Source organism: Ambystoma mexicanum, chromosome 9, assembly GCF_040938575.1.
Source record: "Ambystoma mexicanum isolate Mex_15411 chromosome 9, UKY_AmexF1_1, whole genome shotgun sequence".
Lineage (NCBI taxonomy): Eukaryota > Metazoa > Chordata > Amphibia > Caudata > Ambystomatidae > Ambystoma > Ambystoma mexicanum.
Window position 1 is genome coordinate 805,389,672 of NC_090931.1, and position 1,016,374 is coordinate 806,406,045.

General features: G+C 48.3%; 1 protein-coding gene across 1 annotated transcript; it reads left to right on the top strand.

Annotated features, from left to right (window-relative positions):
* The first annotated feature begins 24,559 nt into the window (after nt 1-24,559).
* On the top strand, nt 24,560-629,892 carry ZC3H15 (zinc finger CCCH-type containing 15). Its single transcript, XM_069615782.1, has 10 exons — nt 24,560-24,783; nt 188,122-188,223; nt 247,130-247,241; nt 333,805-333,957; nt 382,160-382,251; nt 460,453-460,635; nt 517,631-517,777; nt 517,928-518,032; nt 560,910-561,039; nt 629,121-629,892. Exons 1-10 carry the CDS (start codon nt 24,700-24,702, stop codon nt 629,306-629,308), a joined length of 1,296 nt encoding a protein of 431 aa, XP_069471883.1. The 5' UTR covers nt 24,560-24,699; the 3' UTR covers nt 629,309-629,892.
* The last annotated feature ends 386,482 nt before the right edge of the window (nt 629,893-1,016,374 follow it).

Here is a 1,016,374-nt window from a genome sequence, read left to right on the forward strand (position 1 = left end):
AGCACAGGTGCATGGTCTGATACCGTCAGTGGGAGGATTGAGCTTTGTCGAACATGGGGAAGAATATTTGCCAGGGCTAACTAATAATCCAGCTGGGAGTATGACATATGGCAGGTAGAGAAAAATGTGAAATCTTGGCGAAGGGGTGGAGGTGGCTGCCATATGTCTGTGAGTCTTAGGTCTGACATGAGTGCAAGTAGGGTGCAGCATTTGCGTGGGGCATGGGGGGTCGCAAGTATTGCGTCTTGCCGGTCTAATGCTATAACTAGGATTGTGTTACAATCCCCACCAATGAGCGTGGTCTTCCCCATAAACAGTGTACATTTTGAAATTACTTGTGTGAAGAAAGCGGGTGTATCTCCGGTCGGGTGTAAATATTTAAGAGGGTAATGGATTGTTGCTGGATCACACCTTGAATCATAACATATCTGCCGTCCTTGTCAGAGATGCTGTGTAGTGTGGTGATTGGGACCTGTTTGTGTATTAGGATAAAGACGCTCTTATTCTCCCGATGAAGTGAGTGGATTGCTGCCCCAATTCAGTACCGTTTTAGTTTCCCCGATTTGTCAGTGTCGAGGTGAGTTTCCTGTAGAAAAGCGATATTGCATAGCATATCTCGGATGTAGTTCAGAACGCGTTGTCGTTTTATTGGGTGGCCAAGGCCCTGTACGTTAAGGGTTATGAGGCGTATGGCAGCCATAGTTGTGGGGTATAGTCATGCAGCGGCCAGAACTGGGGCGGGGTTGGGTGTATCCGTATCGGGAGATGGCACAGCGGGTCCAGTTGTGGTGTGGGTGTATGTGTTGTATAAATTAATAGAACAAGCATTGCCATGAACTTAGAGGCCATAACATTAACAGTAACAGTAACAATAGCATTGGGACAGATAAACAGCGTCCCAATACCACTTAGCATCTGCCCATTCCATGGGGGCTGAAGAAGAGAGTAGACAGCCAAATCTACTTGATCTCCGGGCATGGTGATGCACCCCATTGGTAACTGTCAATGGGGTCGGGGGCCCCAGCGGAGGTGAGAGGGGCGAGGCCAAGTCCCGCTTAGGGCAGGGTAGAGTTCATTGTCGTTCAGTTCCACTCGCCTGTTGTAGGGATGCCAGAATTCCTGTCTTAAAGGGTTCTTATGAGGTAGAGTAGTTTACCAAGCGAGGTACGTTTCAGCAGCTGTATCAGGTGCCGTAACTTGGAGTAAAGTGCAAGGTGGGCGGACCCATCAGGTTGGCAGCAGGGGATCAGTACCACCTGATCCATTTATCCACCTATCTGTGCATTGCCGCCGACCCCGTGGGCGCCGTCGTTGCTGGAGCCGCCATGTTGGGGTGTCAGATTGACGGGTAGAGCCTTCTTCGGAGTCACGGGGGAAGTCTGTAGATACCAGGTCTCATTGCCTCGGCAAGCGCCATGCATCTTCCGGATCATCAAATGAGTGCCATGTTTTATCGAGGAGGATGCACCACACTGCTCGAAATTTCAGATAGAATTTGTAAGTTGTGCCTTTTAGTGCGGTAAACGTGGGGGGGGGCAAACCTCTTTCTCCGGCTGGATACTTCTATGGAGTAATCATTGAAGAACCGGATTTCCGTCCCCCCTGCCTTAATCGTACCCACCACTCTGTAAGCCCGAAGTATGGCGACTTTATGTTGAAAGTTGAGAAGTCGCATTCTTATAGGCTTTGCGTGGTCCCCGGCCGCTGGTTTTGGGATCAGTGCACTGTGGATTCTTTCAATGGTGTAAGATCGCAGGCCTTGGATATGCAAATGATCTTGGAACATCCGATATGCATAGGCCTCGAGGTCTGGGCCCTCTGCCTGCTCTGGGAGACCGATGATTCAAAGGTTATTCCGTCGGGAGAGATTTTCCTGGTCCTCAACTTTAGCCCTGATGCCTTGCACTTCCTTAATGAGGCCATCCAGATCTGTGGCGGCAACTGCACTGTTATCCTCGAGCACGCTGATTCTCTGCTCATTGTCTGTAGTGCGCTCGGCATGGGCATTGAGGCGGGTCTGCATGTCCTGGATGTCTCTTTTAATCTCCAGGACCATAACGTTGGTGTCATGATGCCTACCCCTGGGGAACCAGACCAGGTCCAGCAACCCCGGAAGCAGGCATCAAGTTATTTTGAGCAAGCCCAAAAACCCCTGCTAGGGGCTGTTTGGGTGCGGTCCTGGCGCCTATGGCGCCAGGCTCATACGGAGAGTCATAGAGTAGAACTTACCTGATGCCGACCATGCTGCAAGCTTGCCTGATGCAAACCATGCTGCAGAGCTCCAAGCCAAAGGTGGCTTGGAAGGGACTATTTTACCTAGGGACTATTTTTTACTCGGGCGGGGCTGAGGAGGAATACTTACCTGGGACTACTTTGGAGGCTATTTAAACCACGCCTGAAGAGCAGCACACGCTTCGCGTTATTCTGCATCCAGCAGCGTAACGCTCACCGTGTCTGCAAGCCTGCATCTAGTCTTCTGCCACGCCCGCCTCGAGTCTGCAGCTCCTAGAAAAAGGGAGGAACAGAAGAAGAAGAGGTTAGAATAAGAGCAAAACCTTCGATCCTTACCTGAATTCTGGATCCACCGCGCCTTCGAGCGGGAAGAAAGAAGCAATTTACGTGCGCCGCCTCGCCTGCTGCAGTGCCGCGCTGAACTCACCGGCCTTCGCAGCATCCTCACGATCCACCGCATCCTTCTGCACGTTCCCGCCGCACTCTGGCACCTAAGGGGAACACAAGAACAGCAAAGGTGAGCCAAGGGACTAAACAGAGGCAATAGTAACTACCCCCATAGACTTACCTGATTACCGCCGGGGGTACTATTCCTCTTCACGGGTCGGCGCAGTCTCCATTGCATCCTCGCTGTACCCAGGCCCCTAAGGGGAACAAAAGGACAACAAGGTGAGACGAAAGGACAAACAAGGGGAACTCTTCTCACCACAATAGACTTACCTAATTTTACCGCTGGAGGCATTATTCCCCGAACTTCATATTTTCTATCCACACCTGAATAAGGGAGCAAGCCAAAGGTTACATTCTGGCCTTATTTTATTGAACTGTGTAGGATAAGCCAAATCCTTACCTGAACTTCGTCAGCTACCACGAGGAACTCTTCGCTGGGGTCAAGCTGCAAACTGCAAGGAATCGGACAAGAGTGAAAGTCAGACATGTGAACGCTTACGAACTACATACTTTTCGGAGTCAATATTGTTCTGGAACTCACCAATTCCTTCGAGCCAGTGAAGCAACTGGTTGTCAACGCACCCCTGCGTTCAATGCAGGATGGAGAGCTCATCTTTTCAAACCATCAGGTGAGACTATAAGAGGGGACATCAAGGGTGATCTGTGGGGAGAACAGCGGGGGTAGGGTGATTTACGCTCAACTACACGGTGGTTAATTCCCTTTCTCCATTTGCAGAAGAATATTCCTACTGTCATGATGCCTACCCCCGGGCATCCAGACCAAGTCCATCAACCCCGGAAGCAGGCATCATGTTACCTGGAGCAAACCCAGCAACCCCTGTTAGGGGCTATCTGGGTGCAGTCCTGGTGCCTATGGCGCCAGGCTCATATGGGACATCAGTCCTGGCACCATAGGCACCAGGCTCATATGTTAAAACTTACCTGAGGCAGACCATGCTGCAAGGGATCCAAGCATCCAAGCCCATGTGAGGCTTGAAGGGACTATTTTATCTTAGGGACTATTTTGTTGCTCGGGTGTGGCTGTGGAGGAATACTTACTTGGGACTACTTTGAAGGCTATTTAAACCACGCCCGAAGAGCAGCACATGCTTCACGTTATTCTGCATCCAGCAGCGTAACGCTCACCGTGTCTGCAGTCAGCATCCAGCATCCTGCCACGCCCGCCTCGAGTCCAGAGCGCCTAGAAAGAAGGGAAAGAAGAAGAAAGGTTAGAACAAGAACTTTACTGGATTTCTTACCTGATTTCGAATTCAGCGCATCTTCGAACTAGAAATAGACGTCATTTTAAACGCGTCGCATCGCCAGCAGCAGCGCCGCGCCATACTCACCGTTCCTCGCAGCATCTCTACGATCCGGTGCTGTCTCCATCACCTGGTTGCCGCATTCCAGCGCCTAAGGGGGACAAGAAAACAACAAGGTGAGCCAAGGGAACAAACAAGGACAATCTCTTGCCACCATATGCTTACCTGATTTTACCACAGGAGGTATTATCCACCAGCACGCCAAATCTTCCTACGCTGCACCTGCAAGAAAAGAGAAAGCAGCGAGTTAAACCGTGGCATCATTTACCGGACAGTGTTACAAAACACAGACTCTTACCTGAACGCTTTCAGTTGCCACAAGACAATCATCTTTTGGGTCTAAGCTGCAAAAGAAACAAGGAATTGGACAAGAGTGATTAATCGGACATTTTGAACTCATTAGAACTATATACTTACGGCCTTTCATCCGGAGGTTTGGAGCCAAGATTTGTCCAGAACTCTTCCAATATCCTCAAACCAGTGAAGTAACTGGCCATCAACGTGCCCCTGCATACTTCGCAGGATGGAGAGCTCATCATACAAAACTATAAGGAGACTACTTCTACGGGTCAAGCAGACGAAGCTAGGTGGGCCAGTCCAGTCAGTCATCTCTGCACTACGCATCATGTTGGTGGAGACCGTGGCTGTCCAGTTCCGCTCGGCACCCCTGTGAGAATAACAGAACGCGAAGCCTTCCTACAAATTCTCACCCGGGTGTCATGGAGACCTCAGAAACTGACCAACTGGCCCAATTATTAGGGGAACTTAGGGCTGAAGTACATGCCGCTCGCCAAGAAACTAATACACCCAGGAGAGAGTTGATTTTTTTCGAAGGAACGCACTGATGATCTTGCTAGACAATTACTGCAAAACCAAGCGGGGCAAACACCCCTACCGGGACTCGGGGGGATTCCAAACCCTGTTTCACCAAGCAACCCTGTGCAAGTGATTTTACCAGGCAATATCCCTTTAGCCCCGCCAGAACACTTTGCGGGGGACCCGAAAAGATTTGCCGTGTTCATGAACCAATGCCGTTTGCACTTTTTATGCAGACCTGGAGCCTTTCCAAACGATCAAGCCAAAGTAGCATATCTCAGCAGCAGTGCAGCGGATTGGTCAATCCCACTAGTCGATCAGGATGACCCTATTCTTCAAGATTTTCAGGGTTTTCAAATGAGCATGGAAAGACTATTTGCCCAGCACTCTCAAGGACAGGCCCTGGATAACAAACTTTTGTCCCTACGACAGGGTAACCAAGACCTTCTAACCTACATAGCAACCTTTAATAGGTTGGTGGTGGAAACTGGATGGCCCGAGGAAAAACTGATTACTTTGTTTCATCGGGGACTTCGAGGAGAACTCAAAGATGTTTTGGCTCAAGTTGTGAACCCACCTCAAGACTGTGCTGAATATATAGACTTAGTGGTTCAGTTAGATCACAGACTTCAGAATCGAAGGCTGATCGAGCCAAGTTCGAGAACCGGGTGTTGGTTAAACCCAACGCTACCCCCAAAGGAACAGATGCCTCAGAACCCATGCAAATCGGAGGAGTTAAAGGACCCTTGACACAGAAGGAAAGAGAAAAAAGGCAGCAAATGCAATTATGTCTATACTGTGGAACTTCGGGACATTTTCTAAGGGATTGCCCTGTAAAACCACCCAAGAAGGTGGTAGGAGCTGCTGATAAAAGCCATATGGAGCCTGACTCGGGAAACGACCACGCCAGACAAGCGTAGAGGTCCACTTGCCGAGCTTGAAGAAGGATACTCAGACCCCGCATTTCATCATACCAATGGTCCTTATAGATCCAAGGCAGCCATCACGTTTGCACGCAGTTAGGGCATACATTGATAGCGGGCCATAGGAAACTATGTGGACCACGAATTGGCTTCTAGGATGAATCTACCTCTCTGCAGAAAGACCACTTTGGATGTCATCACCACAGTCGATGGAACTGAAATTGCCTCTGGGCCTGTAACTCATTCCACCGCAGAGATGACATTATTGGGTCAGGATGGGCATCGAGAGACTATTGTGTTTGATTTAATCAAAGCCTCGCAGTTCCAAATAATACTGGGGATACCTTGGTTGGAAACACATAATGCTTGTATTGATTGGCGAGAGAAGACAATAACCTTCCCGGATTGTGCACATACTTGTTACCCAATAAACACCTTGAACAAGGACCTGGCCACAGTCGCTACTCCAGTTGTGCAGTTACCGCACGAATATCAAGAATTCCAGGATGTTTTCCAAAAAGAACAGGCAAACACCTTACCACCTCACAGATCATACGATTGTCAAATTGATCTCATACCTGGTGCACAACCTCCATGTAGTAGGATCTACGCACTTACAGAACCCGAGAACCTTCACCTACGACAATACTTGGACCAATACCTTGCCAATGGCTTCATTCGTCCATCCAAGTCCCCTGCATCTTCAGCTTTGTTATTCGTGCCAAAAAAGGAAGGTGACCTCAGAACATGCATAGACTACCGCGCCTTAAATCAGATCACGGTTAAGATCCGATACCCATTGTCTCTGATTCCAGAATTACTAGACCAAGTAAAGGACCATCTACACTAAATTAGATCTCCGAGGGGCATACCATCTGGTACCTGTAAAGAAAGGCGACGAATGGAAGACTGCTTTTCGCACTAAGTACGGGTTATTCGAATACCAGGTCATGCCCTTCGGGTTGTGCAATGCACCAGCAGCCTTCCAGTATTTTATGAACGATGTCCTGCGTGAACTCATTGACGTCTGTGTTGTCGTATACATAGACGATATTCTAGTGTACTCCTCTTCAGAATCTGACCATGTGAAGCACGTTTGTGCAGTCCTTGAGAAACTACGCCAGCACAAGTTATGTGCAAAATTGGAAAAATGCGTTTTCCATACTACAGAAGTTGAATTTCTTGGATTTATCCTAGACTCCAAAAGGAGTTTGAATGGACTCTCGAAAGGTGGACGCAATAAATGGCCACCACCCAGTTCAGTTAAAGGAGTACAAAGCATGCTCGGATTTGCTCATTTCTGTCATGCGCAGTAGGAAGGTCAGGCACACCAGGCACACCGCCTTACAGAACACTCATACCCTCGGGGACTCCCTGACACATAACACTGCATAAATCTCCAAGTCACAGTCAGCCTTTCACATGATCACGTTACCTGTGGTGCGAGGGAAGCGTCACCAACTTCCAGGCTCTGTCAGTGGGCAATATTATTTGTTCCCTCGTTTCCGCTGGCAACTGCCATGGAGACTGCGAGAGGGCTGGAGCAGGAGTAATGGGTGGCAACTACTTCCTGGTTCCGGGGCGAACTCTCGGTCACGTGCCCTGAGCTCCGCTCACGTGATCAGGAGTCGGCAGGTATAAAAGCGGCGCATTTTGAATCACTCGCCAATTCACAGCTGTTTCGCGACACTGTTTGGCGTTCTCGATTCACGTTGGATTCATTTGGTTACAGATCTCAAGCTTACGGATTACGGACTGGTTTTTTCTTGTTCCTTGGATTTGGCGTTTGGTTTCTGCTTGGATTTACGGACTCTGGACTTTAGCTAACGTTTCACGGATTGTTTGGATTACCCTTATCTGCTTTGTCAAGTATTCTACGCTCTACAGATTTCCTCGAACTGCTACGTTACCACAGTGTTAAGAATACATCCAAGAATCATCAGGTGGTAGCCAACGCTGAGTTTCTGGCGCTTTGGCTTTGAAGGATTACTGACCCTTCCCTGCACCATAGCCTCAGAGTTCCTGGCAGTTAGAATATCACCCTTGGGTAAGGCATATTTCAATAACAGTTACATTGTTTACAGTACTGTGCTTGTTTGTACTAATACCTAATTCATTCCACAGCTCTGGGGTCCTCGGCGGCGTCTGGTCATGCAAAACAACAACAACCACCTGTGGCTTCAAGGCTCACACAGGGAGTAGTTTTCTTTCTCTCTGTGTGGAACTTGGGGTCAGAGGCCCATATATTCTTCACGACGAGTCAAGTTACGACAGACTGTGAAGCGGCGGGTTGTGTTGAATATGGAGGCCGCAGCCGACGACCCCGTGGCTGCATTGCTACAGCCAATCACAGTGTTGAGGGCAGATATGACAGCTGCCAATATCGCCATACATCAGCGGTTAGACCTCATCCAATGTACTCACAATCCCTTACCCGCTGATGCAGAGTTTGGTGATTTGGCGGCGGCTCCACCAGCAGTAGAGCCACCTATCGTTCCCACAGCAGCACCTCAGGTTCCCATATTGGTACCCACGCCCTTTCCTTTGGCTGCTCCAGAAAGATTTCATGGGGATCCCCGAAAGTTTCGTACATTCATAAATCAATGCAAATTGCATTTTCTTTGTAGACCTCAGGCTTTTCCCGATTCCACCACAAAGGCACCATTTACATTATCTCATCTAGCTGGTACAGCTGCCGCCTGGGCAAACCCTTTATTGGAAAACAACAGTCCTGTCCTTTATGATTTTGACTTATTAGTCACAGAAATGTCTCAGGTATTTCACACACGCCACAAGGCCCAGTCCCGGGATCTCCAGTTATTGGAATTATCTCAAGGAAAGGGTTCACTCATAGAATATATTGCCCGATTCAATCAATTGGCCGCTGAGACCTCTTGGCCCTAAGTAAAGAAGGCAGTGTTGTTTTATAGAGGACTCAGTAATTCCATGAAGAACCTTATGGCCGCCATACCCTCTCTATCCACACAACATGTTGAACTAGTTGACCTCGCCCTACAGATAGACGCACAGCATTCTGAACGTAAAAACGAAGCAGGGTTTCCTAATACAGTTCAGACCTCCTCTTCCACAGATACAGGTAGTGAACCCATGCAAATAGGTGGAATCCGCAGTCCGATTTCCCGAATCGAGCGAGAAAGCCGTAGAACTGACAACGCCTGTTATTATTGCGGCCTAAACGGTCATTTTGTAAAGACCTGTCCTCGGCGTCCCAAGACTAAAACTTTGGTTTTTCAGACTGCTCGACCCTAGATTCGAGGGCCGGATCGAGCAGTTCATCCACTCCCTCGGAATTGATACCTGCTTTTGGGAGGGTTAGGCCAGTGGTGGTACAGGCTACTTTGAAACACACTCAAGATGTCATTCACACAGTTTCTATTGTTATTGATTCAGGTGCCACAGGCAATTATGTTGATATAATATTGGCTAAGTCATTGAATCTACCCCTGGTTACCAAGCAACACCCAGAACCTGCACATGCAGTTGACGGCACGGCATTGATTTCCGGTCCGATCAGACAACAAACTGCCCCAATCACCATGAATATACAGAACTCCCATCAGGAAGAGATTTCCTTTGACTTAATCTCAACACCACAGTTCGGGTTGATATTGGGTATTCCGTGGTTGAAACAACATAATCCACTGATTGACTGGAAGTCTGGGCGTGTTAATTTTGAGTCGGAAATATGTCAAAACTTTTGCCTCACCGCACCCGAAGGCATTGATTCACCCCCACGTGCTTTGGGGGCCATAGCACAACTCACGTTAAACGATGAGACCTTTTCTTCATCATTAGAGCCACACTTGGTGGGGGCGGTTGTAACTGGCATTCCTTCTGAATATGAAGATGTTCAGGAAGTTTTCGATAAGGGTTCTTCTGAAATTCTTCCTCCGCACCGCCCTTATGATTGTCCTATTGACATAATTCCTGATTCCATCATTCCTTCGGGACGCATTTATTCACTATCTCCCTCGGAGGAACAAGCTCTCAAGGATTACATCCAAAATGCCCTAAAAATTGGTCACATATGCCCTTCTACCTCTCCAGAGGCCAGCCCTATTTTTTTTGTTCCCAAAAAGGAGGGCGATTTACGTCCTTGTGTGGATTACCGCTGCTTGAATTCCATCACCATAAAAAACCGGTATCCTATCCCTTTGATCACTCCATTGTTGGATAGATTAAGTCACGCCACTATTTTTACGAAACTCGATCTCCGTGGAGCATATAACTTGCTTAGGATCCGCCCCGGAGACGAATGGAAAACTACATTTTGTACTTGCTATGGGCTGTTCGAGTATGTGGTTATGCCCTTTGGGCTCTGTAACGCCCCAGCCACATTTCAACGGTTCATGAACGAGATATTCCATGACTTGCTGGATGTATGTTTAGCGGAGAATATCTTGATGATATTCTCATTTTCCCACAAAACCTAAAGGAACATGTGACACACGTCCGCAAGGTTTTGTCCCGTCTTCGGCAAAATTCACTTTTTGCTAAACCTGAGAAATGTCAGTTTCATACTGACAGTGTGGAGTTCCTGGGTTTCCATATTACGCCCGGGGGTCAATCCATGTATCATTCTAAAGTTCGTGCTGTGTTGGATTGACCGAAGCCCAATAATCTTAAGGCATTACAATCATTTTTGGGTTTCTTAAATTATTACAGGCGTTTTATTCAGGATTTTTCCTCCATTGTAACACCTCTGACTGCATTAACCAGTCCCAAAGTGCCTTTTGTCTGGCTAGAAGAACATCAGACAGCTTTTGACGCATTAAAGACAGCTTTTACCACTGCCCCCATTTTGAAACATCCCGATCCAGAACTCCCTTTCATAGTGGAAGCAGACGCATCCTCATTTGCCCTCGGCGCAGTGTTATCCCAGCATTGCCCTTATTCAGGTCAATTACATCCAGTGGCTTTTCATTCCTGGAAATGTTCCCCTACCGAAAGCCATTAAACTGTCACGGAAAAAGAATTATTAGCCATCAAAGATGCCTTTCAAGTTTGGCGACATCATCTATTAGGGGCCAGACATCCTATCACGGTATTCACAGATCATCATAATATCCAAGCCTCACTCAAGTGTATCAATAGCCGGCAGGTGCGGTGGCATTTATTCTTTCGGCCTTCGACTTCCAGATCAAACATAGATCAGGCTTGTCCCATGGAAAGGCAGATGCACTATCACGTTCCCCTGGCGGAGTTTCCTTACCTGTTTTTCCGGAAACTCTATTAGACCAACATGTCATTTGTCTATGTACACCTCCTTTACCACTACTGAAATCAATTTGAACATGGGTTTCATTACATCCTGAACAAGTCTCAGAGTGGAATCCAGTCTTTCATGATGGCTTACCTTTCATCCGGAACAAATTATGGTTACCAACAGCAGAGGCCCGCAACTTTGCACTGGAATGGTCCCATGACAGTGCTATCAATGGACATGCTGGACAAAAGAGGACGTTGGATCTCCTCAAACGCTGGTGTTGGTGGCCATCCATGAAACACGATGTTGAGGGCTATGTGAACACATGTGCAATATGTGCCCAGTGTAAGCATCGTCGGGGGCGTCCAGTGGGCCTTTTACATCCTTTGCCTGTACCCCCTCGGCCCTGGCACACAGTGTCGATGGATTTTGTCACAGATTTATCCCGAACCAAGGGTTTCGACACAGTTTGGGTGGTGGTGGATTCTTTTTCTAAGCTTGCTCGATTTATTCCCTGTTCTGGCATACCGTCCGCCTCAACCCTGGCCAACCTTTTCTTTAAATCTGTCTTCTGTCTTTTTGGGCTACCCACAGTTATTATCTCGGACAGAGGGCCGCAATTCACGTCTTGGTTCTGGCGGGCTCTCACAGGTCTCCTGGGCATTGATTCCCTTTCTCATCCGCCTATCATCCAGAAACAGATGGCCAGACCGAGAGGGTGAACCAGGTCATGGAACAGTATTTACGCTGTCTCATCTTACAGCACCAACAATCATGGTTAAATGTCCTACACCTTGCTGAATTCACGTACAATAACTCTTTGCACGCCTCCACTGGTTCTTCTCCCTTTTATGTTCTTTATGGTCAACATCCCTGTACCTTGCCTGTTCCTGATTTCACACTTTCTGTTAATCCTGCTGCAGTTGCTTGTGCCCGTGACCTATCGGCTATTCATGCCCAGACACTCACTCATCTTCGCAAGGCTCAGACGTCGGCGAAGTCTGCAGCTGATAGGCGGAGGGCTGTGGCACCTTCCTATTCTGTGGGGGACAGGGTTTGGCTTTCTTCACGTCACCTCTAATTACCAGGGTGTCGCAAATTACTTCCCCGTTTTGTGGGACCCTATAGGATTTCTGCAGTGATCAACCGAAGGCTTATCGCCTCTCTGTTGCCTCTTCCTGGCGCATCCATCCCGTGTTTCATACCTCCTTGTTGAAACCTTGCCTCGCTCCTACCCGTCTTTGCTCTGCCCCGGGACCCATTTCTGTGGGTAGCTCTGAGGAATATGAGGTGTCGAACATTCTTGGGTCCCGAGTGGTTAGGGGTGGTCTCCAGTATCTTGTGGACTGGGCGGGTTTTGGTCCGGAGGAGCGATGTTGGATTCCTGAGGCAGATGTCTATGCCCCGCGGCTGGTTTCTCGTTTTCACCTGGACTATCCCGCATGCCCACGTGGTCGTGGGCCATTGGGGGGCTCTGTCATGCGCAGTAGGAAGGTCAGGCACACCAGGCACACCGCCTTACAGAACACTCATACCCTCGGGGAGTCCCTGACACATAACACAGCGAAAATCTCCAAGTCCCAGTCAGCCTTTCACATGATCACCCTACCTGTGGTGTGAGGGAAGCGTCACCAACTTCCAGGCTCTGTCAAAGGACGATATTATTTGTTCCCTCATTTCCGCTGGCAACTGCCATGGAGACTGCGAGAGGGCTGGAGCAGGAGTAATCGGCGACAACTACTTCCTGGTTCCGGGCCGAACTCTCGGTCACGTGCCCTGAGCTCCGCTCACGTGATCAGGAGTCGGCAGGTATAAAAGCGGCGAATTTTGAATCACTCGCCGCTTCACAGCTGTTTCGCGACACTGTTTGGCGTTCTCGATTCACGTTGGATTCATTTGGTTACAGATCTCAAGCTTACGGATTACGGACTGGTTTTTTCTTGTTCCTTGGATTTGGTGTTTGGTTTCTGCTTGGATTTACGGACTCTGGACTTCAGCTAACGTTTCACGGATTGTTTGGATTACCCTTATCTGCTTTGTCAAGTATTCTACGCTCTACAGATTTCCTCTAACTGCTACGTTACCACAGTGTTAAGAATACATCCAAGAATCATCAGGTGGTAGCCAACGCTGAGTTTCTGGCGCTTTGGCTTTGAAGGATTACTGACGCTTCCCTGCACCACAGCCACAGAGTTCCTGGCAGTTAGAATATCACCCTTGGGTAAGCCATATTTCAATAACAGTTACATTGTTTACAGTACTGTGCTTGTTTGTACTAATACCTAATTCATTCCAAAGCTCTGGGGTCCTTGGCGGCGTCTGGTCCTGCGAAACAACAACAACCACCTGTGGCCTCAAGGCTCGCACAGGGAGTAGTTTTCTTTCTCTCTGTGTGGAACTTGGGGACAGAGGCCCATATATTCTTCACGACGAGTCAAGTTACGACAGTTTCACATCACAGCGCTCTTGCAAAAAAACAAACGCTTCCTGTGGACTGAAGAAGCTGAGAATGCCTTCCAAGAACTGAAAGCGAGATTCACGTCTGCACCTGTATTAAAGCATCCTCGTCCTGAACTCCCATACATAGTTGAAACTGACGCATCCAGTTTAGCCATGGGAGCTGTCCTGTCCCAGAAGCATCCTGAAACCGGTCAACTTCACCCAGTAGCATTTTGGTCCAGAAAGTTCTTGGCTCCCGAGTTAAACTATGCGGTTACCGATAAGGAGCTATTAGCTATCAAATCCGCCTTCAAGGCTTGGCGGCATTATCTTCTCGGTGCCAGGCATACCATTACTGTAATCACTGATCACCGGAACTTGCAGTATATAAAGACAGCCAAAGCCCAATCATCACGCCAACTTCGATGGGCATTGTTCTTTGCCGAGTTCGATTTCGTGATCACTTATCGACCAGGCTGTAAAAATGGCAAGGCAGATACCTTATCCCGAATAGGAATGGAAGAAGCATATGCGAACCCGGAGCTGGTGCCTATAATTTCAGAACAAAGAATTCTTGGCATAACTACTTTACAATCCCTAGAAGATATTCAGGTAAAGATCCAACAACTCTTCGATCCAACAGCCCTGAAGGACTGGGTAAAGAAAGGCTCAGACTACTCTGTCATCAATGACCTACCTTATTATCAAGGGCGTCTATTTCTACCACATAAGGAACTACAAGAACTAGTCATCTCCGATTATCATGACACCCTGATGGAAGGGCACCCAGGTATCACAAAAACTGAAGCTAAAATTAAGAGACAATTCTGGATGGCCCACCTGGCGAAAAGATGTAAAGTCATTTGTAATGTCCTGTGGCATTTGCGCCCAAAATAAAAGTCAGAAGAAAAAACCGGCTGGCCTTTTACAACCCTTGGATATTCCACCTACACCATGGCACACCTTATCGTTAGACTTTATTACAGACCTACCTCCATGTAATGGATTTAACACCATTCTCGTTATTGTAGATCTTTTTTCCAAAATGGCCCACTTTATTCCTTTGAAGGGATTACCTTCTGCTTCAATTCTGGCCAATGAGTTTCTCAAAAACATTGTTTGAATACACTGATTTCCTTCCGTATTGGTCTCTGTCCGAGGTAGTCAATTCATTTCACATTTTTTGAAGAAATGTTGTCAATTGGCGCAAATCGATGTGAGGTTATCGACCAGTCACCATCCCCAGACCGATGGTCAAAGGGAGAGGACCAACCAGACTCTTGAACAGTACCTGGGTTGTATGTTACACCAGACTGAAAGTAATTGGAAGGACATTCTATGGATCTCCGAATATGCATACAATAACTCTGTACATTCTGGAACTGGACAAAGCCCCTTTTATACCATATACGGGCACCACCCTCGAACCTCAGAACTTGACTCGCCTCAACACTTAGAAATGCCCGCAGTGAACCATCTGCACGCTACTATTACACAAGCCTTTAAGGAAGCAACTGAACATTTGAAACATGCGAAAGAAAAGTACAAGAAAAACGCTGATCAGCATCGAAGTGATGCTCCACAATACCAAATTGGGGATCAAGTTTGGTTGGCCACAAAACACATACCTCTAAAAGGAATGCGGACCTTTAACCCTAGATATTTGGGACCTTACCTTATTAAGGCCATTATCAACCCGGTGGCCGTCAAATTGGAATTACCTGCTAGTATGCAAATTCACCCAGTCTTCCATGTGTCACTTCTGAAGCCAGTACAACCTGGGACAAGACTAACCAAGCCACCTGACCCCGTCCTTATAGACGGGGAACCCGAATTTGAAGTGAAAAGTATCCTGGACTCCAAAATGGTTAAATCAAGACTTTTTTATTTAATCTACTGGAAAGGTTACGGACCACAAGAACGGTCATGGGAACCTAGTGACCACGTTCATGCACCTAGGTTGGCGAGAAGATTCCACCGGAATTTCCCAGACAAACCAAGGCCAAGGGGAAGAACGACTTTAGGAGGGGCGTTGGGGGGAGTGCTGTCATGATGCCTACCCCCGGGCATCCAGACCAAGTCCATCAACCCCGGAAACAGGCATCATGTTACCTGGAGCAAACCCAGCAACCCCTGTTAGGGGCTATCTGGGTACAGTCCTGGCGCCTATGGTGCCAGGCTCATATGGGACATCAGTCCTGGCGCCAAATGCGCCAGGCTCATATGTTAAAACTTACCTGCGGCAGACCATGCTGCAAGGGATCCAAGCATCCAAGCCCATGTGAGGCTTGAAGGGACTATTTTATCTCAGGGACTATTTTGTTACTCGAGTGTGGCTGTGGAGGAATACTTACCTGGGACTACTTTGAAGGCTATTTAAACCACGCCCGAAGAGCAGCACATGCTTCGCGTTATTCTGCATCCAGCAGCGTAACGCTCACCGTGTCTGCAGTCAGCATCCAGCATCCTGCCACGCCCGCCTCGTGTCCAGAGCGCCTAGAAAGAAGGGAAAGAAGAAGAAAGGTTAGAACAAGAACTTTACTGGATTTCTTACCTGATTTCGGATTCAGCGCATCTTCGAACCAGAAACAGACTTCATTTTAAACGCGTCGCATCGCCAGCAGCAGCGCCGCGCCATACTCACCGTTCCTCGCAGCATCTCTACGATCCGGTGCTGTCTCCATCACCTGGTTGCCGCATTCCAGCGCCTAAGGGGGACAAGAAAACAACAAGGTGAGCCAAGGGAACAAACAAGGACAATCTCTTGCCACCATATGCTTACCTGATTTTACCGCAGGAGGTATTATCCACCAGCACGCCAAATCTTCCTACGCTGTACCTGCAAGAAAAGAGAAAGCAGCGAGTTAAACCTTGGCATCATTTACCGGACAGTGTTACAAAACACAGACTCTTACCTGAACGCTTTCAGTTGCCACAAGACGATCATCTTTTGGGTCTAAGCTGCAAAAGAAACAAGGAATTGGACAAGAGTGATTAATCAGACATTTTGAACTCATTAGAACTATATACTTACAGCCTTTCACCCGGAGGTTTGGAGCCAAGATTTGTCCAGAACTCTTCCAATATCCTCAAGCCAGTGAAGTAACTGGCCATCAACGCGCCCCTGCATTCTTCGCAGGATGGAGAGCTCATCATACAAAACTATAAGGAGACTACTTCTACGGGTCAAGCAGACGAAGCTAGGTGGGCCAGTCCAGTCAGTCATCTCTGCACTATGCATCACGTTGGTCGAGACTGTGGCTGTCCAGTTCCGCTCGACACCCCTGTGGGAGCCAGGTGAGCGTAACACCTACGGGCCAAGCAAACGAAGCTAGGTGGGCCAGTCCAGTCCGTCATCTCGGCCCTACGCGTCACATTCGTGGAGACCGCAGCTGTCCAGTTCAGATTGACGCCTCTGTGGGAGCCAGGTGAGCGTAACAGTTGGTTTCTTGGGTGGTATGGCCGATCGCTCTCATCTCCGTTAGAAGTGTTTGCAGTTGGTTTTGCACATCCATTTTCACGTGTTGTCTTAAAGATCGGCGTTGTAGCAGTATAGCGGGGCTTGGCGCATTATCCTTTTTGTCAGCAGTGACAGAAGGAGTTTCTGCCATACCCCTTACCCAACTCAGCAGGGGGCAGGCAGGCTTGTATGCAGTAGCGGTTTCTGTGACTTTTGTCTAGTAGGAGGTTCAGCATGCCATCACCCCCTTCCTGGTCACACCCCTCAGTAGAGTCAGGAGCAATCCCCAGTATCTGTTTCGCTGGGTCTGGTGACAGCAGTCTTGGTACTCTGGCTGGGGTTATAGTTAGGGCCCTGGCGCCCAGTTCATTCCTGGTTGGCCACTCAATTGATCACAGCGGTTGCGCTGCTTAGATCTGGTGTGCGTGCTGTAGGCTGTTCCACATGCGTGGGTTTGTTTGTATAAAGAGTTTGCAGTGCTCGCTGCCAGGCTCCGGAGATGGGTGTTTTTATTAGTGCACCCCAGTGGGCGTTGTGCCCATATTAGCGAAGCTCATGGCGGCTTAGCGTTGTGTGGGACATCCTTCCCCAGCAGTGTGATATCCCTCGTGACCGTGCTTGTAGCGCTCAATAGGGCTTGTGTGTCCCCTAGGAGCTGACCCGTGGATTGGGGAAAGGGTCTGGGCGCCGCCCCCGGCATTAGTCTGCCGCTGACGTGGGTCTGTTACCGCTATGTCCTCTGTTAGCCATCTTCAGAGATTCAGGCAGCCATTGTAATCATCAGCTTGGTGGATTAGTCCGGGGAGCGTTGATGTGTCATGCCCTACCTGCCAGCATTGGATATGCTTCCCCATTAAACGTATTGCCAGGTGGACTGTCCGTAGTGTAATGGAGACTATAGCCCTGCACAGCGTTAAGCAGGGTCACAGTTGCTTGCTGCATTGTGTATATTGGCTTGTCCCTCACAGGAGACAGGGGGGTGTGCAGCACCTGCTCTGTGCCGAGATAGGGCTCCCACCAGTTCCCCGCAGCCACCGGGCCGCTGGGTGATACCGGAGCGTGCACGCTCCGATCAGCTGCCCGCTTCTCCCTTAATGCACAGCGGGGCATGGGTAGAGGCAGGAGAAGTTATCTCTGCAGCGGCCTCCGTGGCCGTCTATGCACGTGCACTTGTTGTGTAACCGAGCGCTGGGGGGGAGCAGGATAGAGCACTCAACCCTGCAGCCTCAGGATAGCGGTCAGGACCTGTGACTGTGGTTCCCCAGCAGGATCGCCGGCATCAGTGTTTTTCTTCTTCTAGCGGGCCTCCCGGTACAGCGGCTCCTCCCCTGGCTACGACTCAGCCCAGTACGCCATGACTCTGTGAGTCGGCACCAGCTCACCAGCATCGCGTTTTCAGGCTACAGCCCAGCAGGGGCAATGCAAAGGGCACCCGATCAGTCCATGGCGTATACGCTGTTTTATATCACTGCTTCATGTGTATTTTGCGAGTGAAGTAGGTTTATTAGCCGTCATTTACCCTGCCTACAGCAGAGCCTCAGCACTACACTGCCATCACGCTCGGGCTCTCGAGCGCCCCCCTAGCTGTAAAGACCTTGGTACATCACGCTCCCTGGGTGAACCTGCAACGTACTTTATTTAACACATAAATAAAATACAGAGGCAGGAGAGGTGGCAAACACGTCTTCATTCTCTTTCTGTCCAACTGGAACTGCCTATCCCTTCCCTTGCCCGTTCCTCCCTTTCCCGTGTACGTGTGTCCCTCCATACGTGACATGGGTCGGAGGACCGACACCCCCCCCCCCCCCCAATACTAAACATGAAAATGCCACACTAGTTCATTTCTTCAATAAGCCTGTTGGGTTTGTTGCGAGTTCTTTGAGATTGCTGACTCGTCGTTTCGTCATAACCCTGCGGGGGCCAGGCCTCTCGTTCTGTGCTGGAGTCCTCTCTTTCTCCATCATAGGATGTGTCCCAGTCGGGTGGATAATCAGGTGACTGGGGGCTGGTGGTGGGCACTATTCCAGACATTCGTCTGAAGTGTGAAGAGTTTCTCATGGAAGTTTTTCTCTCCCCTTCAGCTGTGAACTGGGATCCCTTCACCTGTATGATTGTGAGAGGTTCCTCGCTGAAAGCGGCCATGCTCTTGCGAATTTGTGTCTGCCTTGCAATAACTACATCTCCGGGTTCAAAGTCATTTTCCTTTGCTCTCTTTCTCCTGTCTGAGTCTTTTTTCATTTCGGCTTTTCTCTGTCTGAGTGTCTTGTTCTCTCATTGTCTGATCGTCGCGGTATCTTTCCTCCTCTTGTGTCAGGTGGGGTAGTCGGGTCCTTACATTTCTCCCGAACATGACTTCAGAGGTTTTTTTCCCAGTGGTGCTGTGCAGGGTGTTGCTGTAGTCTCTCATGAGCTGACACAGCATCTTCTCAAGTGGTTCACCTTTGAGTCGAGCAATTTGCACCGTGCGCTTGATGTTGCTCATGAAGCGTTCTACAGTGCCATTTGCTTGGGGCCATAGTGGTGTTATTTTCCTGTGTCGGAATCCCATGTACTCAGCGAATGTCTTGAAGTCCTGTGAATGGGGGCCCATTGTCGGTCTTCACGATTTTTGGGATGCCATAGATGGCAAAGACTTTGTCCAAAGCCGGAATGGCGTGATACGCTGATGTGGAGGGTACAATTTGTATGTTTGGGAATTGGGAGTATTCGTCGATGACCACTATTATGTGTTCACCCCCTTCCAGTGGTCCAAAGTAGTTCAAGGGAATTTCTTCCCACGCTCCTTCTGGTAACACAGTCATGCACAGCGGTTCCGGTCTGGTGTGCGGATTTATCACTGCACAGGTGGGGCAGTTTTTTAGTAGTTCCTCCACCTGGGCATCCAGCTGGGGAAACCATAGTCGTTGTCTGAACATCCTTTTGGTGGACACTATGCTCCAGTGCCCTTCATGCGCCAGTTCGAGGATCTTGCGTCGTAAACTGCGAGGGATTACTAGTTTTGTTCCTTTTAGTAGCAGGCCTTCCTCAGACTTGGCAAGTTCATCTTTTACCGTCAGGAGTCAGGTGATGTCTTGTTTGACATCCTCCCCTGTGTTTCCCATCATCTGTCTTGCTTGCTTCCAATGTCCAGTCTCCAGACACCTCAGAATGATTTGTATCATTTGATTTGCGCTGGACTCTTGGGCTATCTGGTGTGTGTCCAGACCCTTTGGTGTACTTCCTTGCACTACATATCGGATATATTGATCTGCGATGGACGGTTTTTCCCCAAACTCTTTATTTGTGTGCCGTGAGAGGAAATCTGCTGATTTGGTCCTTCCCTGCCCTGTGCACAATGTTGAAGTGATAATCCTGTAGTCTCAATGCCCACCTAGCTATTCGTGGCAGCATTTTGGCTTGAGGGGTTCCTTTGATGAACAGCAATGCCTGGTGATCCGTGATGATTGTGAATGGTTTTCCATATAGGAACAGGTGGAAATGTTCACACGCCCATACTATGGCAAGTACTTCCTTCTCAGCCTGTGAATAGGCTTGTTTTGTCTTAGACAGACTCCTGCTGGCGTAGGATACGATGTGTTTGGCATGGCTGTCTCTTTCATCGAGTTCGGTTAGAATGGCTCCAAGGCCGACAGGACTTGCATCCACTATTAGGTCCGTCATATTTCTTGTATGTATCGTGTGCAGTAACTTGCTAAACCTAGGAAAGATCTTAGGTTGGTCGTGGAGCATGGCGGTTCTGCATCTCTGAGGGCACTGACCTTTTCGGGATCTGGTGTCATCCCGTGTGCAGAAAATTTGTGTCTGAAAAAACGAAGAGTTGGTTTTCTAAATTCACATTTATCTTTGTTTAATGTGAGTTGGGCCTCTTCTAGGGCCATGCACACTCGCATGAGTACGTTGTTGTGCTGTTCTTGGGTCTGACCAAATACTAAGATATCATCACTGTAGTTCAGACAGTTTGGTACATGCTTTATTACGTTGTGGATTTCTGACTGAAATATTCCTGCCGCGGACGACACTCCAAAACTGAACCGCTTGTATCTATGTAGGCCCAGATGTGTGGCAAAAGTGGTGATGTATCTGGATGCCTTGTGGAGCTCTAGTTGATGGTACCCCTTGTTCAGGCCCAGCTTGAAGAAGATTGTGGCTCCATTAAGGAGGTGTACCATGTCAGTGATGCGTGGTGCTTGATGACGTTGTCTCATGAAGGCTTCATTCGGCCCTGCATGTCCACACATATGCAAATGTCTGATGAGTCTTTTTTCGGTACTGGTACAATGGGAGACAACCACGGAGTGGGTCCATCTGCTGGTTCAATTATGTCAGCCTCTAGTAATTTGCTCAGTTCATTTTCAGCTTGTTTCTGTATGTTGATTGGGATACCCCTAGAGTGGTGTGCCACTGGAGCAACGCTGGTGTCAATGTGTAGCTCTATCTGGAGGTTTTTTAGTTTTCCCAAACCTTTGTAGAGTGTTGGGAACACATGTTCAATGTTTGCGGTAGGATCCAGATACTTATGTACCATGAGTCTATATAGAACATGGAGGAGGCCCATCTCAATGGCGGCTTTGTAGCTTAGAATGCACCCACTGTCTGTTGCGGTTTCCAAGAAGTGCATTGGTAGATCTTTTGCCTGTACTTTGTAGCTGCAAAATGGCGTGAAAAAACCTTTGCAGGAGAGGGGTGTCTTCGAGCCATATGGGAATAGGATTGCTTTTGCCGGTTGAAGATGAGGGGCATGTGGAATGGTATTGTATACTTCTTCGCTTATTACGTTTACTGTAGCTCCGGTGTCCACTAGAAACTCTGCCGCCGTCTTGTTGACATGTATGACCAGAGTCGGACTGTGCTCCTTCAATGTTGGGTTGCCTAGAGCATACAGGTATCCATTTCTCCTTGGCTCTTCCTTGGGTTTCTCATTTCGTCTGTCGTTTTCTTCTGAAGATGCGCCTGAGGCGCTCTCTGACTGTGATTGCTCTACCAGACATCGGACGTATCTTCGTGGTCGCCCCTGGGCCCTTTGCGGTTGTGGTTTTTTTGTCTCTCCAGTCACTCGCAGACCGTTCTCTTCTTTTCTCAGGCTGATCATCCTTGTATCTGCGTTGTGCTGTTTCTTGAGAGTAGCCCGCTTCTTCCTGTGCCTCGCATTTTGCTGCGATAGATGAGGCATACCGCTGTGTAGTGATTTTCTCCCCCACAGGCGGAGTATCATTGTCCCATTGCTGGACATTGTCCTTCATGTGGATATTCTAGTTTGTTGACGCACTCATGCTTTCCATGAATGATTTTGATGTCATCCAGTCCTTCTACCTGCGATGCCAGCTCAGCGTCTGAGTGAGCCATTCGTAGGATTTCCTCCAGGTTTCGTGATTTTTGGAATAGTCGTTTTCTCAGGTCTGCGCTTTCACAATCCACTGTGATTTGCCAGTGTAGTGGCTCTTCATTGGAATATTTATTGAGGTCACAGTGCTTCATCTTGAGTCTCAAACGCATTACGAATGTGGCCATTGTTTCACCCTCGATTTGTTTGGTGGTGTGGAAGATGTGTCTTTCATATTCTACGTTTGTGTGGGGTGTGAAATAGTCTGTGAGCGTTACTTTCAGGTTCGCATAGGTGTCAATCTCGCTTTCCGGGAGTTCATCCACAATGTCCCTTACATTGGACCCTATGGCGAATGTCAGTAAACTGTGTTTTTGGTCGTCGTCGACGAGACCCACCACTTTTAGGCATACTTCGAAGTCCCTCAGCCACCTTTTCCATCGGGGGCCCACGGTGCTGGTATCACTGAGATCAAAGTTTGTTGGTAGTTGGGTTAGTAAGCTGTCAGACATTCTAGGTGGGAGTGCTCTGGCTGGAGTTAGAGGTACTGTCAGTAAATAACTTTTGAACATGCTGTCGGACTCTGGCTTATTTCCCTTTTGTGTATTCCCTTGACTAACCTTGTGTCCTGCTGGGCCTACGGCTGTCTGCTGGGCTTCCACTCAGATGATTATTGGGGTGCTTGGATATGCCCTGCTTCGTTTGGGCCGTGTGCCTCTGATGCTGTGAGATCTCCCTTGTTGTTTAGACATGAAGAAACACGTGTGTCCTTGGCGCCCTCTAGTGGCAGTGTGAGCCAAATCAGCACTTAACCTCTGCCGTTGGCGGGAAAATTTCGTAATTGTAGTGCAACAGGGAGCTGGCGTCTTCCACACGCTACTTCCTTGTTGCCGCTGGCATGGGAAAATGTTCCCGTTCCGCCCGAATGAGGCAGTGCAACGGGGAGCTTGTACGCTCCACCCGCTGTTTCCTTGTTGCTGTTGGCGGGGGAAAACATACCCTATCTGCCTGGATGAGGCGGCTATAGCGGGGAGCTTGCAGGCTCCACCCACTTCCTCTTAGATGCCATCGGCAGGATCGTCCCTCACACCGCCCGGAAGATTGCGGAGAATGCAATCCTGTCGCGGGGAGCGTGCAAGCTTCCACTCGTCTAACCTTTGTTTTTCCCTTTTTCTCTGTGCACGGAGTCGACCGCGTGTTGCTTCCAGTGGCTGCCTTCCCCACAGCCACGAGCACTGTGCATCTGGGGAAAAGAAATCTGTGTGGTTCTGTGAACTCACACTTCGTCGCCAGTGTAAAGACCTCGGTACATCACGCTCCCTGGGGAACCCGCAACGTACTTTATTTAACACATAAATAAAATACGGAGGCAGGAGAGGTGGCAAACACGTCTTTATTCGCTTTCTATCAAACCGGAACTGCCTACCCCTTCCCTTGCCCGCTCCTCCCTTTCCTGTGTACGTGTGTCTCTCCACATGTGGTATGGGTCGGATGACAACACCACACCAGCATAGCTCCCAACCTTTTTTGTCACCAAGGCGGGTGAAAACACCCGATTTTCTTTTTGGCGGGTGAAAGCCCCATAGAAGTGAATGGGGGAATGAGGGACTTGGCGAGTGATTCATCTGCTTTCAAGGCGGGTGATCTTGATACCCAGCTCCCTGTGCAGGTCTGATGTTCACCTGTGCATGTGGTGTCCCCTTTAATAGGCAAAGTGACGCGTACAGGCATCACTGCATGCATGTGTGATTACATAACTTCACGCAGGCGGAGCGCATCAGCCATGATAAATTGGTGTCCACATGACATATCTCATGTACCACCAAGTAAATCTACGAGGAATCGAATTTTCATCAAAGCGGATAGAGGCTCCTGCATTTTCATTTGTACCTATTTGCATACTTTAACAATCATGTGTTCCTACAGTGCCTAAATTCTGATGCCCATAGACTCATGTTTTTGAAACTAAGATGCAAAGTGCTAACAATAAGAAGATGAACATGCACTGTACATTTTTTTTAAAGATGGAAAGAATCCTACTCTATCCTCAGGCTAGTTCTTTATCTAAAGGCACGTGGATACAAAAAATGAGTGCGTAAATATGTAAATGTATTAATGCTAATTGTATGATACATTGTAATTTTCAGAAAGTTTTTTCTTATTAATCCGGTTGAAATGACAATGCTTTTTCAATAAATATTATAATCTATAGCCTGATCTCATGTTACATGTTTATTAAATAATGAAAAGCTAACCTGTGTCCGAATGTTTGTGATGGCTCGGGAAACAGGTAATAGACAAACAATGTATGGCATTTGCTAAATCACCAGTTGCTGTCCTTTTCTTTTACAGTTCTGAATAAGTTGGCATACGTGGCCCCGCCCACTACCATACCACACACGCTCGATTGTTGCCTCCGTTTAGCAGCCTGAGCAGGAAGTGACGCAGTTTTACCGCGTCTCCCTTTCTGTCACGGTCGCGCGAGCTGCGGAACCGGTGCGAGCAGCAGGATGCCCCCCAAGAAAGGTGCGCCGCCGGCAGGTCCTCAGGCTGGGAAGAAGACGGAGCAGAAGAAGAAGGAAAAGGTCATTGAGGTAAGTTTTGGGGATGGTGAGTCTCAGTACCCGTATGTTACACCCCTGAACTGTCACTCCCTGCTAAGACAAGACAGTGCGGGTGGAAATGCAATGTGCGCAACTGGAGGCTAAAAACACATCATGAGCTGGTCGGAGGGTGAGGGTAGGGTTAGCCCAGCAGTGGAGATGATGTGTTCTTGAGATGGACCTGTCCACGTGGGAACTTTGCGGGTCTGTGGATGTGATTCCAGAAGAATGGGTGGAAGACTGGACAGTCAACAACGAATAGCGCTTCACCAGGTCCGCCCAGCGACGGGTGGAAGAGGAGTCAGCACGACCTCGTACCATATTCGGACTCATCGGGGCAGAGCTCTTCTTCTGACGGGGGTGGGGGTGGATTCAGCCTACCACCGTTGCTTCTCAAAGTCCATCACGCAAGGTCCGTTACTTCGGTCCGTTACTTCGTTTCCATATCAATTTAGGCTAGACACAACGGTGTTACACGTCCCTCCTGTCCTTTAGTTCCTGTGGTTGACAGCCGTATGACAATTGTTTTTGTAATTCATGTTCTCCTATGAGCACTCTCATATTGCGTGAGATACGGGTTTTAATGGCAGTCAGTATGTTCATTTTATTTTTTTGTATTTGTAAAAGCGTACTGCAGCCCAGAGGCATCGAGGTGCTGTTCCAAGCATGTGACTTAGTTACAGGTCTAAAGGATTGCTCGTGGGTTACAGAGAGCAGAAACCTGAGCAAAAAGAAAGAACGCATATGCATGGAAAAAAGTTGCATATCTCACAAAAAACAACCAACAGATTTTACAGTGCATGCTACATGGATAGACGGGTGATGGGAGGCCGCAAGGTTTTAATGGCTTCCTCAAGGCTATGTGAGATTCAATGCTCCTTAGGTGTGGAGACGGGTCGTTCCATTAAGTTGCCGCGATGAAAGGGAAGCTAGAACCTCCTGCTGGAGTCATCATGGTTTTGGGAATGGTGACCGTGTTTGCATATGCTGTTCTTGTGGGTCTCATGTATAAGGGTTTACCGAATTTCTGGGCAAGGTAGAGTGAGGCCTTATTTTTATGACATTTGTGCGTGATAGCGAAAGGTGATGCGCTCCTTAATGGGTAGCAAATGGACTAAATCTCCTTGTAGCCGATATATGTTCCCTCTTTGCGATGCAGGTGGTGGCACGTAGGGCATTGTTATGAATGGTCTGGAGTTTTCTGATGTTTTTGTCAGAGGTATCTTCTAGGAGCGTGTTGCAATAGTTCAACCGGGACCCGATTATGGCCCTTGCTATGGGGAGGCAGGTCTCTGTAGACAGGAAGGGTCTTGCTGCGTGAGCAGTTTTGAGTGGTATGCCGCAGAAGTTTCAATTGCGCTGAGCTGTCTCTTCATGGTAAGATCGGAATCTAAGAGGACCCCCAGGGTTTAGACCGCCTGCAACACGGTGATAGGAGTATTGTCAGTGGTAAAGGATTTGTACTTGTCCAGTCTCTTTAAGGTTGCCGGGCACCCAATAAGTAACAGTTCAGTTTTCTCAATGTTAAGGCACTGTGCCTCGCTAACATGGTTGTTGTAGTCACTCCCATTGCCTTGGGTATAACATAGAAAGAGCACTATTCTGCATGTTTCATAGTTGTCCCTACTCCTTCTTCTTCTTTTTTTTTTTTTTTTTTTTTTTTTTTTTTTGTGTTTGTCAATGTTAATACAAAAAGCACATCGCAAATCTTCTGCCATCTTGTGATGTAGTCACGAAATTCTTTTTGTGAGATCTCTGGGATACAGAAACCATTTCATTTGGGCATAGTGTGTTTGAATATTGAGCATGTTTGACAATTCTTACTTAATAGCATTATAACTAAATTTTTGTTTTCTTCAATATTAATCCCTAGAACCCCATTGTAATCCTCTTCATAAAATTAAAAAAATGTATAAATGCGAATTGGACTATGAGTTGCCTTGTGGTCTGACCAAAAATTGCATTAAGTATGTCGCTAGGTATGTAGTTATGGTTAAGTTGCTAAACTCACAGGAAGACCACTTTTTCGGTGGTTTATAACTTTCCTCCCCCTGGAGGAATCGTTACCAAACTTTGCAAAAAAAAGTATGTGGCCAAATTTTTTCGCCAGGTTGGGTGATGTTTTGTGCAGGGGGGTGAAGTTATAGTGGTGGATTGTCCCAAATGTATTTTTTCTTCCATAGACTGAATGGGTAAACTTTGCGCACAGCTACAGGCCGAATGACTTGACGGATTTTCACCAATTTGCGGCAGGAGCGGGTGCTTGGGTCAGAAAGTGTGCTTTTGTGTGTTTGGCGGAAATCCGACCAGTGCTTTTTGTTTTGAGCTGAAATGTACGGCTCTAAAAATTAGTGATATCTGGGTCTGCTCGACGGACCCATTGTCCTGTTCGCTCCACGGACAGAAGTGTCATTGGCTTGCGGTACGGTCGGAGAACTTTGGACGCGGCCGGTGGTTGGCTGGAGGGAAGCGTGCAGTGCGTCACACTTTTTGGGAAATGCTGCCATGGCGTATCAAAGGACAGTGCAGCGGGGAAAGGGTCTGGAAAATATACCGTACGCCATGTGTTGGTGGCAAGAAGGGACGGAACGAGTGGGGGAGTGAGAAGTGGTTCATGTGACCTATGTACATAGGTGGAAAAAGGCAGAGGAGTGCCTACAGTATTCTTGCGTATTGCGCCAATTTGTGGGTACCTAGACAGGCAAGTACTTTGTGTGGTGATTGGAGGCAGCTGTCGTAACGGCCTGATGGCTTCTGCCGTGACCTGTTTGTGGCGACTTCTTTCCGTTGAGTGGTGGCAGGTGAATTTCAGAAGGTGAGTCAATTGCACATGCCATAGGTTAGATGGGAGCGGGGGTGGCTGTGATCTGCGGCTGGATTGTGATAGTTGGGTACATGGAGGCATGCGTGGGCGCATGAAGTTGCGGAGGGTCTGTTGAATTTTAGACTATTAGGTGCTAGGCCTTAGGGCACGCACTCAAGAGCGTAGGGCTTCAGCATACCCACCGCAGCAACGCACGTCTGACTCTGCATCCGGTAGAGGGTGGTGCTTGCATAGTGTGGTGTGTGTAGATTGGTTGGAGTAGGGCCAGTGTTGCAAACAGTATGTGGGTAGGTTGGCAGTGACACAATACTTTGTGAATGGAAGTGGGTACGCCCATAGTATGTGAATGAATGAGCACAGGGGTGCAGGAGAAAGTTTTTTCTTTGTACATTATGGTAACTGTTGCAATTTGTTGCTCCATAGCAGTGCACAGGTTGGGTGGGGGTGCTGGTGGCAGTGGTGTGTATGTGGATTGTCTTAGTTGGTAACATGCGTGGTGGCATTACGTTGCAGTGGGTTTGTGCAAGGCCTAGACTATTGGGTGCATGGCCATGGAGTCTAGGACTTGAAGACACCCATGGAAGTAATTCATTTTTGACTCTGCTTAAGTTAGAGGGTGGTAACATATAAAGAATGGTTGTGGAGCACATTTCAGGCGCCATAGAACAGCAGAAGTGAGCTGCCATGTGTGTATGTTTGGTTTCGCAGTTGAGGCCACTGTTACAACATGGTAACGTTTTTGATGTGTGGTTGGAGATGGTGCAGTGAAAAGTCAAGCAGTGTGGGCTTTGGGTGCAATATTTGCATACTGTCAGTATGGAAGAGGGTATGGTTGAAGTGCAGCTTATATGTGCTTGGTTACTATGCTGTGTGCAGATTTGTTGAAGTAGGCCCAATGTTGTGGTTAGGTTGGCAGTGACGCAATACTTTGTAAATGGCAGTGGATAGGGGTGGTGGAGGCAGTGGTATGTTTGTGGATTCTGCTAAATGCAACCTGTTTTCGTGAATGGCTTTTTATGGTGTGGGGGAGTTGGGTAGAAGTGCTGGTACATATGTTACGTTTGTGCATCATGTTAGCTGCCCACATGGTCGCATGCATGGATCCATAGTGTTGTGCTGGGTGTGGTCAAGGGCGGGACTGTTGTGTGCATGGCCAAATGTGTGCTGGGTCCGCCTCAGGATCTTTGTGGATGCTGAAATAGTGCATCCTTTAGCAGAAGTTTCTGGTGGAGAGGCTTGGGAAGCAAAGGGAACGTGCACTGAGAGTGTTTAACAGTAAATATGTTTTTCTTTAACAATGCCATAATTAGTTCTGCAAATGCAGCGTTCTTCCAATCAAATGGCATTTTCTTGTCGTCCATTGGTAATGCTGTTTTGTTCGCTCATCTCCAAGATGGACTCAAAAGGTTCCTGTGAGACTCTTAGGACGAAAAGAAAACTGACAACTATATAAAACCGTAAACAAGCTCTTTGTGTGGAAGCAGATAATGCACCCCCCCACGGCTCTTTTCCGCCACCCCTACAGACGAAAATGCTCTTTAGCATAACGGGGATTTATGTTTGTTTGACCTATAATGTGATTTGTGTACTATTCAAGTCCCTCACTACAAAACAGGGCACCTTTTTTCCCTCGAACTGCACTACTGATTTTTTCATTTTGTCAGTAGAGCCAAATGCAGTAAGACAGAAATCCCACCAAGGTTTCGGTTGGGGCTATGTTTTCTTAATACTGCTGCATTAAACCAATGGTATTAGCATACTTGATCGCAGGCCAAATTGACCTTTTCAATTTGACCAAATTTTTTGGATCTTTTTTTTTGTTGACAATTTCTGTTAACTTATAAAAACAACCAAAATAAATTCTGTCACATTGCAAAAGGTCAATTTTCTTTCTGTCAACGGACCTAAACCAATAGTACTTGGGTAGCAAGCATTATCCTGTCTTTTTGTTGTAGTTTTTTATTTATTTCCCATGTAATGTGATTGGGTTGAACATGTTGGTCAGTTTTCTGCACAAACAGCCAACTTTTCATGGCCTTCTAAATATACTCAAATAGTTATTGTAAAACTGTTGATGGTACATCCAAGAAATAGTAGTAGCTAAATTATGTAAAACAGCCGACCCCACCCGAGCATATGATGATGATTTGTCGTTTGTGCTTAAAACTTTTGTCAGCGCAAAGGAAAGCCACATTAGCAAATTGACTGGCTACCTTTTTAATGCCCTGCTTTGTCACTGCATCAACATTCCTCATTTCTTGAAGTGATTTTATACTGGAAGCAAAGGACGTAGTGTGGTGGTTGAGTGATTATTAGACTCCCGCTGCACATACGTAAAGCTCTCAAAATACCAAAGCAACTTCAGACCTCCAGCAGTTACCATGACATGGCCCCAAGTCACTAATACCACTTTGATGTTACCCCTATTCTTTCCTCGCCATAAAAACAGTCCTGTTCTCAGCCAAATATATATCCTAATGGTATTGAATAGCTGGATTAACGATTGTTCTCTATGGTCTATCACTGTTGGGAGGGTTCTGATATATTTCAAATGCATAGATATTTTGAGCCCTGATTGGAAGATTAGCAAATAGAGGCTAGTTTTTCCCCATTGCAGTCAACGTATTGCCTCCTGTGTCCCAGCTTCTAGAGCATGGGGTCAGCAATCTTTGCATATGAATATGTTTTGAACTACAACTCCCTTTCGGCCGTAATCGGAATGCCAATGGCGAGTGATCATGAGTCGGTCCAAAATATAGGGAGAGCTGGAAGTAGCAGTCCCCATCTCTAGGGATAGGCAGTTATTACTCATCAGTTTAGTACTTTAAAAAAAAATCCCCTTCACTGAGGCATAAAATCCCCAACTAGTATATTGGGGGTACATTTTCTCTTCTAAACTAGTCCTTTTGGAAAATCGATGTCTTCTGCTACTGTTGATGATTCTGCAGTGCAGGTCAGTCACCAGCTAGGCAAGTAAGGTGGCCTGTTGCTGAGATTCAAATTTACACCATTGTAGACCCCTGGTATGCCTAGGGATTTTTTTTTTTTTAGCCCTATTTCCTTAAGCGCATTCTGTGGAGGATCAGCGGGGTAGGAAGGTGCAGCCTGACCTCATGTTGCAGCCTGTCGGTGCCAGTCGCTTGTTTTGTTTGGAAATGCTGTTGTGAATCGCTTTAGAGTACTTTCGTGCTGCATGAAATCGGTCTTCTCTAGAGATTGCACAGGTCATTTTTGGAGGCTTAATTTTGAAGGTGCTGGCTAGTGGCAGGCTTGATGAGGTGTCTGGTTCACAATTCTTTGTCGCACTTCTGCTGTAAAGCTCAGGCGTTTGTCTCTCTGACTAATTTTCAATTTTCTTTCCCCTGAAACATATCTAAAATGTCCTCTCAGTGTGACTATCAAAATTCCAGTTTGTCGAAGCTGTGTAGAAACTCTGTTCCACCTCGTTTCCTAGGCCTCGAGTTTAGGGCCAAAATGTAAATTAAACCAAAAATTAACTTGCAACTACTGGTTTCAAGAATCAATGTTTTTTTTACTTTTTAAAACTATAGAAAAGCATGCATAGTTTAGTTTCAAACGCACAGCTACTGTTTTCACTTCAATGTTGTCTAGTAACAACATCAATTTATTATAACATGTCACCTCCAATGCTTTAGCATCATAGCTAGTTATACTTTAACTTTGTTGCACTGTTAGGTTCAGATACTGTATGTGCACAATTTTTTCAGAAAGGTAAAGTCGACCTTTTGTGCTACTTGGCAAGGCTGTGTGTCTAGGAAGTTGTGCAGTTTTAAAAGGTGTGGTATGTGTTTGTTAATGAAGGTTAGTGCGCTAGAGCTGTCCAGTGTAATGGTCTTGGTTTACCAGCATTTAGCTATTTTCCACATGCTTCCAACTGAGCATTTGTTTAGGTAGGAAAGATTTAAGACCATGATTTGAAAAAGATCAGCAACTTGACCTAAGCCAAGGAAATGCCAATCATGTTGTGCCAGTCCATCATTTTTTGCTCTTTGCTTACTCAGAACCTAGAGCCTGTTTCTAAGAACTCAACGTTTTGGTAGATATGGAAACTGGGCTATTGACCAAGAGAGGAAGTCTGATGACGGCAGTGCTCCAGATAAAATTTTGAGGTGGGAGTATTTTACGCATGATTTTTCAAATTAGAGAGTAAATGCATTTCAAGAGAGTAAAAAGGAGTTTTCTTCTCTGCAAGAGAGTAAAACTTATCCAAAACATACACCCAATGTATATGTAAAATCAGACCCGTAGATCAAAAATTGTCTGGCTTGTGCCGAGCCCTTCACTCCAAATGCAGACGGCACATCCCGTCTGAGCACATAGTAACCGCACATCACTCAACTTGATAATGGCATATATCCTCCCTGAACATGCTAGCTACGCATTGCCTCTTGACACATACTAACCAGTACGACACGTGTCGTACTCTGTGCACTGTCATGATCACTGCTTCCAAGGAGCCCGGATCAGCCCAACGTCCTTGGAAGCAGGCCCCTAACCCTAATCCTAGGCACCAGCCGGTCCCCACAGGGACCTTTTGGACCTTGTCCTGGCGCCGGTTGCACCAGGCTCATCAGAAGCATCGGTCCCGGCACTGGAAGCGCCGGGCTCATCATTGGAGTGAAGGTGCTTGGGTGGACTTATCTGCGGCAGACCATGCTGCTTACTTACCAGCCTCTTAGAAGCCCTCGGTGAACAGGGACTACTTTCTTACCTGGGTGGGGCAGCTCCACTCCCTGGATACAGCACTGGAACTCTTCTGGAAGCAGGAACTCTTTTCTTACCTAGGCGGGGCCGTGGAAGAAGACGCCTCATCACTCCAAGGCTATTTAAACCACACCCGATTGATGAAACGTGCTTCGCGTTATTCTGCATCTGCAGCAGAACGCTCACCGAGTCTGTTCCAGCCTTTCTTCTTTTGATCCTGAACCTGCAAGAATTATACTTACCATTCCTGTACCCGATCAACATCAGCACCTGCAAAAGACCAGAAACAACAGGTTAGCAAGACGAACTTTACACGCAGTGCTTACTCACCTGATCCATCGGCAGCGGCCGTGTCTCCCGCTGCACCTACGCCTGCAAAGATCAACAGCATAATTATACTTACCGGCACGTTGTGCATTCCGGATTCTTCACGCTGCATCTTCATCTGCAAAGACAACAGCATTGTTACACTTACCGGCACGCGGCGAATTCCGGATTTCTTCATTCTGCATCGTCGCCTGCAAAGACAAAGAAAGAGACATTAAGCAGGTACTTACTCACGCCCATTACGCTCGTCGCAATCAAACGCCTGCGAATACTCCGGCGCCTCTCAACACTAATCTGCAAGGAAAGAGACCGTTGGAGCGCTTGCCATACTTACGAATTTCCAGGAGCTTCACTGCCACGCATTAAAAGACTATAAAGACAAAAGGTGTCCAGAAACTTACCGGTCGTGCAGACAACGACGGTAACCATCCTCTGAAGTCAAGAGGCCAATGTTTCACCAGTGAAGGAACTGGCAACGGCACCCTGCACTAGACGCAGATGGAGAGCCCAGCATTCACCTATCTAAGAAACCTCACCCTTTGAGTTCGACACACAGTGCGAAGAGGTTGAACCCCAGAAGCCAATAGAGTCCTGCACATCACTTTTCGAGTCAGACACCTTCCTGCCAAGACCCGCGCCTCCGTGGGAATCAGGTGAGCGTTACATGCACATGGTAAAGGCACATCTCCTTTCAGCATTTACGGAGATGTGCTGTTAGCATTTGAAGAGCAAATTTGTGTAAATTGCACCTTTACACTGTGCGCATTCTAACAGCACATCTCTATGCATATGCTAATGGCAGACATTGTTTTCACGTATTTATAGAACACGTTCTGTTTAGCAAGCCTGATATTGGCACACTTTGACGGGACATATCTCTACCCATGGTGACCTAAAATCTCTTCTCTGCGCATGCTATTTGCACATCTCTTCTTGTCTGCTAACGGTGCATCTTCTCTGCGCACATACTAGTTGGACAGCTCTGTACATGCGTGCTAAATGCGTGCATGTGCACGGAGATGCGAATGCTAACGAAATGCCTTCTCTATGCACATGCTAATGAGCCATACCCTCTCTGCACATGCTAACTGCACATCCCTGCACGTACTAACTACACATCCTGTGCAGTAACAGGATGTGCAGTTAACATGTGCAAACTCCACATCCTGTTTCTGCACATGCTAACGGCACATCTCAGCTCTGCATGCTAATTGCACTTCTGTTCCATGGCACGTGCAAATGACACATCTTTACTAAGTACGTACTATGGGGACATTTCTTCTCTGCGGGTGCTAGCGTAGCATCTCCTCTGCCCACGCTTTAACGGTACATCTCCTTTCTGCCAGTCTTAACGTTAGGGCTTGCTTTTGTACAGGCTAATGTTGGCAAAGGACCTGCTAACGTTGCATCCAAAGAAAGGGTGGAAAGCTACCGGCGGAGGGCGGCCTGCACTTAACCAAGTTCCAGTTACGTGACGCAGCCTTGATGGGTGTGGTGCAGAGGGAAGACCGCAGAGGAGTCGCTTCTTTCTTACAAGAAATGCAATAACGAAGAATGACCATTCATACAAGTTACTACATCAGTGCTGGAAAGGGCCAAAATGCTCTGGGGCCAAATGTACCAGATTTCTTCCTCTTCCCCTTTCCTTATTCAGCTTGACTCGAACATGTGCTCACCAACCGCCACCACAATGTCCAACAGTGCTACCCTGCATTCTGCTCGGTTTTGCTGTAATAAATCAAGTACCATTCGAAATGGGATAATAACTGTTACCACAGTGTTTAAAAGCTGAAGGAATTTGGCTAACAGCGCTATGTAAGAACACATAACCCCTTTCCACGTGTTATTGGCATAGCAGCAGCACATCTCCTCTATGTACATGCTAACTGAGCATCTCTTTTCTGCATGCGCCAGTGGCACATGGCCTCCCTGCATGTGCTATTGGCAAATATTCAGTTCAGGCTAATGGCACCGTTCATCCCTGCATGGGGTAATGGCCAATCCCTCGTGATATAGCCCAACAGCAAGCGCTCGTCTTAGTACAGCCAGCATAACTTTATAAATTATACATTACAGAGCAGGTTTGCAACATGCCATGGTGCAGCAAGTAAAGGAATAATTGCAGATGTTTTGGCTCCCGCCCCTTTATTTCAGCACTTTGAGGGGAGAGGTGGGGGTGGCTGGTGGCTTGTGAGAGTAAGCCGACCTACCTGACCTCCGTCCCATGCAAGGGCACAACAAAACCTACATTTCAGTGGGGCGAGAATTAAGTTGTGATGGGAGGGGCCACTTCAGAAAATAGGCAGGGCAAACTTGGAGGCTCTGCCCCCACCGTTCTACCCACCTCCCCCCATGGTCTGCACTTTCAATTTGGGCACGGCCACCTTCTTCCGTATTTTACTTACTCAAGACCTACAATAATACTGTCCTATAGAGTTTACTTCCTAAATAAACAAATTGCATAGTAAAGCATCATAACGCATGTAAATCCTTATAGCAGCATTTTTGCCAAAATAATAACACTGTACCTTATTTTCCACATCCTGAATGGAAAACTATAAGATGCAAAAGGCAAACCAATCCCGATTTACCCCCTTAAAAACACACAAAAAAATAAGTTGTTCCAAAAACTCACTTCGGTTTGGAGATTTGTCACAAACGCACAGCGTGTTATGTATGGTTAAAGACCTTCAACTAAGGGCATCAAAGCAAACTGTACTTTTTAGCATATCAAGCTATTAGACATTATGGGTATGAGAAAAGGGTGCATGCTTTGTGTTGCTCGCTTGATATGCTGCTGACAAAAGAAACACTACAGTGCCATCTAGTGGCAGAAGTTTTATTTTAATGAAGAAATGAAGCGTACGCAGTAGAAAATGAAATCATCCGTATTGGCCATAATTACATGTGTAAAAAGGCACAATGCGCACGTTATCCGGAGGGCTGGATGACAGGGATTTGGCAAAGCACACGCAATTTGGGGTGGTCATAGTTTAAGTCCACTCCCGTGGGATCACACCATTGTTCTGAAGGTTTAACCAGTGTCCCTTAATCTCATTAAGCCATCTTGTTGGTACTGGAACATGGAACCTGCTATTGCATACTGGGTTCCGTAGCAGGGCCCTTAAATGGCTGTGCTATATTGTGTTTTTGTTGGTAACCTCGATACATGGAGGACATTTACCAACCTACAATTTAAGGTGAAGCCATTGGAGTTTTTTGAACACTGTTGCTTATATCTTTTGAATCGTTGGACATATGTGGCTGAAAGGTTATTTATTTTTTATTTTTTTTGCCTGCCCCCAATTGGATAATGTTGGTGATTTCGTCAAATGGTGATGACTGAGCCCATTTATTTTATAGATTATGCCACAATTGAAAGTGCGTCCCATAGACGGGTTCACACTGTCAAATGCTTGAACTAAATCAATTGATGCAGTATATATTTGCAGTACTTTTTATAGCTCGTAGTTTCAAAAGATTTAAGATGGAACAAATTTAAACTGTGGCCAACTCCCTTAACAAATCCTGTCTTTTTGTCATAGTGCACAGATGAAGAAACCCACTTTTTCTGTCGTACTAAGATGATTGAGGCAAATAATTTGCCTAGCACGTCAAGCAGCGTGATAGGGCGGTAGTTCTTTGTGTCTGTCCTTGGACCTTTTTTCAATATAGGTATGACAGTAGAGTTGTTCCAGGATTTTTTTGTTTTTGTTTTGGTACATACATCATTGAATAGTACCATACAGAAGTCTGTAAATTCTTCTTTTGCTTGCTTAACGATGACACTTGACGGACCATCTGTCCCTGGGGCATGCAAATTACTTGGGCCTTTTAACGACACAATGAGTTGTTGTCTATCGACAGTTAGGTCCCATTTATCATGCGTGTGATCAAACAAGTCTACTAATATACAGGATTCTTGTCCAAAAAGGTCGCTGAAGAATCAAATCCAGTTTGTTTCCTCCACTTCGCAGGTTAAGAGTGCTATTTGTGGACTCTCTAGGTTATTGGGCACTGGCCATAGTGATTTGGAATGATTTGAAGCAAGTATTTTTAGCATCTGTTCTGCTTCATTTGAGTGATGCTATATTTGTAATTCCGTATCCAATTTTGATATTTTTGCTTATGAAATCGAAACTGGTTTTTAACTTCGCCACCTTGATCTGATCTTAAGTGCCTCGCATCCTGGTTTAGTTCTCTCTTTTTTTTCTTGGCAATTTCTTTGTTGTATTTATGTAAATGTTTGAAGTGCGGTTTTGAGTTTGAGGAAGCAGTTACTTTAAATGCATATAGAAACAGCGTATAATCACACTCCATTGCGCTAGTTGTTGTTGTACTACATAGGTATTGCTGGGTCACCTCTTGAACATGTTAAGGTTTCAATCGTAACCTGTTTCTGCCAGATCTAATTCTAGGGCAGTGTTCCAGATTGTCTTAGTCTTTGTCTTTTGCAAATGCAAATTTAGTTCGACCAAGTGATTGTCGCTGGCTACAGTTTTGATAACCTGTAATGACTTCATCTAACGATGTGCATTTCCAGATAAGAAAAAGTAGTCAAAGATTCTTATCGGTCTCTTCTCCATGTCAGAGCTGTCTGGATGTCCCTCTGTGATATGAAAAGAAAAAAAACTAAAGTACTAGAGAAAATGTAATGTGTATTTTCTATGGGAGCATACTGTTAATGAACCTTAGGGAAATACGCTTCGTGTACACAAGTTAAAACCATGGGATGGATGAATCATGAAATGAGCGTGTAGTTTGCATTGAATGTGTGCGTACTGCGTTAAGTACGACATTATCAATTCAGCCTTGTGATCACAAGAAATAGTGATGGGAAATTCACACACTAATGGATGTGGATTGCAATGCTGGAAGAATCACTCAGAATTGGAAAGGCATATGTCTACTCCCTGGAATGTACGCCAGGATAGGAGTTGATGATGAGAAAGGATTGGGTGTAGTGTTGTTTTTGGGAAAATGGCACACATACACTGCCAACAACCCTGATTTGCAATTCCCTGTGCATGGGTCTTTTGACCTAGAAAAAAAATAGAGGTAACATTTCCCTTAACTATCCTAAGGGTGACCAGGCCATTAGACCCCTGCAATGGGAAGCATATAAACAATGAGAAGATTATGCTACACAAAATATTCTACACAAAAATCTATTAGAGAAGCGCAGATTATAAAACTTAAGCCACAATCCGAAAAAGATAAAGCACATGCATGTGATTGTAAAGAGAGGGAGACAGTAAAGATATGAGAATTGAGGGTGTGTATGTAGCCAAGGCTAACCCATTAGCCACGGCACCCGGATCAAGTGACCTTCGAGGATGAGACCCGTTATCTGGTACCTGGTGATAAGGCGTTCTACTCGCCACCTTGTGCCTGCACAATTACAGCCCACAACACGGAAACGTTAGTGTTGGCATCGATAAAAAATGGTGTAGGAGTGGAACAAGAAGTGTACGTGCCCCGGTAACGAGATATACTTATATTTGCAATAGTATAAACGTTATGCAAACAATGTCTGTTTTATATAAAAAGATGAGGACTACGAAGTGTACCCCCTCCCGAGCGATTATAAGGACATAGAGCCGTATAAGCTTGATTCAAACTTTTGTCCTGCAATAGTGTCAACATTTTTATTAAGGATCATAAATGCCCCATCAAAGTCTATGGTAACTCAAGCGTTTCCCATGAGAGAAGTGCCTGTGTTTGATACTGATCCAACACACCATGTCCACGTCCACTGGAATTGGATGTAGTTACTTTCTTTTACCAAGGATTATCCAAATATTAGACAAATTCCAGAACAGTCCTACACCAAGACAGATGGGGTACTTAAAGCGGGTCCGCTTACATTGGGAGATATAGATCAGTTGTTTTCATGCATTCTGCCAGCAGATATATGGCGCCAATGCAGAATGCATGACAGTTTTGATCCTGTCATAAAGTGGGATGAGTTGACGGAGGCAGCGAGCAAAAGGGGCAAGACTGGGGAATTGTCGGAGGAAATAATAGCTCTTCTAGCACTGTTGATAACACGTATCCAGCAAGTGGTTTACCCGCAAGCAATTTAATTGGGATATATTGACTACTTGCTGGCAGGAAGAAGTGGCGTCAGTTGAAAAATATTTTGCACGAAAAGAAGCTTTTACCTCGTTCAGTGGAATGGACATGGTTATGCAGAGGTACACAAAGCCTTTTGCTCACATTTTGTTGAGGGATTGTTGCCTCACTTAAAGAATGATATACAAACCTATGAGTCTACATGGCCAACTCGAACTGCTGCCCAGATTTGGACTATGCCTAGGTATTATGCACACCGCCAAGCTAAAGATAAGGGGAGAAGGAAAAGAAAACAAAGGAATTAAAAACAGGGGTGCTGATGCAACAGGCTTTTCCAGAAAGAGGCAGAGGTAATGTGCGTATACGAAGAGGAATGTATAGAGGAGTAAAAGGTTGTAGTGCCCCACCAGGTTTGCTAGACACTGGGTGTCATTTTTGCAAAGCAGAAGACCACCGAATAAGGGTGTGTAAGTTGAGCTGGAGAGGGCATGCACGCTCTTATGGGTGAGGAATGACGATGGGAACTTTTATAAGGACAGAGGCTGGGAACATAGTAGCAAATACTGGGACATCAGAAAAAAATAATGGCCAACAGCATAATTATTTTGACTCTAGGCAAGGTGAGCAGTATTCAGCCTGGGTTTATTATGAGGATGATTACAGTACAACGAACTACATGGCATAGAGCTGGCCTGGAGAGGGAAAAGGGCGCACAAGTATTTCTGTAGATTCAAAGGGGCCATTTGTGAAAGGTACAGTGCAAGGCAAACTGGCAACATTACTCATTCATACAAGTTCGTCCAATACATCAATTTCCCACAAGCTAGTGCCCCATATTCCCCTCTCTGGGAAAGGAAATGCTAAAGTGGGTTTCTCCAATAATCCGGTCCAAAGTCCAATATCTGACAATGTACAGTTCAGTATAGCTCCTATATCTTGTATGGCTCCGCATGTTGTCACTGATAAATGTTTGTTAAAGGTTATCCAGTGATTCCATCGAATGCAAAAGCACCCCCCATTAAAAAAAATGAACTAAATTATTTTTTTCCGATTAATTTTGCTCGATGCTTTTGCATTCAAGGCTATTACTATAAACATTTTTAAGTTTGTTGGGAATGGATTTGCTGAACATTTGCATGCATACATATATTGTTCAACTGATGCAGTGTACCTAACGTGTAATGCGGAGCCCTCTTCAACATGTTTTGTCGCTACTACTAATTAATTGCCACCTGAATTTAAGGGAATTGACCCTGTGACACCGACCATGGGATCAAATGATGTAGTATGTATGGCAGTTGACCCGTGAAAATAAAGGTTAAGCCCGGTGCTGCATTACCGCAAATTCCCCAGTATAAAATACCCAAGGAAAGGTTAGAAGGAATTAATTCTGCAATAAGAATTATTTAGTTAAAGGGATTTTAAAAGAAATTGTGGGGAGTCCTTGCAACAGCCCAATGCTTCCTGTACAAAAACGAATTGACGGGAAGCCTTGTGTTCTAGCACAATGGACACCGATTATTATTTTTTTTTTAAACAGTTTTTATTATTTTAAACAAACACCAAACATTACAACCATTTCGGACGTACATTTTCAATATAAAATCGTTACATTATTCGCTGCTCTCTTCCGTCCTCCGCCCACCCCCCCCCCTCTACCCCAGAGCTTAGAGCTGTCATTTCCGTGCCATCTACCTGAGCGACCTCGGGTGTCCGAATTATCTTTATTTCATCCTGCTCTTCCATATCATGATTAACCTGGTGAGGGTTCGCCATCGAGGTCACCAGTTGCCTCCAGGCTATCAGGGGGCCCACCTCCTCTAGTAACTGCTTCACATACTGCGGTTTCTGCTTCTGCCCTTTTTAAGAGATCTGCCCACCAGGTCTCCACCCTAGGCCTGTGGGCCGCTTTCCAGCACATGGTTTATATAGCCAAGTCTTTCATTTTACTTCTATGTTTCAGGGTACGAGGCCTAGGGAAGCTCCCCAGCATGCGTGCCCAAGCTGACTCCACATCCAGCACCACCCCCGGCTGGCCATTTTCGTTTTCAGTTCTACCCAGAATCTTTTCACCTCTGGGCAAGCCCAGAACATATGCAGCAGCCCCGCCTCCTCCTCTCCGCACCTGGGGAATTTCTGTATAGCCGAGCCACAAAACCTGGCTATTCTACCGGGGGTCAAGTACGCTCTGTGGGTGATATGTAACTGGATCTGCTGGAGTCTCGCATTCTGGGACACCTTCTTATGGTACCTCTGGGCTCTTATCCATTGCCCCTCTTTCATGGGTTCTCCTACCTCCCCCTCCAGTCCAGCCTCAATTGGGACAACTGCTTCCCCGCCTTCGTACTCAAGAGTTCATATATCCGAGATATTTTGTGCCCGCCCTCAGAGACATCGTACATCATTTCTAAGGTGCATCGGGTTCCTCTGCAAGGACTGTTTCGGGCCACCTTTTCCTCACCCGTTTCATGATCCTGGTGTAAGTAATATATTGACCCCTGTTCACCCCAGTTTCCTCCATCAACCTTTGGAATTCCACTGCCTCCCCCTCCTGCCATATGTCTCCAAGGGTGGCCACGCCCATCGGTTCCCAGAATCTGCAGACCCCTTTGATCAATTGGGAGTCATCCCCACATAGCACCACCAGCGGGACCTGCTGAGAAAGCGGGTCCGGGTCCCCCACCGTTCTCCATGCTCTACGCCAGACCTCACAACCCAGCCTCAACAGTCTCCCCATCTTCGCCACTTTTGTCTTATGCAGCCATACTATCTCCTTTAAGAAGTATGGGTAGGAATCGTCGCGCAAGCACCTGGCTTCCGCAGAGTCCTCTGCGGACAATCCTCTGGATACATATGATAGCTGTCCCGCCAGGTAATATAATTCGAAATTGGGTAGATTTATGCCTCCCTTGTCACACGAGTTTTGAAGTTTCCACAGGGCCACCCGATTCCTGGAATTATGCCAAAAGAAGCCCCTGCACTGGCCATGGAGCTTATCGAAAAAACGCCTGGGGAGCAAGAACGGAACATTTACAAAAAAGTTCAGCAGTCTGGGTAAAACCACCATTTTGAGCAACGCTGCTCTTCCCATCATGGCCAGGGGTAGCTTGGACCAGAACCCCACACTATTTTTTTTTTTTATGCCTTCAACAGCTTTCTCTGTGTTATGCCTGTGCTCTGCCTCTACCTTATGGTATATGTTTATGCCTAAATATCTAAACGTCTCAGTCTGCCAGGGTATCTGTAAAACGGCCAGTTCTTCCAGTGGAACACCTTTATGCCTCCCTAAAGGGAATACGCTGGACTTTGCAGGGTTTACTGAAATGCCGGCGAGGACTGCGTAACGGTCCATCACTTCCAGCACGTATTGCACGTTCTCCTCTGGGAAGCGCAGGTAGAGGAGCATGTCCTCTGCATAGAGTGATATTAAATGCGTATTTCCTGTCGTTTGTATCCCCACTTCCCCATATTGCTGCCTTAGGCAGACCGCCAATGGCTCCAGCGCAAGAATATACAACATGGGCGACCATGGGCATCCCTGCCTAGTCCCTCTTTTGAGTTGCCACTTATCGGAGATTACAGTGCCTGTTTTTACCCTTGCAATCGGGGAGCTATATAACATTTTGACCCATCTAATGTACCCCGGTCCTATCCCATACCCTTTCAGGGTCGCCATCAGCCACGGCCACCTCATTGAATCAAAGGCTTTGACCGCGTCCAACGGCACAATGGCCAATTCGCCCGAGTCTTTTTCAGTATGATCTATAATGTGGTGAAGCCTCCTATGGTTATCTATAATATGTCTGCCGGGGACATATCCCGTCTGGTCTGGGTGTATCAATTTGCCAATTACTCGCTTAAGCATGTTAGCTAGCACCGCCGTGAGTATTTTGCTATCTTGATTGACACTGATTATCTCTGAGCAATAAATACAATTGTACAACCAAGCATTGAATACACTGCTAGACATGTTTACACCGACTGCAAATACCATATTGCTCCAATATGTTGATTTGTTGATAGCTGCAGGCACCCAAGAGCAATGCATGGATTGAACTGTGCGTTTGTTACCATTTCTAGCACCACTGGGACATAGTGTCCCTAAAAAACTATAGTTCTGTAAAACGTAAGTCACCTATTCAGGATGTTTATTGTCGCAAGGAGAGCATAGATTACACCCTCCCTGCATAGAGGCTATAATGAAAATACCTGTCCCTATCGCACAGAAAGGGGTTTCGAGGGTTCTTGGGGAAGATTTCATTTTGCAGGCAGTGGAGTCCCAATTTTTAGCAAAACCAGAACTGACAGAGTAGCACTCGGTCCCCTTGCCATGGACTGCTGCTCAGCAAGAGTTATGATTTTCGAAACTCTGCATTGTGTAACTCGCCCGCTTTGGGCACTCTTGATCATACTAAGCAATTTACGTTGATAGTGCATGAAAAGCAAGGTTGTGCGTTATCTGTACTAACTCAGCAGCAAGGGAGTAAAAACGGACCGTGTGCATTTTTTTCTTCTGCATTGGACCCAGAGGCAAAAGCACTTCCAAATTGATTAAGGTGTGTAGCGGGTGCAGCCATTTCTATGAATCAAGCCGATGCCATAATATTGCGACAGCAAGTTACATTGTCTGTGCCACATGCAATTGATATTTTATTGAACAAAACTGAAACGCAGCACCTGACTAATGCTAGGTTAACCAAATACGAGCTGACGTTATTAGCTCCAAACATTGCCATACAACGTTGTAATATTTTAAATCCTGCCACCTTGCTACACTTCCCATCGCATGAATCAAAAGTAATGCATGATTGTGTATTAATAACAGATAATGAAATGAAGGGACAAGTAGATTTGGTGGATACTCCCAATTGATAAACCTGATAGAACATTGTATGTAGATGGTTTGTGTTTTAAATTACCGAATGGTACTACCATGGCAGCATATGCTATTGCAACATTGAAAACCATTGTTGAGGCTTGTAGGATATTTCGGCATTCAGCACATGCAGCTGAAATTATTGCCCTCACCCAAGCTTGTGATTTTAACTCCGATCTTGTAAACATTTGCACTGACGGCCAGTACGCGTTTGGAGTAGCTCACAACTATGGCCGCTTATGGGCTGAGAGAGGACTTTTAACTTCACATGGGACACAAATATAGCATGGTACATAGATTTCTAAATTCTTGTATGCACTGACCCTGCCAAAGAAATTGGCTGTCATTCAATGTAGCGCACACAAGGCCATTGTAAATGATATGGGAAAAGGTCCTGCTTTTGCTGACCAAAGGCAACTGCTCAGTTCCCTGTAGCACTAATGTATATTACACACATGATGCAACTAGAGATCATATTTGATAATAACCCTTTAAACAGTGCCAACTATTCAGGCTGTGGCCACTGATCAAGAGCTTCAGCAATGGAAACACTGTGAAATATGTAGATGGTTATTGGCTAGATATTCAAGATGAGGGAAAATGGAAATTACCACATGTATTTACCTTTAATGTTGTCATATGCTCATGGCTCGTCTCATGTAATTGTAGAGGGAATGTGTGTTTAAACATAACTTTATTCGGCTGTAAACACCATAAAAGCATTTCATTGTCATACACATAGGTACTTACAAAATGTAATAGTACAATAGACATACCCAATAAGAAAAAGTGCATTGTGGAGGAATAAAAAGGCATTAATACACCAATAGGCTTCAGGGATAAGTTCATTCTATGGCTATTAATGGAGACCTACGTAGTCAGGCCTTGAAAACATACTTCGAAACGAAGTGGACTACATGGAGGTCTGCAGATTGTTTGCATAAATTCAACAGCCATTGCAGTAGATTCAACAGCCCTGCTTCTAAATAAAGGCACTACATAGTAGTGCCTTATGTCCATGTATATTGGGCACAGTAAAAGTGGATTAAAGATTCAATCTGCGCAAAAAACAAGGGGAGGGGGGTTCCTGGGAGTCTCTCTGCCAGACATTCGTTCCGGTTACGAGAGCCTTACCCAGATTCTTTAGCTCACTATCTTTCACAGATGAGAAATTTCCCAAACATATCAGGCTTTGTCCTAACTATTCCATCTGTGCACTACATACCTTACAACTGTAATCATCAGATCTCGCCCTTTTACCTCTGGAGCGCTATACTAAATAAATAAACAAACAAATATGGCTAATTTTAGGGAGTTGTTTCGCAACTAGATGAATAATGCCCGAGCATAGCCGGGACCTACCCCATCCAAATATGACTCGAACCCTTCCCGTGGTTTCAGATCCAAGACTAAAGTTCCCGTGCTTAGTTTACGACACACCATTTTCATGCCATTATTTAACGCAATACTGCAATTTGACTTGACCCTTGATTTCACATCAGATGGCATACTCTCTGGAGCAAGCCAGAGGCCTGACGTATCCAGCTCTTTGAGTCCTCAGTGTACAAATCTCAACCAAGGCAGGGAGCTTGAGCCGGGAACATCTAGTGGACCACGAAGTGCATTTCTGTAAAATTCAAGTTCTGGGGTACTCATTCTACACTAGTACAGTTGTGGTTTTGTCACCAGCACCTCAGAAATTGATTTTAGATCACATTCCCAGCTGAGGCTGGCCATGGGTGTACTTTTGGGTTGCTGCAGAAGTGCTCTAAGGACATTGTCATCTGCCCTTTTTAGTGCTGGGTTTTTGGTTACTGCCCAGATCTCTGCACCATACATTGTGGCTGCTAGTCCTTTGGTTTTATAAAGCTGAATTGCTGGGGAAATTGATCCTCCGCCGTGGCTGTGATGAAAGCGATGGATGAACCCCTCCCCCCCTCCCTATATTTTTCAAGTGTAGCCACTGCCTTTGTGACTTGGGCCGCCCAGCCCGGATCTTCTGAGAACTCTATCCCCAAATAGTCATATGAGCTGACTGGAATGTGTAAAGTTGCTCACTACAGTGTGGAGTAACACTAAGCTATGACCAGCCACGGTTGCTTTTTGTAAAAACTGTTTAGTATGTGTGTCCTAAAACATTGGGAAGAGTGAGGGAACCCCAAAAAGACATTTTCGATCACCCGAATTTCCTTTACAGCATTACAGCTAGAGTTAATAAAAATTGCCTCCCTGTCAATTCGTTTTTATTTATTTTACTTTTTTTTAGTGATAATATATATGTTTTAGCAAATGGATAGTATGTATGTTTAGCAAGTATTTCTCTTAAAGGACAGTACTGCATTACGCATTTGCTAAAATAATTGTAAAGTAATTACCCCGATTTGGACTGCCTTACACTGTTTGGAGCAACAGTAATATGCATTTTATTAAATACTGCAATAGAAATAGTGCACTCGGGTGCTAGATTGTTTCCTTACGAAGTAGTCATGGGTCGGCTAGCAAATGTATGGGGGTGTACCAAATCCCAAGATGTGCCATGTTCGCTGTTAATAAATGACTGTAAAGTGTTAGCTAAACACCTGTCCATTCTCTGCAAACAGGTCACTGACAAACTGCCAAAACCATTGGAGGGGCCAGGACACGGCATCCAGGCAGATGACTGGGTACTTATCGAGTATCGTGACTGCAGCCCAGGTGAAAAGGGCCGTTGCAGTATTGCTCACCACTCAGACGGCTGCAAAGATATTGTGGCTGCTAGTTTTGGGTCAATGCTTCACACATAAAGCGAGCACCATCTTCTTAGTTACCCACACCATTGCCTGCCGTGTCTGGTACTGAAAGCACCCTTCTGCTGAGACATTGGATATTTGCATCATTGTTATTGTTCCTAAAGACATTGCTGGACTTTACAAGAGGGACCTCAATATTACTTGAGATACAGGAAACTTCGAGCTGAAGTACAAACTGTAAAGAGGAATGGGACCGCTAACAAGTGGGCAACACCACCATCCTTAATAGACTACTTGGGGAGTGAAGTAGTAAAATACACTCCAAGGAGCGATTAAACTCCACGAAACCTGTCCTGGTGAAATTCCTTTTCCCGTTTTTGTTTTGCTCCATATACAAGCTATGCCAAATCGCAAGTGTATGGCTATTTCACCCCAGAGAGGGTTCTTGCATCTCTATGCTCCTGTCCGATAAAGAAACCAAATAGGCATTGTTCCAGGGGTTTGTATATGCAGTACTGGTAGGCGTGATTGTATTATGTGGGTAGTTATTACTGGAATATTATGTAGCATCATCCTTGTTTAATACAGTAATCCATGCCTCAGACCACAGGCAACTTCAAAATCCACCACAAATGCTTCTATTATGCAAGAGAATGTTATTGGGGATATGCTGGTCATAGATATAACAGGTTGACTTATCGACATGCATTGTAATTGTAGAACTAACTTAAACAAAAAGGACCGATTGTGAACATTACGTACAAATATTGTAGGCAATTTTCAAATGAATGAACATAGTTTGTCTAATTAACCGGCTGTGCACACGTGTGAAAACTGCTTGGTTTGCAGAAAACTGAGTTCTTGTTTGCGTTTGACCATTTACACGTGTTCGTGAAGCACGCCTCAGTGAGTTAAATTAGTCAAAATGACAGCCGCATGGAGTAAGCCGAAACCATGGCCTGTGTTCACAATTAGCCAGTGATTTAATGACCTGTCATGACACCATGTGTGCTGAATGAATAAAGCTGTTTAGTCTCATCATGATTTCGGAGAGAAGGAGGCTGAGATGATTCAATTGCATATCGTGATGAGCCCCCTTAAGCAAAATATATTTCTCTGAAACATTCTCTGCTGGTGCTATGCCTTTTAGTTCCTTATGAATGCAGGCGGGTATGTTGAAAAGCATGGCACACACTTGCAGTTCGTTCCATGTAGAATGTGAGTGCGTTGCCGCTTGTCTCTAATTGTGGGGATTCATTCTTTACTTCCTTTTGTGGTTGTAGCGGACACTGACAAGGTTGTTTCTCAATCTTTTTGATTATCTGGTGCATATTTGTTGTGAGGTTTGCCTGCTGCACATCAAAGTCAGAGGGGTTTTCATGGTCTACCCTTTTTGGTATCAGATTTCCCTTTTACATTTGCTCAGAACTATATGCTTGTTATTACAATAGTTTCTTTAGCTTCATGTTGGTGCAGTGAATTGTGCTATCGTCTATATTTGTTGTTTTCTTGTACTGTGTTAGCCAAAGGTAGTGTGTTTATTCAAAAGGAAACCAGTCCATACCTTAATTTTAATTAGGCTAACTTGGTTATGTCTTGATGAGTTGTCATGGTCTTGACCACTTCAATGTGCATGCATTGATGAAATGAAACATTGAAAAATGTTGAAGCTTAAATAGCCACTTCTGGGGCCCTTATTTGTGCCTGCCTGAAGCTATTTGAACAGTGACCGCTTCCACCCAGCAAGGCATAAATGTAGTTTTCAAAAATTGACTAGCAGAGTTTGCTAATTTAAAATGTTCTTGATTAACAAACCCATTTGATTAACAATGTTTAATATTTTTAATGCCACCAGAAGTTACCTGCAGCCTAGATATTAAACTAAATGAGCAACATTACAGCAGTTTTGTATGCCGCTGAAGTAAGACATTAGTGAGATGAGGCAGGCCTTGCAAATTCTTTCAAATTCCACTAGACCTGCAGGTCGAGTAACTTGGTTTACACACACCACCTAAGAAAAATGCAATTGATCCATGTCAACTGATGAGATGAAATTTGAATGCACTTTCTGTAAAGTGGTGTATGTCACCACAAAACCCATTTTAGTTTGGCACACTGCTGCCACCCAGAGGCCAGCCCTGTACAGTGAAACTTGTATTGGACATTTGTTGCAAACAAAGTAAAAGTTAAATAAGTTTCAAACATCCCCTACGAATGGTACCGGCCCTTCTTAAAATCTGCTAGACTCTGCCAGTGGGCAAAAATACTTGCGTGCCCCGGATGACTATCAGTAAAATATAAGTTTAGCTGCATGAATGGACACAAATAGATACGATAAAAGGGCTCTAAAAACAGTTTGTTGTTCTCCCGCAGGTGCCAATATATAATGCAATCATAAAGCAAAGCGAGTTCTGGAGGATAACTGCAGTGTATTTTGGTGCATTAGATATATAGATGTACAGACCGGATGGAACAGTTGATCACAACTTTGTGTTAACATCTAGTTAGTTTTGTCTATTCATTGTTAGTGGAAAGAAGGTAAGAGACTAAGCAGAGTGTATGGCTTAGCAGGCTTAGAGCTGGGCAAACTAGGTGGAATATTGTAGTTTGCGGCTCTCCCTTTCAGAGTAACTCGTATAAAGCACAGGGTGATGAGAGACTGTCAAATAGTATGCGATCTGCTGATGGATTGAGCACCAGTTGCAAGATATATGTAACCAGCAGGTTGCAGGACTAGGTTTGCCATCACAAGCATTTGATCATGTACATTTTCAAAAGTGTTCACTCGTCAACATGATGCATCTTCCCTTAACAAAATGAAATATAGTTAACACTGAGATTTAGATGTACTAACCTACACTTTACTGTAAAGCATGGAGACAATGCAGTGTTTTACAGTAGCAATGCTGTAATTATGTAATAAATTACATTTTTAGAAATCAAATGGCATGAATATATATTAAAAAAAAAGAAAATGAACACATACTGGTCTTTGGCATAGAGGATAAAGTTAGCTTAATTAAAGCGTTATCCCAATTACTTCTGGTTTGCAAATATTATCCCAAACGGCTCTTAATATCCCAAAGTCAGACCACATAACCAGTCAGACGAAATATACACTGGTTACCAGTTAGAGATCGCATTCAATTCAAAGTAATTTTTCTTACCCACAAATGCCTATCTAACACAGCTCCCCGTTACTTGTCTGCGATTTGGAGATCAGGTTAATCAGCCAGACCAATTTGCTCAGCCTAGGTAGGGCAAAAGATACAAAAGACAAAAAGCAGGTGGAGCTAGCTTCCCGGTTATGCCATGCCCACAGAACTAAGGACAAACCCGTTGCTATAGTCCTTTCACAAAAAGCTAAAAATATGGCTCTTTATCCAGGATTCTAAGAATCAACCTTGTGCCACTAAGGAGCACTAGGCTGCCCCCCGGTCCACTACTGATCACAGACAAGATCTACACAGCTTAACAAAAAAACCATGACACAACACTCTGCATATGCCCTGATGTATTGATACTATATCTGCATTCGTAACTGTATTGAACAACCAAGTATCTGAAATGTATTGATGCATCGATACGATAACTGTATTTGTAACTGTTCGGTACAAGCAAGTATCTGAAATTTAACCGTATTCTTAGGTTCAAGCGCCCAGATGCCGGAGGGTTAGGCTCGCTGTAAAGGTAATAAATGAATAAATAGTAAAAAGCAAACTACATACAAATGGACCACAAAATGGATATGTGCTATGGAAAAACAAAGAATGCCTAACCTGTGCACATGTCAACATTTTGTGTACAATCAAGGGACTCCACATGGGGCATGTCTACAACATTATGGGGTGGTTTGCATGTGCATCCAACCAGGGTGCAAAATGCGCGCTTGCTAGTGATATTTCACTCTTGTGGCAAGTAAGAAATGGTGTGCTGTGTGTGACTTTATTATGGTTAGTAGCTTGCAGCTTGAAATTTTGTACCCACCCTGGATGGAGTATGTGCTTGAAAGGCTCGAGGTGATGGTTCTATATAGGGGAAACTGGTCAGCAACTACATACGTGCATGAACCTACACTGTCAGAGTATCAAGCATTGCACAAAGGACAGCCCAGTTGGTGAGTGTTTTTCAGAAGCAAATCATACCCTTTATGATCTTAAACTAGCCGTACTCTGGGGCACTTTAAGGACTGACAAAAACCAAGAAGACCTATGAATTCAAATGCATGCACATTTTCAATACACTGATGAGGGGCCTGAACAGTCAGTGCGGTTTCATGAGCCGATATCCCAACTAACAGACTAACACGCTTCGATAATACCGAAGTGGAGCTAACAATCAGACTGACCCTGCCTATCAATTTTGCCGAAACCCTTTCCTGGCACCTGCACCAACCAAGGCAATAGCTTGTTGTGAAATCCAAGGTCTCAGAGGCCTGTGAGCGCCTCTGCCCATTTTTGGACCATCTGCTTTCCTAATGCATTTTATGCTGTACACGTCTGATGTTCTTCTTGGCACAAACATACACACTGGGCTCCACAAGTCAAATGCCTGGCACATGCCTGTTTGTGCCTCTTCTATACCAACCTTTTAGAGGCACATACATGATAAGTGGATGATTGTGCCACCACTGATCTATGAAGGGGAACGTCCCGGCATATACTGAGCTTCAACGTGCACCTATCATGACAGATACTATCCTTTCTGTCCTGCCTCCCTGAGAGCACTCTTAACAGGTTGGGCACTGTGGTGTTTTTTTTTTTTCTTTTCCCTTCTTTCCTTTTTTCTTTAGTTCCTCTGACAACCCTTCTCCCCGCCACCCAACTTAATACAGTGTACCATTCAAACCTTGACTACTGCAATTTGTGGCTGTTTGCAAATTGGCATTGCATGCCTCTCTGAGCAAGCTACACATCAGGTAAACAGACAGGTACAGATGAGGAATCCTAGAAAGGACTATTTAAGCTGTAATGTTTTTCAAAGGCTTTATTTAATCTAGGAAGCGGTCAAGACCCCCTAAAGCTTGCAAATTGATACAAGGCATCAACTTGTGTTTATATTTTGCTGAATGTTTTATTATACTCTTAGCTAAAACTCAAGCAAACTGAACTTACAATCTGGAAGATAACACTATGAATCACACCATAATGAAATTTAAGAAACTATTGTAAAAACAAGCACACCTTGACAGTGACCTCTTCTGTCTGACTTGCTGGGAGGGATTACCTCTTGTAGCGTAGTTATGCAGAACTTTTGTGGCTTGACATACTTGTTTGCAGGGCGCAAATCTAATACTGGGCGCATTGTTAGATCTTTCTTTGGCACAAGGAAGTAAATTGAATAAATACCCCTGTTTACCTGGTTGGCTGAGACCACTTCTATGGCGTCCTTTAATAGAAGCGTGGCTATCTCTTCTAGAAGGATACACTGATGTTCTTCTGAGTGGATTTTCTGTTGTGGGATGTGGTTGTGGGGACGTTGGAGTAGTTCTATACAGTAGCCCCCTGCTACTGTGGACAGCTCCCATTTGTCTGAGGTAATTAACTCCCATGCGTGGGTAATGCTGGAAATGCATCTTCCTATTGGAGAATCATGGGAGGGGAGCGGAATGTCACTTGCTCTGAGGTGGTGTGCCACCTCGAGCAGGGCCTCTGCCCCGACCACGACCTCTGGGTTATCCCTGGTTGTCCTCTGGGATAGCCCTGGAAGGATTGGCCTTGATTATTTCGCCAGGAGGAACCCTGGCCCTGATTGTAGCTGGATCCTCGTTGTGTGTTAGTGAGTTGACCTAAAGATTTTAGAGTGTCATACTCGTCCTTTGCCGTTTTAAGTCCATCTTCGGCGGCTTTACCGAAGAGCACATTAGGTTCCACTGGCATGTTTATTAGAGTGGCTTGCGTTTCCGGTCTAATCCCTGACTGGCGCAGCCATGCATGCCCCTTAACGGTCCCTTCCGCAATGACTCTACCGGCATTGTCTGCTGCGTCAAAATTGGATTTAAGGAGACAGCTAGACACAGCCCTCCCATCTGCAGCAACCTGTGCTAGTTGGGATTTGAGTGGCTCTGGGGCAGACGAAAGTAAAGCAGACATTTCTTCCCACTTGTGGCAGTTGTAACTAGCCAAGAGTGTTGCATTATTCACTATCCCGGTTTGATAGGATGCAGAAGAGGCGACCTTTCTGCCCATGGCACAGATCTTTTTGCTCTCCTTATCTGGTGGAGCTTTGGAGGGAAGGAAGCAAGGGAATGCCTGCTCTTTCTAGTTGTGGTCAAAGCTAAGGAGTCTGGTTTTAGTTGCCCTCTAATATATAATGGGTCTGAAGGTGCGGGCCTGAATAATTTCTCCACACGTGGGTTTACGGCTTTGTGAGATTAGGGGCTTCTAAGGATGTCTGTATTCTGCGCTGTACTGATTTCAGTAGCAGGATAAACTGGACCACTGTCTTTTTGTCCCCTAGGATTTGTTCTGCAAAGTCTCTATCCTCCTGTACCTCCTGTGTGTTAATATGAGACTTTTCAGCCGCCTTGGCTAGTACTTGATTGAGGAGAGGTTGATTATCAATGGGGGAATCGACCACTGGAGTGTCTTGGTTAAGAGGGGAATCTATGGAGTATATATTAGCCTCTGGTTCCTCGTCATCCCCATAATAAGGGTCCTCTGTATCCTCCTCAATAAGTTGAGGGTCAGATGCCTCTACAAAGGAGAGACCACCTTGGTCTGATTCAGGGTCATAGAGATCTGACTGTACTCTGTAAAGGAACATATGAGCGAGACTTCTTAGGAGGGGGTTGAGTAGGTAAATCGGGGGCTTGTGAACCAGAGGGAGCCAAGGTGGGGGAGTTGAGTGGAAACTCTGAAAGTAATCAGGGGTTTTCTCGTAAAAATTGGCCATAAAGGTCCTTCTTTTCATTATTCTGTCAATATCTTGAGAAGACCATTCTTTAGAACTTGGGATGACTACAGATTGAGGGGAAAGTCCCAAGTCCTCATCGGTGGGAGGTACCACCTTAGGCTTAGAATCTTTGTTTTTCTATGGGCCTGGATTTTTCCTTTTTGAGCTGTCTTTACCCTAGGAGGGCTCTTGTCCCTATGAGGGGTCTTGGAGGCCTTTTTGTGATGTTTCCCCACCCCCTGGGGCCCAGAGGAGTGTTATACAGACTTCTTTGGACTTGTCACCTTATCTGACGGCGAGCGTGGAATCTCTGATGCGGGTAGGGCCGAGGCCCTATCCACGGATGATCGAACTTTGGAGGGATTTCTTTACGAGCGGCACCTTTGCTGTCTTTCGATGGTTGGGCCCTGTTGTGTGTCGATCTCGTGTGAGATTGCCCAGAGGACCGGGAATCGGTGGACCTTTCCCTTGGTGTCGATTGTTGTTGATCACTCGACCCATGTGTCGAGTCTCGACCTGGGCTTATGTGTTTAGTGGTGTTTTTTTTTTGTTGCGCTACTGCCGCTGGGTGTAGTCCCCACAACATGGCCGCCGGCCTGTCCTAGGGGGTCAGGGGGCCTGCGCTTGAGTAGCTGGAGCTAGCCCGTTGCCCTCGCCGTCCGAAAGGATGGGGTCGCAGCCATCGCTGACGGTGCCTTCCAACTCCATGGCCTCGAGCTGCCTGGCATAGTGGGCCCAGCGTTTTGTGGAGCGGTCCTTTTAACATCTTTGGCTTGAAGAGCCTGCACGCTCGACACAACGTTTCGACGTGGTCTCTTGGAAGACACAAATTACTAACTGTTTGTCTAACCACGGAAATGTTTGCAGTTACACTTGGGGCAAACTTTAAAAGGTGTATTTTCTGTAATTATAGGTTATGGTTATGGCAGCTGGGCGAACAAAGTGTAGGAAGGGGAGTATATGCATCCTAAAATGGCCTCCCCCACCCCTCTTTCCCTACTGTCTTAGCCGAGGTATGGGGCGGCCTTCCAAGGCCGAACGGTCCGTCGTGGTGGTCTTCGATGGGTAGTTCTTCCGTCTTCACCGGCGTGGTGTTTCGGAGGTCGGTGAAAGGATAGAAAGAAATACTATCGCTAATTATAAATGGTCAATGGCGTTATGCCGAAAGTAACTCGCTATACGTGTCCATCTAGAATGCCGGAAAAAATCTGAGGGATCCCGACGCATGAGGGATCATGGGTGCAGTGGACGTCACACTAGGGATAGTATTACTGGCACACCCTGTCGACGTCCCTTTTCGAGTTTCGAAAACAACTGTAATACTCTGCAGCTTCCACTAGGTGTCGGCCTAGGCCAAAAATGAATCCGACTCTGCCCCATCCACCCACCTCACCTGGATTCGGGCCAGCTCCAGAATGGTTTCAGAATGATGCAGAAATCATACAGCACGTTCTTTGTGTGAAGCTTGGTGATATAGGCAGGAAGATGAAAGGTGTGTGGATTCCTCCAACTGACCCACAAAGCTGAGGGTGCAACAGCTGCAGGAAGGTGACTGGGAAGCTTGCTGACCGTGAAAGAAAGTGGGTTGGCAATGTAATGTGGGATGGAGGACAGGTGAAGGTGGCAAGCTTAAGTGGTGAATTGTTGAATAAATGTGGGTTATTTCTTGCTGTTTGTCAATTTGTAATTGAGCGTTGGAAGGAACCTGATGGCTCATTTGTGGCGTTTTTTGTGGCGTGATGGCCAACAACACTTCACTATCGAGTTAATGCATTTCCGTCCCCTTACTAGCTACCGATCTGTCAGAGTGCATAGAAAGCTCTAAGTAAGTTTTAAGCAATGGGGCATGACACATGACATTTCTGGGTGACTGTTCTATTGCAAATTACCTTTGTTTCCCCACAGGCAAGGGTTGTGATAGTTGCTTTCATCGTCTGTTAGTTTATGGCTTAAGTTATGGTAGGAGGTTAAATCCACAGAGCAGGGTTCATTGTCCCTTGCCATATGCATCTCCAAAATGTTGTGTACATGCCTTGATCTTCCAGATGCCTTTGGTGTCAAACGTGGAAGTCTATCCTTTCAATGCACTGTGATAGCAACTGTTTTCTAAAACAGTGACATTTTTATTGTATAATTTCCTTTCGCTTTCACATGTTGTTTTTTTTTTAAACCCCTCTTAAATGCTATAAACTCATTTTTGGCTTTGTAATGGTCCCCTGGCTCATAGATCACTTTGGCTGCTAATGTTGTATTCATTCCTAATTTTGTTAGCCTATGTGCAGTTCTGTCGTATGCCCTCGTGCAGTGAGACACTCTGAAAATAAAGTAGCTTTTTTTGACCATAGTCCTTTATGACCTCCTCGAGGCACTAGTTTGATCACAACTTTGAGAAGGTGCATCATCTATTTTGGCATTTCATTTGTGGCACTCCATGGCAGTTTACAAATTCATCCTGATGTACCTTTAAAAATATGTGGTTGCTTACAGGATATATTTTCCTTGAACTTCATACATCTTTTTAAAATATAGACAAAAAACCTAATAATGTTTGCCCTTCAGATGGGGCTTGGTTTTTTTTTTTGTTTATCGTGGCTGGTCTGCAGGAAATCTAAAATTTAATTGCAGGAATTTTCAGGCACCAAGCTATCCAGCAGTTTTTCTCAGAATTTTGGCACTTCACCTTATTGTGACAGGGATTATCATTTTGAATTGACCACTGCTGTCACTCACAAGAATTCCAACAGGTCATTTAAAATATTTTGGGTTAGTCCTTTGAATCCTAATTGAAATAGTCTTACCAACCTCTGTATCCCGAAGATTGAAGTGTACTATTAAAGCTTTCTCACCTGCATGTATTGGCTGAACCCAAAAGAAAGATGTTTTCATTAATCGTTAACTATGACTTGCTCCGGCCCGATAGGCCGCAGGTTTTTAAATGTGGAAAAATCATATTTTCGAGAATCAATATGTCCACATATCCTTTAGGGAAATCATTTCATATAACCGTCTCCATTCCTTTTTACAGTAATTTGACAGAGGTGGTATAAGTACTGAATAAACTAAAATGCAACCTGCAAATCCAGTCGATTTTTCTAACCACGGTTTCAAGGCACACTTCTTTGCACCTTGTAAATACTGCAAAGTAGATCCTCTTCTTAATATTTTTTATTTTATTTATTAGATTTTACCTTCCTCACATCAGGCAGTAGCAATATGTGACAGTGCTCAGCTAGAGACATAATGTGAACATAACTGTGTAGCTGCTTGGATGGAAGCAGGGGGAAGCATCCCCTGTGTCGTTTTTTGTGAGTGTGTGTTGGAAAATGTATTTCTCACTTCTTTTCATGTTGGTTGTATTTGCCTGTTTTAGTGGCTAATACACCCCTTTACTTGTAGGGCTGTCATCAGTCGAGCCTAATAAATCTCTTGCTCGTGAAAGGGCAAGACTAGATTGGATCCATCCTACTAGAGGATTTCATCACCTAACGGACTTCATTCAAGAATGATTTCTTTGTTCCTCCTACTCAGGGAGGAAATAATGTTTTGGGTAAATCGTATGGAAGTCTAATTGTGGGTTTAGATTCTGCAACTCTATTTTGTGATCATATGCCAGCTAAGCAGGTTGAGGCACACAATTAAATGGTTAATTATTCTGGGCTATGGAGAGGGGATGTTTCAAAGAGAAGTCCCATCAAATGAATTGTATGAATCTGATTTTTGTTCCTCTGCTTTTCAGAGAAAATGGTTGATTCTGGTTTATGTCTCATGATTGGGAAATATTTTAGTGTCTTAGTACATATACTGATAATGGGAGTTAAGCAGAGTTGACTAAAATTCCTGACTTTTTCTCTCTAGAGTCTACACAACAATATCATCTTCATTCAGGAATCGTACTGCCCAGGTGTCTTAAGTGCAAAGTCGGAGCTTGCACAATGTACTGCCCACTTGCATTGGGGAGGAGATTTTATAAAGGGCGAGTACCATGTGCATGATTGAAACCTTTTAGACATTTACTGCAAACAAACTTTTAATTTTTTTTTAAATGTCTAATTTTATAGCGAAGGTAATGGAATAAACACTGTAACATGGAAATTGCTACGGATAACCTATTTATGGATTATACATTTAATGTAAGAAATCCTAGGACCTGCAACTAATTTCACGATATTTTGATAACCAGTCATAAATTAATAATAAACATGTGATTGTCAGCGCAAAAGCACCTACATTGAGACAAATCATATGGTTTGAAAAAGCCCCAAATATTTTGTTGCTCAGATTTATTAACCATTATTTTCACAGGGTGCAAAATGTGCACTCGCCAATAGCCATTGGCTAGTTATTGATTCTTAAGCAATTGTGTGTTCTGTGTATGTATAGAATTGAGGTAGCGAGTGGCTTCTAATGGCTGGTCAGTAGCTTGCAATTTGAAAATGTGTATCCTTTAGTTTCATATTGAGGAAAGAGCTGGATATCTTGTCTAGTTTTTTTTAACATAGTTTTTTTTTTTTTATTTTTTTTTAAAAAAAGAGTTCCTTACTTGTTTTTGAGCCATTGGGAGCTCTATAAGAGCAATGACCAGATACTTCATGGAAGCTGTGCAAAGTAATGCATTCTGAAGTATAGCATTGTCACTGATTCAGAGCTATTTAGAATTTCCATCCAAAATTGCGCACATTGCTGCAGCTGCCCAACATGTGATTTGTCAACACTGCATGTGATAACCCTGCAGGTGTCAGAATTTGCCAAACCAAGTTTAAGTCCTTTTTTAATAGTATTGCGTCGAAACAATCTAGCATGTTGAGTCGGTCTTCAATACTAGCCATTGTCCTTCAAAACATTGAAAGTTTCCCACAAATGTTTGAATTCAAGTTCCAAACCAGGGCCAATGTTGTTTTTCCCTAGGGCCAATCTTGTTTTCCCCCACCTCCTGCAGCATTTTAGTCCCTTATCCATGATTTGAGGCAAGAGCAAGGTAAAGGTTTATTTCTTTGTAATTTGCAAATAGAAAGCACAGTTGGTCTAATCTACGATATTTGTTAACTACTGGAACTTTTAAATGTTCTCTTAAAAAGGCTTTAAATTCACACCAAGCCTTGTTACTAAGCACTGACAGTTTTCAGAAATGTTTTTATTTGTTGAATGGCGGAATAAAGGCATTTGTGAATCTGCCTATTGATCACAAGATAGGACTTTGGAAAATTATGTTGGGCAGTTTTGATTTTGCTTTCACATGAAAGCCTGTTGTCTTAAAATGAAATACCTGATCTCCCTCCATAACACAAGAGAAAGTTTTGATTTTGTTTGGCCTGAAGGTGAGTGTTAACCCACACTGTAACTAATGTTGGTGTGTTTGAACCTACTCTTGTGCCTAGATTGCAGTAATGCCATGGCTACACAATTTGGGGTCTTGAAAAATACTTAAGGAGATCTTAAAGGAGAACCAAGTTAATTTTCAAAGATACTCTTAACTTCATAGCCGTACATCAGCCTCAAATAAAGATGGGTTGGCATTCTGAGACTATTTTAATCACAGATTACCAACTAGTTACTTTCCAAAGTTGTGTAATACTTTGCATCATCAAGCAGCAAGAACAACATGTTTTACAGAGATGCTTTAAGGGTTTTAATAAAAATTTTTTGAAAAGAGCTTGGTGGGCCGTTTGTCTTTTTCTTTCGTATAGTGAAAGCAAGACTCACCCTAACCCAGGTGTCCTATAATCCAGCTTAGTATCTGATTGCTTACCCCATCTATCTAGTTTCCGCCTTGCTATCCCTGAAGACATAAAGGCAGTCGCCTTCTGTATCTAGCCTCCATTTGAGACTTCCTGGGTGTGATCTACACACTCTTAGGGTTGGTTCTAAGTAGGTGTGCCTTCCAGACACTCTAGCCCCATTTTTGTCACCTTTTCGTTTACACCCTGATGTTTCTTGGTCTCTCACAATGATTCTACCTTCCCCCTGCTATTCTCCTCTCTCCAACTCCACCCACCTTTTCACCTCTCTTCCTCCTCTGTCCTTCTTATGCCTCCCTCTCTACAACTTCACTCCACTCTGTGGTTACTACTTCCTACTCTTCCCCTGCTACTCTCTCTTCTCCACTCGATAGCTACTCTCCCCACCACCACTACTACTCTCCCCACCTTCTCAGTCACCCTCCTTTCACTCTGTCCCCTTCCATTCACCCTATACTCTTTCACTAACACTCCCACTCACCCACCCTGCATGCACTCGCAACACAGTACCACTTGCTCTCACCAAGCAATACCGCCATGCTCCTGTGCACTGTCTTTACTCCTTCTGGTCTGTTGGTCTGCCACCACCACCTCCTTTGACTTTACCAAACACCCCACACCTTCCCGTTTCTTGTCCCTAGTTTTATCCTCTCCCCGAAGCCTCACCCATACTTCTCCCATTGGTCCTCTTTACAAGTTTCTAAATTCGAACTTTACTTTTGCTTCTGATGGAGCAGTCCAACTGCAAATTGTCGGATTACCTTCTGACAGAAGCTCTGATCATCTATTGCTGTTGGAAAAACCAGGCTCTGCTTGGATAACGTGGATATGTTTGTTTGAATCAATTTGTAATTGTTTATCAGCATGCTTTGAAAATAAGGTTGCACTTGCTCAGCTTGACCGTCACTATCTAGACGCTGCAGCCAAAGTGAATCTTAGGTGAGGTCCCATAGACCGCCCTAAGAGCCTACTTTCTTCAGACACTCAGGAAAAAGTTCTTTACCTTCAGTAAATTATGAAGATTATTTTATATTCTATAGTAGATGATTTAACACAGTTCAAGGCAGGGCAACAGTGGCAGCTTTTGTCTTACATGATCAAACCCCCCACAAACATCAATTGAGCCTTTTTGGGCTCTTATCTGGGTTGAGCGGATTGGGGCATCTCATAGCTTTTTAGATTTTGTAACACATTGCATCAGAAAAGATACATCCTCTAATAGTCAGGCATGGCAAAATCAGAATTATTCTTAAGAGTTTTACCTCTTCTGCAAATCGAGCAGCTGATGACTTGATTACAATGTGAAAATGCTCTATTTTAGGCTTGGTGGCTGTGTGTTTGAACATTTAATCCTCTTTCACGGTTAGGTATTATTTTGCTAAAGCTTGCTATTGTGTGGGTAAAGATGATTTTAAAGATGTCTGTTGTAGGAGCAGTTTCTTTTCAGTTTTAGAAAGACGTTCCAAGCAAGCATGTAGACACGGTATGGAAATGTTGAAGCCATTGTTGAATATGGTACACTTTGCCTAAATGTGATGTTGCTGATTGGAGCAGTATTACAAGAAAATAAACGTAATGAAAACAGAACAATGGATTCTGTTGGGCCCTTGTGTTTGCTGCCTGTGGTTGTGGAGGATGGAATGCTATCGGTACAATGTTTTCATTTTTCCAGGTTTTATTTATTTTAAATTGATCATCGCAGAAGCATAATGCTTTTACAAAATGTGTGGCAACATTGATGGCGCCTTTTTGAATTATCTAGGAATTAATATCGTTACATACATTTGTTGGTAATGTCTCCACTTCTCAATGAGCTGTGGACTCTTGCTGATAAGTGGGATTTTTTTATTTTAAACCTGTTGTCTTCATGAGTCAGGCAATTTCTTTCTTGGGCAGTGGATTACTGCTTCGGTGGCTTTATACGGTAATAAAGATTTTTATACTGCGGACCTGTGTCGAGGTGCTCAAACGGATCTGTAATGCAAGGAGGGAGGGTGGATATTTAGTAGAGTTGAGCAGGAATAGAGCACGAGAGCTTGTCGTGGATTAATTTATCTTAAGACAAGTTGGCTCCGATCAGGCGACTTTTGGCAAACACAACAGTGAGAAGCTACAGATGTTTGAGCAGAAAGCACCCGCTCACACACAATGCAAAAGTTGCTTTCAAGGGACCGTAACAGACACTACTCTGATAGCATGAGCTCCTTGACTAAATGACCCGCGTGCCTGCAAGATGGAAACACACAAGACACTTGCCGTTTAGGTTCAGCGAAAGGCGAGGAGCTTCCCCTTTTTACAACAGAAGGAACCCAATCAAAAGTGGCAACTTAGACGAGCTCATAGCAAAATCAAGAGATGCTTCTTCGCTGATAAGCAGCCAAGGACAGGAAGCATGATACCAGAATACACATGTACAGTTAGTGTCCAAAAGCAAGTGTCGCTCTTAACCTCTTTAGAAACTCCTATACTATAATTAGGTTTAGTGGTCTAGGAGCAAATCACACGTTGCTCTTTCCCCAAGCGGAATCCCATTTACTTTAAGGGAAACAACCAAGGGTCAAGGACAGCACCTGTCTCTTGATTTTGCACATAGGTACATCATGCGTTAAACGCAAAGCACAGGAGCAGGTTCAAGCTCTAGACTTTAACGTTCCAGGCTGAGGAAAAAATAATGCACACGTGATGGGCAGACCAAAAGCCTGTTTTAGGATAAAAGGCACAGCCTGATGGGGTAACCAAACGCTCAGTTTAGCTGAAGAAATCGTGGGAGGAGACATCCATTGCAGGTCCCCGAGCAGAAGGCACGAAAAAGTAGCACGAGCAGGCCTGATTAATAGGAAGTTGTTGTCAATTAGCTTGCAGCCCAGCAAGCTCTGACCACTCCCCTATCATACCATAGCTTAGTGTAGACCATGCCCGCACAAAATGCGGGCCAGTTGCAGCCCGTCATGCCGTTTGGTCCGGCCCGCCAGCAACAAAGACTTTCCTAATGGAGGGCAGCCCGCAAGCAGCATCGGCTGCCCTCCATTAGGAAAAGTCTTTGTTGTCTTCCGGGCCGGACAAAACACTGGCCCAGGGCACACGAACCACGTAGCTCCTACGAGCCACGTAGTGTGTGTGTGCTGCACCAATGGAGGGCCAGCATTACGGCTGGCGTGGCCAGTAAGGCTTGATGCCGGAAGGTATTTCAGCCTTGTCCCGCCCACTCCAGCCGTAGTACCGGACCTCGCCAGCGTTCCAGCTAGCCAGTAAGTACAGATTTATTTTTTTGGGTCGTGTGTGTGTGTGTGTGTGTGTGTGTGTGATATATTTCTGCTACTTGTATTTTGAGATGCGGATGTGGTGTGTGTCGTGTGTGTGTGTGTGTGTGCTTGTTTGCAAGTCTAGTGTATTTGAGATGCTGGGGGGATGGTGAGGGTCGGGTCTGCCTGAATGTTTGCTGCTGTTGTGTGCACGTTCAGTGTATGTTCAGATGCGGGGGTTCCGGGTCTGTATGGGTGCATGCTTGTGAGTTTGTTTGGTGAGTTGGGGTCTGTATGGGTGCATGGTGTATGCTTCTGATTTTGTGTGCTGAGTTGGGGGGTGGGAGTTCGGGTCTGTATGGGTGCATAGTGTATTGGTGTATGCTTGTGGGTTTGTGTGCTGAGTTGGGGGATCGGGGGGGTTTGGTCTGTATGGGTGCATGGTGTGTGATTGTGAGTTTGTGTGCTGAGTTGGGGGTTCGGGTCTGTACGAGTATGCATGCATGGTGCATGCTTGGTGGCATGGGGCATAGTGTTTGATTGGGGGATGGGTGCCATGGTGTTTGGTTGAGGGGGCCTTGGGCCTAGTGTTTGCATGAGGGGTGGGTGTCATGGGGCATACTGTTTGGTTGAGTGGTGGGTGCCATGGGGCATAGTGGTTGCTTGGGGAGTGGGAGCCATGGGGCGTAGGGTTTGGTTGAGGGGTGGGAGCCATGGGGCATAGCGTTTGGTTGAGGGGTGGGGTCATGGGCCATGGGGCGTAGTGTTTGGTTGAGGGGTGGGGGCCATGGGGCATAGTGTCTCACTCCAAGAGTGAACTCAATAATAAAGCTAAAACAGGCACACTTTTTTTGTGGAAACCTTACTCAACAAAGGCCATACTCCTCTTGGGCATCCCAAACAGCAAAGTATAGCAGACCAAAATAACGGAATGTCCAATCAAGGGTCAATAAAATATATATTTCATTAAACAGACAATATGCAATAGCTAAATAGAAATAAATAACAATGGAAAATATGTAGTACACAATGTAAGTTTGAAATGCAAATAAAAAATGTATTTTTCCATGTGTTTAATATAAATTGGGGGTTGAAAAACCCTCCCGCCCCGCCTGCTGCGCCTACCGCCCCGCCCACATTTACTTTTTGGCCCACTATAGCTATCATGTAAGGTACTTTCGGCCCTCTGTCAAAATCAGTTGTGCACCCCTGTTGTAGACCAACATAACATAAACTCCATGTTGCTCAAGCTGGTATCTTAAAGTGATTAATTGTACTTGCTCTTTATTAAATGTAAATCATGCTTTTAGCTTATACAACAGTGCTCTACATATGTATGGCACTATGCTATGTTATAATTGCTGCTTCCATATCTGGTGTAATGAGAATTAGAACTGGTAGGAAACAGAAGTGATATTAAATATATTAACTTGCTAACTTCAAGTGTCAGTTTCACATTTCTGACTAATGCTTCAGAATGTCGTCTCTGAGTCTAAAACGAACTACAGAAACATTTTCCTTGCTGTATTTTGTCAAGTATGTCAAGTGGTGCAAACACTCAAGGAAACGGTCCTAGCGCTAGACCGAACTCCTCGGGGCATCCCTTACCATAGAACACTTTGATTCCCTGCCCACTTCACACAGCCCTATTTGGGGTTTAGGGAGGTGGGCAGAAATCGCGCACTATAGGGGCAATCAAGTCAGGTGGCACCCCTACAGATGCAACGTTTTAGAGATGACCAGAGCATTATGTCCCAGTCACAGTTGAAGGACCGGGCAAAACTATTATTTTTTTTCTAAAGTTTTTATTTTTATTTTATTTTTTTAAGATAGGTTAGAGTGTGTACATGAGATGGCGCACCAGGAAATCAACATTCCCATCCATTGTAGATTGGCTCTATATGATTGGCATAGAGCAGCACACTGCCACGCAGTGAATACGAATTTCACAGTAGCAGTAGCGCAACTTGGTGGATTACCAGCAGAATCGCTCTTTACTTACTTAGACCCCAGCTAACAGGACAAATAATGTATATGCAAGTCTCCTAGTTAGGGGAGATCATTCAGTATCGCCCATACTGGTATCCTGAATGGGCTTGAACACAAACCAATCATGTCAACTGGTTTGGAGGTAATCTAGGTTACCCTCAAACGGGTGCTAGGCATGGCCCGTTAGCTACACCCAATCTTTCACTAGAATTCTTGGCCCGGTTTCATCCAAACTGTGGAGGTCCATATATGCAGGCTGACTACCAATTGCTAGCCACCCACTTTGATACAGTGCGCAACATTGCGCTGCAATATGCAGCTCAGGAAGGTATAGCACCCGCGCAGTAACCTCAAGGGCAGCTGGATGCAGCGGGTGTACAACTCCAGACATTGAGAATAATATTAGGATCCTGTCCATCCAAAAATGAAGACCTTCCCAAGTGGTATTCTGAGAAATTAGGGCAATTACAAGCCACCTATCCACAAGTCACTCTCCAGCACAGACATGGGGCCCTAGCCATGTTGCTTCCATCTGGCTGCACACCACCTCTAGAGAGCTGTGACAGCTGGATCTCAATCTATAGCTGGCTTTATTTATAGCTGACTGGCACGCTGTCCATCACATCACTTTCACGGATATTAGCAGACATCATGGGAACACAAGGTGCAGCCACAGCCATGAATGTAGGCCTGTCTAACAATTATCAAATGGTTGAGAGCATAATCCTACCCTTATTAAAAAGAGACCCTGCAAGGTTAGAAGTCCATAGAAAATTGTCTCAATTAAATGAGCAAGAAAAAAGGGAGCAATTTGGGGACATATTGACATCTATGTATCAATCGCTGGGCAGGGATCACTTGTGTAGAAGACTGGCAGAGAGACAAAAAAAGTAACAAGGATTTTAAGCCAGATAAAGAAACCCACCACGATATAAGGCCCTCGAAAGGACAAGGATCGTTCCATGCTAAAAAAAGCAACAAACCACAGAGGTGTCAAATATCGCCCATAGAGAAAGAAAAATATCCTGAGCATGGGCCTAAAATGCGAGAACTACAGGAGTGTTAGGCAAGCCACGCAGTGGCAAGGTAACCACAGGGGTTAACTATCATGGGGTAAGCCTGCAGGACAGGCCCATTTCAGACCTACTGCCTATGATTTTATAGATCAGAAATGCATGAAAAGTCCACAGAAGTACGGCACTGATGAAAATTTGTCTCCTTCCCAGCAGGAAAGGATGCCAGACCGTTGAAAGACTGAGGGGAAGGAAGTGAAGGTTAAGAAAAAACACACGGCAGCCCTACAGATTTCACAGAATGCAGAGTCCATGCACTCATTGCATCGTCACCAAGACTAAGCGACACACGGATTGGATTGAGGTCCTATTAGTCTCTGGGACTGACATTTCCATATTTGAATGCAGTCACAAGCACTATTGGAGCACACAAGGTATCCCTGAGGCCTTCGGGCGTGTGGTGCAAAGCTATACGAATTTATTTATAAAAAATAAATAAGGGCACACAGAAATGCACAGATCACTACTCCCACTGGGCAGGCATTGGCACATAATGAAGTGTATTTTGTAATCTTTCAGCTAGAAGACGAACATTCCAAAAAGATTGAACTATTTTGGCTACAGTTACACAGTCAATATAAAGGGCTGTTAGCATTTCAAGATTGGCCATCATTGTATGTAAGGCAAGGACCAAGAGGTGAGGAGGTGGTAAGACCTGCTTTTTCAAACGAAGCGAGTGGGGAACTGATGCTCAGCGTTGGCAGCAGTGCAGCTGTTTAAAAATCATGTAGGGCATGGTAAAGAATGTCCAGCACATGTGATTCCAGTACTAAAACCACCCCCGCCACAAAGGCAGTATCCAGTTAAACCAAAACAGTTTTGGTTTGCTTGCCAACATACCCAGATGTAAATATAAAACAAATCTTGATCTATGCAATGGGTATTTCACACAACCAATAAGTGTAGAAAGCCAGAAATCCACTGCATTTACGTTTAAGGGAACACATTTCCAGTTCACTAGAATAATGCAGGGGTACAAAAGTTCACCAAGCACATTCCCAAGTAGAATACAGAGCTTACTTGCAGAGATTCTTAATTGTAGGCAGTATGTAGATGATATTTACATCACCCATGAGAATCTAAGTGAACACTTGCAACAAGTAGACAGTCATTCACACATTGGCCGCAAAAGGGTACCTGATTAATCAAGAATAGCTCATCGTGAGGTTACCTTTCTAGGATTCACTCTTTCAGATGAGGGCAGATGTTTGTTGGCAGATTTTCTTGAGAAGTGTGCCAATATAAGACCACCCACTACGCGTAGGCAGTTACGATATACCAGAATTTAACAGTCCTAGTATGGCCTGTATGTTTCTAATTTTGCTGAGCTAGTAAAACCCTTGTAGGCTTTGATAAAACCGAATTTCAAGGCAGCTCACTTGCTGCCAGAACACACTCACGTTCTGCACTGGGTGTATTCATTAATGACTCGCACTGGTCCTTTGCAGGACAGGAATAAAAATAAAGACTTAGAGAGAAACCTGGTGGTGGGAGACCATGCTTTCACGTACACAGTGTGCGATCTAGGTGAGATTAAACAAATTGCATATAAGTCACATGTATATTCCACACCTGAGTTAAAATGTACACCTGAGGAGAACAATCTGGCTTCAGTTCAGATGATTATTCAGACAGAATAACCTCTGGCAGCAAATAGAACCATACACATAAACGCACGTTTAGCTCAACTTGAAGCTGCCACAAAAGCTAGCGTGCCAGATGCAAAGGTATTACACACTAGATGGATTCAATGGTCGGCATCTCAACATGCTCTAGATGTAAAGTACCATTATAAGGCAGAATTGCAAAGTCTAAGTGGGTTGAGTTGCACAATGGACACATAGCCTGATACCTCACAGCCTGACATGCCATTGTTTGATTTTTTCTTTTTTTTTTTTTCTCCAGGTGAGCAATTCCAGCAGTGGGGGCACGGTCTAAGTACGCTGCCGCGTGCGCAGCAGTCGTAGGACTCTTCACACATGAAGCATTTATACACTCTGATATTGCAACAAAGCACCTAGGAGACATGTCTGCCCAGACTGCTGGATTGCGTTAATTACTGCTTGCATTGCACCGAGCAGATTGAGGGAAGGCCACACTAGTAGTCTCAGAGTCAGATTACATTGTCGGGGCTTATAACACTGACTTGCATCGGTGGATGCAAAATGACTTCAAAGACATTAGGCATAAAACTATTGCTTCCAGGCAGCCCTGGAAGCAGGTTTGGGATCTTAAGCAGACTTGCCCTTTGCTATGAGTGATGCACACGAGAGCACATACCAAAGGGCACATTCATAGCACTGGCAATGCATTGGCAGATAAATATGCCAAAGAGCACACAGTGAGAAAAAAAATAGCAACCATAATTCTCTCAGCGACTGCAATGGATGAGGAAATAAGCGGCTTGTTTAGGCCAAAAGGTTTCCCAGTAATTACATTCATGACATTGACGTTAACAAAGCAATAGTAACCATTCCTATGAAAAAAGGGGATCCTAAGATTAATCCCTAATAGAGCAGACGGGGAAAAACTGATTGCAGCCACTCGCGCTGGACTTGCATCTGCCCATTTTGGACAGCTGCTCCTTGACCGTTTCTGGTGGCCAGGGCTTCAACAGCAGGTGAAAATATATATAGGAAACTGTGACACATGTTTAAAGAAAACTGTGGACCACAGCAAAAAACCTAGGAGGGTCATTTGAGAAAGGCAGCCTCGCCCTTTGAGATCCAATATATGGATCATATAGGCCAGCAGTGAATAAAAACAAGTACATTCTAGTAATAGTGGACTCGTGCACTAGGTTTACCTGGATGATTCCTCAAAAGAAGGCAGACTGCAAATCAGTCATTCAGGCACTTGGGGATGTAGTAGCGATGACCGCAACCAAAACGCTCCATGCTGACAATGGTCCTGCTTTCTCAGGGTGGGCCCTGAGGAAGGCATTGGAAGCATGGGGAAAAGAGTTGCATTTTTCCAATCCTTTCGGAGCGGAAATGAACAGAATTGTGGAATGTGCAAACCAGACCATAAGTTGGCCTGACTAAATGCATTCTGTCACTGGGAGGTAACTGGTTAGACTATGTTCCCTTAGTAATCGGGGGTGTGAATAATTAACCACGCCGTTGAACTCTTATAGGCCTGACCTGCTTACTCTTCCCAGCCCCCTATCTTGGAACGAGCAACTGCTGCCAACACTGCTGAGGGAATCCCTCCAGGTGGAATCTGCTGAGGCCAGTCCTGAGAACACTTTCAAAGCAGGAGATTGGGTCCTGGAAAAGATCCATGTCAAGACTCCTTTTGGCCCATTTTACAGACTAGCAGTGCAAGTAATCTGAGTGAAAGGTTCCAGAACTGCTGTTCTACCCGCACTACCACCTAAGAGATGTACTAGGCAAGTTTCTTTGGATCACCTAAAACCTGTGCCAGATGGTTACTGCGATTTTTCCACTCAATCTTCCTCTTCCAAGTGAAGAACCCACGCAAGATGAGGAGATGGATATTCGACAGATGATGATGATAGGCGTTCAAGATGAGGAAGAATATGCCAATCTTGACTACACGTCCGCAATTTGGGAAAGTACTTCAAGTCTGCCAATTTGGAAACAGAAAGCCTTTCTAGTTGCTAAAGTAATGACAGACTTTCTAAAACGGTGTTATAAAATACTGGCAGTGTATTTTCTCCTACTGTGGTTCAGCCTCACTTTATTCATCATCTCACTGACTTCTGGGCATTTTCAGAGCAAGGTTTCCACTACACCTGTAAGGAAAGAAGTTGTTCTAAAGCCTTTAAGTTCTTCACACATGTTGGAGAAAAGAGCGCTCCAAGAGTCCGGAACTCCAGCCTCAATACAAATGTTCCCTCTAACTATGGGTCACGTGTGGACGCCATAGTTCAAGACATATAATGGCCCAGCAACACAGCTACAAGTTCACACCTTTTCTGTGATTGATGAATCCAGACTGTTTGCACCCAGTAATCCTGGGTCCAGAACATACAGAGAGCTGTTAAGAACTAAGCTTCAGACATTTGCACAAAATGCATTATTTGATGTGGTTGATGACGTGGAGGATCTCCATGAGATGGGGCCCCATTTGTGTTATGTGCGATATTACGATGCCTTTTTACTTATCAAACGTGAGCCCATTCTGTGGCCCAAATACACATTCTGGAAATACTGCAGTGCTTTTTCAAACTGATGGTCCTGAATTTAAGGCACAGTTCCCATATATTTCACTGAGATCATACTAAACCGGGGATTACATGTTTGAAAATTGTTACAAATTCCCTCCCGAGCCACATAATGCACAACACATGTATGTTGCAGATTCAGTCATGTTTGACAGAGAATACATGGCAAACATGACTGAACAGGACCGAACTCCTGGGGGCATCCCTTACCATAGAACACAACTATTGATTCTCTGCCCACTAAACACATCCCTATTTGGGGTGCATAGAGGGGGGCAGAAATCATGCCCTATAGGGGCAATCCAATCAAGCTGCGATGTGCTGTCGGCAGCTTCAGTTCGGAAACCCAGTTCACGGAGCATAAACGTGATTTTCGGAAGTTGGCTACCATGTGTTATGTGAGATGTGTGGTTTGTTGTTGTGGTGTTGTGAAGTACGTGCAGACTGTGGTGCTGTAGAGGCCTGGTTTCATTAAGTCCAGAGTTTGAGAGGTGTATGCAGAGGAGTGAGTTTATTTGTACGGATTGTTGGTGAGGCCTGGAAAACCATCCAAGTGCTTCACACCCACCCAAGTGCACCACTCCCTCCCCTTACCCCAGGAATCAGAATATCGCCCTCACCTGAAAACCCATCTAAATTCATCTTATTCCTACCCCTGAAATCCACCTAAGTGCTTCCGATTCCATTACTCTGACATCCATCCAAGTGCATCACAATTCTCAACCCTTGAAATTAAGTGCGTCAAATTTCCTACCCATGTGAGTCATCTAACTGCATCACCTGCGACAGTCGTGATCTTTGTCTTGCCCCTAGTTGTCCTTTCTTGGTTTTACCTTGTCACCTCAGTGGTCATGATTCGCATGTTTCTCTGGAATTCGGTAAGCTGTCTGATTTCTTAGTACAAGCCCTATTTCTAGCTAGATGTGTTCATTGGCCTAAGGGTAATCTGCAAGGAGAGGTTAGTTGTCCTCCTCAATACCCTACAGGCATAGTCTATTATCTATTGGGGAGGGTCTGGTGCATTACTCCTGTTTCCTAAGTGGGGGTGCATCTAGGCTGAGAGTCTCCTTTTCCCTTGAACCTCATTTCCTGAGCATACTTGTACCGGGCCTACCAGCTTCTCTTGTTTCTTAGTAGTGCCTCTTTAGGTGGTTGGGGGAAGAGGGCGTCTCCGTTTAAGGTCTCTTCCCAGTCCTATCCCTCCTATTGTTTTCGGGATTATTTCCTTCTTCAGTACTTGACCGGTTACGAGATGTGCGGGCGCTGTTAAGTCTGTTTCATTGTTTTCTGAGCTGAAGCCAAGTATTAAGAAGTTTTCTGAATTTTGTACGGTCCGCCATAGTTCGTATTTCCCTAGGAAGGGAGTTCCATACTTTCACTGCTAAGCAGGAGGAGGCTGATCCACCCAGTCTTTTCTTCGTGTATTGTTTGGATTCTAGGCGGATGTCGTTGCAGGATCTTAGGGTTCTGGTTGGTTTGCAGATGGAAAGCTTCTTTTTAATTTACGCTCCCTAGCCATGTATTGCTATGTGCGTTATGCACATTGTTTTGTACATATTTTATTTTTTTGGACCGGAAGCCAATGTAACATCCTAAGAGTTGGTGTGATGTCTTCTGTTGAGTTTAAGGAGACATTGTGCTGCCAGGTTTTGTATTTGTTGCAGTTTCCTTAGTAGGTAGTCTGGCATTCCTATGTTTATGCTGTTAGGAAATTCTATCCTAGACATGATGAGGGATATGATGGCTAGTGGTTTGTGCTTGAATGAGAGGAATGGTAGAATTGTTTTAATCGTTTGTAGCTGGAAGAAGCACTTCTGGATTATTTTATGAACTTGGGGTTCTAGTGTCAACTCTGTCCATGATGATTCCAAGGGTTTTACATCTGTAGATGGTGTTGATGGTCTTCCCAGTTCTTTGCGCCATGGGATCTGCTGATTGTTTCCTTTTTGTCTTCAGGTGTAACCATGATTTCAGTTTTGTCTGGGTTAATTTTGAGTTTGTTGATGCTCATCCATTGGTAGAGCTCCTCCAGACACTATTAGGGGTGCATTCTCTTCTTGTATGTCGTGTATTTGAAGACGATTTGGCTCATCTGCGTAGTTGTAGCATGTTAGTCCGTGTTTTTTTGATGAGGTTGATTAACATTGTCATATGTTGAAGAATCGCAGTGAGCCGTGGGGTACTCTGCAGGTGGTGTCCCGTGGTGTGGATTTGAGCGTTTTTTTTTTTCTTTTTTTTTTTTTTTTTTTTTTTGTTCAACATGTATTATTGACATTCTGAAACAAGACATTGAACATTATGAAAGTTGCACGAAATAAATGTTAACCCCTCCCCCGATCCAGGAACCAGATATTCTATCTTTTTCTCGCTGCTCGGCACCGATTATGTCATCGTGTCTTGATCCATTCATTACATTACCAGATATCTCTCTCCCCCACCCCTCTATTCTTCCTTTCATAGTTCGGAGTCCTCATGTGAGGCAATTATACCCAGCAAGGTCGTGGCTTTGGGACACCATAGTCTATTCTTTCCTCCCCAAGGAATGCTAGCAAGGTGGACCAATCTGTTGAGCATCTCAGATGCTCTCCCTGTATTGAATGCGTGCGCCATTCCATGGATACCATTGATCAAATTTTGGCAATCCACTCGTGGTCTTGAGGGGGCGTTTTCGATTTCCACTTCCGAGCCAACACCATTACTGCCGACATCATCATTACATATTTTTTACGGAGTGGTTTTGTAGGAATTTCACCCAGGGTCGCATACATGCAGAGAATATCAAGCCCCTTATGGTCTCCTCCCACCTTACCTAGTACCTGTGTTAAAGCTTGACGTATATATGTCTCCCAATAAGGTACCCTCCCCTCCACAGTCTCCAACACATTTGGGAGGAATTTGGGTACAGTCTCTCCAACACATTTGGGAGGAATTTGGGTCCATTTTGTGCAGCCTGACTGGGGTTAAGTGCCATGGAAACAAACTTTAGCCAGGCCTCCCGGACCTTTAGCGATTTAGTGAGTTTGGGGATATGGCCCCACAGCCTTTGCCACTCTTGTTCCTCTATGGACGTGTCTGTATCCGCCTCCCACTGTCTCATATAGGTCCTGTTGGGCATGCTTTCCCCTTCCTTGATATGTCTATAGATGGAGGTCATCAGGCCTTTATCCCCAGAGAGGGTATCCATGTATTTTTCGAAAGGGGTCAGGGGTCGTGTTCCTGCTGCTTTCATCTCTGGATGAGATCACCAAGGACGTAGTTGCATATATCCATATCTATGTCTCTCCCCCAGCCCGAAGTCTGATTTGCAACTCTTGAAGTCTTAATCCTTCCGCCCACAAAACTATCTCTCACCATTCGGCAGCCCACCTGGAACCAATCGTCGAAAGTCGAAGTGTCCCATCCCAGAGTGAATTTCGGGTTTTTAAATAACGGCGTGTAGGGGGGTGGGAATGTGGTAATCTGAGCCCCCTTCACTGCAGCATCCTATGTGCGTCCCACAGTTGAGGTAATTTTACTTGCGTACATTTGGGGGGTTCTATCTTCCCTCGGTTTCCATAGCATCCCCTCTAAGCGCCCGCCACCACCGCCCTATCCATCGGCCGCCAAGGTTTATCCCGGTCGTCTCTTTGCTAGTCTCTAAGTACCCAGGCTTGTGCCGCTATATAATATGTCCTGAGGTTGGCATTCTCATGAGGCTTGCAGAGATTCTCGGATGCTTGTGGTTCCAAATGAATCGGCTAGTAACCTTCTGTAGGGCCCTGAGAAAACCAGGCGGGACATTTATCGGCAATGCAGCAAATGGATAGAGCAATCCCTGCAGTATCGCCATTTTTAAGACGTTCACCCGTCCCAGCCACGAGATGGCGAGCAGTCCCCAGTCTATTAACTTTGATTTGATCTGTTCTAGTAAGGGTGGATAATTCGCTTGGTATATTCCTTCTATAGTTTTGGTTAAGTGAAGTCACAAATATTTGATCTTATCCCTTGCCCACCTAAAGGCGTACATAGTTTAAATTGGCTGTTCAGTGGGAGTTGGGAGATTAAGGCTAAGAAGTTCCGACTTGTTGGCGTTTATTCGCAATCTAGCTACTTGACCGAACTTGGCAATCTCGTTGCTAATGCCCCGCAAAGACTGTTCGGGGCTTGTCAATGTAAGAAGCAAATCGTTCGCAAAAGCTGCCACCTTATGATCGTGTCCCCCAAATGGAATGCCAGATATTGAGTCTGCCCCTCTCACCGCCGACAGGAATGGTTCGAGCTCAAGGCGTATAGCAGCGGAGATAGAGGGCACCCCTTTTTAGTGCCTCGTTCTACAGTAACCGGGTTGGATACCTGTCCATTAACTGTCAGTCAAAGGGTCGGGGTTTGATAGTTGGCCTTGATTTAAATATTTGGGCCCGAAGCCCATCCGAGCCTGTGGCGAAGAGAAAGCTCCAGTCCACCTGATCGAAGGCCTTTTCGGCATCGATCGCCAGCAGCAAGGCAGGGACCTCCTTGCACTGTGCTTTTTCGATTAGGTGGGTTATCCTACGTACGTTATCTGCCGTTTGCCTACCCTTGATGAATCCCGCCTGGTCGGTTTGTACTATTTTAGGCATGATCGAGTCTAACCTGGCTGCTAAGACCTTAGTATGTATTTTAGCGACCACATTTATTAAAGCTATCGGGCGATAGGAGCTACACAACTCCGGGCCCTTCCCCTTTTTGTGGACAAGAATGACCTTAGTTTCTTCCATAAACTTAGGCAGTAGTTCAGTGGACCCTACCTACCTGGTTAAACAACCTTGTTAGATGCAGGATTAGGAACTCTGTGTATCTTGTAGAACTCGGCCACATAGCCATCAGGTCCCGGGGCCTTATTCGTTGCTAGTGAGCTAATGGCCTTCCTCACCTCGTCTGTTATATCTTCCTCCAGCCTAATCCTGTCGTCCTTTGGTATTGTCTTAAGTGCTACCCTTTCCAGATATGCCTGTTGCGTGTCAGGGTCCAGGTTGCTGGAGGAATACAGGTTGGTGTAATATCGGCAAAACTGGTTCTGTATTTCGTGGTTTGTAGTGTATGCCCGGCCTCCTGCTCCCCTAATCCTCAAGATGTTCCTGTCATTTTCCTCCTTTTGCATTATTTTTGCAAGGAGGCGATCGGATCTGTTGGCCTTGACGTAGTACCTTTGACGCAGCCGCAGGAGGTTTCTTCATGCCGCCCTGGTCTGGATGAGATCAATTTGGCCTCTGAGTGTGCGGACCTCCCTCTCGTCAGCTCATGTAAGCTTTGCAGCCAATTGTGCCATTGCCTCTTGGATTTGAAAGATTTTAACCAAACTGTTCTTTCCGTGAGGAAAATTTTTATCCAGAGCCGCGCTGTCAGCCCCATTTCTTCCAGTCTTTTTATTAGGATGTTGTGGTTGACTCTGTCAAAGGTAGCTGTTGGATCCAGTAATATCAGTGCTGATTAGGTGTTGGAATCTGCGTTTATCTTTAGATCGTCCCATATTGAGACTACAGACTAGTTCTAGCTCTGTTCCTCTCAAAGGTCTGAAGCCTACTTGTGCCTGGTCCAGTAAATGGTTATTTTTAACGTGCTCTAGTAGTTGTTCATAGATGTAGGTTTCTGATAGTTTTGCGGAGTATGGGATGTTTGAGATTGGTCTATAGTTTGAGAGGTCTTCCACATCGCCTGCTGTGTCCTTGATCAGAGGTTTGATGTAGACTGTTTTGAATGCTCTTCGTACTCTCCCTGTTGTAAGTGATTGATTGAAGTGGTTTACGTAGTATTCCAATGGTGTCCTGTTCGAGGATGGATTTATAGCTGTCTGGAGTGACTTAATTGCCTAAGGGCCATGAGCCTCTTTTCTCCACCGCGTTTGAGGCTGTGAAAATAGACCTGTGATTATCTGTCATTTCATGTCGACATTCACCCTAGGCTGTGTCTCGGCTCTAAAAGATGGGCCTGCCTAGGTTTGTGTACTTACCATCCTGATTAAACCTACAGCCATGAATTGTAAAGTTCTTGGACTCAGAGATAACACTCAGACACATTACTCTGAATTATACACTTGACACAGGAGTTATAATGTATTTAATCACACCCTATCTTCTGAGGATTCTCATTACTCAAGCTAAAGCAAAAGCTGATATACTGGAACTTAACATCACACCAATGAACAAGATTGCCATGTGGGCAAAGAGCATGTTTGAATAGATACATAATGGAAGTGGTAGTTTTAGATTAACAGCATGAGTAACCTTTGTCTTATGAATCTATGCTACTGTACTACACGCCTTAAGTCTAAATGCACTCAGTAAGTCCCCACCCTTCACTCACGTTTGGAGCAGAATGTGCTTCGCATGAAACGGCTCCTTCTGGGGTTTGAGTTCTGCTTCGCTGGGCCTGGCTGTCTCCTGCTGCTGCTCTGCTCAGGACTCCTCAGCTCTGTTCCTTCTTCCCCAGCCCCTCCGGCCTCGATGCACCGGAAAGCCAGCTGCTCTTCTTCCTTTTTCTTTTTCTTTCTTGAGCCTTATATGTATGAATGAACATTGTGCCCCTGCCCGTGTGGTGCGTCATATCCGCTATCTGCAAGAATAAGGCCTAGAGCTCAGCGTGTCACTGTGCTCGCTGGGTTAAGGCCTTCTATCTAAGGCTCCATTAGGTGGGTGTTTACACGTTTCATTGAGTTTTCTACTTGTTCAGTGAATGCTCCCACTGTACTGTATGGCTCTTTGCTTTGCGAAGAGACAGTTCTGTCACTTGTTACTACTTAGCCTTGCGTACGCGCCCCACGCTTCTATTCATGTCTGCCCATTTCCTGCCCTTGAATCCTTTTCAGATATAACACTTTGTGGTGTGAAGTCAACGTTTGCACCTACTAAAACGGGCAGCTCTCTGCCGTTTGTGATTTGCTCATCTGCCAGAACAGGAACGCATCACTTTCTGGACTTTGGTTAGGCCAAGACCTATTCGTCCAGCAAGCGTGCACACTAGCCTTCTGCCTAAAACGTTTTTCTGTATGTTTGACCACCATTCTTTGGCTATCAATGGCTGCAGGCCTGCATGAGATTTGAAAACAGCTGCCATCTACATTTGTCATTGTTTCACTGGCTACAGGCCAGATGGGATGTGAAAAGCTGTCTTACATTAGTAAATTAGGCTAGTTTTCATGTCTGGATGGCAGGGTTCCATTGGGGAACCTGCCTTGTTACTCTTTTTTAAACAGGCTCAGTAGTTTTTCTCTTGACATCTGTTGGAAGCATCACATTTTGTTTTGTGGTCCAGGGGCTGGTGGTAGCTGGTTCATTGTTTGGTCGATCTGCTTTGTACGACTCTGTGTATGTTAATTTTGTTCTTGAAGTGATTGTTGCATAGTTTTTGGGAGGGTACTGGTAGGTTGTTGCATCCGGGTGGGTTTCTCATGTCATTTACGAGGTTGAATAACTCTTTGGGTGTTGGTGGTTTACTGATCCGGTCGTTGTGCTTCTTTTTTTGCTTGGAGAAGTTTGATTATGTATGATCAAATTTGTAGTCCGTATTTAACTTTTTTGTCTTGGTCTTAATTTTTCCTCCATGTTCTAGTTTAAGGTTAGTTCTTTTCATTGCTTTTCGGTGGGGGTGAACCATCTAGCCACTGCTTTTTTTCTTGATGGGATGAGGTGCTTTTCCCGGCTGATGGCATCTATTGTTTCTGCAAGCCATTTCTGGATTAGGTTTACTTTTTCCCCCTGCCTGTTGCATCCAATGATATAGCTGTTGGCTTTGCGGTTTCTAGTTGTTCTTCTAGGTTACTGTTCCTGATGGTTTTCCAGTTTCTTTTCCAAATTGGGGGGTGTTTTAGCAGATTTCTGGATGGGTTTGATGGCATTTGAATCACAAAAGTGATGATGATGAGGTGGTGACTCCATAGTATTTGAATGGGCGGTGCTGTTGAGATCAGTTAATTTAAAAAAAAAAATGTTTTGGTAAAGATTGCGCTCAGGGTGTGTCCTGCTCAGTGCGTTGCTCCTTTCACCAGCTGTCGAAGGTTCATGATCTCGAGTTGCTTGATTAAGGTTTTCTACTAGTTGGGGTTCTCTTATTTGAACCATATGTTGAAGTCCCCGAGGATTGTTTATATGATCGTGTTTGATGGGTAAATTAGTGACTGCTTCTATGAAGCCTCCTGTGATGGCTGCGTCGTAGGTTGGAGACCGCTAGACTAGTATGAATGTAAGGTTCAAGGCATAAAATCAATTTGCTATGCAATTCTGTAGGTTTGCTAATTAAATTGGAAGTGTGCAGCAAACCTAGCTATTTAAGTTAACCTGTTCAATGAAAACACAGCTCACTCTGGATTTATCTCATGCTCTTGGGGGTCTCTCAAAGGGGCTAATGGAGGGAGAGAGTGCAGCTATAATCTCTTCCAGTACCAAAGGCCTGTGTGAGAGGGTTTATAGTGATAACATCGAAAAATAAAATGTCGGAAAAAGTCACTTTTTTTATGCCTTTTTTTTATTCGAAATGGTGGGGTTCCCCCCCAACCCCCCTTTTTTTTTTTACCCATTTTTTAAATCCCGGACCCCAAAATAAATATATAATTAAAAAGAGTAATTCAACTTTTTTTTCGCAATTTTTTTTTTTTCGACCTTTATTGTCATTCGAGATTTTTTTTTCGAGATTTTGACCGACCACCGTGTGGGAGTGAGGGGCAAGATTTTCTTTTTCAAATAATTGCAAAGAGGTAGTACACACAGGGAAGTAACTTCATCGAAGTACTGCTTTGCCCGCTTTCCTGCTTGAGACACTGTGCTTTTTCCTTGTGGTCACGGACCTGGACTTGTTTGTTTTGTTTTCAGCAAAAATATTTTCTAAGTGTTGAGCAACGCCCACAACAGGGCTGGACTTCTGTTTGTTTCCATAAAAACGTGCTCGCACGCGCTTCCACAACGAAGTACCTTCATCTAAGTACCGCTTTCCCCGCTTCGCCCGGTGTAGCTGAGCGTACTGTCTTGTTTTACTTTCACTTACGTTCTGGGTACATTGACCATACGTCTATATTTGTTATTTGTGTTTGTTGCTTTTAAGTCTTTTGGACTATGTTCAATCATTTATACTCCTTAAAATCGGGCATGCCAGATTGTACTCTTCTTCAAAGATGGTGGCATCAGGTAAGCCGCATGAGTTATGTAGAACGCATTTGTCAACTTTGCATACCCTAGCCGCCATTGTAAAGACTCATTAAATGCGTTTACAAATGTAGCCAGTCTTGAGCGCATACAAACTTCCAATACACACTTACCCAATAACCTTCCCAGTAATCCCTTGTTGCCTTCGGCAAGTACCACCTTACCTAGTTTTTTTGCAATCTCCAACCTGTGCGTCTGAATTTCACCATCGCACTGCTTATGCGAAGATCTTATCGCATAACATTGCAACGATGCCGCACCTGCTGTCTGATTCCACCTTGCTTGCAGCTGTTGGCTCTAAATTCCAACCTCCATCAAGTCTCGTACACATCCCAAGTGTCATTTGCACTGTAAATGAGTCGCTGAACAATGTCAGTGATGTCTGTATTCATGCGACACAATGTGTGTCCTCTGTTTCCATTTGTAGTGATAATTCACAGCATAAAAACGACTTTACTTTTCTTCAATAAGTAGTGCCTCTGATGATATCTCACAATATGTACAACCTACTCCACGACAATGCCCTAAGGCGCCTCCAGGTCAGTCGACCTTACCGGCCAGCTCCATGATGTTAGAAATAATTTTTATCTGCGATTAACACCACCATTTTGAGTGTATTCGAACTTCTACAATGGCTGGACGACAAGGTCTCAAATCGGAGCCTACAAATTAATTCTATATATGAGTGGTTTGCGACTTTGAAACACTCGCTTCTCACGCCATTGCTTTCATCCTGTCCGATCTCTACCACCATCTTAGTTGATCCTTTAACATATCCCATTGTGCCTGCTTTTTCCAATATTATTCGATCTCATGATGATCAACCATCCATTCCTAAACCCCAATTAGGAGATGCCTCATGGGTAAGCGTACCAAAGGGCCCGGAGGTCTTGTGCGAGGAGAGTTCAAATGAGATGGATCAGGCTGGTTCTCTCCCAGAACCTTCCTGGTTTCCAACTTTGCCTTCCCGTGATCTTCATTCCATCTCTCGGAAATGCAAAAATCAAATAAAGAAGAAACCCCTTCCCCGCCAATCCCTGATTAAAAAAAAAAAAAAAAAAAAAAAAAAATCCAAGAACATGGTTGCCCCTAAGACTTCAAAAAATTCTATTGCTACCTTTTTCAAAGCCGTTTCTACAGGCTCGACTTCAGAGTGTGATGCTGTTAAAAATACTTCTTCGAAACAAAATGTGGATGTTTCAAAGAATACAACAGTTGTTTCAGTTCAAGGCTCGCACAATTCCCCTCTGAGTAATATTGTTAATGCCTTGACAGTCTGTTGTGGATATTCCTTCAAATCTTTTACCATCTGCTGCAAATTACTTGATTCATAAGGACACTCAAGCTCATCCCTCTCATAATTTGTCAGCTAAAAGTTCCACCCGACCTGAATCTGCCTCTTGATTATATACAGCCCATCATCGATGAATATTTGAAATCCAAACCTCCAACGTTACCTGCTCCCCTTGGAAAAACTACTCTTCCATCTTCCTTGGATCACATAAGGGAGATGGTCGAGAAGTACTTGCAAACTAAATCGGTGCCTGCTACTCCTATTGTTCTGACATCCCATATTCCTATTATTTCTATTCCCCAGTCTGCTTCTTCTATCATTCCTGTAGCACAAGGGTGTCCTCCTTTGCCTCAAAGTCTTACTATAGATCTTTTCAACTCTAATATGATGGCAAAAATGAAGAATGTGGTTGATGCTATTTTTGATAAACAAGTGAATGTGGATATGCGCAACACTCGTTCAGAACAAACGATTGATAAACCTTATCATGGCTCTTTACATCCTCTGGTCACAAGATGTGTTGCTAGCAATCCCAATGTCATTGACCCTCACAGACGTCGAGACCCATGGGCGCCCAAATGCCTTCTGAGATGCCCTCTTTGCGTCCAATATTGTCCCATGCTTCACATACATGGACCACCACCTATCCTATTGAAAGAAAATTACTTCCATCTGTGAACCACCCGCTTCCAAATTGTCACTCCCTTATGAAGTGTAGAGGAGATAAATTCCCTCTGTATGATCTTAATAGACAATGCATTTTGAACATACTTCATGATGTGGAGTCTCTAGAAAATGTCATCCCGGGCGATATTGATCTTGTTGAATTCATTGCTGGTCAGGATTTTACTGTGGTTCAATTAGGGATCCCTTCAGCCATTGTTGCTAAAGCTATTTGGAATGCTAAATTATCTATTTTTGGCATGGGCTTTCTCATATCTCAAGATCTCAATCTTTGTTCGTCCCCATGATTTCTTCTCAGACTGGCTCATCCTCTCCTACACCCTTATCACGTACTTATATATCTACCAAAAATCTATCTATCAATCAATTTGGAACCAAACATTTTTTATAATATTATTCCGATAACTCTATGCAGTTGGAACACGAGGGGTCATGTTCATCTTCAGAACTCAATAGACAATTTCACGCACCCCTATGATGTCTTGGTCTTTCAAGAGACATGGCTGACTACGTCTTCTATATGGGACAACTACTCAATTACTTTAATTGCTGCTAAGAGAGGAGATAAGGGACGGTCAACTTCAGGCCTCTTGGTGGCGGCTAGGTTGACTTCTGTCTTTTCCATCGAACCATGGCTTGCTTTTGATACATCCATTCAACTAGTTAAATTAATTGGACCATGTTGCAACATTGCTCTATTTAACATCTATTGTAACCCCTTGAAAGTATCTAACACATTTTTATTTTCAAGAGCTTTCTCTTATGTTAGAAATTGTTGTGCTTACAAAAGACATCACAGCAACTATTTTGGCTGGTGACATTAATCCCCAGTGTATCAAACCAAAAAACGATGTTGCCACACAAGATGCCTTTTTTGGTCTACCTTTATGTTGGATAACAATATTAAAATGGTGAATGGAGCAGTTTTGGGCAACTTACCAGCTGCCACCACCTGGCATAGAGATAAACTTGTCAGCACTATTGATTACATTTATGTTGACTCGATTTTGTTCTCAGATATTAAGTCTCTTGTTATTTCATCTCATTCATATAGTGATCACAATTTGTTGTCTTACCTTTCACAGGCCAGTGTTGTCGACCATTTCAGATAGACAGTGGCATTGTCATCCTCTTAAGATCAACCAAGCTAGAACTCGTTTTTCATGGTCGCCCAACCAGCTTGATGATCTTAATAATCCATCCAACTGCCTTTTGCTAATGTTATGACGGAATATACCAACCTTCTTCAGAGATTTCATAATAACATTGTAATAGTGAAAACAAAGCCTGTAATTCATTTGCATTCTTTTGATCATGAGTTGCACAAAAAGAGAGCCATGTATAGAAAAGAACATAAGACCTTACTCTCATCATCCTCCTATTCATTGATTCAAAGCCTTAAAAACAGCCAAATCTAGGTACACGAACTGGGTTCGCGCTCACAGAGCCCTTTTTTCACTATGACAGCGAAGGTATGTTGAACACATTGGCAACTAAAAAATCTGCTGACATCTGGAAACTCCTCAATTATGCAAACTGTTCCAATCCACTCGATTCCCAGGCTAGTACAAGAAGAACAATGGATCATACATTTTTCTAAGATCTATGCCGATCCCTCCTTTGATAATTTCAAATATACTTTCCAGACCCAGTGGCTCCTAGACTGTGATATTGAGTCTCATTCATTATATAAAACTTGCTAACAAATCCAGAGCAGCTGGTCCAGATTGGCTAAACAATAACATGTTGAAGTCTAATTCAGAACAATGGTTGAACATTTTGTACCATCTTTTTCAGCACATCATAAATTCAAAAACTTTACCCATTTCTTGGCACAAGTCCATCATTGTGCCTATCTTTAAAAAGGGGAATCGATCACTACCAACAAACTAGAGACCCATTGCGCTTCTTGATACGCTGGGAACATTTTTTGCTAAAATTGTACTGAGATTTCTGTGCCTGGACCCTACAGAGTCCTCATTGTGATCCAAATCAATCGGGCTTTATCGCGGGCATGGGCACGTCGGTAAACTTGTTTTTCCTTAATGCTGTTAAAATGCAATGTCACTCTCAAAAGCAGCAGATCTACCTTGCTTTTGTGGACCTACACTCTGGGTTTGACTCGATTTCTAGAGTCAAACTTATGTTAAAACTTGCTAGAGACAAATGTCCTGCCACGCTCATGGATATAATTTCATTTTCATTCTTTCACATCTGTTCAAATTTGAATCAACTTTAAGGGCTTACTTTCAAGACCCATTCCTACGTCTCGTGGACTTGAGCAAGGCTGTCTCTTCTGCCATTTTTAATTATTTTATACATGACATTAAATATAAGTTTGATACTGTCTTACCTGACTCTCCTAGCATTAATGGAGCACCTAAATAATCTTATATGGGTTGGAGACAGGCTCTCCCCCTATCTGTTTCAATCTTTGAGAAATGGGAAGCCAAATTCTGGCGTAGAGTATTGCACCTACCGTAATGCATTCCTATTGCATGTATCCGCTACAAATTGGGTATCACCTCTTTAGCTGCAATCTATCATTTCCACTGACATAGAATACCTGTTAAAAGAACTTTCGAAACATAGGTTTAATACTTAAAATCTATTTGTATGGAAATGGCCCTCCTGTACGTATGGGAATTTGCAACATGCAGACATTACAATTGACCTCTTAATATCAAATCCAGACAAAGCTAAATGCAAACTTTATCAAAAGGATTGGATTGATAATCAACAAAAATGTTTAACATATAGAAATGCTACCAAGCTCCGTTTTCTGTTTGTCGAGAGGCATTATGGAAAAATATTTGGTCAAAACACCATCTTTCTATTATAGACATTCAATTTTGCGTTTTCGATGCCATACATGGCAAACCAGAGATTTGTTGCACTTACGTAAAATGCTGCCCATTGAAGACATTTTTGTTAGTTTTTGTAACATTCCTGGCATTTCACAATCTCTTGAGCACCTTCTTACACAATGTCCTATGCTGTACACTAAAAGACAAATAGATTTTAACAGGTTTTGCTCTTTCTTTGCTACCATGGAATCTAGGCAATGTTGGTCATATATTTTTGGTTCTTCAAACCTGCTTCTCCAGATAGCAATTGTAATTTTTTTTGTCCTCCTTGAAACTAGATATTATCTGATATTTTATGTTCTATGAATAAGTTATGTTATTGATGCATTGTCTTTTTTTTATGATTATGTGCTCTGTTTTAACACACACTATTTTGTTAATACTTAAATGATGATTATTTTTTAAAAACTTTTTTATTGTTTTTTACTACAACCAACACATCCGACATTTTCAGTTTCAAGCTCCTTGGCATACATTTACACATTATTTATTGCTGTCTTTCCCCCTCCCCCCACTTTAACTCGAACTTAGTTCTTCAGAGTTTTCCTGTCTCTTGGGGTTGCACCCCTCCGCCATTCTCGAGCGTGTCATCTTCGCTGGAATTGGCATGGGAGGTTCCCGACAATGTAGCTACCATTTGTTTCCATTCTATCAGAGGTCCCACTTCATTATCCTCCCCTCTTTTGGCTGCCTCACACCATACTACTGTCTCAGCATCTGCCCATTTCAGGAGGTCGCTCCACCATACCTCTAATCTGGGTCTGTGGGCTGCTTTCCAGCTCATGGCTATTCTCCTTTTGGCCAGAATGTAGGCCAGGTCCTTGAGTTTGCATGCGTGTTTCAGGTTGCGTGGTCTGGCAAATCCCCCCCCCCCCCCCAACCCAACCATGCATGCCCACACGGATTCCACATCTATCTTTATTCCCTTGTCAGATAATCGTACCTTGATTTCCTCCCAGGATTTTCCCACCTCCGGACACGCCCAGAACATATGGATCATCTCGGCATCCACCTCCCCGCACCTGGGGCATTTTTGTACTTCTGTACTCCCAAATCTGGGTATCATTCAGGGGCGTCATGTACGCCCTATGGGTGACATAACTGAACCTGCTGCAGCCTCGCGTTCCTAGACACCTTTTTATGGTATCTCGGAGCTCTTTCCCACTGCCCGACTTGCATGGGTATTCCCGCTTCCTCCTCCCAGTCCCGTCTCAATTGGAGCGGCTCCTTACCTACTCTAGACATCACCACCTCGTAAATCCTGGATATTTCGTGCCCTCCCACCCGAGATATCATACATTGATTCTATGGTCGTGTCCGGTGGTTCTGCTTGTGCTATTTCGGACCACGTTTCCTTCACGCGTTTAATTATTCTATTGTGTGTGATATATTGCCCTGTATGTATCCCAGTTTCGTCCACTATCGTTTGGAAATCCAATGCCTCCCCATCTTGCCATATATCTCCCAAGGTTGCTAGGCCTACCGGCTCCCAGTGTTTACGGATCCCTTTCCTCAGTTGTTCATCCACCCTGTTTAGCGCCACAAGTGTCGCCTGCGGGGAGCATGGGGCTAGGTTTCCCTGAGCCAGGCACACCTTGTGCCATATCTTCCAGCCCAGTTCGAGCAGTTTCGGTCGCCCATGCATCTCTGATTTGGGTAGCCATATCAATTCTTTTAGGAAGTAAGGGTCGCATTCGCTCCTCAGCAATCTAGATTCCGCTGTCTCGTCTTCCGACAGCCACCTAACGACATATTGTAGCTGCCCTGCCAAGTGGTACATCTCTTGGGTAAGTTTATGCCCCCTTTGTCATACGTATTTTGTAACTTCCATAGGGCCACTCTGTTTCTGGAGTTATGCCATAGGAAGCCTCTGCATATACTCTGGAGTCTGATGAAAAAAGCGCTTGGGCAACGTGTGGGATATTTACAAAAAAGTGTAGTAACCTACGCTGGAACACCCACCACCTTGAGAAAGGCCGCCCTCGCCACCACGGCTCGGGGGAGCTTTGCCCAGAACCCCATGCTGTTCTTGATACCGTCTACCGCCCACCGCCCTTTCCATGTTATGTTTGTGCTAATCTGTGGTCGTGTGGTAAATGTTAATTCCCAGGTATCTGAATGTTTTGGTGTGCCAGGCTATCTGCAAGATAGGTAGGTTCTCCTGTGGGATTCCCCTGTACCTTCCCAAGGGGAACATGCATGATTCCTTGGGGTTCACCGCTATACCCGAGAGAGTCGCGTAGCGCTCCATCACCTCCCAAATGCATGGCAAATTCTCCTTTGGGTACCGTAAGTATAGCAGCATATCATCCGCATACAATATTAGGTGCGGCCCCCCCGGTATAAACCCCTATTTCTTTGTACTGCTGTCTCGGGCAGATCGCTAGTGGTTCCAGAGCAAGGATGTACAGCATCAGGGACCAGGGGCAACCCTGACTCGTGCCTCTACTAAGTTGCCATTTATCTGAAATTATCGCTCCCGTTTTGACCCTGGCTGTTGTGGAGCTATACTCCATTTTCACCCACCTCCGGTACCCTGGTCCCATCTCGTATTCTTTCAAGGCCGCCACCTTACAGAGTCGAAGGCTTTTACTGCGTCTAGCGAGACTATTGCTATTTCACTTCGGTCGGCCTCCTATGATGTGGTGGAGCCTCCTATGGTTATCTGATATGCTTCTCCCTGGGACATAACCAGTTTGATAGGGGTGTATGAGTTTATTTATTACCCGTTTGAGTCTATTCGCGAACACAGACGGAAGGATGTTGCTGTCCTGGTTTAGCATGGATAGGGGTCTATATGACCCACAGTCTGCGCTTCGCTTGTCTGGTTTGAGGAGTGGAACAATAACTGCCTCCCTCAGGGATTCCTGCCTCCCTTTCTCGAAGGCCTTGTTTAACATTGCCAGTAGCGGGGGGAGCACTTCTTGCCTGTACGTTTTATAGAATTCGCTGGGGGAGCCTGTCTGTCCCGGGGGCTTTGCTCATAGGCAAGTGTATTACCACTGTCTGTAATTCCTCTATTGTGATTGGGGCATCCAGGTTCTCCCTGTCTTCCTCATTCAATTTAGGTAATCCTATGTCTTGTAGCGTTTCCTGGGTGGTCTCCTCTGCCATCTCTCCTGTAACTTCATAGAGGTGTTTATATAATCTAAGTAAACACTTGCTCACACCTTCCTGAGTATTCCAGACTTGACCCGCTTCTCCCGTTCTCTTTCTGATTGCTGATCTTGGGGTCTCGTTCTTGTATAGCCATGCAAGCAGCCTTCCTGGTCTGTCTCCCCCTGCGTGTTCTTTCAATGTTTTTTTTGTAATTCAGATTGCATAGCCTCTCCCAGAGCCCACCGCATGCCAGTTGTAATTGGCCCACACGTTCGGCATCCTCCTGTGAGGTACCCCCTTTGTTCATAATTGCTTCAAGTTCCTTTTCTGTCTCCTGCGACTCTCGTACTATTCCCCCTTGGAGCCCTCTGGATTTAGATATGGCCGCCCCTCTTACTACCACCTTAAAGGCCTCCCATAGGGTGCCCTCTGACTCCACACTGCCTGTGTTATTTTCGAAGTACCAAATTATCTCCTCCCTTAAATCTTCTCGGAATACTGTGTCCTTCAATGCCTCAGCTCTAAGCCTCCATGTTGTGATCCTGGCCGTTGGGGGCTGATGTCACCACGCCGGGAACAGGGGGGAGTGGTCTGATAATATTCTCGCCTTATATTCTGAACCCGTCATCTCTCCAACAAGTTCTGGGGTGGCGAACATGTAATAGTCTCGTGTACAGGTTGTGTGTGGTGGCATAGTGTGATTAGTGCCTGTCATTCGGGTGTTGCTGCCTCCATAGGTCTTCCAACCTAAAGTCTCTAAGCAGGGCTTGTAGCATTTCCGCTGGGGGGTGGGCTGATCTAGTTTCGTATCTGATCTGTCCATTTTGGGGTTCAGCGTGCAGTTGAAATCCCCTCCCCATATAACCGCACCTCCTATGTGGGGACTGATCTTGCTATATAATGTCTTGAAGTAGGCGACTGTCTTGATTAGGGCCATATGTCTATGATACACAGTTCTCTAGCAGCCCCGAATCACTACCATCCTCCTATCTGGTTCCACCGTGGCCTGTTGCATCTGGAAGGGCACATGTGGTGCCACCCAAATGATTACTCCCCTAGCGTATGCCGAGTACGTTGCTCCTATGGTGGTCCCTCTCCACTTTTTCTTTACTATCACTTATTTCTCTTTGGTGAGGTGGGTTTCTTGCAATAAGGCTATATCCACTTTTTGCGTTCTCGGGTACATCATTACCTTATTTCTCTTCAGGTAGCTGTTGAGTCCTCTGACGTTCCAGGTTACTATTTTAAGGTCTCCCATTGTCATCCATTACCCGTCCCTTCTCCTCCCCTCTTTGTCCTTTACTCCAAGTCCGCTTGGCGTGAATCAGGCGCAAAGGCGTATGGGTGCAAGCTTGTTCCCTAACTACCACTACAAACTCCCCAACTCCCATCCTGCCCCTCCCCTTCCTTCCCAGTACAACTGTTGCCCAGCTCCATCCTGGATCTTGGGTGAACCCGCATTTGGTCCTATTCGGCTACGCCGGTACTAGGAACCCAGCAGGGGGTTACTGCACTACTGGTAACCCGACTAACCTATCTAGTGGGGTGTGAGGTTGGGTACGCTTTGTCCCCCAATCGTGTGCAGCGACACCTTTTACCAGCCATCCTCTTGCATCTCAAGACTATAATCAAGTCCCATTATTACAGTGTATACAGCACCTCTGCCTCCGGAGGCTCTGCGTCATTTCTCCATGCTGCTCTCCTTCTGGTCGTTTGTCCCTTCCAAACAGTTTTGGGCATCTAGCCACTCCGTTGCCTCCTCTGGGTTATCAAAAAATGATTTGTTCCCGTGGAACACCTTCAGCCTCGCCGTGTACATCAGCATGTACTTATGGCCCGTTTCGCGTAGCCCCCTCTTTACTGTGCCAAAGTTGAGTCGTCGTTGCACCTGGATTGTGCAGTCCGGGTATGCAGTGATTGACGCAGATGACCTTTGGATTGTGCCTCCCTTTCAAAAATATTCCAAGATCTTTTCCCTGTCACTGTAATTTAATATCTTGGCTATAATCGGTCTGGGGGAGGGTGCCGGGGGGGCCTCCTTGCCAGGGCTCTATGAAGGGGGAGCACTAACTCAAGGGTTTGCAGTGGAGAGGGCGCAATTTCTTGCAGCAGCATAGTTTCAATGTACTCAGTGGGGTTCGAGCCTTCCTCTCCTTCCGGAAGTCCCACAATCTGTATGTTGTTTCTCTGTGCCCGTCCTGCGGCTTCCTCGGCTCTGTTTTCCAGATTGCTCACTTGTTGTCATAAGGTGCGGCTCTCTGAGGTGTGCGACGCGCAAGCAGCTGTGTTTGTCTTCACTTCTTCTTTTTCCAATTCGCATGTGCGCTCCGCTATAGTCCTTGCGTCCTGTCTCAGGAGGTTCATGTCTATTTGTACTGCATCAATTTTGAATTCCAGCATCTCTTTGAGTGCAGTCATGGCGGCCTCCAATTTCGTTTCCCACGCCACTTTCAGGTCTGCAATGGCTTCCAGCATCTGCCGGTCCCCCGTGCTGGGGAGGCGTCCATCTGGGCACTTCTTTCTTTGCTCCTGACTCCCTCCGATGGTTGCGGAGTTTTCGTGAAGTTCTCCATCATAGACTGTTTCTCCATCGTCTTGGTCTGCTTGGATGCCATTCTGGTGTGTTACAGTGGCACTGTTGTGGTTGAGTGGGGCTCGGGCGTCTAGTTTGCGTCTGTGCGCTTCTGTTCGGTTCTGGGCCAGTGTGGGGGGGGGGGCTGTCCCCTGAGTCGTGCCTTCGGGGGGAGTGGAGTTTTTGAGTAGTCTTTAGTCTGTTGGATCTAAATTTGGCGGTGCCTCGGCTTCTCTGTCCCTCTACGCCAATGTTGGGCGCCTCTCATGCAATTCCCCTTGAGGGTGGTACTCAGTTCTGCTTCCTATGGGTTGTGCAGGCTTCGGTCCTTTTGTCTGTGCCCAGCCACTGCCTGCCCTTCAGTTTAGGCCCCCTCCATGTCGTTTACGGGTGTTCTGGCTCTTTTGTTCCCCTCCCCCCATGCCCCAAGTGGTGGGCCCCTTTGGTTGATTACTAAGTTGTGCTGCCTGGGTCCAACTGACTTGTCAGTAGCTTGCACTGTGAGTAGCGTCAGCCAGTCTTGGCGCGTACCTGCACGACCTCTTTGTGCTTTGGCTGGTTTCTTCTTCGGCGCGGCTCCGGTGGGGGCGTCTTACTGTGGAGCTGTGTGTATCCCTCCTGACTGAGTAGCAATGCGCTTCCTATGGTGCATTACGTCTTGTCTGGCCATCCTGCCCGCATACCCTCAGGGGTGAGCTCATATCTGATGGTCCCCCTGGTTTAACTGTTTTGGCAGTCTGTCCGCATGTGCCTTAACCTGTGCCTCTGCAAGCAATCCTGCGTTTGCCCGGCCAGCTTCATATACGGCGTGTATCATACATGTTCCTTAAACCAGGCGAGCCCCAGTGAAGAGTGGCGCCCATGTGCCACTAGCTAGTGCACCTTTATTGCTGTGCCAGGTTGGCAGTGTGCTCTTATTCACAAGCCATTGTCTTTGGGGGCAGCCCATGCTTGAAGCTGAATGTCAGCCCGATGTTGCAGAATGTTGAGGCTTGCCTTCCGTAGGTGCTTCTGCTAGCTCTTTGGGTGCACCAGTCATGCCCCAGAGGGAGTCGGCTTTTTGGTCTCCTCTTTCGTTCCGGCTTCAGTCTTGCTACAGTGTAGCAATATACGATGTGCAGGCTGGGAGCAGAATGTTTGCGTTCTGAATCCTTGTAATGATTCTCATGCTCCGTATCCGCATTTCCTCGCGTTGTGCGCGCGGACTCCAGGGGGGGCCATCCTATTCCCTGACATGTTGTTATCCGGCCCGGGGCCTGCAGTAATGCGGCGGCGTCTTGTTATATTATGCTCCCCCGTGCAGGTGGATCGTAGCGGACCCGCTCAGCCCCTCCTTGCTTAGGAGTGCTTCTTGATTTTCGCACCTTCTACGGCCTCCGCTCCCCGCACCACCTGTCTTCGTAGCGCTGCCTGCGCCCCTCTAGCGCACCACCAGAGCTCAACCCAGAGCGCTCCATGCGCCGATACTCGAGGGCACTGCTTCGCCTTCCAGTGTATGCCAGCCCCTTTTGTTCTACACTTTCTATCGCGGCTCTGTGCTCATCTTCTTTCTTGTGCTTAGCGGTCGCCTCACTGACCTTTTTAAGGTGTGCTTGTCCTTCCGTTCACATCTGATCCCGCTGCCGAGCTCTTCCCGAAGCCTGGTCTGTTAGTTCTTCCTGCAGGGCCCCTCTTTCTTACTGTTGTGGCGTCCTTTCCCCGGGTCCTTTGTTTAGTGGGAAGGCAGCCATTTTGATCAGAGTCCTCCAGAGCGCTGCTTTCCTTTAGTTCGATATAACCTCTGCAGTGTAGATCGGATTCAGCTCCGGTTCGCACATTGCATGCCCTTTATGTTCTTATGCATGTTCCTGCTTTTGGGGTGAAAATGCTGCCGTTTGGACAGCTGGTTTCCTCAGGATAATTTTTGGATTCTCGGGAGCTCCAGAGCAACCCAGCCTTCTATATGGCCAGTTAGCCATGCCCCTACTTGTTAAATGATTTTATGTTTATAATTTTGTTTAAATGGTTCTACCATCAAAATAGTACAAATCTGATTTTGATATTTGTATATATTTGCTTGAAATTGTTATATGTATATTGAAAAGTTGATTAAATTCAACAATCAATAAATAAAAAGGTAAATTGAGAGGATACTTTTATTAAGCTGACTATCCTGGTTGGCAAAGACCAGTGACTTTTATTTCTTATAAAAGACAGTAATACAATTCCATTCATAAAAATGTAAGCAGTTACATAATGCACAATTACAGTATTGCTACTGTAAAACACTGCAATGTCCCCATGCTCTACAGTAAAGTTTAGGTTGGTGTATCTAAATCTCATAGTCCATTTCTTTTTGCATCATATTGGCTAGTGAACCCTTTGGAAAATGTACACAATCACACATCAAAATGCTTTTTATGGCAAACCTATTTCTGTGACCTGCTGGTTGCATACATCTGTGCAGCTGGTGCTCAACCCATGAGATGATGCCATACTTCTTGACATTCTATTTTATCACCCTGTTGCTTTATACCAACTACCCCAAAAGTGGGACAACCTCAGACTACAATAGCGACAGCTGCCCAAACTGTTTTCAGAGCCTTTTTTTACAATATCTATTTATTTGTGTCCATTCATGGTTGCAGACATTCATCCACATTTCACATTTCGCAAAGTATGCTTGCATAGTCAAGTAGATTTTTAGAAAGGGTACCATTTGTAGGGGATGTTTGAAACTTACATTAACATTTACTTTGTTTGCAGTAAACCTCAATAAAAGTTTCACTGTGCATGGCTGGTCTCTGGGTGGCAGCAGTGTGCCAAAGAAAGTGGGTTTTTTTGGTGGCATGCACCACTTTACAGTGCGTTTACATTTTTTGTCATCCGTTGCTATGGGTCAAGTGCCATTTCTCTTAGGTCGAGTAGGTAAACTAGGTTACTGGACCTGCAGGCCTAGCAAAATGTTAAAGAATTTGCAAGGTCATACTCATTTCACGAATGTCTGTCTTCAGCGGTACACAAAAATGCTGCATGGTTTCTCATTTTATGTTTTGGGTACGAATTGCTTCTGGTGACCTAAATATTAGTACAACATTGCTAATCAAATGGGGTTGTTTGCTAATCAAGAAAATGTTAATTAGTCTCTGCTAATCATTTTCTTAAAACAAATGTGTACCTTGAAAGTTTGTTTGTGGGTCTGTGGTAAGGTGGAGGATGAGGGATTTGCAGTTCTGAATGTTTAAAGGCTCCACTGTTTTAATTTTTAGGTGTTCTTTTTTAGGCAACTGCGAGGAAAAGTCTTTTTCCTTTTCTGTTGACCTGTTTGCATTTGAAGTTATCAGGTAGGCAGCTGTGTAGTATGACTTTGTAGTTTTCAGCCAGCCAGGTTTCTGTGATGAATAGGATGTCAATTCCCCCATTGCAGAGTAGGGCGTAGATCATGGTTGCGTGTTTGGACATAGATCTGGCGTTGATTAGGTTGCAGTGTAGTTTTCTTTGTAGTGAGATTTGTTCTGGTTTGCATCTTTGGGTGGTTTTGTTGGTGGTTCTCCTTTTTGCCTTTGAGTTGTTGAGAATGTTCATTTATTCTTCTTTTGTCGTTGAATAGGTCGGTTGGGTTTCTAATTGGGTTAATGGCCATTTCAGGTTCCTTCAGTTTCAGGATGGTGGTGGTGGTTCTCTTGGGGTTTGGTGATGCATGAAGTGAAGGTGCAGCATCTCATGCACAGTTGTTTCTGCCTTTTTCTTATAGGGTCCCGACATCCTGCTGTCCTGTATGGGCATCTGTTCTGTTCCGGTTGTTGCGAGGTGTGGTGTAAAGTGGAGCGAGTCTTGTTTTCGGGATGGCTCTTATTCCTGTGATGGTTGTGCGTTCTGATGATGATCTGGAGTTTGCCGGGGTAGGGTATATTTAGTATATTGAGAATGTCTTGCCTGAAGCGCACACTTTTGGAAATGGTCAGAGTATGGTCTGAATGCTTATTTCTGCTCATTAGACATGAGAGGAGGGTGTGGTAGATTTCTTACTAGGGAATGAAACTGATGTAGCTAGAAATCCTTCACAGATTCTTATTTGTTTTTTAGTTTTTAGGGAGGATGGTAATGGCACAAGGGATCCATCGAAGGAGCCCCTACTAAAGCTTGAGACGGTTAAGACGCCATTAGAAGCATTGTTTGTCAACTGTTGCCTCCACTGTACTTAATTGATTTGCTGCTCTTGTGTACCTTCCCCTTTTTAGTGATTCATGATCGGTGAAGGCAGTGAAGAAATTGGTAAAGTTTTGTAAAGTTGCTGGCTGAAAATGCACTCGAGGAAACTGGAAAAAGAATATAACTTGTAGCAAATTATCGTTTGGTATGCAATAAAGTTTGACATTGCTTTTAATGGAGATTTGTAGATAAACTGTTTTTGTAATTGGGGGGGGGGGGGATCAGAAATAAACATATTTACCAGACATCTACCACGACTAGCTGTAAGGTTGGGCTTTACTATGCTATTACATTACGAAAGGTTTTTGTTACTTTGAGTAGCATCCTTTGCAGTGACTTTGTTTTGGACTGTTTCAAGGAATATTGTTTATCATGTTTTTACTGTGTTTTTGTGAAATATGTGTCTTACAAAATAAACTAAATTTGAAACCTGATATTTTATACCAGGCATCTACCAAGTGTAGCTTTGCCTAATCTATTTGTCTGAACGGTTAAAGATGTTGTTCAAATGTTGAGAAGTGGGGGGGGGGGCAATGACAATGTACTTTTTCAAATAGTTGCTTGTTAACTTGCTCTTTCTGGATTTTACTTTTACGTTTGTACTGATGAAAATCAGAGGGATACAGTAAACATGAATGACGACATACATGCTGAATAGTGTTCTTTTACATATTTATTGGTCTATTTGTTCCAGTTTTAAGTTTAATATGTTTAGAGATTTAGTTTGGAAAAAAAACGAATAGGCTGCAACAGAATGCTAGGCCACATATTTAGATGAATTGTAACTATTTGTTGGTGCTTCCACAAATTCTAGTGGTGGCCTCAAACTGCAGTTTTGGGTATTTTCAATGTACCTATTGGCACAAGGGATTTTTATTTATATTGAAGACACTTGGACAAGTAATATTCTTCAAGCTTCCTTTTGTGTGTGCTTCTGGTGCAAGGAGAACGTTTTCGACAAAAGAATTGCATTTCCGGGAAAGCCTTTCCTTCTGATAGCTTCAAAAGTTTCACATAATCAAGTCTCTAGCTGTCTTACGATAGATATCCAGGCCACTCCCTGTTTTAGTTGGTGTGAGAAACTAATCTGACCTCCTAAATCCAAGGTGTAAACATTCCAGTGACCACACCCCTCAATCCTGGGGATATAAAAAACATGCCAACAGGCACTGAAGCAGGTGAACTCCAGCCATCGGATAATTGGATCAGGCCCCCATCAGGTTGCCGGTTTCACATCTGCTCCTGAAACCACACACTGAGGTATGAAAATCTCTATGTAACAAGATTTCTTCAAACTACACAATCGATGCATGACCAGCTGAGAGTTGACAGAAGATCATTATGATTGTACAGAAATGTAGAGATTTGCTTTTTGTTCTTAATATAATTATATCTTCTCATGCTAATCGGTAAACAAAATTTATGTTCGATTTCTGGAGCACGAAAGAGAGTATTAAGCGTGTTCATAACTAACATAGCCATCTCCCATATAGGCTTGAAACCCATCCCCTTAAATAGTGACTCTCTCAACCAGTAGGTAGTGCTTAGAATAACTTCTGAAGCAAGCCGTTGAATAACTCTCTGGTCCCTGTTGGCCTTTGGGACCCTCGGGCCAGCCCATACTGCCTAAGACAGTGTGTCACACAAACGTTGAGCTAATGAGGGAAGGCCAGGTAAGAAACAGATTTTTTTAATACCACTACCATTCAAAGGCTGCTCCTGGTAGCTGTTGGTTTCAAGCTAACCAGGCTCCCTGGGCTATAACAAGGAGCTAAATGGCTCTCAGCTCCTGGCAGTTTCGAAACCTGTGTCGGTGTTAATTCCTTGCAGATCAAAAGGAAACCAAATTGTTATTTTTTATTGTTCTTAACTGACACGTTCCTTTGTAATATTTGTGTGGGTCTGTTTGAGACCTGTTTGGATTGTATTTGTATAAAAGGCTTATATAAACGGTAATTGAAAATGAGCATGTTTAGTGACATTGTGTGTACATGTCTGTGTATACAGTGCAAAATCCATGTTTGTCTTACAGACAGCAATATTCTCCTAACAGTTTGTAAATCTAGACTGTTCAGCAAAAGCAGAAAATTGCATGCAAACCCTTCATAGATATACATTTACTCTATTAAATTGTAGGTGCTTGAAATAACACGTAGCGCTGCTCTAACTTCATCACATTGTTAAGACGACCCAGAGCCCTTGTTGGCTGGATAATAGTATGAACTTCCTCAGTGTGTACTTAGTTTGTGACCTTGGGAAGATCTAACGTGGGTAAGGTAGTACAAACCAGAGATGGGGGCACTGAATAGTGGGAGAAGCTGCAATTAGATCTATGGCCCTAAATGAATGCCATGAAGATGAACCTTGCTCCCTAAAGCTCGGTACGTCATCCAGACTCTGCCCTTAGACTTGTACTCAAGTTAGGTAAAGTTTTTCATACGTTTTCTGTGGGATGCTGAAAGAGCTCGAAGAATCCCTTCTTATATTCTGTCTTTCAGGGGCGATTTGGTTATGCAGAACCTGAACTGTACCACATGGGCTTTCTGCTCTTGAAGCCATCATATTTGTTAAATCGAACCTCCATAACCAGCCTGCCTGTGAACATGCAAGCACTTTGTTCTCCCATTTGCACTACGAGGCCTACATTCAATGGGTTGACGCCCACGCATGGGTCAGACCCTGCCTACCGGTGTGGCTATGTGGGTGGCCTTGAACTCATGGTTGGGTGAAAACAGTTGACCGGTCTGGCTCCACAGAGGGGCATAGTTGTGGCACAACCTGGCTCTACAGATTGAGAACAAAATGCTTTATTGGAGACGTTGGATTGCTAGAGGGGTGATCAAGATAGGCAATGGTATGGAAGGATGGTGAATAACCAGTTTGTTGGATTACAAAAACCGTTCTAAGAAGCTAGAATCTTCCAGGGTATACTTCCCTTCTGACATTTTACATAGGTTTGTGATGATGGGTAGTCCCTTGAAGGACAGACAAGATCACTGTAGAATGTTTGACTTGCCACCACTTGTCTACTCCCATCTTTTCCACCCTTCCCCGAATTGTGACCACATTTATCAACCTCTCATGCCTGCAAAAAATGTGCATGCTTACATACGGGACCAACTGAGGTTGGTTACCGTAGAATGAAGGAATGTGTTGGTGACTCATTTCTTGTTAATGTGGACCTAAATTTGTCTTATGCAGCAAAATGTGATGAACCATCTATACTGGACCCCTGATCCGATCTATAAGTCAGGGTGGCTTGATGACCATTGCTGTGGGTTTGGGAGTGAGCAGGGAGGTCTGTTGCATGTTCTGGGATGGTGGGTTGCTATTATAAGGGGAGCAAACTTGTGCTTAATGGTCACATTATTGGGCACATGGCCATAGCTATTCTTCACTCACCGGTGACTGACCCGTGCACTAGCAAATGCCAACATGACTGGATCAGCAGGGCTCTAGTTGTAGCAAAGAAACCGATGCTGAAGGTTAGGAAGACTAGGAAAATGCCATGCATTGAAGGCTAGATATTTACTTCCAACTTCTGTAAAAGTATGAGAAGGTGATATATGCAATGTGAGATGAGGAGGACCTCTCACTTGTATAGGAGAGCATCATTTAATTGGCTATATGAATGAGAAACTAACCCTGGCGGTATGCCTCATGGTGTTTGGGACCATACCACTCCAAGGCTTGTTTTTTCAGGTTAGCAAAAGGTAATTGTAGCTCTGTTTGGTGTGTGTATTGTATGATTGGTGGTCTGTGTATGTTGTAATTTATGGTTGTGGTGTGTGGAATCTGCTTTGCGAAGTGTTGATACTGTCCTTACTTGTTGCTAGGGAGTCCCGGGGAAGGCAGGTTCAGCTCCTGCACACTTAATACCTGCGGCTATGTGAAAGCTGAATGTTTTGTACTACAGCAAGTGTTTCAGATATTCAATCCTATCCCACCCAGTCATCTTCATGCTCTGCTGTGTAATTTTATATCCGTTTTGCAAACTTAACTTGTGAGGAGAAAAAAAGGTGCTTGGGCAACCGTGTTCACCTTTTTATTCGCAAATCACTCAAATATTTGAAAAGAGGGGGCCAGACAAAACCACCACTTACAACATAAACCTTAAGCATTGAATGTTATGGTATCCTCAAACTACAGTGAAAGACTGCATCTGAAGTTTAATTAACTGCTGTCTGGTGATCTAGCCCACAGAATATTGTTCAGCTGAATACTCCATGGAAAGCAAGAGAGCAGTACCTGGGGTACATCCATCACCAGGGATATCACTGGTGAGAAGTGGGCATATGAAATCAGCAATTCTTCTTGAACTGTGGCATCCAAGGTATGCTGGATGTCTGACCGTCCCTGAGCGGTACTGAGGATGAAGAGCAAATCCTTGCTGAATGGAAATGACTGATGAGCGCTGGATGAAGGGGCGGTGTAAGTGCTTTGGGGCGCATGACTTTGTCACAGGGAGTACTGATCTATGGTTCAAACCAAGAGAGCGGACCAGTAGTTATCAGAGCTGGGATGAGAAAGGAGCACCTATGGACGTGCACCCAAAATGGGGGTGAGAGTACTGAGCTTACCAAATGGAACAGAGTGAAAGCAAGCAAGACACACTGGAGCACTCAGAAACCCATGGGACTTAGGAGTTCCTAGAGAACCCTGGGAAAGGAAAATGAATTATTTCAATTCATTCTGGATAAAGGAGTTAAAACTAAAGATCTTGGCAAAGACAGATATAAAAACACAGGCCCACTATGCAGAAGGTCTGGTAGTCGCTCTACCGGCACGCACACATCCCATTGACCTGTTATCGGGTGGATGGCCCCCAGATAGTCTCAACCACGCTTTAGCTGACTAAGCTGCTCACAGAGGAGAAAATGTCCCTATTTATATCAGTTTTGTCCCACCCAAAGGCAGTCCAGCACTGAAATGCTAGGCACATCTGTTCTGACCAAGAGTACCAACAGCAACCCCAGACACGTGTTTTGGCCTAGTCGGGCCTCATCAGTGAGGTGGAGCTGTCCCTCTCTGAGCACAGTGAGCAAGGGGTCCACGTCTGGATTACCCTGGCAACTTAGTACCTCAAAATATGTAATACACCAAAATAATAACCCCAAGTACCTCCAGAATATGCAAAATACCCTCCAGGCACAGGGCCAACCCTCAACAGTTTATGAAAATTAACAAAAAAAGATTGTTTTACTCAGGACTTTGCACTCACCAGGATAAAATGGTAATACCTTGTGGGCAGTTTTAAGAAATAGTGTATTGTGTCAATCCTAAAGTTTGCTTTCAGTCTAGTCCTAAATGAGTTGGTCACAGTTGGCATTGTCCTGCTGACTTTGAAAAGTTTCATTCACAGCGCTGTAAAACTGTACTTGGAATTGGGAGAAGTAAGAAACTCATCTGTGCTGGGCTTTCAGATATGGAGTAGGGTTGCAATTCTCAGCCAAAATGGACTTCCTCACCCTTTGCCCCTGAATTCTCAAACGCAAAAAAGGATTTTCTTTCTTTGATTTATTTTTTTAGAACAGCACCCCATCAAAAGTTGTATCCCTGATTTTAATTGCTTCCTTTAGCACAAGACTTTGAGATTACCAACAAAACCTCATGCGCATTATGAAGATTTTCTGTATTTTTATTAACAATCTCCTTATTTTTCTTATTTTAGAATCTTACAACACTGGTTTCAAGCCTTCGGTTCTTCGTCAGGGCATTCATTCATCAGTGATGTTGGGAACAGTGCACACATTAAACTCGAAGGAATCCAATTGCTAATCAAACTTGGTTCGAACTGATCCCTTTTTTTCCTTGTTAAACAGTTTCGATATATGTTCCTAGATCATGTGGCGTTGCTGCATAATCCAATGCTTTTTAATATTAGTACCTGGCATCCAGAACAATGGAGAACCACATTTTGTACTAAGAGAAATCAAATAAATGAAAAATTAGTTTAATTGGGGGTTGCTTCCAATTCAAGAGCAACAATGTTATAATTGGTACACTGGACATGAGGCAGTATGGGTTCATCAAACTACTCACAAGAGGAGTATCTTCTGCTGCAGCCCATTCTCTGGGCCCACTGAGCATCCCCATGACTTCAGAGTTGGCTGCAAGGGTAACTGGGTGGGATGAATGCCTGTCGGGACCCGGGTTGCACAGGGGAACGACCAAGGGCCCAGAACAGTTTTGGACATCAAACTGGCAGCTTGCCTTCATATAACCTTAGGCCAGTCACTGGTCAGCCCTCCTTACCAAAGCCATGTGGCCCAAAAACTGCTCAGCGCAAAGGCCCACTTCATAGGTGCAAACACTCGAGGGAAGAAACCCAAGAGAAAGGGTTATTGCCCTATAAAAACAAAGGTAATTATTTAGCAGTTGTGGGTCGAAGGATCCTGAAGCTCCATTTCAAAGAATGTTGCAGATGGGGAAAGCACTGAAAGAGAGAGACAGGAAGAGTGGAGTAAGTTGGAGAGGTGGAGAGGAAACTGAGGGGTAATGGCAGTATGAGGGGGGTAATGGCAGGAGTATAGGTTAACCAAAAGGAGGTAGCGGAAGTAAGCAGGAGGTAATGCCATTAGTGGAGGTAAATTACATTTGGGTGATGGAGCTGAAAGAATTGTTAAAATCAAGAGAGGTTATCCAGGTGGTGGAAGCAAATGAGGTGGTAACCTCGAAGAGACTACCCGGGAGGAGGTGGTGACATGAAGGACGATAACTTCCAGAGAAGGCAGTATAGAGTTGGAAAAGTTGGTGGTTCTAGGCGGTGGTGTGAAAGACGTGGAGGTGGTGGTAACATCCGAGAATAGAATAAATGGGAGGAGTGACTATTGTATTCATTTATATAGCGCCCTTTCCCCATTTATATGGCTTCAGTGCGCTTTGTGGTTGGAACGCCCTCCGTGACCGTAGTCCATGTGCTGGAGGTTCTAGAAGTTTAAATTAAAAGATGCTTGTGTTTTTTCTTGGCGGGTTAGGACTTGGGTGGGCTGTCTATCCTCCAGTAAGCAGCCCCGAGGTCAGGCACGTGGGTGTGTGCTGTTGGTTTAGGATAGAGTTCTAGTGCTGAAGATTCGATTTGTGTCCAGCTAGACCGATTCTTTCGTTGGTTGTCACTGTATTCTAATGGCAGAGGTGTTGAGGTAGGTCATTCATTTGTGTGGACGTCTAGGTGTGCTGGTAGACAGCTGCATTCTAGGTTTCATGGATGGGTGGCTGTACCTGTGGCCACAGACTTGGTGGAAGGAATACGTACCGTAGGCTTGGCTGAAGTTCGACTGCAGTGTTTGTTTTTTCTTGGTTCAATGCGATTGGCTGGTCTCGCTATTCATGGTCTCCCTGGAACGAAATTCTGAGCAGTGGGAGAGGGGCCCAGAGGGATGACTGGGCGGATGATGGTTTGTTAGTGTGCCTCTGTGAACACTTCCGGCATCCGTGGGGTATTGGTGGGTAGGAGTGTTGTGTTTGGGTCTGCGTTTCTGTGCGCCTATCGAGAGTGTAAAGTGGGGGGATGAATTCAAGAGAATGGAGGGAAAAGCCAGATTTTGAAGGCCTTTCTGAATGCCAGGTGATTGTTAATATTGCGAATGGGCACGGGTAGGGAATTTCAGATCTATGCTTTGATGGAGAAAGAGGATCAACTAATTCTGGAGGAGTTGTACTGTGGGGCTATTAAGGGTGATATGCCAGATCTGAAAGTCCTTCAGTGGTGGTAGCGCGTGCCTTTTGTCTTGAAGGAATGCCGGCCCTATGTTGTGGATGGGCGATGCACATGACTTTAAAGGAAGTGTGTTGACGAATAGGGAGCCAATGGAGGAGACTCAGTGTAGGGATGATGTGTTCTCTGGGAGGTAGGTTAATGAGCAGGCAGGCTGCAGCGTTTTGGATTCTTTGCTGTTTCTTTAGCTGAAATATTGGTGTGCCTATGTGTAAAGGCAGGTTGCGTAGTCTAAGCGGCAGAGGGTAAGATACTGGCGGAGAATAGGTGAGGTGAGGTAAGGGAAGATACGCCTGAGGATGCGTAGGTGGAAGAAACCAGTTCTGGAAACCGAGTTGATTTGTTGGGAGAGGGATAAATCTGTGTCCAGTGTGCATCCAAAGTTTTTCACCGAGGTGGAGGTTGCCGGTAAGGGGCCTAGGGAATCGGTTGGGGGAGGAGCGATGTTTTCGCACAGACTAGGATTTCAGTTTTCCCAGTAGTTCATATCTGACAGGTCTGGACAGTTCGGGCTTGGCAATTTTGGGATTTTAAGGATAATCTGGTTGTAGTCTGTGTAGTTGTAGCAGATAGGATAGTGGGAGTGGATGAGTGTGGGCAGAGAGTTTAGATAGAAGTTGTAGAACAGGGGATTTGGGGATGCTCCTTGTGGGACCCCTTTTGTTACTGGTCGTGAGCTGGTGGTGTCCGGGTGGGGGAGCATGATTTGTGAGCGATTAGAGAGGAGATCCAAGAGAGGGCTGTGTCTTTGATTCTTAATGAGTGTAGTCTGTCTAGGAGGATGGTGTGATCAATGGTATCGAAGGCAGCAGAGAGGTCCAGAAGGATGAGTACAGCACAGCCTTCTGCTTTAGCTGTTCTTTTTAGGTCATCCCAGACGGACACTAGGGAGGATTCTGTTCCTCAGCGTGGTCTGAAGCCAGATTGTGCAGGGTCTTGGCTTCAGTGAAAAGGCCAAGATGCTTGTATGCCGTGCGCTCCATGAGTTTGGCCATGAAGCGGGTGTCGGAGATAGGCCAGTAGTTCGGGGGGGTGGAGTGGGTCGAGCGTAGGATTTTTGACCAGGGGTTTGATTAAGGTTTTTACCACTTCCGGGAAGGTTCCAGATGTTAGTGAGTGGTTGAGGATTGAACATGCAATACTGCCTGCACAGGTTGAGGCTAGGATTTTTTTAAGGAGGGTCGACTGGCGTTCAGGGGTTCTTGGGGGAGCCCGATGGCCGGCTTTGTGATAGTGTCGAGAGGATCTCCTGGTGTGCGATGAGAGAGAAAGAGGTGCATGTTTGGGTTTCGATGTGGGTTGTCCTGTGTGTGGGTAGGGATGGAGACGTGTTCCAATTTAGAGATGATGGCCGAGTGTCGCTAGTGACATTGTGGAAGTGTTCTGAGGTGTCACATCGGGATTGGGAGATGGGTGGCAAGGGCGGGTTAGAGCAAACCGGGGAGTTTAATTTGTTAATTATTCTATACAGATCCTTGATAGGGTTCTGAGAGTTTAAGAGTCTGTTCCCATAGAATGCTTTCTTAGTTTTTCTGATTTCTGGTCTGTATGCTCTGGTTAGTCTTGCTACGGCGGTTTTGTTCTGGGCTGTAGATATGGTTCTGCAGGTCCGTTCCAGCTGGCGCTTGACTGTTTTGAGTGATTTGAGATTTCTAGTATACCACCTGGGCGTGTGTTCTGATCTCTGAGAAGAATGTTTTGTAGGGGGCAAATGGGCGGCTGGTGGAGGGTGTGGGGAAGTGGAGTTGGACCAGAGTATTGGCGAAGAGGGGAATAAGGCTAGAATCGGTGAGGTGTCATGGTTTGGGATCTAGGTTGAACGGAAGGGGCCTGGCGTGGTCTTGGTCTGGGCCTTTCCTTGACTTTCCGGTGGCCCATGGGGTGTGGGTGAGTGGTGGGGGCTGTAGAGGTTGGGGTTTTGGCCAGGGCTGTGCTTGTTGGGTTAAGAGGAGGGAATCGTGGGTTGGGGTGCTACGTTGCTCTGGTGAGGAGCGAGTACAGTTGAGTAGCTGGCGTGCTTTTTGGGGGGGGGGTAATGTTTTTCCTGGCTTGCTGGGTGGTCTGGAATATTCCGGGGGTCAATGTTTTATCCATCTTGCTGCTCTCGTTTGAGCAGAGCGGGATCTACTTGGAGGGTGTAGCAGGTGGAAGGCTGGGATGATGGGCTGTGCGTTCGGGATAGCTGGAGGGTGTGGTGCGTCTTGTCACGCCTACTGGTGCGCCAGCGTGCAGCCTCCGATTTGTTCAGTGTGTGGCATGGTGTCTAACCTGTGGGAAGGCTACATCAGATTATGTGACTGAGTAGAGGGGGGCACATCCAACTGGGCCCATCCGACTGTGGTACAACATTAAGTGTGTACTTAACGGGCTTTGCGGCAACTGCTAGTAGGAGCACGTTTTGGGGCACCTGAATAGAGGGGGTGGGGGAAGTGTGCCTAAAAGGAGGGGCAATCGGAACACTAGAGCGATGGGATGATGGCGATAACAAAAGGAGTAACCACCCCAAGAGGCAAGCTTGGTCAAAGGAAGGTAGTGAGAGGTAACCCGTGGGCCCTAGGCAAAGCCAGGAATGGAAAGGGTGGGGGGTAAACCGCTAGTAAGAGCTTGAGGGTTTAGTGGCGTACAATCAGAGCTGAAGGAAGGCCTAAGTATGGAATTTGGCGGTATAATTCCAAGGTGAAAGAGATGCAGCATTTGCTTCAGTTTCACTCCTGTGACCCAAGACTGTAAGTGAAGAGTGGCACTGCCGAGGTGGAATGAAAGCAGAGGAGATCCAGAAGAGAGTAGTTGACACTAGGAGTCCAGGGCTTAGTCTGCCATGTTCCAGTAGGCCTAGTCAGGGCCTTAGGCTGGGTGGAGGAACAAGATTGGGTGAGGTATGTTACTGTTTAGGAAAAGGCTGGGCCCTCTCGTTCTCCCTCTTTTTCTGTTTATCCCTCCCCTGGAGAGATGATTGGATTTTTTTCTGTTGTGGGAATATTGCCAGTTGTGCCTTAGTTGGCACCTACTTTTACATAATCGCCAAATAAATAACTGGGAAACATCCTTGTTGATCGCAGATGTCCATCATAACTGCATATAATTCGTTTAATGTAGGTTTCTGGTAGGCCATGCTAGATTGTCCATCCGTGTGTCAGTGGTAGAATGCTTTGGTGGTGCTAGGTCTTGGGGCAGGCATGCAATGTTCTGGATCGTGTGGATTCCCTTTTGGAAAGTTTTGCCATGATGTTGGAGAAAGCAATTTCCTCACCAGTGCGTCTTTTAGCAGCATGTCCTCGCCTTTGTTGGTAGAGGAAGACCTTACTGTATGACAGTGATTTCTTGGCCATAAAAGGCTCTATGGATGGGTGGATTGGATTTTTATCCTTTTCTTGATAGTTAACCATTGAAGTGATCTTTTAGCTGGCATTGGTTCCTCCAGTTGCATCATAAGTAGTTTTGCTGCTGTATTCTGGATGCATTGACATTTCTTTGTTAATACTTGCCAAAGTATATGCTGTTTGCATAGTAGATTCGTGATAATAAATATATTGCTGTATATGGGGAAGGGAATTATTTCCTGATCATGCTATGTGGTAGAAACATTCTTTTACCGATGCATTGAGTTGGGGTTCTATGGCAAGTGAATTGTCCAGAAGAAAACTAAAGGTTGTTGATCGATCATCTTAGTATTTTCTGGATAGCTACCCATTTCTGAATGTCCGGTTACTGCCGCTTGTGGCGCGATGTGATGAGGATGATGCAATTTTTGTCTTTTCAGGGCTTAGTTACTAATTGTTAGTCATTTAGGTGTTCACTTGAACAGGTATAGTTGGTGAGGGTGGTGTTTGTGTTCTTGGGGGACATTTTGAAAATAATTTGTCATCTCCATAACTGGAGCAATCGAGTCCCGGCTATTTGGTTGGTCTCATAAGTGAGGCCTTGAATATGTTGAATATCAGTCGATGGGGTTGATCCTGGTGATCCACAACAGGTTTTGTTGTGGGAGTTGGTGGCTTTTTTGTGCATGTGGAACATTTTCATCTATTGGAGCACACCGCTGATCTTGTTCTTTTAGCCCTTATTAGTATGAGCAGTTAATGGTGTTGCCGTCTGCTGAGATATTTCAGAGCATTGAATTGTACTGTACTTGTCATTTATATAGCTCTTTTTACCATTATAGTCTCAAAGGGCTGGTAGTGGGAATGTCCTTGAAGTCCAGAGTGTTGGAGCTCACAGAGTTGGAATGCCTGTGTGCATTTGGCCAAGATGAGGCTTAGCAGGGCTGGCCAGGCTCTGGTAGAAGCAACCCACAAAGATCGGGCATTTGGATGAGTGTGGAGGGGTTTTCAGGAGATGTCCTGAGTGCTAGAGACTAGTTATGTGTCCAGCGTGCCCAGATTTGTCATGGGTCTTTGCTGCATTCTGACATCAGGGGTGTTGTGGAATAGTCTGGTGTAAGTAGGCTTACAAATCTATATTAATTTTGTAATTTTTTATCAACAAACCTACATGGAGCGCGATTTTCTTTATTTTTCTAACGGTATGTGCCGTGTTAGCAGGAGAGGTGAGTACAGAGTGGGCATGCCTGCCATCCCCACCATTTTTTTCCAAACCGCACAAGTAATAAGTCATGCAGTGCTCCATTTAAGATTTTGAGGTGGGAGTTTTTTACGCATGATTTTTCAAATTAGAGAGTAAATGCAATTTCAAGAGTAAAAATGGGTTTTCTCCCCTGCAAGACAGTAAAACGTATTAACACACACACCCAATGCATACGTAAAATCAGGCTTGTAGACCAAAAGTGTTGTAGATCAAAGTTGTCTGGCTTGTGCAGAGCCCTTCACTCCACATGCAAACGGCACATCCCGTCTGAGCACATATTAACAGCACATCACTCCACTTGATAATGGCATATATCCTCCCTGAACATGCTAGCTGCTCATCTCCTCTTGACACATACTAACGAGTACGACACGTACTCTGTGCACATGGTAAAGGCACATCTCCTTTCGGCATATAGCATTTGAAGAGCAAATTTGTGTCATTAGCATGTGTAAATTGCACCTTTACACCGTGCGCATGCTAACAGCGCATCTCTATGCATATGCTAATGGCAGACATTGTGTTCACGTATTGATGGAACAGGTTGTGTTTAGCAAGCCTGATATTTGCACACGTTGACAGGACATACCTCTACCCATGGTGACGTAAAATCTCTACTCTGCGCATGCTATTGGCACATCTCTTCTCGTCTGCTAACGGTGCATCTTTTCTGCGCACATACTAGTCGGACAGCTCTCTGTACATGCATGCTAACTGCATGCATGTGCAGAGATGTGCATGCTAACGACACGCCTTCTCTATGCACATGCTAATGGGACATACCCTCTGCACATGCTAACTGCACATCCCATCCCTGAATGTACCAACTGCACATCCTGTGCAGCGACAGGCTGTGCAGTTAGCATGTGCAAAATCCACATCCTGTCTCTGTACATACTAACGGCACATCTCGGCTCTTCCTGCTAATTGCACTTCTGTTCCATGGCACGTGCAAATGACACATCTTTACGAAGTACGTACTATGGGAACATTTCTTCTCTGCGAGTGCTAACGTAGCATCTCCTCTTTCCATGCTATAACGGCACATCTCATCTCTGATAGTCTTAATGGCAGGGCTCCCTTCTGAACAGGCTAATGTCGGCAAAGAACATGCTAACGTTGCATCCACGAAAGGGTGGAAAGCTAAGGGCGGCCTGCACTTCCCAAGTTCCAATTACATGTCACAGCCTTGATGGGTGTGGCGCAGAGGGAAGACCGCAGAGGAGTCGCTTCTTTCTTACAAGAAATGCAATAATGAAGAATGACTGTTCACACAAGTTATTCACACAAGTTACTATCGGTGCTGGAAATGGACAAAATGTACTGGGGACAAATGTACCAGATTTTCCCCCTCCCCTTTCCTTATTCAGCCTGACTCGAACATGTCCTCGCCACCCCCCACCACAATGCCCAACAGCGCTCCCTGGCATTCTGCTCGGTTTTGCTGTAATGGATCAAGTACCAAATCGAAATTGGATAATAACTGTTACCACAGTGCTTAAAAGCTGAAGGAATTTGTCTAAAAGTGCTATGTAACAACACCTACTCCCTTTCCACATGTTATTGGCATAGCCTCGATGCACATGCAGCAGCACATCTCCTCTCTGCACATGCTAACTGAGTTTCTGATGTTTGTTAATCTGCTTAGGCTCACATGCTGTGCATAGTCCGACAACCAGTGGTCCCTGAGGAGTATATTGCATTTATTTTTCGTAGTCGAAAAGGGGACGTCGACAAGGCGTGTCTGTAACACTATCCCTATAGTGATGTGCATTGTACCCACAATCCCTCATGCGTCGAGGTCCCTCAGATTGTTTTTTTCCACCCAGATATTGGTCGCCTTAACGTGGAGCTCCTTCGAGAGAAATTGCAAAACATTTACTCGACCCATTGGTCGTTATTTATTATTCATTACATTAGATCCATCCTTCGGCGACGAAGCTGCGAATCTGTTTCACCGCCGAGTAAGAACTTTGACGGCGGTGACTTAGACGGAGGAGATCCTTCGGCGCTGCCGAACACGTGGCCTGGCCTCGCCGGCCTGAGACAGTAGGGAGAGTGCGGTCGTGGGACATTTCTTCTACTTCTAAGAATGCCTTTCTCTCACCCCCCCCTTTCCTTTGGGGTCATTATCACTTGTATCTGTATCCTCACCTATGGAGAGGACTCCGTTTAGATTTTGCCCACGCTGTGAGGGCAAATTCACATGGGAAGACCAGCACAAGCGGTGTAACCGTTGCTTACCCCTCGACCACAACGGGGAAGGCTCTGCGGCCTGTGAACTGCTTTGCCCGAAAAATTTAAAGGACCGCAGGGTCAAGAGGTTGGCAGCCTACGCTATGTCTAGAGCTGATTCCTCACCCGCCGCCACCGAGTGTGACGAGGATAGTGATAACCCGACCTCCGTTTTGGAAGTTGTAGACCTCTTTAGGGAGCGTACACGCTCCTCGGCGTCTGTCCCGGCCTCGACAAGTTCGGCTCATGCCCTACTTATGGGGATGAACACCCCGGCGACACTGACGAACACAGAAGGCATAAACATGAGCACACAACCCACGGCACTTCGTCGAAGAAAGCCATAGTGCCAATGGAGATGCCAGACCCACCGGCGTCCTCCACCGACCGTAAGGGTCGCAAGCCCTCCCTGCCACCGCAGACGTGACTAGCGACTGGCCTACCTGTCACAACCGCGGGCGACTGGCCTGTGTGCAGGAGGTGGAAACAGGACGCCATTAGACTGTGCCACCACGTTTCCTTGTCAACGTGGTTGACGGTCTAGTTTTTTCTTCCAACATGGCCGCCGCCAAGTGTATTTACCATTCGGCACTCGGTGGCTCGGCGTGTTGCAACTGTGATTATTTCTTCATTGCGTGTGCTCGGTTTTGTATTTCCTCCCGGCGGTGTTTTTTCTGCCTGCTTATTCCAACTCACTCTCTCTCTCCCTCTGCTTCCTGGCTTCGCCCTCTTCCAACCTTCGCATCAGCCTTCTCTCGCTGCCTGTGCATTCTTTTTCTTTCTCATCTCCCGTTACCATTCCTCTTGGATTTTCTCACCTGCCCTTGTTTTTGAACTACTTACGTGGTCTCTTCCGACATACTTCCTCCAGGAGAGACGTTTTCAGTGCCGCTTCATCCTGGGGCCCTTCCATCCTGCATTTGGTACTTTCAGTCGCCAGTTCCGCATCTTCAGCCGTGTCTACTCCTGCCATCCCAGCCAATTCATCAACAGCTATTCCGGGCTATCTTCAGTTTTCTCCAACGAACCCAGGGGTTTTTTGTGCCCAAAGGCTTTTTCCTCTTGCAACATTACTGGCTGTCACGCAGGGGAGCCACTGTGGATTTCTAGACCTAGAGTCACGGTGGCTTCCTTTCGAGGCAGACCCTATCTGCTCAAGAAAAAGAAGCCCAACGCTCGACGCACCTGAAGGAAGAAGTTGTGCTATTCAACCTAATCAGGTGAGGACGAGGAGGGGGAATCGGGAGATTTCCGTAAGTGAAGAGGAAGATATTGCTGACCCATTAGCCAATTCTATTGATCAGTCTGATAGTCCCGATACTACCTGCAGACAAGGGCGCTACCACCAAAACGCCAGGCGACGCGCCTTATAAGAGTGCTATCATCGCCGAAAGAGACTCGGCACCGCCTAGCACAACAACAGACGAACCCTTGACGGCGAAATTAATCGAGAGCTTGGCGCGTATAGTTTCCACTGACGGCCAGAAACGGATGGCGAGTGATACGCCGAAGACCGCTCACAAGGCCAGGGAAACGCCGAGAATGCCGGAAAGGGAGGCAGGGATCGCTCCCACTGTCGAAAGAAGACCCTAGTCTACGAGAAGCTTTCTCAGAAGGCGAAGGGACTTTATCCTCGACGTTATGGGACAGATCAAGACGGCTACAGGCAGAAGAGAGGTACTTCATGAGGACTCCAGGGCTAAATATCCTAGACAATTTAACCCCCTTCTAGAGGAATCTAATACTTATGACCTCACTGAAGAAGACCCTATCTTCCAAGAGGACGAGGAATTGTTAGATGGTGAAGACCAACAGAACCTCGAAGGTTTTGAGGAACACCCTGACATAGGTTGGGGGGGGCTTCGCGGAAGACCCAGATGAAGGTGGCTCACATCCTTGGCAGTCACCAACAGCGTCTACAGACCCTGAGATCCTAAACCTTCCCTCTCCTCAGACCACACCAGTCGGGGATCCGTCACCAATAGATGACAACCCACTTTCAAAGCGCTACTACGGAAAGCAGCAGCGCACTTTGAGATTGAAACTGGGGAAATTACTCCGGATACTGATTTTGTAGAAAGAATCATTAAGGAAAAACCTTCCACTAGTCAAACCATTCCCCTCCTCGCCTCAGTTAAGAGACTAATCACCCCATCGCTGTCTGCACCTGCGCTGGTCAGAGGGGTCAACCCAAGAATTGAACTGTTTACTCCCTCTCATTCGGACCCATTATACATTAAGGGTCACTCAATTCCAGACTCCTTGGTGGTAACTACCACAAGGAAAAGAGCAGGGGTTCTGCTATCAACTAGCGAATCACCCCCAGACAAAGAAGGAAAGAAACTCTATGCCCTGGGTAAAAGAATTACAGCCTCAGCAGCTTTTTCAACCAGAATTGCTAATAATAATACCCTACTGGCAAGTTATGCTGATGCCCAATGGGGAAAATTACAGCAAGACCTTGAGGTCCCTGAGCCCTTAAGAAGTCGCTTATTAACCACAGTAACAGAAGGAACTCTGGTTAACCAGAGCATCATTAAAACACTCTTGATTCTGCAGAAACGGCTGGCCGTTCTTTAGTCCAGGGAATACTTCTGAAGCGTCATGTCTGGCTCCGCAACTCAGGTTTTAAGCCAGAAACCCAGGCGTCACTCATTAATAAACCAATAGAGGATTCTAACCTCTTTGGGAAAGCAGTGGATGACGCACTGGAGACTGTGAAGGAGGATTTCGACACCCTAAAGACTTTAGACCAAATCTCAAGGCCTCCCAATAAGCGAGGATTCGGCAACAAACGCTTTTTTTCGAGGCCAACGTCAGCAACAGCAGTACGCTACAGGCAACTGGTCCACTACTCAGGGAACCAGTGGCCAATACACTTAAAGAGGACAACGCCGTGGCAAGGGTAGAGGTTGGGCCCCACTCAGCGGATCCCCGACTACCAACACCAAATGACCTGAAGGTTCGGGTCCCCTCCCATGCATCGCCGGTCGGGGGCCGGTTAACATCTTTCCTACCAGCATGGGAGGGAATAACATCAGACCGCTGGGTATTGTCAACCACAGCCTGCGGTTACTGCATAGAATTCTGTCCGTCCCCCAAGTACAGACCCCCAAGGGGACGACGCTTATCACCGGAGCACCTCGCCATCCTTCAAGAAGTGGAACTGCTGCTACTAAAAGGAGCAATGGAGGTCGTGCCTCTATCACAGGTAACGGAAGGTATTTATTCAGTGTACTTCCTTGTACCCAAAAAGGACTTAACCATGCGCACTGTACTAGATCTGCGCCCAGCGAACAAATTTGTCAAACCTCAAATATTTCGCATGGTGACCTTACAGGAAGTAACCCCCCCTACTTTCACAGGGAGATTACATGACCACACTGGACACAAAAGATGCATACTGTCATATTTTAATGTTGCCAGGGCACAGAAAATACCTCAGGTTCATGATAGAGGGCAAACACTACCAGCTTAGAGTGCTACCCTTCGGCATAGCGTCAGCGGCGAGGATATTCACGAAAGTACTGGCAGTGGCAGCGGCCCACCTGCGCAGGTTGTCCATCCCAGTATACCCTTACCTCGACGTTTGGCTCGTAACAGAGGATTCTTACGAGACATGCTTCTCAAATACCCAAAAGATTGTAGACATTTTGTTCCAACTGGGCTTCTCCATCAACGAGAAGAAGTGCAGCCTCGACCCCAGCCAGTTCAAACAATTCCTAGGGGCTCAATATGTGGCCGGTAGAGAGGTGACGGTACGCAAAACAATGCCATTGCTAGGAATTATGGCGTCATGTATGGCGCCCAATGCAAGGATGGCTCAACAGCCAGTGGTGTCAGGCCAGCGGACAATAGGACGATCTAGGGTGGTCTTGCAGGCCTTGGTTCTCTCGCTACGGTGGTGGTCGAAGGAAAACCTGGTAATGGGGAAACTATTCGCCACCCCCGCAGTAGAAGCCACTCTAACCACAGACTCATCCCTCACAGGAAGGGGGGACTCGCCTATCCCATCAGACTGCAGATGGATTTGGACTCCGGGTGTAGCGTACAAACACATAAACTTGCTGGAACTGCTAGCGGTCTTCAAAGCACTGAAGGTTTTCCAGGCACACCTGCAAGGAAAAACAGTGATGGTCCTCACAGACAGCACCACAGCCATGTCCTACCTGAACAAGCAAGGGGGCACGCACTCTCCAGAACTGTCCAAGCTGTCCCAGAACATCTGGAAGTCGGCTCTCAAACGCATGTTCCTGTTGTCACAACATGTACCATGGGAACTCAATCTGCTAGCAGATGACCTCAGCAGAGACTTCCCTCTGTCCGCAGAGTACGAATGGCGGTTAAGAGAAGACCTCGTCTTCGACGTTTTCACACAATGGGGGTTCCCAGAAATGGATCTGTTCGCAACTCTGGAGAACTCCCAATACCCCCAGAACCGATCCAAGGGGAACAGTCTCTGGATAACATGGTCAGGGAAATTTGTTTACGCTCACCCCCCACCCCCCCCCCCCCCGACTCCCCTTCTCAAAAAAATTGTGCACAAGATGCACCAGGAACCAGTCACCATGATACTAGTGGCCCCTATGTGGGCCCGACAGCCATGGTTTGCTCACCTGATGGAGATGTCTGTCTCCACCGGTGAAACTACCCTGCCCGTACAACATGCTGTCACAGGACAGGGGAAAGACGATACACCCATGCCCACAGACCATGAACTTAGCAGCCTGGCTCCTGAGGTCATAGAATTTGGACACTTACAGCTCCCTCAAAGATGCATGGACATTCTTGGGGAGGCTAGAAAACCTAACACTCGTTACTGCTATTCTAGCAAATGCAAGAGATTCGTCATCTGGTGTAGAAATAAGAGCATCAACCCCCGTTGACTGTGCTCCCGCACATATTGTTCTTTACCTGACTCGCTTATTAGACTCAGGATTGGTCTTTAATAGAATTAAAGTTAATCTAGCTGCACTTTCCGCATACACCACTTCTCAACTCAGTGTCATGGTGGAAAGTCCCAGTTATTAAAGCCTTCATGGAGGGAGTAAAGAGGATACACCCTCCTATAGCCAACCCAGCTCCCGGATGGGACCTAAACCTGGTACTTACCAGGCTTATGGGCTCACCCTTTGAACCCATGCACAAGGCATCCCTTAAGGACCACACTCTTAAGACTGCTTTCTTAACAGCGATCACCTCCATTAGGAGAGTGAGTGAACTACAAGCGCTCTCTATACTAGACCCCTTTGTAACAATTCACAAAGATAAGGTGGTTCTAAGCACACAACCTAGGTTTGCACCAAAATGTATTTCTAAATTCCATGTCCACCAGTCAATAGAACTACCAACGTTCTTTCAAAACCCTTCAAATTTAGGAGAAAGGAGCCTGCATACACTAGATGTGCGCAGAGCTGTCGTGTTTTATATGGAAACAACTAGACCTCTGAGAAAGACTAATCAGTTCTTTGTCTCAGTGGCAGCAGGAAGAGGAGATGCAGTTTCAATATCCACTATATCTAGATGGATTGTCCAATGCATCACTCCCTGTTATACTCGTGCTAAGAGAGAACTACCCTTCAAGTCGAGAGCACATTCTACACGTGGCACTGGGGCTTCCATAGCATTCATTGCAAATGTCCCTCTTGAGTCCGTTTGCAAAGCAGCAACCTGGAGTTCTGTACACACCTTTACAAAACACTACTTTCGAAGGGATTGTGTCCTCCGTATTCCTTATCTATGATATTTGTATCTCCAGCTTGCTGGCCTCGAATTATTTTTTCCCAGTAGAGGGCGCTGTGCATCGACGTCCGTCGAGTAGGTGTTCCTCGACAGCCACTGTATCGACGCCGACGTCGTCATGCCTATAAATGGCCACGCGCAGTGTCCGTTGCTCAGTTCCGTTTTTCCGCGCTTCGTGTGCCTCGGAATACCGTTGCTCAGTTCGTCAGTCGAAATATATTCATATTTCCTCAAGAAAACCGACTCGTACTCGATGGCTTCCTCCTCCGACCCGACGACTCCTCTGTCCGGTTTAAAAAAAATGCCGAGACTGTGGGGAGAAAATGTCGTTGACGGATCCTCACAGGATCTGTTTGTGGTGTCTGGGAATCGAACACCAGTGTTCGGTGCGCCTATCCATGACGGCAAAAGCCTTGAAGGAGCGTAAGGGGAAGCTCGAGAGAGGTAAGTCAGTTTTAACTTCCTCGAAAGTTTCCGCGGTAGAGTCGAGACATTCGTCTCCTCACCGTCGAAAGCATTCTCTGTCTAGGTCTCGAAGTGGCTCCCACCACTCGTCGAGGTCTGGTCACTCGAAAAAGAGACGTAGAAGATCTCCTTTGACGTCGTCTTCTAATTCCCCTGAAAGAGTAAATTGCCCCACAAAACACAGCTCTCAGGCTGAGTGAGAGGAATTCAGAAAAAAAATGCTAAGCGTCTTCGAGAAAGCGGCCTCGACCCCCTCGAAGTTAGCTGAGGGTGATACCCCAGATGAAAATCCCAAAAAATCTAAACGCGGCGAGTCGCAGCACCCGGCAAAGGAGTCGACCCGAAAGCGCCATGAGCCATCGGGAAGTAAAGCATCTTCGATGCCATCGTCGAAAGCCCCTTCGAAGCATAGATCGGTGCCATCGACGCCGTTATCGAAGGGTTCTTCGCATCCGTCGATCGAGTCGACGCCGTCATCGACGCTGATAAAAGAAAAACCCACGGCTGCTCCACAGCCAACGGTTACACCAAGAGCCTCCGACACGACGTCGAACGTTGTCGACATCCTCGAGCAGGATTCCGATCCTCTCGAGTTCTTCGAGGCCTCTTCCAGTTTTCTCGACGCCTTTGTCGGCGCCTTCGAGGATTTTTACATCGGTGTCGACGGCATCAACCTTTTCAAGGCCACTGATGATGGCTCCCTCTGCTTTAGAGATGGGTTTTATACCATTTCACAGGCCAGAGCATCCCCCCTTAACTTCAATTTATGAAGAAAGGGAAGATTCTGATCAAGAAAGGCCTTTTGGGCTGTGAAGGACCACATCACCTGAACCAGAGACTTTTGCCTCTGAGGAAAGAAGGTTGAAAGACCTTCAGGATGCATTACAAGAAGCACGTGGCCTAGACACTTCCCCAGAAGTGGAATTTGTCAAACCAGACCCAGGGGAACATGCTGAAACCCCTTATAGAACCCTAATGTCAAGAATTATGGAGTTCATGGGTTGGTCTGCGTCTTCACCTGTTTTTAACAGGATGACCTCACAGATATTCTGGATAAAGGTCCACAGGAGGATCCTGTGGTCCCCTTTCATTCTGCTTTACAAAGAAAGATTTTAACTAACTGGGAAACTCCTGAAGTTGTCCCTGCGGTTAACAAGAAGTTGTCAGCGAAATATAGGGTATCTGCTGCTGACCTTGAATACCTATCTAAGCACCCTACTCCAGAGAGTCTGGTGGTCCAGGCTGCAACTTCATCAGGCAGTACATCTGCATACTCCACAGGATAGGGATGATAGAAAATATGATGCCGTGGCTAAGAAAGTCTTCTCGGCCTGTAGCATGGCTTTAAAATCTGTTAATGCGACTTGTACGCTCGCTAGGTTCAGCCACACTCTTTTGGAGCGTGCTTCATCAGCGGCTGACTGCCTCCAGGAAGGAGAAGAAAGGGATGCATTTTTAAATATCAGAGATGGTAAAGATGCAATGTGTGAGTCCCTTCAAACTGGCATTGATTCTGCTGACAGTATCAGCAGGGCCATGGCGGCAAGTACTACAATCCGCAGGCATGCATGGTTGAGAAAGTCCGGCTTTGCTTCTGACGTACAGGCCTGACTTTTGAATATGCCCTTTGACGGCACTTCCCTGTTTGTTAAGAAGGCGGATGACCGTTTGGAAAAACTGCAAACATCTAAAGCAGCAGCCAAGTCACTAGGAGCTGCAATCCGCCAAACTAATTTTCGTCCCTCAGGATCCTCTTGGAGAGGAAGGTCCTTTCGCTATTATTTCTCATATGGAAGAGACAGAGGACGGCCGGCTCAAAGAGGCCAAGGAAAATGTACCCGTGGTGGACGGGGTAAAGGAAAGAAAGCTGCATCAGCAGGAGCAGGAGCCGCTTTACCTTCGGCAACTGCATCAGCCGCTCCCAAACCACTCTGAGGTCTCCCATCACAAGACACCTGTAGGGGGCAGGTTAACTCACCATCTGATGGAATGGCAGGCTATTACGTCAGATGCTTGGGCATTGGAGACAGTTGCCCAAGGTTACTGCCTGCCTTTTCTACGCATCCCTCAGAGCCATCCACCGGGGAACAGCTCTCTGAAAGTGCCGGATCCGCTCCTCTTGCAGGAAATTGTAGACCTGCTAGAGAAAGGTGCCATAGAACCTGTAGCGGACAGGAACAAGGGCTGGTACTCTTTCCCCCCCCCCTATTTTCTCATACCAAAGAAAGACGGAGGACTGAGACCCATCCTGGACTTACGAGAATTGAACAAGTTCCTCAGGAAGGACAAGTTCAAGATGGTAACTCTCTCAAAGATCCTTCAGGCCCTTCAGCTTCAGGACTTGTTGGTATCTCTGGACCTTCAGGATGCTTATTTCCATGTGCCAATCCATCCCAAGCACAGGAAGTACCTGAGGTTCGCAATTGGCAACTCTCATTATCAATTTCGAGTTCTGCCATTTGGGCTGACCTCCGTCCCAAGGGTCTTCACCAAACTAATGTCGGTTGTGGCTGCAAGTCTAAGGAGGGAGGGGATTCACGTCTACCCCTGCCTGGACGATTGGTTGATCAGAGCAGTTTCTTCGGAACAAGCTCGGATCCAACTAGATTATGTCTGCCACTTCCTTCACAAGCTGGGCTACTCCGTCAATTTAAAGAAGTCACAAATGATACCATCACAGAGACTCCAGTTCATTGGAGCAGTCCTGGACACGTCCCTGGGAAAAGCCTCGCCACCAGAGGTGAGGGCTCAAGATATTCTGCAGATGGTCACCAGGTTTCAAAATGCCCAACGACTCCCAGCCTACGACTTTTTGAGGTTGCTAGGCCTCATGGCATCCTGCATATCCCTTGTGCCAGAGGCTCGCCTGAGAATGAGATCCCTTCAGTGGGCACTGAGGACTCAGTGGTCACAATTCTCAGGGAGGATGACAGATCTCCTCCGGATTCCGGACAAGGGAGCCCACGACCTTCAATGGTGGGCCTCTCCAGAGAACATCTTGAAAGGAGAACTGTTTTGGCAACCATGGTAGGAGAGAACAGTAGTCACAGACGCCTCACTCACGGCGTGGGGAGCCCATGCCAACGACTTGACCATCAGCGGTCGTTGGTCTCCATCGGAGTCCAGACTACACATCAACCTGTTGGAGCCGAGAGCCATCAGACTGGCATTGAAGGTTTTTCTGCCGTCTGTACGGGGGAGAAACGTCCTGATAATGACGGACAATACAATGGCCATGCACTACCTCAACAAAAGAGGAGGCGTAGGGTCACTGCCACTGTGCAGAGAGGCGATGCAGCTCTGGTTTTGGGCAATTCAGGAAGGAATCTCTCTATCGGCAAATCACCTAGCCGGAGAGAAGAACTTGACAGCGGACGCTCTGAGCAGGCAGATCAGTCTCCCACGAGTGAGAGATAGCTCAGGAAGTCCTTCAGGAGATCTTCGCCCTTTGGGGAATTCCTCAAGTGGATCTGTTCGCCACCAGTATCAACAGGAAGTGCGACAGATTTTGCTCAAGGGAATTTCCCCGGAGAGGAGCTCTAGGAGAAGCGTTCGTAGTGGACTGGGAGTTCCCACTTCTGTACGCGTTTCCTCCGGTCCCTGTCATTCCTCAAATGATCAGGAGGTTGAGAAGGTTTCGGAAGACCATGATCCTGATTGCCTCGGATTGGGCCAGGAGAACGTGGTACCCGGACCTTCTGGATATGTCCATCCATCCTCCAATTAGTCTACTGTACAGAGAGGATCTTCTCTCGCAGAAGGGAGGTCAGGTTCTCCATCCAGCCATCAAGACCCTTAGCCTTCACGCTTGGTATCCGAAAGGTTGAGGTACAAGGATTGGGACCTTCCAGATGACGTCATGGAGGTGTTGCTTTCGGCCAGAAGGCCAGCAACTAAAACTCTATACCGCTGCCGTTGGAATAAATTTTGCAGCTGGTGCAGAGAAAAGAATATCAAACCCTTTTCATGTGGTACATCTGCGGTGTTATCCTTCTTACTTTATTTGGCAAATTCAGGCCTTCAAGTTGGCACTATTAAGGGCTATCTCGCAGCGCTATCGATCTTTAAGCGCACAGTAGAGGAGCCTTCATATTTTAAAATTCCATTGGTAATACAATACCTGAAAGGTCTAGCTAATGTTTACCCTCCAAGACCATTCCAAGTTCGCTTATGGGACTTAAATCTAGTTTTAAACTTCCTAAAGGGTGCTCCATTTGAACCACTCCACTCTTGTTCATTGAAGTTTCTCACCCTCAAAACTGTTTTATTGGTAGCATTAACATCTGCTAGAAGGGTTAGCGAGATACAAGCCCTATCTTGTAAACCTCCTCATACAATTTTTCGTAAGGACAAAGTTGTTCTACAGGTGACGCCTAACTTCCTCCCAAAGGTAGTTTCTGAATTTCACATTACTCAGAAGATTACTTTACCTTCATTCTATCCTCCTCCCCATCCGAGGAAAGAGGAAGAGACTACACAGGCTGGACCCTAAGCGAACCTTGAGTTTTTATATTAGTAGACTTGCTAAAATTAGACAAGCAGACCAACTCTTTGTAGGACATAAGTTGGGATTACCAATAACCAAACAAACCATCTCCAGATGGATTATTTTAGCCATTCTGGAATGCTACAAACTGGCAGGGAAAGAGCCCCCTCAAAATCTAAGGGCTCATTCGACCAGGGGTATCGCAGCCTCCTCAGCTCTTCAGAGGGGTACCAATTCGAGACATATGTGCGGCTGCCACATGGTCGTCCGCACATACCTTTACCAAATTTTATAGCCTGGATTTCTCCTCTAGTCAGACTAGATTTGGCAAAGCTGTGTTACTCTGTTCATTCTTAAAGAGTAATATGGCATCTCTTACTCCCGCCTGCAATCACATACCACTGCTATGGGAGTCTATCATAGATCAGGAATACGTCGGAGGACACAATCCCTTTGAAGAACAAGTTACTCCTTACCTGGTAACGTTCTTTCGATGGGATGTTCCTCCGACGTATTCCTTATCGCCCCTCCCATCCATCCCCGCAGTAACATTTCCCTTGTGTTTGCAGCTTACGCTCCTTCAAGGGTAGTAACCATTCATGCAATAAGTACCTTACTCTACAAAACGGAACTGAGAAACGGACGCTGCGCGTGGCCATTTATAGGCATGATGACGTCGGCGTCGATACGGTGGCTGTCGAGGAACACCTAGTCAACGGATGTCGACACACAGCGCCCTCTACTGGGGAAAAAAAATTTCCGAGGCCAGCAAGCTGGAGATACAAATATCATAGATAAGGAATACGTCGGAGGAACATCCCATCGAAAGAACGTTACCAGGTAAGGAGTAACTTGTTCGTCTAGATGCCCACTCTAGATCTGATTCCCAGGTGGGACAAGCAGCATTAAGACCTCCTTTTTTTTTCTTCTACTGTTCCTTCTCACAACCCACCTCCAACTCTGGCTACTGCTCGCTAGTCTATGCACAGCATGTGAATCTAAGCAGATTAACAAACATCAGAAGACAATGCATTACTTACCGTAAAAGCATTTCTGATGGTTGTATCTGCTTAGATTCACATGCGCCCACCCTTCCTCACTGCTCGGATGGAAGGAACATAGACATCCTTTATCTATATCGCTCTTTTCTGTACTTGCTCACGTCTAATAGGCTCCCTAGGGCAGAAAAAATACAAACGGAGGGACCTCAACGCGTGATGGATTGTGGGTACAATGCACGTCACTATAGGGACTAGTTACAGACATGCCTTGTCGACGTCCCCTTTTCGACTACGAAAACAAATTCCAATACTCCGCAGTGACCACTGGATGTCGGACTATGCACAGCATGTGAATCTAAGCACATACAACCATCAGAAATACTTTTACGGTAAGTAATGCATTGTCCTATCTTTTCTGCACGCGCCAGTGGCACATGGCCTCCCTGCATGTGCTATTGGTAAATATATTCAGTTCAGGCTAATGGAACCGTTCATCCCTGCATGGGGTAGTGGCCCATCCCTCGTGGTATAGCCCAAAAGCAAGCACACGTCTTGCTACAGCCAGCACAACTTTATAAATTATACATTACAGAGAAGGTTTGCAATGGGCCATGGTACAGCAAGTAAATTGCAAAGTAACTGCAGATGTGTTGGTTCCCGCCCCTTTATTTCAGCACTTTGAGGGGAGAAGTGGGGGTGGCTGGTGGCTTGTGAGAGTAAGCCGACCTACCCGACCTCCCACTCATGCAGGGCCGCAACAAAACCTACATTTTGGCAGGGGGGGAGGGGGGAATTAAGTTGTGAAGGGAGGGACCACTTCAGAAAATAATACAGGATTACCTTTATCAATAACATCCAGGAAAGTAGATGTAGTATTAATGCAGAACCGTATGTAAAAGATATATGTAACCCATAATAGACGGAGAACTCACATTAGCTGCCTCACAGAATGCTAAAGTGTTCATGCATGGATAGAGACCACCAATTGGAAGGAAGGAGAACACTACACATACCATACCATAGCATGGATAGTGGAGGCACATTAGAAGCTACCAGGAAGGTATCTTCATCCAGACAGACTGAGATTAGAAGTGGGATATCGTTTTCAAATAGTGTTGCCATTAGATATCAAAGGAACAAATGCCTGCTCACTATTAACACAGTGAAACAATGAATAAGGCTTTTATGAAGATAATACCATGAGAAGTAAATCACTCGAAGGGCTGACAATTTGGAAAGGTTTTGGGACCGGCAATTCTGAGAGGTTAGGCAATACAAGATTGAATGAGATGCCCAGAATCACACATTGGTTAAAGGGTGAAGCTGGGATTTGTGCCTACTCTGCAATCTATGCATTTGAACACTTTCTTTTCCAGTTCTTACTATGAACGAAAACAATCTTATTTTATAAAGAAAAACAGCACTTGGAAAGTACACAAATTACATTACCAAACATGACCATTTTAAAACAAAATATTATAGAACCGCGTTATGCAAAATAGGAACGATTCTAGCTTAATTCTCTCCATCAAGGGAAGTATATAAGAACCAGCATCCCAATCGATGTGATTTAACAAATTTAATCTGGGTTTGTCTTTTGTATTTTAAAGCTTTAAATACTTGCAAAACAATGGCTTGTGACATTTTCATTTATAAACGTGCATAAAAATTTTTGACCTTTACCAAAAAGCAAACCTTTTTTTGTCAAACAAGCAAACCTTAAAATATTATTGCCTGAGGCCTAATCAAACCTCACAGAAGACAGCACAGTAATGTGAGATATGTTAGATGATTTCGCCAGGATCACTATCATCTGCGGGCAAATACAGGATACAAACATGAACGCTGTCGTTCCATAGTCTTGAATTTGGATACTTCTTCACCTCTTGGACTAACAGGTAATACCATTGTTGGAGGCAATTGCCTAGGTTTTACAACGCCCCATCTGATCAAACCAATTTCTAGACCTTCACCATACAGATGATATGTTATTTTTTATAGCAACCCTATGTATACCACAGTTAACACAGAAAGCAATACGTGATGAATTGATCAAGGCAGAATGCACTTGCTTGCCAAAACAGAAAGGCAATTGGTTTGGAGCATCAGCAGCACCCCATAAAATATCCTGATGCGTGCTATTTAAGACTGGTGAACAATGGAATCTTATTACTTCAGATCAGCTAGCCTTGTGGGGCCCCCTCCTAGGTGGGGGCCCTGGGCAAGTGCCCCTTTTGCCCTCCCATAAAAAACGTCTCTGCCCCCCATGATGGAGCCCAGTTCATTTTTGGTAGTCCTTACTGCCAAAATATAACTTGTTTCTAGGGGCACCACAGATTATAGCAGATCTGGGAAAAGGAGTATTCAAAGAGGGATTTTCCGCTCCATCACTATTTGGCCAAGTATGTTGACTGAGAGACGGGCTGTCACAGAACACACAGTTTGAGTTTGGAGTCAGCACTGTGTGTTTGTGGGGGAGGGGTCTCTGTAGGTTACAACACAGCCCTACTGCAGGCACATTAAGCTGTTTTACTGGCACTAAAATATGTGACTTGCATATAAAGGCGTTCTAGGGCAGATGCCTTATATGACTACAGTATTTTTGCACCCGTGTTACTGTCACAAGAAAGTGATGGATGTGAAGCTTATTCGAACATTGGGAATACAGCTTGTCTCTGCCCAAAAGTAAAGGCAAGTGGTGAGCAAGCAATGACTGTGCCTAACTCCTCCCTCTCAAACTAGGAACATCTGGCATATTACGAAGCTAGAGAAAGGGTTGCAACAGGACACCATATACCAGAAGACACAAAACCGAAGGCATCTGGCATGTCAAATCACAGTTCAGTGACATTATGAAGGCACTCGACTATAGCATCACAGAATGTTTGTGAATTGCATGCAATATGGTGATCGGATACGGTCGGGAAAAATATATCCCATATAATAAAAACAAGTATTTCTCTTGTGGGAGACGTCCTGGTTGTGTTTTTATGGTTCAAAGCCATGTGGTTATTGAAGGATTCTTTTCACCTGTTCCAAGAGCACCCTTCTCTTTGCACGTGACTGATCTCGTAACCTCTAACGCCATTGATTGGCTATGTAACACTACGTCCCACAACCCTTTTGATGGGACAAGAGCCATGTGTTGTCGCCTTACAAATTAACAATAAAATAATTGATCAACAGGCAGCGTGTACTTTCTTTACACACTCGCATCTGATGCTTTGTCAAAGGAAGCTGCTGTGGTCTAAAGCACAGGACATGTACTCATAGGCACGGGATGGCCTCTTCAATATATGTGGGGGAAACGGAAACACCATCAGATAATGCGAATGACTAAACGAGGCATGAGAAAGGAAAGCAGAAGCCAAAGTGGAAAAGGGAAGGAGGAGGGCGCGCCCCTCCTTCTCCCCCCACCCTCCCATCACAATGGTAGATCAGATGATATCGTAGTATAACGATATGCACGGCAGACCATGGCCATGTCTTTAAAAAGGCTACCCAGCTTCATGGATTCAATCAGCCATGTAACAGGCTCTCGTGTTAAACGAGCAATTGTAAAAAGCCACATGCCATCAGTTATTGTGGCGGCAGTAACACTGTTACATTCGACAGTTCACGTTTTTCCAATACGGGCTTGGTTAGCTCATCCTTGCCCAATAATCTCTCCCAATGGTGCACCGGAGGCATCCGCAATGGGTTGTTATCCATAATGGATCGCAGACATTACCGGTACTTAGACGTTATGCCCATTTTAAAAGGGTGCATGCTTTATTGTGTTGCTCGCTTAACTGTCAAAGATTGGCAAGGGAACTTGTGGAATTTCCAACTGAAAGTCCACATCATGCATAAGAAAGGCTATGCTGCTGACAAAAGAAACTCTACAGTGCCATCTAGTGATGGAAAGTATGTTTCTTTAATGAATAAATACAGCGTACGCAGTAGAAAATGTAACCATCCGTATTGGCCATAATTGCATGCATAAAAAGGCACGATACGCAACTTATCTGGAGGGCTGGCGTCATGTATGCTACCCTTGCAGGTTTGCCAGCCCATACCAGATCGAGGATGAGTCTGCAGTCACTGAAAGAAGCTGCTCGGCAGTAGTAGGGGAACATTAAGAAAAAGATGCAGGAATTTGGGACGTATAATCATTTTGATGATTGAGATAGCCTTAGTAGCGTGAGTGGAAGTAGCTGCCATCTCGTTGCCATCTGTTGAAGATTCCCAATTGTCCTCCCATAATTGTCACGATACAATTCCTCCCGATTGCAGGACACCAACACCCCTAAATTACGGACTACGGTAGTCTCCCACCTGAGGCTAAACTCCTTGGTCCCCTCTGAGAGGGGGGAACACCACAGATTTGCTGCTATTAATTCTTAGACCTGTTAAAACCCCTAATCGCAAGACTTCAATCATTACGGGATACAGATTATCCGCTGGATTATCATTGTAGAGAGCCACATCATCCGCGTACAGATATATAATCAGTATGTGCGGCCCCAGATTAAGTCCCCTCTGGATGTGTTGCTCTCTCGGGATCGCCGCCGGTGGCTCCATTGCGAGGGCGAATGGGAGCGTAGAGAGAGGGCAACCCTGCCGGGTCCTCCCGGCCCATCTCGAAGCCGGCCGATCTCACTTGCCCCAGTATTTTTTTTTTTTTGCCAAAGAGTTAATGTATACAAGTTTGATAAAGTAGGGGGCCGAGTCCCAGCTTTTGGAGTACCACAAATAAGAAATACAATTTGACCGAGTCGAAGGCCTTCTCAGCATCTAAAAAAAACAAAACTGCAATCGCCTGCGACGTGGGGTCGAGCACCTCCATGACCCCAAAGAGATAACGAAGGCCAAACGTGGTGTTCCTTCCAGGAATAAATCCCACCTGATCAGCCAGCACCATGCCGGGCATCAGTGGGAGCAGTCTCTTTTCAAGGACTTTGCTAGTCGTTTTATTGTCAAAGTTGATTAGGGAAATTGGCCTATACAAGCCACAGTCTTCGGGGGGGCTTCCCCTGTTTATGTAGCAACACTAGATTTGCCTCACGCATCGTAGGGGGCAGGGCCCCAGTCACAAGCGACTCCTCATATACTCGCAGGAGCAGTGGGGCCAGAATTGGGGCATAGGCCTTGTAGAAATCACTGGTTAGGCTGTCAAGCCCCATCGATTTTCATCCCGGGAGCTCCTTGATTGCCGTTAAGACTTCTTCCAGGCAGATGGACCGATTGGGAGGTTCACGGAGGAGCGCCTCCACCCAATACAGTTCCACCTCTTCCAAATAGTGACGTAAAGCGTCCGGATCCCTCGAATACTTGTATCCATTTAATTCCTCGTAGCACGTCTGAAACACTGGTGTACTCAAGGGAGGCCATTGCAGTAGTCTATCCTGGGGATCCCTCACGCACTCCACCTGTGGGGGTTGTCTGTCAGCGGCTATGAGTCGCGCTAGTAGCGCCCCTGGTTTTTACCCCTCGTCTTACTGGCGTATCTGTTGGCCGCGGGCTACAGACCGAATCTTCCCGTCCGCATTGTCTCTAAACCTATCAAGCTCCTTGCGCACCTGCGCAAGGGTCCGGTGGACTGTTGTCGCTGCATATTCTACTTCTAGGCCATTGATCCGAGCTTCTCCTTCCGTGAGTTCCCTCCTAATGCCCCGGAGAATCCCATTTTCCTTGGACATGCACACCCCTCTGATATAACACTTGAGGCTTTCCCATAGTACCCCCACAGAGGAATCGAAGCCCTTCCTACTTTGAAGATAGGATTGGATTTCCCCCCGTAGTTCTGGCAGTGTGCCCACAGTTGCCTCCCCTGTCCGCCCTCCTGAGTCTACATTCCAAAAGCACAGGAGAGCGATCTGATAGTTTGCAGGAGTATTTGACTGTCTCCCCACTGGAACGCCCCTTCGCGGGAGACCAACGTATAGTACAGTGTAGAGCTGGAACCATGAACCCAGGAGTGAAATGTGTAATCCCGATCCTCCCAGTGCTGGTTTCTCCATGCATCCATGAGGTTATGTTTTGCATATTTCTTGTACCTGCAAGCTAGCCTTAGACACGCAGCAGTGACTCGCCCCAGATCTATCTTGAAGGGGATCCATCAGCGTTCAGTGCTCGGCCCCTCCCACCCCCCTCACAATAGTGGCATTCCGACACCCAGCTAGTTGCACCATAACCCAATCAAATGCATTTGGGCTGTCCACTTTGGGACTGTAGGTGTTTACTAAGGCCACCAGCACTCCCTTGAATACCATGGATCAGAGAGCCCTCCCAGCTATTGAAATCCGGCAAAATTTAACAACCCTGATTATCGGGATGGCTACCCCTCTGGCATAGGAGTATAGTAGTAGGAGAAATGCCTGTGGCACCTCCAATTGGAGCCCCATGTACGCTTAGAGGAGGGAGTGAGGTGTGCCTCTTGGATGGGGGCCACATCTATCTGGTGCCTTCTAAGGTATTGTGCAACCTTCTGAATCTTGGATGGGTTATCCCACCCACCCCCTAATATTCCATGTTGCTACCCGAAACCCCATTAGCTCCCAGGGTGTACAAGCATTGGAGCCAACTCTCTCCCGCCCACGTTTTGAATTCCATTAATGTGACCGGACTGTACTGCAGGATATTGTGGTGGGGTCCTCTAATGAGAATCTGACCCCCAACAATGAAACCAAACCCAAACCCCCCTTGCTTCCCCCCCCATTAACCCACCAGCTTCTTCCCACCCCATACTCTTCCCCCCGTCACTTGTCCTTAACCCTCCCAGACCGCCCTCGCCCACAGGCAACCCCCAACCTGCCCATTAACCCCCCTCTCCATTTCATCATCCAGTATCCCTCCTCCCACCCCTGCGCGCAACCCAGTGAAAATCCTCCCCCGCCCGCCAGGATATTGCTGATGGGCCAGTCCGGCCTCCAGGCCAAGTTCTCACCATGCACCCACCTCTGGGCCCAATTGGCACCCCCTCTGACCTGGGCCACCCTGTCTGCTAAGATCTGTTGAGCACCCCCCTTCTCCACCTCAGAGTGGACAGCTCTTTCCCGCTGTCCAGGTACAGGGGAGGGGCCTTAGGTCGGGTGCTCATACCCCTCGTTTCCTCACCTAATGTGTGCACCGATCAGTGATCCCAGCCACGGCCTCCTCACCACCTCACGCCAGGAGGGGGCTCCAAAACTGCCTCTGCCCCCTCGCTATTATTGCCAGGTCGGCCAGCCTTTAGAAGCGATCTGTCTTCCTGTCCCTTTAGCGTCCATGAGGCCAAAGCCCACCTGAAGAGCCCCTCCACTCGTTTCGGTCGTCCGGGTACTTCAGACAAAATTATTAGAAGTAGGAGCGGACTCCAGACTGCCTCTGCCCCCTAGTTATGCAGCAGTGTCCCGTAGTATTACTACCAACCCATCCAGCCAGCTAGCCTGCTGGAGCAACCTGTTTCCTTGTGCCACAAGCGTTGATCAGGCTGCGGCCTGCCTGGCGTCCCCCTCTGTTCGTTTCACCTGCCCGGCCAACCAGCCACTCCAAACAAAGTTATTGTGATTAAAAGCGGGCGCCAGACTGCCTCCGCTCTTGGGCTGTGTTGTACTGTCTCTCAATCCCCTCATGGCAGGGTACGGTCCCCTTTTGCACACACGCACGCGGGGTTCAGCAGTATCACTGGAGGGAAGAGGACGGGCTCCCACCTTGCCCACTCTTCCCTGCCGCCTACCTTCCTTGTCAGGGTGTCCGGGGATCGTGGTCCAACTCCACGGCCCTGGGAGCGGGTTCCAAACCGCCTCTCCATCCGGGCCAGTCGGTGTTATTTCGGCCCTTCCCCATTGCTGTTATGGAAGCCGGGCCAAATTGTTCACCGACCTCTCCACCCCGCCATCTCCGGACGCTCTCTTCCCAGAGGAGCGCTCCGGTGTCGTCCTCGCTGTGGTAGAAGTCTGCCTCGGAGCACCCACCATGGTGCCCTGGCTCTCTCTCTCGCCCATCTGCTTTGCGGATCAGTCTGTAGCAGTGGAGTAACTTTGCTGAAAATGTTGGCGGGGGCAGGGGTAGGGAAAAGGGAGGGCAGGTGGTGGCTCTTAGGGATTGTGTCGGCCAAATTGTTTGATAAAATTCGGTTGAATGACCGATTTAACTGAATTCGGTCACCACCATTAGTTCAAAGCTGAAGATACCGAACATGAAGCGCTTGGGTTGCGGGGGTGTCCCCCGCTCCCCATGTTCGGTATTTTTTACTTTGGCGGTTGCTGGGGTGTCCCCCGCTTCCTCAGCATTGGTGGCAGGGGACCCAAAAACAAAAATGAGAAAAAGGGACCCTGCAGCGTTGGATCCGACCCACATTAGATGGATGGATCTGACGCTGCAGGGTACATGAGGCGGCGGATAGATAAAAGGTAAGTAGGGGGGGGGGGGGTTTATGGGTGTACTGGCTTTGGTTTTTTGTACCGAGGTAAAAACATTTCTGATGTTTGTTAATCTGCTTAGAATCACATGCTGTGCATAGGTCCGACATCCAGTGGTCACTGCGGAGTATTGCATTTTGTTTTTCGTAGTCGAAAAGGAGACGTCGACAAGGCGTGTCTGTAACACTATCCCTATAGTGACGTGCGTTGTACCCACAATCCCTCACGCGTCGAGGTCCCTCAGATTGTTTTTTTCCGCCCAGATACTGGTCGCCTTTACGCGGAGCTCCTCGAGAGACATTGCAGATTTCATCTCCTCGACCTTTGGTCGTTTTTCCTATATAATATAAAACATATCGATCCTCCCCTCGACGCTGTTAGAAGCTTCTCCGCCGAGCAAGATCTTCGACGGAGGGGACGAGCGGAGGAGATCCTTCGGCGTTGCCGAACACGTGGCCTGGCCTCGCAGGCCAAATACAGTAGGGAGAGTGGGGGTCGTGGGACATCTCTAATTCTTTTCTGAGAATGCCTTTCCTTTTCCCCTTCCTTTCCCTTGGGGTGGTTATCACGTTTTATTGCCTCAGCTATGGAGAGGACACCCTTTAGGTTTTGCCCGCTTTGCAAGGGCAAGTTTACTTGGAAGGACAAGCATTCACGGTGTAACAGCTGCTTGCCCCTCGATCACAAGGAGGAGGGTTGCACGGCTTGTCGGCTTCTTAAGCCGAAGACTCTAAAAGACCGTAGGGTCAAAAGGTGGGCGGCCTACGCTATGTCGAAGGCCGACGCCCCACCCACCGTCGCTACCTCCGACATTGACGAGGAACGTGATACCACGACCTCCGCCACGGAAGTCGAAAACCCCCCTAGAGAGCTCACACGCGCTTCGTCGTCTGTCCCCGGCCCCGACGGGCTCGGCTCACGCCCTGCTTATGGGGATGAACACCCCGGCGACACTGACGCACACAAGACCACACATAAGCACACAACCCATGGCTCTTCTTTGCCGAAGGCAAAGAGAGCATCAGCGCCCAAGGAGACGCAGGTTTCACCGGCGGCTCCTCGGACCGTTCGGGTTCGAAGCCCCTCTCGCAACCGCAGCCGCGACCAGCGACTGGGCTTTCGGCAAAGAAGGGCGCCGCCCCCAAATCATCGGCCGGAGCGCATCAGCAGAAAGCGCATGCCGCCGTAGAGCGTTCGACACCCATAACGTCGAAACCACAGCTCCCCGCGGACAAACGAGTCGCTGAGAGCTTGGCGAGGATCGTGGTAGCCGACGCCCAAAAGCGTACGCCGAAAGACACGTCGAGCGCTACGCAAAGGTCGAAAGACACACCGGAAGGCTTTTCGGAAGGCGACGGGACACTTTCCTCGACGCTATGGGAGAGGTCGAGCCGTGTTCAGGTACAAGACACCAATTTTCCCCCGCTAGACCGCTCAGGGGTACCCCATGAAACCATGGAAAGGCTCCATCTCTGCATGGAAAGGATGGAGAGGTTTATGAATGCCCAAAACCCTCCCACTCCAAAGAGAATAAGAGAAGGGCCTCAGGAGGACCCCAGGGCCAAAATTCCAAGATTAGTCAATCCCCACCAGGACACAGCCTCAGACTTCCACAGTGTGTATGACCTCACTGGGGAAGAACATTATTTTGAGGAAGAGGATGATTTTATGGACGAGGAAGACGGTCGGAACCAGGAGGAAGGTCTGGACGACAGCCCAGACTCGGTAGGAGAAGGCCTCGGAGAAAATCCAGAAGAAGGACCTTCTCACCCCTGGCAATCACCATCAATATATTCTGACACTGATGTCCTGAATCTAAATCCTCCTGACATTTCACCGGTTAGAAACACGTCTCCCATCGACGATCAACCCACATTTAATGCCCTGTTGCGCAGAGCAGCAGCACACTTCGAACTAGACACTGGGGAGCTCTCTCCTGAATTAGACTTTGTAGAAAGGGTAATTAAGGAGAAACCCCCGGTCAGTCAGACAATTCCCCTCCTCGCTTCGGTGAGGAGAAGAATCATCCCTTCGCTGTCCACACCCGCACTAATCAGAGGGGTCAATCCTAGAATTGAAAAACTTTTCACTCCTTCACCCTCAGACCCGCTGTACATCAGGGGACATTCCATTCCGGATTCCCTGGTAGTAACCAACACAAGAAAGAGGGCAGGGGTACCACTCTCCTCCAGTGAGGCACCACCTGACAAGGAGGGCAAGCGGTTATATGCCCTTGCTAAAAGAATTACATCCTCGGCCGCCTTTTCGGCAAGAATTGCCAACAACAATTCTTTGCTCGTGCTCGCGAGCTATGCGGACGCGCAGTGGGCTAAACTGCGCAAAGACGCCGAAGAAGCGCCGGAACCATTACGTACACGCCTGCTTTCAACTATTGGCGAAGGAACCCAGGTCAACCAGAGTATTGTGAAGAGCTCTCTGGATGCGGCAGAAACGGCGGGACGTTCCCTAGTTCAGGGAATAGTCCTTAAACGACACGTATGGCTGCGCAACTCAGGGTTCAAACCGGAGACACAGGCGTCTTTAATAAATAAACCTGTTGAAGACTCCAACCTCTTCGGGAAGGCGGTGGATGAGGCTCTGGAGATGGCTAAAAAAGAGTTCGATACAATCAAAACTCTCGACCAAATCTCTAAGCCCGCTACCAGGCGCGGATATGGCAATAAACGCTTTTTTCGTGGCCAACGCCAACAACAAAACCAGCAGCAACAGTACCCTGCCACCAACTTCCAGACCAGTAGTGGCCAGTACAGTCAAAGAGGACAGCGTCGGGGCAAAGGAAGAGGGCGAGGGTCCACCCGCAGAGGTTCCCAAGCCCCTAACAACACCAAGTGACGCAAAGATTCGCGTCCCCTCCCATGCAACGCCGGTCGGGGGCCGGATAACTTCCTTTCTTCCAGCATGGGAGGGTATAACGTCAGACCGCTGGGTACTTTCCACCGTAGCCCACGGATACTGCATCGAATTCAACAGTTCCCCAACATACAGACCCCCGAGGGGACGACGCATGTCACCGGAACATCTTGCCATCCTTCTACAAGAAGTACAGCAACTGCTGGAGAAGGGAGCCATAGAGGTCGTGCCTCTATCTCAGGTAACGGAAGGTATTTATTCAGTGTACTTCCTTGTACCCAAAAAGGATCTAACCATGCGCCCTGTATTAGATCTGCACCCAGCGAACAAGTTTATCAAACCCCAAAAGTTTCGTATGGTGACCCTACAGGAAGTGATCCCACTGCTATCTCAGGGAGATTACATGACAACATTGGACATGAAAGATGCATACTTTCATATTTTAATGTTGCCAGCGCACAGAAAGTACCTCCGGTTCATGATAGAGGGCAAACACTACCAGTTCAGAGTGCTACCCTTCGGCATAGCATCAGCACCGAGGGTATTCACGAAGGTACTGGCAGTGGCAGCGGCCCACCTGCGCAGGTTGTCCATCCCAGTTTACCCTTACCTCGACGACTGGCTCATAATGGGGGATTCTTACGAAACATGCTTCTCCAATACCCAGAAGACGGTAGACCTTTTGTTCCAGTTGGGCTTCTCCATCAACGAAAAGAAGTCCAGCCTAGACCCCAGCCAAATCAAACAATTCCTAGGGGCTCTAATTCAAACAAAGGACGGCCTCGTCTTCCCCTCCAAAGAGAGGGTCCAAAACATGTTGTTTCAGATCCCTCAATATGTGTCCGGTCGAGAGGTGACGGTACGCAAAGCAATGCTTTGGCATGATGGCGTCGTGTATTTATTTGGTACCTCACGCGCGCCTGCGCATGCGCCCAATGCAGGAGTGGCTCAACAGCCAGTGGTGTCAGGCCAGCTGACTATGGGACGATCTATTAGTGGTCTCGCAGGCCTTAGTTCTCTCGCTACGGTGGTGGACAAAAGAAAACCTAGAAAAAGGGAAACCTTTTGCCACACCTGCGGCAGAAGCCACTCTAACCACAGACGCATCCCTCACAGAATGGGGGGCTCACCTATCCCATCAGACTACTCACGGAGAGTGGACTCCGAGCGTAGCATCCAGACACATCAATCTTCTGGAGCTACTAGCGGTGTTCAAGGCGCTAAAAGCCTTCCAGGAACACCTACAAGGCAAGACAGTGATGGTCCTTACAGACAGCACCACAGCCATGTATTACATCAACAAGCAGGGGGGAACCCACTCTCCAGGCCTGTCCAAACTGGCCCAGAACATATGGAAGTGGGCTCTCAAACAGAATATGTTCCTCCTGTCACAACATGTACCAGGGGAACTCAATCTGCTGGCAGACAAACTCAGCAGAGATTTCCCCCTGCCCGAAGAGTACGAATGGCGACTGCACGAAGACATTGTCTTCGACGTCTTCACGCAATGGGGATTCCCAGAAATAGACCTGTTCGCAACCCTGGAGAACTCACAATGCCAAAGCTACGCCTCCAGGTACCCCCAAAACCAATCCAAGGGGAACGGTCTGTCGATTCGATGGTCAGGGAAATTTGTTTACGCTTTTCCCCCGACTCCCCTTCTCAACAAGGTGGTGCACAAGATGCACCAGGAACAAGTAACCATGATACTGGTGGTCCCAATGTGGGCCCGACAGCCATGGTTCGCTCACTTGATGGAGATGTCTCTATCTCCCCCAGTGAAACTCCCTTGCCCGTACAACATGCTGTCACAAGACAGGGGCAGGACGCTGCATCCATGCCCCCAGAACATGAACTTAGCAGCCTGGCTCCTGAGGTCGTAGAATTTGGACACCTACAGCTCCCGCAGAGATGCATGGACATCCTCAGGGAAGCCAGAAAACCTAACACTCGCCACTGCTATTCTAGCAAATGGAAGAGATTTGTCATCTGGTGCAGAGGAAAGAGCATCAACCCAATTGACTGCTCTCCCACACATATTGTTCTATACCTGACCCATTTATTAGATTCAGGTCTAGTGTTCAATTCCATTAAAGTCCACCTAGCGGCACTTTCTGCATACACCACTTCCCAACTCAAAGTGTCGTGGTGGAAGATCCCTGTTATAAAGGCCTTCATGGAGGGAGTAAAAAGAATACACCCCCTGATAGCTGACCCAGCTCCCGGATGGGACCTTAACGTGGTACTTACAAAACTCATGGGATCACCCTTTGAACCCATGCACAAAGCAACTCTTAAAGACCTCACTCTCAAGACTGCTTTCCTAATAGCTATCACCTCCATCAGGAGAGTAAGTGAACTACAGGCTCTTTCTATTCTAGACTCCTTTGTTACAGTTCACAAAGATAAAGTGGTTCTACGCACTCACCCAAGGTTTGCTCCAAAATTCATCTCAAAATTCCATGTAAACCAGTCTATAGAACTACCAGCGTTCTTTCAAAATCCTTCCAACTTGGGAGAAAGGACTCTGCACACACTAGATGTGCGTAGAGCGGTCATGTTCTACATGGAAAGAACCAGATCACTGAGGAAGACTAATCAGTTCTTCGTCTCGGTGGCAGCAGGAAGAGAAGGGGATGCAGTTTCAAAGTCCACTATTTCTAGATGGATTGTCCAATGCATCACTCTCTGCTATACTCTTGCTAAGAGAGAACTGCCCTTTAGGCCAAGAGCACATTCTACTCGAGGCACGGGGGCGTCCATAGCATTCATTGAAAATATTCCCCTTGAGTCCATCTGCAAAGCGGCTACCTGGAGTTCTGTGCACACCTTTACAAAACACTGTCTAGATGCACACTCTAGATCTGACTCCCAGGTGGGACAGGCAGTATTAAGACATCTTTTCTCTACTGTTCCTTCTCATAACCCACCGCCAACTCCGGGTACTGCTCGCTAGTCTATGCACAGCATGTGATTCTAAGCAGACTAACAAACATCAGAAGACAATGCATTACTTACCGTAAAAGCATTTCTGATGGTTGTATCTGCTTAGATTCACATGCGCCCACACTTCCTCCCCGCTCGGATGGAAGGAACATAGACATCTTCTATATGTCTCTCTTTTCTATACTCACTCACGGCTAGAAGGTTCCCTCAGGGCAGAAAAATACAAAGAGGGACCTCGACGCGTGAGGGATTGTGGGTACAACGCACGTCACTATAGGGATAGTGTTACAGACACGCCTTGTCGACGTCCCCTTTTCGACTACGAAAAACAAAATGCAATACTCCGCAGTGACCACTGAATGTCGGACCTATGCACAGCATGTGAATCTAAGCAGATACAACCATCAGACATGCTTTTACGGTAAGTAATGCATTGTCGTATGCAGCAAAAATTACTACATTCAATTTTGCCGTGATTTAGTACCTCGGTCAAACAACCTAAATCCTTGAGAGATAACACTAGACTACTACACCACAAGAGTCCATTGCTGACGCTCTGTTATAACTTTCATAAGACTGGCCTATCTTTAAAATTCAATTGGGCCCCCACACATCTCCAGCCGGCCTGCCATGTACCCAGAGACACAACATTATTTATCATTCATTAGGACACAAGTCAACACACATATGCTTGCATACACTCACTCACGCAAATGCACCCAGCGCCTCCATACTCTGAGGGCACACAACATTTATATGTACATGTACAATAAAACAGTGGCACAACGTCCATTGAGCAGACCAGACTTCATCATCCCCTTATCCCTGAAATTTAGGGCCAAGTTGACTTGACCTAGCTGAACTATAAAGCCATGACCAAAATGAACAGATTCACTGGAATGTCAGCAATTCCCTTGAATTTTCCTTTCATTCAAAGGCAGAAGCCAGCGGTTAATGCAGTACAGTGGGTGACCAAGTATACTTGGTATCAATGTTTAAATGCCATATATCTCCAAACCTGGGTTCTGCACAGCACCATATGTGTACATGCTGATAGATATTTCTCTCCACCACCACCCCCCGTGGCTCTTTTAAGAGCCAGACCAGGACATTTGTCATTGGGACACCTCTCCTGTTGGCCACATCAAAGAGGATGCCCAATGGCAAAGGTGTCCCGCTGCCAGGACAATGTCCCAAGGAGCTCCGGGCAGCAGAGGGTCCTCACGTTGCTCTGTATCAACAGAGCATTACAATGTGAGCGATTAGGCACTGATTGGAGGCAGGGAGTGAGGGAGGCAGGGAGGGAAGGGGTACTATTGGCAGGGACTTTTGTCCCTTTAGAAATGTGAATGGGAGGGAGTGATCAGAAGTGAGAAGGGTGCATAATGTTGCATGCTTTATGAAATAATGACTATGGCTTTAAAACCCAAGGGGGTTTTGTTAGGCTCACATTAATCTCCACGATGCTATTGTGACTTTGCATGCAGAATGGGGAGAATAAAACTAAAGCCATACTCCCATTGCTCAACATATTTCTATGACAATGTATATAGTGTGTGGTTAGTTTACTATTAAAGGCTAGTGTATTATGTAATGTGGTTTGCTTCCAAGGCATTGCTATAAATAATTATTTAAGCACATGAAATGTAAAGCAAAACCTTAATAAATATCTATATCAACTAAACCTGGAAAGATGTGCGCGGTTGCTTAAATTGTCTACATTCCAGTTTCACCATTTAACCAAGTGTGTGATACGGAGCCAATCATTTAATCACATTGTGCCTTATCTGCTGCTCTGCAAGTGACTCTGATTCACTTAAAAGCTTATGTTAATGTATCATGACATTATAATGGAAAAGCCCAATGACTATAGAGTTGCTCCACATATAACAAAAGTGCAATTTAGGTATTTTGCACAACAGAGTTATTTGTCACTTTGCTTATTTATGGCAACTTAATCGAAAGTAACTTCCATGGTGCCTCCAAGTATCAAGGACTGATGATGCACCATGCAATGTCCTTTTCTGTGAAGTCACTTCTGTTGGTTCAATCTATATAATAATTAGGAAGTTTGCATGTATTTTGCCTCCGAGGTATCTGACAGAGCTCTAATAGATGAGTTTCCTGCATCTGGAATCATCTGGCGATTTTATTTTTGTTGTGTGTTAAAATGCCATCATCTACTAATTTTTCCAAAAAAGTAGATTGGGGCAGGAGTGGGAGGTTTGGTGTGGCTAATGAGATCGTGTGGAATTCCACACAATGTATTTCGTTGCTCACCGGCGAACACCTTCCTCCCTCACCCCCCACCCTCTCCCCCCCTGTCCCCCAGCACTCTTAAAATGCTGCATACTAGTCCCCTGCTTAGTTTAAGTGAAGCAATTGTTGGTGGCATGTAACCTGAACCATGACTCCCATTTACTAATTTGCACCAAACCGTCCTGAAAAAGTGTTTGCAAAACTCGAAATACTTTATGGCAGTTTGTTGAAGATTATTTTTGACGGCCGGGGGAAAAGTTATACAGGGCTCCTAAAAGTGTGCTTTTAAAACAAAATTACATACGGTTCCTTCTGCACACCTAGAGCAAAAACTGCTTTACAAAAGTTCATCATGTTTGGAATGCGTATAGCACTCGCATTCATTTCACAGAATTTGCAGAGTGCAACAGTTTTGGGTCACAGGTTTCCTTAGCTTGACTCTTTCCACTCTGCTTGGGGAGGGCGCACCTTCCGCCAACTTCTTTTTGAAATTAGGATGGTGGTGCTTTAGTAGCATCTGAAAAGTGGCAAGAGTAATTGGTGTTGCAGAGCTGTGGCTTGCACCAGAGAATGCACCATGTGTTAGTGTGTCTTCATACCTGGGGCCGTAATGTGAACTGTGAGCTCTGCTCACATCGTCCAAATGTGACATGCGCCCTCACTAGGGTCAGCCCGCACCCCAGCCCCCCAACAAACATACACAATTACAAATAATTTTTAAGAAAAAGTACCTCTGCTCTGCTTTCAAATGCCGCCCGGGCCACGTCTCATGTTACACCGACCTAACCTCTGCGCACTTACGCACCTCCAGCAACCTGAATGAGCTTCCTAGTTCCTGCCTGTGTGTCGCACTAACACAAATCCGGAAAGTGATTCTCTACGCTGCGGCCCCTGGAAGTGCTGCTGCTAGTGTGGCAGCACAGGCGCCAGGCCCTGCAACACCCAGTTGAGCACTTAAGCTGCTGACTTTGAGTCAGGCCAGCCAGGGTGAGGGACTGATCCATGCAGGGCACCCCGGCCCTGAATGTGTTGCAGCGCGGCTGCCAGGCATCTCTGCATTATGTAATGAGACAGCGCAAGCCTTGCTGGGCACCCCAGCCGGTCTCGCGCTGTCCAATTACATAATTGATGATTGCGGCCCCCCTGCCCTCCTTCCAAAGGTTGGGGGGGGACAAAAAGGCATGCCACAGAAGTTGGGGGTGGGGGGGAGACAAAACCCCCTGTCCCCCCCCCTTTAATTACGCCCATGGTCTGTAGTGAATCTCAAGATGCAGAGGTGGGGCTCTTCCCAACTCCCAGACACAGCGAGCTGTTGATTATGATTGCCTCAAAACCACATTTTTCCAGGATTTATTGGAGCCTCCCAGGAGCTCAGAGACCGTCCTCTTGGTCTTGGTCTCTAGCGCCACCAATGCTTACAAACATTGTGTCCAGCTAACCCGAATTTTGCCGTAGGTCATAGCTGCATTGTGGATGGATAGCTGTGCCCTCCCCAATTTGCCAGAGGTTCTACCTATGAGCTCTATTTCGGGAAATCCCATATTTCAATCAAAATATGTCCATAATCCTTATTCTGTGTGGACACCATTGCTGTATATAGTTACTTTGGAGATAAGAGTATGTTATCTCGGTCCTGTTTGAAGGTGGCTTGATTTCCTTGAAGTACGTGAGTGACCTATTCTAACAATACAAAGTTCCATACCTTCTGAAGCCAGTGCTGATTTGTAGTATGTTTCCATTTTTGTGCCACCACTAGTCACGCTGCTATGAGCAGGATTATAAAGGTGCGTTTCTGCATTTTTTTTTTTTTTTTTTTTTTTTTTTTTTTTTGCTTTTAAAAAAAATAATTGTGTCCTAGTTTTGGGGTCCCAGAGGCTGCATAGCCACACCATTCCTATAGCGCTCATATCCTGAAATATCCCAACCATATGCACTTTAACCTCCACCCAGAACGGCTGCAGTGCAGGACAGTCCCACCAAATATGTTTCCAGCCACCCTTGACATTGCAACCGCAATGCTACAGCAGGAGGTTGAGGTGGTTGGGTACATGTTAAGCTGCTCGGCGGTGTAGTGCCATTGATACATCTTGTACCACGTTTCCCTTCTTTGGATAGAGCAGGTTCATTTCGGTATGGTTCCCCATAGGTGTTCCCATTGTTCCCTGGACATGATGTTGCCTAATGTGGGGTCCCTTATTTTTTATACATTTCCATTGTACCGGGGTGAATTTAAAAATGTATAGTGTTGAAACAAGTTTTCCCGAGCCTGTGTGAGTCTTGATGTGTTTCAAAAGGTGTCAGTTGTTATGCGGCTGCTGTTTTGATGATCGGACTGGATAGCCAATGTTTCAGTTGATTATATCTGAGTCTAGCCTCCTCATCTATGCCTATATTATTTTTACAATCCTTAAATGTTCTAATTGTTTGATTCTGGAGCATGTGCCGTATTGTCACGCAACCCTCTTCTTTCCACTTTTTAAAAGCTCCTTGTTCCATACCCGGAGGAAATTCCGGGTTATGAAACCTCTGGGAGGAGTGGGGACAGGCTCGTGGATAGGGCCCCCTCCTTCAGTGCCTAGTCCCACACATCTGTCGCCTCATTTTGCTGATTCGTACATTGGATGGTCTATATTTTCTATTGAGCCATAATTTCGGACGTGGGTATTCCCGCTACTGCCCTTTCTTGTCTCGCCCAAACCTTCTGCCCTTCCCTCACAAACCATTCTTTAATTACTCTCAATTGTGCCGCCTCCTAATACCTATGAAAATGTGGGAGGGCCATTCCATCCACCCCGTTGTTTCGGAGTCGTCCGTGTACTCCTCGCTATTCTGGGAGGTGTGTTTTGCCATATGTATTACGATATGAGCTTAGTAAGGGAGCTAAAGGTTTTTGGCACTTGGAGAGGGAGTGCCTGAAAGTGGTCGAACATTCTCGGTAGGATCACCATTTTCATTATCGTTATCCTCCCTAGCCAAGAGACCACCACTGGGTTACATTTTCACAAATAATTTTTTACCTTTGTAAGTAGTTGGGAGATTGTTCGCTCTGTTTGGTCTAGTGATTTTGTCAAAACACCCAAGTGATGCCATTCTCTGCCACTTTCAGCCGAGGGAAAACTCTCAGCCTCTCCAGGTCTACGGGGGTGACCGATAAATTCAGGATTTCTGATTTTTGCCTATTAATTTTTAAACCTGATACCGCTCCAAATTCATCTAATTCCGTCAACAATTACGATGGACTTTTCTGGATCTGCTAGTGCTATTAGGATATCATCTGCAAATGCCATTGCTTTGTTCTTCCCCGGCCACATCTATACCTATACCCTTGATCGGATCTGTGTCCTGAATCCTTGCTAACGGAGGTTCTAAATAAATAGCAGGGGACAGGGGCATCTTTGTTTTGTACCACGGTTTATAACTCTACTATTAGAGAGGGTTCTCTTTATTGGCAGTCGAATCATGGGAACTTGGTAGTTGGCTCATATCGTTTGTAGAAAACCCGATCCAAACCCCTTGTTTTCCATTGTCTGAAATAATAGTGATAACTCTACTCTGTTGAAAGCTTTTTCTGCGTCTAGCGAACTTAATAAAACCTGCTGCCCAATATTATGGCTTTTTTTTTCTAGAAGATGGCAAACCCTGTGAAACTGTCATGTTCCTCTAATGCTACGGTGTATTGGTTGTTTTTCGGTTGTGCTTTAGTCTTGCTTTGAATGTAAATAATATGGAAGTACAGGTTGGGCCTTAACTTTGATGATCAGAGTGTTGAATTCAGCCCAAGCCAAGATGGAGGAAACAATCCATAACATGACTGGTCAAGAACCACATGAGGTCAGTTGAGAAACATTCTCAACTGCCTTTCATTGGCCTCTCTTCAGCTGAGTGGTCCAGATATTACAAGGTTCCAGTTTTAGGCCTAATTTCACAGGTCTCATCACAAGTTCAAGACAACTAGAAGAAGATTTTAACAGGAAGACACAATTGTGTAGACTACCAGAGCTAAGTTCATAATTTGTGTACATTTGAATAGTAGTGCAGCCTAAGTAACGAAATGTAATATTTGGCGCAAGTGCTACATAAAGGAAAGCTTGAGTTCATTGGCGTTGCTGATAAATTAACTTGACTTCAACATAAAGTGCAGCAATACTGCAACACGTTAGTTTTGATCCTTAATCCGAAAGTAGCGTCGGAAAGTAAGTCTGCCAGTTACCTTTCGTTGTATTCTCTGACAACTTTGCGCGTGTCAATTAGACGATTTCATACGGAGGAGGATTAAACTTCCCTTTGTTAAAAAGTTAATTTCTTGGTTGCGGCAGCTGCCTTTTCTTGTTTTAATGACTTTTCTTTAGTTTTTCGCTTGAAATTTAGTTTGAAGTTTCACTCGTTTCTCCGAAGACATTTCGAACGAATGTGGCATGAATGAAAAAACGTTATTCTTATATTAACTGAGGTGCATGTAAATAGGGTAACTTGTGAATCGCTATGTTTTAGGTTGTAGGTGGCGCGTTCAGCGCTGAATTAAAACAGTCATTGTGTTTGTCCGTAGAAACGCGAGCGCGCGATGTCTGAGGAACATTGTCCGGAGGGAATGCATTTTAGCTCTGGTTTGGCTATGTGATTAGTACGTCGGGTTCTTCTCCTGACTTTTGCGCAGTGACTCCAGTTCTGATCCGTGGAGACGGGAGCGCGGTATTACAGTGCGCAATGGGTGAGAGCCTTCCAGTTGACATGAATTTAATTCAAATAAGGTACGCTAGCAAGTGTGTGATTTTCAAGACTGCTAATGAATATAAATGACTTTACCAATTTAACTTGCTTCAAGCAGCTAAAGAAATAATATTCATTCTTAAGTTGAAGTAACATTTTGTTCAAGTGAAAAGGCACATCTACATTTTGTTGGGCACTTGTGACATTTGAAATAAAGTCAAGATTGACAAATGAAGCAGGAAAGTTTACAAAAAAAAGGAAACTGAAGCAAGCCTCATTGTAGAATAAGACCAGAACCATAAGAAACATCTTATTTTAAAATTTGCAATGTTAAATCCATCCTCTGAGCTTTTAGCAGAGGAAACCTAGGGAAACATTCCTACAGGAAACCGGGTACAGAAAGGTGGTTTAGGTATTATAAGTGGTTAACCTATGTTCTCTCCCTTTTATTATTTTCTCTGCTGCAGATACCCTGAAGGTGCGGGAGGAATCTGACTTTATTATTTTATCCACTTTCCTTTTGGTTGGGTGCTCCACTGTCTTTTAAAGTGGTTGAATGCCTCATGTTTTTGAGGGTCTGTCGTGATTCAGCAGCTCCTGCGGGCCTGCAATCAAGACTCAGCCTGGCAGAACATTGTCGCAGGTCTGTCTCCTTAGATTATATCCCGACTGATCTGGCCCTATAAGTTTGGGCAAGAGCTCTGTCATTTGATTCGCCAGTAATTTGGTATATATTGTGGCATCCAGATTTATCAGCACTATAGCTCTACAAGACTCTGGGAGTGTCTCGTCTTTATCCGGCTTTGTGAACGCAACCAATACTGTTCATTAAAGAGCCTGGTAAGCTGTGGAGAGAAGGGATCTAGGATTTGTTTTATAGAAAGTCGCCGGGTATCCGTCCGTGCCCGTTGCTTTGTTCCTTGGAAGCGATTGAATTACCTGCCTCACCTCTTATTCCTGTATCTCCTCCTCTAGTCTTTCCCTTTCTTCCTGGGTGATTTGTGGCAGTGGGACTCTGTTCAAATATGTTGCTGGTCTCTCCGCCTCTGGGTTGTTGGAGGTATACAGAGTTTTGTAATATTCCTGGAATATTTCCGGGATGGCTTAATTCTTTGTCGCAAACCCTCCTTCATTCTTTTTAACTCTACAGGTTAATGTTTCCCCTTTTAGTTGCCTAGCTAATAACCTATCTGCCTTGTTCGTTTTCATATGGTAATATTGCCTCGTAAACAGTAAGGCTTTTTCGGCACGCTTTGGGCGAAAAACCTCCAGCTCACCCTGCACGTGTTTCAATGCCCTTTGCAGTTTCCTATTAGGGCCTTTTTCCTTTTCTACCTGTATCTCCTTCAATTTATCTTCTAATTCCGCCTTGTGTAATCTCCTTGGTTTGTCCCTCGCTGCTTTCATCTCCATTAGATTCCCTCGCATTACCGCCTTGAAGGCATCCCACACTGAGTCCAGGGCCATTCCCTGGGTCTCGTTCTCTAATAAATTTCGATTTTAGTCTTTGTTTCTGCTAAGACCGGATCTTGTATTATATCCGTTGGAAATGTCCTCCTGCAAAGGCCCCCAACTACCCTCCACATTGCAATCAGCATTATCAGTGGGGCATGGTCAGATAGGGAAATGACTCGGTTCTCCTGCTAGTATTCTGTCCCCTTTATTAAATCCCTCCAATTGTGAAAGCACCCCTCTCTAGAAACCGTCCTGTCCAGTGTTGGGAGCATATACATTTGCCAATGTGTGTCTGGGGCCCAAGAGTTAAGTTGAGAAAAATAGATTTCCCTCCCGCATCCTTTCTGGTGTCCAGGACCTATTTCATTAATCTATCACTTAGCGCAATAAGTACCCCTGCTGTTTTATCTGCGGCATTGGCCTGATACAGTTGGGAGTAACCTTTTATTCTGATGCTTGTTAATCTGCTTAGAATCACATGCTATGCATATAGTGCGACATCTAGTGGTAACCGCAGAGTATTGCACCTTGCCTTTCGAGGATCGAAAGGGGACGTCCGCATAGGCGTGTCTGTAATATTATCACTAATGTGACGTGTAGTGTACCCAGAAATCCTCACATGTTGAGGTCCCTCAGATTTTGCTTGCTGGTCGCCTTATGCAGAGCTCTATCAAAATACTGTGATTTGTAAAAATCCAGACCTTTGGTCATTTTATACAACTTTCGTCCCCTCTTCAAAGATTACTGAACCGCCGCTGAAGACCGAACAGACTTCGACGGCTGGCGTACTGGTCAACGCTGTCAACCGCGTGGCCGGCCTTCTGGCTGTCCTACAAAGTAGGGAGAGTGGCGTCTCGGGGTTTCTTTCTTCTCCCCTCTCCCTTGCCCCTTTGGTATTGTTGCTTCTGTTTCCCTGCTCTATGGACAGGACTCCCTTTAAATTTTGCCCTTCCTATAAGGGAACATTTCCATGGAAAGGCGAGCACTCTCAGTGGAATAAGTGTCTCCCCCCTCAATCACGCGGAGGCGTCCTGTCTGCACTGTAATCTCCTACAGCCTAAGACCATAAAGGAGCGTTGTGTAAAACGGTGGCCGGCGTATGCAATGTCCCAGGCCGAGGGTAGCTCCCCCGCCGCCACAGCCGCCGAAAGCGATGAGACCCATAGTGACGACCATGGCTCCGACACAGACGCCATTGACTCGACAACTGAGCAGATTCGCTCCAAGACGTATGTCCCCGGCACGACGCAAGTCCTGCTATGGAGTGGTTACACCACAGTGACGAGGACGCACCCACATCACATGGGACTAAACACACAAACCCTGGTACCATCGCAGCCCATCAGTCAAAACGGTCCAAGGTGCCAACGGGTGTGTCGGGCTGCTCGACGACACCTGCCGCAGGATCGACAGCCCTCCCCGCAACAGTGTCAGCGGCATGCGTCTGGGCACTCTATAACTAAGGGCGCCAGCACCAAATCCCTCAAGACCGTTGACCCGCCTCCCAAGAACGCGCCGACGCTAAAGGAAAGTGTGGTCGCGCTGAAAGTTTTGACTAAGCCGCCCTCAGCCTAAACACCTTCCCGTAATGCTGAGCATCAGTGATGGCCTCCGAAGATTGTCTCGGCGGCTGGTAAACGCAAGTATGCGTCGGGTGAGTCTTCGCCCGTAAGGGTGGGATAGGCCTAAAAGTACATCGAAAGAGATGCCACCAAAACGCCCTTAAGAGCGTCGGGACTTTACAGAGAGTCCCCAGTCTTTGTCTAGGACTCTCAGTGAAAAAGTTCACGTTCTAGACTACAGGATAGTCTAGAACATTCCTTTCCCCCTTTAGACACTTCTGGGTCATCTAAATGGACTGGGGAGAAATTTGAGGGGTGTATGAACGGGCAACAAAAAATGTGTAGATTTTTCAGAGAGGTTTACCCCAAAAAGGCCTTGTGAAGAGATCCCTTAAGTTGTACCCACAGTAACTAAATACCACAGAACCTCAGACCCTCTCCATGAGGTCTTCGATCTTTCAGACCCTGAAGAGGTTCCTGCTGACACTTATGCACAGGACCCTTACACACACAGGGATGATCCTTTCGATGATCCTCGTGATCACACCCCGAATTGGGGAGATGACCAAACTGTTGGTGAGAACCCCCCATGGCTATCCCGACTCCAACCCCGGACCAGGATGCCATTGGCCTCGACTCTTCATAGTCTCCCCATGTGCATCAGGCCTCTCCAGTGGACGACCGAATGGCGTTAAATGCCATTCCCAGCAAGGCAGCAGAGCACTTCCAGATAGCCACACAGGAGGCTGTTATATATAGATTTTGTGGAGGACATTTTAAAAGAGAAGCCTCTTCCCCTTCTCAATTCCATCAAGAGGCGTATAGCTCCCTCTTTATTAACACCCTCTCAGACTAGAGCTGTTAATCCCAGAGTGGAGAAACTATTTCGACCCTCCCCAACAGATCCTCTATATATCAGAGGTCATGCTACACCAGACTCTTGTGGTCATGACTACGAGGAAAAGGGCGGGGGTCCCCTTGTCTATAGGCGAGTCACCACCAGACAGTGTAAAAGGTTATATGCTCTGGGGAAAAGAATCGCCACTGCTGCAGCTTACTCCATGCTCCTAGCCAATAATACCACTCTATTGGCTAGTTATTCAGATGTCCATTGGAACCTACTGCAAGAGGGTCTGTAGGAGGTCGCAAAACTAGTGTGCACCCGCCTACTTCCAATCGTAGCAGAGGGCAAACCAGTTAATCGCAACATTCTTAAGAAAACCTTGGATGCTGCTGAAACAGCTGGTCGCTCCCTGGCACAAGGTACCCTGTTAAAGCACCATGCCTGGCTGAGAAATTCCAGGTTTGAACCCGAGATTCAGGAATCATTGATTAACAAACCCATGGAAGATTCCAATCTGTTTGGAAAAGCGGTGGACAAGGCCAAAAAAGAACATGAGACCCTAAAGTCCTTGAACAAGATTACCCAAAGCCCTTTTCAACGAGGGGGGAAGTTCTCGCTGCTCCTTTCGCGGGCAATCCTATCCATGTTCCCCCCCCATAATCAGTATAGCTCAGGGAACAATTGGTCTTCGAGACAAGGTTCTAACGCACCCACTACTTACTCTCACAGAGGACAACGTCGGGTGGGGGGGGGGAGGGAAGGAGTCGCAACGCCACCCCTAGAGGCTCCCCGGCCTCTGGTCAAAAATGACACTTAAGTCCAGGTCCCCTACCATGCCTCCCCGGTGGGGGGACAACATCTTTCCTGCATGCATGAGAGGGGATCAAATCGGACCGCTGGGTGCTCAAGACCGCCACCCACGTGTATGAGTTCAGCCGGCCACCTCGCTACAGACCTCCAAAGAGCCGGGCGCCTGACACCGGAACACCTCCAGATCCGGCTACACAAGGTCAAGATCCTGCAGGAAAAGGGCACCATCGACGTCGTCCCTGTTGTACAGGTATACAAGGGTATTTATTCAGTGTACTTCCTTGTACCCAAAAAGGATCTAACCATGTGCCCTGTACTAGACTTGCGCCCAGTGAACAAGTTTTGTCAAACCCCAAAAGTTTCGTATGGTGACGCTGCAAGAAGTAATTCCTCTTCTCATGAAGGGGGATTACATGGCAACATTGAACATGAAAGATGCATAATTTCTTATTTCAATGTTGCCGGCACACACAGTACCTATGGTTCATGATAGAGGGCAAGCACCATCGGTTCAAGGTCCTTCCCTTCGGCATTGCCACAGAGCAAAGGATATTTACAAAGGTACTGGCAACGGCTCACCTGCGCAGGCAATCCATCCCATTTTATCCTTACCTCGACGACTGGCTCATAATGGGGGACTCTACGAAACATGCCTAGCAAATACTCAAAGGACGGTCAACCATTTTATTCAGTCTGAGATTCTCCATAAACGAGAAGAAATCCAGCCTCAACCCCAGTCAAGTAAAGCAGTTTCTAGGGGCTCTTATTCAAACAGAAGATGGGCTCGTCTTCCCCTCCAATGAGAGGGTTTATAACATGCGGTTTCAAATCCCTCAGTATGTAGCTGGTCGCGAGGTGACAGTACGCAAAGCCATGTGACTGCTAGGTATGATGGCGTCCTGCATTCATTTGGTTCCTCACTCGTGTTTGTGCCCCATGGAGAGTGGCTAAACCACCAATGGTGTCAGGCCAGCCGACTATGGGACGATCTAGTGGTTGTCTCCGTAGCCCTCGTTCTCTCTCTGAGCTGGTGGTCGAGGGAAAACCTCTTGAAGGGGAAAACCTTCACCACCCCTGCAGTAGAAGCCACACTCACGACGGGCGCATCCCTCACGGGGTGGGGGGCTCACCATCATACGGCACATGGGGTTGGCCCCCAGCGGTTGCTTCCAACCACATAAACCTATTGGGACTACTAGTGGTGTTCAAAGCACTGAAAGCCTTTCAGACGCAGCTACAGAGGAAGACCGTACTGGTCCTCACGGACAGCACCACAGCCTTGTACTACCTAAACAAGCAGGGGCACTCATTCTCCAGGGCTGTCCAAACTATCTCAAAACATTTGGAAGTGGGCTATCGAACACAAGATGTTGCTATGGTCTCAACACGTTCCAGGGGAGCGCAATCTCCTGGCAGATGTGCTCAGCCAAGACTTCCCACTGCCCTTAGAGTAAGAATGGCGTCTACACGAAGACCTCGTCTCCAACGTTTTCGCAGAATGGGGTTTCCCGACTTGTTTGTAACTCTGGAAAACTCACAATGCCCAGATTACACCTCCAGGTACCCTAAGAACCAATCCAAGGAGAGCGGTCAGTGGATAACATGGTTAGGGAGATTTGTTTACGCTTTTTCCCCGCATGTGACCATGATTTTGGTGGCCCCATTATGGGCACGCCAACCCTGGTTCTCCCATCTGATAGAAATGTCTTTTTCCTCCGATGAAGCTGCCTTGCCCTTACAACATGCTGTCTCAGGACAGGGGGGGGAAACACAGGACAGGAGGGGAGAGCAAGAATGCTTGATTTGTATTATATACAGATTATAAGTCTTCCAAAAGAACCTGAGTAATTTGTTCGCTCCATGCCCGCAAACTCTCAATTTAGCGGCCTGGATCCTGAAATATTAGTTTGGGCATCTCCAGCTTCCTCAGAGATGCAGGGATATAATCCGAGGCAAGGAAACCTAACACCAGACATTGCTACGCCAATAAATGGAAAAACTTTGTCATATGGTGTAATACCAAGGACCTCAAGCCAATGGAATGTTCCCTTACATATATTGTTATACCTGACTCACCTGCTTGACTCAGGTCTTGTATTCAATTCCCTGAAGGTTCACCTAGCTGCACGTTCAGCCTACACTACGTCTCAGCAGAAAGTGTCTTGGTGGAATATCCCAGTGATTAAAGCTTTTATGGAAGGGGTTGAGAGAATGCATCCTCCCATTTCCAACCCGGCTCCCGAATGGGGCCTTAATGTGGTATTAACCAGATTTATGGGGTCTTCCTTTGAACCTATGCACAAATCAAGCCTAAAAGCACTTACTCACAAGACAGCCTAACAGTTGATGAACTACAGGCCCTTTCTATTCTAGACACTTTTGTCACGATTCACCCTTTGCACTCACCCAAGGTTTGCGGCTAAATTCATTTCAGAGTTCCATGTGAACCAGTCTATAGAACTGCCTACAGTCTTCCAGAACCCTACTGATGTGGCAGAAAAGAGCCTACACACACTAGTTGTGCGCAGGGCAGTCATGTACTATCTGGAAAGAACTAAACCACTAAGGAAAACAAACCAGTTTTTCGTTTCAGTGGCAGCTGGTAGAGATGGGGACCCTGTCTCTTAATCGGCTATCTCTAAATGGATTGTGAACTGCACCACACTCTGCTACAAACTTGCCAAGAGAGAGCTGCCCTTCAAGCCTAGAGCACACTCTACTCTAGGCAAGGGGGCTTCCATAGCATTTGTTGCAAATGTTCCTCTCGAGTCCATTTGCAAAGCGGAAACCTGGAGTTCTGTACACACCTTTACAAAACACTATTGCCTAGACACTCACTCTAGGTCTGATACTCAGATGGGACAAGCAGTACTAAGACATTTTTTCTGTACTGTTCCTTCTCACATCCCACCTCCAAGTCCGGGTACTGCTCGCTAGTCTGTACACAGCATGGGATTCTAAGCACCTTCTTGCTTCTCCTCTCTTTGACTCTTCTCCTCTCCCTGTCTCCCTTTTCCTATCTCCCACCCTTACTTTTCTCTATGCACTTAATCTATCAGAATTGTCCCTGGACCTAGTATGATGGCAACCTCGTCGCTCTCCTCTCCCTCCACTTATTTGTACCCCTCATCCCCCTGCCCTCCCAGCACTATCTGAAATGTCGTCGGGCCTAGTACGATAGTCACTTGTTTTGTTCCTCCCCCTCCCTTTCTGCACCCTTCTCCCTCCTTTTGTTTTTCTTCAGCTCTACCAGAAGTAGTCAGGCCTAGTACGGTAGTCGCCTGTCTGTTTCCATTTCCTTCCCACTCTCCCCCGCCCTTCCTTATCTATGTCTTGGCTCTTGCACTATCTGAAATTTCATCAGGCCGAGTGCAATAGTTGATTTCATGAATCCAAGTGATTTAACCGAAGCTGAAATTACTGCGGCTGAAATGTTTGAAAACAGTGTTCAAATGACCAAAAGTTCTAACGCTATGTTTTCGGACATTTCATCCCGATAATTTGCAAAAACACACATTGTCTCACACTCATGGCCTGTAAGAATGTCGTCGTATTTTCACTTGTTCCCTCTCTTGCTTTGAAGCGCTTTGAAACACATAGTCTATTTATATAGCGCCTATATGCAATCATATATCGGCATTAGTGCTTGGATGATATCTGATTTTGAGATTATCACCATTAGGAAATCATTTGTCTTTACAGCTTTTTCACTCACCCAATATATCATTCAGTGGTCTGTGATATCCTGGACTGATTTTCTTCTGGAAATTATGTGTAATATTGCTCTTGTTGCCCATGACCACCCATCAGTAATCCATAAAGCCTGCCCTGGTGAGGGTGGCCGAATTGCTGCTCGTTGCCAGGTCGTTGGGGCCCTTGATAATATCCCATGGGTCGGGCGTGGCATTCCCTTGAAATATGTCCCAACCTCCCACAATTCCAACATGTCCCTTGGCCCCCTCCTTGAGGCCCTTGTCCTCCAAACCCACCTCTGTTAACTGTACCCACCTCGTCCTCCATGCCTTTCCTGCCATTGCGGTCCCTCGTATTGCTCCTCGCCGGCCCATTATCCCTGTCCGTTTGCAGACCATGTTGCTGCCATCCTTGCCAGTGAAACTCCTGACCCCTCCTCCCCGTCTCTCAGTAGGCAGAGCTGCTGTTACTGCAGCGACCTTCACCAGCTTATTTTGTCCATGTTTGGCCTAGTCTGCCAACCTCCTCCGTGCCATTTCTTTTTCGCTTTCTTTGATCCTCCCACAATGGTGTACTATAATGGGAATCGTACCAAAGTGTCGCCATCACAATTACGATGGCAGAAAATGCCGACTTTTATTACGTTACACCACATATATATGTGGGGGTTATAGAATATAAATGGGAATGGAGGCTGCAGGGGTCTCTTCCCCACCCCCCGCATATATATGTGGTGTAAAGGAGTTACAAAAAAGTCATTTTCGGCCGTCGCAATAATCACATAGATCCCTATAATGCTCTGTATTTCAGGCCATCCTTTGGCTTATATCCCATCAATTTTATCTACGGCCTTCTGTACCTCCTTCGGGAGGCCTCTCTTGATAAAGTAGAAAAGGGAGGTTGATTGGTCCCAAGCCGTGCTCGTCTCTGATCTCCACAGGTCCTGCACCCAAAGAATGTACAGCGCAGCCTCTTCCTCGTCCCCCATGGTGTATTGCATCACCAAATGTAAATCTGGGGTATCAGGGAAGTTCCTCCGCAGTGCATCCCACACTTGAGTCCGTACATTATGAAACGCTGACCCATCATGGTGGTCGCAATCTCTATAGTCACTCCCGGGAAACCAGCCTTCACCCACACTCCGTCTGCCCGGTCTCCCACAGCGGACACCAGCAAGCTCTTTACATCCCCTTTAGCCAGCGGGACCCCTGCGGTATGCTTCTCAAAAGCATATATCCACTTCCCTGCCCCTCCCGTAAGTGGGGGCAATGCCTTCAACCGATTATTCTTGTCCATATGTGCCCATAGTATGTAATGCGGCCTCCCTGCTCCCTTGTGAATGAGGGGCATTTGCAATTTCGATTTGATCCCTTTCTTACTTACCTTTACTCCTTTCTTTTTACTCAATGACATGTTTGCCAATCTACTTCGTAGTCTCCCCCAGTCACCTTTCTCGCACCACCCCATCCTCCGGCTCTTCTAGTAGGGGCAGTGGCATTCCTGCCACCGCCCCCTCTTCATATTCATCCAGATCACTCCACACTTCATCCATTTCTCTGTCAGATACTTCCTTGTTCTTCACTTGCTTGGCTACCTTCTTGTCCTACTCGTACTATCTTTTTTGGGGTATTGTTCAGGTGAAAGAAATATTCCCTTCCACTCATCCTCTGGCTAGATGGATTCTTGTACGGGAATGGTGACCGTGTTAGTCCACCCGCTGAGATAGAGGGCAGTCCCCCTACCCCCGGGCAAATGTTCCTCTTGAGTCAATTTGTAAAGCGGCAACCTGGAGTTCTGTGCACACCTTTACACAACACTACTGCCTAGATACTCACTCTAGGTCTGACTCTCAGGTGGGACAAGCAGTGCCAAGACATTTCTTTTCTCCTGTTCCGTCTCACATCCCACCACTATCTCTAGGTACTTCTTGCTAATCCATGCACGGCATGTGATTTTAAGCAGATTAACAAGCATCAGAAGACATGCATTACTTACCGTAATATAATTTCTGATGATTGTATCTGCTTAGATTCTCATGCGCCTACCCTTGCTCCCCTCTTGGAGTAAAAGGAACATGGACATCTTACACCTTTCTCTCTCTACTCATGATGGTCATAAGGCTCCCTCACGGCAGAAAAAAACAATCTGAGGGACCTCGACGCGTGAGGGATATTGGGTACACTACACACCACTAGATGTCGGACTATATGCACAGCATGTGAATCTAAGCAGATACAATCATCAGAAATGCTATTACGATAAGTAATGCATGTCGTATCCTCCCACATAATTGTAACAAGATTTGTATGGCAAATTCCAGCACATGATTATTTAGTGCCGGTTCACAGTTAGACTGGATATCGCTGTCGTTGGACTGCTAGAGGTACTTCCCGCATCAGGCACCAAGGAGTACACACAGAGGTTAGGGGAGGGCGATAGCCGTTGCTGATGTATTTGAGCAGAGCCAAAATTCACACTGGTATTTATTGGCACTATATCGCCCAAGTCCTGCCCTGCTGGGCTTCCAGACTGGTCTCTGGGATAGACGAGGCGTTACAGAGACTGTAACACAAATTTAAAAGTGAATTATCAATGTCACTAAAGGAATTCCTGGAAGCATCCAAGTGGTTAACCACCGGACTCTCCCTTGGCTGCCGTTTTCTCCGGATTGTAGAACTGTGTGATTTATTTTTGAGGTATACCCACTAAGGGCCGATGGTTGCATTCGAAGAACTTCGTGTTTAGCACCACGAGTCTTGCCATATGGCTTGTTTCTTAAGTTTTATATTTCTTTACTTTGGCTAGCGCTTTATCAGGCATTTTCCAACAGCCAACCTATCTCAGCAAAAGAACGCAAATACAACAGCTGACAGTGTTCAACCAGTGCTGTCGACCGATGCTGAGGTGTTAATGTAAATTGGGCTTAACCTTGTGCTAATAAAAGTATATTTGCTCACCTCTCACTGTCCGCCACTGACCACCACGGACCACTTCAACTCCACTTCCGCTCTGCAGGTTTTGGAGATTAAGAGTCCTTCATAATGGGAGGCAGTGATAGAACACACCTCCAAACAATGGAAGCAGAAAAGACTCTGGCACAGCAGGGCTCTCAACAGGCCACTTCAACTCCACTCGGTCCATTTTACTGAATAAAAGAAAGGATTACATCACTGTTGGCCTTTGTTTGCACCACTATCTTTTGCCAAGAACTTCACTGGACAGGTTTCACAACCCCAGGTTGGCAAAGTGCCACTCGCCACGTGAAGGGACTGGATAAGAAGACGCCTACCTTCTTTCAGCGCAGCAAAAAGTTACTTTCTTTTCCTCCCTTGTCTGACATTTCCCACTCTAATTTACACAATTACAACTAAGTACTTTTCAGAGTGGTCAACTGCAGATACAATTGCACAACTACCCGGCTGGTGTATGCTGCAGAATTCCACTGATACGTTAACACCCTCTGTTTCACCAGGGAGCCTAGAGAACCTGCTCTCGGCTCCTTGCGGAATCGAAAACAAACCTTGTCTGAACACCAAAAAACTGTTTTTCTACTGCTTCAGCAAATCCAAACGGTGTTCAACAATGAGCTTTCACTGAGGCTTGGAGTCAAGTGTTCACTTGTGCACCTAGAATGGTATATTGCAAATAATTCAGTAGCTGTGGGGGTAGCCTGAGTTTCCAATGGAGCTTTTGAAGGGGCAGGGTATGTTAACATAGGTAGTCTTGAAGGTCCCTGGAACTATTCCAATTTGTGCAGAGTTAATTGCATATTCATTGGGTTAGCAATGAGATTTGCACACCTTGATTTACTTCAGTCTACATGTGGTGACTTATAATTGGCTGTCAGAGTTCATAGGTTCGCAGTAGAAATAATCGGGTGTTTCCATGCTAAGGCTGTCCTAGAGAGATATTATAGACTATGTATGTGTTCACGTCTGGTGGGCACACAAGTCTTTTGGTGAACCTGCTTTGTTACAGTCCTTAACAGGTTTGGAGAAATCTCCTTCTCAGATGACCATTCAGTGATTGAGTGTTCCGTTGTTGGTTGGGGTTTCAATGTGAAGAGTATCTTAGTTCTTGTTGATTAGTGCAGCGTCTATTGCTTGCTGAACGATGATCTATTGTTGCATAGTTTCGACAAGCGTGTAGTGATTTTAACTTATCTTTTTGCTGGTTTATTTCTGTTTTGATATGTTTGACGTGACGTGATGTAGCTTCTTGTTCTTTTAAGATTGCTGCTTGTACTGCCAAATTAGTTGCTGGTATGCGGCTTAGGCACTCTGATGTAGTGATTCCTTGATGCTTGTAGTTTGCGGTTCGTTTTTATCAGGGTTTGAGTTGTGGGTGGGAACAACCTTGCTGCTTTGATCGCTGATCGCATGAGTTATTTCCTAGGTGTAAGGGTGTCCAGAACTTCAGTACTTCAGCTGTGCAGCATCTTTGCTAGTTCCTCAGAGAGACTATGATCCGATGTTCATTAGAGTGGCAGGTTCCTTTTGGATTGAGAGTTCTATTTTATTTAGGTGATAATTGCTAATCATGTGGGAGTAGTGAATATGCTTTTGGGGTGGTTGCTCCACAGGACCTGGATAGGATGGGCCGTAGTAGTCTGGCCACCTTTACAGAAAACTGTGTAACACGTCTCTGGCTGAGTATGTTGCCCGCTTGACTGTCTGTTTCAGATGATCGCAGTGATTTGGCTGATGTCTTTTTCTTCAAAACAGATATAAAGGTCTCCATATATATAGTGCTGGTGTCCCACAACAAGGCTAGAAAGTGTACAACCTTTCTGAGAAAGTAGTGGGGGTAAGTTGGAGATCGGACTAGAAGCAGGAAACTAGTTAGTCTGGTTGGGGAGATGTACATGGACGAGGACAAATTCAGTCTGATAGGTCTATTGGTGGTACTCCTGAGAATCGCTGCTTCTGTGCCTTGGCTTTGCCTCCTCTTGCCTTCTGGGTGGGTCTGTAGGAATTTAAAATTGGTTGGTATGGTTTCATGTGCTACTACCTTGTAGCCCTCTGATAACCATGTTTCTGTGAGGAACATTTTATGCATGCCTCCTTCACTGGGGATCTCATTGATCACTTTTTCCTGTTTGGACATCGAGCACACATTGATTAGATTGCAGAGTATCCTGGTTTCTACTGCCAAATCCCATTCTGATGCATCGCTTCATTGTGCATTGGGTTCAGCATCTGCATTTCTCTAATCCTCTGTTTATGAATTTATCTGGGCTAGAGGCTGTGTGCACCTCTGCTGTTGGTGGTTCCTTGTTTAATAAATTTCTAGAACTATGTGCTTGGTCTGGGTTCATGTGTGGGTGTGCTAATCATTGGTGATTAAGGGTGTTTTTTCTTTTTATTAGAGTTTCTCAGTGTCCTGACATTCTTATTAGTTGCACCGAGGGAGTTTGTCCAATGCGGGATGTGCTGAATGTTCCTCATTTGGTGCTTTCCTGCTTGGTACGTGGCTCCCTCACAGTTTCCACCTTCTGTTTGCGATCTTTCCCTTTGGTGGTCATTGCCCTGTTTCGCGTGTCTACAGAAGTGTGAGATGTATAGTCTCCTAAGTTATGAGGGTGGCAATCACTCAAGTGGTTCTTGTGAAATGTTCTTGGGAGTTGCGATGGTCAGGAGGTCTGGGACTTATTGCAGCCAGTGTCCGCTACTGATATCTCTGGCTGTTGATGAATCCCTCCTCATCCTGCTACTTTCCTTGGGCAACACATTTTAGTATTGAACATCTTATATGGACCGATCAAAGATAATAAACAGATGATGCAAGGGCAGACACCAGAAAATGGGGCAGGGTGTGCTTACCCCATCCAGATGGGTAAATTGTTAGATTCTGCAAAGGAGTGCTAGTGGCTACCAGTGTGTCTCTGTGGTTTCTTGGCAACAAGAGCCTTGAAGAGGTTGCTACTGATGGTAAAACATAGAAATATTTTGCCGGCTTTTGTGTTGTCAATAAAACAAGTTACACTTTTGTTAGCCACTCCTAGACACTGGCCTTCTTGGAGGCATGGTAGGATGGGGTCAGTTTTTGAGGTGTTCTAATTGTGTATTCACTTATAGTAGTTTATCTATTTATAGTGTTGAATGTTAAATAGGTTCTTGACATGCATGATTTGATTAGGATGAGGCAATGTTCAGTAGACAGTTGCCCTTTAGGTAGAGCAGCATGGCAGCAGCACATTTGTGTACCTTGATGTCAAGATGCAAATGAAATTCCCTCTCACCCCACAATCTCCTCGCACATCTTTTCATGTATATGTTGAACATTGTTGGGGAAAGAATGGATCCATGTCTCATTACACAAGCTTTGGGGTGGCATTGGAATCCTAGAGCCAATCTGAAGGATCTTGTCTCTAAAAGGTGAGCCCGTTGTCATGATAAGTTAACAAGCAGGTGCAAGCATGTTTACAAGGTCTAAATCCCCAGCCAGCTGTATTGGATGTCATATGTAGTGCATTGCCTGCTGCAATTGCCCCATTGACCTGTACTTGGCTGGTGGCCTGTTGTGCTGAACTGGCACAGATGCCAGGTTGGTGATCCTGCAGGAGACTGTTTGATATTCTCCTGATGTTTGAGAGACTTTTGATGATATTCCCTTTTGAAGTTTAGTTGTGTGATGGATTGGTAGGTGGTTGGTTGTCTGCGCTGCGTGTTCTTTTTCTACCTTCCTTTTTTATTTTATTTGTTTGGGAAGGATTTGGACTATTTTCAGATCTTGAAGATGCCTTGCATGGGGGACACTTTAAAAAAGATTTCTGGGTGATATATGCCATGATTGAGGTGCATGAAAACCTGATGGGTCTTCTTGGGTTATGGTTTTGAAGTACCATGTTGTGATCTGCCACAGGATGAGGAAGATCAATGCGATGTTTGCTGTTTATGGAAATGAGTGCAATAAATATCTGGGCTCACTTTTCCACTGTGTGTGTGTCCTTGGAGTCTGGCCCAACAAGTGTCTGCTAGGTTGAAATTTACAACAAACTACATATTTGGCCTAGGTCTGCCAGTCAGATAATTGGCGGCAGCTCACTGATGGTCTGTAGGACAGTCCGAATTAGAAAGCATGTTATCTTGGTTTGTGGTAGTCTTCTTTTATGAAATCTAATATCAGGAATTGCACGATATTTAAAGGAATCTGCAAATGGAGACATCACTTGTATGTTTACTTTGAATGTATTGTGTTCGAGGGGATTGTGTCCTCCGACGTATTCCACATCTACGACAGGTAATGACCACAGCTGTGCTGCTTCGGACAATTTTTTGGCATAGGTGTCCTGCGTCGATGGCGTCGACACGTCCCTCGATGGCCTCCGTCGGTCGAAGTCACCGGATGTTGTATATTGGACGCACGGCACCCGTAGCCTCAGTTCCGTTTTTTCCGCAAACGTGTTTGTTTGGAATCTCGGCATGCTTGGTTCTTCTACTTCGACAACCATGTCTTCGTCGTCTTTTACTCCGAAGTCGGGCTTTAAAAAATGTCCCTCACGGAACCGCACAACGCCTGCTTCTGGTGCCTTTGTGAAAGCCAGGCCACCAACGACTGCGATGACTGCCAGTCACTGACATCGAAGGCCTTTCCGGAGTGGAAGAAGAAATTAACGGTAGGTAGGGTGTCTAAGCCCCATAAGTCGAAATCCGCTGGCCTTTCGACCGATGACTCGAGGGGCGACTCTCCGCAACGGCGAAAGTCCATTGGGGGTCTCGGTCTCGGAGTGGTTCCTGCCATTCCTCTGCCTCTTCTAGGCATTCTAGGAGGCGTAGTCACTGGTCGCCTTCCCCGTCCTCGTCGGAGGACTCCGCCAGAAGGCGGTTGACTTGTCCCACCAAGTCTTCGTCGCCGGCCGAATGGGAGGCATTCCTCCAGCAGATGATGGCGATTTTCGAATCGCAAGGCACTGTTCCGTCCACGCCTTCGAGAGAAGCCGGCAAGGAACCGGCTAGGGCCACCACTCGCATGCCTTTGGGCTCAGGCGGTCGGCGCGATCCGAGGTCCCTGTCAGGTTCCATAGTAAATAGGTGGCAATTAAAGAATTATTATCCTTATGTTCTTTTGTTTATTTCATTGTTAGGTTTAAAAACTAAATATAGTCCTTTCACTGTTAAAATGGTTGGGCCTTAACTTCCATATTCAGAGTACTGCAGATACCCCAAGCCAAGATGGAGGGCAGAGGCAGGAGTTCTGATTGGGTGGCAGGTTGACAATGGTGTGACTCCCAACATTCTAAACTGCCTTTCATTAGTTTAGTTTCCTGAGCTGGTCATGTTTCTGTTTATCTCCTATGTTTTGGGCCTTGGAAAACTCTTAAGAAAATATCTTCAACACTAAAAGAAAAAAACAACTCATTCAAGTTACATCTACTCTAAAGAAATTATTTTTTTCCCTGTGGAAGAAAATGCTGAGAGGTCTTCTAAAGCAAAAAATAAGCTAAGTACTTTTTATGTAATTAATCTAAATGAACTGCCAAAGTTAGCCTTATCTTCTGTTATTTTCTCCTCTGAAGTGCAAGGATTAAAAGACGTTGTGTTGTGAAGCCAGTTTTTTACATGGCAAACTCATTCATCAGAGATTAAGTCATGAAAACATGATATTTAAAGGCTATTAAAGTTAATGACTGCACAGGCAACCTTGTTTTTTAAAAGCAGCACCAAGAAGGATATTTATTTTTGAGCCAAGGTATTTTCAACAAAGAGGAAAATATATAAGACTTGTTTACCATATTATATGAGGAATCTTCCAAATGCATCTCATTATATGCAAAGACGTTTTTGAGGAATAACTTTACTTTAAAACTGCACTCAACATTAAATGGTATTTCCTTTGGTTGTTGAACTATTTCCATAAAGAGAGGTAAATGAAATGGAATGAACTGATTAAGGAAATAGTATCATTTTAAGGAAAACAAAAGATTATTTCTGTGTTTTCAACTATTTTTTCAAGTGTGCTTCATTCAAAAGACTCATCTTCTTGAGATATTCTGGAGTTTGTGTTCACAGTTTTATTGACATTGTTTGGAAACACATTTTCTTTTCTTCAAGTTCATTTATTTCCACAAGGAACCTCCATCAGTTTGGTCACTTGTAATGACATTCAGTTCATTGGTTTTCAGCAGCACAGTTATGAAACATGACCACCAAAGTTTGCTTTTAGGGTAAAAGAGTTGGCGTTATTTCAAAACTAAAAAAAAATATATAGAAATAATTATCATCCTCTGGGCTTTTTGCAGAGGGTATTCAGGTAGGATTGTTGATATTCATAAAATAATAGTTGTTTAGTTTTGTAATATCATTTAATGCTTAACAATTTTCATTCATGCAGAGACCGGATGAAGATAGAAGATCCAGTGTCTGATTTGTTATTTTATCCACTTTTCCCCCTTCCCCCCAGGGGTGTCTAGTACTCAGCTGTTCAGTTTAGTTGTGAGCTAGACATCTTAGTGGGATCGTGGGACTCAGCAGCTCCTGCGTTGGATGTGGATATTACCAGCCTGACGGTCCCGATTGGACAAGGTTGATCGCCATGGCCGTGCCAGATGCAGGTCCCGGTCCTCGACGCCCTCAAGACTGTCGGAACCTGTGAAGCCTTCCAAGAAGGCGTAGACGCCATCGGCGCCGTGTCTGTCGAGGGACACTCTCGAGGCTCCGGCTTCGAAGAAGTAGATGCCATCGGCGCCGAGGCCGTCGAAGGACACTCGGGGCTCCGGCCTCCAAGCAGTTGTCGAAGTCATCAGTGCCTCGGTCGATGTCTACGCCGATTCCATCGGCGCCCTCAACACCGTTTGTGGAGGATTTGCCGGAGGTGCCCCGGAGGGCTGTGGAAACTCAGAGGAAGGCTCTCACTAAGTCTGTGAGGCTTGTTTTTGAGCCCTTCTGTCCCTCACCCAGATTGGATTTATTACAGCCTTTGGATTACATTTCAGAAGTAGAAGAGTCTGATGAGGAGGTGGTTGTGCCTCCTGATGTCCCTGATGACCTGTTGTCTGGTCACAGTCAGATGGAAGAACTCTGTCAGTCCTTGCATGACGACTGTTGGCTTGACACCTCTCCGGAGGTGGAGTTTGGCAGGCCTGAGCCTGGTACGCATGCTGAATCCTCATATAGGCGTCTCATGTCGAGGGTGACTGAATACTTGGGGTGGTCTGCTCCACCTGTTGATTTTCTGCAGGATGATCTGACGGATAGCCTGGACCAAAGTCCACCCACTGACCTGGTGTTGCCATTTCATATGGCTTTGCAAAGAAGGGTGGCAGCGGCTTGGACTGCTCCGGAGAGTCTTCCAGCAGTGAATAAGTTGCTTCCGAAAAAATAGTGGTGACCCCTGCAACTTGTCGACGCACCCTACTCCGGAGAGTTTGGTGGTGCAGGCAGCTACGGCCCCCGCAAAGCAGGCTGCTTACCCTACCATCCCTCCTGATTGGGGGTATAAGCGCTTTGATGGTTGGGCGAAGAAGGTATTTTCATCTGGGGGTATGGCTTTGAAGGAAGCCAACTCCATTTGTGCCTTAGCAAGATTCACTCTCACACTGTGGAATTGTGCATCTTTGGCAGCTGAGCGTATTCCCGAAGGGGAGGAATGGGATGATTTTCTAGCCCTTGTGCAGGATGGCACGGATGCCATGTGTGAAGCCGTTCAGTCGGGTTTGGACACGGCAGACAGTCAGTCAGTCCATGGCTGCGAGCACCGTGATACGCAGATTTGCGTGGTTGCGGAAGTCGGGGTTTGCTCCTGATGTGCAATCCCGGCTTCTCAACATGCCCTTTGATGGTTTCCATCTGTTTGGCAGCAAGGCTGACGAGAGCCTTGAGAGGTTGCAGACCTCCAAAGGTGCAGCAAAGTCTTTGGGCGCTGCAGTACGTCAACCTCCGCCTTTTCGTCTTAGGGGACAGTAATGGAGGGGAGGTTCCTTTCGGTACTACTTTCTTTGGTAGATCAAGAGCAGCTGCCAGTCAAAGGGGCCAACGTAGGTGTACCAGAGGTGGAAAGCAAAGTACTCGAGGTGCCAAAGCCGCTTGGGCAGTTGCCTCTTTGCCCTGAGGCACTGCCGCAGCTGCATCCGCTCAGTCATGAGGCCATGTCCCATAGTTAGCCGTTTGGGGGCAGACTTGCGCAGCTTCTTGGGGAATGGCGTGCCATTACTTCAGATGTGAGTTCTGGAGATCATAACCCATGGCTACTGTCTCCCCTTTCGGCAGAGGCCTCACGACAATCCACCGGGGAAGCTATTTGAAGAGTCCGGATGCGCTCCTTGCGCAGGAAATCCTATCCCTGCTGGAGAAAGGCGCCATAGAACTGGTGTCTGTAGTGGAGAGGAACAAGGGATGGTATTCCCCCTTATTTTTTGATCCCGAAAAAAGACTGCGGCTGGAGACCCATCATGGACTTGCGTTGGCTGAAAAAGCTCCTCAGGAAGGACAATTTCAAGATGGTCCCTCTTTCTCAAGTCCTCCTTCAACTTCAGGATTGATTGGTGTATCTCGAGGATGCTTACTTTCATGTGCCGATTCATCCCGAGCACAGAAAGTACCTAAGGTTTGCGGTTGGCGACTCGCATTTTCAGTTTCGGATTGACCTCTGCCCCGAGGGTCTTCAACAAGCTGGTGGTGGCAGCGTATCTCAGGAAAGGGGTGGAATCACGTCTACCCCTACCTGGACCATTGGTTGATCAGGGCACGCTCTCCTTTCACAAGCCCTGGATCATCTGTCAGTCACCTGCCACTCCCTTCACAAGCTGGGCTTCTCCCTCAATTTAAAGAAGTCCCATTTGACACCTACACAGCGGCTCCAATACATCGGAGCTGTGCTTGACGCATCCCCGGGGCTTTGTTCGCCTCCTCAGGTGAGGGCTCGGCACATTCTGCAGATGGTAAACAAATTTCGATGTGCCCAGAGTTTCCTGGCGTTAAAGTTCTTGAGGTTGCTCAGCCTCATGGCATCCTGCATTTTCCTGGTGCCAGAGGCCAGGCTGCGGATGAGATCTCTGCAGTGGGCTCTCAAGATGCAGTGATTGCAGTTCTCCGGTAGGATGTTGGATCCCTTTTAGATTCCGCCCTTGGTCGCCCAGGACCTTCTGTGGTGGGCCGTCGAAGGAAATCTGTTGAAGAGAGCTCCGTGTTTGCAACCGTGGCCGGAGGTGACGATTGTGAAGGACGCATCCCTCACGGGGTGGGGAGCTCATGCCAACGAGTTGACAGCCAGTGGCCGTTGGTCTCCGGAGTCCAGACTCCACATCAATCTGTTAGAGCTGCGGGCTGTCAGACTAGCCCTGAAGGCTTTTCTGCCGTCTGTGCGGGGGAAGAAGGTCCTGATTATGACGGACACAACAGTGACCATGCACTACCTCAACAAAAAAAGGGGGGCAGGGTCACTCCCATTGTGCAGAGAGGCGATGCAGCTCTGGTTCTGGGCCATCCAGCAGGAAATTTCGATCTCAGCTGGTCATCTGGCCGGAGACGAAAACGTGGCGGCGCACGCTCTGAGGAGGCAGAGCACGGTCTCTCACGAGTGGGAGCTGGCTCAGGAAGTTCTGTTGGAGATCTTTGCCCTTTGGGGAACCCCACAAGTGGATATCTACGCCACCAGTGTCAACCGGAAGTACGAAAGATTCTGCTCGTGGGAGTTTCCTCCAAGAGGAGCCTTAGGGGACGCGTTCGTAGTAGAGTGGTCCTTCCCACTGCTGTACGCGTTTCCTCCAGTCCCCGTCATTCCGCAAGTGTTGAGGAGGTTGCAGAGGTTTGGTTCCTGAATGATCCTCATTGCTCCGGCATGGACCAGGAGAGTGTGGTACCCTGACCTTCTAGACATGTCCATCTGCCCGTCCATCTGCCCTCCACGCCGTCTTCCCTACCGAGATGATCTGCTCTCACGGGAGGGGTGGTGGGTTCTCCATCCAGAGGTCAAGTCTCTCAGCCTTCATGCTTGGTATCTGAAAAGTTGAGGTATAAGGATTTGGACCTCCCCGAAGACGTGATTGAGGTGTTGCTTTCGGCCAGATGGCCCGCAACGAAATCCCTGTACCGTTGCCGTTGGAGAAAGTTCTGCGACTGGTGCCGGGTACAGAATGTGGATCCTTTCCAATGTTCCATTCCTTTGGTTTTGTCTTTTTTGCTTTCCTTAGCCCACAAGGGGCCTGTATGTGGATACCATTAAGGGTTACCTGGCAGAGCTGTCTATATTTAAGTGCTCGTCTGAGGAATGTTCTTATTTTAAGATTCCTTTGATTCCACAGTTTCTAAAAGGGCTAACTAATGTATTTCTACCGTCGCCTTTCCAGGTGTCGGGATGGGATTTGAATTTGGTTTTAAAGTTCCTTATGGGAGCTCCGTTTGAGCCCTTACATTCTTGTTAGTTGCGACTGTTCTCCTTTAAAACTGTATTTTTAGTTGCGGTTACTTCCGCACGCAGAGTGAGTGAGTTGCAGGCACTTTCCGCCAAGCCACCCTTCACTGTGTTTCATAAGGACAGGGTTGTCCTTAGGGTGCAGCCTTCTTTTCTTCGGAAGGTTGTGTTGGAATTCCATTTGGGCCAGAAGGTAATTCTTCCGGCGTTTTATCCTCCTCCACATCCTGGTAATGAAGAGGAGAGGCTCCATAGGTTGGATCCTAGGAGAGCTCTGAGTTTCTATCTCACGGATGTCCTGGGTCAGAGTGTACGATCAGCTCTTTGTTGGTTATGCCGGCAGGTGGTTAGGTCAGGCTGTTTCCAAGCAGACCTTGTCCATATGGATCATTTTGACGATCTGAGTGCTATCGTTTGGCGGGAAAGGACCCTCCAGTAGGCTTACGGGCTCACTTTACTAGGGGTGTGGCTGCCTCCACTGCTCTACAGAGGGGAGTTCCGATTCGCAATATTTGCGAAGTAGCCACATGGGCCGCTGTCCATACTTTTGTGAGACACTATTCCTTGGACTCCATCCATGGGCAGGATTTGGCCTTTGGTAAGGCAGTCCTCTATTCAGCAATTTGATTGGGCATTCTAATATTCTAAATTTGTAAATTCTTTTCCCACCTCCATACGTTGGTACTGCTTTGGGAGTCTGTCATAGATGTGGAATACGTCAGAGGACACAATCCCCTCGAAGAACAAGTTACTTACCTTATCTGGTAACTTTCTTTCGATGGGATGTTCCTCCGACGTATTCCACATCGTACCCTCCCAGCCAGCCCCTCTAAGAATTTATTATGCGATTGCAGCTTACGTTTCCGCAAGGCTTTCTGCAGTCATACTGGCAGGAGATTGGTGCCACACGTTCTGTGAAAAAACTACAACTGGGGCTACGGGCACCGTGCGTCCTATATATTTGTATTTTGTATTTTATTTATTTGTAAAGCGCACCATCCGGCCAAGGGGCATCAGGGCGCAAAACTTGAGATTTATAACACCCGGTGACGTCAACTCTCGACGGAGGCCCTCGAGGGACAACTTGTCAACGTCATCGACGCAGGACGCCTACGCCGAAAACGTTTCCCAAGCAGCACAGCTTTGGTCATTACCTGTCATAGATGTGGAATACATCGGAGGAACATCCCATCGAAAAAACTTTACCAGATTAGCTAAGTAACTTGTTCTTCTCCCACGTATTCCTCATTTTATGATCCATCTTCCAGCTTCAGCTGCTTTGGAAAAAAGACTTGGGCACAGGGCACTGTGCGTCGATGCGGTCGACTCAGGGTCTCCCACCCCAGACTCAGTCATTTTCTGTATATATAGCACATGCAGTGCCCGTTGGCTTCAGTTCAATTTTTCTGCGATAGCGAACGCTTCGAAGAATTACAGCATGCTTCAGTTTTTCTGTGAGAAACTGTTTAGAGTACGATGGCCTAGTCTTCACCACCTTCAACCCCAAAGACCGGGTTCAAAAAGTGCTACAACTGCGGCGCCAAGATGTCGTTCACGAACCCCCATCGGGGTGTCTCTGGTGCCTTGGCGTGAAGCATAGGACAGCAGACTGTAAATCTGTTTATTTTTTATTTATATAGCGCTTATACACGGGTGAAGTGCTTCAAAGCGCTTCAAGGTGGGAAGGGTACAAGGGAATACAGTAATCCTTCTTGGGTCTTGAAGATTCAGAATGATCTAAACAGAAAACTGGCATACTAGGCCTGATGACATTTCTCCTAGTCCAAGTGCATGAAGTGGTGCAGTGGAGACCAAGCTCGAGTTTGGGGGGTGGGGTGTGCATGACAAACGAACTGGTCCTAGTACGTTTAGGTCATGCATATGTACAGACGGCGGTGCAGAGACAGCGGGTGGGGGCTTTTGGGGGAACGGTCTGGTCCAGCAGGGCCCCGGGTTAAGTACAGAGAGGTTGCACCGTTCAAGGAGCGTAAGTTGAAAGTGCAATGGAAACTGTGAACCTAAAGGTCATCTCTTGGAATACGAGAGGCAATACACACATTTTTACAAACTAGGATACTGTTTGGATGTTAAGAGAACAGTTGTATTTTCCTACAAGAAACATGGCTGCTGTCCAACCCATTTGTCGATGGTTTTGAAATAATTTCACAACTGGCAAAGCGGAGCAAGGGAGGTAGATAGTCTGCTGGGCTAATCATTGCACTCAAGACTACTTTGGGCTTATCCACTATGGTAGTAACAGATCTCCCTTTAAGAATGCTTGTAGTCAAAGTATCCTCTATGGGGGGGCCTTGTGAATATTCTTTTGATCAATATATACTGGCATATGGGGTTAGCTCCACTTAGTCACTTTTAGATAAAATTATTGTGTTAGTCGAAGATTGGCAATGCTCTTTACTGGGTGGGAAATTCATTGTAGCTGGCGACTTTAATTCAGATGAGGAATTACCTGATTTAGGTGACGGAATGTCAAGCGGATTCGAGAGGGGGTGGAAATCGGAATGGGGCAACTTGTGGAATCTCACCCTTGAATCTGTGGGTTTGGTCTGTTTTAAATGGAGAACTGGACCCAATTATTCCGATACCACCTACGTGGCAAAGGGGAGCCAGATCTTCTTCTATTGATTATATCTTCGTAGATGAAGGACTTGCAGAATTAACCTCGGGAGTTACTATTACCCCCCAACACGTGGAGTGATCACAGCACTCTGAAAGTAGAATTCTTTCTACTTGTTAATAAGACCTATAAAGGGGACAGGATTAATCTGAAAACTTTGGGTCAAGGCAAAGGGATAAGATGGACTGCTAGTTATATTGGAAACTCGAAGTCTTTTTAACGCCCCCAAATTTGACTCCTTCAGTGATCTATTTAGCAGGGCTTGACATAAACTGAGAATTGGTGGGCCGATGGATAAACATACACCTGCCTTTGACCAGAGTGTTGCCACAGAAAAGTCTTTAATGCTCCAGACTCTAAGATTGTTACGCCACTCCAATTGCGATCAATTGGAGAAAATAACCACAATTAAAAGCATCAAGCAGAAATATAAGCATTTTTTTGCTCTAAGAAAGCAACAATTATGTAAAAAGACACGCAAATGATGTTGGGCATACTGGTGAAAGGAGATATGTGGGCTTTTTGGGAATTGATTAATAAACAAGATATCCTGCTTATGGTAGGGCAGCTTAATGGGGTCTCGGAAGGTACAATGGGTTTCCTTTTTTTCAGACCTATATGGGGATCATTTGTATAGCCACCAGAAAATATGTAGTGGGGTAAGCAGAGATGAAACATTGGGCCCCTGTTATCGAGTATGTCGAAGTATTGAAATTAATATAAACAGCCTAGAACTTGCGTACGGGAGGCCTGAATGGCTTAACTAACACACTCAAAGCCAATCCTGCCGCATTGGCAAAGATTCTCATAATGCTGTTTAGAAGTATTTTGAAAAGTGGAACCATACCTACTAGTTGGCAAACAGCCCATCTTATACTTATCTTTAAGCGGGGGGGACCGTAATCAAGCAAGGAATTAGACAGATGGCGTTAATAGGCTCGGACTGTAAATTGTATGCGTCTTTTTTTGCCATCACATTTTAATGAATGATTGGATGGCTAGTTCCCATATATTAAATGCCAGACTGGTTTCAGAATGGAGCATTCGACAAATTTAAATGGGATGGTGATGAGAGCCCTTCAAGATTCAGTCTTGGGAAAATTTGGAGGGGAACTATATGTGGCATCCATTAATCTATCTAAACAGCTTTTGATAGTGTAATCCTCTCAAATCTTTGGGCTAAACTTGCAAAATGGGGAATTCCCCAAGAACTGCTGCATCTAATAATGGCAATGTACGAGAATTCAGGAATCCAAGTGCGTTTAAATCTAGAGGAAACCGCTCCTGTTGAATTGAAACTCATGCAGGCTTAAATCAGGGATGCATGTTGGCTCCCTGTCTGTTCAATCTGTATGTTTCGGATGTCGGTGAGTTCATGGAAGAAGCGGGTCTCGTGACCCCAAAGTTGGGGGAACTGAGGATATCTTGGTTTGCTTATGCCGATGAGTTCCTACTCCTTGATTCAACCAGGGTGGGGCCTCAGCAGCGGATTAACACATTTACTGAATTTGCAAAGATTAATGGGCTGACTATCAACCCCAGGAAGACCCGTATTCTGGTTGTCTGATGGGGGAAGAGGAAAAAAAAGCTAGGCTGGATCCTAGGGGACCAACCAATAGAGATTACTCGGACGATTCTTTATTTAGGTTTCCCAATAACGGCACAGCCGTCGATCAGGACTTTATTTTTATTTTTTAAACATAAGGCCGTACCACTGTTTTCCCAAATACTGAATTTAGATGGCAAATTTCTCTGATTTTCAGTAAAACCTGCAGTGTTTTTTTGAGTGGAAAATAGTCCCAAAACTAATGCATGGAATGGATCTGCATTTTTTTGCAACTGCAGAATTTTCGGGAAACACCAGAGGGCTTGATTTGGAGGAACATATATAAATTGCCCAATAATATCCCTATGGCCGCAATTCACTATGAACTCGGCCTATTACCTTTCAAAGTGAGGTCTCAGTGGCGAATGTTAGTCTTGTTCCATAGTTTACTAAGTCCCGTTAGCTAAACCCTTTATGAAGAATTAGGAAAATTGGTGCCTATGTTGGGTCGATCTCTGCAAAATAAACACTTGTCCTCTTTTCGAGACGTCTGTGATCGAACTTTCGAGACGTCTGTGATCGAACTTTGGGCGAATTGGACACAGATAGGGAGACACTGGTAATCAATCCGGAGAGAGTTAAAAAAAACTTCTGTATGAAAGGGATTGGATCAATACAATAGACTCATTTCATAGCTATCCTCTCTCTGATTTAAAATATGAACATAAACAGGATGCAACCTCCTTTTTATTATGGCACAGTTACCTGATATATATTACCGTGCTCTTCTCCTCAGATTAAGATGGGATATTCTCCCAACAAGAGATGTAATGAGGAGAAGGAAGATGGTTGATGAAAAGAAAGTTTTCTGTAAATTTTGTAATAACATGGGGGAAATAGAAACCAGTAAACACCTCCTACTCCTATGCCCGTAGCTAAAGGCGAAAAGAATGACCTATATGGAGACATTTGCTGAGTGGGTTATTTTAGGTGATGAATATATTTGGTCTAGATGTATATCAATTGAGAAGAATTCGGAGGGCCTGGCTGTGTACGGGTTTATTACATCTCTGGACCTATATACTGACCCCACCTTGATGATGGGAAATTCTAGCTCTTTGGCCTGCGCAAGTTTTTAATGGAAGGTCTGTTATTGGTGGCATTGGAGGGATGAGATTAGGTCTCCACTCCCCATTTTGGATTTATCCTTCCTAGGGATGAATGTGTACTTAGTAGAAGGCTAAATATTACTGCTATTGGAGAGACTTCATTAGGTGCCTCCTTTTTCATTGTCATTGGATGAAATATTTTAGGCGACTCGATTTTGGTTTTTATTCTCCCGTATTAGGTACATGGGATTTTAGAATAATCCAAATTCCTATCTTTTAAAGTATAGTGTTTATATTGTTTGTTGAATAATTTTTTGATTTGATTGACAACTATTTTAGTATAATGAGAATTTGTGTATAATGTATTAGGGCACTTTCTTTGTGAAATAGATGTCGATGAAGGTATTTTAGGATTTTTTCTTTTCGTGGAAATATGTATTGATTGATTATATTATAATTTTTTGCTGAAATTAGTTATAATTGATTGTAAAGGTTTCTTATGTAAACCATATACAAAAAAAGCGCAGTAATGTTGAACAAAGTGCAGCGGCCCGGAGGCAAGTTCAAAAAGACTGACGGAGGAGCCTGGGACCTGTAGGCTCTGGAGGTAAACCAGGCAACCAGTCAACAAAAATTGAGCAGAATTGGTTAGCAGGGGAGAGGGAGAGAGGAGGAAGAGAAAAGGAAGGTCTTGATGAGTTTCTGGAACTTAAGGTGCTCTGGCTCAAGACGGAGGGAGGCTGTTCCAGAGGTAAGCACCTGCAGAGGATAAAGATCTCCCCCAAATCTGTTTGTTAAATTGTCTCTCTCCCAGAGAGAGTTGGAGGAGAACAAGTGGAGGACTCTAAAGGGAAAGTATTTAGGAAGAGCGCATCGGCCTCAGAATGCCTTGTGGATTATGCAGAGTCTCTTGTACTTGATCCTTGCAGCCACGGGGGGAGCCAGTGGAGAAATTTCAGCACCGGAGGGATGCGGTCCAGGGCTTGAGGCCAAGGGTAAGTCTTGCAGTTCTGTTCTGGATGAGTTCTAGAGGTCGCAGAGTAGAAGTGGGAAGATTGAGAAAGAGGGTGTTGCAATATTCCAGCCTAGAGAGAACCGGGGCTCTCGAGGTGATGAACCTCTGCGGGAAAGTGAGAAAAGGTAGAACGTCTGCGAGGATGTGAAGTTGAACTTTTTGGTGATGTATGAGTGGAGTTGAAGATGACCCCAAGATTTATTGCCTCATTGGTAGGTGAGGGCGCAGGGCCAAGGGAGGCAGGCCAGTGTGAAAGTGGGAGCAGGGGTCCCAATGAGGACAATCTCTTACTGGCATTCAAGATCGTTAGCAACACACCAGACCTGGATTGCGCATATGCAGTCGTGGGATGAGTGAGGAGGAGGCTGAGGGTAGCCTGAAAGAGCTGCGTGTCATCCGCATAACACTGAAAGTTAGAGGTAAAGGTAGAGATCCTGTGGGCCAAGGGACCCATGTAGATATTGAAAAACCAGGGGGGAAAGGTTATATCTCTGGGGGACACCCTAAGTAGAGAGGGTGGTAGAGGAGAGAAAGGGCCAGAGTTCCACCTGGGAGGGCTGGGCAGAGAGAAAGGAGGCGAGCCACGCCAGGGCCTGATAGGTGATGCCCAAGGTATCACAGAGACAGGTGATCAGGATGTTGTGGTTTACTGAATCGAAAGCAGAAGAGAGGTTGAGAAGAATGAGGACAGAGGGAGAATTGGAATCAAGATTTGAGAGCGGGTCTTCACAGGTGTTAGGAAGAGCAGTTTCTGTGGCTCTGGGTGCTGTAAAGCCAGACTGATGGTCATGGAGACAACCAACAGATTCAGTATGGAGGGTAAGTTGAGTGATAGCCAGCTTCTCCACGAGTTTCCCTAGGAAAGGGGTGATGGAGATCGTGATATAATTTGCTGGAATGGACTGGTCGGTGGAGGGTTTGAGCAGAGGGTGCACAAAGGAGTGCTTGAGAGGAGACAATCCTGTCAGTCTATGTCCAGAAAGGCTCTGAAAGAGCGTAAACGGAAACTATCGGCGGATAGGCCCCCTAATAAATCCCCTTCGATGACTCCATCGAAAAAACAATCTTCCGAAGAGCAGAGGGGCGACTCTCCATGAAGGAAAAGGTTAAAAAAAAAGCATGCTCAGGCTCCCGAAACGGGTCCCACCATTCCTTGTCATCTTCGAGGAAGTCTAAGAAAAGGCATAAGTTGCCCTCTTCGAGTTAATCTGATTCCTCTCCAGAGAGAAGTACAACATGTCCAACTAAATCCTCTACTCCAGCTGAGCGGGAACATTTCAGACGGGAAATGTTGAAAATGTTTGAGAAAAGGGCTCTGACCCCTTAGAAGGAGAAGTTAAAAAGCCATTCTCCTGTTTAAGGCTACATCCTGCACGCCCTCGAGCCCGAGACGTAAGCCGGAGACCCCTCGGGATCTCGACACAGCAAGAAATCCTCCAAGTCTTTCGTGTAGAGGGTCAAGCCCTTTGAGGGCTCCATTGAAGATAGAATCGACGGAAAGGTCATTGAGAACGTTTGACTCCTTTAGCTTTCACATCGGTGATGCCCTTGGTGATGGTTGTCCACACTGTTGGTGTCAAAAATCAACGCCTTTGGTGAAACCGGACAACTTCTAAGCCTTGGTAAATTCAGAAATCTTACAAACCTCTACCAAAGATAGATTACTAGAAGTCTTTATCTTCAATTTATGAGGGTTACAAACCTTCAGACCTCGATACTCCACCATATGGATTGGTATTCGGAACACCTAACATCCCAGAAAGCCTTGTTTCGAGGGGATTGGGTCCTCCGACGTATTCCATATCTATGACAGTAATCACCACAGCTGTGCTGCTTCGGAAAATCTTTCTGCGTCCTGCGTCGATATGCCGCCCTCGAGGACCTCCTCGGACGGCCGACGTCACTGGATATAATAAGTAGGACGCACGACGCCCGTAGCCTCAGTTTTGTTTTTTTCCACGAAAGGGTTCGCTTGGGGAATCTCGGCGCGCCTCGACTCTTTGGAGTTTCTGTTCGTTTTGTGAAGTTTCTTCTTCGTGAAGGAGGTCTACCTTCTCTTCCACCCCGCGTCCGGGATTTAAGAAGTACGAGGTCTGTGGGTCCAAGATGTCGGTTACGGACTCGCACGACGCCTGCCTCTGGTGCCTCGGGGAGGCCCATGACACGGATGACTGTGAACTGCCAGTCGCTCACGTCTAAAGCCTTGCGGGAGCGCAAGAAGTTATCGGTAGGTAAGGTGTCTAAGCCACGGAAGTCGAGGTCTGCAGGGCTTTCGACGGAAAATTCGAGAGGCGACTCTCCTCATTGTCGGAAGTCCAGTGGGTCTCGGTCCCGGAGTCGGTCCCGCCACTCCTCTGCCTCTTCGAGGCACTCACGGAAGCGCCGTCAACGGTCGCCTTCCTCGTCCTCTTCCGAGGACTCCGCCCATCGGCGGGTCGCTTACCCTACCAAGCAGGCGACGCCGGAGGAATGGGCTTCCTTCGGTCAGAAAATGTCTGCGATTCTCGAATCGCAGGGCACCGGTCCGTCTGCGCCTCAGAGTGGGGTCAGTCGTGATCGGCCAAGAGACACCGCTTGCACGCCTTCGGGCTCGGGTGGTCGGCACGATTCGTGGGAGAGGTCCCGTCATGCCCGGTCCAGGCCCCGGTCCTTGACGCGCTCGAGACCGTGTGAACCTGTGACGTCTTCGAGGAAGACGTCGGCGCTGAGATCGTCGACGGACTCTTTGGAGGCCCCGCCTCCGAAGAAGTCATCGGCGCCCAGGCTATCGAAGGACACGCTCTGGGCTCCGGCCTTGAGGCCTGTGTCGACGCCATTTGATGCTGTCGGCGCCGCATTCGGTGCCGACGCAGATTCACTCGATGCCCTCGACGCCTTTTGAGGCTGTGTCGAAAGGGGTACCCCGAGGCTCGGTGGAACCCCCTAAAAAGGCTCTGGCCAAGGTCAAGCATGGCTTTGGTTCACATTATGTGCCTTCTTGCCGCCATATTGAGTTTATTTTAGATGTGGATGAGGGCTCTGATGATGGCATGGTTCCTAATACAGTGCCAGACGAGATTCTCTCGGGCCATAGCCAATTTGAGGACCTGAGGCAGTCCCTGCACGATGCTAGTGGGCTGGACACCTCTCCGGAGGTGGAGTTTTGTAGGCCTGAGCCTGGCACTCATGCCGACTCCTCTTACCGGTGCCTTATGTTGAGGGTCACAGAGTACTTGGGATGGTCTGCTCCCCCGGGGGAGTTTCTTCATGATGACCTTACGGATATCCTCGACCTTGGTCCACCAACTGACCCGGTACTGCCGTTTCATATGGCTCTACAGAGGAGGGTGGCGGCGGCTTGGACTGCTCCGGAGAGTCTCCCGGCAGTGGGCAAGTCTTTGCAGCGAGAATACCGCCCAGCCAGTAGTGACCCCTGCTACTTGACCACGCACCCCACTCCGGAGAGTTTAGTGGTGCAGGCGGCTACGGCCCCGGCAAAGCAGGCGTCGTATCCTACCATCCCTCCTGATGGGGACCACAAGCGTTTTGACGGCTGGTCGAACAAAAGTGTTTTCTTCAGGGGGGTATGGCGCTTCAGGCGGCCAACTCCGTATGTGCCTTGTCACGTTTCACGCACACTCTGTGGAACTGTTTCCTTAGCGGCTGAACATATTCCCGAAGGGGACGAACGGGATGGTTTCCTTGCCATGGTTCGGGATGGCAAGGATGCCATGTGTGAGGCCGTTCAGTCGGGTTTGGACATGGCAGATTGCGTCAACCGGTCCATGGCGGCGAGCACCGTGATACGCAGGTTTGCGTGGTTGCAGAAGTCGGGGTTTGCTCCTGATGTGCAGGCCCGGCTCCTCAACATGCGGGAGCGCAAGAAGACCTCAAAAGCTGCAGTGAAGTCGTTGGGCGCTGCAGTTCGACAACCTCTGCCTTTTCGTCCTAGGGGACAGCAATGGAGGGGAGGTTCCGTTCGTTATTACTCATCCTTTGGTAAAGCGAGAGGAGCTGCCAGTCAAAGGGGCCACCGTAGGAGTGCCAGAGGTGGAAAACAAGTCAGATGCTAGCGGGTCCACAAGTGCCAAGGCCACTCAGGCTGTTGCCTCCTTGCCCTCAGGCAACGCTGCAGCTGCTTCAGCTCAGTCATGAGGCCATGTCCATTGGTTCACCAGTTGGGGGAAGGCTGTCGCAGCATCTTGCAGAGTGGTGTGCCATTACTTCAGATGTGTGGGTTCTGGAGATCATAACCCACGGCTACTGTCTTCCTTTCCGGCAGAGGCCTCAAGACAATCCACCGGGGAATCTCTCTTTTTGAAGAGTCTGGATCCGCTCCTTGCGCAGGAAATTCAATCCCTGCTGGAGAAAGGCGCCATAGAACTGGTGCCTGCAGCGGAGAGGAACAAGGGATGGTATTACCCTTATTTTTTGATTTCCAAGAAAGACTGGGGATTGAGACCCATCATGGACTTGCACGGTTTGAACAAACTCCTCAGGAAGGACAAGTTCAAGATGGTTACTCTCTCTCCAGTCCTCCAGGCCCTTCAACTTCAGGACTGGTTGGTGTCTGTAGACCTCAAGGACGCTTATTTTCATGTGCTGATACATCCAGAGCACAAGAAGTACCTGAGATTCGTGGTTGGCGACTCACACTTTCAGTTTTGGGTCCTGCCGTTCGGATTGACCTCCGCCCCGAGGGTCTTGCACCTCAGGAAAGGGGGGATTCACATCTACCCCTACCTGGGCGATTGGTTGATCAGGGTGCGCTCTCCCGAGCAACTCCTGGATCATCTGTTGGTCACCTGCCACTCCCTCCACAAGCTGGGCTTCTCCCTCAACTTGAAGTCCCATTTCACACCAACTCGGAGGCTCCAGTACATCGGAGCAGTGCTCGACACGTCCCTGGGGCAGTGTTTTCCTCCCCAGGTGAGGGCTCATCACATTCAGCAGATGGTGCACAAGTTTCAGCATGCCCAGAGTCTCCCAGCGTTCCAGTTCTTGAGATTGCTCGGCCTCATGGCATCCTGCATTCTTCTGGTGCCAGAGGCCAGGTTGCGGATGAGATCTTTGCAATGGGCACTCAAGCTCCAGTGGTCAGTCCTCCGGCAGGATGTCGGACCCTGTTCAGGTGCCGTCCTCAGTCGCCCAGGACCTTCTGTGGTGGGCCGTCAAAGGAAATCTGATAAAGGGGGCTCCATTTTGGCTACCCTGGCCGGAGGTGACGATCGTGACGGACGCATTCCTCACGGGATGGGGAGCTCATGGCAACGAGTTGACGGTCAGCAGTCGTTGGTCTCTGTCAGAGTCCAGACTCCATATCAATCTGTTGGAGCTGAGGGCCGTCAGGCTAGCCCTGAAGGCTTTTCTACCGACTGTGCGTGGGAAGAATGTCCTGATCCTGACGGACAACACGGTGGCCATGCACTACCTCAACAAAAAGGGGCATGGGTGCAGGGTCACTTCCTCTGTGCAGGGAGGCGATGCAGCTCTGGTTCTGGGCTATCCAGCAGGAAGTTTCGATCTCAGCAGTTCATCTGGCAGGAGACGTAAATGAGACGGCGGACGCTCTGAGCAGGCAGAGCACGATCTCTCACGAGTGGGAGTTGGCTCAGGAGATTCTCCTGGAGATCTTCGCCCCTTGGGGGACCCCTCAAGGGGATCTCTTCGCCTCCAGTGTCAACCGGAAGTGCGAGAGGTTCTGCTCGCGGGAATTTCCTCCGAAAGGAGCCTTAGGAGATGCGTTTGTGTTGGAGTGGTCATTCCCACTGCTGTACGCGTTTCCTCCAGCCCCCGTCATCCCACAAGTACTGCAGAGGTTACAGAGGTTTGGTTCCCGGATGATCCTCGTTGCTCTGGCGTGGGCCCGGAGGACGTGGTACCCGGACCTTCTCGACTTGGCCATCTGCCCTCCACGTCTTCCCTACCAAGACGATCTGCTCTCACGGGAGGGGGGGGGGGTCAGGTTCTCCATCCAGAGGTCAGATCCCTCAACCTTCACGCTTGGTTTCTGAAAGGTTGAGGTATAAGGATTGGGACCTCCCTGAAGACGTGATGGAGGCGTTGCCCTCGGCCAGACGGCCAGCAACAAAGTCCCTTAACCGTTGCTGTTGGCGTAGGTTCTGCGACTGGTGCAGGGTTAAGAATGTGGATTCTTTTTCATGTGACATTCCTGTAATTCTGTCTTTTTTGCTTTCTTTGGCCCACAGGGGCTTGCAAGTGGGTACCGTTAAAGGTTACCTGGCGGCGCTGTCCATATTTAAGCGCTCGTCTGAAGAGTGTTCCTATTTTAATATGCCTTTTTAATTTCTCAGTTTTTGAAAGGGCTCACTAATGTGTTCCCTCCATCACCTTTCCAGCTGCCCGGTTGGGATTTGAACCTTGTTCTCAAGTTTCTGATGGGTGCTCCGTTTGAGCCTTTGCATTCATGCCCTTTCAGACTGTTAACTCTTAAAACTGTATTTTTGGTTGTGGTCACTTCCGCTCGCAGAGTGAGTGAGTTACAGGCACTTTCAGTTAAGCCACCCTTCACTGTGTTTCATAAGGACAGGTTTGTCCTTGGAGTTTGTCCTTCCTTTCTTCCGAAGGTGGTGTCGGAATTTCATTTAGGCCAGAAGGTTGTTCTTCCGGCGCTTTATCCTCCCCCCACCCTCCTGGTAAGGAAGAGGAGAGGCTCCATAGGCTTGATCCTAGGAGAGCGTTAAGCTTTTGTTTCATGCATGTCCCAGGTCAGAGTGGACGATCAACTCTTCATTGGTTACGCTGGAAAGCGTTTGGGACAAGCTGTGACGAAACAGACTTTGTCTCGCTGGATTATTTTAGTCTATCTGAGTGTTACCGCTTTGCGGGTAAGGACCCACCGAGCTTACGGGCCCATTCTACCAAGGGTATGGCTGCCTCTACTGCCCTACAGAGGGGTGTTCCTATTTGTGACATCTGTGATGCAGCCACCTGGGCTTCGGTACATACTTTTGTATGTCACTACTCCCTCGATTCCATCCGGGGGCAGGATCTGGCCTTTGGCAAGGCGGTCCTTTGCGCTGCAATTTGATTGGGCATTCTAAATTTCTGTATTCTAAATTCTTTTCCCACCTCCTTGCATTGGTACTGCTTTGGGTGTCTGTCATAGATATGGAATACGTCGGAGGACCCAATCCCCTCGAAGAACAAGTTACTCTCTTACCTGGTAATGTTCCTTCGATGGGATGGTCCGATGACTTATTCCATATCGCTCCCTCCCTGCCTTCCCTGCTACAGAATTTGCTTTGTGTGGTCAGACTGGGAGAAGACTGGTGCCACACGTTCTGGGAAAAAACTACAACTGAGGCTACGGGCGTCGTGCGTCCTACTTACAACATCCAGTGACGTCAGCCGTCGGAGGAGGACCTCGAGGGCGGCATATCGTCATCGACGCAGGATTTTCCGAAGCGGCACAGCTGTGGTGATTACTGTCATAGATATGGAATATGTCGTCGGACCATCCCATCGAAAGAACGTTACCAGGTAAGAGAGTAACTTGTTCTTCAGAAGAGTCCAGGCTAAAGGATTTATATGAAAAATGCAATCGCTTGTGGGGGTCAACACTGCACCTGAAATGGAATTTGACAAGCCGGACCCAGCCGACCATACTGATGCCTCTTCTAGGCACACAATGCCTAGAGTCATTGACTTTCTGGGATGGGCAGACCTGCTGCACCGTTTGAGCAAGGCGACCTAACCGATATTCTAGATAAAGGTCAGCAAAATCATCACATACTCCCTGTTCATGTAGCTCTCCAGAAAAGGGTTATGGCAAATTGGGAGGTTCCCGAGTCGAGCCCAGCTGTGAGCAAAAACCTCACAAAGCGACCGGTGCCATCTGTCAAAACACCCAAAGCCTGATAGCCTAGTTGTTCAGGCATTGATATCTACCACAAAACAACCTGCATACCCTACAATCCCACCAGATACGGATGAGCGATTCGATGCTTGGGCAAGAAGGGTATTTTCTGCCAGAAGCATGGCCCCCAAGTCTGCAAATGCCACTTGCTCTTTAGCAACATTCGCATTCACCCTGTGGAATTGTGTAGCTATGGCACCTGACTATATTCCCGAAGGGGGAAGAGAGAGATGGCTTCCTGAGCATTGTAAGAGACAGCAAGGAGGCTATGTGCAAGTCTCTACATTCAGGATTGGACACAGCAGAGCAACGTCGGCAAGCACAGTAATATGCAGATTTGCATGGTTAAGAATGTTGGGCTTTGCACTGGACATGTAAACTAGGCTCCTCAACATGCCCTTTGATGACACCCAGCTTTTTGGCAGCAAAGCTGACAAATGTTTAGAGAAACTGCAGACTTAAAAGGCAGCGGCCAAATCCCTTGGATCCCCTATCAGACAGTCACAACCCTCTCATTCCTGTGGATCATCTTGGAGGGCTAAGTCCTTTCGCTTCTACTCCTCAGTTGGAAGGGCGAGAGGACTAGTCAGAGAAGATTCCCTCGTGGTGGGCGAGGGAGAGGTCCAAAGCCCGTCCAAGCAACGGCTTTAAGCCGCTGCTTTAGCTACCTCAAAACTTCCAAGGACTTAGCCCACAAGATCCCAGTGGGAGGCAGACTCTCACTGCACCTGCAAGAATGGCGAGGCATTACTTCAGATGCATGGGCATTGGACAGAGCCCAGGGTTACTGCCTCCCCTTTCTAAAGAGGCCTCAAGACCATCCACCGGAGAGTTACTCTTTCAGAGTTCGAGATCTGTTCCTTGTGCAGGAAATTCTGAGCCTGCTAGAGAAAGGTGCTATAGAACCTGCACCTGTGACGGAGAGGAACAAAGGGTGGTACTCTCCTTATTTCCTAATCCCCATGGAGGATTGAGACCCATTTTGGACTTAAGACGCTTGATCGGTTTTCTCAGGCAGGACAAGATCAAAATGGTCACACTTTATCCTTCAGCCCCTTCCGGATGGTGTCATTGGATCTTCAGGACACTTACTTTCATGTGCCGATCCATCACAAGCACAGAAAGTACATGAGAATCGCAGTTGGCGGTTCTCATTATCGGTTTTGGGTTCTGCCATTTGGGCTGACTTCCTCTCCGAGGGTTTTCACCAAGTTAATGGCGGTGGTGGCAGCAAGTCTCAGGAGAGGCGGGGAATTTGCTTCTAAATCTACTTGGATGATTGGCTGATCATGGCTTGTTCTCCCGGACGGGCCCTGGAACATCTCAGCATAACCTGCTACTCTTTCCACAGACTGGGCTTCACCCTCAATTACATGACGTCCCACATGATACCATGTCAAAGACTCCAATTTGTTGCAGCGGTCCTGGATGCATCCTTGGGAAAAGCCTTGCCACCTGAGATGAGGGCTCAACACATTCTGTAGAGGGTCACCAAATTCCAGAGTGCCCAGAGTCTTTCGGCCTTTGACTTTTGTAGTTGCTTGGCCTCATGGCATCCTGCATTTCGTTTCAGTGGAAGCACAAGTTCCTATCCCCCCCCCCCTTCTCACTGATCCTTGTGGGGCTTGGCTGTGACACATTTTGGTTCTGGGAACTAATTGCTCTTTCCGCAGCACTGCTGGTCAACCTTCCACCAATATTGAACCTACTGTCTCCAGTGTGAAAAACCTGAAGGTGTCTCACCCGCTAGCCCTTGGGGATCTGTCATCTAGGTGGCCAGGACACAGTCATTGCTTTTGGATCCTCTTCCTGGAGGTAGACCAGTGCGGGAGGATCACCTGGATGAGGGATTTTCGGGGAGTGGAAGTGGGACACCGTAGGGTGAGACGCGGTATCCCGTGCCCTATAACAACTTTTCCCCATCCTACCTGGTGGGATACCTAGGAATTCAACCCTCCCCCAATCCTCCCAACCACCACTTTTCCTGACGCAAACTTTCTCACGGACAGCCCACCGTGAGCGACAACGGACTAACACCAGCACCGTATACCTGACCTGTCCCAACATCATGGTCAGGCAAGGTCCGGCAATTATGGATCATTATACATCTGACTTCCATCGCACTTCCCCACACGGATAAAAGGCGGAGCACGCAAGCACACTCCGAGCGAGGCAAAACACACGAGGAGACAGCAGTTCCAAGATGGCAGTTGTTAATACAAGGAGAAAAATGGTGAGACCAGAGAGGGTCACAAGGAGGGAAGTACCCTTGGACTCTAAATACATTTACTTTCATGAACCTTTTGAACGGAAGAAACCAAAGACCTGGAACGAAGGCTGACCAAACCTGTGCAGTGTCGGAGGTACCCGGGGCTGTCCCGCGTTGATAACCCAGGTGGGGGAGGAGCACCTGCTGCCGTGGTACTGTCCTTGGCTCCTACAACAAAGCGGCTTCAGAAACGACAGCACAGCCGATGAGTCGGAGGGACCGATACCGAACCAGCTTGTTTTGAATCAAGGTTTCAAGCGGCAACTTTGTATAAAGAGATCAGTGTGAAAGGTGTTGTCTTGATTGCCTATGCTTAGGCGTGACCATGAGCCTCTGATCTCCACTTCATTTAGGGCTGTGTAGTCGGACCCCTGCTCATCGGTCGTTCATGTCAACTCTCACCCTACGCTGTCTCGCCGCTAAAAGACCGGCATGCCTAGGTTCATGTACTTATCAACATGATTAAACATACAGTCCGGAATTGTAAATTTCTTGGACTCGGAGATACCACTCTGATGCATTACTCTGAATCATGCACTTGACACAGGAGTTATGTTAATGCGTTTCATATGGACCCCCCCGCCCCCCCTTATCTTCTGAGGGTTCTTATTTTCATTAAACAAGCTAAAGCAAAAGCAGATGTAACATAACATCACTCCTATGAACAAGATTGCCATGTGGGCAAAGAGCATGTTTGAATGTGTAAATCAAGTTGTGGTCTTAGTTTAAACGCATGGGTAACCTTCATCTCTCATTAAGCAATGCTGTACTATACTATATACCATGAGTCTCCATGCACACAGCAAGCCCCCACCTCTCACTGACGTTTAGAGCAGAGTGTGCTTCAAATGAAACAGCTCCTTCTTGGGTTGAGTTCTGCTTAGCTGGGACTGGCTGCCTCGCTTGTATGCTGCTGCTCTGCACTCCTTCCCAGCCCATGCTGCTGGAATGGACTGTCGAGTCTGCTGGGCTTCCCTTTTTGTGCTGGGCTATATATGTATCAAGTAACATGGTGGCCTTGCACGTGTGCGTTTGTCGTATCTGCTGTTTGGAACAGTGAGGGCACTAGCTAGTGTGTCACTGTGCTCGTTCGAGGTAGGCCTCCTGTGTAAAGCTACATTAGGTGGGGTTTTGCACCACACAGTGAGAACTGTGTACCTATTTAGTAAATGCCTTCACTGTACTCTACGGCATTCGTGAAGCTCTGCAGCATTACACATGGTATTCTTCTGAGGGCTATATTAGTGGGCTGTCTGTTAAGAGACATCTCTCTCCCATAACTATTTTTCTCTGTGGTACTCTATGGCCCTTAACTGTGTGAATGTGCACGATGTTTCTGTTCGTGTCTGCCAATTTCCTGTTCTTGAATCCTACTCGGATATAACGCTTCACTGTGTGTGGTCAAACGGCTGCTCTCAGATAACACCTAATGGTGTGAAGTTATGACAGGCTGTTGGCTGTCATTTTGTGGTTGGCTCATCTGCTGGAACAGGAAAGCACAATTTCCTGGATGTCAGCTGATATTGCAGAGTCTACGAATATTTGCTCAGCACACTAACTTTCTATGTTAGTGTGCTGTAGGTTTGAAGAACATCTTTCATTGCTACCATGTGTACAGTTCGTGTAAAATATGAACAGCTGTTGTAAGCTTACATTGTTCTTGGTTCATATCAGTTGGCGATGAGCGACGCAAATATAATTGGAAACTAGCTAACCGATTTTGGGAGGTCAAGCCAAGATACCACATACATGGTGGTCTGGCACCACGTGGGCGCTCATTCGAAAGTCTGTTTGGTATGTAACTGATGCTGAGTTTAAGAAAAGGAAGATTGAGATCGAAGTGGTCACGCACCGGGTCAAGCTAAAACTTGTGCATATTCAAAAGTCTTCGATATTTTAAAGTACATGGCCATTGGTCCGAGCCCGGCAGAGGGGGATCCGAACACTCTGTGTACATGCAAAATACTGAAGGGGAAAGAATGTTTCCTCATTGGTTTGTGCGTCAGATCCCGAGCCAAGAGACTTGCAAGAAGTAAATTGGCTTGAACAGAGTCTTCAACTGCTTGCTTGTGCCGTAGAAGCCAGTGTGTGTGATTTGCTCAAGTGATCCGCCTTGCCCTGTGCTGAAAACGCGGGGAAGGGAAGCCGAGCATCCTGACATATATCATTTTGTGTAAACTTCTTTCTATTTCATGAACATGACTCTACATTATTTGTAAATTGGTGGTAAGGATTGTCAATAGTTTTCTTTAGTATAGTCCCTTTTTATTTGACAAGACTCCACTAGGACTGCGTTATTTGATTGTCGTAGCTTGCTCCCATCTTTAGATTTAGATAGGCGTCTATCGCACCCTTGCTAAAGTTCAATAAAAACCCTTGTACTGGTCACTTGTGTCGGTCTTACTATTGCCACCATGAGTTCCTTACAACAGTCACCCGAGAAATAGAGAATATTGAATTGAAGGGGATCTGAGCCCGGCTGAGGGGGATCCGAGGCGAGTATAGTGAATCACCTGAGAAATTGAGTATGTGTGACAACCTAAGAGGGAAAGAACTTATTGTTTCTCTCATTAGGCTTTCTGAGCGAAGAGACTTTGAAATGCAAAGAGACATGAGTACAGAAGGCCCTGATGCTAATGTTTGAACTGCACCCTTGTGCTAAAGAAGCTAGAGACTGCTAAGCTAGAGTGTGCCGCCTTGTCCCGTGCTAAAAACATCGGGAAGGGAGGCCAACGGCCTGACTTATCATTTCTTGAACACTTCTTTCTTTTATGTAACATTGTTTCCTACACTATATTTATTTCGAGGTAAGGATTGGCAATAGGTTTATTAGTATAGGCCCTTTTTGTTTTGACAAGACACCACTGGGACTGTGTTATTATGTGATGGTCGTTGCCTGCTACCATCTGTAGATTTAGGATTAGATAGCCGTTTTTCAAGCCCTTTTTGAAATTCAATAAACACCCTTAAACTGTGGTCACTTGTCTGTCTTACTGTTGATACCATGCCTTCCTTACACCAGCGACAAAGGAGCCGTGGTAAATCACGACAGGTCCTCACTCAGCCAGACAGCCTGGCTCCTGCTTCCTTGGAGTTCGGCCACATTGCCATGCCCCAAGACTTCAGAAACAACTTGGTAGTGGCTCGAGCACTAGCTACCGTCTCCTGCTACAGCAGTAATTGGCTACGCTTCAGTGTGTGATGCGCCAATCATGGACTCCATGCTCTCCACTTGGTCAAAGTTCACTCTGCCAGGTTATCCCGTTTCACTTGCGTTTCCACCAGTGTGCACAGCGGCCTTTGCTTGGGAATTAAACGTCCTGCTCTCCAAATTAATGGGCCTTCCTTTTGAGCATCTTCTTGGGACCGACATCAAATTCCTTTGATGGAAAACTGCTCTCTTGGTTGCGATTACCCGGGCCATGAGGGTTGGTGAAATCCAGGTGTGTCCTCCGTACCGCTGTTTTCGACGGGTCCCATGTCCAAACTGCCTGCTCGTGTTTGACATTGATCGAAGGTCCTCTTGAGGACAAACCCTACCTTCATGCTTAAAGTGCCCTCATTTTACTTTGAGCTTATTGTACTGCCTGTGTTCTTTGACTTTCCTTTCACGTATGTTGAGCACTCCCTCCACTTTCTAGTTGTCTTGCGAGGGTTGAAGTTCTATATTGCCCATACCAAGCCATTCCAAGCAATGTTTGTACATTTGTAAGCCTCCCATCTCCTAATGGCTCTATTCTTGCATTTTCCTTTTGCAACCGTCTTGACAGGCCGCTTCTAGGCCAGCCCAAGCTGCATTCCATAAGGGATGGCTCATCTACCACTGCTTACTCGCCAGTGTTGCTCTGGCAGAAATCTGCATTGCGTCTACATGGAGGTCAGTTCATGCCTTCACTAATAAACAGAGGATTTTAAGAGTTGGACAAGTAGCCCTTCGACATCTGTTAAGCCTGAAGGTGACATTTATCATCCTCCCCAATTTTGTTTTATTGTATGCATGGATATGTGTATCTACTGCTGTGTAATCTAGTCAAGCATGTGAATCTATGGAAGATCCAGTGCTAGAGAAGGATTAATTTACTAACCTGTAGTTGCTTTTCTCCAGCATTCTTTCATAGGTTCACATGCCGCCCTCTCACTGAACCCTGCATGTGGCTCATCTTGGCACTTTCACACGTGTTAAGCGATTCGGAACAGTGACTGCAGGGGGTGCAGCTAAGGTACTGCCTATTGGCTGAGGGGGTAATTGATCCAAAACAACGCTGAAAGAACACTAAAGTGACTGCAGTTTCTTCATGTAATTGAAAACTGCTTTAAATGTTAAGGGATTCCCAACCTGAAAGGGAATATTCAAACCGCGTATGAATCTATGAAAGATACAAATATATATAGGAACTGAACTATAGGTTGTGCAAATTGAATTTAACGCACCTGAATAAGGTTTTCGTAAAAGCATGTCCTTTAGAATTCATAAAGGAGTTTGCGACAAAATGCATAATCTATTCTACAAATTGTATATTCCCTGGCAGGTGATTGATTTTTGGGCTGGGCATCCGCAGTACTTTTGAAATGGCAGGTCTAGTTACTGTACCAGGGGTTAGCAACCTTTAGCTCTGCATATGTTGTGGACTACAGCTCTCGCTCTTACCAGCATAGTCAATGGTGATGGGATTTGTAGTCCAAAAGGTCTGCAAAGCTGCAGGTTACATTCCCTAGATTTTAGTAAAGTTATTGAAAGTATTTTCTTAGAATATATATGTATCGGTTCTTCAAAACGACTGTTTTTGAATAAAATGGTACAGCTTTGCTTGCAGTAAATGGCAACCTGTTAGTCATTTTTTAATATTGATATATCGCTTATCGTCGACCAGGTTTTCGACATAGGGAGAGTCACTTGATCTTATAGCGAGAGCTGAGATTTCTTGTTTTTCTGAGCAATCTCATATAAGTAGAAACCTTGGAGGTGGCCCATCTTACCCTCTTGTCCATTCCATTTTTTGGGGCTTTTTTATAGCACCAAAATGGAGTGTAAACATCAGTGTCTCCAGTTCGGAGTCACTGGAGTGTACACCACAGCATAATGTACCACATGTACATGGTTACTAATTGACTTTTATGTCTGTTTTTATTGTTGTATTGTTTATTTATATAGCGCCTATATACATGTAAGTGTTTCAAAGCGCTCAAGGAGGGTGGGGACAAGAGGGAAAAGAAAACTGTTGCTCAGAGCCCTTGAAATTCTGAGACTATAATGGTCTGCACAGGCAGCGTAAGTACGTAAACTACATTTTCAGTTGAGGCGCAGCAAATAGGCCTGACAGCAATTCTGCAGTTACAAGTGCAATAAAGCAGGAAGAAGACGAGGAAGAAAAGACGCTCATCAGGCCTGTTGCATTTGGGTCGTGCAAGTGCATAGAAGGTCACAGGGAGGGGGTGGTACAAGTGCACCCAGTCGGTAGAGACTGGGGTAAGTGCAGAGAGGGCCACTCTCTTGGGTTATTCTAGTGCAGTGAATGTGGGTGGATGTAGGGCCCTGGGGCAAGTGTGAGAAACTTTCAGGGGTGCCTGGGTCCGGTGAGACTCTGAGGTACACCAGGAAGCCAGTCAGCAACCTGTAAGGAAGAGGATGCATCGATCAGAGGGCTATGTTAGCAGGGTAGAGATAGAGCGAAGGATAAGGAAAAAAGGAAGGGCTTGAGGAGTTTCCGCAACTTAAGGAGGTCAGGCTCAAGACGGAGGATGGCAGAGAGGTTATTTCAGAGGGAGACACATGCTGAGGATAAGGATCTCCCTCCAAATATCTGCTTGGAGAACTGGCTCATGTTAGGGAGAATTCTCGGAAATGTACTAATTCCCTCCACCTTGGTGACCCCCATCTACTTTGCTGGATTTTGAGGACTTGATTTTTTTTTAACCTGGAGTGAGAGACCCTTTTTCCCCACTCATGTATTTTAATGTGATTTTGTTTTTCTTTTGGTTGTGGAGTCTGACAAACTCCATAGGCATCATCTTTTACATTGTGGCACAGGGAAGTCTTTCAGATTTCCAAAGGTTTAAATACCTTCTTTGGGATAAACTGTTTCCCAGAGCAATAAAGTAAAATTGACTTTACTTACATTTGTAACTTTCTAGACCCAGCACACACTATTTTACAATAGGGTGCAGGAGGGGTTATCTATTATCACCTTTGTCTAGCTTCTCATGTAACCGTTTTATGTTGCCCTTTTCTCACTGAATGGCTGGTGGCAGTGGTTTCGTTTTAACTACCGTGGTGTGCATTTACCGCGGGCTGCATTCGCAGCTGCAGTAAAGAACCCAAGGGTGCCACTTTTTTTGTCAAAATGGCCCGGTCGTCTTCTTTTTTTTGCCATTTCTCTGTGGAAAGTTCCTTCTTGAGATTTACTCTGTGCACCAACAAGGTTTGTTCCATTGTTTGCTTTGCCTTTGGCGGGATTCACGAGTGAAGCCTGCCTCTGGCTTCAGGTTGTGTGGGGTAGGCAGGAAGTGGTGCCCAAAACTACCTGTGGTTAGTCTCCTAGGAGACACAAATGCACTCTGTAGTGATTGGCCGGCTCACTTTCCGGCAAGGACAGCCACCCTACTGGGTGATTGGCAGCTAGGCTGGAATGAATGGGAGAGAACTAAATACAAAGGAACCGAAGGAGAACTTGAAGAGGACGCCTGCTACAACTCCTGTACCGTTGGTTTGCCCGGTGAAGCCCTGCTGCTGTTCTGAAACTCCATATTCGTATTGACAGAGAAGCCCCTGCAAGGACGACTTCTCCCCTTGAGCTGGTGGGACCAATCAACTCCAAAGTAAGCCACCTGGACATCCATCTTGGAGCTGGTTGAATTTCCACAGAGTTTCTGCTGGAAACCGTATAGCCAGGGAGAGGAATGCCAGATTGTTTGCGTTGCTGTTAAGCTGGCCTAGAGCTCCAGGAAGATCCTCCGGACTCGCAGGAGTGACCGAGCCTGAGCCCCCTCAACAGAGTGCGGGACCCCAGAAGCAAGGAAATTCCATCTCGACAGCCAGGAACCACAGTGTTGCTATTTGCAGTAGACCCGAGGAGCTGAAATACTCAACAGTCACTGATTTGAAGATTGCTGGTTGCGAGCATCGACTGTCCCATTGCAGTGCAGGAGTCCCCAGAATTCCTCCCTCTTGTCACTACGACTTAGGCCCAGGAACAGCTGCACAGGAACAGAAGTCATCTGCTGCACCTTTTCTTCAATGCAAAGGTATTGTAAAGTCTGAGAGAACTTACCTCTCACTGTAGAGTTTCTTGCATCTTCTACTTCTCACAAGTCTAATCAGCGTGTGGCCCTACATTTGATTCTTGTTCTTTTCTTCAAAGACTTCTAAAACATTGTGCAAAGACTCTCTACTTAACTACCAGAAGTGCTTCATCCTATATAAGACTTTTGCCCATTGACTTTGGCTTAGCCTATGTACTGAATGACTCTTCTTAGGGGATCCAAACGTATTTGCCTGCTTAAGAATAGTTGTGGTCTCTTTTGTTCAATTGACCCTATACCGTTTTACCATAATTCTAACAGTATTCTAAATACACCTTTTTACCATCATTCTAACAGTATTCTAAATGCAAACAAGAGATATTAATGTCCCCAGCACCCTAGCTATTGAAGTCACGGAGGGTATAGGTTGTGTCTGCGGGCCATCCCAAAAGGGTCTTTACTGGTATAGAAACTAAGAGTGTACAGTATTAAGTGTGTGTGTTACTTGATATATTGCTCCCTTCTGAAGAAGGCTTATTCTAACTGAATGATAAAATTATTAATTGTTTATTCAAGAAACCTTGTAAGCTGTTACTTGTCACTGTGAATTTCTGTGCATCTCCCCTACAGCTCACACTGGCCCTTCTTGAGATCAGCCTGGCTGCTCAACACACTACCAAAACTGTGTAGTACAAGCTTGTACCAAAGGTTGGGTTTCCTACACCTGTAGTCAGTTGTTTGTAATGCACCCAAAGGGTACTGCATACAAACTTTGCCTAACGGCTCACTCGCAGAACGTTGGAGGTAGATGAGCAGAGTGCTCCTGAGGGACAGTAGTTAGGTAGGCAGTGTTGCAGGTAGGCATTTCCCAGGCCTCAAAGCCTTGTGGACAATGCAGTGGGTCTTAAACTTGATCCTTGCAGCCATGGGGAGCCAGTGGAGAGATTTCAGTGCCAGAGATGCGGTTGCTGGGCTTGATGCAAAGGATAAGTCTTGCAGTTCTGTTCTGGATGAGTTGCAGAGGGTGCAGGGCAGAAGAAACAAGGTTCAGGAAGAGGCTGTTGCAATAGTCCAACCTAAAGAGAACCAAGGCTCTGGAGACAGTGAGCCGCTGGGAGAAAGTGAGAAAGGGGAGTGTACCTCAGAGGAGGTGTAGCCGATAGTTAGATTTTTTTAGACATGTCAGAAATGTGAGAGGAGAGTGTGGAGTCAAAGATGACTGAGGTTTTTTGCCTCGCAGGTGGGTGCAGGCACAGGGCCAAGGGAGGCCAGCACGAGCAATGTGGGAAAGCGGGATCAGGGGTCCCGATAAGAATGATCTCAGTCTTACTGGTGTTGAGGCGGAGGTCGTTGCAGCACACCATGACTGAATAGCGGACTGTCAGATATGAGCGAGGAGGAGGAGGAGGAGGAGGAGATGGTGGCTGAGGATAGCCTGAAAGATAGTTGCGTGTCATCAGCGTAACACTGGAAGTTAGAGGTGAAAGTGGCAATCACACAAGCCAAGGCATCCATGTAGATGTTGAATAACCAAGGGGAGAGGGGAGATCACTGGGGAACGCCACAGGTCGAGAGAGCAATAGTCGAGAGAAAGGCTCCAAGTTCCACCTGGGATGGGTGGATGGAGAGAATGGAGATGAATCGCGTCAGAGCCTGACCTGCGATTCCCAGGGTGTCTCGTGCGATCAGGAGAGGTGAGGTCAAGGAGGAGGACTGAGGGAGTGTTCGTGTTAGTGTCAAGATTTGAGAGTTGGTTGAATTGAGTACTGGATACCTACTTGGAGAGGGGTTTGGAAATTTGTCTGAATTGGGCACGTGGCTTGGTCTAGCATTTTCCATAATTTGTTCACTGAGAAATGTTTTGGTGTTTGCACCTTGCACGATTGTCCTAGTGGTACATTGTAACTGCCATAATATTTGGTTCTTTGCGTAGATATTGTGAAGCCAGTTTGTGGTGGTGTTTAGGGACTTTTCAACTGATTATAACTTTGCGTTTTTCACTTATTTAAGGACAAAACATTTGGTCTGAAGAACAAGAAGGGAGCCAAACAACAGAAGTTCATTAAAACTGTAACCCACCAAGTGAAAACTGGCGCACAAAATCCACGTACGGTAAGCAAAACAATACTAGTTATAATATTTGAAATGATGCTAGAGAAAGTGTGCCGAAACTAACAAATAGCAGAAAAAAGTGTGAAGAAATAGGATTTGCATTGCTAATCCAAGGGAGAAGTATCGTAGATCATGCTTCCTTTAAAGGAGTGCTATTGAAAAGTGATTGTCGGTACCTTGGTGATTGGCAGTATATTGTATGTAAATGTCTAAATTAGCCCCCCAAATCAGGACTTAAATTGACTCCTGTGGTCAGCCATTTTAGAATGAATCTTTGCTACTGCCGCAAATCTTAAACGGATAACAGGAAAAGAACTGGAAGACTGACATGCTGCCTGGAGAAAAACAGGGCCACACTTACACTGCACACAGGCATCTCCTTTTTGATAGGATTGTCTACTGTATAGTGATGATTCAATGTTGCCCCGTTTACTGTCGGTACTCAAGTAATCAATCTATTCTTGTTACTTTGTTTACTGCAGAGTTGCAAAGATTATCTAAAAAGGCTACCCGAGAGCTCCATTTGAGTGCTAATTTAAATAAAATCGGTTAACATTAACCAAGGTGCTGCTGATTATTACTTCAATGTTTTAATGAAAATTAATGTGCAACACCACTCCTAAGTAACAGTAGAGAAAATAACGAGTTAACTACATATCCTGTGTTACCCTGGAGGAAACAATCCCCACTCTGTCGCCATTTGAAACATGACATGGATTTGATTCTTGATTCTAACTAAAAGGAATGTTGTGCAGTCAACGTTGGATTTCCTCATCGGCTACCATTTATCCTTTTACTTTAGCGCCTCTTTGGGAAATGGTAAGAAATATGCAAGCTCTTTGTATGCATGGAAATATAAACACATTTAGCACATGTATGGGAAATCGGAAACTATTTTTGAGGTGAGGTTAGTCTGTTAAGTATGTAGTAGCAGCACTGAGGGTGAATACAGGAACGGACAACATACAATCCTCAAGTAATCCAGACACACTTACCCTTCCTCCCTATCAACAACTTGTATAGGTTTTTGACACATTCGATCCAGTGAAACGGATGGATGATTTTATGGTTTCACTGAGGTTTTCACTCCTTCAAATTAGCAAATGGACATGCCTGATCTCCCAAAGTCACTTCTACCACCTTCAAGGGATCCACAAACCGATTTGTTTCATAATACATTTAAGACTCGTGCTTTATCGTTTATTTTGAAGCTGCTTCGGTGAGTAACACATCTACATACCTTTTTGGCATTTGCAAACAGGTGTTTGAATAAACGTGTGAAGGCAGTAGAAAGCTAGCTTGCAAGTAAATTCCAATTAAGTATGCCAAGTTTCTTTTCTCCGTCATGACTGCACGTATATAATTCAAAGTGGAGTTTCTCTAAGCTACTCTAGGCTTCGGTGCTCTTGCATCAGAATGTTCTTTTCAATTAGATTTCCCATCAACCTTCTTAAAACAATGATTTACATAGATCTGCCTTATTCCTCCACACACAGTATGTGCATTCAAAAACCCAGAAGCTATCAGCCATGGCTATTGTCCAGACGTTGCACCTAATCCAATGCAAATCTCAATGAAAAAAGGATGTCTTTCTGAACTTGATTCTCATTAGGGATGCCATTGCTTATTAATGCAAATCTGAAAACGGCAGATGCATGCTTTTTAAAAGAGCGAATTATCAACCAAGGCATTCAATAAAATTAACTGTGACCGAGTGTTTGCTGTTTTAAAACTTTGTCCTCTCAGAACCTATCCTGAGATGAATTCCGCTGTTGCACCAGACCCCCACAGTGAGGCTTAAAACAAACATAATATCAAGCATATGGTAATTGGCTGAGGAGTGCAACAAGGCTGTCTCCTTTCTTTCATCCTCTTCGCCATGGCCATGGAACCTGTGGCATGTTTGCTTCCTCAAGCAGTACTGTGACATAGGGGTGGTGATTAACAGAGAACATAATCTGTTATTATATGCATATGATATCCTGCTATACTTGCGGGATCCATGCTCCTCCCGCCTGGTGTGTTGGAGATATTTGACAATTTTGGAATAAATAAATCCTGTATTTTTCCCCTTGGCCGTAAGGCACAATACAGTTCAGGGAGCCCTGAGCCCCAGCTGACGTGGTGTTCAGTGCACTTAAAATACCTTGATATAGATATGCTACCATGAGCCATAGGATACGTATACAAGTAATACACATGCGTCACTGCACACAATGGATGCATCAATCACATTGTGGAAGAAATTGCCCATATCTTTGATTGGGGGGAGGTGGGAAATCACTATAGCCAAAATGGTAATGTTACTTTTTCCTTTATCAGTAGGCAAACATAGCTTACTGTATCCCACAATGCTTTTTCAAAGAACTAGACCCCAAACTACACACATTGTTATGGGACCCAACAGTAGATGCAAAATTGCGCTGCATACCATATGTAGACCAGTGGAGGAGGATTTTCAATTTTACTATTTGGCCTCCCAATTGCTATATATTGCAAGATTGCTGACGGACGAGAACAATCTGGAGAGCAAGATGCTGGGAGACAAGATTGCACCTTACTACATCAAAGAGGTTCTTTGGGCACGCCTTGACAACAGCCACATTCCCATGATCGTATACTTGGCCACCTTTTATCGGGCGTTGTGCATGTAAAAAGCTGATAGGTGCTCTCTACTCCCATAACATTAATGAACACTTAAACATAATATGGAAGGCACAGGGGTTGGACACGTGTGGAGACATGTTCATAGATGGCCATGTCTGCTCCTTAGCAGACCTTCAAAGTAGCCAGGACCTACTGCAAGGGCTGTTCCTGACATCAATGACCTTGTGTAAGACGGCCAATCCTGCCTGGCACTGATTCCCCCAAAAAACCTGAACAAGACTGGATGTCAGAACTTTGAGAGTGGTGATGGCCCTGAGGTGATACAAAATATTTATGCTTTATTGACGAAGGAGATGCGAACAGTCCTTACAGTAAAGCACGCATGGGAGAAGGATATAGGTGTCGCATTCAACGATATACAATGGTACACTGTATGGCTACATCGCAAAGCAATATCCTTCCATCAAAGGTTTAGAGCAATTTAGTAATATCGGCGTACCCGACACCTGAAAGACTTTCTCAACTTTACCCGACCACCTTGCATAGCTGCCCTAGATGCAAATTAGAAAGTACATACTTACTACACATGTTCTGGGAGTGCCCCACTATTGCCACCTTCTGGAAGGGAATACAGGATTTACTGACGAAAGCGGGAGTGACATTGAGACCTACTTTCCAGCATGTGGGGCCTCAGACTCCAAACAGAATATACATCGACCCTAACCAAACGAGTGCATTTAGCCAACATACTAGCCGTCGGGAGAATAGCCATGGCATGGAAGTCTGCAAACCCCCTCCTATTAAATTATGGATATTAGACGTTAAGCTGTGTTCAAGAGCAGATATTACCATATTGAGAGCGAGTGCACAAGAACACACACAAACGATGAGAAGATACCCTGAAGAGGTCACCTCCCCCCAGTTAGATAAAGCATTCGGTAGCCAATTGACGATATTGGCCTACCCAGGCCTAACCAAGAAATCCCCCCCCCTCAAGATCCCCTTGCCTCTCCTTTTCTGAAATGACGTTATTGACCATAAGGTTAGACAACAATTTTATGCGTAGACGGACTGTTGCTTGTTTTTCTTTTACTTGTTATACAGTTCGTATGGTGCACTTTTATAACTATGATACTGAAGTTCATACCAGCATGCATGATGGAATATATGGATGTTGCGTCCTACTCCATTCTTGATATTCATCTTTGTTATTTCCATGTATTTGACTACTGCCGAATGACCTTGCCTGTTTAAAGCTGAAAATCAATAAAGAAACGGAGTAATCTCAAAATCACTTATCTTGTTTTACACTGTCAAAATCCTAATGTTGACACTCCTCTTACAATATTGTCACGAAGAAGCACATCTTTTTATTCAGATTGCATAAGGAACATAAGTGCACAATGTGTCCTTTTTTTCGTGTTTTTTTTTTAATGATATCCCTGTGGCAAATGCTGGATGGACTAGAATCTGAGAATGTGCTGCATGTTTAATAGGATTCCAACATGCAAAAATATTCCTTCAATATGAAAGCACCACAGTGAACATTGTTTAGATGTATGCTAAATGAGTACCTCAGTGAAGCAACGTGTATAATTGTAGTTTATTTCTTGCGTTAATGTACAGGAATCTGGTCAGCAAGGGCTCCCAATTTTGCTGGATAATCACTCAGCAGGGAGATTATTTACTGTGGACTACAAAAATGTGAACTCCAGAAAGCTGACCCCAAACTCACCAACTTAATCACTAGTGCTCATCCTTTCCCAACGAGGAGACTTGCTAGCACCTAGAAAAAAAAAACTGTTATTTATATCCAGGGACTAAATTCAGAACATAAAAGCTTTTGAGGTGTTGAGGACTGTGGCCAGTGACCATACCCTGTTGAAATTGAACTACAGGAGCTGTGAACAAAAAGGAAGGAGCCTGGATGAACGTGGCTTTGGAAGTATTAAATGGAGGCTGCAGGCTCAATATGACCAGACCTAACATAGTTTGTCTGATCCATATTCAGGGTGGGGCATCTTAAAGGAGGATAACGAGGTGATCATTATACTTCGATCCTGCAATGTTTTATGGTAAAAATCAAGGTCAAAAGAATGGCTTTTGCAAACATTGGCATGCCTACAGTGACGCCTTGGTAGCCCAAAGAAGTGACCTAAGAAAAGCACTAAGACATTTAAAAGGATTAAATCAAGAGGTATTATTCATAATTGGATCTTTCATGGATTCGCATGCTTTGAATAATCACAGCTGACAGGCTGGGAATCCTCGGTAACACTTTATAATAGCTTATAATAGTTTTTAAGCTCACTTTAGTAGCACATCTATTTCCTTTTGGGTGTGTTGTGCCTCAGCCAATTGGACGTAGAGTGACTAGCCCCACCCAGGAGGTCCTCTTCAGATTCTAACCGCACATCGTTCTGAGGAGTCCTCAAGGCTTTCTCTCCTGGAGAAATAAAACCCGGCACCAACTTATTTCTTCACAACTTTACAAAGACATCTGTACAGATAAGTGCTTCTTAATTTCATAATGTGGAAGAAAAACGGAAAGCCCTTTTCAAGGCATGCCAGTCATGTGGGATTAAGAATGTGTATGAGGGAGACGGGCATTCTGAATGCATATATACTGCCCCCTATCCTAATCGCATTCAGGAGGATTGTGAAATATGTGCCACCTTTAGCACAAAAACCCTCAAGGATATGAAAAGAAGACTAGCCCTTTGACTCAATGAGGGTAGATAACCCCCCTTCAGAGGTTGAATCCTCTAGAAGTGTGGTGGAAGCAAAATCAGGTAAGCCAAAAACCTATAAAAGGGCCAGGTCAGAGTAGAAAATTACATCTTCATCTGCGACCATCAAAAGAAAAAAGGAAGGAAAAACTGAAGTCTGTCCGTCGACGACCTTGCCAACGAGCAGCCCGCCGACGACTAAAACGGTGACTAGAGTCTGCAATAAGTACTCCAACTAATGTTGCCAGCAAACTGCTGCAGACGGTGCCCTGACCGTCCATGACACAATTGTCATTGACAAACTCAAAATCTGTCGGCCTAGTCATCGTCGACTGCCATCAAACCGTAGTCGTCGCCGACCGCAAAACCATTGTTGTCGGCCTAGTCATCGACGACACTATCGTCGCTGAAATCGTCGACTAGTAAGCAAATAAAATCTTCAATATCGTCCACACGCCCGTCCACGACAGTTGTGCAGGCAAAGACCCAGTAGACTGCAGCGTCAAATCCCTCCCCATCGACTGTTCCATCCACAGGAAACAATAGTGTCTGCAGCATCAGTAACAGTACATGGAAAGTCACCAACACCTTCCTGTCTGCGCCGGCAATGGGGGGGTGGAAGGGGGAGGCGACAAAGGACATTAAGGCATCTTAGTCTACGGGCACGCACAAAATGTCAACAAGGAAAACTGAAGGAAAATTAAAAAATAAAAGCACAAACCATGTCTGGTGGCAAATCTATGCCACATAGAAAGGAACAAGAGCCAATACAGGACTCTGCACCGCAAGGTCCAATAGTTAAACTGCCTATCAAACACCCCCACTCACCTAAACGTCGCCTAAAGCAGGACATAGAAGCAGAAGGTGCCGTACGTTCTTTACCTCAGTCACCTGAAATGAACACTGATGACCCAATAGCACACAAGGGTCCAATACTGTCCAATACTGTCTTTGGTCTCATCATTTCTTCCAGACCAGGTACTGAGCACCACATTGATTGGGGCAGGAACCCTTGTCATTTTAAGAAAGCAATATTTGCCAGGGGAAACACCAGTGGAACGAAGGTTACAGGAGTTACCGCACCCTACACTACCAACCCCGGCTGCTCCACCACAACCAACAGAATCGTTACTCAATAAACAATCCGTTTATCTTTACAAGTACTATCTACTCTTTAGAACCTACTTCAGCAACTGGAGACCAGGCTACCAGTAAACCAGCCCCAACTGCAAACACCCGATGAGGCGCCAGTCCCTTTGGGGGAAACAAAGCAGGCCGGACAGAAACCAGGTGAAGGAACCAAGAAAACCACATTTCAAGCCTATGAGGCACAGACGACACAACGGGACCAGCAGCCATGTTAGAACATGAGGGGCCTCCCCACGGCCACACCATTACGCGTACAGTCAAGAGGTAGGAGAACTCCAATCTTCTACCACCGACGATGAGGAAGGTAACCGAGACACTGATAACTCGAAACCTACGCAGCCAGATAACTGGAATGACATGGACTTGGGTCTGATGCAAGACTGAGGAACTGTTCCGTCAGTCTCCGCCTAATGACATAACTGCTTTTCACAATACTGTACAAAAGGCTTGTGAGAAATTTGGCCTAATGCCATTGGAGCAGAAAAAGGATGGTTTCCTTTTTTAATTTAACAGACAAGCGCAGGAAGTTGGTAATGTCGACTCCCATCCTAGACCACGTTTGGGAAGGTCTGTTACTCATGTGAACCTTTCTCGGAACCAGCATCAAAAGGCTGTTTAGAGAAGAAATTCAATGTACCTGAGGTGTCAAAAACGCAAGGTCAAAAATGTGCCATACCACCTGACAATGACAGACGGAAACATGATGTTTTAGGCTAAAAAGTCCTAGCCACAGGAGCCATGACAGTAAAAGTGGCTAACTCACTGGCAATAATCTCGAGGTATGACCGCGAGATGTGGAACCGGCTCACACCGCTGTTAAACTACCTACTCGAAGATAAAAAGAAAACAGGCCCTGGGCACCCTCTGAGAGGGTGACAACGCCTGAAACCATGCGATCAACATCGCAGTTGACATGGCGGAAACAGCTTTTAAACAAATTAGTAATGGGGTAGGACTTAGGAGACGGGCATTGGTAAAATGCACAGATTTTAAAACAGATGTGCAATCAAAGTTGCTAGTTGTATAGACATGCCTTTTGAGAGAGACCAACTCTTTGGTCCCAAAATTGATGATGTCCTAAAAGACACAAAAACAGGCTGATAAGCAAGATCACTCACCACACTGACAGCGAGGCACACTTTTCGCTCTTTCCTCATATTCGCAAGCGTACTACCATGGGTATCTCTGAATGCACCCATACAAACAAGAAGGTGACAAACATCCGCTTCTAGGGGCAGGCAGCAAAAACAAGGCTGACATTTGTCAGACACACCCACGGTCCACTGCAGCAAATAGGAGGCAACTTGCATCACCATCTACAGCAGTGGCAACAGTAAACCACAGACAGGTGGATGTTGGACATCATAAAAAAAAAGGGTCACACCATAGAATTCCAAACACCCCTCCGATGCTCCCAATATTTCAACACCAGCCTCACCTAACACAGGACGAAGTGGAGCAACTGCTCATGAAAAACTCAATCGAAAAAGTCCCACAACATCAAAGGGGCAAAGGAACCTACTCCAGATTCTTTGTCAAAAAACAGACGACTCATGGCGAACAATTTTGGACATAAGTCTCAACAAATGTCAAAAAGTTCAAAATGGTCACCTTGGCAGATGTCAAGTCAATAAGGGAAAACTACTTCCTAGCGTCACTAGATCTCAGGCGCATACTTTCACATCTCCATTCGCAGAAGTCGCAGGAAGTTCCTAAGATCTCCCGTGGGCACAAATCACTTCCAATTCAAAGTCCTCCGATTTGGCCGTTGCTGAGCCCCAAGAACATTCACAAATTGCCTAGCTCCGATAGCTGCATTGCTCAGGAAAAAGGATACCATGTTTATCCATATGTGGGCGATTGGTTGGTACGAGCACCATCGCACAGAGTGCCGGAAAGAGCGATCTGGCAGGTGTCCAGCACCCTCTTAAGCCTCTGCTTCGCAATAAATTCAAGCAAGTCCTGCTTCAAGCCATCAAACACATTAGTGTTCCTAGGGGCACAGTTCAACACCAAGGGCCGGGCACATCCCTCGGTAGAGAGGGCTGCATCAATACTCCATCTAATCATAAAGTACTACCCAGGCGCCACGGTCAGTCAGATCCGTCATGCAACTCTTAGGCACCATGATGTCATGCATTCCCCTAAGACAACATTGAAGGTTACAAATTATGCAGCTACAAGAATTCTTAGCGGATCGGTGGTCCCAGCTAACTGGAATATGGAACAATATGTTGACAGTAATGAAGTCGCTCACTTGCGGTGGTGGCTCATACCATCCCACATCTCCAAGGGAGTCACATTTATGGGTCTGCTTTTTCAAGAAACCCTGGTATCAGATGCCTCACTAACAGGATGGGGTGCGCGCACACACACCCACCAACTATCAGTGAAGGCCCGTTGGTCCCCGACCGAGGCACAACTCCACATCAACATACTAGAGCTGAAAGCAGTGGCTTACGCCCTCCACTCATTCCAGCCAGTGCTAAAAGGCAAAGTGTTAAGAGTGTTCAGACAACACAACCACAATGTTTTATGTGCAAAAACAGGGAGGCACGAGATCAAGGGCACTCTCTAGAGCAGCCCAACGGCTTTGGCAATGGGCCATTGAAAACCTGCAACTACAAGCCTTTTCTCTTCCAGGAAAAGAGAACAAAACTGCAGATAAGCTGAGCAGGGCCAATGACTAGTCACACGAGTGGCTACTGGCGGACAAATGCCTACAAATCTTCAACAGATCTGGAACACCGACCATCGATTTATTTACCACATCGGAGAACAAGAAATGCCCTGCTGTTCGCGAACAAATATCTGCACTCTATCACTAGACGACACGTTTGCAATTTCATGGGACGGAATCTTCGCCTATGCATTCTCTCCAATGCCAGTCATATGCAGGGTCATACCAATGATTGCAATGTATAAGTGCACGGTCATTCTCATAGCGCCAACATGGGCGAGAATCGTGGTTTTCAAAGCTTGTGCACCTGATTCAGGACCGTCGAATTCCTCTGGTCAAGACCCTGATCTGCTGACCATGTGCAACCAACAGGTGCAACACCACAATCCAGGGGTGCTCATCTTAAAGTCCTGGCTCATGAGTTTGGACAAGTCCCTCTCATATAGAAGTGCAGGAACATCCTAAAGGCTGACGGTGCGGCGTCCACAAACGAATCATACAAGTACAAGTGGGATTGGGTTTGCATTTTGTGTTCTCATGAACAGTTGGATCCGTTGTGTGGAGCCTCACCAAATCCTACAGTACCTGTTAAAATTAGCCAAAGGTGGTTCATCACACCCATCCATCAAAGTATATTTAGCTGCGATTTCTTCCTACACCAGAAAGCAAGGAAAAGCTCCCATTTTCGCAGCCTGCATTGTAAAAAACGCCATGAGGCTTATTCCGCACCTACGCTTCCAAAAAAAGCACCACCTCGGTGGAGCTTAAACACTGTACTGTCTGCCCTAATGAAACCTCTGTTCGAACTAATGGCGACCACAGACATAAAGTTTGTGTCTTGGAAGACTTCTTTTCTGGTGGCAGTCATGTCCTTCCAACAGATGTCAGAAATACATGCGCTATCTGTTAAACCTCCATTATCTCTGGTTTGAAAGGATCAAGTTCATCCTGAAAACAAACCCTACGTTCATTCCAAAGTGCTATCTACCTTCCACTTACAAACTGAGGTTACCCTATCATTCATACCAGCGGAACAGGCTCTACACTTGCTAGACCTTCGAGTTATAAACTTCTTCATAGACCGAACAAAGAACTTCAGGCGCACGTCTCAACTATTTGTGGCTTTTGGGGCCCCCTAACAAAGGTATGCCTATCTCAAAACAAGGTATTGCCAGATTGATCTCCGCTGCAATTTCCATGGTGCACACCCAGGCCAGACGGCCGCTACAGGGACCTATTCATGCTCATTCCACTATGGCAATGTGATCTTCAGCAGGGATCCCCCTGTCAGACACATGCCCGGCAGCAACCTGGGCAGCCCTACACACCTTTTGTCAAGCATTACTTAATAGATGGAGAAGCGGTAGCAAAGGTCGGAAGAGCCGTCCTGCAACGCATGTTTCAATAAGGTATGCTTTCTCCCATTACCTCCTATTACACGATGTTCACTGCTGTGGCAATCTATTCAAAGCATGTGAATCCATGAAGGATCCAATGATGGAGAAGGAGTAAGTTGATTACCTGTAACTTCTGTTCTCCAGCATTGGTATTTTTCATGGATTAACATGCGCCCACCTACCACCCCTATGGGAGGCTATATTTTGCCAACTCATCTCTTGGGGGTTAGAATCTGAAAATGGCCTCCTGCGTGCGGCTTGTCACTAGATGTCCCATTGGCTGAGGCACAATACACCCAAAACGACATAGATGGGCTACTAAAGTGAGCTTAAAAACTCTATTATAAGCTATAAAACTGGGATCCTTCCCATTGGACCCCCTGCTCCCTCCTTCTTTCCCCTCCGTCTTATCCCTCTGGGCCTCTTCCGTGGTCCCCCCGCCCCAAACTACACCTTCAACTGAAGCCAGAAACCTTGGAGTAATCTTCAACTCCTCTCTCCTTTCTTCCTCACACTCTGGACATTGTGTCAAGGAGTCGTCCCCCCCCCCTTCTCACCTGGGTCCGTTCTTTGCTGGAGTCCTTGGTCGCTGCCTTCTTGCGGACAGACCTGGTTTTAAACAAGGCTGCCCGAGTCTCTTCCGACTCCAGAGTGCGTTCAGTTTCCGGGACGCGGATCCAGGAATCCGGGAAACTGGAAGAGTGCAACTAGCGCACGAGTCCAGGAGATGGGAGGAAAGGAAGGGGCAAGGAACGGGTAGATAGACGTATTCTATTAATAGTCCAAGCCTTCCGTGTCTCAATGCTATTGCAAAGTAGTGATCCGTGGGCGTGGTCTATTAATAGAATACGTTACGTCCAGCGCATGGAGCGAGAAAGGGGTTTCACGCTGGACGACCATGTTGGGAGTATTATGGAGTGCACGCCCCGTTGTGACAAGGACCAGGAAGTCCAAAAGGGACGTGTTCTGTAGTTCATGACAGCATGTCTCCTCCGAAGACCCTTTCCTCCAGGTTTGCCCGGGTGTATGAGGTTAAATCTTCTGAGCAACCGAGGGGCCTTGATATTAGAAATAGGTTCCCAGGTTCTTTCACTAGGAGGGTATCCTTTAAATTTAACAAGGTATTGAAGCTGGCCCCGTTTATACCTGGAATCGCAAATCCGGGATACCTCATATTCCAGTTGGTTGTCGACCAGCAGAGGAGGTCTACAGGATTTCCGGGAGGATGAAATGTATGGTTTCAATAAGGAGGTATGAAGAACTGGATGAATTTTCTTCCAGGAGTCTGGTAGTTTGATCCGGTATGAGACGGGGTTAATCATTTCCTTGATGGGAAATGGACCATAGTACCGGGGGGCCAACTTGTTTGGTCGTAGATGTCGGGGTAGTAATTTTGATGCCAATCATACTTGGTCACCGACTGCATAAGAGGGGCCTGGTCTTCTTTTGGAATCTGCATATCTCTTGGTCTGCATTCTGGCCTTCTCGAAGTATTCCTTGGCCTCCTGGTGTATGTTTAACAAGGGTTTCGATCCAGGAGTCAACAGGTAGGTACCGGTGTAGAATGAGGAAGAAGAGAGGGTAAAACCGATGGATGGAACCCTTGACTACAATAAAAAGGACTGGTTTTGAGTGCTGAATGTTCGGAGTTGTTGTAGGCGAATTCAGCAACGGGTATCGGGAGTGACCAGTCATTCTGGACCTTGGTGGCAAAACATTGAAGATACAGTTCCAGGGTCTGATTCGCACGTTCTGTGGCTCCGTTGGTTTGGGGGCGATACCCTGAAGAGAGGCACGTTGAATTCCCAGAATTCGGCAGAGATGTTTCCAGAATTGTGAGACTTATTGAGGTCCTCTATCAGATATGATACTGGAAGTAAGTCCATGCAGACGGAATATGTGTTCCAGAAAGATTCCAGCTAGTTCGGAGGAGGATGGTAGTTTACTGAGGGGCGTAAAATGATCCATACGAGTGAACAAGTCTATGGTAACCATCATAGTAGTGTATCCTTGAGATGGTGGTAGTTCCACAATGAAGTCTGTAGCGATTCATTCCCATGGCCTAGTTGGCAGTGTTGGTTGCAGTAGAAGACCCGCCGGTCTCTTTTTATCATGCTTATTTTGAGCACAGACAGCGCAAGCTTGGACGTACTGCTGTACGTCAGTCTTCATCTTAGGCCACCAGAACTGTCTCTGTATAAGACAGAGGGTATTGGTGATGCCACGATGCCCGGAGTGAAGTGTGTAATGACAGATTTATTATTTCCTGTTGTAATTTCTGTGTAGGAATGAGCAGTGCATTGTCCTTGAATAAATATCCTTCCTTGGCTCTTAGATTCCATTGTTTTTTCCTTGACATATCCTTCCATAACTGACCGGATTGGGTTTGCGCTCGGATTTCTTCCAGGAGGTTGACTGCTTGAGCTACGAAGATCGTGGGGGAAACCATCTTAGGATATGCCTTATCTTCAGTGGTTACGTAGTCAGGACGTCGAGACAAGGCGTCAGCAATCAGGTTATGTGATCCGGGGACATGAGTGATGTGGAACTGGTACTGGGCAAAAAAGTAGGCCCAACGCGCCTGACGACTATTTCTACATTCCAATGACTGTACAATCTGAAGATTCCGATGGTCAGTACGGACTTGGACTGTATGTCTAGCTCCCAGAAGTAGATGCCGCCATTCAGTGAAGGCTTGGCGGATGGCTTACAATTCCTTTTCCAGGACGGAGTAGCGTGTTTCACTCGGAGTCAGGGTTCGTGAAAGATAAGCAATGGGGTGTTCCAGCTGATCTTCTAATTTCTGTTTCAACACTGCTCCTATGGCGTAATTAGAGGCATCCGTTTCCACTAGAAATGGTGGCTTATGTCTGGTTGGGCTAAGATAGGAGCTTGTGTAAACTCGGCCTTCAAACGCTGGAACGCAGTGTCTTGCTGTGTGGACCAGATAAAAGGGGGTGTCCTTCTTTAAGAGAGCAACGATCGGTTGAACAATCTCGGAAAAGGTGGATATGAACTTCCGGTAGAAATTGGCACGCCCCAGGAAGGATTGAACTTGTTTCACGGACGTGGGAGCAGGCCATGCCAGAATGGCCTTTACCTTTTGAAGGGTCCATACCGATTCCCTCTGGGCTAAGGATAAATCCTAGGTAGTGAACAAAGGTAACGTGAAACGAGCATTTTTCGGGTTTGGCTAAGAGTTGGTGTTCAGAGTCTTTGTAATACTGCCTTTACGTGTTCTTCATGCTTTTGAGAGTCTTTGGAAAAGATCAATATGTCATCCAGATATACAATGACGAAGAGGAACAACATGTCAGCGAACACCCTATCCATAAAACATTGGAAGACTGCCGGGGCATTAGCTAGTCCGAAGGGCATGACCAGGTATTCGTAATGGCCAAAGGGTGTTCTAAAGGTGGTTTTCTACTCATCTCCTTCCCGGATACGGATCAAATGATGGGCACCCCGGAGATCCAACTTGGTGAATATTACTGCGCCTCTTACGGCTTCCGGGATATCTGAAATCAAGGGTAGTGGGTAACGGTCTTTGAGGGTGGATTGATTTAGGCCACGATAATCGAGGCAGGGTCTGAGTTCCTGGGTATCCTTTTTGCAAACAAAGAATAACAAAGCAACTGCTGGAGATTTCGAAGGTCTTATGGTGCCGTTTTCAAGGTTGGTATGCAGGTATTCTTTGAGGGCCTTTTTCTCGGGTTCAGAAAGGATGACGTCCTGCAGAAGGGTATCACTGCTGAGGTTTCCGTTTCTATTGTGCAGTCTTCAGGCCTGTGTGGGGGTAAGGCCTAGACTATGGCAATCGAAAACACATCAGCGTATCCTTGGTAGGCCTTGGGGACTTGTATGATATTGGAAACCATGAGTGGTGTTTCTTGGTCTTTATGCGGTTCCTTAATGAAGTGTTAATGAAGGTTCCAGGAATAGACAGTGAGACATACAAAACTCTGAGCCTAGGAATAGTGATCCTGCTGTCCAGTTGATATACGGATTGTGTTTTTGTAACCAGGGCATATACCATGGGGTAGTGGGCTGACTTAATGATGTTGAACCTAATCAGCTCTTGATGGTGATTTATTGAAAGCTGCATCGCTTTGGTCTGCAGGCTTATGGGCCCTGAAGTGAGCGGTCTTCCGTTGATGGCTTCCACAGGCTGCAAGGTACTTCGTGTCTCGTACGGAATCTGGTGACTAGCAACCCAATCATGATCAATGAAGATCCCCTAGCTCCGCAGTCTACCAAGGCCAAAATGGGATAGTTCTTGCTCTTGGAGGGTGATAGAAATGCCTGTAGTATGACCAATTTGTTTTGTCCAGGAGAGTACAAGGATGGAATTGATGTGGAGCAAACATCTCTCTCTCCCGAAGCTCTGCTCCATCTAGGATCGGGAGCTGGCGTTTCCCGAGGGGGGTGCTAGAGGACATTCCCTAACCAAATGTTTGTCCGATGCACAATACATACACAACCCCATATGAATCCTTCTCATCCTTTCTTGCGGGGATATTGGTCCACGGAAGGCTCCTTTCTGCATGGGTTCTGGTTCTGTGACTGAGCTTGGGTTTGTGTCAGTTCTGACGGTGCTCTCAAAGGATAACTTGGAAGGATTTCCCCTGGATTTCTTCTTTTCAGCCTTTCTTTCCTGGATACGGAAGTCTATTTGCATGGCAAGGTCCGTTAGTGCCTGGAATGAGTTTAGTCGAGCCACTCTGGCCAACTCATCCTTAATCTCATCATTCAGTCCTCTCCTGAACAGGGTGAAACTCGCCTCAGAGGATCAATCGGCTTCTTTGGCCAATTGCTTGAATCGGGTCACATAAGTGAGCATATCCTGGGAACCCTGCTGAAAGTCTAGCAGACGTTCCTGGGCACTATAGACCTGCTCAGGGTCTATAGGACCCATCATAGTCATCTAGGAGGGCATCGCCGGAATTAACGAGGGGTGTAGCCCAGGTTAAGGCATTCCAGGAAAGGTGGGAAATTATGAAACCCAGCTTAGCCCTGGGAGTCGAAAAGTAATAAGGCTTAAATGTAAAGTGGACCAAACATGAATCCAGGAATCCACAAAGGGTTTTTGCCGACACATATTTGTCAACAATGCCGCCCAACAAGACGCTTTATTTTGTGGCCGAATCCCGGGATAGGACCAATTGTTTGAGTGCTGCGTTTTCCGCCTTTAGATTTTGGACCTCGGTTGATAGTTCTTGCATGCGACGCATCAGGTTCTGAATGGCGGCTTCCATGTCGCTATCGAGTTCGGTCGGGTGGCGTCTCAAACTGTCAAGGAGCCCCCCCCCCCCCCCTCTTCTCACCTAGGTCCGCTCTTTGCTGGAGTCCTTGGTCGCTGCCTTCTTGCGGATGGACCTGGTTTTAAACAAGGCTGCCTGAGTCTCTTCCGACTCCAGAGTGCGTTCAGTTTCCGGGACGCGGATCCAGGAATCCGGGAAACTGGAAGAGTGCAACTAGCACACGAGTCCAGGAGATAGGAGGAAAGGAAGGGGCAAGGAACGGGTAGATACAGGTACAAGGAAACAATACCGCGAGCTACGGGGACACACGTCGGATCGCTACTTTGCAATAGCATTGAGACACGGAAGGCTTGGACTAGTAATAGAATACCTTACGTCCAGCGCGTGGAGCGAGAAAGGGGTTTCACGCTGGACGACCATGTTGGGAGGATTATGGAGTGCAAGCCCCGTTGTGACAAGGACCAGGAAGTCCAAAAGGGACGTGTTCTGTAGTTCATGACACATTGCCAAGAAGTCCACCTATCAGCTCTTCCTTCTCAAAGGAATTCTACCTTTTCTCACTTTGCCTCAGAGGCTCAAGCCCAGGTTCTCGCAAGACTTCACTACTCTAACCTCATCCGGAGTCTGCCTTCTTCCACTCTACAACCTCTTCAGCTTATCCAGAATGGGGCAGCAAGACTTATCCTTGGCCTTGAGCCCACGGACTGCATCTCTCCTGCACTAAAAAGTCTTCGCTGGCTCCCGTTTGCTGCATGTATTGAATTCAAATCCCTCTGCATCATCCACAAGGCTGTCTGGGCCAGGGGACCACTCGATCTACAACTTTCTCACTAAATACTCTCCCTCTTTTTTCCTCCTACTTCCCTCCTCTGCTAATCTCACAGGTGCTTTATTGTTGTCCCTGGTCCTTATGCATTTTCGGGGCCTTCACCTCCCACACCAATTCTCCCCAGCTCCTGTCTTCCACAGCACTTTGCATCTGCACACCCTTTCCCTGGAGACTCGCACTTACACCTCACGCAGCCCAGGCTGTGTAGTACTCATCATTCCTAGCACTTCGTCCATGTCTCCTGCGAGCTTGGACCTCCCAGCACTTATCCCCTCTTCCTTCTTTCTGCACTTGCACATTCTGAATGCTCACAAGGCATAGTAGGTTTGTCCCTCCCCTCTTAATATTGTGTTGTAATTGTATTTCCCACCCCTTGCCCTGCCCTGTGGGCGCTTTGAAACAGTATAATTTTATTGTATAAGCGCCATGCAAGGAAACAAAAAATAAAATGTTAAGCAGGGGAATCTTCATAGTCGGCGGGGAATATTCAAAGCATGTGAATCCACGAAAGATACCAATGCTGGAGAACAAGAGTTACAGGTAAGCAACATACTTCTTCGCCTTGGCCACAAAAGACCTAAAGAATGGCTCCAAGTATTGGCTCCGGGGGGACACAGCTGCAATTTTACAGCAAAATGCAGAGGAAATGATGAGGGCAAGAATTAAAAAGGTCCTGGGTGAGGTCTGGACCTTAATTAAAAGTAGCGACACCATCAGTCTGTTTACCAAGTAAATGTAGTGTCAGAATGCACTTGGCTGGCCCACTTGAAATCCCTCTACTCTTCAGATATTCAAATGGAGGTGGATGGGTGGCAGAAGCTACTGTGGAGGACATTTTGGGTCAAATTAAGAAGGCTAGTGCCACTAATGCTCCAGGTCCAAGTGGTATGACCAGTGCCATGCTGAATCAGGAACCAGAGATGTTGGCTTACTTTCTGTACATGGTCTTTAGGAGGATTGAGTTGAAACGCATGATCCCTGACTCTTGGAGATGTGCTATCATTGTCCCGATATTTAAAATGGGCAATAGGGACAATCCCAAAAGCTATTGCACTTCTAGATGTCATGGGAAAGATATTTGGATCTTGTCTGCTGATACGACTGAATAGGTGGGCTGAAAGGGAGTCTCGTATGGATGTTCTTCAATCTGGCTTTGTCAAAGGGCATGGAACTAGCACAAATATCACCTGACTGAACTTGCTGAAGGGCAGGGCTACGGAGGGTACACCTAAAACTTTTGTCAACCTGGTGCAGGTGTTCAACAGCGTGAGTAGGCCTAGGCTGTGGGAAAAGCCATCAAGGTGGGGCTGCCCAGACAACCCTTTAGAGCAGTTCAAGGTCCTGCATATAGGCACAAGTCTATGGGTAAGGCTGAATGGTGCTGGATTGTTTTCAGATGAAATGCACACTTCTCTGGGGCTTAAACAGGGATGGCACCGGCTCTATTCAACCTCTATATCTCAGACATTGGAGATACTTTAAAGCAGGCCAGGTCCTTCCCTGCGAAGATTGGTGGAATTCCAACTGGCCACCTTTTTATATGCAGACAACCTGGTACTACTGGACCAAACCATAATTGGACTTCAACGACAGTTAAATGAGTTGGATGAAGACGTGGAAGAAAATAAGCTGGCAGTGAATACCATGAAAACTAAAATCATGGTTTTAGGACCAAACCAGAAGGTATGTACGCAGTTTTAGTAATTGGGCCGCTCAAAGATCGAATCAGTTGAGTCCTTTAAATATTTTGGTGTTTGCATGAACATGAGCAAGATTGAAGCCAACACAGAAGTGATGACCATAAAGCAAAAAACCTGGCAAACCAGGCACGGTTGATTAACAGAAGGTTTTGTCGCTTCTCCCCGATACCGCTGTTAGACGTTTACAAATTAAAAACTACGGCAGTGCTGCCTTTATTTTAGCTTTCAGTAGGGCGCTCCATGCCCGAGGGCCTCCGAGCGCAGCAAGAAAGAGAAGCGGCAAAGCAGAAGAAACGGAAAGATCATGCCCAGTAAAACAAAATTTTTAATCATCTGAGTTAGAGTACATTTTTCACACTTCTCTTCAAAATTTACAGGGATTGAGATGCTTTTATAGCAGCAGGTAACATGTTTCATTCTCTTGGAGCACACAATCAAAACCAGTTTCGCCAAATCGTCTTAGGCGAGCATAGGGTTGGTTCAACTGGGGATTATCAGAGGAGCGCAATTTACAACAAGGTTGTTTAAGTGACAATCCCTTGAACAGAGGAGCACATAAGTTCTGACATTTAAAGGCAAGAGACAATATATTATGTCTTATTCTTTGCCTTACTAGGAGCCAGGGTAGTTCCCCTCGAAAAGGGGCGACGTGATCATGTTCAGATAAACCAAACACTGCTCTCACAGCCCCATTCTGGGTGGTCTGGAGACAATGAAGGTTTCCTTGTGAAGTGCCTGCTAGAAGGCTATTACATTAATCTAAACGTGAATTCACATGTGAAGATGCCAGAAGAGCTCTATTAGCAAGGGAGAGCTATTGTTTGATCTGATGCAGCAGCTTGATTACAAGTCCGCAGGATGAGCGTAACTGAGATGCTCGTCAATTCATAGATAACTCATCCAAAAAGACCCCATGATTTTTTACCGAGTTACTGACAGCAATTGTAGTGCCAGCAATTTCCAGGTAAGCATGTTGCATTTGGAGTGTCTTTAAACAATGACCAGAGGCCATGATGAGCTCTGTTTTGGAGTCGTTAAGAACAAGGTAATTTTTAGCCATCCAGATGTGTATTTTGTTGTAAACCGAATTTACTGTGTCACCGTTAGGCAAGAACTGATGTAGTAACCCTGTGGGCGACTACACAACTCTTGTCCTCTTGGTATTTGGTAACCCACCTATTGGTATAGGTCTGTACAACACAAGTTAGTAGTGTGAATGAGCAGCCAAACCTATCAAGAGCAGTAAATGTGAGCTGTAGCATCGAAATCCACAAATGCAAAGTATCCAAATAATACTTACACTCAAGGTTTTCTAGTAAAATAATTATTTAACGGTCAGTTTTAAATGAGCATTCTTTAAGAAGGGCAATGTGCAACAATGGAAATACACTTCAAAATATGTTCTCCGAATAAAGTCTAGCAAGTAGGTACTCTTTAGAGATGCTCATACACGCTTCCTACACCCTGAGGTGACTTCACTAACCAGGACAGTATTAGTATTGGCATTTATATATCACTTTTGTACTGGGTAAATTCTGAGGTTGGCAGAAAGGAAAGGTTAAAGGAAGGGAAACGGTTAAACAGGTTCTCAGAGCATGTGAGCACTTTTAAATCTTCCAATGAAGTCTAGATAAAAACCTTTAGCAGCAATATTAGTTAACAACCAATGTATCACCTATGAGGGACAGTAAGAATCAACGTCGATGGATTAGAAGAGTCTGCAGTCTATGGAGCTGAGACACTTCTTAGATAAGTTAGAGAGCTATTAAGTAGAGCTGCAATCTACACTAGAAATGCAGCTACTGCAAATCTTAACTGAGAAGAGCAAGCTACAGACAGAGGTAAGTACCCCCAAGTCAGAACAGTACCTTTAGTTAGAAGAGGAGGATCCTGCCTGGTTTCAGTGATGCAGATCCTGTGTTCCCGGGCCTCATTCATGGGGACAAGAGGGAGGAAATCTGAAGGACTCCTGCACAGCAATTCAAAGGTTGACGGCAGCTACAGGCATTCTTCTGATCAGCTGCACTTCACGGTTTCAACGCTCAGTAAATAGCACCACCGCAGATCTTGGACTTCCTTCAGTGCAGCACTCTGGTGAAGTGACTCGCGCTTGGGTCGTCCAGCTTCGGGAGGGTCCTCGGGAGACTCCTGAAGCTTTTGGCTGGCTTACAGGCGTTGCACTTGACTATGGATTTCTCGATCCCTGGCACTCGATTGCGGCAGCAGCAAAGAAGTACAGCCAGTTGGGGGAAGTCTTCCAGCAAAATTCGTCTCTGGGTTAGTTCGTCCCACTAACCCAAGGGAAGAAGTAATTCTGACCGGAGCTTCTCTTGTTGATCAGAAGGAGTTTTAGCACACCAGCAGGGTTTCACCAGGCAGTTCAACGGTCCAGGAGGATGCAGCAAGCTTTGTTCACAGGTTCTTCGTTGGGTTGTTCTTCCCAGTGGTCGACTGTCTTCAGTCCAAGAAGCCTTGCCTTTTAAGCAGGTTTCTCCCATTCATGCACAGCCTAGCTGTCGCTCACACAGCAGGGTGGATGTCCTGCAAGGACAGCCAGCCAATCAGGACTGGGTGCATGCAGGTAACTAAGGAGACAAAGGACAGGAGTTTCGGGCACCTCCCTCACTGCCTGATACACTGGAGCCAGAGGCGTGTTTCAGCACTAAAGCCCACCAAAGGCAACACAAAGGGCTCAAACCTGGTTTGGCGCGCAGAGTAAAACCCAAGAAAGACATCACAAACTAGAAATGGTTAAAGGCTGGGGCCATTTTGACACAATGGTCACCCATGGCTGCTATGCTGCAGCTGAGGATTCAGCCTGCGATAGAAAAGCACAATGGTAGGAAAATTAAACCACTGCCACCTGCCATTTAAAGTAGTGAGGATAACATAATTTTGTTTACATGATTAAGTAGGAAAAGGGGCTACTAAGTATTCCCCCCCCCCCAGCACTTCACATAAGATGGTGTGTGCTGGACCTACAAAGAGATAAGGTAAGTAAAGTCAATTTCACTTTACTATTCTTGGAATACCTGAAAAGGTATTTAAACCCTTAAAGAAATCTAAAGGATTTCTCAGTGACACTGCATTCAAGGTGCTGTGTGCCACCATTCAAAAAGTAGATGCCTATGGAGTTTGTCAGCCTCCAAAAACAAAGGAAACAGATAATCCAAACCAGATCAAAATACATGAGAGAGTGAGGAAAAAGGGTTAACACTCTCCGGGGTTAAAATTAAAAAGTCCTAAATGTCCAGCAAAAGAGCTGGGGATCTCTAAGGTTGAAGGGAATTGGCACAGAAATGAGAATTATCCTCAACAGTTGCTTTCTTTGGAATAGTCGCCAGATAATTCAAATAGGATCTGGGTGTCAGCTGCATAGTTCGCAAATTGGACACCCAGGTCATCAAGAAGATCAATAAAAGGTCTTAAATATTGAATAGTGGTGGTGATAAACATGAGCCCTCTGGCACACCCTAGGTCAGGGAGATTGAGTTTGCCTGTGTTCTAGGTACCACCACTCTGGAGGTCGTTGGACCCAAGGAGGCCAACCATGCAGCAGCATTTTCAGAACAGTTAGCTGTTATAGAGTTTATGATCGATGATATCAAAAGCTAATGAGAGATCTAATAGCCGCAGCAAAGCTGGGTGATTTCTTTTAATAATGCCTACAATACTGGATTTAAGATCCAATTTAGCTGTTTTGTTTCCATGTTGAGATCTGAATCCCGATTGATGGTTATTTAATTTAGAAGATTATTTTCTGATGTTTGTTAATCTGCTTAGAATCACATGCTGTGCATAGTCCGACATCCATTGGTCACTGCGTAGTATTGCATTTTGTTTTTCGTAGTCGAAAAGGGGACGTCGACAAGGCGTGTCTGTAACACTATCCCTATAGTGACGTGCAGTGCACCCACAACCCCTCACGCTTCGAGGTCCCTCAGATTGTTTTTTTCCGCCCAGTTATTGGTCGCCTTTATGCGGAGCGCCTCGAGAGACATTGCGAAATCATTTCCTCGACCATTGGTTGTTTATTATTATTAACTATCACATAGATCCCTCCCTCGACGTAGCTGCCAAGCTGTTCTCCGCCGGGCAAGATCTTCGACGGAGGGACGAGCGGAGGAGATCCTTTGGCGCTGCCGAACACGTGGCCGGGCCTCGCCGGCATAACACAGTAGGGAGAGTGGGGTCGTTGGTCATTTCTTTAACACTCTGAGAATGCCTTTCTGTGCGGCCTCTAAGTTACTTAAACCCAAAACTTTAAAGGACCGCAGGGTCAAAAGGTAGGCAGCCTATGCGATGTCTAGGTCTGACTCCTCGCCAGCTGCCGCCGCCGAATGTGACGAGGACAGTGATTACACGGCCTCCGCAACGGAGGTTGTAGACCTCTCGAAGGAGCGTTCCCGCTCCTCGTCATCCGGCCCCGACAAGCCCGGCTCAAGCCCCGCTTATGGGGATGAACACCCCAGCGACAAGGACGAACACAGAAAAACACATAAGCACATACCATACCCCACGGCACGCATTAGTCGAAGACGAAGGCAGCCATAGCGTCAACAGAGGCGTAGGGTCCACCGGCGTCTTCACTTCGCCGACCGTAAGGGTCACAAGCCCTCCCCGCCACCGCTTCCGGCGACTGGGCTTTCTGTAAATAAGGGCGCTAACCCCAAATCCTCAGGCGACGCGCCTCGCAAGAGTGCGTACGTTGCCAGTAAAGACTCTGCACTGTCTAGCTCAACGGCGGCTGATCCCTCGACGGAGAAGCTGATTGCCGAAAGCCTCGCGCGTATAGCTTCTAAAGACGGCCAGAGACGGATGGCGAGTGACACGTCGAAAACCGCTCACGGCCAAAGAAACGCTGAGGACGCCGGAGGGTAGGCTGGGACAGCTCCCACCTTCGACAGAAGACCCTAGCCAGCGAGAAGGTTTTTCAGAAGGCGAAGGGACTCTCATCTTCGACGCTATGGGACAGAACTAAGCAACTACAGGGAGAGGAAACTGCCTTTTCACTCCCAGACCGCTCTGGCCTACCTTACTGGAATGTAGAAGTTCCAGTCATGTATGCACAAGCTAGACAGGTTCATGGCCATCCCAGAAAATAGGACACCCCAGAGGCCAAGGGAGGTACTCCAGGAGGGGCCATGGGCTAAATACCCGAAGCTCTTTAACCCCCTACAGGTAGACATGAACTCTTACGACCTCACTGAAGAGGACTCTCACTTCCAGGAAGAGGATGAGTTTGTGAATAATGAAGACCAACAAGAGAAAGAAGGTTTTCATGATGACACTAACATAGGTGAGGAGGGCTACGAGGAGGACCCAGGTGAAGGTGGCTCACAGCCCTGGCAGTCGCCATCAGGGTCTACAGACCCCGAAATTATAGACATTTCTTCTCCTCAGAACACACCGGTCAGGAACCCATCTCCAGTAGGCGATCAGCCCACCTTCAATGCGCTACTGAGGAAGGCAGCAGCGCATTTTGAAGTTGAACTGGGGAGGTCACCCCCAGATACTGATTTCGTTGAAAGGATTATTAAAGAAACACCTCCCACTAGTCAAACTATTCCTATCCTCGCCTCGGTTAAGAGACAACTCACCCCATCGCTGTCCACCCCTGCGCTGGTAAGGGGGGGGTGTCAATCCAAGGATCGAGAAATTGTTCTCACCCTCTGTCAGGCCCATTATATATCAGGGGTCACTCAGTCCCGGACTCCTTAGTGGTGACTAACACAAGGAAGAGGGCTGGGGTTCCACTGTCGACCAGCGAGGCACCCCCAGATTAAGAAAAGAAAAAGCTTTATGCTTTGGGCAAAAGAATTTCCGCCTCGGCAGCGTTTTCAATTAGGATTGCCAATAATAATACATTGTTGGCAAGCTATGCTGATGCTCAATGGGGAAAGCTTAAGCAGGACATCGAAGAAGCCCCTGAACCTCTGAGATCTCGCTTATTGGCTACAGTTACAGAAGGAGCTCTGGTCAACCAGAGCATCATTAAGAACACTCTTGATGCGGCAGAAACTGCTGGCCGGTCTTTGGTGCAGGGAATTCTGCTGAAACGTCACGTCTGGCTTCGCAATTCCGGTTTCAAGGCAGAAACGCAGGCGTCGCTCATTAATAAGCCAATAGAGTCTAATCTCTTTGGAAGGGCAGTGGACGACGCACTGGAAAATGCGAAGAAAGAATTCGACACTCATAAAGACCTTAGACCAAATCTCAAAGCCTCCAAACAGGCGGGGATTTGGGAACAAGCGCTTTTTTCGTGGCCAACGCCAACAACAGCATTCATTACACTGCGGGCAACTGGCCCTCTAATCAGTGTACCGGTAACAAGTATAACCAAAGAGGACAACGCCGTGGCAAGGGCAGAGGCCGGGGCTCCAGCCCCAGAGGCACCCCGGCAAGTAACACCAAATGATCCGAAGGTTCGGGTCCCCTCCCATGCGTCTCCGGTTGGGGGCCGGATAACATTGTTCCTATCAGCATGGGAGGGAATAACCTCAGACCGGTGGGTATTGGCAACCGTAGCCCACGGGTACTGTATAGAGTTCAAATGGTCCCCCACCTACAGACCTCCAAGGGGACGACGCCTGCCACCAGAACACCTCGTCGTCATCCTGCAAGAAGTACAGAAAGGAGCAATAGAGGTCGTGCCCCTATCTCAGGTAATGGAAGGTATTTATTCAGTGTACTTCCTTGTACCCAAAAAGGACCTAACAATGCTCCCTGTACTAGATCTGCGCCCAGCGAACAAATTTGTAAAACCACAAAAATTTCGTATGGTAACATTACAGGAGGTAATTCCCCTGCTATCTCAGGGGGACTACATGACACACTAGACATGAAAGATGCATACTTTCATATTTTGATGTTGCCAGCGTACAGAAAATACCTCAGGTTCATGATAGAGGGCAAACGCTACCAGTTCAATGTGCTACCCTTCGGCATAGCGTCTGCACCGAGGGTATTCGCGAAGGTACTGGCAGTAGCAGCGGCCCACCTGCACAGGTTGTCCATACCGGTATACCCTTACCTCGACGATTGGCTCATAACAGGGGAGTCCTACAAGACCTGCTTCTCAAACACCCAGAAGACAGTAGACCTTTAGTTCCAACTGGGCTGCTCCATCAACGAGAAGAAGTCCAGCTTGGACCCCAGACAAATCAAACAATTCCTAGGGGCTCTAATTCGAACAAAGGATGGCCTTGTCTTCCCCTCCAACGAGAGGGTCCAAAATATGCTGTTTCAGATCCCTCAATATGTGGCCGGTCGAGAGGTGACAGTACGCAAAGCAATGCGTTTGCTAGGAATGATGGCGTCCTGTATTTATTTGGTACCTCACGCGCGCCTGCGCCCAATGCAAGAGTGGCTCGACAGCCAGTGGTGCCAGGCCAGCGGACAATGGGATGATCTAGTGGTGGTCTCGCAGGCCTTGGTTCTCTCGCTACGGTGGTGGTCCAAGGAAAACCTGGTAATAGGGAAACCATTTGCCACCCCCGCAGTGGAAGCCACTCTAACCACAGACGAATCCCTCACAGGATGGGGGGCTCGCCTATCCCACCAGACTGCTCATGGAGTTTGGACTCCGAGCGTAGCTTCCAAGCACATAAACTTATTAGAGCTACTTGCAGTGTTCAAGGCACTAAAAGCCTTCCAGACACACCTACAAGGAAGACAGTGATGGTCCTCACGGACAGCACCACAGCCATGTATTACCTCAACAAGCAAGGGGGCACTCACTCTCCAGGACTGTCCAAGCTGTCCCAGTACATCTAGAAGTGGGCTCTCAGACACATGTTCCTATTGTCACAACATGTACCAGGGGAATTCAATCTGCTAGCAGACTAACTCAGCAGAGTCCTTCCCTCTGCCCTCAGAGTACGAATGGCGGTTACACGAAGACATAGTCTCTGACGTCTTCACACAATGGGGCTTCCCAGAAATAGACCTGTTCGCAACTCTGGAGAACTCCCAATGCCTAGATTACGCCTCCAGATACCCACAGAACCGCTCCAAAGGGAACGGTCTCTGGATACCATGGTCAGGTAAATTTGTTTACGCTTTTCCTCCGACTCCTCTGCTGAACAAGATGGTGCACAAGATGCACCAGGAACCAGTCCCCATGATACTGATAGCCCCGATGTGGGCCCGTCAACCATGGTCTGCGCACCTGATGGAGATGTCCCTGTCCCCACCAGTGAAACTGCCCTGCCCGTACAATTTGCTGTCACAGGACAAGGGCAAGACACTACACCCATGCCCACAGAACATGAACTTAGCAACCTGGCTCCTGAGGTCATAGAATTTGGCCATTTACAACTCCCTCAGAGATGCATGGACATTCTCAGAGAAGCTAGAAAACCCAACACTCGCCACTGCTATTCTAGCAAGTGGAAGAGATTTGTCATCTGGTGTAGAGGTAAGAGCAGCAACCCAGTCCACTGCTCTCCCTCACAAATTGTCCTTTACCTGATCCATTTACTGGACTCGGGTCTAGTGTTCAATTCTATTAGTCCATCTAGCGGCACTTTCTGCATACACCACCCCTCAACTTAAGGTGTCATGGTGGAAAGTCCCAGTTATCAAAGCCTTCATGGAGGGGGGTAAAGAGAATACACCCTCCGATAGCAAACCCAGCTCCCGGCTGGGACATTAATGTGGTACTTACCAGGCTTATGGGCTCACCCTTTGAACCCATGCACAAGGGACCTCACTCTTGACTGCTTTCCTAATAGCTATCACCTCCATTAGGAGAGTAAGTGAACTACATGCTCTTTCTATTCTAGACCCCTTTGTAACAGTTCACAAAGATAAGGTGGTTCTACGCACACACCCAAGGTTTGCACCGAAATTCATATCGAAATTCCATGTCAACCAGTCGAAAGAACTACCAACGTTCTTTCAAATCCCTTCCAATTTGGGAGAAAAGAGCCTGCATACACTCGATGTGCGTAGAGCTGTCATGTTTTATGTGGAAAGAACTAGGCCACTGAGAGACTAATCAGTTCTTTGTCTCGGTGGCAGCAGGAAGAGAAGGAGATGCAGTCTCAAAGGCCACTATATCTAGATGGATTGTTCAATGCATCACTCTGTTTCTCTCTTGCTAAGAGAGAACTACCCTTCAAGACAAGAGCACACTCTACTCGAGGCACTGGGGCATCCATAGCATTCATTGCAAACGTTCCCCTTGAGTCCATTTGCAAAGCACTGTACACACTTTTACAAAACACTACTGTCTAGATGCTCACTCTAGATCTGATTCCCACGTGGGACAAGCAGTATTAAGACATCTTTTCTCTACTGTTCCTTCTCACAACCCACCTCCAACTCCGGGTACTGCTCGCTAGTCTATGCACAGCATGTGATTCTAAGCAGATTAACAAACATCAGAAGACAATGCATTACTTACCGTAAAAGCATTTCTGATGGTTGTATCTGCTTAGATTTACATGCGCCCACCCTTCCTCCCCGCTCGGATGGAAGGAACATAGACATCTTTCTACATCTCTCTCTTTTCTGTACTCACTCACGTATAGAAGGCTCCCTCAGGGCAGAAAAAATACAAACCAAGGGACCTCGACGCGTGAGGGGATGTGGGTACACTGCACGTCACTATAGGGATAGTGTTACAGACACGCCTTGTCGACGTCCCCTTTTTCGACTACGAAAAACAAAATGCAATACTCTGCAGTGACCACTGGATGTCGGACTATGCACAGCATGTGAATAGAAGCAGATACAACCATCAGAAATGTTTTTACGGTAAGTAATGCATTGTCGTCCTCTATAAACTACTGAAGCTGTAAATATGCTTATGGAGCAGAGTCCTTGTTCTTTGTCCGCTATTCATTGTGGTCTATGGCTGAGGGAATTTTCTGTAAAAGTGTTCGGAGCACCGAGATCTATACCAATATGTTAGGCAGAAACCTTTGCAGTTCCCTTAGGGACCACTGCAAAAGATTTAAGACTACGGGTGTTGGCAGTAAACCCACTTGGTAGCAGTCTGTACCACCCAGATTTACCTGGTAGCTGTGGCTGTGCAGTCAGACTTCCCTCAAGAAGAGTTAGGAAGTATGCAAAGTATACGCAATAGGCACTCGGATACAATAATACAAGCAAGCACTGACCAGAGCTTTGGTATAAAAGTATATAATTATTTATTTAAAAACCCACAGTTGAAACACTCCAGCACTCTTATTGTAAAATATTCTAAACACAGTTACTATTATGATATATACACCCCTTTTTCCCCTATTAGAAAATCACAGTAAAACACCACTTATTTTCATACAGAGGTGAGCGCTTAACTAGATTGCACTGTAATAAGTTTGTGAAAAAGAGAGGGAAAAAGACAGAATAAGAAGAGGTACACCACTCTACGATTCCAGAACACTGTTAGCAAGGCAGAGAGCAAAAAGTCACTGGTTAGCCAAAGTCCAAAGGCTGGGCCCACTCTTAGAGAGAGCAGAGCACAAATGCGCCAAAGATCACAGTTACACTAGGCTTAGAGTCTTGCAGAGGGTTCAGAAAAGCGTTTAGAGAGGCTTAGAAAAGTTTAGCCAAGGTGTCCCAGGCTAACCCAGGTTCGAAAGCCAGGGGCTAAATCTACCCCGTACAGTCGTTAGCAAGGAAAGCCAGGCGGGACACGGTACCTTAAGTGGGAAGGATCCTCCAGCGGTGGCATTTGTTCCTGGTAGTGGGTGCAAGTTGCGTTGTCGTCCAGGGGAAGAGAAGATCTCGACTTGGAGGAAAGGTGAAGGTTGTTGCACTACCAGGGCAGAAACTAGCCGCATAGTTTTCCGGTTAAAGGTGGTACCTTGGTTTCGCGGTCGTGGTAAAACGTGGTATCCCGGTTGCCGGGGTGCTTGGCACGGGCAAGGCGGCCACGAGATACGTCGGGAAAGCGAAAAGACGGTGAAACTGGTTATCCCCACCAGTTAAAGGAAGAAGACTCTCCGGCGGGAGATCTCCTCTGTCGTTGGGAAAAAGTGGTGAGACGGTCCAGCAGGGCTCCACCGTCGTGGTGTCGTGGCAGGTCGTCTCAGCTTCTCCCTCGTCGGATTCTTAGGTCCTGTGGCGACTTCTAAAGTTCCAGCCCCCAAAGCCCTGCTTTTATGCAGCAAACCCCCATTCACTCAGCCTAGCTGTCACTCAAACATGCTAAGTGGTGAGCCGGTCGGCTCACCACTTGGGCCAATCAGGATGGAGTGCAACTTGAGTTGCATAGGCAACTCAGTCCAGGGTGCCTAAATTTCCCTCCACCCCTCCTAAGTACCCCAGACAGAGTGGCACCACTTTGGAGGGCTTCTGTGGAGAAGCCCGCCAAAAAGTGGAACAAAGGGCTCGACTTGGGTTGGAGTCACAGAAGAGAACACAAACGAACAAAAGCAATTTTAGAATCAAGTTTTGGCAAAAAATACCAACCGGAGACTTAATATTAATTAAATAAACCGGCGGTATGTTCGAGGCTACCGTAAATAATTAAATAAAGATAGTAGCCTAAAACAATGGGAAATCCCATAGGAAAATATTTGCGGTTGAATATAAAAAGTAGTATCCACTGCCACCAGCCAAATCTCGATCAGAGGGGACGGAGACGTGCCCCCTCGACTAACAGACCCCAGGGCAATTGAATTGCCCCAGCCAGTACGTCCACAATATGATGGTTTGTACTGGTTCTTTTCAGAATTTAAGACTAGTAAAGTCAATGGTGACTTTACATGCCCTGGGAGACAGTAGTCAGTCCCAGGGTATGGAGTCTATACTGGGGGGTCACTATGACACCCCTGTGTCACTGCACTGAGGGTGCTGGGTAACACACATCACAAAAACACATGAAGCCCTATGGAGTAAAAGACCCCATAGCCCATTAAACACATCTAGATTCAAAGAAACACACTCAAATCATGCCCAGGATTGAGGGTAAAAGTCTCACTCTTGGCAGGAGAAAAAAAATAAACCCCAAAAATCCAGCAAAGCTGCTGGGGGACTCACTAGGTTAGGAAATTCAGCCTAAACAGAGAATTCTCCCTAACACAATACAAGTGGTCTGACGTGAACTGGGGCTGTTTTCCCTAAAAGCCCTAGTGGATTGGAGAATACTGGCTTTCTACAGAAGGTTTATTCAGGACTTGCCTCCCCATCTTTCTGCTTTATTGGAAAAAGAACTGGACTTGGGCCATAATCAAACGCTCAGAAAATGGGAATTCTATTGCAGAACATTGCTTCAAAGACTGTCTGTATCCGAAGAGGAATTAAGAACAAACCCAAGCAAGCTCAAAATAAGTCTGTGGCGAGCAGACTGGATATTAACTTTGGAAGAAGCAAATAGATTGAAGCTATACCATCAATGGAAGTATGAAGTGAGGGCTTACGGCTCCATTCCAAAATAATTAAGTCCCCGAACAGTTGTTTCAATGCACAGTTCATGAGGATCCGTTTCAATCTCTTCCCTACCCAGGAGGTGCTCTCTGTAAGAACAGGCCTTGGCTCAAGAGGCACATGCTTTAGGTTTTTTAATCGAGCGGATACCAGGAAGAACTCGGCCTTTACCACCTTTAGGGCAAAACTCTTTGGGAGCTTCTTGAATAACGTTGTTTCTTTGACTCCTGGTGATTGGTGGAACTTATTGTGTGGGGAACGGCCTTTGTCTTAGCCGCAGTTCCATTCTTAGAAATTGTATTTAGGAAAGACACTAGAGGTGTAGTGTGAATATGGGAGGGTGGTTATTCTTTTACAACTGCAAGTGATAATTGATGATGAGAACAGGATCATATAGTTCTCGTGCATGGGGTCTGGCATGGATTCAAATGTTCATGAATATTCCCTGTCGGCAAAAGAAAAAAGTTTCAGTTTCTTTTACAAACTGTCTTTCTCCTATAAACCAATCACTGAGCTCTGGGTCATACTGCCCCTACCCAATGACTGCCCTCTCCCTAAGCCCCTCCTCTGGCAGCCATCTTCAGATTTTTACATCACGTTCACGTGTTGGGATTCCTTGGGTTTCGCTCTTAGAGCTTTCTGCGTTTTTTTGCACCTTTGCCAGGAAAACCCTATTTTTGTACGATCGAGCCTGTGTGCTCCATCGTTTCTTCGCCCAACTAACAGGGATACGTTTTTTGTCATCTTTCATCACCCCTCAAGGGTGGAAATCGTTGAGTGTTTCTTCTTGGAAGTTTCCAGAAGGCCTTCGGGCCTATACTGCATGCCAGACCATGTCAGAGGAGAAGGACGGGGCCTCCCTCTTCAGAGTTTGCACCAGCTGCGGTTTTTGGAATGTTTTCATGGAGGACAAGCATTTTCAGTGCCTTTGTCTTCACCCAATGCACAAGGAGGATTGCGAGGTCGGTCATGGCTTTACGAAGCATACTATGAAGGATCGGCACATCATGCTGGCGGTGTGATACAAAGCCAAGGCCCCGGATCCAGCCAGTCAGAGCAGGCATCTTAGTTTTGAGGGTGGTCCATCCATGGGGGCCCAAGACAAAAGCAAGCACTGAGATTCCGGTTCCGTCAGGGTCGCTGCGCAAGCGGATCCCGCGACGGCCAGGGCCTGCTCATCTCCAGGAGCCTCGGTCTCCGCCATTGCTCCAGTTCTTCGAAGTCAGCTACCCTGGGGAACCTGTGGGAGAAACCGAAGAAGGCCAAACAGCAGGACAAGGTGTCGGACCTGCCCATGAAGGCCCAGGTGATACAGGCTAAATAATCCTCAGCTATCGAGCTGATGGCAGCTGCCCTTTTGAAAGCAAAAGGGGCTACCCCACTGGCCACCAGGGGGCACACGGATGAGCTCTTCCTCCGTGTGAGCTCTCCCTCAATGGTTCGTGAAGCGGCTTGAGCCCCCACTTCGGGACCCCCATCCCCTGACAAAAGTGAACGGGGGTTGCCTGAATGTGCACCCACCTCGACTGGAGAAAAGCTGAACAAAAAAATCGGTGTAAAATTGTGGAAGAAAACATTGTGTGAAGAGGACACTGCAAAGCTGAATATGTGAAAGTGAAACTATGGCTGTTGCGGGCTGAACATTGAGCAAACATTGCCAGACTTAACGATCGGCATGTGGATCCTCATGGAAAAGCACTTGGGGGCTATATACATCTGCTTTCTTCGACTCTCAGGACTCTGAACCCCGACTTCTGTGGGTCCCAAGAAGAGAGCGGCTCCCAGTGAAGTGTGGCACGCACTGGAGATGAGCCCGGTGAGAGCCCAGAGTTCCACTCCACCCCGCCTGAACCCAAGCGGTCGGAACGGACCGTTCCCTGCTCCTAGAGGTGTGTGGACCGTGGACCCCCCCTCCGAGGAGACTGAGGGAAGGGAAACAGCGGAGGCACCTGGAGGCGAGGGGAGTCTCTGGGGAAACATTCTGTGGGCACGGCGGGCTCTGTGTCCCCCTGCATAGTGCGAGCAGAAGCGGCCCGTGCCCCGTTGCGGGTCCCTTCTGCCTCATCCTGCAGAGTCCGACGCCCGCAAGAAGTATCGGAGTGCGGGCGCTACGTCCACATTGGGACTGGTGGCTCGACCTAAGGGCGTTCGTGATGCTACAGACGGCTCCCATCAACCCGACCAGCCGTTTGCCTGCCTTCACCGGGGGAAGCTAACACGCGGCATGAAGGGCACTCCAAACAGACCTTAAAGCCACATAATACGGTAGGGAAAGTCTCTGGATTGGAACGAAATTCGAGCGCTTTTGGTACAAATAACACGGGGCGCTGGGCAATAAACTTGCACGCAAGAGCGGACAAGGAAAGGGTTAAAGGCTAAGATCGCAGCTCCTAGGGGCCACACTCCTTAACCCGCACCCCTGCTAACGCGTGCTCGAGTAGGACTACTGAGGGAGAAGGGTCGAGGTGCACCTCCTCTCACTGAGGAACAACCACACAGAGCCTTGTAGTTGGAAACAGGTGCTACGGCACCTGGTGTATGAAAGGAGGCACAGAATATCCCAATTCAAAGTACGGCGGCCCCCCCCCCACCTCTGTGCATTACGTTGTGTACCTGTTGTGAGGCCCACTTTGCTCAGGGAATCCTGGAGTCAATCTGAAAACATTTGATTATGAAATAACGCCCTGTGAAGAACTTGAACATAAGGCAACAGTTTGGCAGTGAGAGACTAAGAACAAGGGCAGGCCTGACAGACCCCAACTGACATAACTAGTTACTTAACCCGCTGCCTAACTTCAAAGGCAGAGGTTACGATTCTCGGTCTGATTCAAAGAGTCCTGCACCTCAAGGTGCCTTGAGACTACTTCTCATATGGTGAAAAAGTACTACTTAAACCCTCAGCAGAATGAGAACGCAGAGCATCGCAGCAAGGAGAAACAAAGCAGTAATCCCGGACTGTGTGCTTAACAGAAGCTGCGCTGAGTGAATCAAAGAGACTTTGGTACGGGTGGCCAGCCTCTGGCCCACTCAGGAGCCTTAGACACCCTCTCATTCCTGATATCACTCTTGGTACACTACATACCCACGGAGGCAAGCAGGAAACCGAGGAACTGACTCATAGACCACAGATCATCGGAGTGTCGCAAGTCACATTCCCCATAATGGAGAACTCACTCGACACCAAACAGAGTGAGAACACGTGGCAGAGGGCGATAGCAAAGAGGGGCAAAACAGTCATCCTACACCAACCGTGTAATAAAGGCTGCACAAAGTGAACCGAAGGAACCCATACACCGTTGACCGACCTTCCACCCATATAGAGGCCCTGAATACCTACTCCTGGAACCATACTGGAGTCATCAAGGACGAGTATTGCCACGGAGGGTTTGGCCCCCTGCATCGGGGCGAGTGCCTCTTCCGCCACACCAGACACTATATGGACATTAAAGGAAAATTAGCCAAGTACGCTTACTCCCTACCATTACCAGCCACAGAGAGCACAAATAAAGGGACCATGGATACAACTGCGTCAGAAGCAGCGGCAACAAAAGGGGACATTGCTGCCTTCCTGAATGAGATAAAGACCATGGAAGCCAACATAGGTGGCAAAATAGACCAGATAACACAACGAATAGATAAGATTGAAGAAAGACTTGAAGGTGTTGAAAACAATGAAGCCTCCATAGACACCCTTGAAACCCAGATGGACTCTCGAATAAGAGAAATTTAACAAACGGAGGAGGAATTCCGTCTAAAAATTGACCATTTGGAAAATCGAGAGAGGAGAAACAACCTATGCTTTTTTTGGCATTACTAAGCACGAGGATGAGACGGAAGGGGATCTCAGGAAAATGATCCATGACATCATCAACATATTGTTAGCGGACGAAGACATCGACCAGCCCAAAACGGAGAGGAAACGCAGGGCTGGTGGGCCTACAGGCTGCCCAAGATCTGTCCTTGCCAGGTTCCACAGGTATCAGGATAGAGCGAGGATTCTCGAGAAAGCCAGGAACGCAGGCCCGCTCACCTTTGGGGGAGCACAGATTACCATTTTTCAGGACCTATCATCACTGACCTTGGAACTCTATACAGGTGGGGTTACCCCTTCTCCCTTTCATTCGAACATGAAGGCAGGGAAATACGATTGAAATCGGAAAGGGAGATTTGCGACTGCACCGCTGACCTTTTGGAGACACGTCCAGAAAGTGAACAGGAAGAAGCAGGACAGAAGGGGGGACGTTGGGAACTTCAAGGACCGCGAAGGAAAAGAGTCAAGGGATCGAAGAAATACAGACGAGGCAATGTCACACCCGACAGCGATATATGAAGGAGACGACCTGCTAGAACGTAACCTACACATCGGACACTAAGATGCAAGATCAGATAGATCGAGAAGACCCGAGTGTTCCGAACTGCTTGGAGTTCGCATGTACAATGTAGACATTTTCGCTGGGTGCTCCTCCCTAAAAGGAGAGCGGACGACATGCTGATTACAGGCGGCGAAGTTGCATGAGACACCACATATCCTTTTAGAGTTAGTTTGGTTTTTGGGCAGGGGAGATGGGAAGGGGGCTCAAATGTTATTGAGAATGTTCTTTGAATACGAACCGTGAGGTAACGGTTCCCACTGGTGGTTTGACATTGGATCAACTTTTCCAACCGATCCAGATGGGACGCCATTGACTAGGGATGGAAGATGGAGTTGGGGGATGGGCGAAAAGGGAGGGAGGGGACACAGAGGGGTGGGTTGGGAAGAGATCTCTCACTGCGACTCGCATGGATGCACACATGGTTCACCGATGGGGTCCTCTAAAAAAGTTTGAAAACAAATGGCGGTTAAAGCGGACAGGTGGGAGACCTCCTCAGGGTGGGGACATTAAACATTAAAGGCCTTAATTCCCCGACAGAGATCCCTAGTAAACCGTGAATTCCACAGGGGACAACTGGATATCCTCTTTCTGCAGGAAACAAAATATGCCAAGGGGGAGGAAGGAAGCTCCAGGGGGCGCGAACAGGGATAGAATTCTGGGGATCCGGACCTCTGAGAAAGGGAGGGGTGGGGACACTCATCCGAAAGCAACTGGGTTTCACGATTTCCAAGACCTGGAGGGATTTTGGAGGGCGGGCTTTGCTTGTCACAGGCACTCTGGGACAGGTAACCATCACCCTTGCAACTATTTACGCCCCCAACCCTGGACAAGCTAGATTCCTAGCCAAAACAGTCCCTAAAATCATGCTACAAGCAACTGGACATGTCCTCCTGGGAGGTGACTTCTACCTGTGGGCAGATCCCAGTTTAGATAGGAAAGCAGGAAGGAGATCACACTGAAGGAGGGTGCAGTGAAGTTGCAAATGTGTTTGATATATATCACCTAAGAGACACATGGCAGGAACTCCACCCAGAAGATCAAGGGTTTACCTTCTATCTGTCCCGCACAAAACCTTTACTAGGATTGATTACATATACTTAACAGGAGAAATCCACAATGCCACGAAAAGTTCTGGAATTATACCGGTCACCTGGTCAGATCATGACATGGTCACGGCTGACTAGGACAAATTGCCCAGGAAATGAGGCCGGTGGCGGTGCAATGAGATGCTCTGGAAAGACCGAGTTTTTAAAACTGAGATGGAAACTGAAATTACCAAATATATAAAGATGAATAACACTGGGGAAGCCTCTAAACTAATAGTATGGGAAGTGGGAAAAGCGAACTGGCGGGGAGTCCTGATTAGAGAAGGTGCTAGGAAGAAAAGGGAAAGACACTTGATCGAAAACAAACTTGGGAAGGAGACTTATCACATGGACAGGGAAGCGAGGGAAGACTAATCTGGGAAAGCAGACAAGATTTTGGAAACAAAGAAAAAGAGGGAGGAACTTCGCCTTTTGGAACACGGTATGATAGCCGTAAATTGCAGCACCTAAGAAAGAAGTTCTATGAGAAAGGGGATAAGGTGGATTCTTTGCTGGCTGCTAGGTTACGTGCCCAACGGACAGAGCGGAAGGTGCTAGAAATACAAAACCAGGACACCTACCGCATCGCAACCAATGCAGATATTCCCAAGGCCTTTGCCACCTTTTATGAGGCTCTGTATAGATCCGAAACCTACCTCTGATACGGATACTGATCGATACCTGTCTTCTGAAAATTCTGCAGCTAACATATGAAGAAAGCCAGGCCTTAGAGGGTGCGATAATGGAAGAAGAGATCAAGAATGTGGTCTGTCATTGGGCAAATCCCCTGGTGAAGACGGCTTCTCCGTTGGATTCTATAAATCCTTTCTCTCCTCTAATCCCTGTTATGGTAGAACTATTAATGAGATCCTGGACACTGGAGGAGCCCTGGACTCTATTGTCCGAGCCCTTGTCTCAGTGAACTCCAAAGAAGGTAGAGACCCTATATCCCTATACCCTATTATTATTATTATTATTATTATTATTATTATTATTATCCCTACTGAACATCGATGCAAGAATGTAGACTGGAATCCTGGCAGCCCGACTGGAGATGTATATGCCGCGTATCACGGATCAGGTCGTCTTCATACTGGGCAGACTAGGAGCTGACACTATGAGGAAGAACCTACACCTAATTAACGAATCTCAAACCATGAAAAATGACCCAGCTCTCCTCTCAGTTGATGCAGAGAAAGCTTTTGACAGGGTGGAATGGGGCTTTCTCAAGGCAGTCCTCGGAAAAGTGGGAATAGGCCCGAAATTCAGGGGAGGGATCCAGGCAGTGTATACGTCACCCAAGGCCTCAGTTTTTGTCAACGGCGATTACTCTTGCTGGTTTGAATTAGGTAGGGGGACACGACAGGGGATGCCCTCTCTCAGCAATCCTCTTTGTTCTCTCTGTAGAACCCCTAGCTCAAACTAAGACGATCCCCAGGTCGAAGGACTCAAATTGGGAACCACAGAGTATAAAGTCGCTTTATAAGCAGACGACTTACTAGTACACGTTTCGTACCCTATGTCCTCGATCCCCAGAGCAATCCAGCTGATTAAAGAGTATGGTACCCTCCCGGGTTTTAAAATCTAGGCCCAATCAATCTTATTTCCCCTGCACGAAACTACTCAAGCAGACGTTGACAGACCCTCTTCCCTAGGCCTTATCCTCGAAAATGTGAGGTTTAAATACCTGGGTATACAGATCACGAGAGACTGAACTAAACTTTATGAAGCCAATTTTCCACCCTCCTCCCTAAAATTCCAGGCGAACTTAGTCAAATGGTAGAAACTCACAATATCATGGATGGGTAGACTTAATGCCATAAAAATGGTATGTCTCCCTCTCTTCCTCTATCCCTTGCAAATGCTCCCCATAGGAATACCGAATGCTTTCCTTGAAGAGGCCAAAAGAGCCACTGTTAAGTTCCTATGGGATGGCGAAAGGGTGAGGGTAGACTGTGTGCTTAACAGAAGCAGCGCTGAGTGAATCAAAGACTTTGGTACGGATGGCCAGCCTCTGGCCCACTCAGGAGCCTTAGACACCCTCTCATTCCTGATATCACTCTTGGTACACTACATACCCACGGAGGCAAGCAGGAAACCGAGGAACTGACTCTTTAACATTACTTAAGGATAAGGGAGGAACGGGACTACCAGACCTAAAAAAATATTATGAGGCTGCCCAACTCTGAATGTTGATCCCCCCCCCCACCTACGAAATTGTAAAGAACCCCAATGGGTGGCGAAGGATAATCGCTACCTGTCACCGGCAACGGTCTGAGTGGCTATGGGTCCCAAGAATTAAAACAGTACGGAGACTAAGCGATCACCCAATACTGGGGACTATTTGGGAAATATGGAGGGCAAGAAGGGATATGGTGGGCATAACTTCATGGCTGTCCCCCATAAGTCATTTATGGGCGCCTGGCATCAGAGAGAAAATTCCCAATTTAGAAAGATTTCAAACCTGGTTTGAAGCAGGCCTGGAGAGAGTGGGTCAGATTTGGAAACGGGGGTCCTTTATCACGATCACTGAACTGGGTGAGAACCTCTGGCTGGGCCCCCTCCCTGTCTTCCACTTTTTGCAGATCAAGGGGGTTCTGACAAGGGTCGAGTGGAAAAACAAAGTGGATAAGAGAGCTTACCCCCTTTGACAAGCTCCTGAACTCCAGGACAGAAATGAAGGGCTTAATATCTGCTATGTACAGGGAACTGGTTGAGGCGGGAAGGGGTTCCACGTTGAATCTGAAGGATAGATGGGAAAGGGATCTTGGAGAAGAGATTGACCTGAACTTGTGGGCTAGGATGTGCAGAGCTGCCCCCTAGGTCTTTATAGCTGGACAATACAAACTGCATACAATAGAATTACTACATGTGGCAATATGACCCCCTCAGGCTATCCAGAATGTTTCAATCACCAAGCCCACAATGCTGGCGTAAGTGTGGGGGAATAGCTGACTACTGGCACATGTGGTGGAACTGCCCCAGAATTAAGATCTATTGGCGTGTGGTCATGGGATGGATCAAGGACCTCGATGGAGTCCCGAGGTCTGCAGATCCCTTTTTAGTTCTTTGGATTTGAGCAATGCGTAGACGAGAGAGCGAAAATCAAGGGCCTAGTAGCCCACCTACTATTGGCAGCCCGCGCCACTTTAGTCACCAAATGGAAGTCCGAACAAACCCCGAGCAAGGGGGAATGGATTAATGTTGCATCAAACATGTGTCATGGAAAAAGTCACTGCAACCCTACATGGAAAATCGACCCAATGTGACATAATGCGAGGAGACTTTGTAAGTAAGTACATGCCGGGAACTCATCTGTAAACTATGTACTGTAATCGGTAAGCCGCACCTCTCCTCCTTGGGAGAATACCTCACCCTGTTTTGCTGGAAAAGAAATACAAAAAGACTCAGAGGACTTAATGCTTATGCAATCCATGTCTATAAATATCAGATGAGTCTCAATGTGCACCGAACAAGTCGCCACGCTCTCTCTTGTATATAAATGTTAAAGATTTTTGGAAGGCGGGGGAAGACTGTTTTGGGTGGGGGACGAAAAAGGGAAAGTTATTTTCTGAATAAAGTACAGGTTTTTTCCTCCTTGTTTTGGAGGACGGGATTGCTCCAGACAGGTATGTTCCATGGGATTTATCCATTCCTCGAACAATGTTTTGCAATGTACCTTTATATGACTTTGAAAATCTCAATAAACTCAAATAAAAATAAATAAAAAAAAGGGGCTAACCCGGTCCACGGTAGCCCTGCGGCGGCCAGAGTGGCTCTTCCTCCAAGGCGGGAGGCTTTGGCCAGACCAGCTGAAGGGATCCCGGAAAAGAGTATGCCGTCCCTTAGCCCGAGACCGACCCCTCAGGACCCAAAAGAGGGGTGGGGAGGGGGTGTGTGGAAGAACTCCAAGGCACCCCCCCATGGATACAGGGTACTGGAATCACCCCCCCAACGCCCACCCCCCAGGGATACAGGGACGGACACAGCCACAACAGTCAGACAGCGGCATCTCTCCGCCTCCAAGGCTTCTCCCCGGACGAAGTGGGTTCCTTCCACTCCATGATCGCCTGCGCATCAGAACTCTTCCTGCTCACACCGGAGGAAACGGAGGAGGGCTTCCTTTATCAACGTAGAGGAAGCGAAAAGGAAGACCATTCTGGCAGAGCCCCTCCCCGTCTCACCCCTGGGGAAAAGACCGGCTAGAAAATAAATACCGGGTTCCGGAGTATACACCCAAGCGTATTTAGTCAAAGCCATCACTGGACTCGGTGGTCTCAGCAGCTGCGCGTAAGACGTCATCCAACCAGTCGTCCTCCAACCAGTCGTCCTCTGCCCCCGCCGCCATGCCCCCCCCCCCCCACCCCCCCCCCCCCCCCGCCCCCCCCACGGACAGCGAGGGGAAGAAGTTGGACGCCGTGGGTAGGAAGGTCATATACTCGGCGGCGACATCGGTCAAGGTGGCAACGCTTTGGCTATCCTGGCCAGATACGACCGGGACCTATTGTACAAGAGGGCCCCTATACTGGATTTCCTCCCCAAGGATAAGCAGGTCGAGGCAATGGAGATCCTTCAGGAGGGTGAGGTGGTGTCGGACCTCGCCATCACCATGGCCCTGGACATTGCGGGCACAGGGTTCTGCCAGATGGGGAAACATTGTTTGCCTCCGTTGTCGTGGCTGGATGAAGGCCACCAACTTTAGGCAAGAGGTTCAGACGAGGGTCCTGGATATGCCATTCGACGGAGACAATCTCTTCGGAAAGGCTGTTGATGAATCTCTTCAGGCCATAAAGATCGACGCAGAGAGACAGCCTGTGCCCTGGGCACGCTGCAACAGCTCCGTCCTTTAGTTGCTCGGGACGGAAGTTGGGCAGACCTTCGAATGGTTTTGGCGGAGCATTGTCCTCTTACCGCCATCCTGCCCATTCCACTACCCAGTGTTGCTCCAAGGCCTTCGGAGGTGGCCATCGTCAAGGCTCCCAAGGCGGCGTGCCGGCCTCCAAGCAGGACTGAACCGGCCAAGAAGTCGGGCCCCCACCCTTGCACCCCGGTGGGGGGGGCCAGCTGGCAAACCTCATCAGCGTGTGGAAAAACATCTCCACTGATCGATGGGTGCTGGACATTCTCGGCCACGGACAGACTTTAAAGTTTCAACGGAAGTGTCCACGGATACCACCGGTGGCCTGGCAGGAACAACACATCCCTCAGCTGCCGCAGGAGGGTCGGGCCATGTTCGAAAAAGGGGCGATGGAGCTGGTTCCTAAGCAACTCCGGGGCTCCTGAGTTTGCTCCAGATGATACTTAGTAAGAAAGAAGACAAGGGGCTGGAAGCTCATTCTCAATTTACGACGACTCAACAAGTAGATCAAGTTTCAAAAATTCAGGACGGTCATGTTGCAGCACGTGCTCGACCAACTGGAGGAGGGAGACTTCCTGTCTTTGTTGGATCTAGAGGACGTTTACTTCCACGTCCCCCATTCACGAAAAACATTGCAAGTTCCTGCGCTTCGTACAAGGGAAACTCTACCAGTTCAAGGCTCTCCCCTTTGGACTGAAGTCGGTGCCCAGAGTTTTTATGAAGTGCTTGGTTTCAGTGGCGGCACATCTTCGCCTACAGGGAATACATGTGTACCCATACCTCGACGACTGGCTCATCCGAGCCACATCGAGGACATCGCTGTCGATCACACGGAGAGGACCGCCCGACTGCTGACGGATCTGGGGTACCCGGTGAACTATTCAAAATCCTGCTCGACTCATCGCAGGATGCTCTGTTCCTGGGTGCCAGGCTCAACACGGTATCCTGCCTGGCGGCCCCGTCGGAAGAGAGGATAGCAGCCATTTTGGGCAAAGTGCAACGGCTGTTGGCACTGAAGATCGCCACAGTGAGGACCATCAAGTCTTTACTCGGCATGATGTTATTGTGCATCTGCCTGATCAGACTCTGCAGGTTGCGGATGCGACCACTCCAGAAATTCCCGGATGTCTGTTGGATCCAGGTGTCCGTAACTTCAAAGACGGGATTGTGCTCTACGAGGAGATCCGTCGGGCAATAAGATGGTGGGGTGTGCCCTCCAACATCACCGGTGCACAGGCTTCCAAAGCCCCCCATACCAGCAGACGGTCACGACAGACACTTCTCTGGAGGGCTGGGAAGCCCACCCTGGACATCTCCACGCGAGAGGCCTGTGGCTGCCGGAGGAGAAGAAGCTCCACATCAACGTCCTGGAGCTGCGGGTAGTGTTTTGGGCCCTCAAGTCATTTCTTCCGCCTCTCAAGGGCAAGGTGGTGAGGGTCTTCACTGACCATGCCGCCACAATGTTTTACATCGGGAAGCAGGGGGGCACCAGATCACCTGGTGCTCTCCAGAGGCGCAGGAGCTGTGGCACTGTGCCGTCGCCCAAGGGATGTTTCTCGTTCCTTTTCACCTCACGTGAGTAAAAAACTGTTGCCGACTCGCTCAGCAGAAAGCTGCACTCTTGCCACGAGTGGGAGCTTCGGCAGGATCAAGTGGACAGCCTCTTCCTCAGGTGGGGCAGACCCCAGATCGATCTATTTGCAACGTCGATGAACAGAGTTCCAGAGGTTCGCCAGTAGGTTCCCTCAGCCGGGGAGCATTGGGTACGCATTCTCCTTCCCGTGGGAAGGCCTATTCCTATACGCTTTCCCTCCATTTCCTCTACTAGTACGATTCATCAGCCAACTCAGACTGTCTCGGTGCAGGATGATCCTCGTCGCACCAGCGTGGCCGAGGCAGATCTGGTACCCGGACTTCTCAGCATGTCGGCGGCACCACCAGTTAAGCTACCAGTGGTCGCCGATCTGTTTGCCAGGGAAGGAGGCGCAATCCTGCACCACGACCCAGGATCGCTGAACCTGAAGGCCTGGCTCCTGCAGCATTAGTTAGGTGGGTACGAGCTGCCGGCGGACTGCAGGGAGTTCTTGCCAGGGCGTCATCGACTCTTAAGTGCTTCGGGCACAAATGGGAGCGTTAACCCTCTGAGGGTCACGGCCCACCAAGTCCTTCCGTACTGGTTGTCGTTGGCTAAGTCGGGCTGGCGCACGCCTCCATCAAACTGCATCTGGTGGCTATGTCCCGCTACACCATGTCTCGGTGGCGGTCTTCCCTTTGGTCTCTTTTAGTGAAGGAGTTCATTAAAGGACTGTTCCGATCGTTCCCACCGGTGAAGGCACCTGCCCCGGCATGGTAACTCAACGTGGTGCTGACTAGGCTCATTGGGGCCCCCTTCGAGCCTATGCATAGAGCGCCTTTCAAGTTACTTTCTTGGAAGGCAGCTTTCCTTGTGGCCATCACCTCTGGCAGGAGAGTGGGTGAGATCCAGGCCCTGTCTTGTAAGCGGCCCCATTTGACTTTCCACGAGACTAGGGTGGTGCTACAGACGCACCCCTACTTCATGGCCAAGGTTCCGTCGGATTTTTATCTCTACCAACCCTTGGTATTGCCTGTGTTTTTTTCCGACACCTTTGTCGCTGGCTGATAGGACTTTGCACTCGCTGGATGTGGCTAGAGCGCTGAAGTTGTATGTGGCCTGCACAAACAGTTTCTGTTCGACTTCTCAGCTTTTTGTGAACTTTGGTCCTGTGAACCATGGGAAAGCCTTGTCCAAGGCTTCCATCTCCAGGTGGCTCTCTGGTTGTATCACTGTCACCGGTTGGCAAACCGGCCACTGCCTGGACGTCCGAGAGCCCATTCTACCAGAGTGACTGCTGGTACGATGGCGTTCCGGTCTGGTGTGCCCCTGCTGAACATCTGCTGGGCTGCTACGTGGTGGTCTATGCCCACCTTCCCAAAATTTTACTGCATCGACAGGGATTCCAGAGAGGAGTCCAGGGTCGGCCAAGCAGTGCTACGCAACCTGTTCGCTTGAAGGTGAGCCTGGTGAGGAGGTAAGAGTAATTGCTTCTATTGAGCCTTGCCACCTACTGTGGTTGTGTATGTATGTACTGATTTATTCGAATGGATTGTGCCCTCCAACGTGTTCCACATCTTTGATATGTAATGTCCACAGCTGTGCACTTCGGAAACTTCAGAGGGCGTCCTGCGTCAGGTCAATGTCCCTCGGGACTCCATCGAGGACAACGCCACAGGATGTTATATATAGGACGCATGGCGCCCGTAACCTCAGGTTCCGTTTTTTCCGCGAACGTGTTAACTTTGTGACACTCGGCGCGCCTCGTCGGTTTTCTTCATTGAAGATGTCTTTCTCTTCGACCCCTCCGACTCTGCGGTCCGGTTTCAAGACCTGCCGGGAATGCAAGTCCAAGATGTCGCTCACCGACCCCCACCTCATTTGTTTGTGGTGCCCCGGCGAGTCGCACGACACCAACGACTTCTCGAAATGCCAGTCGCTGACTGCAAAGGCCTTGCGGAAGGGGAAGCTACAGGTGGGTATGGCCTTCAAGCCTGTTAAGTCCCGGACTTCCAAGTCCAAGGGGGTTTCTACCGATGACTCGAGGGGCGACTCGCCGCGTCGGAAGGAATACAGGGGTTCTCGGTACCGGAGTGGTTCCCGCCTCTTCCTCTTCCCGTCACTGGTCTCCTTCCCCGTCGTCCTCGGAGGATGGTGCCTCGAGGAAGGTTACGTGCCCTACGAAGTCCTAGACTCCGGAGGAATGGGCAGCGTTCAAGAAATCTATGATGGCTATTTTTTTCAATCGCAAGGCACGGGTCCGGTCGAGCCTTCTGACGAAGCCGACCTGGATCGGTCTCGGTCTGTGGCGCGCATGCCTTCGGGCTCGGGTTCACGACGCGACACATCGGGAGCCATCAAGGTCCCGTACAGACAAGGCGTCAAAAGGTCGCAAGAGACGTGTCTCTAGGTCTCGATCCTTGTCCCCAGCGAGACCGCAGTAACCTATTGAGGGCTCGGGGCTGGCGTTGACTCGTTCGGCGCCGTGTCAATCCGATTCGGACATCAAAGCCTTGCCGTCGTACCAGCCCTCGGCACCTGTCGACGCTGAAGCCATCGAGGTTGTCGACGCTCTTGACGTCTAAGCCTTCGGCGCCTTCGGGCATTATTTCTGAGAATTTGTCGGTGGAGTACTAAGACATAGTGGATCTTCAGAGGAAGGCTACATTGAAGTCGATGAGGCCGGTTTTGGCCTCCAGGCCCTCTTCTGTCCCCAGACCTGGGTTACAACCCCCTCTTGATGATATTTTTGAAGAGGAGGAAAGGTCTGAGGTTGAGGAACTGGTGACCTTGATCCAATTTTTTTCGGGGGACCGTCAGTTAGAGGGGTTGAGACAGACACTGCATGATGCAAGTGGGCTGGACACTTCCCCGTAAGTGGAGTTTGGTAGACCTGAGCCGGGGGGGGGGGTGGGTTGTCAGGTCGAGTCTGAGTATCTGGGCTGGTCTAGTCCTCCTAAAGACTTTGTGCAAGATGATCTGACGGACATCTTGGATCAAGGTCCGTCCTCTGATCCGGTTTTGCCATTTCATTCGATCTTGCAGAAAAGGGTGGCAGCTGCTTGGCAGTCCCCGGAATCTTTTCCGGCTGTGAATAAAAATCTTAATAAGAAATACCGCCCTTCCGTTAGCGACCCCAGCTTTTTGTCTACTCGCCCCACTTCTGAGAGTTTGGTGGTTCAGGCAGCTAAGGCCACCTCGAGGCAGGCGGCGTACCCTACCATCCCTCCGGATAGGGACGACAAGCGCTTCACTGGTTGGGCACGGAAAGTGTTTTCTGCTGGGAGCATGGCCTTGAAATCGGCCAACTCCACGTGTGCCTTGGCAAGGTTTACAAACACTCTGTGGTCTTTTGTTGCTTTTGCGGCTGAGCGTATTCCCGAGGGCGAAGAAAGGGTTGGTTTCCTTGCTCTCGTGCAGGATGGCAAGGATGCCATGTGTGAGGCCCTTCAGTTGGGTTTGGATACGGCTGATAGTGTGAGCCGGTGCATGGTGGGAGCAGATTTGCGTGGTTGCTGAAGTCTGGTTTGCTCCAGATCTATAGGCCCGTCTTCTGAACATGCCCTTTGATGGCGCTCATTTATTTGGCAGCAAGGCTGGCGAGAGCCTTGAGAGGTTGCAGACCTCAAAAGCTGCGGCAAAGTCTTTAACTGCCGCGGTGCGTAAACCTCTGCCTTTTCGTCCTAGGAGACCGCATTGGAGGGGAGGTTCCTTTTCGTTTCTACTCCTCCTTTGGTATAACGAGGGGCCGCCAATCAAAGGGGCCAGCGAAAAAGTACCCGTGGTGGTCGGGGAAATCGTGGTGCCAAAGCCGCTCAGGCAGCTGCCTCCTTGCCTTCACGCACTGCCGCAGCCGCTTCAAAACAATCGTGAGGCCATGTCCCATGGTTCGCCGGTTGGGGGCAGACTGTCTCAGCATCTCGAAGAATGGTGGGCCATTACTTCAGATGCGTGGGTTCTGGATACCATAGCCCACGGCTACTGCCTTCCCTTCCTTCAGCGGCCTCACAACAATCCACCGGGGAAACACTCTTTGAAGTGACTCGATCCGCTCTTTACGCAGGAAATCTTGTCCCTGCTGGATAAAGGTGCCATAAAACTGGTGCCTGTAGCAGAGAGGAACAAGGGTTGGTATTACCCTTATTTTTTGTTCCCAAAGAAAGACTGGGGATTGAGACCCATCATGGACTTGCGTTGGTTGAACACACTTCTCACGAAGAACAAGTTCAAGATGGTCACTTTCTCAAGTCCTCCAGGCCCTTCAACTTCAGGATTGGTTGGATGTTTCTGGACCTCAAGGATGCTTACTTTCATGTGCCGATTTCATCCCACGCACAATTACCTGAGGTTTGCGGCTGGCGACTTTCACTTTTTCAGTTTCGGGTCCTGCCGTTCGGATTGACCTCCGCCCGAGGGTCTTCACCAAGCTCATGGTGGTGGTGGCAGCGTACCTCAGACGAGGGGGGGGATTCACGTCTACCCCTACCTGGACGACTGGCCAATCCGGGAGCGCTCTCCCGAGCTAGCTTTGGATCATCTCGGTGTCACCTGCCGCACCCTCCACAGGCTCCCTGAATTTAAAGAAGTTGCACTTGACACCTTCCCAACAGCAGCAGTACATCAGGGCTGTGTTGGACACATGCTTGTAAGTGTTCGCCTCCCAAGGTAGGGTCTCATCACATTGTACAGATCGACAAGTTTCAACATGCCCAGAGTCTCCCGGCTTTCGAGTTCTTAAGGTTGCTCGGCCTCATGGCTTCCTGCATTTTTCTGGTGCCAGAGGCCAGGCTGCGGATGAGATCCCTGCGATGGGTCCTCAAGATGCAGTGGTCGCAGTTCTCCGGCAGGATGACGGATCCTGTTCAGATCCCACGCTCGGTCTCCCAGGACCTTCTGTGGTGGGTGAACGAAGGGAACCTGATGAAGGGGGAACAGTTTTGACAACCGTGGCCAGAGGTGACTGTAGTGATGGACGCTTCCCTCACAGGATGGGGCGCTCATGCCAACAACTTGACCGCCAGCGGTTGTTGGTCTCTGTCGGAGTCCAGCCTCCACATAAATCTGTTAGAGCTGAGAGCCATCAGGCTGGGCCTGAAGGCTTTTCTGCCCTCTGTATGGGGGAAGATTGTCTTAGTAATGACGGACAACACAGTTGCCATGCATTACCTCAACAAAAAAGGGGGGCAGGGTGACTCCCGTTGTACAGAGAGGCAATGCAGCTCTGGTTCTGGGCCATTCAGCAGGAAATTTTGATCTCGGCAGTACATCTGGCTGGCGACGTAAATGTGGCGGTGGACGCTCTAAGCAGGCAGAGCAGTCTCTCACAAGTGGGAGTTGGCTCAGGATGTCCTTCAGAGATCTTCGCCCTTTGGGGAACCCCGCAAATGTATCTCTTCGCCACCAGTGTCAACCGGAAGTGCAAGAGATTCTGCTCAAGAGAATTTCTTCCAAGAGGAGCCTTTGGAGACACGTTCGTGGTGGATTGGTCATGCCCACTGCTGTATGCATTTCCTCCAGTACCCGTCATTCCTGTTGTGGAGGTTCGTTTCCTGTGTGATCCTTATTGCTCCGGACTGGGCGTGGTACCCGGACCTTCTGGAAATGTCCATCTGCCCTCCACGCCGAGAGGATGTGCTCTCTCTCTCTCTCGCGAGGGTGATGGTGGTGGTCTCCATCCAGAAGTCAAGCCTCTCAACCTTTACGCTTGGTATCTGAAAGGTTGAGGTATAAGGATTGGGACCTCCTGGATGACGTGAAGGAGGTGTTGCTTTCGGCCAGGAGGCCTGCAACAAAATCTCTGTCATTGACGTAAGTTCTGCGACTGGTGATGGGATCACAATGTAGATCGTTTTCAGTGCTCCATTCCTATGGTTTTGCCTTTCACAGGGGCCTTCAAGTGGGTACCATTAAAGGTTACCTGGCTTCGCTGTCTATCTTTAAGTGCTCGTCTGAAGAATGTTCTTACTTTAAGATTCCTTTAATTTCTCAGTTTCTTAAAGGACTGGCTAATGTATTCCTGCCCTCCCCTTTCCTGGGGCCGGTTTGAGATTTCTGTCCTTCAAGACTGTGTTCTTGGTTGCGGTTACTTCCGCTCGCAGATTGAGTGAATTGCAGGCACTTTCAGCTAAGCCACCCCTTACTGTGTTTCACAAGGACAGGGTTGTACTGAGAGTACGTCCTTCGTTTCTATCTAAGGTAGTCTCTGAATATCATTTGAGTCAAAAGGTGTTTCTTCCATCTTTCTACCCTCCTCCTCATCCTGGTAAGGAAGAGGAGTGTCTCCATCGGTTAGATGCTAGGAGAGCTCTTAGCTTTTACATTTCTAGGATGTCCAGGGTCAAAGTGGACGATTAACTCTTTGTAGGATATGCTGGACACTGATTGGGCCAGGCTGTTACCAAACAGACCTTGTCCAGGTGGATTATCCTTACGATTACGGAGTGTTACCGGTTGGCGGGTAAAGACCCTCCTGAAGGGTTGAGAGCTCATTCCACTAGGGGCGTGGCTACTTCCACCGCCCTCCAGCGGGGTGTTCCTATTAGGAATATTTGTGATGCCGCTACTCGGGCTTCAATCCATACATCTGTAAAACATTATTCCCTCAATACAATTCATGGGCAGGATATGGCCTTTGACTGGATGTTCCTCCAACGCATTCCATATAGCCCTCCCAGCATGCCCCTCAGGAGAATTTCCTATGCGATTGCAGCTTCCGTTTCCGCAAGGCTAAATGTAGTCCAGCAGGCATCGGAATGGTGTCACACGTTCTGGGGGGAAAAAACTTAAACTGAGGCTACAGGCGCCGTGCGTCCTATTTATAACATCCTGTGACGTCGTCCTCGACGGAGGCCCTCGAGGGACATGGACCCGATGCAGGACGCCCTCTGCCGAAAAAGTTTCCGAAGTGCACAGCTGTGGACATTACATGTCAAAGATGTGGAATGCGTTGGAGGAACATCCAGTCGAAAGAACATTACCAGTTGGTAAGTAACATGTTCTTCATGAGCATGTGAATCCATGCCAGACCCTGTGCTGGTGAAGGAACAAGTTACTTACCTGTAACTGTTGTTCTCTAGCATGGGTCTGCCATGATTCACATGCAAACCCTCCCTCCTGCCCCTCTGCGGCTCTTCTTGGTCATACTGCCACTTTACGTGCTACCAAATCTGAAGATGGCTGCCAGAGGAGGTGCTTAAGGAGAGGTCAGTCATTGGCTGGGCGCCCCATGTGACGGAACATTGAGCATTATCCCGTTTAACAGACTGCAAAATGAATGAGAGAAAAAGTAATCTAATGAATGTGAGGCATTTCGGCAGCCCAAATTGATTTATAAGATATTTGCGTTGCTGCTCACTTAGTGCTTGTTCAGTCCACAAAATGGCAGTTTCCAAGGCTATAGACACCAGGACCAGAACCTTCACGGGGCTGGACTCGTTAGAGAGGTGGAACAAGAATTAAGCAATACTGTGCATTGAAAGTTGCGTTGGTAGCTACCTCCTACTGAATGGAGGCCAAAACATATGTGAATCAGGGACAGGTGATACACGGGGGATTCCTGAGGTGGGGCAGGGAGCTGTAGAGTACATCTGTAATTCTGCTGCTGCTGCCACCCAGGTGAGACTGACCTGAAGGAAAGAAATTCCTGAAATTTGGGGGAGCCGCTGATGCACTAGGCTGTATCAGCAGTTATCTGGTTTGGCGACATAAAATGCATGTTTATTGGCTTCAACTAAGCTAAAGATTATGGTTGAAAACCGGGCTTGATTGTGGAGACAAGGAAGGCGTGAGAATTGCTGGACAAAAAGCATACGAGGGAGAAGCGAAATAATGAGTCGTCATCTGGACTAATGGTCAGATGTTGCACGATGGCTCTGTGCCTGAAACGTGATTGGGGGCGGCTGGGGTCATTGTGGTGATCTGCAGGATCCTAATCTTCACAGGACAGCAATCATCGTAGGCACTGGGGTAGGAACATTAATAAGGGTTACTGCCTCATCACTGGAGAGTGATGTTGGGATATGGTTTATTGATCGTTGTGCACTGAAATTGGATGTTTGGCTCTGCAAAACTAATATAGTGGGAAGCTATGTCCTTCCCTTTAGGTCTTCCATTTATGTTTAATGTGTTCATTTGTTGGGGACCTAAAGGCTCAGAGTACTAGGGGTTTGTGGATTGGGCTAATTGTACTCTTGGATCTTACCTGGGAGGGAATTTGGAACAGCTCTGCAAATTAATAATGGCTTTCTGGATTTCTCTATGTACCTGTTGGTTCCTGGCAGAGTTGAACTGCACCTGTGTGCATAGCAATAATTGTGTATAGCATGTGCTGGGACATCTGCCGGGGAAGCTTGTCTATGTGCCAAATCGAATAAGGTATGGTTATGAGGCAAATAGTCTGTCTCAGGGTTGACAGTGGGCTGCAACCTAGAGATTAAAGTGCCAAAAGTTAGACTGCAGTGTTAAATTTATTTTTGAGTTTCATAATGTGAGAACTTGCAGGGATGCTGCTTCAAAACGGGACATGTATTACATTACAAATGTGTGATGTATGTACAAGGAAAATGAAACCTGCAATGAGGTTAAACATCCAAGTAGTCTGCTTGGTTACAGTCTGTATTGGGTCTGAGCTGACTGTTGGGTTAGTGGGGTTGATCCTTTTGCCAATGCATTATTGGTTACAGAAATTATTTTGCTTGCAGGTTATTCATGTTAATGTAGGAACAAGCCAGATATCCTTGAATTTGCCTGCCTTTTCCCTTTAAGAGGTTATTGGGTAATGACTCAATCTTACAGTGAGGGGTTCTATTCATAAGCTAGAAGTGCAGTACAGTGTAGTATTGGAGTTATTGGTGCCTGGGATGTTTATTTGGTTAATGTACGTGCGCATATTGAGTTGGATCTTCTGTTTATGGAGCCACATTTTCACATTCCTTTTTAACCCATAAACCTAGGCAGATGTCCCTGGTTTAAGGTGCCTACCCTCCTGATCATTTCTGGGGATCATTGTTGGCTAGAATTTCAGCAATTCTATCTGCCGAGCCCTTAACAAGCTAGTTCGCCAGTTCCTTTTAGGGTTTGATGGGTTGGTTACTTCTTTGTAAATGTTGAAAACTTCTTTAATTGTACATGGTGCAGAAGAGTTTTTATAGTATAGTTAACAAGAAAATAGACCTATGGTAGGCCTTGCTATGAATTTAGCATGTCAGTTTGTTATTGGGTAGCTTTGATTTCCTCCATGTGTATTCTAGATTGTGGCCTCTCCTCTCCTTTTTTTTTTTTTTTTTAAGGAAGGCCAGTTTTTCATTGAACCATTGGTTTATTTTGGCTACCTTTTTTTTGGTGCAATAATGTTCACGTTGTTTCGAGCATTCTTTCTTTATTGGTGTGTTAACTTTGTGTAATTGTCTGATAAGGATATGGCGTTTTTAGATTAGATCACTTATGTACTGTTTGTGCATATCGCATTCATTAAGTATCCGGCAAAACCGTTACAGTCCCTGCGTGTGTCGCCATTTTGAGGTCTGGTTCAATTGAGTAGCTGATGTCAAGAGTAGGCCCTCCTTCGTGTGGTGGCTCGTAATCCAGAGTTTGAAACCCATATTATTCATCGTTTGCATGTATACTTTAGAATTTGGATTTTCAGGTTGGTTGACCAATAGGTTAATAACCTCAATTACAGGAATTTTATTTGCAAGGCCTTCTATACTAGCCAGTAGCTCTGACCATTTGCAGGTAAAAGCAGGGGCTGGCACTGGTAGAATGTCCACTAACCTTTAGAGATGTTGTTGAAGTAGGATTTGCTCACTATTTTTCTCAACAGTGTCCACCTGGAATAACCTTGGCATTCACCCTTTCTAACCCAAAGACTCTTCTATTTGAGACAATTCTTGTCTAACCAGATGGCATTATGGTCAATGACTATTTGGTAATTGCCAATTAACTGTTTTTTATATTCCTGGTATGTCCACATTGATTGCTTTTATGCATTGACACATTGTTTGCATTTTTGATAGCTGATCTGCTGTTAACTGTGCCTATTTGTAGAGATGTGATTTATTTCTTCTCGAGTGGGAGGAGAGATAGTCGGTTTTGTGGATGAGGGTTTAGGCTGATGGCTGGAGAAGTAGGCAACGTCACCCTGGAAAACATAGTCTTCACATCATCCCACTGCATCACCTGTGCATACCCTATCCAACTTGACTGGTCTGACCATGCCGCCATCCCATTTTCAGTCACCCACTCGACTCACAAAGATCAGGCTAGACGCCCCTCACACAAAGATTCTCATTCAAAACCTTCCGGGTCAATGAGCTAAAGGCAAACTCTGCCAACTTTGCCCTCCACAGGGAATGCCTTGGGTCTCCTGGAATTATTCTGCTACGAAACTGGTGGACACTCATGCCCCCCTAAAATCCAGACAGGCCAAGACCAAACCATTCGCCCCATGGTATACCCCGAGCTCGCCTCCAGCAGATGCTCAATTGGAGCCCTACAGAAACCAACCTCAAATTTCAGCACACAAACCATGGCATTCGGATTACCCAGGCCAAAGCTGCTTACTACTCTAACACCATTGCGTCAGCCTCTAACAGGAGCAAAGCCCACTTTGAAGTAGTAAAGCTTTGTACCAAACCCTCAGCTGACCCAGAGGTATGAGCAACTCTGGAAAAATGCTCCAATCAAAACATTTTTAAAATGGACGAAATCAGAGATGCCATCAAATCAACCTCTCTCAGCATTAGCATTACCCCTCCTCCCCTTGCACGCACACTGCCCCTCTGGACTGAATTCTCTCCTCTTTCCCCAGATCTCCTAAAAATTATTGCCTGCCTCAAACCTACTTCTTACTCGTATATAATTCCGTCCGGCATCATTAAACAATCGACAGGCCTGGCACTCAATGTGCTTCTCAGTATCATAAATGTCTCCCCCGCAGAAGGATAATTCCCGGACAGCCTCAAGACTGGTCTTATACGACCTCCCTTGAAAAAAACAAACCTAGATCCAGACGACCTGGCCAACTACAGGCCCATTACGAACCTCCTGTCTATGGGCAACATCTTGAAAAAAGTAGTTGCCACGCCTACTGGCCAGAATCAACCAACTCCACCTCCTAAATGATGATCAGTCGCGGTTCTCCCCAAGGTGTAGCATCAAGACGGCCACCGTCTAGGTGGTGGATGATGCTCTGCAAATTATGCATAAGGGGCGACTTAGGCCTCCACGTCTTCCTTGACCCCTCTGTTGCATTCGACATAGTCGACCACTGCATCCTTCTCTTCCCTCCTTGCTGACAGGATGGGATTTTCTCGCACTGTGCTGAATTGGTTGATCTACTTCTCAGGCAGACACCAGGCTGTCCAGATGAACTTGTGTTCTAACCGACTCCAGGTCCATCCTCTCGCCAATCCTTTTTAACCTTTACATGGAGCCTCTGGGCACTCTTGAAAGATTCCAATATAGCCATCCGCCGACGATACTCGATTGTAGATGAGAGTAAAGTTACTCAGATTGATTGATATTTTATTTCTATCGCGCTCGTACACAAGTGTTTCAGAGCGCAGGACATCATTTGTCTCTGATTACCTTGCCATCATCAGTCCTGTATGTCAACTGCCTACCTAAACCTGTCCAGGACTGAATTCGTCCTCATTGGTCTGCACGCTAAAACAACTTGTCCAACAATGGCTCAATGAAATGCACCAAGAAGGATTTGAATCACAACTCCTGATTCGGCAGAATCTGTAGACTTCACCATTGACTGCAATCTGTCCTTCCAGAAACACATAGCCAAGAAGGCTTACATTTCCTGGCTCAGACTGTACCCTTGGAAAAATCAAACCCTTCATCCCACCGCAAGACTTGTGGACCGTAGTGCAGGCCCTTGTGGTCTTGCATATCGATGGGGGAAATGCTCTCCTGACCGGGCTACCAGCTGCTCACTTGGCTCCCCTAAAAGCAGTCCACCACGCTGCAGCACGTCTTGTTATGGGAGCACAGAAATGTGACCGAATTAACCCCATGTTACACAAACTACATTGGCTTACACTCCAAGCCTGGAATACTGTTCAAGACTGCATGCATCATCTACAAAGCAGTCGCAAGTGGCACACCAGCGTACTTGGCGGCTAAGCCCCACATAGCTGGTGACACACAGACTACTCGCGCAGCAAATCAACCAACTTTAAATAAAAAAAAAAAAGTTTATTTGGATTTTTAAAGCTCTCACACAGCCCGGGGGCATTGAGGCGATGTTACAGGAATATGCCTTAGTTGCGTATTTATAATGCGCTTGATACCCAGAGGTTTCTAAGCACGGACCCAGGGATCGAACCTGTGTTGCTTTGTCTTGTTTCCAAGGAGCGCACGTTGCCATTGAGCTATCCTCCCGGGACAACTTGCTTGTCAGCAAAGCGACCCGCAAACAATCCTTCTCTTGTCATGCAACCCACCCTCTGAAACTTGATCCCGGTGTCAGCTCGGAATACCCCCACATTTTTGCAATTTCGCAAATCTCTCAAAACATGGCTCCTTCAACAACACCTGACTCAAGGACCAATTGCAATGGACGTGCATACCGACGTACAGACCTCTGATTACTGCGCTACTTTTAAAAGATGCAAGCCCAAATGCTGGCTACCCTCACACTGCACAGTGATCTGCTGCTCTCGAGCTAGGTCTGCGCTTTGATAAATATTTTATTTGTATCGCACTCATACACAAGTGTTTCAGAGCGCGACAAGGCAAGGGAGGGGAACAGGGGAGAACAAAACGATCTTAATGGGCCCAGTGACATTGAGAACGTGCAAGTGCATGGGAAAGGGGAAACGTGCATGGAAGGGGGAGAGTGGAAAGTGCGGAGCAGAGGATAAACAGGTAAATAATAATAATAAATACAAATAAAATGGATAATGGAGAAATAAACGGGGGTAGTGCAGCCAGCAGTGGCAAGAGCTTTAACAGCAGCAGAACTGGGTAAGTCTGATAAGTGCATAAAAAGAAGAAAATGGGGTGGGGGTGACTGTATGGGTATAGATACAGTCCCCAGTGCAAGGGGTGGCCGGGAGGCCGTGCAGCGGGGTGGCAGAGTGAGCAGGTACCTGGGCTCAGGGGACAGAGGGTGGCCAGGTGCACAGTGCCAAGAGAGCAGATCAGCAAGAGAGGGGGAGCAAAGGCAGATGCAAAGAGGAAGGTCTTGAGGTGCTTCCGGAACCGGAGATGGTTCTCCTCAAGTTTCAGAGGCAGGGAGGCTGTTCCAGAGGGAGGCCCCAGCCGAAGACGGAGATCTACCCCCCGGCTCTTTTCTTTGAGAAATGACTGACCCTAAGGGAGTTCGAGGTAGAGGAGCAAAGAGCTCGAGGGGGGAGATATTTGCAGAGGGATAGCTGAATGTATTTTGGACCCAGTCCCCAGAAAGCCTTGTGGACAATGCAGAGGGTTTTAAATTTAATCCCTGAATCCACTGGGAGCCAATGGAGAGATTTCAGAGCTGGAGAGATACGATCTCGGGGCTTGAGGCCAAGGACAAGTCTTGCAGTCCTGTTCTGGATTAGTTGCAGAGGGCGAAGAGTAGAGGCAGGTAGATTTAGGAAGAGGCTGTTGCAATAGTCCAACCTAGAGAGAACCAGAGCTTGGGAGACAGCTTCTGGGGGAAGCAGAGGAAAGGAAGAATGCCTCTGAGGAGGTGCAGTAGTAAGTTTGTCTTTTTAGAGACCTCAGATGTGGGCAGAGATGGAAAGTGTGGAGTCAAAGATGACCCTGAGGTTCTTGGCCTCACAGGTGGGGATCGGAGGAGGGCCAAGCGAGGCCGGCCAGAGAGGGGAAAGGATGAAGAAGGGTTGCCGATGAGGATCTCCGTCTTGCTGGCATTCAGACAAAGATCATTGGCAGCGCTCCAATCTTGAATGGCAGTTGGGCAATCGGAGATGAGAGAGGGAGAGGAGGTGGCCGTGGGCAACCTGAAAATGAGTTGTCGTCAGCGTAGCACTGGAAATTTGAGCATAGAATGGCAATGCAGTGGGTGAGAATTGCCAGTTATTGGTTGAAAAGCCAGGGAGAGTGGTTAGACCCCTGGGAAACACCACAGGTAGAGAGGAAGATAGAGGATAGGAAGGATCCCAGTCGGACCCGAGAGGGTCGATCACAGAGGAAAGAGGTCAGCCAGGCCAGATCCTGATCAGTGATACCCAGGTTCTCATGGAGACGGTTGAGCAGGATGGTATGGTTGACTGTGTTGACGGCAGAAGAGAGATCGAGTAGGATGAGGACAGAGGGAATGTTTGAGTCAAGGTTGGAGAGCAGATCTTCACCGATGTTCAGGAGAGCAGTTTCTGTGCTTCTGGCTGCTCTGAAACCGGACTGGTGGTCATGGGGACATCCAACAGAATCAGCATTAAGGTTAAGCTGAGAGATGGGCAGCTTTTCCAGGAGTTTGCCCAGAAAGGGAATAATAAATACGTAATAAACAATAAAATAAAAATAAAATGTTGGGCTTGGGTGCTGGAACCTTGAGGTGATATTCTTCCTTAGTGCTGTTTTTTTTTATTTTTCAGGGTTGTTGACATTGCTTGATTTCCTGAGTTGGTTAGGATTAAGGTGCTTTGAAGATTAAGGGTATACTGGAGGTTCTTACTGTCTTTGATCTGGTAAATGTGGGTAGTCTGCCAACAAGTGCAACACAGGTCGAACCTTTAGCTTCGAACATAACCGTTAGATTACTGTATGTCGTTTATGGTAGTTTTTTTGTATGGCCCAATGGTTTTGTCCCAGCGTACCCCTACATTTATAGGGGTTTCTGAAAATTCTTTTGGAAAAAGGTTTTTAGAGCCAACTGTCGGAGATGTAGGTAAGATGAGAATTCTTTATTATGTTCCATAGCAGTCAGCTGAAGGGGTGTCTGGGTTTTTATGGAGGCAGTTTCTTGAAATATTTGTCCATATGTAAAGGTATTTTAAGGTAGGAAATGTATGTTACTGTTAAGGGGTTTGTGGCGATTAGCCATTTCAACACATTTTTGTCCTCGAGATGCTTTGAATTGACCGTGGGCAGCAGTAACACAGGGCTCCTTAAGGGGGTCACATTACGTTTACAAAAGCAGATCTGATGCACCCACAGTAATTCAATACCTTAGGGCCAGATGACATTTTTTAAATGCAGATTGGATACATGTACAAGACCTTAGCGGTGAGATTCAATTTTTTAATTACAGGTCAGACGCAGTATAAATACCAGCGATAACACAAGATCTTAGTAGACTGCTTTTTTTGTTTTGAGTTTTAGATGCAAGTCGGATGCCTTATACATGTACATACAAAAATAGAGGGCCTGAGGGGCTAGTCACCTTGTTTTAAATGCAAATGAAATATACCAGCAATAACACAGGACCCCATTTTTAATGCATGCGAAAGATACAAGTGCCACTTTCAAATGAACAAACACAGGCCAGAATACAAGTTGTTCAGTCCCTATACAGGGCCTTCGACCTCAGAGCTTACAAATTCTTAGAAATCCCATTAGACCTGCAGGGCCAGTACCTTAGTTTACCTACTTGACCTAGGCGAAATGCGCCCGCCCCATCATGAGTGGCACAAAAATACCAGTGCTTTCTGTAAAATGGTGCATGTCACCATAAGCACAATTCATATTTGGTGCAATGCTGCCACCCAAAGGCCAGCTATACACTGTGGATTTATTTGCCATTTGCTGCCAAGAATGTTTAACTTAATTGGGGGGCAGGTTATCAGAAGAAAGCAAACCAATCTGTAATGAATAGAAAGAGCCAGAAAGCAGTCTTTGTAGATAGGCAACAGAGGCCTCGGGCCTCACCTGGCCCTCCGAGTGCCGAACGGAACCAGTTTAATGCTTAGTATACGTGAAATCTGGTTGTAAAAGTACATACCTACACGCAAGTACAAGAGTGACTGAAATAAGTTATTTCAGAGCTTAGGTAATAGTTGGGGGTGCAGTGGTATATTACCCAGTTACTATACTTTGCCAGGGATCGAAATTAAGATTGGATAAGCACGAGCCTGAAGCAGCTCCTCTGTATCCAGTGACCAGGAGCTACGCTGTCTTAACCGCTCTTTATCCATAAACTGCAGTTCTGCCATCGATCAAGCCAGCTAACTCGTTGCATGGATCTTCCATTCACCTCTTGTATGGACAAGTGCAGATTTTGAAAAATGACCTTGGTTTATGGTTTTTAATGCCTTAATATGTGTTTGTCTATTGGAGTTCTGTTCATTTCAATACTTTACTAAGATATATTTTTGATTATTGCATTAGACTCCCCTGGTTGAGGGTGATAAGAAAACTAAGAAGGACGACAAGAAGAAGGAACTACAAGAGCTTAATGAACTTTTCAAGCCTGTAGTAGTTGCTCAAAAAGTCAGTAAAGGTAAAATGCAAGTTACTTTATATGTTGTATTGTGTTCAACGTGGGTTGTAATTTATGTGGTTTTTCAGCTGAACATACAGCTCTGTTGGTGCATCATTGTAGTTGAAGCATGGTTTGCATTATTCAACAGTATTGGATATTTGATAGATTCACATGCTATGAACATTTCCCGTGATGCTGGGAATCCTCAGTAAACTTTTACATTCATAAACAAAAAGATAAACAGGTGCCCATTGCCCTCCTTTTGGGTGCTTTTGGTCTCCATCAATGGGACATGGAGTATGCACTTCCTCCTCTGAAGCCTCCCTTCAGATTCTAACCGCATGTCATGCTGGAAGGAGTCCTTTTGTTGGTTCTCTTTAGAGAAATCACTTCAACTTTAGGAAACATCTCCACATTTTCAGAACATCCATAAAGATAAGTGAGGGTAAGGGCAAGGAGGGGAAGAAATCCCGATTTAGAGCCTGTGCCCCTTGTGGCCTGAAAAATGTTTGAGGGCGACAAACAGTATTTGTCTCCATCCACATCACTCTGATGAGGACTGACATTTGCAAGGGGTTTAGCGTAAAAAATGCTTAGACAGGCACAGGCGCCTTGTTGGTTGGCTGACTGAGGGCCCTCCAGAAGCAGAGTCCTCTAGAAGCCTGGCGAACCATAAATTCTCGGAAAAGAGGGAATCTAACCCAAAATGGGCCAAATCAGAGGAAAGGCCTCCAGGAGCGCCAAAACTGATCTTAGAACTGAGCAATTCTAAGCCCCACGCGCCTCTCCGATAAACGAAATGGCAGGAGATTTGCTGTCATCGACTGGTCACACACCGCCCTCAACCACGCGCACACTTTCGTCGGCCATCACAACGCCAATGAACAAATCGTCGCTGAAAGGCAAGCCGTCAACAGAGGGTCGCTCGACAAACGAATATGCAGAAAGGACTTTACCTTTGATGTAGAAACACTGGCTGGCAAGCAAGGGCTCGACGGCGGACAAGCCACATTTGTCGACGAGACGCTCGTTGACAGATAAAAATTCACCGACGAGGAAACAGTAAAACATTAGTCAATGGAGAAACACATTTCAAAGGCCAAGCATTCATCGACGGAAAAGAACTTGTTAAAAACAAAGACAATAAATGCTAGTCTACGGCCAAGCAACACCAGAGCAGCAAGCTGCTTACACTGAAAAGTCAACAGGGGGGGCCCACAAAGTTCCACTAATACAGGCGAGTGAGGGAACACAGGCCCAAGCCACTGCACAAACACAGGCACTGCAGCGTCTCGGGAGCGGGTGGGTTACAGCCTGCCAATCGCAACTCCAATCTAGTCAATGGTCTACTCTCCATGGTCATGCCTTAACAGATTATACAGTACGAGGTAGATTCCAAATTTGCGGCGCTACACAGAACATCACCAGTGTTTTCAGTGTCCGACAAGTCAGTAGTGATGCAAGAGTACATTGTGCCTTGTGGTTCCTCTGAGGTTGCCACGCCTCCCCCAGGAGCACCAATGTACAGTCCCAATGGTCCACCGGGACCTCTACTTACCACCTCAGCCACACAAGCCGCTATTGAATCTGAAAACACTACTCTCACTGCAGGTATAGTCTATGCTGCAAAATATATTGGCCCAGCTGGATACCAGACTCCCTACGCCCCCCCCCTCCCCCCCCTAGTCCCAGCAATGCCACATCAGCAGCCTGAGGCTCAAGGAATCGCCCCTACAGTAGGGTCCACTTTGCCAGTTTGATCACGGCACTGTCGCACAAATAATTCTCACCACCCTGCAAAGCAACCATGAAACGCAGGCATAGCGACAGGTCAGTGTCCCCTCAAAGTCAACTCCCACAGGGAACAAACTCTGGGAAGCGCTTGCCCCCGCTGGTAGCTACTACTACCCAGGCGGACCAATGGACAGACGATGACCAAAAGGACGACACTTTTGAGCCCCAAAAGCCGTTGCTGCCTGACATCTGAGCTTTCCACAAACAATAATGGACATTTGATCTTGTACTTGCCAAAGATAAATGTTTTTTCTTTTCAATCACATGCACAAGAGGAGAGACAGTCTGTGGTTTCAATCCCTGTCCTCGTCCACGTGTGAATGAGGGTCTACTTATAATGAAGCATTCAAGGGCAGACTACAGAAAAAGTTCAATGCACCAGACACCACACCCAAGTGTCTCATCACAACCTTCGCCAGAGTCAGTGGTGTCCGCAGCAATCCTTTTCTTGCCAATTCTAGAATATGACTCTGTGGATGGGCTAAGTGTCTATGGATTGTGTCCTCCAACGTATTCCACATCTTTGACATGTAATGTCCACAGCTGTGCACTTCGGAAACTTTTTCAGCAGAGGGGTGTCCTGCATCGATGACTTCGGTTCGATGTCCCTTGAAGGCCTCTGTCGAGGGCGACGTCACTGGATGTTATAAATAGGACGCACAGCGCCCGTAGCCTCAGTTCAGTTTTTTCTGCGAACGTGTTGCTTTGTGAAACTCTGTGCGCCTCGTTTGTTATTGTTGAGATGTCTTTTTCTTCGACCCCTCTGACTCCGCGGTCTGGCTTCAAGACCTGCCAGGACTGCAAGTTGAAAATGTCAATCGCCGACCCGCATCGCATTTACTTATGGTGCCTGGACGAGTCGCACAACACAGACGACTGTTCGAAATGCCAGTCGCTGACTGCCAAGCCCTTGCAGGAGCGGAAGGGGAAGCTCCAGGTATGTAGGGGCATCTAAGCCTAGTAAGTCCCGAAAATCTAAGTCGTCCAAGGGGATTTCCACTGACCACTCGAGGGGCGACTCTGTGTCCGGAGGTAGCCCGTGGATCTCGGTCACGGAGTGGTTCCCGCCACTCAACTTCTTTGTCCCAGCACTCTTGGAAGCGCCGTCACCGCTTGCCTTCCCCGTCCTCCTCCTCGGATGGTGCCTCGCGGAAAGTGGCATGCCCGACAAAGTCCTCGACTCCGGAGGAATGGGCTGCCTTTAAGGAGCAGATGTTTGCGATATTTCAATTGCTGGGCACGGTTCCGGTCGCGCCTTCTAATGAAGCCGGCAAGGAGCGGTCTTGTACCGCGGCTCACACGCCTTCGGGGTCGGGTCCGCGACGTGACTTGCACCAGGAACCTTCGAGGTCCCGTCGAGACAAGGCTCGGGACAGTCGCAAGAGACGCGCTTCCAGGTCTCGGTCCTAGTCTCCAGCGAGACCACTGCAACCTGCTTTGGGCTTGAAGCCAGCATCGACTAGGTCGCCGCTGTGTCCGTCTGACTCAGACGTCGACACTTTGCCGTCGTATCAGCCCACGGCACCGTCAGTACCAGTCTTCGGCGCCATCGACGCCTTTGGGTATTTTTGGACGGAATTTGCCATTGGAGTACCCGGATATCGTGGATCCTTCTAGGAAGGCTACCATGAAGTCTGTGAGGTCAGTGTTGGACTCAGACCCTCTTCTGTCCCCAGGCCAGGGTTTCAACACCTCTGGACGACATTTATGAAGAGGAAGAAAGGTCTGATTTTGAGGACCCTGGTGAACTTGATGTGGCGCCAGTTTTTTATGGAGACAGTCAATTGGAGGAGTTGAGGCAAACCCTTCATGGCGCCAGTGGGTTGGACACTTCTCTGGAAGTGGAATTTGGTAGGCCCTCATGCTGAGTCTTCATACAGGAGGCTCATGGCTAGGGTCTCGGAGTATCTGGGCTGTGCCCAGTCCTCATGAAGACTTTGTACAGGATGATCTAACAGACACCTTCGATCAAGGTCCATCTTCTGATCCGGTGTTACCATTTCATCTCAACTTACAGAAAAGGGTTGCAGCTGCTTGCCAGTCCCCGGAATCTCTTCCGGCTGTTAATAAATCTTTGACAAAGTACCACCGCCCTTCCGTTAGCGACCCAAGCTATTTATCCACTCACCCCACTCCCGAGAGTTTGGTTGTTTAGACGGCTACAGCCACCTCGATGCAGACAGCGTACCCTACCATCCCTCCTGATGGGGACGACTAGCACTTCGACGGTTGGGCTCGGAAGGTATTTTCTGCTGGGAGCCTGGCATTGAAATTGGCCAACTCCACTTGTGCCTTGGCAACGTTCTCACACACTCTGTGGAATTGTTTCTTTAGCGGCTGAGCATATTCCAGAGCGGGAAGAAAGGGATGGGTTCCTTGCTCTCGTGCAAGACAGCAAGGATGCCATGTACTACCCCTATCCCTTCAGTCGGGTTTGGATACGGCCGATAGTGTCAGCCGTTCCATGGCTGCGAGCACCGTTACACACAGATTTGTGTGGTTGTGGAAGTTGGGTTTTGCTGATGTGCAGGGCCGTCTTCTGAACATGCCCGAACATGCCCTTTGATGGCGCACATTTGTTTGGCAACAAGGCTGACGAGAGCCTTGAGAGGTTGCAGACCTCGAAAGCTGCGGCTAAATCTTTAAGCGTAGCTGTGAGTCGACCTCCACCTCTTCGTCCTAGGGGACAGCAATGGAGGGGAGGCTCTTTTCGTTACTACTCCTCCTCCTTTGGTAGAACGAGAGGGGCAGCGGAAAAGTACCTGTGGTGGTCGGGGAAATCATGGTGCCAAAGCCGCTCAGGCAGCTGCCAGGCAAACAGTCATGAGGCCATGTCCCATGGTTCACCGGTTGGGGGCAGACTGTCTCAGCATCTAGAAGAATGGCGAGCCACTACTTCAGATGCGTGGGTTCTGGATACCATAGCCCACGGCTACTGTCTTCCCTTTCTTCAGCAGCCTCCCGACAATCCACCGGGAAACTCTTTAAAGCTTCCGGATACGCTCCTTGCGCAGGCAATCTTAACCCTGCTGGAGAAAGGCGCTATAAAACTGGTGCCTGTAGCAGAGAGGAACAAGGGATGGTATTACCCTTATTTTTTGATCTCGAAGGAGGACTGGGGATTGAGACCCACCATGGACTTGCGTTGGTTGAACAAACTTCTCGGGAAGGACAAGTTCAAGATGGCTACTCTTTCTAAAGTCTTCCAGGCCCTTCAACTTCAGGATTGGTTGGCGTCTCTGGACCTACAGGATGCTTACTTTCATGTGCCGATTCATCCCAAGCACAGAAAGTACCTGAGGCTTGCGGCTGGCGACTTGCACTTTCAGTTTCAGGTCCTGCCGTTCGGATTGACCTCCGCCCCAAGGGTCTTCACCAAGCTAATGGTGGTGTTGGCATCGTACCTCAGGCGAGGGGAGATTCACGTCTACCCCTACCTGGACGACTGACTTATCCGGGCACGCTCTCCTGAGCAAGCATTGGATCATCTCGGTCTCACCTGCTGCACCCTCCACAGGCTGGGCTTCTCCCTGAATTTCAAGTCGCATCTGACACCTTCCCAACAGCTCCAGTACATCTGGGCTGTGTTAGACACGTCCTTGGAAGTGCTCACCTCCCAAGGTGAGGGCTCATAACATTATGCAGATGGACAAGTTTCAACATGCCCAAAGTCTCCCGGCTTTCGAATTCTTAAGGTTGCTCGGCCTCATGGCATCCTGCATTTTTCTGGTGCCAGATACCAGGCTGCAGATGAGATCCCTGCAATGAGTCCTCAAGATGCAGTGGTCACAGTTCTCCGGCAAGATGATGGATCCCGTTCAGATTCCACTCTCGGTCTCCCAGAATCTTCTGTGGTGGGCCAACGAAGGGAACCTGATGAGGGGGGGAACCGTTTTGACAACCGTGGCCAGAGGCGACTGTAGTGACGGATGCTTCCCTCACAGGATGGGGCACTCATGTCAACGACCTGACCGCCAGCGGTCATTGGTCTCGGTCGGAGTCCAGACTCCACAACAATCTGTTGGAGCTGCGGGCCATCGGGCGATCCCTGAAGGCTTTTCTTCCCTCTGTATGGGGGAATGGTGTCCTGATCATGACGGTCAACACAGTGGCCATGCATTACCTCAACAAAAAAGGGGGGATTGGGTCACTTCCCTTGTGCAGAGAGGCAATGCAGCTCTGGTTCTGGGCCATCCAGCAGGAAATTTCGATCTCTGCAGTTCATCTGGCCGTAGACGAAAATCTGGCGGCGGACGCTCTGAGCAGGCAGAGCACGTTCTCTCTCGAGTGGGAGTTGGCTCCGGAAGTCCTTCAGGAGATCTTCGCCCTTTGGGGAACCCTGCAAGTGGATCTCTTCACCACCAGCGTCAATCAGAAGTGCAAATGATTCTGCTTGCGGGAATTTCCTCCAATAGGAGCCTTTTGAGACACGTTTGTAGCTGATTGGTCATTCCCCCTGCTTTACGCGTTTCATCCAGTCCCCGTCATTCCTCAAGTGTTGGAGGTTATGGAAGTTCGGTTCTCACTTGATCCTCACTGCTCCGGATTGGGTCAGGAGAGCGTGGTACCCAGACCTTCTAGAAATGTCAATCTGCCCTCCACGCTGGCTTCCCTGCCGAGAGGATTTCTCTCGCTCTCGCTCGCTCTCTCTCGCTCTCTCGCTCTCTCTCGTGCGCGCTCTCTCTTGTGCGCGCTCTCTCTTGTGCGCGCGCTCTCTCCAGAGGTCAAGACTCTCAACCTTCACGCTTGGTATTTGAAAGGTTGAGGTATAAGGATTAGGACCTCCCGGATGACGTGATGGAGGTGTTGCTTTCGGCCACGCTGCCTGCAACAAAATCCCTGTACCGTTGACGTAAGTTCTGCGACTGGTGCAGAGGTCACAATGTGGATCCTTTTCAGTGCTCCATTGATATGGTTTTGTCTTTTGCTTTCTTTGGCCAACAGGGGCCTTCAGGTTGGTACCATTAAAGGGTTACCTGGCGGCGCTGTCTATATTTAAGCGCTCGTCTGAAGAATGTTCTTAATTTAGGATTCCTTTCATTTCTCGATTTCTCAATTTCTTAAAGGACTGACTGTGTTCCTGCCGTCTCCTTTCCCGGTGCCGGTTTGGGATTTAAATTTGGTTTTGAAATTTCTCATGGGTACTCCGTTTGAGCCTGTACACTCTTGTCCTTTGAGAGTTCACGACATCTCTCGAGCGGGAACTAGACGAGAAAGAAGTCCAACCAATATTTTCCGCATGGGGTCATCTGCAGATCGACCTGTTCGCAACCAAAGCCAACAAGAAATGCCACAAATCTGCCTCCAGGTACCCAGAACATCGGTCAATAGGAGATGCATTCTTGGTGGATTGGACAGGGAAATTCCTTTATGCCTTCCCCCCCATCCCTCTCATAGCGAGAGTGCTACGCAGACTGAAGGAACAGAATTGTTCTATGATCCTGATAGCGCCGGATTGGGCCCAGCAGATCTGGTACTCAATCCTACAACACCTCTCCCGTTGGCCCCCGATTCACCTCAAAGCACTACAGGAGCTTTTGACGCAACAGAACCGCAAGGTCTTCCACCACTACCCAGCGAGCCTATCTCTCAAGGCCTGGTTCCTGAGCAGCGAAAACGAATGAATCTGGATCTCCCTGCAGATTGCTGGGACATTATCAAGGCATCTAGGGCTCCGTCTACCAGGATCACCTATAGATGCTCAAAATGCAGGGCTGCAAAACGTCAATACACCGAGACCTCGAGATAGTGTGGGATGCACAGACTTCTGAATTCCGAATCTTGCTGAAACTCTGGGCATCCTGCTAAACCTCCAGAGACGTGAGTAGAGTCTGAAAAGTCCCCTCACCAGAGTGCTGGACCTTGCAAACAAGAATCTTAACGGCGATATTCCGCCTTCTTCTGGCTCCGGAAAAGGGCGCCAAAACCACAGAACCGCATCCAGTCGCAAAGAAACTCTTGCCTGGAGCCTTCCCTGTTGATACTTGCTTCAAAAGTCCTCCCAGGATCCTGTCTTCAATCTTCACAACAAGGAATTCTGTGACTGGGTTTTTGTCTACAGGTCCTGCTGAAAAATGTTTCTTCATGGCTGAGGTACTGTTGGCTTTGGTATTACTTACCCGAAGTCTCTTGTGATCACTCTGTAGCTTTGGAGTGTTTCCTATGATTGGGAGTTTTCTTTCGTCCAGTTCTCCCAGACCCACTGCTGGAATCCTCCCAGGGTGTCTTCTCCGAAGTCCCTGGACTCTCAACTATCTGTAAGGCGAAATACTTACTTGTTGGACTAGTCTTCCTTGGGAACTCTGACTTTTGCTACTTCTGTGCCTTCTGGAACTGTCTGTTGGATGTAGTGCCCTCCTTCTGCCACTGAGAACACTCATGCTCTAAGAATAAGGGAAACACTTTCTAAAGAGTGTCTATTGCCTAGAAAAGAGAACACGTGTTTAAAAGTGTACTGACTTGTAAATGGGTTGGTTAGTAACTGTAACTCTGAGTGAACAGTTATAAAAGTTATTACCTTGAATGGGTGTTGTGCCATTTGGAAAAGTATATGCAAGGTTGTTTTAATTGTCTGTGAATTGGTTATGCCTCTTTCCCAAAAGGGGTAGCAGTTTCCCTGTTCTTGCGACTAAACTCTGGAACTCAATGCCTGCCCACCTTAGATCTGAACTGTCCTTCTATGGTGTTAGGAAAAGTACAAAGACTTAGCTCTTTTCGCAGGAAGCTTAATCAACGAGTCAACCATGTACATACCAGCAATGCACATGTAAATAACTTCATGTATACCTAACACAATTTGAAATGTAATGTATTGCTCACTCTAACAATTGCTTATATATGTTCTGACTTTTCGTGTAACCATTATGTAATGATCTAATGCGCTCAGATACCGGAGGGTTTGGTGCGCTATATAAATAAGCAAACAATGCTGTTGGCTTCACTAACAATTTCTTTAAGAGAATATGTGTATAGGTTTTCTAACTGGGTATTGCTTCCCCTGACTTGCTGTTAAAATAAGTCTGCCTTAGGTTATACTTGCCTCTAAGTTGCTGGTAGCTCCTTTAAAAAGTGCATAGGTTTTACTTCTATTGTGTCAGCTGTGTGCAATCCTAAAATAAGTTAGTTATTGCTTACCACAATCTGTGTTCCACTGATCTGAAAAGCAACTCTATAGTATATTACAGCATTAGGTTTTACCTGTCTTGAATAACTGTGTGCCATTCTTGAAAATTGTTCTTTAGGTGAAGCTGACCTTGGTCTGCCTGGTACATCTCTAAAGAGTTCTTGCTTATCTTAGACGGTGTTCCACTGAGCTGAAATAGCAACTGTAATTGTACATTAAATCACAAAGGTCTTACTCACCTAGAATAACTGTTATCCTCAAAGGTAGCTATAGGTATGTACTGTTCCTTGAATCTATGTTGCACTATTCAGAAAAGTATCCTGCTAACAGGGTTGGTTGATTATGTGATTTCTTGACTGAGTGTCACTGCATAATTGACAGGATCTACTACCCTTGAATTATTGTAAATTAATCTGAACGTTACTAATGGTTTTACTACCTTTTGAATAGGTGTGCCCGATACTAAATGTGGTTGATAAGGTCTGACTTAATAGAAATACTGTTTTTCTAAATAAGGTCTACGCTTTGGTCTGTGTACTTTAAAGCATAGGGTTACAATGCATAAAATAGGCCGTATCACAATTTGAGATTTTAATACCACCGATTTGCATTTTATTGACTTAATAATGTCTATCTGAGTGCAACATTATTTGTAAAGCCAGTGCTAGGCTGCATTACTAATTATAAAGTGGTGCTGTTTGGAGTCTGCATTATGCGGAGCGTGCAGGCGAGGAAGAGGCCCCCCTCTTGGGCTGGAACATTGTTTCCATTCATGTTCCCAACCTGGACGCCAGAGGCTTCTGGCAGTGCAAAGCATTCGCAGGAGCACATTAGAGCTGCCAAGTTTGTGCACCTCCTGCTCTACTTTGTGGGACTGGTATGTTTGAGGACAGGCAGGCAAATTCATTGAGGTCCCAGCACGGACATGCTCCCTTTCTAGCTACTGAGGCGAGGGTCACTACCCATGCTGTGTGGGGGGTATGGACACTCTAAGGGAGTTATGCACACAGTGTCCTGATCACTCCATAGGTTGAGAGTGTTTTAAAAGACTCCCGAGCTCACCATACACTGTAGAGTGTTTGTTACAACTCACACTGGAACAACACTGTAATTGGTCTGACATTGGAGCATAGAATGTACTTTATTACATATTTGCTGAAGCTATGAGAAATAATTATTAGGACTTAAACATGACACAAAGATGTGTGTGAACTGCGAGAAAGAAAGCAGGCAGAGTCGGTTCTGACAGCTGTGAGTCAGGCTAATAAAAATATGCCCACTGGTACCTGCTCCAAGTAATCACTGCAAGGATGAGTCCAGGAGACCTAGCAACTATATAAAAGCACTTCAATATATGGCACAAACCATTTAAGTCTCTCACCAGTCTGGCAAAATGTGGAGATCCAAAGTGAGGCCTCCTGCCAGAAGGTGGCAAGACCATTCATAGACTAATATAGCTTTATAGACCTGCAGCGAGAGCCGTACCAGGCGTTATGGGCCCTGAAGACCGAGTTAATGGCTCGAGCAAAGCGAGGTCCTTTAACGAGGTATGAGGGACCATAACGCCCGGTAAGGCCCGACCTGCAGGTTTATAAAGCTATTGGAACACCCTTGAGGCCCGATTCTGAACTTGGCGCAGGGAATGTGCTAAAAAGCAGGATTCAATAGGCCAAATCAGAACACCCAGGCTCCACCAGTATTTTCAAGTGGGCCGGGGTGTTCTCACAGTGCACAACAGTGCACCTTCAGGATTGAGCCTGTTTGTCATAATGGGCGCAATCCTGAAATCTCAGCAGCATTTTTGTAAAATAATGACATTTGTTATTTTACAAAAATGCTGCTGAGTACATGGGTGTATATGAACACATTCATATAAACCAAAGTAAGCAGCTTCAACGTTGCAGAATACAACATTGAAGCTGCTTGCTTTGCAAACACCCGATTTGCGGGCTGTAATCAATCTGCGGGCTATACCAGTGCGTATAGCCCGCAGATTGACCAATCAGCCTCCTAGAAACACCACTAGGGTGTTCTAATTGAGGTTAATCTCCACCTCCTCCCCAGTTAAGAAATTCTTGGTATGTTGCTGAAGGGACTTGCTCCCTTTCAAAACTTATGAGCAAGACAAAATACAAAAGATAAACATCGTCTGGGCTGCGCAGCCAAAAAATAATGATTTGCAGTTAAATGTCCTTTGTTCTCGGCAACAGTTATTACTTGGGAATGATTAGGCAATTAGCCACTTAATAGGACATTTGCAAGTGAAAGACCCTCACAGCATCCATTTCGTCATTAATCGGTCTGCTTCCAGCACAATTAAAGTGAGTAGCGGAATGAAGTTCTCCTTTAAAGATTTGTTTCTGTTTAACAGCTTGACATGCACACATTTTTTGTTTAGTTGAATGTTCTTGTGCATAACATCAGCAAGCTGAAATGTGTGACAGTCTCTATACCCAGGTATTCTAATAGTTTATTTTAGTGTCGATTTATTTTGTATCTTGGGACTTGTAGTTTTCCATGCATGATATGAACACTATTCTTTTGGCTCAAGATTATTCTGTAATGATTTGTTGTCACTTGGCCCCTGTATACTCGCTGCCCATGGGAACAACCTTTAAACCCATTAAAACCTTTCAACCCATTTTTCAGCTCATAGTAAGGCAGTCTCCCAGCACATCGTACTATGTAGGGACATAAGCGAGTCTAGGATTTACTCCCAAACGCATGCAAGCTGCCGTAACCAGTAATTTGAAGGGCTCCTATAAAAATGGCTGGGCACTTTCCACAAATGTCACGCTGGCTGACGAGGAGAAAGTGAAGTGCATCATTACTGTTCTCTGCTATTGGATGTGGTAATCCCAACCTCTAAGGTGAGAAAGCACAGTATCTGAGAAGAAAATTGTGATTGGCAATACATAGTACACAGAGGAATCTAAAAACAAACCGCATAATGGCTGGGAACCAGAAAATACAGCAGCATCAAGCCCAAGGCCATAGGAGGAAAAAGCAAGGTGAGGCACTCATTGCACACCTATCAGCCAGAGATTTCTTTTTAAAATGTTTCTCCATTATTTTAAATCAACCAATTGCTTCTTGCTGCATACTTTTAATGGTGATGTCAAACATTCTAACTATCTTTGTATTAAAATAAAAACTGCACACATTGTTTAATGTTTGAGATCGTGTTGGCAATTAATGTCCTGTCCTACTGAAAACATTGATACATAAATTCCTAACATTTAGGTTGGGTTACTAATCAGTTTAATTATTTATCAATTTTGATAAACTCATTTATGCCTTGGGTTGTGTTTTTATAATTGTGCTTGTATATAATGTGATAGTGCATATTTTCTCAAGATTCCTCTTGTCCTACTTGTATTTGAATAAACCATTTATTTTTTACAATTCATAATGTTTCAGTGGTTCTTTGGACAATGTGTGCTACAGTTTCTTTGTACTGATTCTACAGCCCTCTCTCCCTCCTAAAATATGCCTGGCTGTCCTGTATATGCTAACATATACTCAATTGGTATAGCCTTATACTAAGAGTGGAGTCTTGTACTGTCTCAGTTGGATGGTTTTACTAAGCCCTTAGTTGGATTTCCGAAAAACTGTCCTAACAGCAGTCACCACACCCTACTTCCAGTGTAGTGCCTGGGCTCTGCCCACCCCACCACAGACCCTGGGCTCGCCCCACCCTGCTTCCAGCACAGTCCCAGGGCCAGTGGCAGCTGATGAATTTTTAAGTGGAGGTGCATAATTATTTGAAATGGATTGTGTCCTCCCACGTATTCCTCATATTAGATATATCCTTACCTTCAGCTTTGCTGCTTCGGAAAAAAAAAACTCTCCACCAGAGGGTGCTCCACTCGAGGCTGCAGCGTCAATGTCCCTCGGCGGCATCCGTCAAGCCCCAACGTCATCCGCTGTATAAATGCCTCAAGCGAGCCCGTTGGCCTCAGTTCCGTTTTTCCGTCAGCTTCGCTTCGGATTGAATAAAACGGTGCTTCAGTTCGTACAAAAATGTCATCATCTAATCCTTCCACACCAAAGACTGGATTCAAGAAATGCCAGAAATGTGGGAGAAAGAGGACTGATCCCCACCGGAATTGCCTCTGGTGTCTCGGTTCCGACCACCGTATAGACGAGTGCGGTTCCTGTCAGTCGATGACTCGTAAGGCCTTAAAGGAACAGAGAGGTAAACTGGCGGTGGGGGAGGAATCCTCGAAGTTTACTTCGAGACGGAGAAAAGACTTGCATGAGTCTTCATAAAAAGTCATAAAAAATCTAGGTTGAGGAGTAGATCCAGGAAGTCCTCTTCTTCCTCAAAAAAGGCAAAGAAAAGGCACCGGTCTCCCTCTTCCTCGACGTCGTCTGAGGAAATCGTAACATGTCCATCAAAACATGATTCCCCAAGAAAGTGGGAAGCGTTCAGAGCATCTATGCTAAAGATTTTTGAGAATGTGGCCCAGACCCCCTCAAAAAAGTATAGCGGTGACCATGCCCCTACTCATAAAGTGACAGGGGAAGATCTAGGACGAGAAAATACAACAAAAAATCGTCGAGGGTGTATGGAATCTTCCCCGACGCCTCATAAAAAACGCCTACCGGTCCATAAATCTGAGGTGGAACTCAACAAGATGGCGGCACTCTCATATGCCATCTAAGTCCTCGTCTAAAACTTCCTCGAAGCGTCTAACTAAGGCAGTCGAGCACAAGGTGTCGACAACCCAACCTTAAAAGGTTACGTCCAGTGCACAGTTGACGGTGTCAAAGGCTCCTTCAACGGCGTCAACTATCTCGACAATTCCCTCGATGGGGTCGACCATTCCTTCGAAGGTGTCAAAAATTACCTCCACGATATCGAATGTGATGACTACAACATCGACGCCATCAACGCTTTTGTCCAAGTCTTCGTTCTCTCCAATTACAAAATCGACACCTGTGTCAAAGTCTATGCTACCTGAAAAGGTATTTCATCCAGAAAATGGACATGATTTCTTTAGAAACATGTCCTCCATATATGAGGGGATTCATCAGCAGATGTTTCACCTGCTGGTGTGAAATTTGGTAGAAAAAAAGTCCCTGAGTAATTAATTGACCCTCACTCTAAAATGCAAGACTTGTGAGTGCTTGCAGTCAGCAAGTGGTCTGGATACATCTCTCGAATATGAATTTGAAAAGCCTGACCCGGCTGAGCATGGTGACGTGGGATATAGAAAATTGATGAACAGGGTAACTGAATTCATGGGATGGAGTAGAAATTCACCTGTATCAGGAGGATGCTATGACTGACATCCTTTTAGGGGGACCTCAGCAAGACCCCTTTCTTCCTTTTCATGTAGCCTTACAAAGGAGGGTTAACACTGCATGGGAAAACGCTGAATCTGTTCCGGCAGTAAATAAAAAATGGGTCAAAATATAGACCCTGTTCCTCAGATCCCGTATATTTTAGTAAACACCCATCACCTGAAAGTCTTGTAGTTCAGGGAGCTACTTCTACTAGAAATGCTGCATACCCTACAATTCCCCTAGATAGGGATGATAAAAAGATTGATGCATGGTTCTGAAAGATTTTTACAACAGGGAGCATGGCTTTAAAATCCACAAATGTAACTTGCACTCTTGCATGATTTACATATACCGTGTGGGACTGTATGTCAGCGGCAGCTGAACACATCCCTGAAGGTGAGCAACGTGAAGGGTTCCTGTCCATAGTAAGGGATGGAAAGGAGGCTTCAGGGGAATGCCTTCAATCGGGTTTGGACCCAGCTGACAGAATCAGTAGGTCCATGGCGTCTAGTACAGTGCTACGCAGATTTGCGTGGCTAAGGAAGTCATGTTTTGCACCGGATGTGCAATCCAGGCTTCTCATTATGCCATTTGATGGCTCGAGATTGTTTGGCAGCAAGGCGGATGAAAGTTTGGAGAAGCTGTAGACCTCCAAAGCGGCGGCAAAATCACTCAGTGCCGCTATACGACAACCTCAACAACGGCCCTATACAGGCTCATCTTTCTGGAGGGGTCGTCCCTTTTGATTTTATTCCTCATTTGGAAAAGGAAGGGGACAGGCCAGTCAAAGAGGGCAAAGGAAACTTCCTCGGGGGCGAGGAAAAGGTACTAGATCTACCCCAGCAACGGCAACTGTCCCTTCAGCTGTTGCTGCAGCTGCCGCAAAACCACTGAGTTTTGACCCACAGGACCCCGGTGGTAGGCAGGATCTCACAGCATCTGGAAGAATGGAGTGGCATTACTTCAGATTCTTGGGCACTGGAAACGGTATCCCAAGGTTACTGCCTTCCATTTCACAAGAAACCTCAATCACCTGCCGGGATACAACTCTGTCAAATATCCAGACCCGCTCCTGTTGCAGGAAGTCTCAACCCTACCACAGAAAGGTGCAATTGAACATGTACCTGTATCTGAGAGGAACTAGGGTTGGTATTCCCCATATTGCCTCATACCAAAGAAGGACGGAAGATTGAGACCCATCTTGGACTTGAGAAGCTTGAACAAGTTCCTCAAGAAGGACCAGTTCAAGATGGTAACACTTTCTCATATCCTTCAGGCTCTTCAACTCCAAGACTGGCTGTTATCATTGGACCTTCAGGATGCTTACTTTCGTGTGTCAATCCATCTCAAGCACAAAGTATCTGACATCGCGGTTGGCAATTCTCACTATCAGTTTCGAGTTCTGCCTTTCGGGTTGACCTCCGCCCTGAGAGTTTTCACCAAGTTGATGACGGTGGTGGCAGCGAGTCTCAGGAGAGGGGGGGGATTCACATCTACCCCTACCTGGACGATTGGATGATCAGAGCGCGTTCTCCAGAACAAGCCCAGGAACATCTGTCGAAGACCTGCCACTTCCTTCACAAACTAGGCTTTTCTCTGAATTTAAAAGTCAAACATAACATCAGAGACTCCAGTTTATCGGAGCAGTCCTGGAGACTTGTTCGGGCAAAGTCTCGCCTCCCGAAGAGAGAGCTCACCGCATTCTGCAGATGGTAATACAATTCCAGAATGCCCCGTATCTACCGGCCTTCGATTTTTCTCAGGTTGCTTGGTCTTATGGCATCCTGCATTTTCCTGGTGCCAGAAGCCAGATTGCGGATGAGATCCCTTCAATGGGCCCTCAGGACTCAATCTTCAGGGGAAATGTCAGATATTTTGCAAGTTCCAACTAGAGTAGCACAGGATCTGCAATAGTGGGCTTGCAAGGAACATAACCTCAGGGGAGAATCTTTTTGGCAACCATGGCCGGAGATGACCCTAGTAACGGATGACTCACTCACAAGGTGGGCAGCTCACACCAACGAGTTGACAATCGGCAGTCGTTGGTCTCCTTCGGAGTCCAAACTACACATCAACCTATTGGAGCTGAGGGCAATCAGACTAGCGGTGAATGCCTTCCTGCCCTCTGTACGGGGAAAGAATGTCCTGATAATGACGGACAACACAGTGGCCATGTACTACCTCAACAAGAGAGGAGTAGGGTCACTACCACTGTGCAGAGAAGCAATGCAGCTCTGGTTCTGGGCAATACAGGAAGGGATCTGTCGGTAGTTCATCTTGCCAGAGAGCAAAACACAGCGGCAGACACTCTGAGCGGGCAGAGCAGAGTCTCCCACGAGTGGGAACTAGCTCAGGAAGTCCTTCAGGAGATCTTCGCCCTTTGGAGAACCCCGCAAGTGGATCTGTTCGCGACCAGTGTGAACAGGAAGTGCGAACTGTACTGCTCAAAGGAATTACCTCTGAGAGGAGCTCTAGGGGACGCGTTTGCAGTGGACTGGGAGTTTCCACTCCTGTATGCGTTTCCTCCAGTCCCTGTGATTCCTCAAGTAATCAGGAGGTTGAGAAAGTTCAGGAAAATCATGATCCTAATTGACCTGGATTGGGTCAGGAGAACATGGAATCGGACCTTCTGGACATGTCCATCTGCCCTCCAGTACGTCTTCCAAAAAGAGAGGATCTTCTCTTGCAAGAGGAAGGTCACGTTCTCCATCCAGAGGACAAGACACTCAACCTTCACGCATGGCTTCTGAGAGGCTGAGATACAAGTACTGGGACCTTCCGGATGACGTCATGGAGATCTTGCTTTCTGCCAAAAGGCCAGCAACTAAATCTCTATACCGGTGTCGTTGGAGCAAGATCAGTAACTGGTGTAGAGATAAGAATGTGGACCCGTTTCGTCAGTCTGAAAAACCCAAATCCCTAACCCAACCATGGGTCTTCAGACAAACTTTGACAATCTCCTATTGGGGTGTGGATCACTATACACCCCCTTTTGACGGCATTCGTATCAGGCCCTATGTGCAATGTGTTCTAATAACATACACCTATCTTACTACTATCTAATAACAAAATTAAGACACAAAGAATCGATTCAATTTATAACACTGGGATACATTTATTTATATTATACACAGCTAAGCATATTGCATAACAATGCAGGCAGTTCTAATGCTATGTCTAATTTGCACCTTTTATACTTTTGGTGCAAAGATACCATGCAGTAACTATGTAAGCCCCTCAGGTTTCTAATGTAAGCCTGTGCTGCAAGTGTGTGGTTCTAATGCAATCTAATGCAAGCGCTAGCAGCCATCACCTTCATGGATAAATCCACACCATCAAATCCACACCATCACTCTAAACAATCCCTGTCTGGTTTTCCCCTTCTCCCCTAATGTGAGTGTCTATTCTGATCAGTCAGTCCAGGTCAAACCCATACTTCCCATTTGCATGTGCCAGGTCAGTCAGTGTCTGCCTCTCAAGATCTGGTCACTCGAACTCCCAAGCTCTCTCAAGCTCTCTCTGCCTCATCGACCTCATCAAGGCCCATCAGTCTGCTGCACCATCTCCAGCCAACCCTCTCTGTGGCTCTCCCGATCTCTGTCCAACTCCCGATCTCTCGTGCAGTCCCCAACTCTTCTGTCTCTCACAACTCGTCCGAACTCCTCTCTAAACTCTCTCACCCCTTTCCCTCCAGCCACTCCTGGTTATAGTCTCCAATGACGCACGGAATGTCTATGGAATGTCTCTCTCAGCGTTGAGCAAAATGCCTGCCTGTCTCCTTTCGTGTTTCTTTGCACGGCATGTCCTGTCGTGTGCTATCAGCGTGACCTCATATCTCTTTGCCTTGGCATTTCGAGTATGTTGCGAAATACATCATCTATTCACTGTTCATGCCATTCTCTCCACTGTGTGCATCACTCTGCATTACAAAAGCACTTTTAGGCAAGTCTCTCCATGTGCAAAAAGCACCTCTTCTGTCTCAATGTCACTCCCTTGGCGTAGCCCACACCCTTGGGTTCTCTGCGCGAAGCACACCAGCCAAGCTGATAAGCTTCCCAAGCCGTCTCTACTAGGACAAGGGTCCATGTTATCTGTGTGTCCCATAACAAATCCCTGGTACAGTGTAATTCATAACAATTCTTCGCACTGAGCAACTTCTGTCCTTCTCCATCAGCAAATGGCTCAGGCCTCGTGCCTCGTTCTGAATGCTTCCTAGCATGTAACATTTCTCGCAATGCAGGCACTATCTAAATGCAAAACTAATTCTACATGCATACTCAATCATACATACATGACAGTCTCTAAATGTGTCTCTACAAAGCATAACAATGTGTGTTGTTCTAAATGGCTTTTCATGGCACTTCAAATATGCCACTGTGTTATTTCCAGGCATCATTCGTTCTGCTCTGGTGCAAGCAATACATTTTCTCTCAGCCTAAGCACTATTTCTAATGCAAGCATGAATACATAGCATATCATGGTGAGTATATATCGTGTCTCTAAAACACTACATGGCACTTCAAATATATGGCAAGTGTCATTCTATTGCAAATGGCAAAAGTGCAAAGTGGCAGCATGTTTCTTTATCATTCTAAATGGCAAGGACTATATGCATACAAAATCATTCTAAAAGCATATTGCAAAAGCATCAATCTAATATGTGATTGGGTAATGGTGTCTACAACAGCAGTGTACTATGGATAGCTAAACAGAATGCAATAATGGAATAATTCCATTGCAAAGAGTAATGATTGGATAATGGTGAATGGGTAATGGTGATTCTAACAGTGAGTCTTAATAGTGGGTGTTATGATTCTCTACAGAGAGTCTATGATTTCATCATAATGATAACAATCCAAGGCTCCTCATTTTATCCGATTCCACAGTTTCAGTGTAATATTCCCACAATATTGTCATTAGGTACATTAAAAGAGGGATTCTGCATTGAGCTGCAGTCAAAGCCACTCAATCGTCCACTAAGATCAAGGAAGGTACCCCAGTTACATCCACCTCTAATATAAGAGGTGATCCAAGCACTCCCCTTGAAGGGAGCAATAAAACAGTTCCACTCAATCAGGTAAACACAGGAATTCACTTGGTCTAGTTTCTTGTATCCAAAAAAGAAACCATACAAACGGCAGTCCTAGACCTAAGGCCAGCATAAAGAAATGTAAAAGACAAACATTCAGGATGACCACTTTCCATTAAAGTATGCATCTCAATGTAAATATCTCATTCAAAATAGAACAGATTCTTCTCCAATTCAAGGTCCTCCATTTTGGAATTGCACCTGCACCATGTCCGTTCACGAAGGTGCTTGCAGTCGTGGCAGCGCATTTGCGCTGCAAAGCAATCCCAGTCTACCATTATCTAGATGACTGGCTTATAACAGGGAAACTTGCAGAGGAATGTCTAGATCACACACAGGAAACTGTAAACTCACACCAGAACTTGGGGTTCTCAATCCACGAGGAAAAGGTCCAGCCTTGTACCAAGTCAAAGCAGTTATGGGCTCTCATAGGGCAATAGCTTACCCAACTCTATAAATGATAGGCATTGCATGCACTTATCCTGTGTTATACAGTGTGGAAATTGATAATAGTATGAAGGGTGAAGAAAAGTTTGGGCCTGATGGTGTGGTGCATTTTTATCATTCCACATACCTGTCTCAAAATGCACCCAATCTAATGGTGGCTGACCGAGCAATGGTCTACAAAGACAGGCGAGTGGTATAATCTAGTGGTGGTTTCGCAAAAAATAGAAGAAAGTCTGCAATGGTGGTCAGTAGAAAATATTTTAAAGGGAAAGGTTTTTACTACACAGCACAAATTATGATGGCAACAGTCATCTCTAACAGGTAGGGGAGCACATTGCCAACAGCTTGTACACTGTTGGTTTTGCGGCCCCTCAGTGTCGGTGCTCGAAGAAAAGAGTGAAACTGAGGTCACTGGGCATGGTGCTTCAATATATGCTGACCCTAAGGTCATGTCTGGTGAAGCAGAGCTGCGCCGCGCCCCCCCCGGTGGCAGAAAGGTTTCCAGAGAAAAGCAGCGCTGCAAATAGATTGTCACAGATGAGGAATTCGTGGGAGGAACATCCATCAGAAAACATAATCGAAAGGTAATAGATTGTGTCCTCCCATCGATTCCTCATCTTTGATATACCGATATCCTGCTTGCAGTCCTGGACATTTTTCAACAGCAGATGGTGCTCTGCGGCATCAAGTCGATGTCCCTTGACTGTTTTCTTTCCCATGTCTGGACGTGACTATGATGGTATTAATAGCATGCACTGCACCCGTTGCCTCAGTTCTGTTTTTCTCCATGCACACAGCGTTTCGAACGACACAATTCTTTTTTGAATCTTTGACAGTATCTACACTGAAGAGAGGCTTTGAGAGCTGTGCGGACTGTGACTCAAAGATGTTGATCACAGATCTGCACAGAATGTCTCTTCTGCCTCGGCAAGGAGCATGAGGTAGAGTGCGGCTCCTGCCAGTCTATGACCAACAAAGCCTTGGAAGCCCACTGACCTAGGGTGAGTTTCAGCCTTCTCTCTTTTAAGTCTCCGTCCTCCACCCTTTCAAAGAGAATCTTCTGAAGTCCAGAGTTCTACAAGGGACGCATCTCCTCAAAAGGTAAAATAAAAAGCTCCAAGCTGTCAATCTAGGAGCGATTCTCGTCATACTTCCTCTTCCCGAAGAAGATTGAAGACGAGGAGCGATGACGCCGGTTCTTCGGACACCTCATCCGACATGAAACTGGTACGTTTTACCAATGAGACTGCCTCAGCGGCCGAATGGGAAAACTTGAGTTAAGATGGATGTTTTCTTTTGAAGGCATCCCCTCCTTGTCCCTCAAAAGAGCCGAAAAAGGCTTGCAACCCCACCTGTTGGTACCGGCAGGGAATTGTCAAAGCCTCAGGGATACCTCTTCAACTAGCGTTGATGGTGTTGATTACTGGAACAGCATCAAAGCCAAAGTCCTCTGTCACTTCTTTGTTGAGGGACTTGGTCGACTTCTCATCCAACTGTGAGTTTCAAACCTTAATCGCAGAAGGAATTTTTCGAATGCTTTGGATCCATTTTTGATAAGGTTGAAGAAGATGATGCCCTACCCTTCGGGTTCAAAAATTTTGGCCTGGCTAATGTCCGAGAAGAGTTGATTTCTGATGAATCTCGTTTAGAAGACTTGGCTACTTGCCTTAAGAAAGCCAGTGGCTTGGATGTCCCTCCTGAAGTGGAATTTGACGTAACTGCTAGGTCGTGGAGGAAAAACTGCACAGGCAGCCATGTCCTCACTGCCCTCTGCCACAACCACAGCCCCAAAACCTCTGAGCACTTTGCTCACAGAACTCCAGTGGGAGCCAGGTTAGCCCAGCATCTGGAAGAATGGCATTTCATTACTTCAGATTCATGGACACTTCAGACAGTAGCCCAAGGATACTGTCTCCCATTTCTGAAAAGATCTCTGGATTTTCTTCCGAGCTAGCAAGATCTTTGGGAATCAAATTTCTGATGTTTGTTAATCTGCTTAGAATCACATGCTGTGCATAGGTCCGACATCCAGTGGTCACTGCGGAGTATTGCATTTTGTTTTTCGTAGTCGAAAAGGGGACGTCGACAAGGTGTGTCTAACACTATCCCTATAGTGACGTGCGTTGTACCCATAATCCCTCACGCGTCGAGGTCCCTCAGATTGTTTTTTTCCGCCCAGCTTCTGGTCGCCTTACGCGGAGCTCCTAGAGAGACATTGCAAATACTTACTATCGGACCTCGGCCCTTAATTATACTTATTATATTGTTAGAGAGCCCTCCCCTCGACGTTGGCTGTGAAGCTGTTTCTCCGCCGAGCAAGTTTTCGACGGAGGGGAAGAGACGGAGGAGATCCTTCGGCGCTGCCTAACACGTGGCCTGGCCTCGCCGGCCAACATACAGTAGGGAGAGTGGGGGTTCGAACTTTTATCTTCTCTTTGAGAATGTCTTTCTTTCTACCCTATCTTTCCCTTGGGGTTGTTATCACCAGTTATTATTGCCTCCGCTATGGAGAGGACACCTTTTAAGTTTTGCCCACGCTGTAGGGGCAAATACACCTGGAAGGACAAACACAAGCTCTGTAATCGTTGCTTGCCCCTCGATCATAAAGAGGACAGCTGTGCGGCCTGTAAGCTCTTGAAACCAAGAACTCTTAAAGAACGGAAAGTTAAGAGGTGGGCGGACTACGCTATGTCTAAGTCCGTTTCCTCACCCGCCGCCGCTGTTACAGAAAGTGACGAGGAGGGTGATAACTCGACGTCCGTTACGGAAGTCATTAACCCCCAGAAGGAGCGCTCGCGCTCCTCGACGTCCGTCCCTGGCCCCGACGGGCTCGGCTCACGCCCTGCTCATGGGGATGAACACCCCGGCGACAGGGACGCACACAGACCCCATAGGCCTAAGCACACAACCCACGGCTCTTCTTCGTCGAAGACGAAGGATCCATCAGCGCCGAAGGGGACGCAGGGCACTCCGGCGTCTACCTCAGACCGTAAGGGTCTCAAGCCCCACCCGCAAACGCAGTCGCGACCAGCGATTGGGCTTTCATCAAACACGGGCGCTACCCCAAAATCATCCGACGTAACGCTCCATAGAGCGGCCGTCGAGGAACAACGCGTAACGCAGGCAACGTCGACAGCAGAGTCCTCTACTGACAAACTCGTTGTCGAGAGCCTGGCGAGAATTGTTTCCGAAGACACATGTAAGCGGACGACGAAACAAACGTCGAATACCGCACAAAAAGCTATAGAAACGCCGAAAAAGTATAAGAGTAGCCAGGAACTGCCCCTTTCATCTAAGGGCACTTCGGAACTACCGGAGGGCTTTTCAGATGGCGACGGAAACCTTTCTTCGACGACGTGGGATGGAGTTCTAAGCGTTTTGAAGGTGAAAACACTGATTTCCCCCCTCTAGACCATTCAGGGGTCCCCCATGAGACCCTTGAAAGACTCCATTCTTGTATGGAGAAAATGGAAAGGTTTTTGGGAAACCAAAACCCACCCACACCCAAAAGACTAAGAGAATGGCCCCAGGATGACCCTAGGGTCAAAATTCCTAGGCTGTCTCCCCCTTCTACAGACGTATATGACCTCACTGAAGAGGAGCAATACCTCCAGGAAGATGAGTGTTTGGGTGGAGAGGAAGAACATGAGGAAGAGGGGTTTGAAGAAGATCCTTACACTAGTGCAGGAGCTTTCGAAGAAGATATAGCTACCTCGCAGCCTTGGCAATCCCCATCAGTGCACTCAGACCCTGATGTCTTTCACCCTTCTCCTCCCAAGGATTCACCTATTGGAAACACCTCTCCCATAGATGACCAACCTTCACTTAATGCACTATTGCGCAAGGCAGCAGCGCATTTTGAAATAGACACAGGGGAGACTCTTCCTGACATAGACTTTGTAGAGAAAGTTATTAAAGAAAAAGCCCCTGTTAGTCCGTCTATTCCGCTCCTGGCTTCTATAAAGAGAAGAATAACTCCTTCCCTTTCCAATCCTGCCTTAGTCAGAGGGGTCAACCCTCGGATAGAAAAGCTCTTCAGCCCTTCGCCCTCTGACCCGTTGTACATCAGAGGCCATTCTATTCCGGACTCCCTCGTAGTTACTAATACAAGGAAAAGAGCAGGGGTACCACTATCCACTAGTGAGGCACCACCTGACCAAGAGGGCAAAAAGCTCTACGCACTTGGGAAGAGAATCACGACGTCCGCCGCCTTTTCAACTAGGATTGCAAATAACAATTCCCTACTAGCTAGCTACGCAGATGGACAGTGGAGCAAGCTGCGCAGCGAAGCAGAGGACGCACCAGAACCCCTGCGTTCACGCCTGTTAGATACAATCTCAGAGGGAACTCTTGTAAACCAGGGCATCGTAAAGAACTCCTTAGATGCCGCAGAGACGGCTGGCCGTTCCCTGGTTCAGGGAACACTTCTCAAACGCCATGTCTGGCTGCGCAGTTCGGGATTTAAGTCTGAAACCCAGGCTTCCCTGATAAATAAGCCCATAGAAGAAACACATCTGTTTGGGAAAGCAGTTGATGAGGCCCTAGAACATGCGAAGAAAGAGTTTGATACCATCAAAACTCTTGACCAAATTTCTAGGCCCCCTAACAGACGCGGCTATGGCAATAGACGCTCCTTTCGTGGCCAACGCCAGCAGCAAAACCAACAGCAATTTTACTCTGCTACCAACTGGCCCTCTAACCAGGGTAACAACACCCAGTTCAGTCAAAGAGGCCAACGCTGTGGCAGGGGAAGAGGTCGCGGCTCCAGCCCCAAAGGTTCCACGCCCAATACCAACAAATGACCCGAAGATTCGGGTCCCCTCCCATGCATCACCGGTCGGGGGCCGGCTAACATTGTTCCTTTCAGCATGGGAGGGAATATCGTCAGACCGCTGGGTATTATCCACCATAGCCCACGGATAATGCATCGAATTCAACGGTTCCCCGAAGTACAGACCCCCACGGAACCGACAAATGACACCTCACCATTCTTCTTCAAGAAGTAGAAGAGCTACTGAAAAAAGAAGCTATAGAGGCTGTCCCCCTATCTCAGGTAACAGAAGGTATTTATTCAGTGTACTTCCTTGTACCCAAAAAGGACTTAACCATGCGCCCTGTATTAGATCTGCGCCCAGCGAACAAGTTTGTCAAACCCCAAAAGTTTCGTATGGTGACCTTGCAGGAAGTAATCCCACTGTTATCACAGGGGGATTACATGACAACACTGGACATGAAAGATGCATACTTTCATATTTTAATGTTGCCAGTGCACAGAAAATACCTCAGGTTCAAGATAGAGAACAAACACTACCAGTTCAGAGTACTACCCTTCGGGATAGCATCTGCACCAAGGGTATTCACGAAAGTACTGGCAGTGGCAGCGGCCCACCTGCGCAGGTTATCCATCCCCGGTATACCCTTACCTCGACGACTGGCTCATAACAGGGGATTCTTACGAAACATGCTTCTCCAATACCCAAAAGACTGTAGACCTTTTGTTCCAACTGGGCTTCTCCATCGAAAAAAAGTCCAGCTTAGACCCCAGCCAAATCAAACAATTCCTAGGGGCTCTAATTCGAACAAAGGACGGCCTCGTCTTCCCCTCCAACGAGAGGGTCCAAAACATGCTGTTTCAGATCCCCCATTATGTGGCAGGTCGAGAGGTGACGGTACGCAAAGCAATGCGCTTGCTAGGAATGATGGCGTTATATATTTATTTGGTACCTCACGCGCGCCTGCGCATGCGCCCAATGCAAGAGTGGCTCAACAGCCAGTGGTGTCAGGCCAGCGGACAATGGGACGATCTAGTGGTGGTCTCGCAGGCCTTGGTTCTCTTGCTACGGTGGTGGACAAAAAAAAACCTATTAGGGGAAAACTTTTGCCACACCCGCAGTGGAAGCCACTCTAACCACAGACGCATCCCTTACAGGATGGGGGGGGCTCACCTATCCCATCACACTGCTCACGGAGCGTGGACTCCGAGCTTAGCATCCAAGCATATAAACCTGCTTGGACATTTACAACTTCCACAGAGGTGCATGGACATCCTCAGAGAGGCCAGAAAGCCTAACACTCGTCACTGCTATTCTAGCAAATGGAAAAGATTTGTCATCTGGTGTAGAGGGAAGAGAATCGACCCCGTTGACTGCTCTCCCACACAAATTATTCTGTACCTGACTCATTTACTGGACTCGGGTCTAGTATTCAATTCTATTAAAGTACACCTGGCAGCGCTTTCTGCTTACACCACTTCACAACTCAAAGTATCGTGGTGGAAGATCCCAGCAATCAAAGCCTTCATGGAAGGGGTAAAGGGAATACATCCTCCAATAGCAAACCCAGCTCCCGGCTGGGATCTAAATGTGGTACTCGCCAGGCTCATGGGGTCACCCTTTGAACCCATGCACAAGGCAACTCTTAAAGATCTCACTCTTAAGACTGCTTTCCTAATAGCTATTATCTCCATTAGGAGAGTAAGTGAACTACAGGCCCTTTCGGTTTTAGACCCCCTTTGTAACAGTTCACAAGGATAAAGTGGTTCTACGCACACACCCAAGTTTCGCACCGAAATTCATCTCCAAATTCCTTGTCAACCAGTCTATAGAACTACCAACGTTCTTTCAAAATCCTTCAAATCTAGGAGAAAAAAGCCTGCATACACTTGATGTGCGCAGAGCTGTCATGTTTTACATGGAAAGAACTAGTCCACTGAGAAAGACTAATCAGTTCTTTGTCTCGGTGGCAGCAGGAAGAGAAGAAGATGCAGTTTCAAAATCCACTATATCTAGATGGATTGTACAATGCATCACTCTCTGTTACACTCTTGCTAAGAGAGAACTACCCTTCAAGCCAAGAGCACACTCTACTCGAGGCACTGGGGCATCCATAGCATTCATTGCAAATGTTCCCCTTGAGTCCATCTGCAAAGCGGCAACCTGGAGTTCTGCACACACCTTTACAAAACACTACTGTCTAGATGCCCACTCTAGATCTGATTCCCAGGTGGGACAAGCAGTATTAAGACATCTTTTCTCTACTGTTCCTTCTCACAACCCACCTCCAACTCCGGGTACTGCTCGCTAGTCTATGCACAGCATGTGATTCTAAGCAGATTAACAAACATCAGAAGACAATGCATTACTTACTGTAAAAGCATTTCTGATGGTTGTATCTGCTTAGATTCACATGCGCCCACCCTTCCTCCCCGCTCGGATGGAAGGAACATAGACATCCTTTTCTATATCTCTCTTTTCTGTACTCACTCACGTCTAGAAGGCTCCCTCAGGGCAAAAAAAATACAAACAGAGGGACCTTGACGCGTGAGGGATTATGGGTACAACGCACGTCACTATAGGGATAGTGTTACAGACACGCCTTGTCGACGTCCCCTTTTCGACTACGAAAAATAAAATGCAATACTCCGCAGTGACCACTGGATGTCGGACCTATGCACAGCATGTGAATCTAAGCAGATACAACCATCAGAAATGCTTTTACGGTAAGTAATGCATTGTCATTCTCCTTCTACAGGAAATTTTGAGTGCTACCTAGATTGGCTGATCAGAGCTTGCTCTCCCGAACTGGCTCTGGAACATGTCAACATCACCTACCACTCTCACCACAAACTGGGCTTCTCCCTCTAAACTTCAAGCAGTCTCAGGGGACACCTGCCCATAAACTGCAATTCATTGGAGCGGTCCTGGACTCTTCCTCTGGGAAGGCCGACAACACTGTGGTCCTGCATTACCTCAACAAGAGAGGATGTATAGGGTCACAACCACCGTGCAGGAAGGCAATGCAGCTCTAATTTTGGGCGCTGCAAAAGGAAGTCTCTATCGGCTAACTGCAGAGTGAGTGAGCTGAAAGCTTTGCCATGTAAGCCTCTTCATATTCTCAAAGGAGAAGGTAGTCTTGAGGGCTTGCCCTTCCTTCCTTACCAAGGTGGTGTCAGAATTCCATCTGACTCAAAGGATTGCCTTGCCAGCATTGTGTCCACCCCCCACATTTGCATAGGTTTTTTAGGGTGATAGGTTATATAGGCTAGATCCTAAAAATGTATTTGCTTCTATATTTCTAGGATGACAAATGTCAGCCAAGATGACCAACTGTTTATTGATTACACTGGCCACAGGCTAGGTCAGGCTGTGACTAAGCAAGGTTGTCAGGGTTGCTCATTTTTTGTATTTCAGAATGCTATTCAATGGCTGGAAAAGATGTCCCAGAAAATCTAAGGGCTCATTCCACCAGAGGAATGGCAACCACATCTGCTCTTCAAAGAGGTGCACCAGTGCAGGACATTTTGTAATGCTGCAACTTGGTCTTCAATCCACACTTTGTCAAAACATTACGGTTTCAACACTGTCTGGTCAGGAGGCTCAATTTGGAAGAGCAGTTCTGCACAATATAAACCAGTAATGAATGCTTCACCAAAGGTTTCACTTGTCCCACCTCTATCTGTTGGAGGACACTCTCTATTAGAAGAATAAATTACTGGGCCCTGGTAACTTTCTTTCTACTGGATGCTCCTCCCATGGATTTCTCATCCCCCTCCCAGCCTATCCTCACTGTGGGTGCATTTTTTTATATGCTTCTTTCACCGCCCATGCAGGTTTTTAGTAATCCTCAAGTCTGCTGTCCTGAAAGAAGCAAAAACTAGAACCGAGGCAACGGGCGCAGTGTGTGCTATTTATACCATCAACATTGCGTCCGGGGACGAGAATGGAAACAGTTGAGGGACATCGACTCAATGCTGTACAGTGCCCTCTGCTGTCTGAGACTGCAAGCAGGATATCGGTATATCAAAGATGAGGAAACCATGGGAGGAACATCCAGTAGAAAAAACAATACCAGAGGTTAAGTAATTTGTTCTTTCATGCTCACGCAAATTGTTCTAGCATTAGAAGCAAAGTCCAAGAAATATTTTTCTGATGCTTGTGAATCTGCTTAGAATCACATGCTGTGCATATAGTCTGACATCTAGTGGTAACCGCAGAATATTGTATCTTGTCTTTCGAGGATCGAAAGGGGACGTCGACATGGGCTTGCCTGTAACACTGTCCCTAACATGACGTGTAGTGTACCCAAAATCCCTTGCGTGTCGTGGTCCCTCAGATTAGTTTTTTTCCACCCAGCTAGCTGGTCGCCTTATGCGGAGCTCTTACAAATTTGCAAAATTATATACTTTCCCGATTTACGGTCGTTTATAGATTCGTCCCCTCTTCAACAAGTACTTCTCAACTACTGCCGAAGACAGTGAAAGAGCAGACGCTCAACTGTGAGTGCTCCGGTTGACGCTGTCGACTGCGTGGCCGTGCCTTCAGGCAGGCCTATACAGTACGGAGAGTGGGGTCTGGGGTTCTCTGTCTTCTCAAGAATGTTTTTCCTTTTCCCCTCTGGTTTTGTCGTTTTTTTAACACACCTGAGCTATGGACAGGACACCATTTAAATTTTGCCCTTCCTGTAAGGGCAAGTACCCCTGGAAGGACGCGCACTGGAGGTGCAATAAGTATCTCGCTCGTGATCACCACGAGGTGTCCTGTCGGTCTTGTCAGCTCTTATGTCCTAAAACGATCAAGGAGCGTTAGGTGGTGGGTGGCCTATGCCATTATGCAGGCCGAGGGTAGCTCCCACATTGCCGCAGGCGCTGAGAGTGATGAGGAGGTAAGCGACAGTCTGGCCCCACTAGGCAGGACGATAGTTCTGCCATGGGGAATGTACACCCCGGCAACAGGGATGCAGCACTCGCTACTCATAAGACCAAGCACACAACCCCCCCTTAGACCGCCTAAGCGGTCTAAGGCGCCAACGGGTACGCGGAGTTCCTCGTTGGCACCCACCGATCTACACGGTCGGCAGTCCTCCCGCAACCGCGTAAGCGGCATGCGTCCAGACATTCTGCAGATAAGGGCGTCGGCACAAAAAGTCACAAGGCCGTCGAGACACCTCCTAAGAGCACGCTGACGCATAAAGTTCCGGCTCCGTCCAAATCTACAGCAAAGCCGCTTGAACAGCCTAAACCCCTCCTGGAAACGCCAAACATCTGCGAGAGTCTAGAAGATCGTATCAGTGGCCAGTAAATCGAAAGGCACGTCCACACTCCGGGGGCACACAATGATTATTGTGAGTCCCCAGCCCTTATTCAGAACTCTCTCCAGAAAAATCTCAGCGTTCTAGACAGGTTGATCCCTACGAAGAAGCCTTTTCCCCCCTCTGGACCCCTTTGGCTCCTTTTTGTGGACCAGGGACAAATTTGAAGACTGTATGAATAGGCTTGAAAAATGTGTTGACTTCTGACAGGTTTACACCTAAGAGGCCTAGTGGAGACCTTTACCCCTCAGTAGCCAAAATCCAGAGGCCCTCTGGCCCACTTCATAAAGAGGTCTTTGACCTCACGGATCAGGAGGAGATTCCCCATGTCCCCTGCTTACAGGAGGATGATCCCTTTTAGGATCCCACTGATCAGGCCCCAGATTGGGTAGATGAGCCCCAGGTGGACAACCCACCATGGCTGTCACCTACTCATACCTCGGATCCTGACACCATAGGCATAGATCCTCCCTCCTCCCCACCACGGCTTCTATCATCTTCTGTAGATGACCAGATGACGTTTAACCCCACACTGAAAAAAGCAGCCGAACACTTAAAAAAAAACACGCAGGAAGCGGTGCAAGACTCAGATTTCGTGGAGGATATTTTAAAGGAGAGCCTCCTGCTAGCCAGGCTATCCCTTTACTTAACTACATTAAAAGGCGCATCGCCCCTTTCTTACATCTTCACAAACCAGGGCTGTGAACCCTCGGTTGGAGAAACTTTTTCACCCCTCCCCTACTGACTCTCTCTATATTCTGAGACATGCCACCCCGGATTCTCTTGTGGTCACTACAAGGAAGAGGGCAGGGGTAACCTTGTCCACAGGTGAGGCACCACCTGACAAGCAATGTAAAAAACTGTATGCCCTAGGGAAGCGAATCACTACTGCGGCAGCATATTCCACCTGCATTGCCAACAATACCACTCTGTTGGCAAGCTACTCTGATGTTCAATGGAACCTACTACAGGAGTGTCTGCAGGAGGTCCCCGAACCAGTGCGTTCTCGCCTGCTTACAATTGTATCACAGGGTAAACAAGTAAACCATAACAACCTTAAAAACACCTTCGATGCTGCGGAGACAGCAGGGAGAACTGTGCTCCAGAGTACCCTTTTAAAATAACATGCCTGGTTAAAGAAATCACGGTTCAAACCAGAGACAAGCGTCGCTCATCAACAAACCGGTGCAGGATTCTAACCTGTTTGGCAAGGCTGTAGATGAGGCGCTTGAAACTGACAAGAAACACAAGACTTAGAAATCTTTGAATCAAATAACTCAAAGGCCCTTTCAACAGAGAAGTTCTCGCTGCCCCAGTAGCATCCAACCACATAAAGTTGTTGGAGCTGTTAGCGGTGTTCAAAGCCCTCATGGCTTTTCAGACAGTACCATGGCCATGTACTACCTCATCAAGCAAGGGGGCACTCACTCTCCAGGGCTATCCAAACTGTCCCAGAACATTTGGAGGTGGGCACGCAAACACAAGATGTTCCTGCTGTCTCAACATGTTCCAGGGGATCTCAATCTTCTGGCAGATGTGATCAGCAGAGACTTCCCACTCCCCTTAGAGTACGAATAATAACTACACAGACATAGTCTCCAATGTTTTCGCAGAATGGAGCTCCCCAGAGATCGACTTGTTCGCAACTCTGGCAAACTCGCAATGTCCAGATTACGCCTCCAGGTACCCTCAGAACCGATCCAAGGGGAACGGTCTCTGGATAACATGGTCAGGAAAATGTGTTTATACTCCTCCCCTCTGCTTAACCAACCCCCCGGCTCTCCTACTCTACAAGAATGCACACAAGATGCACCAGGAACCAGTCACCATGATATTGGTGGCCCGATGTGGGCCCGCCAGCCCTGGGTCTCCCATCTGATGGTGATGTCTGTCTCTCCTCCGATGAAACTACTTTGCCCATACAACATGCTATCTCAGGACAAGGGGGAAACGCTTTATCCATGCCCGCAGTCTCTCAACTTAACGACCTGGCTCCTGAGGTCAGAGTTCGAGCATCTCCAACTTCCTCAGAGATGCATGGATATACTTCCAGAAGCAAGAAAACCTAACGCCAAACATTGCTGCTCCAATAAATGGAAACGCTTCATCTGGTGCAATTCTAAGAGCATCAATCGCTTTGACTGCTCTCCTACTCCTATTGTACTATACCGGACTGGCCTACTAGACTCGGGTCTAATTTTTAATTCCATGAAGGTCCAATTAGCTGCACTTTCAGCCTATACCACGTCCCAGTAGGTGGTGTGGTGGAAGATCCAGTAATTAAAGCTTTCATGGAAGGGGTTAAAAGAATTCATCCTCCTGTTACTAACTCGGCTCCCGGATGGGACCTAAATGTGGTTTTAACCAGACTTATGGGGGTCTCCTTTTGAATGTATACACAAGGCAAGCCTCAAGGCACTCACTTACAAGACCGCCTTCCTAGTGGCAGTCACTTCTATTAAGGAGAGCCAGTGAACTACAGGCCCTTTTAATTCTAGATGATTTTGTCACAATTCAGAGATAAGGTGGTTCTGCGCACTCACCCATGGTTTGTGCCCAAATTCATTTCAAAGTTCCATGTGAACCAATCAATAGAAATAACCACATTCTTCCTGAACTCCATTAACGTGGCAGAAAGAAGCCTACACACACTTTGTGTGCAGGGCAGTCATGTACTATCTGGAAAGAAATAAACCATAAAGGAAAACAAACCAGTTTTGCGTTTCAGTGGCGGCTGGTAGAGAAGGGCACCCTGTTTCTAAATCGGCCATCTCAAGGTGGATTGTCAGTTGCATCACACTGCTACACTCTTACCAAGGGAGATCTGCCCTTCAAGCCTAGAGCACACTATACTCTGGGCACTGGGGCTTCCATAGCATTCATTGCAAATGTTCCTCTCGAGTCCATTTGCAAAAGCGGCAACCTGGAGTTCTGTACACACCTTTATAAAACACTGTTACCCAGACACTCACTCTAGGACCGATTCTCAGGTGGGACAAGCAGTACTAAGTCACCTTTTCACTACTGTTCCTTCTACCATCCCACCTCCAACTATGGGTACTGATCGCTAGTCTATACACAGCATGTGATTCTAAGCAGATTCACAAGCATCAGAAGACCTGCATTACTTACCATAATAACATTTCTGATGATTGTATCTGCTTAGATTCATATGCGGCCACCCTTCCTCCCCGCTCTGATGGAAGGAACATAGACATCTTACTACTTCTTCTTCTCTTTCTGTAATCACTCATGATAGTCATAAGGCTCCCTCACGGCAGAAACAATACAATTGGAGGGACCTCGACGTGTGAGGGATTTTGGGTACACGTTAGGGATAGTGTTAAAGGCATGCCCATGTCGACGTCGCCTTTCGATCCTCGAAAGACGAGATGCAATACTCTGCGGTTACCACTAGATGTCAGACTATATGCGCAGCATGTGAATCTAAACAGATAAAATCATTAGAAATGCTATTACGGTAAGTAATGCATGTCATATTTTCAAAACTAACACTGATGTTTTTCAGAGTTCTAGGTTATACATATCTGGGCATTATCTTCTCAGGAACGTTGAATCGCAAAAAGCTGTACAGAGAGAATTGTTAGCAAGATGGCCCAATACAATGGTGAAATATTTATTTTCATGGGAAAATTTAGAGTACAACCAGTTGCTCCAATTTTGTGCCTTTGAGGCTAAAGCAAAGGCAATTGAAGTGTATGGCATTGTCCTCTTCAAGTACTGTAATTTAGACTATATCCAAATGCAGGAGAATAGGTTTATAAGACTCATGTTGGGGCTTCCATCTTTAGCCCCCAACCTTTGGTACTAATAATGAAATGAGTGTGGCTTACAGGTCGGATTGTATCCGAACTAGCCAAGAGGTGTTTTTGTTAATTTTGTGGAATTCTAATGCACCTCTTTCCCTGGTTGTCAAAGCGAGTTTCTGGACACATCAAAACAAAAGACTTGCACATAATGTTTTATAGAAGATCTGCAATTTATACCGAGTGGAACATTTTATTTTACTGTATAAATTAACTATCCATTACATTTTGTAGATTTGAAATGGTTGGTATCCGTCTTATGGAGAATCCGCATAGGTGGACAAATAATTGACTAAAGCGTTAGATATAATACCCACTCCGAATGTTACTCAACCATGCATTTTATGGTCCCCTTACCTTCGGGTATGGGTGTGCAACTTGTTTTGCTGCAATGCCGAATGTACCACACAAGTGTACTTTGTATTTATTCTTTTTTTACATTATTACGTGATACATAGCCTTTTAATGGCATTACCACTTTTATTTATTTGTAGTATGGGGTTGAAATCATGTTTTAAATAGAAATAAAATGACATGGAACATGATGGAAAGACAAAAACGGGACCCTAGGGCTTCACACACCGAACGTGACAGACTTGATGACTTGAGTTTAGGCCAGACAATGCTTCATTATACTCAAGCGCATGTTAGGAATGCATTTGAATTTGTATTGAATATATTTTCTATTTTATTGTTAGGCTGTTTTTAAACTTCATGATAGTTTGAATGATTGCTGCTGCATAGATAGATACTTTAATGGAGTTTATCCTAAGGAAGTTGAAGATATGCATTTCCTATCAGAACATTCTCTGACTTTGAGAAACATGCTAACACCATGTTTTGCTTGTACGATTCTGTTCATCCTACCCATATTGCATCCTCACTCTATGGCGCATACCTGCATCATACAGTTAGAGTATGATAGAGCTTGCAACTGATATTCATCTGGCCTATATTCCGTTTTTCAGGTGAGACTCTGCCTTGCCTTCGAGACTCAGCCTTGCCTTCATGTGCAACATGTCACTCGGAAGTTGTTACTGGGCATGGTTATTTCCCAAATGGGTGATCAATGTCACATCTGTGTAGCCTTCAGGTCTTTCCCAATTCTGGTCAGCCAATCCTGGCACCTCGCCATGCAAGACATGTAAAAATGGCTGCTTTTGTCTTGCTCAGTACCGCTGCATGCTGTGTTAATGAGAAAAGATAAAATATTGTTTGCATTGACAAATCCCTTAATTTTGTGATCACAATCCTATATTTTATTTCTCTACGTTGTGCAGTTGTTACATAAGACAATGTATTCTGACCTTGTTCATTCCAAACCCCTTAACGGAGCCTTTATTTCTGCCCATGCCTTTACAGAGTAGTGCTAAGTGTATTAAACATATTAATTTGTATTTCTGTTTCTTCTGTTTCTTATGTTGCTTGCATGTCTTTCTTGTATTTTGTTACGGATATTCCATGCCAATTATTGCTCTGGCATTCTCCTTGAGTCTAAATCGCTCTGCTGCTCCGCTAATATAGTGATTTCATGTGGTCTATCAATATTGGCAACATTTGTTCATTATATACATATACTGTTGCAGCGCTCGAAATCGAGATTCGATGAGCAGGAGCGAAAAGTTTCTCCTGGCTGTCGGGCATCCCCCAGTGGGCAGGAGCTAACACTTCAGAAACCAGAGTGAGGACATTGTACAGCATAGTGCAAATCTAACCTCCACGAGAGATGCACAATTTATCTGTACCCATTTTATTCGATCCATTTTGCTTTAAATGTGTCCTAGATGTGTCCTAATTCATATTTATTTTCATTCTCAAACACTCATTTATTGTCACATATACATGTTTGTAAGGCACCAGTATACCAACAGTAGCTCCTGGTAACTGTTGGTACTCTTACGTCCAGTCCCCTTTCCTCCATACTTCATGGGCGTCCCTTCCAAGGGATGGGAGACGGAGCCTTTTTCACCAGAAAAAAACCTTCTGCCCCCTTTAAATTTAGAGGCACAGGGGTGCAGCCCTGGGAGCATGCGCTGCCCTGACTCTGCCCTCTGGCGCAACACACCGTCCCCTTTTCTGCGTCAATGTGAACAGGCCGAATTCACCAGCGCTCCTGGGTTTGGCTTCGGCCATGTAATTCCATGCACGGATCCTTCTTTTCTTTCTTATCATTCAGGTACTCGGTCCTCAGTTGTCACGCTCCTCCCCTGCGCGTGTCGACTTGCACAGGGTTCAGCAGGTGTCCATCCTGCAACAGGCTCTTCCCAACTTCCCAACTTCAGACCCCCACGCCCTCTGCCTACGTTGCCTTGGCCCAGACCACGGATGGCAAGCTTGTACGGCGTGCAACGCCCTGTCATCGAAATCGCTGAAGAACAGACGAGCCTGGTGGAGGGAGTTCTTCCAGAAGCCACCTCCAGAGGACCTCAAGAACGTTATGAAACATCGAGCCAGGCCCAAGATAGGGCCTCTTTTTTTTTTTTTTTCATCGCACCCTGCAAGGGAGACTCCTTCCCAAGGACTCGCCCGCGCGGGACGGACCGCTCAGGTCCTTTTACCAGCACGTGCACCGAGGCTGCTCCAGCTACCGATTCTTAGATCCTCCCGGTGTCGGTGCTGAGGGACCGGAAGGTTCTTTGACGGGGTCTCCGCCCTTTTACCAGCATTATGTCCGAGGGGCCATGCCCTAGTACCGGCAATACTGCCGAGGGGATGCCAAAACGCAGCTCTACCGGGCCGAGGGTGTCACACCTACCGGGTCTAAGCTCGAGGAGCAGGTTAGGCCTCGCGAACCACACTCAAGAGTCTTGGAGGAGGCTGGGCCCAGCGAGCCGAGCAACATGACGCAGGCACGTGGCAGGCAGCTCGACAAAATGGCTGCCGTGCCAGACCTCGTCACCCGTCCAACGCCTTTCGAGTTCGGCGAAGAGCGAGCTTCAAGGTGGGACTGACCTCAACCAGGTACGTGGTCTACATCCTAGCCTTCATTTGCGTAGGGCAGGTTCCCACTGCGTCCTTACGGGCAGGGTATGCAGTGGCTCCAGCAGCCTCCCCCTACTCCGTCTGTATCCCCTACCACCTGTCTGGCCTGTGAAGAAGGGTTCTTCGAGAGGTACCTCAGGCTCATGAAGTCACCTCGGATGGGGGTTATCCTAAGAGCCGCCATAAGGGACGTGCTCCATACGATGCTACCGACATAACAGGCTCCTCCCCCAGCGAAGCCTCTGCCTGCGGCTCTGGTCCCCGTACCTCAGCCTCTGGCTCCAACTACTCCTCCACCTACGCAGAATCCTCCTGAACCCAGAGGATACAGATGAGGAGAGGGATCCTGACACGCCAACCTCAGCCAGGGCCTTCCACAAACGTCATGCAGGACTGGCGGAGTACCTGGGCCTACCTCAACTCGAGGTTGAGCAGCCGGCAGAGGGGATTCTGGCGACGCCCTTCTGCCAAAACGGGAATTCCACTGCAAACCGATGTGGTCTCCCTGGCCAAAAAGGGTTGGCTCAAGCCCCACTCTGTCCAGCCTGTCAATCGACTCCTGGACGCCTCAGCCACAATCCTCGGTGATGGCTGCGGCATCACTATAGTCCACGCCTCAGTCGTCCTCTGCATCCTCCTCGGCGACGCTGCTAAGCAAGGAGATGATCTTGGAGGCGTACGGGAAGAAGCTGTATTCCAAGGCGTCCTTGCATCTTCGACAGGCCAACGCCGATGCTGTGCTGGCGGCCGCTAACCATAGGTTATGGTGGGAAATTGCAGACTTCCTCCCGGAACTCCCTACATAGGGCCAATCACATTTCAAGGCGGGACTGGCTGAGGCCAAGCTGGTGGAGCAGGACCTCATGGAAACCACTGTGGCCCATATTGACACCTCTGGCTGTGCCATCTGTATCGCTAAGGTCATGAGAAGGACAGTCTGGCTCTGGGCAACAAAATTCAACCCGGATGTCCAGGAACGCATATTAGATCTGCTGTTTGAGAGTGGGATCTCTTCCACTCCACCACGGACGAAGAGCTGGACAAAAAGAAAAACAGCTCACAAACGGCCAAGTCTTTATCCATCCTATCAAAGACCACACTCAAGTCGTAAACCCAGTCACAGAAGCGCTCCGACAGAGGGCGTACGTATGGAGGGTTCCGCGGCTTCCAGGAATGGAGATCCAGGCAGCCTGACAGCTCGCCGTCTCGGAGCTGGCGCAAGCAACAAAAGGGGGGGGTTAAGGGCTTTTTCCAGCCCTCTCCCCTCTGCGACAGCCTCAGAGGGAAAGAAGGCATGATGCGCCCCTTCGGGTCCACGTGTCTCCAGTGGGGGTGGGGGGCAGGCTTGCTCTCCATGCACATTTCTGGTGCCAGAATTTCACGGACCCCTGGATCTTCTCCATAGTATCCACAGGGTACCACCTACCCATCCCAGCCTCTCCTCCCTCCTCCCCTCCACTGGCTCAAGTTGGGACAGCAACTCTTCTGGCAGAGATCCGGTCACTCGTAGAGAGCCAGGCAGTGGAGGAAGTCCCAACCTCCCAGCAAGGCTTGGGCTTTTACTCCAGGATTTTCGCCATTCAGAAGCCTGAGAGGAGTTCTGGGCCTTTCCACCCTCAACCTCTCCTTACCCCTTCAAAAAGTCAAGAGGGTTATGCCAGCTTTTATAGAGGAGACAATGTGCAAGGGAGACTGGATGTGCTCCATGGGTCTGAATGACACGTACCTAGACGTCTCGATTTGGCAGCCCCATTTTTCTTTTCTACGTTTCAGGATCATGGGCTACCATTTTCAATACAAGGTCCTTCCTTTTGGCCTCAACTCGCCCCCCAGGGTCTTTACCAGTCTCATGAATACGGTGGCTGACCTCATCAGAGCGCAGGGCCTCCACATCTACCCATACATCGACGACTGGCTCGTCGGGCCTACATCTCCGGAAGCGGTTCCCCACCCTTCCCATGCCCTTATGAACACACTGCATGATCTGGGCTTCTCGCTCAATCTCAAGAAGTCGCAGCTGTATCCCACGCAGACTGACATTCTTGGGCCTCTTCAGGGACACGTACGCCGAGAAGGTATTTCCGTCGGAGGACAAGATCTCGGCCATCAAGAGGGCCACCACCCACTTCCTCTTTTATTGCTAGCGCCCAAGAGTCTGCAGTATCACGGCACTAGAGATTACAAAATATTCAGTAAAGCTCCCGTCTTTCCCCAGAGAAGTGACCTCGGCATGGTGGTACCAGCATCTCCTGGGTCTCTTGGCAGCAGTCCTATTAGCCGGCTCGCACACGAGGTTGAGGATGCGGAGGATTCAGCTGCACTTCGCAGCCTCATGGAACCAGGAGCGGGGCTCTCAATCCGAGATGATCAATGTTCCTCCATCTCTCCACCCGGACCGAACATGGTGGTCCAGGGACTGCAATCTATGGACAGGCAAGCCCTTTTGGCCGCCCACCCGCAGGCGACCACCACCAGACTCCTAGCTCGGGAACCACCCTGGAAGATCTCTCGGTCCACGGCACCTGAACTGGACAGGAGCAGGAATACCACATCAATTGCTTTGATCTGTACACCATCTGGCTAGTGCTCAGAGCATTCCTACCATTTCTCAGGGGCAAGGTTGTCCTCATCCAGGTCGACAACTCGACCAGCATGTACTACGTCAACAAGCAGGGAGGCATCAGATCCCCTCCTCTGTGAAGTTTGGCAATTGGCATGTGGAAGTGGGCCCTGGAAAACGACATCTACCTCACGGTAGTCCACCTCCTGGGGGAATCCAACCTGGAAGCGGACAGGCTCGGCAAGTTGGGAGCGGACAATTCCGAGTGGCAGCTAAATGGCCTCGTTATTCAGGAGATCTTCAACAGGTGGGGTCATACGCAGGTGGATCTCTTTGCCACCTGGCACAACAAGAAGTGCCCTCAATTTGCCTCCTGGCAGGGACAGGGCTCCGGCTCCCTGGGCGATGCATTTCGGCTTCATTGGAACGGTATGAAGTCTTACCCCTTCCCGCCCACACCCCTGATTCACAGTGTGATTTGCAAGATCAATGAGTCTCGCCAGCTCAACATCATTCTAATAGCTCCATGGTGGCCAGCCAGGCCATGATATTCAGAGCTGCTCAGCCTCTCTGAGTTGCCCCTGATTCACTTCCCGAAAGGTCCAGCACATCTTCTGGTGCAGCAGGGGGGGCAGGGTCATCCACCCGCACCACAAAATAGCCCTTGCAGCGTGGTACCGGAGCAGGTAACACTGCAGCACATTAGCCTCTCCCAGGCTAATCTGGAAATCCTACCGGGTGCAAGGAGCAAGGCTACCAGGGCCCAGTATAAAAGTAAATGGGCCAAATTCTGCCACTGGGCAGACTCCAAGGAAATCAACCCCATGGCATGTACTTTGGATGACGTGCTCTCCTTTTCGGCGCACCTCGCCCACTTAGGTGTGCAGGTGGACACCTGCCATACATACCTCGCAGCCACCAGGGCTTACAGGAACTCGGAGGAGGGGATGATCCTATCGTCAAACATTTCAGTGCTCGCAAGGCTCTACTCTCCCGTCAGGAGGCCGCACCCTGTGTGGGACCTCAACATAGTCTTGGGGGCCCTGGCGCCAAACCGTTTGAGCCAATAGTGTCCACAGACATCAGGCTGGTCGCCATCAAGACGGCCTTACTATTCGGCCTCACCTCGGCTCGTAGAGTCGGTGAAATCCAGACGCTGGTCGCCTTGGAATCATACACTACCTTTCACAGGGACAAAGTAGTCCTGCGGACACACCCAGCATTTCTGCCCAAGGTGCCGTCTGCTTTCCACTTGAACAAGGAAATAGTCCTTCGTACATTCTATGCCAATCCTAAGGACGAAGCACAGAGTGGTGCACTGCCTGGATGTCAGACGTGCCCTGAAATTCTACTTGACCAGGACCAAGGGCTTCTGCAAATCGGACGCCCGGTTTGTCACTATCGGAGGCTCAAGAGCAGGCTATCGGGCCTCCAAGGCCTCCATATCCCACTGGATGGGCTTGGCCATCAAGGAATTGTACGAGGGCCAACACAAGCAGCTTCCAGCCAACATGCACGCCCACGCAGTCGGGGCCAAGGCAACGGCCATCGCATTCCAGCACCATGTCACTTGGCAAGTCATAAGCAGGGCGGCCACTTGGGTCACTCGCTTTGCTTTCTGAAAGCATTACTGCTAACGGCTTTCGGACAGGCGGTTGTCAGGAACTTATTTGCTTAAGGAGGGTCTCCTCTCCACCCTGGGGCTACATTCAGTTGTAATTGCTGATGCAGTATGGTAAGAGTAATTATAAGTTAATCACCATAGTGACTAACGTAGTCCTTAGTGCCCTTACCTCCATACGTCCCATCATCCTCCCCCTAATAATACTGGTGTCATTAGGCAATGTTAAATCTATTGACGCGTCAACGAGGTGTGGCGCCGGAGGGCGGAGTCAGGGCAGTGCATGCTCCCAGGGCCGCACCCCTGTGTGCGCGCCTCTAAATTTAAAGGGGAAGAAGGTTTTAACTGGTGAAAAAGGTTGTCTCCCGTCCCTTGGAAGGGACGCCTATGCAGTATGGAGGAAAGGGGACTTGAGTAATGTATACATAATGTTTTTTTTTAAATCAGTTTATTGGCATTTATGTTATAACATCATGCAATACGAATCAACACTCTTCTCCTAGGTACAATTATAACAGTAACCCCCTCCCGACCCACCCCCTCCCCTTCACTTAGCTTTAGATCAAGCATGAATATCTGCATTGTCTATAGAGCTCACAAATAGCATCTCAGGGTACAGTCAGGACTGTATTTGTTTGCACACTGGAGCCTTGGGCATGACTCTGTCCACCTTGCAGCACCTGCCTCGTATAATAGACTGTGGGCCTCATTACGACCCAGGCGTTAAGGGTTAACGCCGTCGTTAACCCTTAACGCCTATTCTGATTTTAACGGCTGCTTTTAGCAGCCGTTAAAATCCATGGCGCTAACCTGCCATGATGCTAATTACGCCACCGTAATTTACGGTGGCGTAATTAGCACCTTCCCCACTCCCATTATGCCCTATGGGGCAAAAATGGGAATGGGGAGGGAAAATGGGAAATGGGGATTTATCGCCCCACTCACCTTGGAATGGGGCGGTAAATCCGCCATCCACCATGGTGTAAACGTAGTTTACACCATGGTGGTAAAGTTGGCGCAATTAGCACCTGGGTCGTAATGACCCCCTGTCTGTTCAGTATGTAATTCCTGGTGGTCTTTCACGTTCAGGACCCCCCATCTCGCCCGTGATTTTGTCACTTCAAGCCAAGCTGCTGTATTTTTAAAAAAAAGGGGAGCCACAGTCCTTCATTGTCTGACTTCTTAACGTACCTTATTGACAAGTAACTTATAATTTTTAAGCTAACCAGCCTCCCCTAGGGTAGAAGCAGCAGCTAATTAGCTCCCATTAATTTCGAACCCTGTGTTTTATCACAACTCTTTCTGCTGCAGTAGCATCAGGAGAAGACTGTTATGGTGGCTGATATTGGGACTGTATAGAGTACTGACATACCAATTTGGTTGCATGAGTACTTGAATGACATTACATAATGTCACTTAAGGTACAGAAAGGAGCTTTTCTATGCACCAACTTAAAAGCATTTTTGCCAGTCACTTGTAAAACATTTCCTTCTATACATATACAATTCTCCATAAGCCTTCTATGCAAACAAATTATCAAAACGGTGTGGTACCATGTATGACCAATCAAACTAGATTTAATGTTTGGCTTGTGTCTGGATTTTCAGTAGTCATGCCAGTATACATTCTGTCTGTGCAAGTATCAAGTTCACATCAAGTGTCCATTCTGCAACTGGGTCAACTCATCTTTTTGCGTTGGACAGCGTGGTTGCATTCACATCCAACCCTTCGCCTTCCTCTCTCATTCTCTTTTTTTGATTCAATACCTGTATGATCCTATCTGTGTAGTGGTGCTGTGGTGGTTTCATTGGTCAGTTATTTAATTTCCTATCCAATCCACATGTCGCGTTTTACTTCCGGGACACTCGCAATAGATTTATTTTTTATTTATTGCTAGCGCCCAAGAGTCTGCGGTATCACGGCACTAGAGGTTACAAAATATTCAGTAAAGTTCCTGTCTTTCCCCTGCCAGCATGTGAAGCAGCAAGATGTGCCCGTGAGCAGCCATGCTCCCACGGATGCAATACCATCTGCAGTGCTTCATAGTGGAAACCCTTCCACTTCAAACATGGCCGCCGCTTTTGGCCTGCCCTCTTGCAGCACACGGCAGCCATGTTTTTGTTCTCACCAACAGTGCCGTTTCTGCAGTTGTCACTACTTCTTTGGTGAACATATACCAGAGTTTCTGATTGCATTGCTAATTAGGCTGCAATTACTGACCTAATCAAAAGGAGTTTGGCAGCAACTGGTTCTAATGTGGTGTTGTAATAGGCAGCTGGGTGATGCTTGTCACCATGTTTTGTCAACACTGCTTCAGCATAGCCACCTCTTGTGACAGTATAATATTTTGTTTTGTAACCTCCAAGACCAAGCGTCCAAACCAAAATCTAGCAAGTGCATATTCGGAACCATTGTGGATGAAGTGCTAGAGTGGCGGCAGTAGAAAGTGAGGTACAGAGACGGTATGCGAGGGGACATATGTTGGCTAGAAGGCGCGTGAGAGTTGGGTTAAGAGGGTAAATCTGAGGCGAGGAGGAAGGCATTTAGTTTTGGTTTGAACAAATATGTGTGGACTGTTTCGCGGATGTCCGAGGGAAGAGCATTCCATGCAAGTGGAGCAAAAGAGAGCGGAAGTGAGAAGCAGCACAGGGGGGAATTGCAGAGGGGGGGTGCCACAAGGGCAGTTAAGGAGCCAGAGCGGATGATTGCAAGGCGGCTTGTAGAGTTAGATAGCTGAGAATAGATACAGTGGTGCCTTTCCATGAATCGATTTGTGAACCAGGAGCAGAAATTTAAATCTGGTCCTGTTTTACATTGTCAGCCATCCAGCTTATGACAGTACAAGGAAGTAGGTCTGAAGTGAGGGAGTCCAGAGTCCTGGTAACCAAGTTAATCTCCTCGAGAGGAGGAGACCAAAGAGAATGCTGGCACAGAAGTCCAGTTTAGACAATACAGGAGTGGTTAAGAGATGCTTGGTGTTGAAAGGAAGGAGGTGCCTGATTTGCTTAATATTTAGGAGGTTGAGGTGAGCTGCCGTTTTGGAGATGAAAGTAGAGAAGGTGTGGGAAGGATCATGGATGACGATGAGATTTCAAGCTGAGGAAGATAGGGGTGTGTGTCCGGTGGGAACTTGATTTGCAGGGGAAAGTGGTAAGGGAGAGTATTTGGCAGGGAAGATGATCATCTCTGTTTCGTTTGATTTTAACATCTGAGAGTGCAAAGCATCCAATTTTTAATGTCAGAAAGACGATTTGAAATGGGAGAGTTCAGGAAAAGAGAAAATGATTTGAATGTCATCCGTGAAGAATTGGTATGAGAATCCAGAGGAGGAGATTAGTGCCCCAAGAGCAGAGGTGTAAAGATGAGGATCCAAGACCGAGCCTTGTGGAACACCAGCAGTTAGGAGTGGGTTGAGGGTATTATTGCTCCAGCAGAGAATTGGCGAGGTGCCAGGTAGGATTCAGTACAGGAAAGGGCTTGATTGCAAATCCTAAGAAGAGTATTAAGGACTTCCGAGTGATTGATTGTTGTCGAAGGCAGCGGACAACTCGAGGAGAATTACGATAATGGATAGGTTGGAAGGCTTAGCACAGGACTTGCAATTTGAGACATTCATTAGCGCAGTTTCTGTGGAGTGACAGTAGCAGAAACCTGCGTGTAGAGAGTCTCGAAAGTTGTGGATGTCTACAAAATGTGCAAGACATTTTAACACAACCCTTTTGAGCACTATAGTACATGCTTGTTCAGGTGTGTGCTGGTGCTGGCTGCAGGCTGCTGCTGTGCCTGCACACCCAACCAAGTTGAGGTATAGTTAGGCATGCCGATTGACCCCTTCTTGAGGGTGTGCCACTGTTGCTGAAACTTGAATAGCAGTATAGCTGACACCTAATGCACAAAGAGTTTAAGATATTTCTTCTTTCCTCCTTGTCTCCCATCTTTTGTTTTGTTCTTTGAGTGATGCTGTTACTAAGCAGAATTCTTGATCGCCAAGACATTCAGGCCTGTTCCTTTTCTTTACTAGTATTGGGAAGGGGGATGACACCCCCACCCCCTCAGTCCCCTCAGCGCCTTTGGACGTGGCAGATGCCTGGAAGTGTGCAGTAGGGACCCTTTGGGGAGGGTGGGGTGTGGCAAGGGCCATAGTGTGGTGTAAGGGAGGCATGGTATAAGTATGATGCTGACACAAGAGTAACAAGTTTCAAAACCTTTATTGCATTTTTGGGGTTTAGAAAAACTCCTACTATGCCCTATAGCTATGATGGGAGTAGTCTCTGCCATCAAATAATTAAAAAAAAACAGTCCTAGTCAGTCTGTCAAATCAAAATGGCCTATTCTAACAAAACCTAATGCCTGCCCTACCTCTTATACAAAAAGTGTGTACAAGGGGAATGTGTATGCAAAGGAAAGTCAGTGTTATAGCATAAAGGATCAAGGTGGATGAGCCAGCTCTCCTCCCCACGCTAAAGTCACTTATTCCAGTTTTCTAAAGGTTCTTTCACAGTTTAACAAAAGATCACATAGGTTAGGACCTTCCAATCACAGCACTTGCAGGGGTTCCTGTCCCCAAGCTTCATTCACATTCGTTAGGGGTTCCCATCTCCTAACTTATTTCATGTTTCTAGTCTTCCTCAATCGGGCTCAGACCTTTCACTGATGTCGAAGACTTAATGTGCAAGGATTTTATCATAGACCTCTGCAGGACCGCTTCGACTTTCACTTCAGTTCTCTTATGTTATTTGCCCCAGTGTCTTGGTCTTGGCAGTTCCATACGACAATCCGAAAAGTTCAAAGAAATCTTCCTCTTAAAGCAATCACCTTTTAACTTCTCCTTTCATCTGGGTTAATCTAGACCATCGCGCAATTCAGAGTTTGTTCACTTTACCGCTTTATAACAAGTGATCAAACATTTAGCGGAAACTTTTGAGTGGGCTATTTCCTTTCGCCGGACCACTCCACTACTCTATCACTAGCTTCACAGTTATCAGTAATTTAAAAGTTCACTACTGGTTTGCTTTCTTCGCATCTCATCAGCATGCGTGCAACTGTCAATTGTGAAATGCACTGTTGTGGCTTCAATCTTTCCTTGACACAAACTGGCCTTTCATGTCTTTCGCTAACTCGCCAGTTGTGTGCATTCCTTTCTTGTCTTTGATTCATGAGTCAAGGTTGATACCACAGGCTTGGCATCGCCTCCCCAACTGTTGTTCACCCTGGAATTCCCTGGTGTCCTTGAAACACAATGCAAGTTGTTTCTTGTCTGGGATTTGGCTTGCTGCATGTATGCTTCAGTTTCCCGGAGGCAACGTCCTCTTGCAGGCATCTTCAGGGTTTCGCCCCAGAAGATCTGCTCCTTCTCGTGTCTCACCTTGCTCAGAGTGTCTCTATGTTCCGCCTTTTGTCCGTATGGGGGGAGCTAATGGCTATCGGATGTATGTGATTACAGTCCAGTGCCTGGCTTTACCTGACCTAACTAAAGGTACATGTCCAATGAGATATGTAAGTGTTAGCTTCTTTACTCTGTCATCCTTTTCCTCTGCCCAGTGTTTGTGTAGGAAGTGGGGGGAGTTGGAACGTTGGAAAATCCTACAAAATAGGATGGGGTATGGGCACGGGAAAGGAGCGGGGGGAATGCTGCGTCTCACAATCTAGTGACTCACCTCTACTCCCTGAAAATCCCCCACCCAGCTGATCCTCCCGCACTAGTCCACCCCGAGGGTCTGGGTCCAAAGGCAATGCCCGTGCTCTGATCACCTGAGATCGATCCCCGGGGATCAATAAGTGAGACACCCTTTGGTTTCTCACAACGGGGGCGGGGGATGTTTTGTTCTAGTGAACCTGGGGAACCAACCTCTGTTATTAGATAGTAGCCCTATTGAATCGAGGCCTAACTTCGCGCAGCAACCAGGGTCGTGGGCCCGAGCCCCCCACACAAATAAGCGCATGCATTCGGGAATAGGGAGTAGGTTGGGCACCGGTGAGAAAGGCCAGAGCTCCAAAGATTCCTAGACCCTTCATTGTTTCATATTGCTAACATTTCGTATGCCAGAAGTAACGCGCTCTGCAATGCCGCAAGGGGGCTGAGAGCTCTTTGCGAAAAGTGTTGCCATGAGAAGGAGGGCACGAGCCTCCGACCTTACCTGTCCCAGCTGTAGGTAATGGCACCCAGATGCCCCATCCCAAGACCCCCAGCATTCCAAGGGTACCACTCAATCCCCGACCACTGACCATAAAACTGTTGGACCCCGAATCGATCAAGAAGGATCAGAAAGCCAGGGACCAGTTGCCTTCGCCATAGGTCACGTGATTGGTGCTGCGAGATGCTGGTAGGGTAAAACAACATAGCTAAAACGAGGGTGAGGAGCTTTGGATGTGTGCCAACGTGTCTGGAATAGTTAGTGTGTGCAATGCAATGGCTTTCGAAGTATCCTATTAGCCCTTGTCTGCAGTGCCGGGTGCACATCAGGTTAGAGATGTAACATGCAGTTTTTTTCTTCGCCTAGTAACCAATTAAGTGTAGCTTCTTGTCTGATGACTCAAGAAGACGAACAGAAGGGGCTGGGACCAATGGCCTGGCATCCCCTATTGATATTTTATTTGTATTGCGCACATACACAAGTGTTTCAGAGCGCGGTGAGGCAAGGGAGGGGGATCAAGCGAGGAAAAAACCAATGATCTTACTAGGCCCAGTGACATTGAGAGCGCGCAAGTGCGTGGGAGAGGGAAAGGGGAAGGTGCATGGGAGGTGGGGAGAAAGTGGAAAGTGCCGAGCAAAGAAATACAAATAAATAATGAATAAATAATAAAGAAACAGTGGTAGTGTAGCCGGCAAGTGCTAGGTTTAAGACAACAGACAGTGTATCTAAGTGCAGTAAAAATGGGGGGCTGTAGGGTTACAGATACAGACCCTAGTGCAAGGGATTGCCAGGAGGCAGTGCGAATGGGTGGCAGGGTGAACAGGTATCTGGGCCCGAAGTCAGAGGGTAACCAGGTGCACAATGCTGAGACAGAACAGATCAACAGGGGTGTAACGCTTACCTTGACTCTGCGGGGACACTCACAAATGGAACTACGTGGCACAGCTCTTCTCAATTGGTGATGTTTTCTATTCCCTCTTCAACCTCCTCTAATAAGGACTTCCTATATGAAACACACAAGATTCCTTAGGGTGTGAAAGTACACTACAACCTAACATACAACAAGAATTTTTGTACTACAGTTAGAATGCTAAGCACTCTTTTATTTCATTACCTTTACCTTATTTGTTTTTTGGGCGAGCTCTCCATCCTGCATCTGTACAGGGGCTCTAGTTCTGCAGAGTGGTATTCCTGGTGAGTCTTCTAGGGGCAAGGAGGTGGGAGAGCTACTCTAGGTTGTTCTTAGGATTTGCAGGGGAATTCAATGACTGGCGCTAACTGGGAACACCACAGAAAATCAAAGAAGAATAAGTCCCAAAAGGTGACGCCAAACTAATGGTTAGGATAATTGCACAAGAATTTTCTGACTCAGTAGGAGTGGAATAAATGACTGAATTTATGTTGTGAAAATGAGGAAGCTACTACTAAACACAGTAAGCTGTGCAGTAAACGAATTGGGGAATGGTGACACCCTGACCAAACCCTGTGGAACCCCAAGGGTAATGAGGATAAAATGTCACTGCAGTAACAAAAGGAGCGCCTGCAGCATGAGTGAGACTGCGGGCACAATGCACGCTTCAACGCGCTTCAACCATGAAACATTTACTTCAGAAAATGAACTCGAAAACATGAAGGGTTTGAGCGGACTCCGTTCACAGTGCACACGTCAAAATGGCGAAACGGCAATAAACTTGCAACCATGTAACTACCATGAAATAAACTATACTTTCATTTTGACCATTTATTTACTTGCGGAAGGACGCCGCTGACCGGAAACAAGTGAAGGGATGAAAGCGGCTAACTGTGATCGGGAGACGGGAACTGACTGAAATTATCATGAGTAAGTGACAGGCTGTAAATGGGGATAGAAATGCTCTGGAAAGTAAATGGAATTACTAAGTAACTAGTGGCACAAGGCACCGGGTAACTAGAACTGTAAAGACGGCGGTAAGCGTTGCTGGAGACAGATTCACGCGAAGCAGGGAACAATCGAGGGGAGGGGCTTAAATAGGAGCAGAATGACAACAACTAGACTACACTGCACACAACCCAGAATAAACTAGGCGGCCATGTTTAGGAGTCAGGAAGTATCTACCTATGCCTTTTCCAATGCTCTAAATTGCTTTCCCATTATCCAAGAATGGTAAACGGAAGACCAACTCTTTTTGGAGGTAACTAGAGGAATCTTTTCCGTGATCATGACACTGGGATAAGAGGAGCAAAGGCACAAGCAAGGAAGGAAGGTCTTGAGGTGCTTCCAGATGGTTCTCCTCAAGTTTCAGATTGGCAGGGAGGCTGTCCAGAGGGAGGCCCCTGCCGAAGACGGGAGATCTACCCCCAGCTTGTTTCTTTGAAAAATGACTGACCGTGAGGGATTTAGAGGTGGAGGAGTGAAGAGCTCAGGAGGGAAGTTATTTACGGAGGGAGAGCTGAAGGTATGTTGGACCCAGGCCCAAGAAAGCCTTGTGATCTGTTTTGCTGGCATTTGGGCAGAGATCGTTGGCGGCACACCAATCCTGAATGGCAGATGAGCAATCAGAGATGGGAGAAGACTAGGTGGCCGAGGAAAACCTGAAAATTAGTTGTCGTCAGCAAAGCACTGAAAATTGGAGCTGAAAATGGCAATGCGTGGGCGAGAGTTGCCAGGTATTGGCTGAGAAGCCAGGTTGAGAGGTTAGACCGAATCCTGGGGAGCACTGCAGGTAGAAAGGGAGATAGAAGAAAGGAAGGACGCAAGTTGCACCTGGAAGTGTTTATCTTAGAGGAAAGAGGTCAGCCAGGCCAGACCCTGATTGGTGATACCCAGGTTGTCACGGAGACGATGAGCAGGATGGTATGTTTAACTGTGTCGAAGGCAGAAGAGCGATCGAGTAGGATGAGGACAGAGGGGATGTTGGAGTCCAGGTTGGAGAGCAGATCTTCACAGATGTTCAGGAGAGCAGTTTCCGTGCTTCTGGCAGCTCTAAAGCCAGACTTATGGTCATGGAGACAACCAAAAGAATCGGGGTGAAGGTTAAGCTGCGAGATGGCGAGCTTTTCCAGGAGTTTGCCCAGAAAAGGAGTGATGGAGCTAGGGCGATAGTTAGCAGGGCAAGAAGGGTCAGCTGTGGGTTTCTTGAGAAGAGGGTGCACAAGAGTGCTTCAGAGGGGAGGGGAAGGCTCCTGAGGCAAAGGAGAGGTTGCAGAAATCAGCCAGGGCAGGTACAAGAGTGTCAATGTGGTCCTTGATGGTTTTGGAAGAACAGGGGGAACCTGTTTTGACAAGACTTTAATAGATCAGACTTGTCTAGCGACCTCGTCGGGGGGGAGGGGGCGGAAGAGGAAAGGAGGAGAAAGAGGGTTTGGGGGGTGGCTGTAGGAGGGCCAGAGTTCACAGAAGAAGAGGGTGGGGGAGGGGGGAGAGGTGGCAGAGGGGACGGGATGGTGGACAGGATATCCTGGGTTTTCTAGATGAAGTTGGAGGCAACGGCCATGCAAAGGGCCTGAGAGGCGACAGGAGAGGTAGAGACTGCAGCAGGGCTGGCCAGCTCCTTGCACATTTTAAAGAGTTCAGCCGAGTTGTTAGATGCCACAGAGACACAGGCTTGGATGTGGGCTCTCTTCTTAGTGTGGACAGAGTCTGTATTGCCTTAGGCCAGTTTGTTAGAGGATGAACAAGCAGCCCTACATTTCCTCTCAGCCACCCTACACTTATGTTTCAGCGTAGCTAGGTCAAAGTCATAACAAGAATTGCACTTGGCTTTGGTCTTCAAATGGATCCTCATGACAGGGGCAAGAGCATCAAGAGTATCGGAAATAGAAGAGTAGAGCATATACAGGACTGTCTCAGGATGTGGGTCAGCCAGAGGTGAAAGGGGGTAGAGAACGTAGTGGCAAAAGCCTCAACTGACGCACGCTTCATGGGCTGGATGTCTGAGAAGGTAGGTGGCAGTGTTGGGGTAGGCTTGGCCTGGGGGAAGAGAGGGAGAGATGAGAGGAAGGAGCGATCGCTCCAGGAGAGAGGAGTGGTCAGGGGGATGGGGAGGAGATCAAGACATCAAGTGTGTGGCCTGAAGAGTGAGTTGGGCCAGAGGGGAGGATAGAAAGGGAGAAGGAATCTCTGAGGTCACAGAGTAGAGGGGAGGAACAAGGAGAGTCTAGATGGATATTGAGGTCACCAAGGAGGAGTTGAGTGGTTGAGGTCAGGAGTGAGGAGAGGGTCCGCCCGAGGTGATCTAGTACCCACAGTAAGAGTGGCTATGAGAGAGAGAGAGACCGCAGACAAGGCATTCAAAAGGTGTATGTCTGTGTGGGAATGATGGAGGCAGGAATCCACTCAGGAAAGATCAGGGCTACACCCCCTCCGGACTGGGTGGATCTGGGTGCGGAGAGGATCTTGTAACCATCAGGGTGGAGATTGTCAAAGCTTGTGACAGAGCTGGCCCTGAACCATGTCTCGGTAAGACAGAGGGCATCGAGGTCAAGTTCTTCCAGGAGGTGGCAGATGTCAGGAGTGTTTGACAGCAGAGCGAGAGTTGAGAGTGACAAGATGAAGGTTTCCTGCCTTAAAGTCCTTCCTGGGAGGGGTACAAATCAGAGGTACGCCCAGTGGAGGTAAAGGAGCCTGAGGTGGGCAGAAGAGGGAAGAGGGGGCCAGGTAGCTAGGGGGACTACAAGAGGGGGCAACAGGAGATTAAAAGAAGTTGATGAGGCGAGAGAGGTGCCTATCAAAGAGGAGGAGATTGGCCTGAGGGCCTTTGACTTTGACTGTGCCATTAAGGTAGACCTTGAGAACTTCCCAGAGGTTGCCACCATTAATGGGAGAGGAGGAGACGGGAAAGAGCACAGAGATCCTATGAAGAATCCATAGATCTGGCGAAGGAATGGAGGATTTCGGTGGGGGTCTGTCTGGAGGAAGCACTGGAATGGGTGTTGGCGATAGGGAGGCCAGGATATCCTTTTTGAGCTTCTGCCTACCAGACTTAGTGAGAAGGGAAGGATTGTCAATGGAGAAGCAGTTGGAGAAGATGGGAGAGACAGTAAGCGCCATGGGTGTGGAAGCAAGAAAAAAGTAGGGAGAAGCAGGACGACGGGGGTAGGAAAGCAGGGAAGAGTGGAACAAAGAGAACGATGAAGTCACTCGGCCAGCAAGTTCCTGAGAAGCAGCAATACAAGCAAAGTGCAGAGCAAGATACAGCAGGATTAGCGAGATTTGACTTTTAACCAAAATGCAAAACACAGCAAGATGTGAAATTTACAATTGGATTCAGATGCTAACAAAGGGTGTGTGTAAAAAAAAAAAAAAAAAAAAACGATGCAATTCAGAATATAAACAATGGAGAAACCAGCAGAGAGGGACAGTGAAAGTCAAGAGGGTAGGACTGAGTCCAGAAGGGGGAACTAACCCATAGTTAAGGAGGTATGAATGTCATCGCAGTCCAGATTTCTTTGAAGAGTGAGGTAGCAGCATTAAGGAAGTTCAGGTGCTGGAGTGCAGAAAAAGACCCCAAGTAGCGTTCTGGTAGCAAACGGAGCAGACGGGGGCCTTCGTTGCAGGCCTTAGGTGCTGCGGCCGACTCCCTCCTGCTGTCATGACCCTTGCCCCGGCCCTCACTGGCAAGTCAGCCTTCCAGTTCGGGCCAGGTCAAAGGCCTTAAAACCTCATCCAAGACACTCTTGGAGTCAGTCCTGGCGACTTTGGCGCCAGGCTCATTACCATCATGAAGACCAACATTAGAATGGAACTATTTACTTGGGACTATTTAACGTGGGGTGATGGGGTGCAGGGGGGGGGGGCGTTCAGCCAACATGGACGCACATACATAGCTCAGTTACAAGGAACTGAGCCATGCGGTCTAGTCTTTTGGGTGTGGCAGGCCTGGGACTACTTTACCTGGCCTACTTTTCCTGAGACTATTTAAACCACACCCAAACAGCAGAACATGCTTTGCGTTATTCTGCTGTGGGCAGCGTAACGCTCACCATGTCCAGTTCTTTGATGCCCGCTTACCTGAAACCAAGGACCTGCAGGGAGGGAGAGAGAGAGAGAACACTTCGAAGCTTACCTGGAACAATACCCTGTCTTCAATCCATCACCGACTTCAGTTCCACTCACCTGAAGGTACGAACGCAATCATCCGGCACCGCATGCATCCTGGAATACCATAACCTGGAAAGATGAGAAATAAAGACAGCATTAGTAAGCGTTTACTCGCGTTTCCTCCCGAATGAAGAAAGCCACACAATTCTTACCTGAGTAGTCATTTCCTGGTCAGTATCATTGCTGGAACATTACGGCGCTCGGCGAGGAACATTGCAACCTGCAAGGAGTGAAGACACAGGTTAGCAATATAAAAGGCGAAAAAGCGCAGCGCATGGCGCATTACTCACCAGACAGCATCACGCACACCGCGCTTTCGCCTGCCGACCCATGCTCATCTTCAAACTGCATGACAACACCAAAATACCTTTCCATACCTTAAAGCAAAGAAGCAAGACATTATTCGAACTAAGAGGAACATAAGAACTGCATATAAAGACTGTAAAGCAGCAAACCTACGGAGTCGCAGCAGGCCTGGATTCCCACAGGGGGGCTTGCACCAGTGAAGTAACTTGGTCGCTGCTCGCCCCCCCACATCTACGCGCCCCTGCAACGAGGAGTAGGACGGAGAATCCACCTTTTACAGTATTAAAGTGAGGAGAAGGCCCAAGGGGGAGGAAGGAGTTGAGGCCAAGGGAGGTGGGAAAACAAAGACAATCTGGTATTGAATCCAGCTCTCCTATATTGCAGACCCATCTTTAATCAGAGGCCTTACCAAGGGACCAGGAGAGGGTTCAAGAGTGCAAATCATCCAACCAGGGCTTGGTGGCGTCCCTGTGGATACCAGGTGAGCGTAACACCCGGTTGCTGCAATGGGCCTTAAGGACCAAGGCAACCTATGGGAGGAGGGGGTACAGGTAGGCCAAGGTTGTTAGAACAATACCCAAAGTAGTGCGGCCATGTTGGAGAGGGCCAGAACAATGCGGTCAAAGGAGGTAAAGTCACGAAAGTGAAAAGATACACCCAGGAAATGGGTTCAGCACCAGAAACGAGCAGGATAAATCGATCCTCACACTGCGTGAGGCATGGAGCACAAATTAAATGCTCAGGTTGAATGAGAGGCCGCACTATGCGCTTTTGTGAACAAAAATCAGATTGGCCCTAACCCAGTGCGGTACTGCCTCAAAATGGTGGTTACAAAGTAGGATGAGGAATGAATCATCAGCGATGGTAGGCACCGTCGGGCTAAATGTAGAATGTTGCTGAAGAGAGAGGAAAAGAATTGAGCAGGTACCTAATTATAGGGGCGCACCAACCAGCCATTTGGATTTGTGCATTCATACTAATTTTGCCAGAACGTTCCGTGGCAGCAGAGTACTTTGCTGGCGCATTTCTATTTTTGTGGAAATAAAACTTTATCCTTGAAGAGGTGTGGTGAGCCTTTTTCCCTAGTGGGTTGTATTTTTTTCTGGTGCAAGTGTTGAGAGGTTTCTCTACGTTTTTGCTGTCCCCGACGTGAAGACTGAGGCTTCCAGGCTGCCTCTCTGGAGGGACCACAAACACCTACAGTGACCAGTCCCAAGTGTGCAAGTCGCCGTGATGTACATGAGCCGTTTTCACAGAATTCCTGTCTGCTCTTTGAAGCGCAACACGGCTTTTAGGGGGGTGCAGGCCGTTGTTGGGAGCCTCTGACGGAGGAGCGTGGGTGAATGTGCAGATTTAAGTACACATCTTGCAAGCGACAACTGGGGTTAGAGTGAGTGGGGAGGCAAAGTTTGTGTATGTTAAAGGAGAGTGTGAAGGGCCACGTGGCGAGTTTTGCATTATTTTTTTATTCTTATTGAGGAGATAACAAAGAGCACAACAGGAGTGTGGGATCCTTTCCAAGTAAGGGGACAAGGTGGCAGCATTTTTTGTGATAAGGAGGATACAACAGTAGGGGCTCCATATAATTGGAGGGCTCGGATTCCTGTGCCCAATATATTCCGGGTGGGGGAAGGAGGCAGAGTAGTGGTTATTTTAGCTTATTATTTTAGTTTGTGTATTGAAGTATTGCGAATTTAGTGGGGGGGTAATGGAGTACCTGTGGAGATGTTGAGTTTGAGGAGTGACGCGTGTTGAAGTGTGTGCGGAGGGCAGGGAGGAGTGGACAGGGGGTGACTGGGAGGTGGGCACAGGCGACTGATAGCAGCGGCTGTAATAACGTGTGTGACGCCTAACTAGAAGCTTCTTTTGAATATCGTCAATATGGGGGTGATGACTCCGCTGGAGTACATGCATAGTGCGTTGCCATTGTACTGGGATACGATGGAGAAGTGCCACAAGCAGTAGGTGGTAGACACCCAAGGAGGAATGCCCCATCCTTTGCCAGAGCACAGTGCTAATAATAGAGATTTTGGAGCCACATGAGCACGTTCCTAACTGCTAAGTATTAAGGTAAACCGAAGTGGAAAGAGATGTTAGACTTGTGGAAAATGGAAGATGTAGAGGATACTGCCGGGGCGTATGCCCCGACGTGAAGATGCTGCCACCTCAAATATAGTTAAAACAGCCTGTGCTTAGAGAGTGGCTTTATCCTCTCACCCCCTGCTCAGGCACAGGATACACTGACCCAACATATGTGCCCCTAACTGACATCACCCCACTCCCATATCGACCAACCATAAACAGCATTACACAGCGGGAGTCCAAATCACACAAAGTTAGAGGAGGCATTAGGGGCGGCACAAGTGGAGTTGGCCCGTTTGAGGGGGAGAGCAAACTGGAGTGTGGGTTGGATGAGTGGAGGGCTGGAGACATTTTGTTTAGACAGAATGGCAGTTAAGGGTGTGCATGTTGAGACGAATGATAGTGGAGATCGAGGGCCGGAACGCACAGGTTATGAGACAAGGAGGTTGGACAGGGAGGCACACAGAGATACAGGAAGGAGACTGGGACAGTGTGGAAGAATTTGAGGACGAGGAAGGAGAGGCACAAGGGGCTCCAGAAATTACACCACAGGTAGAAAGCATGTGGGTAGAGCGATTGAGGAGCAGGTTTGGGCAGGTAGCAGTAGCCAGGAAAAAAGGCAAGTGAATTTATATAGAAAGCGAGGCGGGGAGTGGGCACACAACTGCCGTTATTCCATAACGGACTTGGAAGGGTACATTATGTGTCGTGGGCACAAATGGAAAATAATTATTTGATCAAAACGCTTCCACTCCTTACTGCTGGGACTGGGAAGTGCATAAATGCATTTGAGAAGCAGACTACAGGGATCCCTTTGGCGGTGGGAGACATGAATAGTTTACTTGTTTCAATTGTGGGGGACCAGGCTGGGGAAGTTTGGATAAAGGCAGGGTGTATTAGAGCGCACGTGTGGGGTGCACTGTGGTGGGCGTACCTTGACACACAGGACTTGCAGTCCATAAATAATGCAGTACACCATGGGGGACGATGAAGATGCTTCTCAGTACATTTTAAAAGTGCAGGAAATGTGCTTAGCGGAGAGGGGTGACCAGTGGGACGGGTCAGTTAATCTTTTCTATTTTGTTATCAAGAGGGGATTGCCCAAGGAAGTTCAAAAAGCATATGACAATGTAGTGGGATTAGAGGCAAAGGGGTGGGCTGAGATTCTGACTATAATAATACACCATTGCGAAGGGATTAAAGAACGAGAGAAGGAAACCGCTCAAAGGTTACAGGCAGAGGAAGCAAAACTGTTGCAAAAGAAGTTGGCTAAAATAGCAATGCATGGGGTGGTAAAGGCGAACACACTCAGCGGAGCAGGCTCCAGCTTGTTTAGATGGAAGCATAGCAGCGTTTTGCCCAGGTGCACGGCAGACAGTGTGGCGGCAGGCGCCCGCCTCAGTATCCTGAATGGCACCAAGGAGGTCAGCAGCGGGGAAGAGGAGGGATTTAAGGGAACAGAATGGGGGCAAAGGGGTGTTCGGTGTAATGGGACCCAAAGGTGGTTTGGAACCCTCTGTGTTGGAGCGGTGGGAAATGGGGACATTTTGCAAGAGTGCAGAATCAGGCAGGGTTTTACATACAATCAATCTTCCCCAGCACTACCACAGCCACGGAGGCTCGCCTCCCTACCTTATGAAATACCAGGGCTACACCCAGTTACCACCAACCCCCCACCCCCACACATGCAGGCCCGAGCACCACCTAATGTGCAACAACAAACGATCCAACAAAACACCATGTACGGAGGCCAAATGCCCACCCCCAGTGCAGTGCCGATTGGAACGGTAGCGTCCTATCGGGGGTCGGCATCATGGGGGAAACCCCTTCACGTTCCCCAGTATGTATCAATATGTATCCTGATTAGGACCGCTCACAGAAAGCTCTTGCATGACAGTACTGTCCATGAGCACCCACCCTGAAGAGGAACCCTCGGTGGGCGCTAAAATGGGTAATAAGCAATTAATCTTTATGGTCAACACAGGTGCCGCTAAATCATGCATCAGTGAGGGAGACATTTCACCATCGGGTGAAACTCTTGACGCCCAGGGATTCTTTGGAGCTGTCGCAACGGTTAGCTACACAGAAGAGGTATCTATCAAAGTAGGAGGAAAAGTAGTGTGTGAACCCTTGCTGTATTTTGAGTCCTCCCCATTAGATGTCTTGGGACAAGATTTGTTGAGTAAACTGAACCGGACCATTTCCTTGACGGATCGTGGGGTGGTATGTGCCACCCCAGACATGTCTTAAGGGCAATGGTCGTCATACAAGCCCGTGGAGGAGGTGGTGTTTCGCTGCATCCCCGTGGATCCGGTCATGATTGTTTACAGGATTAAAGTATTGTTTAATGCAGTGCCCCAGATTGGCAAGGCGTGTTGGCGGGTACTATCAGATTTCCGACGCATGGTAACTCCAGAGCTTGTGGCAGGTACGATACTTTCCCTAGAGTTACAGTGCTTGGTCGAGCACTTTGATCCCCCTAGCCCACTGAGCTCTTGTCATTTTGTCCAATTATCTACTATTGTCTTGTCTGTCTCGTCAGCTTGTGCCCCTCTGTGTCCTTCCCTAGTGTTCTCCCCGCCCCTACACCACACCACCCCACCCCCTTTCCTCTTCTCTCCCCTTCCCACCTACTGTATGGTGCTCTCTCTCCTATCTTTTCTAACTGCTTCTCTATGGACTATCCTGCTTTCTTCACTAAATCTGGTAGGAAGAAGTTTAAAAAGACATCCTGGTCTCCAACCCAGGCCTCCCTATCGCTGACGCCTATACCAGGGATTCCTCCAGGCAAACCCTCACCGACATCCTCTGTCGTTCCCTCGCCAGACCTATGGACTCTTCATATGATCTCTGTGCTTTCTCCTTTATCTTCTCCCATTAATGGTGGCACCCGGTGGAAGGCTCTCCTGGCCGACTTCCACTCCTCTAAGTTCATCATCAATGTTTACTTGAAAGATGTTTCACCCCCCCCCCCCCCACCCCCCATCAATTTCCTTCTCCCGCTGTCCCCTCTTCCCTCCACAGCTTCCTTGCCTCCCCCTGCTGTCTCCTCCTTGGCTACCTTGCCCTCTCCTCCTTCATCTGCACCCCCCCACTCCTCTCGGGCTTCTTCTATACCTTTGCAGGGCGTACCTCTGATTTGTACCCCTCCCTGAAAGTCTTTCAAGGACGGCAACCTTCTCCATATTGCCACTCAACTCTCGCTCAGCTGTCAAACACTCCTCTGAGATCTGCCGCCTCCTTGAAGAACTTGACCTCGAAGTCCTCTGTCTTGCTGAGACACGGTTCACTGACACTCTCCGCCCTGATGGCTTCAAGATCCTCTTTGCGCCCAGGTCCAATCGTTCCGGAGGGGGTGTAGCCCTGATCTTCCCTGAGTGGATTCCTGCCTTTCATACCTACGCAGGCCTACTCCTCTTTCGAATGCCTCATCTGCAGGCTCTCTCCTAGCCATTCCTTTACTGTGGCTACCATCTATCCGCCACCTGGTCAGATCTCCACCTTCCTCTTCGTGGGCGGACATCTCCTCTTCTCTCCTTGTCTCGACCACTCAACGCCTCCTCCTCGGAGACTTTAACATGCACCTGGATGCTTCCTGTCCTTCCTCTGGACTCTTTCGCGACATCTGCAACTCTCTCTCACTCTCTATCCTCCCCTCTGGCCCGGCTCACTCTGCAGGGCACACTCTGGATGTTCTGATCTCTACAGGCCTTTCTATCCCTCTCACCACCCCTCTATCCTGGAGTGATCACTTTCTCCTTTCCTCCCAGCTCTCACTCTCCACCCCTCAGGCCAAGCCAACTCCAGCATTGCCAACTACCTTCTTGGTTATCCGACCCATGAAGCGTGTGTCAGTTGAGGCTTTTGCTGCCACTTTCTCACCCCACCTTGCCCTTTGGCTGACAGATCCTGACACGGCCCTTTCTATTCTCCACTCTGATAGTCTCGATGTTCTTGCCCCTGTCATGAGGATCCGCTTGAAGCACAAAGTAAAGTGCATCTCCTGGTACGACTCGGACCGCTTCACCCTTAAACGCAAGTCCAGGGAGGCTGAGAGGAAATTGCGTGCTTCCTGTACATCCTCTGACAAACTGGCCTGCCGCCTGCTCCAAAGGCAATACCAGCTCTGTCTGCACCAAGAAGAGAGCCCACAGTCTGCATCACTGCAGCATCCAACAACTCAGCTGAACTCTTTAAAATCTGCAAGGAGCTGGCCAATCCTGCTGCAGTCTCTACCTCTCCTGTCCCCTCACCGGCCCTCCTCACGGCTCTGGCTTCTCATTTCATCTCTAAAACTCAGGACATCCTGTCACCTTTCTCCTCTCCTCCTCCCTCTACTGCCCGCTCTTCCTCTGGCCTTTCTGTAGCCACCTCTCCTCCCTCCTCCTCTGCCTTTCCCCTGTTCTCCCCAGATGAGGTTTCTAGACCAGTGCGATCTATGAAAGTCTCGTCAAAATAGGTTCTCCCCTGTTCCTCTAAAAGCATCAGGGACCACATTGACACCCCGGCTCCTGCTTTGGCTGACTTCTGCAACCACTCCTTCACCACTAGAGTCTTCCCTTCCCCCCTGAAGCACTCCCTTGTGCACCCTCTTCTTAAGAAACCCTCAGCCGACCCCTCCTGCTTGGCTAACTACCGCCATATCTCCATCTTTCCTTTCCTACGCATACTCCTGGAAAAGCTGGCCATCTCGTAGCTTAATCTTTACACTGAATCTATTGGTTGTCTTCATGACCATCAGTCTGGCTTAAGAGCTGCCAGAAGCACGGAAACTGCTCTCTTGAACATCCATGAAGACCTGCTCTCCAACCTTGATTCCAATACTGTGTCCGCATCTTACTTGATCTCTTTTTCTCCTTTGACACGGTCAACCATGCCATGCTGCTCAACCGTCTCCGTGATAACCTGGGTATCACTGATCAGGCCCTGGCTTGATTGGCTGACCTCTTTCCTCTCCGATCCAACTTGGGTCTTTCCTCTCCTCTATCTCTACCTGTTGTGTTCCCCAGGGGTCTAACCCCTCTCCTTGGCTGTTCAACCAAGACCTGACACTTCTTGCCCAAAGCATTGCCGCTCTCTGCCCCAATTATCAGTGCTATGCGGATGACGCAACTCTTTTTCAGGCTCCTTTCCGCCACCTCTTATCCTTCTCTCAACTCTGACTGTCCATCTGCTATACAGGAATGGTGTGCCGCCAATGATCTCTGCCTTAATGCCAGTAAGACTGAGATTCTATTCTCCTCATCGGCACACCTGCTCCCTCCTTTCTTGTCACTCTCTGGCCGGCCTCCCTTGGCCCTTTTCCTGCTCCCATCTGTGAGGCTAAGAACCGTGGGATCATCTTCGACTCCACACTCTCCTTTACTCCTCACATCTCTGACGTCTCTAAGAAGTCAAACTACCAGCTGCACCTCCTCAGAGGTATTCTTCCTTTCCTCTCCTTCCCTCAGAAGCTCACTGTCTCCAGAGCTCTGGTTCTCTCTAGGCTCAACTTCTGCAACAGCCTCTTTCTAAATCTGCCGGCTTCTACTCTCTGCAACTCATCCAGAACAGGACTGCAAGACTTGTCCTTGGCCTCAAGCCGAGGGATCGTATCTCTCCGGGACTGAAATCTCTGCACTGGCTCCCAGTGGCTGCGAGGATTAAGTTCAAAACCCTCTACATTTTCCACAAGGCCTTCTGGGGCCTGGGTCCTCAATTCCTTCAACTCTCTTCCTAAATATCTTCCTTCTCGAGCTCTTCGCTCATCCGCCTACAACTCCTTCAGGGTCAGTTGCTTCACCAAGCAACGAGTTGGTGGTAGATCTCTAGCTTCGGCTGGGGGCTCCGTCTGGAACAGCCTCCCTGAAACTTGAGGAGAACCATCTCTGGTTCCGGAAGCACCTCAAGACCTTCCTCTTTGCTTCAGCTTTCTCTCCTCCTCTCCCCTGCTGAACTCCTGACTTTAACTGCACTGGTCACCTGGCCACCCTCTGATCTCGGGCCCAGGTCCCCTCCCTTGCCAGTTGCACACCTGCACTGCCTCCCGGACAACACCTGCACTTGGGGGCTGTTTCTGTATCCCTACAGTCCCCCACCAGCTCTTGAGCTCTTGACACAGCTGGCTGCACTTTACCTATTTTATTCATTTATTTTACTGCTGATCCTATGTACCCCCCCCTGCACTTTTCCCCTTTCCCACCTCCCCACGCGATCTCAATCTCAATGTCACCTGACCTAGTAAGATTTTTGTCTTTGTCTTCCCTCTGTTCCCCTTCCCTTGCTGTGTCGCTACTGGAAACATTTGTGTATAGGCGCATTATAAATGCCATATATCTTATGTCACACCCGTTAAGCACTCTGGTCAATCCAGCCCCCATAGACAACGCCAGCTTGGAGGTAAATGCACTCTAGGGCACATTCATTAATGCCAGATCACTTCTGGAACATGCACTAGATATTGCAGACCTTATCACCATGGACAGCCTAGACTTCCTAGCAATCACAGAAACATGGCTCCGTGCAACTGCCGGCCCGATGCACTCCCTTGCCATCCCAGAAAGTTACATCTTCAGGACAGACAGGTCTCCAAAGTAGGCGGAGTAGCATTCATTGCGAAGAACCAACTCCTCATAAGGGAAATCCCTAACCAATTGTTCCATTTAGGTGAACTACTATCTATAGAAATGTCCTTATCCGCCTCTGTCACCATGACCCCCACCTTATATACAGACCCCCAGTTCCTGTGCTTTCCTTCGAGGAAAATCACCCTACTACAAATGCAATTGAATCAAAAAAGAATAACCTAACATTTTGCCAAACTCAGCAGGACTCACCCCAGAACAACAATACATAACTTGATTCTCCCCAGTCACAACAACAGAAGTCTTGAAAATGATCACAAGTCTCAAGCTTTCCAGATGTCAAGGTGACGTCTGCCTGGCCTCGCTCATTAAAGACTGTGTTTCTGAACTTACCCCATTCATCACAACCTTGATCAATGTCTCAATCGAAACGAGCACTTTCCAAACCAACCTTAAAGATGTGTGGGTCCTCCCTTTACTGAAGAAACCGACACATGTCTACAAACTACCGCCCCATCACAACATCACCTTTTCTCCTTTAAAATATTGGCCAGAGCAGCTTTTCTACAAATCCAAAACCATCTGGAATCTAGCAACCTCCTAGGCCTTCGCCAATTGGACTTCTGCCCATGGCATGACACTGAATCAGCCCCCCTGGATCTAAAAATACAAACGGACAAGATTAAAGATAATGGCAACCTAGCGCTCCTTCTCCTGCTGGACCTCTCAGCAGATTTTGATTGTTAACCATAAAATACTTAGCAAACCACTCTCCTCAGCGGCCCACTTTTCAACCAAAGCCATACTTTGGACACAGTCCTCCCTAACCAACAGAACTATGAGGGTCTTCTCACCTACAACCGCAGCATTGCCAACCTCCGTCACCTGTGGAGTTCCTCAAGGCTCTTGCCTCTTCCCCACACTCTGCAATATCTTTACCAAGCCTCTATTTGACATTCTCGATGACGTGGGTATCACCTACACTAACTAGGCAGATGATGACCAAACCCTCATCCCTATTACAGGTACGTACGAGACACTCAATCGCTAAATAAAATGTACCATACAGGCCTGGTTGGCCCAGCATAGCCTTTGTTTAAATGATGAAAAAACAAGTTACTCCTCAGGCTCACAAAACCATCTAAAGCAACTCTGCGACTCCTTCAAATTCTTCGCTATTGATGGGATCACTATCCATGTCTCCAGGAAGTAAAAACCCTGGCCATTTACCTTGATTCAGCACGGACCTTAACCAGACAAGTCAACGCCACGACATTGGCGGCAGTTTGCATCTCAAAACTCAACAATGCCTGTGGAACATGTCAGCAGACAACTGTATTACGCTTTGGCGAGTTCTCCTCTTATCCCGGATAGACTATTGCAACGCCCCCTACGCAGGCTCGTACAACCGCAACATCAAAAAGCTTCGGCGATTCAAAATAATGCTTTGAGAAACCCTTAACATCTCAAAAAATAAACACATTACCATGGCAAGACAGAATGCCCACTGATTGCCGGTCCACGAACAAATCCTATCCAAAACCCTCTCCTTGACACACACATGTCTGTCCAATTCAGCCCCTAAGTACTTATCCAACAAATTCACCAAAATCAAATGTAACCACCCGCTCAGCCCATTCGCACTTATTCACCATACCCAGATTCAAATGACAGAAAGCAGGGGGTCGCAGCTTCCCAGTGGTAGCTGCCAAACATAGGAATGCTCTTCCTTTACCATTTAGATCAGATTCCTCTTTTGTGTCCTTCCGTAAAAGTTTGAAAACTTGGCTATTCACACGAGCGGCTAAAGTAGCTCTCACAATCCGCCTGAAATATCTGCTATTCCCAGTACTGTTAACTATATGCATTACTCTGAATTATCACCAAAACTGTTAACCGTGTGCATTACTAAGAATCGTTACGTATGTACTTTATGCTGTACTGTCTTTACAACAACAAAAAAAACAGCGCCCAGATGCCTAATAGTTAGGTGCGTTTTACAAATGACAAAATAAAGGAATTGTGGTGGCCGTGGACTCTGATGGGTGCGAGTGGCGTACAGTATTGTGCATTGATCCAACGGTGCCTGTCCAAGGAGTGGCAGTTGCAGAAACTTTGAAGATCGGGTGACAATGGGGAGATTGTTAGCAATTTGTATCCCTTGTGACATTATGGTGCAATATCGAAAGGCGCAGTGTTCCTTAATGGCCCTTATCACCCCACCCACCTTCATTGACAGTGACTTGGAGCAGCTCCCAGAAAGATTATGGACAACTAATGCTCATGAAGTAGGGCTCTTGCAGAGGGTGGCGCTGGTCTGAATAATACTCAAGCCAGGCGTGGCGTTACCCCGAGCTGAACAGTACCCGTTGTCCAAAGAGGTGCAAGAGGGCATACGGGACACCATTGTGGCACTTTTGAATCAGGGAATAATAGTGCCATCTACCTCCCAATCAACACGGCTATCTATCCGATTAAAAAGGCAAAAGGGTGTAATTGGAGGATGATACAGGACCTTTGCCCTCTAAATTACATTGTCCAGGCAAAAGTTCCCATAGTTCCAACCTCTGCAACGATATTGTGCAGCATCCCGTAAGAGGCGACCCACTCCACCATGGTGGACCTTAAAAATGCTTTCTCCGTAACTCGGCACCCCGATTTGCAGTCCCTCACTGCATTTACGCATATGGAATGCGTTTCGAGCATACAAGATTGTCTCTGGGGTGCTGTGAGTCCCCAGCATCTTCATCAGAATTCTACACGCTGACTCTGGGAATATCCAGGTGCTCAGTACCATCATTCAGTTTGTTGATGATTTGCTGGTGTCTAGTGACAGTGAGCAGCCGTGATGGAAGGATTCCATCACCCTCCTGCAGTTACTGGCATACAAGGGGTACAAGGTCAATATGGCGAAACTGCAATATTGCCTTCAGGAAGTTCTGTACTTGGGCCAGTTGATATCTGTCCACAGGAAGAAAATTATAACGGATTGCGTCGCATCGTTGCGCAGCACCCCTGCCTAAAACTGTCAGATACAAACCTTTCTAGGGTTGTTTAATTACTGTAGAGCCTTAAAGAGGCTCAAAAGAATGACAGTAAGATTGCATGGACGGAGGACATGCTCACTACCTTTATCGCCCTAAAAGAAGTGATCGCCACTTCCCCAGTGCTGGCCACCCCTTTTCGTGAATGAGTCAGCAACTATCGACCAGGGCACAGGTCGGAGGAATATTGGGGTGGCAGTGATCCTCCTAGTGGACGGAGTCTGAGATATTGGTGCAAAAAAGATTGCCTATGTACTCTTTGGCCCAAGCAGCAGAACCTATGGCTCTCATTGAGGGGCTTCAGACGTCTCAAAGGTGTTGTCTCCATCTATTCTAACTCGGCCTACTTCACCACCCCAGTGCACGCAGGACTGGCACGTTGGAAGAGGGATTTTCGGAGGGCTGATGGGTCCCCGATATAACATGCGGCACTGCTAGATAAACTAATTAACGCACTATCCCAACCCTTCTTGATAGCAGTGGTGAAATGCACCGTCCGTTCCAGCCACACAGACAAGGTCTCACTTGGTAAGGCTTCTGCGGAGGCGGCGCCCAAGCAAGCAGAGTATTTACCGGTGCCAAGTGTTTGAGTACCGAGTGGTACAGCTGCCAGACTCCTACAATTCCTTATCAGTTACAGGGCCAGGCCCCACAAGAAGAGAAAGGTTTGTGGTTGAAAAGGAGATGTAAGCAATCCCCTACAGATTTATTGTGGTGACAAGAAACTTCGGGTAAAGCAGTTATGCCACATGAGTTGCTGCTGGTAGCATTTGACCAGCTCCATCATCCATCCCATGTATCAAAGCAGCATAACCCTGCAGATATTCGGGAGGACTGATTTCTCCCCAATCTGTGGGAAGTAATAACTAAAATTGTTATCAACTATATTACTTGCCAGACTTGCAGCACTGGTCTCAACCTGCGGACAATTAGGGGTACACTGCTTCGCCCTACTGGGGCGTTCCGTGAACTGCACATTGATTATGCAGACTTGGCAGAGAGATGCAACTGGTCTCACTACTTAATAGTGGTTGTATGCCCCTTCTCATGGTGGGTGGAGGCTGGTCCTTGTGCACAACCTGATGCGAAATGTGCTGCCAAGTCTTTGATCAGAGGTATTTCCTCGATGGGACATTTGTGATGTAACAAGCTCCGACAACAGCACACAATTTAAACAAACTTTTCAGAGATAACCGCATTATTGGGTATTAAGTATCAGATGTGTACTATTTACCACCCTTCAGGCCAACAGGGTTGTGAAGAAGATAAATGAGCAAATTATCCAAGCGTTGCACCACGTTGAAGAAAATCCGGGTGCACTGCTTGCCCCATGCTCTTTTTAGCATGTGCACGCAACCCTTAAGAAATCGCCACTTATTGCTCCAGGATGTGGTAACGGGGCGATGTATGGTAACGGGGCGATGTATGCACACAACCCTTACTCCAATCAGGAGAGCATCTGATGCTCACAGAGCTGCCTCTATTCAAGGGGAAGAATTCAGAATTTATTTGCATGCCTTAACGAAAGCCATAAAATGTATCAACAGATCGCACCACCAAGGACTGAAGAAACAACCAGTGCTGCATCCGATTCTCCACCTACGTCACCACCTCTTCAGCTTTGTCCTGCTGATTTTGTCTTTGTGAAGAACTTTGTCCGCCAGTGGAAGGAGCTTAGATATAATGGTTCCTTTGAGGCCATCAATGTTACTCTTGTGGTAATAGTTGGTGAGCCATAATTTTTTATTTCTTTTTTTAAAAACTTCTGTTATTTCCATGGACAGTTCATGGTGGTTTGTCATCTGAGGGGTAGAGGACAGAGTTCACTAATGCCTTCCATGCTTCAAACAGGAGTCCCACCTCTCCCCCATGCACCGTTACAGCGTGGCCCCATGCCGTAGGGCACCAGCACTGCATTTCTTTGATCCATTCTTTGATCCATTCTTTGATCCATACTTCAAACTGCAGCCCCTCTTTGATTTCCAACTCACGGCTATGCACCTTACACCCAGTATTCAGGCTAACCCCATGAACCTAGCGACATGTTTGTTTTTACTGGTTTTGGTAAACATGCCCATTATGCATTCCTGTGGGGTCCATTTGTATCTGGTAATCCCAGCGCTCTCGCAGGTGTTTAATCCTTTGTGCTACGTCATATTCCCAAAGTATATGCAATACGTGAGCATTATCTGGATCACATCGGTGGCAGGTGGATGACGCTTCATTTTTAAATTTGGCAATCCTGACCGGGGTAAGATGGGTGCGGTGGAGCACATTAATCTGGATCAATTGAAATATCGCATTGTGGGACACATTTTTCACATGATTAAGCATCCACTGCCATTCCTTATCTGTGGTGTCGGTTCCTAGGTCTGCCTCCCATTTCAACTTAAGCTTCGCAAGGTCAGTGTTTGTGTGTTCAAAGAGGGCCTTATATAACCTGGACTGGGCCTCCAGCCATTCTCTTAAGTAGTACATGAGTGTAAGGAGTGCATTTGGTTGGGGTTCTGCTGGCCAACCCGACACGACACGCTTGGCGAATTTGGTTACTTCATGTATCGCAGAAACTGCCCTTTTTCGTGAGATCCCCTTTTGATTAAGGTCTGCAAATTCTCTAGAAGTGCCACTATCCCACATATTCCCCCCCCCCATGTTGCAACACCAGTTTCCTCCCAACATTGTCTCTTTCAGGTCCTAGGGATCCCACTGTGTAGTGACCAGAATGGGTGCGTGAGGAGAGTAAGGATGCGTAAGCTTCAGGATTTTCTGTGTCCGTAGCCAGACCGGTTTGCCTACCGTCAGTGCCGGTGGATGGGTTACTTGCTTGCATGGAGGTTGCCATAAAGCTTCCCGTAGTCGGGTAGAGCGAATTAGAGCATCTAGCAGACTGTGCTCTGTGGTAGGTTCGTCCTCTAACCATTTTGTGATGTGACTGAGCTGGGCTGCTAAATAATATTCAAGCCTCTGCAACTGGGCTCCACCTTGTTCAAAATGAAGGGACAGAATACCAGTTGGCAATCTGTCTCTCTTAGGGCCTCACAAAAAGGTCCTGAGCATGTCTTCTGTTGAGGAGAATTCTCAAAAATGTGTTAATTCCCTCCACCTTAGCGACCCCCAGCAACTTTACTGGATTTTGAGGACTTGATTTTTTTTGTTTTTTATCTGGCGAGAGTGTGACCGTTTTCCCCACTCTCTCGTATTATAATGTGATTTTATACACTGATTCTTTTGGTTGTGGAGTCTGACAAACTCCATAGCCATCATCTTTTACATTTTGTCACAGAGCACCTGTAGTGCAGTGGCACAGGGAAGTCTTTCAGACTTCCCAAGGTTTAATACCTTCTCTGGGATAAACTGTTTTTAGCATTATACTTGCTAGACCCATAACACCCTATCTTACAATAGTGCCGGAGGGGTTACTTTGTATCCCCTGTGTCTAAATACGCATGTAACATTTTTATGTTCCCCTTTCCTCACAGAATGGCTGGTGTCAGTGGTTTCATGTCGAACTACCATGGTTTGCATTTACCGCGGATGTTCGCAGCTCCGGTAACGCTAACTGCGGGAGCCATCTTTTTCCAAATGGCATAGAGCCATCTTTGACAAAATGGTCCCCGGTCTTTTTCTTTTGCCATGTCTTTGTGGGAAGGTCCTTCTAGAGAGTTTCTCTGCACGCCAAACCAGGTTTGGTCTCTTTGTTTCGCATTTGGCGGCTCCAGGAGTGAAACCTGCCTCTGGCTCCAGAGTGTCTGGGGTAGGCAGGAAGTGAGGGAGGTGCCCAAAGCCCCCTTTACTTGGTCTCCTAGGAGATCCAAATGCACTCTGTGATGATTGGCTGGCTGACTGTCCGGCTAGGACAGCCACCCTGCTGGATGAGTGACAGCTAGGCTGGAATGAATGGGAGAGAACTGAATAAAAGACGAGTCGTCCACTGGACGAAAGAACCGAGGAAGAGCTTAAAGACACCTGCTGCAACTCCTGGACCGTTGGTTTGCCCAGTGAAGCCCTGCTGCAGTGCCGAAATGCCAAGTTCGCATCGACGGAGAAGCCCCTGCAAGGACGACTTCTTCCTTTTTAGTTGGTGGGACTAATCAACTCCTAAGTAAGCCACCTGGACACCCATCTCTGAGGTGGTTGAATTTCCTCAGAGTTGCTGCTGGAAACCGTATAGGTAGGGAGAGGGACACTAGATTGTGTTCGTTACTTTTAAGCTGGCTTAAAGCTTGGAAGATCCTCCAGACTCCCATGAAGCAGGACTAACCAAGCCTGAGCCCCCCCAGCAGAGTGCAGGACCCCAGAAGCAAGGACAGTCCATCTTGACAGCCAGGAACCGCGCTTGTTGCTATTTGCTGGAACTGAGTAGCTGAAACGTGAAACAGCCACTGAAAGTGAAGTTTGACGGTTGCGGGTTTTGGCAGTCCAGGTACATTGCAGGTGTCCCCCGATGTCCTCCATTTTGTCCACAAGACTGAGGCCCAGGACCAGTGAGACCTGCGGAGCTGCACAGTAACAGAAGTCATCTACTGCATCTTTTCTTCTTTACCAAGGGACTGTAAAACAAGTCTAAGAGAACTTACCTCTTACCGTAGAAGTACTTGTAACTTCCACAACTCTCAAGCCTAATCAGCTTGTGGCCCTACACTTAATTCTTCTTTTCATCAGACTCCTAAGAACTTGTGCAAAGACTTTTCCATTACTTAACAGAAGTACTTTATCCTATCCAAGACTTTTGCCCATTGACCTTGGCTTAGCCTATTGAATTGAATAATTCTTCTAGCGAACTCTTAAGTATTTTCCCTGCTTAGAAACATTTGTGATTTCCTGTTCTAATAACCTTTGCCTTTTACCAACTTTTGAGTGTTCTGAATGCCAACAGTAAGATATTAATGTCCCCAGCACGCTTGTCATTGAAGTCACCCGTGGGTGTAGATGGTGTCTGTGGGCCATCCCAAAAGGGTCTTGTCTGATTCAGAAACTCGGAGTGTACAGTATTGAAGTGTATTTGTGTGTTACTATTATATTGCTCCCTTCAGAAGAAGGCTTTATATCTGACTGATAAATACATGCTGACTTTTTTCTTTTTAACCCCTCCCTTACTATATATATATATATATATATATATATTTTGGTATGATATTAATATGGGGGTGTTGCGGGGGGTCCCCCACGCCCCCCCCTCCCGCATATATAAAAAAAAGTCTGCATTTTCGGCCGTCGCAGTGATCATAGATCCATAATTGTTTATGCAAGAAACCTTGAGTGTAAGAGTTTACTTGAACACCTGTAACTGTGAATCTTTGTATAACTCCACTGCAGCTCACATTTCCCCTCTTGAGAAGTCTTGCTGCTCAACATTTTACCAAAACTGTGCAGTACAAGCTGGTTGGTTTGCCTATACTTGTAGTTGTTTTGTAGTGTTCCCCGAGGGTACTGCATACAAACTTGCAGCTTCTAATTCTTGAAACAACAGGGCAGTAATGTAATAGGTAACGTTTGCAAATCTGTATTTATTTGTTTTATTTATTTGGATTTGTATATCGCAAATCTGCCCGGGGCCATTGTGGCGCTGAAAGTAGTCTTACTTGTTACATAACATACATGGTGCATAGATTACATCCGGAAATAGCATAGGTAAATACAAAAACTCCCATACAAAGCATATACAGTTGTAATATACAGTGGAAGAGTAGGGGGTGGATGGTTAGTTGAACAAAGTGGAACGCATGGTATGATTTTTCATTCCTTAGGGTAGTGGGCAGTGCATTCCAGTTTTCTGGTGCTAGGTGTTGGAAGCTAGACCCTCCGGGTTTACTTCTTTTGAATGTGGGAACATAGGTCTGGTTAGTGAGGTGCGACCTGGTGGGTCTTGTGGATGGGTTGAGGGTGATTCTTTCAGAGAGATAGGGCGGAGCGTTTGCAGGGAGGCATCTGTGGGTGATGGCCATGGATTTGAATAGGATGCGTTCTTTTATTGGTAGCCAGATCATCTTTGTAATGGCCACTCTGGCCATGAGAGAAAGCGGGAGGCGGGACCAGAACACCATTAACTCCCTCCACTGCTCTGTGTATTCAGTGTATGCGTTTGTTCTGGAGTGTGGGCAACACGTACACCTATGTACCGGAATGCAGCCATGATCCCATTTCAGACGCCAATCTAGTGTGGAGTTTATCCTAGTAGTATTCAGCCCAGCTGGAGGAAACAAGCACGATATCTGCCTATTAAGTGATCCCAGATAACCTTGCAAAGTCATCCAGTGTTTCGAGCACTATGGATAAATTGTGGTGTGGTTGGCATAGGCATAGGTATAGTAGTACATCAGTGTACAGTGAGAGTAGGTGGGTGGTATTCCCTATGTGTATCCCAGCCTTGAGATAGTCTTGTCTGAGATATGCTGCTATAGGTTCGAGTGCCAGTATATAGAGCATTGGGGAGAGGGGGCAGCCCTGTCTTGTTCCCCTCTGCATGTCCCATAGTTGGGGATATGTATCGGCCTGTTCTGACTCTAGCTGTGGGGGATGTGTACAGTATTTTAACCCATCTTCTAAAGTATGCCCCAAAGCCTAATCCCTCTAGTCCAACCTCTAACCACTCAGAATAGACTGAATCATAGGCTTTTATCTCATCTAATGATGCTACTACATATTGCTCAGGGCGCCCATTTTTCTGGTCTATTATGTGCATTAATCTGCGCAAGTTGAGGGTAGTGCTGTGACCAGGCACATACCCTGTCTGGTCTGAATGTATGAGTGTTGCAATGCATCGCCTAAGTCGTGAGACAAGCATCGTGGTTAGCAACGTAATGTCGCAATTCAACATGACTAGAGGCTGGTATGACTCGCATACATCTGGTGGCTTCCTAGGTTTGAGGATGGGCACTATCCAAGTTTCTCGCATCGTTTCTGGAAGTTTGCCAGTCTCAAATGGCTCCTCCTAGACCTTCAAAAGAGTCCGGGCTATAGTGCTTTGATATGTTTTATAAAACTCCACTGGGAGACAGTCTCCTCCCAGGGTTTTACCAGAGGCCGAGACAGTGATCGCTTACTCCAGATCCTGTAATGTAAAGGGTTGATCCAAGAGGTCAATCTGACCACTGGTGAGGCGCAGGATTTTTGTGTGTAGACCTCTGATATGTCTTTGGCTGGTGTGACTGTATAACGTAGCATAATAAGTGGCAAATATATTGCCTTTTGTGCTCTACATGGTTCCCCGCATTCGTAATGCAAGAGTGTTAATGGTGTTTTGGGATGGTCTCTGTGGCACAGCCAGGCAAGGAGTCTCCCCAATTTGTCCCCTTCCACATGTGTGTGCGCGCTGTGCTGGTTACATAATCAAACTTCAATAACCTCTCCCAAGTGGCATGGTTGTGCCGTCGGGCTTCACTGAGGGCCCGTTTGTCTGACTGTTCTAATGGCTAATAACTCTAGTTCCTGAACTTTACTTTCCGAGACCTCCAACTCCACCCTCCGCGGTTTACAAATTACACCTGCTCCGGCAATAACCTCTCCCCTAGTGACCGCTTTCAGGGTTTCCCAGACAGTTGTCTAGCTTTCAACACTGCCTATGTTTTCTTTCAAAAAAAGATTTAATGTGTTGCGAAGTTGTTTGCGAAAGCTAAATCTGTCAGTGCATCTGTGGGCATTCACCACATTGGCACCGGGCATGTGGTATCTCATGATTCCACGTCACAATAAGTGGAGAGTGGTCTGATATAGTGTGGGCCATATATTCCGCACTTAAAAATTCTTGCAGGTGTTCTGTGCTCACAAAAACCTAGCCTGACCTAGTGTGGAGATCATGGGGAGAGGAGTAGTAAGAACATTATTTCAAATCTGGATGGATATATGACGCCACACATTCATCAATGCCAGTTCTGTCAAGGTGGCAATAAGAGCAGTAGTGGCCGGGAAGGATTGAGACCGAAGTGGCATGAACCTGTCCCATGTGGTATCATGAACACATTTGAAATCTCTGCCCAATATGAAGAAGGCATCTCTGTAGGGGGCTATGCGAGCGCTCAATGCCTGGATATGCGTTGGTATGGGGTGGTTTGGAAAGTAAGAGTTGACTGACCACTTCTGCACTGCCTATATATCCTTTAAGGATAACAAATCTACCATCAGTATCTGTCACAGCTCAATAGTTGAAATGGAAGCAAAACATTGACCCATATGAGGTCCCCTCTTGCATACCTAGAGTAAGGGACCCCATACACTGTGCCACCTCAGCACCTCACCACTGACTCCTGCTCTGTAGCTGTCAAATGGGTTTCTTGCAGCAGGGCCACTGAGAGCTTTTTACGCTTAAGATAAGATTTGACTGTTTCTGTGCATGTACGTGCCAAGGCCTCTCACATTCCATGTGAGAATCTTAACCTGTGCTCGTGCAACTAAAATTAAAACCATACACAGCAGTTTCCAGTATGCCCAACTGCAGGAGTAAGGCTAACATTCCACATATCTTGAGTAATAACTGGTATTGCACACTTTTTGGTCTCCCACAGCAGAAAGAACATTAGATACAAGAGATGCCAGTGGTCGGTTAACAAGAGGTAAACATAAACAACCAGCCCCGGAACATGAGGCTTCAACCATGCCCAACAGATAAAATCTGTTCGGGCTTACTGATGCTCACTGTTTGTGGTGGCGACGAGCACCAGTCCAAAAGGTCGACAATGGTCTGTCGACTGTCCATATGGATTGAGTTGAGTTCCATCGGGGCTCAGTGGGCCAGATCTCCGGCTCCGGCGTACCAGCTGCTAGATGCATGGTTTCTCTTGTGTGCTGTTGTGAGCTAAAGCACTGCTGTAGACAAAACCCCCAGTGGAGCCTAGGTCTGTGTTGTTGGCGTCTACAAGGCCGAAGTGCACTTGGAACTATTTGTGTCTGAGCGTCGCATCATGATATGTTGTGGTGGTCCTAGTTGTATCACTTTGTGGGCCGTTGCTGTCCGTCATTCACTGACACCTCAAAGTCTGGGGATTCAGACCTATTCTGCCCTTGTTCTGGATCCTCATTTGTGTCCAAGTTGTTGTGCTCCAGCCACAGCTCTGGACTGTCGAAGAAGCAAGACTTTCCTTCATAGGTCACCTTCAGTCTCGCTGGGTAAGTAAGCATGTATTTGATCTTTTGACACAGCCTGGCTTTGACTGAGATAAATGTATTGCGTTGCTGCTGTACTAGGGGCGTGTAATCAGCGTATATGGCTACGTTCGAGCCACCACGTTGTATTACCCCGCCATCCCTGGAAAATTTCAAAAGCACCTTGCGGTCTCAGAAGCTCAATATTTTGGCAATTATAGGTCGTGGGTGTGATCCAGGTGGGGTCATCTTCTGTAATGATCTGAGACCTCTCGAAAACAAATCCCTGCGACAGTTTGCCCGGGCCAACTTCTTGAAGGAATAGGTTCTCTGTGTAGGTTGTCAGATCTTTGCCTTCACCATCCTCTGGTATGCCCAGAACTCGAACATTAATCCTGCGGGAGCACCCCTCTGCGTCTTCGGGTCTTTGCTCCAGAAAACGGTTGCACGTCAATTTTAACCTCTTCAATTTTGTGTCCAACTGAAGACCTTAGTGCTGCAATCACTGCCAAAACCTAATCAGCTTGTGGCCCTGCTTGCGTCTTGCCCTCCGCTGGGCTTCCTCCACATCTAGCCATGACTGCCGTCTGCGTTTTGCCAAGACCCGCGAAGGAGTCCATAATAGCTTTCTGTTTGCTCTTTGTAGAAGGAATGTTATTGTGCGTGCACTGTCAAGCTAGATCTCTCTGTGGCGTGCCTCGATCCAACTTAGAATTTGTGAGATCCTACTCGAGACCTATGGATACTTTGCAGTATTGGCCTTCTTGCAGCGATACCAGCTGGAATATTGCCAATCATCCGTAGCAATATCGACCTATCAGTCTCATGTGGGCTCTTCATCTAGTCTAAGGTGCTTCAAATGACATCTGGTGATGTGTAGGCCATACAGGTATCGCTCCAGTCAGCTGGGTAACAGCCTAACCTGAGCACAGGTCTCGCTAGCACGTCCCACAAAGCAGACGGGAGTTTAATTTTTTAAAATATTTTTTACATTTTTTAATTTGTATATGGTTTTCAGATAATCTTTACAAAATTACGACCTCATAAAACATGCAAGATAAAAAGCAGAAGAGGAAAAAAGGATAAAATCAGCATTTCCCACTAGATCATATAACACCAACTTCTCGCAAATGCTTATTTCATAGACAATGTAACAGTTTAACCAAAGTTTAACCGAAGTTACGCTTTGTACAAGTTCCAAGCATCTGTTTCTTAAGATACAACAATTAAAAATGAATGTCACATCCCTAAATAATAAACCTGCAATTTTCCAATAAATGAACTAGAGGAATTGTTAGCAATGTTTCTCGACCTGATAAAATTCTATTCCAGAAGACGACCAGGCAGGAGTTTAATTGGACTCTGATATTTAAAGGCTTCTTCCAAAGGAAGTGTTTTTTTGCGTCTGGTTCAGTTCCATTTAAAAGGCTGGCGCAACTGCTCGCCAGGACATGCAGTCTCGCTTGCCTTGTTTTTTCCTGGCAACACCAGGGCCACGGGGAGTGTGGGACACAGCAATCGAGGGAAAAAGAAGCTGCGTTATCCATTGGCCGGCACATACACTCTGCAGGAGACAGGTCGAGTCGCAGCTTGATGGGACTGCCAGAGCACTCCCCTGCGTGTCGGCCCTGCAGTATCCACACCAAATATCTCGGGACCTTTCTTTCACTTCTGAGTCTTTGTGTGATTGCCAATCCGCATGGTAGTGCGGCCGAGAGCAGCTATGATGGGGTGGGCAGGCTCCCAGGTTGAGCCGTACACATGGACGCCCTCCTCTTTTGCTAGAGGGAAAGAGCCACGCACTCGCTATTTCCCACCGGCGATGACACCCCAATCACTGACATGACAAGTGCTTCTACACAGCACCGCTGTCCTTGCGGAGGATCTCCTCTAGTGGTGGATTGGCCGACTACTTGAGTTGGGGCGTTCAGTGTCTGCTACTTTTTAGTCGTTATCAGAGATTGTCCGCCTGGTGTCTGTCTAGGCGCATAATATTGCTCTCCTACTGATGAGGAGCTGCCATCTCCGGCGCCTCAGCTCAGCCGATGTAGGGGTGTTTCTCCCCCCTTCTGCTCGTGACAGCGCCGTTCAGGCCGCAAGCTGCTCCAGGGCCAGTGCCCTGGCCCACGCTTCAGGGAGCTTCCCGCAGAGGGTATTCGCGGCTTTTACGGGGCTCCACTGTCTCAATCTGCATACATTTGTGCTTCTTGGAAGAGGGTTATGTCCGTCTGCTCTTTCTGCAGCTCTCCCAAGCACTGCAGTCCGTAACTCTTCACCACAGCGACACACCACAATTACTCTGAGGTCAGGCTGTTCGCAGTCGTCGTCATCTTTTTCATTTGGTGTGATGCGTTGGGGAAGATCTTTTGCGCGTTAATCCTGCTTTAGGAAAGAAGTAGGCACACATCACACCTCAGATATTGCCTAAGTTAGTTCACAATGCCCTGTTCCAAAGAATGGAAGCAGAAAAGCGAGAAATCACTGTTACAGGATCATTGTCAGGCAAAAAACGCCAGAGCTCAGCGCGAACACAGCCTCGCTGCATGAGCTCCAGGCCACGCACTGTGAGCTATGATAATGGATGCATCAATTTGATGCATGCAAAGCACCCCAGACCGCCCCCCGCCCTAGCTCAGTAAAATACTAACTGTGCACGTTTAGTCCTGCACTTAAACACTTTTATCCTGGTATTGTGACTAATGGATCTCCCTCCTGCTCTCCCCCCCTCTTGCAATGGAAGTACAGGGTTCTAACAACTCATCTATAAAATGCACCTTTCTCTTCATCATTATTCTCTTAAGTGTTTTCTTCCACGTATATTTATGTTCTGCACTGTGTAGCTGGTCTATTTGCTATTTCTGTTGGGACTAGGAATTTATTTATGGCGTAGTTTATTATGGAATGGTCCTATATAAATGGGGTGCAGGGGGGGAACGCAACTAGTACTAACGGATTGTTTACTAATCGCTCTGTGGGATCTTTAACACATGACAATGTTGCAAACGTGACTGCAAATATAACAAATACTGTGACTTCGGTCCATGATGCAAAGCCTAATGCATTTGTCAATGATACACTTGTCACCTAGCAACATATGTAGAGTTGTGCAAATTTGCTCAGGTTATCAATTAATGTGTTCTCTAACATAATTGTAAATAACACTTTCTTTCCTAGTGTTTTCAAATTGTGGTGGGTCGAGACGTTTTAAAAGGCAAATTAGAAGGGCCAATTATGATCAATACCAAGGACTTGGGTTAGACACAATAGAATATGTGCACCATCCAGAGTTAAGTAAAAGTTGGTACGCAGACATGAGCTCAGTGGGGAAAACTAAAGTTAATAGAGCTGTTACATGCGTTACTTGATTCAGTGCGTGTGGGGAGCCCCCAAGGTATTAATGCCGCAGGAAATTTCCAATAGTGGAGGCTCAATGTTTACTCCATCTGACATTGTGCAGGCTGCAAAGCACTTTCCAGGCACAAAGCATACAACTCGAAGTGGCGGACCATTGATCAACTGCAATGTGCCCAAAACCCCCAAGAGTGTGCATTGCTTACAAATACTGTATCTGAAGTTGGAAGGTGTCAAGTTTGTGTGGAACAGATGGCAAGAAATTACAATGAGCTGCAAGGCAGGATGCCTAGTAGGATTCGGAGAAGAAGTGATAAAGTGAAAAGTGTATGCAGCGGGTACTGGAATGAGCAAGTGGCAAAACTCACGAAAAACCAGTGAAAGTGCAAAAGCAGGAAGAATGTGAACTGTGCTTCTACAGAGAAGGGAGGGACTTTGTGGGAGCCAATAGTAGGTGCATTCCAGATCTCAAGAAAGGGACAGCTGCTGTGATGGAAAGGTATTGCGTGTGCGGCCAGCGGGCATTCCTGCACCTCCTGTCGTCATGGAGGGCCACCTGCTTGCTGGCCTCGCTACACTCGGCACTCTTGGTGGTCCCTGAAGAACATTTGATAGTGGGGCCAGGTGGCTTGTCTGCCTCAACATCTGCACCAGGGTGTAACGCTCACCTGATTCCCGCAGAGGCGGCGGTCTTGGCTGGGTGAATGCCGTGTCTTCAAAGGTGATGTGTAACACACGGTTGGTTCCTCGGGCTGGACCTCTGTGCACTGTGTCTGACTCGGAGAGTAAGATGTCTGCAGATAGAAAATATGGGATTAATCAATTGGGGTTATTGGGTGCCTCTCTCCTCTTCCCTTTCTCTTCTCCTGTAGGACCCCAAAGGTTAACGATCTCACCTTAGGTAGGTGAACGCCGAACCCTCCATCTGCCTCGGGGGCAGGGTGCCGTAATCAGTTTCTTCACTGGATAAGGGTGCAGGCCTCTTGACCTCAGAGGACTGCTGTCCGTCGTTTACTGCACGAACGGTAAGTTCTGGGCACTTCAAATGTCTTAAGTCTTTAAGTGCGTAAGGCGTGGCTGCTGTGGAGCGGTGCCGAGGAGCACGTGAGTATGGCTTTTGACTTATGTAAAGTTCTTTTGTAATGATACCTCTTGTTTTGCAGGGTTCCGGCGATGGCGGGCTGAAGAGAGTTGAGGATCGAACCCGCGTGAGGAATAGAAGCGCTTGGAAGCACTTAAGTGAGCGCTTGTTGCCTGCTTCACGATGCGCACTAACTGTCTTTTACCTTGCAGGTACAAGTTCGGAGCTTTAGAGAAGCTGAAGGGTGCTGGGATACCCGCTGATTTCGGCGTGGGAAGGAGTGATGGCACGTGAGTAGTAAAGTTGCCCAATGTCTCTAAACGCACCTTCTTTTGTCTTTCAGATGCGGGATGCAGCGTTGAAGGCCTCTGGAGCGTGCAAAGAGTCGGTAAGCCTTTGTCTTTCAGGTGCCGGAATGCAGCGCGAGGCGTTGGTGACAGCCGCTGGACCAGGTAAGAGATGCGCTGCCACTGAAGACCGTAGTGCTAACCTGTTCTTTCTTTGTCTTTATAGGTGCTGCTGAAGACTGGATTCCAGGATGGGTAAGCCTTTGTTCCCTTAGGCACAGGATCAGAAGACACGGTGAGCGTTCTGCTGCAGAGAATGCAGAATAACGCAAAGCAAGATTCATCCATCGGGTGTGGTTTAAATAGCCTCCTGTAGTGCTTAGGTCTCTCCTTCCACGGCATCGGCTAGGTAAGAAAAGAGTTCCTGCTTTCCAGAAGAGTTCCAGTGTTCTGAACCTAGGGAGTGGCTCCTGCCCCACCCAACAGGAAACGTAGTCCCAAACAGAAGAGGATCAGGGGCTCAACTGGCAGGTAAGTAAGCAGCATGGTCTGCTGCAGGTAAGTCCACCCAAGCATTATGAGCCCGGCGCTTCCAACGCTGGGACTGGGCATATTTATGAGCCTGGTGCCACTGGCGCCAGGACAGTGTCCAAAAGGTCCCAATTGGGACTGGCCCGCACCCGGAACCGGGGTTATGGGTCTGCTTCCAAGGGAGTTGGGTAAGTCCTGACCCTTTGGAAGCAGAGATCATGACACAGGGTCTGGGATCCTCACCACAGTGCTACTGCAGAAGCCTATATTTAGCATCTTGCCAGAGAAGGGGAAAAAAGAAATTGCGTAGAAGATCACATTATCTATCGCAAGATTTCTCACTAAGAAATACCATATCAATACTCGCGCTACAGCAAAGAAGAAACTTTTTTTGCATTGCTGTTGCTACCAGGGGTGAAGACCGCCACAAATGCCAAATGGCTCCAGATTGTGCGGTGGGAAGTGATCCAGAACTAGGCCTCAATGCGATCAAGCTGGAAATGTGCTCTATCCGGCTGATGCTGCAGAATAGATGCGTGCTAGACCTCCTCACAACCATGGAAGGAGGGGCCCGCATAGAAATTGGCGATTCATGTTGCACCTACGTACCTCCTAATGATGCAGGAAATGGGTCCCATACCAACATAAGAGGGGCCCTGCATGTTCTCGGTACTCGTATACAAACTGGCATACAAGAGACTGATTGGTTTGACAACCTTTTTTCTTGGGCACCATCCTGGATGCGGGTTGTCGTGAAGATATTTGTTCCTGTGATCGTGTTCGTATTGTTAATATTCTGCACCTGCCAGCTGGGACTTCGGTGCTATGCCTAGCAGCGCAATGATGATGGTCTCAATTGGGGTACAAGAGGCACCTTGCAGTACAAAAAAAAGATGGTCAACCCAAATAAACCATACATGGTTGCGATAGAGCAATGTCTTCCCCTGACCTCCCCCAGGTACCACCACAGTTCGCCCACCTGACCCCAAGAACTACACAGCACACTGGGTGGATTTAGCAGGGGATGGAGGATGTATATACATGACATGTACATGTACCCCTGAGCAATATGCACAGGCAGGGGAAAGTTTACAGTGTATGGAAGGCATGGGTACCAAAGGAAGGGTCTCCTCCATACTTGGAAGCTGAAAGATTGGAAAGGGAAATGTTATGCTATTAGCACTTATACCGTGCACGTTCACCCGAGAGCCATCAACTCTAGACAAAAAGCTCAGTTTTTAATAGGCGTCAAAAAAGCAGGTGATTCTCGGTCAGCCTGAGTTGAAGGGGGGGGGCTGTACATAGTTGACTTGCAGCTACCGAGAAGTGCCAGCCCCCCTTTAGCTGAAGGTGAAATTTGTGGACCTGAACAAAGTGATCATTACCAGATTGCAGGGATCGGCAAGGAACAGAAGGTTGAATCTTGTCCCAAAGGAAATCAGCCCCCACCTGATGGTAAGTCTGATGGACAAGGCAGAGGGATTTAAAGGGTATTCTTTGATTAACCGGGAGCCAGTGTAGACAATGCAGTACTGGGCTGATATGAGAGCCATAAGGTGTATCTGTGGCTACCCAGGCGGCCAGATTTTGTAGCAGCTGAAGACCATGAATTGGGCCCACAGGTTGGGCCAGATTTAGAGCATTACAATAGTCTAGCCTGCTAGAAATAAGTGAGGCGATTACCACAGGACGAAGTGAAGGATGGAGTTATAAGGGCAAGACCTTCTGAAGAACCCTCCATACAAAATGCCAGCTTTACCAAACTTCACCAACCTGCGGGCCATAGACCGAGATGCCGCGAAAAATAGACCCCCAGTCTTCACAACTGTCCCAGGAAACTCACCCAGTAAGGAAGGCCAGAAAGCATAGGACCAAGAACAGAGTTTAGAGGAGGTACCCACCACAAGAACCTCTGTCTTGTTCCCGTTCCGCTTCAGCCAGTTGGCGCTCATCTAACTCCCAATGGATGAGTCACACAGACGAGACAACACCACTCCCCTGTCTAGATATAATCGGACCAGGATCTGGGTGTCCGCATATGAGTAGCATCTGAAACCGAAGGAGCGAATGAGGCCAATGAGTGGCTGGATATAGATGTTAAATAACATCTGGGACAGGGTGGAGCCCTGGGAGTCCCGACAAGAAGCATACAGAGAGTAAAGAAACGGAGAAAGAGAGACTGATTGGCCCTGATCAGTCTTGGCCCTGATCAGTCAAGGAGGTGAACCATGCCAGGAAAAGACCTAGGAGGCCGATGGAGGCTGATCGAGCAAAATCAGGGCCCCTACACCCCTGCCATCAACCAGCCTGGCCGTATCGTCCATCACTGAGATTAGAACACTCTTGGTGCCCCTCCCGGGACGGAAACCAGACTGAAAGGGGAGTACAGAGGAATTTCCACAGAAAAGCAGATAGAAGTTGTGAGATGTGATTAAAGTAGTTTAATAAAAAAAGGTAGCAATGAAATAGGACAAAAGTTAGAAAGAACAAAGGCATCCAGGGACTGCTTCTTCAGGAGAGGGGATCACAATAGCTTGTTTAAGTTATTTAGGAATGATTCCCGAACAGGAGAGGTTGATAGTCACCAGAGGGGTGATTGCAGGCATAGGATCCCTTAAAACAAAGGGATAGGGGCCAATGGCGCATCTGAATTTAAACAGGTGATGGCAGCCAATACGACCTCCTCTGTGAACACCGGAAAGGTAGACTAGCTTGTGGTAGCAGACAAAGGGGTGGCATCAATCAGAAAGCCTGCATCAGCTTGACAAAGCTGTATAAGGTGACAAATGTTTTCACTTTTAGAATGGAAAAAAGTGGCTAAAGCATCACACTCTGACTGGTAAGCAGGCACAGCGGGCAAAAAACAAGCCGTAGATTAAAAACGATTCGAGCTCCTTAGCTCGATGCAGTGCTGTTTCTATCTGTGAGGTGAAAAAACGCTGTTTGGCCATTTAAATAGCCAGAAGATAACTTTTGGACAGGGAGACAAAGATCAATTTATCCCCTCTGCAGTAAGAACGCGATTTGCGTTCAACCTCACGCAACCACAGTTTAGCCAAGCAAAGTTCGGCAGAGAACCAAGGTTGGGATGGGCAGCTGCGTAGCTGTGCCAATTTAATAGGCGCCAGTTAGAAGGGTGTGAGACAGGCTGGCCATTTCTGTGGGCACCTTGCCCGGACAGTTGGTCCTAACCACCGACGTCAGATGAGGTATGTTCGCATTGTGCCAGTTTCTCTTCACTACTGACCGTGCAGTTGGAATCGGGAGAGGGGATTCCAAGGGCACCAGGAATGGTACTAGAAGGTGATCTGACCAAGAGATAGGAATGAGGGGCAGAATTACCAAGTCAGGGATGGCAGAAAAGACCAAATCTAAAAGACCCCTGCGTTGGTGGGTAGGATGAACAACGTGTTGAATTAAGCCAATGTCCAGAACCGTCTCACAAAATTGGCCTAATGCTGAAGGCAATGGAGAGTTAAGCCTCAGATTAAAGTCACCCAAAACCACCAGGTTGGCATGCATTTGGTGAAATAACGGGTCAGAAGGATGAGGGGCCCACACAGGAGTTTAATGTAGTATTAACAAAAGAGGTAATGTTGGGAAGGGGGAGGGCGATCGCCCCAGGCTCTCCAGCGCTCTCGGACGCAGCAGAGGCCTGGAAATGTGCAGTAGGGACTCTGAGACCAGGGGGGGGAACTGGGGTTGTGGCAAGGGCCATAATGTTGGAGGATGGGCATGTTTTTGTTCTAGTGGTCACGGGGAACCAAGCGCCATATTAGATGGTAGCAGCCACATTGGAATCGAGGCCTAACTTCGCGCTGCAGCCAGGGCCGCAGGCCCGAGCCACATGCACAGAAATAAGTGCATGCATGCAGGAATAGGGTGTAGCTTGGGCACCGGTGAGAGGCCAGAGGTGCAGAGATTCATGGACCCTTCATTGTTTCATGTTGTCAGCATTTCGTATCCCAAAAGGAATGTGCCCTGGCATGAGGGGGTTGAGAGCTCTCTGTGAAAAGCGAGCCCATGAGAAGGGCACAAGCTTCCGACCTTCCCTATCCCAGCTGTAAGTAATAGCACCCAGATGCCCCATCCCAAGACCCCAGCATTCCAAGGCATCAGTCAGTCCCAGTCCACCATTCATGAAATTGCTGGACCCCCAATCGATTCAGAAAGTGGGGGCCAGTTGCCTTCACCATAGGTCACGTGATTTGTGCCAGGGGGGGCGTAAAACATAGCTAAAACGAGGGTGTGGAGCTTTGGATGGGCACCAACATGTCTGGATTTGAGTTAGTGTGTGATGCAATGGCCTCGAAGTATCCTCTTAGCCGTTGTCTGCAGTACCTGGTGCACATGATATGATATGGCATTTGTAACGCGCCTATACACAAGTGTTTCAAGGCGCGACGAGGCAGGGAGGAGGGAACAAGGGGAGACAGACAACGATCCTACTAGGCCTGGTGTCATTCAGATCGCGCAAGTGCATGGGTAGGGGGGACCGGAAAAGTGCAAGGGGGAAAGGGAGATGGGAAAGCGCAGTACAGGGTTAGTAATGAACAAGATAAATAATAAGGGCCAGCTGGTGGCAAGTGCAAGATAAGTGCAGACAAGTGCTGGGAAGGGGGGCTGCAGGGATACAGAGACAGTCCCGCAGTGCAGGGGTTGCCAGGAAGGCAGTGCAGGGGAGAGTGGCTGGGCCAAGGACCGAGATTGGTGAGTGGCCCAGTTGCTGATTCAGTACAGTTTCAGTGATTTAGCAGGGGAGAGGGAGAGAGAAAGCAGAAGCAAAGAGGAAGGTTTTGAGGGCCTTCCGGAACCGGAGACGGTTCTCCTCAAGTTTCAGGGAGGCAGGAAGGCTGTTCCAGAGGGAGGCCCCTGCAGCGGAGAGAGATCTCCCCCCAACTCGTTGCTTGGAGAAACGGCTGACCCTGAGGGAGTTGGAGGCGGAAGAGCAAAGTGCTCGAGAAGGAAGATATTTAGGAAGGGAGAGTTGAAGGTAATTTGGCCCCAGGCCCCAGAAGGCCTTGTGGACAATGCAGAGGGTTTTGAACGTAATCCTCGCAGCCACATGGAGCCAGTGTAGCGATTTCAGTCCTGGAGAGATACGGTCCCTGGGCTTGAGGCCAAGGACAAGTCTCGCAGTCCTGTTCTGGATGAGTTGCAGAGGGCGGAGAGTAGAGGCTGGCAGATTTAGATAGAGGCTGTTACAGTAGTCCAGCTTCGAGAGAACCAGGTTAGAGATGGAGCCCTCGTTTTTCTTTGCCTAATAACCAATTACGTGATGACGCACAAGGAGGAACCCACGTGGAAGACAGACAGAAGGGGCTGGGACCAATCGCCTGGCATCACCTATGGAGCAGGTAGCCTGTATATAGGGTCACACCAACCAGCCATTTGGATTTGTACGTTATGTAATTTATGCCACTGATGACACTGTGTGCCTTCATAAAGTGTTGCTCATACTGATTTTGCCATAACGTTCCGAGTACTTTGCTGGCGTATTACTATTTTTGTGAAATTAAAACTTTGTTCTTCTTGCAAGAGGTGTGCTGGGCCTTTTTCCTTAGTGGGTTGTATTTTTTTCTGGTGTGAGCGCGGAGTGGTTTTGTTATACTAGTTTCTCAGCCTTTGCTTTGCATCTTTGAGAGATCTGGTCCTTGATTTCCCTGACCGATTGGAAGCTTACCCAAACCATTTTAGAAACAATTCTCATTGCTCCTGAATTATTTTTCCCTGTTTTACTGGAATTTGCCTGCTCTTCTCCCCTTTCGTCATAGAGCTGTTTGTCTCCAAAGACTTGCATGCACTGACCGATTATGTGTATACATAAAATATGCTGCTGTAGCCCTTTCCGGGAAGCAGCATTCTTTTGACTGGCCCTTTTCCATTTTTGGAAAACTGATATTCTTTCACAGCATGTAGGTGAAATGAGTGGTATACCTCCAAAGACTAATCTCTTACATGGTCCATGACAGGGCGTTTAGGATAAAGACTGTATACCATTACAATCTAGAAGGACTTCGATTTTCCATGACCCATTTCCCAATAAAGCCATCTCATTCCTTGGAGAGATTTAGAAAATATATTTTGGCATTCACTCTCTAACTCTTGGAGCGCCCTCTGCTCCCGTCTATCTTCCCCCAACTTTGGCAGTTCACCTATTTTACATTAAAATTCCTTCACTCTGTTTTCCCTTCCCTTATCCCCATACTTTCTCTGCCCTGCTGGAGCCCAAGAATAGTAACCAACTTCATGGTCGTCCCTCCCTCTAAACCTCTTTAAGAGGTTTCAACTAGGACTATTACCTATCCTTTTGTGCTCACAGGGGCTCGAGGGGGTTGTGCCCATACTCCTTTTCCATCTCACTTGGGCATTAAAATCAGTCCTCATGGCACCAACAATGAACATTGGTAATACAATTCACACTGTATAACAGCAGCAACAGTCAGCTTTTCTCTTTTTTAGTTTCCTTCTATATACAGCTGTAGAGAACAGACTGGGAAACTGGCATAGTATTCCGGTCTCAAAGGTATGCCCCTCACTCATCAGCTTCCCCAGGCTGTTCCCAATGATAATCATGCATAAAACAGTAAGATGCATTTAGTTGGTTAGTTATACAGTCTACTTCCTAACGGAACATGCTACAGCCTTTAACCATGTTTTGCTTGTACAATTTGTTCCCCTTAACCAAGTAGTAAATTGATTAATCATGAGTCACCCTATTCACTGATAGCCAGGTAACAATTTCTGTTCAGACAAGAGTTAGCCTTGCCTTCAAGTGTGATGTCAAGCCAAGTCACAACTGGGCATGCCCATGTACCGAGCAGAGATCCACATCACAGCTGCGCAGCCTTCTGGTTTTCCCTGATTCTTGCCCGCCAGTGATGCTACCTTGCGGTCTTACTGAGTCATGAGTAAACATGGCTGCCGTGTTATCCTGCTTGGTACAGCTGCACGCTCAATGCTTATCAGAGAAGATAAAATATTGACCGCATCGACAAATGCTGTGGTATACTGTATACGTCCCGTGGAGCTTTGCTATGAATCTAATGTTTTTTAAAATCAGTTCTGGCTTTCATGCCAAGGTACAATTTGACTGTGCATCCAGAGTGATATTAACTTGTAGGTAGAAATGGAGAACTGGTCAAATATCTAATTCTTTTAAGTTATTCATTTTTGAGCTAATTATTTATTTTGAATTAATCTTTGTTCTATTTCTTTTTATAGGTGCAGATCCCAAATCCGTAGTCTGTGCCTTTTTTAAACAAGGGCAGTGCACTAAAGGAGACAAGTGCAAATTCTCCCATGACCTGACTTTAGAAAGGAAGTGCGAGAAGCGTAGTGTTTACATTGATGGCAGAGATGAAGATCTTGAAAAGGGTATGTTTTATTGCTTCCTTTTATGAAGTGTTTGACGATCACAAACTTTCTTACTTAGTATTGCTGTTAATGTATGCATTGTCATAACGCATTGTCATAACTTGAACCATTATTCCTAAACTAATGGTTTCTGGCATTTTCCTCTGACTGCATGTCTAGTAGCATGCTGTTTCATACAATTAAGTGGGTTGTTTTTTGGCAAAAATCCCATCCTCTCATGCAAAGAGATTTTAAAAACAATTCAAGCATTAGCCGTGTGGGTTTTCAGGAATGTTTAATTATGACATGCCCTGCAGGGTTCCAACTTGTCCAGCAATACAACCTACATCTGGAACACTGTGCTACTAGACTTCCTGTACCTTTAAGCTACCATTCCTAAAGCAGTCATTTTCTGGCTGTCTTCAAATGGTTGATGGAGCGATTGTGCTGAGAAAGTGGTGTCCAAAAAGGAAGTTCAGTACAGACGATCTTCCCCTCCGGCCATGTAGTAGGATTACTGAAAACCGTTTTCCTGACACTTCCGAGATCTTCCTTTGATTGTGGGGTTTTACTCGCTAGACCTATGCAGTGACTGCTGACCTTGTTGCCGCAGAAGCCATGTGCAAGCTACGAAGGGTAACCATTTCCTGAAAATGTCCCAGTTGCACAGATGTGTGCCATCCAGTGATCATAATGTCCTGAGAATAATCTGGTGGCGCAAGCCCAAAGGCGGCAGCAGTGTACGCACAACATTCCTGCAGGCATTGCCAGATTTCAAGACTATGTAGGTGAGACCTGGGGAGAGGAAGTTGGCAGAAAGCATTCACCACCTTGCTCTCAGATCTCTACATCTGGAAATAAAGGGAAGTTCTCAAAAAGGGAAACAAATGGGTTAAGTTGATGAGATGTGCACCCCAGAAGACAATTTTGTTTTATTACTTGTATTGCGCTCCAGTCCAGTAGGTATCAGGGAGCATTGCATAAGATCACTCACAGCTTCGTTACACATTATAATATTCACATACAAAATGCAGTTTAGTTACATACAGGTTACATACATACTTGTAGTTCAGTATACAAGCAGAAAGAAGGCACACAGAGCATGGAAATGACGTGGTGCATAGAGAGGAAGTATATAAAGATATGTACAGGAGACAGTAATCTGACTAGTAGCTCGAATTTTTACCTGAAGGTAGGCCAGTTAGTCTTGGGTGTCATAAGCTGACCTAGATGTCTGTGTCTTTGAGCCAGTTTATTATGCTCCGATGGAAATTTTGGTATGATTGATCTACCCTCAGTGGGGAGGGTAGAGAGTTCCACAATTGGGCTGCCTTGACCTGGAAGCTGCTACCTCCAACTCCAAATAACTTGAATTTAGAGACCAAGAGGCAATTTGTGTTAGAAGGTCTGGTAGTTCTTGTCACAGGTTTCGTGGTAATTCTTTGTCAGGTAGCCGGGTGCCGCATTGTTCAAGCATTTATATGTGAGGGAGGCGACTTTTAGCTTAATTTTATCAAATGTAGAGAGCCAGTTGTTAACTCTTCTCGTCTCAGATATGTTTTCTCCTTGCAATTTCCAGTGCTGCTCTAAGAGCATTGTTTTGCAGGAATTGGATTTTCTTAATAGTTTTTGTTAGCCCCTATGTACAATGCGTTGCAATAATCGAGCTTTGATAAGATGAGTGCTCTGGCAAGGGTGATGCAACTGTTATTAGACAGGAAGGATTTGCCTGCTCTAATCAGTTTGCAGGTATATGCCGTGGCCGAAGCCATGGCATTAACCTGTTTTTTGAAGGAGAGCGTAGAATCCAGGTAAAAATCCAGGGTTTTTACCCCCTTGGCGACAGTAATATTGTGGTCTATGTTAAAGGCCGAGTATTTGGGACTCCGTTTTTTTCGGGTAGATGACATGCCCACGTTGATGATCTGTCATGTCATCATTCAGGCATAGTCCATGGGTGGCCATCCATGCCTGAATGATGAGATATACTCTATTCACCAAGGCCAAATCCTTGTCTTAATCATCAGTAAGTGGTAGGAGGATCTGAGTATCATCTGCATAATTAGTGTGGGTGATACCCAGATGATCCAGATCATCGAAAAGGGGTTTAGTGGAGATATTATATAGGGTATGTGAGACACAAGATCCCTCAGGCACTCTGCAGGTGATGGTGTCAGCAGCTGCCACAGTTGAGAAGACTCTCATAGTCCGATTGCTTAGAAAAGATTGTATCCACGCTATGGCTTCTGTTGAGAAGTGCGCCGCAGAGTCCAGGTGGCTACATAAGATCCGGTGGTCGACCAGGTCAAATGCAGCCGATGAGTCCAAGAGAAGGGCTGATTTCCCTTTATCCCGAAGTTCATCAATCTGGGCCTTCAGTTCTATTAACGCGGTTTCTGTCCCGTGCTGAGGCCGAAAACCGGACTGCCTTTCTCCTAGTAGGGAGTTAGATTCCAGATGTTTTTGTATTTGGGAGTAGGCCATTTTGTCTGATTTTCAGATGAAATGGCACTGTAGTAATTGGTCGGTAGTTGGTCGGTATCAAAGAGACTAGGGTCTGTGTTTTTTCTTTTTTTTTGGTTTTTTTTTTTGGTTTTTTTTTCTGGGGGGAGTAGTGCTGGTTAATGAGTCTTTTTTCTTAGCAATTTTTACTTGTAGTGTTGTAACTTTATTGGCTAATGCTTGTTGTATGTTCGAACACCACAATGAAACACTCCCTTCATTGGTGGATACGCAAGACCAATGTGTTGAAGGGCTTTTTCCAGGCAGAGAACATGTTGACTAGGTATTATTTCAAGAGGAGGGCAGTGTCTTTCCAGAAAACCTCTGTTGGGATTAGGAGGCCTTAAAAACTGGATATCATGTTTAGTAACTATTCCCTGTAAACAAAATGTTGCCTGCAAAGCACACATTGGTTCCAAGCCATTTCAAGCGACACCTTTTGGGACTCCTCTGTTAACGACAAGTAACAATCAAACACCTAAAGTTTTTCACCTTTTTAAGGCCAGATCCAGTGTAACAATTGTTTGGTAACCTGGTCAGATTTCTTGATGCATTTACTCTTCTGGTTGGTCCAGAACCTGGGTAACTGACTCCAGCGTGATCATTGTAGCTCTATATTGGGATGCTGCCTCACTCTGCATACATCCTCCAAGCGCAGCAACCTCAGACTCAACTGACCATCATTTTTAGCCACCTACAGACTAAAGATATTATACAGCTGAATAAGTGGCAATGACCATAACAAGTGTACCCACTTGCGCACCCCATCTGATCCTTAAGCTCTCCTTCTGCCTTTTTTAAAAAGAAAGTAAAATGTGGTTTTATTTAATTTTGTTCATTGCAAGTCACATTACGTTAAAAAATAAAATACGAAGGTTACAGAACAAGATCAGAGCTTTTTAACACCATCTTTTCATACATCTTATACATACATGCGTCCTCGAGCTGCAACGGTTCAACATGACTTCCCCTTCACCCTCCCTCCTCCCCTCTTTAGGTCGAGCAAACATCCTAAGGGCTATTTCTGTGTGTCAATAGGTGGTCACAGTTTTATGGATGAGGGGATTTCCTGTTGGGCAAGTCTTCATTGCCTTCATTCACAACCCCTTAGATCATACCGATTGCGTTACAACCCTGAGTGAGTATCATTCAGTTTGGCTCTTTGGCTCGCCTGAAAAATGCTTATTTTTAAAGTCCATCCCTAGAGCCTCGCATTGTGAGGATCTTCCGCGGAGAGATGCTGTTATCATTTCCATTGTGCATATGTTGGAGGCTACATTGATCCATTCATTTTTACTCTGAACCGTTTTGGATTTCCATTTTGTTAGAAGTATGGCATGAGCAGCTAGCAATAACTGGGGGACCAGACCTTTAATCCTGTTCTATTCGTCTTTGGTTTTCTCAAGGCCAAATAATATAAGATGGGGGTCGGCAATCCTATGGATACCGTCTATATCTTTTATCCAGCCCAGGACCTCATCCCAAAATACTTTTATTCAGGAGCAACCCCACCACATATGCCAATAGTCGGCGATCTCCCCACATTCCTGCCAACATCTTGGGTTGGCCGTTTGGAACACTTTAGAAAGCCTGAGGGGGTCGAACTGCCATCTATGTAATAGTTTGATAGTGTGTAATTTGTATTGGCTTGATATGGATGTTTGCGATGCCGCTTTACACTTTCTTCCCCACATATCCGAGCTTATCTGTTCACCTAAATCTCTCTCCCATCCACCTCTCAACGTTTGTTGTCCCGTCCCCTGCTTCGATCAATTCTTTATACATTGCTGATATCAGGCCTGTCATCTCTGTCCTAGAGTCTAATAGTTTTTCAAAGGGGGTAAGGTATCATCAACTTGTTCTTCCATGCTGGTTTTGTTAAGATGCCTTTTTTATATGTATATATTGGGAGGTGGACAGTGGGCCTATCCCCAGGGCTTCAGTCAGTTCCGGGAGTGTGACTAAAGAGTCCTTGTTCTGTAGTTGCCCCACGCTCTCTAGGCCAGCCTCATACCATGTTTGGAATCTCTACGTTGGGGATGTGCTCGTTGATTCCCAGAGACCATAGGTGGTTCAGTGGGGATGCCCATGTGGAGATCTTATGCATCCATTTTCTCCAAATTCCCCATATGGTGCTCAGTATTGGGTGGTCTTTGAGTCTATTATGGAGCTTTTTCTTGGGGACCCAGAGCCACTCCGAAACCGTGGCTGGTGATAGTGATTGTCCATGTGGATCCATTGGGGGTCTTTGTGATTACGTAGGTGAGGGATTAGGACGCGTAGTTGGGTTGCTTCATAATATTTTCTTAGATCAGGGAGTCCTACCCTGCCTTTGGGAAGTGTTAGGGTGTCATATGAAATTCTCGCCTTCTTCCCCTGCTAAAGGAATTTCACAATGGCTTTCTTGGTCTCAGAGAAAAAAGTTTTGGTATCTAGATGGGCAGCATTTGAAAGGGGTACAAGAATCGGGGGAGACCAACCATTTTAATAGAATTAAGTCACCCTACCAGGAGATCGTCAGCTTGTTGCATCTACTTAGGTCAGCACAGAACTGTTGGAGGAGGGGGCGAGGAAGTTGGCTTCATTTAGATCAGACAGGTCTTTGGTGATCTGTATTCCCAAGTATTTCAGTTTAAAGTGTTCAATCTTGAGACCCAGTGGGAAGAACCTGTTTTCATTTTCCTCAATCAATCCCTGTAGAGGAAATAGAGTAGATTTAGTTTGTTTACCTTAAACCCGGAGAGTTAACCATAGTCTTCTAGTAGATGGAGGGTTCGGGGAATGGATGCCATGGGGGTTGGTTTTATGTAAGAGTAAATCGTCGGCGTAAAGGGCCACCTTGTATTCCATCTCTCCCAGCCGAATACCTTCTACCATGGGGTCAGCCCTCATTGTCTGTGCCAGGGGTTCTAGGGAGAGTGCAAAACGAATTGCGGAGAGGGCATCCCTGTCGGGTTCCGCATTCTAATTTGAACCATCTGGAGTATTCTCCATTCACAAATATGGATGCTTTGGGGGACGTGTATACCGCCCGTATTCCCTGTCTGAACCTTGGACCTATCCCCTCCTTACGTAGGACGGCTCTCAAAAATCCCCACTCTACTCTGTCGAAGGCTTTCTCTGCATCGATTGAAAGGAGGGCAGGATCATTGGGCATATTCTGGGATGTATGAATAAGGTGGAGGGTTTTGCACATTGTGTCCACTCCCTTTCGCCCCAGTATGAATCCAACCTGATCGGGGTGTATAAATTGGGGCATTAGTGTCTCTAATCTAGCGGGCAGAACTCTTGTGTACATTTTTTTGCGTCCAAGTTGAGTAGGGAGATGGGGCGGTATGATCCACATTTTTTGGGGTCCCTTCCGTCTTTGGGAATTACCGTGATCAATGCGCGGGTGAAGGAGTCTGGGGCTTTCCCTGTCTTTAATATCTCGTTCAAGAGCTCTGCCATGAATGGTGTTAGTTGTGCACTGAAGGATTTATAAAATCCAGCCGTGTAGCCATCTTCCCCCAGGGATTTGCCCAATGTTAACCTCTTTATTGCATCTTGGACTTCTTGTTTGGATATAGTGGATTCTAGCAGCTGAGTCCAGGCCTGCTATCTTGGGCATATTGATAGAGGATAGATAAGTCTCTGTATCTGATTGGTCAGGGTTTGTTTCCGAGGTGTATAGGGTCTCGTAGAAGTTAGCAAAGCATTCTGGGATGGTGGGGGGAGTGTCGGTTGGGTCGTTTTAGTTCTAATACTTTTTTTTTCGCTCAGCTCTCTGTTCTCCAAGTCTGGCGGCCAGTAATGTGTCAGCCTTGTCTCCTTTTTCCTAAAATTTCTGTTTCAGTAGTCGAAGCTTGCGCACTATCTACTCGTGTTCTAACCGTTTCGGTTCCTCCTTTTTCCTTTTTGCTTCATTAATTTTGTTGGGATCAATCCCTACATCCCTCCTAATATCCCCCTGTAACCGACAGATTTTGGTTCGGAGTCTGTGTTCAATAATCTTTCGCTCCCTCTTCTTGCAAGACCCTTCCCGTATTAAGATACCTCTCCAAGTGACTTTCCCCGCTTCCCTGACTACCTGCTTAGATACCTCCCCGGTATTGTTTATTTTGAGGTATTCGTTAATCTGTCTCCATTTCTGTCTTGAAGACTGCATCCTTCCAGAGACTCTCATTACATCGCCATTTTCCTCCCACGATTCGTAAATTCTCCCACCGGATATATGCGAATACCATGTCATGGTCTGACCATGAAATTGGGACTATCTCTGAGTGTGTTGTGGTGTCGGCGAGATCTTTTGATAGCTATATATAGTCGATTCAGGTAAATGTGTTGTGTGGGCTAGAGTAGAAGTTGTAGCCTCGATCATTTGAATGCATGTCTGTCCACACATCTCTCATTCCATATGTATCCATCATCTCCGCAAGTTCTGTAGGTCACCCCTAGTCTGGCCTTTCGTATTGGGATTACCAGGTTTCCAATCTTTGGCTGGGTCCGCCCACTGATTGAAGTCCCCACCTAGAATGATATGGCCTGAGGCCTCTAGCAATATTTTAGAGATCGTTTTGGCAAGAAATCTAGCCTGTCCTGTATTGGGGAAGTAGGTTGTGGCAATCGTGACATTCACTTTTCCAATACTTCCTGTTACCATTAGGGCGTGCCTTTCTAAATCGGACCAGGTCTTGGCCACCACAAATTCTGTACCACTTCTAATAAGGATTCCCACGCTTCCTTTCCTTAGTGGTCCTGACCCCCAGAACTCCATCCCCACACGTTTCCCGAGGATTTGCTGCCCCTCCCCCTTAGCGTATTTTGTCTCCTGTAGTAACCATCCATTTTGGGAGATAGCTTGCGTTCCATGAGCAGTAGTTTGCTCATTGAATTTCACACTATATTGTGTGTTTTGGACCAATGAAGATGCTGCCTCTACCCCATCCATTTGTCTGCTCTCCCTCCTCCCTTTCCTTTCCCAGTTGGTGGCGTTCGATCAAGCCCGGTTGATAGCACCGGTCCTGCATCGAGCCACCTGTGGGGGCCATTACTTCACGCCCCTTGACCTAATGTGAAAACCTCAATTGAGCCCCTCTTGTCCCCCTCAACCCCCCAGTGTTCATGTCGTGACGATACTGTAGTTTCTAACGTGGCTGCCTAATCGGGTCACATTCTATACAGTGGAATAGGTTCCGTCTTACCAAGTTCGAGAATGTTCAGTTGTCCCCCTCTGGGGAGACATGACCTCTACGGTACTTTATAGAGCATTTCACCCGCTTTCTCGTGGGGCCCTGAATGCGCCATCCTTGGTCTTCCCTTTTCGGCTCTTCTCGATTGCCTTCTTCGTCCCGGGGCCCAATTAGCTCAGAGATGCATGCCTTGATTTTCTTTTTCCGATCTCATTCTTATCTTCGTTCCCTCATATTCAAAGAAGAGGGAGAAGGGGTAGCCCCACCTGTATCGAACGTTCTTTTCTTTCAGCCGTTTTGTGAGAGGTCCGCACATCCGCCTGAGAGCCAATGTCATGGAGGATATGTCTTGATATATTGAAATTTGAGAACCTCCTAGAGTAATTGCCTCACTGCCCCTTGCTTTTTCGAGCACCCTGGCCTCGTCTTGAAAGCGATGAAATCGGGCGAGGACCGATCTTGGTGTACACCCGGGGGGACCCTGGCCCTGTAGATCCGTTCTGTTTTGGGTTCATCTATTGTGTTGTCCGTGACCAAGAGCTTAATGATGTCATGAAGTGTTTTCCTGAGGTCTCTTTCAGTTTCTCCTTCTCGTTCCGGAATCCCAAAAATGCGTAGATTGTTCAGTCTTTCCCGGTTGAAGTCCCCTTCTCGTTGCTCAAATTCTGTTATCCTCTGATCGAGCTGCGCTTCAAGAGAATCTTTGGAAGCCTGGTTGTTCTCCACTACGTCACGCCTTTCTTCCATGTTATCTAGTCGTTGTGTCATTTCTGTCTATTTTGCCTCCTATGTTGGCCCCCATATTCTTGATTTCTCCCAACAGGGCCACAATCTCCCCTTTCGTGGCCGCAGATTTGTTTTCTGTGGTATCTGTGGCTGCCATATTGGGGTCTCCAGTCCAAGTAGGTGTGGAGGTGTAAGCAAATGGGGCTAATTTTTGCCTCACGCTCATGTAGCCTTGGGGGGTTGCGTTGGGGGTGTGTGGTGGTCCCAATGAGGGCGAGTGGGACTGTACGTTTGGAGGTTTTGGTGTGATGGCACCGTGTCTCCCTAAGCGCTGAGGCGTTGAGCACTTAATTTCTTCCCCCTCGGAAACACAATAGTGTTGCTTTTGATGGGTATTCCGTTGTATATACAAATGCTCAGTGACAGGGATGGTTCATTAATGTCTCTTTAGCGTGTGGCGTAGTGTCCAGCTTTCCCGCACAGCCCTTTCCTCTTTAACCTTTTGTATGGTGTGTTGGCCCCTTTACCACTTACTCAGAGGAGTCGAACCGTGGGGTCAGGTTGCTTCAAACGTATAGGATGATGCCTTCAGAATAATTCCAGGAGCAGGTTGCGATGTTGGGGCTTTGCCGGGTCCACTCCTGTTGTATTTGTATCAGGATTTGAGTGTCTTTTGTTTGTCCACTTTGGGGAAGAAAGGAGGCAATGTTGCTTTTGGTCCCTGATGTGGACCCTCTCCTAGTTCTGTTCGGAGGATCGGGCCGGGTGGGAGTCGCTGTGCGGTATCTTCAATTCCCCCGCTGTGAGGGGGTGTTCAGCATGGTAGTCTCCAGGTGGTGGGTTTGGCTGAGGTCTGCTGGGGCTCCAAGATATGGTGCTATCGGGGCACACAGGTTTCCCCTCTCTTCATGCAATTGGGTTGAGGGCAGCGGTCATTGAATTCAGTATGGTTTACCTCTGCATGTATTTTGAGGGGCCCGATCCTCGTTCGAAATTATGAGGCTGCTAACCCCTTACTCGCCCCTCACTCTGCTCTTTGCCCACATTGATGGCGTTGCGCGATTGACTTTCTTATGCAGCCGTGGTGAGTTTAAATTCCCCTCCGTTCTATGCTGCGCATCAAGAAATAATGTGGGAGCGTTCGGGGTAGTTGCACATAAAGCTCAGCGGAGCCGTTGAGGTTTAATGGCAAGGAAGTCTCTATTTGCTTGACTCACCGCCTGATGCTGCTTTGGGCTCCTCGTCTGCCAGACTCGCAGCATGTTCCACGGGGATGTGCTCCATATCACTCGAGCTGCAGCGGGAATAGGGGAGTGCCTGGGGGCACAAGGGGCCTCACACGGGCCGTTGCTTCTGATCCTCTTCAGGTAGGGGGCCTCCAGCCACTCCCGCTGCACGGTTCCTCCCTGTGTTTCGCACAGCGGATCCCAGCGAAGCAGTGGGTGGCTGGGGCTGGCCTGGCAGTGGTCCTTCAGTGCAAGGAGCAGGTCGCGACCAACAGGATCGGGTGCCACGCAGCAGGAGACACCCACCTCTTCAGTCCGTTTGGTCATTGGAGTTTTCCCCAGTTCCTTTACTGCTCGTAGCTGTGTGCCAGTGTGTTGTTACTTGAGGAGCCATCTGCATCCGTCAGTGCACGTGTACCTGCGTAGTTTTGCGTTCACTTATCCGGGTCCAGCAGGCCATAGTAGTTTCTGATGATATTTTCAGGGGGGATGAGAGGGGGGGGGGGGGTTTCCCAGGCAGATTTTGTCCGGGATTCCTTCCACGGGGGAGGGGGAGTTATATTCCTACAGTAGTCACTCAATTTTCATCCACGGAGGGGTCCACAAGTGGGGGCTCAATCCACTTTATGGGGCCGTAGCCCTTGGTGGCAAGTTTCCTTCTGCCTTTTCCTTCCATTTCCGCACTTCGCTCTTCCAGTTGGCTTGTCCAATTGCATCTTTCATCCCTCAATCTCAGACTTCAGTTCCCTCTCTTCATCCGTAGTTAACCAGGTATAATTTCAATCCCAGAATAACTCTGTGGTAATATCCTCCTGTGCCTGCTAATGGTCCCAACTGTTTCTAAGAGGATAGTTTATTTTTCTGTGCGTCCATCTTGACACTCTTTGTCGCCTTCATTCCGTCAATGATTTCTACCTGCTATCCAAATTCCAGGATGCCCAGATCACAGCAGACTCGCCAATCCCTTTCGTCCATATGCCTTAAAGCATTTGGATATCCTCGTCTATTTTCCATCATCGTACATTACATTGAATGCTCTTGTCTCAATAGCCCATATCAGTTGCTACATTTTTTAAAGATATTCGCTGGATGTGTCCCTCACTCAAGCACAGCATGCAGTGGCAATGAGAATTTCAGCCTGTCAACTGTGACGCTTGTGCCATGTATGCCACGCTTATGCTTCCACCACGTAGGGTGTGCGTGCCAAAAAGGCATAGTGGGGATACTCTTTACATGCTCCTATCAAATGCCAAATACCAGTCACCACGGCTCTGATTCAGTAAAAAGAGCACAGCATTGTGACTGGTACGCATCCCTTATCCCTTACACTCCTCCTTAGTGCTCAAAATAAGATTTTCCACTCAAGTATTTGAAACTGGGTGTAACATTATTTTTTTAGGGCTTAAAAGGCCGATTCCCATTACCAATGTATTGGGAATTCTATTTTTGCTTATGTACAAATCTGTTTTTGAACTCTAACATTTCTTTCTATACCTGGTACTAGTACTTTGCACCTATTAGTCCATGCAAATTGAGATGCATTTTTACTTTGAAGTTCCTTTTCGGATCGGGCAGTAATATTGGAGCGCTTTCCTGTTTCACTGCCCTGCTGTTGCAGCTAGTCAGAGCACGGAACCAAAAATATAAATGGAGCTATGTGGAAACAGAGGGCAGGTTGTCTTTCTGGCTGGTGCACAGTTTATCTGTAGGACTGCTTGCATTATAGTTAACACAGGAGACTCCAAACAGATGCACTGTACTTATGAACACAGTCACTGGCCTGGAATTATCCTAGAATGCTACAAGTCCACACAAATAGTAAAAGTAGGGCATCATGTGAAGTTTGCTCATTATGCAAGGTTTACCATCGTACTCTTTCTCAGCACAGCCACCCGACCTCTTGGTTTTTAATGTGCATTTTTTTTAAACTTGGACCAGACATTTGAACAGAACATTGAACAGAAAATGTGAACAGACCATTGTGGTGTTCTATAGTGCAGTCTTTCTCTGGTGACTTCAGAAAGGTTTCATTCCTAGGACGTCAGCAATTGAAATTAAGATTTTCTAAGCAGGAAAGCAGCTCCTGGTTATCCAGCATTAACCAGTGACCAGGAGCTACCACTGGGGAACCAGGGCTAGTACATACCCTTCTGCAAATCTAACTTCCACATAATATGTAAACCTATCACTTTGTCCATTAGTTGTGACCCGTTATGCTTTAATATGCTTTATTTCTCCAGCATTGGATCTTTCATAGATTCAGATCCTTGAATATTCCCGGTCGTCAGACTGGGAATATTCAGTGATTTACATAATTATTTAAAAAAAAAAGATATATATATTTCTGATGCTTGTTAATCGGCTTAGAATCACATGCTGTGCATATGGTCCGACACCCAGTGGTAACCGCAGCGTATTGCATCTTGTCTTTCGGGGACTGAAAGGGGACGTCGGCATAGGCGTGTCTGTAACACTATCCCTATCTTGACGTGTAGTGTACCCCAAACCTCTCACGCGCCGAGGTCCCTCAGATTGTTTTTTTCCACCCAGATAACTGGTCGCCCTATAGCAGAACTCTTACATAAGAGACATTGTTCATCTAATACCGACTTGTCGGTTATTCCCTGTTAAGCCACTTCGGTCACAAGAACATTTTTGACGAAGACTGCGGGTGGATTCGTCTACGGCGGTAGATATCGGCGCCTAAGATCCGGCGGCCGGACTTTCCACATTGTTTGGCCCTCTGGCCGACCTTTACAGTAGGGAGAGTGGGGTTGGGGTGGCCATATTTTCGGTGTCTTTCCTCTTTCCCCCTCTTTACCCTTTCGGTCTTGTCATCTTCCCCTTTTGCTACGGAAAGGACTCCTTTTAGGTTCTGCCTTAAGTGTAGGGTCAGATATCCTTAGAAGGACGAACACAGGATGTGTAACGCCTGTCTCCCCTTAAATCACGATGAAAAGTGGTGTGCGGCCTGCAAACTCCTTCGGCCTAAGACCCTTCAGGAGCGCCGTGTAAAGCGGTGGGCCGCGTATGGTTATGTCGCGGATGGAACCGCCTTTCCCCACCGCAACACCAGCTGAGAGTGACGGCAGCACTTCAAACGACCAAACATCTGTTACGGATGTAATAGACCTCATAGCGGACACTTCTAGGTCCGCCACGCCCGTCCCCAACCCTGTAAGGCCTGACTCTAGTCTCGCTTCAGGGACAACACCCGGCCACAGGGGCGTACAAGCGCATCTCGCTAAGCACACAATGCCTACGTCTATTTCGACAACCACGTGGTGAAGGTGAAGGCGCCAGCAGGGCCGGAGAAAATTTCGACTGTTTTCTTGGATCTTGCAGATCCAAAGCCTTCCCCGCATCCTCAGCAGCGTCTTGCGACTGGGCACTCAAAAACAAGTAAGGGCGCTACTCCAAAAGCTTCACACATCGAAGTGTGGAAATCCGACGCTACGACTGTCCCGAAGGCTGCGGTAGGCCCAAAAATCACGACTAGGCCTCTAGTTGAAAAACCGACCACTAGGCCCCCTAACGCCACGGAAGGCAATACACCTACCGATAGACCATCGGAACCATTATCTCACGCCGATTCTCGGACAGCATCGAGAGAATTATTGCGGCGGTGGGACTTATACCTATTCCGCCGAAAATCATGGGGCAAGCCGCGGACAAATCTTTGGATACACCATGGGCCCCGATTCTCACAATGCTTGTGAGGACAGTCAAGAGCCTCTTTCCAACACCCTAAGACACTTTTCGGCGCCGTAGGGCGAAAGACCACGTTTTTCCACCCGTAGGCCCTCCTGCGTCCTCCAAATGGACAAGGGAGAAATTCAAAGGGTGTATGGACCGTCTGGAGAGAATTATCAGTTTTTCTGATAATCCTTCCCCGAAAAGGTCTCGTGGAGAGCCTGACCTTCTATCTACTTCTCATCATCAGGAAGATCAGCCTTTTGTCCCGTCCAGCAGGAAGCCATTGTCCACATGGACACCTATAGGGACATTTACGATGAAGAAACTTCCTTTCTACAGAATTATGAAGAGGAACAGTCGGGTGCCACAGACAATTGGGAAGAAACCCAGCAAGAGGGAACTGACCCATTGACACTTCCCCATCAAGATCAGGATACTGTTATTGTCTGGATTCCCCTCTGGCTCGTCGGGCCTCGCCTGTAGATGACCAGATGGCCTTCAACTCTATGTTGAGGAAGGCAGCTGAACATTTTCAATCTCTACTCAAGAGGCTGTGCCTGAGCAGGACTTTGTAGAGGATATTCTTAAGGAGAAGCCTCCATATAGCCAAGCCATTCCCCTCCTTCATTCCTTCAAGAGAAGATTGGCTCCCTCCTTGGTATCACCAGCTCAAACCCGGGCAGTGAACCCAAGAGTGAAAGAATTGTTTTGGCCGTCTCCTTCCGACCCACAATACATTAAAGGACACATCATCCCTGATTCTCTGGTAGTGACTACCACCCGAAAAAGAGCAGGGGTACCCCTTGCCACTGGGGAGGCACCGTGGGACAGGGATCCAAGAGGCTGTACGCCTTAGGCAAACGAGTCACCTTGGCTGCCGCATACACTACGCGTAAAGCAACTAATACCACGCTGTTGGCAAGGTATGCTGATGCTCAGTGGAACCTACTCCAGGAGGTCCCAGAACCCCCCAACTCCAAGCTTCTCTCGATTGTAGCCGAGGGAAGGCAGATGAACCAGAATGTGATGAAGAACACTTTGGACACGGCTGAAACAGCAGGCAGGTCTCTGGCCCAAGAGACCCTACTCAAGACACGCTTGGCTGGTCACCTCAGGGTTTAAACCCGAAACACATGCCTCACTCATCAATAAGCCTATTTAAGAAGCTAACCTCGTCGGGAAAGCGGTTGATGAGGCCTTAGAAACAGCCAAAAAAGAGCATGAGACTCTTAAGTCTCTGCAACAGATCACACAAAAACCTTCCCCCGCAGAGAGGTAATAACTCCCGGCGGTCCTTTCGAGGGCACTCCCGTGCAAATCTGAGTAACTTTGGCACAGGGAGTTTCATTACAGGACAAACTTCAGGAAGCCCCGCATACTACCCTTCCAAGTGGGCAGTGACGCGGCAAAGGCAGAGGCCCCAATCCTAGAGAAGCCACAGCCTCTGGTCAGAAACGACCATCAGATCTGGGTCCCCTCCCATGTTACCCCGGTCGGGGGGCAATTAACATCTTTCCTCACGGCATGGGAGGGGATAACATCAGCCAAGTGGGTCATAAAGACGGTCGCCCACGGGTACTGCGTGGAATTCACCCGACCTCCACAATTCAGACCACCACGCTCACGGGGCCTTTCACCGGATCTGGAAATCCTGAATCAAGAAGTGGAAGCGCTGCTGGCAAAGGACACCATAGAAGCCGTCCCTATTCTTCAGGTCAACGAGTATTTATTCAGTGTACTTCCTTGTACCCAAAAAGGACCTCACCATGCGCCCTGCGAACAAGTTCATAAAACCTCAGAGGTTTTGCATGGTAACACTACAGAAGGTGATCCCACTATTGAAACGGGGACTACATGGCAACATTGGACATGAAAGATGCATACTTTCATATTTCAATGTTGCCAACGCACAGGAAATATCTAAGGCTCATGATAGAGGACAGGCATTACCAATTCAAGGTACTCCCCTTCTGCATCCGCCTCAGTGCTGAGGGTGTTTACAAAGGTCCTGGCAGTGGCGGCAGCACAACTGCACAGACTATCCCTCCCAGTTTACCATTACCTCAACAACTGGCTCATAACAGGGGACTCGTACAACACATGTTTTTCGAACACCCAAAAAACAGTAGATCTTCTCTTCAGTCTGGGTTTCTCTGTCAACGAGAAGAAATAGCCTAGTCCCCAGTCAAACAAAACAATTTTTGGGAGCTCTAATTCGGACGGAAGACTGCCTTGTCTTCCCCCTCCTACAAGAGTGTTCAGAACATGCTTTTTCAGATCCCTCAATATGTAGCCAGTCGGGAGGTGACAGTGCGCAAAGCCATGTGTTTGCTAGGAATGATGGCGTCGTGCATATACTTCCCCACTCGCGACTGCGCATGCGTCCCATGCAAGAGTGGCTCAATAGCCAGTGGTGTCAGGCCAGCGGACAATGGGAAGATCTGGTAGTTGTCTCGCCAGCCCTTGTTCTCTTTCTGCAGTGGTGGTCAAGAGAAAACCTCTTGAAGGGGGAAGACCTTCACCACCACTGCAGTGGAAGCCACTCTCGTGACAGACACTTCGAAGGGATTGTGTCCTCCGACGTATTCCTCATCTTGGATATCTCCTTCCAGCTCTGCTGGCCTCGGAAAATGTTTTCTCTAGAGGGCGCTGCGCGTCGACGTCCCTCGAGTCGATGTCCTTCGACAGCCGCCGTATCGACGTTGACGTCATCCTGCCTATAAAGGCCGCGCGCAGCGTCCGTTGCTCAGTTCCATTTTTCCGCGCTTACTCAGTGCCTCGGAATACCGTTGCTCAGTTCTTGTCAGATTAATCCTATTTACCTCGAGTTATTCGATCCATACTCGATGGCTTCCTCGTCGGAACCGACAACTCCTCGATTCAGCTTCAAAAAATGCCGAGATTGTGGAAAAAAGATGTCACTGACTGACCCTCACAGAGTTTGTCTGTGGTGTTTGGGAGCTGAACACCATTGTTCGGAGTGCGAGGACTGTATGTCCATGACAGCTAAGGCCCTGAAGGAGCGTAGGGGGAAGCTGGAGAAAGGTAAGACTTTTAAAGCTTCTTCTTCGTCGACGAAGTCGAGACACTCGTCTCCTCGTCACCATTCGCGCTCCAGGTCTCGGAGTGGGTCCCATCACTCCTCGAGATCGAAGCACTCGAAGAGGAGACGTCGAAGATCCCCTTCTCCGTCTTCCTCTTCCTCTGTTTCGCCAAAAAGAATCCCTTGCCCCACGAAACATAGTTCCCGGGCTGAATGGGAGGAATTCTGCAAAAATATGATGAGCGTCTTCGAGAAAGCGGCCTCGACCCCCTCGAAGACTGCCGAGAGCGATGCTCTGGTCGAAAGACCCGAAGGTCAAAAACGCCGCGAGTTGCAGTACCCGGCGAAGGAAACCTCTCTAGCGCGTCTCGAACCCTCGAGTAGGACTGACCTCCAAACCTTCCTCGATGGTTCCGTCGACGCAGTCGACGAGGGTTCCGTCGAGGTCGATGTCTTCGACGCCGTTGTCGAAGGGACCTTCGACACACGAGTCTGTCGACTCGACGCCAGCGTCGACGCCAAGAAAAGTCACGGTTACGATACACCCAGTGTCTATCCCCAGGTCCTCGACGTCGATGGCTTCGAGATCGTCGAGTAGAATCCCAATTCTGTCGAGGTCTTCGAGGCCTCCGCCTTTGTTTTCGACACCACGCTCGAAGCCTTCGACGTCGGCGTCGACGACATCGACGTTTTCGAGGCCGATTATGACAAGTTCGGCACCCTCAGCCTTGGAAATGGGGTTTACACCCTTTATGAGTTCAGAACAATTGAGGACTATGTCCTCAATATTGGAAGAGGGTGAATTGTCTGAACAGGAAGACACATTTGAGCTGCAGGGACCTGTAACCCCAATTAGAGAGGAATTTTCCTCTGAAGAACGCAGGTTAAAGGATCTTCATGATTCCTTACATGAGGCAAGTGGGTTAGACACCTCCCCTGAGGTGGAGTTTGCTAGACCAGACCCGGGGGAACATGCTGAAACCCCCTATAGAGCCTTAATGGCCAGGATCACAGTTTATGGGGTGGTCTGCACCTTCACAATCTTTCCAACAAGAGGACCTCACGGATATTCTTGACAAAGGCCCACAGGAGGATCCTGTGGTGCCTTTTCATAAAGCTCTTCAGAGGAAGATCATGACAAACTGGGAAACCCCAGATGTCGTACCAGCAGTAAATAAAAAACTGTCTACAAAGTACAGGGTATCCTCTACAGACCCGGAGTTTTTGTCTAAACACCCATCCCCAGAAAGTCTGGTGGTACAGGCAGCATCCTCTACCGATGTCAAGACGGCTTATCCTACCGTCCCACAGGACAGGGACGATAAAAAATATGATGCTATGGCAAAGAAAGTCTTTTCAGCATGTAGCATGGCGTTAAAATCTGTGAATGCTACTTGCACCCTTGCTAGGTTCAGCCATACACTTTGGGAGTGTGCTTCTACAGCGGCTGACTGCATCCCGGAGGGAGAAGAAAGGGATGCGTTCCTGAATATTATACAGGACGGTAAAGACGCTATGTGCGAATCCCTCCAGACGGGCATTGATTCGGCTGACAGTATCAGCAGAGCAATGGCGGCAAGTACATCAACCAGGAGATTCGCTTGGTTGAGAAAGTCTGGTTTTGCCCCAGATGTGCAAGCCAGGCTCTTGAACATGCCATTCGATGGCTCTTCTTTGTTCGGGAAAAAGGCGGATGACAGTTTAGAGAAACTGCAAACTTCAAAAGCAGCAGCAAAATCCCTAGGAGCTGCAATCCGTCAGACTCCTTTTCGTCCCACAGGAACCTCTGCGAGGGGCAAGTCCTTTCGCTTCTACTCCGTATTCGGAAGAGGTAGAGGACGACCGGCTCAAAGGGGACAAAGAAGAACTACCCAAGGTGGACGGGGTAGATATTCAAAAGCCGCAGCAACAGCAGGTGCCTCTTTACCATCGGCATCTGCATCAGCCACTCCAAAACCACTCTGAGGACTTCCCCCACAGGACACCTGTAGGAGGCAGGTTGACTCAACATTGGCGGTATGGCAGGCTATCACGTCAGATGCTTGGGCATTGGAAACAGTTGCCCAAGGTTACTGCCTGCCTTTCCTACGTATACCTCAGAGTCATCAGCTCTCAGAAAGCTCCAGATCCGCTCCTCTTGCAGGAAATTTTGGACCTGCTAGAGAAAGGTGCCATAGAACCTGTACCTGTAGCGGAGAGGAACAAGGGCTGGTACTCCCCTTACTTTCTCATTCCGAAGAAAGACGGAGGACTGAGACCCATCTTGGACTTGCGAGAATTGAACAAATTCCTTAGGAAAGACAAATTCAAGATGGTCACTCTTTCTCAGATCCTCCAGGCCCTTCAGTTCCAGGACTGGTTGGTATCTCTGGACCTTCAGGATGCTTATTTCCATGTGCCTATCCATCTCAAACACAGGAAATACCTGAGGTTCGCAATTGGCAACTCTCACTATCAATTTCGAGTGCTGCCATTTGGGCTGACCTCTGCCCCGAGGGTCTTCACCAAGTTAATGTCGCTAGTGGCGGCAAGTCTAAGGAGGGAAGGGATTCACGTCTACCCCTACCTGGACGATTGGTTGATCAGGGCTGTTTCTTCGGAACAAGCTCAGATCCAGCTAAATCACGTGTGCCACTTCCTTCACAGACTGGGCTTCTCCCTCAATTTAAAGAAGTCACAAATGATACCATCGCAGAGACCCCAGTTCATAGGAGCGATCCTGGACACTTCCTGGGAAAAGCCTCGCCACCAGAGGTGAGGGCTCAAGATATTCTACAGATGGTTACCAAGTTCCAACATGCCCAACGTCTCCCAGCCTTCGACTTTTTGAGGTTGCTAGGCCTCATGGCATCCTGCATTTTCCTAGTGCCAGAGGCTCGCCTGAGAATGAGATCCCTCCAGTGGGCACTGAGGACTCAGTGGTCACAATTCTCAGGGAGAATGACAGATCTTCTTCAGGTTCCCGACAGAGTAGCTCGAGACCTTCAGTGGTGGGCCTGTCAGGAGAACATTCTGAAAGGAGAACAGTTTTGGCAACCCTGGCCGGAGATAACAGTAGTCACGGATGCCTCACTCACGGGGTGGGGAGCCCACGCCAACGACTTGACCATCAGCGGTCGTTGGTCTCCATCGGAGTCCAGACTACATATCAACCTGTTAGAGCTGAGAGCCATCAGACTTGCGCTGAAGGCGTTCCTGCCAGCTGTACAAGGGAAGAACGACCTGATAATGATGGACAACACGGTGGCCATGCATTACCTCAACAAAAGAGGAGGCATAGGATTACTACCCCTGTGCAGAGAGGCGATGCAGCTCTGGTTTTGGGCAATCCAAGAAGGAATCTCTCTATCGGCAGTTCACCTAGCCGGAGAGAAGAACTTGACAGCGGACGCTCTGAGCAGGCAGAGCACAGTCTCCCACGAGTGGGAGCTAGCTCAGGAAGTCCTTCAAGAGATCTTCGCCCTTTGGGGAAAACCTCAGGTAGATCTGTTCGCCACCAGCCTAAACAGGAAATGCGACCTGTTCTGTTAAGGGAATTTCCCCCGAGAGGAGTTCTGGGAGCCGCGTTCATAGTGGACTGGGATTTTCCGCTTCTGTACGCGTTCCCACCGGTCCCTGTCATTCCTCAAATGATCAGGAGGTTGAGAAGATTCCGGAGAACCATGATCCTAATTGCCCCGGATTGGGCCAGAAGAACGTGGTACCCGGACCTTCTAGACTTGTCCATCTGCCCTCCAATTCGACTTCCACTCAGAGAGAACCTACTCTCACAGAAGGGGAGGTCAGGTTCCCCATCCAGACATCAAAACCCTCAACCTTCACGCCTGGCTTCTGAAAGGCTGAGGTACAAGGATTGGGACCTCCCTGATGATGATATGGAGGTGTTGCTTTCGGCAAGGAGGCCAGCAACAAAGTCTTTATACCGCTGCCGTTGGAACAGATTTTGCAGCTGGTGTAGAGAACAGAATATCGACCCTTTTTCATGTGGTACACCAATGGTTTTGTCCTTCCTACTATATTTGGCAAATTCAGGCCTTCAAGTTGGCACCATTAAGGGCTATCTCGCAGCGCTATCCATCTTTAAGCGCACTGCGGAAGAACCATCCTATTTCAAATTACCCTTGGTAATACAGTTTCTAAAGGGGTTAACCAATGTTTATCCCCCAAGACCATTCCAAGTTCCCCTATGGGATTTAAACTCAGTACTAACTTTCCTGATGGGCACACCTTTCGAACCACTCCATTCTTGTTCGTTAAGATTCCTTACCCTTAAAACAGTTTTATTAATAGCACTTACATCTGCTAGAAGGGTGAGCGAATTACAAGCTCTTTCTTGTAAACCCCCTCACACAATATTTCACAAAGACAAAGTTGTCCTGCAAGTGAAGCCTAATTTCCTCCCAAAGGTGGTTTCTGAATTCCATATCACTCAGAAGATTACCCTACCATCTTTCTATCCTCCTCACCCGGGGAAAGAGGAAGAGAGGTTACACAGGCTAGACCCTAGAAGGGCTTTAAGTTTTTACATCAGTAGACTAGCCAGGATAAGACAGGCAGACCAGCTGTTTGTAGGTTACGCAGGTCACAAGCTGGGGTTACCAATAACTAAGCAGACCATTTCCAGATGGATCATTCTAGCCATTCTGGAATGTTATAAACTGGCAGGGAAAGAGCCCCCTCAAAACCTTAGGGCTCATTCGACCAGAGGTATTGCAGCTTCATCGGCCCTCAAAAGAGGCGTGCCGGTTAAAGACATCTGTGCGGCCGCTACATGGTCGTCTGTCCATACCTTTACACGTTTTTACAATTTGGATTCCTCCTCCAGTCAAGAGACTAGGTTTGGAAGGGCTGTACTGCATTCTATTCATCAATAGAAGACAGCGTGAAGTCAGTACTCCCTCCTCCAATAATAGAATACTGTTATGGGAGCCTATCTAAGATGAGGAATACGTCGGAGGACACAATCCCTTCGAAGAACAAGTTACTTCTTACCTTGTAACGTTCTTTCGACGGGATGTTCCTCCGACGTATTCCTCATCGACCCTCCCATCCATCCCCGCAGTTCTACTTCCCTTGTTGTTGCAGCTTACGCTCCTTCAGGGTGATTAGTTTAGTCCAGAAAGTATTATTGTGGGCTACAAAACGGAACTGAGCAACGGACGCTGCGCGCGGCCTTTATAGGCAGGATGACGTCGACGTCGATACGGCGGCTGTCGAGGGACATCGACTCGGAGGACGCCGACGCGCAGCGCCCTCTAGAGAAAAATTTTTCCGAGGCCAGCAGAGCTGGAAGGAGATATCTAAGATGAGGAATACGTCGGAGGAACATCCCGTCGAAAGAACGTTACAAGGTAAGAAATAACTTGTTCATCTCTCACGGGGTGTGGGGCTCACCTGCTTCAGCAGACAGCACATGGAGTGTGGTCCCCTCAAGTAGCATCCAACCATATAAATTACTGGAGCTATTAACGGTGTTCAAGGCAATAAAGGCCTTTCAGATGCAACTACAAGGGAAGAGAGTGCTATTTCTAACGGACAGCACTACAGCCATGTATTACCTGAACAAACGGGGGGGCACTCACTCTCCAGGCTATCCAAGCTGTCCCAAAACATTTGGTTGTGGGCTCTCAGACACAAGATATTCCTGTTGTCCCAACATTTTCCAGGGGAACTCCATCTTCTGGCAGACGTGCTCGGCAGAGATTTTCCGCTGCCCGAAGAATACGAATGGCGTCTGCACGAAGACATTGTGTCCAAAGTGTTCCGCAGAATGGGGCTTCCCAGAGATCGACCTGTTCGCAACTCAGGAGAATGCCGAATGCCAAGTCTTCGCCTCCAGGTACCCCCAGAACTGCTCCAAGGGGAACGGTCTCTGGGTAACATGGTCAGGGAAATTTGTCTAAGCTCCCCCCCCCCACTACCACCCCCCTCCAGCTCCCCCCTCTACTCCCCTTCTCAACAAGATAGTGCACAAGATGCACCAGGAACTAGTTACCATGATACTGGTGGCCCCCATGTGGGCCCGCCAACCCTGGTTCGCTCATCTGATGGAAATGTCCCTCTCCCCACCAGTAAAACTACAGTGCCCATAGAACATGTTGTCTCAGGACAGGGGGGAGACCTTACACCCATGCCCACAAACTCTGAACTTAGCAGCCTGGCTCCTGAGGTCGTAGAGTTTGGACACCTACAGCTCCCTCAGGTGCATGGACATACTCAGGGAAGCTAGAAAACCTAACACGTTATTGCTATGCCAGCAAATGGAAACGTTTTGTCATCTGGTGTAATTCCAAGGGTGTCAATCCCATCGATTACTCACCCACACACATTGTGCTGTACCTTACCCATCTGTTAGACACTGGGTTGGTCTTCAATTCCCTAAAGGTTCATCTGGCTGCTCTTTCAGCCTACACCACATCACAAAAAAAGGTGTTGTGGTGGAAGATGCCGGTGATTAACGCCTTTATGGAAGGGGTTAAGACGATGTATCCTCTCATTTCTCACCCAGCTCCTGGGTGGGACCTAAGTGTGATTTTGACGAGGCTCATGGGAGCTCCCTTTCAGCCAATGCATAAAGCAAGTCTAAAAGACCTGAATTATAAAACGGCCTTCCTAGTTGCCATCACTTCTATTAGAAGGGTTAGCGAACTACAGGCACTTTCTGTTCTGGACCCCTTTGTTACAGTCCACAGGGATAAGGTAGTTCTGCACACTCACCCCAGATTTGTGCCTAAATTCATTCCATGTGAACCAATCGACTGGACTACCAGTTGCTAGGCGGTCCCCTCTCGTCAGTCCCATAAGCCTCTCCACCTTCAGACTCAAAACAACGGCTGTGCGGACCCCTGTGTTGCTCTAATAGGCACTGTCTGTTTTAAATAATTTTTGTGCTCTGAAAAAACTATGCTTTTTTCCCCCCTTTTCAGGATTCTCAACTTAGGTGGCTTCTCACCGGTTCTAAAGTTAGCACTGTGAGCTTTTTTAACCCTGAGAATCTGTCCTATTGCACAACTTGATTGCCGCTCGCTCTCTTGTCTGCCTACTCTCGCCAGTTCTCCCCCTCTCCCACCTACTCTATGGTGCTCATCGTCTCTCCTATCTTTTCTAACTGCTTCTCTATAAACTATCTTGCTCTCCTCAATAAATCTGTCAGGAAGAAGTTTTAAAAGGACATCTTGGTCTCCAACCCAGGCCTCCCTATCGCTGACCCCTACACCAGTGCCTCCTCCAAGGAAACTCTCACCTACATCCTCTGTCGTGCCTTCACCTGACCTCTGGACCCTTCATATGGTCTCTGCTCTCTCCTTTCTCCTCTTCTCCCATTAATGGTGGCACCCGTTGGGACGTCCTCCTGGCCTCCTTCCACTCCTCTAAGGTCATCATTAATGTCTACTCTAATGGGACCGTCTTGGTCCAAGGCCCTAAGGCCAACCTTCACCTCTTTGATAAACGGTTCCCATGCCTAATCAACTTCCTTTCTTCTCCTGCTGTCCCCCCTCCCCTTGGCTACCTTGCCCTCCCCCTCCCTCTTTGCCCCCTCTAGGGCTCCTTCTACACCTCCGCAGGGCGTACCTCTGATCTGTACCCCTCCCCGGAAGTCTTTCAAGGATGGCAACCTTCTCCACATTGCCACTCTTAACTCTCACTCTGCTGTCAAACATGCCTCTGATATCTGCCCCCTTCTTGAAGAACTTGACCTTGATGTCCTCGGTCTCACTGAGACATGGTTCATGGCCAGCTCTGTCACCAGCTTTGACACGCTCCTACCTGACGGCTACAGGATCCTCTCTGCGCCCAGGCCCAACCGACTCTGGGGGTGTAGCCCTCATCTTCCCTGAGTGGATTCCTGCCTCTGTCATTACTACGCAGACCTACTCCTCTTTTGGATGCCTAGTCTGCCGGCTCGCTCTCTCCCATAGCCATGGCCTTACTGTGGCTACTATCTATCGGCCACATGGTCAGATTTCTTCCTTCCTCTCTGAGTGGGCGGACCTCTCCTCCTCACTCCTGGCCTCAACCACTCCTTCTTGCAGACTTCAACATCCACCTGGATCCCTCCTGTCCGCCCTGTGGACACTTTCGCGACCTCTGCGACTTTTTCACCATTCTCCCCTCTGGCCCGCCTCATTCTGCAGAGCACACTCTCGGTGTTCTTTTCTGCTCTGACCTTCCCCTCTCCGTCCCTCTCTCCACTCCTCTCTCCTTGAGTGATCACTTTCTCCTAACCTCACCCTCCCTACCCCTCAGGCCAAGTCACCTCCATCACTGCCACCCACCTTCTCGGTCATCCGACCCATGAAGCGTGTGTCAATTGAGGCTTTCGCCACCACCTTCTCACCCCCCTCATCTCCCTTTGGCTAACTCTCACCCTGACACAGCCCTCTCCATTCTCCAGTCCTCCATATCTGATACTCTTGATATCCTTGCCCCTGTCATGAGAATCCGCCTGAAGCCCAAAGCCAAATGTAACTCCTGGTATGACTCAGACCTAGTCACCCTTAAACGCATGTGCAGGGTGGCCAAGAGGAAATGGCGTGCTTCATGTTCATCCTCTGACAAACTGGCCTGCCGCCTGCTTCAAAGGCAACACCGGCTCTCCGTCCTCACCAAGAAGAGAGCTCATATCCAAGCCTGCATCTCTGTGGCATCAAACAACTCGGCTGAACTCCTTTAAAATCTGCAAGGAACTAGCCAATCCTGCCGCAGTCTCTACCTCTCCTGTACCTTCCCAGGCCCTCTGCATGGCACTGGCTTCTCATTTAATCTCAAAATCCGAGAACACCTGTCCTCACTCTCCTCCTATCGCCTCCCTCCCTCCGTCCTTCCCTCCCTCCATTCCTTGCTCTTCCTCTGGCCCTTCTGCAGCCACCCCCCCCTCCCCTGCCTTTCCCCTTTTCTCTGCTGATGAGGTTTCTAGACAAGTCTGATCTATGAAAGTCTTGTCGAAACAGGTTCACCCATGTTCCTCCAACTATCAAGGAACACATCGACTCCTTGGCTCCTACCCTGGATGATTTCTGCAATCACTCCTTCGCCACTGGAGTCTTCCCATCCCCCCTGAAGTACTCCCTTGTGCACCCTCTCCTTAAGAAACCCTCTGCCGACCCCTCCTGCCCGGCCAACTATCACCCAATCTCCATCACTCCCTTCCTGGGCAAGCTCCTGGAGAAACTGGCCATCTCCCAGCTCAACATCCACACTGAATCTGTTGGTTTTCTTCATGACCATCAGTCTGGCTTCAGAGCTGCCAGCATGGAAACTGCTCTCCTGAACATCCGTGAAGACCTGCTCTCCAACCTTGACTCCAACACCCTGTGTCTCCTCATCTTGCTTGATCTCTCTTCCGCCTTTGATACTGTCAACCATGGCATCCTGCTCAACCGTCTCCGTGAGAACCTGGGTATCACTGGTCAGGTTCTGGCATGGCTGACCTTTCCTCTCCGACCCTCCCAGGTCCAACTTGGGTCCTTCCTCTCCGATATCTTTTTCTCTACCTGTGGTGTCCCCCAGGGATCTAACCTCTCCCTGGCTGTTGAACCAATACCAGGCACTCCTTGCCCACTGCATCGCCGCCCACTGCCCCAATTTTCAGTGCTATGCGGATGATACCCAGCTCATTTTCAGGCTACCCTCGGCCTCCTCCTCGCCTTCCCTCATCTGACTGTCTGCTATCCCTGAGTGGTGTGCCGCCAATGACCTCTCCCTTAATGCTAGTAAGACTGAGATTTTACTCATTGGCACACCCACTCCCTCCTTCCCAGCAGCTCTCTGGCCATCCTCTCTTGGCCCTCTTCCTGCTCCCTCCTGCCAGGCTAAAAACCTTGGGGTTATCTTCGACTCCACACTCTCCTTCTCTCCTCACATTTCTGACTTCTCTAAGAAGTCACACTACCAGCTACACCTCCTCAGAGGTATTCTTCTTTCCTCTCCTTCCCTCAGAAGATCACCGTCTCCAGAGCCCTGGTTCTCTCTAGGCTGGACTATTATAACAGCCTCTATCTAAATCTACCTGCCTCTACGCGCCTCCCTCTTCACCTTATCTAGAACAGGACTGCAAGACTTGTCCTTGGCCTCAAGCCCAGGTATTGTATCTCTCCAGGACTGAAATCTCTACACTGGCTCCTAGTGGCTGCGAGGATTAAGTTCAAAACCCTGCGCATTGTCCCCAAGGCCTTCTAGGGCCGCAATACCTTCAATAACGCAATAACTCTCTCTTCCCAAATATCTTCCTTCTCGAGCTCTTTGCTCATCTTCCTCCAACTCCCCCAGGGCCAGTTGCTTCTCCAAGCAATGAGTTGGTGGTAGATCTCGCTCTTCGGCAGGGGTCTCCCTCTGGAACAGCCTTCCTGCCTCCCTGAAACTTGAGGAGAACCATCTCTGGTTCCGGAAGCACCTCAATACCTTCCTCTTTGCTTCTGCCTTCTCTCCCCCTCTCCCCTGTTGAATTCCTGGCTGAATCAGCACTGGTAACCTGGCCACCCTTGGTGATCTCAGGCCCAGGCCCCGCCAATTGCACACCTGCACTGCCTCCCTGGCAACCCCCACACCTGGGGACTGTTATTCTGTATCCCTACAGTCCCCCTACCAGCACTTATGCCTGCTCTTACCTTGCACTTGCCACCATCTGTCCATTTTATGATCTTATTATTCTACTATCCCATGTACTGCACTCCTTCCCCCCCATCCCTTACCGCACGCACGTTTCCCTTTTCCCCCTTCCCATGCACTTGCGCAATCTGAATGACACCTGGCCTAGTAAGATCATTGTCTGTCTTCCCCCTGTTTCACCTCACCTCCCCTCCCTTGCCTTGTCGCGCCTTGAAACATTTGTTTATAGGCGCGTTATAAATGCCATATTATATCGCATCATACCTACCTTTTTCCAGAATCCCACTAGCATGGCCAAAAGAAGCCTACACACAGATGTGTGCAGGGCAGTCATGTTCTACCTGGAAAGAACTAAACCACTGAGAAAAACGAACCAATTTTTTCATTTCAGTGGCAGCTGGTAGAGACAGGGATTCTGTCTCTAAATCGGCTATCTCAAGGTGGATTGTCAAATGCATCACACTGTTACTCTTGCTAAGAGAGAACTGCCCTTCAAGCCTAGATCACATTTCTACTCTGGGCACTGGGGCATCCATAACATTCATTGCAAATGTTCCCCTTGAGTCCATTTGTAAAGTGGCAACCTAGAGTTCTGTACACGCATTTACAAAACACTATTGCCTAGACACTCATTCTAAGTCTGATTCTCAGGTGGGACAAGCAGTACTAAGGCATCTTTTCTCTACTGTTCCTTCTCACAACCGACCTCCAACTCTGGGTATTGCTCGCTAGTCTATGCACAGCATGCGATTCTAAGAAGATTAACAAGCATCTGAAGACATGCATTACTTACTGTAATGGCATTTCTGATGATTGTATCTGCTTAGATTCACATGCGCCCTCCCTGCCTCCTCGCTCGGGATGGAAGGAACAGTGTCGTATTACTAATTCTCTCTTCTTCATGAACTCACTCACAATAGCCTTGGGCTCCCTCATGGCAGAAAAAATATAATGGGAGGGACCTCAGCGCGTAAGGGATTTTGGGTACACTACATGTCACGAAAGGGATAGTGTTAGACACACCTATGCCAATGTTCCTTTTCGGTCCCTGAAAGACCAGATGCAATACTCTGCGGTTACCACTGGATGTCGGACCATATGCACAGCATGTGAATCTAAGCAGATACAATCATCAGAAATGGTAATACGGTAAGTAATGCATGTCATACATTATTTCCATAGAAATACAATGTAGATTGCCCCTTAAGCCATTCACTTGTGTAGGCACTCCACCTCACTTTGGTCCTTATGGCCCTAACCAATGAGGTGGCAGGGTTTAAGCTCCGCCCCCGGCAGCCATCTTCACATTTTTCACTGCAGTCTAACAGACTGGAGGGAATCCTCCGCTCTCTGAGCTTTTCGATTTTTGTTAGCTTAATAATATTTTCTCAAACAGCTTTACCTTGAGCTCATGTTCAAACTCTTCCCATACAGTGTTTCTGGGCTCAGAAAACACTTATTTTCACTCAAATTTCGTCGGGTGAATCCTCTTTTCACACCATGTCAGAGGAACCAGACTGTGAGATGCAAGAAGCTTGTCTACATGAAAGACCCTCATGAGCAGTGGATTTACTGTCTCTATCCACATGACATTCATAAATGTGATATTTGTAAGACTTTTTCTAACAAAACTCTCCAGGACAGGCATAGAAGACTCCTTGTACATTTGGAATCTAGAGGACACTCGTCTGATGAAGAATCCGCTAAGACGGCCCCTGTACTGTCTATGAAGCCTTCAGAGAGACAAACTTCAAAATGAAGGGCCCCCTCTGTGGAAAGAAGCTCCTCTCCCTCACATAGGAGCAAGAAAAGGATGGACTTGGCATTTCTATCTCCATCCCTTGGATCTGGAGACCAAAAGAACCCTGACGAGAAAACCTCTTCCAAAGGTAAGGAGACGTTTTCAGAAATTCAGGGTGGGCAGTTGTTATAAACGCCATCTACTAGCACCACCGGCGATAGAGGCCCGTCGACGAGTAAAGTGTTGACGAAACCCAAGACGTCAACGACGACTCTTCAAACCTTGTCGTCCACGACGAAGTTATCGTCGACGAAATTGCTCACTTCCAAGCAATTGTTGACGAAAGTCTCAACACTCGTCCAGGAGCACCATCCGTCCAGCAGCCTTCTTCGACCACGAAACCCTTGTCAACGATGTCCAAACCATCGTCGACAAAGGGGCAGTCTACCACGACTGACCCTTCGTCGACTGAGAAAAACAAGTCCAAGGCACCGTCCACGGATATCCCTAACACACCTTCCAAGGTAAGCAAGTAGTTTGGACCAGTGGACACAGACCTACATACACCTGAAGACCTCATTCGACCAATAGGAGCTCAGCTATCTCCTTTAAACGAAATGGCAGAACTTCCTGACATCCTCCTACAGGAGGATTTCTCGAATTCCAAACTCATTCCCGAGCAACCGACCATCACTCCCAAGAAGAACAGTCCTCCCTGGCACCCCACTCCTCGGAAGCCCACAGACCCATATGATCCAGAACTCATGCTTACAATGCACAGGATCATTTACCAATTCAATAGGCGTCAAAGACGGAGGCATCGCTCCTCTACACCGATGGAAAGATCTCCTCAAAAGCAGTTTTCACTCCGTCATAATTCTCCAAGAAGCTCTCCTACCAGGAGCAGACCTCAGAAGAGAACACGCTCGCTGGAATTTCCCCGCAGGTCCAGGAGCAGGACGCAGCGTCTTCAGTGCTTCAACGACCAGGGTATCCGCTTCTAGATCTCCTATGCCAAGACCACCCACAAGGGACCCCACGATAGTTCCATCCATCCATCCATCCATCCATCCATCGCGAGTGGGACGATTACAATGTAGAGAAGCCTAGTAAGGACTCCCCAGGAGATGCTTCACCACCAGATGATTTGGTGTCTTTTCATACCATAATTGGTAAAGCAGCGGACATCTTTAATTTACAAGTGACATCAGAAGAGAACAAATCAGTGCTCTATGAGCATAGAGACAAACGTAGAATGACAGTCACTACTATCCCTGTTTTGAACACGATATGGGACACTGGAGCAAAGATTTTGGCTACTCCTTTGACCACACCGGCCCTTGTCTCAAGGCCGGAGAAATATAAGGCACCGGATACAGCACCATTATGCCGAAGGGGGGCATACCAAACTGGATTCCGTCATAACGGTCGCAGCCAGGAAAAGGTTGGCTAATCCATCCTCACCTCTTTCAGCTCCACCGGACAAGGAAGGACAAACAATTGGAGGCCATGGGCTGGAAGGTATCATCGGCCTCTCACCATCAGGACTGGAAATGCCCTGCCTATGACTGCACGGCTGGACCGTGAGTTGTGGCTCTGTATGTCTAAACTGACCAGCCATTTGCCTGCGGACCTGCAAGAAGAGGCCAAAGCAATCATATTGGTTGGCGAGACCACCTCTGACCATACACGGCTGTTGACATTGCAGAGTCGGGTTTCAGACAAATGGCTCATGGTACAGTCCTGAGAAGGCAAGCCTGGATGAAGGCTACGAACTTAAGACCAGATGTTCAGGCTCAGATATTAGTTATGCCCTTCGATGGGCAAGACCTCTTTGGTAAGAAGATTGACAACCATCTCAAGGGTATAAGAGCCAATACCAATACGGCATGAGCCATCAGTTCCCTTAAGGACAAAGATCGTCGCTCCCTTCGGTCTTTTTGAGGTGCATCCTCAAAATACAGGTGTTTCAGCCGCCCCTCCTACAATCAAAAAACACAGGGTGCAACCTTTCAAGACGGATACCATCAGTCATCAAACGGATAAACCCATAGGGGCAAGAGCCACGCCAAGGCCCAGAGCAAGCAAAACTGACTAGCTTCTTCCTCCCTCAAGACACACCCTGGTGGGAGGGATAGTAAGCCATTTTTATCAACGTTGGCTCAAACTAACGTCGGACAAGTGGGTGCTACAGGTAGTCCGCAGAGGTCACAATTACTGGACCAACCTCCGTTCCTTGCCCCCGTTCCACACAAGGTGCATCATCAGAAGCAAGTCATGCTGGAGGTTCACACGCTACTCCCAAAAGCAGCTATAGAACCGGGACCATACCGACAAAGGGGAAGAGGCTTTTATTCCAGATTCTTTCTGGTGGAGACAGATTCTGGATTTGAGAGCTCTCAAGTTTATCAAGCGCATCAAATTAAAGATGACGTCTCTTCAGAACGTTCTCCTGTGTCTCAACCAACAAGACCCCCTGGCCACCCTCTAATTGGAGGACGCATATTTCCACATTCCCATTCATCCTGCCAGCAGGCAATTCCTCAGGTTCTCCGCAGGGGAGTCTCATTTTTAATTCCGTGTTCTCCCGTTCGGCCTAAAATCAGCACCAAGAGTGTTTACCAAGTGCCTGGCACCGGGGGCAGCATACCTCAGAAGGTCGGGAATGGAAGTCTTCCGGTATTTGGACGACTGGCTCATAAGGGCCAGCTCACTCAAACTGGCGTGTGCAGCAGTGGAGAGAACAAAACACTTGAAGGAGTTGGGGTTTTCGATCAACGAGGAGAAATCCTGCCCTGTTCCAAAAAAGACAGGGATGTTTCTGGGGGCTGAAATCAACACCAGCATACCCAGAGTAAGACCGTCAGCTAACAGAATATCTGCACGAACTCATTGTTCTTCATGGTTTCAAAACAACGGGGCGAACACGGTCCGTGCCCTCAAATCTCTTCTGTGCATGATGTCCTCGTGCATATTCCTCATACCAAATTGCAGGCTGCACATGAGGCCAATGCAAGAGACCCTGTACCACCAATGGAAGCAGACAATCTGCTCATGGGAAGATACCATTCAACTACCAGCGGCCTTTCACAAAGCCCTCCAAAGGTGGAGTTTACCTCAGAACCTGCTACGGGGAATGCCTTTCCAGGCTCCAACGTCGACCCTTCTCAGGACAGATGCCTCGCTATCGGGCTGGGGAGCGCACTTGGCAGATCTGTAAACCAAAGGCACTTGGTCACCCAAGAATCTCAACTGCACATCAATGTGTTGGAGCTCAGGGCAATTCGATGGGTGCTGAAAGCCTTCCTACCGGTACTGGCAGGGCAGGCAGTGACCGTTCAAACAGACAAAACGACCTTGATGCACTACATGAACAAAGAAGGGGGAACAAGGTCGGAATTGCTTTCACAAGAGGCTCAAAAGCCATGGACCTGGGCTTTGCATCACAACGTCCACATCAAGGCAGAACACCTACCAGGAGTGGACAATGTCCTGGCAGACAAGTTAAGTAGAGATTATTCAGCATCCCACGAATGGGAGCTGGACGAAGCAGAAACCCAGCGGATTTTCCGCACGTGGGGATGTCCACAGATCATCCTTTTTGCCACCAAGGCCAACAAAAAATGCTGCAGGTTCGCCTCCAGGTATCCGGAGCACCTCAAGATGGGGGACGCCTTCTCAGTGGACTGGACAGGCAAATTCCTTTTATGCCGTCCCTCCGATCCCACTCCTAGCGAGAGTGCTACGCAGACTGAAAGAACAGACCTGCTCAATGATCCGGATTGGGTTTGCCAGGTTTGGTATCCAACCTTGCATCACCTGTCCCTATGCCCTCTAATTCGCCTCAAAGTTCATCAGAGCCTCTTAACGCAACAAGGTCGGAAGGTGTTCCACCACGACCCAGCGAGCCTGTCATTGCATGCGTAGTTCTTGAGCAGCGAAAGTTAGTCGATCTGAATCTTCCTGCAGAATGCTGGGATGTAATGAAGGCCTCTAGAGCCCCTTCTACACGAACAACCTACATTCAGAAATGGACTCGCTTTACCAAATGGTGTGAAACTTCTTCACTGAATCCACTCTGTTTCCATCGAACAAATACTACCGTACCTGTTGCACCTAGCGAAAGCAAGGCTTTCCCTTTCATCCATCAAGGTGCATTTGTCCGCTATATCGGCATACAGGACTAACACAGGTCAACAATCTTTACTCACCAAACCAGCTATCAAAATATTCTAAAAAGGATTGATGCGTACCTTCCTGCCAACTCCTACTCCGGTTCCTACATGGAGCCTAAACACAGTCCTAGCGGCGCTCATGGAGCCACCATTCGAACCAATTCACAGGTGTGACTTAATGGTTTTATCCTGGAAAGCAGCCTTTTTAGTAGCTATCACGTCATCCAGGAGGATTAGCGAGCTCCAAGCCCTGTCTTCAGATCCTCCTTTCACTTGGTTTCTTAGAGACCGTGTCATACTAAGGACGCACCCAACATTTTTACCCAAGGTACTCTCAGAAATGGCGCTCACCAAGCGCATCGTGCTTCCTACCTTTTTCATGAATCACTCCTCGAATGCGGAGAGATCCTTATTCCCTCAATGTTGCAAGGGTCCCAAAGTTCTACATCCAGAGAACTAAAGCATTCCGCTCCTCGACTAGAGACTTCATTGCATTTGCTGGCCGGACTGAAGGACAGCACATTTCAAAGCAAAGTTTGGCACGTTGGGTTTCCCAATGTATCAGTCACTGCCATCAGTCAAAAGACGATCCACTTTTTAGATCACCTTCAGCTCATTCAACCAGAGGGTGGGCAGCTTCGGTTGCTTTTCATGCTGGAGTACCATTGAAAGACCTCTGCAGAGCTGCGACCTGGAACACACTGCATACGTTCGCTAAACATTACGGCCTGACAGAAGATACCAGTAAAGAGTCAGCAGTAGGACAAGCGGTTCTTCGCCATCTCTTTGCGTAAGGTAGAAGCAGCCTTCTCTTCCCACCTTCCCTGGTATTGTATAGTTAGGTATAGTTAGGTGGGTAGAAGGATCTGCAGAATGTACATATGGTATGGACATGGCCTAACTGCTTGGTATTCTATTCAAGCATCTGAATCTATGAAAGATCTAGTGCTGGATCTAGTGCTGGAGAAGTTTGTTACTTACCTGTAACTGTATTTCTCCAGCATTGGTATCTTTCATAGATTCACATGCGCCCGCCCGCCCGCCACCCCCCCGAGAGGCTGCTCCATCTTCCCGCAGCCATCCTTCCTGTAGTCTTCTATGGCTCAAAATCAGAAGATGGCTGCCGGGGGCGGAGCTTAAACCCTGCCATCTTATTGGTTGGGGCCATAAGGACCAAAGTGAGGTGGAGGTGCTACACAAGTAAATGGCTCATAGGCCAAAAGGGGCAATTTACATTGTATTTCTATGGAAATAATGTATATATATTACATTTTTTAATTATTTAAATCACGGAGGATTCCCAGTCTGACGGGGAATTTTCAAGCATGTGAATCTATGAAAGATACCAATGCTGGAGAAATACAGTTATAGGTAAGTAACTAAAACATAGATGTGTCTAAATATTTATCTATAGATTTTCCCAACATCCAGCTTTAAATTTGCTTGGTGAGCCAAGAGTAGGTTCTGAGTGCTGTTGGTGTCCTCTAGCCCACAAGCAGGAGCTAAATAGCTTCCAGCTCCCCTCATTTTCGAACTCTTTGACATGCTAAAAAGATATGGTGGCCCTTTTTGCTTTAGGATATGAACTGCCCACAGAAACAATATTCCACTCAAACCTCAATTTCAACATTTCTTTCCTTGTAGTATTTTCTGGAAATACATTATGCATTATCTTGTCCCATTTACTTCTCGCCAGTCCCTTCTTTCAGTTTCTTAGTGTAGATGACAAATTTACCATAGTTCTTTCAGAGGGCAGGTTTGCTGGAAAGGGGGATGCACAAGTATTGATGCTAAGGCACAGCATGTGGCCCTTTGTGAGACTATGCGATCTCCTTTTTTTGTATGTTTTTGCTGTGCTAACAAGGTTCTCCCATCCTGTTCTGCAGCCACGACACCCATCAGTCAGAAGCAAAAAAGGGGTCTAGGCAAATGGTGGTAGAACAGTCACCATAGTGGATGCCTTGTAATACAGTTGCAGATTGTCCAGTAGACATTAGAGGCTGTTAGGGGAGTTTTCTTGAAGTCCACCTTGAGGGTAAGAATATATAATGCTATCCCTTGATATACAGGTCCACAACTTATAGTAGAAGTCTGTACTACCCAAAAGATTGGTAGGATGGCTTAACTTATGAGGAGTATGTGAGCTGTAGTTAAGTACAATCAACCCAGTCAATACATTAGCCCAAAGAAACTCTTACACGCTAAATGTTATAATAACATTTCTGAGGCCTCTGGAATCTGCTCCCCCAGCATGGGGTCTAGCATGGATTCACATGCTCACGAATATTCCCCGTCGTCCGGCTGGGAATCCTCGGTAAAGAAAAGATCAGTATCGGTTTCGTTTCTGCTCTGTCTTTCTTAGTAGTAACCAATCACTGATCTCTGGGTCATACTGCCCCCAGCCAATGACTGCCCTCTCCCTAAGCCCCTCCCCTGGCAGCCATCCTCAGATTTTTACCACACGTTCAAGTGTTGGGAGTCCTCGTGCTTTAGCTCTCAAGCTTTACTGCGTTTTCGCGCTTTTTCAGGAGAATTTTATCATTTTTTCGGTTTTATCGAGCCTCAAGCTCCACCGTTTCTACTTCCGATAACGGGGACCCTTTCGGAATTCTTCTACGCCCCTCAAGGGTGAAGTTTTCATCGAGTTATGCTTCTTGGAGGATTCCAGAAGATCTGTGGCCTACCTCAATGGACATGGCCCAGGACAAGGGAAGCTCGACGCCCGGATCCAAGCTGTTCAGGAGCTGCCCAGGATGCGGATTGCAAAATGTTTTCAAGGAGGATGAGCATTCGAGATGTCTCTACTGCCTTCATGAGAAGACACACGTGGAGAAGGACTGTGCGTTTTGCAAGAACTTGTCGGAATGGACCAAGCAAGATTGTCGTTCCCGCCTCGCCGCCTGGCTGGAGAAGGGCACAGCAGGTGAGAAGGTGAAGAAAAAGTCTGAGCGGTCTTCTAAGTCCTGTGAGGGCGCCCCAGCCCAACAGAAGGCCAAGCACCGCGAGTCCGTGGGCACCGGGAGCACCGAAAGGTCGGGCTCCTCGGCTGCCAGGCAGGGCGCGACTTCCCCGGCACGATCAACCACGAGCAAGCGCTCTGGTTCGGGGAAGAGGAAGTCCGAGAACCCGAGTAAGCTTCTGGAGAAGCCCCGGTCGATCTCGAAGGGAGCTGAGGGGGAGCGAGGCGATGACCCTCCCCCCAAAGCGAAGGCCCAGGACGCACTTAAGGTGGTGAGGGCCTTGATGCAACTGGCAAAGGCCTCTATCAAGGTTGTTGCAGCGGCCCTGGCGAAGCCGGCAGAGGCTACGCCAGTGGAGGCGGTCTCGGGGCCCAGAGTTTCCCTGCCACCGCGGAGGGAATCCTCTTTCCAGACCATCGTTAAGACCCCCGTGAAAACCCTGGTGGAAAAAGAAGGGGGGGGGGCGGTGGCCATTACGGACTCAGATTCAGCCTCCGAGGAGGATCCGGTGGAAATCCTGAAAAGCCTCAACGAGAGGTTTGTAGGCCTCAACGAGAAGGTTCGATCCCAGGGGAGGGTTCACGCTGATGTGATCGAAGATAGCGACGATGGTGACGACGAGGGCCCAGTGGAGCAGCCATCCCGTCCGTCCCAGCCACTACCCGAGCCCCAGGATAGCTCGGCGGCCATTTTGTTGGCGATCCAATCCTTATGTACTGAGATAAGGACGAGGTTACCACGGACCCTGATGGAGGATCCAGAACCAGGACCGCCGCGAAGTCCTCCTAACAAGCGGAGGAGAGTCCACACTGCGCTACCCTTCGTGTCCGCAAGGCCTGTGGACCCCTCATCCCCCTCGCCAGACCCTCGGGAGGATACGGTGACGGATACAGCGACGGGGACGGCGGCGGCGATGATACAACGGACATCCCGTCATCAACCTCTCCCCGAACTCCCCGCCCCCTTAGGCCTCTCCCCCCGACGAAATTGGCTCTTTTCACACCATGATAGCCAGGGCATCCGAGCTCTTCCAGCTCTAACCTGAGGAACAGAAAAAGGGAGGTTTTCTTTACCAATGACGAGAGGCCAAGAGAGGCCTCGCAGTGCCGTTGTTCGCGACATCTGGGACGAGGGGCTGGCTATCCTGAAGAACCCTTCCACAACACCCGCCAAAAGGGACAGGTACGAGAAGAAGTACCGGGTCACCAATGCCGCCCCCTTGTGCCTCAGGGCCCAGCCCACGCCGGACTCTGTCGTCTCGGCAGCGGCTATGAAGAAAGCAGCGGGTGCGGCGGCTTCAACTTCCACTTCCCCGCCGGACAGCGAGGGCAAGAAGTTGGACTCCATGGGACGACGAGGTATGTCGGCGGCGGCGACGATTAAGGCGGCCAATGCCTTAGCGATTGTGGCCCGTTACGACAGGGAGCTTTGGTTCACGACAGCTCCTCTGCTAGGCTTCCTACCGGATGACAAGAGGGCGGAGGCCCTACAGATTCTGCAGGAAGGCGAGGTGGCGTCGGATCATGCCATTACGGTGGCAACGACATTGCTGATACCGGATTTCGCCAACTGGGTTTGCCTGCGACGACGAGGATGGCTCAAGGCGACAGACTTTCGCCAGGACGTCCAGACCAGAGTGTTGGTTTTTGCCGTTCGACGGTAACAACCTGTTTGGAAAGACGGATGAGTCCCTCAGGCCATCAAGACGGACACGGAAACAGCCCGAGCCCTAGGAGTCCTTCAGCAACGGCGGCCCTTTCGGAGCTCCGGAGGCAGACAGGGAGCCTCCAAGGGATCCAGCGGTGGCTCTTCTACTTACCGCCAGGCGGCCCGCTCCTCGTCCCAGGAGGCCTACAGAGGCCGTGACAAGCAAGGAGGGTCTCGTTGGCAAGGAGGCCAAGGCGGCAAGGCCTCTTCCAAGCAGGACTGAACCGGCCGTAGCGTCGGGCCCCCACCGAAGCACCCCGGTGGGAGGCCGGCTGACGAAGTTCGTCAGCGTGTGGGAGTCAATCTCCACCGACCCTTGGGTGCTGGACACCCTGGCCCGCGGACACTCGCTAGAATTTAAAAAGAAGTGTCCTCGCATTCCTCCTGTGGCCAGGAAGGAGAATCACGTCCCTCAACTGCTGTTGGAGGTAAGGGCGATGCTCAAGAAAGGTGCCATCAAGCTCGTCCCCAGGAGGCTACGGGGCTCCGGAGTATACTCAAGATACTTCCTCGTCAGAAAGAAGACAGGCGGTTGGCGCCCCATCCTGGACCTGCATCGGTTGAACAAGTACATCAAGGCACAGAAATTCAGGATGGTCACCCTCCAGCACGTGCTGGGACAGCTGGAGGAGGGCGACTTCCTATCGTCACTGGACTTGGAGGATGCTTACTTCCACATCCCCATTCTAAAAGGACACAGAAGGTTCCTCAGATTCGTAGTCCAGGGGCGTCGCTACCAATTCAGAGCCCTGCCGTTCGGATTAAAGTCGGCACCCAGGGTGTTCACCAAGTGCCTCGCACCTGTGGCGGCGTGGTTGCAAGGGATCCACGTCTACCCCTACCTGGACGACTGGCTAAACCTTGCAAGGTCAAGAGAACTCAGAGTCGAACACACAGCGAGGACCATCCGCCTGCTCACGGAGCTGGGATTCTCCATCAACTACCCCAAATCCCATCTGGTCCCGTCGCAGGTGGCACTGTTTCTGGGAGCAAAGCTCGATACAGTGAAACGATTGGCATCTCAGTCAGAAAGGACGAAGGCCATTTTGGGTAAGGTGCAGCGCCTGTTAGCCACGGATGTGGCTAGAGTGAGGACCATCAAGTCCCTCCTCGGGATGATGTCCTCATGCGTCTACCTTGTGCCCCTTTGCGGACTTCGGATGTGTCCGCTACAAGAGTTCCTCGACGCCCACTAGATTCAGGTGGCGGGCAGCTTCGAAGACAGGATCCCGCTCGACGAGGAGTTCCGTCGGGCAATTCTATGGTGGGGTGCCCGTGCGCACCTCACGGCAGGCATACACTTCCAGACCCCGGCGTATCAGGAGACGGTAACGACGGACGCCTCCCTGGAGGAATGGGGGGCCCACACCGGAGATCTCCACGCAAGAAGCCTCTGGCTCCCGGAGGAGAGGTCTCTCCACATCAACATCCTGGAGCTACGAGCCATGTTCTGGGCGCTCAAATCGTTCCTTCAGTCTCTCAAGGACAAAGTGGTGAGGCTCTTCACCGACAACACCACCACGATGTTTTAAATCCGGAAGCAGGGAGGCACCAGATCCCCAGCCCTATCCAAGGAGGCACAGGATCTGTGGCACTGGGCCGTCACCCAGGGGATGTTTCTGGTTCCCTTCCACCTGGCAGGAATAAAAAACACCATCGCCGACTCACTCAGCAGGGAGCTGCGCTCGTGCCACGAGTGGGAACTACGCCATGACCAGGTGGATCGGCTCTTTCAACGATGGGGCAAACCGCAGATCGACCTGTTTGGGTCGAACTCCAAGTGCCAGAGGTTCGCCAGCAGGTTTGCACAGCCGAGGAGCATGGGCAATGCTTTCTCATTCCCTTGGGACGGCCTGTTCCTGTACGCGTTCCCTCCGTCGCCGTTGCTGCTCCGTCTCATCAACCAGCTCAAGAGGTCCAGGTGCAGGACGATCCTCGTCGCACAGGCGTGGCAGAGACAGATCTGGTTCCCGGACCTTCTAGACTTGTCAGCGTCCCCACCTATCAAGGTGGCCATGGACGCGGATCTTCTCTCCAGAGAAGGAGGCGCCATTCTTCATCACGACCCGAAGTCGCTGAACTTGCAGGCTTGGCTCCTGCAGCACTAGAGTTTGGAGGATACGATATCCCGACTGACTGCAGAGGTTCTTGCAAAAGCCAGGGCGTCCTCAACTCTCAAATGCTATGGACAAAAGTGGAAGAGGTTCTCTGTCTGGTGCCGTGTACAGAAGATTAACCCTCTGCGGATTACAGCCCCTCAAGTATTGCCGTACCTACTGTCGCTGGCCAAAGCTGGACTGGCTCACGCCTCCATCAAGATGCATCTGGCGGCCATCTCCCGATACACCAGAACTACAGGACGGGTGTCCTTGTGGTCTCATCGCCTGGTGAAGGAATTTATGAAAGGACTATTCTGATCGTTCCTGCCAGTGAAGGCCCCTGCCCCGGCGTGGGAGCTCAACGTAGTGCTGACCAGGCTCATGGGGGGCCCCATTCGAGCCTATGCATTCGGCGCCGTTGAAGTTCCTGTCGTGGAAGACAGCATTTCTCGTGGCCATCACCTCCGCACGACGAGTGGGAGGGATCAAGGCCCTATCTTGCAAGCCTCCATGCTTGACTTTTCACGACACAAGGGTGGTGCTGAGGACGCACCCCTCCTTTATGCCCAAGGTGCCGTCGGACTTCCACCTCAACAAGCCATTGGTGTTGCCAGTTTTCTTCCCGTTGCCTTCGTCTCGGGCCGAGAGGACTTTGCGCTCGCTGGATGAGGCTAGAGCGCTGAAGTTCTACGTGGACTGCACGAAGAGTTTTCGGAAGACATCACAGCTGTTTGTGAACTTTGGACCTGTGAATCAAGGGAAGGCTCTCTCGAAGGCTTCCATTTCCAGATGGCTCTCCGGCTGCATCATGCACTGTCACCGGTTGGCAAACCGACCGCTGCCTGGCCGTCCGAGAGCCCATTCGACCAGAGCGATCGCTGCTACCACGGCGTTCCTGTCTGGTGTGCCCCTGCTGGACATCTGCAGGGCTGCTACGTGGAGGATGACGCACATCTTCGCAAGATTCTACTGCGATGATCGGGACTCCAGGGAGGAGTCCAGGGTCGGCCAAGCAGTGCTGCGCAACCTGTTCGCTTAAGGTGAGCCTGGTGAGGAGGTAAGAGATGCTTAATGTTGAGCCTGTTGCCACCTCCCGTGGTTGTGCATGTGTATACTGCTATGTATTCTTATATTCATGAGCATGTGAATCCATGCCAGACCCCATGCTGGAGAAGGAACAAGTTACTTACCTGTAACTGTTGTTCTCCAGCATGGGTCTGGCATGGATTCACATGCGAACCCTCCCTCCCCTCTGCGGCTCTTCACTTGGTCATACTGCCACTTTACGTGCTACCAAATCTGAGGATGGCTGCCAGGGGAGGGGCTTAGGGAGAGGGCAGTCATTGGCTGGGGGCAGTATGACCCATTGATTGGTTACTACTAAGAAAGACAGATCAGAAACGAAACTGAAACTGATTTTTTCTTTACTGAGGATTCCCAGCCTGACGACGGGGAATATTCATGAGCATGTGAATCCATGCCAGACCCATGCTGGAGAACAAGAGTTACAGGTAAGTAACTTGTTCCTTAGATCACATGCTGTGCATAGGCCGACATCTAGTGGAAGCTTCCTGAGTATTACAGTTGTTTTCGAAACTCGAAAAGGGACGTTGACCGGGCGTGCCAGTAATACTATCCCTAGAGTGACGTCCACTGTACCCATGATCCCTCACGTGTTGAGGTCCTTCAGATAGTTTTTTCCACCATTCTAGACGGACGCTTATAGCGGAGTTCCTCTTTCGGCTTATAGCCATTTACTATTTTTCAATTACCGATAGTTTATTCTTACTATCCCTTATATCACTGACTATCGAAACATCAGACGCTGTGAAGACAAGAAAAACGACAGTCGGAAGACTCCTGCAACGGATCCATTTCGGCCTTGGAAGGTCGCTCTGGGCTTCTGGGTCGCGGGGTCATTGTAGAATGCATGTGCCCCCTTTCTTACACTACATTTGCCTAGCTGCTGTGTCATTCAGTTATGGACAAGACCCCCCTTTAAATTTTGCCCCAAGTGCAATAGGACATTTCTGTGGGTCGATAAACACCTTATCTGTAACTTGTGTCTCCCACGAGACCACGTCGAGGGTTCTTGTCGAGTGTGCAGGCTCTTCAAGCCCAAGACTTTGAAGGACATATCTACTAAACGCTGGGCCCACTATGCCATGCAGCTCGAGGCCATGGAAGTAGAGGGTGCCTTCAGCTACGGCAGCAACACTGCAGTATCCGACGGAGACAGGGTAGCTCCGGTTACCCAAGTGCAGGCTCCTGACCTCGGATGACAGGCCGGCAGCCTTATTATGTGAACAACCCCCAGTGGCGTAAGCGCTATCACTTCATTCACCACTAAGCACACAACCCAAGGCAGAGACTCGACACACGTGTCGAGCAGACGGGAACGCACAACGTCCAGGGAAAGTTCAGTGGAACTTCTGTTCTATGGGCACTCTCGTTCGAGACCGCCGCATGACCGGTCCTGGCCATCTAAGGACGGCACAGATATTGCGTGAAAAATTCGCACCGAGGGCTGATTTTCCGCAGACGAGCCTCCGGTTCAGCCCGCACCCGAAATTTGACGTTCTGCGTCAAGTCGGGTACTAGACCCCAAACAGTCAGGGAAATACAGCCCAGGGGGACAGGGTATGGAGATAGAGTTCAAAAAGAAGTCCTCTAAGACCTCTCATAGAGAGAAATCTTAGGAGGCTAGGCCCAACCACCATAGGGAGAAATCTCAAGAGGCTCGGCTGAAAGAACCTTTATTACTTCCTCCAACAGATGAAGATTTAGGGCTCACTTACCAACCATTGGTAATCGCTAGTTCTGCACAATGGTCGGCTGAGGATATAGACAACGTCATGAGAATGATGTCCTTCATGGCCCACTTCTATGAAAAGGACCATCCCTATTTCAAGAGTTTCCACTCCACCCAACTTCTACATTCTCTGGGTCACAGATACCTGCTCAAACCCCTGCTAAGAGGTCTCGCTCCGAGAATCCAGTGCAAGCACAGTCATTGACCACTATGACCCGGACTCCGACCATGAAGACCCCTCTATTTAAGAGGCAGCAGACCCTTATCACGGGGATGATGCAGCAGATCCTTATTACAGGGGTGATGAAGACCCTAAGGTTGACCCCGAACGCATATGTAATCCTATGGACTCGCCTGTTGATCAGTATCCCCCGGTCATGGACTCACCCATTGACAACCAACCCCTACTAAATGAAGTGCTCCTCGAGGTGGCAGAGCATTTTTAGATAGAGACTCGGGGAAGTACAACAAGATGAGGATTTTGTAGAAGAAATCCTGGAAGATGAGAAGGCTGTTACGCAGTTTATCCCTCTACTCAAGTCCATTCAGCGAAAAATACAGCCATCGCTGGAGACCCCTAATCTTATGCGGGCAGTGAAGCCCCCTACATAGAGAAACTGTTTAGACCTGCCCCTTCTGACCCCCTGTATATCGTAGGGAAACTGAAGCCTGATACATTTGTTGTCACTACGAAAAGAAAGGGGGCTGGTACTCCCCTAGCTTCCTCTGAGGCTCGCCTGACAAGGAAAGCAAGAAACTTTACGCAATGGGCAGAAAGGTGGCCTCCTCTGCGGCATTCCAGACTAGGATTGTTAACAATTCTACTCTGTTGGCCAGTTACAACTACCACAAATGGGATGAGGTCTTGGCCCTACTGTTTTCAGCCCTGAAACCACTTAAGTCTCAGCTTGCCCAGGTGGCTGCAGAAGGCAGAGCAGTGTCAAGCTGCTTATTAAAAACCAATCTTGACACGGACAACGCAGGCAGGATCATAGCAGAAGGGACTATTATCAAGCTTTGCGCTTGGTTGCACCAATCGGGTTTGAAACCACAGACGCAAGCAACCCTTATCATGCCCGTTGAGCCCAATGTGCTCTTTGGCAAGGCTGTCGAGGGCGCCTTAAAGACGGCCAAAGAAGAATACGATACTCTCAAGTCATTGGGCCAACTGACCAATAAACCTACTGGCCAGAGGGGAAACAGGAATTTTTGTCGCTCACGCGGCCAAAATTCACAGAGGGGTTCCACTTATACCCAAAGCCAAGGTACTAACTTGGGGAAACAATCAGGGTCAGTCCTCCCAGAATTACCCAAGAGGAGCGTGCAGATCCCACGGACGCGGTAGAGGCAACTCCTCCCGAGGTGGCACTCCACCTCAAAAGCAGTGGCTATCTGCTCGAGGTGCCCTCCCATGCCTCTCCAGTAGGAGGGTGCATATCCAGCTTCTCCCACGCATGAGGGTGATCACCACGGATGGTTGCTGCCCACTTTCCTCGAACAACCCACCACGACAAAAGACCCATTCCAAGGAACACCAAGGCATCCTCCTCGAGGAGATCGCCATGCTTCTAAATGACGCCATCGATGTTGTCCGGGCCAACCAGGTAAACAAAAGTGTTTATTCAACCTACTTCCTTGTGCCAAAGGAGGATCTAACAATGCGCCCAGTATTAGATTTGCGCCCTGCAAACAAATGTCAAGTCGCAAAAGTTCTGCATGACTACGCTACAAGAGGTAATCCCCATACTAAAAAAGGGGATTACATGGCAGCACTGGATATGAAAGATGCTATTTTCATATTTCAATGTTCCCAGCGCACAGAAGGTTCTTGCGTATCAAGATGGCAAACCAGCAATACCAATTCAAAGTGCTGCCCTTCGGAATAGCATCTGCTCCGAGGGTTTTCACAAAGGTACTGGCATTGGTGCCAGCACACCTGCGCAGGGAGGCATTCCCATTGTACCCTTTCTTGGACGACTGGCTGATTACAGGGGAATCGCCCCTAATTTGGAGACAAAACATTCAAAGAACTATCAACCTTCTTTGAATTGGGCTACTCCAGTGAGAAGAAATCAAGCGTAGTGCCAAGCACGACCAAACAGTTCTAGGAGCTGGCATAAACACTCGAGGGGTTGGTGTTTCCATCAGAGGAAAGCGTCCAAAACATGTTACTGCAAATACCACATTATCAGGCCGGCCGCCAAATAAGGGTGCGCAAAGATATGCGTTTGCTAGGCATGATGGTATCTTGCATTTACCTGGTACCTCACGCGCGCCTGCGACCCATGCAAGAGTGGTTGGCGAAACGGTGGTCTCAGGCAAGTGGTCAGTGGGACGATCTAGTGGTTGTTTCGCCAACACTAGTACAAAATCTTTGCTGGTGGACAAGAGAAAATCTGTTGAAGGGGAACTCCTTCTACGATCCGGAGGTAGAAGCGATTGTCACGGCGGCCACCACACTCGCTGGGTGGGGTGCTCACTACCTTCACCACACAGCTCAGGGTCTGTCGTCTCACACGGCAGCACAGAACCACATCAATCTGCTAGAATTACTGGCAGTATTCAAAGCCCTTCTAGTGTTCGAATCTCACCTAGCGAACCAATCTGTGCAAATCCTCACAGACAGCACTACAGCAATGTTTTACATCAACAAACAGGGGGGCACACGTTTTCCAAATCTGTCCAGGCTTGCGCAACAAATTCGGAAATGGGCACTCAAACAGAAAATATTCCTATTGTCGGAGCACGTTCCAGGGGAACTCCACTCTCTCGCAGACTCATTCAACAGAGATCCCTAACAGAAGAATACGAGTGGCAATTACACGCAGGAGTAGTAGAACACCTTTTCTCTCAATGGGGTTTCCCCACAATATACTTGTTCGCTACAAGCGAAACCAGACAATGCCCAGACTTTGCGTCCCAGGTTCCCTAGCCAGGCTCCAAGGGGAACGCCCTATGGATGAACTGGTCAGGGAAATTTGCTTACGCTTTCCCCCCTCTCAACACCTAATGAGGAAGGTGGTGAACAAGATCCACAAGGAACAGTTGCCGCTCATCCTAGTTGCTCGTATGTGGACAAGACAGCCCTGGTATCCACATCTGTGCAAACTGGCGATGTGTGATCCCATCAAACTCCTGTGCCCGTACAATCTGCTCACTCAGCATGGCGGACTAACCGTGCACCCTTAACCTCACTCAATGAACTTGGCAGCATGGCTCCTGAAGTCATAGTTTGGAAATCTTAATCTGCCACAAAGATGTATGGATATCTGAAAAGAATAAAGAAAGCCTAACACTAGGCACTGTTATTTTGACAAGTGGAGATTTGTAATTTGGTGCCAGTCTAAACAAATTAACCCCATAGAATGTACTCCTTCCCACATTTTAACTTGTATGTTCCTCTTGCTAGATGCAGGGTTAGTATTCAACTCCTTAAAGGACCTCCTGGCGGCTTTGTCAGCCTATACCACTTCCCACAATAAGGTCTCATGGTGGAAGGTACCTGTTATCAAATCATTCATGGAGGGAGTACAGACACTCCACCCTCCAATTTCGAACCCGCCGCCAGGATGTGATCTCAATGTTGTACTCGCTTAGGTCATGGGACCCCCTTTCGAGCCGATGCAGAGGTCTAGTCTCAAACACATGACTTATAAAACTGCCTTCTTGGTAGCCATCACTTCCATAAGAAGAGCTAGTGAAATACAAGCATTGTCGGTGCACAATCCTTTCTTTGTTGTACACAAGGACCAGCTGGTTTTACATACTCACCCTAGGTTCTCCCCGAAGTTCATCTCTAAATTTCATGTAAACCAGTCTATTGAGCTACCGGCTTTCTTCTAGGAACCCACCAGCTCAGCGAAGGTAAAACTCCACACACTAGATGTGAGGAGAGCGGTCCTCAACTATGTAGACAAGACCAGACCGCTAAGAAAAACAGATACTGTCTCCATAGCGCCAGGCAGGGAAGGTGACCGCGTTTCAAAGAATGCCTTCTCTAGGTGGATAGTCAGATGTATACAATTGTGCTGTTCCCTATGAAACAAAACACTGCCTTTTACGCCCAGAGCTCACTCTTGTATTTAGACGTAAGGATTGGCAATAGGTCTATTAGTATAGGCAGTTTTATTTTGACAAGACCCCACTGCGTTAATATTTTGTAATGGTCGTAGTTTGCTCCCATCTTTAGATTTAGGATTAAATAGGCGTTTTTCAAATGCAGTTGGAAGTTCAATAAACACCCTTGAGCTGTGATCACTTGTCTGTCTTACTGTTTCATACCATGCCATCCTTACAGATGTTGCAGCAGCAGTTGCCAGAAAGGACCCTCAGGAACCTCACCTTTATTCAGTTTTCCCATTCACTCCTCTGCAAACTCTCCCTGCAGTTTACAGAAAGGGGTGGGTGGCTGTCCAGTGGAGACAGCAAACCCCCTCCGCCACCCCCATCCACTGTGGGAACTGGTTCAGTTCGGGCACATCGGCATACAAACGACAGGGGAGTGTCAAGCTCCTCCCGTGTTTCCTGTCCTCAGACACACTGGAGCCTAGGCGTGCACACAGTGTTTCCGCCAAAGGCAAAACTCGCACTCAGACCTCCCCTTCCAGAAATTTAGAAGGGTTAACAAAGGACAACCACACACACGAAATGGCAAAAAGGAGCCACCATGTTAGAACATAGGTAACCCTTTTGTGCTTACCTGCAGCTGTGAATATCGCCTGCAGTAGAAAAATGCACAAATGTTGGTAGAACACGTCCACCGCCACAAGCCACAACTACCAAACAGTCACAGCAGCAGACAGAAGGGGTATACTAGGTATTCCATTAGCACTCCACATAAGTTGGGGTGTGCCAATTTCTCATAAGAGTTTTAGGAAGGATACAAAGTATTAAGAACAGTTGGAAAAATAAAAGAAAATAAGAACCCAAAGGGTCCCCAGCAAAGCTGCACATAGGGTGCTGTGTTCTGCTAAAGTGTAACACAGATGCCTTTAAGAGAGCTGGAGGAAAGCAAGAGACTGTAAAAATAAGGTAAAACATAAAGCACAGAGTACCCATGGTTCGAGCATATAAGAATGAATGAGGGGAAAAGGGCTCCCCTCATTCAGGAGAATAAGAAAATGGTCCAGATTTCAAGGAAAAAGTGCCGTGGGCGGGGTTCTCACTAGGAGAGGGGATTAAGCATAAAACAAATTAATCCCCCTAACACAGGCTCTCTAATTTTCCGTAGTCCAGGTTCTGATGCAGTTTAAATTGTCACCAACAAGCATAAAATGCCTTTCTCTGTGGGATTTGGGAAACAATTTCTACCTGAAGTCATTGAGGCCCATACAACAAGGCACTATTTGCAACATTAAAAATATGTATATATTAACAAAATGTCAGCCTCCATTTTACGTGGTTGCCTACCACTTTAGTAAGCTCCCCCACCACCAGATTGCGAGCAAACTTGTTCTAGTCCCAATTCAATCTCCCATGTATGTTCTTTACAAGTCTATTCTAGGCGTGTATTGTTGGGTGCATGTTTAGTGTGGATGTGGTAGGTTAGTGCTGCATGATTCATGCACATAACCTTCTGACTCTTCTTAATTCGAAGAATGCATTTTATTAGATGTCATTGCATCAGTAAAATGTATTAAGGCCCCCTTTTGAGTTGATAGTCTTGCACTGCTAGCCTCATCCCTCTTAATTTGAACATTTATCATGGAAACTGAATAGTGTACTAAAAATACTTAATTTTATATAATTTTATCCTAGATACGATGGACACTTGGGATGATAAAAAACTGGAAGAAGTAGTCAACAAGAAGCATGGTGAGGCGGAAAAGAAAAAGGCCAAAACTCAAATAGTATGTTATTTTCTTGCTTTTGGTGATTGTGAATATTTGATGTACAAATTATACGTGAAACTTTGTTGATGTTCGTCAGATTTCATTATTGCAAAAAAGGTCCTATCACTGTTAAAGCTATGCTACACTGTGTCACATCTGCTGCTGTATGCAAAACAACCCAGAATAATTGATTTTAAATATGCATCTGGACTGTTTGCTTATTTGTAGTGCATCATTTAGTAAAGCTTGCTGCCGGGCATTTGTATGTGTTGAGGAATGTTGTATATTAGTTTGCTTATAAAGTACTTAAGTGTGACATAAAGGCACCTAGCTTCTCACTTTAGGGTTGTATATTGGTGTCATCCACCTTACAGCACTGTTGCACGAGTTTGGTGTTGGTGGTATATAAACCCAGATGGCATTTTTAAAATAAAAACATAATGCTGGCGACAATGTGGCATGGACGCCAATTACTGGCACATGTGGTGGGGCTGCCCCAAAGTTCGCATATACTGGGACGAAGTCCTAGGCTGGATCAAACAGATAGACGGCATTGACCGGAAGTCATCTAACCCCCCCCCCCCCCCCCTTCCTGACTTTATTTGACCTGGAGGAGGAAAATGAGGAGCTAATCAGAATAAAGGGACTGGCGTCCCCACTACTATTGGCTGCTAGGGCGGGCCTGGTCATTAAATGGAAATCCCCATAACTCCCAGTTAAAAAGGAATGGGTTAAGATTGCAACAAACATTTATACAATGGAGAAAATTAAGGCAGCCCTCCACGATAAGGCCGCACGACACGAAGAAACTTGGTGGGATTTAGCTAATCTACATGTCATACGCACGGAAGAGAACAACCCAACACATCAAGGACCCTAGAGAGCAACACCCCCCGCAGGAAGCAAACATCACCTGACAAGCTACTAGTCAACCAAGCCCGTCGCACACTGTCACACACTCTGAGCCCAAAAAAGACCGCCTGAGATAGACGCGCCGTCTTTTGCCAACGAACTGGAAGAGTCGAAAAAGCCCCCCTGGGGAGGGAGTGGGACTGAGAAAATCTAATATAATGGGGTGCGGGGGGGAAGATAACCCACACGAAAGTGACTTTTACGTTCAATAATCATACAATTTTGATGTAACAGTGCGAACGTAACACGCACGTATATGTATGTATTACCCTCATGTTTAAAAACCAATAAAACTCAAATAAAAAAAAAACGTAACTTAGTTGAAATCTGTCCCATGCTATCTTTCTAATTTATTTCCGTAAACAAATGGAGTAGACTAAGGCGTTTTCAGCAGACATGTGCCGACATTGATCCCGGGGAACTGACATGAAGGTTGTTTGTTTAAGCTGAACTTGTGGTCCTCTTTCATTGTTTTCCTAGTCGCAACAGTTGATAGATCTGCTGCTCTGTGAGAACAAGACACACTCCAATCTAAAAACTAAAATGTTTGCTTGTGCCACAGTGCATCTGATAAAAACAAGGCCATCTATGGCAAATCTTCCATATCTGGGTCAATGCCAGAATTTTTTATTGGACTTGGTGATTATTTTTCCTTGTTCCTGGTTGAGTGGGAATACCTTTCCCATCTCACCCATTCTTTTACACTTTTTATGGGTGACCATCATGTCTCTCCATAGTGTGTGTATGGATTTATATTGTCCTTTAACTTTTGTGCTGACTGCATTTGTCTCTAGCACCAGACATCTTATGTGCAGTGTTACTGGGTTGCCTTTGGGCTTTTCTTTATAATTGATCTCGTACCTTGGGTGAACTACTATTCCCAAGGGTAAATGGGGTTTTTCAATCCACTTTATATTTTGAGACCAGCACACCCCACCTAATGTGGAGTGTTGGGGAGATGCATGGTATCCCCTTTCGTCCATCGTGGGACATTGCGTCCATCGTGGGACATTGCGTCCATCGTGGGACATTGCGTCCATCGGGACGGGATTGGAGCACTTTTTAAAGCATCAAACAATTAACTTCTTGTATCCTTCTTTTATTTTTACGTGGGCCACCGGCCATGACCGTAGTCCAGCCTTCCTGAGCTCTGCCCCATGCATCGCCCTTCAGTACTTTTTCTCTGCGCGGTCGGACGCACTTGCATCACAGTGAATATTTTCTTTTGTTCCCTTGTCCTTAATTCCTGCTCTGATTCCATGGTCCTCTCTTCCTCCATTTATGCCGGAGCGTCTGGGATTCGTGTCCTGTTCATCTTGCGAACGTCTCTTTACTAGGGCGGATCCCCACTCTTTTCTTGGAGTGCTTAGGCCTGGAACATCGTTGGGACTCGTGCTTCTGCTGCGATTCCTTCTCCGTCCGGGCACTGCAGCTTTGGCTGGTCAGGTGGCAGGAAGTGTTCCAATGTGTTCCTCCACCATATATACAGCTGTTTATTGAGGGGGAAAAAGGAGACGACTGGTAAGTTGGTTCCTTTTTCAAGGCACCCCAGGCAGAGGACTCCTTTCTGGGGTCTTACGGGTCCAGGAGGGGCTCAAAGGGCTCTATTACCAGGGATATCCCTGAGGTGTCCAGCAAGGGTCCTAACAAACGCACCAGAGTTTCGTCCGAGGACCCCTGTAAAGGGGCTGCCAAGACCGAATCTTCAGAGGTTCCCCTTCAGGGGGCTAAAATAAGGCCCAGTGCTTCTGGCGCCGGTTTCACCGGGGTCAGCCCTGAGGTTCCCACATCTAGAACTAAGTGTACAGAGCTTCGGCTCGAGGTCCCTTTCAAGGTGGCCAAACGTACCAGGGTTGTCCCTGAGGTTCCCCTTCTTGGGACTATATCTAAGACCAGCAGGATTGAGGAGCCCTTTTGGGGGTTCTGGCTTCAGGGAGTTTCTCTAAGCCTTTCCACACTCAGACCGGTGGTGGAACCGATCCTACTGAGGGGCAAAGATGGCTAAACACCGTAAGTCTTCCAGTACCAGCTATGCCGAGGCTCCCCTTCTTGGGGCGAATTCATCAGCAATTGATAAAGTCCCTCATAAACACTCTAGATCTGCTAGCAACGGCTCTGCCGAGGTTTCTTGTAACAAGGCTAAATTGACAATAAGAACCCTGACTCCCCTGTGGTGACCATGGCATCACTTACACCTGTGACGCAGTTCACCTCAGGCGTTGACAAAATGGCGGTCCAACCCCTGCGGACAACAGTGGCCTTTTTGACTACCTCTCTTACACCAATGTTCACCACGGCTGGTGCTGAGGGGCCTGTTCTTGGGGCTGGGCAACCTTTTCCACGTTTGTGGATAATAAGAACCTGTTCCGCCCTCCAATAGTTTGGCGTGTTCGCACAACGCTGCTGCATACAGTCTCGCCCTCCTGCGTCCGCGCCTTTTGATGTACGAGGATCCACTTGTTAGGGGACCATCCTGGCCACCCTCTTGGGGTCCTGGGGCAATGCCCCTTCAGAGCGGCTTCTGGCCACTCCAGCGCCTAGACCTTCGTCTAAGGATGCGTTTTTTGACAAGTTTCAGACGCTTATGGGGGCGTACTTTAAGGGAATGTATCCTAAGCCGCCTGAACCTGCTCCGGCAATCCCTATGCAGGTTCTGGTAGTGCCACCTCCCTCTCCCTGTGGGGCCTCCTACCCCACTGCCTCCTCGGCCTCCACTTTCCCATGTGAAAAAGACTCTGGTTGCCCTGTCAACCATGCCTTTGGGTCCTGAGGTGCCACGTGTGGCAGATCAGACTTCTGCTCCAGCCTCACTGGATGAGGACCAGGGGGACCAGGACGACGATGACCCGTTTAGCTCTTAGAGCTTTTCACGACTGGGTGCTGGATATGATGGCACTGTTAGACATCCAATACCCGACCCCCGGCTCCACAAGCGGGGGTACTTTCTGGAGCCATCACTCTGTAGACACAGCAGTGCACCGGCCTGTTTCTTCAGAATGACGTCCTGGCTGAGTCCCGTAAGGTCGGGGGAAAAACCTCATTCTGGGCAGCACCTAAACAAGAAAATTGACGCTCGCTACAAGCTTCACGCGTCTGAAGACATATCCTTGTCAGCATGCCCACTCCCCTCTTTGACGGTGGTGGCAGCTACGCTCCAGTCGAAGCCGGCCTCTACATCCTCCACTGCAGCGTCTCAGATCCTTTCCAAGGAGGATAAAGCTTAACACCATGGGTGTAACGACTGGAGGGGGAGTGGGGGGCTGTACTCCTGCTCTCTATATGGTAGAGGAGAGGCACAGAGGACCCCAGCCAAGATTCTCTATTCGGTAAACGTGGGCGAGCAATCAAGGCCTAGCTTCTCAGGAAGTGATGCAGGCTGGTTCTTAAGTATAGTGTAGTCCCCAAGCACCCACAAAGGAATGTCCACACACTATCAGTTAAAACAGTCTTTATATATTAAGGTTCAAAGTTATATACATAATCACAATAACTCACTTTGTACTCAGTTAATCTACAATGGCAAATATATACAATTCTAGGTGGTACCACAGTTATCAGTTTTCATTATAGTGCATCAACTGTACTCTGGTAAAATGTTATACAAATCAATTAATAAAGGGAACCAACAATAGACATGGGAGGAAAGCAGTTGGTTAGAACAATTGGCAGAATACTGGCCCCTACCACTAGACACAGTTGTGTGGAGATCCCCCCCCCCAACCTGGGCAACCTGTAAAATAAAGATATACAGCAAGCCCAGTCCATATATTGTTCAATGAGTCTTAGTCCCTTCTAAAATGGTTCTACCACCCCAATGTACCTGGAATAGCAGAGTTCCTTGAGGAGGCGTCGAGGGATCCTTCTTGAGTGACTCCCTTTAAAGCAGGAGCCACGTATCGTTTATGGGCCTCGAAGAAAGTGAACTCGGCGACGAGAATCCTCGAAGGAAGTCCGGCGGCGTCGAGGCAGCAGCTCCGGTCCTGGCGGTGCTCGTCGACGATGAGTCAAAGACGTCCTGCAAGGAAGAGGCTTGCAGGGTATCTTGATGTCGATGGTTGAGGAACGCAGAGAGTTTGGGAAGAACTTTGGCCCAGCAAGGGCATCGAGTCGTCCGGAGTCTGTACGGTCTTTGGGTGGCGGGAAACCCACCGGCAGATGCTCCTCGGCGTGTCGACGGCCTGGCCTTCTACGGCGGGATGAGGCGGTCGGCGGTGCGGACGAGCGCGTCCGGGAATCGAAATGTCTTAATCAATGAAGTGTTGGGGCTCTGGGTGTCGATGGCCCGGCGTCAAGCGGTCCCCACTTCTGGGCAACACAGCTTTAACGGGCCTCCAGCGGTTATAGCAAACCTCCGAACCCTGATCATTGACATTGGACGGGATGTCCGGTGCTCTTCGTTCTCCTCGGCGGTCACCGTCTCCGGTCGGCAGCCTGTCGAGGGTCTGACTTCCAGTTTCGACATCACAGTGGCTTTTAGATTGCGGTGAAGGTAACAGTAGTCCACCACCTTCTTCGGGCTCGGCTTCGAGATCAAGCATCAGTTTCTGAACGATTTCTAACAATGAGAGATCCCCAGATATACTGTTGATCTCCCATTCATTCTGCTGGGTCACACTCGGGCAACCAATCAGTCGGAAGGGCATTCAGCAGTCAGCCAATCAGGCATACCGTGCATTCAGGCCATTCTCCTCCCTCTCAGACACTCGCAACAAGGAATGTGTATTGGGACAAGTACCCATTCATTCAACACTACACACTGCATTCATACCAGTTTCGGGTAGGGCTGTCTGTCATTGTGTTTCATACCAGAAACCAGACATCCACAACAAGAAGTGCCTGTTGGTCACACACTCCATTCACCCAGGTCCCACCCACAGTGTGTACCCACAACATAGTCACTGGGAAGGCTCCAGCCAGTCTGGCCTGGACTTCAGTACAATACCATATATGGAATTTCCACCCAACAGCCAGTCGGGGGGAAGGGACAGAGTCAGGGCTTTGCAGGTCTTTGGGGGAAACAAGATAGGAGGCAATAGAAAGCAAGAGGTCACAGGGGCCATCTTGTTTCCTATCAACTGATTCCAATGTCAGGGCCTGGGCCTCCCAAAATGGAGGCTACTCGGAGCACCTGTCAAATTCAGCATGGAGCTGCCACCATCCCATACCCTGCTCTGGGCCACACACAGGTGCCCAAAAACATACACCAGGGGCACAGGGTTGTACCCCCACCCATGGGTGCCCTAAGGGTATCCCATGGTTCTGTACACCAAACCAAAAATAGGAAGAGCTGCACTGCCAGGAGTCCCACATGGACTCCTGGGCAGAAAACAATACAGAACACAAATGAAAAAGAACTACAGGACAATGACAGGGTGGCCCTGTCCCTCCAATGCATTTCCAGCATCACAATGGGGAAAAAGCTATTTTCCAATTGGGCTCTTCAGCTGCGTCAGGCTAATAAACTTATCCTGGCGGCTACTAATGTCAAGCTGTCTAAGGAGCTCACCGAGTACCAGGAATGCATTTCTCCCGATAGGCTCGAAGACTTTAAGGGCGGCTTATCTGATGCCAGAGTTCTGGCTCAGGAGCTACTGGAGGGCGCGGCCCATCATGTAGACACTTTACTCGAGGCCTTGTGGTCGGAGTAGACCTCTCCCGTCAGGCATAAATAGGTCACTCACTGAGGGCTAATTCTTCTGCGGAATCCAAAGGAGCTCAAAAGCATTCTAGATCTGCCAGTACTGGCTCTGCCGAGGTTCCCTCACCAAGGGCTAATTCTTCTGCAGAATACAAAGGAGCGCAAACGTGCTCTAGTTCTGCTAGTACTGTCTTTACCGAGGTTCCCGATTACAACGATAAAATTGATAGAAAAGCCCTGAAACAAGTTCCTCCCTTTTTAGGGTACCACGGCCAGGGGACTGCTTCCCGGGGGCTTCTCATTCCGGGAGGGGCCCAAATGGCTATGTTACCAGGGTTCTCCCTGAGGTGTCTCGAAAGGGATCTAACCTGTGTTCCGTAGTTTGCTCAGAGGCCCCTGTCAAGACCGGATATTCATCCGAAGTTCCCCACCTGGGGGCTAAGGTTAAGCTCATCCTTTCTGGGGTTGTTTTGATCGGGGTTCTTGCTGAGGTTTCCAAGTCTGGAACTGAGCGTACCGAGTCTAGTCTCAAGGTTTCCTGTACAGTGACTAAAGGCACCAAGGTTATTTCTGAGGATCCCCAACTGGAGGCTATATTTAACACCGGCAAGAGCAAGGGATCTCCTCTGAATGCTCGGGCTTTGGGGGTGACCCCAAGCTTTCCCACAGACAGTCTTGTGGTCCAACCGATCCTGCTGAAGGGGCAAAGGAGGGCAAAGGCTCTGAGTCTTCAAGTACCGGCCCAGCCGAGGTTCCCTCATAGGGCTAATTCTTCTGCAGATTCCAAAGGAGCTCAAAAGCACCCTATATTTGCCAGAACAGGCTCTGCCGAGGTTCCTTGTGGTGACAAATAGCCTCACTGTTATCTGTGAAGCAGTTCACTTCGGGCAGTGACAAAATGGCGGTTCAACCCATGCGGTCTGAGGTGGCCATTTTGATGAGCTCTTTCGCACCAACGTTCTCAACGGCTGGTGGAGAGGGGCCTATATTTGGGGCCAACCAGCATAGGAATCCTTTCCGCTGGCCAATGGATCGGCTTGCTCGGTATCCGCTGCCCCAGTCTTTCCCTCCTGTGTCATCCTTGCAGCGGCAAAGCTCAAGCTGTGTAAGGTGCTCCCGAATTTCAGGCCTCAGGACAGATTTAATAGCGGCCTATCCGATGCCAGAGTTCTGGCTCCGGACCTGCCATGGCCCATCATGTAGACACTTCTGCTCGGGGCCTAATGGTTGGAGTAGACGTCTCCCGCCAAGCGTAGTTGCATGCTACAAAGTTCTCGAAGGAGGTTTGGGATAAAATATTCTTCACTTTGAAGGTAAAGAGCTGTTCCACTCCTCCACCAATGAGGAACTCAATAAAACAAAGGCAAGCACACAAATGGCTAAATCTTTGTCGGTCTTTACCAAATCCCCAGCTAAAGCGGCCTATATGCAGAGGTCGGGGACCCAGACAAGGTCCTTCTCAGGTTTAAGAGAGTCCGAGGAGCGTCCAGCACGCCAGGCAGGAGGCTCCTCTGATGCACTTCTGCGCAAGCAGCAAAGGCAAAGTGGCCGGCTTTGCTGGTCGGCCATCAGCCTCCTCTTCAGCAACATGTGGTCAGGCCCCCCAATATGTCATCCAAATTAAGTTTTCCACCAGTCACACAAGACTCCCGTGGGAGGACGTATATCGTCTCATGAGGCGTGGCAGACTATCACTGAAGATTAAATGGGACCACAAACACTGGATTTTCCTCCGAGGTTCCCCATCTGGGGGCTAGGACTAAGCCCAATGCTTCTGGGGCTGCTTCAACCGGGGTGAGCCCCAAGGTTTCTCAGTCTGGGACTTAACCTACTGAGCCTTGTCGCAAGGTTTCCTGTCAATTGACTAAAAGTACTGGGATAAAACCCTGAGGATCCCCAATCGGGGGCTCTTTCAAAGACTAGTGGGACCGATGAGCTCCATTTAGTAGTTCTGGCTACCGGGCGTGCCCATTAGCTTTAACACACCAAATCTTGTGGTGTATCGGTCCTGCTGAGGGGGCCAAAAAAAAGGGTCAAAGGCCCTAAATCTTCAAGCACCTGCCCTCCCTAGGTTCCCTCACTGAGGGCTAATTCTTCTGCAGAAACCTAAAGGGCTGAAATGTGCTCCAGGTCTGCTAATGTCAGCTCTGCCGAGGTTCCCTGTCAGAGGGCTAAAACTGATCCAAAAGCCCATACAATCCCTGTACAGACAGTGACCTCACTAAAACCTGTGACTCAGATCACTTCAGGCAGTGACAAAATGGCATTTCAACCCACACGGTCTGAAGGAGCCATTTTGACAAACTCTTCTACACCAACGATGCTGAGCGATTTTGACACAATCTAGGCATCGGACATGCTCTGAAATTTTACCACAACAGAACAAGTGAACTTAGAACTTCTCCACAACTGTTATGTTTGGTGACCCACAACGGAAACCAGCCTCGAAAGCGTCCATCTCTCGTTGGATAGCTTCATGTATTTCCAAGGCCTATAAAATGCAAGGTTTTCCGCCCCCAAAGGGCATTCATTCACCAACATCTGGTCAGTGGCAAAGCAGCTGCTGTTTCCTTCCAAAAATACGTCCCTTGGAGTCCATAGCCAAGGCTGCTTCGTGGGCTTCTCCATTGACTTTTTGCAGACATTGTCTTGACCTGAGCTCCTGGGCTGATGCCCAATTTGGCCAGGCAGTTCCTGAGAATTGTTCCAATAAGGGAACATCCATTCACCTGTAATTCCTATGGTCAGTGCTTGGGAATCTCCCACAAGTATGGAGGAAAGAGGCTGGGACGTAGGAGTATGACAGTTACTCATCGTAGTGACTACCTTACTCCTAGTCCATAGTCCCCTTTCCTCCATACGCCCACCCACCGTCCCCTCTAATATGTATCCTCTATTATTGCTAAATGGTCCTAAACCTGGTGGTAGAAAACAACTGAAGGGCGTTGCGCAGGGCGGAACTCAAAAAGGACAAAAAAAAGAAATGTTTTAATGCTTTAAAAAGTGCTTCGATCCCGTCGTGATGGACGGAACGTCCCACAAGTATGGAGGAAGGGGGACTATGGACTAGGAGTAAGATAGTCACTACGGTGAGTAACTTTGTGATTCTCACTGTCATGGCTAGGTACTCGGGACGTCCCGCACGTACATATATGCATAGTTCTGTCAGCAGCAAACATCACATAAATCAGGCTACAAACAAAGTGTCTGTAATGTAATGCCTACGATTAGACGTGCCCTGCAGCATAGGAGGATCCGGAGGACTTACTTTCCTGGTAACTGGAGTTTGCCATGGAGGCTCGGTAGACCATTGCTAAGGGGAAGGATCCGAGGTTCAGTATGTCTGCGGCAGGGTCACGTGTCCACTCCTACTTAGTCCCGCCTCTGTTACCAATCTTTGCTTCTGATTAGCTCTTTTGGTATTTGCTTCTGAAGTTAAGAGATACTGGTTTGCCTTTACGACCCTGCCTTCTTGGAATTGCCCTCATCAGTTCAGTCTGCCTTGGTTTCCTTTCCGCCTCTGCTGTGTTCGTCGTCCTCTGAACTGCATTCTTGGCAATTCGTTTTTCTCTCTTCCTTTTGTTTACCTGATCTACGACCCGGACTGCATTTTGGACTCCGCCTCTGTTTTCTCCACTGCTATGTTCTTTGCTCGCCACGTCTACGACCTGGATTGCTTTTGACCTCGTCTCTGCGAAGCTCCACGGTTTCATACCTTGCTCGCCAGATCTACGACCCGAACTGCTTACGGACCCTGCTTTTGTTTTACCCACGGATTGGCTTGCTCTCCAGCTTCACGACTCTAAACGTTGGTTTGGGGTGCCTTGCCTTCTAACATTTTGTGCTACCACATCCCCGCAAGATCACCGGAATTCCTTTGATGCCACACACAGACTAGAGGCTTCCTTTGTGTGTGTTTTAGGTGTCTGCGTTTCGTCGGGACAGCCTGTGGGACTCGCTAGGCTTCGTTCTCTGGACTTCACAAGAATCAAGGATCACTCCTGGTAAGACTCCTATCCTTTGCGCTTACTTCGTCTTTTTGTATTCTTCTGATAGTGACTCCTCCTGTGGTTCCCTTACAGAGTATTTACACGGTTACTGTGCACTTATTGGACCTTAGGATTTATTGGGGTTTTCAGCTATCATTTCACAGGTTAGTGGGTTCCCGGCTTATCATTTTTTGAATACGTACTGGTGTCACTCAGCAGTAACCTTGCGTATTTTCCTTTGCAGCCACTGTCGTCTCGGGGGTATCCAATCTTTCAATTAATTGATCCTTCTGCAATTTATTTATTACATCCAGAGGGTTACATTAGTGTGAAGAATTCTTCTTCACAACGTCGTCAAGTTTTTGGAAGGAGAATTCTGACACACTGACCTAGTAACATTTGTGTTATAATGGCATACTAACTTTATTGGCTGGTGGCAGTTGTTATACCATAATGACTTTTAGTCAATATTACTTGCAGGCTGTCAAATTAGCCGTGGGAATGCACAAGAGGGTACCCATTCTGCTAGAATGGTGTATTCCTTCTTTTTTTGCCATTGTGAGTATGCCTGTTCTTTCTTGGCTCTTCCTCCCCCATTTTAGGGGGGGGGTGGTCCTGGTTGATGTTTTGTCTTCGGCGGTGTTAGACAAGAATTGATGTAGTAACCCTGTGAGAGACTACACACTTGTTCTCTTGGTATTAGGTAACTCACCTTGTGGTATAGGCCTGTATTACACAACTTGGTAGTGTCACTAAGCAGTCAGGCTTATCTCAAGGGGGGGTGCATGTGAGCTGTAGCAATGAAATCCACGAATACAAGTAACCAAGTAACACTTGGGGTGTTTGTTATAAATTTATTTAGTTGTCGTTTTTTAAATAAGCATTCTTTAAAAAGGGCAGTATATGTAGCAATCAAATATACTCTAAAATACTTTTCCAGAATCAACACAAAGTTAGTAGATAGTCTTTGGAGATGTTTCCTACACCCTGAGGTGACTTCAGAACTAGGACAGTAATGGCATTTATATATCACTAGTACACTTTGCAGATTCTGAGGTTTGTAGAAAGGAAAGGCTAAGGGATGAAAAAAAGGTTAAACGGGTTCTCCGCGCATGTGAAGACTTAAATCTTCCAATGAAGTCTAGACAAAAACCTTTCCCAGCAAGAATAGTTCAAAAACAAGTTATCACCTATGAGGGACAGAAAGTATCAAAGTCAAATGGACAATAAGAAACGTTTTTCAAAGAAACGAGCTGGGAGTAGATCTTTCTTCGGCTGGGGCCTCCCTTTGGACAGCCTCCCTGCCATGAAACTGTTACGCTCACCTGGTTTCCACGGGGACGCCACCTAGCCTTGGTTGGATGATTTGCACTCTCGAACCCTCTCCCGGTCCCTTGGTAAAACCTCTGGTTAAAGATGGGTCTTAATATTGTAAAAGGTGGATTCTCCGTCCTGCTCCTCGTGGCATGGGCGCGTAGATGTGTGGGGCGAGCAGCGACCAAGTTACTTCACTGGTGCAAGCCCCCCTGTGGGAATCCAGGCCTACTGTGACTCCGTAGGTTTGCTGCTTTACAGTCTTTATATGCAGTTCTTATGTTCCTCTTCGAATAATAATGTCTTGCTTCTTTCCTTTTAGGTATGGAAAGGTATTTTGGTGTTGTCATGCAGTTTGAAGATGAGCATGGGCCGGTAGTCGAAAGCGCAGTCTGCGCGATGCTGTCCGGTGAGTAAAGCGCGTTGCGCGGCACTGTTTCGCCTTTTATATTGCTAACCTGTGTCTTTTCTCTCCTTGCAGGTTGCGATGTTCCTCGCCGAGCGCCGTAATGTTCCAGCAATGATACTGACCAGGAGATGATTACCCAGGTAAGAATTGTGTGGCTTTCTTCATTCGGGAGGAAACGTGAGTAAACACTTACTAATGCTGTCTTTCTTTCTCCTCTTTCCAGTTTATGGTATTCCAGGATGCATGCGGTGCCGTATGATGGAGTTAGTACCTTCAGGTTAGTGGAAATGAAGTCGGCGATGGATTGAAGACAGGATACTGTTCCAGGTAAGTTTCGTAGTGTTCTTTCTCTCTCTGCAGGTCCTTGGTTTCAGGTAAGCTGGCATCGAAGAACTGGACACAGTGAGCGTTACGCTGCCCACAGCAGAATAACGCAAATCATGTTCTGCTGTTTGGTGCGGTTTAAATAGTCTCAGGTAAAGTAGTCCAGGTAAAATAGTCCCAGGCCTGCCACACCCAAAGTAGTCCAGGTAAAGTGGTCCCAGGCCTGCCACACCCAAAAGACTAGACCGCATAGCTCAGTTCCTTGTAACTGAGCTATGTGTGTGCTTCCATGTTGGCTGAACCCCCCTCCCCCCCCAAGTTAAATAGTCCCAAGTAAATGGTCCCATTCTAATGTTGGTCTTCATGATGGTTATGAGCCTGGTGCCAAAGGCGCCAGGACTGACTCCAAGAGTCTTGGATGAGGTTTTCAGGCCTTTGACCTGGCCCTAACTGGAAGGCTGACTTGCCAGTGAAGGCCAGGGGCAAGGGTCATGACAAATTTGAGGAGAACCATCTCCGGTTCCGGTAGCACCTCACCACCTTCCCCTTTGCTTCTGCTTTCGCCCCCTACACCCCTGCTGATCTGCTTCTCTCTCGCCACTGTGCTCCTGGCGACCCTCTGTCCTCCGGGCCCAGATACCTGCTCGCCCTGCCACCGACCTGCACTGCCTCTGAGCCACCCCTTGCACTGGGGTCTGTATCTGTAACCATACAACCCCCCTCCACCCACCCGTTCTGCACTTATCTGTCATACCCTGTCTGCCAAACACCAGCACTTGCCACTTACTGGCTGCATTACCACTGTTTATTGCCTTATTTATTTTATTCATTTTTATTTATCTGTTTCTCCTCTGTTCTGCACTTTTCCACTTCTTCCCCTTTCTAGCACTTTTCCCCTTTTCCCTTCCCCATGCACTTGCGTGTTCTAAATGTCACCGGGTCTAGTAAGATCGTTGTTTTTGTTCTTCCCCCCGCTCCCCTCCCTTGTCATGCTGTGAAACACTTGTGTATGAGCGCGATATGAATAAAATATCAATATCAAGAGTCTGCAGGGAGCCAGGACAGCCAAAGTCAAATGGAGCAGTCCATGGAGCTGAGGCACTTCTTAGATAGCAAAGTCTTGCTCAAAGTTAGAAAGTTGGTTGAAGAAAAATCACTGTAGTATCACAAGCTGTTAAACTTGTGAAGGTTAGAGCTGAAATCAACTCTAGCAGAAATAGCTACTTCAAGTCTCAACTGAGAAAACAAAGTTAAAGACACTGAGGTAAGTACCCCAAGTCAGAACAGTACCTTTGATTAGAAGAAGTGGTCCAGCTGTCTTCTGTCCGGTTGCAGTGATGCAGATCCTGAGTTCCTGGGCCTCTGTCATGGCAACAAGAGGGAGGATGTCTTGAGTACTCCTGCGGCAGCAATTTGGAGGCCGGCGGCAGCCATGGGCGCTCTTCAGATCAGCGGCACTTTGCGGTTTCAGCGCTTGGTAAACAGCACCACTGCAGATCTTGGACACCGGTTGGGCTTCTTTCACTCCTTGGGTCCTGCACTCTGGTGAGGGTTCTCGAGCTCTGGTCGTCCTGCTTCTGGAGGGTCCTGGGGAGGCTCCTGGAGCTTCTGGACGGATCAGACATTGCACTCGACTACGGATTTCTCGACCCCTAGCACTCTGTTCCTGCAGCAGCAAAGAAGTACAGCCAGTCGGGGAAGATGGTCCAGTGGAGTTCATCTCAGGGTTAGTTGGCCCCATTAACCCAAGGGAAGAAGGCATCCCTTCCGGAGCTTCTCTTGGTGATCAGAAAGACATTTCAGCACAGCAGCAGGGCTTCACTGAGCAATTCAAAAGTCCAGGAGGACGCAGCAAGCTTCCTTCACATTTTCTTCGTTGGGTTGTACTTCGAAGTGGTTGACTGTCTTCAGTCCCAAAACCCTCGCCTTTTAAGCAGGTTCCTCCCATTCATGCACAGCCTAGCTATCATTTAAACAGTAGGGTGGCTGTCCTAAAAGGACAGACAGCCAGCCAATCAGGACTGGGTGCATTCAGGCATTCCTAAAGACAAAGGACAGGGGGGTTTCTGGAACCTCCCTCACTTACTGCCCTTCCAGACACACTGCAGCCAGAGGCGGGTTTCAGTACTGAAGCCCGCCAAAGGCAAAACTAACAAAGGGCTCAAACCTGGCTTGGCACGCAGAGTAAACCCCAAGAAAGACCTCACAAACAGAAAATGGCAAAACAGGACCACCGGGGCCATTTGGACAAAATGGTCACCCATGGGTGCTATACTGCAGCTGAGGATTCAACCTTTAGTAGAAAAGCACAATGGTAGGAAAATTCAACCACTGCCATCAGCCATTTAAACTAGTGAGGGTAACATAACTAATGTTACATGAGTAGGTAGGATAAGGGGCTACTAAGTAACCCCCCACCAGCAATCCACATAAGATGGTGTGTGCTGGACCTACAAAGAGAAAAGGTAAGTAAAGTCAGTTTCACTTTACTATTCTTGGGATCAGTAGTTCACACAGGAAAAGGTATCTAAACCTTATGAGGAATCTAACAGATTTCTCTGATGCTGCACTGAAGGTGCTGTCAGCATACAAAAAGTAGATGCCTATGGAGTTTGTATGACTCCAAAAACAAAGGAAACATGAAACCCAGTTCAGGTCAAAACACATGAGTGAGAAAAGGGGCTCTTACTCCAGGGTTAAAATGAAAGAGTTCTAAATTCAAGCAAAAGATCTGAGGGTCTCTAAGGTTGAAGGGAATTAACACAGAAATGAGAATTCTCCCCAACAGGTGTGACCCCCGTGTGTTTCCCACCAAGGCTCCACAGTGTCTGTGAAGGCAGGAAGCGAAGGAGGAGTCCGTAACACTGCAGCCCTTGGTCTTCCAGTCTGTCTGAAAGGAACCCATTCCTACTGGGGAACTGGCTGTCCTTTTCTGTAAATTGAAGGAAGAGTGCAGAAGTTGTGCTTGGGTTCCTGGATAAAAGTCTGATTCTGGAAGCTGCTGACAAGTTGACCAATGGGGCTGAATCCGAAGAGGAAAATTAAGAAATTACTGTTACTGATTCCAGTGACCTGAGTGCCTGCTGTGTAAGTGCAGCCTGATGTAACCCTTCCTTCCAGTCAACCTGCGGGTCCCAAAGACTCCTACCCAGAGGCTGGTGAGACTCACTAGGCTTGAGAAGAACTTCAAAGCGAGCCATCCCTCAAAGTGCTGCGATGTTTGATGGCTGCAAACCCACTAATACCAGGGGACCTCGAGTCAACGTCTTCCGAAGTCTGATTCCTGCTGAAATTTTGGTGGACTCCTGCTGGACCGCCAGAGACATGAATTGGATCCCTCAAGTCCCCTCAGCAGAGTGCTAGCCCGAGAGAGTGAAGAGAATCCGACCAGCAATATTCGTTCTTCATCAAGTTACTGTAAAAGGGTGCCAAAACCACACAGCCGTGAGAAGCCTTGAAGAATTATTTGTTGGAAGACTTCCCTGTCGACTGCGGTCACAATTTTCAAACTCCCCTTCACCTGAGGTCTTAGATTCAGTTGGAAATTCCCTTCCTCCTCCTCACCTGAAATGCCTGGATCTGGTGACGGCTTTTTTCCTTCTTCTTTGTGGAATCTCTTATCTTTTTTTTTTTTTATTTATTTTTTTTTTTTGCAGGTAAGGTCTGTCACGAAAGGAAGCCAATTTAGCTGCCTATTTAGCAGTAGAGGGACTTTGCTTCCGGGACAGCCAAATAAGGGGAAAAAGACCTGCGCATAAAAAAACCCCACAGAGACATTGTTTGTTTACAGGTAAGTGCTGTCGTCTTCACAGTCTTTGAAGTGTTGGTTCCAAGGCCAGAGCAAAGATATGACTGGTTCAAGTCTGAAGACTATCACTGGAAGGTGAGGGATTCTCAGCTGAAGGCGGATCCTGGAATCCGGAGGGAACCCGTTGGATACAATCGGATGTTGAAGATTGGAGGTAAGAGAAAATGTTCGATGGACGGAGAGAAGGACCAAACGTCCTGAAAGCAGGAAGAACAATTGGAAAGAAAGCAGAAGATCCGGGGAGGGCTGAGCTACAAAACCAATCCAAAAATGAACTGACCGAGGGAGAGCGAGTCAGCAATAAAAAGAAAAGCTAAAAACGGGAAGATACAAAAGGTAAGGAAGGCTGAGGGATTAATAAACGCAAATGGAAGGAGAGGGCAAGAAAGGCGCTACAGTGAAGACCGCGCGAAGCGTAATATTAAGGTTGGAAGAGATCACAGGAGAGGACAGCGATGGGGCGGGCAGAGCACCGCCAATGGAAATGACGAAGGGTGCACAACGAAGCAGGGTACAAACCTTACAAGTTGCAACGCGCCGGCTGCCGCAAAACTCTCTGAATAAGAGTTCTTGGTGGCGGCCATGTTGGATGGAAAGACTAGACCGCGTCCAGTAAAACGTAACGACAACCCTAATGGAGTCTGCCTTTTCTAGCGGCTCCAAAGCTTCCAGCCCCCGGGACGCATGACAACTGCTGCTGCAAGTTCCCATGCAGTGTCCTTTTCATTTGTCACCAGTCCGAGATTCCAGGGACTGAGTACTGTGCTGCTGCAGCGTGAAGGCATCCATCCTGATGCTCTTGTATTCTGCTGAGGTACTCTTTGTTTTGGTAATAACCTTAAGTCTTGTGTCGATCCTGTGTGGCTGAGTGGGTGATTCTTGTGTTTGGGAGTACGCCTATACCGTTTGTCCAGGACTAATGCTGGAACGCATCTAGGGAGCCTTCTTTGAAGTCCCTGAACACTTTCCATTAACTCTGAAGTCAATACTTGTTTGAGATATCCTTTGGAACATGTGCATATTGGGAAGGTATTGGCTGCCTCTGATTTACTTAGGACAGTGATACTGAACATGAAACCAAAAACATTTCTGCATATAAAACATAACGACCAAAAACCTTGTGCAGTTTGGTACAAGATGGCCAATAAATTTGTGTCGGGTCGCTGCACTCTCCATTGATATCTCTTATGCTGAAAGAACAAGTTATAAGGTAACCAATGGCTGCATTGCTGGAACTGACTGGAGCTTTACTGAGGCGTGTGCTCACACTATAATGGGGCTTCTCCTAGTGTTGGCTCGTAGGAGGGTGGCTATTGCATGGGGGAATGGACCATTGCCAAAAATAACAGCATGATTAGAAGACAAAATGCCCTTTCCTGCTAGCCCCCAGGGATATCTGTTGTCCTTATATGCAATATCTGTTGTCCATGCCGAGTGCAGGCTCTGATGATCACTGACAAAACAAATGTGTGCTATAGATGATTGCAGGTTACTTATGCAATCCTGTCTTTTCGTTACTGATATTTGTACCTTTGGCCGTTTGTTATTAGTGTTACGTTTATGTAAAATCAATAAACTAAAAGAAAAACTGGCTTGACTCATGCCCCACACCTAAACTCTCTGGCTCCATGGATGTGCAATGGGACCAGAAATTCTCACCCCCTTCATGGGCCACACACGCTGAAAAGGCAGCACTAGCCAGCGAAAGCAGCAGTTTTTCCGGGCAAACAAATGACTTTACATGGGATTTCCTGACCTGGCAAGGCAGGAAGAATGCCAAACTAAATTATGGTCAAAGAACAAGTGAAAATCTTGTGGCACAGGTTTTTAGATCAATAGCCACGTTTAGTAGCCATATGCGTTAAACCCGATATGTGCACACTAGAAAGAACGCAGAAATTGTAAAAATATTTGAGGTTTGTGGAATCTGTTTAGATCATGCTATGCATAGGCCGACATCTAGTGGAAGCTGCAGAGTATTACGAAACCCGAAAAGGGACGTGAACGAGGCGTACCAGTAATACTATCCCTAGTGTGACGTCCACTGTACCCATGGTCCTACACGCGTCGAGGTCCCTCTGATTGTTTTTTCCGCCATTGTGAACGGTCGCATTAAGTGGAGTTCAATTTCGGCTAACGCCATTTGCTTTTGCAAAGATTAAAAGATAGTTTCTCTTTCTGTCCTTTTACGCCCAACGCCTTGCTCTCGACGCAGTGAAGATCAAGAAAAAGGACAAGACACTGTCGGACAGTCATTTTTTACTGACCCCTTTTGGCCTTGGAAGGCCCAACGGGCCTAGGCCCTTAAAGTAGGGAGAGTGGGAGGGCGGTCATTATAAAATGTATTTTTCCTCCCCTTCCACTTATTGCCCGGCTGCCTTCCCCCGACATGGATGAGACGCCCTTAAATTCTGCCTAATCTGTAATAAAAAATTTCAGTGGATCGATGAACAGTCTGTAGCCTCTGTCTAAACCGCGACCATGACGAAGGGCACTGTCGAGCTTGTAAGATCTTTCGACTCAAAACCCTTAAGGATCGCAGAACGAAACGCTAGGCCCATCACGCCATGCAGGCTGAGGCCGCCATGGACGTGGAGGGAGCCTACAGTGATGGCAGCGCCACCGCCTTTTCGGACGGCGAGGATGACTGGGGGAACAATCACATTTCCAAGTGCTAGCCCCCGACCCTGGGAGATGGGCCGGCAGCTCTTTTGTGGGGACTACACCCAGCGGCAAGAGCCCTAAATCTTCCCACACTAAACACACAACCCTTGGCGATGTGTCGGCTCTGCCAGACAAATGTCGAGATTTGGCATCTAGGGGCAGATTGGTGGATGCCCCGTCATCTGGGCACTCCAAAGTCACGGTCGCCTCGTGACTGGCCCCATAAGACGCCGTCCATAAAATTTCAACTGCACGTCGGCTGACGCGGCGGAGGTCCTTCCCAGTGCCGAAACTAGACTTGTTTTGTCAAAACCGGTAGGGAAGCCTAAAGATTCAGGGTTATCACACCCGTTTCAAAAACATGTCCCAGAAACCCTTATTAGAGGTTCTAATTCCCAAAAATCTTCCTCTAAGAGCCCAAATCATAAAGACAAGTGCCAGAAGACCAAAACACATAAGGAAAAGTCTCAAAAGGTGGATGACACTGTAACTGTCCCACAAGAGGGGGAGTATGTCCCCCAAGATGAGGGTGAGGGCCCAATAAGTAAAGTCCTACAAACACCGACTGCACCTTACTCTGGGGTCTACCCCAGCTTAGCTAAGTGGTCAGCAGTAGACTTAGATGGATGTCTAGAATGTCCTTTCTTTGCAGGTTTCTTTGAAAAAATCCTAATGCTTTAGAAAGTTTTCAAAATACACCTCCAACTGATCAGGCCTCAAGCTCTCAGCCCAGGTCTTCCACTATTCAGCCCCTGTCTTCATCCCAGCGCCAACTAAGAGGTCTTGCACTGCAGACCTTTATGACATGCATGCAGACACAGAGGGAGATCGGGAGGATCCGGAGGAGGGTGCAAACTATGATGGGGATGATGATGATGATTATGATGATGATGATGATAATGATAATAATAATGACGATGAGTCAGAGGTTTACACTATAGACTCTCCAGTTCCACAAGACTTCCCTTTACCTGATACCCCAGTGGATAATCAGCTAGTTTAATGATCTCTTAATCAAAACAGCTGAGCACTTTGGAATTGAGACCGACGAAACTCAGCAGGACAACGATTTTGCAGAGGATATCCTGCGGGACAAAAAGGCGGCCACCCAGTTTATACCCATCTTAAAGTCAGTACAAAAGAGGATCCAACCCTCACTTGAAACGCCCAATCGGACCAGGGCAGTCAATCCGCGAATCGAGAAACTGTCCTGGCCGACACCTTCTGATTCCTTATATATCAGAGGACATCTTAAGCCAGATTCACTAGTAGTAGCAACTACCCGGAAGAGGGCGGGTACACCTCTGGCCTCTTCAGAAGCTCCCCCAGACAAGGAGTGCAAGAAGCTCTACGCCACGCGTAGGAAGGTGGCAACTTCGCCTTGTGCCAAGCTACAATTGCCAACAATTCCACACTGTTGATGAGCTAAGACTGCAATAAATGGGACGAATCTATGGCCCTTGGTGATTCTGCTCCAGAGCCTCTATGAAGTACATTTTCCCTTGTAGCAGCTGAAGGCAAAGCTACTGCCAGCAATCTGCTAAAAAATAACTTTGACGCTGCAGACAATGCCGGACACATAATAGCAGAAGGAACCATTCTCAAGCTCCATGCTTGGCTTCACCAATCAGGTTTTAAGCTGGAGACACAGGCAACGTTGCTCAACATGCCAGTGGAACCAAATGTATTATTCGGCAAAGCATTGGAGGATGCTCTAAAGTCGGCCAAAGAGGAGTATGAAACTCTCAAATCTCGTGGCCACCTTACCAATAAACAAACTGGGCAAAGGCGCGAAAACAATTTGTCGTTTTCGCGGACAAAACTCCCAAAGGGGCTCAGACTATCGACAAAACCAGAATTCTTCATGGAACAGCAACCAGGGTCGAGTGTTCCAGTGCTATCCAGGAGGCCAGCGCAGGTCCCGCGGCCGGGGGAGAGCCTCCACTACCAGAGGTGGAGGCGCATCTCCCAAACAATGACAGCCCGCTACTGGTCCCCTCCCATGCCTCCCCAGTAGGGGGACGAATTTCAAACTTTACCCACGCATTGGAGCGAATAACCACGGACAAGTGGGCGTTATCGACAGTAGCGGGAGGTTATTGCATGGAGCTCATAGGAACACCATCAAACCTCCCTCTGCGCCAAAGGAAAACATCAAAAGAAGAACTCATCTTAATAGAAGAGGTCAACGCGCTGCTCCTCAAGGACGCCATCGAGATTGTGCCATACAAGGAGGTAAAGAAGGGTATTTATTGAACATACATACTTGTGCCAAAGAAAGATCTTACAATGCGCCCAGTATTAGACTTGTGCCCTGTGAACACTTAAGTAAAGACACAAATGTTCTGCATGACAACGCTACAAGAAGTAATTCCCCTGCTAAAACGGGGGGGGATTACATGGCAACATTGGATATGAAAGATGCCTATTTTCATATTTCAATTCTACCAGCGCACAGAAAACTCTTGCGGTTCAAGGTAGAGAACCAGCACTACCAACTCAAGGTGCTGCCCTTTGGAATAGCATCAGCTTCAAGGGTATACACCAAGGTACTGGTGGTGGTGGCGCACTTGCACATGGAGACAATCCAAGTGTACCCCTATCTGGACGACTAGCTAATTACAGGAGAGACTCCTCATCTTTGCAAACTAAACACGCAAAGAACCATAGATTGTCTCTTCCAATTGGGCTTCCCGATAAACGAGACAAAATCAACTCTTCTACCAAACCCATCAAAACAGTTCCTAGGAGCTGTATTGGATACAAGAACAGGCTTGGCCTTCCCTTCCATGGAAAGCGTGCAGAACATGCTTCAGCAAATGCACTAGTATCAAGCCGGTCTCCAGTTAAGCGTACGCAAAGCTATGCGTTTGCTAGGCATGATGGCATTGTGCATATATCTAGTCCGACACGCACATCTGCGCATGGGACCAATGTAGGAGTGGTTGGCGAAACAATGGTCTCAGGAAAGTTGTCAGTGAGACGATCTAGTGGTTGTTTCACCAACACTAGTACAAAGCCTACGTTGGTGGTCAAGAGAATATCTGGTAAAGAGAAAACCCTTCCACGATCCGGAAGTGCAAGCGATTGTCACAACAGACATGTCACCCTCAGGGTGAGGGGGCTCATTATCTTCACCACACAGCACATGGTCTGTGGACCCAAGTCACTGCACAGAACCATATCAACCTGCTGGAACTACTAGCAGTACTCGAAGCACTACAAGCATTTGAAGTGCAACTGACCAACCAGTCGGTCCAGATCCTGATGGACAGCACAATTGCGATGTTCTACATCAACAAACAGGGGGGCACACACTATCCAAGTCTGTCCAAGTTGGGACAGAAAATATGGAAATGGGCACTCTGGTGAGGAATATCCCTGTCCTCACAACACGTTCCAGGAGTATTCAACACTCTAGCAGACTCTCTGAGCAGAGATCCCCTACCAGAAGAACACGAGTGGCAACTAGACTCTGGTGTTGTAAACCACATCTTCTCTCATTGGGGTTACCCCACAGTAGACTTGTTCGCTACAGGAGAAAACAAGCAATGCCCAGACTTTGCGCCCAGATTACCCCAGCCAGACTCCAAGGGGAATGCTGTACGGATAAACTGGTCAGGGATATTTGCTTACGCTCCCCCTCCCCGATAACCACCCCCCTCACCCCCAGCCGACTCCATTAATGAGCAGGATAGTGAACAAGATGCACAGGGAACAGATGATGCTTATCCTAGTTGCTCCTATGTGGGCGAGACAGCCATGGTATCCACATCTGCACAAACTGGCGATGTGCGATCCCATCAAACTCCCATACCTAACCAACCTGTTAACCCCACATGAGGGAACTGTACACCCTCTACCACACTCAATGAACTTGGCAGCATGGCTCCTGAAGTCATAGAGTTCAGACACCTTAATTTACCACAGCAGTGTATGATATCCTCAAGGAGGCAAGAAAACCGAACACTAGACACTGTTATTTCTACAAATGGAGGAGATTCGTAATTTAGTGCCAGTCTAAACAAATAAACCCCATAGAATGTGCTCCCTCACACATTCTCAACTATATGCTCCACTTGTTAGACTCTGGGTTAGTATTCAACTCTATAAAGGTTCACCTGGCGGCTTTATCAGCTTATACCACCTCTCAGAGTAAGGTATTGTGGTGGAAAATTCCAGTCATTAAAGCTTTCATCGAGGGAGTCAAGAGACTCCACCCTCCTCTTTCACACCCGCCGCCAGGATGGGATCTCAATGTAGTACTAGCAAAGCTCATGGGGGGGCCCCATTCGAGCCTATGCATAAGTCAAGCTTTACACACCTGACATACAAGACTGCCTTCTGAGTGGCTATTACTTCTAGAACAAGAGTTAGTGATTTGCAAGCATTGTCGGTGTAGGAACCTTTCTTTATCATACATACAGATGAATTGGTTTTACATACTCCTCCTAGGTTCTCCCCTAAATTAATTTCTAAATTCCACGTGAACCAATCTATTGAACTTCCGGCTTTCTTTCAGAGATCAACTAGCACAGCTGAGGTAAAACACTGCACACTGGATGTGAGGAGAGCGGTCCTTTACTACGTAAACAAGACCAGACCGCTTAGGAAAACAGATCAACTGTCTGTCTCCATAGCACCAGGCAGAGTAGGGGACTACGGGTCCCTCGTCGACGAAGGACAAGCAAACCAGCAACCAATGACGGCCTTCGGAACGTCCTGGGGGGTCGAGTCTCATCATATCGACCAATGGAAATGCATCACCACAGATCGATGGGTTCTGGACACGATTCGCATGGGTCATGCGCTACAATTCAAAAACAAGCCTCCAAGTCTTCCGCCAGTGTTTTCGGCCCAGCCCCACCTTCGAGTTCTAGGACAAGAGGTGGCGCTTATGCTGCAAAAAGGAGCGGTAGAATGGGTTCCCGTGGCACAGGAAGGACAAGGGGTTTATTCCCGGTTCTTCGTTGTCAAGAAGCCAAATAGAAAATGGAGGCCCATTCTCGACCTGAGGGTACTCAACAAATGGCTAAAGAGCTCAAAATTCAAAATGCTAAAGCTCCAGGAGGTTATCAGGTCAGTGCAACCCATGGATTCCTGTCGTCGCTAGACCTTCAAGACGCATATTTTCATATCCCAATACGTCCACGACACAGGAGATATTTAAGGTTCGTCGTCGGGCGAAAGCATTTTCAGTTCAAGGTCCTCCCGTTCGGTCTCAAGTCCTCCCCCAGGACGTTCACCAAGTGTTTGGCCCCTATAGCGGCCCATTTAAGGAAGGACGGTCACCATGTCTATCCCTATCGAGACGACTGGCTGGTCAGAGGTTCGTCCATGGAACAAACACGAAACAGTCTGGGGGCCACGATGTCCCTCTTACAGGAACTGGGCTTCGCGATAAACTTCAGCAAGTCCTCCGTAGAGCCTTCGAGGACCTTGGTCTTTCTAGGAGCGGAGTTTCATAAGCACACAAGCCTTGTAAGACCGTCCAGCGAAAGAATACAGAAGCTACAAAGCAAGGCGTCGGAATGGAGATGCGGTACCAGGGTGTCGGTGCGCAAATACATGTCCCTGCTAGGGACCATGTCATCCTGCATTCCGTTGATAAACAACTGCCGTCTGTTTATGAGGCCTTGCCAGGAATTTCTAGCGGACCGTTGGGCGCAGAGCCAAGGTCGCTGGTCCGACAGACTGGTCATCGACGAACAACTGGTACAAGCACTCAGTTGGTGGAGAGTTTCTACTCATCTAACGAAAGGAATGCCTCTGGTGGAACCGGAGTTCCAGAAGACGGTGGTGACGGATGCATCGCTGAGCGGATGGGGAGCTCATCTGGATACGTTACAGGTACAAGGCCGGTGGTCGTTACAAGAGTCCCTCCCTGCATATCAACCTGCTAGAACTGAGAGCAGTGCGGTGGGCTCTAAAATCTTTTCTTAATTGAGAGACTCCGTGGTGCGTGTCATGACGGACAACACGACTACAATGTTTTACATAAGGAAACAAGGAGGAACACGTTCCAGGTCCCTGTCGACGGAGGCACAGAAAATCTGGCATTGGGCCCTGCAACACAACATGCTAATCTTGGTGTTCCACCTGCCAGGTGTGAGAAATGTGGAGGCCGATGCCCTCAGCAGGGAAATGAACGAAGTTCACGAATGGGTGCTGAACGACCAGCAACTACAACACGTATTCAAGAAGTGGGGACATCCTTCCATCGATCTGTTCGCGACGAAGGACAACAGGAAATGCCCGCAGTATGCAAGCAGATGGCCTCAGCAGGGCTCACTGGGGGATGCGTTCTCCTTCCCAGGGACGAACAAATTCCTGTACGCATTCCCTCCGTTTCCTCTTATCCGGAGGACGTTGCAATGGATCCTCAAGTACCCATGTCGGGTGATTCTGGTGGCCCCGTATTGGGCCAGACAGGTGTGGTTTTCAGACCTGCTGCACCTAGCGGCGGCGGAGCCAATGAGGTTCAGGAAGATTCCCAACCTTCTGTCTCGACAGGAGGGTATCGTTTGGCATCACGACCCGGACAGCCTCAAGTTGGCGGCCTGGCTCCTGACTTCGCTGAATTTGGTCAGCTAACGATTCCGGAGGAGTGTCGTCGTATTCTGCAAGCGGCAAGAGCACCTTCCACAAACACTTCATACTCGTACAAATGGAGGAGTTTCTGTCAGTGGTGTGTGGATCAACCAGGTTTGGTTCTGCAGTCGATTACGCCGGAACAGCTCCTTCCATACTTGCTGTTCTTAGCTCAAAAGGGCTTATCGGTGTCGTCGATAAAAGTACACCTGGCCGCCATCTCCAGGTTTACCCGTCAACGACATTCCGCACCATTATTCAGCGACCGCCTAATTAAGCACTTCCTTAAAGGTTTGTTTCGGAGTTTCCCTCCCGAGAAGAAATTTCCTCCGGCGTGGAGCCTCAATCTGGTGTTAGCGTCTCTTATGAAACCTCCTTTTGAACCAATGTCATCATCGTCTCTAAAGTTTTTGTCGTGGAAATTGGCCTTCCTGGTGGCCATCACTTCAGCTCGACATATTTTGGAAATCCAAGCTCTAATGGTAGACCCACCATACTTAAGAATTTTCAAGAACAAGGTGGTCCTTGCCACAAACCCACAGTTCATACCGAAAGCTCCTTCAGTGTTCCATAAACATTCCTCTATTGTTTTACCTATGTTTTTTCCAGAGCCATGCTCGGGAGCGGAGCGCACGTTACACACATTAGACGTGAAAAGGGCTCTCGTTTTATCTTCATCGCACGCAACCTTTCAGAAAAACGAGGCAATTGTTCGTGGCCTATGGTTTGGGTGCTAAAGGCAAAGCCATTTCAAAGCAAGGACTGTCAAGATGGGTATCGTCTACCATTTCGTACTGCCATTCCAAGGCTGGGAAGCCTCTTCTGCGACGCCCAAGAGCTCATTCAACTAGAGCGGCGGCATCGTCGACGGCGCTGTGGTCTGGAGTCCCTCTGGGGGACATCTGCATGGCGGCTACCTGGGCGGCTACACACACTTTTACCCGCCATTACTGCCTGTCACAACAACATGCCGAAGATACTCGGATGGGACAGGCGGTGCTTCGACACCTATTCCAATAAGGTAAGCCCCGGTTGAGGGGTTAGATCTTGTTGCAATTATGACTGAATATTGTTCGTTTTCTATGTTAACAATTGCTGATGGGTACACGACCATAGGGAACGGGCATTGTGAGGAAAGTATGTGAGTTTGCATGCACACCTCCTCTTTTCGGGATGGTACTGCTATGTAATCTATTCTAAGCATGTGAATCCATGAAAGATCCAATGCTGGAGAAGGGAATAGTTTCTTACCTGTAACTCCATTTCTCCAGCATTGGTATCTTTCATGGATTCACATGCGCCCGCCTGCCTCCCCTGGACATGCAAACTGGTTCCCCCACTACTTTGGGGGCCGAAATCTGAGGGAGCGGGGGGCGGGTCCTGTATTTATATCATGGCGTCCTGACGGCGCGGGCACGCATGATACAAAACAAGGTGGATAGGACGCATAAGCGTCGAAAAAGTTTTCCTACGGGAAAGGGTCTATATAATGTACCGGGGATTCCCAGCCTGACGACGGGGAATATTCTAAGCATGTGAATCCATGAAAGATACCAATGCTGGAGAAATGGAGTTACAGGTAAGAAACTATTCCCTTACTAGACATTTCACTAGTCGGTTTTATTAATGGAAAAAGAATGCCTATCTTTCCCTATTCTACAAGGCATCCCTAACTAACCAAACTAGCAAAGGAGCTAGTCAGTTGTCAGTGAATGTCCATGTATGAAATCGTCCATCGTCCAACTCTAACCTTTCTGACCCTACCACTATTTATAACAAACTCTGGATAATGGCTCCCCTCTCCTGAGGTTTGAACTTCTTGTTCAGTCACTTCTTAATATATAATCTTCAGAGTCTCTGGTGATTAATTTGATCAGTTCATTGATTGTTGACTTGTTTCTTCTCTGATCTTTTCCTATATGGATTGATTATTTTCTCCTCCCTTGGCAAACTTATCCCAGGACTATCTTCTCTATCTGGACTATTTCCTGTTTTCTTAATTCATATTCTTCCCTTTTCTCTTTTATCTAGATGTCTTTGGACAGGTTCTAGCCTGTTCTCAGGTGTCCTGTAAATATCCAGTCCTACCCTTCACTTGAGCTTTCCTGGTATGACTTATTATGAATGTAGTCTTTTCCAATATATTTCTGTTGAACTTCTCTTGGTATTTATTGTACAACACTTTCTTTCCTACTGCTACGAGTAGGAGCATTCGAATAATGATTCTCATTCACCATTAGTCTTTCTCTCTTTTGACTGCAACAAGTAGGTTAGGGAGAATTCTCAGATATGTGCTAATTTTTCTCTGCCTTAGAGACCCCGAGCACTTTTGCTGCACTCTAAGACTTTTTAAATTTTTAACCTGGAGAGAGAGACCTTTTTCCCACTACCATGTATTTTACTGTGATTTAAACTCTGTGTCTCCTTTTGGTTTTGGAGTCTGACAAACTCCATAGGCATCATCGTTTTACATTGTGACAAATAGCACCTTGAGTGCAGTGGCACAGGGAAGTCTTTCAGATTTCCCAAAGTTTTAAATACTTTCTCTTGGATAAACTGTTTCCAAGAGCAGTAAAGTGACATTGACTTTACTTACATTTGCAACTTTCTAGACCCAGAACACACTATTTTACACTAGGGTGCTGGAGGGATTACTTAGTATCCCCTTTGTCTAGTTTCTCATGTAACAATTGTTACCCTTTCTACAATTAATGGTTGGTGGCAGTGGTTTACTTTTAACTACCATTGGGAGTTTTTACCGTGGGCTGCGTTCGCAGCTGCAGCAAAGCACCCATGGGTGCCCATTTTGTAAAAAAGGCCCTGGTTTTCTTTTTTTAATTTTTTTTTGCCATTTCTTGCTGGAAAGGTCCTTCTTGAGATTTACTCTGCGTGCCAAACCAGGTTTAGTCCCTTTGTTCTTTTTGTCTTTGGTGGGAATCACGAGTGAACCCCGCCTCTTGCTCCAGTATGTCTGGCAGGGGCAGGAAGTGAAGGAGGGTGCACCAAACCCTGTGTGCTTAATCCCCTTGGTTACTGGAATGCACCCAAAGGTGATTGGCCGGCTGGCTGTCCGGCAAGGACAGCCACCCTTCTGTCTGATTGACAGGCTGGAATGAATGGGAGAAACCTGCATAAAAGGCAAGGCTTTTTGGCTTGAAAGGTAGAGTCGACCGCTGGACTAAGGAATCCGAAGAATTTGAAGAGACGCCTGCTGCAACTCCTGGACCCTCCAGATAAATTGAAGCATTTTACTCTGCAGGTCGTGGAGGGTGGGCGCCAGGATTGTAACGGGAAGAGATGAGCAGGCATACAAGAATCTGGGGAGGAAGGTCATTTTGCAGGCATTGATGCACCCCATCAGTGATATTTCTTGGGATGCCTAGCGTTTCTGGTCGACTTCCAGTTATTTAAAGAGCTGGGGAAAATTTACATGGTAAGTGTCTCTTGGGTTTGCATGAACTTGGACTCCCAGATAGGTGATTGGCTTCGTCTTCCAATGAATAGGACATATCGGGGTCAAGGATTTCCGTTCGTCTGGTGATATTCCTATCCCCAGCGCTACGGACGGCGAAATTAATAGAGAAGCCGGTGACCCTTCCATAGCTGTTTATTTCGGAGAGGGCATGCGTCAGTGAGGAGCGTGCCTCCGAGCTGATAAGTAGGACATTGTCTGCACATAGGGCAAGCTTATGTTGTGAGGGGCCGATCTGGAGGCCCTTGATATGGTTATTCAATCTAGTTTTTTTGGGGAGAAAGGCTCCATGATTAGCGCAAATTGCACCGGGGATAGCGGGCATCCTTGCCTGGTTCTGCAGGTCAGGGAGATTGGATTAGAAAGGGTGCCATTTGATCCTGAGGAGGGTTTTTGGTGACTTATAGTTCGCAAGGTCCATGGCTTGGAATGGCGGCCCAAACCCAAAGGCTTCTAAGGTGAGCCCCATAAAGGTCCAATCCACCTTATCAAACGCTTTGGTAGCGTCCAGGGCCATACATACTAGTCCCTGGGAGTCCTGGAAAGCAAGATCTACTAGGTCCAAAGCTCCGGATGTTATTGCCAGCGGATCTGTTCTTAGTAAACCCGGTCTGGTCAGGATGGATTATATCGGGCAGTATGTGTGCTAGGCGAGTGGCAAGAATCTTCGAATAGATATTGGCATCAATGTTCAGCAGGGCAATTGGTCTGTAAGAAGCAGGGTTCCTCAGGTCCCCCCCAGGTTTAGGTAGGACGACAGTGATGGATTCTTGCATGGAGGGTGTTACAGAGCCCGTTTCCCTAAAGGAGTTGGAGCGCTACCAATGGAGTAATCAGTTGGGGCCTAAAGATCTTTTAGAATCTGGTGGAAAATCCATCGGGGCCAGGGGCTTGGGATTTTATAGCTTGCTCTACCTCCTCACCTGAGATTGGAGCATCTAGCTTGTCCCGGGGTGAGTTTTGCAGCTAGGGGAGTGCCACTTTCTGCAGGTATTCTATCTGCTCATTCAGGTCTCGTGGTGGTGCGGTCATCACCTGTACCAGGTGGTTCGCCATCAACTGTTTGTCCGTTTCGGCGTACTGTATTCTGCCCTGAGGAGCCTGTAGTCAGCTGATTGTGTTGCTCCTCTTTGTTTTAGCGAGTTTAGCCACCAGCAATTTGTTCGCTTTGTTGTTCTTTGCGTAATAGAATTGCTTGGCTTTTGCCAGTAATTGCGCTGTATGCTCGGCGGAGTGGACCTCAGTCTTTTTTCGCGCAGTGCGGATAGCTCGTGTCTTTGGGGACCAGCCTTTTTTCTTGTGGATCTCTTCTGCCTTTTGGAGTTCCTCTTCGGTGATCAGACGGGCCTGTCGCCTGTTCCTGTGGAATGCCACTCCCTGCGCTATCAACTCTCCTCGAATAACCGCTTTCATAGCGTCCCAGGTATTTGCAGGGGAGGTATCTTTGCTGGGGTTTTCTTTAAAGAAGTTCTTAATTGACTTTGCTATTGAGTCTCTCAGCGGCATCTCATTAAGCATCGGCTCATATAGGGTCCATCTGCGTTGGGTGTTGGCTCACACGCTCGGATTTCCAAGGTTACCGGGGCATGGTCAGATAAGATCCTCAACCCTATAGATACCTTGTTGGCGTAGGCAAGCACTTGTGGGGACGTCAAGAGGAGATACATGCTTGACAAAGTTCTGTGGACATAAGAATAGAAGAAAGTCTCTCTCTGAGGGATGAAGCACCTGCCATGCGCCAACTTCCTCCAGGGACCTAGATGGACATAGGAGTCCAAGTGCTAGCGTGAAGTCCCCAGGGGAGTGAGGATGTGATCTGTCTTTTGTGGGATCCGGAACACCATTAAAATCTCCCCTGATTACCGTGTGGCCTTCTGAGAAGGGGGTGAGAGTGGAGCCCCGGGCATCATGGGTCACTTGTCCCACATTGGGGACATAGACTGAGATGAAGGTGTATAACTATCCCAGCAATAAGCATTTCACCGCCACAAATCGGCCGTCTGGGCATAGTTTTGTTTCCAGTACCTGGGGGTTTAGCCCCCTCATAAAAAGAACTGCTGTGCCTCCTTTCTTAGTGCCGCCTGAGGCGAACAATTTCAGTGGAAAGTGTCAAACGTAGACACCCAAAGTCTGCTTGCAATAGATGGGTTTCTTGGAGCAGGACTGCTACTGCATCTTCATCTTGCAGCTTTTGTAAGATTGATTTGCGTTTGGTGGGAGAGTTTAGTCCTCTGACGTTGAGGGAAACAAATCTCAGGGAGTGGTGTTCCCGGGCGGGGAGTGGGGTTGCTACTGAATCTGAACGGGGGAGTGGGATGAGTGTCAATCGGCCATCATTTTGAAGTATCGATAGCTGTATACCATCCTGCTCTTGGAATTTTAACCCAGGCCTCCAACGGGAGGGCTGAGCTTTAACCAAAGGGGGGGGCCGATTCTGTGGGTCCGGCACCACCCCTGGCCAACTGGGCCAAACGACCACTCACTACCAACATGGCTGGAGTCGGGAACAAGAACTGTGTATCATTACAAGGACTCGGGTGGATTGTAGCTTGGAAATGGGCATGGCCCGTGGGGGGCCCGCTGCAACTACTATAGAGGTTCATCTTTTTTTCATGATTGGTGAAGCTCCATCGAAGCAAAGGAAGGTCCCGGACGAAGGGTAAGAACAGAGTTTAGCCGTCTGGGGTCATAGGCGGGCAAGGAGCATCGGGATATGTGGTTTAAGCCTCAAGTCTCTTGAAGTCTTACGCTTCTGCCCACATGTCTCCCGTGATGGTTTAGATTTTCCTTCTGTATCTTAGGGCCCTGGACCATGGAGTCTGCCTAGGTTTCAGTGGGGAGGCAGGCCCCTTGTCAACAGCGTTTTCTGAAGCTGGATGTGTGGACCCTCCGGGTGAGTTTGGATGCATTATCTTTTCTGCATCTTCGAGGTGGCTGATTTTCCGTAGCGCGCCTTTGTAGGAGAACTGTAGAGCTGCCGGAAAGAGCCATCTATATCGGGAGCGGTCCTTATAGATCTGGGGGGGGAGAGCCTTGGAATGATAATTCGTCCTGGGAGTGGCTGATTGTTGAAATGGCTTCCTTTGTGGTGAAAAAAATGCACTCTGGTATAACATCTGGGGGAGAAATCAGATTCCACCCCACGACGTGGGCGCAACCTGTGTGTATGGTCCAGAAGGAGCTGAGATTTGTCCAGCTGTGGAAGCAGTCTGGAAGAGGTCTCCTACGTATTCCTTCAGATCTTTGTCAGGGGCTGAAGTTGGAATCCCTCGAATCCGCAGGGTATGTTGTCGGGCCCTGTTTTCAACGTCTTCCTGTTTAAATTCCAGGATTTCACATTTGTCTTGTAGGGATCTGATCGTGTGTTGGATTTCCCCCAGGGTGGCCGCGTGGTCTTGGGATCGATCTTCGAACTCCGCCGCCAGTCTATGTTCTGCTTCCGTTACCCTTTGATCCTTGCATTGTAGTTTTGTAGTAAGCTCGGTCATACATGATCCAAATTCTGATTTAATATCGGCCATGAATGCCAGAATGTCGTTCTTGGTTGCGAGGGTCTCCCTGTCATCCATGCGGAGTGAGCTGGGAGGGGTGGGGGGGCACGGGGGGTTCTCGTTTCCTTCCTTTGTCAGCCGACAGTAGCATTGTGGTTATATCCAAATTCTTGTTGGACTTCAGCTGCTTGGCCTTGGTGTCCTTTATAGGTGGAGAGAGAGGCACAGGGACTCCTGGGGAGGAATAGTGTAAGTGGGCTGTTGTCCAGGTTTAGGTTTGAGGTGATTAGCTTGTGTGAGGCTCCGACTCCAGCTTCTGTTCCATCGTTGGTGTGGGTGACGGAGCAGCTGGCGGGGGAGGAGTCCTTCTCTTCTTTAGGTCGTGGGTGAGGTTGATGGGATGGGGGCCCCCCTGGACAGAAATGGAGAGGGGGGGGCTGATGTGTGGGCTGGGGCACCCCAGGAAATAAATGGGGAGCAAAGCGACCACTTGAGTGGGACGGGGGGGGGGGGGAGGGGGGGGAGTGTTGCTTCCTGGCGATCCCAAAATTTGCTTGTTTGCGCCAACTGTGCTTTAGTCGATGAGGGTCTCTGGTGGCAGTAAGGGTCCCCTTGCTGATTTTACAGCTTGGCTTCGTGCTGTGTTGGGTTAATGGTTCCCCCCACACCCCGAGTGAGGCCTGGGCAACCTCTGCCCCAGGCGGTCAACCAATTCACCCACTGCATGCAGGTGAAGGCAGGCACAAGGAGGGGCTACTCTTCTACACCCTCCAGCCCGCGTCTCCGGCTCCCCCTCTGCTGAGGGCCCCCCCTTTGGGGCTCTGATCGGTGCCTGGAGGGGGCAAGGTCCCCACAGCACACTTCATTGCTGGCCCGGCCTGCGGGGCCTGGCTCGGACCATGGCTGGGAGTTGGGCCCACCTCATCAGTGAGGGGCAGGGTACAGAGAGTAACCCTGACTGGTCCGGTGGGTGGTCCGTGCTACTCAAGGCCGTTGGATTTGCCTAAGATCCTTGTGGGGCTGCCTGATGGGGTAATCCAATGTTCTTGGGAGTTCATAGGTTTGGGAGAGCGTTCCCGTTCTCCCGCAGTGCGTGCACTCCATCTCCTGATGCGCCGCTGGGTGCTCTACCAAAACGCCCAGTCCCGAGGCCGAGGGGCTCCGACAAGGGCGGGCGGAAGTCGCAGGCCGACTTGGTGGGCTCACTCATCAGGCCGGGGTGTTGTCAATAGTGCCCGGAGGGCACGCAGCTGGTGAAGCGCTTCAGTTGGGCTCAGCGGAACTTCCCTGGTTTCTCCCGCAGGCGTATCCGGATTTCACAGCTCCGCCCGCTATTTTGGTTTACACGGCGGAGCAGCAGCGGAGCCGGCTCAGCTCGTGCTGTCTCCCCTGGGCCATAGCCTCCTCTCAATGCTCCGGCAACAGACCCTAAATTTTCATAAGTCACCACAGGCAGTCTAATTGCAGATGGTTCGCCTAAACCTCCTAAATGTTGAGCAGCAGCTGGCACCCCACGGAGGCCATCAGAGCGACCGCATCGTCGGCGCTCCAGGCCACGCCCTCACCTAGACTTTTGCCCAATTGACATTAGCTGCCCTGGCTCCCTGAATGAGACTTCTCCCCTCTCTCCGATTGTGTTTGTACCTTCCTTCCAGAAAAGGGTTAACTTACTTTGCGTTGGGGGGGGGGGGGGGGAGGGGGGTTCAAAAGTACTTCCCTGCTTAATGTTTGTGTGATCTCGTCTTATTCTAAAACCTCTTTGCTTTGATGCCCATCTCAGTATTGCTCTAAATGTACCAGTGATATATTAATGCCCAGTGTTGTATCTATTTAATTCACCTGAGGGTGTAGGAAGTGTCTGTGGGCCATCCCAAATGGGTACTTGCTGATTTGGAGAAACTAAGTGTGTGTATTTTGGAGTGTGTTACTATTATTGTGCTCCTTCAGAAGGCTTATTCAAACTAACTGTTAAATTAATAATTGTTTAGTCAAGAAACCTAGTGTAAGTGTTTATTTGGATACTTGTCACTGCGAATCTCTGTGTAACCACCCTACAGCTCACATTGACCCCTCTTGAGCTACGCCTGGCTGCTCAGCCACACTACCAACCTGTGTAGTACAGACCTATACCAAAGGTTGTGTCCCAATTGCCAGGAGGTCATGGTTGTTGTGCACCCAAAGGGCACTGCACCAAATCTTGCTCAACAAAGAATGACCATTTCAATGATGATTCTTAGTTACTCCTTTGTATTCTCTCTCATAACTTTGACGAGTATGAACATTCCCAGAATGATTCTCGTTTACTTTGGATATATTCCTCATAACTGTGACTAGTATGAATGCTTCAATTATATGGATTGTCATTCATTCCCCCGGGTCTCCCGTTATCCTGATTACCTTCCGTTCTTCTTAGGATTGTCACCAGGGTTTGTGTCAGCTGAGGATCTATTTCTCCTCTTCTTAATCTGGCGTCTCTTGCTCTTTCACCAACCTCTCCCTCCTCTGTTCGTCTGGGACAGGTATCTGGTATCTCAGGTTTTTACTTATCCTGAGCTGAATGTGTCGGGACAGTTTTGGCATTGTTTGGACCGTGGGTCCACCACAGCCGTCTTGTGGTCACACCACCGTTCTGTTTCTCTATTTTCCTTATGCCATGCGTCCAGCAGTGCTTCAGCTGCTTTTCTTGTTACCGATGGTAACATGTCTGGTGTCCATCTCCTGTATCTGCAGGATGCTGCCTGCACTTTTGGAGTTTGCAGACTCTTCCTTCCTTTCCCGAGGCTTCTCCTCTTTCCTAACTGACGTAGCCATGGGGTTTTTCCTTCACAAGGGTTTGTTCCTTTTTCTCTAGTTGGTTCTTTCTTCCTCTATACGTCCTTCTTTCCAGTGGACTGGGATTTAAGTGATCTTCTGTTTTGTGATAACTAGAAATCCTTTTTTACCTTCTCTTCATGGATGTCATCCTCCGAGTCCTCTGTGGAGTTCCTCCTGGGAATGGGAGTCCTTGTCCCCAAAGGGGAGGGTCTCCGGGTGAGTTCCCACTTGCCTCTACCCATAGGGAGGGTATTGCAGATCAGGCTCCCCACTCTAGCCTCACAGGGTGGGGGTAGGCTCCCGTTTGGGTGAAGAGACGAGTTCTGCGATTCATCACAATAGGTACTATAAAGCAGAAAAACAAACTCTACAACATTTAGTGTAGATATGTCTGATTATAATAAATGTACTTTGCAAAATGTATTTACAGTTTTCATTTGATTTGTCCCGATGACTTATGGGACAGACTGTGTAGTGGAAACCGCAATTCATTGACAGTTGCAGTATTGCGATTTTTAAAATGTTTAGGCTTAGTGAATTTTTAAAACGCTAGATTCATGAATGATTGAAATGACTTGGGTCATTGTGCTTAATATTAACTTTGATAGACTTTGAAATATTGATATGACTTAGGTCACTGTTTTTTCAATAATGTGAAATTGTAATGTCAGTTGATAATGTATTGCATGTCTTTCTCCTTTTAATTTTGTTTGTGTATTTTTTGATGATTTACATTGTATATTTGTGTAAGGTTTTTGTAAACCATTAGCACAATTTAATAAAAAAGCTATACACCTGAATGCTCCACTAGTTCAGTTGGAACAGCAACACTCTTGAGCATCTTGAATGCTAAAACATTACACACTGGATGGATTCAATGGACTGCTACTCGGGCAGGGCCTGAGGTGCAGTACCATTACAAGCCGGAGTTGATATACCAAACATTCTACTCTGGATGTTTTCTGAAGCTTTTCGGTATCCTGTGGTTTTGTTGAAGTAAATTACTTTGGCAACATTACTTTGTTAGGAAGTACATTTTTATGTTCATTATAGGCTTAGATGGTATGGGGGTGGGGTGGTAATCAAACAAATAAAATATTCGAAGGAAAACAAAGTAAATTTCCGCAAAACCATGTCGAACCATTTTTTATTGCAATGGCTCAGCAATTGCAGGCATTGGGACAAGATCTACTTAGCTTGTTTTATGGATTTTCTGAAAGTTCACTGTGAAGTAAGACTTTGTAAAACTATCCCAATGGGTTATAGATCCCCCAACTCTTAGTATTAGTCTGTACTACTCATGGAACCTTGGTAGAGGAGCAGAGCAGTCAGGCTTATCATAAGAGGAAGATGTGAGCTGTAGAAAAAAAAGAAACACTTACACATAAATGTATTTTCAAGTCTAGATGTATTATATTTACACAAGATATGCTTTAAAATACTTAGTACATAGAACCAAAACCTATAGAAATACGTTTAGATACTTTCAAAGACCACTGCTTAGTTTGTAATTGCTCGCGGTTACAATTTTTACAGCATTTGACACTAATGACAGTTCTACCGTATTATCGGTACTACCGCACAGGCGCGCAAGACAAATATAATACAGTAATTAAATTTAGTTTGAGAAACCACATAAGATAGTCTTTGAGGAAGGAAAACAGTTGGTAATACTAGCAGAGCTTAATGTTCTAGAGGCAGTTTCTTCACAAAGCAAATATTTTAAAGTCAAATTTGCAACCATAGCGAAAGGCGGTTCAGAGAGGTCTTAAAGTCTTGTAAAGCAACAGAACAACAAACTCCTGCTGATATTTTCTAGTCTTAAAGATGCTAGAAGATTAACACAAAGTTGGAGACCCTGTTAAAGGACTCGCTAAAGGGACACAAGCAGCAGCTTGGGTCAAGGGTAAGGGGGGGGCACCCTGGACAACTCTGCGTGCACTCAAATACTCTGGAGCGACTTCTTGGATTCAGGTAAACGATACCTTCTTCCCCACAGTACCTTAGGTTTGAAGAAATGTTTGTGAATGGATGCTCCTCGATGTGGCAGCACTGGCCCTGACTTTCGGATTCCTTGATCTGGTGACAAAAGGCAGGACAATCGAAGGGATCTCTCAGCAGCAGTCTCGAGGGAGGACCTCTGGCACGGATTTCATCAGTTCCTCTGGTCAGTCTGCAGTTTTGGTGCCTTTTCTGCAGCACCAACAATTTCTGCAGCACCAACAAAGGACACTATTCGCCAGGTCATTCTTCTTCGGTTCCTGAAGTCCTGCACTCTAGTAAGGGGACATGGATGAGTCGGATTGTGTCTCTGGAGGTCCAATTGTAGCTCTGCTAAGACTTGGATGGATTCGACCTTTCAAAGACTATGCACTTGAATTGGGTCAGAGGTCCCCTGGTATTCGCGGTCCGCAACTCTGCAGAGGCACAGCATCCAGAGAGATGGCTCAGATTGGAGTCTAGGGATTAGTTGTTCCCACCAGTCAAAGGGAAGGCGTCCTCTTAGGAGTTCCTCTTGTCGCACAGAAAACTGGGTCAGGGCAGCAGTGGTTGCTTCACTATTGCAAAGGGTCTGCAGGCATCTCTGGTCATCTTCAGTTACTTCAGTTCTCCAGCATGGGGTCTGGCATGGATTCACATACTCATGAATATTCCCCGTCGTCAGGCTGGGAATCCTCGGTACAGAAAAAAATCAGTATAAGTTGTTTCTGATGTCTTTCCTAGTAGTAACCAATCACTGATCTCTGGGTCATACTGCCCACAGCCAATCACTGCCCTCTCCCTAAGTCCCGCCTCCGGCAGCCATCCTCAGATTTTTACCGCACGTTCAAGTGTTGGGAGTCCTCGTGCTGTAGCTCTCGGTTAAATTGAGCCTCACGCTCCACCGTCTTTACATCCGATCAACGGGGACCCGTTTCGGAAGTTTCTACGCCCCTGAAGAGTGAAGATTTCGTCGAACGACGCTTTTGGAGGATTCCAGAAGTTTGAGGCCTACCCCGGACATGGCCCAGAAGAAAAGGAGCTCGAAGCCCGGGAAGCTGTTCAGGGCCTGCCCTGGATACCAGCTGCAGAACGTGTTCAAGGAAGACTAGCATTCCTTATGCCTCTACTGTCTTCACACGGACAAAACGCACGTGGAGGAGGACTGTGCGTTTTGCGGGAACATGTCGGAGTGGACCATGAGGGACCGCCATCTTCGTCTCGCCAACTGGCTGGAGGAAAAGAGCCCGTCGGGTGAGAAGAAAAAGAAGAAATCCGAGCGGCCTTCTAAGTCCTGTGAGGGCGCCCCGGCGACGGGGGCCCAACAGAAGGCTAAGCACCGCGAGTCCGCTGGCACCGGGAGCGCCGAACGGTCGGGCTCCTCGGCTGCCAGGCAGGGTGCATCCTCCCCGGCGCCATCGACCACGAGCCAACGCTCTAGCTCGGGTAAGAGGAAATCTGAGAACCCGGCCAAGATTCTGGAGAGGCCCTGGTCCATCTCGAAGATTTCGGCTGAGGGGGAGCGAGGCGTGGAGCCCCTCCCCTAAGGTGAAGGCCACAAGCACGCAGTTGGTGACTAAGGCCTCGATTCACCCAGCCAAGGCCTCTATCGAGGAGGTCGCGGCAACCCTGGCACAGCCTGCGGAGGTTACACCTGTGGTAGCGGCCTCGGGGTCCAGAGTCTCCCTGCCACCTCGGAGGGAGGCATCTTTCAAGCCCATCGAAAGAACCCCCACGAAAGCCCCGGCGGAGAAAGAGGGGTGGGGGGGCAGTGGCTGTCGTGGATTCAGAGACAACCTCCGAGGAGGAACTTGTCGAAGCCCCTGAGAGCCACGACGCGGGCATGGAGGAGGACCAGCCCGTCGAGAGGCATCCCGACGAGGGGGACGACGGAAGCGCTGACGGGACCCCAGACCAACTATCACGCCCGTCGCAGCCAGTGCTGCAGGACAACTCGGCGGCCATTTTGATGGTAATTCTATTGTTATGCTCTGAGAGAAGGACTAGATTGCCTTTACCCCCGACGGGGGAGCCGGAACCAGGCCCGACGGAGGAGCCAGGGGCAGGGCCGTCGGGAAGTCCACCACCCAAGAGGAGAAGAACACATCCTCCTGCACCCTTCCAGCCCTCGAGGCCTGCTCAACCCTCCTCCCCGTCCGCGGGGATGGCACAGACACGGCCACGACGGGCACGGATGATTAGGGCGGCGACGGCGGGGTGGACCTCCCGTAGTCCCCACCCCCCCTCCCCCCCTCCACGGGCTTCCCTGTCCGATGAGATTGGATCCTTCCATGCGATGATCTCCAGGGCTTCCGAGCTTTTCCAGCTCTGCCCCGAAGAGAAGGAGGGGTTCCTCTATCAACGTCGAGAGACAAAGAGGAAGACGGTCCTCGTGGTACCTCTACTGGATGACCTCTGGGACGAGGGGCTCTCCCTCCTCAAGAACCCGTCCACGACGCCGGCAAAAAGGGACCGATATGAAAAGTACTGGGTCCCCGACGCGGCCCCTCTATGCCTTAGAGCACAGCTGACCCCGGATTCAGTTGTCTCAGTGGCAGCCAGGAAGTAGGCGGGGGGGGGCATCGACATCACCGCCAGACAGCGAGGGAAAGAAGCTCGATGCGATGGGACGACGAGTCATCACATCGGCGGCAACAACAATTAAGGCGGCCAACGCCCTGGCTATCGTTGCCTGTTACGACAGGAAACTTTGGTATAAAATCGCTCCCTTGTTTGGACTTCCTGCTGGACGACAAGAGGGCAGAAGCCTTGGAAATCCTGCAAGAAGGCGAGGTGGCGTCACACCACTCCGTATCGGTGGCGACGGACATCGCTGACACCACTTTCCGCCAGTTGGGCAACAGTGTTTGCCTCAGACGGCGCGGATGGCTGAAGGCGACAGATTTCCGCCAGAACGTACAAGCCAAGGTGTTGGACATGCCCTTCGACGGGAACAACCTGTTTGGGAAGACAGTCGATGAGTCCCTGCAAGCCATCAAAACGGAGACAGCCCGGGCCCTGGGAGTTCTCCAGCAACGACAGCCGTCCTTTCGGAACACCGGAGGCAAGCAAGGGGCCTCCAAAGGTTCCGGCAGCGGCTCCTCTACAAGCGGCCCGTTCCTCGTCGCAGGAAGCCTATAGAGGACTGGGCAAGTCTGGAGGTTCCCGCCGTCGTCGCCAGGGAGGTCAAGGCGGCAAGTCTCTCAGCAGTTTACAGAAAGAGGCGGGTGGCAGTCAGGGGAGTGAACATCGCCTCCCCCACTTCCTGCCTGCCCAGACACACTGGAGCCTAGGCAGAGTCACCCAAGGGTTCCTGCCAAAGCCAAAATATAAACACAGACCTCCCCCTCCCAGAATGGTAGAAGGGCCAACAAAGAATAACCACGCTAGAAATGGCGAAAAAAGAAAAGAGCCACCAAGTTAGAACTTGGGTAGCTCTATTGTGCCTAACCGAGACTGTGAACACAGTATGCGGTCAGAAAAAAGAACAGAATAGTTAGTAGAACACATCCACTGCCACCAGCCATAACTAGAAGGTTGTCTGTGACTAAAAAGTCTCGGGAGCCGAGAGAACGGGGATCCTAGTTATCCCCTTGGCACTCCAGAGGATGGTGTGTGCGCCAATCTCTGTTAGTATAATGTTTTAGGAATGATACAAAGTTTCTGATGCTTGTTAATCTGCTTCGAATCACATGCTGTGCATATGGTCCGACATCCAGTGGTAACCGCAGAGTATTGCATCTTGTCTTTCGGGGACCGAAAGGGGACATCGGCATAGGCGTGAACTATCCCTATCGTGATGTGTAGTGTACCCAAAATCCCTCACGAGCCGAGGTCCCTCAGATTGGTTTTTTCCACCCAGATAACTGGTCGCCCTATAGCGGAGAGACATTGTTTATCTTTATACCGACTTTGTCTGTTCTTCCCTTATAAGTCACTTCAACGGCGATTAAGAACTTCGACGAAGACTGCGGGAAGTTTCTACGACGGTGGATTTTGGCGCCTAAGATCCGGCGGCTGAGGCATCCACATCACCAGGCCCTCTGTCCGGTACACAGTAGGGAGAGTGGGGTCGGGGTGGCCATATGTTTCGTTATGTCTTTCCTCTTCCCCTCTAGGTCTGGTCATACTTGTTTGTACCTTTCGCTATGGAAAGGACTCCATTTAGGTTCTGCCCTAAGTGTAGGGTCAGATACCCAAGGAAAGACGAGCACAGAGCGTGTAATTCTTGTCTCCCCTTAGATCACGACGAGAAGCGGTGTGCGGCTTGTAAGCTCCTTCGGCTTAAGACCGTTCAGGAGCGCCGTGTAAAGCGGTCGGACACGTACGGTATGTCATGGGCTGAAACCTCCTCTCCCACCGCCACACCCGCCGAAAGTGACGGGAGCACCTCCGATGGCCAAACATCCATATCGGATGTTATAGACCTTGAGGCGGACACTTCTAGGTGCGCCACACCCTTCCCCGACCCTTCAAGGCCTGACACTAGTCACACTTCAGGGACGACACCCGGCGTACAAAAACCGCAACATACTAACCACACAACCCCACCAACAATTTTGACAGTTCAGTCAAAAATGGTGAAGGCTCCAACAGGACCGTCGGCAATTTCGGCAGATTCCTCTGATCAGGTAGATCAGCAGCCTCCCCCGCATCTGCAGCAGTGTCTTGAGACTGGGCACTCCAAAAACAAGGGCACTACCCTTAAATCGGGTTTACACGTCGAATCGCGTTCATTCGACACTCCGGCGGTCCCTTAAGGCCCGGTAGGCCTGAAACCTACTACTAGGCCTCCAGGTGAGAAATCTACTGCTAGGCCCTCTAACGCTGTGCTAGGCGGTAGATCTTCCGATAAGCCTTCAAACCCGTTAACTCGCACTGATTCAGCAAAGATTGAAGATCAAGAATTACTTCGGTGGTTTGGCTGGTAACTACAGTCAAAATGCATGGGGCAGGCCTTGGACAAGTCTAAAGACACGGCATGGTTCCCTGATAGTCGCAAAAACTACGCAGACTGCCACGAGCCTCTGTCCAGCACCCTAGCAGACGAATTTCGACGCCAAAGGGCGAAAAACTACGTTTTTCCACCTTTAGGCCCTTCTGGTTCCTCTAAGTGTACAAGGAAGAAATTTGAAGGGTCCATGGATCGTCTTGGAGAAAAATTCTTTTTTTTTTTCTTCAAACAGCCTTCCCCTAAGAGATCTTGTGGGGAACCTGTTGTGAGATCGGCTTCACATTTTCAAGAAAATCTTGACTCAGCCCTCGGTTTCTGTCCATCAGGAATAGGTGCTCCAGATGGACACCTATCAAGATATCTACAGCGAAGAAGACCGTTTCTTCCTGCAGGACTATACTGAGGACCAGGCGGATGCCATGGACTTCTGGGAGGAAACCCAGCAAGTGGAAACTGAGCCATGGACGCTCCCCACGCAAGATCAGGACACTGATGTTCTATGCCTGGATTCTCCTCCATCCACCCCGGCTCGCCTGTAGACAACCAAATGGCCTTTGATACTCAAGAGGCGGTACCCAAACAAGACCTGAACAAGACTTTGTGGAGGACATTCTCAAGGAGAAATCCCCCTCAAGCCAAGCCATTCCCCTCCTAAATTATGTTAAAAGATTGCCCCCCCCCAGCACAAACCAGGGCAGTAAACCCAAGAGTGGAAAAGCTATTTCGGCCAGCCCCTTCAGACCCTCAATATATTAAGGGCCATGCCACCCCTGACTCCTTGGTAGTAACTAACACCCGGAAACAGGAAGGAGTACTCCTTGCTACGGAGGAGGCACTTCCGGACAAGGAATCCAAGAGGTTGTATGCCCTAGGTAAGCGTGTTACCTCGGCAGCTGCATACACCACGCGCATAGCGAATAACACCACAATGCTGTCGTTATGCAGACGCTCAATGGATCCTGGTATAGGAAAGGTCTCCAGGAGGTTTCTGAACCCGTTGGGTCCAAGCTTCTCACTATTGTGCGCGAAGGCAGGCAGGTTAACCAGAATATTATCAAGAACACGCTGGACATTACCGGACAGCAGGCAGATCTCTGGCCCAGGGCACTTTACTCAAGCGGCAAGCTTGGCTTCGTAACTCGGGGTTCAAGCCTGAAACATAAACTGCTCTCATCAACAAACCCATAGAAGAGACCAATCTCTTCGGGAAAGCAGTCGACGATGCTCTGGAGACGGCCAAGAAAGAGCATGAGACTCTTAAATCCTTGCAACAGATAACTCAGAAATGTTCCCCCGCAAAGGGGAGGTGGTTCTCGACGGTCCTTCGAGGGCAGTCCTGTGCAAATCAGAACAAGTACAGCACGAGAAACTATAATTCTAGACAAACATCAGGAAGCCCCGCCTACTATCCACCAAGGGCTCAGAGACACGGCTGAGGTAGAGGCCCCAATCCCAGAGGAGCCGCAGCCTCTAGTCAGAAATGATCATCAGATCCAGGTCCCCTCCCATGTCACCCCAGTCGGAGGGCGTTTACCATCTTTTCTCACGGCATGGGAGGGGATAACTTCAGACCAGTGGGTTATAAATGCGGTTGCCCACGGGTACTGCGTGGAATTCACCCAACCACCACAGTTCAGACAACCACGCTCACGGCGCCTCTCACTGGACCATCTGCAGATCCTGAATCAAGAGGTGGAAGCGCTGCTGGGAAAGGATGCCATAGAAGCTGTCCCTATTCTTCAGGTAAACAAGGGTATTTATTCAGTGTACTTCCTTGTAACAAAAAAGGACCTCACCATTCGCCCTGTTCTAGACCTGTGCCCAGCGAACAAGTTTATAAAACCTCAAAAGTTTCGTATGGTAACGCTACAGGAGGGGATCCCACTGTTGAAACAGGGGGACCACATGGCAACATTGGACATGAAAGATGCATACTTTCATATTTCAATGTTGCCAGCGCACAGGAAATATCTAAGGTTCATGATAGAGGACAGGCATTGTGCTCCCCTTCGGCATCGCCTCGGCACCAAGGGTGTTTACAAAGGTCCTGGCAGTAGTGGCAGCACACCTGCACAGACTGTCTGTCCCGATTTACCCTTACCTCGATGACTGGCTCATAACAGGGGACTCTTACGACACATGTTTTTTTAACACCCAGAAGACCGTAGACCACCTGTTCAGTCTGGGATTCTCCATCGAGAAAAAAATCAAGTCTAGTCCACAGTCAAGTAAAATAATTTCTGGGGACTCTAATCCGGACGAAGGACGGCCTCTTCTTCCCCTCCAAAGAGGGTTCAGAACATGCTTTTTCAGATCCCTCAATATATAGCCAATCGGGAGGTGACGGTACGCAGAGCTATGCACTTGCTAGGTATGATGGCATCATGCACACTTGGTTCCCCACGCGCGGCTGCGCATGCGTCCCATGCAAGAGTGGCTCAACAGCCAGTGGTGTCAGGCCAGCGGATCATGGCAAGATCTGGTAGTTGTCTGGCCAGCCCTCGTTCTCTCTCTGCAGTGATGGCCGAGGGAAAACCTCTTGAAGGGGAAAACCTTCACCAACCCTGCAGTAGAAGCCACTATCACAACAGAAACATCTCTCATGGGGTGGAGAGGGGGAGGGGGGGGGGGGTCCCTCACCTGCTTCAGCAGACAGCGCATGGAATGTGGTCCCCACAAGTAGCATCCAACCATATAAATCTACTGGAGCTGTAAGCGGTGTTCAAGGTATTGAATACCTTTCAGACGCAACTACAAGGGAAGTCAGTGCTGGTTCTGACAACAGCACCACAGCCATGTATTACCTGAACAAACAGGGGCACACTCTCCAGGGCTATCCAAGCTGTCCCAGAACATTTGCATGTGGGCTCTCAGACACAAGATGTTCCAGGAGAACTCCCTCTTCTAGCGGACATGCTCAGCACAGATTTCCCACTGCCCATAGAATACGAATGGTGTCTGCACGAAGACATCGTGTCCAACATCTTCGCAGAATGGGGCTTCCCAGAGATAGACCTGTTTGCAGCTCAAGAGAACGCCCAATGCCAAGACTACGCCTTCAGGTACCCCCAGAACCGCTCCAAGGGGAACAGTCTCTGGGTAACATGGTCAGGGAAATTTGTTTGCTTTTCCCCCCGCTTACCCTACTCAACAAGATGGTGCACAAGATGCACCAGGAACCAGTCATCAAGATATTGGTAGCCCCTCCATGTGGGCCCGCCAACCTTGGTTCGCTCATCTAATGGAAATGTCCCTCTCTCCACCAGTAAAACTACCCTGCCCGTACAACATGTTGCTCACCCACCCACATTGTGCTGTACCTAACCCATTTATTAAACACAGGGTTGGTATTCAATTCCCTAAAAGTTAATCTGTCTGCTCTTTCAGCATACACCACATCACAACAGAAGGTGTCGTGGTGGAAAATACCGTTGATTAAAGCTTTTATGGAAGGGGTTATGATGATTTATCCTCCCGTTTCTAACCCAGCTCCTGGATGGGATCTAAATGTGGTTTTAACCAGACTCATGGGATCTCCCTTTGGGCCAATGCATAAAGCAAGTCTAAAAGGCCTTACTTACAAGACGGCCTTCCTAGTGGCCATCACTTCTATTAGAAGGGTTAGTGAACTACAGGCCCTTTCTGTTCTAGTCCCTTTTGTGACAGTCCACAGGGATAAGGTAGTTCTGCGCACTCACCCCAGATTTACCCTACATTCATCTCGAAGTTCCATGTGAACCAATTGATCAAACTACCTACCTTTTTCCAGAATCCCACTAGCACGTCCGAAAGAAGCCTACACACATACTAGATATGCGCAGGGCACTCATGTTCTACCTGGAAAGAAATAAACCACTGAGAAAAACAAACCAATTTTTTGTTTCAATGGCAGCTGATAGAGAAGGGGGAATCCTGTCTCTAAATCGGCTATCTCAAGGTGGATTGTCAAATGGATCACACTGTTATGCTCTTGCTAAGAGAGATCTGCCCTTCAAGCCTAGAGCGCACTCTATTTGGGGCACTGGGGCTTCCATAGCATTCATTGCAAATGTTCCCCTAGAGTCCATTTGCAAATCGGCAACCTGGAGTTCTGTGCACACCTTTACAAAACACTATTGCCTAAACACTCATTCTAGGTTTGATTCTCAGTTGGGACAAGCAGTTCTAAGACATCGTTTCTCTACTGTTCCTTCTCACAACCCAACTCCGGGTACTGCTCGCTAGTCTATGCACAGCATGTTATTCTAAGCACTTTAATAAGCATCTGAAGACATGCATTACTCACTGTAATAGCATTTCTGATTGTATCTGCTTAGATTCACATGCGCCTTCCCTACCTCCCTGCTCTGGGTGGAAGGAACATGGACGTCTTACTACTTTCTCTCTTTATGTACTCACTCGCTATAGCCGTGGGTTCCCTCATGGCAGAAAAAATACAATCGGAAGGACCTCGGCGCGTGAGGGATTTTGGGTACACTACACGTCACAATAGGGATAGTATTAGACACGCCTATGCCGAAGTCCCCTTTCGGTCCCCGAAAGACATGATGCAATACTCTGCAGTTACCACTGGATGTCGGACCACATGCACATCAGGAGGTGTGTGCTGCAAAAGGAAAACAAAGATGCCTTAAAGTAGATCTGGAGGAAAGTAGACGTCATAGTAAAGGTAAAACACAGGGACCAGAGTTCCAAAGGACAGAGGCCATAAGAATTAATTAGTGGAAAAAGGCTCCACTCATTCAGGATGTAAACAAAAATATCCAGAAGTCCAGCAAAATGTGCAGGGGATCTTACTTGGAGAGGGGGATGAAGCATAAACTTGATAAATCTCCCTAACGGCTTCATGTGCTTACCATAATGGCTTTCAATGTCTAGACACCAAAACACTTGAGATAGACAGCTGAGCTAAAAGTTATTCTAAAGGCGCTCCAGTAGGTTGTTCCAAACTAGCCCACACCTTTTGTCTCTGATTCAGAATATGTATTCCGGGGGATACAACTTTGGTCTACAGTGGTGGCTATAGATTCTAAAGAGAAACCAGTAGTATCTATACAGACCTGGCATAAGGTTTGGAACATCAAAGCGGTACATCCTCTACTTTGGAAAACGCACACTAAAGCATATAGTACAGAACCGATTCTATGTACAGGTCTGGTAATGCACTAGCAGACATGATTTGTGGTAGCAGCTTTAACACACTCCACTTCACATATTGAAGAGGACATTAAAGCCAGCCTTGATGCAAGCTGTCCTAACCCGAAAGAATTTCCTAGGACATATACCTGTTGTCTGAAAGACAATAAAGAACTAGTCGCAATACTAATGTGAAAAGGAAATTTAAGAAACTAGATTGGATTGAAACAGCAGATTCCAAGGGAAAGGATAAACTGAGCCATGTATTGAAGGAGAATAAAGGTTTACACCAGCTGCCAAATTATCTCCAAAAATTCTCCTAAGTATAGTCTAGAAATCTTTTGTTAAGTCTGAGCATCATGGCCACGAGAGAAGTTCGATTGGCTAGACGGCAAATTACTATGTAAAATTCACGCTGTAGGTATTGTGGGGAACACAAAGGTGGAAACCCTTTGCCACTTAGTAACTAGTTGTAAAGCCTTGAATGACCGTAGAGTGAACTCCAAAGGGATTCAGCTAACACAACCCCGATCATTGACAGCTGAAGACTTGTGGGACTTTGTCCTTTTGGGGGAAAAGACCAGTTTAGTTTTAGCTGTGATCAAGTTTGTGGACTTGATTTTAAGAAAAAAGAGTAATATAGGGGAGGGCTGATTAGCCTAGCACCTTTGTAGCTGTAAGTTGTAAATAGTGAATTGTAAAGATGTTTTGATGATGAGGTGTTAAAAGAATGAAATGTGATGTTATGAAGACCTAATTAATTGGAGTCAAATGGAATGCTAAAGGTTTTTCTTGTAATGTGTGTTTTTGAGAAACCAATAAAACATTGGAAAAAAAAAAAACTTCACATATTGAAGAGGACATTAAAGCCAGCCTTGACGCAAGCTTTCCTAACCCGGAAGGGTTACCTAGGACATATACCTGTTGTCTGAACGACAATACAGTGCTAGTCGCCAGAATTGTATGCAGTACCCTCTGGGACCACCACACACAACTGGGACTACATGTGTAAGCCAAACCAACCTTTGGTGTAAGTCTGTACCACACAGTTTTTGGTAGCGAGCTGAGCAGCCAGGCTTATCTCAAGAGGGAATGTGAGCAGCAAATTATCTAACACGGACGTCTTTCAATCACAGTGATTCAAGTAAACACTTACACTCAAGGTTTCCTGGTTAAACACTTAAACATTTATTTAATAGTCAGTTATAAATCCTTCACTAGAAGGAGGCAACTAAATATTATACACAAATATACTTCAGTACTGATTTACCAAGTTTCAGAGACAATTAGGCTCCTTGAAGGAGGAGCAAAATAGCATCCAGACCCTTTGAAGTAGGAACCAAAAGGCACAAGTTAATAAAAATGAAGTTATAGTAATTCTTTCACAGTGCACATAGTTTCAGTTCACCAGAGTCGTTGATTCAATGCAATAGGCCAGGCCAAAGTCAATGGGCTAGAGTTTTGTATAGGAAAAAGCAGTTCTGGTAGTAAACGGTAAAGTCTTTGCCAAAGTTCTCAGAAGTAGTTAATAAAAGAGAGAATCATACAATGGGCGATAAGCTGATTAGGCCTGCAAGTTGCCAAAGTTTCAAGCACTTTCGCAGTGAGAGGTAAGTTCTCTCGATCAGATTTTCACAGTACCTTACAATGAAGACAAGATGCAGCTGAAGACGTCTGTTCCTGGCAACTCCTGCAGATCTGTTTCTGAGCCTCAGTCGTGGGAACAAGAGGGAGGCTGTCGGGTGACTCCTACACTGCACGGGGACTGGTGACAAAGCTGGCAAAAAGCACTTCAATTTCGGTAGCTGTAGACAAGCACACAAACTAGTGTTCCTCTCCCTGGTTAACATTAACCAGCTCCGAGAATGGTATCCAGGTGGCTTAAGAGTTGATTGGTCCCACTAGCTCAAAGGGAGAAGTCGTCCTTGAAGGGGCTTCTCTCTCGAGATGAACGTGGTGATTCTGACCTGCAGCAGGGCTTCACCGGGCAAACCAATGGTCCAGGAGTTGCAGCAGCCGTCCTCTTCCAGCTCGTCTTCGGTTCTTTCGTCCTAGTGGGCGACTGTGCCTTCCAAGCAAAGAGACTTGCCTTTTATTCAGCTCTCTCCCATTTATTCCAGCCTAGCAGTCACTTACCCAGCAGGGTGGCTGTCCTTGACGGGCAGTCAGCCAGCCAATCACGCCAGAGTGCATTTTTGGGTCTCCTAGGAGACTAAGCACAGGGAGTTTCAGGCACCTGCCTCACTTCCTGCCCACCCCAGACACTTGGGCACCAGAGGCGGTCTTCAGTCCTGAAGCCCGCCAAAGGCATAGGAACAAAGGGACCAAACCTAGATTGCTGCGCAGAGACAAACGCTAGAAGGACCTTTCCAAAAAGAAACAGTGAAAAAAGACCAGGACTTGTTTTTACAGAGGGGGCTCAGGCGCCATCTTGAAAAACATGGCTCCCACAATTCTTAGCTACCGGTGTTCACGGTCATACTTTTAGAATACAATCAGTAATCCAAAGGTAGTAGACCCTGTCATGCAATGACACTGTTCTAGAAATCACTTAATAAACCAACCCTGTTATGAGTATACCTTGAAGCATGTTGTAAAGTTCTACTTAACTGAATGGATACAGTTACACCACCAGTATTACTTTTTAAGAACCCAGTTCAGAGCTAGTAAATTAACTCATTTACTTTCTGGAGGGGCCTTCAGCAGGCACAACCCATAGTTACAGGTTTAGAAGAGCAGCAGCTATTCAAGGGAAGTAAAACCCATATACCATTTTTAAGAGGGGCGTCAAGCAACTCACAAGACCAGTATTAACTATCAGGCTGTTGTATCTGTATAAAGCAGATCCGGGGAAGCAACACCCCAAGGTGAACTTTAAGAAAGACAATGTATTTCGAGATAGGTAAACCCTATTGGTAAGCTTTTGCACTCATTCAGTTAAGCATAACAGTACCAAACACTTGTTAGAATGTGAAACACAATTCAAAACCAGTAAAGATCACTTCGAGGGGATTGGGTCCTCCGACGTATTCCATATCTATGACATGTAATCACCACAGCTGTGCTGCTTCGGAAACTTTTTTCGGCGTCTGCGTCCTGCGTCGATGACGCCGATGCGCCGTCGTCGAGGACCTCCTCCGACGTCATCCGATGTGATAAGTAGGACGCACGACGCCCATAGCCTCAGTTCTGTTTTTTCCGCAAACGTGTTGCTTCGTGATTCTCGGTTCACGCCTCGACTCTAGAGTTCTGTTCTTCTCGGTTCTTCGAACCTGTTCGTTTTGTGAAAATCCTTCGTGTGAAGATGTCTTCTACTTCGTCTTCGACCCCGCGTCCGGGTTTCAAGAAGTGCGGGGAGTGTGGGTCCAAGATGTCGGTGACGGACTCGCACGACGTCTGCCTCTGGTGCCTCTGGGAGGCCCACGACACGGATGACTGTATCGACTGCCAGTCGCTCACGTCCAAAGCCTTACGCGAAAGTAAGAAGAAGTTGTCGGTAGGTCGGGTGTCCAAGCCCAGGAAGTCGAAGTCTGCGGGGCTTTCGACGGATGATTCGAGGGGTGACTCTCCGCGTCATCGTCGGAAGTCTCGTGGGTTTCCTTCTAGGAGTCGGTCTCGCCACTCCTCAGCCTCTTAGAGGCATTCTCGGAAGCGCCGACACCGGTCGTCTTCCAGGTCCTCTTCGGAGGACTCTGCCCGGCACGTCGCTTACCCCACCAGCTGTGTGATGCCAGAGGAATGGGCTTCCTTCGGGAAGAAAATGCTGGCGATTCTTGAGTCACAGGGTACTATGCCGTCCGCGCCCCCGAGTGGGGTCGGTCATGAGAGGTCGAGAGACACCGCTCGCAAGAGTGGTCGGCATGCGTCACGGGAGAGGTCCCGTTCGGACAAGGAGACTCGTTCTCGCCGTACCCGTTCCAGGTCCCGGTCCTCGACACGTTCGAGACCGTGTGCACCTGTGAGGTCTTCGAGGAAGACATCAACGTCTGAGGCGTCGAGGGCGTCGACAGGCTTTCTCGAGGCTTCGGCTCCGAGGAAGTCGTCGAAGCCGTCGACGCTCAGGTCGTCGAGGGACACGCTCGGAGCTTCGGCCTCGAGGGCTGTCGACGCCGCCGATGCTGGAGGCGCTGCATCTGACGTCGACGCCGATTTCCCCGATGCCGATTCGCTCGACGCCTTTCGTGTCGGAGGTACCCCGTGGCACGGGAGAACCCCCTAGGAAGGCTCTGGTTAAGAGCAAGCACTCTCGGGTGCCTTCTTTTCGCCACATGGACTATATTTCAGAGGCGGATGAGGATTCTGATGGCCTGGTTCCTAGTCAGGTTCCAGATGAAATTGTCTCGGGCCATAGTCAGTTTGACGATTTGAGACAGTCACTGCATGATGCCAGTGGACTGGACACCTCTCCGGAGGTGGAGTTTTGTAGGCCTGAGCCTGGCTCTCATGCCGATTCCTCGTACCGGTGCCTTATGGCTAGGGTTTCTGAGTACTTGGGTTGGTCTGCTCCCCCAGGGGAGTTTGTGCAGGATGATCTGACGGACATCCTTGATGTTGGTCCCCCAACTGATCCGGTACTGCCGTTCCATATGGCTTTACAGAGAAGGGTGGCGGCGGCTTGGACTGCTCCGGAGAGTCTCCCGGCGGTGGGCAGATCCTTGTCGCGAAAATACCGTCCAGCCAGTAGTGACCCCTGCTACTTGACCAGGCACCCTACTGCGGAGAGTTTGGTGGTGCAGGCGGCCCCGGCAAAGCAGGCGTCGTACCCTACCATCCCTCCTGATAAGGACGACAAACGTTTTGATGGCTGGGCGAAGAAAGTGTTTTCTTCTGGTGGTATGGCGCTTCAGGCGGCCAACTCAATTTGTGCCTTGTCTCGTTTCACACACACTCTGTGGAACTGTGTTGCGTTAGCGGCTGAACATATTCCCGAAGGGGACGAACGGGATGGTTTCCTTGCTATGGTCCAGGATGGTAAGGATGCCATGTGTGAGTCCGTTCAGTCGGGTTTGGACTTAGCTGAATGCGTCAGTAGGTCCATGGCGGCGAGCACCCTGATACGCAGGTTTGCGTGGTTGCGGAAGTCGGGGTTTGCTCCTGATGTGCAGTCTCGGCTCCTCAACATGCCCTTTGACGGTGAACACCTTTTTGGCAGCAAGGCTGACGAGAGCCTTGAGAGGTTGCAGACCTCGAAAGCTGCAGCGAAGTCGTTGGGCGCTGCAGTTCGCCAACCTCCGCCTTTTCGTCCTAGGGGACAGCAGTGGAGGGGTGATTCCTTTCGCTATTACTCGTCCTTCAGTAAAGCGAGAGAAGCTAGCAGTCAAAGAGGCCAACGCAGGGGTACCAGAGTTGGACGACAGGCTACCCGTGGTGCCAAGGCCGCTCGGGCAGTTGCCTCTTTGCCCTCAGGTAACGCCGCGGCCGCTCCCACTCAGTCATGAGGCCATGTCCCATGGTTCGCCGGTTGGGGGAAGGCTGGCGCAGCATCTTGTAGAGTGGCAAGCCATTACTTCAGATGTGTGGGTTCTGGAGATCATAACCCACGGCTACTGTCTTCCCTTTCGGCACAGGCCTCGCGACAATCCACCGGGGAACCTCTTTGCAGAGTCTGGATCCGCTCCTTGCGCAGGAAATTCAAGCCCTGCTGGAGAAAGGCGCCATAGAACTGGTGCCTGTAGCGGAGAGGAACATGGGATGGTATTCCCCTTCTTTTTTTGATTTCGAAGAAAGACGGGGGATTGAGACCCATCATGGACTTGCGCGGTTTGAACAAACTCCTCAGGAAGGACAAGTTCAAGATGGTTTCTCTCTCTCAAGTCCTCCAGGCCCTTCAGCTTCAGGACTGGTTGGTGTCACTCGACCTCAAGGATGCTTACTTCCATGTGCCGATCCATCCCAAGCACAAGAAGTACCTGAGGTTCGCGGTTGGCGACTCGCACTTTCAGTTTCGGGTCCTGCCGTTCGGATTGACCTCCGCCCGAGGGTTTCCACCAAGCTCATGGTGGTGGTGGCAGCGCATCTCAGGCAAGGGGGGATTCACGTCTACCCCTACCTGGACGATTGGTTGATCAGGGGGAGCTCTCCCGAGCAAGTCCTGGATCATCTGTCCGTCACCTGCCACTCCCTTCACAGGCTGGGCTTCTCCCTCAATTTAAAGAAGTCCCATTTGACGCCAACACAGCGGCTCCAGTACATCGGAGCAGTGCTCGACACTTCCCTGGGGCAGTGTTTTCCTCCCCAGGTGAGGGATCTTCACATTCAGCAGATGGTGCACAAGTTTCAGCATGCCCAGACGCTCCCAGCGTTCGAGTTCTTGAGGCTGCTCGGCCTCATGGCATCCTGCATTCTTCTGGTGCCAGAGGCTCGCCTGCGGATGAGATCTTTGCAGTGGGCGCTCAAGACGCAATGGTCGTAGTCCTCCGGCAGGATGTCGGACCCGGTTCAGGTGCCGCCCTCGGTCGTCCGGGACCTTCTGTGGTGGGCCGTCGAAGGCAACTTGATGAAGGGGGCTCCTTTTTGGCTTCCCTGGCCGGAGGTGACGATCGTGACGGATGCATCCCTCACGGGTTGGGGAGCTCATGCCAACGGGCTGACAGTCAGCAGTCGTTGGTCTCCGTCGGAGTCCAGACTCCATATCAATCTGTTGGAGCTGAGGGCCGTCCGACTAGCCCTGAAGGCTTTTCTGCCGACTGTGCGAGGAAAGAGTGTCCTGATCCTGACGGACAACACAGTGGCCATGCACTACCTCAACAAAAAGGGGGGGCAGGGTCACTGCCTCTGTGCAGGGAGGCGATGCAGCTCGAGTTCTGGGCCATCCAGCAGGAAGTTTCGATCTCGGCAGTTCATCTGGCCGGAGACGAAAACGTGACGGCGGACGCTCTGAGCAGGCAGAGCACGATCTCTCACGAGTGGGAGTTGGCTCAGATTCTCCTGGAGATCTTCGCCCTTTGGGGGACCCCTCAAGTGGATCTCTTCGCCTCCAGTCTCAACCGGAAGTGCGAAAGGTTATGCTCGCGGGAATTTCCTCCGAAAGGAGCCTTGGGAGACGCGTTCGTGGTGGAGTGGTCGTTCCCGCTGCTGTACGTGTTTCCTCCAGTCCCCGTCATCCCGCAAGTGCTGCGGAGGTTACGGAAGTTCGGTTCCCGGATGATCCTCATTGCTCCGGCGTGGGCTCGGAGGACGTGGTACCCGGACCTTCTCGACTTGTCCATCTGCCCTCAACGTCGTCTTCCCTACCGAGACGATCTGCTCTCACGGGAGAGGGGTCAGGTTCTCCATCCAGAGGTCAGATCCCTCAACCTTCACGCTTGGCTTCTGAAAGGTTGAGGTATATGGATTGGGACCTCCCTGAAGACGTGATGGAGGTGTTGCTTTCGGCCCGAAGGCCAGCAACAAAGTCTCTGTACCGTTGGCGTAAATGCTGCAACTGGTGCCGAGTTCAGAATGTGGATCCTTTTGCATGTGACATCCCCATGGTTCTGTCCTTTTTACTTTCTTTGGCCCACAGGGGCTTGCAAGTGGGTACCGTTAAAGGTTACCTGGCGGCGCTGTCCATCTTTAAGCGCTTGTCTGAAGAGTGTTCTTACTTTAAAATCCCTTTAATTTCACAGTTTCTGAAAGGGCTCACTAATGTGTTCCCTCCGTCACCTTTCCTGGTGCCCGGTCGGGATTTAAACCTTGTTCTTAAGTTTCTTATGGGTGCTCCGTTTGAGCCTTTACATTCTTGCCCTTTGAGGCTGTTAACTCTGAAAACTGTGTTTTTAGTTGCGGTTACTTCCGCTCTCAGAGTGAGTGAGTTACAGGCACTTTCAGTTAAGCCACCCTTCACTGTATTTCACAAGGACAGGGTTGTCCTTAGAGGTCGTCCTTTTCTTCCGAAGGTAGTGACGGAATTTCATTTGGCCCAGAAGGTTGTTCTTCCGGCATTCTATCCTCCTCCGCATCCTGGTAAGGAAGAGGAGAGGCTCCATAGGCTTGATCCTAGGAGAGCTTTAAGCTTTTATGTTTCAGGCATGTCCCGGGTCAGAGTGGACGATCAACTCTTTATTGGTTACGCTGGAAAGCGTTTAGGGCAAGCTGTGACGAAACAGACTTTGTCTCGCTGGATTATTTTGGCCATCTCGGAGTGCTACCGCTTGGCGGGTAAGGTCCCACCGGCTGGCTTGCGGGCCCATTCTACCAGGGGTATGGCTGCATCTACTGCCCTGCAAAGGGGTGTTCCTATTCGCAACATCTGTGATGCAGCCACCTGGGCTTCAGTACATACATTTGTACGTCACTATTCCCTTGATTCCATCTGAGCACAGGATCTGGCTTTTGGCAAGGCGGTCCTTTGCTCTGCTATTTGATTGGCTATTCTAAATTTTGATTCTAAATTCTTTCCCTCCTCCTTGCTCTGGTACTGCTTTGGGAGTCTGTCATAGATATGGAATACGTCGGAGGACCCAATCCCCTAGAAGAACAAGTTACTTTCTTACCTGGTAACGTTCTTTCGATGGGATGGTCCGACGACGTATTCCATATCGCTCCCGCCCTGCATTCCCCGCTGCAGAATTTCTTTTACGATTGCAGCTTACGTTCCGCAAGGCTTTGTCTGACTGGCAGTTGACTAATGTCACACGTTCTGGGGGAAAAAACTACAACTGAGGCTACGGGCGTCGTGCGTCCTACTTATCACATCGGATGACGTCGGACGTCGGAGGAGGTCCTCGACGACGGCGCATCGACGTCATCGACGCAGGACGCAGACGCCGAAAAAAGTTTCCGAAGCAGCACAGCTGTTGTGATTACATGTCATAGATATGGAATACGTCGTCGGACCATCCCATCGAAAGAACGTTACCAGGTAAGAAAGTAACTTGTTCGTCTATACTTTATAAAGGAGCAACCAGCAACTTAAAGTTAAGTAATGACTTTTAGACACTTTTTAAGATTTTTATTTCAGAGATTGAGTTGCAACACAAACTCATTTACAGGTACTTTTACACTTGTTATACTTTCAAGACAGAATCCTATCTCCTAAAGCCTTTGCCTAGTTTATTGAATGAGTTTTCTCAGAGGCAGAAGAGGGACACTAGTGGTCTAGGAGCCAGCTGTAGGCCGGTTAGGATATGTTTCAGTTGCAGGGAAGTGAAAGTTCCAGACAGTATCTTCTTATTCAAGTAAGTATTAGCTTCAGAGTTAGTAGTGTTCAGGGACTTATGAGAAGGCTCCCTATATGCGTTCCAGCATTGGGCCTGGGCAACTGCTATGGGTAAAGCCCAATCACCCACTCAGCCTCACAGGATTCACACAAGACTTAAGGTATGTATTACCCAAGCCTATACTTTTGGATAAGAGAAGACTTTCTGAGGGGATGCCTTCAGGGTGCAGCAGCACAGGACCAGATCCCTGGTTTCTTGGTCTGGAGATGAAAGAACTGGACACTTGCAGCAGTCATCCAGCAAAGGATACTTCACCGATTCTCGTGGCTCTGGTTCCTTTTTACAGGAGCCAGATGAAGAACTAATATCGCTGGTCGGATTCTCTTCACTCAATCTGTGCTGCACTGGTGAGGGGACTTAAGGAATTTGAATCGTGTCTCTGGAGGTCCAGCAGGAGTCCACCAAAATTTCAGCTAGTTTCCGACATTGGAAGACCATGCACTGTACACTCGCTCGAGGTCCCAGGGTTTTGGCGGTTTGCAGCCCATCAGTCTCTGGGTAGAAGTCGTCGCATTTGGGATACCCAGGTCGATTGGAAGGAAGGGTTACATCGGGCTCCGGTTACACAGCAGGCTCTCCTGTCCCTGGAAATCGCTACAGACGTCTTGTCCTCATCTTCCTCTTTGGCTTCAACTCTAGTGGCCGACTTGTCAGCAGCTTCCAGGATTGGAGTATTTAACGAGAACTACAGCATTACTTCTGCAAACTCTCCCTGCAGTTTGCAGAAAGGGCTGGTCTGGCTGTCCAATCAGGACAGCCAGCCCCACAGTGGGACTTGGTTCCTTTCAGGCAAGGTGAAAGACAAAGGGCTGCAGAGTTTTGGACTCGTCCCTCGCTTCCTGCCTTCTCAAACACTGGAGCCTCGAGAGGGTTGGGGGGTGGGGGGGATACAAAGGATTCCCGCCAAAGACAAACTTCAACCGAGGTCGTTCCCGCCTAGAATGGCAGGGGAAGACCTCAGAAACAACAAGCACATGAGAAATGGTGAAAAAAGGAGCCCACCATTCTAGCAGGATGGTGGCCCTTCTGTGACTTACTGAGGCTGATTTAACAGCCTGCAAGTAATTATGACTAATCATAAACCTAGTTACACTGCTACCAGCCATTCAAGTAAACTTGCAATTGTAAAACAAATTTTATCAGGTAAATAAGAACGGGGCTACATTGTATCTCCCCAGCACTCCACATAAGGTGGTAAAAACATAAAGGGCATGAAAATCCCTCTTCACCCCTTGGGAACAGTAGTTCACCCAAGTACATTTAGGAGAAATTACAAAGAGGAGCCCAAATATTCCCCTTCACCTAGGGACAAGGGGATATAATCACCAAGTCCAAGCAAAAGGTTCTGGGGTTAACACAGGTCAGGAAGATGTATAACAAATAAGAACATCTTGGCTAACAATCCTCATCAAAAAGGATTGAAGCTTAAATCTCCTCCATTTCAAAGTATTTGTCTTTCTAGGGCATCAGTAAAGTTGTCTTTCTACAGCAATTGTAGCTTTCATATGTTTGCATGCTGTTAGAATATTCCCCAATGTCAGGCTGGGAATCCTCTAACATTAAGCAGTTTAATAGAAAATCCTAGAAACTGCATTCACTTTAGTGTTCTTCCTGTTTTGGGTCATTTACACTTCAGTAAATTGGCAGTTGCTCCCTTAGCTCCACCCCTGGAGGCCATCTTCAGATTCTTTACAGCAAGTTTAGAGTCCAGTCCTCTTCAAAGTTAACTTTATTCAATGTTTTCTTCAAGAATCTCCATCACTGAGGTTTACTTTTTTCATCATCTGAAAGCTATAGATATTTACTTTACTATTTTGGGATTTAGTTGCTGCACACATTTGGTGCTACCTTGCAGGGGACAGAGGTTTATCTGTGTTCCTCCACCTATGTTGAGCCTAGTGAAAAAGCTTTTTTCCTCTTCCCATAGCTGACTCAAAGGCCAAAAAGAGAATTTTCAATACTTATTCGTCCTGTAAATTCCAAAACCTCTGTGTAGGGGATAGATGTCAGGAATATCACTAATACCCAGATCATAATCTGGACTCCTACTCCTTATGCATGTCTTTCTCTAATAAGACTCTGAAAGATACTCGGGAGACTCGTGGCTTGGCTTGGTTCAAAGGCATTGTGGTCACAGACTCTGCTTCAGCAAGGAACTGTGCTTCACTGCATCCCAACAGCTTCCAGTGCAGATTCCCTCTTCCAAGAGGTTGCGATCCAATGAGGAGAGTTACTGTGGGAAAAGGTTGATGAATTGTGATTCCGCCCGTGCTCTACCAGGCCCAGATAAGCCTGTCATTAAAACCTCCTTGTCGCACAGACTGTCCACCTAGCTGACTAAATCTTCGACACTGTCTGTGATGCCCTCAACAACGGGCACGTCCTTAAGCCTCACCACTCCAAAAGAGTCTACAGCCGAGTTCATGATAAATGCTTATTCATCGATGAAGCTCAAACGGTTGACTGCTACAGTGACTTCCTCGGCTAGGAACATGTGTGTGAAATCTTCCAAGCCGCCTCAGTTGATTGCCTCTTCATGGCCAACGCATCAAAATCCTTGGTGACCATCCTGTTGACGTCCAAGGACTCCAGTCTCACCTATGCACCTTTTGTCAGCATGTCCACAGGTACAATTCCTGTACTGCTTAGGTCTCTTTAAAGGGTCTAAACAGTCCCTGTTCACACTGTATCCTTGTGCCCTGCCTACCTTGTCAGTACACTCCAGTATCCCTCCTTGGGCCATCTTGGAACACACCATTGGTACCTTCTTTGAAGCCCCAGAAGGGGTGTTATCTGATGGAGTTATCTGTAGTCTCCAGCACTGCCCTTCACTGCGCCAGTGCTTCCAACACCAGCAATACTTCAAATGGACCTGCCAGGCCCCTCACAACATGAAACACGTTACCAGTCTATGGACCTTTTATCCCCCCTTCAGTCTCTGGTAACAGAGCTCAAAACAAGGGTCACCCTATTATTCCTCCTCCACTGCACCAACACCTGCTATGCCAACCCAGTCTTGACCTCCACACTGCCTCCACCAGAGGAACAGCATCAAGATGTCTGCTCCCGGCACTGATTCCCACAAGGCTGCACATCTGAATACTCACTCCTCTTCTATGGAGTTTGATGACCTTGTGCCTTCTGATCTGCCAAGGGATTGGTCTCCAGATGAGATTGGAGCTTTCTATTCTACCGTGACTAAAGCGGCTAAGATGCTCGACCCCTCCCCCAACCCCCCCCCACTGAAAAATGAAAGGAAGTTTTCCTTTACCAGCGATGGTGGCCTCTGTAGCAGGCAGAAAGAGATTGGACAAGCCCTCATCGCTGTGTGCGGTCCCTCCGGACAAGGAAGGCACCTTGATGCTTTTGGCAGGAGTCCTTTCCGTGGCAGCAACAAATATCAAGTTTGCCAATTCGCTCGCCATCCTCGTTGGATAGGACCGAGAACTGTGGTTCAACATCGATCTCATCCTGGAGTTTATCCCTGATGTAAAGAAAAGAGGATTTTACACTGCTTATGGAGGGTGAATCTGCCTCTGACTGTGCTAGCTTAGTGGCGAGTGATATCGCAGACGTGGTGTTCCGCTAGATGCGCCACTACAATTTGGTTGACTGGAGGCCACAAATGTTATTCCCAACAGAACTTTTTGGCAAAAAGTTAAGACTATAATCTACACACCATTAAAACTGATAGATGGGGCACGGTCCCAGGGCATTGTACTGCAATGACAGCCTTTTCAGTCCTTTCGATCAAAGCCTCCAGATCCAGCACAGACTGTTTACTTTACCACGCCCAGGCATACAGTGGGATATTGTACTCCTCAGGTGAGCAGTACAAGGATCGATCACACCCTTACAGATGCGCCCACAGGCATTTTCTGCTTTTCTCAACCTAAATGTCAGTGCCACAACAGGCGTGACTCTTGCACAGTGACACTCTTCCGTTACAGCACCCCAGTGGGACAGTTCCGGTCTTTATTCAAGCATTGGTGGAAGCAAATAACAGACAAATGGGTGCTTTGGTTAGTGGACCAAGGCCACACCCTCAGATTTGCTCAATGGCCCCCTACAACACTCCTGCCAGATAACCAGAAACACATCTTCTCCAGCATGGGGTCTGGCATGGATTCACATGCTCATGAATATTCCCCGTCGTCAGGCTGGGAATCCTCGGTAAAGAAAAAACCAGTATCAGTTTCGTTTGTCTTTAGTAGTAGTAACCAATCACTGATCTTTGCGTCATACTGACCACAGCCAATGACTGCCCTCTACCTAAGCCCCGCCTCTGGCAGCCATCTTCAGATTTTTACCGCACGTTCAAGTGTTGGGATCCTCGTGCTATTGCTCTCGAGCGTTAGTGCTATTTTTTCATGATTTTTCCTCAAAAACTTTGATTTTTCGGTCAAAAGAGCCTCAAGCTCCACCGTTTCTTCATCCGAACAAGGGGGACCTGTGTCGGATTCGTCTACGCCCCTCAAGGGTGAAGATTTCGTCGAGCCACGCTTTTGGAGGACTCCAGAACTTTCTCAGGCCCATCTCTGACATGGCCCAGGAGAAGGGAAGCTCGACGCCCGGAAAGCTGTTCAGGGTCTGCCCTGGATGCCAGCTTCAGAATGTCTTTAAGAAGGACGAACACTCCTTTTGTCTTTACTGCCTACATGAGGACAAGACGCACGTGTAGAAACCCTCCCCCCAAGGAGAAGGCAGTGAGCGCATCTAAGGTGGTGAAAGCCTTAATCCATCCGGCCAAGGCCTCTATCGAGACAGTCGCGGCGGCCCTGGCTCAGCCTGTGGAGGCTACACCAGTGGTGGCGACCTCGGGGCTCAGAGTCTCCCTGCCACCGCGGAGGGAGTCCTCTTTTATGCCCATCGACAGGACCCCTGTGAAACCTCCGACGGAGAAGAAAAAGGGGGGGCAGGAGGACGTCGTGGATTCGGCCTCAACCTCTGAGGAAGAGCTGATCGAAGTCTTAAGCCACCGCATTGGCGTGGAAGAAGACCAGCCCGTCGGGAGGGACCCCGACGTAGGAGACCACGATAACGTCGAGGGTGCCGACGGGGCCCCTGACCGCCCGTCGGACTCCCCTCAACCAGTGCCGCAAGACAACTCGGCAGCCATTTTGTTGGCTATACAGTCCTTATGCTCGGAGATAAGGACGAGACTGCCGTTACCACCAGCGGAGGAACCGCTCCCGACGGGGGATCCGGAGCCAGGCCCTTCTGGGAGCCCTCCCCCTAAGAGAAGAAGGATTCATCCTCCACCTCCTTTTCAGCCATCGCGCCCTGTTCAGCCCTCCTCACCGTCCACGACTCGTGGGAATGATACGGGGACTGACATGGCCGCGACGGGTACGGAGGACAAGGTTTACGACGAGGATCTGCCGTCGTCACCTCCCACCCGGGCTTCCCCGCCCGACGAGATTGGATCGTTTCACTCCATGATCGCCAGGGCGTCCGAGCTTTTCCAGCTCTGCCCGGAAGAGAAGAAGGAAGGTTTCCTTTATCAACGGCGCGAAGCCAAGAGGAAGACGGTCCTCTCCGTACCTCTACTGGACGATATTTGGGGTGAGGGCCTCATCCTCCTCAAGAACCCATCCACGACGCCGGCTAGAAGGGATCGGTACGAGAAGAAGTACCGGGTCCCGGAAGCGGCCCTCTTGTGCCTTTGGGCACAGCCGACCCCGGACTCGGTCGTCTCCGCGGCGGCCAGGAAGAAAGCGGGGGGAGGGGCGCGGCCTCTACGTCAACCTCCCCGCCGGACGGCGAGGGAAAGAAATTGGATACGATGGGACACGGGGTCATCTCGTCTGCAGCGACGACGATTAAGGTGGCCAACGCCTTGGCTATCGTAGCCCGCTACGACAGGGAGTTGTGGTACAAACTGGCCCCCCTGCTGGACTTCCTACCGGACGACAAGAGGGCGGATGCCCTAGAGATCTTGCAGGAAGGAGAGGTGGCGTCGGACCACGCCATTACGATTGCAACGGACATCGCTGACACTGGACTTCGCCAGTTGGGCAACGGCGTGTGCCTTAGGCGGCGTGGATGGCTCAAGGCTACTGACTTCCGTCAGGACGTGCAGACCAGAGTCTTGGACATGCCGTTTGACGGAAACAACCTGTTTGGGAAAACAGTGGACGATTCCCTTCAAGCCATCAAGGCAGACACGGAGACGGCCCGGGCTCTTGGGGTTCTCCAGCAACGGCGGCCGCCCTTTCGAAGCGGCGGAGGCAAACAGGTTGCCTCCAAGGGTTCCGGTGGCGGATTTTCCACCTACCATCAAGCGGCCCGTTCGTCGTCGCAGGAAGCTTGCAGGGGACGAGGCAAGTCAGGCGGACCCCGCCGTCGTTGCCAAGGAGGTCAAGGCGGCAAAGCCTCGTCGAAGCAGGACTGAACCAGCCGTGGGGTCGGGCCCCCACCGAAGCACCCCGGTGGGAGGCCAGCTGGCGAGCTTAGTCAGCGTGTGTGAGTCCATCTCCACCGACCGTTGGGTGCTGGACTCCCTAGCACAGGGTCACGCGCTCGAGTTTCTAAGAGGTGCCCGCGCGTCCCCCCTGTGGCCAGGAAAGAACATCACGTCCCTCAACTTCTCTTGGAGGTAAAGGCGATGCTCAAGAAGGGCGCCATCGAGCTCGTCCCAAAGAGGCTTCGGGGCTCCGGAGTTTACTCAAGATACTTCCTCGTGAAGAAGAAGACTGGAGGATGGCGTCCCATCCTGGACCTACGACGACTGAACAAATTCATCAAGGCACAGAAGTTCCGGATGGTCACCCTCCAACACGTCCTGGGTCAGCTGGAGGAGGGCGATTTCCTGTCGTCGTTGGATTTGGAGGATGCCTACTTCCATATTCCCATCCTAAAGGGACACCGAAAGTTTCTCAGGTTCGTGGTCCAAGGGCGTCACTATCAGTTCAGAGCCCTTCCCTTCGGACTGAGGTCGGCACCCAGGGTGTTCACCAAGTGCCTCGCACCGGTGGCGGCGCAGCTGTGCCGAGAGGGGATCCACGTCTACCCCTACCTGAACGACTGGCTCATCCGAGCGAAGACGAAGGAGCTCGCCGTGGAGCACAGGGCAAGGACCGTCCAACTTCTCAGGGACCTGGGATTCTCCATAAACTACGCCAAGTCCCACCTGGTGCCCGCGCAAGACCCACTGTTTCTGGGAGCGAAGCTCGACAGTGTCGCTTCTGGCCTCTCCGTCGGAGGAAAGGACGAGGGCCATTTTGGGCAAGGTGCAGCGGATGCTTGTTGCGGACGCGGCCAGAGTGAGGTCCATCAAGTCCCTCCTCGGAATGATGTCGTCTTGCATTTACCTCATCCCCCTGTGCAGGCTCCGGATGCGCCCGTTGCAGGAGTTCCTGGACGCGCGCTGGATCCAGACGACCGGCAGCTTCGAGGAGAGGATCACATTCGACGAGAGTTTCCGACCAGTGATCCGGTGGTGGGGCACCCGCGCGCATCTGACGGCGGGCATGGACTTCCAGACCCCCGACCACCAGGAGACAGTGACCACGGATGCCTCCCTGGAAGGGTGGGGAGCGCACACCGAAAATCTGCACGCGAGAGGCCTTTGGCTCCCGACGGAGAAGTCCCTCCATATCAACGTCCTGGAGCTCCGTGCAGTGTTTTGGGCCCTCAGGTCCTTCCTTCCGTCCCTCAAGGGCAAGGTGGTGAGGATCTTCACCGACAACACCACCACCATGTTCTACATCAGCAAACAGGGCGGAACCAGGTACCCAGCCCTGTCCAGGGAGGCGCAGGATCTGTGGCATTGGGCCGTCGCCCAAGGGATGTTTCTGGTGCAGTTTCATTTGGCAGGGATAAAAAACACCATCGCCGACTCACTCAGCAGGGAGCTGCGCTCGTGCCATGAGTGGGAACTACGACGGGATCTAGTGGACCGCCTCTTCCGACGGTGGGGCACACCCCAGATCGATCTGTTCGCGACGGCGACGAACTCCAAGTGCCGGAGGTTCGCCAGCAGGTTTCCCCAGCCGAGGAGCATGGGCAATGCTTTCTCGTTCTCCTGGGAGGGCCTGTTTCTATACGCGTTCCCTCCATTGCCATTGCTGATCCGGCTCATCAACCAGCTCAAGAGGTCACGGTGCAGGATGATCCTTGTCGCACCTGCGTGGCCGAGGCAGATATGGTTCCCGGACCTTCTGGACTTGTCAGCGTCCCCGTCAATCGCGCCATCCTCCATCACGACCCGAAGTCGCTGAACTTGCAGGCTTGGCTCCTGCAGCGTTAGAGTTTGGAGGATACGACATACCGGCCGACTGCAGAGAGGTTCTTGCAAAGGCCAGGGCGTCCTCAACTCTTAAATGCTACGGACACAAATGGAAGAGGTTCTCTGTCTGGTGCCACGCACAGAAGATTAACCCTCTACGGATTACGGCTCCCCAAGTACTGCCGTACCTACTGACGCTGGCCAAAGCTGGACTGGCGCACGCGTCCATCAAGATTCATCTTGCTGCGATCTCCCGATACACCAGAACCACGGGCGGACGTCTTTGTGGTCTCATCGTCTGGTGAAAGAGTTCATGAAGGGACTGTTCAGATCGTTCCCGCCGGTGAAGGCTCCGGCCCCGGCGTGGGAGCTCAACGTGGTGCTGACCAAGCTCGTGGGACCTCCGTTCGAGCCTCTGCACTCGGCTCCGTTGACGTTCTTGTCGTGGAAAACAGCGTTTCTTGTGGCCATCACCTCCGCACGACGGGTGGGAGAGATCCAGGCCCTTTCCTGCAAAGCCCCGTACTTGACTTTTCACGACACGAGGGTAGTGCTCAGGACGCACCCCTCCTTCATGCCCAAGGTGCCGTCGGACTTCCACCTCAACGAACCCTTGGTTTTGCCTGTTTTCTTCCCGTCGCCGGCTGAAAGGACTTTGCACTCACTGGATGTGGCTAGCGCGCTGAAGTTCTACGTGGACCGCACAAAGTGTTTTCGGAAGACGTCACAACTCTTTGTGAACTTTGGACCTGTCAATCAGGGGAAGGCTCTCTCGAAGGCTTCCATTTCTAGATGGCTCTCCGGCTGTATCATGTACTGTCATCGGTTGGCAAACCGACCGCTGCCTGGCCGTCCGAGAGCCCGTTCCACCAGAGCGATCGCAGCTACCACGGCGTTCCTATCTCTTGTGCCCTTGCTGGACATCTGCAGGGCTGCTACGTGGAGGTCGACGCACACCTTCATGAAATTCTACTGCGTCGATCGGGATTCCAGGGAGGAGTCCAGGGTCGGCCAAGCAGTGCTGCGCAACCTGTTCGCCTAAGGTGAGCCTGGTGAGGAGGTAAGATTTGCTTAATGTTGAGTTTGATGTAATGCTTAATGTTGAGCCTTTGCCACCTCCCGTGGTTGTGCATGTGTGTACTGCTATGTATTCTTTATTCATGAGCATGTGAATCCATGCCAGACCCCATGCTGGAGAAGGAACAAGTTACTTACCTGTAACTGTTGTTCTCCAGCATGGGCCTGGCATGGATTCACATGCGAACCCTCCTGCCTACCCCTCTGCGGCTCTTCACTTGGTCATACTGCCACTTCACGTGCTTCCAAATCTGAAGATGGCTGCCAGAGGCGGGGCTTAGGTAGAGGGCAGTCATTGGCTGTGGTCAGTATGACGCAGAGATCAGTGATTGGTTACTACTACGAAAGACAGATCAGAAACGAAACTGATACTGTTTTTTTTCTTTACCGAGGATTCCCAGCCTGACGAACGGGAATATTCATGAGCATGTGAATCCATGCCAGACCCATGCTGGAGAACAACAGTTACAGGTAAGTAACTTGTTCCTTCATGCACTTTGTCTGCAAGTACTATTGCAATTGTCCAAAGGAGCTATAGACAGAGTGCCATGCTCCCAGTAGAATCGGGGCGTATAGACATGTCTTTTTCTGTTGAAAAAGACAGGTGGGTGGAGAGCCATTCTCAGCATACAATAAATAAATGCACACTACAAAAGTCCTTAAGCTGCCAGAGGGAGACTTTCTATTTCCCCTGGACATGGAGGGCACCCATTTCCATGTCCCAACTCACCACAGCAATTGTAAATTCCTGTGCTTCCTAGTGACGGGCTGCTACTTTTAATTGAATGTCCGTCCTCCCCTTTGGCCTTGAGTCCGCCCTGAGGGTGTTTGCCCTGCCCCAGCTGCAGCACACGTCTGGAACTCTGGAATCCACATTTAATTTAGGTTGTACAACTGGCTGATCAGGGGAAGATCTCTTGGACTAGGCCTACAACATAAAACTTGCCACAAAAGCCTGTCCGACTTTAGGATTCTCTCTCAATTAGAAGTCACCAATGACACCTTCAAAGTTGTTTCTGGGGGCCTCCTAAATACCATGACTCCCATTGCCACCATTTAAACCCGACGGGGTAAAATCAATCAAAAGTACAAACATTGTCCAGACAACAGGTTACCTCAGTCCGAATGCTCCAGTCCCTCTTGGGCATGAAGTCCTTGTGCATTCTGCTGATCAGAAAATGCAGGCTCCACTTGCGTCCCCAGAGACAATTGCTGGATGTCTGCTGAGCTCAGGTCTCTGGGCCTTGGGACGACAACACCACTCACCACTCCCTTATGCTACATGCTGTGTTGGTGGAAAGATGTTGTCAACCCGACCAGCAGATGTTCTTCCATGATGCCAAACTACGCTACTATAACACACATTCATCGAGGGCTGTGAGGTGCACACCACCAATGATCACCTCAGAGGCCTCTGTTTGACAGAAGAAGGGTCTCCCCACATCAATGTTCTGGAGCTCTGCGCAGTGTTCTGGGCCCTCCAGTCTTTCCTGCCATATCTGCAAGGAAAAGATGTACGATTGCTCACCGACCAGAAGACCATGATATTCTACGCCCAGGAGCAAGGTAGTACCAGATCTCCAATCCTTTCATCCGAGGCGCTCTCTGTGTGGAAATGGGCTCTTGCTCAGGGAATGTTTGTCCCCTTTTTGCCTTATGGGCATATACCACTTGTGGCAGATTTCCTCAGCAGGGATCTCCACTCCTGCCACAAAGGACAACACCAAATGTAACCTGTTCACCAGCAGATTCCCACATACGTCCAGCATGGGAGATGCTTTTTCAGGTTTTTGTGAAACGACCGGTTACTATATGCTTTTCCACCATTTCCTCTCATACCAAGAGACCTCCACACAGCCAAACAGCAGCCACAGAGACTGATTCTTGTGGCGCCAGTGTTGGCTAAGGCAGTTCTGTTTCTCTGAGCTTCTAGCCCTCATCAGCCCCACCCATCATGCTTCCACCGGTGTACAACCTGCTTTCCAGGAGCAAGTGTGAGATGCTCCATCACGACCTGTCCTTGCACAACCTCGCAGCCTGATTCCTACGTCCTTAGAATTTTACCACATCAACATGCTCCAAGACTTGCAGAGATGTCCTTGCCAAAGCTCCATCTACCATCTCTTGTTACAACAAAAAGTTTGTGTTTTTACTTTTTGGTGTTCCAGTGACAGGGTAGATATTGAACGATTTTCTTTTTGCTGCTTTCCTCACATAGACTTCTATGAGACAACTTTTCTTTTTGCTTTGTTTTGAATCCTGCCCTGTCTTTTTGGAGGTAAGCAAAGCCTCCTACTTTACTTCCTTATGGGGAAACTGATTAGTCCACAAGACTATCGGTCCAGAGAAACTGTCTCCCTTTGTGAATTTCTTGTATTGTTCACTTTACGCCGAGTTGTGAAAATTTAAGTGCAGTTAGAATACTTTGTATCCTAATCTTTTTCTGGAATGGCGTTATGGTTACTTATACAATGTGCCTAGGACCCGCTGGTTGCAGCAGTTCTTTTTCTATGATGTGTTGGTTACTTTTCTTGCACACTTTCGCATTTACCGCAAATGGCTACTAAAGGCGGCTAGCACCTGAAAATGGCCTTGCCAGGAGGTTTTAGCATGTCCTCTAGCCATATTGTTTGTTCTCCCTTGGTATCCCTCATGGGTGAAAGTAATTCTCTCCTATCAGTGTGTAGCTGCCATTCATCCCAAACACTGTTGCTTCAAGCAACAGCATTTCGGATCAATGGCTACATAATGAAGAGGAGAGAATTCAGTTCACCCGTGAGGGATATCTGGGGAGAACGTACGTATTTTCATTAAGACTCTTGCCCGTCAAGCTGAAGGCAAACCAGTAAAAAAGATGCTTGATGAGCAAAAACCCTTTGTGATTTAACCCAGGTGGAAAATTTGCTACTGGCAAACAGTGAAGGACATTAAACAGAATGAATGTCGTAGTTTGACAAGAGGTCCTCAGTGCAGTTCCTTAAGGAAAGATTTACTTCTAAGATGGGCGAATGGTGACTGACAAATGAGGTGTTTAAAAGTTTTGTTGTCTTGATGAAGGCCTACTGAAGAATTGAGAGGGCACTCCTGGTCGAGAGCACACCCCGAAAAAGAAGGCCGAAACACATCTGTGTCAACAGTTTTGAATGTATTATATAGTACATGAAAATTATTTCAGGTCTAAGACTAGGCATCTAAGCCATACGGTTGAGTGCTGTTGATGTTTGCATACTTTTGGACTACCAAATGACTGTTTGTGACATTAGCAATGGGTGGTGGTAGTCTCTGGCGCAAGATACAAGCAGGGGCAGTCTAGATTGTACAACAAAGGTAAAAATCTCTAGTTTTACATTAAGCACGAGTATTGAACTGACTTATTTACGAACCCTGTTACCCACACTACAAAATGTGCAATGTTTTGAAGATTTATATTAGAATGCTGAAGTACTACTAACATTTTATGGTGGGATGTATGTAGTATTGAAATGTTTGTTAAATAAAACATTTAATATATTTTTATGAAAAAGACCAAAGCGTACAACCTTGAAATGTGCATGAAAAAGTTTGGATAAATGTTGAGCGTGACAGGTGAGAATAGGAATTAATACCTTCCGTTAGGTGCTTTAGTTGAATTATTGTAATCTGCGAGGGCGGTATTGGCCTGGGTCCTGACCTTTTGTTAAACATATTATTCTTTGGCTTTATTTCTGTCTTCTCAGGTTAGGAAATTCCATATTTGGAATGCCCTTTCCCCGGGAAAGTTGCTGCTTTTGCAGGCAATGGGGAGGTTTGTGTGTGAGCCTGGGTGTTGGGACTGGGACGGTCTGGTCTGAGAACACATCCGGGGGACTGTCTGTTTCTGGGCAGATGTGGTGACCATGGCCTGTCAATGCTTGGATTGCCACGGTCTGCTTGAAGGGTGCAGATCCTTACCATTGGCAGGCTTGGGGCAAGCTCCTAGCCCCAATCCTGGGTAAAAGGAGGGATCCTGCTGCAATCCCACAGATCGTCTGAGCCAAGACAACTATGAAGAAGATTAGCCTGACCTAAAGACAACTCCTGAAGATTACCAGCATATAGACTCCAGATCTGTCCCGGTGAAGCCATGCCCTTCTGTCCTGATCACACAAAGGGCTTTGTTGGTACTTCGTTCCATGGACCGGTGGGAACAATCATTCTCCACCTTTGCTCGAGGATCTGTGCCTGCTGAGCCTTCAGAAGTTTCCCTGGACCAACCTTGGGACTGCCCAGATCCCCTGGACTATGTCATTGCAGCTGTCACTGTTCCGAGTACATCCTTGGAACTTGGAGAATGTTCATCTTGTGTAACAAGACACCTGCTCCAGCATTTTCTGCCGTCTTTGCATCAACAGAAGCTGTGCTGTGCCTGCTCCTTGTTCATCTACCGAAGATGTCATCTTGCCGCCCCACCATGGTGATCACCATTGCAACTAGTCTTCATCTTTCCCCGTTTGGGTGTTCCACTGGAAGCGGTTTCGATCCAAATCCCGAAGTACTGTGACCGACCCAAACGAAATCCAGTGTCACAAAGTGACCTCTGCACTTGCGAACCCTGGGCCTTCATTGACTGGTTCATGCGCAGAAGTCTGTCCTGTTCCGAATCTGGAAACTCTGCAGGAGAGTAAGTTATCATACCAGTTCCTAGCCCCGCTTTTAAGGGTGGATGTATATGTCTTTTTTTTATAGTGGTAGTGTAACATTTGTCTAGAGGTTGTATTTGCTTTGTGTGTATTCTAAAGGCCCAATGAACCATTTCATGTTATATTTGCCTGTCTTACTGGAATTATTGGTGTTTCTCTGTGTGGACTCATTGTAGCTGTAGACCCCTCTCACACCCTTCCCGAGAGTAAGCCTTGCTGCTCTGCTACCTACCTTCATTGGGCATGAATAAACTGTTAACCATTGTTAGGGGAGTTTTCCTAAAGTCCACTTGAGGTAAGACTTCATAAAACTAGCCCTTGGCATACAGGTCCACAACTTAGTATAAATCTGTACTACTCAAGGAAACTTAGCAGAGTGGCAGAGCAGTCATGCTTCTCATAGGAGGAAGATGTGAGCTGTAGGTAAGTACTGGACAGAGTTGTCTACATCCAAATTCAGGAATACCTGGAATCCAACCAACTGCTAGGAATACGTCAATCCGGCTTCAGACCTCAACACGGAACTGAAACCGCCCTTGTTGATCTCAAAAGCCAGATTGATGAAATTAAAGACAAAGGCAATGCCGCAATCCTACTCCTACTAGACCTCTCGGCGGCTTTTGACCTGGTCAGCCACGAAGTCCTCTGTAATCACCTTGCCACCGCAGCCCACTCCTCCGCCATCACATGGATACAATCCTTTCTGGCAAACAGAACCATGCGAGTCTTTTCCACCACAGCTGCAGCAGACCCCATCCCCATCACATGCGGGGTCCCACAAGGATCCTGTGTATCCCCCACTTGTTACAACATATTTACAAAGCCCCTATTTGACCAACTGGACCGTCTGGGTGTCACCTACACAAACTACGCAGATGACACCCAGATACTCCTCACCATCTCATGTAATTACCAAGAAGACGCCGCCCGGATCAACAAAATATTCTCCATCATTCAGGCATGGATGGCCACCCATGGCCTATGCCTGAATGATGAGAAGACAGAACTCCTAATCGTCGGCTCCCCCAACACTCTAACTAAACTCGACCCTAGCTATAACAACATCACTATAGACGGCCACGCCATTCGCATAGCCAAAAGCGTAAAAACCCTTGGTTTCTATCTAGATGCCAACACCAACCTTAGCAAACACACCAATATGACTGCCTCAGCTGCTGCCTATACTGGCAAGCTCATTAGGGCCAGCAGACCTTTCCTATCACCCAACAGCTGCCTCACCCTTGCCAGGACCCTAATACAATCAAAACACGATTACTGTAACAGCCTGTACCTAGGTGCTAATCAATCCGTACTCAACAAGTTGCAGGTAATACAAAACAACGCCTTGCGCGCAGCCCTCAACATTCCCAGACATGAGCACATCACCGCTACTAGGAAAGCCTGCAAATGGCTATCCATACGCCAAAAAATTGATCTAAAAACCATTTGCCTCACGTACAAATCCCTCAATCACCTAGCACCACCTTACCTAGCTAATAAATTCACCCTGAAACCAGCCACCAGATCCACCAACACTCTCTGCTTATCAGTGCCCAGGTTCCACCTAAAAAGAGCTGGAGGGGTAAGCTTTGCAGTGCTTGCCCCCCAACTCTGGAACTCCCTACTGCCTAACATCAAAATGATCGAATCCTTCCAGATCTTTAGGAAGCAGGTCATCAGCTGGCTTCTAAACAAAGAATAACGCCATTAACACCAGACCCGTGCGGTATCTGTATTTATATTGAAAACTGCATATTGTACGCATTTGCTCTTGTTTACTGTTCACTGTATAGCTATATGCTTATATTATAAACTTGTACGATGTATGCAAAACTAAGATACTTCACAACGCTGTAACCAAATTCTTAAGCGCCCTTCTACCTCTGGGTTTGGAGCGCCATACAAACAAACAAACATTGAACCCAGTAAATACAATAGTCCAAAGAAACACTTGCACATAAAATGTTATATTAAAATATACATTAATTATATTTACACAAGGAAGGTGGATAAATACTTCAATTAACCAACACGCACAGCAATTCTTAATACTTTTCAAAGACCATTGCTTCAATGGTAGTTGATCGCGTTTACAATTGTTACAGGTAAGAGTGAAACTAATGACAGTTTTGCCGTATTATCGGTACTACTGCGCATTCACATTAAGACAGATATACAGTATTTGTATTTAGTTAGCAAAAACACATAAAAGACTATCTCTTAGGAAGGAAAAGGGTTGGTTAATCGCACAGCAGCAGAGCTTAACGTTCTAGACACACTTTGGGCTAAGTCCAATCCCTAACAATACGAAAAAGGCTGTTTGGAGTTGATCCAAAGTCTTAAGTAATAGCAGAACAGCAAAAACTCCACAGAATACTTTGTCTTTAGGATTTATTGATTGGGTTATTATAATGCACAATGTGTTTCCAGGTGCATGGATAAGTTACTCAGTAATATAACACGAGGGAGACCCTGCAAAAGGACTCACTAAGGGACACAAGCTGACAGCTTATGTCAGAGGTAGAGTGGACACCCTGGACACATTTCACGCACTCAAGTCACTCTGGAGTGACTTCTTGGTTCAAGTTAAGTTATACCTTTTCACCCCACAGTACCTTAGGTTAGAAGACATTAATGTAGCTGGATTCTCCTGTGTGCAGCAGCGACAGACCCAGTCTCTTGATTACTTGGTCTGGTGACGAAAGGAATGACTCTGAATGGTATGTCTTAGCAGCAGTCTCGAGTGGGCACCCTTGGCATGGATTTCTTCAGTCTCCTTGGTTGGTCTGCGATTTTGGCACCTTATTCTCAGCACTAACAAAGGACGGTATTCGCCTGTCCCGATCCTCTTGCTTCTCAAGTCCTGCACTCTGGTGAGGGGATTTAGATGTGTCTGAGCGTCCTCTGGGGTCCAACTGGAGCTCACCAAAGTTCTGGGTAGATTTGGCCCTGCAAAGAAGTTTCACTTCAAATGGGTCTGAGGTCTCCTGGTATTCGCAGTCTGTAGTTCTGTAGAGGCACAGCACCTCAGCAGATGACTTAATTTTCAGTTTGTCTCCGGGATGGTTGCTCCCATCAGCCAAAGGGAAGGACCTGTCCTCTTCAGAGCTCCTCTGTTTCGTAGAAAACGGGGTTAGGACAGCAGTGGTCGCTTAAGTGATTGCAAGGGTCTGCAGGGCGTCTCAGGTAGTCTTCAGCTTCAGTTACTTCTGTTCCAGTGGGTAGACTTGCTTCTCAGCTCAGGAACCTCTCCTTTTATTCAGTTTTCCCACACTCCTTTGCAAGCTCCCTCAGCATTTTACAGAAAGGGGTGGATGGCTGTCCAATCAGGGCAACCAGCCGCCCAGTGGAATCTAGTTCCTTTCAGGCACTCTGGCAGACAAAGGGCAGGGGAGTGAAAAACTCCTCCCCCACTTCCTGCCTGTGTAGACACTAGAGCCTAGGCAGGTATACCCAAGGGTTCCCGCCAAAGGAAAAAAACACACACCCTCCCACTTCCAGAATGGTAGGAGAAGGGCTAACATAGAAACACAATAGAAATTGCGACAAAAGAAAGGAGCCACCATGTTAGAACATAGGTGATCCTATTGTGCCTGAGACTGTGAAAACACTTCCACCAGCCATTACTATAGGGTTGTCTGCGACCAAAAAGTCACCGGAGCAGAGGGAAGGCGACTTTTTGGCGATACTAGGTATCCCCTTAGCACTCCACATAAGGTAGTGCATGCTAATATCTGGTTTATAGTCATTACATCAAATGCAATTGTATCAAATGCCACACCAGAGGAAAAAAAAGCATCGAATGCATTTTTTCATGTTTTTTTTTTTACTGGGTGGGTTACCCCAAACTCCTTTTTAACCTTTAAAACACATTTTTATTTAACTAAACCCTTTACCTTTTTTTTAAAAAAAAATTTAAAAAAAAGAATTTGATGCTTTTTTTTTCCCATGCTTTTTTTTTCTCTGGTGTGGCATTCGATGCTATTTCATTTGCTGCAATGACCAGATACCTAATATCTCATAGATTAACTATTTAGGAAGGATACAAAGTATCCCACTATACTAAAGCATTGTAGTTAGTAAGGATAAGGAAATAATCTCAAAGGAGAAGGCAAAGGGTTCCCAGCAAAACTGCACATAAGGTGCTGTGTACTGCAAAAGTGAAACACGGATGCCTTTTAAGCGATATGAATGAAAGAAGACTCCATAGTAAAGATAAAGTACAGAGAACAGAGTTCTAAAAGTCAAAGCAAATGAATGAGGGGGAAGCTCCCGTCATTCAGGATATAACGAAAAAGGTCCAGGAGTCCAACAAAAAGTGCTAGGGTTCTCACTAGGAGAGGGGATGAAGCATACAAATGACAAATCTCCCTAACACCCATAATGTGTGGCATCTCAAAATCTTCACCATCTGAGCTGATTTTGGAAATCCATCTTAACAGTGGATGCCTTAAACTTCTAGCCGCAACAGATCCTGCCATACTGGCTCTCCCTGGCTACCAGTGGCCTTGTCCACTCTTACTTCAAAGTTCAGTTGGCCGGCATTTGCTGCTTCACGCACACTAGTTGGTGTCTTCGTTATGGTCTATTCACCTGTATATTTATGCCATTGTAGCCTGTAAAGAAATGGGCCCAGATGCCTTGGGGCCAGGCACGCTATACAAATAAACAAAATACAAATGGTCACATCTGGTCCTTGTGACAGAGTTTATGAAGGGACTCTTCCGGTCTTTCCCTGGGTACTCATACCTCCTCCTTCTTGGGAATTGATGGTCATTCAAGCCAATTGTAGAATGCCCATATCAAAATTGTACTCTGGGAAAACTTTTGTGGGGATTGCCTCACCTAGAGAGTGGGTGATATTCAGCCAGTCTCCGTACCTTGTTTTCCACAGACAAGTGTCTTCTCCCGACCAGTCCTAAATTAATGCCCATGGTGCAGTCCCCTTTCAACCTCAATGAGCCATTGGTCCTGCCAGTTTTCCTCAGCTCTTCTACACCTGCGGAACGCTCTCTCCACTCCCTTGATGTCGTGAAGGCACTAGAGTATTCTGTTGATTGGACCAAGCCCTTTTCGGAAATTGTTGCAGCGGTTTGGTGCATTTCCGCCCTGCAGCTACTGGAAAAAGCTTCTTTGAAGCCTTCATTTCCAGATGGCTTTCTGCTTGCATGTTTCTGCCTTCAACTTGCTAACAGTCTGCTTCCAGGTCACCCCGGAGCCTCTTTTACAAGAGCAGTCTCGTCCACTGCAGCTCTTCTGTCCGGAGTGCTGCTGTTGGACATCCACAGAGGGGCTATGGAGGGGTCTACTCACACCTTCACCAGGTCCTACTGCATTGGAAACCTCTAGTGGCAAAGTACAGGGTGCAACGATCAGTTCTTCATAGCCTGTTAGCCTAAGGTGAACCGTCGCTCCCCTCCCAGTTTCCTTGTTGGTATACATCCATGCATTTGTACTGCTTTATAATATATCAGAAAATGTTAATCTATTAAAGGTCAATTACTGGAGAAGGAGTACATTACTTGACAGTAACTCCTGTTCCCCAGCATTAGCTTTCATAGATTCACATGCAACCTACCTGCCATGCAGTTAATCTTTGCACTGTTACATGCGATACACAAATCTGAACATGACCCCTAGGACTGGAGCTAAGGAAGGCAGGGGCTATTACCTGAAGGGTAAATTGCCCAAAACATCACTAAAGCAGCACTAAAGTGAATGCAGTTTCTTGGGTTTTCTATATAACTTTTTAGTGTTACCAAGGATTCCCAGGTTGAATGAATATTCTAAGAGCATGTGAATCTATGAAAGATAACAGTGCTGGAGGACAGCTGTTACAGTTAAGTAATGTGTTTCTCCCTCTCTAACTGGCCTAGCTAATCTCTCCTTGTCTCTGGGCGACCCCTATACAAAGTTTGTCGTTCTTTGGCTAATTCTTTTCCATAAGGCGTTTTATTTCTGCTCATTGGCAATATATCTTGCACATGTGAAGGAGTAGGCTTCTATGCGTCTAATAGCAAAATGTAGCTCTGCCTGCCCTTTTCAGTTTTTCCATGTTTTGTTTCTGTCCAGAAATTCTTTTGTCCTGTACGATCGTAGACCGATATAGAGATTATGAGCTTGGCCAGCATAGCCATCTTTGTAGCACACTGCCAAAGGAGCTAGCAAACTCATTTGGAGCATAACCTCAAAGCTGCAGAGTGGTCTAACAAATCGAATTTTAATTTTTATTCCAAGTTTTTGGCACACCTTGTATGTTGCTTGAACATGGCACTTTGAAGCGACGACTGTGATGATTTGGCACAGTACAGGAGCATAATAACCCAACATAATCAGACTTCGATCTTATAATAAAATTCTGTTTTTCTAACAAGATCATGATGTAAAATCTGTTTTATTACAGAAAGAGTCATGTATTAGCCCTCAGCTATTTTGTTTTCCTCCCAGTCCTGTTCATAGATGGTTCCCTTTCCTTGTGTTCCTTGGTAGCGAACAGACCTCCTATACGAGAGTCCTGACTGGTTTCAGTTCAAAGTTAAAATTCGAGCTTACTCATGGATAATTCTTCGTTGGTGCATGCATACTTACAAAGAGAAAGGACTTAATTGGTCTCTGCTGTACAATAATGTCCTGTGTCTACGATATCAACGACTACTACATTCTAGCTCTGAAGGTTAATAAAACATTGCTTGATGGGATTTGTAGTTTTTCTCCATTTCACTTTGTAATAGTCTTTGCTTCTATGCTTTCCAGTAAAGAAAGTTGAAGTTTAATCGTCTATCGATAAGCGGTGTGCGAGACACTCCCTAAAAATAAGCAATTACTCACAACAGAAAATGGGCATTAAAATACAATAATATATAAGAAACCACTGCAAGCTGCTTCCACCCCCCAAATCGTCCCAAGTATCTGTCATTAAGATCAGTGGTATTAGCAGAGCAGTGCCATAGGCTGGAGTCCTATTGTAAACTACCTAATCTATGATGCATCCTTTAATTAGTGTGAATTACTAGGTTTATTGAAGTACGGATTACCAATATGTCCTTTTTAGAGTTAAATACCTTTTTACTCACCTAAAAAATCTTTACAAACATAGGGAGGAATACTCCTCCCACTTCAAAATCTTATCTGCAGACCTGCATATAACTCTCCTCTTACTAGGAAAATCAGCATTGTGATCCTTTTATGTCAAATGAAACCACTACTATCGAGTTGAGCAAGGAAAACAAGCTTTGTAAGACTTTGATCATTTTAACATTTCTAAATCTCTAGGCTTGCTACATTGATGCAAAGACCACCTGCTTAATTATCTATGCTTTAGGACCTTTATATTGTTACTTGGGTATAAATGCTGAGCAAAGTCTGTTTTGTTTTACTCTGCTGTTCCCGTAAGTATTTTGATGACTAGGAAGGGGAACAAATGTAAGGAGTTTTATTTATGTTGCCCCAACTGCTAATCAGCATTTTTATTTTTAAACTACTGATGGCATACTTTACAAATAGTCCAAATATAGTGAGTCCTCGTCCCCTATTGTAATAGTGTCCCTCATTGTTACAGGTTTGCAAGTATTTTCTTGATGCAATTGAAAACAACAAGTATGGCTGGTTTTGGACGTGCCCCGGTGGCAGAGACACGTGTATATACCGGCATGCTCTCCCTGCTGGATTTGCACTAAAAAAGGACAAAAAACCAGAGGAAAAAGAAGATGAAATTTCCATGGAAGATCTTATAGAAAAAGAGGTATTTCATTATTGCAGCTGAAAGCAAACATTTATTTTTAAACTGAGTGCACATTTTTTAAGAAGTATGCATTGTGGGGCTTTTTTATTTAGCACAGAGTTTAAATAGAATACACAAAATGCTTCATTATATTCTGGGTACAGTGAATATATTTTAACATTTGAATGGCCAGATAGTTTGTGGATCATAATTAATACTGTACCCTTGTTGCTTGATTGGTTACCTTATGCAGGTTTGTTAATTATATTTATATAACATGTAGGGACAAATGAAAGGTTTTCATGAAGAGTTGCAGCAACCATACACTACTTTATGGCATTTGTACGCTTTTGGTATTTTTCCTTTATTGCCTAGCACTTTGTAACATGTATGTATGTATGTGTATGCATGTCTATGTATGTATGTGTATATATGTATGTGTGTGTGTGTGTATATATATATATATATATATATATATATATATTTCTGAGGCTTGTGGAATCTGCTTAGATCACCTGCTGTGCATAGGCCGACATCTAGTGGAAGCTGCGGAGTATTAGTTTGTTTTTCGAAAATCGAAAATGGGCGTCGACACAGGGCGTGCCAGTAATACTATCCCTAGTGTGACGTCCACTGTACCCATGATCCCTCACGCGTCTAGGATCCCCAGATTGTTTTTTTCCGCCATTCTGGTCGGAAGCACTTCATCGGAGTTCCCTAGCTTTGCCATATTTGCACTTAAAACTAATTCTAATTTGCCCTGTTTTGTCACCCTTACGTCGATCAGCACCTCGACGCCGAACCGGGGAGGAGATCATCGTCGAAACCCGACGGATTGGGCCTTGAGGCTTCCGCCTCGGCTCGGGCCTGGGCCGCTGGCCTCGGCCCTACAAGTAGGGAGAGTGGGGGGTGGTACACTTCCACACTCGGTTATAGACACCTTCTTACCTACACACACTTGCCCGCTGCCCACAGGCACGTATGGAGGGTACGCCCTTTCAGTTTTGCCCCAAGTGTAATAAGAAATACCCTTGGGTAGATAAGCACGCTACGTGCAACCTTTGCCTGCCCAGAGACCACCCCGAGGCGGGTTGCAGGGCCTGTAGCAGGTTTAAGACCAAAACCCTTAAGGACCGCTCCACCAAGCGTTGGGCCCACCACGCCAAGCTAGCAGCTATGGAGGCGGAGGGTACCTTCAGCGACGCCGGACTTTCGGACGGCGAGGGCACCAAGGCGTCGAAAGACAGCCTAACGCACGTCCCCGGCCTCGGAAGGTCGTCCGTCCCGGCGACTATGGGGAAGTCCCCCGGCGACAAGAGCGTTACACATACACACGCTAAACACAAAAAAGCCACCCGAGATTCGACGTCGTCGAAACCTCGGAAAGAGGCACAGAAGGAGCGGTCCGAAAGGACGTCCTCTGGGCGGTCCCGGTCGAGGTCGCCGCACGACGTCAGGCAAGCCTCCACACTTGCACATAGTGCCTCGCCCATTAACATCACGGAAGATCACTCGTCCGGAGACGAACACGACTTCCATCCCCAGCCTGCACCCCAGGGAAAGGGTACATCACTTGGGAGTAAGGAGGGCCCAGTGTCGAAGCCTAGTTCGAAACACAGGGATTCCACCTCCGATCCTCGACGCCAGGCGTCGAAAGATAAGGGAAATGGTAAACACACTTCCACCCACGGGGAAGGGGGTAAGCAACAAAGGAAACAACCCTTGCAATCCCCCACAACAATAGAACTGTCTTCCCCGTCCAAGTCTTCTCAGGGACAGTCCATAGAGAGTTCCAGCAAGGTCACCCCAAGCTCAAAACTCTGGTCATGCGAGGACATTGACAGAGTAATGTCAAGAATGTCCTCCTTAGCAAATTTCTTCGAAAGACACCCTGACCAACTCCTAGCTTTAAACCCTCAGGAATCTTCTCCCTCAGGTTCAAGGGACCCTATCCCCTCAAATAAAAGGCCCCGGGTCGAGACACCATTAAAGGCTTCAGACCCCTTCGAGGTCCAACCCTATTCTTGCCTTTTCCCTACAGGCCAAGGAGACTCTTCCCTTATAGAGGGCCAGGATTTTGAGACACCAGAAGATCTCGCAGTGTCAGATTATTACGAGGAGGACGAAGACGAGGAGGAAAATAGCCCAGATATTTTCAGAATGGACTCACCAGTCGAAAGGGAAGCCCCAGTGTCTGATTCCCCAATAGATAATCAGCCCCTCCTAAATGAACTGCTCTCTCGGGCAGCTAACCACTTCCACATAGACACACAAGGTGTCCAAGAAGAGAGGGACTTCGCGGAGGAACTAATAGGGGAAAGGAAGACAGTAGCCCAGACCATTCCCATCCTGAAATCTATTCAACGCAGAATAGCACCATCCCTTGTCAACCCAAACCTGACAAGACCTGTAAACCCGAGAGTAGAGAAGCTATTTAAAGCTGCCCAGTCGGACCCTCTATATATTAGAGGCCAACTTAAGCCAGACTCTCTAGTCGTAACTAACACCCGCAAGAGAGCTGGAACCCCATTATCTTCCTCGGAGGCTCCCCCCGACAAGGAAAGTAAGAAACTCTATGGGTTTGGTAGAAAAGTAGCTTCCACGGCAGCCTACCAAACCAGAATCGCGAATTCCACCACACTGTTGGCCAGCTACAACTGCCATCAGTGGGAAGAAGTTGCAGCACTAATAGATTCCGCTCCCGAACCCCTTAAGAGCCAGCTAGCTCGCATTTGTGCAGAGGGAAGAAACGTCTCAGGCTGCATTTTAAAAGCAACTTTGGACGCCGCAGACAATGCGGGTAGAATTATAGCAGAGGGGACTGTCATCAAAAGACATGCTTGGTTGAGGCAGTCGGGATTCAGAGCAGAAACACGAGCTGCACTCTTAGACAAACCAGTGGAAAGTGATCTCCTGTTTGGAAAGGCAGTCGAGGACGCTCTAAAAAACGCTAAGGAGGAATTCGACACCCTCAAATCCCTTGGCCAATTAACTACAAAACCACCTAACCAAAGAGGGAACGGCAATTTTCGTCGCCCCCGCGGCCAAAATTCCAATAGAGGAAATAGCTATTCTCCAGCATGGGGTCTGGCATGGATTCACATGCTCATGAACATTCCCCGTCGTCAGGCTGGGAATCCTCGGTAAAGAAAAAACCAGTATCAGTTTCGTTTCTGATCTGTCTTTCGTAGTAATAACCAATCACTGGTCTCTGCGTCATACTGACCACAGCCAATGACTGCCCTCTACCTAAGCACCGCCTCTGGCAGCCATCTTCAGATTTTTACCGCACGTTCATGTGTTGGGATCCTCGTGCTATTGCTCTCGAGCGTTAGTGCTATTTTTCGCGCTTTTTCACAAAAAACTTCGATTCTTTCGGTCAAAAGAGCCTCAAGCTCCACCGATCCTACATCCGATCAACGGGGACCCGTGTCGGATTCATCTGTGCCCCTCAAGGGTGAAGATTTCGTCGAGCTACGCTTCGGAGGACTCCAGAAGCTTCTCAGGCCCGGTCTCGGAGATGGCCCAGGAGAAGGGAAGCTCGACGCCCGGAAAGCTGTTCAGGGTCTGCCCTGGATGCCAGCTGCAGAACGTCTTCAAGGAGGACGAACACTCTTTCTGCCTTTACTGCCTTCATGAGGACAAGACGCACGTGGAGAAGGACTGTGCGTTTTGCGGCAACATGTCGGAACGGACCATGAAGGACCGCCATCAACGTCTCGCCAACTGGCTGGAGGGTAAGAGCCCGTCTGGCGAGAAGAAGAAGAAATCCGAGCGGTCTTCTAAGACCTTTGAGGGCGCCCCGGCGACGGGGGCCCAACATAAGGCCAAGCACCGCGAGTCCGCTGGCACCGGGAGCGCCGAACGGTCGGGCTCTACGGGCGCCAGGCAGGGCGCACCCTCCCCGGCACCATCAACCACGAGCCAACGCTCTGGGTCGGGTAAGAGGAAGGCCGAGCACCCGGCGAAGCTCCTGGAGAGGCCCCGGTCGAGCTCTAAGGCAGAGGAGGAGCGTGGCAGTGCCCCCTCCCTCAAGGATAAGGCGGTGAGCGCACCTAAGGTGGTGAAGGCCTTGATCCATCCGACCAAGCCCTCTATCGAAACTGTCGCGGCGGCCCTGGCTCAGCCTGTGGTGGCTACACCAGCGGTGGCGACCTCAGGGCCCAGAATCTCCCTGCCTCCTCGGAGGGAGTCTTCCTTTGTGCCTATCGATAGGACCCCCGTGAAACCCTTTTCAACCGTCGCGCCCCGTCCAGCCCTCCTCCCCGTCCACCCGAGGGGATGATACGGGGACTGACACGGCAGCGACGGGTACGGACGACGAGGCATACGACGAGGATTTTCCGTCGTCGCCTCCCACCAGGGCTTCTCCGCCCGACGAGATCGGATCTTTCCACTCCATGATCTCCAGGGCTTCCGAGCTTTTCCAACTCTGCCCTGAGGAGAAGAAAAAGGAAGGCTTCCTTTATCAGCGGCGCGAGGCCAAGAGGAAGACGGTCCTCGCAGTGCCTCTGTTGGACGACATTTGGGATGAGGGCCTTTCCCTCCTCAAGAACCCTTCCACGACGCCAGCTAGAAGAGACCGGTACGAGAAAAAGTACCGGGTCCCGGACACGGCCCCCCTATGCCTCCGGGCGCAGCCTACCCCGCGGCAGCCAGGAAGAAAGCGGGGGGGGGGTGCGGCCTCCACATCGACTTCCCCGCCGGACGGCGAGGGAAAGAAATTGGATGCGATGGGACGTAGAGTCATCTCGTCGGCAGCGACGACGATTAAAGCGGCCAACGCCTTGGCTATCTTGGCCCGCTACGACAGGGAGCTCTGGTACAAGATAGCTCCCCTGCTGGATTTTCTGCCGGACGACAAGAGGGCGGAGGCCCTTGAGATCCTGCAGGAAGGTGAGGTGGCGTCGGACCACGCCATCACCGTGGCGACGGACATCGCCGACACTGGGTTCCGCCAGCTGGGCAACGGCGTTTGCCTTCGACGTCGTGGATGGCTCAAAGCTACGGACTTTCGGCAGGACGTCCAGACCAGAGTCCTGGACATGCCCTTCGACGGGAACAACCTGTTTGGGAAGACGGTGGACGATTCCCTTCAGGCCATCAAGGCGGATACTGTGACGGCCAGGGCCCTTGGAGTCCTGCAGCAACGACGAACGCCCTTTCGGAGCGGCGGAGGCAAGGGCGCCTCCAAAGGTTCCGGCGGCGGTTTCGCTTCCTACCGTCAAGCGGCCCGCTCGTCGTCGCAAGAGGCCTACAGAGGACGAGGCAAGTCTAGCGGACCCCGCCGTCGTCGCCAAGGAGGTCAAGGCGGCAAGGCCGCGTCCAAGCAGGATTGAACCGGCCGTGGGGTCGGGCCCCCACCGGAGCACCCCGGTGGGAGGCCGGCTGGCGGGCTTCGTCAGCGTGTGGGAGTCCATCTCCACCGACCGTTGGGTGCTGGACGCCCTGGCCCGGGGCCACGCGCTCGAGTTTCAAAGAAGGTGCCCGCGCGTCCCCCCCGTGGCCAGGAAGGAACTTCACGTCCCTCAACTTCTCCTGGAGGTAAAGGCGATGCTCAGAAAGGGCGCCATCGAACTCGTCCCAAAGAGGCTTCGGGGCTCCGGAGTCTACTCGCGATACTTCCTCGTGAAGAAGAAGACGGGAGGATGGCGCCCCATCCTAGACCTGCGACGTCTGAACAAGTTCATCAAGGCGCAGAAGTTCCGGATGGTCACCCTCCAGCACGTCCTGGGTCAGCTGGAGGAAGGAGACTTCCTATCGTCGTTGGATTTGGAGGATGCCTACTTCCACATTCCCATCCTAAAGGGGCACCGAAAATTCCTCAGATTCGTGGTCCAAGGGCGTCATTACCAATTCAAGGCCCTTCCCTTCGGACTACGGTCGGCACCCAGGGTATTCACCAAGTGCCTCGCACCGGTGGCGGCGCAGCTGCGCCGCGAGGGGATTCACGTCTACCCCTACCTGGACGACTGGCTCATCCGCGCCAAGACGAGGGAGCTCGCCGTGGTCCACACGGCAAGGACCGTCCAACTCCTCACGGACCTGGGATTCTCCGTGAACTACGCCAAATCCCACCTGGTGCCCGCGCAAGTCGCACTGTTTCTGGGAGCGAGGCTCGACACAGTGTCCCTTCTGGCCTCCCCGTCGGAGGAGAGGACCAGGACCATCTTGGGCAAGGTGCAACGGATGTTGGTGGCCGACGCGGCCAAGGTGAGGTCCATCAAGTCCCTCCTCGGGATGATGTCTTCCTGCATCTACCTCATTCCCATGTGCAGGCTCCGGATGCGCCCGTTGCAAGAATTCCTGGATGCGCGCTGGATCCAGACGACGGGCAGCTTCGAGGAAAGGATCAAGCTCGACGAGAGTTTCCGACGAGCGATACGGTGGTGGGGCACCCGCGCGCATCTGACGGCGGGCATGGACTTCCAGACCCCAGCCCACCAGGAGACTGTGACCACGGATGCCTCCCTGGAAGGGTGGGGAGCGCACACCGAAAATCTGCACGCAAGAGGACTCTGGCTCCCGACGGAGAAGTCCCTGCATATCAACGTCCTGGAGCTCCGTGCAGTGTTTTGGGCCCTCAGGTCCTTCCTTCCGTCCCTCAAGGGCAAGGTGGTGAGGATCTTCACCGACAACACCACCACCATGTTTTACATCAGGAAACAGGGCGAAACCAGGTCCCCAGCGCTGTCCAAGGAGGCGCAGGACCTGTGGCATTGGGCCGTCGCCCAAGGGATTTTTCTGGTGCCGTTTCATCTGGCAGGGATAAAAAACACCATCGCCGACTCACTCAGCAGGGAGCTGCGCTCGTGCCACGAGTGGGAACTACGGCAGGATCTGGTGGATCGCCTCTTCCGACGGTGGGGCACACCCCAGATCGACCTGTTCGCGACGGCGACGAACACCAAGTGCCGGAGGTTCGCCAGCAGGTTTCCCCAGACGAGGAGCATGGGCGATGCTTTCTCGTTCCCCTGGGAGGGCCTGTTCCTCTACGCGTTCCCTCCCTTGCTTCTGCTAATCCGGCTCGTCAACCAGCTCAAGAGGTCACGGTGCAGGATGATCCTCGTCGCACCTGCGTGGCCGAGGCAGATATGGTTCCCGGACCTTCTGGACTTGTCAGCGTCCCCGCCGATCAAGCTGCCGGCGGACGCGGATCTACTCTCCAGGGAAGGAGGCGCCATCCTCCACCACGACCCGAAGTCGCTGAACTTGCAGGCCTGGCTCCTGCAGCGCTAGAGTTTGGAGGATACAACATACCGGCCGATTGCAGAGAGGTTCTTGCAAAGGCCAGGGCGTCCTCGACTCTTAAATGCTACGGACACAAATGGAAGAGGTTCTCTGTCTGGTGCCACGCACAGAAGATTAACCCTCTACGGATTACGGCTCCCCAAGTACTGCCGTACCTGCTGACGCTGGCCAAAGCTGGTCTGGCACACGCGTCCATCAAGATCCATCTTGCTGCGATCTCCCGGTACACCAGAACCACGGGGCGGAGGTCCTTGTGGTCTCATCGTCTGGTGAAGGAGTTCATGAAGGGACTGTTCAGATCGTTCCCGCCGGTGAAGGCTCCGGCCCCGGCGTGGGAGCTCAACGTGGTGCTGACCAAGCTCATGGGACCTCCGTTCGAGCCTCTGCACTCGGCCCCGTTGAAGTTTCTATCGTGGAAAACAGCTTTTCTTGTGGCCATCACCTCCGCACGACGAGTGGGAGAGATCCAGGCCCTTTCCTGCAAGGCCCCGTACTTGACTTTCCACGACACAAGGGTAGTGCTCAGGACGCACCCCTCCTTCATGCCCAAGGTGCCGTCGGACTTCCATCTCAACGAACCCTTGGTATTGCCTGTGTTCTTCCCGTCGCCTTCGTCGCCGGCTGAGAGGACTTTGCACTCGCTGGACGTGGCTAGAGCGCTGAAGTTCTACGTAGACCGCACGAAGTGTTTTCGGAAGACGTCACAACTCTTTGTGAACTTTGGACCTGTCAATCAGGGGAAGGCTCTCTCGAAGGCTTCCATTTCCAGATGGCTCTCCGGCTGTATCATGTACTGTCACCGGTTGGCAAACCGACCGCTGCCTGGCCGTCCGAGAGCCCATTCCACCAGAGCGATCGCAGCTACCACGGCGTTCCTATCTGGTGTGCCCCTGCTGGACATATGCAGGGCTGCTACGTGGAGGTCGACGCACACCTTCACGAAATTCTACTGCGTCGACCGGGATTCCAGGGAGGAGTCCAGGGTCGGCCAAGCAGTGCTGCGCAACCTGTTCGCCTGAGGTGAGCCTGGTGAGGAGGTAAGATGCTTAATGTTGAGTTGATGTGATGCTTAATGTTGAGCCTTTGCCACCTCCCGTGGTTGTGCATGTGTGTACTGCTATGTATTCTTTATTCATGAGCATGTGAATCCATGCCAGACCCCATGCTGGAGAAGGAACAAGTTACTTACCTGTAACTGTTGTTCTCCAGCATGGGTCTGGCATGGATTCACATGCAAACCCTCCCGCCTACCCCTCTGCGGCTCTTCACTTGGTCATACTGCCACTTCACGTGCTTCCAAATCTGAAGATGGCTGCCAGAGGCGGTGCTTAGGTAGAGGGCAGTCATTGGCTGTGGTCAGTATGACGCAGAGACCAGTGATTGGTTATTACTACGAAAGACAGATCAGAAACGAAACTGATACTGGTTTTTTCTTTACCGAGGATTCCCAGCCTGACGACGGGGAATATTCATGAGCATGTGAATCCATGCCAGACCCATGCTGGAGAACAACAGTTACAGGTAAGTAACTTGTTCCTTCCCACACCCAGGGTACACAGTGGAACACCAACTCACAACAGTCTACCCAGGGGTATGGTAGGGCTAGTAGAAGAGGACGTGGTAGAGGCAGAGGCAGCCCCAGTAAAGGAGGCGGCACGCCTCCACCAAAGCAGTGACGCTCATTTCAGGGTCCCTTCCCATGCAACCCCAGTAGGGGGACGAATATCCAGCGTCACCCAGGCATGGGAAGGGATAACATCCGACAGATGGGTGCTGTCGACGGTATCCAAGGGGTACTGTATAGAACTACTGCAACGTCCCCGAAACCATCCTCCAAGACAAAAGGTCCACTCTTTAGAACATCAAAAGATCCTCCTCGAGGAAATCTACAATCTGCTCCTAAAGGACGCGATAGAACTCGTCCCAGGACACCAGGTAAACAAGGGTATCTATTCAACTTACTTCCTTGTGCCAAAGAAAGATTTAACAATGCGCCCAGTATTGGACTTACGGCCTGCCAACAAGTATGTCAAGCCCCAAAAATTCCGTATGACCACGCTACAAGAGGTAATCCCACTCCTAAAAAAGGGGGATTACATGGCAACCTTGGATATGAAAGATGCCTATTTTCATATTTCCATGCTCCCGGCGCACAGAAAATACTTGCGCTTCAAGGTGGACAGTCGCCACTACCAATTCAAGGTACTGCCCTTCGGGATAGCTTCAGCACCAAGGGTATTCACCAAGGTACTGGCGGTGGCAGCTGCACACCTACGCAGGGAGGCAATCCCAGTGTACCCTTATCTGGACGACTGGCTCATAACGGGGGAAACCCCAGGAATCTGCAGGTCAAACATTCAGAGGACTATCGACCTCCTCCACGAATTAGGCTTCTCTATCAACGAGAAAAAGTCAAGTCTGGTGCCAAGCACCTCAAAACAGTTTCTAGGAGCTATCCTAGATACTCAGAAAGAATTGACCTTCCCCTCGGAAGAAAGAATTCGGAATATACTTCTGCAAATTCCGCATTATCAGTCAGGTCAACAGATAACAGTACGCAAAGCTATGCGGTTACTGGGCATGATGGCGTCATGCATTTACCTGGTCCCCCACGCGCGTCTGCGCATGCGTCCCATGCAGGAATGGTTGGCGAAACAGTGGTCTCAGGCAAGTGGTCAGTGGGACGATCTAGTGGTCGTTTCGCCAACACTCGTACAGAGCCTACACTGGTGGACAAGAGAGAATCTCGCAAAGGGGAAACCCTTTTACGATCCCGAAGTACAGGCAGTGGTGACTACAGATGCATGCCTGACTGGGTGGGGAGCTCACCATCTCCACCACACAGCTCAGGGTCTCTGGTCTCACTCAGTAGCCAAGAACCACATCAATCTGCTAGAGCTTCTGGCAGTATTCCGAGCGCTGCAGGCGTTCGAGCCCCATCTACTGAACTTGTCGGTGCAGATCAGAACGGACAGCACGACAGCCATGTTCTATCTGAACAAGCAAGGAGGGACTCGTTCGCCAAATCTGTCCAAACTTGCTCAGAAAATATGGATATGGGCACTCAGACGGAACATCTTCCTATCATCGCAACATGTTCCAGGGGAGCTCAATTCCCTAGTGGATGCTCTAAACAGAGACTCCCTCCCAGAAGAACACGAATGGGTCCTTCACAGAGACGTAGTAGAAGATCTCTTCTCTCAGTGGGGTTTCCCCACTATAGACCTATTCGCCACAAGCGAAAACAAACAATGCCCAGGATTTGCATCCAGGTTCCCCCAAACGGACTCCCAGGGGAATGCCCTGTGGATTAACTGGTCAGGGATGTTTGCGTACGCTTTTCCACCAACTCCTCTCATCAGGAAGGTGGTGTACAAGATGAACAAAGAATCAATGACGCTCATCCTAGTTGCTCCCATGTGGGCGAGACAACCATGGTTTCCACACCTACGCAGGATGGCGGTGTGCGAGCCCATCAGACTCCCAGCCTGGTACAACCTTCTGTCCCAGCAACAAGGTCAAACAGTGCATCAGGAACCCAACTCTATGAACCTAGCAGCATGGCTCCTGAAGTCATAGAGTTTGGACATCTCAAATTACCACAGAGGTGTATGGACATTCTAAAAGAGTCCAGGAAACCAAATACAAGACACTGTTACTTTGACAAGTGGAAAAGATTCGTTATCTGGTGCCAGAATAAACAAATCAACCCAGTTGATTGCACTCCTTCCAACGTTGTAACATACATGCTCCACCTGCTGGATGCAGGGTTGGTTTTTTAACTCTCTGAAAGTACACCTGGCAGCCCTCTCGGCTTACACCACATCCCATAACAGGGTCTCGTGGTGGAAAGTACCAGTGGTTAAAGCCTTCATGGAAGGAGTAAAGAGACTTCACCCTCCTATTTCGAACCCACCGCCAGGATGGGACCTCAACGTGGTGCTAGCTAAGCTCATGGGCCCCCCCTTCGAACCCATGCATAAAAGTAGTCTCAAACACCTGACTTATAAAACGGCCTTCTTAGTAGCCATTACCTCCATAAGAAGGGTCAGTGAAATTCAGGCTCTGTCAGTGCAAGATCCTTTCTTTACTATCCACAAGGACAAACTGGTTTTACGCACACACCCTAGGTTCTCACCAAAATTCATATCCAAGTTCCATGTAAACCAGTCCATCGAGCTTCCGGCTTTCTTCCAAAACCCACAAAGCTCGGCTGAAGTGAAACTACACACCCTAGATGTGCGTAGGGCGGTCTTATACTATGTAAATAAAACCAGACCGCTAAGGAAAACAGATCAACTGTTTGTCTCCGTAGCTACAGGCAGAGAGGGGGATCGCGTCTCTAAGGGCGCTATCTCCAAGTGGATTATCAACTGTATACAGCTGTGTTACTCTCTTTCTGAAAAGACTCTGCCTTTTACGCCAAGGGCCCACTCTACTAGAGGCATTGGGGCCACTCTGGCTTTCATTGCAAATGTTCCCCTCGACACCATTTGCAAAGCAGCTACTTGGAGCTCTATTCACACTTTTACTCAGCATTACTGCATTGACACTCATTCCAAGACAGATACACAAGTGGGACAAGCGGTTCTAAGACACCTGTTTGCTCATGACCCTTCTCACATCCCACCTCCTTCTTCTGGTACTGCTCGCTAATCTATGCACAGCATGTGATCTAAGCAGATTCCACAAGCCTCAGAAGGGATACATTACTCACCGTAATCGTATTTCTGATGCTTGTATCTGCTTAGATTCACATGCGACCCACCCTTCCTCCCCTCCGAGAGAAGGCGCATGGTTGCTTGTAGTCTTACCTTTCTGTCTATCTGCTTGGACTATCTGTACTCGCGCTACTCCTCATGCTACCTCATGTCAGGAAAAACACAATCTGGGGATCCTAGACGCGTGAGGGATCATGGGTACAGTGGACGTCACACTAGGGATAGTATTACTGGCACGCCCTGTGTCGACGCCCATTTTCGATTTTCGAAAAACAAACTGTAATACTCCGCAGCTTCCACTAGATGTCGGCCTATGCCCAGCATGTGAATCTAAGCAGATACAAGCATCAGAAATACGATTACGGTGAGTAATGTATCCCATATATGTGTGTGTATATGTGTGTATATATATAGTATGTATAGAAGGAGAGGGGCACACTCCAGTTCCCTGCAGTTAACCTACTCAGCCACTGGTGTTCTCCTCCTACCGGTTTCTGTACTCTTCACATTGTCGGGGAGGCAGTCTTAACTTGCAGCTCACAGCAAATGCAGGTGTTAACAATCAATGATAATTCTGCTGCAAGGACTTCTGGTAGCTGTAGTCATCAGGTTTGCAAGGAACAAGCTCACACCCAGTCCCACAGTGGGGAAAGGGGGTGGGGGGGTAGCCCACTTTGAGGCACTCCAAAGCAGGGCATGTGTCACCCTGGTGCAGGCTTTTAGATTTTGAAGATTCCACCCTTGCAAACCTGATGACTACAGCTACCAGAAGTCCTTGCAGCAAAATCATCATTGTCAACACCTGCACTTGCCGTGAGCTGCAAGTTCAGACTGCCTCCCTGACGATGTGAAGAGCACAGAAACCGATAGGAGGAGAACACCAGTGGCTGAGAATATATATATATATATATATATATATAGCTTAGATCACATGCTGTGCTGAGGAGTATTACAGTTTGTTTTTCGAAACCCAAAAATGGGCGTCGACCTAGGGCGTGCCAGTAATACTATCCCTAGTGTGACGTCCACTGTACCCATGATCCCTCACGCGTGTAGGGCCCGATTGTTTTTTTTCTGGCATACTTGTCGGAAGCATAGTTGCGGGGTTTCCTGGCTACGTCGAGACTCCGAAAATCGACGCCGGCACTGAAGAACGAACAGCTGTCGAGACTGCACAGCAGACTTTGGGCCTTGGAAGGCCTCTGGCCTCGGCCTTTGCCTCGGAAGGCGTCTGGCCTCGGCCCTGCAAGTAGGGAGAGTGGGGGGTGGACATACTCTCTCGTTTATTTCCTACATACACTCACTGGGCTGCCATATAAACATATGGAGAGCACTCCTTTTAAATTCTGCCCCAAGTGCAACCGTAAGTTCCCTTGGGTGGATAAGCATAACACCTGTAATCTGTTTGCCTAGAGACCACCCCGAAGCCAATTGCAGAGCGTGTAAGCTCTTTAAAGTTAAAACACTTAAGGACTGCTCCACCAAACGTTGGGCCCATTACGCCAGGCAACTCGGGGCCATGGACGCTGTGGGTTCCTTCAGTGATGGCAGCAACGCCGCCGTTTCGGATGGCGAGGGCACTGGAATGTCGTTAGGCACCCAAGTGCGCGCCCCCGACCTCGGAGAACTGTCCGGCGGGGCAGTTATGGGGGACCACACCCGGCGGCTTGAGCGCTACCCATGCACCAACATCTAAACACACTAACCCCTCCCGAGATTCGACACGCGTGTTGAGCGATCGGCAGAAAAAGGCACAGAGAGAGCGGTCCGCAGAATCGGTGTCCTCTGGGCGTTCCAGGTCTCGATCGCCTCACGACACACAGTAACAGTCTACGATTGCTAAGGGTGCCATGGTTCCTAAAGTCACTGAAGTTTGGTCGTCAAAAGACGAAACCGACCTCCACCCCCAAGCAGCACGTTCAAAGTCTGCTCCGGCAGTTCATTCTACGTCTGCCTCAGAGTCTCGACGTCCCCCCTCTAAATCTCTAGACCCTAAGGAACCCACCTCCCTAAATCTTTCGACGCCTGGCGTCGAGATTCGGAAGTCCAGGGAGTCAGAGAAACATGCCTCCATGCCTCCACACATGGGAAAGGGGACAAACAGAAAAAAACATCTGATCACCAGGTTCAGAAGGACAAACGTAGATCGTCTGAAAAGACCAAGATCCCTGACCCTATCACTAGGCCTAAGGTTGTCCCTCCCACTCCAGAGGATATGGGAATGGAAGATGAAACCTCAACAAGAGGTGATCGTTCCCAGTTCTAAGGAATGGAGCGCTGACATCGATAGGGTTATGGCAAATTTTTATGAGAAAAATCCTGATTACTTTCTGAGCTATCAGAATACCCCTGCTACCTCTACTCCTTCTGGATCCAAAGAGACTCAGCCTCCTAGTAAGAGACCTCGCACTGAGACTCCAGTTCAGGGCCTGGTTTCGGACCCACTCACTATTCAACCTTAGCATCAGTATGCTGAAGATACAGACATACAAATACTGGACGACCAGGCAGGGGTTGAATATTATGGGGATGATGAGGAGGAAGACTAGGCAGAGGCCTATAGTCTCGACTCCCAAGGACCCACCGGTGAATGACTCACCTGTGGATAATCAGCCATTACTAAATGAGGTCTTACCTAAAGCTGCAGAGCACTTTCAGACACACTCAAGGGACTCAAGAAGAGAGGGACTTTGCAGAGGAAATTATGGGGGGTCGAAAATCCGTTGCCCAAGCCATACCAATTCTAAAATCCATTCAACGCAGAATGGATCCCTTCCTCCTCACCCCTAACCTTACCCGGGCAGTTAACCCAAGAATAGAGAAATTATTTAGGGCCGCCCCCTCCGACCCACTTTATATAAGGGGTCAGCTTAAGCCCGACTCTTTGATGGTCACAACTACCAGAAAGAGTGCAGGTACATCTCTAGCATCCTCCAAAGCTCCCCCAGACAAGGAGAGCAAAGGGATATATGGGCTAGGAAGGAAAGTGGCTTCCACCTCCGCTTACCAGGCTAGAATTGCTAATACCACCACTCTGCTGGCAAGTTACAATTGTCACCAATGGGAGCAGGTAGCTGCCCTCATTGCCTCCGCACCTGAACCTCTAAAGGGCCAGTTGGCCCAGATTGCGTCAGAAGGGAGATCGGTGTCCGGATGCATTCTCAAGGCGACTTTTGACGCGGCAGACAATGCAGGCCGGCTCATCGCATAGAGCACAGTCATCAAGAGACACGCTTGGCTAAGGCAGTCGGGGTTCAAACCCGAGGCACAAGCCACTCTAATCGACATGCCGGTGGAACCAAATGTCTTGTTTGGGAAAGCGGTGGAAGAGGCACTCAAAACAGCAAAAGACGAATATGAGACCCTTGGGTCTCTTGCTCAGCTAACCAATAAACCCAAAAACCAACGTGGTAATAATTATTTTCATCGCTCCCGCTGCCAAAATTCCCAGAGAGGGTCCAATTACTCCCAAGGGCAAGGTACATCGTGGGAAAACAACCAACAGAGTACCCAGAATTTCACCAGAGGTCGAAGGGGGCGTGGTAGAGGGAGAGGCAGCCCAGGTAGAGGCGGTACGCCTCCCAACAAACAGTGACGCTCCGCTCAGGGTCCCTTCCCATGCATCCTCAGTAGGGGGGTGCATTTCTAGCTTCACCCACGCGTGGGAGGGATCACATCGGACAGATGGGTGCTGTCCACAGTGTCCGCGGGATACTGCATCGAACTGTTGGAGTGCCCCCGCGACCATCCTCCAAGACAGAAAATGCACTCCTTGGAGCACCAAAGAATACTCCTCGAGGAGATGGGCAGTCTTCTTGCAAAGGCCGCGAAAGAACTCGTCCCGGGCAACCAGGTAAACAAGGGTATTTATTCAACCTACTTCCTTGTGCCAAAAGAAAATCTAACAATGCGCCCAGTATTAGACAAGTTTGTCAAGCCTCAAAAATTTTGCATGACTACCCTCCAAGAAGTAATACCCTTACTAAAAAAGGGAGCATACATGGCAACATTGGACATGAAAGATGCCTATTTTCATAGTTCCATGTTCCCAGGGCACAGAAGATTCTTGCGCTTCAAGTTGGACAGTCAGCACTACCAGTTCAAGGTGCTGCCCTTCGGTATAGCCTCGGCTCCAAGGGTATTCACCAAGGTACTGGTGGTGTTTGCGGCGCACCTACGCAGGGAGGCAATCCCAGTGTACCCTTACCTGAACGACTGGCTCATCACGGGGGAGACCCCAGTAGTTTGCAGATCCAACATCCAAAGAACGATCGACCTCCTTCGAATTGGGCTTCTCGGTCAAAGCGAAAAAATCAAGCCTGGTGCCAAGCACCTCCAAACAGTTCTTAGGAGCTGTCCTAGACACTCAAAAGGGGTTGGCCTTTCAATCGGAGGAAAGAATTCGGAATCTATTACTTCAAATTCCTCAATATCAGCCCAGTCGTCAGATAAGGGTTCGCAAAGCGATGTGTTTGCTAGGCATGATGGCGTCATGTATTTACCTGGTTCCCCACGCGCGCCTGCGACCCATGCAGGAAAGGTTGGCGAAACAGTGGTCTCAGGCAAGTGGTTAGTGGAACGATCTAGTGGTTGTTTCGCCAACACTAGTACAGAGCCTTCGCTGGTGGACAAGGGAGAATCCTTCAAAGGGGAAACCCCTTTTTCGATCCAGAAATACATGCTGTAGTCACTACAGGGAGCACACCACCTTCACCACACAGCGCAGGGCCTCTGGTCTCACACACTGGCCATGAATCACATCAACCTGCTCGAGCTTCTAGTGCTCTTCAGAGCGATTCGAACGTTCAAACCCCACCTATCGAACCTGTCAGTGCAGATCCTAACGGACAGCACAACAGCAATGTTTTACATAAAAAATCGGGGGCCCTTGTTTGCCAAATCTGTCCAAGCTTGCCCAGAAAATTTTGATATGGGCACTCAGGCAGAACATTTACCTGTCATCTCAACATGTTCCAGGGTATCTCAATTCACTAGCAGACGCTTTGAGCAGAGACCCCCTCCCGGAAGAACACGAATGGCGTCTACACGAGAAGTCGTAAGAGACCTCTTCTCACAGTGGGGTTTCCCCACTATAGACCTATTCGCCACAATCGAAAACAGACAATGCCCAGGATTCGCATCCAGGTTCCACCAGCCAGGCTCCATGGGGAACGCTCTATGGATGAAGTGGTCGGGATGTTTGCCTACGCTTTTCCACCAACCCCTCTCATGAGGAAGGTGGCTAACAAGATGCACAGGGAATCGATGACGCTCATCCTAGTTGCTCCCATGTGGGCGAGACAACCGTGGTTTCTGCACCTGCGCAAATTGGCAGTGTGCGAACCCATCCGACTCCCATGCTGGCACAACCTACTATCCCAGCACGAAGGACAAACAGTGCATCCTCAACCCAGCTCGATTAAATTGGCAGCATGGCTCCTGAAGTCAGAGTTTGGCCATCTCAGTCTACTACAGAGATGCATGGACATCCTAAAAGAATCAAGGAAACCAAACACAAGACACTGTTACTTTGATAAATGGAAGAGATTTGTTATTTGGTGCCAGAATAAACAAATCAACCCGGATGATTGCACTCCTTCCAATATTGTCGCCCACATGCTCCACCTGCTGTACGGAGGGTTGATGTTTAATTCACTCAAGGTACACCTGGCGGCGCTGTCAGCCTACACCACCTCCCATAACAAGGTTTCGTGGTGGAAAGTATCAGTGGTTAATGCCTTTATCGAAGGGGTAAAGAGACTCCACCCTCCAATTTTGAACCCACCACCAGGATGGGACCTTAATGTGGTGCTTGCTAAACTCATGCCCCCCCCCTTTGAACCCATGCATGAAGCTAGTCTCAAACACCTGACCTATAAAACTGCCTTCTTAGCCATTACATCCATAAGAAGAGTCAGTGAAATTCAGGCTCTGTCAGTGCAGGATCCTTTCTTTACTGTTCAGAAGGATAAACTGGTTCTAAGAACTCACTTTAGGTTCTCACCTAAGTTCATTTCAAAATTCCATGTTAACCAGTCCATTGAGCTACCGGCCTTCTTCCAAGAACCCAAAAGCTCTGCTGAGGTGAACCTACACACACTAGATGTGCGAAGAATGGTCCTCTACTACCTAGACAAGACCGCTAAGAAAGACAGATCAACTGTTCGTCTCCGTAGCTACACGCAGAGGAGGAGATCACGTCTCTAAAGGTGCCATCTCGAAATGGATAGTCCAATCTATCCAGCTGTGTTACTCCCTTTCAGAAAAAACTCTGCCTTTTACGCCAAGGGCCCACTCTACAAGAGGCACTAGGGCCACTCTGACTTTCATTGCAAATGTACCCTTTGAAATCATTTGCAAAGCAGCTACATGGAGCTCTATTCACACCTTTACTCAGCACTACTGCATTGACACTCATTCCAAGGCAGATACTGAAGTGGGACAAGCATTTCTAAGACACCTGTTTGCTCATGCCCCTTCTCACATCCCACCACCTTCTTCTAACACTGCTCGCTAATCTATGCTCAGCATGTGATCTAAGCAGATTCCTCAAGCCTCAGAAGGCAAACATTACTCACCGTAATCATATTTCTGATGCTTGTATCTGCTTAGATTGACATGCGACCCGCCCTTCCTCCCCTCTGAGAGAAGGCGCATGGATGCTTGTAGTCTTATCTTCCTATCTGCTTGGATAATCTGTACTCGCGCTACTCCTTATGTCCGAAAAAATACAATCTGAGGGTCCTACACGCGTGATGGTTCATGGGTACAGTAGACATCACACTAGGGATAGTATTACTGGCACGCCCTGTGTTGACGTCCATTTTCGAGTTTCGAAAAACAAACTGTAATACTCATCAGCTTCCACTAGATGTCGGCCTATGCACAGCATCTGAATCTAAGCAGATGCAAGCATCAGAAATACGATTACGTTGAGTAATGTATCATATATATATATATATATATATTTCTGAGGCTTATGGAATCTGCTTAGATCACATGCCGTGCATAGGTCGACATCTAGTGGAAGCTGTGGAGTATTAGTTTGTTTTCGAAACTCGAAAATGGGCGTCAACACAGGGCGTGCCAGTAATACTATCCCTAGTGTGACGTGCACTGTACCCATGACCCCTCAAGCGTGCAGGACCCTCAGATTGTATTTTTTTCGCCATACGTGATGGAAGCATTCCGCGGAGTTCCCTGGCTTTCAGCCATATTTTGCCAAAAATTGATATTTCCCCGTTTCTTCCACTCCCACATCGAATCAAGGTTTGAAGTTCGATGCCGGCCCTGAGAAGAAACGACCGTCGAGAGCTGCATGACGGATTTTGGGCCTCGGAAGGCCGCTGGCTTCGGCAGGCCGCCGGCCTCGGCCCGGGCCTTGGAAGGCCTCTGGCCTTGGCCCTGCAAGTAGCGAGAGTGGGGGGTGGTAACATACTCTACACTCGTATATATTTTCCTACACACACTAGCCCGCTGCCACAGGGTGCATATGGAGGGTACCCCTTTTAAATTCTGTCCCAAGTGCAACCGCAAGTATCCTTGGGTTGACAAACATGCCACCTGTAACCTCTGCTTGCCAAGGGACCACCCCGAGGCGAACTGCAGAGCATGTAGCCGGTTCAAGGCTAAGACTCTTAAGGACCGCTCGACCAAGCGGAGGGCACCTTCAGTGATGGCAGCGACGCCGTACTGTCAGACGGCGAGGGCAACCAGGTGTCGAAAGACGCCCAAGCGCAAGTCCCCGACCTCGGAAGGCTATCCGGCAGGGCAGTTATGGGGAACACACCCGGCGACACGAGCGCTACCCACACCACTTCCACACTTAAGCACTCAAAGTCCAACCGAGACTCGACGCACGTGTCGGGTAGTCGGAAAGAGGCACACAAAGAGCAGTCCACCGAATCAGTGACCTCTGGGCGTTCTCGGTCAAGATTGCCTCACGGCACCAGGCAACCATCCACAGGTGCCAAGAGTGCCTCACTCACCAAAGTTATGGAGGTAGGCTCGTCAGAGGATGAAGCCGACCGCTAGCCCCAGGCTGCTCACCAAGAGTCGGCGTCAGCAGACCGCTAGCCCCAGGCTGCTCACCAAGAGTCGGCGTCAGCAGACCGTTCGGCGGCTGCTTCCGAATCGCAACGCCCTCACTCTAAGGAAAGGGACACTACCCCCGAATCTTGACACCAGGCATCGAAAAGCTCTGAGAGGGTTAAAACACCAGGGAAACACTCTTCCACTCAGGGGAAGAGGGAAACAGCAGAAGAAACCATCCCATCATTCTTCTGCACCACAGGTACATAAAGACAGTGCTAAGTCTTCTGAGAAATAGCTAGCCAAGACCCCTGCACAAGCCCATAGGTCCAGTCAAGTCATAGAAGGGGAACCCTCTCAAGAAAGGGTCATTCCCAGCTCCAAAAAATGGACGAGTGACGATATAGACGGGGTTATGTCTAGAATGTCCTCCCTAGCAGACTTCTACTCCAAAAACCCAGAACACTTCCTCTCCTATACCCCTGATGGGGCTACTCCCTCAGGGTCTAGTGGACCCGCAGCCCCCTGGTAGGAAACCTCGGTTCGAGACCCCAACGCAAGGTCGGTCTTCAGACCCTTTTTACATTGAGCCTTACACCCAGTATAGTGAGGATCCACTACAGGATGAGGATCCAGACTTGGTAACGTTGGACGACCAAACTGGGGTGGACTATTATGGGGATGACGAGGACCAAGAGGAGGAAGATAACCCAGAAGTCTACAGAATAGACTCCCCGGTAGACAAAGATCGTCAAGTCACCGACTCCCCAATCGACAACCAACCCCTCCTAAATGAGGTCTTGACTAAAGCGGCACAACACTTCTGCATAGACACTTAAGGGGCAGAGGAGGAGAGGGACTTTGCGGAACTAGTAGGGGAGAAGAAACCCATTGCCCAGGCCGTTCCAATTCTCAAGTCCATTCAACGGAGAATTGATACTTACCTTCTCAATCCTAACCTCACCAGGGCAGTAAACCCTAGAGTTGAAAAATTGTTCAGGGCAGCCCAATCGGACCCGCTTTACATAAGGGGGCAACTGAAGCCGGACTCCCTGGTAGTTACTAATACCCGGAAGAGGGCGGGAACGCCTCTATCATCATCATCTGAGGCTCCCCGCGACAAAGAGAGCAAGAGGATCTACAGGTTGGGAAGGAAGGTAGCCTCCACTTCCGCTTACCAGGCAAGGATTGGCAACTCCACCACTCTGCTGGCGAGTTACAACTGCCACCAGTGGGAGCAAGTAGCTGCCCTCATCGACTCTGCACCGGAACCCTTAAACGGCCAGTTGGCCCAATTTGCGTCAGAGGGGAGAGCCGTGTCCGGTTGCATCCTTAAGGCAACCTTTGATGCCGCAGATAACGCCGGCAGGCTAATGGCAGAGAACACTGTCATTAAGAGGCATGCTTGGTTAAGACCGGGTTTAAACCCGAGACACAAGCATCCCTAATCGACATGCCAGTGAAGCCTAATCTGTTTGGTAAAACGGTAGAGGACGCATTAATGAATGCCAAAGGTGAGTATGAAACTCTGAAATCCATGGGACAGTTGACCAACAAGCCCCCTAATAAAAGAGGCAATAGTAATTTTCATGGCCCACGCGGTCAAAATTCAGAGGCGCTCAAACTGTTCACAGGAGCAGGGTACATCATGGGGTAACAACCAGCAGTCTACCCAGAGTTACACCAGGGGAAACAAGAGGGGCCGTTGTAAGGGTAGAGGCATCCCCAGTAGAGGCGGCATGCCTCCTGCAAAACAGTGACTCTGCGTTCAGGGTCTCTTCTCACGCATCCCCAGTAGAGGGACGCATTAACAACTTCACCCAAGCTTGGAAAGGGATCACATCAGACAGATGGGTGCTGTCCACAGTGTCCGAAGGATACTGCATAGAACTACTCGAGCGTCCCGAAACCACCTTCCACGTCAAAAAATACATTCCTCAGACTACCAGAAGATCCTCCTCGAGGTGATTGTCAATCTTCTAGCAAAGGACGCGATAGAACTCGTCCCGGGCAACCAGGTAAACAATGGTATTTATTCAGCTTACTTCCTTGTGCCAAAAAAAGATCTGACAATGCGCCCAGTATTAGATTTATGCCCTGCAAACAAGTATGTCAAGCTCCAGAAGTTTTGCATGTCTATTCTCCAAGAGGTAATCCCCCCCCAAAAAAGGGGGATTACATGGCGACATTGGACATGTAAGATGCCTATTTTCATATTTCCATGTTTCCAGCGCAAGGAAGATTCTTGCGTTTCAAGGTGGACAGTCAGCACTACCAGTTCAAGGTGCTGCCCTTCGGTATAGCCTCGGCTCGAAGGGTATTCACCAAGGTACTGGCGGTGGCGGCGGCGGCACACCTACGCAGGGAGGCAATCCCAGTCTATTCTTACCTGGACGACTGGCTTATCACGAGGGAGACCCCGGTAATTTGCAGATCAAACATTCAGAGAATGATTGATCTCCTCTTTGAATTGGGTTTCTCCATAACGTGAAAAAATCAAGCCTGGTGCCAAGCATCTCCAAACAGTTCCTAGGAGCTGTCCTAGAAACTCACAAGGGGTTGGCCTTTCCATCTGAGGAAAGAATTCGGAATCTACTACTGCAAATTCCTCTATATCAGCCCGGTCGCCAGATAAGGGTACGCAAAGCTACGCGTTTGCTAGGTATGATGGCGTCATGTATTTACCTGGGCCCCCACGCGTGCCTGCGCATGCGACCCATGCAAGAATGGTTGGTGAACAGTGGTCTCAGGGACGATCTAGTGGTCGTTTCGCCAACACTTGAACAAAGTCTTCACTCGTGGACAAGAGAGAACCTGTCGAAGGGGAAACCCTTTTACAATCCAGAAGTACAGGCTGTAGTCACTACAGACGCATCCCTGTCAGGGTGGGGAGCACACCTCCTCCACCACACAGCTCAGGGTCTCTGGTCTCACACAGTAGCCAAGAATCATATCAATCTGCTAGACCTTCTGGCAGTATTCAGAGCGCTTCAGGCGTTCGAGCCCCACCTGTTGAACCTGTCGGTGCAGATCCTGACGGACAGCACAACAGCGACGTTTTACCTGAACAAACAGGGAGGGACTTGTTCGCCAAATCTGTCCAGGCTTGCCCAAAAAATTTGGATATGGGCACTCAGACGGAACATCTTTCTGTCATCTCAACATGTTCCAGGGGATCTCAATTCTCTAGTGGACACTTTGAGCAGAGATCCCCTTCCGGAGAAACACGAATGGTGTCTACACAGAGAAATCGTAGAAGATCTCTTCTTCTCAGTGGGGTTTCCCCACGATAGACCTATTCGCCACAAGCGAAAACGGACAGTGCCCAGGATTCGCATCCAGGTTTCCCCAACCAGACTCCCTGGGGAAGGCCCTGTGGATGAACTGGACAGGGATGTTTGCGTACGCTTTTCCATCAACTCCTCATCAGGAAGGTGGTGAACAAGATGAACAGAGAGTCGATGACGCTCGTCCTAGTTGCTCCCATGTGGGCGAGACAACCGTGGTTTCCACACCTACGCAGACTTTCGGTGTGCGATCCCATCAAACTCCAGGGCTGGTACAATCTTTTGTCCCAGTACCAAGGTCAGAAGGTGCATCCTCTACCCAACTCCATGAACCTAGCAGCATGGCTCCTGAGGTCATAGAGTTTGGACATCTCAATTTACCACAGAGATGTATGGACATCCTAAAAGAGTCTAGGAAACCGAACACGAGGCATCGCTACTTCGACAAATGGAAGAGATTCTTTATCTGGTGCCAGAATAAACAAATCAACCAAGTTGATTTCACTCCTTCCACAGTCGTGACATACATGCTCCATCTGCTGGACGCAGGTTTGGTTTTCAACTCACTAAAGGTACACCTGGCAGCACTGGCAGCGTACACCCCCTCATATAGCAAGGTGTCGTGGTGGAAGGTACCCGTGGTTAAAGCCTTCATGGAGGGAGTAAAGAGACTTCATCCCCCTATATCTAACCCACCACCAGGATGGGACCTGAACGTGGTGCTATCTAAACTCATGGGCCCCTCATTCGAGCCCATGCATAAGACAGGTCTCAAACACCTGACCTATAAGACTGCCTTCTTAGCCATTACATCCATAAGAAGGGTCAGTGAAATTCGGGCTCTGTCAGTGCAGGATCCTTTCTTTACTGTTCATAAGGATAAGCTGGTTTTACGGACACACCCTAGGTTCTCACCTAAGTTTATTTCTAAATTCCATGTAAACCAGTCCATCGAGCTTCCGGCTTTCTTCCAAAACCCACAAAGCTCGGCTGAGGTTAAACTACACACCCTAGATGTGCGTAGGGCGGTCCTTTACTACGTAAACAAGACCAGACCGCTTAGGAAAACAGATCAACTGTTTGTCTCCGTAGCCACAGGCAAAGAGGGAGGTCGCGTCTCTAAGGGTGCCATCTCCAAGTAGATTGTCAACTGTATCCAGTTGTGTTACTCTCTTTCTGACAAAACTTTGCCTTTTACGCCCAGAGCCCACTCGACAAGAGGCATTGGGGCCACTCTGGCTTTCATTGCAAATGTTCCCCTTGACACCATTTGCAAAGCAGCTACTTGGAGCTCTATTCACACTTTTACTCAGCACTACTGCATTGACAGCCATTCCAAGACAGATAATCAAGTTGGACAAGCGGTTCTAAGACATTTATTTGCTCATGACCCTTCTCACATCCCACCTCCTTCTTCTAACACTGCTCACTAATCTATGCACAGCATGTGATCTAAGCAGATTCCACAAGCCTCAGAAGGGGATACATTACTCACTGTAATCATATTTCTGATGCTTATATCTCCTTAGATTCACATGCGACCCGCCCTTCCTCCCCTCTGAGAGAAGGCGCATGGATGCTTGTAGTCTTATCTTCCTATCTATCTGCTTGGGTAATCTGTACTCGCACTACTCCTCATGTCAGGAAAAAATACAATCTGAAGGTCCTACACGCGTGAGGGGTCATGGGTACAGTGGACGTCACACTAGGGATAGTATTACTGGCACACCCTGTGTCGACGCCCATTTTCGAGTTTAGAAAAACAAACTGTAAAACTCTGCAGCTTCCACTAGATGTTGGCCTATGCACAGCATGTGAATCTAAGCAGATACAAGCATCAGAAATACGATTACGTGAGTAATTTATCCCATATATATCTATCTGATGTTTGTGAAATCTGCTTAGATCACATGCTGTGCATAGGCCAACTTCGTTCTGCTGGCCTCGGAAAATTTTTCTCTCTAGAGGGCGCTGCGCGTCGACGTCCTCCGAGTCGATGTCCCTCGACAGCCGCCGTATCGACGTCATCCTGCCTATAAAGGCCGCGCGCAGCGTCCGTTGCTCAGTTCCGTTGTTCCGCGCTTACTCAGTGCCTCGGAATACCGTTGCTCAGTTCTTAGTCAGATTAATCCTATTTACCTCGAGTCATTCGATCCGTACTCGATGGCTTCCTCGTCTGAACCGACAACTCCTCAATCCGGCTTCAAAAAATGCCGAGATTGTGGTAAAAAGATGTCGTTGACTGACCCTCACAGAGTTTGTCTGTGGTGTTTGGGAGCTGAACACCATTGTTCGGAATGCGAGGACTGTATGTCCATGACAGCTAAGGCCCTGAAGGAGCGTAGGGGGAAGCTGGAGAAAGGTAAGACTTTTAAAGCTTCTTCTTCGTTGACGAAGTCGAGACACTCGTCTCCTCGTCACCATTCGCGCTCCAGGTCTCGGAGTGGGTCTCATCACTCCTCGAGATGGTAGCACTCGAAGAGGAGACGTCGAAGATCCCCTTCTCCGTCTTCCTCTTCCTCTGTTTCGCCAAAAAGAATCCCTTGCCCCACTAAACATAGTTCCCGGGCTGAATGGGAGGAATTCCGCAAAAATATGAGCGTCTTCGAGAAAGCGGCCTCGGCCCCCTCGAAGACTGCCGAGAGCGATGCTCTGGTCGAAAGACCCAAAGGTCAAAAACGCCGCGAGTCGCAGTACCCGGCGAAGGAAACCTCTCGAGCGCGTCTCGAACCCTCGAGTAGGACTATGACCTCCAAACCTTCCTCGAAGGTTCCGTCGACGAGGGTTCCGTCGACGCCGAGGTCGATGTCTTCGACGCCGTTGTCGAAGGGACCTTCCACACATGGGTCTGTCGACTCGACGCCAGCTTCGACACCGGCGTCGACGCCAAGAAAAGTCACGGTTACGACACACCCAGTGACTATCCTCAGGTCCTCAACGGCTTCGAGATTGTCGAGTAGAATTCCAATTCTGTCGAGGTCTTCGAGGCCTCCGCCTTTGTTTTCGACGCCACGCTCGAAGCCTTCGGCGTCGACGACATCGACGTTTTCGAGACCGATAACGACAAGTTCGGCACCCTCTGCCTAAGAAATGGGATTTACTCCTTTTATGAGTTCAGAACAATTGAGGACTATGTCCTCAATTTTGGAAGAGGGTGAATTGTCTGAACAGGAAGACACATTTGAGTTGCAGGGACCTGTAACCCCAATTAGAGAGGAATTTTCCTCTGAAGAACGCAGGTTAAAGGATCTTCATGATTCCTTACATGAGGCAAGTGGGTTAGACACTTCCCCTGAGGTGGAGTTTGCTAGACCAGACCCGGGGGAGCATGCTGAAACCCCCTATAGAGCCTTAATGGCCAGGATCACAGAGTTCATGGGGTGGTCTGCACCTTCACAATCTTTCCAACAAGATGACCTCACGGATATTCTTGACAAAGGCCCACAGGAGGATCCTGTGGTGCCTTTTCATAAAGCTCTTCAGAGGAAGATGACAAACTGGGAAACCCCAGATGTAGTACCAGCAGTAAATAAAAAACTGTCTACAAAGTACAGGGTATCTTCTACAGACCCGGAGTTTTTGTCTAAACACCCATCCCCAGAAAGTCTGGTGGTACAGGCAGCATCCTCTACCGATGTCAAGACGGCTTATCCTACCGTCCCACAGGACAGGGACGATAAAAAATATGATGCTATGGCAAAGAAAGTCTTTTCAGCATGTAGCATGGCGTTAAAATCTGTGAATGCTACTTGCACCCTTGCTAGGTTCAGCCATACACTTTGGGAGTGTGCTTCTACAACGGCTGACTGCATCCCGGAGGGAGAAGAAAGGGATGCGTTCCTGAATATTATACAGGACGGTAAAGATGCTATGTGCGAATCCCTCCAGACGAGCATTGATTCGGCTGACAGTATCAGCAGAGCAATGGCGGCAAGTACATCAACCAGTAGATTCGCTTGGTTGAGAAAGTCTGGTTTTGCCCCAAATGTGCAAGCCAGGCTCTTGAACATGCCATTCGATGGCTCTTCTTTGTTCGGGAAAAAGGCGGATGACAGTTTAGAGAAACTGCAAACTTCAAAAGCAGCAGCAAAATCCCTAGGAGCTGCAATCCGTCAGACTCCGTTTCGTCCCACAGGAACCTCTGCGAGGGTCAAGTCCTTTCGCTTCTACTCTGCATTCGGAAGAGGTAGAGGACGACCGGCTCAAAGGGGACAAAGAAGAACTACCCAAGGTGGACGGGGTAGATATTCAAAAGCCGCAGCAACAGCAGGTGCCTCTTTACCATCGGCATCTGCATCAGCCGCCCCAAAACCACTCTGAGGACTTCCCTCACAGGACACCTGTAGGAGGCAGGTTGACTCAACATCTTGCGGAATGGCAGGCTATCACGTCAGATGCTTGGGCATTGGAAACAGTTGCCCAAGGTTACTGCCTGCCTTTCCTACGTATACCTCAGAGTCATCCACCGGGGATCAGCTCTCAGAAAGCTCCAGATCCGCTCCTCTTGCAGGAAATTTTGGACCTGCTAGAGAAAGGTGCCATAGAACCGGTACCTGTAGCGGAGAGGAACAAGGGCTGGTACTCCCCTTACTTTCTCATTCCAAAGAAAGACGGAGGACTGAGACCCATCTTGGACTTGCGAGAATTGAACAAATTCCTCAGAAAAGACAAATTCAAGATGGTCACTCTTTCTCAGATCCTCCAGGCCCTTCAGTTCCAGGACTGGTTGGTATCTCTGGACCTTCAGGACGCTTATTTCCATGTGCCTATTCATCTCAAACACAGGAAATACCTGAGGTTCGCAATTGGCAACTCTCACTATCAATTTCGAGTGCTGCCATTTGGGCTGACCTCTGCCCCGAGGGTCTTCACCAAGTTAATGTCGCTAGTGGCTGCAAGTCTAAGGAGTGAAGGGATTCACGTCTACCCCTACCTGGACGATTGGTTGATCAGGGCTGTTTCTCCGGAACAAGCTCAGATCCAGCTAAATCACGTGTGCCACTTCCTTCACAGACTGGGCTTCTCCCTCAATTTAAAGAAGTCACAAATGATACCATCGCAGAGACTCCAGTTCATAGGAGCGATCCTGGACACTTCCTGGGAAAAGCCTCGCCACCAGAGGTGAGGGCTCAAGATATTCTACAGATGGTTACCAAGTTCCAACATGCCCAACGTCTCCCAGCCTTTGACTTTTTGAGGTTGCTAGGCCTCATGGCATCCTGCATTTTCCTAGTGCCAGAGGCTCGCCTGAGAATGAGATCCATCCAGTGGGCACTGAGGACTCAGTGGTCACAATTCTCAGGGAGAATGACAGATCTTCAGGTTCCCGGCAGGGTGGCTCGAGACCTTCAGTGGTGGGCCTGTCAGGAGAACATTCTGAAAGGAGAACAGTTTTGGCAACCCTGGCCGGAGATAACAGTAGTCACGGATGCCTCACTCACAGGGTGGGGAGCCCACGCCAACGACTTGACCATCAGCGGTCGTTGGTCTCAATCGGAGTCCAGACTACACATCAACCTGTTAGAGCTGAGAGCCATCAGACTTGCGCTGAAGGCGTTCCTGCCAGCTGTACAAGGGAAGAACATCCTGATAATGATGGACAACACGGTGGCCATGCATTACCTCAACAAAAGAGGAGGCGTAGGATCACTACCCCTGTGCAGAGAGGCGATGCAGCTCTGATTTTGGGCAATCCAAGAAGGAATCTCTCTATCGGCAGCTCACCTAGCCGGAGAGAAGAACTTGACAGCGGACGCTCTGAGCAGGCAGAAGAGTCTCCCACGAGTGGGAGCTAGCTCAGGAAGTCCTTCAAGAGATCTTCGCCCTTTGGGGAACCCCTCAGGTAGATCTGTTCGCCACCAGCCTAAACAGGAAATGCGACCTGTTCTGCTCAAGGGAATTTCCCCCGAGAGGAGCTCTGGGAGACGCGTTCATAGTGGACTGGGAGTTTCCGCTTCTGTACGCGTTCCCACCGGTCCCTATCATTCCTCAAATGATCAGGAGGTTGAGAAGATTCCGGCGAACCATGATCCTAATTGCCCCGGATTGGGCCAGGAGAACGTGGTACCCGGACCTTCTAGACTTGTCCATCTGCCCTTCAATTCGACTTCCACTCAGAGAGAACCTACTCTCACAGAAGGGAGGCCAGGTTCTCCATCCAGACATCAAAACCCTCCACCTTCACGCTTGGCTTCTGAAAGGCTGAGATACAAGGATTGGGACCTCCCTGATGATGATATGGAGGTGTTGCTTTCGGCAAGGAGGCCAGCAACAAAGTCTTTATACCGCTGCCATTGGAACAGATTTTGCAGCTGGTGTAGAGAACAGAATATCGACCCTTTTTCATGTGGTACACCAATGGTTTTGTCCTTCCTACTATATTTGGCAAATTCAGGCCTTCAAGTTGGCACCATTAAGGGCTATCTCGCAGCGCTATCCTTCTTTAAGCGTACTGCGGAAGAACCATCCTATTTCAAATTACCCTTGGTAATACAGTTTCTAAAGGGGTTAACCAATGTTTATCCCCCAAGACCATTCCAAGTTCCCCTATGGGATTTAAACTTAGTACTAACTTTCCTGATGGGTACACCTTTCGAACCTCTCCATTCTTGTTCGTTAAGATTCCTTACCCTTAAAACTGTTTTATTAATAGCACTTACATCTGCTAGAAGGGTGAGCGAATTACAAGCTCTTTCTTGTAAACCCCCTCACACAATATTTCACAAAGACAAAGTTGTCCTGCAAGTGAAGCCTAATTTCCTCCCAAAGGTGGTTTCTAAATTCCATATCACTCAGAAGATTACCCTACCATCTTTCTATCCTCCTCACCCGGGGAAAGAGGAAGAGAGGTTACACAGGCTAGACCCTAGGAGGGCTTTAAGTTTTTACATCGGTAGACTAGCCAGGATAAGACATGCAGACCAGCTGTTTGTAGGTTGCGCAGGTCACAAGCTGGGGTTACCAATAACTAAGCAGACCATTTCCAGATGGATCATTCTAGCCATTCTGGAATGTTATAAACTGGCAGGGAAAGAGCCCCCTCAAAACCTTAGGGCTCATTCGACCAGAGGTATTGCAGCTTCATCGGCCCTCAAAAGAGGCGTGCCGGTTAAAGACATATGTGCGGCCGCTACATGGTCGTCTGTCCATACCTTTACACGTTTTTACAATTTGGATTCCTCCTCCAGTCAAGAGACTAGGTTTGGAAGGGCTGTACTGCATTCTATTCATCAATAGAAGACAGCGTGAAGTCCGTACTCCCTCCTCCGATAATAGAATACTGCTATGGGAGCCTATCTAAGATGAGGAATACGTCGGAGGACACAATCCCTTCGAAGAACAAGTTACTTCTTACCTTGTAACGTTCTTTCGACGGGATGTTCCTCCGACGTATTCCTCATCGACCCTCCCATCCATCCCCGCAGTTCTACTTCCCTTGTTGTTGCAGCTTACGCTCCTTCAGGGTGATTAGTTTAGTCCAGAAAGTATTATTGTGGGCTACAAAACGGAACTGAGCAACGGACGCTGCGCGCGGCCTTTATAGGCAGGATGACGTCGATACGGCGGCTGTCGAGGGACATCGACTCGGAGGATGTCGACGCGCAGCGCCCTCTAGAGAGAAAAATTTTCCGAGGCCAGCAGAGCTGGAAGGAGATATCTAAGATGAGGAATAAGTCGGAGGAACATTCCGTCGAAAGAACGTTACAAGTTAAGAAGTAACTTGTTCATCTAGTGGAAGCTGCAGAGTATTAGTTTGTTTTTGCGAAACTCAAAAAGGACGTTGAAGAGGGTGTGCCAGTAATACTATCCCTAGTGTGACATCCCCTGTACGCATGATCCCTCACGCATGTAGAACTCTCAGATTGTTTACTTTAACGTTAATGTCCCTCCCCCCCTTTTCCACCGACGCCGGTGAAGATCGGAGAAATCAACTGTCGAGGACTGCCATGACGGACTCTGGGCCTCGGAAGGCCTCTGGCCTCGGCCCTATACAGTAGAGAGAGTGGGTGGGTGGTCATATAAGTTCTCTATTCCCCCGATTTTTCATATACATATTCGCCCGCTGCCATATTGTACCATATGGAGAGTACTCCATTCAAGTTCTGCCCTAAATGTAATAGGAAGTTTCCCTGGGTGGACAAGCACCTTACGTTTAACCTGTGTCTCCCACAAGACCATCCCGAGGCTACCTGTTGAGCTTGTAAGCTCTTCAAGCCAAAGACCCTTAAGGACTGCTCAACTACGCGCTGGGCCCACTTCACCAGGCAACTAGAGGCTATGGACGTGGAAGGGACATTCAGCGATGGCATCAATGCTGTTGAATCGGACGGCGAGGGCAAAGGGGTGACTTTGGATACCTGCGGGCAGGCCCCCGACCCCGAAGGACTGGCCGCCGGCCATGTTGTGGGGACAACACCAGGCGGCAAAAGCGCTACACACTCTACCACCACTAAGCACATCAGCCCCGGCTGTGACTCGACAGTCGTGTCGAGCGATCGGCACCGGACGACACCGCGAAAGCGGTCCAATGAATATTTGTCCTCTGGGCGTTCGCCTCATGGCAAGGTCCAACCGTCTTCGGTTGAGAAAGGTGTCGCCCGATCAACAGTCCCCGAGGCCGATCGTCAAATGACGATACCGCCCAGCACCCTCAAGAGGCTAGACACGGTGCGTCTGACTGTACACCCGAGATTTGACTTTCTTGCTCAAATCCTGCCTCCGAAACTCGACGCGAGGGGTTGGAGGCCCCTAAAAACTCGGGGAAACACTCCTCTAGCCATGGGGGAGGGGCTAAACAGAAAGACATCTTCAGGTCCCCATGTTCATAGGGAGAAGCATAAGGCCCCAAAGATAACATGGAAATCCAAAGTTTCAGAACCTACCCCAAAGACAACTCATTCCTCCCACTGCTGAGGATATGGTCACTGATGAGGAACCAGAACCAGTTATTATTCCTAGCTCTAAAGAGTGGAACTCAGCAGACATTGATGGGGTCATGAAAAGGTTAACATTCATGGCTAACTTTTATGAAAAGGATCCTAACTACTTTTGTAGTTACTCTAGCACCCCTCCTACTTCTGCTTCTTCTGGGTTTAAGGTAACACCTGGGTCCTCTCAACCCCCTACTAAAGGGCCCTGCTCAGAACCCCCCCCCCCTTTCCAAGCCTTGGTCACAGACCCCTTTGTGGTGGAGCCTTACCACCCTGATTCATATTGCGATGAAACAGAGCCTCAGTATGTTGTTGACCAGGCTGGTGACCCTTATTATGGGGATGACGAAGACCAGGAGGAGGATGATGAAACCTAAGCTTGCAACAGTGACTCCCTGGTTGCTAAAGACCCCCCGGTGCATGACTCGCCTGTAGACAACCAACCCCTCCTTAATGAGGTATTGGCTAAGGCAGCTGCCCACTTTAGTATTGACACACAGGGTGTTCAGGAAGACGGGGATTTCGCTGAAGAAATCCTAGGGGATAGGAAAGCCATTACTCAGGCTATCCCGTTGCTAAAATACATCCAGCGCAGAATTGATCCCTCGCTGCAAACACCAAATCTCACTCAAGCGTTTAATCTGCGGGTCAGGAAATTGTTCCTTGCTGCACAAGGGGTCAATTAGGGGTCAATTAAAACCGGATTCCCTGGTTGTTACCACCCGGAAAAGGGCAGGCACCCTGCTTGCTTCCTCGGAAGCACCTCCTGATAAGGAGCAAACGTCTATACGGCCTGGGAAGGAAAGTTGCTGCGGGTGTCAGCCTTTACAGTAGGGAGAGAGGGGGAACTCTGCATACTGACTTGTTTTAGAGAATGCATATTCTGCCATTGTTATGTGTCCTCTTATAGAAGTGGTGAATTCCAACATATAAAAGGAGACCTCCTAATTGGATCAGAAGCTATCGTTGGAGATGAAAAGGGAATTCTCCTGGTTGCCCCCTGGCCGCTTGCAGAGTGAATCTGACAAGTAGGAATGGGGTTTCCAGGGAACCCTCTGGGGAAGAAAACCCTGTCGTCCAAAGAAGCTGGGACGTCACCCCTTTGCTGGTCTTATGCTGGAGAATCGTCGTGAATGAAGAGCTGCTGCCTTTTCAATAGAAAAAAATAGCACGGGGCAGACCTTCGGGATCTGTCAATACAAGTGCACAGATTAAAACCAGGAGTTGCAATTAAAGCTAGGATTGAGTGGAATCACGCTTACCAGTGGAGATTGAAGTAAAGGAGGCGCATTTGTAGGAAGGATCTTTCACGTGTGGCAAGGAAGCCACTGAGAGTCTGGAAAGGGCATTGGGATGCAAAAGGAACAGTGTGAATGGAAATTGGAGCACGTAGAGGTAGAAAGCCTCCGGTATTCAAAAGGTATCCGCAGCGTCACCCTACCCGTTTCTGGGAAGGCAGAAGTCTGTGGCAAGGCTGCACTGGAGGCTGGGATTGAGTGTTCACTGACATCTGGGTCTGCGGAATAAGAGAATGGTTGCCATAGAAACTGAACTGCATTGGTCGCGGAGCACTGAAATAAAGCGGAAAATATATATCACACGTGCCCCCGAGGAGAAAGGCAGAAACAATATTTCCTCCCCATATCCCCTCCCTTCCCCCCCCCCCCCCCCCCGTACCTAGCTATTTCCTTTAGTACAGGTAGAGGATCGGGAGACGGAGGGCTAACGATGAGATCAGAGCTGCTGCGGTAGACTAAACAACTGCTGGCGATGGCTGATAAGAAGAGAGAAAGCAGAATTAGCATAGTGCGCAGGCAGGGAGAGACCGGACAGAATGCAAAGAGAGACTAGGTGAACTCAGAGCGTAGCTACAGGAAGGGTAGCAACGCAACGTTGCTCTGTCTTTGCTGTAGGATGTGTTCCTTGACAATGGGGGCGGAGCTAGCCACCACGAAGCACAACTGGAGACTGGAACACTGCTCCTTCTCCACAGCGCAATCTTGGGACAGCCAAGAGTAACTAACCCAATCCTCTTCCACCACTGCCACAATAACCATCTGTGCCCGTGGGCCATAACAGCCATCCCCTTTCCAGTTTACTTGCCCACCTGCCCTTTTCATTAATTATGGACAAAACTCCTTTTCAATTTTGCCCTACCTGCCATTGAAAATTCTAGTGGAAAGACACGCACAGTGTGCAATTGTCTCCCCAGGGATCACCCCGAAAAGCTTTGCAAGTCCTGCAAACTTTTCCGCCCTGAAACTCTCAAAGATCTACACACCAAACGCTGAGCCGTCTATGCAATGCAATGCAGGCTGAACCCTCCATTGACGTGACGGAGAGCTCCACAAGGGCAATATTGGTGTCCTTAGTGATGCCGAGGCGAGCAGGGTTCGTCGGAAACCCATGTGCGGCCCCCTGACTCCAATAAGCAGGCCAGCTGCTCTGTGACAGACAACAACCGGTGGCCATAGCGCACACAAGTCCAAGAACATTAAGCACATACCCCACGGCCGACATTCGACTAAATTGTTGAGGTCCATGTGGTGTCTGTGGAAAAAGCCTCAAGATCTTCCCTGTCCTCTGGGCCATCGCCTACGCCTTCTCCTCGCGACAGTCCTCTGAAACCTGACCCCAAGGTCGTTTCGGACACTGCACACAAAAAGGCCCTCCTTTTGGGCGCCAAAAAACAGGCGGCAAAAGGTGCATCAGTGTCCCCCAAACAAATGTGAAAATGCAGGAATTGATTAAAAAACACGTCCCTGCTACCCTGTTAAAATCAAATTCACCAAAACAGTCGAAATCCCTGATGCCTTTGTCCTCCAAAAGCATTCAGGCTTTAGATTCCCCCCCTCCCCTGTACACAAACTCTCAGGGGATATGCATCACAAGGACCAGACACCCTCCCAAGCCACCCCTACTATGTCAGACTTTCCACCTTCATGTGACTATACTACTCAACAATTTAACAGAATTCTTAAGAGGATGTCATGCTTTGTCTACTTTATGGACAGGAATCCAGAAGAATTAGCATCCCTTAGAGATGCCTCACAGCCAGGAACCTCAACACATCAACCCCCCGCCAAAAAAACCCTCTTCTTGAGCCACAGCCTATTACCTCTGCCCTAGGCCCCTCGACCTTAACCTACCAAGACTCCTCCCAGGACTTGTATAATGTGGATCTCTCAGGGTCACAAGACCCAGGCTCTCAAGGGGACCTATATATTCAAGACCAATACGATGACTATGAAATCTACGTCATCCAGTCGCCTGACCAAGGCCAGCCTGTAGCAGATTATCCCATAGACCAACTACAATACAATGAACTGCTGCTGAAGGCTGCCCAACACTTTAGTATTGACACCCAAGAGGCATAAGTGGACAAAGACTTTGTGGAGGACATTCTGGGAGACTGGAAGTCTGCCACTCCGCTCATCCAGCTGTTAGTGTGTACAAAGACATGTACAGGCCTCCCTACTTGCACCTAATTGCAAGGGCAGTTAACCCCAGAATAGAGAAATTATTCAGACCAGCGTCCAAAGTCCCTCTTTACATTAGGAGTCAGCTAAAACCTGATTCACTAGTCGTCTCCACTACCAGAAAGAGGGCTGGCAGGCCTCTGGCATTGGCAGAAGCCCCACCAGACAAAGAAAGCAAAAACATCTATACTTTTGGAAGGAAGGTTGCCTTCTCAACGGCCCACAAGTGGGATGACTTTGAACACCTGGTGGAAGCATTTTCAGAACCCCTAAAATCGCAATTGTTGAGTACTATTGCAGAGGGCAAGCAGGTATCAAACTGCATCCTCAAAAATAAGCTTGATGCAGCAGACGGTGCAGGCTGCATCATCACAGAAGGCACGCTTATGAAGCGTCACGCCTGGCTCAGACAATCTGGTTTTAAGATAGATTCTCAGGCCACCCTCAACATGCCTGTGGAGCCTAATGTCCTTTCTCGGTAAGGCGGTTGAAGACTCCCTCAAGAGTTCAAAGGAGTATGACACTCTTAAATCCCTTCGTCAGTTGACAGACAAGCACTAACAACGGGGCTCCTCAAACTCCAGAAGGTTTTGAGGTCAGGGTTCTCAACGCTTTTCCAAATACTTAGGACGGTCAGTCTTCATCTTTGGGCCCATCGCAAGGACAAACGTCCTCTTCCAGTTTCCAAAGAGAAAATAAAAGATCCAGAGGAAGAGGCAGAACCTCACCTGGGAGTGGCTCCACCCCTCCCAAACAATTATGCACCGCTACAGGTCCCCTTCCATGCCACTTCAGTAGGAGGTAGAATTTCACACTTCACCCACACATGGGACGGGAGAACATACGACAAGTGGTTGTCCTCCGTGGCAGGCGGGTATTGTATCGAACTGTTACAAAAACCACTCAACCCCCAGCCAAGTCAGAGGAAAACAACACCAGAAGAGAAGCACATACTGTTAGAAGTAGTAAAGGCACTCCTGGAAAAGGATGCCCAAGAGATCGTCCCAGCAAATCAGGTAAACAAGGGTATTTATTCAACGTACTTCCTTGTGCCAAAGAAAGACCTTTCCTTGTGCCCAGTACTAGATCTGCGCCCTGCAAACAAATGTCAAACCCCAGAAGTTTTGCGTGACCACCCTTTAAGAAATAATCCCCCTCTTAAAACGGGGGACCTAGAATCTAGGCCTCTTACACATTCTCTCTTTGTACTCGGGTTAGTCATAATGATGTGTGTAGGATTTTGGGTACACTACAAGTCACATTAGGGCTATTGTTAGTCACGCCCAAGTCGACATCCTCTTTCGATACTCGCAAGAAAGATGCAATACTCTGCGATTACCACTAGATGTCGGACTATACGCACAGCATGTTAATCTAAGCAGATACAATCATCAGAAATGCTATTATGGTAAGTAATAGAAATGCTATTATGGTAAGTAATGTATGTGTATGTATATATGTATGTATATGTGTGTGTATATATATATATTTCTGATGTTTGTTAATCTGCTTAGAATCACATGCTGTGCATAGGTCCGACATCCAGTGGTCACTGCGGAGTATTGCATTTTGTTTTTCGTAGTCGAAAAGGGGACGTCGACCAGGCGTGTCTGAAACACTATCCCTATAGTGACGTGCGTTGTACCCACAATCCCTCACGCGTCGAGGTCCCTCAGATTGTTTTTTTCCGCCCAGCTTCTGGTCGCCTTCACGCGGAGCTCCTCGAGAGACATTGCAACCCTCGACCTTTGGTCGTTTCTTCTACGAAGATTAATACAGCACTCCCTCGACGCAGTGTAGCTGTTCTCCGCCGAGCAAAATCGTCGACGGAGGGTCGAGCGGAGGAAATCTTCGGCGCTGCCGAACACGTGGCCTGGCCTCGCTGGCCACATACAGTAGGGAGAGTGGGGTCGTGGGACATCTCTGGGTCTTTCTGAGAATGCCTTTCCCTTTCCCCTTCCTTTCCCTGGGGGTGTTTATCGCGATTTATTGCCTCTGCTATGGAGAGGACACCATTTAGGTTTTGCCCACTTTGTAAAGGCAAATTCACTTGGAAGGACAAGCACTGACGGTGTAACCGCTGCTTGCCCCTCGATCACAAAGAGGAAGGGTGCGCGGCTTGTCGGCTTCTGAAGCCTAAAACTCTAAAAGACCGTAGGGTTAAAAGGTGGGCGGCCTACGCGATGTCGAAGGCCGAAGGTTCACCCGCCGCTGCTACCACCGACAGTGACGAGGAACGCGATGACACGACCTCCGCCACGGAAGTCGAAACCCCCTCTAAGGAGCGCTTACGCGCTTCGTCGTCTGTCCCCGGCCCCGACGGGCTCGGCTCACGCCCTGCTTATGGGGATGAACACCCCGGCGACACTGACGCACACAAAGATTCACATAAAGATAAGCACACAACCCATGGCTCTTCTTCGTCTAAGTCGAAGAGAGCTTCGGCGCCCAAGGAGACGCAGGTTCCACCGGCGGCCTCCTCGGACCGTTCGGGTTCGAAGCCCCTCTCGCAACCGCAGCCGCGACCTGCGACTGGGCTTTCGGCAAACAAGGGCGCCACCACCAAACCATCGGCCGGTGCGCATCAACAGAAGGCGCAGACCGCCGTACAGCGCTCGATACCCATAGCGTCGAAAACTCAAACTTCCGCCGACAAGAATGTCGCCGATAGCTTAGCCAGGATCGTTGTAGCCGACGCCCAAAAGCGTACGCCGAAGATTTCGTCGAGCGTTACGCATAGATCAAAGGATACGCCGAAAACACCCGAAGGAAAGCAGGGACTACCCCCTTCAGTCAGGGAGTCTCCCGACACACCTGAGGGTTTTGAGGAGGGCGACGGGACACTTTCCTCGACGCTTTGGGAGAGGTCGAGCCATTTCGAGGTAGACAACTCGAGTTTTCCCCCGCTAGACCGCTCTGGGGTACCCCATGAAACTATGGAGAGACTCCACCTCTGTATGGAGAGGATGGAAAAGTTTATGAGTACCCAGGCCCCTCTAACTCTCAGAAGAACTAGAGAAGGGCCTCAAGACGACCCCAGAGCCAAAAAACCGAGGCTGGTCGATCCCCTGCTGGACACAGCCTCAGACTTCCAAGATGTATATGACCTCACTGGGGAGGAACAATACTTCGAGGAAGAAGATGATTTCATGGACAACGAAGGACAGAACCAGGAGGAATGTCTAGAAGACAGAACAGACATTATAGAAGAAGGCTTCGGGATTAGCCCAGGAGGAGGACCTTCGCACCCCTGGCAATCACCATCAGTGTGTTCCGACACTGATGCCCTAAATCTAACTCCTCCGGATAATTCTCCAGTTAGGAACACGTCTCCAATTGACGATCAGCCTACTTTCAATGCACTGTTGCGCAGAGCAGCAGCGCATTTCGAACTGGACACGGGAGAACTCTCTCCAGAATTAGACTTTGTAGAAAGAGTCATTAAAGAAAAACCCCCGGTCAGCCAGACCATTCCACTCCTCGCCTCAGTTAAAAGGAGGATCACCCCGTCGCTGTCCACTCCCGCATTGATCAGAGGGGTCAATCCACGGATTGAGAAACTTTTCGCTCCTTCACCCTCAGACCCGCTCTACATTAGGGGACATTCCATACCGGACTCCCTAGTTGTATCTAATACTAGAAAGAGGGCAGGGGTACCACTTTCAACCAGTGAGGCACCCCCTGACAAGGAGGGCAAGAGGCTATATGCCCTTGCAAAAAGAGTTACTTCCTCGGCTGCCTTCTCAGCAAGAATTGCCAACAACAATTCCTTGCTTGCGAGCTACGCAGACGCGCAGTGGGCCAAACTGCGCAAAGACGCAGAGGAAGCACCGGAGCCTTTACGTACACGCCTACTGTCGACTATTGGCGAAGGAACACAAGTGAACCAGAGCTTTGTAAAAAACTCTCTGGACGCGGCAGAAACAGCAGGACGTTCCCTGGTACAAGGAATACTCCTAAAGCGCCATGTATGGCTGCGCAACTCAGGCTTTAAACCGGAGACACAGGCGTCTTTAATAAATAAACCTGTCGAGGACGCCAACCTCTTCGGAAAAGCGGTAGATGAAGCCCTAGAGATGGCCAAAAAAGAGTTCGACACTATCAAGACTCTTGACCAGATCTCTAAGCCCACTAACAGACGCGGCTATGGCAACAAGCGCTTTTTTCGTGGCCAACGGCAACAACAACAAGGTCACCATCAGCAATACCCTGCCACCAATTACCAAGCCAATAGTGGGCAGTACAGCCAAAGAGGCCAACGCCGGGGCAAAGGGAGAGGTCGGGGATCCACCCCCAGAGGCTCCCAAGCCCCCAACAACTCCAAGTGACGCGAAGATTCGCGTCCCCTCCCATGCAACACCGGTCGGGGGCCGGATAACATCCTTTCTTCCTGCATGGGAGGAGATAACGTCAGACCGTTGGGTACTTTCCACCGTAGCCCACGGATACTGTATCGAATTCAACAGTTCCCCATCCTATAGACCCCCGAGGGGACGGCGGTTGACGCCGGAACATCTTGCCATCCTTCTTCAAGAAGTACAACAACTGCTGGAAAAAGGAGCCATAGAGGTCGTGCCTCTATCTCAGGTAACGGAAGGTATTTATTCAGTGTACTTCCTTGTACCCAAAAAGGATCTAACCATGCGCCCTGTATTAGATCTGCGCCCAGCGAACAAGTTTATCAAACCCCAAAAGTTTCGTATGGTGACCTTACAGGAGGTGATCCCGCTGCTTTCACAGGGAGATTACATGACAACATTGGACATGAAAGATGCATACTTTCATATTTCAATGTTGCCAGCGCACAGAAAATACCTAAGGTTCATGATAGAGGGCAAACACTACCAGTTCAAGGTGCTACCCTTCGGTATAGCTTCAGCACCAAGGGTATTCACAAAGGTACTGGCAGTGGCTGCGGCCCACCTGCGCAGGTTGTCCATCCCAGTTTACCCTTACCTCGACGACTGGCTCATAACAGGGGACTCCTACGAAACATGTTTCTCCAATACCCAAAAGACGGTAGACCTTTTGTTCCAACTGGGCTTCTCCATCAACGAAAAGAAGTCCAGTCTAGACCCCAGTCAAATCAAACAATTTCTAGGGGCTCTAATTCATACAAGGGACGGCCTCGTCTTCCCCTCCAAAGAGAGGGTCCAAAACATGCTGTTTCAGATCCCCCAATATGTGACCGGCCGAGAGGTGACGGTACGCAAAGCAATGCGCTTGCTAGGAATGATGGCGTCGTGTATTTATTTGGTACCTCACGCGCGCCTGCGCATGCGCCCAATGCAAGAGTGGCTCAACAGCCAGTGGTGTCAGGCCAGCGGACAATGGGACGATCTAGTGGTGGTCTCGCAGGCCTTGGTTCTCTCGCTACAGTGGTGGACAAAGGGGAACATGGAAAAAGGAAAACCCTTTGCCACACCCGCGGCGGAAGCCACTCTAACCACAGACGCATCCCTCACAGGATGGGGTGCTCACCTATCCCATCAGACTGCTCACGGAGTGTGGACTCCGAACGTAGCATCCAAACACATCAATCTACTGGAGCTACTAGCGGTATTCAAGGCGCTAAAAGCCTTCCAAGAACACCTACAAGGCAAGACAGTAATGGTCCTTACGGACAGCACTACAGCCATGTACTACATCAACAAGCAGGGGGGCACCCACTCTCCAGGCTTGTCCAAACTGGCCCAGAATATATGGAAGTGGGCTCTCAAACAGGACATGTTCCTACTATCACTACATGTACCCGGGGAACTCAATCTGCTGGCAGACAGACTCAGCAGAGATTTCCCCCTGCCCGAAGAGTACGAATGGCGTCTGCACGAAGACATCGTCTTCGACGTCTTCACACAATGGGGATTCCCAGAAATAGACCTGTTCGCAACCCTGGAGAACTCTCAATGCCTAAGTTACGCCTCCAGGTACCCCCAGAACCAATCCAAGGGGAACGGTCTATCGATGCAATGGTCAGGGAAATTTGTTTACGCTTTTCCCCCGACTCCCCTTCTCAACAAGGTGGTGCACAAGATGCACCAGGAACAAGTGACCATGATACTGGTGGCCCCAATGTGGGCCCGACAGCCATGGTTCGCTCACTTGATGGAGATGTCTCTATCTCCCCCAGTAAAACTCCCCTGCCCGTACAACATGCTATCTCAGAACAAGGGCAGGACTCTGCACCCATGCCCCCAGAACATGAATTTAGCAGCTTGGCTCCTGAGGTCATAGAGTTCGGACATCTACAACTCCCGCAAAGATGCATGGACATCCTCAGGGAAGCCAGAAAACCGAACACTCGCCACTGCTATTCTAGCAAGTGGAAGAGATTTGTCATCTGGTGCAGGAGTAAAAGCATCAACCCTATTGACTGCTCTCCCACACATGTGGTACTATACCTGACCCATCTCTTGGATTCAGGCCTAGTGTTTAACTCCATTAAAGTCCACCTAGCGGCACTTTCTGCATACACCACCTCCCAACTCAAAGTGTCGTGGTGGAGGATCCCAGTTATAAAGGCATTCATGGAGGGAGTAAAAAGAATACACCCCCCGATAGCTGACCCTGCTCCCGGATGGAACCTTAATGTGGTACTTACCAGACTCATGGGCTCTCCATTCGAACCCATGCACAAAGCATCCCTTAAACATCTTACTCTTAAGACTGCTTTTTTAATAGCTATCACCTCCATCAGGAGAGTAAGTGAACTTCAGGCTCTTTCTATTCTAGACCCCTTTGTTACAGTTCACAAAGATAAAGTGGTTCTACGCACTCACCCTAGGTTTGCTCCGAAATTTATTTCTAAATTCCACGTAAACCAGTCTATAGAACTACCAACGTTCTTTCAAAATCCTTCCAATTTGGGAGAAAGGACTCTGCACACACTTGATGTACGCAGGGCGGTCATGTTCTACATGGAAAGAACCAGACCATTGAGGAAGACTAATCAGTTCTTCGTCTCGGTGGCAGCAGGAAGAGAAGGAGATGCGGTTTCAAAATCCACTATTTCTAGATGGATTGTTCAATGCATCACTCTCTGCTATACTCTTGCTAAGAGAGAACTACCCTTTAAGCCAAGAGCACACTCTACTCGAGGCACGGGGGCATCCATAGCATTCATTGCAAATGTTCCCCTTGAGTCCATCTGCAAAGCGGCTACCTGGAGTTCTGTGCACACCTTTACAAAACACTACTGTCTAGATACACACTCTAGATCTGACTCCCAGGTGGGACAGGCAGTATTACGACACCTTTTCTCTACTGTTCCTTCTCATAACCCACCGCCAACTCCGGGTACTGCTCGCTAGTCTATGCACAGCATGTGATTCTAAGCAGATTAACAAACATCAGAAGAGAATGCATTACTTACCGTAAAAGCATTTCTGATGGTTGTATCTGCTTAGATTCACATGCGCCCACCATTCCTCCCCGCTCGGATGGAAGGAACATAGACTTCCTTTATATATCTCTCTCTCTTTCTGTACTCACTCACGTCTAGAAGGCTCCCTCAGGGCAGAAAAAATACAAACAGAGGGACCTCGACGCGTGAGGGATTGTGGGTACAACGCACGTCACTATAGGGATAGTGTTTCAGACACGCCTGGTCGACGTCCCCTTTTCGACTACGAAAAACAAAATGCAATACTCCGCAGTGACCACTGGATGTCGGACCTATGCACAGCATGTGAATCTAAGCAGATACAACCATCAGAAATGCTTTTACGGTAAGTAATGCATTCTCATATCTCTTTATACCTTGTATTCTGATCATTGATTCTCTTAGGTTTGAGCTATGAAATTAAGAACAAACCATTTCCTCTAAAATAATTCCCTAAAGGTAAATTCAATACATAGATTGAATTAAATAAGGTTGGACTTGAAATTCATGTTATAAAAGTAACCACATCATTGGGGACTTCAAGTCCAACAATGCCTTAAGTACTGGGACGAGGAAGAGGCGCTCAGAGGCACAAAACTGCAGTAAGCAGTCTAGTGGTTCTAATGACCCACACCTGAGCTGAACTTTTGAATATTTAAGGACCCTTCATGTGTAGGCCCAAAAAGGTGGCGCAGTAGAAGTTGTCAGCCGCAGAAAACCAAAGGTGCCGGAGCCGCCGCTGTGATTGAAGCGGATGCCAGTTCTGAGAGGGTGTTTGAAGCCGAAAACCTGAATTGCAGAGGTTGCGCAGTGGGAATGTGTGTTTTTTTACAAGCTTTCCCGTGCGAGGAGTTGCTCTCATTATTTCGTGCCTGGTCCTTGTGGCTTGCGAACACGAGTGCACGTTGAGCAAAGCAGGCTCCTTTCCCGAACGAGCGGCACGCCGAAATCTACCTCAGCTGCAAGACTTTCAGGAATCAGCAGAAGTGGCAGCGGATCGTGCCAATGCGTAGAGAGAAAGTGAGTTGGCCATTACTAAGTAACGCTGGGACGCTCTGCAGTCAACCGCTGGCTGCTAACGTACCTTTTGAATACTGAACTAAAGCAAGGAAGGAATGTTGGCGCTATACTAACGTAAAAAGAAGGCAAAAGAAGAAAGATTAAAACTATCATTGGCAAGGGAGGGGTGATATTGAGCCCAAATAGAAATCCGTACTGTCAAAGTAAAAAGGGGGAAAACTGAGGAAATACTATAACCATCATTGCCAAAGTATAGAGGGGGTAAAACCTCAATGAATATAGGCAGCATTGGCAAAGTAAAGGGGGAACCATATTGCAGAAAGATTGTACCCATTATTCCCAGAGTGAAGAAGAGGCAATAGTCTGGCCAGACACCAAGCATTGCCTAAGCCAAATAAGGGCAAGTATAATGATACCTTGGCAGCAGTTACTTAGTGTGAAAGTGGGAAATCAAGTGGCAGAAGAGGAGCCCTCCTTGTGAAATGTTTCAAGGAGGAGCATGTGGCAAATAAATCAGTGGCGCAAACCGCACCAACGTGTTTTATATTGTGAGAAACCTGAGGGTATTTGCCCAGGTAGACCTCGAGAATCGCTTATTCGGGTACCTTGTGAAGGGCTGACGCTTTAAGATCCCAACCCTGGAGGCGGGTGAGTGAGGTAGGATCACCTAGGTAGGGGTGCCTGGGGTTGTGCTCTGGGAAATACCCCAGATAAGACGCAGTATTATACTGGGGAAGGAGGAGAGGAGGACAAGATTCCTAAGACCTTTGTAGGTTGTACCACCTCTCTCCCTTCCTTCCAAGGAAACTCACCTGCGCAGATCCAACAGCGCCTCTGTATATGACAAATCCCAGAGGGACCCAAACCCTGTCGCACTTGGAAACTATCTCTCCCAGAATTCCTATTTCCTGGTGCCCTACCGGAGTACTCCCAGTCGTTCTCCACATCCCTCTGATTATTATTTCTCGAACTTCCAATCCACTTTGACAGAACGCCACTGTCCCCCCCCCCCCCTATTCATTTCACAAACCCTACCAAACTCACTGTTCCAAATTCACCTACCCCCCCTAGGAAAAAGAATATGATTCCTCATGACACCCTCCCTTTTCCGACACAAACACTGTTATACCGTACAAAACGGACCAACACTAAGCCGTTTACCTGACATGTCCCGACACAAGGGTCAGGCAGAGTCATGCAATTGACAAGGATTACACACACCTAAGGGCACTTTCTATTCCCCACAGGGATTAAAGGTGAAGCACGAGAGCACACGACAAGCAAGGCAGACCGCATGTCGAGACCGCTATCCAAGCACAGCAGTTCAAGAGGTGGAGAAAGGTGGCGAGAACCAAAGGGGAAGACGAGGAGAGAAGTGGCCTTGCCCTTTTCGACCAAGACCCGCAAAGCCTCTGTGAAAGGAATCATAAAACCGCAAACAATATCCGGCGTGTGTTGCAGCAGATGTCAACGGTAAACTAAAAACTCCTACATGATGAGCAGGACACGGAGAGATGCTTGCTACGGTGGTACCATCCTTCACTCCAGAGACACCACCAAACGGTTAATCGCAGCCGGTGAGTCGAAGAGAACCAATAAGAAAACACTCTGTTGAACGAAGGATGCAATGGCAATTTAAGGAAAGTTCAAAGAACTGTTAATGTCTTGGGTGGCGGAGGGGCAACGCAGCTGCAGAGGTGTCCGTCACCACGTGGGTGCTCATTCTAGAGACTCTGGTTGCCCCACACCCTTTTGTTGAAACTACCGATACCAGAAGGCCTTGGGAGAGCCGCAAGGAAAAGGTCAGAGTGGTCATACAGTGGTCTAGCAAAACCCTCTGTACAGTCGAGAGTCTTTGACCTACACATAATTGTAAAGTTAAGGGTGATGGATCCCGAATAGTGAGAGAGGACAAAAAGCTGTGTGTTTGGCAAGAGTGAACCTGACTGGGGGATGCCAATAGAATGGTGCGAATCCCGATGCCCCAAATGAACATTGTGTTAACAAGAGTGAACCCAACTGAGGGATGTCCACAGTGGGCTGTTTAAGAAGACATTAAGATTTGTGAATGCCACCATTGAAATTGATTTGGGAAAAGCCGAAGTTAACTTGACAGAGGGAGGTAAATATCTGAGAAGGGTCTGAGCCCGGAAGAGGGGGGGCCCAGGGATGAAAAGCCATCACCGACTGACCAGGGAATATAACAGTTAAAATCGTTTGAACACAAGCCATAGTCAACCCGATGGAGGTAGGCTAAAATTCAAGAGGGGTCTGAGCCCGGAAGAGGGGGGACCCAGAGGTGAAGAATAATCACCCAAGTGCCATCAGAAAGCATTTCTGTTTGATTTTGAACATACCAGGCCCTAGTAAGCAAGAGATCTAACCACTGAAGGTCCTGATATTGCTAGAAACTTTTGTGGATCTGAGCCCGGAAGAGGGGGCAACTGGACGTGAAGTCCTCACCCAACGTACCTACGGAAAGGAACTTTAGGTTTATTTTTGGAACACATCAGGTCCTCGTAGGTAAGAGACTTTTTGTAGAAAAGAGACTTAACCACCAGAGGTCCTGATAACTGAGAACGGAAGTGTAGTCTCATGCTGTGAAAGTTCGAGCGTGTGCTGTGCTCGAGTCCCGCCTTGTCCTGTGCTGTGGGGAAGGGAGACCAGGCTCCCACATCCTGACTTATTTGTGATCCCTTCTTTCTTTCTTGTGAGCCTTCTCCCACATTCTTTTTGTATTTAGCTGAAAGGATTGGCAATAGTTTTTTGTTTTTAGTATAGGCCCTTTTATTTGACAAGATGCCACTAGGACTGCCTTATTATTTGATGGCCGTAGCTGGGTCACATCTTAGATTTAGGTTTAGATTACGTGTTTTTCCAACTTAACTATACAGTTTAATAAGCACCTTTGAACTGTGATCACTTGTCTGTTTTTACTGTTGCCACCATGAGTTCCTTAGTATCCTCACCAAAAAGTTGTGAATCTCAATTTTGAAAGTCAGACGTTTAGAAAAGTTTGAAGCAAGCGGCACCACAGAGTACTTGTATCACCATTGAGAGCTTTTATCCTGGAAACTGATTATTGGTGGTAGTCCTGGCAGGTTAGTGTACCATGAAGAACACATTAAAGTACTACATTGTGGTTGAAGGTTTTAAAGGAAAGAAAGTGGCAAGACCACAAATGTGCTTGATGAACTGTGGTAAAACCATCCTAACAAAACGTTGATGATCAAGAAGAATTGTGGAAGATTTCTATTTTGAAATATTAAATATAAGTGTGGAGACCAATACCTTTTTGTTTTGTGGACGCTTTACCAAGTAAAGGACTTTGTTATATTCAGAGCAGAGCTTGGCTACAAAAAGGAACTTTCTTTTTAACTTTGAATTAGAAACTCCTGATTCTAAACCTGGGGAAGGGGATCCGACACTGATTTCAAGGATACGTGGTTACAAGGTTTGATTTACAACTGCTATTTTGTAAATCTATATAGCCATATGATGCCTTTTATGAGTGATGTATGTGTAAGTGTGAGGGGCAGATTCCTTTTTAATAGTGGTTTCCTTTAGTCTTAGTTTGATGGGCAGGGAAATCCTTTTTATGTTAGTGTTAGGGTAGGGATAGCAAGGAGTTTATTACACCCATATAAGTTATGATCAATGTGTCCGCTTTGCATTTGGCAACCTAACAGAATCCAGTTTGTGACCCTAACTGCCTCATCTAGATTCACTCTGACAAGTGTGTTGCTATGCAGCTGTTGTATCATAAATAACACTCTTTGGGATATTCCAACTCAAGAGTTTCTTCCATAGCCTTTCTCTTAACAGTGTCAAAGGCTGCACTTAAATCTATAAAGGCGGCATAGACAAGTAATTTACGCTTATGCCAAGAATATTGAATTAGTTTGACTAGCGTCAACTTGTTAGATATTGTGCTTGACCCTTTAAGAAATCCTGTCTGGTTAAATGGGGTCACTTTTTTTTTTTTAAAACAGTTTATTGGTTTTACAAGTGCATACAACATACAGGTGAGGTGAGCACAGGGCGGTTATCTCAATAATGCATGCAGTCCACATTTCAGGCAGGGGTGTGGGGGGCAGCAGGGAAAAAGGGAGGGGGGAGAGGAAAAAAAATGATATAGCTATAGCAGTGGAGCTCATTGACTGTCCAACCATTTGCCCCAGATTTTGTGGAATTTTCACCGGCACCCTCTTGCTGTGTAGATTCGCCTCTCCAAGGAAGCGCACCTGGTGACTTCATTAGACCATCGAGTTAAGCTCAGTGCGGCCTCAGACCGCCAATTCATTAAATGGGGTCACTTGATGGTTATCACTCAGTTACGTTGGTTGGATAAGCAGGACTCTCGCAAAGACTTTTTTTATGGACGAAGTATAATTCCATTCTTTAAGATTACGGAATCGTGCAGGTTTTACTGATAATGTTAAACTGCCAGTGAAGATTTAAGTTTATTAATGCAATCTTTCAATGGTACTATTACACTCCCAATCAATCCTCCACGTTTTGTGGGTGTTGCAAGATGTCATTATTACCCAAAGTAACCACTATGTACGACTCGCACTCAGCCCCTGCAACCCCATTAATTAGTACAGAGGGGTGATTTTTGATGTTAATGAACCGCCAAAATCCTCCATCATCCTTGGCCAAAGCTTAATTCACCAAATCCAACCATGCATTCTTGCTTTGTTCCTTAAATACCTACTTAACCACTTTTTATATTTAACTTTCCTTTCGCTTATTGCCTTACCCAAGGCAGTAATAAGCACCTGCTGTGTCAAACTTCTATGACCGTGTATCAAGTTTTTAATCTCGGTTCTTAACATTTTCTTTTTTTGCTGAACCCTTCCGTCATGTTTTTTTTTTTCCTCCTCCATTTTATATATATTATTTCCTTTTCGTTCCATTTGCCTTGCTAATCTGTTCCATCTTTATGTTCCTAATTTTCTCAAAGGTCCCAATTAATTACTGATACGCTGAGACTCCTCAACCCTACTTAGAAAATGAGCAAGTTGTATATTCAATACTCCATTCACATTTTCCAATCTCATTTATTCCTGCATTGATTAAACCCAATGCACCGTTTTTGATTGCCCCTTACTCATACGCCCTACTCTCTTTCCTCCATCCTCGCTAGGGATGGAAGACAGAACCTTTTTCACCAGAAAAATCATCATCTCCTTTAAATTTAGATGCTTGCAGGGGCGCGGTCCTGGGAGCATGCACACCCCTGACGCCGCCCACCAGCGCCACTCCTCAGTCCTCTTTTCTGCATCGACGGGAACAGGCCGCTTTCACCAGCGCTTCTGGGTTAGGCCTGCGGCCTAGTAATGCCACACAGTCTGGTCTTGTTTTTTTCTTGTCTTTAAGCAAGGTACCTCTGTCCTCTGGTGCCACGCTCCTCCCCAGAGCATGGCGATGTCAGCAGGCTTCAGCAGGTGTCCAGCCTGTGAGGGACTCTTCCTGACATCTGACACCCCCGCCCGCCCCACGCTGTTTGCCTCCGCTGCCTTGGCCCAGACCACGGCTGGGAGGGCTGCTCTGCATGCGATGCGCTGACACCACGCGCTCTGAAGAACAGACTAGCCAGGTGGAGGACGTTTTTTGGAAGGTCTCCACCAGAGGACTTGAAGGAATTCGTCAAGCACAAGACCAGGCCCAAGGTAGGGGCAATGTCCTCCACACCCGGCAAAGGTGACTTCTTCCCCAGGAAGTGCATGAGCGGGATCGACCTATCTGGCCCTTGTACAAGTGCAGGCATCGAGGCTGCTTCAGCTACCGGCCACCAGGCTGAGGGGTCGGTAGATCCTGCCAGTGTCATCGCGGAGGGACCGCAAGGTTCTTTTACCGGGTGTCCACCTGAGGGGCTACGCCCAAATACCAGACAAATGTCTGAGGTGGTACCTGTACGTAGCACTACCAGCGACACAGCTGAGGGCACAACGCCTACCAGGCCCCGTCCTCAGGTGCAGGGTAGGCCTCAAGCTCCACCGCCAAGAGTCCAGGAGGAAGCTGGGCGCAGCACGGCAAGCACGACAGCGCAGGCATGTTGCACGCAGCCCGACCAAATGGTTGCTCGTCCAACGCCACCCCTTTTTTGGGGTGCAGGTGCGACGAGTTTCGAGGTGGAACTGGTCTTCGCCAGGTACGTGGCCTACAGCATAACTTTCAGCGATGCTGGACAATTACACCCTGCAGGCAGCAAGGCAGAGTACTCCCAGGCCTCAGCAACATCAAGGCCCTGCTCCTACGACTGTGCCACCCAGCGCCCCACCGGCCTGTGAGGATGGGTTTTTTAAAAAAAATTCCTCACGCTTATGAGATCCCCTCAGATAGGAGCCATCCTTTGGGATGTAATTGGGGACATGCTGCCTCATGTCCCGCCACTAGAGCCCACTCATTCCTCCTATGGCTCCAGCGCCTCAGGTCCCCACGCAGCCCCAGTTGCCCACACCGGTCCCCATGGTTCCGGCTCCTCTGCCTCCTGCAGCTCAGGCGGTTCCATACCAGCCTCCACAGCAGCCTCAGTCTCCAGTCAGCACACCTCAGCCTGCAGCGCCCATTATTCCTCCACCTGTTCCAGACCAGCAGAACACCCTGGCAGACACTGATGTGGAGGAGGACCCCGACACTCTGTCTTCGGCCAAGGCATTCCATGAAAGGCTCACAGGTCTGGCCGAATATTTGGGTTTCCACAACCTGAGGTTGAACAACCAGAGGCAGGGGTTCTGGCCGAGGTCCTCACTCTACGCCCTGCGGCTAGAACTGGGATTCCGATGCAGAAGGACGTTGTCGCATTGTCCAAAAAGGATGGCTTGAACCCCATTCGGCGCAGCCTACCAATCGGCACCTCAACGCCAAGTACACACAAATGGAGGGGGATCCACTCTTGCTGTCGGCACACCCTCAGCCACACTCCCCTGATTGCTGCGGCCTCAATCTATTCCAAGCCGCAATCTTCCTCGGCTACCTTGTCCACAAGGAGGAGAAGATCTTGGAGGCATATGGAAAGGTCTATTCCAATGCCTCACTGCACCTTAGTCCGTCTAAAGCTGATGATGTGCTCGTAGCTGTGAATCAAAGGCTTTGGCAGGAAATGGCGACTTCCTTTCAGAAAATCCGGTGCAGAGGCAGGCATGCGCGCTTCAAGGCGGGGCTGGCAGAAGCAAAGATGGTCGCTCAAGACATCATGGAGTCCACTGTGGCACATAGACACCTCAGGCCGTGCCATCTGCATCACCATTGGACATGAGAACTGCCTGACTTCAGGCTACCAGGTTCAACCCGGATGTCCAGGAGCACATATTAGACCTTATGGTAGCGACCGTTTTCATTCCACCACTAATGAGGAACTTGATAAGAAATACTGTTCCCAGACTGCAAAATCCTTAAATATCCTCACAAAGTATACACCCAAGCCGTACAGCCAGACTCGCCAGTGTTCCGACAAGGGGTGGGCCTTTAGCGGGTTCTAGGGCTTTCAGGAACGAAGGTCCAGGCGGCCGGACCGATCTCCAAGTCAGCACTGCCACAAACACAAGGCGGGGAATAAGGGCTTCTTTCAGTCCCCCTTCCTCAGTGGGGAAAAAAGGCATTTTCCCCACTGCCGGTCCACGTGTCTCCAGGGGGTGGAGGGCTGGCTTGCCCTTCACGCACAATTTTGGCACGCGAGGTTCATGGAGCCCTGGATCCTATCAGTAGTGTCCACTGGGTACTGCCTTCCCATTCCTCCCTCCCCTGGACTCCCACAGATTGGGACAACAAATTCGATCGCTCGTAGAGAGTCAGGCAGTGGAAGAAGTCCCAGCCTCCCAGCAGGGTATGGGCTTCTACTCCCAAGATTTTCACCATACACAAGAACCACCAGGCTGGCCCGAGAGTTGTGTTGGACCTTTCCACCCTGAACCTTTCCCTCCCTCTTCAAAAGTTCAAGATGGTTACCCCAGTGCTTCTTGCAGAGACGCTGTGCGACGGAGACTGAATGAGCTCCATGGATCTGAAGGATGCATACCTCCTACATGTCCCGATTTGGCAGCTTCATTGGTCCTTCCTGAAGTTCAGGATCATGGGTTTTTATTTCCAATACAAGCTTCTTCCCTTTTGCCTCCATTCAGCCCCCAGGGTCTTAACCAGACTTATGAATGCAGTGGAAGCCGTGCTCAGGGCCACCATATCTATCCATACTTAGACGACTGGCTCATCAGGGCGAGATCCCTACAGGCGGTCCATCACACCACCTCCGCCCTCATGAATACGCTACACGAATTGGGATTCTCCATCAATCACAAGAAGTCACAGCTGGAGCCAACTCAGTCTCTGGCGTTCCTGGGCCTCATCTGGGATACGAGCTCCGAGAAAGGCTTTCCCTCGGAGGACAAGATCACAGCCATCAAGAGGGCCACGGGGCATTTTCTCAGCAGAGCGGTGACCTCAGCATGGTGGTATCAACACCTCTTGGGTATCATGGCGGCATGTCTACTGGCGGTGCCATACACGAGGCTCAAAATGAGAAGATTTCAGCTGCACTTTGCAGCCTCATAGAGTCAGGAGCAGGATTCCCAGGCGGAACTAGTCGGCATTCCTCCTTTTCTCCACCAGGACCTTGTCTGGTGGCGCACAGAATGCAACTTGAGGATAGGCAGACCCTTCCGGCAACCAGCACCGCAGGTTACCATCATGACGGACTCTTCCTTGGAGGCCTACCCTGGACAACCACAGCGTCCATGGAGTTTGGTCTCTTCAGGAATGGCTAGAGCTGAAGGTGATCTGGCTTGCTCTCAGTCTTCCTGTCTCTTATCAGTGGCAAGATGATACTCATTCAAATGGACAACTCCACCAGCATGTATTACACCAACAAGCAGGGTGGCACCAGGTCTCCTCCTCTATGCACCCTGGCAGTCAGCATTTGGAAGTGGGCTCTGGAGAACAACCGTCACTTGAGGGCAATCCAACTCCCGGGGGGAATCCAACCAGGAGGCGGACAGGCTCAGCAGACCGAGTGCGGACAACTACGAGTGGCAGTTAACGAACATGTCCTTCAGGGGATCTTCAACAGATGGACATCCTCGGGTGGATCTTTTTGCCACCTGGTACAACAGGAGGTGCCCCCAGTTCGAATCATGGCAGGGGCAAGGCCGGGGCTCTCTGGGCGGCGTAATGCAAATACAATGGGACAACATGAACGCGTATGCCTTTTCTCCTTCTCACCTGGTCCACAGGGTAATCTGCAAGAGCCGGTAACCCCGACGCCTCCGGGTCATCCTTATAGCTCTGTGGTGGCCCACTAGGCCATGGTTCTTGGAACTGCTGAGCCTGTCGAAACAGGCACCTGTGCGCCTTCCGCTGGGTCCAGCTCACCTGCTCTCACAGCAGGTGGGCATGGTCATGCACCCCGCCCCCTAGAAACGAACCCTTGCAGCGTGGTTCCTGAACAGGTCACACTAGGGCATCTACATCTTTCTCAGGCTAACCTAGACATTATACAGGGTGCCAGGAGCGATGCTACCAGGAGCCAGTACAAAAGCAAGTGGACTAGGTTCTGCCTCTGGGCTTCATCAAAGCAGGTCCATCCATTGACCTGCACTCTGGACGATGTCCTCCTTCTCTGCACACCTCGCACACTCAGGGGTACAGATGGACACACGTCGCACCTCTATTTGGCAGCAAATCGGAGCCTACCGGAACTCGTTAAAAGGGGTATTTTCTCCCTCTAATCCGGTGGTTAAAAGACATCTGGCAGGCCTCACCATGCTCTACCCGCCCATCAAGAATCCACACCTGGTGTGGGACCTTGATCTGGTCTTGGGCGCTCTGGCTCATAGACCATTCATCACTTTTAAGTCCGCCCTACTGCAGCGAAATAAAGGCACTAGTGGCTTCAGAGACTTGTACTACTTTTCACAGAGGCAAGGTGATGCTTGGAACGCACCACGCATTCTTACCAAAGGTGGTGGCCTCCTTTCACCTGAATGAGGAGTAGTGTTACCCACTTTCTTCACTGACCGTAAGGGCAATGCTCAGTGTTCTGCCCTATCTAGCTGTCAGGCGCGCTCTAAAATTCTACCTGGCCAGGACTAAAAGCTTCCGCAAATCGGAGGCTCTGTCACCTTCGGTGGGCCAAGGCCAGGCTATTAAGCTTCTAAAGCCTCCATAGCAAGATGGACGGTAGCGGCCATCAAGGAGGCATATGAGGGACAGCACAGGCCGCTTCTGGCAAACATGCATGCCTACGCTATCAGAGCCAAAGCTACAGCTGTGACTTTTCAGAGGCATGTTCTGTGACAGGTCATCAGCAGGGCCGCTACGAGGGCACGCCTTCAGCCTTCTGCAAGCACTACTGTTTGGATGCCAGCTCCAGGTCAGACGCGGCATTTGGGCAGGCAGTGTTAAGGTACTTGTTTTCTTAGGAGGTTATCCTCTCCACCCTGGGGCTGCATTCAGTTGTAATCGGCCATACAGTATTGAGGGGAAAGGGTCATAGGAGTAATTCTAAGTTACTCACCATATTGACTAACGTACTCCTAGTCCATAGTGCCCTTTCCTCCATATGTCCCACCGTGATCACCCCTAATAAAACTGGTGCCATTAGGCAATGATAATATTGTAAAGGTGTCAAAGGGGACTGTGGGGTGGTGCCGGTGGGCGGAGTCAGGGGAGCGCTTGCTCCCAGTGCTTCACCCCCGCGTGCCCTTACATTTAAAGGGGAAGATTTTTTTCTGTTCTCCCGTCCCTAGCGAGGGACGCCCATACTGTATGGAGGAAAGGGGACTAAGGACTAGAAGTACGTTAGTCACTACAGTGAGTAACTTATAATTTTCCATTAATGGGTGAAGAACCCAAATCTACATCTAGCCCCATATTCAATGGAATCTTTATATTGAGGTCCCCTCCCACAATTAGAAGTCCAAGATGATCCACCTTATCTAGTACTTTATCCACGGTGCATAGATTCATATGCTGTTCCCTATCTGGCAGGGCATATACATTGATGGTTAAAATCCCATAATTCCCATATTAATTTCCATCATTCCCTCCATCAGTACTTAATTTTTCTTAATGGACCATCCTTTGTCTACTCTAATATGAAGGCTTTCAATTATCACCTTGCATAGCATCAGCATTAATAAATGTTCCACTATCAAATTCTAGGAGTTGCACCATCCATGTTTCTTGTAGCATTATCTTAGTGAATAGATGAGTTTTCACTGAAACCATCATCCCAGATGTGTAAAACCCCTGCTATTCCCGAAACAGAAGATTGTGATGTTATCAGGACTTTTTTAAAGTGGGATTTAAATGCCAATGGTAACCATTTACAGTAACCATCTCTAGATTCACTATCTTCTCAGACATTGTTTGGTATCTTGTCTACATTGGTACTCCTATTTCTCTGTTGATCCTTCTCCCTACCTGTCCCTACTATTGTTGCCTTTCTACATTCATACCCTCTTGTATAGTTCTTCCTTGTGCTCCATAACCTAGTCCAATAATTCACCGATTTGAAATACCATGGGAAGTCGGTTGATCAGCCCCTTCTACTTGGTCTAGTAGCCGAATATCATCCTCTGAAATCACCATTAAAGTTATTACGTTTTTTATGATTTGCATGACTAATCTTCAGTTTATCTCAGGGTTTTGATTTACTGATACGTGATTCATCCTTAATGCTTCAAATCCACTCCATTTACTAGGTTAATCATGGTCCCAACAATAATTACATTTTTTGTATTTACCACATTTATTTGTCGTCCCACATTCTCTACAGATTTTCCTCTTTTGGGGAGTGCTTTTGGGGAGTGGACAGCCACTTGTTCTGGTCTAAAAAATGTTTTAAACCTTCAGTACTGTACATATCCCCCTCATCTCTCAACCTAGTGTTCCGCTGTCTTTCATCACGAATGCACTTATTCTTTTTCTCTACCACAAAATATGATCAAATATTCTTTTCTTTTACTTTCAGTCCCTTCTTGAAGGTTGCAACCTTCATATTCCTCAATCGCCATAACACACTACATTTTGTACAGCCCCATCCTTTCTTTCACTTTTTCCCACCAGTCTTCACTCTTATTGTATTAGTCCTTTCTCCTTCATTCCTTGTTCGATCCTCCCCTTCTAAATTCTCCTGCTCCTTCTCAGTCAGTGAATTCAGACATTACAAAACCAAATTATCTAGAGGGTTCCAAAGGAGACTAACATGGGTAACTTTTCACAAGGAATCTAATGCTGTGGTTTAAAATGGCGCCTTTGCTGGATAAAATCAAAACAAATGCTTATTTTGCTTAATTTAAACTTGCTAATGTGGCACCCCCAGTGCATGAGAATGGGAACGTATGCTTATTTTGCTTAAAAAATTACCATTGCTATTTTGTTTAACGAACGGCCATAACAAAAGCTAAAAATGTGCTTAAACGATCATATTAAATTCGCCAAAAGTTAGTACAAGAAAATCTGGGAAATACATACAAGAAAATCTGGGAAATACTTTTTACCGACACACAGTACACATCCCCAGTAACAGAAAACCTGTAATTCAATCATGCCACCCGGGAGACTATCTACCTTTTGGAAAATCATACACAATGCCAAAGGCCTCAAAAAAAATTGAATACATTTTGCAAACAATTACTGGTGCAATAACCTTCAGGGAGAAATAGTCCCCAAAATAGGAATGCTGTCTAAAAGTTCTTACCCTCCCCTTGTCTTCTATTTGAACAAGTATCCACTTTTCTGTCAGTGATACAACCCCTTGTGTTAGTGATTTGTTCAAAATTGTTTTGCACTCTTTCTCCCTATCCTCTGCTCTGTACTGCTGATTATGCAAATGTTAATGTTGTGCCTTATAAACTGAAGGCCTAGTGACCGAAGTGCGTAAATGATATTAACTTTTACATTTGTACTTTTACAGCGTGCTGCCTTAGGACCAAATGTTACCAAAATTACGCTGGAGTCTTTTCTTTCATGGAAGAAAAGAAAACGACAAGACAAAATGATTAAGCTAGAAGAAGACATGGAGAGAAGGAAAGCAGACTTTAAAGCTGGAAAAGCTCTTGGAGTATGTTGATTAAAAAACTATTTGTAAACTTTTTATTCCTTAATACTTTCCTTATCATGAAAAATCAATGTTAAGATGTTCAAGGGTTTCCAGGTTATTACCAAACATGTGTTGAAATTGTTTTCCATGTTTCTTTTGATCTGTTAATAGATTAGTGGCCGTGAAGTCTTTGAATTTCATCCTGAATTGGTGGATGATGACGATGCCGAAGCAGATGATACAGAGTATGTTCAAGATGAAGAAGACTATGATGATGTAAGTATGTTCCTCCAATTAGTATTGCAGTGGTGATGTACGAGTAGAATATATCTTGTAGCAGTATTTCGTCCCTGGCTGACACATTTAAGGGGTTTGCTTGTGCAGTTGCGCCATTTTCATAGCGCCAAAGAAATAACTTTCCATTTGTGAGTGAGGTGTTTGTTAGGCGTTTCCAAAGGGCGTACTTTGGGATAATCAAAATCACTGAATTCTTTTTAATTTGGTATAATTCCTTACATTGTGATGCATGTCGGACTCCTGCTTCTAAGTAAATGCTGTGGTAATCTCCGTTATTGCCCATTGTAATAGGGGGCTTATTTGACCTCTGAAGGAAGAAAAGGTGAGTTTGGTCTGCTGTGGGATTCAAACTGTTGTAGTGCATGCTGCCCATGGCCGAGGCGAGCATTTAACTTGTGAACTATCCAACCAAACATATTACATTTTCTATCTTGCAAATGCCACTGTATGAGCCCAATACTCTTCCCTTTACTCTTCCATCTTTGTCTAACACTATCATTTCTGCACTGTATGCCTCACATGTGCCCTCTGTCCCTTTGTGAGCCCTGAAAGTCACCTTTACAGTGTTTGAAAACTGACCGCATTCACCCTTCCCCTTGATGTACCCCACACTTCCCCTTGGTCTATCCCACCCTGCCCTTTACTTGGTCTACCCGTTTCCCATCCCGATGGACTGGAGTACTCTTCCCTGAATCACTGTGCTCCTTTACTATTTTCATCTGCAATTCCTCCTTCTCCACCCATCTCATTCCTCTATTTTCAACGCTAATTACCAGACTAATCCCTTCTAGAGCAGTGGTCTTCACATCTTTTGGCATGGAGCTCCCTCCGGGAAAAAGGTGGACAGGCCGGGCACCCCCAAAAAAGCCAAATGGGCAGTAAGTCCAAATGGCTAGGAACTATGGCACGTGCTATTACGGCACCATACCCCCAGTATAGTCCCTAGCCTCCCCACCTGCTCCCATCAGTCTCTGGGCTCCCTCATCCAACTCCTAGCCCAGTCCCTAGGTTCTCTCCACCAAAGACCCTGGGCTCTCCCTACCCTGCTCCCACCACTATCCCCTGGCTCCTCCCAGCCTGCTCCCACCACAGTCTCTGGACTCCCTCCACCCCGCTACCAGCTCAGTCCGAGAGCCAGTGGCGGCTGTTGAATTTAAGTGGAGGGGCATAAATATTTTACACAGATCTGCCACATGACAGAGTAGCGATGGAGCCTAAACCAATCATGGGTGGTTAGGGGGCAGAGGGGGAGGAATCTCCCCTGGAATTTTCTTTAAACAATGGGTGCAATTGGCACTGGGTGGTAAAGGGGGCAGGCATGGTATTTTTTTGGACATCTAGATGTCCAGTAAAAAAAAAATACCATCCCTGTCCCCTGGGCTCCACCGTACCTCAGGAGAGCTGATTTTGGCAAGTGGGCAGGGGGTTTGTGCAACAAAAGCATTTTTAAAATGCCTTTGTTGTCCAACCCTCCCCCACCACCATTCGCCAAAATCGGCCACGGACCAACATAAACACATTCACAGAGCAAGCACTCTTATCATTCACACAAGCACACATCATACACTCACTCATACCACAAGCATACATGCATAACATAAACCTACCTTCTGCCCCAGTCCTGAAGTGTCCTCCCCAGCGCTCCAGCTCCTGCTTCATGAACAGGAATCTGGAAGCAAGAGGTTCCTGCACATGCACGCAGTGGCCCGAGCGTGGGTGCTGAAATGCCCTGCTCCAGCCTGCTGTTTTCTGTATGTGCGAGGACGCGCCAGAGCTCCCCCTTGCACATACAGACATGCAGTTCCCCAGACAGAATTTCCAATGAGCTATTCAAGGCTTGCGAAGTAAAACTCCCCCAGTCTTGCATGACTCATTGAGCATGTGCGACTTTGACAGTTCATCCAGCCCAGGAGCGCTCCCTGAGCTGGAAAAAGCAGCTCAGGGGAGCGCTCTGTTTCACTGGGCTGGCTCCTCCATAATGGGTGAGGGGTCAGCTGGGTCGATGCCCCCTCGCCCATCATGGAAGAGCTGCCCCTGCCCAGGGCCCCGCCCCTTCCTGCATAGTCCCTGGGATCCCCTTAACCCACACCGAACATAGTCCCGGGACCCCCACCTGCTCCAAAAAATAACCCAAGGGCTCCCCCACCGGCTCCAAAAACAACCCTAGGGCTCCCTTGTCATGCATGCTGGACATATTACATCTGGACCTGGAACAACATCTTCACGCAGGACGAGTTATGCTCATAGAACTGCTAGACCGTTCTATTCTAAATGGAGATTGTTTGATGCACTGCCGGGAAAACGATGTCTGCATTATTCCCGTCGTTAAATTGACGTGATTCAGGTTAGTCACATGTGTTATGGTAGTACGTTCATAAGCAGTGTGGATACGTCGCTCGCTGCTTCTGATTGAACCAATATGGTGTTTGGTAGCTGAAACCCTTGATCTGCGTCCTCGCATTTTCTTCAGTTACTTCCTTGGCTCCTTCTGCGTGTTTTCTGCCACACGCGAATTCCTGGAGCTGCTGCCTGGAAGTCGCAGGTTGGCCGCACTGTCTGCGTGCTCTTCAGTCGCGTGTATTCTGACACGCGGGTTCCTGATTTCTTTGCATGCTGCTTTCCTGACTACGTTAAGTTTGGTCGTGTGTAAATCCCACGCGGACGCGGTTTCCAAGCTCTGCTGTCCTGGGCTGCGTGTACTTTGGTCGCGTGTTAAATCTCACGCGGACGCTAGCGCGGCTGTTCCGGTTGCGTGTACCTTGTTCGCGGGTAATACACACGCGGACTCTGGAAACTCTTCAGGTACGACTGCTCTGACTGCGTGCACTTCTGTTTGCGTATCGCACGTGGTCTACTCTACTCTTTACACGCTGCGGTCCTAGTTGCGTGTCCTTGTGTTGCGTGTGAATCCTCACACTTGCAAGAGCGGCTGTCCCGGCTGCGTGAACTGTCGCGTGTAAACCTACATGCGGGCTTTTGGAACTCTGTTGAAACGTGTAATTCCACACGCATACAATTCTTTACTTTGGAGTGAATCCCTGGCACCTGTGATGAGTTAACATGTGGACTCATTTCATCATGTTTCTGTTCTACATGGGAAAGGAAGTATTTCTTTTTGGAGGTGATTGTGCACAGTACTTTGGACGCTATCCTGTGGTGCAACAACCCGGTATCTAGCGTGAGCCTCGTGCCGTTCGGGATAAGTCTCCCTTACTAACCTTCCCCTCCTTTTCGTTGTTTGAACTCCTGGATTTCTTCAGAGACTTTGATGGAGACTTCAGTTATAAGCCTACAGGTCAGTGTTAGTTAGTGCTCTTGCTGTTCTATAGTTGATTTGGGACAGTTTCTCATGATACTTTATTTATCCTAGGCTGACTTCCTATAAAGCTCCCACGCCCTTTCCAGTGATCCCTCTCTCTGCCTCGACGGCCAAATACAGTAGGGAGAGTGGGGTCGTGGGACATTTATTGTCTCTTTGAGAATGACTTTCCCTTTCCCCTCCCTTCAGGGTTGTTGTCACATGCAATCTGTTCCTCAGCTATGGAAAGGACACCCTTTAGGTTTTGCCCGCATTGCAAAGGCAAATTTACCTGGAAAGACCAGCATAAACGGTGTAACCGTTGCTTGCCCCTCGACCACAAAGATGACGGCTGTGCGGCTTGTCAGCTCCTTAAGCCGAAGACTTTGAAAGACAGTAGGGTCAAGAGGTGGGCAGCCTATGCCATGTCTAGGTCTGATTCATCACCCGCCGCCGGCGAAAGTGACGAGGAATATGACAACCCGACGTCCGTTTCGGAAGTCGTAGACCTCTAAGCAGCGTTCACGCTCCTCGTCGTCTGTCTCTGGCCCCGACAAGCTCGGTTCACGCCCTCCTTATTGGAATGAACACCCCGGCGACCAGGACGCACACAGAAAACACTCCCATAAACATACAACCCATGGCTCTTCCTCGTCGAAGACGGACGAGAGCATTAGCGCCAACGGAGCCGCAGGTCCTACCAGCGGCCTCCTCAGACCGTAAGAGTCTGAAGCCCCCCTCGCAACCGCAAACGTGACTAGCGACTGGGCTACCCCCAGATAAGGGCGCTATCACTAAACCGCCAGACACGCACCGGCAGAGAGCGCCCGTCAGCGTAGAGCAAGCGACTCCTGTAACATCGACGCCAGAGGTACCCTTGACAGTTTAGTTGTTGAGATCCTGGCAAGGATTATTTCCACCGATAGCCAGAGACGGACAGCGAAAGAGACGTTGGTTACCGCTCATAAGGCCCTGGAAACGCTGAAAAGGTCAGAAGGAAGGCAGGAACTGTCCGCTCTGTCGAGAGGGACTCCTAACCTACCAGAAGGCTTTTCAGAAGGCGAGGGGAACCTCTCTTCGACGTTATGGGATAGGTCGAAGTGTTTTCTAACGGAAGGCCCTCCCTTTTCTCCCCCTAACCGCTCCGGGGTACATCAAGAAACCCTAGAAAGACTCCAGTTCTGTTTGGACAAAATGGAGAGGTTTATGGAGACTCAGAACCTTCCAACACCCAAGAGATCAAGAGAGGGACCTCAGGAGGATCGCAGGGCCACGTACCCCAGGCTGTTTGATCCCCCCAAGAGGATGTAGATCTATATGACCTCACTGGAGAGGACCCCCACTTTCAGGATGATGACGAAGTCTTAGGCAATGAACAAAACCTAGAGGAAGGTGGTTTTGAAGACAACCCGGATATGGGTGAGGGGGGCTTCGGAGAAGGCTCAGAAGAAGGCTCTTCACAGCCCTGGCAGTCCCCATCAGCATTTTCAGACCCTGAAGCCATAAACCTGTCCCCACCCAAGGACTCACCTATTAGGAATACATCTCCTATAGACGATCAACCTACCTTTTAATGCACTCCTACTCAAGGCAGCAGCGCACTTTGAGATCGAGGCCGGGGAAACTTCTCCTGACATTGACTTTGTAGAAAAGATCATTAAGGAGAAACCCCCTGTCAGCCAAACCATTCCCCTCCTCGCCTCAGTAAAGAGACAAATTATTCCTTCACTATCCACTCCCGCCTTGATCAGAGGGGTCAACCCGAGGACAGAAAAATTGAGTCCTTCTCCATCGGACCCGTTATACATCAGGGGCCACTCTGTACCAGACTCCTTAGTGGTGACAAATACCAGGAAGAGAGCAGGGGTCCCGCTGTCAACTAGCGAGACACCACCAGATAAAGGGGGTAAAAAATTGTATGCCCTAGGAAAGAGGATTACAGCCTCAGCTGCCTTTTCCGCAAGAATTGCCAACAACAACTCTTTGCTCCATTGTGCATCTGCGTAACTTTGCCAGCAAACTACGTAAGGACATTGAGGAGGTACCGGAACCCCTACGTACTCTCCTTCTACCCACGGTGACTGAAGGGACCTTAGTCAACCCAAGCATCATTAAAAATACTCTGGATGCTGCAGAGACGGCTGGGCGTTCCCTAGTCCAAGGAATCCTAACCAAACGCCATGTATGGCTACGCAATTCAGGCTTTAAACCTGAGACACAAGCATCTCTTATTAACAAACCTATAGAAGATTCAAACCTCTTTGGTAAGGCGGTGGATGAGGCACTAGAGACCGCAAAGAAGGAATTTGACACAATCAAGACACTAGATCAAATTTCAAGGCCTCCCAACAAACGTGGTGATGGCAACAAACGTTTTTTTCGAGGCCAACGCCAGCAGCAACAACAGCATCATCAATACTGTGCAGGTAACTGGTCCTCTAACCAAGGCACCAGTGGACAATATAACCAAAGAGGAGAACGTCGTGGCAAGGGTAGAGGTCGGGGTCCCACCCCTAGAGGTTCCCAAGCCACCAACACCAAATGACTCAAAGATTCGGGTCCCCTCCCATGCTTCGCCGGTCGGGGCCGGTTAGCATCCTTTCTTCCAGCATTGGAGGGTATAACATCAGACCGCTGGGTACGATCAACCATAGCCCGCGGCTACTGTATAGAATTCAACAGTGCCCCTACGTACAGACCCCCAAGGGGATGACGCATGTCGCCAAAACACCTCGCCATCCTTCTTCAAGAAGTGGACCAACTACTAGAAAAAGGAGCTATAGAGGTCGTGCCTCTATCCCAGGTAACGGAAGGTATTTATTCAGTGTACTTCCTTGTACCCAAAAAGGACTTAACCATGCGCCCTGTACTAGCGAACAAATTTGTAAAACCTCATAAGTTTCATATGGTGACTCTACAGGAGGTAATCCCCCTGCTTTCACAGGGAGATTACATGACAACACTGGACATGAAAGATGCATACTTTCATATTTTAATGTTGCCAGCGCACATGAAATACCTCAGGTTCATGATAGAGGGCAAACACTACCATTTCAGAGTGCTACCCTTCGGCATAGCATCAGCACCGAGAGTATTCACGAAGGTACTGGCAGTGGCAGCGGCCCACCTGCGCAGGTTGTCCATCCCAGTATACCCTTACCTCGACGATTGGCTCATAACAGGGGATTCTTACGAAGCATGCTTCTCAACTACCCAAAAGACTGTAGCCCTTTTGTTTCAACTGGGCTTCTCCATCAACGAGAAGAAGTCCAGCTTAGACCCCAGCCAGATCAAACAATTCCTAGGGGCTCTAATTCGAACAAAGGACGGCCTCGTCTTCCCCTCCAACGAGAGGGTCCAAAACATGCTGTTTCAAATCCCTCAATATGTGGCCGGTCAAGAGATGATGGTACGCAAAGCAATGCGCTTACTAGGAATGATGGCGTCATGTATGTATTTGGTACCTCACGCGCGTCTGCGCGTACAATGCATCACTCTGTTTCTCTCTTGCTAAGAGAGAACTACCCTTCAAGCCAAGAGCACACTCCAATCGAGGCACCGAGGCTTCAATAGCTTTCATTGCAAATGTCCCTCTTGAGTCCATTTGCAAAGCGGCAACCTGGAGTTCTGTTCACACCTTTACAAAACACTACTGTCTAGATGCCCACTCTAGCTCTGATTCCCAAGTGGGACAAGCAGTATTAAGACATCTTTTCGCTACTGTTCCTTCTCACAACCCACCTCCAACTCTGGGTACTGCTCGCTAGTCTATGCACAGCATGTGATTCTAAGCAGATTAACAAACATCAGAAGACAATGCATTACTTACCGTAAAAGCATTTCTGATGTATCTGCTTAGATTCACATGCGCCCACCCTTTCTCCCCGCTCGGATGGAAGGAACATAGACTTTCTTCTATATCTCTCTTTTCTGTACTCACTCACGTCTAGACGGCTCCATCAGGGCAGAAAAAATACAAACAGAGGGACCTTGACGCGTGAGGGATTGTGGGTACACTGCACGTCACAATAGGGATAGTGTTACAGACACGCCTTGTCGACGTCCCCTTTTCGACTACGAAAAACAAAATGCAATACTCCGCAGTGACCACTGGATGTCGGACTATGCACAGTATGTGAATCTAAGCAGATACAACCATCAGAAATGCTTTTACAGTAAGTAATGCATTGTCATATATATATATTTCTGATGTTTGTTAATCTGCTTAGAATCACATGCTGTGCATAGGTCTGACATCCAGTGGTCACTGCGGAGTATTGCATTTTGTTTTTCGTAGTCGAAAAGGGACGTCGACAAGGCGTGTCTGAAACACTATCCCTATAGTGACGTGCGTTGTACCCACAATCCCTCACGCGTCGAGGTCCTCAGATTGTTTTTATCCGCCCAGCTACTGGTCGCCTTTACGCGGAGCTCCTCGAGAGACATTGCAGATGTCATCTCCTCGACCTTTGGTCGTTTTTTCTATTTAATATCGAACATATCGATCCCTCCCTCGATGCTGTTGTGAAGCTGTCTCCGCCGAGCAAGATCTTCGACGGAGGAGACGAGCGGAGGAGATCCTTCGGCGTTGCCGAACACGTGGCCTGGCCTCGCAGGCCATATACAGTAGGGAGAGTGGGGGTCGTGGGACATCTCTGGTTCTTTTAAACTGAGAATGCCTTTCCTTTTCACCTTCCTTTCCCTTGGGGTGGTTATCACGATTTATTGCCTCGGCTATGGAGAGGACACCCTTTAGGTTTTGCCCGCTTTGCAAGGGCAAGTTTACTTGGAAGGACAAGCATTCACGGTGTAACCGCTGCTTGCCCCTCGATCACAAAGAGGAGGGTTGCACGGCTTGTCGGCTTCTTAAGCCAAAGACTCTAAAAGACCGTAGGGTCAAGAGGTGGGCGGCCTACGCTATGTCAAAGGCCGATGCTTCACCCACCGTTGCTACCACCGACAGTGACGAGGAACGTGATAACAGGACCTCCGCTACGGAAGTCGAAAACCCCCCTAAAGAGCGCTCACGCGCTTCGTCGTCTGTCCCCGGCCCCGACGGGCTCGGCTCACGCCCTGCTTATGGGGATGAACACCCCGGCGACATTGACGCACACAAGTCCACACATAAGCACACAACCCATGGCTCTTCTTTGTCGAAGGCGAAGAGAGCATCAGCGCCCAAGGAGACGCAGGTTCCACCGGCGGCCTCCTCGGACCGTTCGGGTTCGAAGCCCCTCTCGCAGCCGCGACCAGCGACTGGGCTTTCGGCAAATAAGGGCCCCCATATCATCGGCCGGCGCGCATCAGCAGAAAGCGCATGCCGCCGTAGAGCGATCGACACCCGTAACGTCGAAACCACAGCCCTCCGCTGACAAACGAGTCGCTGAGAGCTTGGCGAGGATCGTGGTAGCCGACGCCCACAAGCGTACGCCGAAAGACACGTTGAGCTCTACGCATAGGTCGAAAGACACGCCGAAAAAGCCAGAAGAAAGGCAGGGACTACCCCCTTCAGTCGAAGGGACCCCCGACACACCTGAGGGCTTTTCGGAGGGCGACGGGACACTTTCCTCGACGTTGTGGGAGAGGTCGAGCCGGTTTCAGCTACAAGACACTATTTTTCCCCCGCTAGACCGCTCAGGGGTACCCCATGAAACCATGGAAAGGCTTCATCTCTGCATGGAAAGAATGGAGAGGTTTATGAAAACCCAGAACCCTCCCACTCCCAAGAGAACAAGAGAAGGGCCTCAGGAGGACCCCAGGGCCAAAATTTCGAGACAGGACACAGCCTCAGACTTCCATAGTGTGTATGACCTCACTGGGGAGGAACATTACTTGGAGGAGGAGGATGATTTTATGGACGATGAAGAGGGACGGAACCAGGAAGAAGGTCTGGAAGACAGCCCAGACTTAGTAGGAGAAGGCTTCGGAGAAAATCCAGGAGAAGGACCTTCTCACCCCTGGCAATCCCCATCAGTATATTCCACACTGATGTCCTGAACCTAAATCCTTCTGACAATTCACCTGTTAGAAACACGTCTCCCATTGACGATCAGCCCACATTCAATGCCCTGTTGCGCAGAGCAGCAGCACATTTCGAACTGGACACTGGGGAGCTCTCTCCCGAATTAGACTTTGTAGAAAGAGTAATTAAGGAGAAACCCCCGGTCAGTCAGACCATTCCCCTCCTCGCTTCGGTGAAGAGAAGAATCATCCCCTCGCTGTCCACACCCGCACTAATCAGAGGGGTTAATCCTAGAATTGAAAAACTTTTCACTCCTTCACCCTCAGACCCGCTGTACATCAGAGGACATTCCATCCCGGATTCCCTGGTAGTAACCAATACAAGAAAGAGGGCAGGGGTACCACTTTCCACCAGTGAGGCACCACCTGACAAGGAGGGCAAGAGGTTATATGCCCTCGCAAAAAGTTACATCCTCGGCTGCTTTTTCGGCTAGAATTGCGAACAACAATTCTTTGCTCGCTAGCTATGCGGACGCGCAGTGGGCCAAACTGCGCAAAGACGCCGAAGAAGTGCCGGAACCGCTACGTACACGCCTGCTAACTATTGGCGAAGGAACCCGGGTCAACCAGAGTATTGTAAAAAACTCTCTGGATGCTGCAGAAACAGCGGGACGTTCCCTGGTTCAGGGAATACTCCTAAAACGCCACGTATGGCTGCGCAACTCAGGGTTCAAACCGGAGACACAGGCGTCTTTAATAAATAAACCTGTTGAAGACTCTAACCTCTTCGGGAAAGCGGTGGATGAGGCTCTGGAGATGGCTAAAAAAGAGTTCGATACTATCAAAACTCTTGACCAAATCTCTAAGTCCTCTACCAGACGCGGCTATGGCAACAAATGCTTTTTTCGTGGCCAGCGCCAACAACAAAACCAGCAGCAACAGTACCCTGCCACCAATTTCCAAACCAATAGTGGCCAGTAGAGCCAAAGAGGCCAGCGCCGGGGCAAAGGAAGAGGTCGGGGGTCCACCCCCAGAGGCTCCCAATCCCCCAACAACACCAAGTGACGCGAAGATTCGCGTCCCCTCCCATGCAACACCGGTCGGGGGTCGGATAACATCCTTTCTTCCAGCATGGGAGGGTATAACGTCAGACCGCTGGGTACTTTCCACCGTAGCCCACGGATACTGCATCGAATTCAACAGTTTCCCAACATACAAACCCCCGAGGGGACGACGCATGACACCGGAACATCTTGCCATCCTTCTCCAAGAAGTACAACTACTGCTGGAAAAAGGAGCCATAGAGGTCGTGCCTCTATCTCAGGTAACGGAAGGTATTTATTCAGTGTACTTCCTTGTACCCAAAAAGGATCTAACCATGCGCCCTGTATTAGATCTGCGCCCAGCGAACAAGTTTATCAAACCCCAAAAGTTTCGTATGGTGACCTTGCAGGAAGTGATCCCACTGCTATCACAGGGAGATTACATGACAACATTGGACATGAAAGATGCATACTTTCATATTTTAATGTTGCCAGCGCACAGAAAATACCTCAGGTTCATGATAGAGGGCAAACACTACCAGTTCAGAGTGCTACCCTTCGGCATAGCATCAGCACCAAGGGTATTCACGAAAGTGCTGGCAGTGGCAGCGGCCCACCTGCGCAGGTTGTCCATCCCAGTTTACCCTTACCTCGACGACTGGCTCATAACAGGGGATTATTACGAAACATGCTTCTTCAATACCCAAAAGACTGTAGACCTTTTGTTCCAGTTGGGCTTCTCCATCAACGAAAAGAAGTCCAGCCTAGACCCCAGCCAAATCAAACAATTCCTAGGGGCTCTAATTCAAACAAAGGACGGCCTCGTCTTCCCCTCCAAAGAGAGGGTCCAAAACATGCTGTTTCAGATCCCTCAATATGTGACCGGTCGAGAGGTGACGGTACGCAAAGCAATGCGCTTGCTAGGCATGATGGCGTTGTGTATTTATTTGGTACCTCACGCGCGCCTGCGCATGCGCCCAATGCAGGAGTGGCTCTACAGCCAGTGGTGTCAGGCCAGCGGACTATGGGACGATCTAGTGGTGGTCTCGCAGGCCTTGGTTCTCTCGCTACGGTGGTGGACAAAGGAAAACCTGGGAAAAGGGAAACCCTTTGCCACACCCGCGGCGGAAGCCACTCTAACCACAGACGCATCCCTCACATGATGGGGGGCTCACCTATCCCATCAGACTGCTCACGGAGTGTGGACTCCGAACGTAGCATCCAAACACATCAATCTACTGGAGCTACTAGCGGTGTTCAAGGCGCTAAAACCCTTTCAGGAACACCTACAAGGCAGGACAGTGATGGTCCTTACAGACAGCACCACAGCCATGTATTACATCAACAAGCAGGGGGGAACCCACTCTCCAGGACTGTCCAAACTGGCCCAAAATATATGGAAGTGGGCTCTTAAACAAGACATGTTCCTACTGTCACAACATGTACCAGGGGAACTCAATCTGCTGGCAGACAAACTCAGCAGAGATTTCCCCCTGCCCGAAGAGTACGAATGGCGACTGCACGAAGACATCGTCTTCGATGTCTTCACACAATGGGGATTCCCAGAAATAGACCTGTTCGCAACCCTGGAGAACTCACAATGCCTAAGTTACGCCTCCAGGTACCCCCAGAACCAATCCAAGGGGAACGGTCTGTCGATGCAATGGTCAGGGAAATTTGTTTACGCTTTTCCCCCCGACTCCCCTTCTCAACAAAGTGGTGCACAAGATGCACCAGGAACAAGTAACCATGATACTGGTGGCCCCAATGTGGGCCCGACAGCCATGGTTCGCTCACTTGATGGAGATGTCTCTATCCCCCCCAGTGAAACTCCCCTGCCCGTACAACATTCTGTCACAAGACAAATGCAGGACCCTGCATCCATGCCCCCAGAACATGAATTTAGCAGCTTGGCTCCTGAGATCATAGAATTCGGACATCTACAGCTCCCGCAGAGATGCATGGACATCCTCAAAGAAGCCAGAAAACCTAACACTCGCCACTGCTATTCTAGCAAATGGAAGAGGTTTGTCATCTGGTGCAGGGGTAAGAGCATCAACCCGATTGACTGCTCTCCCACACATATTGTTCTATACCTAACCCACCTATTGGATTCAGGTCTAGTGTTCAATTCCAAAGTCCACCTAGCGGCACTTTCTGCATACACCACTTCCCAACTCAAGGTGTCGTGGTGGAAGATCCCTGTTATAAAGGCCTTCATGGAGGGAGTAAAGAGAATACACCCCCCGATAGCTGACCCGGCTCCCGGATGGGACCTTAATGTGGTACTTACCAGACTCATGGGCTCACCCTTCGAACCCATGCACAAAGCATCTCTTAAACACCTCACTATTAAAACTGCTTTTTTAATAGCTATCACCTCCATCAGGAGAGTAAGTGAACTTCAGGCTCTTTCTGTTCTAGACCCCTTCGTTACAGTTCAGAGATAAGGTGGTTCTACGCACTCACCCTAGGTTTGCTCCGAAATTCATCTCAAAATTCCACGTAAACCAGTCTATAGAACTACCAGCGTTCTTTCAAAATCCTTCCAACTTGGGAGAAAAAACTCTGCACACACTAGATGTGCGCAGAGCGGTCATGTTCTACATGGAAAGAACCAGACCACTGAGGAAGACTAATCAGTTCTTCGTCTCGGTGGCAGCAGGAAGAGAAGGGGATGCAGTTTCAAAGTCCACTATCTCTAGATGGATTGTTCAATGCATCACTCTCTGCTATACTCTTGCTAAGAGAGAACTGCCCTTTAGGCCAAGAGCACATGCTACTCGAGGCACGGGGGCGTCCATAGCATTCATTGCAAATGTTCCCCTTGAGTCCATCTGCAAAGCGGCTACCTGGAGTTCTGTGCGCACCTTTACCAAACACTACTGTCTAGATGCACACTCTAGATCTGACTCCCAGGTGGGACAGGCAGTATTAAGACATCTTTTCTCTACTGTTCCTTCTCATAACCCACCGCCAACTCCGGGTACTGCTCGCTAGTCTATGCACAGCATGTGATTCTAAGCAGATTAACAAACATCAGAAGACAATGCATTACTTACCGTAAAAGCATTTCTGATGGTTGTATCTGCTTAGATTCACATGCGCCCCCACCCTTCCTCCCCGCTCGGTTGGAAGGAACATAGATTTCCTTTTATATCTCTCTTTTCTGTACTCACTCACGTCTAGAAGGCTCCCTCAGGGCAGAAAAATACAAACAGAGGGACCTCGACGCGTGAGGGATTGTGGGTACAACGCATGTCACTATAGGGATAGTGTTTCAGACACGCCTTGTCGACGTCCCTTTTCGACTACGAAAAGCAAAATGCAATACTCCGCAGTGACCACTGGATGTCGGACCTATGCACAGCATGTGAATCTAAGCAGATACAACCATCAGAAATGCTTTTACGGTAAGTAATGCATTGTCATATATATATATATATATATATATATATTTTTTTTTTATTTTTTTTTTAGTCCTCTGCGACTCCAACCTTTGCATCCTCTGTTCTCCTTCCCTCCCCCTTACCCATTTTGGCTCTCACAGAGCCCACAGCAAAGTTCACAACATCAGCCTACTGCTTTAACTTGACAACTGGATGAAGATATTTAACTCCATTGCAGTTACTTGGTCCGATTACATTGCTTCCCTTTCTGCATTGAAACCTTTTTCTCAGTAGTCCCATTCACTACCCCTCTCTGCATCTACTTGCCTGCCCATGCTCTAGCAACACACAACTTGTACCTTAAGACCCTTTCCTGACCTTCCTTATCAATGCTCATCTTTTGATTGTTCTCTGTATGCATCACTACTTATACTTCCTTACTGCCCAGTTACCTCTCAGACCATTTGAACCCACTCAAAAACAGCTTTTCAAATCTCTCATCTGAATATCAATTAAGATCCCTGCAATAATCTTGCTCATTCTACTCCCCCACATCCCCCCTGAGCTTTTCCCGGAACTACATGCTTCTTTAGCTCTTACACTTCATCTCCCCCAAAAACATAAGTTACTCCATTAAACAAGGTTATTCTTATGAATATTGATGGCATCCAGAGTGTGGCTTTGTGATGTGTTCTGCTGTCCCTGTGTCCCCTCTGTTCCCTTTTCAGTGTTCTAAACTCTGCCAACAAATTATCAGATACGATTGCCACTATTCAAGCAGCTCAACCTTGTGCTCTGCTGCCTTTTCAAACTCTCAGTAGTTCTTAGTTTGTTATTGTTAATGTGTTTTTTGCTCACAGATGGTGAGGGTTGTACAACCACTAACCTTAAGGTGGGTCAGAGCACCCAGCCAAAAAAGAAAGCCAACCTCTTTAAGGTGAGAGAACAAATGGGATCAGGCATCATAGCACCAAGTACCACTCCGCCATTATATTGTAGCTCCGCTATCTGGTGAACGGCACACAATTTACAGACTGAAAAACAATGGTCTGGAGGGTTGCCAAAGCTTTGCCCGTGGTTATGATTAATTCAAAACCTTCCAGCCATCACCTTTCTGTTTTGCTAAAGTCACTCTGAGCGGGACTGGTATGCCCAGACGTGGGTCCCAATTTGCTGGGCCTAGAGACCCAAGCTGCTACTCACTGACGCCCAACAAGGCTGAAACATGCCTGGTGATGCTTGTGGTCTCGTGCAGAAGGGATGTGACCTAACAGTTCGGGCTGGACTGCCCACTTTAGGGTAGGACCAAGCCTGATTTGCATATGGTTTTTCCCCTTCTGTAATGGCTCGGCAGGCTGAAAAACGATGGTCTGGAGGGTTGCCCAGAGCTTTGCCCGTGGTTATGATTAATTTAAAACCTTCCAGCCATCACCTTTCTGTTTTGACACAACTTACAGAGACATGGGTTGGGAATTTAAACAGTCATAATAATCATACATGATCCCAAGTGCCAATACAAGGACACAATATTTCTATCCTTCTGGGACATAGCATTATGGAAACTCATATGCATATATCAGTTGATGAAAGTTCCAGAGGAAGGGGGAAAATTCCAAAACCCAGCCAGAGGCTAACAAAAAGATCTAGCTTGTTACCAATTGCATACAGTTCTAGGAAAAATTGCTGTGTGACCAAAAAGTGTTAAATACGCATTCGCTCTTGGAGTGGAGAGCTTGACTTTCAAAATACATTAAACCTCAAAGGTGAGAACTAAAATTGCATTATTTGGCCTAAAATTGCACGGACACGCACTTAATACAGGAAAGTTGCCCTGGGGCAGGTAAGTTCCCCCAAAGTAGTCGGCACCTGTGTTTATGGGTAAAGGGCAGGCAAGTCCTAGTTGTACTCCGAAGATGAAGATTTGTCAGCAAACAACCCCATAGTGGAGCAGAGGAGACTTCAGTGTAGAGTTCCAGAGGTCTTTTCAAGAACGAGAAGCCCGAAGACTATGCAGGACAACCGTAATGTTAGCCAAAGCGGAAAAAATGTTGACTCGCTTCTGAAAGAGAGTCTCTACCCCAGCACTGAGGAACACTCAAGGGTATCGAATGATCCACCATCACAGTGCCCAGAGGAAAGCACTTAGTGTTTGCTTCCAGAAAGACTGAGGAGAAACACCCACTAAGTACAGGGTTTCTTTTATAGATGTGGTTTACATGACCCTGTTACCAGGGACTTGAACCCTGGGCCAATGACTACCACAAGAATGGAAAAGAATAATAAAATGCCTTCTCATGGGGTAGCCTCTCAATCCAAAAGCAACATTGAGGAAGACTCAAGGACGGAACCTGGCAAACAGGATCTAGTGGCTCGGAGAAGGTGTCCAGCCACAGAAAAAGGTCGTGCAAAGATGAAAATACGTGGAAGTGACCCAAGACTGTCCTGAAGAGCAAATGAGGCAGTGTGTTGGAGTCTCAACACCCTTCCAGGTGGTGACAATTTCCAGGACCAAGCCGGGACGACCTCTGTGGTAAAACAGGAAAACCTAGGCAGATTGGCTTCGAGACTGTCCTAGCAAGGAAGGCCTAACCCAGCGCACAATTGGTGTCAGCGGGTGGACACAGGAGCCCCAGGATGGATGTTCAGAAGCATAGCACCCAAACCAAAGATTGGCTCCGGGACGCATCTTTCAGCCAGTATGGCCAAATGTGATCCTAAAAGTACAGCAACATTCGGGCACAGCAGAAAATCTGCCAGCTGGCTAGTACGCCTGCTTTTGTGAAAATTCCAGCAAAAAGGATGAGTTTAGGTTCAAGGTTTCCCCTTGAGGGATATTCCACCACGGACTGGTCAAAGCCAGCCCACTAATCGCATAAGGGCAATTGAAAATAGTCAGTAGGCCAGATCATCTTGTTGGCCCCTGAATCTGTCACTTAACGCAGATCGCCAGCCCAGAGACAGTAAAAAACAATATGGAGGTTGTAATGTGGGCTTACAAAGAACCCACATGTGCCGAACACCCATTCTAGACTTGCCTTGTAGTGCCTGCACAAAAAAAGCCCCTAAAACAAGACGGCAGAGGGATGGACTTAAACAAAGAAATACATGTTTACCACAAATGGCTACCAAAAATGTACATTGTGCTACCAGTGTGGTGAAATGGCTTGTGCCCTTGGTGAAGCGCACAACTTAAGCCAAAAGATGGCTGTACCACAAAGTAGCTTTTCCCTCCTTTTTTTTGGCCATATTGTAGTTTGTGCTCCTTCCTGCCCTCACAGGTCAGGAAAACCTATATACATTCTCCAGCATGGGGTCTGGCATGGATTCACATGCTCATGAATATTCCCCGTCGTCAGGCTGGGAATCCTCGGTAAAGAAAAAACCAGTATCAGTTTCGTTTCTGATCTGTCTTTCGTAGTAATAACCAATCACTGGTCTCTGCGTCATACTGACCACAGCCAATGACTGCCCTCTACCTAAGCACCGCCTCTGGCAGCCATCTTCAGATTTTTACCGCACGTTCATGTGTTGGGATCCTCGTGCTATTGCTCTCGAGCGTTAGTGCTATTTTTTCGCGCTTTTTCACAAAAACTTCGATTCTTTCGGTCAAAAGAGCCTCAAGCTCCACCGATCCTATATCCGATCAACGGGGACCCGTGTCGGATTCATCTGTGCCCCTCAAGGGTGAAGATTTCGTCGAGCTACACTTCGGAGGACTCCAGAAGCTTCTCAGGCCCGGTCTCGGAGATGGCCCAGGAGAAGGGAAGCTCGACGCCCGGAAAGCTGTTCAGGGTCTGCCCTGGATGCCAGCTGCAGAACGTCTTCAAGGAGGACGAACACTCTTTCTGCCTTTACTGCCTTCATGAGGACAAGACGCACGTGGAGAAGGACTGTGCGTTTTGCGGCAACATGTCGGAACGGACCATGAAGGACCGCCATCAACGTCTCGCCAACTGGCTGGAGGGTAAGAGCCCGTCTGGCGAGAAGAAGAAGAAATCCGAGCGGTCTTCTAAGACCTTTGAGGGCGCCCCGGCGACGGGGGCCCAACATAAGGCCAAGCACCGCGAGTCCGCTGGCACCGGGAGCGCCGAACGGTCGGGCTCTACGGGCGCCAGGCAGGGCGCACCCTCCCCGGCACCATCAACCACGAGCCAGCGCTCTGGGTCGGGTAAGAGGAAGGCCGAGCACCCGGCGAAGCTCCTGGAGAGGCCCCGGTCGAGCTCTAAGGCAGAGGAGGAGCGTGGCAGTGCCCCCTCCCTCAAGGATAAGGCGGTGAGCGCACCTAAGGTGGTGAAGGCCTTGATCCATCCGACCAAGCCCTCTATCGAAACGGTCGCGGCGGCCCTGGCCCAGCCTGTGGAGGCTGCACCAGTGGTGGCGACCTCGGGGCCCAGAATCTCCCTGCCTCCTCGGAGGGAGTCTTCTTTTGTGCCCATCGATAGGACCCCCGTGAAACCCTCCGTGGGGAAGAAGGGGGGGGCAGGGCGTCGTCGTAGATTCGGCCTCAACCTCAGAAGAGGAGCTGATCGAGGTCTTAAGCCACGGCCTAGGCGTGGAACAAGACCAGCCCGTCGGAATGGGCCCCGACGCAGGTGACGACGACATCGTCGAGGATACCGACGGGGCCCCTGCTCGCCCGTCGGATTCCCCTCTGCCAGCGCCGCAAGACAACTCAGCGGCCATTTTGTTGGCTATACAGTCCTTATGCTCCGAGATAAGGACGAGACTACCGTTACCGACGGAGGAACCTCTCCCGTCGGGGGATCCAGAACCGGGACCTTCTGGTGTTCCCCCTACCAAGAAAAGAAGGATCCATCCACCACCTCCTTTTCAACCGTCGCGCCCCGTCCAGCCCTCCTCCCCGTCCACCCGAGGGGATGATACGGGGACTGACACGGCAGCGACGGGTACGGACGACGAGGCATACGACGAGGATTTTCCGTCGTCGCCTCCCACCAGGGCTTCTCCGCCCGACGAGATTGGATCGTTCCACTCAATGATCGCCAGGGCATCCGAGCTTTTCCAACTCTGCCCTGAGGAGAAGAAAAAGGAAGGCTTCCTTTACCAACGGCGCGAGGCCAAGAGGAAGACGGTCCTCGCAGTGCCTCTGTTGGATGACATTTGGGATGAGGGCCTTTCCCTCCTCAAGAACCCTTCCACGACGCCAGCGAAAAGAGACCAGGACGAGAAAAAGTACCGGGTCCCGGACTCGGCCCCCCTATGCCTCCGGCCGCAGCCTACCCCGGACTCCGTCGTCTCCGCGGCAGCCAGGAAGAAAGCGGGGGGGGTGCGGCCTCCACGTCGACTTCCCCGCCGGACGGCGAGGGAAAGAAATTGGATGCTATGGGACGTAGAGTCATCTCGTCGGCGGCGACGACGATTAAAGCGGCCAACGCCTTGGCTATCGTGGCCCGCTACGACAGGGAGCTCTGGTACAAGATAGCTCCCCTGCTGGATTTTCTGCCGGACGACAAGAGGGCGGAGGCCCTTGAGATCCTGCAGGAAGGTGAGGTGGCTTCGGACCACGCCATCACCGTGGCGACGGACATCGCCGACACTGGGTTCCGCCAGCTGGGCAACGGCGTTTGCCTTCGACGTCGTGGATGGCTCAAGGCTACGGACTTTCGGCAGGACGTCCAGACCAGGGTCCTGGACATGCCCTTCGACGGGAACAACCTGTTTGGGAAGACAGTGGACGATTCCCTTCAGGCCATCAAGGCGGATACTGAGACGGCCCGGGCCCTTGGAGTACTGCAGCAACGGCGGACGCCCTTTCGGAGCGGCGGAGGCAAGGGCGCCTCCAAAGGTTCCGGCGGCGGTTTCGCTTCCTACCGTCAAGCGGCCCGCTCGTCGTCGCAAGAGGCCTACAGAGGACGAGGCAAGTCTAGCGGACCCCGCCGTCGTCGCCAAGGAGGTCAAGGCGGCAAGGCCGCGTCCAAGCAGGATTGAACCGGCCGTGGGGTCGGGCCCCCACCGAAGCACCCCGGTGGGAGGCCGGCTGGCGGGCTTCGTCAGCGTGTGGGAGTCCATCTCCACCGACCGTTGGGTGCTGGACGCCCTGGCCCGGGGCCACGCGCTCAAATTTCAAAAAAGGTGCCCGCGCGTCCCCCCCGTGGCCAGGAAAGAACTTCACGTCCCTCAACTTCTCCTGGAGGTAAAGGCGATGCTCAGAAAGGGCGCCATCGAACTCGTCCCAAAGAGGCTTCGGGGCTCCGGAGTCTACTCGCGATACTTCCTCGTGAAGAAGAAGACGGGAGGATGGCGCCCCATCCTGGACCTGCGACGCCTGAACAAGTTCATTAAGGCGCAGAAGTTCCGGATGGTCACCCTCCAGCACGTCCTGGGTCAGCTGGAGGAAGGAGACTTCCTATCGTCGTTGGATTTGGAGGATGCCTACTTCCACATTCCCATCCTAAAGGGGCACCGAAAATTCCTCAGATTCGTGGTCCAAGGGCGTCATTACCAGTTCAAAGCCCTTCCCTTCGGACTACGGTCGGCACCCAGGGTTTTCACCAAGTGCCTCGCACCGGTGGCGGCGCAGCTGCGCCGCGAGGGCATTCACGTCTACCCCTACCTGGACGACTGGCTCATCCGCGCCAAGACGAGGGAGCTCGCCGTGGTCCACACGGCAAGGACCGTCCAACTCCTCACGGACCTGGGATTCTCCGTGAACTACGCCAAATCCCACCTGGTGCCCGCGCAAGTCGCACTGTTTCTGGGAGCGAGGCTCGACAGTGTCCCTTCTGGCCTCCCCGTCGGAGGAGAGGACCAGGACCATCTTGGGCAAGGTGCAACGGATGTTGGTGGCCGACGCGGCCAAGGTGAGGTCCATCTAGTCCCTCCTCGGGATGATGTCTTCCTGCATCTACTTCATTCCCATGTGCAGGCTCCGGATGCGCCCGTTGCAAGAATTCCTGGATGCGCGCTGGACCCAGACGACGGGCAGCTTCGAGGAAAGGATCAAGCTCGACGAGAGTTTCCGACGAGCGATACGGTGGTGGGGCACCCGCGCGCATCTGACGGCGGGCATGGACTTCCAGAACCCAGCCCACCAGGTGACTGTGACCACGGATGCCTCCCTAGAAGGGTGGGGAGCGCACACCGAAAATCTGCACGCAAGGGGACTCTGGCTCCCGACGGAGAAGTCCCTGCATATCAACGTCCTGGAGCTCCGTGCAGTGTTTTGGGCCCTCAGGTCCTTCCTTCCGTCCCTCAAGGGCAAGGTGGTGAGGATCTTCACCGACAACACCACCACCATGTTTTACATCAGGAAACAGGGCGGAACCAGGTCCCCAGCGCTGTCCAAGGAGGCGCAGGACCTGTGGCATTGGGCCGTCGCCCAAGGGATTCTTCGGGTGCCGTTTCATCTGGCAGGGATAAAAAACACCATCGCCGACTCACTCAGCAGGGAGCTGCGCTCGTGCCACGAGTGGGAACTACGGCAGGATCTGGTGGATCGCCTCTTCCGACGGTGGGGCACACCCCAGATCGACCTGTTCGCGACGGCGACGAACACCACGTGCCGGAGGTTCGCCAGCAGGTTTCCCCAGACGAGGAGCATGGGCGATGCTTTCTCGTTCCCCTGGGAGGGCCTGTTCCTCTACGCGTTCCCTCCCTTGCCTCTGCTAATCCGGCTCGTCAACTAGCTCAAGAGGTCACGGTGCAGGATGATCCTCGTCGCACCTGCGTGGCCGAGGCAGATATGGTTCCCGGACCTTCTGGACTTGTCGGCGTCCCCGCCGATCAAGCTGCCGGCGGACGCGGATCTACTCTCCAGGGAAGGAGGCGCCATCCTCCACCACGACCCGAAGTCGCTGAACTTGCAGGCCTGGCTCCTGCAGCGCTAGAGTTTGGAGGATACGACATACCGGCCGATTGCAGAGAGGTTCTTGCAAAGGCCAGGGCGTCCTCGAATCTTAAATGCTACGGACACAAATGGAAGAGGTTCTCTGTCTGGTGCCACGCACAGAAGATTAACCCTCTACGGATTACGGCTCCCCAAGTACTGCCGTACCTGCTGACGCTGGTCAAAGCTGGTCTGGCACACGCGTCCATCAAGATTCATCTTGCTGCGATCTCCCGATACACCAGAACCACGGGCCGGACTTCCTTGTGGTCTCATCGTCTGGTGAAAGAGTTCATGAAGGGACTGTTCAGATCGTTCCCGCCGGTGAAGGCTCCGGCCCCGGCGTGGGAGCTCAACGTGGTGCTGACCAAGCTCATGGGACCTCCGTTCGAGCCTCTGCACTCGGCCCTGTTGAAGTTTCTATCGTGGAAAACAGCTTTTCTCGTGGCCATCACCTCCGCACGACGAGTGGGAGAGATCCAGGCCCTTTCCTGCAAGGCCCCGTACTTGACTTTCCACGACACGAGGGTAGTGCTCAGGACGCACCCCTCCTTCATGCCCAAGGTACCGTCGGACTTTCATCTCAACGAACCCTTGGTGTTACCTGTGTTCTTCCCGTCGCCTTCGTCGCCGGCTGAGAGGACTTTGCACTCGCTGGATGTAGCTAGAGCGCTGAAGTTCTACGTGGACCGCACGAAAGGTTTTCGGAAGACGTCACAACTCTTTGTGAACTTTGGACCTGTCAATCAGGGGAAGGCTCTCTCGAAGGCTTCCATCTCCAGATGGCTCTCCGGCTGTATCATGTACTGTCACCGGTTGGCAAACCGACCGCTGCCTGGCCGTCCGAGAGCCCATTCCACCAGAGCGATCGCAGCTACCACGGCGTTCCTATCTGGTGTGCCCCTGCTGGACATATGCAGGGCTGCTACGTGGAGGTCGACGCACACCTTCACGAAATTCTACTGCGTCGACCGGGATTCCAGGGAGGAGTCCAGGGTCGGCCAAGCAGTGCTGCGCAACCTGTTCGCCTGAGGTGAGCCTGGTGAGGAGGTAAGATGCTTAATGTTGAGTTGATGTGATGCTTAATGTTGAGCCTTTGCCACCTCCCGTGGTTGTGCATGTGTGTACTGCTATGTATTCTTTATTCATGAGCATGTGAATCCATGCCAGACCCCATGCTGGAGAAGGAACAAGTTACTTACCTGTAACTGTTGTTCTCCAGCATGGGTCTGGCATGGATTCACATGCGAACCCTCCCGCCTACCCCTCTGCGGCTCTTCACTTGGTCATACTGCCACTTCACGTGCTTCCAAATCTGAAGATGGCTGCCAGAGGCGGTGCTTAGGTAGAGGGCAGTCATTGGCTGTGGTCAGTATGACGCAGAGACCAGTGATTGGTTATTACTACGAAAGACAGATCAGAAACGAAACTGATACTGGTCTTTTCTTTACCGAGGATTCCCAGCCTGACGACGGGGAATATTCATGAGCATGTGAATCCATGCCAGACCCATGCTGGAGAACAACAGTTACAGGTAAGTAACTTGTTCCTTCATGCACATGCCCAGGAAAGCTGCTACTTTTGCGGGCTAGTGAGCCTTTGTGTGAGCCCAAGGGGGAGGGGCCTGGGACTGTCTGGTGCCAGTCCACATCACTTCGTGCCAGCGAGCTTGCTGCTGGGGGGCGGAGGTGAAACCAGTAGTTGTCCCTGATTGGACAGCTTTTGGCTGTTAGAATGTGGCAGATCCTTTCCATTTGTGGGCTTTGGACTTCCAGCTCCGAATCTGGATGAGGACGACTCCTACAGACATTCTTCGGATCTCCATTGGAGTCGAGAATCCTATGATGACGAGCAGCCCACTGACGACCTGAGGATGACTTTTGCAGTGGATTAGCAGCCTCTGCAGTCACTGGCCCAATGAAACACTGCTCCTTTGCAAGATCTCAGAAAACCCTTGTTGGTGCTTCAGCCCTTGGACTAGTGGGACAAACTAGTCTCGATTCCTACTTAATGGTGCATGCCCCAAGAACCTTCACAAGTGTCCCTGGACTGCCCAGTGGACTGACCAGCTACCTTGCCAGAGACTGCACTGTTCTGTGATCAAGCCTTTCCATGATGAACTTTGGTGGTCGCCAGCTTGTGCCATATGGCACCTTCTCTCCGAATTTCCGCTTCCTAGTATCAGGGGAAGGACACCTGTCCTGGAGGAGCTTTTGTGACAGTGACTGGAAGATCACCTGTCTCCTCCGAAGGCTGACCGTCGCTGGAACTCTCCTTCCTCATCCCGTGAAGTTTCCTGAAGGGGTTTGCACTGTGAAATGTACATTTCGAATGGAATTTGTCCTCAAACGTATTCCTCATCTTTGACATGTAATGTCCAGGTTCGGCTGCTTCGGATAACGTTTTTGGCAGAGGGCGCCCTGCATCGATGGCGTTGTCAAAGTCCCTCAAAGGTCTCCATCGAGGGTGATGTCATCGTATGTTATGAGGAGCGCGAAGAGCACCCGTTGGCCCCAGTTGATTTTTTCTGCAGACGTGTTTGCTTCATGAAACTCTGCACGCCTCATACTTGTGAAGTGTTTGCTTTGGTCTTTGTCAAAATATCTCCATCTTGCACTCTGATGACCCCTCGATCCAGGTTCAAGAAATGCAAGGACTGTGGTTCGAAAATGTCCATTACGGACCCACATAGAGTCTCTGTGGTGCCTGGCTGAGGGCCACGAGGCGGATATGTGCTCCAAGTGTCAATCCATGATGAGAAAGGCCTTGTGGGAATGAAAGGGTAGGCAATGTGTCTGAACCCCATAACTCCCGACCTGCACAGACTTCGACCGACAAGTCGAGAGGCGGCTCTCCTCGGCGGAAGGCCAAGCGTTCAAGGTCTCATAGTGGTTCCTGCCATTCTTTGTCCTCATCGAAGGGCTCTAGGAGAAGGCACCGCTGGTCGCCTACCTCGTCTTCATCATGCGGCACCCCCTAGAGGGTGACATGCCAGTCCAAATAGCAGACACCAGCAGAGTGGGAAGCTTTCCCTGTGGAAATGCTTAAAATCTTTGGCAAACCGGGCAGGGCTCCGTCTCCGGCTTCTGTGGAAGCCGGCAGGGAGTGGTCTCGGCCGGAAACCTGCACGCCCTAGAGCCCAAGTAAATGGCATGATCCCCATCGAGAGCACTCGAGGCCTCGATCGGACAAGGTGTCAAAGGATCACTCGAGACGAGGTAAACGGTTGAGGTCATAGACGCCTTTGAAGCCCTCGGAGCCAAAGTAGTTGATGGAACCCATCGGGTCCTCGACCCCTGCCAGGCCTTCGACGCCGAAACAGTCGACGCTGGCTGGACCGATTTTGTCAGTTATGCCCCCAGGGCCTGTGGAGCCTCCAAAAAAGGCCCTTGCTAAGTCAAAGTTGACTCCTTCGACTGTTTCGAAGCCTCTGGGTTCCCCACCTGAGAACTTTTGCCCCTCTACCAAAAAAGGATTTTTGTAAGTCCCTCACTTCCATTTTTGAGCAGGAGGAGCATTTGGATGAGGAAGATGCCCCTTTTGGTCTCCAATATGGGACCCCTAATGTCTCATTTCAGAGGAGAGTTGGATGCAAGATCTTTGACACTTTGCATAATGCTAGTGGTATTGGCACCTCTCCTGAGCTGGAGTTTGGCAAGCCAGAGTCAGGGGAGCATGCTGACTCCTCCTACCAGCATCTTATGTCTAGAGTTGTTGAATGTTTGGGCTGGTCTAGACCTCCAGTGCATTTTGATCAGGATGATCTCATTTTGGACCAGGGTCCGCTTACGGATCCTGTTTTACCTTTCCATGTGGCTCTTCAAAAGTCTCCGGGGAATTGGGAAACCCTGGAGACTAATCCGGCGGTGGACAAATCTCTTACAAGAAAATACTGCCCTTCCAGTAGCGACCCTGGCTACCTGTCCCAACACCCCACTTCCGCGAGTCTGGTGGTCCAGGCAGGTACGGCTACCTCGAACAAGTCTGCGTACCCTTCGATCCCTCCTGATAGAGACGATAAGTGTGTAGATGGATGGGCGCGTAAGCTATTTTCAACAGGGAGTATGGCGCTGAAGTCTGCCAACTCCACCTGTGCCATGCATCATTTTAGTACCCTCTGCGGGAGTGCATATTATATCTATGGCGGCGGAGCATATTCCAGAAGGGGATGAAAGGAACGGCTTCCTGGCTATTAAGGACTGCAAGAAAGCCATGTGCGAGTCCTTTCAGCCTGGGTTGGATACTGCAAATAGCATCAGCAGGTCCATGGCTACGAGCACCATGATGCGCAGGTTTGCGTGGTTGCGGAAGTCGGGTTTTGCCCCTGATGTGCAGGCTCATCTTCTCAACATGCCATTTGACGGGTCTCATCTTTTTGGCAGCAAGGCTGGCGAGAGCCTTGAGGTTGTAGACCTCTAAGGCGGCAACCAAGTATTTAGGTGCTGCTGTTGGGCAACCTCAGTCTTTTCGTCCTAGGACAACCTTGGAGGGGTTGAACTTTTCGTTACTACTCCTCATTTGAAAGGGCAAGAGGAATGGCCAGTCAGAGGCCAACAAAAGTTTCTTCGTGGTGGACGAGGTAGAGGTGCCAAGCCAGCTCAAGCTGCAGCCTCTGAAGACTTGTCACGATTCACCAGTGGGGGGGGGGGGGGCAGATTGTCACAGCATCTCGACGAATGGCGGGCCATTACTTGGGCTCTGGAAACAATAGCCCACGGTTACTGCCTTCCTTTTATAGTGCAGCCTCAGACCAATCCACTGGGGAAAACACACTTTGAGCATTCCTGATCGGCTCCTTGTGCAGGAAATCTTAATCCTGCTGGAGAAGGGTGCTATAGAACCAGTGCCTCTGGAGAGGAACAAGGGTTGGTATTCCCCATATTATTTTATCCCTAAGAAAGAGGGAGGACTGAGACCCATCTTGAACTTGAGATACTTCAACAAGTTCCTCAGGAAGAACAAATTCAAGATGGTCACTCTTTCTCAGATCCTTCAGGCCCTCCAATTGCAGGATTGGTTGGTGTCATTGGACCTTCATGATGCTTATTTTCATGTGCAGATCCATCGCAAGCACAGGAAATACCTGAGGTTCGCCGTTGGCAGCTCACACTATCAGTTTTGAGTCCTGCCATTTGGGTTGACCTCTGCCCTGAGGGTGTTCACCAAACTGATGGTGGTAGTAGCAGCGCATCTCAGGGGGGGGAGAGATTCACGTCTACCCCTACCTGGACGATTGACTGATCAGGGCTCGTTCTCCCAAACAAGCCTTGGATCATCTCAACGTTACCTTTCACTTCCTTCACAGACTGGGCTTCCCTCTCAATTTCAAGAAGTTCCAGATGACACCTTCCCAAAAGCTCCAGTGCATCGGGGCTGTCTTAGACACGTCCTTGGGAAAGTGCTCGCCACCCAAGTTGAGGGCTCAAGACATTCTCCAGATGGTAACACAATTCCAGAATGCCCAGTCTCCAGGCCTTCGAATTCTTGAGGAGGTTCGACCTCGTGGTATCCTGCATTTTTCAGGTGCCAGAGGCCCGCCTGCGGATGTGGTCCCTTCAGTGGGCTATTGGAAAGCGATGGTCCCAGTCAGGACAACTTTAGATCCCGACCAGAGTCTCACAGGATCTTCTCTGGTGGGCCTGCAAGTAAAATATTCTGGAGGGAGAAAGTTTTTGGCAACCATGGCCGGAGATAACTGTAGTGACGGACACGTCACTCAATGGGTGGGAGTTCACGCCAACGATTTGACTGTCAGTGGTCGTTGGTCTCCATCAGAGTCCAAACTACACATTAATCTTTTGAAGCTGTGAGCAATCAGACTAGCGCTGAATGCTTTTCTGTCGTCTGTGAGGGGAAGGCATGTCCTGATAATGACGGCCAATATGGTGGCCATGCTCTACCTGAACATGAAAGGCGGCGCACTGTGCAGAGAGGCATTGCAGCTCTGGTATTGGGCTATTCAAGAAGGGATCTCCCTGTCGACAGGTCACCTAGCCGGGGAGGAGAACACTGCAGCGGAAGGTCTGAGCAAGCAGAGCACAGTCTCCCACGAGTGGGAGTTAGCTCGGGAAGTCCTTCACCCTTTGAGGAACCCCTCAAGTGGATCTGTTCATGACCAGGGTCAACCAGTACTGCTCAAGGGAATTTTCTCAGAGAGGAGCTCTAGGAGACGCGTTTGTGGTGGATTGGGAATTCCCACTGCTGTACGCATTTCCTCCAGTCCCCATCAGTAAGCCTGAGACGGTTCGGGAGCCACATGATCCTCATTGCAACCCGGATTGGGCCAGGAGAACATGGTACCCGGATCTTCTAGACTTGTCCAACTGGCCTCCAATACGTCTTCCACAAAGAGTCTCGTCTTTTGCAAGAGGATGGTCAGGTTCTCCATCCGCAGGTCCACACAACTTCACTCTTGGTTTCTGAAAGGTTGAGGTACAAGGTTTGGGACCTCCCAGCAGTGCTCCAAATAAGATTTTGAGGTGGGAGTATTTTACTCACTATTTTTTAACTTTGAGAGTAAATGTGATTTTAAGAGAGTAAAAATGACTTTTCTCTTTTGCAAGAGAGTAAAACGTGACATCCAGCCGATGTGTGCAGAAACTATGGAAATCATGACTATGCGGTAGCTTTCTGCATTGTGACACAATACACCATTCATTATTCCTCTAAGGTCTGGCCATTTGATCTCTCCTGTATACATTTAAATGTTGAAAACACAAAATCCTAGCCAATTACATAGTAAAGCAAGCATGAATTGTATTGTGTGTTTTGCGGTCCGATAGCAGAATTGTCTTTTGATGTTTGATGAAAGTCCTCATTTCCTGGAGCTATTGCTATCTAATGGTATGCCAATGTTATGATACAACAGTGCAGAGCGTCAAGGACTCCATGCTAAATTCTATATCTAATCTCATGGTCAAATGGTTATTTATATAGCGCTTTTGGCAAAGCGCTGTACATAGAACATATTTATAAAAATTTATACAAATCAAAAGAAGCCTTGTGGTTTCTGTCAAGTAACCTGACCTTTGCACTGCCCTCTGCTCTAAACTTATGTGTAAATGTACACCGGAAAATAATAAAGCCGTTGTATTTACAAGATTTCCATGCGTAAAAAGGCCTGATTATGCACCTTATCTGGAGGCCTGCCTCCCGAATGATGTGATGGAGGTGTTGCTTTCGGCCAGAAGGCCAGCAACAAAGTCTCTGTATAGTTGCCGTTGGAATAAGTTTTGCAACTGGTGCAGGGAAAAGAATGTTGATCCCTTTCAATGTACGACTCTGGATGTTCTATCCTTTCTGCTTTCATTAGCACACAAAGGTCTTCAGGTTGGAACCATTAAAGGTTATCTGGCAGCGCTTTCCATCTTCAAGCGCTCATCTGAGGAATGCTCCTATTTCAAAATCTCACTGGTGACTAAAAGGGCTCACAAATGTGTTCCCACCTTCTGCTTTTCAGGTTCTGGTTTGGGACCTCAACCTGGTGTTTAGATTACTAATGTGTGCGCCATTTGAACCCTTGCACACATTTGAAGATTTTAACCTTTAAGACAATACTATTGGTTGCCCTAACATCTGCACATAGAGTGAGCGAGTTGCAGGCACTTTCTTCCAAGCCACCCATTACTATATTCCACAAGGACAGGGTTGTTGAGGGTTAGACAATCCTTCCTACCTAAGGTAGTTTCAGACTTTCACCTAAGTCAGAAAATGGTGCTGCCGGCCTTAAATCCTCCTCTGCATCCTAGTAAGGAAGAGGAAAGGCTCCATAGGTTGGACCCTTGGAGAGCATTACGTTTTTATATTTCCAGGATGTCCAAGTTGGGAGTGGACGACCAGCTCTTGGTAGGGTATACTGGATGCAAATTAGGCCACCACTAGCCCCATGCATCCTTTCAGAGAATATCTTGCTTGGAGAACCTTGTCTTGAAACCTGTGACTTTTGGGAATTAAGCCCCATCCATTTTAAGATTGGACTTGTAAAATCATTTTTTTAAAAAAGTTGTCCTTTTGAATGGTTGTAATCATTTTACCGGCATCTGAATTCCTTACATGTATACATAAGTGAACCTACTGCTGAATGTATATATTTGAGATATAATATTCTTATTATGGTATTTATTGAGCACAGAGGTATACAACAATACAGATACACAACAGAGTGCTTTACAAGGGTATAGAACAGTACAGATGCATGATGTTGTGCTTTTCAGAAGTAACCAAACAGATAAACAGAGGGGTGGGATACCGAGTGGCACAGGGAGGGTGGGGTACAGCTGTATAGGGTGTCAGGGAGGAGAGGGGTGGGCAGTGTCTAGCGAGTCAGGACCCGCGGGGGCGGCATGGTGGACTAGTTGTTTGAGGAGAGATGCCTGAAAGAGGTGGGTCTTGTGTCAAATATATGTTTTTTTATATGTGTGATCTTACCTGCTAATTTCTATTCTTAGTATGTTCCCAAATGCCAAATAAATAACTTTCTGATGTTTGTTAATCTGCTTAGAATCACATGCTGTGCATAGTCCGACATCCAGTGGTCACTGCGGAATATTGCATTTTGTTTTTCGTAGTCGTAGTCGAAAAGGGGACGTCGGCAAGGCGTGTCTGTAACACTATCCCTATAGTGACGTGCGTTGTACCCACAATCCCTCACGCGTCGAGGTCCCTCAGATTGTTTTTTTCCGCCCAGCTTATGGTCACCTTACGCGGAGCTCCTAGAGAGACATTGCTAAACAATTACTACGGACCTCGGTCCTTAATATATACTTATTGTTAAAGATCCCTCCCCTCGACGTTAGCTGTGAAGCTGTTTCTCCGCCGAGCAAGTTTTCGACGGAGGAGAAGAGACGGAGGAGATCCTTCGGCGCTGCCGAACACGTGGCCAGGCCTCGCCGGCCAACATACAGTAGGGAGAGTGGGGGTTTTGAACTTTTACCTTATCGTCGAGAATGTCTTTCTTTCTCCCCTATCTTTCCCTTGGGGTTGTTATCACCAGTTTGTATTGCCTCAGCTATGGAGAGGACACCTTTTAAGTTTTGCCCACGCTGTAGGGGCAAATACACTTGGAAGGACAAACACAAGCTCTGTAATCGTTGCTTGCCCCTCGATCATAAAGAGGACAGCTGCGCGGCCTGTAAGCTCTTGAAACCAAGAACTCTTAAAGAACGGAAAGTTAAGAGGTGGGCGGACTACGCGATGTCGAAGTCCGTTTCCTCACCCGCCACCGCTGTTACAGAAAGTGACGAGGAGGGTGATAACTCGACGTCTGTTACGGAAGTCATTAACCCCCAGAAGGAGCGCTCGCGCTCCTCGACGTCCGTCCCCGGCCCCGACGGGCTCGGCTCACGCCCTGCTTATGGGGATGAACACCCCGGCGACAAGGACGCACACAGACCCCATAGGCCTAAGCACACAACCTACGGCTCTTCTTCGTCCAGGACGAAGGATCCACCAGCGCCGAAGGGGACGCAGGGCACTCCGGCGTCGACCTCAGACCGCAAGGGTCTCAAGCCCCACCCGCAAACGCAACCAGCGATTGGGCTTTTATCTAATACGGGCGCTACCCCAAAAACATCCGACGTAACGCTCCATAGAGCGAACGTCGAAAAACAACGCGCAACGCAGGCAACGCCGACTCCAGAACCCTCGACTGACGAACTCGTCGTCGAGAGTCTGGCGAGAATTGTTTCCAAGGACAAACGCAAGTGGACGACGAAACAGACGTCGAATACCGCACCCAAGGTTATAGAAACGCCGAAAAAGCACAAGAGTAGCCAGGAACTGCCCCATCCATCTAAAGGCACTTCTGAACTACCGGAGGGCTTTTCTGAGGGGGACGGAAACCTTTCGTCGACGTTGTGGGAGCGTTCGAAGCGTTTTGAAGCCGAAAACACTGATTTCCCCCCTCTAGACTATTCAGGGGTTCCCCATGAGACCCTGGAAAGACTCCATTCTTGTATGGAAAAGATGGAGAGGTTTTTGGGTAGCCAAAACCCACCCACACACAAGACCAAGAGCATGGACCCAGGATGACCCTAGGGTCAAGATTCCTAGGCTCTTTACCCCTTCTACAGACGTATATGACCTCACTGAAGAGGAGCAATACCTCCAGGAAGATGAGGAGTGTTTAGGTGGAGAGGAAGAACTTGAGGAGGAGAGGTTTGAGGAAGACCCTTACACTAGCGCAGGAGCTTTTGAAGGAGATACAGCTACCTCACAGCCCTGGCACTCCCCATCAGTGCAGCCTTGGCAATCCCCATCAGTGCACTCAGACCCTGATGTCTTTCATCCTTCTCCTCCCAAGGACTCACCTATTGGGAACACCTCCCCCATAGATGACCAGCCTTCACTTAATGCACTATTGCGCAAGGCAGCAGCGCATTTTGAAATAGACACAGGGGAGACCCTTCCGGACATAGACTTTGTAGAAAAGGTTATTAAAGAAAAAGCCCCGGTCAGCCAGTCCAATCCGCTCCTGGCTTCTATAAAGAGAAGAATAACTCCTTCCCTTTCCAATCCGGCCTTAGTCAGAGGGGTCAACCCTCGGATAGAAAAGCTCTTCAGCCCTTCGTCTTCTGACCCTTTGTACATCAGGGGACATTCTATCCCGGACTCTCTGGTAGTGACTAACACAAGAAAGAGAGCGGGGGTACCACTATCTACTAGTGAGGCACCACCTGACAAAGAGGGCAAAAAGCTCTATGCACTTGGGAAGAGAATCACGACATCCGCTGCCTTCTCAACCAGGATCGCGAATAATAATTCCCTACTAGCTAGCTACGCAGATGCACAGTGGAGCAAGCTGCGCAGCGAAGCAGAGGACGCACCAGAACCCCTGCGCTCACGCCTGTTGGCTACTATATCAGAGGGAACTCTTGTAAACCAGGGCATCGTAAAGAACTCCTTAGATGCCGCAGAGACAGCTGGCCGCTCCCTGGTTCAGGGAATACTTCTCAAACGCCATGTCTGGCTGTGCAATTCGGGATTTAAGCCAGAAACCCAGGCTTCCCTAATAAATAAGCCCATAGAGCAAACACATCTGTTTGGGAAAGCAGTTTGAGGCCCTAGAACATGCGAAGAAGGAGTTTGATACCACAAGACTCTTGACCAAATTTCTAGGCCACCTAACAGACGCAGCTATGGCAATAGATGCTCCTTTCGTGGCCAACGCCAGCAGCAAAGCCAACAACAATTTTACTCTGCTACCAACTGGCCCTCTAACCAAAGCACCCAGTTCAGTCAAAGAGGCCAACGTCGTGGCAAAGGAAGAGGGCGCGGCTCCAGTCCAAAAGGCCCCACGCCCAATACCAACAAATGACCCAAAGATTCGGGTCCCCTCCCATGCATCACCGGTCGGGGGCCGGCTAACATCGTTCCTTTCAGCATGGGAGGGAATAACGTCAGACCGCTGGGTATTATCCACCATAGCCCACGGATACTGCATCGAATTCAACGGTTCCCCGAAATACAGACCCCCACGGAACCGACGCATGACACCGGAACACCTCACTATTCTTCTTCAAGAAGTAGAAGAGCTACTGAAAAAAGAAGCTATAGAGGCTGTCCCCCTATCTCAGGTAACAGAAGGTATTTATTCAGTGTACTTCCTTGTACCCAAAAAGGACTTAACCATGCGCCCTGTATTAGATCTGCGCCCAGCGAACAACTTTGTCAAACCCCAAAAGTTTCGTATGGTGACCTTGCAGGAAGTAATCCCACTGTTATCACAGGGGGATTACATGGCAACACTAGACATGAAAGATGCATACTTTCATATTTTAATGTTGCCAGCGCACAGAAAATACCTCAGGTTCAAGATAGAGAACAAACACTATCAGTTCAGAGTACTACCCTTCGGGATAGCATCTGCACCAAGGGTATTTACGAAAGTACTGGCAGTGGCAGCGGCCCACCTGCGCAGATTATCCATCCCGGTTTACCCATACCTCGACGACTGGCTCATAACAGGGGATTCTTACGAAACATGCTTCTCCAATACCCAAAGGACCGTAGACATTTTGTCCCAACTGGGCTTCTCCATCAACGAAAAGAAGTCCAGCTTAGACCCCAGCCAAATCAAACAATTCCTAGGGGCTCTAATTCGAACAAAGGACGGCCTCGTCTTCCCCTCCAACGAGAGGGTCCAAAACATGCTGTTTCAGATCCCCCAATATGTGGCAGGTCGAGAGGTGACGGTACGCAAAGCAATGCGCTTGCTAGGGATGATGGCGTCATGTATTTATTTGGTACCTCACGCGCGCCTGCGCATGCGCCCAATGCAAGAGTGGCTCTACAGCCAGTGGTGTCAGGCCAGCGGACAATGGGACTATCTGGTGGTAGTCTCGCAGGCCTTGGTTCTCTCGCTACGGTGGTGGACAAAGGAAAACCTGTTATTAGGGAAAACTTTTGCCACACCCGCAGTGGAAGCCACTCTAACCACAGACGCATCCCTTACAGGATGGGGGGCTCACCTATCCCATCAGACTGCTCACGGAGTGTGGACTCCGAGCTTAGCATCCAAGCATATAAACCTGCTGGAACTATTAGCAGTGTTCAAAGCACTGAAAGCCTTTCAGGAACACTTACAAGGAAAGACAGTGATGGTCCTCACAGACAGCACCACAGCCATGCACTATCTCAACAAGCAGGGGGGCACTCACTTTCCAGGACTGTCCAAGCTGTTCCAGAATATATGGAAGTGGGCTCTCAAACACAACATGTTCCTACTATCACAACATGTACCAGGGGAACTCAATCTGCTAGCAGACAAACTCAGCAGAGACTTCCCCCTACCCAAAGAGTACGAATGGCAATTACACGAAAACATCGTCTTAGACGTCTTCACGCAATGGGGTTTCCCGGAAATAGACCTGTTCGCAACCCTGGAGAACTCACAATGCCAAAGTTACGCCTCCAGGTACCCCCAGAACCAGTCCAAGGGGACGGTCTGTTGATTCAATGGTCAGGGAAATTTGTTTACGCCTTTCCCCCGACTCCCCTCCTCAACAAAGTGGTGCACAAGATGCACCAAGAGCAGGTTACCATGATACTAGTAGTCCCAATGTGGGCCCGGCAGCCATGGTTCGCTCACTTGATGGAGATGTCCCTATCTCCCCCAATGAAACTTCCCTGCCCGTACAACATGCTGTCACAAAACAAGGGCAGGACACTGCATCCATGCCCTCGGACCATGAACTTAGCAGCCTGGCTCCTGAGATCATAGAATTTGGACATTTACATCTCCCTCAGAGATGTATGGACATCCTCAGGGAAGCCAGAAAACCTAATACTCGCCACTGCTATTCTAGCAAGTGGAAAAGATCTGTCATCTGGTGTAGAAGTAAGAACATCAACCCGGTTGACTGCTCTGCCACTAACATTATTCTGTACTTGACCCATTTACTGGATTCAGGTCTAGTGTTTAATTCCATTAAAGTCCACCTAGCAGCACTTTCTGCATACACCACTTCCCAACTTAGTGTCGTGGTGGAAGATACCAGTTATCAAGGCCTTTATGGAAGGGGTAAAAAGAATACACCCCCCGATAGCTAACCCAGCTCCCGGATGGGACTTAAACGTGGTACTTTCTAGACTCATGGGCACTCCTTTCGAACCCATGCACAAGGCAACTCTTAAATACCTCACTCTTAAGACTGCTTTCCTAATAGCTATCACCTCCATTAGGAGAGTAAGTGAACTACAGGCTCTTTCTGTACTAGACCCCTTCGTATCAGTTCACAAGGATAAGGTGTTTCTTCGCACACACCCAAGGTTTGCACCAAAATTCATCTCAAAATTTCATGTAAACCAATCTATAGAACTACCAACGTTCTTTCAAAACCCTTCCAGCTTGGGAGAAAAAAGTCTGCATACACTAGATGTACGCAGAGCTGTCATGTTCTACATGGAAAGAACCAGATCACTGAGAAAGACTAATCAGTTCTTTGTCTCGGTGGCAGCAGGAAGAGAAGGAGATGCAGTCTCTTAAGTCCACTATATCTAGATGGATTGTACAATGCATCACTCTCTGTTACACTCTTGCTAAGAGAGAACTACCCTTCAAGCCAAGAGCACATTCCACTCGAGGCACTGGGGCTTCCATAGCATTCATTGCAAATGTTCCCCTTGAGTCCATCTGCAAAGCGGCTACCTGGAGTTCTGTGCACACCTTTACAAAACACTACTGTCTAGATGCACACTCTAGATCTGACTCCCAGGTGGGACAGGCAGTATTAAGACATCTTTTCTCTACTGTTCCTTCTCATAACCCACCGCCAACTCCGGGTACTGCTCGCTAGTCTATGCACAGCATGTGATTCTAAGCAGATTAACAAACATCAGAAGACAATGCATTACTTACCGTAAAAGCATTTCTGATGGTTGTATCTGCTTAGATTCACATGCGCCCGCCCTTCCTCCCCGCTCGGATGGAAGGAACATAGACATCCTCTACTATATTTCTCTTTTCTGTACTCACTCACGTCTAGAAGGCTCCCTCAGGGCAGAAAAATACAAACAGAGGGACCTCGACGCGTGAGGGATTGTGGGTACAACGCACGTCACTATAGGGATAGTGTTTCAGACACGCCTTGTCGACGTCCCCTTTTCGACTACGAAAAACAAAATGCAATACTCCGCAGTGACCACTGGATGTCGGACCTATGCACAGCATGTGAATCTAAGCAGATACAATCATCAGAAATGCTTTTACGGTAAGTAATGCATTCTCATATATATATATATATATATATATATATATATATATATATATATATATATATATATATATATATATATATATATATATATATATATATATATATATATAATCTGAGGTTCGTGGATCTGCTTAAAATACATGCTATGGATAGGCCGACATCTAGTGGTAGTCGCAGAGTATTACATCATTTGTTTTTCGAAACTCAAAGGGACGTCGACTAGGTGTGTTAATATTATCCCTACTGTACCCATGGTTCGTCACGCGTCGAGGTCCTTCGGATTGTTTTTTTTCCGCCATTGTGGTCGGTCGCGAGTAGCAGTTTTCTGGCGAAGGAATTTGATTGAACAAAGTTTCATTTTAGACTTTCTATCCTTCCATCAACCGCCCGTTGCACTACCAACTGCTTCAGCGGCCTTTGGTGGACAACGCCATCGTCAACGACACAACTGTTTTAGATAAACGAAGACTGCTGCCTACACAGGCAACACCGGGCCTCGGCCCTTCACCGTAGGGAGAGTGGGGAGAGGTCATATACTTTGTACCACTTTAGAGAATGCCTCTTCTGACCCCTTATCTTCCCTTTTGTCGCTGCTCTCCTCTTTCCATTAGCAAAGGAAAATACTCCTAAATTTTACCCTTCCTGTAACCTGGAATTCCTGTGGAAAGGCACACACAAGGTGTGCAATCACTGTCTATCAAGGGACCACACAGAGAAAAACTGCAAGTCCTGCAGATATTGCCGTCCAAAAACCCTAAAGGACCGCCGGAACAAATGCTGGGCCGCTCACGTCATGCAGGCTGAGGGAGGAATCCAGCGAGGGCAGCATTGACGTCCCTAGTTATGCCAAAGGCGATCAGGGTTTGATGGAAGCCCCATATGCAGACCCCCAGCTCCATAAAGCAGGCCAGCAGCCCTCTGACAGAGACATCACCCAGCGGCTCAGGCACACATACTTCCTGCCACATTAAGCACACACCCCACGGCTGATTGTCGACAGGTGAGAGGCGCGCAGTGTCAAAGGAGAGGTCCTCTAAATTGTACCTGTCTCTGGGCCAACGTGTTCGCCGCACGACTGGACTCCGAAACAGGCGCCGACAGCAGTTTCAGACACCGCACCTAAATACGCCCTCCTTTCATGCGCCAAAGGGCATACGTCGAAAGGCTCTTCGGCGTCCCTTGCGTCCACGTAAAAAATGAGCGAACTTCTCACTAACGGGTCACACTTCAAAGTCAAAAACGTCATACAGTAAAATCTTGGCCTCTTCCTTCCGGGATACCGGCCTGTCTCCCTCTGGATACACCCTTTCAGGGATTATCCATCACAAGGAACAGTCACCTTTGTAACGCACCCCTAACCCCTCAGTATTTCCCCAATCAAGTGAATGGATCCCAGAGTATTTCGATAGGATGGAGAAAAATGTGCTTTGTGGACTTCATGGACATGCACCCTGAGCCATTTGAACATCTTCAGTGTCCTACTAAGAGGGGAGTATCCAGGGATGAACCATCTAATAAAGGCCACGTCTGGACATTTCACAGACCAGCACTTCCACCCAGGCCACCTCTCAGTACCATGACCCCTCTCAAGACCTCTATGTTATAGATCCCTCAGGGTCTCAGAACCCTGGATCTTGGGGAGATCAGAGGGACCAGTGTAGCCAGGGCCAATATTATGACGATGAGGACATCTACATCATCCAGTCACCAGACCATCAAGACAATCCAGTGACAATCACCAGTCAACAGTCCACTCCAATATAATGACCTACTTCTCAAGGCCGCCCAAATTTAAAATAGATACCCAGGAGGCACAGGTTGACAAAGATTTTGTGGAGGACATTCTTGGTGACAAGAAATCTGCCACACAATTTAGCCCCCTCTTGCAATCCATCCAAAGGTGCATCCAGTCTTTTACACCAAACCGCACAAGAGCAGTAAACCCTTGTATTGAGAAGTTATTCAGACCAGCCCCTACAGACCTCTCTGTACATCAGGATTCAGCTTAAACCAGATTCCTTGGTCGTTACCACTAAAGGCACACCCCTGGCCTCTGCAGAGGCCCCACCAGATAAGGAACGCAAGAGGATTTAAACCTTCGGCAGAAAGGTGGCTGCCTACCAAACTAGGCTAGCCAACACACCACACTACTGGCTAGCTATGGTTGCCAGAAGTGGGACGAGCTAGAACAACAGATCGAAGCAGTCCCTGAAGTCGCAACTTCTAAAAACAGAAGGCAAGCATTTTAAACAACTTAGATACTGCGGACAATGCAGGCCGCGTCATAGCAGAAGGCACATTATTCAAGTGCCATGCCAGTGCCATGCCTGGCTGAGGCAGTCAGGGTTCAAACTAGAGACTCAGGCCACGTTACTTAACATGCCCATTGAACCTAATGCCCTGTTCGGTAAGCAGTTGAAGACCCCCTGAAGAGTGCCAAAGAGGAATATGACGCCCTCAAATCTCTTGCACAACTATCCAACAAGCCTTTTGTCCAAAGCGGGTCTTTTAACACAAGAAGGTTCCATGGCCAGGGCTCTCAAAGCTCCTCTAGTTAAAATCAAGCCAACCACTCACCATTGTGGGGCACCTCACATGGACAGTACTCCAATGTTCAAAGGGGCTTCAAGAGGTCTAGGAGCCGGGGTAGAGCCTCCTCTGCCAGATGCTCCAGTCACCCAAGCAATGACGCCCTGCTCCAGGTCCCCTCTCATGCCACTCCAGTAGAACGTTGCATCTCACAATTGAGCCACGCATGAGAGGGGGATCACTTCGGACAAGTGGGTGTTAGCCGCTGTTGCGGGCAGATAATGTATAGAGCTTCGGCAAAGACCATACAACTACCCGCCAAGATAATAAGAAATTACACCATAGGAGAGGAGCATATTACTGGAGGCGGTGAAAGCACTGCTGGAAAAAGACTCAATAGAAATCGTCCCAGCAAACCAGGTAAACCAGGATATTTATTCAACATACTTCCTTGTGGCATAGAAAGACCCAACAATACGCCCTGTAGTAGACCTGCGCCCAGCAAACACGTATGTCAAGCCTAAAAAAAATTGCATGACAATGCTTCAGGAGTTAATTCCTCTATTAAAACAGAGGGATTACAGGGCAACATTGGACATGAAAAATGCATGCTTTCATATTTCAATGTTCCCATCGCACAGAAAGTATCTGCGCTTCCAGAGCAGGAAAACACTACCAGTTCAAGATGCTCCCTTTTGGCATAGCCTCAGCCCCAAGAGTATTCACAAAAGTACTAGCAGTGGTAGCAGCGCACCTACACAGTCAGTCCCAGTGTACCCTTATTTGGACTGGTTAATAACAGGGGAGTGCCCTCAAATTTGCAAATGCAACACCCAAAGAACAATGAATCTTCTGTTCCAATTGGGATTCTCCATCAAAAAATCAAGTGTCGTACCCAGTCAAACAAAACCATTCCTTGGAGCAATCCTATAAATAAGAGGAGCTAGATTTTCCCTCAAATGAAAGAGTTCAGAATATGCTATTGCAAATACCCCACTATCTAGCCGGTCACCAGATAACCGTACGCAAGGCAATGTGCCTGCTGGGGATGATGGCATCATGCATTTACCTAGTTCAACATGTGCGGCTGTGCATGCGCCCAATGCAGGAGTGGTTAGCAAAACAATGGTCTTGGGACTATCTAGTGGTTGTTTTCGCTAACCCTAGTACATAGCCTTTGCTGGTGATCCACGGCAACTTGTTAAAAGGAAAACCCTTTCACAATCCATCAGTTCAAGGGATACAAACTACAGATGCCTTACTCTCCGGATGGGGAGCCCATTACCTTCACCATACAGGTCACGGCCAGTGGACACACACAACAGCCCAAAACCACATCAACCTCCTAGAACTTAGTAGGTCAGACAGTGCAAGTCCACAGACAGCACTACTGCCATGTTTTACCTAAACCGGCAAGGAAGCACACTCTCCCAGTCTGTCCAGGCTATCTAAAAAAATTTGGAAGTGGGCACTCACGCGGAATGTGTTCCTAGTCTTACCATCTTGCAGGGGGAAGTTGATGCTCAAGCAGACACTCTAAGCAGAAACCCTGTACTAGAGGAACACGAGTGGCAAATCAACAAATATTATAGACAAAATCTTCTCCCAGTGAGGTTATCCTCCCTTAGACTTGTTCGCCACAAGCCATAGCGCACAATGCCCAGGCTTCACATCCAGGTTTCCCAAACCAGGATCCAAGGGGAACGCCCTGTAGATGAGTTGGTCAGGGAAATTTTCTTACGCTTTTCCACAGACACCACTCCTGAGCAGGATAGTGCACAAGATGCACAAGGAACAAGTCACTTTAATTCTGATCACTCCAATGTGGGCAAGATAACTTGGTTTCCACATCTGCTCAAACTGGTGATGTGCAAACCAATCAAGCTTCCGTGCACCTCCAACATGCTGTGCCAACACCAGGGGGACGACACTCCAGCCGCATCCTCAGTCTATGAACTTGGCAGCCTGGCTCCTGAAGTAAAGAGTGTGGTCACTTAAACCTTCCTCCAAGGTGTATGGATATCCTATGGGACACACGGAAACCCAACACCAGACATGGTTACTTCAACAAGTGGAAGAGGTTTGTGGTATGGTGTAGATCACAATCCTTAAATCCAATTGAATGTTCACCATCCAACATTCTACACTGCATGCTCTATCTACTACACTCTGGCCTAGTATTTAACTCCATCGAAGTGCACCTAGCAGCCTTGTCCGCATACACTACTTCACAGAACAAGGTGTCTTGTTGGAAAGTTCCTGTTATCAAGGGTTTCATGGAGGGAGTGAAAAGATTATACCCTCCCATTTCTAACCACACAGGGCCAGCCTAAAACACTTTTTAACATACAAAACCGCCTTTTCAGATAAGATGAGTCAGTGAGCTACAAGCATTATCTGTACCGGACCCTTTCTTTGTAAACCACAAGGACAATGTCCTTAGAACACATCCTAGGTTTTCACTAAAATTCATCTCCAAGTTCCAATGTCAACCATCCATTGAACTACCTACTTTTTTCCAAAATCCATCTATCTCAGCTGAAAGAAGCCTCCATACATTAGATGTAAGAAGGGTGGTGGTGTACTATGTAAACAAAACCTCTAAGGAAAACAGATCAGATCTTTGTTTTCACAGCACCTGGTAGCTCTTCAGGACCTCTTCAGCTTGCAGGATCAAACTTTTATGCAGGAACCCAGCCAATCAAACAGACGTGCAACATTCAAACATGGGGGGTAGGCAGTCCTTTCAGGACAGCCAGCCTCCCATTTTGAACTGGATTCTTGCAGGCAGGCTGGAAGACAACTGTGGGATTTTGGACTCCTCCCTCGCTTCCTTCCTTCACAGACACTCTGGAGCCTGGGTGGGCTTGACCGAGGTCCCCCGCCGAAGATGACATTGACTCAACGGATTTTACCACCTTGGAGGTCAGGGGAAGATCCATGAAAGGACAAGGAATGCTAAAATGGCAAAAAAAGAACACTGGCCATTTTGGCCAAATGAGCACTCATGGGTGTCTTTACTGCGGCTGTGGAAACGGCCTGTGGTAAATGTGCACCGAATTAGGAAAAAGGTTCACTGCCACCAGCCATTTAAGGTATGCTTGTCCCTGTAACAGAATGGTTACAGTTCTAGTGAGAAAGGGGTACTTTGTATCTCCCCAGCACTCCACATAAGGTGGGGTGTGCTGGGTTCACCTAACAAAATGTAGAAATGATAGACGTATCCTTTCTAATCTTGGTAACTGTAGTTCTCACAAGTTTAGATACATAGTAAAAGGGGAGCCCAAAGGGCAACCTTGTAACAATAAAAAGGTATATACCAACAGTTGTCGGAGGATAACATTAAAAGGACACAATGGAGAGTCTTCAAAATAACACCCATTAAAAGAGTAAAATGATTTGTGAGTGTGGAAAAAAGGTTCCCACTCGGAGGTATAAGGAAAAATAATCCACCAGTAAAGAAAGGTTCTGGGGTTCTCAGAAGTGAGGTAGATTTAGTACTAAAGTTAAAACCTTATGGTTATGTCATCAACAAAGACCAACATGTATTCAGAAAGTCATGGCTCTCTGTTTATGGATTTGCCACGGTGCTGTACTTGTTTTAAGGCTAATGACAGTTTCATAGATCAAGCAGATTGCTGCTTTAGAGAGGGCAGCCCTGCCATCTGGCTTTCCATGTCAAAATGTACGGATGTTGGATATTGGCATGCCTGTATAGCCTCAATCAAACTCATCCCGGACGACCATCTTCTATAAAACTGCCCAGAGAAAATGACACTGTACCTTGTCAAATTTCTGCATCCAAGTACTTTGCGTTTTTACCTTTGTAATGACAGGTTAGACTTTCTAAAAAGGAGACCACCATTGTTATTTCCTTTTGGAATAATGGTTTTCTTTGCAAATCAGTTAAATTATTACTTTTAAAGCTGTTGTATTTGAAACCTACAATCCGTGTTTATTTTGGATTTGTTTTTCCCTAAAATAATCTGCAACAATTACTTTGTACACATTTTTTTAAAATTGATGCATTGTAAAACTTGTTCAGATGTAATTTTCTTTTTTTTTCCACGCTAAAGCTTGAAAATACAGACGACGTAAAGGACCTAGATGTAAGCCGTTTTGTACCTAAAGATGTGGATGATATGGGTATTACAGTGGCAAGTCTGGAGCGGTTTAACACACATGGGAAAACAACTGGAAAAGATGGTAAGTTATCGTTTTGCCATATAGCTCACTCTTTTATGCAACATTTACATAGGGAACACTTGCCACCAATGTAAAAAGTAATCTGTGGTAAGTGAAACTGCCCAGTTACAGAATAGAAATTCAGAACAATGCCATGCAATGAGCATGGTTGAATTCGGCATATTACTTTGGTTTATTATGGGCAGATGCATTGAGAACAGGAATTGAAGCTTTCTCCCAGCATTTTTCATCCTACCATTACAATAGAAAACTAGATTGGGATAACTTGTAATCTCAAGAGAAATGCATCAATACAAAAACATAAATATAACCTTTCAAAAGTTGCAGGTGCAAAATCACACACTTTGTATATTTGCCAAAAATATTTTTGGCAGTCTTGCTTGTAGGTCAATTTAAGCCAACGCTTCATGCTGGCTATGGGAAGACAGCACTTTATATGGGCTATCTTCAGTTAGCACTACATTTGTGTGTGTTAAGGGTAATTGCATGTGTGTTAAAACCCCCTATGGCCTATTGCAGGGGTTAGGTCAATTTTTAGATTTTTTGCTGATATTAGTACCCTAAGCCTTTTGATGGATTTTTGGGTGTAGACTTTTCTTTTCACGACAGTTAAAGCAGTTCCCCTACCACCTGCAACTCACTTTTGGTGTTGTGCCCCTTTAGTAGCTCCTATGACTTCCTGGTTAAGGCTGCTTCTAGAACGCCAAATGTTGTCCCGAGGCAATTTATTTCTCACCCATGAAGTGTGTTGTGGAGTTGGGCTAGTGGCAGCCGTTTCTTTTTGATACACCACTCTGAAGACTGTTTACTGTGTTGGTAGCCTCTTGCTCACTGAACAGGAGCAAAGTAACTACCAATGCATTTCAAAAGTCCTATATACTTTGCCTTTTTGTTGGCCAAAAGAAAGTTCTTCCAATGTGGGATCCTTCAGGAGCTCATAAAGGCAGCTTGTATAACTGAGTCTGACAAAAGTGTGTGTGTGTGTGTGTAAAAAAAGTTGTGAATATATAATCATGATTGGATGGCCACCAAAGCATCCTAAACGTGCATGGGTGGTATGGGGTTATACCCCAACCAGTGAGTGTGCGTATGCACATCTTGGAGACCACTGGGGATTCTGCATAATACTACCCAAGAAAGGAGGGCGCTAGAGGGCCAACCAAGATGGCCGCCTTGGTCTGAGCTCCCGTATAGCCCCGCATCAATCCTGCACAATCCTGCTGTTTCCTGTACAGTCACGATCCAATTCCCTGACTCCTTGGCTCCTGATCTACCCAGCTGCCAGCCATTGTATTCCTAGATAAAATCGTCCCTTCTACGCCCTCACAAGACCTGTGAGGCCTCGAGGCCGTGTTCTATGCAAATGGGCCGGCGAGGCGACTAGTCCCACACAGCCACCCCCCACCCGGCTGAGACCCGAGCACCTGGACCCGAGGAAGGTGCCTGGGGTAAAATTGCAAAGAGGCGAGCGTGCGATAATCAGCAGGGGCCGGCCTGCAACGAGCCTGTGGGAGGCCTCTCCCACCCCTCTCCCGTCCTTGGCTGACAGTGAGGACGAGTCCAGTGCGCCGCCTACATGCGCCTGACATCGCTGCCGGGGGCTGAGGCGACTCGGAGGAGACAGAGGCCCGTCTCCCGGCCCCCCAGCGCTCCCTCAGCTCCAGAGCCCGTCCGCCCCTCCTGCAGAGCTCCCCAGCACCTGAGACAGCCACAACACCTTCGGAGCTCCCCAGCGCCTGAGATCTGCAGCGGTCGGCGGTGAATGGTGGAGAGATCGGCCAGGCAACGAGGTACGGAGGTGGGGGGGGGAAGTCGCGCTCCTTGCTTAAAACGGGGCCATCCCGAGCCGGCCCAGTTCCCGCCCCTCCCCACCGATCACTAAAACACACGCAGCAGCGCCATGTGAGACCGCGCTGAGCCGGGGTCCATCCGACCCACACAGTGCCTCGGTTTTGCAGGGAGAAGCGACCAAAATCATCCGTTGCCTATCCGTACAGCTACTACTGAAAGAGACAGTGCCTCGTCCCCCACCCCTGTTACTACAATACTTACCTTTGTGCTGCGCCACAACAAGGAGTGGCATCCAATTCACGAGAAGGCGTTCCCCCCCCCCCCCCTCACTCCCTGGACACTCCAATACACACCTTGCTACCAGGCCGGCTACAGTCAGACACACCGGCGTACCCCGTCCAGGCACAGTGTAACCAAAGACCGGCATCATAAGGCAGACGCCATAAAGCAGCAAAATCCCCACACTGAGACAACTCCACCCTAGGGGGAGACGGATCACCGAAGTCTCAGCCACCCCAGAAGCGGTCTAACACTCCTCACAAGAAAGCAAGGGAAAGTCCCCACGGAGGGTTCAGTAGATTGCCCGAGGCACCACCACTTTGAGTAAAGCCATTTATCCAAACAGCTGCACCCCCATCAACTCCTCTCGGCCAGGTAACTCCTCGCACCCCTGGGCGGGTCCACAGGGCGCTCTTGACACGGCAAGACACAGCCGGACACATACAAACGTCACCGGAACCGCATGTAGGATGGGGAAAACTGATAAATCCCAGAGGAAATTGAATTTCGAGGGCGGCGCAACACCTAAAGCACCCATACAGCGAGAGGACCAGATGCCCTCACCCAGCCGCTCACACCAGATGGAATCAGATGGTAGCCCGTCCGAAATCAAATAACTCCTCTTAGTATTGAAAGCCGGCATAGGGAGCTTAAATAACAAAATGAATGGCCTCGCCTCCAAAGTTGACCTCCTACAACATCGCATTGATGCACACTCAGAACGTCTAAACCAGGTCGAGCAAAGAGTGTCTAATCTGGATGATAGCTCAACGACCCTATCAAACAAAGTCTCGCAGATAGAAGCACAAATGAAAACGACAATAGCCAAATGTGAGGACTTGGAAGGTCGCTCAAGAAGGAATAACATAAGAATCATCGTGGTGAGAGAACAGCAGCCACAAGGTAAAATGGAGGAATATGTGGAGTCACTTTGCATATCACTCTTCAGCAGAGAATCACTGTCACAACTCTTCATAGTAGAGGGAGCACACAGGATACCATCTACCAGACCTGCCCCCGACACACCGCCTAGGCCAATCATTGCAAGGCTACTCAACTACAAGGACCGCGATACCATCCTCCAGCTGGCCAGAGAGAGGAGACCTACTCCATGATGGAGACAAAATACACTTTTATCCCGACTTCTCTCCCACAGTACAAACTCAGAGGAAATCCTTTACCGCCATCAAACAAAGACTCAGAGCCAATCAAATGCCCTACTCGATGCTCTTTCCAGCACGGCTCAGAGTACAAGGGGAGAGGGTCCACTTTTTCCAAACGCTAGCCGATGCAAGCATGTTTCTAGACCAGATAGGCTGCCCTGACCCAAATCCCAACCGTCCCAGGCCCCAAAGAGACAGATCTCAGGAATCCACCATAAACCGGAGGAACCAGAGTCGGACTACAAGTATAAAATACGACACAAAAAGTACAGGTACAATCACGAAGAACACAGCGCGGGGCTGGGACGATCGGGAAGCCCCAAGCGCCCCTAGCACAGCATCAGTTCGTTTACCAAGGTTAGCTCAGCAACTGTTTGGTTCATTAGTTGAGTTTTCTCGGGGTGAAGTTCACCCAGCGGCATGGTAACCCCATGGTCCGCTTTCAGTTCTAGTTGGTTGACGAGGGATCTCCCTGTGGGCCAGTTGGGGGTTGCCCACCTTAAAGTGAGAAACATTACGGGCCAGTTGGGGTTTGCCCGAGGACGGTGCCCTAGAGTTCACCAGGAAAGTTCTGCACCACCAGTTCCCAGCCGTCCCCCTGTTCTCCCAGCCAGCTGTCAATGCCGCCACTTCAGTCAAGAACCCAAACTCCAAGCACTGACCCTAGCACAGAGCTCACCGTAGCCGCACGATGGTTTACATTTGAAAAAGAAAAGTGGTCAAACATAAAAGTTTAACTCGCCCCATTCAATGTCCTGACCTGGAACATAAGAGGCGGCAATATCCCATCCAAAACTAGGAAAATCATCCAATACCTCAGACGCCACGAAGTAGACGTGGCCACGATTCAAGAGACTCACCTTCTCCCAGGGAAGGACCACCAGTGGGCCAAGAGTTGGGGTTGCCACAGATACTTCTCCTCCTACTCCTTCTACTCCACCTACTCCAGAGGAGTCGCTATCCTCATACACAGGAGGATGAGCTTCCGCCTGATCCGCACGGCGAAGGACACCGAAGGGAGAGCGATCCTAGTGAGCGGCATCATAGCGGGCCAGAAAGTGACTTATCAACTCCTAAGCACCAAACGGAGACGGCCCTGACAATTTTGGATGGGTGCTTACCCAGCTCTCCACTCAAGACCCGGCAACCATAATCTGGGGTGGGGATATGAACACGGTATTAGATCCTACAAGAGACAGATCAAAGGCACTCCACAGCCTCTTACCAAAGCTGGCCTTCAAATAAAAGAAATCTGCAAAGCTTTCAACCTGCAAGACACATGGAGAGTCTCGAATGGCGAGTCGCGAGAATTCACATTTCACTCGGCGGTTCACAACACAAGCTCCCGAATCGATTATTTCTTCGCCTCTGCAGGTGGTCCCTTGTCAAGCAGCCGGTGTTGTATACATCCAAGAACGCTCTCCGATCACTCCCCTCTTTTCCTCAATCTCAAGCCTTCCAACCCAACTCCGCCACTACAGCGGTGGCGCTTCAAGAGGGGCTTGTTAAGAGACAAAGTGTTTGCCTCTGAGCTGAGGGAGGAGATCAACGTGTTTCTCGGAGCCAACGTAGGATCGGTCCCCTCCGGAGGCATAATTTGGGAGTCTCTGAAATGCTTTATTAGAGGAGTCTGTCACGCCAAAGAAAATGGCATCCTCAAGCTCATCAGGCGCGAGCTTGCAAACAGCGAAGAGAAATTAAAACATCTTGAGCTCCAGATTACAAACATGGCGGACCCAAAATTAGCAGCAGCTCTGAAAGAATTGCATAAATTAAATTCCACGGCAGACCCTGAGGTTAAATTCCTGAGTCTCAATAGTCCAGTCCGACAATACGGGGAGGGCCAAAAACCCGGTGCCCTTCTAGCTAACCTAATCAGAGCCGATAACAAACACGATCAAATAGAACGGATTCGGACCAAACAAGGCGAGATGGTCCACACTGACGAAAAGATAGCAGAGGAATTCAGGGACTTCTACCAAGATCTCTACAGCGCTAAACTCAACAAGGCCTCAACCGCCCCGCTGGAATACTTGGAAGACACAGAGCTATACTGGGTCGAACAGCCCCTCCGTGAACCCTTGAATGAGATGATCACACAAGAGGAGATTATAGAGGCCATAAAGACCCTCCCCTGCTCCAAAGCGCCGGGCCCGGACGGCTTAACGGGAGAATTCTACAAGGCATTTGCATGCACCCTGGCTCCCGTATACGAGGAGGCGCTGGAAAAAGGGAACCTCCCTCTCACTGCCTGTGAAGCCAATATCATCCTGCTACACAAGCCTGGCGCATCCTATCGCCCAATATCCCTCCTCAAGCTCGACAATAAAATACTCGCCAAGGTGCTGGCTAAGAGGTTAATGCCACTGATGCCCGCCCTCGTACTGGCAGACCAAGCCAGCTTCATACCAGGCCGCAATACGACCTTTGGAATCAGGAGAATGTTCAGTGTCATCGAGGCACTGGATCCCACAATGCAGGCTGTTGCAGTTCTTCTCGACGCCGAAAAAGCATTCGACTCAGTGGAATGGCCGTTTCTGTTCATGGTACTCACCAGGATGGGTCTAGGAGCCCGCTTCATCAACCTTGTCTCTCTCCTATATACTAAACCACGAGCTAATATTATTGTAGGCACAGCCAAATCAGCACCAATAGAACTTCAACGAGGCACGAGACAGGGCTGCCCACCATCGGCACTAATCTTCGCCTTGGTGATGGAACCACTGGCCTCCAACCTTCGGGAACAGCGTCAGCAGAGGGGACTCATCATGGGTCCACACAAGCTCCTCATCTCCCTCTACGCCGATGACGTGGCACTGTTCATTCAAGACCCCGAAGACAATCTGAATCCAGTCATGAGGGAAGTCATTAAATTTGGAGCGGCCTCAGGATTAAAAATCAACCATTCAAAATCCATCGTATTCCCACTGACCCCGGCCACCAAACAGTTCACAGACGACTTCCATCTCGCATGGAAATCTTCCAGGGTCCGGTACCTTGGGATACAATTGTCACTGAATCATCAAGAGGTGTTTCGAGATCATTACGAAGAGGTGGTCAAATCTCTTCAAGACAAGGTGTCACGAAGGAAGACTCTTCCACTAACCCTTTGGGGAAGGGTCTCCCTGGTCAAGATGGTGATCTTGCCAAAACTGTTATACCTATTCAACAATATCCCTCCTGCTGCTACAGCAAACCTTGCTGAAAAAACTGAAAAGCCTGGTCCTTGAGCTATGTTGGCCGGGCAAACCAGCCAGAGTGGCGCACACTACACTGACACTCCCGGTCACCAGTGGGGGGCTGGCCCTGCCAGACTTAGATATTTTTGGGCAGCTCAAGCGCAGTACCTCAGCCATTGGTATGCATCTCAAGTAATCCGACCTCATGTACAAGTGGAGCGAGCCTTGGCAACGCCTAACCTTCTGACCGCGGTCGTCTTTAGCCAGACGCCCGTCCCCAGTTCCACGATGAATGTGATAAAGTCTGGAAGACTCTAGCCCAGAAGCTCGGGGTTCAATTACGGTACTCCCCCTGAGCCCTCCCCCCCCCCCCTTTTACCTGTCAAGTTTATTCCTGGCGTCCCACTGACTTCAGAGAAAGTATTCCATCAGTGGGTCGAAAAACTGAACATACTAACCCTAGGGGATCTCTTCACAGAGGAGGGCTTTCTAACCCCAGATCAAGTAAAAATGAAAGGGGGCAACACTGCTCTGGACGTATTCCTTTACTTCAGGACTCGTTATACCCTACAGGCCCTTCTGCCAGACTTCCTGAGTCAACCACCAACCTGGCAATTACTGCATAACGTCATTCAGGCACAGGGTCAAGGTAAGCTGGTGTCGCAAATCTACAAATCCATTATTTCCAGCACAACCCCCGCCATCACTTGTGCAAAAGCTAGATGGGAAAAGTCATTGCATGTTACCATATCAGATGAGGATTGGACCTATATCCTGAAATGAACTCAAAAAGTGGCACTTAACTCACGCCTAAAACTTATCCATTTCAACTTCCTCCATCAAACCTATTACACACCAGCGAAAGCCAACAAACACCACCCCGACACAGAGGCAAAATGCAACAGATGCGGGACTTTCTCAGCAAATTTCGTTCACCTAGCTTGGGAGTGCCCCGAGTTAACTCCTTTCTGGAAACATGTCCTGGAGACGACCACTGCAATTGTGGGAGAAACGATACAACCGAGCCAAACAGCAGCCTTATTGGGTATGATCAGGCTGCTCTCAGCTCCAATAAGGAAGTTGGCCGGGGTTCTGCTGACGCTGGCTCGTCGGAGGGTTGCCATGGCCTGGTGCCGAGGTCCCCCCCCCCCCCCCTTCCCACCCCCCTCATCATTCGCCGCCTGGCGCAGAGACATGCTTTAATACCAAGATGTAGAAACAGACTTCATTAAACTCCTACCTTTGCACGCGCGTCCTCCGGACATTTGGGGCCCTCTGACACTGTTCCTGATGGGCGAAGCGGAGGTACCCGCGTCAGTACCTCAGATTCGGAGGGTACACCTCGGTGAAGGCAGGTCCATGGCATCTCCACTTCCTCAAAGCGAGTGTCAGAAGAGGCACATTTCCAACCAAAGAGGACACAGAACTTGAGAGGGGGTGTGGGGGGACACTGGGTGGGTCCTGGGCTATGGCGCAAAGTTTAAAGTCCATCCTAATGTGGGTGTGGAGTTGTATTATGGTTTAAATACCAAAAATAAAGTTTAAAAAAAAAATACTACCCAAGAACTTGCAGCGATGAGAAGGCCGCTGCGAACTCCTGACATTCACCATACCAGGGTTTGAAATTGAGGGGAGCTAGGAGCGATTTAGATCCTTCCTCTAGCATAGCAGACCCTGGATATCTTGAAACCAACAGCGACCAGGAGCTACTTTTGGCTCCTAGGGCCAACCGGTGCCTTCCAAACATGTAAATGTGACATTAACTTTGAGTACTTAAGAATGTTACTAAAGAAGAATGAATTATAACACATCTAATACACATTTAAATACAATAGTTCATACAAAATGTACAAAAAGTTAAAAGGAGCATCTTTGGTAGCTCCTGGTGATGCTGACATCCAGAAGCCGGTTTTAGCTCCTGCTCATTGAATCTCAATTTCGAACCCTGCCATACTGACATACAGGCCAATTGGAATACGGTTGGTTTCAGCGCTACATGAGGTTCCACTCCAGGTGGTACCACATATGCCATGCTACTCCACAGGAGAAGCAGTGACCCCTTCAAAGACACCCTACGAGAAGTTGGTGACTTGGTGGATTTCAGATCCCTGGACGCTGTTCAACCATGTGCCCATCAATGGGAGGGTAAGTCCTAGGAGGAGCATGGAATCCGAATAAAGAGGTCCACAAACACGCAGTGCTTCCCAGACACCTTGGGCGGAAGCATACAGTGCTTGGTCAGTGCCACAAATGCTCAAGACAGAGAGGCACGTAGGCTTTTCCAGAGGGAGGCACCTGCAGTGTATAAGGATCTACCCCCAAATCTCTGTTTGAAAAAACGGTTCATCCGCACAAAGTTGGAGGAAGCCGGGTGGAGGGCTCTGGAAGTAGAGTATTTAGGAAGAGAGCGTTTTAGATTTTAAGGGCCCTGGCTCCATTGGCCGTTTTAAATTATTTCAAGTCCCTGGCCTTGCCATACCGGATCCTGTGGCAGTCATCTTGGTTGGGTGGAAGATTTGGATGTCAAACAGATGGTCCGAGCCCCTCACCCTTTGCCCTCAATCCCCGAATGTGATTGGTGGGCTGGCTTTTTCTTGCTTTGGCCACCTGGGAGTGGTGGTATTTGAGGGGAAATGCTGTACCTAAGCTCCCTTGTTTCTGGAATTGTCAGAAGAGCAGGTTTAATTACCTGCTGGCAGATTTGCCCTCATTGCTACAATTTAAGCACCACATTCGGCCATACTGAGTGAATGCAGAGTCCTGGCCTCTCTGGTTGGGATTTTCTGCTTCTGAACTTCCCTCTTGCGGTTCCTCTATGCTCCTGCTGAATCCACTTGTGTTCGTGGTCTGGCATTCCATGCTGGTGCAGTCTCCGGGGCCGTTCTGCCCCCATCTTTCTGTTTTACCACAGAGGTTGTCCCGCCTTGGTGCTCAAAGCTGAATGATGTTGACTCCAACACCTGCCTATCTGCTCATCAGGACTGTCCTTGGTCACCCACACTGTGCTGTTTCCTGGCCTGTTTTTTGTAGTGGGCATCCTCTCCTCGTCTTTCGAGCTGCTGGTTTCTATTTTGCCAGGTTTCTTCACCATTCAAGAGTCTCACTCACTATTGTTTTTACTTCTTCTTGAGCGCTTCCTTGTGAGATGGCAGTTTAGCCCAGGATTAAAGTCCCTGGGATCAGCATCCTGGAAACTGCACCTAGGAAAAAAGCTGCATACTTACTGCATTGTTCTGCCTTCCTGGAACCAACATTCGGGAAGCAATAGTAGTACTTACCTGAGCGAAAGATGAGAAATGTAGCACTTGCCTATGATTTTGAATGTATTTGTGAAGTCCTACTTTCCACTTCTGCAGATGTGAATGCATACTTCTCCAGCATGGGGTCTGGCATGGATTCACATGCTCATGAATATTCCCCGTCGTCAGGCTGGGAATCCTCGGTAAAGAAAAACCAGTATCAGTTTCGTTTCTGATCTGTCTTTCGTAGTAATAACCAATCACTGGTCTCTGCGTCATACTGACCACAGCCAATGACTGCCCTCTACCTAAGCACCGCCTCTGGCAGCCATCTTCAGATTTTTACCGCACGTTCATGTGTTGGGATCCTCGTGCTATTGCTCTCGAGCGTTAGTGCTATTTTTTCGCGCTTTTTCACAAAAACTTCGATTCTTTCGGTCAAAAGAGCCTCAAGCTCCACCGATCCTACATCCGATCAACGGGGACCCGTGTCGGATTCATCTGTGCCCCTCAAGGGTGAAGATTTCGTCGAGCTACACTTCGGAGGACTCCAGAAGCTTCTCAGGCCCTGTCTCGGAGATGGCCCAGGAGAAGGGAAGCTCGACGCCCGGAAAGCTGTTCAGGGTCTGCCCTGGATGCCAGCTGCAGAACGTCTTCAAGGAGGACGAACACTCTTTCTGCCTTTACTGCCTTCATGAGGACAAGACGCACGTGGAGAAGGACTGTGCGTTTTGCGGCAACATGTCGGAACGGACCATGAAGGACCGCCATCAACGTCTCGCCAACTGGCTGGAGGGTAAGAGCCCGTCTGGCGAGAAGAAGAAGAAATCCGAGCGGTCTTCTAAGACCTTTGAGGGCGCCCCGGCGACGGGGGCCCAACATAAGGCCAAGCACCGCGAGTCCGCTGGCACCGGGAGCGCCGAACGGTCGGGCTCTACGGGCGCCAGGCAGGGCGCACCCTCCCCGGCACCACGAGCCAACGCTCTGGGTCGGGTAAGAGGAAGGCCGAGCACCCGGCGAAGCTCCTGGAGAGGCCCCGGTCGAGCTCTAAGGCAGAGGAGGAGCGTGGCAGTGCCCCCTCCCTCAAGGATAAGGCGGTGAGCGCACCTAAGGTGGTGAAGGCCTTGATCCATCCGACCAAGCCCTCTATCGAAACGGTCGCGGCGGCCCTGGCCCAGCCTGTGGAGGCTGCACCAGTGGTGGCGACCTCGGGGCCCAGAATCTCCCTGCCTCCTCGGAGGGAGTCTTCTTTTGTGCCCATCGATAGGACCCCCGTGAAACCCTCCGTGGGGAAGAAGGGGGGGCAGGGCGTCGTCGTAGATTCGGCCTCAACCTCAGAAGAGGAGCTGATCGAGGTCTTAAGCCACGGCCTAGGCGTGGAACAAGACCAGCCCGTCGGAATGGGCCCCGACGCAGGTGACGACGACGACATCGTCGAGGATACCGACGGGGCCCCTGCTCGCCCGTCGGATTCCCCTCTGCCAGCGCCGCAAGACAACTCAGCGGCCATTTTGTTGGCTATACAGTCCTTATGCTCCGAGATAAGGACGAGACTACCGTTACCGACGGAGGAACCTCTCCCGTCGGGGGATCCAGAACCGGGACCTTCTGGTGTTCCCCCTACCAAGAAAAGAAGGATCCATCCACCACCTCCTTTTCAACCGTCGCGCCCCGTCCAGCCCTCCTCCCCGTCCACCCGAGGGGATGATACGGGGACTGACACGGCAGCGACGGGTACGGACGACGAGGCATACGACGAGGATTTTCCGTCGTCGCCTCCCACCAGGGCTTCTCCGCCCGACGAGATTGGATCGTTCCACTCAATGATCGCCAGGGCATCCGAGCTTTTCCAACTCTGCCCTGAGGAGAAGAAAAAGGAAGGCTTCCTTTACCAACGGCGCGAGGCCAAGAGGAAGACGGTCCTCGCAGTGCCTCTGTTGGACGACATTTGGGATGAGGGCCTTTCCCTCCTCAAGAACCCTTCCACGACGCCAGCGAAAAGAGACCGGTACGAGAAAAAGTACCGGGTCCCGGACTCGGCCCCCCTATGCCTCCGGGCGCAGCCTACCCCGGACTCCGTCGTCTCCGCGGCAGCCAGGAAGAAAGCGGGGGGGGGGGTGCGGCCTCCACGTCGACTTCCCCGCCGGACGGCGAGGGAAAGAAATTGGATGCTATGGGACGTACAGTCATCTCGTCGGCGGCGACGACGATTAAAGCGGCCAACGCCTTGGCTATCGTGGCCCGCTACGACAGGGAGCTCTGGTACAAGATAGCTCCCCTGCTGGATTTTCTGCCGGACGACAAGAGGGCGGAGGCCCTTGAGATCCTGCAGGAAGGTGAGGTGGCTTCGGACCACGCCATCACCGTGGCGACGGACATCGCCGACACTGGGTTCCGCCAGCTGGGCAACGGCGTTTGCCTTCGACGTCGTGGATGGCTCAAGGCTACGGACTTTCGGCAGGACGTCCAGACCAGGGTCCTGGACATGCCCTTCGACGGGAACAACCTGTTTGGGAAGACAGTGGACGATTCCCTTCAGGCCATCAAGGCGGATACTGAGACGGCCCGGGCCCTTGGAGTACTGCAGCAACGGCGGACGCCCTTTCGGAGCGGCGGAGGCAAGGGCGCCTCCAAAGGTTCCGGCGGCGGTTTCGCTTCCTACCGTCAAGCGGCCCGCTCGTCGTCGCAAGAGGCCTACAGAGGACGAGGCAAGTCTAGCGGACCCCGCCGTCGTCGCCAAGGAGGTCAAGGCGGCAAGGCCGCGTCCAAGCAGGATTGAACCGGCCGTGGGGTCGGGCCCCCACCGAAGCACCCCGGTGGGAGGCCGGCTGGCGGGCTTCGTCAGCGTGTGGGAGTCCATCTCCACCGACCGTTGGGTGCTGGACGCCCTGGCCCGGGGCCACGCGCTCGAATTTCAAAAAAGGTGCCCGCGCGTCCCCCCCGTGGCCAGGAAAGAACTTCACGTCCCTCAACTTCTCCTGGAGGTAAAGGCGATGCTCAGAAAGGGCGCCATCGAACTCGTCCCAAAGTGGCTTCGGGGCTCCGGAGTCTACTCGCGATACTTCCTCGTGAAGAAGAAGACGGGAGGATGGCGCCCCATCCTGGACCTGCGACGCCTGAACAAGTTCATCAAGGCGCAGAAGTTCCGGATGGTCACCCTCCAGCACGTCCTGGGTCAGCTGGAGGAAGGGGACTTCCTATCGTCGTTGGATTTGGAGGATGCTTACTTCCACATTCCCATCCTAAAGGGGCACCGAAAATTCCTCAGATTCGTGGTCCAAGGGCGTCATTACCAGTTCAAAGCCCTTCCCTTCGGACTACGGTCGGCACCCAGGGTTTTCACCAAGTGCCTCGCACCGGTGGCGGCGCAGCTGCGCCGCGAGGGGATTCACGTCTACCCCTACCTGGACGACTGGCTCATCCGCGCCAAGACGAGGGAGCTCGCCGTGGTCCACACGGCAAGGACCGTCCAACTCCTCACGGACCTGGGATTCTCCGTGAACTACGCCAAATCCCACCTGGTGCCCGCCCAAGTCGCACTGTTTCTGGGAGCGAGGCTCGACACAGTGTCCCTTCTGGCCTCCCCGTCGGAGGAGAGGACCAGGACCATCTTGGGCAAGGTGCAACGGATGTTGGTGGCCGACGCGGCCAAGGTGAGGTCCATCAAGTCCCTCCTCGGGATGATGTCTTCCTGCATCTACCTCATTCCCATGTGCAGGCTCCGGATGCGCCCGTTGCAAGAATTCCTGGATGCGCGCTGGATCCAGACGACGGGCAGCTTCGAGGAAAGGATCAAGCTCGACGAGAGTTTCCGACGAGCGATACGGTGGTGGGGCACCCGCGCGCATCTGACGGCGGGCATGGACTTCCAGACCCCAGCCCACCAGGTGACTGTGACCACGGATGCCTCCCTAGAAGGGTGGGGAGCGCACACCGAAAATCTGCACGCAAGGGGACTCTGGCTCCCGACGGAGAAGTCCCTGCATATCAACGTCCTGGAGCTCCGTGCAGTGTTTTGGGCCCTCAGGTCCTTCCTTCCGTCCCTCAAGGGCAAGGTGGTGAGGATCTTCACCGACAACACCACCACCATGTTTTACATCAGGAAACAGGGCGGAACCAGGTCCCCAGCGCTGTCCAAGGAGGCGCAGGACCTGTGGCATTGGGCCGTCGCCCAAGGGATTCTTCTGGTGCCGTTTCATCTGGCAGGGATAAAAAACACCATCGCCGACTCACTCAGCAGGGAGCTGCGCTCGTGCCACGAGTGGGAACTACGGCAGGATCTGGTGGATCGCCTCTTCCGACGGTGGGGCACACCCCAGATCGACCTGTTCGCGACGGCGACGAACACCAAGTGCCGGAGGTTCGCCAGCAGGTTTCCCCAGACGAGGAGCATGGGCGATGCTTTCTCGTTCCCCTGGGAGGGCCTGTTCCTCTACGCGTTCCCTCCCTTGCCTCTGCTAATCCGGCTCGTCAACCAGCTCAAGAGGTCACGGTGCAGGATGATCCTCGTCGCACCTGCGTGGCCGAGGCAGATATGGTTCCCGGACCTTCTGGACTTGTCGGCGTCCCCGCCAATCAAGCTGCCGGCGGACGCGGATCTACTCTCCAGGGAAGGAGGCGCCATCCTCCACCACGACCCGAAGTCGCTGAACTTGCAGGCCTGGCTCCTGCAGCGCTAGAGTTTGGAGGATACGACATACCGGCCGATTGCAGAGAGGTTCTTGCAAAGGCCAGGGCGTCCTCGACTCTTAAATGCTACGGACACAAATGGAAGAGGTTCTCTGTCTGGTGCCACGCACAGAAGATTAACCCTCTACGGATTACGGCTCCCCAAGTACTGCCGTACCTGCTGACGCTGGCCAAAGCTGGTCTGGCACACGCGTCCATCAAGATTCATCTTGCTGCGATCTCCCGATACACCAGAACCACGGGCCGGACGTCCTTGTGGTCTCATCGTCTGGTGAAAGAGTTCATGAAGGGACTGTTCAGATCGTTCCCGCCGGTGAAGGCTCCGGCCCCGGCGTGGGAGCTCAACGTGGTGCTGACCAAGCTCATGGGACCTCCGTTCGAGCCTCTGCACTCGGCCCCGTTGAAGTTTCTATCGTGGAAAACAGCTTTTCTCGTGGCCATCACCTCCGCACGACGAGTGGGAGAGATCCAGGCCCTTTCCTGCAAGGCCCCGTACTTGACTTTCCACGACACGAGGGTAGTGCTCAGGACGCACCCCTCCTTCATGCCCAAGGTACCGTCGGACTTTCATCTCAACGAACCCTTGGTGTTACCTGTGTTCTTCCCGTCGCCTTCGTCGCCGGCTGAGAGGACTTTGCACTCGCTGGATGTAGCTAGAGCGCTGAAGTTCTACGTGGACCGCACGAAAGGTTTTCGGAAGACGTCACAACTCTTTGTGAACTTTGGACCTGTCAATCAGGGGAAGGCTCTCTCGAAGGCTTCCATCTCCAGATGGCTCTCCGGCTGTATCATGTACTGTCACCGGTTGGCAAACCGACCGCTGCCTGGCCGTCCGAGAGCCCATTCCACCAGAGCGATCGCAGCTACCACGGCGTTCCTATCTGGTGTGCCCCTGCTGGACATATGCAGGGCTGCTACGTGGAGGTCGACGCACACCTTCACGAAATTCTACTGCGTCGACCGGGATTCCAGGGAGGAGTCCAGGGTCGGCCAAGCAGTGCTGCGCAACCTGTTCGCCTGAGGTGAGCCTGGTGAGGAGGTAAGATGCTTAATGTTGAGTTGATGTGATGCTTAATGTTGAGCCTTTGCCACCTCCCGTGGTTGTGCATGTGTGTACTGCTATGTATTCTTTATTCATGAGCATGTGAATCCATGCCAGACCCCATGCTGGAGAAGGAACAAGTTACTTACCTGTAACTGTTGTTCTCCAGCATGGGTCTGGCATGGATTCACATGCGAACCCTCCCGCCTACCCCTCTGCGGCTCTTCACTTGGTCATACTGCCACTTCACGTGCTTCCAAATCTGAAGATGGCTGCCAGAGGCGGTGCTTAGGTAGAGGGCAGTCATTGGCTGTGGTCAGTATGACGCAGAGACCAGTGATTGGTTATTACTACGAAAGACAGATCAGAAACGAAACTGATACTGGTTTTTTCTTTACCGAGGATTCCCAGCCTGACGACGGGGAATATTCATGAGCATGTGAATCCATGCCAGACCCATGCTGGAGAACAACAGTTACAGGTAAGTAACTTGTTCCTTCCTTTGCCTGTTTTGCTAATTTTTGTGGGGAAATTCATTATCTTGTAAAAAAAAAAAAAAAATCTTATGATTTTTTGTCTTTTTGCTATTGCACACATCTTACAATTAAGTGCAGTTACGATACTTTGTATTATTAACGTTTAATATGTCTTTTTGGTTATTTTCACAATGTTCCGAAGACAAGCTGGTAGCAGCTGTGAAATGTTTACTATTTTTGTAGTGTTGTACTCATGCACTTTTGCAATTAACGCAAATGGCTACTAAAGGTGGCTAGTGTTAGCACATACATGTGCTAATTCCCTCTATCTTGGAGCCCTCCAGCTCTTTTGCTCAATTTAGGGACTTTGCACTTTTCATTTTCAATGCGTTTTCTGTGTTTATTTCTTTGGCTATGGAGTCTAACCAACTCCATAGGCATCTTACAATAGAGTGCTTGAGTTGTTACCTAGTATACCCTGTGCCTAGATACTCATGTAGCAGTCAAATATTACCCTTTCCTCTCGACATGGCTGGTGGCAGTGGTTTTACAACAAACTACCGTGATTTTTCCCGACCGCGAACATCGGTAGCGTTAAATTGCGGGAGCCATGTTTTTCAAGATGACGTCTGAGCCCCCCTCTGTAAAAACAGGGACCAGTCTTTTTTTTCGCCGTTACTTTTTGGAAAGGACCTTCTAGAGTTTATCTCTGCGTGTCGAATCCGGTTTGGTCCCTTTGTTCCTAAGCCTTTGGCGGGCTTCAGGACTGAAGCCCGCCTCTGGCGCCCGAGTGTCTGGGGTTGGCAGGAAGTGAGGGAGGTGCCCGAAACTCCCTGTGCTTAGTCTCCTAGGAGACCCAAATGCACTCTGGCGTGATTGGCTGGCTGACTGTCCGGCAAGGACAGCCACCCTGCTGGGTGAGTGAAAGGTAGGCTGGAATGAATGGGAGAGAACTGAATAAAAGGCAAGTCTCTTGGCTTGGAAGGCAGAGTCGACCACTGGAATGAAAGAACCGAAGACGAGCTTCAAGAGGACTGCTGCTGCAACTCCTGGATCGTTGGTTTGCACGGTGTAGCCCTGCTGCAGGTCTGAATAGGCAAGTTCACCTCGACAGAGAAGCCCCTTCAAGGACGACTTCTCCCTTTGAGTTGGTGGGACCAATCAACTCGACACTAAGCCACCTGGATACCTATCTCGGAGCTAGTTAAGGTGAACCAGGTAGTGGGACACCAGTTTGTGTGCTTAACTACAGCTACCGGAACTGAAGATTTGCCATTTGACCGCTTTTTGACCAGTGCCTGTGCAGTGCAGGAGTCCTCCGACGTCCCCACACAGCGAGATCTGCAGGGACTGTCAGGAACAGAAGTCTTCAGCTGCATCTTTTTCTTCATTTTAAGGTACTGTGAAAACCTGATCGAGAATTTACCTCTCACTGCGAAAGTGCTTGAAACTTTGGCAACTTGCAGGCCTAATCAGCTTGTCACCCAGCATATGATTCTTTCTTTTATGAACTATTTCTGAGAACTTTGGCAAAGAGTTTTCCGTTCAACTACCAGATCAGTTTATCCTATACAAAACTTTTGCCCATTGACTTTGGCCTAACCTATTGCATTGAATCGACGACTCTGGCGAAATCAGACTATTTGCATTGTTTAAGAGTAACTGTGAACTTATTTTTTTAACTTATGCCTTTTTGCTCCTCCAAGGGAGCCTAACTGCCTCTGAAACTTTGGAATCAGTACTGAAGTGTATTTGTATATCATATTTAGTTGCTTCCTTCTAGTGAATGTTTTAGAACTGACTGTGAAATAAATGAATGGGTGTTTTACCAAGAAACCTTGAGTGTAAGAGTTTATTTAAATACATGTGATTGTAGACCCCTGTGTAACAGCATTACAGCTCACATTCCCTCTTGAGATGAGCCTGGCTGCTCAGCTCCACTACCAAAAACTGTGTGGTACAGGCTTATACCAAATGTTGGTTTGGCGTACAACTGTAGTCCTAATTGTGTGTGGTGGTCCCAAAAGGTACTGCATACAATTCTGCCTAACAGCTAACACCCTAAAATGGCAGTACAACAAGATTTTCAGCTTATTCTTTGGCCTTCTTCCTGCCTTCCCAGGTTAGGAAGTGCTTATATGGAAAACACTTTCCCAGGGAAAGCTGCTGCCTATTGTTTGCGTGAGCCAGAGGAAGAGGCTCGGACTGTCTAATACCAATGCAAATTCTCTAGTGCCTGAATTCTTTCCCTGAGCAGGTGGTGACTTGTGGCTGTCCAGGATTGGATAACCCCTGGCTGTTTTAATGTTGCAGATCCTTACCATGGGAACTTGCTCTTAGCCTGAATATTGGAAAGAAAGAGGGCTCCTGCAACTGTTTATCAGATCACTGTTGGAACCATGACTTCCACGAAGACGAGCAGCCTGCTGACAACCACAGCAGCTGACTAGCATCAAATCCAGTGATTCGCCCGGTGAAGCCCTGCTCCTCTACCTGATCTCTAGAAGGGTTTCATTTTTTTACTATTGCCCCTGGCCCAGTGAGAACAGCCAGCCTTGACCCCTGCTCGGGGATCTGTGCCTGATGAGCCTTCAGAAGTGTCCCTGGACCAACATATCTCTCCTGGGCTAACTCGCTGCCGCCATCGTTGTACCGAGCAGTGCCTTGCAACTTTGCAGATCTCCAGCTTGTGCCACAAGTCACCTGATCCTGCATTTGCAACTGTCTCAATCCAAAGGAAGCTGTGCTGGGGCTGCTTCTGTGCTCGCCGCTGTAAGATTGCCTGTCGCTGCCTGACCTTTGTTGGATCTTGTTTTCCTTGAGATCCCAAGGTTTGCCCTCTGTCGCAGAAGTTTCCTTTCTCCAGCATGTGGTCTGGCATGGATTCACATGCTCATGAATATTCCCTGTCGTTGGGCCGGGAATCCTCAGTATAGAAAAAAATCAATATCAGTTTCGTTTCTGATCTGTCTTTCTTAGTAGTAACCAATCACTGGTCTCTGGGTCATACTGCTCCCAGCCAATGACTGCCCTCTCCCTAAGCCCCCCTCCGGCAGCCATCCTCAGATTTTTACCGCCCGTGCTGTAGCTCTTGAGCTTTTGCTGCGTTTTCGCGCTTTTTCAGGAGATTTTTCTCTTTTCGGTTAAATAGAGCCTCAAGCTCCACCGTTTCTACATCCGATGAACGGGGATCCGTTTCGGAGTTTTCTACGCCCCTCAAGGGTGAAGATTTTGTCGAGTTACGCTTTTGGAGGATTCCAGAAGTTCCGAGGCCTACTCCGGACATGGCCCAGGAGAAAGGGAGCTCGACGCCCGGGAAGCTATTCAGGACCTGCCCTGGATGCCAGCTTCAGAACGTTTTCAAGGAGGACGAGCATTCGTTATGCCTCTACTGTCTCCATGAGGACAAGACGCACAAGGAAAAGGACTGCGCGTTTTGTGGGAACATGTCGGAGCGGACCATGAAGGATCGCCACCTCAGTCTCGCCAACTGGCTGGAAGGAAAGAGCCCGCCAGGCGAGAAGAAGTCCGAGCGGTCTTCTAAGTCCTGTGAGGGTGCTCTGGCGACGGGGGCCCAACAAAAGGCTAAGCACCGCGAGTCCGCGGGCACCGGGAGCGCCGAACAGTCGGGCTCCTTGGCTGCCAGGCAGGGCGCACCCTCCCCGGCGCCATCGACCACGAGCCAACGCTCTGGCTCGGGTAAGAGGAAGGCCGAGAACCCGGCGAAGCTTCTGGAGAGGCCCCGGCCGATCTCGAAGATTCCGGCAGAGGGGGAGCGAGGCTCGGAACCTCCCCCCAAGGTGAAGGCCCCAGGCGTACAGAAGGTGACGTTGGCCTTAATTCACCCTGCTAAGACCTCGATTGAGGATGTCGCCGCGGCTCTGGCTCAGCCTGTGGAGGCTACGCCAGTGGAAGCGCCCTCAGGTACCAGAGTCTCCCTGCCACCGTGGAGGGAGTCGTCTTTCAGGCCCATCGAGAAGACACCCACAAAGTCCTCATTGGAAAGGGGGGTTAGGGGGTGGTGGCCGTCGTGGATACGGACACGACCTCTGAAGAGGAGCTCATCCAAGTCGTGGAGGAGGCCCAGCCCATCGGGAGGGATCCCGACGAGGGCGATGGTGACGCAGACAAGGCTCCTCAAGAGCCCTCGCTCCCGTCGTTTCCGGCGCCGCAGGACACCTCGGCGGCCATTTTGTCAGCCACCCAGTCCTTATGCTCGGAGATAAGGACCAGGTTGCCCCTTCCCCCGACGGGGGTGCCTGAGCTAGACCCGACAGAGGACCAGAGCCAGGACCTTCGGGGAGCCCACCACTTAAGAGGAGGACGACACATCCAAGGCCTCCTCTCCCGCCTCTGCAGCCTTCTCTGCCTTCCCCCCGGTCCACTACCCACGGGGATGATACAGGCATGGACACGACTACGACGGGTACGGATGACGACGGGACGTGTTCCCCGTCACCCCCTGCCCGGGCGTCCCCGCCCGACGAGATTGGATCCTTCCATGCAATGATCTCCAGGGCATCCAAGCTCTTCCAGCTCTGCCCCGAGGAAAAGGAGGGGTTCCTTTACCAGCGGCACAAGGCTAAAAGGAAGACGGTCCTCGCCGTGCCGCTTCTTGATGACATCTGGGATGAGGGGCTCGCCCTCCTCAAGAACCCTGCCACGGCTCCTGCGAAGAGGGACCGCTACGAGAAGTACCGGGTCCCCGGCACTGCCCCCTTGTGCCTTAGGTCGCAACCTACCCCGGACTCTGTCGTTTCGGCAGCGGCCAAGAAGAAAGCGAGGGGGCATCGGCCTCGACTTCAACCTCCCCTCCGGACGGCGAGGGTAGGAAGCTGGATGCGATGGGACGACGGGTCATCTCATCTGCAGCGACGACCATCAAGGCGGCCAAGGCCCTGGCCATCGTAGCCCGCTACGACAGGGAGTTGTGGTTCAAGATCGCCCCTCTGTTGGACTTCCTTCCCGATGTCAAGAGGGCTGAGGCCCTGGAAATCTTGCAGGAAGGTGAGATTGCCTCGGACCACGCCATTACGGTGGCTACGGACATCGCCGACACCGGTTTCCGTCAGTTGGGCAACAGCGTTTGCCTGAGACGACGAGGGTGGCTCAAGGCGACTGATTTCCGCCAGGACGTTCAGACCAGGGTTTTGGACATGCCCTTCGATGGGAACAACCTATTTGGCAAGGCGGTTGATGAATCCCTTCAGGCGATCAAGACGGACACGGAGACGGCCCATGCACTTGGTGTGCTCCAACAGCGACCGGGTGCCTCAAAGGGAGCCGGCAGCAGCCCCTCTACTTACTGTCAAGCGGCAAGGTCTTCGTCGCAGGAGGCCTACACGGGACGCGGCAAGTCAGGTGGATCCCGCCGTCGTCGCCAAGGTGGTCAAGGAGGCAAAGCGGCCTCCAAGCAAGATTGAACAGTCCGTCGGGTCGGGCCCCCGCCGAAGCACCCCGGTGGGAGGCCGGCTGACGAAGTTCGTCGGCGTGTGGGAGTCCATCTCCACCGACCGTTGGGTGCTGGACGCCCTGGCCCTGGGGCATGCCCTCGAGTTCCAGAAGAGGTGCCTCCGCATTCCTCCTGTGGCCAGGAAGGAAAATCACGTCCCTCAACTGCTGTTGGAAGTACGGGCGATGCTCAGGAAAGGTGCCATCGAGCTTGTCCCGAAGAGGCTTCGGGGCTCCGGAGTTTACTCAAGATACTTCCTTGTGAAGAAGACAGGAGGATGGCGTCCCATCCTGGACCTGCGACGACTAAACAAATACATCAAGGCACAGAAGTTCCGGATGGTCACCCTCCAGCACGTGCTGGGACAGCTGGAGGAGGGCGATTTCCTGTCGTTGTTGGACTTGGAGGATGCTTACTTCCAGATCCCTATTCTAAAGAGGCACCGAAAGTTCCTCAGGTTCGTGGTCAAAGGTCGGCACTACCAGTTCAAGGCCTTCCTGTTCAGATTAAAATCGGCGCCCAGGGTGTTCACCAAGTGCCTAGCACCGGTGGCGGCTGCGCCTGCAGGGGATCCACGTCTACCCCTACCTGGACGACTGGCTCATACGGGCAAGGACAAGGGAGCTCGCCGTGGAACACACTGCGAAGTCCCTCCAGCTGCTCACGGACCTGGGGTTCTCCAACTTTCCAAAATCCCACCTGGTCCCGTCGCAAGTCGCCCCGTTTCTGGGAGCACAGCTCGACAGTGGTGCGGCGGGCCACACCGTCGGGGAAAGGATAAGGACCATCTTAGGAAAGGTGGAACGTCTACTGGCCACGGACGTGGCCAGAGTGTGGTCTATCAAGTCCCTCCTCGGAATGATGTCCTCCTGCATTTATCTGGTGCCCCACTGCAGACTTTGGATGCGGCCCTTGCAAGAATTCCTCGCCGCCCACTGGATCCAGACAACGGGCAGCTTCGAGGACAGGATCCCGCTCGACGAAGCGTTCCGTCAGGCGATACGATGGTGGGGTGTCCGCGCTCATCTGACAGCGGGAACAGGCTTCCTAGCCCCGGCCCACCAGGTGACGGTGACGACGGATGCCTCCCTGTAAGGTTGGGGAGCGCACACCGGGGGTCTCCACGCGAGAGGCCTTTGGTGCTCGGAGGAGAAGACTCTCCACATCAACATCTTGGAGCTCCGTGCAGTGTTCTGGGCCCTCAGGTCCTTCCTTCCGTCCCTCAAGGGCAAGGTGGTGAGGATCTTCACCGACAACACCACCACAATGTTTTACATTCGGAAGCAGGGCGGAACCAGATCCCCTGCCCTGTCCAAGGAAGCCCAGAATCTGTGGCATTGGGCCGTCGCCCAAGGGATGTTTCTGGTACCCTTTCATCTGGCAGGGATAAAAAACACAATCGCCGACTCACTCAGCAGGGAGCTGCGCTCGTGCCACGAGTGGGAACTGTGCCAGGATCAAGTGGACCGACGTTGGGGCGAACCCCAGATCAATCTCTTCGTGATGGCGGCGAACTCCAAGTGCCGGAGGTTCGCCAGCAGGTTTCCCCAACCGAGGAGCATGGGCGATGCTTTCTCGTTCCCCTGGGACGGCCTGTTCCTTTATGCATTCCCGCCATTGCCGTTGCTACTCCGGCTCGTCAACCAGCTCAAGAGGTGCCGGGGCAGGATGATCCTCGTCGCACCGGCGTGGCCGAGACAGATCTGGTTCTTGGACCTTCTGGACTTGTCAGCGTCCACACCAGTCAAGCTGCCGACGGACGCGGGTCTTCTCTCCAGAGAAGGAGGCGCCATTCTTCATCACGAACCAGAGTTGCTGAACTTGCAGGCCTGGCTCCTACAGCATTAGAGTTTGGAGGATAACACATCCCGGCCGACTGCAGAGGTGTTCTTGCAAAGGCCAGGGCATCCTCAACTCTCAAGTGCTACGGACACAAATGGAAGAGGTTCTCTGTCTGGTGCCGTGCGCAGAAGATTAACCATCTGCGGATTACGGCCCCTCAAGTATTGCCGTACCTACTGTCTTTGGCCAAGGCTGGCCTATCTCACGCTTCCATCAAGGTACATCTGGCTGCCGTCTCACGTTACACCAGAACTACAGGACGGGCGTCCTTGTGGTCTCATCGTCTGGTGAAGGAATTTATGAAAGGACTGTTCCGATCATTCCCGCCGGTGAAGGCCCCTGCCCCGGCGTGGGAGCTCAACGTGGTGCTAACTAGGCTCATGGGGGCCCCATTCGAGCCTATGCATTCAGTGCCGTTGAAGTTTGTCGTGGAAGACGGCATTCCTTGTGGCCATCACCTCTGCACGACGAGTGGGAGAGATCCAGGCCCTATCTTGCAAGCCTCCATACTTGACTTTTCATGACACGAGGGTGGTGCTGAGGACACACCCTTCCTTATGCCCAAGGTGCCGTCAGGACTTCCACCTCAACGAGCCCTTGGTGTTGCCAGTTTTCTTCCCGTCACCTTCGTCGCCGGCCGAGAGGACTTTGCACTCGTTGGATGTAGCTAGAGCGCTGAAGTTCTACGTGGACCGCACAAAGAGTTTTCGGAAGACGTCACAGCTGTTTGTGAACTTTGGGACTGTGAATCAAGGGATGGCTCTCTCGAAGACTTCCATTTCCAGATGGCTCTCCGGCTGCATCATGCACTGTCACCGGTTGGCAAACCGACAGCTGCCCGGCCGTCCGAGAGCCCATTCGACCAGAGCGATCGCTGCTACCACGGCGTTCCTGTCTGGTGTGCCTCTGCTGGACGTCTGCAGGGCTGCGACGTGGAGGTCGACGCACACCTTCACAAGATTCTACTGCGTCGATCGGGACTCCAGGGAGGAGTCCAGGGTCGGCCAAGCAGTGCTGCGCAACATGTTCACCTAAGGTGAGCCGGGTGAGGAGGTAAGAGTTGCTTAATGTTGAGCCTGTTGCCACCTCCCGTGGTTGTGCATGTGTGTACTGCTATGTATTCTCTTATTCATGAGCATGTGAATCCATGCCAGACCCCATGCTGGAGAAGGAACAAGTTACTTACCTGTAACTGTAGTTCTCCAGCATGGGTCTGGCATGGATTCACATGCGAACCCTCCCGCCTACCACTCTGCGGCTCTTCACTTGGTCATACTGCCACTTTATGTGCTACCAAATCTGAGGATGGCTGCCGTAAGAGGGGCTTTGGGAGAGGGCAGTCATTGGCTGGGGGCAGTATGACCCTGAGACCAGTGTTTGGTTACTACTAAGAAAGACAGATCAGAAACGAAACTGATACTGATTTTTTTCTATACCGAGGATTCCCGGCCTGACGACGGGGAATATTCATGAGCATGTGAATCCATGCCAGACCCATGCTGGAGAACAACAGTTACAGATAAGTAACTTGTTCCTTTGTCTACATTTGGGTCGTTCACAGGAAGCTGTCTGGAACAGATTCCTATGAGCTGTGACCGACATAAACTAAATGCCCTTAAAATATCTTTGCTGTCTCAACCATTGTGGATAGAACAAGAACAGAAGAGCAGGCCTAGAACAAAGTCTGGAACCTACATAAGTAGAATCTGGAACATCCCGAGCCAGAGGGCTACGTGTTTTCTCCCACTGTCTCCCATAGGGTACTTGGGAATAAGGTCCAGATCCTAACTCACTCTGACATGAGCTTTTTGTGGTCTAACCTTGGTTAAGAATCCTTCCGTAGGCCTATCCTAGTGTGTCGCGTTGAGTAATCACCTGAGCTTTTGTATAACTTTGGAAACTTTCTATAATCACCACTGCATTGCTTCTGTATAAATGTATCTGAAGTTACATTTTTTAACTGGTTACTTTTGGGTTAATGGCCCCAGACCATTTTAGGGTTGAAATTATTACGATTGAGGGAAGCTCTGTGCTGATTGAAGAGTTCTGCCTGTTTTTTCTTGCATTGGACTCTCACCTGTATTGCACTAGTAATTGATTCATATGCAATTGTTTTCTCCCAATGATAGAAGTGTGTATATGTTTTTGTAATACTTACCTGTGATTTTTAATTTGCTTAATGTGTAACTAAAAGGCCCAATAACTGCACGTTTATGTACTTGCTGTCTAAATTGAATTACTGGTGTTGCTTTGCGTGCACTCTGTAGCCCTAGACCACTCATACCTTTTCTGAGACTATGCCTTGACTGCTGAGCTACCTTACATTGATAGGGTTTTGGCTTACCTCTGTGCCTTCCCTGTTTACCATAAGTAGGGTGGCCTCCAAAGTCTTCCCACCAGGGCTGAATTTGGAAATCCATTTGAGAAGTAACTATTTTGGTGACACTTAACTTTTTTTTCCCTTTTTGCCAAAGTGTATCTTGTCTTTTGGTGGCCTCTGGCTGTTAAGTATTTTCCTAGTGGGCTGATTTTTAGAAGGCCACTCTAGTTATAGATAACAGGCTAACTCTGAGGTTAGCCAAAACCCAATCAAGCTAGTAATAGAGAGCAGTCCAGGCTAGTCTCAGTGTAAGAGGGGTCAGAGGTCCACAATGAGTCCACACAGTGAAGCACACAATCGTTTAATTTAATCATGGATGTACAAAACTAATATATTTATTCTAGGCCCAAAACACAAAAAATGAAATCAGCAGGTGATATCGCACAACACTCAATAGACATTTCTCATGCTTGTGAATCTGCTACAAATCACATAATGTGCATATATTTCGACAACTGGTGGTAATCAGAGTATTGCAGCTTACTTTTGGAGATCGAAAAAGGACGTCGACATGGGCATAATTGTAACATTATCCCGAACGTGATGTGTAGTGACCCAGAATCCTTCACATGTTGAAGTCCCACCAGATTGTTTTCTGCCTATTCTAGTTGGTCACTCAATTCAGAGCTTGTATAGTGTGTTTTTGCTTTGTCTTTCGGCTGTCTCGATGACTACTCCATGCCCTCTTGACAACTGATCCTGCCTTGCGGATGCTAAATCTCCAGCAACTAAGCAACTGTTTTCTTCTTGGACTTGGCCCTCTGACCTGGCCTCACAGTAGGGTGAGTGGGGTCCTATTTTACTGACTCTTGCGAATTCCTCCCCTTTGTCCCTCCTTTTTCCTTCAGACTGGCTGCCGATTCTCTCTGGAGCAAATGCCCTTTAGATTTTGCCTGTCTTGCAACATCAAATTCCCCTGGGAAGATACTCCTATAGAGTGCAATAGATGCCTCCCTCGTGACAATGACTAGCGGCGTTGCAAGCCTGCATACTTTTTCAGCCCAAACCCCTTAAAGACAGGTACACTAAACGTTGGGTGGCCTATGCCCTGCCGGCAGTCATTTGGCCCCGTTACCTCGGATGAGGAGTCTGTCGGCAGCCGTAGACTTAACAATGGAGTCTACTGATTCCTTTGTGTCTGTCCCCGATATGTATGCCACCGGCAGTGCAAAGGGGGGACTACACCCTGGCGACACTGGCACACACCATATTACACATTAACACACAACTCTAAAGCGTTGCTCAACTGATTAGTTGTGGAACCTATCGGCACCCGCAGGCCCATCAAACTTCGACTGGTGCCTACTGAACCTTGCAGTTCTGAGCCCGCTGGGCATCCGCCATCGCGGCCTGTGCAAGGCATCAAGACTTTGTCTCATAACGCAGGATTCTCTTAAATCTTCGGTCCTCAGTGTTAGGGGAGTTATCCAAAAGTCCTACTGACAGTAAGACGTTAGTAAGCTATCCTAGTGATTTGTAGATCTCCAACTCTTAGTATCAGTCTGTGCTAACTCAGGACCTTTGTAGAATGCCAGAGCAGTCAGGCTAATCTTAAGAAGATGTGAGCTGTAGGTAAATACACTGACCCTAGTTAGACAAGCACATCAAAGAAACACTTATAATTTATCTAAAATGATAATTTTATTTACACCAGAATCACTTTAAATACCTTATAAGTTTACACTAGAACACTTTGTAATACTTTTATACTTCAAAGGACTCTTTCACTTTTGTGTTTGTTCACGGTTACATTTGTTGCAACGTTAGAAAGGGAAAAGACAATGCTATCTTATTGGTAATTACCCGCATATGCAGATCTTAGCACTTTTACAGCAAGACATTTACTCTGCAAACACATGCAAGAAAGTAACTTAAAGGAAGGAAAATGATTAGAGTAACACTAGTCTGGTTTAAGGTTCTAGAGAGGGTTATAGAAGCATCAAAGTTAACTAACGATTCAGACCCTATTAAAGACTCGGACACAAGCAGCGGCTTGAGTCGGAGGTCAGAGGGGGTTGGTTTCCCTGGACACCTCTACGTGCACTCGAACGCTCTGGGACAACTTCCTGGAATCGGGTAAGCAATAGCATTTTCCCCACAGTACCTTAGGTTAGAAGAAAATGTTCGTGCTGGAAGCTGAGATTTTGCCGCTCTGGACCCGACCTCCGGATTCCTTGGTCGGAGGACTGAAGGCAGGACAATGGACAGGATCACTGAGCAGCAGTCTCGAGGGAGAACCTATGGCACGACTCAACAACTTGGTTACTCTCCGGTTTTGGCGCCTTTTTTGCAGCACCAACAAAGGATGCGGATTGCCGGGTCAGTCCTCTTCACTTCCTGCAGTCCCATAGTGGATCTCTGGAGTGTCCTTACAGGTTCAGAAGATTTGGACTGATTCGGCCTTTACACAATGATGCACTCGAAATGGGAAGCTGGTTGCCTGGTATTGAGGTTCCACAGCTCCTAGGACTTCGGGAGATGGCTCGTTCCGAAGTTAGTCTTAGGCCTGGTGGTTCCCACCAGACAAAGGGAAGGAGACTTCCTCTTTGGAGCTCCTGTCGCACCGATAAAGGGGTCAGGACAGCAGTGGTCCCTTCACGATGTTGCAAACGGTCTGCAGGCATCTCTGGTCGTCTTCAGTTACTTCAGCTTCCAGTTGTGGACTTGTTTTTCACTCCAGAAGCCTCACTTTTATACAGTTCTAGCACACTCTTCTGCAATCTCTCAGCATTTTACCAAAAGTAGTGTTTGGCTCTCCAATCAGGGCAGCCAGACCCCCTGTGTGAGCTGGCACTCTGGCAGACAAAGGACAGGGGGGTGGAAATCTCCCCCCCCCCCCCCCCCCCCGAGACGGCAGATTGTCGTCTTGCACAATCCATTGCCTGGCCCTCTTTGGTAAGGCAGTCGGTGGGTCCTGGAGACCGTTGAAAAAAAGAGCACGAGTCACTGAACTAGATCTCAGCCAAAACCCTTTGTCCAACGAGGTGTCTTTAACACTCCTTTCGCAGGCATTCCTTTTCCCGCTCCTCTCAGGGGAACTATGGAACAGGAAGGACCTACTAGTATTCCAGACAAGGCACCTCCAGCAGCTTCCAGGCACCTCAACACGGATTGGGTATGGCAAGGAACTCTGCAGCCAGAGTCTCCCTTTCCCCAGCCAACAAACTCAGCGGTGCAGGTCCCCTCCCATGTCTCCCCAGTAGGAGGTGTGAGGAATTCGACCATCCGCACAATGGGTGTGCCCTCGCGTGGGCTTTTTTGAAATTTTATATGAAATTGAATGATGGTAGATCAACTTCTGGAAAATGTGTGTGGCTAATCCGCTCACATTTCCCTATGCTCGTCGCATGACATACATAGACCTGTGTACTCTGGGTGCCTACAGGCGCTGTCCTCCCCGTCATATTTAGTTAGGATCTGACAGGTGGAGTACATGATGCTGCTCAGAAGGGGGAGGTCCAAAACTTCCTCCTGCCATGGCCAGCTTAATTAACTATCAAAGGCTTCATGAATCCGTCCTTTCTGTTTGTTTAACCTCTGCATATGGTGGTGGCAATTAACATAATTAACATACTAATCGAGTATACTTCAAACAGGCCCACATGGGGCCAGGTTTCAGAGGCTAAAACAAAGACTGGAAACCTCAACACACCTTTCAAGTCCACTGTCAACCTGAAGCCAGCTCTAGCCCTAAAGGATCAATGACCGTGAGCTGTCATGTCTGGTACATGTGTTTACAGAAGGCAGCCCCCGCAGGGGGACCCTATTCAGAGGGTAAGAGCATGTGATTTGATGGAGACAGTCTGTTCTCGCCACATCTTCAAGGGAGACATGCTACTTTAATCAGGAACCACAGAGAGCTCCATTAACCAGAGAGACCCTTTGATCCACAACAGACAGGAAGATGGGTGGGACTTAGTATTACATGTTTTCACCCCTTTACTTTTTCTGTTGCAAAGCACTCTGGTTATGACCTCGCATACAGGAGATTGTTGCTGGGGATCCAGGATTGATTTGTTAAGGTAGGCTTAGCCGACACCAATCTCTGTGGCCCATTTGGCTTTAAAAGAGGGCTGAGCCCCTGTTTTGGGCAGATCTGAAGACTTTGCAAGGAGTAACAAGAAGAACTCATTTGGACTCTGGCTGAAGGTACTTTCTGCCTTGCAGCTTCCACCAGTGAAGGAAGGCCAGGATTTCCATAGAGGTAAGCAAGATCCCTCCTCTAAACATCTCCCAGGGAATAGAGGGAGATGCTGAATCCAGAGGACCCCTCCAGCTAGGCTCTGCAAGTAAGCTTCCTATGTGGGAAGTGCCAGAAAGTCTCTGAACCAAACCAAGGCAACACTCTCCTTAGCTTTGTGCCGTCTGCCTTAAAGGACTACACAAGCCCAGTGAAGAAGCTATGAGTACATCGACCAATATCAACCATCTTTCTTAAAGGACATTTTCGAGCCAGTCAAGCCCCTCGAGCTGCAACCGACTGTGCCACTGGCTGTTGTCACGCAGCAATCGCTAACATCGTCCGAGACGCCTCGACCAGTGCTTCAGATCCACTAACCAGCACTGAGAACGATTCCTGACCCTGAGCCGCTGTCTAGGCCAGCCTACAGCTTTCTGTCCAGCCTCGCTCGCCGAACTGTGTGCCGCCTGATACCCGCAGCTGTCTGCCGTCTTCAACTCTGTTGCAAGGAACTGCAAAGTGCCCTGAAACTGACTCAACCCTGTCGAGCACCAAGCACTTCTGCAAGCACAATGTGCATTGTGTTTCTGTCCCCCTGGTCCTTCTCTGAAGGCCCCTAGTGACATTTTACTACCCATTGCTCCCTTTTTGTTGAAACTAAGTATCCTTGAGCTATTGCAATTAATTACTTTAGTATCCAGAGTACATCCCTGTTCCTTCCTGAAACGGTCTGTCCACTGCATTCCTTTACAGGGTGGGTTGTATTTTGTAGTGTGCTAGAACTGTGTTGAATAATAAAGTAGATGTGTATACCATCTTGACTGGGCAGTCCCTTTTATTATTGGGTAATTGTATATTCGCTGTGTTGCAAATAACCAACGATCCACAACCTTGGGGAGATAACCCTACTTTGTCAACGTTACTAAAATTGGACAAGGAGGTTCATAATTTGCTTGTGTCTACAATCTGTTTGGATCCCTTCTGGTGTGCTAGGGGTGTGGGGCTGATTGATGGTTTAGAAAACGATATTCATCCCTGGACCACTGGTACGCAGTAAGTTGATTCGTCACAGGGGGCAATTAACATCTTTTACCCACACATGGGACGGCATCAACTCGGATCAGTAGGTTCTCAAAACAGTCAGCGGCAGTTACTGCGTCGAATTCCTGCAACCACTCCGGTATCCACCCAAAAGCAGACAGCTGCCAATGGAACATCTACAGATCCTGCTAGAAGTAGTCCAGGTCCTACTACAAAAGGAGTGATCAAGGTCGTCCCTCATTCTCAGGTAAACAAGGGCATTTATTCAATGTACTTCCTTGCACCCCAAAAAATATCTAACCATGCGCCCTGTTTTAGATCTGTGTCCCTCAAACAAGTATGTCAAACCTGAAAAGTTCAGGATGACAACTCTACAGGCAGTAATCCCATTGCTATAACATGGCCACATTGGATATGAAAGATGCATACTTTCATATTTCAATGTTGCCAGTGCACAAAGCACCTCCGGTTCAAGATAGAGAACGCTCACTATCAGTTCAAGGTACTTCCCTTCGGCATTGTCTCAGCTCTAAGGGTGTTTACAAAAGGTACTGGTGGTGGGAGCAGCTCAGCTGCGCAGGCAGTCCTTTCCTTGATGACTAGGTCATAACCAGAGACTCTTACCTTACCTGTCTGCAGAACACCCAGAAGACTGTAGATCTCCTATTCCAACTGGGGTTCTCGATCAACGAGAAAAGGTCCAGTCTGGTTCCCAGCCAAGTCAAACAACAATTTCTAGGAGCACCAATTCAAACAGAAGATGGGCTTGTCGTCCCATCCATCAAGAGGGTTCAGAACATGTTGTTCCAGATCCCTCACTATGTAGCCAGTCAAGTAACCGTACGAAAAGCCATACGGCTGCTAGGGATAATGGCATTCTGCATGTTCCTGGTTCCACACGCCCGTCTACGCATGTGCCCTGTGCAGGAGTGGCTCTCAAGCCAATGGTGTTGGGCATACGGTCAGTGTGACTATCTAGTGGTTGTCTCGACAGAACTCGTTCAGTCTCTCCAGTGCTGATCCAAGGAGAACCTTCTGAAGGGGAAATCCTTCACCACTGCCGCAGTAGAAGCCACTCACGACAGACGCATCCCTTTCAGGATGGGGAGCACACCTCCTAGAACAGACTGCGCACAGCATGCGGTCTCCATCAGTGGCATCCAGACAGATCAATCTGTTGGAACTACTGGTGCTGTTCAAAGCACTGAAAGCCTTGCAAACACTCCTACAGAGGAAGACAGTTATTGTCCTCACAGACAGCACCACGGCCATGTACTATCTGAATAAAGAGGGAGACACTCGCTCTGCAGGGCAATTCCAAGTGTTCTATTAGTTTGAAGTGGCCACTCAAACACAACATGATCCTACTATTACATGTACCCGGGGAACACGGCCGACGTGCTCAGCTGAGAGTTGCACCTACCCGTAGAACACGAGTGGCGATTGCAAGTACATATTCCACTCAATGTCTTTGCAGAATGGGCTCATCCAGACATCGTGTTCGCAACTCTGGAGAATCCCAATGCCTAACTGACTCCTTGTGTATCCTCAAATGGTCCAAAGGGAACAGTTGCCCCCAAACACCCCACTCCTCTTCTAAACAGGGATAGTGCACAAGATGCACCAGGAACAAGCCATGTTGATCCTGGTGGCACCAATGTGGGATTGGCAACCAAGGTTCCCTTATCTCATGTAAGTCTCCCCTCCCAGGAAACTGCCCTTCCCATACAACATGCTGTCACAAGACCAAGGAGGACACTGCACCCGTGCCCCCAAATACCCAATTTAGCAGCTTGGCTCCTGAAGTCATAGTTTGAGCACCTCCAACTACCTCAAAGAGGTATGGACATACTTAAAGAGGCACAGAGACCTAACACCAGGCATTGTTACTCCAGTAAGTGGAAACTTTTTGTCATTTGCAACATTAAAAACATCAACCCTAGTGATTGTTCATCTGAAGATATAGTCCTTTATCTAACAGACCTCTTGGACTCAGGACTTGTTTTCATCTCTCAAAAAGGTCCACCTCGCTGCCCTCTCTGCATACACCACATCTCTGAGCAAGATCTCATGGTGGAAAATTCCTGTAATTAAGGGGTAAAGAGACTTCACCCTCCTATTTCTAATCCAACTCCTGGATGGGACTTGAGTGGTGTTCTAAGAAGATTAATGGGACCTCGTTTTGAGCTAGTGCGCAAGACCAGTCTTTAGGCCCTTGCCTATTAGACTGCCTTCTTAGTGGATAGCTGGCGAACTACAGGCTCTCTCATTCATTTCTAAGTTCCATGTGAATCACTCCATTGAACTTCCAACTTTCTTTGACTCCCACCAATTCAGCTAAAAGAAGCCTCCATACACTAGATGTAGTATATTACTGTGAAAGGACGAAACCACCAAGAAAGACAAGCTAATTCTTTCTATGTTGCCGCTGGTAGAGAAGAGGTCCCTGTCTCCAAATCGGGTATTTCTAAATGTATTGTTAAATGCATCACACTGTTACTCTCTTGCCAAGAGAGACTTCTCCATTATGCCTAGAGCTCACTATACTTGAGGCAGAGGAGCTACTGTAGCCTTTATTGCAAATGCTCCTCTGGATTCTATTTGCAAAGCAGCTACCTGGAGTTCTGTGCACTGTCGCACAACATTACTACTTATTGACACACTTGCTGATTCTCAAGTGGGACAGGCTGTCCTAAGAAATCTTTGCTACTATTCTTCACACATCCCACCACCATCTCCTATTACTGCTCGCTAGTCTGTGTACAGAATGTGATTCTAAGCAGATTCACAAGCATCAGAAGGCATACATTACTCACTGTAATCATATTTCTGATGGTATCTACTTAGATTCACATGTGCCCACCCTTCCTCCCCTCTTGGAGTAGAAGGAACATAGACATCTTACACTTCCTTTCTTCTGTACTCACTCATGCTTTCAGTAAGGCTCCCTCAAGGCAGAACAAAATCCGGTGGGGACCTTAATGCATGAAGGATTTTGGGTACAAAACATGTCACGTTAGGGATAGTGTTCGTTGCGCCCTTGTTGACGTCTCTTTTCAATCTTCGAAAGAAAGATACAGTACTCCGTGATTACCACTAGGTGTTGGACTGGATGCACAACATGTGATTCTAAGCAGATACAGGTTTATAGTGATAGCATCGAATGCAAAAGCCTCGAAAAAAATGCGTTGAAAAAATGATTTTTTTAATGGGTTGGCCCCCCCACCACATCCCCTGTTTTTTTTCAACCCCTTAAAAGCCATTTTAATTTTAAAAAAACTTTACCTACGAATAAAATGCATTTTTTTGAGGCTTTTGCATCCAATGCTTTGTATTTGAGGGAATCACTGGATACCCAGATACAACTATCAGAAATATGATTATGGTGAGTAATGTTTGCCACATAAAGTCACCACAGATTCTAAAATGCACTCAATGACTTAAGTTAATAAAAAGGGGTAATGGATGCAGTAAGATGCAGCTAAGCCAAAAATATGCACTAGCTTCAGAAGTCCAATCCCTATGAAAAGTATGGCCTTGTGCCCAAAGTTCACAATGCTTCTCCCCAGAATGTATCTGGTGAAGGTAAAGTATTCAAGAGAGGCGATGCAACAAAGTTACTGGTAAGTAGAAATATGTTTTTATCTTTCAGGTTACACTCTGGTGCGAAGACCAAAACGCAATGGATACAGAAAGACTTGTTTTCAAGGTTAGCCTATGTAGGACAGGGGGAGATCAATGCTTTGTGTTTACTTTCCCTCCCAGACTCAGATTTTCCCAGAGGGCTAGATGGGTCGTCTGGGGGTCGCTGGAAGTTGCATTTACCGCTGTTGGTTCTGGTAAGAGGTGCCCTGGAGCTGCGGGTGCCAAGATTCTTCCAGTCTGGTCCAGGAGCATAGTGCAACCCTTAGCGATGGAGAAATGCATAAAGCACTGATGCAGACCTCTTTGGGACACTTCACAAGATGGAGGAAGGCTAGTTCCTGTGGTGGCCACTGCACATAGACTATCGCAGGTGCCCTTCCATTAGGTGTTGGACATTCCAGAGCAGAATCACTTGAAGCTGGGAGGTGGATATTAGGCAAGGTTTCGACAAGCACCACAAGGTGCTGACCACCAAATTTCTGGCTGCAAACGCATAATGGTGATGTTTCTAGCGAGGTAGTCCACTGGAGAGCTGGTCAGTTCACTGGGTGGCCCAGGGACACTTCCGAAGGCTCAGGACGGCTGGATCTTTGAACACATCAAGACTGGTTGGTCCCATTGGTCCAGGGGTTCAAGCACCGCACAGGGCCTTTGCAGATCAGGTACTCCGACAGGGCTTCACCAGGCCAGACACAGAAAGGCATGCTGGGCCTCTTCAGATCTTCAGTAGGCTTTTCTTCTACACAGGAATCTTGACTCTAATTCTGATCTGGAGAAATGGCCGCAGAAGAAGTCTTCTTATCCAAAATCTTGGCTGGAAGCAAGTCCAAGCCCACCATTGGTAAGGATCTGCACCATTCAAACAGCCAGCAGTGGTCCAATCAGGTTTCACTTATGACCCACTCCCCGGAGTTCCCGGCACCACAGTTGTGGAGTCAGACCAGGCCGTCCCGGCTCCTTCCTGAGCGCCACACACACACACACATATGCATGCATCACTTACCCGCGAAAGCTGCAGCTTTCCTTGGCAAGTGCATGACATTATATGAAATTTCCTAACCTGGCAAGGCAGGAATAAGGCCAAACAATATGGACAAAGAACAAGCAGAAATCTCATGGCCTGGCCATTTTAGGGCACTAGCCACGGTAAGTAGCATATGCTGTAAACGTGACTGTGCACACTAGAAGTAACACCAAAATTATAAAAATATAATTGTGCCACCAGCTTGCCTTTAGGCACCTATAAAAGGAACTAAAAATTACAAGTGTAAGACTAGGGTGATAGAAAAATATCCCCATTGCACTGCATTGTAAGATGCTGTGTGCAATGTTAAAAAGTTACAAAAGTGGGGGGAGCAGTGAGACGACTTTCCCCAACCCACTTCTGCCTGGCCTGCTGTTCAGTGTCTCTGAAATTTGTCACTGCAAGAGGAACAGTGCATAATCCTTGAGTCCGGGGTGCTGTTCAGCTGGTGTAGATGAGGCTGTTTTGGCGAGGCTGGCATGGCTTGGAAATCTGGTCCTGCCGGATCCTCTCCCTAATTGGCAGAGACTTGCCTTGGGGCTAGAGGCTGGGCGTGCACCCACTGCTGAGGGGCTTGGTGGTGCAGCGGGATCACAAGCTGGTAGGTGCGAAGCTCTGGGGCGCACCACGTGCTGTCAGAGTACATGCGGGCGGTTTGCTGCGATGCTGGGGCAAGGTGGCGACGGCCGGAATGAGTGCGAGAGCCATGCTGCCGCACAGTCTGAGGAGCTGGAGTGAAAAGGACGAGGCACGTTGAAACGGCACCAATCAATACTGCCCCCAGGGACTCAGTATGTCCAAATCTGCTAAGAACATAAGAGCATGGAGAGAACCTCAGCATTGACATTCCTGGCACTGGCTCAAACAGCCCATAATACCTCTGATAATGGAGGAGAGTCGAGGTGGAGCAGGGGTGGCAGGACCCCCAGTAGAGGAACCGCAGGTCACACCTGACTTCCTGATTCGATCATCACAGGACTCCCTTTGGAGGGATATTCAGGACTCTCTGCATTCTGAAATTGCTGATTTACGTGAAGAAATTGACTCCAACAACGAATTCCAGAAGGATCTAGGGGCCCTCCTTGGTTATAGGGTTGACCACATTGGAGGCAGATGTCTGAGGTATGATGGCCGCATTGCAGGCGGGCAACAAGCTCCCAAGGTTGAGGTGTTGCAACCTGGAGAACAGGGTGCGGAGGGGCAACCTCGGGATACGGTTTCTGGTTGAAGGAACGGAGGGTGATGACATGGAGGGCTGTATTTGCCAGCTCTTCTTCCAGAGCACGGCACAGAGTCCTCCTGGGACCATTAATATAGAGCGCACAGGGTGGGCCCGAGGAGGGAGAAGAACTGACCCCCAAGGATATCATTGTGATGCTCCATGATTACAAGGTGAAGGAGGCAATTCTGGGGGCAGCGTAGAAGGCCAACAGAATACGTTTAAGGAACTCAGAAGTCTAGTTCTTTGAGGACATCTCCCATTCTACTCTGGCCAAGCGCAGAACGCTGAAACCGATCACTGTGGAACTGCGCTGACTGGAGGTCTGCTATAAATGGGCATACCCCTTTTGGGCTTCAATTCAGGTAGAGGAGCGTGTCTGCACGATTTTCATGGTGGAGGAAGGAACCAGTCTGTACTAGCTCAGGACCTTGTTAGTGTGGCAGAGCAGTCAGGCTTACTTTAAGAGGAAGATGTGAACTGTGGGTAAGTACTGTGAATCTTAGACAGGCACAGCAAAAACATTTAAGTATATCTCTTGTATATAAATACATGTTTATTATATTTACACCAGAATAACTTTAAATACTTCAGACAGTAACGTTAGAACACTTAGAAATACTAGATAATACATTTCAAAGGGCACTTTGCCTTTTATGTTTGTTCGTGGTTAGATTTGTAGGAAAAGACAAGGTTATCGTATTATCGGTAGTTGCACACTCATGCGGTTTTCAACAGGTTATATAGTAATGCTTTTTCTCTGCAAACACATTTTTCTCACTAGAAGTGAATTTTGTATAAGTGGTTAGTGCAACATGAGCTTTGTTCAAGGTTCTAGAGACTTTCTTCTCATGGAAAGTTTTCTAAGACCAAAAATGCCGTTGTAGCTAAAAGCAGTTGTAAATGGCTTGAAGTCTTGAAAAACAGCGAGCAATGAAGAGTTCCTGCAGATTTCTTCCAGTGTCTAAAGTATTGAAGCAGTAAGATGGCAACTAACGAAGACCTAAAAACTGACTAGAGAAGGGGGCACAAGCAGCAGCTTGGGTCAGAGGTATGGGGGGATGGTGCCTCAGACACACCTAGGTGCACAACGCTCTGGAGCGACTCCTTGGAATCTGGTAAGCTTTACCTTTTTTCCCCATAGTACCTTAAGTTTGTAGAAAGTGTTTGTGTTGGCTCCTCCACAATGGACAGTGTCTTCCAGCAGCTGTTTCCAAGGGGTGACCTGTGGCTCGACTTTCAGCAACTTTTTGGTTCATTCTGCGTTTTTGGTGCCTTTTCAGCAGCACCAACAAAGGACATGATCGCCTGGTCAATCTTCACTTCCTGCAGTCCCACACTCTGGTTAACAGGTCTGGGCGACTTGGATCAGATCTCTGTAGTGTCCTTTTGGGCTCAGCATAGATTTGGACGTATTCAGCCTTTCCACGATGATGCACTTGAAATGGGCAGCAGGTCTTCTGGTATTGGGGTTCTGCAGCTCTGGAAACTCCTAGGATCTCGGGAGATTGCTTGTTTCAAAGTTCGTCTTGGGAGTAGTTGTTCACACCAGCCAAAGGTAAGGAGGAGTCCTCTTTGGAGCTCCTCTGTTGCATAGAAAATGGGGTCTGGACAGCAGTGGTCGCTTCATGGTCTTGCAAAGGGTCTGCAGGAGTTTCTTGTTGTGTTCTTCGGTTACTTCTGTTTCCTGTGGTTGACTTGCTTTACACTCCAGAAGCCTCACCTTTTATACAGTCCGAGCACACACTCCTCTGCAATCTCTCAGCATTTTACAGAAAGGGGCATTTTTGGGACATGGTCCTATTCAGGCTCTCTGGCAGACAAAGGACAGGGGTCGGTGGAAGACTCCTCACCCACTTCCTGCCCAGACACTCTGGAGCCTAGGCGGGGATACCTACTGGTTACTGCAAAAGGACACAAACACACACACATCCCCCAGCCCCCCGAATGGTAGAAGGGCTAACAAAGGACAACCACGCTAGTAATGGTGAATAACGAAGGGAGTCCCCAAGTTGGTACTTGGGCACCCCTATTCTCCAGCATGGGGCCTACCATGGATTCACATGCTCCTGAATATTCCCTGTCAGGCCGGGAATCCTTGATAAAAGAAAAAAAAGGTTTCACTTACAAACTGTATTTCTCTAAACCAATCACTGTACTCTCCTTAAGCCCCTCCTCTGGCAGCCATCTTCCGATTTTTACTGCACAGTCAGGTGTTGGGAGTCCTCATGTTTTGCTCCCTGAGATGTTCTATGGTTTTTGTGCTTTTGATAAAGTCCCATTTTTGTCAATCAGAGCCTGTGTGCTCTTTCCCTCTATAGGCTGACAAGCGGGGATCCGTTTGTCGGTGAATTTCAGCACCCCTCCGGGGCAAGAATCCTTGAAGTTTCATTGAAGATTCCAGAAGGCCATCGGGCCTACTCCGTACCATGTCGGAATAGAGGAAAGGGGGAAGCTCCCTTTTCAAGCTCTGCTCCAGCTGCGTACTGTGGTGCGTGTTTGTAGAGGACAAACCGCTTCAGTGCCTCTGTCTCTATCCGGACCACAGGGAAGGGGATTGTGAAATCTGCCTCGGGTTCTCCAAGCGAACCATGAAGGATCGTCGCAGTAGACTAGCGGCGTGGCTCAGCGCCAAGGCCTCTACCCTGTGCTCCAAGAAGGGGCATGCCTCACCCAGGACCGGCCGGTCCGAGGATCGGGCATCTAGGTACTTTGAGGGCGCCCCATCCACGGGGGCCCAAGACAAGGCCAAGCACTGCATCTCCATTTCAGTAGGGTTCGTCGGGCAAGCTGGTCCCGCGATGGGCAAGGCAAGCTTAAGTTTACTATCTGCCTCCATCTCCAGTCATCGATCCAGCTCCTCCTCAAAGAGGAAATCTGCGGGAGAAGCCTGAAAAGCTGAGGGTACAAGAAAAGGCTACAGACATGCCCAAGAGAACTTGACAATCGAGATGGTGGTTGCTGCTCTCATGAAGGCCAAAGGGGCTGGCCCAGTCAAGGTAGCCCCGTCTGCGCTGAGTATCCCTATCGCCTCGGCTGGGGTGGTGGAGAATACACCAGAAAAGAGGATGCCATCACTAAGCCCAACCTCTCGGGATACCCCCCCCCCCCCCTTCGTGATCCCAGACACAAGGACGTACACGATGACTACGGACGATGACAACATCGCCACAGGGCCTCCTCGCCGCAGCCAAGGGCTTCTCCACCGGACGAGGTGGGGTAGTTTCATGCCACGGTCACCAGAGCGTCCAAATTCTTCCAACTGACGCCAGAAGAGACCAAGAAGGAAGGTTTCCTCTACCAGAGGCGCAAGACCAAACGGAAGATTATCATGGCACTGCCCCTCCTGGACGACATTTGGGAGGAGGGCCTAGCCTTGTTGAAGAAACCTGCCACGGCCAAGAAAGCTAGGCTGGAGAAAACGTACTGGGTGCCGGTGGCCGCACCCAGGTGTCTACGATCGCAGCCGTCGCAAGACTCTAGGTAGTCTAACCCCTCGTCTTCATCCTCCGTCCCTCCGGACAGTGAATGCAAGAAGTTAGATGCCATGGGGAGAAAGGTTATCTACTCAGCGGCATCGACGGTCAAGGCGGCAAACGCACTTGCAATTATGGCCAGGTATAACAGGGAACTGTGGTAGAAGATGGCCCAGATTCTGGAATTTCTGCCCGACGACAAGCGGGTGGAGGCAATCTCCACTCTCCAGGAAGAAGTGGCATCGGACCATGGCATCAGTGGCCCTCGACATCAGCTACACAGGCTTCTGGCAGATGGGGAACGGTGTCTGCCTCAGTCGTGGCTGGCTGAAAGCCACTAATTTCCACCAGGAGGTCTAGACAAGGGTGCCGGACATGCCGTTCGGGGACAACCTCTTTGGGGAAAGCCGTTGACGAGTCTTTGCAGGCCATTAAGATGTACAAAGACGGCTTGTGCCCTGGGCACTCTACAGCAACACTGCTCTTCATTTCGAGCCTCCGGTGGGGAAGTCCAGCAGATCGTTGAAGGGTTTCGGCGGAGGGTCCTCGTTGTAGCGTTATAAATAGCGGGAGGAATAAGCTTCTCCAGCATGGGGTCTGGCATGGATTCACATGCTCATGAATATTCCCCGTCGTCAGGCTGGGAATCCTCGGTAAAGAAAAAACCAGTATCAGTTTCGTTTCTGATCTGTCTTTCGTAGTAATAACCAATCACTGGTCTCTGCGTCATACTGACCACAGCCAATGACTGCCCTCTACCTAAGCACCGCCTCTGGCAGCCATCTTCAGATTTTTACCGCACGTTCATGTGTTGGGATCCTCGTGCTATTGCTCTCGAGCGTTAGTGCTATTTTTCGCGCTTTTTTCACAAAAACTTCGATTCTTTCGGTCAAAAGAGCCTCAAGCTCCACCGATCCTACATCCGATCAACGGGGACCCGTGTCGGATTCGTCTGCGCCCCTCAAGGGTGAAGATTTCGTCGAGCTACACTTCGGAGAACTCCAGAAGCTTCTCAGGCCCGGTCTCGGAGATGGCCCAGGAGAAGGGAAGCTCGACGCCCGGAAAGCTGTTCAGGGTCTGCCCTGGATGCCAGCTGCAGAACGTCTTCAAGGAGGACGAACACTCTTTCTGCCTTTACTGCCTTCATGAGGACAAGACGCACGTGGAGAAGGAATGTGCGTTTTGCGGCAACATGTCGGAACGGACCATGAAGGACCGCCATCAACGTCTCGCCAACTGGCTGGAGGGTAAGAGCCCGTCTGGCGAGAAGAAGAAGAAATCCGAGCGGTCTTCTAAGACCTTTGAGGGCGCCCCGGGGACGGGGGCCCAACATAAGGCCAAGCACCGCGAGTCCGCTGGCACCGGAAGCGCCGAACGGTCGGGCTCTACGGGCGCCAGGCAGGGCGCACCCTCCCCGGCACCATCAACCACGAGCCAACGCTCTGGGTCGGGTAAGAGGAAGGCCGAGCACCCGGCGAAGCTCCTGGAGAGGCCCCGGTCGAGCTCTAAGGCAGAGGAGGAGCGTGGCAGTGCCCCCTCCCTCAAGGATAAGGCGGTGAGCGCACCTAAGGTGGTGAAGGCCTTGATCCATCCGACCAAGCCCTCTATCGAAACGGTCGCGGCGGCCCTGGCTCAGCCTGTGGTGGCTGCACCAGTGGTGGCGACCTCAGGGCCCAGAATCTCCCTGCCTCCTCGGAGGGAGTCTTCCTTTGTGCCCATCGATAGGACCCCCGTGAAACCCTCCGTGGGGAAGAAGAAGGGGGGGCAGGGCGTCGTCGTAGATTCGGCCTCAACCTCAGAAGAGGAGCTGATCGAGGTCTTAAGCCACGGCCTAGGCGTGGAAGAAGGCCAGCCCGTCGGAATGGACCCCGACGCAGGTGACGACGACGACATCGTCGAGGATACCGACGGGGCCCCTGCTCGCCCGTCGGATTCCCCTCTGCCAGCGCCGCAAGACAACTCGGCGGCCATTTTGTTGGCCATACAGTCCTTATGCTCCGAGATAAGGACGAGGCTACCGTTACCGACGGAGGAACCTCTCCCGTCGGGGGATCCAGAACCGGGACCTTCTGGTGTTCCCCCTACCAAGAAAAGAAGGATCCATCCACCACCTCCTTTTCAACCGTCGCGCCCCGTCCAGCCCTCCTCCCCGTCCACCCGAGGGGATGATACGGGGACTGACACGGCAGCGACGGGTACGGACGACGAGGCATACGATGAGGATTTTCCGTCGTCGCCTCCCACCAGGGCTTCTCCGCCTGACGAGATCGGATCTTTCCACTCCATGATCTCCAGGGCTTCCGAGCTTTTCCAACTCTGCCCTGAGGAGAAGAAAAAGGAAGGCTTTCTTTATCAGCGGCGCGAGGCCAAGAGGAAGACGGTCCTCGCAGTGCCTCTGTTGGACGACATTTGGGATGAGGGCCTTTCCCTCCTCAAGAACCCTTCCACGACGCCAGCTAGAAGAGACCGGTACGAGAAAAAGTACCGGGTCCCGGACACGGCCCCCCTATGCCTCCGGGCGCATCCTACCCCGGACTCCGTCGTCTCCGCGGCAGCCAGGAAGAAAGCGGGGGGGGGGGTGCGGCCTCCACATCGACTTCCCCGCCGGACGGCGAGGGAAAGAAATTGGATGCTATGGGACGTAGAGTCATCTCGTCGGCAGCGACGACGATTAAAGCGGCCAACGCCTTGGCTATCGTGGCCCGCTACGACAGGGAGCTCTGGTACAAGATAGCTCCCCTGCTGGATTTTCTGCCGGACGACAAGAGGGCGGAGGCCCTGGAGATCCTGCAGGAAGGTGAGGTGGCGTCGGACCACGCCATCACCGTGGCGACGGACATCGCCGACACTGGGTTCCGCCAGCTGGGCAACGGCGTTTGCCTTCGACGTCGTGGATGGCTCAAAGCTACGGACAGAGTCCTGGACATGCCCTTCGACGGGAACAACCTGTTTGGGAAGACAGTGGATGATTCCCTTCAGGCCATCAAGGCGGATACTGAGACGGCCCGGGCCCTTGGAGTCCTGCAGCAACGACGAACGCCCTTTCGGAGCGGCGGAGGCAAGGGCGCCTCCAAAGGTTCCGGCGGCGGTTTCGCTTCCTACCGTCAAGCGGCCCGCTCGTCGTCGCAAGAGGCCTACAGAGGACGAGGCAAGTCTAGCGGACCCCGCCGTCGTCGCCAAGGAGGTCAAGGCGGCAAGGCCGCGTCCAAGCAGGATTGAACCGGCCGTGGGGTCGGGCCCCCACCGAAGCACCCCGGTGGGAGGCCGGCTGGCGGGCTTCGTCAGCGTGTGGGAGTCCATCTCCACCGACCGTTGGGTGCTGGACGCCCTGGCCCGGGGCCACGCGCTCGAGTTTCAAAGAAGGTGCCCGCGCGTCCCCCCCGTGGCCAGGAAAGAACTACACGTCCCTCAACTTCTCCTGGAGGTGAAGGCGATGCTCAGAAAGGGCGCCATCGAACTCGTCCCAAAGAGGCTTCGGGGCTCCGGAGTCTACTCGCGATACTTCCTCGTGAAGAAGAAGACGGGAGGATGGCGCCCCATCCTAGACCTGCGACGTCTGAACAAGTTCATCAAGGCGCAGAAGTTCCGGATGGTCACCCTCCAGCACGTCCTGGGTCAGCTGGAGGAAGGAGACTTCCTATCGTCGTTGGATTTGGAGGATGCCTACTTCCACATTCCCATCCTAAAGGGGCACCGAAAATTCCTCAGATTCGTGGTCCAAAGGCGTCATTACCAGTTCAAAGCCCTTCCCTTCGGACTACGGTCGGCACCCAGGGTATTCACCAAGTGCCTCGCACCGGTGGCGGCGCAGCTGCGCCGCGAGGGGATTCACGTCTACCCCTACCTGGACGACTGGCTCATCCGCGCCAAGACGAGGGAGCTCGCCGTGGTCCACACGGCAAGGACCGTCCAACTCCTCACGGACCTGGGATTCTCCGTGAACTACGCCAAATCCCACCTGGTGCCCGCGCAAGTCGCACTGTTTCTGGGAGCGAGGCTCGACACAGTGTCCCTTCTGGCCTCCCCGTCGGAGGAGAGGACCAGGACCATCTTGGGCAAGGTGCAACGGATGTTGGTGGCCGACGCGGCCAAAGTGAGGTCCATCAAGTCCCTCCTCGGGATGATGTCTTCCTGCATCTACCTCATCCCCATGTGCAGGCTCCGGATGCGCCCGTTGCAAGAATTCCTGGATGCGCGCTGGATCCAGACGACGGGCAGCTTCGAGGAAAGGATCAAGCTCGACGAGAGTTTCCGACGAGCGATACGGTGGTGGGGCACCCGCGCGCATCTGACGGCGGGCATGGACTTCCAGACCCCAGCCCACCAGGAGACTGTGACCACGGATGCCTCCCTGGAAGGGTGGGGAGCGCACACCGAAAATCTGCACGCAAGGGGACTCTGGCTCCCGACGGAGAAGTCCCTGCATATCAACGTCCTGGAGCTCCGTGCAGTGTTTTGGCCCTCAGGTCCTTCCTTCCGTCCCTCAAGGGCAAGGTGGTGAGGATCTTCACCGACAACACCACCACCATGTTTTACATCCGGAAACAGGGCGGAACCAGGTCCCCAGCGCTGTCCAAGGAGGCGCAGGACCTGTGGCATTGGGCCGTCGCCCAAGGGATTTTTCTGGTGCCGTTTCATCTGGCAGGGATAAAAAACACCATCGCCGACTCACTCAGCAGGGAGCTGCGCTCGTGCCACGAGTGGGAACTACGGCAGGATCTGGTGGATCGCCTCTTCCGACGGTGGGGCACACCCCAGATCGACCTGTTCGCGACGGCGACGAACACCAAGTGCCGGAGGTTCGCCAGCAGGTTTCCCCAGACGAGGAGCATGGGCGATGCTTTCTTGTTCCCCTGGGAGGGCCTGTTCCTCTACGCGTTCCCTCCTTTGCCTCTGCTAATCCGGCTCGTCAACCAGCTCAAGAGGTCACGGTGCAGGATGATCCTCGTCGCACCTGCGTGGCCGAGGCAGATATGGTTCCCGGACCTTCTGGACTTGTCAGCGTCCCCGCCGATCAAGCTGCCGGCGGACGCGGATCTACTCTCCAGGGAAGGAGGCGCCATCCTCCACCACGACCCGAAGTCGCTGAACTTGCAGGCCTGGCTCCTGCAGCGCTAGAGTTTGGAGGATACGACATACCGGCCGATTGCAGAGAGGTTCTTGCAAAGGCCAGGGCGTCCTCGACTCTTAAATGCTACGGACACAAATGGAAGAGGTTCTCTGTCTGGTGCCACGCACAGAAGATTAACCCTCTACGGATTACGGCTCCCCAAGTACTGCCGTACCTGCTGACGCTGGCCAAAGCTGGTCTGGCACACGCGTCCATCAAGATTCATCTTGCTGCGATCTCCCGATACACCAGAACCACGGGGCGGACGTCCTTGTGGTCTCATCGTCTGGTGAAAGAGTTCATGAAGGGACTGTTCAGATCGTTCCCGCCGGTGAAGGCTCCGGCCCCGGCGTGGGAGCTCAACGTGGTGCTGACCAAGCTCATGGGACCTCCGTTCGAGCCTCTGCACTCGGCCCCGTTGAAGTTTCTATCGTGGAAAACAGCCTTTCTTGTGGCCATCACCTCCGCACGACGAGTGGGAGAGATCCAGGCCCTTTCCTGCAAGGCCCCGTACTTGACTTTCCACGACACGAGGGTAGTGCTCAGGACGCACCCCTCCTTCATGCCCAAGGTACCGTCGGACTTCCATCTCAACGAACCCTTGGTGTTACCTGTTTTCTTCCCGTCGCCTTCATCGCCGGCTGAGAGGACTTTGCACTCGCTGGATGTAGCTAGAGCGCTGAAGTTCTACGTGGACCGCACGAAGGGTTTTCGGAAGACGTCACAACTCTTTGTGAACTTTGGACCTGTCAATCAGGGGAAGGCTCTCTCGAAGGCTTCCATCTCCAGATGGCTCTCCGGCTGTATCATGTGCTGTCACCGGTTGGCAAACCGACCGCTGCCTGGCCGTCCGAGAGCCCATTCCACCAGAGCGATCGCAGCTACCACGGCGTTCCTATCTGGTGTGCCCCTGCTGGACATATGCAGGGCTGCTACGTGGAGGTCGACGCACACCTTCACGAAATTCTACTGCGTCGACCGGGATTCCAGGGAGGAGTCCAGGGTCGGCCAAGCAGTGCTGCGCAACCTGTTCGCCTGAGGTGAGCCTGGTGAGGAGGTAAGATGCTTAATGTTGAGTTGATGTGATGCTTAATGTTGAGCCTTTGCCGCCTCCCGTGGTTGTGCATGTGTGTACTGCTATGTATTCTTTATTCATGAGCATGTGAATCCATGCCAGACCCCATGCTGGAGAAGGAACAAGTTACTTACCTGTAACTGTTGTTCTCCAGCATGGGTCTGGCATGGATTCACATGCGAACCCTCCCGCCTACCCCTCTGCGGCTCTTCACTTGGTCATACTGCCACTTCACTTGCTTCCAAATCTGAAGATGGCTGCCAGAGGCGGTGCTTAGGTAGAGGGCAGTCATTGGCTGTGGTCAGTATGACGCAGAGACCAGTGATTGGTTATTACTACGAAAGACAGATCAGAAACGAAACTGATACTGGTTTTTTCTTTACCGAGGATTCCCAGCCTGACGACGGGGAATATTCATGAGCATGTGAATCCATGCCAGACCCATGCTGGAGAACAACAGTTACAGGTAAGTAACTTGTTCCTTCCCCCATCTTGCCCCTAAGCTATGGAATGCACTACCCAATGCTCTTAGATCCGAAACGTCTCACTATGCCTTCCGCAAAAACCTGAAAACAGCCCTTTTCAACTAACTTTCGACAGTTCTACTTTTTCTTCCAATATAGCATACTATATATTCCTAGCATGCATCACTATCTACTTTCTATGTAACTAATCAATGATCATTTCCTGTATGTATCGAAGTCATGATCACCCTCTGTAACTAGCGCCACAATGCCCTTGGGCTGCTTGTGCGCTTAACAAATTTGAATAAATAAATAAATACGTCAACCCTCCAGTTCCACTAACCAGAAAGCCTACAGAGGCCGTTCCAAGGCTTTCGGGCGAGGTGGCCAGCCCTGTTGTCGCCCCCAAGGCAGAACGCAGGTGCCAAAGCAGAACTGAACCGGCCAGGATGTCTGGCCCCACCTATGCACCCCGGTTGGAGGCCGGCTGCCAGGCTTCGTCAGGAAGTGGAAGATAATCTCCACCGACCAATGGGTGCTGGACGCTCTCCCCCACAGACATAGCCAGCAGTGTCAGCGGATCCCTCCGGTGACCCGGCAGGAGCAGCACATCCCTCAGCTCCTGCAGGAAGTATGGGCCATGCCTAGAAAAAGGGCGCTAGAGCTGGTTCCATGACGACTCTTGGGCTCCGGAGTCTACTCCAGATACTTCTTGGTAAAAAAAAGACTGGGGGCTGGAGGTCCATTCTAGACCTGCAGCATCTCAACAAGTTCCTCAAGTCCCAAAAATTCAGGATGGTCACGTTGCAGCACTTGCTCGACCAACTGGAGTAATGAGACCTCTTGACGTCTCTGGACCTGGAAGACTCTTATTTCCACGTCCCCATCCACAAGAAGCATCAGAAGTTCCTGCACTTCGTGGTGCTGGGAAGACACTACCAATTCAAGGCCCTCCCTTTGGGCTGAAGTCGGCTCTGAGGATGTTTACGAAGTGCCTGGTGCCAGTGGCGGCCCATCTACATCTCCTCCAAGGGATACACGTGTACCTCGACGACTGACTCAAGTTAAGAGAAGTTGCTGTCAACCACACGGAGAGGAACGTTCAGCTACTGACAGATCTTGGGTTCTCCGTAAACTATCCAAAGTTCTGGTTGACGCCTTTGCAGAATGCTCTGTTCCTGGGGGCCAGGCTCATCAGTCTCCTGCCTAGCATCACCCTCGGAGGAGAAATTTGCGGCTGTGTGGGGGAAGGTGCAGCGGCTGTTGTTACTGAAGACAGCCACAGTGCGTACCATCAAGTCTCTGCGCGCCATGATGTCATCGTGCATCTACCTCTGCAGGTTAAGGATGCGACCTCTTCAAGAGTTCTGGATGCTCGTTGGATCCAGGTGTCTGGAAGCTTCGCAGACAGGATCCCTCTCAACAAGGAGTTCCGTTGGGGGACAAGGTAGTGGGGGCGTGCAGGGCACAGGGTTCCCAAACCACACTGGACGTCTGCACCGGAGGATCTTCACAGACACCACCACAATGTTCTGCATCAGGAAGCAGGGGGGCTCCCGATCCCAGCGCTCTCCAGAGAGGCGCAGGAAATGCCGCACTGGGCCGTCACGCAAGGGAGGTTTCTCTTTCCTTTTCACCTGACAGGAGTCAAAAACCCTGTCGCCAACTCCCTCAGGGAGCTGCGCTCCTGTCACGAGTGGGAGCTTAGTCAGGATCAAGTGGACAACCTCTTCCGCAAGTGGGGCAGTCCCCAGATTGATCTGTTTACGATGGCGACGAACACCAGTGCCGGAGGGTTAGCCAGCAGGTTCCCCCAGCCGGGGATCATGGGGGGACGCATTCTCCTTGCCTTGGGAAGGCCTGTTCCTGTACGCATTGCCACTACTACGAGTCATCAGTCAAATCAGATGGTGCCGGTGCAAGATGATGCTCGTAGCTCCAGCGTGTCGGAGGCAAATCTGGTACCCGGACCTTTTCAGCATGTCAGCGTCCCCTCCAGTCAAACTACCAGTGGTCATGGATCTTCTCGCCAGGGAAGGAGGCGCAAGGCTGCACCACGAACCAGGATCGCTGAACCTGAAGGCTTGGCTCCTGCTGCATTAAAGTTCGGTGGTTACAAGCTGCCTGTGGACTGCAGGGAGGTCCTCACCAATGCCAGGGCTTCATCAATTCGAAGCGTTTTGAGACATGGTGTCGGTTGCAGAAGATGACCCCTTCTGAGGGTCACAGCCCCTCAAGTCCTTCCGTACTTGTCATTGGCTAAGACGGGCCTGGCTCACGCCTAAAAAGTGCATCTGGCGGCTATCTCCCGCTACACCAGATCTCTGGGACAGTCTTCTCTTTGGTCGAACTGTCTGGTGAAGGAGTTCATTAAAGTACTGTTCCGATCGTTCCTGCCGGTGAGGGAACACAACATGGTGCTGACTAGGCTCATTGGGACCACCTTCGAGCCTATGCATCAAGCTCCTCTCAAGTTCCTTTCTTGGAAGAGCGCTTTCCTCGTGGCCATCACCTCTGCCAGGATAGTGGATGAGATCCAGGCCCTGTCCTGTAAGCAGCCCTACTTCACTTTCCACAAGACGAGGGTGTTGCTGGGACGCACCCCTCCTTCATACCCAAGGTTCTGTCGGAATTTCATCTCAACAAACCTTTTGTGTTGCCTGTGTTTTTTCTGACGCGTTTGTCGACAGCTGAAAGGACTTTGCTCTCACTGGAAGTGGCTTGAGCGATTTAAGTTTTATGTGGCCCGCACAAAGTTTCTGGAAGATTTCTCAGTTTTTTGCGAACTTTGGTCCTGTGAACCATGAGAAGGCTTTGTCCAAGGCTTCTATCCCCGGCTGCATCACTCATTGTCACCGGTTGGCAAACCGACTGCTGTCTGGCCGTCCGAGAGCCCCTTCTACCGGAGCGATCGCTGCTACGACGGCGTTCCTGTCTGGTGTGCCCCTGCTGGACAGCTGCAGGCTGCTACATGGAGGTCTACGCACACGTTCCCGAAATTCTACTGCGTCGACAGGTGTTCCAGGGAGGAGTCCAGTCTCGGCCGAGCAGTGCTACGCAACCTGTTTGCTTAAAGTTGAGCCTGGTGAGGAGGGTAAGAGTAATTGCTTCTGTTGAGCCTTGCCACCTCCCGTGGTTGTGAATGTATGTTCTGCTATGTATTCTTTATTCATGAACATGTGAATCCATGCCCGACTCATGCTGGAGAACAAAAGTTACAGGTAAGGAACATGTTCCTTTGCCCATATTGTGAGGGGGAGGGAAGGAAAATAAGAAAAGAGAAATCTTTGGGGACTTTGATGACTCCTTCTATATGTCTGGCTCGCCATTACTGGAGGACCAGATGGTATTCTTCAACTGGGTGGAATTAAAACAACTGTCCCAAAGGGATGGGGAGCTCTTGGAGGCCCCAATAGACACCCAAGATGTCCTACCAGCCACTCAAGCATGCAAGCATAACAAAGCCCCAGTTTCAGAAGGCCTTGCAGGCAAATTCTATAAAGCACTGAGCCAAGTTCTAGGGAGGCCCCTATGTGACCTCTTTAACTCTTTACAGTGGGTGGGGGACGGAACTGCCACAATCGATAAGGGAGTCTTAGGGGATACTGATACTTAAGCTAGGGAAAAAAAACTATTTGCTCCTCATATAGGCCAATCTTGCATTTGATCCTGGACGTCAAGATATTCACTAAAATCTTGGCAACCAGATTAATGAGGGTCCTACCGACCCTCATAGATGCAGATCAATCGGGATTTGTGTGGGGAAGGGGCACTGTAGAGAACATTAGGCAGGTCCTACATCCTGGTTTGGTAAAATAGCAGTTATAAAGATTAATTTGTTACCCCGCATGCTAGCTCTTACCGTCCCCAATCCGAAACACTCGGAGGTCGTGGGATTCTCTTCTAGTCCAGTTTTTGTGGAAGGGGGCTAGGGGGTCCCCTAGAGTCAACAAGCGTACGCACTATGCCGCCAAGGCTAAAGGAGTTTTGGCGTACCCCGAATTGTGGGATTACTACAGAGCATAGCAGATCAGGCCAATTGACTGGGTCCAAGGGGACAAACACAAACTGGGTTGGGATGGAACAAGCTGTCGCGGGACGGCATGTATGGCATCAACCCTGGGTACCCTGCTCGGCCCGAGCGCCGAGCTTCTCCAGCATGGGGTCTGGCATGGATTCACATGCTCATGAATATTCCCCGTCGTCAGGCTGGGAATCCTCGGTAAAGAAAAAACCAGTATCAGTTTCGTTTCTGATCTGTCTTTCGTAGTAATAACCAATCACTGGTCTCTGCGTCATACTGACCACAGCCAATGACTGCCCTCTACCTAAGCACCGCCTCTGGCAGCCATCTTCAGATTTTTACCGCACGTTCATGTGTTGGGATCCTCGTGCTATTGCTCTCGAGCGTTAGTGCTATTTTTTCACGTTTTTTCTCAAAAACTTCATTTTTTCGGTCAAAAGAGCCTCAAGCTCCACCGACTCTCCATCCGATCAACGGGGACCCGTTTCGGATTCGTCTGCGCCCCTCAAGGGTGAAGATTTCGTCGAGCTACGCTTTTGGAGGACTCCAGAAGTTTCTCAGGCCCGGCCATGGCCCAGGAGAAGGGAAGCTCGACGCCCGGAAAGCTGTTCAGGGTCTGCCCTGGATGCCAGCTGCAGAACGTCGTCAAGGAGGACGAACACTCTTTTTGTCTTTACTGCCTACATGAGGACAAGACGCACGTGGAGAAGAACTGTGCGTTTTGCGGCAACATGTCGGAGCGGACCATGAAGGACCGCCATCAACGTCTCGCCAACTGGCTAGAAGGGAAGAGCCCGTCCGGCGAGAAGAAGAGGAAGAAATCCCAGCGGTCTTCTAAGACCTTTGAGGACGCCCCGGCGACGGGGGTCCAACATAAGGCCAAGCACCGCGAGTCCGCTGGCACCGGGAGCGCCGAACGGTCGGGCTCTACGAAGGGTGCCGTCCCCTCCTGGCTTACCCCCAACAATGAAGAATATTTCTTTCTCCAGGGCAATAGGACAGAGGATTCACACAGTGGATGGAGTAGCGTGTGGGAAAGATCTGAGACTTCGTTGCTAATGGAAAGACTAGCTTTGTAGAGTGAAATGCTTCCTTGGGGTTTAACCCTTTAACTGCCGTGGGTATTTCCCCCAGTGCCAGGGACTTTTTTGGTGATCTCGGCATGTGGCCATTCAATGGCTTGTACATTTTTTGGTACATGAGATTTCTCTGCCAAATTTGGCTCCTTTTTTTCGCCTGTGGTAGGCGGTCGTAACGCCACCCAGGAATCCTAGGTTGCTGTAGGGGGCTGAGAGGAAATGAGCAAATAGGGCGAACATTTTGGGTTTTTTCAAAAAATGCCAATAAAATGTTGTACAAGAAGCCTGTCTTCTTTTTCTTGTAAGAGCTAGGAACAAATGATTTGCTGTGCTGAATTCCCCAATTTCCTGGCTTTCAAGAACAGGTTGAGTGGAAACGGAAAAAAATTATTTTGATGTGGTTATCAACTGTTTTGTAAGAGGTAGGCGATTTTGGCAATTTTTTGCCAATTGGACATGCTTGGACGGAATGGGAGAAAAGGGTAGGAAAGCCGAATTGGAGGACAGAAAGGCATATATTTCTGAAAAGTAGACAAAATTCCAAGTTTAGGAAGGGGTGATTTGCATAGGTCAGGCAAACACTAGGTAGGGGAAAATGCCATAGATTGGGGGGAAAAGCGGGAAAATGACCGAAAAAAAAGGTATGTGTTGGACAAGGTTGGCTTGGTACGGCAATGGCTTCTATGAATGTTGAGAAAAGCAATGCTCCGCTACATTCCCCCGACACTTGCAGTTAGAAAAGCACACATTTTTTGTATTGTTTTACAAAACAAGCAATACCACAAGCCAAACACTGAGCCATGGTACACAGGAGTTTTATGCTCACGGCCGGAACAGATGCACTTTGCATGTGTAAATCGGGAAAACCAATGTGGTAAGGAACGGCAAGCACACATTTTTTGAAAGAGCACAGGCAGACCTTTTCAAGGGTAGGTGACTTGTGCAGGTTACAAAAGTGTATGGTGCCTAAAGCAGCGACTAAATGTAGGTCACATTTGGCAAATGAAAGTGTTGTGTGACAAAGGGCACCAGCAAATGGGTCAAAACGTTATGAAAACCACACAAACCCAACAAATGTTATACCTTCCCGCATTCCCACAGGTGTGCCGATGAAAACGGTACCTCACGTGTGGCTGCACCTACCTGGGCGCCAAGGGGAAGCCTAAAACACAGGTAATCCTAAGTCTGTTTCCACACCTGAATTTGACACTTTCTCCAGAGAAGCGCAACATACAAATATGGGCCTCGGGTGTCCAAGCCACCAAGAAAAACAGGGAACCCATCCAATTCTGAAAAGAGGAGATCCGTGGGAATCTGCAGAGGTATGATTTGTGCAAATCAGCCCAGAATTTCTTAACCAGACACCCCTGCAAAGTCTGAAATGTGGGGGGAAAAAACACATTTTCCGCACATTTCACTCCGCTCACCCATCGAAACACGCCGCCAACAACACATGTCCTACCGTCCCGCGTTCCCACAGGTGTCCCGTTGAAAACGGTACCTCACATGTGTGGGTGTACCTACCGGGGGCGCAAAAAGAAAAGGGTAACCCACTGGTAACCCCAAGCCTTTCGCCACTGCACATTTTGTTCATGTGGGCAACCTACAGATTTGGGTCTAAGGTGTCGAAGCCAGGAAGGGAAACTGGGAACCCCATGCATTTCCCAAAAGAGGACACCCTTGGGAATCCACACATGGCCAAAATGGAGGGGCGGCCCATCTCATGTAGCCCTCCCCAGCGGCAGATAATGGGTGGGGTGGGTGATTTTGTCCTGCACTCCTCCCTGGTCTCAGGCGTCCGTTCCTAGGAGCAGATATCTGGTCCCAGGGAGGGCTGCATGGCGTGGCACCCACTCCATTGCGGCTGGGAGGGGAGGGGGGGGTCATGCCCCATCCCATTAGAAAATTCCCAGACCCTTTGGGGTGCCCCACAGCCCCCCTAAAATGCGTTCCACCATTTTCCATTTTTTTCTTTGTTTACAAAACTTGCATTGGCGCAGAGGGGCACAATGGTGTGCCAATCTGGCCCTGGGGTGCCCAGACCTCACTGCACCACCCACTCGGGGCCTGTCCCACCATTTTTGGGGACCCTCTCCCCCCTCGCCCCAAATGGGTGGCGGGGGCACCTCATGCAGGCCTCCCTGGGCCTCCTACAAACGGCTGCGTGAGGTACACCCGCCCCCCCATTGGGCTTTACGCACGGCGACCTGAAACTGAAGGTAATCCAGCCCCCTGGCAGTGAGGGGGTGTTAAGCAGAAACCTGTGCAGTTCCCTTTGGGAACACTGCAAAAGATTTAGGACTACAGGTGTTAGCAGTAAACCCACTTGGTAGCAGTCTGTACCACCCAGATTTACCTGGTAGCTGTGGCTGAGCAGTCAGACTTCCCTCAAGAAGAGTTAGGCAGTATGCAAAGTATACACAATAGGCACTCAGATACAATAGCACAAGCACACACTGACCAGAGCTTTGGTATCAAAGTATATAATTATTTATTTAAAAACACACTGTTTGAAACACTCCAGCACTCTTATTGTAAAACACTCTAAACACAGTTACTATTATGATATATACAACCCTTATTCCTTATCAGACAAGTCTTGGTTAACACCACTTATTTCCAGACAGAGATGAGCGCTTAACTATAGATGGCACTCCAATAAGTTCATGAAAAAGGGAGGGAAAAAGGCAGAATATGTGAAGATATACCACTCTAAGATTTAGGATCACTTTTAGCAAGGCAGAAGAGCAAAAGTCACTTGTGAGCCAAAGTTCATAGGCTGGGCCCACTCTTAGAGAGAGCAGAGCACAAATGCGCCCAAGATCACACAGTTACACTAGGCTTTGAAAGTCTTGCAGAGAGTTCGAAAAGAGTTTAGAGAGGCTCAGAAAAGTTTAGCCAGGGTGTTCGAGGCTAACCCAGGTTCGAAAGCCGGGGGCTAAATCTACCCCGTACAGTCGGTGGCAAGGGAAGCCAGGCGGAACACGGTACCTTAAGTGGGAAGGATCCTCCAGCGGTGGCAGTTCCTGGCAGCGGGTGCAAGTCTCGGCGGCGTCCAGAGGAAGAGAAGATCTCGACTTGGAGGAAAGATGAAGGTCGTTGCACTGCCAGGGAAGAAACCAGCTGCAGAGTTTTCCGGTTAAAGGTATTACCCTTTATTTCGCGGTCGTGGTAAAACGTGGTATTTCGGTTGCCGGGGTGCTTGGCACAGGCAAGGCGGCCACGAGATGCGTTGGGAAGGCGAAAAGACGGTGAAACTGGTTATCCCCACCAGTCAAAGGAAGAAGACTCTCCAGCGGGAGATCTCCTCTGTCGTTGGGAAAAGTGGTGAGACGGTTCCGCAGGGCTCCACCTGTGGTGTCGTCGTAGCAGGTCGGCTCAGCTTCTCCCTCGTCGGATTCTTAGGTCCTGTGGCGACTTCTGAAGTTCCAGTCCCCAAAGCCCTGCTTTTATCTCGAAAACCCCCATTCACTCAGCCTAGCTGTCACTGAAACATGCTAAGTGGTGAGCCGGCCAGCTCACCACTTGGGCCAATCGGGACGGAGTGCGACTTGAGTTGCCTAGGCAACTCAGTCCAGGGTGCCTAAATCCCCCTCCACCCCTCCTAAGTACCCCAGACAGAGTGGCACCACTTTGGAGGGCTTCTGTGGAGAAGCCCACCAAAAAAGTGGAACAAAGGGCTCGACTTGGGTTGGAGTCACAGAAGAGAACACAAATGCCATTTTAGAACCGAGTTTTGGCAAAAAAATACCAACCGGAGAATTAATAATAAATAAATAAACCGGCGGTATGTTCGAGGCTATCATAATTAAATAAATAAAGATAGTAGCCTCGAGCGGAAAATCCCATAGAGAAATATTTGCGGTTGAATATAAAAAGTAGTATCCACTGCCACCAGCCAAAACTCGATCAGGGGGGGACGGAGACGTGCCCCCTCGACTAACAGACCCCGGGGCAATCGAATTTCCCCGGCCAGTACGTCCACAATATGATGGTTTGTACTGGTTCTGTTCAAAATTCAAGACTAGTAAAGTCAATGGTGACTTTACATGCCCTGGGAGACAGTAGTATGACACCCCTGTGTTACTGCACTGAGGGTGCTGTGTAACACACATCACAAAAACACATGAAGCCCTATGGAGTAAAAGACCCCATAGCCCATTAAACACATCTAGAGTCAAAGAAACACACTCTAATCATGTCCAAGAGTGAGGGTAAAGGAGTCTCACTCTTGGCAGGAGAAAAGAATAAACCCCAAAAATCCAGCAAAGCTGCTGGGGGACTCGCTAGGTTAGGAAATTCAGCCTAAACAGAGAATTCTCCCTAACAGGGGGGGACCCTCCCCCTCACATAGCCGGGGGTTGGATTACAGTTTTGAGCGATCCCTGCTTTGCATGGATCGCTCAAAACAAGGTGCCAAAAAGGACAAGCTATCTCGTCCTTGGCACTGCGTGTGCAATTCCAAGGATGAGCTATCTCGCCCATGGCACTGTAGGGGTTAAGAAGTCAAATAGGTTTAGATGTATCCAGGCCAGACACTGGGTCCTGCACCCATCCATTGCTGCGGCAGCCATCAGGCCGCTGACGGAACTCGAACAAGTATTTCAATTGCCGGCAGACTCTAAGGGGCTTATTTCTTGCTTGTATAAATGTATTGACTCACTCTTCACTTCTGACCGGAGATCATACTGTGAGGGTTGTGAGTGGGCGATAGGACACCCGCTAACCACGGAAGACTGGGTGTTTGTTTAGAAGGGGATGTTGACCTCACTGGGTCCTAAATTGGCTGAAACCCAGACTAAGATACTGACGAATTGGTACAAAACTCAGACCTGATTGCTTCACGATCACCCAGACAATTCCAAACGTTACTGGCAAGGCTGTAAGGAGATGCCTCTGCATGTGCTATGGGGGTGCCAGATTATCGTTAACTGGCTTGAGGTGAGGTCGAAGTTGGAGGACATCCTTAAGGTTGATATTAAAATTAATCCGGTTAAATGTGTTCTGGGACTTTTGCAGCCCTTAGCCTCCTCATGCACCTATGCTGAAAGGAGCTTGCTGGCCCACCACCTGTTGGCTACAAAATTGACAATCCTCCAGCTGTGGAGGACGGCAAAGGTGACCACAATGCATCTATGGTTGGGCAAGGTGCGGACGATTCATGGAATGGCTAAATGTACGACGAACATTAGGTACTCATAGCTTACCTTTATAGCTGTGGTCCCCCTTTTTGTCCTTTATGGGAAAATACCTAAATGCCCTATCTTGCCCGAGAAGACTGATGAGAGCTCTGAATCTCACTGCACTGCCTCCTGCCTACCTGAGTCTTAGCCTTCCTTGCACTTAACTGATGGCTGTGTTGCTTTGCGTGCACTTCTCCCTGTACCCTCTGCCCTGCACTTCTGGTCTGTGCACTTGTACGGTTTAAATCATACTAGGCCTAGTAAGATTGTCTGTCTTGTCCTCCCTTGGTCTCTCTCCCTTGCCTGGTTGTGCCTTAAAACAATTGTGTATATGTACATTATAGATGACCTATGAAGGGTATGTGGCCACCTGCGGCCTACAGTGGCCCTCCAGGGCAAGGAACACCAGAAAACATTGGGGTTCCCTTTGTCTCCCTCGCCTCCTTGTAATTATGTTGTCCCTTTGCTTAGTTGACCCACATTTTAGTGTAGGGGCATGGAATGTCTTAATTGACATTTACTGTTTTTAAAATATGTTTTGTATTTTCTTCTGCGTATATTGTTTACTGGAGTACTTGCGCAACTAGTAGACATATGTATGTGCAATGTATGTGTACATTTATCAGTATACGTGTGTATTTTTTATGCATATGTTTGTGGACTAATTGTACCTTTTTTGTCATTCTACACCCCCTTCATGGGGTTAAGCCTAATTGCTCTGCCATTTTACCATTTTGATAGAGGTTTGGCTTCTCCGTTAGATTGAATAGGTTGCCCCACCTTATTGCAGGTGGTTGTACAGCACTCACCAGAGGCCTGTGCAAAAACAGTTGCAGCACCGTGCAACTGCACTTTATGCAACCAGGTAAAATCCAAGATGGTGCCCACTTCCATATCACTATTTAAACCCTTGTGGAGCCAATCTGGGTCAACTACAGATGAAGGGGTACTACTGGAAGCAAGGTGCTAATAAAGGTAAAATAACCAATCAGCCTCTAGCATTCAAACCCCAAATGGAAATAATCTATAGACATTCGAGAGGAGGTCCAGTCCGTGGATAGAAGGTTAAGTGTCAGTGAAAACCCAGTCAGGGCACAGATCCTGAGAGGTACAGAAGTGTCTCTCCCTGCTCCTTTGCACCCAGGGCACAGCCAGAAGAAGGAAGCGCCCTGAAGACTATTACTCTCAGAAAGATCCACCTTGAGGGAAAACCTGTCATGCTGAGGCCAACCAAAAGGTGGGTGGAAGGACTGTCTGGAAATTAGGTGCCACAGCCCAAGAGCCTCCACTTGCGACCCCAAAGTACAAAGTCTTGCCAGTGGCAGGAGGGCAACACAGAATATATCGCTTGTCTGACACAGACCAAGAGAAGGCTAGGAAAAATATCAGTCTATCATCTCCAAGCAATGAAGAGGGTCCTGAGGGAACCTGGTATTGAAAGTAGAACAATTCAAACATATCTGTGCATAACCTTAACAGGCCTCCACAAGCTGGACAGAACTCTCAAGAAACTCAAGGCCTGGGAGGAAAGCGAATACAAGACACCAAAGTAGCTGCATGGTAGAGGAAGGACTTGTGTAGGATTCAGAAAATACCAGACATTTGAACCAACATCTTGAGGCCCTGAATTTAAAATCCCTGACTTCAGATTTAGGAGGGGTCATTTAGAATCACGAGCTAAAACTGGAGAGAACAAAGGTCCATAAAGGGACCTGTTGAGAACTCCTGAAAGCCAAGATCCATGAGCTAGTTAAGGCTTACAAGAAAACTGCAAAACAAATTCTGATGAAACTAAGTGCTTGGAGAGGCCTAAAAATGCCTTTGACATGGCTGTCAAAATCCTGTGGGGGGGGGGGGGGGGGGGAGCAGTCAGTACCTTAACTCTACGAAGGTGCCTGAAGTGACGGGCACCTGATGAGAGGGAGCATGGGGGGGGTCCAGATTGTAAGTAAATCAGTTTTATCATGTTGCATTAACGTAGGGTTGTACTTATGATTAGCAAACTGTTGGAACTATTGAGTTGGCTGATCCCTAGGAACTCGGTACTAGCCTAAGGAAGCTGGAAGGCTAAGGACATAAGTCAGATTTTGGATTTTCTGTTGACCCTTGTTTTGAAAACAAAGTGGTAAAATATGGTGTCACTGTGGCTTCTGAAGGAAGGGACTCTAACCTGGAAGAGGGGTGGTAAGAAGGTATCACTCAAGGGAAAAACCACTACTGTTGGGTTTTCCTGACCCTCACACATTTTAATGAAGATTGTTCCTAGAGGGACCCATTAGGCATTTCTACAACCTAACCTTCAACATATGCTTATAGATATTCTTGAAACCATACTTTTTACTGACCGTTTGAATTCCTCTCCAAGGTCATGAGACTGTTTGGACTGCTGACTCCTCAATGTCCTAAAGTGGATACTCTACCCATCCTTGTGCTGGAAGACACCTTCAGGCTCTTCCTGCCAGCAGAAGTTACTGGAATATCTTTGCCTTCTGTGTCAAACCAGACTGTGTTCTCCCACCTACTTTTCCGGGATCCTCTAGTCAGGTGGCCATCACTTTTGGATCCCCACCCTGGGGGTGGGCAAGCGAGGGAGGATCACCTGAGTGGAGGGTCACTGAGGATTGGTAGGAGAACATCCGAGGGTGAGACATGGTATTCTCCCCCCCCCCTTCCCATTCTACCTCAAAACCCTTTCCCTCAGCTTTCATGGGGTATTTCCAAACCCATTTTATCCCCCAGGCAACCGGGAGTAGTGAAGATTTCCCATAGGAATATCCTGGGGAGTGTAAGGGAATCCGGCTGTAGCAAGAACTTAATTTGTCCCATTGATAGTCTGGCATTTACTAATTATCACTCACGCCTGACTCCACTTCACTGTTTTTCCAACTTTAAAAGGTGTGGTTCTACACAGGTGAAAGAGAGAGCTAGGGACATTGTCAGGACTGGAGAAGCCAAAGAGCAGAAAGCAGCAGGATCTACGGCCCAGAGAACAGCATGCCGAGACGCTGGCCCAGTATTACTCAGGGGTTGCAGTGTGGCTAGGGAGCCATGTCTCCAGGGAGCTGGAGCTGGAGCGAATCAGGCTGCTATTGGCGGTCAGAACATTGCTCCTTCCCTTGGGAACTGTGCCGGCCCCAAGGGTGTCTGCGGGGCAAATGGTGAGACCCTGACCTCAGGCCCACACAACCAGAAAGGACTGCTTGTCAACGCGCTGCTGCCCGGGTGAGTCTTGTGAAAGTAAGAAAGAGGGAGAGACTCGGGAGAATGCCGCTGACTGAAGTGGAGCGGGTGAAAGGAATGCATAAAGCGGCACAGAGCGGAAAAGAGGAAAGAAATGAAAGGGACTAGCAAAGCCAAAGCAATATAGAATGAAAGAAGAGTGACAAGATCAAGAGAAAGCAAGAAAAGCAGAGCGTGCAAGGGGTGCAAAGTGAAAGAACTATAATAAAGAAAGCACAAGCGACCTGAAACGAGACCAAAGGGTGCAAACGACCCGGCAGAGTGGAAAGTTTGCACGGGAAAGCTGGGAAAAATTCCAGGGGCACAAGGACAAAGAAGGTGCAAGTGTGCACGGAGAAAGTTAAAGGTGGTGCCAGTGGGCACAAGGAGAGGAATATAAAAGAAGGAAAGAAAGGTGCCAGTGGGCATGAGAAAGAAGTAAAGAAAAACGAGGGGAACAAGAAAGGGGTGCAGAAAGCCCCTGAAGGCATAAGGTTAAGAGAAGGAAGATCGAGAAATAAGAGGGTTTAAAGCTGAGTGGTCGCTCTTAGGAGGAACACAGAACCTGGCATTTTTGAGAGTGTCTGATGCTACCCCTTGAAAGAACGGTATATGAAAGATGGTTCATCCTGACTGACTGAACTCGTGTTTTGAAACTCAAAAGGGGCCTGAACTTGGGGAAGGGAATCCTGAGAGGCCCAAGAGATGAATTTGTATTTCAACTTGGTAGAGGCCTAAGCTTGAGGAAGGGAACACGAAAAGGCTTATCCAAGTGGAATCTTGATTATTGTGTGCTACTGAAGGAATTGAAGCTTTGGGAAGGAAACCCCAAGGCATTGAAAACATTGACATTATTTGAACTATGGAGAAGGACCTATGCACAGTCCCTTTTTATTCAACTAGTTGTTTTGCAGCTGGCCAATGGCCAACCTACACCTGGTGAGAGGACCATCTGAAACCAATCCTGGTTTCCTATTTTTTTGAACCGCCACATTTTGCTTTTGAAAAACTTCCTAACACATTTTTGTCAGAGCAAGCAAAGGTTTAGATGCAGACTGACTTTTATTTTAGACTTTCAGACTTCCACGGCCCTTAGAAACATCAGTTAAGAGAACCATCTCACTAGTGTTGGGGCCAGTTACGCATTACACTAACCCAGGAACTTTAGTGAATAAAGGTTTTTAAAACTATTATCTTTGAGGCTTGAAACCATGTCTGTCTCACACTGCAGACTTCTGGTGCTTTGCTTCCTTTCTAGAGGTAAACACTGGACATGAAGTGCAAGTCCATGCTGCCTGGCTGGAACCAGTGCGACTGCTGCACAAATCTTTCTGCTCTTAGTGGGAGATCATGGCTAAGCTCTTACAGCTGTCCTACATCCAGATAGTCATGTGTCCCCAGTGTGGCGTCCTGGCTCCTGTTTTAAAGGGTCACTATTCATGGCTTCTGATTCGTAGGACTTGTCTGTCATTTTTAGGTCATCCTAAATCACCACTGAATTTTTCTTTGCCCAGCCATTTCCAGTGGCTCTGCATGCAGAGCCTGCAACAGGAACCGGCACCATAACTAAAAATAATACCTGGCACCCAAATTGACCTGGGCTTCCTCCACTGCTTCCAGCGGCGTCTGTTGTATTCCTGCGTTCTTCAGAGGTGTGATCCATTTGGTTACATGTGATTTACAACGAATGAAAAAATTGTGAAAGAAATAATACTGAAAACAAAATATCAATGTTTTTTTTTATATAGGCGGGCCTGCCCACCCCAAACACCCGTTTTCCAGTGCTTTTAACCACACCTGAACCACCCCCACCCCCACACACTTTTTAACCCCTTATCCCCACCCACATATACTTTTCTTTTTTTTCTGTATTTCATTCGGTTTCTTTCTCTTGATATAATCACTGCATACTGATACATTTATGGCCTTGTCCTCTTGGGTGTTAGGGCCAAACAATTACTCGGTCATGTACCAGATGTGCCCTCCCATGCTTAAACCGTAGAGGGAAGTACCCATGAATGAGGTAATAACCACTGACCAGTGTTGTTAAGACACAGTACAGTGTAGGTTCTGTGTAGAGGTTTTAATGCTACCATACAAGATACACCACACAAACCATGCACAAAGACAAAATGCCTCTAGGTACTTTGCACAGATGTTATGGGGCTCCTGAAACAGAGGGCAAAGGAGTCCTGAAGCCCGCCCAGGCTCCAGTGTGTCTGGAAATGCAGTAAGTGGGGAGGGTCCCAAAACTTCCCTTTCCTTGGTCTCTAGGTGTGCCTGAGTGAAACCAGTTCTGATTGGCCGGCTGGCTGTCATTGAGGACAGCCACCCTGCCGGGTGATCGACAGGCTAGGGCTATGAATGAATGTGAACTTGTTTAAAAGCAAGGTTTTTGGGACTAGAGGAGAGTCGACCACTGGAGGACAACATCTGAAGAAGACGTGAAGAGACACCAGCAGCACCCTCTTGGACCGCGAAAGGCCTGGTGAAGCCCTGCAGCTGTACTGACTCTGTTTTCGTTTCGACTGGCAAGACCTGTACGGGACGATTTCCTACCAGACGCTGGTGGGACCAACTAGCCTCAAGGCAAACTCTATTTTAGCGCAACCCCTGACTTGTTGTGACTTTCCAAGGCTGCAGAATCCGAATACCCATGGTCCCTTGACCATCTGCGAGTGCGTTGTCTTCCGAAGTGTGAAGCCGGCCAAAACTTTGTGGGCATCCAGACCACCCTACAGAAGCAGGAAATCCACGCCCTGAGTCCCCTCACCAAAGTCCAGGACCGAGGGATCAAGGAACTTCTAACGCTGTTCGTTCTTCTTTGGCGCTGAGAAAAAGGTGCCAAAACCACAAAGCGCTGCTGAATCGAGGAAGATCCATTGCTGCCGAATCCCTCTCTCGAGTGCTGCAGCAAGTGCCCACCAGACGTCCTTCCTTTTGTCACCTCGACCAAGGACCAGGAACAAGTGTATGCTGCACTGCAACCAGAAGGCATCCAGCCTCAACAAATTCTTCAGTTCACAAGTACTGTGGGGCTTGGTGTACATTATCCTGTTGCCATTTGGGGTGGTCCTGACCTTGGGGAGTGCTATTTTACCCTACTGAGTTCACCTAAATTCACTTGCACTGGCCTTTCAGCTTGTGCTTCTTCAAGGTGACGCCTCTTGAGTTGCTGTGATTTTCTATTTGAACTACGGACTATTTAAAGAAATGTTCAAAGAAGAGAGCATCAAAACTTTGAACTGGCCCATTGACTTTGGCTGTCCTGGCTCCCTAAAGGCCCCCTTCTGAACCTATTGGCGCTGGCAGTGCTTGTTCCCTTACAGGTTTTAATTGTTGAACACTATTATTTCTGGGATAAGAGTGCCTGCATCCCTTTGGGAGAATGAAACTGTTTTATAGAATACCAGTATGTTCTGATCCGACCCTAACCTTTCCCTCCTTTACAACTCAATACTACAAAGGTGATACAAAATAAGTGTTACACTGACCTCAAATGCTGTCACCCTTCGTGCTGGAAAAAGTTAGCGTATGAAAGAATCTCAACTGCTTTATTATTCACTTTTTTAATTGAATCCTAACTTGGGATTAATCTTACTGCTAGTTACTGCTTTTTAAAGAATGCTTTAAATATCTTTGTGTATATATAAATAAATATACTGTAACTTTAAGTGTGTAAGTGTTTACTTGGATACTGTATTTACTGTTTTCACTATACAGCTCTCCAGCTCACATTACTGCTCTTAAGATGAGCCTGGCTGCTCAGTCACACTACCAACTTGTGTAGTATAGGCCTATTTTAAAAGGTGGGTTACCTAATACCAAGAGAAGTCTTGTGTAGTCAAACACCAGTTGGACTGCACTCATTCTTCCCTAACAACAATTGTTTTTAATATTGTGTTAATGTGCTAACGGTTTGTATTTTAGCCAAATGCACAATATAAAAAATCACTCCTTTTCTTTACCCAGGACATGAAGGGTGGCATGTAAGCAAATATGGCCTTGCAAGGGTGATTTTAGACGCTCCACATGGGGCACAGGGCTACACTCCCAATCCTAACCAAATTTCCCTTGTATACAGTACTCGAGGCAGCAACATGGATGTTTACTTTTTCACGACCACTACTGGTGTAGGGTTCTAGGAGCTGCACCTTCGTAGACCTGCAAAGTTTTCAAACAAGTCTTTCCAAACTCACTTGACACTGATGCGGAGCAGTAATGCTTAGACTAAGGCAGGGGTCTGCAACCTTTGGCTCGCCAGGTGTTTTGGCCTAAAACTCCCATCAGCCAGAGCCACTATACTCTACAGTGAGGGATCATGGGGAGACTAGGATGATTGAGAATTTGATGTAAACCTGAAGTAACGTACACAGAATTTTGACCCGCAGTAGGTTGCCCACATAGGTAATCTCACAATCAACCAGGTACACTATTTATTTTGTTGGTACAAACTGGTCTTTTTTTGTTGGACTGTCTGCTGCTTGCCACAGCTGTGGTATTGCTGTTTTTGTTGTTGTCTCTTTTTAACATGTCTCATCCAGGGTATTTAGAGACGTCTGCATGGTTACATTGTCTTTCAAAGCTCCAAGGTGTCCCTGTCTACTGGGCAAGTCCACCTTAACTAGTGTGGTAATGGTTTAATATTGCCGGGGTAGAATAAAATCAGGTTGCAAGCTCCTAGTCGGGCACAAATCGCTTATCAATTATTGACAGCGCACCATTTCCTACTCAGCAAGATTCTAATTCTGCTTGCCAGATAGCTAGTCGACTGCATTGAGCACTCACTTCAGACGTGTGAAATAAATTAACTTCCATAACAATTTTGTAATAGCACCTATTATTGCAGTGCTTGAAGTGTATGAAATCCATCCCAAAGACTTTTCTAGAAACTTTATATGTTCCATTTATATGTTCCTCCCAATCAGTCTCGTTTCTGATAGCTACACTTTTCCCAAGCCTTTGTTGGATTTGGATGGAATTGGGAGCTACTGGTTTGATCATTGAAATCGATATTTGATTGTGCTCAATTCATTTAATGCCGCCTATATCCATCATGTGAAACTGTATAGGTTTCTCTTTTCAAGTGCAAGAACACATGAGCAAGATGCCCATTTGTGAGCGGTTTCATATGGGTGCATATCCCCATTCATCCAACTGTAATACAATGAATAATACCTCAAATAACTTTTTCTAAACAATACACACATTGGAAAAACATGATTTTATTTCGAACGGGATCTACTGAGAAAAGGAATTTAAATGTGGATTATTAGAGAAGTGAGATTTTTCTGCCCAATGTCCAAAGACGGTTTATGCCCTATTATGTTTTGACACTTGCATTTCCTAAATTGCTGTTAACCACCCTGTGCTCATCCTCCCTTTGCACGCTCAAACACTGTAAACAGACCAACTAAGCCACTCGCACACAGCTGTTTCAAACCCCACCCTACGGCCATTAAATAGAACTTTGTACTTCTACAACCAACTTGGATGCCACTGCCAATGCATCCTTACACCACAAAGGAGTATTAAATGCACTTGTGAATCGAAAGATCATTGTTGGTAGGGTAGTGGATAGGTTTTTGAATACATTGTTGAAACTGTGATGCAACCATGAGTACACTATGTGAATCAGTAGTTGGGGAGTTACATTTAACACTGCACAGGACAAAAAAACAGATGGCTTATGGACATAAGCATGTGGGTTGCCTAGAACTCCGCCTGTGATTTAAGGACCCCAAAAAGATACCAGGCAATGCAGCATCAGTAATGAAGCGGCATTGATAGCCAGGGTGGAACCCCAACAAGCAGAGTTACTTCTGCAGTGCACCGTGCGAGCCTATTTGACTATTCACGCCCATTTGGCATACTTGGACCTGATCACTAGTGAGCTCTTTCAACGCCTGTATACTAGATCAAGACTGGACATGTTGCCAATAAGAACCGGCGTAGTGAAGTGAAGGCCTGATGAATATTTGACAGATTACAACTTGTGCATGTGATGGAGTGTAGAGAAGACATTGTCCATTTCCTTCTTTTTTCCACTTCATGTGGCGGTAGTGGTTGGCTCCAGTACTTGGGGTTGGAGGCCAGAGAACCTACAGGCAGGCTTTCATTTTGCTGTTAAACCCTGACCAAACGCACCTCCTTCATAGTGCTTGTTTTTATTAGATTGGCTTTACACATAAATTCTTTAAACCTGTTTAATAAACTTTTAAATTGGTTCATACATAGGAGGCATATTTTTTAGATCTTATCTATATTGATATTTATTTCATTTTGACTAATTATTACTGTGTATATTGTAATTATAGCTCTGTTTTTTGCAAGCGAAAGGCTTTCATTTGTGCTAATTTGCATACTCACAATGCCTTGCTCATGTGGTTCGGAATTGGAGGTCAACTTCCAGTAATGCTTACTGGGTGGTGCTGTGGCATGAGTGACGTTGCTCATCGCTTCCTCTAATTCGACATTTCAGGTGAAAGTGTTTATACAAGCCTTTTTAAACTCACCATAGCTTTGCTGGTGCTAGCTACACATACCCCAATCACAAGGCTGTCCGACTCTACTGCACTTATGATCCCTAGTAAGGGTGAAATCAGTCATGCACTTTCCTGCAGGCTTGAGAGATGCCTGTCTTGGGTTGATTAAGCTATGTTTAAAAGAACACTGCCCTGTCAGAGAATTTTCTGGAGCAAAAAGCTTTGCATTTGAGCTAATCTGCATGCCCATAATGCCTTGCACATGTGACTCGGATCTGGAGGTGCACTTTCAGTAATTGTTACTGTGTGTGCTGTACTACATGTGACTTGGCTCTAGCACTGCCGGCACACAAGGCTCCCATCTGGACACAGGTTGTTTCTTTTCCCTTCAAAACACGTAGAAGCAGATCCGAACATAGTAACCATGTGCTACCAAACTGTAATGCACCAACACAACTTCTAAGCTATCTAGCATTCTCTTTTCCCACTAACCTAACCCACCCGCACCTCTGTCGGATCCACCTGATTGTTTGGAGAACATGAACGTGGCAGTGATGCACAGTGTAAATGCAGCATAACTTAAGATATGGGGACTATACCAGATACATCATGGCATTTGAGGCTGCACTTGCCACATAAAATGCATTTACAGTGCACTCGGATACTCACACTTGACAAACACTCTCAAACACCCACACTGATCATATTCGCCCAAATCGCTCCCCCTGCACATGCACCCTCTCAAGAATTAAAATCCTATACAAAAGTAATTTCAGATCAAAGTAAACTGTTGCCTCTTCTAATGTTTGTGGTTGAATGTTGTAACTGTGAAGCCATCATAGTCAAATCAGGACACTTTTTACAGCAAAGCAAATGGGAGCTGGCAATGGTTTTGACTGAATTCTGGTTATATTGTTTAAGGATGGCAAACGATAGTCATGCTATCAAAAGCTGAATGCTCTTTTCATTCATCGGAGTGCTTTCTAAAATACATTTTGAGGGAATACTTTCATGTGTTCCAGGAAGACCTGGCAAAGATCACAGATGGTTTAATGCCATTATCTCTTTTGTTATGTTGATGAAGGGGCTGCATTATAAGAAGGTAGCACATTGTCTGACATACCTTCCATTACCAAAATAAGTAAGTTGTATTTAAAATAAGATTTGGATGAAGAAAAGATTCCCATGGCTGCTCTTTCACCCTTTATTTTTTAGGAGCATTTATTATAGGCATATTACATGTGATTTTTCTTTTTTTTTTTTTGGTTATTGGAAAAGTTGCTTGTGCATTTGTTTGACCTTCTTTCAAATAATTTTTATTCCAGAAAACAAGTTAAGTGAAGCTTCGGGAGGTGAATTGGAGAATGGGGAGCAAAGTGATCTGGAAGATGAGGAAGAGAGCCACCAAAATGGTGAAATTGATGCAGTCCCCGTTGATGAAAACCTCTTCACGGGCGAGGATTTAGATGAACTAGAAGAGGAATTATACACACTTGATTTAGAGGAATGCTGAAATACAACAAATCATGTGAATGAAAAATGTCATCCCCACATGAGTAAATCAGACTGAATTTTATCCATCTGAACATCTTGAATTGTAAATCCTAATTTATGGTTTTTCAAGAAAGTTTAGGAAGAGAACTTGAAATTATTTCTTGATTATACTTTCTCATGCAGACAGTTTACATTTTCTGAAAAATTCATACTGAAAATGAGAAGTCAACAATTATGTGGGATTTTACTGCACTCATCAAAAATAGCAACTTCATCTTTGAGTGAACGGTAGGTGTATTCAAGTGCAGTTAAAGTCAAACTTGAAATATTCTTCACACAAACTAAAGTTTTAAAGAAATTTATGTTGCGCTAATGGAGATAACCTCAACAGCTCACATTTTATGGACCTGCTTGTTCCAATCCATCCTGATTTGTTTTTGAGTTACTTGCATTTTAGATTACTCTGAACTATTTGATCGAATGAATGCAAATAATTGCTCGTCGTAAAGCACTATATAAAATAGTCTCCGACAATTTTGGAAAATCCCATTCATGTTTTTGCTGACAAAGTTGTAAATAAAAACTATCCATATTGACACCAGATACACTTGCTTGGTTTTTACTCAGTTTTGTGGGACCGAGATTTACTTTTGACTAATCCAGTATTTCAACGAGTGTTATCCTTTTGTTAATCATATGCTGAAGAAAGACAGTGTTACATTGTGATTTGGCCAACAATTGTTTATTCTAATGGATTCCTTCCTCCCAAAGATTCCTCATCTGATAATCCTATCCTGGCGCAGTTGCTCTTAGGAAACATTTCTGCCAGAGGGCGCGCAGCATGGCTCCATGTCAGCTATGTCTGATGAGACTATGGGACCCCATGCAGGCCATGGTGTCAGGGCCAGTATATATTGCGGTGCTGTGACTTCAGTTCCTTTTTTCTGCATGCTATGTTCGCTAATTGGAACATGCTCTTTGAGTTTTTTTTCTCAATCTACACCATGTTTACTCTGTGAAAGGCTTCAAGCCGTGCGCATATTGCGGTCGGCAAATGTCAGTCTTGGATCTGCACCAGGTTTGTTTATTTACTTGGGCTTGGGGCACGATACCCAGAATTGTGGTTTGTGCCAGTCCATGCATCCACAGGCATGCAGGGAATAGGCAGCAAAACTCTTCACTTTCGTCAATAATCCAAAGGGTGAGGCGTCTCGGTCAAGGTTGCACAGCGTGGAGTGTCTGGCTCAGGAGAGGTCGCCTTCGCACAAGGAAAAGGAGACCAAGCATCTTAAGAGGTCTCACTCACAGTGAGGCCTCCCATAGATATTCTTCAGCTTCCAAGAAGCTAAGCTACCGCTCCAAGGGTTCTCCAGAGGAGAAGGCTTGGGTACCTTCTCCTACCCAACCCTCCACCCTGGAGGAATGGGACACTTTTTGCCAGAAGATGGTTGTCATCTACGCCAAAGGAACCAGTGGTTCCAGCCCCGGCCCCTTCGGCACAGATGAGCCTCACTGCATCTCTCACGACCTGCAGTGTGCCCGTTGGTGACCACTCCTGTACACGTACAGGCTCGGGCCTGCTCTCATTACTCACTGAAGTCTCTCTGCACTGTCAGGCCCTGCCTACGAACACTGGGCTCTCGGCACTATGCCTGACCTCGTCCCCCATGTCGGTGGCGCTGGTTGTGGTTGTGACCATTGAGGCTCCTCATGAGTGCACTCCTCTATCCCTGAAGTCCTTCATGTTCAGGATGTATGACATAGACGACGAGGAAGGTGACTGGGTGCCCTTTGTGTTTGAACCACTGGTTTACAGGAAGGAAATAGATTTCCCAGAGGAGTTATACGATGAAGTTGGGTATGTGCTGGGATTGGCTAAGGGTCTACAGGATGCTGGTGTCCTCGATACCGCCCCTGAGCTAGACATCCTTCCAGCACCTACCCCTGGTAAGCCTCAAGCTGCTTTTCAGCACATGATGGCTTAGTTTGCTGATACTTTTGTCTTTCTGCCCTGCCCAGTCTAGGTAAAAAGTTCAATTTGAATTATTTGGCCTTCTGGACGATGCCCCAAAGGAGGAGACACTCTGCCCTTCAATGTGGCAGTGCAGACCCCTGTGCTGGAGGTCTGGAGAAAGCCAGCTCTTGCTCCACCCGTGGACAGAGCTCGCTAAGAAACACTGTCCCACACCATCTGAACCGGCGTTTTTGCCCACACATGCCTCCCCGGGACTCTCAAAATCCACTCCACTCATAGTCGGTTTTCTTAAAGGATAGTTCCGGGACTTTTTTTTTATTGTCCCTACGGGTCGGCCATGTGTTTGTAAGCATAAATCGGTAGATCGTAGGAAACTTTCCTATGGACCTTACCCGACTTTTCGCCCATTATCGCACTCGAAATCAGCCTCCATTTTGTGATAATCCTATCATTCCGCCGCATCGACCTGGCTCACCTGCCTTTGCGGCACTAAATCAAATCCCCCGCCCCTGAAACAGACTTTATCAAAACATTCATATTCCCCGCCTCTATCCGTGACGTGACTGAGCTGCGTAGGCAAACGCGCCCAGGCGTCTTCTACGCGACTCCACACAGACCCCGGAAATCAACACAGATCAGCTCACAATACAGCGCACCACAATTCGGAATATGAAACTGTACTTTGAAATCAAACCGCAAGATTGTAAATGTGGTAAAGTACATTTATTTGACATCAAATGTTTAGAGAATATTCAGCGATTTGCATTTTTATTTGCTCATGTTCCAAAAAGTTCGTATTGAGGAACGCGATGGTCCTTTGCTGTACACAGGGTCTTAGAGCATCTCACAATACAGCACCACAATTCGGAATGTGAAACCGTGGTTTAAAAGCAAACGGCAAGATTGTACATTTGGCAAAGTACGTTTATTGGACATCAAATGTTTAGAGAATATTCAGCGATTTGCATTTTTCTTTGCTCTCGATCCAAATTAGTTCGTCTTGAGGGAAGCGATGTTCGTGTGCAGTACACAGGGTGTTGGTTTACGATAAAAATAAGCTCTTCTGTCGCACTGATAATCGCATGGCTGTTCCAACAACGAGGCACTAGGCCACCACAACGGTAGGTATGTTGCATCTAACCGTTAGTACCGCGTAAGGGCATACTTGTACTTGGCGATCGTCCCATAAAATGGTCAGGGTGGTAACGTTGTTCACGCGGAGAAGCAACTGGCGGCTGTAGAAGCCGTCCGCCGGTGTCTGGTACTCGTGACACAGACAGTAGTGAATGATGTACCTAAAAACATAAAAAATGAAATTAGTCTCACCATCAGATCCTTATTAAAATTATTCATTTCATAGCGAGGACAGCGCTACTGGGTGTACACAAGTGTTTAAAGGCGTGGCGAGGCATGGAGGGGGGGGGGGAGTGGAGTACAAGGTAAGTAGCATAAAATAATAAATAAATAGGGCCAGCTGGTGGCAAGTGCAAGGTAAGTGCAGAACAAGTGCTGGGAAGGGGGGGCTGTAGGATACTGAGACAGTCCCCCAGTGCAGGGGTTGACAGGGAGGCAGTGCAGGTGGAGAGTGGAAGGGCCCAGGACCGAGGTCGCAGACAGTGGACCAGTTGTAGCAGGGGAGAGGGAGAGAGAAAGCAGAAGCAAAGAGGAAGGTTTTGAGGTGCTTCAGTAAAAGCAGATGTTTCTCCTCCAGATAGTGCGCGGTAGAAAACACTATGCCACATAGAACGAACAAGTACAACTGAACCCGTCTTTAAAGCCACTGTATAGTAATGAAATTGCGGTATAAACTCATCAAAAGTTACTTACATTATATTTGCATTTTCCATTGTGTCTCTGTGTAGGGCAGACCCGAAACACCACTCCTTCTTTGCCGACGTTACTTCTTCTAATGAACGTGGCTCATCGTTTCGTTTCTGAAATTTTATTCATTATCTTTTCTTAGTCTTTCAGGATGGTCCCGGCCTGTCAAGGTCAAATCACAATAGAACCTTATATTGGGTCGTGGGCCGTTCCGCCACCCGAGCAAAACATCAAAGCAGCTGACCTTCACTTTGAGCGAGCACACATTTCTAGTTAGCTCCAGTTAGTGTAAGGGCATCTTGTCTGCGTGCCTTTTTTTTTATTGTCCCTATGGGTCGGCCATGTGTTTGTAATACGGAAACATTCTATAATTTTTGTAAAAATGATTTATATTACTGTTTGGTTTAATTGCAATGGGCCTGCAACATGAGGAGACTCGAGAGAACAGACAATCGAATTACAATCATTTAAACCGTGATGTGTATTTCTCAATGAGCTCTGCTTTAGGTGGACATGGAACAGAGGCAATGTTGGGTGGCAATGCAGTTGTCCCCTGCATAGGTTCGTTCACCACTCCATGTATGTGCCTATCGAGGACATCTACGATAAGTCTCTCAATAAACTCATATTGCATATCCTCAAACACTGGTTTGATCACCCATTGTTTACTTCTTTTAGTGAAGGCCTTATTGTAGCGAAGCGTCCCTAAAGTTCCGGTCGTCCTACTTTGTTGACGGCCAACATTATGGTTATGTGCCAAGACCGCTAGAAGAGTCCGATTTATCATGCCTTCCATGCCAAAATGCAATCTTTTGGGCCTGTACTTTAGGCACATATTGTTGTACACCTCCAAATCTCCTGTGTGGCAGAATTCCGTGAGTCCCCTCAAATCTCTTGTTATAGTTTTATCAAATACAATCTTTTCAATGGCCTTGTGAGTGGGTGATGAAGGAATCAACCACTTCTTCTTCCGTGCCTCCTCTGTGGACAAATGGCCATGTTCACATTTGTGGAAATGCTCATTTGTCGACCATCGATGTACGTTGCTACAGTGCAACATTACTGACCGCCATTTTTCCAGTAGAATTTCCAACGACCCTTCACATGTTTTTGAGCTCCACCAAAGATGGTTGCTGATTGACTTGGACCACTGTGAAATACCTTGCATATCTTTTTTTTTTCCTGCAGCCGACAATTTTTTATTGCATGATTTTGCAAGATGCCAAACGTCAAATTGGTGATTTATATTTTTGTACTGTTCTCTCATTGTCTTGGCAATTGAAACGTGTCTGTCCGTGGCTATCAGGTCGATCACCATTCCCCGCGATTGTAGTTCTTGCAATGATGCTACAAAGCCAACTTTCTCCATGGCCACTGAGGATGTACTTTGTGACACCTGCACGACCAACGAACTCACAATTTTCTTACTTTCCATGTCCTGAAAGTGGTAGGTGCAGTACTTGGCTGAAAATCCTGGACTGTCGCATTGTCCATCACCGGCTAGCCTGAAGCGTTTGCCCGCGAATGTACTTTCCATTGACATTTTTTCCATTCTCCAAGCTTCGCTGATGGCTGGAAATAGATAATCGGTTTGGTATTTGTAGAACTGACTTTTCGCAATGAAATGGATTCCCACAAACTGAAAGAAATACTGTAACTTTTTAAAACTTGAACCACTAAAAAGTGCGGCCGCTGCACAAAGTAGATTGCCTGCTGGCAGTTGCCCCAGCATGGGTTGTGCAGACCATGCGAACGGATGATATTGTGTACAGGTGGCATGTATTTTAAGGTTAGTGCCTCGAATTGCACGAGTCACATTAATCAATGGCTCCCCGCATACTTCCCCACCAACCCAATGCCCACATTTCATCATAATAATATCCATCAAACAGCTATCGAATACAATGAATTTGGCCTCTTTCCTTATACTGTCACTCTGCATCCCAGCTGGTTCGGCCTGTAACGTTGAGGACATGTCACTCGCATGAAAGGTACAATCTCTGATATCGTCTTCCGCTATGCTGAGTGATATTGATGGTGTTTCATTGTCGTCCACTTCATTCTCTTCCATTGCAACATCTGTTCCTTGTCCGGAGATGGGAGAAAAAAACAATGTCTTCAACTTTCGCGTGCTCTTATTTTTTGCGGGTGTGGATTCTGTGAATTGATCTACGACTGCATCCAAACTACCAGGAGGACATTCACTATCAATGGCTGGTGGTGGTATAGCTCCGTTGTCAATCACTTCATATTCTTCCCATTGGCACGATGCATCTCCAGTCTCAAGTCCCTGCCAAAAGGTTTGACAAGCAACATCTCTCGTTCGCTTCACTGTCTGTGTAGATCTAGTTCTTACACCCACTCGCAACTAGAGGACAGATTAGAAAAGGGATGTTCAGTTTAAACACAACTTACAGTATTGAACTATTGACAGTGAAAGACAACATAATATAGTGAACAGGACACTAACCTTCTTTTGCTTTCTTTTCTTTGAAACTTTCTTTCCTCGAACTTCAACATCTGGACGCTGTTGCTCCGACTCGTGTGTGCATGTCTCCACTTCCTCTCGCGCTGCAACGACTATACTTTCATGATAAGCACATCCATCACTCACTGAGGCTCCATCGACTCGCTGAAACATAGAACTTTCATTAGTATGTATAATAATATTGAAAACACAAAATGTACTTGGGGACCAATACCCATACGTACATCTCAATAGCAAAACACGAATGAACGCATTGTGTAGAACATTCAAACGACAATAGTTCACGCATTGTTGATCTAGTTAGATTGAACTGTCAAGATCCATACCTCGGGCTCCGCATAGACTTCCATTGATGATATTATTGAAGATGAGGCTTCAGCAACTCCCTGAAACACAGTAATTGCATTAGTATGGTTTTGTATTTTGTTTAAAAGAACATAAACTTTCTGCAGGCGTCAACGGCTCATCTAAATAGACCTGCACAAATGATCAGTTGTCTAAAATAAATAATGGATATCTAAATATGATTCGATTTGCTCCATCGTTGGAAGTGTCACCACCCAGAGATCTGCATCAACTACTAGGGGTGATGTTCTTGTTGAAGAAGCTCCGTCAGCTCCCTGAAACATAGTACTTGCGTTAATAAAGAAGGAAGTATAGCGGATGTAATCACGTCATTTGATCTCGCATGATTGATCTGTCAGTATCCATACCTCGAAATGCATAAGAACATCAAGGGACGCTGTAACTGCGGTGCACACTTCTGCAAGCTGTTGCGCCGACCCGTAACTGCATGCTCCCCCTTCCTCTTGGACTAATGCTCCATCGACTCCCTGAAACATAGGACTTTCATTAGTAATGAACACAATATTGAAAAAAGAAGACACATAGGAGGGCGACGACAGAAGGACATACCAATGGCTAAAAACGAAAGAAACATTGTGTGTAACAATCACGCTACAAGAATGCAAGATCTGATGATCTCCATCGATGGAACTGTCCGGAAACGTACCTCGAGCATCTGAGTGACATCTACGGTTGTCGTCAATGCGTTGGACTCCTCAGCATCTCCCTGAAAGACAGTACTTGCATTATTTTGGATAACAATAATTATAACTGAAAACAAAGACTAGAGGACGAGTACTGTGGTGTACCATTAGGTAAAATAATTACACGATCAATTAAAACTATTGATTTACATGCCTAAAACAAGTCAGTGTCAGAATAGCTAAGTAAGATTACCCGATAGGCGCTTGAAGTGGCTGATGACTGCAATAACGACACGGATGGAGAATCTTCAGCCTTCATATTGAGTGGATACATAAATGGGGAAATTATTGTTAGCTAATGCTACACACTACCGCAATGCCGAGAGATAAATACGTAAACTTGACTCACCAGTGGAGGGATGTGGACGAATAGAGTGGGAATAGCGGTTGAGAGCAATTTTCGCCTCGCTCGCGGTGTTTTCGTCCTTATTAGCAATGATGTGGAGTACATGTCTGGGCTAAAGTGCCTGCTGCAGATGCGGTATCGATCACCCCTCTTGTCCGCAAAGACTTCTAGGACTCTACTTTCTATCTCAGAGGCTGGATATCCGCAATATCGGACCCATTCTCTTATCTGATCTATTGTCTTAGGGAAAACATGCATTATAGTACCTTCAGATTTGTTATGGGTCTTCGAAGGGCAACCGCCAATGGAACAGGCAGGCATTATGGAAAGTTCTGAAAAGTAAAGATCAACAATTCTCTATGAATACCAATGTGTTAAAACATTAAATGACACATAAAAGGTTCAATGCAAGGTCCGTTTTGGTTCTTGGAACTATACACGTTATTCACATGCGGATAAGTATTTCAATAACTTTCAAAAAATAGAAAAAGTAATTTGACTAAACTCAGAACATGTGACTAGTTCCTTGCATGTACTGTCGTGAACGAAAAGAAAACATGGATGCAATTTGATGACTACTAGCAAATAGATATAAATTAAAAAATTGGACGCAAAATGATTATGGTACATGGACTTACCTTGACGAACAAACAGTTAGATGCAGGGATCAGAGTAGTTTCTTGTCGTAGAACAGGGAGCAGTTCACAGGTTGCAAACTGACGAGTTTGCTCAAAGTGGTCACGGAAGTTCACAGAGACGAAGAGCAGATAACCAGCACCTTCACGGGTTGACTAGCAAAGCGCAAAGAAGTTCTCATTAGAAATATGAAGTGGGTTATAAAGAATTCGAAACAGGGGTGTGTTTGTGAATGAATGACGTGTATATGTCGTGGCATTATGCGGTCTGCAGGGGGCCGTCCAGCGTGAGGGGTCTGTAGGTAGACATGGGAACAACAACCCATGCTCTATACACCACTTTGAAGTGTACATGGTCTTTGGCACCTCTTGGCCTTTATCGCTCCCTGACAGCTCCACTTGCCAGCACAAGTACCCCGGTGCGAACTGCCTTTGATAGGGCGGGGGGTGGATCGGGGCGGTGGTCGTGCAGACAAGACACAGGAAGACTCGTGAATGGAGACACACTTATGTGGATTGCAGGGGGCCGTCCAGCGTGAGGGGGGATGCTTGGCAGGAGACACGGGGTCTGTAGGTAGACATGGGAACAACAACCCATGCTCTATAGACCACTTTGAAGTGTACATGGTCTTTGGCACCTCTTGGCCTTTATCGCTCCCTGACAGCTCCACTTGCCAGCACAAGTACCCCGGTGCGAACTGCCTTTGATAGGGCGGGGGGTGGATCGGGGCGGTGGTCGTGCAGACAAGACACAGGAAGACTCGTGAATGGAGACACACTTATGTGGATTGCAGGGGGCCGTCCAGCGTGAGGGGGGATGCTTGGCAGGAGACACGGGGTCTGTAGGTAGACATGGGAACAACAACCCATGCTCTATAGACCACTTTGAAGTGTACATGGTCTTTGGCACCTCTTGGCCTTTATCGCTCCCTGACAGCTCCACTTGCCAGCACAAGTACCCCGGTGCGAACTGCCTTTGATAGGGCGGGGGTGGATCGGGGCGGTGGTCGTGCAGACAAGACCAGTTTGCCGCAGGGCCTCACCAAGGAGAGGCCATCTAACTGAATGTAAGAGGATGGCTGCAGGATCTACTACATGGAATGCAGGGGGGTGAGTTTATAAATACCTCACCCTCCCAGGAGAATATACACTAGATTCATTTAAAAAATCAAAACAACCATTGTTAAAATATATGTTGGGCTTTATTTTAGATTTTAATTAAACATAAATAATAAACATTACACATTGTAAAGTTGAGGTTGCAGCACATCGAGGGAAAATCCGCGGTATTGTCCACTGTCACTGGGGAAATGTTGTCTAATGGCAAGTACCGCACAGGCAGGTATTACTCTCCGAACGCGGTGTCCGAGCCTCCCGTGAAGCCACCAAGTGAAGCAACGATAGGCCACCAGCCTGTACCACCTGTGAAAAAAAAAGATGCAAACTGTATTAAACTGACCAAACTTTCTTATCAATGTCGATTCAGGTAACACATGTCATTTGTCTTAGAAAAAAATTATATCTAGAAAATGCACTATATGGAACAAATTTACATGCGTTCGAATGATATGTAAATGTAATTTTATATGTGGGAGACGACCATGAAATAGTGGTGGCATCACTGACATCACAAACAGAGTATACTTACTCGGATTACGCGGACGAACAGTGCCGCGAAGTTCGTGCATAAGCACCATCATCATCCTCAACACGGTCCGTGAGAGGCAGGCTTCCCTGAACTCTGGCAGCTCGGTGATGCATTGCGGACTTTGCTCGCCTTCCTGCAGACTTTGCTCGCTTTCCGAAATGTAGGCCAAGCACCCGGAATTTTCACGGCAGCAGCAGTTCTCCTCCTCAGTTGGCATTAGCTCGCACCGATTGCACGTGCACCAGGTGGAGACGCCGTCCATGCGACATGGTCCAGGCTCTTCATCCGTTGACTGGTCCTCCCAACTGCCGTCCGAATCCCCATCGTTTTCGCGTGCTTGACTTTCCAGTAGTTCTTCCTCGGTGTACTCGGGCTCGTACATATACGGCATTATTGTGGCCATTGTGCGGTAAAGATAGTAAAATAATTTACAGAGATGGTACAGGTGTTCACACGGGCTACAAGCGGCGAAGGTAGCTGACCAGAGCACTGAAACGAGTCACAGAATACTCAAAGTAACACAGAGAGAGGAATGGAATCGAAAATCTGCTGCTGTGTGTTGTGAAACGGTCTGTTTATACTTATTGGGGAAAGAGGCGTCCTGCCATTTCCATGGCAACACGTCAATAGCTGAGGCGCAGCGATTGTTGACACGAGACGTGCTTGAAATGGGCAGTACGCGTCTGCTGATGTCAGGCTCAGGGGCGGGGGATTTGATTTAGTGCCGCAAAGGCAGGTGAGCCAGGTCGATGCGGCGGAATGATAGGATTATCACAAAATGGAGGCTGATTTCGAGTGCGATAATGGGCGAAAAGTCGGGTAAGGTCCATAGGAAAGTTTCCTACGATCTACCGATTTATGCTTACAAACACATGGCCGACCCGTAGGGACAATAAAAAAAAAGTCCCGGAACTATCCTTTAAGGGCGTGTACCACTTGGCATGTGTGGTGAATCCTGCAGTCTCATCACTGGTCCCCAGGCTAAAGTCTCCTCCCATGTGGCAAGGGGAATGCAGCCGCTACCTGATCCTGACCCTCAGGGTGGTATTGTGAGGGTGGATCACATGGGGGGGCGATGGTTGTCAGAGAAGAGTGGTGCACAAGCAAAATGGTTTTCTTTCTTGCCTGGAAGATCTCCTAATTCCAGAGGTTGTGATGTCCTGTTGTCATTATTCAGAACCATTTCATTATAGAAATCTGAAAAATACTTAAAAACCCTATTCACTCTTCATGTGCACGTAAGCCTAGAACATATCCAACTTCTAATGTTTACAGTTATTTTTTATCTAAACAAAACTGTCCCAACAATGTAACGTGAAATCATTTGACACTTCATTGACTTCCAAGTCCCAGAAAGCCTCAAGTACTGAGACGAGGAAGAGGTGCAAACAGTCAATAAGGAGGGAATGTGACACCAAGTACAACGTGCACTATGGTTTTAAATATTCAAGTCAGCTGCACGGGACATTTAAACCTGGAAATCACCTGCAAATGACAGACCGCAGGAGGAGAGAGGAGAAAGGCTGCAGAGTGCGCAGAGCAGGAAGCGAGTCCAGAGGCAAAAGCACAGAAAAGAGCTGTTGGAAAAGCGGGAAGCGTCTGCCGATAACAAACTTGAGGCGTTCAAGACCGGAGAGGAGGCATTCCGGTGAAGTGAAGGTGAGCTGTGCACAGGAGGACCAGGTGAGACGCAGTCCTGCAGAGTGGCAGTGGTTCTATCGGCGGAGGGCTGACACACTCCAAAACGAGAGCAAAAAGAGACTCTGCCAAGAAGGAAAAGTTTGCCCGACGGTACCTCCTCGCAGCTGCCGCACAAACCGGTGAGTCAACCTACACATATATGGGACCCAGCGACATGCAAAATAAATTAACGAACATTTGATAAGCATTTTTGAATATTGACCAAATAGCATTGAACAGCAAAGGCAAATGTGGTACAATTCTCCTGATATGAGATGTCCGTTGGGGAAACCTGGAACACGCATTGCCAAGAACTAAGACGTGTTGAAAGAAAGGTTGACTGAGCTTGAACAACCCCTCTTATGTGGGATGTCTGTATGGGGGAAGTTGTAACAAGCAACAACTGAAGTCAACAAAGTTTTGCTATTGCAGAACAATTGAGGTATGCCTAAGAGGAATGTGAATGTTGCAGAGAGCTGACAACAGAGGAGTATCAGGTAGTGAACCTATTTTGGAAACAGATACCTGCCAGGAGAGTACACCAGGGGATCTTCATGAGCCACAAAATGGATAATCCTGGCAGCAGAGTAAAAGAAGATATCAAGAGTTTCAGTTCAGATATTTCCTGGCAGGAGACTATATGAGGAAATCCATTTTGAAATGGTGTGTTAAAGACACTTCGTCATATTAAGTTGTTTCAATTAAACAATTTGTCAACCAGAGAATTATAAAAGACTTGCCTTTTGCCATACTTTAACCCATGTTGGAGAAACGACATTTGTTTAACCGTCCTGAAAAGTCAGAAAGACATTACTTTGTTCTATTCCAACCAGGGTTGTAGCAAATACTTTGTTTTGCCATCCTGAGGAAAGTTTAGGTGAAAGACGTTTTGCTGCCTTTAAGATACTATAGTTGAAGCAGAACACTTTAAACAATTTTCCTGAAATAATCCAGGGGAAAGGGAGCCATCCCCTGGACACAAGAATTGTTTTGTTGAAGTTCTGTTTGTTTTTGCACATTTTTGTTGAGTTGAAATTTGAGACATTTATCTTCCACCTTTTTAATTGCGTATGTTAGTGTGAGGGCTAGATTTAGTTTGGACACAAGATCAGCCTGCTTTAGCTTTGGTTTTTACAGGAAGGGACAATCACTTTCTGTTAATAAAATGGCTGATGTTGAGATTACAACTGTGTCCGACTATCATTTCTGACCCCTCACACATGGTACTCATCCTTGCTGGCAAGCAAAGAGATACTGTTTATTTAGGGCAGGGGCACTGCTCTCCAGAATTCAGAACGTGCACTCTGTAACTTAAGTTATCGGCTACAGCAGCAATGTAAAGAACATAAAAAATGGTACTGCCATCTGAATGTGGGGCACGGTCATGGCACGAGTCATTCAATGCAGGTTTTCTGCTCCGCAGGTAGAGCGTACTGTATTTATTTGGATGGATGACGCTGCGCCAGATGTATTTCCTGCAGTATCGTCACAACCGCAAAGAGTGCTGTTTTAGTCTGTCATAGAAACTGACAGTAACATTTCATTGACAGCCTATGAATATGTAATATGGTTGAGAGGGGTTGGGAGGACCAGAGCAGCGCCACATGCACTGCAGCACATATGGAGCAGGGGGCCCTGTCTGAGCCATTGTGTGTTCAAGCGGGGCATTTGGTCATGGTGGACCATGAGGTGGAATTGTCCCACTGCTCGTGAGATGTAAGCGAACTGGCTGCGCTACTGCCTGCCAGCACAAGCAGAGGTTGGGCCTAAAAGGCAGGTGATCAATCTGCTGTATTCACTGACTGTGAGCAACACAGATTCGGCAGTAAAAAGTGTTTCAGGGCAATGAGTCACTCAGAGTGCTTCAAAATGGAAGGTTAGTGGGGACACACTTTCTCGTGTGCGCTTTGAAGTTAGACTGGAGTGTGTTGCGATGTGAAATCTGTTGTGTGCGTCTTGAACAATGTTAGGCAAGATTGTATGCAGTACCCTTTGGGTGCACTACCACAACCCTGTCCTGGCAATAGGAACCCAACCTTTGGCAGAAGTCTGTACTACACAGGTTGGTAGCGTGTTTAGCAGCCAGGCTCATCTCAAGAGGGGTCAATGTGAGCTGCAGGGGAGTTAGAGATTCACAGTGACAAGTATTCAATAAACTCTTACACACAAGAATTCTTTATTAAACAATTATTAATGTATATCAGTCAGAGTGAGCCTTCTTCAGAAGTGGCAGTATAATAGTAACACTCAAACTTCAAAAATACACACTCTTAGTTTCTAAATCAGCAAATACCCATTTGGGATGGCACACAGACACTACCTACACCCTCGGGTGACTTCAATAGTTAGGCTGCTGTTGACATTAATATATCACTGTTGAATTTAGAATCTGATTTAGAAGTATGTCAAAACAAAAAGGTTATTAGAACAAAACAAGAGAACACAAATATTCTGCAGCAGGTAAGTACTTTCGGTAACCCTCAATGCAAAGTTAGTTAAACCTTTTCTGGAAGGAAGGCAAAACACATAAGCAGAAGAGAGAAGTCATTCAGGGTTCCAGGCCAGCCAATGTTAAGTTAGCAAAAGTCAAGGTGAACTGAAGCACCTCTTGCAGGTAAGTAAAAGTCTTGCACAATGTTTTTAGAAGTCTTCGTAGAATAAGAAGAAATTCACAGTAGGGCCACAAGCTGATTAGGCTTGTGAGGTAGAGGAGCTGTTGGCAACTCTACCGAAGCAACCGAGACAAGTCTCCAAGGAGGACAAGCAAGGTGGCACAACAAGAGGTAAGTTCTCTCAGACTTTATAGTACCTTTTAGGTTGAAGAAGAGTGCAGCAGATGACTTCTGTTCCTGTGCAGCTCTGCAGATCCTGGTGTTCCTGGGCCTCAGTTGTGGGGACAAGAGGGAGGACTTCTGGGGACTCCTGCGCTGCAATGCCGCTCACAACTGGCAATCTTTAAACAAGTGGCACGTTTCAGCTCCTCATGTCTACCGCAAATAGCAACACTGCAGTTCCTGCTATTGAGATGGGCTTTCCTTGCATCTGGAGTCCCGCACTCTGTTGAGGGGGCTCAGGCTCGGTCAGTCCTGCTTCCTGGGAGTCAGAGCTCTTGGTCAGCTTAAAAACAAAGGACACATTTTGGTGTTCCTCTACGTGGCTATTCGGTTGCATCAGCAACTGCAGCGGAATTTCAACCAGCTCCAAGAGGATGTCCAGGTGGCTTACTTTCGAGTTGATTGGTCCCACCAACTCAAAGGGAGAAGTCTGTCTTACAGGGGCTTCTGTCTATACGAATTTGGAGTTTCACCACAGCAGCAGGGCTTCACCGGGCAAGCCAACGGTCCAGGAGTTGCAGTTCTTCTTTGGATGCCTTTGTTCAGTGGTCGACTCTGCCATCCAAGCCAAAATGCCTCGCCTTTTATGCAGGCTTCTCCCATTCATTCCAGCCTTGCTGTCAGTCACCCAGCAGGATGGCTGTCTCTGCCGGACAGCCAGCCAGCCAATTACTTAAGAGTGCATTCTTGTCTCCTAGGAGACTAAGCACAGGGAGTTTCAGGCACCACCCTCGCTTCCTGCCGCTGCCAAACACCCTGGAGCCAGAGGCGGGCTTCACGTGTGAATCCCGCCAAAAGCAAAACAAAGGGTTCAAACCTGGTTTGGCACGCAGAGTAAATCTCAAGGAGGACTGTTCCACAAAGAAATGGCAAAAAAAGAATACCGGCCCATATTGACAAAAATTGCACCCTTGGGTGCTTTACTGCAGCTGCCCACGGTAAAGGCACACCACAGTAGTTAAAAGTAAACCACTGCCACCAGCCATTCATCGAGGAAAGGTTAACATAATATTGTTACATGAGAAGCTAGACAAATGGGATACTAAGTAACTCCTCCAGCACCCTATAATAAGATAAGTGTGTGCTGGGTCTAGAAAGTTACAAGTGTAAGTAAAGTCGATTTCACTTTACTGCTCTTGGAAACAGTAGTTTATCCAGGAGAAGGTATTTACACGTTGGGGAAATCTGAAAGACTTCCCTGTGCCACTGCACTGAAGGTGCTGTGTGACACAATGTAAAAGATGATTCCTATGGAGTTTGTCAGACTCCACAACCAACAGAAACAGTGTTCAAAATCACATTAAAATACATGAGAGAGTGGGGAAAAAGGGTCTTGCTCTCTTCAGGTTAAAAATTCAAGTCCTCAAAATCCAGCAAAGTGTAATTCTCCCTAACAAAAAACAAAGTATACACAATATGCAGATCATGCAGCTTTACCTTCGTATGGTGTATAGTTTGTTTTAGCATGCAGTGCATTTAAATGTGATGGCTTTTGTTAGAATAGATTTCTATCTTTGTGAGAAATTCTCTCCACCTGAGAGTCCCCAAGCACTTTTTTTTGTCTCACCATGGTGTTTGGTTGGAGCTATAGTTTCCTATAACTTTTGGGCTTAGGCTAGGTTGCCCCTAAGGGTTTCCGTTTTTAATTTCTCTTATCTTGGGTGAACTACTGTTGCCAAGAGGTGAAGGGGGATTTAAATCCCCTTTACATTTTATATAGTGAGCCAGCACACTCCACCTTATGTGGGGCGTGCAGAGATAAAATGTATCCCCTTTCCCACTTAACTGGTAACATTTGTTACAATTACAGGTTTACTTGAATGGCTGGTGGCAGTCATTATTACTCGCAGGCTGTCAAATGAGCCTCAGTAATGCACAGAAGGGCCACCTTTCGAGGGGATTGGGTCCTCCGACGTATTCCATATCTATGACATGTAATCACCACAGCTGTGCTGCTTCGGAAACTTTTTTCTGCGTCCTGTGTCGATGCGCCGTCGTCGAGGACCTCCTCCGACGTCATCCGATGTGATAAGTAGGACGCACAACGCCCGTAGCCTCACTTCCGTTTTTTCCGCGAACGTGTTTCTTCGTGAATCTCGGTTAACGCCTCGACTCTTTGGAGTTCTGTTCTTCTCGGTTCTTCGAACCTGTTCGTTTTGTGAAAATCCTTCGTGTGAAGATGTCTTCTACTTCGTCTTCGACCCCGCGTCCGGGCTTCAAGAAGTGCGGGGAGTGTGGGTCCAAGATGTCGGTGACGCACCTGTGAGGTCTTCGAGGAAGACATTGACGTCTGATGCGTCGAGGGTGTCGACAGGCTTTCTCGAGGCTCTGAGGAAGTCGTCGAAGCCGTCGACGCTCAGGTGGTCGAAGGACACGCTCGGGGCTCCGGCTTCGAGGGCTGTGTCGACGCCGCCGATGCTGGCGGCGCTGCATCTTACGTCGATGCCGATGCCTGTTCTCTCGGCGCTGATTCGCTCGACGCCATCGACGCCTTTCGTGTCGGAGGTACCCCGTGGCACGGGGGAACCCCCTAGGAAGGCTCTGGTTAAGAGCAAGCACTCTCGGGTGCCTTCTTTTCGCCACCTGGAATATATTTCAGAGGCGGATGAGGATTCTGATGGCCTGGTTCCTAGTCAGGCTCCAGATGAAATTGTCTCGGGTCATAGTCAGTTTGACGATTTGAGGCAGTCCCTGCATGATGCCAGTGGACTGGACACCTCTCCGGAGGTGAAGTTTTGTAGGCCTGAACCTGGCTCTCATGCCGATTCCTCGTACCGGCGCCTTATGGCTAGGGTTTCTGGGTACTTGGGATGGTCTGCTCCCCCAGGGGAGTTTGTGCAGGATGATCTAACGGACATCCTTGATGTTGGTCCCCCAACTGACCCGGTACTGCCGTTCCATATGGCTTTACAGAGAAGGGTGGCGGCGGCTTGGACTGCTCCCGGCGGTGGGCAGATCCTTGTCGCGAAAATACCATCCAGCCAGTAGCGACCCCTGCTACTTGACCAGGCACCCCACTCCGGAGAGTTTGGTGGTGCAGGCGGCCACGGCCCCGGCAAAGCAGGCGTCGTACCCTACCATCCCTCCTGATAGGGACGACAAACGTTTTGATGGCTGGGCGAAGAAGGTGTTTTCTTCTGGTGGTATGGCGCTTCAGGTGGCCAACTCCATTTGTGCCTTGTCTCAATTCACACACACTCTGTGGAACTGTGTTGCGTTAGCGGCTGAAAATATTCCCGAAGGGGACGAACGGGATGGTTTCCTTGCTATGGTCCAGGATGGTAAGGATGCCATGTGTGAGTCCGTTCAGTCGGGTTTGGACTTAGCTGAATGCGTCAGTAGGTCCATGGCGGCGAGCACCGTGATACGCAGGTTTGCGTGGTTGCGGAAGTCAGGGTTTGCTCCTGATGTGCAGTCCCGGCTCCTCAACATGCCCTTTGACAGTGAACACCTTTTTGGCAGCAAGGCTGACGAGAGCCTTGAGAGGTTGTAAACCTCAAAAGCTGCAGCGAAGTCGTTGGGCGCTGCAGTTCGCCAACCTCCGCCTTTTCGTCCTAGGGGGCAGCAGTGGAGGGGTGGTTCCTTTCGCTATTACTCGTCTTTCAGTAAAGCGAGAGGAGCTGGCAGTCAAAGAGGCCAATGCAGGGGTACCAGAGGTGGACGACAGGGTACCCGTGGTGCCAAGGCCGCTCGGGCAGTTGCCTCTTTGCCCTCAGGTAACGCCGCAGCCGCTCCGACTCAGTCATGAGGCCATGTCCCATGGTTCGCCGGTTGGGGTAAGGCTGGCGCAGCATCTTGTAGAGTGGCAAGCCATTGCTTCAGATGTGTGGGTTCTGGAGATCATAACCCACGGCTACTGTCTTCCCTTTCGGCACAGGCCTCGCAACAATCCACCGGGGAACCTCTCTTTGCAGAGTCCGGATCCGCTCCTTGCGCAGGAAATTCAAGCCCTGCTGGAGAAAGGCGCCATAGAACTGGTGCCTGTAGCGGAGAGGAACAAGGGATGGTATTCCCCTTATTTTTTGATTTCGAAGAAAGACGGGGGATTGAGACCCATCATGGACTTGCGCGGTTTGCACAAACTCCTCAGGAAGGACAAGTTCAAGATGGTTACTCTCTCTCAAGTCCTCCAGGCCCTTCAGCTTCAGGACTGGTTGGTGTCACTCGACCTCAAGGATGCTTACTTCCATGTGCCGATCCATCCCAAGCACAAGAAGTACCTGAGATTCGCGGTTGGTGACTCGCACTTTCAGTTTCGGGTCCTGCCGTTCGGATTGACCTCCGCCCGAGGGTTTTCACCAAGCTCATGGTGGTGGTGGCAGCGCATCTCAGGCAAGGGGGGATTCACGTCTACCCCAACCTGGACGATTGGTTGATCAGGGGGAGCTCTCCCGAGCAAGTCCTGGATCAGCTGTCTGTCACCTGCCACTCCCTTCACAGGCTGGGCTTCTCCCTCAATTTAAAGAAGTCCCATTTGACGCCAACACAGCGGCTCCAGTACATCGGAGCAGTGCTCGACACTTCCCTGGGGCAGTGTTTTCATCCCCAGGTGAGGGCTCTTCACGTTCAGCAGATGGTGCACAAGTTTCAGCATGCCCAGACGCTCCCAGCGTTCGAGTTCTTGAGGTTGCTCGGCCTCATGGCATCCTGCATTCTTCTGGTGCCAGAGGCTCGCCTGCGGATGAGATCTTTGCAGTGGGCACTCAAGACGCAATGGTCGCAGTCCTCCGGCAGGATGTCGGACCCGGTTCAGGTGCCGCCCTCGGTCGCCCGGGACCTTCTGTGGTGGGCCGTCGAAGGCAACTTGATGAAGGGGGCTCCATTTTGGCTTCCCTGGCCAGAGGTGACGATCGTGACGGATGCATCCCTCACGGGATGGGGAGCTCATGCCAACAGGCTGACAGCGGTCGTTGGTCTCTGTCGGAGTCCAGACTCAATATCAATCTGTTGGAGCTGAGGGCCGTCAGGCTAGCCCTGAAGGCTTTTCTGCCGACTGTGCGAGGAAAGAGTGTCCTGATCCTGACGGACAACACAGTGGCCATGCACTACCTCAACAAAAAGGGGGGGGGCAGGGTCACTTCCTCTGTGCAGGGAGGCGATGCAGCTCGAGTTCTGGGCCATCCAGCAGGAAGTTTCGATCTCGGCAGTTCATCTGGCCGGAGACGAAAACGTGACTGCGGACGCTCTGAGCAGGCAGAGCGCGATCTCTCACGAGTGGGAGTTGGCTCAGTAGATCCTCCTGGAGATCTTCGCCCTTTGGGGGACCCCTCAAGTGGATCTCTTCGCCTCCAATGTCAACCGGAAGTGCGAAAGGTTTTGCTCGCGGGAATTTCCTCCAAAAGGAGCCTTGGGAGACGCGTTTGTGGTGGAGTGGTCATTCCCGCTGCTGTACGCGTTTCCTCCAGTCCCCGTCATCCCGCAAGTGCTGCGGAGGTTACGGAAGTTCGGTTCCCGGATGATCGTCATTGTTCCGGCGTGGGCTCGGAGGACGTGGTACCCGGACCTTCTCGACTTGTCCATCTGCCCTCCACGTCGTCTTCCCTACCGAGACTATCTGCTCTCACGGGAGGGGGGTCAGGTTCTCCATCCAGAGGTCAGATCCCTCAACCTTCACGCTTGGCTTCTGAAAGGTTGAGGTATAAGGATTGGGACCTCCCTGAAGACATGGAGGTGTTGCTTTCGGCCCGAAGGCCAACAACAAAGTCTCTGTGCCGTTGGCGTACGTTCTGCGACTGGTGCAGAGTTCAGAATGTGGATCCTTTTGCATGTGACATCCCCATGGTTCTGTCCTTTTTACTTTCTTTGGCCCACAGGGGCTTGCAAGTGGGTACCATTAAAGGTTACCTGGCGGCGCTGTCCATCTTTAAGCGCTCGTCTGAACAGTGTTCTTACTTTAAAATCCCTTTAATTTCACAGTTTCTGAAAGGGCTCACTAATGTGTTCCTGGTGCCCGGTTGGGATTTAAACCGTGTCCTTAAATTTCTTATGGGTGCTCCGTTTGAGCCTTTACTTTCTTGCCCTTGGAGGCTGTTAACTCTGAAAACTGTTTTTAGTTGCGGTTACTTCCGCTCGCAGAGTGAGTGAGTTACAGGCACTTTCAGTTAAGCCACCCTTCACTGTATTTCACAAGGACAGGGTTGTCCTTAGAGTTCGTCCTTCTTTTCTTCCGAAGGTAGTGACGGAATTTCATTTGGCCCAGAAGGTTGTTCTTCCGGCATTCTATTCTCCTCCGCATCCTGGGAAGGAAGAGGAGAGGCTCCATAGGCTTGATCCTAGGAGAGCTTTGAGCTTTTATGTTTCACGCATGTCCCGGGTCAGAGTGGACGATCAACTCTTTATTGGTTACGCTGGAAAGCGTTTGGGGCAAGCTGTGACGAAACAGACTTTGTCTCGCTGGATTATTTTGGCCATCTCGGAGTGTTACCGCTTGGCGGGTAAGGACCCACCGGCTGGCTTGCGGGCCCATTCTACCAGGGGTATGGCTGCATCTACTGCCCTGCAGAGGGGTGTTCCTATTCGCAACATCTGTGATGCAGCCACCTGGGCTTCAGTACATACATTTGTACGTCACTATTCCCTCGATTCCATCCGAGGACAGGATCTGGCCTTTGGCAAGGCGGTCCTTTGCTCTGCTATTTGATTGGCTATTCTAAATTTTGATTCTAAATTCTTTCCCTCCTCCTTGCTCTGGTACTGCTTTGGGAGTCTGTCATAGATATGGAATACGTCGGAGGACCCAGTCCCCTCGAAGAACAAGTTACTTTCTTACCTGGTAACGTTCTTTCGATGGGATGGTCCGACGACGTATTCCATATCGCTCCCGCCCTGCCTTCCCCGCTGCAGAATTTCTTTTGCGATTGTATCTTACGTTCCGCAAGGCTTTGTGTCTGACTGGCAGTTGACTAATGTCATACGTTCTGGGGGAAAAAACTACAACTGAGGCTACGGGCGTTGTGCGTCCTACTTATCACATCGGATGCCGTCGGACGTCGGAGGAGGTCCTCGACGACGGCGCATCGACGCAGGACGCAGACGCCGAAAAAAGTTTCCGAAGCAGCACAGCTGTGGTGATTACATGTCATAGATATGGACTACGTCGTCGGACCATCCCATCGAAAGAACGTTACCAGGTAAGAAAGTAATTTGTTCTTCTGCTCGAATGGTGTCATTTTTTTTTTTTTTTCGCCATTTCTCGTTTGCTTGTTTCTGAGGTCGTTTTCTGCCACTCCAGGCGGGAGCGACCAGTTGTAATTTTGTCTGTCAGGAATCCTTTGTATTCTTCGCCCAGGCTCCAGAAGGCAGGAGGGTGGTAGGAGTCCAAAAGTCTGCAGCCCTCTGTCTTTCAACTTGCCAGAAAGGAACCAGTTCCCATTGGGGTGCTGGCTGTCCTGATTCGAAAGCCATACCGCCTCTCACTGTAAACTGCAGGGAGAGTTTGCAGCAGTTGTGCTGTAGTTACTGATAAATACTCCGATCTTGGAAGCTGCTGACAAGTCGACCACTGGAACCAAATCCGAAGAGGTAGAGGAAGCAAAAACGTTTGTAGCGATTTCCAGCGACTAGAGAGCCCGCTGTGTAACCGGAGCCTGATGTAACCCTTCCTTCCAATCGACTTGTATAGATCCAACATGTTCTAATTTTGAAGATTAAGGATATTAGAACTATGTGGAAATTGTGTTCCACACATGCTACCAAGAACGTTCTGCCTTCATGTTCATATATATTCTTATATATCATTGTATAGATGGTATTTAATGATGTGTATAAATATGGAGGTTTTTTTCTGTGTTATGAGAGACATAGAAAAATCTCCAGGGAAGATTGCAGCAAACGTTTTTGCAATGTTGTTGCGCACACAAGTACACAATGACGTTGTGTCGGTAAAGAAAACAGCTGCCAGTTTGAAATGCTTATCCCTTCCGCGGGTCTGCGTTTTTGGAGAGCACAAGGACAACTGTATCCTTGTGTTTCCACATATTGAGGTAACCAAAAGAGAAATCTCTCTATTTTACAATTTTGTTATGACCTGCATGCATCCGTAGACTCACTAGAGATGCAATGTTACATAGACATAATTTTCTGTCATTTCTAGGAAACTTTAAACTAAAAAAGAAGCAAATTTCCAGATGCCATCTTAAAAGTGAACCTGCCTTAGATCAATTGCAGCAAAGGGTTAGCAATAATCGGACGCTAATAATAAACATTTTGATTTTGTTGGTCACAATGAGAGCACATACAAATGCCTGTAAGGGCATGACTTATTTACACTAAGTAGTGGTTATTTAATCTTTTCCTTTTCTTTAAATACATGCAAAATAGGGTCACACAATACCTCCTGATGGCCCACTGGAAGGATAGTGGAGAAACGCGTGTTGAGACTATGGAAATGATTCCTTTTTCTGTTCGATGACATTAGTAAATCAAGAGGTTATGGAAGTTATTCCTCATTTCTATTGGATGACATACCCAAGTGGATTAAAACGTTTTTCATCGCCCTACTACTGCAAAGTGCATTAGTAAGGCTTACAGCTGCCGCAACTTCTATATGCCCCACCTTTGCTTTACTATATTGATGATTAGTATTGGGCAGACACAATACAGGCACATGATTGCTGGGGGCTACAAGCTCAAAAATAGCGCAACAAAGAATCCACTCGTAGATTCACCAACAGGTTGACCTTTGCCGGCACCTTTCCCTCAACTGACTTGTGAAGAAGTAGAGCTTTACTGTTGTTGCTGGTGAACGTGTTGGTCCACTTGGATAGCTCTGCCTTTTGCCCCAAACCCACAGGATAAAACACTTTACAAAGTAACGGTGTCCGGAAATGTAAGGCATGTATCCACAATACCACCAACATGAGGAAAAATGCTTCCACTTTTGGATTTGTGCTTAGTTTGCCAGCTAGCCGAGAACCTAGTTTTGTGGCACTGATGATTTTTTTCCCAGCATTTTTAAGGCACATCATGTGCTAAGAGATATTATTAATATTTGTCTTTGTGCATGGACTTGCCCGGTTTATGAACTTCAGCCTGTTAAATGCAGCGGTCCTCTTTAACATATCCACCTGCCGACCCTATCTGCCCCCCCAGGGGAGCCAATATGTGTGGCCCCATGCTTAGGGGGGGGCCTGCACCAAGATTTCTGGTGCCCCCTTCAACCCCAAATGGGCATCTCATGTAGCCCTCCCTGGGGGCAGATAGGGGCAGAAATCTGCCCCCAGGGAGGGCTACATGAGGTGCCCCCATCCACTTAGGGTGTGGGGGGGGATAGGGAGGGCCACCCCCTTTCAATCTAGAAAAATCCTGATGGTCTAGTGGGCCTTTCTGGGACCCCTCATCCCCCACCCAAATGTTACAATATGTTTTATTTATTTTTCCCCCCTGGGGGCAGATGGGCACCCATCTCGAAGGCTCTGGAGCACATCAATTTGCTGGATTTGAGAGCAATCAAGTTGGCCTGTGTTGCTTTCCTCCTCTGTGCAGTGCACGTCTGTGCTCGTCTTGACAAACAACACAGTGGCCATGCACATCTCACTCTTGGAGTTGAGGGGGGCTCCCGAAGTGCACCTCTTCGCTTCTAGTGTCAATAGGAAGTGCACGTTGTTCTCCAGGGAATTTCCTTGACTGGAAGCTATGTGTGTTTTCTGAAGTAAGCTGGGACGGTCTGTTCCCAATCCACAAACTGGTGCCAGTGTGTGAGTGGTATGCATGGGTTTTGCCGCCAGTGGTCCTGATTGTACCACTGCTGGAGAGTGTGTGTGGGTGTGGGGGCAGATCTGTCATTGGCTAGTGGGGGCTGCTGCTCTCTTACCTGACTTTTAGGATAGCAAGAGGACCCCTGAACCCACTCTTGAGAGATCCTGGAAGAAACTGAAGGAGCCAAGACTCCTGTCCAGCTACAAGACTTGCAAGGAGACCGTAGACCCATCGGAAGAAGGCTTGGCGACCAACTTCTGCTGCTGCCCTGGTAGATCCCTGTCCTGTGGAAGATCTCCAGCAGTGCTGGGAAGGAGCTGTGAACCTTAGAGTGGAGGGAAAATCCATTCTCGATGTCGGCTCTGAGTCTTACGAAGAAGTTCCCAAGGACTGCCCTGTGGCTGACCTGCTCTGAGTTTGGGCTACTGTGCAACAGGACTTACCTCTGCGAAGGTTCGTGGTTCTAGCACCAAGGGGACCCGAGATAGGAGGGAAGGTCTGCCTTCTGACCACGGCAAGTGGTTCCCTTTGTGTCGCATTGCATCGTTGGCTGGCAGCCAAAACTGCTTACGTGTAGCCATTCCTGTCCCGGGAGGGGCGCTGCATCGAGTACTGCTGCATTCTTCAACTGGGAGACCTTGCGCCAGCATTAGACACTGACAGGAGAGCTGCTCGAACCTGCAACCGCTGGGAATCCGGGGCTGAGGCTGACAGCAGGAAAAGCAACCTCCTGCCAATCGTAGTACAGGGGTGATTTTACCTGACCCCTAAATTCCCTTTTAAAAGTTTGGTAACTTTTAGAAACTTTTCTCTTTGGCTTTGCCATTGCTTGTTCACAAAAGCAGTCTGAAAATTGGGAACACGTTGGTTAGCTAGTTTAACTTGTTCCATAACCATTTGAACTGTTCACTGGACCCCAGAGACCCTACCTTCACTTTTGTCCAGCCTCTCAGACCATGTGGAACTTTGCTGAACTTTTGGGTACAAGGCCTCATACTTCTTAGGTGTGGACTTCTGAAGTTAGGATTGAATCTCTGTTTACTAGTATTGCTAATATTAATATGTACCTTCCTTTTCTAGGGGTTTGATATGTATTTTGCCCTACTCCAGTAATGTTAATATGCATCAGATTTTTTAGTATGGAGTTATATTACCAGTTAGTCATTTTTCACTGTTATGTGACCATAAGTAAAGAAGTATGTTTATACCTGTTTGTCCAAGTGCGTTCCTTTACTATTTCACTGTGTGCTCATTGTGCACACCTTGCAAACTTACCACTCCTTGAGACTTAGCGTAGACCACTCGCCTTGCTAACTTGAACTGGTTTGGCTACATCTCCCAGAGTTGTCCCCGTCAGAATAGTTCGGCCTTCTATACATCTGTCCACCAGGCTAGAGTATTGAAAATCAGTCCCAACACCGGGAGAATGTGGTACCCTGAGTTGTTTGACAGGCCCGTTTGCCCTCCCTAGCACCTCCAGAGGAAAGTGGACTTGCTCTGTCGGAGGGGTGGGTACTTCATCTGAACCTTAGCATCCTAAACCTTCATGCTTGGCTACTGAGAAGTTGAGATGCAAGGAGTGGGACTTGTTGGACGACATCCTTGATGATCTCCTATCAGCCCGTAGACCTGCTACGAAGTCCATTTATGCCTGCAGGTGGTGAACATTTTCGACTTGGTGCCGGAAGAGTGTTCTGGATCCTTTATCCTGTCCTTTATCCCCCTGTGTTGGATTTTCTGAAGTCCTTGGCCCAAGTGGGCCTGTAGATTGACACTGTTAAAGGTTAACTCTGCTTTTTTGGTTTTCAAGAGGTCCCCTGAACAGGGCTTGTTCTTCACAATTCCCACTGTTATGCAGTTACTGTGGGTTTATGTAACCCGTTTCCTCCCTGCCAGGTTGTGGTTCTGGCATGGGACTTGAATTTAGTGTTGACATTCCTTATAGGTGCTCCGTTTGAGCCCCTCCATCCCTGTTCTATTAGATTACTCACCCTTCAAGTGATTACTCTGGTTGCCATCACCTCCGTGAGACAGGTGAGTGAGCTCCAAAGACGAGGTGAGTGAGGCCCACCTTTCTGATGAAAGTAGTCTCAGATTTCCATCTCTCTCAGAAGATTCTTCTTCCTGTGTTTCCTCCGCCCCACCTTTCTAAGGCTGAGGAACGATGCAAGTTCTATGTCTCGAACGAGAGGGACTAGGACAGATGACCGGCTTTTTGTCGGTTATGCTGCGGCTCGTGATGGCAGGGCTGTGACCAAACAGACCCTGTTAAGGTGGATCATTCTCTGAATTTTAGAATTTTTAGGATCTGGCTAGGAAGGATGTGCCTGAGGGCCGCAGAGCCCATTCTACCAGAGCAGTACCTATCCTGGACATATATGCTAGGCTGTGACGTGGACCTCTTGGCACACGTTTGCAAAGCATTACTTCTTGAATTCCCTGGTGGGCCAGGATGCCCGTTTTGGTAGGACATCCTCCCAGAATATTCTGGTTTAGGTGGTGTCCTTTCTTCATCCCTCCTCCAGATTTGTGTACTGCTATGGGAGGCTTCTCATTGATGAGGAATCTGTAGAAGAAAGGAAACCTTAGAAATAACATCCATCAGAAAGAACATGACCGGGAGGTAAGTAATTTTGTCCTTTACAGTACATTGTATGAAGGAACAACCCTTTAGTTGAATGAATTAGAAACAATGTTTGCTTTTAAAACACACTGAATCTTCTCTCTAGATGACTTCTAAAAAGTGATTTGCAAAACTACTGTGCGATTCCGCCCTGAATTTGGGCAAATGGTTGCTGGCTCTACCATGGTCTTAAAGCTTTGGTATATTTGCTTGAATTGTGTGTTTCCAATGCAGATTTGGAATCCGTGAAATTACCATACTGGATTTGGTAAAACTTTCATGGCGGTGCTGCCCTTTGGGAATCCCGCCATCTCTGTGTGACATTACAAATGCTGCATTTCTGTAAAGCACTGAAAACCTGCATTCAAGATTGCTCCACTCCCCCTTTCCTTAGCTGCCTTAACAAGCAACGTGAAGCTATAGTGCCAATGCTAGCTATCCAATATCAATAACTGTTTTAACAATCTTGATGCTAGTGGAATTTCTTGCATTATTTTTTATTTTTTATTTTAAATGCCCTGGACATTTTCCTTATTTGTCCCATATGAACACATTCTGAAATCTGCGATATATGATCTGCCCTTGAAGGAAATGTCTGTACTCTGTTCGGTATTTTCTATTTGCAGAAGTGATGCATTGTTGGGTCTAGAGCCCTGATCTGTCGCTCATTATAGCCCCTGACAGTTTTAGCTTTCACCCTATTGGTTCAGTTTAGTTTTTTTCCTATAGCGAGTACCCATCCAGGGTGTCAATGGTGATGTAACTGTGTATGTGACAGTGGGCGTCCCAAAGCTTCCCAGGTCGGGTGCCCCAAAGGTACTCTCGTCTTTTTTATTTTTTTTTATTGTTTTTATCCTATGTGGTTAGCCCTGCCCCGCCCCTTGTGTAACTCACTGGCTGTCGGTAGCCCTTTTGTATTGTTTTGGAAGTCTGTGTGCTGCTGCAGCCATTTGGTGATCTGGGAACCAATGCTAGTTCCTTGCAGGACCTGAATTGTTCATCGAGACTCCACAACAAAGATGTTTACCTAGTAAGAATGAATATGTTTCGAATTTAGTTTGGGTGTAGGTAGGTGCCATGCCCAGATCTGGCAAAATACATGAATTGAGGTCTTGGATTCATTGCTGAATCCAACCCACAAATAATCTGTCCAGTCAGAGGCCTGGAAAGGTTGACTAGTGAGCATCCCTGAATATTTGGCTTCAGCGTGGGTCGGTAGGTGGGTTTGTGGTACTATATGTGAGACCTATGGTTGGGGCTAGCAAGGGAGCTCATAGAACCCTAAGTAGGTAATCAATGAGCGGGTTCTAGGAGCAACAGTTAGGGTCGGTGCAGAGCGAGACAAGGGGACTAATACTTATTCTCCAGCATGGGGTCTGGCATGGATTCACATGCTCATGAATATTCCCCGTCAGGGAATCCTCGGTAAAGAAAAAATCAGTTTCAGTTTCGTTTCTGAACTGTCTTTCTACTAGTAACCAATCACTGGTCTCTGGGTCATACTGCCCCCAGCCAATGACTGCCCTCTACCTAAGCCCCTCCTCCGGCAGCCATCTTCAGATTTTTACCGCACGTTCAATTGTTGGGAGCCTTCGTGCTATAGCTCTCGAGCTTTTACTGCGTTTTTCGATTTTTCGAAGAGTTTACTCTTATTTTTTCATTCAATCGAGCCTCAAGCTCCACCGATTCTACTTCCCATCAACAGGGATCCGTTTCAGAATTTTCTACACCCCTCAAGGGTGAATTGCCGTTAGTTTTCGCTTCTTTGGAGGATTCTGGAAGATCTTTGAGGCCTACCCTGCGTGGACATGGCCCAGGACAAAGGAAACACTACGCCTGGATCCAAGCTGTTCAGGAGCTGCCCTGGATGCAGATTACAGAATGTCTTCAAGGAAGATGAGCACTCTCGGTGCCTCTGCTGCCTTTACGACGACAAATCGCACGTGGAGGACTGTGCGTTTTGTAAGAACATGTCCGAGTGGACAATAAGGGATCGTCGTACCCGACTCACCAACTGGCTGGAGGGGAAAAGCCCAGCAGCAGGTGAGAAGAAGTCTGAGCGGTCTTCTAAGACCTTTGAGGGAGCTCCGGCGACGGGGGCCCAACAAAAGCCAAAGCACCGAGAGTCCGCAGGCACCGGGCGTGCCAATGGTTCGGGCTCCTTGGCTTGCAGGCAGGGCGCAATGTCACTGACGCCATCAATCACGAGCCAACGCTCTGGCTCAGTGAAGAGGAAGTCAAAGAACTCGGGTAAGCTTTGGGAGAAGCCCCGGTCGATCCCGACGACGGCAGCCGAGGTGGAGCGAGGCAGCGACCCTCCTCCCAAGGTGAAGGCCTCGGGCATGCCCGAAGTTGCGAAGGCCCTGTTTCACCCAGCTAACGCCTCCTACCCCAGTGGAGACGACTTCCGGGCCTAGAGTTTCCCTGCCACCCCAGAGGGAATCCTCTTTTCAGCCTATTGGTAAAACCCCCCGTGAAACCCCAGGTGGAGAAAGGGGGGGGGCACGGTAGCCATAACAGACTCAGATACCACCTCTGAAGATGAGCTGGGTGGCGTTGCAAAGATCCTGGACAAGATGTTTGAGGAAGTCCAGCCCTAAGGGAGGGATCCCGACGAGGCGGACGTAGAAAGCGACGGTGGAGCTGACGAGGAGCCGCAGATGGTGGAGGAGACTGAGGACCCTACTCCCTAGCCGTCGCAACCGGTGCCTATGCCACAGGACAACTCGGGAGCAATCTTGATGGCTATCCAGGCCCTGTGTACGGAGATGAGGACAAGGTTGCCCTTAACCCCAGCGGATGATCCAGCGGCGCCTGGACCGTCGGGAAGCCCACCGAACAAGCCGAGGTGAATCCATCCTCCCCCTCCTTTCCAGCCTTCACCTCCTTCCCCTCCACCGAGGGATTAGACTGGAACGGAAACGGCAACAACTGGGACGGACGACGGTGGTGACAGCGGGACGGATCTCCCATCACCTCCTGCCCGGGCCTCCCCTTCCGACGAAATTGGCTCCTTTCACGCCATGATTGCCAGGGCTTCGGAGCTCTTCCAACTTTGTCCAGAAGAACAGAAGGAGGGCTTCCTCCACCAGCGACAGGAGGCCAAGAGGAAGACTGTCCTCTCAGTACCGTAATTAGATGACATCTGGGGCAAAGGACTGTCACTACTCAAGAACCCGTCCACGGCTCCTGTGAAAAGGGGAAGATATGAGAAGTACCGGGTCCCAGATTCCGCCCCGATGTGCCTCAGAGCTCAGCCGTACCCAGATTCGGTGGTCTCCGCAGCGGCCAAGAAGAAATCGCCAGGGGTGATGGGGATCAACTTCCACTTCTCCACTGGACGGCGAGGGGAAGAAGCCGGACACCATGGGGCGACGAGTCATCTCGTCGGTAGCGACGACCATCAAAGCGCCCCTCGCGTTCGTGGCGTGCGAAGAAGGGGAGCTGTGGTTCAAGATCTCTCCCCTCCTGGACTTCCTCCCAGACAAGAAGCCCTTGATATCCTGCAGGAAGGCGAGGTGGCTTTGGACCACGCCATCACGGTGGCCACGGACATCGCCGGCTTTCGCCAGATGGGCAACAGTGTTTGCCTTCGCCGGCGCGGTTGGCTTAAGGCCATAGATTTCCGTCAGGACGTGCAGACCAGGGTACTGGACATGCCCTTACGGGAACAACCTGTTCCGCAAGGCAGTGTACGAGTCACTGCAGGCCATCAAGGCGGACACCGAGACGGCCCGGGCCTTGGGTTCTCCATCGACGGCTGCCCTTTCGGACCCCCAGAGGTAAGTCTCAAGGTGCCTCCAAAGGATTTGGTGGCGGTTCCGCGGTTCCTCATTGTACCGCCAAGCTGCCAGTTTATCATCGCAGGAGGCCTACAGAGGCCGCAGCAAGGCCGGAGGACGTTGTCGCCAAGGCCTCACCCAAGCAAGATTGAACAGGCCGCGGCATTGGGCCCCCACCGAAGCACCCTGGTGGGAGGCCGGCTGGCGAAATTCATCAGTGTGTGGGAGTCCATCTCCACCGACCGTTTGGTGCTGGACACGCTGGCCCATGGGCACACTCTGGAATTCCAAAGAAAGTATCCCCGTCTACCACCTGTGCCAAGAAGGAAAACCACAGCTACTTCTGGAGGTACGAGCAATGCTGAAAAAGGGCGGGTTAGAACTCGTCCCAAAGAGGCTCTGGGGCTCCGGAGTGTACTCTGTGTACTTCCTCGTCCGAAAGAAGACTGGCGGTTGGCGACCCATCCTGGACCTTCGTCATAGAGTCCCAGAAATTCCAGATGATCACCCTTCAGCACGTGCTGGGACAGCTGGAGGAAGGCGACTTCCTATCGTCGCTGGACTTGGAGGATGCCTACTTCCACATCCCCATTCTCAAAGGACATTTAACGTTCCTACGATTCGTGGTCCAAGGGCGACAGCATCAGTTCCAGGCCCTTCCCTTCGGTTTGAAGTCGGCGCCCAAGGTCTTCACCAAGTGCCTGGCACCGGTGGCGGCGTGCCTGCGCCTACATGGGATCCACGTTTACCCCTACCTGGACGATTGGCTCATCCGGGCAAAGTCAAGGGAGCTCGCCGTCGATCACACAACGAAGACCGTCCAACTGCTCACGGATCTGGGATTCTCTATCAACTTCGCGAAATCCCACTTGGTACCATCTCAAGATGCCCTGTTTCTGGGAGCCAGACTCGACAAAGTGGCGCGGTTGGCTTCGCCGTCAGAGGAAAGGACGAAGGCCATCCTGGGCAAGGTAAGACGGCTGTTGACCATGGACGTGGCCAGGGTGAGGTCCATCAAGTCCCTACTCTGCATGATGTCCTCGTGCATCTACCTCGTGCGCCTATGCAGGTTGCGGATGCGACCACTGCAGGAGTTCCTCGATGCCCGTTGGATGCAAGCGCCGGGCAGCTTCGAAGACAGCGTCTCACTCAACAAGACTTTCCGCCAAGCGATTTGGTGGTGGGGCACCTGCACGCATCTAGCGGCATGCATGGACTTCCAGACCCCGGCACATCAGGAAACTGATGACGGGCGCCTCCTTGTGGAAGGATGGGGAGCGCACACCGGAGCCTTTGGCTCCCGAAGGAGAGGTCACTGCACATCAAGGTCCTGGAGCTCCGAGCTGTCTTCTGGACCCTCAGGTCGTTCCTCCCGTCCCTCAAGGGCAAGGTGGCCAGGATCTTCACTAATAACACCACCACGATGTTCTACATCCGGAAACAGGGAGGCACCAGATCCCCAGCCCTATCCAAGGAGGCCCAGGATCTGTGGCACTGGGCAGTTGCCCAGGGGATGTTTCTGGTACCCTTCCATCTGGCAGGAATAAAGAACACCATCGCCGACTCACTCAGCAGGGAGCTGCGCTCGTGCCACGAGTGGGAACTGCGGCAGGATCAAGTGGATCTCCTATTCCAACGATGGGGAAATCCCCATATCAACCTATTTGCGACGGCGATGAACACCAAGTGCCGGAGGTTCACCAGCAGGTTTCCCCAGCCGGCGAGCATGGGCAATGCCTTCTCATTCCCCTGGGACGGCCTGTTCCTGTATGCGTTCCCCCCCCGTTGCCGTTGCGACTCATCAGTCAACTCGCAGGATGATGCTCGTCGTAGCTGAGGCAGATCTGGTTCCCAGACCTTCTGGACATGTCAACTTCCCCCCCAGTCAAACTACCGACGGACACGGATCTTCTTGCTAGGGAAGGAGGCACTATCCTCCATCACGACACAGGATTGCTAAACCTGCAGGCCTCGCTCCTGCAGCACTAGAGTTCGGAGGGTACGATATCCTGGCGGACTGCAAGGAGGTGCTTTCAAAGGCCAGGGCGTCCTCGAGACTCATGCTGTGGACACAAATGGAATAGGTTCTCTGTCTGGTGCCCTGCACAGATGATTAACCCTCCGCGGATTATGGCCCCTCAGGTCCTGCCGTACTTGCTATCGCTGGCCAAGGCGGGGCTGAAAATGCCTCCAAGATCCATCTGGCGGCTATCTCCCGCTACACCAGAACTCCGGGGCGGTCATCTCTGTAGTCTCATCGCCAGGTGAAGGAGTTCATGAAAGGACTGTTCCAATCGTTCCCGCCGGTGAAGGCTCCGGCCCCGGCGTGGGAGCTCAACTTGGTGCTGACCAGGCTCACGGTGCTCCCATTCGAGCCTCTGCATTCGGCACGGTTGAAGTTCCTGTCGTGGAAGACCGCGTTCCTTGTGGCCATCACCTCCGCACGATGAGTGGGAGAGATCCAGGCCCTCTCCTGTAAACCTCCATACCTGAAATTCCATGAGACGAGGGTAGTGCTGACGACGCAACCCTCCTTCATGCCCAAGGTGCCGTCGGACTTCCTTCTCAAAGAGCCCTTGGTGTTACCTGTTTTCCTCCAGTCGCCGGCTGAGAGAACTTTGCACTCGCTGGATGTGGCTAGAGTACTGAAGTTCTACGTGGACCGCACGAAGTGTTTTCGGAAGACGTCACAACTCTTTGTGAACTTTGGACCTGTCAATCGGGGGAAATCTCTCTCGAAGGCTTCCATTTCCAGATGGCTCTCCGGCTGTATCATGTACTGTCATCGGTTGGCAAACCGACCGCTGCCTGGCCGTCCGTGAGCCCATTCCACCAGAGCGATCGCAGCTACCACGGCGTTCCTATCTGGTGTGCCCCTGCTGGATATATGCAGGGCTGCTACGTGGAGGTCGACGCACACCTTCACTAAATTCTACTGCGTCGATCGGTATTCCAGGGAGGAGTCCAGGGTCGGCCAAGCAGTGCTGCGCAACCTGTTCGCCTGAGGTGAGCCTGGTGAGGAGGTAAGATTGCTTAATGTTGAGTTTGATGTAATGCTTAATGTTGAGCCTTTGCCACCTCCCGTGGTTGTGCATGTGTGTACTGCTATGTATTCTTTATTCATGAGCATGTGAATCCATGCCAGACCCCATGCTGGAGAAGGAACAAGTTACTTACCTGTAACTGTTGTTCTCCAGCATGGGTCTGGCATGGATTCACATGCGAACCCTCCCGCCTACCCCTCTGCGGCTCTTCACTTGGTCATACTGCCACTTCACGTGCTTCCAAATCTGAAGATGGCTGCCAGAGGCGGGGCTTAGGTAGAGGGCAGTCATTGGCTGTGGTCAGTATTACGCAGAGACCAGTGATTGGTTAACTACTACGAAAGACAGATCAGAAACGAAACTGATACTGTTTTTTTCTTTACCGAGGATTCCCAGCCTGACGACGGGGAATATTCATGAGCATGTGAATCCATGCCAGACCCATGCTGGAGAACAACAGTTACAGGTAAGTAACTTGTTCCTTACCTGTAACTGTTCTCCACCATGGGGCTGGCATGGATTCACATGCAAACCCTCCCGCCTACCCCTCTGCGGCTCTTCTCTTGGTCCTACTGCCACTTCACGTGCTACCAAATCTGATGATGGCTGCCGGAGGAGGGGCTTAGGTAGAGGGCAGTCATTGGCTGGGGGCAGGATGACCCAGAGACCAGTGATTGGTTACTAGTAGAAAGACAGTTCAGAAACCAAACTGAAACTGATTTTTTCTTTACTGAGGATTCCCAGCCTGACTGGGAATATTCATGAGCATGTGAATCCATGCCAGACCCATGCTGGAGAACAGGTAAGTAACTTGTTCCTTCTACTTCTGTAGCCTGTAGATAATCACTGAATAATGCTGTAACAATAAACACCCTTATTTGGACGTTGCTGACTGTCATCACTGCATGTATCCTTTAAATACCTCTGTGTGTGTGAGTGAGACTGGAGTCTGGATGTGCACCCAATTTCATAAAATGAAGAATGGGGTATATCCACCATGCCTTTGGGACTCCTCCCGAAGCAGCTGAGACAGGAACCTAGTCAAGGAAGACAAAGGAACTGCATCTGAAACCTAACTCTGCATCTGAACACACTAGTGTTCTGTTCCCTCTACTCGGTGAGTACAGTTGAGTAACACTCCTTCCGGGTCCAATGAACAGCAATTGCTAGCCCCTGAACTGGCTTATTTTATTTTTATGTCTAGAACCCTGACTCTCCTGCAGCAGATTGACAACCGATAGTCTGAAATACTGCAGCCCAAAACATAATCGCACCTGCTTTGAACGGATTTGTGTCTGCCTGCGCTGCATTGCCAGTGAGGCGCCAATCTCGTCTATTGCTGAAATTGCACCACCCCCCAGCCACAAGGTCCTTCTCTCTTAATTTCATCAACATCCGCAGGGCATCTGCTTGCACACATCTCACATTCGGAGCTGGGTTGCGGCTGTCTGCTCCTTTTACCTCCAGTGTGATGTTTTCAGCTGGTCTTTAGTGCATTGAACAACATTGCAGCCATAGGAAACCATCGGGCCCAAGGTAAGATCAACCGTTCCTACTTGTGTTGATGCCACCTAAAATGCTTTCCTGTCTCAAAACCATAATGTTTTGCTATTTGCTTTGTGGTGGTAGAATGCATTGGGATTTACTCTAGAAAACACTACATCTTATTTTAGGGACTAATCACTGAACCTTTTTCCAAGGACTTCTGCGGCTTTTGCCACTGTTAACACTCCTAGATATAAAAAGCTTTCTGATGCTTGTGAATCACATGCTGTGTATATAGTCCAACATAGTGGTTATCGTGGAGTATTCAATCTTTTTTTCAAAGATTGAAAAAGGACGTCGACCTGGTCATGTCTGTAACACTATCCGTGTAGTTTACCGAAGAACCCTCGCGTGTCGAGATCCCCCACATTGTTTTTTTCCTCCGTTCTAGTCTGTTGCTTTAATGCAGAGCTCGTGTTGATGAGAATTGCTGTCCATGCATCTTCGATGCATTCGAAGACAAATTTCTTCAACTTCCCGTTTGCCATACTGTGAATCTTCGCTTCAACCAACAACTCGACGGCTGTTGTCGGCCTTTGCCTTCAGGCTTTGGCCTTACAGTAGGGATAGTGGGGGCCCATTTCTTGACACTTCACTTTAGAGAATGCCTTTTCTTTCCTTCCCTCTTCCTTTACTCATCTGCCTGCTCCTTCTCCACTCTATGATGGAGAGAACTCCATTTAAATGTTACCCTTCCTCTAAGGGGTGCTGTTGCACTCGAAGTATGGCTGCCTGAGTGAGAGAGCTCCGTGCTGGGAGAAATCGTAATCTTTAAAACCTACAGTGATACGACAAATTTCTCTGAAAAAATTATGTCGGCTGCCTGCTGTAACCCTTCTCCAGCAACTGTTTGAATATCGAGCTGCTGGAGCACACTGAGGCTGAGATATTGCCACCTCGGAGAAGCCGAGAGACCTCCTCACACCGATCTGAACTTCGCTTCCAGTGAGGGCAGACCCCTGCGGGCGTGAGTGCCATGGCAGCGCAGCGAAGGCCTGCTGGGGAAGAGGCGCCCACTGCCCTGTCTTGTCTGTCTCACCACCACAGAGTGGAAACGGCGGCCGAATCTTGGACGAGGTCTCTATTCGACGAGGTAGGCCCTTGCATTTACTGTCCCGGTGTCCTGCTCGGATCATCGACTGGTGGGCTGGGATCGTGGCGTCAGTGCGCAGAAGGCTGATTTTCACCAGCCCAGGACACGCATACCCAGAGCCCCTTCAGCGCCATTCAGGCTGTTTGTCCGTTCATCACTCGGGGGTGAGGCGCCCCGGACCTGGAGATTGAGCCCTCATACTATTGATGCATAGTGCTGTGCCCTTAACTCCTGGAGGGCTGGCATACGCTGGCCGATGATTGCAGGCCCAATGCAGTGAGTACATGGAGCCCGTTTCCTGCACACCCGGATACAGTCCCCCTACAATTGTGTAAACTCCGCTCAGATCCCGCTCGTGGTGTGGGCGCTGGGGGGGGCCTTGCTACGTGCCCCCCTCCTTGTGAATGCCATGGCACGACTATCAGTCCACCTCCATTCCGGCTGCAGACAGAGCACCGCTAGCTGGGCTACGGCGCGGGGTGGTTCTAGACACTATTACAACTCGGCAATCACCCGCTGTACTAGCTTCCTTACCCGATCATGCCCTCGGCTCGACCGCACAGCCTGTTGTACACCTGGAAGGCTGCAGCGGCACATCCCAAGTACAAGTCCAGTTCCTGCATTTAAACGCCCAATAAACATCCTGAAGTGCCATTACCACTTGGCGCCCCACCATACATGGGGGAACGCAATCCATCCGGGTGCGGAATAGACCGGCCAGAGCAGACATCACTGCTGGTACTGCTGCCACCGGGGAGCCTGATTCCCTCTGATAGACCTTGCTACTGTGGTAACTTCCCTTCCACAGTTTCATACCAAAAGCCACGACATCCTGCACGGATCTCCTAGTCCTTCATTATCGCACATCGCACAGGCCCACCTGCCTAATTCTTCCTTGCCCTCGGGGCAGACGTGCCTTCGAATCTGAACACAGAGGCACAAAAAAAACAATGACTGGCATCTCACGAGGAAGATAGAGGACTACCACACCTCTCAGTACCAATCAGGGGGTGGATATCCTTGAACTGAATCGCCCTTATGCACGCTTACGCAATCTACTTCACCAGCGGACCGGGGGGGACTGCAACCATAAAGTCAATTGAGGTCAACTCCTGGAAGATCACTTAATTACTTCCCTAACGCACTGTCAACTGGGGCCAGTCCTACACATCCCTTCCCCATCAGACAAGTGAGGCCATAACCTGCCTGGTCCTGGTATATGCTACACCTGACAGGCTTTGAGGGCGCTACTGACCATCCCTACTATATCTCTTGTCCTCTGAAGCCACCCACAGGATGCCCACACATGGTCTCTGGTCATCCGGCCAGGGTCTGTCTACCACACGCCCCAGCGTACTAACCCCAGGTCTGCCTGCTGAGACCATGACAAAGGGTGCCAACAAAAAACAGAGCTCCAACATGTTTGCAAAAGCACCACCAAAAACTACTGAGCTTGCTCCTGAACTTGAGCCCACCACGTCATCACCTCCTGAATCTACCGAATCTGAGAAGATGGACTACATGCAGGAAAGTTTCACTGCTCTACACTCCAAACCTGATGACATGAACGGGACCATATCATCAATCAAAGCCCATATGGAAAAAACTGATGGTTAAGTCGCAGAGGTAGAGGCAAGGGTTGGGGCCGCAGAAGATGACATTGTTGCCCTCTGAGCGGAGGTGACTATGCTTTCCAGACAGGTGCTGGACGTCAGCAAGAAGAACGAAGACCTTGAATCGTGTTCCAGACGCAACAACCTCCGCATCATTGGGTTCCCAGAAGATAGAATTGACAGTACCATGGAAGACTATATGGAAGGCACCTTGCTCATGCTACTGGATTCCTTGAAACTCTCTCCACAATTCGCAATAGAGAAGGCCCACCGCGCCCTGTCCAGCAGGAACGTAAAACCTTCCTGGCAGCTAAGAGGAGGCTGCGGGTCAAATACTCGATGCTGTATCCAGCCAAGCTCAGGGTTCAGCACTAAAATCAAGTCTATTTCTTCACTATTCCGGAAGAGGCCGCCAAATTTATCGGCGAACATTTCCCTGGGTGACCATGTGCGCTTCGGCAGCGAAGACCGTGTTGCTATGTTCCTCAGGAACTATATGACAATACCTAGTGTGAACCAGAACTTGTTACCAATAACTTAGTCTACTGCCTACTCCGGCCCAACTGTTTATTTGCTCAGTTCCGCTAATATGCTCTTTCCACTTGTTTTACATCCCCTTCACGCTATATACCACAATGTCTAATCTGTTTCCTGTCTCTGAAGCATTGCCGATCATGGCCAGCACACAGCCCTACAGACGATGCCACTTTTTTTGGTTTTGCCTGCAGTTTTCCGGGTTTTCATCCCTCTGATTGATTGGGAGAGGGTTGGGGGTGGGGTTGGTGGCTTTGTTGAAAATTGCTTGACATGCGATAAGGAATTGGAGAACACAAACGTGCTCAGTCCTACACATACAGACTGGGGACTCATCCACGTTTCTGCTGAGCCTGTGTCCTAGCTTCTAACTCACCTTTCTGTATTATTTGATGCCTATTTTGATGGCTGACAACCTTGTTTGTATGAGTTGGAATATTAGGGGACTGGATAATTACGTAAAGATGCGTAAATTGCAGTTATATATCGAACGGTACGGTGTGAAACTGCTTTTTTTACAGGAAACAAATGCTCGAAATGCTGGGTGTGCGAGTTTTGCTAAATCTTGGGGCCCTCAGTGATACTATACTGATTACTCTACCCAGAATCGCAGAGTCATGATCCTGATACACAAGTATTACATTTCAGCATAAGGTGGTTCATGTGGACCCCCTAGGTCGCTATGGCTTACTATTTGGGACACTACTAAACAGTGAAGTCCTGCTCCTTAACATTTATGGCCCCAACATAAATGACCCTGAATTTTACACGCATCTGACTTCCCTGCTTTCCGGATTCCTCCTTGTACAAATCCTTTGGGGATGGGACTTTAACACTATCTTTGACGTGAAGCTTGATAGATCAGGCTGCTAGCCCTGTCAACTCTCCAAGGCAGCTAAAACCATTATTGATGTCCAGACGCAGGTGATGGTCTCGGATGCTGATGCATCCGGATTCTCGAGTATACTCCTTTTATTCCTCGGTACATGACTCGCACTCACGGATCGACAGATGGCTCGTATCGGATATACTCATTCGAACCATCATGCATATATTGATATTTTGTTTCTATCGTGCTCGTACGCAAGTGTTTCAGAGCGCGACAAGGCAAGGGAGGGGAACAGGGGAGAACAAAACGGCGATCTTACTAGGCCCAGTGACATTGAGAACGCCCAACTACATGGGGGAGGGGAAAAGTGCATGGAAGGGGGGAGAAGTGGAAAGTACGAAGCAGAGGAGAAACAGATAAATAATAAAGGCAACAAACAGTGGTAGTGCAGCCAGCAATTTGCAAGTGCTAGGTTTAAGGCAGTTGGCAGGGTAGGTCTGATAAGTGCAGGAAGAAAAAGGGGGGCTGTATGGGTACAGATACAGACCCCAGTGCAAGGGGTGGCCCGGAGGCAGTGCGGGAGGGTGAGCAGGTACCTGGGCCCGGAGGACTGAGGGTGGCCAGGTGCACGGTGCCAATAGATAACAGATCAGCAGGTGAGAGGGGGAGCGAAGGCAGAAGAAAAGAGGAAGGTCTTGAGGTGCTGCCGGAGATGGTTCTCAAGTTTTAGAGTGGCAGGGAGGATGTTCCAGAGGGAGGCACCAGCCGAAGACAGATCTTCCCCCAGCTTGTTTCTTTGAAACATGACTGACCCTGAGGGAGTTGAGAGGTAGAGGAGCGAAGAGCCCGAGAGGGGAGGTATTTTCGGAGTGATAGCTGAAGGTATTTTGGACCCAGGCCCCAGAAAGCCTTGTGGACAATGCAGAGGGTTTTGAATTTAATCAGTGCATCCACTGGGAGCCAATGGAGAGATTTCAGAGCTGGAGAGATAAGATCCCAGGGCTTGAGGCCAAGGACAAGTCTCGCAGTCCTGTTCTGGATTAGTTGCAGAGGGGGAGAGTAGAGGCAGGTAGATTTAGAAAGAGGCTATTTCAATAGTCCAACCTAGAGAGAACCAGAGCTTGGGATACCATGAGCTTCTGGGGGAAGGAGAGGAAAGGCAGAGTACCTCTGAGGAGGTGCAGTACGAAGTTTGACTTTTTAGAGATCTCAGAGATGTGGGCGGAGAAGGAAAGGATGGAGTCAAAGATTACCCTGAGGTTCTTAGCCTCGCAGGTGGGGGTAGGAGGATGGCCAAGATAAGCCTGCCAGAGAGTGAGGGGAAAGGATGGTGAAGGTGGGCCGATGAGGATCTCCATCTTGCTGGCATTCAGACAAAGATCATTGGCGGCACACCAATCTTGAATGGCAGTTAGGTAATCAGAGATGAGGGAGAGGAGTTGGCCGAGGGCAGCCTGAAAATGAGTTCTGTCGTCCGCGTAGCACTGGAAATTTGAGCAGAAAATGGCAATGCAGTGGGCGAGAGTTGCCAGGTGTTGGTTGAAAAGCCAGGGCGAGAGGTTAGACCCCTGGGGAACACCACACGTAGAGAGAAAGATAGATGATATGACCATTCTCCCCAGAACATTCTCCGACCACTCCCCGTTAACAATTTCCCCCGGTTGGGGTACGGATAACAATAGGACTCGATCATGGAAATTGAAACCTCATTCCTTGTTAGACACTCCTTTTAAGATGGCGCTAGGCACCGCCATAGACTACTTTTTTGCACTAAACACTGGTTCAGTCCGCACGCCAGGTACCCTTTGGGAATCATTCAAAGTCTACACAACGGGCATAGCATTCTCCAAAGATTCAGGGATCCTCAGAGTGATCCGGAGTGACATTGCGAAGAGTGAATCTACTCTCCTCCCTTGAGACCCAATATGCCTCCTCACAATCTCCTGATGACCTCTCCAATATCAGCATAGAACTAGATACTTTCCGTGCACATGCGGAACGAGAAAAGAAATTCCTAGATGACCCCCACTCGGCTCGCAGGTATGGTGAGGGGGGAGCGTCCTGGTCATGTCTTGGCTAGGCTCCACATCCCGGCTATAGAGGCCTGATGCACCCTGGCCCTGTCATCGAAAGCTATTAATGCAGAATTCCGCTTATTCTACGAATCCCTCCTATTCTAATGCTGACAGTATCCCTATGGCTGAAGTTGAAGCATACTTACACAGCCTCCCACTCTCCTTCCATTCCGCTGAGTCTAGGGACTGTCTCTATGTACCAATTACTGTGGCCTCCGGTAAAGCCCCTGGATCCGACGGCCTCCCGGTTGAATTTTACAAGCAATATAAAGCCCACCTTATCCCCCAATTACATGCCTTGTGGGAGTAATCCTGTGAGTTGGGTACTCTTCCCCCCTCCCTCCCTCCCTCCCGGGAAGCTACAATCTCTGTGCTACTCAAACCAGGCAAACCCGGCCACCAAATGAGGCTCATACCGGCCCTTCTTCCTTATCAATTGTGATGTTAAATTCGATTTACTTTCTAAGAGATATCCTGCTCTCCTGGTGTTGGGCGATCATCGTACCCATATACAAGAAAGGAAAGGTTGTGTAACGCTCACCTGAACTCTGCGGGAACCTTCTTGAACTCCAACTGACTTGTACCTTCCTGGGAACTAGACACAGAATTTCTGTGAAGAAAATAACAATTTTCCCTTCCTTAGTTTTCTTTTGTTAAATAGGAGGAACAGAGTGGTAACTATGGGACCATCAATAGCTCACCTTGGTATTTAATTTGTTGAGCTCTCCATCCTGTTCTATACAGGGGCGCAAGTCCTGAAGATGGGACACAGGAGAATGTTTTATTCTATAAGGGGCTAAATGGGCTCTGATGGAGAGCAATTATCACTGGGAAGAGGAAATGACAGAAACCCTATCCTAATTTGGATAAAAGGGCCAATATTCTGTGGTGAGATGCGTGTGTAAAAATACAGATAAAGAGCAGTGAAGAACTATTACGACTTGCCAACTTCCTCACAACAATGCGTGACAGAATAGTAAACCCCTGAAACTAAGTAGAAGGGTCAAAGAACTACTCAGTCGGAAACATGGAAGCACCTTATGTCTTTGCGTAATATGAACATGAGTGTGACCAAAAATATCTGACTAGAAACAAACTTCCAAGGCAAACTCCACAGAAAGGCACGAACCTGCTAATAACAACGTAATACCCTGAAAAGCGTGAGGAATTCTAATAACATTTATACACAATTCAAAGTATCTGATAAGGCAGCAAAACGAAGCAAATGCATTTGCACATCACTGGGAGTACTTGCGTGAGAGAAAACTGCCACGGACTGTGAGGTGAGGAGACCGCAATGACAGGACTCCGGACTATGGACTGTGACTGAGCCGGGACGACTGCAAACTGGGAAAAAAAACAGGAAGGGAACTGATATCTAGTAATAGTTACTCATGGAATGAACGGTAATTATATGTGGACAAGGAATATTTGAGCTGTGACGGGAGATGGAGGTACGCGGCAAGCGTTCAATCTGGACTCAGACGAACGACGTGAAGCGCGAGCCTCCTGATGGGCGGGGCTTAAATAGCCGGCACATCAAAACAACTAGACCCGCTAGCTAACTAAGAGGCACCACCTAGCGGCCATTAAAGAAACTCCAACCAACCATTAACATGGGGGAATTAGAATCAATAACCAGCTAGGGCAAATGAATTCCTTATGAACCTGTATCTCTTAGGACTAGTTTGGGAAACCTAACCTGTGGTCATGACAGGTTGATGATCCAAACAACTTTAGGCCCATCGCTTTGATGTATGCTGCGGCTAAAATGTTTACTCTTTTGATTTTAGAGTTATTTCAGTCACACATTTCCCGATTACAGTTGCTGCCACGCTTTCAAGTAGGCTTTAGAAAACCTATGGGCTGCCCTTTAAATGCATCTTTCATGGCCCATTTATTTGAACTTGCTGCAGTCCTGTTCAATCTCTACTTAGCAGATTCTGATGCTGACTGGAGTGAGAATGTTATATTCCCTGTCAAATTGGGTCGGTTGGTGCTAAATTGGATTGGTTTTGCCGACGATTTGGTGTTTTTGGATCGTACCCCATTTGGTCTCCAGACTAAACTAAATGTGTTCTTCAGTTTTTCCCTAAAACATAACGTCCAAATCAATCCAACTAAATCTTTTATTATTTCATTTGCAAATGGCAAGAGGAAATTTGCTAGATTTAACTGGTTTGAATGGAGTATGTATCCCTAAAATGCCTTCGATCTGCTGTTTGGGCTGCAGACTTTCAAATACCTATTCTGTATCTATGTGGAAAGATTTTCTTAATGATAAAGTGTAGTTGCTCACTTCCCAAATGAAGATCATTCTCAATAAGTATTGTCAATTTTCGGTCTTGCCCTGTATACAATGCTACCTCTTAAAAGTAGAACCCATAGTGCTTTATGTACTTGATAGCGGTCTCTTGGAGATGGAGGGTTTCCTTGATATGATACAGGGTAGCATGTGGAAGCAGGTATTTGTTTTAGCGATTTCGATACCGAACATGCTCATTTGTCATGAACTTGGGCTATTCCCCTTGCCAGTAAAATGGCACTGGCGCATGCTGAACAACTATGCTAAAATGCTTGCTCCTCCTAAACAATCCTTATGAGATTTTGCACTCATTTTAATGGATGGGTCTGTACAATCAATCGTGCAATTCAAAAATAAAATGGAAGTAATTTTTAGAGGCGTCACTGAGAAGCAAGGAAGATCTTATTGCTGGGCTCCTTTCTTGTAAGAGAAAATTCCAGACGTTTCATTGGTGCATGATGTTAGACCAAATTGGCACAAGTAAGGCATATTATGAATGTTACATTTCGCAGAAAATGGGGTGAGAGGGCTAGTTATCTGGAAATGTGCCCTTGTAATCAGGAATGCAAAATGTATATGCGTTACAAGCTCAATCAATTGACAAATGAAAGGATCCAATACTGGAATCACGTTGTGGCAAATGCAATATCTGGAAGATGCTGCTTTTGTACACAAGCCACTGTACTTGAATCTCTAAAGCACTTGATTATATACTGTGAGTTTTTTAAATTATCTAGATCTGAGATATTTGGATCCTATTTATCTGCGTCATCTTGGTTGAGCAGAGAAAGCTTATGGGAAAGTTGTATGTGGGGTTATAACCAAAAGTTAGTGTTTAGACTAATTCAACTATTAAATGTTATTTAAGAGAACTTGTCACAGAAGAAAATTACTCTCCCATTAAAAATGGTTGCCTGATTGAGCTGAAATTTTATGGTAAAAGTTAACTGAGAAAAGTGCTTATTTTATGGAAGGATGAATTGCTCTAGATACTGCAATGTTTTATGTTAACATGCGATGAAACCGTTCTTGGAAAAAGATATTGAGAATTTATTATCCAATGATGAAATGTTAAATCGATGAGTTCGTTTTTTATGATATTTATTACTATCTTAGGTACGGTGTGTTGTGCATGTATTTGTGTTATATGGAAGTATGTAATTGAAAGTGAATTTTTTTCTTTCTGTTCCTAATGATTCGTTTTTGTAAAAAAATGTTTTTTTAACCAAATACGATTACAAAACAAATAAACAAAAAGATGTTAAGATCTTCGCCAAAGTGTTGGCCCTAAGACTGGCACCATACATGTCTTATATTATACACCCAGACCAGGCTGAGTTTATCCCCGGGCGCTCCACTTCCCTTGAAACACTTGTGTATAGGCGCGTTATAAATGCCATATATCATTCATTTTCGGTGTCTGTTAAATATTCTTAGCCGGATTGACTCGAACGTACAGGTAGTGGCAGCCACCCTTGATATGCAGAAAGCATTTGACTGTTTTCTGGAGCTACCTCTGGCAAGTCCTGGAGAAGTGCAACTTCGGGCCCCGCTTCCGGTCCTGGGTCAGACTACTTAATTCTGATTCAATGGCTAGGGTCCGCACTGAAGACCGGTGTTCAACCCTCTTCCACATAGCCTGGGGTACTAGGCAGAGTTGCCCCCTCCCTCCTCTGATTTTTGCTATAGCCATAGAGCCCCTCGCTGAGAGGATACATCAAATACATGCACATAGAGGTCTGAGACTCTCCAGCCATCATGAAATCATCTCCCTGTATGCTGATGACGCCCTACTTTTCATTCGTACACCTGCAGACAACCTTGCCCCTATTCTGGACGATGTCATCCACTTTGGAGAGATTTCGGGTCTCAAGTGAATTGCTCTAAATCTACCCTATTTCCACTTACTGAAGCTACGCTCCCCACCCCAGACCCCTTGGTTTTCACATGGTCACAGGCCGAGATCACCTATCTGGGAGTAGTGGTTGCTCGTCAATCTAATCTGTACGCGGCCAACTATGAAAAATACTTGCCTACAACTTACCAGGAAATGTACCAGGAAATGTACGTGCTGGGATAAACTGCCAATCTCACTGGTGGGTAAAATCGGTATTCTAAAAATGGCTGTACTGCCCCCCCACCCCCAACTCCTATACATGTTCCATAATGTCCCCTTGTGGCCTGGTAATTATTTCTTTCAATAGCTGACTGTCGATGCCTTTCTGTGGCACATTAACTACCCCCATGTTGGGGGCGGCTTAGGTGCCCCAACTTTTAAATGATATTGGTTAGTTGCTCAAGCTCAATACGTTTCGTACTGGTTTGACCTTACTAACCCTCCACCGCATACTAGGCTCGAACGTCTTGCTGTAGAGAGCCGTGATATCCGTTCCTTAGTCCTCTGTGTCCAGTTTGACCCTCTTGATCCCGTAGGCTACACGTCACTGGCTTTCACTGAACTATGGAAGCTGACTAATGTTTCCCATCCTTTTCATGGCAACCTTCCTCTATGGAACTTCCTTCCGGAGGCTCCCTGTATACCCCCAGCTGCAGTGCGCCTCTGGGCCGACACAGGCTTTGAAACTACCCGAGATGTCTTCGACCAGGGCAAATTCCTTGAATGGCCAGATCTACCTGCATCCCTGTGGGGGAGGCCACCCCTCTGGCTCCAATATACGGGCCTTTGCCATTCCCTTAAGAAAAGGTACCCAGACTTTCCCACCATCCCCCCAGATGACCCTCTACTCGCTGAAATCCTGAATACCATGTCCTCTTAGGGAAAGGTCTCCAGATTATATACCTTACTTCAGTCCAAGGCTATTCCACCGCCCTACCCCCCTTGACAAACTCACTCACTTGGGGCGAGGACCTAGAAATTGAAATAACTGATCAACGCTGGGACCATATGTGCACCCGGATCCATGACATCAACTCCCGCTTCAAACTAATCCAAATCAAAGTACTCCACAGGTTCCATTATCCCCCGATCACTTTATATCATATGTCTAAGGCCCTCCCTGCCCCAGGTGCCCCAGATGTGGTTCTGAAGATACAAAATACATACATACATGTGATGTGGTCTTGTCCACGCCTTTCTCAGTGTTGGGGAGAGGTTTGCTCTATGTCTGACATCCTGGATTACACTACCACCCCATCTCCACTGGCATGCCTCTTTCACAAGCTCCTTGGTCTCGGCCAGGACTCCAGGAAACTGGCGTGGCTATGTATGCTCGTAGCAGTTCGTTGTATCCTGTTGTGCTGATTCCGCCCAAGGGCTCCCACACATACTCAATGGCTCTGTGCTGTGACTTGTGCTGCGGACACAGAGGAGGCTTGGACAGGTCAGCAGCCACTGATGTCGAGGCCCAGGAATATTTGGTCTTAATTCTGTTCCTACATCTTCTCTATTTCTGTTGACACAGATGACCCTGATGATTCCTCCTTCCCCACCCCTACATCTACTTAATTTAGATATATTGGGGGGCATGGCCAACTGCAGAGGGATGCGGACGTGAGCCTCCGGAGCTCCTGTGCCCACAGCTTATATCCTGATTAAATAGCCTTTCATCCATGTCGGTTTTAGCTGTAAAACGCATCCGCTGAGAGCCCACACCCTGGGGGCTAATCTACAGAAGTTATAGATGGGGGAATCTATCGCTGGGCCAAAGAATAACCGTGGGATGTACTTGGCGCTCAGACGGAGTGATACACACAAGATGGCCGCCGGCGCCCTGGAGCTGTGAAGCCAGCAAGATCACTGAGCCCGATCACGAGCTTCTTGCAGGATTGCAGCCGGGTGCGATCCGATGTATACGGCGAAGCGACCTGCACCGGAGTCCCAGAGGCTGACGCAAATTGCCGCATTAAAACAGCGGATGGTGGCACAGTCCCCTGCAAACAAACGCCGACCTTCTGAGCGAGTGCCCTCGCTCATATATAAGTGGGTCCTCCCTAAAGGCAAGTCAAGAAAGGGCAAATCAAGCTGGCCCACCGTCTGAATGTGCTGTGCCCAGAGTCAGGAGAGATCGAGAGAGACCCTGCGCTGATGCGGCCTGTGCATGCAGGAAAGCTCCAGGAACCGCAACGAATGTAGAAGAAAGAAGGGAGCCCCGGAGCTCCCCCTACTCGTCAGAGCGCACACGCCTCAGATCCTGGGAATGAGTGGATCCACATGGTCACGCTGGCAAGATCCTTTTTATCGACAACCCCGACACAATGAAAGCAAAATTGTCCGTGCCCCTCCCGTGATGGGAAGAAGTAAATAGCGGGCCGCTTGCAGTACAGTGGTACTAGAACTAGAAGCAGCGCCACACAAGCACTGAACGGCAAAGAGAGGTGGACCGGTGAGTGCTATGTTTGTTGCATGGTGAACGGTACGCTGACGTGGAGCCCGCGGTAGAGCCTGTGAGACCGCTGAGCCTTAAGTGAAGCGGATACTGTACCATTGTGTGGCGGAGATGTAATCCTGGCAGCAAAGGGGTACGATTAACTGGCAGAGGACCGGCCTACTTGCCGGAGAGAGACTGAAGCACCTGGCACGGTAACTGCATCAGTGCAGAGCCAAGGAAACGCAGCCACATAGCAGAATACTGTGCATGCCGCGAGGCACTGTACGGCAATACCCCTGGAAATCAATAACGCAGAGATAATCTTCAGGCACTATTGAAGTTGAGTCCTATCAACCAAGGCCTGTCCACTGGAATTAATAACTGCATCATTGGAACTGTGGGGCAACACACTCCGCCGATTGGGAAAGCAGCATCACCCATGCTTACACGCCCAGAGGCTACCCCACAGTCATAAGCAGGCGGCACCCTAACTCGCAAACAGGGTAGCCAAATGCCAGCACATAGGAGGTAGCACACCCGGGCGTCGATATAAAGCGCAAGACACCATACCCATGTCACCCGGATGGTGCACTCCGGAGAGGACCGCGCTAACAGTGTGTAAAAACGCCTGCAGCAATACGCGATAAGCACGCTGCATGTGGAACTCCCTTGGAGGGAACCCAAGAAAGCGAGGCAATCCTGCCGAGAACTGCCGGCTCGTGTACGAGGAGAGCCCACAAACGCCACTGCTAAGCTGCACTGTCCCGCAGAGTGAACAGAACAGGAATCAACCACGCGCCCACAATGCTGCACTTGGTGGAATAGGGCCACAACCGGCGCTAACGTGGGATCCACGGCCCAATACGTTGAACAGTGTGGCTACAGAACCATCCAAGAGATGTAGAGAAATCCATTGCTGACACCCTAAAATCGCAAGAATATGCACCTGCATGAAAGAATTGAATACAGCCACAACATTAACTTGCACCTCAGCAATAGCGGCACCTGGAGCACATTATAAACTGCGGATCCGTAAATACTGAACAGACGCAATTGCACTGAGGCTCCAGACAGCGCAGAAGGTTGTTTGACGCGGTGGTAGCAAACCCACATTGACAGTAGATTTACGAATAAGCTATCACTTCCCCATATCGCCAAATCACAATACAAACGTAATAGCACTAACTGTTGCCAGTCAGAGCTAGCATGGACAAGGACCAAATAAAAAAAAAAACATGCACACAATGTAAAAATGATCTATTCACCACACCCTCGTCAAACACACTACTGGAACAGAGACACCCAGAAAGGATGGCAGAACCAGAGAACATACTGTCCCTGAAAGACATAATGGCGGCAATAGCAGACTCACGCGCCTCTATGGAACAAACAATGGACGGTATTAGCATGGATGTCTCGCTCCTGCGCCACGATCTACAGAAACTCACATCCCGCACGGAGGAAGCGGAACAGCGCATCTCCGGCACAGAGGATGGGTTGAGAAACCTAGAGCAATAACTAACCAGAGTCTCATGCCACAATCTACAGAAACTCGCATCCCGCACGGAGGAAGCGGAACAGCGCATCTCTGGCACAGAGGATGGGTTGAGAAACCTAGAACAATAACTAACCAGAGTCTCATCATGCCTGAAATTGTTGGAAGAGAAAGTGGATGAAGGCGAGGGCAGATCAAGACGGAACAATGTCCGAATCTTAGGACTACAGAGGGACCAAGCATGGAGATATTCCTGGAACAATGGCTTGCAGATATATTTGATGCAAAGAAATTCTCTAAATTCTTCTCGACAGAGAGAACACACAGAATGCCTCCAGGACGCCCGACACCTGGCACCCCACCGCGCACCGTTGTAGCAAAATTTCTGAATTACAGAGACAGTGATGCTTTAGTCATCCAATCAGACCAATGATTACCGTGTTTTTTCAGACACCTACTGTAGCACCTACCCGCCCTGAATTCTTACTCTGGACTATGGACCAGATTCACAACACACCTTAGTACGTGTTAACATGCAGCATGAAACAATACATAAGCAAGCAATATGAACACAGAAAACAATGGAGTTATCTTCCGTCTATGAAGGACAAGACACATGGCCCTGTGGGCAAGCGGAAGCAACATATAACATACATCGTTAAAGTACACAAGTCCCGGACAGGGGAACAATGGTAGCGTTTTGTTGCCTCTCCTGTAACATGCTTTCACCCAATCCTGATGAGTTAACTGCACTCAACACATTTGGTAATGGACACGTTGTGATTTTGAGAACACAAAGCGGCTGGGAATATAAGCACTCTGTGTGCCGGTGATGATTACATAGGTGGTTTCAATATGCACAGTCTTTCCCAGTAATTACTTCTAACATGCTCAGCTTCACCTCGCAATTTGCCCGGTACTTATCTGAGCTCCGAGTGGCCCTGTGGGACCACTCGGAGTATGAAGGGGATGCCATGAACCAAGAAGTCAGTCTGCCTGCCTGCACTGTCTTCGCGCAGTGTCTTCACACGTAGAGAAAGGTCAGACCTCCATAAATCAGAACACTTCGTTTGGCGTCCAAGCTCCTGCCGCATCCAAGGGAAAAAAGCCACATCTGCAGGCGCGCGCGTTGTTGCCTTATGCTGCTCTCAATCAATTGCAGCTGGCAACGCATGCGTGTAGAACTACAGTTCTTCTCACAGAATGCTGGGAAGTATAGTCTCTCCTCCTGTGCAGCAGTCTCCAGCCTAATAAGCAAACCTTGTCACTCCCCTGCGGATCCAGCCCTTATTCCCGATATTACCTCCTCTCCCAGGCCTCTTCCCAGGACCAGGTTTTTCCGGATGTCTCAAATTAAATAACTTCACTAACCTGGGGGCATGCACTGCCTCTGCCGGTTCCCATGAACAATCTTCTGGTCCATAACCTACCCACTGACTCAAGTACCATATCTGTTGATTCTTCTTATTGACATTCAAAATCCTTTTCACCTCATATTCCTCTTGTCCATCTTCCACAATCGACGGGGGGTTGTTTGGTCTTCATTGCTGGAGCTGTCGGTTTAAGTAAAGATACATGAAATACCGGATGTACAGGTGTACAGTCTTTGGCAAACGCAGTTTCATCGCAGTATCTGATATACACTGACATATTTCTTAAGGACCAATAAATCTAGGCATAAATTTACGTGATCCCACCAGGGATACGTTTCTTGTTGATAACCAAACCTGATCCCCTCCCCCCCCACTTGATACTGAGGGCTCTCTCTCCGATGTTTATCTGCCTGTTTCTTATATGCTTCTTTGGATCTTTCCAAATTTGTGCGTGCTCTCTGCCTGACCTTCAGAAGCAAGTGTTTCCACTCTTGTAACACTGGCATGTTTTCCATGTCCGGTAGTTGTTCAGGTATCATGTTTTGTTCATGCCCATACAAACATTCATTAGGTGCCATTCCTAAAGAACTGTGAAAAGTGTTATTGTACGTAAACTCTGCCAGCCACAGTGCCTGACCCACGAGTCCCTGCCATCTCCCAGATACCTTCTCCAGTATGGTTCCAAAGTCTGGTTCACTCTTTCCGTTTGTCCATCAGTTTGAGGGTGATAACTAGTGGACAGAGCACAGTTGATTCCCAACATTCGACAAAAAGCATGCCAAAATTTGGATGTAAACTGCAAACCCCTATCTGAGACAATGCTTTTTGGCAAGCCATGCAATCTGACCACATGTTGTAAAAATAACTCCGCCAACTTGCCTGCTCCCGGAATTCCCGACACATGGAATAAAATGGGCTTGTTTGGACAGGAAATCAACCAACACCCAAATGGTATCAATTGGTTATCAGGCGGTAGATCAGTAATGAAATCCATTGACAAGTGAGTCCATGCTCTCTCAGGGGTGGGCAAGGGTTGTAGGAATCCTCTCTTATTAACATGCTCAGCCTTGTTATGCGCACAATTTTTACATTGTGACAAATACTTCTCCACATCCTGTCTCAATGTAGGCCACCAAAAATATTTCTTTAACATGATTTGCATTTTCCTCTGCCTTGCATGTCCTGCTAGAGGAGAATTATGGCACCAATATAGCGCCTTTTCCTCTAATTCCTTGGTGGGTAGGTACAAATGACCCTGATGGTAGGGCAACCCCTCCCGCACCGTTCGTGTTGGATGACTGTCTTTCCACTTCTGCATTTGACTCGGTGGAAAACCCTTCTTTATTTGGTCAATTAATTGTTTAGTAACTGCACCAATGACCCTTTCTGGAGCAATAATTGTCTTGACTTCTCCTACTACATTGTCTGTATTGTGTTGCCTGGATAAAGCATCCGCCGTTCCATTTTTACTTCCAGGCCTGAATGTTACCACAAAATCAAATTCATTAAAATACTGGGACCATCTCAAATTTCTCTGGCTCAAGGTTTGGGCAGTCTTGAAATATTGCAAGTTCTTGTGATCCGTTACCACTAACACCTGATGCCTTGCCCCTAGTAAATGTCTCCATTCCAGAAAAGCTGACCGAATGGCCAACAATTCTTTATCTGTGATGGAATAATTTTGCTCACAACCTGTCAATTTCCTTTAGAAAAATGCCACTGGATGCCATACTCCATCCTCACCTTTTTGTGACAATAGGGCTCCTAGTGCAACATTACTAGCATCAGTCTCCACCTGAAAAGCTTTCTCAGTGTTTGCATGTCTTAACACTGGTGCTGTAGTAAAGGCTTCTTTCAATTCTTTAAAAGCTTTTTCTGCCTCAGAACTCCTACAAATTTTGCTGCCTTCCTAAGTACTTATGTGATGGGAGTGACTATGTTGGAGAAATTGCTAATGAAACGCTGATAAAAACTGCCGAACCCTAGGAAGGATTGGATATCTTTGATGCACTGTGGAGACAGCCAATCTGTCACTGCCTGTACTTTCTTGGGATCCATACCCACGCCAGTTGGTGTCAGGATGAATCCTAAAAACTCCACCTGCGTTACACGGAACGCACATTTTTCCAATTTCACACTCAGTTGATATTCGTGCAGACGTTTCAACACTGCCTGTACATGTCTTACATGCTGTTCTGGGGAATCTGAATATATCAAAATGCCGTCAATGTAGACCATAACAAAAATGTCAAAGTCTTGCAATACTTCTTGCATAAAGAACTGAAAGGCTGCAGGGGCATTACATAGACCAAACGGCATTACCAGGTACTCAAACAACCCAAACTTAGTCCGGAAAGCCGTTTTCCACTCATCCCCCTCTTTCACTCTTATCAAGTGATAGGCACCTCTCAAATCAAACTGTGTAGATCTGGGCAGACCGCTCTTGATCCAACAATACCGAAATCAAAGGTAAAGGAAACCTATTCTTAACAGTAACCTTATCTAACGCACGATAATCAATGCATGGTCGTAGCGTGCCTTCCTTCTTGGGAACAAAAAAATAAAGGGAAAGAAACCGGTGAAGTGGAGTGTCTGATAAACCCTTTATCCAACATCTCGTCAAGATATTCCCTTAATTTTTTGTTTTCAGTTTCTGTGGGGGCATATATGCGACTGCAAGGCAACTTGGTCCCCTCCTCTAATTCGATAACACAATCATAAGGTCGATGAGAGGGTAGTCGTTCAGCTCCTCTTTTGTCAAAGCCCTTCCCAAATTCCATATACTGAGCTCGGATTCCTGTTTCCACCACTCCCAGTACTGGGTCAAATAGTTTCTTTTCAGCCAACATGGCTGCAGAACCCAATTCTGATAACGTGCTCCTGACACCTCTGTTCCTCAAAACACAACGTCTGCTTCTCCCAATCAATTCTCGGATTATGTCTTCTCAACCATGGCATTCCCAAAATCAAACCAAACTGGGGTGCTGCTATCAAATCGAACGTAATTTCTTCACTATGACCTGATGTGCATACCATCTCCAGTTTCTCTGTTTGTTTCCAAATTGGCCCTGACACTAAGGGGGATCCATCCACCGACTGCACTCCTTCCACCATCTCCTTATCCTGTACTGGCAATCCTAACTGTTCAGCCAACACAATGTCTACACAATTGCACGTAGCCCCTGAATCAACCATCGCCCATACCTCCTTTTTACACAAGGCAAAACATAATGTCACTAATATATACAAATGAGAGGTTTTGTTACCAACCGTGTTTGCTACCCATCTGGGGTACCTCAACTCATTCGGGCCAGTCACCTGTGTTCCCCTTAAGGCTGGCCCATCTCTTTTCCCGTTTCCTTCTTATTTTTTCCCCACCCTCCCTGAGGAGTATTAAGGCAGGTACGTATAAAATGTCCGGCCTGTCCACAATATAGACACAAGTTGTTTGTTTTCCGCTGTTCCTTTTCTGCTGTTGATAACGGTCCTCTGATGCTCCCAATCTGCATAGGTTCCACCTCACTCAATCTTCCTCCTCTACTCCTATTTAACCTCACAAATGGAACCGCTTCTGGTCTTTTTTTGTCACCCTTCCTCTCATTCATTCTGTGGTCCAATCTTAATGCTAAATCTATCATAGCTGTACAGGTCCTTGGTTGCGGTTCCAACGTGAGCAATGGCATCTTTTAGTTCTTCCCTTGACCCTTGATAGAATAGCACGGGTGATTGAAACGGAATGGCCAGCCAGTAAGCAATCCATTAAATTGGGTTACATAAGTTACCAGGTCCTTAGTTCCCTACTTCAAACCTAACAATTCCTTATCTTGTGCCAATGACACCTCTAGCCGATCAATAGCCTCCCAAATTCAGCCAAAAACCCATCCCAATTCTATAACAAAGGGTCATCTTTCTGAAACAGTGGCATCGGCCAAGCTGCCGCATCCCCCGTCAAATATATCACATCACAAATGCCGTCCTGGCCTGAATGGTCTCAAAAGCTGTGGGTTTACACAGGAAATGCAGTCGACATTGTGTAAGAAACATATATTTGCGAGGATCTCCTGCATGCCGTTTTGTCCAGACTGGATTACTACTTTGTCCCTGCGATCAGTATACACAGGGCGAGCGCAGCCAAACTCCTCCCGAGGGGAATATCGGACCACTCCCCCCTGCTGATTGAAGTAGCAACAACTAGGCCACCCCCCTCCCCCCAGATCATGGTGTCTTAAGTTATTATTTGGGTTTCCCGGACCTTATAGAGAATATGCAGTCTGTGACTAACACGTATTTTGAGTTGAATGTGGGATCTGTGGACACCTCGTGCTGTGGGAGGCATACAAGCCAGTACTCCGGGGACATATTGTGATGCTGGAAATGCATCTGAGGGACAGGGCCTCTGAATCCTTGTCCTTTTTCTGTTTCTACCGTGTGTTCTGTCATGTTTTCTGCCCAGGAGTCCATGTGGGACTCCTGGCAGTGCAGCTCTCTCTTTTGGTTTGGTGAACAGACCCATGGGATACCCTTATGGCACCCATGGGTAGGGGTACAACCCTGTGCCCCTAGTGTATGTTTTTGGGCACCTGTGGGTGGCCCACAGAGCAGGGTATGGGCTGGTGGCAGCTCCATGCTGAATCTGCCAGGTGCTCTGAGTGTCCTCCATTTTGGGACACCCAGGCCCTGCCATTGGGATCAGTTGATTCCTGATAGAAACAAGATGGCCCCTGTGGCCTCTTGCTTTCTATTGCCTGTTGTCTTGTTTTTCCCAAAGTCCTGGGAAGCCCTGACTCTGTCCCTTCCCCCTGACTGGCTGTTGGGTGGAAGTTCCATATATGGTGTTGTTGTGAAGGCCCAGCTAGACTGACTGGAGCCTTCCCATTGACTGTATGTTGTGGGTACCTCCTGTGGGTGGGACCTGGGTGAATGGAGTGGGTGACCAATATACACTCCTTGTTGTGGTTGTCTGGTTTCTGGCATGTGAGACAAAGACTGAGACAGCCCTGCCCGAAACTGGCCTGAATGCAGTGTGTAGTGTTGAATGGCTGGGTACTTGTCCCAATCCACATTCCTTGTTGTGAGTGTCTGAAAGGGAGGAGTGTGGCCTGAATGCACTGTGTGCCTGATTGGCTGACTGACTGCATGAATGCCCTTCTGTGTGATTGGCTGCTGTGTGTGTGCCAGCAGTGTGGATGAGAGACAGAATAGTATATCTGGGGACCTCTCACCACTGAAAATGGTTCAGAAGCGTTCAGAAGCGTTCAGAAGCTGAGTCTCCACTCAAGAGTAACTGGAACTGCTGACCCTCGACGCCCAGCTGGAAGAAGAAGACTTGCTGCTGCATTTGCTTCGACCGATCCGAAGGCTGCCGTGTTCGTCGAGGACTGACCCGAGAGAGGACCTGGTAAGGCGCCCTCTTCCCGTGCTCCGAGGGACCATCGAGCACCGCTCCATCTTCGCCGAAGCGCCCTGGAAGACAGATCCTCGAAAGGCTGTCGACCCGAGACGGGACCGCCGAGGAGATCGAAGTGAAGCACCCGGACATCGACGCCGTCGAAGTCCATTGCCGTCGACCAGGGTTCGCAGGTTTGTGGAACCGCTGGAGGCCCGTCGAAGTTGTGTTGCCCAGCCGTGGGAACCACTTGACGCCGTGCCGCCGACAACCGGAGCCGTCCGCTCCTTTGCCTAAGAACATTCTATCGAAGGACTCTCTCGACCGCTTCGTCGACCTCTTATCCTGCCGGAGAAAGTCGAGGACGACCAACGCGCCGAGGAGTAACCTGCCGGTGGGTTTCCCGCCACCCGACGACCTCAAAGACTTGGACGATTCGACGCCCTTGCTGGGCTCCCGTCTCTACAATCTTTGCGGTCCAGAACTATTGTCATCGAGGTGCCCCGCACACCTCCGCCTTGCAGGACGCCGACGTCTCGATGCCGACGAGCACCGCTCGGACGAAGCTGCCGCCTCTTCGACATCGTTCTACCTCGTTTGTCGACGGACGTTCGACGCCCCGTGCCTCCCGCTTGAAAGGGAAGGCATTCAAGAAGGGCCGTCGATTCCCCGTCGCCGAACAGCGAGTCCCTCGACGTTTGTCGACGCCTTTTCGAGGAACTCGACTCCACCAGGTACATTGGGGGGGTAAAAACATTATAGAGGAAAATAAGACTTGCAGAGCAATATATGGACTGGGCTTGTGCTATATCTTTCTTTACAGGTTGCCCAGGTGGGGGGGGGATCTCCACAGAACTGTGCCTAGTGGTAGGGGTCAGTATTCTGCCTATTGCTCAACCATCTTATTTTCTCTCCTCTCTCTATTGCTGGTTTCACTCTATTGGTCTGTGTGATATTGTACAGTATTGTTCATGCACTTCAATGAGATCTAGGGTGGTACCACTTTAGGATTGTAAATATTTGTCATTGTAGATTTTGCCAGAGTACAAAGTGAGTTATCATGATAAATGTACATAACCTTAACTTTTGATTATATAAAGACTGTGTTCTAACCAATACAGAGTGTGGATATTCCTTTGTGGGGGCTTGGGGATACACTGTACTTAAGAACCAGCCTGCATCACCTCCTGAGAAGCTAGGCCTTGATTGCTCGACCATTGCTACCGAATAGAGAATCTTGGCTGGGGTCTCCTGTGCCTCTCCTCCACCATATAGGGAGTGGGAGTACAGACACCCCCCACCGGTCGTTGAGGTCCGTTCTCTCACACATATCCTCTCCTGGGTGGCGGCTGCAAGGAGAAAAAAAGGGGAGAAAACAAGAGAAGCAGAGCAAGAGGTCAAGCAGGCAGATAGCCCATCTAACCCCAGACCTACCCGAGTCCATTAGAGCGCTGGTAGTAGCGCATAAATGCTTCAAAATGCAGCATTAGACAATGCCAAGCAAGCTCACATGGCAACGAAAGCTAGAATTTATGAAGTAGGGGACAAGGCGAGCAAAATGCTGGCCTGGCTGGAGCACAGGGACAATGGACAGTCAAGTTAGAATAATCAGACCAGAGAGAACAGAACCGCTGGTAACAGACAAGGAAATCACTGAAGGTTTTGCAGCCTACTACACTAAGCCATATAAGCCCCCCGCCTGGCCCGGTTGACCCTTCTATACTAGATAAGATAACCATCCCGACCCTGTGCACCGAACAGACTCTTTCTAGAAAAGGACATCACAGAAGAACTAATTGAGGCAATGTCACAACTCCAGAATGGTAAAACCCTGGGTCCAAATGGCTTCCCGATTGAGACCTGGAAAAAGATAGGCCCAGAGGTACTAGCCCCACATCTCCTGAAGATATATAAACACGCAAAGACACAAGGAAGGCTACCGGCTGACCTTAGAAAGGCTACCATAATAGTAATCCCTAAACCTGGTAAACCTCCGAAGCAATTTAGCTCATACAGGCCAATCTCCCTTATAAACAGCGAATCCAAGCTATTGGCCAAAGTACTGGCGATCAGATTACAAAAAGTGATCACGTCCCTAGTGTACCCGGATCACTGCGGTTTCATGCCAAACAGATCAACACGCATGAATATCCGTAGACTACATATACCACTGGAGAGGGTGCAGAACAATGACCCCCTAGCACTACTCGCAATAGACTTTGAGAAAGCTTTGGATTCGGTATATTGGGAGGCACTGTGGGAGATTATGAGAAGGATGGGTTTTGGTACAGAATTTATGGGATGGACGCAACTACTATACAATGCCCCTGAGGCGGAAACCAGAGTCAACGGCTGGCCATATGAACCATTCAAATTCGGTAAGGGAACGAGACGGTTTATAGTCATAATTTTGAAACCAATAATGTCAAGTCATTTTTTCGAAAAAATGGAAGGGATTTGGTACAGAATTTATGGGATGGACGCAACTACTATACAATGCCCCTGAAGCGGAAACCAGAGTCAACGGCTGGCCATCTGAACCATTCAAACTCGGTAAGGGAACGAGACGGTTTGTAGTCATAATTTTGAAACCAATAATGTCGTCATTTTTTCGAAAAAAAATGTCGAATTTTTTTTTTAATGCATTTTTTTTTTCGAAAAGGGGGGTTACCCCCCAACCCCCCTTTTTTTACATGTTTTTTTTGTTTTACCCATTTTTTATCCCGAACCCCAAAATAAATAATTTAAAAAAACAGAATTCGACATTTTTTTTTTTTGACATTATTTTTTCTAAAAAATGACCGACCACCGAAAGAGACAGGGTTTCCCCCTGTCAGCACTACCTTTTGCATTAGCCATGGAGCCCCTTGCTTGTTGGTTGAGAGACTCACAATGCTGGAAGGGCTGTAAAGGCCCGGCAGAGTGGGAAGATAGTCTCCCTATATGCGGACGACCTCCTGGTATACATCAGGGATCCGATCACTTCCTGTCCAATAGTGACTGACATCCTGCAACAATATGGTTCCTTTAGTGGATTAAAGGTAAACTGGGCCAAATCGTTACTTTTCCCGGTCAGAATAGCAGCAGACACGATCCCGAAGGGCTGCCCATACCGAATTGAGAGAACCTGTTTTAGATATCTAGGTATACGTGTTACTAAAACATGAACGAATATTTAGATAGGAACTTGCAGCCAATCGTGGAACCATTCAAGGAGGATACACACCACTGGAAATCCCTACCGCTGACCCGCCTGGGAAAAGCAGCACTGTATAAAATGATGTCCTTACCCCGTTTTTGATATGTCCTGCAGAATGCCCCAGTGCATGTCCCAGTGGTAATATTCTGCAAAATTGAGTGCACACTATGCCAGCTCTTATGGGGAGGCGTGCACCTGAGAATAGCACTTGGTACACTCGAAAGGTCAATCTGGGAGGGAGGTATCGGAATACCGCGCCTACAGTCTTATTACTGGGCAAGTCAAATGGAAGTAGTAAATGATATGCTACATGAAGACAAATCACTCCCACATATAAGGGCCGAGGTAGAAATGAGACGAAACCCACCCCCGTTGGAAGGGCTTTGCCAGAAACCGAGACTGATAACCCCTAGAAAGCTAATGGCACAATCAACTTTGATTTGGGCAGAGATGCACAAATTCATAGGCTGGGACAGAAAGGTAACACCAGTCCAACCGCTGTGGGGAAACCGGAACCTAACAGAGGTGAGCAAGTTACCGAGATGGTCATGCTGGGTGGCAAAGGGATTACTAAAAGTGGGAGATGTGATGGAGGGCGGGGGTATGATACCCTTTGAAGACCTTTTGACGAAATTTGACATTCCGGAAACCGAGACGTATCACTATACACAGATGAGACGTGCGCTACACAAACACCTCCCGAGCTTAACGAACATGCCAGACTGCACCCGAATAGAAAGGAACATTGTGGTGGATATGGTGGAGGGAAGGACCACCTCTGTTATGTACATGGTCATCACCTCTTTTGCTACACCAGAGTTGTCGAAACTGAAATCTAAATGGGAAAGAGATGTAGGGGAAATCCTTCCAGAGGAACAGGTGCTGACTGTGATGTACCCTTGCTAGGTAGCTATTTCATCCAGGCTCCGACTCAACCAGCTCAAGATACTCCATAGGGTATATTAACCAAGAGCATCGCTCTACTATTGGGGTAGGAGTACGGAGCCTAATTGTCTCAGATGTCGCCAAGAAGAAGGTACCTTCTTCCATATATTATGGGAATGCCCGTACATCCACCAGTACTGGCAGCAATGCTGTGACATACTCACAAGAGTGTTGGGCCAGACAATACTGAGAGAACCCAAGCTATTGCTGCTGGGGAAAGAAGGTGAGGGGGAGATGACGAGATACGAGAAACTGTTCTCAACCGCAACTGCCCTAATCAAGAGAAATCTAGCTAAGCTATGGGGATCAGATGTGTTGCCACAGGTGGAACAATGGGTGGCTGATGTAAATGTCTGTGTGGCGATGGAACAAAGGGTATACACGGCCAGAGGTTCCCCCCCCAAAAAGCTGGAAAAATTTGGCAAAAATGGGAGGATGCGCATTGATCTGCCTCGCTGTCGAATTCATGTAAGGTACAATGGACAGTAAAGCAATGGGATGCTGCTATTATGAACAAACCTATCTATGGAAATGTACGTGTTGAGTAATTCCAATGACCTATTGTGATATGTTTTTCCTTTTTGTTATGATTGACTCCTTCGGAGTCCACATGTGGTATGTATGTCCTAAAAAACAATAAAATGTATTATAAAAAAAATTGTGATTATCACTGCAATATGAGCGCTCTGATTGTTGATTTATTCACATTTGTAGCGCGCACTGCAGCCCTTGGGCATCGTGGCGTATGTTACAGAAAGGTGAGCTCAGCTTAGTTACAGTGCCCGCATGTATACATTTTGAATTTTTTGTTAATGCATAACAGAGGGGATAGGTAGGGGGTGTGAGGTGACAGGTATGGGGGGGAGTCAGTTAAAGAGTGATGTTTTCAGATTTCTTCGAAAAGCAGAGAGTGAGGGGATTGTTGTACTATGGTTGTACTATTTGCTGATCCCCCTGACTCTCTGTATATACCACTTTCAATCTGTGCATGTTGGTTGTATATTCGCCTAGTATTGTATGCTGCTTGTTCTTTTGTTGTAGCACAATAAACACAATTTTAAAAAAATGGTTACCCTTCTTGTAACAAAGTTTATGTGGAAGGACACCCATAGGGATTGTCGCAATTGTGTACCTTGTGACCACAATGAGCGGCATTGCAAGGGCTGTCAACTCTTTAAGCCTAAGGCAATTAAAGAAAGACGCACAAAATGGTGGGTGGCCTACGCTATTCAGGCCGAGAGTCATTCTCCCATCAGCACCTCGGACGAGGATTCCTCTAGCAGCCACGGCTCCATTTCAGAGTACAAAGACGTTATTGTGGAGTCTGTCGAACTCCCACGTGCCTGTCCCCAGCCCCACTCGGCATGCCAACCGCATTGCTACGGGGAAGTTGCACACTGGGACAAGAGTGCACACACTATTTCCAAGGCCAAGCACACAACCTCTTGGCCTCCATAGACTGATCTGTTGAAAAAGCCTTCGGCACCCGAGGCCCATTGAGTTTTGATGGGGCCTGGTGAACCTAAGGGTTCAGGGCCTGCTGCGCCTCCGCTTTCATGGTTGGTGCAATTTTACCAAGTTCACTGTTACCCAGGGCGCCACCCCTAAAGTTTTGACTCATGCTTCTGATGCGTCGAAAGACGTCGATACACACTTGTTTAGTTAACTCACCCCAAAAGGGTAAATCATTCGAAGGCCCCTCATCATGGTTCAGGGCTCCAACAAAAACCTTTCTTTGCCCTCAGGTTATTCCCAGGCCTCGTCTCCTTTGTATCCAGCCCTACAAGGGCCTACAGACCCTTCTCCCTCTGAGTTGGCTTTTCCACGTCCAGAAGCTTCCACTTCAAACACCTCCTGGACTAGAGAAAGATTTGAACACTGCATGAATAAAGTGTCAGAATGTATTGAGTTCTCAGATACATTTGATGAAATTCTGAAAAGGTCCCATTCATTTGATGAAGGCTCTATGCCCTGTAAGTCTCCTAGGCTTCAGTCCCTCGCGGGTCACTCTACTTCATCTGGACTACAATTGCCTGATCCCTCAGACATTTTTCAGGATGACCAGTATGATCGGGGCAATGTCTACTATGTTCCGGATCGTGATGATGGTTCCCAAGACCCTTTTTCTCATGGCCGAGATGCTTTGATTCCTACAGATGGCCAGTGGAATTGGCCCACTACCCCTGCTCATGAGGCAGAACTTGATTATCTTTTTAGACGGCCCTTCTGTGTCCCACCCCAGGGAGGCTTCCCCCATTGATGATCATAAGCTTGTCAATACTATTCTTTGGAAAGCAGCTGACTATTTTAAGCTTGTCACTCAGGAGGCTTAGTGGAACACACCCTCAAGAAAAAAAGTTCCCGTAAACTAGGCTATGCCGCTTCTTAAATCCATTAAGAAACATATCATCCCCTCCTTGCCGTATGCCATCTTACTAGGGTGGTGAATCCACGCGTCGAAGATGTTTCGCCCTGCACCCTCTGATCCACTTTATATCCAAAGCCACTTGGTCTCGGACTCCCTGTTCGTTAACACGGCTAGAAAATGTGCGGGTGTTCCCCTCTCCATCTGCTATCCAGGAGTGGTGTGCCGCCAACGACCTCTGTCTTAATGCCAGTAAGACTGAGTTTCTCCTCATCGGCACACCCGTTCCCTCCTGTGCTGTAGCTCTCTGGCCGGCCTCTCTTGGTCCTCTTCATGCTCCCACCTGCAAGGCTAAAAACCTCAGGGTCATCTTCGACTCCACACTCTGCTTCTCTCCTCACATCTCCAATGTCTCTAAAGTCACTACCAGCTGCACCTCCTCAGAGATATTCTGCCTTTCCTCTCCTTCTCCCCGGAAGCTCACTGTCTCCAGAGCTCTGGTTCTCTGTAGGCTGGATTACTGCAACAGCCTCATTCTAAATCTGCCTGCTTCTACTCTCCGCCCTCTGCAACTTATCCAGAACAGGACTGCAAGACTTTTCCTTGGCCTCAAGACCAGGGATCGTATCTCTCCAGGACTGAAATCTCTGCACTGGCTCCGAGTGGGTGCGAGGATTAAGTTCAAAACCCTCTGCATCGTCCACAAGGTCTTCTGGGGCCTCAATACCTTCAACTCTCTCTTCCTAAATATCTTCCTTCTCGAGCTCTTCGCTCATCCACCTCCAACTCCCTCAGGGTCAGTCGCTTCTCCAAGCAACAAGTTGGTGGTAGATCTTTTGTTGGCTAGTGCCTCCCTCTGGAACAGCCTCCCTTAAACTTGAGGAGAACCATCTCCAGTTCCAGAAGCACCTCAAAACCTTTCTCTTTGCTTCTGCTTTCTCTCCTCCTCTTCTGACCTCCTGGCTGTAACCAGAACTGCACTGGCTACCTGGACACCCTCTGATCTTGGGCCCAGGTCCCTCCCCTCCCAGCGCCACACACCTGCACTGCCCGCCTGGCAACCCCTACACTTGGGAACTGTTTCTGTATCCCTACAGTCCCCATACCAGCTCTTGACACCTGATATTGCACTTACCCATGCACTTGCCACTTGCTGGCCGTCGCTTATTCTTTATCTATTCCCTTGTACTGCACTGTCCCCACCCCCTTACCACACACTTGCGCAATCTGTATGACACCTGGCCTAGTAGGATCGTTGTCCGTCCTCCCTTGTTCCCCTCCATTGCCTTTTTGCGCCTTGAAACACTTGTGTATAGGTGCATTATAAATGCCATATCCTATCATCTGAGACCCCACCCCCAATAAAGACTGCAAGAAGCTCTATGCCTTGGGGAAAAAGAATCACTTCTTCGGCAGCCTACAGTACCCGCATTGCTAACAATACCGCTCTTCTTGCTAGCTTCAGTGATATCCAGTGGGGCCTGATACAAGAGGGCCTGCAAAATGTGCCTGAACTGACAAAATTGCAACTGCTTGCCATTGTGCAGGACGGACGTCTGGTTACAAAAAACATCTTGAAGAACACACTTGACGCCACAGAAACAGTGGGTAGAGTGTTGGCTGAGGGCACTCTTTTGAAACGCCATGCCTGGTTTAATAATTCCAGGTTTAAACCCGAGACAAGCCTATTGAGGAGTCGGCTTGCTTTGACAGAGCGGTGGACGACGCCCTTGGGACCGCTAAGAAAGGGCACAAGACATTGAAATCTCTTAATCCGATCACTAGCAGGCTGTATGTGCAGCGACAGGGTGTTTAATACCTGCCGCTCCTTTCGCAGGTAATCCTTCTCCATCACCGCTCAGGGTGCCTATGGTGCAGGCAGATCATCCTGGTATTCTGGCCAAGGAACATTCAGCGCTCATCAGACCCCTCCACAGCATTGATTTTGGCGTGGCAAAGGACAGGAAAGAAATGCAGCAGCCGGAGGATCCCCCTGCCAGCAAATGACTCTTAAGATTCGGTTTCCCTCCCATGCCTCTCCACGACGCCGCTTAACATGCTTCACCCTTCCATGGGAGGGGATAACCTCAGACAAGTGGGTGCTCAAGACTGTAGGTGACAGTTATTGTATCGCGTTTCTTCATCTGCCTTGCTACCACCCACCAAACAACAAGACTATCTCCAGGATATCTCCTCATCCTTCTGGACTAAATAGAGAGACTGCTGCAAAAGGGAGCGATCAAACTCGTCCCAAATCATCAGGTAAGCAAGGGTATTCAATATACTTCCTTGTACCCAAAAAGGATCTAACCATGCACCCTGTAAAGTATGTTTGGCCTAAAAAGATTAGCATGACTCTGCAGGAAGTAATCCCATTGCTGAAGCACTGGGATTACATGGCCAGCTTGGATATCAAAGATGCATACTTTCATATTTCAATGTTGCCAACGCATAGGAAGTACCTAAGGTTCAAGATGGAGAACACTCACTATCAGTTCAAAGTACTCCCCTTTGGCATTGCCTCAGCCCTGCGGATGTTTCCCAAGGTAATAACAGTGGCAGTAGCTCACCTGTGCAGACAGTCTGTCCCGTATCATGCGCGTCTGGAGAACACCCAAAAGACTAGACTGACTTTTCAATCTAGGGTTCTCCATCAACGAGAAATTGAAGTCTTGTCCCCAGCCAAGTCAAAACATTTCTGGGGCCCTCTGTATTTAGCCAGTCATCTGCTAACCATACAGAAAGTCATGAGGCCGTTGGGAATTATGGCATCCTGCATTTTTCTGGTTCCACGTGCCCGTCTGCAAATGCGTACTATGCAGTACTATGCAGGAGTGGCTCTTGAGCCATTGGTGTCAAGCATGCTGTCATTGTGACGATCTAGTGGTTGTCTCAACAGCCCTTGTTCCGTCTCTGCAGCGGTGGTTGAAGGAGAAACTTCTGAAGGGAAAATCCTTCACCACCCCTGCATTAGAAGCCACTCTCACCACGGACGCATCCCTGTTGGGGTGGGGAGTACACCACCTACACCAGACGTCAGATGGCATGTTGTCACAATCATTAGCAAACAAGCATATCAACCTGTTGAAGCTATTTGCTGTGTTCAAAGCCCTGCAAACCTTTCAGACACAACTGCAAGGGAAGACCATTTCGATCCTTACAGACCGCACCACAGCCATGTGGCACTCGCTCTCCAAGGCTATCCAAACTGTCACAGAGCATTGGAAATGGGCACTCAAACACATGTTGTCCCTGTCACAACACGTTCCAAGGGAACACGCTCTTCTGGCAGACGTGCTCAGCAGAGACACGCAGCTACCCATAGAATACGAGTGGCGCTTGCACAAACATATTTGTAGAATGGAGACATCCAGACAGCAACCTATTTGCAACACAGGAGATCGCACAGGGCCCAGACTGGGCGGAGTCTGTGCTGAGTCTCATCGAAGTACTGTCTTTTTTCCTTTTTTACATCCCGGAGTGTGTTTTTTTTTTTGTCTCCTTTGAGGAGGAGTAGTAAAGACTCTAAAGCACCCGACTTCCTGCAGAGCTGAGTCCGAGAGCTCCTGTGAGACCTCTCCGCTAATCCTTGGAAAACTGGAAGTCTTCAGCTTACTCTTCGGACTGCCACAGTAAGGTTCACTCTCGGCTTCTATTGGCAATACAACTGTTTTACTTCTTTCCGCTCCCCCTCCTCGCCTCCCCTCGATCCCTCCTGCTTCCTACCATTTCACCCTTCTCCCGCTTTACCTATGTGCCTCTCCATGTACTAGCTGTAGCGCAATGGCTTCTACTTCCACGGGCCCCTATACCCGGCAACGAGAGAGGCTTTTTTCGCTATTGGAATCTTTTAAAAGCAAAACTGCCATGACTACCTTTAAGCCTCCTCCTCCGAGCTTCCCCCCACGCACTTCAAATTACATCCATGCGCCACAGAGACAATGGAGACCATCAAATGGTACTCAAATTGCCAAAGCCAAAGGAAGCCCATTACTGAATATCTACGTCGGCTGCTGCCCAGATGAAAAAGCAACCAAACATAGCATAGATTATGCTATGAAACCTGCGACCCCCCCACAAGATACCGGAAACAATCAGAGAAATCCTTCTGAGCGGTGGCTTCTTCCTGAGCCCCAACGCAGGCATGCCACACGAATCTCTAAACCGATGCAACATTTCCTCAGATGCACCCAAACAGACATATTTCGATACTCCAATTCAATGCCCCGTCTGAAATTGGAACAAAACAAGCCTTGTAAAAAGAGTACTTGCAATAAAACAATAGAGATTCCAACACAGCCGCAATGTCTCATAGAGTGCATACAACATCTCGATGTGACGACCTGCTCACCACGTACCAATCAGAAAAACAAGGCGAAGCATGAAGGGCTAATTGAGAACCCGCACACAAACGCAAAGAACAAACTCAATAATAGCACAGTATCCAACACAAAAGAACCCATGACTGCACCAATGATGGAACAGAAAAGAGGGGTGCTCCAAGCAAAAAAACTCTGGCAAACAACTATGATAAATCTCATTTGGAGAGCACCAACTGCAGCTATACTCTGGCAAATGACGAACAACAACGCGCAGCCACGCTCTCTAAACATCACTGAGATTGAGCAGATTATGAATGACCAGGAAAAGAGAGAGGAAGTCACCCACTCACAAATCCCAACCTAAGAGAATTGGAAAAGACTTCCACCCCGCGACACAACAAAACATCAGATTTCAACCGACAAATTAATACTGCTATAGACCCGCAAATTACGAACAATAACACCTATTACAATCGGAAATTGCACAGGAATCTCAAAATATACCGGAAACGTGTTGCAAAAAAGAGATGAACTCTAAATGTTAATGCGACGTCACAAAAGATGAACGCATTAATCCTCTACCAACAATGATGGCCGAATTGCAAAGCATCATGACAAAAGCTTCTAACTTGGCCTTTATCCCATTTATCAAACTATATGAATCCATAAATGAAGCCATGCGTGACCAAGCAACTCTAATTGCCATGATCCACACAAAACAAATGTATATGGAGACATTGGCCAACAAAATTCAAAGCAGACTGGACACTGAGGCTGAGACCAGCAACATCTGGTAGAATCGCCTTTCGGACATTGCCAGACATGATTGCATGGAAAAGTAACAAATCGCCACCACGCTGATCAAACTACTTGCAACCAAACAACAAGAAACTCTTACTAGCCAGAAACAAACTATAGGTAAAGCTACCTCTATCGAGTCTGTTGCAGAGGCCAAGTCAGACCATAGTACAATAAGCCCCAAACTAACGTTATCAAATGAAAAAACTACGTCTAGATTGGGCCTGCCTGTCCCACTGATGCCCTTGACTGCGCATGTTGACAACACCAGAAAAACTGCATCCCCCTGTCAGGGAAACTCATAACAAGAAGGACCACTGCCAGTCGGAACTTCTGCGGATACTTTCTGGATATTCAACCAGGCTAAAAACCCTACCGAAATAAAAGCAACCCAGCGTATGCAAAAACTAAAATGATTGCCAAAACGTCCAGAAAAGGCTCCCGAGCCTTCTTAAAAAACCTGACACTGCCTCAAACTGCAGAAAAAGTTGCAGCTCAAAAGGAGAACAAATAGGCTGCCCAAAAAAAACAAAGGACATTCTCCGATCCCTCACAAGAACATAGAATAATCCTCACAGTTAAAGAACAGGAAATAGAGGACAAGGACATTGCAGAACTCCTAATCAATCTATCCCCCTATGAATATATGCGACACGAAGCTCAAGACACAAAAGATGAAAGCCTTACCACAGAAAGACCGGCCAACCAGTTGTTGGATGTTTCCAGCGACACCTCATCACACTATACCATTGACGAATATCTGGAAGGTAAAACAGAAACTAGTCAAAACAGAATACTTACCTGTGAAGAAGTATCTGACACAGAAGGAGAATGGTCAAGACTTGAATCGGTACACGGCGGAGGTGCTCGTTCCACAGACCACAAATCCACACAAACACATTTGGAAAGTGATTATTGGGAGTCCAACAACAAACCAGATGTGCCAATGAGGAAACAAAACCATTCTGCCAGATTTCGTAAAACAGATAACATGGAAAAACCCTATGAAACCTCAAATTTTTATCGATCCACAAGCCTTAAAACTCAAGAACACGATTGAGATCTACCGACTAAAACCAACTCCTGATGGGCTAATCATGAACAGGACCAACCTGTTGAGACTACTCCATGCAATCCCGGCCTTACAAAAAATTTGCTGAGAGGACAAGTGTGGTGGAATTTCTGTATGATGACCAAACAGACTTCATATCAGTTCAACTCAACTCTAATCATTTGCTCAAAATAATTATGGAACAAGCGGAGCAGATGGAAATATTCGGATTCAAATGCTTTAATACCACAAACATCGAAACGCTCCCTCAGCAGAAACAGAAAAGGGGAATCTCCATCCAAACTAGGGAATAAAAGCAGAAGCTAGGAACATTAACCAAACTCCAAACTACTGCGACGTACCACAGAGGCCCGCTTGGGAGCAAAAAAGATCGCGGAGCGCTCCCTGCAATAAAAGCAATATACAGAGAGATCACTCCCCGGATCCACAGAAAAATGCAATTACAGAGGGGCACAGAAGAAAAGAAACCAGCTACTTATGATGCCAGCAGACACAGCTTAACCAGACCCTACGCCTCTGTTCATGGAACACTTGAGGCTCCACACATCTCTTCCAACAAGGAAACGATGACCTGGCTAGCTACAAAATAATCTGTCTCCAGGAGACATGGCTCTCCCACCCTCCTCTTTGCAAGGGCTACTTGATGCACATGACTCCTGCTAAAACAGGCCCTAAAGGTGCCAGAGTTCTGGCCTCCAGACGCTTTAGAAAGTCGAAGACAATTTTGTCCTTATTGAAGCCTGATCTCCGAACACTTGGTTTCAAATAACCATTCTTCGACTCGCAATCATTTGGAGAAGCTTGGAAATTCTACAACAAAAGAACCACACTTGACTGCCTTAATAAACATCTACTGGAGTCCGTCCATGCCATAAAACAAATAATTTCTAGTTGAGATCTTGACCTCCATCGACAATTTATACACGAAACATAAACAACTGCAATTAATCATCTGCAGCGATCTCAATCTTTATCTGTTCCAAGATCTGTTCCAAGACGATGTCAGCAAATACTCCTGACTCCAAACTGTGTTCCAAAGCAAGACTTTCGACAGCTGCTCTTCGGCGACACAACCTTATACTCAACGGGAGCACCTAAGGCGACAAAACAGCCAGGCCTTCCTGGCACAGAGGCAACTCCAGTGGCCATCTCGATTACATCTACATTTCTTCTAATCTACATCCCAATATCACAAACTTAGAAATCAGGATCGACACCCACAGTGATCATGCCAAACTTCTAATGGCATGGAATGCACCTCACTTAAGCATGGACAAAATGAAAAATCCCCATATAGAAATGAACTCCGGGTCGAATAGACTCTGCATACACGATGTCAAGATGGAAGGATTGGAAGATGCATTCAAAACATGGGGAAAAGAAACGACAGAGAAGATAAATTATGAACGGCTATTCATCCCTTACCTTCAAAAACATAAACTGGGAATAATCAATCTAACCACATACACGCAAGCCTACCACAAGGCAATTGCCCTTGCCAAGAAAGAATGAAGGCAATCAATTAGAACAGCCAAGAAAACAGACCCTACAGGCTGTACAAAAAAAATGAAAAACATCAAACAAAAATACAGAAATTGCCTCAAAAACATCAGAGCCATGTGTTACGCTCACCTTGTCTCTGTGGGGACGTTTGGGCACGGTTGGAGCCCTACCTGGATCAGTCTCTGCCCCCAGCTGCTGAAGTGTGGATTGCTCTGGTTGCTGGCAATGCCCTTGGGAGAAGGTAAGAGGCAGTGAAAATGCTGCGGTTGAATTGTGATCCCCCTCAAACCCTTCATTCCAGAGTGAAATTAGCATGCGTTTTCCCATATGGTCTCACCTGTTTTGCAAGGATGGGCTCTCTGTCCTGCTTCTCATCCGCCGGGGCGCCGCTGAGGACCTAGTTGCGTCACTGGTCCGTGTGCATGGTGGCCCAGTCCGGCTGTGACCAATCCACTTTGTAGATAAGTGTTCGTAACTATGATTATTGTCCGTAACCTTTGCAATGTCTTTTCCCAATGATTATTGTCCATAACCTTTGCAATGTTTTTTCTCAATGATTGTCTGTAACCTTTGCAATGTCTTTTCTCTCCCCCAATAGGTGTAAAGATGGCCATGTAGTGTTGGAAGCGGGTCCAGCAGTGCCAAAGGGGAATTGAGCAGGCCCCACTCGAAGGTAAGTAGGGTTTTATTGTTGCAGGCAAGGCTTGTGTTGCGCAGCCAAGCGTAAAATGTTTATGCAGTGTCTAACCTGAGCGTCTATTTTCTCTTGCAGGGATGACCTGGCGGCAACTGATGGAGAGCGGCAATCCGAGGACCTGTCGGCGGGTGCCAGATGGATGGATCCGAGAGGATGCTGGAACAGGTGAGGATGCTACCCGATTCCGATGTTTCGGGTAAGAAGCTACACGCCACAGGTGATGGGTTTGCAGAGTCAGGTAAGGTGCGCGCTGAAGATGCAGAGTTGGTCTCAGGTTAGCTGCGCTCAAGCGATGGTATGGCTGGAGTCAGGTAAGATGGGCGCTGAAGATGATGTTCCAGAAACTGATGAGGAGCGTGCTGAGCTGGAAACAGGTAAGAGCTTCAGACGGCGGTAAGCGTTACTCTGCACACAGCAGACTAACGCGAAGCGCCTGCATGCGGGTGGGGCTGGCTTAAATAGCCTGGCCCCAGCCACTCTCCTTTAGCCCCGCCTTGTGGCCCCACCTTGCCACTCCCACAGACTTCTGCACGTGCCTTTCTTAGGAGCCTGGCGCCAAAGGCCCCAGGACTGGGTCCATTTATACCCTTTTGAGTATATTGGTAGTGGCCCTTGACCAGTGGCCATGACACCACGATCACACAGAATGATGCATAAACTATGCTTAATGCACTGAGCAAGAGAAACACCAGGGAGTTGTGGCCTATGCTCAATCAAAATCATGTTCTCCAAGAACTGATTATGGACGTGCCTGGGAGCGACTGGATTTATCATTGTTGATCGATATACAACTCCACTCATGATCACGATAGCGACTACAATAACCCAAATCCTGACAATAATGCCTGGTACAATCAATGGGACCACGATTAAATACTTTCACATATCAGAAGATTAAAGGTCCCAAGAGCCCCGGGGCCTGACAGCCTCAGCAATAATACAATTGAAAGACAACCGGAAGCCTGGGCCAAACTTTGTATCCAAATGTTCACTTTAATCTCTAAAAGCAAACCTATACCGAACACCTGGAAAACGGCAATCATAGTGCCGGTTTTCAAGAAAGGTGAGAGAAATCAGCCTGCAAACTACCGGCCACTGGCGATGCTTGATCCTATAGGCAAGATATTTGCCTCCATCTTGGTCAAAAGATTTAACGAATGGGCTAAAACAAGCAACAAGCAAGATCCCTGACAGACTGGATTCACCAGCAATGTCGGCAAAAACATAAATTTGCTGATCCTCAATGTAATAAAACAAGAATCAATGAGAACTCAGACTAATGTCATGCCATGTCGACTAATGTTGACTTGCAAATGGCGTTCAACAGCACTAATAGAAGCAAGCTGTGGAAAAAACTTCAACAAGAGAATTGCCCTAGCAAGCTCCATCATTGGACCAAGTCGGTCTCCAAAAAAGAGTGAACCACCTCGATAACTTTATAAAAGGCAACAACATGAAGATTAATGCTCGCAAAAATCAAGAATGTCCCTGGGCCACCGTACCAGCAAGCAAACTGCCTCCTTAAGGTTACATCTAGATGGGGGGAAAAAAACTTGAGGTAGTGAAGGAGATCAAATATCGCGGCATCTTGCTTAACCAGTCCCACGTGGAATATAACTGGTCCATTTATCTAAAGAACAGAGTGCTTACCCTAGCCAGGCAGGGTCCGTTGATTCACAGGAAATACGGTGCTTACACAATGAGACCAGACATAGCCTTTTACAGGCAAAAAGTGGCTGCAATACTTCTATTCGGGAGTGAAACTCTGATCATCATCATCTCCAGCAACATCTGGACTTTGCTAGGTCTATTCTGGCGCAAGGTACTTTCTCTGGCTCCATCCTTCCCGATAACCAGAATAAGATGCGAGCTGGCACTCCAGTCACTTGAATCTATTAAAAGCTGGAAATAACTAGACTTATATCGCAAGATAATCAATAATGATGGCACACCAGCAATCAAGATCTTGACACAAACAAATGGAAACCTGACCTCTCCCACTCTGAATATATGGAAGGAAGCCTGTCAATTTCTGCTTAAACATAACAATATCTCGGCTGAAGCACTAATAAACAGAGCCCTAATGGCAAAAAAGAGAATTGCGGACAATAATTGTATTAAAACTAACCAAGACAAGGCCTCATACAAAATGAATGTAATAACAGACAGAAACCAGGGCCCTTTGCGAACTGCCCCCATATCTGCAAAGAGTCCCTTCCAGAATAATTTGAGACCTCTATTTAAGGCTTTGCCTTAATTCGCTACCAACCAGAGAATATCTAGCAGCCACCAAACAAATAACAGACAAGGAAAACATCTGTAGATTCTGTAAACAAACCAACCAGGAAGAAACTATTTACCACATTCTAATAGAGTGCCCCATCTTAAATGAGCGCCAGGCTTTATTTGCCAGTACGATGAAATATCCAAGAACAATACATGGAGATGATGAAATGTGGCTCCAGATCTCTGGCATTAATAAAAGGCTGATCATCATGGTGATCCAATTCTGGACTTTTATTATGAACAAAGAAAACTGCTAATGCGGACATAATTTAAACTCGCAATTATTCCCAAATCTTGAAGGAAACTAAAATTATATAATAATTGATGCCATGAAATATAATGTAAAAGTTTGCATGCAAACTAGAATGTTAATTAAAAAAAAACAGTGCCCAGACTACGCTTCCTGGTTATCCCCAAAGACTGTCCAAGGGGAACGGTCTCTGGATCACATGGTCAGGGAAATTCACCTATGTTTTTCCCCCAGTTCCTCTCTGCAACAGTATAATTTACAAGATGCGCCAGGAATAAGTTACGCTAATCCTGGTCACCAAAGTGGGCTCAACAGCTGTGGTTCTCCCATATCATGAGAATGTCCCTTTGCTCTCTGGTGAAACGGCCTTGACCATATAACACGCTCTCCCAAGATCAGGGAACAACAATGCACCCATGCCCTCAAACTCTCAATTTAGCAGCATGGCTCTTATGGTCCTAGAGTTTGGGCATCTCCAGCTGCCTCAAAGATGTATGGACAATTCTTAGAGAGGCACGAAAGTCTAACACTAGGCACTGTTACTCCAGTCAATGGAAATGTTTTGTCATTTGGTGCAGCACGTGCAACATCAACACCATTGATATATGGCATTTATAACGCGCCTATACATATTGATTGTTCACCCACACACACAGTCCTTTATCTGACTCCTCTTAGACATGTTGCAAGTTTTTAACTCACTAATGGTCCACCTTGGTGCCCTTTCTTCTTGCAACACATCTCAATAAAGGTTTCCTGCTGGAAAGTCCCTATAATCAAGGCTTTTGTGGAAGGGGTAAAAATACTTCACCCTCCTGTTTCTAATCCAACTCCTGGATGAGACTTGAATGTTGTCCTTACTAAACTTATGGGCCCTCCTTTTAGCCAATGCACAAAGCTAGTCTTAAAGGAATGGTTTGGTAAACATTTTCTATTGCCCCTACGGGTCGGCCATGTATTTTTAAGCCTAAGTAGCTCGATTTTAGAAAAATTTCCTATGGACCTTACCCGAGTTTTCGTCCATTAAATGCACGCAAAAACAGGCATCAAGGAGCTGCCATTTTGTGGTAATCCTATCTTTCCCCCATCGCCCTGGCTGACCTGCTTTTGCGGCACTAAATCATATCCCCCGCCCCTGAGCCTGTCATCAGCAGACGCGTACCGCCCATTTCGCAACGCCAAAGCACGTCTCGTGTCAACATTCGCTGCGCTTCAGCTAATGACGTGTCGCCATGGAAATGGCAGGATGCCTCTTTCCTCAATAAGTATAAACAGACCGTTTCACAACACACAGCAGCAGATTTTCGATTCCATTCCTCTGTGTTACTTTGAGTGTTCTGTGACTCGTTTCTGTGCTGTGGTTAGCTACCTTTGTTGCTTGTAGCCCGTGTGAACAGATGCCAGTACCATCGCTATAAATTATTTTAGTTTAACACACAATGGCTACAATAATGCCCTACATGTACGAGTCCGAGTATACCGAGGAGGAACTACTGGAAAGGGAAACGCGCGAAAACGATGGGTCTTCGGACGGCAGTTGGGAGGACGATTCAACAGCTGAAGAGCCTGTACCTAGTCGCATGGACGGTGTTTCCACATGGTGCACATGCAATCGGTGTGAGCTAATGCCAACCGAGGACAAGAACTGCTGCTGCTGTGAAAATTCGGGATGCGTGGCCTACATTTCGGAAGGCGAGCCACGACCGCAATGCATCACTGAGCTGCCAGACTTCAGGGCAGCCTGCCTCACACTGTCCGTGTTGAGGATAATGATGGTGCTTATGCACGATCTTCGCTCAACTGTTCGTCCTCGTAATCCGAGTAACAAGTAAGTATACTCTGCTTGTCATGCCACTCCTATTTCATGGTCTTCTACTATATCCAAAATTACATATACATATCATTGTAACGCATGAAAGTCATTCAATAGTGTGCGGTGTCTGGATAGCATTTGTCCAAGCATAATGCCGTTAGTTACAAGAATTGTCATTGACATCAAACGTTTATTAAACTTATCTTGGTAATTTAAAAACAGTTTGTTTCATTCCTTTTCACAGGTGGTACAGGCTGGTGGCCTATCGTTCCTTTACATGGTGGCTTCACGGGAGGCTTGGACACTGCGTTCGAAGAGTAATACCCGCCTGTGCCGTTCGTGTCATAAGGAAAACGTTCCCGAGTGACAGCGGTCAGTACAGGGGATTTTCTCTCACTGTGCTGCAACCTGACCTGTACAATGTGTAAAGTATTGTATTTTTGTGTCATCAAAATAGGATACAAAATAAAACACCACATATATTTCAACAACGGTTGTTTCGATTTTTTTAAATGAATCAAGTGTGTCTCCATTCAGGGATGGACGTCAGACATCTGTGCTCCGAATGGGTGAAGGTCAGGTCGCTGTGAAGCAGGGTGGTCACTATCTAAGCTAACATAATATATTCTCAATAATGCATGCAGGTATTGAGGACACGTTTGTGGAGATGAACGAGCTATGTGCTTAGTTCAGGCTGGTTCACATGCAGGAAGGGTGATCGAAGAGGAAGAGTGATGCGTTACATTTATTAACTGTTGCAAATACCTCTGGAGTTTTCCAGTCAGAGTGGGAACGAGGGTTGGGGCCATGTGCTGTGCGTAGTGAGGCCAAGATGGATTGGAAAAGGGGTACAAAAATGGATGCCCTGTGTCCTGCTCAGTGGTCCCATCTACACGAATGTCAACCAAAGTTAACATCACGTAAGGGCAAGGGGCTAACCCACTACTGGAGGCACTTGGTCCGAGTTTCTACTGAGAAGTAAAGGATTAGAGGGGCCTGATGGCCCCTTGCTCCCTCACACTTGCCTGCATGCCCACCGGCCCATCCATCCCACCCCCCTCTATCAAAGGCGGTTCGCACCCGTGGATGAGCGCTGGCATGGGGGGCTGTCACGGGCGCAAATGGCCAAGGTGCCAAACAGCATGTACACTTCAAAAGGTATCCCATGCCCAGCGGCCATCGCTCACATGGCCTCCTCAGAACCCGTGTCTCCAGTCAGGCCTCCCCTGAGGCAGGCCGCCCCCCTGCAATCCACATAATACCACGACATACACACGTCATTCATTCACAAACACACCCCTGTTTCTAATACTTTATAAACCACTTGATATGTCTCATGAGAACATCTTTGTGCTTTGCAAGTCAACTCCTGAACCTTCTACCTGAGAAGCACTGAGATCTATGCTAATCTGCTCGTCGTCGTGCTATCTGTGACCGCTTCGAGCAAACTCGTCAGTGTGCTACCTGTGGCCATCTACCTGTTCTCCTGCAACATACTGCTCAGCCTGCTGAATCCAACTGTTTGTTGGTCAAGGTAAGGCCATGTATCCTAGTCATATTTCGGTCATTTTTACATTTCTATCGATTTGCGATTACAGTACCCAATAGAGCTATGGTCATTCGTCTCATTGCTATTGACTTGAGTTTCAATTGTTATGCTATCAATAGATCTATTTATTTTCATCTGTGTCAATTGTCATCGAATTGCATCCTTCGGGGGTCCAGTCTATAATGTAAGCATGTTTCCTTTTCGTGCAAGACAGAACATCCAAGGGACGAGTCACATGTTCAGAGTTTAGTCACATAATTTAAAACATTTCTGTAACTTATGCAAATACTAAGCCGCACATGATGAACTGGTATAGTTCTGGCGACCAAAACAAACCTTGCATTGAGCATGGTATGGTTCATTTACTTTTTTATGACATTTTTATTCATCAAGGTTTTATAATAATCTTGATATTTACTTTTCAGAATTTTCAACAATGCCTGCCTGTTCGATTAGCGGTTGCCCTTCGAAGACCCATGCTAAATCTGAAGGCAATAAAATGCATGTATTCCCGAAAACTGGTGATCGAATAAGAGAATGGGTCAGACATTGCGGATATCCACTGGATGAGCTGGAAAGTAGAGTCCAACAAGTCAGAGGACAAGAGGGGTGATCGATACCGCATCTGCAGCCGGCACTTTTCCTCGAACAAGTATGCCACATCTTGGGTACCAAAGAAGAATAAACGGGGAACGACACGAAAATTGCTCGCAAACGCTATTCCAACTCTATTCGTCCACATTCCGCCACTGGTGAGTCAAGTGTCCGGATTTAGCTTTAGGCCTTGCGGTAGTGTGTAGGTAGCCGAATGGATTAATTGGTATTTTAGGTGTTGTGTCCCTTGTAATACTTTCGATATTGATATGACTGTATAGCTTTTTGAATAATGACATTTATCAATAAATTATTTTTCGATTTTATAACCCCCAAAGGAAATGTAATTATGGGCACAGGGAACTGTACTATATTGCGCATTTTCAATAGCATTATTCTCAAGTATTCTGTCGGTCTACATGGCAATTTTTTAATATTTGCATTTCATCATCAAACAATAATTTACCTTTAGAACTGCTTTACTATCCACTGAATCTGAAGCAAGAACATTCTACATCCGTGACGTGCCCGCAGTTATCAACCACTTCTAGCGCGTATCAGGTAATCATACTTGGCTATTCCGCTACAGACTTGTTTTATGCATGTCAAGTAATAGTTTTTATGTATCATGTGATTATTTTACCAATTGTTTGGTTAGTGCTTTCCAATTGATATACACCTTAGTTGTCATCCCCTGGTGTTTGTTTTCAGTTATAATTAGTGTTATCCATGCTAATGCAAGTACTGTCTTTCAGGGAGATGCTGAAGCGTCCACCACATTGACAACAGCCCTAGATGTTCTTCAGCAGCACGAGGTATGGATAATGACGGCTCCATCGACCGTGATCATCAGGACTGGAACACTTGTCGTTTGATTGTTCTACACCATGTTTCATTCGTGGTTAGCCATTGATATGTACCTGTGCGGTCGACCCCAAGTGTGTGTTGTGTTTTCAATATTGTAATCCTTACTAATGCAAATACTATGTTTCAGGCAGTTGTTGAAGCGTCAACCCACGCACTTGATGCGGAGCCTGACATTCAAGTAATTCCAGGGGCAGCAGGACCATGCGGATACGAATCGGCGCAACAGCTTTCGGAAGTGCGCACCACATTTACAACATCCATAGATATTCTTCAGCAGCACGAGGTATGGATACTGACAGCTCCATCGAGCGTGATCATATAACGTGATTCCATTTGCTATACTTTCTTCCCTATTAACGCAAGTACTGTGTTTCAGGGAGACGATGGAGCTTCCACTACAATCACAAGATCCCATTTAGATAATGCAGATGTAAAGAAATCGGAGAAATAAATAGATTAAATCTGATCATATTTAAATATTCCTTGATTCTTTTAGACAATGCAACATTTGTGGTTATCTCTTTATATGTACCTGTGCCGTCGACCCAAAGTGTGTGTTATGTTTACAATATTGAAAACCATACTAATGCAACTACTGTGTTTCAGGGAGTTGCTGATGCCTCCTCTTCAATACAATAATTTGTGGCAGTCCATGCAGAGCCAGAGGTATGGATACTGACCGCTCCATCGAACTAGGTCATCAGAGCTCGAATACTTGTTGTTTGATTGTTCCACACAATGTTTAAATCGTGTTTGGCTATTGAGATGTACCTGTGTGTTCGTCCTCACGTGTGTTTATGCTAACAATATTTTGATACACAGTAATGAAAATACTATGTTTCAGGGAGTCGATGGAGCCTCATTCCGTGCTGTCTATGTGGAAGCAGAAAATATAGTCGTTGCAGCGCAAGAGGAAGGGGAGACATGCGGATACGTATCGGAGCAACAGCGTGCAGATGATGGTCGAGTCAAAAAAGTTGCAAAGAAAAGAAACAAAAATAAGGTTAGTTACAAACAGTTCATAACTTTAGAAATTGTTTTGTGCTGGGGACTATTTTGTTTTTTCCCAGTCAATTGTACTATACTTTATCTTGTGTTTAAACTGAACATCCCTTTTCCAATCTGTCCTCTAGTTACCCGTGGGTCTACGAACTATACATAGACAGTGAAGCGAATGAGAGATGTTGCTTGCCAGACCATTTACACTATGGAGGAACTATTAATTCAGACGTGGCGTGTTGAGACTCGGGATGCTCATGTCCAATGGCCAGAACATGAAATGAATGTGTCCGGAGAATCCAGCAAAGTTGTATTGGACCATTGCTACAGTGCGACCTCATCACCACCACAACAACATATTACTGGATGTATTGAAGATAGCTCTGAAGTAGTCGCAGATCAATTCACACGATCTACACCCGCCAAAAAATTGCCACCAAACAAACTGTCGACATTGTTGTGTTCTCCCATCAATGTTGAAGTAGCAGATGTTGAAATGACAGAGAATGAACCAGCAGCAGCATTCACCGACGCATCAGAACTTGATAGCAGCGATATTTCTTTCAAATGTGGTGATATGTCCTCAACGTCACAGGCCGAAACAACTTTGACGCAGGATGACAGTCTAATGAAAGAAGGCAAATACATAGTATTGGACAGTTGTTTGATGAATATTATAAGTATGCTGAAATGTGGGCATTCAGTTAGAGGGAAAGTATGTGGGAAACCATTGATTTATGTGACTCGTCAAAAACAAGGCAGTAACGTCAAAATACATGCCGCCTGTAGATTAAATCATACGTTCTCATGGTCTGCACAACCGATGCTGGGCAAACTGCCAGCAGGCAATCTACTGTGTGCAGCTGCCTCACTTTTTAGTGGCTCCAGTTTTAGAAAGTTAAAGTCTTTCTTTCAGTTTGTGGGACCCCATTTCATTTAAAAAACACAGTACTACAAATACCAACATGATGATCTGTTTCCGGCCATTAGTGATGCTTGGAAAATTGAACAATTGTCCCTAGCAAGTATATTCGAAGGCAAACGATTCAGGCTAGCCGGCGATGGACAGTGCGACAGCCCTGGATTTTCTGCCAAGTACTGCACCTACCACTTTCAGGACATGGATAGTAAGAAAATTGTGAGTTTGGTGGTCGTGCAGGTAACACAATGTACATCCTCAGTGGCCATGGAGAAACTAGGATTTATAAAATCGGTGGAATATCTACAATCGATGGGAATGCACATCGACCTCATAGCCACGGACAGACACGTTTCAATTGCCAAGACAATGAGAGAGCAGTTCCCACATATTAAACATCAATTTGACGTATGGCATATTGCTAAATCAATCAATAAGAAAATCTCGGCTGCAGGGAAAAAAAAGGTTTGGAAAGTATTTCAGCGTGGTCCCAGTCTATCAGCAACCATCTTTGGTGGAGCTCCAAAACTTGTGAAGGGTCAGTGGAAATACTACTTGAAAAATGGCGGTCACTGATGCACCACTGTACCAACGTGCACCTCTGGTCAGAAAACCTACATTTCCACCAATGTGAACATGGCCCTTTGTCCCCAGTGGAGGCACGGAAGAAGTGGTTGATTCCATCTTCACCGACACAAAAAGCCATTGAGAAGATTGTTTTCGATAAAACTCTATCAAGATATTTGAGGGGACTGACCGAATTCTGTCACACAGGAGGTTTTTAGGTGTTCCACAATATGTGCCTAAAGTACAGGCCAAAGCACTTGCATTTCAGCATACAGGGCATGAGACATAGGACTCTACTTGCTGTCTTGGCCCATAACGAGAATCTCGGCCGTGAACAATCTAGGACTACAGGTAATGTAAGGATGCCTCGCTACACTAAGGCCTTTTCAAAAAAAGGTAAGCAATGGGTGATTAAACCAGTCTATGAGGAAATGGAGTTCACTTTGTCAACAGCCTTATTGTTGCTGTATTAGAGAAGCACAGATATGGAATTTTGAACGTTTCTGTGCAGAGCACTGATCCATTGCCACCCAACATTGCCACTGTGCCATGTCCACGCAAAGGAGAGCTGGTTGTGAAGTACAAATCCCGGTTTAAATAATTGTAATACGATTGTCTTTTTGTAAATCAATGTTATTGTACAGTGTACATACAAAGTATGCTAACCCTAACCCCTACCTTCACCATCCTGGGTGGCGAAGAACCTGGGTGTCATTTTTGAATTCTCTCTCTATTCACCTCATATTGCTGATCTTGTCTATGTGTATGTATATATTTTTGTCGATGTAACTAATTTTCGCAATCTCATGTAAATGCTGCGCACTGTTAACCGAGGGGAGGCTTGCGTATTGCAAATAATAAAACAAACAATAAATCTCACTTTCAACTCAACTCCTCAGGTACTTTATACTTTCCCTGACCTTCCCCAAAAAATTAAGTCTCAATAGTTATGGTTCTTTGGGGCTTCAAAGCTTGCAGACAACTAGGACAAAATTGGGGGCCTTAGAATGCGCCAAGTGAGCCGGTGCAGATGGGAGAGAAGCCAGTTCGCATTTGCACATTGAGGCGCAGTACATAGATGGATTCGAAACTTCAAGTTCTCACAGATGGCTTTACTATGAGATGTTGCAAAGAAAGAATGTATGCTCATTTCTAGTGAAGGTCAGCTGCTTTGATTTTCAGCTCGCTGCCTGAAGAGGCCCACAACTCGCACTGGCAGTATAAGGTTCTATTGTTTTTTGACCTTGAGAGACAGGGAGTATGCCGAAAGAACTTCATTTGAAGGGGGGGTGCAATAACGTAAGACGATAAGGCAGAAAATTCTGAAACTAGACCGACTTTCATGTTAGTTCAGTATACGAAAAATCGTTGTCAAGAGCACAGTGGGATTTACAGACTGCATTACGCAGAGACACAATGGAAATTGCAAATATAATGTAAGTAACTCTTTAGACGCTTTTATACCGGAATGAAGAATTAATGAATGGATGCATGAATAAATGAATGAATGAAGAGCTAGGAAAACGTTTGTGGGATCGTCCTAATGGGCACATGGGCATGCAGGTCCACATTCCACACGCATGTAGACAGTCGTTTCTCATTGTGTGCTAACCTCGATTTATTCGTTACCTTTCGCATTGATTTTAGAGCCGAACGTACTCCATTGCACTATCCTTGAAAGCAAATAGTTTCAGCTCGGCCGTAATAAATAAAATTAATAATATTAGTGAAGATCGGCTGGCAAGACTAATTATAATTTTTATGTTTTCAAAACAGGTATATACTTCCCTACTGCGACTGCCACCAGTTTCAGACCCCGGCAGACGGCTTCTTCAACCACCAGCTGCAGCTTCTTGTCAACAACTGCACCACTTTGACAATTTTATGGGACGATCGCCAAGGGCCCATATGCCCTTACGTGGTACTAGCGGCTAGAAGCAACATATCAACCTTTACGCTGGCCTAGTGCTTACTTGATGGAACAGCCTTGCGGTTCACCGTGCGACCAAAGTGCTTCTTTTAACGAAAAGCAACACCCTGTGTACCATAAAGGAACAGCGCATGACTCACGATAAAACGGAACAGTTTTTGTGGATGGAGATAAAAGAATAAATGGCATTCCGAGTTCATATGGCAATTGCTGAATATTCTATAAACATTTAATGTCAAATAAATGTACTTTACCAAATGTACCGTGTTGCTGTTTGACTTTAAAGTACAGTTTCATATTCTGAATTGTGGCGCGCTGTGTTGAGTTGATCTGTGTTGGTTTCCGGGTTCTGTGTGAAGTCGCGTGGAAGACGACTGGGCGCGTTTGCCTACGCAGCACAGAAACGTCACGGAGAGAGGCGGGGAATATGAATGTTTTGATAATGTCAGGCTCAGGGGCGGGGGATATGATTTAGTGCTGCAAAAGCAGGTCAGCCAGGGCGATGCGGCAAGTGATAGGATTATCACAAAATGGCAGCTCCCTGATGCTTGTTTTCGTGTGCGTTTAATGGACGAAAACTCGGGTAAGGTCCATAGGAAATTTTTCTAAAATCGAGCGACTTAGGCTTAAAAACACATGGCCGACCCATAGGGGCAATAGAAAATGTTTACCGAACCATTCCTTTAAAGATCTCACTTATAAAACTGCTTTTTGTTGGCTGTTACTTCTATTAGGAGCGGTGGTAGAAACTGCAGGCTTTCTCAGTTCAAGACCCGTTTGTTGCTATTCATTAGGACAGTGGTTTCACACACACGCTTTGTGCCTAAATTCATTTCCAGGTTCCATGTGAACCAATCCATTGAACTTACATATACACTCTAAAACTGATTCTCAGGTGGGTTGGGTGACATCTCTTAGCTACTGTTCCTTTACACATCCCACAACCATCTCCTGGTACAGCTTGCTACTCTATGTTAAATGTTAAAGGTATTTGTACTGCGCACCGTCACCAACGGAATTGGTCCCCAGGCGCTCAGGCGGATCTGTAAACGATAAAGGTGGGATGGGTTAGTAAGGTGAAGAAGGGAGTAGGATAGTGAGAGGAGTGGTGTTCTGTTGGCAGCTTCAGCTCAGTATGCACCGGGTGCTGAGCTTTGGTGCGGGTATTGGATCGGGGTCAGTCCGCGTGTGCTGTTCCGGCTTGTGTTGTTGCGGTGTTGTGAAGTGCGTGCGGCTTGTTGTGCGAGATATGGTTGTGAGTTTTTTGAGTGGAATAGGTATGCAGATTTAGAGCTTATATTGGTTAGTGGGTTACCTGACCTTTGCCATGCTAACATTCATAGTTCTGTCTGAGTGTGACACCTGTTGGCCCTCACATTCCCATCTAGACGCGGCGCAGGTCAATGTTTGGGACTCCATCCAGGTGTGGTCATGCCAACCCTCACACCCTCATCCAGATGCAGCGCAGGCAAGAGACCCGTCCAGGTGTGGGCATGCTAACATTCACAACTCCATCTGAGCGCCACGCAGGCCGGTGTTCACAATTCTAGGTGTGGCACATGATAGCATTCACGTTTGTTCTGGGCGCGGGCATGTTATCCTTCAATCGATCCTATCCAGATGCGACGCAGGCCAACGTTTATCTAGATACGTCTGCCGGTCTGGGTATGTTCGTCCGGTACGTACGAGTGGGAGAGTCGCTTGGGGCTTTCGTCTGGGTCTAGGTATGTGGTCAGTCTCTGCAGCCTTCCTTTGTGGCTATTTTCCTTGATGTCTTATGCTCTGTCGGATGGTTGGTTATTTGGTTCGAGTGTTTGTCCGATATGAGTGGTCGAAGTTGGATTTATTTTCGTCATTGTTTTAATGTCTAGGAATTCTAGTGCGTCTCCGTTGTGGTTACGCTTTGAAGAGCCATGATTTGAGGAGTTTCCTGAATGCTAGGTGGTTTGTTGTATTCCGTATATTCGTAGGTAGGTCATTCCAGGTTTTGGGTGCCAGGTGAGAGAAGGACGATCCTCTTGAGTTTTTTTCTGTTGTAAGGTTTTGGTTCCAGGCGTATGTCGGTGCTTGATCTTAGTGTTCTTGTCGGTTGGTGTAGGCGTAGTTTGTCGCTTAGGAATTCTGCGCCTTGTTTGTGTATTGCTCTGTGCGTGATGCACATGGCCTTGAACTTTATTCGTTGTTTCAGTGGTAGCTAGTGTAGTGATTTTAGCACAGGTGTGATGTGTTCTCTTCTTGGTAGCTTGAGGAGGAGTCTGGCTGCTGCATTTTGTATGCGTTGTAGTTTTTTTAGGTATGCCCAGGTATAGGCTATTGGCATAGTCTACTCTGGACATGATCAGAGAGATGATGGTAAGTGTTTTGTTGGCGAATGACAGGAACAGTAGGATCCTTTTTGCTGCTCGCAGGAGGAAGAAACATTTCTTGATTACCGAGTTTACTTGTGGCTCCAGAGTGAGGTTATCCATCAGGACCCCTGGGTTTTTTACAGTTGATGATGGTTCTGGTGTGGTGCCGAGCTCTCTTGGCCAGGGGATGTAGTTGATGTCTCCTCCCTTTTTTGAAACAATCATTATCTCTGCTTTGCCCTGGTTGATTTTGAGATGGTTGAGGTTCATCCAGTTGAATGTCGCGAAGGCAATTCTCTAGTGTGGTGTTTCCTTCCCGAGTGTCTTGTATGGTGAAGATTATTTGAGTATCATCGGCGTAGTTGTAGCATGTGAGGCTGTGTTTTTTGATGAGTTTTATTAATAGGTACATGTAGATGTTGAATAGAAGCAGGGAGAAGGATGATCCTTGTGGTACTCTGCAGGTGGCGACTCTGGGTTTAGATTTACAAGGTTTCATCCATATTGTTTCTGTTCTGTTTGTTAGGAAGGATTTGATCCATAGTAGGGCAGTTTGTTATCCCTAGTCCTTCTAATATCTTTATGAGGATGGCGTGGTTGACAGTGTTGAAGGCTGCAGACAAATCAAGGAGAATCAGGATGGTGCTGTTGTCTGAGTCTGCGTTTGTTTTTAGGTCGTCCCATATTGAGAGGAGAGCCGATTCTGTTCCTCTCATGGGTCTGAAGCCAACTTGTGCCTGGTCTATTAGGCAGTGCTCTTTTATAAATTCTTGGGTTATTAGGTAGACGTACGTTTGTAGTAGTTTTGCTATGTAGAGTATGTTGGAGATGGGGTCTGTAGTTAGATAAGTCCTCTACGTTTCCTGTTGTGTCTTTGAGTAGCGGCTTGATGTTAGCTGATTTGAAGGCCTGTGGTACTTTACCTGTTTTGTATGGTGTGGTGGATGCAGGTTCTTTTGTTTTTGAAGTGGTCTCCGAGGTCCTCGCAAAGTTTTGTCGATGGTATTGGCGTGTTGCAGGCAGGTGGGTTTTTTATTTCGTTTATGATTTTGAATAGTTCTTTTTGGGCGTTTGGTGCTCTGAAGATTCGGTTGTTGTAATGTTTCCTCTTCGCTTTTTGTATTTCCTTTTTATATGCGCGGATCTGTTGTAGGAATGTGTTTGTTTGCAGTGGTGGTGGTGTTCCTCCATTCAGATTCCAGTTTTCGGTTTTTCCTTTTCATGGTTTTGAGCAGTGGGGTGAACCATTTTGCTGTGGTTTTCTTGCATGATGGGGTGAAGGGCTTTTCTCTGGAGATGTCGTCAAGGGTTGTTGCGATCCAGGTATGAAGTAGGGCAACTTTTTTGTCTAGGTCTGCTTCTTCCACGGTTGATGCTTGTGGTTTGCTGAGTTCTAGGAGCTCGGTTAGGTTGGAGTTTTTAATGGTTCTCCAATTTCTTTTCATCATAATGGGTTGCTTTTCTTGTTGCTTTTTTGTTGGAGTGGTCGTTGTGATTATGAAAGGGATAATGAGGTGGTCGCTCCAAAGTATTTGAATTGGGGGTGCCGTGGTGATGAGATCCTTGTTGGCGAATATTGCGTCAAGTGTATGCCTTGCTGAGTGGGTTGCTCCTTTGACTAGTTGTTGTAGGTTCATGGCTGCTAGTTGGGCGGTTAAGGATTTTTGTGTGGTTGTGGTTTCTTCGTCGAACCAGATGTTGAAATCTCTGAGGATGATCAGATGATTGTACTTGATGGCTAGGGTGGTGATTGCTTCTGTGAAAGCGTCTACGAAAGTCGCATCGTAGGTTGGTGGTCTGAATATCAATATGAATTTCAGGTGGGTTTTGGGGTTTACTGAAAGTCGTAGTATTAAGGATTTGCATTTATCGATGTTTAGTGGATCTTCCATTTTGATGGCCAGTTGTTCCTTGTGGATGATCGCTAGTCCCCCCCTCTTTTGGATTTTCTGTTTGTTTGGATGCATTTGAAGTCTTCAGGCAGGCATTTGTTGAGGGTGATCTTGTAGTTGTCATCTAGCCATGTTTCGGTTACAAATAGGATGTCTATGCCTCCTGACAGGAGGTTGTATATTTCCGTTGAGTGTTTGGACATTGACCTTGCGTTTATTAGATTACAGTGGATTCTCTGGGTGAGATTTTGTTTTGAGGTTATTTGTTGCTCGAGTTTGTAATTGTCTGTTCGTGGAGTTTCCGCATTGATGTCAGTAGGATGAAGAACGGCGATAGCTGCTTCTTCATTGAAGCGGTCTAGTAAGTTGATAACAGGGCTGATTAGTCTTGGTGTTTCTGCTGTGATGCTACTCGGATGATCAGTGGTAGTTTCTTCATTGGGTACGATTGTTGGGTGGGAGGTGGCGTTGCTGGTTGTTGGTACTTCACCGTATTGTCCGGGTGTAGTGGAAATTGATGTTGCCCCTCTGTTCTTGTAATGTAAGGGGTAATGGGGTCGGAGCCCTCCCATTCTCTTGAGTGCCCCCGTCTTTTTCCTGCATGCATCAGGAACTTTTTTGCATGTTTTCGAGGTTTCCGTGTGGGGGTGTCGGTGTACCGTGGTTGTTGCGAGGTAAGGTGTGAGGTATAAGGATTTTTCTCTTGTGGGTTTTGTTCCGGTTGTGGCTGTTTTAGGCGTGTTTTCTTCCAATGGTGCTGTTTCTAGTGGGTTCTGTCGGTGTTGTCTTTGCATCTCTTGTTGCACGATCTTCTTATCTTTCTCGGCGTCCTTTTCTGGTGTGGGCCATTTTCCAGTCTAGGTGCAGGTGTGGTATGCTGGTTGGTCCTTTATGCTGTGCTGTGCGGTTGCAGTGACCTCGGATTTCCTTCTCTGGAAGCGTTGCAGTGTTCTCTGGCTTCAGTGTTGTTTTCTGTCGGTGGGTACGGTATGTTTCCTAAGGGTACGCTGTCAGCGGGGGTGGGGGGGGTTAGGGTGTTAATGGTCTGCTGGTATGGGATTTAGTTGGGTTAGGTAGTGGTGGGTTTCCGGGATTGGTAGAGTACTGAACTAAGCGTGGTTAGATTATTCGAGAGATTTATATAGTGGGTGAGAGTCCTGTTGGTGCAATCTAAACATCACACAATACCGTTCAGAGACAAGGCCCCTGCTAAGTTTGAGAGACCTGCACAGTGGGGAGAGACGCCACCAGCGCAATCTAAACACCACACAGTGCAGTTTGGAGACGGAGCCCCTGTTAAGCTTTGAGAGACCCGTGCAGTGGGAGAGAGGTCTATCGGTGCAATCTGGACATCCTACACGGTAATTTGGGGAGAGAGCCCCTGCTAAATTTGAAAGACCTGTATAGTGGGACAGAGGCCTATCGGTGCAACCTAAACATCATACAATGCAATTAGGAGATAGAACCCCTGCTAAATATGAGACCCCCGCATAGTGGGAGAGAGACCTATCAGTGCAATCTGAACATCATATGATGCAGTTTGGGGACAGAGCCCCTGCTAGATTTGAGAGACCCGCACCGTGGCAGAGAGGCCTATGAGTGCAATATAAACCTCATACAATGCAGTTTGGGAGACCTGTATAGTGGGAGAGGGGCCTATCAGTGCAATCTGAACCTCATACAATACAGTTTGGGGGACAGAGCCCCTGCTAGATTTGAGAGACCTGTATAGTGAGAGAGGCCTATCAGTGCAAACTAAACAACATACAATGCAATTAGGAGAAAGAAGCCCTGCTAAGTTTGAGAGACCTGTATAGTGGGAGAGAGGCCTATCAGTGCAAACTAAACAACATACAATGCAATTAGGATACCGAACCCCTGCTAAGTTTGAGGGATCTGTATAGTGGGCGAGGGGCCTATCCGTGCAATCTAGACCTCATATAATGCAATAATTTTTTTGCTTTGGGTTTGGTAGGTGGCTCGGAGTCTGGGGTAGAGTAGTTCCAATCCTGACCCAGGCCACTCCTACCTTACAGGTCCTTGTAGTTGGTGGTTGACGGCTGGCCACTGGCTTCCCCTGCGGACACCTGACACCTCCTGGAGCCACCTCTGTTGGAGCCGCCCTTGGCCTTGGGGCCCTTAGCCGCAGGGGGCTGCCGGGCAGAGGGCTGCCCTGGGAGGACCAGTGATGAAGTGTGTGTGTGGACCAATCGGAGCGGGCATGGGCGGGAGGGAAGGCGAAAGCAGGAAGAGGGAGCAGGTGGGCACGGGCAGCAAGGGGGCACAGAAAGGCGTTGGGGCCTCAAGTTATTACAAAATTCTGGTGCTCCTGGAGGGGGCCTGCCTACTCACCAAGCTCCTTTGCAAATGGAGCCTGTGAGCGAGCGCGTTGCTGGCCTTCTGTGTTTGGTCCGGTGGACCAATCGGAGCGGGTCAGGAGGCGGGAGGGAAGGCGAAAGCAGGAAGAGGGAGCAGGTGGGCACGGGCAGCAAGGGGGCACAGAAAGGCGTTGGGGCCTCAAATTATTACAAAATTCTGGCGCTTACTGCCCCCAGTCAATGACTGCCCTCTACCTAAGCCCCTCCTCTGGCAGCCATCTTAAGATTATTACCGCACGTTCAAGTGTTGGGAGTCCTCGTGCTTTAGCTCTCAAACTTTTACTGTGTTTGCGATTTTTTCCTAGAGTTTGCTCTAATTTTTTCGGTCAATCGAGCCTCAAGCTCCATTGATCCATCATCCGACTAACGGGGAAGTGTTTTTCTGAACTTTCTATGCCCCTCAAAGGCGATTTTCCATAGAGTTCACTTCTTGGAGGATTCCAGAAGATTCTTGGAAGCCTATGCCGCCTGGAGATAGCTGAATATAAAGGAGACTCAACGCCTCTGTTCGGGATTTGCTCAGGATGCGGCCTATGGAACATTTTCCTGGACGACGGGCATTCCCTTTGCCTCTACTGCCTGCATACCAACCAGACGCACGTGGACGAGGCCTGTGCGCTCAACAAGGATATGGTGCACCACACCATGAAGGACCGTCGCGAGCGGCTCAGCAAGTGGCTCCAGTCGGGTGAGCCCCGGTCACTCAGCCGCAAGAAGAAATCTGAGCGGTCTTCTAAGACCTTTGAGGGCGCTCTGGCAACGGGGCCCAAGAGAAGACAAAGCACTGCAAGTCTGCAGGCACCGGGAGCGCCGCTGCGGCGGGCTCCTCAACGGCCAGGGCAGGCGCAGCATCTCTGGCACCTTCGACCACGAGCCAACAGTCCGGCTCGGCGAAGAGGAAGTCTGAGCACCCGGGTAAGCTTCTGGAGAAGTCCCAGTCAGCTCCGACGGAGAAGGCCAAAGGGGAGTGTAGCGCTGACCCTCCCCCAATGGTGAAGGCCCCCGGCATGACCAAGTTCGTGAAGGCCCAAGTTCACCCGGTGAAATCCTCCATTGGAGTGGTGGCATCCCTGGCAAAGGCTGTTAATGCGGGTTCACAGGAATCGGCCTCCAGAGCGAGTGTTTCCCTGCCGGCCAGGAGGGGAATCCTCTTTTCTGTCCGTAGAGAAGACGCTGGTGAAGACTATGCCAGTCATCTCCCCAAGACCGTCTCCCCTGATCGAGAAGAGGGTGGGGGGGCACGGTAGTCCTGCAAGGCACGGACATCTCCTCCTCCGAGGAGCTTACTGTTCTTAAGACCATCATGGAAGAAAGGTCCGTCGAGGCCAGGTCCTACGGGATGGACCCTGACGAGGCAGACGTGAAGCGTGGCGAAGATGCAGACGAGGAGTAGAGCGTTCAGGGTCTGGAGGACACTATGCCACTGCCGCCGTCCCTTCCGCTGCAGTCACCGCAGGAGCCTCTGCTGCCTCTGGCAGACATTTCGGTGGACTTCCTTCAGGCTTTGCACACACTGTGCTCTGAGATTTGGACAAGGATGCCCCTGTCGCCAGCGGGAGACCCTGCAACACCTGGGCAGTTGGGAGAACCCTCGCACAAGAAGAGTTTACCCTCCTCCTCCTTACCCTCCATCGCCTCCCTCCCCTCCACCGAGGGACGAGACGGAACCGGATATGGCCGACGACGGGCACGGACGACGATGGCGGCATGGATCTCCCGTCCCCGCCACCCAGAGCCTCGCCACCCGACGAGATTGGCTCGTTTCATGCCATGATCTCGAGGGCCTCTGAGTTGTTCCAACTGGCCCCTGAGTAGAAGGAGGGCTTCCTGTACCAGCGCAGGGAAGCCAAGAGGAAGACCGTGCTGTCTATCCCGCTGTTGGATGACATTTGGCACGAGGGACTGTCCCTCATGAAGAACCTGTTCTCGGCCTGGGCGAAGAGGAACCTAAGAGAAAAAGTACAGGGTGCCGGACTCTGCACCCAAGTGCTTGAGATCACAGCCTTCCTCGGATTCGGTGGTCTCGGCGGTGGCTAGGAAGAAGTCTGTGGGTTCGTCTGCATTGATGTCCTCTGCCCCCCCCCCGGACAGCGAGGGAAAGAAGCTGGACTCCATCTTCAGCGACGACCATCAAGGCGGGCCAACACCCTCGCCATTGTGGCTCCTTACAATAGGGAGCTCTGGTTCAAGATCGCTCCCCTCCTGGACTTCCTCCCGGACGACAAGAGAGCGCAAGCACTAGAGATTCTGCAGGAAGGCAAGGTGGGATCCGGACCATGCCATCACGGTGGCCACGGACATCGCCAACACGGCGTTCTGCCATATGGGCAACAGCATTTGCCTTCGGCGCGGTTGGTTGTAGGCCACTAACTTCTGCCAGGATGTGCAGTCGAAGGTTTTGGACATGCCCTACGACGGGGATAACTTGTTTGGCAAGACTGTGGACAAGTCTCTCCATGCCATCAAGGCAGATCCCGAGATGGCACGGGCTTTGGGCACGCTTCAGCAGCGATGGCCGTCCTTTCGGACCTCCGGAGGAAAGTCCCAGGTTTCCTCCAGAGGCTTCGGTGGATTCTCGTCATCCTACCATCAACCGTCCCGCTCTTGGACCCAGTAGGCCTACAGGGGCCGCAGCAAGCCTGGGGGTGGTTGCCGTTGTCGCCAAAGTCCCCAAGGCGAAACATGACTGAAGCAGCCGAGACGTCAGGCCCCCACCCATGCACCCCAGTGGGAGGCCGGCTGACGAACTTCGGCGTCGTGTGGAAGACTATCTCCACCAACCGTTGGGTGCTGGATGCGCTGGCCCACGGTCACACTCTGGAATTCCAACTGAAGTGTCTGCGTATACCACCCGTGGCCAGATGGGAAAACCACGTCACCCAGCTTCTGCTGGAGGTGCGGGCCATGCTGAGGAAGGGCGCGATAGAACTCGTCCCAAGGAGGCTCCGGCGTGTACTTTCGGTACTTCCTCGTCAAGAAGAAGACTGGCGGTTGGAGGCCCATCCTGGACCTCTGCTGCTTGAACAAGTACATCAGATCACAGAAGTTCCTGGTGGTCACCCTTCAGCGCGTGCTAGGACAGCTGGAAGAAGGGGATTTCCTGTCATCGTTGCACCTGGAGGATGCTTACTTTCACATCCCCATCCACAAAGGAAACCAAGTTCCTGCGCTTAGTGGTTCAAGGTCAGCACTATCAGTTCAATGCAGCCGGTCAAGTGGCACAGCGAGTAGAGCGCTCGCTTTGACATCTGTGCAGAGCCTGCTAATGCAGGTTAGAATCCCGGCAGGGCCAAACTCAGCCTTTCATCCTTCCGAGGTCGATAAATGAGCACTGCACACCGTGGGTAACAATAAACAGCGCTCAGATACCTGAGGGTTCGTAGCGCTATATAAATGCCAAATTATTATTATTAATGCCCTCCCCTTTGGACTAAAGTCGGCACCAAGGGTCTTCACCAAGTGCCTGGCGCCAGTGGCGGTGCAACTGCGGCTGAGAGGGATTCATGTTTACCCCTAACTGGAGGTCTGGCTCATCCGAGCAAACTCGAGGGAGATCGCCGTCACTCACACGGCAGAAACCGTCGAGCTGCTGACAGAGCTGGGGTTCTCTGTGAACTATGCGAAGTCTTGCTTGGTGCCATCACAAGACGCACCGTTTCTGGGGACTCGACTCAACATGGTGTCGTGCCTGGCGTCTGTCGGAGGAGAGGATAGGGGCCATCCTGGGCAAGGTGCAACGGCTGTTGACCCTGAAGATCACAAGGGTAAGGTCCATAAAATCCCTTCTCGGCGGTATGTCGTCATGCATATACCTCGTTCGACTGTGCAGGCTGTGGATGCGGCCACTGCAAGAGTACCTTGCCGCCCGTTGGATCCAGCTATCGGGAAGCTTCGAGGACAAGATCTCTCTCGACAAGATGTTCCATCAAGCGATACGTTGGTGGGGTGTCCGAACACATCTGTCGGCAGGCACAGACTTTCAGACCCCACCTCATCAGGAGACGGTCACGACGGACGCCTCCCTGGAAGGATGGGGCACGCACATGGGAGGTTTCCACGCAAGAGGCCTGTGGCTGCCGGAGGAGAAGTCGTTACACATCAACATTCTGGAACTAAGGGCAGTGTTATTGGCCCTCAATTCCTTCCTTCTAGGGCATGGTGGTACGGGTCTTCACGGACAACACCACCACAATGTTCTACATCCGGAAACAGGGGGGCACCAGATCCCCAGCACTCTCCAGAGGCCCAGGACCTATGGCAGTGGGCCGTGGCCCACGGGATATTCCTCATCCCGTTTCATCTGACGGGAGTGAAGAACATAGACTCCCCCCCTCCGCAGGGAGCTGCGCTCGTGTCACGAGTGGGAGCTTTGGCAGGATCAATTCGATCTTCTGTTCTGACGATGGGGCAATCCCCACATCGATCTGTTTGCGACAAACACCAAGTGCCGGAGGTTCACCAGTAGGATTCCTCAGCTGGGGAGCATGGGGGATGTGTTCTCATTCCCTTGGGATGGCCGTTTCTTTATGCGTTCCCTCTTTTGCTTCTGCGACTCATCTATCAACTCAGACGGTCCCGGTGCAGGATGATCCTCCTCGCACGGGCGTGGGCGAGACAAATATGGTACCCAGACTTTATGGACTTGTCAGCGTCCCCTCCAGTCAGGCTTCCGGCGGACACAGATCTGCTTGCCAGGGAAGAAGGCGCGATTCTGCACCACGACCCAGAGTCGCTGAACTTGCCGGTCTGGCTCCTGCAGCACGAGTTTGCAGGATACAAGATCCCGGCGGACTGCAAGGAGGTGCTTGCCAAGGCCAGGGCTTCGTCTACACTGAAGTGCTACGGACATAAATGGAAGAGGTTCACAGTCTGGTGCCGTGCACAGAAGATAAACCCTCTACGAATTACGGCCCCTCAGGGGCTGCCGTACTTGCTGTCGCTGGCCAAAGCGGGGTTGACGCACGCTTCCATCATGAGTCATCTGGTGGCTATCTTCCGCTACACCAGAACTCCAGGGCGGTCGTCGCTGTGGTCGCACCGCCTGGTCAAGGAGTTCATGAAAGGACTTTTTCCGCTTGTTCCCGCCGGTGAAGGCTCCGGCCCCGGGGTGGGAGCTCAATGTGGTGCTGACTAGGCTCATGGGTCCTCCGTTTGAGCCTATGCATTGGGTGCCGCTTAAATTCCTATAGTGGAAGACAGAGTTTCTTGTGACCATCACCTCCGCACAAGTGGTAGAGATCCAGGCCCTCTCCTGTAAATCTCTGTACTTAGCATTCCACGAAACGAGGGTTGTGCTGCGGATGCACCCCTCCTTCATGCCCAAGGTGCCGTCGGACTTCCATCTCAACAAGCCCTTGGTGTTACCTGTTTTCTTCCTGTTGCATTTGTCGCTGACTGAGAGGACTTTGCACACGCTGGATGTGGTTAGAGCGCTCAAGTTCTACGTGGACCGCACAAAGAGTCTTCGGAAGACAACACAGCTGTTTGTGAACTTTGGCCCTGTGAACCAAGGGAAGGCCCTCTCCAAGGATTCCATTTCCGGGTGGCTCTCCGGCTGCATCACCCATTGTCACCGGTTGGCAAACAAACGGTTGCCTGGCCATCCGAGAGCCCATTCGACCAGAGCGATCGCTGCAACTATGGCGTTCCTGTCTGGTGTGCCCCTGCTGGACATCTGGAGGGCTGCTACGTGGAGGTCAACGCACACCTTCACGAGATTCTACTACGTCAACCGGGATTCCAGGGAGGAGTCCAGAGTCGGCCAAGCAGTGCTGCGCAACCTGTTCGCTTGAAGGTGAGCCTGGTGAGGAGGTAAGAGATGCTTAATGTTGAGATGTTGAAATGCTTAATGTTGAGCCTTGCCACCTCCTGTGGTTGTGCATGTGTGTACTGCTATGTATACTTTATTCATGAGCATGTGAATCCATGCCTGACCCCATGCTGGAGAAGGAACAAGTTACTTACCTGTAACTGTTGTTCTCCAGCATGGATCTGGCATGGATACACATGCAAACCCTCCCACCTACACCTCTGCGGCTCTTCTCTTGGTCCTACTGCCACTTTACGTGCTACAAAATCTGAAGATGGCTGCCAGAGGAGAGGCTTGGGTAGAGGGCAGTCATTGGCCTTGGGCAGTATGACCCAGAGACCAGTGATTGGTTGTTAGAAAGACAATTCAGAAACAAAACTGAAACTGATTTTTTCTTTACCGAGGATTCCCAGCCTGACGACGGGGAATATTCATGAGCATGTGAATCCATGCAAGAACCATGCTGGAGAACAACAGTTACAGGTAAGTAACGTGTTCCTTACTCACTGTAATCATATTTCTGGTGCTTATAGCTGCTTAGATTCACATGTGCCCACCCTTCCTCCCCTCTTGGAGTTAAAGGAACCTGTACAATCTTATACCTTCTTTTCTTCTGTAGTCACTCGAACATTCTCTTTAGGCTCTATCATGGCAGAAAAAAACTGCGGGGACCTCAATACGTAAGGGATCTTGGGTAGACTTCATGTCACGTTGGGATAGTGTTAGAGACTCGGCCAGGTCAACGTCTCTTTTCGATCTTCAAAAAGCAGATGCAGGACTTTGCATTTACCACTAGATGTCATACTATATGCTAAGCATATGAATCTAAGCAGATACAAGCACCAGAAATACAATTATGGTGAGTAATGTCATTCACCTGTAACAGAATGCATTTTTGTTTCTGCTAAAGCCTATATTTTTAGATCTTGCATATTGCACCGCAGTAGCTGCTCTATAGTTAGTGTTACAAAGGTAAATGAAAAAAATGCCTTTCGTTGTAACTTCTGAACCCCTGGATGGATCTTGACAAAATTTAGCAAGTAACTGCTCGTATCCATTCTGATTAGGTAGACTGAATGGTGAAAATCCTTGCACTAGTTCCAAAGTTAAAAGCTGAATAAAGTGCTTTTTCAGTTGCTTAGAATGGGAATTTCAATCGGGGGGGGTTGGGGAGTCAATTATTTTCAGGAAAGAATTATCAAAATATTCCACTTTGATCTTTGTCATAAGTGTAAAGTTTACCTTCCAGTTGGCTATACTGAACATATTTTGAAACATGCAAAAGTCAAACATATTTGAACTTCAGGAATGACACAAATGCATCTATTTTTGACATGCACACTGCAAAACTATGCTTATAGCTTAAATTAAGTTTGCTCTGCCTCTAACACTAATTCTAAGGGTTCCTTTCTCTCAGATTACTCATTTTAGATATTCTCTCTAGAGCACCTGCTGACTTCGGAAACTTGTTTAACTACCCCAGCGGCAGTGCAGCTAGACTTAGTTCTGCCCTGTGCTTTTACGTGCAGCCAGATACCGGGGGTGACGTCAGAGCCACTCTCCAATGCCTCTTAGTTTTTTCCATGCATTTAATACGCTTTGATGGGTACTGCTTCGCTTTTCTTACCTACTGTCATGCCTAGTGCTCTGAAAGCCTAAGACTCAAGCCACGCACGGACTGCGAGAGACAAATATACATGTCGGACCCCCACAGATTGTCTCTACTGCCTTGAGGAGTTTGGGGTGGCAACACATATTCTGTTTCCTGCCAATCTATGCCCTCTAATTCTCCCAGGGAGCATGGTGCTAAGCCCTTCACCTTCTACCACAAGAGTGATGAAGACCCCTTCCAAGTACCTAGGTGCAGAGTATGACAATGGTGAAAGACCCTGTGTAGGAGCATTGTGCAAGGACAAGAAGTAGAAAAAGTACTGGTCTAGCTTCACCAATGATCCGTCTGGGGGCATTGTTTCTCCAAGAAGCTGAGTCATACCTCTCGATCCAGGGGTACTTCTGACGACCCAGCTCTGTTGGAATTCAACTGCATGAATCCTGGCTCTGTTAAGGCACCAGTGCTCTGCTTCAGTGCAGTGCTACTCTGCCCTCAGATGCTGAGGCTTCGGACAGCGCTCCTTCACCGTCGATGCAGTAACTTGCAGGAGCACAACCCGCTTTCGAGGGGGAAGTTCCTTTCGAGATATTCCAGGAGGGAGGGGAACTTGTCCCCTTTGGGTTGAAACCTCATTACACTGGTGAAGCTGGGTTGTAGAGCAAAGGGAAGGATCTGGTCGATTTGGCAACTGTTCTGTACACTACCCATGGCACGCCTCCAAAGCTGGACACCCTTCCTACATTAGTCTTTCGCAAGCTTCTTGGTTCTTTCCAAAAGACCATAGTGAAAGTGATGGAGACACTGGGATTGTCTGCCTCCAAGGTATCGACGATCATTCTGAACCTTAAGGTCTAGTGGAAAAGGCTCTTTCATAGAAGGCTCTTTTACCCTAACCTTGCAGTGGTGGCCCCTGTGTTGACTACTTCAGAAAAGCCAGATTCAATCCTTGCTGTCAACCAGGAACTTGCCAAGAAGAATGGCCGGGCCCCTTCTGAATCCTATGCATCCTTTTCTGGAGAGTTTGGTGGTGCAGGACTAAGGCAGGTCAGTAGTCCATGGCTTTTACCTTGTTGCCTGCAGACCCGGATGGCAAGAAGTTGGATGTCTGTGTCAGTCAGTATGGCTTTGAGAGCTGTCAGTGCTACTTGCTTCCTAGCCAAGTACACATTTGGTCTCTGGAGTCTGATTTCTGGTGCGGCTGAGAACCTGGCAACATAAGTGATGAAGGATGGTTTATCTCTCTGGTGAGCGATAGGAAGGAGACTGAGCACTGGATGCTAGTCAGTCCTGGACACTGCCGATGGTGTGACACATGCTTTGGGCTCCAGACTGGTCCTAAGGATATTCTCATGGATGTGGACCGTTGGTTTTGCACCTGATATCCAGCCAAAGTATTTGGATATTCCCTTTGACAGGAATAACTTGTTTGGGGCTATGGCTGACAAATCCTTGGAGAAATTCCAAGCCACCATGGCCAAATCCCTAGGCCTCGATGTGCAGCAGTAGTCTAGCTCCACTCAAAGGAATCCTTCTTTTTGGCACTTCCCTCAGTGGACAAAGGCGGTGAAGGGCCAAGTTCCCTCGGGCAAGCACCCATAGTGCTGTCATTCTTGCCAAGATAGTGACAGAGTTGCTCAGAGAGGCGGCTGTGCAGCCTCTTGGCCCAAGTGCCAAGCCACTGTGAATTGGTATTCATCCATTTGACTCCTATGCAAGCAAGGCTGTCCCTGCTGGTCAGAGTGGCACTTCTCTGCTACTGAGGCGTGGGCCTTACAGGCTGTGACTCTGGATTAATGCCTCCCTTTCCTTCAATGTCCACCAGACCCTCCCTCCTTCTTGCCCTTTGCTCTCTTTATGACTAGAGCCTTCAACATCGGCAAAAGGGGTCTATAAGAGCTCCCACTGACCGAGGGGGCATGGGAGCGCCTGACTTCAGGGGGTACTATAGGACGCCCCAACTGAAGGTTCTCCGGGACTGGCAGAAAGACGACCGGGGAAAGATTTGGAGGCCCATGGAAAGGGCAGTCCTGGGGGAGGACCTTGAAGGGGTCTTGTGGAAGCCGAAGCAGGACAGGCTGTCTCGGTTGTATAGTAGTGCAATTCTAGCCCTTGTAGCCAGTACCTGGGATGAGGCAGTGCAACAAGCCCACCTAACATCGTATCCATCGCCCTTTACCCCATTATTTAATAACCCACAGTTCGCTCCTGGCCATAACACATCTGCTTTTCAACGCTGGCATCAAGGGGGGTGCAAGATGGTACAGACATGTTCGAGGGGGGGGCAGGTAAAGCAGTTCGAACAGTGTAAGATGGACTTTGCGCTAGATGAAAAGGAAAGGTACCGATACTGTCAGCTTAGACATTGGCTCACCCATCCCACCATAAAGCAAGCAGCAACTCGACAACAAACCCCCTTTGAAAGATTTCTTAGCAGGGACTCGGGGGACAAGCATCTGATCACAGCCATATATAGGCACATGAAAGCAGGAGAGGACCCTCAACGGCTAGTTTATGTGAAGAACTGGGAACTAGCTACAGGGTCCGCCATTGAAGGCGACGACTAGAATTGGTTATGGAAGCAAATTCCAAAGCTAACACAATCACTTCAAATAAGGGAGATGTGGATGAAGCTGCTCACCCAATGGCACCTGACCCCCTCTAAACTCCACAAAAGGTACCTTGGGGTGTCCCCTCTTTGCTGGCGAGACTGCGGTACAGTGGGAACTTGGGAACACATATGGTGGGAGTGCCCAAAACTTGAGACTTATTGGACGGGGATATGGGACGCTCTCACACAAGTTTTGGGACTTCACTACGCGGGGAACAAAGGGCTGGCGATGCTGGGCCTGGGGAGATCCCTAACATTGATTAAGTCTAAGGCGGGCCGCAAGCTCTACGCGATAATGATGATGGCGCCTACTATGGTCCTAGCTCGCAGATGGAAAGCGAAGGACCCGCCGCAGGACCATGAGTGGGTGGCAAAGGTGAGGTCATTGCTGGCGCTGGAGTGGCTTACTTACTCAGTACAGGGAGACCACCTGAGCTTCAGGTCAGACTGGGACACACTACTCTCATATCTGGTGTATGGTACAAGGCATTGGTGGTGCCCGCGGAGCATGCCTCTTTTGGGTATAATAAGCGCCTCTGACGAAGAAGACACATGAAGGGGCAAGCTATGTCAGTTCAGCTGAACCAATTAGGGCTTGATAGGAGGGAGGGGGGAAGGTTGGACAACCTTTGAAGAAGTATTGCTGCACTGGACTAATCGCGAATCCTGGGTTGGGAAGGGGGGAGGGAGTTGGGTGGGGGGGGTTGGATGGGGTTCGTTACATGTGGTGTTTTGTTTACTTTATGAAAATACCAATAGAAAACCAAGGTGAAAAAAAAGGGGACTATAGAAGTGGTACACGTTCAGAGTGAGGGAACGGCTGGCACTCCATTAACTTTCTGGTCCTTAAAGATAGGGGCCTATACCCCATCATGGGTCTGAGGCTCTCTAACTTGCAAGGATAAATTCAAGATGGCGGCTTTGACCCAGATACTTCAGGCCCTCAAGCTGCAGGATTGGGTGCTGTCCCTGGACCTCCAGGATGCCTACTTCCTGTACTTGATAATGGGCACGTGGAAGTACCACAGTTTTGTGATTGGAACTACCCACTAATCAATTCAGGATTCTACCGTTCAGTCTTTTCTCAGTACCAGGATTCTTCATCAAACTGCTGGCAGTGGTTGCGGCTTGATTCAGGAGGGAGAAGATTTAAAGCATTTGCCCATCTGTGTGAATGGCTCGGTTGATGCTGCACCCTGGTACTGATGTTTTAGCGTTTGTACCGCACATTCAGCCTTTTACATAGTTTGGATTTCCCCCTGAACTTCAAGAAGTCCCACATTTCAACAGTCCTTATAGTTAATCGGAGCCATCTCAGAAATGTATTTGGACAGGGTTTTTGCTCATCGGGATGGGCTAGCGAACAAGGTGGCCATGCGCTACCTCGCGAAGCAGGGTGGTATGGGATTGTTTCCTCTATGCAAGGAAGCAATGCAACTGTGGTTCTGGATGGTTTATGGTCTCTGCATCGAAAAATTTTCAACTAAAGTTTTTCCATCGAATTCCAACCAATGAAAAAAAATTAACTTTTTTTATGACTTTTTGGGCGGGGGTCCCCATAAGCCCCTTTTGACCCTTCAAAAATCCACCCCAAACAAAATGAACCCTTTAACACAAACACATACATTCGATACATATTTTTTTGTTGGTTGGAATTTGATGGAAAATGTTTTGTTGAAACATTTTTTGGTGGAAAGACTGGATACTGTTCTGGATAACTACTGGTCTCCGGCAGCCCATCTTAAAATAACAGGTGTATTTGTAGAACACATGTTCATCCCAAGAGGGGGGGGGGGCGATCTCTTGGCACTGTTGACAATAACAGATGTTTGCTACCCTGCTCAATGGTACGCAAGTGGAAGTGCAAGTTGCTCTGCTTCAATGAGTTTTCTCCACAGGGAGCTCTGGAGGATGCATGGGTTGTCTATTGCAACTTCAACCGCCTTCATGCGCTCATTCAGATCCCTCTCCTTCCACTGCTCAGGAGACAGCAGAAGTTCGGGTGTAGGGAGCTTCTGATCCCTCTGGAATGGGCCCGGAGGTCGTGTTACCAGGAGCTTCTAGAAGTGTCCATCACCACTCCATAGTAGCGCCACCCAGCCAGGGTGGACCTGCCTCCCATTAGGGGGAGTTGTCTTCCATGCAATCCTTAGCAGCCTGAACTTTAATGCTTGGCTTCTTCGTGGCAGAGCTTCGAGAGTGGAAATTGTCGGACGACATCCTGGATGTGCTTCTTTCTGGTCCAAAGCCCGTCACCAACTCTGTCTATGCCTTCCTGTGGTGTGCATTTTTGACTTGGGTGGGGGACGGGGGGTTGAATATGGGCACTTTCCTCTATCCTACCTCCTCTATTTCGGACTTACTGCTTTTAACAGCCCGGGCAGGCCTACAGATTGGCACCGTCAAGGGGTCCTGGTCTGCCATTCTGGTCTTTAAGGCTCTCTTTCTCACTATTCTACAGTTTTTGCACTGTTAGTGTAATGGAGGGGGCTGCAAATCCCACTTCCAATTGAAACGGACGGCTCGGGAAATCATGTGCCCAAAAATGGAGTCAAGGTAATTGACAAAGGCCTGTTTTATTAACAATCAAGATAAAACAGGGACAGCAGTGAAAATACAAAGTCTCCACGTTCTCAAAGATTTTCATGCTAAACTACTTATAGCCACCTATGGGAAGGTGGCATTGGTTAAGGTTTTTGCCTACTGTTAGGCAGAATCCTGTGCAGTGCCCTTGGGGACCACTTCACACAATTAAGACTACAGGTGGCAATACAAGTTTTACCTTTGGTACAAGCCTGTACTACTATGTTAAAGTGGTAGCAGTAGCGGAGCAGCCAGGCTTATCTCAAGAGTATATGAGCAGTAGCAGATATTACACAAAGGGACCACAATCATTGTGACTCAACCAAACACTGACTCAAGGTTTCAGGTAAAAAATATAAGTACATTTATTTTTAAACCGTTTGTTATAAACACAACACTTCTATTCAAAATCACACGTAAAATACACTACAACCAACCAATTCACTGTGGTACACTTTAACTCAAGGTAAGTACCCTATGTTTTAACAGACCGGTGAAACAAAAGACGTTACCGGGAATACACTTGCAATCACTTTTTGACAGTAATGACAGTTCGGTCTTACTAAAGAAACGCGTATCCGCGGCAAGAAATGTTAGCGGGGCAAAAACACACTTAACCAGGGAGAGTTGGGGGCAAAAATCATAGACAATACTTTTATCAAGGCAGACAGAATCAAGGAATACTAGTTGACAGAAATTCCGGAGTCAATAGGCCAGAGCCAGTGTCAAGTGGAACCGGGTTCCTGTTGAGGATCACACAGTCGGACAGTTCACAATTCAATGTAGCCAGGAGTACTTAAATATTGTCAACAGAGGAAGAAAAAGTTATAAGAAGGAGGTAAGACAAGGGCAAGCCTTGGAGACAAAGAAAAGGGATTCACCCTAATTCCTCAAGCAGAACACAGTACCTTATTCAAGGAAGAGGCTGGTGCCACAGCAGTTGTTCTGGTAGTTTCCTGCAGACCCACGGTTCCTGGAGCTTCGGGATGAAGGACGACGTCTGGAGGGGTCTGCACCACACAGGGATGAAGCCGGCAGCAGCGACGGTGAATAAAAGGTGCGCTCCTTAAAAACAGGAGAGGCTCTTCAGATGGCTATCCGGACCACTTCGGCCGTGTGCAGCGATTTCGACCAAGAAGAGGGTCCTCTGGCTGTAGAAGATGAGCTGGTTATCCCCACCAGGCTCAAGGGAAGAAGACTCCAGACTGGATCTTCTCTGGTTGTCGAAGGGTAGATAGCTCAGGACTGCAGCAGGGCTTCACCGGCACGGAGTAGTTGCAGCAGCCATCTTCTTCTCCACTTCTCCTTGGTTCCTTGTAGTTCCAGTGACGACTGACTTCTAGTCAAAGAGACCTGCCTTTTATGCGAAAATCCCCCATTCACACAGCCTGGCTGTCAATCACGCAGCAGGGGGGTTGTCCAGCCCGGACAACCACCTCAGCCAATCATGGCAAAGTGCGACTTGGGTTTCCTAGGATACTCTGTGCAGGGGTTGACTACACCCCTCCCTCACATTCAGCCCACCTAGGCACCTGGAGGAGGGCTTCTTAGCAGAAGCCCACCAAAAGACAGTGAACAAAGAAGGCAAACCTGGTTTGCCGCGCAAAGTAAAACACAAGAAGGACTTTAACAAAAAGAAATGGCGAATAAACCCGACCGGAGCCTAAAGAAAAAGGATTTGGTCAAGCGGGTTTAAGTTCAAGGCTAATATAATAGGCTAAAACAATACCATGTTTATATAGTATAATCGCGGTAGAAAAGTTTGGGTAGATACCACTGCCACCAGCCAAGTGTAAATATTAAAAGAGTGAAACAATGCTCCAGGAGGTACAGAGAAAAGGGCTAAGGATTAACCCTTTCCAGTACTCCATGTAAGATGGGGTGTACTGGATCTGTGGTTAAATGACGGAGTAAAGTTAATGGCAACTTTACCCCTTTCTGGGGGACAGTAGTCAGCCTCAGAAATGGAGTCGGTGGGAAGTCTAAAACCCTGTGTCACTGCACTGAAGGTGCTGTGTAACGCACAAAAGAAAGGGGCTACTGAAGTGGTGTACTCCAGAGTCCACAATCACAAAAGCAGATGAAATACACATGGCAAAAACACAGGTAAGAGTGGACAAATAGGCACACTCTTACCAAGTGAAAAGAAATAACTCCAGAAATCCAGCAAAGCTGCTGGGGGACTCACTAGGTGAGGGAAATTAGCCATAAAATGAGAATTCTCCCTAACACCTACACATAAAATCTATACTGGTCAGTGTTTTCATTACATATAGAAATATGGTGGCTCCACCTCGGTCCACCCCAAAAGTGATAGGGTAAGAAATACATCATTGTAATAATTAATTTGCTCCTGCAATAGTTGCAAGACAGCATTTTTGGAGAGCAATAATTAGTTGGCACTAGCTTCACCAACCTTTGACATTTGGCAGGTCATCAAATTGTGGTGGGGAGAGACAACAAGGAGCCGCTATATTTAACTGAGAAACCATCCCTGATTTCCTAGGCCACAAGCCAGGGCTTCTAACTTAGAACTTGACCTTGTCTGCCACCTTCGTTCTGAGAACTTTTAGTGAGTTGAGGCAAGTGAATCTTAGTGTCTGCCGCTAATGAATGGACACTGTTCTTGAGTTATGAGTCATGTGTGAGGAGACAACGTTTTGAATTCTGCTCTGCTATTTCCATGAATTTAGCTCCTATTAATATGGGTGATATTAATCTCCTCTGCCTTTAGAGACTTGGTTGAGCTACTCTTCATGCAATTTTAAGCTTTTAATTGGCCGGCACCTGTCATTCAAAGGTTATTTGTTCTTTCACTTAATCTAAGAGAAATGTCTTGCGCTTAGGAACTGTTAGCGTCTGTCCTACTTTATAGCTAGCCGACCCTCCCTTTCCTGCAGTAACCTTGAAAGGGGGGGCTGCATAGCCCCTGTCTGGTCTGTGCAGGTCTGTTTCAGATTATTCAGCAATCCAGATTTCTCTGCAGCATCAAGGCATCCTTGGATTCTCCATTCACTCTAACGTGGCTGCACCGTCCATTTTCTCAAAAATGGCCACTTGGTACTGCTGCACTTCTGAGGTAAGCAAGCTTTATATGTATTCTTATGCGTCTTTCGTTTCAGCGTATAGATTGCTTGTTTCTCGTGTCTATTGAATACAGGTAACATTCTTCATGTCTAAATGCAAGTTTGACCTAATGTCCATGTATCCTGGTGTGTGCATATCTGCTCCGTGTCTCGTGCGTCAGTTTGAAACAATAATGCAATGGACATCGGTAAATAAGATTAGAGACACCCTTACATAAACAAGTTCTACGTGACTATTATCACAAAATGTTTTTATTTTACACAAATTCAACAAAATGTTTGTTCATAAAACACATCTACTAGTTCACAATAATTATACATCCACTAATTCATTCCACCATTCATACAAATGTTCAAACATACACATTCAATACACACACATACACTATATGGGTTACTTAGGAACCCTAAAACAATCCCTCACTAAATAAATTCCTCACACCTATATCCACCCTAAGTGTGTGTTCATATCAAATAGCACTCTGCTTATTTAATCACATCGACATATGTTTCGGTCATCTAATAATGGCTGGTAGTTTAGCCTAGTCTTAAGCAACCTTCTTCAGGATGAGGGTAGGTTATGGGTGAAACCTAACCCCAGAGTGTCATCTGGCAGGGGATGTCATCTAACGTTTATTGTGCCGTTGTTTCGAAAGCATAAGGTAGCATTCCTCAGGGGAAGTATATGTACTGGTCCCCCCTCTTCATTGACCCATGGGAGTCGTTTGGTAATTTTAGGCCACTGGTGGATGCATGTTTTTTTTTGCATTTGCTAACGCTGGGGAGACAGCTATTTATCCTCTTGGCTATGTGACTGTGTTTCTGTGACTATTTATTATTAAAGTCAAAATAAAGATTTTGTTGGTCTGTACTTCGCACTCTCAGGGGTAGAAAGGAGTTGCCCACTCTTTTATACAATAAGTATTAACATTTTGTATACTCCAACGTTGCGCTGTACTTGAAAAAATGCTCTTAATCCAAAAGGTAATATTTATTCGATATAGGTGCCCAACTGTTGACACATGTTTTGACCTCCTGGTCTTTCTTAAAACTGGGCTAAATGTATTCACAGTCAATTGTATAAATCATTATTTTGTAACATAACAAATATTCTTTTAACACGGAAACATAAGATTGAGACAGAGTGAGGATTGGTGGTGGGAAGGATTCATTGGAATAACACAAGAAAAATATTGAACATATTTATGGATGACTTCTTCAAATGCATTTGACTATTCATTACTAACAAACCAAATCTTAAATTAACTGTTTGAAATACAACCTAATTTGTACCCAGCACCTTAATGTAACAAATACATACTCTATGAAGTCCTTAATTTTTTGTAACAAATGTATACTCTGTAGGTTTTATATAAATGTTATGCTAATCAAAAAATTGTTTGACCAATTTCCAAACCTAATAATGCAATCCAGTCGAGTTGGCCTTCTACTCACCCTGCACTTCTTCGTCCCGTCCCCTTTCCTCCATACTGTATGGGGGTCCCTCACTAGGAATGGGAGATGGAACCTTTTCCACCAGAAAACAATCTTCCCCTTTAAATGTAGAGGCGTGCGGGAATGCGGCCCCAGGAGCATGCGTTCCCCCGACCTCGCCCACCAGCGCCACTCCCCAGTCCTCTTTTCCTTGTCAACGGGAACAGCTTTCACCAGTGCTCCTGGGTTAGGCCTCTGGCCTAGTAATTCCACCTGCTGTTCCCCGGAGAAGTCTTTTGTCTTCTTTTTTGTCTTTGATTAGATATCTCTGTCCTCTGGTGCCACGCTTCTCCCGGGCGCATGTCGACGTCGGCAGGCTTCAGCCAGTGTCCAGCCTGCGAGGGGCTCTCCCCTACGTCTGACCCCCATGCTCTCTGCCTCGGCCCCAACCACGGCTGGGAGGGCTGCACCGCGTGCAATGCGCTAACACTGCACGCTCTGAAGAAAAGCTTAGCTTGGAGAGGGAGCTCTTCGGAAGTTCGCCTCCAGAGAACTTAAAGGAATTCGTCAAGCACAAGTCCAGGCCCAAGATAGGGGCACTGTTTTAATGAGCACCCCATAAGTGTGACTAGTTTCCAAGGAAGTGCACGAGCGGGTGGGACTTTTCAGGTTCTTGTACCACTGCAAATACTGAGGCTGCTACAGCTACTGGCCGCCAGGCCGAGGGGTTGCAAGATCCTACTGGTGATTGCACTGAGGGACTGCAAGGTTCTATTACCAGGTATACACCTGAGGGGCTACATCCTGGTACCGGACAAATGTCTGAGGGGATGCCTGTATGCAGCACTACCGGCCATACAGCTAAGGGCAATCCGCCTACCAGGCCGCGTCCTGAGGTGCAGGGTAGGTCTCAATCTCCACTGCCAAGAGTCTTGGAGGAGGCTGGGCCCTGTGCGGCAAGCACCACAACACAGGCATGTGGCAATGGGCCTGACAAGATGGCCGCCAGACCAGATAAAATGGCTTCCCACCCGACACATCCCCCTTTGGGGAACGAGTTTTCAGGTGGGACTGGTCTTCACTGGGCATGTGGCCTACGCCATACCCGTCTTCGTCACACAGGGCAGATAGACTCAGCAGACAGCACGGCAGAATGTGCCCAGGTCTCAGCCCATGCCGTGTCTCTGTTAAGAATTTCGATCAGGCAACACACACCTTGGTCTCATCCTAGTATGTAGCGCACAACTGAGATGCCTTTCTCTTTATTTTATGCAGATTCAATTTGAGATGATACACAACTCGTATCACACCCCCGTTTTCATATACCCTGGGTCACAATGGACCAGGAACCAGGCTGGTTGGTGAAAATGAAATATTTTATTTTTAAAATTCAAAGAAATCATACAATTTTAATATGGACCAGCAATCACCAATGGGGTGATAATTACAATGAAAATGTAAGCAATGTACTTAATTAACATTCTCCTAGAACATGTACAAAGCACAAGTGAATAGGAGCACTTTTAGAATTAGAATAGATGGCGAGGGGGCGCCGACTGCATGGAAACCTGAAAGCTCATCTTCCAACGAATCTACTGTGAAGAGCGAATTTCAGAAGTCTGTCCAGCCCGCAAACTACTGAAACCTGACATCCATGTAGGAGAAAGGGTCTGGCACCACTGGCCCGAGTCCTGGCAAGAATCTGACTTCACTCGGGAAACGTTGCTGGCTAAGTTGCCTCCTCTCCCCTGGCGCGAAGGCCCTCCAGAAGGGAGCTTGGTGCGTTCACTGAGCTGCCTGGGGGCGCCTGGCATTGCAGCAAAGAACTCAGGAAAGTGCCGATCTGTGAGGGCTACGGGGCACAGCTCCTGTCTCATCAAGGGCGGGGGTGAGTGGCCAGTGGCTCTGGACAACCCTGCGATTAAACCCGAGGAGCCACCGTGCATCCCAGATCAGAGCTTTGGTGGACCGGCCGTGGCTTGGGACGCTTTCCGCTCCGACAGATGCCCCGGAAGGGACATCTGCAGCTGCAATCACCAAGGAGGTGCTTTGAAAGGGGCTGTGCCGTGTCGCTGCTCGCCTTCCCAGGCCCCCGGGCGCTGCTCTCCCCCAGGCTTGCACTTTCATATTTAAGCCCCCCCATGCCCCTGAACGAGAAAAGAACAGGACCGCTTCCGCACCGGGGGCCGGACCGCTTCCTCCTGCGCAAGAGACAGGACTGGCACAGCTCTGTGGCGAGAGCCAACTTGTCAGCCGTCCTGACACGGCCTCGGCAAAGTAGACTTCCGAGGAGCTGGCCCTGTGGTGCAGCGGAAGGTCAGGGGAATCCGGTGAGTGCCTGCCTGGAGCAGACAAATTCAAAAGGCATCTCCACGGACCATCAAGTGCAGTCGCCAGGTGAGGACGGGTGGGCCAGAGAGGGCTCCTGATCCTGTGGGCGCCTGCAGCGAACTGCGGGGACACGGGGGAATCACCATCCAACTGCTTCCTCTCCCTGCAAAGTGATGCCCCAGCACCTGGAAGGGAGCCCTATAATATGGAGTATCAACTGAGTGGCAGCTCCCCCCTGCGCCCCACCCTCGGGGGTCAGAGACTAAAGGCAGTGTCTGGGACCGCTGTGGGGGGCAGGCGGTGCAGTGATTGCTAACCAGCAACACAGCTAGAAAACCATGATATAGTGAGACTAGCTCATCTGCAGGATCTGTTGGGCGGAGAGAGTACCCCCTCTCCTCATGGCAGACTACAACCAAATAGTTGGGAAGCGAGCCCTGTGAAGCACGAGAAGTGGAAACTCGCCCTAGGCCGTGAACGCACGCGCAGAGACACTGAGTGCTACAAGCAATCCTCTGGCGAAAGGAGCATTGAACCCTGTGATCTTTGGCAGCAGCGCAATATAGGGAGGGAGATAACTGCATAGTTGTCCTCCCCAACGCCTGGTGAATATAAGGATAAAGAAGTAGGAATCGAGCAGCTAAACATGGGATAGAGGGGCGTGGAGGACAAAGATTACTGATTACACAAACAGCTGCATGACAAAGGGCCTGCTGAGGAGTGCAGAACCCCTTGCGCGGGGAGAACGGTGTGAAATCACGCAAGAGAATAGCAGTCAGCACCACGTCTCCATTATACAGGCAGTTCGATAGCGACCAGGCATCGACACTAAGAGCGCACCCACCACCCCCGACACAGCACAGCTTGCAGGCCAGTACAGACCTGCAGCTGCCAGCAACAGTCAGCCACAGCGCGGCCCGGTGGACTGGCAACAACGCTGTCAACTCTGCGACCTGGCATCCACAACGCGGGGAGGCACAACAGTGTGAGAGCGGCCCTGAACACCTTCCTCCCACCTACGCTGGTCCAAAACCAGATCCCCCCACAAAACTCCCTCCCCAAGGGGAGCAACAACTCTGAATCCACTGAGCACAACAGAGGCCCCGTAAGCCCCCCACCACAAAATAACCGCACACGAGCCACAAGGCAGCCCACCGCGACTACCCCCTAGCCCTCATCCCGACACCTACCGCAGAACCAGAGCCCACGCAAGCTCTAGAACACCCCTCAACACGGCCCCCTATCTCAGCAGGGGCTTGGGCCGCCGCACAACAGACCACTGGGGGTGAAGTATTACCGCCAGAACAAAGCCACCAACCGGAATAATTTGCACCGCAGCAAAGCACCCTCACACCCCCAGAGGTTAGGACCACAACCAGCACCCTAAAACCCAGAGCATCCAACCACCAGAAAGCCCCTTGCCACCCCTCACAGCCAGTCCTGGAAGCCTGGCCATGGAACCTCCCAGTCAACAACCCTCCTGGGGGGCCTCCCACAGGACCATGAGCTGAATCACACCACCACCTGGCCAAGAGACCACTGCGGGCCTACCCTTGCCCCAACACCCATCACCGGATCAAAAGCCAGGCAAAAGCCGGTCAGGCACAAGGCACTTGCGCACCCCCAGAGGCACCCTCAGAGACAGCGGACACCACCTGCTACACCCAAGCCTCAAAGCGGCTAACCTCTGGCGAACACCAGGTCGCACCCCATAGTCAAACCAGGAGCTGGGCCCACAGGACAATAAAATCCTTGGTGGGGAAGCCACTACTGCGGTCCCACGCACCCCGCTTGCCCCTTCACGCTGGAGTGAACCAGAGTCCGCGCAGCCAAAAGCAGTCACAGCTCCCCTCATCTCTAAGCCCGAGACTGCCGGACCAGCCCCAAATCTCTACGCTGCAACCTCAGCACATCACACCTCAGCCGGAGACTCGGAACTACACCCATCATGTCGAAAAAACCAGTGAAGCAAGCAAACATTGCTACTCTCTATCCACCCCTGCAACAGACAGATCCAGGAGGGGAGACTGCCTAGAGCCAGGGGAAACCAACGCTGGGAGCATTTCACGCAGAACCACCCCGGGAAGGCCCGACTCAGGCGGTCACGAAGTCTGACCTCCACGACCTCCTAGCAGCATTGACCAAAGAATTTCAGAAGGGCACCGAGGAGGTAAAGTGCACCATCACAGCGCTCAAAACGATAGTGGGGGAACTAGAGACAAGAACAATGGAGGCAGAAACCACCCTTGGCGAGCACAGCTACGAAATTGAGAAGGGGGCATACAGGCTGAGCGCACTTGAAGCCTGCTGCGAAGCACTCGAACTCAAGCAGGAGGACTCAGAGAACCGCTCCCGCCGCAACAACATTCGCCTGAGAGGGGTCCCCACATCCATTCCAGAGGCGGACCTCGAGCATTATGTGAGCAATCTTTTCCGCTTCATAATCACCCTGCCTGACGCCCCCCCCAGCCCCCTGGTGCTCGACATGGTCCACAGAACTAGAGTTAAATCCAACGTCCCGGCCCCGCCGGACGTCCTGGCAAGAGTACACTACTTCAAGGTCAAGAAGGAAATCATGCGGGAGGCTAGGAGCACCCTGCGAATACAGTTCAGGGATGCCTCAATCTCACTTTACCAAGATCTCGCCGCCACCACACTCCTGAAAAGGAAAGCACTGAAACCAGTGACGGAATGGCTGAGGGGAAAAAGGCGTATCATACCATTGGGGCTTTCCCACAGCCTTGATTTTCCCCTGGAATGGGAGCATCCGCCACATACGCAAACTACATGAGGCCGAAAAACTACTGAACCCGGCAGCAGGGGGAGAAACCAACAACGAGGAAGCGCCCTCAGACTAAGAAGACCGGCAGAACTGTAACCGGTCCTGGTCCCGGGTGGAGACACGCCGTCGAAGAATCGGGGGACCCCCACTCAAAGGCAAGCACCCAAGCAACGATGGCTAAGGTGGGGCGACACCGAGGTTCCCCCGGAACCAACAAGCATCGCCAAAAACCAGACACCAGCCACTAACACTGGACACGCACCATATTCTCGAAGTAAAACAACACTTCAACCTCACATACAGCTTTCACCGCCACGAAATAGAGGCCTAAGGGTCTCATCCTCAAAGGATTGCTTTGGCCCAGCCGGAACCCCCGTTGGTCGAAGGCTGGCCCATTTGACCCAGTTTTGTTTTAATGGGGGAAATAGAGGGGTGGCCACTGAGGGGGGGGGGCAAACCCCCAACACAAGTCCCAGCTCACCTGGCAGCCGCCCGCACAGGCCGGCAATAAGCGGAGCATGATGGTGCCGACTAGCTGCAAACTGGCCACACCGAAATGGGGTCATCCATTAAGAATCTGACCATGATCACCTGGAATGTCCTGGGCCTCAACTCCCCCAGGAAATGGAAGTCCTTGGAACACCTCCTGACCCAGCTAGAGGCGGATGTAGCCTTTCTACAAGAAACCCATCTCCTAGCCGCGGATGAACAGAGTCAAATACCAAAGGTTCCCTAAAAGATACTTTGCATCCTCTGGCCAGAAGAGGGGAGGGGTGGCAGTCCTGCTCAGTCAATCAGCGGCACTGACAAAGGTCACAGTCAAACGGGACCCAAATGGCAGGTTCCTAATGATTAAAGGCCTACTGGTCGAGCTCCCAATAACCATCATAGCAATCTACTGCTCAAACGAAGCCCAGGAGCACTTCCTACGTAGAATCCTCCCAGTCATATCGTCCTTTGCTGAAGGCAAACTACTGATCGCAGGGGACTTCAACCTTACCCCGGAGTCAACCATCGACAAGACCTTACCGCCCGTGGAGCAGACTTCATGAAGGCACTGGGGTTCGCAAAATTCCTAAGAGAGACTGAGACAATCGACGACTGGAGGCTGGTGAACGACAAGACTTGCGACTACACTTTCTTCTGGCATGTCCACAGGAGTCTCTCCAGGATAGACCTTCTACTCATCTCAAGCTTGCTGTTCCCAAGCATCGTGAACATCCACATTGGCCTGAGAGTGATCTCCGACCACGCCCCAGTCATCGCGCAGTTTCAGACGGAAGGCCTACCAACACTGCGACACAGAGCCTGGAAGCTGCAGGACCATCTCCTCACGGACATTGCAGACAGCCAGGAGCTGTCAGAAGCCCTCACTAACTACTTCACGGAGAACGTGGGAAAAGGGCCTACAGAGGCAATGGTGTGGGACGCCATGAAGCCAGTGATCCGAGGGGTGGCCATGAACTGTTCAGCAGTACACAGGTGCCGGCACCAGCTAAAATCAGAAGAACTGGAAACTGAGGTAGCACAGAAAGAGGCAAACCACAAAAACGCCAATCAACAAGGTCATGGAACGAGCTACGCAAAGCTAAAGTAGACCTGGAAATGCACCTGGCCACCGTACAGCCCGAGCGTTGACATACACAAAGCAGTACTATTACCTGAACAGCAACAAAGCCAACCTCCTACTTGCACATAAGCTCAAGAAAATACACACAAGGAACAATATTGCAGTCCTACGGGACCAAGGCGGGACCCTATGCTGCTCTGAGGCCGAAAAGATGACTATGACCGAGCACCATAGGAAGGTAATGTCCAGGGAACCCTACGGAAGTGGCAGCACACACTGCCTACTCGAGCACGATCCCAAGGCCACCTGCCACCCACAGATGGACACCCTGGAAGACCCCATATCCTCGGAGGAGGTGTCGGAAGTGATACACTCCATGAAAAACACGTCTCCTGGCCCAGACGGGCTGCCCGCGCCATTTTACAAGAAATACAATCACATCTTGGCTCCCCACCTAGCTTCACTTTTCAACTCCTTCCTCGAAACTGTCTCCACCACCCCCCTCCATGGAGGAATCAGTCACAGTTTTGAATCCAAAACCAGGAGCAAACCTAGAACTCTACGCGTCATTCTGCCCAATTGCTCTACTGAATGTAGACTCCAAAATCTTCTCGAAGTTACTGGCACGCAGGCTCGCCGGGCTCCTCCCAGACCTCATTCACCCGACCAAACGGGTTTAATTCCCGGGCGCAACACCTCTGACAACATCAGGCACGCCTTAAACATCATTGAGTAACCCAATAGAACTGGAGAAGAGCTAGTGGTGGCCTCGCTCGACTCACACAAGGCATTTGACATGCTGGACTGGGGCTATGTGAGGGAGACACTGTCTCACTATGGAATTGGCCCGAAATTCTTGAAATAGACGATCGCTAACTATCAGCACCTCATCACAACCCTGAGGATCAACGGTGCCAGATCCCCAAGAATCGAAATCCCTAGAGGCACACGCCAAGGCTGCCCCTTGTTGCCTCTTGTCTTCACCCTGTCAATGGAGCCGTGCGCCTCTGTAATCTGGCAGAACCCGGCAATCCTGGGCCTCAAATTCAAGGACGATACCTACAAAGCGGCCCTATACGCCGACGATGTACTGCTAACACTTACGCAACCAAGCACATCCCTCACTGCGCTATGGGAGGAGCCAAGCAGCTTCAAGTCAGCATCAGAGTTCTCAATCAACCTCACGAAGTCCACAGCACTGGGCATCAACATCCCAAGAGCAATGCTGGACTCTATAGCGGCCTGCCTCCCAATCCCATGGGCCAGATCCCACTTAAATTACCTAGGCATCCGCCTACCGAAGCTAGCAGAACGCACCTACAAACTAAACCTCCTGCCCCTGCTGAAGGACCTACAGTCGGATATGGCCCGCTGGCAAGATCAGGAAATATCCTGGCTAGGAAGAATCGCAGCACTCAAGATGAACTTGGTCCCTAGACTGCTCTACCACTGCCAAGCCCTCCCGGTAGCAATACCCAAACAAGCCAAACGGAAACTGCAAGCAAATATGCTAAAATTTGCTTGGGGGGGGCAAGAAGCCTCGAGTAACCAGGAAAGCCCCGGGTCCGGAGGTCTGGGAGTCCCTGAGGTCGAAAGGTACTGCCTAGCCACCCAGCGCTTGGCGGCATTAATGTGGCAACCTGGCATCAACAACCCCTGCTGGCTAAAGCTGGAGGAGGACTGGAGCCAATACCCACTCACACAATACTGGGATCCCTCTCACACATCACATGGCCCAAAAATCCCCCTCACGCCGGGCCCCTCTCGACCACCAGGAACACGGTAAGCAGCTGGAAACAGGCAGCAAGGAGGTGGAACTGCAGGAGCACGGTGGGTACACTCTCTCCGATCTGGGAGAACCCGGACTTCACCCCAGGCCAAGGGCAAAACGTTTTTTCTAAGTGGAAGGCGGGCGGCCTGCAGCGCGTAGCAGACTTCTACGAAGGAGACTCTCTGCTCACCTTCGAGGATTGCAAGAGAAAATTCCAGGTACCGGAAACCGAGAGGTTTCACTACACCCAGCTCCGACATTGGTTGTCACATGACTCAATGAGAATACATGGGCGTAGAGAACTGTCAGCACTGGAGCTCATGCTAATGACAACCCCACCCAGGGGGAAGATCTCCACCCTGTACTGGATGCTGGACAGGGCAGACCCCGACTCTAAGGAGCCTTACATGACACGGTGGGAGAGAGACCTAGGCTGAGAACTAGACAGGACCAGCTGGGAGCGCATCTGGAGAAGAACCCACAAGACCTCTAAATGCGTAACGAACAAAGAGGGAGCCACTAAGGTCTGTTACAGGTGGTACATGACACCAGAAATCATTCACAAATGCAACCCCGCTATCCCGCCACATTGTTGGAGGGGCTGCACGGACACAGGAACGTTGTTCCACCTCCTCTGGGAGGTGCCCGAAGGCAGAGAAGTTCTGGAGGGGAGGTCCTGGAGCAAATCCGACAGATCACAGGCCTATCAATACCGTGGGACCCCGGGATTGTCCTACTGGGAGACACGGGAGAAGGACACTTCCCGATGATTTCAGTCGCAAAGCTGTGGAAACTTCAGGAAAGCCCAGCAATCCCCGTGTGGTGGGTCAAATGCTGGGACATTGCCGCAGCAATTACATCCGCCTGGGCAATCAGAACAAGTTCCACAGCACCTGGGGCCCATTCCTGGACTTTGTGGAAAGATTCCCGGGAGTAGCCAGACAACCTCCAGCGCTCTGCTGGCTAACTAAAATGCACTAACATCCTAGCGGCCCCCTGGACTGGCGCACATGGCGCACCCTATCGCAACCACAGCACCCATACCCTGTAACTTCGATCTGAGACTGAAGCGACTCCTCCCCTGGACCACCTCAGAACTCACCCTTCTTTTCTCCCCTTTCATTTTGTCTTTTTACCTCAGTTGAGGCATGTTTTTTTCTTGTTTAATATGTTTCACTCAAAAGCATGTCACAAAGAATAATGAAGCCTCTGTTGTTTATAAATACCAATAAAATGTTACATTGAAAAAAGGAATTAGGATAGTTCGCACCCAAGTTAGGATTTCCCCCTGAAATGTTCCCTCAACCCACAATTAATCACATTCTGAGTGGATAGAAAGAAACAGGAAACAATCAAAATCCGACCTTCCCTCATGAAATAAGAGGCCTAAAATAGCACTCACATTTTATAAATGTGTTAAATTATAATATACATATGTTTTATCACAATAGCATGTATGTTCTATCACTGGCTATCACAAAGCAATGGATCAGCAAAAGGCATACAATTCGAAAACGAGTGGAAAGTTTAGAGTATGCTGCAGCCAAATGACACGTTGGAAAAGTTGCAATTTACCTAATTCCCCTTTAAAATGACACAAACGAATTTGGGGAAAAACAGATGAAATACTTGAATTCTCACTGCGGTTTTTGGGTTGGGCGAAAGATGTACATCACAGTGACAATATAAAAGTGAAACGATAGTGGTAGTTGAAGATTTGGATGAGATTTTCAGGGTGGAATGAGGTTCAGTTTTAGGAAAATAGAGCAGTTAAAAGTGAGACTCGGTTTTGAAAGGAAAAGACAGTTTTTGCTTATACTAGTTTTAATGGCTGAGAAAAGAGGAACGCCACCCGTGAATATAAAAGTTACGCTGCAGTTGTATCCCTTCACTCAGTGTACCTCTGTTCTTTAGGGGAAATTCATTTATTTAATCAGAACATTGCTAACGAGTTAAGAAGATGGGGTGAATAAAAGATTGGCGCTAACACTAGGAAATCACGGACAAGATGCACAAAGAATTCTGGCAGTTGGACAAATTATCAGGGTATGGATAGGATTGCTTTGAGAGTGGAATAAAGAAAAATCAAGATGGGGTAGACTATGGGTTATGGGATGCAGGATACTCGCAGTCAACTTTTGAATCTGGGATTTTGGACAATCAACGGGTCTGGTCACCACACGGCGGGCGTGCCTGGCAAAATACAGCTGGGTAGTTCTGGTCAGCGGATGGCAAGGACAGCTGGGCAATTCGGATAGCTGGATCACACAGGTACCGCTGGATGCAGTTAGTGGACAAGTACTTAGTGGGCAGAAAGCCAGGCTGGTTCAGGATGCTTCCCAAAAGAATACCACAGCTTTTTCCCTTTTTAATGGGATTTAGTGGGTTTTCTGGATCAATGGCCTTGTTGGGACAAGATCAGCAATGCTTTGGCCTTGTAGTGAAAATCTGGAATCGGCAAGATGAATGGAGCAGTTCAGGAATGCTGGCGGAGGAAATTCAGGAGAGTGTGTTCTAGAGACCTGTCAGGGACTCTTTATATAGAGCATGATGACATCACTGAAATATTGGTGGCCAGAACTGAGCTAGGCCTACCTCCAAGAAGCAGATCGGACAATCAATGTTGGTTGCCTCCTCGAGGAGGAGTCCCAGTTTATTAGGTTGCATTTTATGAGGTAAAAAACCGTCCCACAGTCCTTTTTGCCAAAAATCAGTCATAACCTAATTTACACATTTATAAATTTTGTGGCATTTTAACCAATTACATGGGCAGATTACATATTGTAGGTGGAGCATAGCAGTCCAATCCTTACGGTTGTGGGACCTTGTTTCGCCCTTCTACAAGTGGGTGTGGATTATCATTAGGCATGCAAGTATTGAAATTCACAATGGCATCATGGATACTTTCCTTATAATACCCAATTTTCTGCCATTTCTATTCCCCATGTGTCAGTGAAGTCTAGCACGATAAAATCACATTTAAATTAACTTTTCACATTTTTGCTCAGTCCTGTGGCAAATATAAGTCTTGCACGTTTTATTTATAAAATAGTCTTTGGAACCAAATGTTCAGTATTGTTTCCCATATACGGGCATAGCTTCCAATCTACCCCATCAATCTAGGGTTGTCACAGAGATTTCCTTTGAAGCTTCCTGCAGAAGTCACAAGTAGGTGTGATTTTTCACTTCGCACATCCGTGTCCTGGAAGTTCCATTGTAAGATGGCTCAGCCCAGACCCAAGTCTGATTAGTATGTGAAGTTTCTTTGTCTTGGCCAGTGAATGTTTTCCAACCTGGCAATTATCCCTTTCGTGTCCTGGAAGTTTATGGTGGTTACCTTTTGGGGGAAGCCTTGGCTCTGCCAACGGGAATAACCTGTTTTGGGAGCTTGCAAAATCCAGCACCTGCAGTTTAACAGTTTTCTTTTTTCTTTTATTTTGTCCTGAATCAAAACAAGTCTGTTGAATAAACAGCCCATATATGTTTCCCCAGCAACAAACCCCTTTACATTGCTAGGCACGGACAAGCTTTCATTCAACATTGTACTTTTTAAAAAAAAGCATTTTTCTCTGGTTTGTAAAAGCCCATTTTGACATGTGGTCGATGCTGCTGGGATTTACCATCCATCTACTTCCCAATATTGTTCTGTAGCTGTAGTCAGCTTGTTTTACACAACAGTCTGTACCAGGCAAAAGTCTTCATGAAATTGACATGTGCACAGAAAGCTATGATTTTCTTTTCAAGCAGTGATTTTGACATTTTGTAGCAAAATGTAAGCATTTCCTGTGTAGCTGAAGGAAAGCTTTTGTTGATTTTCTCAGGTTTGGCTGGCACAGCCCGTCTTTCAGGAATAGGCTCTTTTCTGATGGAGAACAATTTGAATATGGCTGGGCATGACAGGGTCTTTTTGATAAAGCTAGTGTGATGAAGAACCGGGACAAATAGCATCAGAGAGTCATAATTTTAAAGGTGAAATATTTCCTTTTTCAATGGGAATTTTGGGCTTGCAGCAAAACAGCGCGGCTTTTTCACTTCATTTATTTAAGACAAAAAAGAACACATCCTAGTAACCTTTCCCGGGGTGCTCCCTGTTCCATCTTGCCCAATGGCACTTGGCAAAACAGTGCAGCCATCCTTTTGTCGCTGCAAAACACAGTTTGGGTGCAATGGTGCCACAGGAGACAGCACAGCCATTTAACTGTTTCAGCTGGAATGCAGCTTGGTGATGTGGGAAGTACTGCTGAGTGGGTAAATATATCCCACACCTCCAAGCGTTCCACTGGCCTGTGAAGACAGGTTTTTTGCAAGGTTTATGACCCTCATGAGGTCTCCGCAGATGGGCATCATCCTCAGGGATCTGATCAGGGACAGGCTCCCTCCAGTTTTGCCACTAGCACCCATGGTTCCAGCACAGCCGGCTCCTATGCAGCCCCAGCTGCCCATGCCAGTTCCCACCACACCGGCTCCCATGCCTCCAACGGTCTTGGCAGCCCCGCTGCTGCCGGCTCGGATCAGTACGCTACAGCCCCCGGCAAGCACTCCTCCAGCTGCACCTGACCAGCAGGACACCTTGATGGAAACGGATGAGGAGGAGCACCCCGACACACCTTCGTCAGCCAAGGCCTTCCATAAGTGGCTCGCCAGATTGGCCAAATACTTGGGGCTTCCTCAGCCAGAGGTCGAACAACCAGAGGGGGGGTTTTTGGTGGAGGTCCTCACTCTACGCCCCATGGCTAGAACAGGGATTTCGATGCAAAAGGGCGTGGTGGCACTCGCTTAAAAGGGATGGCTTAACCCCCATTCGGTGCAGCCTTCCAACCGGTGTCTCAACGCCAAGTTTAGGCAGATGGAGGGGGACACTCTGTCATGATGCCTACCCCCGGGGATCCAGATCAAGTCCAGCAACCCCGGAAGCAGGCATCAAGTTATTCCAAGCAAGCCCAACAACCCCTGCTAGGGGCTATTTGGGTGCAGTCCTGGCGTCTATAGCGCCAGGCTCATATGGAGAGTCAGTCCTGGCGCCATAGGCACCAGGCTCATAGATTAATACTTACCTGATGCAGACCATGCTGCAAGAGCTCCAAGCCAAAAGAGGCTTGGAAGGGACTACTTTACCTAGGGACTATTTTTTACTCGGGTGGGGTCGAGGAGGAATACTTGCCTGGGACTAATTTGGAGGCTATTTAAACCACGCCCGAAGAGCAGCACACACTTCGCGTTATTCTGCATCCAGCAGCGTAACGCTCACCGTGCCTGCAAGTCTGCATCCAGTCTTCTGCCACGCCCGCCTCGACTCTGGAGCTCCTAGAAAGAGGGAGAAAGAAGGAGAAAAGGTTAGAATAAGAGCAATACCTTTAATCCTTACCTGAATTCCTGATCCACCGCGTCTTCGAGCTGGAAATAAGTTATTTTATGCGCGTCGCCTCGCCTGCTGCAGCGCCGCGCTGAACTCGCCGGCCTTCGCAGCATCTTCACCATCCTTCTGCATGTTCCCGCCGCAGTCCGGCACCTAAGGGGAACACAAGAACAGCAAGGTGAGCCAAGGGAATAAACAGAGGCAATATTAGTTACCCCCCACAGACTTACCTGATTTTACCGCCGGGGGTACTATTCCTCTTCACGGGTCGGTGCAGCCTCCACCGCATCTTCGCCGCACCCCGGCCCCTAAGGGGAACAAAGGGACAGCAAGGCGAAACAAAGGGACAAACAAGGGGAATCCTCCTCACTACAATAGACTTACCTAATTTTACTGACAGAGGCATTATTCCCCGAGACTTCATAATTTCTCTCAGCACCTGAATAAGGGAGAAAGCAACAGGTTACATACTGACATTATTTATCGAACTGTGTTGGATAATACAAATCCTTACCTGAATGTTACCGGTTGCCACGAGGAACTCTTCGCTAGGGTCAAGCTGCAACCTGCAAGGAATCGGACAAGAGTGAAAGTCAGACATTTGAACTCTTATAAACTATATACTTACGGCATCTCGCCGGAAATCTCAGAGTCAATATTGTTCTGGAATTTACCAATTCCTTCAAACCAGTGAAGCAACTGGTTTTCTACGCGCCCCTGCCCTCAATGCAGGATGGAGAGCTCATCTTTCCAAACCATCAGGTGAGACTGTAAGAGGGGACATTAAAGGTGATCAGTAGGGAGAACAGCGGGGGTTGGGGGGGTTAACACAACTCCACGGGTGGTTTATTCCCTTTCTCCATTTGCAGAAGAATACTCCTATGGGCCAAGCAAACGAAGCTAGGTGGGCCAGTCCAGTCTGTCATCTCGGCACTACGTGTCACATTGGTGGAGACCGCAGCTGTCCAGTTCAGATCGACGCCCCTGTGGGAGCCAGGTGAGTGTAACACTCTCTTGCAGTCGGCAAACCCTCACCCCTCGGTGATCGCCGCAGCTTAGCTCTCCAAGCCACAATAGGCTTCAGCTCCCTCAGCCTCTGCACTCCTGGGTAAGGAGGAGAAGATCCAGGAAGAAAATGTATTCCAACTCTTCCCTGCATCTTTGTCAGTCTAATGCTATGCTCGCTGCAGTCAACCAGCGTCTTTGGTGGGAAATCAGACTTCCTTCTGGAACATCCAGTGCAGAGCCAAGCACGCTTCAAGGCAGGCCTGGCAGAGGCCAAAATCATAGCGCAAGACATTATGGAGTCCACGCTGGCGCACATTGACACCTCAGGACGTGCCACTTGCATCGCTATGGACACGAATTACTGCCTGGCTATGGGCCACCAAGATCAACCTGGACGTCCAGGAGTGCATGCTGGATTGTCCCTTCGAGGGTGGTGACGTGTTCCATTCCACTACGGACAAGGAACTGGATAAGAAGAACAGTTCAGACTGCCAAATCCTTATCCATCCTCACTAAGGCCACTCCTAAGGCATACAGTGTTATGCTCACCTGGTTCCCACAGGGGCGTCGATCGGACCCGGACAGCTGCGGTCTCCACCAACGTGATGCGTAGTGAAGAGATGACAGTCTGGACTGGCCCGCCTAATCTTGTCTGCTGGACTCACAGAAGTATTCTCCTGCAAGTGGAGAAAGGGATTTAGCCACCCGTGGACTTTAGTGATGGGCCCCCCCACCCCAACTGTTCTCATTCTCCCCACTAATCACCTCCGATATCCCCTCTTGGTAACCTCACCTTATGTTTTTAAATGAGCTCTCCATCCTGCATGGCATGCAGGGGCGCGTAGATACCAGTTACTTCACTGGTTTGAAGGTACTGGAGGAGTTCCGGAGGAATATTGACTCCAGTGTCTATAAAGTTCAAAGAGTTCAATATATGTCCGATGTTCACTCTTTTTCCATTCCCTCGTTAGGTTGCAGCTGGGTCCAAAAGAATATTGCCTGGAGGCAGCTGATGGCGTTCAGGTAAAAGTCTGTATTACCAAAGGTTCTAGGTCATTTGGTCGAATCTAAATGGTCGACAGGACAAATGGTCGACACCAAAAGGTCGACAGGTCAAATGGTCGAATGTTTTTATATTTGTTTTTTCACTTTTATTTTTGGGGGGGCGTCCCCAACCCCCTTTTTTTGGTAAAAAAAACTTTTTTTCCCTAAACGAAAACCTAAAAAATATATATATAAATTTAAAAAAAATTGGACCATTTGACCTGTCGACCGTTTGACTAGACACCATTACCAAACACTGTCCGGTAAAAGTTGCATGAGTTTAACTTGCTGTTTTCTCTCCCCTTTATAGGTGCGGCATCGAAAGATGCAGCGTATTAAAGGATAATACCTCCGGTGGTAAAGCAGGTAAGCCTATGGTGGCAAAGAGATTGTCTTTGTCGGTTTTCTCGGCTCCCCTTGTTATTCCTTTTTCCCCCCCAGGTGCTGGGTTCCGACGAAGAAAATGATCTAACCTCTTCTCCTTTCTTTTCCTCTTGTCTAGGAGCTCCGGATTCGAGGCGGGCGTGGCAGAAGACTGGATGCTGACTTGCAGACACAGTGAGCGTTACGCTGTTGGATGCAGAATAACACGAATCATGAGCTGCTGTTCGGGCGTGGTTTAAATAGCCTGCAAAGTAGTCCCAGGTAAGAAGTTCCCCCGAACCACACCCGAGTAAAAAATAGTCCCTGTAATAAAATAGTCCCATCCAGGCCTCACATTGGCTTGGACTCATTTGCAGCATGGTCTGCATAAGGTAAGTAAAGTCTATGAGCCTGGCGCCTATGGCGCCAGGACTGATTTCTATGATGAGCCTGGCGCCTATGGCGCCAGGACTGAATCCAAACAGCCCCCAGCCGGGGCTGTTGGGATTTTAATGAGTATCTGGATGCCTGCTCCCGGGGCTGATGGACTCGATCCGGATGCCTGGGGGTAGGCATCATGACATACAGCCAGACACGCCTGCGTTCAGACAAAGGTCGGTCCTTCAGTGGTTTCCGGGGTTTCCAAGAACAACAGTCCAGGCAACCGGACAGGTCCCAGAGTCAACACCGGAGCAAGCAACACAAGGCCACGCACAAGGGCTTTTTTCAGTCCTCCACCTCAGATGGAAAAAAGGCCTGACACGCCCATCCGGGTCCACATGTCTCCGGTGGGGGGCAGGCTTGCCCTTCTGTCCCAATGCTGACCCACAAGATTCACAGACCCCTGGATCCTGTCAGTAGTGTCTACGGGCTACCGCCTACCTATTCCTCCCTACCCTCTCTCTTCCCCTCCGCTCCCACAGATTGGGACAGCAACTTCATCAGTGGCAATTTGCTCGCTCGTAGAGAGTCGGGCAGTGGAAGACGTGCCAGCCCCCCAGCGGCATCTGGGGTTCTATTCACAGATTTTTGTCATATACAAGAACCACCAGGCGGGCCTGAGACTTATTGGACCTTTCCACCATGAACCTTTCCCTTCCTCTTCAAAAGTTCAAGATGGTTGTTACCCCTGCGCTTATAGCGGAGACATTGTGCATGACTGAATGTGCTCCCTGGATCTGAAGGATACGTACCTACACGTCCCGATCTGGCAGCCCCATCGCTCATTTCTGAGGATAATGATCGTGGTTTTTTGTTTCCAATACAGGGTCTACCCTTAGGCTTCAATTCGGCGCCCAGGGTCGTTACAAGTGATGAATGTAGTGGCAGCCTTACTCGGGACCATGGCACCACATGTATCCATACCTAGACGACTAGCTTGTCAGGGCAAGGTCGCCGGAGGCAGTGCACAACACACCGCCTCCGCCCACATGAACACACTACACAAGCTGGGATTTTCCTTCAATCTCAAGAAGTCACAGTTGGAGCCCACATAGAAACTAAAGTTCCTGGGCCTAGTCTGCGATACGAGCCGTGAGAGACTTATGTTCTCACTGGACAAAGTTGTAGCCATCAGCCATTTCCTCGGCAGAGCAGTGACCTCGACGTGGTGGTACCAACACCTCTTGGCTATCATGGCGTCATGTCTCCTGGTGGTGCCGCACACCAGACTCAAAATGAGGCGATTGCAGCTGCACTTCGCGGCCACCTGGAGTCAGGAGAAAGGTTCCCAGGCAGTGCTGGTGAGCATCCCACCACAGCTCCACCAGAACCTAGTTTGGTGGAGCACGGTTGACAACCTGCAGATAGGCAGACCCTTTGTCAACCAGCACCTCAGATTACCATCACCACAGGCTCATCTCTAGAGGGCTGGGCAACTACCCCGGACAGCCAGAGTGTGCATGGGGTATGGTCCCTTCAGGAGCAGGAGGCTCACATCATCTGGCTCGAGTTGATGGCCATCTGGCTCGCTCTCAAAGCATTCATCCCGATGATCAGTGGCAAGACGATACTCATTCAAATGGACAACTCCACCAGCATGTATTTCATCAACAAGCAGGGTGGCACCAGGTGGTCTCCCCTCTGCACTTTGGTGGTCAGCATTTGGGAGTGGGCTCTGGCAAACAACATGCACTTATCTGCGATCCATCTCCCAGGGGAGGCCAACCTGGAGGCAGATATGCTCAGCAGGCTGGGTGCTGACAACTATGAATGGCTGTTGGATGAACAGATCCTGCAGGAGATATTCAACAGATAGGGTCATCCTCAAGTGGACCTCTTCGGCACCAGCGACAAAAGGAGGTGCCCCCAATTTGCGCCCTGGCAGGGTCAGGGCTGGGGCTTTCTGGGTGTTGCGATGCAGATCCAGTGGAACTACATGAACGCATATGCTTTTCCACCCACTCCCCCCGGTACACAGGGTGAGTTGCAATGTAAGGGAGTCCCCGCACCTTCGTATCAATCTGATAGCGCCTTGGTGGCCAGCAAGGCCATGATTCTTGGAACTGCTCAGCCTCAAAGCAGGCCCTTATGCACCTTGCGCTGTGCCCAGCTCACCTACTATCACAGCAGAGGGGCACGGTCATCCACCCTGCCCCCCAGAAGTTGGCCCTTGCAGCGTGGTTCCTGAACAGGTCACTCTAAGGTACCTGCATCTATCACAGGCTAACTTAGACATCATACAGGGAGCTAGGAGTGATGCTACCCGGAGCCAGTAGAAAAGCAAGTGGGCTAGCTTTTGTCACTAGGCAAAATCAAAGGAGGTCGATCCCCTGACCTGCTGGTTGGATGACGTGCTTTCCTTCTCTGCACACCTCGCACACTCGGGGGGGTGCAGGTAGACACATGCCGCACATATCTGGCGACAATCGGAGCCTACCTGAATTTGGCATAGAGGGTCTTTTCATCCTCCAACCCGGTGGTTAAAAGACATCTGGCGGGCCTCACCAGACTACCCGCCTATCAAGAAGCCACACCCGGTGTGGGACCTCAACGTGGTCTTGGGCGGCTTGACTCATAAACCCTTCGAACCATTGGCGTCTATGGACATCCGACTAGTACCCATTAAGACGGCCCTCCTGATAGGTCTTACCTCAGCACGAAGAGTCCGTGAAATACAGGCACTGGTGGCGTCGGAGCCTTACACTACTTTTCATAAGGACAAGGTGGTGCTTAGAACTCACCCTGCATTCTTATCTAAGGTGGTCTCCTAGTTTCATCTGAATGAGGAGTTGGTGCTACCCACTTTCTTTGTGGACCCTAAGGATGAGGCTCAAAGGGTACTGCACTGTCTAGACGTTGGGCGTGCCCTAAAATTCTACCTGCACTGAATCGATAGCTTCCATAAAACAGAGGCTCTCTTTGTCACGTTCGGTGGGTCTAAGCCAGGTTATCAGGCTTCCAAAGCCTCCATAGCAAGATGAAGGGTTGCGGCCATCAAAGAGGCCTATGAGGGGCAGCACAAACCACTCCCGGCAAATATGCATGCCCACGCTATCAGAGCCAAAGCTACTGCTGTCTTTCCAGAGGCACGTTCTATGGTAGGTCAACAGCAAGGCTGCTTGATGGGCTACGCGTTCGGCTTTCTGCAAACACTACTGCTTGGATGCCAGCTCCAGATCGGACGCAGCTTTTGGTCAAGCAGTATTAAGGAACGTGTTCTCTTAGAAGGGTCACCTCTCCACCCTGGGGCTACATTCAGTTGTAATTGCTCCTACAGTATGGAGGAAAGGGGACGGGACGTAGGAGTAATTATAATTTACTCACCGTAGTGACTAACATACTCCTAGTCCATAGTCCCCTTTCCTCCATACGTCCCACCATCCTCCCCCCTAATAAAACTGGTGTCCTTAGGCAATGGTAATATTGTCGATGCATCAAATGGTACTGAGGAGTGCTGCCGGTGTGCAGGGTCAGGGAAGCGCATGCTACCGGGGCCTAACCTCTGTGTGCCTCTAAATTTAAAGGGGATGTTTTTTTCTGGTGGAAAACGTTCCGTCTTCCGTCCCTAGCGAGGGACACCCATACCGTAAGTAGGAAAGGGGACTATGGACTAGGAGTACGTTAGTCACTATGGTGAGTAACTTATAATTAATTTGTTATTATTCTCTTAGAACTTGACTTATAGTGTTGCCTCCTTGTTAAATGGGTTTGTTAATAATGAATAGCCAATTGCATTTGAAGAAGTCATCACTAAATTAGTTTTTAAATTTTATTTTCTTCGCGTTATCCTAATGAATCCTTCCCACCACCAATCCTCACTCTGTCTCAATCTTATGTTTGTGTTAAATGAATATTGTGGTTACTTTTATGGAATTATGATTTAATTTGATTTATAAAACATATATATATATTTTTTTAAATTATGTTAGAATGATTGTCACGATTGACTGTGAACACATTTAGCTCAGTTCTGAGACAGGCCAGGAGGCCGAAACACGTGGCAACAGTTGGGCACCTATATCGAATAAATATTACTTTTTGGATTATTTGTGTTTAGTACAACCGCTTCCCATTGTCCCAACACTGCTAGTGCTTTGCATAATTCTAGTCCATCAGTCCACCCCTGCGGTGTGAGTACAGGTCCCTTTATTTGTAATTTACCTTGTTCCCACCGTCCTGGTATTTTTTTTCTTGTCTTATTACACTGCAGCATTGTATGTTCCTTTATTGTAATCCCTGGTCTGTTTGTTCCAGGTTGCTCATTACCTAATACCTTATGCTTTGTTTCAGTTTTAGTCATGTATTTCAGATCTTGTATATAATCCTCACTGGGATTTTGCTTTATTTACCCACACTAATAGAGCCGACTGACCTTGGAATTGTCCTTTGGTTAGATAATGCAAGGTGTTTCAGGCAGTGTGCCTTATTTGTGGGTGCCTCTGTGGCTATAAAAACCCTGCAAGCGCCCATAGCGTAGGCAATGACAGAACACACACAGCAACTCTCATCAGAGGTCCCCGTCCCCACCTAGCTCATATGCTGATGCCGCATTTTGTTCACTTGTACAGAATCACTGATGTACATATCTATGTGCTGGAAGTCCTTCTGTGCATGCCTTTTTAGTCTTTTTATCTGCTTAGTGACAGTTTGTGAGTTGCTAGTACCATTATTGTACATAGTTTTAGGTATGTTGTAAATAACTAATTCTTGTAATGCTAAAAGAATAAAGCAATAAAGACACCAGAATGTGAAAAATGTAGCTATAAGCACAACTTCTACTGTGTACACGTGTTGCAAATGTCCACGTGCATTCAGTAGTACATGGTCAAAAAGCTTACACCTTTCAAAATGAACGCCCAATTTTCTTCTTTTCGATAAGTCTCTTGTACTGCTTTCGAAATGTCAAAAGAATTTGCACAACAAAGATTTTTTCAGGATGTTTTCACATTTGTTGATTCCTACATGAAAGACTGCACAATGATCGCAACAAGGACACTTTCGAGGAAGAAGTCTTTGAGTTAGCAAAAAGAGTGACATTTCGGCATTGTAGAGCAGCCCGTCCCTGCATACATCCGTAATCAACAGCAAGTGGCACGGGCTGGTGCGCAGTTTAAGAAGCTGTCCCGGCAGCCTTTCCCTCATGTGTCCCGTTATGTGGCCGTCGCAGGTCTTGATGGGAAATAGTTTCTCCGGCAGAAGGCCACTCCTACTGCCTGACAATGACACAGCTTGTTGGCCCGGTTACTATGGCTCCTGCCGCAGCACACCAACCCAACAACCTCATCCCCGGTCCTTACATTGCCCCCTCCTGGGTATGGGTTTGTCCAGATACAATTGATGAAACAACCTTAACAGTGTTGGAGCATGAGCCATGTCAGCCGGTTCCCATGAGTTCTCTTCAGGACCGTAGACTGCCCACTCAATAAGATACCACAACCGATTGCGTCTCCTCCTGGAATCCAGAATTCAGTGAACCTCATACTGCTGGTGTCCATCCTCCAATAGTTCCGTGGTCTCTGGGGCTCGGCAGAAGCAACCGCAGGTTTCACTAAAGAAACATGAAAAACAGGATGTATTTTGAAGTTCGTTGGAAGATGCAATCGAACTGCCATTTTAGAAACATATTTCACAATAGCATAAGGCCCAATGTACCATGGTAGATATTTTCGAGATCCTGCGAGCTTAATATTCTGTGTAGACAGCCACACTTTATCTTAGGACCCTCCTGCCTTCCTCTGTCCGCGTATTTCTTACACCATTCCTTAGCGCTCACCAGAGCCCTCTGTCTGATCATGGAAAGCTCCTGCTTATGCTCTTTTACTGCCAGTATCTTGTTGCTAGATGGGAGCACCTCTAGCAGCATATTTAACTCCTTCCCGTACAAGCACATATAAGGTGACATACCCAGTGACGCATGGTCTGAGTTGTTATAACAGAATTCAGCTAACCATAAAGCCTGAATCCATGACATCAGCAATAAAGCAACACAGGAACTGTTCCATCGTCTGATTTACTCTCTCAGTTTGCCAGTCTGTCTGCGGGTGATAACTTGTGGATAGAGCACAGGAGATTCCCAACATCTGACAAAAAGCCAGCCATAACCTGGATGTAAACTGTGATCCATTATCAGATACTATAGACCGTGGTAGGCAATGCAATTAGCACAACTTGCTGTAGGAACAATCCAGCCAATTTCCCTGCATGGGTACCCCTGCACAAGGAACAAAATGAGTTTGCTTGGAAAAGTAATCAAAAATCGCCATAATGGAATACTCTCCATCCTCTGGAAGATCTGTTACAAAGTCCATAGATGTGTCCAAGGCTTGTCTGGAGTTGGCAGAGGTTGCAATAAGCCCACCGTCTTAGAGTGATCATCCTTGGACCTCACACACATCTCACAGTGCTGAATGTACCTATGAGTGTCAAAATCCATTCCTGGCCAGCAAAAATATCTTTAACATTCTCAAGTTCTTTCTTCCTCCAACATGACCTGCCAATCACGACTTGTGGCACCAAAGCAGTGCCTTTTCTCTTAACGATTAATGGATAGATATAGCTTCCCTGCCTGGTAAAACCATCCCAAATACTACTGTTCCCTTTCTTGTCTTTCCACTTCTAGATCTCCTGAGTGGGAAGACTTTCCCGTATCTCCATCAAAATGTCCCTAGTCACAGCCCCAACTATGCGGTCCACTGCTATATTCCTCTTCTCCTGGACCGCAACCTGCATGTTCCCTTGTTGTGTAAGAGCATCCGCCTTTCTGGTTTTCCTCCCTGGCAAGTAAGTTACTATAAACTCAAATTCCTCAAACTGAGACCAACACAACTGACGTGGACTCAATGTTTTAGCTGATTTCAGAAACTGCAAATTCTTGTGGTCTGTAATCACTGTTACTGGATGACGTGCACCCATCAAATAATGCCACCATTCCTGAAAGGCTGCCCAAATCGCAAACAGCTCTATATTAGTAATGGCATAATTCTGCTTACAGCTGGTCAATTTTCTTGAAAAGAAAGCCACTGGGTGCATCACCCCATCCTGTTTGTGGTGACAGGATTGCGCCTATCGCTAGATTGAAAGCATCTGTCTCTACTTGAAATGGACTTTCCAAATCCAGATGCTGCAGAATTGCTGCTTCCGTAACAGCAGTTTTTAACTTCTGAAATGCAGCCTCTGCTTCCTAATGCCACCCAAACTTACTGGCCTTTTCTAGAGGTCTTGTGATTGGGGTAATAGTGTGTGAGAAATTGCTAATGAAGCAGCAGTAGAAGTTCGCAAACCCCAAGGACTGAACATGCTTTACACACTAAGGCGATGGCTATCCCATGACTGCCTGCACCCTTTTCTCATCCATAACCACCCACGGGGGAGTACGGATAAACCCCAAGAATTCTACCCGGTTGGTATGGAATTCACACTTTTCCAATTTGGCAAATAGATGATACTTCTGAAAATACCGCAGCACAGCTTTAACCTGTTGGCCACGTGGTTCTACAGAATTGGAGTAAATCAGAATGCCATCTCTATTACATAATCCAAACTGCATCACCAAATATTCAAAGACATCGAACTTTGTCCGAAAGGCCTCTTCCATTCCTCTCCCTCCTTTACACGAATCAGATAGGCCCCCGCAGGTGTAATTTAGTGTAGCTCAAGGCATGATTTTAATTGATCTAGTAGGACTGATATTAAAGGTAAAGGGACCCTATTCTTATGGTGACTCTGTTCAACGCTCTATAATCAATACAGGTCCTCAAAGTACCCTCTTTCTTAGGAACAAAGAATAAAGGAGAAGACTGGGGCTTGGAATGCCTAATAAAACCACAGGCTAGCATGTCATCCATATATTCTCGTAAATGTGTTTCCTTCTCAGAGAGCGTGTAGATGCGACTTCATTGTAACTTCGCATTAGGCTCAAGGTGAATTACAGTTGTTGGAACTATGAGGAGGCAAGACCTCTGCCTTTGCCTTGTCAAAAAGCTCAGAGTGTTGGCCACCAGGGGGCGCACAGCTGCTCTCCTCTTTTGCGTGAGCTCTACGCCTCAGTTCCGGAAAAGCAGTGAGAGCCCCCCACTGCTTGACCCCTCCCCCACACCTTGGGGACCAAAAAGTGCACGGAACAACGTCAGAAGGGGCCCCCCTAACTGGGCAAAAGCTGGAGAAAAATTGGACCTGATTTTTTGAAGAAATTCGCCTTAGAAGAGCAGACGTGCGGCCACACCACGTGAGCTCCTGCCTTCAGCTGAAAACGGACTGCAGCCCTATCCCATGGAAAGCTGTACTCTGCGGTGGATCTGCAGGCCCCCACGGCGTGACCCGCATGAAGAGAGGCGGATTCAGGGCGTTGGAACCAACAAACGGGGCGAGTCCATCGCTCTCATAAGAGCAGAAACGAAATGGAGATCTGGACAGGGCAGCCCAGTGTCCGACGCGCCTCCCGGCCTCTGGCGCTGCTTCCCCCTGAGCGACCCCCGTGCCAATGCGCTCTAGTGGACCCCTGCCAGAGTGACAACGGCACCCCACCAGACTTGGGAGGAGGCAGACGTTTGGAGCGGGGACAGGGCCTGAACAAAACACAACGTGCACAAAGATCACAACAGGGCGCACGAAGGGCTATCCTGCTACCTGCAGGAACGAACAGTGATCACTGCTTAGCCACAGGTCCCTGCGTGACCTCCAAGAACACACGTATCTAATCAGATATAAGAGCCCATTTGAAATGGCACGCAAGACACAAGCTCAAAAGTTAGGTCTACAAGGGACTATAGCAAGAAGGCCCTGTGTGCACAAATCAAGGTACAGCTATTTGGACACTACCACCCCAGTGACCCGAAACAAGCGCCTCCGACTCTCACCCTCCCCCTGCCCCGAAGGCAACTGACCACGCCTCCGCACAAGCTGGGCACACAGGGAAATGAGAGGGGGGAAAAAAGCAACACCCAACGGAGCACTGGGCTATTGCGAACGGCGTTGCATATCCCAAGCGTTTTAGGCACCACGCTTGGCATGAAGCCCCTAAACTATATGCCCCATCTCCTGGAATCAAACTGAAGCAATTCGGGATCGAGGTTGCACTTGTGGAGTATTGACCTGGCCAATGCTGGTGCACAAGGGATAGAGGAACCAACCAAAGCTTAATGAGGACACTCTGAGATTGTGCAAAGACTAGGTGTCGGAGCTAATGCTACAGAGACGCCAACCCAAGTGCTCCTAATCCAGTGATCACACAATTCCTAAATACTATTTGTCACGATAATACCACAAGAAAACTGTCACGTCTTGCTGGAAAGAACCGCCTGCACCCAGAAATCACTGAGAGCACGAATCAGCTCTACTGAAAGCCTCTGGCATCCCGGCTTCTAACCCTGACGGTCTCAGAACTTCTAAGAGACACCATAGAGTGATACCCAGGGCATATGAACGCACAACAAAAGTTGGCTATTTTCACTTACACTGTGTCTTTTCACTGCACCAGCAACTCCAAAATGGCAATCACAACGACTGCAAATGGTGAAACAGCTGCCACAAAGGGGACATTGCTGCCTTACTAAGTGAAATAAAGAACATGGGGGCCAATGTAGGCGGTAATATTGATAAGATCACACAACACCTAGACAATATCGAAGACCGATTAGAGGGAGTTGACAACAACCAAGTCTCGATAGACACCCTGGAAACACAGCTGGAAGACAGGATAACTGATCAGGAGCGGAGGGAAGAAGATTTTAAGCTTAAAATAGATGATTTGGAAAATCGAAAACATTGCAACAATCTACGCTTCTTTGGTATTCCGGAACTGGAGGGTGAAACGGAGGAAGATCTGGTCACTGGTGACGCAATCCACAAGCCCAAAACTGAACAAATCCACAGAGATGGAGTCCCCCCTGGCGGTCCAAGGTCGGTCCTTGCCTGCTTCCACCGATACCAAGACGAGGCCAGGGTGCTGGAGAGGGAGAGAGGAGGTGGTGCGATCATTCTCAGTGGAGCACAGATAACAATATACCAAGACCTATCCTCCCTGACACTGGCTCTCAGGAGAATGTGCAGACCTCTCACGAAATGGCTGAAGGAACGAGACACACACTATAGATGGGGATACCCCTTCTGCCTCTCCTTTGAACACAGTGGCACGAAGATCAGGCAGAGATCTGAGAAGGAGATAAAAGCATGCATATCGGACTTGGTTGAATCACATGGACAAAGAGAAGATCGAGATGACTCAACAAGGGATGGAAGAGAATGGCGCATTCAAGGCCCTAGGAGGCCCTAGGAGGAAGTGGGTGAAAGGCTCGAGAAAATATCCAAGAGGCAACATCTCTCCAGAGGGGAGAAATTAGACCCTAACAGACTCGGCACATCCAAGCCAAATTGACTATAAATCTCAAGGTTTGACCAAGGGTCATTAGAACTACATGGTGATCCACATTCTGTATTGCAATGTAAGGTTGGAAGGGGGGTAGTGGTGGCTCATTTCTATTTTGACGTTATTTTCACAAGGGACCATGAGGTAACGGTTTCTGCTGGTGGTTTGTTGTCGGGTCAACTGGACTTGATCGGATGCCACCAAATGGGGAGTGGGAGAGTGGGGGAGGGAGGGAGGCATGGACACAAGGCTAGGATAAAGACAAAAGCAAAGTCTTCAAAGACAGAAGATGAGGGGAACGTAATGTGGTTTGTTGAAGAGATGGCATGTAAGTGGTTGCGGCCTAAAATTTTGTATACTGATACTGCATAATGATGACTACCGCTGAATCAGGCAGATGGGACTCCTTAAATGTGGGAACGCTTAATGTCAAAGGGCTCAACTCACCAACCAAGAGATCTCTGGTATTTAGAGAGTTTCGTAGAGCAAGAATTGATGTCCTTCTACAAAAGACCAACAACATGAAGGGAGATGAGACTGGTCCTGGGGAAACGCACTGGTATAGAATTCTGGGGCTCTGGATTGTTGAGAAAGGCGGGGGGTGGGGAGTAGGAATTCTCACCAGGAAAGGAATAGACTTTAAAGTCACCAAAACTTGGTCAGATACAGAAGGTCGAGCCCTATTGGTAGCAGGATCTATTGGAAATGTGAGGGTGACGATAGCCACGATTGACTCTCCTCATGTAAGCCAAGTCAGATTCCTCTCTAAAACTATCCCCAAAATAATGCTCGAAGCCACAGGGCACATCATTCTAGGAGGGGATTTCAATTCATGGGCAGATCATAGCCTGGACCGGAAAGCTGGTAACCCTGCCACAGATGATAGGATGAGAGGAGAACATAACGAGTTTGCAAATTTGATGCAAGTGTATGCGATGAATGATCTATGGAGGGGGATGCACCCAGACGAACGAGGCTTTACCTTTTACTCAGCTCCGCACAACACCTTCACCCGAATGGACTATATCTACTTTTCAAACGAGTTATATAATGTCACAACACACACAGAGATCACCCCAATTACATGGTCAGACCACAATATGGTCATTGCTGACACACAGTGGGAGCACCTACCAGTCGGGTGAGGTAAATGGAGAGTTAATGAGGCCTTATGGAAGGACCTCCGTCTTTAAGACTGAAATGGAAACAGATCGTTGAATACTTTAAAATAAACAACACCGGGGAGGTCTCCAAACAGGGGTGTGGGAGGTGGGGAAAGCAACTTGGAGGCATGTCCTCATATGGGAGGGGGCCCGGAAGAAAAGAGAAAGATCTCTGATTGAAAATAGACTCGGAAGGGAAATATGCCAACTAGATAGGGAGGCCAAGGGAGGGGACACGATAGACTCCAACAAAATTCACAAGGCGAAAAGGAAAAGAGAAGAACTTTGCCTACTAGAACACAATCAGACAGTGCGTAAATTGCATCTCCTGAAACAAACATTTATGAAAAAGAGGATAAAGCTGATGCACTACTAGCTGCCAGACTCAGAGCACAACAAGCAGAGCGCAGGGTGCTAGAGATGGCTGATGAAAGGCCCAACCCGGTGACAAGCAAACCCACCATCCCAAAGCCTTCGCTGATTTCTATGAAACATTGTATACCCCGGAGGCGGACCCAGACCCGAGTGTCATAGAAAATTACCTTGCTGATATCAACATCCCCGGGGGGGGCGGATATTGACTCTGCTTACTTGGAATCTCCCATAACAGAAGAAGAAATACAGAACGCGATTAAAACGTTAACACTAGGCAAATCTCCAGGTGAAGACGGATATACAGCCGGCTTCTATAAATCCTTTAGTACTTAACTCGCACCATTCTTGGTCGAACTATTCAGCGAGATCCTGGAATCAGGAAGGGCCCCAGACTCCTTTGTTAGAGTGCTCATAACGGTAATCCCCAAAGAGGGGGAACCCCAAGAGATGTGGGTCGTACCGCCCCATATCTCTTCTTAATGTAGACAAGAATATGTACACACAAGTACTAGCTGCTAGACTGGAGACACTCATGTCCCATCTCATTCACTCTGACCAAGTGGGATTCATAATTGGGAGACAAGGAGCCGATACCATGCGTAAAACCCTCCACTTGGTCGAAGCCTCCTAGAATATGAATGAGCCTGCCCTGCTCTCCATAGACGCCGAAAAGGCCTTTGACGGGGTGGAATGGGGCGTTCTGACAGCAGTCCTGTGTACAGTGGGGATAGGGCCTAAATTTAGAAGGGGGATTCGGGCGGTTTATACAGCACCCAAGGCCTCCGTATTTGTAAATGGGGAATACTCAAGATATTTTGAGCTAAAGCAAGGTACCAGGCAAGGATGCCCCCTTTCAGCCATCCTCTTCGCTCTCTCGTTGGAACCACAGGCTCAGAGGATGAGAGAAGACACCCGGGTCGAGGGAATGCAATTGGGTCAGGCCGAGTACAAAGTGGCACTGTATGCCGATGATATACTCCTCCATGTGACTAACCCGAGTGCGTCCATCCCCAGAGCTCTGCATATCCTTGAGGAATACGGCCGCATATCAGGGTTCAAAGTTCATAAAACCAAGTCAATTTTGTTCCCCCTACAGGGGTCTGCAGAAGCAAATGATGACAGATATTCCCCGCTAGGTCTCACGATTAAGCATAGTAAGTTGCAATACTTAGGAATTCAAATTACAAGAAAACTAGAAGATCTGTACGAAGCCAATTTCCCTACACTTATTCGAAATTTCCACGCAGACCTTGCTAGGTGGGACAAACTGACTATATCATGGCTAGGACACCTCAATGCAATAAAAATGATCTGTCTCCCACTGTTTTTGTATCCCTTCCAAATGCTCCCTATTAAGATGCCTGGACACTTCTTCTTAGAAGTCAAGAAGGTGATCGTAAGATTCGTATGGCAAGGAAAAAAAACTAGAATTGCATATGATACCCTGACGTTATGTAAGGACAAGGGCGGGATGGGTCTCCCAGATATCAGAAAATATTATGAAGCAGCACAATTACGAGTACTCATTCCCCACTTCCGTAACCAAAGAGAACCCCAGTGGATCTCGATGGACAACCACTATCTATCCCCAGCCATGGTCTCTGAATGGTTGTGGGCAGTGGTCGAAGTGTACAAAAAGAAGTAGTGGAACTATGTTCCCTACTTGTCTGCACCGCTCCTCACAAACCCCATTGCCAAGCCCCCTACCATGCAAAATACAAACCCCAAAACACATGTGCCTGCTGTTTAAGGGAACATCCAGTGCAGTGCACTGAAAATGCAAGTTTCAACTTCTTCCTACACTGATATTTTAAAACAAAACCATTCCGGAACGGTTTCTTTTTAAAATAAAAGTATAGGAACGGTAAAAATTAATTAAAAGAAGAAGAGGAGCACCGCTCCCGCCCACTTCGCCCACTGGTTGTGGGGCCCAAGGAGGAAACTACTAAAGAGGTTGAAAGCACACCCGATATTAGAAACCATATGGGAAATATGGAAGGAAGGCGCAGAGATGAGGAACATTTCTACATGCCCATCACCGCTGAGCCACCTGTGGTCCCCAGGTATTAACAAACCTATCCCCAACGTAGATAGATTTCAAACTTGGTACGAAGTAGGACTGGAGAGAGTAGGACAGCTCTTGAAAAATGATTCCTTCACGCTCCCAGAGCTAGAGGAGGCCTTGGGAATAGGGGTATTGTCTACGTTTCAATTCTTGCAGATTAAAGGTGTCCTGCCGAGATCCAAGTGGAAAGATAAATTGAGGAGAGAACTTACCCCCTTTGAAATACTATTGAACTCTAGGACAGAATTGAAAGGACTGATATCGGTCATGTACAAAACACTAATGGAAGCGGGAAAAGGAACCACTGAGCCTCGCCAACTGAAATGGGAAAGGGACATGGGGGAAGATATTGATCCAGATACATGGGGGAAGATGTGCCGAGCAGCACCTAGAACTACGATCTCATGTCAATATAAGCTACACGCCATTAAACTATTACATTGGTGGCAATGTGATCCACATAGACTCTCCAAAATGTATCAATGAGCCAGTCCTCTATGTTGGCGAGGATGTGGGGATGAAGCGGATTACTGGCATATGTGGTGGGGCTGCCCCCGAATCAAAGTGTACTGGGATGAGGTATTGGGGTGGATGAGGAACCTGGATGGGATCCAAAGGACAGCAGGCCCCATTCTCATTTTGTTTGGTTTCAAAAAGTATGAGGATGAATGGAGAAGAGTCAAAGGCCTGGTTACACAGCTGTTGCTAGCTGCACGGGCCCGGTTAGCCATGAAATGGAAATCCACCACAATCCCGATCGAGAAAGAGTGGGTCAATGTAGCATCCAATATATGCACCATGGAAAAAATAACATCTTCCTTACATGGAAAGTCCACGCAATGCGATATATTGTGGATGGAGTTTCTCAATAAATATATGCTGGGAACAATACATTAATGTGTAGTAATATGTTTGGAAGCTGAATCTGCCAGTGGCTAGTTGCGTAACATCACACTAGTGTGTGACATTGTCTAATATATGCCCCAAATTAAGATGAAGAATTAAAAAGAGATGTTCCCCAACAAGGAGGTCCCTCAGAACCTGGAGCGCGACCAATTAAACGCAATACAATACAACCCTGGTGAGATGAATGCCTAGTCTTTGGGGGGGTGGGCCGGAGGGAAGAAGGAAGGGGGTAGGGGGTTTGGGAATTAACACAGTCACTTCAATGGCTTACAGACTGATGTTGGAAAGGTTTATGGGGTTTATGTTGAAAGTTGATCTGATTGCAACTTTCTCAACTATGTCTTGTAAACAAATGCTTATTTTTGTTTTGTTTCTCATTTCTTGTGTGACCTCTGCATTAAAACATAATTAAAACATTTTTTTTTTAAAAAAAAAGCTCAGAAAACTCTTGATACTACTATGGCAGAGATGTAACCTATGCCCCAATACTTGATTCAGTTGCTCCCTCCACAAAGCTTTCTATCTGACCTAAGGCTTCCCTCACATGATCGCCACACTTTAACGGATCAAATGTTAAGGTCCGTTCCTCCAAATCAATTCCTGGATTATGTGTCAACAACTATGGCATTGCCGGAATCAACCCAAATTGAGGCGCTGCGATCAAATCGAAGAGGATTACCTTCTGTCCAGTTGCACACACCATTTTAATTGGTAGAGTTTTTCGTGATTGGCCCTGGCAGTAAACAAGACCCATGGACCGATTCTACTGGTTCTGACACCCCTTTTGGCCGAGTGGTAATCCCTATTTTTTTTATTGACATTTTATAAGAATTCACCCAATACTCCCAACTAACCCCCTCCATCGAGTCCCAATATCCACCCCCATATATGTCAACAGCCTTAATCAAACAATGCAACAATTTCCCAACCCCCTCAACCGCCCCTCCCACCCCCAAATGTCCCGTCTGACTACTTTGCTCTCCACTGGTCACAGCACACAGATTTCCAATGTCTATTGTTCCTTGAGTCGGGCAGGTTCCCCTCCAGTTCGCCCCTCCGCCTTTACCCCAGGATATAGACGACGTATGTTATGACGCCATAGCCAAAAGGGTTTTTCGGCCAGCAGTATGGCTTTAAAATCTGCCAATGCTGCGTGCACACTAGTGAGGTTCACACACACCCTTTGGGAGTGCATTTCTATGGTGGCTGACCATATCCCCAAGGGGGAAGAGTGAAACAGTTTCCTTAACATTGTCAAGTATGGGAAAGACGATATGTGCAAATCCCTCCAGACTGGTCTCGACTCTGTTGACCATATCAGCAGAGCTATGGCGGCTAGTACAGTGATGCGTAGATTTGCTTGGTTGCGAAAGTCAGGCTTCTCAACATGCCCTTTGACGGCACGCATTTATTTGGAAACAAAGCTGATGAGAGTTTGGAGAAGCTGCAAATTTACAAGGCAGCGGCAAATTCCCTTTGAGCTGCAATAAGACTCAAAACCGCCCCACAGGTTCGCCCTGGAGGGGTTGGTCCTTTCGCTGTTACTCCACATTTGAAAGAGGCAGAGGACAGCCAGCTCAAAGAAGACAAAGGCTATTTCCCTGTGGTGGACGAGGAAGAACTACTAAGAGCGCAACAGCAGCAGCTGCCTTGCCTTCAGCCACTGTGTCACCTGCTCCAAAACCTCTCTGAGGTCTTCGTTCACAAGACTGCAGTAGGGGGCAAGTTGTCGCATCGCAGCATCTGACAGAATGGCAGCCTATTACTTCAGATGATTGGGCATTGAAACAGCTGCCCAAGGTTACTGCCTACCTTTCCTGCAAAAACCTCAGTCACCCCCCCGGGAACAACTCTTTGAAAGTTCCAGATCCGCTCCTTATGCAGGAGATTTTAACCCTGCTAGACAAAGGTGCTATAGAACCAGTAACTGTAGCAGAGAGGAACAAGTGTTGGTACTCCCCATATTTTCTAATTCCCAAGAAGGACGCAGGATAGAGACCCATCTTGGATTTAAGAGACTTGAACAGTTTCTCAGGAAGGTCAAGTTCAAGATGGTAACCCTTTCTGAGATCCTTCAGGCCCTTGAGCTTCAGGATTGGATGGTATCATTGGACTTCCAGGATGCTTACTTTCATCTGCCGATCCATCACAAGCACAGACAGTACCTGAGGTTCGCCGTCAGCGGTTCTCATTATCAGTTTTGGGTTCTGCCATTTGGGCTGACCTCCGCCTGAGGGTTTTCACAAAGCTAATGGCGGTTGTGGCAGTGAGTCTCAGGAGAAGGGGGCGGATTCCAGTCTACCCCTACCTAGACGATTGGCTGATCAGGCCAGAACAGGCCCTGGAAAATCTGAGCTCCACCTGTTGCTCTCTTAACAAGCTGGGCTTCTCCCTCAACTTCAAGAAGTCCCACATGATACCATCACAAAGATCTCCAATTCATCAGAGCAGTCCTGGATGCATCCCTGGGAAAAGCCTTGCCACCAGGGTTGAGGGCTCAAGACATTCTGCAGATAGTGACAAAATTCCAGAATTACCAACATCTACTGGCCTTCGATTTTTCTGAGGTTGCTCGGCCTCATGGCATCCTGCATTTTTCTGTTGCCAGAGGCTCGCCTGAGAATGAGATCTCTCCAGTGGGTTTTCAGGACCCAGTGGTCACAGTTTTCCGAAAGAATGTCAGATCTCCTACAAATCCCAAACAGAGTCTCACTGGATCTTCAGTGGTGGGCCTGTCTGGAGAACCTCTTGAAAGGAGAACCGTTTTGGCAACCATGTGTTACACTCACCTGGTATCCACGGGGACGCCACCCAGCCAGGTGGTCGTTGATGCCCTTCCCAATGATTCCCTGGTGTGGTCTTGGTGTCGATGGGATTCCGTCTGGTTGTCGGAATCTGTGGGCTCTCCATCCTGCTCTCTGGGCAGGGGCGCTTTGTCTTTTATGGGCGCGGGCGGTCCAGTTCCTTCACCGACTGCTGCCCTTGTAGTGTCTTTCAGGTAGGTCTTATTGCGATTGATGGCGTCGTAATTCCTGCATGCCTTTTTTCTGTTCTAAATGTCTCTTTTTTTATCTCCCTAGGAGCGCGGAGTGTCCGCTTGGAGAACTGGATATGCTGGTTCTCACCGGGAGATGACGGCCCACTATAGCGCTATGATGCGGCAAGGAGGCGCTTTGTGTAGCGCAGCGATGTCTTGTCCTCACTGACCTGTGCTTTTCTCTTTTCGTAGGTCGCGGTGAGTTCCCAGCGCAGCTGGCGTTCCGGAGCTATGCCGGCCGAAAAGCAAACAACCAGGTAAGTCCTTAAGCGCTTTGTGGTTGTAATGTCTCCACTACCTCCTTTAATGATTGTCTTTCTCCTTTTCTCAGGTCCTTCGACCCGGGCGGTGAACTCCACCAACAGAGCTGCCCAGGAGCTGCGAGCAGTGAAGGATGATGAATGCAGGTAAGATTCTGCTGCTAACGATGTTCTTGGTTTTTCTGCAGGTCCGGAATTCACCAGGCTCGTGAGAAAGCTGGACACGGTGAGCGTCACGTTGCTAGAAGCAAAGTAACGCGAAGCGTGTTGTCTTGTTCGGGTGTGGTTTAAATAGCCACTGTGAAGTAGACCAAGTAAAGTAGTCCCTAGGCCACCACACCCAAAACACTAGACCGCATAGCTTGATTCTAGGAATCAAGCTATGTGGATGCCTCCATGTTTGCTGAAAGCCTAAATAAAGTAGTTCCACAAGCAGATGTCTTTCCTTACTGATGAGCCTGGCGCCAAAGGCACCAGGACTGACCCCAAGAGGGCCTGAGAAGTGGATGCCAGGCCTTATTAGTGATCTGAGCCCTGATTCCACCTGGCCAATGGGCTTGCCAGTGGGGATCAGGGCTGAGGGTCGTGACACCATGGCCAGAGTTAACAGTAGTGGCGGACACCTCACTCAAGGGGTGGGGAGCCAAAACCAACGATTTGACCATCAGCGGTCGTTGGTCTCCATCCAAACTAAATATCAATCTTTTAGAGCTGAGGTTAATCAGACTAGTGCTGAAGGCCTTCTTGCCATCTGTATGGGGAAAGAATGTCCTGATAATGACAGACAGCACAGTGGCCATGAGCTACCTCAACAAAAGAGGTGGTGTAGGGTCACTACCAGTGTGCAGAGAAGCAATGCATCTCTAGTTTTGGGAAATACAAGAAGGAATATCTCTATCAGCAGTTCACCTAGCCGGAGAGAAGAACACGACGGCGGATGCTCTGAGCAGGCAGAGCACAGCTTCCCACGAGTGGGAACTAGGTCAGGAAGTCCTTCGAGATCTTCACCCTTTGGGAAACCCCTCAAGTGGATCTGTTTGCTACCAGTGCCAACCGGAAGTGCAAACTGTACTGCACAAGGGACTTTCCCCCGGGAGGAGCTAGACGCGTTCGTGGTGGACTGGGAGTTTCCACTCCTATACGTGTTATCTTCCAATCCCTGTCATTCGTCAAGTAATCGAGAGGGTGAGAAAGTTCAGGAAATCCATGATCCTAGTTGCCCCGGACTGGGCCAGGAGGACGCGATACCCAGACCTTTTCGGCATGTCCATCTGCCCTCCCATAAGTCTTCCACAAAGAGAGATCCTTTTCACGCAGGTGGAGGGTTGGGTTCTCCATCCGGATATCAGGACTCTCATCCTTCACGCATGGTTTCTGAGAGGCTGAGATACAAGGATTCGGAACTCCCGGACGATGTAATGGAGATTTTGCTTTCGCCCAGGAGGCCAGCAACCAAATCTTTATAACGCTGCCACTGGAATAAGTTCTGCAGCTGGTGTAGAGATAAGAATGTTGACCCTTTCTCATGTAATACACCGATGGTGTTATCCTTTCTTTTACATCTGGTAAATCTGGGGCTCCAGATTGGTGCAATCAAAGGATATCTATTTTTAGGCGCACTTCAGAGGAAGTCTCCTACTTTAAGATTCCCTTAATACTAACATTTTAAAGGGACTGACTGTTTTCCCTCCAATCCCGTTTCAAGTCCTGCTGTTGGATCCCAACTTGGTGTTAAACTAATTGATGGGAGCTCCTTTTCGAGCCTCTACATTCTTGTCCATTAAGACCCCTAATTCTGAAAACTGTCTTAGTGGCAATTACATCAGCCTGAAGGGTGAGTGAGCTACAGGCTTTATCCTGCAAGCCTCCTCATACTGTCTTTTTTAAAGACAGCAGTACTAAAAGTGAAGCCTACTTTTCTCCCCAGAATTGTTTGCGTTTCATTTTACTCTGAAGATAATGTTACCATCTTTTTATTCTCCTCCACATCTGGGAAAGGAAAAAGAAAGACTTTACAGGCTTGACCCTAGAAGTGCACTGATCTTTAACATCTCCAGATTGGCAAAATTGTGACAGGATGGCCAGTTATTTGTGGGCTATTTGGGTCACAAATTGGGACTGGCCATTACCAATCAAACTATATCCAGATGGATTATACTAACAATATCGGAATGTTACAAACTGCCAGTTAAAGACCCTCCAAAATATCTAGGAGGTCATTAAACCAGGTGCATTGCAACTTCATCTGCCTTGCAGAGCAGAGTTCCGATAAGAGATGTGCAGCTGCCACATGGTCGTATGTGCACACTTTTACTAAGCATTACAGTTTAGACTCCTCCTCGGGCCAAGATTCTGCTTTTGAAAAAGCAGCGTTGCATTCAGTGCATACACAACCTTAAAATATTGATGCCACACTAATTCTACTCCCACCTCCAAATTACATAAACTGCTTTGGGAGTGTATCAAAGATGAGGCATACGTGGGAGGACACAATCCATTCGAAGAACAAGTTACTTACCCCTGGTAATGTTCTTTCGACTAGATGTTCCTCCCACGTATTCCTTATCGCCCCTCCCAACCTACCTCGCAGTAGAATTTCCCTTGTGGTTGCAGTCTGCTCTCTCAAGGGGAGTATCCATCGAACACAAGGTAATGCTCCACTGTAAAAACGGAACTGAGGCCAACGGGCACTGCGTGTGCTACATATACCTGCGGTGACGTCGAGACAGAGGCCTCCGAGGGACATCGGCTCAACAGGCATCGACGTACAGCGCCCCATGTTGAGAAAACATTTCTGAGGCAGCTAAGCTGGGATATTGGAAATATCAAAGATAAGGAATACGTGGAAGGAACATCCAGTCGAAAGAACGTTAGCAGCGGGGTAAGTAACTTGTCCTTTCGTGTGAGTGAAGAGCAATGTCACAAGTACAGTTGAGGCATCTTGTTTTGACTCGTGTTGGCCGCTAGATTTGGAAACTCAATTTCAATAAGGCTCGGTGTAGTTGTTCCCCCAGGTATCAAGCCAATTCTTTTCCCGACTCAGACCTCTTCCTGTCTGCACTACGAACCAGGGGGGTAGGACAATTTCTGATCTAATGCCCTGACTTACCACAGTATACACATAGATTGTTTGACCTTCATTTTTTCCTTTCTTCTGAAGACAACAGCCCTCGCACACTGCCAATTTGCATAGGTTTCCTCTCCGATTATGCCGGGTTCTCTCTACCTCGGTCCAATCGTGCAAATGGAACCATCTCTGACTTCTTCTTTCCCCTTTTCTCTAACTGATTCTATGGTCCAACCGTGATGCTAAATCAATCAGTGCGCTGCAGATGTCTGGTTGTGGCTCCACATCAGCTATAGCATCCTTTAACTCATTCCGAAGCCCCTGAAAAAATACTGCTTGCTTGGGCTATCCTATCTCCACCACCAATCTGTTGAAATTAGTAACTTACTTCACCAAGTCCCTAGTTTCCTACCTCAATCCCAATAACTCCTTATCCTAAGCTAAAGACACATTTCTTCTATCACACAAATGCTTGAACTCTTCCAAGAACTGATTCAAATTATACAATATTGGGTCATCCTTTTGTACCAAAGGAGTGGCCCTCGCCGCTGCATCCCCAGACAAGTACGTAATTACAAACGTGGTTCTCGCTTGTGTAGCCTTAAACATTGTGGGTTTACATGATAAGTGTAACTGGCATTGGCTCAGAAACATGGAGCACTTCCTTGGATCCCCTGAAAATCTTAATGGCACTGCCAATGGTACCACTAATGGTTGCCAAACCACTAATGTGTTAGCTTAACTGGATGAGGCAGCAGTGATACCCTGCAAAGGGGTATTCTGTGCTATTAATCCACTAACCTGAGTCTTTAACAAATGAGTTTCGTGTCCAGAATGCATTAGTTCTGCTTGAATCTCATGAAAAGCCTTTAGCACATTGGCCAAAGGCGGAGGTGTAGACTCCATTTGGTTTGGGTGGTTAAACTTTCCCAGAACAGGGGCTGGTGATTGTCAGATCCACTGAAGCGCTAACACAACGTTTCCCTGACCACAGAAGCCAAATGGAAGTCGACCCTCCACCCAGGTTTGGCACAGGTTCCTGTTTGTAGGTAACTGGTTATCACATGGCAACCAGAGGGGAAAAGGGGGTTAAGGAGAAGTTGTGGAAAGGTATGGGAAATAAGGAATACTGGAAAGAGGGTTAGGAAATGTAAATGGATGGGAATGGTGAGTGTGGGAAAACAGATAGCATTTATAACCAAGTAATGTGCATTAAACCTAAACACCTTTAGCAGTAGAATGAGTGCCCAAAAACAGACTGCCCTTCCTTGTTCAAAAGCTTCTATTCTGATAACCTGTACTCTCCTGTCAAACATGATCATACATGCCATCCCCCAAATACTAGCAGATGGTTGCCAGACAATACCACAAACATAAGCACATGTAATGACACCGGCAAGACGAATACATATGCCACTGCAAACAACCTGGAAGAATGAAATAAATTTTGCAATAATTAGCAAATACCCAATCAATCGTCCATTGGTCTCTGAAGCATTCAGTGTTTGGCACAGGCCTTAGTTTCCATGTGACAGCATTGTTTGGCCCATGCACCTTTCCCTACAACAACAGAGGTCACAATATGTAGATTGCCAACAATTACTCATCTTTAGCCCAAGGGACTGTCCGGGGTACCCTCAGGCGAACTTGGTAGTTGAGAAATAATGCTGTTGGCTCGCAAGCCTCCCGGGAATTTTGTAGGAAAGCAGAACACAGCAACTCAATGCTGCGTGTGATTCGTGACCTGCAGCAACCGCTGCAGAATTTCATGGAGCGAGACCACAGAGGAAAGGCAAGCCCTTCTGGCCTGCACCCACTTTCATCCTCTCCTCTCTTCGCATTTGCGGTGCCCCAGCTGTTCCAAACCTGCGTCCTCAGCTGCTCCTGCTCTCAGCCTGTGCCTGCATACATCCGTAATCACTAGCAAGCGGCAGGGGCCCGTGCGGAGCTTAAGAAGCTGACCCGGCAGCCTCGGCCTCATGTGTCCTGTCATGTGGCCGCTGGCCTTGATGGGAAATGCAGTTTCTCCTGCAGAAGGTCACTCCTCCTGCCTGACCACCACAGCTCGTTGGCCTGGATATTATGGCTCCTGCCATAGCACACCAACCCAACACACTCATCCCCAGTCCTTACAGATATTCTCAAAAACCTAATTTACAAACTGTTTGGTTTTCAGATCGAAGTACTTCGCACACTCCCCATATCAGGAAGAGAGCAGCACATGTGGCATTGGGATGTGTGCCTGGACTGCTTCGATCCAGCGGGTAAAGGGACACATGACTACTAGCATGTATCTATAGCCCTTGCAATTCTGGAGCATATCCACATGATAGATATACAAATGCTGAAAGGGTCCAGTAGCACTGGGTATATTGCTCCTCTCACTGTTTTCAGAGTATGTGCCCTGCTGTAAACGTTTGACAGACCATGCAATTATAAATGTTGCAACATGTACGGCCACATTGGGCAAAAACTCTCTTGTCGTGTGTACTGGGTAGCGAAGCTGGTCTAATGCTACTTTAAGGTAATGCAAGGGGCATAACTGGTTTGCTGCTACTGTCCTGCCACCACATTGCATCTGTGGGGGATAATGAGCACCCCCTATGCTTCCACAAATCCTGCTCTTCTGGTAAAGCACATCCCTGTAATTCCAAAATCTGTGCTATGGGCAAGGCCTTCTTGCACTGCCATGCTGTGTGCTTGTGTGTATTTATTAGGTACTTTGTCAAATTCGGATACTTCAGAAAAATACGCTGCATTTTTGGCCTCTGTTGGTGGCTTTGTTGCCAGGTAGATTAAATCTGCACCCTTGGTGTGGGCGGCGCACTTCACCTCGATGATGGCCGATGGTAATTGTAGTGTGCCTGAGCCTGTCCAATAATGGTGCATGCTGCACTGGTGTGGCGTCTGCGTGTCCGAAGCCCCGCCTTTTCCAATGTGACAGTCATGCATGTACTGTTGATGTCACGTAGGCCGGAGTCTGAATACACTGTTTCTTCCTCCTCATCTTCATGCGTGTCAAGTGCTACAATAAGCGCAACTAGTTCTGCTGCTTGCACTGAAAAATTTAAAAGCAATCTTGCACTCACCATTTTCTCAAAGTTACCATTCAGTTTTCATTTTACCACTGCGGTCCCTCTGTGCCTTTCACCCGTGCTCTGGTCAATTGTCAAAGAGCCGACAATTAAGAGGATCTCTTCTCCCCCCAGCCCCTTTTTAGGGCATTTTTTCTGACATATGACAAATTTTCATACTGTTCAGTGTATTTGGTGCTATCATGCACGTTGTCTTGTTCCTCTGCTGGTTCTGCTATGAACGTTGCAGTGTTCACTACTCTGCACCTGACAATTTTAATTGCTGGGTTCGAGATGATCACCTCATACCCGGATGCTCTGTGTGTGGTCAATGTGCTTTTGGGTTTCTCATGGATAGCAAACGGGGCATGCTACAAATAAAATGTGAGTGAACAGCTATCTTGATGCTGGCAGACTTCTCAATCGCAAAAGCTGCTGCGGCCAATGATTGTTCAAAGGGATAATGGCCTCTCATGACTAGATTCAAGATCCCGCTGTAATACGCTAATGGTTTGTATCCCAAGTTAGTCTTCTGTGTGAGCCCTGCCGTCATTACCACTCCATTCGAATGCGAGAATTGAAAGAATTCTGTAATCAGGAATTTCTAGAACTGGTGCTGTGCATATTGCCTTTTTTAATTCATCCAAAGCTTGTCAGTTCACCTGTCCAGACTTTGGCACTGTCATCTTTCTGAGCTTCTTTGAGTACCTTTTAAGAGGGGTCTGACATATGTACTGTAATCAAAGACCCAGGCCTTGTTGTAGTTGCAAAGGCCCAGGAATTGTTGCATTTCCTTCACTGTTTTTGGTTTGGCTGTTTTTGTAATAGCGTCTGCTATTTCAGGGGTCACTTCTGCCTCCTTGGGATAATATCTGCCGTATATACAGGTCCTATTCTTGGCAATATTGTTGTTTCTCCATGTCTACTTTGTACCCATTTTCCGCCAGGGCTGTCAGCAATTATATTGCGTCATTTCTACACTGTTTCTCTGTCTCACTGCACACTAGAATGTTATCTACGTACTGAATTACTACGCTGTCAACGTGTATGTTTCCCAAGTCTATCTGAATATTGGAGATTCACAGTAACCCTGGGGTAAACAAATATGTTTCCACTTCTGGTTTCTATACGAAAATAAGGTCAAGTCTTGTGACACTTGGTGAACCCGGATTAAAAAGAATGCCTTCTTTAACTCGATCACTGTAAAATATATTTGTATTTTGTATTTGTATTGTGCGCCTGGACCGAAGGCATCTGGGCGCATTTCTTGATAAAGGTACAATTAGTTACATAGATAGGTACATCAGTTAACAATTGGTACAGCACTTGCAAAGGTACAGTAGGCGCTTGGCATAGAGGCTGGGGGCATAGTATAGTAATAAGGTACATATATTTACAAAAGGCACCATTTCTTGAGAAGGTACATATGTTTACAAGAAAGTACATAAGTTACATGATGTACAGTGGTGGGGGAGCATGTCATTATCAATGCTGGTAGAGGTGGAGAAAGTTTACGTGCAAAAGGTAGAACGGTCCTGCTCAGAGATCCAAGATTTAACTTTATTCTTAAGAGTAGTAAGATGGTTCAGATCGGAGTGTGGAGGCTAGTGTGTTCCACAATTTGGCTGCAAGGACTGGGAAGCTAGATCCCCCAGCCTTCTGGAGCTTGAATCTGGGTATTGTTAGTGAGTGGACTTGTGCAGTTCTTAGTGGTCTGCAGTGAAACGGTTAGCAAGGTAGACCGGGGCCTGGTTGGCCTGGGACTTATGAGTCAGAGCAAGGGTTTTGAGTGATATTCTTAGGGCAACAAGGAGCCAGTTTAGGCTTTGAGAAGTGTCCGAAATATGCAGGGTCTACAAGCTGTTATGAGTTTGTATGTGTAGGCTGAGGCTGGTACCACAGCATTAGTTTGTCTTGTAAGTGATAGGGTGGAATCACGGTAGATGCCTAATGTTTTTGTATCATTGGAAACCTTAAAGGGGTTCCCGTCAATAATGAAAGATTTGAAGGCAGGGTCCAATTTATTGAGTCTGATATGTAAGCCTAAGATGAGTAACTCGTTTCTTTAATCATTTAGGAAAAGTCCATGATGCGCCATCCACGCCTGGATGATTGAGTAAACATTGTTAAGTGCTTTTGAATCGTTTGCATAGTCACCAGTGATAGGGATGACTATCTGGCTGTAGATGGAATGTTGTGCAATATTGAGGCTGGGTTTGATCCAATGGGAATTCTGCATCAACAATATTGTTTAGGGGTTTTAAATCTTGAATAAATCTCCACCTTCTCGTGTTTCTTTTATTTTTTAAGCCAACATATGAACTGTTGGTCCACAGTACACTTCGAACCTGTGCTAAGTGTTCCCTGATAAATTGTCTGTTTTTATCAGCGTCATTCCCTGCTGTACTGCGATACTCAATTTTCATCCAATGAGTAAGGCTTGTAAAGAATATTATCTCATCGTCCAAATCATCACTGAATAGTTCTTCATCCATCAAATCAGTCAGTCTGTTCTTTATTGAGAACTATCACTGCCCACCATGCTTTTCCCTAGTCATTGGTCCCATGAAGAATCACCCTCTCTAAACTCACTATGACTTTCTCTATTTCTATGTGAATCACTCGTCCCTCCTTGTCCAAAGGTACTTCTGGCCTGGATAAGAATTCTCTGGGTATTCACAATGTCTTCCCCCTTATTCCATGCTAGCAAAAGGTGTACTCCGTAATGAAACACTTCTGGGGCTAATGGTATGCCTTGTTGTACTTTCTATCCAAAAAAGGATAATTTGAATTCTTGCACAAATCATGTAATGAATCAGTCGAGTGGAGCGCACTATTCCTTAGTCGGTGAAAGAGATAGTCCTATCTCATATGCTCATATCCCTTCCCATTATATTGACTGGTGTCTTGTGTGAATATAATAGTTGCTTGGAAAGGCCATGTTCTCCTATAATGATGGTTAGGTTGTCAGTAAATAGAACCAAACTTGTGGCCCCAGAGCAACCTTGTTCATCCATGGCAATGCCAGACCTTGGGTACTTCCCTAACACAGGACCTGGTCACCCCTGTATCTACAAGGAAGGAAACTATTTTGTCACCTGTGGTCACTACAACCCGTGGTTCCTCTTGTGTGTCTGGTGTAACAGGTCGGATTGAACACATCAAGTCAGTCTGTGGCCTGTCCTATTGTGGGTATACATTCATCCCTGTCCCAGTAAAAGGGTTTCTTTCCACCACAATCACACTCCCTATTCTAGGTGTAGGCGTCTGCTCGTACATTTACGTTCCATTCCGCCACAGTATTCTGGTGTACCAGCCCTTGCGGCTGCATCTGTGTTTGTTGGTTACATAGGAACTTGCTGCATTTTTCATTGGTGTCTGTTGTGCTTGCTGTATTTGCAGCACGTGTCTAATACTGTGTATGATCTTTGGCATAATATTTGGGTGGCTCTGCACTATATGGTGGATGATATGTCGTCTCTCCTCTTGGATCCTGCCAGTTCTGTTGCATCCCTCCCCTCCTTCTACACAATCTGGAGAGGTCCCATCTTCCCACATGTCCAACACTGCTAAGGCGGTCCTATAGGTCTGGGCTGCCCTTCTTTAAACACTCCTCCTTGTGGAGCCTGAAACCTGCACCCTCTTTCTCTGGGGGCAAACCCTCTTTCCCTGGCCAATAATTTTCTCCCCTTCCCGCAAAATTCCCTTTAGCCATTGGCTGCTCCTGCTGTGCGTTCGGTGTAACCACTCCCTCCCACTCATCAGCATGGCTCCTTCTATTGAGAATTTTGTTTTTTCTGAACTAACTTTGCTTCCTCCAGCTTTCTTTCCTCGTTTCCTCCTGGCAGTCTCTTGCATTAATCTACAATGATGAAATATGATTAATTGAATCTGTGGCCATGGTTTTGCTTCCGTTCCCACTAATTCTTTCAGCTGCCTTTTCACAGTCTCTGGTAACCCCTGACATATGTGATAGAAAATGACTATAGTCTTGTCCCACATCTCCCTCGACTCAAGACACTAGTGTTCTTGAATCTCTTGAATATAAGCAACGGAATCTTCATCATTGCAAATCATGCACATCATAATTGCATGCATGACTGATATAGCTGGGTATTGCACACTGAGCGCTCTCCACTTATCTGCTCTAGAAATATTAAAGGGTTCTCCATCATGAGCCGCATTCTGGACTGTCACACTGGGATACCCTGCTTGTTTCCAAATGGCATCTGCGTTCTTTCCCCAATGTTGGCAGCGAGCAAACTTTTTATGTCACGCACCGCTGACTTAACTTCTGTTGTCAGTCTTTCTAATTCATAAATCCATTTGCCTGCTCCTGATGTTAAAATTGGCAATTTACACCTCAGATTATCCTTATCCATTTGTAGCAATGGTATATATTGTGCCTGTCCACAGACCCTCCCCCCCTGCATTTTCTAGCAATGGCAATTGCATCAATTCTGCACTATAGTCAAATCCAGATGCGCCCTTCATTTTTGCAGCAGTGTCTGTCATGCTAATTGTCTTTCGACTTGGTAGAGTTCTGAATCTGTTTATATATGGGGCTGTTTGTTCCAAACTATGCAATCGCCCTATAGGTTCTGGCCTTCTCCCTTCTGGTTCTTCTAAGTCAGACCACGTTATCTCTTTCTCTGGTCTTGAACTTGTGTAAGGGCCTAGTGTGGCCACGCCCCCTTCTTCATTTTCACCTTTGTGCCTTTCCTCATCTGAAAACATTGTCCCACAAGTTTCTTTGCTTCCTTCGTCTTTTCCATCTTCGATATATAATTTGATCAGGGGCCTCCTTTAATACAATCCCCTCAACGCCCTCTCTAGTAAGCTCCCTTCGCCTCTCTGTGGGGATCCGATTGCACTCTATCTTCTGAAATGTATCAGTTTCCCTCCTGCTTCTGTACATATTACCAATCCTTCTTATTGCTGCTCCTTCCTCTTCATTTGGAGGAGTATAGTCTTTTAATATCTCTTAATTTAGTTTATGGAGTATGCGTCTTAATGTCTCCTCCACGTCTCTATCACATCTCTCCAAATTCACATCTCTTCAGTTCCTGCTCCTTATTTCTCTCCCTTTCCCAGAGCATGCGTTCTGACCATTTTGTCTGCTTATTTTCAGTTTTTCTCAGCTTAATTCCATCTCTCTACTTCCTCGTCTGTCTTCTTCCATTTTCTTCTGTGCTTTTTCATCCTTTCTATATCTTCCCTTTGCTGCTTCCCTTTCTCCTCTCCTCTTCCTGTTCTCATTCTTCCCCTCGTTTTCCCTTAATTTCTCTTTCCTCTAGTTCTCTGCTCTTTTCCTCCTTCTGTTTCTTCTCCTATGTCTGCTTCACGTTGCCTCTCCCTTTCTTTCTCTTCCTCAATTAGTCTATCCCATTCTTTTTCTTTGTCCTCTTTTTGTCTTTGTCGTATCCTTTCCTCCTGTTTTCTTTTCTCTTCATCGTCCTTCTCCTGCCTCTCTTTAACTTCACTTTCCTGGTCTTTAGAATCATCCATATTCCTCCTGTCCAATTTCAGTAATATCTGTCCTCCTACCCATTCGGAGTGATTGCTGTATCTTCTTTGTTTCTCTGCCTGCCTCTGTCCCTGGATCTCTTTCTCAGCCTCTGTCAGCTTTGATTGCAATTCAGGGCACTTGCTATATTCATCGTGCATACACAGGCTTGGACTCGTTTAATTTAGCTCCACTTATAGCATCTGCGCTAGTGTATGTGGGGGCGTATATACAGGGTTTGTGTATCCTGCTGCTGCTTTTAATTCTTTAAATGGGTAGAATCCTTGCCCTTCGTCTGGTGGATCGAAGCTCTGGGGAGTAGGTGCTGAGGGTGCTGTGCCCTCCCCTTCATGCTGATTAAGCATCAACTTGCTCAGGGGTGGCTCTTCCACCTCCTCCCCGAACATTTTCCATAACTCTAAAATGGCCAATCTCTTACCTTTTGCCTTTATACACTGCATTTAAATATGTCGTCATGTGTTGCAGCACTGATTTTGAGAGTGTACCCTCCTGGAGCCAAGGCAGGAACATTTTGCCTGCTCTGCCACAAGCCCACTCAAGAGTGGTATTTACAAGTCTTCTCTTTATACTGCAGACGTGCCTTGCACAAATGCATAAGGGGTACATCTCCTCCCATGATGGCACGTCATGCTCTTTACTGCCGATACTTACTGGACCTTAAAAACCCCTTCAAACTCTACATCCCTTCACTCCTCCTTCACAATCACTTAACAACAATACTTTCCACTATTTCCAACACATTCTACTCCTTTTTCAGCCTTTCGGCTACAACACCAACTGTTTTGGCATGCACCACACACGTCACCCATGCTCAGTACTTCGGCCCTTTGAGTCCAAACTACAATTCCATGTTTTCTATGATATAAACCAATATCCACAACACCTTGATTTTCTCCATTTAAACCACTTCTCACCCTCCCGCTGTTGCCAGCAATTATTTCACATATGGGTGCAAACTCAATGTAACGCAATGCAACAAAACTCCTACGGCTGTCTTTCTGACAAGTTATCCTCTTATCTCTTAAAATTGCCCCAACGCGGCATGGTGCCCTCTTCCTTGAACTTGTTGCCGGTAATCTCTTTACTACTTCCCTGTCTCGAGGTTTAGTGCGCCACCTTACATAATCCTGGCTACAGGTATTTTCTCATAAGCCAATCCTTTATCACTCTTCCCCAATATTATACAAACGGATCCCTCCCACCTTTGTCAATTCAATGCTCCATACTGCATCCGTGGATCGTCTGAGACCTTGGGTATCTATCTTCCCTCAATAGGCCAATCGCCTTTGCCCTGCGGGGTGCCCTGGTGGGATCTGGCAGGATTTTCTCCAAAGGGGCTCATGACGACCATCTCAGTTGATGTTTGATTTTCCGTTCCCCGCAGGTCACTCTGCATTCCTCAGGCCTGCGGCAGGGGGGCATTGAAAATCTGAGGGTCTGAACTTTAACCATCCGAACCGCTACCATATGTAATGGAGGGGCTGGAAATCCCAGTCCTATGCAGAACAAAGGCCAGGAAATTCTGCGTCCAAAAATGGAAGAGTCAAGGGAATTGACAAAGGCCTGTTTTAACAATCCAGATGAAACCGGGACAACAATGAACATACAAAGGGCCCAATTCATAGATTCCAGCACAGAAGCAGCACGAGTGCCGCGTGCCGAGAGGGAGCGTGCGCCAGCCGGGGCGCAAAGCAGCATCTGTGTGCCACGCGTATTCATGGATTTCTTGAGCCATTACCAGCGTGGAGCAGTGAACATCCATCTGCGCCAGTAACGCCCCCAACACCGCCCGTTGCGCTGGAAAAAGCCAGTAAAATGGCCAATATGGCGCAAGGCCCAGCGCCCTCCGTGGCCCAGCACACTGCCCCCTCCATCGTAATCGCGTGAAAAATTGGAGCGCACCCCACTCGCGCCAGTCAAATCACGTGAAAAGGGCCGTGCGTGCTGCCATGGGCCGCGAACACACCCCACAGGCAGACCACATCACAAGGGACCCCCCAAAACCTGCGACCATACCCCACAGGCAGCCCACACCACATGGGACCCCCAACACCCATTACCATACCCTGCAGGCAGCCCACACCACAAGGGACCCCCCCAACACCTGTGACCATACCCCACAGGCAGCTGTTACGCTCACCTGGCTCCCACAGAGGCGTCGATCTGAACTGGACAGCTGCGGTCACCACCAATGTGACGCGTAGGGCCGAGACCACGGACTGGACTGGCCCACCTAGCTTCATTTGCTTGGCCCGTAGGAATATTCTTCTGCAAATGGAGAAAGGGAATTAACCACCCGTGGAGTTGAGTGTAAATCCCCCCACCCCCGCTGTTCTCCCCACAGATCACCTTTGATGTCCAGTGTCACCTGATGGTTTGAAAAGATGAGCTCTCCATCCTGCATTGGGCGCAGGGGCGCGTTTATAACCAGTTGCTTCACTGGCTCGAAGGAATTGGTGAGTTCCAGAACAATATTGACTCCGAAAAGTATGTAGTTCGTAAGAGTTCACATCTCTGACTTTCACTCTTGTCTGATTCCTTGCAGTTTGCAGCTTGATCCCAGTGAAGAGTTCCTCGTGGTAGCTCACGAAGTTCAGGTAAGAATTTGTCTTATCCTACACAGTTCAATAAAATAAGGCCAGAATGTAACCTGTTGCTTGCTCCCTTATTCAGGTGTGGAGAGAAAACATGAAGTTCGGGGAATAATGCCTCTGGCGGTAAAATTAGGTAAGTCTATTGTGGTGAGAAGAGTTCCCCTTGTTTGTCCCTTTGTCTCACCTTGTTGTCCTTTTGTTCCCCTTAGGGGCTGGGGTACGGCAAGGATGCAATGGAGACTGCGCTGACCCGTGAAGAGGAATAGTAACCCCGGCGGTAATCTGGTAAGTCTATGGGGGTAGTTACTATTGCCTCTGTTTATTCCCTTGGCTCACCTTTGCTGTTCTTGTGTTCCCCTTAGGTGCCGGAGTGCGGCGTGAACGTGCAGAAGGATGCAGTGGATCGTGAGGATGCTGCGAAGGCCGGTGACTTCAGCGCGGCGCTGCAGCAGGCGATGCGGCGCGCGTAAAATACTTCTTTCTTCCAGCTCGAAGGCGTGGTGGATCCGGAATTCGGGTAAGGATCGAAGGTTTTACACTCATTCTAACCTTTTCTCCTTCTGTTCCTCCCTTTTTCTACGAGCTGCAGACTCGAGGCGGGCGTGGCAGAAGACTGGATGCAGGCTTGCAGACACGGTGAGCGTTACGCTGCTGGATGCAGAATAACGCGAAGTGTGTGCTGCTCGTCAGGCGTGGTTTAAATAGCCCCCAAATTAGTCCCAGGTAGTATTGCTCCCCAGCCCCACCCTAATAAAAAATAGTCCCTAGGTAAATTAGTCCCTTCCAAGCCTCATTTGGCTTGCAGCTCTGCAGCATGGTCTGCATCAGGTAAGCTTGCAGCATGGTCTGCATCAGGTAAGTTCTACCCTATGAGCCTGGCGCCTATGGCGCCAGGACTGACTCTCCATATGAGCCTGGCGCCATAGGCGCCAGGACCGCACACAAACAGCCCCTAGCAGGGGTTTTTGGGCTTGCTCAAAATAACTTGATGCCTGCTTCCGGGGTTGCTGGACTTGGTCTGGTTCCCCGGGGGTAGGCATCATGACAGCAGCCCACACCACATGGGTCCCCCCCAACACTTGTGACCATACCCCGCAGGCAGCCCACAGCACTGGGGATCCCCCCCACCACCTGTGACCATAACCACAGGCAAACCACATGGGACCCTGCAACACCTGTGACCATACCCTGCAGGCAGCCCACACCTCAAGGGACCTTTCAACAACCGTGACCATACCCCGCAGGCAGCCCACCCGTGACCATACCCCGCAGGCAGCCCACACCACATGGGACCCTGCAATACCCGTGACCATACCCCATAGCCAGCCCACCCCACAAGGGACCTTGCAATGCCCTTGACCATACCCCGCATGCAGCCCACCTTTGACAATACCCCGGAGGCAGCCCACACCACATGGGACCCTGCAACAACTGTGGCCATACCCCGCAGGCAGCCCACACGTAACGATAGCCCGCAGGCAGCCCACACCACATGGGACCCTGCAACACCTGTGACAATACCCCGCAGGCAGCCCACCCGTGACCGTACCCCAAAGGCAGCCCACACCACAAGGGACCCCCCCAACATCCATGACCATACCCCGCAGGCAGACCACATTGTATCATACACCGCAGGCAGGCCCGGAGCCATGTCCTCCCACCAGTGACGGCAACCTGCAGGCAGGCCCCGACTCATGTCCCCAAACCCCTACCAGTGACGGCAACCTGCAGGCAGGCCCCGACTCATGTCCCCACAGCCCCACCAGTGACAGCAACCTGTAGGCAGGCCCTGACTCATGTCCCCCCCACCCCACCAGTGACGGCAACCTGCAGGCAGGCCCCGACTCATGTCCCCCCACCAGTGACGCCAACCTGCAGGTAGGCCCCGACCCATGTCCCCCCACCAGTGACAGCAACCTGCAGGCAGGCCCCCACACATGTACCCCCCCACCAAACACATTGTCCCAACATGCAATCATGTAGCAAATGTCCACTAAAATGCCACCACACGCTGCCCCCCCACAGTGCAACTCAAAACTCATCCATTGGTCCTACTCCCCAGTACATGCCCCATGGCATGGGAATCACATTCTCACATGCATATTTGCAAACACATGACCAACATTAATCAACAGAAGTTACACGTAACCGAGCCAATGAAGAGTGACACATGCACCAAACTATTGAGAGCAGACACCACTTTGATTAAAAGTAATAAAAATGTATTAAATACTAAAGTCCATACTAACTGAAAGATAACCATGAAAAATAAAAAATAATGTAATGAAAATGAATCTTCAAACAAAAATAAATGTGATGATAAAAAAAGGCGAAACTCCAAAAAGTGGTCCATGCCCATTGAATGTCCTCCAATTGCAACCAGAAATGAAAAAGAAAAAAAAACATTACTCCATGGTGGAAAAAATCCCAAAAAAGGGCAAATGTGTCAAACTATGTACAGTGTTCGAGGGTCCATGATCCCAAAAAAGATATGTACACCCTAAAAAAAACTATTTACAAAATGTGGAGCAAGGAGCAAAGTCCATGAACTCCAAATCATAAAAAAAAGGAAAACTACCACTTAATAACTATTTACAAAGGCAGCGGGCTAGTCCTACGACTTACCATTTCCCCCAAGAGTTTCTGCCAGGGCATCATCGAACTCTGCAGCAATTTTCCCAGAGGCGGGCCTCTGCTCTACCCTTAAGGGCTCACAGGGACTCCATCATGCTCCTCTCAAACTCCCTGCGAGTCTTATCGAGGAACTCCACCCGCCTCTCTGCCCGACGCAGGGTGTTCTCCACCTTGGTCATGGTGAGTTGTGCCCGCTGCCACTCAGCACTGATCTGCTGGCCCATTAGCTGCCACACGGAAGACATCCTTGTGCCAAGGCCCACGTTTCCCTGCTGCCCGATACCTGCCCCTGTGATGTTGATGGGCCCGAGTCCTGTCGCCTCCTATGTAGAGCCTGCTGCTGCCAATAAGCCCTGTGCCTGCGCCTCCGGGATGACAACCCCCAGGGCAGTCGTTCACGTGCCCTGCTGCAAGGTGCCTGCACTACCTCCATTGCCAGTGGTCCTGTTGCTGGAGTGACCACCTCTGCTGATCCGCCTCCGACTCTCTACTGTGGCATGGATGTGGCCCTCCACCAGACTGGCCGCCGTGGTTGGGACGGGTCCACAGGGGGCCCTGGTGGTATCTGGGCTGGAAGACGGCAGGGAGGACAACTGGTGCGCAGTGGAGGAAGCGGAGGAGGGGGTTGGAGCAGTGGCCAGCACACGTAGCAAACTCGCGACAATGAGCTGAGCTAGTCAGTTCATGAGGGCCCAGATCTCTTCGTGATGACGTGCAAGCAACCGACTGGAAGCCTGCACATCATCACGAATGGTGCCTGTGCGCCTCGCGATCCCGGCTAGCATGGGCTCCACCATGTCACAAATTGCCTCGTCCGCAGGTAGTGCAACGTCAGTTGACGTGGACACATCCGCTACCTGCGGACTGGTCTGAGGCATGTCCGCAGGTGCATACTGATGCAGACACAGTTTCAGGGACAGGATTAGGCACAGGCCCCTCCACGTGATCTGTACTGCATCCTGCCACTGGACTGCATCAGTTGCACCTACCTCATCACCCCCGCCAAGCCCCATGTGCTGGGCTGATGTGGCCTCCTCCTCCTAGTCTACCACCAACCTGGATTACTTCCCACTGTTTTATGCATCGGATTGCCCCTGTGGTGGCTCACCTATCCCTTCCATTGCCGAGGAGCCCACAACCAACTTCACCTTCTTGGGTCTGCCCTCAGCAGCTGCAGCCGTTGTTGCAGACGCGGCACCAGTCCCCTTACTCCCGGAAGATGTTACCTGGGAGGATGACTGAGCCTTGCGTCTCCGCCTGGTGGAGGCATCCCTGCCGCAGTGCTACACAGCGCCGTCTCCGCCCTCTTCCTCAATCGCCGCTGTGGATAGGGAGACATTGAACACAAGTATCAGTGTACTGAACAAATGTCTGCTTGGAACAAAGCAAATGCACATGAGTGGCACTGTCAAACGTCACAACCATCATCACCCCCAAAACCCAGTTCAGTGCAAGCAACACACATGCACAACAAACATTCACATCCATGTACAAGGCACTGCGAGCACATCAGAGGAGGGGCTGAATCTCCCATGCATCATGGTACATGCACATCGCATACACACACATATCACCTGACAGTCATGCATCAGGCCATGTAGACATCCTGTCACAGTGCACTTGGGGACAACTGGGCCGCATGAGTCAATCATGCATTGAGATGCTCATGTGTCATGCAATCATGGGGTTGGCCAGTCACACACTCACTACTCAGACACACGCACATGTACACCATGCATGTCCATGATGGTGATATTAGCACCCATGTGTCACACCTCTCGCATGCCCCAGTCCAGACACAGCTATGCAAACAAGTGCACCTCGTTACATGCCGGTGCGCATCACGCATTGCAACACAGACACCATTGAAGTGGGTCAAGCTTGAATGGACTCACATGCAGCACTGTCATGAACATGCACACAGACACCTATACAGGAGGTATGCCAACATGAGGCCAAGGTGCACATTCCAGCCACACCTCAACATGCACTATGCTGGACAAGAACACATGGACACTTACCATTCTACTCTAGACTGAGCACCAACTCTAAGACATGGGCGTGCAGTGCTGGGTCGATGGCTCCTGGACCTGCATCTCATTGGCGGAGAACCGGCCCCAGTGCCTCGCTCCATCATCAGCAGCCTTGAGGAGGCGCCGGGCCTTGAGGGTCCTGGACCTGAAGTCTTCCCAGCGCTTACGGACCTGTTTGTAGTCACGGGGTGCCACCCCCTCCGAGTTGATGGCACCCAGGATGTCCACCCAGATCTTACTCTGTTCTTCCTTGTCGAGTCGCGATGGTCCAGGGAAGAGGGCATCATAATGCCCCATGACTTGCTCCTCCAGGATGCCAACTTCTCTGGAGGAGAAGCTGACAGCCCCCTGCACCTCTACCGGGGGGTTGCCACTTGCCTCAGATGGTGTTTGACCCAACATGGCAACCCCCAAGGCAGGTCTGGGTGGACAACTTGGTCCTGGGGCTGGGCTGTGGAGCGATGGTATGGCAGTCAGGAATCTTCTGGGTCAGCAGAGGTGGTCTCAGCAACAGGAACCACTGGCAATGACTGATGAGCAGGCACCAAATTGCAGGGCACGTAGGTAGCAGGCACACAGAGTGGGCTGGCAGCAGCAGATGGCTCGTAGGAGTCAGCTCAGGGCGTTTGAGGCAGGTAAAGGGCCTTGTGGGCAGGAGCGTGGTCTTCCGTGTTCATTCGCCTGGCCAGCCGGATGCAGAGTCACTCCGCACATGTGGAAACAGCGCGTCAGCGTGTAATCGGAGGAAAGTCCCTAAGCGCTTAAGTTACCTTATGTAATGCGCGTGGGATGTTGGGCGTTACCGTTCTGTACGGGTTAAAGGTCCACATAGGACAACCGTGCACTGTATGTGCTTTTCGTGAAGACCGACGCATGAGATTCTTCTTTTTGTGGGTTCACACGCAAATTGATCACTACTGTGGCAGTGTGTACTTATGGTTTTGATTGGGGAGTTGCCTAAGCGCACACGCACTTGTGTTTTTCTTCATTTTTCCAGGCAGACGGTGAGTCGCACACGCATTTTTCCCACTGTGGTTGCCCCTGTCTGTCACGTACCACATTTTCGAGATCATAGTAGCCTATGGGTTCCCCGTGTATGCTTTTTTTTGTGTTCCTGGGTGCCACAGCGTACTGCGGGACATTTTTTCATCGCATGTCGGCTACCGAGGGGTCGCATGCATGTATGATTTTGTGGTGCCTGAGCATTGCGTGACCCGTTATTTACCCCCAGCATTCACTTACAGCCTTGCAGGAGCACAGGGGTACGTTTTCCATCACATACCCTTCCCCCTTAACCCCAATTGCCCAGGAAAATTGTTGTCTGCACCTCCCATTGCGCTAGTACATCAGTGCCATGACTGGGAGGGCAACAGGTGGTAAGGGAGGCAAAGCTGGGCGACCTCCCAGAGGTGTCCGCAGTGGGGGACGTGGCCAGGGTGGGTAAGGTGGCCGCGGTGGGTGACGTGGCCAGGGTGGTCCACGAGGGCAGGGTGTCCAGGCACATGCAGGGACAGCTATGCCCCCCCTCACAAGCGGGTCAGGGAGATGATGCTGCTGCCATCCCCAGCACCTGTCGGACCTGACAAGCAGTGCCATCTGCTGTCACAAGCAGGCAGAGTGTGGAAGCTGCAAGGGCAGCTGCAGCTGACACCACCCCGGCTCAGGGTCAGCCAGCCCAGACTGGATTGGTCCTGGAACAGGCACAGGACAACTCACAGGACGATTTCCATGTCGGTAAGCCCAAGGCACGTGTGGTGAAGTTGCTGTCGCCAGGTCACGTGGATCTGGGGCAGCAGTGTCCTCTGCTGCCCGGAGCAGCCAGGGTGTGGAAGCTGCCAGGGCAGCTGCAACTGACACCACCCCAGCTCGGAGTCACCCAGCCAGTACTGTGTTGGTCCCAGCCCTTGAAACCGAGGCAGGTGCAGCGCAGGGTCCTGGCAACAGCACCCAGCTGCCGATCCCTGCAGGCCGTCCTTTGGTCGTCGTGTCATTGCCTGCTTCTATTGGCCAGTCCACCTGCGCTTCAGCCCCTACTGACCAGAGCGGCACAAGCCACTCAGGGTCCGCACCACCTCCCAAGAGGAATAAGCATACTCCAGAAAAACAGGCTGGGACCCCAGACATGGCTCAGGCCTCCAACATGTCAAAGCAGAGTTTCTGTCAAGAGGAACTGGACACACTTGTGGGCTATGTGTTGGAACACGGCCGCGACATGCTGGTGACGTCAGGGAGCAAACATACGCCTGCTCAGCGTAGGGCCCACTGGCAGTGCATCACGGACCAAATTAGCACCTTGGGATAAGAGAGGCGCACAGCAGATTATTGCCAGAAGCGTTGGAATGACCTCTGATGCCGAGCAAAAGGCAAGCTGGCTGCAAATTTCCCCTCTACTCTGGTGACTGGAAGTGGGACACCATCAGAGGACGAAGACCTCACTCCACATGAGGAGATAGCTGCTGATTTCATTGCAGTGGAGCTGGTCCAAGGCGTGGGAGACCTGCCAGATTATGGGTCAATGTCCAGGGAGTGTTGATGCATGTGTGTCCAGGCCATGTGTATGTTGCTTGGGTGATGTGTTGTGATTGACGGCCAGTTCAGGCTATGTAATCATGACTGCCATGCGTGACCCATGTGATGTTGGACTGATACGTGCTCGTAGTCATGCAGACTGCATATGAACCATAATGCTGCACATGGAGGCAATCCTCATCACCACACCAGCTCCCTCCTTCCATGACAATCCCTGTGCTGCCTCTCTTGGCCCTGTTCTTGCTCCAACCTATGGTCGCAGATAGCTTGCGATTATCTTCCACTCAACACTCCCCTTCTATTGTCACATGACTGATGTCTGTGTGGTCACCCTGCGAGCTGTTCTTCCTCAGAGGGATTTTTCCTTACCTCTCCATCCCCCAGCAGCTTACTGTCTCCATGGGACTGGTGATTCCGAGGGCGGACTACTGCAACGGGCAGTACCAGAATTTCTGTGAATATGCACTCTACCCTCTGCAACTCTGCCAGATCTGGACTGTGTGGAACGTCTTTTGGCCTTGGTGCAGTGTGTCTTATTTGGACTGTGCGGATTGCACAGGCTCACAGTGGCTATGAGTGTTCATTCCTGGACCCTGTGCATTCCCAGCAAATCCATATGGGTGTTACGCTCACCTGGTTCCCACGGGATGTCGAATCTGGACTGGCCTGGTGCCACGTAGAGCCGAGATGACTGACTGGACACCCCCACTTACTTCGTTTGTCGGCTCGTATGAATATCTTTCTGCAAAGGAGAAAGGGAATTAACCTCCCGTAATTCGAGCGTTAACCCACCTTCCACTCCCGTTGTCTGCCCACTGACCACTCCCGATGTTCCCTCTTGTTCTCACCTGATGGTTTAGAAAGGTGAGCTCTCCATCCTGCATTGAGCGCAGGGGCGCGTAGACGACCAGTTACTTCACTGGCGTGGAGGAATTGGTGAGTTCCAGTATTGACTCTAGGATCCAATAGTTTGTAAGAGTTCAAATGTCTGATCTTCACTCTTTCCGATTCCTTGTAGGTTGCCGACTTAACCACCACGAAGAGTCCAAAGGGCAGTTGGTGAGAGTCAGGTAAGTCTATAGTGGTTTTCCCCTTAGGGGCCGGGGTGCGGCAGTGATGCAGAGTTAACTGCGCTGACCCGAGATGAGGTGAGTACCCCCCGTGGTAATCCGGTAAGTCTTTGGGGGTAGCTTGTATTGCCCTTTTGCATTCCCGTGCTCACCTGGCTTTTCTTGTCCCCTTAGATATCGGAGAGCGGTTTGGAAATGCAGAGTCCGCAAAGGAGTGAGGAAAAGCTGCACTGGATGGTGAGTACAGCGCAGCGCTGCGAGGTGCGTGACGATGCGCGTGCGATTACTCCTTCAAGATCGACGGCGCGATGGATCAAGAATTCAGGTAAGGTTTCAAGTTTGAACCTCTTCTCCTTTCTTTTCGTTTCCAGGTGGTCCAGGACTGAAGCGGGCGTGGCTGAAGACTGGAAGATGCTGGAGGCACGGTGAGCGTTACGCTGCTGAATGCAGAATAACGCGAAGCACGTGTGACTGTCCGGGCGTGGTTTAAATAGCCTAGGAAGAAGTCCCAGGTAAGTATTCTCCCACAGCCCCCACCCGAGAAAAAAAGTAGTCACTTAGGTAAAATAGTCCCTCCTAAGCCCCATTTGGCTTGTGGCTTCGTGCAGCATGGTCTGCACCAGGTGAGTATGCAGCATGGTATGCATTAGGTAGGTTTTCTGTAATGAGCCTGGCGCCCATGGCACCAGGACTGACTTTATCCTTATGAGCCTGGCGCCATAGGCGCCAGGACTGCACCCAAACAGCCTCTAACTGGGGTTTTCGGGCATGCTCCAAATGGCATGATGCCTGCTTCCGGGGTTGCTGGGCCTGGTCAGGCTTCCGGGGGGCAGGCATCATGACAATGGGTCCTGGGCAAGCAATTCATTCAACTCTGTCTCCAGTACTTGTTTCCTTCTCATGGTGTTTCATCATCCCTTTCCTGCTCACTCAGGGTCAGTTGCTAGTTATGGCCATTAGTTTGGGGTTCTCATCTGTGTCGCGCGTAAGCCTCCCCCTCTCTTCCAGCCTCCCTGCCTCTATGCCACTGCTGCTGTTGCTTCTCTGGGTCTGGGGGCACTTCTAATGCTTCCTCATGTGCTGTGCTTACTGTCCTCCTCTCCCCTGCTATAGTCCCATATGACTGAAAGAATGCAATTGACACCTGCCCACACTGTCTGCTACGACACAGTACTCTGAGCAACCATTTTGAGCCATGCACTGACTCCAAGCCATCCCCTGCCCTTGGGGTTTACTGTATCCCTACAACCCTCTACCAACACTTTACACAGAATGACTGCACTTGCCAATACACTGCCATCAGTCCACGACATTCACATTACTGCCTCTCTGTTCTCAATGATAGTTGATGCCGTACACGTGTACTGCACTGCACCCACTTACTTCTGAGCCCTGTTGTCCCCTTCCACGTGCCTAGTCACTTGCGTCATGTCAAAGTGACCTGCCATTGATTAATCCATGTGCCTTCCTTCACTGTATTTCAACACACTAGCGTTGTTGCAGCCTGTGACACGTGTGTTTTATCATAGTGATTCCAATGAAATGTCAAATGACATGCATTGTCCATGTCTCATGGACAGTAGTATTGAGCTTCCACCTGGGTCTGGTTGACAGTTCGGGCATGGCTATGCTGCATGACATCTGTGTTTTGGCATCTGTCATGTTTGTGGAAGGACTATGCCAGTCACAAGCTTGTGTGTGATGCAGGTGCTATGCACCATGCAGTACATGTCATATTTTGCCATTTGACACGCATCCATGTCTGCTTTCAGGGTCCCGTTCCATTACACTGGCAGTGCATGCATGCCTGAGTTTGTAGCATGTGTCACATGGCTGTTTCATGTTTTGGCTGTCAACATTGTAATACCTATGTGTGTGGCCTATGCTGTTAACGTGTGTGGTCATGTGTTCTTTTTATTTTGTGCAGGTGATGAGGCACTGGAAGCGGTGGAGGAGGAGGAGATGGCGGAGGGGGTGGAGGATTCAGAGCCTCAACCAGGCACCAGTGGAAGCCGTGGGGTGGTAGCCCATGAACATCCATTGGTGCTCCAGACCATCCTGGCCAGGGGTGTCTCTGAGTACACCTCTGAGGAACCCTATGCCTCCGGTGCGGAATTGGAAATTGAACCCTCATTGGCGTCGCAGGTGAGTGATTCTGCTGTGGATGCTGTTCTGTCTGACACACCTGTGGGGGTTGACCCCTCAAGGGGCCAGTCAGGGTTGGTATGTCAGTCTGTGGTGGTTACGGATGCAGGGTCACGCTCTACACTACTTACTCCTGTTCCTGGGGCAGCTCAGCGAGGGAGGAATGAAGTACTGCAGCGCCAGAGCAGCAAGGGCCAAGTATCCTTGGGCCTGACGGGTGTGGTGTCCGGCAATGCTGTGGGCGTGTTCCACCCGGGAATACTGTGTGGGAGAATTCCATGTATCCCATTGCACAGCAACAGGGGGCATCATGTGGGATGATGGTTCAGTGTGTGGAAAGGGTGGCCAATTCCATTCTCCCCCCTGAAAGGCAGGTGGAGCTCCAGCAGCAGGCAGTGTGGTCCACATGCTGCTTGCACAGGCTGGACATGTTGGCCGCCAACAGGGACTGACGGGCTGAACAGGGGGCTCTGCGCAGAGCCATGGCTGCAGAGGCAGAGGTCCACAGGGATGCCCTGAGGGAAAACAACTCCTCCCTCAGAACTACTCTGGGTGCACTTAAGATGGCCCGCAGTAGACTGGCGGAACAGCAGATGGAGAAGCTGACACACATCTCTGCTGAACTCCAGGCAACCCAAGAGGAGATCTGTGCGTCACGTGAGGCCTTGCATGAGAACTTCATATAAGCCGGGAGGAGATCCGTGCGTCACGTGAGGCCTTGCAAGCGGAACTCCATGCAACACATGAGGTGCTGCATGTGGACCTCTGTACCATAATCACACAGAATCGGACCTTTCAGGCCTGCATGCTTGCTGCCTTTGAGGAGCAAACCAGGGCTCTGCGTGGTCAGCCTCCCTTGCCACGCTCACCTTCTCATGTTACACCAGAGGGTGCCGACAGCGGCGAGAGCTCTCCCAATATAGGCTAGCCGTGCAGGCCATGAACCCATGGAGGTTTTTTTTAAGTGTGTTCTCGACATCCACACATGTGGGCGTTGAGGCGCACCCTGCACCTCCTCCCTCATGGGTGGTCAAGGTAGTGACAGTTGATAATCCCTTTATCATCGTCACCTGGAATGTGCCAGGCCTGTTTGCACTCCGCTGGCGTGGGATTTTAGGTGCAAAATTGTGCCACAAGCTGGGTACGGGCAGCCTCGCCACATGCCCTTTCCCCTCCCATGCGAAGCAGGGGTGCATGTGGTTGGGGATGTGGGGGCACCACCATGTCCACCGGTACGCCCTGCCGTGTTGCAACATTGTGCAGGACACATGCTGCGACAATGATCCTGTACACTACTGGTGGTGCATATAGTAGCTGTCCACCAGAGCGGTCAAGGGAGCGGAAGCAGGATTTTAGCACTCTGAATGTGCGCTCCACTATGGCCCTCGTTGCAATATGGGCTGCGATGTAGCTTACCTGGGGTGGTGTGGTGGGTTTCTGTATTGGTGTCATCATGTAGGTGCTCAGGCGGTAGGCACTGTCCCCTGGGGAGGTGATAATGGTTGTCATTAGTTGGGTTTCTCTGTGTGTGACATGCATGCATGGGCACAGGCATTTGTACTCACCAATGAGCCATGTGTTGCCATGCCTCCCAGCTCCTGGTTTAGGGGTGACATTCTGAATATGAAACTATCATGGGTGGACCCTGGATAGTTGGCATAGACAGAGGTAATGATTCCCTTGGAATTGCATACAACCTGCACGTTGATGGAATGCCAGTGCTTGCGATAGATGTGCTCAGTGGCCCTAGGTGGACGTAGGGCCACATGGGTGCAATCAATGGCACCAAGCACTTTGGGGAAGTGTGCCACCCTGTAAAAGTCCTGGACCACGGCCTGCCTTTCTGTGGGTGTTCTGGGCATGTATATGTGCCTGCGGACTGAGGAGCGTGCAGTCAGGCTTGCCAACACCTGGTGTAGGCAGCGTGACTGCATGGGCTGTGAGACGCCCCCAACTATGAAATGACCCAGTGGGCAGAAAATGCAGTACATTGAGCACCTTTTCCAAGGGGCTCAGTGCTTGGGAGCACAGGGAGGGTGATGTGAGGTCATCCTCCCACTCGGTGACCAGGTCTAGGATGATATGAGGTGGAAACCTATACCTGCCATAGACCTGGTCATCAGACATCCCAAAAAGGCAGGTTCTGGGTATAAAAATGTGTCCTGGCCATCCTCCTCCTGCAGTGTCCCACGATCACTTCTGCGAGGAATGGTACATTTGTCGTAGCTGTATACACAGGTTTGTTTGCGCGCACTATTATGCAGTGGCTTTGGTGCGCGGGTGCCCTTCCCCCCCGCTTTTGCCTGGTGTACCCGTTTCTGGGTTTGCACTTCTTTTGCCACGTGCCGTTGAGCCCTATTCGATTCCATGAATACGTATTGATAGCGCACGTTGCGAGGATTTTACTGCTGTGCCTCCCCCGGTACGCCCACATTTTCACATGTTGTTCCCCATTTCACGCGTTCCGCCCCCTTTTTAGGTGTGTGTGCGCTGAACGGTGTGCGCCTTCGCTGCCGGTATCGCGCAAGGCATTCGTGGTGTCAGTGATGTGTTCGACTGGCGCGAATTCAACACAGGTCTCAGGTAAGCCATGCACAATGTGTTCCATTAATACGTATGCGTGTGAAAACGGGTGATTGGGCGCGTTTTCGCGCGCAAGCGCCCTTTTTCAGCCCACATTTATTCCAAGAATTACGCTGAAAGTCTCCACACACTCAAAGATTTTCATGCCAAACACCTTATAACCACAAACTGTCATCTTTGAAATTGCATTTAAAAAAAATGCTACCAGAAGATGGGACCTGTTAAGGAATTTGCTTACTTATAGAATATATACTGGTCAGTGTTTTCATTGGATATAGAACACTGAAGGCTCGACCTACGGACCACCACGAAAGTGATGAGGTAAGAAATACATGATTGTAGTAATTAATTGGCTCCTGCAACAGTTTCAAGACAGCATTTTTAGAGAGCAATAATTGGTTGACACTTGCTTCTCCAACCTTGGACATTTGGCAGGTCATCGGCACATGAGCAAAAAATAGTGGTGGGGGAGCGACAACAAGGAGCCGGTTCCTTTATTTAACTGAGACACCATCCCTGATTTCCTAGGCCACAAGCCAGGGCTTCTAACTTGGACTCGGATCTTGGTTCTGAGGATTTTTAGGGAGTTGAGGCAGGTGCATATCGGTGTCTGGCGCTAATGAACGGACACTGTTCTTGAGTTATGAGTCGCGTGTGAGGAGACCACGTTTTGCATTTTTCTGCTCCGTTTTTACCATGGACTGCGCTCCTATTTGGCTGCCATTACTCTCCTCAGCCTTTAGAGACTTGGTCGAGCTACTCTTCATGCAATTTTAAGCTTTTAATTGGCCGGCACCTGGCATTTTGAAGGTTGTTTTTTTTTCACTTAATCTGAGAAATATGTCTAGCTAGCTTATCCTACCTTTGCTGCAATTAGCTTAGAGGAGGGCCATGTAGCCTGTCTGGTCTGTGCAGGTCTGTTTCAGCTAATTCAGCAAATTGGATTTCTCTGCAGCTTCAAGGTGTCCTTGGAAGTTCCATTCACTCTAATGTGGCTATGCCGTCCATTTTCTCCAAAATGGCCACTCGTTAGTGCTGCAGTTCTGCGTTAAGCCAGCTTTATATGTATTCTTATGAGTTTTTCGTTTCAGCGTATACATTGATTATATGTTTCTAGTGTCTATTGAATGCAGTTAACATTCTTCATGTCTAAATTAGTTTGACCTAGTGTCAGTGTATCTTCATGCTGAGTGCATTTCTGCTTTGTGCCTTGTGTCTCAGTTTGGCAATGAGGTCACTTGCTATTGTCATCTTCAGTTACAGCATGTTAATTTCTTCCAGGGTTTGCAAATTCATCTGCAATTGTTCCAGCAGAAGATCGGTAGGGTTGCCTTAATGAATAGCGTCTCTCATGCTTGCGATATTAGTGCGGGGAAGCGGCTACAGCCATGAATGACATACTCCTCTGTACTGTATGGAGGCGGGGGTGGGGCAGACGCAATAACTGACATATTAATCTTCCTTGAGTAACCATTTTCCCTGGTGCCAGTTTTTTGTTACTGCGTGCATTTCAAATGTGTTTTGACCTTTCTTTTGGGGACTCTGACCTTGTGCATTCATGTTCTTGAATACTGATCACCCTTAAGGTGATCTTCCTATTGGCCATCACTTTCTCAGGTTGGGTGAGTGAATTCCAAGCTGTGCAAGTGAATGAGAGGAGGGGGTCTCGGATCCCACCCCATGCATCTCGAATCAAGACATACTTCCTGGTTGTATTCTGGCAAAGAGCGTCGGCCACGTATCACATGTGGGAAGCACCCGCTAAGCCAGAGCAGCCGGACGACACGGCAGAACTGTGAGTACTAACTAAAGTGTTATAAAATGTTTTGAAAAGATTTGTGCATTGACAAAGTTTGCAAAAATTGAGATTTGAAAAAACAGTTTAAAACCCAAGGCACTGATATAGTGAAGTGATTGTCAAAGAAGTGTAAAGTTGACATGATTTTGCCCGATTGGAAAACTTACGAGTTAGTACAATGGGTGCAGAGACACCTCTAGCTCACATTTGTAAGATGCTGCCAGGGTATGCAGACAAGATTAAGTATCACAATCAGTGGGTAACAGAGTTGAAAGGAGAAGGTTTACCCCAGGTTTGGCCACAAGGAGGATCATTTGATAAGGTTGTAGACATGGTTGCCACTTGTCTGTTTATTAAATACAAAGGAAAGTAATTGCAAAACAGGAGGGAAATATTAGATTTGTGGAGACTTTTTGAAGAAGTTACCCCGAGTAAAAGCAGCGAGTATACTGCATCTCCCCTGACAGCGGCCTGCAGTGAAGGGCTCATGGAGCAAAATGAGAGTAAGATGGAGGTTACACGCTGTTAGGGAGAATTCTCATTTATGGCTGATTTCCCTCACCTAGTGAGTCCCCCAGCAGCTTTGCTGGACTTCTGGAGTTTATTTTTTTCCACCTGGTAAGAGTGAGAGCCTTTCCCCCACTCTTAACTGTATTTTTTTTTTTTTTTTTTTTATTTGATTCAACTGTTTTCACAGTTTTAACAAAGTTTGTCGTTCAAAGAGTTTGTGATCCCAGAGGAATTCTGATCTGTTGCGCTTCTGTGTCTAGACAGGTGAAAATGTGCTTGTCAGATTGGATCTTCTTTCTTCAAGTTTATATTCTGGAAGAACTGGCCGACTGCGATTACTGATTTTACATTTCGACCTGACATCAGGATATTCCACCAATATTCCTCCTCCCCGCAACTGCTGTTTTTGGATAAGTGGCCCATGTGTATCATTCTTTTGGCCGCTAGTCCCGGGCATGAAAGCAGCAGATGCCTCAAGGTTTCTTTTGTTTCGGGTTTGTTGCAAAATCTGCAGAGGTTATTAGCCGCAGAGCCTCTGATGAATAGGATTTCTTTCGTGTGTAAAAGATTCAGCCTGGCCCTTAGAAAGGTGTTTCTAATTTGCTTACTTGGACCTTGTAGTAAATAGCTCATGGGTTCATTTTGTTTTTGGCAGTTGACTGGTAGGTCCGCGGCCAGTTTGTAATTGGCGGCCTCTTCCAGCGTTTTGATCCAGTCCATTTGTTTGAATTTTTTTACTGTTTTAGCGGGGTTGCTTTCTAATTCTTCCCATGAGCTTCCAATTTCCTCAAGGGTTTCTGTGTTTCTTTGCTCCCAGGAGGCTAAGATGGTATTCTCTCCTGTTTTGAGTTCTTCCTTTATAAACTTGAAGATCTTCACAGAGGATAGTCTGATTTTCCGGTTCAGCATTAAGATGTTTAGCTTGACTCTTCCTTTTAAAGAGATGACGTTGATTTCTCTGCGAATAGATGCCATCGGAGTAGAATTTGGGAGCATTAGAATTTTCCTCCAAAATAAGCCTTCTAGCTTCTGCCAGGTCCGTTCTGGAATCATAGGCATCGCTTCTGCACCGTAGGTGATAGCAGGTACCGCTTTCACTGTGTAGAAGTTCAACACTGGTTTCAGTGAGAATCTTCCGTATTTTTTGTCCATGAGTCGGGCTTGTGTTATCATGATTTTGGTCTTGGCTATCAAGGATTCCTGCATAGGGGTTTCAAAGCGATTTGCGCTTATCATGACTCCCAGGTATCGGAATGATTTTACTTTCTCCAAATTCTCTCCAGCCAAGAAACATTTAGATTTTTCTTTTTGTGTGGTGGATTTTTCCAGAATCATTATTTTTGTTTTTGATGAGTTTAGAATCAGATCATTGGTCTCAAGATATTCTCCGAGTGAAGTGAGTTTGCGTTGTAGCCCTATGGCAGTTTGGTCCAGTAATAAGATATCGTCGGCGTAGAGTAGTCTGCCAACCGTTTCGCCTCCAATTCTAGGCGGAAATGTTCTAATGGTGGGGTCCCAGTGTTGGTAGTCTCCAATGAACGCGTTGTACAGTGTGGGGGCCAGTGGGCAGCCTTGTTTCACGCCTCTGTAAGTGTTGATCTCCTCTGAAAGTTGTCCTTTTCCATTAAGTCTGACTCTCATGGATGTTCCAGAGTGTACAGCTCCATGATTGGGTTCAGGATTGATGTCGGGCAGTGCCCAGTCCTCAATTTAGTCCAGAGGCACTCTCTATTCACCGTGTCGAATGCGTGTGAGAGGTCTATGAACGCCAGGTGTATCTTTGGTCGTCCCTCTAGCACCTTGGCTTTCAGTACACTGAGTAGCATTATGTTAGCCAGTGTTCCGAAGTTTTTTACAAATCCTGTCTGAAATTCATCATGTAGTTCGGAAGTGACTGCCCAGTTCTTGAATTTATCCAGAAGAAAGGCTCCAAACAATTTCCCAATGGTGTCCAGTAAGGCTATTGGGCGGTAATTTGCTGGGTTGCCTTTATCGCCTTTCTTGAAAATTGGGACTATGTTTGCTGATTTCCAAGATTTCGGGATGGATTGGGTGTCCGCGCATTGTTGGAATATTCGGGCTATGAGTCCGCCCCATACTTCGATGTTCGTTTTGAGATCCGTGTTAGAGATTCCGTCGGGTCCAGGTGCCCTTGAGTTGTTCAGTTTCCTTATTTTTTCGCAGATTTCCTTTTCATCCTTTTCAATGTCCCATCGATTTTTTTTGGGCCTTATTGTTTCTTGGGTGTTGCCCTTTGGTGGGGCCAACATATCCGAGAAGAATGATCTCCAGTGATTCTCTCCGATTGAGTTAGCTAGGGCCTCATTTGAGTTATTTCCTTTCGGGTTGATCAAGGCCCAGAAAGTTTTAGATTGTTTCCCACTTAGGGTCTTTAGCATAGCCTCAGAGTCTTCCTGGTACAAAGTGACACGGTGCGATTTAAGCCCGTTTTTATAAGACTTTTTCGCGGATATTGCTGCCTCCTCTGTTTGTTTTGAGGGGCAAGATTTCGCTTTGCGTAAGATTCTTCTCATTTCCCTTCTTTTCTCCACCAGTGGTTTATTGTATATATGATTTGGGTTTTTTACTGCAGATTGAGCTTTCCTTTGTTGTTGATATGGGATCAGCAGGGGATAGTAGTCAGGTGGATTTGCTTCCCCTGGCACCGCAATAGTTCTTTCGAAGTTCCTTGTAATGGTTCTTATTGCTTCATCAGAGAGTCTTAGTCTGGTCCCTGCACCATTAGTAAGAATTGAAGTAGTCATTTCCTGTCGGTTTGCCTCCGATTTCCTTTCTGGGGCTGACCATGAGGCCGTCAGGAGGTTGTGGTCACTGTTTTGAGTTCTTATAACTTCGTATACAGATATCATTGCGAGCAAATTTCTTGATACGTATATGTGATCCAGAAAGGCGTTACGTGAGCCTTGTTCCCAAGTTGGAGTCTGGTTTAGTGTGGTCGAGATCAGATAGTGGAGGTTATGGAGATCTAGTGCGTCCATGAGCAGTTCCCATCCCTTGCCTCTCCGGTCAGATTCTCGAGTTGTTGAAGAGACGGTAGGAGCCAATGTGGAGTGTGAATTGCAATTCGATGTGGTTAGGCCAATGTTAGGTAATGTTGAATTTAAATCCCCGCATACTATGATGTGATCAATTGTCATCATATTAAGGCATGTCTCTATCGTTTGGCCGATGATTTCGAGAAGGGCTGTTTCTTTCACGACTTTTGGGTTCCAGTATGTATTTATCACTAGATAAGATGTTGGTTTGTTTCTATTCTCCCAGTCGCCAGGTTTCTGTTCTGATACCAAGGAGGCCAGAATTGACGTATTAGATAGTATTGTTTGTTTGAGATGTAGGCCACTACAGATTCTGACTGCTGTCAGGAGACCTGAGGAGGGCCTGCCCAACGCTCCTTGTGTAGCTGGGGAGAAGTCGATTTCGAAGCCATCTATTGTTGGCTTCCTGAGAAGCCAAGTCTCCTGTAAGCAAAGAAGGTCAAAGGTCCCCAGTTGTACATCTGAGTTGAGTGTCAAGTGAACGAATCCTCTTGTGTTCCACAACCCCATTTTAAGTTTGTTTGTCATCTGGTGAGGGTTACCTGATTCTTCCTTGACTCCCGTCGTGTATACTTGTGGCTATCTTCTTGTTTTTGTGAAGAGTCTTTCCGGCGTCCAGGACCATCTTTTTTTTTCCAGGTCATGACGATTTAGCCGTGAATGGGTGTATTGGTCGCTTGACCTTTTTCTGGAATCGGCTGGGTCCTTTGATGACTTCCAGTTCTGCGGGGGTCCCTTGGGGGCTCGATCTGAGACCATATTACTCTGTTTTTTGTTGTGTTCGCTCCTGGTGCTACTCCGGGCACTTTTGTGCCATTGTTGGGTGTTAGTTGGAGTGGACTGTGGGTCCCATCTGTCTCTATAGATAAGGGTTCTTCTCGTCTTAGGTGGCCTCCCTTGCTGGTTGCTAAAAGGGCTCAGTTCTTCCTGGCCCCCTGTTCTGATTTCCTCAAGGTTATTGTAGGGTCTATAGTGGGAGATCCGGTGTCTTGGGGGTTCGTCTTGAGAAACATCAGATGTGTTACTTTCACTCCTATGTGAAGTTTCTGTTCCTGGGTGAAAATTGCGAGAAGCGTGGCGAGGGGCTCGTTCTCTTGAAGGGGAAACTGTCTTGTGTTGGGGCGTACGATCTCTGGTGGTTATGAGGTCTCGGTCCTTTGATCCTCTCCGTGTATTACTGGGGATCTCCCTGTCGCTGTATAATTCTTCCAAATAGTAGCCTAATTTTTTAAGGGCTCTGGCCTCCTTCTTGAGTTTGAGTCTCGTGCTAGCAGAAGATATGTGGATGTACACGCTGTCTATGCTGTGAGGGCCCGAAAATTCGATGATGTCTAGGCAGTCTGATGTTACTGATCTAAGCGCCGGGACTTGATGAAATAAGTCCAATATGGCGGTTCTGTTTAGAACCCGGTTGTGCTTTGCTTTAGAATTCGGCTGCAAAAAGGAGCGCGTTGCCGTTGTTCTGTTATTTCTCATTAAGCCGTGGCGTTTCCATTCTCTCTCGCGGGATTTCAGTGGAGTCCTCCTAGTGCTTTCCCTTTTTTGGCTACGTTCTCTGGAGTCTCTTTTTTGTTTCAAATGCACTCTAGTTTTCCACCTATTGGGAGTGGACTTGTGTTTCACTGTGGTGTCTTCCTCCCGTTTTTTGGAGCTCTGTTTTAGTTTGGTCCCGGCCAAAGACGCACCTTCCCCCCTGTGTGGTGCTGGGGGTTTAGACTCCCACTGTCTGATTTTCTTTGGAGGTGAGTCTTTGTCCTGGCTTCGTTTAAAAGACACTGTTTTTCTTTTGGCTCCCTGATTATTGTCTAGGTTTGGATCTTTGTTCTGCCAAAGCGACACAAGTTCCAAAGCGTCTTCCATTAGATCGCTTTCAGTGGTAGAGGGAGATCTGTAACTGTATTTTGCTATGTGTTTCCATCTGTTTTTGTGATTGTGGACTCTGAAGTACACCACTTTAGTAGCCCCCTTCTTTGTATGTGTCACACAGCACCTTCAGTGCCGTGGCACAGGGTTGTCTTTGGGACTTCCCTCGACTCCATTTCTGAGGCGACTACTGTCCCCCAGAAAAGGGTAAAGTTACCATTAACTTTACTTAGTCAATCTACCACAGATTCAGTACACCCCATCTTCCATGGAGTACTGGAAAGGGCTAACTCGTATCCCTTTTTTATCTGTACCTCCTAGAGCATTGTTTTGCTCTTTTAACATTTAGACTTGGCTGGTGGCAGTGGTATCTACCCTAACTTTTCTACCGCGATTATATTAGATAAACGTGGTACTGTTCTTGGCTATTATATTGGCCTCAAACATAAACCCGCTTGACCAAATCGTCTTTCTTTTGGCTCTGGTTGGGTTTATTCACCATTTCTTTTTGTTAAAGTCCTTCTTGTGTTTTACTTTGCGTGGCAAACTAAGTTTGCCTTCTTTGTTCACTGTCTTTTGGCAGGCTTCTGCCCAGAAGCCCCCTTCAAGGCGCCTGGGTGTCTAGGTGGGCTGAATGTGAGGCAGGGGTGTAGTCACCCCCTGCACAGGCTATCTTAGGAAACCCAAGTCACAGTTTGTCATGATTGGCCAGGATAGTTGTCCGGGCTGGACAACCCCCCCTGCTGGGTGATTGACAGCCAGGCTGTGTGAATGGGGGTTTTTCGCATAAAAGGCAGGTCTCTTGGGCTAGAAGTCAGAGAGTCACCACTGAAACTACAAGGAACCGAAGAGAAGCGGAGAGGACGACGGCTGCTGCAACTACCGTGTCCCGGTGAAGCCCTGCTGCAGTCCTGAGCCATCTGCCCTTCAACGACTCAGAGAAGATCCAGTCCGGAGTCGTCTTCCGTTGAGCTTGGTGGGGATAACCAGCTCACCTTCTACAGTCGGAGGATCCTCTTCTGTGGTCGAAATCGCTGCACACTGCTGTAGTGGTCCGGATAGCCACCTGAAGAGCCTCTCCTGTTTTTAAGGAGTGCACCTTTTATTCTGTGTCGCTGCTGCCGGCCTCATCCCTGCGTGGTGCAGACCCCCTTCAGACGTCCTCCTTCTCGACGAAGTTCCAGGAATCGTGGGTCTGCGGGAAACCAACAGGAACAACTGCCAGGGCAGCAGCTGCACCATTGGAACAAGGTACTGTGTTCTGTTGAGGAAACTAGGTGAATCCCTTTTTCTTAATTTCCAAGGCTTGACCTTGTCTTCCCTCCTCATACCTTTTGCTTCTGAACATTGACAATATCCAAGTACTTTTGGCTCTGTTGAATCGTGAACTGTTAGACCGTGTGATCTTCGGCAACTGGCCCCGGTGTCTTCGACCCTGGCTCCGGCCCTTTGACTTTTGAACTCCTGTCTGAGCGTTTCTTGATTCTGCCTGCCTAACCAAAATATTGCCTGTGATTTTTGTCTCCAACTCCCTCTGGGTATCTGCTCAGTGTGTTTTTGCCCCAGTAGCATTTCATGTCACGGATACGCGTTTGTTTAGTAGACCGAACTGTCAAAAAGTGATTGCATTCGTATTTGCGGTAACGTGTTTTTGTGCCTAATACCGGTTCATTCCAACACAGGGTACTTACCTTGAGACTTACTGTACAAAGTGAATTGGTTAGTTGTAGTATATTTAACGTGTGGTTTTTATTGAAGTTTAATAGAAGTGTTGTGTTTATAACGAATGGTTTAAAAATAAATGTACTTATTTTTCTACCTGAGACCTTGAGTCAGTGTTTGCTTGAGTCACAGTAATTGTGGTCTATGTGTGTGTTGGGTGTCCTGACCCATGTTTGAACTATTATGCTACAACATTTCGTGCTGTGGGCTTAGAAAATCCAAGATGGCGGAAAAGCCCACAATTGCGCCAGAATCCAGGAAAACCGCGCAGTTTTGCGCACACCAAAATGGTCGCCTAACCTGCCACCCACCAATGCGAGCGGGATGGGCCAGAAGCGCCATGAGTGAAACGTGGTGCCAAAGGAAAAACAGCAGTGCCGGTTAGCTCAAAAAAGCACCTTGAAATCACCTTTGTTTCTCTGAAATGCAAGCTAAAAATGCCTATTTTAAATATTGCAAGATATTCAAAAATCTCACTGAACACCAGCAGACATTTGGAAGAATGTGGTCTTGTGTGCATACAAAATCTGGAAAGATGAAGAGCCCAAAACAATGTTAATAACAAAACTGGCTGAGCTGTGGATGTCAGCAGCTTAACTGAAATTGTATTTAAAACCACTAAAATCGAAATGTTTAAAATAAATGAGTGACCTACTTTTGAGTGTCACATAGGTTGCAACTGTTTAAAGGTCATAGTTTTGAACTTAGAATCCGCGTTCTAGCTGCATGTGTAAAAATTGTAAGTTTGATTTGAATGAAGAAAACTGGAACAAAAGTGACATTTAGCTGAAGCCTGGCTTGAAGAGATTGAATTCTGCCTGGCAACTACCCCCAGCAGGAGTTGAAACTTGCCCCGCAACTGCATTCCAGGCCTGGCTGCCTTCTGCTGTTCCCTCCAAAAGGAGATTACACCTCTCTGATTGAATCAGGGGAGGAGCACCTGGGAGCAGGGAAACAGAACAATGAGCTTTCCATGGCTCAGGCTAATGTTAAATTAGGGGGGGGTCGTAAATGGCTTCCTCTTGGGAGAAACTGGGAGGAGCAGAGCCTCTGTGAGCAACCTGAGTTGGAGGAAGTGGATAAACCAGAAATTCCACCATGTGCTTTGGGAAACCACACCCTTCTGGGCCAGAGCATAATTTTAAAAAGACGGATAATTCATAGTACGGACTTGTCAAAATTATATGATTAATATCATTATTCTTGTGATTTTTCTGTGCACATTTTAAGAGGTGTTAGGACTCTGTGGTATGTTCTGGGGGTAGTAGCGGAAAATAAGGTATTACTCCGAATGTCTATGTTAAAAATCTAACACTTTATCATCTGATGCCCATATTCCTTGTGCATGTTTGTGTAAATTCTGGAAAAGTTTAGAGGTTGTGTTCTTGATGAAAAGGGCAGAATTCTGTCATATGTGGACACGACATCTTACAAAGACAGGGATCGGATGGTTTGGTGCTACAGAAAATGTTAACTGGACATATAATATTAGAAAAATGGTACATAGATAAATATGTAGTTGGATAAAAAATAGATTTGTGTGCAAATTGACAAGGGGAGTGTTCTTTCTGTATGCCATAAAATTAATGCCTTATGACACTCCATTCCTTCCCCCAATCAAGGGAGAGAGGAGAGCTTGGCCTATCATAAGTTGTGAAGGGCAGGCTTAGTTATGCTCACACACACACCCATTTTCAAAACACATAAAAAGAGACTGCTTTGGACAGGCAACACACTCACTTTCCATTTCTTGCGAAGCGCTTTTCCGGACCAGACAATATCCAGAAGGACCATCTCCAGAACTTAGAATCCAGACTTTAGAACTTTTTCAGCAGGCCTCAAAATCTTTTGCAAATTATTCAAGCAGCCGGGCTGAGCTGTTTGATTCTAGCTAGAACCCTGTGCCAGTACTCAGAAAGCAGTGCTGTATCCAGAATCCACTTGATCCAGACCAGCAGAACCAGAGACGCAGACCAGATCACTGTGAGCAGAACCGGTACTAAAGACCGTCCGTGGCGAGAGAACCGCAGCCAACCTGACCAGATCTTGACGGCCTATTTCAAATTTATAGTGCGAGTACTCAGCTAGAACTGTGCCAGAACCAATCTTAGTCTAAAATAATCTGATTCAAACCATTTTAACCTGTCCAGAACTGCATCATAGAATCGTGTGTCCCTTCTCTGATTTTAAACCTGTAAAAGTGTCATTTTGCCATTTTGAATCATTATTTCATTTCTGAAAAACTACCTTTACAAAATCGTCCGTATCTCTGTAACCGCGTGTGCTAGGAACGAGATTTAACTTACATTTTAAAGTTAAGCTTCCCAACAAGCCCTAAACCTTTCTACTTCTTATAGTTTTTCCGTAATCGCGCTCGACGCATTCGGAAAAAGTGCAGCGATTTGCGATTTGGCTCAAATTTCTTCACCTGTCAAAATAGCTGCTTTTGCTTGAACTGCTAAAATTCGTTTTCAACCTACTAATCCCTCATTGAGCATCGCGAGTGTGACTTGTACTAATCTTAAATAGCTATCACCTACCCTGAACCTCCTACAGGGAATTAAAATCATTTTTAGCATATTTTTCCCTTCTTTGCATACCACATTTAAAAGTACTGTTGCCTGTGTTTAAAATCATCCCTGTTTCTCTAAGCTTGCTGGGGGGAAAGGGAACTGAACTACATTTGATTGTATTCCTGAGAACTGTGTGCTCTCCTTTCCATCTTTTTATATTGCATAGGGGGGGAGTGAATTGCCACCAGGGGAAAAGGGAACATATTATCTCTTGTGAAAACCTATCAATTTATTTCTGTACTGCATTCTTTCCATCATTGTTTTTCCTTGAAACCATAAAAGCATTCTCAGTTACTTTTTCCTTCCTATACCAACTCCTAAGTAATTAAATAAGCGTACAATTGTAATATTATCCATTGTTGATCACTGTCATATTCTTAAGTGTGATATCAAATATTAATCTATTATAAAAGTGTGATATATATATATATATATATATATATTGTTTAATTTTCCAATAAACCTTTTAAATTGCAAAACAAACCTACTTCTTGGCTCAGTGAGGTCAGGGGGATTCAAAGAGCGGGGCGTTATATAAGGGTTTATCATCCAGAGTATAACTTGTCATAAAAATATATAAATAAGGGCTTCCTTTGGGCCTCCCAGACGAGGCACTGACTTAGTGGGATTGCTGAATTGAAGTCACTTAACATGTGTAATCTCTGCGACTGCTCATATACTCTTGACATAAGCCTGGCTGCTCCGCCACTGCTCCCTCTATGACATAGTAGTACAGGCTTGTACCAAAGGTAAAACCTGTATCACCACCTGTGGTCTTAATTGTGTGTAGTGGTCCCTAAGGGCATTGCACAGGATTCTGCCTAACACATGCGTATACCCCAAAGCCAGTGCCTGCAGAAGGTTACAGCGACCCTGTATACGTAGCACAATCCACATTACCATCGACACCTAAGCCATCTGCCACAGCGCCACCCCCATATGAGAGCCAAGGGATGACTGGACAGGCGAGTGCCCCCACAATAGACATTGAGAAACTCACACAAGACCTAGATTCACAGTTAACAATGGCTCAAACAGAGCGGGCCCGCCTGACGGCCATGGGTGAGCAAGGGGGGGGTCATGTACCCCCAGAGCAGAAAAAGATATGACGCCCCAACCGAGTGAAGGGGCGGTGGAAGATGGATGAAAAAAGGGAGAGCTACTATTTCGAATAAATGACACCCCCACAAGAATCATAGAAATAACTACAGCTGGTAGTTAACGCGAGCTAGAAGAGGGAGGGATGGCATCGGACAGGGAGGTAGAATATTGGTGCGACATAGAGGAGCAGGAAGAAGAAAGGAGGTTGGTAACTGCTACTGGTGGGTCCTCATTTGGGGAGGGATTGTCCCCCATGGACGAATGGAAAGGGGGGTTAAGGAATAGAACAAGACGCATGGCGGTGGTAGAGAAGAAAGGAAAAAAGGTGAGTACCAGAAAAGGGGGGAAAAATCTACAGCTGCCATTAATCCAAAGACGGCGGGAAGGCCGAATTACATGTCATGGGCCCAAATGGACAAAGCTAACTTGCGCAAACAATTACCACCACTGTCCAGAAGCGCCAGCAAGAGATATATGCATTTGAAAAATACACGGCTGGAATGCCCGTGGCAGTGGGGGATGTTAAGTTTGCTGGTATCTGCAGTGGGAGACCAGGCAAACCCGGTCTGGGCGAAGGCAGGGTTCCCCGGAATAACATTAGATTGTGACCGCCATGATGGGGCCTCATTCAACACAGTACGAGCGAGAGTGTGGGGTGCCCTGAGGGAAACATTTCCAGACACACCAGATTTACAGTCAGTAATGCAGTGTACAATGGGAGAAGTGGAAGACGCAATGTCTTTCATTCTCCGGGTGCAGGATATGTGGAGAGCAGAAACGGGCACAGCCTGGGACCAATCAACCACCCTATTCTATTTCATTATAAAAAGGGGACTCCCAAAGGAAGTACAGAAGGCCCTTGATAAAATAGCTGGGATAGAAGCCAAGGGATGGCCAGAAATGCAAAGTATAATATTGTTATGCAAGTTTTTTTTAGTTTTTTTGCCAACTATGATTTAAATCATGCGCTTGGGATCAGTTTAAATTCGAACTTGTGTTGCAGGTGTGTGTGGCAATGACCCCAACCTCTAGGAGTAACAATGAAACAGGCCACACACATAAGAAACTGCGCCACACTTGGTAGGTAAACAAGAGATCCTTATTCAGTTTATAGAATCCTGTTCATTGGAACATATTAATTGAAAACGAACAGGTAATGGGTAATAGCGGAGGATTTAGGGGGCCAAGGGTAGGGGGTATCGGATACAGAGGACCCTGAGGAGGAGGACAAGGACAAAGTTGGAATTGCGGGATGTGGGGACATTTCATGAGAGAGTGTTGGAGCAGGCCCACTAACTCCTACTCAAATGAGCAACAGTATGTACACCCCCACCCTGGAATGAGCGCCAAATGCCCCACAATACGCGGCACAGCACGTACCACAACACCCCCAGTGTCATGTCATGAGCGCACCACCCCCATCTGTGGAAATGCATATGCTACCACAGCAAATGGAGCACCCACACCATGTAGAGGGACGGCCGTGGTGAAGGGGAATGTTTTCGATACTGATGAGCACCCAAGGTATTCAGCATAGGACAGCCCACAGGGAGCAATTGCGTGTCCAGTACTGTCAACGGCCCTTGACGCAGCAGAGGAACCACTGGTAGGGGTGGCGATAGGAAAAACACAGTTCATTTTTATGGTGGATTCGGGAGTGGAAAAATCATGCCTAAGAGAAGGCAGGTTCCCGCTTTCAAATCGGACTTTGGAAACACAAGGATTCTCTGGGGCAGTGGTCGAGGTTCTATACACTGAAGAATTAGAGATAACAGTGGGGGGAAAACTGTATGGGCACCCCTGTTGTATTACAAAGAATCACCCATTAACTTGCTGGGAAGGGACCTTCTCAGCAAGCTTAACATGACCATACCCTTCACTGAGAGATGAATAGTGTGCTCTACACCAGGAATATGTGCAATCCATGCCATGTTGGGGATATACACTCAAGCAAATTTCCTGCAAACACGTGGTATACCCGTAGATCCAGACATGTTTATACAAGGGCTGAGGATACTAGCGAGAGTGGTGCCGTAATTGAGAAGAAAGGAATGGAGAGTACTCTCAGAGTTTATTTTTCGCCCAATCACAGACCCAGAGATAGTGGCAGGCTCAATAGTGTCTCTAGATATACATGCAGCACAGGTGTCATTGCAAAGAATAGCAGTAATTGCAATGGACATGCAGGGTTGCCAGTGGAGAACAGAGCTGTGAATTAACGCCAATATGGCCCTACGGGATCTAACAGATGAGGACCTCTTTAATGACTCAGATGATGATGGGGAAATAGTGATGGAGATTGCAATCCCTTGTGATATAATGATTCGGAGAAGAGAAGTGCCACTACCCCTCGTAGCAGTCGTCAAAGCCCTGCCAACATATTTGAGGAAGACATGTCCCATGTGCCGCAACAGTTGTGGACCACAGGCCCACGCGATGTAGGGCTACTACACAAAGTAACACCTGTATATAGATAAAACTCTAACCGGAGCCATTTGCTTGGGTAAAGCAATACCCCGTATCTAGGGAAGCAGAAGGGGGAATAAAGAACACAATATATGCACTAATGATACAGGGAATAATAGTACCACCCAACTCGCCCTGCAACACTTGTATTTACCTGACCAAGAAAGCAAAGGGAGGGGCGTGGAGGATGATCCAGGACCTACGCCCCCTTAATGACGTAATACAGAAAGAGTTTCTTTGTCTCGAATTCTGCGTCAATATTGTGCAGTATTCCAACACAGGCCACATTTTTCACTGTGGTGGATTTGAAAAATGCATTCTTTTCAATCCGCTTGACCCAGACTCTTGGTACCTAACAGCGTTTACGTTGGGAGGGAAGAGGTAAGAACACTGCAGATTGCCCTAGGGGTACTGCAAGAGTCCCAGTATTTTTAACAGAATTTTGCACAAAGATCTCGGAAACATACACACGACCAGTCCAATAATTCAATACGTAGACGATCTGTTGGTCTGCGGTAGAGTTGAGGAGTAGTGTAGGGAAGATTCCATCATCCTGTTAACATTACTGCCACAGAAAGGGTACAAGGTAGAGAGACAAACTGCAATATTGCTTGACAGAGGCGTTATACTTAGGTCAGCTAATATCCAAAGATGGCAAGAGAATAATTCGTGACAGAGCAGCTGCAATAAAATCGGTAAAACAACCCAACACAGTTAAACAGATGCAGAAGTTCCTGTGCATGTGTAATTACTGGCAAGCCTGGATATTGGATTATGCAGCATACACAAAGCCCCTATTACAGGCACTCAAGGAAGCTTAGCGAGAAACTACTCCGCTACAGTGGACACCAGAAATGCACACAGCCTTTGACACACTCAAAGAACTGATATCAACGGCTCCAGTTTTAGCAACACCTAATTACGATCGCGAGTTCTACTTGTTTTCACACTGCAACGGCACACTTATGACAGCTATGCTGACACAGAAGACATCTCTCGGCCACAAGCTCTTGGCATTCTATAGTGGAACACTGGATGCAATAATGCAAGGACATTTCGCTTGTGAACAGGTTCTCGCAGTCGCCGCGATCGAAAAAAGTTTCACAATCGTGATGGGGTGCTCCATCACATTGTATGTAGAACACTGTCTTTTTGCCATACTGGAAAGATCAAAAAGCACACTTACTACCCAAAGAGCAACATCGTACGAGATAATCATATGCAGCGCAAACATACACATCGTGTGGTGTAAAATTGTAAATCCTGCCACATTCCTCACAGAAGCATGCACAGTAGAGGACATGCAGCAACATCACTGTGCCTCCTACAGAGGTGATGGTAACATGCCTATAGCACATGAAAATGCCCTGATAGGAGACATTTATTTCGTGGATGGGTCAGCCTCCATAGATTGTGAAACAGGAGAAAAACACGTAGGAGCAGAGGTAATTCGGGTGGAAGATGGGGAATTTGAAGTAATTGTCCAAAAAAGGTTACCATCCCATTTCTCAGGCCAGGGAGCAGAAATAGTGGCATTAATAGAGGCGTTGCACACTGCTAAAGGATTCGCAGTGCCGATATATAATGACTCTGCCTATATGGCAACGATAGTACATGGAGGATTAGCAAAATGGGGAAGGAGAGGATTCAGGAGAGCAGATGGAGCCCCGTCCAAAATGCTGCACTGTTAGGAGAGCTAATTGTTGCGTTAACAGAACCCACTGTTGTGGCTGTCGTGAAGTGCCAAGCCCATACACGAGGTGATGACATCATCTCATTGGGAAATGCAGCGGTGGATGCCGCTGCTAAGGAAGCGTCCTATTTACAAAAAGAAGCAACAGGGTGAGTACATACTACAAAAAGTAGTTGAGGAAGAGCACCCATAAGGGTTCAACTCACTTCCAATCTCCCAAATAATTGAACTTCAGCAAGATGAACCAAGTGAAGAAAAAGCGATCTGGATAAAGAGAGGGTGTTGGCAGTCATCTACTGACCTTTTATGGAGACAAAATAATACTGGTAAGGTAGTAATGCCTGTAAAATTACTGGAGGTAACATTCCAACAACTGCACTTTCCCGCCCACAATGCGAAACAACACATTATCGCAGATATACAGGAAGATTGGTTTGTCGCGGGACTACAGGAGCAAGTTACAAAGCTAATAATAGAATGTGTTACGTGCCAAACATACATCTCCGGCGTGACATTGCAAACATTGAGAGGGACATTGCCCAAACCTGAAGGGCCATTTAGAGAGCTGCGTATAGATTATGCAGACATGGGAGAGTGGTGCAATGGGTCCCGATATTTGATCGTTGTGGTATGCCCCTTTTCTCGGTGGGTGGAGGTAGGCCCCTGCACTCATCCAGACGCACAGTGTGCCGCCAAATTCTTGGTCAGGAAAGTATTCCCCCACTGGGGGATTTGTGATGTCATACATTCCGACAATGGGACGCATTTTGTAAATGAAGTGTTCAGGCACATAATGGCCATGCTGGGCATAACTCACAAGCTCTATACAATTTATCATCTGCAATCGAATGGAGTTGCAGAAAAAATGAACAGATTAGGGATTGCCCCTTATTTTCCTGGAGTACCTTATCACCACACTGGGTTGAAGAACTCTGGTTTAACACCTGAGACGCAGGCCTCCCTGATAAGCGAGCCCATAGAGTCTGCTCTGTTTGGGAAGGTGGTGGACGACGCACTTTTAACGGCATAGAAAGAACATGAGATCCTGAACTCTCTCAACCAGATTTCAAGCAGGCCATATGTGCAGCGCAGGGTTTTCAACACAGGCTGCTCCTTTTGAGGGCAATCCTTCTCTAGACCCACACAGGGCTCATATAACACAGGAAGTTCACCCTAGTACTCAACCACGGATCCTCCAATGCTTATCAAGCCCCTCAACAGGGGTTTCGGCCTGGGAAAAGAAGGGGTAGGAATGCAGGAGGCTCCCCTGCTCCTGCCAACAAATGACTCTCCGGTCCTAGTCCCCTCCATTGCATCTCCAGTAGGAGGTTGGATAACATGTTTCACCCACGCATGGGAGGGGCATCACCTCAGACAGTGGATGCTCAAAACAGTGGGTGAGGGATATTGCATTGTTATTCCGAACACCTCGCTACGACCCATCAAAGAATAGGTCTCCAGACCATCTCCTTATCCTTCAAGTGGAAGTGGAGGCCCTGCGGCAAGAGGGAGCAATAGAACTCCTCCCAGATCATCAGCTAAATGAGGGTATCTATTCAATATACTTCCTTGTACCCAAAAAGGATGTAAGCATGCACCCTGGATTAGACCTGTACACTGCAAACAAGTATGTCGACCCTCAACGGTTCAGGATGACCACTCCGCAGGAGGTAATTCCACTGCTGAAACACAGGGATTACATGGCCACCTTGGATATAAAAGATGCTTACTTTCATATTTCAATGTTGACGGCGCACGGAAAAGTACCTAAGGTTAAAGATGGAGAACACTCACTATCAATTTAAAGTACTCCCCTTTGGCATTTCCTCAGCCCCAAGGGTTTTTACCAGGGTTCTGGCAGTAGAAGTAGCTCATTTGCGCAGACAGTCCAATCCAGTGTGCCCTTATCTCGACAACTGGCCCATAACAGACACACATCAAGCGTGTCTTGAGAATACTCAAGACTGTAGACCGACTTTCAACTTGGGTTCTCTATCAACAAAAATAAATCCAGTCTTTTACCCAGCCAAGTGAAACAATTTCTGGGAGCAAACAGAAGAATGCCTTTTCTTCCCCTCCAACGAGAGGGTCCAAAACATGTGCCAAATCCCTCAATATGTAGCCGGTCGTCCGATACCCGTACGGATAACCATGCGGCTATTAGGAATGATGGCATCCTACATTTTTCTGGTTCCACATGCATATCTGCGCATGTGTCCAATGCAAGAGTGGCTCTTGAGCCAAGTGTGTCACGCCCGCTGTCAATGAGACGATCTAGTGGTTGTCTCGAAAGCCCTCGTTCGATCACTCCAGTGATGGACGAAGGACAACCTTCTGAAGGGTAAATCAATCACCACCCCTGCAGGACGAGCCAGTTCCGCCACAGATGCATCCTTGTCAGGGTGGGAAGCCCACCTTCTACACCAGTCAGCGCACAGCACATGGTCACAATTGGTAGCAAACAAACGCATACACCTGTTAGCGCTACTAGCAGTTTTCAAAGCCCTGAAAGCTTTTCAACAACAACTGTAAAGGAAGAACTTCCTAGTCCTAACAGACAGCACCACGGTCATGTTTTACATAAAAATGCAGGGAGGCACTTGCTCTCCAGGTCTGTCCAAACTGTCACAAAGCAATTGGAAGTGGGCACTCAAATGCATGTTCCTTCTGTCACAACACTTTGCAGGGGAACACAATCTTCTGGCGTACTCAGCAGAGTTCAGCTACCCGAAGAACACGAGTGGTGTTTACACAAGCACATTTTGCAAAATGTCTTTGCAGAATGGGGGTATCCAGACATCGACCACTTAGCAACACTGGCAAACGTGCAATGCCCAGACTATATGTCCAAGGGGAACTGTCTCTGAATCAAATGGTCAGGGAAATTTGCTTACGCCCCCCACCCTCCATCAAAGCCTATTCTCAAGATGCACCAGTAACAAGTTACACTAATCCTGTTGGCAACAATGTCGGCTCGTCAACCGTGGTTGGCGCATCTCATGAGAATGTCATTTCGCCCTCCAGTGAAACTGCCTTGCCCTTAGGACATGCGGTTCCAGGATCAGGGGGCAACACTGCACCCATGCCCTCAAACTCTCAATTTAGCAGCTATGCTGCTGAAGTCATAGAGTTCAGGCATCTCCAGCTGCCTCAAAGATGTATGGGCATTATTCAGGAGGCATGTAAACCAAATACCAGTCACTGTTATTCCAGTAAATTGAGACGCTTTGTCATTCGTTGTGGTATTTGTAACAGAAACCCAATTGATTGTTCCACCCACACAGTCTTTTATCTAACCCACCTCTTGGTCTTTTTAACTCACTAAAGGTCCGCCTTGCTGCTTCTATCACATCTCAGAGCAAAGTTTCCTAGTGGAAAGTTCCTGTAATCAAGGCTTTCGTGGAAAGGGGGGTGGGAGGGAGGACTTTACCTACCTGTTTATAATCCAACTCCCGGATGGGGCTTGAATGTCAGCCTTACTAAATTTATGACAGTAAGACAGACTGGGGGTCGTAAGTAGTCACTGCGCTAGTTGATACCAACATTTTTCAATAGTATGAAGGCCTGCTGCTCTGGCAACCTTACACTGGTGCCCCCTAGGAAACGCCAGTATAAGTAAACATGAGGTTGAGGACGGAAGGTAAGATCAGTGCGCAGATCCCAAAGTTCTTATTAAAAAGTCTATAAAACAAAGTGCAGATTTGGCTTCAAGTCCCAATTTATTGGTCACTAAACAGCGGGCACGTGTTTCGACCTCTCAGGTCGTTCTCAAGGCGTGATTCCAATGTCGTAGTGCACAGAATGGTATGTCAAGCAATAAAGTTGCTGCCCTCCAATGGGTATGTATTTTTGTAGTGATATAAAGTATCTGCTGGTACCTCCGAGATGATATAGGGGTCAAATCCTCATGTCCAGGTAGTATTTTGTAAATTAACGTGACCAATACATTGGGACTTGGAGCCAAATCTGCACTTTGTCTTATAGACATTTTAATAAGAACTTACTAAATTTATGGACCCTCCTTTTGAATCAATGCACAAAGAATCTTGGGTCTCACACCTATAAGACTGTTTTTCAAGTGGCCTTCCGTTAGGAGGTTAAGTGAACTGCAGGCGCTCTCAGTTAAAAACCTGTTTGTTACTATTCATAAGGACAAAGTGGTTTTGCGCACACATCCACGCTTTACACCTACATTCATCTCCAAGTTCTATGTAAAACAGGCCATTGAACGTCCATCTTTCTTTAAGAATCCTACCAATTCAGCTGAAAGAAGCCTCCACACACTAGATGTTAGGAGACCAGTGATGTATTACCTCGATTAGACAAAACTACTTTGAAAGACAGATTCATTCTTTGTCTCCATTATGACTGAAAGAAAAGGGGATCCTGCCTCTAAGTCGGCAATCTCTAAATGGATTGATTGATTGTTCGCGCTCCTAGCGCGGTGTTTGTTGCCTGCTCCTGCTCCCCCCTCCCACTTCCTGGTCTTCCTCTCCCTCCCTGCCTCCCTGCCCGCCCACCCCCCCTCTGATTGGTTGTGTGCCTGCCTCCCCTCTGGCCTACTCGACGGCCGTTCCCCACGCTCGCTTCTTTTCCCCAGCTGAGCGTGGAGAGCGGTCGCCGGGGGCCTGAGGGGATCAGCAGGCCTGGGAAGCCCTGCCTGGGCCTCCGTGAGTGTTTTGTTGTGTTTTTTTTTATAAAAAAAAAAAAGTAGAATTGTTATTCGCGCTCCTAGCGCGGTGTTTGTTGCCTGCTCCTGCTCCCCCCTCCCACTTCCTGGTCTTCCTCTCCCTCCCCGCCTCCCTGCCCGCCCAACCTCCCCCCCCTTTTCTCCCTCTGCCTATAACCTCCCCCCTCCTGGGCAGCCCTCTGCCCGGCAGCCCCCGCGGCTAAGGGCCCCAGGCCAAGGGCGACTCCTACAGTGCGGCTCCCTGTGTGTCTGCAGGTGTCCGCAGGGGACGCCAGGCGCCAGTTCCACCTGTTCTCCGTACCCCGGCCCACCCCTCCTTCTCCTGGTTACATCCACATGGGGCCTTGCTTCACTGTATTCACAGTTTTGGTATACTAGGGTGCTTTTTCTCCCCTCGCAGGATTCTCAAACTTAGGTGGCCCGGTACCTAATACGCATTACTGTTTGCTCTGATTTGTGGTATACTAGGGTGCTTTTTCTCCCCTCGCAGGATTCTCAAACTTAGGTGGCCCGGTACCTAATACGCATTACTGTTTGCTCTGATTTGTGGTATACTAGGGTGCTGCTCTAATTGTGGTAACTTGTGCTTGCCGCTCACTTCCTGTCTGCGTGCTCTCGTTTCGACTGTCCCCCCCCCACCTCCCTCCCTCCTTACTCCATGGTGCTCTCCGTCTCGCCTATCTTCTCTAACTGCTTCTCCATTGACTATCCTGCTCTCCTCACTAAATCTGGTAGGAAAAAGTTTAAAAAGGACATCCTGGTCTCCAACCCAGGCCTCCCTATCGCTGACACCTACACTAATGCCTGCTCTAAGGAAACTCTCACTGACATCCTCTTTTTCGTGCCTTCGCCTGACCTATGGACCCTTCATATGGTCTCTGTGCTCTCTCCTTTCTCCTCCTCTCCCATTAATGGTGGCACCCGTTGGGATGTCCTCTTGGCCCCCTTCCACTCCTCTAAGGCCATCATTAATGTCTACGCTAACGGGACCGTCTTGGTCCAAGGCCCTCAGGCCAACCTTCACCTCTTCGATAGACGCTTCCCACACCTCATCAACTTCCTCTCCTCTCCTGCTGTCCCCCCTCCTCTATCCTTGGCTACCTTGCCTCTACCCTCCCTCCCTGCCCCCTCTCGTGCTCCTTCTTCACCTCATGCTCGTGCTCCTTCTTCTTCACCTCCTTCTTCAATACCTCCGCAGGGCGTACCTCTGATCTGTACCCCTCCCCGGAAGTTCTTCAAGGATGGCAGCCTTCTCCACATTGCCACACTAAACACTCGCTCTGCCATCAAGCACTCCTCCAATATCTGTCACCTTCTTGAGGAACTGGACCTCGACGTCCTTTGTCTCACTGAGACATGGTTCACAGCCAGCTCTGCCACCAGCTTTGACACACTCCTACCTGACGGTTACAAGATCCTCTCCGTGCCCAGGCCCAACCGTGCAGGGGGTGGTGTTGCCCTTATCTTCCCTGAGTGGATTCCTGCCACTGTCACTCCTACGCAGACCTACTCCTCTTTTGAATGCCTTGTCTGCCGACTCTCTCTCTCTCTCTCTCTCTCTCTCCTAGCCATTCCCTTACCGTGGCTACTATCTATCGGCCACCTGGTCAAATTTCCTCCTTCCTCTCTGAGTGGGCTGACCTCTCCTCCACACTCCTGTCCTCAACCACTCAACTCCTCTTTCTTGGCGACTTTAACATCCACCTTGATGCCTCCAGTCCCCCCACTGGTCTCTTTCGTGACCTCTGCGACTCTCTCTCACTCTCTATTCTCCCATCTGGGCCTACTCACTCTGCTGGGCACACTCTTGATGCTCTGATCTCTTCTGACCTTCCCCTCTCCGTCCCTCTCTCCACTCCTCTCTCCTGGAGTGATCACTTTCTCCTATCCTCCCACCTCACCCTGCCTACCCCACAGGTAAAGCCACCCTCATCACTGCCACCCACCTTCTCGGTCATCCGACCCATGAAGCGTGTGTCAGTTGAGGCTTTCGCTGCTACCTTCTCGCCCCCCCCCCCCTGCCCCTTCGGCTGACTCCCACCCTGACACAGCCCTCTCCATGCTCCACTCTGCTATATCTGTTACTCTTGATATCCTTGCCCCCGTCATGAGAATCCGCCTGAAGCCCAAAGCCAAATGTAACTCCTGGTATGACTCGGATCTCGCCACCCTAAAACGCAAGTGCAGGGTTGCAGAGAGGAAATGGCGTGCTTCATGTTCATCCTCTGACAAACTGGCCTGCCGCCTGCTCCAAAGGCAGTACCGGCTCTCCGTTCTCACCAAGAAGAGAGCCCTTATCCAAGACCGCATCTCTGCGGCATCAAACAACTCCGCCGAACTCTTTAAAATCTGCAAGGAGCTGGCCAACCCTGTTGCAGTCTCTACCTCTCCTGTCCCCTCCCAGGCCCTCTGCACTGCACTGGCCTCTCACTTCATCTCTAAAACTCCGGACATCCTGTCCTCGCTCTCCTCCTTTCACCTCCCTCCCTCCCTACCCGGCCCTTCCTCTGGCCCTTCTGCGGTCACCCCTCCTCCCTCTTTCTCTGCCTTTCCACCTTTCTCTGCTGACGAGGTTTCCAGACAAGTCCGATCTATGAAAGTCTCGTCTAAACAGGTTCACCCCTGTTCCTCCAAAACTATCAAGGACCACATCGACTCCCTGGCTCCTGCCCTGGCTGACTTTTGCAACCACTCCTTCGCCTCTGGAGTCTTCCCTTCCCCCCTCAAGCACTCCCTTGTGCACCCTCTTCTCAAGAAACCCTCTTCCGACCCCTCCTGCCCGGCTAACTATCGCCCTATCTCCATCACTCCCTTCCTGGGCAAGCTCCTGGAGAAACTGGCCATCTCCCAGCTTAACCTTCATGCTGAATCTGTTGGTAGTCTTCATGACCATCAATCTGGCTTCAGAGCTGCCAGAAGCACGGAAACTGCTCTCCTGAACATCCGTGAAGACCTGCTCTTGAACCTTGATTCCAACACCCCGTGTGTTCTCATTCTGCTCGATCTCTCCTCTGCTTTTGACACTGTCAACCATGCCATCCTGCTCAACCGTCTCCGGGAAAACCTGGGTATCACTGGTCAGGCTCTGGCATGGTTGACCTTTCGTTTCAAATCGACCCTCCCAGGTCCAACTGGGGTCCTTCCTCTCCGACATCTTTTTCTCCACCTGTGGTGTCCCCCAGGGATCTAATCTCTCTCCCTGGCTGTTCAACCAGTATCTGGCACTCCTTGCCCACCGCATCGCCGCTCTCTGCCCTAATTTCCAGTGCTATGCGGACGATACCCAGCTCATTTTCAGGCTACCCTCAGCCTCCCCCTCTCCTTCCCTCATCTCTGACTGTCTGCTATCCAAGAATGGTGTGCCGCCAATGACCTCTGCCTTAATGCCAGTAAGACTGAGATTCTACTCATCGGCACTCCCACTCCCTCCTTCCCTGTAGCTCTCTGGCCTGCCTCCCTTGGCCCCCTCCCTGCTCCTACCTGCAAGGCAAAAAACCTTGGGGTCATCTTCGACTCCACACTCTCCTTCTCTCCTCATATTTCTGACGTCGCCAAGAGGTCACACTACCAGCTGCACCTCCTCAGAGGTATTCTTCCCTTCCTCTCCTTCCCCCAGAAGCTCACTGTCTCCCGAGCCCTGGTTCTCTCGAAGCTGGACTACTGTAACAGCCTGTATCTTAATCTGCCTGCCTCCACTCTCCGCCCTCTGCAACTCATCCAGAACAGAACTGCGAGACTTGTCCTTGGCCTCAAGCCCGGGGACCGTATCTCTCCAGGACTGAAATCTCTACACTGGCTCCCAGTGGCTGCGAGGATAAAGTTCAAAACCCTCTGCATTGTCCACAAGGGCTTCTGGGGCCTGGGTCCTAAATACCTTCAACTCTCTCTTCCCAAATATCTTCCTTCCCGAGCCCTTCGCTCATCCGCCTCCAACTCCCTCAGGGTTAGCCGCTTCTCGAAGCAACGAGCTGGGGGTAGATCTCTCTCCGCGGCAGGGGCCTCCCTCTGGAACAGCCTTCCTGCCTCCCTGAAACTTGAGGAGAACCATCTCCGGTTCCGGAAGCACCTCAAAACCTTCCTCTTTGCTTCTGCTTTCCCTCTCCCCTGCTGAACTGCTAATTAATTTTCACTGAAACTGCACTGATCCTGCAACTGGACCACTCTAAACGGCCTCGGTCCTGGGCCCTGCCACTCTCCACTTGCACTGATGCCCTGGAACCCCTTTGCACTGCGGGACTGTCTCTGTATCCCTACAGCCCCCCCCCCTCCCCCAGCACTTGTTCTGCACTTACCTCACACTTGCCACCAGCTGGCCCTATTTATTTATTTATTACGTACGCCACTTACCTTGTACTGCACTTTTCCCCCTCCCCTTCCCCTTGCACTTTTCCCCCTCCCCTACCCCTGCACTTGCGCGATCTGAATGACACCTGGCCTAGTAGGATCGTTGTCTGTCTCCCCTTGTCCCCCCCCTCCCTGCCTCGTCGCGCCTTGAAACACTTGTGTATAGGCGCGTTACAAATACCATATCATATCATATATCATAAATGTATCCAAATGTGTTACTCTCTGTGAAAGACAGCCTTACCTTTTATGCCTGGAGCACATTCTACTCGAGGCACATGGGCTATTTTAGCTTTCCCTGGAAATATTCCTCTAGATGCTATTTGCAAAGCAGCTAACTGGACTTCCGTTCACACCTTTACACAACATTACTGCTTAGATACACATTCCCAAGACTGATTCTCAGGTGGTTCAGATGGTGTGAAGACATCTCTTTGCTGCTGTTCCTTCAAACATCCCACCACAATCTCCTGGTACTGCTCGCTAGTCTATGCACAGCATGTGATTCTAAACAGATTCACCAGCATCTGAAGACCTACATTACTTACTGTAATTGTATCCGCTTAGATTCACATTGATGTGGCAGGATTGTCCTGATACAATACCTCCTAGCAATCACCTTCTCCTACTAGGCCCCAGATCATCCTCAGGCCTCTTTCTACAACCGGCTCTCCTGTCATGTCCACACCCTGCCTTGGCATGCCACAACCTAATGCCGCCCTCCACCAGCTCCTAGTACCTTTCCATAGCTGTGTACAAATACCACCTTACAAGGAGTATTCAGTTGTGTACGCCAAAGTTACGTACTGATCTTGCTACACAATGTGCCTTGCATTTAACTGCAAGATTTCTTCACAAATGTCTGCTTCCTAGTATTAACAAATGTCTACAAACGTCATGGAAACTTGCCAGGCTATATGACACGCTCTGGCCTAACACCTGGAGATAACTCACTGTCTCACACCTGTCGCTTGTCATTCTGTATTACTGTATTCTGCAGTTTGTTTTCTCTAACATTAACTTGGTTTACCTCTCAGCTGTGTCCTGACTCTTCATTGCTGTAGGGCTTCCCCTTGCCTTGGAGATTTCCTTATCAGATAAAGCTGTGACTCTCCTTTCCTGTTTGCCTCCTGATTTATGCAGACCACCAGAGAGGTTGCCAAGACAAACCACAGTGGTCGTGAAAGGTAATTGCTTGTACAAGCTGGGCATGCCTGTTATATCAAAGTTGCCAAATATTGCTTGTGATGTCGCCCTGGTGGTCTGCAGCGAGCTGAGTGCATCACAGATTGCAAACCTGAAGTATTACTGCTGATGGGTAAATCAAACTACCTTTATTTCGAATTTTCTTTGTGATTACTTTTCTTTATTATCTCCATGCCATTGTGTTTACAGTTTTACATTCTCCATTTCATATTTGTTTTTTTGCATTTGCTCCATGGCATGTTATGATCTATCACTGCCAGGGTATATCTTCATTTGCAGTACATGCCTGACATGGTAGCTATGTGCATGTCTGTCTGAATAGTCTGCTGTCCATGGCTACACATATTTTGTATTGAAGGATGGTGCCTGTTATGTTGTCTGTTCATGTCCATCTGGACTTCTTGGTACCTCTCTCACCACGTGTTTTGTATTGTAATGCATGTACCTGTCTATGAAATAATATCGGCTGTTACGTGGGTTTCAGTATGTGCCTAAATGTCGTTCACTGCATCTATCAGTTTCATACTTTGCATTGTCCTGATGCGCATTGTAGTTTGCTGGGTTTCCTGGATTCAGTGTAGAGACTGCTCCCCGGGAGGCTGTCCAGTTATATTAGCTTTCACAGGCTTATCCTGTAGGAAACTGTCTGAATAGAGCCCCATTCAAGAGACCAGTAGGGTGCAGAGTACATCCTAGATGATCCACAGGTAATGTTCGCGTATTACCAGGCACAACATTTTGAAAGTAATATAACCACACTGTAGCTCTTATAAAGCGCCTAGAGGCGCCTTCCAAGATACTTATCACTGGATTCAAGCTGCACCACAACCAATTCCCCTTTTTCCTCTGCCAGGCCCTGCAGAGCAGGGCATTGACTAGTTCCTCTTTTTCGCTCTACAGTTGAAGTAGTAGCTGCCAGCACCAGCACATACTTCCTTCACTGTGTTTATAATGCACATCGTTGGTGCATAAATGTCGCCATCATTTTCGTTGCTCTGTCACCTGCCTCTCGTTCAATTGTCATTACATGTACAGTTCTGCAGCTGCTTAGTTTCATCTGTGTCATTACATGTAATGTTACTGCATCTGTTCATTTTGTGTCATCTGTGTTATCTGAGGTATCTGAAAGTAAAGAGCTGCATTTTTGTACTGCATTTACAACAGCATTTGTCATCTGGTTGTGTGATCTTGTGCATTGCAGCCAGTGGCCCATGGGTGCCGTCCCAGGGTCCATGGCTTAAGTAAGGTTTCAGTGTTTAAAGGGGTTATGCCTATACCACTAGCTGCAGGGCGAGCCCTGGACGTGATTATCTGTGTAAATATTACAATTGATTGTAGCATCAGTTTTTGGGTGCCATTACAGGAGCAGAGGCTAGTGTTGCCAGGTCGCTGGGGTGAGATTCTGTTTTGTCACATGGCCCCCAAGCTTGCTAAAGGACTGCATTGCTTTTGTCCATCGCCTTATCAGGACGCCGCTGTTGTAGAATTGTTGCGCATAATTTGGGCTGTCAGGTTTTTTTTGGGTCCCTCTTGAAGTTGTGGTTTTGAATACTGTCTGCGGCTTGTCATCGCCTCTCTCTCCAAGGTGTTTAAGTGGTATGCTATTACCACATGGTGCCTCCGTTCAAGCCAGACGCCTCTTGAGCTTGCCTTTATGGGAAATAAACATTGCCCACTTGATTGCCTCTCTCGCCTAGTGCACCTAGTGTTTTCATATGTGGCCACTGTGTTTTAAAGTGTGTTGCGCTGGTTGTATTATGACTCTGGTATATGCGAAGTTTGGCCTCAATCTATTTTCTTTGCCTCCCTCCAAGTTTGGCCTCAATCCATTTTATTTGACCCCCTCGTTTCTTGCAATCACACTAGCAACCCTCTATAGCTACACACTTTGCATACCACGTGAGGGTGCAACAGTTTTACTCGGCCAATGCCTCCCACCGGGTCCTTAACACCACCCAGGACTCGCTCCCATTGCAGTAACTTCCCACCTCAACTTAAATTAACACCCCTGCTCCCACGATGGACTCGGATACTACAGCAACCTACACCTCTGACTCGATCTATTAAAAATAAATATATATATATATTTATATATATATATATATATATATATATTGATGGCTTCATGTTGGAATCATTTTTGCTAACACCAAGGCCTCACCTCGCTAGAAGGGACATTGACTTGACACACTCTTGCTTTACTGACCCACCTTCCCTGTTCCTTATTGAAACCTAGTAAATTGTCCATTACGCACGACACTATAGCGCTTAGAAAAGCTCCTTACAGTCTGCGCCATGGCTACTTCCCTTTTCCACTGTGCGTGGCCCTTCAGTGCGGGCATTGGCCACTTCCCTATTTCTGCGCTGAACACACTGTAGCTGAGGCAGGGAGAGAGGGGAAGTGGCATTGTTAGCTCTGCAGGGGAAGGGTCATGCTGATGTCCCGTGCCTGCTATTGAGGATTTGTTTTTTGAGTGTCATAGTTAACTGCATTGCAGTGGGTTACTGCATATCGTTTTTTTTTGGCTTGCCTGTTTGTGTCTTGTTTTGTGAAGTGCGTTGACATATCTGTTATCTATGCCAGCTGTTTTCTCCTAGAGGTTCTGCATCTGCACGCAGTCGAGGTGCTATCGTGAGGCATAGTGTTTATGTAGATTTGTTGAAAGATGCTAATGTTGTTTACTCTCGAATTGGGTTTTATGTGGATAACATCGTGGTTTGCCACTGCCTAACAACACGTTGTAGTGGTATACCATTACCACTGAACGTCTCCATTTACGCCAGAGCTCATTAAATTTGCCTGCAGGCTCGCCTAAGGGGGATTCCAGATGCTACCCCATGCTCGCCAAACACGCCTGGTATACCTCGTTTTTTCTTGTGGTTGAGCCCTAGATATTTGTACTGTGTTGATTATTTGCCACATCTGCCTGTTGTGGATGGCCGGATGAGCTTACTACCTATCAGTCCACCCCCCAGTGGACTTCCTTGATGAAATTCTGCCACCTTATTCTCCTTCAATGCCAGAGGTCCCATCACACCTACCACACCCAATGCCCACGCTACCCCATCCAGTGACGGTGCAACATCTGCCATCAACTCCGGCAGCTGCCTCCCTCTTGATCACCCAAACTTCCTCCACCTCAGCTGATGCATCTCCATCCACCTCTTCCTCTGTCTCACTTTCCCTGGCAACTGCCCTGCCCACGCACTATTCGCCTCACCTTACCAGGGGAGCTGCCAAACACCCCCCTCTGGTTTCCTCAATGCCAAATGCAGCCTCCACTAATCAGAGATGGCAAAGCCTAGTCCCCAGTGGTCACCTGCCTGTATACGCAAATATTGTGCCTCAGCAGATCTGCGGTCACCCTTTTGCCCATGCTGCCATGGGTCTCCTTACTAAACAACACATTCAACTTTCACACTCTTCCATGGATGAGCACCCCTTGCTTCACAGCAGGGATGTGTCGGCTGATGCCCAAGGAGAGACTGCCCTCTTACCCATGCGCACCTACCCTCAACCTGATGTCGCTAATCCTGCTATTCGAATACACACGCCATGGAGCTCCACTGACTTGTATCATATGGCACAGCAATTCCCGACTCTGCCGGACAACCCTGCTGCATTTATGGAACATTTGACCACTGTAATTGCGTGTTATGATCCCACGGTTGTGTGGAGGCGCTCACCGCCCTCATCAAACAGAAATACCCTGTCAAATCAGACTGGAGCAAAATTGCAGTCCGTAAACACTAAAGAATCTGAATCCCTCGCTGACTGCCTGTCTAGACTGACATACTGGTTTACATACTGGTTTACTGAATACTCCAGCATTGCTTATGATGGTGAACAGGCTCAACCTGCCCTTGTATCGCATTTTGTTAACGGCCTCCTTCTGGAAATCTCAAAAATTTACACATTGGGTGGCAACCTCAATACATTGAAAAAGCACTACAAGCTGCCCAACACTTCTATGACAAACTCAAAAGACGAGAGTAAGATGGTGTCTCCCGCCTAATGGCCTTATGGCATGCTCCTCAAACTGCCTTAGGCAACCGGGGACGCCTGGGTTTCTCACACCAGCAATGCATTCAACAATCCCCTCCTTTTGGCCCAGGCCCAGCTGCCTCCATGGGCTTGCGCACATCTACTTTTGCCAAGCCTGCAACCTCAACCGGGGAAACCGTTTTGCAGATATTGTAAGCAGACCGGCCTCCTCATCCAGCAATGCCCCATCATCATCATATATTAGTGACCGTACCATGAGGGTCTTCTCTCCTTCTGCAGCTGCTGACCCTATCACCATCACCTGTGGAGTGCCACGGGGCTCTTGTGTATCACCAACACTGTATAATATCTTCACTAAACCCCTATTTGATGACTTGGATCATCTGGGTATCACCTACACTAACTATGCAGATGATACCCAGATCCTCCTGCCACTTACAGGGGTCTACAGCGAGGATATGGCAATGGTGAACAGAATCTACAGTATCGTTCAGGCATGGATGGCCACCCATGGCCTCTGCCTGAACGATAAGACAGAGCTTCTCATCTTGGGTACTACGGCTCTTCTCAACAAACTAGGCGCTAGCTACTCCTCTTTCATCATCGATGAGAACTTAATTCAAGTAGCTAAGGAAGTAAAAACGCTAGGTGTATACTTAGACTCTACACTATCATTCACCAAACAAGTAAATACTCTCGCTTCATCAACAGCATATACATGTAAACTTATCAGAGCAGGTAAACAATTCTCATCTCAGAATAGCTGCATGGCCTTAGCCAGAGCCTTGATTATCTCTAAATTAGATTATTGCAATGCCCTTTACATTGGAGCGACCAAATCCACTATCAATAAAATACAGGTACAGCAAAATAATGCTCTTCGAGCTGCACTGAATATTCCTAAGAGAGAACACATCTCTGAAACTAGAAGAAAATACAAATGGCTCTCCACTCATGAGAAAATTAGACTCAAAACGGCCTCCCTCACACACAAAAGTCTAAACAAAGCCCCACAATATCTAGCAGACAGATTCTCTAGAATAGTTTCTTCCAGACTGACTAGATTAGCAAACACTAATCACATTCAGGTACCCCGATTCAAACTCTCCCCTATTGGAGGCTCCAGCTTCCCTGTCAAAGCCGCCCAACTGTGGAACGAGTTACCTACCTCAATGAGAATGGAACAATCCTTCACCAAATTTAGGCAAAACTTGATTAGCTGGTTTATAGAGACTAATGACAAATGTACAAATCTATTCATACTGTATATTCTTTGATTTTGCTCACAATTGTCATGTCCACAGTGTTGATTTAAACTGTTGTACCGTTTAATCCTTGCTCACTACTGACACCTTGTACTCTGTAACCTTGTCACTAAGCTGTACGTTTTCTTATGCTCTTGCGCCCTTATTCTCTCGGGTCTGGCGCGCACAATAAATTCTAAACAAACCTCACAGACCATGGCAATATGGTCCCATTGCTCCCAGAAATTATTTAATCATTCCCCCTGGTAATTCCAATATTTTTTTTGGGGAAAATCGAGATTTTTATTGGCATTTTAAGTATAATAACACAAAACAATCATGATGCCTTAATCAGTAAGCCCACTGTGAAACATCACAATGCATTTCTCACAAATTCCACTACGAAACATCCCCCCTGACCGTCCTCTTCTCCCTCCCCCCCATGCTATGGGTTCTTGCACAATACACCCCCGAAAAGTGCACACACAGTAATAACTCCTCTCAAAGTTAAGATTCTTCCCCTGGGTATGCTCAGACTCGGGGCCACTGAACTACTCCTCTTCACCTCCACCTTAAGGTCCAAATCCCTTATTATTGCTTCTTAATAGGTGCATGACCTTTTACCCACACCCTTCCTCCTCTCATACACCGTCCTTCCGATCCACCCGTCCATATTTCTCAAAGAAAGGGAGCCACATCCCCTCAATATTGGTCCTGGATTCAGTCAAGATGTGGGTTAGGTACTCCATGTCATATATAGCCCTGATCTTGGAAACCCATTCCTTCTCCCCAGGCATTTGTGAGTTTTTCCACATGTGGGCCAAATATTGTGCAGCAACCAACATAATATGATACATATGGCCTTGGTCAATTTAAGGCTCTTCATCCACACTAACTCCAAAAATTATAAGCCAGGGGAAAAGGTCCTGATGAATGCCGTCTACCCCCTTCATCTAGGACAAAACCTCCTCCCAATATGCTTGCACCATGGGGCACCTCCACCACATGTGTATATAGTTTCCCTTTTCGCAATGACACTTCCAACAATGTGGGTTGTATCCTTCTCTCATCCGAGCTATCCTGACCGGCGGATAGTGCCATCTATGTAATAATTCCAGGGCCTGGTGTCTATATTGCAATGACCAAGTGGAGCGATGGGCTCGCCTGCACATAAGGGTCCAAAGTAAATCGTCAATATCCCTGCCCAGGTCCCAACCCTAGTGATCCCTCGAGGTGGTGGGGGGTTCCTAGGGGCCGCCAAAAGATGTAATTTATATAGTCCGGCTATTGGCCCTTTGGACCCCTTCTGTGTAATCAGGAATCGCACAAAGTCTGTCAATTCCCTCCTAAGATGTACCCCCATCTTTCTTCCGTCAGGACCCCCTTCAATTGCAAGAAGCAGAAGGGCGACAATCTCCCTATACCTAAAGCCTCCTCCAGAGATATAAAAGCCTAGCCTGCCCATAGTTGCCCCGCTCTGCTGAGCCCTGCCTCGTACCAAGACTGGAAAGCCAAAGGCTCCTCTAGCCCATCCCTGAGCGGTGGCGCCCATATACAACTCAACGGTGACGGTCATGTCGTAAGCCATCGACTATCCCCTCCCTCTTTCCATACGGACCACAGAACCTCCAAGACCGGGTGGCGCAGGACCCTGTTTGGAATGCGAACTTTGGGGACCCACAGCCACTCATCAAGTGTGAACAGGGCCAGCACTTCATCGTCCATTGCCACCCACTGCTTCCTCGACCCTGGATTGAAATGCTGCACCAAGACTCGTAACTGAGTTGCTTTATAGTATATAGCAAAGTCTGGAAATCCCACTCCCCCTTCCTCCTTTGGCCTGATCAGAACATCATAGGAGATCCTATGTTTCTTCCCCGCCCAGAGGAACCGCAACATGTGACGCTTCAGGATGTGAACAAATGGGACAGGCAACATTGGAAAAGAAAATAGAAATTTGGGGAGAACCACCATCTTAATGGAATTCGGCCGCGCCATCCAGGACAATCCCAGTCCCGCTGACCTCTCCAATCTCATTTTACCACCGCCAAAGGGTCGGCCTTACTAAACTTATGGATCCTCCTCTTGAACCAATGCACAAAGAATCTTGGGTCTCACACCTATAAGACTGCTTTTCAAGTGGCCTTCCGTTAGGAGGTTAAGTGAACTGCAGGCGCTCTCAGTTCAAAACCTGTTTGTTACTTTTAATAAGTACAAAGTGGTTTCTCAAAGTGGACGAGAAACATCTCCAGGGTGTTGTCACCTGTACCCCCAAATATCAGAACATCTCCCTATGCATTCTAAAGGGGAGCCCGTCCACATATTCCTGTTTTTCAGCCGAAACATCACTGATTTCCCCAAGATTAACCTTAAAGCCCGACAACTTCCTGTACTGTTCCAAACTAGCCAACACTTGAGGGACCGATCGAGATGGCTTGGTAAAATAAAGCAGAGCATCATCTGCGAATAGGCTTATCTTGCAATGCACCCCTCCGATGTCTGGGTTGTCCCTGACTGATTCTGCTCACCAGCACATATATCAACGGGGAGAGAGTGCACCCCTGACATTTACCCCGCCTTAATGGGAAGGACCCCAACTCGCTTCCATTGACCACAACCTTAGCCGCGAGGTCCGAGTACAGGGCCGACAGCTAACCCATCCACTTGGGCCCATGCCAGAGAATGTAAGGACCTCCCTCATAAAGGCCCAGCTCACCCGGTCAAAAGCCGTCTAGGGACAGTAGGAGCACCCCCTCACTGTTTGCAAACTCATCACATGAAGGGTTTTTCTCATGATATCTGCTCCTTGCCTATTGAGCACAAACCCTACCTGGTCTGGATGGATCATTCGGGGGAGGTGCGCTTCCAGACGCGTTGCCATGATTCTGGCGAAGACCTTAGCGTCAACTTTGAGGAGGGAGATCAGCCTATAAGAGGCACAATCCATTGGATCCTTCCCTGACTTTGGTATGATAGCTATCATGGCTTGTAGGAATGTCTTTGGTATCGTGTTGCGCCCCACTATCTGGTTGAACAACTTAGCCACTAGCTTCGCTAGGATCGTCTGGAACTGCTTATGGAAATCAGCTGTGAAGCCATCCTCTCCTGGGGCTTTCCCCACCTTCATCCACTTGATAACTTTGTGCACCTCCTCCCCAGTTAGCTTCCGTAAACTTGGGGAGGTTTTTATCGGCTAGGTACTGTTGCATTTCTACCACAGACTCCTCTGCCGATTTGCCTGCTATATCTCCCTCCCTTCAGGATCTGTCCTACCCCCCCCGTCCCGGATTCCCTCCACCCTCCTTTCCACTCTGCTGCCTCTCACCCTGTTCGCCAGGAGAGTCCCCACTGTGTCACCCCTTTCTGTAGTATCTCTGTCGGGTACATCTCATTCTCTTAACCACCACCCCAATTAGGAATTTATGATGCTCCTATCTCTCATATCACTCAATAAGGCACCCCTATCAGCATCTCGTTGGTTTAGTTGAAGGCAAAGTCCTTTCAGATCCCCACGCAATCAATTCTCAATCTGTTCTCGTTCACGTTTCTTCCGGGCTCCTTCCGCAATCAGCAGGCCATGGAAGGTGGCCTTTGCTGCCTCCCAGACCGTTGCCATACCTGTTTCCCCATTATCATTGGTGTCAAAGTAAGCCCGTATCTCCCCCCTTAGAAAATCAGTGAAGACTTTGTCTCTCAGCAGGGTGTGATTGCACCTCCACCTGTAACTCCGCCTAACCTCTGGCAGCCGCCAATCCACCACTAGTAGCTCATGATCTGACCATGTGATGGCCTCTACTCTCCCCTTTCATCCCCATCCTTTCGCAGACCACCAGTCCAGCTTTGGGTGCAGTATCAGATTGAAGCCCCCCCCCAGTAACATCTCTCCCTTCGACCATCCATTACCCTGAAGACCTGGTGTATATAAACCCCACCTGACCCGTGTAGGTGTGTAGAGGGTAGGAAGCGTTATCCGTGTCCCTTTGCACGTGCCTTTTATGCCCAAAAAAACATCCCTCAAAACCCCTCCTGACTTCAATCTCGTAAAGAAGGAACGACTTCCCCAGCAATATACCAACCCCTTCTTGCAGGTTCTATGAGAGGCCCAGAAATACTTCCCTATCTCTTTAGCCTTTATCAGAGGACTGCACCTTGTCTGTAGAGCGTCTCCTGTAAAAAGAGAACCACCATTCTTTGTTTGTGAAACATATTGCTAGTCAGGGACCATTTGTTTTGTGAGTTCTGATCCTTGACGTTAAGCACACCCAATGCCCCTTCAACCATTGTCCCTCCTTACCTATCGCTCATTGTCCCTCCCGTGGTCCATGAGGCTCAAAGACTCTTCTACAGACAGATCACATAGCATGTTCCACTTATACCCTGTTCCCCCCTCCCCCTCCCTGGATTGAAGCGTCCAATTCTATCCTCCAGACATGCTGGAAACGGTTACAAGACCACCAGGGACTCCGGGCCTCTGTGCGCCCGGCGGAGTCCACTCTTTGCTCACCCTGTTCTAAAGCGGAGCCTTCGCGTTTGAAGGACAGGTTCTCCATGATCGGCTGTATGTCCTCTTCAGCCACAAGGTCGTGTCTTTCCCTGTCCCATTCAAACATCAGCTGTACTTCACCCCCTTTTCCTGTAGCCACCTCGTGAGGGCTCCACATCTTTCTCCGTAGCAGCGTGTGGGCCAAGAGGTCCTGAAAGAAGGCCACCCTCGAGTTGCCATAGTTTATTTCCTTCAAGCGCTTTGCTTTCTCACAATTCTCGACTTATCTCCATAGTAATGGATTCGTGCCAGGACCAAACGAGGGCCCCTGGCACCCCCACCCGCTTGGTGCACTCTGTTTATTGTGATCCTTTCACCTTCCTCCATTCCCAGGACCATCCTCATTATGTCTTGCGCTTTATGTTCCAGGCCAGCTGGGGGTCTCGCCCTCCTCCTCAAAATCCGAAGATTGTTCCGCCGCTTGCGGTTTTCAATGTCATCCACCTTGAGGTGCAGCGCTTCTTCGCGTCTTTCCATTTCCATGAAACGGGCCTCCATCTGTGTTTCCAAGAGCCCCGTCGATGCTTGGTTGTTCTCCACCGCATCCATTCGATCCTCTAGCCTAGACACCTTTGCCGTTAGGTCTGCTAGTTTCGCCCCATGTCCGTTCTCATGCCTCTAATCTCCTCCCGGATGGTCCGAATGTCAGTTTTTATGGATCTCAATTCGGCCGGCGGTGGTCACTCTACATAATAAATTTTGATACTTTGTATATTACCTAATTGTCACTTGAATTGATACGTTTTACTATGAAATTGTGTTACAAATCCAAAAAAAGTGTAAAACAATCTGCATTCAATCTAGTACCAAGCCAAAAATAGTTCTTTATAGACCTCCTTTAGAGATTGGAAGCGTGCAGGGTACGGGAGTTCCCTATTTGGGAACTTCATCTTTTGGTATTGGAATCTCACCAGGGCCTCTCTCCAGCTCATAGGGCTTCCATCTCTCACCTCCCACATCCATCTGAAGTCTTGACAGTGTATGCTCTGTTCCGTAGACCCCTTCTCCGGAGCCGGGTTTCTCCACGGAGCTGGGCGCCAGGCGACACCCAGACACCCTCAACGATGTCTCAAACCCTCTAAGAATGTGCACGGGGGTTCTGTGCTTCACGAACCAGGCCACAATGCAGACGGGCCTTTGCGCACACTGCACCTCCTCAGGACCCTCCCCACGATAGGCTACTCCGTCTCCTCATATGTGTCGGGCGAGGTATGTCTCGATGGGTTGTGCCCTCACTCTTTCACTACACCCAATGTGTTCTCTGCCTACCACTCCTCCGAGACACAGTGGCGCCTGCATGCCAGGGGGCCAGTCACCAGCTTCCCAGGCTGAGTCTCCTCCTCTTTGTGTTCCACTTTTGTTGGCTGGGACTGGATCCCACCAAGAAAGGCTGTGCCCCTCCTACTCCCAATCAGCTGTGGGGCTTATTCACCACTTCATAGGCCCATTTTTCCCCTCATGAGGTCAAGGCGCCCCTTTCCTTCCCGGAAACGTCTGGCCTCGGACATCCAAGTACCTCAGCCGTGCACGGAGGGTCTGTTTTCCCTGGGGCAGTTCCCCTTGCAGTCCGATGCCCCAATTATGCCTCAATGGGTGCCCAGGCAGTCCCTCCCACTACTCATGTGAGGCGTGTCCTTCAGAGTCCTGTCACCACCCTGGTTGGGGCGTGGGGGGCACCAGCGGGCCGTGGGACTCCTCTGGTAATCTCCTATCTCTCAGGACTCCCAGGGAGCACCACGCTGATGTTGCTGTGTGGGTCAGCGGCCCGTCAGCACCCCCTCTCTCTGGTATGGGGGGGCACTCCTCCCATTGACTTAGGGGGCCCTACTGCCTCCTCACCTGTTACTTGGCTCTCCTCTGCACTGCCCTCCGTTTTCACAGGCCAGCAGAGTCCTTCACTTGTTGCTGCGGGCAGGGCGCGCTCCTGCGTCGGCCCGACCGATTCTTCCAGCGGTGGGAGGGAGAGCTCCAAACTGTACCCCCTACAGTCCCCCCCCCCCTCTTTTTGGGGCTCTCTGATGCCCCCCGTAGGATGTCTTGGGATGTGGGAGCCACCAGCGGACTGCGGGACCCAGCCGGCAAGCCTGCTGACTCTCGGCTTCCCCGGGAAGCACCACGCTGATGGTGCTGTGTGGGTGTCAGGCCCACCCAACACAGCCTTTCTCCTATGTAGGGGGGGGGACTCCTCCTGGGTCCAAATGCTGATTTGGGGGGTCTGGAATTTTCCCCACACTTCACTTAGGACTCTGCTGCAGTTCTCCCTCACTTCCGAGGCGGTGCAGCCCTTCTCCCACTGCTGCAGGCGGGCGGGCGATGTGCGCCCCCTCGTCGACTCTGGCGGAGTCTTCCAGCGGTGGAGGGGGGCCCTCTGACCGCTACCCCTGCTGCTCATGTAGTGGTTTTTGGGGGCCATGAGCACCCCGACTCTGGTCTGAGTCCTTGCCCCCGCCACACCACCCCAGCCCGCAGGGCACAGAGCGGCTGCCAAGGCTCCTCCTCCTCCTCCGACCTTCACACAGACGGTGGGGACACTACGGCCTGCAACAGGACTGATCCAGGGGCCCTCAGGGCAGCCCTCAGTTTGTTATTTATATCCCCATGATGAACGGGGGTTCTGGCGGTGAAATAGCATCTCTGTTTGCGAATCGGAGGCCGCTAGTCACTATATCTCCACGGCTCGGGACAGAGGACGACATTCAGGCAGCCATCTTGCCTGTGCCCCCTGGTGGCCTCAGCAATTCCAATTTTAATCCACTGTGTCCCCCCCCCCCCCCCCGCCACCCTCAGTCGCCTCCGCCAATGCCTCCAAATAGGGGTTACCAGGATATGTTATCTCCTATTGACCACAATGATGTTGCCAGAGGGACCCTGCCGTGCTGGCTGCTGCTTTGCTCACGCTGGACCAGGCTGGTCCTTATCTCCAGTGTAACATTCAGGGACAAAACGTACACTGTTTGGTTGATACCATTGCCCACCGCTCTACACTGAGGGCAGTGGATTTTCCTCATGTCAATGTCTCAGATAAAATTATCAATGCTGTTGGAATGTCTGGGACAATGATCCCACAGCCGGTGTCAAACAACTCATCTGTTTCAGTTGGTCGCATTTCTAACCAGCATGCATTTCTCCTTAGCCCATGTTCACTTGCTAACTTGTTGGGTATTGATTTATTGTGCACAATTAATTGTATCATTTATTGCTCCATGGAGGGTATTTACCTAGAGGTTCCACAGTCTAAACAGGCTAAATGTTTATTCCGCCTACAAGTCTTTGCTCCAGACCCACCCCCCACCCCCCTCCAGAGTGTACTGTCACCCTCACCCACGCCCATACAATTGCAACACCACCTGGACTCACTCCCTCTCTCATTATGGGCGTCACAAGTACACATCACCTTAAATCCTGAGGTTCCTCTGCCACGAGTGCCACATTCTAGGACCTCACCCCAAGCAGAAGAAGGTATCAAGCCTGTCATTCAATCACTCCTTGACCAAGGTTTTTTTTATACTACACCGCAAGCATATGCAAATACCCCCATGCTGGCCAAAGAAGGGACAGACAAGTAACGTTTCACACATGACTTAAGAACTCTTGATAAGGCTGTCGTCCCTTCTCATCCAGTTGTGCTAGAACCCATGCTTCCCTCCCAATGTCACCTTCTTTACGTGCATTGATCTGGCATCAGCATTCTTTTCTGTTCCAATACACAAAGAGTGACAATACCTTCCGGGTTTCATGCATCCTTCAATGCCCTATCCTTGACACTAGGAGACAGCTCCGCTCCTTTTTGGGAATGAGCAATTCATGCCGCCCTTTAATTTTTGATTATGCCTCCAGTGTTGCACCCATGCGAAAGATGCTTTTAAAAGCATTGCCTGATAAACTAACCTTATCTCCAGAATCCACCACTGCTGTCGCCAAAATGAACACTGGCCTCTCCAGCGCCTCTGCCCTAGCCCTCCCGGATTAGTCCAAATCCTTAATCATGTTCTGTGATGAGAAAGAGAGGTATGCCTCAGGTGTACTCACACAGAAGCATGGGGACCCACAACGCCCAGTTGCCTATGGCTGCTCTGTTAGACCCGGTAGACTCCGCCTTCCCCAAATGTCTAAAGGCAGTGACTGCTGCTGCACACCTGCTCTCCAAAGTTGACACCATCGCACTGGCACGCCACACAAATGTGGCAGTGCCGCCCTCTGTATTGGCCCTACTCCTCAGAGGTAAAACACACCACCTATCAGCGGCCCGCCTCACCAAGTATGAAAAAATTACTCCTCTGCACCACCAATATCACCCTCATCAGATGTGCCCCTCGTAATCCTGCCATAATACATGATAGTCTCCCGCATGATTGACTTGCTGCATTTGACAGTTTCTTCTCCACGACCCAGCCTCAAAGATGTCCCCCTACCCAATGCTGGCCTAGAACTTTGTTGACTGCTCGTGTCTTAGAAGATTCCACAGGAAATTAACAGGCAGGATTTGCAATCTGTACCACCTTGAGCACATGTGAGCTGGAACGCTTCTATCAGTAAGATCAGCACAGGGTGCTGAACTCATTGCCCTCACCAAGGCCTGCACCATCGCCACAAAACACACAGCCACTATATACACAGATCCCTGCTATGCCTTTGGCATCTCCCCGGATTATAGAACACTCTGCAAAGAGATTACCTCACTGCCCAAGGTATACCTATCCTTAATACACCCTTTTTTGAAGCACTGCTTAACACTATTTTGCTACCCACAGAGCTGACCATCATGAAATGAAAGGCCCATACACGTGTTCAGACAGCATTCTGCAGGGAAATGCATTGGTAGACCACCATGCCATAAATGCGGCCCTCCATGGCCCTCAGGCTCTTGATTAGGTGCTGCTGTTTCTCCTCTCATTTGAGGAGCCCCTAGCATCCCTTTCTGGACCTCCAAGAGGCGGCCCCCCAGAACGAGAAACAGAGCTTGGAAACTAAACGTGTGTGTCGCTCTGATCGCCTAGGGTGTAATAGCAGGGGCCGGTTAGGGGCCCCCATCCATTGAAGCCATGCTTGGCGCTTATTGCTCACTCTGTGTCGCATTCAAGTATGGGGAAAAGTACTGCAAAGTTCCAAAGATACTTGTTTGCTCCCAAGTTCCCCTCCATTGTAGAGAAGTACTGCACCACTTGTCTTACATAAAACCGCGAAAGCCTGTCAAAACAACTACCCGGCATATGACACGCCCCACAGACGCTTTGTGAATTTGCAAATTGACTTGATCTCAAATTAAATAAATGTGCCTCTTTTGAATATGTTCTGGTTACACTAGACAAATTCTGCGGATGGACTGAGGCCTACCTCTGCAAATATGCTGGTAAGATCACTGTAGCTAAGAGACTACTTAAGGAGTTAATCGCACGCTGTGGCCTCCCAGTATCCATAAACTCTGCAGGGGCATTCATGTCAAAGGACAGACTGTCCCAAATATTTATACGTGTTCTTCAAAAGTTACACTGCTCGAAATGGGTACCTGAAAAACTGCCTTGCCAAGGTGTGCCATGTAACAGGCCTAAGCTGGCCAGATGCTCTCCGTCTCGTTTTGATGGACATTAGAAATACTGGTAGCAGAACGCCTGGCCTGTCAACACATGTGATTCTAATATGCAGACCCATGAGGATTCCCGTGACTGCCCCACTAGCTCCAGAACTATCTACTCTTCAACTGAATGATGACCTTGTGTCATTGCAACAAAAACGAATGCTGTCAGTTCTCACTTCCAACAAATACAAGAACTTCCTTGTCCACCTGAAGCACCGGGCCACAGCCTCCTGCCAAGAGAGTGGGTGGTTTTACAGGTTAATCTGCAAAAGTCTTCCTACCAGGTCCTGCGGACAACCCACACTGCAGACCGTTGCAAAGGCCTTTATGCCTGGGAAGCCAAAAGGCAAGGACAACGCCACCTTGCCACCAGTGACGTCGGAAATACCAGCCCAGCTGCTACCTCCAGTGGTCCAGGACAAAGACACCCCGCTGCAGCTATCCATTGCGGCTACAGTGGACAGGATCTGTGGAGCACCCCATCCTGCACTTCTAGACAACGACACTATGATACCAGTCCAGAGGTATAACTGAAGGAGTTCTGCCACCAGCGCCACCGCCAGGTAAAGTGCACTGACTTCCTGCTACACCTGCCTTCTGCCTGTGGCCCAACGCTCTCAAAATGTGTTTCTTCTTCATGCAGACATAATAAAGCAGCACACGTGGAGTATAGGCACCAGGGTACACAAGTACAAGGGGTCTGGGGGGCTGGCTGAGTGAGCCTAGCGCCTCAGCAATAGCCTTTGCCCTTTTTCCTGCATCACAGACCAGCTCCACCTGACCCATGTGATGTGACAGGGTCTTTGCCTCCTAGCTGGTCTGTATACCTGCTCTTTGCATCCTCTGCCTTATTTATTGGGCAGCCTATTCTCCTGCAGAGCTGCCAGCACGCAAACCTCTTCAGCACGCCGACCCGCTACCTTTCTGCTCAACGCCTGACCAAGCATCTACGCTGCTGGCTTCCTGAACTTAGCCAGCTGCTATCTCCAGCTTCCCAGGTCCAGGGATCACCAAAATTGCTTGGAACCTTTGGGCATAAGGTGTCACGATCCTCAGCCCTGATCCCCACTGGCAAGCCCATTGGCCAGGTGGAATCAGGACTCGGATCGCTTATAAGGCCTGGCATCCACTGCCAGTCCTGGCACCTTTGGTACCAGGCTCATAAACCAAGATAGACCTCTGCTTGTGAAACTACTTTTTAGGGCTTTCAGCCAACATGGAGGCATCCACATAGCTTGATTCCTAGAACTAAGCTATGCGGTCTAGTGTTTTGGGTGTGGTGGCCTAGGGACTACTTTACCTGGACTACTTTGCAGTGGCTAATTAAACCACATCCAAACAAGACAACACGCTTAGCGTTACTTTGCTTCTAGCAACGTGACGCTCACTGTGTCCAGCTTTCTCACGAGCCTGACGAATTCCAGACCTGCAGAAAACAAAGAACGTCGTTGGCAGCAGAATCTTACCTGCAATCTCCATCCTTCACTGCTCGCAGCTCCTGGACAGCTCCGTTTGAAGAGTTTGCCGCCCGGATCGAAGGACCTGAAAAAAGGGAGAAAGACATTATTAAAGGAGGTAAAAGAGACATTACAACCACGAAGCGCTTAGAGACCTACCTGGCTGGCTGATTTTCGACCAGCATAGCTCCGGAACTCCATCTGCGCTGGGAGCACACCGCGACCTACGAAAGAGAGAAAAGCACAGGTCAGTGAGGACAAGACATTGCTGCGCAAAGCGCCTCCTTACCGTATCATAGCGCTATTATGCGCCATCATCTACCGGTGAGAACCAGCCTACCCAGTTCTCCAAGCGGATACTCCGCGCACCTAAGGGAGATAAAGAGACATTTTAGAACAGAGAAAAGGCATGCAAGAATAACACCATCAATCACAATAAGACCTACCTGAAAGACACTACAAGGGCCGCAGTCAGTGAAGTAACTGGACCGCCCACGCCCACAAAAGACAACGCGCCCCTGCCCAGATAGCAGGACGGAGAGCTCACCAATTCCGACAGCCAGGCGGAATCCCATTGACACCGAGAACCACACCAGGGAGTCCTAGAGAAGGGCACCAACGACCAACTGGCTGGGTGGCGTCCCCGTGGATCCCAGGTGAGTGTAACATAAGGCCCCAATTCTCCGTAGGGCTGGACAGCACAAGTTATGAATATTATTGCCACGGCATGCCCACTGCATAGCTGATGTTTCTCTGATCACATGCCATCGTGCCAACAATGTCTTACAAACTATTACTGCTCACATTTTACGATCACAGGCTACCCAAGCAAGCATCCGTTATTTCCTGAATTTGACTGGCCTTAGTTGTCCCCCGTTACAGTATACACTGCCAAGTTTACACTGCTTCACCTCCTTCTCCAGTACCAAACTTCCCAAAAGGCCAACCTGCCCCTTATGGTCTTTACCCTGTCCCAGGGATGACCAAATGGGGGGTTGATGTGGCAGGATTGTCCTGATACTATATATACCTCCTAGCAATCACCCCGCCCCTGCGAGGCCCCAGATCCTTCACCATGGCTTAGCCTGAGGCCTCTTGCTACAACCGGCTCTCCTGTCTTGTCCACACCCCGCATTGGTATGCCACAACCTAATGCTGCCCTCAGGACCCATGAGACATCAGTTCCCAGTACCTTTCCATAGCTGTGTACAAATGCCACCTTATAAGGAGTATTCACTTGTGTACGCCGAAGTTGCGTACTGATCTTGCTACACAATGTACCTTGCATGTAACCGCAAGTTTTCTTCACAAATGTCTGCTTCGTAGTATTACCAAATGTCTACAAACATCATGGAAACTTGACAGGCTATATAAGACACGTTCTGAACTAGCACCGGGAGAGAGCTCTCCGCCTGACACCTGTCACTTGTTATTCTGTATTACTGTATTCTGCTGTTTGTCTTTCTCTAATAATGACTTGGTTTACGTCTCAGCTGTGTCCTGACTCTTCATTGCTGCAGGGCATCCCCACTGCCTTGGGGATTTCCTTGTCAACATGTACCCACCCTGCTTCCCCTATTGGAGTTGAAGGAACATCGAACTCTTACACCTTCTTTTCTTCTGTACTCACTCTCTTCAGGCTCCCTCATGGAAGAACAAAAACAACCGTTGGGGACCTCGATGTGTGAGGGATCATGGGTATACTACACGTCACAGTAGGGATAGTGTTGGACACACCCAGGACAATGTCACTTTTCGATCTTTAAAAAAACGATGCAATATTCCGTGATTACCACTAGATGCCTGACTGTATGCACAGCATGTACATCTAAGCAGATCCAAGCACCAGAAATATGATTACGGTACATAATGTATGTGTAACGCTCACCTGGTTCCCACGGGGGCGCTGGTCTAGTCTGGATTGCTGTGGCCTCTTCTAGCGTGATGCGCAGGACCCGGAACACCGATTGCACAGGACCTCCAAATCATGCTTGCCTGGCCCGTAGGAATATCCTTCTGCAGATGAGAAAGGGGATTAACAGTCTGCAGAATAGTGTGCTAGCTCCCCCCTTTCCCCCTTCCCCCTTCGTTCCTCTCTTACTTTCTCCAAACCCCGGTTTAAGCTCACCTTATGGTTTGGAAGGATGAACTCTCCATCCTGCTTCTGGTGCAGGGGCGCGTGTTCATCCAGTTACTTCACTGGTTTTCAGAATGGCGCTGGCAAAATCCACTTGACTTTCCTGAGCGATGCGCCGTAAGTATGAAAGTTCAAAGTTCAAGTGAGGCCCCCTTTATGTTGTCTTTCTAACCTGTGATGTGTCCTTTATTTCAGGTGCAGAATGAAGGCGATGCGTCGAGGGGTTAAACTGCCGAGGTGAGTAGTGATGAGGGCGATCCCTCTAAATGTCCTTATCATTCCCCAGAAATGCCTCTTGCCCTTTCCCCATAGAGGCCGGGGTACGGTACCTGCCAACAGGGCGGCGCCGACCCGAAATGTGGAAGAAAAGCCGGTAAGTATTATGGCTGTTAATCAGGCTTTCCTTCTGTGTTCCTTCTGCTCACCTTTTGTTTCTTCCTCTCTCCCCTAGGTGCAGAGATGTGGCGTCCGATGCTGACAGCCGCAATGGAGCCGGGAGATGTCTCGAGGACAGGTGAGTGAAGCGTGGCGCTGCAGCGAGCAACGCAATGTTTTTAAATGGAAGTCTTTCTTCAGGGATGCTGGCGAGAAGATTCCGGATGCAGGTAAGAAGTTTGAAATAGTCCTTGGTTTTCACCTTTCTCTTCTCTTCCTTCCTTGCAGGTCTTCCAGGTTCGAGGCGGGCGTGGCTGGAGTCCAGGAGCAGGAGCAGACGCGGTGAGTGTTAAGCTGCAGGAAGCAGAACAACGCGAAGCATGAGCTGCTGTCTGGGCGTGGCTTAAATAGCCTCCAAAGAAGTCCCAGGTATGTATCCTTCCCCAACTAGGTATGTATCCTTCCCTGGCCACGCCCGAGTGAAAAAATAGTCCCTTTCAGGTCTCAGGGAGGCCTGAAGCGTGCAGCATGGTCTGCATCAGGTAAGTGCACAAAACACCTCCCTTTATGAGCCTGGCACCTATGGCGCCAGGGCTGATATCCAACATGAGCCTGGCGCCAAAGGCGCCAGGACTGAGTCCAAAGAGCCCCTATAAGAGGTCGCTGGGCTTTTACCCGATGGCATGATGCCTGCTTCCGGGGGTGCTGGGCCTGGCCTGGTGCTCCGGGGGTAGGCATCATGACAGCACCCGCCCCCCCCCCCAAGGTCGTTCCTTCTGGAGGTTTCGGTTTGTTTGGGAAATTCCGATGGAACCTTTTTACCAGCCGAGGTGCATGTACGTGATCACTGGGTTCCCAAGACCTTTCCTGAGGCCCGTACCCTTTCCAATCAATTAGATAGAAAAGTTTTGATTTTGAGATCTTAGAATCCAAAATGTTCTTCACCTCGAATTCAGGCTCCCCATCTATCTGAATCGGTTCTGGTGGCTTTGTTAATCTGGTTCCTGGGTGCACTGGTTTCAAAAGTGACATGAAAAACGGGGTGAATCCGCATGTTAGCTGGTAGATCGAGCTTGACTGCCACTGGGTTGATTATAGCTTTGATCGAGTAAGGGCCTAAATACCTTGGATTAAAAGTTTGAGGCCCCTTGAGTGATAGGTGTTTGGTAGCCAACCATACTGGATCCCCTATTTGGTATGGAGGCGCCTCTCCTCGATGCAGATCTGCATTCTTTCTGTATTTCCCTTTCGCATGTTGCAAATGTGCAGTTGCATCCTTGAAGGCTTGAGTAATCGTAGAATGCAAATGGTCCACTGCGGGCATTTCAAGGCTCAGAGGTGAGTCCAAGTCTGAAGTAGGAGGGTGATGTCCATATAGGGTATAAAAGGGGCTCTGACCAGTTCCAGAGTGTATCGAGTTATTGTATGCATATTCTGCCACCCATAAAATGTCCTTCCAATTACCCTCCGATTGGTGCAACATACATCGTAGATATTGTTCAAGGGTCTGGTTCGTTCTCTCCGTCTGACCATCGATCTGTGGGTGGTGGCTGGTCGAGAGTCTTATGTCGATTTGTGCTAGTTGACAACACTTTTTCCAAAAATGAGAAATAAACTGGCTTCCCCGATCGGAGACTAGTATGGACGGGAATCCATGCAAACGGATGATATTTTCGAGGAATTCTTTGGCAAGAACAAAGGCTGAAGGTAATCCTTTCAACGGAATAAAGTGGGCCATTTTGGAAAATAAATCAACCACGACCAGAATAGTATTGTAACCATTACAAGAGGGCATGTCCGTGATAAAATCTAGTGACAGGGTGTGCCAAGGTGCTGGTGGAATGTCTAAGGGCTGAAGAAGACCAGCGGGTCTTGTCTTTTGACCTTTGTTTTGGGCACAAACTCCACAGGACACCACAAAAGATTTAATATCCTTTCGCCAGGAAGGCCACCAGAATTGTCGTTTAACCTTTTCCTCTGTTTTGGCAATGCCAGGATGTCCTTCCATCAGGGTATCATGATGACGGGAATTAACCAGTTCTTGCAATTCCTTTTCTGGCAAAAATAAGCGTCCTTGGAAGTAAGGTAAGCCATCCTTGACTGAAAAGTTAGACCCCCTTTTGATCCAAGCCTGCAAGGCTGAAGAGTCCAAGAATTGTTTCACTCGTGCTTGAATGTCTTCAAGGGTTTGTAAGGTGGTTATCCCCAAAATTCTTTGTTCGGGAATTATCGGCACAGGTTCTGAGTTTGTGTCTATTTCTTCCATTCCAATTCGGGATAGAGCGTCCGCCTTACCATTCTTATAGCCGGGGCGGTAGGTGATTACAAAATCGAACTCAGCAAAGAACAAAGCCCATCGGAGCTGTCGAGACGATTGAGCCTTGGCAGTTTTTAAATATTGTAAATTTCGGTGATCAGTGATCACGGTGATGGTATGCCGGGCGCCGAGGAGATAATGCCGCCAAGCCTTGAAGGCGGACTTAATGGCTAATAGTTCCTTATCGGTGATCGCATAATTTATCTCTGGCGGCAAGAACTTTCTGGACCAAAATGCTACGGGGTGCAGTTGGTTGGTTTCAGGGTCTCTCTGAGACAGGACAGCTCCCATGGCTAAGCTGGACGCGTCGGTTTCGACTATATATGGGAGATCGGGACGCGGGTGCTTCAAAATAGGTGCCGACGTGAACTTGGCTTTCAACTCCTGAAAGGCCTGTTCGGCTTCCTCGGTCCATTCAAAACGTTTATTTTTTCGCAAGAGTGCAGTGATGGGTTGCACCACACGTGAAAACTCCGGGATAAACCTGCGATAAAAGTTGGCAAAACCAAGCATGCTTTGGACACCTTTCACCGAACTAGGTGATGGCCATTTGAGGATGGCATCCACTTTCCGTGAATCCATTCGGACCCCTTTAGGTGTCAGGATGAATCAGAGAAACTCAACCTCGGTGGTATGGAAAACACATTTTTCCAGCTTGGCAAACAGTTTGTGCTGGCGCAGTTTCTCTAGGACGGTCCTGACATGCTTTCTGTGATCAGATTCCGAAGAGGAGTACACAAGAATGTCATCGATATACACAACAACACAGACATCGATGAGTTCCCGAAGGACATCGTTCATGAAGAATTGGAAGGCTGCAGGGGCGTTGCACAACCCGAAAGGCATCATCTGGTATTCAAATAGTCCATATTTGGTACGGAAGGCCGTTTTCCATTCGTCGCCTTCTTTTACTCATACCAGATAAGCCCCCCGGAGATCTAACTTGGTGTATACGCAAGCGTCCTTCACCTGGTCAAGGAGTTCAGGGATCAGAGGCAAAGGGTAATGATTTTTAACAGTTATCTGCTTCAATGCGCAGTAATCGATACAAGTTCTAAGGTCGCCTTCTTTTTTAGGCACGAAGAACAAAGCTGAGGATGCCGGGGACTTTGACGGGTGAATGAAACCATTGGCGAGGTATTCATCTAAATATTGTCTCAAATGCAGATTCTCTGGTTCAGTAAGGGCGTAAATCCTGCTACAAGGGGGTTGTGCACCGGGCACCAGATCGATTTGGCAATCGTACGATCTGTGGGGAGGTAACGTGTTGGCCTGTTCCTTTTGGAAGACGTCCTGAAAGTCTTGGTACTCTGGAGGTAGTTGCACGGGGACAGAGGTTACTGATGCTAGATTAATCTTTGGATTTTCTGGGTAGCAGGTTTGTGCACAATCCGGGAAGGTTATTCTCTTCGCTCGCCAATCAATTCGAGGATTATGTGTCTCTAACCAAGGGATTCCGAGAATAAGCTGAAACTGTGGAGCCTTGATTACATCAAACACAACTGCCTCCCGATGGCCATCCGGACCTACAAGTGTCACCTCAGCTGTGGAATGTGTTACCGGTCCAGAGGCAATTTCGGTTCCATCTACTGTGGTGATGACATCTTTGTTGGTTTTAGGACGCAGAGGGAGGTTTATCCTAGAGACCAATTCTCGATCCACATAGTTTCCTATAGCCCCGCTATCGATGTATGCCTTTATAGCATGCAACCGTTTAGGCTGTTCCGGATCTACGAGGACCATTGGCACAATGAAATGCGAGGTCTGAGAGTTCGTTTTCAAGCTCGGCAAGCGGACCCCTACGCTTGCCGGGCGTGATCGTTTCCCGATAGTTTCCATGGATTTTATCAGCGGCTCCTACCACCTTCTTGGGCGGCTTAACCGGGCAATCTCGTAGAAAGTGTCCAGAGGACCCACAATAAAGGCATAATTGCATCTGTCGTCTTCTTTCCTGTTCTTTTTGAGTTAAGGATCCTTTAACACCTCCGATTTGCATAGGCTCCGAGGCATCAGCCCCCTTGGGGTTAGCGTGGGTCTTGGCCAACACCCGGGTTTCAAACTTGGACCGATCTGCTTTTCTGTTTTGCAGCATGTGATCCAATTGGACCACTAAGTCTATATATTCAGTGCATTCTTGGGGCGGATTTACAACTTGTGCCAGGACATCTTTAAGTTCTCCGCGTAGACCTCGATAGAATAACGTGATTCTTTTATCCTCTGGCCAACCAGTTTCCACAATTAGTCTATTGAAGGTTGCAATGTAGGATAGAAGGTCTTGATTGCCCTGTCGCAGAGATAGAAGTTCGTCATCCAGAGCCTGTCCCTGGGAGTGTTGAGCAAATAACCTTTCCATGCTTGTTTGAAATCCTTGAAAATCACGAAGAATCGGGTCATCTTGAGTTACCAGTGGGACTGACCAATCGGCAGCACAGCAGCTGAGATATGACAACACAAAGGCTACCTTGGTCTGATCATTAGGGAAGGCCCCAGGTCTGCATAGGAAGTGCAAACGACACTGATTCATGAATACGCGAATCGTTTGGGGTCCCCAGCAAAGCGTTCAGGTGGGGCCAGCGGCATGTTTCCAGGTAGATTAATCTGCACCGGGTTACTGGAAACCACAGGAGCAGGGTTCCCCCCGGAACCGGGTAAAGGAGTTTGTCCAGCTTGACCTTGCAAAAGCTGTCTAGCCAGGTCATCAGCTCTATCCTTTATTACAATCACTTCCCTCCTGAGGGCACTAGTCTCTTGATGAGCGGCGTGTACTTCGGCCCGTAATTCCCCCAGTAATTGGGCCAACTGGTCAGGGAATTTGTAGGAAGGCTTTGCGTTCTGTAACGCTTACCTGGTTCCCACGGGGGCGCTGGTCTAGTCTGGATTGCTGTGGCCTCTTCTAGCGTGATGCGCAGGACCCGGAACACCGATTGGACAGGACCTCCAAATCGTGCTTGCCTGGCCCGTAGGAATATCCTTCTGCAGATGAGAAAGGGGATTAACAGTCTGCAGAATAGTGTGCTAGCTCCCCCCTTCGTTCCTCTCTTACTTCCTCCAAAACCCGGTTTAAGCTCACCTTATGGTTTGGAAGGATGAACTCTCCATCCTGCTTCTGGTGCAGGGGCGCGTGTTCGTCCAGTTACTTCACTGGTTTTCAGAATGGCGCTGGCAAAATCCACTTGACTTTCCTGAGCGATGCGCCGTAAGTATGAAAGTTCAAAGTTCAAGTGAGGCCCCCTTTATGTTGTCTTTCTAACCTGTGATCTGTCCTTTTTTTCAGGTGCAGAATGAAGGCGATGCGTCGAGGGGTTAAACTGCCGAGGTGAGTAGTGATGAGGGAGATCCCTCTAAATGTCCTTATCATTCCCCAGAAATGTCTCTTGTCCTTTCCCCATAGGGGCCGGGGTACGGTACCTGCCAACGGGGCGGCGCCGACCCGAAATGTGGAAGAAAAGCCGGTAAGTATTATGGCTGTTAATCAGGCTTTCCTTCTGTGTTCCTTCTGCTCACCTTTTGTTTCTTCCTCTCTCCCCTAGGTGCAGAGATGTGGCATCCGATGCTAACAGCCGCAATGGAGCTGGGAGATGTCTCGAGGACAGGTGAGTGAAGCGTGGCGCTGCAGCGAGCAACGCGATGCTTTTAAATGGAAGACTTTATTCAGGGATGCTGGCGAGAAGATTCCGGATGCAGGTGAGCAGTTTGAAATAGTCCTTGGTTTTCACCTTTCTCTTCTCTTCCTTCCTTGCAGGTCTTCCAGGTTCGAGGCAGGCGTGGCTGGAGTCCAGGAGCAGGAGCAGACACGGTGAGCGTTAAGCTGCAGGAAGCAGAACAACGCGAAGCATGAGCTGCTGTCTGGGCGTGGCTTAAATAGCCTCCAAAGAAGTCCCAGGTATGTATCCTTCCCCAACTAGGTATGTAACCTTCCCTGGCCACGCCTGAGTGAAAAAATAGTCCCTATGAAAAAATAGTCCCTTTCAGGTCTCAGGGAGGCCTGAAGCGTGCAGCATGGTCTGCATCAGGTAAGTGCACAAAACACCTCCCTTTATGAGCCTGGCGCCTATGGCGCCAGGACTGATGTCCAACATCTGCCTGGCGCCAAAGGCGCCAGGACTGAGTCCAAAGAGCCCTTATAAGGGGTCGCTGGGCTTTTACCCGAGGGCATGATGCCTGCTTCCGGGGGTGCTGGGCCTGGCCTGGTGCTCCGGGGGTAGGCATCATGACAGTATGTCATTCACCATTTTGAGCTTCTAAAGTGAACCCCTGCACTTTACCTTTAAGACAGTTAAATAACAGCATATTTCTCCAGCATGGGGTTTGGCATGGATTCACATGCTCATGAATATTCTCAGTCGACAGACTGGGAATCCTGGTAAAAGAAAACAGTTTCACTTTTATTTGAAAACTGTATTTCTCCTCTAAACCAATCACCATCCCCTGGGTCATACTTCCCCCATTAAATGCCAGTCCTCTCCCTTAGCTCCATCCGGCCATCTTCAGATTTTTACTGAACGCTTCAGTGTTGGAGTCCTCAAGTTGCCCTCTGAGCTAATTTAGTGTTTTTAGACATTTTTGTCCAAAATAGTTCGCATTTTGACAGAGTTTTGCATAAATGATCTTCGACAAAAGCCGGCAGCGGGGACCCGCTACTGGCAAAGATCTTCATCTACTGCCGGACTGTCATCGAAGTTTCGAGTTGGCCCGGTCTTGGTCCTACTTTGTGCCTTTCAGCCTTGAGTGAAGAGAAGGAAAATCGAGCATTTTCAAACTCTGCGTGAAGTGTGGATTAAGAAACGTCTTCATGGAAGATTGGCATCATAAATGCTTATATTGCCTGCATCCAGACCACAATGACGAGGAATGCGAGGTGTGCCGTGGTTTCTCGAAGAAAACCAAAAAAGAGTGATACTGTCATGCCCGCGCCGCTGGCGCACGCATTGGCAACCATCATGGACTACTTGGTACTCATTTATCCTCCTAATACTCCTTGAACAACTCCTTTTCACACCTTGGTCTTTTATTTCCATTTGCTCAACTTTGGTTCTTTCTTATTTTATTCAATTAACTACATTTACCATAATGCAGCTGGCTGCAGTCCTCAATTCCCGGCTATTCTCATTCATCGTTATTGGGACCACAATCCCCAGAAGCCCTAGCGGCCAGTGCTGCTTCCACCTGCTCAGGACCAGAGAGGGAGGAGGCAGATTGTCTTCAGGTGTGCTGCTACAGGTGCTGTCAATTAGCCTGCCTCAGAACAGGGCAGGGCTGTATATAAGCAGCTGCCTGCAGGAGCACAGTGTTTTACATCTTGAGTTCTCCCCGCTCCTGTTTGCCTTGACCCTTTACTTTGTATGCTGTTCCTGTATTATCCTGTTTTGTTCCAGTGCCCTTTCCGGGCTCCCTGCCTTGCAGCCGATCACACTCCGCTGCCTTCTACCTACAGCCCTTGTCCTCTGGGCGTCCTGCCTTGCAGTCTATTACAGTCCTCTGCAGCCCTCTACAGTCAGCAGCCCTGCTCTTCTGGGCTCACTCCTTGCTGCTCTGCTCCTCTGGGTTCCCTGCCCTGCAGCCTACCTCACTCCGGCTGCCTACAGTCCTAGTCCTCTGCAGCCCACCTTGCAGCCTGGCTCACTCCGGCTGCCTACCGTCCTTGTCCTCTGGGCTCCCTGCCCTGCAGCCTGCCTCACTCCGGCTGCCTACCGTCCTTGTCCTCTGCTGCCCGCCTTGCAGCCTGCCTCACTCCGGCTGCCTACGATCCTTGTTCTCTGGGCTCCCTGCCCTGCAGCCTGCCTCACTCCGGCTGCCTACAGCCCTTGTCCACTGGGCTCCCTACTGTGCAGCTTGCAACCTTCTGCTGTCTCCAAGCCCTTGTTCCCTGGGCTCCCTACCTTGCAGCCTGCATCTCTTTGCTGCCTACAGCCCTGCTCCTCTGGGCTCCCTACCTAGTGGCCCTATTCTTTTGGGCTCTCTGTCTGTCGCCTACTACTAATCTCTCTCTGTCCTGTTCTTCTGGACTCCCTGCCTTTCAGCCTACTACAGTCCTCCGCAGTCCAATACAGTTTTCCTGCACCTAGTGCCACTCTTGACTGCAGACCTGCTTCCTACTTTGCAGCCTTCTGTTTTCCTGACTGCTGCTCCTTGTTCTCTTCCTTGAGTCCGCTGTACTCCACAGGTTATCTATTTCAGTCTAACTGCCTTTCCTTCATTTCCTTCTGCTAGATTGCTCACTGACTTCCTTTTCGCTGGATATTTCTGTTCTTGTCTTCTCATGTGTCTTATGTAATCCCTTTGTACAGAGCTTGCCTGTTGGTTTCCGGCAGGCAACCTCTGCCCCTTCCTTTGTCGCGTTTTCAGTGTTACAGAAACCCACTGCTGTTGTTCCCAGCCATGAGCATACAGCTTGGGCCTCTGTTATAGCAATCTGTGCAGAAGGCTGGAGTTTCCTAAGTTTCGTGGAACACTCTTTCCCATTTCAGCATACACCCCAAGAGGGAATCCAGTTTGTTTGTACCTTTGTATCTTTTGCCCCTTTTGGCTCACAGCTACTGTTTCCTACTCTTCTTTCTTGTTGAACTTCCTGCTGTGTGTGCTTTTCTGCTACCTTACCTCAGCACAGCCACCCAAACCCTACTTGGGTACCCTGTGCCACTCTTGACAGATACAGCAGACTCAGCGTGGCTCAAGTCGAGCAAGGCCACTGACTCAGCTGCCAGGCAGAGTCCAGCCTCATCTAGGACTGGGCGGTCCGAGGAGCGAACTCCCTCCTCCGCGAGTAGGTCGAGATCCTTTGAGGATGCCAGGCTCGCGGGTGCCCAGGAGAAGGCCAAGCTAAGCGACGCTAGCGCTGCAAGGGTTGGCGGCTGATGAGTCCCGAATCGGGCAAAAGGCGATCGCAGTCACTATCGGCCTCTACTGTGAGCCTACTGTTGAAATGGTCCTCTTCAAAGAGGATGTCCCCAAACCTGGCAGAACTGTGTGTCCGTGGATATGCAGACGAAGGACAAGTCTGGAGAGGACTCTTCGAAGCTGGCAAAGACCTTGCAGCATGCCAGGTCAACAGAGTTGAGGGCGGCACCGTCGACAAAGTCAACGACGACTGCTACAATGGCACTGAAGGAGAGTGGGTCTGAGAAGGAGGTGGCGACCACTCCACGTGTCATTACCCCTGAGGCGAGATACGGCTGTGGAAACGGCGACGAATGTGGCAGCCACTCAGAAGTCAGGGAAGGACCCAGTGACCTCACAGATCCAGCAGCCCCCTGAGAAGGAGAGACGGACGGTCCCTCCGCTGGATCCCCCACCCCCGCTATTGTCATGAACCGTCGTCTGCGTCCCTTCTGGACTTCCTGATCCCTGACCCATAGGGGATTGAATACAGTGATCCTTCGAACAAGGCCACTTGAAACGGAATGCTGCTTGCCAGTCTCTACGCTCCACGCAGTACGCTCTACGAAACACACGCCTATGCATTTCTGCGCGTCTCAACGCTACCGCTTGCTGTAGTCGGACGTGTGTTGCTGGAGTTCGCTCGGGGCTTTCTTCTGATTCCTGGTTCCCGGTTCCTTGAATCCCCCTTCCTTCCTCCCATTCCTCTACCTTACCTCCGAACTTCCTGGATTTTCTTCCACGCTCGGGCCACGGCGTTCCGTGCCTCCGAGTGCGAACATCATTCCGGAAGTTGGATAGCGAACCTCACGCTGGAATCTGAGGACCAGCGCTCGGGTTTGTACAAATCCCGGACCGTGAGAAAAAAAGACATCACAGAAGGTCACAAGCAAACAACAAAAGTAGGTGAGAAGGGGAGAGACTTGAAACAGCTATGTGGACCAGCAGGCTGTTCCAGCTATGCCAGAGAAGATCTACTCAAGTACTGACGAGTCTACACGGATCACAAAGGATCTCCTTCTCGCAAGAGGAGGCGCGTCAGCCCAGACTCCACACCATTGGCTCAGTTCACCCCTAGACCTAGGGACATGTCGCTCGATATTCTAACGACCCTGTGCACACTGGTCACCGAAATCCAGCAGAGGATGCCTCCAGGACCTACGCCTTCACGGGAAACGCAGGAGCCTCCAAGGCTAAGCTCTGCCCCGCGAAAGACAAAGGGGGTGCTGTTCCTTGCCGTCATCCGACTCCTCCACCACATCGTCATGAAAAGACCCCACCCAGAGCCCTGAGCACGGAAACAGCTACTACGGCTACGGGCACTGACGAGGACACTTCATCGTGGCCGATGGGGAGTCGCTGCACGTGGACGAGCCCCATAGGGCCTCCACATCCGTCGAAGTTGGATCCTTTCATTCCCTCATGTCCAGGGCCTCAGAGCTCTTTGTTAGTCCCTGAGGAGACCAAGAAAGAAGGCTTCCTATACCAACGGTGTGAGACGAGAAGAAAGACCATGCATGTCTGTTCCCTTTCTGGACGACATATGGGAGGAAGGACTGGCTCGTATGAAAAATCGGAGTACAGCCCTGACCAAGCTGAACAGGTTGGTGAATAAATACAGGGTTACAGATGCAGCACCCAAGTACTTAAGGTCGCCCGATCCTGTGGTCACGGCAGCAGCCAGGAAGTTCTCAGCGAACCAGTCATTGGCAACCATGGTACCTCCGGACCAGGAGGGGAAGAAGCTAGATGCAATGGGCAAGAGGATAATTTATATGGCAGCCTCTACCATCAAGGCAGCTAACGCCCTAGCCATCTTGTCCCGATATGACCGGGAACTATGGTTCAAGTTGGGTCCTATTCTGGACTTCCTCCCCAAAGATCAGAATGCTGAGTCACTGGAACTCTTTTAGGAAGTGGAAGTAGCCTCAGATCACACCATCACAGTGGCAGTGGACATCGCACACACAGGTTTCTGCCAGATGGGGAATGGGGTGTCCCTGCGTCGTCAAGGTTTGTTAAAGGCAACAAACATCCGACCGGAAGTTCATACGAAGGTGCTAGATATGCCGTTCGATGAAGAGACCCTCTTTGGAAAGGCGGTCGACAAGTATTTGCAAGCGAGAAAGACTGACACGAACACAGCACAGTCCTTAAGAACTTTGCAGCAGCAACGACCGTCATGCTTTCACTCTTCGAACCAGGAAAACCAGGAAGATCCTCCAAGGGTTATAATACACTGTACTAACAGCCTCCACTCTCCTCCTCTCAGGAAGTGTACCAGGGTTGCTCTCAAGGCAGCAGAAGCACAGTGCCGGCACTGCCCGCAGGGCAGAGCTCCGAACCCCAAGCAGGTCTGACTGGCCATGGATGCAGGTGTCTGGGAACTTTGCGGACAAGATCTTGCTCAAGAGGAGTTCCATCTGCCGATTCACTGTTGAGGCGTACAGACACATCTCGTCCAGGGAGCTCCATTTCAAGTTCCTCCTTACAGGAGACGGTCACCATGGACGCCTCTTTAGAGGTATAGGGAGCCCACACCGTTAAATTGCACGCCAGAGCACTCTGGCAACCAAAAGAGGAGGACCTCCACATCAAAGTCCTGGAACTTTGGGACGAGTTCTGGGCCCTCAATTCTTTCCTCCCATTGTTGAAGGGCAAGGTGGTGAGGATCTTCAGACAACCCCACCAGCATGTTCTACATACAGAAACCAGGGGAACCCACTCACCAGTGCTTTCCAAGGAGTCCCAGGCCCTGTGGCACTGGGCCGTTCTCAGGACAGGTTCCTTGTCCCGTTTCACCTAGCAGGAAGTCAAGAACACCATCACGGACTCGCTCCGCATGGAACTGCCTTCTTGCCACGAGTGGGAACTTCACATGCACCAAGTTGATTTTCTGTTCAACAATTGGGGCCAGCCCCAGATCGATCTCTTTGCGACTGCCGCAAACACCAAGTTCCAAAGGTTCGCCAGCAGGTTCCCTAAACCGGGGAGCATCAGTTACACGTTCCCATGGGAGGGATGGTTCCTGTCCGCCTTCCCGCCGTTTCCACTCCTTTTATGTGTGATCAACACACTCCGTGCCATTGCACGAAAATACTAGTCGCTCCCGCGTGGCCGAGGCAAATCTGGTATCCGGACTTAAATCTGTCAGTGGCCCGTCATCCAGCTGCTGCTGTCTCTGGACCTTCTCGCCAGAGAAGGGGTTGGGGGGTGATTCTGCATCATGCCCGACAGTCTCTCAACCTGAGGGGCATGGCTTCTTCAGCCCTAGAGTTTGGAGGTTATGCTTAACCCACGGAATGTAAGGACACCCTGGCCAGGGCCAGAGCCTTGTCAACGTTGAAGTGCTATGGACATAAATGGAAACACTTCTCTGTGTGGTGCAGGATTCCAAAGATTATCCCTCTGCAGGTCGCGGCTCAACTTCTATCTTACTTACTTTCCTTGGCCAAAGCAGGACTGGCTCACGCCTCTATCAAGGTGCACCTCGCCGTCATATCCAGGTACACTAGGTCCACGGGCAGACCTTCGCTGTGGTCTCATAGGCTCTTCAAGGAGTTCCTCAAAGGGCTTTTCTGGACTTCCCACCGGTGAAGGCCCCTACCCCGGCTTGGGAGCTCAATGTTGTGCTAATTAAGCTCATTGGAGCGCCCTTCGAGCCTATCCATCATGCCCCGCTCAAGTTTCTCTCGTGGAAGATGGCTTTCCTTGTGGCTATAACCTCGGCCAGGCGGGTCGAGGAGATTCAGGCCCTGTTTTGCAAACAGCCTTACTTGTCTTTCCACGCTTCGACGGTGGTACAGCGTACACCCCCCACCTTTATGCCAAAACTACAAATGGCGTTACCTGTCTTCTTTTCGAATTAGTCGTCACCAGCGGAAAGGGCCTTGCATTCACTGGACTTTGCTCATGCCTTGAAGTTCTATGTGGCACGAACAAAGAATTTTCAGAAGACTTCTCAGTTGTTTGTCAACTTTGGACTTGTAAATCAAGGAAAAGCCTTGTCAAAGGTTTCCATCTCCAGGTGGCTCTCTAGCTGCATCATGCACTGTTATCGACTGGCTAGCAGGCTGCTGCCAGGCTGAATAACAGATAGGAAACTGTCTGTGACCTGCCTCATAGGTATGGGGAGCCGTGATACCTATAAAAACATGTTAAGGTATCTAAGACTTGTACAGGACCACAGAATAAAACCATATGGCTGATCTACCTTTGCCAAATATAAAGTGAAGAAATTTAGAAATGTTTTTTAATTGTTTTTATAGGTATCACGGCTCCCCATACCTATGAGACAGGCCACAGTTAGTTTCCGGTCAGTTTTTCGTCCTGAAGAAGGTTGCTGTATTGAAGGACTGAAATTAATGTCCAGAGACAACTGAAATATATGTAGACGTGTTAAACCTGTGTGATTTAATCTTCCACAGATGTTTTGAAGAGACAATAGATCTAAATTAAAAATGTGTGTAGCAGCAATAACTAATCCAAGACGGTTAGAAGGAAAGTAGCTATTTAGTATGTATGCAAATCAGTATGAAAGTGTATGAATGATGGAGAAATAGAAAAAGGAGCCGTGGTTTATCCTTTATATATAGTCCTGGTATATATAGTCCTGGAATTTATAGTCTGTGTTTTTCTATTAAATTAAATTGATTTGCCATTCAGAAAAGTAGTCGTCAGTATTTGTAAATAGACAACATATATAGAAATGAATAATCCCTCTCTTCCACTGGTCCAACTTGTTTTGTTGACTTAACCCTAGCCTGAAGGACCCGGTTGGGAATCAGGCTCTTCTTACCCTTATTTTACTGCTGCCAGGCTGGCCAAGATCCCACTCCAACAGAGCCGTTGCAGCAACAACAGCGTTTCTCTCTGGTGTGCCCCTGCTCGTCATCTGCAGGGCTACTACATGGAGGTCCACGCACACCTTCACAAGGTTCTACTGTGTTGACAGGGATTCCATGGAGGAGTCCTGAGTCAGCCAAGCAGTGCTACGCCACCTATTTGTTTGAGGCAAGTCTGTTCCAGAGGTGAGTGTTTATTGCTTCCGTTGAGCCTTGCCATCTCCCGTGGTTGTATATATGTATTGCTTTATAATCGTTATTCATGAGCATGTGAATCCATGCCAGACCCCATGCTGGAGAAGGTTTAAGTTACTTAACTGTAACTATTCTCCAGCATGGGTCAGGCATGGATTCGCATGGGAACCCTCCCACTTTCCCCTCTGTGGCACTTCTTGGTTCATACTGCCAATTTACCTGCTTACCAAATCTGCCACCAGGGGTGGAGCTAAGGGGGAGGACTGTCATTGGATGCAGGCAGTATGACCCAGAAGACAGTGATTGGTTTAGAGGAGAAATACAGTTTTAAAGTGAGTGAAACTGTTTTTTCTTTTACTGAGGATTCCCAGCCTGACTGGGAATATTCATGAGCATGTGAATCCATTTGAAACCCATGCTGGAGAACAATAGTTACAGGTAGGTATCTCAAACCTTATATGCAACACTTTCAATAAGTTTAAATATCAGTCAGAGACAGCGACATATTCAATGCATAGCAAAGAAAGATATTAAGGGGCTATGGCGACTATTAAACAATGACCAATACATAAGGAGGAGAAACCAGCAAATTGTATAGAAGCCAACGCATGGATGGAACATTTTAGAAACCTTTTTTAGTAATGGTCTAGTCCAGGTAGTAAGCCCAGGCCGGTCTGTGACACCCTGTGGCGAATGAACTTACTCTGCTTGCATAGACATGACAGCATTGACAGGAATAGTCTGTGGGTAAAATTAGCAACCCGGAATATACCAACACCTCTGCTAAAAATGCTTATCCTTTTCCATGAGAACACCTCTTTGCAAGTAAGATTACATTTAACAGGCTGATTACACACAAATACGGCCGTAGGCAGGGGTGTGTTCTTTCCCCCTGCCCCTTTAACCTTTAAATTTCATACATCCAGGAACATCTCATTAATTGCAGAGGCTTCCCCTGAAATTACATCACCTACATATTGCATGGCTGGCTTAAGCACATGACTTCCTGCTATTTTTCTATCCTACTTAACTCCCTTCGGTGGCTCGCCTGCCCCGGTGCATGTTGGTCACAGGAGGCTTCCCAAGGTGCACCTCGTCTGACCGTTCCTCCCCGGAGTCAGATCCCCGCGCTCTCTGCTTGGAGTGCCTGGGGCCTGGTCACCATTTGGGCATGTGCGCAGCATGCAGCACCCTTGCTCTGCCTTCTCTGAAGAGCTGTGTTTCCTGCTGGAGGGAGACTTTCTATACTTTGCTGCCTGGACACATGAAGGACTTTGTCTCCAAGTAATTGCGGCATAACAAGGTTAGTCATTTGTTCAATGGAGCACCCCAGCCTGGTGATTCCTTCCCAGGGTCACTGTCTGGGAGGGGCCCTCCCGGGCCTGCCTCCGAGGAGCGTTCTAGCTCTGAGACTGCACCAGGGTACGAGGGGCCTTCGGGCTCCAGCTTGAGAGGAGGGTGGAGACGTCTTCAAGTTCACAGACTATCAGTACTTGCACCGAGGGTGGGGTGCCTAGGATAGCCATCTCTGAGGTTGAAGGCCAGCACCAGAACGGTTGACTACCAGCTGCCCGGCTGAGGATACCATGCCTTTCGGATCCCAATTCAACATCCCTGTGGCCCGGTCAGGGCCCTCCCAGCCAGAGGTGCCAAGCATCGCTCAACCTCTGGCACATGACCCTAAATCGATGGCCAGTCACATTTTACCACCACCTTCCAGACCGGATTAGTCTCATGAGGATCGGACCTTGTGCAGTCTCCAGCAGAAGGCCCCTGCACCCCCCAGGTCATCTTCAAGGACCGCAACAGAGCCAATAAGGCTTGATTTGGGCCCGGATGTCCCCCTACGGATTATAGTCTCACTCGTCGGAGTGGGCTGCGCAGGGTGCCTTCAGCCCTTCCCTGCCAGAGGCAGGCAACCCTGGACGGACTGGTCACCCCAGGGGTACCAGTTCGCCAGTCAGCCATGGGGCTAGCCACTTCAGGTCCATGGGGGGCGGAACCCTCCAGACCACCTAGTGACCCAGAGATACAAGATCAACCATGTGCTCCGTGTGCTGCTGAGGGCCGGCTCCCCAGCCGAGCCAGGCTGTGTGCGAGGACCACTTTCTTATGCTGTTTAAGTCTCAACAGATTGCCGGCTACCTTAAAGACCTGAACTGGGATGTGGTGCCCCAGATGCTGCCACCCAGGCCTCCTCATCTGGGTCCCCCCCACCACAACCTCAGGCTGCCCCGGTCCCCACAGCCGTGACCTTGCTGCCTCCTCAGGCTCCCATGCCTCCGCCCATACCACCACCCCTTCCGCCGCCTCCCTGCTGCCACCGGTTCCGGCCTCCCAAGACACAGGCCCTCAGGGCGTTCCTTTGGGGGATCAGCAGGATTCTTCCCAGACCCAACACGGATAACAACCGAGGCTGAAGCCTCTGCCATGGTAAAAGCATTTCATGATAGACTTCAGGGCCTGGCGGACTATCTGGGGGCTTCCTCAACCGGAGCAGGCCCAGCAGGAGCTGGGGGTGTTGGCTGTGGTTTTGGCCATCAAGGCGATCAGTAGGTCTGGCATCCCTCTTCAAAAGGATGTCCCAACTGTGGCTTTGAAGGTCTGGGAGAAGCAGCTACCAATTCACAAATTAATAAGCGGCTTGATGGTTGTTTTTGGCAGATGTAGAAGGATCTGGTGCTGCTCTCGTCGCACCGCCAGCCGCATTCTTCGGTAGTGGCAGCAGTATTGTTATATTCAAAGTCTTCAGGGTCTTCGACTTCTGCGACCAGTTGCCTTTCCAAAGACGAAATTGCTAGACATAATCGGCAAGAAGGCGTATCTTAATGGGGGCCTACACCTTTGCCAAGCAAACGTAGACATGCCCTTGTCAGTCACCAACCAGAAGCTGTGGCGGGGGAGGTAGGTGATTTCATCCCTGATCTTCCAACATAAAAACAAGCCACATTCAAGGCATGCCTCGCGGATGCCAGGGCTGAGGCACAGGACCTTATGGAGTCAGCAGTGTCTCATATCGACACAGCAAGCAGGGGCATGTGTGTAGGGGAGCTGATGCAGAGGACTACGTGGATGCACTCCACCACGTTCTCCTTCAATGTTCAGGAGTGGGTCCATGATCTCCCCATTGAGGACTCCGATCTTATTCATTCATCGAAGGACGAGTTAAAGAAGACCTGGACTGCCAAGTCCTGGGCCGTGTTGACCAAGCCAGGATAGAAATCCTTGAGGCAGGGCTGGTCTAACCATAGGATTCGGCCATTCAGATGGTTTCCTGGCTTTCTGGAGAGGAAATCCCAGCTGCCTGACAGGTTGCTCAGCACACACTGTCGGAAGCAGCAACTCACCATGTAACCATGAAAGGCTTTTTTCATTCTTCCTCCTCTGCCACAGCCTCAGACGGGAAGAAACAATGAAGTTGTGGTCAGGAATCATGATTCTTCTGTAGGGGGGCTGCCTGACTCTCCATATCTAGGTGTGGAAGCACTCCTTTTCATACCCTTGGCTCCTCTCCATTGTCTCTTCAGCGTTTAGTCTCCACCTTCCCTCCCCCATCCCCGACCACTGCTACAGCTCGTTTCTTCTGCCATACTAAGGGAGATTCTGAAGCTGTTGGACATGCAGGTGATGGAGCCAGCGCTCCCCCAGGAGCTGTACTCTGGTTTCTATTCCAGGATTTTTGCTTTACCCCAAATCAACCAGGCTAGCCTGCGGGTAATCCTCGATCTGTACTTCCTCATCCTGTCCTTACCCCTGGAACACTTCAAGATGATCACGCCCACTCAGATTGCGGAGTCATTGTGCCCAGGAGACTGGATGTGTTCCCTAGACCTGAAAGATGTGTATCTCCTTGTCCCCATATTTCCACTGCACATACAGTTTCTGTGGTTCACTATTAACTCACACCATTTTCAGTACAGGGTGCTGCTGTTTGACCTCGGCACTGCCCCCTGCTTCTTCACCAAGTTTGACTGTGGCGAGCCTCCTGAGGTTGGAGGGCCATCCCCTATATCCTTACTTGGACGACTGACTGGTGAGGTCCACGTCCCCGGAGGAGGCCCTTCTTTTGAGCCAGAGGCTGGCGGATGTGCTGTTACAGCTGGGGTTTTCATTCAACCAGAAGAAGGTACAGCTGACCCCCACCTGGTCCTTACAGTTCCTAGGGGGGTCAGGTGGAATACCGTGGTTCAGAGGGTTTTCACCACTCCAGAGCGGCTGGCGTCAATCCGTAAAGTGGTGTACCACTTTCTTCGCAACTCCTCTGTAATCATGGTGGTTTCAGCAGCTGGTGGGCCTACTGGCCTTGTGTGTCCTTACATTTCCACACGCCAGGCTCAAGATGAAACTACTCCAACTGCACTTGGTAGCTTTGTGAGACTAGGAGACGGGGTCTCAATCAGACAGACTGTTCATACCTCCTTCTCTTTACCCAGACCTTCACTGGTGGGTCCTCGACACCAATCTGGCAAGGGGGGGCCTGTTTGCTCCTGCGGAGCCCTTTCTGGTGGTGACCACAGACCCGTTGGTCCAGCGGTGGTGGGCCACTTTGGTAGAGTATTCCATTCATGGATCATGGTCCAGGGAGGAGGCCAGCTCTCACATCAATCTTCTGCAGCTCGAGCAGTGGGCTTGGCTCTCCAGGCTTTTCTTCCCCTGATAGGAGGCAGATCAGTGCTTGTCAGGGCCGACAATTCAACAACGTTTTATCTGAACAAGCAGGGGGGGAGCCAGGTCAAGGGCACTCTGTATGGAGGCCATCTCGATCTGGGAATGGGCTCTCTCAGGGCATCTGGATCAGAGCAATCCATCTTCCGGGGGAAAGCAAAGCCGAAGCAGACAGGTTGAGTCGGCTGGGCTCCAACACTTACGAATGGGAACTGGATTCCCTTTCTCTTGTGGGGAACTCCCCAGCTCGGCCTCTTTGTTGCGCATGACAACCGCCATTCACATGATGGGCAGGAAGGTCCAGGGTCGAGTTCCCTGGGGTACGCATTCCAGCTCTCCTGGGACAACCTCAACGGCTATGCCTTCCCTCCTCCTCCCCTGCTCCAGAGGCTTCTCTGCAAGTTCAGGACGTCCGTGGGCTGCAGGCTTCTCCGCATTGGCCATCGAGGCCCTGATTTTCAGAAATTCTTCAGCTCAGGGCGCAAGGTCCAGTCCTGCTGCCAATCCTCAATGGGGTTTTCCTCACTCAGCATGGCGGGGTGGGCGATGCAACACCCGGACCCAGCCAGGCACGCCCTAGCAGCCTTGTTCCTGATCAGCTGAAACTTGCGTTGGTGCCGTTGTCTGAGGACAGCTGGAATATAATTCAAGAGGCCAGAAAGCCCTCTACCCGCAAGCAGTATAAAAGCAAATCATCACGGTTCTGTAATTGGGCTCTGGAGCGGGGTTGACCCTATGCTTTGCTTGGTTGAATGTGTTCTCTCCTTCTGAGCCTACTTGGCCCGTTCCGTGGTTCATGTTGGTACTTGCCGCACATACCTGGTGTCAATTGGGGCCTATAAGAATTCAGATGATGGTGTCTTTCCAGCGGCGAGCACGCTGGTCAGGGCTCACCTCCAAGGGGTTGTCGTGACTGTTTGCTCTGGTCCACCACCCTCATCCTGTCTGGGACCCGAATGTGGTGCTCTCTGCGTTTCAGCACAAGACATTTGAGCCATTGGCCTCTGTGGAACCCAATTGGGTAACACTGAAGACTGTGTTGCTGGTGGCGCTTATGTCCGTGTGGAGTATGAGTGAGCTGCAAGCTCTGTCTGCCTGCCAGTTCAGTCTTTCAGCGGGACAAGGTTAGTTCTTCATACCCATCCAAAGTTTCTGCCTAAAGTGTTATCTCCCTTCTATCTGAATTGGGAGATTTGTTTACCGGTCTTCTTTCCCAATCCTCTATCAGACGCAGAACGATCTCTGCACTCTCTGGATCTGCAGAGGGTGCTGAAACGTTATCGGTCTCGGTCAAAGCAGCTACGGAAGCTAGAAGCTCGGTTTGTCACATTTGGGGACTCAAGCCTCTAAGGCACATCATGGGCAAGAAGGTGCTAGAGGACATTCATGCTCATGTTGTGAAGGCCAAAGCCACGGCAGTGGTGTTGCAAAGGCTTGCCTCTTGGGAGTCCATTAGCAAGGCAGCTACTTGGGCTTCTCCCTCGGCTTTCTGCAGGCATTACTCCTTGGACATCAGCCAGGGTCGGACTGGGCCATAACATTCTCGGGCACCAATGAAAAAGTGGCCCACAGTTGCAAATGGCTATTCATTCCTTCCATCCTTTTGTGACACTGTTTGACTAGTACCCAAGTGGGAATTTTGAGATGAAATGTGATGCAAATTGTGCATTTTAAAGAATATGTATTCGGCAACACTGGTCAAAACTACTAGCCTCATAGCAAAGTAACTCATCACTGGCCCACATTGGCCAGAAAAGTGGCCCACTTTGACCAAAACAACGAGCCCACACCAGCATTGTGTTTTGGTTCGGCCATGGGCCTATTGCCCTATAGGCCAGTCCAAGCCGGACATCAGCTACAGTAAAGACGCTGAGTTTGGGCAGGCGATCCTCTGGAACTTCCTTGCCTCTACCTAGACTCTAGTTTTCCACCCATTTTTGTGGTTTCTGTGGAATCGCCCGCAAGAATGGAGGAAAAGGGACGGGACGTATGAGTAACAAGTTACTCACCGTAATGACTAGAGTACTCCTAGTCCTTTAGTCCTCTTTCCGCCAAACGTCCCACCCACATTCCCCCGCTAGTAGGCTAGGAGTTAAAATGTTAACTGTACAGCCAGGTTTGCAAGCGTCTGATGTGTAAAAAGGGGACTGAGGTGAGGTGGCGGGCCTAGTGGGTGTGCCTACACCTGGGGCTGCGCCCCTGCATGCTATTCTAAATTGAAAGGGGAAGCTCATAATTTCACTGCCTAAAGGTCTCCACACTGGGGGACGCCCACAAGGATGAAGGAAAGTGGACTAATGACTGAGTACTCTAGTCATTACAGTGAGTAACTTTTATTGCTCGCGATTTTACCCATGTCCATGCCCATGGTATCAAGGTTCAGGGACTGCAGCTCCAAAATGTCCTTGACGGACCCGCACAACGTCTGCGTGTGGTGCCTCATGCCGGTCACGACAATGAGGGCTGTGCTTCATGCAGAAAGATTTACCCAAAATCCCTTAGGGAATGGGCAGCAAAACTCGCATTGGGCTGACAGCCCTCAAAATCTCCGGTGTGGTTGACTTTTTGACCGTCAGACACCGAGAAGGAGGGCCTGACTCCCGTGAAGGAAGAGAAAAACCCTAAGAAGATCAAGAAAAGATCACATTCCCGTAATCACTCGTCCTCCTCGTCCTCCCACAAGAAGAAGCATTGCCACCGTCTGATTCTTCGGACGACCATTGGTAAGTCGCTGGCGGGTTCGACGTCCACGCCTGAGTGGGAGGTGTTCAAGATGTTGGATATGTTCCATAAGGCAGCTGTGGGCACGGGTGAGCCCTCGATGCAGCAGGTCCCAGTGGCTCCAACAGCATGCTAACCCCAGCCCCAAAGTGACCACCATGTCGACGTTGTGAACAGAGCCGTTAAGCTCGACGCCAAGCAAGGTTGGTTGGCTGCCTTTGGCGCCGATACATCTCGATGCGCCCCCGGCATGATTGCAAAACAATCCACATCGAGTGGTCTTTTGCACGCAAGTCAAGGGATGAGTTTTCCAGCTCCATGACAGACAACTGAGTGGTTTAGACCCCACATATTCAGGTGGTAAGTGGGCAGATATGTTTGTCGAACAGGCGGATCTAGTCGCACTTGCCGAGGGACTTCATGACGCCAGTGGGTTGAACACGTCCCCGGACGTTGAAACACAGCAGGCCCATCCTTATGGCAATGCTAACACCAAATATAGGGCTTTAGTAGACCTGGTGGAAGATACCCTGGGATGGAATGCTCCAGCCAAGCCTTTGTCAGGCTATGACCCGACTGATATTCTTGATGAATGAAGGGACACTTTACAGAAAGGGCCATGCACTTCAATGCAGTGATCGTTGACCCTATCGCCACCTTGTGGCAAAGGCCTTGCACCACGCCCCCATTTGACTTGACTTAACCAAGAAGTGCAGGTCAGCAAGGGGGACAAGGGGAGACCACTCCACCCACCCGGTATCTCTCCAGACACCGAACGTTTTAGTGGTGCAGGCGGCCACAGTGTTTACCAGACCATCCACGTCAAGGCTCCTGACCGATAGGGAAGAAAGTTATGTTATGTATGTACTTGTTACGTGCCGAAAGCCCACAGGTATCGGGCGTGGGAAAGCAACCACAAATCTATCAACACCGAAAATCCACTATACCATAGATAAGAGGAGAAAACCTAGTTAAATGAACAAGAACGTCTTCAGTTTCTTTTGGAAGGTGAGGGCATTCCTTTCCACCCGCAATTACAGCAGAAGGTTGGTCCAAAACCGTGCTGCTAATACTGGGAAGGCGCGCCCATTTCCCCTAGCGCTTTTTATTTTCGGGCAGGCCAACAGCATTGCATCTTTAGATCGGGGGGTTCTCACCGATTGTTGAAATGCAACACACTTTTTTAGGTAAAAAAGAGCCTGACCGAACAGACATCCGTGGGTAATAAGATTTACTTTAAACTGAATTCTCGTTTCAGTTTAAAATTCTCGCCCGACCTGTCCAACTACAATCGTGCACTGCCTCTTGGCTCCCCTGCACTTGTGGCCTGTATTTGTAACCCTGCAGTCCCCTCTCTTGCACTTATTTGCCACCCGTTGGCTGCACTCTTGTTTTCTCCTTGGCCCGCACTTCTCTTTCCTCCCCCTACCCTAAACAGTTCTCCCTCCCCCCTTCCCTTCTCTTGCGCGATCTGAATGACACAAGCCCTAGTAAGATTGTTGTTTTGGCCTCCCGTTTTCTTCCCCCTCCTTGTCTTGTAGCGCCTAGAAACCTAGAAACACTTGTATACAGGCGCATTATAAATGCCATATATATCAATGGGGAGCCAATGAAGCTCCCTTCTGTGTTCTGAAATGGGGTCTCTTCTAGGTATGCTTTTTACAATTCTTACCGCATCATTCTGCAGTATCTGTAATCTCTTCAAGGGACCTTTTCCAGCGCCCCCCAACATAGCATTAAAATAGTCCAACATCGGCAAGATGAAGGCTCTAACCAGGGTCCCACAATTGACAGATGATGCATACGGTTTAATTGGGCCTAGAAGTGTAGGAAAATAGTGGGAATTGTTTGTTTATTATATTGTATTATATTGTTTGCTTGGGACATCAGCACTGAGTGTTGACTCTATTTTGACACCAAGAGTCTTCACTTTGTTCACAACTTTGATTGCATATTCAATATTGATTTTACAGATACAGAAAATCAACAATTCCGCCTTGGAGTTGTTTAAGCAAAATCCATTTGTAACCATACAAGACTTGATAGTTCTAGGTGAATGAAATACGCTCAGTATCTTTCTCGTCATTGCCACTCAGCTCAAAGATGAGCTGAGTGTCATCTGCGTAATTAGTAACATGGAATCCTAGAGAATCCAAGAGATCGCATAATGGGCGACTAATCACATTAAAAAGTGCTGGGGACAGGCACGCACCTTGAAGAACTCCACAAAGTATCTTCTTTGCTTCAGAATGAGCATTCCCCCATGCACTTTTGGCCATTCTGTTATTCAGAAAATATTTAAACCAAGCAAAAGTATTCGCAGAGCATTTTCCAGTTGTAGCCAGCCTCTTTAACTTTTTTGTGATCAACTAAATCAAAGGCTGCTGACAAGTCCAACAGCATCAGCAGCCCAGGTTTGCTTTCATCTACAATGCTTAACATTTGTTTGCAAATTAAGTAAAGCACTTTCAGTGCTTTGCGAAGATCTAAACCCTGATTGGCTGGCATGCAATATGTCCCCTTTTTCCATAGGTTCCTGAAATTGCCGTGTTGCTATTTTGTCGATCAACGTCAAGAGAAAAGGGCAGTTGGTAATTGGTCTGTAATTAACAACGTTTTGGGGTCCAGGGTGGATTTTTCAATTAAAGGGGTGACCGTCACGTATTCAAAAAGAATCGGACACTTTACTTTCTACAAAAGAGGCATTTACATAACGAACCAAGAAAGGAGCAAACAGATCAGCATGCTGAAACACAGTACTTGATGGGAGAACATTCCCCTGACATGTGGTAGGACGCATACCTTTAATTATTTTTCCTATGGGCTCAACCGTGAAAGTTTTAAAAGAGAATAAAGGGTTATCCGAAACCAAGGGTTCTCCTGTAAATACTTTGTGCCTTGCATTCATGCTCAGATTATGACAAGTTGATTCCTTGGCTATGAAAATCTTCTCATTCAGCAGTTTGGCCGGGAGGCAGTCGACTCCTCTTGTGGGTTCGTCCAGTTAGTCTGTGGACTGCTATTGCCGAGTCTGCCCTGTATATCCCAGAGGGGGAAATGCGGGAGACCTTCCAGAGGCTGGTAGACTACGACAAGGAGGTGGCCCGGCAGTCTTTGCAGATAGGCCTGGACATCGCAGACTGCATCAGCAGATCCATGTGGCCAGCCACGGTGTTAAGGAGGCTGGCATACCGGAACACTTCTGGATTCTCGCTGAATGTTCAGTATAAGCTCCTGGACATCGCCTTTGATGGCGAGAATCTCTTTGGCCCCTAGGCTGACCCGTTGGAGAAATTCAAGGAGTCTAAGCTAGCTACAAAGTTGTTGGGTCTAACTGTCCAGCAGCTGTCCAAGCCTGCCTTTAGTTTTGCCTCAATAGATGGAGGCTACCCATGCTATGTTCCTTATGACAGGAAGGCTCAGCTCCAGCAACACAGGCAGGGTGTTAAGGATTTCAATCCGGCGAGACCCACCTTGGTCTCAGCCTAGTATGTAGCACACAACTGAGATGTCCTTCTCTTTATTTTATGTGGCTTCAATTTGAGATGGTACACAACTCTTATCACACACCCTCTTTCAAATACCCAAATACCCTGGGCCACAATGGACCAGGAACCAGGCCTGTTGGTGAAAATAAAATATTTTATTTATTTTTAAAATTCAAAGATATCATACAATTTTAATATGGGACAGCAATCTCCAATGGGGTGATAATAACAATGAAAATGTAAGCAATGCACTTAATTAACCTTCTCCTACAACATATACAAAGCACACGTGAATGGGAGCACTTTTTGGATTAGGATGGATAGCACCCAAGTTAAGGTTTCCCCCTGCAATTTTATCTCAACCCGCAAATAATCGAATTTTGAGTGGATAGAAGCAGCAGGTAGCCAGGGATAAGAGGCAGAAAACAGAATAACAATCAGACCTTCCCTCAGAGAATAAGAGGCAAAAACTGACTTTAAACCCTTAGCAAAGGCCTAAAATAACACTCAAATTTTACAAATAATTAATGTGGGGTTAAATTATAATATACATATGTTTTGTCACTATTGCAGTTATGTTATATCACTGGCAATCACAAGGCAATGGATCAGCAAAAGGCATACAATTCGAAAATGAGTGGAAAGTTTAGAGCATGCTGCAGCCAAATGACACGATGGAAAACTTGCAATTTTCTCAATTCCCGCTTTAAATTACCCAAACGGTTTTTAATAAAAACGGGTGAAATACTCTTATTTGGAGTGCGGTTTTTGGGCTGGGGAATAGATATATATCACAGGGACAATCTAGAGGTGAAAATAGGTCTCTAGCTAGTGAATTGAAAGAGATTTGGAAGGTAGAGAGGTTTGTTTTAAGGAAAATAGAGCAGTTAAAAGTGAGGGGCTGATGCACAAATGTTTTCCCTATATGTGATTTCGGATTTAGTCATCTCGTGAGGTGTAACATGTGACAGACTCTTTAAACCTCATTTTGCCTAACTATATCCTCACATGATGTACTGTAAGTGCAATGCAACTGATATGTTCGTCTGGAGGGATGTGGTAGATGCGATGGAACGCAGGAGTGCTCTCATTGGAAATGAATACTTTGCTGACCTTTTAAAAAGACTGAAGGAACTTTTCCTGATAAACATTGTACTGCACCTTTCTCAACGTGGCTCAGCAGCGTTCTGGAGTTAGCAAAGGCGCTAAATTACTCATACTCAGTAACTGCACAATCTTATATATACAAACAGTAACCTTATGGAGGCACTATCAGCACGTATTTCATCGCTTTGTCACTTTGTGTGTGTATATAGTGCCTATTGAGTCAACAGTAATGTGGACTGGTAGGTGTGGATGGTAATGACATTATTTTGTCTGAGGCATGCAACTTTGACTATATTACTTAAGCACGCTTGGATCTCCTAATGTCGCGGTTACCTGTCTGGGGTCACTTTCCTACTAATATGATTGGATCTGAATGGAATATGCATGTTGTTCAAGGCTGTGATGGAGGAGAGGCTTTCATTTCATACGGGAATACACAATATATGCCCCAGTCTGCAGTGCTTTTTCGTCAGCCGTCCTCTTGCTAAAGATCAGTTAAGGAATTCACTGGGGTTCAGATCTGTTGCTCTTCAGAGCCTAATACAAGTCCCTGGCTAATTCACCGAATGAGCAGGTGTATTCTAGGTGCATGCAAACTGTAGTGGACTGCGGAGGACTGTAGTAGGCTGCAAGGCAGGGAGTCCAGAAGAACAGGACAGAGAGAGATTAGTAGGAGGCGACAGACAGAGAGCCCAAAAGAATAGGGCCGCGAGGTAGGGAGCCCAGTGGAGCAGGGCTGTAGGCAGCTAAGTGTAAAACAGGCTGTAAGGCAGAGGAGTGTAGCAAGCCGCAAGGCAGGGAGCCCAGAGGACAAGGGCTGTAGGCAGCGGAGGGAGACAGGCTGCAAGGAAGGAGCCAGAGGACACGGGCTGTAGGCAGCGGAGGGAGTAGGCTGCACGGAAGGAGCCCAGAGGACACAGGCTGTAGGCAGAGGAGGGAGCAGGCTGCAAGGAAGGAGCCCAGAGGACACAGGCTGCAGGCAGCGGGGGGAGCAGGCTGCAAGGAAGGAGCCCAGAGGACAAGGGCTGTAGGCAGCGAAGAGGTGCAGGCTGCAAGGTAGGGAGCCCAGAGGACAAGGGCTGTAGCAGCACACCTGAACACAATCTGCCTCCTCCCTCTCTGGTCCTGAGCAGGTGGAAGCAGCACTGGCTGCTAGGGCTTCTGGGGATTGTGGTCCCAATAACGATGAATGAGAAAAGCCAGGAATTGAGGACTGCAGCCAGGTGCATTATGGTAAATGTAGTTAATTGAATAAAATAAGAACCAAAGTTGAGCAAATGGAAATAAAAGACCAAGGCGTGAAAAGGAGTTGTTCAAGGAGTATTAGGAGGATAAATGAGTACCAAGTAGTCCATGATGGTTGCCAATGCGTGCGCCAGCGGCGCAGGCATGACAGTATGCCCCTCTCCAGGCCCCCTGAAGACTGACCAACAAGAAGAGCACGTCCAAGGCCTGCCACACCGCGAGAGTGTCTTATACCAAAAAGGCACATCATGAAGCACCAAAAACTGTTTAATGCTGCAAGGTGAGAGTCTTGAAGGGAGGAGACATTAACAATGTTTCAAACCTTTGAGGTATAATTCAGAAAAGACAACTTCTTAGGGACCAAAAACCCAACAGTGCGTTCATGAACTGAGGAACTGTGGAGATGTGCTGCAGACTCCATGGCATATATTGCTTTGAAAGAAGTGGTCTTCCTTAGGACTGGCAATGGTACAGTGCTGAAAGGTGGAACCAGAGATTCAGCTGAATTGGTTGATCTAGGACGGTCGTCCAAATAGTCAGAAGCAGTAATGGCAACATGAAGATTTGCGACAGAGACTTCAGGAGTAACAAATGTTGCAGGAACACCATGAGTTGCAGGAAGATCGGGAATGGCAGTAGGAAGTCCAGATGCTGTAACAGCTGGAAGTATAGGTGTCACAGGAGCACCAGCCGACAGGGACGCATCTGAGACTGATGGCGTCGTGACTGGTAGTTTAGGTGCTGCAGAGGCACCAACAGGATCTACCGGAGCTGTAGCCTTAATAGGAGAACTTTTAACTGGTTTTGCAACAGGTAATGTCCTTGCAGGCAGAGAGGAAGGGGGTGCTTCGACTGCAGTAGGAGTGATCTGAGATGAGGCATCAGTAGCAGATTCAGGAGTACTAGCAGGGGGAGCAGCAGAGATTGGACTAGCAGATCTTGTAACAAGTAGCATGGTGGATGTAGGACCAGGAAAGGGTAAGCCTTCCGAAGGCTGGCCTGCAAAGTCTTGTGTGCCCAAGTTGATACATGGATCTGGGGTATTGACAGTAGGCAAAGTTGGATTCCAGGCAGGTACTGGGTATGTTTCAGGATCTGACTCATGGTCAGGAGTGCCAATGTTCATAGAAGCAGAATACATCTCAGATCTGGTCACTTCAGTAGAGGCTGTAAGTGGGAGTAAAGGACTGACATCAAGGGCAAGAATGGAACAATCCTTTGACTCAGCGGAATGTCCAGTCAGAGGATTACACTTGATCTTTGGTGTAATGGCCGTGTGAGCGTTCTGGCCCACTGGAGGAGTCCATTCTTCACTATCTGAACGACAGCCTGTGTTACTGAGGCTAGTAAGTGAATGAGCGGTGTCAAGCTTTAACTGGTATGTATATGTCAAGTTCAGGTCTTCCAACTGCTCTGTATAAGTCTGTATCCTCTTCTGTGTTAGCAATACAGGCCTTAATCTGTTAAACTCTAAAGACAGAATGTCGGGTGTTGGACATAGTGTCAGATGGTCTGGTAAATTGTGTCCCTTAGCTAGATTCTTAAAATGCAGATAGACAAATTCATCATAGAGGTCTTCGGTTTGTCTTTTAAGGCTTAAGAGTTGTTCTTGTAACAGGTATGTTCCATTAGCCTGTTCTACAGCTTCAGAATCTGGTGCAGCAGAACATTTGGGTGTTGCAATAGGAAGACTGACCTTAGAGTTATCATGGTTAGTAGTTACTGGGGAAGCATTAAGACAACTGATGGTCAGTATTGGTCTTTTGTACCCAGAACCAGCTGCACTAACCTCAGGATACTGAATGCCTTGTCCGGTTAAATGAGTGTTTACAGCAGTCAGGGGAGGTTGTGTAGCTTGCCAAGCTGATCTTGAGCATATCACTTTGGCAACAGCGTACTCTGGTTGAGAGTCTGCCACAATGAGTGCAATATCCTTGGCTGTAGCAGTGTTACGACATTGGTCCTGAGACAGGATAGCCTGGGATAAAGAAATGCAAGGTTCGTGTACTGGCTGAATGTCGAATGTAGTGTCAGAAGAAATGCCAGAAACCGCATGAGTGTTTTCCACTGGTTGGGCTAACAAAATCCGCAGGAATTCATTTTCTTGCTGTAGCTCTTCTATAGATAGAGACTGCGGATCATAGTTGCAAATGTCATAGTAGTTACACATGGAAGGGTCAGCGAGCCAGTGAGTGTAATACTGTGCTTGTAAACCTTTGTTTACTAGGGCGAGTGTCTTTTAAACTATGGTTTTTGTTTGAAGTCCTTAAGAAAACTTTAGATTTTTGCAGAGGTTTCTTGAACCGAAAAGAAAGCATCTTTGGTCTGTGTGTGCCCTTCCTGCCTATGGAACAAGAATCTTTTTGGTCTTGCATTCTGTCAGGAATGGCACTTTGTCAAGAGTGGCACAGGGTACCCAGGTAGGTTTTGGGTGGCTGTGCTGAAGTAAGGTAGCAGATAAGTACACACAGCAGGAAGTTCAAAAGAAAGAAGAGTAGGAAACTGTAGCTGTGAGCCAAAAGGGGCAAAAGATAAAGGTACAAACAAACTGGATTCCCTCTTGGGGTGTATGCTGAAATGGGAAAGTGTTCCACGAACCTTAGGAAACTCCAGCCTTCTGCACAGATTGGTATAACAGCGGCCCAAGCTGTATGCTCATGGCTGGGAACAGCAGCAGTGGGTGTCTTTTAACACTGAAAACGCGACAAGGGAAGGGGCAGAGGTTGCCTTCCGGAAACCAACAGGCAAGCTCTGTACAAAGGGATTACATAAGACACATGAGAAGACAAGAACAGATATATCCAGCGAAAAGGAAGTCAATGAGCAATCTAGCAGAAGGAAATGTAGGAAAGGCAGTTAGACTGAAGTAGATAAGCTAAGGTGGAGTACAGAGGACTCAAGGAAGAGAACAAGGGAGCAGCAGTCAGGAAAACACAAGGGCTGCAAAGTAGGAAGCAGGTCTGCAGTCAAGAGTGGGACTAGGTGCATGCAAACTGTAGTGGACTGCGGAGGACTGTAGTAGGCTGCAAGGCAGGGAGTCCAGAAGAACAGGACAGAGAGAGATTAGTAGGAGGCGACAGACAGAGAGCCCACAAGAATAGGGCCGCGAGGTAGGGAGCCCAGAGGAGCAGGGCTGTAGGCAGCGGAGGGAGCAGGCTGCACAGAAGGAGCCCAGAGGACACAGGCTGTAGGCAGCGGAGGGAGCAGTCTGCAAGGAAGGAGCCCAGAGGACACAGGCTGTAGGCAGCGGAGGGAGCAGGCTGCAAGGAAGGAGCCCAGAGGACACAGGCTGTAGGCAGCGGGGGGAGCAGGCTGCAAGGAAGGAGCCCAGAGGACAAGGGCTGTAGGCAGCGAAGAGGTGCAGGCTGCAAGGTAGGGAGCCCAGAGGACAAGGGCTTGGAGACAGCAGAGGGTTGGAAGCTGCAAGGTAGGGAGCCCAGAGAACAAGGGCTGTAGGCAGCCGGAGTGAGGCAGGCTGCAGGGCAGGGAGCCCGGAAAGGGCACTGGATCAAAACAGGATAATGCAGCAACAGGAACAGCATACAAAGTAAAGGGTCAAGGCAAACAGGAGCGGGGAGATCTGAAGATGAAAGACGCTGTGCTCCTGCAGGCAGCTGCTTATATACAGCCCTGCCCTGTTCTGAGGCAGGCTAATTGACAGCACCTGTAGCAGCACACCTGAAGACAATCTGCCTCCTCCCTCTCTGGTCCTGAGCAGGTGGAAGCAGCACTGGCCGCTAGGGCTTCTGGGGATTGTGGTCCCAATAACGATGAATGAGAAAAGCCAGGAATTGAGGACTGTAGCCAGGTGCATTATGGTAAATGTAGTTAATTGAATAAAATAAGAAAGAACCAAAGTTGAGCAAATGGAAATAAAAGACCAAGGCGTGAAAAGTTGTTGTTCAAGGAGTATTAGGAGGATAAATGAGTACCAAGTAGTCCATGATGGTTGCCAATGCGTGCGCCAGCGGTGCGGGCATGACAAATAGAATTTCATTGGGTGTAGATAACTGTCACTTGTTGGGAGTTTGTTGCTGGTTTTGGCTGTCTTTAATGGGATTGGTGAGGTTAAAAGATGGGGGGTTTAGAAATTGTGGTAATATAAGGTTTATACTTTGTTTAATGGGGAATAATTCAAGAAAAATAGGGGGGTAAATGTAGATATTGGGATAATAAGTTGGGATAGACATTGACGATCAATAAGTGAGTTTCATGGGCATGGGTTTTCTGGTGAGTATGGTTCAGAATACAGTGTTAATTTTATATATGCTAGCTCATTTTAAGTCTTGTGGATATCTGATTTTATGCAATGTAAAATGTTTTTGTTTACTAAATGTTTGTCTATGTGAGGCTTTTGTTAGTGTGTTATTTTTTGTTGTCTTGTCCTTTTTCTCACCTTAATCTCACTTTCTGGACTACAATATGGATTGGTTTGATTATTAGGATATGGTATAACTATTCTGATGTTAATGTTATAAATCACCAATGTATCAATAGAAAAGGATACGGTAAACAAAAAAGGATACAATTGGTAGGGCTCTTCCGGATCCTTTTTCACACGACTTGATTGTAGGTAAGTCAAATTAGACCTTCCAAATGATACAAATCTCTGACATGAAACAGGCAGAGAGTTGGATCACTGGAATAGGCGTGGGTTTTGTATCGGAAGTCAGCCTTGGATAGATAAAGTATCATAAGAAACTGTCCCAAACTCAACTCACTATGATAGCACAGTATTAGCAATAATTCAAAACACTGACCTTATGGCAAAAACTGAAGTATCCAACAAAAGTCTCTTGAAGAAGCCAGGAGTTGAACCAACGACAAAGGAGGGGAAGATTAGTAAGGGAGACTTATCCCGAACGGCACGAGGCTCACGCTAGATACCGGGTTGGTGCACCACAGGATAGCACCAAAGTACTGTGCACAATCACCTTCCAATAGTTCATGAAATACTTCCTTCCCACGAAGAACAAAAATTAGAAGTTCACCTGTTAACTATCACAGGTACCAAAGGTTCAAAGTAGTTCAGAAAACCACATGCGGGATTGCACGCGACAGCGTACACGCAGCCAGAACAGCCGCGCTTGGAGACAGCATTTGCGTGTGGAGTTTTGGCACGGCTCCAGGAAATAGCGTGTGGAGGAAAATACGCTACAAAAGGCCAAACAAAGTTGCTCAAGGGAATGCGAGGACACAGGTCCAGAGTTCAGCTACAAAAACGCCAAAAATGATTTAATCAGAAGCAGCGAGTGACGTTTCCACGCTGCTTATGTACGTACTGCTGTAATACACGTGACGGAACTAAGTCACGTGAATTTAACGACGTGAAAAATGCAGACGTCGTTTTCCTGGCAATGCATCAAACAACCTCTATTTCGAATAGAACGGTCTAGAAGTTCTATGGGCGTAACTCATTCTGTATGGAGAGGTTGTTCCCGGTTCAGAGATATGTCCAGCAGGCATGACAGTTAAGATGTTAAAGTAAGTTAGATTTAGCATGCAAGGGCATCTAGTTAAGACATGTTTACCAGTTTCAGTGTCAGATCTATTCATGCAGAGCCGGCAGGAACATTCTGGTTTGGAAAGATTGCTCATAATCCCGCTGATGGCCAGTACCAGTAATTAATCAATCCTCAGCAGAAGGATAAAGCGTCTCAACCGAGGTGAAGAGCACAGACAAATAAGGCAATGGCTTCTTAAAGGTGTATCTCATATGTTGAACAAATTTATAGCGTTTTAGATCTTCCAAGTGTGCAAAATTATCAATCCAGTCGTCTAATTCAGACTTTTTAGACAAAGCACACAATTTAAGTATTGAGGTATGGATCCATTAACTTTTATTTCATGGAATGTGAAAGGGATTGGTTGTGCTATCAAAAGACGGAAGGTTATGGCAAGGATCTGGAGGAGTATAGGGGATGTGGTCTTCATACAGGAGACTCATTTAAATGAGCAAATTGGGACCTATCTGACTAGCCCTAAATATTCACAAATAATATCGAATTATTATGACTCGAGATCTAGAGGAGCAAGTATAATGTTCAGGAAAGGGTTACCTATAAAAATAGAGAAGACAGTAAAAGATGAGGAAGGTAGTGTTCTTTTGGTTGATGTACTATATGACGGAAGGAAGATAACTATTGGGACGATATATACTCCATGTACTCCGTGTGTGCAATTTTTCAACATGCTGAGTGCTCTGCTAGATGAAATGGAGGGTTAAGTAGTAATCTTGGGTGGTGATTTCAGTGTGGTGATGAATGGTAAACTAGATCGGAGGTCAAATTGTAGATATATTAATGAAAAAGTTAGTGAGGAATTAAGACAATTTGCATTCAAGTATCGACTTGTTGATGTCTGGCGAGAACTTCTCCATGAAGAAAATGAATATTCATTTTATTCTCCAGTCCATAACTCATACTCAAGAATTGACTACTATCTTATTAGTGATCAACTAGTTGGTCAAGTATTGAGCTCGAATGTCAAAGAAAGGGGTATTTCAGATCACGCACTAATTGATATGCAACTTAACTTAAAGGGTATGGGGGAAAAATCTAAAAGATCAAGGATGCAGGTAAATATACTTAATGATCCGATGGTAACTACAGGACTAGAAGATTTTATTAGAGAGTATTTTGAAGTGAACGAAGGTTCAGCTAATGTGAAGATTGTTTGGGATTGTTTTAAAGCAGTGTTACGTGGTGAATTGATATGTTGAAATTCACATGCTAAAAAGAAAAATCAGGAAGTGATTAAAAAGTTGGAAGAGGAGATTAAAGTGTTACAAAAGAGCTGTGCGCTTGTGGAAACAGACTCGAAAAGGATGAAATTGAAAAAACTTGAAGGGGAACTGAAGAATCATTTGGAAACACATGCGAGTAAAGGGCTATTTCATACAAAGCAAAGGTTTTGGAAGTTTGGGGATAAGAATGGTAAGCTGTTGGCGAATAGACTTAAAGGAATGATGAAAGACACATGTATTTCTTCCATACAAACTGAAGAAGGGGGCACATTACACAAAAGCATAGACATCTGTGCATATTTTAGAGAGTTATATAAACGTGTATATATATATATTATAATTTTTTTTAATTTTTTTTAAATTTCTTATTGAAACTTCAGCTCAGCGACCCTGAAAGCGAACTGACAGGACGCCGAACTTTTATCAAAGCAAAACAACCTGTTTTTTCATTTGTCCCACATAAGTCATTAGCACTCTATAAAACGCCTTCCATCATTTAGGTTTTTTAGGCGTCATTGCCATTAAGTGGACGTTGGCGGTCAAGTTCATCGTGAGATCATATTCTCATTTAAATGTAGGGAATCTAAAAAATCCACAATGGCACAAGTCAACCTGATGTTATGCCCAGCAACAGCATAGGACCACCAGTTCTGAGTGTCAAGTTCAACAGGTAAGAAGTCCCCTAAATGGCACAACCGTCGTAGGATTAACGCGGAGCATCCAGTGACTAAATGTTCCATAGTTTCAATTTGAAGTTTGCAGAAACGACAAAGATTGCTGTTTACTTCGTTGGTATGTCAAAGAGATTGGATTTCCCTAGTATTCAATGCGTTCAAACGTAACCTCTAGAATTGGTCACGGTGGTGTCGTGATGGACAGGTTACCAGATATCGACATTGCACATTAAGTTTATGTTCTCCGACGCCTGATCTCAGAAACGTTGGCATCGTTTGCAACAGCTTGTAGTTCTGAATCCAACACCACGAGTCAAACTTCTTTTTGACACATTGAGGTTGACTAAGCAGATCAGCTAGATTTAGATCAGCGTAGTCTAAGGCTGCTTCCAGTAACTGCTGCCATTCTTCTAGGAGACCTGGTCGCCCACACCCGGGGTATGTTCAAAAATTTGATATGACAGAGTCAGTGGATTCAACTTCATCTTACGTAACACCAGCAGAGATTTCCACCTGACATAGTTATGCACTGAGTTTAGTGAAAGCTCATAACAAAGAGAGGTCCTCGAGATGTATGAATGTAAGTTCAGTACCCGACGCCAAAATAGACCTTCGAGCTTCTGCCAGAACTGGGAATCTATGTTCCAACCCGATTCGGACCCAAAAGTGATTGCTGCAAGAACCTTTTGTACATAGACGATTAGGACTGGTTCAAGTGAACATTTTCCGTATAACTTGTTTATTTTCAGTGCTTGGATACTGAATTGAGTCATTCGGTTCACAAGATTAAGCTTCCAATGATGTTCATTTACAGAAGTATTGAATGTTATTCCAATAAATGGAATTCACCGAACTCAGTGATATACCATTAATTTTCCACATGAAGGTCTTTTGCTTTTCGGTTCCACCTGCCCCAATGGTCACAATCTTGGTCTTTTCCGTATTTAATACGAGGTCGTTCTTAATAAGATACTCGTGCAGGTTGGTTAAGAGTCGTTGAAGACCAATCTGCGTGAGATCTAATAGAACGAGGTCATCGGCATAAATTATGCAACGAATTTCCATATTATTGATCTTTGGCGGAAAGCAACGGACAGATTCCAGATGTATCGGGAGGTCGGAGATAAACAGTTTGAAAAGTTCGCAGCCAATGGGCATCATTGTTTCACCCCCTTTTCCGATGGTATTTTCTTCGATAGGTCACCCTGATTGTTTAAGCGAATCCGAATAGCGGTACTAGAATGTAACGCCTTCATTGGTTGCAGCAGATTTTGCGGGCAGTTCCATTTTAACATTTTCTGCCAAAGTTTGCCACGATTAACACTGTCAAACGCGCCCCGAAGATCGATGAATGGCAGGTGTAATTTTCTTTTTGCCCTTAAGGTTTCGGATTTCAGTATGTTTAGTATCAATAGGTTGACTTCTACTCCAACTCCCTCAGTGAATCCAGTTTGGCGGACGTCATATATCTCTTCATGCCTGGACCACTGGACAAGTTGTAGTCGTAAAAAAGAGGCAAACATTTTTCCTATTGTGACCAACAAGGCAATCGGGCAATAGTTGTTAGGATCTGCCTGATTGCCTTTCTTATATATGGGCACAATGATAGCTTCACGCCAGGACTCAGGAACCGTCCTTGAAGAAGACAATAAGGAGAACAAGGCTTCTATGAAGACTGACCATCGGTCTTCATTTTGTTTTAACATCATGTTTGATATCATGTCCAGACCGGCAGCGTGCAAGTTTTTCAGTGCACGTATTGCAATTTTTATGTCATCTAAAGAGATTTGCAGATCCCATGCGGTCAGATTATGATGTAGGTCAGTCGATGATTCACTCTGGGGAATACTGAAAATATTCACAAAGTGAGTCTCCCATTTAAAGGATAGTTCCGGGACTTTTTTTTTATTGTCCCTACGGGTCGGCCATGTGTTTGTAAGCATAAATCGGTAGATCGTAGGAAACTTTCCTATGGACCTTACCCGACTTTTCGCCCATTATCGCACTCGAAATCAGCCTCCATTTTGTGATAATCCTATCATTCCGCCGCATCGACCTGGCTCACCTGCCTTTGCGGCACTAAATCAAATCCCCCGCCCCTGAGCCTGACATCAGCAGACGCGTACTGCCCATTTCAAGCACGTCTCGTGTCAACAATCGCTGCGCCTCAGCTATTGACGTGTTGCCATGGAAATGGCAGGACGCCTCTTTCCCCAATAAGTATAAACAGACCGTTTCACAACACACAGCAGCAGATTTTCGATTCCATTCCTCTCTCTGTGTTACTTTGAGTATTCTGTGACTCGTTTCAGTGCTCTGGTCAGCTACCTTCGCCGCTTGTAGCCCGTGTGAACACCTGTACCATCTCTGTAAATTATTTTACTATCTTTACCGCACAATGGCCACAATAATGCCGTATATGTACGAGCCCGAGTACACCGAGGAAGAACTACTGGAAAGTCAAGCACGCGAAAACGATGGGGATTCGGACGGCAGTTGGGAGGACCAGTCAACGGATGAAGAGCCTGGACCATGTCGCATGGACGGCGTCTCCACCTGGTGCACGTGCAATCGGTGCGAGCTAATGCCAACTGAGGAGGAGAACTGCTGCTGCCGTGAAAATTCCGGGTGCTTGGCCTACATTTCGGAAAGCGAGCAAAGTCTGCAGGAAGGCGAGCAAAGTCCGCAATGCATCACCGAGCTGCCAGAGTTCAGGGAAGCCTGCCTCTCACGGACCGTGTTGAGGATGATGATGGTGCTTATGCACGAACTTCGCGGCACTGTTCGTCCGCGTAATCCGAGTAACGAGTAAGTATACTCTGTTTGTGATGTCAGTGATGCCACCACTATTTCATGGTCGTCTCCCACATATAAAATTACATTTACATATCATTCGAACGCATGTAAATTTGTTCCATATAGTGCATTTTCTAGATATAATTTTTTTCTAAGAAAAATGACATGTGTTACCTGAATCGACATTGATAAGAAAGTTTGGTCAGTTTAATACAGTTTGCATCTTTTTTTTTCACAGGTGGTACAGGCTGGTGGCCTATCGTTGCTTCACTTGGTGGCTTCACGGGAGGCTCGGACACCGCGTTCGGAGAGTAATACCTGCCTGTGCGGTACTTGCCATTAGACAACATTTCCCCAGTGACAGTGGACAATACCGCGGATTTTCCCTCGATGTGCTGCAACCTCAACTTTACAATGTGTAATGTTTATTATTTATGTTTAATTAAAATCTAAAATAAAGCCCAACATATATTTTAACAATGGTTGTTTTGATTTTTTAAATGAATCTAGTGTATATTCTCCTGGGAGGGTGAGGTATTTATAAACTCACCCCCCTGCATTCCATGTAGTAGATCCTGCAGCCATCCTCTTACATTCAGTTAGATGGCCTCTCCTTGGTGAGGCCCTGCGGCAAACTGGTCTTGTCTGCACGACCACCGCCCCGATCCACCCCCCGCCCTATCAAAGGCAGTTCGCACCGGGGTACTTGTGCTGGCAAGTGGAGCTGTCAGGGAGCGATAAAGGCCAAGAGGTGCCAAAGACCATGTACACTTCAAAGTGGTCTATAGAGCATGGGTTGTTGTTCCCATGTCTACCTACAGACCCCGTGTCTCCTGCCAAGCATCCCCCCTCACGCTGGACGGCCCCCTGCAATCCACATAAGTGTGTCTCCATTCACGAGTCTTCCTGTGTCTTGTCTGCACGACCACCGCCCCGATCCACCCCCCGCCCTATCAAAGGCAGTTCGCACCGGGGTACTTGTGCTGGCAAGTGGAGCTGTCAGGGAGCGATAAAGGCCAAGAGGTGCCAAAGACCATGTACACTTCAAAGTGGTCTATAGAGCATGGGTTGTTGTTCCCATGTCTACCTACAGACCCCGTGTCTCCTGCCAAGCATCCCCCCTCACGCTGGACGGCCCCCTGCAGACCGCATAATGCCACGACATATACACGTCATTCATTCACAAACACACCCCTGTTTCGAATTCTTTATAACCCACTTCATATTTCTAATGAGAACTTCTTTGCGCTTTGCTAGTCAACCCGTGAAGGTGCTGGTTATCTGCTCTTCGTCTCTGTGAACTTCCGTGACCACTTTGAGCAAACTCGTCAGTTTGCAACCTGTGAACTGCTCCCTGTTCTACGACAAGAAACTACTCTGATCCCTGCATCTAACTGTTTGTTCGTCAAGGTAAGTCCATGTACCATAATCATTTTGCGTCCAATTTTTTAATTTATATCTATTTGCTAGTAGTCATCAAATTGCATCCATGTTTTCTTTTTGTTCACGACAGTACATGCAAGGAACTAGTCACATGTTCTGAGTTTAGTCAAATTACTTTTTCTATTTTTTGAAAGTTATTGAAATACTTATCCGCATGTGAATAACGTGTATAGTTCCAAGAACCAAAACGGACCTTGCATTGAACCTTTTATGTGTCATTTAATGTTTTAACACATTGGTATTCATAGAGAATTGTTGATCTTTACTTTTCAGAACTTTCCATAATGCCTGCCTGTTCCATTGGCGGTTGCCCTTCGAAGACCCATAACAAATCTGAAGGTACTATAATGCATGTTTTCCCTAAGACAATAGATCAGATAAGAGAATGGGTCCGATATTGCGGATATCCAGCCTCTGAGATAGAAAGTAGAGTCCTAGAAGTCTTTGCGGACAAGAGGGGTGATCGATACCGCATCTGCAGCAGGCACTTTAGCCCAGACATGTACTCCACATCATTGCTAATAAGGACGAAAACACCGCGAGCGAGGCGAAAATTGCTCTCAACCGCTATTCCCACTCTATTCGTCCACATCCCTCCACTGGTGAGTCAAGTTTACGTATTTATCTCTCGGCATTGCGGTAGTGTGTAGCATTAGCTAACAATAATTTCCCCATTTATGTATCCACTCAATATGAAGGCTGAAGATTCTCCATCCGTGTCGTTATTGCAGTCATCAGCCACTTCAAGCGCCTATCGGGTAATCTTACTTAGCTATTCTGACACTGACTTGTTTTAGGCATGTAAATCAATAGTTTTAATTGATCGTGTAATTATTTTACCTAATGGTACACCACAGTACTCGTCCTCTAGTCTTTGTTTTCAGTTATAATTATTGTTATCCAAAATAATGCAAGTACTGTCTTTCAGGGAGATGCTGAGGAGTCCAACGCATTGACGACAACCGTAGATGTCACTCAGATGCTCGAGGTACGTTTCCGGACAGTTCCATCGATGGAGATCATCAGATCTTGCATTCTTGTAGCGTGATTGTTACACACAATGTTTCTTTCGTTTTTAGCCATTGGTATGTCCTTCTGTCGTCGCCCTCCTATGTGTCTTCTTTTTTCAATATTGTGTTCATTACTAATGAAAGTCCTATGTTTCAGGGAGTCGATGGAGCATTAGTCCAAGAGGAAGGGGGAGCATGCAGTTACGGGTCGGCGCAACAGCTTGCAGAAGTGTGCACCGCAGTTACAGCGTCCCTTGATGTTCTTATGCATTTCGAGGTATGGATACTGACAGATCAATCATGCGAGATCAAATGACGTGATTACATCCGCTATACTTCCTTCTTTATTAACGCAAGTACTATGTTTCAGGGAGCTGACGGAGCTTCTTCAACAAGAACATCACCCCTAGTAGTTGATGCAGATCTCTGGGTGGTGACACTTCCAACGATGGAGCAAATCGAATCATATTTAGATATCCATTATTTATTTTAGACAACTGATCATTTGTGCAGGTCTATTTAGATGAGCCGTTGACGCCTGCAGAAAGTTTATGTTCTTTTAAACAAAATACAAAACCATACTAATGCAATTACTGTGTTTCAGGGAGTTGCTGAAGCCTCATCTTCAATAATATCATCAATGGAAGTCTATGCGGAGCCCGAGGTATGGATCTTGACAGTTCAATCTAACTAGATCAACAATGCGTGAACTATTGTCGTTTGAATGTTCTACACAATGCGTTCATTCGTGTTTTGCTATTGAGATGTACGTATGGGTATTGGTCCCCAAGTACATTTTGTGTTTTCAATATTATTATACATACTAATGAAAGTTCTATGTTTCAGCGAGTCGATGGAGCCTCAGTGAGTGATGGATGTGCTTATCATGAAAGTATAGTCGTTGCAGCGCGAGAGGAAGTGGAGACATGCACACATGAGTCGGAGCAACAGCGTCCAGATGTTGAAGTTCGAGGAAAGAAAGTTTCAAAGAAAAGAAAGCAAAAGAAGGTTAGTGTCCTGTTCACTATATTATGTTGTCTTTCACTGTCAATAGTTCAATACTGTAAGTTGTGTTTAAACTGAACATCCCTTTTCTAATCTGTCCTCTAGTTGCGAGTGGGTGTAAGAACTAGATCTACACAGACAGTGAAGCGAACGAGAGATGTTGCTTGTCAAACCTTTTGGCAGGGACTTGAGACTGGAGATGCATCGTGCCAATGGGAAGAATATGAAGTGATTGACAACGGAGCTATACCACCACCAGCCATTGATAGTGAATGTCCTCCTGGTAGTTTGGATGCAGTCGTAGATCAATTCACAGAATCCACACCCGCAAAAAATAAGAGCACGCGAAAGTTGAAGACATTGTTTTTTTCTCCCATCTCCGGACAAGGAACAGATGTTGCAATGGAAGAGAATGAAGTGGACGACAATGAAACACCATCAATATCACTCAGCATAGCGGAAGACGATATCAGAGATTGTACCTTTCATGCGAGTGACATGTCCTCAACGTTACAGGCCGAACCAGCTGGGATGCAGAGTGACAGTATAAGGAAAGAGGCCAAATTCATTGTATTCGATAGCTGTTTGATGGATATTATTATGATGATGAAATGTGGGCATTGGGTTGGTGGGGAAGTATGTGGGGAGCCATTGATTAATGTGACTCGTGCAATTCGAGGCACTAACCTTAAAATACATGCCACCTGTACACAATATCATCCGTTCGCATGGTCTGCACAACCCATGCTGGGGCAACTGCCAGCAGGCAATCTACTTTGTGCAGCGGCCGCACTTTTTAGTGGTTCAAGTTTTAAAAAGTTACAGTATTTCTTTCAGTTTGTGGGAATCCATTTCATTGCGAAAAGTCAGTTCTACAAATACCAAACCGATTATCTATTTCCAGCCATCAGCGAAGCTTGGAGAATGGAAAAAATGTCAATGGAAAGTACATTCGCGGGCAAACGCTTCAGGCTAGCCAGTGATGGACAATGCGACAGTCCAGGATTTTCAGCCAAGTACTGCACCTACCACTTTCAGGACATGGAAAGTAAGAAAATTGTGAGTTCGGTGGTCGTGCAGGTGTCACAAAGTACATCCTCAGTGGCCATGGAGAAAGTTGGCTTTGTAGCATCATTGCAAGAACTACAATCGCGGGGAATGGTGATCGACCTGATAGCCACGGACAGACACGTTTCAATTGCCAAGACAATGAGAGAACAGTACAAAAATATAAATCACCAATTTGACGTTTGGCATCTTGCAAAATCAATCAATAAAAAATTGTCGGCTGCAGGAAAAAAAAAAGATATGCAAGGTATTTCACAGTGGTCCAAGTCAATCAGCAACCATCTTTGGTGGAGCTCAAAAACATGTGAAGGGTCGTTGGAAATTCTACTGGAAAAATGGCGGTCAGTAATGTTGCACTGTAGCAACGTACATCGATGGTCGACAAATGAGCATTTCCACAAATGTGAACATGGCCATTTGTCCACAGAGGAGGCACGGAAGAAGAAGTGGTTGATTCCTTCATCACCCACTCACAAGGCCATTGAAAAGATTGTATTTGATAAAACTATAACAAGAGATTTGAGGGGACTCACGGAATTCTGCCACACAGGAGATTTGGAGGTGTTCCACAATATGTGCCTAAAGTACAGGCCCAAAAGATTGCATTTTGGCATGGAAGGCATGATAAATCGGACTCTTCTAGCGGTCTTGGCACATAACCATAATGTTGGCCGTCAACAAAGTAGGACGACCGGAACTTTAGGGACGCTTCGCTACAATAAGGCCTTCACTAAAAGAAGTAAACAATGGGTGATCAAACCAGTGTTTGAGGATATGCAATATGAGTTTATTGAGAGACTTATCGTAGATGTCCTCGATAGGCACATACATGGAGTGGTGAACGAACCTATGCAGGGGACAACTGCATTGCCACCCAACATTGCCTCTGTTCCATGTCCACCTAAAGCAGAGCTCATTGAGAAATACACATCACGGTTTAAATGATTGTAATTCGATTGTCTGTTCTCTCGAGTCTCCTCATGTTGCAGGCCCATTGCAATTAAACCAAACAGTAATATAAATCATTTTTACAAAAATTATAGAATGTTTCCGTATTACAAACACATGGCCGACCCATAGGGACAATAAAAAAAAAGGCACGCAGACAAGATGCCCTTACACTAACTGGAGCTAACTAGAAATGTGTGCTCGCTCAAAGTGAAGGTCAGCTGCTTTGATGTTTTGCTCGGGTGGCGGAACGGCCCACGACCCAATATAAGGTTCTATTGTGATTTGACCTTGACAGGCCGGGACCATCCTGAAAGACTAAGAAAAGATAATGAATAAAATTTCAGAAACGAAACGATGAGCCACGTTCATTAGAAGAAGTAACGTCGGCAAAGAAGGAGTGGTGTTTCGGGTCTGCCCTACACAGAGACACAATGGAAAATGCAAATATAATGTAAGTAACTTTTGATGAGTTTATACCGCAATTTCATTACTATACAGTGGCTTTAAAGACGGGTTCAGTTGTACTTGTTCGTTCTATGTGGCATAGTGTTTTCTACCGCGCACTATCTGGAGGAGAAACATCTGCTTTTACTGAAGCACCTCAAAACCTTCCTCTTTGCTTCTGCTTTCTCTCTCCCTCTCCCCTGCTACAACTGGTCCACTGTCTGCGACCTCGGTCCTGGGCCCTTCCACTCTCCACCTGCACTGCCTCCCTGTCAACCCCTGCACTGGGGGACTGTCTCAGTATCCTACAGCCCCCCCTTCCCAGCACTTGTTCTGCACTTACCTTGCACTTGCCACCAGCTGGCCCTATTTATTTATTATTTTATGCTACTTACCTTGTACTCCACTCCCCCCCCCCTCCATGCCTCGCCACGCCTTTAAACACTTGTGTACACCCAGTAGCGCTGTCCTCGCTATGAAATGAATAATTTTAATAAGGATCTGATGGTGAGACTAATTTCATTTTTTATGTTTTTAGGTACATCATTCACTACTGTCTGTGTCACGAGTACCAGACACCGGCGGACGGCTTCTACAGCCGCCAGTTGCTTCTCCGCGTGAACAACGTTACCACCCTGACCATTTTATGGGACGATCGCCAAGTACAAGTATGCCCTTACGCGGTACTAACGGTTAGATGCAACATACCTACCGTTGTGGTGGCCTAGTGCCTCGTTGTTGGAACAGCCATGCGATTATCAGTGCGACAGAAGAGCTTATTTTTATCGTAAACCAACACCCTGTGTACTGCACACGAACATCGCTTCCCTCAAGACGAACTAATTTGGATCGAGAGCAAAGAAAAATGCAAATCGCTGAATATTCTCTAAACATTTGATGTCCAATAAACGTACTTTGCCAAATGTACAATCTTGCCGTTTGCTTTTAAACCACGGTTTCACATTCCGAATTGTGGTGCTGTATTGTGAGATGCTCTAAGACCCTGTGTACAGCAAAGGACCATCGCGTTCCTCAATACGAACTTTTTGGAACATGAGCAAATAAAAATGCAAATCGCTGAATATTCTCTAAACATTTGATGTCAAATAAATGTACTTTACCACATTTACAATCTTGCGGTTTGATTTCAAAGTACAGTTTCATATTCCGAATTGTGGTGCGCTGTATTGTGAGCTGATCTGTGTTGATTTCCGGGGTCTGTGTGGAGTCGCGTAGAAGACGCCTGGGCGCGTTTGCCTACGCAGCTCAGTCACGTCACGGATAGAGGCGGGGAATATGAATGTTTTGATAAAGTCTGTTTCAGGGGCGGGGGATTTGATTTAGTGCCGCAAAGGCAGGTGAGCCAGGTCGATGCGGCGGAATGATAGGATTATCACAAAATGGAGGCTGATTTCGAGTGCGATAATGGGCGAAAAGTCGGGTAAGGTCCATAGGAAAGTTTCCTACGATCTACCGATTTATGCTTACAAACACATGGCCGACCCGTAGGGACAATAAAAAAAAAGTCCCGGAACTATCCTTTAACTGCTTAGATTTCACTTAACAGAGAAGATGAGTGACGTGAGTTTCCTGCGTTCAAGATTGCCCAGATTTCATGTGAGTTCTTTGAAACTAGTTGTTTCGTGATTAATTCAGCTTTGTCCTGTTCGATAATCATTTTTTGAGATTTTAGCCAGTTCCTATATGTTTGTCGTTGCACTCGAATTGCACGTTTAAGATTGTTATCGTACAGTCTTGTGAGAGATAACTTTTTCACTGCTCTTATGTCTCGACGCATCAACCTCTTTGCAGTTGTTACCAATGAGGATGAAAGATGTCTATGGGAGATGCACCTTGACAGTGATGAAGTTTGCCAGAAGCGGTGCATAGTCAACCGACAGACCTGCATTCTGTTTGAAGAGTTGTTGACTTAGAGTGTGAATTCAAGAGTCGTTCATCCAGAGTCGGTTACCCCCAGCATTCACTGATAACGGGAAAGCGTAGATCTTTGCGCATTGTGACCATTCCAACATACAAGAGAAAAACAACAGATCTTGATCGCTGTTTATCATCTTACGTACCGCTAACTTCAAATCTTGGGCAAAGAGGGTTTGAGATGCCCAAAAATAGTCAATGATTGATCTTGATTTTGAATTTGACCAGGTTGCACAGGGTGGTTGATTGCTTTTCACATTACCATTGACCATTTTACAGTTTTGATTTTGCAAAGCCCAACTCCACATCTGACCTCTTATATTTACTTCTTCACTCGGTAGAGGAATAAAGAGCTCAGATGAGCAGCCGATTTTGAACCAGGTACAGTTTAAGTCACCACAGCATATAATAGAGATATTCAAATACGATGTTATAGCCTCATCTATATAGAATGTGATGGAATTTAGGAAAGCCCCTGTGCTAATTTTTTCAGGATTCCAATATCCGTTTATGATTAACAGATGTTTCCTTGTGGATATATTTTCATCACCGGTCTGCATCAGGACAGCTTGAACAAAGGGATTTGGATAGTGAGAGTTCACAATTGACCACTAGGGATTGATTTTTATTAATGTCAAGTGGCCTGAAGATGGTCGCCCTTGTGCACTTTTAATGGCTGGATTCATTAAAGTGACGTAGCCATCCCTTGATGGAGCCTCACTTAACCAGGTTTCCTGAAGACATATTACAAAGACTTTTTCCAGTGAAACTTCAAAACTGTTGAATGAATGAGTGAATCCTCTGGTGTTCCACGATAAAAATTCACAAGATCACATACGGCTTGTCGTGGCTAGTTACGATTCGCTGTAGTCTTCAGAGTGTCGTGGGGATAAGAGAAGGTCCGTTGAGGATTGATATCAGCTGACTGTTATAGACCTCTCAACTTCAGAGTCAATTGTACGTCGTTTATTTTAAGGGACTATTAAACGACGTCGCAGAGGCGACGTAAGATCCTCTATTTCGATAACTGTGGGATTCAAGGAGGTTGGTGTCCCATTTCTACTAAACAACCCAGTTTTGGTCAAGGGGCACATGTTTCTGATACATTTTCTTTGTTTTATTGCACCTTCGACTCTTTGTGGGGCGGGAGTTCCTTTAATTGACAATTGCGTGTGTGTATTTTTTCTTTACTGTCGTTTTAGGATCGAGCATCGGAATTAGAGTAATTGATTTTGCAGCACCCTCAAAAATCCCAAAAGACACCGGCAAACTGCCCAAGTTGTTGTTCGTGTTTTTACAGTGATTCTGTTGTATTGGCCCATTAGACAGGTCAGAAGATTCAGCTATTGGGTCGTTCTCAGTCAAAGGATGATTTTCTAAGTTACTTTGCAAAGGCTCAGAGGCAGTTTGAGTCTTAGTCGAGTTTGGAACTCTTCCTTCAGCCATGTCGTCTAAATGTGTTGTTTGTATGACACTATTTGACGTGACTTGTGAGTTCACATGCTTCGCACTGTGTTGGGAAGCATGCTGTTGGTGATTAGATTCCACCATATCTCTAGAATCGGCAGGTATTATGTCGTGGACCAATGGAATTGCCACTTACTGGAGCGTCTCAGCTGTTGAATGTCGCATCCCTTTGACAGCCTCAAGTAGGCCTTCTGTTAAAGTGTCATTTTGACAGTGATGTCGCGCTGCTAAATCACTCAACCTTTCTTGCCAACGAGTGGTTTGATCTGCTTCATGTAAAAGTTGGCTCTGAAGAAACAAATTCACGGTTTCAAAGTTTTCAATTTCTTTCTTTTAAATTTGAAATTAGCGAGGTTTGATCTTTTAAGGCGTCAAGGAGTGATTCATACATCTTCAGAAAAGGCAACAACGCAGTTGATGAAGCTGCAAGAACGTTGTTGTAGATCTGCATGGTGGCTGCCGAAGAAAGACTGGGTTTAGAACTCGAGCCTGACTTCTCGTTCGTGGACGAGTGCAGGCTGGTTCCCGTGTCAGAGTGGGAATCACCCATTGTTGATGTATTTATTACTGGCATAGCACATGCGGCACTCTTTAAATTTAATGGTATGGGTCGTATGCCTGCCGTCGCGGGGTAATTGAAGAAGCCTTTCCATTTTTCTGTGCGTGGGATTTGCGATGAACATCCGGCTGTAAAGCATCATCAAACATGCATACTCCTGGTGCCTTAGTGTGAGTGTTAGTCGATTCAGATGAGGGCCTACATACTGCAATTGATTTCAGATTGCCATTGAAGCGTATTTAAGCACCCTGATGACCGAGGTGCGTGTTGTAGTTCAAGGGTTGCTCAGGTAGCCGAGACTTGTGTTTGCTTAACTGCCTCTCCAAACTGTCCGTCATGTGAGAAGATGAATTTACCAGCGTCACGTCTGTAGTCGTTAGCTGGTTTACGTTCATTTTGTTCATTTTGTGCGCAGTAGTGACGGAACTTAAACTGGAAGGGGACTCAATCGTTACGGCGATTATTTGTTTAGTAATTGTGTATTGCTCTGGGTAAAACATAATCACGTCCTCATCTTGGGAAGCCTCCATTAGCTCTGCATCAGTGCAGTCAAAAGGAGAAAAGAACACTTCGGATGTTTCAGGGGTAGGTATTATCTTCTCCCTCTCGCTTGGCGTGATTAACGTTGGAAGGGGAGGTCAAAGTGAAACGTGTGGTAAGTCATTTAATGTAAGAAGTTTAAGATGTTGCTTGTTGACTTGTCCCACTTCCCGAACTGCCTCAGTCGAAGAATTACCAATGGAGATCACCTCACTCAAGTGCGTAATTGCAGCAACCTTGGTTATTTCAGTTTCAGCCTCAAAGTCCTCGTCCGCTGAGTTGCACGACAGTAGGGAAGCAGAGATCTCATCCCCTCCACAAGAACTTAAGTCTGTCGCGGGCACGGACACTGCATCTGCTCCTAGCGTCTCCACCAACACGGAAGTACCAGTAGAAATAGCGGAGGGAGAATCATGCAAGGGGAAGGAAATGTAAGTGATAGTTTGCTTTGGAACCCTTACCTTTTGGCGTTTTGGTAGCCGTGTCGGCTTTCTATGCGGTCCACGGATTCTGCATGTACCGTTGTTGGAGTGTTTTTCGCTGTGTCGCGGGACCCTCATGGCCAGAATTCGCAGTCATTAGCGGACCGGAGCAGACTGGGACTCTGCACCTGGACTCCGCTCCGTGCGAGATTAGAGTTTTTAAACAACTTGCTTGGTGGAAACAGAAACAGGACTTGCTTGTCGTGCAGCTCCTCTCGCACACACAGAACAGAGAGACTGGGGCAGACTGGGACTCTGCCCCTGGAAAGTTTAAACGTTTATATAGGGAAGAGCTCCATCCTACGGAGGAAGACCTGGGAAACTTTTTTGATAAAATTAATCTTTCAAAATTAGCTAATGAAACGAAAACTACTCTTGACTCTGTGATTGATGTTGCAGAGGTCAATAGTGCAATTTTACAAATGAAGGATGGAAAATCGCCAGGGCCAGATGGTATTGTCTGAGTTTTATAAGAGGTATGCATCTCAGCACCAATTTTATGTGCAATCTTTAATGATTTTATAGTCTCAGGAATTCTGTGTGACTCAATGAAAGATGCACTAATTGTTGTTATTCCAGATCCAGATAAAGATCATAAAAAATGTGGGAACTATAGGCCAATTTCATTGTTGAATGTGGATTTCAAAATCTTCACCAAAATATGGCAAATCGGCTTATGACTTGTATAGGGGATCTGATTGATGAATCACAGGTGGGTTTTACTCCAGGAAGGTTTGGTTATGACAACATAAGGACTGTTGAATATTATTGGAGTACATCATGGGAAAGAATCAAATGGGATTATAGGGTTTTTTTGATGCTGAAAACGCCTTTGGTAGGGTTAATTGGAAATTCCTGGAATATATACTGTTGAGAATGGGGTTTGGTCCATTGTTTATGAGAATTGTTATTGTTATTGTTATTGTTATTTTGCATTTATATAGCGCCTTATATACCATTGGTATGGTCTGAAGGCGCTGGTAGGTTGAACGCCCTTGGGAACCGAAGTTCATATCAGTAGAGAGAGTAGAGAGAGTCAAAAAGGTGCGTGTGAGCACCAGGTATGTGTACATCTCGTGCAGTATCAATGTAATAGCTGCTTTCTAGCGATAGGTGTGGTGGTTGAGAGGTCAGGAGTATGTGTTCGTTCTGGCAGGATTAATCCAGATCGGATGTGGCTGCGTTAGGCCTGAGGAGAACGCCTCGCTGGGGGGTGTGTAACCAGCAGTGATTATTTAGAATGATGTGGAGAGAGCGGCGAATGTTGATATGAGAACAGTTATACCGAATGGTGTCATAGTATCTCTGTGTTCTAGTTGAGTGGTGATGTAAGGAGAGAGTAAGCGTGTTGGTGAGATATGATGGGTTTCATGCCCTTTCAGAGACTTCTAATTCACAGGGAGGCTATTGGGGACACTTCTAAATTCAACTTCATAGAGAGGCTATTGGGCACATTTCTAAAATCAACTTTCAGGGAGAGGCTATTGGGCACATTTCTAAATTTAACTATTCACAGAGAGGCTATTGAGCACAATTCTAAATGCAACATTTCACAGCTATTGGGTGCACTTCTGAATTCAACTTTCTAAATGTACTTCTAAATTCAACTTTTCACAGAGAAGCTATTGGCTACACTTCTAAATGCAACTTTCTAAATGTACTTCTAAATTCTACTTTTCACAGAGAGGCTATTGGGCACACTTCTAAATTCTACTTTTCCCGGAGAGGCTATTGGGCACACTTCTAAATTCAACTTTCCACAGAGAGGCTATTCGGCACACTTCTAAATTCAACTTTTCACAGAGAGGCTATTGGGCACACTTCTAAATGCAACTTTCTAAATGTACTTCTAAATTCAACTTTTCACAGAGATGCTATTGGGCACACTTCTATATTCTACTTTTCACAGAGAGGCTATTGGGCACACTTCTAAATTCAACTTTCCACAGAGAAGCTATTGGGTACACTTCTAAATGCAACTTTCTAAATGTACTTCTAAATTCAACTTTTCACAGAGATGCTATTGGGCACACTTCTATATTCTACTTTTCACAGAGAGGCTATTGGGCACACTTCTATATTCTACTTTTCACAGAGAGGCTATTGGGCACACTTCTATATTCTACTTTCCACAGAGAAGCTATTGGGTACACATCTATATTCTACTTTCCACAGAGAAGCTATTGGGTACACATCTAAATGCAACTTTCTAAATGTACTTCTAAATTCAACTTTTCATAGAGAGGCTATTGAGCACAATTCTAAATGCAACATTTCACAGCTATTGGGTGCACTTCTGAATTCAACTTTCTAAATGTGCTTCTAAATTCAACTTTCCACAGAGCAGTTATTGGCTACACTTCTAAATGCAACATTTCACAGCTATTGGGTACACATCTAAATGCAACTTTCTAAATGTATATCTAAATTCTATTTTTCACAGAGATTGTATACATCATGATGTCAGGGCTAAGGTGCTTGTCAATGGGCTGATCTCCGGCTCCTTTCACCTGTCTAAAGGCACACAACAAGGATTCCCCTTGTCGCCATTTTTGTTCAACTTAGCTTTAGAACCATTGGCGGCATACATCAGACAATGTGAGGAGATTAAAGGACTTTGTGTTGGGAATACTGAAGTTAAAATGCTGTTTTATGCAGATGATATGCTAGTTCTTTTGTCGAATCCAGAAGTCTGTGATCTGTGTTGAAGCAAATGTTTGAGGAAGTGGGTAAAATGTCGGGACACAAAGTTAATTGAGACAAAACTGACCTTTTTCCTCCATCGAAGACAAGTGATAAGGGCATTTTGAAAATATGGAATTGTAGATGGTCACCGGGAGGTGTTAAATATTTGGGGATACATATAATTGGTGACTTGAATAAAATCATTCAACATAATTTAGATAAGGTAGTAGACAAAATTAAACTCTCCATTAAAAGGTGGGAAAGGTTGAATTAAAATTTATGGGCAAAAATCAATGCAATTAAAATGGTTCTACTGCCAAAAATATTATATTATTCAGTCAGATCAGTAAGAAACAACTACTGAAGATTGATAAATATTTTCAAACATTCTTATGGGGAGCTGGTAAAAGACCTCGAATCCCAAAATATATGTTGATGCAAAGAGTTGATGAGGGTTTGGCTACCCAGATTTAGTGAAATATTATAAGGCTTTTTTGCTAAAGAAAAGTACGTATTATTTTAAAGACAATATTTTTAAAGGACTGACTTGGCTACGCATGGAGAGAGAAATGTGTGCTCCCTATCGCTTGGATAACCTTTATTCTATGGGGAAACTGTCAAATAAGAAGTTCAAATTGCAACCGATAGTGGCAACTAGACAGTCTTTGTGGCCATGGTTTAAGGAGAATAAACAGACTTATGGTTTCAATCAGGATGCGTCTATTCGGCACAATGAGACATTACAACTTAATAATAGGTGCTTGAATTGCAGAGTTGGGTCAAGAATGGTATATTGAATCTAAGCGATATGCTTGAGGGTAACCGGTTATTGAGATTTGAGGAATTGCAAAGGACGTACAATCTAGGTAGAAGAGAACGGGGTTAGTATACAGATTTGGTCTCGCTAATTAATTACCGGAAAAGTATGGCGATTCGTTGGGAAATAAACCAGAGGTTTCTAAACTATTAATGGGACAGGAATATAATTTGCGAACTTATATGAATTTCATGCCCATGGAAATTGGGCATATTGCAGCTTGGAACAAACTTAAAGATGCATGGTCGGCTGATGTCAATGGGGTCATTTTCGGATGAAGACTGGAAAGATATTCTTAGGGTAGGTATAAGTTTGGGAACAGATTTAACTATTCGGTTGATCAGACAGAAAATAATTGGTAGAGTTTATTGGACGCCAGCTAGGATGTTCAAATTGAGATTGAGGACAGATAAATTGTGCTGGAGTTGTGGAGGTGATAGAGGTACCCTCTTACATTTACTTTGGAACTGTTCAAGGGTACAGGATTTTTGGAAAGAGATAGTTGATAGAGTTGATATGATTTTTGGTATTGTCATGCAAAGATCGGCCACGAATATAATATTGCTACAGCATAGGGCAAGATGTATAGTCACTAGGAAGTGTAATATTTGGATTGATATGGCTATGTTGGTGGTGACTAAATTGATCCTTAAGGTCTGGAAGACCAGGAAAAAACCAACTGTTGAGGACTGGTTAGTTGAGTTACAGATTTAATCAAAATTTGAAAAAAATTCAATGAAGGTTAAGGGTAAAGAAGAAGATTATCTTTCATTGTGGGGACAATTGAATGCCTTGTATGAATGAGTAAATAAGGTGATGGTGAGAAGGTGGAAGAGAGGAGTAAGAGGGCCCCCCTTTTTTTTTCCTTCCCTCCTTTTCTGTTGTCTCTTCTGTTGTCTTTTGTATGGTTTAATGTATGTTGGTATATATCATAGATATTGTATTACTTTTTACTATTCACATAGAATGATTATATTTTGATGTATTTAGAGGTCAGATTGTTTTGGATGTTTGATGAAGGTATTAATAAGATGTAATGTATGTGTTAACTTTATTGTAAATCTATTTACATCTTATGTGATGGAACTATGTTTTGTTGACAAACTAATAAAAAGATTTAAAAAAAAAATTTTTAAAAAAATTGAGAAAATCTGTTTTGAAAGAAAGGAAAACGTTACACTAGATTATCTAAGCAGTGGCCAGCCGTCAACCATCATCCACAAGGACCAGTAAGGTAGGAGTGGCCTGGGTCCGGATTAGAGCAACAACTCTACCTCAGACTCCGAGCCACTTACCAAACCCAAAGTAAAAAAAATGATTGCATTTCATGATGTTTAGATTGCACTGATGGCCCTCTCTCCCACTGTGCGGGTCTCTCAAATTTAGCAGGGGCACCGTCCCCAAACTGCATTACATGATGTTTAGACTGCACTGATAGGCCCCTCTCCCACTATACAGGTCTCTCAAATTTATCAGGGACTCTGCCCCCAAATTGCATTGTGTGACGTCTACGTTGCACTGATGGGCCTCTCTCCCACTGTGTGGGTCTCTCGGATTTAGCAGGGGCTCTGTCCCCAAACTGCATTATATGATGTTTACATTGCACTGATAGGCCTCTCTCCCACTATACAGGTCTCTCAAATTTAGCCGGAGCTCCGTCCCCAAACGGCATAATATGATGTTCAGATTGCACTGATAGGCGCCTCTCCCACTATACAGGTCTCTCAAATTTAGCTGGAGTTCTGTCCCCGAACTGCATTGTATGATGTTTAGATTGCACTGATAGGCCTCTCTCCCACTACACAGGTCTCTCAAATTTAGCAGGGGCCCCATCCCCAAACTGCATTACATGATGTTTAGATTGCACTGATAGGCCTCTCTCCCGCTGTACGGGTCTCTCAAGTTTAGCAGGGGTTCTGTCTCCAAATTGCATTGTATGATGTTTAGATTGCACTGATAGGCCTCTCTCCCACTATACAGGTCTCTCAAATTTAGCAGGGGCTCCGTCACCAAACTGCATAATGTGATGTTCAGATTGCACTGATGGGCCTCTCTTCCACTATACAGGTCTCTCAAATTTAGCAGGGGTTCTGCCCGCAAGATGCATCGTGTGATGTTTAGGTTGCACTGATAGGCCTCTCTCCCACTGTACAGGTCTCTCAAATTTAGCAGGGGCTCCGTCCCTAGACTGCACTGTGTGATGTTTAGATTGCACTGGTGGGCCTCTCTCCTGCCCGGGTCTCTCGGATTTAGCGGGGGCTCCATCCCCAAACTGCATCACATGATGTTTAGATTGCACTGGTGGGCCTCCCCCTCACTGTGCAGGGTCTCTCAGATTTAGCGGGGGTTCTGCCCGCAAGTTGCATTGTGATGTTTAGGTTGCACTGATAGGCCTCTCTCCCACTATACAGGTCTCTCAAATTCAGCAGGGGCTCTCTCCTCAAATTGCTGTGTAGGATGTTTAGATTGCACTGATGGGCCTCTCTCCCACTGGGCGGGTCTCTCGGGTTTAGCGGGGGTTCTGTCTCCGGATTGCATTGTGTGATGTTTAGGCTGCACTGATGGGCCTCTCTCCCACTGTGCAGGTCTCAAGTTTAGCGGGGGGCTCTCTCCCCAAACTGCTGTGTAGGATCTTTAGATTGCACTGGTGGGCCTCTCTCCCACTGCAGGGGTCTCTCGTTTAGCAGGGGCTCTCTCCCCAAATTGCTGAGTGGGATGTTTAGATTGCACTGATGGGCCTCTCTCCCACTGCGCGGGTCTCTCGGGTTTAGCGAGGGCTCTGTCTCCAAGCTGCACACTGTGGTGTCTAGGTTGCGCCGGTGGGCGTCTCTCCCACTGTGCAGGTCTCTCAGACTCAGCAGGGGCCTTGTCTCCGAACAGCACTGTGTGATGCTTAGATTGCACTGATAGGACTCTCACCCACTATACTATACTATACAATAATCTAACTGCGCTTAGTTCAGTACTCTACCAATCCCGGAAACCCACCACCACCTAACTCAATTAAATCCCATACCAGCAGACCGTTAACACCCTAACCCCCCGACAGTGCACCCTTAAGAAACACACCCTACCCACCGACAGAAAGCAACACTGAGCCAGAGTACACCCCAGCGTATCCAGAGAAGGAAAACCGAGGTCACTGCGACCGCACAGCACAGCATAGAGGACCAACTACCATACTCCGCCTGCACCTAGACTGGAAAATGGCCCGTACCAGAAAGGGACGCAGAGAAAGAGAACAAGATCGTGCAACAAGAGACCCGAACACACAACACCGACAGAACCCACAAGAAACAGCCCCATTGGAAGAAAACACGCCTAAAACAGCCACAACCGGAACAAAATCCACAAGAGAAAAATCCTTATACCTCACACCTTACCTCGCAACAACTACGGTACACCGACACCCCAACACGGAAACCTCGAAACATGCAAAGAATTTTCTGATACACGCAGAAAAAAAATGGGGGCACTCAACAAGGGAGTGGGAGGGCTCCGACCCCATTACCCCTTACATTACAAGAACAGAGGGGCAACATCGATTCCCACTACATCCCGCACAATACGGCGAAGTACCAACAACCCCACCTCCCACCCAACAATCAGACCCAATGAAGAAACCACCGCTGATCTTCATCCGAGTAGCATCACAGCAGAAACACCAAGACTAATCAGCCCTGTTATCAACTTACTAGACCGCTTCAATGAAGAAGCAGCTGTCGCTGTTCTTCATCCTACCGACATCAATGCGGAAACTTCACGAAAAGACAATTACAAACTCAAACAACAAATAACCTCAAAACAAAATCGCACCCAGAGAATCCACTGTAACCTAATAAACGCAAGTTCAATGTCCAAACACGCAACAGAAATATACAACCTCCTGTCAGAAGAAGGCATAGACATCCTACTCGTAACTGAAACATTGCTAGACGACAACTACAAGATCACCCTCAACAACTGCATGCCTGAAGACTTCAAATGCATCCAAACAAACAGAAAATCCAAAAAGGGGGGGGACTAGCGATCATCCACAAGGAACAACTGGCCATCAAAATGGAAGATCCACTAAACATCGATAAATGCGAATCCTTAATACTATGACTTTCAGTAAACCCCAAAACCAACCTGAAATTAATACTGATATACAGATCACCAACCTACAATGCAACTTACATAGATGCTTTCACGGAAGCAATCACTATCCTAGCCATCAACTACAACCATCTGATCATCCTCGGAGATTTCAACATCTGGTTCGACGAAGAAACCACAACTACACAAAAATCCCTAACCGCCCAACTAGCAGCCATGAACCTACAACAACTAGTCAAAGGAGCAACCCACTCAGCAGGGCACACACTTGACGCAATCTTCGCCAACAAGGATCTCATCACCACGGCACCCCAAATTCAAATACTTTGGAGCGACCACCTCATTATTCCATTCATAATCACAACGGCCGCTCCAACAAAAAAGCAACAAGAAAAACCCATTATGATGAAAAGAAATTGGAGAACCATTAAAAACTCCAACCTAACCGAGCTCCTAGAACTCAGCAAACCACACGCATCAACCGTGGAAGAAGCAGACCTAGACAAAAAAGTTGCCCTACTTCATACCTGGATCGCAACAACCCTTGACGACATCTCCAGAGAAAAGCCCTTCACCCCATCATGCAAGAAAACCACAGCAAAATGGTTCACCCCAATACTCTTAACGCCATGAAAAGGAAAAACCGAAAACTAGAACCTGAAAGGAGGACCAACAATACCAGCGCAAACAAATTGAAATTCCTAGAACAGATCCGCGCATATAAAAAGGAAATCCAAAAAGCAAAGAGGAAACATTACGACAACCGAATCTTCAGAGCACCAAACGCTCAAAAAGAACTATTCAAAATCATAAACGAAATAAAAAAAACACCAACCTGCAACAACACGCCAATCCCATCGACAAAACTTTGCGAGGACCTCGGAGACCACTTCAAAAACAAAATAACCTCCATCCAACACACCATACAAAACAGACCAAGCGTTCAGAGCTCAAACCCCACCGACACAGACGAGGAACACGCAAACAAGCTACGAACCTTCCCAGAAATATCAGTTGAGGCTTTCGTCAAACTGGTAAACCAAAGCAACAAATCGGGCTCTCCTGAAGACCCTTGCCCCCCAGAGATATACAAAACAATTCTCAAACAAGGAACCCCCATGGAATACCACAGGAACCTCCTCAATCTCTCAATCTCAACAGGTAAAGTACCGCAGGCCTTCAAATCGGCTTACATCAAGCCGGTACTCAAAGACACAACAGGAAACGTAGAGGACTTATCTAACTACAGACCCATCTCCAACATACCCTACACAGCCAAACTGCTAGAAACATACGTCTACCAAATAACCCAATAATTCATAGAAGAGCATTGCCTACTAGACCAGGCACAAGTTGGCTTCAGACCTATGAGAGGAACAGAATCGGCTCTCCTCTCAATACGGGACAACCTAAAAACAAATGCAGACTCAGACAACAGCACCTTCCTGATTTTCCTTGATCTGTCTGCAGCCTTCGCCACTGTCAACCACGCCATCCTCATAAAGAGACTAGAAGGGCTAGGGATAACAGACACTGCCCTACTATGGATCAAATCCTTCCTAACAAACAGAACAGAAAAAATATGGATGAAACCTTGTAAATCCAAACCCAGAGTCTCCACGTGCGGAGTACCACAAGGATCATCCTTCTCCCCCCTTATATTCAACATCTACATGTACCTATTAATCAAACTCATCAAAAAACACGGCCTCACATGCTACAACTACGCCGACGATACTCAAATAATCTTCAACATACAAGACACCCGAGAAGGAAACACACTAGAGCATTGCCTTTGTGACCTATTCAACTGGATGAACCTCAACCATCTCAAAATCAACCCAGGCAAAACAGAGATAATGATTGTCTCAAAAAAGGGAGGAGACATCAACTACATCCCCTGGCCAAGAGAGCTCGGCACCACACCAGAACCATCATCAACTGTAAAAAACCTAGGGGTCCCGATGGATAACAATCTCACTCTGGAGCCACAAGTAAACTCAGTAATCAAGAAATGTTTCTTCCTCCTGCGAGCAGCAAAAAGGATCCTACCGTTCCTGTCGTTCGCCAACAAAACACTTACCATCATCGCTCTGATCATGTCCAGAGTAGACTATGCCAATAGCCTATACCTTGGCTTGCCAGAACGACTTCTAAAAAACTGCAAGGCATACAAAATGCAGCAGCCAGACTTTTCCTCAAGCTACCCAGAAGAGAACATATAACACCTGCGCTAAAAACACTACACTGGCTACCACTGAAACGACCAATAAAGTTCAAAGCCATATGCATCACGCACAGAACAATACACAAACAAGGTGCAGAGTTCCTAAGTGACAAACTACGCCTACATCAACGGACAAGAACACTAAGATCAAGCACCGACATACGCCTGGAACCAAAACCCTACAACAGAAAAAAAACTCGGAGGATCGTCTTTCTCTCACCAGGCACCCAAAACCTGGAATGACCTACCTAAGAATATACAGAATACAACAAACCATCTAGCATTCAGGAAACTCCTCAAATCATGGCTCTTCAAAGCGTAACCACAACGGAGACGCACTAGAATGCCCAGACATTAAAACAATGATGGAAATAACTCCAACCTCGGCCACCCTCAAATTGGACAAACACTCAAACCAAAGAACCAACCACTCGACAGAGCATAACACATCATGGAAAATAGCCACAAAGGAAGGCTGCAAAGACTGACCACATACCTAGACCCAGCCGAAAGCCCTCAAGTGATGCTCCCACTCGTACGTACCAGACGAACATATTCAGACCGGCAGACGCACTTACATAGACGTTGGCCTGCGTCACATATGGATAGGATTGACTGAAGGATAACATGCCCGCGCCTAGAAAAAACGTGAATGCTAGCATGTGCCACACTTACAGTTGTGAACACCAGCCTGCGTGGCGTTCGGATGGAGTTGTGAATGTTAGCATGCCCACACCTGGACGGATCTCTAAACTCTAGCCTGCGCCGCATATAGATAAGTGTGAATGTTGGCATGACCACACCTGGATGGAGTCCTAGGCACTGGCCTGCGCCGCGTATAGATGGGAGTGTGAAGGCCAGCAAGTGCCACACTCAGACAAAACTGTGAATGTTAGCATGGTAAAGGTCAGGTAACCCACTAACCAATATAAGCTCAAACTCTGCATACTTATCTCACTCAATAAACTCACACAACCATCTCTCGCACAACAAGCCACACGCACTTCACAACACTGCAACAACACATAAGCCGGAACAGCACACGCGGACTGACTCCGATCCGATACCCGCACCAAAGCTCAGCACCCGGTGTATACTGAGTTGAAGCTGCCAACAGAACACCACTCCTCTCACTATCCTACTCCCTTCTTCACCTTACTAACCCATCCCACCTTTATCATTTACAGATCCACCTGAGCGCCTGGGGACCAATTCCGTTGGTGACGGTGCGCGGTACAAATACCTTTAACATTTAACATATTGTTAAAGAAGAGCACATTAAGCTCCAAGATTGATTGGCTAGGTCAACCTTGTCACCCCAGTGCTCAACCCAACAATAAAATATATGGAAATTAGTTTAATTACTCCAAATATAACTAAGGGCTTAGAACTTACACCAGACAAAATTGAAAAGAGATGACGCTAGTACTTAAACATTAAGGACCGGATACAAGGATAATTCTAACAGTTACAACAAGTTACCAGGGTATAAATATGACTACTTTGAGAGTGGGATAAGGACAAAGGCAAGGCAAGGCAAGACAAGATAGGCTATGTGTCTCTATGGGGTGGGGATTATACTCACAGTCCACTTTTTAGTTTTTAGATTTTTGGACGGTCTACAGGTTCTGGTCACCACACTGCAGCACACCTGGCAAGTCAGCTGGGCAAGGTCTGGTCACCGGGTAGTGAACAGCTGGGCAATTCGGGTCACTGGATGGCTCAGGTACTGCTGGGTGCAATTAGTGGGCAAGCAGTTAGAGGGCAGCAAGCCAGTCTGATTTCACGATGCAAAAGGTACCACAGCTCTTCCCTATTAATGGGAGATTAGTGGGTTGATTCTGGACCAATGGCCTTGCTGGGAATAGGATCAGCAATGCTTTGGCCTTGCAGTGGGGTCTGGAATCTGGCAGGATGAATGCAGGAGCAGGACATTCAGGAACAGTGTGTCTAGGGTTGTGTCATGGACTCTTATTTATAATGCATAGTGACATCATAGAAGTATATGGCGGGGCAGGCTTAGCTAAACACACCTTTAAACCACTGGATTGGTCAGGGGTGATAGTCCCTGCCTCGCTCTGAGCTGGTTGGATTTCAAGGGCAGGATGTGGATGCAGATTTACGATGTGAGTTTTACAATGTTTAAAAACCTACCAGAGTTACTAAAATCCAATTTTGCCACAAATGGTACATTTATACAGTTGAAGTCTTAGCAAATTACATAAACAGGTTACATATTTTATGCAGACCATTGCAGTCCAACTCTGCAATCTGTGAGACATTGTTTTGTACGTTTAATAATCTTTGGTCATTTTCAGTGTGAAATGTTCGGCTTAAAATTCTGTGACTTTACACGTGTGTACATACTATCATGGGGCCTATTTCTGGTTTTTTTTAACATTCCATCCTGTGTCCTTTCCCCATGATTCACATTGTTCTGGCATTTGTGTCCCATACATGCTATTGACAGCCAAAACCTCTTATTTGAAAGCCACAAAAATCACATTTAAACTACTACATTTTTACATTTTTGCAAAGTCCTGTTGCAAAGATAACTGTCTTTAAAGTTTCTAAATAAAATAGTCTTTTGAAACAAATGGGCATCCTTTGTCCTACACTGGCCCATTTTTTTCTTTTCAGCTACCACCAACTGTCACTTTTCCCAGAGGGAGGATGGGGTTTTCCCAGCTTGATTGAAGGTTTATTGCCCCTTCTCCACTTCGCACATCCATGTTCTGGAAATTCCATTGTAGAGGGCTCAGCCCAGACTAGATTCTGTCCAACCTAGTAATTATCAATGGGGTGTTAGTATCTACTGAGAGGGCCCCTTTTGTTTCTGTCATCCTCTCAGAAGAAACCTGTCTTGGGCTAATTCCTCCCCCCATGCAGCCACTGAAGTTTGATTTAATCCTATTTATTTTTGCTCTGAATTGGAAGAAAACCTGCTGAATAAAACCATTTCATACATTCTATTTCCACAGTACAATCCCCTGTCAAATTGGTAGGCAAGAAGAAGTTTTTGTTCAACATAGTACTCTCAAACCAGGATTTTTCTCCTTTAGTTTGCAACGCCCAGTTTTACACATGTGGTGCAAGCTGCTAGCACTTTGCTTTGAAATTCGGTTTTTGACTTTCCATCTGGATTCTGACACTGTTTTGCAGCCATAGTTATTTTCTTTTAGGCAGTAGTTTATTTGAACCACCTATGCACTGACATTGACATAGCCCAGAGCTGGAGCTTCTTTGAATTACTGATCATTGACTCTTTGTAACTTAAAAGTGAAACTTTTTCCCGTGCGGCGGGAAATGAAGTTTCTTTGTTGATTTTTCTCAGATTTGGTTTGACAGAGCCTGTCATTCAGGGGTCATGCTTGGTTTTGCTGAAGCACAATGGGGATATGAATGGGAATGGCAGGGCCTTATTAATAACAGTAGTTTGAGGAAGAACAGATAAAAATAGCATCGGAGCAGCATCCTTTTAAGGTAAAATACCCCCTTTTCAATGGGGACTTTGGGCTGGCAGCAAGCAACGCTGCTGTTTCACTCTATTTATTTTGTATATGTAAGAACACACTGGCAAGCTCCCTCAGTGTGCCCCCTTGTTCCATCCTGCTCAATATGTGCTTGGCGAGATGGTGCAGCCATCTTTTTGTTGCAGAAAACGCAGTTTTGGTGCCATTGTGCTCACAGGGGCCAGCGCAGCCCTTTTGTTAGTGACTGCAGATGAGCAGCTTGGTGATGTGGGGGGAAGTACTGCTGAGTGGGTAAATATATCCCACTAACGGCAGTCAATTCCTGTGCTCTGGAAGGGGCATGGGGCCTAGTCTTTGAAGTCACTTTGAATTCTCCCGCAGCGACTTCCCAGTTGGAGGTAGGATAACCAAGCATTGGGAGTGCATTTGGAGTGCTGTCTCGCTGTCTGCCACTCTGGTTTACCTCTACTCTTGATTATTTTCATGGTGCCTGTTCCATGTGTGTTACGAAGGAACAAAACGAAAGGAACACTATTTTCCACAACGGGACGCAATTTTTATTTGATTGGCCCCCTAAGGAGCCTCATTCATTGTATTGGCCCATCTTGCTATGGCACGCCTTCAGTCCCAGAAACTCTAAAAAGCAGCTCCCCATGTGCATTGGGGTGCGTGAGCATTGGCAGTGTGTTTGGAGTGCTGTCTCGCTGCCCTGGGGTGCAGCAGTCAAGAACGAGGATCAAAATTAAACTTCAACAGATTAAGGTGACGTGCCTTTAACTTTTCAAAAGATATCTTGGCTTGCATTTATTGACATTAACGTAAGGCAGTACTTTTTGGGCATAAGTTAATTTATTGACAAAAAAAGCTAAAGTACCTTTGCAAACTGTCAATTGAAACGCAGCGTATGCCTGTGTCTCATTAAACCAGCTGCATCATTGTTGTAGGAGGCTATAGACTGTGTTTTGTACAGTTGCGCCAGAGGTTGGGGGGCTGGTCTAAGCCTGCCCCTTGAACCAGTTGTGCTTTCACACTCTCAACACAAACTAAGATTGCCCCCTTGAATAAACAAGCAGAGCCTTAATGGTTTATAACCTAAGAAGCGGAAAGCAAAACAAGTATCCCACAGTGTCTTCTTTGAATGGGGGTGCCTCGACTGCAAAGGAAAAAGTGAAGTCTAAACTAACTGCTTTTTTAACTACTGTCTCGTGCTACAGCTAGTGGGTCTTCAGTCAGTAACCATTCGCAAAAGGATGGCCGTGTAGGGCGGACAATGGCCTAGGTGGTGGCAGGATCGTCTTTCTGATCCTAGACCTGTGGTATATCCATCGTAGTCGACTTTAGCCCCCCCAACCGCCTTGACAGTGGAGCCGCTCCTATGTGTGGAGAATCGGAATGATTTTGTAAATTCAGGGGGCCTAATCTACGCACTGCAGACATCGGTCTCGCTAGACCATATTGATCCCTAGGACTTGATGGATTGTCCTGTTAATCCATCAATCCAGAACTTAATTTCCGATGTCTTCATTTTGGCCCCAATTATTTCTCAAACATTGCCCAAAAGAGTATGTCAGTCCCTTGTCCTGCGTCCAGTTGCCTCTCCTTTTTGGGATGAGAAAATGACGTACAATTGCACAGAATTCAATTGCGACTTTCCTTAGAATCTTCATCGCTGCTATTTAACAAATCTTTTAAGATGGTTCAGGGGGAGGGGAGGAGGATAGACAGGTATAAAACTACAAATCACCAGTAACTGTGGGTACTGTATTGGTTAATTCACCACAGGTTACTAGTGGGGAATCTATCCTGTTGAAAGAATGCCATCCAGATCCCGTTAACTCACCGAGAGAGGATCACATTGTAGATGCCTCTTCATTTCCAGTCATGTCCAGAATGTTAAACTCAATGGACTGGAAATGGTACACTGTAATATGAAATGCTTGAGGTGTGTAATACATTAAAGGAATTATCCACTTGGAGGGGTTCATAATTACAGTTGGTTCTAAGCTACAGATGTTTGATGATCCCAAAGATAGGGACACTGAAATGTTGCTCGTAGAAGCAGTAAATACATTGAATGTCTTTAACCATGATATGTTTGGTCACCAGGAGGCGGATTTCGGTCAGAAGGACCCATGTAATAAGGTGGTAGATAATGGCGTGGCCTTATTAGTCGGCCCTGAGCCATGTATCAAGGTTTCTAGTGTAAAAGACTCCCCGGACCCCCTGAACTCCAAGCCCGAAGCAATTAAAGAAACAGCAAGGTTGCAGAGGAGTATTTTAAGTATGAGAGATTCAATTCTGCTTATTTTGGACAAAATTAAAATCCTAAGAATATTTCTAAACAATCCATGAAAGGTCCTGGGAAAGGTGTGTGGGGTTTAAATATTGAGTCCAACTTAACACTGAAACCTATAAAGGTAACACTAAAGCAAGATGTGAGCACTCTTAATATAAAGTCAGATATAAGTGCAGAGAACCAAGGTTGTAATTCCCAAAGTAGACTATCAAAGCTCACTAAAGCTAAAAGCACAATGAGACGTTTGATACCTCTTTATGACAATTGCGCTGTTACATCTGCCCTGAAACCAACGTTGGAATCAAATGAATCTTTGGACTATAGTTTGTTTACTACACATTCGGGTGGACTAAATGACACTCATGATAACAACAGAATGCCTATTAAGGTTTGTCATGAGAAAATAACTCTCTGAACCTGTAGACATGGTCATAGCTTTGAGGGTGCCAAAGCAGGAGGGTGCTGGAGTCTTGTTTGGTACCTACAGCACCCATTTTGATCCCACAGATTATCTTTCTCTGTTTCTTGCACTAGAAGACAAAAGATCCCAAATTACTAGGAAGTTAGGCTCCTGTTCCAATGAGATATTGGGAATTCCTAAGGGGCCCTCCACCACACTTAAAAGTAACTTTTATTTTGCCCAAATCATAGTGTTGTGGGGGCCCCAAAAGGACTGGGTGTTAATAAAAATGAAACATTTCAGCTGATGTGGAGGATCTATACCATCTTGTTTTTTAGCTTAAATCTAAGATTAAGGGGCCCTATCCACTCAATAGACAATATATTTGAGCTTTGTTGGGTGAATTACCAAAATTGGCAACAATTCGGTCCTCAGATATAGCGTGTATTGAATTTTTTGACGACTCAAGAGTGGATGGGGTGAAGGTGGGTTTTTGTCCATGATTGAGTCATTTATAACATGCCTGTACACAAGTGTTTCTAGGCGGAATTAGAGACATTGTCTTGGCAGAAGCCCAACTTTTCAATTGGATGGGGTATGACAACAGTGGGAGTTTTGACATGGTATCACAAGCGGGTCCTGTGGGCACAGTTCTCGAATTTCCAGTCCATTTCATGAGAACCACTTTTGATCAATCTGAAGACCGGCCGTAACAAGAAATTCCTTTTGGCTAATGTAAACCAAACTACTGCTAATCTGAGATCAGTATCTTATGACTGGCCTCAGATAGTTAACTCTTTGCATATGAGGATTGTCTCGGGGGAACATGCATGGTTTTTCACATTTGTCTGAGGACAAAATATTTGTGTGCCAACTATGATCTGATTTGTCTACAAGAGACATGGAGTTCTCAATGAACCAGCCTCAGATGGATTCAGTCTATGTTCTACCCCATCCTACAGAGTTTTCTTTGCACCCTAAATCTCCAAACTGGTATAATTATGGAAAAACTCTGCACTAAGCGGTTAGACAGCCTAGCAATAAAATTAAAATGGTGGGATGCAGAGAGTTTACTTTATAGATGGTGTGTGGCCGAAGGCGTATAACTACGCGTATAAACTTTGGAAGTCAGTGTGCACCCCCCCCCCCCCGGTGTGAACATCCGAGTTGAGCGCCCCCGCAGCACGAGGTTCTGCGTACAAACATGACTCCTGCTATGGTAGTGAGTGGGAAACTACCTGGAAGGCAGCATAGCAGCGCTGCGTCCCCTGGGCACACCCCTGAACAGACCATGACTGGCGGGTGCCCTTGGGCTACAAAGCGGGGGAGCCTTAGTGGAAGATCGGTGCACCCGGTTCGTGTGCGTGGATGCCTCGGGGCAGCTGAACGCCTTCTCGACGGGAGCAGAGGAAGCACCACTGCGACCAACCACGGCCCGAACTGAGCACCAGGTGGGCCCAACATCTGACGAGAGACGACCAGCCGTGCCCGTCAGACCCCGACTGCTGTTGGGGGTGAGGTGAGGTGCTGCAGACTCCTTAGTCCGCGCTCTCCCGCTACCCCCAGCGCTCCGCTGCCTGCAGTTGTAATAGGGGTGAACACAGACTTGTTCCTGTGCCACCTGAGGCGAGGCGTCAAGGCCCTCCGGCACCTTAAGAGTGCCAACGTATCTGACCAGGAAGTGGGGTCGGTTCACACCGTGCTCCATATTTGCACACCGTGCTCCATCCCACAACCTCTGAGCTGCCGTAGCCCATCCTCCAACACCGAGACAGAGCAGGAAGAGCAGCCCCCTCCCAGAACTACGCAAGGTGCACACTGCAAGAACCTTTGTCGGGACCAAAGCAGTGTGTGTGCTCAGACTGCGGCCTGCAGCCCAGCTGCCCTACGACGTAACGCTGTGAACTGGGCCCGTAAACCGCTTCCCCCTTAATGCCCTTCACTAAACGAGCCGCGCCCGCAGAGTTGCCCTGACAACACAGAGCGGAGAGTTGCGTGAGCCTCAACCCGCTGGTGTACAGCAACCTTCACCCCCACTGGCCTCTGATCACCGTGATACAACGTTCCCAACACTGGAGTATGGGATGCCACATCCCCAACTTAATCTGGACCTGGGGGCAAATGAGTAAGCAAACACATTCTCCCAACGACTAAAGCCCAGAGACCAAGGGCATCCAGCAAGCAACTACATGGCCTAAATAAGCCAAGTCATACCAACGCCCTTGGGACTGACTCACCAAAACAAGTGAACCAACTGAAACCCTCACATAGTTACCCGTACCCGTTGCCAGACGAGGAGCACAGGTACCTCTGTTCACTCACTGTGGGGACGCACCAATTTGGGTTTCTGGTCATGGCGGGACGCTTAGAGTGGAAACCTTGTACACTGTCACAGGGCCACGCCATGAGAACAGACCATCCCCTGTGATAGCAAACAACAAGGAAACGACTACCCCATCAACTCGCCCGCCAGCTGCAAGCAGGGCATTGGAATGCCGTCGCACCCCGACAGCCTACGGACAGGAGGCAGCAACTCGCATCCGCCCACCGAAACGAGGAGACCAAGCCAAAACGACTCAGTCGGTGGAACCTCCCCAAATTGTCGTCAAGCAAGCAAGAAAGACACACCAAGGCCGAGAAACGGCCCTGTGGCGCTGAACTCCCCAACCCAGAGGCCTCACTCGACCAACCAAAACCGCGACAACTCCCTGTTCCAGCTAAACTGGGTTCCCGCCGGAACAAGACCTCTCAGGCCCACCAATAGCGAGCGCTACACATGGGGAAATCAGATAAGTCACAGAGGGAGCTCAACTTCAAGTCCGGACCGACCAGCAGGACCCCTGGATCACGAATAGCAACTGAGTTCCTCGAGACAACGATGGAACCAAACGACAACGCTGCCCAAAATCCACGCAATGACATTGGGGAAATCCTACTAGACCTTAAGGCTGGAATTGGCAATTTGGACTCAAAACTAGATGCCCTATACTCAAAGGTCAATCAACTACAGCACCGACTCGCTAAACACGGAGATAGACTAGACACTGAGGAACAGAGATTGTCTGACCTAGAGGACGGTAGCACAGCACTCACAAGAAGAGTGAAAACACTTGAAACCCAGATGAGAGACGTGATAGCCAAAAATGAAGATCTAGAGGGGAGAAATAATCGCAACAACTGTCATGGTTCGCCGGCCTTGGAAGCTATGGTATAGGTGGAAGAAATGGAGGACAGACTAAATCTCCCCTCAGCAACACTACGCGCGTTCTAGCCTTCTCTGCCTTTATCAACCCGGAAGTGACTAACGCGCGTGCGTTGCAACTTCCAGTGTTTCAGGGGGAGACTACCAACGCTCTGGTTTGTGTATACTCCGCTCTCAGGCGTTGTTTCCTCTTTCCTCGCTTTTAGCCTTGCCCGCTCCTCTTCACCCGTTGCCTTCCCGCTTGCCTCCTGTCCCTCTCCGTGCCCCTCTGGTCCTACGCTCTATCACCTCTGCCACGCCCCTTTTTCTTCTCCGTGCGCGGAGTTCTGCAGCCTCAGTGCCTTGTCCCGTTCCTGAACGAGGAATCCTTCTACTCAGCTAAAGTCACCTTTCTTTGTACGTACCTGGTTGTTTCACTGCCGTGTGGGCCAATACTTGGACACCCTCTTTTGGAAGGGACTGCATCTCCATCTTCACAGCATTGCATGCTGGGATCAGAAGTCCACGTCAGGAAAACCTCTTAACCTGCCAGGGTTTTTCGGCAAGGCTTTTCCCTGGTCTGGGGTGGGCTCCCTGGGGTCCCCTCTGCCAGGCAAATAGCCTTATTGGCAAAGTGGCCTCCGGTGGAGCTCACCCTCCTCTCTCCAAACAAAGGGGGAAGACAGTGAAGAAGAAACATAGCAATTCCTGGAGGAAGAGAAGAAAGGAGATTACATCAGACGACTCATCGGATTTCCACACAGATACAGGTGAGGAGTGGGTTGGTGTACCAGACACTACTGAGCAAACAGAATCTGAGAACAACATACGACTGGTGGGGGTGAGCGAGAAACCAACCCCACAGAAGATGGAAGAATTTGTCGAGGCGGTGTGCAGAGGGCTGTTCGGGGAGACAATTCTTTGTGGTTGAGAGGGCGCACCGAATACCAGCAACCCGCCCAATCCCAGGGGCACCTCCACGCACCATCATCGCACAGCTACTCGATTACAGAGATCATGATACGATCCTCCGACTCGCCAGAGAGAAAGGGGAACTGCACTATGACGACGACAAGATTCAGGTGCACCCAGACTTCTCACATGCGGTCCAGTCGTCCCGCAGGTCTTTCGCTGGAGTGAAGAGATGCCTCAGAGATAACCGAATCCAATACTCCACGCACTTCCCTGACAAACTGGTGTTCAACACGCTGGTAAAACACAATTTTTCAATTCTCCGGAAGCAGTCAGTAGCTACCTAGACGACATGGGCTGTCAAACAGCACAAAACAACCTGAGGCGGGACGAGGCCGACACTCAGGAGAGACCCAACCTGAAACCTCAAGGTATGTGAGACCCAAGCCAATTCAGCCGCTTCCCCACACACAATAGTAACAACAAATGTCACTGACAAGACACCCACCGGCTCACACCCAACAATTACCGACCTGAATTATCTACCGACCCAGCATTTGCAGGCGGAACTAAGCACACTGACACAATGGGAGCCGGTGAGCTTGGCTGGACACTAGCACCCAGAACGCAGCACTGTTCCAAAGTCTCGGTTTTAAAGGGAGGGTTTATTGGACGGGCAGGTTGGGGGTTGTTCGCGTGGGAGGGATAGGGAGGGACGTTTTACACAGTTCCAGGGAAAACCCCAACTGTGGTCTCGATCTCCACCGACCAACTCCCCCAGTCGACCACAACACCCCAAGGAAGCATGCACACCGAACGCATCACACAGGCAGCACACCCTGAGTACATATGAGTAGACCCTCGTCCATTCAAGCTAGCAACGTGGAACATCCTGGGAGGGAATAACGTATCCAAGGTGCAGAAAATAACTCATTACCTGAAGAGACACAACGTAGATGTCGCCTTTATAAAGGAGACTCGCCTTCTTCCATCCTCTGAGAGTCGATGGGCCTCAACTGGGGGGTGTCATAGGTACTACTCCTCCTTCTCATCCTACACTATAGGGGTAGCCATACTGATTAGCAGGAATGTGATATTCAGGTTGGTGTCAGTGGCACGTGACGATGAGGGCAGAACACTGCTGGTTCCCAGGGTCGTAGAAGGCACCAAAGTAATTCTAATAAACTCATACGGCCCAAACATAGACGGCACCAACACGTTCAACTGGGTGATGACGCACCTGCCGGATGTAGACACAGCCACGATCATATGGGGCGATGACCTGAACACTACACTAGACCCCACATGGGTAAATCACACGCACCCACTAATATAGCCACTAAAACAATCCTCCAAGTCTGAGAAATGTGTGAAACCTACAATCTGATCGATGTATGGAGACTTAACCACAAAGAAGCTCTTGAATACAATTTCCACTCCTGGGTCCATGCGACCAGCTTGCGCTTAGACTATCTGTTAGTTTCCCGGAAGGGAGGTCTCCAATGGGGAGAATGCCTGTTCCTCCCTAGGATGTTGTCCAACCACTCCCCAGTCACCCTAGAATGTATCCCGACAGATAACCAGAAGACCGACCCCACTTGGAGATTTAAACCAGGGTCGCTTCAAGACCCGATATTTGCCCAAGAGCTCCTGGATCAAATTAAATCCCTTCTCGCCATCAATCAAGGGTCTGTTGCATCGAGCGGGACCCTGTGGGAAACACTAAAATGCTGCATTAGGGGGATATGTATGGCTAAGGAAAATGGGATATTGAAGACCATTAGAAGAGAATTGGAGGTAAACAAAACTCTGCTAAAAGAACTCGAACAAAACTACTCTGCTCTAAATGATCTCCACACACTAGCCCTTATCAGAGAAGAGCTGGATAGGTTCAGGAGTAATGCCGACCGCAAGAGCCGGTTCCTGGCAAGAGGCCACCAAATACGTCAGTATGGCGATGGCCAAAATCCCAGAGACCTCCTAGCTAGACTGTTAGTGGCAGATAGGGGACCCCCCACCCTCAATGGAATGCGGCCTTGATCCACAGGGGGAACTGGTCCACAAAGAAGGGGAAATAGTGGCAGCATTTCACGACTTCTACCTCGACCTGTACAGATCCAAAACCCTGAATGACCCAGAAGCCCTCCAGGAGTACTTTGACGATATAGAACAATACTCGGAGGGGGAGCTGCGAGGGTCCCTAAAGAGACCAATTACAACCGAAGAGATCGCAGCAGTCATAAAAACTCCCAGGGTCTAAATCACCAGGCCCGGATGGCCTGATGGGAGAATTCTATAAAACATTCGCCTTGACCCTCGCACCAATACTTCTAACAGTGTACGAGGAGGCCCTCGCGGACGGGTGCCTACCCCCACACTACGGGAAGCCAATGTTATCCTACTCCACAAATCAGGGAAACCCCCTGAATGAAAGCGCATCATACAGGCCAATATCGCCAATAAACGTTTGACAATAAAATCCTTGCTAAACTCCTAACCAATCGTCTCCTCCACTTAATGCCGGAACTGGTCTTGGCGCATCAGGCAGGCTTCGTGCCAGGCCGGAACATAACATTCGGCATCCGTTGACTTTTTGGCATTATCGAGGCATTAGATCCCTCGGCACAGGCAGTGGTCGTCCTGCTAGATCCAGTGAAGGCCTTCGACTCCGTCGAGTGGTAATTCCTTGTTGCTGTGCTTCAAAAACTAGGCCTAGGAAACTATTACTTAAGACTAATCTCACTCCTCTATAAACATCCCACAACCAACATCACACTGGGCAAAACAAAGTAGGAACCCATAGAGCTAAAAAGAGGAACCAGGCAAGGCTGCCCCCCTGTCAGCCCTACTGTTTGTGCTAGCGATGGAGCCCCTAGCCGTAGGCCTTAGAACCAAACTCATAGACAGGGGTCTTACCATAGGGCCTCACAAACTGATTCTGTCCCCATACGCTGATGATGTGGCCCTCTTTGTTGGTAACCCAGTGACAAACCTGAACCCAATAATGAGAGAGGTACTCGGGTTTGGAGCTTTTTCGGGACTACAAATTAACCACAATAAATCAGTTGTGTTCCCGCTAACACAGGGAACTATACGATTCAGTGACTACTTTGATTTCAATTGGGAGTCTACCGGCGTCAGGTACCTAGGAATTAAAATGTCCAGGAACTATAATGACTTCTTACATGATAACTACAGACAGGTGATTGACACCCTTTGCGATAAGATATCTCGGTGGAGACACCTCCTGCTCACTCTATGGGGGCGGGTTTCGATAGTAAAAATGGTTATACTGCCCTAGCTTCTTTACCAGTTTGTGAATATACCACTACCATTAACACAAGACTTCTTCCGACGCCTGCGCGGCCTAATCCTTGAGCTGATATGGGCAGACAAGCTGGCAAGAGTAGCTCTCACAACCCTCGTCCAGACAATTGCGAAGGGCGGTTTAGCGCTACCCGACTTTGATCAATACTTCTGGACCGCGCAAGCACATTTCCTGAGCCACTGGTACACCACCCAGTCCATCCGCCCACATGTCCAGATGGAAAGGGCCCTCATGACCCCCAATCTCTTATTAGCGACCATCATCGGAGTAATCCAAGTCCCATCAAAAACCCTAAACGTAGTACACACCACATATGAGAGATGGAGGAAGATTACACATAAAAGTAACATCGCCATCAGGTTCTCCCCCCTTCTTCCAGCAAGGTTCATACCGGAGATTCCTCTTACAGCCGAGAAAATATACCTCCAGTGGTCAGAAAAGCTAAAGATAGTCACCCTAAATGACTGGTTGGTAGAAGGTAGCTTTCTAACGGCCCAACAAGCTCGAGAGCGTGGAGCTGACTCCCTTGGACATCTTTGCCTATTTCCGACTCTGACACACCCTCTCAAGTCTTTGCTCCCTTCAACCCTGCTCAGCCTACCACATGGCAGCTCTTACACAGGGTGATCCAAGCGCAAGGAGAGGGTAGACTTGTATCAAGCATTTACAAAGACCTAATGTCCATCTCCACCAAGCAACTAAGCGCCCTAAAGCAGAAATGGGGAAAAAGCACTTGCAGACACGATAGACGAGGCGGATTGGGCATTCGTAGTACGTCAGACACAAAAGGTGTCCCTAAACATGAGACTCAAACTTATCCACTTTAAACTCCATCCACCAAGTATACAATACACCAGCAAGGCTCCACAGACACCACCCGAACATAACAGCTGCATGCGAGAGGTGTGGCAGGTCCCCCGCGGACTTCCTATATCTAGCCTGGGAGTGCCTGGCAATTAACAGATTCTGGGACAAGGTGCTGAACAAAACCTGAGCAATAATAGGTGAGCAACTCGATCAATGTCCTATAGTGGCAATGCTGGGGTGTACCAGAAACCTACAACCCTCTGCGCGTAAACTGGCCGGTCTGCTGCTAGCTCTGGCACAACGATGTATAGCCATGGCCTGGGGGAGAGGAAAACTGCCCACGTTACGATGGTTACAGGACATAGCGTACTGCCATGATATGGATTTGAGTCTCACTAAAACCCTGCCCCTCCATACTATACCGCCAGACATTTGGGGCCTTACATTAGTCATCTACTGGAGTCACCAGACTGAATCTCGCTGCTCCTTCCCGAGATCACAAACTCTTGTTGCATAATATTGCTGTTCTCCAACTACCGGATGTGAACTGCAGCACTTACGCATGCATAGTAAGAACTCATAAGCTCTGAACAATTAGTGGGGAGGAAGGGAAGGGCATCGGGAATCACATGGCATAGTTGAACGTAATGTAGCTTGTATTGTTTGAAAAAATCAAGTAAAAAATCAAATAGATGGTGTGTGGTCCTGAATGTCTATTCTAATCCAGCCACTAACAGTTTAGTGTCTTTTTTTGTATGATTTGTCGGAAATATTAACATCTGCAATCTCTGAGGTAGGAGCCTCTGTAATTGTGTTGGTTGATTTTAACAGAGAATGTTTGGATGTAGAGTTCCCTAATCATGTAGACAGACAAAACTGTTCCAAACATTTGAAGGAAAGGGTAATTTACATCAGAGAGGGCTTAGATAGGTGGAATTGGGTTGTTACCAATGGTTATGTCCAAAGAGATATTCCACCTGGGTACACGTGGCCAAATAGTCAGTCATGTTCAACCTTGGACTATATTTTTGTCAAGATTTTTTTCCTATGTGAGGTTCTGCAATTTCAGCACCACATTGTGGGGAGTGACCATAGCCCCGTAGCTTTGAAACTAGCTCTCGATGAATTCAGTGCCACTTATGTTGGAAATTAGAGAATGTTGTTCTGTGGAGCCCGTCCCTTTGGAAATTGTTGAATTGCTCTGTGGAACTGTTCCACCATGAGGGGCGGTTTCTCCATATGACCCTTGCTGAATACGCCCGCTATTCAAAAATCCACTATAGAGTCTCATCTTATCTTTTTTTGAGGGGAAGGTCTAAAAATTACAAATCTGCTAAAAAATCAAAAGGATGCAGAAGGTATGTTAGATATAATGGAGCGCAAAAATGGTACTAAGTTCTGGTCATTGCTTAAAATATCCCACCCTAAACTGTCTTTACAACTGCAGCTGATTTCTCAGGTAGTATGGGAAAATCATTATTTTTTTTTAGCTATATTCAGCACCTGGTGTGGATCGGGTACATACTGATACTGCAAATTTTCCAGCGAATGCAAAGGGGTGGTTTTGTTTGGATATATCTGGTTCAGTGTGCAATCACGAAATGTAAGCCTTTGAACACGCCGGGCCCAGATGGTTTATCAAATGCAACTCTAAAATCCTTACCGGAACTATTGGCCAAAGTCATATACCAATTGTTTACAAACATGATGCATTTGCACTTTATACCTTTTTGTCTTGGAAGGTGTGCACAGTGATATTTTATAAGAAATGGAATGGGGCAGATCCAAATAATCACAGGACCATTTCGCTCTTGGACTGCTCATAAAATATTTGCCACATTTATTTTAGAGAAATTGCAATCGTGGGCCAAGTCGGCTAATGTTATGGATGCCTTTCAGTCAGGTTTTCAAAAGGGTGTTAGCAATGCATTAAATTGCTTAATATATAATCTTTTGTTGAAACCAGCAAGGTTGGCTAAGTGAGAAATATAGGTAGCGTTTCTGGATGTGACTTATAGTATGGGTGTAGACACTCTTTTGCTTTTGGGGGGCCAGATTGATGAGGGACTACTACTTTGAAGTAGGATACAAGCGAGTACAGGCTACCCCACCCTTTAACACAATATGGTAGAGGTACAACCAACAGGGAGACAGGAGTACGAGTCTCCTTGTCATACCCAATTCTGGATATTACACAAACGTTTCATTATGTAAAGTCATAAAAATTGGCCAAAAAGGCATAGCCTGGTGCTTATTGAAATATGTGGATAGCCCTTCATGCAGATGCGAGATTGTGACCAGACTAGACCAGAAGGGGTCCTCTACAAATTGTATTCCCTCTTTCAGAGACCTGCAGCAAGGGTGTATTTTAGCCCCCTTTCCTTTTAGCAATGGTATATTGGATCTTAAAACTGCTTTAATGAAAATGAAAGTGAATCCACCGAAATTGGGCTTGGTTTTTATCCATTTTTTATTGTTCGCCGATGATATTGTTTCATTTGATTATACACCCATTGGTCTGCAACAATCCTTGTGTGCAGCTCATGAACATTGTAAAAACTTGGATTTGCTTCATAACTCAGAAAAATCGTAAATTCTAGTATTACATCCTAAGAGGTATGACAGGAAAGTTGCAGTATAATTCTTTTCAGTGGTTTCTATCTGGTCAGAAATTGGAGAAGGTGAACTTTAAAAAAAAAAAAAAGAAAATACTTGGGAGTAGTAAACTGCCAATAATGGAAGTCCAGCTTCATCTTCGGTCCCTAACTCGGCCAGCTTGGCTGCAGTTACCCAATTATGGCAATTAGATTCTAAGTTTGACAGATTTTCTCTCTCACCAGCACTATTATATTACTACCAGATTACCCCCAAACTAATTTATGGTGCTGAAACTTACTTGGCTGAGAGTAACTGGGCCGAAATTGAGGCCAGAATCTGGAAGAAAGTATTGTCACTTCCTCAAGGGGTCCCTTTGCCTGCTATCAGTCATGTACTGGGTCTAATGTCTCTACAGGCATGCGTATCTTGGAGCTGCTTACAGCTTTTTGATCCCACCTGCTGGCTCTCTATATATGCTATTTGTAGAGGTCAGGAAAGCACGATCTTGCCAGGTTCTAACACAGTGGATTGAAGCATGCTGGACGACATTGAGAGAGATTGGCTTATCAGAGGAAGAATTGTCTGCCTGACCACTCCACCAGGAAAAAGCTGTTTTACCTCGATTGGGTGTTAGAGATTTGCTTTCTACATATAAGATTTTAAACCAATTTATTTATGATATCAAATCTTTTAATGTGGTACAATGTTTTTTTTTTTTTAACAAAGTACCCCTCTAAACAATGCCAAAATGTGATGTTAAGATTGAAATTGAATTTATTTGAAACAAATTATGTGACTGGTGCAAGGTTTAAAATTCTGAAAAATGACAGATTGTCGCCTCTGTAGTAATAAGGCAGTAGAGACTTTGGAACACTGGTTCACCAAATGCCACAAATTAGTGCATGTTCGCAAACAAGCTTTTGGCAAATTTGGGCCTACTGCTGACAAAATATTTCTGGTTACCTGTTGGCATCGATTGCTATGTGAACCTAGTACTTCATTGTTTATAACTGTCATGAGATTTTTAAATTGGATATTTCTGGATGAAATGTGTTTGCTGTTTTAGACAAACCTCTTTTAACCTGCCTTGTTTAATACTACGGTGCAATGTTACTTGAAATCTTTGTTTTTCATACATGGATTGGTCTTTTGCTAATTAATCTTTGTGTGAAAAGTTTATTTAACCTGTGTTGTTTTATCCTTCTCTATGATGTGTTACCGAGCACCCCAAGGGTTAAAGGAGTGTTGCCCCCACGATTGTGGGGGCGGAGCCAGTTACGGCGTAAGGCCGGGGGAAAAGGGGATTATGGGTAAGGCACGCGAGCGCCGGTTACTTTTCGCGGGGAGTTGAAATAAAGACGTTTCCACAATTCCTGTGTCCGCGTCCTCCTTCTCCGGGGCCGCAGCTGAGTAACACTGGTGACGAGGACAATTCCCGTGCGCCCACGGAGTCCTCCTTCGGCAGTCCGCCGTCCTCCTGTGGTTCTCCACCATTTCCTGCGCTACGAGCGCATCCGCAGCATTGCCGGCAGTCCGCCGGCTCTCCTCCGCTCTGATCTCCTGCCGCCTCCGCGCTGCAAGCGCGTTTGAGGACGTTCCTGTACCTCCCTCTGCCGGTTAACCTCCTACATGGCCAGAAAGTGCAGGCCGCTCCACAGGTACCCTGCAGCTGCGCCATAGCACGACATTGTACATTGGAGCCCCCCCCCAGGAACTGCCCAGGGGAATTTCAGCGTTTCCACTGCGCGGCGTCGGCATAGCCTGCCCACGCAAAAAAAAAAAAAAAACATAACATCAAGAACAATTTGGCAAGTTTGAAGCAAGGACGTGTGCCACCCCTCTCCACACCTGGCAGACCACTCCCTCAGCATAACTGATCCATACGCAAGTGCGGTACCCAGCTCCTGGCACCATGAGCACGCCGGCATCTGCCTCAGGGTCCAACCCTGGGTCGCCTACACCAGCCCATATTGTACAGCCAATTCAGCTGCGACTTCCACCGCTTTTCACCATGACTCCACAAGCCACGAAGGGGCCCAGATGGACCGACTGGATGGAAGATTTCCAGCACTACGTCAAGGGGTCTGGTGATGGTAATTCCCCCAACATTAGGGACATTTTCCTCAACCTTGTAGGGGGTGAGATTAAGACGGTGGTCAAGACCATCCCTGCAGCTGAACAGAACACATTCAAGGACTTGATCAACGCTCTAGATAGACTCCTCATCATAGAGGTTAATCGTGACTACGAACGCTATCTTTTCAACAAATGCACCCAAATGCCACAGGAGACAGTTGACGAATTCATAACCCACCTAAGAGTGAAAGGCGCAAATTGCCAATTTGATGCCTTCTCGTTGGAAGAAGCCATAAGATTAAGGGTCATCGAAGGCTGTCTATCCCCGGCTCTCAAAAAACAGCTCCTGAAGAAACCCCTCACCATCCAGGAAGTGAGCGAACTCGCCCGCATACATGAAAGGGTTGATGCCCAAGCCACATCCATGGGAAACCCGAGTAACACCAAGCAGGACGCAGCGGAACTGGTCGCAACTATCCAACCAGCTCGCCCAGGTGACCGAGGGCCGCAGTCATACAGAACTCAATCCATCCAAACTCCCCGCCAACAGAGACAATGTTATCGTTGTGGGATGTCTTTTCCGCATGCAGGCTCATGTCCGGCTCTATCACAGCGATGCACGAACTGCGGAAGAGAAGGACATTTTCACTCAGTATGCCGGGAAGGCATACCATTTCCCCCTGCAAGACCCCAAACGCCTGCCAGGTCGGTTTTCCGTCCACCACCCCCACGATACTTTCAACCCAGATACTACCAACAAGGCCAGGGGCAAAGGAGATATGTCCGGGCCATCGACGAATACCAAACTCCAGGATATCCACTACAGCCGGAGCAAGCCGACCGAACAAGATACTTCACGGACGAATATGATCATCCACCAGAGGAATATGGGCCCGAGACTTTCTTCCAGGAGGAGCATGGAGCCATATATGACATGCCAAATGACCTCTACGACCATGACGAGTTTGTCAACCTCGTACTTGACACAGAAGAGGCCAGAGAAGCCCCAAAAATCCCCATCAAAACGGGAAACAGACAATTCCAGTTCATGATTGATTCCGGCGCGACCGTCAACATTATGGGCGAGCAGGACTATACCGCACTACCGGACCCACCTGCACTCGAACACTCTTGCTCAAGAATATTTCAGTGGGGAGCTACCACCCCCCTACCGACGGTAGGATGTTTCACACAACGCCTTCTCCTAAATGGCCGGAAAGTCGACAACAATACACATTATCCGGTCACTCGCCAGAAGCCGATGCCTACTCAGCTATCACACGGCATCCCGCCTGGGCTTGATTGAAATACACGTGAGGCCGGGAGACTCCATCACAGCGACCTCCGAGAGCACAATCACGAGAAACACAGTTGGCTCCATCGCATGCCACCAGCCGCAGAACCTGGTCACACAGTCTGACATCACGAGACAATTCCCCAACCTCTGCACAGGGTTAGGCAAACTCAAGGCCCCTCCCATCCGGCTCCACGTCGACACATCAGTGAGGCCAGTACCACAACATCCTCGGAGAGTAGGATTTCACCTGCAAACGGCTGTGTCAGACGCTCTTCAACAGCTGCTGGCTGATGGAATCATTGAACCAGCCACAGGCCCGACACCATGGGTCTCCCCGCTCGTGGTCGTACCCAAAGAAGGAGGGAAGATCCGTCTATGCGTGGACATGATGGTGGCTAACACTGCCATCCAGCGTGAGAGACATCCGGGCCCATGCATCGAGGACATGATTGTGCAATTGAACAACGCTCGGATGTTCTCCAAACTCGACCTCAACCAAGGATACCATCAACTAGAGTTACATCCGGAGTCCAGGCCCATCACGACGTTTGCGACCCACGACGGTCTCTACAGGTACCGGCGGTTGAACTTTGGAATCTCATCAGCCGCGGAAATTTTCCAGGAGGCCATCCGACAGGTGATCCGACCCATCAGGGGCACACTAAACTACAGTGACGACATCCTCGTTTTTGGATCATCTAAGGAGGCCCATGACAAGGCTCTACTCGCCGTGTGTGCAGCACTCCAGGAAGCGGGCCTCACTCTCAACATCGCCAAGTGCCGTTTCAGCAAGACAAGACTGAAATTTTTCAGACACATCTTCTCCAGCGAAGGAATGTTGCCGGATCCCGACAAGGTTGACACCATTACCAACTTGGATGAACCGCGGCAGGCTGCAGATGTTCGCTCGTTCCTCGGCATGGCTGGTTACTGTGCGAGGTACATACCTCACTATGCGTCCCTTACCGACCCTCTGCGAAAGCTCCTTCAGAAAGATACAATTTTCGAATGGACCCCTGCGTGCTACCAGGCATTTTCCAACATCAAACGTGCCCTGATGGAAGCACATCGCCTGGCATACTTCAATCCTTCGTGGCACACTGAAATAGTGGTGGACGCTAGCCCAGTGGGCCTTGGTGCCATCCTAGCCCAGACCAGCGGGGCGGACGTCCACCCAAGACACGTGGTCGCCTATGCAAGCAGAGCCCTCTCCACCCCTGAACTGACTTACTCCCAGGCGGAAAAAGAGTCTAGCCGCCGTCTGGGCGTGCGAACATTTCCACGACTTCATTATCGGAAAAAAGTTTACGCTGATTACGGACCACCAGGCCTTGCTATCGCTTTTTGGCAACCCGCATACAAAGATGCCCCCTAGAATCGAGCGGTGGGGAATCCGTTTACAGGAATACGACTATGACATTGTGCATCGACCCGGGGGTGACCTCAACCCCGCGGACTACCTATCACGACACCCAGTCGGGGCTCCACTAACCCGCGAAGGAGACATCGCCTACGTACAATACATTGCATCCAACTCGCTACCACCGGCACTATCCCTGGAGAGAGTTGCAGCTGCATCAGCGGCCGACCCCACCATGGCTCTCGCCATCAGCCTCACACTGACCAACAAATGGAGAGATCACCACAGGGCAATGCTGGGGCACCCAGGGGTGTGCAAACAGGAAATCGAAAGACTGGCCAGGATACATTGTGAACTGGCCGTCAAGGACAACGACATCCTCCTCAGAGGCTGCAGAGTCGTCATCCCCGCCACGCTCAGGAACGAAGTAGTCAGCACGGCACATGAGGGACACAGAGGAGCGGAGAACACCAAAAGACAGCTGAGGTTCCATATCTGGTTCCCGTTTCTAGACGCAGCGGTAGAGGAATGGGTAAAAAACTGTCATGCCTGTCAGTGCACGGCTCCTGCGGAACATCCACCCCCGCTCCAACACACACAGATACCTGAACGGCCGTGGGAGCGTGTAGCCATGGACTTCTACGGGCCCACGGAGGAGGGTGACTACCTCCTGCTCATGATAGACGAACACTCACGCTTCCCGATCGTCAAAACAGTCACCACCACCGCATTGCCTCAAGTAGCAGCGGCAATAGAGGAAGTGTTCAGCGAGTGGGGGATCCCCAAAACAGTCAAGTCCGACAACGGGCCCCCGTTCAGTGGACACGAGTTTGGAACCCTAGCAGAACACCTAGGATTTGCACACATGAAGATAACTCCTCGGCACCCACAAGCGAATGGGATGGCGGAATGCTTCATGGCGTCGATCAAGAAGACAAGACAAAGAGCCAGAATAGAAGCAGTCGATCCACACCAGGCACTGTGCCGACTTCTACGGGACTATAGAAACACTCCGCACAAAGCCACCAACAAGACACCTGCCGAGCTAATGCTTCGATACAAAGTGCGAACCCGTATACCGTGCAACCCATCGGATGAGGAGCTGCCTGACACAGACGTACTCCGAAGGGACGCGGAAGCCAAGGAGAGAGCAAGACGAGAGACAGACGCTCGCCGCCACGCGGTAATACCAGATTTCCACATTGGGGACGAAGTACTCGTCCAGCAACCAACGCCCAGAAAGACAGATCCGCGGTTTGCTCCAAGCCCCATGAGAGTAACCGCCGTGAAAGGCACGATGGTGACGGCCGAGGATCAAAGCAGATCTGTCACCAGGAACTGTCAACAATTCAGGCACTACACCAGACGAGAAGGAACAGAGCCGTTCCAGCGGTCGACCTCTCCAGAACCACGGGACGACCTGTGGATCCCGCCAGGAGGAGATCCGGGGGAGACAAGCGGAGAAGCGAGAACCACGGAACCGCAAGAGGCAGGTGACCAAGAGGAGAGGCCACAGAGAATCGTAAGAAAACCTATGAGACTTGTTGAAGAATGTTGATGTGATGTTTGAATATATTGTTCGGGGGTGATGTTACCGAGCACCCCAAGGGTTAAAGGAGTGTTGCCCCCACCGTTGTGGGGGCGGAGCCAGTTACGGCGTAAGGCCGGGGGAAAAGGGGATTATGGGTAAGGCACGCGAGCGCCGGTTACTTTTCGCGAGGAGTTGAAATAAAGACGTTTCCACAATTCCTGTGTCCGCGTCCTCCTTCTCCGGGGCCGCAGCTGAGTAACATGATGTTACGTGTATTTTTCTTAACATATATATAATGTTGTGGTGTTTATAGTTTATATATGTTTTTGTTTTGTTAATCTGTGTGAAAAGTTTATTTAAAGCTATTTCACACAAATAAATAACCAAGCATTGGGCTGAATGGCAGAAGGTTACCGCCAACGCCTGGGCTCTTCAGCTCGTACGGTGGGGTTACTGTTGGCCTTTCTTAAAGAGGCCGTTGGATAGACAGCCACCACCACCACCTCAGCAACCGGAACAGGAGCCCAAGAAGAACTGCGAGCCCTGCTTTAGAAGGGTGCCATGGAAGAGGTAACTGCTGAGCAGAGGGAATTGGGCTGGTATACCCTGTATTTTCTGGTACCGAAGAAAGGGGGCGGACTCCGTTCCATCTTGGACCTCAGGACCTTGAAAATGTTCCTGAGGAAAGACAAGTTCAAGCTGGTGAATGAGAGAAATTCTAGACGCTCTCAAGTTTCAGGACTGGGTGGTGTTGATAAATCTCCACGAAGCATAGTTCCATGTGCCGATCGACCAGAAGCACAGAAAATTCCTGGGATTCATCATAGGGGGCATTGAAGGTGCTCCCCTTTGGGCTAATCTCTGCCCTGTGGGTCTTCACCAAGCTCATGGTGGTAGTCATGCTCACCTCAGGATTTTGGGCATCCACGTGTTCCCATACCTGAATTACTGGCTGATCCGAGTGAAGTTGACAGAACAGGTTCTTTCCCATCTTGAGGACCATCTGTTGGCTACTCCACAGGCTGGGCTTCTCCCTGAACTTGCACAAGTCCCATATGACACCAACACAAAGGCTCTAGTTCATCTGAGCAGTCCTAGACACTCTGGTGGGGAATACTTTTCCTCCCGAGTAGAGAGTAGCCTGTGTCGCCTGTGTCACAGATGGTCCAGCTTTTTCAGAACCACACCGCCTTGCCAGTGGCTTCCTTCTCTTGGCGCTCATGGCCTCCTACATATTTCTGGTGCCAGAGGCCAGACTGCAGATGTGGTCTCTGCAATGGCTCCTGGGGGGTCAGTGGTCCCTGTACTTCAGCACTTTAAGGGATGTTCTCAAAGTGTCCAGGTCGGTGGCCAACGATCAATGTTGGTGGTCCAGCAGCAACATGTTGGTGGAGGAACCGTTTTGGCCTCCATGGCCCCAGTCCAGTGTGGTCACGGGTGCGTCCTTGAAAGGTTGAGGCACTTACTGCGAGGATTTGCAGGTGGGTGGCTTTTGGTCAGCGATGGAGGCCCAGTGGCACATCAACAGGCTGGAGCTGTGAGCTATCAGGCTAGCTCTGAAGGCATTTGTACCCTCTCCAAAAGGGAAGCATGTCCTGATTATGATAGGCAATACAGTGGCCATGCACTACCTGAACAAGCAGGGTGGTGTGTGCTCCCTTCCCCTTTGCAGAGAGGCGATGCAGCTGTGGTTCTGGCTTTTGGAGAATCAGATCTCTGTCTCAGTCGTACATCTGACATGGACAGAACGGATTGGGGATGCTCTGAGCAGGCAGAGCTTGGTCTCACATGAGTGGAAAACTGTGCCAGGAAGTCCTAGAGGAGGTCTTTGCTCTCTGGGGTACCCCAGCGGTGGATCTGTTTCGTTCGGAGTCCAACAGGAAGTGCAGGCAGTTTTTCTCGAGGGAATTCCCAGCAAAAGGTGCACTGGGGGATGTGTTTCTGTTGGGAGTGGAACTTCCCCCTCCACTATGCTTTCCCTCGAATTTCTGTCATTCCGTGGATTCTCGGGAGATTTCGAGCAACCCTGATCTTGAGCGCCCCAGAATGGGTGAGGAGAACATGGTATTCCAGCTTCTGGAAATGACCGTCTGCCCACCTCTCCGGTTGCATCGTCGGCCAGATCGCCTATCCCAGTTGGAAGGTCTGGTGCTTCACACGAACCCAGAATCCCTAACCTACATGTATGACTCTTGAGCGAATGAGAGGTGGTCCTTGAGGTGCTGCTGACTGTACGCAGACCATCAACGCGATTGCTGTATGCGTGCAGGTGACACAAGAATGACCATCTCTTACCCCACCACTACAGTGATGGAGTTCCTTCTGTCACTGGCCTCTTTGGGCCTTGAGGTCACCACAGTCCAAGGATACTTGGCGGCTTTGTGCTCATGAGGTCCCTGGATCAAGGCTTTCTTTACGATCCCAGTGATGTCCCAATTCCTGAAGGGCCTTGTGAATAAGTTTCCACCTGTCCCCTTTGTTGTTCCAGATTGGGACCAAAATGTAGTTCTTACCTTCCTGATGGTGGCTTCCTTTGAGCCTTTACATTCATGTTCTTTGTTTGCTCACCTTGAAGACCACATTCTTAGTGCCCATCACATCGGCCAGATGGGTCAGCGAGTTGCAGACATTGTCTTGCAAGCCACCCTTCCTTTGCTTTTTTTGGGAGAAAGCTTGCCTGAAGATGCAACCTGGACATCTGCCTAAGGGGTGGTATCGGAATTTCACTTGTCCCAGGCCATATAGCTTCCTGTCTTTTACCCGCCTCAGCACCCCTCTAAGAGGGAGGGACGGTTCCACAGGCTGGACTCGAAAAGGCCACTGAGTTTTTACATTTCCAGAACGGCGAAATTCAGGAAGGTGGATCAATTGTTTGTGGCCTTCTCTGTGGCTAGGAAGGGCTTAGCTGTTTCAAAGCAGACCATCTTGTGGTGGATCGCGCTTTGCATTTCCAAATGTTATCACAATGCTGTGAAAAAACTGCCCTCAGGCATCAAAGCCCACTCCACTAGAAGGAGATCTACCTCTATGGCGCTACAAAGAGGTGTTCCAGTGGGTATGTTTTTTTTCGCTGCATTTTTTGCCACAGATTTTTTACCACAAAAAACTATCGAAAAACATGGGGGGGGGGGCGGGTTTGGGTAGAGCGATATAAGGTTTTGGGGTATTTCGGGACTAGATTCTAAATAGGTGGGAAGGGGGTTTGGGGAGTAACCCCCCCCCCCACAACAACAAAAAACATTTGTTTTTGCAGCAAAAATATCTGTGAAATAAAAACGGGCGATGGAATGACATGGAACGACATGGAACTGTTCCAGTGAGGGACATTTCCCAGGCTGCAACCTGGTCCTCGATTTTACCAAACACTACAGCCTTGATGGGGGCCTATGAGGCCAACTCTCCTTTTGGAGGAGCGGTTTTGCAGAATTTCCTGCTGTAAGGGACTTTCATCACGCCTCCTTCGCGAGTACTGTTTGGGGAGTCTATCTGATGAGGAATCTGTGGGAGAAAGGCAATCCATTGAAGGAAAAATTACACACCATAATGTTCTTCCTATGGATTCTTCTCCCACAGATTCCTCATCACCCCTCCCATCCATCCCCGCTCTGAAAGTGCCTGCAGTCAGGCGCTGTCTTTCTCTGGGAAGAAGAGATGAGCGCTTGTTTCAGGGTCTCCGTTTTTCCTCGCAAAAACCCTGTTAGGTTGTTTCTTTTTTCACTTTACTTTCGGCTATTTGGCCGCTTGTCTAGTTTTCCTCTGCAGTGGCTGAGCTGCGGGGGGGGGGGTGGTTTGGGGGCAGGGTGGAGGAAGATGGGGAACTGAGGTTCTGGCGAGTAGTGATACAGTGTATGCATGACGACCGAGGCAACACGGATCGACGGCCGAGCCAAAGTGCACTACGCCCCCTGTCGAAAAGCTTTCTGAATAGCTGATGCTGGAAGGGATTTATAGCGAATGAGGAATCTGCAGGAGAAGAATCCATAGAACATCACAGTAAGTAATTTCTCCTTCTAGGCCAACAGAATGTAGGAAGTACACCCAATGGCGTACCTGGAAACACTTTGCGTCATATATACAGGAATTGGTTGTTACGATTCAGATTTAATATCTTGAACACATTGGAATACAACGGGCTGATTAGGAAGCTAGATTGCTCAAAGAGACTGTGTAGACTTTGTAATACAAATACACATGAACATATAAAACACAGGGTAATTGAGTGTGATGCCATAGAAGAATTGAGGTGAAAACATTTACTACATTTTTATTTATTCAGATTTGTAGAGCGCGCGTCTGCCCGTGGGCATCGTGCCGCTTGTTACAATGTCTTAGTTACGTTGGATACAATATTTACATACAATTACAATATTTACAATAGACACGTACACATTAGCAGAGCAGTATATTTACAAGGATTCCTGAAAGTTTCCTATTTTGCAAGGAATGAGGTTTTCAGTTTCCTGCGAAAAACAGGGAGTGAGTTTTCCGCTCTGTCTGCAGGAAGAGCGTTCCAGGTCTTGGCTGCGATTTAGGGGAAGCTTAGACCTCCGGCTTTGGCTTTTTTGATGCGTGGGATGCAGAGTAGGTTGGAGTATTGTGTCCTGGTGGGACGGGAGGAGGATGGTTTGAAGATGGTTTCTGAAAGATAGGACGGGGCGGAGAGAGAGAGGCATTTGTGTGTAAGTGTGAGGATTTTGAGAGTGATCCGGTCTTTGACCGGGAGCCATTGGGCTGAGTGCCTGGCATGGGTGATATGCTATCTTCTTGGGATACTGAGAGCGGCCTGGAGAGCATTGTTTTGCGTGAGTTGTAGTCTGTTTAGGTTTTTGGCTTATGTGCTTGCTAGGAGTGCATTACAGTAGTCCAGTTTGGCTCCAATGGTTGCTCTCGCTATAGAGAGGCAGTTGGGTTTGGAGAGGTAGGGCTTGATGGCGTTTGAGTTTGTTGGTGTGTGCAGATGAGGAAGTGATTGCGCTGACTTGTCTAGTCATAGATAGTGAGGAGTCAAGGTAGACTCCCAGAGTCTTTATGGTAGTGGATACAGGGATGATGGAGTTGTCAATGGAGAAGTTAGCGTACAGTTTGTCAAGTTTGTCTAGGGTGTTCTGTTGACCTATTATCATGATTTCAGTCTTGTCTCCATTGAGGCAGAGGCCATTAACTGCCATCCATCCCTTGATAGTGGAGTAGATTGTGTGGAGAGCCGTAGCGTCTTCGTTGTATGATCCTGATAGAGGTAGAAGTACTTGTGTGTCGTCTGCGTAGTTCGTGTATGTGATGCCTTAAGAGTCGAGTTTGTCAAAGAGGGGCTTGGTGAATAAGTTATAGAGTGTGGGTGCAGTGCATGATCCTTGAAGGACCCCGCAGTCGATTGTCGTAGGGGTGGCGTTGGCGATATCCGAGAAGACTTTCATGGCTCTTCCCTCTAGGAAGGAGGTGATCCAGAGAGCTGATTCTTTAGAGAAGTTGGCTGAGTGTGTGAGGTGTGAAGTGAGAGTCTTGTGATCAACCAGATCGAAAGCGGCTGAGCGATCTAGAAGGAGCAGAAGAGCAGGCTTGCCTGTGTTCATAATTTAGGTGATCTGGCTCTTCAGATCCACCAGGGCTGTTTCTGTGCTATGTCCTTTTCGGAAGCCTGATTGCCTAGTCCCGAGGATGGAGTGGGTTTCCAGATATTGTTGGATTTGGCAATGTGCGGCTTTGTCCAGTAATTTCAGGAGGAATGGCACTGTGGTTATTGGTCTGTAGTTGTTTGGTTGTAAGGGGTCGAGAGTAGGTTTCTTTAAGAGAGGCAGGACCCAGGCCTCTTTGAGGTTAGCTGGGATGATGCCGGTTTTAAAGGACGCATTGATGAATGCCGTAAAGAGCGGCGCAAAACTGTCTGCACAGTCTTTGACGAGTTTTGGTGGGCAAATATCGCCTTTACATGGGGAAGGTTTGAGATTTTTCAGTAGGTTGATGACTTCTGATACAGTGACGTCTCTGAAGGAGAAGTCTGGTATGGTGGGCTTGGACGAGGTGGGTAGGGTGTTGGTGGGTTTGGTTTCTGTCTGTTGAGGAAGTGCTTTGCAGTGGTCTTTGATTGTTTTTTTTGGAGGAGGTCAATTTTGTGTAGCATGGCAGCTTGAATGCTGGTACACCAGGCTTCATCTTTGATTATTTCGTCTGGTGTATTGGGGGGGGGGGGAGATAAGCTCATTAAAAATGGCGACAATCTCTTCAGAGTGTGATTTGGCATTAGAGATTCGGGTGTTGAAAGCGTTGGTGATAGCTATCTTGTATTGGTGGGAGATTAGATTGAAATTGTTTTTGGTGCTGGTGCAGGGGTCAGATTGCCAATTTTTTAGTGCTGCTCTTTTGTCGGATCGCATAGATTGCAGATCTTCAGCAAACCAAGAGTTGGCGTGTAGAGATTTCTTTTCTTTTTTTCATTCGAGTGGTCCTATTTCATTGATAGCTTTGGTGATGACATCTTTGTAGATGTCTGCTAGAACATTGGAATCATTAGTGAATGGGGGAGCTAGCTCGGGGGTATTGAGGTAAGGACGCAGGTTATCCTCTGAGTTTTTTTTAGCTTCTGACTTGTGCAGCGCTAGCAGGGGTCAGAGTTTTGTGGTGTTTGGTGATGGGAATAGAGAACTTGATGCAGTTGTGGTCAGTCCAGGGCAATGAGGAGTTAGAGATGATAGTGGAGAGGCAGTTATGGTCTGCAATCCAATCAAGGATGCGGCCTTTGGCGTGAGTAGGACTTTCTACTTTTTGGGTGAAGCCCAGGTCGATAAGTTCCTTGGTAAGAGTGGCTGCAGATTTGTCTTTAGTATCGTTGAATCCGAGATTGAGTCCCCTATTAGAAGGGTTTTGGTGGAGCTTTTGATGTTATTGCTGAGTATGTGAATTATGTTTTCCTGGGGGTCTGGAGTGTTGCCTGGGGGGCGGTATAGTAGGTGGATGTTAATGGTGCTGTTGGGTGACAGTGTGAGTTTGGTCGATAAGAGGTCAGAGTTGTTGGTCGAGGGGTGACTGACAGGTCGGAGCTGGAGGTTTTCCTTGTAGATGAAGGCTACTCCGCCTCCTATTCGATCTGGCCTGTCTTGTCTGAGTATGGTGAAGCCAGGTGGTAGTGCAAGAGCAACGGCAGGGCCTGATGCTTCATGTAACCATGTTTCAGTGATGGCTAATAGGTCAATGTTATTGTTGATTATGAGGTCATGAATATCAGATACATGAGCTGGGAGTGATCGGACATTGAGGAGGGCACATTTGATGTGAGGTATGTGTGGTTTGTTTGTGGGAGTGTGAGTGGTGATCGTAGCTGATATGTTGAGTGTGGTGGTATTGTGAGGTGTGGCAAGGTTAGTGGGAGGTGGACTGTGGGAGAGTGGGTGTCCCATGCGGGAGCAGCGTTTGGAGGTGGTGCGGGAGCTCAGTCTATAGTTTGTGTTCTGTGGGAAGGGGTCATGTGCTAAGTTCTGTGGTTTGTGTGCGAGCTCTAAGCCTTTCTCGTCTATGCATAATTGCGACACAGGGTGTGTGAGGTGGCATGGTTAGTGTGGTATCCGGGGTAGCAGGAAGCATGGGGTAGGGGAGTGGTCTTAGTGTTGTGGGCATGTGGGGATGTGTAGGAGTATGGAGTTGTAGAGCAGTGAGTGTTGCGAGGAGAGTGAGCAGCGTGGTGGTGGCAGCGGTGGGCTTGCAGGACACTGTGGGCATGATTTGTATGCTGGGCGGGGCTGTGTGAAGAGGAGGACACAGTCAGGTAGGGTGTTGTTCAGTCAGAAGAATCATTATGTAGCGAACAGCTGTGGGCCCTGTGTATGTACACTAAACAATTGTCCCTTTCCTTAGCCTTGGTGACATTTCTACAGGAGATATTGAGATATTGTTCATTATGATTGAATCACTTTTGCATTAGCACTTTCGCATTAGCACTTTAACACCTGGGGCAAAGATTATCTAGGAATACCTAAATTTGGCAGGAAACGTTATGTACTTGCTATTTATGTGAAGGTTTCTTACCGCGATGAGCTTCTGCACATGTCACTTTAGGATCCCTTGGGATGAGGACCAGTCTGGTGGACCTGATGCATGCGTCACTTTAGTATCCCTCTGGAAGAAGACAAGTTTGTTGGACTCTTATGTGTAGGAATGATTGTTGCATGAGTCACTTTAGGATGCCTCTGGATGAGGATCAATCCATGGGATTCCCTTATATGTTGGAATGTTTTCTTTCTGGAACCCTATAGTTAAAGGAATAGTGCGCTCAAAAATGTTATTGTCCCGATCGTTCGGGCAAGTGGTTTCTAAGCAATCTGTGATCAATCATAAAAATATTTCCTATGCACCTTTCCTTAGTTTTCTGCACTTTTACACATGTGAAATCAACGGGCACGGCCATCTTGTGCTAATCTTATCCGTGGATTGATCGCCCTAAATTCAAGTGCCCCTGTGGCACTAACTCATATCACCCGCCCCTGAAGTTGACATTACTAGACGCGTACGGCCCATTTCACAATGCGAATGCACATCTCGTGTCGACGTTCTCTGTGAGCCAGCTAATGACGTGTCACCATGGAAATGGCAGGACTCCTCTTTCCTCAATAAGTATAAACAGATCATTTCTCATCAGACAACATCAAAGTTGCTTTTTCAATCGTTTCATTGTTTTTTTTTATAGCCTGTTAATCGTTTCTGCTGTGTTCAGCTATCTTCGTTGCTCGGAGCCCCTGCAAACAGAAACTTATACTAGCATACTTATACTAGCATTGCCATCTATTTCAATTTTGTCATATAATGGCAACAATACAGCCCTACCAGTACGAGCCAGAGTATTCCGAGGCGGAATTAGTTGATAGAAAAAGATGCGGAAACGATGGGGCATCGGACAAAAGTTGGGAAGATGAATCACTGGATCCTGAGCCAGAGCCTAGTCACATGGAAGACATTTCCACCTGGTGTACCTGTAATCGGTGCAAGGTCATGCCAACCGAGGAGAACTGCTGCTGCAGAGAAAGCTCTGGATGCTTGGCCTGCATATCGGAAGAAGACACACTGCTGCTATGCGTTACCGAGCTGCATGACTTCAGGGTAGCCTGCCTCACAAGGTCCCTGTTGAGGATTATGATGGTGCTTAAGCACGAACTTTGCAACAGTTCGCCCTCGCAATCCAAGTAATGAGTAAGTGTACTCTATATGTGATGTCACTTTGACCACTGAGGCCACTAACATTTCTTGTTTGTCTCCAATATTGTTGTAACTTTGATCTATCACTGCCAAATTAATGTAGTCCGCTAATTGAATACATTTCTCGCACTTTATGGGAAATCGGAGTGTTCATGTTATCTGTCTTTCACGTTCAACTAAGAAACAATATTTCTCTGTGCCCCAAACATGGATTGCATGAGTGTTCTCTTTTGTAATGTTTCTATACTTCAAACACAAGTTGATTGATCCATGAAGTAACATTTGTACAGGCAACTATGCCATAGGATACAGGATGCATTTTCAAGTAAGGTTTGTACACTTATCAGGTTCATTTAAATACAGTATGTGTGTTTCTCTTCCACAGGTGGTACAGGCTGGTGGCCTACCATTCATTTACATGGTGGCTTTATGGGAGGCTTCGATTCTGCGTTCGAGTAATACCCACCTGTGTCGTTGGAGCCATTCCCGCCAAATTCCCCAGTGACAACGGACAGTATTGGGCATTTTCCCACACTGTGCTGTAATACGAAGTATACAATGTGTAGTATTTTTGTGCAGTCAACATCAGCAACAAAATAAAATACAAAAGAGCTTTTATGAATAGTAACATTTTTCAGTGAATCAAGGACACGCTCACTTGTCTGAGGGACATGAAAGAATGGCTGGTGCCCTTTTACGCTCACCTCCTCTGCAACAATCTATCCCCCCCTCCGCTATCAAGGGCAGTTCGCACCTGTGGCCGTGCACTCTCAGGGGGGCTGGCAGGGAGGGAACAGCAAGGTGCCAAACACCATGTACACTTAAAAGGTATGTTCCGCACAGGGGCCATTGTACGCATGGCCTCCCCAGACCCAGTGTCTCCAGGCTTCCCTGAAGCAGACCGCGACCCTGCAATCCACATATGTGTCTCCCTTCAGCAGTGTTCCGGCCCTTTTCTGCACGCCTCCTGCCCATCCATCCCCCCTCCGCTATAAATGGCAGTTTGAACCTGTGGCTGTGCGCTCCCAAGGGGGTTGGCAGACAGGGAACAGCCAAGGTGCCAAACACCATGTACACTTCAAAGGTATCTTCTGCAAACGGGCCATTCTTCACATGGCCTACCCGGACCCAGTGTCTCCAGGCTCCCCTGAAGCAGACCCCACCAGAAACATGTCACACATTCACACCCACACCCACTTTTCTAATCCTTTATAAACCCCTTGATATTTATCCAGAGAACATCTCTGAGCACTGGAAGTCAACTCTTGATCGTGCTACCTGTTCTCCTGCTACTAACGCCTTTGTTTGCTGTATCTTATTGTTTGTTAGTCAAGGTAAGGGCAGGTCACCTATAAACTTCACTATATTCATCTCTTTCTGATCTCAACATTTCTATCTATTTTGACCGAATGTACCCAGTAGTGTAATGTTCATTCATCTCAATGACTTTACCATTGTCTGTTTCATGTGTTCTGATCTTGATATATAGCACATTTCATCAGTGTCCATTGTAACAGAATCTCATTTTTCTCGGACCATGTCTATAAGCATGTTTCCTTTTGATGCATGAAAGTACATTTAACAGACGAGTAACATGTTACGATTTGCGTCATATCAATCAATTCTGTATGAAAGTTGTCCCTGTGTATATTCGACTACGCTACACAGGTTTTGCTTCTTTGAGAAAAACAAACATTGCATAGAAAACTGTGATATAATTCCATCAATCTCATGCAAACAATACAATTTTATATTAATTATTTATACTTTTTTTATACAGATCTTACAGATTTTTCAAGAATGCCTGATTGCATGGTTTTGGGTTGCCGTTCTAGGAGCCATCTTAAAAGTCAGGGCACAATCCTGCATACATTCCCGAAGGATATTGATTTAATAAAATGAGTTAAATATTGTGGTTTGCGGTGAACGAGATTGAAAGTAGAGCCCGGGCTGTCTTGGGAGGCTTGAGGGCCAATCGATTTCGTATCTGAGCCTGCACTTTACCCAGGATATGTACGACCAATCGAAGTACCCAAAAAAGCATTGACCCAGAATGTTTCAGAAATTGCTTCCAAATGCAATTCCAACTCTATTGTTGCACAAGCTGCCTTAGGTGAGTCCCGGATGATGAATTAGCTGTAGGTGGTGGGGTACTGAAAAGGTTACTTCATGAACGGATTGGTGCTTTCAGTGGAAATGTCTTACTAAAGTTTGCATATTTACCAGATTGTATTACATTTTAACTATGCCACATTTTACTGTACTTCTGTCCCTGGTTTATGGAGCCTTAAATGAAGTAATTATGACCATGGAAAACAATGCCATAGTGCCCTTCACAAGAAGCATAATGTTTTCGTAATTGGTTGCTTGACATGTCAATTTTTTTTAGGAAAGCATACTGACGGAAGCACAGACCTTCGCAAGTGACAAAACCACGGACACGTCCATTATACCAATGGTGAGCCCTACAGACTTGCAGAAGTTCATAATCTCGACATTTGGATCTTCCCACATATCTAATGCAAATCTAATTTTCCCTTTTAACACTTCATGACAATGCACTGAAAATGAAGGAGCAAGATTCTGCATCCATTTATTTTCAGGAGTCAACAACTTCAAGCGCCTATCCGGTAATTTTATTTAATTTTTCAATGACGAAAATGTATTATGCTTGGAATTTCAAATAATATGAAATCTATGTATCCTGTCGGTTGTTTACACTAGGTGTCATTTATGTGTTTCTCTTTATATGTACCATTGTCTGCATCCCATTGTCCCTGTTCCGTTTTGCTGTTTTCATCCGTACTAAAAAAAGTACTGTTACAGGTGGATGCTGGTACTTCGACTAGAATTACATCGTCCTTTGGAGCTGATCCAGAGCGTGAGGTATGCGTACTTACAGTTCTTTTAAATGAAAGAAAGTAAATCCTACATATGATACTATTAGACAGTGACAATCATATAAAAGTGCAGTGTTTCAAACTTTTCTGACTTCACTTCTAACGTTCGACTTCCTCCCTAATGCAGAATACATTGCAAAATATTTGAGGGCAACATTGCAATCAGTATGTTTTGCACTGTGATTTCTGATCAAGTACACTTGCCATCAATAAGGTGAAATTTGAAATGTATATTTCAACTAAATGACATACACTGTTTGCGAGGTTATGTGTGTAAGCGATGTATGCGATGAAAGATTTTAATTTCCAATAGGATTGATATTCTATTGAAGGAATGTACACAAGGTGTGGAATTAGAAGGGGAGGCACATGGATCAGAGGTGGTGGATCAGCTTGCTGGTGCGGTCGTTACAGAGAAGACCACGCTTTCACAGAAAATCAAGAAAACAAGGGTAACTAACAAACAATTTCATTTTCTAGAAGTGTTTGGGCTGGTGTTTTCTTCATAACATGTTTTTGTATTTAAAGTGCCATCTGCTGTATGTGTTCTATACATTGAACATGTTTTTACAACACATCTCCTAGATGCCCAGAAGGAAAAGAAGTATAAAGACACAGACAACAAATGAAACCAAAGATGTTGCTTGCCAAACAGATTTCACCATGGATCAACTACTATTTGAGGTGCAGCATGGTCCAGTCAATAAGCAGACTCGTGATGCTTATGCTCAATGGCCAGAAACTGAATTGAATGTGACCGGCGAAGCAAGCAAAGTGTTCTTGGACCATTGCTACAATGTGAGAACTCGACAAGATGAAACTGAATGTAATGAAGATGAATTAGAATTCCTTGCAGACCACTTGACAAAATCTACACCCGCAAAAAAAGATCCACCCAATAAACATTTGAATTTGACGGTTTCTCGTGTGCAAATAACATAAGCTGAACTAACAAACGGAAGCTTCAACGCAATTGACTGATGAATTTACCAAAGATCTCGACTTCAGTTTGGCTAGTTCGGGCAATTTGTCAACCACAGTTGAGTCACAAACCACATTCATGCAGGATGATTGGCTAATAAAGGAGCAAAAATACATTGTATTTGACAGCTGCCTGGTAGACATTGTACTGATACTGAAATGTGTCAATACATTGAGGGGGAAAATATGCGGGCAGCCATTGTTGCATGTATCATGTGTATTACAAGACACTAACCTGAAAATCCAAGCCAGCTGTGTCCACCTCCATCATACATTTTCTTGGTCCGCAAAACCAATGCTGGGAAAAGTGCCAGCTGCAAATCGACTATGTTCAGCAGCTTTACTTTTCAGTGGGTCGACTTTCAGTAAAATGTCCAGTTTCTGTCAATTTGTGGGAGTTCAGTTCCTTGCTAAAACCCAGTACTACAAATTTCAAAGGAAATTCTTATTCCCCGCTATTAGTCAAGCATGGAAAATTGAACAGATGTCAATTGAAAGCACATTCTCTGGCAGATGGTTCGAGCTAACTGGCAACGGCCAGTCTCTGATTTTCAGCAAAGTACTGCACATACCACTTTCAGGACATTGAAACTAAAATAATTGTGAGTTTGTATATCGTGCAGGTGTCCCAACGTAAATTCTCAGTGGCCATGGAGAAACATGGTTTCATCAAATCCCTCGAACATCTTCAATCAAGGGGAATGCAAATCGACTTCATAGACACTGACAGATATGTTTCAATAGCCAAGGCCACGCGAGAGCAGTTTCCAAACATTCGTCATCAATTTGATGTATGGCAAGTTGCCAAATTGTGAAAGATCTCACTTTGACTGTGTTGGCCATGCATACTCATGGAATGGATCCTGATTTTGTTCCTAGGACACATACAATGCAACAAAACATTGCAAACAAGCCCTTTCCACCTAAAGCTGAACTTGTTGAATAGTTGACTTCCCGGTATATATGATTTGCAGTGGTGTTCTTGTTTGTTTATTGATTTATATAGCACACTGAACCTAGGGGTATCTGGGCGCATTGCAAAAAAAGGTTACAACTTAGAGGTTAAGACAATAAATACACAAGAGCAATACAATATACAATATGTACACAAAAGCTAATACAGCATGAAACAGAATGGCACATTAGATGATTGTTGATTGTAGTTAGGCAGAATAGAACTATGTAGTGAACATGTCAGAAGGCGATATGATGTCATAGGCACATCATTGGTCCTTATCCGACAGCCAGTTTATGGTATTTCTCCTAAAGTTAGGGAAGGAATGGTTCGATCTCAGAGAGGGTGGGAGTGTGTTCAAAAGCTGAGCTGCCATGACCGGGAAGCTGCTCCCCCATGCTTTTTTTGTTTGTACCTCGGAACTACCAGATAAGTGGAGTTTGCCGACCTTGTGAGGTGTAATGAGGCTTTTATGGCAAATTTCTCAGTTAGGTAAAGTGGGGCAGTATGATTAAGGCATTTGTGGGTTAGCAGCACTGTTTTCAGCTGAATTTTGTCCTTAATGGAAAGCCACTTATTCTGTCTCCTTGACTCAGAGATATGTTCTCTCCTCGATATACTCAAAGCAGTCCTAAGTGCATTATTTTTGAGAATTTGGAGTTTATTGACAACGTACTTACTTGCCCCTAAGTAAAGTGCGTTGCAATAATCCAATTTTGACATGAGGGCTCTGGAAAGGATAAGAACTCTCTTTAGCGAGAAAGGGTTTACAGACCCGTACAACTTGCATGTATATGCTGTTGCCGAAGCCATGGCATTGACTTGTTTACGTAGGTTGAGAGCTGAATCTAGGTAGAAGCCTAAAGTTTTCACCTCATTTACCACTTTAATGTTATTCCCGTCAATGTTAAGAGGCATATTTGTTGCTGAGTTTATTAAGTTTAGCTGAGGTACCTAGTACCGGGAGCTCCGTTTTTTCATCATTCAGGCAGAGGCCATGGGAGATCATCCATGCCTGAATGATTCGATACATTTTATTCACTAGGGCCATGTCATTCTCATAGATTCCAGTGTGAGGTATGAGGATCTGGGTGTCATCTGCATAATTAGTGTAGGTGACACCCAGAAGAGCAAGATCGTCAAACAGAGGCTTTGTGAAGATGTTATGCATTGTCGGTGGCACACACGAGCCTTGGGGTACTCTGCATGTTATTGGGTTGGGGGTCAGCTGCCGCTGACGGGGAGAAGACCCTCCTAGTCCTGTTTAGAAATGATTGAATCCATGCTATTGCGTCCTTGGAAAAGTGGGCTGCTGAGGCAAGGTGATGGCAAAGCACTTTGTGGTCCACCAGATCGAACGTGGCAAACGGATCCAATAGTAGTAGCAGTGTGGTTTTCCCCTTGTCTTTAAGTTCATCAATCTGGGTCTTTAGATCGATCAATGCCGTTTCAGTGCTATGTTGAGGCCTGAAGCCAGATTGTCGAACTGCTAGGAGGTGATTGGTCTCGAGGTATTTCTGGATCTGAAGGTATGCGACCTTATCTAGTATCTTTAATCGGAACCAGACAGTTGTGATTGGCCTGTAATTAGTGGGACTGGTGGGGTCCAGTGATTGTTTTTTTTTTAGTAGAGGTAGGATCCAGGACTCCTTTAGGTTACTGGGGACAGTGCCAGATGAGAAGGAGGCATTGATTAATTTGGAGATAAAAAGGGCGCGTGGTCTGTGGCGGCATCTTTAATTATCTGAGCAGGGCAGCTATCTCCTTCGCACCTTGAAGGTTTAACCCTTTAAGTGCCATGGGTATTTCCCCCCCAGTGCCAAGGCCTTTTTTGGTGATTTCGGTATGTGGCCATTCAATGCCTTGTAACTTTTTTGTTACATGAGATATCTCACACAAATTTGGCTCCTTTTTTTCCCCACATGTAGGCGGTCGTAACGCCATCCAGGAATCCTAGGTTGCTGTAGGGGGGTGAGAGAGAATAACCAAAAAGGGGGAAAATGTTGTTTTTTCAGAAAATGCAAATAAAATGATGTACAAAGAAGCCTGTGTTTTTTTTCCTTGTAAGAGCTAGGAACAAATGGCTTGCTGTGCTGAATTCCCAATTTCCTGGCTTTCAGGAACAGGTTGAGTAGAAACGAAAAAACATTATTTTGATGTGGTTATCAACCGTTTTGTGAGAGGTAGGCCATTTTGGCCAATTGGACATGCATGGACGGAATGGAAGAAAAGGGTAGGAAAGCCGAAGTAGAGGACAGAAAGGCATATATTTCTGAAAAGTAGACACAATTCCAAGTTTAGGAAGGGGTGACTTGCATAGGTCGGGCAACAACTAGGTAAGGTAAAATGCCATAAATTGGGGGAAAAGCAGGAAAATGACCGAAAAAAAGGTATGTGTTGGACGTGGTTGGCTTGGTACGGCAATGGCTTCTATGAATTTTGAGAAAAGCAATGCTCTGCTACATTCCCCCGACTCTTGCAATTAGGAAATCACACATTTATTGTAGTGTTTTACAAAACCAGCAATACCACAAGACAAACACTGAGACATGGTACACGAGTTTTAGGCTCACGGCCTGAACAGGCACACTTAGCATGTGTAAATCAGGAAAACCAATGTGGTGAGGAACGGCAAGCATACATTTTTTGAAAGCGCACAGGCAGACCTTTTCAAGGGTAGATGACTTGTGCAGGTTACAAAAGTGTATGGTGCCTAAAGCAGCAACTAAATGTAGGTCACATTTGGGAAATTAAAGGGTTGTGTGACAAAGGGCACCAGCAAATGGGTCAAAACGTTATGAAAACCACACAAACACCACAAATGTTATAGCTTTCAGCGTTCCCACATGTGTGAAAATGGTACCTCACATGTGTGGGTTCACCTACCTGAGCGCCAAGGGGAAAGCCTAAAACACAGGTAACCCCAAGTCTGTTATGACCGCTGAATTTCACACTTTGTCCAGACGGGCACACCATACAGATATGGGCCTCGGGTGTCCAAGCCACCAAGGAAAACGGGGAACCCCATGCATTTCCAAAAAGAGGACACCCGTGGGAATCCGCAGAGGTATGATTTGTGCAAATCGGCCCAGAATTTATTACCCAGACACCCCCGCAAAGTCGGAAATGTGGGGGGGGGGGGAAAGCATTTTCCGCACATTTCACTCGGCTCACCCATCAAAACACACCGCCAACAACACATGGCCTACCGTCCCGCGTTCCCACAGGTGTCCCGATGAAATCGGTACCTCACATGTGTGGGTGCACCTACCTGGGCGCCTAGGGGAAGGAACAAGTTACTTACATGTCACTGTTGCTCTCCAGCATGGGTCTGGCATGGATTCACATGTTCATGAATATTCCCAGTCGTCAGGCTGGGAATCCAAGGTAAAGAAAAGAAAAATCAGTTTCAGTTTCGTTTCAGAACTGTCTTTCTACTAGTAACCAAACACTGGTCTCAGGGTCATATTACCCCCAGCCAATGACTGCCCTTTCCCTAAGCCCCTCCTCTGGCAGCTATCTTCAGATTTGGTAGCACGTAAAGTGGCAGTAGGACCAAGAGAAGAGCCGAAGAGGGGTAGGAAGGAGGGTTCGCATGTGAATCCATGCCAGACCCATGCTGGAGAACAACAGTTACAGGTAAGTAACTTGTTCCTTCTCCAGCATGGGGTCTGGCATGGATTCACATACTCATGAATAAAGAATACATAGCAGTACACACATGCACAACCACAGGAGGTGGCAAGGCTCAACATTAAGCATCTCTTACCTCCTCACCAGGCTCACCTTCAAGCGAACAGGTTGCGCAGCACTGCCTGGCCGACTCTGGACTCCTCCCTGGAATCCCGGTCAACGCAGTAGAATCTCATGAAGGTGTGCGTCGACCTCCACGTAGCAGCCCTGCAGATGTCCAGCAGGGGCACACCAGACAGGAACGCCGTGGTAGCAGCAATCGCTCTGCTCGAATGGGCTCTTGGACGGCCGGGCAACGGTCGGTTTGCCAACCGGTGACAGTGCATGATGCAGTCAGAGAGCCATCTGGAAATGGAAGCCTTCGAGAGGGCCTTCCCTTGGTTCACAAGTCCAAAGTTCACAAACAGTTGTGATGTCTTCCGAAGGCTCTTCGTAGAACTTCAGCGCTCTAGCTACATCCAGCGAGTGCAAAGTCCTCTCGGCCGGTGACGAAGGAGACGGGAAGAAAATAGGTAACTCCAAGTGCTTGTTGAGATGGAAGTCCGATGGCACCTTGGGCATGAAGGAGGGGTGTGTCCTCAGCACCACCCTCGTCTCGTGGAATGTTAGGTATGGAGGTTTACAGGAGAGGGCCTGGATCTCCCCCACTCATCGTGCGGAGGTGATGGCCACAATAAACGCTGTCTTCCACAACAGGAACTTCATCGGCGCCGAATGCAGCGGCTCGAATGGAGGCCCCATGAGCCTGGTCAGCACCACGTTGAGCTCCCACGCCGGGGGGCGGGCCTTCACCGGCGGGAATGATCGGGACAGTCCTTTCATGAACTCCTTCACCAGGCGATGGGACCATAGCGACGAGTGCCCCGGAGTTCTGGTGTAGCGGGAGATAGCCGCCAGATGGATCTTGATGGAGGCATGCGCCAGCCCCGCCTTGGCCAGCGATAGCAAGTACGGCAGCACTTGAGGGGCCGTAATCCACAGAGGGTTAATCTTCTGTGCATGGCACCAGAGAATCTCTTCCATTTGTGTCCATAGCACTTGAGTCGAGGACGCCCTGGCCTTTTCAAGCACCTCCTTGCAGTCCGCCGGGGTATCGTACCCTCCGAACTCTAGTGCTGCAGGAGCCAGGCATGCAGGTTCAGCGACCCCGGGTCATGGTGAAGGATAGCACCTCCTTCTCTTTCGAGAAGTTCTCCGTCCGTTGGCAGTTTGACTGGTTGGGACCTTGACATGTCCAGAAGGTCCGGGAACCAAATCTGCCTCGGCCACGCCGTTGTGACGAGGATCATCCTGCGCTGGGACCATCTGAGTTGACTGATGAGTCGCAGCAGCAACGGCAATGGCGGGAACGCATACAGAAATAGGCCGTCCTAGGGGAATGAGAAGTCATCGCCCATGCTCCCCGGCTGGGGAAACCTGCTGGGGAACCTCTGGCACTTGGCGTTCATCGCCGTCGCAAATAGGCCGATCTGGGGATTGACCCATCATCGGAATAGGAGATCCACTTGATCTACTTGATCCTGCCGCAGTTCCCGCTCGTGGCACAAGCGCAGCTCCCTACTGAGTGAGTCGGCGATGGTGTTCATTCCTGCCAGATGGAAGAGTACCAGAAACATCCCCTGGGCGACGGCCCAGTGCCACAGATCCCGTGCTTCCTTGGATAGGGCTGGGGATCTGGTGCCCCCCTGCTTCCGGATGTCGAACATCATGGTGGTGTTGTCGGTGAAGATCCTTATCACCTTGCCATTGAGGGACGAGAGGAACGACCTGGGGGCCCAGAAGACGGCTCGGAGCTCCAAGACGTTGATGTGCAGGTACCTCTCCTCCGGGAGCCAAAGGCCTCTTGCATCGTGAACTCTGGTGTGCACTCCTCATCCCTCCAGGGAGGTGTCTGTCGTCACCGTTTCCTGATGTGCTGGGGTCTGGAAGTCCATGCCGCTGCCAGATGCGCGCAGGCGCCCCACCACCGGATCACTTGGCAGAAACTCTCGTTTGACAGATCCTGTCCTCGAAGCTGCCCGCAGCTTGCATCCAACGGGCGTCGAATTCCTGCAGTGGTTGCATCCGCAGCCTGCAGAGGTGCACGAGGTAGATGCAAGACGACGTCATGCCGAGTAGGGACTTGATGGACCTCACCCTGTCCACCTCCATGGTCAACAGCCATTGTACCTTTCCCAGGATGGCCTTCGTCCTTTCCTCTGACGGGGAAGCCAATCGCGCCACTGTGTCGAGTCTGGCTCCGAGGAACAGGGCGACTTGCGACGGTACCAAGTGGGAATTCGCGAAGTTGATCGAGAATCCCAGATCCGTCAGCAGTTGCACAGTCTTTGCTGTGTGGTCGACGGCGAGTTCTCTTGATTTTGCTCGGATGAGCCAGTCGTCCAGGTAGGGGTATACGTGAATCCCCTGTAGGCGCAGCCACGCCGCCACTGGTGCCAGGCTCTTGGTGAATACCCTGGGCACAGACTTCAATCCGAAGGGGAGGGCTTTGAACTGGTAGTGCCGCCCTGGACCACGAATCGTAGGAGTTTGCGGTGTCCTTTTAGAATGGGGATGTGGAAGTAGGCATCCTCCAAGTCCAGCGACGATAGGAAATCGCCTCCCACCAGTTGTCCCAGCACGTGCTGGAGGGTGACCATCCGGAATTTCTGTGACTTGATGTACTTGTTTAGACGACGAAGGTCCAGGATGGATCGCCAACCGCCGGTCTTCATCCGGACGAGGAAGTACCGTGAGTACACTCCGGAGCCCCAGAGCCTTTTTGGGACGAGTTCTATGGCCCCTTTCCTTAGCATCGCTCGTATCTCCCGAAGTAGTTGCGGGACGTGGTTTTCCTTCCTGGCCATGGGTGGCATACAGGGACACCTGAAATTCCAGGGTGTGCCCGCGGGCCAGGGCATCTAGTACCCAACGGTCGGTGGAGATGGACTCCCAAACGCCGATGAATTTCGCCAGGTGGGGGCCAGGGCCGATTCAATACTGCTTGGCCGTGGTTTTGTCGCCTTGGCCTCCTTGGCGACGACGAGATCCTCCTGTCTTGCCGTGTCCTCTGGCTTTCTGCGACGAGCAGCGGGCCGCTTGACGGTATGACGAGGAACCTCCACCAAATCCTTTGGAGGTACCTTGCTTGCCTCCGGAGTTCCGAAAGGACGGCCATCGTTGTTAAACACCCAAGGCTCGAGCCGTCTCGGTGTCCGCCTTGATGGCCTGCAGTGACTCGTCCACTGTCTTGCCGAACAGGTTGTTCCCGTCGAAGGGCATGTCCAGAACCCTGGTCTGCACGTCCTGGTGGAAGTCGGTGGCCTTGAGCCAGCAGCTCCGGCGAAGGAAAACGCCGTTGGCCATCTGACGAAAGCCGGTGTCAGCGATGTCCGTGGCCACTGTAATGGCGTAGTCCGAAGCCACCTCACCTGAAGGATTTCCAGGGCCTCAGCCCTCTTGTCATCCAGGAGGAAGTCAAGTAGGGGAGCGATCTTAAACCACAGCTCCCTGTCGTAGCGAGCCACAAACATGAGAGCGGTGGGCGCTTTAATAGTCGCCGCCGATAAGATGACTCGCCGTCCCATGGCGTCCAGTTTCTTTCCCTCTGCGTCCGGAGGGGAAGTTGAAGCCATCTGTCATGATGCCTACCCCCGGGCATCCAGACCAAGTCCAGCAACCTCGGAAGCAGGAATCATGTTACCCAGAGAAATCCCAGCAACCCTTGTTAGGGGCTATATGGGTACGGTCCTGGCGTCTATGGCGCCAGGCTCATATGGGGGAACAGTACCTGATGCAGACCATGCTGCAAGAGATCCAAGCCCATGTGAGGCTTGGAAGGGACTACTTTACCTAGGGACTATTTTGTTACTCGGCTGTGGTTGTGGAGGAATACTTACCTGGGACTACTTTGGAGGCTATTTAAACCACGCTCACCGTGCCTGCAGTCCGCATCCAGCCTCGTGCCACGCCCGCCTCGAGTCCAGAGCGCCTAGAAATAAAGGGAAAGAAGAAGAAAGGTTAGAACAAGAACATTATTGGGTTTCTTACCTGATTCCGGATTCATCGTACCTTTGAATGAGAAAAGGACTTTATTTTAAGCACGGCGCTTCGCCAGCAGCAGCGCCGCGCCATACTCACCGTTCCTCGCAGCATCTCTACGATCCGGCGCTGTCCCCATCATTAAGTTGCCACCTTCCAGCACCTAAGGGGGACAAGAAAACAACAACGTGAGCCGAGGGGAAACAAATGAGGACAATCTCTTGCCACCATATACTTACCTGATTTTACCGCCGGAGGTATTATTCACCAGCACGCCAAATCTTCTTACGCCGCACCTGTAAGAAAAGAGACATCAGCGAGTTAAACTTTGGCATCATTTAACGGACAGTGTGGGATAGCACAGACCCTTACCAGAACGCTTTCAGCTGCCACAGAACTATCTTCATTTGGGTCTAAGCTGCAAGATAAACAAAGGAATTGGACAAGAGTGATTATTCAGACATTTTGAACTCTTTAGAACTATATACTAACAGCCCTTCTCCAGGAGTTTTGGAGCCAAGATTTGTCTAGAACTCTTCCAATATCCTCAAGCCAGTGAAGTAACTGGCCATCAACGCGCCCCTGCATTCCTCGCAGGATGGAGAGCTCATCATTCAAAACTATAAGCTGAGCTTTGTGAACGGGAATATCAGAGGTGATAAATGGGGACGCAGTGAGGGGCTATTACTCAACTCCACGGGTGGCTAATTCCCTTTCTCCGCCTTTAGGAGACTACTTCTACAGGTCAAGCAGACGAAGCTAGGTGGGCCAGTCCAGTCAGTCATCTCTGCACTACGCATCACGTTGGTGGAGACCGCGGCTGTCCAGTTCCGCCCGACACCCCTGTGGGAACCAGGTGAGCGTAACACCGTCGCCCCCGCCACTTTCTTCTTGGCTGCCGCAGAGACAACTGAATCCGGGGACGGCTGCGCCCTGAGGCACATGGGGGCATAATCCGGGACCCGGTATTTCTTTTCATACCAGTCTCTCTTAGCAGGAGCCATGGATGGGTTCTTCAGGAGCACCAGCCCCTAGTCCCAGATGTCGTCCAGTAACGGGACCGAGAGGACAGTCTTCCTCTTGGCCTCCTGCTGTTGGTAGAGGAAATCTTCCTTCTGTTCTTCTGGGCAGAGCTGGAAGAGCTCAGATGCCCTGGCGATCATGGCGTGGAAGGAGCCAATTTCGTCGGGAGGAGAGGCCTGAGCGGGTGGTGATGGAAGGTCCATTCCGTTGTCACCACTGTCGTCATCCGTCTCCGTTCCTGTCTCATCCCTCGGAGGAGGGGAAGGAAGTGAAGGCTGTGAAGGCTGTACAGGCTGGAAAGGAGGAGGGGGATGAGTCCTCCTCCGCTTGTTCGGTGGGCTTCCCGACGGTCCAGGCTCCACTTGATCGTCCGCTGAGGGTAAGGGCAATCTTGTCCTTATCTCCGTACACAAGGCCTGAATAGCCATCAAGAATGCTCCTGAGTTGTCTTGTGGCATAGGCACCGGTTGCGACGGGAGCGACGGTTGGGGAGTAGGATCCTCTGTCCCCTCCACGGCCCGCGGTTCCTCATTGGCACCGCCGTTGCTTTCTTCGTCTGCCTCGTCGGGATCCCTCCCGTAGGCCCAGACCTCCTCAAACTTCTTGTCCAGGATCTTTGCCTACCAGCCAGCTCATCCTCAGAGGTGGTATCTGTGTCCGTAATGGCTACCGCCCCCCCCCCTCTTTCTCCGCCTGGGGTTTCACGGGGGTCTTATCGATAGGCTGAAAACAGGATTCCCTCTGCGGTGGCAGGGAAACTCTAGGCCCAGAGGTCGTCTCCACTGGGATAGCCTCTGCAGGCTTCGCCAGGGCCGCCACGACTCCCTCGATCGAGGCCTTAGCCCGGTGAATCATGGCCTTCATGACTTTGGGCATGCATGTGGCCTTCACCTTGGGGCAGAGGGTCACCGCCTCGCTCTCTCTCGGCTGTGTCCGTCGGGATCGACCGGGACTTCTCCCGGATCTTACCCGGGTTCTCCAGTTTTCTCTTCCCCAAGCCAGAGCGTTGGCTCGTGGTTGATGGCGTCGGTGATAATGCGCCCTGCCTGGCAGCCGAGGAGCCCAACCGATCGGCGCTCCTGGTGCCCGCAGACTTGCAGTGCTTTGCCTTCTGTTAGGCCCCTGTCGCCGGAGCGCCCTCAAAGGTCTTAGAAGTCCGCTCAGGCTTCTTCCTCTTCTCACCTGCTGCTGGGCTCTTCCCCTCCAGCCAGTTGGCGAGTCGAGTACGATGATCCCTCATCGTCTGTTCGGACATGTTCTTACAAAACGCAGTCCTTCTCCACGTGCGATTTGTCGTTGTGAAGGCAGTAGAGGCACCGCGAGTGCTCATCCTCCTTAAGGACGTTCTGTAGCCCGCATCCAGGGCAGCTCCTGAACAGCTTCGGTCCAACAGGCGTCATGCCTCCCTTGTCCTGTGCCATGACCACGTGGGTAGGCCTCAAAGATCTTCTGGAATCCTGCGAGAAGTGGAAACTCGACGAAAAGAGGCCCTTGAGGGGTGTAGAAAGTTCTGAAAAAGGGTCCCCATTGAACGGAAGCAGAATCGGTGGAGCTTGAGGCTCGATTGACCGAAAATATAACAGTAAACTCTTCAAAAAAACGCAGCAAAAGCTCGAGAGCTAAAGCACGAGGACTCCCAACACTTGAACATGTGGTAAAAATATGAAGATGGCTGCCAGAGGAGGGGCTTAGGTAGAGGGCAATCATTGGCTGGGGGCAGTATAACCCAGAGACCAGTGATTGGTTACTAGCAGAAAGACAGTTCAGAAACTAAACTGAAACTGATTTTTATTTTTTCTTTACCAAGGATTCCCAGCCTGACGACGGGGAATATTCATGAGCATGTGAATCCATGCCAGACCCCATGCTGGAGAAAGCCTAAAACCCAGGTAACCCCAAGTCTGTTCTGACAGCTGAATTTCACACTTTTTCCAGAAGGGCACACCATACAGATATGGACCTCAGGTGTCCAAGCCACCAAGGAAAACAGGGAACCCCATGCATTTCCGAAAAGAGGACACCCGTGGCAATCCGCAGAGATTTGGGGTTCTGGGTAATACATTCTGGGCCGCTTCGTGCAAGTCAGACCTCAGTGCATTCCCACGGGTGTCCTCTTTTGGGAAATGCATGGGGTTCCCTGTTTTCCTTGCTGGCTTCGACACCCTAGGCCCAAATCTGTAGGTTGCCCACATGAACAAAATGTGCTGTGCCGAAAGGCTTGGGGTTACCAGTGGGTTACCCTTTTCCTTTTGCGCCCCGGTAGGTGCACCCACACATGTGAGGTACCGTTTTCGTCGGGACACCTGTGGGTCCGCGAGAAGGTATGACATCTGTTGTTGGCAATGTGTTTTGGTGAGTGGACACAGGGAAATGTCTCTGAAATTGGCTGGACTTGAAGACAATTCTCAGACATTTCGCTCTAGCCACCCACCGAAACACACCGCCAACAACACATGGCTTACCTTCCCGCATCCCCACACGTGTCCCGATGAAAACAGTACCTCACGTGTGGGTGCACCTACCGGGGGTGCAAAATGAAAAGGGTAACCCACTGGTAACCCCAAGCCTTTCGGCAAAGCACATTTTGTTCATGTGGGCAACCTACAGATTTTGGCCTAGGGTGTCGAAGCCAGCAAAGAAAACAGGGATCCCCATGCATTTCTGAAAAGAAGACATCCGTGGGAATCCACAGAGGTCTGGCTTACGCAAATTGGCCCAGAATTTATTACCCAGAACCCCCAGCAAAGACACACATGGGAGAAGGGTGCCCAAGGCCAGGGATATTACCGCAGACTTTGCCGGAGCCATGGCTGCCCTGCGCTACAGCTTCTCCCCACCAGGGAGTCCCAGCAGTGTGCCAATACCTCCCCGAAGGGAAAAGCTGTAATGCAGCCCAGCCTCAACTCCAGGACGGTTGGAGGTGATGTCCCTGGCCTTGGACATCCATGTACCATGTGGGTGTACCGTCCCCTAAGCACAGCAGCAGCTCCAGGGAGCCCCGGCAGGATCCCCATTCCTCCCCAGAGGTGACATCTGTAACATAGCACAGCCAGAGGTAGAGCCTGGGCTTGCAGACGGACAACCCACCTGGGAGGGAACCGCTCCCAGGGAAACACCAATGTTCTGCTGGCATGGGGCGCAATTTGTGGCCTGCCCCTGCAATTGTGTCCGAGCCCACCAACATAATTGCCCAGATGGCCCATCCCTACCCACACCACCAACAATCCAGCCCCAGTCTCACCCACCCCACTGACAGTGGGCCCTAGACATAGAATAATAAAAAACAGTACTCTCATAACGTTGAAGCTGCTTGCGTAGAAAAAGCTGTAAACAAAACAAAAAAAATGTGTTACACCAGCAAAAACAAATAAATCATTCTCAAACATGCCCCCCATTGCAAGCCATCCCTGGTGGTCTACTGAACCTCACCCCCCCAGTGCAACCCCATTTGCCCATTCCTACGGGCAGATATCTGCCTCCAGGCAGGCCTGCATGAGGTACCCCTGCCACCTATTTTGGGGGAGAGGGACCCCAAAAACTGTGGGACAGGCCCCCCAGTGGGTGGGGCAGTAAGGTTTGGACACCCCGGGGGCAGATTGTCACACCAATATGCCCCTCTGCACCAAGGCAAGTTTAGTAAACAAAGAAAATAATTCAAAATGGCAGGCTGCCCTTTAGCGGGGGCTGAGGGGCACCCTACACCGCTGGGGCATTTTCCAATGTGAAGGGTGTGCATCTCTCCACCCACATCCCAATTGGAAGGGCCGTGCATCTCATGTAGCCCTCCCGGGGGCAGGTAATGGGGGAGGCTGTCCTGCACTCCTCCCTGGGCTCAGGCATCCCTTCCTAGGAGCAGATATCTGGTCCCAGGGAGGGCTGCATGACATGGCACCAACTCCATTGCGGGTGGGGGAGACGGGGTCACCACCCCGTCCCATTAGAAAATTCCTCGCCCCTTTGTGGTGCCCCACAGCCCCCCCTAAAATGTGTTCCACCATTTTCCATTTTTTTCTTTGTTTACGTAACTTGCCTTGGAGCAGAGGGGCACATTTGTGTGCCAATCTGGCCCCAGGGTGCCCAAACCTTACTGCCCCACCCACCGGGGGGGCCCGTCCCACATTTTTTGATGGCCCTCTCCCCCCTCACCCCAAATGCGTGGCAGGGGCACCTCATGCAGGCCTCCCTGGACCACCTACAAACGGCTGCGTGAGGTACACACCCCCTCCATTTGGGGTGAGAGGGGGAGAGGGCCACCAGAAATGTGTGGGACAGGCCCCCCGGTGAGTGGGGCAGTAAGGTTTGGGCATCCTGGGGCCAGATTGGCACACCAATGTGCCCCTCCGCGCCAAGGCAAGTTTCGTAAACAAAGAAAAAAATGGAAAATGGTACAATACACTTTAGGGCGGGCTGAGGGGCACCCTAGACCGCCAGGTAATTTTCTAATGTAATGGGGGGTGACCCTCTACCCCGCCCACACCAAATGCAGGGGGGGGCATCTCATTCAGCCCTCCCTGGGATCAGATGCCCCTTTCCTTGGAGCAGATATCTGCCCCAGGGAGGACTACAAGTGGTGCCCCCATTTCCCCTTGGGGTGAGGGGGAGAGGGCCACCCCCCTTTATGTAAAATAAATCCCTGGTTGCTAGTGGCCCCCACTCCCACCCAAAATTCCCTTTTGTTATTTTTTTTTTTAATTTGTTTTGCCCCCTTCCCTGGGGGCAGATGATCAGCCATCTTCCCCCAGGGGGGGGACCTAACCCTCAGGCCCCATCCTTTGGGGTGCCTGCACACTTATTCCTGGTGCCCCACCCCCACCAATTGGATAGGGGGCCACCTCATGTATCCTGCCTGGGGGCATAAATCTGCCCCCAGGGAGGGCTACAAGGGGTGGCCCCCCTTTCCACTTGGTGGGGGAGGGCCACCACCATTTCAGGGGGGAAAATAAATCCCGGGCCCCCCATCCCTGTTGAATTCCTTTTTTTTTGCCCCCTTCCCTGGGGGTAGATAATCAGCCATCTGCCATCAGGGTTGTACACATATGTGCCCCCATCCTTTGGAGCCCGGGGGGCGAGGGCTGCTATCTGTAAGCAGCCCCCACCTCCCCCCCCGAATTCAAAGACATCCCTGGTGCCTAGTGGGCAATGCTGCCTGCGTATCGAGCACCCTGCGCCCGATCCGCGGGCAGCAATGCTGTCACAAAGGGTGTTGTTGGAAAGGTGACAATCTCCCCTTTCCAACGACACCTCCCTCGATCTCCGGCTTGAAATACAGCCGGAGATCGAGGAGGAGAAATGTGAAGACTCACCTTCTATTTTCACTGCAGCAGCCCGAAATGGCTGCTGCGGTGAAAATTACTTTCACGTCAGCGTGCTTTACGCACGCTGACGTAAAACTGAAGGTAATCCAGCCCCCTGGCAGTGAGGTGGGACCTCCCCCTCACATAGCCCGGGGTTGGATTACTGTTTTGTGTGATCCCTGCTTTGCAGGAATCACACAAAACGAAGTGCTTTAAAGGGCAAGCTTTCTCGTCCATGGCACTGTGAAAGTAATTCCAAGGACGAGATAGCTCGTCCTTGGCACTTAAGGGGTTAAGAGAAGCAATGATGTTTTCTACCTCAAGGATAGAGACTTTGGAAAATTTGAAATATTGTGGATGTTTATCAGGATGCGTTTGTGTTGTAGAGGATGTACCTATGTTAGGTTGGTTCGACTTTTTGTCAGCTATTTTATTTTGGAGAGTGGCAATCTTGTTGCATAGAGCAGCCTGGATGTTAGTACACCAGAGTTTATCCTTCGAGCAGGTGTCTGTCGGGGGGCATGGGAGCCTCCAATTCTCTGAGGATAACAAAGAGTTCCTTGGTACTGGAACTACCTTTGTTTATCCTGTTGTTTTAGGTCTCACATTTGGTAAGTAGTATCTCTTTTTTTATATTTGGCTGCGATATTCAACAGGTTAGTTTTAATCTCAGTGGTGGGGAGGTGTTTCCAGAGGACTTCCAATTTTCTTTTTGTAGCCCGCAAGGCTTTTGGTTGAGGAGTGAACCATGAGTTCAAGTGAGCTCTAGGTTTGCTTTTACGCATTTTAAGTGGGGCAATGGTGTCTAGAGCTTTAGTGATCGTGGAGTTAGACATCCACTAGTGTGTCTGGATCCACAGAGTCTGTCAGGGAGTTAAGGATAGGGATAACAAGTGGTAAGATTGTGTCGGTGGTATTATTTTGTTTGTTCCTAGTAAGGAGAGGAGGTGCTGTTGGGTTCGTTTTAGTAATGGGGTTATTGGCTGAAAGAGTGAAGGACAGAAGATAGTGGTCTATCCAGGATTGGGGTACAATGTTTGTGATAGCAGTTTCACCATTAAGGTCAGCTACCCAATCTAAAGTTCTACCTTTATCATGGGTAGGCTGAGTAACTCTTTGGGTGAGGCCAAATTCAGTAAGGACGTTGGACACTACTAATGCTTGCTGGTCATTCGGGTCGTTGAGGCCTAGGTTAGAATCTCCTAACACTACTATTTGAGAGGAGGTTTTGGTGTTATCAGATAGTATTGTCGTAATGTCTTCCTTGAAAGTGGCAATGGGCCCTGGAGGTCTATAGATTAAATGAACAGTTAAGGTACAGGAGTTAGAGATGGGCATTTTAGCAGTGTGGAGTTCGCAGGATGTGATAGTAGGCGAAAGGACTATTCTCAAGTCTAAGCTGGATTTAGCAATGATGGCAATGCCACCGCCTATAGAGTCTACTCTATCTGCTCGCATGATGGTGTAGTTGTCTGGTACTGCAAGTAGGAGCGAAGGGCCTGCTGCTGCATGAAGCCAGGACTCCGTTATTGCTAGGAAGTCAAGGTTTTCAGTCGTGATCAGGTCTGCTATGTCAGTGGCGTGCACCACCATTGATCTAGCGTTAATCAATGGCCCTTTGCTAGTTTGTAATTTAGGGTTTGAGGGAATGGGTCTGGATATGCTCTGATTCAGACTCGTATTATTGTTGTCCAAAGTTATGGGCCTATGGCGGCTGCGTATAGCTCTATTTTTGTTTGTGGCGTTGATTTTAGACCTAAGGTTCTTCCCAGTGGGTGGTGGATTTGCTTTATCGAACGTATTGGTCAGCGACTCGTAGTGTTTAGGTCATCTGGAGCAGAGTCTATTGTTCCTAACTCTAGTAGTGCAAGCTTTGTTAGGTGCATATATGCTGGGAGAATGGTTAAGCCAATGGTTAGAGGGTAACACAGGGTCAAGGCCTCCATAGCTGGTATGTTCAGCGTTATATGGCTTAGTGTCTAGTAACAACTTGGGTTAGAATTTGGTATGCCTTATGCCGGCAGACGCACTTAAGCGAAGGCAGGAAGGTTGTAGGTTTGATCTCAGGTGTGAGTCGGGTAAACTTCGATATGGTTGTAAACTGATAGTTTGTGTGTGTAAAGTGTGTAACTTTGGCATGGGAACAAATTATTATTACCAAAAAGGCGGTAGAGGCATGCATAGTACTTGTAGTAGGCCACTGAGATTGGCTTAGGCGTAGTGGAACAGGGTGTGTGCTACCGCTTATCACAAGAGTGAGTGAAGGGAGTGTTGCATAGACAAGGGCCGAGCATTTGATCAGCATACAACTAATGCTATCATGATATCATAGGCAGGCGAGATGGTAGCAATGTAAGCGCACAGTGCGGCCATAAGTAGCTACGTCAATATGAGGCTAGTACATTGGTGATGGCATAAGCATAGTAGAGAGTCACAATGTCGTATAAGGCAAGACCTTACTAGGCAAATGGATGTAAGTGGTGCAATTATCCGGCATTACAGTGATGCAGATGTAAATGGCGCAGTAGGCGGAAATGCTTTGCGCATAGTGGAACTTTGCAATGCAATGTTAGAAAATTGAAGTTTCGGCATCACTAGGCAAGAAATGGTCAACAGAATCGGCAGTCATACTGTGAAACGCACAGTGTAGTAGTATGCATTAAAGTCACAGCCTCGCAAAGGGTTGTATACAAGGTAGAACACATTTAGAAAATCCTTACCCTAGTAATTATGAACGAGTAGTAAGACTGGCAGCGTAACTGGCCCCTGTGCACCATTGGGCCACGACAGGCACAGACAGGCTCCAGCCTTTTGTGTCGGGCCTTTGGTAGTAGGGCCACCTGGCTTCCGCCTTCCTGTGCTGCAGGCTGGGAAAAATAGGGCTCACACACCAATAGGAGTGTGTGGCTCATGGCCTCAGCTGTAGTGGTTGCCTACCAACCAATAAACAAAGATATGATGGTGGCCATTTTGAGAAACCGGCTCGCCTCGAGACACGTCGTTTGAGGATTATGGCTGTTTAGAGGTCAGTTGGATGCAAAACAAAACAAAAAATGGGTGGCAAAGCCAATATACCAGGAAATGGAATTCGATTTTGTGAAAGGTCTCACTTTGACTGTGTTGGCCATGCATACTGATGGAATGGATCCTGATTTTGTTCCTAAGACACATACAATGCCACAAAACATTGCAAACAAGCCCTGTCCACCTAAAGCTGAACTTGTTGAACAGTTAGGACTTCCTGGTATAAATTATTTGCAGCAGTGTTCCTAATGTGCTCACTATAAATTTTGGGATATGTTCCCCAATGTTTGTACATTGTACACAAACAAAGGAATTCTATTATATTAAACCCGAATATCAATGCTACAAAAAGTATTAAGAAGTGTTTAATAATGCAGTTTTATCTGGTTTATGATTCATTTATATCTTTGCCTTCCCTTCATTTATATTACTGGTTCTCGAACGAAAACATACATGTCTGTGGTTGCTAGGTACCTGTTAATCCCTGTGCTACACCCAAACCACACATGCACTGTTTGCCCCGCTCTTTTTCCCTTTCCCCCTATACTGGACTTGCGTGATCATCTGCCCTGCTTGGGTCCTTAGGATATAGGTAGATGTGTGTTGCTTTTTGGGAGAATATATTACTACATGGGATAAAGGCTGTGATGTGGGTCCTTGGCTGATCAGGGCACGGGAGGTTCAGATCGATATCGGCATGAAAGGAACTGCGGGGCCTGAGCTGGTGGGCTCAGGCCTGGCGGGTGGAGGTTGTTGGTGCACGGGAAGTTCAGTGGAGATGCATGGGCACTTGGATTTATGACTTGTCAGTGTCTCACGTTATCTGCAGAGCACATTCCTCCCAGAGAACACGGCTCGCGCAGAGATGGCAATGGGGAGGCGATGGTGTGGACTGGCTGAGCGAGGCGCTGGGGATGTGAGAGCTGCATTTTTACAGAGAGATGGATTTTTGGGCCTAGTAGAAATGTCATTCGGGCTATTTCAAAATGGTTTCCTAATGCTGGGCTAGAAACTATAGTGAATGTGTTATTTGTGATGGGGTGTAGTGTAACGGAATGTTGCGGGGGTTGGCTACGCCTCCCCCCTTGGTTATTGCATTTGTTATGTTTCGAGAGTGACGAAAGAGGGGGATGGGGGGCAAGGATTGTCTACTTCCCAACACTAGTAAGATCGCTGTCTCTGTCTTCACTCTGTTCACCTTGCATTGCCTCGTCGCGCCTTGAAGCACTTGTGCATAGGCGCGTTATAAATGCAATATCATTTCATCATATGATATCATTACCTTCAGTATAACTGATCTCCAAAAATAACTAAATCACTAGCATATTTATGGTTAAAATAATATTCATGATCGTACGGCATTGGTGGGTGCCAGCAATCAATTTGTTTATTTTTTGTGCATATTTCAAATGCCACGTTGGTCGGCCGGGCTCATCGCTCCCATGGAGTGAAGGTCACTATGTGTGATGTTGCTTGTGGGGAGTTCACACCAACGCATCTTGTACAGTATGTTTTAGTTTTTGTGGCTTTCCTTCACAGAAACGAAAGCTACCAGGCATACACGCTCTAAAGAAGGTTCAATTGTTATTTGACCTTGGACGAAAGGGAGCAATTGCCAAGGTGTTGAATACCAGCAGAAATGATAGCATTTACTATTTTGAAAATGGACATTGTAACATTTACTTTCATTCTATGCAAACTGTTGTTCTGAGCGGACACTCTGTGTTACGCCAAGAGAATGGAACTACCAAATATAATGTAAGTTTGAACTATTTGGACCATTACAGAGTTTTGTAACTGTAACAGCATGAACGTGGTGTATATGATCACATGTCCATGCGGTTTACATTATATAGGCAAGACAAACCATAAATGTAAGACTCGTATGACTGAGCACAGGAGCTGCATTAAGGCCAAAGTTGTACAAGTACCTATGGTAAGACATTTTATTGAGAAGGGTCACTCTCATGAGGATTTAAGATGGGTAATCCTGAAACGGGTACATGGAACCAACGAAGAAACTACAGATCAAAAACTGGTTAACCTCAAGCAAAAATTGATTTTTGAAACCCGCAGCCACATAATTAGTTTAAATGAGGATGTAGAGTGGCACAATGTTGGAAGACGTTAATATTCATTGTTTACTTCCACGTATATGGGTCCCTCAGGTGGTCGGAGTGTGCGTGACGTGATGGCCATATATGCGGTTCCTTTGCAGTAATCATTAGAGCCAGTTAAGGACATCTTGTTCTCTGCCCTGCCTATTATTTAACTGTCTATGATCCATCAACAGTTGAGAATGGCACAGATTTTAGACCTGGGGTTTTGTTATGGTGTTTTACGAATAACAACAGTGTATAATGTTACAACCCATACTCTGAAAGGAATGAACTATATAGAATGTATGTACCTTTGGTAAAAACATGTGATATGGTATGTACCATGAAAAAGAATGTTGTGATTTTGGTCCGTATGTACATTAACCAGAGTGACCATTGACGTTAGATATACATAGGGGTGGTTCTTGCCTCTGTGTTATTTCACACACGGGTGTCTGGAATTGGTTCCGTCTGGCTCTCTTTTTTCTTTGAATAGTGTATTAATTAATATATGTCTAGCTACACTGTACAGCACATTCTCTCTGCGTTACCATCTTTTCTAATGGACACGCTCGATGTTGTCGTGGATTGTTTATCTTTTACGGCACCAGTCCTATTTCTATGTTTACAGAATCCAGGACTCAACTCCCTCCGACATAAGTATGGTGGCCAATCCGTTTTTTATTGCCTTGAATCATAGAGTGCCCTTTAAAGCAGACTACAGCATTTTCCAGCTTTGTCGGTTGTCATAAGTTGTAGGACTCAATTTGGAGTCACAGTATTCTATACTGTTTACCGGTAAGTGTGTGCGTTTGATTCATTAGTCATTTGAATTGTGCACTTTGTAATAACGAAAGAATCAGTTAAGTGTTCAACTTCCTTTTATTCTTCAACCTTATGCCGTGACCATCAATCTCCTCCCAGCTCCCTGCTCCTTCAAAACCCAACCGTCACCTCGAGCATAGAACGCGGAGCCGTTCTACGCACACGAGACAACAAAGGCACGCGAAAGCGCGAGCCACTTACAACACTTCTCCCCCCGTAAACCACAAAAACATTTAAGCACAATTTCCACAAGGAAAACAAATTGAAGGAAGAACGGAAAAATAACACAAAAAATGATGAAGAAAGAGCCATAAGGAAGGAAAACAAAATAAGGTTAAGTATCTGTAAACTCTAATACAAAGTCCTTGTATTTTGCTGGAAACTTCTTCCTTCTGTTAGGGCGGTTATTCATGTCATTGGAACCCTCCACAGGAGAAAAAGCCTCACATTGTTCAGCCTCGGCTGGAATTAAAACAGAACTGTCCGGAACAGACACTGGATATTCATCAGCATCCTCAGGCCCTACCTCATCCGGGATAAGAGCAAAATTATCAGAATCACATTGGGAATACTCATCCGCCTCCCCACCAAATGGCGAAACACCTTCACTCCCCGGGGAAGACACCCCAACACTTTCATGACTTACCACATTGGCCTGCCCAGATATTACCACATCACTACTGGCATCTGGAGAGCTCGGTATAGGAACCACACACTCAGCCGCACACTCGAGACCGTCCCCTCTTGTGCTCTCACTCCTCTCACAACCCTGGTCCTGAGTACCCGCAACGTTTCCCTTAACAGGCACCACCCTCCTCAAACTCCACCTTTTACCATCCTGTAGTGTAACATAACCATGACCGACCTTGGTCACGATACACGGCTGCATAAACTTGGAAAAACCCTTAGCCACGAACCTAGGATTTTTCACGACAACCAAATCACCAACTTGCACACGCAAGGGCTTCCTTTTGCAAAGCTGAAATTCCCAAAACCGGGATTGTTTAATACGTACCCTATCAAGAACCTCCTGCATGTTGACGCAACTTTGTACACCACCCCCAAGAGCAGCTATCCTGAGTTTGGACCCCGGTTTCCTACCCCTCATTAACTCAAACGGAGATAAACCAGTAAAAGACGAAGGGGTAAGCCTATATGCCTTCAATGCCTCAGACACCACACTGCACCACGGCAAACCATTGGCGATGGCCAACTGAACAGCCCCTTTCACGAACCGGTTCATCCGCTCCACTAACCCGTTGGCCTCCGGGTTGTACAAAGCCACCCTATGGTGACGAATCCCTAGTTTAGAGAAGAACTCTTGCATGGCACCCGATACAAACTGGGGACCATTGTCGGTGACGATCCCCGCAGGAACTCCCTCCCTGTCGAACACCGATGACAAGAAATCAATCACCTTTTCCGTGGTCACTGAGGACAAAGTCGTGGCCTCCACCCACCTGGAGGTGTAATCGACCAACACCACAAAATACTTCAAACCTCCACCCAAAGCTTCTATAGGACCCATAATGTCAACGGCCACTTTTGACCACATCTTGGGGCACTTCCACAGGTTGAATGGGTTGGGGCAAGGTTGATTTGCTCTTATCGCTGATGGAACAGGCTACACAATCTTTAACTACTACGCACACGAGACAACAAAGGCACGCGAAAGCGCGAGCCACTTACAACACACTTTTCGGCGTGTATTGGGGTATTGAGTCTTTTATAAACTTATTAAGATCCATAAGCCACACTGCACAAAGTGTTTCCTTAGAGATATAAGTTCCGTAATGGACACATCCGTGGCTGCCGTAGTTCAATCATCCTGCACGGTGCTAGCCCCGTTCTGTGTTCATAGCAGTCAGGAGCCAACAACACCATCGACATGAGTACCACTGTTAGTCCGCTGTTTATCTGTAAATATAGAGTGCTCCTCAATGCGGACCGCAGCGTTTTTTGTACCGTTTGTTACAAACTCGAGGCTTTCACTTTGAGGCACGGCTCTTTCTTTCTTTGCCATTAAAATGTGTATGTTTAAATTATCAGGCACTTTGGGGAGGAGGTCCTTTGCTAAATACGGTGATCTATTTTTGATTCACTTTGGTTACCCTGTAAAGAAGTAGCAAGTTTATCGTTGTAAGTGACTCATATGTTAAAACCTAGGGCCACATTCAGCAAAAACAAGGTGTTTTGAGTCACCATGGAAAGATGCTTTGGTACTGCTGTAACACTATTTTGCTTGCAGCATATATGTAAGAGATATAAAGTGTGGAGTCATAGTGCTATCTACTTTTATTGTAGATTGAGTGGGTAAAAAAACAAAAAAAAGAAAATACGGCACTCCATACATCTAGCTCCATAAGAAGATGGGTGTTTGTTAAGAAGCCATGCTGCATTTGAATTTTACCAGTTTAGATGGTTCCAACGAGGTATGTGTTCAGTGACAGGTTACATTTTGGAAGACAAGTGTGGTCTCGTATTAAGAAACTTTAGCATGTGATATGGTGTTTTTGTCTGTTTTTATTTCCCATACAGTGTGTCCTCCTGATACCCATTAATAGGGTTATTCTGTTCGGCGGAAAACCAGTGGTTTTAGTTGGCATTTTTCCAGTGATTTAAACTTGGAACACTTTGAGCTCAAGGTAGTTATTAGCATATTTTTGGGTGCTAAAAAGTCCCTGATTAGGGATCAAAGTAAAGGTGCTTCATTACTTAAGACGCTTTTATTAATATTGACGTATTGCATTCAGAGCTAGATGAGTTTGTCAAGATGGTGTTGCGCATGTTTTTTACTATGCTTGTATGTGTTTTTTATAGATTTCTATTGAGATCTATCCCCCCCAGGACTATAGTGGACGGTTGCCTACTATGTTTTGAGAAGAGCTACCCCTGATGAATGTCAGACATCAATGAGTCACTGGACAGAAACATGTTGGGTCATACATAAGAACACAACAAATTGATTTTTTAATATTTTTTTATGTTAAATGTTAGGTTTTTTCAATCTCCAATGTGCAATGTTTGTTTTTTGTACTTTAACATGATGTGTTGTGCCATCGTGTATTATAACCTGGTTTTAGGGTTGTGAGGTTAGTGTACAGAAACACAGCCTTGTATATGAAATTGTGTATTTTTTCAAAATAAAATATGTATTTTTTATGTTAGATATGGTTGGATTTAGAAACTAGCCTTTGTGCGACACCATCTGTATTTGTAGAAATAACTAGGTTTGTTTTCCTTATTTACTATAAAGCATTGTCACGGTGTCACCAGACAGTGGAAATCCAATAGGTTTACGCAGTAGACCTTATTGAGGGGTCCCTTGATCTTTTCTCATCTATTTTCTTGATTAGTTAGAACTATTCATCATTTTTTTGCGATTCGAAAACAGCATTTAGGCTGCATGCATATGGAAAAATTCAACGACGTGCGAATATGCCATTTGACGAAAAAAATATACACAAGAAATTATTCCATAGATTAAATTTATACCACGACATATTTAAAAAAGCAATCGCGTAACTCTTGGGCTGTTTATAAGTCTACTAATAATTTATATGTGTGTACAGTTTAAAGACCAATGAGTAAAGGTTTCCTTTTCTGACTGGTACTGCTTGCTTACATTGTTATGGGTTGTTAGTGGGAGCATATTATGACGATTATTCATCGACAACCCGCTAACACAACCGGTATGCAGGCTAGTGATATCTAAACCACTTTGTCTCATGGCATATCACCGTGTGCTATGAACGTTGTATTATTGGATGTGCCTGATGCAGAACATTTTTCAAGCAGACTTCGTTCGCTTGGCCAAATTTTATGTTGCCAGTTCTGTTACATTTTTAAACAAGGTAGCAGCCACCCCTCTCTAGAAAGAACATTACCTGTTATGCATTTTTTCACAATTGGAGTTTCCGCAGCCATTGCGTTTTGCTCAATGTACCTTTTACAGATGGAAAATATCCATTTGCATATCAGTCTTTGTCCCACCTACATGGGCAGTCCAGCACCAAAATGCTATGGCAATTCCCTTCTAAACAAGAGTACCTACAGCAACCCCATACACGTGTTGGCAACTTGGGGTCACCAACCCCAAGTTCCTTGCAAATATTCTGGTATAATGCAGTCTGTGTTGTTCAATTTTTTTGTCAGCTTCTGCATCACATTGGGAGCTATACATACTCCACAGTGCTAACCTCTCTAGCACATCGTAGACTGAAACTTTCCACAATATTTTCTGTGTGCTTCCATTGTTTGCAGTTTGTGTTCGTTATTAGGTTTCACCTGGTGCAGAATCACAGGGTAAATGGATACATTTGAATAAAGAACTGTTACTAAAATATATTTTTATTATGTTTTCTGCCAGCTATATTGTGCCGTTCTGCGAATGCCACAGTTTCCAGATACCGACATATGGTTTCTTCAGCCAGCAGTGTCAGATACGCCTAAACGGATGGATTTCCATTACGCTGATGTGGGACGATCGCCCGGGACTGATATGCCCTTTGGCGGTACCAGCGACAAGGAGCAACCTGTCATAGTTTACCGTCTAGCAAAAAGCTGATGCCGAAGCCTTACGATTCAAGGTGCGTCGAATGCGCATCTTCTCCCAAAAGGAACACTGTGTGCCTCATGATATGTTCTCGGAGCGTTTTTTTGTGAAATAAAAGCACATTGTATATTGCAGAGTATTGATGTTTCCTTTCTATTCCGATTTGGGACACACTGTGCTGTGAGAGGATGTGTGTTGATATTCCGGGTTCTGCGTCAACTGATGTTAAGACGTAGGTGATGACTGGGCGCATTTGGCTACGCTGCCCACTAACGTCATGAAAGTAGGTGGAGAATATCACTTGGAATAGTGATGTCAGCTTTAGGGGCGGGTGATATGATTTAGTGCCGCAGGGGCACTTGAACTTAGGGAGATCGATCCACAGATAAGATTAGCACAAAATGGCCGTGCACGCTCGTTGTTTTCACATGTGTAAAAGTGCGGAAAATTAATGTAAGGTGCATATGAAATATTTTTACGATCGATCAGTTTGCTTAAAACCACATGCCCGAACGATCGGGACAGTAAGATATTTGAGCGCACTATTCCTTTAAAGTAATGTTAGTCAGCCTGCCGTAACATATGGCCCGACAGGCTGAAGTATTAACTACGGTCACTGCACTGCTCCTCTGCCGGTGGCGGGTCACTGCGTGGGCTTGGTTGCCTCCCGACAGCCCCAAAAATCCAGGGAAGAGGAGGCGGTGTAGCCGGTCCGGCCGACGTTTTCCAGGTGCACGACTGTTATTTTCCTTAGCTGTTCTCACCTTGGACTCAGCAAAGGTGCTGAAGGTTCTCTTTTCCAGTTGCGACTCGGGCTTTGCCCGTTGTGTACCACCTACACCTGTTATTTTCTGGCTGCAATCCGCATATTAATGTCTGAGTCTCTGGATTCCCAGGAGCTTCTTCTGTACGCATTAACTCGGGAGTAATAGGCAACATAAGCCGCATGCTGTGTGTTTGTCCTACTGTTCGGAACAAGCTCCACCTGCACACGTCCTCGGTGCTCAGCGACCATTTTGGACTCTGAGGTTTTGTTTTTAAGAGATCAATGGGATAATGCAATATGCAGGTTTTGTCGAGATCATATGGAAACCTTAAAGCATTTAATGAGTGTCCTGCTCTCCAAAGCCTTAGAGAAGAATATTTGAGCAGTTTTGTACATTGCATTGAGAATATGAATTGCGATAATGTATGGTTATATATGCTACAGGGCAAACCAACAACGTTATTAGTACAAATTGTGCAATTTCTCAAGAAAGCTAGCATTATAGAATGAAAGGGTTTATTGGAATTGCATGATTGTGATGGAAACAATGTCATTTACTGAATGAATGTAATGAATTGCTCTTTTAAACTTTTTTTTATCTTAACTTTCACTTTTATAAAGAATGTATTCATCCTTTTTATCCTTTTGCAATGTATAAAGTTTATGTAAACTAATGTACAGTAAAAGAAATAGAAAATATGAGAGGCAGTCAGAGAAAAAACAATTGGAATATCATAAAGGAGGGGAATCAAATCTGTTGTGCTCCTCTAAAAGTGCTCAGAAAGGACCGCCATTGGCAGGCAAAACCTTTTCAGCATGAGCATCTCAGAAGTCCTGACGCCAGGCCAGGTGTTGTGGTTAATAGCAGACTTGGAAGACATTACATTGGATGCTTGGATCAATGGGATCGTAAGCTAAGGTTACAAGATAGACTTTGAGCAAATTCCAACTCATCCCAGTATAACAGCCACCCCAGTACCCAGGCTCTAGGAAAAACACCATGCCTTACAAAGAGCCTTCATGAATTACTGGAGAAGAATATTATATCCTGCCCCCCAAATCCCTTTAAAGAGGTAAGACATGGTTTTTATTCTATTATATTCCTGGTGCCAAAGCCGAAAGACCAATTCTGTGTAGTCCTCGAGCTAAAGAAGCTAAATGCCTTTATTGCTGCCAAAGAAGTTAAAAATGGAGACACTACAGAGGATCATTACGTTGATCAAGGAACAGGAATATCTGACATCAATCGATATAAAGAATGCCTAATTTAACACGCCAATTCACTGCTCACATCAACAAATCCTGAGGTTTCAGTTGGCGTGTCACTTCCAGTTTCAGACCTCTCCCTTTGGGAAAAATTCTGCTCTGAGGATATTCAAGAAGGTAATGGGACCAGTAGTAGCACATCTACATAGAAAGGGTTGTGTTTCCTTAATTGGATGTCTAGCTGATCAGGGCTACTTCAGTCAATTGGTGATGGGACAATATATTTTGTGCAATATATTATAGAAGTTTGCACTTCTGTTAAATTGGGAGAAATCCAACTTTACTGACTCCAAGGAATTGCAATGTATTGAAGGTTTTAGGCAGCCAAGGGTTTAGTGCTTCTGTTGGAGGATCGGTTGATCAGTCTACAGTTTCGTTTTACTTTGCTATTGCTGAAGGAATGGGCCATTACCGCTAGATAACTCCTGAGTCTGCAGGGGCCCATGGTCTCCACAGTGTTTGTAGTGTCTTGGGTGAGACTTTACCTGAGGCCTCGGGTTGACATATTCTCCAGAACTGGAGGCCAGAGTCAAGGAACTTTGTGTTCAGGCTGAGAATTTCCCCAGATTTGATTGCCAACCTCATGTGATGGAAACAAAAAGACAATTTGTTAAAGGGGTTATCTCTGTGGTGGCCTCACAGATGCCAGCAGGAAGGAGTGAGTGACAGCCCTAGGGAACTTACAGAAAAAGAGACTATGGACAATCCAGGAATCGGTCCAGCCATCAAACCAGAGGGAATTGAAAGCAGTACCCAGGGCTGTTCTAGATGTTGCTCCAAAAATTGGGAGGAGACCCGTATAGGTCAGGTTGGACATTAGTTCAGCTGTAGCTTACATCAACCAACAAGAGGTGGGTGGGGGGTTTGGGTCGGCCACAGAGTATGAACAAGATTATTTAGCGAAGTGGGTCCTGGGCATAAGATAACCTTTTAAACGCAAGGTCTTACCATATCAAAGGAGCAGACAACTTGAGCAGAGTGCTTATTTCCATGGAATGGGAGCTGGGTCAGGAAATGTTTCTTCAGATTTTCAGGAAGTTTGGGTACCGGACAGTGGACTTATTTGCCTCTGCAACATGCCAAGGTGCCACCAAAACCTTTCTCCAGGTTTCCGATTCAGGCAAATTGAGGGGTGGATGCAATGATGTCCTCATGGCTGGAAGGCCTATTGTATGCGTTCCCTCTTCTGGCGAAGTTCTTGCTCAAAATCAGGGATTTACAGGCAATGATCCCTACATTATTAATTCCCACAAAAAAAGTATCTTTGCTTGGTGGCAAGTCGAGTACAAGTCTTAGGCGTTTGGCAGGAGCCTCTCTGCTCAATTACTCCCTTGCGCTCAGGAGAGCTTTACTAATTGATTTCAGCTGTTGCCTGTGAAGCAGTATGAAATCCAACAGCCTTGCGCTCGGCGCGCATGCTCTGTGACAAGTCAAGGACAAGTCTTACCAGTTTGGTTTGTGAGGTTCTGGGTGTGGGGGCGATCCTGTGAAACAACGTCTGGTAAGCTTTATCTGTTTTCTCTCTGTTTTGGGTGCCGAAAGCTTCTACGTCATCCTATACTAATGTGGAGAGTTGACCCTTGAAGTCAATTATGCCCGGAAAAGTGACTGCAAAAATCGAATCTTAAAATTTGAGAAAAAACAAACCGAATGGCAGCACATCCAAGGCTTCAAAATCAAAAATAATTGTTATTGCTAAGCCGGCCTTGAACTTTTCGCATATTGTTTTTCATGTGGTGCAACCTGTGCACCCAGTTAGTAATGCACAGAGAGGAAATAAAGTCATAAAATGATTCACTAAAACACCAATCATTAAATTGTATAACGGTAATGGTTCTTGAAATGAAAACATATTTTGTAAACAGTTCCACATTTTTTCCAAAAAGGAGAAGACACATTTGCACTTGAATATAGTATGAATGAAATCCGCGGATGGGGATTGACAAGACCAGAATGCATGGGTCTTTTTGGCAATAAGAAGGAATAGATTTTATAATTAAGTTCACAAAGGTGGTATAAGCCTTGTGGTCAGAATGATTGACCTTGAAACGAGCACATACTTGGGGGGGCGGGGGGGAAGGTGTAGGCAAATTATTTAGAAAAAGGTGTGTAACCATGGAAATTCCAACAGAATACCATTTTTGCAGCACATCATGTTTAGGTCTGAACAGGAAGCATTTGCTGAACCATAAGAAGGCATTGGAGGCATCTTGAACAATGAGTGAGGCAGATAATAGGTTATTCCAAGCATTTTTGAAGGACTGTAAAAGAGGGAGTTTTTTTAATACCAGTCCATGAAGATGGCTGAAGGAAATGAGACAAAGAGAGAAGGGCTATACAGTTATGTTATGTAGATTTATAGAGCGCATGGTCACCCGAAAGTATCATGGCGCTATAGAAGAGAGGTCAGTGTCCCTAAGCCATCAGGCAAACATCTAAAACGGATGGGTTTTTAAGGCCTTTCTAAATGCCAAGTGGTTAGACAGATTTTTCAATGTGCAGGGCAGATCATTCACTAGATGGGCTGCAGCCACTGAGAATGCCTGGCCTTCAATGCGGTACGACGAAAAGAAGGAACACTTGACAAGCCTGCCGTTGCTGATCGCAGTGACCGAAAAGGGCAATAAGGAGTCAACTCGGAGGTATTCGGCCCCTAGATTGTGCAAGGCGCGATGTACCAGGCATAAAGCCTTGAACCTAATGCGCTGGCAAACATGCAGCCAATGCAGAGAACGCAATACTGGTGTAATGTGAGCCCAATAAGGGGAGCCAGTGGCAACACATGCAGCTAGATTTTGCAAACACTGGAGCCGTTGGACTATGCTCTTAGGCTGAGCCAAGTATAGTGAATTGCAATAGTCCAGACGACTCAGTACTAGGGCTGCCACCACCGGCGGCCGCAACTTCAAAGGGACCAAAGGAAGCACCTTTCTTAATACTCTGAGATGGAAATGGCCAGCCTGGCAGACCGCCGATACTTGTGCCTCCATGGAGAGGGTAGCGGAAATGACCACACCCAAGTTCTTTACCTTGACCACTTGGACTGGGAGGTGGCCAAGAGAGGGCGGGCAGAAAGAAGAAACACGGAGATGAGGATTGGGGACCTACCACCAGAACCTCTGTCTTATCTCCATTACGTTTCAGCCAATTGTGGTTCATCCAGCTTCCCATGGCAGACAGGCAATCTGAGTGTCGTCAGCATATAAATAGCACCTGACGCCGAAGGAGCGGATGAGACACAGAAGAGGCCAAATGTAGATGTTAAAAAGAATGGGAGACAAGGCGGAGCCCTGTGGGACCCCACAACCCAGAACCGAAGAACCTGAAAAGAAAGGGGGGAGTCAGAGGATTTGAGTTCTATCAGCCAGGAAAGACATAAACTAGGCAAGCACCTGCCCAGATATACCCGTCTGGGCCAAGCGGGCAAGCAGAGTGGGATGGTCTATGGTGTCAAAGGACGCTGATAGATCTACCAACCCTACCTGCATCAACCAGCCTGGCCAGATCATCCTGGACTGATACTAACACACTTTCTGTACCCAGACTAGGCCTAAAACCTGACTAAGCGGGGTCAAAAAGTTGAGTGGGGAGATGAGAGACTCAAGGAGCTTCATAAAGAAAGGTAGAAGCGAAATAGGACGATAGCTAGAAGGCAGAGTAGGGTCCAAAGAAGATTTTTTTTTTTAAAGAGGGATCACAGTATCGACCTTAAGCTCCGGAGGGATGATCCCTATCTGCCTTGAAGCATTAACTGCCATTGTGATCTCATTCAATAGCTCAGAGGAGATATCCTTCATCACAGCGAGGGGGACAGCACCAGATGGAGCACCTGGCTTAATGTGTTGAATAGCCGCGGATATCTCTAGCTCGGTAAATAGGGGAAAAGAGGAGCATCCTTCAAAGTGGGTCAAGCCACTGAGGGCAAGGGGTTAAATCGCAGGGGCAGACTTTTTTGCCAGGGCGATATTAGCACCAATGGTTTGAATTTTAGTAATGAAAAACTGTGATGGTGAGTCACATAGGTCCTGAGAGGGGTAACAGATTTAGATTCTAATTTGATCCAGGCAGGGGCATCTGTCAAATTAGGTTGGTTGAATTGAAATAAAATGATTGTTATAGCAAAAAGGATCTCTGATATTTGCGAAACTCTGGGAATTTAACCCCCATTATTTTTATTTGCTTTGAGTTTATTAAAAGCAATTTTAGGAGTTTTATTATTCCAAAGAAAGTTAGACAAATGATTATCAATTTTCCTAAAAAAGGTAGTTGATAGGAATAAAGGAACTATAGAAAGATAATAAGACAATAAGTCCAAGTGTCATTTTAATGGAGTCTAGATGACCCCACCAGGACAAAAATAGAGGAGACCAATCATTGATATAATACTGTTTTCTTAAATAATATTTTGGTTTAAAGTTAGGGTAGAATTAATAACTTTAGCTATAGTGATGCCCAGATATTTAATAGATGATAGGCACCATTTCATTCCATATAAGGGGAATATTAGATCTGATGTAAGAGTTGGTTAATGGCAACATTTCTGATTTATCAACATTTAGTTTGTAGCCAGCCACTCTAGACAATTGATCAATACAAGCCATAAGCTCAGGGATAGAGGTGGAGGGTTCAGATAAAAGAAGAATGCCATCTGCATAGGCAGATCATTTTATACAGATGTCTTTTATAGTATTTCCCTGGATATTGCCATCAAAAGTAATGCTTTGAAGGAAGGGTTCTAGAGCTAGTATAAATAGGAATGGGGATAAAGGGCAGCCTTGCCTAGTCCTTTGAGATATGTGAAACGATTGAGAAAAGGTATTATTCATAAAACGTCTGGTAGATGGTGAAGAATAAATAAGTGCAATGTATCTAGAGAATGTTGGGCTAAATCTATGCCATGATAAAGATGGAAACATAAAAGGCCAAGAGACTTGATCAAAAGCTTTCTCGGCATCAAGTGTCTGAAGGATAAGGGGATCAGATGATTTTTGTGCATGAGAAAGAACATTAAAAAGAAGTCTGGTATTAGAAGAAGCATCTCTACCTTTAAGAAAGACAGATTGATCCACATTACCAAGTTTAGGCATTATGGCTTCTCATCTGTTAGCAATAAGTTTGGCAAGAATCTTAGATTCAGAATTTATAAGAGAAATGGGGCGTTAATTTTTAATAAAAGACGGGTCTTTGTCGGGTTTAGGGAATAAGATTAATAGAGCTTCTCCAAAGGTGACTAGGCTTTGACCAAATTTTTTAAAGTGGTTTACTAACTCAAGGAGTTTAGGAGAAAGAGTAGTTGAAAGGAAGCTTTAGAAATCAATAGGGAAACCATCAGGCCCAGGAGCTTTACCAGTTTTAAGATCAAGAATAGATTTTTGAATTTCTTGTAAAGAAATAGGAGCATCGAAAAAAAGGAGAGATCAACAGGATTATCACTAATGTTCTTGATATTATGTAGAAAGTTGAGAATATTGTCATTAAGAATATTCCCATCAAAAGAATAGAGTTGAGAATAACATTCAAAAAAAGAATTATTCATTTGTTGCAGACTCGTAATTCTAGTACCTTGTTGATTGATAATAGATCTAATAGTTTGTTCCTTTCTTTTTTTGAGATGAGCTAATAACTACCCAGATTTATTAGAGCCGCCATAAACCTTAGCTTTTGTTCTCAACCTATAAGAGCATTCTATAATTGTTTGTATTTGTTAAACTCAATACATTTTGAAAGGAGAGATTTAAAGGTAGCATCAATGGGATGATTAAAATATAAGGATTCAAGTTGCTTGATTGAGTGAAGTAAGTCTTGATACAGCTCATCATTTTGTTTTTTTAAATGCAACAAATTGTATAATGAAACCTCGTAGGGTAGCTTTAAATGCGTCCCAATTATTGTGGACAGAGGTGTAAATTGGATTATTACAGATGAAATATTTGGTACAGAAATCATTAATCTGAGTAAAAGAAGGATCATTTAATAAAAATAAATTGAATCTCCATCGAGAAGAAAAATTAGTTGGGGTTCCCATTCAAGAACAGTGAGAACTGGTGCATGATCAGCTATAATAATAGGGCCAATTTCCGAATGCAGAATTTTAGAAGCAAGTGATGAGTTAAGGAATATATGATCAAGTCTAGACAAGGATTTATGTGCAGGGGAGAAAAAAGTGAATTCTTTCATATCAAGGTGACAAAGGCGCCACGTATTAATTAGGGTAAGATCATCTATGAAATGAATACATAGTTTATGGGATTTAGAATTTATAAATTTAATGTCAGGTGATCATAGTCTTTTTGAAAAAGGATTTGTTTTAAATTTCTCCAAAAAGGCGGCTCGGGGGAGCTAGGGCCATAAATATTAACAATAATAGCTGTCAAATTATTAATATTAGCTTAAGAAATCGACCAGTGACCAGAAGGGTCATGTTGTTGACTTATTAATTGAAAAAAGATTCTTTTGGGGATAAGTATACGCACTCCCCTTTTTTTCCCCAATTGCGGGTGCATAAAATGCATGTTTAGCCCGCAATCTAACTAGTTTGGTATTTTCTTCAACTAAATCTAAATGAGCAGAGGGAGAAGAATGCAGGCGACGTCGGCTTTACTTTTCCCAATATGGCACAGAATTCTTTCTCTATGGGATTATTTAACCCTTTGACATTCCATGACATAACTTTAATACTCCTAGCAATATATTCTTGGAATCATGATAGACAATGAAGCTTCCTAAACCGTAAACCAATCTGTACATCACATTGAATGAAGTAAGTAGTTGCAAAACCATTTGTGCTAGAAAAGACACTATACCATGAATGGATGATTAAGTTAAATTAGAGGGTAGGAAAAAGACAAAAGGGAAGGGAGCACAACAAGAAAGGTAATAACCCTTATTGAATGAAGAAGCAGTATATGAACAATAAGAACAAATTATGACCAAAGAGAAAATTAGATAACCATTAGGAGCTGCCATATACAAGAACAAGATGGTCCACTGTAGACCTCTGAGCCAAACTGAGCTGGCTAAGTAAGAAGCTTAACACATTTGTCCATAATGATGAATTTGTGGTTGCAACACCAATGAATAAACGCATTACAAATGCTGTAAAAGAAAGAAGTAATTTTAACTGACTGAGGCTACACCCTCCGGATCAGTTTGCTTGGTAGGAGATCTGGATTTTTCCATGTTTGTTTGGGTTATCAACAGAATTTGAAGGCAGATTATGATCAGATCTACTCCTAGAATGATGTGTGTTACCACATTTGAACTCGTTACGACTGGTTAAGTTGTGAACATGAAGTTGTTGTTGCAGCTAGGGCCTGTTGTCGATGAAGACACAGCGCTGGATGAAGTGGCCATATCAGAAGACTGAAGAGATTTAATCAGAACATATAACTCATCAGGATCCAAGTACTCTTTGGTGATGCCATGAGGTGGAGTGATCAGCATTCTTGTGGGTGCCGGTAGGCCATATTTAATGTCCAAAGTCTTCACAGCTGGTCTCATGTCCAAATATCTTTGTCTTTTGTCCTGTTGGTTTTTGAAAAATCTGGAGAAATAAATATTTTATTTCCTTGGAAGGTTAGCAGAGATCGTTTTTTAGCTGCTAGGAGGATTTGTCGTGCTTGTTGATGATGCAACACACAGGCAATGAGTGTTCTTGGGGATAAGCTGTTGCTGGTAAAACAGTTTCATTCTGTGTGCCCTTTGAAATTCAAGATGAGGAGAGTATGGGATATTGAAAGGTTTATGAAGCCACTCTGTTAAGAATTTAATTAGGTAATTCTGCTTGAAAATTTCTGGCACTCCATGAATTCTGATCTCTCTCCAATTGCTTTACTCTAAATTGGATATTTCTGACTCTAAATGGAGAAGTTTATGATGCATATGCTCGAGACCCTCCATTCTATCGTCAGTAAAAGACACATGCTCCTCAACTTCAGTTAATCTTGAATTGATTGTTTTAATTTTATTTTTGAAACCATTAAAGTCATTCTGTAGAGTTAAGGATCTGGGATCTAGAACTGATATGGATGACTGAATAGTGGAGAGTTCAATAAAAATTTTCCCCATACCGTTATTGATAGAAGTGAGATCCATTGAGGAATTGGAATAACTGTGGTCTGCTATATCTGGTGTCGTGAAAAATCTAATTACACCGTAACCAGGCAAGAGTAGTAAAAATGAGTATCAAGTGAATAATTTTCGGTAGGTAGTACGAGCAGGGATTGTACCTTTTTACTGACCATAAAGGTCTGCAAGGACCAAAAGTTGTAAAAAATCGAACCTTTGGTGGTAGCATTGCAGGTAAGGCAAAAAAAAAAAAAAGACTGCAGGGGTGTCCCCCGCAACACCCCGCTCACTATACTTAATAGTATAGTGAGCGGGGTGTTGCGGGGGAAACCCCTGCAGCCCCCATAGTATGTACGCGTGTTCGCATGAGAAAGGTGCAAACATTTGGTAATTCGCACCTTTCTCATGTGAACGTTCCGACCGCGGCAAAATCAGCCGCGGTCGGATCACGTAGATCCTTACGAGCATAAGTCACCGAGTGTCAGTAGCAAGCTCACCAAAGCAAGTATTTATTTTATTTATTGTGCGTTTGTTAGGCGCTTATACAGTAAGGCAATTTTCAGGGAGGGCAAATGGGAAAAGAAATAACAAAAAATACTGTGGAGAAGACAAACCTACTATGCCTTATCAGTATTCAGAAAATGCAAGTGCAGCTAAGAAGAGGGGAAGTGGGATTGGGGGTAAGTGCTGGTAAAAGCATCCAAGTACTCTTGTAATGCGTCAGGCTGTGGGTTCCCTCAAGGGATTCAGCGGAGCAGTTGAGTGAAGTGCGGAGGGCATGCAAGATGGTCAGTAACAAAGTAGCATACAGCAAAGGAGCTCACGAATGTTCAGTTGGCAACCAATCCATCTGCCGCACTGTAGTATGAGGTTCCGTCAGCTGTTAGGCTTTCAAGCTGTAACTGCCACGTTAAACACGAGCTGAAGTGCAGACACATTGAAAACACACAGAAGTAGGGAAAAATGATACCGGGAGGTGCCCGAACCAAGACAATGATATGATATTTTTATATCGCGCTTGTACACAAGTGTTTGACAATGAGTGTGAGGCAGAAGTCAAGGTAATAATAGCACATTATGGATTTATTATAACCATTTAATTGGTCCAAAGCGTACGATATCTTAGCCATTGGCATAATTATGGATCTATGTGTTCAAATTCAACCTGAACTAGTTGCATTTTTTCCAAATGTTTTGTACCTAATTTTTTTAATGTCAGATTGTGGGGTAGGTCACCCCTCCACCACCCACCTCCCCACTCCTTACACAATCCAATATGGCCTGACTCCAGCCGGCCATCTACCTTTGGTGGTATAAAAAATTGAGGGGAGGGGGACGGGATTTATTTTCAATCAGTTTGGGGGCAGGGGGGTCGAGCAAAATCCATAAACCTATAATTATATTGTTAACTGGTGTTATGGTCACTAATATTCTTAATAAAAATCTGCACCTAGGAAGGAACAAATGTGTTTTTACAGGGATGGCTTGAAGGGGGGGGCAGTGATCAGAGCGTGATAGTTATGATTTGTTTTTGCTGGACTGAACATAGGTAATGTTTTTTGTTTACAGGTTTTTTTTACACAAGGAGCTTCAACACTATGCGAGTAATTTTTTTATTCTACGGGATTGGGCAGTCTGGGGAGGTATTTTGGTGGGCTGGGACACAAATGCACGCTCAGGCCACTAATTGACCCCCGTGCCAGCAAAACATTGGTGTTTCCCTGGGAACGGCTGTCTCCCATGTGGATTGACTGTCCGCAAGCCCAGGCTGCACCTCTGGCTGTGCTGCGTTACAGATTTTGCCTCTGGGGAGGAATGGAGACCCTGCCGGGGCTCCCCAGAACTACCGCTGGACTTGGGGATGGTTGACCCCCATGGGAGACAGCCACCCAAGGCAAGGGACAGCACCCCTGACCATGCTGGAGCTCTGGGCTTGCCTGCATTATAAACTTACGCTCCATGAAGGGGACTCTACCGGGCCCCCTGCGGCTACCGCTGTACTGGAGGATGGTGGACTCACATGGGAGACAGATGTGGAAAGCCGAGGACATTACCTCCAGCCGTCATGGAGTTTTGGCTGGGCTGTGTTACAGCTTTTCCCTCCGTGGAGGTATTGCCACACTGCCGGGGCTACCTGGTGGGGAAAACTTGTAACACAGGCCAGCCAGAGCTCCAAGATGGTCAGAGGTGCTGTCCCCTGCCTTATGCGGCTGTCTCCCATGTGGGTTGACCATCCCCAAGCACAGCAGCAGTCACAAGGAGTCCCGGCAGGGTCCCCGACTTTTCCCAGAGGGAGAAGCTGTAACGCAGGGCAGCCATAGCTCCAGGATAGTCGGAGGTATTGTCGCTGGCGTTGGGCAACTGTCTCACATATGGGGCAACCATCCCCAAGGCCAGTGGCAGTTCCGGTGCGCCCCAGCAGGGTCCCCATTCTTCCTCAGAGGGAAAATCTGTAACACCAGGGCAGCCAGAGTTCTAGGATGGTCAGGGGTGATATTGTGATATCCCTGGCCTTGGGTGGCTGTCTCCCATGTGGGTTGACCGTCCTGCAGCCCAGCAGCGGTTCCAGGAAGCCCTTGCAGGGTCCCACTCCCTCAGAGAAGGGGACCATGCCTGGGCTCCCTAGGACAGCCGCTGCACTTGGAGATGGTCACCCATATGCGAGACAACAGCCCAAAGCCAAGAACATTACCCCCAACTATCCGGGAGCATTTACCGCTTCTCCCTCTGGGAAAGGTCGGGGACCCTGCCGGGTCTCCCTGGGAGTGCTGCTGCTCTTGGGGATGGATGGTGGACCCACATGATAGTCGTCCAAGGCCGTGGACATCACCCCCCGCTTATCCTGGAGGTCTGGCTAGGCAGCATTACAGAATTTCGCTCGGGGTACGGATGGGAACCCTGCCTGGCTCCTTGGGACTGCCGTTGGACTTGGGGACAGTCAACACTTTTTCTTTTTCACCCAGGTAGGTGCACCCACACATGAGGTACTGTTTTCATTCAGACACATATGAGAAGGTATGATATGTGTTGTTGGCGGTATGTTTCAGTAGTTTCTAGGTGGGAAATGTCTGAAAATTGTGTTTTTCCCCCTACATTTCAGACTTTGCCGGGGTTTTGGGGAATAATAAATTCTAGAGTGATTCACACAAGTCAGACCTCTGTGGGTTCCCACAGGAATTTGCTTTCCCAAAACACTTGGGTTACCAGAAGTTTAGCCTTTTCCATTTGCGCCCAGGTAGGTGCACCCACACATGAGGTACAGTTTTCGTTGGGACACCTGTGGGATCGCGGACAGGTACATGTGTTGTTGGCGGTGTGTTTTGGAGGTGTGAAATGTCTGAAAATTGTGTTTTTTTTCCATAAAATGTTGGACTTCGCCGGGACTTATGGGTAATCCATTCTGTGGCGATTTGCACAAGTCAGACCTAGGTGGATTCCCACGGGTGCCTTCTTTTCAGAAATGCATTGGGTTCCCTGTTTTCCTTGGTGGCTGCGACACCCCATGTCAAATCTGTAGGTTGTCGACAATAGCCAATTCCTGCAAAATCTGCTCTGCCGAAACACTTGGGTGTTACCAGTGGTTTAGCCTTTTCCCTTTGCGCCCTGGTAGGTGCACCCCCACATGTGAGATACCGTTTTCATTGGGACACCTGTGGGAAGGTAGGACATTTTGTTTTCTCTTGGTTTTCATAACATTTTCATACATTTGCTAGGGCACTTTGTTACACAACCCTTTAATTTCCCAAATCTGACCTAAATTTAGTTGCTGATTTAGGCAATGCATGCTTTTGTAACCTGCACAAGTCACCTACCCATCAAAAGGTCTGCCTGTGCTCTTTCAAAAAATGGTATGCTTGTCATTCTTCACATTTATTTTCCTTATTTACACATGCTAATTACGGCTGTTTAGGCCGTCAGCATAAAAATCCTGGGTACCATGGCTCCGTTTTTGGCTTGCAGTATTGCTTGTTTTGTGAAACAATACAAAAAATGTGTGATTTCCTAACTGGAAAAGTCAGGGAAATGTAGCAGGGCATTGCTTTTCTCAATATTCACAGAAGCCATTACCTTACAGGTCCAACCACGTCCAGCACATATCTTTTTTTTTAATCCGTCATTGTTCTCCAAACTATGGGCATTTTCCCTACATAGATATTGGCTGACCTGCGCAAATCACCCTTTCCTAAACTTGGAATTTTGTCTACTTTTCAGAAATGTATGCCTTTCTGTCTTCCCATTCAGCATCCTCCCCTCCTCTTCCATTCCGTCCTCGCATGGACTATTAGGGGGGAAAAAGGGTAAAAATCGCCTACCTCTCACAAAATTGATGGTAACCTTATAAAAATGTTTTGAATGGATTGTGTCCTCCAACGCATTCCACATCTTTGACATGTAATGTCCACAGCTGTGCACTTCGGAAACTTTTTCGGCAGAGGGTGTCCTGCGTCGATGGACGACATCACAGGATGTTATAGATAGGAAGCACAGCGCCCGTAGCCTCAGTTCCGTTTTTTCCACGAACATGTTAACTTTGTGAGACTCGGCGTGCCTCGTGTGTTTTCTTCATTGAAGATGTCTTTCTCTTCGACCCCTCCAACTCTGCGGTCAGGTTTCAAGACCTGCCGGGACTTCAAGTCTGCAAGCCTGTTAAGTGCCGGACTTCCAAGTCCAAGGGGGTTTCCACCGATGACTCGAGGGGCGACTCTCTGCGTCGGAAGGAATCCCGGGGTTCTCGCTCCCGGAGTGGTTCCTGCCACTCGTTTTCTTCATCCCGACACTCGCGGAAGTGCTGTCACCGGTCGCCTTCCCGTTCCTCCTCGGAGGATGGTGCCTCGAGGAAGGTTACGTGCCCTTCGAAGTCCTCTACTACAGACGAATGGGCAGCGTTCAAGAAATCTATGATGGCGATTTTTCAATCGCAAGACACGGGTCCAGTCGTGCCTTCTGACGAAGCCGGCCTGGATCGGTCTCGGTCTGTGGCTCGCACGCCTTCGGGCTCGAGTTCACGACACGACACACATTGGGAGCCGTCGAGGTCCCGTACAGACAAGGTTTCGAAAGGTCTCAAGAGACTTGTCTCTAGGTCTCGGTCCTCGTCCCCAGCGAGACCGCAGCAACCTATTGAGGGCTCGGGGCCGGTGTCGACTCGTTGGGCGCTGTGTCTGTCCAATTCGGACATCAACGCCTTGCCGTCTTATCAGCCCACGGCACCGAAGCCTTCGGCAATCTCAACGTCGAGGTTGTCAACGCTCTCGACATCGAAGCCTTCGGGCAATTTTTTATGGAATTTGCCGTTGGAGTACCAAGACATTGTGGATCCTCCAAGAAAGGCTACATCGAAGTCGGTCAGGCTGGTTTTGGCCTCCAGGACCTCTTCTGTCCCCAGACCTGGTTTTCAACTCACTCTGGATGATATTTTTGAAGAGGAGGAAAGGTCTGAGGTTGAGGAACCTGGTGACCTTGATGATGCTCTGATTTTTTCTGGGGACAGTCAGAGGAGTTGAGACTGTTACGCTCACCTGGTCTCCACAGGGGCGTTGGGGCACGGTTGGAGCCCTCCCTCGGCTTGGCTCCCCTGTATCGACTGTTCTCCCCAGCTGCCATGGAGGATGTTGTTCTGGATGCTGGTATTGCCCCCGGGAGGAGAGGAGAGGAGAGGCAATGAGGATGGTGTGGAGGCGTTACGAATTCCCTCGCCTCTTTCGTGCCAGAACGGTGTGCGCAAGAGCCTTCCCATGCAAGCTCACCTGTTATTTGTAATGCTGGGCTCTCTGTCCTGCTTCCTTCAGCAGGGGTGCGTAGAGTGGGCCTAGTTGCTTCACTGGCCCGTGAAGTGGCGATCCAGACCGGCTGTGACCAATCCACTTGGAGGGTAAGTCTTTGGTTTTAGTTATTTTTCGTTTCTTCAATAATGTCTTTAGCAACGAGTCTTGACTTGGTGGTAAGCAATAATGTCTTGCAATGTCTCTGTTCTTCCCTATAGGTGTGAAGAGGTTGGTTTGGAAGCTTGGAGCGGATCCTGGGATTCCCCTGAGAAAGACGGACTCTCAAGGTCAACAGGTAAATGGGCTGTGATTATGGAAGTCAAGACTCACGTATGATGCAGCCCAGAGTTAGTTATTCTAACCTGTTGTGTTCTTTTCCCTTGTAGGAGCGGTCCGACGGCATGGAGTAGAGTCCGGATGCTTGGAGATAGTTTGGCGGCTCCGGAGGAAGATACCGCAGTGAAGCGGAGATGAAGCAAAAGGCTCCCTCGTCGCTGGAAGTCCAAATTAGGAGAGAAGAGGCTCCAACTCCGACGGAATGCAGGTTGGGTGCGCGCACAGCGATGGAGTGGCTGGAATCAGGTAAGCGTACCTTCAGTGATGGAGTGGCTGGAGTCGGATAGGTGCGCCTTCAGCGATGGAGCAGCTGGGATCAGGTAGGTGCGCCTTCAGCAATGGAGCGGCTGGAGTCAGGTAGGTAAGATGGTCTTCAGAGCTCGAGTAGCAGAATCAAGGTGAGATACTGCGGTAAGCGTCATGCTGCAAAGCAGAGTAACGTGAAGCGAGGGCATGCGGTTGGGCTGGACTAATATAGGCTGGCTCCGGCCCCTCTTTAGCTACGCCTTGTGGCTCCACCTTGCCCCTCCCTAGGATTCCATCATGTGCCTCCCAATGCTGTTCTGTGGCCACGCCCGGCTCTGTTGCACGTGCTGTAGGCCCAGAATGTACCAAGCACACATTTCTATGAGCCTGGTGCCAAAAGGCGCCAGGACTGGGTCCATGTGGCCCCTGGGGGTGATGAAGGCCTGGGCCCTTGCCCCATGGCCATGACAGAGACAGAACCTCCATGAAGCAAGTGGACTTGACACTTCCCCGGAGGTGGAGTTTGGTAGACTGGAGCCGGGGGCTCATGCAGAGTCTTCTTATAGGAGACTCATGGCACGAGTCTTGGAGTATCTGGGCTGGTCTAGTCCTCCAGAAGACTTTGTGCAAGATGATCTGACGGACATCTTGGATCAAGGCCCGTCCTCTGACCCCGTTTTGCCATTTCATTCTACCTTGCAGAAAAGGGTGGCAGCTGCTTGGCAGTCCCCGGAATTTCTTCCGGCTGTAAATAAAGATCTTACTTAGAAATACTGCCCTTCCGTTAGCAACCCCAGCTATTTCTCTACTCACCCCACTCCTGAGAGTTTGGTGGTTCAGGCGGCTACAGCCACCTCGAGGCAGGCGGCGTACCCTAGCATCCCCCTGGATAGGGATGACAAGCGATTTGACGGTTGGGCACGGAAGGTGTTTTCTGCTGGGAGCATGGCCTTGAAATCGGCCAAATCCACGTGTGCCTTGGCAAGGTTTACACACACTCTGTGGTCTTGTGTTGCTTTTGCGGCTGAGCGTATTCCCGAGGGGGAAGAAAGGGATGGTTTCCTTGCTATCGTGCAGGATGGCAAGGATGCCATGTGTGAGGCCCTTCAGTCGGGTTTGGATACGGCTGACAGTGAGCCGATCCATGGCTGCGAGCACCGTTACACACAGATTTGCGTGGTTGCAGAAGTCAGGATTTGCTCCGGATGTGCAAGCCTGTCTTCTGAATGTGCCCTTTGATGGCGCTCATTTATTTGGCAGCAAGGCTGACAAGAGCCTTGAGAGGTTGCAGAACTCAAAAGCTGCGGCAGAGTCGTGCGTCAACCTCCGCCTTTTCATCCTAGGGGACAGCAGTGGAGGGGAGGTTCCTTTCGTTTCTACTCCTCCTTTGGTAGAACGAGAGGGGCCGCCAGTCAAAGGGGCCAGCAAAAAAAGTACCTGTGGTGGTCGGGGAAATCGTGATGCCAAAGCCGCTCAGGCAGCTGCCTCTTTGCCTTCAGGCACTGTTGCAGCCGCTTCCAACAGTCGTGAGGCCATGTCCCATGGTTCGCCAGTTTGGGGCAGACTGTCTCAGCATCCCAAAGAATGGCGGGCCATTACTTCAGATGCGTGGGTTCTGGATACCATTGCCCAGGGCTACTGCCTTCCCTTCCATCAGCGGCCTCACGACAAACCACCAGGGAAACACTCTTGGCAGAGTCCGGATCCGCTCCTTGCGCAGGAAATCTTGTCCCTGCTGGTGAAAGGTGCCACAGAACTGGTGCCTATAGCGGAGAGGAACAAGGGTTGGTATTCCCCTTATTTTTTGATCCCAAAGAAAGACAGGGAATTGAGACCCACCATGGACTTGCCTTGGTTGAACACACTTCTCACGAAGGACAAGTTCAAGATGGTCACTCTTTCTCAAGTCCTCCAGGCCCTTCAACTTCAGGATTGGTTGGTGTCTCTGGACCTCAAGGATGCATACTTCCATGTGCCAATCCATCCCGTGCACAGGAAGTACCTGAGGTTTGCGGCTGGCGACTCGCACTTTCAGTTTCGGGTCCTGCCGTTCGGATTGACCTCTGCCCCGAGGGTCTTCACCAAGCTCATGGTGGTGGTGGCAGCGTACCTCAGGCAAGGGGGGGATTCACGTCTACCCCTACCTGGATGACTGGTTGATCCAGGTGCGCTCTCCCAAGCTAGCTTTGGATCATCTCAGTGTCACCTGCCGCACCCTCCACAGGCTGGGCTTCTCCCTGAGGAGGGCGCACCCAACACCTTCCCAACAGCTCCAGTACATCGGGGCTGTGTTGGACACGTCCTTGGGGAAGTGTTTGCCTCCCAAGGTAAGGGCTAATCACATTGTACAGATGGTGGACAAGTTTCAACATGCTCAGTCTCGCCTGGCTTTCGAGTTCTTAAGGTTGCTCGACCTCATGGCTTCCTGCATTTTTCTGGTGCCAGAGGTCAGGCTGCGGATGAGATGCCTGAAATGGGTCCTCAAGATGCAGTGGTCGCAGTTCTCTGGCAAGACGACAGATCCTGTTCAGATCCCACACTCGGTCTCCCAGGACCTTCTGTGGTGGGTGAACGAAGGGAACCTGATGAAGGGTGAACTGTTTTGGCAACCGTGGCCGGAGGTGACTGTAGTGATGGACGCTTCCCTCACAGGATGGGGCGCTCATGCCAACAATTTGATCGCCAGCGGTCGTTGGTCTCTGTCTGAGTCCAGACTCTGCATCAATCTGTCAGAGCTGAAAGCCATCAGGCTGGCCCTGAAGGCTTTTCTGCCCTCGGTACAGGGGAAGAGTGTCTTGGTCATGACGGACAACATAGTGGCCATGCAATACCTCAACAAAAAAGGGGAGGGGCAGAGCCACTCCCGTTGTTCAGAGAGGCAATGCAGCTGTGGTTCTGGGCCATCCAGCAGGAAATGTCGATCTCTGAAGTTCATCTGGCTGGCGACGAAAATGCAGCGGCAGGCGCTCTGAGCAGGCAGAGCAGTGTCTCTCACGAGTGGGAGTTGGCTCAGGAAGTCCTTCAGGAGATCTTCGCCCTTTGGGGAACCCCGCAAGTGGATCTCTTCGCCGCCAGTGTCAACCGGAAGTGCGAGAGATTCTGCTCAAGGGAGTTTCCTCCAAGAGGAGCCTTAGGAGATGCGTTCGTAGTGGATTGGTCATTCCCACTGCTGTATGTGTTTCCTCCAGTCCACGTCATTTCTCAAGTGTTGCGGAGGTTACGGAGGTTCGGTTCCCACATGATCCTCATTGCTCTGGATTGGGCCAGGAGAGTGTGGTACCAGGACCTTCTGGAAATGTCCATCTGCCCTCCACGCCATCTTCCCCGCCGAGAGGCTCTGACCGCACACGCACGTGATGGGGTGTTGTGGGGGTCGGTCAGGTTCTCCATCCAGAGGTCAAGACTCTCAACCTTCACGCTTGTTATCTGAAAGGTTGAGGTATAAGGATTGGGACCTCCCGAATGACGTGATGGAGGTGTTGTTTTCGGGCAGGTGGCCTGCAACAAAATCCCTGTATTGTTGCCGTTGGCGCAAGTTCTGCGACTGGTGCAGGGATCACAATGTTGATCCTTTTCAGTGCTCCATTCCTATGGTTTTGTCTTTCTTGCTTTCTTTGACCCGCAGTGGTCTTCAAGTGGGTAGCATTAAAGGTTACCTGGCAGCACTGTCTATCTTTAAGCGCTCGTCTGAAGAATGTTCTTCCTTTAAGATTCCTTTGATTTCTCAGTTTCTTAAAGGACTGACTAATGTATTCCCGCCGTCCACTTTCCAGGTGCCGGTTTGGGATTTGAATTTGGTTTTGAGATTTCTCGTGGGTGCTCTGTTTGAACCTTTGCACTCTTGTCCTTTTGAGATTACTGTCCTTCAAGACTGTGTTCTTGGTTGTGATTACTTCCACTCGCAGAGTGAGTGAATTGCGGGCACTTTCAGCTAAGCCACCCTTTACAGTGTTTCACAAGGACAGGGTTGTACTGCGAGTACGTCCTTCTTTTCTACCTAAGGTAGTCTCTGAATATCATTTGAGTGAAAAGGTGGTTCTTCCATCTTTCTACACTCCTCATCCTGGTAAGGAAGAGGAGCGTCTCCATCGGTTAGATCCTAGGAGAGCCCTTAGCTTTTACATTTCTAGGATGTCCAGGGTCAGAGTGGACGATCAACTGTTTGTAGGATAGGCTGGACACCAATTGGGCCAGGCTGTTACCAAACAGACCTTGTCCAGGTGGATTATCCTTACCATTACGGAGTGTTGCCAGTTGGCGGGTAAAGACCCTCCAGAAGGGTTGAGAGTTCATTCCACTAGGGGCGTGGCTACTTCCACTGCCCTCCAGTGGGGTGTTCCTATTAGGAATATTTGTGATGCTGCTACTTGGGCTTCAACCCATACATTTGTAAAACATTATTCCCCGGATACAATCCATGGTCAGGATATGGCCTTTGGGAAGGTGGTCTTTATTCCACAATCTAATTGGGTATTCTAAATTCTTTTCCCTCCTCCATTTACTGGTACTGCTTTGGGAGTCTGTCAAAGATGTGGAATGCGTTGGAGGACACAATCCATTCGAAGAACAAGTTTCTTACCAACTGGTAATGTTCTTTCGACTGGATGTTCCTCCAACGCATTCCACATCGCCCTCCCAGCCTGCCCCTCAGGAGAATTTCCTATGCAATGGCAGCTTCTGTTTCCGCAAGGCTAAATGCAGTCCAGCAGGCATCTGAATGGTGTCAAACGTTCTGGGGGGGGGGGGGGGGGGAAACTTAAACTGAGGCTACGGGCGCTGTGCATCCTATTTATAACATCCTGTGACGACGTCCTCAACGGAGACCCTCGAGGGACATGGACCCAACGCCATCGACGCAGGACGCCTTCTGACGAAAATGTTTCCAAAGTGCATAGCTGTGGACATTACATTTCAAAGATGTGGAATGCGTTGGAGGAACATCCAGTCGAAGGAATGTTACCAGTTGGTAAGTAACTTGTTCTTTTTTTGGTTTCCACTCAACCTGTTCTTGAAAGCCTGGAAAATGGCGAATTCAGCACAGCAAAACATTTGTTCCTAGCTCTTACAAGGAAAAAACCGCAAGCTTCTTTGTACATCATTTTATTGCCATTTTCTGATAAAAACACAAACTGTGCTCCCTTTTTGGTTATTTTCTCTCACCCCCATACAGCAAACTAGGCTCACCTACATGTGGGAAGAAAGGGGGCAGAATTTGGGCAAGTTATCACATGTAACAAAAAAGTTACAAGGGATTGAATGGCGACATACCAAAACCACGAAAAAAGGGCTTGGCACAGGAGGGTGGGGTGGGCTGGGGGGCGCATTGGCAGTTAAGGTGTTCAAAACAAATAAAACAGCTTAAAGAAATACATAGACAATTGGGTAATGGAAGTGTTTTTATTATGACAAGTCCTTACACTTTAAAGAAACAAATAGTACATGTACATATGTAGACTGGATACATAATATACATTACACAGTATATTTGGCAATTGCCTTTTTAAAACCAAAGATCGAATTGGTGGAGCCATATGGAGAGAACCTGCTTTACCTGTGGGGATTGGAAGAAAAATAAGCTGAATAGTGAAACATTTGTGGAAAAACAGTTCTCATAACTGCACATGAAAAGTTGCAAGAATTTGACAACAGAAATAGTAAACTTTATTATTGCAAATGTTCACAATCTTTGGTCACAATATTTCCTGTAAGGGCTCAACAGATATCATGTCGTCACACCTTCAGCAGGGGCACGCTGATGCACAGTGCTGGAGGTTTGTGACACAAATATCGATCTATAAATTACTTGCTTTGCATAATGGTGCTGTAGTACGGGTAAACTATAGATCTCAGAAAGAACATTTCCAATTTAAAAATGTCACTCTAAATATGGATTGGTAGGATAGTGAGTTAAAATAACATGAAAAGCAAATCACACTGCCTAAAATTTAAAATGTGATTAGAGTGGAAGGAACTCAGAAACACTTGACACTTTTCTATAGTGCACCTAGGACTTTTTGAATCCGTTATACTCTTTGCACTTTAGTTGGGCAGTTCCAATATGTATGCTTTGCCTTGGTGAAATAATATGGTTCTGCATTGACTGACGCATTTTGCACTGAGAACTTTATATGGATGTATAATGGATTTATATGTACAAGTCAGTTTTGTCAGTATTTAACATCAGGCATTTGCCAAGCGGAGTGGCCGAGCAGGAATGTACAGATAGAATTTGGCCTGTAGATATTCTGCCTCAGTTCCATAAAAGTCATGATAAACTAGACATTAGGCCTTGACCTGAATGGGCTTGGCCATGAGTAGCCAATAGAGCTGGTGTGCAACTGGAGTAATGTGAGCACAATTAGGTGTGTAAGTGGCTACTCTGGCTGCAGAGTTCTGCAGGTGCCATAAGAGGTAGACAGGTTGTGCCAGAAATAGGAAGTTGCAGTGGTCCATGGAAAACATAACAAGTGAGGACGGTATGCAGTAATCAAATCGTGGCAAAAATGTTGCCTTTACAAAAAATCCTGGCAAGAATGCTGTGGTTTGACCTGTTAAAGGTGTACCCCATTATACCATTTAAAAGGAGCATGGGTTGCAGGGGTGTCCCCCGCTCCCCTTAAATGGTATAATCGGCCTGGGGTTTGTGGGGGTGTCCCGTGCATCCTTTACATGGATGTGGGTGGCAGCAAAACCACAGCCTTTTTGCCACGATTTCTTGTGTAAACAGCAATTTTTGCCACAATTTTAACACATGGAACCGTGAGGACACCATAGGGGCACGTAACTGAGAAAGGAGTAAACCAAGAACATTACTAAGGGTTTTCAGTTGAAGATAGCCCCTTTGACATACTGGACTTATCTGAGATTCCGCAGACAGAAAAGCTAATATATTTACCCCTAACGAGGGCCAAAAAGAGGTGGTCCAAAAGACAGTAGAGGAAGGAGGGCCCATGACCAGCACCTCAATTTTTCCCCTTTCAACTTCAGCCAGCTATTACACAGCCATGCACCCACAGCTTCGAGGCAGGCCCTAAATCTGGTCGCTGTCTCGACACGCGAGAGATCTGAACGGACCAGGATCTGTTAAGAATAACATTGGAAGCTGTGAGAGCAGATAAGCTTGCAAAGAGGTTGCATGTATATGTTAAACAAAACCTGGAAGATGGAGGAAACCTGAGGGACTCCTCATGTCAAGGCAGTGGGCACAGAGTGAAAATGGGGGCGGGGGGGAAATGGACTGTTCGGTCAGAGCAAAACAAAGAAAACCAGGAAAGAACTGCATGAGAAAGGCCGGCCCGGACGAGCAAGACGGCATGGTCAATGGTATCAAAGGTGGCAGATAATTCAAGTAACAAAGCACTGTCGCCGCCAAACCACACTGTCAACGTTGGAGACCAGCACCCCTGTGTGCCATGTCCTGGACGAAAATCAGATTGGGAAGTGTGGAAGAAGAAAGATTACTCAAGAAAGGGCAGACGAAGGCTTCAAAAAGCTTCCTAAGAAGACTCCAGTTTGCCAGCATGACCACTCCACCGTGAGGAGCGTGCTCCTCGCTGGCGATCCGAAATAAATAAAGGAGCAATAAGCAGAGTTAAAAACAAAACCCCATGGCAGCCAAAGCAGAGGGGACGACCAAGCGTTTGAAGGCAGAGAGGGGCAGAGTGAGCGGACCCGAGACCGCCAGCAGCGACGCATGCGTGGGAACTGGCAGCCGAGCCGGAGGAGACCAGAGAGAACCCCCGCGGGTGGTGCAGAAGACGTGGGGTGCCCGTTCAGCAGCGGCAACATAGGTGAGACTGGGGAGTGTGAGCAATCCAGCACGGCCCGGACACCCAGCTACAAAAGGGGGGGGGGCAGTAGTATTCCCCTGAAATCCTGCGCCCGCCTCAGCCCCATACAGCAGGCCCAGCTCCGTACGGCGCAGGGCCTTCACGAACCACGCTGCGCAGGGCTCCTTTGAGCTGTGATACGCCCCAGCTGGCAGAGGGTAAGCAGGCATAATTAGGATCGTTGGCAGCCACGAAGCAGACACATGCAAGCCGCTCCCCTCCCAAACAACGGACATGGAGGATTATGAAAGCATCTGTCCCAATGAACCATAACCTACACTTGGAAGGGGAGCCCCTATGGTGGAGAGACCTGCAACATACCCGGTCCCAGGCAAAGACCCAAACCCATACCATTCAGCAACATCAGATGCAAACTGCAGTAATAGAAGGGCAACAGCACAGTCTCCTGCAGCATCCCCCCGGCCAAAGGCCAGGGAAGGAACCCGGGGGAAGGGCGTGCCCCCAGCATTGTACTCCGCAGGAGAGCGCTGCTCCGCTCCACTGCCCACCCTAATGAAAACTAACCCTGTCATGCCGGATTAACAGAGAAGGAACCTCCAGAGGGGCAAGAGTGTATTTAGAGGCCCAGGAGCAGTGGGAGCATGAGGGGGGTACCCCGGGAAGAAATTCAATAAGATCTGGGCCAGTGTGACACCACGACCTTGACCACTTCAAGGTCACCTTTGAGCATACTAGCCCCACGGCCAACCCACCCAGGCTCTAAAGAGGACCTAGATCCCTGCGACACACAGGAGGGAGCAAGGAGCATCCCCCACTTACAGAACTGGCCAATACCCCGGGGTCAAGAGGAACCTCTGAGTCCTGGGGAAAAGCCCCCCAAAGTATGGTGCAGGCAGGCACTCGCTGTCAACCGGCAATGTGGCGCAACAAGCCCAATAGGCCAAAGAGGGACCCCCAGGGGCCAAGATCTCAAAACAGGAAGGGACCCTCCTAAAGCTATGGGGAAGCCTCGGAGGAAGAGGATCCAGCGGTGACAGAGGCAGGGGTCGGAGGATCCCCCCAACGCTGCCACAGGAGCAAGAGTTCATGAGTGAGGTGCTGCAACAGTGCTTTAAGGCATTCAGTGACCAATTAAGCCTAATATGCACAGAACTTGCACAATCCCTGCAGGAAATCAAAGGCGACATAGATGAATTGGGTGACACGAGTTGATACAAATGAAAACGCCATTCAAGAACTCACTGAAGACACCCGGAAGATATATCTATTAGCGGAGGCGACTCACAACCTGGAGCTCCAAGCAGAGGACATGGAGAACAGCTCAAAGGTCCAACATCAGGGTGAAGGGGCTGCCAAAAAGTGTGAGCGATGCCGACCTCAGAGAAACAATGCAGCACGTATTCAAAGATTTGCTGGGCTTAGAGGCTGGGGGAGAAATTATCATAGATAGAATTCATTGCGTGGATCCACAGCGAGAAGAACCCGTGGCCCGGGCAAGAGAAGTCCAGATGGCTTTACAGCGATACGACCAAAAAGAATCTATCATCCAAGCAGTGAGGAGATGAACTCTGATAAAGGTGAACGGCACCGTCGTAGAACTTTTCCGGGACCTGGCCAAATACACACTAACAAAGAGGAGGCAAATGGGTCTGGTGACCAAAGCCCTTACCAAAGCCCAGATAAGATACATGTGGACATTCCCCTTAGGAATGGTCTTCAAGTGGGAAAGGCGCCAACACTGCATCACCATGTTGGATGAGGGACTCAAGATCCTGAATATTGAAGAAGGGGAGGACATAATCGGAGGCCAGAACATGAAAGCCACCAAGAGAAGCCATGGGAGTGGAGAAGGGTAGAGGGGTCAAAGACCAGATGCAAACAATTGCGGGCCCCAGGGGGGCAGCAACCGAAGCCCCCAGGCTGATTCGGCCATCCAGTTAACAGCAGCAGTGGCGGGGGTCACGAGACAAGGGTTAAGACCCGGTGGGGTTACGAGAGGAATGTGAGCCTAAGGGTTGGCTCTGGGAGACAGGGGTGTGGAGGGGGGTGGTGAAAGATCTTGGAAATGGGGGAGAGCAGAGGAATGGCTCTCCCCGCACAGTTATTCTCCGTGATGGGAACGAGACCTGGCAACCTAGGATGACGTTACAGCCTGGGGCAGTTGAGCTGAAGCCAGCCGCAGGGGGCGAGGAGGTTGTGTGGGGGGGCTGAAATAAATAAATCTTTTAAAAATAGAAAAATTCTAAGGGGAAGTGGATCGCTGCAACATGGTTACTCTCAGGGCATAATGGGGTATGGGTAGCAGAAAAGGGATCCAAATACTAACACTCAATGTTAGAGGACTAAACACACCGGCTAAGAGCCGGAAACTGGACAACCTCCTCCAAGATACCAAGCCCGGCATTGTGACGCTCCAGCAGACTCCTATCCATAAGCAGGACAAACCAACAAAGAATGAAGTTGAGAGGGTAACCCCAGGTTCTGCAGGCCAACGACCAGAGCAAGGCGCGAGGGCTCCTCATACGTTTAGACACCTATCTGACGTCCAAATAATAGTCGCAAAAGCTGACAAGGAAGGTAGATTCCTCTTCGTCCAGCTACAATGGGGGGTGGGGGAACCTCCCTCAATCACCACAGTGTATGCCCCCAACTCAGGGCAGGATGGATACTTGCAGGGGGTTTTGGAGAAGCTAGACCAGTTTACAACGGGCCAGCTAATACTGACGGGGGATTTTAACTTGGCGTGTCGCCCATCCACGGACAGAAGCGCAGACAGGACGCCCACATCTAAAGGCCCATCTAGTAAACAACAGGCTAGCATAAACAGAATGGCATTAGCAGATAAATGGCATGAACTAAAAGGGGACTCCAAGGGGTATACTTACTACGGTTTATAGTCATAAAACCGAAAACAAAAATCCCGAATACAATAATCTCGAATCCAAAATCTCGAAAAAAAAAAAGTCGAATTTTTTTTTAATGACGTTTTTTGTTCGAAATGGGGGGGTTCCCCCCCCAACCCCCCTTTTTTCTATTTTTTTTTTATTTTAACCCATTTTTTTTACTTACCTGACCCCAAAAAAGCATATAATTAAATAAATAAAAAATTCGACTTTTTTTTTTCGGGATTTTGGATTCGAGATTATTGTATTTCGAGATTTTTTTTTCGGTCTTTTGACCGACCACCACTTAACTTACTACTCACATGTGCACGAATCATTCTCAAGAATTGATTACATATGGGTTTCAGTGACACTACTTGGCCAAGTACGGAACATAGAAAGGGGACCCATAGCCCTGTCTGACCATCTGACCATGCTCCCCTGCAACTATAAATCCAATGGGAATTCGGGCTCTGGAAGTGGCGGTTCCCCTGCCATCTGCTGAGAGATGCAATAATTTGCGACGAGATACACAAGTCCATCCGTGACTTCTTTGGGGAAAATAAGACCCCGGAGGTGCAGGAACATGTAGTATGGGATGCCTTTAAGGCAACCATGCGGGGAGTGCTCATAGCAAAGCAGGCATCACGAGCCAAACAGGAGATGGCCCCCCAGTTGGACCTAGAACAGCGCTTAAAAGTGGTAATGGAGAGAATGGAGACCGATAGGGGGTAATGATCAGGAGGGAGTATAGGCATATCAAAGGGCAAATCAATATCCTTCTAGCTGAACAAGCAGTAAAATCACTCCTATTCTTGAGGCAGAAGTATTACCTCCAGGCAAACAAGACAGGCCAGCTCCTAGCCAGACAGGTTAAGCAGAAGGAGGCGGCAGGTACAATACGCCGCTTTCAGATGGTGGGAGGACAGGAAACCACACTTGCAGAGGAGATCCTGCAGGCATTCTCCGAGTTCTATACGAGCCTCTACTCTACGGAGGCACTGGACAGTGACCTCTAGAAGGCCTTCTTAAAATCTTGCCGGCTAAAAAGAACAGAACAGAGCCAGCGTGACGCTTTAGAAAGGCCGATTATCGGAGATGAGGTGCGTGCAGCGATCCAATCGCTACCACCAAAAAAGCCCCAGGCCCTGACGGGTACCCCCGCCACATTCTATAAAGCATTTCAGACCACATTAGTCCCGTTAATGACATCCCTGTTGAACTCCTTCTCTGATACGGGCTGCATCTCCCAGTCCATGGAGGAGGCAAATGTAATCCTCTTCCCTAAGCCAAACAAGAAACAAACCCTCTGTAGCTCCTACTTCCCTATTGCCCTAATAAACAGGGCGGGCCTGATAGCGCTAGATGCCGAGAAGGCATTTGACCGAGTCGAATGGTCATTCTTGTTTGCTACCATGGAGGTTATGGGGTTTGGCCCGGGCTTTCTCCACCTGGTCAAAGCCAACTATGGAGCACCACTTATCAGGCTAGCTATAAATGGGCATGTGTCCAAGGCGATAAGGGTGACTAGGGGTACTAAGCAGGGCTGCCCCTTGTCACCAGTCCTGTACACAATCTTTCTAAACCCTTCCTAGCTAGAATGAGACAGGAGAGGTGAATAAAAGGGATTACATTCGGTGGGGGAGACCATAAGGCAATGGTCTTCGCCGACGACCCCTTGGTGGTGGCAGGGCTGAAGACCAACAACCAAAAATCAGAATTAATGGTGCTACAAGAAGGCATGCCCTCAGAAACAGGGCAATTTGCACAAGCAGGGGGATCCCTTCGAAAACCTGGGGGTGACAATAACCAGTACCCTAGAGGATATGTACCAAGCAAACTATCCCCACCTTTACCAAGCAAACTATCCCCACCTTTTGGAAAACTATGAAGACCTGGCTAGGAGAGAGGAGGCTCCTTAACATATCATGGATGGGCTGCATCAATGGCATTAAAATGTTAATTCTCACCAGAGCGCTATATTACTTTCAGGATCTCCCCTGGCATTCCCCCAAAAATTCTTCAAGACCCTGAATAAACTAGTACGTAACTACATCTGGCAAAGGAAAAGACCAAAGGTCATGGTCACCCCCACGGGGGTGGAGGGGAATGAGAGTTCCGAACTTTCAAATGTACTACCGAGCAGCTCAATTGAGGGTCATCCGAGACTGGTTCAATGGCAAAGGATAGATACGGCAGTGGTGGGAAGGCCCCTGGACGAGTTCCTGTGGTGCCCAAGAGCCGACAGGCCCCCCAACATGTACAGAAGCTGAATTTCAGCCGTGGTGGGGGATACATGGGATGCTATGGTTAAAAAAAATCAAAGATCACGTCCTACCCATCTCCATTCACTCCCCTATTCTGCAACCCACAGTTTACCCCGGGGCTGGAGAAAGGAGCATATGTCAGGTGGGAAGCGGCGGGCAGCATTTGCATAAGGGACAGGCGGTTAAGTAATTCCAGCTCTGCAAATAAACCATGGGTTTGCGGAAGGAGGATAGGTACCACTATGCTCAACTGTTGCACTGACTCTCTTCTCGATATATGAAACAATCCACCACCAGTGAATTCACTCCGCTAGAAAGGTACTTACTAACAAATTTCGGTGATAGACAAATGATTAGTAAAATGTACAAATTATTCACCACGCCAGAGGCACAGGTCCAGTGGCCCTATATGAAACAATGCGCAGACACGCTGCCCCTCCCGATTTCAGAAGAACAGTGGTGGGAAATGTGGCAGCGAATCCCGAAATTGATGAGGGATGCAGATCAGGGAAATGTGGACCAGGATACTGGTGCAGTGGCACCTAACACCGGAGAAGCAACATAAAATACACACCTCAGTATCACAGATGTGTTGGCAGGGCTGCAAAGAAGTAGGCACGTGGCTCCATGTCTGGTGGTCCTGCCCCATCCTAAAACCGCTCTGGGAAGTGGTCAACCAAGAAATTAAAGCCGACTTTGGTCCCCAAATAGGGAGAGAACATGGAGAAGCTATGCTGGGCCTAAGTGACATGCTGAACACACTCCTGACTAAACCACAGAGGAAAGAATATATGGTCCTAAGCGTGGCGGCCCTCTCCCTAATTGCGCAAAAGTGAAACCAAACCATGATCCCCAGCGAATAGGAATGGATAGCAAAAATGTGGCATTACACTTCACTGGAATGGGTAACATACACTATACAGGGGGATTACGCTAAATTCAAGAACGAGTGGGACGCTGTCCTGAACTTCCTGCACAATGACTACCGTGAAGAATGGTGTCCTCCGAGAGTAAAACTATTGGATATACTAAAGACTACGACCTGTTATACCCGTGTATATTCACCTCAGAAGATATGCAGTGCAGTGATCCAGGGGGAGAGAGGGGCTGGGGACGGGGAGGTGGTCTGAGAAGGGGATTGTTAATGTTAAAAATTTTAAAATGCCAAAAAAAGTTAAAAAAATAAAAACACTTAAGAAATTGAAAAAGCTAAACGGGACGAAAATTTGCTAGGACAAGAGGCTGAGAGGGAGGCAGTGCTTCCTGCACTGCCCGCCGGGGCAAGACAGCCCAGAGCCCAGTCTAGCTTTCCTACTTGGGAGTCGGCCGAGACCATCAGGGTTTTAAAACAAAACAAAAAAAAAATCCAGGCGCTCAGCCCGAGAAGCCTGCCCGCCGCCTGCAGCAGCACAGCGGCAGAGGCAGGCTGCTCCGCCACTGGCCCTATCCCGCTCATCTTTCCCCGACCCCCTCCGCCGGTCCCCTTTTGGGGGCCGGACGGAGAGGCGGACCAGAGACAGCACACCAGACGGGGGCGGGTGGGATCACTAGAGTCTTCAAACCCCAGCCTGGCTGCATGGGGCCGTACCTGGGCAAGAGGGGAGGTCCCCTGCTGTGCCGGCAGGCCTCGCCATCGCTCACCCGCGGATGTGGGTGGCCGGAACATCGACACCTGCACCATGGATCAGGGCTCGGCCTGCCAGGCCCATGACCGCCTGGGGAGGCGTCCCTCGAGAACGGCCGGGCTTCCCTCAGCTGCCAACTGCTCCCACTCGGGACTTCCCTGCCGACCGGGGTGTGCTCACCAACGCCCGCCCGCATGCGGTTCAGGTTGGAGGAGCATGCCCCTGCCCGGCACCACGGCTCAGGGGCCAGCTCGGTGAGTAGAGGTTGGGGCCGCTCAGGGCTCCCTCTCTCCAGTGAGGGGATGTCCCCGGCAGGCTAACCCAACCCGTATGACTTTTACTTCCTCTAGATAGTCAAGTTTGATAGTCTTCTCGCCACTCCGCCAGGGCTGTTGCCGACCACGGTGGGCTGATCCGAGGACTTCACTAAACCATCCAATCGGTAGTAGCAGCGGGCAGTGTGTGTACAAAGGGCAGTGATTTAATCAATGCAAGCTTATGACCCGCACTTACTGAAAATTCCTTGTTCATGGGAAATAATTGCAATCCCCAATCCCTATCATGAACGGAGTTCAGTGGGTTAGCCGCACTTGTCGGCGAAGGGTAGACGCACGCTGATCCGTTCAGTGTAGCGCACGTGCAGCCCGGACATCTAAGTGCATCACAGACCTGTTATTGCTCAATCTCGTGTGGCTGAACGCCACTTGTCCCTAAGAAATTGAACGCCGACCGTTGGTTGGGGGTGGGGGGGGGGGTTGTGTAACTAGTTAGCATGGAGGAGCCTCGTTCGTTATCGGAATTAACCAGACAAAAATCGCTTAACTAACTAAGAACGGCCATGCACCACCACCCAAAGAAGACCTATCAATCTGTCAATCCTTTCCGTGTCCGGGCGAGGTTTCCGGTGTTGAGTCAAATTAAGCCGCAAGCTCCACTCCTGGTAGTGCCCTTCTGTCAATTCCTTTAAGTTTCAGCTTTGCAAGCATACTCCCCCGGAACCCAAAGACTTTGGTTTTGCAGAAGCTGCTCGGCGGGTCATGGGAAAAACGCCGCCAGATCACTAGTCACCATGGTTTATGGTCGGAACTATGACTGTATCGGATCATCTTCGAACCTCAGACTTTCGTTCTTGATGAACAAAAAAATTCTTGGCTAATGCTTTCGCTTTGGTTCGTCTTGCACCGGTCCAAGAATTTCACTTGTAGCCGCACAATACAAATGCCCCAGGCCTTCCCTCTTAATCATGGCCCCAGTTCCGAAAACCAACAAAATATAACCAGAGTCCTATTCCAATATTCCTAGCTGAAGTATTAAGGCGACCGGCCTGCTTTGAACACTCACATTTTTGCAAAGTAAACGCTTCGGACCCCCGGACACACAGTCAAGAGCATCAAGAGGGCGCCAAGGGGCAGGAACAGGCATTAGCTCACCTCGGGGTGGACCGCAAGCTCAATCCCAAGATCCAACTACGAGCTTTTTAGTTGCAGAAACTTTAATATACAGTATTGGAGATGAAATTACCGCCGCTGCTGGCACCAGACTTGCCCTCCAATGGGTACTCGTTAAAGGATTTAAAGTGTACTCATTCCAATTACAGTTCCTCGAAAGTCCTGTATTATTTTTCATCACTACCTCCCTGAGTCGGGAGTGGGTAATTTGCGCGCCTGCTGCCTTCCTTGGATGTGGTAGCCATTTCTCAGGCTCCCTCTCCGGAATCAAACCCGTGGTCACCATGGTAGGCACAGAAAGTACCATCAAATGTTAATAGGACAGACATCTGAATGCATCGTTGCCGTCACAGGGACGTGTGATTGTCAGGAATAGAAGGTGTGCCAAGCTCTGCGGGTCTCATAGGCTGTTTTACCGTAATAAGCCCATCCGCCCCCCGGATTCAGGGAGCCGCCAGGCAAGTGGCACGTTCCACACACACACACACACACACACACACACCATTCATTACACGCTGGCGGCTGCCCTGTAGACGCTTTGCTCCATTCGTGAATCGCTGCCAAGGTAACAGAAGGAAACTACTGCTCCGTTCACGTGATACACAGTCAAGTGCCTTCTAGTAAATAAGCACCGGCTCCACTTCGGCTCAGTGCTTCTGATTGAAGTCGCTCTGGGCTTTGTGTTCCTTCGCCCCTGCCATTTTGGATTTCTTGGTTTATGATCTCGGCTCTTGCTTCAAGGACTCTGCTTGCCTCGCCTTCCTTGTCCCGCATTGCCCGCTCGGTTGCACGGACTCCGCTTGGCTCGCCCCTCTGTTTTGTACCCGCTCTGTTATCAGGATCCTTGTTGCTTCACGAATTCCAATGGCTTGCCTTCCTGGTACAGCACTGTTTCCTGCTACAACTGTGCTACGCACTTCCTTTGCTGCATTAAATCGTTTACATCTCTCGTTCAGCTCTGAGAACCTCAGCCCATTTTGCACATATTGCCTTTTCCATAGCAACAACTGTACAGAGGATTCTTCCACAACAGCATTCAGACTAGAGACGCTATGCAGTAAAAGTGCTGTAGGCGTACGCGTGCCATCGGGAATAGGCATTTGCTGTGGTTGAACTTTGGACTTCATTGATTCTCTTCCACTAATACTACAAGGGTAAGGAATATCCAAATCTGGTTCCATCTTCTGGTATCTCTTGTTTTGCTCTGCACTCATAGTGGGTGGTTCTCATTGTTTCAGGGTTGTCTTCTCATGCTGAACCATCAGGGCACTATCCATCCTACCCAGGCTATCTGGTTATCCTGCAAGAGGTTGATACCTCCTTATTTAAGAGGTGGGTTAGTTAGCCACGGGCCCGTGGGGTTGGTCTACTGAGGAAGAGTGAACTGATTGTTGTTTACTTTTCCCATACAGGTGTGTCGTGGGTGTGTGTCCTGCCTTCCGACTGTTTGACCCCTCTGTTGTTTCCTTAACAGCAGAGGGTTACAACAGTAGGAAGGATTCGTCGGATACTGTCTCCACATCTTGAAAGTGAGCTCACTCCCCCGAAACTACACTGGATAGGAGGTGAGCCTAACATAATCAGAAGCTTATACAATGCAGACAGCCGATGCCCTTGACACCGTGGTTCGCCTGGTTTCTGAATTACACGCAGACATGACCCCTGCGCATGAAGCCACGCACCGTTGCCTCGATGCCTTGCATGCAGCAACTCAACCTGCTGGAGCCGGGGCTTCAGTCCCCTCAGTGGCTTCAGGTTCAGGGTTCCCTTTACCTAGACAGGAACCCGTCCCTATCCTCATGTCAGCTCAGTTCCCTCTAGCTGCACCTGAAAGATTCCACGGGGACCCTAAGAAATTCAGAACGTTCATTAACCAAAGTCGATTGCATTTTCTTTGCCAACTGGCCTCGTTCCCCGACATTGCTAGAGGAAAACAGTTTCATGTTATGACTGCGATGCCCTCATCAAAGCCTTGAGTCGTGTCTTTGAAACGCGCTACAAACATCAAGCAACTGATTTAGAGCTATTAGGACTCCAGCAGGGTGACACTCAGTCACTCACCTACTTAGCTAAATTTAACCAGTTGGTGGCAGAGACAGGATGGCCAGAAGACAGAAAAGCTGCAGTCTTCTATAATGGGTCGTCAGAGTCCTTAAAAGACACACTGGCCACCGTCCCGGTCGTGCTCACTGCATTCCCAGAACTCTTGGATTTGGTCCTCCAAATCGACACCAGGAAGGCCGAACGTAAAGGTAAGAAAAGACCTGTGCATCTCGTTCCATCACATTCAGAACCCATGGGGGATGGGGTGGTTGACCCCGAACCAATGTAGGTTGGAGCTATCTGGGGACCTCTTTTTTCCGCAGAACGAGAGAACCGCAAGAACAACAACTTGTGGTTCTACTGCGGATCCTCAGATCATTACATACGTTCTTGTCCCAAACGGCCAACCACTAAGCCCGGAAACGCCAGAGCTCCACACTAGACAAGACCTGTGTGTCGAGTTCGGTCCCACAGGGTCTTGAACCACTTCACTGCCTATCCCCTTTCACCTATCCGGTCGTCTTGTACTCCTCTGATATTAATTTGTGGGCCTCTCTGGCGGTCATCGACTCAGGGGCCACGGGGCAATTATAATCGACATACAGTATGCCCGTGATTCAAGCATACCCACGGTCGCTAAGGAAAGGCCAGAGGTGGTGTATGCGGTAGATGGCACAACTTTGGTTTCGGGGTTAGTAACTGAGTGTACACCCGACCTGGTCATGGCAACAGAATCCGGACACACAGAAACTATCACGTTCGATAGGATTGCCGCCCCGCAGTTCAAGGTCATTCTCGGTCTTCCTTGTCTCACAAAACACAATCCTAGCATTGATTGGTAACAACATGAAGACTGCTTTGTGACAGAGTACTGTGAAAACCACTGGTTGAGCGATGCTACTTGTGGTACACCAAAGCTGTGTCATTCGCTCCTGGATACAGCCAGGGTAGTGGGGTCGGTTACAAACACACCAGTCCCCAGTGAATACCATGCTTTCTTGGATGTATTTGACAAGAAATCAGCAGACCAGCTACCGCCTCACAGGCCATATGATTGTCCAATTTACCTGATACCAGGCAAGAGTATGCCCAACAGCCGTATCTACTCCCTCACACAGAGAATCTCATCTTGAAGGATTACATTAAGAAGTCTCTGTTTACGGGGTTCATCCGTCCTTTTAACTCCCCCATAGCTTCTCCTTTGTTCTTTGTTTCTAAAAAGGAAGAAAACCTGAGGCCCTGTATTGATTATAGGGCTCTGAACGCCGCTACCGTCCGCAATCGGTACCCTCTTCCAATGATCTCAGTCCTCCTGGACCAGTTGGATACTTCTGTCATCTACAAAAAACTCGACCTAAGAGGTGCCTACAACCTTGTTGGGATCCGAGAAGGCTATGAGTGGAAGACGGCTTTCAAAACGCGCTTTGGACTCTACGAATACTGTGTCATACCGTTTGGGCTGTGTAATGCCCCGGCGACCTTTCAAAATTTCATGAATTACATATTTCGGGACATGCTGGATCAATACGTGGTAGTGTATCTAGATGACATCCCGATATATTCAACCAACTATCACGAGTACGTGAAACATGTAATGTCAGTACTACAGCGGTTACGTGACAATCATTTGTTTGCCAAAGCTAAAAAAAATTGTATTTCATGTTTAGGTCGAATTTCTGGGTTATGACCTGACTAGTAAGGGAGTCAAGATGAGTGAAGCCAAGGTCCAGGCCGTTCTGGACTGGCCCAGTCCTTCCACCGTGAAGGAACTCCAGTCTTTCCTGGGTTTCGCCAACTTTTATAGGCGGTTTGTAAGATCCTTCTCCCAGGTGGTAGCACCAATGACTGCCGTAACTAGTAGCAAGCGTCCATTCTCATGGTCCGACGAGGCTCAGCAGGCTTTTGCAACACTGAAATCCGCGTTCACTACTGCTCCAATCCTGCAACATCCAAACCTGGCATTACCTTTTTATGTTGAAGCTGATGCTTCTGGAATTGCGGTGGGTGCTAACTTGTTCCAGCAATGCACCGACACGGGTGTTCTCCATCCTGTAGCCTACTTCTCTAGAAAACTCACCCCATATGAACAGAACTACTCTGTCACAGAACGTGAACTGCTTGCTATACGGGACGCATTCGTGCTTCCCATCTAATCCAAGTATACACAGATCACAGAAACCTTCCAGCCATGAAGTCTGTAAGGTGTTCTACTACCCAACTTGCGCGTTGGCACGAGTTTTTCTCCATGTTCGATTTCATGATTACTTACTGTCCTGGTCGTTTACACTCCAAGGCTGATGCATTGCCGCCTCTGCATGGATTATCCCCCGTGGTTAAGTCAGAAGGGAATCTCTTACTTCCACATCAGGTGGCATGTGCTTGTACTCCTCAACCCTCATTACGTACCAGTCTCCTGGGTTGGGTATCTGAGCGTCCTGCTGAGATCTAGGAATACAACTTGCACATTGTTCATGACCTACCTTATATCCAGGGTCGCATATACATGCCAGACATCAAGTCCCGTCACACAGCCTTACGTTGGTGCCATGATTCTCTGCCCACCCGGGCACGAGGAAGACTATGGACTTGCTCCGGAGATGGTACTGGTGGCCCTCCATGCATCATGACGTGGCCTACTATGTTTCCTCATGTGCTGTTTGTGCCCAGTGTAAGGTCACCCATTCCAAACCTCTGGGCTTACTCCGGCCTTTACCTATTCCTTCTCGTCAATGGACGATGATGATATAAATGGATTTCCTTGTGGAATTACCCACAGTTCAGGAATATAACACAATATGGGTGGTTATCGACTTCTTTGCCAAGATGGCGCTGTTTATTCCATGTATAGGTCTTCCATCCACGCCGTTGATTGTGTTAGAGAACTCACTGACGCCCATAGGAATGTCGAGCGGCGATTGCATCAGGCCCAGGATAGCGCCAAGGCTTTTGCTGACCGACATCGCCTACCAGCGCAGACTACCAGGCAGGCATGCAAGTGTGGTTATCGGTCAAGAACCCCTGGATACCTGGCCGCAAGGCTCTGTTGCCTCGTTATTTGGGTCCCTATGAGATTACAGAGGTCATCAACCCGTTGGTAGTGAAATTGGCGTTGCCTTTGGCATGGCAGGTTCACCCCATTTTCCATATTTCACTCTTAAAGCCATTTGTTCCGGGCACTCGTATCTCGCCCCATTCCACCTCAACTTCAGTTCTGGGTTCAGATTAATATGAGGCGTGGGCCATTCTTGACTCTAAGGGCTGTCGGGGTGTTCGATACTTCTTGATTGACTGGAAAGGCTATGGTCCCGAAGACCGGACTCGGGAACCTGAGTCTCATATTCACGCTCCTCGCTTGCTTTCACGTTTCCTTGCCTCTCGGGGGGGTGGGTGGTCCTTTGGGGGAGGAAACTGTCAGGAATAGAAGGTGTCTCAAGCTCTCTGCTTCTCATAGGCTGTTTTACCGTAATAAGCCCATCCACTCCTGGACTCAGGGAGCCGCCAGGCAAGGGGCACTTTCCACGCACACACACACACACACACCCCCCCGCCCCATTAATTACACGCTAGCGGCTGCCCTGGAGACGCTTTGCTCCATTCATGAATTGTTGCCAAGGTAACAGAAGGAAACTACTGCTCCGTTCACGTGATACACAGTCACGTGCTTTCTAGTAAATAAGCACCGCCTCCACTTCGGCTCAGTGCTTCTGATTGAAGTTGCTTCATGCTTCGTGTTCCTTCGTCCCTGCAATTTTGGATTTCTTGGTTTATGATCTCGGCCCTTGCATCACGGACTCCGCTTGCCTCACCTCCCTTGTCCCGCATTACCCGCTCTGTTGCCAGGACTCTTCGGCTTGCTTCATGGACTTTGCTTGCCTCGCCTCCCTTGTCCTGCATGCCTTGTCCCGCATGCCCGCACTTTTCGGTTTGCTTCATGGACTCTGCTTGCCTCGCACCTCTGTTTCGCCGTACCCGCTTTGTTATCCGGATCCTTGTTGTATCACAAATTCCAACGGCCTGCTTTCCTGGTACAGCACTGTTTCCTGCAACAACCGTGCTACGTACTTCCTTTACTGCATTACATTGTTTACACCTCTCGTTCAGCTCTGAGAACCTCAGCCTTTTTTTACACACGTTGCCTTTTCCATACCAACAACTGTACAGAAGAATCTTCCACAACAGCACTCGGACTAGAGACGCTATGCAGTAAAAGTCCTGTAGGCGTACGCGTACCGTCGGGAATAGGCATTTGCTGTGGTTGAACTTTGGACTTCATTGACTCTTTTCCACTAACACTATAAGGGTAAGGAATATCCAAATCTGGTTCCATCTTCTGGTATCTCGTTTTGCTCTGCACTCATAGTGGGTGGTTCTTGTTGTTTCAAGGTTGTCTTCTCATGCTGAACCATCGGGGCACTATCCATCCTACCCACACTATCCGGTTATCCTGCAAGAGGTCGATACCGCCTTATTTAATAGGTGGGTTAGTTAGCCACAGGCCCTTGGGGTTGGTCTACTGAGAAAGAGTGAACTGATTGTTGTTTACTTTTCCCATAAAGGTGTGTTGTGGGTGTGTCCTGCCTTCAGACTGTTTGACCCCTCTCTCTGTTTCCGTAACAGCAGAGGGTTACAATAGGAAGGATTAGTCGGCTACTGTCTCCACATCTTGAAATTGAGCTCGCTCCCCCGGAACCACTCTGGATAGAAGTTGAGCCTAACAGCGATCGGCCCGAGGTTATGTAGAGTCACCAAAGCAGCCGGCGAGCCCAGATTGGTCTGATAAATTCATGCTTCGTCGGCATGTATTAGCTCTAGAATTACCACACTTATCCAAGTAACAGATGGAGCGATCAAATGAACCATAACTGATTTAATGAGCCATTTGCAGTTTCACTGTAAAGGCCATGTGTACTTACATGTGCATGGCTTAATCTTTGAGACATGCATAAGTTACTGGCAGGGTCAACCAGGTAGCTGCACCTGCTGGAGGGTGGCAAAGGGGGGAGCCGAGCGCCTGCCTCGGAGCCGACCTTGGCATCCTATGGGGCCGTCTGTGGGAACTGAGCGTCAAAAAGCCTCCCCTGAAGTGTGCGGGTCAGGTGGACAGGTTGGTCACATAGGCCCTGGCAGCCTGGCCTGCTCCACCCCAGGTGCTACCCCAGGGTGGGTAGGAGGGAGTGGCCAGGCACAACTTGAAATGGTAGGGAGTTTGCCCGCACACCACCACCAGTGTGGCGACAGAGGGGGTCAGCACCCCACAGAACGTGCATTCCGAACTGCTGGAGAAACCTGCTGGTGGAGGAGGGGCCGCGTCGTGGCTTGTGGGGGGACCCTGTCCACTCCGATCTGACCACTGGGGAGCTGCTGGGCTGCTTGGCCATCGCTCTGCTCAGAGGGAAGAGCCGGCCACACAAAGGGGCCCTCCTCAAGGGGAGCATACTCTTGACACAGTCCCAAGGCGGGTGGAAGCAAATTGCTTGAAACAGCTAAGGCTGGCCAAGCAGTACAACCCTAGACAGACCAAGTGTGCCAAATTGATCCCATGTAGTGCTCAGAAGAGCACCCCCAGCAGGCCAGTTTCTGGTGGGGCACGACCCCCTGGCCGGCCCGGGGAGATGCAGTGATTTCGCCACAGAGCCTGGGTCGGGCAGCGAGAACCAAGAGGAGCACAGACGGGTCCCTCTCACCCAGTCTATAGTAATCCGGAGGAAGGGGACTAAGCTTTCTTCTAATCTCTGTACACAGAGGCACAGAGTGGGATCTCTCGGTGAAAGCGTCCGGGCTCCTTATAGACCCACCTGGAGAAAAATGTCAAATTGACGCCCATCGGGACTTCCAGAGCAGCTGGTAGGGCAATGCATTCCAATGGGCCTAGACGAGAAGGGCCTTTGGCCCCTACCTGACAAAGGACAGAGGACCGGCAGGGGCCAGCACCAATGGTCATCCTCGAGCTCTGGCCAGGCCCCTTTAGAGTTTTTCCCCCTCCACATAAGAGGTTTCTTGGCCGCCCTGGAGCGTATCCCTTTGGGGAGGGACAGCCGACCCACACGTGAGACAGGTGCCCAAGGCCGGGGGGGTGGGAGGACCAGCATCCCCCCCCCCCCCCGGAGCTTTAGCAGGGCCCCTTAAGAGCTTCTCCCTCTAAGGAGGGATGGGGACCCCACCAGGGCTCACCGCGACCGCCGCACGAGGCTGGCGTCCAAGGCCGGTGGAGGCAGCAGCCTGAGCCACCATGGAGCTCTGGCCCGGGCCGCCTTAGAGCTTCTCCAACCACATTAGAGCCTTTCTCCAGGTTCTCGGGTGGGGACTTAAGCTGTCACCTCTTCCCTATCCTGCACGGGGCTTAAGGCACCAACTCCATGCACTCGGGCCGGGGCCTGGGAGACACTTCCACTTCGACTATTATGCCCCCACAAGGTGGGGGCTCATGGAACCCGACCAGAGACAAATGCAGGAGTCAGCTGCAACTCGGGCCATCTGGTCCGCCAGCCACAACTCATGCCATCTGGGCCGGCGGCCGTGCCTGCCCTGACCCCAACGTCCAGGGGGGTGTCCAGACATTTCATCGACAATTGGTCGACAGGACATTTGGTCGACGTAATTTCGTCGAAAACCAAATGGTTGATTTTTTTTAAAATTTATATATTTATTTTTAAGGTTGTAGTTTAGGGAAAAAAAGGGGGTTGGGGGACCCCCCCCCCCAAAAAAAGGGTAAAAATAAAAAAAATTCGACCATTTGGTTTTCGACGAAATTGGTTCGACCATTTGTCCGGTCAACCAATTTTTTTCAATGAAATGTCTGGTAACCGTCCAGTGGCACAGGCTTAAGGGACCTCCCCCTGCATCTGGAGTGGCTTGCAGCCTCTCTTCCCCCACCCTGTCCGGGAGCTTAAGGCACCACCTCGAAGGCCCGGGCCGAGGCCATCTGGTCCGCCAGTCTGACCGGGAAAGGTGAGAAGAGCGCTCCCTGCCCAGCACGCACACCACCGCGGGTGGGTGGGAGTTTCCTGTGCGCCCCACGGCACAGCAGGAGGAAGGATGGAGACCCTTGGCGGCGGCGGCGCCTTGCGACAAAAGCTTGGCTCAGAGGATGACTTTCAATAGATCGCAGCGGGGTAGCTGCTCTGCTACTTACGAAACACTGAACCAAAATCAGGTTGGCTACGAATTATTTAGCACCAGGTTCCCCACGAACATGAGGTGCACTACAGGCGAGAGAGGTGGCCCCCTTCTGTCCACACTCGAAGTCCCGAGGCAAGAAGCTCCACACACCGGCCCAGAGGCGGCTATCCCAGGCCAACCAAGGCTCGAAAGCGCTGCGGTATCGTTACGGTTTAGGGAGGATTCTGACTTTGAGGCATTCAGTCATAATCCCACAGATGGTAGCTTCGCCCCATTGGCTCCTCAGCCAAGCACATACACCAAATGTCTGAACCTGCGGTTCCTCTTGTAGGATTACTATTGCAACAACACATCATCAGTAGGGTAAAACTAACCTGTCTCGCGCCGGTCTAACCCCACCTCACGTTCCCTATTAGTGGGTGACCAATCCAACGCTTGGTGAATTCTGCCTCACAATGATAGGAAGAACCGACATCGAAGGATCAAAAAGCGACGTCGCAGGCCAGAAGTGAGAGCCCCACAGGGCTCGCCCCCCACCTCACCGGGTAAGTGAAAAAACAATGAGTAGTGGTATTTCACTGACAGCCCGAGGGCCTCCCACTTAACCTACACCTCTCATGTCCCTAAACAGTGCCAGACTAGAGGCAAGCTCACCCAGGTATTCTTTCCCCGCTGATTCTGCCAAGCCTGTTCCCTTGGCTGTGGTTTCGCTAGATAGTAGGTAGGGACAGTGGGAATCTTGGTCATTCTTGCGCATCACTAATTAGACAACGAGGCATTTGGCTACCTTAAGAGAGTCATGGTTACTCCAGCCGTTTACCTGCGCTTCTGTCACACACTCTTGTACACACACACCTGACAACACTGCCACTCCTGCCTGTGCTCACCATGCCCAAAATTCTAGAATCACTATAGCTCGCCCCGCTCCCTCTGTCCCATCTCATTTCCCCTTCACATCTCGGCACTCACGTGGGCTCCCTGATGACTTGCGTGCACTTGCACGCCTTAGCCGCAACAGAACGCTCTCCAGGTTGCGTCCTTTCCTGCATTGGCAGCTTCCTTGGCGCCTAGGTTATCGGCGAAACGCTACTATGCTTCCGCGTCGCGTGACCAGCGCTGTATACTCACGTGACCCGGAAAACCAATCACGTGATGCAGCAGCATGTCATGTGATGGGAAGTAATGCCAGAACCGTGAGTATTTAAACGCGGCTTTCCGTGGACTCGTTGCTTCACAGCTGTTCTTTGCAACTTGTTTGGCGTTACGTGTTCCTTTGGATTTCTTGACTTTTCTGGATTTTTGACCTTGGCCTGTTTATTTGGACTTCGCTTGGATTATCTTGCTGGCTTTGTTACTTTGGATCACCTGTGTATCGAACTTGGACTGTTTATTGGACTGCAAAACGGATTTCCCTTTTTGCATCTGGCCTTCCTTGGAACTTCTTGCTTGAAGCTTCACAGTATCAAATCCCGCTCTTGTCATCAGGTGGTGCTCACGCCATTTTTGGGACTACTATCTGCCCACGTGAGCCCCAGACCCCTACCTCATAGGTTCACTACCTTTCTCCTGATCCCTCTGGTAAGACCTTTTTTCACATTGTTTAGTACTGTCATTTGCTTGGTACTTAATCAGTATTTTCTTGCAGCGGATTGGGGTCCCAGAGGTTTGCGGTTCCGGAGTTGACCATCTCCACCTGTGGCCTCAACGGTCGCACAGGGAGTGACTTTGAGTTCTCCCTGTGTGGAATTTGGGGACAGAGGACTCTTCTGCCTACACGACATTCAAGTCTCAACAGCGTCATTGAATTTCTTCACTTTGACATTCAGAGCACTGGGCAGGAATCGCATTGCGTCAACACCCACTGCAGGCCTTCGCAATGCTTTGTTTTAATTAAACAGTCGGATTCCCCTGGTCCGCGCCTGTTCCAAGTCTGCTGCTAGGCGTTGGCCTAGGCAGAACGTCGGCCCGAACCCTGGGAGGGGAACAGAGAGAGGTGACCACCGCAGCTGGGGTGATCCACAGGCAGGGCCCGGCTTGCATCCAGCCCCGCTTCGCGCCCCAGCCCGACCGACCCAGCCCTTAGAGCCAATCCTTGTCCAAAGTTACAGTTCTGACTTGCCGACTTCCCTTACCTACATTGTTCCAACATGCCAGAGGCTGTTCACTGTTGAGACCTGCTGCGGATATGGGTATGGCCTGGCCCGAGATTTACACCACCTTCCCAAGATTTTCAAGGACCAGCGAGAGCTCACCACACGCAGCCGGAACCGCAACACTTTCCAAGGCTCAGGCCCCTCTCTCAGGGCGAATCCATTCCAGGGTGCCCTGCCCTTAGCGGATTCCGATTTCCATGGCTACTGTCTTGCTGTCTGTATCAACCACCACCTTTTCTGGGGTCTGATGAGCGTCGACATCAGGCGCCTTAACCCGACATTCGATTCATCCTGCAGCGCCAGTTCTGCTTAACAAAAGTTGCCCACTGGGCACTTGCATTCAATGTCCGGCTCCACGCCAGCGAGCCGGGCTTCTTACCCATTTTAAAGCCCTCACCCTGGTTCACAAATGCCTTTTTGGCAAGGCACCCCACTACTTGAAGAAAAACATCGAATTTTATACACCAAAGAGACATCTTCGTTCAGTTGGTAAGAACCTATTAGTTGAACAGAAACACAGACTCAAATCCGGTTTGGGCAGATCATTCACAGTAAAGGCACCTCAGATATGGAATGCCCTTCCGATAGCACTGAGAAGCCAAGAAAATCACTTCCAATTTCGAAAACTCCTGAAAACCCACCTATTCAAATAGTTCTTCTTGACACCTACCGGAGTCAGAGATCAGGATGACCAAATAACTCTGTATTTATGTGTGTCCCAGCGCCCTGATGCCTGCAGGCTTACGGCGCTATAGAAGCATATAAATAAATAAATACATAAAAATAAAAAGTTTGAGAATAGGTTGAGATCATTTTGGTCCCAACACCTCTAATCATTCGCTTTACCAGATAAAACTGTGGTTTCCGTGCACCAGCTATCCTGAGGGGAACCTCTGGAGGGAACCAGCTAATAGATGGTTCGATTAGTCTTTCGCCCATATACCCAGGTCAGACGACCGATTTACACATCATGACCGCTACAGACTTCCACCAGGCCTAGTTCACCATCTTTCGGGTTCTATCACACACACTCATGCTCCATCTCCCTGACAGACCGGGCGAGACAGGTCGGGGTGCGCCTGCTGTGACAGGATCTCACTGCAATCGGCACACGCTGGCCCTCACCTCCTTCGCACCACTGGGTTTCATTTGGCCCTCTGACTTGTGCACATGTTAAGACTCCTTGGCCCGTGTTTCAAGACAGGTCGGGTGTTAACCGACATCACCTCAGATCCATGGTGCCCTTTGTGGGCCTCCCCACCCAGCGGCACAATGTGGTCGGGCGCACTGAGGGCAGTCCACCACATTCGCATCGGGAGCACTGTCTGCAGTTGCTGCCCTGGCGACCCCCAAGAGGGTGCCAGGACGGTTGCCGGAAAAGGGCACGGGAGCGGTCAATCTCCCTCGGCCCGGCAGACACGGCAAAACTGCTGTCAGGGCGCTGTAACACTCTCTGCTGAAACAGAGAGCCACCTGCACCCTGGGTCCTTCCCAGCCAGTTGCGGTGCACCGCCACAGAGGAAATGCGCCCTATGGGTGCTGGGGCCGCAGTCCTGTGAGGGCATCCACCGTTCAGGGTGACCAACCTGCCTACAGAGCCCACCAGTTTACCTCAACAGTTTCACCCCCTCTTCAAAGTTCTTTTCAAGTTTACCTTACGGTACTTGTAAGCCATCCGTCTCGTGCCCGTATATAGCCTTAGATGGAGTGTACCACATGCTTTGGCATGCATTTCCAGGCAACCTGGCTCCAAGAAGACCTGATTCCGGCGTGCCAGAGGCTGCTACCAGCCTAACACTGTCTGCGGGGTGAGACTGGACCAGAAGGACTGGAGCCCCCTGAGCGATGCCGTGGAGTCTGTCTTCTGTACGCCACATTTCCTGCGCATGCCGCTGAACGGGGATTTGGCGCTGGGCTCTTCCCTCTTCACTGGACATTACTAAGGAAATCCTGGTTAGTTTCTTTTCCTCTGCTTAGTAATATGCTTAAATTCAGCGGGTCGCCAAGTCTGATCTGAGGCCGTAGTCCGGGGGTGGGGGCACAAAGCTCGGGGCAGCTGGCCTCAGGCCCATATGGGGGGGGGGGTGTTTACCAAGCCCTGTGCCTCTGGCGCAGCAGGGTGTGCGCTGTTCCGATCTGCGGCTGAAGCCACATGGTTGCAAGGCCCGCACTCCATGGCCATCCTGTGCAGGCAGCCGCTGGATACCGCAGACAGCTACCCACAGCATGGCCAGATTCCCCGGGGTAGGGTGAAGGTGCGCCAGGCTTTTTTAAGGCCCGCTGCTTCCGCCACCACAGTCGAGGCGCGCCGGCCACCCAGCCCTCCCAAAACCTGCATGAGGTGGGGAAACTGGGGAGGCCGGGACGCACAGGCAATGAACCTGCGTGCCAGATCCAGGGATCTTGCTACAGTGCTGATCGGGGTCCAAGCTTAGGGGGACGAAGGGATTGATGTACAAGCAACCCTCAGACATGGTGCGTTCGAAGCGTTGATAAATGTGTCCTGCAATTCACACAGCTAGCTGCGTTCTTCATCAACGTGCGAGCCAAGTGATCCCCCGCCAAGAGTTGCAGGCAACTTTTTTTTTGTTCCAGGTGTCAGCCTGACTCTGCTGGTGCAGGAGAGGCCGGTGGGAGACAGCCCTGCGACATGTCTAGCTCGGCCGAGACCATTGTGGTCTAAAAAATGCCAGTGGTCAGCCCGGGAAACCTGTCTGCCACTGCAGCAGCACAGTTGTTCCCATGGGGATGGAGGCAGGTCGCTCCGCCACCAGCCCATCCGGCCCGATTCACTCATCCTTCCCTGACCCCCTCCGCTCCCCTTTTGAGGAGAGGGGTCTGGGGGACGGATGGCGAGGCGGGCGAGAGACAGCACAGGCTGGGGGACGGGTGAGACTGCTAGTCTTCAAAGCCTAGCCTGGCCACACAAGGCCGAGCTTCAGGTACCTGGGCAAGAGGGAAGGTCACCTGCTGCGCCAGTGGACCTGTCCATTGCTCGCCCACAGATGTGGACAGCTGGAACCTCAACGCCCGCCTGCCGAGTAAGCCTGCTGCGCCATGGCTCAGGGCTAGCGCCTGTCAGACTGGGGAAGTGCCCCTCGAGAGCAGTCGGGTGTCCCTCAGTTCCTGGCTGCCCCCACTCACGGGTTCCCTGCTGACCAGGGTGCGCCCACCAATGCCCACACACTGGCGGGTCAGAGAGGAGTGCACGCCCCCGGCTGCTGCAGCGGCCAGCTCGGTGAGGAGAGGGGGCCGCGTGGGGCTCCCTTTCTGGTGCGTGGTCCCAGCAGCTTAACCCAACCCTGCCAGGCGTCCCCGTCCATCTGCTCTGTGGGAGTGCACGTCTGGGATGCAACTGAGGTTGGGCCTGTGGCTCTCCCTCCGGCTGCTCTACTGTTAAAGATCCTTTATACCCCCACTCACAAGCATATACCCTAGCCCTACATGTCCCAATTCACACTCAAATGCCCCATTACTCCTTCCAAACACATGTTCGAGATTCAAATTCCACCTCCCCCTGACCCACATACCACCATCCCTCCATACGAACCCACACAAAGATACCAACATCCGTCTCTCCATACCTACACCAAGAAGCTCCGCTCTCAGTGCCACACCCATATGCTTCATCTCTACCTCCAGATTCACTCAGTTGGCGCCATCCACCCTCTATACCCACTCCTGATTACCCCATCCCTTCGGCACACACATGCTCTGACCCCTCACATAAACCAACATCCTTCTCTCTAGACATACATAGCCCATCCCTCCATTCACATCCAGATGCCCCCCTTCCTTCCCAACATTCCTCCAGCCCTCACTCAGACCCACATGCTCGATTATTCCCCGACATGCCCCATCATATGCTTTGTCTCTCCATTCCAGATCAACGATGCCCCCTCCAATCCAGACTCCAAGATGCCCAATCCCTTCCTCATGACCCATACAATGATCCCCCATCCTCCCTCCACACAGCAAGATGCCCCATCTCTCCCTCTGCCCCAACCAATGAGCACCCGTCCCTCCCTCTAGACCCACACCAATGTGTCCTATGCCTCCCCTTCACACACACATCAATGTCCCCATCCCTCCCGACCCACACCCATGTGCCCCTTCCCTCGCTCCAGAGCCACATCAAGATGCCCCATCCACCCTCCAGATGCACACAGGTGTCCCCATCCCACCCACACCAGGATGCCCCAATCCACCCTTCAGACCAACAGATGCCCCATACCTGTTCCAGACCGACACCAATGTGCCACCATCCATTGCAGACCCGTCCAACATCCCGCCCTCCAGACACACACCTAGATGAACCATCCCTTCCTCATACACAGACCAATGTCCCCCCATCCCTCCCATCAAACCCACACCAATGTGCCCCATCCCCTCAGACCCACGCCAATATGCCCCATGCCACCCTCCAGACCAAGATGCCCATACCTTTTTCAGACCAACACCAATGTGCCTCCATTGCAGACCTCACCAAGAGGCCCTCCCTCCAGACCCACACCAATATGCCCCACGCCCTCCCTCCAGACCACTGTGCCCCAATCACTTCCTCAAGACCCACCCACTGTGCCCCTATCACTCCATACCCACACCACTGTGCCCCTATCCTTTCCTCCAGACCCACACCACTGTGTCCCTATCCCTCTCTCCAGACCCACCCCACTTTACCCCCAACCCTCCCTCCAGACCCACACCACTGTGCCCTCAACCCTCCCTCCAGACCCACACCACTGTGCCCTCAACCCTCCCTCCAGACCCACACCACTATACCCTCAACCCTCCTCCAGACCCACACCACTGTGCCCTCAACCCTCCCTCCAGACCCACACCACTGTGTCCCTATCTTCAGACCCACACCACTGTACCCTGTTAAAAGGTTAAAACCTGTTAATGACTTTTTCCAATTACTTATAAAAAGGAAGCGCTATAAAATGTGTTTGGCCAAGGGATAGTTGGGCAATGGGTTGGGGGTAGTTCTGCCTCTGTAGTGAAAACCAAAAGTTGGCACCCATGAACCCAGTTCAATTTCCCAATAACTGCTGTAAGCACAACGGAAGCATTTATTTGTGATTAACCATTTTGATAAATAGAACATCTTTATAAATATCTGTGATACAACACAAAGCAAGCGGCAAACAAATTACAGAATATTGGTGTGGTGCTCAGACCAAAAAATAATAATAATCATCGCAAAGAAAACTAGTGAAAGCAAGTTTCAGCAGCGTTTTTGATTTTAGAAATAACTTTTTTTATATGAACGTGTAAAATGCACATTTGAACAACAGTAATGTGTCCAGCATGTGCCTGCTTTCAACAATGATCTCCCCCCACCCAAGCCACAGTGATGTTCATGGCCCATTGATTTCCATGGTGTCCCTTTCAGGACAGAAGAAAACAAACAGGATGAGCAAGTAGAGCCAGGAAATGCATGAGTGACTGCTGGTGAAAGGAGCAGAGCATATATCGGGTCACAGGGCCTCCAGTGTCCCCCTGCAAAGCAGTGGGGCTTGATAAAGCCTGGTCATGGCTGAAGCAGGCCAGGTCCCGAGATCCAGCCAGACATCTGATGCCGGATCTCAGACCCAGCAAGAGCCGTCCAATGGATCAGAGGAGTGACAAGGCAGAGGGGCAGCCAAGGCAAGGGCGCCGCTGTTGTATGACATCCAGTTCACCCACGGCAGATTGCTGGAGCCCAGCAGTCTGCCGTGGGGGAGCCGGATATCGTAAAACACTGGCAATGCATGCTTCCGTCCCTGCTCGCCTCCTCTCCCCCGTTCCCTCCCAAGGTGAGGGCACCAGCATTGCAGTGATCCGGCCCCCCTGCTCACCGCTTCTCCCCACGCGTTCCACTTTGTGGGTCCAAAGCGGGAGAGGGAAGCAGAGAGACCGGCAAAGGCCTGAAACGCTTGCTCCCTGGCACCCCCTCCAGATTTGGTGTGCTGAGACGAGAAGCAGCATCCTTTAGTAGGCAAAAAGACATTGGCAGCACCAGCAGGAGGCAACAACGCAGCGTGGACGCGCCATCCAAATGCAGCAAAGCGCCCATCCAGGCTGCGTTTATTTCCTGTTTCGTGGCCATGCCGCACTGACTGGGCATGGGGGGAAAAATGTTTTTTCTCTTTTCTCACCGCCCTGGATCACACACACCCCACAAATTGAAGACCTCTGCCTACAGTACTCAATTGTTATCTTGCTGGTAAGACTACATAGGAGTCTGCATTTTCACTGTATACTAGCAAAGTATTCATGTACATGCAGGCACCTAGTCAGTAAGACAACGCAGGGAAATGAAGGAACTCTGCCCTATACAGACTGCAGAAGAAATGGCCTGGGGGCGGGGGAGGTTGGAAATCAAGAAAGACATCTTGTACAAACAGACTCTGGCCAGTACAGCTCAAAGCACTTAGCAGTAAAGTTAGGCACATAACCTTCATTGTTCAAATCAGAAACCCTCACCTTGTAAAGGCAGTAAAGTCACAGAAATCATGCCAAGGGAACTTCAGCCCCGCCCCCTGCACTCGTCCCCCGCTCCGGTGGCGGCACATATATCATCCTGAGCGCAGGAGGGCTTGGCAGCCCCAGAGGCATCTAAGCCCGCATAAACCTGTGCAGCAGTGCAGAAAAAGAAGCAAGCATGCGGCTGTGGTAAAAATGGGATCAACATGCAGCTTAATTTCCAAATAGGTGGTGGGGGGGCAGGGATGGGGATAATACCAGCCAAGAAGACACACAAAGATCCGCTGTTGCTACAACCAAAATCAAAATAGGAAAAACAAACCTACCGGCACCTGAATATACCTGGTGCTTCTAAACACTTACTAGATGTATAAGCGCCTTTATAAATACACAATAAAAAATAAATACCTGCCCGTACACGGCAGGGAGTGGTCCTTCCTCCGTGATTCCCTTACGTCCCGACGACTTAACAGAAATACGTGAAAGACATCATGACACAGTAAAGGCATTTCATACTTGCCAACCCATCAATTTAGGCGGTAGGATATGTCTTTTTAAGCAGTGCTACTGCCTACCGCTTCAGTGGCAACAAATACCGATTTTTGAAAAGAAAAAAATGTTTTTTTTTTTTTAACCTGGATTTAGCAGCCTGTTCAGCCATGGTTGCAGGGTGCGCAAGTACACAGAATCCGAGGAACGCTCTTCAGTGGGGATGTATCCAAGCTGCTGCTTTTATAATGGTGTGTTCTTACTGGCGGCAGTTAGCAGACCAGTGCGCCAGTGCAACCTCCCCAGACTGTCAGAAGCGCCCGTGAGATCTGCTCCAGCACTTCTGGATATCAACAGCCACATGGTTCAACGTACCTCAGCTCCCTGGTGCCAGTCATCTACATGCTGGTGCGAGCTGCTGAAGCAATGGCGAGGCACTCCTCCTAATGCGTTCTGGCAGGTGGGAGCTTGCGCCAGGAGCCAGGGGGAAACTGCATGTTTCAGCCCCGCCCTGCACGAGTCTCGCCACTTCCACCCGCCTGCAAGTGCAATATGCTATTTCTTCAGCGCAGCTGCACAACGCAGCATCCCTCTTTCCGGCACCTGCTACATACTTGGCAACCCTACTGATTTAGGTAGTAGGATACCACTTTTTACAAAGTCCTACCGCCTACCGATTTAGTGACAACAAATACCGATTTTTTTTTTCCCAATATTTTTGAAACTTTAAGATTCCTACAGATTTTTAGTCACAGAATGTTGGCATGTAAGGCATTTTAGAAAGTATCAGCAAACCTTTAAACAAACACACCATGCTATTGTGTCTCATAGGGACTTTAAATGTGTGATTGATAATGAAAGCAATATAAGGCCTCTCTTTAACCTTCTCTGCCACGGATTACAAAGGGGTAAGTGCACAACCCCCTCCACAGGGAATGCAAAATTGCCCCATGCAGAAGAAAACATAACTGAGCAGTTATGCTGGAAATTCGCACCCAAATGCGTCTGTTTGCATAAAACACATATCCCCATCTGCTGCACAAAACAAATCCTCCAACCCCGCTCCCGCGT

Bases quoted from the DNA above. Each gene is read 5' to 3' on its own strand.
- ZC3H15 (XM_069615782.1), top strand. From the start codon at position 24,700: ATGCCCCCCAAGAAAGGTGCGCCGCCGGCAGGTCCTCAGGCTGGGAAG. The intron at 247,242-333,804 runs GTAAAATGCAAG...TTCTTTTTATAG, and splicing joins TGCTCAAAAAGTCAGTAAAG to GTGCAGATCCCAAATCCGTA. The intron at 561,040-629,120 runs GTAAGTTATCGT...TTTTTATTCCAG, and splicing joins GAAAACAACTGGAAAAGATG to AAAACAAGTTAAGTGAAGCT.